The sequence below is a fragment of the Malaclemys terrapin genome, chromosome 7 (assembly GCF_027887155.1).
Source record: "Malaclemys terrapin pileata isolate rMalTer1 chromosome 7, rMalTer1.hap1, whole genome shotgun sequence".
NCBI classification, from domain to species: domain Eukaryota; kingdom Metazoa; phylum Chordata; order Testudines; family Emydidae; genus Malaclemys; species Malaclemys terrapin.
In genome coordinates this window covers 37,942,598-38,991,267 of record NC_071511.1, presented here as the reverse complement: position 1 = coordinate 38,991,267, position 1,048,670 = coordinate 37,942,598, and the positions used below count along the sequence as shown (strand labels likewise).

General features: G+C 41.5%; 5 protein-coding genes and 2 long non-coding RNA genes across 17 annotated transcripts; 3 read left to right on the top strand and 4 right to left on the bottom strand.

The window, feature by feature from the left end:
• The first annotated feature begins 22,303 nt into the window (after positions 1-22,303).
• On the top strand, positions 22,304-24,674 carry LOC128841118 (uncharacterized). Its single transcript, XR_008445775.1, has 2 exons — positions 22,304-22,948; positions 23,915-24,674. It is a non-coding gene; the product is annotated as an uncharacterized LOC128841118 (long non-coding RNA).
• Positions 24,099-178,478, bottom strand: VGLL4 (vestigial like family member 4). Of its 4 annotated transcripts, XM_054035840.1 has the most exons (6): positions 178,236-178,478; positions 168,425-168,501; positions 69,132-69,321; positions 35,765-35,987; positions 31,682-31,805; positions 24,099-26,849 (listed from the first exon to the last, which is right to left on the bottom strand). In XM_054035840.1, exons 2-6 carry the CDS (start codon positions 168,486-168,488, stop codon positions 26,581-26,583), a joined length of 870 nt encoding a protein of 289 aa, XP_053891815.1. In that variant the 5' UTR covers positions 168,489-168,501; positions 178,236-178,478; the 3' UTR covers positions 24,099-26,580. The 4 variants fall into 4 exon arrangements, with proteins under 4 accessions (XP_053891815.1, XP_053891814.1, XP_053891817.1 ...); XM_054035839.1 differs by lacking the exons at positions 168,425-168,501; positions 178,236-178,478 and adding an exon at positions 97,972-98,555; XM_054035841.1 differs by lacking the exons at positions 24,099-26,849; positions 168,425-168,501; positions 178,236-178,478 and adding exons at positions 27,971-28,650; positions 97,972-98,561.
• A 6,041-nt stretch (positions 178,479-184,519) lies between these two features.
• Positions 184,520-232,376, bottom strand: TAMM41 (TAM41 mitochondrial translocator assembly and maintenance homolog). 6 transcript variants are annotated; one of them, XM_054035835.1, is made up of 9 exons: positions 232,138-232,376; positions 230,453-230,632; positions 223,168-223,260; positions 214,901-215,051; positions 208,727-208,872; positions 206,954-207,119; positions 205,740-205,802; positions 194,476-194,581; positions 184,520-184,992 (listed from the first exon to the last, which is right to left on the bottom strand). In XM_054035835.1, the coding sequence occupies exons 1-8, from the start codon at positions 232,273-232,275 to the stop codon at positions 194,505-194,507; spliced, it is 1,014 nt and encodes a 337-aa protein (XP_053891810.1). In that variant the 5' UTR covers positions 232,276-232,376; the 3' UTR covers positions 184,520-184,992; positions 194,476-194,504. The 6 variants fall into 6 exon arrangements, with proteins under 6 accessions (XP_053891810.1, XP_053891811.1, XP_053891809.1 ...); XM_054035836.1 differs by lacking the exon at positions 184,520-184,992 and adding an exon at positions 190,266-190,337; XM_054035834.1 differs by lacking the exon at positions 184,520-184,992 and adding an exon at positions 192,898-193,959.
• Positions 232,377-408,609: 176,233 nt separating this feature from the next.
• LOC128840653 (uncharacterized) lies at positions 408,610-414,338 on the bottom strand. The gene is made up of 2 exons (XR_008445682.1): positions 413,581-414,338; positions 408,610-411,815 (listed from the first exon to the last, which is right to left on the bottom strand). It is a non-coding gene; the product is annotated as an uncharacterized LOC128840653 (long non-coding RNA).
• A 3,776-nt stretch (positions 414,339-418,114) lies between these two features.
• Positions 418,115-884,702, top strand: SYN2 (synapsin II). 2 transcript variants are annotated; one of them, XM_054033948.1, is made up of 15 exons: positions 418,115-418,193; positions 426,543-426,715; positions 427,867-427,925; positions 688,369-688,426; positions 692,283-692,374; positions 701,807-701,963; positions 728,520-728,609; positions 813,085-813,147; positions 816,199-816,341; positions 820,754-820,828; positions 826,353-826,455; positions 856,513-856,662; positions 876,205-876,265; positions 880,080-880,323; positions 883,784-884,702. In XM_054033948.1, the coding sequence occupies exons 1-15, from the start codon at positions 418,130-418,132 to the stop codon at positions 883,917-883,919; spliced, it is 1,668 nt and encodes a 555-aa protein (XP_053889923.1). In that variant the 5' UTR covers positions 418,115-418,129; the 3' UTR covers positions 883,920-884,702. The 2 variants fall into 2 exon arrangements, with proteins under 2 accessions (XP_053889923.1, XP_053889924.1); XM_054033949.1 differs by lacking the exons at positions 418,115-418,193; positions 426,543-426,715; positions 427,867-427,925 and adding an exon at positions 452,724-453,387.
• TIMP4 (TIMP metallopeptidase inhibitor 4) lies at positions 737,842-785,562 on the bottom strand. The gene is made up of 5 exons (XM_054033950.1): positions 785,290-785,562; positions 758,493-758,590; positions 742,597-742,711; positions 741,597-741,721; positions 737,842-741,315 (listed from the first exon to the last, which is right to left on the bottom strand). The coding sequence occupies exons 1-5, from the start codon at positions 785,414-785,416 to the stop codon at positions 741,118-741,120; spliced, it is 663 nt and encodes a 220-aa protein (XP_053889925.1). The 5' UTR covers positions 785,417-785,562; the 3' UTR covers positions 737,842-741,117.
• Positions 884,703-936,233: 51,531 nt separating the features above from the next.
• On the top strand, positions 936,234-1,041,857 carry PPARG (peroxisome proliferator activated receptor gamma). 2 transcript variants are annotated; one of them, XM_054035961.1, is made up of 8 exons: positions 936,239-936,275; positions 958,193-958,231; positions 996,929-997,156; positions 999,827-999,996; positions 1,004,615-1,004,753; positions 1,016,296-1,016,495; positions 1,025,332-1,025,782; positions 1,040,865-1,041,857. In XM_054035961.1, the coding sequence occupies exons 3-8, from the start codon at positions 996,937-996,939 to the stop codon at positions 1,041,110-1,041,112; spliced, it is 1,428 nt and encodes a 475-aa protein (XP_053891936.1). In that variant the 5' UTR covers positions 936,239-936,275; positions 958,193-958,231; positions 996,929-996,936; the 3' UTR covers positions 1,041,113-1,041,857. The 2 variants fall into 2 exon arrangements, with proteins under 2 accessions (XP_053891937.1, XP_053891936.1); XM_054035962.1 differs by lacking the exon at positions 958,193-958,231 and having other exon boundaries at positions 936,234-936,275.
• Positions 1,041,858-1,048,670: the final 6,813 nt, after the last annotated feature.

The window sequence follows — 1,048,670 nt, the reverse complement described above, 5'->3', positions numbered from 1 at the left end:
GTTAACTTTTAATATTGATTCCTGGTTTGTATTGCCGTTTCTATTGTTTAAGGTGTTCTATTCTCTGGATGATGCTCTTTCTGGAGTGGTCAGGGAGCTACCAGTAATTATTCAAATGAAAAACTGAGGAGCTGCAATAGAATTTTTGCTAGCCCTGAGTGTGTAAAAGTGCTAGACTGTCATGTTGTTCATCCAGGTTATATTTCCTACCATCGTCATCTTTAAAATCATTGAGTGAGTTGAATCTCTTAAATGATTGGGCCAAACTCATCTTTAGGGTAAGTTGCTTCAACTCCCATTAAAGTCTTTGGGACAAATTAATTGAGGGTGTAAATGTGAATGTAACTTGCTCCAATTTGACATTCATGTGAAGAAATAATGTATTTTCCATGGCAAGGGGGCAGAAAGGGGGCAGCGGGAAAGATAACTAACAGGAACTTCCATTCCCACACCACACATTATTCCTACTCTGACTTCTGTTCCTGTTGCCACCTCTGCATACACCTTACACTCATTTTCCATAGCCAGTGAATGCCAAATTGGTGCAAGTTACACCACTTCAACACTTGTATATATTTTTGACCCACTGATATCTCATATGTAACTTGCTCTGAATTTAAAGTCACCAATGAATTTGGACCACTGGCCAGATCGATCCATCTCCACTGACTTCAGTGGACTTAAGCCAAGGATGAATTTGGCCTATGTTGTTTGAACATGGTGGGGCGGGATGTCAGGAGGTTTCCTGGAAAACTGTGCGTTTCAAAGCAAAGAAATGCCCTTTCTAGCTATTTTGGTCTGTGTTAGAGTTTTGAAACACTATGCCCAGGAAAAATGAACAGCCAAGAAACCCTGTCTACATAGATCAGGGAAAGTGTTAGAATCTTTGAAGCAGCAACCTTGTGAGCCTGACTGCTGTTAGTACAGTTTGCACAAATATAGTTAGATGTTGTCTGCTCTCAGAGATTATCTGGTCTCACTGTAAATCTGACAGAGAAGAAAACTGAACCCAAGTCAAAGGTTTGATTCTCACGGTGAAATCCTGGCCCCATTAGCCAGGGTTTCAACTTCAGTATCTATAACCAAGCTATGAATTTTCACCAGCAAGTAATTCAAAACGGACTTGGAGAAAATCTTGGCATGGAGCTTCTCTTTGGGGTTCTCGTCCCTTCAGGTGGAAGAGCTGGATCCCTCAGCAGGAGAAAGCCGGCATGTTGACTTTGACAGTGACAAAGCAGAAGGAATAAGTAGTAAGAACAGATCCTGAAGATGGGGGCGGGGAGGGCTAGGCTGGTGTTTTCAATATATTTCGGTGTTCCCCTTCCTTGTGGTTGATTCAGAGGCCAGTACTTCCTCTCACCAAACATAAACATGCTTCCAAAACACCTGCATCAAATATGTCTGTCCTCTGTTGCAAATCAAAACATCAATTATTTTTATATACTTAAAATCTAAATGAGCAACTTCATAAATTCCTGAAAGATACATTTGGCTTGTGGTAACTATAAACAGTCTATCACCTAACACAGCATACAAGAATCTAGTGCTTACATTCAGCAATTCACATTCATCATTCTCACTTAACAACCTTTTCTCAGTCAGTCGGAGTTTTTTTTATATAAATACATCATTCTATATCACATCTATATGAGAGAGAGAGAATAATAGTCCTTGAGTAATGATATGTTGAATGATTGCTAGATAATTAACTACAGAGATGTAAATAAGGTGTGATCAGTTGTAATATGTTGAAATTCTTCAGATTTTATCAGCATTTTATAGCATAGCTGATGGCTAAATGTCCCCCAGTTAACCTTGTGTGGAAAAAAAGAGGTATGGAAGAAATTGATCTTCATAAAAATATGGCTGAAAACAAAATGGCCACTTATTTGCCAAAGCAACAAGGGAACAACTTCTTCGAGTGATGGTCCCTGTTGTATTCCACTGAGGGTTATCTGCATGTGCCATGTGCATAACCGTCAGTGGAATACAGATAGGGACTACACATCTTGAAGAACTTCCAGTTACAGGCAAGTAACCTCCTCCTCTCTCAATGTGCGCACAAGAGCTATCCAGATTGAAATCCTTCACTCCTTCAGCAGGAGGCTTGGGTCTTCAGTGTGCTCACTGAGATTATTTCATTGGTGGAAGAGGCATATCACCAAAGTGCCAAGCACTTCTGGAAATAAGGCCGTTTTTACTTAGATGTTAAATATTGCCTTGGGTTCAGTGTATATGATTTAACCTAATTAGCTACTTCTTTCCCAGAGTTATACACCCTAAAAGACAAAACTCCTAATAAAGCCTTCCTGGCCAACAGTATAATCTGTCTCACAGCCTCCACCAAAATTGGATCCCCGCTAATCCTTCCTCTTTCTTCCCTCTTCTAGCAGGAAGACAGGAGCTATATCGAAGAGGCAGAGTGGAAAAGAAAAAGAAAAAAACATGACACAGAGAAGAAAGAGCCAGGAGAAAGAACATTTGGAGAGGTCAAGAAGGACATCAGTCATGAGAATCATTATCTTCAGTCTTTGCCCCAGACACCAGGGACAGTGGACCAGGTAAGCCCCAATTTGGGGGATTCCCCACCAAATGTGTTACCAGAGGTTTTGGGCAGTTTGGGACCTATTTATTTTCTTCTCATACTTTTGCTCTAGAGCCTTTTTCCACTGACATGATTCCGCCCCCTCCCCCCCCCCCCACTCCATACCCCTGCATGGTTGCTGGCAGTTCTCAGCACATTCACACCCTCGCTATGCCAAGCTATTCTGGGGCCTAGTCCTGACTTCCTCATCGGAGTTCCCCCTGCAAGTTGCTCAAGCCCTGGGGCTGAGGCCCAGCTGAAGCAGTCTCTGTGCTCTGCCCAGCCAACCAGTCCTGAATCTCCCAGGTCAGCCAGCTCTCTGCTTTCTGCCCCTCCCTTGCAGCAGCAGAGCATCACTGCCCACTGCCCACCCCTCACATCAAACACTTTAGACCAGGAGGGAAACACTGATTATTTGTATTTAGAGAGGAATTAGACCTTCTGCACCTGGGTCCTGATGGATCCTCACACAGAGGATATTCCTGCAGTACCAGAACCCCTTATTCCCAGGACCTGGTTGCCTTGGAGCTTGAGGTTGTGAGATTGCAGCCTAGTGAGAAGATTTTAAAGCGGGCACCTCCTCAATTCAAAGGCCAGGCCGCTTTGTCTTGCATTGTGCATTTCCTAACTTTGGTGTGGGACCTGATGGACCAGCATTTAATTCCCACTCTGGCCATATATCTTTAGTAATTCACAACCTGGAAGAAGATCTCAATGTATATGAAGTAGGTGATAGACCTCTGACTTAATTTTCAGCTGTTGTTCAAATACTGTTATGTTTTTCCTCCTAATTGATGCATAAACTATTATTTGATACATGCTATATTTTCCTCGGAAGCCGAGGAGATTAAGACAGATGAAATACAGTTGTGAACCCCTTTAGCCTTATCTAAAATTACCTTGTCCCCCTACTTTGAATTCCTGACCCAACCTCCTCCCTGTACCTGAGTGTTTTTGATGTCCCTGAATTGTTTTAGATTTCACTTGTATCTTAATCAAATTCCATATTTACATTTTCAAATCCCAGAATGCAAAGGCAGGTTATTGGTTTTCCCAGGACTGTACTGCTACCCATTAATCATTCTGTGTGCTTGACTAGTAGGATAGATCACAGTTTTGCCAACTTTCACAGTTTTACCATCAATCTTGTGCTATTTGGTCTTGTTCTAAAAGCCCCAGCTCCTGGAGTCATGTTGTTATGTGAGAATCTCAGCTTTTGTCTTTTAAAAAGTACATATTTGGCCCTGTGGTTGTGGAGAAAAGTTTGAAAACATGAACCCTAATAGCTCAAAAACCTGAAGTCAAAACAAAAACAACCTTAGATTTAATTTTTTTTTTTTTTTAAATCTCAGAATTTTAAAGCTGGTCTCATGATTTTTGGGCCATGACTTTAGAATGTTCTGGGTTGACAGTACTGTAAGATATACTTCCAAATGTATGCAAATGCATTTGCAAACTGATCATTGACATACCACAAATTACAAGTACAATGATGGCACCGGTTAATTATATAGTCACTATGAGACAGTACGTTTATGTAGATGATAATATTTGTTAATATTCACAGAAACTACTACATTACCTTCTGGCATTTATGCAAAAAATTTGTCACCAAGATATATAGGTAGGAGGTTAGACTGCTCAGCTGTTTGAATGTTTTGCCTGGATATTGATCCATTCTCCACCCCTTCCTACTATGCAAAAAAAAAGAATAGACTAAGGGGAGTGCAAATAATACAGAAACAGTGCTATTGCTTTTTCCTAAATAATATAAAGACAGGAAATCAGTTTGTGAGCGGCGGTGTAACAGTGCAAAGAAGTCCTGAAGCAGGGCTAATGTGGTGGGATTTTCTAGTAGCAGGATCACATATTTAGCAGAAATTATGCATTATTTCCTTTCTATACCAGACAGCTAATCATATTGGATTAGTTGATCATTTTATTTCTGTTGAGCTCTGGAAATTGGCATTCTGACTATAGACTGCTGAGCTATTAATAGTTCAAAGGTGAAACTTATTTTATTATTCAAAAATTCAGTTCAAAGAACTAGTAAAATACTGTACATGAAAACTATGGCGAGTTTTTATAGGAACTGGTTTAAAGGCAGTTTGTTTGTAAAGTAGGTCAGGAAAATCTTTTAAAGTTGTATTTTTTGGACGTAGTTTGTAATATAAGAACTCCTGAATTGGTGTTGGTTAATGATCAGTGTAGTGGTTAGTACAGCTCTTTATAAGCTACTTATTAATGATGGGTCAGATTCTGCTCTCGTTATCATTGGCCAGGGCAATAACCACATGTACTAGACCTGAGGGGGATAAAGGGACTGTTGTATTTGCTTTGCAAGATGAAGATCCTGCCAGTGCTGTCTACTACTGTTGAGGGCTGTGTGAGAATGCTCTCCCATCTCCATGGCTAGCCCACCACCAAGTCTGTAGGGGATGAAGAGGAGGAAAGCTCTGTTGCAGATTCCTTTTGACTGCTCCTCTGTCTGCTAAGGGGATACTGAGTGTGAAAGAGGGTTGAATTGATTTGGTGTGAGGCAGGTTCAATTGTATTGATGATATGGGGATGAAACTGATTTTTCTGATGAGGGAAGAGCTGACTGATTTGATTTGCTTGGAGGGTGGGGGGTATTTTAATGAGAGGATGGGAGTTAACTGCAGGAAGGAGAAGCTTTTCCAAATGTAAATAAGTGTGTGAATATCCCTCCTGCCTTAATTGACTTCTCTTTCCTTAATGATGTGTTTAGTGGCTGTGGGAGGGCCCATTATTGGGTCAGACCTTAAGCATTCCCTCAGGCATTTCTCATGCTTCCTCTGAAAATTGGTAGGGTTCAGACATCAGCTAACAGGGTAGGGCTATAGGAGAATTTTACCACCCTCTTATACTTCCCTGTATTTCCCAGGGGAAAGTGTTTGTGTGTTGGCAGGGGTGGCAGGTTTGTAGAAATTTTGGTGGTGCCCAGAACCTGCCCAAACTCCGCCTCCCACCTGCCCAAGGCTCTGGGAGGTAGTTTGGGTGGAGGAGGAGGTCTGGGGTGCAGGCCCTAGGCTGGGGCAGGGGATTGGGGTGCAGGGTGCAGGCTCTGGGAAGGAGTTTGGGGATGGGAGGGGGTGCAGGTTCTGGGAGGGAGTTTGGGGATGGGGAGGTGCAGGGGTGAGGGCTGTGGTGTGTGGCAGCAGATGAGGGGTTTGGGGTGTGGGAGGGGATCAGGGCAAGAGTAGGAGTGTGGGAGGTGAGGGCTCTGTCTGGGGGTGGGAATGAGGGGTTTGGGTGTGGGAGGGGATCAGGGCGAGAGTAGGAGTGTGGGAGGTGAGGGCTCTGTCTGGCGGTGGGGGGTTTGGGGTGTTAGAGAGGCTCAAAGCTGGGGCAGAGGGTTGGATGCAGGGGGATGAGGGCTCTGGCTGGGACTGGAGATAAGGTGTTTGGGGGGTTGGAGGGGCTCAGGGCAGAGGGTGCGGTAATGGGGTGAAAGCTCTGGCTGGGGGTGTGGGCTCTGGGGTGGGGCAGGGCTGGGGATGAATTTAGGGTGCAGGCAGGCTGCTCCGGGACAGGGGTCAGAGAGAACGACTCCCCCCAGCCCTTCTCCGGCCGGCAGCAGCAAGCTCTGGGGGAGGAGCCCCCCTTTCCCGCCCCCCCCCAGCAGCATACTCACCCCCACCACTGTCACTGCATGTGCTCCTAGGGCCCCTCTCAGGTCCAGGATTCTCCCTTGCCTCCCCTGTGCGCCTCCTCCCCTGCTGTTGCCCCTGACTGTTGCCTCACTGCGGGTGAGGGATGGGGCTGCCTCCTTGCCCAGCATGGAGCAGGAGCGGTGACTAAAGAGCGGGGGCTGTGCTGCTGGAGGGTCCCACCGGAAAAGGGAAGGGTCCGAGGTGGAAGGGCAGGCTCAGTCAGTCTGCCCTGGCAGTTGAGATGGGGGGACACTAGGACCTGCGGCAGCAGTTGCTGCAGAGAGGCAGCATGGAGCTGTAGGGAAGAGACAGTGACTCTCTGCTCTGGGGCCCCGGAAAGGCAAGCGGGGGCAGCAACAGGGGGCCGGAGGACACTCAGGGGAGGTGCGAGGGGGGGACACCGGCCCCAAAGGTTGATGGAGCTGGGCTCCTGGGCTCTGAATATTGCTGGTGTCCAGGCACCACGTGGGAATATAACTCGTCGCTTATGTATGTTAGATTAAACAATACGGTTGCACAAGAGTAAATGAAGGCACTATTTGACCAAGGAAATCTTTTTACTACAGGAGATTTTGCATCATCCTGAAAGGACACAGTTTGACTCTCAAGTTCCAGATGAATTTATAAACTGGCAGGACGCCTGGCAGGAACAAAAGCATGATTTTTTTTTTAATTATAAACTCCACCAGTTTTGCCACGGAAGTCTCTCAGATGCAATAACCTCATGTTTTTCAAAGAACTTCAGAATTTCTTGACACCTGAGCACTTGACCTCAAAACCTTAATGCTGCGTTCAATGTGTCATTTTTGCATGTAATTTTAAACCATATTTCTGACTAACCACCTTGTGACCAGAAAGGAAGTTATGGAGAGAACTGGCATAGAACACTCCTCTGAGGGTGGACTAACACTACTTTGGAGACTATAATGAGGCAGAGTGGCCTCCCTCTGAACCAGAGCATGAGGGACCACTACGCTCCCCCTGGTGGGCGGAGCCATCCCAGCCCCGCCCTCCTGCCAGAAGCAGAGGGGCATGACTGAAAATATAAAAGGCAGGCTCTGCAGGTCAGTTGGGCTGGAGCTGCCGAAGGAGGCAGATGTCTCCCAGCCGCTGTTTGAGCAGGAACCTGAAGAGGATCCCTGCACTGCTGAGGAGCTGGAGGAACTGCTAAAACTGTCTACCGATAGGCACCCCAAGGAGCTTCCTGGACTGCCACTTACCGAATACCCCGAGGAGATGGAGGTAGTGTTGGCAACTTTGTAATATTTAAAAACCAGACACTCCAGCAGGAGTGCCAGAACCTCCCCTTTCCCCTGAGGACCTGTCCCGCCTCTCCCCTCCCCCCCAGAACTCATCCCTGCCCCGCCCCTTCCCCTGAGGCCTTGCTCCTGCCCTATCCCTTTCCCCTGATGCCCCACCCCCCATTCTCTCTTCTTGCCCTCTCCCTCTATCGTACACTGTTTTTCCCCTCTGCCCCCTCCCTGCATGAGTCAGGAGGGACTTGCCTGCAGAGCCAGGGCTGGGAGCTGCAGCCCCCCCAGTGAAGGTAGGAGGTGGCCCTGGCTGAGAAGTGGCTGCGTGGGTGATGACTTGGCGTCTTCCCTGCCCGCAGTAACCAGACTGGGACCCAGTGGAGTAGGGTGGGCCATTTCCCCTACTCCCTGCTGTCAACTTCCCCTGGGGTGCCAGCCTCCCCACCTCAGGCCAGGAGGTCTGTATTTGTCTGCCTGATCTAGGACAACAGGCGAGAGTCTATTTGGTGCTCCACCCTACCTGAGGGCCTGAGCCTTTGGACTGTTGGGTGTTCTGTCCTACCTAAGGGCCAGAGCCATAAACTGCTTGTTTGCCAGACGCAGCAGCACAGAGTGGCCTCCCTCCACACCCGAGTCTGAGGGACCACTACAGACACACATTAGTACACTTAGTCTGTAACTTGAGGACTTTGACTTTTAGAGTTCTCAATCTTGAACCTTTAAAAAAAAAAACAAAACAAAAAAAAAAAAAACAGTTACTCACCTCTTGTAACTGTTGTTCTTCGAGATGTGTTGCTCATATCCATTCCAATTAGGTGTGCTCGCAACGCGTGCTCAGTCATTGGAAAGTTTTTCCTCTAGTAGCCCCCGTTGGGTCAGCTGTGGAGCCCCCTGGAGTGGCGCCTTCGTGGCGCTCAATATCTGACCCTGCCAACCTGGCGCCTCCTCAGTTCCTTCTTGCCAGCTACTCCAACAGAAGGGAAAGCGGGCGGGTTTGAAATGGATATGAGCAACACATCTCGAAGAACAACAGTTACGAGAGGTGAGTAACCATTTTTTCTTCTTTGAGTGATTGCTCAGATTGATTCCAATTAGGTGACTCCCAAGCCTTACCTAGGTGGTGGGGTCAGAGTTCAGAAAACACTGATTGCAGCACTGCTCTGCCAAAAACCACATCATCTCTGGCATGCCAGACAATGGCATAGTGAGATGTGAAGGTATGCACCGCGGACCAAGTTGCTGCCCTGCAGATTTCTTGGATTGGGACCTGGGCCTTCGTGGAGTGTGCCATAAGAGCTGGGGTCGGATCCTGGAGGATATTCTTTGAGATGAGACCAGGAGCCCTTTCATCCGGTCTGCCACCACTATGAACAACTGGTTCGACTTTCTGAACGGCTAAGTGCGCTCGATGTAGAACGCTATTGCTCGTCGAACATCAAGGAAGTGCAGCCTCTGCTCACGGCTACTGGCATGAGGCTTAGGGTAAAAGACGGGCAGGAAAATGTCCTGACTGGTGTGGAAGCGTGACCCCACCTTGGGGAGAAAGGCTGGGTGCTGCCTGAGTTGCACCTTCTCCCTATGGAAAACCATGTAAGGTGGGTCAGAGGTGAGGGCCTTTAGCTCTGACACCCTCCTCGCAGACGGAATAATGGCCAGGAAAGCTACCTTTCAAGATAGATACAGGAGAGAGCAAGTTGCCAGTGGTTCGAAGGGGACTCCATGAGCTTGGAGAGGACCAGGTTAAGATCCCACGCAGGAACAGGCTGTCGGATCTGGGAATGTAGGTGGTCCAAACCTTTGGGTTGGCAAAGACGGATTGACCAGACACTCCTGGGTGGAAGGCCAAGATAGCAGCTAGGAGTACCCTTATGGAGGACGCCACCAAGCCTTACTGTTTCAGCTCCTTGATGTTGATATGTAGGGAGAGCTCGTCCTGTGACCACAGGCACTGTGTCTGGAGGTCCCCAAGATGCGCACCCCATTCCAGAGCCGACACGTCCGTAACCAGAGACAAGGAAGGTTGAGGCTTGTGAAAGGGGACTCCTTCGCACACCACTTGGGGGTTGAGCCACCAGTGGAGGGACGTGAGGACCTGCCCTGGCACCGTGACCATTGAGTTCAAGCTGTTGCGCCATGGGCAGTAGGCCAAGGTGAGCCCTGTCTGCAACGGCCTGAGCTGCAGCCTGGCGTGCCGGGTCACATAAGTCCAAGCAGTCATGTGGCCGAGGAGACTCAGGCACCCCCTTCCGGTCATGGTTGGGAATTGCTGGAGGCTTTGAATTATGTCCATGATGGCTCGGAATCGGGACTTCGGCAGAAGGGCTCACGCCTGAACCAAATCTAACACTGCCCCAATGAATTCTGTTCTTTGGGTCGGTTTCAAGGTTGACTTCCCCAAATTGAGGAGGAGACCCAGTTGCTCAAAGGTGCACCTGACCAAACCGATTTGGGACTGCACCCGTGCCCTGGTGCGGGCCCTGAGCAACCAGTCGTCGAGGTGGGGTATACTTGCACCTGCTGACGATGGAGGAAAGCAGCCACGACCGACATGTACTTGGTGAACACTCGGGGGGCTGTTGAGAGGCCGAATGGTAGGACAGTGAATTGGTAATGCTTGTGGTTGACGATGAAGCGTAGGAGGCTTGCAACCATGAGGTGTGCCTCATGGCGATACCAGGGGACAAGGTGCCCGCCACTGAGTCCACAGCGTCCAGTGAGGCCTATAAAGAGGTCCGTGCCACTGCCTTGCCCTCCTCCACTATAACTCAAAACTCCTCCCTGGACTCAGTTGGCACAACTCCTTGACTTGAGCCTCTAGTTCCAGGAGTTGAAGTTATACCGGCTCAGAATTGCCTGCTGCTTGGCAATCCTGAGCTGGAGCCCCCTCGTGGAGTACACCTTACATCCAAACAAGTCCAGGCGTTTGGCCTCCTTTGACTTAGGCACTGGGGCTTGTTGCCCCGGCCTCTCCTTTTCATTTACTGCCACAACCACCAATGAACAAGGCTGCGGGTGCATAAAGAGGTATTCATACCCCTTTGAGGGTACGAAGTACTTCCTCTCAACGCCCTTGGCAGTGGGAGGGATGGAGGCCGAGGTCTGCCAGATGGTCTTGGCATCAGCCTGTATAGTTTTGATGAGGGGCAGAGCCACCCTCGAAGGACCTTTGGGGCCAAAATGTCGAACACCGGGTCCTCTGATTCCACCACCTCCTCGGTCTGCCGACCCATGTTGCGTGCCACCCTGCGAAGGAGGTCCTGGTGGGCGTGGCTGTCTATGGGAGGCAGTCCGGAGACGGAAATGCCTGCAATGGCCTCATCTGGGGAGGAGGACAAGTTGGCTAATGGGGGAACAGGGTCCTCCTGTCCCTCCTGCTCATCGGGAACCTCGTGATTTGTCTTGCTGGCTGGACCTGGCTCAGGAACCAGAGTTGGAATTGGTTCCGAGGGTGGGTGGGGGCACGACGCCTCCTCAGCACCTCTAGGGTTGGGGCGACTGGCAGAGGCCTCCGGCACTCTCGGTTCAGAGATGGCCAATCAGGAGCCTTTAGACTGGGTGCTCTGGGCGTGGTGGTACACCCCCGGGGTCCAGAATGGCCACTGCGCTGGTCCCGGCCACTGCGCAGGCCACAGCCCTGCCCCCACTTCAGAACATCCACGGTCTGACCGGTATCGGCCCCGCTCTGAGTACCTAGATCCCACCTCTGAGTCCGAAGACCGGGATTGGGACTGCAAGGGCCAGGGCGGTGCCAAGCGGAGCTGATCCGGCAAGCGGTGCTGCAAGGCTGGGGAGCAGTGCTGCGATCTGGAGCTGCGTCGCTAAGCGGCGTCAGTGCCGGGTCCGGGACCTGTTGCATGATGGGGACTGACGTGTGGATCGAGGTCACAATCAGGAGCGGTGGCGCGACCTGGAGCAGTGCCACGAGTCCGACTGGTGCCGCAATTGCAAGCAGTGCTGGGACTCTGAGCAGTGCCACGATTCTATCAGCGGTGCTGAGGGCCGGAGCATCACTGGTTTGCCTCAAGACAGTGCCATTCGATGTGGTACCGGAGGCTTGGCGTGAATCATGGGTGACCTCGGCACTGTCATGGCAATGAGGTTCCTTGCAGCTGCAAAGGTGTCCGGGGTGGATGGCGGCTGGTTCCAGAAGGGTGGGCGTCTGGGAGGGAGAGCTGCTCCTCCCTTGTTTCCGGTGCTGCTTCTGCACTAGGGAGTGGGAGTGGTGCCAGGTCGATCCCGGCAGTTTCAGCGCTGGGGAGCAGCAGTGCCTCAGGTCTCTGCCAGAGACTGTCGCCAGGGCGCTATGCACCGAAGAACTCAGCGCCAGGTCCTGCCGCGCCAGTGGATGCTGGGGTCTATGTGCTGCCTCCATAAGGAGCTGCTTGAGGCAAAAGTCTTGCTCTATTTTGGTTCTGGGGCGAAACCCTTTACAAATCTTGCACCGATCAGCTAGGTGAGCCTCCCTCAGACACCTCAGACAAGTGTTGTGGGGGTCACCCATTGGCATGGGCTTGGAGCAAGACTTGCAGGGTTTGAACCTGTGAGACTCAGGCCTGAAAGCCCTCCCAAGAAAAAGCTGTTGGGACGGAGGGTAAACCCCCCAGCCCAACTGCTAAATACAACACTAACTAAAAATTAAACTAACGTATAACGAACAAAGAACAACTAGGCTAGGGAAATGTGGTAAATCTTGCTGAGCAAGACACCACAGTTCCAATGACCATCACTGGTGGTAAGAAGGAACTGAGGAGGCGCCGGGTTGGCAGGGTCATATATTGAGCGCCATGAAGGCACTACTCTAGGGGGTTCCACAGCCAACCCAACGGGTGCTGCCAGGGGAAAAAATTTCTGACGACTGTGCACATGATGCACACACACCTAATTGGAATCGATATGAGCAATCACTCGAAGAACTAAAATGATTTCACGTTTGCTCAGGTCACTTCTCATTCAGGACATCTCTTTTAACATATGGTCCAAAAGCCACATCTTTATCATTGTTAGGAAAGCATTGTGCTCTTCCTGTTAACCAATGCTCTGGTTAGACTAGCTATTTCTTTATACTTTCACAAGATCCAATCCATTCTTTCTCCAGAGTCAAAGGTGCATACGCTACAGAACAACTACTTTGTTCAAGTTCACCTGAAGACATCATTGTTTTGCTTTAAAGTAAATAGGATTACTGGTTTCAGTTACCCATTTGCTAAAACAGTCCCAGTGGTTAAGAAGTGGCTTCCCTTATCTTACTTTTCAAATTCCTAAGGGAGATATGGAAGCTGCTGGGGAGCTGAGACTTTTGCAAATACTTGATGAAAAGTTAGCAGTTGTTAGAGGAAGCAACAAGCAAAGGCATTCACAGCACAGGGGAGTGACTTGGCTTTGACATTCTTTGCATGTCCCTGTATAATTGGTGATAGTGGCCCCTGCCAACTGACTAAGATTGTTAATTCCTCAATCACATTTCTCATTTTAATGAAGCTCATTTTCAAATGTAAACGATGCAAAGAAAAGAAAAATAGCAACATTGCAATAACTTAGACGAGAATGGGTCGCTCAGGTAATCAATGATGGAAAAAATGGAGATTTTTCACCTCTGGGTGGCGAATTTGAATGAGGCCCTGGATCAGCAGAGATTGAAAGTTTTTAGTTAGAGTATGTCTACCCTGCAGCAATCAGGAGATGTGATTACAGCACATGTAGACATACCCATGCTAGCTTTGATCTAGTTAGCCTGAGTAACAATAGCAGTGAAGCCACGTCAGCATGGATGGCAGCTGCTCAAGTATGTACCCAGGGTCCTGGGCGGGCAGGGCTAGCTAGATTCAAGCTAGCTTGGGTATGTCTGCATGTGTTCTAATCATACCTCCTGATTGCAATGTAAGGTATGTCTACCCAGTAGCTGGAAGATGTGATTCCCACTCAGGTAGATGCTACTTGAGCCAGTGTGCTAAAAATGGCTGTGTGGTTGTGTTGAGCTAGCCACCCAAGTACAATCCTGTCTGAGATCCTAGTTACGAACTTGGGTGGCTAACCCAAGTCACCACCCAGGCTTCTGCAGCCACACTGCTATTTTTAGTGTGCTAGCTCAAGCAGAACTAGTGTGTGTACATCTACCGAGCTGGAAATTACACCTCCCCGATTCTGTGTACTTACAGCTGCAGACATAACTTAAGTGGCTAGCTGGCCCATTTCTCAGTCCAAATCATAAAATCATCACAATTGAATCTAGTTGGCATCTTCTGGGCATCTCAGCGGAGCGGGAAAGAATTAAGTGGGCATGGAAACAAAACTAACCTTTTACTCCTAGATGGGATCCCTAGATGAGAGGGTTTAGGGCAAGTTGGCAGATCAGGGAATTGTTCTGTTGAGGGAAGATGACTGGCTGTCATTCTGACATCTTTCAAGTTAGTGGGCACAGCTGAGGTGAGAAGGCCTCAAATTTAAGCTTTTCTTAGATCTCTTTTTTAATTCTTTTTGTGTGTTTTATTTTCAAAACAAATGCTTCAATACTCATATCTGTATTTAAAAAAATAAAATGAAATACATGGCAGTATCCATAAGCAATCCTACAGTAACACACCTGTGAATATGCATGATGCATAAAACTGTCAGGCTAAATTAATGGAGTTCAGATTCCAAGGGGCTCTTATAAATAAAACAAATTTTTTGCAATAGTGTCACATCTGTAACAGTGTTCCCTTCCATTTGGTGCCATAGGTTAATGAATGCAGTATTTCTGAAGAAATGAATGATCTGGAACTTCCAGCCGTCCAATCTCAATCAGAGCCCTGAGGGAAATGTCACCTGGAAGGTAAATTTTGATCATTATGATCTGGGAGCTGGGAATTGAGGCCGTGGATGTAGTGGCTGATATTGGCCAGCCGACCTTGTAGCAAACAGCCCACGCAGTGACCCTTGGAGCAGAGCCAGGCTTAGGGTCCTGGGGCAGAGGACAGCTGGGGCTACTGCCTTTATTGTCACACCAGTTCAGAAGTATTGAACTCCCTCCAGATCTGCAGAGGTGAAGCCTCCAGCATCTGTATGCAGGGGCAGCTGCCATCACTCTGTCCCTTGCTGTTCTAGTTTGGGGTTTTCCAATGTTCTGAGAGTCCTGGCCCACCCTCATCCAGCTTTGCTGCTGCACCCCAACCCTGGCCTTCGCAGCCCTCCCTGCTAACCTCAGCCTTGGGCCTCTCCTGAGATGGTGGAAAACATGTGGTGCTTCCCTAGTGGCCAGGATGAGAGGCCACTAAATTATTCCTTTTCCCTTGTGACTAAAGCCACTAGAGCCCAGATCTTTAGATGGAAGGGGCTTGTTCATTAGCCCCTTGCCCCACCTGAACACCCCTCCTGTCCCCACTCCCCACCAGCCCTCCCACAGACTGAGATTTGACTAGAGGTGCTTGGACCCTCGGCACTGAGCAGCCCTGGGTCACACAAGGTGCTGACCCACTGGCATTCTACGCTCCCTGGCAATGAACTGAGATGGTCACAAGTCCTGTGAGAACAGGTGGGTCTTGCCTGGTCCTTTGAAGGTAGCTGGATTTGGCCAGTTCTAGTGGTAACCAAGGGGAGCAGTGAGGGCAGAAAACCTAACTTGTTTCAAGACTGAGCCTGATACATTTTATGGAGGAGGTGGTACGATGAGACTGCCTAAAGTGGCATGTAGCCGATCTACATTTGCTAGTGGCAAATATCTCAAATGGCTGGTGATGGGACACCAGATTGTGGGGTGGGGGGTCTCTAAGTTACTGCAGCAAATTCTTTCCCAGGTGTCTGGCTGGTGGGTCTTGCCCACATGCTCAGGGTCTAACTGATTGCCATATTTGGGGTCAGGAAGAAATTTTCCCCTGGGTTAGATTGACAGAGACCCTGGGAGTTTTTCTCCTTCCTTTGCAGCATGGGGCATGGGTCATTTGCTGATTTAAACTAGTGTAAATGGTGGATTCTCTGTAACCAGAAGTCTTTAAACCATTATTTGAGGACTTCAGTAACTCAGCTAGAGGTGAGGGGTCTGTTACAGGAGTGGGTGGATGAGGTTCTGTGGCCTGCGTTGTGCAGGACGTCAGACTAGATGATCACAATGGTCCCTTCTGGCCTTAAAGTCTATGAGTCTAATTTCAGGATGTACTTGATTAATTAAATTATAGACAAGCATATAGGAGCGTATACTGGTTCAGCACAGAACAGATTTTTTTTTTTTCCAGCTATGGAAAATTCTTATTAACTGTAACATTTAGTTCTCAAGAAACTGCAATTGCACCACTTAGTTTCCAAGAAACTGGATTCAGGGCAGTTGAATTGTATATTGTTTATACAATTTAGATTAAATGTCATAGCTATACATATGGATAACAAATAAATTACTTCAGTAGTTCAAGATGTTGAAGGTTTGACCCCTCATTGTTGAACATGAAAAGGCAGTGTTGGCTCTATCGTGAGTTGCAACACACACAATCAGAAGTATGCTGCTTGCATCATATTTGCAAAAAGTGAGTAACAGTTTTCAAGATAAGCAGATTTTCAACTATTGAATACAGCAGATGTGTGGCTTACTCCACTTTATGTTGACAGATGCCTTTGTATCTGTCTTTGTGTTAGAGAGAAGACAGATGTCCTGCTTGGCATTTATGAAAGCTGCTTCATAACAAAATAAAATGTAAAACCAGAGTGAATAATCCAACAGTGAACAGCCTAACTAGTCATCCTATAAGCAAGAAAGGCTGAAATGGTTTTATGTCAATCTTATGAAGTGTGTTCTTATTGGAACTGAGTAACTGCTTTGTCATAACTTAGAATTTCTCTTTCAATAGACTACTTTTGTTTCTCCACCTCTGTTGAGCTATAAATTCATGAAAATCAGCATGTTCATTTATGATTAATCCCACGCCAGCTGTGGCTAACAGAGACACTTGTTAGTTGGATATAAATACTCCTCTGAAGTGATACAGTAAGTAGCAAACTATGAAAGACCATACATTAAAGTAATGTTGTATGATAAATTGGTCTTCTAATTCTACCACAAAGAGGAATGTGAGAATTTCATATTTAATGACTCTTGGGGATACTTCTGTTGGCTATCTTCAATATAATGTTTTTCACTCTGAGTGAAAAACTGGGAGTGGGACATATGGGGAATAAGCTTAAAACCAAATGCAACAATCCCTATACTCTCTTCTACAGGGCAAAGGGTTTAGGATGAAAAAGTCTGTGTATGTTGCGGCTCCGTGTAGTTTTTGGGAAAAGGGGATTGTTCATAGGGCATGCTTCCCTCCAAGCCCGGCCCATTTTAAGGGTGAAATCTATAAAAGCCTGTTAATGGTAGTCTGACTGCAGCATTCATTCCCCTTCATGGATGGAGCCATAGGGAAGAATTTGCGAGGCAGCAGCACTATAGAAAAGGATCTAGTGGTTATAGTGCATTACAAATTGAATAGGGATCAATAGTTTGGTGCTGTTGAGGAAAAAACAAGTGTCATTCTGGGATGTATTAACCGAAGTGTCATATGTAATTGTCCGGCACTGCTTGATGCTGGTGAGGTGGCAGTTGAAGGAAGCACTGTGTCCAAATCTGAGCACCACACCTCAAGAAAGATATGGATAAGTTGGATCCAGAGGAGAGCAACAAAAATGAAAAAAGGTTTAGAAAACCTGACCTGTGAGGAAAGTTTGAAAGAATTGATCATATTTAGTCTAGAGAAGAGAAGGCTGAGGGAAGACATAACAGCCTTCAAATATGTGAAAGGCTGTTGTAAAGAGGAAGATGATCAACTGTTTTCCATGTCCACCCAGGGTAGGGAAAGAAGTAATCAGCTTAGTTTGCAGGAAGGGAGATTTAGGTTGGATATTAGAAAAAATTTTTTAACTGTAAGGATAGTTAGGCACTGGAATAGGTTACCTAGAGAGGTTGTGGAATCCCCATCAAGTTAGACAGATACCTGTCAGAGATGGTCTAGGTTTACTTAATCCTGCCTTATTGTGAAGGATGGACTAGATGACCTCTTGAAGTCCCTCCCAGCCCTACATTTCTGTGCCTGCCCAGTAAGAACCATGTTTGCTTTTTTGAAAAAAAGGGTTACATGAATATTTAGTATTCTGGAAGTTATGCTGCGAGTCTGTAGGTAAAACTAAGTAATAGTGAGCAAGTCTGGGAAAGGGGGCCATTGCCATGCACATGGTAACTAGTGAGCAGGACTAGGAAAGGGGGCCATTGCCATGCACATGGTAACAGGAGAGCTTCCTTCACGCAACTGGGAAGAGAGGGAACCCTGCTTCTCATTTACACTAAGGTCCCTTTACAACACGTAGACAGTGTGACTTGCAACCATATCTAGATCCCTTTTCTCTGGCAGGGCAGTGTAAAGAGGCCTTTGTGTTAATAAGCACTGGACTCAAAGTATATTAATTTTGCAAACATGTAATGGTCAAATGTAGTCAGTGGAATGGGGCAAGAAAACTTATTAAATGCAAATCAATATACTTGTAAAACTTGTAACCAGAAAAATCAAACCTAATCTAGGAAAAGACACTGAGAACACCTCTGTTAAAGTCATTTAACCTGTCCTGAAACAGGAAAAAATGGGCATTGACTCAAAAACAAAGATGACATTCAATGGTGTATACTAAATGGGTTAATAACAAGGAAAGGAAGAGGCCTAGGGTACATCTACATTGCAGCCTTGGATGTTAATGGCAGTGTAATACCTGAATTGTGCTGGTAGCAAAAGAGGTTCACAGAGTAGTTGTGTGTGCACCAAATAGCCCTGAGATTTGGAACAGTGGTTCCATAGGTACCCATGGATTCCATTGACTCTTTGAGGCCTGAAGGCAGTGTGATGGGTTGGATCACAGAAACCCCCTTGGAAGCTGCCACTCGATGTGCAAAGACTACCCCTGCTTCTGTTTTCCCTGCCAGTTCAGGACTCCAGCACCTTGTCTTGCTGAGCCAGACACTCCCATCTGCTCCAACACAGACCCAGGGTCTGAAATAACTTGCCTCAAAGCTGCAAGTTTACCTGAAAACAGCTCACAGAAGTGTGCTTGTCTTTAGCACTCAGATACCCAACTCCCAATGGGGTCTAAACCCAAATAAATCCATTTTACCCTGCATAAAGCTTATGCAGAGTAAACTCATAAATTGTTCACCCTCTATAACACTGATAGAGAGATATGCACAGTTGTTTGCTCCCCCAGGTATTAATACATACTCTGAGTAAATTACTAAATAAAAAGTGATTTTATTAAATACAGAAAATAGGATTTAAGTGGTTCCAAGTAGTAACAGACAGAACAAAGTAAGTCACCAAGCAAAATAAAATAAAATGCGCAAATCTAGGTCTGATCAAGCTAAATACAGATAATCTCACCCTCAGAGATGCTTCAGTAAATTTTTCTCAGACTGGACACCTTCCAGGCCTGGGCACAATTCTTTTCCTTGATACAGCTCTTGTTCCAGCTCAGGTGATAGCTAGGGGATTCTTCATGATGGCTCCTCTCCCCTCTCTGTTCTCTTCCACCCCTTTATATGTCTTTTGCATAAGGCGGGAACCCTTTGTCCCTCTGGGTTTCCACCCTCCCCCCTGCCCCCCCACTGGAAAAGCACCAGGTTAAAGATGGATTCCAGTTCAGGTGACATGATCACATGTCACTGCAAGACTTCATTGCCCACTTGCCAGCACACACACATACAGGAAGACTAACAGGTAAACACAGCCATCTGCAGACAATGGTCCTTGTTAATGGGAGTCATCAAGATTCCAAACCATGATTAATGGCCCACACTTTACATAATTACAATAGGCCCTCAGAGTTATGTTTTATATTTCTAGTTTTAGATACAAGAGTCGTACATTTATACAAATGAGATGATCACACTCAGTAGATTATAAGCTTTGTAATCATACCTTACAAGAGACCTTTTGCATGAAGCATATTCCAGTTACTTATCATATTTTTATAAAACTATTCCAGTTACATTATATTCACTTCTTATGTTTTTATAAAACCATATAGACTGCACAACGTCACAGGCAGCACTTGCTATGCCCCGCACATGGCTATAAGCATCTCCCCCCTTCCCGCACAAAGAGAACACATATCCCTGAAACATGGTGACTAGTACTCGCTCTCCTCCCCCTGGACACACGGGCCTCCTTGTGCATGTCATGGGAAAGAGCCCAATGGAACCAGAAGGGAGCGTTCTAGGACTGAAGGACAAGAGAGCTATTATTTAGCGATCCATAAATGACAAATAAACCAAATCCACAACCAAAGACCGTTGCTCCTTTTAGATGCAGGAAAACACATTTAAGAGGAGAGAACCCATTTGAACTTCCAGTAAGGGATAGTTAAAACTCCTATTACTTTGACCTTGTGGATGTGTGAGAGAGAGACACACACACAGATTGCCCCTTTAAGTACGCTGACTCCACTCTAACTACACTGCCTATTTAAGTAGATCATCAAGTTGAGACAGCAGCTGCTGCCAGCAAGCTCCCTATATCCTGAGCCCTGTCTCGTGTTTCTCCCCCCCGCTGCCGCTCTGTGGAAATGGGATAAAGGAGCTGGGAGAGGGGGACACCCTGACATCAGCATCCCTCTTCCCCCCCATCCCCTGCACAGCAAGGAGGCACCCAGGAGCAGCACATTGCAGTGCGGGGAGGGACAGCTGAACGGCCCGACAACTGATAGCCTGCTGGGTGGCTGCCGCACAGGGAACTTAGGAGAGCTGATGTGGGGCTGCCTGCCCACCCTGGTTCTAAACCCCCACCAGCTAGCTCCAAGGGGCTGCTCTTCCTGCAAGTAGTGAACAGAACAGGTGGCTGCCAAACAACATTATAAGGGAGCATTGCACAACTTTAAACGAGCATGTTCGCTAATAGATCAGCGACATAACAAAACAACACTAACCAGGACAACATTAAGTGAGAAGTTACTGTACGTGCATTCTCTGATGTGGGACTTGTAGTGTGGAGTGTGCATGAACAGTATAGATGACTAGTTATATCTAGCATGGCTTTGTCCTCTGGGGAGGCCTTGCTTAAGTGATTACTTTAGAAAACCCCTTAAGTACATATGACATGCTGTTAGTTAAATATAAATCTTGATCTGTGGACAGTCAGTTTTCTCTCTCCCTCTTTACGGAGATGGCCTAGCTGAAACCAGGGGCCTCAGTTTTAGAATGAGAGTTTCCTGTAGTGCTGGAAGATGCAGATTAGATCCTTGTTGAGGAATGGTGAGATTTTAAACCAAAAATAATGACAAAAAGCAGATTTGTCTCGGCTGAGAATGACTGGGCCAGCCCTGGTAAGTAGAACTCTTACACAGACCCATTTAAAGTCCCTTTTACATGTCTTGTCATGAAAGTGCTAGACAGGCAGATTTCTGCATTGGCGTGGTATTTGGATATTGCGGGAAGTCACCATTCACACAGCCATTGTGGATTTTAATTCAAAATGTGGTTACCTTTTTATCATCTATAAATGAGAGTTATTACTCTGCTATCACAGGGATGACTCAGGCTCAGGGTTAAAAGAAATCTACAGGGAATTCTAATGAAATCTGATCCCCTCATCTAAGAACATAAACAGTTGCTAATGGAAAAGTTGCTGGCATCCAAACTAGAACAGAACTTGGTCTGTGTCTAAATTCCCCCACTGTTCAGACTACAGGGTGTGAATAGCAAGGCACACCAAAGTGTTATGCTATAACTCTGCCATGTTGATGCTACAGGTGCAAACTAAAAGGATCCTAGTTCCCGTTTATGTAGTCTTGTTTGAAGAGGATTAAAGTGACGTGAACTAGGAACCTTTTTGTTTGTGCTCGCAGTATCTGCACCAGGGTGTCACAGCACACCACTTCGAATTACGCTGCTATTCACACCTCCATAGTCCAAACTGCGGGGCAGTATCGACAAGCACTGGGTTTTTACTTCAGTTACCATTGCTGCTGCTGTTGCATGTATTTGGCTACAGCTTTATATGGAACATTGAGACTGGCCAAATACATGCTGCCCCACTGGATAAGCATAATTTGATGGATAGGTCTGATAACTATTCAGCAGGGATACTATTAACAAGTTTGGCAACTAAGGAGGTGTAAGTAAGCTTAAAAGTTTCATCCAACAAGATGGGGGAAGTTCACACCTGTCCTGGTGCTATTGTTTCAATCTGTTGCTATCCTGTTGTCAGCTTTTTAAAGGTTGCTTTTGCAGCCTGAAGAGGTAGAAATATTTAAAGCTTAGATTCCAGTGAAACATTCAGAATGACCTGAATTTGATGGGTAGCCTGTATGTTTATCATCTGTGATTTTTTTTTTTTTTTGAACTAAAATTCTGGTATGAAACTAATTTAGCACAAGGAGATGCAGATTCATATTGGGTTTCCTTTGTGTCTACAGAATAACAACTTGAAGATGCAATTCAAAAAAAGCAGGAGAAAAATGCTCTTCAGAACCATGCTGTCGTCACTAAAAGGAGATACAAGCAATAGACAAGAAGGCATGTCATGGTTTCATTAGTTTTTGTTGTTGTTTTAGTAACATACAGTTACTAGATATATTGTTGCGTACAGGGTCAGTTTGTTCATTCTTGAATAGGCAATGACCACCCCATCAAATAATATGACTTTAGGTATGTCTATATTGAAATCATAGGCTGTGACTGAAGCTCAAGTAGACATATCCAAGCTAGCTTTAACCTAGTTATCTTGGGTCCTGGAGCAGTGAAGCTGTTGAAGCTCCCCCCCCCCCACCCCCCCAAAATCTCAGGAAGGTAGTCAGGTGGCCTGGTCAGAAGCATGCACTACTTAAAGCTAGTTCTGCAATCACACCCTGTGATTGAAGTCTAGACACATCCTTTGTTGACTGCTGCCGTGGTTCCCTGATGTACATTAATATAATCCTGTATGATACAGTACTACACTAACACACACTAGAGAACATGTGTGCACTAACAAGGTCCATATGGACCACTTAGTGCACATCATACTAGTGGGCACTGGAATTTTTACACCCCTTTGGTGGTATCTAAAGCACTGTTCAGACAACAGACCATTGTAGCTAACTCCCCTTCCAAAGGCCACTTACTTTGTGTATTTAGGCTTCTATGGGTAGTTACAGACAGGGATGTTTTTCAAATATGTTAAAGCTAATTCATTTTGGTGTGTTCTCAGTCTCCCACACCAAGAAATATTTAACACCAATGTATGCACACTTAATTCCTGGCATATTTTTTCAGAAGCGTAGATGCTTTGAACACAATTTACAACACTCTATAACATCATTCCTATTGAACATCTATGGCAACAAGTTCTCAGTGAAATAACTGTACTATTTTGTTCTTCCAGGGCAGTATTTTTTGTAAACACACCTCCACTACAGACTGAGCTGAAATTTGTCTCATTCTCTGAAGAACGTTATCGAATGTTCCTGAACATCAGGTACCAGCACATTTATTTTTAGGGACATCAGCTTCCAGTCAAATTATTTTCCACTAAAATCCCCTCCTTAGATCAGAGCAGATTTTAACCACATTTTTTAAAACTGTACTGAACACAAGTATCCTTCTCTCTATACTTCTGGTCCGCAGAGGGTGAGTTTTACAGTGTAGATAAGCTCCAAGAATGTGAGGGACGGGACAAAGTGGAAAAAGAAGAAATGAGTTTCTCTTCACTGCCTATATAGGAGAGATTTGTGAATAGACCATTCTCTCTTGCTAAAACAGTAACTGTTTAGTGGCTGCTACTTGTTAAGCTGCATTAAATATGAACGGCTGCCTTCTGGTCCTCTATGGAAATGATACGCTGAGATCTCTGTGACTTGATCAATGGGAATTGTGCCAAAAATATTTCAATAGCTTCCCTGGTTGTACTGCAGGCCTAGCCTACATTCAGAATTTAGCTATCTTGTTCAGGGCTGTGAAAAATTCACATCTCCTGAGCACTGTAGCTATGGTGACCTACCATCTGGTGTAGACAGATGGAAGAATGCTTCTGTTGACCTAACTACCACCACCTTTCAGGGAGGCAGAGTTCCTACAGCAACAGAGAAACCCCTTTCATTGCTGTAGGATGTGTCTATGGGTTATAGTGGCAGAGCTGCACTTCTGACCCCTAATGCACACATGTCCCTAGTGATATGCTCACAAAACTGTTGGCATTCTTAAATACTGCTGTAAGGAACAAGCCTTTTTTGGAGTCAGCCACTATAACTGTGAAAAGTGTTACCAAACAGTTGCCCTTGCCAGAGGGGAAAAACAGCAGCTACTCAATGCTATCTGTGCTGGCATGTCTCAAAATGTGGTGAACAATTCTTGGTGCTGGTCAGAGCCATGGCAGCTTTTGTATGATCTATATCATCCCACATACGTGTCCCTATCTGCTTTTCATCACTGGCTATATTCTCAGCAGGATATATATGCTGCATGGAGAAATGGGGTGCAAGGACAGTGGTCTAGGCCTCTCTCCATCTAGCAAGGAAAGATCCCAGTTTGATGCATTGTTCCCTTACTCCAACCCTAGCAAAGGTAAGATGGTCATTTTCAATACTTCCTTTTTAACCAAATTACAAAGAAGAGTATGCACACACCTGTGATTTAAGAGCACTTTATTGTTCTTTAAGGCTACTTTTTAAGTACAAAAAAAAAAAGATGGCCTGCCAAACCTTTTTTTCTTTTCCCCAGGTGAAACAAGGCCACAAAAGAATGGTATATTACAGATTTACAAACACGGAGAGAATCTTTCAGACTGAACTGTAGCAGATAACATGGCTCTGTGAAGAAACTTCACTATGCGTTATTATGGTGAGTTTACTTTCCCCCCAACCCTTTGGCTTTCATGACATAATTGTGTTGAATATATTTGTTTTTACTGGACATATCACATTAAATCTTTATTGCCCCACATCCATTTACCTATCTCAGATAAGTAAATGTGACCTTGTAAAACAGCTATTACTGAAAATATTAGCTTTAAAAACATTTGTGTTTACAAAGAAATGTAGAAGGAGTCACATTTTCCACAGAGTCCATCTACAGTATTAGTATTTTACTGTTATAATGCTCAGTAGCCTGTAGCAATAACAAACTAGTGGCTATTAATGCTAATGCAGTGTTCTCATAGAATAACTGTGTTCCTGCACTTTTTTAATGTATTACAGACAAATCTACAACAAAAAAAGATCAACTTTTTTCTCCAAACAAAAAAATGAATGATTACAATAAAGGAAAGGGAAAAATTAAATAGCTACATATCATTAACAAATTAATTGTTCCTCAAAAAATACCTACAAATTTCTCTGTACATTCTTTACGCACAGCGTAACGATGGTCTTAAAGTTACCTATATAAAAAAGTGTTCTTTTAACAATTTTCCTACAGAGAGTAGGGTACTGAATGCCAAAGCAGGTAAGCGTTGACTACCCAGTAAGATGGTAATGAAATGTGTGAAACTGGGGGCTTGTTTTTGTGGTTTTTGTTTTTAAAAAAATTGAGCAGCCACCCTCTCAACATGAGTAAGAGCCAATCTTCTGATATTTTCTCAAATTAAAACAGCTTAACATAAAAACAAATTAAAATAAAAGCCACAATGGACCCAATACTGTAACAGTCCATAATACATCACATGTAGTTCATCTTCCAACTAATCATAACTTTCTATATAGAACCAGTCTCTTCAGGTAACCCAGTATTTTAAACAAACAAAAAAAAGCCCTACTTGTAACTGTACTGGGATGCTGGAATGTATTGGGGGGGAGAATAGTTACATTTAACAAAAAGATGAGAAGCACTTTATTACTAACACAGCTGTGTTTTTATGCCTGCCTCTATTACCTAATGTCTAGTTAGTAGCTATTAATATAGCAAATTATAATAAATGCAGTAATACCTGTATAAAGTTTTCTACTGGAGGAATGTATGCTGCCTTGGCCTAGGTTTATGAGTAAGCTTAAAAATTAAAGCTCATATTTCACAAACTGTAACAATCTGTTGTCCAAGATATTTAAAGGTAGCAGTTTCTGTAGCTAGTTAAAGTTGGATTACACAGACTTCTAGTTTTAGGAAGCAAATTCATGTTAAGCAGACAGTAATGCAAACATAAATGGTTATTCACTCATGCACAAAGCTATAGCATCCTGTACCACGCATCATATATTTCTAAACTGCTTCATTTATGAGGCCTGTCCTGAGGCTGTCCTCTCTGGCTGGCTGCTAATAAAGTGAATCAGAGTACAACTGTACCAGCAGTAAGTATATCTAGGACTGTTACTGACAAAAATAAACTAATTCTGAAGAAAAGCTAATAAGTATTACAGTCTATACATTAATAGATACCAGCTATTTTTCATAACATGCATCTTTAAGCACTATTGAACTCTCCATCCTCAGCTCTATTCTAACAAACTGCAGTGTTTAGAAAAAATTAAATGCCCGTGTGGTCTGTAAGTTATGCAGTCCAGTTACAAGCACTAAGCACCTGAAATCTAAAGAAAGACCTATCACCTGTATGAGACTTCCCCTTCCAAAGCAGTTTAAAAAAAAAAAAAACAGATAGAAATGTCACTTAAACCCTTTTTTTCAGCAGTTTGCCTTCAGGATATTAGCATCATGCATAAAGTTGCCATGCAACTTTAGTCCTCCTCCAATAGTGCAAATCATACATGACAGTTCTTTTCAAGTATATACATACAAAATTACTTCACAGAGTGGGGCGAGGGGGGTGGGAGGGGGGAGCAAACCAGGCAAATCGTAGTGTCAAGAAGCTAATAGAAGCAAAAAGCATTTGGGTCAACCAACTGTGTGTGTAATGGCTTTTTTGTGGATTAGCATGCATTTTTTTTAAAGGTGTAGCAGATGCTTGCATCAGAGGTTTCTTTGGTAACTGAGGCAGGAAAAAAAGGATGCTACATCATATAGATCTTTATCAAATAGTTCCTGCTATCATCTTTAAGGGCACCCTTGTACAAATACCAAACAATACACAAAAATGTGTTGAAAACTAATCTCTCCTCACCCCAACACTATTCAAAGCTCAGTCAAACCATGCAAATTCGGAAGTGTGATGATCCGCTCTCTTCATGAGACTACAGAGGGCGAATGATTATGATTGACCATGTGGGAAGAAGGGGAAGATTGGCCCCGCCTTGAGGCAGACTCAGGACTGCTGGACACTCCATCCTTTGCAGCTTTAATTTGAAGCCATGTATCTCCAAGTGCTTTGGCAAAGTGGTCATCAACTGATCCTGTGATGGACACAGAGTTTGCCACTGGCTCAGGCTCCTTGTAATTCTTGCCAAGGCTTCTGCGGAAGTGCTCTTCCACCACTGGATCACAGGCAGTGGTAGCTAGATGGGAGAAACAGGCAAGACAAAACCAATATTTGAATATAGACTCTAGCTACCAGATGCTACTTCCAGATTCTTCCTTCCTCCCATTTTGGTACCAGCTGGTCTTTTTGCATCATTTTATTGGAGGAAGACTTAAAAATGCAGAAGCAGATCAAGTTAAACGAGAGAATGTTTTTCTCGTTACCTGCACTGGCCAAAATTTGGCCTTGCACTTTTTATACAGAGACCCCTAGCTTTCTGATAGCATCCCTTAGGCTGGTAATATAAATTTTGAATAGTTAAATGTCCAATTTTATAGAAAAAAAAATCAATGGAAAATGAACACATTTTCTATGGGATTAATCCACTTGAGCCCATCCTTTAAGGACTTGGTGCACAGTCAGTTGAAGTCAATATACTTTGGCTCAATCCCTAAATTACTTATAGATGAGCTGTAATGCTTTCTACAGTAGTTGCCAAGAGCTGGGTTCAAAGTTCCACTTTTCAAGTAAGTCAATGAACTGCAGGCACTCTCTGCATTGCATTAGGCATCACTAAGATCAAAAACCACTGTAGGAGAAAACAAGAATCTGAGCACAGATCTTTGGAGGTAAATAAAGGAGAAATCATTTTAAACTCTCTTGTGTTAAGAAATACATAGTTTTAAAGTTTATGCACAAAGCCTGGTAATAAGCTTTTAAAAATAGGTTAAAAATCTCACTCTGTGTTGTCTTAGCCTGCCCAATTCCTTTCAAAACAATGGGATGTCAAGCATAAATAATAAGCATTTAAATGAGGAAAACATTCTGAAAATGATTAGAATCATTCCAAAACTTTTCAGATTGGAACAGCTGCAACATTTGCAAAAGAATTTCTCAGCTGATCCTATATGTTGTTGGGACTCAGAATGGGGAGCATACTGCAAATCTGTCTAGAAAGTGTGGACCAGCAGGGAGGAGGAAATCAGTATTATTTCTAGGGCTGTAAAGCGATTAAAAAAATTAATCATGATTAATTGCGCTGTTAAACAATAGAATACTATTTATTTTAATTATTTTTGGATGTTTACTACATTTTAAAATATATTAATTTAAATTACAACACGGAATACAAAGTGTACAGTGCTCAATTTATTTTCAATTACAAATATTTGCAATGTAAAAAAAATTTTCAATTCACCTCAAAGTACTGTAATGCAATCTTTTTATCATGAAAGTTGAACTTACAAATGTAGAATTATGTTAAAAAAATGCAGTCAAAAATAAAACAATGTAAAACTTTAGAGCCTACAAGTCCACTCAGTCCTACTTCTTGGTCAGCCAATCACTCCGACAAACAAGGTTGGTTACAATTTGCAGAAGATAATACTGCCTGCTTCTTGTTTACAATGTCACCTGAAAGTGAGAACAGGCGTTCACATGGCACTGTTGTAGCTGGCTTTGCAAGATATTTGTGTGCCAGATGCGCTAAAGATTCAGATGTCCCTTCATGCTTCAATCACCATTCCAGAGGACATGCTTCCATGCTGATGATGGGTTCTGCTTGGTAACGATCCAGAGCAGTGCAGTCTGACGCATATTCATCTGAGTCAGATGCCACCAACAGAAGGTTGATTTTCTTTTTTGGTGGTTTGGTTACTGTAGTTTCCGCATCAGTGTTGCTCTTTTAAGACATCTGAAAGCATGCTCCACAACTCAACCCTCTCAGATTTTGGAAGGCACTTCAGATTCTTAAACCTTGGGTTGAGTGCTGTAGCTATTTTTAGAAATCTCACATCGGTACCTTCTTTGCATTTTGTCAAATCTGCTGTGAAAGTGTTCTTAAAACAAACATGTGCTGGGTCATCATCTGAGACTGCTATAACATGAAATATTTGCAGAATGCGGTTAAAACAGAGCAGGAGACATACAATTCTCCCCCCAAGGAATACAGTCACAAATTTAATTAACACTTTTTTTTTTTTTTTTTTTTAAATGAGGGTCATCAGCATGGAAGCATGTCCTCTGGAATGGTGGCCAAAGCATGAAGGGGCATACAAATGTTTAGCAAATCTGGCATGTAAATACTTTGCAACCCCACTACAAAAGTGCTATGCGAATGCCTGTTCTCACTTTCAGGTGATATTGTAAATAAGCAGGCAGCAGTATCTCCCATCAATGTAAACAAACTTGTTTGTCTTAGCAATTGGCAGAATAAGAAGTAGGACTGAGTGGACTGTAGCCTCTAAAGTTTTACACTGTTTTGTTTTTGAGTGCAGTTATGTAACCAAAAATAAATAAATAAATAATCTGCATTTGTAAGTTACACTTTCACGATAAAGAGATTGCACTACAGTACTTGTATGAGGTGAATTGAAAAATACTATATTTTGTTTATAATTTTTACAGTACATATTTGTAATAAAAATGGGCACTGTGCACTTTGTATTCTGTGTTGTAATTGAAATCAATATTGAAAATGTAGAAAAACATCCAAAAATATTTAATAAATTTCAATGGGTATTCTATTGTTATAAGTGCAGTTAACTGTGATTAATTGACAGCCCTAATTATTTCTTATCTTTCTTCTTAAACCTGTCCTGAAATGAAACTAATATTTCAGAGGGCCATGCATATTCAGGTGTTTGATATTTACAGTATTTATATTGGGTAAAATTTTCAAAAGCCCCTTCAGTAACTTAGGCTCTTCTGAGTCCTGTTTTCAACAGTAATTAAGGCCTGGTCTACATCCGTACATTTTGTACCACTATAACTATTTCAATTAAGACCCCATGCCCCTATAAAGGTGCTTCTACTGGTATAGTTATGCCAATGCTTATCTGGGAATATCTATATAGGTAGATGTACTTTCATGCTGGTATAACTGCATTCACAGTTGTACCACTTTAACTATACCTAAGAAATCACTTTTGAAATTGGAACTTGGCTGCTTTTAAAAATATTACCTATTATGTTTAATAAACACACTGTTAAAGATGAGAACAGGGGGATAAAGAGAGCCATCTAGAGAGCACGGAATTTATATTTCCTTTTTAACCTCAAAGGAGGATGGGTGAAGTGGAGCAAGCTCACACCGCTAACAGAACATTTGAAGGATTTAAACAAAAGTTTTAATTCGGGGTGAGGAAACTTTTTGCCCGAGGGCCACTTCTGGGTATGTAAATTGTATGGTGGGCCATGAATGCTCAATGAAATTGGGGTTGGGATACAAGAGGGAATGAGGGCTCTGGCTGGGGTTAGGGCCAGAAATGAGGAGTTCACAGCATTCAGTTGTGGGGGGAGGAGGGGAGGGCTCTGGCTGGAGGTGTGGACCTCGAGATGAGGTCTTTGGGGTATAGGATGGTGCTCCAGGCTGGGACCGAGGGGTTCAGAGGGCGGGAGCCTCAGGAGTGCAGGCTCTGGGCTGCGCTTACCTCAAGCAGCTCCCAGAAGCAGCGGCATATCCACCCTCTGGGTCTTACGCGGCGGAGCGGCCTGGCAGCTCGGCACGCTGCCCCATCCGCAGGCACTGCCCCTGTAGCTCCCATTGGCCACAGTTCCCGACCAATGGGAGCTGGGGGGAGGCACTTGGGGCAGGGGCAGCACACAGAGGCCCCTGGCTGCCCCCAAACATAAGAGCCGGAGAAGGGACATGCCGCCGCTTCCTGGAGCCATGGCAGGTGCACACAGCGTAGCCGCTGACCCAAATTCCCAGCTGGAGCGCGGCAAGCCCCACTCCCCAGCGGGAGCTCGAGGGCCGGATTAAATTGGCTGGCAGGCCGTAGTTTGCCCGTCCCTGTTCTAATTGAACTGAAAGTAGAAACCTATGCTGGGGGAATGTTTAGAGTGCCAAGTAAAGAATGTAGCTTCCTTTCTGCATTTATACACAAAAAGGAAGCTTGAGAGTACATCCAGCATCATCAATGCAGAGTGAAACCTGCCTTCTGTAGTTGCAAAGGCCTGTGACCACAGCAGAAACATAACCATTCCACGGTGCAGTAAGGGGAGGGCTTGGGAAGCCTGTACTGCGCGAAGTGAGTGGAGGGCAAGGAAGGCTCCCTAAGCATGCATGCTGCTTTACAAACAGATCACTGCCCTAGACAGCTTACAGGGCATGAAAAGAAGGGTTAGAAGGAGATTTAGGATTTAATGCCCACCTCCATTTGCTGCTTGTTATTGATTATTCTTGTTTTTAAAACCTTTGCCAAAGAGCGCCCCTGCTCCGTTGCCACTATTTGATAAATAACTATTTAGAAATGGCACCTTCTTACTCAAGCACTGACTTCAGGCACAAAATAACTCCTTTAATGGTGTTCTACACTTGCACAAGGGACTGCCCGTACAAATCTGATTGCAACACAAGGCCCCATATTTTTACTGCTTTTTATTCCTGCTAGCTCTGCAGCTCCAACACAACTAAGAGGGAGCGAGCTGGATTTTGTTCCATCTTGCACATCAACGGAACTGTCTACCAATTTCCAGTCAGTTACATTTCTGCAACACCACTGTGGAATGGCGAGAAATCAGCGTGGCTATCTGAGCCCAGGCAGAGTTTGTAGAAACAATAGAAAAAACTTGTTTTCATTTTGATACAGAAATTAGCGATAAACACAGAACCCCATAATTCTATATTAGAAGGATGGAAAGCGATCACAATAAAAAGCCCTTCCAAATAGTTGACTGTAGCAGAAGGGCCACCTCATTCATAACTATTGAGTCACTAGCAAGATACAATAAGCCATAGCTCCCAAACCCTGACTTTTATTCAGTACAAATGGTGAAGTTTTAAAACAGGGTTGGATAATTTGGCCATCTAGGAATGCTGAAGCTCAAAGCCCCAAGAGAGGAGAGAAAAGGTGAAGCATAACTTACTGCTAGATGGTCTTCTGTAACTGGCTTGCATGGCTGAACCACAGCTACTGTGGGCGATGGGGCAATGGGAGAGGTTACAGTTACGGGTGTTTGCAGAGGCACATGTGATTACAGATGGACGGTTCTGAGAGGAAAAAGAACAGAATTGTTATTCAACAAGGTCACAGGAACAAACAATGCTCTCTCAAAGCATACATTAACTGAAATAATCTTAGGGGGGATCCGTCAGCTGTGAGCAAATACATTTTATTATATAAGAGAAGAGGAGAGTGTTATCTGGCTACAAGTAATCCCTAAAATATCTAATTCAATATAGTAAACTAAAACCAAAATAATAGGCCACACACCAAATCCCATTCTGTACATGATACTGCAATATTAGAAAAAAACCTGAAATGTTTTCCAAAAGAAAACATTTGTAAAGTCAAGGTCTAAACATCCCAACAAACAATAAAATTACTTCATAAAAGTGCATGCAGTAGAATTTGACCTACCTCCCTTCACAGCAGATGTACTAATTTTAACTATCTCGTTAAGTAAAATACAAAGGCTGCTCATATCAGAGGGGCGAGATAGCTCAGTGGTTTAAACACTGGCCTGCTAAACCCAGGGTTATGAGTTCAATTCTTGAGGGGGCGATTTAGGGATCGGGGCAAAAATCTGTCTGGGGATTTGTCCTGCTTTGAGCAGGGGGTTGGACTAGATGACCTCCTGAAGTCCCTTCCAACCCTGATATTCTATGATCTCTCTCATTTTAAAAGAGTCAAGCTCTCCTCTTTCAGGACTGCATGTCAACACTTAAAAGTAATCAAAACACAAATTCTTGATCTCACTTTGGTGTGACAGTGCAGAACTGAATGTCAACACCACACTAAAGAGAATTTTATTAGCTGCCCTAAAGCTTCCACAGTATCTTCCTTCTAAAGAACTTGAAGTACTTTGCAAACATTATTAATAGGTTAACCCTATTAGTTAGGTAACCTAACTTTTATAGTGGAAGAAACTGAGGCAATAAGAGCAGCTAAATTACTCGCCCAGAGTCATGAATTCTCAATCCTGTGCTTTACTCCCCATATTGATGTAAAGCATGAAGAGTAGGAAAAAAACACCAAGCAATATCGGAGTCCTGAAAACAGTGGAACAAAAATAGATCAAAATGGCTCAGAAAATTTACTCTGGCTCAAGAAGCTATACCTCTTCTGCTGCCGTGGCTTTCCAGCACTGCCTCATAAGCAACACCCTTTTTCCACTTCCCAAAACTGTTCAGTCACTTGGCAACCCTAGTAACACTTATTAAAAACTTGAAACTGGTACATTTCTGAGATACTGAGTCATTTCAGTTTAACATTCAGGTGGGGGGGAGGAGGGGGACTTATGCAAAGGAATGGTCTTGGTTTCTCTAGGTGGCTGCCTGAAGAGAGGAGTGATGGAAAACACACACGCTAAAATATTTTTGCTTAAAAGGTTTGGTATATTTTATTATGTGAGTTCATTTTGCATCTCTGTAGCACATGACCTGGCTTGCCTGAATCAGCGCAGTTGGCAAATAATTTTAATTTTATGCCTCACTCTCAATTCACTGCAGTCAATCTGCAAAATGTACTAAACCTATCCTCAACACAAAGTCAGTGGAGAAGAGAAATACCAGGGGAAGGAATGGCTTTCATTGTTTAACATATGTTCAGCTTAGGCACATTGAACAGAGATTTCATTTCACTGCAAGATCAAAGTAAGTTTCTCTGAGTCAAATGCCAGCTACATAAAGCAAAGTAATATGATTTTTGTCACTATTTTTCCAGACATAATGAGCTAAAATGTCCATTCACATCCTACTGCATTGATAGCAAAGTCAAATATACTTAAAGTAAGCAAAGGGGGGAAATGCTTCAATTACTTGATTCCTTTGTACGCAAGGCACAGTGGACACAGATTTCATTTTACATGCTGCATAGTTGGCAGTACTGTGTTTCTTCACCTTGCCTAAGATGATATTTCTCCAAAAAAACCCTATTTTATACATATGCACACAAATCTGTATAGGGCTACTTGAGTTTATGAATGAATTTATGGGTGAATGAGTTTTCTTTCTGCATCTTTCTCCAGACTTCACAAGAATGCCTGTACTAGCACTGCCTATTACCACTGTGAATATATTAAAATGAGAGGTACAGAGGAATTAGTAACATAGTGACTACAATTGCTGAACTACACTGACCAAAACCAGTTTTTCTATAGCCACATTAGACCCAGAAGTGGATACAGAAACATGAGCATGTATTACTGTTGTATGAACTCAGTTAAGGCATAATCAAGCCACAGCCTCCTATTGCTATTTTCCATACACATTTTCTTTCCTGCACAATTTCTACACTATAATCTTAGCAAGGACTCGCCTCACCATCCCATTTCCCCAAGACACTAGATTGCAACTAAGCTCAAAATGTCAAAGATAACAAAACAAAACAAAAATCTGGCCAAGGTGTTAGGGTATAGTCCAGTACAAACACCTCCTAAGAAACAGCAGAGTAGGTCAGTGCTGGCTGCCAGGTTGAGAAACCAAGAGTGATATTATCAAAGAGCACCAGTGTCGTCAATGGAAGCCTGTCCCTTCCTTCTCTGTCATCACTGAACAAACTGTTAAGAGGCAGAGAAGAACTGTTGTACATAGAACAATAGCTGTAGAATCTGCACACTGAGTTACGCAAGATAGCAGCAATCCTAGGGCCAGTCAGGCCATTTCCACACAGCAAGACTTTAAAAGGCTGGATGCATGCACAAGAGCTGTAGAGAAAGAACTGTAGTGCTCGGTCTACAAAAGGGAGAAGGGAAAATGAACTGGTGGGGAAAAACCACTGCACCGACCATAAAATATGAGCTGCTCATCTAGCCAAAAGATTATTTGCAAGTTGTAGTGGAAATTTTCCCCACTGAAAGATTCATCCACATATATGGATTTACTCTTTGCAATAAATCATGATAGGGGAGCAAGGAATGGCTGGATACATGTGCCAGCTTATGTTCCCATGCTGCAGCTAGCCACAACTCACTAAGGTACAACTTTTAATAAGTCATTGGCTGAACAAGACAGAGGCTGTTGATTCCCACATGTGAGAAGGACTATGGTGTTGGGGTGAAAGTGGCTTTGACACATAAAAGAGGGATTATTATGTAGCATGCATGAAAAACCACCTCTCTTCACAATGCAGAGATTCTTTAAAAGAAGATGTTGCTCCTAAGATGGCATGCCTGTACGAGTGTGTGCCACTGCATGACCTACCTGCTTCATGCCTTCTCCTTTATGTGGCGTGGGTTGAAAAGTGAAGCCATTATGGAGAAGAAAGAGACATCTTCAATACAGTTAAGAAACACTAACAGATAGTGGCACAACATACTACGTACAGAGAAGATGGCGTCATTAGTTCCACACACAAACCTTTTCACACTGACTAAATTTGTTCAATGACTTTCTGCATTTAGGGTAGGACTTTAATTCAGTGATGAGAAGAGCCTTTCAGCGATCTGTATCTCATTGGGTTACAGAGTTGTAGGTTATTACAGCCTCTTCCTCTCATGTTTCTTTCCTTTCCTTCCCCTCTTCAATATAGTCACAGCAGAGAGAGATTTTCAAAGGCACATAGGCATCCTCAAAGAGAGCTGAGTGCTCTTAGTGCTTTTGAGTTGATCAGTTTTATCTGAGGCTATTAGGAGCCCCCCAAACTATTATTTGAACAGAGTGAATCAGATCTCACAATAAGTTTGCATCTCTAATTCAAACACATGCACTTACAAGCTTATCAAAACATAAAATATGTGGGTGAGTGGAAGAGAGTTTAGGAAAGCTATTTGCATTCAAACAGCCAGCCATTTCTGTCATGAAACACATTGAATCTTAATAAAATTAAACTGTGAAACTTAACCCCCCCCCCCCCCCCAAAAAAAACACACAACCAGCCATGTTTTGCCTGAACAGTATTATCGCCTAATTCATAACATACTCTGCTAATGTCTGGGAAGTCATCAATGTGTGTACAGCAAGGTTTCCTACAACAACCCAGAGATCTTATCAATCTAGAAGACAAGTACCTGCTGCCGTTCCACAGACGTCAGCGCAGGCGTGATGCTGACTGTTCGCGTTGCATCCATGCTGGTTTTGGTCAGTGCTAGAGGTTGATCCATGGTCAAGCTTGGGATTGAGGCATACATGTGATTGGCATGAAGGCTCATTGTTGGGGCAGCAGCCCGTTCTATTGGACTGCGACTCCTGTCTCTGTGCTCCTTTCGATAATCCCCATTGGCAGTCTTGTTTCTAGCAGTTTAAAAAGGAAACGGCAGTCAATTATTTTGTTACCACCATTTCATAAAACCACAACACATAACTCTGGGGAAGTGCCCTGCACTCCTATGCAGCTAAAATGACATTTGCAAGACAGAGGCCTTTTCAAAAACACGCAGAGACGTGTGCTGCTCAGTTCTTCACGATAAGGTATAAAATAGATCAACCCATCCCCTGTCCATCCCTCCATCTCCTGTAAAACACACACTTTTATTAAAGAGTGATTTATGTTTTCAAGCTCTGTCAGGAGATAGTGTCGCATTTTCCCCTAGATTTCCTGATACTTATTTAATGCTTTAAGAATTGAGCCATATTCTGGCTACAGATCATACTTTAAGGCCAGAAACCTCCCAATTTAGAATCCTATAAAGTCTACTCTATATTCCTCTCCCCTTCCTCCCCCCCATAGCAATAGCTTTCCTTAAGCAATGCTGAAGTGTATAGGAAGTATATGTATTAATCTAAGACAGTGGTTCCCAAACTTGTTCCGCCGCTTGTGCAGGGAAAGCCCCTGGCGGACCGGGCTGGTTTGTGTTCGCTGTTCCAGGCCAATGAGAGCTGCTGGAAGTGGTGGCCAGTACGTCCCTCGGCCCGCGCCACTTCCAGCAGCTCCCATTGGCCTGGAGCAGCGAACCGCCGCGGCAGGTACACAAACCGGCCCAGCCCGGCCCGCCAGGGGCTTTCCCTGCACAAGCCGCGGTACAAGTTTGGAAAAAACTGATCTAAGGTTATGTCTACATTTATGGTGGTGTGTAGAGCACAAGCATTATGTTTGTAGCTACATGCAGCAGTGAAAGGCTCCAGCAACTCCCCTGAAGCAGCTTCTCTGCAGCAAGGAAAGGCTCTGGCAGGATGGAACTGCCGGAGCCTTTCCCCTCTGCCTTTCTCTGCAGTGGGGAAATGCTCCTGCAGTGGGACACTATCCTGCTAAAAACAATAGCAGACACTGGTTGAGTGTGTAGAGAGCCATGTACGCTATATATATCCTGGGGATTCAGGCATGTAGGGCACTTTACTCGCCTAAGCAGTGCCTCACCATCCACACTGCAATCTATACCTGTGCTAGCTGGGGTATGCAGTGTCAGTACTCTACATGCTGCCATTAGGGCGACCTAATGAACATCAGAAGTAACTCCACTGAAGGCAGTGGGATTGTTGAAACATGGAACATTTAAAGAGCAGAATCCATTGTTTACTTCTGTCTCAAATGGTTGTATTTTCTTTCACCAGGTTTCTTTAATTAGCAAGAGCGATTCCCATAGAAGATTAATTACAACCAACTGGTGAATCGTCTCCTCAGATTCACTCACATAAATTAAGACTTCAACATTTATTGCACTTTAAAAATAAATTATTTTGTATATTCTTTTGCTTAATAGATGTATATTTGCTATTCATCGGGGGAAGTTGCTAAACAGACAAACCATTCAAAAAGAAACTAATATGAGAGAGAGAATTGCGCTTTCAACTTGATGAATTACGACATGCATTAGGACATAATCACACATCCACATAAGCATTTGTTTGATTGGCATTCTGGAAAAATCAGTATTTTAAAGGTTAAAAACTTTATCAAAAGCCCCATACTTTGGTTCTGGCACATCAAGTTCATACCAGGGATGAAAGACAGAGTTAGAAGAGAAAAGTGGCTTTATGAAAAGGCAGGAGAAAAACTTAGAGCAAGAGCAGACTTTATGGAACAAGGCTGCCAAATTTTCAACATGGATACTTATTAAATAAATCCATTTAAAAGCTTTGTCTTACCCCATCATAACAAAATAATACACAAGAGAGACTTTGCAGAAATGCTGGTATGACTGGAGGGTTGGGGCTGCGAGGGGTGGGGAAGGAGAGAAAACAGCTTTTTCCATAATGGTGAGATTATGCCAAAATCAAGATGTCAGCAATACTATTCAATACTGAAACAACTGACCAGTACAAGAAGCTACTTCACCTTCTAGAGGTCTGGTACTGTTAGAGCTAGCAGGAAAAGGGAAGCTAACAACTGAGAAATTGAAAGTTAAAATCCCACATAACTGTAAACAGATGCAAATAAGGAATACTGAGACCCGCTAACAGCAATTTAGCCATCCTTCTTACATAAAATCTAATAGAAATAAAAATGCAAAGTTTATGTGAGTGTAACATAATTTAGTTATCTTTACTTAATTTACCCCTCTACCTGTTTTATATAGGTTTTTTATATTTTAGTTTGTATAGCGGTATTTAATAACTCTGCTTTGATGCCTACTTCTCCATATCATTCAGAATCAAAACTACACTTAGATTTACATTATTGTTCTAAACCATGGCTACCTTTTGTTCACATGTGTGCCAGTAAAAGATGGCTGATTACTCCACTGGATGAATATTTAACATATAACATTTAAAATATAGGAGGGACCAGGAGGTGGGGAAGAGAGTGAGAAGAGTAATCAGCCACCTCTTAATGGACTGTAGCATCCGTTCTGTGTTAAGAGATGAAAGATTTTTTTTTCCTTCTAAACTTTCTATATTTATACTGACCTAGGGTGACCAGATGTCCCATTTTTATAGGGATAGTCCTGTTTATTGGGACTTTTCTTATATAGGCGCCTATTACCCCTCCTCCACCCCATCCTGTTTTTTACAGTTGCTATCTGGTCACCCTAATACTGACTTAACTGTGATTGATGATGACGCTAGATATTGGCTCTAGGGCCTAGTTTTGTTGAAAAAGGCTGTTGTACTTTTTCCATGAAAGAATGGGATTCCTGGTGAGAATATGATTAGCGACTTCACCACCAATTCTCTTCATTGCATTCAGACACAGTGGAAAGGAGCAACCGGTTATTGCTGCCCTTATAACCAAACGTTTAAGAGATCTCACTATAGAAAGCAGTACACAACACACTGGGAAATGTATTCTTACAGGTTTGTGCTTGCGTGCTTTGCTCTATGGCTTTGCCAGCCTAGTAACATTTCAGTACACAAGACACAGTCTGCAATATCAGCATTCTAAAGAAAGAAGTTTCGGATTGCATTATACTGAGCTAATGACTGGTGTGAGTAGAGACTGGATGGGAAGCACAATAGTTTCTATATTTAAAGTACAGTAAACTGCTCTTAAAATACAGCACTGAAAATGACCACTGAGTGCACAACACGAACAAGCTACAATCTTTCCTTCCATCTGAAAAGTGTAAACACTGAACCTTATAGAAAGTCTCCATTTAGTGAGGGTTTTTGTTTAAAAAAAAAAAAAAAAATCAGCATAATGAATTAAACCTGGACAACAGCAATGAAACGGCCTGGTCAATAAATCATTAAATTAAATGACATTACATTCTTAAGAACAAATTAAGTCTATATACAAATTATTAACTAAACTCTAATTGCCTTGCTCACATAAAATAGTCCCTTTGAACCAGTGAACTTAAGCCAGTGGAATTACTTATGTGATCAATGTAAATAGAATTTGGCCCTACATTATTTTCAAATTTAAGGACAATAGCTAGTGATAGATGCCAACAGAGAGGGATAATTTTTCCTGCTGCAGCATAATACCATCCACAGCTGCAAACCAGAAAGGCTACACTTGGGTGTATGGTCACAACTAAAGCCTATATGGTTTAGTACAGTTTAAAGTGTTAGCATTGCTTGGTACAAAACCAAATTCTTCCTGCTGATAAATTCAGATTTTCAATGGCTGAAGAGAATACAATATTATATCCCTCAGATTTTATTGGTCTGTGTAATGAAGACACATCAATTCTCAAAGGCAAAAGTCTCTTCACCACAAAGAGCTGTTTCTGCTGTGAAAATGGAACTGTAGGTTCACAATTTTGCCCAATGTTTGGGATTTTGATGCCAGAATATTGCATTTGCTGATCAAAATGGCAAAGCTTGACCAGTTATAGGAAACTCAAAAATGTCAGGTTTTTCCATACATTTACATGTGACTCAAATAGCATACATATTTCTATTCATTTTATATAAAGCTTAAATGCAAACAAACACATGCAACATATATAATTTCCTGTCTGTATGTTTCTATAGAACTTTATATCCATTTATATAGGATTCCAACAGAAAAACTGAGCAAGAGGTGGTGGGCCATAGGCTGCAGACTTGGAGGGTAAGTATGTAGTGGAAAATACCACTCCAAGTGAGGAAAGGTAGCAAAACCAAGGTGGCATTATCCCTCCCTATGATGAGGCTTGGGGGAGAAATAGGAAAGGTGGGGATGGAATTGGGAGCATCCATTATATGTGGATAACATCCCTACACAATTTCCATAGGAAATTCCTGTGGGAGTTAAATTCTGCTCCTTTAAGCGTCTGCACCTGCTCCACTCCTTCTACCCCTCTTGGGCAGAGAGGTAATGCACAGCCATAAATGGTGAGAAATTGGTAGATAGCATGGCTCCAGAATGAGCCTTGCTGTCAAGCAGGATGGGGAACTACGAGGAGCAAGAAACAGCAGCACAGAGACTGGGCCTGAAAATATTGGGCTATCCAGACAGAGAGGAAAGCCATGCCTCATGCCCCTCTGTGTACCCACAACCCCTTCTCAAACTGTGAGGATGATCCCCTCTGGGCAGGGGATGTTTTGGCCCATTGTATTTAAAAATCCTGTTCTTAAGTAATTCACATGAAAATCTATCCAGCACTGACAACAATGAGAAATGTTTGGTACTTCTAGTTTTACAGAGGAAATTCACTATTTTTGTTCGAGCCGAGCACAGATCTTTACAGTACCACCCAGACTAGTAACACAAGAGGCTAGGGTATACTTCCATTTCAGTACTCCCAGGATTAAAATTAATACTAAATTCTTCACTTCACTTCTCTTCTCAACTCCTTTTCCCAAGGGTTCAGAGGTGACCATGATTCTTTGCTGCTCCTTCTAGTCCATGGTATGTGTTCATAGTTCTTGGAGTTCCAGTCTATTCTCCTCAGACTTCTCTTGATAAAATCTTTCCATCATATCCTTGGTCCTTCATGTCCATTCTTGCTGTCTTCTTCCGCCCGCTTTGTTGGTCACTCTTCTCCTATCCTTATCGCACGTCCAGCTCACCTCAAACGTGTGCTCACCAGCCTATCACTGAGTCCCAATTTCATCTCTCCCACCGCCCAATTTCTTTTATGTGCACTATTTACTCTCTGCTTGTCTGCTATTCTCCTTGATATGTTATTTTCTACTACCTGAATCTTCTTTTCTTCCATCTCCTTAAGACCAACTGTTTCCAAACCATAGAGTAAGCAGGGGCAAACACACACAGCATACACTTTTCTTTTCAGTTTGTTACTTAATTGCCAGTCCAACAGTACTTTTGCCACCTTTTTCATTGCCACCCATGCTCAATTTCAGTTCTCCAGATCGCTCTACAATGGCACTAAGAATACTTCCCAAGCGAACAAATTCATTCTTCTGATTCAGCTTCTTTCCTGAAACTTCAATCAACAGGTCTTCTACCACCTTCCCTACTTGCATAACTTCAGTTTTTGTGTATGTCTGCCTTTAAACCATGATCTTTAAAAACACAGATGCCCATTTTGATATCATATTTAGCAATTCCTCTTTTCAGCCATCAAGGCCAGATTGTCAGCATACATTTGTTTTCTTTGCATCTCCACAGGCTCAGTTTTCCTACAAATGAACGCCATAACTAAAATGAAGAGAAGCTGACTGAGCACACTGCCTTGTCACAATGCCGTTGTACCTCAAAACCCTCGGAAATTCCATGTATTGGTACCTACCCCCGTAGCTCTCGAACCTTGATATAGTTCCTCAGTCATCTCTACTTGTAGTCCCCTCCCATCCATCTCAATACTCTAAACACCAGCTCCCATGGAACCAAGTCAAATGCTTTTGCAAGATCAATTCATGTTACATAGCAGTTATGCCCTCCATTTATCATTCTATCAAACGTATGTCTCATGGCAAATATTAGTACTCCTTCACTTCCTAAAGCCATGTTGTTCCTCTCCTATATTCTCCTCCTCCTTGAACCTCAACCTTAGCCTCTGAAAATCCTTGAGAGAGTTTTGAAGGCCGACTTATCAAGGTGATGCCCCGATAGGCGTTTGAATCATTTGCACCACCCTTTCCCTTCTAAAGAAGCACAATCAATCCCATTCTCCAGTCAACTGGTATCCTAGCTTGATCCCAGCAAACACACAGTAATCTGTGAAACTGCTTTATTTCAATATCTCCAACTGCTTGATCTTATTAACAGTTATCTTGTCTTTGGCAGCTGCCTTACCATTCTTCATCTTATTCAGTGCTCCTATCTCCTCTACAGAGATCAATACCCTCAAAATTATCACTAGTGCTTGCACTCACAACTCTCTTGTTTAACAGTCTTTGGAAATATTTTTTTCTTTTTAGGTTTAGTCACTACACAATTCCCATTCTTCACACAAAGATTTCTTCAGATCTTGATTAACACTAAGTTTTAGCAACTTTAAATTAAACCTATGGCCAAAAAAAAAAAAAAAAAAAACCTATCTAACCATATAGATCTCTTAGATTCCACTGGTATGATGACTGTTCATATACTTGATCTGAATACAAGATTAGCTTTAGTACAGGGAATGCATCAAACTCCTTCACATTACTATTATCTAATTTTAAATATACATATTTTGAAAAAATTGCATTGACAATATATTTGTGCAACACTTCCAGTTATGAGACAAAGAAAACGGGCTTGATAGTCTCATTACTGGTAACTCCAAGTTGTTTCAAAATTTGGAAACTTAAATTTCACTTTATTTGTAAAGTTTAGTAGTACAGGCAGAAGCATCTTATACAGGAAGTAGCTTTTTTGTTGTTGCTTACAAGCAATGTTTACATGCATAGTATGAAAATTATTCTAGTAACTTGCATGAAAACAGTATTCAATGAATATTGTATTTATTTCTTGTATTTTTTTTACTCCCATTTAAATTATGTTTTGGAAAACTGCTCTATTCTTGTTTAGATATTTTATGCTCTGGCCAAAGGAGCCATCAGAATTGCTTCCATATCTGAAGATAATTGTATTTCACCAAAATGAAGTAGTTCTGTATATGCAAGCTTCTTAAACTAGTAAGGAGATGCATCTTCAGAGGTCAAACATTAAGCCAGAAAAATATTAGAGGTAATTGCTGGCTACCTTTGAAAGCTAAAGATTTGTAATACAGAGTCTCTATGAATGACACTATTTAATTGACCAACCACAGAATCCCTCATTGTCTCCAAGCCTCTCCACCCCTTCCAAAATCATTATGGGCCAAATCCTCAGCTGGTATCAGTGTAGCCATCACTGACTACAATGGAGCAACTCTGATTTACCCAAGCTGAGGATCTTGTCCTGCTATGTGTAAATTTCAGTGACAGAATGGGTTGTTACATCATTAAGAGAGAGCACCCTCACCCTGAAACCTATCTGCTTTCCGGTATAATTTTACTAAAATTATACATTGCTCAAATCTTCAGTCCTTTTTCCCAGTGCTTAAAAACAGACATTGTTTTCCATGTTTCTCCCCAGTGAATCATAACCAAGGCTCCAGTGCTTACCAAGCATCATGTGCTTAGATGGATGTCATACCAAAACCACACACATCCTGACTGTTAGATGAAAGTCTGCTTCAATTTGGTTCTAAATAATGTTTGCTAATTGAAAGCAATGTTTCAGTCCTGTGCGTTAAGCAGTTCAAAGGTAGTTACCCCACATTGTTCTCAATGATTTTTGAGTTGTATAACCTTTAAACGCTGCTGCTGTGTGTACTGGCACAGAACTGTGGTAATTCACACCCATCCTAGAGGAAAAGACTAACTCTGCCAACTGTTTAAGGAAAAGGGAAAAGAGAGGCCCAGTGAAGGGGACAGCTTTGCTTACACTGACTTCCAGCATGCAGTTTCTTAAGGAATGGATGCCAAAATGTTACTGTATCTCCAACTGGAGAAATCACAAATGTCCCAGAATCCCTTTGGCAGAAAACGTTTTTACTTGAAATGGTTGTACTATAAAAGTATATGGCACATGTAGAAAGAACAAGTTTCCACTTACACACAGCTTTTTAATTTACTTTCCAAGATGTTTTTCCATTTACACGCACTATGCATTCTATGGCTAAAAGTAAGCCAATGTCTATACCTTGACACAAGACTCAAACATTATATTAATGTTTTGACAGGAAGTTTCAACATCTTTCTTTGATAGTCAAATTGCTAACATACAGGGATTGCCATTAAAGAGTCAGTATTTACTACCAATTACAACAGTCACATGACATTACCACTGTTAGAAAAGAGAAACTATTGTAACTCTGTAGTAATGCTGCACAAATGTTAACATTTCAATGGTTACTGCTGCACACAAAATCTTTTGAGGGTTGAAAGAACCCAATTGCTTTTGTTAAACATTATTTAAGGAATTCTGAGCAACTGGTAGAAAATATCTTTCCACAGTATTATTAATACAGCTTGTATTCCCCCCACCCTCTGCAAAATATACCTATTTACATACTTCACCTAAAACATAGCAGGTGAGGAAAGGTTTCAGAGTAACAGCCGTGTTAGTCTGTATCCGCAAAAAGAAGAACAGGAGTACTTGTGGCACCTTAGAGACTAACAAATTTATTAGAGCATAAGCTTTCGTGGACTACAGCCCACTTCTTCGGATGCATATAGAATGGAACATATATTGAGGAGATATATATACACACATACAGAGAGCATAAACAGGTGGGAGTTGTCTTACCAACTCTGAGAGGCCAATTAATTAAGAGAAAAAAAACTTTTGAAGTGATAATCAAGCTAGCCGAGTACAGACAGTTTGATAAGAAGTGTGAGAGTACTTACAAGGGGAGATAGAGTCAATGTTTGTAATGGCTCAGCCATTCCCAGTCCTTATTCAAACCGGAGTTGATTGTGTCTAGTTTGCATATCAATTCTAGCTCTGCAGTCTCTCTTTGGAGTCTGTTTTTGAAGTTTTTCTGTTGTAATATAGCCACCCGCAGGTCTGTCACTGAATGACCAGACAGGTTAAAGTGTTTTCCCACTGGTTTTTGAGTATTTTGATTCCTGATGTCAGATTTGTGTCCATTAATTCTTTTGCGTAGAGACTGTCCGGTTTGGCCAATGTACATGGCAGAGGGGCATTGCTGGCACATGATGGCATATATCACATTGGTAGATGTGCAGGTGAACGAGCCCCTGATGGTATGGCTGATGTGATTAGGTCCTATGATGATGTCACTTGAATAGATATGTGGACAGAGTTGGCATCGGGGTTTGTTACAAGGATAGGTTCCTGGGTTAGTGGTTTTGTTCAGTGATGTGTGGTTGCTGGTGAGTATTTGCTTTAGGTTGGGGGGTTGTCTGTAAGCGAGGACAGGTCTGTCTCCCAAGATCTGTGAGAGTAAAGGATCATCTTTCAGGATAGGTTGTAGATCTCTGATGATGCGCTGGAGAGGTTTTAGTTGGGGGCTGAAGGTGACAGCTAGTGGTGTTCTGTTATTTTCTTTGTTGGGCCTGTCTTGTAGGAGGTGACTTCTGGGTACTCGTCTGGCTCTGTCAATCTGTTTTTTCACTTCAGCAGGTGGGTATTGTAGTTTTAAGAATGCTTGATAGAGATCTTGTGGGTGCTTGTCTCTATCCGAGGGATTGGAGCAAATGCGGTTATATCTTAGAGCTTGGCTGTAGACAATGGATCGTGTGGTGTGTCCTGGATGGAAGCTGGAGGCATGTAGGTAAGTGTAGCGGTCAGTAGGTTTCCGGTATAGGGTGGTATTGATGTGACCATCGCTTATTAGCACAGTAGTGTCCAGGAAATGGACCGCTTGTGTGGATTGATCTAGGCTGAGGTTGATGGTGGGATGGAAATTATTGAAATCATGGTGAAATTCCTCAAGGGCTTCTTTTCCATGGGTCCAGATGATGAAGATGTCATCAATGTAGCGCAAGTAGAGTAGGGGCGTTAGGGGACGAGAGCTAAGGAAGCGTTGTTCTAAGTCAGCCATAAAAATGTTGGCATATTGTGGGGCCATGCGGGTACCCATAGCAGTGCCGCTGACTTGAAGGTATATATTGTCCCCAAATGTGAAATAGTTGTGGGTGAGGACAAAATCACAAAGTTCAGCCACCAGGTTAGCTGTGACATTATCAGGGATACTGTTCCTGATAGCTTGTAGTCCATCTTTGTGTGGAATATTGGTGTAGAGGGCTTCTACGTCCATAGTGGCCAGGATGGTGTTTTCTGGAAGATCACCGATGGATTGTAGTTTCCTCAGGAAGTCAGTGGTGTCTCGAAGATAGCTGGGAGTGCTGGTAGCGTAGGGTCTTAGGACAGAGTCTACATAACCAGACAAGCCTGATGTTAGGGTGCCAATGCCTGAGATGATGGGGCGTCCAGGATATCCAGGTTTATGGATCTTGGGTAGCAAATAGAATACCCCTGGTCGGGGTTCTAGGCATGTGTCTGTACGGATTTGTTCCTGTGCTTTGTCAGGGAGTTTTTTTAGCAGATGGTGTAGTTTCTTTAGGTAATCCTCAGTGGGATCAGAGGATAATGGCCTGTAGAATGTGGTGTTAGAGAGCTGTCTAGCAGCCTCCTGGTCATATTCCAATTTATTCATGATGACGACAGCACCTCCTTTGTCAGCCTTTTTGATTATGATGTCAGGGTTGTTTCTGAGGCTGTAGATGGCGTTGTGTTCAGCATGGCTGAGGTTATGTGGCAAGTGATGTTGCTTTTCCACAATTTCAGCCTTTGCACGTCGACGGAAGCAATCTATGTAGAAATCCAGTCTGTTGTTTCGACCGTCCGGAGGAGTCCATGCAGAATCCTTTTTTTTGTAGTGTAGATGATGTCAAGTGACATCATCATAGGACCTAATCACATCAGCCATACCATCAGGGGCTCGTTCACCTGCACATCTACCAATGTGATATATGCCATCATGTGCCAGCAATGCCCCTCTGCCATGTACATTGGCCAAACCGGACAGTCTCTACGCAAAAGAATTAATGGACACAAATCTGACATCAGGAATCAAAATACTCAAAAACCAGTGGGAGAACACTTTAACCTGTCTGGTCATTCAGTGACAGACCTGCGGGTGGCTATATTACAACAGAAAAACTTCAAAAACAGACTCCAAAGAGAGACTGCAGAGCTAGAATTGATATGCAAACTAGACACAATCAACTCCGGTTTGAATAAGGACTGGGAATGGCTGAGCCATTACAAACATTGACTCTATCTCCCCTTGTAAGTACTCTCACACTTCTTATCAAACTGTCTGTACTCGGCTAGCTTGATTATCACTTCAAAAGTTTTTTTTCTCTTAATTAATTGGCCTCTCAGAGTTGGTAAGACAACTCCCACCTGTTTATGCTCTCTGTATGTGTGTATATATATCTCCTCAATATATGTTCCATTCTATATGCATCCGAAGAAGTGGGCTGTAGTCCACGAAAGCTTATGCTCTAATAAATTTGTTAGTCTCTAAGGTGCCACAAGTACTCCTGTTCTTCTTTTTGCAGGTGAGGAAAGGAGCACCTCAATGCCATTTCACTAATGAATAAAACTAGGGGACAGGGGGGAAGTGTAACATAGCTCCTCGCTAATTAAGAGCCTTTAATTAAAAGAAAAATGAGATAGGTTGGCATTTAAAGTGCAACTTAATTATCAGAAATACCACTACAATCAGCTAATATAAACAAACAAACATTCTTTGTGCCTGAATATAAAAATACAGCCAGGTCTACTTTGAATGGCTAGTGCCCATACACATTCCTGTTTTCCCTATCACGCTGCAAAGATTTTTTTCCCCTTAATTCTAAATATCTTTATTCTTCCCTGTTATTTCATTTCACAGCTTAGTAGTCAACCCTAAAATGCAGGCAATTTACAGCAGTCTACGAATTTGTGGTTTTTTTGAAAGGATCACTACCCCACAGAATCTGAACATCAGATTGGTTTTTGGAGAAGGGGATAGATTGTCTCATTTTATTTTGTTAGCGAACCATGTAATTTTTGTTGTACATTCTTCCCTTGGGGAAAATCTGCAAATCCTGTTCTATACTGCCCAATGCAGCCAACCCAAAACTTAACTACTGATCTTCCACAACCATTTTCTTGTAGCACCACTGTGGCAGTTGTGCCTCTTGCCACATTTTCGGAGAGTGAGTTTATGCTGGTGTACTCTTCCAGAAGTGCAGTTTGTGGCTCAAATGGATACTAAGATGGACTTTAACTGTAGCCAGCAAATTTTCCATTTCTTCTCCAATTCAAAACCGTTTATAAGGAAAGAGACAGGTGTCTCATTTTCATTTGTAGCTGGAAACACCACTCAATAAAAGGCACCTAGGATTTTTAGGGGCTGGCTAGAAGTTTGTCCAGCAGTCAATAATTAAATGTTACTTTTCCAGACTAGAACTTTGATTATCTTAGACTGCCAATCAGATTTTTCCTATCTTGAATCTCAAATTCACTTTGGAGATTTGACCATTACATTAGTGAACTGAGCCAAAAACAAAATATGGAATACAAAAAAGATGAGGTAAGGATTAATGAAAGTTTGTTGAAGATGGATGTGTCCTTTTTACTGTATCAGAATTTTATGGTTTCTACCCTCTATTACTTGTACTTAACACTTTTTCCTGTGTTGTTGCCATTGGATGTCATTTTAGTGAACAGTGCATCTCTATGTAAATATGGAGTGTGAAAATACTGAGACGTGAATGTGTTTTCTGTCATGCATTTTCATATTACTTAGACATCCTGTAATGCAGTGGCTATTTCAGGTTATTCTTATCTATTCATTGAAACAAACAGCTCATTAGCTGTTTGAAATTATGATGTCCGATTGGATACTTAGATGCAAACCTAATCTCCTTTGGGAATAATTTCACAGGAAAAACAGGAGAGATTACCATGAGTTGTAAAAAAACAGTAGAGAGATTTTCAAATGATGGCAATCTGTGCCATAAGAAAACACTTTCAGGAGGAATGAGGAGCTACCTATTTGTGATGAGTTACTATTAATAAAGAAAGTATGTAAGAAATGCAGAATGCACAGAAGCTGAAATACAAATCTAAGGTACAATAAATCAAGAGAGACAATCCTGGATCCCAACTCCAAACAAGAAATATTGTTTCTTTTGGGCCTGATCCCCTTCAGTAAATGCTGATAGATTGACAAAGGTTTTAAATGGATGCTTTGCTACATGTACTAACATTCCCATATACAGTAAGTAAAGCACTATGTCTCACTAGTTGATTACATTATTTTGCTTTCTGTTGATTCTTGTAGAGCGTGGCTAGAGATTCTCTAGGACATACACATATCCACACACCATAACATTACAGTATTACGCCAAAATTAATTTGGAAAGAGCTTCAGAAATGATGAGCGCTACCAGGTTTGCTGAAGTAACTGCAATTAAAAAGTCTATCTTGACAGAGAGTCTATCTTGAAAGGAAGCTCCCAGTCTACTCATTCTAAAGGTAACAGAAGAGTTTGCAAGAGGATTTAGTTTTAGGCCTTGGATAGAATTTGATGTTGTAGGGGTGTCCTGCCCTCTTTCCACCAATTAAGGGGACCAAAAAGCAGCTATGGTTTGAATCTTGATCACTTCCTTAACCATGAATGGTACCATCGCATGGCATTTCAGTATCATCACATCAATGAGGAAAAGTGTCTGAATAGAATAGGTCATTGTGACAGTTGCAGATGGCTTCCTGAAATGTAGCACCTCTCCAGTAGAGTACCCATACCCATAAACCTGTTACTTAGACTGCATCCAGATGGAAGTCAACAATTGGCCATGACTTTCATCTCTCTGAGCCAGGAGAATTAATCTTAAGCCTTGAAGAATCTTCTGCTAATTTCTGGCCAACCACAATGAAGAGAAACACTTCCTGGTCATTTATCCTGAGACATTACACAAGTAGTTTCCTTATCCTAATTTGCTGTGAAATGGTCTGTAATTGAGGGCCTATTTCTGGAAAAAAAGCTAAAATTTGGTCTGGTTCTGCGTCCTCTCCACTGCTTTAAGCTATTGTTCGAAGGATGGCAGCACCTGCAGTTTGCCCCGAGTGTGTGCAGTAAACTAGAAAAATGTACAAAGCAAGATTTTCTGCAGTGTGGAAAGTGCAAAAAACAGAGGGCAGAAGGGCTGAACATTTCAAAAGCATCAGAGGTAAATAAAACAAACATCTGAAGAGAAAGGAAGCTAAATACTCTGTCTTTACAAAAGACACATCAGCTGCATTCATGTTTGAATACTACAGAAGCGCTATTTTTAAAAGGTAGTTAATATTACATATATTGAAACAGAATTCTTCTGGTCAAAATCAAAGTAAGTACTGGAGGCAGTAGCATAGACATGAAGTTACTGGAGCAGACCGAGCGGACCGAGAGCCAAGAGAACATGGTTCCATTTTGAGCTCAGAGACAAACGATACAACAATCACCATTAATATCCAGTTGCCATAGACTTCTGAACAGATGCTGTTGGAGGCACTCAACAATTAGTGCCCTGCCTGAGACAACACAAGTTTAGAGGCAGGGCACCAGCTGCCAGGATGGTTGTGCTCAAGTGATGGCTTCCTGAGCCCATGCCAGACTAGTGCATGTATGAAGGTGCTCAACAGAATGTCCTCCCAATGGGCAAGTCACTTACTCGCTCTGTGCCTCAGTTTCTTCATATATAAAATTATACCAGCCTCTTAGGTATGTAGTGAGGTTTAATTCATTAATATCTATAAAGTGCTCTGGATGGCTTGGCAAGAATGACCAAAGAAGGGCAAAGTATTATAAAGAAGGATGGGGATGAAGTTTTGCCTGAAATTTCTAGTTATCACATGAATCGTAGGGCTGGAAGGGACCTCGAGAGTTCATCTACTCCAGTCCCCTCCACTCATGGCAGGACTAAGTATTATCTAGACCATCCCTGACAGGTGTTTGTCTAACTCTACAAGGGAAGAAAATCTGAATGTGCAAGTGGCACGCAGGAAGAGTAACGAGAGGCAGAACAGCAGTTAGAAGCTCTGAGGGGTACTGGATTGTTCCCCAGTAACAGCTGTAAAATGATTCATCTGTACACAAATGCAATGCTTCACAAATACCTTGAGCAGGTATTTTCTCTTGCATACTACCAGTCATGAACTGGACTATGGGCAGTCTTTCATAATTCAGCCATGTTAAAATCCTTTTGAAGTCTTACTCTTGGCTCATGCAACAAATATTTTACCCCGAGTCACTGGAAATTACTGTAAAACACCTTATGATCACACAGAGAAAACTGTTGGCCAATCCAAGGAAGCAAGTTTACATATAAAATACACACGGCAGTGCTGTATCTGACTGCAGTAAAATTAGCTGCATGAGTTTGAGCTCCACATTGCCAAGACAGGAGGTATGTTAATCCGTTCTAGAGGTGCTGGGAACCCTGGTGTGGTAAGCTGCTATTGATGAAGCTGGAGAGTGGAATTCTGTACAATGCTGTTAATGGACACCAAAAAAAGACGGTTACTCACCGTTGTAACTGTTGTTCTTCGAGATGTGTTGCTCATATCCATTCCATTAGGTGTGTGCGCGCCGCGTGCATGATCGTCGGAAGATTTTCTACCCTAGCAACACCGGCGGGTCGGCTGTGGAGCCCCCTAGAGTGGCGCCTTCATGGCGCTGAATATATACCCCAGCCGACCCGGCGCCCCCTCAGTTCCTTCTTGCCGGCTACTCCGACAGTGGGGACGGGGGGCGGGTTTGGAATGGATATGAGCAACACATCTCGAAGAACAACAGTTACAACGGTGAGTAACCGTCTTTTCTTCTTCGAGTGCTTGCTCATATCCATTCCATTAGGTGACTCCCAAGCCCAACTTAGGTGGTGGGGTCGGAGTGAGACATTGCTGTGTGCAAAACCGCTGATCCGAAAGCAGCATCGTCTCTGGACTGCTGCACTAGTGCATAGTGAGCTGTAAATGTGTGGACTGATGACCAAACCGCTGCTCTGCAAATGTCCTGGATCGGAACTTGTGCCAGGAAAGCCGTCGAGGAAGCCTGGGCCCTCGTGGAGTGAGCGGTGAGGTGCGGTGCTGAGACACCTGCCAGGTCATAGCAAGTCCGGATGCAAGACGTAATCCAGGAGGATAGGCGTTGTGAGGAGACCGGTGAGCCTTTCATTCGGTCGGCCACTGCAACGAAGAGTTGCGTCGTCTTTCTAAAGTGCTTTGTGCGGTCAATATAGAAGGCCAGGGCCCTTCGTACGTCCAGGGAATGCAAACGTTGATCCTGGCGAGTGGCATGTGGTTTGGGATGAAAGACCGGGAGAAAGATGTCCTGGTTGATATGAAAAGGAGAAACCACCTTAGGGAGAAAGGCAGGATGTGGACGAAGCTGCACTTTATCCTTGTGAAAAACTGTGTAAGGGGGCTCAGATGTAAGCGCCCTGAGTTCAGAAACACGCCTTGCTGAGGTGATGGCTACGAGGAAGGCTGTCTTCCAGGATAGGTACAGAAGTGAACAGGTGGCCAGTGGCTCGAATGGAGGACCTGTGAGCTTGGAGAGAACCAGGTTGAGGTCCCACGTCTGAACGGGCTGACGTTGTTGTGGGTACATCCGGTCTAAGCCCTTGAGGAATCTAACGACCATCGGGTTAGAGAATACCGAGGACGCGAGTTCCCCTGGGTGAAAGGCCGATATAGCGGCCAGGTGAACTCTAATTGAAGATATCGCCAACCCCTGCTGTTTTAGGGAGAGGAGATATTCCAAAATGAGAGGAATGGGTGCCTGCAACGGGGACATGGCTCGTTGTTCGCACCAACAGGAGAACCGCTTCCACTTGGCCATGTACGTGGTGCGTGTTGAGGGCTTCCTACTGCTCAGCAGAATCTGTTGGACAGAGTGCGAGCATTGCTGCTCTGCCTGGGTGAACCATGGAGCAGCCACGCCGTGAGGTGGAGTGATTGCAGGTCGGGGTGACGCAGCCGGCCGTGGTCCTGAGAGATGAGATCCGGACACAACGGAAGCGGGATCGGTGTCTGAACCGAGAGTTCCAACAGTGTGGTGTACCAATGTTGTCTCGGCCACGCTGGAGCGACCAGAATTACCTGTGCCTGGTCTCTGTGCAATTTGAGCAGTACCTTGTGGACCAGAGGAAACGGAGGGAAGGCATAAAACAGGTGGTCTTTCCAGGGAAGGAGAAACGCATCCGAGAGGGAGCCCGGAGCTCGACCTTGTAGGGAGCAGAACACGTGGCACTTCCTGTTGTCTCGAGATGCAAACAGGTCTATCTGGGGAAACCCCCACTTCTGGAAGATGGAATGTATGACGTCCGGACGGATAGACCACTCGTGTGTCTGGAAGGACCTGCTGAGTCGGTCCGCTAGAGTGTTCTGGACTCCAGGGAGGAACGATGCCGTGAGATGGATTGAGTGGGCGATGCAGAAGTCCCACAGGCGAATGGCCTCTTGGCATAGAATTGACGAACGTGCTCCTCCTTGCTTGTTGATGTAAAACATGGCCGTGGTGTTGTCGATGAGAACTAACACACATCGGCCACGTAGGAGGTTGAGAAATGCCTGGCACGCCAGGCGCACCGCCATCAGTTCCCGAACATTGATGTGCAGGGCTAGCTGGGGTGCAGTCCACAGGCCCTGGGTATGGTGTTCGTTGAGATGGGCGCCCCAACCCAGAGATGAAGCGTCTGTGACCAGGTGCAGAGAGGGTTGTGGGGCGTGAAATGGCATCCCCTCGCAGACCACATTGTGATCTAGCCACCAGGTGAGGGAGGTCAGGACCGAGATCGGGACCGTGACCACCATGTTCAGGCTGTCCCGATGTGGTCGATATATTGACGACACCCAGGTCTGGAGTGGGCGAAGCCGAAGTCTGGCATGCCTGGTTACGTACGTGCAGGAAGCCATGTGACCCAGCAGGGTAAGGCACGACCTCACCGTGGTAGTTGGGAACGCCTGGAGCCCTTGAATGAGGCTCGTGATGGTGCCAAATCGGTTGTCTGGCAGGATGGCTTGTGCACGTCTGGAGTCTAGAACTGCGCCTATGAATTCTATTCTCTGGGTAGGTTCTAGAGTGGATTTGTCCTTGTTGAGTAGGATGCCCAACTCGTTGAATGTGTGCACTATTATGTGGACGTGAGCTTGAACTTGCTCCTTGGTGCGACCGCGTACCAGCCAGTCGTCTAGGTACGGGAACACCTGTATCCCTTGCCGACGAAGGTACGCTGCCACGACAGCCATACATTTCGTGAACACTCTTGGGGCCGAGGATAGGCCGAAGGGAAGGACTGCAAATTGGTAGTGCACCGCGTTTACCACGAATCGCAGGAAGCGTCTGTGAGGTGGGTAAATTGAGATGTGAAAGTATGCGTCTTTCATGTCGAGGGCGGCGAACCAGTCTCCAGGATCGAGGGAAGGGATAATGGCCCCCAGAGAGACCATGCGGAACTTCAACTTTACTACGAATTTGTTGAGTCCGCGCAAGTCCAAGATGGGCCGCAGACCTCCTTTGGACTTGGGGATCAGGAAGTAACGGGAATAAAATCCCCTGCCCCTTAACTCTATCGGAACCTCCTCTATGGCCCCCATGGCCAGGAGCGTAGAAACCTCCTGTATAAGAAGTTGCTCGTGAGAAGGGTCCCTGAAGAGGGACGGGGAAGGGGGGTGGGAGGGGGGGATAGAAGAAAACTGGATAGCGTATCCCCTCTCCACCGTGCGGAGGACCCAACAGTCCGAAGTTATAAGGGACCAAGCGCGGTGGAAGTGGGAGAGACGATCCCGAAAGGAGGGGGCTGGATCCTGGGGGATGACTGGGGCGCCGTCCTCGACCGCACCTTCAAAAGTTCTGTCTAGGACCTGAAGGTGGTCTTGGTGGCCCCTGGTTCTGACCGGGTTGAGGGCCAGCCCATCTTCTCCTACCACCTCGCCCTCGCCTCCGGGCCGAGTCTTGTCTCTGACGAGGCGGGGGGGGGGGTAGAAGCGCTGAGGCTGCGGCCTAAATGGTCTGCGCTGAGGGCCCACAACATGCATCCCCAGGGAGCGCATGATTGTTCTCGAGTCCTTGAGGCTCTGCAGACGAGAGTCCGTCTTGTCCGAGAACAATCCATGTCCCTCAAAGGGCAGATCCTGTAGGGTTTGCTGCAGCTCCGGAGGCAAACCCGAAACCTGAAGCCAGGAGATCCTGCGCATAGCGATACCCGAAGCCAGGGTCCTCGCAGCTGAGTCTGCTATGTCCAAGGAGGCCTGCAAGGAGGTCCGAGCCACCTTCTTGCCCTCCTCTACCATGGCCCCAAACTCTTCCCTGGACTCTTGGGGAATCAACTCCTTAAACTTTCCCATAGAGTTCCAGGAGTTGAAATTGTAGCGGCTCAGTAGCGCCTGTTGGTTTGCCGCTCTAAGTTGTAGCCCTCCGGCTGAGTATACCTTACGGCCAAACAAATCGAGCCGCTTAGCCTCTTTTGATTTAGGCGCTGCAGCCTGCTGGCCGTGGCGCTCTCGTGCGTTCACTGATTCCACCACCAGTGAACATGGTTGGGGGTGGGTATACAAGTACCCATAGTCCTTAGATGGGACAAAGTACTTCCTTTCCACCCCTCTCGCTGTGGGTGGGATAGAGGCAGGAGTTTGCCATATCGTATCCGCATTGATTTGTATCGTGCGGATCAGGGGTAACGCTACCCTCGATGGGGCATCCGCTCCAAGGATATTCACGATCGGGTCGTGCACCTCCACTATCTCCTCCGCCTGCAGGTCCATATTACGGGCCATCCTGCGCAGAAGATCCTGGTGAGCCCGAAGATCTATTGGAGGTGGGCCTGTGCACGATGTGCCCGCCACTGCCTCATCCGGAGAAGAAGAGGAAGATGCCTCCGGTGGAACAAGATCCAAGGGCTGGTCCTGGTCTCTCTGTTCCTGGGCTGGAGCATCACCTGCGCCTGGGTCCAGGGCGTCAGGTGGTGCGGACACAGAAGCCTCCATGCCCCCTGGCGGAGGTAGAAAATGGTAGACTCCGGGGCCCCTCTGATGGAGTGACCGGAGCGAGAGGTCGAAGCAATTGGAGCCCCTTGCGCCTGATGGTACGCCCACGGGGTCCAAAACGACCAGTGAGATGGGCCATGAGAATGGTCCTCTGCCATCTCCTGCCAATGGCCCAAGTCCTGTTCCTCGGCTTGCCCCTGAGGGGGGTATGCCGATCTCGAGAGGTCCTCCGAGGAGTGGGACTCCGATCTCGATGGCCACGGCGGTGCCGAGAGCGTCGAGACGATTCCGATTGGCTGCGGTGCCGCACGGTGCCGGTCCGGAGATAATCTATCTCTACGCGGTGCCAGCGATCGGTGCCGGGACCGCGACCGGTGCCGATGACCTCGTCGGTGCCGGGAGTCGGATCTGGACCTCGACGAGGACCTGGAGTATGCCCGGTGCCAGGAGCGGCCTCTCGACGTCGAGCGTCGACCGTAGCGGTGCCGAGAACTACGTCTCGACGTTGATCGGTGCCGACGATCATAGCGGTGCCGAGACGTAGAGCGGTGCCGCGAAGAAGATCTTGGCCGCGAGTACGACCGGTGCCGAGGCGATATTCGGTGCCGGGACTGCGAGCGGCGTGGGGACCTGCTTCGGGACCTGGATCGGTGCCGAGGTTCCAGCCCTTGCGATGGAGGGCGCATCAAGGCAGGTTTCCCCCTCGACTGGACCGGGCGAGTCAACGGTGCAGTCGGTGCCGGTGGTTGAGGCGGTGCCGGCTCCGTGAGAGCTATTAAGTCTCTCGCCGCCGCGAAGGTCTCTGGAGTCGACGGGAGGCACTGTATCACCGCCGGTCTCGGTGGAGACGCTATCTGCACCGGACTCAACGGCCTCGGCGCCGGAGTCGACGGTGCTGGAGGCACCTGTTTCCGGTGCTCCACCGGCGGACGCGGCTCTACCCCCGGCACTGGGGGAGCCGGCGTCTTCGGCACGGATGTCCCCGTCTTATGGGCTTTTTTATGCCCCGGGGATAATGACCGGCGCCGAGGCACTGTTTGCGGTGCCGACGAGGTCCGGTGCCGGGGAGGCTTGTCTGACACCACTCGCGTGGTCGTCATAGCCGGTGCCGCCGGGGCACTGCGCACCGAGGTGCTAGGTGCCGGGGCCTGACTTGTAGATGGAGCGTCCGGACTAAGTGCCGCCTCCATCAGGAGTTGCCGGAGCCGAAAGTCCCGCTCCTTCTTGGTCCTTGGTCTGAAGGCCTTACAGATCTTGCACTTGTCTGTTTGATGGGACTCTCCCAGGCACTTCAGACAGGAGTCGTGCGGGTCGCTCGTGGGCATAGGCTTAGCGCAGGAGGCGCACTGCTTGAAGCCGGGAGCGTTGGGCATGAGCCCGGCCCCGCGGCCGGGGGAGAAAGGGGGAGACGACCCCCTTAATCCCCTGAACTACTTAGAACAACTAGAACAACTTTTAAACTATTTAACTATTTAACTATAAACACTATAACTATAACTATAACTATAACTGTGATACAACAAACTAAGCTAGGGAGAGTGGAGAACAGCTAAGCAGCGCTCCACAGTTCCAACGACCGTCAGGGGCGGTAAGAAGGAACTGAGGGGGCGCCGGGTCGGCTGGGGTATATATTCAGCGCCATGAAGGCGCCACTCTAGGGGGCTCCACAGCCGACCCGCCGGTGTTGCTAGGGTAGAAAATCTTCCAACGATCGTGCACGCGGCGCGCACACACCTAATGGAATGGATATGAGCAAGCACTCGAAGAAGAACTGATTATTTCTCTCATTAATATTTTCTTAGGCTATGTCTACAGTAGCACTTTTGTCAGTATAACTTATGTCACTCAGGGGTGTGAAAAAAATCAGCCCATACCAATATAAAAGTTACACTGACAGAAGCGCCGGTGTGGACAGCGCTATTTCGGTGGGAGACACTCTCCCGCTGACATAGCTACCTCCGCTCATTGGAGGACGTTTAATTATATTTATGGGAGAGCTCTCTCCCATCAACATAGAGCAGCTACATAAGCAATCTTGCATTGGTACAGCTGCGCCACTGTAAGCTCGCTAGTGTAGACATAGCCTTAGTTATGCTAGTTTGATCTAAAATTTCTCAAATACATCCATTGTTAACCCTTACACAACCACTTATAAAAATGTAATGCACGGAGATAGTGAGCTTGCTCTAATCAGTTTATGGGCCCACCGCCTTAGCTGACAGAATGCCTTTTAAAGTCTATGGGAGTTTATTCAGTCGTTAAGCAGGTAAAACACTGCGGGACTAAGCCCTTTTTTGTCCCAATCTTTGTGGAAACATATATTATGGAAGGTCAAAAGGTAACAACAAACAGGATTTGGCAAATTTATTAAACAAGAACTTGATCATGAATAGAAAAGCAGGTGTAGGAAAACCATGGCCACTAACTGCCTTTGAAGTACTAAATCTGGTAAAACTGTGCACAATTTATTGGCGGTAGATTATAGCGATTCTTATCTCCACCTAAAACTGACAGTTCTTACAACACAGAAAAATAGCTCTGAACTATCCACTTCTTAGCAGGTACAATCTCTATTCACCAGATGTGCGAGTAGCAGTAGTTGGTGTGAACAAGAGATAGCTCAGAAAGTATGCATGCCTTATGGACAGAGATTTAAAAGATAGTCCTAAAAGAACAAGCTATATACTAAAATGTATTTTTAAAAGCAACTGTTTCTGTAGCCTATGAGCTCTCTCTGGCCATCTCATAAAATAAAGAATAAGCTTTTCCTAAAATGTGATAAAATCTGTTCAATATTAAGACCACACATTTATTCCAAAACTAGAAACTGAAAGACTATATGGATCACACTGATACAGAACCAAACATGAGAGTAAAAGATTCTTATTTACCTCATATACTAGGCTAAGTGTTAAATGTGACTGCAAGTGAAAACTGAATTACTGAAGGGCTATGGAAACATTCAGTAACACAAAAAGGCTTTGTCTGGATTTTGTAAGACTCTCCACAGCAACGATGTAAGTAAATATTAAAAAAGAAAGCAAATTGGTCACCATACTCATACCTGCAGTAGCCACACTGGCAGAGTATTCTGTGTTTAGTGCTCACATGGCATAGTAGCAAAAGATGTCTCAACCCCACAACAAATGTCTTAATAGAGAAACCTCTGAGTTTCATAAGCTTCTTGGTCAGAATAGCAGAACTCCAGCAAAAACAAAAAGTGTTTATTAAGTGATCAATTTCTTTTCATTGCTTGGATTTTAGTTTTGAGTAAAATATGATAATCCATATGAATGCTGAAAATGTTTTTGACTGGCAGCCTGTGACAATATGATTCAGGAAATTTCATGCCTTATCACTACTAATAGTAAAACAAACAAGTAATAAGTTGTGCACATACAGCTTACACATTCAGGCTATGGACACAGTTTCATAGACAATGACTCCAAGGGCAGGATTGTGGCAGGAACACATGAATTAACTTTAACTTCACTTTAATATTTGATTCCTCCATTACTAACAGTAACCATACATCTGTGCCACATTAAAGAATACCTGAAGCAATCATTAATGTGTGCTCTGTTTTCTCATTCTGAGACTGTCCCCAGACAGTTTAGGAAAAGTTTTTATCAAGGTACACAGAGTTAATCACACATATCCCATTATTTATCACAGGTATTCTGTACTCAACTCCCAAACCAATGCAAGCAAACACAGCTACTCAATAGCTGTTGAAACGGGCAAGTGTAATCCAATTCCTGAACATTATTCCTGAATAATAAGCAAATTTGGTATGCAGGAATGCAAGTTTCCGATGCATATAATAATGTCTACTGCATTTTAGAAACTATAATTTACATGAGGGAATGAGAGGACCCTAAATTGCAGAATTCACTTACAGCACAGTAGGAAATATAAAGTACGGTTCAATTTCGATCAAGTAGTATGGGAGCTGGTATCTCTCTAAACTATTATGCACTGAGGCAACTACAAAGAACAGAATTCAAGCAAAATTTCCACTGAGAAAAGTGATCAAATAATTGAGGTCAGACCCTTTAGACTTCAATTGTTGCAAAGTCCTTTTATTTCCCTTGTAATTTTCTTTAAGGATAAAAACTGAAAACGTACCCACACCCTTTGGAGGAAATGTTGGCAAACTAATGGCTCAAAAGAAAAGCACAGTGTACTACTAAATCAGCAACCTCTTTAAGATTACAGTCTGTAGACTGTCACATGATAATTGTGAATAGCACTAACATGTCAGGCTTAACCTGAAACTGTTACTTCCAATTAATTAACGAAACAATGGTCTCTGTATACATTAACCCTTATAACACCAGCTGGACTGGTTATCAACAACTGAACGCTGCAATTACTGCCCTGGCCTCTCTGTAAAGCAAACTACGGTGTTAGCAATATGGGTCTGATGTGCAGTTGGGAAGGAAGTCACTTCTGGCCCTCCTGAGCAACTAATTGACTCTCTACCTCTGCAGAGCACTTGCTGCCTCACGGCTTAAATTAACTACAGCTGAAAATATGGGGTTGCCATCTGGTTTGAAAAAGCAAGGATCAGGGAATAAAATGAAAGGGTTTTTTGGTACTAACCTCACTTTAATCATTGCCAAAGAGCATGAAGACAGCCCAGCGTCCTCCCACAAGAAAGCCTTGGGCCTCACAAACTTGGCAGCAGTCTCCTGCACAAAAAAGCTGGGCAGGCAGAAGCCTTGTCAGAATAAGAGTCCTCCCAGGAAAGCTGTGGTGCAAGGTACATAGGTCTGCCCACATGTTGAAAATAAAACATTCCCTACACAGTTCTTGGGAAAGTTTAACACATTACTGGAGGATTTATTTACAATTAAGTTCTTGCATAATTATTAAATGCATCAACACAAATGTGCTTCATAGACAAAAGACACACATGTTTTTGTTATTACGAGGCATTAGGTTTGTTTAAACTTGTTTCTACATTTTTTTTTTAAAAGGAATACAAAGGATAGGAAGTTCGTTAGTGAAGTTCACTGCAGGAACCCTCCTGGCTTCTGAAGAAACAAAACAGCAGACTTCAAGGCATTATTATTCAGGAAGCTGACTCTCGGGTTTCTAAAGGGTGGCCAGATAAGACATGTAAAAAAATCTCAGCTTTCCTCCCAAAGTTAATGTTCTTTGGAAACGTCAAAAAATAAGACTAGTGGTGCTAGAAGTAATAGATTAAATTGCCCTCTGTGTATGTTGATTTTCTCTCTTAATTTCTGAGTATCCAGTTTCAGATTAGGTACTAAAGGGGGCGGGGGGACATTCATTGCTGGAAATGCTTGAAAGTGGTTATCGGAATTGTAAAGATGGATCATAGACTCTTAGAAACAGCCAAAGCAACACTTTTCTTTCACCTTTCAGCACTAAGAAATAGTACCATTTGTTGGAAGTCAGCACTTAGTAATTTGGAAGGAATGAGTTAAAGCCGGGTTGGCATGTTTTTGTAGCAGATTACAGTATGAGAGGAAAATGAAAGGAGATTGTCCAGTCTAGCATTTTTAGTCTGGGGAGAAAAATTTACTTATTCAACCAGAAGTTAATGTAAGTTTTTATTCCAAATCTTGCCCTTAAAGAGTCATTGTCTATAGCAACCGTGTCCATAACATTCTAATTCTCAAGAGTGCAACCTTCTAGTAAATGGTACATCTGTCAAACAGCAGGAAACATCTGGGAAAATGGTTAAATGAAAATAAGAGAAACAAATACGCAAACCTTTGTGTTTTCATATGCTTATAATATACATCTAGAGTATGTTTTTGAATGTGTACTGGTTCTTTCCTTGCCTCTTGGTTAGCTATCAGGCTCTGGTATATGGGTGGCTCTAAAATTCACCACAATGTAGATATGGGAGAACTTCTCCAATGCTAGAAGCCAGAAGACCCTGAGTTCTATTCCCAACCTTACCACAGACTTCCCTGTGACCATAAGCAAGTCAATTATTTTTTGTATTTGTGTTTGCTCATCTGTACCATGGGAATACTACTTCCCTACTTCACCAGGCGGTTGTGGGACAAAGCACTAATGTCTGGACAATGTTTTGTGCTCTTCCCACAGGAGGCACTCCAGGGGTGGAAAGTACCACCAAATAAAAAGCAACCTATGGAGTTGGATAACAAACCCATTCTGTTTATAAGTGAACAGACTCAAACTGACTAATCATTGCCTATAGTATCAGGGAGTAAAGATTTGTGGTACACAGACAAGGTTTGAAAGGATCAAGTCTCTGGCTCAATCAGGATTTTGAATCATGACAGAAGGTGGACCAAATTCTGGTCCCGATTTAGGAAAGCATCCTGCTCAGGAAGCACTTAAGCCTATGCTTGACTGATTTCCTAAATACAGGTGGACTTAAGCATGTTCTTAAATGCTTTCCTGGGCTTCTGTGAGGTTCCAGTAGTGATTTGATTACTGATCAAACACGTTAGACCACATGCTGGGCCTTTTGCTATTAAGAGTCACAATACCACAGTTAAGGTGGACTTGTTATTTATTCATTAAATGTTAATCTGCATTTCTTGGCAGCAGTTTGGGATGAAGAGTTTTGGGGAGAGATTGAAAGGCCATTAGCAGTCATGAAAAATAAAGCTGGTTAATGGGTTTTCCATGCATTCAGCAGAAGTGAGGTGAGAGGAAGCATGTTAGGTTTCAAATTGCCCTGTTCCTCCCATGTAGTCTTTTGAACAAATTGGTGCCTCTTTAAAAGGTTGAACCATTTCTAATCAATAAGACCTATGCTGTAACAGTTCCATTGAGAGCCTGGAGAATTTTAGATCTGAGAGGATCCCTTTGAAAATGCTGCGTTGGGTTCTAAGACACTTCAAAAAGCAGCCCCACACTAGGAAGGAAATTCTGGTGACGCTGGATTGCTTTTTTACGTTCTGGTTAATCACCCTAAAATAACAATCTAAAAATATTTTTAAACACCAAACAAAACCCCAGAGTTTAAAGTTAGGGCTCCCCATGCCTCCCTCATCCCATTTTAATGCTTTTTAACTCTTTCCCAACGGCCCCTTGGAGCTACAATGCCATCTGCATCAAACAGACAATGGACATGATTCTCTGTGGATCCCCTCAATGCTTCTCTTCTGCAGGGAATAGGAATAGCTAGAGAGCAACATGAGGTACTTCCTTCTTTCAGGTGATCCAGCACTGCCCTAGCCCTGTAAAATTCAGAATCTCACTTGAATTCCGTGCTTTGAGCTACTGCCAGGTAACCTGACTGGGCAAATCAGGACATCTTCAATCTAGTTTGCTTTGAGAACAGTTGAAAAGGGAGGCAAATATGCAAACCACTGTAATTTCCCACTGAGGGCTCTACAAAGAAGAGAAAATGCACAGGATTACCAATGGGATCTTGCAAACTGCAGTGCAGGAATCCAAGATAGCTGTATGAACCATGTATGACAATTCTTCAATTCTTCTCCTGCACTCTGAAGTTTCTTGCTTTGATTTCAAACTTAACATTTTAGAAGGTATTTTTATATGCAGAATATAAGTGTGAAGACCTGAGCTTGGTCTTATTATGATAAGCCAATTCTTATGTAAGAGATTAATCTTCAAAATTGTGCTGAACAGCTGCAATAGAACTATGACATTTTCATATGCAAGTTCATTTTCACAACAATCCTAATGCTGCACATCTGAATGAATTGTGACTAAGAGGGGGAAACTGTTTAATTTTTATACGTATTTATCATGGTCAAGTCCCAAAATAAAAATATTAAATTTTAAACTGGAGTAATCTACAGGCAAAGAGAAAATAACAGTCTCGTCTCTCCAATATATTTTAAGATGGTAAGACTCATGTACAACTTTACCAGTAAAATGAAATCTAGATGACCCTTCCAAAGAAACCAATATCAATTAACACCTTCATTTTACAACAAAATATCCTGATTTGTCCCTACTGTTTGCTAAGATGCAAAACACTTTTACAGTCACTACACTGCAATGATTTTACCCACTGTATGCCAGCCACAACAATCCTCATGCTGCAAATACAAAGAACTATGCACATGAGAGTTTCTAGTAAAAGGCAGAGAAGTAAAAAACTGACCAGTGTCACTTTTTTCAACCTCTTTGGCTCTTGGTGCCCTGGGCATTTGCTCATTTGATTTGTTAGCTGGCAAAAAAAAAAAAAAAATTGCCATGAAAAGAAATTGCTATCAGACTTCCCAGCTCTCTGCAAGGACTCTTAAGGCAGAAATGATGCCTGCTGGGAAAAGGCTGATGTCAGCTCTTAAGAGCTCCCTGCAAGGATAAGGAGGCCTTTGTTTTCAGCTGAACTGTGAAAATGAGAAAATGCCTCCAGCCTGACAAACAAGAAATCCACACAACACAGGTCAGGCCTGAGACCTTTACTTAAAGGTACAACACCTCATTAGTGTTATACTTGCATCACAACAGCCAGATACATTTAAAATTAAGCAAAAGGAATCATAACAATAAACCAATTTTCCCTTAAAATCTAATATAAAGAAGGTTATACTTCCCCTGCCACTCCATGGTAAGGTACATAAATCAATTTCCTAATTACTCTCTATCAAATCACAGGGATTTAGTATAAGAAAACAGTGGCACTTTCCACTTTTAGGTTTAAAATGATGTGGCTCTTTAAATTTTATTAGAAAACGAAGCACCTTTCAATCCAGCAAAGATTTTAATACCCATAATATGTTAGAAAATGCTTTTAGGAGTAACATGATAGAGAGAGATTTAAAGAGTAGAAAGTGTGAAAAATAAACAAAAAAGATTCCAAGCTTGTCATATTTCATAGAAAAAGGTGCAAGATACTGGTGGAAGGGAATCTTTTTTTCCCTTTCACCCCTACTAGTTAATTTTAGCCAAACAAGCATAACAAAAAGTTTGGAGCTGTCGCATATGGAGAAGTTAATAGGTATGATTTATTCCAGATCATAAAGCAAGTGGCAGATAATGGTCCTAATACATCCAATACATTGCAAAGCTGAAAAGAAGGACAGACATTTCATTCTGGAATATCACGTACTGAATTTTAAATACTCAACTGGAAGGTTGTGATGCTGTTGCAAAAAAAGCAAACATGATTCTGGGATGTATTAACCGGTGTGTTGTGAGCAAGACACGAGAAGTCATTCTTCTGCTCTACTCTGCTCTGGTTAGGCCTCAGCTGGAGTATTGTGTCCAGTTCTGGGCACCGCATTTCAAGAAAGATGTGGAGAAATTGGAGAGGGTCCAGCGAAGAGCAACAAGAATGATTAAAGGTCTTGAGAACATGACCTATGAAGGAAGGCTGAAAGAATTGGGTTTGTTTAGTTTGGAAAAGAGACGACAGAGGGGACGTGATAGCAGTTTTCAGGTATCTAAAAGGGTGTCATAAGGAGGAGGGAGAAAACTTGTTCACCTTAGCCTCTAAGGATAGAACAAGAAGCAACGGGCTTAAACTGTAGCAAGGGAGGACTAGGTTGGACATTAGGAAAAAGTTCCTAACTGTCAGGGTGGTTAAACACTGGAATAAATTGCCTAGGGAGGTTGTGGAATCTCCATCTCTGGAGATATTTAAGAGTAGGTTAGATAAATGTCTATCAGGGATGGTCTAGACAGTATTTGGTCCTGCCATGCGGGCAGGGGACTGGACTCGATGACCTCTCGAGATCCCTTCCAGTCCTAGAATCTATGAATCTATAAGGTCCCAGCCGTGTTTCACTTCCCATGCAGCAGAAAATCAGTTCCTCTGAAAACTACAACCTTTGTTAAATTAAATCTTTGTTGGGGGAAAGGGATTCCATTACAAATTTTATAGAACACAGTAGAGTTGCCAGGCCGTTTTGACTCATTCCCTCTATCCCAGATGTTGAAATAAATATACCTGTACATACCATTCAATAATCAAAAACCTACCAACGGGTATTATTTAGTGCAAATGGGGAGTTACACGTGAGTAGGGAGAACATATCTCCAGAGTCCAGATCCATTCCAAAACAAATTGCTGCCATCCTCGAGTTTTTGTCAAACTACTTCTACAGTCCCCAAGTGTTCAGATGGATACGTTCCATCTGATGTCGAGTGATGGGGGATGCACCAGCACTCCTACTTAGGGCTAAAGTCAAATTACTAACAAAAGTTCTACCCTTCATAACATATATGGTACTGCTGCAGGTCTAATCTGGTTCAGTCACATTCACTGCCACGGTATGCTCCCATGGCAAGGATGAATATATGCCTACTTCATGATTTCAGCAAGCAAACGACACAGACACACACACAAGATTGGACGAGGGTTACAAAAACGGACTGCCCATCTAAAGTACTTTAGAAATACACTGTGGTTGAAATGTCTGCAGTTGATGCAGGGGAGTGTAATCTGCACCCCCCCTTGAACCATCTCTGGCAGCTGTGCCCAATGGGAGTCTTCCTTGTGGTGGGTGGCAGTGTGTGTATCAGCCATCCTCATGGGGTTCTGCCATAGGAGGGTAGCTTTATATTTACAGCATGGGCTCTACACACAGGATACCTTGGGGATGTGCTGAATTAATGCATCAGGTGCCCTAGCCAGGCCTTCTCCCAGGACAGAGCTGCACACACTTAGACTAGCCATTTCAAGGAACCTGCAGCCCAGGTTCCACTGGCAGAAGCCTGGGAGTACATCAGACCAATTGTCTGTGGTTTAAATATGGGTTTGACACCAACTAGGTGCAGTGGAACAGTCTTCTATTTTGTGGCACAGAAAATATATATCACTTTCCCTAATTCCAAAACCTACATCTTTTTCTTTTAGATTAGTTCCAATAGGCCTGAGCAAAACTGAAATTTTATAATCCTCTTCTCTATCTTCTTGTCTATGTTTAAGACAATTAATCTTGCCATCTAGTCTTCAAAAGGACAGAGTTTCCATATAACATGATATTGGCAGCAACAGCAGCTAAACATGAATTATTTGTTTTTCTAAATGAAATGCTGCCAAATTATCTTTTCCAGACCCTCCAAGCCAGTAAACTGTTACTGCCAATAATGCTCAGTACAACACTTCTTTCCCCTAATATACTATGATGTCTTTAGTGATAAAGTAACAAAAACAAGCTTTTACTGCAGATGCTTAATTTTTTTAAAGTCAAAACTTTGTCTAAGCCTTTTACAAAGTATTATATAATGCATTTATATTGCTAACTCAAGATCAAACATAACCAGAGACAAAGAAAGAGTGGAAATCTGGAAATCATTAGAGAAATGTAACTTTTTTGTTTATAGTGCAAAATTCAGGGAGTGTTTGTTAATTTTTTTTTTATTAGAGACATCTGAAATGTCTAAGTTTTGTGACATTTGGTTCAAAGAATTAAATATTATCTGCTAGAAATATTTTAGATTGAAAGAGGGTACGGTGTTTGCGGTGATGGATTTTTTTCCTCTCTGAACTAGAGGATCTTGTTAAAATATATTATTTGATTCAAGCCATGGGACTACAGGGCAGACCTTATTATTATAATACCTTACTATTGTAGGGTGAGACATCTTTCCTACACTAAGCCACTGAAAGAATCAGGCTGCTGGACAAAAGTGCTATGCAGAAAAATAAGACTAAGTACAGTCGCCTTTACGATCCATCTAAACCATGGGACTGCATGAAGGAACTAACTTTACATTCTGGTTTCCAGAGCTTTAGCTTTGAAGCCAATTTAGGCTGCACGTGAATGTGTCAGTTCAAACTCCACCTTTTTTATGGCCTGCACTGTATAAAGTGGCACAATATACATAACTGCTAGTTTTTTATTATATTTCCACCATGTCAGTTTGAAAATTTTCCACTAAATAACATCATAATTCAGGTTTCAGAGTGGTAGCCGTGTTAGTCTGTATCAGCAAAAAGAACGAGTACTTGTGGCACCTTAGAGACTAACGAATTTGAGCATAAGTGGGTTTTAGCCCACAAAAGCTTATGCTCAAATAAATTTGTTAGTCTCTAAGGTGCCACAAGTACTCCTTGTTCTTTTATCATAATTCAAAAATGTCAAACATTCTCCATATATGTTTTGTATTGCCACAGAAACAAAGTACATGTTTTTTTCCAAGGCTAGCATTCTCATTTGTAAGGAAGGGCTGTAAATAGTTAAGTTTAAAAAAAAAAAAAAAAGGGGGAGAAAAAAAGCCATGCTGCAAATGAGAAGTCTTTCTCCACTTGTGTGCATTCACTGTTTTGCATTACGTCGGTGCTGGATTCCTGATTTGTAACAAATTCCAAGACTGCAGACTGCAGGCCCAGCCTCTGACTAACACTATGGTGATTTATTTGAGGATAAATACCTCTGTCCCGGTCTTGTGACTGAACACAACAGTCCAAAGCCGAGTGGAATGTGAGGAATGCAGAGGGCCATTTCAGCTGAGGCAGCAGGGAACAGTATGCAGTTATCAAGCTACCTCTGACTGTTGAAGTACTCTGATCACTTCCTCCAGGCAAGAATGAAAGGAATTCTCATGCCAACCAGAACATCGTTCCCAACAACAAGAACACAGCATGAATGGCACCTGGATGATACTCACTCACTCACTCACTCACTCACTCACACACACACACACACACACCTTCTCCATATATTACCTGTATGGAAAGGTTCACCTCCTAATGAAATGCACTCTCAGGGTCTGAATATGATCATATAAATAACTTCTAACAACAACTGCAGCCTGTCCAGTTGTCACGGTGGAATCTACTGAGCAGCTGGGCTCAGAGTCTCCTGGCCTTAGAAAAATGTGAAGCACTTTTACCTTTTTTTCTCCCCAGGGTAGAAAGCTTAAGGGTATGGGATGTGAAGGGAACAGGTTAAAAAGAACAGGGTATTATTTTAAAAAAGCTATACCTTGATATAAATATTATGAGGTACACAGTCAACATAATTCCTACTACCTGAGGCTATAAAAACAGTTTTTAAAGTGCCACATAATCCTCTTGATTGTCATACAGACCTTCTTCCCTTGATGTAAAGAACAAAGAAAGAGTTTGGCCCTAAATTCAAGGTATACTATAATTTTCAACATGCAAATTTAAAAAAAAAAAAAAAACGTAATTAAAGGAACAGCAGTGGTATTAGATTCTATTTGGCTAGGAAATAAAGGCTGAAAGAGGAAAAACTTACAGGTGCGGGTTGAACATTCGACTCATTTTAGAGACATGTTCATTTTCACAGTCTAGCTCATCATCCCCTTGGTCCATGCTGAACTTTCTCTTGTTGGGGCTGATGGGAGGAGGGCCTGTTCGATGGTTGGTTAGAGCAGAGGATACTGGAAGAGACTGCATTCTGGGCTCACCTCTTAGAGCTGCTTCACCTACAGGAAGAACAAAAGGTAAAATGAACACAGGGAAAAAAGCATCCCCTTTTAAAACAACTCTTAAGGGTAAGTTTTTAACTCAGTAATGGGGCACATGCCACACAGCATGTTCAGGACAAACTGAAAGAGTGGTTAGAAGCCAAGTATCACTCAGAAGACATGTCTTTCAACCAAGAAACTGTTTAGGATCCAGTTTAAAAATAAAAATGCTGGAATAAAGTAACAGTTGAAAAAATGCACTACAGAAAGGATAATTTACTCACCTTGGGTAAGCCTAAAGGCTGAGCCACTTCAGTCTTAAAAAGAACTTTTATTCAGAAGCATTTCTTTTAATAGGATAGGCCAACTCAACACTGAACTTACATTACCTTACAATGCAAAGCATGACTGACTTTTTGTGTGTGTGCTATGTAGGCTTTGTTCCTTCCCTATGCCAGCGTCTTTAAATTCTGGGACTACAGTTCACATTTTTGCCAAATACTCATGATATAAATTATTTATTGAATACACTTCAAAATTTATATTATATAAAATGTTGCCTGAATCAAGCCTGTCAAATATATTAATCTAATTACTCTTGGTGAACATTAAGAGAAAAATTCTGCTCTTGCTGACACTGGTGTAAATTTGGCCCTTTAAAGTCATTTTGGTGCAATGAACAAAAGAGCATGCCTGCATGGCACATGGATCATAACACTTCAATCCTAAACAAGTTAATTTTCAACTAGATAAGCTAGCAGTAAACCCAGGGGATACACCTCATCACAGCATCTGAGATTTAGCAGGAAATCTCATTTGCAGTATACAGGAGTTGTATATACAAATTCAAGAAATGATACATTTATATAGCATATCCATTTGCTGTAATAAAGCATGCCTTACAAATTGGGCTGCAAACTTCTTCCCTTTACAATTAAATACCAGTGTTCACCAATGTTTACAGTCTCCATTGATACATCCATCTCTACTGCAATAGGTCAGATCTAAACCTCATATGGACTTTTAGATTAAGAAAATCACTTTTGGGGGCTTTCGGGGGAATCTGAAGGTAATCTGGACTATCAACTTTACCTTCCCTGGTAATGCTTCTGAAACAAACACTTTAACAAAAGTTTAAAATTGGTGTTTTTCCTTCAGTGTCTGATGCATTTTAGTTTCCACATGGTCACAATTTTGGGAAATAAAATTAGGATAAACTCAAATCCATCTATAGCAATGCAGTACCTAAGAAAGATATCTTTGTCTGCCACTACACATTTTGATATCACCACTATTGAACAGATGATTTATAGAAAGTAGCCCTAATTCACACGGGTGACAAGTACTATTTTGTTGGAAAAAGAACGAGTGAGAAGAAAACCTCCTGAAAGTTTACCAATAAAAATAAACATTTTGCCAATTGAGTCAGTAAGATATAAACTAGCAAATATACTGTGACCTATATTACACCACAAGTCATGATTTCTATTAAAGACTCTGGCATTGAAGCTAGATGGGAATTTTCCATCTTGAAACTAAATAGTAGAAAGTATGTTCTACAGCAGACATTCTGAAACTGGACATGCAGACCATGTGCTGTATTAAAACAGCCAATTGTTAGCTGCAAATCCCCTACCCCAGCAAAAAAAGCCTTTACAAAAAGGAGGTTTTGCCATTAAGAACTTAACCTTCTGATCAATAAATTCTATACTACATTTTTCAACCTTTAAAGTTACCAGTAAGGAGCTCCACATATATCATGGTCACATTCTGACACAAGCCTGTGGCTATATCAACAGCACTAAATCATATCATAATCAGCTACTCCCTACCTAGCTTATCTCCCTCATTTCTATCTTTGAAGTGTAAGTTGACACCCACTTCAAAAGATGAAATCTTGATATTCTGAAGAGTCTGATACTTCCCTTCCCCCCCAATCCTTCCTCCCTCCACCATGTCCAAGGTCACTTTTGAAGTCTCAGAGTGGATGTGAAAGGCAAAAATCTACCAGTACGGTCCATTCGCCAAACTAGAAACTGTTTCGGTTTTCAGGGAGTTTGACACAGTATCACATCAAACATCCGAAGAAGTGGGCTGTAGTCCACGAAAGCTTATGCTCTAATAAATTTGTTAGTCTCTAAGGTGCCACAAGTACTCCTGTTCTTCTTATCACATCAAAGAGACACAAAGTAACATTTCCTAAATTGGCTGTATCTTTTGTTATTTTGCCAAATATCAGGATTCCCCCCCCGCCAAAATAGTGTCTGTAGTGGCAACAGCACTTGTTTGAATTACTAACTCAATTAATAAAACACATTCAGTTAGAAAGTTCATAATAGCGAAATGTTATCTTCTGCACTTGGTGTAATAAAAGCCTTTTTAAAGGAACTCAGTAAAGCGTAAAGGGTCTTCACTAGCTCTTAATAAAATCCATCAAGCTCTACAAAGATTCCAGTGATCAATTTCTCTCAGCCTTTTAGATGTACTTAGCAAAAAATATTGGGATCATTATTCTAAGAGCAACTAAAGTCACAGCTAGTTCTGAGTGTTCTAGTGATTTCATCCATGGCATGGCAATGCCACTTAGCAAAACTAAATCAGATGAATGTCATGACCACTACAACTTTATGAAAACATTGTTACTGAGGCCCTGGGTATCAGAAAGGTGCTGAGGACTTTCTTACTGAATTGGATGGCCATCAGCATCTTGCTGGAGGTGCTCAGTACTTCACAGGACTGAAACCCTATAGGGAGATAGGGCTGGCAGAAAGAACCCAAAAGAAAAGGCAGTGTGTGTGTGGGGGGGGGGGGGAGGGGAAGAGGGGTGAGATCCATGATGAACACTAATGGCCTCACCATCAATTGCAGGGATAAACTGTTTTATAAACATAACCCCCTGCTGCATGCATTATGCTGTATTTATCCCACACTGCAAACTCAGCCTCTCATGTGGCCTTCAAGACTGATTAGGCCTATAACTGGTTTATATTAAAAAAATTGAAATAAAAAAAGATTTGTTTTCAACTTTTTCCTCTTTACAGCACTTTAATTTAAATCAGGGAGAGAGAAACCACAACTCAGTCTACCAAACAAAATGCTGTTTTACTGACTGGATTTGTCTGTCTCTGTCTGACCACACTCTATGGTAACCAGACTGACATCATCCTACTGGCAAGACAACACTCTGATAAAACTGTATTCCATAAAATTCCACAAGCCTATACCCAATCTTCAAAATCCATTACTGCACAGGCCTGCGTCTGGGCTGCAACTGAAGCACCGATAGCCAACGCATGTTCATTATGCTTCTCATAATACTTCTCTTTGTTTCAACCAGCAGCTGGGTAAGGCACTGCATATCTGCCTCTTTCAAATAGTTCTGCTTATGACTATTCATCCCAGTCAACTTTTTTTGTATTCTTTTCTTTTTAATTAGAACTGTTAGGCAACATGATAGAGTACAGACAAGCTAAACAGAGATAATGACGTGACGTACCATCCGCTTGTAATACAAGTATTGCAGTAACATACAGCTCCGTTAACAAGACTCCATGCACTCAGCAAGAATGCTCCCTCCTTTAGCAACTTACAAGTTTAAATCTGAGGTTTCTTTAGTATAATGGACCTAACCTAAGCTATATGTTTAGAAAAGCAGCATTCCAGATCCAGTCCCGCTGGTCAGCCCTAAAATACCTTGCTACTGTCCCGTAAGTTCTGGATCATTTATAGTATTTGTGTTTTCTCGAGTTCAGTCAGCACTGTGTCTCCCTGCTGAAATGTTACATACAATACAAGCTTCATAAAGGCATAAATCATGTTTTTACAAATGCTGATTTGACAGCAAGATACCAGAGAAATCCCAAAATGCATCAGATAAAATCTTCTGAGAAGTCCATGACTCACCAAGACTAGAAATAAAACAATTAATACACACACATTTGTCAGCCTGCTTCCTTCCTCCCCACCCCAGCATCTCAGTGTGGGCTGCAGCATGCCTATTCAAACATGGCTACCATATCCTATTCCCCCTCCCAATTTCCTCCTTCCAGCTGGCTGCTATTAAGTCCATAAAATCTGAGCATTAATTACACTCCAGAAATGAAAGTCTTCATCTTTCCAACCAAAGATTTACAAGATACACTTCTCGACACAAAACAGACAAAATAAAATTCTGAAGCTGAGGAACATGCAGATGAGAGAGCAGTGAAATTTAACCACCACTTTCTGTGTTCTCTACTCCATTCTCCAACATAGGGAGAAATAAAGTGCAGGGAGGATGATCATAAATGGGAATAAAATTACAATCCATGAGTTTATAGAAGAAGAACTGGGTCATTCATAACTACTCAGTATAGAGTAAGGACCTATATCAAGGTGCTGAAATTTAAAAATTACAACTAAGTGAACAAACAATGCCAAACAAGGATATCGAATCACAAAATGTACCTTGTTCATCAATCTTGTCAACTGATTATAGATAATTAAAAATACTTCATAACATGCTAAATATTGTAAAAAAGTTAAATCTTAGTAATATGAAATCTAGCAGATATTAAATCTTCACTAAGATCTGAGATTTTGTGTGAGATTTCTAAGATACACAGTTTAGCACAGTTCTACTTTAACGATTATTTGACCAAAGGGAGCACATGCATCCATTTAGATTGTTCAATGGTAAATCTTGATTTAATGATAAAAAGTCTATAAATAAATATTCAAGCTATCAGATGTCATGTTATTTATACAAGCGCTGTATACTATTAACAAAAATGTACGGATTGAAAAGAAGTTGATGGACTGGAGAATACTTTTTTTTAAGACAATTTGAATACAAGTACATTCCTAATGAAACTGTGAGAAAAAAAATACCAGTGAATAGATAAAGTCTAATTCTAACCTGGAAATGGTTTAAATTATTTTATTGTATAGTTAAGAGTGCCTTCGCCTCCTCTCTTGTAATAGTGCACTCTCCTCAAACAGGAATCAATTCAGGGAAGTTCTATCACCTGTATTATACAGTAGGTTGATTGATTAACTAGCCCGATCACAGTGGTCCCTTCTGGCTTTATAGTCCATAAATCATTCACTTTTTTGGCATTGGACCCGATCAGCATCCTCACAAGATGACACCAGTCTAGCAAGAACCCAAGTTTCAACATATAAATTACAGCAGAAAAATATTGCTGGGAAACATTTGCCGACATCCAAACTATCCCTGAGAACTTTTGGCGGCATTTCGGCGGCAACACCTCTGGATGACCCTGCTTGTCGGCGGCATTTCGGTGGATGCTCGTCCGCCGCCACGATCCTCCATGGCTTGTCATCTGGCGCCTGCCAGACGAAAAAGGTTGGGGACCACTGGCTTAAAGGGTGCATGGTTAAGCACTCAAAGGCCAGGAAATGTTAACGTTAAGGTTGCCGGCATAAGCCAAGCTTGTACATGCACCCTGGGCATATGCATTACTTTGAAGTGAATACGTGATCTCCTACTATTTCTCTATATATTACACTACTATAGAAACAGGTATGTAGTAATTTTAGTAGTCTGAACTACTCTGTAATATGCAGGAGCAGGGAAAGATACATGGTTAGCTGAGCACTTAAACTCCAGTTAAGAACTTATTAGAGAGACATGGTAGGTGAGGTAATATCTTGTATTGGGCCAACTTCTGTTGATGAGAGAGACAAGCTTTCAACTGTTAAGAGAGAGAGAGGCGTTCTGCAGGCCAGGCACGTTCCTGTGTTGTGGCACTCCTACGGTGTGCAGGAGCAGGACTCCATCCTGTGTACCTTTGGTGATCAGCCAGAGTGGTGCTGGGGCAGGTGGGCGGGGGGAAATGAAGCTACAGAGCAGGCGGTCTGGAGCTGACCTGCATGCTTCCCCTCCGTGGAGCTCCTAAACGCCATATGCTAATCTTTAAGGATGCCTATTTCTGTCAAATTTCACTTTTCATACCTCAGCAGTTTTGGCTGTAGGGCAGTTGTGGGCCCCTGTTCAGCAAGGCACTTCAGCGCATGTCTAATTTTAAGCATGTGACTAGTCCCAGTGAAGTCAAAGCTAGCCATTTAAAATGGGATCCTTTCTGCATTCTCTCACACTTAGTAACTCCTGCTTCCAAGATGCTGAGCTACAGTACATGAATCCAGACAGCCTGCAGCTAAACACAAGTGTCCACATTAGCTTGCCTGCAAGACCTAATTACAACCAACGCTAATTAATATATTTCCCAAGTCGCAGAAGGCAAGCAGGTTCCAAAAGAAGCAGAAAATCTCCCAAGCAACTGATGCTGTTTCCTGTGATGAAGAGCAGGCTCCTTCTAATGTAATGTAAATGGACTGAGATGCTTCTTTTTCACCTGGCTCAACACAGAAGGATATTCTTAACTGACACTGTTTCTGACCCACAAGCCAGCTCTCCTAGCAAAAACATACATTAAACATTTAAAACGGTAGAGAAGGACCACAAATGAATGCAAAATATTTTTACTTGCGCTCTAACTGAATTATACTCTCACTTTATTCTTCTCCCAGAAGTATAGTAGTTAAACTCATGAGTAGAGTCACAAGCCACTCCTGCTCCAGTAAAAGCAATGTTGATCAATATATTACTATGCACCAGAGTCATAGTCAGGATGCACAGGGTCTAACAGCTCCAAGTATGTGATCTTGAGTATGCTTCAAACCCTATGGCATTGTAAAATGGGCTGCTGATGGTTCAACTGCCCAACTCTCTGATTAGCAGCAGTATTTCCTTGATGACTGCAGATTATTTTTATTGGGTGCAGCACAAGTAGAACAAATTATAGCCTCCAAAAGAAAAGAAAAAGGCATTTACCTGCTCCAAGAAACAATAAATCCCATTTACTTGTACTTGCTTAATAAGACTATATTACTATTGACTGTACTACAGAAAGATGCATGTTCCATTTAACTCACTGGCAAAATACCCTTTATTCTAAATGTAATTAGAAGCGCTTGTTTACCACTAACCGCACTTTGTGTAGTAATACTGCTCATGGATGAATCACTGAACTCTGAAAAAGGCCTATTTCAGATCTAGACAATGATTTTTCTTCCTTGTGAAGTTTTAAATCTCAAACACATCTCCATGGGTTGGCTTAAAAGCTCACTGAAGTCAATGGGAGATCTTCTGTTGACTTAAGTGGGGTTTGATCAGGCCCCAAATTGTTTTCATGTGACACATTAGCTGTATATTTCCATTTCCAATATAGAAAATGAATACAGGTTTACTCAAAATCATGGTCATGAAAAACCTGAGTAACAAATATCCCTTAAATTCAGCTTAATTTTGTTAATATTTAGAGTCTTTACATGGAATACCATTACACTTGTGACTGGCAAACTTCAGGACTGACGTTGGTTAAACGTTTCTACCTCTGGTTTCCCAAATCTGAGCTCAACATCTACATTTAAAAAAAAAAAAGGAAAGATAAATATGTAATACCTAGTGAAAAATTCTATCTATGAAAAGACAGGAATGGCTCACCAGTATCTCAGTTCTGGAGTTCAAATTACCACTCCTTTTCAAAGTTGTGGTAGTTTCTGGGTCTCTCTCTTCTTTTTTCTGTCACCAAGGTAAGTGACTTATTGTGAAACATAAGAGACAGGAAAGCAGAGCTGATCAAAGGCCAGTCTGTCATTAGGTGAAAATGATCAAAGCTTAAAGACTTGCCATCCACTTCAAAAGTAAATCTGAGTGAGAGTAAGGTTACAATAGGAAAGATTTGTAAGATCACGTGCTTAAGCAGTATTTTAATGTGCTGAGTGGTATCGAGAGACATCATAAAAAGTTAAATTAAATGTAATGAGAAAAAGAGGCAAATAGGAGATTCAATTTGTGAAAGTCCAAAACTGAATAACTCCTTCTGAAGAACATATAGTTAAATATTTGCAAAACTGACCAACATTTTAACAACGGACTGCTCAAATCTGAATGCATGTCAGCTAATATGGTTGGCATTCTGTCCTCTTAGAAATAAGAGCTTGCTGTTTGGTTGCTGGTTTATTTTCTTTTCTTTAAACCTTAGCACCATGTGGTGCTCTTAACTCTTATTTGCTCTGCTAGCTCATGCATTTTCTGGGATTTATAATATTTTTAGATCAATGTATTTGTATAAGCTCTACCTAGTTGTTCGATTTCCCTGGTGTGCAATACATATGAAATCCCCCAATTTCAAAATTCCACACTGGTCAAATCTTACAGGAGGACAATACTGGGATGAGATGGGGTTCTGTAATAGAACATGCCTGGGGTATTTTAAACTGGTTACTTCCATGTAAGATTAAGTACTGTAACATAACTGTAGCTCTTGGCTATTGCATCTGGTAGCTCTTGGATACTCCATCTCCTTCCCAGATATGGCATGGTCAGTATCTTCTAAATGCAAACTTTTTGGTCTAGCCTGAGCCCGAACAGCTAAACTGCAATTAAACAGCCCTGAGTCAGTAGAAACAGGACAGCCACAGGTGTATAACTGCAGCATAGACATACCCTCAGACTGCACGCAAGGAATACATGCCTGACTGATAGTGGATCCCTTCAGCCTGTTGATTCTGTAGTGTTCTTTACTAGGAGATGTGAGCCAGTATTCTTCCCTAGATGCTGCTAACGTGCAGAGTTTGGACTGCAACAAGGCTTTTATCATGGTCCTCTTGACAGAAATACTGTACAGTCCAAGACTAAAGAAACAGACCTTAGTGGCTTTGTCCAAACACTAAAAGAACAAACAAAAACACTTGTAACTTCTGCCACAGGCAACAGATATTGTGGAGCTGAGGAAAGAGTCAGCTACTCAAGAAGTACAGACCTGTTATGCTGGAGAGCTAATTTCTAATACATCAGCCCATGGACAACGGTGTCTTCAGATCAGGGTGTAGCATCATGGGAGAGGAGAAGGGGTAAAGGAGGCAGAAGATAATGCCTATCTACAGATAGTTGATCCAGGCTGGTCTGCATAATCGCTATAGTGTTGGTTGTGTCCCCATTCAGCTTGAGGACCATTTTGTGAAGCTTGCAAGCTCTTTCCCTTACTGAAGCAAAATGACATGGATTTTATTTGCTAAGAGATAGGGAACAAATGCCTGGAAGTCTTGCCTCACAGCTATGGCTTTATTTCCTGGAGAGGTGTCTGAGATGCGTCTGCACCTTTGGGGATAGAAAATGTGGACACAGAAACTATGAAATAGTCGTAGGTAACACGGAAAGGGGGACTAGTGGATGATGCTGATGGGTCTCTACCGATGAGGAAATGCAACAAGTTTCTACACTATCTTCAAAATTCAAACAGCCTTGATGAAGGGCAGCCTGGGTAGCACCACAATTCCTCTGGGAAACTGAGATAGAACAGCTAGCTTTATAACAATGATACCTACCCGGACTGCAACAAAAGGAATACAGACAGAATTCTGTCTGTATAACATTAGAAGGAAGACGACTATTTTGACCCAGCAGGCAATATGCCCTTCTTTTCGAGCAAGGGTTTGACAAAGGTTGCCCATGCAGTTCCCTCAAATTACAAAAGAACGAGCTTGAGTTTAGCAAAAACAACAAGGAGTCTGGTGGCACCTTAAAGACTAACAGATTTATTTGGGCATAAGCTTTCGTGGGTAAAAACCTCACTTCTTGCATCTGAAGAAGTGAGGTTTTTACCCACGAAAGCTTATGCCCAAATAAATCTGTTAGTCTTTAAGGTGCCACCAGACTCCTTGTTGTTTTTGTAGATACAGACTAACACGGCTACCCCCCGATACTTGAGTTTAGCAGCGTCTTCTCCTCCTACCATATAAATCAAGAACATAGCAAAGGGAATGGTAAGGATACAGATACAGGACTGAGATGCAAAGATGCTCTCATGGAGACAATGGAAGATTTAATAAGAAAAGAATGACACCCTGTGGGTATATTGAGATGTGGCTTTCTTGGAAGTATCAGAAGTTCTCCCAGCCATTTCACTGTGGATTGAGCTGCATAAAGGGAATGAAGAGAGAAATTCTGGTGACCGAGAACTTGTAAAATCGTTCCTTTCCAGGGAACCTCGGGGCACGCTGTTCCCCATCAGAGCTCAGGGAAGGATTTGTTTGAAGAACAGATCGGCATAGAGTTTACTTCAGAGGCCGAGGAGCTGGGATTCACAGTTTCAACTTAGCTAAACTTTATATGGTTGCAGCAGCACTATGAGAGGGAAGGACTAACAATATCAGGAGCAGTTCAGGTGTTATTAATGTCAACCTACGCTAGCAGATAAAGGGGAACTGTAATATTGGACTTTTCTTCTTCAACAGTAAAGAAAATGGCCAACATATAAGTAATTTGGTTCCTCTAACATAGTGGTTTTCAACCTTTTTTCATTTGTGGACCCCTAAAAGATTCTGAATGGTGGTGCAGACCTCTTTGCAAATCCCCAGGGACATGCAGACCATGGGATTGAAAACCACTGCTCTAGCAGAAGTCATTCCTCAGTCTCAGAAAACCCACTATGCCCCTATTGGGGGATCAGAGAAGATTATTATTGCACCTCCTTAGAAGGTATGAAGAAAAAGAAGCTGGCTATTCCCTCTCATTCAAATGCACCTCTTCATAATGACTGCAATAGATGTTATCAGAGACTAAGTGAGTTGCAGGAAGCAGTCTGTCCTTGGGTATTAAAGGATTGATGGGACCCTACTTCAGAGCAAGAGCTGACCAATTTATTTTAAGTAGAGGATGGTGGTTTGAGGGCCCATGTTACAAGCTCACTTCCAATAAACCTTTCAGAGAGAGGAAGCAAAGTCAGACAGGAAAGATGGAGGAAGGGTTGTGTCTACTACTGAGAAATTACACGCTGACTGGACAGGATTTCCTACCACCGACCATAGATTTCTGGTCAGCCAGGATAAGTTTGTCAGAGCTCCTGGAAACTGAGGGAATGAGCATAAATCAGAGCCTCTGAGGCACTCTGGGTGGATGGTCTTGAGATCAGTGAGGGCACATTCTACATCTCAAAGGACTTCAGCCAGGACACCATTGTCTTGCTCTCTCACCCAACCCCTAATTCTTATTAGTCCTTTGCTGGTCCACTCTTTTCTTGGCTCACCTGCCCTCAGGCTCACAAATTCAACCTTTCCCTATTTCTTCCAACAGAAACATGCCTCCATCAATCACTCGTACATTCAGCACAGCAAACAGTGGGATCTCTGGACAGACTGCTAGAAACAAGATCCATATTTCATTGATGTTTCTGCCCATCACTCAAGTGATGACAGCAACTGATCCAAGAACTCTAGCAATCAAATCTCCAACTATCATATCATACTCCAGCTAATTACCTGCTTCAATAGTTCTGGACTACTAGAAAGTGTACCAGTTCCAACTCACTTCGGGTAACACTTCCCTGCATTACCTTAAAGGTGCATATTTAAAAACTTTGGTGTACCTCCACTGTCCACCAGCTGTTAAATATGGCATATGCTCCAATCTACAATAGAGCTTGTGCTGCTCCAAACTCCAGTTACGCATTAGTGAATGGGAAAGCCGTGGTCATGGACAGCATGGGTGATGTCTTCAGCTGGCAGACAGGTGCCATTGGCCACAGAGGTAAACGTGATCTTACCCTGGCTTTTGTGGAACTCTGCCTTGTTGCAACAGGCCCAGGGTCCCACAGCTAGATAGCAACTTAGCTGGCGTCTCCCCGCCCCACACCAGCTCCAGTATTTCAGATGTACTGACAGATTTTTGGAAGCAAACATAAAACAAACTAGCAGGGTGTCCGGCCAGATTTTTTTCGTGAATCTCACAAGTCTCTAGAACATGGAACACAAAAGTCTAAACAAACCAGCTGATGTCTGCAGAGCACCTGTCCTGGTTCATATTGTTGGGGAGAGGGATGGAATTCTGGCTCCTTTCAAGGCCACTCGGAATAATCCCTTTTTAGGACACTAGCTCCCAGTAACTCCAGGTGCAAGTAGGAATCCTAACACTTTCCTCAGTTATGTTCAATTCAGGTTTCAGAGTAACAGCCGTGTTAGTCTGTATCCGCAAAAAGAAGAACAGGAGTACTTGTGGCACCTTAGAGACTAACAAATTTATTAGAGCATAAGCTTTCGTGGACTACAGCCCACTTCTTCGGATGCATCCGAAGAAGTGGGCTGTAGTCCACGAAAGCTTATGCTCTAATAAATTTGTTAGTCTCTAAGGTGCCACAAGTACTCCTGTTCTTCTTTTTGTTCAATTCAGGGAGACACCAGGGTTCATTATAGCTGGGAGGCAGGGCCCCTTTGGGGGGCACTAAAGGCTCTGTTCGTCCCATCCCATGCTAACAAGGAAGAAAGGATTTAGTTCAGACACTGAGCTTTAAAACACATGCTAAATTTTCCTGACATAGGTGACTCACTGGAATTTTTATTTGCATATCTCAAAAGCAGTTAGTTGAAAGCCTATCTAGGTCACTAACAGATTGAGATCATGACATGGTTTACTGGTTGAGACAAAGGACTGTAAAGTCAGGAGTTGTGAGTCCCATTCCCAGCTTTGCCACTGATTCACAGTGTGAACTTGACTAAGTCACTTAACCTCTCTTTGCTTCAGTCTCCCCATCTGTAACTAAGGATAATATTTGCCAATTTCACAGGTGTGTCGGAAGGCTGAATTAGAGCCCATCATAGAATCACAGAATATCAGGGCTGGAAAGTACCTCAGGAGGTCATCTAGTCCAACCCCCTGCTCAAAGCAGGACCAATCCCCAACTAAATCCACAAATTGCCCTCTCAAGGACTGAACTCACAACCCTGGGTTTAGCAGGCCAATGCTCAAACCACTGAGCTGAGCTAACCCTCCCCCCCCCCCAAACTAAGATCCTTTAGATTAAAGGTACTGGAAGTGCAAAATACATTACAAAGCATATTCAAACATTTGTTTCACTTATCACATTCATTTCTATATGGACTCAGTGAGAGCCACTTGTAATCTATTAGGGTGGTGGTGAATTTAATCCACTGCAAATATAAATTCTGCACGTCCTAAGGCAAGTGCTGTAGTACTGCCAGGCAGTTACCTACACTGCTAGGAAGTAGGACTTTCAAGATTCTCCAAGAAGAGGATTTCTGATTGTTGGCCAATAAACTAAGCTGTGTTACAGAAATTCGGGAAGGAAGGGGGACACTGGAGAGAAAGAACCAGTCATGCTGCTATAAGGGTCAGTGCTAGTGCTGGACATCTTCATAGCTCCAGCTTTGGAGTTCTTTGGTGAATTATGTAGTCTGTTGTCTAGAATAGGGCAGCAGTGAAAAGTTCACCTCTTAACTGTAGCCACTGGTTTCAGAGTGTTCAGCAGGAAAACTGTGCATGTCAGCATTCTCTCAGATGGCTCCATGTGATTTAATTTAAACTGACCACAGAGTGACTGTGATAGCTTTCCCAAGATGCCACAGCATGAAAGCTGAAGGGTGGGGGTGAAACAGCAGCAATGCGCACCAGATGTCAGAAGAGGACATCTAAAGGTCTTTAGCAAGAACCACCATATTAAAAAAAAAATCCCCTTCCACGCTATAAATATTTATACCAAATCCAAGAAACTGGCTGGGATTTAACTAGTTTGGTATGAATCATGTGGCACTTCCCCTTCCCTCTCCCCATTTAAAATGCATATAAAACCACCACAAAGGAGGTGCTGTACTCTCATGTCTATTACTTTTTAATGCTAGGAATATGTTTTTCTAAAGCTTCCGCTTTTTATCAGAATACTTTCCAAACAATAAATGTTCAGCACAATTGGATATTCCTGTTTTAGATGGCTAACTGTTGTATGGTATTTACTCTTCTTCCTAGGTTATTTTAGGGTCACAGAAACAAGATATTTTTGCTTTTTCTTATGACCTGCTGAATTAAAATGAGGAATATAAAACATTGATCATGAGGTGTGGAACAAGTCTGGGGACTATCTTAAGACAGCAACACAGATCAACAAGGTGACATATCTTAGGGCTGGTCCACACTAAGCCCCCAGTTCGAACTAAGATACGCAACTTCAGCTACGTGAATAACGTAGCTGAAGTCGAAGTATCTTAGTTTGAACTTAAAGGTACTTACCGCGGGTCCACACGCGGCAGGCAGGCTCTCCCGTCGACTCCGCCTACTCCTCTCGCATAGCAGGATTACCGGCGTCGACGGCGAGCACTTCCGGGATCGATTTATCGTGTCTAGACAAGACGTGATAAATCAATCCCAGAAGATAGATTGTCTGATTTTGAAACCCTCAGAGCTGCAGAGTTTAGAAATTCCCCTATCTGCTTGTTTTACAAGTAGGAGAATGGGGAAAACGAAGTGGTGGATTAGCAAAGTTGCTTTTCAATGTGCCACGGGAACAGTGTCTGTCTAGCCATTTCCCATCACCATAGTATCCAGGTGCCACTCTCAAAAAAAAAACAATGGGAATTTCTGCCAGTGAAAAAACACATTCTTCACCCCACCTTCACTTAACAGATTTTCACGATGAGCTTTGGTTTTGTTTGTTCCTATATGAAGTATTGCTGTGCCACATTCCCACCCTTGTTAACAAGGGATGGTTCATGTCCAATCAGCCCTTCTACGTTTTTTGGCTGAGAAAGTACAATAATCATTTGAATATTGGATATTTCTCCTTGTCTCTTACGTCTCTTCCGCCTCTAACTACTACCTACATTGAAGAGCCTGGTGTTAACACACAAGGGAAAAGTTCTATTTTTCTGTGTTGATGTTAAGCCCTACAAACTGGGAAGGCATCATGAAAAGCAGGCTGCATGGCTGCCCTGCCAATCCTGTATCCAGGAACAACTACTGCTTTTCAAACACAGTCAGCTCCAAACCTTTTCCTGGGAGAACAAGATATTTCTTGGAGCCTGCTAACAAAGTTTGGAAGGGTGAGGGGAAAATTACACTGCTAGGTGCTAAGTGAGCCATCGAGCAAAGATCCCTCAGGAAAGATGAGCAGTGAAAAGTAAAGGGATGATGATGCACTAAAAAAAAACCACACCAAAGGTAGGGTTCTTGCAAACACCTGTGCTGCAGAAAGAAAGGAGGCAGAATGGTGATGAAGTAACTGGACTGGTAATTATCTGCTGCAACAGCGGATTTGCTATGCAATGTACAGCTTCCTTCTCTTTTCCTGCTATGATACAAGAACTATAGACTCTCAGCGTTATTCATAAACATTACTACTACTGGCCACATAAATCATCTAGTAGGAAGTATTACCCTGTGTATGTTATTTTTCCTCCCACTGATGCAGCAAGGAAGACACACAAAACAGCAATATGCAAAATGTGTGTAGGGAAAGGTTAGAGGGGTGCACAATAGCCCTGTACTTCCTTGTACAACAGGTTCCTGTCCTGTGGGACATGGACATTTAGTTAAATCAGTGGCCAGGAAAAACAATGATCTAATTTCAAAACTCAAACCAAATAGTGACAAAACTTAGGATGAACAAACCTTCTAAACCCAAATTCTACTACACAATTTTCTTCTGTATTTTTCACAAACATTCTTTATTTCAACATGGCTGCTAAGTAGCTTTGGAATATCTCAGCTCTAAGGGATTTAGGCACCCAATTTCCACTAAGATTATGCATCCATATCTCTTTGATGGCTTTGAAAATCTCAGCCTCAGTGTGGTTCCTGCTGGCCTAGACGACTGGCTAGAGTGATGCTTTTGGGGACTATAGAAGCATCACTTATTTTCCCCTCACCAAAATTACACAAGAAAATCTTTATTCAGACTTTCCCTAATAAAATGCTACAAGACTATCTTATTTTGGGACTAATTTGAAAAAAAGATACTGGTGACCCAAACTATTACTAACATTAGGATTATAACCTCTCACAACCTCACCCATCTACATGAGGCTGACAAGCCGACATTGATAACCTTAATTAAGAGTTCAGCCATCTATTTGAAATTTCTATCTATGCTAGATGGTCCACTGCCACCCTTCCCTCCCCACACCACCTCCTCCAAACAGTACACTCCTAATAGAGAGTGCAGAGCACACCTAGGTGCCATTATACATACATCATGATGGTTGTCACAGATGCAGCCCTTCCTGGCCACCCACCCACTAGGACTGCTGTATGGGGAAATCAAACCCTCTGTGCTCTGGATTCCCGGGGGGTATTTCAAGCTCCTGGCGCCTGAATGGAGTCCAGCCATTGCCCCAAACTCGGGATCCGTGAGCACATGCTCAGGGCACAGATCTTCTATCTGATACCCACCTCCAAGTGTTGAGACATGCTCTCCAGCTACGCACTGACCCTTCCAACTCCCCAGCACTTAAACACCCCCGTCCCAAAACTCCCACCAAAAGAGGTATGAATCTTCTAGTTTACCATTTAACTCTCTCAGGTGCATGCAGCAGTTGTGTTTAAGTCAACAGGCACACGTACTTTGTTCAGTCTCTCAGCTTTATGGCTCTTCCTATTTAATCATGGAAAGTACAGATCGCCCAAAACAATAAAACATACTAAACACAGTGTCCCTCCTCGCTAGCTCTCTCTTCCCTTGGCAGACCATCTGTGTTCCAGCTTGCAAGGTTCTCCACCCCCTAGCCCTATTCTGCTCCTGCAGAAGCCTCTCTCATCTTAATCTTGTGCAAAATGGCTCCCCCTGTCACCCCCCTCACCCAAATTTCCTCTCTACCCCCGCCGCCCCAGCCCCTTTACAGACTTCTGCTGGAAGGTCACCTGTTCCTTTTGTTCTGCCTTTTTGGTAATTTTCCATTACTCCAAATTCCCCCCTCCCTTTCAGACATGAGGAGAAAGCTCTTCTCCCATGAGAGCAAACCTGTTGTCCCAAGGTGTTTTACTTTGAATTGACAGTTGAGCGCTGATCATTCACCATTGTTTCTGGCCTGTCAGAGACATGACAGGCCTGCAAACTCACAGGGGATCCACCTACATATAGGCTTTCCAAGACACAGTTAATTTCATGACACAATTTCATGAAATCATCCAAAATTCAGAAGTGGTGCAGACACAAGCCCCTGTGCATCACAATGGTCACTTATACAACCAGGGCAGTCAGAAGGAGCATTAGCAATGCCCTAAAAATATCTGATGAAGCACCAGCAAGAAAGCTGCCCCATAGAAATTAAAACTGCACTGTGGAAACACATGGCATATACGTGACTGCACCCATGGATGGTCCTAGCGTGCCAATACAACAGCCAGCAGTGCCATATCATGCAGTCAATTACCTTCCAAAGCATATGGCTTTTATTGAAAGGGAAAGGAAACAATGGCTCTCTGTGCATCAAGCAACAATTCCATGCTGATTTGTAAAGCAATATTTGAGGGAGATGATACAGACTGTGTGTAAAAGAAAAAGTTGGCTGGCATTAAAATAAAATTAAAAACAAAACTGAGAAAGCACAATACAATTTTTGTAAACACTCCTCCAGAAATTTGTATTCATCACTACCTCGTGCTATTATCAGTGAAGAATTATGGCCTCTGTCCTGCTGGATTATTGTTACTGTAAACAACTCTGCTAAATTGCTTGGCACACTATCTGCCTGCAGCATGTTAAACTCTAGAGTCTACTCAGCCAGAACCAAAACATAAAGGTCTATCTGTATTAATCCTCAAAAAGGAATTAAGAGGCAACTATTTTCATGCAAATTAGATGTTTAAAAAAAAGCAAGACCAATACATATGGATGAACTTTTTCCATTCATAATTTTAGATGCCACACAATGCCGACTGTTGTTTAAGCTTCTAGTTGCTCTCTAACAGCCCTCTGTACAATACAGTGCATTGTTTGAACTTCGGAGCAATTTAAGCTTTTTCAGTGTATTCTAAAGTCCCTGGATTTACATCCAAAGAAACCTGGCACTGAAACAAATTTCACTTGTGAGTAACAAGTCACAGCCTTTAAACAAATTCCTCATTAATGCAATGCAGTGGAACATTTGCTTCTATAGACCTTACCAAACTTTATCTCTGGAAATGGGCTGCTTATCTTAACCCCTTGAAAGTTATAGAATACCCCCAGTACCATATTTGTTTGTTCATTCTTGATTTAAGGTCCTTCAATAAATGTTAGAGGGCCTTAGAGGAACATCAAAAGTCCAGGGAAATACTGTTCAAACCCAAACTGCTCCTATTTTGCAGGACCAACAAGGAAAAGAATCTTAAAGTTCACACTGAAGAGGACACTCCCCGTCAGTGACAGGAGATAGTGAAACAAACACTGAAAAAAAGTCTATAATTCTTTGTTTTCAGATTATGAAAAAAGGTATTTAAAAAATAAAAAACTTACTGAGTATAAATGTAGGGAGGGGACTCTCTAGGTTTGTCCCAGTGTATTACCGTACTTTGATTAAAATAATGAAGTTAATCCAGAGGGAAGCAATCCAGTACAGTGTAAATAAAAGGGAAATTAAGTAAGATAGTTCAGTTCACTATGTAAGGGGTTTTCATAGGGTTCAACATTTCCACTCACTCTTATTTGAAGGACAGTGTTATAAAGCTATTTTTATATATTTAGAAACTGAAACAGGCTTTGGAGTTAATAGGAGAAGCTGATTATACAAATCCAGAGTGAAAAGCAAGATCAGCAAAAAAAAACCTGGTGGAAACTATTCTTTAGAACTTGAAAGAACATGTGATATTTCATTAAAAAAAAAAAGTGAACAAATGAAGTTAGAAGAATTACTTTCAGGCTCTGTGTCTGATATATATCTATACTGGGCTTTTTGGAAAACATACACATTTAATAATAGCTTGCTTCGCACTAAAACACTACACATCTTTACTATTTGGAAATTGTAGCCAAGTAATTACAGGAAGTCAGTGAAGTAATTATGTAATATGCAACTAACTAGTATAAGCTGTCTACATTAAGCTAGGAAACAAAACAAAAAGTGGTATTTTTCTGTAAATCTGGATCCAATTTTCTTGATAACAAAATCCAGTTTTCTTGACTGTCCATAAGACATTGCAGAACAAAAACTATTTTGAGTGCTCGGAGTCTCACAACATGCCTGGAGGGATTTCTCTACATCTTATTGCATTTTTTATACCTTTCCCAGTGCAACAGTCCAAGCCCTGGGAACACAGTAATAATGCAAAGCATTAGACAATGGAAGAGAGAGGCAGGAAGACAGAAATCTGCCTTCCAACACAGAGCCATCTGTGCACTCCCTGAGATAAACAACAAAGTGAAACAATCTTCCACTGGAGGACTGCACCTTCTCATAAATATTTAAGTTGCAATTATCAGGAGCCAAAGTTTACCAATCCACTGCTGGCGTACCAAAGGACAGGCTCACCTGTGATTTGTTTTGTTAACTTGAAGCTCTGCCTCCATTACCTCACACAAGACACCCAGAGAAAGAACATGAAACTAAAGTAAATTGAGTTTCCACAGCAAAACAAGATGCAGATGTTATACCTCAGAGTACATCCCCAGATTAAGTGTTTGTCATTTGATATGCAGCACTAGGAACTTGAGACTGGTACAGAATGGGTCTGCTTTATGGCCTTTTCACCCCAGTGAGGACACCATCTCCCATGAGTTTCCTGATGTCTCTAAGCTCATTAGAGAGAGAACAATGAAACTAAAGGACTACTCTATTAAACTGGCAGTTGTTGATAAATGTCATAAGGAAGATAAATATATGTGATTCAGTTTAAGCATCAATATCAAGCGCTTGAATCTAGAAGCCTCCATTTTTTTAAAATCTCTAATTGCACCAACCTGACTGAAAAATAACCTGCTTGGAACAGCTGATCATCAACATGTCCGCCATCATTCTCCTGATAGAAGTATGAATAGCTCTAGATTGAAGAAGTTGAGGCATTTGTCTCTCCATCTAATGAGAAAAACTATATAATTATCAATCATGTTGTAAAATTAAAATAATTTTGCTGCCAAGCTATATGTTGATTGAGGCATCACTAACCATTTAAAGCCAAGAGAGACTAATGAGAACATTCAAAAGGATGAAGGTTACCCACACAAAATAACAGAAGGTCTTGTGGCACCTTTAAGACTAACAGAAGTATTGGGAGCATAAGCTTTCGTGGGTAAGAACCTCACTTCTTGCATCTGAAGTCTTGCATCTGAAGAAGTGAGGTTCTTACCCATGAAAGCTTATGCTCCCTATACTTCTGTTAGTCTTAAAGGTGCCACAGGACCCTCTGTTGCTTTTTACAGATTCAGACTAACACGGCTATCCCTCCGATACTTGACACCACACAAAATAGTTACCCCGACAGACATTTCAGCCATCTTGCAGGAAGTGAATGGCCCATCCAAGGGTAAATTCATTTCTGTGTATACCATAGGTGCCAACTCCATGAGTGCTCCAGGGCTGGAGCACCCCAGGAAAAAAAAAATGGTGGGTGCTCAGCACCCACCGGCAGCCCGCCCCAATCAGCGCCTCCCCCTGCCTCCAGTGCCTCCCGCCTGCCAGTAGCCCCTCCAATCAGCACTTCCCCTCCCTCCCAGCACCTCCTGCCCACCACAGATCAGCTGTTTAGCAGCAAGCAGGAGGCGCTGGGGGGAAGGGCAAGGAGAGGAGCAAGGACATGGCATGCTCAGGGAAGGGGGCGGAAAGGGGTGGGAAGAGGTGAGATGGGGTGGGGGTGGGAATGGGGGTTAGGGGAAGTGGTGGAGTGGAGTGGCCTGGGGCAGAGTGGGGGGGGTCGAGCGCTCCCCCGAGAAAGGACAAAGTTGCCACCTGTGATAGATGCCATCATCTTAAAATATCTAGAAGCCCTCATACTTGAAGCATGATGATTCACCTGGTATCTATTCCTGCTTCTGCCACTGATATGCTGCATGACCTTGGACAAAGTCACTTCACATCCCCCATACAACTGTTTCCTCTCCCACTTTGTCGTTGGTTATAAAGCTCTCTGGGGCAGGGATTGTCTTTTACCATATTTTGTAAAGCGTCTAACAGTAATGTACCAATCTCAATTCAGGTTTCTAAGCCCTACTACAATACAAATTAATAACAATAGTAATAATAATAATTCTCAGTTGTGCCATCCATTTGGCTAACCCTGTAATGCACCCACCTACCCCAGAAGAGGAGGGCCACTTTATGCTGGAAGAGCTCAGCAAACTTTCATTTAGGGCACGTTTACACTGGCAAAGTTACAGCGCCGCTCAGAGAGTGCTGAAGGGAAACCAGTGTTGTGTGTTCACACTGTCAGCTGCCTGCGCAAAAGCATATTCACACTTGCGGCGGTATTCGGAGCGGTGCACTCTGGGCAGTTATACCACAGAGCACCTCTTTCTCTTCTGCCTCTAAGACTTGTGAGAAGGCGGAGGAGGTCACGCGACATCCTGGGTCCTGTCCCAATGACCCGTGATGCATTGCTTCACATCCCAGAAATCCCTGTGCTTCCATCTGCATTTGGCACCATCTTTCAACAGTTTGTGTACTGCGTGCCCTGCCTTTTTGGGCTGCAGGAATAGATCCCGAACTGCTGAGCAGTATGCTGCTCACTCTGACCAACACATCCCGAGTGGCAGTGGAGTTATTCCTTAAACTACAAAGGCAAGAGGAGTGTGATATTGATCTCGCCATGCGTAGTAGCTATGACACGAGATTGCTTGTGGCATTCACGGAGGTGCTGACCACAGTGGAACGCCACTTTTGGGCTCGGGAAACAAGCATTGAGTGGTGGGAACACATCGTCATGCACCTCTGGGACGACAAGCAGTGGCTGCAGAATTTTCAGATGAGGAAAGCCACATTCATGGGACTGTGTGATGAGCTCGCCCCAGCCCTGCGGTGCAAGGACACGAGAATGAGAGCTGCCCTGTTGTTGGAGAAGCACGTGGCGATTGCACTGTGGAAGCTGGCTACTCCAAACTGCTACCGATCAGTCACTAACCAGTTTGGAGTGGGAAAGTCGACCGTTGGACTCGTATTGATGGAAGTGTGCAGGGCCATTAATCACATCCTGCTCCAAAAAACTCTGACTCTGGGTAATGTACGTGACATTGTGGATGGCTTTGCACAAATGGGCTTCCCTAACTGTTGAGAGGTGATAGATGGCACGCACATTCCAATTCTGGCACCAAACCACCTAGCCACCGAGTACATTAATCGCAAGAGGTATTTTTCAATGGTTCTCCAGGTGCTTGTGGATCACCATGGGCGTTTCATGGACATTAACACAGGCTGGTCCGGAAAGGTGCAAGACGCACGCATCTTTCGGAACACTGGCCTGTTCAAGAAGCTGCAAGCAGGGACTTTCTTCCCAGACCAGAAGATCACTGTAGGGGAAGTCAAAATGCCCATTGTGATCCTGGGAGACCCCGCCTACTCCTTAATGCCGTGGCTTATGTAGCCATACACGGGGCACCTTGACAGCAGCAAGGAGTGGTTCAACAACAGGCTGAGCAAGTGCAGAATGACTAGGGAGTGTGCTTTTGGCCCTTTAAAAGCCTGCGGGCAATGCCTGTATGGGAGGCAGGACCTGGCTGATTACAATGTTCCTATGCTTATAGCCATGTGCTGTACGCTCCATAATATTTGTGAAGGGAAGGGTGAAAGCTTCACTCAGGGCTGGACGGCAGATGCTCAGTGCCTGGAGGCTGAGTTTGAACAGCCAGAGATCAGGGCTATTGGAGGGGCACAGCGCCGGGCCATAAGGATCAGGGATGCCTTGAGGCAACAATTTGAAGCTGAAAGCCACTAATATTTTTAGCTATGCTCGGGATTGCAGTGCTTGTAATGCTAGGAGGTGATTGTTACACACGATACAAGAGGGTTTAACATAATTGTATGCTGCTTTGCAGTGCTCTTTTTGCTTTAAACTAATAGAACAAAGACTGCTTTCAAACCAACACAATTCTTTTATTAAAAGACAACCACCAGAGGAGAGAGTCAAATGAAAAAAAATACATCAGCAGGAAGGGGGATGGAGGAAGGGAAGGTCCCAGGAGAAGGAGGGATCCCGAGACAGCTAAAGATTTGTGTATGTCCAGGGATCATATCCAACCTTCTCCTTTGAGTACAATGCAGAGGTTACTGTACTTCAGCAGGACCAAACTGCAGAGGGATGGGTGTTGAGTGCAGTGGGTAGTGGGAGTCCACACTGCTGGACTGTGAGATGGGAGGAGTGGAATGCTGCGGATATAGACTGGAGCCAGGAGGTTGATAACAATGTGTTGGCGATGTCCGGGGGGAGCATGAGAAAGTTTTGCTACAGCGGCTTCAAGGGAGGACGGGCGCCAAGCTGCTCAGTTTGAAGAGCTAGTATTGCCTGAAGCGTGTCTGTTTGGTGCTCTATATTTAAGAGCCGCTCCGTGGCTTCTTTCTGACATGCCACGTTTTCCTTTCGGTCCCTCTTCTCGCTGTCCCGCCACTCCTTCAATTCCTGTTTCTCGGCGGCGGAGTGCATCATAACCTCATGCAGAAAGTCTTCCTTAGTTCTTCTTGGCCGCTTCCTAATTCTGCGCAGCCGCTCTGCTGCCGATAACAAAGAGGGAGGCTGGGCTCCCATGGTTATCTCTGTGAAGTTTAAATGCAACACTTTCCAGAATCAGTAATTTAGTGCTTTAAAACACAGTCAGTACTCATACATCTGTCACTAACTGGCTGACCCCAGGCAAGCACACATGAGCCATAAGACCCTCAAAATGGTGAGTAGCCACAGGGGCAGGGTAAATCACTCTTCCCAGACCCTGCTGTACACGAGGTACATGGCTCTTGGGGAGAGCCAGCACTGTAGGGGGGGCCTGATAATCATTCCTGCCTGCATACTTTCCACAGGAGGTGATCATTATGGAAGATACCTTGCTGCTGAGGGTGATCAGGGAATCAAGGGAGGGTCTCCTCCAAGGCTGCAGCTTCCGCCCTGGCCCCTATGCGGCTCGCCTGTGTGCAGCAATGGTCCCCGCTCCCATGACAGCACAGTGGCACGGGAAAGTTACCGTTAATGGAGCAAGAAACAAAGCAGCTCTGCTGAAGAACCTGCGGCAGCAGATTGCCCAGTATCTCCAGGAGAGTTTCCTGGAGATCTCTGAGGGAGATTCCCGTGAAGTGAGGGAGTCAATCAACAGCCTGTTCCACCGTTCAGACTAGGCATGTGGTGGGAGACAAGCCTGCTTTCTTCAACCCTCCTGCCCCCAACAAATTGCTTCAGCAATTCCCAAAAATCAGATCCACTTACCAGGGGCCACCTCTCCTGTTTGTGCTTCGCCAAGATCTCACTGCTGTGGCTGGCTAGGCTCCTCTGGGGTAGAAAAGAGCTCCTGGCTGCATGCATCTCTGGCCTCCAAGTCATCCTCTATCTCTGGGTCCCCCTCCCCATCCTCGTCCAAGATTTCCTCCTCCTGGCTCGGTCCACTCTCGACTGACATGCGAGCCAACTAAGTATCTACAGGGGCCTTCACAGTGGAGGTGGGGGTCGCTGCCGAGTATCGCATCCAGCTCTTTGTAGAACCGGCAGCTCGTGGGCGCTGCACCGGAGCAGTGGTTTGCCTCCCACGCCTTGTGATAGGTGTTCCGCAGCACCTTCACTTTTATCCTACATTGCAGTGTGTCCCGGTCATGGTCCCTTTCTATCATGCGTTGTGAAATCTGTCCATAGGTATCACAATTCCTACGGCTGGAGCACAGCTGGGACTGGATAGTCTCCTCTCTCTAAATGCTGATGAGGTCCAGCAGCTCAGCATTGTTCCAAGTGGGGGATCACCTGGTGTGTGGAGCAGGCATGGCCACCTGGAAAGATGCGCGGAAACCACTGCACTCCATCACTGAGCAAACAGGAAGGGGACTTTCAAATTTCCAAAGGAATTTATGGGGTGGGGCTAACAGTTGGTCACCTGAGGGCAGGGCAGTAGAGTTCAAACCAATGACCAGAGAGGTAAGAACAGGCATTGTGGGACACCTCCTGGAGGCCAATTGCAGCTCTGTAATTGACCAGCATGTCTACACTGGCACCGCAGCCCTGGCGCAGAAAGCTGTATGCCTCTCGTTGGGGTAGTTTTTTTAAAGCGCTATAACTGCATAGTTGCTATGCACTAAGTGGCTTGGTAGTGTGTACACCTCGGGAATTACAGCGCAGAAAGCTGCTTTACTATGCCAGCGTAGACAGGGCCTTAGCTTCCTTCTTTGGCTTTCATCATTCTCGCCTCCCTCACATAGCAGACTGGCTCACAGTTAGGAATAGCATCCGTGACATAAGCAACTCAGATACCAAAGATTTACCTATTTTGCTTTGGTTTATGGCAGGCAACCCAACTTCTCTCTGGCGTCTCCCTAACCAATAGATTAGCTAGAACACACTGCCAGCCAAAATATTCCCCTAATCATGGCTGTATCATGACAATGCCGTGGAGGGCAACAGAAGCGCTTCAAAGACATACCAAAAGTACACCTTAAAAAGAAAGGCATCAACCCAGCAAACTGGGAGGACTCAGCGCAGAACAGAACTGTATGGCGCCACGCCATACACCAAGACACAGCTCACTTTGAGGAGGACAGAGAAGTAACAAAGGAGGAAAGAAAGGGCACAACAGTCCAGCCAACAACTATGTCTCCTCCAAGATTACACCTGTCACTTCTGTGGGAAAATCTGCAGGGCACAAATTGGGCTCTTCAGCCACTTAAAAACCCAACAATGAACCCTCTTGGCAGACATCATTCACACATTGAGGGATAGCCAAAGAAGAAAGAAAAAAGAATGACAGAGTGCTAGGTAAGGACCAAATTTAGACCCACTCCGAAGGACTGCTCTCATCCACTAGTCATTAAGCACCACTTAGCCATCTGAAAGTTATGGGTGCCAATTTTCTGGGCAAGGAAAACAGAGACTAAACTTGGGATCCAAATTATATCCCTCTACATCAGCACAATACACTGTGATGGACCAGAGGGCTGGTAAGACATCCTTGTTGGGGAAAGAAGCTGCTTTTCCTTCTGAAGGGCCTGATCCTATCACCAATACATCCATGGAACACCCACTAAAGTCCGGGGTGCTGCGCCTGCAGATCCATGGCCAGTCACTACATTGTATTGGCTTGTTTATGCTAGAGGCGACATTATCAACTAAGAGGAAAATGAGCAAATCCTCTCCAATGATAATGGTGCCCATATTTCACCAGTACATGAATTGCCTCAATAAGTGAGGTCAAACAACATTGTTCTTTTAATAATGACTGAGATAGAAAATGAAATGGATAAAGTCAGCATTATACCACTTTATCTGAAAGAGGCAGTTGAGGCAGCTATTCAGGAAAAGCAGCAACATGCTTGCTATTTTCAAAAGAGCTTCAGGGAGTAAAGGCACCCACTTCCCATTGAATTCTAGTAGGATTTAGGCACCTAATTTTCTCCAGCCCTTTTGAAAATCCCAACCTATTATATAGATCTAATCATTACATAGTTCATTTGTATCTCATCTTACATCTGCAAAAGTACTTTTCAGGAGACTGCGTACGTGTAAGTAGTTCAAGTACTTATTAAATACTAATAATAATACTATTATTAGTATTAAATCCTAAATAAATACTAATTAATTGAATCTAAAAACCACTTTGTTCTCAAGTATACATATTACTGCAGCATTGATTTTTAAAAAGACAAGATCCATCATTGCTGACACAACTCCCCTGTAAAATAAATACTTTGGCATTGGCATGGCAGATCTGCAAGCATCTCTAAAAACAACCTTCAGAGCTCAGTGCAGATGTGGTCAGTGTTTATACTTTTTAAACCATTGGGATATAAACACCTCACTATAAACACTGCTCAGGTTTTGCTTTTTTAAATTTCTTACATGTTTATTTTAGTGTTAAAAATAATGTTAACTTCCATAATAAGGAAAATTGCAACAGATGTTTAAACTAAACAAAAGCTGCTATATTATATTAGTGTGAGCTGAGCATTTGCTTTCAAACTATTAACAGTATGATCTGTCCAAAGGAAGGTGGGAAAACATCTGGTAAGCAACTTTTATAAATATTAGGTAACAAATACAATTGACTGAAACTAGTAAGACCCAAAGCAACAAAACTTTTTCCCTCTAGTCAGCAAAACCCTCAGAAAAATCCATCAAGTAAGCAGAAATTCTATTTATAATGTTTGCCATTTTTCATCAGGAGCCAACAGTCACATCATAATAAAGCACTTGATTGTTAATGCAGGACAATGATGAGATTAACAAAAACCCTGCAACATTCCTTTATCCAATCACTCTTGCATCCACAAAGTTTCAAAAAAGAAACAGCAGCACAGGGAAGAGCATGAAAGTCTGATTGGCCATGCACAAGCTGCCCCATATTGTTCAATATTGACTAGCAAGCCTGATAAATCTGCTGTGCAAATAACTAAGTAAATTTCTACATAAGATCTTTGACTCTGTTCAAATGGAACCCCTCCTCCCCCGAAGCATTAATAGTTCTACATGCAACCTCTCTGCTCCCCCTGGCACTTTGAAATGTGGTCTTTCTGACTTAAAACAGAGGGGGAAAGGGGGAAGATCTATTTCTAGAGTGAGCATCCTGATTTTTGGGTTAGCCTCTTATAAAAGCATGCGAGTGGTTCCCTCTTAATCAAATCTATACATTCTTTACTGCTTCTTCCCTGACAACTATAGCAAGTTTACTTTCCAAATGAACGTGGAAAATGTTCCTGCTGAATTAGGAGAGAGACTTCTGCAATGTTTGTATGTGGCTACAGGAAAACCTGCCCTTCTGCCAAGCTGAATTAGCTCAGTGGTGCCTTTCTTTCCACTCAAAGCCAGGCCATAGCCACTTCTTCAAACTGCACGTAGATAAAAAGCTCAAGTAGATGATGAAGCTGATTTCCGACCAACCCATCCCCCACACCTTACCTAAGGCACCTTCAAAACAGGGCTACTATTACCTACACTATCAGAAGTAGTTGCCGACCTATGTCAGCTGGACACAAATAAGAAAACTGAGAGCACAATGAAGACAAAAAGTTTAAGTTTTCCAGGGTGTTGTGTAATTCTTTCCACAGGGACTATGTGGAGGGCTCTTTCGGGAGGAGGTATGTTTGTGTGTGGGTGAGGGGGGAGATATCCTTCACTGTCAGGGCTTTCTCAGAGCTGTGCAGGAAATGAGAAGTCAAACAAAGAGCCACTCTGTGCTCTGTAATATGGGTTCCCTTCAATTGCAAAAGCTGAATAGTAAAATTCGTTATTGTTCAGGATGTAAGCATTGAACTAAAACCAAAAACTTGTTGTAAGTCTCATTGTCCAAATACATCTACACTATGTGTTTAAGTGTATACATCTATTTACATTTAATGGTGTAGATTACACATACACAATGTACATTACAAATTAATACATACACCATATTGTAAAGTGACTTTAAAATGTTTCCTTTACAACTACATTAACACTTGCAAAAAGTTATCTGGGTATTGCTGCTTTAAAGTACTTCAACCAGTACCATCTTTGCTAGGGACCGGGGGAGGAGGGGAAGATGAGGAGGAGGAGACAACCAACACTTCATATTAATATTGAACAGTAAAATTTCCTTTAAAAAGAATAATTCAACTTCCATTTCACAAATCCCATTAAACCTGTAGACAGTACAAAACGCACTGTACCTTGTAACAACTATAAATAGAAGGGAGAGAGAATTCATACTTAAAACAACAAAAACACCCCATAAAAAGCAAATTGCAAAATAAAACAATTACCTTCATAGCACAGCATGCCAATATTGTTGTTCATTTTGTCCAAGTATTGGTAGTTCAACAGGTCCATCTTCATAAATAGCATTTATCGGGCTAACAAAAAAGACCAGCTTGTTTGCTTTTGCCCAGAACAGGGAGAAAGACGCGGGACAAACGCTGCCCGATTAGCTCCTGGCTCTTTCTAAACTTCACAAGCTCAAGGCCCAGCCTTTAACTAATCAAAATAAAGTATATTAGGGAAAGTTGGATAGGGAGGGAGGAACCTTTCCAGGATTTTGGAGACTGAGTTTAGAGTGTGTTGCGTCCCCCAGCTACAAAGAAAACGGTTTAAAAAAAAACAAAACAAAACAAAAAAAAACTTTGCAAATCTTTTTGGGAATTTAAGAGGGGAAAAAAAAATAGGGAAATGTCCTAGAACAAAGATAAGCTAGTTCTCCTCACAGCCCGCTGCAAGTTAACTGCACTGACATGCAGGCTATGCTTGGTATGAGTCGTATGTAAACTAGCTTCCTCTTTCTATCAGGCAGAGAGCACTGAGCATGCTCACTGAATCCCTGGAGCTCTTCAAATGTCAGGGATATTTTCTGCACAAGATCAGTCTCTAAATGTATTGAGTGTTTGAAAGAAAGGAGGAGGAGGAGGAGGTGGAGAGTCTTTACAGAAGGGCCATGTCAGAGTTGCTCTTGACAGGAAGCAGTGTTACCACTGCAAAACTGAAAGGGGGGGGGGGGAGAGAGGGATATCACAGAAACAGAGAGAGAGGGAGAGAGAGAGAGTGGTCTCTTTTCAAGTACTGGGAAGAAGTCGACCAAGCTAAGCCTGCAGGCAGGCTTCACTTTCTGAGAGAGGATTTCCAAGTGACAGAACTTAGGTTAAACTTTTATTTTAAATTATTCCCTCCCTTCCCCCAACTTTAATTCAAATTACAAAGCTGACACTTATTTTTACTTGATTATAAAAATGTTTGCAATTCCTATTTGACCTGGTTTCAATATATTGTAATAGGTGTTGTTAATTCACTGAAAAATAATAACAAAATGGAGTTTTAATGGCTTCAGGATGGAAGAATGAGAATTACAACTAAACCACCATATCAATTCTTTGAATAATGGTAGTGGATATGCACACACACAGCTTTATACTACAGTTTAATCAGTCTACTGCTACATTTTAAATCCCTAAGGGATGTCAGTAGTTAAACATTTCATGTTATGGCTTTTTAGTGCCTGAAGAATTCATTGTTTAAGCTCTGGTATAAATGACAGAAATTAAGGGGATTTTTACAACAGTTGTTCTCATCTCAGGATGTGGCTTGTTTTGCTGCAGTTTGAACCTTGATCTTAAAAATTTCTAATTTATACAGATGTATGTATATCACCACAAGAGGCAGACCATGTGCATCAGTGCTGCTATGAAGAAGCATCTGATGCAGTGCTTGCATCTGAAGAAGTGAGGTTCTTACCCACGAAAGCTTATGCTCCCAATACTTCTGTTAGTCTTAAAGTTGCCACAGGACCCTCTAGTGCTGCTATGGTATGTCAACCTAATGGGCATCAATTGGTGTCCCCTAAAGTAGATCAACACCTGAAATCTGATTTGAATGACAAAGCAACGCCACTACAGGAGCATGGTCTAAAGTAAACACATAACTAATGGAGTTCTAATCCTACCTTTGGTACACATTCCCTCTGTGGTCCTATTGAAATCCAGGAAGTGGGCGGACGCCCACTATTAAAGGACCTCCCCCCAGCCTAAGGGGAGAATCCACAGGACCTGGAAGCCAAATGATTCTGGTGGACAACTAATGAGATAACAGGGACAGGAGTGAGATCAAAGGGTCAAACGAAGGGAACCTGACAGGAAAACCGAGCAGAGAACCTCGGACAGTGCCCACTGCTCCTTGAAGGCATCAAGGGAGCCAGCGGATGCTGCCCAGAGGAACTCTGCCCGGATGCGTGAGCAGACGGAGGATCGGAAATAGGCCCCACTGTCACAGGAGACCCCATCGGCCAACCTCCTCTCCCTGGTTTTATAGATGGCCATTTTAGCCAAGGCTAGAAGGAGGTTGACCAGGAGGTCCCGTGACTTTGTGGGGCCACAGATAGGGTCTTGGGCAATTTCACTTCACTTCTCTGCCTTAGCTTCCCTGGAGGGAGCCCAACTCTCACTGCCTTTCAAAACAAGTCAGGTGCAAAACTTCAGTTGGTGCCTTAGAAAATCTTCCCCCTTGTGTCAAAGGGGCAGACTAGGGTTGCCACCCAACTGAGTTTTACCTGGACAGTCCAGTTTTTGGCTTCTGTGTCCGGGTGCCATTGAGGGTTGCCAGGTGTCCGGTTTTAAATGGGAAAGTCCAGTCAAAAAGGTGGCAACTCTAGGGCAGACACTTGTCTTAAAGGAGTGTTCTATGGAGTGACATTCTGCCAAAGCACTTGGAAGAGAGTGCAATATAAATGCCAAGGTATTATTGTTCCACTGAGGTTAAACAATTTAATTTAGGATACTGTTTCCATACAAGTGAACTCAATTTACCTTCCAAAAATTACTTTACTTGGAATAGGAAAAGCAGTGCTGTAAATACCTGCTTGTATGCCATCTCAACTGAAGGGGCACACCACTAGAGTGATCCTAAGAACAATGCAACAGAAAACAAATCTTGTTTCATTGGGTAGATGAAATGTAAAAGCTCTTCATTTTATTTGGATCACTATTAAGGAAAACAGATGGACTCTCTATATTAAAAGAATTATGATCTCAGAGACCATGGTGATGAGCACGGCACAAAAACATACACATATACTTAATGTTCGAGTAACCACTTTCTTGTATAATAAACAAAATAATTTTCTAATTAAAATTTACCATCATGTTTTTTGGCTCCACGAATTTGAGACAGATAAAGCTGCAGCCACCTACCTATAGGCTAAAAATAGTATAAGGTACTTTCTAAAAAAGGGAATTTTTTAAATGAAGAAAATGACATTTTTAAGTTTAAAGGGGAATAGGCTGGAATCACTCCTCAAGCACTACAGGGGCTACTCTCTCTGATGCAGAAGCCAGAACTTTGAAGTAAACCTTGAGTCCCACTACAATTAGGTGCTACACTGCTGCGTTACTGTCTTTCAGAGCATGTTCATTTACTAAAAGCAAAACAGTGTTTTAATAAATATTGCAAGAATAGGATAACAAGAAAAAAAGGCTAGTCCTTACATATGTAAATGTGCAGGTAAAGAGTTCAAAGTTACAACACTGACAAAGGAGAGGCAAGTACCTCCAGTCTGAAGTGTAAATTCCATAGAGCAGACACACCACCACTTTGAGAATTAAGGAAAGTATTTACACTATGTGCAACTATAGTAGCTGAAGCATTCCTGAATTTCCATTACTACAAGCTAGTTCTATGGGAGAAAAGACAAGTATTGGCATATTCCAACTTATAATATTTGAATTGCTGTTTGGAGTGTTCGGAATCGGGGAAGCTAGTGTTCTATTTTATTCTATAAAGGTTCTCATACTGCACTCATCACTGAAGTACCTGAGCACCTTCTAGTACTACATTAAGCAAAGTGACTAACATCTGTCACATGCTTCCAGTTAAATAATAACTTGGTACCAAAAGTTCTGAACTCTGAATTTCCAAATTAATTAAAACATATATTATAAAAAGAAATTAATTCCTAGTGAAGGGATAGGAAGAAAAAAAATCTTGATGCAAATATGAGATAATGAATCATTCCGTACATCATCCCTAAAATCCCTACATGCTCAGGCATTGTGGGTACTAATAGTAAGCATTCCTAGACTTTACTTCTCTGTGATGTACTCAATGCACTCTTTCGAGGAAAGAATTCCCAACAGTCTTATAAATGATTCACTGAGCATGTCACCAGTTTGGAATAACTCAGGTTGAAATGTAATCAATGGCAAACGTATGTCACCAGGTTATATGACAACTATATGGAAAAGCAAACATAAATAGCATATTCCATGAGTTTTGTTATTTATGGATTAATATTACTGCTTAAAAGTTATAACACTTGCAAGTACCACTAAGTACTATACTTCCTGCATTACATGCGAGCTATACTTCTTACTATGACACCACAAATACTTTTCTTTTGTAAAACAGGCCATTATATATTTATTTTCCACACACTCAAACTTTTAGTACAACAGCAACCCCTGGAGGTAACAGTGAAAAACTGCACACACATTTTCACCAGTAATGCCATAACTCTGCAACAAAGTGCATAGACTTTGAATCTGGCTAATCCCTTAGTAGACATTCTAGTTCAGCTTCCTTGCAGTACTCAATTAATCAGTTTATCAGGGATATGCTCCTGCAAATCCAATAGCAAAGGGTCACCTCACACTATAAGCTTGTATTTTTGGATGAAGAAGTCAAAGAACAATCAAATGGTGGCTTTAATTAATGGTTAAATCAAAATTGCCAAAACGAGAAAATGCTGATTACAACGTTTGGACAAGGTAATGCCTCAGGAATAGTTTTGACTTGCCCTAGAGGCAGAATTACGCAGAATTAGGGAATTATGAATTTAATCACTGCAAGATCTCTAGGACTCACTCTTCTAGCAACTTTTAACAAGCGAACATAACGCATCAGAAACTGTTTTACTGCAGGTCTTCTTTAAAGCACGTTGTGTGTCAAACAGCCAATATGAAGAACAAATCACTTTTTGTATTCAAAGAGTTTATCTAATTTAGCAGTTTAAAGAGTTACCGTAAGTGTTGAAGGCTATGTTGTAAAAGTCAAAATGATCTCAATCACTTAATGGTTCTAAATATCTATGGAATTTTTCCACCATTTGAGATTTTTATATGTCAAAGAAAGTTATAAAAATACCCTGCTCTGGCAAAAATAAGTCTAGATCAATATTAGTGCCCAATTTTATCAAATGGCCACATGCAAATCTGTATCTAATTTGCACAGTTACCCTGATTGCAAGCAACAAAATGGCCAGTTAGTTATTCCTCTAAATGGCCATTTATAGGCGGTAATTACACACACAAATTAGCTGCACAATTGTAAGATCGGCTACATTCACCTTTTTCTAAAAAGCAGCTCCAATATGACTAATAGTTAAATATAGCTGCTTTCTGTTCTCACCCATCACCAATATTTGTTTCTACTGGAAAAAATATTTAAATGTGCTCATGAAAGATTATCAGCTGAAACATATTTTGGTTTCATTGTCTTTCTAAGATGTGTAGAGAAAAAACAAGCTGTATACTCTCAGAAATCAGATACCAGAAACTTTCCATCCATTTGCTATTTTTTTCATGCTTACATATAGCTGAAAATATTAGACTCCTGCTAATCATATGCAGATGTACTGAGTCCAGCTTGCCATCTACTGATATTAAGGATTTAGTGTGAAATTTTCAGTAGTATTAAAGCGCCTACTCAGGTGATTTGGAAAATGGTATTTGAGGTCCTTATTCCTGAGGTATGTTCTTGTACAAAACCTGTGTAAGGTAGTCCCTAATGGATTCCCATTTTTATATATTTCATATTCACTCATTACCATTTCTAATATCAGACAGGTTATTATGCCACTTGGAATGTATATTCATATCCGCTGATGACCTTGTCCTTGTTCTACTCCTGGGGGAAATCTATGTCAAAAAATTAAAAATTCTGCACTCAATATTTTAAAATTCTGTAAAATTCTGCATATTTGTCAAAATAACACAATATAATCACACCATTTTCAATTACTTTGGTAATTTATTCCAAAATACCTGTCAGCAAGTATATCTGACAACAAAAAAGATTCAGGAAATGTTTTTTGACAAATAGATTATAATATAATAATAATAATATAATTAATGGAGATATCCCATCTCCTAGAACTGGAAGGGACCATCAAGTCCAGCCCCCTGCCTTCACTAGCAGAACCAAGTACTGATTTTGCCCCAGATCCCCAAGTGGCCCCCTCAAGGATTGAACTCACAACCCTGGGTTTAGCAGGCCAATGCTCAAACCACTGAGCTATCCCTCCCCCCCTTACTAGGCATTTTAATACAGAACTCGAGTAATAAATCATTTAAACTACAATACAGAACTGTATTTCCCACACCCCTCAGAAGCAGTGCAAAGGCTTGGGGGAGTCAGGGGTAACAGAGGAACTGAGGAAGAGGGAAGTAATTGCTGGGAAGGAGCCTGGGTATGAATTTGAAGGGTTGCTGGGTATGGGTGGGAAAAGTATGTGGTCCTGCACTTCCATTCCCATTCAGCCCCTGCCCCAGTCTGTCCTCCCCCATTAACCCTTATGAGCCCATCTGACCCCCCAGCAGCCCCACACTGTCTGTCTCCTGACCTGGACCAACAGGCACTGTAAAGAAGGCAGGCTCTTTCTCTTCCCTATTGTACCTGCACTGGCCAGGAGTGGCTACTGTGGTCTAGCACCACAGCACCCTCTGGTGGGCACAAGGTGGAACTTCAGAAGTTATTTTCTGCTGGGAACTGCTGCTCTGTTCTAGCACCACGCTGCCCTCTGGTGGGCAAAAGGCAGAACTGCAGCAACTTTATCTATCTATCTTGCGTCTGATGAAGTGGGCATTCATCCACGAAAGCTTATGCTCAAATACTTCTGTTAGTCTTAAAGGTGTCACAGGACCCTCTGTTGCTATATATACACACACACATATATATCTGCGCGGCACACAATATATGCACACACGCAGTGGCACAGAATTCCCCGAGTACCTTGTTCACTCTCAAGGTGAGACGGGAGGACACAAAGCATGACTACTGCTCAGGAACAGATTTCACTGTTTTCTCCTCATGCAATTAAAATTAATAACTGAATAAATACTCGTTGGTAGCTGCTAGGTGATAATGTACCTGAAACTAATAGACTTTGTTTCCTTCTCCGCATCCCTGACTGTATTAAACAATCTAAACTAAAACATAACCCAATTAAAATAAAAATATATACTTCAAGGCAAAAAGCAGACAGGAACTCTCATTTAAGTATTTAAAAAAAATGGAACAAAATCTAATTATATTGAAGGATGTAATTATTCCAACAACAAGCATTACAAATCCAGGAAATTCAGAGGTTAAGGTTAAACTTTAAAAAAATCAAAACATGCTAAGTTATGGAACTGTACAATTAGATAGTGACATAATGAGAAGAAAAATAAATTAGTGTTTTTAAACATCAGTTCCATCTAAAGTAGGATCACACACACTAAAATGCTTTCTCATAAACCAGAGGTAGTCAATAGGCGGACCGTGGGCCAAATCTGGACCACCAGACACTTTTGAACGGACCCCAAAATCTGATCATCATTATTGTTGTTTTGTTATTATGTTCTCTGGAGTCTATCCTTGATTATACTTTGACCAAGAAATTTGGACTGAGACAAAAAATAATTGTCTATCCCTGTTATAAACCTATAATTATTGCATGGTGAACCCAGGCTCAGCTCGAGCGGTTTTAAGGTCTGATACGAACATTATTGGTAGTGATATAGTAATAATGAGGGTATATGTAAGCAGGAAAAAAAACAGAAAGGGAAAGAAAAAGTTAAAATAATGAAGACACTACCTTTTAAATTTACATAGGAACTGGAAGGGGCCTCAGACAAATGGTGTATATTTTTCTATTGTGTGGCATCTGACTTCCTTTTGAGCATTCCTCTTGTGCCTCTTAGCAGAATGTGCTACTATCCAATTGCTCTCACCATCATCATAAAGAAAAAGATACTAACTCAGGGTGGCATAACCCTTACAGCTCATATAAATTCTAATGTGGATAATTATATTCTGTCTAATTACTATTGGATAGGACAGTGTTCTTCACTTCCTGTCCTAAAATGCTGTATAGTGTTCCTGTGTGCTGTTTATCACCTGCTGCATTCCACTCTAGAGACGGCTGCATGACAGAAGTGATTGTATGTAAAACTGATATCAACGTCAGTTAGTGAAGTAATTATCCAAGTTGGAATTTGGCCAAGAGATCAGTACTTATGCTTATGAAAAGCACTTTGGGAACTTGAATGACTACAAGTGATCAGGACAGTGAGGGGATGGGAGGTTATTTTATTTTAACCTAAAGATGACCCGCTTCTCGCAACTTGCACCGGGCCAAGGCATTGGTACCATACTAATTCAGAAGGAGTAGCAACAATTATCATCATCAACACCACTTCCTGCAAAACCCTAACTTTTCCTTGGATATTGCTCATTCATGTATTTTCTTGGTCTGTTTAGTTTGTGAAACAGGACATGATCACAGCTGGGAGTGGCACACTATGCACAGATTCTTTGGGCGGTATGTTAGATAGTGCAACTTTCAACCACCAGGACTTTAAAGAAAACGAGAAGCAACCCATTACAAATCTCAGGGAGTCAAACTGACTTGTTTGCAACTCTTTATTTTTTGATCATAGGAAATTAAAGGTAACTAGATAAGAAATCCTCGCTGTCAAGAATCACTTATAATTTTACCACCTTTCTTCATACTATACACAGAGGAGAATACTGCACTGATATTTAGAATAAAAGATGATGCAGGAAAAACAAACATTAACAGCTACTTCTGTTTGTAGTCAGAGTATTAGACATACTTTGTTTTACAGCTAAAATTAACTTGCTTTTGACTCACACTTAGATTTTATCAAAAAGGAGAGCATATATATATATATATATATATATATATATATATATATATATATATATATATATACACACACACACACACACACACCATAGTTTCAGAGTGAATATGCAAAATGAAGACATAAGACATGACTCATCAGGTTCCATTCCCATGAGACTACACAAGTTCCTTGCTCATAGCTGTTTCAACAGCCATGCCTCTGAAACTTGCATAAATAAAATATGACTGTAACTGAATTATTACTATGGGAGCAGGACACCACAATGTCTACCGACTTAATATATTTTGCATAAAGTAGGGCACAAAGAAAAGTTTACTGCAGCAACGGATCTGAGACTTCAATACACCCATTCACCGAACTCATTTAATTAACTTGCTGATATATGCAGAAAATGCATTTTCTGAAAACAAACTCTTATTTCTGACTTTCATAAAATCTAGATTAAATACAAAAATCATATTGACATAACATCTAAAAAGGTCGGACAAACCCAGCAGGGGAACGAACAGTGCAGCATATCTAATTTATCTGTCCTTTAAACCTAAAAGGATTCAACATTGGCCAATATTACATCATATGGGAAAAATGACATTTGATTAGTATGACTTGATTTGTTATTAAATATTTCATTCACTTGAGTTATGTACTGTGACAGACTCAGACCAGTGGGGTACAGGAGTATGGTAGAGGGCAAACATACTGGTCACTGGATGAGTAGTTTTCTGTTCCCTGAGTGACCAGAGCAGGGGCTGCACTAGAGTAATCAGGAACCTGCTAGAACCAGTTAAGGCAGGCAGGCTAATTAGGACACCTGGAGCCAATTAAGAAGAAGCTGCTAGAATCAATTAAGGCAGGCTAATCAGGGCACCTGGGTTTTAAAAAGGAGCTCACTTCAGTTTGTGATGTGAGTATGAGGAGCTGGGAGCAAGAAGCACAAGGAGCTGAGAGTGTGCGCTGCTGGAGGCCTGAGGAGCACAAGTGTTATCAGACACCAGGAGGAAGGTTCTGTGGTGAGAATAAGGAAGGTGTTTGGAGGAGGCCATGGGGAAGTAGCCCAGGGAGTTGTAGCTGTCATGCAGCTGTTACAGGAGACACTATAGACAGCTGCAATCCACAGGGCTGGGCTGGAACCCGGAGTAGAGGGTGGGCCCGGGTTTCCCCCCAAACCTCCCAATTGACCTGGATTGTGGGTTCTTCCAGAGGGGAAGGTCTCTGGGCTGTTCCCCAACCCACATGGTGAATCTCTGAGGCAAGAAAATCCGCCAATAAGCGCAGGACCCACCAAGATAGAGGAGGAATTTTGTCACAGTACAGAATTACCCACAGCTGTAAAATCACAATATTATGTGTCTCTGTTCACCTAAGCAATCATGATGTTTTAACACAAGAGATCCTTTGGAATATAAGGTCAAGGCTGACAAGTCCTGAATGTGATAACTCCCAACATAATAAATACTTTTTTCCCCCTTCTTCCATCATTGGTGCAAATCATGGCTTGTCCCAATGTTAATATCAACATTAATGCTGGGTAACCTGTTGTGTTTGCAGATCTGGATGTCTGTACTACGCAGTCTTTCAGCCTGGCACACTAATTTCATTCTTGTTAGCTGGGAATTGAAGTTAACAAGTTTCCTATTCTCTGAAGCTCCAGACCAGCAGGAAGCTTGTCAGTTTCGATCCCCTGCTGGCCTACAAGAATTGAGCCAGCCCAGAGAGACTGAGGGAACAGGGTTACATGTCTATGCATATTTAAAGCTGCAAAAAAAATCTAGTGCTCAGGAATTATGGTTAATGGATTGTTCAGCCTAGCAGCTGGGTTTTAAAGTCTATTGCAATCCATGACTTTTTAAACCACACATCAGTGAGATGTGGCAAGAAAGTGTACACATGCACGCATGCTGAGGAAAGAAAGTAGAGTAATAACTTTGACATTATGTGCATTTAAGTAAACCCTAATAAATGCTTTCAAAAATTCCAATAAACCCATAATTTAAGCAGCAGATGAAGATTTTCTGCTAATGTAGCAGTAAAGTTAGAGCAAATTATTATCCATAGTATTATGGTAGTATCTAGATTGGGGCCTCTCTAAGCTAGGCGGTGTTTCACAAACACACAGTTACAGTCCACCCTCTGAAAAGCTTATACTCTAAAGAGGGGGGGGGGGGGAGACAAAAGGTGAGGAAAATAAAGTATTATTCCCAAAAGGTGGGAAACTGAAGTAGAGAGGAGATGTTCAAAGGTACAGATCGGAGATTGACTTTCAACAGCAGTTAAATGCCTAAATACCTAACTGCCATTTGTGCATCTGAAAATTTCCCCCAGAAAGATTAAGTGATTTGCTCAAGATCACGTAGTCTGTGACTGAGTTGAGAACTGAACACAAATACCCTGGGGCCCAGTCCAGATCCTTGGCCAAAAAAAATCATCTTCCCTCTTTATGCATTTGTTTAATATGCATATTTTCCTTTTTTCTTTTTTATTTCATTGCACAGCACAGCACACAACAGATATATAAAGATACTTCACTAAGGGATAGCCTCTGATTTTTGACAAGACACACTCATGTACACGTATAAGTGGGTCATTGAAAACTAAATAAAAAGGTTTCAGATCACTAGGCTTCTTCTTTCTAATTATTATTAGTTTATAATAAATCAATTCATATCAAATAAACTCAAAGAAGATTTACAGCCTGAACTTTTAACTAGTAGATATGAAACACCCATTTAAAGCTTTAGAAATTAAACACACTTTAAAAATGTCTGACACTACCAGATTTATTCTGCCTTCATCATACACATACTTACATACACATATGCAAAGTAGAAGAATGACGGCCAGGAATAGCAAGATAGCCACATTTATCAACTACCTATTGATAGGCAAATAGATAAAAGCTAATTTTTGGAGGTGGGGGAATGTAAAAAAATAATTTTCTAGCTAAGATTCTGCACAATCATCCCTGATACTTTAAAAGATACATTAAACTCCTAAATGACAGGTTTCAGAGTAGCAGCCGTGTTAGTCTGTATCCGCAAAAAGAACAGGAGTACTTGTGGCACCTTAGAGACTAACAAATTTATTTGAGCATAAGCTTTTGTGGGCTACAGCCCACTTCTTCGGATGCATCTTTAAACTCCTAAATACACCTCTACCCCGATATAATGTGACCTGATATAAACACGAATTTGGATAGAACGCGGTAAAGCAGTGCTCCAGGGGGGCAGGGCTGCGCACTCCAGCAGATTAAAGCAAGTTCGATGTAACGCGGTTTCACCTGTAACGCGGTAAGATTTTTTGGCTCCCGAGGACAGCGTTATATCGGGGTAGAGGTGTAGGTAGGGCCCTACCAAATTCACGGCCATGAAAAACACTTCACTAACCATGAAATCTGGTCTCCCCCTGTGAAATCTGGTTTTGTGTGTGCTTGTACCCTATACTATGCAGATTTCACAGGGGAGAGCAGAGTTTCTCAAATTGGGGGTCCTTATCCAAAAGGGAGTTGCAGGGGTGTTGAGGCTTTGCCACCTTACTTCTGTGCTGCTTTCAGAACTGGGTGGCCAGACACCGGTGGCTGTTGGCCGGGCGCCCAGCTCTGAAGGCAGCACCCCACTAGTAGCAGTGCAGAAGTAACAGTGGCAATATCATACCATGCCACCTTTATTTCTGCGCTGCTGCCTTCAAAGCTAGGCAGTCAGAGAGTGCTCTCCAGCTGCCCAGCTCTGAAGGCAGAGCCGCCGCCAGCAGCAGCACAGATTTAAGGGTGGCAGTGCCGCAGTTCTCCCCCCCCCAACACACACAATAACGTTGTGACCCCCCCCCCCACAACTCCTTTTCAAATCAGGACGGCTACAATTACAACACGGTGAAATTTCTGATTTAAATAGCTGAAATCATGAAATATAGGAATTTTAAAATCCCGTGGGCATGAAATTGACCAAAATAGACTGTGAATTTGGTAGGGCCTTATAAATAAAGGATAATAATGATAAGCCTAACTCATCATTACTGCAGTAGGTTTGTCATGACAGGATAGCATGATTACCTAGTTTCTCTGTGAATTTTTGGTGTGTCCCCAGGACTCACCTGCAGTGGCAGTTCCTGTCCTGTGAGGATGGGCTGGCTTCTCTTTCTGGGTGTTGCAACCAGATGTGCAGGGTCACAGCCCCTCTAAAGTTTGGTCCACCTGCCCTTCTTTTAATCTTGTTGATGAATACTTCCAGTTCTTCCTGTTTATTCCCCTTGCTTTTGTGTATAAACATCTAAGAGGCTGAGCAGATTCCACCACTGTTCTCTCTCTTGAAATGCAATACCATCACAAACAAATTACATGAGGGGGCAATGTGTGCCTGCATTCTGCAAAGGCAGGGCCTTTAGGAGTTGGCAACACTTCCAATCCTTCAGTAGCATGGACCTTGGGAAAAATAGGGAGGCATGGTGGTCACTAGCAGACTCTTCCCTCCAGAAGCTTTGGATCCCTTCCCATTTCCACTATGCCTAACAAAGGCTCTCTGTATTATGGATGGAGTACTCCACTTGCTTGAAACAGATATTGTCTCCGTCTTGAAGATGGCATTTTTTTCAGTTAAATTAGTGAAGAACAGCTGCATTTGATGTGATTAACATGAAGATTTTTGTATTGTTCTGTTACAGAATACTAATAAATGGGTACTTGTTGAAGTACTGATATGGTAAAAGAAAAGTCATTTGCCCAAATTCAGAAAAATCTATAAGAATTCACTAGATCAACCTCCAAGCTGAAGAACATTTGCTATACGAGTTCTTGACCTTGATAGCAAGATATTTATAATAAAAATAAGAAACCAAAACATCAAAATAAATCTGAAAGAGTTCATCAGTTAAAATAAAACATACACAAAAATGACAATTATCAATGCAAAACATTTCTGTGCTTGAATCCAATTGTAATTGAATATATTCGTCAAAGTCTTTCACAGCCGCTTCAACTTGGTCAAGTAGGATTTTCAGCTGAATTCTGATTCTCCCCAAGTTAAAATAAAACGTACTGAGAGACAAGTAGTGTGAACCTAGCTCTCTGGTCATTTCAGAACACTTCTTCTCCTATACCATCCCCATGCTCTACTGGGAAACAGAGCTCAGTGCTGCCCGCACTGCTAATAAAAATCTTTCAGCCCTGCATGAGGTTCAGGAAGACAAGCAAATCTCTCCCTCCTGATGCTCTCTGGCACCACGCAGGGGCCTATAAAGTGTAGGAGAATCCCTGGACTCCTCTCCTCCCTCTCCCAAATGTATCAAGTTCAGAGACTGAAGGGGCACCATACCTGGCTCCCCATGCTTTCTGACCCCATGCAGTTTGGGAAGTGAAGACATGGTTCCCCCAGCCAGCTCCTCCCTCCCCCGTTCCTAGTGCTCCTCAGCCCCATAGAGGGTGCAAGGAAGGAGGGTACACCCTCCTGGGTACAAATGTTGAACAGCAGCAATTCTGCTTTTGTATTACAACAAGCAAGCATGGCAACAACCTGTTACATGGCTTTCAGCAGAATTTCCACATGAGCTTCCCCCAGAGTAGCAGAGAGAGTGAACTTGTCATGCTGGTGCATGAGACATGGAGTGCAATCAGCCACCAACAGAACCCTGAAACGGGCTATTGCACAACTGACCTGTCAAGCGCACAGAGAAACTGATTCTTTAAAAAACAAAAATTGGATCTTGTAAGGATATGAGCCTCCAGGCAAGGACCATGTCTTTGTATATGGTAGTCTAGTGCCCAACACAAAGAAGCCTGATTCCAAGGGGGGCCATCTAGTTCCTAGATTATTTTCAGGCAGTAATGTGATTTTTAAGATGGTGTCCCTTTAATCAATTTTCTCTTTCCTTTCCACTATATAGTTGAATGAGTGGCACTCCAACTGCATAGGCTTTTTAAAACTTAAGAAGTGTGTTTTTAAATGGCAGATATTCACTGCTGAAATACAGAATGGGTTATCCACAGTAACTTGATACAAACCCAAACCACAAAATTCAAATCCAGGTTTTCAAGCCACCCAAACTTTGAGAGAGATGTGGATCTAGGTTTGGTTCAGGTCTATGTTTAGCTTCATCTCCATTTAGAACTAGCAATAAAGGACAAAACAGTTGGTTCTTAATCTTCAATACAGCAGATATGGAATCACAGATGTGCCCTTCAGAGAGAAAGACCCATGCATCTAAAGAAAACCCAACCTCATAAGGAGTTAAAGCATCTAAATTTCATAGCCGTAATTTCAATAACCACACAGTTATTATTGTTTTGTAACAAAAATTATAACTTTATTTTTAAAATGTGGAAGACTATGAATGCATTGTACTGAAGAACTAGCACTTACCTTGCAGACAAAATGTTATGTACCACATATTGAAAAGCCTAATTCTATAACTTTCAATTGACCTTTCTCCACATTAAAATAAATAAATTATGCTGTACTCTTTTCTAAATAGATTTATAGTGGCCTATTCCAACTGAGGGCCTAGTTCTCAGTTTTCTTCCAAGTTTAAAAAAACAGAAAAAAAAATGTTTTGCCAATTTAAGGAAACCTAGTCCCAAATTTCTCTCAGTCTGAAAAACCCTCAATCCAAGAGGGAACAGTACTCTCCTTTCAAGGCACTGGTGAATCTATTCTCCTCTATACCAGGCAGAAGAAAGCAGGCAGGCAGAGCCAATGAATGCACTTAAATACTCCTCTGTCCATGTGTAGCACTTACACTATTATGAAAGTAGTAGTACCAGTGTTGCACTGGGCAGAGTTAGAGTTAATCTGATTTTACTATGTGTATGTACATGAAATACACTATGGTGTGGACGGAAGAAAGCTTTTATTGATATGAGTTTGGAGGGCGCATTGGCTACTCAGGAGTAAAACTGTCCAGGGCTCAGAGGGAGAGAAAACTAAACTAAAAAGTGTGAAATCCTCCAAAAATTACTCAAAACCAACTGGTCTAACCACAGAAATATCACAAAATTCAAAGTTCATTATCTCAAGCCCTTCTAAGACTAGAGATGAAGCATGTGGTCTCACCGGGAAGCTAGGAACTTTTATTTTCTAATGAGATAAAGTCCCCATTCCTAGTCCTGCATGAACACAAGATGAGACTTTTTCATATTTAAAAAAGCTATTACCAATGTAGAACTGAATCTAGGGCTAACTGAAAATTTTGCATTGAAACTATTTTTCGATGGGAAATTGGGCTTTAGTCTAAACTGAGGGTTTTTGTTTCCCTTTCAAAAAAATGGGCTTTTCATGGAAAATTTTTTGTTGAAAAAAACCAAACATCCCAAAAAATTAAAATTTTTTGTTTTCAGTCAAAAACCAAAATATTTCAATTTGGATATTCCACTGCAGTGCCTCGTTGGAGATGTAGTTTGGCTCCTCAACATCCTTATTCTCCTGTATGCATTGGGCCCCAGACTTCATCTCTCATGGCTAGGGCCCTACCAAATTCGCAGTCCATTTTGGTCAATTTCACCGTCATAGGATTTTAAAAATCATAAATGTCACGATTTCAGCTATTTAAATCTGAAGTTTCACAGTATTGTAATTGTAGGGGTCCTGATCAAAAAGGAACTGGGCTGGAGGGTCGCAAGGTCATTGTGTGTGTGTGTGGGGGGGGGGTTGCAGTACTGCTACCCATACTTCTGTGCTGCTGCCTGCAGAGCTTGGCCCTCAGTCAGCAGCGCCACTCTTCGGCCACCCAGCTCCGAAGGCAGCAGTGCAGAAGTAAGGGTGGCATGGTATGATATTGCCACCCTTACTTCTGTGCTGCTGCTGGCAGGGCACTGCCTTCAGAGCTGGGCGCCTAGCCAACAGCCGCTGCTCTCCAGCTGCCCAGTTCTGAAGGCAGCGCAGAAGGGTGGCAATACTCTAACCCCCTGATTTCGTGGTCCGCGATGTGTTTTTCATGGCCATGAATTTGGTAGGGCCCTACTCATGGTGCATCACCTCCCACCACCAAGAGGTGGGCCTATGGGACATCATGGGAAATGTATACCAACCAGATAGGCTGGCCTACAGTGGAGAATAGGGGCATGAGGCACCTGAAATACAACTCATGAGGCACACTAGCATCATTTCTAAATTGAAATATTTTCATTTTTGATTACCTACCAAAAAGCCAAAAAGTTTCCATGGAGAAAACACAAAAACAATTTTTCAACCAGTTCTAACAGAATTCTGAGCCTAATGCTGGAATAATATGGGACTGAAATTCCACATTTGGGGAATGAAGAAAGTATTTACCTGGCAGATTGAATGTTATTTATTTTTATTTTTTTAATTTAATTTAATTTAATTTAATTTTTGAAGCTGCACAGGGAGATTGGAGTGTTAGGATAAATCTCATAGTAGATGGATTTGTGGGCAGATGATGCAATCAAATTTATTTAACACGCCTGTGTAGTCTAGCATGCATACGCACATACACACACAGTTAAAAAACAATTACAACTTAAAGAGTGTTAACATTTACTTCAAATAGCCAACCAAATATTTGAAAGACTTCCTGTAATAACCATGTTAAAAAAAAAATTGTTTGACCAATCTCCTTCTGCCATGTAATAGCGCACCCCAACCAATTTCTTCTGCCTAGTCAACCATAGCTCTGCCATTTTGTTTAGTTGCTTATTGTTTGTATGGGTGTGAACTAGGGTTGCCAGGCATCCGGTTTTCATTAAAAGTCTGGTCAGCGGCGCAGCAGGAGCCCAGGTGCAATGGCAGGCTTCCTACCTGCCTGGTTCTGCACAGTTCCCGGAAGCGGCCACCAAGTCCTTGAGGCCCTTAGGCACATGGGCGGCCAGGGAGGCTCCATGCGCTGCCTCTGCCTGAGTGCCGGCTCTGCAGTTCCCGTTTGCCAGGAACTGCGGCCAATGGGAGCCGTGGGGGCAGTGCCTGCGGGCGTGAGGAGCTTCCTGGCTGCCCATGTGCCTAAGGGCCCGCAGGGACCTGGCGGCCACTTCATGGGAGCCACAGTAATCGCTACCAGGACCCCACACCTCCTATTGCACTCCAACCCCCTTCCCCAGCCTGGAGCCTCCTCCTGAATCCCTCATCCCTGGCCCCTCCCCAGAGCCCACATCCCCACCCAGAGCCCGCACCCCCTCCCACACTCTGAGCCCCTCGGGCCCAGCCCAGAGCCCCCTCCTGCACCCCAAACCCACCACAGAGCCTGCATCCCCAGCCGGAGCCCTCACCCCTCCCCGCCCCTCAACCCCTTACCCTAGCCCGGAGCCCTCTCCTGCACCCTGAACCCCCCATTTCTGGCCCCATCCAGTGCACGCACCCCCAGCCCGAAGCCCTCTCCTGCACCTCAAACCCCTCATCCCCAGCCCCACCCCAGAGTCCGCACCCCCAGCCAGAGCCCTCACCCTCCTCTCACACACTAACTCCCTGCCTCAGCCCGGTGAAAGTTAGTGATGGTGGGGGAGAACAAGCAAGCAATGGAGGGAGGAGGAAATGGAGTGAGAGAGGGGTGGGGCCTCAGAGAAGGGGTATGGCAGGGGCAGGGCCACTGGGGAAGGGGGGGGGCAGTGGGTGTTCAGTTTTGTGCCATTCGAAAGTTGGCAACCCAGTAATAAGCAGAATCTACTACGGTGAATTTTTCAGTTTAGCCTAGCACCTGTCTCCAAAAATATGGCTCTCACTTACTGAGAGAAATTCCATTTGGGGACATGGGTAGTGATAAAAACCAATCAGATTCCATCGTCAAATAAGGCATTAAAGCAACACTAAATGTTACATTAAGCTCAAAACTAATCTCTCTGAAAAAATGCCCTGCTGATGGGACATATTCAAATAGAGCAAACACATATTATATACACATGAAAATATTGTGTACAAGTTAATCAAAGGTAATACAAAATGTATTTATTATAGATATCAGCCAAGTACAGCTTCTAGCAGAGCTAAAGCTAAGCTATTTCAGTTCTTATCAAAACCAGACATGTTTGCAGATTGCCCAGCAGTGTACTGGTCAATTAATATTACCAAAGTGTTTACCTTATCCATTACCTTGCATAAACTAAAAAGTAAAAAATTTGCTCATTCACTAACAAACACTCAACTATGAGTAAAACTGGACCACTTTACTTTTTTGAGAAATGGGACAGTGAATCCAATTAGAAGAGACTAATCCTGAATCATCATAGCCAGGTTGGCAGTTTATCATTCTCATATGGTTGCAAATACTTTTGTTTTCTTTGATGGGAAAGGTGGAGCAAACAGTGGCTACTACATAAGCAGCATTGTTACTTAAGTCATCTGGGCCTGCTGCTTCCAGAAGTAATCATTTATTAAACAAAGTTAAATCATCATTATTTGGGTTTGGTTAAAATGACAATTGTGGCAGCCAAGGGGTGAACTGAAAGCTCCGGACATAACTCATTGGTCATAGCTATTGATTGGATAAAATGATGGCCCATGGCTATGCACATATAGACATCACAATCATACTTTATATCACATATGAAAGGAAATACAATTCGTAATCTTCTACCCCTAAATCAAAGGGCTCTAAATGTAGGATCTAAAGGGGAAATCCATTAATTGTCAGTAGTAAAACTGTTTGTGTCCTCTTAGTAAGCCAACCGAGATGCAAGTCTCACGAATTCGTAAGCAGCTCTGACACTCTGCCAAGCAGATGGCACTAGAACAAAATGCACGTACCCTGGAACAGAACATGTTCTTGCTAGCATTTCTGGCAATGCTGATTTTTTTGTTAGGAGGAAGCCACTGCAAGATCAAAAATCTAGACAGATCTAGAAGCTAAGCAGTCCTCAGTTGCAGACGTTTTATGGCTTACATCCCATTTTCTTGAAGGGACACTGATAGGCTAAACCTCTCTCTCTCACACACACACACACACACACACACACACACACCTAACATTGTTGAGGGCCTGACTTTGTACCTTAAAAGTTAGGAAGTGCCAGAATTAAGGTTTTCCGAGCAACCAAAATTCAGTCCCCTTGTGCACACTCATTATAATATGGTCTTTAGTTACATGATCACATACCGGTTTTTTTCTCCCCCCTCCCCCACCCCACAGGACCCCTGCCTCATTCAGTGCACAGAAAGGACAATGCTCAGTTAACATGCAGCTTTTCAATATTTTTTCTCCCCACTGTTCAATGTGTGGCCCCATGCCTTAATTTCTGAACACTATTCAAATCTTTAATTTCCTCACAGTTTTTTCTATAGTGCTCATCCCTGTAGTATCTGTGTGCTTCACAAACATTTATGAATTTATCTTCACAACATCCCTGTAAGATAGGTGGTCATTAGTGTCCCAATTTTACAGATGGGGAATTGATGCACAGAGAAATTAAGATCAAAAGTATCCACTAATTTTGGATACCCCATTTCAGATACCTAGGACCTGATTTTTCCAAGTTCTTAGCACTATATAGTACTTTATATGTTCAGAGCACAGCTCCCATTGACTTCATGTGCAGCTGTGAGCGCTGAGGACTTCTGCAAGTCAGACACCCAAAAAAACTGGGATTGGCTAGGAACACACCTGTGAAAAGTCTGGTCTAAGTGACTTGACTCATATTACACAGGCAGGGACAGAATGTAATTCTCCAGGGCAGCATTCAACTGCCTTAACCATGAGACCATTCTTTCTCTTCCTGCAGTCTCCTGCCACATTCACCACACACTTTCCAACTTCTACCACAAAATGTCCTACAGACAACAGTCTCTCTGCTATACAACCATGATTCATTCCCACAATACCGTCCATCCCACGCACTGAATGAGGCAGGAGTCCTGCGGAAAAAATAGCATAATCATAATGTAATTGATGTCTGTATTGTAAGGCATATGGGCCAGGCGGCTTCATCAGCAACCTTAATTCTGGCATTTCCAAACTTTTGAGGGCTTGATGTTTCCACTTACACCATTGGAGGTGAATGCCTGGCTGCGAAGATGGTGTTGCCAGGAGGGCTTTGGCTTCCTAGACCACGGGATGCTATTCGAGGAAGGACTGCTAGGCAGAGATGGCGTTCACCTTTCGAGGAGAGGAAAGACCCTATTCGGGCACAGACTGGCTAACCTAGTGAGGAGGGCTTTAAACTAGGTTCGACGGGGACAGGTGAGCAAAGCCCACAGGTAAGTGGGGAACATGGAGACTGGGGAGATGGGTCGGAAACGAGAGGGAGTGTGGGCTATATTGGCAGAGAGAAAGGAGAGTCAGGACAAAACTGGGAGGAAAGATCAAACCAGTATCTTAGATGCCTATATACAAACGCGAGAAGTATGGGGAATAAGCAGGAAGAACTGGAAGTGCTAATAAATAAATACAACTATGACATTGTTGGCATCACTGAAACTTGGTGGGATAATACACATGATTGGAATGTTGGTGTGGAAGGGTACAGCTTGCTCAGGAAGGATAGACAGGGGGAAAAGGGAGGAGGTGTTGCCTTATATATTAAAAATGTACACACTTGGACTGAGGTAGAGATGGACATAGGAGATGGAAGTGTTGAGAGTCTCTGGGTTAGGCTAAAAGGGGCAAAAAACAAGGGAGATGTCATGCTAGGAGTCTACTACAGGCCACCTAACCAGGTAGAAGAGGTGGATGAGGCTTTTTTCAAGCAACTAACAAAATCATCCAAAGCCCAAGATTTGGTGGTGATGGGGGACTTCAACTATCCAGATATATGTTGGGAAAATAACACAGTGGGGCACAGACTATCCAACAAATTCTTGGACTGCATTGGAGACAACTTTTTATTTCAGAAGGTTGAAAAAGCTACTAGGGGGGAAGCTGTTCTAGATTTGATTTTAACAAATAGGGAGGAACTCGTTGAGAATGTGAAAGTAGAAGGCAGCCTGGGTGAAAGTGATCATGAAATCATAGAGTTTGTAATTCTAAGGAAGGGTAGAAGGGAGAACAGCAAAATAGAGACAATGGATTTCAGGAAGGCAGATTTTGGGAAGCTCAGAGAGCTGATAGGTAAGGTCCCATGGGAATCAAGACTGAGGGGAAAAACAACTGAGGAGAGTTGGCAGTTTTTCAAAGGGACACTATTAAGGGCCCAAAAGCAAGCTATTCCGCTGGTTAAGAAAGATAGAAAATGTGGCAAAAGACCACCTTGGCTTAACCACGAGATCTTGCATGATCTAAAAAATAAAAAGGAGTCATATAAAAAATGGAAACTAGGACAGATTAAAAAGGATGAATATAGGCAAAAAACACAGGAATGCAGGGGCAAGATTAGAAAGGCAAAGGCACAAAATGAGCTCAAACTAGCTACGGGAATAAAAGGAAACAAGAAGACTTTTTATCAATACATTAGAAGCAAGAGGAAGACCAAAGACAGGGTAGGTCCACTGCTTAGTGAAGAGGGAGAAACAGTAACAGGAAACTTGGAAATGGCAGAGATGCTTAATGACTTCTTTGTTTCGGTCTTCACCGAGAAGTCTGAAGGAATGCCTAACATAGTGAATACTAATGGGAAGGGGGTAGGTTTAGCGGATAAAATAAAAAAAGAACAAGTTAAAAATCACTTAGAAAAGTTAGATGCTTGCAAGTCACCCGGGCCTGATGAAATGCATCCTAGAATACTCAAGGAGCTAATAGAGGAGGTATCTGAGCCTCTAGCTATTATCTTTGGAAAGTCATGGGAGACGGGAGAGATTCCAGAGGACTGGAAAAGGGCAAATATAGTGCCCATCTATAAAAAGGGAAATAAAAACAACCCAGGAAACTACAGACCAGTTAGTTTAACTTCTGTGCCAGGGAAGATAATGGAGCAAGTAATTAAGGAAATCATCTGCAAACACTTGGAAGGTGGTAAGGTGATAGGGAACAGCCAGCATGGATTTGTGAAGAACAAATCATGTCAAACCAATCTGATAGCTTTCTTTGACAGGATAACGAGCCTTGTGGATAAGGGTGAAGCGGTGGATGTGGTATACCTAGACTTTAGTAAGGCATTTGATACGGTCTCGCATGATATTCTTATCGATAAACTAGGCAAATACAATTTAGATGGGGCTACTATAAGGTGGGTGCATAACTGGCTGGATAACCGTACTCAGAGAGTTGTTATTAATGGTTCCCAATCCTGCTGGAAAGGCGTAACGAGTGGGGTACCGCAGGGGTCTGTTTTGGGACCGGCTCTGTTCAATATCTTCATCAACGACTTAGATATTGGCATAGAAAGTATGCTTATTAAGTTTGCGGATGATACCAAACTGGGAGGGATTGCAACTACTTTGGAGGACAGGGTCATAATTCAAATGATCTGGACAAATTGGAGAAATGGTCTGAGTTAAACAGGATGAAGTTTAACAAAGACAAATGCAAAGTGCTCCACTTAGGAAGGAAAAATCAATTTCACACATACAGAATGGGAAAAGACTGTCTAGGAAGGAGTACGGCAGAAAGGGATCTAGGGGTTATAGTGGACCACAAGCTAAATATGAGTCAACAGTGTGATGCTGTTGCAAAAAAAGCAAACATGATTCTGGGATGTATTAACAGGTGTGTTGTGAGCAAGACACGAGAAGTCATTCTTCCGCTCTACTCTGCTCTGGTTAGGCCTCAGCTGGAGTATTGTGTCCAGTTCTGGGCGCCGCATTTTAAAAAAGATGTGGAGAAATTGGAAAGGGTCCAAAGAAGAGCAACAAGAATGATTAAAGGTCTTGAGAACATGACCTATGAAGGAAGGCTGAAAGAATTGGGTTTGTTTAGTTTGGAAAAGAGAAGACTGAGAGGGGACATGATAGCAGTTTTCAGGTATCTAAAAGGGTGTCATAAGGAGGAGGGAGAGAACTTGTTCACCTTAGCCTCTAAGGATAGAACCAGAAACAATGGGTTTAAACTGCAGCAAGGGAGGTCTAGGTTGGACATTAGGAAAAAGTTCCTAACTGTCAGGGTGGTTAAACACTGGAACAAATTGCCTAGGGAGGTTGTGGAATCTCCGTCTCTGGAGATATTTAAGAGTAGGTTAGATAAATGTCTATCAGGGATGGTCTAGACAGTATTTGGTCCTGCCATGCGGGCAGGGGACTGGACTCGATGACCTCTCTAGGTCCCTTCCAGTCCTATAATCTATGAATCTATTATTATTTTCATGTGATTTGTAGGTGTGTAATTTCTTAAGTTTTAAAAAATGCAAACTGACAAAACAAATTCCTTCCTGTGCCATCATATTGACAACCTCATGGTTCATCAGCAGGGTTGGAGCCTTTAGATGCACCGCACAGACCACTGCCACTTCAGCTAATAGAGTAACTGACAGCAGTAGCAGGTTGTCATCCACTATTGGACAAGCACTAGAGGAGGTTGAGATGCACCCTTGCCAGTGGGTTTCATGGATATTTGCTGACAGCACAGGAATAGAGACTCAGAAATTGAGGGTTCTGTTCCAGGCTCTGGAGGGGAACGTGCGCTTCTGCCCATTCCTCCCAAGCTTGACCCCTTCTGTGCCATCCCCTCCAATTTGTTCCTGGCCCACTCATGTCTCTTCCCCACCTCTGGCTCCTCATCCCAGTGCCCTTTCTCCCCATTTAGCAAGCCCAAGTTTCCACTTTTCAGCCTTCTCGTCCCATTCCTGTCTCTTTGCCCAGCCAGTTCTAGTCTCCCCATCTAGGCTTGCTGTCCAACTCCCAATTTCTCTCCTGCACTCTCAGTCATCCTGCCCAATCATTACCAGTTCCCATCTCCATCCCCTAGCTCCTTGTCCATGGTCTCCTGGTGCAACCAGTCCCACATCTCCCCTCCCATCTCCTCATCTTCTCACCCCCTAACCCTGGCACCAGTCACCTCCCTCCCCCGAATCACACTTCCATCCTCACTAGCTCCAGTTCCAGCCTAGCTCCCCGACTCCTTGTACCATCTCAGTGTCCCGTTCCACCCCTCAACATCAGCTCCTTGTACTGGTCTCTTTGCCTAGCATTAGAGGTGACAGGTGAATAGGGGCATGCCGGGTCATGTGTCCCCCCCACCCCACCACCCGCAAGATTTGCTGCTTGGCTTGTACCGGCTGCCCTCTTTTGCCTCTCCCCCCCCCCCCCCAACTATCGGCAGGCACAGGTCATCCCTGCCTAGCCAGTCCCAGTTCTTCTATGGCATCCTGGCTCCTCATCAAATCTTTCTACACTCCATCATCACTTTCTTCCGCACTGGTTCTCTGTTCCAGTCTCCTTGCCCAGCCAGTCCCAGTTCTTCTTGCAACTCCCAGTCCCTACCTCCCCAGCTCCTTATCCCAATTTACTCCCCCATGCAGGCCTGGCTGTTTTCCCCTCTCCATTCAAATTGGGCAGCTTCCTCCTCCATGTTGTCTAGGACCAGTGAAGTGGCGGCAGGGAGGTCACAGAGCACAGGAGAGACAGGCAGGCTGGGCCAGGCCAAAACTTGGAATTGCAGGGAAAGTCTAACTGAGCTCCAGGCTGGAGTATACTCAGTGCAAACAGAGTCTTTGGGAATATAGCTGCTAAAAAGTCTCTACTGAGAATGTGTGGACTACAATTTTTCAAATTGCTCATAACTTGGCCAGATGACAGTGGATTTTCAAGGGGTCAGCAAAGACACATTCCTGACACAAATACCACCCCTTGGCAAAATTTCAAGTCCCTGCTCCAAAAATGGGGCTGCTAGAGTTTATCAAATAAGGGTTTGTCAGAACTTTTTAAACATGGGCATAACAATGTATTTTTCCCTAGTCTCATTCTCAGACGCTACTGATTTGATTTGGCTGAAAACTTACCAAAACAATTCAGCCTGAGGCAGACATTTCACATGGAAAATCTCTGCCAAAACACTTACAATTTGGCAAAGTTAGAAGGAACAGAAAGCCAGATCTTATCATGGGAAATATCTAGCAACTTTAATATACATTTCAAAATTTTCTTTTTCATTATATTACCAAGACCACAGGTTATTAAAACTGAATTAAAGTAAAAACCTAATATACATTTCACCATTCAGCTATTCACTTACCTTTTAAAAAGAACATACACAACTGAGCCTATGAAAATCAACTAGCCATTTTCATTTGTGTTTATAGTCTACTTCAGTTTCTGCTTTTCTTGCATTAGCTAAATTATCACAATGAAGTAATTGTGTGAACTGCAAACACTTCTATTCATTTCAATAGAATAATTTTCACACAAACTATTTTGGGCCTAAACTAATTATACACTTTACATTGCAGTAGTGCAAAAATGGAGAATGGTGTTAAAAATTCTTGCTCTTTTTCCATCGACTTGATCTAAACTTCTATAAATAAATCCCTCCCACAGGCAGCTTTAGGATTGTGCTTCATAGAAGTCAATGCAAGTTTTTCCACCAACCAGCAGTAATGGAGAAAGATTAACTAAATAATTCACTGTATTTCCTGGAAGTCATAGTAAATGTGTCATATCAAAGAACAAAGCTCATTGTCATGTTTTAACTTGAAAAAGCTAACTGCAACAAAAGGCAAACGCTCTCTCCTTCCAAATGTTATCTGCCTCCTTCCTCTCAATTTTGCATGTGGATTACAAAAATGTAAATCCTGAAAACAAACCTACAGAAGAAGGGCAATGCAGTAGAAGAGATATCTCTATGCAAAGACAAACTCTGTCTGTGCATTGCTCTGCTAAACTGCACAACCAGCACCAATTTCAATTCCTAACATGTTTTTATTGGCTTGTATGTTGTTATGCCAAAACCAATTGACAGCATGCAATTAGCAAATAACCTGTAGGGCAAGGTGGGAGAGATCTTCTACAGCTGAAGAAAAGGAGGAAAAAACCACCCGCCTTCACAATGATATCACACACACTCCTGTCTGCACTTGCAGTCACACAAAATACGTTAGTGGATCATTAACAATTTAATGCCATGACTATTGAATTCACTAAAAAAGCCAAAACCAGAAATGTTTTAATGGGATTTTCAAGTATTATGTACAAGTTTCCTTAGGAAACAAAGCAAAGTGGAGGTGGAATTCTGTTGGAGCCCAGAAAGCAAACTTCTGATGTACCCAGAGTAATACTCAAACCTTGTCTCTCCAGTGACAATTACTGATTGTATCTACAGTACTCGAGCCGATTTTTAATGGCACGCTGGAGCCTGCCGGGACTCCAGCGTTACATTAAAAATCCTGCCCAGCCCGGCCCGCTCTCCTCTGCCCTCCGCTTCCCCTGTGGGGGCAGGGAGCAGAAGTATAGGTGTGCGCATGGGGTGGGCAAATGCCCCCACTCTCCTGGCACGGCAAGCCGCGGGGTCCGCACTCCTGGCCGGAGCGCAGCAAGCTACCGGCCCCTCCCGCGCCTTCTCCCCTCCCCTGGAGCTCTGCCGCAGCACGCGCAGCGCTCTGGGGGTTGGGGCTGCGCGCTCCCGCGGGGCAGTGTTTGGCTCCGTGGGGAGGGAAAGACACTCCCCGCTCACCCGGAGCCCTGCCGCTGTGCGCGCAGAGCTCTGGGGGCCCACGCTGTGCGCTCCCGCGGGGCAGCTTATCAGGCTCTGCGTGGAGCCTCATGGTAAGGGGTCCGGGTCCGGGGGGTGGGGAGGGGGTTGGATAAGGGGTAGGCGTGGGGGCAGTCAAGGGACAGGGTGAGTTGGATGGGGGGGTCTCTGGAGGGGGCAGTCAGGGAGCAGGGGGGGTTGGATGGGGCATGGGAGTCCTGGGGTTTCTCGGGGGCGGGGGGTGGATAGGGGTCAGGACAGTCAGGGGACAGGGAGCAAGGAGGCTCCGGGGGGGGGAGGGGCAGTTAGGGTGGGGGTCTCTGGAAGGGGTGGTCGGGGGACAAGGAGCTGGGCAGTTGGGAGTTCTTAGGGGGGCAGTCACCCAGCCCTCTCCCCTGAGCCCTGACCCCCCCCACACACACCCTGCCCTCTGCCCTGAGGGCCACACACACCCCTGCCCTGAGCCCTGTACCTCCCTCATATACCCCAGCCCTCTACTTGACTCCTTCATCCCACCCCCACAACCCTAGCCCTGACTCTGGCACCCCCACACATCCCCAGCCCCACCCCGCCCCACCCGGAGCACCAAACGGGTGCTCCTGCACCTCCCCCCCCCCCACATTTCCATCTGCACCCCTTGCATCAAATGGGAACTGCCCAGGTAAGTGCCCCACACCCGAACCTCCTGCCCCAACCCTGAGCCCCTTCCCTCATTTTAGCTCCTGGCCTGACCCTTCACCCCCAGCCCTGTGCTCAGTGCACTGCCACCCTCAGCAGAGAGAGGAAGAGAATGGCCAGAACCAGGGAGAAGGTAGGTACCCACTGTATGTGGGGTGGGTCAGGACCCCAGACTGGCAGTGGGCTGAGTGGATCTGGCAGCCAGGATCCTGGCTGGCAGGGGCCGGCTGATGGAACCCCTGAGCGGCAGTGAGCTGAGCCGCTCAGTCCTGGCTGCCGGCCCCACACAGCCCGCTGCTGGTCTGGGGTTCTGGCTGCCGGAGCCTTGCCAGCCGCGGTCCTGCCCTCAGGCCTCGCTCAGCCCACTGCCGGCCTAGGTGAACAGAACCCCAGACCAGCAGCGGGCTGAGCGGGCTGGTGGCGTAAGATCAACATTTTAATTTCATTTTAAATGAAGCTTCTTAAACATTTTGAAAACTTTATTTAGTTTACAATACAACACTAGTTTAGTTATATAATATGTAGACTTAGAGAGAGACCTTCTAAAAAACATTAAAATGTATTACCGGCACGCAAAACCTTAAATTAGAGTGAATAAATGAAGACTCGGCACACCGCTTCTGAAAGGTTGCTGACCCCTGAACTAGAACCTAGTAGCGACATTGTCCATTATGTTGCAATCATGTATGTGTAGTCAACTCTCATGATACTGGTGTTTTTCTTAAAGCTCCATCTCCTGATGGCATGTAAAATAGAGAAAATCTCAACTTTCATTTAAAAAAAGTTTTTAATCCTCAGGATTGAAGAGTAAAGCCTGAAATATGTGACCCATGTCTTCTAAACACTCAAAACCCAGAAGGCAAATATAAAGAACCTCAAATTACTTTTTTCATCTCATGATTTTTTGGAATCGCTTGGGGTTGGCAGTACTGGACTCTCAGAATACTATATAGTGACACTATCCCTTAAATTTTAGGATTTCTTAGTGTGTTGACTCTGTCAGTTACACTCAGTGTACATTCAAGATACTATGCCATGACAAAATTCTCTCTTCCAGTGCAGATTTACTGTCCAGAGTTAGCTCTGAAGCCAAATAATCAGACAGGCACCTTAGATGACAAAACAAAATCATTGTGTGGAAACATTTATCTCACAGGTGTCCCAAACGGAGAATCTACAGTAGCAGTGGGAAGATGGCATGAGACTAAACCAACCTAAACTGGGGCCATGTGATCCACATTTTTGCAAGTTAGATGGCTCTCTATTAAAAAAATATGTTGTCATTTCTTATTTGCGGTCAATACTGGAAAATGCACAATACTTTGCTGTGTGCATGAATTTTAATTTCCACAGAGTTTTACATATATTAATTGTCATCAACTTCGTGGCGAAACAAGTATCAGACCCATTACACAGAGGGTAAAATTAAGGCAGCGAGATTATGAGACTTGCCTACAGCCACAGAAGAGAGTCAGTTCCTGACTCTATGATTTGTGCCCAAGACCACACTGCCCTCACCTCTTTCATCCACTTTAGTAATTAAAAATAAAAATCTTGGTCCATGTATCCTTTTCAGACAGAACCTGTCTGGCCTGCTAATTTACTGACTGTATTTAAAAGCCACAAGACAGCCAACAAAGCACCTCTTTACAAGAGTGCCAGCACAATGTATCTCTTGCAGTATCCAAACTCCCTTGCTGTTTATCACTGTGCTCATTCTGAGCACTGACCTCTATAAAAGTTCAGATCTGGAAGACATAGGACACATGGTGTAGTGGATGGAGTATGCCTTTTATAAAACGTGGCTTACAGGAAGTGAGACACAAACTAGTGCCATCAAATGCAGCCGTAAAGACTTTGGGCTGGCTTCCTCTTTTAACAGACAGAGGCAGACTGGCGGGGGTTAGGGAGAGGCTGTACTGCAGCAGGAGTCCTCACCTGGCTGAGTTAAAATTCCTCTTGTGGCTAGGGGCTTGTCTACACTGCAACACTGTCGCCAAAACTTTTGTCTTTCGCAGGTACTTAACTCCTCTCCCCCTCCCCGCCCACCGTGAAAGATAAAAGTTTTGCTGACACAAGCGGCAGTGTGAACATGGCTTTGTCAGCAGGAGCGCTCTGCTGCGACAAAGCTTATGCCGCTCACAGGGCTGGAAGTATTTTGTCAGCAAAAGTGCCGACAAAATACTGATAGAAGTTACACACGCTGACTTTCAGCGACAAGGCTGTGTCGACACAGCCTTGTCGCTAAAAGCTGCATAGTGTAGACAAGCCCTAGCACGGCATAGACAGATCTGACTTGCTTGAAATGAGAACAGTATGCATTTACTCCCTTTGCAACCAACAAGCTCCACTGGCTAGTGTGGAAAGACACACGTCTCCCACGCACCAATTTTGTGGGTCAAGCTCCAATGAGTGCAGACAGTGCCTATGCTTCTCAATGGGATTTTTGCACAGCCCCTGTGAAGTTGGTTTGGAGGTAGGGTTGTCAACTCTGTTTAAATATATTCTGGGAGGTTTCACCACATGACGTAATGGCATTTAATGACTGGCCTATTGTACTCCAATACTCATTTAGTATGGAACCATCATTTTGCCTTTGGTGGAAATCAGGAGCGTCATATGAATCATAATTTCACATTTTCAGCATATTGCAGAAATAAACAGTCTTGCAAAATCTCCAGTTGTAATGTGAATCATATTTTTAAATAGTGAGATCAGGTTTAGGTTACTTTGCTTGATAATGCATGTTTAAATGTTTGTGTATATGCATGCATGTGTGCATTAGTTAATTCCATTATTTAAAAATACATAAAATAAAAATACCATTAGAAAATGACAGATACAGCAAAAGCTCATTGATAAGACTTAATAAATTTCTGCTGCCGTCACTAGATTTTCTTGAGGTGTGCCCCCTAAAAAAGGCTGTAACCTGAGGTGTTCGTTTCTGATTTTTCACCGATTCCTTGTGTTTTGAATATTCCACATGGACGTTAACAGCTCATCTCCCTTCATATTTAACTAAAATTAATGACAACACAAAATGCTTTCTGCTGTAAATTCATCAACTTTGCAAAGCCAGGTTTTATAGTCCGTGTCTTTACATCAGTTGTCACTGTAACAACAATAGTACTTTTTATTTTTTACGGTATCTTTGGAGCTGCTATGTTTTGCAGAGCCCTCATCGTCGTCCATTTCTGTTGGGTTTTTTTTTAAGTTCAAGGCATTTGCAGTGTAGTGTAGACTAAAGAGACAATGCAAACATGCTCGCGTGCGTATATCAGTTATGGTGCACAGACTTTACGTCATAACGAAGTCACAGCTGCACAAGGTAAAGAAATGCCTGCACAGTGCAACCGTTGGGCAGACATATGCACATTACCATGGCATTTTAAAACACTGGCTGGACTACTGCATAAATTGGATTCAACATTCAATATTCATTTTCAGAATGCCCTATGATTTATCTCCTCAGTTGCTCTCAGCAGTCTCCTGCAGATTTATTCTTAGAGACTCAAGGGCAATCCTGGACGGTTGGTAAACCTAGTTGGAGGCAAGAGCCTTGTGGTCTTTCCCCCTCCATCTTGTGAACCTGTGCAGGTCTGGGGACACAACCTGGCCCTTAACTTTGCCTAGAATGGTCACAGACTGAATTTAGGCTGAGAGAAACTTCCTTCATATTGTGTGAATTAAAATTGGGATATGCCCGGCTCCCACATTTACGGTGTCTCCTAATTGGAATGGATTTGAATTTTGGTCCATAAGCGTTTCCCCAACTGCTTGCATTTGTAAAGGTTTCTGAAATTCATCCACTATTTTAGCAAAAGCATTAGCTTGTTGGGGTTAATGAAATAGCAATAGTTTAGTTAAATACGATATGAGCCTAAAAATTCTCTCCAAAAAGCTCACTAGGTGTTGGAGCATGGGGCAGGCATAAGGGGTGAACTGAATGGAGTTCACCGCACACTCTCTCAAGAGGAATTTACAGGCCCTTTGAGGACTAATATATATTCATTCCCAACTGTATTGATAAAGGATACAGTTAGTTGGTGCTTTCTTCGCAGCTGAACCACCACTTTATAACCTGGTTTCAGCCTGACTGTCCTGCTATAGCTCTGCTAACAAACCATGTGTTGGGCCATGCTGCGTGTGGATATGAGCTGTATGTTTGGAGACAGCCATGTTACAAAACTGGACACGAATCTTGAACAACCGTATCCATGTGAGAACTCCATATTCATACGAGTGATCCTACTTACTTCAACGTGACCATTCGTGAGAGCAAACACTTGGCAGGATTAAGCCCTTGGTAAGAATCTGGAGGGCAGTGGATTCCTAAAATCAGAGCTCACAGCAGAGTCTTGAAATAATCAGGCTTATCAACAGTGGAAAAATTTACCAGAACAGTTATACTGCTATAACTCCTCATGTAGACACTCTTACTCCAGAATACAAATGTCCACATGGGAATTTACAGCAGTATACCTGGACACTGGTACACCTCTACCCTCATATAACATGAATTCGGATATAACGCGGTAAAGCACCGCTCTAGGGGGGCGGGGCGGGGCTGTGCGCGCCGGCAGATCAAAGCAAGTTGGATACAACGTGGTAAGATTTTTTGGCTCCCGAGGACAGCATTATATCAGGGTAGAGGTGTATAACTATGCCAGTAAAATTTTCCCCTATAGACAAGAACTAAAATCACAAGACTAAAGCACTTTACATTTTCCACTCTTCAGCAAACATATCTTGTGTACAATAGTAAATATTTACATGTCATTAACAACACTGTATAAAATATACAAAAACATCTTTCCCAATTTTTTCCTTCCATTAAAGCTATAGAAAAAATCTCACTCAGACTTTAAGAGACCAAGAACAACTGCCTCATGTAACTCCATACTAGTAATATCAGACTACATTCTTTACAACTCCCGGTTTTTCCTTTACCATGAAGGCACGCTTCTCGGCCAAGTCACAGCATGTCCAAACACCTCGGGTGAGTTTCAGCACAGCTTTTACATAATAATTACTCTCTACGTGCACTATGAGCAGTTCCATCACTCCCAAACTGTGATGAGTATAGAATATGTAGCGTATTTGAGATCTACAAGTGGAAGGTGCTTTAGAAAATAAAGTGCTTTACAAATAATAATTCAGATCTTGTAATATTTGAGAGCATATCTTCACTGTCGAGTTAATTCAGGTTATCGAAATTTCAGTTAACAACTCTCAAGTTATCGTTACTTATTTGTATTACCATAGTGCCTAAGTGTCCTTGTCAAGGACCAGAACCCCATTGTGCTGTGCCTTATACAAACACAGAACAAAAAGATGGTCCGACTCCAAAGAGCTTTCAAGCTCCGTAAAAGACAAGAGGCAATAAATACAGGCAGACCGGGAGTACAAGAAAACAAAGAGAATATTATCTACATAGACAAGACAAACACAAGGCTGGGAAGGGGTAAAAAAAAAAAAAAAACACACACAGAGAACAACGGGAAGGCAGCAAACACTAAGTGAGAGCAGTCACACCGCAAAACACTCAAGCTACACAAAGCCATCATGTTTGCAGCTGATTAATTGTGGTAACTCATGCTGTAGCTTAGGGGTAGGCAACCTATGGCACACATGCCAAACGAGGCACGCGAGCTGATTTTCAGTGGCACTCCCACGGCTTGGGCCCTGGCCACCGGTCCGGGGGGCTCTGCATTTTAATTAAATTTTAAATGAAGCTGCTTAAACATTTTAAAAACCTTACTTACTTTACATACAACACTAGTGTAGTTATATATCATAGACTTATGGAAAGAGACCTTATAAAAACGTTAAAATGCATTATAGGCACGCAAAACCTTAAATTAGAGTGAATAAATGAAGACTCGGCACACCACTTCTGAAAGGTTGCCGACCCCTGCTGTAGCTTGTACCCCTGACGGGCCAGCGAATTAGAGTTAAAAGTACCTCAACACTCAAGGGTCGCCATCAAATTAACTCTGCAGTGAAGACAAGCCCTGAGAAACCAATTCTGCCCATTAGCCAGCACAGCAGTTACATCCAGATTAAAAGAAGACACTACTTTAATAGCAAAGGATGCTGCCTAGATAGCTTCTGGGCACACTACGTATAGGATAGGTGAGAGGTCAGCAAGCATTTTTAGTAAAAACCAACTCTGCCATTTTTATTTGAAAAAGATAAAAATATTTTGATGCTTTCAGATGCAAATTTGTTCCCTTTTTGGCAAAAATAAAGATTTTTAAAAGATCAATTTGTCAAGCATTGATTTATGAGGTTTTTAAAAAAGGCTTTAGATAAAAATCAGAAGCAAGCACAGTAGAATGAAGCACATTGTAGAATACCTATCAAAATAGGTTCTAATATCACTGGATCTCAGTGCAGGAACTTGCATTATGTGGCTTACCATAAACCTGGCACGACAGTTCCTCCAAAAGAACGAACTACATTTTCAGAGCAACAGCTATAGAAAAATGAGGTTTCCTCATTAAAATACTCACATATATCGACTCCAACAAAAGGTATAAGGTAGCTCAAATTCTTCTCTATCCACACACACAAATTTAATTAAAAGTGACTGATGTAGTTAAACTGGTAAAATCCCTGTGTGGACAAACCAATGTATATTGAGCCCATATTGGTTTAGGCCTGTCCACCAAGAGGTTTGCACTGATTTTTAAACAGGTTTTATAGTTATGCTGGTGCAACTTTGACATGTAGCCTAAATCTGATAAACTAATAAAACACGAGGAGTTCACAGTTGAAAGTCAAAGGTTACTTATTTTATTGTACGACGTTCCGAGTTTAGAGGCATACATGTTCAAAATAAATAAGCCTATGAAAGTGAGACACAACAAAGCACAATATTCTACTTGTGTCTTCAGACTGATACTTAACTATAACTTCTATCATTTTACTCATTTAAATCTCAACTTTAATACTCTTAAGGACAATCTGTATGCAGATAATTCATCATTGGTTTGATGGCAACAAATGTTTCACTCCTGGTTAAAGTCAGGTCAGCCAGAGTTTACGCAAAATGAAAGAAACACCTTATTTTGGCATCACTAAATATTTGAATATTAGAGATGCAAACATCCACCCATCATAGCAACAAATTTCAGGCAGGTTTTTTGAAGGATGGTGCATTTTGCCTTAATTCTGCTAAGAAATTCTGCATGATTCACTCATTCAACATTGCCTGAATCAGGAGTAGAACCAGCTCAGTTAATGGAGTGATTGTTCATCATCATCAGTTGAAGATTATCTATCTGCTTTAATTCCATAATCTCCTTAGCAAAGGCTGCTGAATTATCTTTTAATGCTGCCCCTCATGCCTGTGAGGCACTCTCTGTAAACGTTCACAAAGCTCTCTCATTATCCTCTTCAATCCCCCCCTAAAAACTCTTTTGTAATAATGCGTACAAAAAAAATTGACAACTATTAGGTAATGGAGTGCTGAGACTACTGTCTACCAAGCTAACCAATAATGTCTCACTGTTTCCTTGCACTTCCCTGTATCTGTCTGTATCCGTCTATTGTCTCATGTCTTATACTTCAATTGTAAGATTGTGGGGTGTGGCCTGTTTTTTTGCTCTGTTTGTGCACAATTGGGTCCTGGTCCTTGACCAGGGCTCCTAGGCACTATGGTGACAGAAATAATTAATAATAACTTGAGAGGAGTTAACCTAAATGTAGATAACATGAGTTAATTCTGCAGTGAAGACATAGCCTCAGATATTGCAGGGTCTGAACTATTAGTATTTGTAAAGCACTTCATTTTTCTATAGCATCAAAAACAATAATAGTTGTACAAAATACTCATGTCTCCTCTGGATTTGTAATATACATGAATGTTTGTTCTCTGGCTGAGAGATTTTGCCAAATAGGTTTGATTTATGAGTAGATGACTCAGTGGAATGTAGGTAATCATCGCAGCTTACCCTAAAGCCAATATATACTATATATATTGTACAAGGTTCATAGCCTTTGTGCAGAAGTACTTAGTAGCCAACTTGTTAGGACGTGTCCAGGGGGGTCCTGCAGGAGTCTGTCCTGAGTCTGATATTATTTAATATTTTCATTAGTGAGTTGAATAGTGGAGTGGAGAGTATGCTTATAAAATGTGCAGATGACACCAAGCTGTGAGGGCTTGCAAGCACTTTGGAGGACAGGATTAGAATTCAAAAGGACCTTGACAAATTGGAGAATTGGTCTGAAATCAACAAGATGAAATTCAATAAAGGTAAGTGCAAAGAACTATGCTTACAAAGAAAAAAAAAAATCAAATGCACAACTACAAAATGGGGAATATCTGACTAGGGGATAGTACTGCTGAAAAGGATCTGAGTGTTATAGTGGATCACAAACTGAGTATGAGTCAACAATGTGATGCACTTGCAAAAAAGGCTAATATTCAGGGGTGAATTAACAAATATGTAAGACACAGAAGGCAATTAGTCCACTTTACTGTGTGATGGTGAGGCCCCAGCTGGAGTACTGTGTCCAGTTTTGGGCTCCACACTTTAAAAAAGATGTGGACTAAATGGAGAGTCCAGAAGGAGAGCAAGAAAAATGATAAAAGGTTTAGAAAACCTGAGCCCTCAGGAAATGTTAAAAAAACTGGGCGTGTTTGGTCTTGAGAAAAAAAGACTGAAGAGGGGCCCAATAAAAGTCTTCAAATATGTTAAGAGCGGTTATAAAGAGGACGGGGATCAACTCTTCTCCATGTCCACTGAAGGTAGAACAAAAAGTAACCTGTTTAATCTGTAGCAAGGGGGATTTAGGTTAGATGTTAAGAACATCTTTCTAACTCGAAGGGTAGTTAAGCACTGAAGTAGGTTACCAAGGTAGGCCATGGAAACCCCATCACTGGAGGCTTTTAAGAACAAGTTGGACAAATACCCGTCAGGTACGGTCTAGGTTTACTTGGTTCTGCCTCATCTTGGGGGGATAGACTAGATCTCTCGACGTCCCTTCCAGCCCTACATTTCTATGATTCTATTATAACATAATTGCCACAAGAACTAGGAATTAATTCTTCCCCCACTCTACACTACCTCCATATACACCTTATGTGCAAAATTACACATGTGATCAAACATTATGGTTTTGTTTCATGTCTGTGCCTTTTTCTGCAGCTGCCAGGATTTCGGATTGAGAAGTCAGTGATTCAGCTCACATCCAGTATGGACACTCATATTTTCCTAATTTTTCTTTCTGGAGCCAAATTTGAGATAATACTACAAATGCGTCCACTTTTCACTCTTCAATGATTGCTATTGCATTTTTCTCTAATTACACCAACTCTATCTTTTGTAAACAGGCACCAATGACCTGTAAACAAAAGAAACAGATATACAGCAATTCTTGTCTTTACAACTGACAAAGTCTTGATGTGTGAACATATTTGACCGAACATAGTTCAATTTGTCTATTGTTAAAGTATCTAAAGACTGTCATTAGGTCATTATAAATAATAAATCATTTTGTCCTGTATTGACATTTTTTAAAATAAACACAAGTATGTAACTATTTTCCTTTCAATTTGCTGATTTCAAACACTGACTCATTGAGAATGGAAACACCCAGGCCCAAAATTCTGCTCTCAATTACACTAGCATAAATTCAGAGTTGCTCTAGATGTATCAAGGAAATTCTGAATTGACACTAGTGAGAACAGAATTTATCCATAACTGTGGTCTACAAAGAACTGAAGGAAACAATGAAAAAACTAAGATTAATCACATACACCTCTACCCCAATATAACGCCGTCCTCGGGAGCCAAAAAATCTTACTGTGTTATAAGTGAAACTGTGTTATATCGAACTTGCTTTGATCTGCCGGAGTCCCCCCGCCACCGCCCCCCCCACCCCGGGAGCTCTGCTTTACCACGTTATAGCCAAATTAGTGTTATATTGGATCGCGTTATATCAGGGTAGAGGTGTACTCTGAAACTTCCATAAGATCATGAATCTTCCAGCAGCCTTTAACTTCAGCGATCATATATGATCACCATAAAACAATGGTTGGGATGATTACAGGAAAGCAGTCTAAGAAGAAACATGCAAACCAGTAGTCACCATTTTTGTATCTAAACAAGAGCAACATAAGACCTTTGAAAAGCATATCACCTCATATTAATGGAGACTGCACTAGCTCTACCAAAGCAAAAGGTACTGATATTGCAGGTAGCAATTTACTAAGGTACAGATTTAACAGACGCCAGGGACTGTGTCCATGCCTACACAATTTCTGCTCCAAAAAAGTGTCAGTTCATGTACATTCCAAGTGCTATATTATTTTTAATTTTATAAACTGTGTTAAATTAAGTTTAAATATAAACTCTGATGGAATAATATTTAAGGGTTTTTCTTACTAGAGCATCTGCCTCACTTTACCCAAGAGAACTAGTCTATTACAGATTAAGCTATTCTGACTACATTAGGAGGGCACACAGGACAGTACATGAATCACAGAGCACAGTTCTGTCAGTGGGGCACACAGAACACTGTGTGACAAAGTTCCTCCTCTATCTTGGTGGGTCCTGCGCTTATTGGCGGATTTTCTTGCCTCAGAGATTCACCATGTGGGTTGGGGAACAGCCCAGAGACTTTCCCCTCTGGAAGAACCCACAGTCCAGGTCAATTGGGAGGTTTGGGGGAAACCCAGGCCCGCCCTCTACTCCGGGTTCCAGCCCAGGGCTGTCTATAGTGCCTCCTGTAAAAGCTGCATGACAACTGCAACTCCCTGGGCTACTTCCCCATGGCCTCCTCCAAACACCTTCCTTATTCTCACCACAGGACCTTCCTCCTAGTGTCTGATAACGCTTGTGCTCCTCAGTCCTCCAGCAGCACACACTCTCACTCTCAGCTCCTTGCACCTCTTGCTCCCAGCTCCTCACACTCCCACCACAAACTGAAGTGAGCTCCTTTTTAAAACCCAGGTGCCCTGATTAGCCTGCCTTAATTGATTTAGAAGCTTCTTCTTAATTGGCTCCAGGTATCCTAATTAGCCTGCCTGCCTTAACTGGTTCTAGCAGGTTCCTGATTACTCGAGTGCAGCCCCTGCTCTGGTCACTCAGGGAACAGAAAACTACTCATCCAGTGACCAGTATATTTGCCCTCTACCAGACTCCTGTACCCCACTGGTCTGGGTCTGTCACAACTGTCACCAATTACAACTTTGGGTTCCCCCCACGGAGGGAGATCTCATTACAGTAGAGAGCACTAAAAGGGTTTGAGGGTATTAAAAGTGATGGAGGTTTAAAACAAAAAGACAGCCAGCAACAAGTAGCTGAGAAATGAGCAATGGAGACAATCACTGCTGGGCCCAAATTCTCATAATAGTGTGTGTATATGCATGCATGCTGTTGCTATGATTGTGCGATTAGCTATCTGGCTATTCGGTCGTCTGCATGTGCAATGGAAAATAATCAGTTAATTTTAGGTTGGAGCTGGGAAAACATGCACAGATTTAAATCAAAATCAAGTATGAACATGGATTATACTTCAAACAACTCAGCACAATGTCCATTTTCTACTCGACAAAGCAACATTGCAAATCAAAATTCCATTTGATGGACACCATTCAATTTATTGCAGGTTAACACAAAATGTTATCATTGCCATAACACAGCATGTATTTAGATAATCATAATAAAACTTGCTGCTATCTTATCCAAGTCACAACAAAGGATTGGCAAAACAGTATCAAAAGTAAGCTCATGCACATTAAACCAAAATATCTACATATCAATATTGCCAAGCCAAAATGTTGAAAAATCAGAAGTCAGGCACCCAAAAATCACAGCATTGACTTAAGACTCAAGATTAAAAAAAAAAAAAAAAAAAAAAAAATCTTTGACTACACTCTTAAGTCATCTAACATCATTTTGTACAACCTCCCTTAAAATGGATTCAAAACCATTCTCCCCATCCTTCATAACACAGCTGCTAAATTTCACTGTTTAATATTCACCAGCTTTGAAACAAAATACTACAATGCAGATTCATTCGTTTTTACGGGGTGGGCCACGCCAACAAAACAGTGCATTTGGGCAGGATTACCCACTGTGACTATCATGCAAATACCAAACTTGTCTTCCAACAGCGACATTCAGGAAAGGCGGGGTACATGGGGAGTGCATGCTTGGGTGGGGGAGAGGAGAGTATGAAGGAGAGAAATGTCTCTCCCACAACTGCACTCCAAAACCAAATAAAATGAGTTTGTTTTAAAAAAGATTGAAGTAAAATTGTTTCTCTTCAATACAGAGAGGCTGTGTTAAACAGAGGTACAACATAAAGAAGCCAGCATGCCAAAGATTTTGTTTCTGACAGGGAGAGACTGGGGTGATCCAAAGTTATTGTTATTTTAAAAATAATAATAATAATCACTGCTCTACTGGAATTCGGGAAGAAACATGAAATAATTGTGGCAACAAAAAGTACCAAGAAAGGACACTGACCCCTATTGCCACAAATCTGGCCATCTCTCAGGACATTCAAGAATGAACAGCCAAGTGAGCAGCAGTTGATAATACAAGTAAAATTATGTATGTATGTTTAGGTAAGGGGGTGGGATTTACTCATTGGTGTGGAAAGGTAGTAAGGCAAGTATTGCCATTTGTACAGTAGCAGCATTTAGAGACCCCACTCCAGGATCACAGCATCATGCTAAGAACTATACACGCATGTAATTAAAAACATAATCCCTGCCCCCAAAATTTATAATCTTAACATTTGACAAGGAACATGTGGACACAAGCAAACAGGGAGGGCAATATAACAGTGAAATCATCATGTTTAGCACTATAAGGAGCATTAACACTAATAGCAATATTAGGTTTACACTATAAAAAGGCACAGCATTTTTGGGGGGGGAGGGGGGGTTCCACTTATATTACAGAATCTATTTCTTATGCTGGACATCCCATTAGAAAGCTTTTAGACAGGGGATAATGGGTATTGTGGTAAATTTGGAGAAATTAATTTCATTCCACTCATTTTTCTTTGGAGAGAGGATGTGAGGGGAAGAAAGTCACAAACTATTGTCAGTTTCTGGAAGATTTTTCTCTTTAGGACTCTTCAAATTCTTCTTTGAATTGTTTCCCACAATATTTTTTATTCTAATATGTAAACATTCATTATATGATCTTTCCATTCTTTACTGAAACAAGTCACAGAATTATGGTGAAAATTACACGGAGTAGCATAAGCCCAGCTAGAGAAAAGATGACAATTTTTCTTTCTAATACAAGTTCAACTGTGTATCCTTCTGTTAATTTTTGCATATAGTTCATAAACCAGCGCCACTGAAGTAAATGGTAGTCCATTGGACGTCAGTGAGCATTGAATCTGAGATATCAGACCAAAACCTATTCAAAATTAATTTACAACAAATTTCTGGCTGACTTCAATAAGAACAATACTAATTTGACACAATAATCCTGGAGGCAACAATAGTAATGCACATTTTTCATTTTATATTATGTTTGATTTCATATTCAGTGATTGTCCTTTGTTACTTGGAAAACAACAATATAAAAGATTTATTCACCAAATCTGCAGATATATTTTTGAAGCATCTGTGTTTAAACATAGGCTCAGGTATAATGAGTAATAGCTGTTGTCAAAGAAAAAAACCACAAAGGTATTTCCAGAAATAGCACACAATGAAAGCCAATTGGAGAAGAATACAGTAACTCCTCGCTTAACGTTGTAGTTACGTTCCTGAAAAATGCGACTTTAAGCAAAACGATGTTAAGCAAATCCAATTTCCCCATAAGAATGAATGTAAATTGGGGACGGTGGGGGGTTAGGTTCCAGGGAAATTTTTTTCACCAGACAAAACACACACACACACACACACAAAGTTTTAAACAAACAACTTAATACTGGTACACAGTGATGGCGATTTTGGAGCTTGGTTGAGGTGGTGAAGTCAGAGGGTGGGTATTTGCCTTACTGCTAAATGATGAACTAGCAATTGGCTGAGACCTCAAGGGTTAATTCATTGTTGTTAATGTAGCCTCACACTCTACAAGGCAGCACGAATGGATGGAGGGGAGACAGCATGGGAGACAGAGACACACACCGTGTGCGTGTGCGTGTGCGTGTGCGTGTGCGTGAGAGAGAGAGAGAGAGAGAGAGAGAGAGATGCGCATTGCTCCTTTAAGTATGCTGACACCACTCCAAGTACACTGCCTTTTTAAGTAGATCAACTTAAGATAGCAGCTGCTGCCAGGAAGTTCCCTCGGTCCTGAGCCCTGTCCTGTTTCCCCCCCGCTCTATGGAAGATGGGGTAAACGGGGTGCAGGGGGAGGGGGACACCCTGACATTAGCCCCTCTCTTCCCCCCGTTCCCCCGCACAGCAAGCAGGAGGCTCCAGGGAGCAGCTCCAAGGCAGAGGGCAGGAACAGCACATGGCAGTAGGGGGAGGGACTGCTGAACTGCCCGGCAATTGATAGCCTGCGGGTCGCTGCCGCACAGGGAACTTAGGGGAATGGGAAGCTGATAGGAGGGCTGCCCATCCACCCTGGTTCCAAGCCCCCACCAGTTAGCTGCCACGGGCTGCTCTTCCTGCAAACAGTGGACAAAGCAGGCGGGCTGCCAAATGCCGTTATAAGGGAGAATTGCACAACTTTAAACAAGCATGTTCCCTAATAGATCAGCAACTTAACAACGAAACAAAGTTAACCAGGATAACTTTAAGTGAGGAGTTACGACATAACATACACCTACATTTTTGGAAATCCAAGAATACGTAAATATTCTCCTGAAACTCCCTGACAATACAAAAACAGAACAAGTTCACTCATTTGACTATACAGAATAGAAGCTCACTTTTCTTGGCAGTTTTTTCTTGTGACTTAAAAGTTGTCACACCTCTCTCTGAATCTATACACTAGCTCCCATTTTGCTATTGCACCAACTACAAGTTTTTCATCATCACCTCAAAGTCTTGCATATTCCTGCCCCTCCTACACATCTATCTCTGCCTTGTTTCACATTGCCCTTCAACACCTCTGCTCTGACAAATGATTCCAGCCTTGTCTTCCTTTTAGTTAGGTTTCACATAATCATCTCTGTGCAGCCCCAATACATGCATCACCCTTCCTGTGCTCATCCACAAGGCCCCTATTCCCTCCTTCTTGAAGACCCACTTCTGCCAAGCTGCCTAAGAGGGAATCTAGCTAGATAGAACCAATGCCCAGCCACCCCCTTTGACTACTTTTATATGATGTACTCTTTTGCCCTTTACTTTCTAAAGTTAGACAGAAGGTAACACCTCAGGGCAGTGATTATGTCTTATTTATATTTGAAAAATGCCTGAAACATATTGGGCACTACGAGAAACACACCCACGCACCCACAACCACCACCACCATATTACTACTACTAATACAAATATACTAACAACAACATTAACCATACACTATCCATAACTGAAATACAGATTCCTCTGGATAGAACACAGTAACTGTTTAACAGTGCACAGCAACATCACACAGCTGTTCAGGAACAAAAGGAAGCATGTTTCAATTGAAACTTCAGGAGGAATTTAGGTAAGTAAAAGGTAACTGCTCAATTTGGAACTGACCAGAATAATGCAGGAAGGAGAGGGGGAATATACCCCTACTTTAATGGCCACAGGTGATTAAAAGGACCTACATTTTTCTATCCTCACAATCTTCCCTCTTAACATTTGGTATATGATTGAATTCAGAAAGACACCAAACACAATCTGTTTGCATTTAGGTCCGCAGAACAGCTCATAATAATACCATGTCATATTGCTGAGGAGTAAAAAGAAAATCCATTTTAGATGTATCCAGCCAGATTAGCAAAAAGATTAAACAGACATATGCATACAAATATGAACTAATCTTCATTACCCTACATAACTGAGTACTAAAGATTTCTTTAGTCTTGTGGAGAAAGGCATAAAAACAAGAACCCATGACCGAAAGCTGAAGCCAGAAAAATTCAAATTGGAAATAAGAATTATTTAAAAAAAAAAAGTGAGTGTGAGATTAACCATTGGAACAAACTACCAAGGGAAGCGGTGGATTCTCAATCTCTTGATATCTTCAAAATCCATTCTGAAAACCTTGCTGGAAGATATGCTTTAGCCAAAAATAAGTTATTGGACTCAATACAAGAGTAACTGGGTGAAATGTAATGTCCTGTGCTCTACAGGGGGCCAGACTAGATCTAATGCTACCTTCTGGTCTTAAATTCTATGAATCTATAACTGACATTTCACCAGTGTTTATTTTGCTGAAGGTGGCATCCCAGCAAATTCACAAAAAATAAAGATTTAAATCATAGATCTAGTCATATCGCTCAAGCATACCTCATTTCATTGAGCTTATGCTCAAATAAATTTGTTAGTCTCTAAGGTGCCACTAGTACTCCTGTTCCTTTTGCTCATTTCAAGTGACTCACTCATTAGTTCCAAAATTGTAAGTTTCAAATAAACTACGAGTCCCCTCATTTTTACTGTTGAAAATTAGCATCAGAAATAAAAAAAAAAAAATGAAACTGAGGTTATAGAAAGTGATTTGCACCAAAGCAATTTACCCCACGGCATTTTAAGTTTCCAGCAAAAACAACTACACCTCTACCTCGATATACCGCGACCTGATATAACACAAATTCAAATATAATACCGTAAAGCAGTGCTCCGGGGAGGGGGGGGGGGCGGGGCTGTGGACTCCAGTGGATCAAAGCAAGTTCATTATACTGCGGTTTCACCTATAACGCAGTAAGATTTTTTGGCTCCCGAGGACAGCGTTATATCGGGGTAGAGGTGTATTGTATGTCCTTCATGTACTGTGACAGATGTGGCAATTTCCTGCAGTATCCTTAAGAGACCTTATTAAAGTAACTTTAATTATCATTGGGGACCATTGCATTAAATGAAAGCTTTCCGTATTATTGTGGGCTGAGATTATACATAACCTCTTGAAGGGGCAGATGTGACAAGCATGAGACCTGGGGTTTCAAAGGACTATACAGAACAATGTGACAGCCAAGACTGGACTTTTGGAACAAATAGTGTGAAATGGTTTTCCTGAGGAATATCGAGGGAGGAGGTCAATGCAAACCCCCCCACCTCTGGTTATGTAAAAACCCAACCTTTTGAAGCTACACCCTTTGTCTGCTGATCGCCTGTTACACAAGGCCAAGATCAAAGGTGCAAGCTGTATAAAGGCAAGACTGAACTATGCATGGTTCTGGTTACAAATCTGAGAGACAGTTATGAACTTGACTGACACCTACCAGAGCTTGAGGTTGAGGTTGGAGAGAACTCAAGCTTTTTATCATGAGTGTTCGTTCTTTTATTGTTTTTAATTTTTTTTCTGTAACACTTTCACTTTAAGAATAAATGTGCTTGCTTATAAAGAGCTGTGTGGTAACCGGTGAGTCCTGTCAGTTACAACTGTTCATAGTCTCTGTAGTGAACACAAAGAGCAGATGCTGGCCTGTTTAGACAATCTGGCTTGCTGGGAATATCACAATGTAGGGAGGGAACCATGCAGCTTAGAATAACCCCAAATCAGGAGAGAGAGAGACATGGGTCTTTGCCGAAGAGAGTTGACGGCTAAGGAGCCGGGAGCCTACAGTGGGTGCCCTCAAGGGATCACGGAGGGGCAATACAGGTGTAGCTGCCCCGAACCATGACAGTTACATTCCACATTTGGACCAATCATCATGAGACACTGAACAGTCAAGGAATTGTAATTTGAGAGTGACATACAATGAATGGTACACAAACAATAATAAAAATGAGATAAGAATACTTGTGGCACCTTAGAGAGTAACAAATTTATTTGAGCATAAGCTTTCGTGGGCTAAAACCCACTTCATCGGATGCATAGAATGGAACACACAGAAAGAAGATATTTATACATACATGAAAAGGTGGGAGTAGCCCTACCAACTGTAAGAGGCCAATCAATTAAGATGTGCTATCATCAGCAGGAAAGAGAAAAAAACCTTTGAAGTGATAATCGAGATGACCCATAGAAGGTGTGAGGATATTTTAACATGAGGAAATAGATTCAATTAGTGTAATGATCCAACCATTCCCAGTCTCTGTTCAAACCTAAGTTAACTATCTAATTTGCATATTAATTCAAGTTTGCAGTCTCTCTTTGGAGTCTGTTTTTGAAGTTTTTTTGTTGCAAAATTGCCACCTTCAAGTCTGTCACTGAGTGGTTTGAGAAGTTGAAGTTTTCTCCCACTGGTTTTTTAATGTAATGATGTCTGATGTCAGATTTGTGTCCATTTATTCTTTTGCGTAGACTGTCTGGTTTGGCCAACGTATATGGCAGAGGAGCATTGCTGGCACATGATGGCATATATCACTTTGGTAGATGTGCAGGTGAACGAGCCCCTGACAGCGTCACGCTTCCTGTGCTCATCCACCTGTGCTCCTTTCCATTGGCTTCACTTCAGCCAGGTTACTATTTTCTGAAAGATGCCATTTCACCATTCTGACTTTTTTCTTGCTTGTTCACTTTTTTTTGCTTTGTTGTGAAGATGCTTAAATAATCCCCAGACGGACTACAGATTTTAAATTTTTCACTTTTTACTTGAGGGCCGTTGTCTTGCTTCCATGCTTTGTTTTGTTTATAACCTCCCCATTCTGAAGTCCAGTGTCTCAGTTCCAATTTGTGAAATGATTCCTTTCCAGAAGATGTTAAACTGAATTATATTGTGGTCACTATTCAGAATGGTTAAAAAACAACTGATGAAAAAAATTAAAAATCAATTTTTTAAATTAAAATCAGATTTTTTAAAAATTTAAATTAAATCTTACTTGTAATATCTGTGTTCCATATTGTAATGTAATATTTGACAGGTTGTATTCTGATCCTCCATGATTGTATGAATCGCCATACAGGAGAGGGACATTAATTAGGGTGAAGAGCTGCTCTTCTACAGAAATTGTTATGCCCCTCCCGAAAGAGGAGATACATCAATACTAGAGGCTCTTGGATCTTACAACAGGAAACTCCCTACATCTGGATTAAGAAACAGTCAACAAAAGGACTAAAGATTCGTATTGTTCTGCTGTCTTTCCCATGAAGAAGAATTATACAAGTGGACTCCTTCCATCAGCTGAGTTTGCAGCTCAGCACATATGGCAGGAACTAAACCAAACCAAAGGAACTAAACATTTCTATGCTGCTTGGACTTGGGGAGGGGAGGAGGAGGAGAAAATGTTCCTAGGAATAAGCAAAATAAAGGACAAATACAGCTTGCTGATTGTCGAAGCCTCTATTACTTTTTGAAACCTAAAGACTAACTTATTCATGTATCTACATTTGCTTGCTTTAACCCTATTTAATAAATCTTCATACAGTTTACTATAGAATTGGCTACAAGCATGGTCTTTGGTGTGAGACCTAAAGCACAATTAACCTGGATTAAGTGATTGGTCCTTTGGGATCAGTCACAGAGATACAATCACCTGGATGGCAAGACACACCGGAATGACTGACTGTCACTCCATGTTGAGCAGGGGTTCTCAAACTGGGGGTCGGTACATTTATAAAGTACCCCTGAAATACACCATTACATAGATGTTCTGAACAGTAATCACATTTTAGAAATTGAAGACTCCCTACCAAGAGTTTATCTCTGAAATGTGCTTCATATTCATTCCCTTGTGTATGCCCTCTTGAAACACACATTTTTGATGCTGTCCTCCTAAAAGGCAGATTTGCCTTACTACCTCCACTTTCAAGATGGGTAACCTAGATCCCACTAACTAATCAATCTGCTGTGCCCACCTCCTCCTCCTTGTATCAAAGTCGTCTGTGTAGACTTTAAACTTTTTGAAGCAGGTTGTCCCGTACTGTGGGTTAGTACAGTGCCTACACCATGGGGACAAAGTCTTATTTGGGGCTTTTAAGTGCAGCTGTAATACAAATAAATATTAATTGTACGTATAGAAGTGTAAGAGCCTCTTACTCACCCTGTCTTTAAATGTATTCATATTTTGACTAGTTTTATTTTCCCCATTATCTTTTCCTTTTATCATTTTTAAAACATCTTAATGCCGTTTATTATATTATTAATATGGGTACCTAGAGAATTTCTTAAAAATAAAAATAATATAAATAAAATAATAATGGGAAAAGACATTTCCTTGTGTCAAACAAGCACATTCCAGTTCTGAACTATGCTGGCATGCTTTGGGAAGCAAGGAGCAAGTCAGTTCAGTTTAATTGACCTTTAAAGGCAAAACATCTGTTGAAAGTCATGAGAAGTTCAGTGGAATGGATTAAGGCAGCTGACCAACTCTCTTTTGGCACCAAAAGATATTGATGTCGCCAGTGATTATTACTAGCTCAGACAAAACGTATCTAGTATTTCAGTCAAGAAAAGTGTGTGTGTGTGGGGGGGGTGGTAAATGAAACACAGAACCCTAAGGTTTCTCTTCAAATTATTTCCCTATAGGAAAAATACTCTTGATTTCCATAAAAGGATTGTTCGAAAATTTCCTTCCCCTTTCACACATCTAAAAAGAGGCAGTAACGCACAGACTAAAATACTTCCCCCTCCCCGCCCATATTAGAGCTTTGGAAGTGACATTCCACCTGGGAAGTGAACATTAAATCCAAGTTTCTTTCTTAATTTAATCAAGAGAATTGAAATCACAAGTTTCCAACAAAATATCATACAAACTGACATTTAGATAATATTTTAAAAGTAAATAAATCTGTTTTACAACAAATGAATTATTCAGCTGTAATACTTTTATGTGATATTTATCATTTAGAAAAATATAATTTGCTTAGGTATGACAAAACTGAAAACAATGTTATTTATTATGACAATGCTTACATTCTGAATAATCATCATATTTTAAAGTCCCAATAAAAATCAGGGTACAATTGTGTTAAGTTTATAGTCCTGAATTAAAACCCCAGAACCAAACACGCCTGGATTTTGGCATGTTTGAAATCCAAAACTAGATTTAAGTTGTCTACTGAAAAGAGAACTTTGTTAGCTTGAGAGTTAAAAAAACTATTTAATGGAACAGTTCCTCCATAATTTATAAACTGGGGTGTTAGTTTACAGTGCAGATTAAAATATATATTGTTTTAAAACTGAACACAGAGAATGACTCGGGTAAAAGTGCCATCCATTTCAACTTGTACGGGATTCCTGCATTTTAGTGTATAAATACTAGAACAGAAGAGACAGAGCCACAGCTGAACTGTAGCCCTTTTGCCATTGTCAAACACCTAAATCTGGGCTCTAAAGAAAGCAAATAAAGGATCAAGATTAATAGTGGCACAGTTACTATTGTGGCGCACAGCTGTTCTCAGGCGAAGATATTATGGACGTAACCTAGAAAATGAAAGCCAGTTACTATTACTGCCTCACAGTTTCAGGACATCTAGAACAAGTTTATATAAAATAAAATAATCTGGTTAAATATAAATAAAAGACAAAACCCTAAAACTATTCCTGACTGACTAGCATTCACAATTTCTATTACAGCAAAAGAACATAGGTGTCCAAAACAGAATTGATTCCAGTATGATTTGCTAAAACAGCTCCATCTTTGTAGCAGATGAAATTTTAAATCAACTTTTACTGGATATATAGTAGTTTCAAGCTCTCAGCAAAAAAACATAAACCAGATCAGGAAATAGAAAAATCACCTTTCCCTTTTAATATAGTACAGTTCTTAGAGACCAACTCACACGTGATATTCAAAAAGCTTTTTTAAAAAAGTAAAAATAAGGGTGAAAAATATAGACATGCAATTGTAATGATTTACTGACCCAGAAGTAAAAGTCCTTTGTGTCTTCAGAATATCAAATATAATCAAGCTCAGGTTACCCTCTGTAGTGGAAATTCATAGTCCTACTTGGAAGAGTTGGATCAGGATTGAATGTGGGAGGGAAGCACACAGAAGAAATAATGGCCCCTATTCATCCCTGATTTTTTTCCCTTTAGCTACCAGCCCTGAAAACCTAGCCTGGAATCTGACCATTCTAATTATGTTCTCTCTCTCTCGGGCTTTTTCAAGGTTTAAACCTGGTTTATAAAAGTCCACACCAATTTAACTAAATCAGTAGAAGATCACCCCTTTAGTTAACCCACCATAACTGTGTATGTTCTCCACTCTTGGTAGTGGTACTCTAGCTACTGAACTCGTTGCCAGAAATGGATCTAGCTAGGCCCATGCTCCAACACACACCTTTTTGATAAAGGGCCTCTCAAGGATCAATGCTCTTTAAAATAAATCGTACACTTGCAATATTCTGCTCCTTAGCCTCAAGAAATTCAGAAGGGAAAAAACTGTTTGTTTTTTGGGCTCCTTAACTGTGCAGTGCTTTAGTATCCTGGTGAAAGGAGCAATATAAAAATCTAGAACACATCTATCAATAAGTGAGAAGAGAATATAGCTCATGTCCATAAAGTGAGTGCCATTAAAAAAACATCCATTGGCCACCTGCATCAAGGGAATTTACAGCAGTATTTCCCATTTCTAAACATAGGAACTACTGCAGTAACAGTAAACAGCCTATTGTGCTAAATGCCTTATTTTAATTATGCTCACTGCACAGGTTCTGTATAGCAGTAGTAAAAGCTTCTGTGCCAGTAATTAACAAGTTTTAACTCAAATATGCATGGGGAGCAGGGAGGTTGAGTATGAACTTGCCACTTAATGAAGTACTGAACAAGCTCAAACAGAATTACCAGAACTAAACATGTAACGGTGAGTAAGACACACAAAATGCAGGAGGAAGTTTAAAACAGAACCCATCACTAATGTTTAAAATGAAGGGGGGGGGGAAAAGAGGGGAGAGAAAAAGGATAGCAGCTGGGTGAATTAAAGTACCCACAGTGATCTTAGTAAAAATAAAGGCTATGTGTCATCTGATTTTTACTACTTGTTGACTTTTCATTAACTAGATTCAGGGACAAAGTGAAAACAAAATAAAGCTGAACTGCATCCTAAATTTAACAATGCCTTATTGAAAAATATCTGGAAAAGGAAATCCTAGGACAATTGAACAGGGGGGAAAACACATACCAAATACTACAGTTTAATAAAATAAAAATGCAAGAAATAAATATGAGGAACAGCAGAGCATCTATAATACAGCTACATCTAGGCCAAAACTATTATGTAGCCAGAAATAAAAATGATAAAATCCAGATTATAGGCTACAACCTCAAAGGGCAAGGTCCCCTAACAGAAAGCAAACTCTTACCTTTACACTGAGGTGGACTGGGACTCAGTGGGGATGGGGAACACGGACAATGGAGACCAGGAGAGGGGGGAGAGACAGATCAGATGAGTAACTGTAGGGGGGAGGGAGGAAGGATTAGAGAACTTGTTGGACAAGACGACAATTATAAGAAGTCTGAGGAGAGTGGGACTGGAACACGGAACCAGTAGTGGGCATGAGAGAGGTTGGATAAGGACAGGTTGGGATGACTGGGCAGAAGAGTCTGTTCTCATTAAAGTACACTCCCCTCTTGAGCCTGGAATAGAACTCAAGATCCGTGAGTGTCAGCACCCCTCTTCTGTCAGCAAACATCCATGAAACCCATTAGCAAAGTGTCCCATCCCCCCTCTAGTGCTGGTCCAAACAGAGGATGAAAACCAACTATTGATATCAGTTACTCCTTTAGCTCAAGTAACAGAGATCTATGTAGTGGAGCTAAAGATTCCAGCCCTACTCATGTATGATGATTTTTTGTTTGTTTTTTCAGTTTGCTTTTTTTAAAAAAACTAGGAAATCACACACACAAAACTATGTTTAGAGAACAGTATTAAGGTTTCACATTCAAGCACTCTAAAATTAGCAAGTCAGATTATTTTCATGGGACGTTTGCCTCATACATTGCAAAGCCTGGACAGTGTTCAATTAAGGAGAAGGTATTTATTATTTTATTGTCTCTGTGTTATTCAGTGTGCGGCCCCAAGCTTATTTACTGCACAAGATTCAGCCTTTACTCTGAAGACAGAATTATTAGTTTCCTCATAGTCTTTTCTATAGTGCTCATCATTATAGTATCTGAGTGCTTCACAAATAATTAATTGATGTTCGCAACACCCATGCGAGATGAGTGGGCATTACACATTTTACAGATTGGGAACTGATGAACAGAAATTAAGGTCAGAAGCATCCACTAATTTCAGTTGCCCCAATTGAGATGCCAAGTACAGTACCTGACTTTTGAGAGTACTTAGAATTATACAGCACTTTATATGTTCAAAACACAGCTCCCATTGACTTCAGGTAAAGCTGTGAGCGCTCAGTACTTCTGAAAATCTGACCCCACGTTCTCATACTGGTTACCCAGAAACAGAGTAGCCACCCCGTGAAAAGTGTGGTCTAAGTGACTTGACTAACTTCACACAGGAATTCTGCCACAGACAAGGATAGATCCCAATTCTCTAGAGCAGCATTCAACTCCTTAACCATAAGACCATCTTTTCTCTTCCTGAAGTCCCCGAACTCACTCGCTTCCAACTTCTGCAACAAATGAAATAGGGGTCCTAGAGACAACAACCCCCTTCACCACAAGCCTAATGTGTGTTTTTTCTCTCTCTCTCTCTCTCTCTGTATATATATATATATATATATATATATATATATACATACACATATACATATATATATACATACACATATATATATATATATATACATACACACATATATATATATATATACATACACACATATATATATATATATACATACACACACACACACACCCCCCTGATGAAAGCTTTAAAAATTATCTAACAGTTTAAGGGCCCCAACCTAAAGAGAGAAAATGTAAGATTTAACTTGTTTGTCTCTTAGTTTGTCTGTGGAAAACGGTATATCCAGATTTGCCTTTCTGAACAAAACAAAACATCCAGTCATATTACACCAAAGACATGCCAAGTCACAGATCATGTAGAAAACCATCTGGAAAATGAATCAGAGAGACACCTCAGAATCTGTGGCACATGGGCGATATAATCTGAGTAAATACAACAGCAGCCTTTCAAGAGGAATCAACAGGGAGGTTGTACAGCACCCTTCTGCAATAGTAAGATTTTTTCCACAGACACACTAATAAAAATGTTGCAAATAGTAACTAAAAACAATAAAATAAGAAAAAAGGTACAGTAGAAAACTGAAAATACCCCAAAACCTGAGGTATTATAGATGTTTAAAATATTTTCACCTCCCATTGCTCCCCCACCCCCAAAATAAGGCAGAATAACTTTTCATATATGCAAAAAAAGGCTTCCAAATTTGTCCTAAATATCTATGTTCCTAAAGCTGTGGAAAGAACACAGTTCTGGAAAGCTCACTGCATTTCACAAGCACAGTGTAAGCTTAAAGTATTCTCAGTTGGGTAAGCAAAGTTACTACTTGGCCCATTTCACTAAAAAGTAGGAGTCCGATTAAATTTAAATACCTTATAACTTCTGTATACTTGTTTAATACTGTAATGTACATGAGGTGTATTCCTATGAAACAAACTACACTGATGCAAAAATTTAAAGCACTTCCAGAAATACACCAATTTAAGAGAACTGTGCATTTGCAATTTCCAAGCAATTGTTCATATGTGAATCTGTTTACTAACACAGTATTCAGTCAGCTGCACCTTTCACAGCTATGACTGGTATCGGACAACAAATTCCAGCAAGCAGCAATGCTCCCTCCCGCTAAGTGATGTGGATTTAGATGGCATTTAAGAGAGAGTATTTCAATATTGAAATTTCCCCCCCCTTAATACGAACAAAATTTTAGCATCAATCAGGAGAAAAACTAATTTGGAAAGATAAAATAAAGTTGCAAGGCAGGCATTCTTCTTTGTGAATTACAGCAACTTTAAATAGCCTGACTGCAGAGCTGGCACAGCTTGGGTAGAAATATCTGCTATCTTGAAAGATGCAAATGTTCACAGACTTTAGACAATTGAAAAAGTGTTCAAAAGAGGTTCAAAATTAAGTTGAAAAATGTTTAAGCTTCTTAATTTCTGGGGGCTTTACCATCAATCCATTGATTATACTAGTGGTGTTGTGTCATTAAAATACATCTAGGCACCAGTTGGACAATTGCCCCATTTTTCAACCTATTTAACAAATTGAAAATGTAACTCCAATCTTTAGTTCTCTGCTACAAAAAAAGTTTAAGGAATGGAAGGTGAAGGTTTTCAGGCCAAAATCAATCAATCAAAGTATACCATGGTATTAACACTCCTCTTACAGGGTTTCCCAACAAAATTGTGAAAGCGTACCACACTTTCATTTTCTACCCTTAGAATTTGCTTTCCAGGAAAGCCTCTCCATTTTGTGCAAGCTACCCTGCAAATAAGTAGTATGGTCACCACCACCACTGATGACTCACAAAACACAAATCCATTTTCTGAACAAGAAATGGGGTGTTATTTATGGTCTTTTCCCAAAATATCACAAGCTAAACTGGGCTTTCTTTTCAGCTTCTCCCACTCCCATGGCAAACACAGACCAGTTATGGATTGCTACCCACTCTCACCCAAAACTTGTGGGAAACCCTTATGTGCTGGAACTTTAGGCTAATACTGTCATATAATGAACGGTGTAAAACTTCCTCTCACCAGCTCCCATTACATCTTCTGTGGCTGTTTTACAAATGCAAATCCTTGCCAATGCCATTCATCAATTAGCCTTTGCCAAATTAGTACTTCAGAAAATATCTTCGTTTTTATTTTGCCTTGCACAGATCAGTATACAGATTACTTGCTGAGATCAGTGCATAACTGACAACAGTTCATTTATTCAATGACCTGACTATTTTTTCTGCTCATGAATTTCTGCAAAAAGAGTGAGTTATTTAGTATCTGAAATTACGTTTAATGTTTTGCAACTTTTTTTTAATTCTGTGGACTGACCATAAAACAGAGCTCTATGAATATTTGCTATTTGGGCTTTGGTGGTTAGTTGTTACTGTTGAGATTAATCACATAATATTGTTTCTGCTCCCTAAGGCATCCTGCAAATACTTTAACTGCAAACATTTTTATGTGTAAATCTAAAATTTTGTTTCCAGAATTACTATCACACATGACTTTCAAATTAATTTCCCACAAATTCAATCACACACATTCACAGAAAAGAAACTCAAAAGGAGCGTAAGCATAGCTTTAGAAAAAAGAATATTGTGTGTCAGACTATATACTGACATTTTTTGCAGTATTTGCCAGACCCTATATTGTATACACATGATCGCCTTGCATAGAGTTGGCATTGCTTTGAACTACACAAGATAGAAATGAGGCCGCCAAGGTTACGGAAAGTTTAAAACCAGTTTACAGTGGATTGAGGAATAGATCTATGGTCCATCTAGTTCAAGATCCTGCTTCTGGCTTTAGCCATTGTCATTTGCTTCAAAGGAAGACACAAACCTGCCCTAATATAATTTTATATCAGGGTAAAGACATTTTTTTCTTAAATCTAATTTATAATCAGTTTATTAGTCTGGAAATCGTATTTAAATATGGTTCCACCTGCACCAGATTCTAACAGAGTTTGGATGATCAATATGGACAGACAGAATCATGCTTTAGAAATGTGCCTAACAGGCATAAAAAGTATTTAGAAAACTGAAGACCCATGTATACTGGTCTTAACTTTCTAGACTAGAACAAGCTCTACCACAGTTTGTCACTGGTCAATAAAATAGTATAAGGGAAGCAGATGTTCCAAAAGGAACACAGGACAGATTTGTTTTCAATAAATAACAAAACAAATTATCAAATCCCAGTCCTACACCACATCTATTTTTCCAGCATATATCTCAACTATACCATAAGCCCCAATTTCTCGGTTCTCTGTGCCTCTGCCAGTTACTTGACTCTCCCTGAATCCCTAGATTTGTTCTACAAATCACCAACCTGATAGGAAGAAAGTAGAAAGACTTTCCTGCTAACACATTAATTCACCAACTTGAAAGAACAAAATTGTCAGACACGTAGATGAACATAATTTGTTGGGGAAAAATCAACATGTTTTTTGTAAAGGGAAATCATGCACCACCAATCTACTAGAATTCTTTGAGGGGGTCAACAAGCATGTGAATATAGTGTACTTAGATTTTCAGAAAGCCTTTGACAAGTTCCCTCACTAAAGGCTCTTAAGCTAAGCAAGCTGTCATGGGATAAAACGGAAGGTCCTCTCATGGATTGGTAACTGGTTAAAAGATAGGAAACAAAGGGTAGGAATAATTGGTCAGTTTTCAGAATGGAGAGAGGTAAATAGTGATGTCCCCCAGGGTCTGTACTGGGACCAGTCCTATTTAACATATTCATAAATGATCTGGGAAAGGGGGTAAACAGTGAGATGACAAAATTTGCAGATGATACAAAAGTACTCAAGACAGTAAAGTCCCAAGCAGACTGCGAAGAGCTACAAAAGGAGCTCTCAAAACTGGGTGACTGGGCAACAAAATGGCAAATGAAATTCAATGTTGATAAATGCAAAGTACACATTGGAAAACACAATCCCAACTATTCATATAAAATGATGGGGTCTAAAATAGCTGTTACCACTCAAGCAAGAGCTCTTGGAGTCATTGTGGATAGTTCTCTGAAAACATCCACTCAATGTGCAGCGGCAGTCAAAAAAAATGAACAGAATATTGTGAATAATTAAGAAAGGGATAGATAATAAGACAGAAAATATCATATTGCCTCTATATAAATCCATGGTACGCCTACGTCTTGAATAGTGTGTGCAGATGTGGTCGCCTCATCTCAAAAGAGATATTGGAATTGGAAAAGATTCAGAAAAGGGCAACAAAAATTATTAGGGGTATGGAACAGCTTCCATATTAGGAGAGATTAATAAAACTGGGACTTTTCAGCTTGGAAAAGAGACAACTACACGGGGATTTGCTACAGTTCTACAAAATCATGACTAGTGTGGAGAAAGTAGATAAGGAAGTGTAATTTACTCCTTCTCATAACACAAGAACTAGAGGTCACCAAATGAAATTAATAGGCAGCAGGTTTAAAACAAACAAAAAGGAAGTATTTTTCACACAACACACAGTCAGCCTGTGGAACTCCTTGCCAGAGAATGTTGTGAAGGCCGAGACTATAACAGTGTTAAAAAAAGAACTAGATAAATTCATGGAGCATAGGTCCATCAATGGCTATTAGTCAGGATGGGCAGGGATGGCGTCCCTACCCTCTGTTTGCCAGAAGCTGGGAATGGGCGACAGGGGATGGATCACTTGATGATAACCTGTTCTGTTCATTCCCTCTGGGGCACGTGGCATTGGCCACTGTCGGAAGACAGGATACTGGGCTAGATGGACCTTTGGTCTGACCCACTATGGCCAGTCGTATGTTCTGGTTTTTCTTATGAAAAATATATATCATGCCACACGGCGAGTCTACTACTTTTCAGGAGATGGAATGATCTCCAACACTGCACATTTTTTGTCTAGATAAGTGACAACCTTCTAAACTGAGAAAATGAATTCAAAACTCTAGATTATACTGAACTGTCTAACAGACACCAAGATTTAGAACACATACAGCCTATCTATGCATCATCTATATTATTATGGTTCTGGTAACAAAAAAAATCCTTAGTTAATCTGCTGAAGGACCCTGGAAATGGGAATCATAGTGAAAACATTTATAGAATGCAGGGTGAATATCTTTGTTAATCTGATTTCTCTGTCCACTTCTATCAACCTAGGCAAGAGTTCATCAGCAGTATTCCACAAAACAAATACAGACTGAGATACTGCTACAGAACCACAGGCCAATAGGACCAGGCTTTCAACAGCAATATTTGCAGAAGCTGCCACACAAACTGTACAGTGGTAAGTGAAAGTAGGTAATGAAGCCTGGGTGACTGCTGAGTGCATCCACTGTTCATGATGCAGACTGCTCCAGTAGAATGGGCTCTCATGGAGACAGGAATGTGAAATTGTCATACCAAATGGGACACAGACCCCTGAGAGATGATAAAAACTTTTTAGCACCAGCAAACAAGACAAACAGATTGTCAGACTTCTTATTCTTCGGGGTCAAAGGTAATTTTTTTTAGCAGTTGTTTCTAGGGTGGATAAAAATCAATAATTTTTAAAAAAAATAAAAATCGGATTTTTTTGATACAATGCTTTTTGAGGGAAAAAACCTCTCCAGATAGTTTTAAAAGATACATTATAGCTCAAAGATCTCTCATCATGGAATAGGAATTATAAATTCTAATTCTATAGTATGAGACAAGATATTCATGTAATGTTTAAGAAAAGTTGTATAAATGAGTTCCAATAGTCCATGGATTAGGGACCCAATCCTTATGGGGTTCCAGGAGCTTCTCTATAGATTATTTAGGTTAATCTTTCTATCTACCCAAAAGGACTCAATGCTCAGTCTAGAACAGGGATCTCAAACTCAAATGACCACGAGGGCCACATGAGAACTAGTACATTGGCCCGAGGGACGCATCACTGACCAAAACCGAATGCCCCTGGTCCTGGCACCACTCCACCCCTTCCATGAGGCCCTGCCCCTACCCCGCCTCTTCCCAGCCCCCATTCCAACCCCTTCCCCAAAGTCCCCACCCCAACTCCGCCCCCTCCCTGCCCCTACTCCAACCCCTTTCCCAAATCCCCGCCCCTGCCCCACGACTTCTCCACCTCCTTTCCTGAGCACGTGGCTCCCTGCTCCTCCCACCTCCCTCCTGGAAAGCGCTAAGCTCCACCAAACAGCTGTTTGGTGGTGGGAAGCACCTAGAGGTAGGCAGAGAAGCAGGGATGCGGCGCGCTGGGGGGGAGGGATGGGGGGCGGCAGGTGAGGGGAGCTTGGCAATCGCAGGAAACAAATCCACGGGTCACGTGTTTGAGACCCCTGGTCTGGAATATACCATCAGAGACGCTTAGTTTTGCAGTTCTCAAACTGTGGATCTGTCTCTCCAGAGAGAACATGCTTGTTAACAGCAAAAATGTTTTAAAATAAACAAATAAATAATATATAGAGGTGAGAAATAACAGACCTCAATCCTGTTGTCCCTCTGCAAATTTGTGTACAGAGTCAATCCCTTCCCTCTCTTTAAAAATGCAAAGTTTCAAAAAGTTCAATGAACAGAAGTTTGTTGGAGGCGGAATAGATCTGGACAAGGAGAAGAAGTCTGGAGATAAGTGAGAGAAGGAAGGGACAGGCAGTAGAAACAAAAGTGAAACTGTTTGAGCGGCATATTCCAGATGTCTTGAGGTCTTTCTGAGTGTAGCCTTCATTGATTTCAGATCTACCATACCATTCTCTCACTAGAAGGGAAAACCTATAATGGCAGCAGGCCGTAAAAGAGACCCAGTTTGGGAATAAGAACCACTCAAGAAACATATGTTTGCTGATGATGTTTTAAAGAAAGTCACACCAGTGAACTGGTGGAAGTCACTTAAACTCTTGGATTCAGAGGCTGTTGAAGTGATACTCTCATTTTTAACAGCAGTAGCTTCTTCTGCTGGTGTAAAAAGAATATTTTCTTCCTTTGGACTAATTCATTCCAAATTGAGAAATCGTTTGGGACCTGAAAAAGCAGGGAGCTTGTTTTTCTTTTCCAGATTATGAACAAACAGGAAAATGAAGGTGAAGACAACTGAGTTAGCTGCAGAAACCAATATTTTAAGTTTCTCATGTTGACCTGGCTGACACAGTTGATTTAATTTTTTTTTTTTTTAATATTTCTTTTAACTATTTTAGTTAAAAACAATTTTAACAAAAACAAACCTGATTTTAAAAAACTTGAATGCTTAAGTAAATTCAAAAATTCATGCTTGTTTTGTTAAAATATTATACGTTTGCCGTTGAAGAAAAATATCCAGAATACATAACGTTGTTGTTTTAGTTAAATAAAACAATTTAAATGTCTGTCTCGTGATGTTCTCCTCCTAACACAGCATGGCAAGAAAATCCTCCAAATATTAATGATTAACCTTTTGAATTGGAGAGAAGTTCACCTCCCAATGATTTCATAAATATCTGCTTCAATTACCTTTGGTAAATGAAATAACCAAACAATCATTCATTTTCTGATATAGCTGTAAAACTCATCTGAAAAGTTTTCAAAATAAATCTCTTAAAAATGTATAAGTCAAAGGAGGCCAAACGCCTGGACTTGTTTGGATGTAAGGTGTACTACCTTCTAAAAATGAAACCTACATCTATCTCTGAATTGTGAAAAATATGTATTAAGATTCTACCAACCAACAAGAATACACTTTTATATGATGCATCCGAAGAAGTGGGCTGTAGTCCACGAAAGCTTATGCTCTAATAAATTTGTTAGTCTCTAAGGTGCCACAAGTACTCCTGTTCTTTTCACTTTTATGTAGAAATCCATGATTAATTCTAGTCTTCCTGACTAGTGATTTAATTATTTAAATCACTAACCCCATATCAAATCCACCCTGGTTGTTTCACAGGCAGGAGTGTGTACAAGTTTATCCTTCTCATTCTTTCAAGAAAGCAAAATGGAAAGAGAGAGACTACTTGGTTCATAAAGACTGGAAGAAAATGTGACTCTGGTTTAATCAGCACCTTATAATGATGGAATGTGAAGGTCCCCTGCGTGACTGAGCTTGTAGCTCTCTGGATGAAAAGATGGCAACTAAACAATATAGTTTTAAGTAAGGCATTTCTTGGATGGTTCTCTCACAGGCTCAGGAGGAACATCCTAATGATGTTTACTACTTGACTCAGCTCACAGAGGCCCAAAGAAAAGGCAGAATCTCTAGTTTTGAATGTCCTGAAGGAACTGGGGCTACCCTACCACCATGACAGAGGTGAACACTGTCCAACTTTATCCCTCACAATCACTATGGCTGTGGCATCCCAGCACCGCAGGCTGCCCTGAAAACAGACATAAGTCAGAGGTTTAAAACTGGCTGTGGAAGTAGACTGCTCACATGATATTACCACTTTGTGAAGTAGAGTGATCTATTGGATAGGGCCCTGGACTGGGAGGTAGAAGACTGTAGGTACTACTTCCAGCTCTGCCACTAACTTGCTGTGTGACATTGGCCAAGTCACTTCACCTCCCCTCCTATTCTATCTCCATCTTGTCTATTTAGACTGCAATCTCTTTCGAGCAGAGACTATCTCTCCTTGCTGTACAGCACTAAACACAATGGGTCCTGATATCAGCTGAGGCCTCTAGCCTCAAATAAATCTTAATCATATTCATACTGGAGGGACAATGCCCAAACAAAATGCACAAAGACTGTGGTGCGTTGAAAGTTACTGCTTTTTAAAAGAGCATTATTAGCTGCAGGAGATGAGGAATTTAGCATGAGGCAAATATTCAAGTGTAAATGCTATCAACAAGAAAAAACCCTGCACATTTAATAAAGAAACGTATACTAGAGCACCTATTTGCATAAACAACTCCAAGTTTTCTCTTTAATTGAAGAACTATATAGAACAATAAAACCAGATAAGCACATTTTAGGAGACAGAAAACTGAAGTAACCTTTTTCAGCTATAAAGTATGTCTGCAATTCTTTCCATTTATTTCCTTATTGCAAGTTTTGCTACTTTGTTCATGTATTTGCAAAATAAAAATTACAGATAGCAAGTTACAAATTCTTATTCTGTGGGAAATTTTACTAATCCCATATCAAATAATACAGTGAGGTGGAGCACTTGTCCTCCTTAATTCACACATGTATAACTCCCACTGATTCTACTGGGAGTTGCGTAAGCGTGTCAAGGAGAGAATAAACACCAACTCTGTAACAAAATTCTATTTTATTCCTTCACTGTAATATTGTACTAATTTTCCTTAAGCATATGTGCGCTTTTTTTAATTTTTTTTTTTTATATAAAGGAAAAGATCATCTTAAAAGTAACCTTGAGGGATCTTTTTTGAACTAGTTTAACTTATTTAGTTAAATCTAACCCCTATTGTGGACACTTTTAAAATCAGCTTCACTCAAGTCACTTGCAAACCAAGAGCTTGCCCGCACGGCACTGGTAAAGAGCCCTAGAGGGGCGTGTTTTTTAAAGTATTCTAACATGTTGCGCTATAACTGCAATGGGTACATTCCAAAAAAGTACCCAACGCAGTTCACATACAATTAGGTTAATGCGAACTAGGTACCTTTTAGGGAGCATCTGCTCAGACATTAGTGCACACCTCTCTGGAGTGCTTTTCCATGCTGTATAGACAAGCCCCAAAACACTGAGCATATTTAAAACACTCTTAAACCGATTTAAGAGTGTGTCCACACTATGGCATTGCACCAATTTAACTAAAGTGTTTTCCAAGCCATTTTATTTAAATCAGTCCAGCACTGTACATGGACCAGCTCTTAGACTCACTAATATTTCAGTTTTAGCAAAATAGATGAAATGAAAAAAGCAAATGACTAAAAATTTTCTATGAATAATTAAAAGATAATTGCTTTCCAACACAATTTAGTCACGTTAATGTGTGGTTCTACCACTAAAAAGAAGTGATCTGAGAAAAAAAAATGTGATGGAAAAAGTACAGGATGCTGTCTAAATGTTTCATTGTTATACTGAAAATCAAACAGGTGACTTGGAATGTCCAGCTAGTGAAATCGTTTTGTGAAGCTGCCTGCCTGCAAGTTCTTTCTTATTATAAACTACAGCAATTTCACACCGATAATTCCATAAACATTACACTTCAAAATGAAAAGTTAGCAAAGGAGCAATAACTACCAGGTTCAAGGTTTTTTTTTTGGTTTGGTTAGGTTTTTTTTTTTTTTTTTTTTTTTTAAAAACAGGTTCATTTGCATAACCAGTACTACTGAGTCATTTTATTGCACGGAACCTAATTTGCAAAATCAGTTACAACATAGTAATAAAACACAATTATATTTGATAATGTTTCTACTACAATAACGACAAAAAGATTGCAAGCGAACATGCATACACAGCTATTTCAATAAGCCTCATCTCTGAAACACTCAAAAATAGAAAAGCTCACTCTGTTGCAATTATTGTTGAAATTCTTACACAGCCTACTTCCAGCACTGAACAGCTGCTCAAAAGCAACACCGACTTTCAGCGTCCTTTTTCCCTCGCCTTTGGCAACCACAGTGATTAGCGACAAGACTGCAAGGTGATTGGTTGGTAATGACATCATCTTATTGTTTTCTTTCAAGTGGAATAAAGGACTTGGAGTACAGATAAGTCAACAATGAATTCAGTAGGAGATGCATCTCTGTGCCCTCTGCCTTAATTATTATGGCTTCTAGAAGAGAATTTCTGTTTATAGTATAAACGCCTATTTTATTTAGCTACTGTCATCCCCCTCCCCCAATCCACTGTAAAAGAGATCTATATACCACTGTGCTTACGCCACAGTGGTAATATTTGCAAATACAATTACCGTGGTCATTTATCCCTCCACAATTCATCATTTTCATGACTCAGGTATATTTGTTTAATAAATATGCTTTGATAGCAAGAAGCATTTTGCATGTCAGAATGATTTAAACTAGTAGCTGTTAAAGTAACTGGCACCATATGATGTCAAAAAGGGTTGACACTTAAAAGTACTGCAAACAAAGTACAGTGCAAACACATCACTATAAAGTTCAACTTTATTGACATAGGTGCAACTGCAAAAGAGTCAGTCAGATTTGTTTAAGGACACTAACAACAATCCTGGGAAATCTAAACAACTACATGCAATAGTTCTTTTAAACTATTTTACTAGTTCAATATAGGCCCCAATTCTCATTACACTAAATCCCCTTTACATCACTCTAGCGGTCTAAAGAGGTTTTAAAATGGGTGTACAGTGGTATTAAAGGGCCTCACTATAAATAAGGATCAGGTCTATAGTGCACTGATAACTTTCCTGCTCATCCTTCCTTGTGTTGCATCTTAGATTGTAACTGATGGACCAAATGCTAACGAAAGGTTAGGAAATAAAAACCATTTTTAACATGGTTAAACTTCCCATGGAGCTGAATTTCCGTACTAAGCAAAAACATGTTCTTGGTTTATTGTAAATCACCCAAAATGTCATTAAATAAAATCTTTTCCCTGTGGCGGGGGGAGGACTTAAATGCATTAACCTTCCTGCAGAATGGTTATTACACAGCAGTCAGAGCCAAACAGAGCTCATTTTGTACTGACACCAGAACTGACACTCTCTACCACACCAGGTCCCCAAAAAGAATTGAACAGCTGTAGCAATTGCTTTCCCTTGCAGATATGAAGATCAGTATCCTCACAAAACTCATTTCTTGTAAAGTATTTTTCCACTACAGCAAACAAGTAAAGTGAGTTGCACACATCTGGAAAAACAGTATTTTAATATTTGTTTCATCTGGCCATTAAGGAGAGCTGTGGGAAGCTGTATGAAGATCTATTTCTGCTTGATAAAAGCATCAAGCTAGTTGAAATGTTGATTTGTAATTTTAAATGTGCCAGAGGCCTCAGAACCTGTATATGGTTCTTAAATGAAAAAGAAATAAAAATGATGATAGACAGATATAGATGGGATGGGAAAGCTCCAATAATTTGACCTTGATTATGCCTGAAGTAGAGGCATAAAAAGTCAAAGATATTTTTGCTTTAAAAAAAATTACACTGCATTACACACAGGCATGTATATATTTCTCTCTGCAAAAACAAATAGAGGAGAAAGTAAGAAAAAGGTCAGAGGAATTTTAATTGCCTATAGTGGAAAACTGCTCTGAAGGCAAGCAATTTTGCATGAGTCTAGTTAAGAGGAATAGTGTCTTTAATTCCTCAGACAATTTTATTTGCCCCATTTGGCATACCAGGTGTGTGGTCAGTCAGCTGTTTTCCAGGATTATACAACAAACTGATTAGATAAGAGTACCTGATTGATATGCAGTAAAATTACTTTTATGAACAGGTTTATTTCTTCACTGGCATGTAATGAACAGCTATTCGATAATTGTTATTGCCACTTCTATATAGTATTATAGGGCTATATTTCATTTATTCTCCATTTGTAAGCAAAATTAAATCTTGAGGATAAAAGCCAGTATTTGTCAGTTACACACAATTCTATTCCAGCACTAAAGCAAAATTAAATAATCAATTTCTGGCAAGAATATGTTTCAGGAGAGATAACACATTTGGAATCCCTGTTCAAAATTGGGAAATGGGAAACTAAATGTGATGTAGTTCATTTGTCAACGACACAAAACAAAAATGAAAAAAGGAACCTATTAGACTCTACACCAATGAACCAGCAGTAAAGTAGCCGTGAGCTAGTAGATACATTGTAAAAAATAATTTTAACAAACAAAAATGCAGTGATTTAGTCAGCCTATGAATAACTAGAAACCTTGATTTAAGACTGTCAAGGCTGCTTCCCCACTTTGAACTTTAGGGTACAAATGTGGGGGCCTGCATGAAGACTTCTAAGCTTAACTACCAGCTTAGATCTGGTCCGCTGCCACCATTCCCAAAGCTAATTCCCTTCCCTGGGAAGCCTTGAGAAACCTTTCACCAATTCCCTGGTGAATACAGATCCAACTCCCTTGGATCTTAAAACAAGGAGAAATTAACCATCCCCCCTTCTTTCTCCCACCAACTCCTGGTGAATACAGATCCAACCCCCTTGGATCTAAAAATAAGGAAAAATCAATCAGGTTCTTAAAAAGAAGGCTTTTAATTAAAGAAAAAAGGTAAAAATCATCTCTGTAAAATCAGTATGGAAAATAACTTTACAAGGTAATCAAACTTAAAGCGCTCAGAGGACCCCCCTCTAGTCTCAGGTTCAAAGTACAGCAAACAGAGATAAACACTCTAGTAAAAGGTACATTTACAAGTTGAGAAAACAAAGTAAAACTAAGATGCCTTGCCTGGCTTTTTACTTACAAGTTTGAAATATGAGAGACTTGTTTAGAAAGATCGGGAGAACCTGGATTGATGTCTGGTCCCTCTCAGTCCCAAGAGCGAACGAACTCCCAAACAAAGAGCACAAACAAAAGCCCCCCTCCCCAAGATTTGAAAGTATCTTGCCCCCTTATTGGTCCTTTGGGTCAGATGCCAGCCAGGTTACCTGAGCTTCTTAACCCTTTACAGGGAAAAGGATTTTGGAGTTTCTGGCCAGGAGGGATTTTATAGTACTGTACACAGGAGGGCTGTTACACCCTTCCCTTTATAGTTACGACAAAGACAAAATAAAAAGATTCCATTCAGAGCCAATCTTCACTGTAACAAACACACTACAGATTTTTCATTATGTATACATATTCACTACAGAGCACTGGTGCAGTGTACATGTGTTAACCAACCGCAATATCGTTTATTTTTTGTGGAGCACCAGGAATAAGTTAGGCACTTTACTGACAAGCATGAAGATAAGGGGCCAAATTCAGAGTATGTTCAGTGGTGTAATTCCTCACACTCAGATTAACTTAGACCTAACACCACCCTTTTAGCAATATTTAAGGAAGCCTGAGTAAATTACGGACAGAAAAACGAGGTGAACACGTAAGTTAAAGTGGATCGTTAGAACTACTTACGCCATCCTACTAAAAGTTTTTTCTTGGTACACTCTCCTCCTTTGGTCCCTTGACATGCAAGTTACACCCACTAAGACTTCCTTTCACACAGTGGGTCAAATTCAGACGTGAAGCAAATGATATGTTGTAAAAGGGGTGTAAAACTCAATACTTCTAATTGATACCCTAAGAGAACGTAAATTAGTGCAAGGAACACTGAAGAAGCCAAAGTGTAAGTAACGTCACTTTAGACTTCTTACCTAAATCCAGCCCAAGATTCCGGCACCACAGAGTTTAAAATCCAAACCACAGCATCTGCTTAAGTAGGTGTTGAACCAACATAGATATAACTAAAACATCAAGGAATTCACATTATTAAAAGAGTTCATACAACAGCATCCAATGAAAACTGCGTTAAAGCTTCTGCACTTTCTACAAGTGTGCAAGTTACTTCAGAAGATCAACCAACTAACTCAAAAACATTGTTGAGATAATTTTCTCAAGATTCTTGCTCCTGTTTAATACTCCACTAGTAGGCAAGAACTACCGCCTAATTTCTTTGATGTACCTGATGTTTTTGAAAGTTACACTGTTTAAGTATTTTTTGGCAAGGACAAATGGTATTGGCCCAAGAAGGCATCCCAATAAGATGGGGTAGATTAAAAAAAGTTTTATCTTTGTAATGTAAGGAAATGAAGAATCAAGATAAATTAATATTATATACTAAGACCCAACAATTTGTTAAACTATATAGTTTCACATCCTAAGACAAAGACATTAGACCAAACTTCTGTGATACTGAGTTTGCGTGATCTTGACCATTTGTGAACACCCCAAATCCCCAAGCCTTCTGAGCTGCATATTGGCAGTGATTTTATTTTCAATTGTAATTAATGACCTGATTAGAATTGGTAAAGCTTTGTTTCAGTTAACAGAGAGAACCAGCCTTCACTTTTCAAAAGAAAAATATGCGGATTAATGCAATAAAAATACAATTAAAAGACAGAAAAAGAAAAGTTTTATTCATCTCACAACTTGATGTCATAATGAGGGCTCTGAGCATTCTGTGATTTGGCAGCAGGACTTGTTATAGACCGCCAGCTACACACAAAAGCAATTTAAAATCTAGAACATCAGATTCTCTTGTCAGCATCTGCTTAGGCTGGTGTCTGTGGTCAGCATTAGGAGCAATGGTCAGATGCTGACCAGTCTCACATTGTACAGTAAAACCTCAGAGTTACGAACACCAGAGTTACGAATTGACCACACACCTCATTTTAAACTGGAAGTATGCAATCAGGCAGCAGCAGAGACCGAAGGGAAAAAAAATAAAAAGCAAATTCAGTACAGTATTGTTAAACAAACTACTAAAAAAATAAATAAAGGGAAAGCAGCATTTTTCTTCTACCTAGTAAAATTTCAAAGCTGTATTATGTCAATGTTCAGTTGTAAATTCTTGAAAGAACCACCATAATGATTTGTTCAGACTCATGAACATTTCAGAATTACGAACAACCTCCATTCCCTTAGTGTTTGTAACTCTGAGGTTCTACTGTAATACCACCACATGCTCTACTAAAAACAAAGTTACTAAACCAGTGGGGAGAACAATCTGTTCTACACAGTGCGGCTACTACTTGGCATATTCAACATTCCCTTCTAAACCCAGTCATGCTACCCTTTATGATTCTATTTTTAATCTTCCCTGTGTGAATGGCAACACAGCCACCTACGATTAGCAACTGACATCCTTTATGGTGTTAACATCAGGTACCCATGTTAAAGAAGCCGTCAAAAGAAAATCAAGTGCTTATGGCTAAATAATGCAGCCTATATTTGTGTGTGTGATGTCAATATACTTTATGACAACCCCTTTAGTGAATCCACATCACAAAACAAACCCAAGTCATCAACTACAGAGGCTCATGTGTGTGGATTCTTCATTTCTGGAAACATTCTAATGGGTCACAGTATGATCCTTCGACATTAGATACATAGGCACAAAGGTCAAAATTAGGTCTTGGAATTCTGCAACTGACTTCACATTTTGAAGACACAGAATTATGAGAGTTAACATGTTATCAGCAAAGCAGAGTTCACTGAAAATTATTTTACCTTTTGTGAAGAAACTAGCTTTAAAGGATTGCAGAGTTTCAGGAGCCATGATCAGAATTTATCATTAACAGACACAAAAAGTACATTGCTTCAGTAACAACGTAGCTTTTATAGTAAAAATCCATATTTCAAATTTGAGAGTCTTTGAATTAGCTATTTCTGTACATGTGTTCCATTGCTTATTTCATAAATAATATAATTAATTAAATGAGGATGAGGTCAGGATTATAAAAACACCTATACTGCTAAGAAGAGGTTTCATACGTCCAAACTAAGTTTCTGGACCAGATCCTTAACTTCAAGGGAGTTACACTGCTAATTTAAGACAGCTGAAGGTATTGTCCAATGTGTACAGAATAGGGTTAAATATTCCTCTATAGAACATTGAAGTCCATTTCTGTAGAAACACGGCTGAATTTATGGAATGTCAAAATATGACTGTCAAGGGACAAGATGAAGGCTACGAAATATTAGTGAGGCACAATTTACATGTGTATATTTTAAAACATGTTATATTCTATGAAAACAAACGAGAAAGTTAGGGGAGACATTTATGTGCTATTTCTTCTTTCATGTATTTCCATCTTCCTCTCATCCCCTCATTAGGGAGCCAAATCATTTTTGATGCAAGTTGCCAGTTTTGTGTTCTTCACACATATGAAAAATTGCTTTAGACTGTTAATTATTTTGCTTTTGTTTACTTGCATCCTAACGCATATTAACACATACCTTTTTAATAGTTATATCAAGCTCACTTTGCTTGAAAGTGGAATACTTTCTGGAAGCATATTAAAAAAAAAAAAAAAAAAAAAACCACCCACAAAAATCATCATTTAATGGTTCCCTAAGTCTAAATACACATACTGCACCTCCTTTGCGTTCTTTGTCTACCTTTCTGTTTTCATTGCTAGGCAAAAGATTTTTTTACATTTATTTTACAAACAGTAAGTATGAAGTTTTCTAGACCACGAGTTCTTAACCTGAGGGTCACGTACACCATCCCTTTCTATGGTAGGGTGTACTGAATTTTTTTTCCCCACCAGTTGTAACACAGGATGAGGATATGGAAAAGATGCAAAGCACTGAGCTTGACAAATGATCAATCACACTAAACAATGTCAGTTGTGCTGTCATCTTTTCTAACAAACAAGTTTTACGAAAAACCCATATGTACCTAGCAGAATCTCAAATGCACCCCTATGTCAAGCATCCAATTGATAATGGGTCCCTACTTCAGGTAGCATGATCTTCAGAGAAGAAACCACTTATTTATACTTAACCTACAACACAAAATTCCAAATTAAATGCAGTCAAATCAATGTATTGTGGAATAGGTCACTGTACACTTTTTATAGCTCTCCCAAGCTTAACAGAGATAATCTCTCTGCTTTTTGTCAACCACTATCATTTGCTTGAATTTTGAAGTGCTTTTAAGAAGAGTCAATTTGATATAAAAGGTAAATTGCAGAGGGGATAAAACATGTTATTTCACTACATTACAAAAAAGGCTTTTGACTTTTATCTTAAAGCAATAAGCAGTGAATATTGGCAGATATCAAGTATAATAGTGATAAGTGGTTTTTAAACACTGAAAAGGAAGTTTTGTGGCCCATCTTCATTGGCTGAGTACCTGTGCGCTTCTTAGGGGATGGACCTAATATACATCAGAGATAAAAGAGTCCTTAGTTTGTCAAGGACTCCATGTCAATTTCCTACCCAAGAGCAGAAAGAGGTACATGCTCTCTGAATCCTGGAGCACATACCAAAAATCAGGAATGTTTGGTTTCTTGGACACCAGATGTTAAAAATGCATTGTTCGGTTTTTCCTTGTAGGATACTATGAAGGCGCTCATGAAGAGTGCCTAAGGGATTTCGGAGCACAAGTCCCATTTGTACACTTAAATTCCAGTGGCACTTTTGAAATTTTCCCTCTATAAACCTTAGATACAGCAAACTAAGAAAGACTAATTAATCCAACACCTAAACTGAGATCCAGTATGTAAAAGTAAATTGACTGCACCAAAATAATGGCAGAGATGAAGCACAGAATTAAATTTTAGACTTACGTTTCTCATCATCAGCATGTACTAGAGATGCTGCTCTTGACAAAACATCCAATGGAGTCTCCATTCCTGGCAGGATCCTGTAATATAAAAGAGCCAGGTTTTCTAACAGTTTCATAAAATTATGTTTATAAAAGGTGAGAAGTTGCTTTGTCATTAGATAACAAATCTGTAACTCCCTATCATATAAACAACAAACACCACCATATAAACTACTGTAAGACAGGGAAAAGGAAACATCGCTTTCAGAAACATTATAGCATCACATATAGAATAAATAAGGCTGGCTTCAATTATATATTAACAACAGGGAACAGCCACCATTTTATTAAGCTGAACACAATCATGAGGACACATGCCTTTTACTTCAAGATGCCTCTGCTCAGGGAATCTTAGTTCCATCCCTGTGAGGTAGGCAACTATAATTATCTTCATTTTACAGATGGAGAATTTGAGGTACAGAAAAGTTAAGTGACTTACTTGCCCAATAGCAAACCAAGTCTGTGGCAGAACTGAAATAGACCCAAGGTCTCCTGAATCCCATTCCTGTACTTTACCCACAAGATCATCCTTCCACGCATCAAGTCCAGATGTGACTGCATTTCAGTACTAGGGGAAGTGATATGCACATCTATGCTTTGGGTGAAACTTGACAATGATCCTGTCTGTCTCTCCCTCCCCCTTTCTCTCACCACTCTTTCCCAAACCCTCTCTTCTTTTATCCTTTTTCCTGTGATCTTTTAAAAGTCATACAACCAAACAAGCAACCTAGTATCTAAACAGTCCGTCATCTTGCCAGTTGGGCATTTATGCAAGTGTCAGGTTCTGCAAAAGAGCGAAATACTTTATGACTGAAAAAAAAAAAAATCAAAAAGGAACTGGAGAACAGAACCAAGGAAGTCAAATGTTTGCTGCCCTCTGAACTCTTCAAAATTAAGTTCACACTGGATTGCTTTTTGTGGCCCTTGTGATTTTACTTCCTCCCATCCCAGTCAACCACAACATAAAAACATTAAAAGATGCAATTTGTTTGAAGAGGGGGAAAAAGGTAATAGGTCCAATCGTTTACAGAAGTTTCACATCAGTGTAACTCCATTGACATCAACAGAATTAGACCCCTAATTCACACTTGTTCAAGTGAAAGAGGAACACATCCAAAGATGGGAAGCCACCAAGACATTTTTATTCTATCAAAGATATATTTTTTAAAAATGTCATCTACCAATTAATACTGAGAATATGCACAGTTGTATAATCAGATCTGAATTTTTGTATTTCCCTCTTTGGCGGTTACTTTCATAAATATACACTGATATAAATCTTCAGAGCACAAGCCAACATTTAGTGTATGGGGATTAGGAAAGAAACTTTCCTTAACTGCCTTCGGCAGAGTTTCTTGCACCTGGATAGATGGCCCTCTGGTCTGACCCGGTATGGCAATTCTTATATTCCTTTAAAAGGTAAGATTGAAAATTCCCAGATTTTATCTGCAAATTCCTTGTGGAAGGGACCTGTGTACTTTATAGGTACTGTGATGTACCTGCCTAGCACAACTGTGAGCACTGTAAAATAATATTTCTAGATACACACAAATTAATACAGTCCATCCAACAGAACTACTATGAAAAAAAAACTGTTAACGTTTCACTTTTAACTCAATATTAGAAATGTCTTCAAAACTAAAAAACATATAAATAAAACACAGAGGTATGAAAGAGAAGACTAACATGATTAAGACGGTTATCAATTAGAAGAGTTCATTTACAAGCCAGCTGTAGATAACAGCTCCGTTTTTAATAAGAGGGCAGGCAGCAGTGCTAAGTAAACAAAAGGAGAGTAAAAAGTCCAGGCTGTTAACAATTCCTATTGATTTTTCAGAAAGCAGAATGATCCCATTACAAGAATCCTTTTATTTTAAAATATCATTTACAATCCTGATCAAAGCAGGGTGGTGGCAGCAAGCGAAATCTCAGACACATGTATACAGGCTTAACAACAAACATATGTTTGGGGAGTAGTTTCCCCTGACTTCACTAATAAATCTCTCTGCTCTCCCACTCCCTGCCTAAATAATGTCAAAGACTATAAAAACTAACCTAAAGTTTTTAAAGCATTAAGGGAAGGAGTGGGAAGGAAAACGCTTTCTGTTGTAAATATTTACTTTTTAAAGCCTCTAGTATGTATTTTCAATGGAAGAGTCAGAGTCCAGTCCTGCCCCCGTTGATTTCACAGGAAGAAGGAAAATATCTGAAAACAACTAAGTACACTGGTTTAAAATGAAGAAACGGATTCTCATCCTCTAGAACAGAGGTTCTCAAACTGTGATCTGTGGACCACCAGTGGTCCATGAGTTCCATTCAGGTGGTCCACGGATAATTCCCTCCAAGGTGTGCGCCTGGGTGGCCGCACACGAGAGAATGAAGGGCCACCTAATTTGTGGAGTCGCACAGGCGTGGCTCCACTAATTAGGTGCCTGGATCCTGGAGAAGACACACATATAAGGTGAGGTGGTGGCCTTGGGGGAAATAGGAGATAGATGGGAAGGGGCAGCGGGGTGAGAAGAGAGGGTGGGGGGAATTTGGGACGTGCAGGACTGCAGCAGCCAGAGAATGAGGCGACTTTCTCCAGCTCCAGAGCTGTGGCTGCCAGGGAGAGGCAGCCCTCCTTCCCAGCCCCAGCTCCGGGGCTGCTGCAGTCAAGGAGAGAGGGAGAGACCTTGCTCCTTCCCAGCCCCAGCATGGGGGCTGCCATGGCAGGGGATAGAGGGCACATCCATCGCATTAGAAAGGCAAGACTACTGGTATTAAAATATGAGTTGTGTGCTTTTATTTGTAGAACAAAAGAACGTTAATTATAATTAGGGTGTTTTTTATATAGACTTTTATCCAAAGCACATTACAATAGTTAGCTAATGGTACAAACAACATTTGGAAAGATCATTAAGTGGTCCGCCAAGACCCTCAGCAATTTTCAAGTGGTCCACAAAAAAAAAGTCTGAGAACCACTGCAGTCTAGAATCATGTGCAAACAAAACATGAAAAGAATAAAATTTTGCCTAAGTCCATTAAAAAAAAAAACAGCTGACTTCTTAAATTTGAATAAGAAAACCTAGCAGGGAACAATTACTTATCAATTTTTAGTTCTGGAAAATTTATCTTCAGTAGAACTTTCCCTGTATCATAGCATAGACCTTCCCACCTCCACCACACTTCTCTAGTGTCACAACTTTCATCTCTCCTCTCTATCCATATGACTCCATGGGGCCCATCTTTTTCTTACCTCTTTATTCTCATTAGATTACTAAAAGTGCCACTTCATCTGCCTCCTGGCATGTTGTTTATGGGCCTGAGCACCCAATACCGCCCTCACCTCCCCCCTCCCCCCGCAACACAGTCAAAAATCATATTGACAAAATTATAGAATTATAATTGCCAATGAATATACTATGTGGCTGTATAAAAGTGATGGTTAAAAGCCTCTAAATACAAATCTCTGTGCTAAATTTGAAGGAAAAAAAACCTGAATCCTCTATTAAGCCTTTAGCAAAAAAAAAGTGTTCATTTTTCTCTCTCTTTTTGATAGTGCAGAGGATATTATGAATAATTTGATATTGAAAGTACAGTTTGCTTTTAATTTTTCAGTAACTTTCAAGACATTGGCATTGCAGATGCTCATCCCTTTCGGGAACACACTTTTAGTAAGGTTATTAACTGGAGAAACAAGTCCAAATTGAGGGAAGGTAACAGAAACCTGGTATTGATTCGGTTCAGAATATTAGATATTTTAAAAACATACAGCTATCAGCAAAAATGGGCTAGCCACAACGTTTAGTCCGTTACTATCTTGCATATCCCTCAAAGTTTATTTCATATGTGAGACCTACAGAAGTGATAAAAATAAATAAAATCAGAGATGCATTTTGCAAAAGTTAATATTATACTATGCAGAATGTTATGTCCACTAGAAAAGGAGAATTTCTTTAATGGGATACTGTTAGTATTGAGATCTGCAGACTTTCAACATTATAGTGGTTAAATGTGTCTGGATTGTCCACATAAATTTTAGAAACTTACTTGAAAATTACCTATGTAAAGCCATACATTTACAGAGTATTTTATAAAAAGAGCAAGCCATGCTTCTTGTCCCAAACAGCTCACAGTCTAAAGACAGACAAGACAAGAAGACATGGTCCAATTGTTCAGGGAAGGAAAACAGTAGAGATTACTGATAAGAACAAGAAAGGTATTGAAAGGAATCCTTCCAACTAGTACCTTTCATTCCACATGTAGTCAAAGATTAGAAGTTTGAAAGCTCAGGGTGCAGCAGCACCCCCTGGCTTGAAGTGGTTTCCTTCATATATAATGTTTGGTTCTATAGCTCTCAGCACCCCCACTATAAAAACTGTTCCACCACCACTGCCTTATTATGAAATTTACAGCTAAAATGGGTTCTTACTATTTTTGCAGTTTTGGTGAAAGATCCAAAACGCAGTAAGGTTTAAAGGGACACAATCACCTTAATAATAACATTTCTGTCTGAATTTTATCCTTTGTGTCTACTACTGTTCTAAGTAACACCTAAGATTATTGTAACAAATAGATTAGAACATAAATAGATATTTTAACCCCCCCCAACCCCCAACTAGTTTACTCATTACATTTTGGCAGTGCTTTGTACATAGTTAATTTCTCTCTTTCTCCTCTGTCAGTCTGTGTCTCTCAATCACACAACAAAAGGGGAAAAAAAACTTTGATAGATTAAAAAAAGTGTGATTGTAAAACTATAAAAATTAGCAGGGCGACTAAGGACCATATGTAAAGCTATTTTCAATTTTTTATATAAATCAGCTAGACTTCATGACGATGACCCACAGACACATCACAATTAAACCTCGCAGTTTAAACTTCACATTCCTCAGATTTATAATTTGTACTCATCCGTATGGCACTCACTGGTAAATAATCTGATGACTAAACTACCATGGCTGTTAAATGTAAGAGATAAAGTGTCTGAGGTGTCACAGGATTCCAAATTCTTCATAATGAAGGAGCTGTGGAATTCAGTAGACAGATTCTGAGACTTTTTCAAGGCTACATATCATCAGTTAGGGCCTGGTTCTCATTCAGTTCCCACCGTAACCTGAATTACTACCATCTTTTTGGATGAATGCATGCTTAAAAGAATTTTAGTAGCCTATGTGAAATGAGCTGGTAATCTCTCCAGAGCCTAATGTAGTAGATGACAATGAGATGTCACTTTTACTGAGAGTTTGTTCTGAGAAACCAAAGAGCAAATGGGCATGGAAATGTGAATACTATCCTCTTTCCTCCCAGGGCTGGTCCCCCCAAGTCAAGGTTGAGACACATTGCCACCTTCCTACATTCAGTGGGAAACATTTTTTTAAATGTTGTTTTCTCTCAATGTCAGCTGGATCAATCCATTTTCAGCACTCAATCACACTTTTCTGGAAGTGGAAGATACAACTAAGTATGCTTTTCCTATGATTTTTTTCATAAAGGCAGTACATTTGGTTTTAGAAATGTTCAGCAATAAATTAGGCATCCACGTGAATCATACATGAATGCTTCGGATTCCGTAGCAAATCACTCTCAATTTAAATATTTAATAAAACTGAATGGCTGATTTTAGGCCAATAATTTCCCATTTTCCTTGCATTGTTTTTTTCCACTACAACATTTATCATCTCTCACCCTCTTCCAACACTAATCAATTCCATGATAGATTAAACGATTACTACAGCACATAAACAATTAAAAGACAAAGTTAAACAAGACAGAATTGTTGATACTTTGATCAATCTAATGAATCCACCAGAGAGATCAATTTCTGGGAGTAAACAGTGGCCCCTTGTAAGTCATCTTGGTGGGTAAATATCATGTAAAATATTAGGATCAAGTATGGTTTTTTTTACAATGTACATTACCATTTCTGGTGTTTGAACAAAATAAATATGCAGATAACATTTTGATAAGGGGTGTTCTAGATTACAGACTAGACCTTCTAACCTGGTATTCATGTGGTCACTGGATAGATACCCAAGACCCTCTTGGTTCTTTGCAAGTTAAATAATATAAAATCAGAAGATGAGACATGTAAATTTTAATAACTAACATTTGTAATGCTTGTGTTAGACTAGAAATGCCCTAATGGTGCAATTCATCAGTTACACAATCCCTTGTCTTTAAGCTTCTCAATTTGTCTTGCATTATTTTCTTCTTCTGATGTGCATATTCCCCCTTTAATAAGGTAACCTTTTTAAAAGGAAACTATTAAGAACTATGTTTGAAGTATAAGCCAAGAAAAACAATGTAATTCAAAGTAAAGCTGAATTCTTATAGTGTCCTACTTTTGCAAGATATTGCAGCTCACTTTCTGTAACATAATGCACTGATCTGACCCTTGCAATACATAGTGACAATAAGGTGAATTTAAAAACCGTTTCTTAGTAGGGAACTTTCAACTTTATCAGAAAGCAATCTACTTAGCCTTCCCATTTTTTTCCAAATGTATTTTATTTGCTATTTATCAAAGGTATGCATGTTTAAAGAAGAACATCCTCCCACCTCAGGGCCCTGCTTTTCTTATTTGATCCTACAACACAGTCTGAAAGGTCTGATTACACTACGAAATTCACCAAGCCCTACCAGCTCTCTATTAGCCATGCTTGAAACTATTTGGGCCCATCTACACTACTAGTTAAACTGCTTTCAGGACCACTTCAGGGGGACTCAGTGAACATAGTGTAGGCATGCCTAGTACACTTGTTTTTAGTTTAGTGCCATAGTGTAGGTGTTTCCACCATAGACTGAAGGGATTTTTCCACTGACATAAGTAATCCACTGCTCCAAGCCCTGACCTAGCCATATCTACACTGGGGGTTAGGTTGGCTTAATCTGTGCCCCCGGGGTGTGAATTTTTCACACCCTCTGATTGATGTAGCTAGACTGATCTACATTTTAAGTATAGATCAGGGCTCAGTGCTGAGAACCACTGACATCATCTGGTCAATTTCCTTAGGTAGATGGATGTATAGTTTACTGAGTGCCTAATAGAATCAGATCCAGAAGGCTGCATTTATGACCTCCAACATTTTCCATGTCAACAGACTGATCCCAAATGCAATCTGTTATAGATTTTAAGAGTAGGAGGACCATTATGGCCAGATTTTATAGATTCTAGGGCCAAAGAGGCCACTAATCTAACCTCCTGCATAATAAAGGCAGGCGATAGAATTTCATCCAGAGTTTCCCATGTCTGCAGTTTGCTCTACTGTGAGTGTGACTCTTTAATCTCACACTGTGTCTCACTTTAAAGATAGAGGCAGACAGTTAAAGTGTGGGTGAACTCAGAAAAGTTACTTGATAAAACCAAACAAAACAAGCTCCTTCTTACTCAGTGATACCTGTTTACTTTAGTAGGATTAAAAATTATATCACTTTTTCACTGCTTCTTACTCCTGTCCACTTTCCAAAGCCAACACCGCTAAAGTAAGCTGGATTCTGTATCAATAGAAAAAAGTTACTAAATTCCAATCAGTTATACATGTGAAAGCTCACTTAAGGCAACAGGGTTGCCCAGGTATCACTGAAATCATAGTTTGGCCAGCAGAACCTTATTACTTCCAATTATGCTTGAGGAGAACAAATTCAGTATGACACCAATCGCAGGGTGAGTTCACACAACTGAGAGATAGAGAAAAATCTCTTTAAATGGAATATATTTTATATGGAGTCACTTAGATTTAAACAATTAATCTAAAAAGCAGTCTGACAGACTTACTTTTCAATATAGAACCACATTTTGCTGAAGAAATTTCAGGGCTTGTCTGCAAGAGAAAGTTATACCTCTAAGTTTCATAGCAAAGTTTAAGTCAAGGTGTGAATTAAGCTGACCAAATATAGCTATATCAATGCAACTCCCATGTGAACACTCTTATTCCAGAATAAAAGCATTGAAAATGATAGTTAGACAGGTAAAGGTATATTGGTATAATTATATCAGTATAACTAGTGAAACTTTTGCATGTATATGAGCCTTCAGCCTGTGTCAACTCAAATATTAATTTTAAATGATGGGGCCCAACAGTTTTGCAAGTCAGAATTTGGATCTCCAACCACCTCTACATAGACTGGCAGAGTATGAGAGCATTGTAGAAATAGTACAATCATTCCAAGAGATGGATGTTGGAAGGGATATGGAAAAAAAAATCACTTTGCATCCCTTGAGTAACACTCCTGACTGACTCAGGGGTGGCACTCATGGGCTGCAGAGGAAGTTCCATCCATCCCCTCTTCTGCAAGGAGGTGTCAGTCCTATGTGGAACTGAGGACTAGTCTACACTGGCAACGTTCTTGTGTAGTCACAGCAGAGCACTGGGAGAAAGGTCTCCCAGCGCTCTAAAAAAAACCCACTTCCATGAGGGCACAGCTCCCAGCACTGAAATTTGCTGTGCTCAGGGGGGTGTTTTTTCACCCCCCTGAGCGAAAAAGTTGCAGTGCTGTAAAGTGCCAGTGTAGACAAGCCCTGAGAGGATAAGGGACATCAGAGGAAAGCTGAGGGAATCAGAGAAAATCCACCTTCTGAAACAGGGTGGGGAGTTTTCCTTCCCACCCTCACTAGGATTTAGTAACTAGGATTACTAATAGTATGACTGGTCCTAATAAAATCTGCAAAATGATCTGCTTAGAAGCAAGGCAGGTTTTCTTGGCATTCCCCCCTTAGAATCCAGCATTCCACCACACTGCCAATTTCCCTGATGATGGAATCATCTGAAATCACTTTGTGTGAGAAACTAAACTTAGGTTTTCAATGCCAGATGGAATCAATGCATTCTCTTCCCATTACACCACAAGCATTACACAGTAGCACAAGAACGCCAACACAAGAACAGAGAAAGGACAAGCATTCCCTTCCACACACGCTACATGGAGCTTGCCATGCTACAATCCTCAAGTTAGGTCCTTGGTACCAAGGGAGGAGAGACGTGGCCAAGCTTCTCAGTACAAAGTACAGTACAAAGCATGACTGCCAGCGAGCCCAGGAGATATTCTGTGCTGGGAAATCCCCCACACCACAGCACATGTAGGAAGCTGAAAGCTTCCCCAGCTCACATTTCCTCAGGACTACACAGAGGAGGAGTCTGTGGGATGCAGAAGAGAGGTGGCTGTAGTCAGTGCCCACAGTAATACAGCCAAGCTAGGAGATGCTCCCTTGGCCCCCATGGCAAGGCAAAGACATGGGCACTACCCAAACATTTGCATTACACTCATGGCTGGAGTAGCTGAGGGCTCGTGGGACAGGGCCAGGGAAGAGGTCACAAAAGGCAACTAAAGGCCCAGGACAAAAGGGGGCACGTGGCAGAGTCTGGCGTGGGGAGCCAGAGACGCAGGGCAGGTGTAGCCCGGGGTGCGGGGAGCCATGGGGGTCTCAGGGCAGGCACAGCCCGAGCGGGCAGAAGTCAGGAGTTGGGGGGCCTGAAACAAAGGGCGGCAGGAAGGACAACCGGGGGCACAGCCTAAGCCAGCCCCGAGCACCCCCACTCCAGGTCCGAGGGCCCACGGCTGCTCTAGTGTAGCCAGGGAGTAACCAGGGCACCAGCTGAACCGGCCTCCTCGAACACCTGCACCCTCTGCACTTGCCCCACTCGCCCCGGGACGCAGCCGGGCTCTAACCCTGCGGCGACGGACCTGGGGCCACGGGCCCTGGCCAACCCGCTCCCGGGACCAGGGCGCACCGCCCGCCGCCGCTGCTGCTGCAGCCTCCCTCTCTCTGCCTGGCCAAGCGGCTCACTCACCAGTGTGCAGTGCGCACCCCACGCGGCTGGGCGGGCGGCTGCTCCCCCCCACAGCGCCGCGGCGGGACACGCAGGGTGGCCGGGGCTCCAACAAGTGCCAGGCTCCGCGCGCAGCAGGGCTCCGGCTGCAGGAGGAGCAAGGGGGGGGGGTGTTTACTCCAGCGCCGAGACCCAAACAAGGCGAGTCCGGCAAGGGAGCACGGCCCAGCCTCCCCCAACAACACTGGCTGCACTGAGTAGCCAAGGGAAGAATCCCAGGAACGGCGGAATTCTCTTCCTAGCAGGTGGGGAGAGCCAGACAACCCCATTGGCTGGGCCAGCCCATGAGATCAGCATAGATTAGGATAATGAGACCCTGACATCACATCCTCAGCAGGTAGAGAAAACACAGAGAGAGAGAAAGAGAGGAAAGGGAAGGGAAAACCCCCCACGGAAATCCCCCCTCCTCGAGGGAGGAGACAGGCAGGGAAATCCAAGCAGGGCTGAAGGTGGGAGGAGCCCTGGGCTGCTGCTTTACACACAAAAGCAGCCTTGCTATGTTTGGCGAGCTCCAACCGTTCACAGCACTGTTTTCAATGCAGCGTGCTGTTGTGGGAGGGGTTGGAGCAGGCTTTGAGTGGTGCCACTGCTGGAATGAAATCTAGGATTCCTGGGGGGGAGGAAATCTCTGCTCTTTAAATTAAGCTTGTACTCGGGTGCTTAACAGGCAGAAGGAAGGAGGGATTTTACAAAGGATGTTAAAGACTGTATTAACGTAGAATCTGAGGGGTAGCCCTGTTAGTCTGTATCCACAAACACAACGAGGAGTCCGGTGGCACCTTAAAGACTAACAGATTTCTTTGAGCATAAGCTTTCTTGGTTAAAAACCCCACTTCTTCAGATCCATGGATTGAAAATTACAGAGCCTGTAATTTGTACATAATAAATAAATACATATATTCTGTAATTTTCACTCCATGCATCTGAAGAAGTGGGTTTTTTACCCACGAAAGCTTATGCTCAGAGAAAACAGGAGTACTTGTGGCACCTTAGAGACTAACAAATTTATTAGAGCATAAGCTTTCGTGGACTACAGCCCACTTCTCAGAAACCTATGCTCAGAGAATGTATTTTCATCTGCCCTTTTGTTAGGCAACAGATCCTATGCACTAGGAAAGAAAGCTGAGATTTCATTGTCTTGTACTTTATGACAAACATTAGAAATATATTTTTCATCTAGCAAATGATCAACCAGAGAAAAAACAGTTAGAGCAGAGATTCCCTATTGATTAAAAGCAACATACCTTCATTCCAACTACTGTTGATAGCACCAACTGAATGCACACACTAAAATATATAAACAGGAAGTTTTCTAAAAGAAGAAAATTAAGACCCTTTAAATGTAGTAAAACCAAGCTTCTGTAAAAATGAATGCCAGTAGAATTTATATACATAAAAGAGACATAATAGTTTTAAACCCAAACGTTGCAGCGTTAAAAGGGCTGAAGTCAAACTGGCCTATTCATTATCCAAGCAGATAGAAAAGCAAAAAATACACAAATAACTATATTCTTCACTGGAAAAAAAAAAACTTACATTCTTGCAAAGTTAAGGTTGCTTGGTAGTATGCCATCCCTCGCGGAATGTTGAATTGAGCAAAACTCACTTTTGGAAACCAGGAGATGCAGAGTTAAGGCTATGCAACTCTTAACTCTGCCCTTTCAGCAATGCCCTAATACTCTCTGTTAACACACACACACTTTTACGCTGCCTACTCCACAGTTGCTAAAATGTACAAGCTCTTCACCTCCTTTTACAACCCATTCACTCTCAGCCATAGGATTCCATCTAATACTATTAAAGGGCTAAAAGGAGGAGAGAATACAAATGTGGCACTGATAGGTGCCACTGCCCCGGTTCTCCAGTGTCCCTTCTACTCACCCCCAAGTTACACTTACCTCTGTCCCACTCCTCCTTGCCCCAGCCTCCCTTTCCTTAGCCCCCAGCCTTTTCCCCCTACCACCCATCCCCATGTATCCCCCTCCCCTCACTGCAGCTCCAAAACCTGCTCCCTCTCTAAACCCACCCCTCCTCTCCCAGGAAGCATTGACATGTCTAAATAATCCCATGCCCAAAGATTTTAGGAGTATGGTGTGGGGGGGGAGGGCTGGGTTGGCTTGCACTGGCAGAGCTATGGGGTGCATTGGCAGAGACTTGAGGTGCAGGAGTTTGGGGTGCACTGACAGACCTGTCGAGTGCAGGGTGGCTGGCATGCAAGAGTTGGGGTGCACAGGCATAGCTAGAGATACCAGGCGTCCCTCACTGAACCCCCAGGGTCCCTCCCTTCCCTACCACCCGTCCCATTTATCCACCTTCCCATAACTTCCTACCGCTTGCTGCAGCCCCAAATCCTTCTACCATTCCCCCCACTCCTCCACCCCTTAATACGCCATCCCTTCCAGGAAGTATTTACATGTCTAATTTTTTTCCCCTCTCAAACACTTTCATTACGTTCCCTAAACTAAAATCGCTAATGATTACTCACAAATTGTAGCAATCTCCAGCCATTCAGTTCAAACTCCTTTTGTCTTAGGTTGGGGTGTTGTGATTAATCCTTAGATTAGGTTAAGTATAGGGCTTGAAACATCAGGTGCTTGTTGGATCCACAGCTATTGTGGGATATTTAATAGCAATTTCAAAAGCATTTACCATCTGATCTTGGCAAGGTGATTGTAACCTGTAACCTTTTTTTCCTCAGCTGTGGAACTTGCCACAGTTCTTCCTCCATTTGCATCATGATACAGGGATTTCTACAATATGCAGAAAACTGTGGCCCATTTCATAACTACCGTTTCATACAATGGACAAGTTACACTTGTGTTCCAGGATCTGCACTCGCTTCCAATGGAGTTCTAGGTGAAATATAGGGGATTGGTTTGACCAGCTACCACTATTTATTATTAAACCCCAGTGTGAAACATGTTTTTTATCTGCAGTGTTGTCACAGGCTACAGGTAGAGCTGAGGGCCCAATTCTGTAGTGCCTATTGTGGGAAAGCTCCCACTAATTTCAATAGGGTTATGGGATCAAGCCTGACACCTGCTCCATGGCCATATAAGGAAATTAAATATCCCCCCCCCCATCACATTTGAATAAAGAATGCCCTAAGCTAACCTCTCCTCATACACAGACACAAGCAATACCACATTTTACTACTCTGGAGGCGTTATGCTAATACACACACTCCCTGCAGCAGTGGAATACTTTGGCACAGGCTACGCTACAAGCCAGGCTTTGTTAAAGAAATTTGTTTTAAAAATTGATTTCAGTTCATATGGTTGTGCAGCTGGCAGGTCTGGGGCACAACGCTGTTATAAGCCTTTTCAGTCAGATATACTTGTGCACAACAACAAAGAGCTAAATTTTTTCTTAAGTGTTCATGTGGGAGGTAAGTTGCCAGCTGGCATTCATAGCCCTTACAAGAGAAATTTAGCAGAGTTCAGTGAGTTTCAGCTTCTCCTCTTATTGTGATTTTACAGTTTTGTTAATAATGACATTACAGGCCTTTTCCTTGGCAACAGACTGGAGCTTGTGAAATCAGCTCTCTCTGAACAGAAGTTCCTAATTTACTACTTGAAATTCGGCACAATCAGGCACAACACAAAGATGATTAGTTTTTGCCACTGTAAGCAAGCCCTTTTCAAAGCTATCACAAAATATTGTCAGCGTTAATAAGGTTTACTATTACATTGGAACATTTAATTTGTCAGTATAGTTTATACTCTGGATCTGGCTCTATCTACATCTTGCCTTAATATCATCATGGGTCAGAGTTTACAATTGACACCAGCTATGTAAAATTTACTTCAAGAAATTTCTTATCTATCCCAAATCACATAGCTCCATATGCAAATAATTTTTTTAAAAGATACACCTCTACTTCGATATAACGCTGTCCTCGGGAGCCCAAAAATCTTACCGCGTTATAGGTGAAACTGCGTTATATCAAACTTGCTTTGATCCGCCGGAGTGCGCAGCCCCACCCTCCCGGAGCACTGCTTTACCACGTTATATTTGAATTCATGTTATATCGGGTCGCGTTATATCAGGGTAGAGGTGTACTTTAGTGTCACTAAGCTTTACATCTAAAGTTCTCATTTTGAAATCTAGATCCATTCGCATTGCTATGCTATATCAAAAGCGTGCCTAAACTCATGCCACTGTAGCATATATGGGAAGATTTAAGAAAACATTTCCAAAATTTTAAAATATTGGTATTTTTGTTGTTTCATGATGTGTCAAATTGTAGTAATTCCACACAGACAAGTTGATCAAACTGTAAATTGTTATTGTGATAAATGAAGGTGTGTGTGTGGGGGGGAAATGGGCTCCCTTTTATGGACACCCAGCCAGCCAGTTAGCTATAAAGACCCTCTTGGTAGCTGCTTGCTTTACCTGTAAAGGGTTAAAAAGTCCCTCGGTAAAGAAAAGGGAGTGGGCACCTGACCAAAAGAGCCAATGGAAAGGCTTGCTTTACCTTTGTGTCTCTGTTGTTCTCTCTGGGCTGAAGAGATGGGGGCAGCTGAAACACTGTGTAAAGTTTGGACCAGGTATGAAAATTCATCCTCCATACCTAGAAGAATTCACTGGGAAATTTAAATTATGCGGGGGTTTTACTCATAGGCTTGCTGTGTGAAAGGGGTCACCAATACAAAAGTCTGAGACCCACTGGTCTTCTCCATCCCCTTAAGGAAGATTAAAAGAGACAGTGTATTTTCAATTGGAGCAGGAACAAAACAGCAGCACTATGTTCAAGAGAACTACCAAGTAACTTCAGAGTCCAATAGAAACAGGAATGACTCTAGTTTTGCTGCATCAGAATGTTGGACCACAATTGACTTACTTGTTTTGTTCTAGATTAGAGGCAAGTCCAGTCCTAAGTACTATGGGTATCCAAGGCTGTTGAAATACAAGACACTCACTGGTTTTCCCTTTTGGTTGAAGTACTGTAACATTGTTTGGCATTGTAATATTAAACTGAAAACATTTTCTGGAGTTAAAACTTTGTTTATTTGTAAAGTTTTATTTAAAATATGTTTATTAGAATTAACAGTGACCACTGTTATTTTAGAAGCTATTCTTCAAATAGAGACTTCAGTGTAAAAGACAGGACAGTATAATGATATGTTATAAACGATATACAGACATAATTTTAAAACAAAAGCCCTTTAGAAAAATTAGCCTTTGATGTAGTTAAATGTTCAGGACAGTCAGTCTTTGGATTAAAAGAGTCATATTTAACATGCACTTACCAACAAACAGTTGTGAAAATTTCTTCAAGCTCCATCCCTTTTCTATTTCCATTATGCAATGCACAGCTTTCATAACAAAAATTAAGCTCAAACTACAAATGCAATGAGTTCATTGTTTTTACTTTAATGTTCATACAGGAGAAAAGACAAGCCATTGTACAGTCACAGTTCATTAAGATCCAGGATCAAGCAAATCTGAACAGGTTGCCTTTTCTGGCCAGATACAAAATTACTGTAGCAATATTATAAAGTTAAGGATGTATAGGTTGCCTCATTGCAGGATGTGATGACTATTCTGTACCACCAAAAAGCTATACTTGCTCATAAAATTTACTTTAAAAATTTTGAACTACAATGCCTGTAAACCACTGAGCAAGTGTGCAACAAATACAGGTGGGATTTTCAAAGACAACAAATGGAGCTAAGCATCCAAGTATCATTCATCTTCAACAGGAGTTGGGCACCTAATTCCTTGACGCTCTTTTGAACCTCGCCACCTTTATGGACAACTATCAATTCAGAGAAGGTCTTATTGTACATGAAGACAGAAGTGCCAATTAGGGGCCCCCTCCAAGGTTTTTGCACTTGCTCAAAGTTCCATAGGCCACAGAGCCAGGAGTAATGGGGTGAGAAAGGGCATGTCCCAACCACTTTCAAGCATTGGTCCCATACTAAATCAGTACAGCTGCTGCTGGTCTGGAGCACTGCTAAGCTCAGGCATTTTATCCAATCAAAACAAGGGGGTACTCTAATCTATTCAAGTTCTCATACTGCCCTCATCACCATATTATCAGTGTCTTCCAGAAGTGCTATAAGTGACATGACTTGCATCTGTCACCTGTGTCCCCTTCTTCCTCCTTTCCCCCAATTGCTAAAGCCAGCACATTTTGTAAGTGGATGTAAGAGCTATGTTATAGTACTAGATGGAAGTTTCCACTTTTCCAAATGGTCCAATACAGGTAAAATATGAAGCAGGATTAAAAAAAAAAAAAAAAAAAAAAAAAAGGACTCCTTTTTACTTGAAGAGGCATTCCCAATGAAGTTATAAATAAAGCAGAAAAAAGGAAGTGACTATTTTGTATACATTTAAAGGTAACAAAAAGCTAAGCATAAGAAAACTAAAATAAGGGCTGTTAGGAATAAATGATAGATTGTGTGATATCACAGTGGCCAGAACACATACCTAAGCTCCAGAGCGCTGAGGCAGTGGAGAGCAAGAGACTAGCAAGATTTCAGCAAAAAATAAATAAATAAATAAATAAAAATATGTTTGAGGTTCCAAACATCGGACTTTACCAAATATCCCAAAAAACAGACTGTCCATATAGTGTAGGACTGAAGACATATAGGAAGGGTTCTGTAAGGCAAGGGGTGAGACATATAGCTGGTTCATTAGCTCTTCTTTCTTTGTATCATAAAGCAGGATGTCCATGCATTCAGTAGCAGATCCAGGATTTTAAAGAGTCCTATGGCATAATGGAAAAGCAAGTGAAGCAAAATGAACAGAACTGATGATGTTATTGCCTACAACTGCTATTGAAAGGAAGACCACCTCTAGGAGCCAATTCCTACCCTGACTTAAAACTTATGGGAGTCCTCTAAAGTCAACAGGGATGCATGGGGAGTAAATATCAGGTCAGACTTTAGCCCTTCGTATATCAGGATTTGCCACTGCATTTACTACTTTTTTTTTTTTTTTTTTTTTTTTTTTTAAGTGCCAGAAAATGATGTAAAAGTCTGATTATTTACAGACAAAGATTTGATCAGATGACTGGATTCTGAAGACACTACTGAGACATAAGATTCTGGACTAGGTTTCAAGGGTTACCTGCAATGTTCTTTTTCTGTGACTACACTTATATCTGATCTCAAACTTTGTTTTTATTTATTACAGCTTAATCTATTCTTAAATTTACTCAACGTAACGCACCTGAGTAAAAATCCACAAAAACATAGGCTGTAAGCATCTTGCTCTTGTTTCTCCTGTTACCAGTAATCATGTCTAGTTAAAGTTTTTGTTACGGCAGATTTATAATTTCAAAATATGGTAAAATGAAATTTTATCAACTGCAAATCTTTGTGGCACAGTTGAAATAGTGAGTGTGGCAGAAGTTTTGTGTCATTAGCTATACAAACCAAGCCATACTTTATTTCTTCCAGCAAGATAACATATACAAAAGAATAAACCTTTCCACACTTGCAGAAAATAGGTCCAACTAAAAGGTGATTCACATTGCCTTAAAAGGAAAGGTAATAATGCTTCGCACTTTTTGAACATCTTACAATAGATCTCATAACTTCACAAACATTAACCTCACATTGATCACCAGAGCATGTTCGCAAATTTAAAAATATCTAATAGGAAAAGGCATCCTATTCTTTGGTGCCTCTAGTTATGGGAGGGGGGGGGGGAGCGGGGAGGGAAAGGGATATTCTGATTTATTCACCCTCTACTCAAGTTGCAAGTAATGGAAAGATTCATTTTCTATTGAAACTATGTAAAAGTACCAAGATAGATCCTCTATGATTTTCTTTAACAAGGCTATTTGCTCAAAGCATCAATGCGCATGCCGAAACTACAGGATATTATGGAGGGGCCATGGAAAGTTAGTCACCTAAGAACTATACAGTCTATCTGCTTTTTAACTAATCCTGCAGCTACATTACTCAGTAGTCTTTAAGGTTCCACTGGACTCTTTGTTGTTTTTGAGGATACAGACTAACATGGCTACCCTCTGATACCTTACTCAGTCTGTTAGTCAAATGCACTGACTGGCATACTTTACCTGTTGATTCTTGCATAAGGAGAGAACTCCCCAGGCATAGGTGAGGACATTGAAGTGCAGACTCTTTTTAATTTCAACTTCAGATACTCTAAATATGGCATTAGATCATTGAAGCTTCATATGGCTAAACACCTGGAAGAACTGGCAAATCTTAATTATGTCCTACTTATTGCAACAAAAAGAGGCCTTAAGCAGGGGGAGAACGACCCATCTTTGATGGACTGGACATATTAGTTGAAGTGAGCATCCTCTCCGGAGCAGCTGCCCAATTTCATACATAATATGCTATATTACATAAAATGTAACCTCTGTAGTATGGGTGTAACTGCACAGCTAGGATCAGGGTACAGAAGTATTGTTTAGGTGGTTATTCATGAGACCAAATTTTTGCTGACATTTCTGAGATGGGTGGGTGCAGAGAGAAGTGAGGCTCTAACAGACATAGGGCATGTCTTCACTACCCGCCGGATCGGCGGGTAGCGATCGATCGATTTATCGCGTCTAGTGTAGACACGATAAAATTGATCCCCGATCGCTCTGCCGTCGACTCCGGAACTCCACCGCAGCGAGAGGCGGAAGCGGAATCGACGGGGAGCGGCAGCGATTGACTCGCCGCTGTCCTCACAGCCAGGTAAGTCGACCTAAAATACGCAACTTCAGCTACACAAATAGCGTAGCTGAAGTTGCGTATTTTAGGTCGACCCCCACCCTGTAGTGTAGACCTAGTCATAGGCGCTGCATCTGGACAGGGACTTTTCCACTCAACCTATCTTTGCTACTTTGCCAGCTCTGGTCTGAGAAATCTTGATTTAAAGTACCCTTTATCTGTCCAGATAGAATAGAGTTTACTATAGTGTTTCTCAAATTGTGGTCTGCAGAGCTCTTGCCTGGTGTGAGGAGAGCTAGCTGGTCCCATTGTGCTGATTCATAGATTCTAGGACTGGAAGGGACCTCGAGAGGTCATCGAGTCCAGTCCCCTGCCCGCATGGCAGGACCAAATACTGTCTAGACCATCCCTGATAGACATTTATCTAACCTACTCTTAAATAACTCCAGAGATGGAGATTTCACAACCTCCCTAGGCAATTTATTCCAGTGTTTAACCACCATGACAGTTAGGAACTTTTTCCTAATGTCCAACCTAGACCTCCCTTGCCGCAGTTTAAGCCCATTGCTTCTTGTTCTATCCTTAGAGGCTAAGGTGAACAAGTTTTCTCCCTCCTCCTTATGACACCCTTTTAGATACCTGAAAACTGGTATCATGTCCCCTCTCAGTCTTCTCTTTTCCAAACTAAACAAACCCAATTCTTTCAGCCTTCCTTCATAGGTCATGTTCTCAAGACCTTTAATCATTCTTGTTGCTCTTCTCTGGACCCTCTCCAATTTCTCCACATCTTTCTTGAAATGCGGCGCCCAGAACTGGACACAATACTCCAGCTGAGGCCTAACCAGAGCAGAGTAGAGCGGAAGAATGACTTCTCGTGTCTTGCTCACAACACACCTGTTAATACATCCCAGAATCATGTTAGCTTTTTTTGCAACAGCATCACACTGTTGACTCATATTTAGTTTGTGGTCCACTATAACCCCTAGATCCCTTTCTGCCGTACTCCTTCCTAGACAGTCTCTTCCCATTCTGTATGTGTGAAACTGATTTTTTCTTCCTAAGTGGAGCAGTTTGCATTTGTCTTTGTTAAACTTCATCCTGTTTAACTCAGACTATTTCTCCAATTTGTCCAGATCATTTTGAATTATGACCCTGTCCTCCAAAGCAGTTGCAATCCCTCCCAGTTTGGTATCATCCGCAAACTTAATAAGCGTACTTTCTATGCCAATATGTAAGTCGTTAATGAAGATATTGAGAAGAGCCGGTCCCAAAACAGACCCCTGCAGAACCCCATTCATTATGCCTTTCCAGCAGGATTGGGAACCATTAATAACTCTCTGAGTACGGTTATCCAGCCAGTTATGCACCCACCTTATAGTAGCCCCATCTAAATTGTATTTGCCTAGTTTATCGATAAGAATATCATGCGAGACCGTATCAAATGCCTTACTAAAGTTTAGATATACCACATCCACAGCTTCTCCTTTATCCACAAGACTCATTATCCTATCGAAGAAAGCTATCAGATTGGTTTGACATGATTTGTTCTTTACAAATCCATGCTGGCTGTTCCCTATCACCTTCCAAGTGTTTGCAGACAATTTCCTTAATTACTTGCTCCATTATCTTCCCTGGCACAGAAGTTAAACTAACTGGTCTGTAGTTTCCTGAGTTGTTTTTATTTCCCTTTTTATAGATGGGCACTATATTTGCCCTTTTCCAGTTTTCTGGAATCTCTCTCGTCTCCCATGATTTTCCAAAGATAATAGCTAGAGGCTCAGATACCTCCTCTATTAGCTCCTTGAGTATTCTAGGATGCATTTCATCAGGCCCTGGTGACTTGCAGGCATCTAACTTTTCTAAGTGATTTTTAACTTGTTCTTTTTTTATTTTATCTGCTAAACCTACCCCCTTCCCATTAGCATTCACCTATGGTAGTGTCTAGTAGCTTCTACCAGTGTCTTTCACTGAGAAGAAAGCTTGGATGCCTGTTAAAGCACCTGGAAATAAGGAGCTACCCACCTAACTGCCTCTACTAGGCACACTGCTCATACAGGATGATGAGGTGGGGGAAACAAGTTCTGGAGCTGCCAGAGACCAGGGAAATGAATGTTTTGGGGAGAAGAGAATGAAATAGCTGGAAATTAAATCCAGGTGAGATGCAACCAAGCAGCAGGGAAACGTGCAGGAGAATGGGAGGATGGCACGGTTTAGGCAGGAGAGAGAGCAATAAAACAAAGTTAAAGATGAAATGAAAATTTGAAGTAGACGAAGACACTAACATTGTAGAAGGGCAAATACACCTTATCACACTGAAGACAGTTACCAGTACATGTGCTCCTAAAACTAGCTTTCCACGCCATGATTGCTAGTTATTTTAGTGAATTACAGCTGTAAACTGCAAGGTGTCATTTCTAACCATTGCTGGGAACTTCAAAAGCAACAAAAATATCTGAAACACATAGAAAAATGTAAGAAAAATTAAATGTAAAACATTAACTGTACAAAAGAGAGGAGCTCAGAATGTGTGCTGCACTTGCCTATGATTCATTCATGGCTTTCTGCCAAAAAGCTAAATACATGCAAGACCAATGGCCTCAAGGGGAAAGGTAGGACACTTTTAAAAGCACAAAGATAAATGATTTACAGAGCAGAACCCATTGAAAGAAAAGCTTTCTGCCTACACCAACCAAAAGAGAAGTTTTTCAAGTCTCTCTTACAAGATTTACTACACAGACTGGAATATTTGTAACGTATCAACAGATGGAGTAAACTAGGCATGCTCAAACTGGGATTTTTAATCCTCTCCTTGGAGGATAAGGAATGGCCCATTCTGTTGTTATGAACAAAGAAAGTTCACCACAAAGCCAAGCAAAGATATGTACTGCATACTTCAGTTATTTAAGACAAATAAAACCAACTCAAGTTACAGGCAATCTTTACAATAAAGTAACACCTGTAATGTGAAAGAGATTGAGCCACTGGCAGGGGCATGCATTTTAAAGCTTTGTAGGGTTTGGCTCAATACAAAACATCTGTTGCACATAAAAATGTTTACTTAGCTGTTGAGCAGAGAGCAATACATCCCCCCACCCCAGAGAACATTACTTATTAAACATATGCCCTTGCTCAGCTAAGTAGGCTCACAATGAAGACAACTCTGCTCTATAGCAGAAACTGGGGTCAAACCTCACTCTCACAGATCAGATCAAGTTATTTCTAAAGTTTTGAACCATTTTTCATGGGTGGGCACCTCTCAAAACAGCAATCCCACATTAAAACATTATTAGATTTCTGGTTTGTTTAGAAACTAACTCTCACCCCCTCCTCTACAGCTCAAACTCACCTTTAATGCATTTCCTCACTCACTTTAAACATAACCAATTGCTTATCCCAAGATCTTGTGTCAATGAGGACTCTGATGAAAAGAGTGAAATATGAGTATGTTACAATATAAAACATCCTAATGGGATTTTTTAGTGAAGGGTCTATTCATACTTCCCTATTTGCCTTATTTAAAAAAATAAAAACAAAGAAACAACTGAAAGTAACCGAAGGATGGAAATGTAGTTAGAATCAAATCTTTGAGGTCCAGTCATATTGAAACATAAAGCCCTAATGTGAATAAGGATTGAGTTAAGCATGTACTTAAGAGCTTTGCTAATAGTGCTCTTAGCCAGATATTAGCTCAGGCATCTCATAATATTTTAACAGGCTCAGCAGCAGATAGGAAATCTCTGAGACAGCCACTGAAGCAATGGGAGACAAAGCATTTACGACTTTACAGATCAAAATCTGATATCGTTGACAAGACACTGGACTGGGGATCTGGGTTCAGTTCTCAGCTCTTCAACAGATTTTTTTTTTTTTTTAAACCGTGGACATGTCATTTAATCCTTCTTCACCTCACTGTGAATTAGGGGATACTGATATTCCTTTTGCCCACCCTTTGTTTTGCCTGTTTAGAATGTACGCTCTTCACATTTGTAAAACTATTGTGTGTTTGTACAATGCATAGCACAGTGGAACCCTGGTCTTTGTTGAAGCCTCTAGGTGTAATAGAATTATAACCACCCTCAGGTAAGAAGAACTGGTACATCCTATGTGAAATATGTAGAGGATACAACAAATAGGTTAATTTGTTGGAGCAATTTTTTAGTTCTCTACTTGAATTATCTGGTAATATACATTCGGTTTGTAGATTCTTGTTACTGAGATTCTTTCAATCTTCACTCCCATGTTCAGTGAAAGACACCTTATGAACCTAAATTATTTTTTCCACACAAAACCACTGTGGATATTTTCCTGATATAAAATATTTTTATTTTTTCAAAGTTTGATTACAAAAACAGAATACACATACACAGAAAAATACAATTCTACAGAGAAATACATTCCTTTTAATGATTTTTATCATGGACTAAATCCTGCAGCCTGGCGCACTTCCTCCACTTTAATGGAATGCAGGATGGCTCATCAGCACACTGTCAAATTGGGACTTAACTTTCCAGTGGGGTGATTACACTCATCTAGCCCTCCAACATCATACTTCGAGATATTTGAACAGCATAGGAAATAGGCTTGCATTTGTCTTGCCATTATCTCCTATTCCTACCTTTGCCATTCTGAATGGTGTCCAACATTCTTAAAAGAATTTGCTGCTGAATAAGCCTCATTCTTAAATCAGGAATTGATTTCAGAAAATTTGTACTCATTTTACTCCAAAATACATCATTTGTGGGATTATTCAAGTATTTGTTCCATATCTATTTTTGGTTAAGATAAGTGGTATTTTGTACACAAGACTAGCAGGTTATCGAGCAGAACCTTTATTTTTAAACACCCCCCCCCCCCAAAAAAAATCCAACAAAAACCTGAGGAACTAACTAGTTATGTGCCCCAGCTCTGTCTTTTGTTCTGTCTTTTGTTACATCTCAACCCCATCCTCCTTGTGTATGCCACTTAGTTAGATTCCCCTCTCTGAAGAGTTCACACTTTGTCCTCTTACGACTCCTAAAGCACAATGCTAGAGCTAGATATACAACTGTTTCCTAATCTGAATAATTTTTGTTGCAGAATATGCCACAGTTAAAAGCAGTGCCACTTATTTTCTATTTAAAGGTGATGCAAGGATGACACTACCTTTCACCTATTATGTGAGGATGATATTCTTTTTCTTTGTGCTTGGAGACTAACCTGTTTTCCCAGTTTCACTTTCTCTTGCATTTCTGAATATCCTAGGCTTACTGATTCATAGTCTTTCTCCACAGGTACAGATGCAGCTGCAAACCAACTTTCTGAGCCTTTCTAACATACCTAATAGTATGAAGCAGAGACTTACTATTATAATATTGGCAACTCATGGAAGGAATGGGTTTTCAGCCATTCTCCTTGCGGTCTCTACTTTCCCCTCCTCGAAACAATCAATATGGAAATTTTAGCCTAACATGTATTCCTGGAAGTTTGGAAACCTAAAGCCTACCACTATCAAAAAGTATACACACTACAGAAATGTTCATCCGGTTTCCTTGCCCCTATTCCAAGATTTGTAACCAACTACTGATGGGTGACTAAATGCTAGGAATATACATATAGGAAAGGGAGTTAATAGGAACAATGGCTTTGGGAGGATATTCATTGTTCTGTATTACCAGTCTTATTCAAATAAAGCTTTCAATGGAACAATCTATTTTTATTTACTGACTCTAGATTTAAAATTTAACCACTTTAAGCTCTTCAGGATTTTAAAATCATAGATTGTAACATCTGTTCAATGGTGATGAAAGCAGAACTGAATTAATGAGCCATCTTACAGTATCAAGTATCGGGGGGTAGCTGTGTTAGTCTGTATCTACAAAAACAACAAGGAATCTGGTGGCACCTTAAAGACTAACAGATTATTTGGGCATAAGCTTTCATGGGTAAAAACCTCACTTCTTCAGATGTATAGGTTTTTACCCACGAAAGCTTATGCCCAAATAAATCTGTTAGTCTTTAAGGTGCCACCAGACTCCTTGTTGATCTTACAGTATGTTATTTCCTCAGCTTCCCACTCAAATTGCCAAGCTGCATGATACACTTAAATTACTCCTTGGAAATAGGTAACAGCTAGTTTTACACCCTAAAATTCCTTTTGTAATTTAAGATTTTCCTAAAACTTCTAATTAAATGAAATCAAATGATAGATTTCAGAAATTAAGGTTATGCAACAAAAGATATAGTCTGTGGGAAAGTTACTTTTAAATTCCTAACCTCTTTATATTAATGTTTTTCCCTTATTGCAACTGCCACTGGCTTTAAAACCAGATCAAATAGTGAGAAAAAGGATGCCTGTCAAGACCCTTCATATGGAGAACACCTGTTAAGAAAAGTCATTTTTGGATAAGCAAGTAAGTAAAGCCACTTGATCCGAAGAGAAAAATGAATTCTCAAACATTCCCATTATCTACAGCAGATACATCTAGAACACCATATCAAAGATTCTCTTTACATTAAAAGGTCAATGCCTCCACTGACCGCATCTTTAATAACTTATTGACAAGTAATAGGAATATGGTAGTTGAATCTCTTTTGTAAAGCTGATCTGATTAATTGGAGGAAAATAGGTTCTATCCTTATGGTCAATATTTTCACACACATTTTACAATTTACATTAATCAAGTAGTTTATACTGTAACTAACAACAATTTCCATGATTTTAACCAGACTGATTTTAAAGTACTTTGTGAGTTGGTAGTGCAGAACACTTAAAATATATTGTGTAACTTACACATTACTGGACCCAGAAGCTTAATGAAAATTGACCTTGTTTTGAAATATAACCTCCCAGCCACTACTTGATTGTGAGTTATGTTGCTGTCAACTAAAAGGATTGCCAAGAATGGCTGACCTTTAAGATACCTTACCGGCTCGTAACTCTTCAGTTACCTACGCTCCCAGACATGGCACACACAGTGAAATATATCCTCCAAAATGCCTCTCTCTCATTAAGTATTTTCTGGGTTGTGAGAGAGAAAAATGTATTCTTGATGGATCCCACTCTGCAGAAGGGTTATAGAGTAAATATTGCACTCTTAAAATACATGTGTGCTCAAATGGACTTAATGTAAAAAAGAAAGCATTGTATGGGGAAAGTTTTAATATCTAGTTAAAATTCAACTGGACCCCACAATTCTATAAACTCCTCAGAAGAGACTGGAGAAGAGAACAAGACAAAGCTTGAGAAGAAAGTTTTCTTTTCCAAAATAGTCCAGATTCTATCAAACATACAGGAATTTTATTTGTTTGCTTTCAGATGTGCAAACAAGCATTTCTGGCAAATGTATTTCAGAGTCAAATCTCTAATACACACAGGAAAACCTTAAGTATACTTGCAAATGAATTCCCTCAGCCTTTAGCAAATTATCTGTACCCAATGAGGTCCGCACCCCATGTGAGAAAGTATTTGTGTATACATAGTATAATTATTGCTACCTATCCACAGTTTACATAGGTAGGTAAAGCAACAGGTACCAACTGCACAATAGTTGCAGAGAAAAAGAGGTCTGTTTATTTACCTATACATAGTATGTACACAACTTGGACATCAGGAAGTCTTCCTTAGCCATCCTTTTGTCATTTTATACATTTTCTTCATACTGTAAGTCACTGATTTCTTGAACCCTAAGGAAAAAAACGAGACAGGTAGAACTTAGGAAGAGAAACAACTATTTAGTTCTTGAGAAAGCCTTAAGCAAATCTCCAAATAAAGTACTTCCCTGGAAAGGTGACCAAAGGCTATTTGTATTGCAACAACAGATACCTAACTTTTCCTGCAGTGATAACTCAGGAGGCTTTTGCATTGCATATCCCTGCTGAACAGCTTATCAAGCATTGCGGTCTCCCTTCTCCGTCACCCACTACATGTGTTCTGCTGATTGGGAGAGCATGACGACATGGGAGTGGATGCAAAAAAGTTGATGGAGACCATAAGTAATGCAGCAGAACATGCTGGCCCAGCAAAGGCAGAGCCGAACACTAGAAGGACTGTCTGGGGAAGTCAGAGCAGGGAGCCGAGGGGCCAGGGCCATCACTAGATGACATCTGAGAGGGGATCCTGAGTCCAACCAGCAAGGACTATCAGCTATTGGGGCAGAGGTCGAGAAGATGATTAGGACCTGAAATAAAAAATTACGCTTCTCCCATTATAAAAAAAAAAAAACCTTGAACTTTTCTCTTAAAACAGTCCTGCAATTGAAAGAGCCATGAACTGAAAGATGAAATTTGGCAAGGTAATAGCTCTCTGAGAAAAAGTGCCTCTGAGTACTGCAGTGAAAATCTGTTCTGATTTGAGCTTTTTGGAGTAGAATGCTGCATATCACTTCTTCATTAAGTGTGTAAGGAAGGACATTGCACCTGCACACATGGCTAGTTTTCATGAAGGTGTGCAAGGGCTGAGCCAGAGATCTAAAGTAGCCATTTCCTCAGTACTTGTGCACATTCTAGGTGTGAAGGGCTGCGGGGCTATTTCTGTGTACTTTGCAAGATGCACATTTAGTTGCTCAGTTCCTAAAGTTTGCAGAAGAGGAGTCCTCTCTTGTGGGCCTAATGTGAAAGGGACATGATGTTCTGCTGTGTTTAACCATACTGTACCAAATTATGAAATTTAAAACAAAGTATTGCTCATTTTTGGCAAGCCAGCAAAGCTTTGAGGTCCTGGAGAGTGACGTTTTTTATGTTTGTCTGACCTCCTCCCCCCAGTTTTTTTTATTTAAAAAAATACTATAAATTCCCTACATTATGATCAGTGAAGTAAAGTTACAGGGTTAAGCACTCAGAAGTCTGAAAATCAAGATTTTAAGGCTGCACAACTATAGTTCTGCTCCCTTGTACGTATGCATCAAAATGTACTCTAAACTACATATTACCTTTTCTACAAACTTATGTATGGATATCATGCAGAACTGTGCACTACCCTGTATGCACAACTAACAAAGTACATTAAAGTCATTTAACCATATTTGCTAAACATACTTCAGTATAACAGAAGCGTGACAGCTTGCTGACACAGATAGGCAACTTAGATTCAGAGTTAAGTGTATCATCCACTGAATAGCATCTTTGGAAAGGTGAAAAGAAGATGTTGTACATCTCACTCAATTATTAAAATATATCTTAAGCAGTAATCCATTTCATATAAAAGTATTTTAAATAATATTTTAAGTCAAAGAAATACTGGACAATTAATATAATGAAAGAAGTGCAAGTGTAGATACAAATAGTTACAAGATATTACTTGAGTACTGAACACTGTAGAAAAAGTATGATAAATTGCAGAAATAATGGAATTATGTCATTAAAAACTATAATAATGGACATGCAGGAAAAGGCTGAGTTAAGGAAGTGCATGCAATCTTAATTTTTGTATTTATTTACTTGAGTACCTAACTGTTCAACCCAAACATTAACAGAGAACTTTGTTTGGAATATGTATCATACGTACCATACACAATACTTTTCAAATTAAAATGTACATAGTTGCATGCATATGGACTCTAGCGTACTGCAGTCAAGAAAAATAAATGAAAAATAATCTGTTATTTGCATTATGGTACCATCTAGGAGCTTTGGTGATGGATTAGGACCCCATTGCGCTAGGCACAGTAAAACAGGAAAAAAAGGTAGTTCCCGTCCCAAATAATATTAAAATTGCCTAAAAAAATATGACCCTGTTGACTACTGCCCAAGCTACTAGTGTACCATACACCAAGAAAACACAAACCTCTAATACTGAAGTTACTGTATGTAAAAATGATGTTCTGCCATTCCAATGAAATCAATGTACGCTCACTATAACAACAGTATGGCAGGTGGAGTATCAGCAGTAAAGCAGTTATATCCCTGCAGGGCTCCTTTGCTGTATTGGCACTGCAGTCAGAAAAGCCAGCCAGGTCTATCTGCTTGCCAACAAGTACAGCCTCTTGCAGCTGTTGAACATTAAGATATTTTCTTAATATCCTCCCTCCAGTGAGCACTCTACTGAACCCCACCCACTTGAGCCTTAGACTGGAATCTTATGTAATAAGATGCTTTATATATTCCTATCCCAACCCAACATGTTACAAACAAAATGCAGGTTCTTGCATATAGCCAACTTCTTATAACAGCCCTCTGGGTGATGAGTCACATCTGTAGTAAAAGTTAATGGTCACAATTCTACCCCCCGTTTCAGAATCTGTTTGAAGACATACTCGTGAGCACTTGGACAACAAGCGTCTTTCAGCTTTTACTATGAATCCAGGATTACTTGGTGCGTAGGTCTCCCTTCTTCCCCCTTAAATTTTTCCATCAGACGATGCAGAACAAAGACTTAAAATAATGCACATGGACATACACAACTGCAAACGTTTTTGGGGATTGAGCCATAAGAGGTTGTAAGAGGATCCCATATCAATTTTTTTGTAAGAGTAAGGGGTTAGCCCAAATATCCTGGAATGCTGAAATTAAGCCACTTTCCCAAACTTCCCCTGTAGCTACAGTAGAGGGGGTATTCTTCACTTCCTGTCATGTACTCATGTTCAGGATTAACGTATGCACTATCACAGTGGCTCTCAACCTTTCCGGACTACTGTACCCCTTGCAGGAGTCTGATTTGTCTTGCATATGCCCAAGTTTCATCTCACTTAAAAACTACTTGCTTACAAAATCAGACATACAAGTACAAAAAAGTGTAACAGCACACTATTACTCAAAAAATGCTTACTTTCTATTTTTACTATATAATTATAAAATAAATCAATTGGAATATTGTACTTACATTTCAGTGTATAGTGCATAGAGCAGTATAAGCAAGTCATTGTCTGTATGAAATTTTAGTTTGTACTGACTTTGCTAGTGCTTTTTATATGGCCTGTTGTAAAACTAGGCAAATATCTAGATGAGTTGATGTACCCCCGGTAGACTTTTGTGTACCCCCAGGGGTACACATACCCCTGGTTGAGAACCACGGCACTATTAAACAGCTGCATTTACAGTGAAGTGGAGCAGTGGTTAATATTTGCTGTTGTCTGGTTAACAGCCACTGCACCAAACAATGGATTTCAACATATAAAGGCTGCTTGCACGTAATTACAGCAAAGCCTCCAAAAACATGAGGCAAATTTAGTTTCCAATTCTCAGAAAGCATCTCTTATTTAGGACAACACTCAAGCATGCGTGTGGACTTCAATGGAACTTCAGCAACAAAGATTATTTAGTTTGAAATATTTTACCCATTAACCCTCACCCAGTCCCTTAGAGTGAAATAAAATGAAGAGTAGAAGCAGAAAAGTCCCTTGGTACATCTAACTGACATGTATGTGTCAACATTCAATAGAATGTATGTTTGTCTCACAGAAACCTCTCTCTCAATGATTCATTGCGATCAATATAATAAAGTGTGATTTTATTTCAGATGAAGTTTCCAAACTCAAAAATATCAACATACAATTGCTCCTTAAGAGCAACTAAACATAAAACTTTCAAAGTTTTTAGTTCCACAAGACTATACAGACTCCAGCTAGGAAGAAAAATAAATCAAATGATGGTGCCATCTCTAATAGAAAGCAGACCAGAAATCTCCCCACAGACTTCAGAAATTATATAGGCACATTTTCAAAAGCTAAATAGGGCATTTAACAACAAACAAAAATACAGAGCTCAAGCTCAATTTGAAAACCACACTGGCCGAGAAAGATGAAGGACAGTCCTGTTAGGTGGGTTGAAATTCTTTGTTATGACTGTGTACTCTGCCAAATAATGTTAGCAAACAAACAGTGTGCCAGCTAAGTAATGACCACCACCCTGGATATAAATTACTCTCACTTTAACAGTATGGTATAGATTAGCTTGTTAAAGGCTGGATTGTAGATGTTTTAGGATCCACAGTTTCTTTTTGAAAGCAGCAAGACTATTACAAAAAGCAACAAATATCCTTTACTAATTCTACTAATTAAACATTTAGTGATTACCTGGGAGCTTCTGGAGTATTGATACATTATCTCCTTTTCTAAAGTCTGAACTACCAATCACTGACTTTCAGCTAGCATGATGGTAGGAAAAATTAACATCAACGTTACACAAATGTACTAGGGATGAGATTCCAGACATCAGGCCTTGCCAACATGGTTGCCAGGAATAGAAGGAAAATGAATGAAGAGCTTCAAACCATTGATTCAATGGCTGGCATTGCCACTCATCTATATGCTTCCCAGTATCACTTTAACAGCACTGTGTGAGAAAGAAGGGTGTAAGGGACAGTTGGATATATAAGCGAAGATCCATAACACTTTTTCACGTCTGTACTAGTTCAAAGTCTTCTTAGGAGAATTAGAGTTAAAAGAGAGATACCTTTGGTAAGGAAAAGAGTAACAAAATCAGTATCTTTAGGTGTAACGGAATTAAAATTAACTCAACTCTCTAAGGCCTGTCCCTAGAACAGATCTGTTGTATTGTACTATTAAAACAACTGCACCGCTATGGATTGGCCACAAATTTGTGTACTGTACCTCAATAAATAAGAAAAAACTGGTCAGAGCTAAAAAAAGAGAAGTCACTACTCTTTAAATATTAAGCAGTACAGATTAGACATTTGAAGTGCATGTATTAGTGACAGTCCTCTAGCAGCAAATATCTAAAGTATTTATGAAACTTCAACCGAAATTGATTCAAGATCTCCTTTAGAACATACTGCTTCAGATTGATGGAACAATCACAAAGATTTCATGAGCCTCACACTTGGAGGAAAATATAAAGCGGTAGTAATAAGCAAAATAATTCTATTAATATTTAATTTCTAAGCAAATGAAAAAACATTCTTTCCTGAACTCCAGGAGAAATCTAGCATGATACAAATGTAAACTAAATATTTATTACATCTACAAACTTACGTTAAAAGAAAGTTAACGTTGCGAAGTCAAGCACTCTGAAGTTCTGAAATATCCAGTGGCAACCTTAATCTGGTCCCCTTGTAAAGCTTTAATTCCACACTCATGTATGACTTTTTCTCCTACAGAACCCCTGCCTCAGTTCAGTGCACAAGATGGATGGTTGTCTGGGGATGAATCCGGGCTGTGTAGTGAAAGAAACTCTTGTCGGTAGGACCCCTGCCCTTTGCTGCAGAATTTGGAAGGGGTGCAATGAGTTAGATAGAGTATTGCCGGAAGATACAGGAGTCTCAAGGTTTAGGCAGTTGAATACCACCCTGGAGAATTGAATTCTACTTCTGCACTGCCACAGAGTTCCTGTGTGATGGCACTTAACCCAAAATTTTTGTAAGTGGCCTCGAATTGGACATTCCAGACAGTGAGGAGGAACACAATGTGAGACACCTGGTGTCAGATTTGCAGAAGTGCTTAGCGCTCACAACTGCAACTGAAGTTGACTGAAGCTTTGCTCAAACATATAAAGTGCTATAAAGATGCTAAGTATTCTGGAAATTCAGGCTCTTGAGTTGGGTACCCAAAATTAGGAAACACCTATCAGTTTTGGCCTTCCTCTCTTCCTGCCTCCATTCTGAAGCTGTAAAAGGGGAATACCATGACCTCATCTCCAAGGGATGTTATAAAGATAAAGTAATTGTGAAGCAGAATGCAGGGGGGTGCTGGAGCCAGAGGTTGGGAGGTAGCAGAGAGGGAGAAGGGTGGACAAGTATATAGAAGCAGAGAGGGAGGGAGAAACAAACGCCCAGGAGAAATTAATAACTTTGTATGCAGTACAGGTTTTGGCCTGGAACTACACATTGCATGAATATACAAAGAAAAACTGAGTAACTACGCACTTATTAAATGATGCAGGGGTCTTGTGGGGGAGAGGGGGGCGGAACCAGCAGCAACCTTAATTGGAATTTCCTGACTTTTGATGCTTATCTTTGCAACCTTAGCATTCTTTTAACTTTTTTTTAAATTTAATTTCCTAAATGCCTTTAATAAACAAACAAAAACCCAGCTTGGGTCAGCAGCAGGGTTCAGACCTTTACATCCATACCACTTGAGCTCATGGAGTAACTGAGAGGATAACAGCCTACTTCTGCTACGTTGACCATCTCTAGAAGGGGATGAGACACCTTGCCAGTGGGTTTGACAACTATTTGCAGACAGGAGAGGCATGCAGAGACTCATGATTCCTGGGTTTATTTTCAGGTTCTGGAAGGGAGTAGCTGTAATGGTCACTTATCCTTTTGCCCCTATGTCCCTCAGCTTCTGCCCTCCTCCCCCAGTGCTTCTATCCAACCCTACCTCCTTCACACACCCCAGGCTCCTGCCTCCCTCCCTCCCTGCTTCTATATACTTGTCCACCCTTCTCCCTCTCTGCTACCTCCCAACCTCTGGCTCCAGCACCCCCCTGCATTTAAATCAAGTAGCTTTCTCACTGCCTGGGCAAAGGTAGGAGGAGTTCTGAAAGCACAAGAGAGTCTCCCTACTCAGCCTCTGCAGCCCCAAGATAGAGCAGGCTCAGTGCAGACAATCTTCCAAGCATTTAGAAGTCTCCACTAAGCATGTGCAAATGGACATTTTACAGAGGTTCATAGCTTGGCAAATTTGGTAGAATCTTCCTGGGAAGGGCAAAAGGCAAATCCCTGACCCCATCGCAAGCCCCTCTGATAAATTTCAAGTCTCTGGATCAATGCATGACAGCGCTAGAGCCCCGCAACTCAGTGGTTGAAAGAATTTTTGTTAAAGGGTCAAAAACAACCAATTTTTCCTCAGAAATGGCTGAACCACTGAAGCTGAAATCTTTCCAATACTGTCACCAGAGATAGACACCCAGCCTGGTAGATTGCAGCCCCAACACTTAAACTTTGGCAGTCATAAGCCAGTGAAAACAGGGTCTTCCATTGGGAAGTGTCACACAACAGTAGCTATACAGGCAGTTCTTCCAGAAAAGGATTCTGCGCTTCTTCCATATTGCAACATGGTTTAGAAAAGCTGCTCAGAAGCAGACTTTGCAGAGATACATGCTTTTTATAGAAGGGCAGGTTTGAGACCTCAAATTGTTCTATTCACTCCGATGTTAAAATTAGCAATGACCACACCTCAAGAGGTACGGTTTTGGTAGGCATCCAGAAGTTCAGATCCTTATCCAAACTTCCCTAGGTCTGGAGGGCTCATCTCTGCACACTTTAAGGCAGGCCAGTAATCCTAATAGATCAATCCTGTCTATTTTGGTGCTTCTGCTTTTGGCAAGAACTAGGTAAGAGGTGTCTGAAAAAGGGGAGGGAGGAAAGAAAAGAGAAGCAAACCTTTCAAGACTCACTGGGGTTTGGGTTTGGTTCAAGTTTGAGGCAAAGTTTCGTGCCCATTTTTATTTGGCCTGAACCAGCACATCCAACCCTTCGTTTCCAAAAGTAACATGGAAATGTGGAGAGGGTTACCAACTTTTTCAGGGATAAATGTAATCCCACATGACTGGCTAGTTAAAAGGCAAAAATGTTGTTTATGGTAAGGTAGGAAGTTAATGATACTGTGTATCTAGGCACAAAACCAACATTAGAGAAGAAGGTGAGAAAACAGATCTCAAGATGGCTCCTGATGGCTGTAAGTCTGCGAGCTATCGATAAAACATATTCAGACTCACAAAGCAGAAAACATTATAGAGCTAACAAGTCTTCATAATGTGTTTTTTAGGGTCCCAAAACACAGGTAGCTACATCACAGAAATCCCTGTAAGTAGCCTGCTGAATAGGCATGGAGAAGGAACCACCAATGGACTGTCCGAAGTGGGTCCTTCCAGGTGAGAGTTTAGATCAGGGGTGGCCAACCTGTGGCTCCGGAGCCACATGCGGATCTTCAGAAGTTAATATGTAGCTCCTTGTATAGGCACCGACACCAGGGCTGGAGCTACAGGCACCAACTTTCCAGTGTGCCAGGGAATGCTCACTACTCAACCCCTGGCTATGCCACAGGCCCTGCCCCCACTCCATCACTTCCCGCGCCCTCCCCTGAGCCTGCTGTGCCCTCGCACCTCCCGCTCCTCCTCCCCCTCTCCCCCCCCGAGCCTCCTGCATGCCACGAAACAGCTGATCCGGAGGTGTTGATCAGCGGGGCTGCCGGTGGGCGGGAGGTGCTGGGAGGGGGGGGGACCTCATGGGGAGCTGCTGACGTATTACTGTGGCTCCTTGGCAATATACATTGGTAAATTCTGGCTCCTTCTCAGGCTCAGGTTTGCTGCCCCTGGTTTAGATACTCAGGCGGTGCAATGTGGGGAAGCCTGCACTGCCGTCCATGACTCATACTGTAGCAGTTTGTTTATGAACAGTCTCATTCTCCCAGGCAGTCACCTAACTTTCACAAGCACTGAACTCAGAGACATTTTTGAAGGTTTAAAAACCAATATTTTGTTTTAACCAATATTTTGCACTTCTATAGCACCTGCTATCTGTGGATCTCAATGTACTTTATGAAGATGAATGGATCAAATGCTACATGAAGTAGCTAAATGTTATCCTTACTTTTACAGAAAGGCAAATTGAAGCACAGAAGTGTTAGGTGACTTGCTCTAAAATCACACCAGAAGCCTATATCAGAGGCAGGAATTAAACTTCAGATCTTTCAACTCCTATTCCTGCGCTTCAACATCAAGCCCATCTTTCCTCAGCTTCAGATGCATTTCCTTCTTTTGACATATTTGAACTTCACAAGCCAGTTCTGTACATCTAAAGATACTACTGTATTAATCAGTAGTGTGTGCGTGTGTGAAAGAGTGAGACGCACTCTTTAAGTGCGCTGACCCAACTCTAAGCACACTGCCTTTTAAAGTAGATCAGCAACTTGAGACAGCAGCTGCTGCCAGCAGCTCCCTCTGTCCTGAGCCCTGCCGTGTCCTCCCCGCCCCCCGTGGAGATGGGGTACCAGAGCGGGAGAAGGGGGACACCCTGACATTAGCACCTCCCCCCCAGCAAGCAAGAGGCTCCCAGGAGCAGCTCCAAGGCAGAGGACAGGAGCAGCACACAGCAGTGGGAGGAGGAACAGCTGAACTGCCTGGCAATTGATAGCCTGCTGGGCCGCTGCCACAGAGGGAGCTTATGGGAACTGATAGGGGGGCTGCCGGTCCACCCTGCTTCCAAGCCCCCTTCAGCTAGCTCCAACAGGCTGCTCTTTCTGCAGGCAGTGGACAAAGAAGGCAGCTGCCAAACAACATTATAAGGGAGCATTGCGCAACTTTAAACGAGCAACATAACGATTGATCAGCAACATAACGAAACAACCTTAACCGGTACGACGTTAAGTGAGGAGTTATTGTATAACTGGACTCAAACATCATGATTTAAAAAAAACAAAACACATCAACCTACAAAGTACAATCATCCCTATTATAGAATTATTTTAGCCAAAATAAGATAGTAATGGTCCTGAACACTGCAAAGCACATTGCTTTTAGACAGGCAACAGGCATAACATTTGGAATAGCCAAAAGATTGACGCTCCCTAAAAGTGGGGGGCCACCGGTGCCCAAACCATGCCCCCACCCCATCCCTTCTCCCTGAGGTCCCACTCCACCTCTTCCCCTTTTACGACTGGTAAAAAGTGATTGAGCTATGGTCTCCTGGCTCCCCCTGTTCCAGCACCCCTGAGTCAAGATGGATAACAGCTCTGGAAAGTCAATCCTTTAGTGTGTGGTATGGAGAATAACTTCTTAAACCATAAACACCATAATTTTTATATGATCTACATTTGGAAGGTAGGGGACATGTACATAAGCTACAACCTGCATCTAGTCACCGTTTTGCGCAATGTAAGGATTTTTCTTGAAGTGAAACTTAGAGAAAGCTCTAATGTGCTGACCAGTGATCCTGGCTTAATGAGGGCCCAACTCACCCTACTACTGTCTACTCAGTAACAGCTTAGGCTCTAATATATTTCACTCTAAATTAGCTGTGAGGTAAATAGTTTTTTAAACTGGAAGACTCAGAACATCTTCATATTAGATCCACTGTAGGAGGCAGACAGGTAGCACATCAGGATGGGGTATCCAACTATCGAGAACGTGATGGGGTTTTTTTTGATGAAGGAGAAAAAGTCACCCGATCTTCATGTGTTCCCCCACAGCCAATCAATTATTTTCCCTCAATCAGCTGGCCTTTCCCAGCCCAATGTATATCTTTTTAATTTGAATATTAAACAGAGTTAAGCCTTTTCTCATGTGGCTTTTATCTGTGAACTCTTTTTCTAAGACAGTTCGCTTTTTTTTTTTCCTTTAAGAACATGAAAGTATTGGTCTCTTAACTGAGGCTCACCAGCTATAGAGCAGTTTTGACTACTGGGTGGATCTAATGCTTGTTTCTGTCAGAGGGACTGGTCAGAAACGTGATATGGCAAAATATTTATTTTACATGTAGTCTGAAACTTCTGTCAGTAAATGCTTAGCTTAGTATCATTTTTAGGGCAAAAATTCTAGTCTCTGGTCTACACTGCGAATCTCTACACTCATTCTGCTCTCCCCGCACGTGTAGAAATCCTGAGGGAATTCTAAAGGAATTTTACTCCTTATGGGAGTTCACAAGAAGAGCAGAGTATCGGTACAAATTAGCCAAGTGCCCTACAGAGGAGAACTCTAAAGTAATATATTTTTTAATATCACATCTCCACCACACCCTATTTCAGATTCCCTTTGTCTTTTTATGATTTCCCAATAATCATAGAAAATAGAGAGGCGATTACTAGTGAAAGTTTCCGGTGGCATCTCTCTGTTTCCCAAGACCAAAAAGTCTATAATTTTAACTTCTGTAACAGAGAGCTTGAGGTCTTAAAATTTGTACTTTCTGAAACCAAAAAACCCATTTGTATATAATGGCAGATGTCCTTACCAGCTGTTAGTATGGTTTTAGAACTCTGTATTAGACTGGAAGATCTCACAATTCCTGAAATGCCTGTGTATAGAGAAAGGATATCAACACACAGATGTTATCCATCTTAGTCTTAAAAACAAAGTTAAAAAAAAAAATCACAATTTAACTATTTTCCAGTTATACAATAAAGCATCCTGGAAGTAAAACTTACAATTATCTTAACAAAAACTTTCTATTTTGCTTTGTCATGCTGATTCGAGAATTTGTTCCAAATGCTCTTAAATTTTTTTTATACAACATGACATTGTTTATATGGAAAAACAATATTGAAGACTTGGTAGTAATTAATAGAGTTTGATTCCATTAATTCAATCTTCCCCATTATATTTCTGTACCCAGTTGCCCAGTCATGGGTGGTTCAATCAATCATGTTTCCTCAGCATGCACAGTTTCAGCAGGGCTTTGTCATTTCATATTTCACTGCCTGGGCTTGTTAAAGAATTGAACAAACTATTTCAATATGAAATTGTGTTTTCACATTCTGTTTTACACCCTTTTCTCCTGTCCTGTGTCAATCTTATCTATTTAGATTATAAACTCTTTGGGGAAAGGCCTGTCTACTCCTCTCTGTTGACACAGTGCCAAGCACAATGGATCTTCATTCTTGGTTAGTCCTTAGACACCGCTGTAAAAAAAAAAAAAAAAAAAAAAAAAAAAAAGACATCCCACATATGTGCTAATTATAATGTGAGGATTTTGCAGTTTGTTGGAGTTATTCTTCCAAATTCAAATGAACTGAGTAACACAATACACATTTGCATACCACTGAAGCTCAATATTTGATTGAAACTATGCATTTGTTCTCACAGGGAAGATAGTCCTCTCAGGCAACCAGAAAATTAAATGTTCTAATTCAACCAAGTTTCTGTTTAAAATGATTTCTTTTAGGATTTGAAATGGGAACTTTATATTTTTCCATGTTAATTTGGACAAGTGGAAGTTGATATACAAACATGAAGATTTTTGAGAACGTGTTTGCATCTACTGTATCCTAAAATTAAGCATTTGGGTACAATGTAACATCTCCGAATTGTAATTTCTCTCTTCTGCCTCTACCACTCTAAATTGATGGGCTGGATTCTCTTAAGCTGTTTCCATGTAGTATAATAAAACTAATTCTTAAATATATCACTTCCAATCAGAGACTGCCTCTCATGCATCCACAGACCTACCCTGATGTACCACTAATCCACAGTCAGGGTCATGGGCCACTTTCAGTAAAACCTCTTCCACATCTCTGTTCTTCCCAGGAGGGTCCACAAAAGAAGTTATCTTTTGTTGAAGAGTCCTCGGCAAAGCCATTAGCTGCATGAATTGACCTTCTGGACTTTTATCGATCTGAACATTACAAACACAAAAAACAAGGAAAATTGTGAACTCAGTTACATGTAATAAAGATGGTTAACACAAAATCCACACGTTTCCAAAGTGAGCACCGATGGTTTTGGCTATCTTTGGTCCCTGCTAAAGCTTTGTTGATCATAAAGCTACAAATTTTCATATATATGCAGAAAGATAATGCACATACGGAGTCATGGGCAACAGAAGTGAGAGCTCCCACTGCTTTTCCAGAGCATAATCTCAACCATTACCTTGAAAGACAACCTAAGCGCAAGAGTCAATTTTTAATTTTTAGGTAGCCATCCAATTTGCACATGCTATCTTGCTGATAGTGCAAGCAAGTTAACACAATTGCATATATGTATTCTTAATTTACTCAAATTACTTTTAAATAAAATAAATGCAGAAAACAAATATAGTCTCAAAGACCATGGAACTGTGCTGAATATTCCATGTGCTGAATATGTTCAAGCATTGAGCAAAATTATTAATGTCATATATAGGAATTCTCACTATTTTACAATTAGTTTTCATTAAAACTGTTTGAAAAATCTCTCTCTCTCATCTGCATTAAACTTTGCATCATGTCTGGCTTATGTAACTTGAAGGAAATGTTTTGGTGAACACCCTTTGCTCAACATTTTTCAGTTTTTTAATTTCTGAACTTACTAGTAATTTAAAAAAAAAAAAAACACCTCTCATCCCAAATAAGAGATTCCATTCTTCAAAGCAACAGTTAACTTAAAATACTTATTCCATTGCAAAGTTCCTCCATGCACTGAACTGAGAGGAGGTAACCGTTACTGGTCTGCAACGTATGGTTTTGATTGCTATATTTCAACAATCTTTAGAATGTACACAAGAACGTGCACACTAGGGCTGAGTGAACAGATTGGACAGGAACACATACCCTAGTGTTGTTATGCAAGTCCACAATCGCCTGCAACATGGGATGAGGGGTAATTCAAAAGGGCCAGCATTTTCATCTGGTACTTTCTGCTCTGATGATACACTTTCAAGCCAAAGCGTTATTCTTGGTCATCCACTTCCTCCAGGACCTTCTCAGGCTACCTGAATTCCGGAGATGGACATCTGGAGTATGGGATGATGCCAGGACTCAGTTTGGGTTTGGTTCACTGAACTGTGTGGCTAGAACTCAAACTTCTCTGGATTCACTGAAACCTAGGCTAATTTGGTTGCAGATAGTAATACCTATAAGTTACTTATTGTCCAATTCTTTGTTGCAAACCACCTGTTTTTGGCCATCACACTCCATAATCTGTTGCTTCTGAATGGCAGTCATTAAGCCACTTGTTTTAAACCGGCCTCCTCCCCCTTGCCAAGACTCCCTCATTCAGCAGCAATACCCAATGAGAGGTTGAACGGCAGCTTACTGTGCATGAGAGCTAAACCTTGTTCTTATAGACTGGTATTTGTGCCAAGTCTGCTAATTGCTGGAAGTAGTTGAGTAACAGAAATATAATAAATGTAAACGAGAAAAAACAGAGAAATTCACACTGGCACATTGTGCAATTCCTGTTCTCTGTTTAAGTAATAAAGCAATTCCACTTGTGGGTTTAAAACGTACAATGTAAACCATTTACCTCTAGCCTTCCCAGCTGGTGCTTATACACCACTTGAGGGCACTCCTGTAATATGTTACTGTAGAGCTTCTGAAAATGGGGCACATTCGGTTTCACTATGTTTAGCACCTTTGACCTGTCTTCTCCAATTATCATTCTGAAATCACCTAAACCAAAGAAAGAAAAATAGTTAACTGACAAAAATCAGAAACAGAGAACACAAAGCCATGGAACCCACAGGGGATTAACATGGCATAGAATTAGATGCCAATCATCTGAAGCTGTTTATGCTCTGATTATTCCAAAGCCACATGCACTCCTCAATGAGGATTGTCTTCTAATAATGAAGTACTTTCCAGACACCTGCCAGCTCAAGGAGAATAGCCTAGAGATGGCATCTGGTTCACACCATACTGTGCTTCCACTAGCCCACTGTGCTGACATTTTTACTTAATTAAAAAAAACACCACACCACTAAGTCAATCCCATCTCTTTAAGATGGTTGAAAAGCCCAAATCCTTAACAAATGAAGTTCTTAGCTCTCACACGACAATCTTAACAGACAGCCAAGCGTAAAGTTATACTGAGTAGTGCTGGTGCTTTAGATCCTGAGATAAGCACTTTAAAAATACCAGAGGAAGAGAGCAAATGGTTTGCACAGAAGTCAATGGCAAGTGCATGCATGTATCTGAGGGCTGAATTTAGACCATAGTCAGCATCACATAACTAGTGTCACATTTCTCTAGGAATGAAATGCTTTGTAACGTACTTTAACACAACACAGGACTGAATATCTGTATTTTAGTATCTGTAATTTACACTTTTACTCATTTCCATCACCCCGCAATTTCCTTTTTCAATACATACTGGATAGTCAATCCATGTAGTTCCTAATCCAATCAATGGGTTTCAATGCATAGCAGACCCACTTGGCCAGCTCTGCAGCTCCTTCCCCCCCTCTTCCTGCTGCTTCTAATCATCACATCCTTCCTGTCACTTGTCCTCTCCCTCCTCCATTTACAGCAGGATACAATTTTCTCCTACTACATCCATGAGGTGCAAAGTTCTGGGCTTCTTTCTTAGCAGGCCCTGCTGCTCCACATGCCCGCTGGCCATGTGTGCCCTCTGACCCTCACACCCCACCCCCAGCTCTGCACACTGATTCATCTTTCAGCTACCATTTTTCTCTTCTATCCTCCTCTCAGAAATGAAGACACTAGTAAGTATATCATAGACATGGTAATTTTTCTACCTGTTGCATCATTTCATGCCTTTGTGATCATAACCACTAATATATATATGCTCATCCGCTCTGATCAAACATTTGCCCTGCCCCCTAGTCCCACTGCTCTTTTTCACAGGTAAGACTCTTCTGTTAAGCACGACACATCATTTCTTAGTTCTTTCTACTGCAAGACTGACATTACTTGTAATCTGGAAGTGCCTAGAGCAGTGGCTCTCAACCTTTCCAGACTACTATACCCCTTTCAGGAATCTGATTGGCCTTGTACACCTCCAAGTTTCGCCTAACGTAAAAACTACTTGCTAACAAAATCAGACATAAAAATACAGCACACTTACTGAAAAATTGCTTACTTTCTATTTTTACTATACAATTATAAAATACATAAACTGGAATATAAATATTATACTTAAATTTCAGTGTATAGTATATTGAGCAGTATAAACAAGTCATTGTCTATATGAAATTTTAGTTTGTACTGATTTCACTAGTGTTTTTTATGTAGCTTGTTGTAAAACTAGGTAGACAGCTAGATGAGTTCATGTACCCCGTGGAAGACCTCTGTGTACCCTCAGGGGTACACCTACCCTGGTTAAGAACCTCTGGCCTAAAGGGTCCAAACAGGAATAGCCTCATCATACTGCACTCAGTCTCCAAAACAACCATCCAGGAGACAGAACTCACTCTGATTTGAATTAAGGCACAGCTAATAGTATTATGTGAACAGCAACAAAATCTTGAATCAATTTTTGTTTCCCCACACTTAAGAGCTGAATACTGCAAGGCAGCAATTTAGTTTTATTATTTAGTTTAATGGATACTGTGCTCTCCTTAGCCTGTTCGCCCACAGCCTCCAAAGAAATAGTCCAAGTAAACGGCTCTAGCTGAGAGCAAAACAAAGCCCTGTCATGCCAAGCACAGCAGAACTTACAATCACTGTCTGCCCAAGATGCAGTGTGTTTCAGGGGTTTAAAAAGTACCTCCATAAAGCTCATAAACAACTTTATTAGGTAAAGAAATACAAAACATCAGTGTCAAATATACCATGTAAGATACTGGTTGTCTCAAAGGGATTGAGCAGGCGATATATAAAACTAGTTTGATCTACTGGGATTGTGAAAACAGTCAAGTTTGAGTACAATAGCAACAAAGCAAATGCTGTCCATAAACACCTCATCAACACTCACCTATTTTCTCAAACATCCCAAAATTGGAATATTACCACTTCAAATTTTGTTCAGGCAGTAAAGCCAGTTCCAAATTTTTTTAATCAAATAACTGATCTCCCACTTTTGTATTAACTGTGTCGTTACTTACGATAGACAAGATTTATCCTGACCACTTATGGTCAGTGCAAATCCCACAGCACTTTTCAGAGGAGACTCGGTCAGATGCCAACTGGGGTGATTATGTAACCCACCAGTAAGTGTGCCTAGCTAAAACACCCTTTACCATTTCACTTAGATACGGTATCCTTTTTTTACTTTGTGATGGTTCAATGCATAACACTTTTCACCCCAGAGGGCGCTGCATTTCAGTCGTGAGTGAAGTGATTCATATATAACTTGTGGAGTGCTTTGAAGTCTTTTAAATTAAAACGTCTGTTATGAATAAACTCTTCTCTATTCCATTCTTCCAAAATATTAGAAGATTGCAAAAGGGAATATAAAATTACATGAGGATTGATTGTTTTAAAAACTGATAACTGCGAACTTGAACAGGATTTCCATAATTAAAATTGCAACTACATTTTTAGAAAAAGCTTTTGATAAAAAATAAGTTGCAGAAGAATTTGATCACAAAACATAATATTTGATGAACACTACATCTCTTTAGCATCTGTCAGAATACTGACTAGATAGACCTTACACAGTGGAGAAGAGCACCAAGTGTATTTCCAGGTCTTTGAAATATTAAGAACAAAAGTACGTTGAGATAGCCCACAGTAACATAAGAACAAGCTCATGCCTTTATTACACTGCTCTACAGCCAAAATGCTTCTGAAATAAATGTAATCAAACTTTACTAATTCTGGGTCACTGAGAACGAAAATGATGCTTAAAATTGTTGATTGGCTCTAGTTTTCAAGATATGCTATTGGGTCAGCATATACGACCCTTGACTTGGGAATGGCGGAGGATAAGTGAGTTATAAAGGGAAGGGATCTCAATTTAAACCAGAAATGACTAAAATACATCTTTGACTGGATCTAGGAATAAATCTATGACTGGGTTTGGACAGTACTTGCTTTTTAGGCAAAACAATGAATGATGCAATCTGAAGCTGGTATTGCATCATACATGATATGAATTTGCATCATGTTATTCCTAGAAGTCATGGATGATGCAATCATAACGAAGCTTACATCACTCTGCTGAACAAATTGCCCTATATCAGCTCTAGAAATCATACAGTGTCATGCTCTCTTATTTGTCAGTGTTTGATTTTGCAAAGGGACACATTTCTGTTTAGCCAAAGTGAGCAGAGATGCCTCGTACTTGTGTGAACAGTGCAGATAACTTCTGCTATGTTTGTGGTGAAGTGACTTTTGCATCACAAAAGCGCAGTATAACCACTCTGAATAAGAAAGCCTATCACTTTTATTTTGGCTGCAAAATTGGAGATCAGGACAAGAGGTGGGCCCCACACATATGTTGCAATACTTGTGCAACAAATCTTCGCCAGTGGTTGAACAGGAAAAGAAAATCTATGCCTTTTGCAGTGCCAATGATTTGGAGAGAGCCAACAGATCATACCAGCAATTGTAACTTCTTCATGGTGCCTCCAGTTGGGAAAGGTGTGTCAAAGAAGAAAAAGTGGACTGTGCATTATCCAAACATGCCATCAGCTATACGCCCAGTTTCCCACGGAGAAGAACTGCCAGTTCCTGATGCACCAGAATCATTCTCACTTGAGTCAGACGAGGAAGAGGATGAAACTTCTGGTCCTGAACCATCAATGTCACAGGACCCACATTTGCTCCCATCCTCCTCCTCTGAACCACATCTCATAACACAAGGTCAACTGAATGACCTTGTCAGGGATTTGGAACTACCCAAGAGTAAGGCAGAGCTGTTGGGCTCCAGACTACAGCACTGGAATCTCCTGGCAGGTGATGTTAGGGTTTCCATGTTCCGTGACCGTCAAAAGGATCTTGTCCCATTCTTCTTCATGGAAGGTGATCTTGTAGCCTGCAACAACATCGATGGTGTGATGGCAGCCCTCAACATCGTTCACGATCCAGATGAGTGGAGACTGTTCATTGATTCATTGAAGACGAGTCTTAAAGCAGTTTTACTGCATAATGGCAATGTTTTGCCATCAATTCCAGTTGGTCATGCAGTCCATATGAAGGAAACCTATGACAACATGAAACAACTTTTGAGGTGCATAAACTATGACCAACATCAGTGGCAGCTTTGTGGCGATTTGAAGGTTGTTGCTCTTTTGCTGGGTCTGCAGACTGGATACACAAAGTACTGCTGTTTTCTCTGCGAATGGGATAGTCGTGCAAGAGATTCATTCCCACTACATCAAGAAAGATTGGCCACTCCGACAGTCATTGGAGCCTGAGAGGAAAAGTGTTCAGCATCCACCACTTGTTGAATCAAGGAAGATTTTGTTACCACCCTTACACATCAAGCTGGGTCTGATGAAGAACTTTGTCAAGGCCATTGACAAAACACAAGCAACTTTCAAGTACCTCCGTGGAAAATTTCCAAGGTTAAGTGAAGCTAAGATAAAGGAAGGTGTCTTTGTTGGTCCTCAGATTCGTGAACTTCTTCGAGATGATGCATTTGACCATGCACTGCGAGGCAAGGAAAAGACGGCATGGAAAGCCTTCCAGTTAGTGGCAATAAATTTTCTCGGAAACAACAAGACAGACAACTACAGGTTGTTGGTGGAAAAGCTCCTCAAGGCATACAAAAGCCTTGGTTGCAAGATGTCACTAAAGATACATTTTTTGCACTCTCATCTAGATTTTTTTCCACCGAACTGCGGAGCAGTGAGCGACGAGCATGGCGAGCGATTTCACCAGGACATTGCAACGATGGAGAAACGCTATCAGGGCAAATGGAGCTCATCAATGCCTGCAGACTATTGCTAGACAGTGACAAGAGATGCTCCATTTAATGAATACAAGAGACAAGCCAAGAAGCACCGAGTAGACACTGAATAGGACTAAACTATGTACAGAATAGTTTTTTGCCTTTTGTTTCATAATAAATTTTATTGATATAACCCTTTTGCTGATTTTTAAAGTGTTACATAAACAGGACAGGTGAAATATTATCATGTAAAGCAACCATAAACACATGAAAAGACCTAGGTTTACAATTTATGATTAAAACTCTACTATCTACACAATATACATAGACATAAAATGTAAAAACTTAAATATCTTCGAAACAGTAGCCAATCAGTTGTTTTAATTGTCATATTTGAATTCAGCACATCAAAATACATAATAAGTAGCACATTTTATCTCTGAAGAAGATGACTTCTCAAAAATTGTAGACCAGTGTTATCTACAGGCACAAACTAAATTCTCAAGTGTGTTTTCTAGGTCTCCTGAAACACAGCAACTGTCACTCAGCCTTACCTAAAGGGCATCCCAATATCTCCTTTGGAACTAAACGCTCATGAAGTTACTGGAGCATGAAATATTGTAGGCACAATGCAGTATGGCAGAACCTTGTTCCAATTGAAATTGATAGCAAAACTCACACTGCATTCAAATGCAGGATCAGACCTTACACAGCCTTCCTTAGCTCAACAAATGTATGATTAGTCACAGCCTCACTGAGTCACTTCTATCCTGGAGTTTACCATATATTAGACTTCCTATTATTTGTGGTATTATTATTATTATTATTTCTCAAACTATAAAATATGAAGTCCCATCAAAGACTTTTTTTCTCTCAAGAGAAGCTTTAAATACATATACTAACCACAGTAGGAGAGTCCTGCAATCTGCATATAGAGGTCTTCTTCAGAGAAACTTTCTGGCAACATGAGAAAGGCTGCTGTGACTGCACTCTTCAGATTGCTAAGTAGGGCAGCCTGCAGCTTGGCATTTTCATTCTGTGTCAGTATTTTCACCTGAAAAAAATCAAAGTATTTGGGAGCAAGATTTCATCAGGAAAATACCACTGAAGAAAGATCAAGAATTATTACTCAATCCAGTGTGTAAAAATAAACTACATTTATTTAAAATCATTCACATCATTATGATGTAATTAATTAAGCCTAGAGAGTGTTCATTTTCTATGTAGATATTCCCTTTTCAGTATTAATAGCCTATAGTTACAAGACAGTAATGAGTGAAAGCTATTAGCTCTCCTCTTGCTTCTACAGAGCTCTTTGCCTTCCCCTCTTTTAGAAACAAATCCTGGGGTTAATCAAAATAGCAATTCTGAGTGAGTGTTAAAAAGACACATCTGATGAGGAAACAAGAAGTGACAGAACACCCACTAGACTAACGTGAGAGAAAAGGAAGGAGTGAATGACATGATAAGAGTGGGGCTCTCTCCCTGGTAACCGGGAAACTCATTCTCCCTTAATCCTTAACAGGCACCCTTGCAGTTTCTTTGGTCATCTACCATATGATGGGCTAGGAAATCCATGAAGTAGAACTTTACACAAATTAGTTTCCTCTTAGGGCTTGTCTTCACTACTGGGGTAAGTCGACCTAAGTTACGCTACTCCAGCTATGTGAACAACGACAGGAGACACTCTCCAGTCAATTTCCCTTAGTCTTCTTGAAGAGCTGGAGTACCAGGGTCGACCAGAGAGAGCTCTGCCATCGATTTAGTGGATCTTCATTAGATGGAGTGATCATCAGATAGAGATTAATGGGAGAGTCACACATTCAAGCAGTATGGAACTCGGAAGTCGGGTACATCTATACACCTCTGAGAGAAGTTTGCTCTTCCAAAGCAAAGCAGCGGTCTTTCAGTTGATTTGACTTAACTATAGACCCTAACACCCTGAACAGAAAATGCATGTATTGGGACATAGGAGGCTGGTTGTTAGCAAGATAAAACAGATCTTAATACAGAACCTTATGTCAACAAAGCTACTTTGGACTATCTGAGAATAAACTGCTCCTTCAGAAGATTATTCCCTAATGAATACTTTCTTACTGTGGGTTCTTGTCCTTTGTAAACACTCCTGTTGTTTCTGTTAGGGAACGCTGAATTGCTTTGCTTATAAGAAACAGATTTTCTAACAAATGTGGGTGCTCCTGCAAAGTTACATGCATATTTGCAATGGGTGACTATGGGTACAAGTCCCACTGAAGTTAATGGGACTGTATGCTCAAGTTACTTAGGTGCTTTTGAAAATTCACCTTGTGTCCACAAAAGCTTGTCATTGGAGTGTACAATTTAGCAGCTAAGCATCTATGTGTTTATTTGCCATAACTCTGGTTTGTTTAAAGAAAAGTGGAGTTAGTAGGTGCGATTGGCACACTGTGCATTTTTGAAAACACAGGCATTATGCTATCCTTGGAACATCTTGCCCCAAATGTGGTACAAAGAAATCCAAGGCCTCCTCCACCTTAATCACCTGTTTCTAATGGAACTTCCATATGATTTAAGAGTAAAAAAGTAAGAATGAAAAAGACCAGCCAAAATCAGATTCTGTAAATGAAACTAAGAAAGGAATTGTCCAGTTACAATATTTAATGCCTTATGTAGTTAGGACGTGGACAAAGAAAGGCCTGACAAACAGATTACTATGGCTGAAACTTCACCTTAAAACAGAGCTGAAATCGATATACTATGGCAAATGTGACAGCATATGATTTTCTTATTTTCCTCTGCATTTGAAGTGTGAAGAAAAATGTAAACAATTGTTTTGAGGGTAAACTGGTTCACAGAAGTTTAAGACAAATGTTTTTTATTTACCATGCTTAATACTTTAGAGATATTGGCTTTACAAGCAAGTATTTTAGGGGATTCTTCCTCTCCCACAAACTACTGTATTTTTTCCTAGCATTAAAATTGACCTGAAAAGACAATGATGAAGTGTTAGACTACAATGGAAGAGTTGCTGGTGAGCCTAAAATGAAGCTGAAAACATTTAAAACCACAGAAGAAATTTTCTGAACACCTGCAAACTTATTGAAATGTGATCCACCAAACAACAACATGGGCTTGTCAAGGTGATAAATTAACTTACTGGCAATGCCCTGTTATCAATTTTGATCAAGCACTATGAAAACTCATACTTACCAACTCAGAAATGTATACTTTGCTCATCAACACATGAAACTTCAAAATCTTTAAAAATGAATTGGAATATTGGCCTGGGCTGTGCAGAGACTTCTCTCTCTCTCTCTCTCTCTCTCACACTCACACACACACACACACACACACACACACACACACACACACACACAAAACTTTCTTAAGTAATGGGCAGAAAATGAGATTGATTCACAGGAGCATCTCATATATAAGTTTCAAGACAAAGTTAAAGAATTTCAGGTGACCTAGTCTGAATATTTCATGTGAAGAAAAGCAGATACACTGAGAGATTAATTCAGGGTAATCCGCTGGCAGGCAGCGAGACAGTTTGTTTACATTGACCATCCACAGGCGTGGCCGCAGTTTCCAGCCAATGGGAGCTGCGGGAAGTGGCACAGGCTGCAGGTTGCCCACCTCTGGTCTAGGGCTCCTAGGTTCCACAGTACACAAATACATGTTAGGTTATCGTTTCACCTTCCAGGATCTTAGAGGGCTGAAGATTAGGTCTATTACACACAAAAGACCATGTTAACAAACCATCAAGGTTGCAAAGTCAAGTGCTCAAAAGTGAGAAAATGCAAAATGAAGGTTGAGTGTGCACCTGAAATTTGGCTCCCTTCCATGTATGCCATGATGTGCATATTATTTTTTCCACAAGACCTCTGCCTCATTCATTGCACAGAATGGGCAGTGCTCACTTAATAAGTAGCTATTCAATGTTTTGTTTTCTCCTCATTCAGTGGATGGCCCTATGCATTATTTATTCTTCTTATGTAATGTCTCCATCACTGGAGTTGTGCAACCATGGCAGCTCGTTCTGTATGATCCTCTGCCAATCTCTGTGGATGAATAGTCCTTTTGATACATACCACCCAGGATATCACATTGTCCATCCAAGGTCTTTTTCTGCCTCGGGTTCTGCCATCAACCTGCCTTTCCAGTGCCTGTAGACATATATCGCCCACTAAACTCCTTAAAATGTGCCCTACAAATTATATTTTTTTCATAAGATCCAGTGTTTGTTGAGTTCCAGTCATCCCAATGCTTTTTCGTTTTTTTCAGTCTATCCATAATATTTTTAGAACTCTTCTACACCACCATAATTTGAAGAATTGTAGTTCCTGTATTATCTATTGTTTCAGTGTCTGTGTTTCACAGTCGTGATTTACCATACACCAAATATAAGTTTTTTAGGATCAGAATTTAGTCTTCAGATTTATGTTCCTTTTGCTCTTGCTATTCTGGTGCTGACTTCGGTATCTGAACTTCCATCTTCTGTAACGATGCGGCCTAAGCAGCAATAATTTCTCACCTGCTGTACGGTTGTGCACCGTTCACTGGAATCTTACATTTTCCCAGGATCGTTGCACATTACCACAGCTTTTGTCTTGTCCACATTTAACTCTACAGCATATTCTTTGCCTTGTCAGACCTTCTTCAGAATCAGCCAACAGCACTGTCTCATCTGAATAGTGAATGTTATTCACTAACTTTCCATACACCTTAATACCTTCTTCTGTTTCTTCAATTAATTGAACACTCAGTATAAATGTTGAATAAAGCTGGTGACATTACACAATCTTGTCTCATTCCTCTTTTGAGACCTAATAAAGATCCTCAACCACAGATTAATCAAGTAAACCTGCTAATAATGGATGAAGAAGTCATGGCAGCAATAAAGAGTCCTCCATATAGAAAAGGACAAGGTTGTAATGGAATAGCAGCTGAATTGTTAAAAAGCATAGAGGATGAAGGCTTGAAAACCCTGTCAGAGGTAATGAAGACTATATGTTTGAGACAAGTGAATTGCCAGAAGACTTTACAACCTCACTGTGTAGCCTAATCCTCAAAAAGAACAATGCTAAGGATTGTAAAGAATACAGAATTATCAGCCTAATATGACATGCCTCTAAGTTACTTTTGCAAGCTGTTCAAGACCTAATGCAAGGAAAGACTAATAAGGAAATAAGCAAAAAGAAAAAAAAAACAGCTTCAAACAGAAAAGGCATGATAAACACCATTATGAACATGAAGCTAATATTAGATAGATCAACTGTTTCTGTAGAAATGCATGCTGCTTTGCTTGTTAAATCTATGAGTTGTGTTTGCTTGTTACTGTAGGTTCTCTATATATACACACACAATGACATTGCAATATATATACACACACGTAACATGAAAATGCCCAATGTCAGAATGATACTTAATGAAGCTTTTCTCTCCCCATCCATCTCTCAGAAAATTCACTGAAATGCCACTTGTTCTAAGTAACGTTATCTAGTTAGGTAGTACTGGAACTTTTTTAAAAAAAATCTAGTATAATTACTTAAAGAAAACAAGCCAGTTATGAAGAAGCTAGTATTGTGTTTATCTGTTTCTTCAACATACGGCTAAATGGGAACTTGGCTAAACAACACTATATGTTGTGTTCAGAGTGAAAAGCCAATAAAGTCTTGAGCTACAGCCAAAGAGGCCTGGGAAAGAGAGTCAGCATTTCTAAATAGCCATTTGTACCTTATTGGAGATGTCCTTATTTGAACTTAATGGATATCATTAACACTACAGTAAGAACATTCAGTTGAGGCCAACTTCTTATTTGTAAGAAAAAATACTTGTAGCAAGAGTCAAGCCAAAAAAGATTCAAGCCACAGCAAATGCTTCTGAACACAGATATGAAAAGGTTGGGTAGTTCTGAATCAGTACAGGCAACATCCTTACAGCACAACACTAGAAACATGTTATTCTTTTGTAAAATTTCTCCCATCTACGAGAGAGGGGATGGGGAATTCCATAAAAATAGTTTAAGTCAAGATTAATATGCCACAAGCCATGTGTCCAGAGAACTTGCTTTTGACATGCTACTTTGCATCCAATGCTGATCTTGTAATGTAAACACTCCAGGTTACTGTATCACCAACAAATTTAGAAGTCAAAAGAGCATCCTTATTATACAGGTTTACAGATAAAACAAAATTTCCCTACAGTTGTTTTTAAAAGTTTGTATCAAAAGATCAACAGCAGAAGTGAAACTGTGACCAATAAGAACAACCTAAAATGTGAAGCCTACAAAGAGTCTGAACAAAGGTTTTTGCTTGGAACTTCTCTAAGTAACATTGCATAAAAATTCCTCGTTCCTATTAAGTAGCATATAACCTTGCAGATTTTAGTTCTGGACGGGTATGAAAAGCAAAGATGGTTTGAGGCTTCAATGAGTATAGCTCAAACTTGAGCAAAAGAGCAAATCCTGCAGTCCTTACTCAGCCAGAACTTCCAATAGCTTAATGGGAAGGACTCACACCAATAATTTCTTCCACCTATCAAGCATATATGCTTGAAAGGCTATTTCTCATGGAAGGGCCTAAACATCAAGTGTCTAACATCATTGTGATGATTGGTGGGGGAGGTACAAATTTATCCTAATTGCAAGTTCAGCTGTAAAAAAGTGAAAGTTCCAAAATGTCACAATAGCCTATACACAAAAAATGGTGATGGGAGAAGGTACGAAAGGGAGACAAAAAGACTGAATTAGTTCAAAAAGGCCTACTGATATAACTCAAGGACGGTGTTAACATCATGCCTGGTAAACAAGAGAAGCGAGAGACTGGAAATCAGTGAATCAAAATTAATGTGTCAGAAATTAGGCCTAATTGGTGTATAAAATAATGAGGGGATGGCCTATTCCACCCATCACTCCCATTTGGGGTCCTCAAAGAGAGACGGGGGAGAGGGGGGAAAGCTGGCTACCACAATGATGGCTGACTGAAAGAAGGGGAAGGAATGACCTTCATTATCACGACTGCCACCCCCACCATCTCCTAGGACCCTAGGATCCAGTGTGACAATATTGTGCCTTCGTCATCCTGATCCTAAGACATGTTCTGAGCAGACCGGGCCAAGAGAGGACCCAGTTGACCATATCTACTGGCTCCATCTAAATCCCAACCACCACCCAGGATGTGAGGCTGTCACAATCCCTACACCACATATGTTTTTTCCTTCCCCACTTTAATTTTCTCTTTTTCCTTATTTCTCTCTTCTGCCTTCTGTTTAAAAAGAGTCTGGCTAAGCCAGTCAAGACTGTATATTTTGCTGTACACCTGTGACAAAAAAGAGGCAGCTAAAAGCAATGCCCTAAACAGCACAATGCTAGTGCAAGTTTGCCAGGTCACAGAGTGGCTGATAAGACCATGTACTGTGCCAGTGTTTTTCCAGCAGTGATGCCACAAATGAGAGTCAACACCAGAGACAGAGGCTGCATTTTTAATATTTGCTGTTCTTTTCTCCCCCCTCGTGTGCATGTCTTTTGTCTTCCAGAAAATACTATAATGGCAGCAGCAACAACAGCTCTAGCCCATCTCAACTACGTTCTTCTCTTTTCCCCCAAAACAACAGTTAATACTATTTTTAATATTACCTAAAAGACTGTCAAAAAACGGGGGTTTCTTTCCAAAAACTCTCTTCTGCTAAAGGAAAAGGGAACAAGAGAGGTTGTTAAAATGAAAGGCTTACTTAATATTTTATATTTCAAATATTTGAACAGTTTTTCTTTCTTTATCTTCAATAAAAAAATGTAAAAGGATATTTAATGTTGTGTTTGCCATGGTACTAAGCAGGCTGAGGTGACTGTATACCAAACCCCGAACCTTCTTTTAAACTGCTTAATGTTGGACAGTGACAGGGTCATGCTAACACCTTTGACTCTTCGGTATCTACATTCCATCTAAATTAATACAACTGCGCCTTCCACTATGAGTGTACAACTCCCACTGAAGTTAAGAGGGGATGCAGAAAGTGAGGCTTGCACATGATAGAAAGGCAGCATATCTCAAAAGCCGTAGCAAAAATAAATCAAAATGAAAAAAAAAAAAAAAATTTTTTTTTTTTTTTTTGATACTTGAGGTCATTTGGAAATTGAGAGTTCTCCTTTCAGATGTTTTTTTCAATGTACTACGTGTCTGGAGATTCAAACTATGCTTAAGTATATATTCCAGCATATTACATGGAAGACTCCTTACCTCACTCAGTAATTTAAGCAAAAAGGAGAGGAGGAATTCAGCAACTGAGCTGAAATATTCCCCTTTAATTGCTACCTTAAAACTGATTTTTTGTATTAATATTATAATCAGCTCCCTATATTAGAAGTTTTCTCCCATTTAACTTATATCTGCTGCCATCTAGAGGTCTGAAAGAACATTTGAAGCATACAGTCATTTAAAAGTTTCAGAGTGGTAGCCATGTTAGTCTGTATCAGCAAAAACAACGAGGAGTCCTTGTGGCACCTTAGAGACAAACCAATTTATTTGGGCATAAGCTTTCGTGGGCCCACGAAAGCTTATGCCCAAATAAATTAGTTAGTCTCTAAGGTGCCACAAGGACTCCTCGTTTAAAAGTGTGTATCAAACTTTTCATGACACGGACCTGAAGACAGACTATCCAAGCATCTCCGATGCATCAGTTTTTATCACTGAACGAAGGTATTATAAGACGACAATGAACTAGATAACACCTGTACAACAAAGCAGCTTTCATACTGAAAGATATCAAAGTGCTTAACGTTTTTTAAACTAAACTAATAATTTCAGCTACTCCTGAAATGGATCAGTCCCTGGGTAGAAACGTGGCAGCTTTTTAACAGTACACAATCCTACATAACAGTTCAGATTAGGAATACCGTATCTATATAAATAGAATTCAGTTACTCAAAATGTAATGTGCTCAAGAGACTCGGGTTAATATCCCTAGTTTTAGATTAAATGATATGGGACACTGAATACTCTCTTTTACTCCCTATCTAAAGACTGGACTTCTAGTGGAACTGGTTCCTTGCAGGAACATTTGCTCAGTAGTGGCTCAAAGAGCCTGACCAACTGAAATCATCTACTTTCTGCCTCATTTGATCATCTTCCATCTCTGTAGTTTCCTGTGTTTCAAAGACACAAGCCACCTGAACAGAATAAGATACTTACCGGCTTTTGCAGACGTCCGGCAACATAGAGAGTTTTCCAGTGAAACAGGTCTTCAATCAGGGCATCGGTGCCAATTATGCCATATTTTATCATCTGAAAAAACAAAACAGAGGGTCTCACACAATTATTTGTTACACACTGGCTGCATTAGGTAAAAATGTCTGGTAAAAAAGTCTTAGTCATAGAAATGTAAATCTCTTAAGAAAAATGTAAACACAAATATTAACGGTTTACTGGTTAGAGAACTAAACGAAAATATCACACTAACAATTGCCAACCCTACAGGACTGTCCTGGAGTTTCCAGGAATTAAAGATTAATCTTTAATTAATGATTGTCATGTGATGAAACCTTCAGGAACACATTCAACCAGAGTTGGCAACCTTTGTAGAACTCTACCTTCCAAGGCATCTAAAATGTATGAAGTTTTCTTTCCAGTGGATCCTAACAACAACACAAAAAGACCCTTTACTGACACTCCAGACAATGCACTGAATGGGCATGGACATCACACTACTTTCTCTCACTCAGATGGTCTCTTCAAATCATGGTTGAGATACATTGCTCAGTCATATTTAAACATGCTATTTATTCTGTGATTCTGCAAATAACTCATTTGACTCTTTCATTACATTTATGTACAGTACCTAGCACAACAAGACCCTAATCCCTGAAGGAGATGTCTAGTTGCTACTGCAATGCAAATAAATGGATTATTACAAAAGTGCCTTTTATTTCAGCAGCAATTCCTCTGATAAGAATCAAAATCCTCTAATAAGAATTCAATCCAACTGATTTATTTTAAGTCTTGCATTTATGCTTTCATTTTTACCCAACTGCTTTTTCCTTAGGACAGTACTTAGGGAAGGAAAGACAGCCATGTGGTTACAATATAAGACTGGGAGTCAGGAAACGTGAGCTCCGCGCCCACCTTTGTAATACGAGAATGATGTTCACTTCAGAGGAGGACTCATAATTTACTAGTGTTTTTAAAGAACTCTGAGATTCTTCAATGGAAGCTGCTATTCAAGTATTAGCAACAAGAAATTAAACCAATCAAGTTCCATTTATTGCTGTATGCATCTGCAATTTAGGGTTCCCATACACTGGTCCTGTGATTTATTTCGTTTTGAAGGATTCTACCAAATGCAAGGTATTTCCTATTGTTAAAATTGTTGTTTCCCAGCTGAAACTGGCACTCTCTCAAATCTACCAAATATTAAGTGAGGCTGTTACATATAAATACAGATATTTGCATATTCCAGAAACAAACACTTCATTAAAAAAAACAATCATTAAGATTGCCAAGTGACCACACTGACATTTCAATACCTGCCACATTTATACAACCCAAGCAAGGAAATAAATGTGATATATAGGCACTGTAAGCTTTATTATGACCAAGGCAATGGCATAACTAGGGACAGAGTTCCACTACCCCACAAGGAGCACCTGGAAGGATGGTGATACACCAAGCCCAGGGGGATGATGCAAGCTGCACTATTCATGCTAAGCCTGCTGGATGGGAGGTATAATGCAGGGAGGAAAACCTGCTTCCTTGCCACAACACTGAAGATGTGATTTTACCAGGCAGATAAAAGGACTCAAAGAAAGATCAAACACCTGCAAACATGTGACGAGAACTAATTTTGATAATGATCTCTAAAGGCCTTTACTCATTTTAAACAAAGTTTTCAGTAAACATTTCAGTTGCAAGGACACCTAGAACTGTGAAAGCCTGGTAATTTATCCTTTTTCACAGTTAAAAGAGGAAATCAAAATGAGACTTCAATTGGGATTTGATGCTATCTTAACACAGCACAAACCAGCAGAACCAAGACTGGATATGCTGGTTCTTCAGCTGAAGACTACAGGCCTCTGCTGCTTAAACTCATAGGGGTATTTCTAGCTGGCAGCAAACCAATGTTCTTAATTACAAATAGTCAATAAAAAGCAACCCTCTCACACAGACATAAAATTTAGACTGGAAACAAAGTGCAAATTTTTAACAATGAGGGTAATTGACCATTGGAACAATTTACCAAGGGTTGTGGTGGATTCTCCATCACTGGCAATTTCTGAATCAATAATGCACGTTTTTCTAAAAGACATGCTCTAACACAAACAGGAATTAATTCAGGAAAGTCCTGTGGCCTGCGTTATACAGGAGGTCAGACAAGATTATGACAGTGGCCCCTTCTGTCTTTATAATCTAAGAATAAAACCTCTTGTTTACCCCCAACACATTTTATGAAGATTCCCATCAGTGCTAACCCCAGTTCGACTGCTCTGATGGATGTCTCATAGTGAGACTTTGGGGGCTTCAGAGGTTTATGCCAACTTTTCAGTTAAAGCTTCTTCTCCCATCGTAATATAAATAATGTTGGAATAAAAGAACAGAATGTAAAGGTTGCCATCTTCTAATATGCTGAATTACTTTGTTCAAGTTTTCAAAAGGTTTTAATCTATTTTATTTCTCAGTGCTTTGCATGTTTTCACACAGAAGCTAGATGATGCCTATCTAGCATAACCGAGTACTACACATCCAAAAGTTGCTATCATTCTTATTCTTCACTTCCTATACAACAAGGTACTATAAAACTTCCTAGAATCTTGCTAATGCAGGCAATAGACTGGCTTTTCTAGAATGAGCTAGGGAAGGGCCTCTGTTGAACTCATTAATTCTGAAAGTGCAAGAAGTGGATTCCAAGCCTCACAGGAATTTACCATCATTCCAAGGTACCAGATACAGAAGTTCAGGGGAAGGGAAATGGATAAAAATAAGCAACATATCACTACTCAATTTTTATTAAGTTGGGCTCTGAACGCTGAGGCTGGTACAATAATGCCAAAAGAAGGCTTAGGCTAAACATCCCACAACTCATGGGGTGCAGTTTGATTTCTACCATCATCCATCAACATTAAACCTCTTCAGCAAATTGGCGATGACATATACACCGGGAAGGGAGGGAGCGGAAGGCACCTTAATGAGAGCAGACAACCCCACTGAAAAAGAAAACACTAGCAGATAGCAGAGAGAGTGAGCAATATATAGGAAGACAGAAGAGATCATATGGAGCCCCTTACTTTTTCAAAGCACTGTCAAACATTAACCAATTAATTTGCACAACATCCTTGTGACTGTCCCCATTTTACAGATAAGGAAACTGAGGTACCAGAATAAGTATCTTACTGAAGGTTACTATCTCTAATAGGTTGGGCGAGCAGTGGAAGCAAGCAAGAACGTTAGATAAAATAAGTTATGACAGGACTGGACTGTCTACCAGAGAAGCTTTATATTCAAACTTCTCAATTCACACTCTCCCCATGGAACCTACTGGTAGCAGCATTACCTAGAATGGGAAAATCCATTAGAACTCTAAAAGCAAAACAGAAATTGGCTGAAGGCCTTTTCTTCAAAAATCACCCATCATTTCTAGACCAAGTGGACTGAGAAGATAGACAATATGCTGTTAACATGTCCTTTCTAGAATCAAAATTAAAACAAATTAACTCTATGATCAATAACACTGAAGCAAAACTAAATTATATATTATATATTCAAAATAAACCTAGCGCAGATACACTTGACCCTTAAGAAAACTGAGTGATAAATTACAGAATAGTAAATTACAAAAATTAGTGCCAATAAAATGGTGACTCAAATTGCTGCAAAACAATTGTCAATACTTAATTCTCTTGTAGCTATATTGTTTTGTTGATGACGGCTATATTCTTGTGACATGGCAATATTCTGATCCCAATATGTTTTCAAGTTTTTTAAGTAACTAGAACAGTTTCAAATGTCAATGTACTCTCAGTTCAAAAGCATGTTCATAAAAGTTCTATCAACAGATAGAACAGTACAGCAACTCCTCCCTCTTAACATTGTTTCGAAGTTACATCGCTGCTCCATTAGGGAAAATACTCGTTTAAAGTTGTGCAATGCTCCTTTATAACATTGTTTGGCTGACTTTACAAGGGAGCATTGCACAAGTTCCTCTTCTCCGCCTCCTCCCCCTCCCAGTGCTTCCCCCATCGCCAAAGAGCTGTTTGGCAGTGCTTAGGACTTTCTGGGCGGGAGAGAGGGAGGGAGGGAGCGAGCGGGGAAGCTGCCCCCCCCCGCCCCGGCAGGCAGGGCCACCCGGAACACAGGGGCTTTAGGGGCGGCAGGGCCCTGGGCTAAGGGGGCCCCGGGGCAAGGCCTGCAGCTCTAAAGCCCCTTTCAGAATCCACCCCTGCGAGCACGGGCCAGAGGACTCAGGAGGAGCAGGGGTAGCCGCACAGCCAGCGGCCGGAGACAAGCGGCGCTTTCCCCTTCAAAGCGGGCCAGAGAGAAGTGGCGCTTTGAAGGGGAATGTGCCGCTTCTCTCCGGCCGCTGGCTGCACGGCTGTCCCTGCTCCTCCTGAGTCCTCTGGCCCATGCTCTAAAGGGGCTTTAGAGATGCAAGCCAGGGCCCCGGGGCCCCCTTAGCCCAGGGGCCCCTAAAACCCCTGCATTCTGGGTGGCCCTGCCTGCCGGAGGGGGAGGGATGACACGGCTCCAAGAATCGCGGCTCCCAGAATTGCGGCCATGGGGGCAGCGTCGCGCTGCGCAGAGCCACCTGCACCAAACAGGAGTGCTCCAGGTAAGTGCTCTGCACCTCCTGCCTGCCCCAGCCCTGAGCCTCCTCCCGCACCCCCACCCTGAGTGCCCTCCCACACCCTAACTCCCTCCCAGACCCCGCACCCCACCCTGAGTGCCCTCCCACACCCTAACTCCCTTCCAGACCCTGTACCCCCAGCCCTGAGCCCCAGGGGTAAGCCAGGGGGACCTCCCTACCACAGTACAGTACAGTATATAATGCCTTTTGTCTGCCCCCCAAAAATTTCCTTGGAACCTAACCCCCCGCATTTACATTAAATCTTATGGGAAAACTGGATTTGTTTAACATTATTTCACTTAAAGTTGCCTTTTTCAGGAACATAACTACAACGTTAAGAGAGGAGTTACTGTACTGATCTTAGTACTAAGTGATTAGAAGAGTTATACACTTAATTGGCAACATTTTGTACAAAGTGGCAAAGCAGTATGAAAACCTCTTGGTATTCGACAGTGACATTAATGATGATGAACTCTTTCAGTACTCATGTAAACGTAATGGACAGTTCCAATGGAATTTCATAGTATTAAAGAATTTCATAGTAGTCAGTATTAATCAATGCCTACTTAGCATGAAGTAACATCACAAAATGAAGCCTTCACAGTAAATTATACACCAAGATTTAAAGTATTTCATTAAAAACTCTACCGCCCAATTCTGCATGAATTGAGTTCATGCAATCCTAATCTACCAGAGAAGGCAATTTCAGCTGCTTCTCATAACAGTTTTTTCAAATTCAATTATCGCTTGAATATTTTAATTCAGCTATACATGATCTGACTGTGTTTTATGTAAGGGTATCCTGCATGTATGTTTTAAAGAGCTAACTCAATACAGAACAGATTAATTTTACAATTCTCCTCCATTACCCCATTAAGCCTAGAAAACCACGATGAAGAATGAAGCTCACATTTTGGTCAGTGTCTTTTTTTAATTATATGACATTATTTAATGGAAAAGCTCTAAAGAGGTTAATAGAGAAACGGTGAATTCCATAGGGTTCCAAAGAAACTACACCAAAAACCTAAAGTTTAACAGGAAATTGTGATGGGATCCCTACCTCTGCATGATAGATTTGTATAAGGATTTTATAGAATGGTTATTATTTTCTACTAAGTGCCATAAGTTTTGAAAAAACTTGACTAGTGCACACACTGGATGGCATGATATTTGAGATAGATCAGAGTGCATGGCAGAATGTCACAGCAGAACACGAACTATGTTCTGCAACTTTGGGAGGCTTAAAACAGAACAACAACAATGATAATTTTTGGACCAAGTTATGTGCAGAATACTCCCCACCAATTTTTGCTATTTGGGGTACTCAATATAAAATCCTATAAGAGTTGGGGGGTCAATTTCAATAGTTAGAAGGATTCACTCTGAAGAGTTTGTTTCCTGTCAATCATAAGTTAAAGTAAAGCTGCCTAAATAATGTAACAGACAGCAGATTTCTGTACATCCCAGGATTCCAATGATTACTAACAGGGTTAACTCCAGAACCATTCTTAACAGACCATGCATGAACAGAATGGAGACCGTCCAAAAGCTGTCATCATCACACAAATTGAAGGGAAAAGCAAGAGTGATGGGTAGAAGTCATAACAGAAGTCTTTATAGCAAAGATGCTGCTCCTGCTCCCCTCAAAGTCAAGTTAAAAAAAAACTTTACTTCAAGAGGACCAAGATCGGGCCCATAATTCATACCTCCAAGTGACTTACACACATGAAATACATTAAAGAGGGCCTCTCTTTCCACCTCCAAATCAGTGAGGTGGTTTTTTTGGTGAATGACTAGTCACTTATACCATGCTCACCCTGGTACCCCAAGCCTGAAATTCCTTAGCAAGGTAGTTTTTCCTGTGTTCTTCATTTCATTTCCTGCTTTTGGTGAAGAGATGGAATGTGATTTTCTTGTCATTACCACAAGCTGAGAACAACTTGAAACAGCACTGAGGAGGTGGAAAGGCACAAACACACACACATCAACACTACCTGTTTAGACACAGATGTTGGAGTATGACTAGGCAGAATAAATACTACACTACAGGCACATGATTTATTAATTACACCCAGTGTTAATATGAGAGGGAATCAGAGGTTAAATAAGACAGATGTCAATTACGTCATGTCCCATATTTGAATGGACATCAAAATAAAAACAATCCACTCTGCTCTGTGAACTGGACAATCTCTGAATCTAGATCTCAGTTTTCCCATTTGTAAAACGGTGACAATACTTGCCTCCTTCCCACATTGAAGGCTGTAATGTGTTTAGAATTATTGCTGAGAAAAAGAATACAAGTTCAGCTATTATTGTGAAAGTGCTTTACTTTAACTGCTGAGTGTAATTGTTGCTTTTATTGAGCACAATGTCGTCTCCTGTATTGCTTTCTAGGATTTAACACATTACTTTGTAAAACAGCTTGAGACACTGAATATTAAAGATGCTATGAAGCAATTAAATAAAAGCTTCAGTTCTAAAGTATCAGTCAAGGATCAGCTACTATCATAGTAGTACTGTAACATAAATGCAAACTGCAATTTGTATTTCCTGAACAGATTCTACCCTAGGCTAGTAATTCCAATATTCTAGATGTAAACATTTGATCTATACAAATTAGTCACAACCTATTGTACTTACCCTACCATTACATTGCACTAAAGTATTGTAGTAAATCCCTGCTCCACAGCTCTGTATATTACTGATTTGCTTTGGCCCAAAAAGTTTTAGGAAGGAATAATGACTCCTATTCTTTAACAGGTTCATCATATGCCAAGTCACAGAATCATCTACAGCAAACACGAAGTCCAGCATATTGTGCTACAAGGTAAACAGAAAAAAAGACACTGTTACATATAGTTTAGGAAACAAGCAATATTCACTCTAAGATTCTACTGATCTTCACATAATGCCCAGCGATGATAATAGGAGACATCACCACACAGCCAGGACATAACCAACCCATAACTGATTTTTTTAAAAAGCAAATAAATTCATGTCCAACACATTTCTATATAAGACACATCTTTGCATGAGAATCTAATATAATTTTTTCATTTGGAGTTCTCAATGCTTGGAAAATTACGCACAAACCCCAACTCTCAGTAGACTTTTTTTTTTTTTAAAAGACCTGATATAGTGAGAAATTCAAACTTTACCTGTAATCAGTTGGTTCTGACAACAAAAGATTTGTGATGAAATAACAGTTTGAACTGAACTCCAAACCTAAGAGACTTGTTATCTAAACACAACATAGACTAGCTAGTTCAGAACAGTTTTAGTTATTATATAACTAGTTATTATATGTAACATTTTGAGATATGCTGAAAGTTCTTGAGGAATGACTCTCTGCATGCCTTGCCATTTCTGGACTGGTCTGAGGTGCTCAGCTTATCAGTGACTGAACAGAGTTGGTACAGAGTTGAACAGACTGTTGTTAAATCTTCCAAGTTATTCTCCCTTCCTCATGTTTGTGGAGAACAATCTTAAAAATGTAAAATTCTTATTTTTCTTTCTTTGCATCTTGTGGTGAGGAACAAGAAGAGGGAGACATTTGGATTGATCTAGTTTGCTTGAAAAATAAAACACAGTGAAAAGGCAAGCTATGCCCGTGCATGAAATCATGCAGTTTCGCCAATTTAAAAGAAAATAAAAGCTTCTGGCACTCAGATATTTAAGGTCGCCCCGAGCATAAGACTGTGTCCCTGACGACGTTTGCTAACCCACTGAAGGGCCTAACCTCTATGAATTTATCCAGTTTTTTTAAACACAGTTTTACTTTTGGCCATCACAACATCCCCAAGGCAATGAGTTCCACAAGTTAGTTGTTCACGGTGTAAAAAAAGTGCTTCCTTTTGTTTGTATTAAACCTGCTGCCTATTAATTTGTGTGACCCATGATTTTTGTATTGTAGGGAAATAACCCTTCTCGATTCATTTTTTCCACACTTTTCAGCTCAGAAAAAGAGACAACTGAGGGAACTACCTCTCTGGGTGCATTCCAGGGGATACAAATCTGTTAAGGGCAATGCACCTGCCTGGCCCCCAGGTGTGCACGGGGGGGGGGAGGGGTTAACAACCCACAGCCAGGCAATACCCCCCGCCCCCGGTGCACTCTGGAGATGATAACCCATGGCCGGGCAATGCCCCCCTCACGGTGACAACCCATCGCCAGGCAATGCCCCCCTCTCCTCCCCGGTGCACTGTGGGTGTGATAACCCGTAGCCGGGCAATGCTCCCCCCCCCCCCGACGGTGCACTGGGGGGGGTGAAAACCCGTAGCCAGGGCAGTGCCCTGTCCGGCCCCCGGCTGCACATTCCCGCTTACCACGCTCTGGCTGGGGGCGGCCCCCGCCTGTCGGAAGACCCCGGACCCATAGGCGAAGGCCAGGCTGAGCTCCTGAGGGAAGTGAGCCAGGATCCTCCGGAACTGCACCCCCGAGCCGGGCAGCGCCGGCAGCGCCATGAGCGCGGGGCCCGGCAGCAACTGGCGCCTACGCGCTGCATGCGGGGGCTGCCGGGCGGAGCGCGGCGCGGCCCCGGCCCAGCCGACAGCGGCTGACAGGAGACGACGGCGCAAAGCAGCTAGAGAGGCCGGCGCCGCTCGGGGAGGCCAGCCAGGTCCACAGCGCCCCCAGCGACGGCCTGGGTCGCAGGAGCCGCTGGTGCTTGGACCGCTGTGGTGCCTTTTTCCCTTCACCCCATAACCCCAGTGTCCCTGCTCTGCTCTCCCCAACCGAGGGGCCCTGCGCCCGACAAGTCCCCACTCACAGTCCCTACACTCCCCACCCCCTACCCCACCACACCCAGTATCCCAGTCCCTGTAAGCCCCCACCCAGTGTTCCTTAGGGTCACCATACGTCCAGATTTTCCCAGACATGTCCGGCTTTTTGGGCCTCAAATCCCCGTCCGGTGGGAAATCCCCAAAAGCCGGACATGTCCAGGAAAATAGGGAGGGAGGGACCGGCGGTGCTCGGCCGGAGGCTGGAGCCGCTGGGGCCGGCAGTGCGGAGCCGGGGGCCGGGGCCGGCGGTGCTCGGCCGGGGGCGGCGGTACTCGGCCTGGGGGCCAGGGCCGGCGGTGCGGGGGCCGGCCGTGCCGGGCGGTGCTCGGCCGGGGCCGGCGGTTCAGTGCCGGGCCGGGCAGTGCTTGGCCGGTGCCGGCGGTGCGGAGCCGGGGCCAGGCGGTGCTCGGCCGGGGGCTGGAGCCGGCGGTGCGGGGCCGGCAGTGCTCGGCCGGGGGCTGGTGGTGCGGAGCCCGGGGCCAGCGGTGCCGGACCGGGCGGTGCTTGGCCGGGGACCGGGCGGTGCTCGGCCGGGGACCAGGGGTGCGGAGCCGGGGCCGGGCGGTACTCGGCCGGGGGCCGGCGGTGCAGAGCCGGGGGCCAGCAGTGCCGGGCCGGGCCGTCACACACTTTCTTAGTTGATGTAATCTTTTATTGAACCTTTCTTAGTTTTAATTATTAAGGCCCTGATCCTGCAAACACCAATTTGAATTCAATACAACTATTCCCATGTGTAAAATTAAGCACATGCTTAAGTGCTTGCAGGATTGGGACCTAATTTGTTTTTTGTCAATTTTATGCTTTCCCATTTCTGACTTTAACTTTTAATTTGCTCTTTTCTGTCTATCAGAATATTCCGTTTACATGTTGTAATCAGGAATTTTGAGAAAACTATGACATATGACATCTGATCACAGAAGCCTCATCTTGCAAATATTTCCATATACTTAACTGGAAAAGAGATTAAGTCTCATTGGTTTCAAAGGGACTATTTGCATGTTTAAAAGGTTAACATATGCATAAGTATTGGCAGGATCAAGGCCTTTATACTTTATTGCAGTAAATAAGTTTCTGATATACACAGTGAAGTCAGGGCCTATGCAATTACATTAATCTGCAATATTAGATGTACAAAATGCTATGTGATTATTTAGCCAACATTTCATGTGAAACTCTATCCATACAGACCATATCAACTAACAGCCTGATCCAATGCCTATTAAAGTCTTTCCATTTATTTAATGGGCTGTGAATCAAGCCCTGTGGACCTAATCTTTTTACTCACTAAAAATTTCCCATGTATTATTCATAATTATTATTTGTTAGGCAATCACAATGTACTCAGTGCTGTACATGACATAAATAAAAATAGCCGCTGCTTGAATTTATAACCAATGAGTTTTAATCCTGCTTCCATTTAAGGTAGTGAGAGATGTGCCATTAATTACAGAGCAGAATCAGGTCCTAAAACACATGAGTAAGGTCTTAACAAATTCACGGCCATGAAAAACGAGTCACGGACTGTGAAATCTGGTCTTCCTCCGTGAAATCTGGTCTTTTGTGTGCTTTTACCCTATACTATCCAGATTTCATGGGGGAGACATTTCTCAAACTGGGGGTCCTGATCCAAAAGGAAGTTGCAGGGGGTCACAAGGTTATTTTAGGGCGGGTTGCAGTATTGCAATCCTTCTGTGCTGACTTAAGAGCTGGGCAGCTGGAAAGTGGCATCTGTTGGCCGGGCACCCAGCTCTGCAGGCAGCAGCCCATAAATCAGTGGGTCTCAAACTTTTTTACTGGTGACCCCTTTCACATCGCAAGCCTCTGAGTGCAACCCCCCTAATAAATTAAACACACTTTTGAATATATTTAACACCATTATAAATGCTGGAGGCAAGCGGGGCTTGGGGTGGAGATTGACAGCTCACCACCCCCCATGTAATGACCTCACAACCCCCTGAGGGGTCCTGACCCCCAGTTTGAGAACCCCTGCCATAAGTAATGGTGGCAATGCCATACCATGCCACCTTTACTTCTGCGCTGTTGCCTTCAGAGCTGGGCAGCCGGAGAGTGGCAGCTGCTGACTGAGGGCCCAGCTTTGCAGACAGCAGTGCAGAAGTAAGGGTCGCAATACTATACCATGCCATCCTTACTTCTGCGCTGCTGCTGGCAGCAGCTCTGTCTTCCAAGCTGGACTCCCAGTCAGCAGCTGCCACTCTCCAGCTGCCCAGCTCTCCAGGTAGCACCGCCGCCAGCAACAGCACAGTTGTAAAGGCAGCAGTATCACAACACCCCCTACAGTAACCTTGCAACCCCACCCCCACAACTCCTTTTTTGGTCAGGACTCCTACAATTACAACACTATGCAATTTCAGATTTTATTAGATGAAATCATGAAATTTATGATTTTAAAACTCCTATGACCGTGAAATTGACCAAAATGGACCGTGAATTTGGTAGGGCCCTGCACATGAGGTAATGAGATGGAGAGGAAGGTGTTTACATTTTTAGTTCCTTCATTCCCTGATACAGGGTTGGGGTGAAGATGACATTTGATTGATCAGGGTTAGTGTTTCTTCTGGACCCTCTTTCTCCACCTTTCCCTTTAGAACTGCATGGAAACTCACACACAAAGAAAAGCCTAACTGCTCTCAGTGGATTATGATATTAAAATATGACCAAAAATGTGTAGGTGGAGAAGGCTCAAGTTAAGATTATTTGAAGGAAAATTTAAAGTACAAAGGAGGAAAGAAAGTATTTAATTGGAACATGATTTAATGTGATGACGGCTTGACAATAAAAGACCCTTTAACCATACGCTGCTTTTTTCCTTTACATTTGTTTGTGGTTGAGAACAAAGTCTCCCACTTCCTGGAATACTAGTTTGTTTAGTAACTTTAGCAGAACAAAACACACCATGAACATAAAGTTCCAGATCAGTTGTTTCTTTCAAACAAACAGCTTGTTTCAGTTGTCGAGCTGCAGAAAAGCAAAAGCAAAATAAACTGTTCCAAAATAGACGAAGGAAAGACCAGGCAAGGGATTTCATGAGAGGCCCAGAGCCCTGATCTACACTACAAACTTGTGTTGGTATAACTATGAAACTCAGGGGGGCCCTGAAGGGGATCCAGAGTCAACCTCAGGTTAGGAAGGACTGGAGAAGTGCTTTCCTTACCAGCCAGGGAGAAGGCCTGGCTGGAGTTACCTGAAGCGAGCGACATAAACAAAACTCTTAAGAAGGGGTGTCATGGGACTGCTGAGATAATGAGGGTGCAGTGAATTGGTGATCCTGTAGAAGAACAGAATTTCTAGCTTTGAAATAGATAAGGTGTGTGACATAATATATTTTATTGGTAATGTCTTTTATTCTGTTGTTGAAGAGACAAGCCTTTGAGTCTCACAGAGCTCTGTTTCAGGTCTGGGAAAAGTAACCCCATAGTGTCATAGCTAAATACAAGGTGGAATGGATTGTTAAGCATAAGGGGTTAACACATTTTGCAAGAGACTACATAAAGTGAAGTAGGCTATTAACACCTCTGCTGTCATAGCACAAAGGAGGGTTAGTAAGTTATACATTGTTGTAATGAGCCATAAAACCACTGTCTCTGTTGATTTTTGGTGTCTAATAGAGTTATGAATTTAAGCTCCCAATCTCATTTTTTGAAGGTATTGTGCAGGTTTCCTTTGAGGATAAGAACTGATAGGTGAAGTGTTTGTCCATGGGTGATAGGGTATTTTTTGTCTTTTATCATTTTTCTGTGAGAGTTTATTCAAGAACACAGTGATTGTCTAGTTTCACCCACATAGTTCTTGTTGGGGTATTTGATTCACTGGATGAGATACACCACAGGTTGTGATAGGCATGTGTAGGACCCATGGATCTTGAAAGGCATGTTGTGGGGGGTGTTTGTTCATCATAGTAGCAATGGAAATATGTCTAGATTTTGCATTTGTTGTTCTGGCCAGGTCGGGTGCTGCTTTGAGCTGGTGTGGCGTGGACTGTGGGTAGTTTGCTTCTGATGATGAGCTTGGTGAGACTGGGGGGTTGTTTGAAGGTCAGAAGAGAGGATTCCGGAAATATTTCTTTCAGGACGGGGTTCCTATCAAGTATTGGTTGTAATTGTTTGATGATCCTCCATGTGGATTCCAGTGGAATGGTAGGTGACAACTAGGGATTTTCTCAGTGGGGGTCTTTTTCTGTGTTGAAGTAGGTTCTCTTTGGGTAGCTTGTTCTTTGATGCAATCTAGTTTTCTGATGGAGTGTCCTTTGGTGAAGGCGGTTTTAATTGTGGTAAGATGTGTATCCCAGACTCTCTCCTCAGAGCATATTCTGTGGTATCTGAGTGCCTGGCTGAGAATTTCTTGGTGTATCTGGAGTGGTTACTGGATCTATAGAGATAAGTGTGGTGATCCATGAGTTTCTTGTATATAGTTGTCAGTGAGGTTCCATTGTTGAAGTGGACTGTGGTGTCCAGGAAGTTGATACAGTTGATACAGGTGTGGGAGTGTTCTAGACAGACTTTGATGGATGGGTGATGGTTGTTGAAGTTGTGGTGGAAATCTGAGAGTGAGTTCAGGTCATCAGTCCAGAGGATGAAAATACCTTTGATGTATATCAGGTATATCATTGGTTTTGTGGTGCATTTTTCCAGAAATTATTCCTCAAGGGAGCCCACAAAGAGGTTGGCCTATTGGGGAACCATCCTGGTACCCCTGGTTGTTCCTATGATTTGGACAATGTTTCTTGCTTTGAAATAAACTATTATAGTCTACTAAACAGAAAGAGAGTGTGATTCAAAAGCACCAGTTGTGGTGATTTGTTTGGCTGTAGAAGTGAGGCAATGGCAGAGGCTGATAGTGGATGAGAAAGTGCTGCCCCCCTTTCCTTCCCAGATGCATAAACCAATATGCTGGGGATTTATGTAAGGCTCCTAAATGGGTTGGAGAAGTTCACGTAACTTGATGGGTGAGTCTTCAGCTCTCTCACTACTGTGGCGTAGAATTCTGTTTCCATGATGGGATCATATGCATTGCTGATTTCAGTGTGAGAAGTCTGTCTTGCACCTGGTAGTGACTTTCATGTTTCTAATGGCATGCTTAATTTTGTAAGTGACGATGTCTCATGTGTTGATGTGGGTGCAGAATTATTCAGCGTTTGAATCTAAAGCTGACTATCTCCTTCTTTCTGTGAAGATCAGCTACACTTTGCAGCCTCAAGCCTGCCTAGTTTAAGTCTCACTTGGTCACTTTTTGCTTTGCTGACTGCTCTATTATGAGCTAAGAAATTGTGCAATTGCCCAAAAGCACTTGCTTTGAAAGTCTGTTTGTACCTGAAGCCTGACTATGCCCGATTCCCTGTGTTAACAGCAAGTTTAGAGACAGATACAGGGTATGTTTGTTTTTTGATTGCATAATCTTTTATAAAAATTATTCAGAAAATTTTATTTTTCTTTTCAATCAAATGGATTCTAAATATCTACTACAGCCAGGGCCGGCTCCAGGTACCAGCTTCTCAAGCAGATGCTTGGGGCGGCCGCTCCGGAGAGGGGTGGCACGTCCAGGTATTCGGCGGCAATTCGGCGGACGGTCCCTCACTCCGCCTGGGAGCGAAGGACCTCCCGCCAAATTGCCGCCGCAGATCGCGATCGCGGCTTTTTTGTTTTTGTTTTTTTGTTTTGTTTTGGCTGCTTGGGGCGGCCAAAACCCTGGAGCCGGCCCTGATTACAGTATGTCAAGCCCTGCCACATGGAATAAAAATCAGCCTAGATACCGCTGAATTTTTCAATTGTGCCACTGGGAACTAAATATATGTACTTCAAATAACTGCTTGAATAGCTCCCACCTCCCTGGAAAAAAAAATTCTCAGGCAAGTTTAGGTTATGTATTTTCTCTCTCCATTGCCAGTCTCTGTCTTTAATTCATTCTAGGTCTGACTTTTGGCACCATGCTAAACAATCTTTAATGTAATTGGCACATCTTTTAACTACAGTTTGTGCAAAATCAGTACAAATATGTTTGAGTGTAAAATTGCTCATTTATAAATGACATTTATTTACTTATATTTAAATACTATATAATAGCATAATAATCCTCAGTCAGTAGTTTGTTTCATAGCTACAAGCTTGCCTTGAAGGGGTTTGAGTAATCTAAACTGGTCAACCACCACCTTTTCTTTTATTTTATGAGTTTCCTATACTAATCATGTTTATAAGGTGTAGGCTTGCATGGACACCCCTCACTATCAATGTGTGAAGGTGGTCATGCCTCTTCACTGTCACACACCTAGAATAGCAGTCTGTACAGGGGAAAATTAGCTGTCTCTAGGGGCTCAAACCCTCGGGCAGGGTAGAACAGTGAACAGTTCAGGGGCCCAGACCCTGGGGTAGGGTGGGACACCAAACACAGTGTAGGGGGCCCCAACAAAGGGGGAGCACCCAACACAGTGTAGGGGGCCCCAGCAAAGGAGGGGGGAGTACTGCCACTCCACTGTGTCCCAGCCCAGGGCCCTAACAGCGGCAGAGTGGTCTCCTACCAGGTCAGTGGGGAATCCACCCGTAACACGCTGATCGTATCTCCAGTAGCACCGCAGCCAGACGGTAGTCTGGTTCCTCTCTAGGCTACTTCCTATACTCCCCCTCAAGTACACTGCGAGCAGAAGTCCCAATAACTTCTCAGCATCTGGTGGGTTGGGCCGTACTGGTAGCTCAGGACCCTCCTCAGAACAGCAGAAGACTTCTGCGGGCTTCTGCATCCGCAGTGGGGTGGATACATCCATCTCCTTTGGCAGCTAGCTCCCAACTAGGCTACAGGGCTCACCTTTTATACTTCCTGTTCCTGTCCCTCCCCTCTGCTTCCAGTGTGGAGAGTGTGGCCTTCCTGGTTCTGCCCACCAGGGAGCAGCTGGCCACCCATCACTGACAATCTCCAAGGGTGGCCACGCCTTTTCGCTACATAAGCTTATAATAATTAACTTTACTATTGGCTTCCTAAACAGATAGAAACATTCCATTGACGTCAATGGAACTGCAATGGTTGATGTTAGCAGTGAATTTGGCCCAGTAACTGCAATGCAATCAAAATATCCCTACTATTCAGGACTTAACATGTGTCTTGGTGGGGGTAGAAATCAAACTTCATTTTTTCAACAATTTTTACTTTTATTAGTATGGATCATAACTACAGACCATCCAGTAATCCTTTGGAAGTCACTTAGGAAGAAAGTTTGTAGAGTAACACAATGAGCCAAATTAATACTTGTAACTTCATTGAAGTCTGTGGAGACACATTAAATGGTGAATTTGGCTTACTTTCTATGTAAACATATATATTTACAACCAAACACCACTAGGTGTCCTCAATTATTAGTTATACTACTCTCTGCCATGTTAGTAGCAATACCAGAACAACTGCTGTTCATTAGCACATGTTAAATCTTTTCATGTGGGTGAAAAAAGCATTTTATTCTTTGTCATAGTTAATTAAGTGTTGGTCACAAGAACACAAGACCATCCAGTTAAAAATAAACACTTTAAAAGAACAGACATCTGTGTCCACTATTTGGTTATGTCCCCAAATAGTGGGGTTGGTCACAGTAGAAGATTCATGAGCAGTTTTGAACTTTAGAATGCAACTGCTGTATTACATGACTTCCATCAATATAAAATTAAAAAATTGGTTGGCCATTGACTTTTCTTGCACTAATAGATAAGAGAACGTTAGTGTTCCAATAATAATATGTTGGTCTGAGGAGACTGCTGCCTCTGAATGTGCAAGAGCCAAATTTAGCACTAGTGTATGTAGGTGCAGCTTCCTTCATCCAGTTGCACCTTTGCTGAATTTGGCTGTTCGTAAAAATAATGGATCTATGGATGATTAAACTTGTTATAGGTACTTTGTTATAATAAAATAACTGCAGATATATATGCAAGAGGTATTCTGAAATCTTGGTGGTTCAAGCAGGGGTAGGAGTGGGAGACTAGGCCCTGTTGATGTTACTTCGCCTTGGTTCTATTTATGGCTGTTGTATATTGAGTAAATGTATTTTAAATGGTTGGGTTATGAATCAACCAGTAGTAAAAGTATTCCTACTCTTTTTTTTTTTTTTTTTTTTTCAGGAATAAATTACAACTCTTTTCCCTGATTACCACAGACCTGCATCTTCACCCTTTCATAGGAGTTCTTCCCTCCTTTGACAGCTGGCCTTTTAAATCGGCAGCTCTAGCTCTAAAATGCACAATTTATATTTGACTGTTACAGGCTGCACCTTTCTCCTTTTTCTCTACTCTACTTTTCTCTAAGTACCTATTATGTTTCCTGCTGGTTTGCCGTTTCTCTTATTCTTTTTGTAAAATCTCAACAGGATAAGTCATGGAGAGTGACCAGGCATGTGCCACCAATATTTTAATATGGGACTTGGATAAGAAAACATCCCCCACCTCCTCTCAGCTTCTGTTAAAGCTTCTATAGCTAGGGTTCCTATGGCTTGAAGAGATAAGGAACTGGGGAATCTCTTTCTGTTTAAACAAATCTCCTTTTTATAACCAAAGTAGGAGGTAACATCACTTGGTAAACAATTCTATTAATACCTCTTGCTGTAAGCATTTATATTTTGTTCTTGAGAACTATGCTGTGGACTTTGGTAACTGAAGATACGGATAATTAAACATATCATTTGAAGAGGGAGGAGGTGTGAAAATCCTGTTGAGTGGTTTGGGGGTAACTTCCTCAGAGAAATATCTGCTTTTAATGCAATTTGGTCCATTCCATGGCCAACAATACTGAATCATACTTATAAACATAATCTTTAATGGGAGGTTTAGCAGTACACAGAGAGGGGGTGACTCTCCATCTGGGGTAAGGAAACTACTTATGTGAAATTCTCACAGGAAGTTCCTAGAAGCTTCCAAGAGGCTCCTCCAGCCCCAACACAGAGGATGGCACAGACTTCACCACCACAGTCAACACAATTACTTCCTCTCTCTTGCTGATATTAAGGGTTACCAGGCAAGATTAGTTTCCAGGAGCCAAGATAATTTTTTTTTTAAAGTTGTAGAAAGATATGGCTCTCCCTCTACCCCAAATTCTATCTGCCTGATTGTGCTAGTCAGGAAGGGATTCTGTATTGTGTGTGTGCGTGTGTGCACCTGCAATGATATCCTCTAGTGACTCCCACACAGAGGTTATGGTACTTAATATTACCTGATAATGGAGATCTCTACCTACAGTTAAGGAGGATAAAGGACCTGGGTTCTAGCATCTGTGACTTGAACAGAAATTTTCTAAATCACATGCCTTTTGCGCTATCCCTTCCTTGCTTATTTTAGATCACTGCACGTCTGGCCACATGTATTACTGGTATGTGTGATGGGGGTGGGAACGTTGTCACTTTTCTCTGAATTTTATAGGTACTGTATCTTGAATTGGCTTGGCTAGAAATGTTTTCGTGGACTGAAGTCTGTAAACAGCACAATATAAAATTTTGGGGCATGAAGATGTTGTTGGGTCTGGTATTATCCATTTAGCTGAGGGAGCAAGCAGCACTTAAAATTCTACTAAAGTGGGATGGCTAAACCTGAAGAAGAGCTCTGTGTGGCTCAAAAGCTTGTTTTTCTCACCAACAGAGAGGTGTCGGCTTCCTTACCCTGGGGGTGCTCAACCTCCGCTCAGCCCCAGGCTCCGCCCCACTCCATCCCTTCCCACCCCACCCTGCCTTTTCCCATCCCTGCTCCACCCTGCCCTGCCTCTTCCTGCCCAGTTCCATTACCCTCTGCTGAGTGCGCCCCTCTGCATTTCTCCCACTCACCCCAGCACTTCCTGCATGCTGCAGAACAGCTGATCACAACAGGTGGGAAGCGCTGGGAGGGAGAGGGAGGAGTTGATCAGCATGGCCACCTGCAGGCAGGAAGCGCTGGGGGTAGCAAGGGGAGCTGGCTGTCAGTGAGTACTCAAGCCCTGGAGCACCCACAGAGTTGATGCCTATGCCAACAGAAGTTGGTCCAATAAAATGTATTACCTCACCCACCTTGTCTCATAAATTGGGAAGCATTTTGAACACCAGCCAAGTCAAATAATTACTAGAGAATAAAAAATATTGATGGAAAAGAACAAAGATTCAAGTTGAATAATATGAGGAGAGGTAGGGGGCAAAGAATCTGAAACAATAGAAACCTGAAAAACAATAGTACTGAAATACCTGTGGGTAATAGTGAGTAGTAAAGTAGATGAGTTTCCAACATAGTACTGCAGCAGATGAGGCTCATGCAGCTATATGCTGCATAGGTGTCCGAGTCATGGAGCAGGGAAGTGTTAATTCCTACACAGTTCTACTGAGACTTGTGGAGTATTGTGTCAAGTTCTGGGCCCTCAGTACAAGAAAAATGTGACAAACATGAGAAATCGTAAGAGCAGCTGAAATATTAAGGGGTCCTGCAGGGATTGATTTGAGTAGAGATTAAATGGCCTGATATGTAATTTCTCTCTCTACACCCAAGGAGGTAGACAAATATCCTTGTTTTACAGATGAGGAAACTGAGGAACAGGGTAGTTAGGTGACTTGCCCAAGGGGACACAGGAAGTCTATGGCAGAAGCAGGAAGGGATCTTGGTGCTCTGGCTTCCAGCCCTGTGCCTTTATCTAGAAGATGATCCTTGCTTTTTTTCAGACAATGCATCTATATTTTACTGATTATTATCCTCCTGAACAAGTGATTTACAACCTTGCATTTGATTTAGATTTGGGGGATTTATTTGCCTCTACCATCTTTCCCTGTTAAATTAAACTCCAAATTTCTTGGTTTCTGTGGAAGACAGTTATTTGACTTGATGGCCTACTGGTCTAATCTGATACAGCATTTCCTATATAATTCCAAATGCAAATAGTCTAGTGAAAATTCTGTGTTGCAGTACAAGGTGGTAGTCCTAACCTCATTAATTAATGCCAATTTCTGTTGTAAAGTAGCTGCCTACTCCCCAGTACAAAACTTGTTGCTCTAAGGTAACCTGTGAAGGGGCTGCTACTTGAGGTTGCTGTACTCTCAGAGTAGAGTCTTATGCCTTGTGCAACATGTCCGAAGTGTTTTGTTATTTAGTAGCAAAAATAATGTCTTTTCTATATTAAAAATGTTCTTTAGTCTCTCTGGTCTTCACATCCTCTCTTCCTTAGAAATATCCCCTTTTTTGCCTCTGCTTGGAATAACAATACCATTTAATAAAAACATCTACTGGAAACACTTCCCTTAGAAATATGACTGTTCAGGAAGTAAAAACTAAAAATGATCTCACTTGTGGTGGTTTAAGAAAAAATGGCCCATTCCAGAGCATTTTAGATGAGCCAGCTTATGTCAAACTGGGAAGGAGTGGAGGGGAACCTAGTCATTGGCTTGATCTATTGAAGGTCAAGACTGCATTCATGTAGGTTAAAATAACAGACATAGTTCAAAATGGATTCTATGTGGATGAAGAAAATTTAGATCCCTCCTTAGCAAATCGTTTTTAGTAGTAAATGTAGTTAGGTCTCTGTTGGGCAGAAACATTGCTGCTATATTAACTATCAGTACTAAATTACTTTTTTACACTTATAATCCTCTGCTTATACGCATTAACTTTACTAAGTGTTACATTAAGAAATTCATGATTGCCTAGGACATCATGGTTTTCAGTATTGCACACGAAAGCCATTTGGCACGGTAGTGACAAAACACAGATCCTCATGCCCTGAAAGCACAAACTAAAGGAGGATTTGTAAGCAATATAGGACCTATGACATAAAGCTGAGCTGTTCTGATTTCACAGGTTTACAAATACACACTATTATACACACAACACATTATAATACTTAAAAGGGTGAGAGTCCAAAGAAGTAGGCAACTGACTAAAAGTCAAGAGCAGTACAGTATTATATTATGCATACAAGTATCAAGCTTGACGCAGAACAACACAATATCCCTTAGATGGACTTTCAGGTATATCCAGAGGGAATAAATTAAGTCTACATAAAGAGTAAAATGTTTAGTTCTGACAATTTGGGTGTGTCGGAGAAAAACAGAGTTCTCACTATTTGTTTAGGTATAGCAAGTCAGATGCTTTATTAACTCTCACAATTGCGCAGAGGGAGAGAGCTAAGCAGGTCTCTCAACAGGTAAACAATTACAGCAAGCATTTATACCTTTTGTTACAGACAATAATGAGCAACAGTTGCATTTTGTTTATACATAGGCCATCTTGATATCTCATTTCCTCACTTGTTTTGACTCTTGCCAACATACAATATTTTCTATACCTTATCTACACAAGGTCTTCTACACCTTATCTATACCAGGTCATAATGACTTCTTACACAGTTCTTTCTCACCCGCCTCACACAATCCTCGCTTCTACAAATCTCGTGTTATCAGGGTTACAGTTAGCCTGACTCTTGCTAACGAACTGTCATGTATTGCAATCCCCTTCCTGTCAGTTCTTTCTCTGCTTCCACAACCCACCCTTTTGTACTAGTAGTACAACAAACATTTTCAAATCTCTATTTGCATTAAATCTCGTAATTCAGATTCTACATCAGATGCTTCAACTTTAGGGGTTTTGATTGGATGTAATGACAATGCATGATGAGCATGGACAAGAAAGGTATTACTATTATTACGTCCTTTACAACAACAATAACATACTCCTGCACAACACAAGCAATAACATTCCCATAGCGATAATATGATGGGGTTGTTGTACAATCTTAGTCATATAACACAATACATCATACTTAGTACATAAGGTGGATACTCTATAAGCTGTCTGAAAGGCATACTTTTTAACTTGATACATATTTTGAAGCATGTGAATTTGCCCTTGTACTTCAGAGATTTTCTGAACCTCTGGTAACAGTGAAAGCAAATTTTGAAATCGATCAGGTACTAAACTAGTCCAATTAAAGGGTATCTGGAACCTAAGGACTACTTGCAAAATTCTATCTGCAGGCCAGTAAATAATATGATTGCCTGCAGTGGTAATGAGATTAAAATGTATGTCTTGCAATGTGGTGGCTTTAACACACACACAGCTATCATTAGCTTAAAAAATAAGTGTCCTGTCAGGGTAGTTCCTTGTCCCCTACCCTCCCAGCAAACGTAGTCATGAAGAGTAACAACTTCTCCTGGCTTCAGTTTACGGATACACTGAAGCTGTGGGGGTTGTAACGGCCAAAATGTCCATTGACTCCCTAACCCCATCTAAATGTCAGATGTAATCCCAGGAGCACTGACTAAAAATCGATTGGGCATACCAGGAGGTCTAATTTCTCAGATGTCTCGGTGAATTACCCAATCCCACATGCATCCTCCCCATGGACCCGGCAGGATTCGGTATGTGGGAGCCCACACCCCCTGAACCGGTCCATATGCTTGGAAGGAGCACTGAGAACGTCCACACTTCCACCCAGAAAGTTTCCAAGTATGTCTCCATGGCCACAGATCAGATGGTACTCCTGATGTGTCTGTAAGGGCAGTGGGCCAAGCCTGGTGCTCTAGATCATTCCGAATGGCCATTAGCTGGTCATTCAAGAAATCCTGAATCTCTGAGCATGCTAGATCCCACTGCAATTCCTTCCCAGCCTCAGTTAACTCGTTCTGTTCTTTTTCCTTCTCCCCTTCTTGGCTTCTTTTAACTTACAAAGGAAACTTCCACTTTTCACTCATACACCTTTTCCCAACAATGAACACATACACATTGCCATTATACAGTACATTAGTCTTATTATTCAATGTATGCCATGTACACCCTTCCAGTAAAATAACTTTATTACAGAGCTTTGGAGCAACAAACCAGGACAAGCACACCCACTTTTGAGGAGTCCACTCGGTACAACCTCAGGTGTCCAATAGCTTTCCTCCCTCCCCAGCCCTCTGGCTAGAAATCTGAAGTAGCCAGAAGGATCCCATGGGCAATATGGGGAGTGGGTTAACCTTCCATGTCCTTGCTTCCAAAGACTGTTGGTATGCAAATTTTAACAACAATTTTTTCAATTAAAAAAAATCTGGCCAATGAAGTTTCTTTTTCTTACTTAAGCAACTGTATTAGACTTTAGTATATCACATTTTCCTGATTTATCCAAACACTTTTTGTATTCCAAGATGAATAAAAACAAGTATCTGCTTTTTGATTTAACCCTTCTATTTAATTTTGAACTTTACTGTCTTATGAAAATATTAAACCCAACAATTCTGGCCACAAGACAAGACAAAGAACACAAAAATAATTCCTATTGTACCAGTAAATGCATGGTACATTGAATGCTGTTCAGCTGGCATCCGTTCTCTCTGATGATCTGAAAGACAAAAGAACAGAGGTCTGCCCCTTCTGGGTAGTCAGTCATTGCTTAAAATATTTCCTTTATATACACACATACTCTTGTTGATTTTAGACAAAACAGAGGAATTACCCCATATTTCCTTGTATTTGTTTCATAGGCAGCCCAGGTTTCAGTGGCTTCTACCTTATTAGTTAGAAAATTGCATTAATACAGATGCTTTCTGGCTTGCTTCCACATCCAAAGCTATCCACAGCTTAAAGATTCTTACTTAAGAAGTCACAATTAACTTTCCCAGACTTTTGATTGCCTTTTACTTCTAACTCCTGCTTTCAAACACCCAGTGATCTGAAAGAGACAACACAACCTATATTGGTAGGTTTGCATTTCTTTTACCTCTGCTACAATATACACTGCACATGTTCTGGGGAAAATGCACATCCTATCCACAATTCAATTTCCACAACACTAGCCACATCAATTTCTACACAAGGTGTAACTGTTTCTTTTGTGCTTACAAAATCTCCATGCACCCCTAGTAAAGTGACAGCTCGACCACACAGAGCCAGGGGCACTGTCCTTCTCTCTCTTTTTACCAGATCTTTTATCTGCTATTTTGTTACCCAAAAACAAATTCAAATCTTTATTCTTTCCTGAACACTGGGTAAAAGCCATTTACTTAACATATAATTCAAAGGGCTATCCTTAGAGGGTTTTACCAGAGACCCACCCATCTGCCTGCTGACACTCTAACAGAGAATTACACAGAGAACAGAGGGAATTATAGCCTAATAGGATCCTATTACAGGAATTTCTACTAATACTGACCGCTACAGGGGACGGGACAGAAGGATCCCAATTCAACCTCAGAGCTTCATTGCACGCGATGGCTTCCACTCTGAGGAATTACAAATGAGAGGCTCAGTGCTGTCCACACACCTAACACCTAAATGTATAAGACAGAAATTCATTAACCGGAGTCGCCAGTAACTGTCACCAAAATATCGGGTCCACCTAGCTGAGAGCCAATAACAGCCAGACAGGGATAAGGAAGAGTTGCTTTATTCAGCAGAAGAAAGGAGAGCCTTGCACCTTGGTACAAAGACTCTGTCTTACACACATTTTACCATTTCAATTATTATCCTGGGGATTTGAAATCCCCATGCTTATAATTACTTACTCCTTTCCTTCCACTATGCCCTCAAAGTTTCCAACCTGTTCTCCAATCTCTCTATCTATTGCCTGCCCGCTTGGGCCCGATCCTGCTTTTCTCGCTGAACCGTCCCTTCCATGGGCACCAGCTTTTTCACTACCAATTTAGATAGGAGGGTGGGCTTCTCAACTAGCCCCCACCCTTCCTGGTCTCTTCTCTTAAACATTCTTACTCACAAGGCTACCCGAGTCCTCCCTCATGAGGCTTGCCACTTGGGCAAAACGCATGACCCATTGGCATTTAACTATTCAATTTTCTCTTGTGGCAAACACACTGCTCTTATAGCATATGCAAACACAAATGGTTAAATTCTGACAAGTCCCTGAAGGACCGGTACTTGCTTAGCCAGTGCTTCCTTTTCTGCCTGGAAGTACTGTCTCAAGGCTTGCAACTTGCCCTGGGCGTAGGTTTGAGTTGCTGCCTGGTTCATGATCTATGCTCTTAATTGCTCAATTCTAGTTATCAAGTACACAACTCTTCCCTTTTCTCCAACTTCTCTATTGCCCAGTCCTGCTACGACTGGGGTAGATCCACCTGACACCCTTCCCGGTCAGCCGGGGTGGAAAGAGGAATGCTAAATCCCTCTCCGGTTCTCAGACTTACTGCGGCTGAGAGTAGGCACGCTTTCATACTCACACACGTACGTCCAGACTGGCCACGTCTGTGTATAACGTTCAGAGAAGGTGCTGTGCAATCTCCAACTTGCTTCCTCTCTTGGGAGGGCAGTTCTTTTACACCCTGAGGTCTCCTGGGGCGTCTTTTCAGTGATTCCAGTCCAGGCCGGCTGCCTGTGGCTTCTTCAGCTTCCCCAAACCACGCCAGCTCCAGGGTCGCAAAGGCAGACTGTTGGATCTCACTGGACAGTTAAGCTTTGCAAATGTAATCTCAGCACTGTAACTTGTATTGCCTTTGGTTTGACTATGTCTATATTTTTTCACAGTCAGCTGGGGCCGAAAGCAGTTTTTCTTTGTACTTAGCCTGGTCTGCATTGATTCTTGACCTTGAACGCAGATTAACTTTCTCTTTATCTCTGGACCAAGCTGAATTTCAAATTAACCCGTTCCTTTCCTCAATAGACAAATTGCTCCCATTGTGTGTCAGAGGCTTTTTTTGGTGATTAAAAGCTCCTCTGAGATGTATGATCTTATCTAGATTGAAGGTACCTTCTAGTGGGCATTGTTTAGATGAATTTTCACGCGTGTAATGATTTCAATTCTCTAAATACCTGCAGGTTTTAGTACCCTAATGTACGTACATGAAATAAGCTGGGGTACCCTTAGTGGGTGAGAGGGAATCCTTAGACTGTCCCCCACACATTTTCCAATCACAAACACAGGGAGGAGGATGCCCTGTCCGCGCTAGCGGCACATAAACTAAGGATCTCTCCCTACAGGGTATTCACACAGGAGAGACTAACGAGGATGGCCACGACCCTCCTACACCTCCCTTCAGCAAAGAGCGTCAGCTAGTCTCAGAGAGATGGCGCCGCTTACTCTGTTGCATCCAGTGAGATGATCAGACTGTCAGTGGCTCACATGGAGAGGAAAAGGGGAGGGAAGATGGGTTCACACACTCCTAGACCCAGGTAGCCTCCTCGCCGGACGATGCCAGGCCGAGTTAGCCCACCGTGGGTCGGATCTCCTAAAAGATCCTCTAGTTACCGGGCTTGCATTAGAGTAGTTCTGGTCACGAGCCAAAAGACTTCACAGAGTACTCTGGGCGTCTTCCGGTAACACTCAATTCACACTGGTGTACACACACACACGCACACACACACCAAGGCCTTATTCCAGGTACTATTCCCAAGTACCTCGATGCATCACTCGAGGCGGTAAAAACCCCTCCTGAGGCGGTAACAACCCCTCAACACAGGTGCAAACCCTATGCACCTAGCATATGCATACAGGGGGCGGCAACAATTCCCCTAAGCCGCTCAGCATCTGACCTTGCTGTACAGTCAATAAGTTCGGATGGCGTGAGCCCAACAGGGACAGACGGCCCCACGGACAGTCCTCCTCCGACACCCCAATAGAGATTTCAAAAGGTCTCCTACCTCTATTGTGGCGCCATGGGGTTTAAAGGGGAACGATCCGTAGCAGCTGCCGGTGCCTCTGCGGGCGTTGCCATCCCGGACGAGCCCCCAAATTGTCGGAGAAAAACAGAGTTCTCACTATTTGTTTAGGTATAGCAAGTCAGATGCTTTATTAACTCTCACAATTGCGCAGAGGGAGAGAGCTAAGCAGGTCTCTCAACAGGTAAACAATTACAGCAAGCATTTATACCTTTTGTTACAGACAATAATGAGCAACAGTTGCATTTTGTTTATACATAGGCCATCTTGATATCTCATTTCCTCACTTGTTTTGACTCTTGCCAACATACAATATTTTCTATACCTTATCTACACAAGGTCTTCTACACCTTATCTATACCAGGTCATAATGACTTCTTACACAGTTCTTTCTCACCCGCCTCACACAATCCTCGCTTCTACAAATCTTGTGTTATCAGGGTTACAGTTAGCCTGACTCTTGCTAACGAACTGTCATGTATTGCAATCCCCTTCCTGTCAGTTCTTTCTCTGCTTCCACAGGTGTTTTCCTTGTTAAACCAGTAGGTCTCATCTATCTCTTATTCAGACAAAGGGAAAGGAAGAATGGTCTGCTTAAGACACTGTCCTGAGATTCAAGAGATCAGGGTTATATTTCTGTCTCTGTCACAGATTTTTTGTTACCTTGGGTAAGTCACTGAACTCTGCCTCAGCTCCATCAAACAGAGAATACCTGTCATGGAAGTTGTGAGGATAACTTCATTAGTGTTAGTGAGGATCTCATACCAATGTCACAGCCCCATATAACAGGCATAGTCAGAAGATTATGTATGTTTATATGACTCATCTGCATGTGTGGGCTGAGCTAGTGTCAATGCCTTTAAAACCGCTCTAAAAAAATAGGGTGTTTTTTTTTTCCACCCCTTATGAGGCATGCAGATTATCCCTGGAGCTGTTTGGCTTATAAAGCAGCAAGAGTTTGAAAATAACAGTGAAGAAGAGTTATGTAACCAGAATTGCATCAACATTCCCTTGACTAGCAAGAATGATACCAGCTGTGGTCTCGGGTGAAGGTGTACAGTTTGCATAGTACTGAGCTGCCACAAAATGATCATATAGTAATGTCAAACTTGTTGGATAGTGTGGTCCTTCATAGGGGCTTTTAGAGAAAGGATGCAATACCATGCCTCCCTCTGAGCTTTGCTCACACATACAAGACCTTCAGTTACAACCAGCTGTTTCCTAAAGCTGTGCATTAACTGCAGACTTTGCTTGGCTTTCAATCTTGGGAGCCAGTATCATCCGTTTTTTGCACAGAAAACATGTGCCCTTTAAGAAAGCATCATTCTATCAAAATAAAACTTCTGTGCTGAAAAATAGCACTGAAAAAAGGCCATTTTTCAAACCTAAAATGTTCAGTGGAATGTTGCTGTCTTAGAGGAATTGTGGGGATGCAGTTGAGTCACTGACAGTTCAGTTACCACCTCTTTAAAAGGAATTTTAAGAACTTCCCAGGCAGCTGTTTAATCCTGGTACAACTTTTACATATGATGAAGTGTTATAGAAGAGGCCAAAAGATTTTTTTTTTTAACCTGCATGTCACCATTTTTCCCCCCATGGAAACTTGAAGCAGCAAGTCATGGTATCCCCTCATATGTTATTAAATGACATGAGTGGTCATCTAAAATATCTCCTGCCAACAAAATAGGAAGGAAGGAATTGAAGGATAAGCTATGGTATGTGGCTCCTACTTGTTGCTTGGGAATGTGAGAAGATAACAGAACTATGGGGTACTGGTTGAATTTATAGTCACTCCAGCCCTGAGTGGTACTGTACTTTGAATGACTGGCTAGTGTCAGTGTTCAAACTCCATGTAGATATTTCAGAGAATGAATGGAGAAAAATCTCCTGGAGAAGATTTTGGAAGCAACGAGGAATTGCAAAAGGAATAAGGCTTTCAGAGACATTATTTATAAGGGTATTTATTGGCTTCCCTTACATTGTTGATCCATTTAGTGATAACTACTACCCTGTTTCCCCGAAAATAAGACATCCTCCGAAAATAAGGCCTACTTACAGTTTTGCCTCTCGTTGTAATATAAGGCATCCCCCCGATAATAAGACCTCCCCGATAATAAGGCATCCACCGATAATAAGGCATTTTTCATTTCTGAAAAATAAGACATCCCCTGAAAATAAGACCTAGCGCATCTTTGGGAGCAAAAATTAATATAAGACACTGTCTTATTTTCGGGGAAACAGGGTAGAAGAAAATGCTGCATAATTTTTATAAAAGGCTTATTAAAAATGAGGGATAAAAAGAACCCTAGTCTAATAGCAATAAGTAATGCTAAAGTGTTAGACTAAGAGTGCATTCTGTGGGTGGCGAATGACATTCACCCTTTAATCCCCTTGCCTCACAAAGTATATAAGATGCACATCAGTAACCAACTAATGCACACCTTGGCAGAGTTTGTTGCTATATTTGAAAACATTTTTAAGTGGTCAAATGTTGAATATAGTTTAGTTTCAAATTCAGAGCTTATTACAGAAATTCAATCTAGCGATTCCCACTGCTTTGATTTTACTAACTTTACAACTCCACGGTGGTTCATGAATATAATGGTCTTTTTTTATACATTCATAGATTACAAGGTCACAAGGGACCACTCTGATCATTCTAGTAAGACCTCCTGCATAACACAGGCCATAGAACTTCCCTGAATTAGTTTAAACTGGAGCATATCTTTTAGAAAAACATCCAATCTTGCTTTAAAAATTACCAGTGATGGAGAGTCCATCACAATTGGTAAATTGTTCCAATGGTTAATTACCCTCACTGTTTAAAAATATGTACCTTATTTCCAGTCTGAATTTTTCTAGCTTCAACTTCCAGTCACTGGATCTTGTTAGACCTTTGGCTGCTAGACTGAAGAGCCCTTTAATGAAAATTTCTGTTTTCCACATAGGTACTTAGAGACTGATCAAGTCACCCTTAAACTTCTCTTAAGCTAAATAGATTGAGCCACTCGAGTGTCAGTGTAAGGCATGTTTGCCAATCCTTTAATCATTCTTTGAACCTTCTCCAGTTTTTCAACATCCTTCTTGAATTATTGACACCAGAACTGTATACAGTATTGTGGGAGCAGTCATGCCAGTGCCAAATACAGAGGTAGTATAACTTGTCTACTTTACCAGATATTCTTTTGTTAATACATCCAAGGAGTGCATTAGCCCTTTGGCCACAGCATCGCACTGGAAGCTCATGTTCAGCTGATTATCCACTATAACCCCCCCCAATCTTTTTAGAGTCACTGCTTTCCAGGACAGAGTCCCTCGTTCCATAAGTATGGCCTGCATTCTTTGTTCCTAGATGCATGACTTTACATTTGGACATACTGAAACACACATTTTGTAAGCTGAACACAAGCAATCAGTGAGCCAGCTTGCTCCGCATCAGTGACTGTCTTGTGGTGCTTATTTGGACAATTTAGGAAAACTCACTCAGTCATAGAACACTTAAAAGCCAAACTGCTGTGTGGTCCCTTTTAGCCATTTATTGAACAGATTTTTAGATCTGTTCATAAACAAGGCAGCTCCAGTACCTCACATTAATTATTTATGACCCCAGTTACCTTAACTCCTTCAAGCTGAATCTTTGTGTATATCTAAATCAGGACTGAAATTCACCGCACAGAAAAACAAATGAGAATGAAAAGGATGATTATGCAGAATAAATAGCAGGTGACAGTTTGAAAAATCCATTGCAATTTGGCATTTCAAACTAACTTCCCTTCATTGGATGCATAAGGGCACATACAAGAGTTTAGTTGTTACAATCCTGTTGCAATGAATGGTATCACTGAACAGTAATTTGTATTATCTCCCCCTTTAACCTTACTATAACAACTACAGCCTTTGGGGAGCGTTCACACATCCTAATGTAACAGATGGAATATTTAAAATATTCACTATTCTAAACCACACTATCATTCCCATGCCTGGTAAAAGCCACTACAAACAGTGGCCAGCTGCTATCAAAGACATTTCCTACCTTAAGTATAAGGGGAAGCTGTAAGGTAGTCTCATATACCATTGTGTTCTCAGCAAGGGAACTTTGTTAGAAAGTGTGTGCTTAAATGGCTGTTTCCTGATGTGGTATCAGTGAATTTGTGGCCTGGAATTGGAGGACACATAGCAAATCAGTTTTTAATGTTGACCACTGTAATGAATGGTAACAACATGTAAACTCTAAAGGATTCTTTATAACTGTCATGAACAATCAGCTCAGGGCCGGCTCCAGGCACCAGCCCACCAAGCTTGTGCTTGGGGCAGCACCTGGAGGGGGGCGGCGCGGTGCGGTGCTCCGGCTCCGGCTGCCGGGGAGAGCGGGGCCACGGCCGGGCTCACCGCCCTCCCCCCGGCGCTCTGGCTGCCGGGGAGAGCGGAGCCCTGGCCAGGCACTCCGCCCTCCTCCCAGGGCTCCGGCGCCCTCCCCCCCAGCTGCCAGGGAGAGCGGAGCCCCGGCCGGGGCTCACCGCCGGGGAGAGCGGAGCCCCGGCCGGGCACTCTGCCCTCCTCCCAGGGCTCTGGCCACTGGGGAGAGCGGAGCCCCGGCCGGGCACTCCGCCCTCCTCCCAGGACTCCGGCAGCCCTCCCCCCCCGGCGCCCTCCCCCCGGGGAGAGCGGAGCCCCGGCCGGGGCTCACCGCCATTCCCCTGGGGCCCCAGCTGCCCTCCGCTGCTGCGCTGGTGGGCGGGGGGGTGGCCGGAGGCTTTTTTGCCTGGGGCGGCAAAAAAGCCAGAGGCGGCCCTGATACAGCTAAAGGTAACATAAAAATCCCTCCTTTACCTGTAAAGGGTTAAGAAGCTCAAATAACCCTGTTGGCACCTGACCAAAAGGACCAATGAGGGGAGAAGATACTTTCAAATCTGGGGGGAAGGTTTTTGCTTTGGGCTCTGTGTGTTCTCTCTGAGACAAAGAGAGCGAGAGACCAAGTAAGTAATCCAGCTCCTACTGAAATGATATTTACTATTTCTGTAATATTAGATGTAATAGCAAGCAAATGCATTAGATTATCTTTTGTTTTAGCTTGTGAATTTTCCCTGTGCTAAGAGAGAGGTTTATCCCTGTTTTTATAACTTTATAAAGTTTTGCCTAGAGGGGAATCCTCTGTGTTTTGAATCTGACTGCCCTGTAAAATTACCTTCCATCTTGATTTTACAGAGGTGCTTCTTTTACTTTTTCATTACAATAAAGTTCTGTTTTTAAGAACCTGATTGGTTTTTAATGTCCTAAAAACCCAAGGGGCTGGTTGGTGCTCACCTTGGTTACTCTCAAGCCTCCCCAGGAAAGGGGGTGAAGGGACATGGGAGGATATTTTGGGGAAACAGGAACTCCAAGTGGTCCTTTTCCTGAATCTTTGTTTAACTCACTTAATGGTGGCAGCATACCGTCCAAGGGCAAGGAAGAATTTGTGCCTGGGAAAGTTTTAGCCTACGCTGGTAGAAATAATCTTAGGGGGGTCTTTCATGCAGGTCCCCACATCTTTATCCTAGAGTTTAGAGTGGGGAGGGAACCCTGACAATAACATTAAAAAAACATGTTAAAAAGAACATTATTTAGGTTGCAAAATTAAGAATGTGAAGTTAGGAAATGCCAGATTATGGTTACCCATGCAGCCTTAATTCAGCCCCCTTTGTACATACAAATTATGATACACCCTATGATTGCATTAGTACACACTTGTTTTTTTCTACAGGAGTCCTGCCTCTGCCAGGGCCCAGGATGGATGGTGCTTGGGGCATGGGGCAGCTTTTCATTTTGTTCTTATCATCTAATTAGTGGCCCAACCTTACTTACTGCACACCATCCAAGCCCTGTGCTGTACTGAATTATTCATCTCCTCATGGCCTTTTCTAGAAGGCGCATCACCATAGTATCTGAGTTCCGCACAAATAATAATGAATTTATCTCCACATCTCCCCTCTAACAAGCTTTATCCCCACTTGAAAGATGTGGGAGTGGGGAGTAACCACACAGTGAGCCAGTGCGAGGGCTAGAATTAGAGTGCAATACCTCCTGACTCCCAGCTACATGCTTGAACCTCTAGACAACACTACCTTATTGTCAGAAGTGCTGAGCGTCCACAGCCCCTGTTGACTTCAGTTGCAGTTGTAGTACTCCGCAATCTGGCAAATCAGAATGTAGGTGTCTCAACCGGGATACTCAGAAAATGAGGGACATGCAGTAGTGACCAAACCACCTGCAAAAATTTTGGTGTAAGTGACTTGTTTAGCTTCACAAAGGAAGACTGACAGAGAGAAATGAAATCTCTTGTGGCACTCACCTCTCTTAACTATGAGAATGTTCTTTCTCTTCCTGCAATCCTATGCTTTGTTCACTACACTTTCCAATTTCTAGCACAAATGAGACAAAGATCCAACAAATAGCCTCATTCACTACAGCTGGTTGTCTTAGCTATCTCTTTGGGAAAGGTGGATGTGTGTGTGTGTGTGTGTCATATGGCTGTGTCAGTGGGACTGACAGCGTCTACTGATTTAGATAAAACACCAGCTAGTTAATTTTCTGATCTTATAAGTAAAATGTAAATTAAAAGAATCTTGATCTTATAATGTGAGGTATAGTTGATGGAATTCTCTCTGTCCAGAGCAGAACCTCTGCAATTGAAGGCAATTTACATCAGATGCTTCTGCCCCATAGCATCCACAGCCATGATGTCATAAATCCCCAAAATACATGTCACATCACAACCTTTGAAAAGTCATATTTTATAAGTATCCAAAATATTTTAGAAATGAATATGTCTGTCTTTAATGCTCCACATGACTTTGGATGTTTTCAGAGGATATTTAGAGTATGTAGCAAAGCATGTTTCATGCATACATTAGGCCTATTGCATCTGGATCAGATGAGAACTGTATAGGGTTAATGTTCTATTTCTTACCTTGGCTGCAAATACTTTGTTGTATTAATTTGACCAAATCTGTATACCTTAATGCCTACAACTCCTATTTGCTGCTCATCTGATCAGTGTATACATTTTCTCTCTAATTCAAAATTTGATTCCTCAAAGGCTTTAAATTCTTTGCACAGCAGCAAATTATAATCTAGAATTTCTGCAGTGGACCCCTTCTTTTGGTCTATATCTCAGTTATTTAATCAGGTGAATGGAAAATACATCAGACAATTGAGCTGGTGTCTGTTATACTATAAAGGACAAGAGTGGCAGGTATTTACTGCTAGCGACCAGTTAATGAGCACATTTTGTCAAATCACTGCAAGCCTTCTTGTTGACTTGCTCAAAATTCATCTTAAATGATATGTAATTAACATAAGTCAGTAGTCTTCTTCTTAGCATATGTGCAATGTGGCTCATGTGGCATGTGACCAGAATTCATAACAGATTTTGGTCCGCTGGTTGGATCATTAGCTTCCCTGGCCCAGGCCAAGTACTGACAGGGAGTGCAACAGGAACACTTATCCATAACCCCCCATGGGTCAGTAGGAAAACAATAGCTGAGACTGCACTGTGTGGTGGGGAAACTGCTTGATATAAATATTAGAAAAACCTACAAGTTTCAGATTTGTAGTTATTGATTGGTGTGAAAGAATTAAATAGACTTAATTGGAACCTTAAACTGGAATATACTTGATGAGCTAGGCAGCTTTGAATACTCAATACATTTTGTGAATGTCATGAATGAAAAGTGTTACCTTGAGCTAAAAAAAGCCATTCTGGTCTCTTGCAGTAAGCTATAATTGCCTCCGAGTCTGTGACCATAGCATCACCAAAATACTCATAGAAAATTGTGTTCACTTCACTGCAGATTTATCCTGGGGTTGCTCAGTCTGGTGCAATTGGCTGATGATTCTCTGCTTCATATAGATCACACAAACAGCTGCAGTCATCTATGCAGAAGAGAGGCATAGATGTTTTAACTGGGGTATTGGTTTTTTTGAAGGCTTGATCATATGTAAGGCTTAAACTTTTTCAGCTAATATAAGAGATGGCAGGGGACTCTGTTAGATGAGGGAGAACACTGGTTCAAGTTTTCTTAGTTTAAAGATAAAAGCTGATTTTATTTGATCTTGTGTTGCTTTAGTATTGCTATCGGGACTATTTTTCTCTAGTATGCTGTTTATCAGTTAGCCATGTTAATTGTCATCTAATATGATATAGAACCATGTCTAGACTTTGGAATCTCCCAGTAATGTACAAGGGAAGTTTAATTTTATAAATGCAGGCCTCAGCTTTGAGATGTTCTAGACTTCAATTATCTGGTGCAACCTTTTAAAATTAAAACATTTTGCAAAAAATCCATCCATGTTTTATGAAGCATAATGGCATTTCATTGTATGAAAATAGTAAGGATGGATAGGAATTAGTTAGAACAGGAGATGGTTTGTCTAGGACAGTGGCTCTCAACCTTTCCAGACTACTGTATCCCTTTCAGGAGTCTGATTTTTGTCTTGAATACCCACAAGTTTCACCTCATTTAAAAACTACTTGCTGACAAAATCAGACATACAAATACGAAAGTGTCACAGCACACTAGTACTGAAAAATTGCTGACTTTCTCATTTTTACCATATAATTATCAAATAAATCAATTGGAATATAAATATTGTACTTCCATTTCAGTGAATAGTGTATAGGGCAGTACACATAAGTAATTGTTTGTATGAAATGGTAGTTTGTACTGACATCGCTAGTGCTTTTTATGTAGCCTGGTGTAAAACTAGAGAAATACATAGATGAGTTGATAGTATCCACTGGAAGACCTCAGAATACCCCAAGGGGTACATGGACCCCTGGTTGAGAACCACTGGTCTAGGAGTTAAGGACTGAAATTAAAAATGGAGAATTTAAGCTGAATATCAGGGAAAAAACTTCATGGCCCGTTGTGGAATAGTTTCCCAAGGGAAATGGTAGAAGCACTATAGCTTAGCAAGTTTTAGAGATATATTGGACAAAACACTAGAAGGTGTACAATAGGGAAGCATTCGGTAGGGAAATAGGCTAGAATCTGGAAAGCTCTTTTCAATCTAACATCTTTGAAATTGTCTTCTGTAGTCAGATCTGCAATTTGTCTTGAAAAATCTGGCATTTGTGCTAGACCAAGTTTGGGTACGTAAAGTCTACAAAGCCATCCACTCCAGTAACAATGATTTTCTTTTGGATGCTATGTGGCTAGCTTTCGAGAGGGCAACGTTAACCGGTGAATCCATGTAAGATGCTGAAATTTGGAAAAGCATTCCTTAATGCACTGTCAAAAGTATCCTTGCGATGAAGGGACATTTTTCCTCTTTTATCAAAATATGGCCAAGATTCAGCTTGCAAATGCCATGATGAATATTCGAGTTGAAGACACGCATTCAAAGCCATAGCATCTCTTATCAAGGAAATTTGGCTTCTTTTAACTTTAAAGCGTCCCTCTGTTCTACATTGAAATAAGCTTGGTATCTGAAAGGCTGGAAACTCAGCAGTTAGACAGATTTGAAGAAAACTATATGTGGTCAAATGACTCATTTCAATGCTCTTTAAAAACCTATCCCACATACAGTTAATATGGGTCTGAGATTATCTCTTACATTTATCTGAGATCTAAAGTCAAAACTTTTGAACCTGAATGCGTGGAGTTAGGCACCTAAATATGTTGCCTGATTGCTAGAAGTGGCGAGATCCCACAGTGTCCCTCTTGTCTTCAGAGAAGTAGCATGTGCATGTCTCCATCAAAGTGACACGAAGGAACAGAGGGGAATAGAGTGCCTTCTCACCTTGATGTGTGCAGATGTTTGCCATGTGCTACTCCCACTACTGTTAATAGGACTTGTACATACAAATGTTCATCTCCCTACATGTGAATTTCTATGCAGTGTAACCCACTGATGAGTGTGTGTTACAGGTCCCCCTCTGTGCTCCCAGGGGGTAAAAGTTGTTAGAAAGCCAAGGCTCTGTAGGTGGGGGCTCTATCTCTAGTAGCTCATGATTTTAGTTCTGGAGATCCCCAGTTCAATCTCTGGTGTGCCAGCTGAGATGGTGGTCATCATATAAGTACAGTACTTTTCTGCAAAGACAGGAGTATTGTCTTTTAAAGGAACAGGTTGGATTCCTTATTTATTACATATTTCTTTTATATCAGTTTTTCCTATTTATTTGGTCCTTTACTCTTTTCAATCTAGTCAGATGACTCTTGGCAACTAAATGAATGTTAAAAATTCACTCTGATTTGCTTTGCACATTAACTAAAAATTAATATTTCATACATAGTCTCTGCTTGTTCTGGCTGAGCATTTGAATGTCTGAGAATTGCATAACTATTTATTGACCTTATAATTTTGTGCCCCTGGTTTCTTCTTCTTCTCTTATGTGTTAATATAATACAAAAAGTATTAACCTGATACCCCCCACACCAAATTATTATCCTCAGAACTGAGATTAGATATAAATCCATTGGCCACTTGTAATGTGTTGAATTGGATTCCTCCAGAGTTTTATCTGAATGCAGATTGCAGTCATGTCCTTAATCTTCACCAATTCTAGATCTACAGAAATTGGCCGTAAGAATAATGTAAGATTAATTAAAATATATGGGAGGGATGAGCCCTCTTGTCCAGGAAAAGCAGCTCATTACAGGAAAATGTAATGTGATATCACCACTAATTTCTGAATAAACTGTAAATATTGTGGCTCCCAAAACAAAAGGCTCCGCCTTTGCAGACATGAAAATGCATGTTAAGTTTTTAAAGAAACTCACTTTTTCTTAGATTAGTTTTCAAATTATTGCAGCTCCTTCCTCACTTGCTCATGTCAGGCACAATAAGTGGAGTGATGTTGCTAGTAGTCTAGAGGAGTGGTAAAGGGGAACTCTGTAACAGCTGGTCTTGCTGCAGTTCTCTTCCCAATCTCTTCTATCCCACACCTGCCCAAATGTGTCCTCCTTCATAACTCCTTCAGCTGCACAATGAGAGTGGAGAAGTGGCCCTACCACTACTTCCAAGGCAAAGAGGAGGCCTTTACATGGACAGGTTCTGTTATTATAATGGAACCTCATTTAGAGTAAAGCATTTTGTGAAAAGGGACACTTTCCAATAATGGGATTCCCCTGCATATAATATACCTGTAAGATATGCACAGGGCCGGCTCCAGGCACCAGCTGAGCAAGCTGGTACTTGAGGCGGCAGATTGAACGAGGTGGCATTCCGCCCAATCCTAGGGCGGCACGGACGCTTTTTTTTTTGTTCCGCTCCAGCCGCCCTGTAGCGGGCGGCAGCGCGGAGGACGGGAGCGCCCTGCAGCAAACTCGGCAGGGCAGTCCTTGTCCTTCCCTCCCGGCCGACCAGAGCAGAGCCCTCCCGGCAGGCGGCGCGGCGGGAGGGGCTGCATGGCAGCACCCTGCTGTAGGCCTGGCTGCCCCCCTTCTCTCTCTCTCCCACCCGCTTCCTCCTCCTCCCCCCGCACTAGCCGGTCCCCCTGCAGCCGCGCTCCAGCGCACAGATCACTGGTTTGTTTGGTTTTTCTTTTTGTGCTTTGCTGTTCTGGCCACCTATTCTTTGCACCTTCACTTGTGAGTTATGATAGGTCATGCTTAAGTCATGTGTAACAGGGTGGGACTCACCACTGCAGCACCTCCTGCTAGCCATCCTGGGAATTAGCTTTCATTTCTCTGGAGTGCCCTCATCTAGTGGTGTCTTGTCCACCATCACACCTCTAGGACCCACATTGCTCCCTGGACCATGGTGTCCTCTTCTGGACACAGCCCTCCGGCTCTGTCCCACTCGGTTCTCTCCCCGCTTCCAGGGGACCCGACAGTCCTCAGTCCAGCCACATGTCTCGGTGGCAAACTGCAGACTCTGATTTAGCTACTCACCTCAGTGTGAAACTGCAATCCATGCACTGGCCACTCCCCTCAGTGACAAGTGGGGGGGGCAAAAGAGGGGGGAACCCAGTCCCACCCACTACTCCAGGTCCTGACCCAGGGACCCTATAGCCAGCAGCCACATACTGCCCCTCCTCCTACTCCACCATCTGTTTCAATGGGCCCCTTCCCCGCAGTCCTTGTACCTTCTCTGCCCTTGTATCAGGGTCTCTGTCTGGCAGCCCTCACAATGGAGCTCCTTCTTGCTCCCCTGACAATGCCCAGCACTGCTCTATGCATGGTGCTGTCTCTCTCAACCCTCCTACAAGGCAGGCAGGCGGGCCTCCTCCCTTGGCCTCCAGGGAGAGGCTGCCTGTGTTCTGCTCAGCAGCCCTTCTTATATGGGCCAGTCTGGCCCTGATTGGGTGCTCCACTAAGCCTTCTCCCTATTGGCTGGCTCAATAAGCCCTCTTCTAATTGTCTGGGTTTTCTGCAGCCTCCCCAAGGCTGCTTTAGTCCTTCTTCTGCCTGTGTGAGTCAGCCGCCCCACCACACATGAAATTGTTTTTCTTAATACCATGGCCACTAGGATATGTTTCCTATGAACAACATTCTTGGGGCTGCAGTGTGGATCCTGGAAGACCTCTTGTGACATGCCTGGATCCTGCAATAACAGAGGCAAATGGTATCCAAAGAGGATGATAATACAATATACAGGTTACCTGACTTCCCAACTTCTTCCCCTTCTAGGAGTGTTTTTTCTGTCTCAGTCGGTTTCTTTCTCCCTACTTTGAAAGTGCTGTTGATAGGCTGAAAGGATGGTTTAAGTTAAAGCTGTGCAAAGAATAAGCAATAAATAATTGATATGAATTTTACCTTTTTTTTTCCTTGCAAGTTGTTATGAAGCTTATAAAATTTCAGGAATTTATTTTTAGTTACTTGAATATTTTATGTGAAAAACTCTTGGTCTGCAGCTTTTGTGAGCAGCTAATGATGAACAGTTGCAAATTTGAGCTGTCTGGATTGGTTTTGTTTAGTCACTGTTTGTTTGGGGTTTTTTTGTTGTTGTTGTTTTTTTTCCCCTGTTCCCAAACTAGATAAGTGAACTTCTAGAATCAGGGGTGTACTGAAAATATTCAAGTGTTTTACTAAATCAAAACTTCCTGAAAATATTTGTTTAAAATTATCTATTTCCATGAACAAGCTAACCAGCAAAGCCGCTCCGTATAATATTCACAAAGAGCAAGCTTTGTACAATGATGGAGTCTAAAAGCAAAAGCAACAGTGAAGTTTACAACTCACACTTGCAGAAGTTTTCAGCCATCCCTTGACTTCCCTTACTAAACTACAGACAACTCCCATTAGTCTCAACTCCTCGCTGAGCATATCAAAATACTTTGAAGAGCATGTGCCTAGGCAGTCACTCAGGGCAAGTTTACACTTAAAAGGCTGCATAGGTGCAGCGGGACCACTGTAGCGTTTTAATGAAGACACTCTAAGACGATGGGAGAGCTCTTTCATTGGTGTAGTTAATCCACCTTCCTAAGAGAAGGTAGTTATGTTAGCGGGACAAGCTCTCTCACTGACATAGTGCTGTCTAAATGGGGCGAGGATAGGTCAGTATAACCACATCGCTCAGTGGCTTAAAGTGATCCTGATGGAGGCAGCTCTATGCCCCCATTTGGCCCCAGGCTCAAGGAACCCAGCTCCTAACATGTCCTTGTTGACGCAGAGCACTCCGCCGCCATCATCAAGTTCGGTGCTGAGAAAGGACTTGTCCCAGGATGCTCGGCACCGGCGCGGCACCTCCTGAGGCCCAGCAGAGAGCAGGCACCAATCTCACTCGCCAGTGCCTCAGAAGAAAAAAGAAGCTGGACAGTCTGTCACCTCCGGCTAAATCTAGGGAAGCAAGACCCCTGGTGGGCCACAGCTCAGGATCCCCCATTAGGGCCGTGTTGACTCCTGCCCAGGCGAGGCAGTTGAGTCTGGGTCCCCCCACCCCGCCCCAAGGTGCAGTCAAGAGGGAAGTTGGCAATGATGTCCAGGCATTCCCCCTCTCCATGTCCTTCGGCACCGGCCCACTCGGACAGAGAACCTACTCGCTCCCAAGCTGTCAATGCTTGAGGCACCAAAGCTTGGCTCCTCCATTGTCTTCAGTCTCTGAGACCTCGGAGTCAGAGTCTGACTCCTACCGCTCTCGGAGGAGTAGGAGCTGACAATAGAGGTCAGGGAGAGACAGGCGAGAGCCCCAGGCGTGGCAGAATCCACCACAGTGGTCATTCTGGACCCCCTGGGTCTTCCACCAAAGCCAGGGAGGGATCTAAGGGCACTGTTCCGCAATGTCTTCTATGGCCTCAGCCATCTTTGTCCCGCCATCAACCACGCAGCTCGCCTTGTCACCTACCCACATGCCAGCACCATCGCCAGCATCGACCTCGGCACAGACCTCTGCATCGATGACTCGACCTTGGCGCCAGCACCGATCTCGGCACCGACTGCTGTGCCGGCACCGACAGCAGTTTTAGCACCAATGATGACCCTGATACTGATAGCTGCACAGACAATGGTTCCGCCACCTTCGTCGGCTCGGGCAGCTGGTTTGGCACCGGCTCCATTGGTGGTACCACCAGTGTTTCTGATGCCTGTACCAACGCTGGGTTCGGCATCGACAGCCCCAGCACCGAGTCCCCCGAGACTCATGAGAGTCCTGGGACTCCTTGGGAGCTGATGGCAGGGAGTATCCGCTGCTTATAGGGGCTTCCTCCTCCTCGTCACCAGACGAGGGATTGGCAGGCACAGCCATAGCTCTGGCGCTTGAGGACAACAGGGTGCTACAACAGTTGCTTGGAAGGGCTACTCAGGGTTTGGACATTAAAGCCGAGGAGGTAGTTGAGGAGGCTGATCCCATGGTGGACATCCTCGCCCCCTCAGGACCTTCTTGTATCGCCCTACCACTGATTAAGACTATTATGGATACCACCAAGACCCTGTGGGAGACCCCAGCTTCCTTGCTGCCCACTGCCAAGCACAAGGCGTTATTTCATGCCATCTCTTGTTGTGGATGCTGCTAACCAGCATGAGCAGCAGGGTTTCCAGGGGCCCTCCCATAAAAACAGGGAGGCTAAGCAACTAGACCTTGTCGGGAGAAAGGTCTACTCTACAGGAGGTCTTCAGTTCCATATTTCGAACTAGCAGGCCATCGTCAGCAGGTACTCATAACACCTGCGCGACGATGGCCAAATTTACGGAGCTCCTCCCTTCAGACTCCTGAGCCGAGTTCTCGGCCTTGGTGGAGGAGGGGAAGCTAGTCTCCAGGGCTTCCCTTCAGGCCGTGTTGGATGATGCTGATGCCACTACTAGGGTCATGGCTACTTGCGTGGCCATGAGAAGGGGTTCTTGGCTCCAAGTCTCAGGGCTCCCTTATGAGGTCCAACAGACCATTCAGGACCTCCCATTTGAGGGTGTGACTCTTTTCTCTGAAAAGACATACAAGAGGCTGCACACTCCCGCCACACAGCGGAAACACTTCAGGCTGCAACCTCCTCCGAGATTCCATCAGCAGAACCACCAGGATGGTTCTCGGAGGAGGAACAAGAGTGGCAGGAAAAGACAAAACCCATCTTCAAGCCATGGCTCTGGCCAACCCAAACCACCTTCTGGCCCCAAACCAGCCTTTTGGAAGTGCAGTCAAGGACAGCGCACTAGATCGAAGACTGGCTCTACCCCACCTTTCCTTTTCCTCCCGACTGTCCCCTTTCTACTGTGCATGGTCCCATATCACTTTGGACCGCTGGGTGTGCCGCACGGTAGAGAGGGGATACTATATCAAATTCTGTGCCCTCCTGCCCTTCCACTCCCCTTCCCCATCCCTCTTCAGGGACCCTTCTCATGAGTAGCTCCTTATCCAGGAGGTGCAGTTGCTCCTATTGCTAGGGGCAGTAGAGGAAGTTCCTCAGGAGCACAGGGACGAAGGCTTTTATTCCTGATATTTCCTAATACCGAAAGCCAAAGGTGGCCTCAAGCCTATCTTGGACCTGAGAGAACTCAACAAGAAACTCAGGTTCCTAATGGTCACCTTAGCCTCCATCATCCCCTCACTGGATCCAGCAGACTGGTATGCCACCCTCGACTTGAAGCACTCATATTTTCATATCGCAATCACTCAGCCCCATAGGGCCCTGAACAATATAATTTGAGGCCTCAGACAGTTTCCCATCATCACAGCGAGGAACTGCCTGAAGCTTCTCAGACACATGGCTGCCTGTACCTAGGTGGTGCAGCATGCCAGACTCAGGCTTCGACCTCTTCAGTCGTGGTTCGCGTCAGTGTATCGCCCAGCCTGGGACAGCTTGGACAGGAGCGTGACCCTGCCTCGCCTGGTTCTTGACTCCCTCCTGTGGTGGATCGTCCCTCAGGAGGTATGCTCAGGGGTTCCCTTTGCCGCCCCACAGCCATTTCTGTTGCTAGTGACAGACCCATAAGACTTGGGCTGGGGAGCTTATCTGGGAGACTGTAGGACTCAAGGCCTCTGGTCCCAAGCAGACCTGGGTCTCCACATCAATGTTCGAGAGCTCAGAGCGGTGCACCTAGCATGCCAGACTTTCCATGCTTACTTAACTGAAAATGTGTATCCGTCATGACGGACATGTTGTTCTATATCAACAAACAGCGGTGTACTCTCCTCTCCCCTGTGCCAAGAAGCCCTCATGTTCTGGGACTTCTGTGTAGAACCAGGGCCAGCTCCAGGGTTTTTGCCGCCCCAAGCGGCGCAAAAATAGATAAATAAATAAAAAGGCGCGATCTGCGACGGCTATCGGCGGGAGGTCCTTCGCTCCGAGCAGGAGTGAGGAACCGTCTGCCGAATTGCCGCCGAATAGCTGGATGTGCTGCCCCTCTCCGGAGTGGCCGCCCCAAGCACCTGCTTGGCAAGCTGGTGCCTGGAGCCGGCCCTGTGTAGAACATTCAATACACCTTCAAAAGTCGTACCTCCCCAGGGTACAGAACGAGCTGGCAGACCACCTCAGCAAGTCGTTTCACAGCCACGAGAGGTCCCTTTGCCCGGATGTCGCGATTTCAATCTTCCAGATAGACCTATTTGCCATGTGACACAACAGGAAGTGCCAGCAGTTCTGCTCCTTCCAAAATCACAGCCCAGGCTCCAGCACGGATGCGTTTCTCCTCCATTGGGGAGGTTCTCTCCTAGACGCCTTTCCGCCCACACCACACCTTTTCACAAGGTACTCCTCACTATCCGGAGAGAACGAGTTCGGGTCATATTGATAGCTCCAGCCTGGGCCGGTCAGAATCGGTACACATCTCTCCTAGACATGTCAGTGGGAGCCCCGATTACCCTGCCACTCTTCCCGGACCTTCTGACACAAGATCACAGCCATCTTCAACATCTGAACCTCGAGTCACTTCATCTCACGGTGTGGAAGCTCCATGGTTAAACCCGATGGACCTTTCCTGTTCAGACCAGATTAGACAGGTCCTCCTTGGCAGCAGAAAACCTCTACGAGAGCCACAGACCTTGCCAAGTGGAAAAGATTTTCAACCTGGTCAGCGCAGCACCATTCGTCCCTGATGCTAGCCTCAGTGCTGCTCATTCTGGACTACCTCCTCCATCTGAAGCAGCATGGACTTTTGTTGTCATCAATAGGAGTGCACTTAGCTGCCATCTCGGCCTTCCACCCGGGCGTGGAGGGCTGCTCTGTGTTTGCTAACCCTCTGGTCAGCCGGTTTTTAAAAGGGCTCGACAGGCTATACCCTAATGTCCATCAGCCCAATAGCCTGGGACAACAACCTGGTCCTTTCTAGGCTCATGGGACCCCCCCACCCCACTTTGAACCGTTAGCAACAAGCTCCCTGCTCTACCTGTCTTACAAGGTCACATTCCTGGTAGCGATAACCTTGGCCAGGAGGGTGTCTGAGCTCAGGGCCCTAACATCAGAGCCTCCCTACACCGTATTCTTTAAGTTCAAGGTTCAGCTAAGGCTTAATCCTGCTTTCCTTCTGAAGGTTGTGTCGCAGTTTCATATCAACCAGGATATTTTTCTCCCAGTATTCTACTCTAAGCCTCATTCCAGCGACAGGGAGCGGAGGCTCCACTCTCTGAATGTCCACAGGGTGCTGGCCTTTTACTTTGAGAGAACGAAGCCGTTTAGAAAATAGGTCCAGCAGTGGCAGACAGAATGAATTGTCAGTCTGTGTCATCACAGTGCATCTTGTCATTCGTGAGTGCTACAACCTGGCAGGTGTTCCTGCACCTCCAATCATTCCACCAAGGCACAGGCTTAATCAACAGCGTTTCTGGCTCAGGGTCCCACTCAGGAAATCTGCAGAGCGGCAGTGTGGTACTCCATATACACTTTCACCACACACTGTGTGATTACCCAGCAGGCCAGAGATGATGCGGCCTTTGGACGAGCAGTGCTTCAATCAGTGGACAATTCTGACCCCGCCTCCTGAACTTGGGCTTGAGAGTCACCTGACTGGAATTGACATGAACAATCTCTTGAAGAAGAAAAAACGGTTACTCACATTCTCCTAACTGTTGTTCAAGATGTTGTACATGTCCATTCCAATACCCACCCTCCTTCCCCTCTGTCGGAGTAGCTGGCAAGAAGGAAATGAGGGGGTGGCGGTTGAGAGGGCTGTTTACTGAGCGCCATGAAGATGCAACTCCAGGGGGCACCCAGACCAACCTGACAGACGCCACTATGGGAAAAATCTTCCGACTACCGTGCATGTGCGCACGCACACACCTGATTGGAATGGACATAAACAACACATCTTGAAGAACAACAGTTACAAGAAGGTGAGTAACCGTTTTTAGGCAGAGATGCCTCTGCTGTGCTTCTCCTTGGTCAAGTAGCATGTCTGAACCCCAAACATTCAAAGGCTGTAGACAGCCCCAAAATCATACTATGACCTCTGTCAAGCTGTCTGGAGTGGCTCACAACCATGAGTGCCAACCTCAGGACAGACTAAAAAAGAAGGCACAAACTCCAAATTGGTTGTGTTTTATAATTAAATTTCACCAGCCAAGTATCGAGTGTGAACTTCTCAAGCACTATAGCAGCCTTAACATAGAGGCACAGAGAGTACCTGGGGTATCTTTCCGTGAGACAAACTTTCCTTTGTGATAGATGGTCCCTTACACGAAAAAGCACATCAGTATTCAGGTCACTCTCTGTCCGAAACGACCAATCACTTATCTCCAGTCAATAGTGCCTCAGATCTCACACCAAAGATAATGTTTGTAGTCAAAATCCTATAATAAACTAAGAAAAGAAATTATAGAGTTATTGACAGGTTAAAGCAGGTAAACATACACACACACAAATGAGTAAATCTTTAGGTTTCAAAAGATGATAGCTGCTGTTATATGTCTTTTAGGGCTAACCCAAGTGAAGCAAATTGGGGAGTCCTTGCTCATACTTTGAAATGTGGAGAGGGCAATATTTCTAGCATCATAGTGGTAAGTTTTTCTCAACAGGGATTTTTATCTCCTTCCCCCCAGAGCTCAAGTTGATGGGACAAAGGTTTGTGCATGTCTCCAGTTCATGGGTGCGGAGGGAAACAATCACCAAAGTCTTTTGTCCATTGATGTTCCATAATGGCTTGTCTGATGTCTATAGGCCTTCTTTATTTGGTCAGGAGGTGACATCTCTTGTAGTAAACTCGTATTTCACCCTTTGTAATACTTCTCTCCTACAGTGGAGGTTTACAGTTTTAGCACAAACACTTAAATATTACCTTTATAATGTAAGATACAGATATAAGTGAGATCAATGCATGCAGCAACTTAAAAGAATTTCATGAAGTCTAAACACATTCTTATAAACATCTATTTTAACAGTGCTAACACAAAGGTAAGTCAGACTGGTTTCCAGCTATGCATTTGACAGTGTTCAGTGAGGCCTAGGGGCCATGGCATGAGCTGGCACCTGGTCTGCCAGCATCACAACCTAGTTATCCTGTGCATATGTACTATGCATGAACCTTGGCAGTTTATTTGTGGATGATATCCAGGAAGTTATTGTAACTCTATTTCTTCCCTAATCAGTTAATAATGTCATGCATTAGGATATGGTTAGCCAAACAATTCTCTTTTAGAGTTCTGGTATGTGAGTAGTTCTGAAGAACCAGAAAGGACTAGATTTCTCTCTCCAGTTTTATTTACTTTTTGCATTTATCATAAGGCATCTGTCAGGACTACATGTATAATTTTAAATAAACTGAGCTTTAAGTCTTCTCTTAACAAAGTCAAGTGTTTTCTAGCTCTCCCACCAGACAGTTAACAATGATTGCTCCAAACACAGCATTCATCACAACTGGATTTATTAACTCATTCCCCCAATAAAGCTTAAACCTAAGACCTTACTTTCCCACTTTCCTTTTTCCAACCATCATTCAGTACCTTTTTTCTGATTCCCCCATTAATGTTCTTTTTAAACGGCTCATTGGAGCATCACAGATTCTTTATACCCTTTTCTGAAGCATGGCACCAAATCTACTCTTGAGACAAAGATCAAACGATGCTATTGTTACAGTATTGCTTTTCAAGTCTTTCTGATTCTAGGGTCTGAGAACAGCTCAAAAGTTATTTTTTCTGCCAAGGTGACTAGGGCAAATTCACAATTACACTTGATAGATTGTTACTGCTTGTTAGTAAAGCTAAGTTAATGGCAGCACAAGGTTTATATTGTCATCATTTCAATTAGAGTATAACATCTGACAATAAAATTCCATTATGTGGAGCTAAGGACATATGCTTTTCTGATCAGATTCTTGGCAAAGTGGACATTAACTTCAGTTGTAATTTCCTGCTAAAATTGATGGTACGTAGGACCCAGGCTGTGATAGGAAGGTAGAATGGAATACACTAAACTGGTGCTGCAGTCCCTGGCTGGAGTGTGGTACTTAACACATTACTGACTGGTCTGTTGTGTTGTGCATTACCAGCAGATGTATTGTATTATGTATAACGGAGGAGAAAAGCAAGGCTGTTTATTAAGTAAAGCAGATTAAGATACAGTATGACTTCCTTCACTTCAAACCTGGGTTCAAGAAATAGAAGGACCCAGAAAAAATGGAAATTCCTGCACCATGTGGCTGGTGATTTCTGAGCTGGATGATTCAAGGGGACTAGTAATGGTATTAGGAGCTTTTCATTGCTTCATCGCTAGTTTGAATATAACCCGATTCAGTAGTGACCAAGGACTGCCATGTGAAAGCTGTTTGATGTTTCATGTCCAGTTCCTGGTGGATAGATGTCCCGGTAAAGACCCCGCCCTCCACCACCAAATATTAATCAGCACCATTGCTGGCAGTCTGAGTGGTTAATGACTAACTGAGAACAGACATAATCTACTGTGACAAAGTTCCTCCTCTATCTTGGTGGGTCCTGCGCTTATTGGCGGATTTTCTTGCTTCAGAGATTCACCATGTGGGTTGGGGAACAGCCCAGAGACCTTCCCCTCTGGAAGAACCCACAGTCCAGGTCAATTGGGAGGTTTGGGGGGAATCCGGGCCCGCACTCTACTCCGGGTTCCAGCTCAGGGCCCTGTGGACTGCAGCTGTCTATAGTGCCTCCTGTAACAGCTGGATGACAGCTACAACTCCCTGGGCTACTTCCCCATGGCCTCCTCCAAACACTTTCCTTATTCTCACCACAGGACCTTCCTCCTGGTGTCTGATAATGCTTGTGCTCCTCAATCTTCCAGCAGCTCACGCTCAGCTCTGTGTGTCTCTTGCTCCCAGCTCCTCACACTCGCACCACAAACTGAAGTGAGCTCCTTTTAAAATCTAGGTGCCCTGATTAGCCTGCCTTAATTGATTCTAGCAGCTTCTTCTTAATTGGCTCCAGGTGTCCTAATTAGCCTGCCTGCCTTAACTGGTTCTAGCAGGTTCCTGATTACTCTAGTGCAGCCCCTTCTCTGGTCACTCAGGGAACAGAAAACTACTCATTCAGTGACCAGTATATTTGCCCTTTACCAGAATCCTGTACCCCACTGGTCTGGGTCTGTCACATATCCCTCCCCCCCCCGCTCAACACCAAGGGGTTGGGCAGCTTGGGACGCCAGACAGTGCACATGTGACAAGCCATCGGCATTGCCATGATGGCTCCCTGCTCTGTGTTGCACACGGAACTGGAAAGGTTGGAGGGATAAGAACCATCTGGTCACCCTTGTGTTCTTCTCCTTGTTCCGCTGCATCCATTGAAGAGGGGCATGGTCGGTCACGAGGACAAATCTGCGCCCGAGCAGGTAGTAGCGCAATGTTTCCATGGCCCATTTTACAGCGAGGCATTCCCATCATCGTCCAAGTAGGCAGCAGCATAACTGTTATGTGGGCGTACTAGCTTATCTGAGGCGTTGGAATGTAGCTGGGGCTCCATGTAGTCCAAAAGGGAGGACAGTATATTGAAAGAGACCCTCTGGTGTAGAGAACGCAGTCTTTTCCTTTGCGTCTTCCGCAAGGGGAATCTGCCAGTACCCCTTTGTCAAGTCTAGGGTAGTCAAGTACCAGGCATTACCCAGACGGTCCACTAGCTCATCTATGTGAGGTATGGGGTACGGGTCGAACTGGGATACTTCGTTTAGTCGCCGGAAGCCATTGCAAAATCTTGTGGTGCTATCAGGTTTGGGCCCCAGCACGATTGGGCTGGACCACTGACTGTGGGATTCTTCGATAATCCCCAACTCCAGCATTTTTTTTACTTCTGCTTTTATTTCTTCCCTTTTTGCTGCTGGCACCCGATAGGGCCTCATTGTTACTCTGGCCCCACATTGTGACGATGTGGTGATATGTCTCGATTGTTCGACCCGGTTTTGTCGAGAACACATCTTGGTCCCGGAAGATCATCTCAGACACCTCATTCTTCTGGTCTGGTGTTAAATCGGGAGACACACTCACCTGTTTGGAAGACTTGTTTTCCTGGGTTAGGTCTTTTTGGTCCGTTGTGCATGCCTCTTGTGCATACCAGGGTTTCAGAAGGTTAATGTGATAAATCTGTTCTTGTTTTCTGCGTCCGGCTGCCGCACCTTGTAGGTTACTTCCCCCACAGGTTCAACCACCTCATAGGGCCCCTGCCATTGGGCCAGAAGCTTGCTTTCTGCCGTGGGTACCAACACCATAACCCGATCCCCTGGTTGGAACTGTCGCACTTTTGCCTGGCGATTGTAATGGGTTCGCTGGGCCTCCTGTGCCTTCTCCAAATGTTCCCGTACAATAGGGGTAACCCGGGCTATCCAGTCTCACATCTGCATTACATGCTCTATTATATTTCTCCCCTCATTGGATTCCTCTTCCCAGATCTCTTTGGCGATATCTAGTATGCCACGGGGGTGATGCCCGTATAATAACTCGAAGGGGGAAAACCCAGTTGAGGCCTGTGGTACCTTCCAGATAGCGAACATAAGGTAGGGTAGTAGGGTGTCCCAATCCTTCCCGTCCCAACTTACCACCTTCCTTATCATAGCCTTGAGGGTTCGGTTAAACCTTTCTACCAACCCATCAGTCTGCGGATGGTACCCTGAGAACTTCGGTCTATGTATATGGAGCAGCGTACAGAGGTCCTTCATTAGCTTAGACATAAATGGGGTTCCTTGGTCGGTTAATATCTCCCTCGGTAGCCCCATTCGGGCAAAGATCCCCACCAGCTCTTTGGCTATAGTTTTGGAGGCCGTGTTCCGCAGGGGGACGGCTTCTGGGTAGCGAGTATCATAGTCCAAAACAACAAGTATATATTGGTGGCCCCGGGCTGTCTTCTCCAGAGGTCCCACTAGGTCCATGTCTATTCGCTCAAAGGGGACCTCTATGATGGGAAGGGGTACTAAAGGTGCCCTCAAGTGGGGACGGGGACTGTGCAGCTGACACTCCGGGCAGGAGACACAGTACCTCCGCACTTCTTCATGTACTCCGGGCCAGAAGAACCGTCGTAGGACTCGTGCCAGGGTCTTCTCTACCCCCAAATGCCCCCCCAAAAGATGACTATGAGCAAGACTTAATACAGCGTTCTGGTGTTTTTGAGGTACTAGGATCTGCTGTACCTTCTGCCCTTGTACTGGTGCAACCCGGTATAAGAGATCCTTCTTCATTATGAAGTGGGGTCCTGGTCCCTGGGTTTTCCCTTCCACGGGGACCCCATCTATTTCAGTCACCTCCTTCCTAATGTTGTCATACCTTGGGTCTTCTGCCTGGTCCCGTCCAAAATTTCCTCTCCCGGGGCTAATCTGCCCAAGATCTAGGGGCCCAGTCTCTGTTGCCTCTACTGGTTCAGAAGCATTAGGGTGGGGGTCAGACTCAGCTGCTTCTCCCTCCTGTGTGACCTCCTTTTCAGCTGTGCGGGTCCGCCTACCTACAAGAGTGACCCTCTGGCTTTGGGTCAGTATTCGGGTTCCCAAGGCCTTAGCTGCCCTTCTTTCCCTTTTTGTCTTTCTATCCTGTCTGGGAGTGGAGAACAAATCTGGGGATATTTCAGAGAAGATTGGGGGTTGACAGTCTGCTGTGGATGCCTCACCAATTTTAGGGTCCCCATCTTTCTCCAATCCCCCTACTGGGAGTAAGTTTCCAAACCCTGGGAAGTCCCTCCCTATGAGCACCGGGTATGGGAGTTTAGGGATTACACCTGCTGCTACCTCAGTAGTGTTCCCTTGGATCTCGATTTTTACTGGGATGGTGGGGTAGTAACTAACTGTCTCCTGGACACATGTTATCCCCATATGTTTAGCCTGCAGCAGCTGACTACGCTTCACAAGCTTCCCTGAGATAAACGTGATAGCACTCCCCGAATCAACCAGTGCCGTGGTCCCTACCCCATTTAGTTTCACTGGTCTGATATACATATGTGGGGTTAGTGAGACCCCCACAAGGTGGATTAGGGAGCATGGATCTGCCCAATTCCCCAGGTTACACTGCATAGACTCCTCAGCATTGGGACACTGTGCAGCTATGTGTCCCCACTCCCTGCAGGCATAACATCTGTATGGAGCCCTAGGCGTTCCCCGGTCTCTTAGTTTGAGCAGTCTAACACAATGATCCTCTTCTCCCTCAGTGCTCCGACTCTTTGTGGTCTCTGATGGGCCTTCAGCCTCTCTCTTTTTCCACCTGGGCCCTCCTGGTGGCCCAATCACCTGAACTTTAGGGCTTGGTGCTGCTAGTTTAACCCGGGGTGCCTCTTCCTTAACTGGTCGGATCAGCTCCCTCACTGTCCTTCGCCTCTCTACCAAGGCGACAACCTCATCATAGGTGGAGGGTTCGTTCTGGCTTACCCAGGCACGAAGGTCTGGTGGTAGTCCCCTCATGTATAGGTCGATGACCAGAACCGCTAGTATATCTTCCGGACTCCGGGACTCTGTTTGCAACCACTTTTGTGCGAGATGGATGAGGTCATACAATTGGGACCGCGGGGTTTTGTCTTCCTGGTATCTCCAACCGTGATACTGCTGGGCCCGCACTGCTGTCGTTACCCCAGATCTGGCCAGGATCTCTGCTTTCAGCTGCGGGTAGTCTGCCACAGCCTCTTCAGGCAGATCATGGTAGGCCTTCTGGGCCTCCCCACACAGGAATGGGGTAAGGATGCCAGACCACTGATCTCGAGGCCAGGCCTCCTGTAGGGCTGTCCTCTCAAAGGCCAGAAGGTATGCCTCTACATCATCCTCCTGTGTCATTTTCTGCAGCCAATGGCTGGCCCGTATGAGTCACGTCCCATCATGGCCGCGATTCAGCTCTGTAAGGGACTTTACCTGGTTTACCAGTTCCCGCAACATAGCTCAGTCTTGAGCAGCCTGGTCCATCAGCAGGCTATTAGTCTCTTGCTGCAGCCACACTGCCTCCTGTTGGGCGGCTGCCTGGACATGAGTAGCCTCGTGCAGGACTGACGTAGCTTGTATCAGTGCCTGCACTACGTCATCCATTGTGGTGAAAAAAATAAACCCTCTTTTTTTTTTTTAAATCACCCTCCTTCTTCCGCCACGCTGTGCACCCCAAGATCCCACTCCTGACGCCAGCGTGACAAAGTTTCTCCTCTATCTTGGTGGGTCCTGCGCTTATTGGCAGATTTTCTTGCCAAAGAGATTCACCATGTGGGTTGGGGAACTGCCCAGAGACCTTCTCCTCTGGAAGAACCCACAGACCAGGTCAATTGGGAGGTTTGGGGGGAACCCGGGCCCGCCCTCTACTCCGGGTTCCAGCCCAGGGCCCTGTGGACTGCAGCTGTCTATAGTGCCTCCTGTAACAGCTGGATGACAGCTACAACTCCCTGGGCTACTTCTCCATGGCCTCCTCCAAACACCTTCCTTAGTCTCACCACAGGACCTTCCTCCTGGTGTCTGATAACGCTTGTGCTCCTCAGTCCTCCAGTAGCACACCCTCTCACGATCAGCTCCTTGCACCTCTTGCTCCCAGCTCCTCACACTCGCACCACAAACTGAAGTGAGCTCCTTTTAAAACCCAGGTGCCCTGATTAGCCTGCCTTAATTGATTCTAGAAGCTTCTTCTTAATTGGTTCCAGGTGTCCTAATTAGCCTGCCTGCCTTAACTGGTTCTAGCAGGTTCCTGATTATTCTAGTGCAGCCCCTGCTCTGGTCACTCAGGGAACAAAAAACTACTCATCCAGTGACCAGTATATTTGCCCTTTACCATACTCCTGTACCTCACTGGTCTGGGTCTGTCACACTACTTATAGGTGGTCCCTCCAGGTCAACACTGCAATATATTGGTAGAGTTAGAGCAATGCTTTTCAACATGTTGTCCACGGACCCCTGGGGGGGCTTCAGATTATGTCTAAGATTTTCAAAGGAGTCTGCACCTCCATTTGAAAATTTTTAGGAGTCCACAAATGAAAAAAAGGTTTAAAACCATTGCATTAGAGCAATATGGAGAAACTTGTAATGCTACTGGGCACTTGCTGGTCCTGGACTTAATTTCCAGTTCTGTTATTCTGATACCTTTCATGAGAATTACATTGTAATTTTTAAAAACGAATGTATTAAGGCCAAAATATGTGGTTTCTCTTCAAATACTGTACTGATTAGGTCATCCTAAACCAAGCGTGTAAAGGATTTCAAGCTAATTAAGTTGGCTCACGTCTCTCTCTTCTGTCCTTGAGAAACATTCATTGTGATACTAGAAACACTGATTAATCTTCTGTTGGCTTTCTGGTATTTCTGGGATCTATACAAAAAACTTGTTTCCCTTCCTAATAGGAAAATCCAAATTGATGAAATGTACCAGTCGTGTGGGTGCATCTTGTCTGAGTCAAATGGGGATTTTCACATCCTTTGTAAGAGAGACTTGCAAATGCTTTGTCTTCAAATTAAAAAAAAAAATCTATAATTTAACTAAACAACAAAAACACATTAGTGATGTCAGTGACTCCCTCACTGTGATTGCACTAAGGTGCTTCTCTCCTTGCGCAGTGATGTGTGCATAGATTCTCAGATTAAACTGTCCTGGAGGAATTACAGAGTACTGGAATGGCATAAAACAGATAGTAAAGCTGCAGAAATATCAGAAAACATTTCCTGTAGGTCAGATCAAGGAGAGAAAAATAAATCAGTGTCTGGCCAGCAGAACACTCATAGCATAATATGGGTCATCTCTGCTGGCCTACAAAAGAGCTCTGATTCATACAGTAGTCAAGCTTAGCTTCTCTGTGGTACAATAATTTATTAAAATAACAGATGGAGCTCTGACATTCTTCTGTAGTCACGAAGAATAACACGAAGCAGGATTAATTTCTGAGGCTTTACAAGATCAGACTAGCTTATCTTTTTAAAATGCTCTGAAAATGGAAACTCCTAAGGGGCTTTTGTTTCATATTAGCAAAAAAAAAAAAAAAAAAGGCAGCAGTAGCTCCAGGAGAGAATTTCATTCCTGTGCATCTTCTAAGCTCTTCAGAACAGAAACCCTGATTTTATGTTGAAATGAATATTTGCAGGAGTAGGACGCCTTTTATGTACAGATGTTAGCAGATCTACAGCATTGTGATTCGTCTGTATTGGGTGGGGATTGTAGTTTGCAGAAAACTCTTTGGCCATCTGATCAAGAAGGCAAACTCTGCCCTCTCCCTAGCAGTCCTCCTAGGATTTGCTGGACTGGGCCTCTGCTATCATGCACTTCCTAGAATTTTCAGCAACAAGGCTTTTTTCCCTAGAATAATTTAGGACTTCATCTTAAAAAAAAAAAAAACAAATTTCCAACCCAAACACTTAATTAAGGTTTCAAGCGTGACAATACTTTGGATGTAAATGACCTTTCAAGAAGGATGGAGTTGATTAAACAAAATCCAAAGTGGTAGAAACACAGCACATTCAAAGTTAAAGTCACACTACCACCACAAGAAACAGTTGACTTTCAGATATTGCTAACACATTTCTAACTCTGCCCCAATGGAGACAACAAAAAATAAAACTCATACTTGTGTTTGTGAGGTGCAACATTCAATCATACTGAATGGCCCTCAAGAAATGCAAATGAAGTGACTGTACTGCTGCAGAAAAAATTTGACTCTCTGCAAAGTAGCTGTAATAGAACTAATTCAAAATGTGAACACTTCCAGATTCACTTTTTGTACACACACCCAAAATAGTAGGCTTGTACATTCTGTGGTCTTGTACACAGGGAAGACCCTTCCAATTTCACAACTGACATGAGCACTGCTCCTTTTTGAAATTCAAATGTGGAGAAATTGTGTATCCTTTTGTCAGTCAAATTATGCGGTTACATTCATTTTACCTATCTTAAGGTTTCTTACATTAGTAATTTCAAAAAATGTTTGTGTACATATATATGTGATTATGTCCCACATCAAGATAAAAATGGATAATGGAGACAGTCCTCTGCCTCATTACATATTAGGAAATAGATGCCTATGATGGTAAACTGTGAACTTCATTATGTTGGTATTTATCAACAGGAGCCAATTTGAAGTAATCTTTCAGGCCAGCTGGTCATGAATATTTGGACAGCTGGTCCATAGCACAATTCAACAGTCTTACCATTGCTCTCTTAGCTGACTTACATCATTAAAAGATGTCCAACAAAACACAGGCTTCTTTTAAACCAAATTGCAAAAATAACATTGCAATATTTTCTAAACCAATCCGAGAATGTAAACACACTGTAACTTTGTTAGGCCTGTTAAAGTTGTAGTGTGGTGTGGTTTGCATGTGAGACTGTGGCTTGTTGTAGAAGTATGACCTTTGAATTTTGCAGGTTTTCAATTTTTGTTTTCAATATTAACCTTTTAAAAAAGTATTATAGTCTTAATTTCATAACCACAAAGATTTTTGCATGTTCAGATTCATCTAATGCTTCCTACTGTATATGCACAAGGGATCTAATAGAATCTTAGAAATGTAGGACTGGGAAGGATCTTGATAGGTCACCTAGTCTAGACCCCTGCACTGAGGCAGGACTAATTATTATGTAGACCATCCCTGACAGGTGTTTGTCTAACCGGCTCTTAAAAACCTCCAATGACTGAGATTCCACAGCCTCCTTAGGTAATTTGTTCCAGTGCTTAACTACCCTGACAGGAAGTTTTTCCTGAAGTCTAACCTAAATCTCCCTTGCTGCAATTTAAGTCTATTACTTCTTGTCTCCAATTTATTACTCTCCTATTTATTATAATTTATAATAAGTGAGCAGCACAAAACTTCTGGAGAAGGATTCACTTATTGATGTTGAACATGTTTCTAAGGACTCCAAATTACATTTAATAAATATGGCATGCATCTTCACACAATGCACAATTAACCTATGAAACTAATTGCCAGGGGATGTTGTGATGGCCAAAAGTATAACTGGATTAAAAAAAGATCTAGATAAGTTCATAAAGGGTAGGTCCATGTGTGGTTATTAGCCAAGATGGTCAGGGATGCAACACCTCTGACTACCAGAAGACAGGGTGGATCACTCCAACTGCCCTGTTCAATACACTCCCCCTGAAGCTCTGGTACTGTGCATTGTTGGAGATAGGATACTGGGCTCGATGGACCATTGATCTGACTCAGTATGGCAGTTCTTATGAAATACAGAGTCTTTTGATATAGTGTAGGACTTAAAGCCACATCATGTAAACATATACTATGGGGTTCAAAACGTGGTTCATTACTGGATACCTTTTTTCAAAAAGGTGATGTAGGACTACTTTAGAATCAGTGCTGCTCAAGCACAGACTCTTGATTATGATGTATGCACATAACCCATGTTTATTTTCATGTTGATGAATTTCCTTTCAACAAAGCCATTGGATGCAAACTTTAATAATACATGGGGTTTGATTTGACCAGGGGTCCCTAGTTGAAAGTCATTTTAAATGCAAAAAGACAGCTGCAAACTAAGATAGTGAATTATTCTCTCTTATGCCTCTCTATTCTATGTAGAGCTGGCGCTAGGCATAAACAGACTAAGTAATTGCTTAGGGCCGGAAGCAACTCAAGGGGGCCCCCTATTTGTTTTTTTTATTATGAGTTTGGGGGTGGAAATATTCCTGCTTAGGGCCCCCAATGGGCTAGCACTGCCTCTGATTCCATGCAGAACATAGGGCCTTCACCACTGCCTTCCATCTTTGCTGGTCTCTTGGTGCTGTCTTAGCTTTCAATCCTGTTTCTATTGTGCATTTCCGCGGTATCCTTGGTCTACCTTATTGCCCTGTGCCCTGGGGATTCCAGTCAGACACCTATCTTGATATGTTTTTCTATGTCCTAACCATCTCCATTTTCGTTCCATAGTTATGATTTTAGTTTTTTCAGTACTGATTTTCACCACTATTAATTGTTCCTAGGCCTAAGGATCATTTATTTTGGCTTGCATGCGTCTTTGATATGGGATGTGTTCTGCAAAATCAAAGTTTTCTAACCTCTCTGTGAAAGGCCATTGTATGCCAGTTGGGTGTTCTGTTTAAAAAACAAAAAAACAGACACCCCACCAAGATAGAGATTATTAATAATGATCAAATGTCAATGTCATTTGTATTTGGAATGGACACCAGAAATATAAACATTCTTTTTTAACCGAAAATGATAGTACATTCTAAAGACAGATGAAATAATCCAAACTCCAGGTGAAGTAGCCTAAACAAATATGGTGACTGACAGTACTTCAGAGCCTTGCAGGAGGGGAGCTAATAAAATGAGTTAACTGGCTAGACAATGCACTCTCTAAACCAGGGGTCGGCAATGTTTGGCACGTGGCTCGCCAGGGTAAGCACCCTAGCGGGCCGGGCCAGTTTATTTACCTACTGACGCGGCAGGTTCAGACGATCGCGGCCCCCACTGGCCGCGGTTTGCCGTCCTGGGCCAATGGGAGCGGCGGGAAGCGGCGCGGGCGAGGGATGTGCTGGCCGCGGCTTCCTGCCAAACATTGCCAACCCCTGCAACTGTCTTTGCTAGAAACTGCAACACTGACAGGGTTTGACTTTGGCTGTTGGAACACCAGAAAACTTTTGTGATGTGGAACACATTGAACAACCCACTTGTTCCAGGATGTATTTTAAGGCCAGTCTGTAGTTGTTTTCTCATAGTGTCTGCAATGCATTTTATTTAACAATCTGCTCTTTCTCTATTTTGTTAACTAAAAATTACAACTGTTTTGGTTTACGTAACCTGAACTAGGATTTGAGTGTTCAGTTTGACAAATGTAATGCCTCATGCTCTTCCAGGGAACAAAACTGTGTCTCATCACAAGGAAGATGGCTCAACATGATTGCCTGTATATGTTTTTAACTTGTCACTATTTCTGGGGCAAAAATAACTCATGATCCTGATAATTTTTTCAAGTACCAAGAATCATATTATGTTATAATCGTTCTATTCATGCGTATCGCCCTGGAGATAGTGTTATAATGGAACTACTGAAATCTTCAATTATAGTGGGATGAAAAACAATGCTGATATGGCTTTCTGCTGTAGAAAATACAAGTGTGTGCCTTGAGCTGTTAATGATTTAGGTAAACTACACACTAAAGATGGCTTGGCTGATTTTATTTTATTTTATTTTATTTACACATAGCTAAAATCTTGGGGGAACAGGTCATTAAATTTCAGGACTGTGTCATTCAAATACTAGTCCTGATTCAGTTTCAAACTTGAATTTTTAGAGCAAACCTTTTGGATCCAAACATTTACCTCTTTGGTCTACCCTAATATGTCTGAACAAATACATGCAGGAGAGGTAAAAAATATGAATTTGACTTGTTATTGGTTTCTTAAATTTTGAGGCAAACTTACATCCTGGAATGGTACAAAATTAACTCTTTTCTCTTCACCAAACTCTTACCAACTACAATCAGCTTATTAACTTGGCCTGCTGAGTTTAATTCTCCTTTTGAAAGGAAAGATCCTGCCTTCCCCTTCCCCATATTATGATATTGGTAGGCTTGGCAGAATTCCATTTTTATTTTTGATAATGTTGATGGATAATATCAATGTTTGTTTTTAAAAAGTTTTTTTAGATTTTTATCTTTAATTTTTTTTCACAGTTGTAGGGAATTATGTAGTGCTCAGACAAAAACTATTTAATGGCAGTAGATGCTGAGATTCAAAAAATTAAAACTTTACAACCATTAAAACAAAAACTGCCAAGATCGGTGTCAAAATGTACAAAGTAAATATCCATAAATCAAACTCTAATAAGTTCTCAAGGGGCATTTTTCTTACTTTGCCCATCTGTAAATTTTGATTGTTATCGATGGAAATGTTTTTCCATTGGTTAGGGTGTATATGGTGAAATCAACATTTACTAATAAAAATCTAATTCCGCCAACCCTATATATCGTATAGAAACTTTTTCACACATGCTTAATGTATTGATATAAATAAATTAAATATGAAGTGATGTAACTGAAAAATGATCAGTGACTCTCTGGTTGTCAGATTTTGGAAGTAATGGGCAACTTCATGGGAAGGTTAAGAAAATAATATTTCTGAAGCCATTTAGAATTTGATTAATTAGCAGCTTCCTTATTTTTCATGTGGTTGTGGGTGGAAGACATCTGCAGATTTGCCTAAAGATTCTGTAGTAGGAATATGGATAATATAACAATACTGTATCTGGAGAATATGGAATTACTCGATTCATTCATGTTGTCACAAAATACGCCCGAAAAAAGCAGGCAGCCATTACCACCCATGTTGTTAACTACTTCTATTAAAACTCAGCTGAAGGTTAATGATTACAGTCAGATTGTCAGGGATTCTGATGAAAAAGTGTTCGGTTTTGTTAAGCATAGCTATCCAAAACTTCCATATTAGGTGTTGTATTCCACTGGAAACCGATCTGCCTTTTGTGCACTGCAACTTTAAATGTCTAAGAGACAGTAGCCAATTTGTTATCAACATTGCTACAACTTATTACAGTACAGTGTCTTGGAGACTTTGGCCTGGTCTACACTACGGGTTTAGGTCGACTTTAGCAGCGTTAAATCGAATTAAGCCTGGACACGTTCACACGACGAAGCCCTTTCTTTCGACTTAAAGAGCCCTTTAAACCGGTTTCTTTGCACCACCTTCGACGAGGGGATTAGCGATAAAATCGACCTTTGCAGGTCGGAATTGGGGTAGTGTGGATGGAATTCGACGTTATTGGCCTCCGGGAGCTATCCCACAGTGCTTCATTGTGACCGCTCTGGACAGCACTCTCAACTCAGATGCACTGACCAGGTAGACAGGAAAAGACCCGCGAACGTTTGAATTTCATTTCCTGTTTGCTCAGCGTGGAGAGCACAGGTGACCACGCAGAGCTCATCAGCATAGGTAACCGTGATGGAGTCCCAGGATCGCAAAAGAGCTCCAGCATGGACCGAACGGGAGGTACGGGATCTGCTCGCCATATGGGGAGATGAATCAGTGCTAGCTGAACTCCGTAGCAGTAAAAGAAATGGCAAAGTATTAGAAAAGGTCTCCAAGGCCATGAAGGACCGAGGCCTTAACAGGGATACACAGCAGTGCCGCGTGAAAATTAAGGAGTTACGGCAAGCCTACCACAAAGCCAGAGAAGCAAACGGAAGGTCCGTGGCAGAGCCGCAAACTTGCCGCTTCTACGTGGAGCTGCATGCCATTCTAGGGAGTGCAGCCACCACTACGCCAACCGTGTGCTATGACTCCGTCAATGGAGAAACACACAGGGAAGAGGGTTCGGGGAACGAGGAAGATGAGGATGGAGGTAATGTAGGTAGCTCACAGCAGCAAGGAAGCGGAGAAACCAGTTTCCCCAACAGCCAGGATATGTTTGTGACCCTGGACCTGGAACCAGTAACCCCCGAACTCACCCAAGACCCTGAGGGCACACAGGAGACCTCTGGTGAGCGTACCTTTGTAAATATTGCACATGGTTTAAAAGCAAGCGTGTTTAATGATTAATGATTAATTTGCCCTGGCAATCGCGGCCAGTACAGCTACTGGAAACGTCTGTTAACGTGTATGGGGATGGAGCGGAAATCCTCCAGGGACATCTCCAGAAAGCTCTCCTTCATGTACTCCCAAAGCCTTTGCAAAAGGTTTCTGGGGAGGGCTGCCTTAGCCCGTCCGCCATGGTAGGACACTTTATCACGCCAGGCCAGTAGCACGTAGTTTGGAATCATTGCATAACAAAGCATGGCAGCATATGGTCCCGGTGTTTGCTGGCATGCAGACAACATCCATTCCTTATCTCTCTTTGTTATCCTCAGGAGAGTGATATCATTCACCTGGTTGAAATGGGGTGATATCATTCACCTGGTTGAAATGGGTGATTTTATTAAGGGGACATTCAGAGGTGCCCGTTCCTGCTCTTCTGAACAGAAATGTTCCCTGCTGTTAACCACGCAGTGGGGGGAGGAGTGAAGTGATCATCCCAGAGAATCGTGTGTGTGTGTGTGGGGGGGGGGGGGGTGGTTTACTTGGGTTTGTGCTGCATGTTAACCCGGAAACCGCAGCCCCTCCTTTTACATTGAAAACCCATTTTAAATGGCCAACCCAATTCATCCTTGATATGGGAAATGCGCTGCTGTTTGAAACCATTCTCACATGTTAAGAAGGTTAAAAAAGCCAAAACACTGTGGCTTACCATGGCTGCCTGCAAGCCGAAATCTGTTGCCTGGCACTGCGTGAGTGATCTCTCATACCAAACCGGCAAGCAGAGGAAAAATGCGACCTTGTAACGAAAGAGTGTACCCATTGTTCTCTAAAATGTGTCTTTTTTTAACCACCTCTCCCTTCTCCTCCACCAGCTGCAAATGTTTCTCCTTCGCAGAGGCTAGTGAACATTAGAAAGAGAAAACGGAGGATGAGGGACGATATGTTCACGGAGCTCCAGATGTCCTCCCACGCTGATAGAGCACAGCAGAATGCGTGGAGGCAGTCAATGTCAGACATGAGAAAAGCACAATATGAACGAGAGGAGAGGTGGCGGGCTGAATGGCGGGATGAAAAGAGCAAGTGGCGGGCTGAAGATGATAGGTGGCATCAGCTTGCAGACAGAAGGCAAGAGTCAATGCTCCATCTGCTGGAGCATCAAACTGATATGCTCCAGCGTATGGTTGAGCTGCAGGAAAGGCAGCAGGAGCAGAGACCGCCGCTACAGCCCCTGTGTAACCAACAGCCCTCCTCCCCAAGTTCCATAGCCTCCTCACCCAGATGTCCAAGAACACAGTGGGGGGGCCTCCAGCCACCCAGTCACTCCACCCCAGACGATTGCCTAAGCATCAGAAGGCTGGCCTTCAATAAGAGTTAAAGTTTTAAAATGCAGTGTATCCTTTTCCATCCCTCTTCCCCCACCCATCCCAGGCTACCTTGGCAATTATCCCCCTACTTGTGTGAGGAATTAATAAAGAATGCATGAATGTGAAATAACAATGACTTTATTGCCTCTGCAAGCGGTGCTTGAAGTGGGGAGGGGAGGGTGGGGGTGGTTGGTTTACAGGGAAGTAGAGTGAACCGGGTGGGGGGGGGGGGGGGCGGAGGGTTCATCAAGGAGAAACAAACAAGTTTCACACCGTAGCCTGGCCAGTCACAAAACTCGTTTTCAAAGCTTCTCTGATGCGCACCGCACCCTGCTGTGCTCCTCTAACCGTCCTGGTGTCTGGCTGCGCGGAATCAGCGGCCAGGCGAGTTGCCTCAACCTCCCACCCCGCCATAAATGTCTCCCCCTTACTCTCACAGATATTGTGGAGCGCACAGCAAGCAGCAATAACAACGGGGATATTCTTTTCGCTCAGGTCTGAGCAAGTCAGTAAGCTGCACCAGCGCGCTTTTAAACGTTCAAATGCACATTCCACCACCATTCGGCACTTGCTCAGCCTATAGTTGAACAGGTCCTGACTCCTGTCCAGGCTGCCTGTGTACGGCTTCATGAGCCATGGCATTAAGGGGTAGGCTGGGTCCCCAAGGATCACGATAGGCATTTCAAAATCCCCAGTGGTTACTTTCTGGTCCGGGAAGAAAGTCCCTTCCTCCAGCTTTCGAAACAGACCATAGTGCCTGAAGACGCGAGCATCATGTACCTTTCCTGGCCATCCCACGTTGATGTTGGTGAAACGTCCCTTGTGATCCACCAGGGCTTGCAGCAGCATTGAAAAGTACCCCTTGCGGTTTATGTACTCGGTGGCTTGGTGCTCCAGTGCCAAGATAGGGATATGGGTTCCGTCTATGGCCCCACCACAGTTTGGGAATCCCATTTCAGCAAAACCATCCACTATTGCATGCACGTTGCCCAGAGTCACTACCCTTGATATCACCAGGTCTTTCATTGCCCTGGCAACTTGGATCATAGCAGCCCCCACAGTAGATTTGCCCACTCCAAATTGATTCCCGACTGACCGGTAGCTGTCTGGCGTTGCAAGCTTCCACAGGGCTATCGCCACTCGCTTCTCAACTGTGAGGGCTGCTCTCATCCTGGTATTCTGGCGCTTCAGGGCAGGGGAAAGCAAGTCACAAAGTTCCATGAAAGTGCCCTTACGCATGCGAAAGTTTCGCAGCCACTGGGAATCGTCCCACACCTGCAGCACGATGCGGTCCCACCAGTCTGTGCTTTTTTCCCGGGCCCAGAATCGGCGTTCCACGCCATGAACCTGCCCCAGTGACACCATGATTTCCACATTGCTGGGGCCTGTGCCTTGTGAGAGGTCTATGTCCATGTCAATTTCCTCATCACTCTCTTCGCCGTGCTGCAATCGCCTCCTCGGCTGGTCCGGGTTTCGCCTTGGCATGTCCTGGCTCTGCATATACTCCAGGACAATGTGCGTGGTGTTCATAGTGCTCATAATTGCCGTGGTGATCTGAGCGGGCTCCATGATCCCAGTGCTAGCTATGGCGCCTGGTCTGAGAAAAGGTGCGAAACTAGTATCTGACGGGCCAGGAGAAGGAGGAAGGGCGGGAGGGAGGGAGGGCCGAGTGACGACATGGCGTACAGGTACAGGTACAGGGAATTAAAATCAAGAAAGGTGGCTGTGCATCAGGGAGAAACACAAACAACTGTCACACAGAATGGTCCCCCCAAAGATTAAACTGAAAACCCTGGGTTTAGCAGGCCGTTGATTTCACAGAGGGAGGGGAAGCAAGTGAATACAGAACAAATCTATTTTTTACATCTTAAGCTGGCAGCCGACGGTGCAGCATGACTGATAGCCTCTGCAGTACGATGACGACGGATACCAGTCGTAATATACCATCTTCTAACAAAAGGCAAGGGGCTGGTGCAATGCAGCCCTACGGCTGCCAGCCCCACGGCTATTAGTCATTCTACACCGTCTACCGCCAAAAGGCAGTTAGCAGCTGCTGCTGTGTAGCAATGCAGTCCCACGTCTGCCGGTACCCAGAGGACATATGGTGACAGTGAGCTCAGCTGAGCTGAGCGGGCTCCATGCTTGCCGTGGTATGTTGTCTGCACAGGTAACCCAGGTAAAAAGGCGCAAATCTATTGTCTGCCGTTGCTGTGATGGAGGGGGAGGGGCCTGACGACATGTACCCAGAACCTCCCGCTACACTGTTTTGCATCATCCGGGCATTGGGATCTCAACCCAGAATTCCAATGGGCGGCGGAGACTGCGGGAACTGTGGGATAGCTGTGGGATAGCTACCCATAGTGCAATGCTCCGGAAGTCGACGCTAGCCTCGGTACTGTGGATGCAGTCCGCCGACTAGAGCACTTAGAGCATTTTATGTGGGGACACACACAATCGGCTGTATACAACCGATTTCTATAAAACCGGCTTCTATAAATTTGACCTAATTTCATAGTGTAGACATACCCTTTGTTAATTTTTTTTCTTCACGTATATAAAAATTGTTCTTAGGCAAAATATAAATAGAATGTATGTAGAATCATAACTAATGTTACAAACTGAAAAGTTGGTCCAAGTTTTCAAGCCTGAATTACCTAATGGTTTAATGTGGAAACTACGTTAACTTAGTCAATATCCCATACTCAGATGCTAGCACCACTCCCCCTAATTAACCTCAGTCCTGTTTCTTCTCATGCCTGTAGATTAGATGCCATTTCAATAACCATATCTGTTTTTTCAAGAAGTGTTAAAATATTTTAACTCTGATCCTTGAGATTTCTTGCACGAATGCAGATGATATCTTTTGCAGGGACATCTCTATTGGATACCAAAGCATGCTTGTCATCCAACCACATCTCTCCCTTTTTCAAGTCTATTTTATATTTCTAGACACTGTTTAGATTCCTGTGAAAGCTGTCTTCCCTTTTTTCCAGTAGCAGAGAGCTACATAAGTAAACTTGGTGCTGTCTTCGGCTGTCAAACATCATGCAGATTCATCTTAAACTTACTATCCTAAGAGTGAACCTGGAATGCAGTCATCTGTTCAGTAATGTTAATGATGTAGATTTTACAATTATTCAACAACTTGCCTGTTTAAATGAGCTGTGAAAGTGGATAATTCTGTTCCTATAGCAACATGTACAATATAGCAAATCTTCCAGGGTAAGCAGATTTATATTGAAACTATAAATTAAAGAAAAGCCAATTAAAAGCAATTATGAGGTTGCTTAGAGCAAAGACCTGTAACTATATTAAGACACATTCTATGAGCGTCACTAACATCTACCCCAGTAGTTACAGTTAAGGTTAAGTTTTTTGTCACAGATGTTTTTATTAAAAGTCATGGACAGGTCACAAGCAATAAACAAAAAGTCATGGAAGCCCATGACTTGTCCCAAACTTTCACTAAAAATATCCTTGATAAAATGGGGAGGTGCGTTCAGCACCCCCACTGGTGTGGTTAGTGGAAGTTCCGGAGTCCCCGACGCTGTGAGGAGTGGGAGCTGTGGGGTCTTCCTGCCTGAAGGGCTGGGCTGCTGTGGGGTCCCCTTGCCCCTGGGGTGGCTGGGCACTCATGGGGGTCCCCTGTCACTTGCTGGGGCTGGGAGCTGTAGGGTTCTCCAGCCCTCACCATGGCTGGACAGCTGCAGGGGGTCCCCTCCCCGGCTGCCACAGCCGGGCAGCTTGCAGGATCTACCTGCCTCCTGCCCCATGCTGGACAGATGCAGCATGCCCCCACAAGTGTGGGGGCTGGGAGCTGCGGGGGGAGAGGGGGCTGGCTGGGAGCTCCAGCCCCGGGGGCAGAAAATGTCACAGAGGTCAGTGGAAGTCATGGATTCCATGACCTCTGTTACATAATTGTAGCCTTAGTTACAGTATATATGATATTCACAAGTGTATGGCTCCTTGATACCTTATTGTGAAGTATATAGACATTGTCCAGCTTTTGGCAGAGAGACGTCTAATATACTTCTTGAACAGGAGAATCGCCAGATCTTGTTTGCCCTCACTGCAGGGAGTGCTGAGAAGTAATGACAGAGGAACAGACATACCTGGGTCAACTAGGGTACAGTGAGAACTGCATAAATAAGGAGACCTTGTAAGTGGGACAGTGAGCAATTACTGGGAATTAGAGAAGAGCTTTGAGGATGAAAAAAACATTATTTTTAATCAGCTGGACTTGTTGTTCCTGTTTGTTTGTCAGGGACCAAATGCTGGAGGTCTGAGACAAGAGTGAATTGCAGCTCTTCTTTTCTTATAGTGTTACCAGACTATGGCAGTATGGTTTTGCGGAGAGAGGAGAACCACCAACAAAATGGAGATCCTGGGAGATTAGTCCTTACCTAGAGGATGGACTCAAGGTGTTGATATCAAGTAAGCTTGCTTCACTGAAGTGAGGAAGGGAGACTTGCCTGTCATAAGAAAACATACAGGGAAGGGGTGCAGTCCAGATCCTTTATGGGCTCTTCTGTCTCTCAGTCAGTGCTTGGGAGAACAGCACCAATGGGGAGAGAATCTCAGGGGGCATAAAGGTATGGTCTGAAAGAGCTGTCATGCTGAAAAAGCCTATTGATAGTAAATTGGTGAAAGCTTTAGGGGGCCAATACCACAAAACTATACAGTAGAACCTCAGAGTTAAGAACTCCAGAGTTACGAACTGACCAGTTAACCACACATCTCATTTGGAACCAGAAGTACGCAATCAGGCAGCAACAGAGACAAAAAAACAAACAAAAAAACAAACCCCAAATACAGTACAATACTGCATTAAACATAAACTACTAAAAAATAAGTAAAGCAGCATTTTTCTTCTGTAAAGTAAAGTTTCAAAGCTGTATTAAGTCAATGTTCACTTGTAAACTTTTGAAAGAACAACTATAACGTTTTGTTCAGAGTTACAAACATTTAAGAGTTAGGAACAACCTCCATTCCCGAGGTATTCATAACTCTGAGGTTCTACTGTAACTTCAAGTGCAAATGGGACAGGGGAAAATTAGGGGCACCTGAGGTAAATGAGCAATTGTGACTTTCCAAGTTAATGCTATCAGAACAGGTCCGTGTTTTTAGCTATTTATTTTTGCCCTATTTTGCCAGCTTAATTGTGCTGTTTAGGCCCATCTCTGCGCTGGGACATGCAGAACTGCACTGATCCACATGGCGCTGCATAGTGAAGCGAGAGATCATGCCTCTTCATGTGGTATAAGAGCCTTGCTTGGCCAGCCAGCTCCCAGATTGGTGCAATGGAGAGCAGAATGAGGGAGTAGTCATTGCACTATCCTCAGTGCAGGGACTGCTGTTTTGCCTGGGGAAAGCATACTTATTCCCTCAGTCTTCTAATGAGTACCCAAACAGCCTATGGTTCAGCTGCTATCTCGTTGTGTAGGTATCAGTCCAGAAGTATGTGATGTATCTGACAAGCAATTTTGTCCAGTTTCATATAGTTTGTGCACAGATTCAGACACTGACTCTCCGACCTGTCCTTTGAGATTTATGACTGCCTGCATATTATCTGCCTTGTTCACACAGAAAATCCCTTCTTGATTTTCTCATTCACTGTAGTGTGATTCTATGCTTAGCTACTAGAATTGCAATGGATACAGAGGCTTTAGTTCTTAGATTCAGATTGATAATATTTTGAATATATATCTCAGGTGTTACTTTTAAGTCCATGTTTGTAACCTTTGTAGCGTGTTTATTACTTTAGACAAGAAACTTACCAAGTGTGTTCATTTCCATATAAAATGATAAGGAAAAGGAACCTTTAGGAAACAACTAGGGCAATATTTTAACTTGGCTGTTCTAATTCTGAGTTTCAAATAATAAACTTAATGAATAATGAGTAATAAACTTGATGAAGAAACCTGTTGCATAGTATTGTAAATCTAGCATTGAGATGGTTTTTTTCTTTGTATGTATCACCTGGTTATCTTCCATTTGATTACCTAATATTTCTAAGAGAAGATTTTAACCAGAAATACATAGAGACTGGAAAGGTTAGCTTTTCCATGTATTTTTTAAAATCCTCATATTTTGAACAAGTCTAAAAATATCATGGCTTATTTGATAGCCTCCACATTGATCTGCCATGCATCCAGAACATTTGCCTATGGCAATAAAATACACTAAAATATCTAGGGTCCACGCTTCACAGCCTGCAGATACTTCCTAGGCCATCAAAAAACCTTCCGCGGAGTATCCAAGTAGCATTCTAGCTTTGACCTCATTGTCACCAGAACCCTGAGATGTGTTATACCAGCTTCACAATTAGGACTTTGGTTTTCAGTATGTAGTTGTACTAGTACTAATAGGCTCTTTCATAGATTCATAGATTCTAGGACTGGAAGGGACCTCGAGAGGTCATCGAGTCCAGTCTCCTGCCCACATGGCAGGACCAAATACTGTCTTTGCTCAACCCTTAGCTCTCATGCACTTTGCATTATACACAGAGACCAGCAGCTATGCAAAAATGGCTTAGGCTCTTTCGCCGTTCTTTTCTTCTTGCTTTTTGTCAGTAAAGATTTGTCATTTCTCATGTATGGAAGAGAGCCCTGAGAATGGATCAGTGGTAGATGAGAATGGGGGCATGTCTGTGGATCTGGGACAGGTAGGGAGAAAATTTGAAGATGATTCTTGCATCAACTTTGACAATTTTTGGGTGTCGGAGAGTGTTGAACAATGATGCCTTGAGTCTGGGAATATTACATCTGGGGAAAGGGGTAAGGGATTGTGAGGGGTTGGAGCCCTTCAGTCTCTGTTGTGTTGGGCAGGGAGACACTAGATAAAGGACGGAGCTTGAAAAGGCACAGGACGGAATTGAAACATTTAATATTGGTCCCACTGGGTAGAATTTTCACAAAGCAGAATCTCATCTGACACTGCCCCTGCTCTTGGCTTCATGGCCGTTGAAAGCATAATGGCTAAAAAAAAATCTTGTTACATTTGATTAAGGATAAGGCCCCAGCTCTGAATGCATAAATCCAGTTTGCTTGACTGATTCTGTGAGTCTAGTCTTGACACAGTTTTGTTCAGCTAGGTAATCTGCATTAGCCAACAGAAGGGTCAGGGAGATGGTGCCATAGTATTTGCACCAACTTCAAGTATAGGAGGACTTCCATTCCCTGTATTGCCTCTTATGGCCACAAAGACATCTCTGGTGGTTTTTGCCTTAAAATATCTAGCCAAGCTCTGGCTCTAGTGATTAGTTTGGGTTCAAGGTAAGGGCAGGGAAAAATAGGTAGATGTTAAACCCACATCAAAAAGCCACCATTATCTCCTTTTTTGAGATCTGAGTGCATCTCTCCTCTAGGGATGAGAAGTCTGTTTTGCTGCTTCCATTACAGGGGTCTGAGAAAGATTACTAGTTCTGTGGGAGATAATTCCCTAGACTAGTTTAGTAGGACATTAGTTTACTTTGTCCTAGGTTTTTGATACAGTGGCTCTTAAATGTCCTCTCCTCCAGCTGTGTAATCATGAACTCCCCGGCTTGAATGAGAAGGGGCTGCAGTATATTCTCTGGCTCTAGAGTTTACTCCCCTCTACTCTCCTTCTCCTGTTTCCACCCAGCTTTGATGGCTGTCAGGACAAAATATCAGACCTCTGTTACCTCTGGAATGGATGTTGGGTGAGCTTTTGGAGTGGCTGGCTGAGGACATAGAGAAAAGTCTCTTGTTGAGATAAGCAACTTATGCAACATTTGAATAGCTAAGCAAGAGCCACCGTTTCTAAGATCAATTAGTGGAATTTATAAATCAAGCCATTATTCATATCACAACTCATTGTTCCACTAAACTTCTACATAACTATGAGCATGCAAATTTACCACTTGATAAAGGAGAGTTCTTTTTTTGTCAATGAAAAAGGATAGCTTGTCTGAAAGTGCTAGTTTCTTTTACACATATATTATACAGAATTTGTGTAACCTAACTTAAATGTTTAATTGGTTCAGTCGCACTCATGGGAGGAAGGCTAGTGCTGTTTGGGTAGGGAATTGAGAATCAGAATTACTGGGTTCTGTTCCTGACTCTTGCCATTGACTTGCTGCGATCATGGTAATGTCACTTTAATTCTCTCCTGCTGTATGCCTATCTATAAGGCCCCTATTCAGCATTGCCTGCACAGTCAAAACTCCCCTTAAAGTAAATGAGAAGTTTGTTGGCTCAAGGAGTAATTGTTGAACAGAGCTCTAAAATGATTTGCCTTGCTTTTCATGGGTGTTGTGAGGTTTCATGTTTAAGTGCTTTGAGATCCTCTAATGCAGTTGTACTTGTTATAGCCTTCTATTTTCTTTCTTCTGCTCTTCACAACTGAAGCAAATATCACTATTATAATCTGCTCTGACTGTGCTGAGTTAATTCAATGCTTTGGTGAGACTGCTGCATTTGCTATCTTCTGAAATTAGTGGTTGCCTACCTTGAAACACTCAAAATAACTTCGTAGCTGCATCTTTGAGTTTGTGAGAAGGGAAAATAATCTATTCCCTGTTGTGTAAACCAAAAGTCTTAATTTTCGATGTGCTCCTAACCTTATTAGAACAAGAAAATTGTGAGACTTTTCAGTGAAATTGAAGTTTGCAGGGCGCATGTCTATTCCATCTATACTCTAGCTTACTTTTTATTATAGAACTTTAGTTTTTTTAAAAGGTGTGTTCTGTCATTAAAGGCTTCACTGCTCCAAAATCTTTCCATTTTAAACCTACAGTTCAATAAAATCTTTATCACTGTGGTGGGGCGGTGCCCCATGCCCTGGGAAAAAGGGCTGAACCATGCCAAAGAGGCTGCGCGGACCAGCAGCCAATCAGGGAAGGAGAAGAGGCAGCCAATCAGGACCGGGCTAGGCCCTATATAAAGGCTGCCTAGCTGGGGAGAGGGCAGTCACTCCCTGGCCAGCAAGGGAGAAGGACGGACTCCTGATGAAAGGAGCAGCACCTTGGACCGAGCAGTGCTGGACAGGCTTGGGGGAGCAGGTAGGAGCTCCAGCCCATTACCTGCCAGGCTGCAGCCCTGCTGAAAAGGGTTGAGAAGATGCATAGGGCCAAAGGGGAAGTGGCCCAGGGAAACAAGGCAGGCAAGAGGGGAAGGAAGAAAGGAAGAGCGAGGCTGCTGCTAGAGGGTCCCTTGGTCTGAACCCAGAGTAGCGGGCAAGCCTGGGTCTCCCCCTTTCTCCCTTTGCACTGCAGCTGGCCATTGAGGAGAGGGACCGAGAGACTGCAACTTGCCCCTGAGATAAGGGGCTAGACTACAGGGTTGTGGCTGGCCAGCGAGGCAGGGACAGACAGAAAGACTGCTGTTAACAATGCAACACCCCCCTGAAAGGGGGTGAGACTAGACTAGTGGGCACTGCCGGAGGGCAGTGTCCTGAAGTGGACGAAGACTGTCCTGAAGAGGGCTCTGCTGAGCAGGGATCAACGTAGGTCCCAGGGCAGCAGCAGAGATGATGGGCCAGACACCACGCGTCGAGGGCGCTCCACAGCAGTCGAGAGCTAATTCCTGGAGTGACCAGCAGGAGGCTCCAGCAGTGGTGAGTCGAACCCCCCCCAATCACATTTAAGGATCAGATTTAAGTTACTAGATCCTTCGTCAGAGCAGACTTTCAGGATATTGCTTGATTGTGTTTTTATCACTAGGTCATTCCAACATGTGTAGATATACAGCCTGAGGCATTATGCCCCCATATTCTTCATAGAGATGTTGTTATGATTATCGCATAACTATGATGTATTTTATAAAAGATAAGGCATGTGAGATATCATTGAAAAAGTTATGATTTACTGAATATGATTATCCTATTTGTATGAATGCATCATTTTTGTATCTGAAGTTAGGAATATTGTCTATGCATCTATTACAAATGTGTGTACACCCGGGGAACACCCACTAGACAGAATGCAATCAGTCTGGATGGCTGGTTGCGAAGGGCCATTAGGGAAAACAATAGGTCTTTGAAGATGCTAATCTCTCACCTTCCTGGGAAGCCTTCTTTGAGGATGCTGCAAACAGCCTCTGGGTTATGGCTGCAGGGACATGTGACCAAGTCACCTGATACTGGACTCCATGATGATACTAGTGTTTTTCCACTGACCAAGGGTGGGAATCACACTCGGGGACAAAGGATTCCCGCCATAGGCAAAAACTATTTAAGGCTGGGGAGTGACATCATTGTGGTCCGTTCTTCATTGGCTCCCTGCCCAAGAAAGAAGACTGCTGGAAACACCTGAGAACAAAAAGACTGGACTAGGGGAGAAGGGCTGAGCCAGGCTAGAGGGCGTCTGGCCTTTGAAAGGAATATCTGGAGTTTTAAGCTGCAAGCAAGTGCATCTTGCCTTCAAGAATCACTGCAATCTGCCTAAAACAACATTTAGAGTGAGAATTTGCTACTTATAACCAGTTTCTTTAGTATATTAAGCTTAGATTGTGTGTTTGTTTTATTAGCTAGGTAATCTGCTTTGATCTGTTTGCGAGCCCTTAAAATCACTTAAAATCTATCTTTTGTAGTTAATAAACTTGTTTTAGTTTTGTCTAAAACCAGCATATGTGTGGAAATCATAACTTGTGGCAGAAAGCTCTGTATATTCCCCTCCACATTGAGGTAGGGGGGTGAATTTAATGAGTGTACGCTGTACAGTTCTCTGTGCAGCGTAAGACGGTATACTTTTGGGTTTACCCTGCAGTGGGGGGTGTGCACTTGAGCACTGGACAATTCCTTAGCTGAGCCTTCTCATGCAGAGCTGATACACACAAATGCTGAGATCACTGCAGCTGGGTGTGGTCCCTACCTGTATGTGTGCTGGTTAAGTGCAGTCTGAAGCCTGAGGGAAGGCTTGGCTGGCTTGCCTCGGCAATACAGTGTAAAGGGAGCCCAGGCTGGTGGGTCAGGCAGGCTCAGTGGTACCCCAGTCCCAGGTGGCACCCTGAAAGGGGGGAACCCATCACAAAGCCTACACTGTGTACATCAGTTGTTTTTTTGCTGACAAGTGCTGAAGGCCTATGTTAATGATCTTTCTAATGCACCTGTCACAGAAATCATACTAGGATTAAGTATTGTAAACCATTTAAAAGACTAAATCTGAAATAGGTTATTGGGTAAGTTTTTTTTTAATTACATTAGCAATCTACAAAACTGAGTCAAGTCAAGCTATTCTGCCATGCACTAACAAGTTAAGTTACCCCATAACTTATCAAACTTCCTAAATTCGAGGCAAATGTTCCCCTCAGATCTGCACAGTATATCTGCCACCAATATTCTACTTTCCCATATGTACGTGAAAGAACTATATGTGCATACAGAATCTTGGAGTAAATGTTCACACTACTGATTTAAGGGGAAAAACTTGCACTAAAATTGCTCATGTTTCCATGCAACCAACCAAAGACTAAACTTCTTTCTTAATCTGATCTGTAATCTGCTTTAATATTTGGGCAGAGAAACGTGACTAGGTTAATTAAAAATTAGCAAAACAAATTCATTTTTAACTTTCTCTAACTAGTCCAGGCCTAACAGACTGTCACAGCTGTGTAATATGGACTGACCCTACCAGAAATTAAATATTGGTCAAACCAGGTCTCTCTGGAAAGGGTCACTATTCAGAAGTGTGGTAGCTGTGCAATTCTGTAAGTAGATCATTTCTAGTCTCACTTTGGAATTATCGTATCACTATTTAGGTTCACAAAGTACTGTGAATGGATTGTTTACATCCATTTACAAGGGGGTCCATTGTCCAGAGTACACTGTGTTTAGTTGATACTGTTCTTTTTATTCTAACTAGAAATGTGTACAAGTAGTGAAATTTCTCATAAATTTACCCCCTCTTGAGTGACATCATGTCCCTCACTACTTTTATATAACATTTCACGAAGTGGCTAGTTTTTGGTTTTGCATCAAAAGAATTTTGAAAGACACTTTTTCATTTAGAAAGCTGCTTACTTTCACTGGAAAAGGAACACACTTTTCAAGGAAAAGAATCCATGGAACACTTAAGTGGAGACATTTGTAGAGTTTGTACAATATTTAACAAGTGTAGAGTTTGTACAATATTTAAAAAAAAACGCACAAATTTCTGCTTTCATTGCAAATAGTGATCATACATCTGATTCAGAGGGAGAATATTTACTGCATAGTAGAACATGTAGTTTCAAAACATGCAACTTTTCATAACATTACAATTCCAGTGTACAACACACTCTTTACTTCTAACCAGTTAATCAGAAAGCTTTAATCTTTTTTGCTCAAATCCTTAACTGTGCAACACTGATGCTTGCTTGATATAAGTTTTTGTATGAAATATTTTTAGTTTTGAGAAATTTAACAAAGAAAACAAATGTATCTTTTTAAAAAGCAATACACTTACCCATGAAGTCTAGAGCATTCATTACTAGAAGTGCCTCCCAGTTGAACTTAAAACTAGTGTTGTGGAGTAACTTTATATTAGGGCTGTCAATTAATCGCCGTTAACTCAAAAAAATAATCATGATTAAAAATTAATAGTAATTAATCGCACTGTTAAATAGAATACCAATTGAAACGTATTAAATATTTTGGATATTTTTCTACATTCTCATATATATTCTGTGTTGTAATTGAAATCAAAGTGTATATTGTTTCTGATTACAAATATTTGCACTGTAAAAATGATAAAGTATTTTTCAATTCACCTCATATCTCTTTATTGTGAAAGTGTAACTTACAAATAAATAACAAAACAATATAAAACTTCAGCGCCTACAAGTCCACTCAGTCCTACTTCTTGTTCAGCCAATCGCTAAGACAAACAAATTTGTTTACATTTACTGGAGATAATGCTGCCTGCTTCTTGTTTACAGTGTCACCAGAAAGTGAGAACAGGCATTTGCATGGCCCTTTTGTAGCTAGCATTGCAAAGTATTTGTGCCAGATATGCTAAACATATGTATGCCCCTTTATGCTTTGGCCACCATGCCAGAGGACATGCTTCCAGGCTGATGATGCTAGTTTTAAAAATAACGTGTTAATTAAAATTTGTGACTGAACTCCTTGGGGGAGAATTGTGTCTCCTGTTCTGTTTTACCCACATTCTGCCATATATGTCATGTTATAGCAGTCTCGGATGATGACCCGGCACATGTTCATTTTAAGAACACTTTCACTGCAGATTTCACAAAATGCAAAGAAGGTACCAATGTGACATTTCTAAAGATATCTACAGCACTTGACCCAAGGTTTAAGAATCTGAAATGCCTTCCAAAATCTGATTGGGACGAAGAATGGAGCACACTTTCAGAAGTCTTAAAAGAGCAACACTCTAATGCGGAAACTACTGAACCCAAACCACCAAAAAAGAAAATCAACCTTCTGTTGGTGGCATCTGACTCAGATGATGAAAATGAACATGTGTTGATCTGAACTGCTTTGGACTGTTATCAAGCAGAACCTGTCATCAGCATGGACGCATGTCCTCTGGAATGGTGGTTGAAGAATGAAGGGACATATGATTTTTTAGCACATCTGGCACGTAAATATCTTGTGATGCTGGCTACAACAGTGTCATGAGAATGTCTGTTCTCACTTTCAGGTGACATTGTAAACAAGAAGTGGGCAGCATTATCTCCTGCAAAGGTAAACAAACTTGTTTGTCCGAGCAATTGGCTGAAAAAGAGAAGTAGGACTGAGTGGACTTGCAGGCTCTAAAATTTTACATTGTTTTATTTTTTAATGCAGTTTTTTTGTACATTAGTCTACATTTGTAAGTTCAACTTTCATGATAAAGAGATTGCACTACAGTACTTGTATTAGGTGAATTGAAAAATACTATTTCTTTTGATTTTTTTTTTTACAGTGCAAGTACTGTACTTGTAATGAAAAATAAAGTGAGCACTGTACGCTTTATATTCTGTATTGTAATTGAAATCAATATATTTGAAAATATTAAAAAATCCAACATTTTAAAAATAAATGGTATTCTAGCATTGTTTCACAGTGCAATTAATTGCGATTAATTTTTTTAATCACTTGACAGCCCTACTTTATATCTTAGTTACAGTGTAGTCCACTTTTGTTGTTTTTGAGCTTCAGATGATGCAAGATTCTGGACCAAAAATCTATAAACACAACTCACTCACTCACTCATGCCCGTCACCCCAGTTGGGGTATGGGCCGCCAACCACAGATCTCCAGAGTCCTTTATCCTGGGCCATTTGCTCTAGCTGGTTCCAGGTATAGCCCATTTTTTTGCTATCAGCCTGAAGGTCGCGTCGCCAGGTGTTTCTTGGACGGCCTCTTTTCCGCTTGCCTTGGGGGTTCCACCGCAATGCCTGTCTAGTGATGTTGGTTGGCTGCTTGCGTAGTGTGTGTCCTATCCAACCCCACCTTCTCCTTCTAATTTCTTCCTCTGCTGGAAGTTGATGGGTCCTCTCCAAGAGGTAGATGTTGCTGATGGTGTCTGGCCAGCGGATCTGGAGAATCCTTCTAAGGCAACTATTTATGAAGGTCTGGATCCTCCTGGTGGTTGTTTTAATTATCCTCCAGGTTTCAGCTCCATACAATAAGACTGATTTCACGTTGGAATTGAACAGTCTAATCTTTGTTGCCAAAGACAGCTCTCTAGAGCTCCAGATGTTCTTGAGCTGTAAGAAAGCTGCTCTTGCCTTACCAATCCTTGCTTTGATGTCTGCGTCCGTGCCACCCTGTTGGTCGATGATACTGCCTAGGTAGGTGAAGGACTGCACTTCTTCCAGAGGGATTCCATTCAGTGTGACTGGGTCATTACTGATGGAGTTAATCTTGAGGATCTTGGTCTTGTCCTTGTGGATGTTGAGGCCAACCTGTGATGACATGGCTGCCACTACGTTGGTCTTCTCTTGCATCTGCTGTTTGCGATGCGAAAGGAGTGCAAGGTCATCGGCAAAATCCAGGTCATCAAGCTGGGTCCACAACGTCCACTGGATTCCGTTCCTACGCTCATAAGTGGATGTCTTCATAATCCAATCAATGACAAGGAGAAAGAGAAATGGTGACAACAAGCATCCTTGTCTGACTCCGGTTCGCACCTGGAAGCTGTTTGTAAGCTGCCCTCCATGGGTCACTCTACAGTGTATGCCATCATATAAGTTCTTAATCAGGTTGACCACCTTTGCTGGGATGCCATAGTGCCGAAGGAGCTTCCAGAGAGTCTCTCGATCCACGCTATCGAATGCTTTTTCATAGTCAACAAAGTTGATGTACAATGAGGAGTTCCACTCCATAGACTGCTCGACTATGATGCGAAGCGTTGCTATCTGATCCGTGCATGATCTATTTTGCCGGAAACCTGCTTGCTCATCTCGTAGCTGTGGGTCAACGGCATCCTTCATTCTCTCTAAGAGAACTCGGTTGAAGACCTTCCCTGGCACCGACAGAAGTGTGATTCCTCTGTAGTTGGCACAATTGCTGAGGTCTCCTTTCTTGGGGATTTTAATAAGATATCCCTCTTTCCAGTCTGCTGGAATCACTTCTTCTTCCCATATCTTCTCAAAGAGGGGGTACAGCATTTCCACTGAAACATCCAGATCTACTTTCAGGGCCTCTGCTGGAATATCGTCAGGTCCAGCCGCCTTCCTATTCTTCATCATAGTGATGGCTTTTCTGATCTCATCTCTGGTTGGTCTATCACAATTGATTGGAAGGTCTTCGTTGGCTGGGTCAATGTCTGGTGGATTTAATGGTGCTGGTCTATTCAGGAGTTCCTCAAAGTGCTCCGCCCATCTATTCATCTGTTGTTCTATTTCTGTTATAGACTTTCCCTGCTTGTCTTTGATGGGACGCTCTGGTTTGCTGAACTTTCCAGACAGTCGCTTGGTGATGTCATACAGCTGTTTCATATTACCGTTGTATGCTGCCTGCTCCGCTTCTGCTGCCAGTCCATCCACATAATCTCTCTTATCCTTCCTAATATTCCTCTTCACTGCTCTATGGGCTTCAGCATACTCTTTTTGCGCTTTAGCCTTTGCTTCTCTAGTCCTGCTGTTATTAACTACTGCCTTCTTCTTCTTTCTATCTTCTATCTTAGTCAAGGTCTCTGCTGTGATCCACTCTTTCTGCTGATATTTCTTAATTCCAAGCACTTCCTGGCATGCTGACCTAAGTGTCTCTCTCACTTTCTGACATCTGTTGGATACACTGTCTTCCTCTTCCTCAGACCGATCCTGTAGTACTGAAAACTTATTCTTCAGCATCAGTCCAAAATCTTCCTTGATCTTATGATCCTTCAAAAGGCTAACGTTGAACTTCACTCTTCTATCTGACGCGTCTATCCAGTTCTTCTTCAGCTTCAGCTTCAATCTGGCCACCACTAAGTGATGGTCGGACGCTACGTCTGCTCCTCTTCTAACTCTAACGTCCTGCAAAGATCTTCTGAACTTCTTGCTAATACAGACATGATCGATCTGGTTTTCTATCATGCCTGCTGGCGATACCCAGGTACTCTTGTGGATCTGCTTGTGAGGAAAGATGCTACCTCCTATGACCAAGTTGTTAAGTGCACACAGATCCACAAATCTCTCTCCATTCTCACTCATCTCTCCCAGAGCGTGGGTCCCCATGACTTGTTCATATCCTGTGTTGTCAGGTCCAATTTTGGCATTAAAATCTCCCATAAGGATGGTAATGTCTTTGTCTGGGAGAATCTCTAATATTTTCTGAAGTCTATTGTAAAAATAGTCTTTGTCCCCCTCTTCACTGTCATTGGTTGGAGCATAGCACTGTACAACATTCATCTTAATCCTCTTCATTTTAGTTCTGAAGGATGCTGTGATGATCCTGGAACCATGTGCCTCCCAACCAATCAGTGCCCTCTGTGCCTGCTTGGACAACATGAAGCCTACTCCCTGTGTGTGGGGTGCGTCACTCTCTTCATGTCTGGCATACAACAACAGCAGCTCTCCTGTCAACAGTCGTCTTTGTCCAGCTTGCGTCCATCTTGTCTCGCTAATGCCTAGTAGGGTCAAGTTGTTGCTCCTCATCTCTGCTGCGACCTGTGCCATCTTTCTTGACTCGTACATGGTCCTCACGTTCCATGTACCAATGGTAATCCTCCTGGTTGCAAGAAGGGTAATCAGCTTAGTGGCTTCCTCACGACTTTCACCACCCAGCGTCATGCGTCTTCGAGTCGAAGACCCTTCTTTTTCCAGGCTAAAAGTCTCTGTTATCTCTATTGTTGGCGTTTCTATAGCAGGTTGATTTTTTTATGGGGTGGAGTTGCTAGCCCCACGCCCAACCCTCCTCCTTTATCCTGACTTGGGACAGGCAGATGGCCCCAAAGGACCTCTCTGGTGGAGTCCACTTTTGTGGTTTTTGAGCTTCAGATGATGCAAGATTCTGGACCAAAAATCTATAAACACAAGCCATCTATATATAGCCTATTGGAATAAGTGCTTGCATAATCTTTGAAAGGGTTTACTTTTTCAACAAGATCCCTCAAGTGGGTTATCATCAAACTATGTTGAATGATGCCTAACCCACAGTTAAGGAAGAAATTCAAGGCAGGCTCAGGCTTTTAGATCCAGAGAAGTCCCAAATTCACAGGCAATCTTATATTTGTCATTGTTACACTTGGATGGTTGATTTGGCTCCTCCTAAATGGCTATCAAATGTGTTTATAAACTTGGCCCTAAATAGTGGTTTACTCTTCTGTCTCCAGCCATGAATCTCACACTCTGTTTTCCTACTTTTGGCTTCTGTTTGCTATAGTTAATAACAGAACCTAGTAAAAAAAATCTTTTACTAGTCGTCATCCATGTCATCACCCCAAATAGGATTCCTGCAGTAAAATTTCCTTTCTTTAAAGAGTGCATTGAAACACTTGATTTGAACAGAGCTCAGTCATAAAAGGAGCCTTGCATTGTTGTATAATGTTGTATTAGAGAGTTTAGTTGGCAAAAAAACAGATTTTCTTGTAGATCTGAACAAAAGTGTGTTTTTTTTTTTTTTATACGCCACTTGTGCAAAGTGTTTGGCATTCAGGAATTGACTAGTACAGTGCAGAGTGCCTGGTTTTGGTTTATCACTGTGGTGATGTGCTTAGCACATTCCTGCAACTGATTTTTCTATCGCCTTTCTTGTACATTTGTCATTTGTTTTGTTTCACTGTTACTCAGCAGGTATTTAAGTTATCCTATTTGATATCTGTCAGACAGCAAAACCATTTTTAAAATATTTTGCACGGTAAAGAGGATGGATTTTTCATTGTATAACACTTTAATTATTCTCATGAGTGTACTGTGGCAGGAGAATACCCTAGAGAAAAATAAAAAAAGAAAAGGGAAAGTTTAAATTATTTGAAAAATGTTTGACAGTCCATAGCATAAGAGAAAAGTTAGAATAATTATCTTCAGACTCCTTTTACAGAAATAACTCTTTGGCTATTTCTGTGTCTTTTATATGTGAGCTTTACTCCAACCCTATTGTTCAAGACTGACTACACAAAGCATATAGGTAGCAGAAAACAAACTTTAGAGTGAAGAAGATAGTCTGCAGGATACTGCAAAACCAAATGCCTCACTGCAGGAATTCAGATGCGACTGTGGACAAAAAACAAACAAACCCACACAGACTAAGCGAAAGATGCCAACCATTGGGGATCTTGGATCATGAATCCTTTAAAACAATGGTTCTCAAACTTATTTGATCACCCCCCCTCTTTCTGTCTGTAGTAGTTTACACCCCCCCCCATCACATAAGTACATATACCGATAAGAAAACCCCATCCAACTCTCAGTAAATATTAAAACAGTCAGGTGTTGATTCAAACAGAGCCAACCATCCATTGCAATAAAAGCAAAATCAAAACTGTGATGGGGGTCTGCTTACAATTAAATGTGCACATCACATCATAGCAAACAGATTAACGTACAGATGGCAATGACTTTGTATAATGCTCTGTCAGCTTAGCAGAAATCCATCAAAATGCACAGCGCCATTTGAGGACCTGATATATTTGGAGGAATCTGCTTTGCTAGTTATTCATTGCTGTGGGTAAAATGTGTACAATAAGGTTTTTTTTCCCCCTAAAGCTTCTCACACCCCCTGAATACACCCCCTGCTGCAGGATAGCAAAGATTTGGAGGGGCTGAAGATCCCAGGCATCACCACTGCAACATCAAACAGCCAAGCTGATATATCTAATAGACTGGCTACTGGATATCAACCATGGTGTATATGTACCTATAAAATACAGCTTGGGTGGAAGACCCTTTGACTTCCTTGTAGATACAAAAACTTCATGTGACAAAATTTAAATAATTCTAGTTTATATAACTTCACTTGCTCAAGGGTTTTTAGATATGTTCAGAAAAATCTTCCACACAAGCGTGCCTGGGAAGAGGGGAGTAGATTGCTGCTCCTGTAGCTGCAAATTCATAGGCCTTTGTTACTTGAGTAGAAGAGGGCTCCTTCAGGTACTAGCAGCTCTTATCTTCTGTGAGACAGCCACCAGAATGGAACACTGTGCATGTACCCCCACACCCACAACTAGCATTTTAAAACCAGTCACTAAATAATCCCAAATGAGAGACCCCACCATTTCTCTTGCAATACCCAAATCAGAGAGAAATAAATATTTCAGAGGATCCCATCAGCTGGAATTTCCAAGTCACCAGTTGCTCCCTTGGTGTCCATTCCAGGTCACAAATGCAATCCTGTTAACTTGTTGGACTTGAAAAAGGCCTTCTAGTACCTTAGCATCCTCTATACAGTGAAGTCCTTCCTTCTCAAACAGGTTGTCTAGGATTTGGTCAGAGCAGATTGCTGAATAGATGAGGAAGGAATTGGTAGGCTGCAGTCAGGCAATATCCAAGATACATGTTTACACACACACTCAGTTCAGGTTTTGAGCTATAATGAACATAGCCTAGGTAAATATTAGTGCTGTCATTCAATTAAAAAATGAATCACAATCATGCTGTTAATAATAGAATACAATTTATTTAAATATTTTTGGATGTTTTCCACTTTGTCAAATATATTGATTTCAATTACAACACAGGATACAAAGTGTACAGTGCTCACTTTATATTTTTGATTACAAATAATTGCACTGTAAAAAAGAAACAAAAGAAATAGATTTCAATTCACCTAATACAAGTACTGTAGTGCAATCTCTTTATCATGAAAGTTGAACTTACAAATGTAGAATTATGTAGAACTTACAAATATGAATATGAAAAACAAAACAATGTAAAACTTTAAAGCCTACAAGTCCACTCAATCCTACTTCTTGTTCAGCCAGTCGCTCAGACAAATACATTTGTTTACATTTATGGGAGATAATGCTGCCTGCTTCTTGTTTACAATGTCAGCTGAAAGTGAGAGCAAGCATTTGCATAGCACTGTTGTAGCCAGCGTTGCAAGGTATTTACGTGCCAGATGTGTTAAAGATTCATATGTCCTTTCATGCTTCAACCACCATTCCAGAGGACATGCGTCCATGTTGATGACAGGTTCTGCTAGATATCAATCCAAAGCAAAGCAGACCCATGCATGTTCATTTTCATCATCTGAGTCAGATGCCACCAACAGAAGGTTAAAAAGAACAGGAGAACTTGTGGCACCTTAGAGACTAACAAATTTAAGGTTGTCAACAGAAGGTTGATTTTCTTCTTTTATGGTGGTTCGGGTTCTGTAGTTTCCGCATTGGAGTATTGCTCTTTTAAGACTTCTGAAAGCACTTTCCACACCTCGTCCCTCTGATTTTGGAAGGCACTTCAGATTCTTAAATCTTGGGTCGAGTGCTTTAGAAATCTCTCAAATGGTACCTTCTTTGTGTTTTGTCAGATCTGCAGTAAAAGTGTTTTTAAAATGAATAATGTGCTGGGTCATCATCCGAGACTGCTATAACATGAAATATATGGCAGAATGTGGGTAAAACACAGAGCAGGAGACATACAATTCTCCCCCAAGGAGTTCAGTCACAAATTTAATTTTTGCATTAATTTTTTTTAATGAGCATCATCCGCATGGAAACGTCCTCTGGAATGGTGGCCGAAGCATGAAGCGGCATATGAATGTTTAGCATATCTGGCACGTAAATACCTTGCAATGCTGGCTACAACAGTGCCATGTGAATGCCTGTTCTCACTTTCAGGTGATATTGTAAACAAGAAGTGGGCAGCATTATCTCCTGTAAATGTAAAAATCTACATTTGTAAGTTGCATGTTAACGATAAAGAGATTGCATTACAGTACTTGTATGAGGTGAATTGAAAAATACTATTTCTTTTTATTACAAATATTTGCACTGTAAACATGATAAAAATAATAATATAAAGTCAGCACTGTACACTTTGTATTCTGTGTTGTAATTGAAATCAATATACACCGCTACCTCGATATAACGTGACCCGATATAACATGAATTCGGATATAATGCGGTAAAGCAGTGCTTCGGGGGGTGGGGTTCCGCACTCCGGTGGATCAAAGCAAGTTCAATATAACGCGGTTTCACCTATAACACGGTAAGAGTTTTTTGGCTCCCAAGGACAGCATTATATTGAAGTAGAAGTGTATTTGAAAATGTAGAAAAACATCCAAAATATTTAATAAATTTCTATTGGTATTCTATTATTGTTTAACAGTGTGATTAAAACTGCAATTAATCACGATTAATTTTTTTAGTTAATCACACGAGTTAGCTGCGATTGACAGCCCTAGTAGGTACTTACTATGCCATGACCACTTATCTCTAGAGGGATAGCTAAATATCTAAAATGTATCCCTAGGGAACTGAGATAATTCAGTCTACTTGATGATTCAGTCTATTTGGTTTGCCAAAAAATCTTCAACACTACATTTGATTGCTGGAAAATTAAAGAACAGCGCAGGGCTCCTAAGAAAATGCTGTAATTACATGCTTGATGTAGGCTGAGGTATGTCGGAATCCAGCTATGCTGGGTATATTAATAGTCATTTATCATTTCCCTGTGAAACCAAATGCAAGACATTATTAGGTGTAGTAAACACTTGTCTTAATACTGAACCACCTCTTTTTAGAGCTATAGAGAAATATTATTTGCCATCTGTACAATGTTAATCCAGGCAAGAGGTTCTTCTGCAATTATTACAGTCCTGCAGCCACTTCTCTCATAGAAACAAGTGTCACTAAGCAGAGTAGCTGAGTCTAAGCTTTCTAGGGGGTACTCCCCCATCACACCAGAATCCAGAGAAATCAATTTACCGTATCCCAAGTAAAGGGAAAGTTCTGGAAAAAATTAAGTCATGAAGCAGTGGAAGCTGCAAGCAATAATAGCTGCATCTCACATTAACTATAAATGGGGTTTTTGATTGTGCTTCATGAAGTTAATTGGGTAAGATACATGATGCTGAAATGTTTGACTGACTCACAGAAATACAGTGCTGTGAAACGTAAAAAAAGAATAAACTTTTGGCTAGATACTTTAGATCTGGACAAAAATTTTCATCTGAACCTTTTTTTGGGGGGAGGGGCAAAAATGCATATTTGGGTCGACTGGAACGTTTCAATAATTTGTGTCAATTTTGGCAAAACAAAAAAGAAAATTTAAGAAATGTCAAAATAGTTGTTTGCAACATTTCTGAAAACAACATTTTATTGTTTTTAGGCTTGATTCATAAGGGGATTTAGGCACCCTTCACAGTAACTGAGGAGGTTGGCACTGGGTGAATGAGTGACTCTATAGCCTAGTGGTTAGATCACTCCTGGGGGGTAGGAGGACAGCAGGATACCAGTCTGTCCCAAGCTGACTGGCCTCTTTAACATGAGATGGGGGCAATGTGCTAATTAATTAATTGCTTCCCAGCCTAAGGAGGTGGGACAAAAGAGGGTCAGGTTATAGATTAATGGGCCTAATAAAAGTATTGAGAGTGAGATCAGGCTGGCGTTAGAAACACAGAGAGCAGACAGGTTCCTGTGGAAGGCCCTGAGCCAGGGTTTTCAATTAAAGAGGTGCTCCAGGGGAATAAGCCTGTGGACCCAGAGTTCTAGAACAGACCCAGAAAGGACACAAGGCAGCCAAAAAGGACCTGGGAACATGGTCTATAAGGAAGGCTAAAGAGAAGCCCTAGAAGGCAGAGGAATCCTTTTGTTTGTTTGGTACCTTTTATTTTGGACTTTGGCTACCCTGGAAGGGATTATATTTGTGGCGTCTTAGCTGAAAGGCTAAGCCACATCTCCATCACAGGCTGGGGTGTAATTAATGCTGTAATTAAGATATGGTAAAGTCAGAAGGGGCTGAGTGACTACCCGATTCAGTGCAGCGTACACAATGGGAGAGTACCCAGAACTCAGTCCTCTACGTAGTGTTCTGTTTAGTCTTAATCTGATGAACAACAAAATACAAATCTTAGGGTGATCTGCCTATTTTTAGATCTCTTTCGATGCAGGTCCTCTCTCACCTCCTGGATTCTCCACTTATTGTCCTGAGGGGACCACTGTTGGAGTCAGAAAGGAATTATAAGTGAAGTGGTCTTTTTAATCTCATTAGTAGTCTTTTTTTTTGTGCAACACTTAAAAATTGGTTTTTCATCCTGACATTAGATGTTTAATCAATGTGCAGTATCGTAGCAAAAGATTGGCTGGCAACTTATTTGTGCCTACCTTTTACTTCTAAAATATCAGTAATTGCAGCATTTTCTTCAGAGCCCTACATATACTTGATTTTTCCTAATGTGAAATGTACTCTTTTAGGGCTGGAGGTTGAGTGTTAGAGGAAAAAAGGATCAAGATTTTGTTGCAGCTTATAATGGAAATATTCATAACAGAATAATTATTGCATAACTTGGATTATGCTACTTTTGAAATTTCATTTCAGTAGGTGTCAATACAGTAATCAAAGAAACGTCTTTTTCCTGAATTCATTGTCTATTTTTCTTAGTACTCATATCACATTACTGAGTATAATACAAATGCTTAGAAAGAAAATATGCAGTGTTGTTGTAGCTGTGTTTGGTCCCAGGAGTTAGAGAGACAAGGTGGATGAGGTAATATCTTTTAATGGGCCACATGTTGGTGAGAGAGACAAGCTGGTCTAGACAGTTGGTCCAATAAAAGATATTACCTCACCCACCTTGTCTCTCTAGAAAGAAAATAATAGGTTGTGGGGAAATATGCCCTGTTATAATTCCATTTAGATTAGTACAGCTACAGCAGGGATGTTTTTGGCAAGGGTGTAAAGACCCAATACTAAAATCAGCATTCAGATAATTATTTCACTGCAAATTCATGTACACCTGAATTAGCCAGGGATCCTGACTGAGGGAAAATGTCTCACTGCTGGAGCTTAGTTAGGAGCTAATACATAGCCTTTTAGCCTAGAGGAGAGAGGCAAGGTAAACAAGAACAGGAAAGCTAACTAAGGAACATATATCTGCTGCAAAGATTATTTTCCTAGCCCCTCGCTTTTACCATGTCACCCCTCTCTTTGCATTCCTTTACTGGCTCCCACTTCTCTATTGCATCAAATGTAAATTTATCTTCCTTTCCAAGGTCCTTCACACCCCCACTCGACCTGTCATTTCAGCTGCTATCAAGATGTTGACTTCATTTGGCCAATAATGCCAATTTCCATTGCCCACTTGTTAAATTTCTCCCATGCTGCCCCTCGTACATGGGAAGAGTTCCCCATTAAACATCTGCAAAGCTACCTCATGTCCACCTTCAAAACCCTCCTCAACATTCTCCGGTGCCATGATGCCTATAAAAAACTTGACAACGGTTTGGTTGCTGGTGTGCTGTGACCATTGCCAGTCATGCTGACCAATACTGTTTCCTTGTACTCCCCCTCTTTTGTCTCTTGTTTTATACTTAGCCTGTAAGCTTTTTGGGGGCAGGGACTGTCTTTTTGTTCCGTTTATACAGCATCATGAGTAAGGCTCCTAGACACTACAGTAAGATAGATAATAAGAGAAAGTAATGCTGGAAAATAAGATTGAAATTGGATTTGTTAGGCTTGATTCAGATTTTTTTCTGACTAGTCCTTTAAACCCTCTTCTCAGTTTTCCAGCAATAACTGTATGGGACACTTAATCTTGTAAGATACAGATATCGAGCTGTGATTTGTAATGACCAATTTACAATAACTATGGATAGATGGATGTTTGTGAGATGATGTATCATCCCTAAAATAGAGCCTGATTAAGTCACATGCAGGAATGATTCATTCCTGTGTTAGGTTCTAGCCAACTCACAAGCCAGGAGCTGGTCTGGTGCCTCTCAGAGCAGGTATATAAGACTCACCGGAGACTCAGCTGAGTCTGCTCAATGTCACTTCATAGATCGTAACTGCTCTAGTCCTGCTGTGTTTCCAGCCCAATTGCCAGCCTGGCAGTCACCACTCGGACCACTAGGCCTGACCATCCTCACCTTTGTTTCTGACAATGTTTTTCTAGTATTTTACATATTCAAAGTACATCAACCAAAATGTTTCAAAGAATGAGATTAGGGGAAAATATGTTGTCTTGCCCATGTTTGTGGTGAATGTGTTTGTTTCATGTGGTGGTTTTGGGGGGGGGGGGTGTATGCGCATGTTTGTGTGTGTGTGTGTTTGTGTGCTTGTGTATGAGAAAATCCCCTGTTCTCTGGAGTCAGGACTTGAAATTTGGTTGGGGTGGCTTTTGTCTCAAGAATGTGCCTTCTGCCAACTCTGTGAATATCTGCCCAAATTTGGCTAGGTTGTAAGCCTTTGAAAATTTTAGTTCAATCAGTTTGTTGCCACTGATAGAATTTCTGTTTTTTCAATTTTCTTTTTTAAAAACCTAGGAAACCACACACACACAACCGTTAAAAGAACATCTTTAAGGTTTGGATTCTATCCTTGCCTGTGCCACAGAATTCCTGTGTGAGTCTCGTCATTTAAACCAAACTTTTCACTGGTGGTCATTGATTGTGTGTTTCTTATTTTCTGGCTTCCCAACTTGAAACCGTGGGGTCTGATTTTCAGGAGTGCTCAGCACTCACAGCTTCACCTAAAGTCAATGGGAGCTGTGAACATATAAAGTGCTGTATAATGCTAAGGTCTTGGATGGTGGGGGGAAAAGGGGGAAATCAGGTCGTAGGTATCTGAAATTAGGCACCCAAAATTACGATAAGACCACTTCATTTTACTAAGGTATTGTGAAAATGAATTCATTAATATTTAGGAAGCACTCAGATACTGTAGTGATGAACACCATAAAAAAGACCACAAAGACATAATTAATTCTGTCTTCAGAACAAGGTTTGAATAGTGTGCAATAAATAATGCCTACAGCCATCCATTGAACAACAAGGAGAAAACAAAATACTGAATAGCTGCTCATTAAGTGATCACTGTCCATTCTGTGCACCAGGTGAGGCAAGGGTCCTGGAAAAAAATAGTATGTGGTTATATAATTAAAGACTGTATCATCATGCATATGCACAAGGGGGCTGAACTGTGGTTGCACAGGTAACCTTAATTCTGACATTTCCTATCTTTTGAGTATTTGACTTTGTAACCTTAATGTTCTTTTAATGTATTTTTTTTGTACAGTGCTCAGAAATCTGCTGTAGTAGATGTCACTGTTTTGCATGAACCTGAGTTTGCTTAAGTATTCCAATAATTCAAAGCAGGGGACAGAAATAATCTGTCAAACTGTTTCTAAAAATCATGATGTTTTTGTTCACTGTCCTCTTTTTTGACCTTTTGGAAATGGTATTTAAGATGTTTAGGTCAGAATATCAAAACTCATGACTTGGAAAATGAAATCCTTACTTCTGCCCCTACAGTTCTGCTACTAGGAGTCTCTGGAACTTGGAATGAAAATGGAAAGGTCTTGTAGGATTTAACAGATTTTAAATGAATCTCTAGAAACCTATAGAATTTTAAAAAGTATGATGAACAATCCTAAAAACTATGGCAAGGTTATAATTATTTATTACTTATTAAATTTTGTAGGATGGTTAGACTCTACAGAAAGGTTGATTTGTTGTTGAATTCTATAGGCCTTTTCTGTAAGGGCCATTTTTGCTTCGTTCTCTTACAAAGTTATAAAAAAAGTAAGCCAATAGAACTAACTTCAATAAAAAGCAACAGAGAGTCCTGTGGCACCTTTAAGACTAACAGATGTATTGGAGCATAAGCTTTTGTGGGTGAATGCCCACTTCGTCAGATGCATGTAGTAGTAGTTTAAAAAGGTCATGAATTTGACGAAGTGGGAATTCACCCACAAAAGCTTATGCTCCAATACATCTGTTAGTCTTAAAGGTGCCACAGGACTCTCTGTTGCTTTTTACAGATCCAGACTAACACGGCTACCCCTCTGATACTTAACTTCAATAAGTTAACAATTCATTTCAAATAAGTTACGGGAAGATGTTGCTCATAAAGTTTGTTCACCACCTTATGATTTGAGATGTAAGTAATTTGCCATATGTCAGTCATCTATAGCAGATGTCTAGTTTCACCTGTTGTGCATTTATTTAGTACGTGCATAGTCATCTAGCCAAGTGATGGCATCTTCAGTGGCATGATGCAGTTCTTCTATTTCACCGCTGAACCTAGTCAGCAGGCATTCATCAACAATGTGCGTCATCATCTGTGTTGCACCACAGCTGCACAAGGGGCTGTCACAGAGGCCCCAGCAATTTTGGTTGGCTGCACAGAAACCTTGCCCAGTCTGGAACCTGTTCAACAGGGACCATTGGCGACCGGGGAGGTCAAAACCAGGTGGGCAAACTGTGGGGTCAGTGATGAGGGACTGGTTGGGGATTATAACAGATATCCATTCCTCTCACCAGAGTGTTTCTGCCCTAACATCATGGCATAGCAGATGAGACCATAATGGGCGACATGACAGCTAACGTGCAGTTAGTAGTTTAAAAAGGTCATTGTGCAGCGGCAGGCTTGAGTTGGCGCCTACTTTCTCCAGTAGCTTGCCAGTGGCAACCTCTCGTCTGATATGAGGAGCAATATTGCTCAGAACTGGGAGCCATGGGAGTGGAGTCGGACACAGAGTGCCGGAGATGATATGCATGGTGGCATGTAACTGCGTATCCACCAGTTTGGTGTGTGACAATTGGCTCCACACTGGTGCTCCGTACTCTGCCATCGAATACAAGTTGGCAAGAGCTGACGTCTGCAGAGTTGGAGCACGAGCACCCTATGACGAACCTGCCAGTTTGCTAAGAAGATTGTTGCGCATCTTAACTTTAGCTGCTGTCTTGTTCAGGTGGACATGGTAACTCAGTGTGCGGTCTAAGGTCACACCTAGATAGACCGGTTCTACTTCATGCTTCACTTTCTGACCATTCAGATAAACATTCAGTTCTCGGGTTGCACTGGCATGATGAAGATGGAACAAACTGGAGACGGTCTTTAGGATGCTTGGCTGGAGGCGCCAAGTCTTACAGTAGTCAGCTAATTTTGTCATGTCCCGGTTTAAGGTGGCATCAAGCTTGTGGAATGTCCAGGCCTGGTTACCACTGTGATGGGTTCGGTCACAGAGAACCCCTTGGGACTGTCCCCTGACGTGCTGGAATTACCTCTGAGCCTGTTTTCCCTGCCACCTTGGGACTCTAGAACCCTGACTGTTGAGTCAGACATACTAGCCTGCTGCAACACAGACCCAGGTCTGATCCCACGCCCCCAAAGCTGCAGACTTTAACCAAAAACTGCTCCACCCAGCTCCCAATGAGATCCAAACCCCAAATCCGTTTTACTCTGTATACTCATAAATTGTCCACTCTCTAGAACACTGATAGAGAGATATGCACAGCTGTTTGCTCCCCCAGATATTAATCATTTACTCTGGGTTACTTAATAAACAAAAGTGATTTTTATTAAGTATAAAAAGTAGGATTTAAGTGGTTTAAAGTAATAGAACAAAGTAGTTACCGAGCAAAATAAAACAAAACACGCAAGTCTAAGCCTAATACATTAAGAAACTGTTTACAGGTAAATCTCACCCTCAGATGTTCCAATAAGCTTCTTTCAGAGACTAGGTTCCTTCCTAGTTTGGGCCCAATCCTTTCCCCTGGTATAGTCTCTTTAGTTCCAGTAGGCATCTTAGGTGAAAAGCAGGGGCTTTCTTATGACTAGGACCCCCTTAGTTCTCTTCCACCCCCTTTATAGCTTTGGCACAAGGCAGGAATCTTTTGTCTCTCTGGATACCCAACCCTCCTCCTACATGGAAAAGCATCAGGTTTAAGCTCATCATTTTTCCTGGGCTGGCTTACACGAACACAGGAAGGCTTGCAAGTAAAAAGAGCCATTTACAACCAATTGTCCTAGTCAATGGGAGCCATCAAGATTCTAAACCATTGTTGTACTTAAAGTACTGCACAGGATCTTTTCAGGGGGAATAAGACAAAACGCCACATCTATTAGTAATACATGTATTCATTAACACTGTATTATATGCATATAATATATTACACTTACACTCACACACACACACAAACACACTCCGTCTTGTTGTTACCAATTAGTTGCTCCCCTTAACTTCACTGGCCAGGTGAGTTAGATGGGGGAGGGGGTGGAGCCGGGCTTCTGCCGATCCAAATCGATGCTCCCATGTTGACAAGACGAGACCCGGGGTCCTCTGCAAGACACCTCACTTTTATAGCAACTTTCCTCTTATGCAAATCTATACGAGATTCAAACTCTGTGTCTGTGTCCATTGGTCCTTTGTGCTGCTTTCTTTTGAGTGTTGTCCCAATGCTGCAAAAAGGGTGTTTCCAAAAGAAGGTGCTTGCTTCTAACCCCCGAGGCCGTCGGTATGTCTGCTTGTCTTTAATGAGCCCACTTGACACGTTTTATTGTCCTTGGGTCTGGCTCCCAGCCCCTTTCCAACAGTTGAGGCTGTCTGGAGGTGCTGCCTTCCATGCCTTGCTCATCCACACCTCATTCATTCAACAGGGCAATTGATTAAGAGTGGGGGGAGAGAGCTCTTGTTCTACTGCTAGCAAAAAGAAATTTTTCTTCTATCTTATTCTGTCCTTAGGGGCTATAATATTATACCAAGGGCAATGCAAAGTTTCTAAATGAGGCTTTGATACAAAGTCCCATGAAAACAGAGGTCACACGTGGGTAGACCCACCACAAGGTTATATGAAGAGGCACAATGTAAAGTCATATGAAAATTATCAGAGATTTATCTACACCATCATCAATGGCCCACACTTTGCATAATTACAATAGTACCTCAGAGTTATACTTTATATTTCTAGCTTCAGATACAAGAATGATACTTACATACAAATAGGATGAATACACTCAGTAGATTATAAGCTTTGTAATGATACCTTACAACAGACCTTTTGCATAAAGCATATTCCAGTTACATCATATTTACACTCATAAGCATATTTCCATAAAACATTATGGAGTGCAACATCACAACCGCAACAGATATCGTCTGCGTAAATTAACTTTGCGTGATTCGGTTGTTGGCAGGTCATTGATGTAAAGGTTGAACAGGTTTGGCGAAAGCACAGAGCCCTGGGGAAACCCATTGCTCTGTCATCTCCAAGCCCTCATCTTCTCCCCCATCTTGACTCTGAACTGCCTATCATGGAGCAACAGTTCAACAACGCCTGTGACCCGTTGCAGGACCCGTGATTCCTTCACGAGCAGGCCAGTGTGCCATACCATATCGTACACACTGTTAGGTTGATGAAAACAGCGCCTGTTTTCAAGTTTCTCTGGAAGCCATTTTCAACAAATGTGGTCAGCATGAGTACTTGGTCGCATGTGCTATGGCCTCGGTGAAAGCTGGCTTGGTCAGGGCTCAAAATTCTCTCGATGTCAGGCAATATGCACTGTAGGACCAAGCATTCCAGTGCCTTGAAGCACACCGACAATAATGATATGGAACGATAGCTTGATGCTTGACTTTGGTCCTTTCCAGGTTTTAGGAGGCCAATGACTTCTGTGGTGCGCCATATCTTCGGTAGCCTCCCTTCACTGATGACCTTGGTGAAGAATTTCACAAGCCAAAGCCAAGCATGGGGGCAAAGGTTTTTCAGGAATTCTGGAGATATGTTGTCATAGCCCACAGCTGTTCCACACTTGATGCTACCCAGTATCTGTTCCCGTTCTGTTACAGTTAATGGTTCTGGGCAGCTTCTGATCTGGTGTACACGTTTAAACATACACCATTTGTTCCTCACTTGTCTTTGCACCTGTTTCTCCAAAGGTGCTCTGGCCACTTTAAGTAGGTGTCTGGCTACCTGGTTGGGTCTCACTGATGGTCGGTAGAATGCAGGTGGCTGCTGTGCTGCTCCAAGGCATCGGAGCAGACTCCAACACTTGCAGCTGGAGTGGGTAAAGCTCATCCTCTCAGTCGTCTTCTCCCATCTGGCTTGGCGAGAGTGTCCAATTATTCGATCAGATGGTCAGTGACATCTGGGTCACAAGATGCCTCATACTGCTCGAACAAGGCAGCGCTCTCTGTGTCGAGACAGGGGATGTAGACTGGGCGGCAACCGTGTGGGATGGTGTAGCGGGGTGAACCCGCTCCAGCCCTGAAGGGGTTGGAAAAGCCCTGCAGAAGGCTGGGGCTGTGTAAAGGGTCAAACCCCGGCTGATTGGGGAAGTGGCTGCAGCTGGGGCCATGCCCCAAACTGAGCAACTAGGCCTTATAAGAAGCCAGGGCAGCCAGAAGCTGAGGAGTCTCACTTTGACAGGAGAGAGAAACAGGCCTGGCTGCTGGGGAACTCACCGGGGACCTAGAGTGAGGCAGGGCTGGGGAAAGGCCTTAGGGGCTGGGAAGCCCTAGGCCAGTAACTCCCCAGGCTGCAGGGCCTGGTCCTAGGCCCACATAGGTATTGGGGTTGCAGAGGGGCAGCCTGAGGGTGGGTAAAGGCGGCCAGTCCAAACCCCTTGTTGCCTGTGATGGTGACTGGCAGTAGCCACAACTGAGGCGATGTGGGGATAGGGGGTGGGGAGACCCAGAGAGAGAGTGGGGTACTGCCAGGGGGGGCAGCACCCAAGCCAAGGGCACCGGGATCCAGGAGGGAGACGGGAGCCAATGACAGGTGGGACACCTGGCCTGCAGAGGGTGTTCCGACGACTGATGAGCTAATTCCCGAGATGACCAGTAGGAGGCGCCGCAGGGGTGAGTCTGTGCCTCATTACAGATAGCACCACAGAAGCGATGGTAGGTCTCATTTACCAAGGTATGCCGGGCTGGTATTGTCACCACACTCTTCTCCAGCGCTTCCCGATATTTTTCCCAGTCGGCCTTTCGGAAGTTCCACTGCTTCTTTTTGGAACTCTTGACAACTGGGAGCTGTAGCCCAATATGGATCAGCGATGGTCTGTGTTGGCTGCGTGGGAAGTTATCCAAGATTTGGCATGTTGCTGGCTGAGGATGGCCATGAACTGAACTGACCCACCACAAGTCAGGAGAGTAGTCATGATCCCATCTAGAAGAATGGAATGTTTTTCGCTGCTTAGCATCATGGATAAGGGCGAGGTCATTTCAAGATGCTCAGTCTGCAAGTTGTTCACCGTCGGTATACCCCAAGCTGTTGAAGTCTCTGATGTAAACAGCTGGGTGTGGCAGGCTTGGTAGAACCTGTTGGTTCCAGCTGACACTTGGAGGCTTGTATACATTTGCCAGCCAGAAACTGCCAACCTAGATGGTGTCACAGAATTCAGTAGACATCAACTGAATGGCATCTGCAATATCGGACCGAATGTATGTGGCTCGGCCATGCTTCGGGTGTGCCACATGGTACAGCAGGTCAAAGCCGTCGATACTGTGACGCCCGGCTTCAGCAATTGCCACGTGTATCTTTTGCAAGCAAATGATGTTGATAGTCTGTCGATGAGCAAGAATGCTGAGTAAATCATGCTTGGCAGCTGACAAACCCTCCACGCTGAGTTGTAACATGCACAGAGCTGGACCAACGACACAGGGCCGGCTCTGGATTTTTTGCCGCCCCAGGCAAAAAAGCCTCCGGCCGCCCTGCCCCCCCACCAGCGCGGCAGGGGAGGGCGGCCGTGGCCCTGGGGGGAGGGCGGCGAGCCCCGGCCGGGGCTCCGCTCTCCCTGGCTGCCGGAGCACCGCACCGCGCCGCCCCCCTCCAGGTGCCGCCCCAAGCACAAGCTTGGTGGGCTGGTGCCTGGAGCCGGCCCTGCAACGACATACAAATCACCGGGCTGCACACTGGGGTTATTGGTGACGACAGTATACAGCTCGCTGGTTGGATCATTAGCTTCCTTGACTGCTGTCAGATACTGGCGGGTAGCGCAACGAGGATGCTGATCCATTGACCCCATTGTTGTGCATGTAAATTGGGGACTATCTAGAACCTGCTTTTAAATTATTCTGGTGAAGAATATGAAACATGACTAAGTACCTCAGGAGTCAGCAGTGAAATGAAGGAGATGGGTTACAGACAATGTTCTCACTTTCATCTGACAAGACACATGACTGACAGAATGAATGTGAATGAAGACTGAGCAAATACCATATACATGGATATGAAGTGTCTCTGGGACTGAGATGTTTGCAAAGATTTAAAAAAAAACTATCCACAAAAGTCAACCTTTAAAGGATAGATGAGTGTGGTTTTGGATTTAGAGACCCTGAGACACCTCCAGAAGAAAATGTAAAGTAATACAGTTTTTTTAGATATGTGCCTATCTAGATTTATCCAGATTAAATAAGGAAGGAGCTATATTTTAGTATATAAAACTGTAAACTTGGATTTAGGGATGCTTCTAGTTGTGGATTCACTTTTGAATTTGTACCTGTTGGCAGATATAATCCAACAAAGTCTCATTAATTAAAATAAAATAACCCCCCCCCACAAAGCAAACTTGTGTGGCTTATGTAGCAATGATAGTTTTTTTTCCTGCATCTTTAAATGTAAGAAGTCTGCCAGCTGGGAAGCAGGGCTGTGAGTGGATTCAGAACAGAATATTTTGCGCAGTGAGTATCTTGCTACCTTTCCAATGGTACTTTTATTCTTTGATTTTCTTTTTTAAGTACCCATCTTAATTGACAGTTTATGGCTTTGCAGTGTGTGCATGGAAAAACATGACAATTCACAATGGCGATTGCAGATCTGACTAAAGTGGAGCATGCAAGATGCTTGCAATCTGATATAAGTACTGTTGCTCTTAACAGGAAAGACATGGAGTGAGGAAGATAGTCACCCTGTAGTTAAAATTACAATAATAGCTGTGGCTTGCACAATGTTTTGTAGTTCCAATCTATAGAATTCGATTTGGGTACAGAATATTGCATACAAAATCTGTGTTGAACGAATGGTAATCTTGCAAAGTCAATGATTCAAAAGTAAGGTTGCAAATGCTACCTTAATTCAGCCCCTTTATGTATATTCATTACAATAATCTTTAATGACATCACATATACAAAACATGAACCTCATCCAGTGCACAGACAGGATGAACAGTTATCTGGGGATGAATCAGGCTTGCTTAGTGAACAATTAAAGCATATTAAATTGCAACTTCTTGTAGAAAGAGAAAGTTAGCATCATCCAGATGTGAGCAGGTTCTTGCCAGAATTTGCAGATCGGCTGTTAACGAGGACCTAAAACTTGGCATAATAGACAGCGCTTGACAGAATACATTCTAATAGCTGAAAAATGTCTGCCCTAGAGGAGAGGATTATAAAATATGTACTTTGGGAGACAGATAAGTACAGTAGGAGACTGGTGAGTCATGTGGAGTGTTTAAAAAAAAATATCCCCAGAAGATACAGTTAAGACAGAATTGCTCTGTGTGGGTAGGAATAAAGGCAGGCTAAATTTATTATAAAAGGTAGTGACTGGAGTTAAATATCAGTGGCAAGGGGATATTTCAGCAAGATGAATGACAGGAGAAAAAACCACCATCTCAGTTGATAGGCGTTTTGATTAAAAAATTTTTTGTTCTGCCTGATATGATTTCATTAAAACCGTGTATGTATGTGTGTGTGTGTGTACTTAAATTACACATTTATCACTTAAGAATATTTGATGTTTTTGGCATCCTTTTGCAGTGGCATATGGGATGATAAATATGCCACATATTCTGGATTCTGCCCTTTTATATTCCAATTAAAGGAATAACTACCCACTTCAGATGACTGTTTTCCACAGGGATAGAAAATGTAATGATAATAGATGTGAATTGAAAAAAACTCCCCAAAGAGACACAAACTAGTACTAGGTGCTAGTCTCTAAATAGTTGGGGGAGGAGAAAATCTTTTTAGTATGAGAAGCTTGACAGTGCACAATTTATTTCTCATCCTATGGCAGGATGAATTCTAAGAGATTCATTCTACTTCCTAGTAATGGATGTATTTAGAGCTGGAAAAAAATTGGAATTTGTCCCCTGGGAAATTCCAACATTTTATTTCATCGCAAATTGTAATGAAGTTTAAATTTTGAAAATTTTCACAGAATGGAAAATAAAAAAAAAAATTGGAAATATTAAAATTTAATGTTTCAACACTTTTGATCAAAACAAAACATTGTGACGTCAATACAAAATGTTAAGTTTCAGTTTGTTGAAATGACCTGAAATACTATGTTTAGAGTCAGTTCAACATTATATTGCATTTTCCTATTGTGACACTCATGGGAATTGTAGTTCAGGAGCTGGATGACCTCATTTTCCACTATGGCCATGCTCCCTAGCCAGATTAAAGCACCCAGTTATGTGAGTCCCATGATGAAACATGCAGCTTGGTTAAAACAGTTCCTGCATTATGGCAGATGTAGCCCTTCAAAAAGCTCAACCCATAGGAGACAACAATGTGGTATTTCAGGCTCTGGCTGAGCCTCTTGGGTAGGGTTATCTGCTGCTTCTGCCAGTTCAGGCTCGCTGGTGCCCTCTGGCGTTGGAGTTGTAGACGGGTTTGCAAGCGCTGGACTCAGGGCTCGCAGTGGTTCTGGTGCTGGTTGCATTGCCAGTTCCGGTTCTGGGACTGGCTTTGGCTGGGTATCTGGGATTGGATCCACTACGGCTGTTGCAGTCGTTGGCAGGGGATCCAGTTCCACCACCTTTGTCTGGGTCTCCGGTAACACAGACGGGGCCCTGGTGGACGGCTCAGGAACAGGGATGGGGGTGAAAGCTTGCTTATCCTGGCTGCGGGTGACTATTCCCACCCTCTTGGCTAGCTTCACATGGTTGGCCAAATCTTCCCCCAGCAGCATGGGAATGGGATAATTGTCATAGACTGCAAAAGTCCACATTCCTGACCAGCCCTTGTACTGGACATGCAACGTGGCTGTAGGCAAGGTTACAGACTGTGACACGAAGGGTTGAATTGTCACTGTAGCCTCTGGGTTGATGAGTTTGGGGTCCACTAGGGATTGGTGGATAGTTGACACTTGAGCCCCAGTGTCCCTCCAAGCGGTAACCTTCTTTCCGCCCACTCTCAAGGTTTCCCTTCGCTCCGAGGGTATGAGAGAGGCATCTGGGTTTGGGGATCTTTGGTGTGATTGGGGTGTAATGAACTGTAATTGGTTGGGGTTCTTGGGGCAGTGAGCCTTTATATGTCCCAGTTCATTACATTTAAAACATCGCCCTGCTAAGGTATCACCGCGACGATGTTGGTTGGTGGAGACTGGTGTGGTGGGGTGAGAAGGCGTCTGGGGTTTCCCTTGGGATGTGGGTGGGGCCTTGGGTTGTCCCCGGTGGTAAGGTTTTGTTTCGGCTTGCCCCTTCTGATATTCGCTCCAACTGCTACTAGTTTTTTTCTTTTCTGCCACCTCCACCCATTGGGCTCCAATCTCCCCCACCTCAGTTACAGTTTTGGGCTTCCTATCTAGGATGTACCTTTCTATTTCCTCAGGAACACCCTCTAAAAACTGCTCCATTTTTACTAGGGAAAGCAGATCTTCCAGAGATTGAACATTTGCTCCTGATACCCAGGCATCACAATTTTTGTCAATGTGGTAGGCATGACGGGTAAATGACACATCGGGTTTCCACTTTAGGGCTCTGAACCGCCGACGGGCATGCTCGGGTGTTAGCCCCATTCTGAGTCTGGCCTTGTTTTTAAAAAGTTCATAACTGTTCATGTGTTCCTTAGGCATTTCAGCCGCCACCTCTGCTAAGGGTCCACTGAGCTGCGGCCTCAGCTCTACCATGTACTGGTCTGCAGCGATGCTGTATCCAAGGAGGCCCTTTCAAAATTTTCTAAGAAGGCCTCAATATCATCGCCTGCCTTGTAGGTGGGGAATTTTCTGGGATGGGAAGTGGTACCTGGAGGGGGGTTGTTAGCATTGGCTGGTGCATCCTGCTTAGCCTTTGCTACTTCCAGTTCATGCTTCCTTTCTTTTTCTCTCTCCTCCATCTCTTTTTCTTTCAGCTCCATAGTTCTCTTGTGAGCCTCCTCTTTGGCTTTTTCCAGCTCCATCTCTCTTTCATGGGCCTCCTTTTTGGCCTTTTCCTCTCTTTCTCTCTGCTCTGTCTCGAGTTTTGTTAATTGAAGCAGTCTCTGATGTTTTCTTTCATTTTCTTCTGCTTCTAGTTTGGCCAGTTCTATTTTTTTAGCTACTTCTTTGGTAGTCATTTTCCTGTTTTCTTGTGCTGGGTCACCAAGTTGACTGAAACTGGGAAGCTCTCAGCTCTGGCTGCTGCTGAATTAACAGAGACTTTCTAACTAGCTACTCCCGAGGATGTAAAAAGAAAAAAAAAAAAAAACAATTCAGCTTGTAAAGTCCTTTTACCAGTCAAGTTTGCTAATTGAACCCTTCTCTTAACAAAGGGCCTGTTAAAAAAACTTAACACCTCTGCCTTCAGAAAGGAGAGATAAGATATGCATCTATCTACTTCCAGCTCGGCTTTCCAAGCAGCTAGAAGGAAAAAAAAAATCTCACTGGCTTTTGGGTTTAAAATGATCCCACCTCTGCCACCATGTCAAGGCTGGATCCCCACTTTGAACTTTAGGGTACAAATGTAGGGGCCTGCATGAAAAACTTCTAAGATTAACTACCAGCTTAGCTCTGGTTCGGCTGCCACCATTTCAATGGATTCCCTTCCTGGGAAACCTTGAAAAACCTTCACCAAATCCCTGATGAAAATAAATCCAAACCCCTTGGATCTTAAAACAAGGAGAAATTAACCATTCCCCCTCCTTCCTCCCACCAACTCCTGGTGAATCAGTTCCAACCCCCCTGGGATCTACAACAGGGAGAAATTAACCATCCCCCCTCCTTCCTCCCACCAACTCCTGGTAAATCAAGATCCAAAACCCTTGGATCTTAAAACAAGGAAAAATCAATCAGGTTCTTAAAAAGAAGGCTTTTAATTAAAGAAAAAGGTAAAAATCATCTCTGTAAAATCAGTATGGAAATTAACCTTACAGGGTAATCAAACTTAAAGAGCTCAGAGGACTCCCCTCTAGTCTCAGGTTCAAAGTACAGCAAACAAAGATAAACACTCTAGTAAAAGGTACATTTACAAGTTGAAAAAAACAAAGGAAAACTAACACGCCTTGCCTGGCTATTTACTTACAAGTTTGAAATAGGAGAGACTTGCTTAGAAAGATGTGGAGAACCTGGATTGATGTCTGGTCCCTCTCAGTCCCGAGAACGAACACACTCCCAAACAAAGAACACAAACAACAGCCTTCCCCCCCCCAAGATTTGAAAGTATCTTGTCCCCTTATTGGTCCTTTAGGTCAGATGCCAGCCAGGTTACCTGAGCTTCTTAACCCTTTACAGGGAAAAGGATTTTGGAGTCTCTGGCCAGGAGGGATTTTTATAGTACTGTACACAGGACAGCTATTACCCTTCCCTTTATAGTTATGACAGGCCTCAAATTGCATTTTCCACGAGGCGAGGCATTGGTAGAGAAGTGCAGTTTAATATTTTGTTGAATTTATTAGAAACCAAACATTTTGATTCAGTTCAACAAAACAAAATATTTCATTTTGATTTTTCCCAATGGAAAATAAAACATTTTTAGCAAGATCAAAATTCTGCAAAATCAAAATTTTCTCCAGGGGAAAAATTTCATTTTCAGTCAGAAAAACTTTTCATATGAAAAATTCCCAAACAGTTCTAGATGTATTTACTCAGATAAGAACATAAGAACGGCCATACTGGGTCAGACCAAACATCCATCTAGCCCAGTATCCTGTCTTCTGATAGTGGCCAATGCCAGGTGCCCCAGAGGGAATGAACAGGTAATCAAGTGATCCATTCCCTGTCGCTCATCCCCAGCTTGTGGCAAAAAATGATGAGTCCTAATAAAACTCTGATATAGCTCTCTAAAACATTCTTAAATATGGGTGGAAATTTCATATCTAAATGAGGTGCACGCCCTTTCTTTTTTAATGTATGATTTAAAAAATCTCCTACTTGAATATTACTTCTATTTTTACTTACTCATTTTACTTTCTATTTAAGCGTCTTGCTTTCAACTTTCAGTTTTCACTTGAACTTGTTAGGTTGACCACCAAAAATACTTGTCCAAGACTCCAGGGAGACTGAAGTTTTGGACAGAAGGGGGGGTACATTTTGAAGATGTTGCCTTGAAATGCCTTCAAATGTAGGGGAAGTTGTTAACTCCCATCTGTTAAATCTTTATTTTTGTATTAATTCTCTTATGTGGAGAGAGTGGTTATTTGGTGAATTAATGTTGACAATAATAGAAATGAGAAGAATGAACAATTTTCAGTCTGAGATCTTCGTGAATTCTTGTCTCTTGCTATTTGCTATTCCTTATTTGTTATATGTAATTGAGTCAGTTTTCCTGATTGCATAGCAGTCATTTGAAAACAAACATTTTTTAAGTTGCATCAATGCAAAAGGCATTATTGATTAAATGACAGGCTTTTGAAAAAGCAAAACATTTATTGAACTAAATTCTCAAAATAGGCATCCCAGATTAGCGGAGATGTTTCATTAAGTAGCTAGAGTTCAGATAGCTGTAAAAGTTTGAAATCTCTTATGTTAGCATAGAATGTTTTCTCTTGACATCGCTTAATAGAAGCCAAGGTTAGAAATTATATATTCACACCCTAGAACTAAATTAATTCAGTTTTTCAATTCAATTATTCAATAATTAGTTCAGAGCCATTCAAATGATTATTTGTCAAGTCCTCCATTTTATGTCTTGGTCTGAAAGCAACATATTTGACAAAGTGTTTAGGAAAAATATTCTCTACATCCCACAAGAAACTCTATCTTTACATTACTCTTTCTAAATGCATGACTGTTGTTCGGCAATGCTGGAATACAAGTGTTACCTCTCCACCCCGTCCCCCTGGTAGATTAAGATTTACTTACATTGCCAAATTGCCTGCATACATTTTTGTCTAAAATGAATTAAAAGTAATAGTTGTACAACTTAACTTGCCTTGCTTGTCTCTTCATTAAGTAGTAGGTATAAAGAATTTAAAGACCAAGAGTGGAGGTTTGAAATTTGCTTGTAGCATACGTGTCTACAAAGAAGAAATTCTGTCACAAGAATCAGTTTCAGAATTTTCAAGCAAATCTAGAACATGAATATTGCAAGTCTTAAAATTGCTCTCCACAAAGCTTTTTCTGTTGGAACAAAATGTCTCTTATAATGACATCAGTAAGTGACTAATTGCTTGGGGCTAAATTCTTGGGCATCTGCTAAAGTCCCTTTGAGCTACTGGAGTGTGGGGTCATCTAGTCCAGTCCCCTGCAAGGAGGCAGGATTGAGTATTGTCTATAGACCATCCCTGACAGGTGATTTCTAATCTGTTCTTAAAAACCTCCAGTGACAGAGATTCCACAGTAATTTGTTCCAGTGCTTAACTACACTTACAGTTAGAAAGTTTTTCCTAATGTCTAACCTCAATCTCCCTTGCCGCAATTTAAGCAATATGGTGTCATCAACCCTTTCCTTACTACCCAGATGTAGAGATTAGAAAGGCATGTGCCAGGGGCGGGTGGGGTGAGGCTGTAGTCTACATGCTCAGTCCGGTCACTGGCGAGTTAATGAGACACCTGAAGCTATTATGGCCTCTGCAGGCCCCAGGAACAGCAGTGCCAAAAGGTGGCTCAAAGCCATCTCTTTCCACCTTCTCAGAACAGCAATTTGAAGCATAGATACCTTGTCCTAGATTATGGTGGGGGTATTCATCTGCAAAATATTTCTAGTTTCCAAATAATTGTTTGAATTGGATAAATCCTAACTTGGTTTCTTCAATTTCAAGCAGATTCAAGGCCTTGTATGTCCAAAATTACATAATACTGTTTTAGAAGTTATTTTGTTAGAGATCTGATTTGCTGGATGATCATTTTTCAGCAACTTGTTATAGCATCCAAAGCTGCTGCTACTGAGGGTAACGATGAACATTTATCTGAACAGCCATTCCCTAATAATTCATGTGTATAAAATTCCATTCACATGAAAGTTCACAAATGGAGGTAGATCCAGCCCTGACTCCACAGATCTGATTTGGGCAGAAGGATTCATACCCCCACATGATGGACCAAGGCAGCAACTCGGGCTCAAAGCTAGATAATAGGTTTGCCCCTATTAATAGAAAGGAATCTGGACATGCTGAAAGTGAACAGCTGTTTGAACACTACAGAAAGGGTCAGACATATTCCTTTGAATTCCAAACAGGTCTACGACTCAGGAACTCCATATTTAAACTTATTAATAAGTTCCACAGTTCTTGGATGCTAGGTATTTTATGCACTCTGTCAAGTATCTACATCTGTTCTTCACTTGCTTTGGGTCTCACATTGTCACACAATGTGACATACATATTATTTGAAGAAAATGTGTAAGGCATGGAGTGAATAATATTTTTCAAGCAGAAGGACTGTAATAAGAGAATCTTTGAAGAGAAGCCAAATAATGGATTAGCTCCCTAAACAGAATCGTAAAATATTACATAAACCAACCAGAACATTGCATAAAGGAACAAAATGCCTATTTCAGATATGACTGACAGGGTAGACATGAGCCAGTTGTCTTGGATGTATCTGTGGATTTTAAATACATAATTTTAGTTGAGCTGTCTGCATTTTCTTGTAATGCAGCACTAAAAGTCAGATTTAGATCACAAATGGCTTAGCCATAAAAGCAGGACAGAATAGATGCACCCATGAAAATAAAGCATGAATGATTGGCACTATAATGTCACTGAGCTAAGGGGTGGGGTTTCAGCACCAGAGTAATGAAAGGGCCAGTAGCTCCAGAGACAATGTTTTCTGGTCCTACTATGAGACTGGGATTCATTAGATCACATCCCTCCTCCCCCAAATATGGTGATGTAGAGTTTGGGAGGGACATTGAGCATGCAGCTTGGGTAGCAACCGGAAACATGAAAACAGAAGAGTCTTCTATGGGAGAGTAGGGCCAAAGAGAGAGTTCCAGGGACAAGTGGTGGCATAAGTCTTCCCAGGCTGGCACAGGTTGTCACCCTGGCCTTCCTCAAGGTAGATGGGAGTGTGAGGAGGTATGTACATGAATCTACCTCCTCTTTAAGAGAGAGGAATGGCCAAGCCGGGGGGGCAGAAATTACTCCCCTGACACCCTTCTTTCAGAAAGTTTGGAGTTGAGAAGCGACCAGGTTTGCCAAGGGAAGTCGAACACTGGCCTGATCACTACTTGCCACTTCAGAATCAAAGGGATGGAGGCACAATAAAGCCTACAGTGCATCTGTCTACTGTCTATGGACAATAACCATTGTTTAAACACATTTAAGTCTCTCTACCTCTTTCAAAGTATGGTACTGCAGCAGAAGTATTGATAAAACTGGAAGGTTGTGTTTGAGGGTTCAAGATTCTTCTAGAGGGTAACAAATTACTTAGAACAGGTGCTTTTCACAGAGAAGGGACACTAAGCAGTGTCTGAGAATTGGATTTATAAGTACAATGTAATAAGGAAAGGTGGAGAGAGTAGGGAAACCTTGTGCTGAAAGAGATGGGCAGGCTTGCTGGCAATGCAGTCTTAACAGTGATTTAAAGGGAGATCTTTTTGAGTTTTCTGAATAGAAGATGAATGCTGGTCCATAAATATGAATGGTAAGAAGGAATTTGTAGTGACACACCATAAAACATGTACAGGGAGACTGTTATTCTATGTGATAGATGATACCCTCCAATAACCATTGAACCAAAAGCTGCATCTTTAAGTGAATATTTTCATTGAACTAATGGAATTCAAGTTTAAAAAAAAGTCAACATAGCACATGTCCCAACCAAAAATAAAACCAAATCAGGTTTCAAAGTATTTATTGCAGCAGCAATACTTGTGGCAACAGTGTTTTTTCACACGGTGCTAATCTCTCAGAATATACCATGCGTTTAAATTAGCTAGTTTCTCTATCTTTTTAGAGAAGGGATGATACAAAAGTTAAGAATAAACTAGTTTACAAAAGACCTACCGGTATTTAAAAATAATTGTATAGGAATATTTACAAGTTTATAGGTGACCATGTATAATACATAGACAAGATCACCACAGGTATACAGGAAGCTGGTGCAGTGTTTGCTACATCTAAATAAAAATATTGCTTGTTTTGGGGGCAGAATTGGAGGTAATAGATTATAGTTATACTTTTGTCATGGACAGATTATTCTCTTTTCCACTTTGAGGTTCACTAGCATGTTTCCTGTCAGGATAAAACACATTTTTGGATCATCTGCCCTTAAAAGTTAGACTGCAACTGGATTTCCTGGGCTTCTGAGGAAGACAATTGCTTGCCAATAGGTCACTCTGTTGATGGCCTGGTCTTCAGCTAAAGATATAATGGGTCCTAAAAATGCTTTCCCAGGCTTTGTCCTTACCAGCCACCACACACTCAGATGACGTGTGACTGACGTGGGAGGGAAGACAGATGGAGCAGTGTGGTTTAGAATCTGACTGATTGATTGCAACAGTTTTGAAAGCATATGCTCTCACCATGTCCCCATGTATTCTAGTATTCCACTGTGGGATTTGTCATGGAATCTGCCACTTGCTGCAGAACTCTGCTCTAACCTCTAAGCTATTTTTTTTTAAGTTTCTAGTGCTCATGGCTGTGAAGAAGAGTTTAAAAATGTGAACAGTGTTAGCAGAGACACTGCTGTCTTCTTGAATGTACTGCTACTCTGAAAAATAACCAAGAGGTATGAAGTGCCCCATTCATCTCACTGGATTAAATTTTAAATTTAAAAATTACAACTTTAAATGTTAACGTTAACATTTAAAGATCAGCAAAACAGTTAACACAGACCTCTTAGCTAATTTGGTTTTTCAACAATTTCAAAGTATCGCACATCCTTCCCACGTGCCAAAAGCCCCATCTATTCCCTAGCCAGCTTCCCAATACAGGTTGCTTCTACGATGCCACTATATATACACTTTATATTAAATTAATTAAAAGAAAATACTTTAAATTCTGCAGAAGTTTCTCCTGTTTGAGCACCAGCAATTTTGTTGTAGACTTCAGGTCTAGCCTGCTGTAAAATACACCTCTACCCCAGTATAACACGACCCAATATAACACGAATTTGGATATAACGTGGTAAAGCAGCACTCCGGGGGGGTGGGGGACGTGCTCTGGAGGATCAAAGCAAGTTCAATATAATGCAGTTTCACCTATAATGTGATAAGATTTTTTGGCTCCTGAGGATAGCGTTATATTGGGGTAGAGGTGTATACAGAACTTACCATTGTCTGTGCTGGAGCGACTTCTTTGCTTCCCCCGTATCTGCAAAGTCCCAATAAGAGGAACTGTTTTAGGTGAACAATGTTAGTATGTCCGGTCTGCCTGCTTCTCATAGTGATCAAGTGTTTCTCATAGAATTATTCTGAATAAAATTATCAGATAAAATCATCTCAATTTGGACCAAATTCTCTCTCCATAAATCACATCTTTGCAAATGCAAAGTCCTTTTTGAGCTGGTTGCTTATGGAAGTTCTAGGGGTGCTGGGTGGGCTGCAGTCTGTGAAGTAGGTCTAGTCAACGTCCCTTTTATCTGATAAAGGCTAGCCAACAGATACTGGGCCATTATTGGAGGGGATTATCCTGCTGGAGGAAAAGATAAGAGCTTCTCTAAAGAAAAGTGTGCTCTATTCATTCTGGTTAAATCATCTCTTGATGCCATCACACTTACGGTGTTACTCTGTCTCTCATATCTTCCTTTTTTTGGGAGATGATGGTAGCAAGGCAATTCCAGCAATCTCCAGAGCCCTTCAATCTCACCTTTGTTGAAACTCTCTGGGTTTAAACTCAAATGAGCATCTGGAAGAATTTATATAATGAAGGCCTAAGACAAGTGAAATTGCCAATTGAACAAAAGAAAGATCCCTGCAAACGAAATACTTGTATGAACTGAGCACTGATATTAAAACAAAGTAGGTATGCCAGAATACCTCAACTCCAACAATCCAACATAACCACTGACATTTAAAACTAGAAAGATGGTAAGAGATTAGGCCATATTTACAGAGACTTAAATCCTCCCCATAGCTTGAAGCTCAGTGTGCACTTGCATATACAAGCTTCTGGTAATATTTGCAAATGAATCATTAGATTTGCACCATTCATAACTATATCCATTTGACAGTGTATGTGTCAAATTTATGCTATGCTCACCCCATCAAGTTTCTCAGATGCGGTATTAAATGAAGAATGACTTATCTTCCAAAAGGGTATGTGCGAAGCATGCTAAGGAAGAATGGGAGACTACTTGTGCACTAATATACAAAATGTAACAAGCACGAATGCCATACTTTATATTTTGCATTAATCTGTTAAATGATCTAGGCTAAATTCCAAATATTCAGGGATGTTATAAATATTCACTTAAGTGTATTATTTAAATATAGAAAATTATATGTAAAAGATCCTTTAACTTGCTCTTCTAGCAATACCCCTGAAAGAAATGACATTTGCCTCCCAAATGAGCAAGCTTCCTCTCTTCTGTGCCAAAACTTTAAATACTTTAAAAATGGAAACTGCTTGGAATATCAGAATGCAAGAATGGGTAGATGAAGAATTATGATGGAAAACAACAATGCAGCATGCAGAGAGAGGCTTAAGTATTTTACATTTTGAAATCAAAAAGAGCTCTTGATGTTGAAATGCTCAAATTAATTAAATGAGACGCTGTCATTTTCTGTCTTTGTGCAGAGTATATTTAATTCTGGTTGTGCTTGGGTTTTTTTCAGAATCAGTACTTCCACCTTCTGTTCATAGAGGCTGTGGCTAAGGACTCTTGTACAAATTTATAGTAACAAACCAATCTGTGGTAGGGTCAAAATTTCAAATAGTGATGATACATGTTTAAAAGCTATGAAATACCACTTTTCACTTGCCATAGTCGTCCTCACACACAGCTCCTATTGAGAGTCAGTGGCAGTTGCAGTATGAACATGGCCTGTAACATCTGTCTCACATGATGCTTAACATCAGAAGAAAATATTGCAAACACTGGTTATTTTCTTTGTAGCAAGTAAAAGTTCAATTATTGTATTGCAGAAACCTTGAAAAACCTAAAATAATGGAGATCATTTTAAGAAACAGTGAAGAGAAATGTACCTGCCTCTGACTAGCTATTGTCCTCTGCAAGTATGTTCTTTAATACAGGCATGGTGTGATGCATACAGCAATAGATTATATTTTGCAGAGCAAGTTGAAGACTACAATGCAGGCACTTACCTATCACAGGGTATAGCCATACTAAAATAACGAGAGCAGACTTGTGTGGTAAAAATGTAATATTTGTTAATGATGCATCTTTTTTGTTTTTTTGTGACTAAAGGTGCTTGTCTCCTAAGATAAGACACACATCTAATGGGAAGGGTGTTGTGACATTTGGAAGAAGTACACAGTGTGCTGAAATACATACACAACAATGGCTAATCTGATCTCTCTGTAAATCTTGCCAGGTCTTTTGTACAGACAAAAGATGGCCACTGTAAATAGAGCCATTGCTGCTTTTGTTTATACCCTGGTTCACTAAAATCCATTTTACAGTTCTAAGTGCATGCTCCCATTTTTGATCCAGTGGGACTCAAAAGAAAATAAATGGAGTTTAAAAGACTCCATTTAACACATTTAGTTCATGTATGACTTACACTTTTAGTGATATTCCAATAGCAGAATTGATGCTTCCCACCTTACAGTGTTTCTTGCTTTCTAGTGGGAGACAGTATCTTAAAATGGGAATGGAGAGACAAGGTAGGTGAGAATATTTTTTATTGGACCAATTTCTGTTGGGGAGAGAGACAGCTTTCGAGTCACTCAGGATCAAAAGCTTGTCTCACCAACAGAAGTTGGTCCAATAGAAGATATTACCTCACTCACCTTGTCTCTCTAATATCCTAGAACCGACACAGCTACAACTACACTGCATACATTAAATGGGAATGAGCAGTTTCATCCCTTTGTAATGGCTCTACAGGGACCACATAGTATAAGGCTCTGAGACGAGCCAAGAATCACATGCCAGAGGTTCTGGACAAGCGATTCTGGGGGTCACGGGGGCATACAGTCTGATCTTTATACTACACTTTTTAGCGGAACAATGAACATGCCGCAATCCTGAAAATATGCTGTATGGAGCAATGAAAAAGTTCTATTAAACATATGAAAAATATTGAAATTCAGTCTGGAATTTGCTAAACCTTAGCTCTATAACTTAAAATAGTCAGACTGAAAATGTAATGTGGTCTAAACATTTCACCCTTACTGTGTGTATTTTTTTGTTGTGCAGCATTTCTATGGGAAAAAACTTCAGATTATTTAGGGATCAAATACTGGATCTGTACACCCGCCACAACCAGTTCAAATTGGCACCAGTTCCAGGGTTCACTCTCTTTTTTTAGTGGAAAATATGATGCACTTCATTCCTGAAGGGTAGGAGGATGTAGGAGATGCATGACAGGTATAGAAACAGTTGCTTCCCAAGTCTTGCAATCCTGGCTTAATCGCTAAACTAATAGAAGGAACTAATAATTTTTGTTCCATTTCTAAATGTCAAGTTTAAGGAAAGTGGGTAACAATTTATAGACAAAGAAATCTCTCTGCAGCAGTGGCCTCACATGTGGCAAAGGGCAACTATCTTTTGTGGGGCAATAAGCAAAGCAGTACAAAAATGACGTGCTAACTATAAATCACCATCTCAAAAACAATAACAAACAAAACCACTGTTAGCACAAGAAGAGCAGCTGGGGGAAAGGGTTCATAGATTATTCTCATGTGGTAGGATTGCCCTAAATTGCATAGATACTTAAACTTTTATATTCAGAATGACTCCAAGTGACTTCTAAGCATGGTTGCTGTGCTGTTAGGCATCTCAGTTAAAGCAGAGCTATCCTGTATAAATGTGCAGCTGATTACCTATCTCTTAATCTCCTCTGTCTCTAGGATTATATTGGAAAAAGGAAGAAACTCCAGGTGTTATTGCTCAGTTAAGAGGAGTGTGGGGCACCTTGATGGTAAAGTTAACATCTAAGGCCTGGGAATAAGTCAATTCTGTATAGTTTAGTTCTCAGAATATATATATATATATATATATATATATATATATATATATATATATATATATATATATAAACTACAAAGATTGCTACAAATCCAGACATTTATAAAATAAAGCTTTTTTGGCCTAATTATGAATAGACTCATAGACTCATAGACTTTAAGGTCAGAAGGGACCATTATGATCATCTGGTCTGACCTCCTGCATGCTGCAGGCCACAAAACCATCCCTACCCTTTCCTTGACTCAGCTAATGAAGTCCCCAAATCCTGTGTTTTAGTGACTTCAATTGGCAGAGAACCCTCCTGCTAGAGATCCCTGCCCCATGCTGCAGAGGAAGGCGAAAAACCTCCAGGGCCTCAGCCAATCTACCCTGGAGGAAAATATGCTCGCTTGTAGACTTATTTTTCCACTGCCTTAGAAGGATGTATGTATCTTGTGTTTCCAGAATGGTGTTATACATTTTTGCAAATTGTTTTAGTTTTTGTAATAAAAGCTTTTAAGGGAATTTGCCTGAATATCTGATTGGCTTTCAGGTTTGGCTTAGTTTCATATCTATAGTTACAAAAGTCAATAGTGGGAGTAGAATACATTCATTCTAAAATTCAGTTTATCTCCTTTTGAATGCTAAAATATTACCATGCAGCTTTTATGGTAAAAATCTGTCAGCAGAGGCTCTGAGCAAGCAGCAATGCGAAATCTAGAATCATTACTACTTACTTTATCATAACAGTCAAGGTCTCCTCCCTCTCCATGTGTGGCAATTACTATTTTTTTCAATATGCTTGTGGAGATGTAATGATGGAGAATATAGTGTAGATTTAATATCTTCAGTTGTCTTTTATGGTAGTTCTTTTGCAGCAAATGTCACTTAACCTGGAATATACCAATTCTTTCTTCTTTAGCTAGCTAAATGAAGACAAGAAAATTCATTTGAATGCACTGGCTAGTCAAATGCCCTACCCCTCTGACTCTTCTGACCAGACATTCGCTCATTCTGCCCCCATGTTTTTGGAGACACTATGTTCTTTTAGATGGCAGCATTTTGTAACCCCATATCCTTTGTATTTCAGCTGACCCAGCTTCAGCCCACTATATGGTTCATTACTCCAATCCTCGTAACATCACAGACACGCTCTGCTATGACAACAAGATTTGGTTTTATTGCCAAGAATATAGAAGTTTATTCCTGTATTGATAAAATTTAATCCTTTAGTATCCGGGCTTCTTATATGACACCTTACTCATTTTGTCTTATTCCTAATGGTGTTCATGTTCATTTCTTTGTATACTGAATGAACTGAAAGCATTGCTTGTTGAAAAGCAAAAACTACAACAAATGGGGGGGGAGGAGGCATTTGAAAAAAAAATGAAATTTTGACCCAAAAATCTTTTGTTTTGGTCCAAGTTCTAACATCTACCCAATTATTCAGCCAGTAACTTGAAATACATTGCTACCTTTAAATAGAATAGTATAATCACATGAAAATCTAATGTGCTTCCTGCTATGCACTATAGAATCTCAAGGGAAGAATCTATTTTAACCAAGATATTGTTCTAAGTTTCTACTTTGCAATAAACCCCATTTCAGTACTGGTATTTACTACATTTCCTTTCAAATCTGAAAAATTAGAGTGGGAGAGAGAGAAAGGAGTGCTGGATCCTTGGGGCAGCTGCCTCACTGTTGTTCTTGTTTTCTTTGGGCAGAAACAAGGGAAAATGTAGTTGGAGCTGTTGGTCCTATGAACAGTGCATGTAAAGGGAAAAAGAAGCACAGTACCTGCCCATGCCCATTTAGCATTTCTTGGAAAATAATCCATAAACACCTTGAGTATATCAGTTCTGTTAGTCATATATTTTGGAGCTATAATATATGAGGATTTTACTAGTTCACAATAGGTTCCTTTTATTTAGGGAACAACTTGCTTGGAATTTGAGTCCAATAACCTATTTAAGGGGTGAATCTTACTTCAGTTATGTAATCAAGACACAAAACAAATGCTAAAAAAATTCTGCCAACTGTCTCACATCAGAAGTTGTGCAGGGAAAGCTCCAGCTTGCCTACCAGCTCCTCTCATCTGCATTTCAAAGCATAAGATGGATTGGTAGGGCAACAAAACACAGCAGTTTGCTAGATGTGCAAGCAGATGCACTTGCATACCAGGGCCGCCCAGAGGATTCAGGTGGTCTGGGGGTCCCGCTGCCGAAGATCCGGCACTTCAGCGGCGGGTCCCGGAGTGGAAGGACCCCCCGCCGCCGAATTGCTGCTGAAGACCGGGAGCAGAAGAAGCTCGGGGGCCCGGGCCCCTGGAGCGAGTGAAGGACCCCACTCCAGGGCCCCCGAAAAACTCTCGTGGGGGCCCCTGCGGGGCCCGGGGCCTGAGGCAAATTGCCCCACTTGCCCCCCCCCTTCGGGCTGCCCTGTTGCATACTAACACAGGTGGCAGTAACAAAATAGAGCTGCTAAAATACCTGCTGATCTAGTCAGTGTTTACCATCTGTTAAATAAGCTTAATTGAAGAAAGAATAAATGCAAGTGTGTTTGCATATTATTTAGCTGAATGCTGGGTTCTCTTTTGGCTGTCCTTAAATTTTTATATATATGGTAGTACAAAAATAATGAGAACTGTATGAAATTCATAGTGCAGTTTTCATGAAACTTAAGCAGAAGAGTTATGCCCTCTCATAATTTTGCCCGAATTCTCCATGTTTCCAATTTAAATGAAATGGCTATTGCATCAAGAGCTTACTACTGCTACTACTACTAAATAATAAAATGATAAAACAGATTAATTCAATTTCTTCATGCTATTTGATGTGAAAGCAGTATTCATTCTATAAAGGGACTCACTTTTATTTGAAAACTGGCCATTTTCACGTGAAATGTACCTTAGCAAAATTTTCTTTTCTGAAAAAAATTGGCCCTATTGAGTTTTGTAACAAACCCCCTGAATTAAATGTGCATTTTGCATTTTTTTTAATGAAATTTCATTCCTTGTTCTGACCGACTGCCCCAGTCTATCTTAAGAAATAATTATTTCAAAAGAAACCTATAACTAACAGGTTTTTGTTGTTTTAAACATACACAAACCCTTCTGTGGTAGCCACTGGCTAAATTTCAAGTGTGTGTCTGGGGGTGGGGGGGAAGGGAGACAGGAAATCACACATCAGCTCTCATGACTGTGGGTGCAGTAGATATGGGGATATCACAGATTGGAAGAAAAATGGATGAGACCCTTGCCCTGCTGGTTTCAATGGGAGTTTTGCTATTGACTTCAGTAGGCCCAGGATTTCACCCAATATTTCTGTCATGGCACTTATGGCTAAATCCTGTATGGCTTTCTGGTACAAATAGCCTCAGCGAAGTCAATTAATGACATATGAATATTTGAGTGAGAAAGGTGATCAGGGCTTTGCCATTGGTGCTCTTCTGTGCTCATGTTTTCTCCTTCATGCCAACGCAGTGTTGTTGAACATCAGCTAGGGAAACCGTTCTCACTCCAATAAATTGTATTTGAGTTTTGAATCCTCCTCAACCATCAGTTCTTTGGGTTCCAGGCATGTAAGGGGATCTTTTCCCCAGTGGATATTTTGATGTTTAACAACCGTTTTCACACTGTCTCATGTATAGTCAGTAGAATTAAATGGAAATAAAAACCTGAGTTGATCTCTCCTTTAATCAGCTTGACTTCTATTCCGCAGTCAGTTCTTTCTCATCGTGAAAACAAATGAATTTTTCTACTTCTTGCATGTTTTCCTTCCTAGCACTGTAAAAGTCAATTTATGCTCAGTCACAGTAGGTAAAAAAAGAATACTGATAGTTTTAGCGTATACTAGCTTTCCCCAAAACAAGCTGCATATTCCTACTAGAATATCATTGGGGATTCAGGTACTTGTTTTTTTTTTTCCCCCAATGTGTCCCACAGACTAGACCCTACATTGAAGATAGAGGTGGTGGTCTCTGGAGCAGGGACTATGACAATATGCAACTGATAGATAAGCAAACAGATGGGGAACAGCTAACAGCAAAGGTATGTGCATAAACAAGTGCTCTCAATACTCCAGGTAGTCACAGGTGACCACTAACTAAACCAGTGACAGACAAAGATTTGTAGGCATTGCATAGGCAGGTTTTGAGGGAGGGATTTAAATGGACATAGGATGATGGGTTTTGAGAAGAATACTTTGTCTGAAGAACAGAATAGCAGAGACAGATGGTCTTGAAATGAGAAATTTAGGTGGAGATGTAAGAGTAGACAGTACCATGCAATAGCAAATGGTTTATTGATCTAAGGCAGGGTGAGCAGGTAGCTTAAAAACATTTGTGATAAAGATGGCCCACAAAAACACTAAAATATTGATTTGTGGCAAACTTCAGTATGCTCTATTGATTTAATAAGAATAAAGAACGACATGAAAGGAGGCATGATTGTGAAGGTAGTGCATGACTGAGCTATTGGCAAGATCATTTCACACTGGACTTAATCACAGGCAATAAATCAAGTACTGAATCATAAATAAGATACACAGGGAGTGATCTGAACAGGTTTCCTTGCTGTCTGTCATAGGACTTCCTGGAAAATTTGTCAAGCAGAGGAATTAAATCATAGGGGAAAGATGCTGAAGAATGCTTATTACAAAGAAAACTTTGAAGTGAAAGTGTTGAACTTCTTTTGGATTTTACTTCTGGCAGTTTCATCCACGCAACAGACTTGGCAATTCAAAGCCTGTTACATTGACTCTGTGCTCAAAAATCAGACTGATAAAGATTTAAGCACCATATCTAATTTCAATCTAGAGAGAAATATGAGCTGTAGTGAAGCTGGCATGACTGAGTTATGTCAGTTTCTCCAAGGCCTGCAGCTGTGTGCTTTTGCAAGATATAAAATTCCTAAATTTTAGAGACTAAAGCAACAAAATGTCTCCTTTTAGAAACTGGCAATGGTGCCTATGTGAAAATCTTTAAATATTTCATAGAGGTGAGAGTAATATTTGTGTTGCAGCAGCACTGAAAGATCCTACACAATTACATTCCCTGATGCTAGGCACTGCAGAAATGAATAATCCCTCCCACCAGAGAGCTCACAATCTAGAATTCAGATCATATACAGCAGGTGAATAGACAGAATATGATATTGTAGGAGAACATGGTAATGGTAAAGACAGGTGTTTTAATAAATTAGCCACAGTAACTAGTCATATTGAGAATATAATTTTTTTCAATAATGAAATATATGTAATTGATGATTTTTTCTAAATCCTTATACACATTATTTTTATGGATTTACAAAGAAATATTAATTTCCACTCTCTGATATAGTACAATGTAAGATAAGTTTTGTCAAGACCTCAATACTTGCTCTACTGGTTTGTCACTGGCTATTGCAATGCTTTACATGCCTAGAAGAGAAGAATTCACCTCAGTTAGGCTCTAATTCAGAAAAGCATGTACTCAAGTGCTGTCCCAAATACGCATGCTTTTTGGAATTTGGATCATAAAGGAAAATTATTATGTTTTAAGATGCTTCCATCTTGGCTTTTTCTCACGTAACCTCACTAAAGGCCAAGGTGATGCTGCTGTGAATAAACCATAAACAGCCATCTAAAACAAAAAATGGAAAGTTCCTATTACTTATGGTCATTTCAATAATATTAGGCATCAAACCCATAGTGAAAGAATCTTTTGAAGTAGGAACAAAAAAAGAGAATCTCATCAGTACTATAGCTAAATCCAAACAGGGAGATGTGCCGGAGACTCCATGAAGTCCACTAGGGACTTCACTGTTGCTACTGGTTTTATATAGAAGGAGCTCAGATACTGTGGTGATGGTCAAAATTATAAATCATTAATATAGATACCTGCAGAAATAAAGGGACGTACTACATAGTTTGGCAATGTGTTCAAGCTGTTTATGAGAAAATTGGGAAGTTTTTAAAGGGTGACCATATTATGATCTTGCACAAGTGAGACCAAAGTTGAGATTGTAGCTAAAAGTTCTGTTTTACAGGGTCTGTATCTTTTCACCTTTTTTCCAAACCCTTTTTTTGCTAACACACCCTGGGGAGTCTGAACTAAATTTCAGCCACAAATTCATACATCTGTGGAATGATTGCCAAAGTGTATTTTGTTTGTATGATTTGTTTTGGAAATGTGGGTAAACAGGAACACAGGGAAAGCCTGATTTCTTTCCACATAGTGCACATTTAATGTTTGTTGCTGCTGCCTGCGTGACAACATTGTGACCGAGATAACCCGCCACTCATCATTCACTACCTCCAATCTAGTTGCATACTTAGGAAGAGTCACTGTTGCTGTGGTTGTTATGGCAATGGCTGCCGTTGATAACCAATTTACCTCAGATGACTAGAATGTTATTACAAAGAAGAGTCAGAGTAGAAGCTGTAATGAAACAAGACAGGATTTGGCTAAGCAGCTGCTGTGTTCCTTTGGGTTTGTACTGGGGTAAGTTACACTGTGAGTACAAAGAGTAGTTGTTACTTTCTTCAAAAAGGGTTACCATGAAAATTAGATAAAAAATTCCAGCTCATTTGCATGCATGTTGTTTATCTGCTTCTTGCAAATTGGTGGCTGAGGCTATCTAAATATTTAGCTTTAAAAAAAGGTGGGAAATTAATCAACTGGAAAACAGCATGAGAAAATCCTTAAGTTAATATGGCAAAGCCAAGAGTAAGTCAGAGTCCATATTGGTAGAGGGGATTGCCCCAATGTGCCAGATGCTCTTGGGATCCATATTGCTCAGTCTTTTTGTCTGTGTTCTTCATTCCTGTGTCTCTACAATAGCCCACTTAAAACACAGCCAGCTGACACCTCTAGTCTTTATTCTATAGTGAGAGGCCATTTGCTCTGTTTAGCTACAGACAGGCGGTGGTAAGCAATTAATTATAGAAGTTAATGTTGGGTCACTGAGGATTCCATTGTCTCTGTAAGGTTTTTCATTGAGATGTGTTAATTCCAGACAGAGCCACTGGCTATATGTCTCAAACACCTAACCTTTCTCCCTTGTCCCACGGTAAAAAATTAACACTCCCCCAATGGGGTGAGATAAAGTGAATAGCTATAGTCGTACATCAAGTTCATAATACTATTCCCGCATTTTCAGAGGATGCATTATGATACAGTCTTCAGTTACACACACACACAAGTGACTACTTGTGAAAAGTCTGGTGTAAGTGACTTGCCCAGCATCAAATAGGAACATGGTGGCAGAGGCAGGGGTAAAATCCAAGTCTCCAGGGCAGCATTCAAGTGCCCTAACACAAGACAATCCTCTCTCTATAAGTCTTCCAACCTCTGCAACAAATGAAGTAGAGGCTACAGATAACAGACTTCTTCACCACACAACCTTGATTCCTTCCTAGAGCAGATGCATCCTGCACTGAATTAACCAGGGATCCTGTGTTAAAATAAATAAAAGAAATAATATGGGATTATGTATCAGAATACATACGCAAAATGGACTAAATTAAGGTTGCATGGGCAACGTTCATTCTGTATTTCCTGACTTGAAACTTCTTGACTTTACAGCCTTTTAATCATTAACTTTGTATTTCCTATATTTATTGTTAAGGCTACCAGTCTGTCACGGAGGTAATGGAAGTCACGGGTTCCATTACTTTCCATGACCTCCGTGACTTCTGCAGTGGCTAGTGCTGGCTCAGAGCAGCAGCAGTTTGGGTGTGTGGGAGGGGGCTCAGGGCTAGGGGCAGGGGCTTGGGGAGTGTGGGGGAGCTCCCTGGCTCCCACTGGCATGTCCCCCCTGCAGCTCCTAGGCAGTGGAGGATTGGGGGGGGTCTCCGTATGCTGCCTGCGCCCGCAGGCCCCACCCCTGCAGCTCCCATTGGCTGTGGTTCCTGGCCAGTGGGAGCTGCGCAACGGGCGCTTGTGGCAGGAGCAGTGGAGCCTCTGCCCTGACCCCTGCCTTCGCCGCCTAGGAGCTTTAGGGACACGGAGCCGGGTAGGAAGCCCCTGGCAGCTCTGCCAACACCCCAGCCCCCAGTACCAGTGGGAGCCCCAGGCTGTGTGCCACCGCCCAGCCCCTCTCTCCTCCATTACCAGCGGGGTCCCAGGCCACCTCCCCCAGCACCCGCAGCGCTCCCAGACCCCCCCCCCCGAGTACCCATGGCCCCCCCGCCCAAGTTTTAGTCAGGGTGGGTATTTTTAGTAAAAGTCATGGACAGGTCATGGGCCCATGAATTTTTGTTTACAGACCGTGATCTGTCCATGACTTTTACTAAAAATACCCATGACTAAAACGTAACCTTATTTATTGTTTAGTTTATTGACAAATTAAATTTTTGTTTTTTATTTGTGAATTTATATTATTTCAAAAAATATTATTTTCAATATGTAAAACTGGCTCAATCAGATCTCACTCCCTAAAATTACTGTGGGGATGGGAAGCAATGTTTTTTTTTATAATGCCTCAGGGACATTAAAAAGAAAAAAAATCTGCATTTATAAAAGCCAGAGTTAGTTTTCCAAACATGAAAATTTCATTCTCTGGTTTTGTAATGAGGTGCATGCTTGCCTATTGCAAGTACCCTCTGCTGGCCAGGTGCATGTGCCTGCACTCTTTCTGTTATGCTGCTTGTGGTGACCCCTGTTAGCGGTGACCTCCTTCCGGGGGTTATCAGAGTCAACAAATGCTGACCACCTTCAGGGTCTTCAGCCTGCTCCCTGGGCCTGTTTAAATCCCCCTTCTTCAGGGTTTTGGCCACTCCACCTGTGGCCAGTGGGGGGGGACCCAGGCCCACCCACTACTCCAGATCCTGATCCAGGGACCCTATATATAGCTCCCACGTGCTGCTTCCCTTTAACTCTGTGACTATTGTTCCTTGGGCCACTTCCCCACAGCCCCCGCAGCTTTACCCTAAAGTCAGGATTGAAGTCTTGCTTGAGTCCCTGCAGTCAGCCAGGAGCACCTTGCTTGCTTCCCCCAGTCCCTGACATCAACTGCTCTGTCCAGGTACTGGAACAGCTGCAACCAGCCAGGAGCACCTCCTTGCTCCTCTGGTTCTAGGGAGTAACTGACTCTGCTCTGTCCAGCAGCTCCTTTTAGATGAGCAGCTGCTCTCTCTAATTGGTTGCTTTCCCCTCACCCATTCTTGAAAGCACTGCTCCTTTTCTGGGGCAGGGTGAGGTAGAAGCGTGAGGCCCTGAGGAGGATGCCTCAGGGCCTAGTAAACCCCATCATGGATTTTAGTACATTCCAATTCCTGATAGGCTGCCCATCCTGGCTTTTTAGCGTGTGAATGTTATAGTGTCATTGTTTTGTTTCCAATGCTAAGAAAAAAAACAAGATTCTTCCTTGTAAAAATATTAAGTGGACTGAAGACTTTTGAAAAATTACTATTGCAGATGTGTAGGCAGATTTAAAACTAAATTGTACAAACAGCATAATATCTTTCCTTTATAGTGAGGAATACTAATCTTTATCTTGTATATTGATCAAAGGTATAAGTTTGTGGGGTTATAAGAATTTTTAAATCTCCATATTTTGAAAATAAATGAAGGACCTGAAGTATAGCTGTGTAAATGGCATAGTGAATATTATGACAAAAAAAATTATTAGGCAAAAATAGACCCTTTGAACTTTAGTGAACAGTTTTTGGTTAAAGTCTACAGCTTTGTGGGTGTGGACCAGACCTGGGTCTGTGTTGCAGCAGACCAGCATATCTGGCTCAACAAGGCAGGGTTCTGGAATTCCAAGCTGGCAGTGAAAAATGGTCTCAGAGGTAATTCCAGCATGTCACGTGACAACCTCAAGGTAGTCTCTGTGATCGAACTCGTCACAGTTAGTATCTTCAATATCTTCCTCCTGTTTCAGGGCTTCAACCAAGGTCTAGGTCAGCACTATTACATACCACAATAGAGGTTTCAAAAGTAACAGTATTATGCTCAACTCTAAATTTCAGTCTTACCAATCCTTTTGCCCTTCACGAACTATTATATGAAATTCTAGCCTTCTGTTATTAATCCCATCCTACACATCTCTTGTTAATCAGGTAGCATTTATATTATTTTAAATATCTTTTGCTGAATTGCAAGGAAAAAATATTTAACTTTGATAGATTTCCCTTTTGAAATTAGAGGGGGAATAAAAGGACTAACTTTAGCTGATTTGATCCAATACCATTCTTTCTGAAGACCCTTTTTTCTGCCTCTAACTCTATGGGAATTATGTATATAAAAATCACACGAAGAGAGGTTTTCTTTGTAGCACAGAAAATGTTAACCATAGGAAGGAATGCACTAAGCTGATTGCTCTGAAATGTATAGTTAAGGTTTTCATGGATGGGCTCCATGGTACTTTGTAAATCTGAGATGACTGACCAGTGGTATACATATCTATATTTAAAAATTTCAGGACAATTCTTTAGAGTTTAGGTATTCACATTTTTCTAGTGACACAATGGTGCTTAAAACAGGAAAGTCAGATTTTTAAAAATCTGAATTTAACTTTAAAGACTATCTCTGTATTTAACAGATCTATTCCCCATCTGCATTTAGAATCCTATCCACTGACTTTAGCGACTAAATACATTTTTACTCTTTTTTTAATTCCAGTCAGCCACACAGCTCTGTACTAGATTTTATTCTGGTTCTCAAAGCAGCACAATAGTTACCAGATTACCAACTGAACAGCCAAAATGCAGCTCCATTGAAGACATTGGAATTTTACACTTGTCACAGAAGGCAGAATCTGAAAGGAATGGAATTTTCTACCATCAGAATAAACCTTGTCTGTGCAAGAGACAGATCTTTCTTGGGGGGCTGGTCTGAGACTGTGGAATTAACTGTGATAGGCACTAAGGACCATCACAGACCTCATCCCCTTCCACTCCAAGTGCAAGGTACACTTCTTCCACCTTACTTTCTCTAACATAAACACATAGCAGTGTATACATTTTAAAAACAGAGCCCTACAAAAAGACAACACTATACCAGACACACAGTTCTTCCCCAGGTCAAGGGTGAGAGAGAAAATTAACAACCTGCGATAGAAGTCGGTCATGCCACTTAATACATGACTGGAAAGCACTCAGATACTATGGTGATGAGGGCAGTACAAGAACATACAGAACAGAACAAAGGGATTGTGTAGGTTCATCGAGGGCAGATTGGGCTGATGGAACCTTTATTACTCATGATGCACAAACACAGTTTGACTCCCAGATCCCAGAATAAGTCTGCAGGGCTGGTAGAAGGGGTTAAAGATCACACTGTATCGGACTAAAAAAAAAAGCCTACCTTGCTCTCCCTGAGGTGTCTCCACTAATAATATGATACCTCACCTTATCAGAAGCCATACATTTTATTTGTTCACCTTTTTAGGAGGCTCATCACTGCAATACAACCATGTCCAATTGAAAACGTAATGGAATCAACATAAAGATTTGGTATGTGTAGCTGTTTCCTAATTGAGAAATTATTATTACAGTCACAAACCAGCAGAAGCAGCACTTGAGTATGGCTTGCTTCAGTATGGGTTGTGTCTCTATCGGAGCAGTACACCGGCTCTCAAGGTTTCCACAGTATTAGTCTGTATCTGTGGATGCTGATATTTAATGCTTATTTCTGTGTAAATAAAGCAAGCTGTGGTTACACAACCTGTTCCCTATTTTAACATTAGCTGTGTCCACAGAGATGCACTTGCTTGAAAAGCCTTTCACAACGCTGTCTTTCTAATGCTATCCAAAATAATATCCTGCTAGATCATCTTTGCTAATGAATATGAGAAATGTCTGGCTTTATAATAACCACAGACTGATCAGATCCCATTCATTATTTCAAACACTACACTGCTTGATACATATTCTGAATGATAATGAAAAAGATTATAAGCACAGACAATGGCTGAAAGAAAAGATCAGACCACCGCTTTCTATTTCTGTATTCCATTTACTATAAATCAAACTGCTTCTTGCTTGGAGAAGGGTTGCTTCCCCTCATGAGCCCCCAAAGGAAGCCTTAGGAAGTGTGTATATTGTTCCTCTTGAGAATATTCACCCCCATTCTAATATATGGAAATTAAAGAAACTATTTAAATACCTTAACCTTCTTTGCCTTTTTAATTAAGCTGAACCAACCCTCTGTGCTGGTTTCACATGTTGAGGAACTGTACAGAGTTTTGCAGCACCAAGCATAGAGAGGATGGTGGTAAACAACGTATTGCAGATATTTATTCTTCCTGGAAACTAAAGAACAATCCCCTGTAAGAATACAGAGTAATCAGTCTCTACTTCTTATGCAGTAAGCCCTTAACTGTACTTACACCATAAAGAAATCAGCTTCAGTGTAGTATTTACTACTTTCTTGTAGATAATGTGCTTCTTTAAGGAGCCAATCCATTTAATAATAAATTAGAATTAGAAAACAGAGGTCTAGAATTGATAATTTACTTTCAAATTGTTTTTAAAAGCAAACACTACAGCTGGGTTTGTTATACTTTCCCCATTATCCCTCTAAATTAAGCCCATAAACTCATTTTCCCTCCTGCTTGAAAAATAATTCAGTGTTAGCAGTCCCCTATCTAACTTAGTTAAGTAACTAATATAATGAAAGCCCACTGAGCAAATGTCAAAGCAGGTGGTAAAAGTTTAAAAAGAAATAAGTAAAAATTTATGTGAAAATAAAATGGAACTATGAACTAAACAGATAAAAATAAATTCAAGCACAAGCAACCTTTATCTTGTGATAATACACAAGTTCTCAGATGTGAGGATCTTCCCCTGCTCTGCAGACCACAGTCAAAATTGTCGAGTCAGATCCGTGTGACAGATTTTGATCTGGAGCAAGAGAGAATATTAGAGTAGAACTCTGACATGTGTATGTGGGCCCTCACTTTCCTCAGGGACTTCTGGACAGTCTCTCTCACTCTCCAAGTAGCTAAGCCATCTAAACCTCTGCCCTAAGAAAGCCTGGCTCTCCCTTTATTCATCCCCAGTCCTCTTGAACCCAAACACTTCTAAGCCCCAGGAGATGTATTCTCCCTGTCATGGCAGCCCCTTGAAGTCTACCTTCTTCTCTTTATTCCCTGTAGCCCTCAGAGCTGGGAAGGGCCTTCCCCTGAGACATGACATTTCAGGCAAGAGTAGAGGGGTAAATCCAATTCAAATACCTGTCTCCAGGATAAACCAGGAAATCCTGGTCCCTGTGTGGGGTTTAGATACCTTATCTTGCATGCAGACTGTACTTTTGTTTATATTATGGTTCATTCCAAGTATTGAACAGCTTTGAGCATAAAGAAAATCTGGAACTCTCAGCTAATGCAGTAGTATAAAACAATTGTGCCATTTAGAATTCATAACAATGTATACTCCTGCCATTAACCCTGTCTGTCATTCTTTTCCTGACTCATTTATTTAATCTTAGTGAGTTCCAATGACACTGACAGTGTGAGAGTACCCTAAGGCTCACTCATTACTTTGCAAGCATCCCCACATGGCCTGAATTGAAGAGAAAATTGTTTAAAGACTGGATAACTAAACCAGTGGTTCTCAACCAGGGGTCCGTGGCCACAGGTTTCAGGGGGTCTGCCAAGCAGGGTCAGTGTTAGAGTTGCTGGGGTCCAGGGCAGAAAGCCAAAACTCCACCTCATGGGTCTGAAGCCTGGGGCCCCGAGCCATGCCACCCTGGGCTGAAGCTGAAGTCTGAGTACTGTAGCTTTGCAGGGGACAGTTAAGAAAGAGAAAGGAGGGAAGGGGGATGCTGGAAGGAAGGGCAAGAGAAGCCCAGGTTCTCAGAGAAATGAGATCCCTGCCCCTCTCTGACCCTGTGTCTGGGGAAAAAGTAAAAGCCTTACGTTGCAGGGACAAGCACTTGTTTAGCACATGGTAAATAAAGTGCCCAGTGTTGAACCTACGGAGGAGTATGTGAGGCCTGTCTGCAGTGAAGAATCCAAGATGAGGGAACCCTGCCTGTGACAGTCACATACAGATTATTTTCTTGGCTTGAAAATAACATGATTGATCAAGGATTTTTTTTTTGCCCAATCCACAGTAAACTGATATTTAATCAGCATTTTAAAATTATACAGATGCTCCCTGACTTATGCAAGTGTTCCGTTTTGGAACGCCTTGCATAAGTCGAATTTTGTCGTATCTCTGACAATTACGCGCAAAAAAAAAAAAAAAGCGTACGGAACTTTTTCCGTAAGTGCGGATTTCTGTAAGTCGGGTTTGAGTAACCTGGGGAGTGTCTCTAGTGGCATTGCCACAGAATGTAAATGCTACAGATGTGCTAGCCTTTCATTCTTTACATCCATAGAATTTTGTCCGGGGGATATTCCAACCCCCCAAGTTTTATACTGAGGGGCAGCAGATTCTAAATCAATGTCATAGATGAGTGGGGGGAAGAAATGTCCTTGTGAGCTCCTGCCACTTATGCTTATATTTTCTATTTGCTTCTGCTGTACTTCTTAAAGAAGACAGAAGTCAGATCTTGTTCATCATTTTGGTGCAGCCTTATTAGGGAAGTTTTCCTCTCAAGTTTCTGAGGAGAGTTTTGAACACAGAATGTTCTGAAGCTTAGCACCCACAGTGTATGTAAAGGTCCTAAATCAGCGTTTCTCAAATGCGGCCTCCAGGAAGCTTACAAAAAGTGGAAACTTGGACAGATGACTAGGGAGGAGTATAAACATATTACTCGAGCATGCAGGGGTGTAATCAGGAAGGCCAAAACACAACTGGAGTTGCAGCTAGCAAGGGATGTGAAGGGTAACAAGAAGGGTTTCTACAGTTATGTTAGTAACAAGAAGAAGGTCAGGGAAAGTGTGGGACCCTTAATGAATGGGGGAGGCAACCTAGTGACAGATAATGTGGAAAAAGCTGAAGTACTCAATGCTTTTTTTGCCTCGGTCTTCACAAACAAGGTAAGCTCCCACACTGCGGTCCTGGGCAACACAGTATGGGGAGGAGGTGAGCTGCCATCAGTGGTGAAAGGTTAAGGACTATTTAGAAAAGCTGGACATACACAAGTCCATGGGTTCAGATCTAATGCACCCGAGGGTGCTGAGGGAATGGGCTGATGTGATTGCAGCGCCATTGGCCATTATCTTTGAAAACTCGTGGTGATCGGGGGAGGTCTCAAATGATTGGAAAAATAAATATAGTGCCCATCTCTAAAAAAGGGAAGAAGGAGAACCTGGTGAACTACAAACCGGTCAGCCTCACCTCAGTCACTAGAAAAATCATGGTCCAGGTCTTCAAGGAAACCATTTTGAAGCACTTGGAAGAGAGGAAGGTGATCAGGAACAGTCAACATGGATTCACTAAGGGCAAGTCATGCCTGACCAACCTGATTGCCTTCTATGATGAGATAACTGGCTCTGTGGATATGGGGAAAGCAGTGATGTGATATATCTTGACTTTAGCAAAGCTTGTGATAGAGTCTCCCACAGTATTCTTGCCAGCAAGTTAAAAAAGTATGGATAGGATGAATGGACTATAAGGTGGATAGAAAGCTGGCTCGATTGTTGGGCTCAATGGGTAGTGATCAATGGCTCGATGTCTAGTTGGCAGCTGGTATCAAGCGGAGTGCCCCAGAGCTCAGTCCTGGGGCTGGTTTTGTTCAACATCTTTATTAATGATCTGGATGATGGGATGGATTGCACCCCCAGCAAGTTTGCAGATGACACTAAGATGGGGGGAGAGGTAGATATGGTGGAGGGGAGGGATAGGGCCCAGAGTGAACTAGACAAATTAGAGGATTGGGCCAAAAGAAATCTGATAAGGTTCAACAAGGACAAGTGCAGAGTCCTGCACTTAAAACAAAAAAATCCCATGCACCACTACAGGTTGGGGACCGACTGGCTAAGGAGCAGTTCTGCAGAAAAGGACCTGGGGATTACAGTGGATGAGAAGCTGGATATGAGTCAGCAGTGTGCCCTTGTTGCCAAGAAGGCAAACAGCATTTTGAGCAGTAGAAGTAGGGACACTGCCAGCAGATCGAGGGAAGTGATTATTCCCCTCTTTATTCGTCACTGGTGAGGCCACATCTGGAGTATTGCACCCAGTTTTGGGCGCCCACTACAGAAAGGATGTGGACAAATTGGAGAGAGTCCAGTGGAGGACAATGAAAATGATCAGGGGGCTGGGGCACATGACTTATGAGAAGAGGTTGAGGAAACTGGGCTTGTTTAGTCTGCAGAAGAGAAGAGTGAAGGGGGTTTCCAAAGAGGATGGAGCTTGGCTGTTCTCAGTGGTGGCAGATGACAGAACAAGGAGCAATGGTCTCAAGTTGCAGTGGGGGAGGTCTAGATTGGATATTAGGAAACACTATTTCACTAGGAGGGTGGTGAAGCACTGTAACGGGTTACCTAGGGAGGTGGTGGAATCTCCTTAGAGGTTTTTAAGGCCCGGCTTGACAAAGCCCTGGCTGGGATGATTTAGTTGGTGTTGGTCCTGCTTTGAGCAGGGGTTTGGACTAGAGGACCTCCTGAGGTCTCTTCCAATCCTAATCTTCTATGATTCTTCAGGCCACAACCTCCTGGGGTGATGGGGGTAGCAGCCCCTCCCCCTCCCTATTGCTCCTGGATGCACTGTCTTGGTGTTGTTCTCTGGGGCTGCAAGCAGGGCTTGAGCCCTGCCTGCCTCTGGAGACAGCTGGGGCATAACACTGGAGGAGCAGGAAGCTGGTGAGTTACCCGATCTTTCCAGGGGTGGTGGGGCTCAGGCTTTGGGCTTCATCCCTGGGGTGGTGGAGCGGCAGGCTCCAGCCACAGGGCTTCGGGCTCCAGCCCCGGGCTCTGGGGATTTGGGCTCTGGCTATGGGGCTTCAGGCTCTGGCCCCCCACTGTGTCCCCTGGCCCCCCAAATCATCATCCCTGGCACCTACTGCCTACCCCGATGCGCCATCTGGGCTTAATTTGTCACCAGGCTTGCCAGGGGTGAATGAGGTTTCTGTGAAAAGTGATACTTTTATGTTTGTTATTATCACTTTTTACAACAGACTTACCGACTAGCAATAAATAAATTTAAATGATTTGGATGTATATATGTGGATATTTATTTGTTTTTCCTAAAGCTAATTAAGTATTTTATGAAAAAGTGTGAGAGCGGCTCTGCAGCCACCAAAACATTTGTCTTGAGAACCCCTGTCCTAAATCATATATCTCTATCCAAAGTGATGAGCAAGCCTCAATGGTATGGAGTTTAGGTTATGCTTTGGTAAGCATATCAAAGCTCAGATAATACTTTGAACCTCTTAAATCTGCAAATTTTACTTGATGTCATATGAGTAGATCTTCTTGTCATATATCTGGTGCTTTCTGCTCAAGGTCAAAGGGAAAATACCATGTGAACAACCATTCTTACATTATTTTAGCCCCTTGGTGGTCCAAAAATCAGGAAGTGCGGACAGAACATAAAAGTTAAATTTTAATAATGCAGGGAGGTTATTAACTTAACATCTCAGGGCCTATTAAAAAGTTTGATTTGGGTCTAGAAACATAGAGAAGGCTAACTACCATATTTCCAAGCCAATTCACTGATCCTTAATCTGTTCTCCCCTCAAGGCCCATGAGACTTCCCATGTGTCGTGATGGAGCTATTAAATTGTGATGCTTTCCTATTTTGTATACAGAACTCTTACATCTGTTAAAATTTCAGCAGCCTATTTGTTTTCAAGGTTTGTATAGATTATCAGAGAAGACTCATGGTATGAAACATTGAAACATTACTTTTGTTGGTCTTATTTTGTTTTCTTAATCTAAAATCTGTGACAAAATATGTTTACTCCTTGTGAATGGAAAAGTGTGACAATAGATAACTTTAAATTGTTATGTTCATGGAAGAGGCAAAAGACGGTTTAGGAGTTGTACAATCGTTGTTGCCCCATCTTTAGTGTTTGTTTATAGAACATCTTAAGGCTTGTCACAGCATGGCATCCACCTCTCACAAGTGCCTCTTTCTGGTCAAGTATGTCTGCGAACAGTCCCAGCCCTGGTATCAGGCCATACCCCCCTGGTGTCCTCCCTAAAGGCAATGGTTTTGCCCCCTTTCGACCCTTCTGACCCAGCTCTCTGGCTGGGCCACTTAGTAGTTCAGATCCCCTTCTGGGGGTTTATCACTGTCCAATTATCTATGGGGGACACCCAGGCCCTCCCACTATTCCAGATCCCAGCCCAGGGACACTACGTATAGCAGCCACACAACACCATGTCCCTCTAATGATACTGCTTTCAGTTCCCTGGGCATTTCCCTGCATCTTCAGCTACCACAAATGCTTCACCCTTACCCCAGGGCTCTTCTATGTTCAGGCCCAGCAGCCAACCAGGAGCTTTTCCTCACTCCTCTGTTGCCTGCCAGCATTGAGGTGTTCATGGTGCTGCAGTTCACTTTGGCCAGCCAGGAGCATCACTGCACTCCTCTGGCTCCAGCAAGGAACTTCCTGTCCTTGGCTCTGCAGGTCCTTTTTATATAGCCCTGCTGGGCTCTGATTGGCTGCTCTCTTCGACTCCTCTGATTGGCTGCTTCCTGCACACTCTCTCTAGGCTGCTTGGAGGACTTAGCTCCATTGCCTCTTTCCTGGGATAAGTGGAGGCTTCAGCCTCCAACAGGGGGCCTCTGGGCCTTGTCCATCGCATCTCAAGGCCATTCGAAGACATGCAAGGAGAGTTCTATGTGCAAAAATACCCAAACCCCTTTAAATACTTAAATAAATAATATACAATGTTGAAAAGGCAATGTCTCGTGTTTCTTAGGGTACTTTAGTTAGTTAGGTGCAATAATTGTACTAGTACTGTAGAGTATATTCTTCAGAGGAGGTTGTTAGCCCTGATGTTCTTGATTATCTTTGCCAAAAAGTAAATGTGACATTGGTGCTTATGTAATATGATTGGATGTAGTGATTTTTTCCCTTAGAATGAAGAGTAAAGTATCTAAGCAACAAGACTCATTACTGTCATGAACAATGCCAGTGTCTTGTGGCTAAGGTGCAAGTGTTAATAGTTTTAACTATTACAAAAATCCAAAATACCGTCAGTTTTAAGTATACAAAATTTATCAGTTGAACCTTGTCATTCTTCCATCACTAGCTTGGCAGGGCCTGGACATATCCGGAATTTAATCTTTCTAGTTAATAGATACAGACCAGTTTTGTGATCTGATTCATGTGGGCAGGCGCATGTGCTTTTGCAGAGCCCTACTGAATTCAGTGGGATTCTGTCTGGGTGTGAGTATCTGCCCACATGGATCACATTGCAGAATGAGGCCTATTAACTTTTCATCCATTTGAACGGTTGGTAGTAATTAAAACATGTCTCTAGCATATGTTTAACTTTCTTTGACAGTATTCACTGATACCTCCACTAGATTGTAAACATGGTGGGACAGGAACTGGCTTCCTTGTTATTTTTTTGTACAGTGCCCAGACAAGGCCCTGATCCTGGACTAGGGTTCTTAGGTGTCACTGTAATAGAAATAATGAACACTTGCATCTCTCTCAAGAGTATTGGTGTTATGATTTGCGAAATACTACATAAACAGTTTTTGAACAGAAATTTGGAAGGCTGTCTTTGTCAGAAAAGGTGACACCACAGTATATGATGGTAAAGTTGGGTATAATGATGCTTATTTTTGTACTGACTTATTTTCATTGCAAAAGTTCCTTTCTTCAGTCAAGATAATTCAGAACTAAAAATATTTTTGCTGAAGGTCACTTTTTAAAATCCTGGTAATTTCATAATCATATCTGGAGCTGGACATTATTAGATTTGGAAACAGTTATTGTTTATCTGTGTATCAAACTTAGCAAAAGCTCTTGAGCATCAGGCTTTTTTCAAGGATCCCTGATTTAAGTGGGAGGCCGTTAAACAGATTAGGACTCTGAAGCATACTTTGCTGCCATGACTTTTAGTAAATCAGGGAGTTCTGGTAGAGATTAATATGATTATCCACACACAACAAGGTTATGAAATGACAAGTCTTGGTAGGAAAAGAGCATAGTGGGAGACGCAAATATAATTAAACTCTGTACTGTAAAGAAAATCTGTTTTAAGATACCACAGAAAACAGAGGGGGGAAAAGTTGATCTTTTTGTTAAGACTTTGAACCATAAGTTAAGTGTCTGTGGGGACAGAGGAAACTTGGCCTCTGTTCTTGAGTCTGATACAGATTTTCCATGTGACTTTGGGCAAGTCACTTAATTTCTATTTGTGTTCCCCATCCAAAAAATAGCCATAATAGTTGTCAACTTTACATAAATGTTATGAGGAAAAACTTAGTGTGATGAGTGGAACTGAAGAAGGGACCAGTTTTCAGGTGTGGACATAGTTGGTTGATACCAGGGGCTCAGAAATGCAAGGTGGGTCCAGGCTGCTATCAGAAAACATGGGCCTCTCAGCATGTAACAATGGCCCTATGCATGCTTAATAAAAATGTCTCTCTGACAATCCTCCCTGCTTGCTGCATCACTTACTGCTAATGAAAGAATGGGGGTCATGTAAGTACAAGAAAAAGTGGGACCATAAATCAGTAAACCAAAATTGGTTTGTTGGAAATTAGGCCTAACGGAGAAACAAAATAATGAGGGGATGGCTATTCCGCCCGTCATTCCCTTTTGGGGTCCATAAACAAAAGACTTTGGGAGGGGAGAATTAGGAGAGGAAGAAAAGGAGGGCAATTGCTAATTAAAAAAGTGGAAGGCTTGAACTTTACCATCATGGCTGCCACCTCCATCATCTCTTGGGACCCCAGGATCCAGCATGTCACCATTGTACCTTCATCATCCTGATCCTGAGAGATGTCCTGACCAGACCAGGTTGGGAAGAGGGCCCCAGATAACCAGGGCCAGCTCCAGGCACCAGCCCAGCAAGCAGGTGCTTGGGGCAGCCAAGGGGAAGGGGCAGCACGTCGGGCTCTTCGGAGGCGGGTCCTTCGCTCCTTCTCAGAGGGAAGGACCTGCCACCAAGAAGAAAGCGGCGCGGTGGAGCAGCTGCCGCCAATCGCGATTGTGGCTTTTTTTTTTTCTTTCCCTGCCGCTTGGGCGGCAAAAACCCTGGAGCTGGCCCTGCAGATAACATCCCCTCCTCCAATGGCTTTAGCTAAATCCTGAACAACACCTGAGCGGTGAGACTTTCTCACACCCTCCCAACCCTCCAGTGTGTCCTTTTCCTTCCCTGCCTTATTTCTTCTCTTTTTTTATCCTTCTCCTTTTGCCTTCTGTCTAGTAAGAGTCTGGCACAGCTGGCCACGACTGTAAATTTTGTAACACTGCTGTGAGCCTGTGACCAAAAGGAGGCAGCTAAAAGCAATGGCCTAAACAGCCTGATGATGGTACAAGTTTGCCAGGTCTTGAAATGACTGATAAGAAAGTGTGCTATGCCTATGTTTTTTCCAGCAGTGAGATTGCAAGTGAAAATCAACAGCAGAGACAGAAGGTGCATTTTTTACCTTTACTGTTCTTTTCTCTCCCCTCTTGTGTGTGTTTTTCTTGTTTTATCTTTTAAGAATTGGACTTTAACAACAACAGCTCCAGCCCATCTCAGCTAACTTCTTCTCTTTTCTCCAAAAGTACAGTTATTACCATCTTTAATACTAAAATCTAAAAACTGTCAAACAAGGGACTTTCCTCATAAAGCTCCCCCCAACTAGAGGGAAAGGGAACAAGGGAGGCTGTTAAAATAAGAGCTTTACTTAATACCTTACATTTCAAATGCTTTAGCTGTTTTTCCTTCCGTATCTTTTAAATTAAAGGTTAAAAAATATTAACGTGTTTGCCATGGTACTAAACAGGATGAGGTCACAGTATACCAAACCCAGGACCTTGTTTACAACAGTTTAATGTTGGACAGTGACGGGGTTATTTTAATACCTTTTAACTCTTTGGGATTGTTTATTTCATCTAAATTAATACAATGTTTTTGACATCCCTGGGTGAGCCTAAAGGATTAATACATACTCAGAAGCTGCTACCTTAGCAAGCAAGTAATTGACTTCAAAGCTGGTTTAAAAACTAAGAGTTATCAGTAGTTGATGTATTAAAAACATAGGGTGTGTCTACATTGAATGCTTCTTTTGGCAGCATGTAATGTACTTCCCATATATCCCCCCCTGGGTATAAATAGCAGTGCAGATGGTGAGGTATGGCTTAGGTGAGTAGAGTAAAGACATGCCTGAAGGGTGTGGGTATATATCCAAGTACATACCATACATGACTTTCTACTCACCCAAGCCATGCTTCCCTGTCTACATTGCTATTTTTAGCAGTGTTGTATCCTGCTGCCTCCCTGCTGCTGGAGTCTCTCCCCCAAATAAGACTTCAGCAGTGCAGAAAGACTCTGGCAGGGGGAAGGCAGTGGGGAAAAGCTCTGCCAGGGGGAGGCAGCAGGGAAAGTCCTGCACTTAGGACGGAAGAATCCCATGCACTACTACAGACTAGGGACCGAATGGCTAGGTAGCAGTTCTGCAGAAAAGGACCTAGGGGTTACAGTGGACGAGAAGGCTAACGGCATTTTGGGCTGTATAAGTAGGGGCATTGCCAGCAGATCGAGAGAGGTGATCATTCCCCTCTATTTGGCATTGGTGAAGGCCTCATCTGGAGTACTGTGTCCAGTTTTGGGCCCCACACTACAAGAAGGATGTGGAAAAATTGGAAAGAGTCCAGCGGAGGGCAACAAAAATGATTAGGAGGCTGGAGTACATGACTTACGAGGAGAGGCTGAGGGAACTGGGATTGTTTAGTCTGCAGAAGAGTAGAATGAGGGGGGATTTGATAGTTGCTTTCAACTACCTGAAAGGAGTTTCCAAAGAGGATGGATCTAGACCAGGGGTCAGCAACCTTTCAGAAGTGGTGTGCCGAGTCTTCATTTATTCACTCTAATTTAAGGTTTCGCGTACCAGTAATACATTTTAACATTTTTAGAAGGTCTCTTTCTAGAAGTCTATAATATATAACTAAATTATTGTTGTATGTAAAGTAAATAAGGTTTTTAAAATGTTTAAGAAGCTTCATTTAAAATTAAATTTAAATGCAGAGCCCCCCAGACCGGTGGCCAGGACCCGGGCACTGTGAATGCCATTGAAAATCAGCTCGCGTGCCACCTTCGGCACATGTACCATAGGTTGCCTACCCCTGACCTAGACTGTGCTCAGTGGTAACAGATGACAGAACAAGGAGTAATGGTCTCAAGTTGCAGTGGGGGAGGTTTAGGTTGGATATTAGGAAAAACTTTTTCACTATGAGGGTGGTGAAGCACTGTAATGGGTTACCTAGGGAGGTGGTGGAATTTCCTTCCTTAGAGGTTTTTAAGGTCAGTCTTGACAAAGCCGTGGCTGGGATGATTTAGTTGGGGATTGGTCCTGCTTTGAGCAGGGGGTTGGACTAGATGACCTCCTGAGGTCCCTTCCAACCCTGATATTCTATGAAAGACTCTGGCAGGAGGGAGCTGCTGACACTTTTCCCCACTACCTCACCTCTGCCAGAGCCTTTCACTGACGTGGAGCTACACACCACAGTGTGGACGCAGCTTGCTTTTCATTGCAATGTGTAGCTACATGTATGCTGCTTGCTGCCGAAAGTGGCGTGTAATATAGATGTAGATTTAAAGTGTAAGAAACTGTTAATTTTTTGGTACAATGCAAAAGTTAGAGTACATTAAAAAAAATAAGAAAAAGTGTAAGGAGGTTGCAAATAAAAATGTTTTTTATAAAAAATATTTAAAGGAGGCACAGAAGGAATTAGCCATAAAATAAAATAATAATCTTAAGTCTAATCACTTTAAAACAATTAAACCTTATATTTGAAACACAAATAGTAACAGTTTGCTTTGAGTGATTATGAATTACATTTTTATACCTTTATTTTATGGCTGTCGATTAATTGCAGTTAACTCACGCAATTAACTCAAAAAAATAATTGTGATTAAAAAAATTAATTGTGATTAATTGCTGTTTTAATCACACTGTTCAACAATAGAATACCAGTTGAAATGTACTAAATATTTTGGATGTTTTTCTACTTTTTCATATATATTGTATTCTGTGTTGTAATTGAAAGTGTATATTATTTTTATTATAAATATTTGCATTGTAAAAATGATAAAATAAATAGTATTTTTCAATTCACCTCATACAAGTACTGTAGTGCAATCTCTTTGTTGTGAAAGTGCAACTTACAAATGTAGATTTTTTTTTTTTGCTCACATTACTGCACTCAAAAACAAAACAATGCAAAATTTCAGAGCCTACAAGTCCATTCAGTCCTACTTCTGGTTCAGCCAATCGCTAAGACAAATAAGTTTGTTTACATTTATAGGAGATAATGCTGCCCTCTTCTTATTTACAATGTTCATTTTAAGAGCAGTTTCAGCGCAGATTTGACAAAATGCAAAGAAGGTACCAATGTGAGATTTCTAAAGATAGCTACAGCACTTGACCCAAAGTTGAAGAATCTGAAATGCCTTCCAAAATCTGAGAGGGACGAGGTGTGGAGCATGCTTTCAGAAGTCTTAAAAGAACAACATTCCGATGAGGAAACTATAGAACACGAACCACCAAAAAATGAAAATCAGCCTTCTGCTGGTGGCATTTGACTCAGATAATGAAAATGAACATGCGTCGGTTCACACTGCTTTGGATTGTTATCGAGCAGAAACCATCATCAGCGTGGATGCATGTCTCCTGGAATGGTGGTTGAAGCATGAAGGGACATATGAATCTTTAGCACAGCTGACTTGTAAATGTCTTGCAACGTTGGCTACGACAGTGCCATGAGAACACCTGTTCTCACTTTCAGGAGACATTGTTAACAAGAAGTGGGCAGAATTATCTGCTGCAATTGTAAACAAACTTGTTTGAGCGATTGACTGAACAAGAAGGACTGAGTGAACTTGTAGGCTCTAAAATTTTACGTTGTTTTATTTTTGAATTCATTTTTGTATATAATTCTACATTTGTAAGTTCACCTTTCATGATAAAGAGATTCTACTACAGTACTTGTATTAGGTGAATTGAACAATTCTATTTCTTTTGTTTCTTTAGAGTGCAAATACTTATAATTAAAAATAATTATAAAATGAGCACTGTACACTTTGTATTCTGTGTTGTACTTGAAATCAATATATTTGAGAATGTAGAAAACATTCAAAATTATTTAAATAAATGGTATTCTATTATTGCTTAACTGTGTGATTAATCAAGATTAATTATTTTATCCTGTGATTAATTGTGGTTAATTTTTTAATCGCTTGACAGCCCTACTTTATTTCTTTTTCCCCCAAGTTTTAAAGCTATGCTTTTTTTTGTTAATACACATATTTGATCATTTAAGTTATTAATTTTTTTAACCTTTAACAAATGCATTTTGTTTTTCAAGGGAGTTGGGAGGTTGTTTGTTTGTTTGTTTTGAGGTTTGTGGTTTCTGTACTTGGTAATGACTTTGGTTTAATAAAAACATTATTTTTAAAAAAGGTGGCAAAATAAAATGTTTTAACTGTTATGGTAAGTTGCTAAAGCAGACTTGTATTAAAATAACATATCATGGCTAAATCCCCTTATTAGTAAAATGACAGCTTAATTCAAGGCTGATACTGCATTGCCTGTGAATTGAATTTTAAACTACCTGAATTAAAGGCTATTGTATCACCTTTTTGTGATATTTTTAGATTGATTTGTTTTTGCAATCTGTTTTTGTTGTTTTTTGTTTGTTTTTTGTGCCTGTAAAACAGCACAGAGCTAGTGAAGTGGATAAAATTCCCATAACACGCTAAATAGCCACAGTGGCCATGTTGTTCTCACAAATCTTGGTGGTGAAATAGGTGGGCAAGATCTGTCATAGTAAAAATGTACAGGCATATTTAATCTATCTCTGAGTATTGCAAATGGCTCATGAATGCAAAAGTGGTTCCAAAGAAAATCATCTTGCTGCTTCTTTGTAAATGGAAGGCAATATAATTGGGTAAAAATCCCATCAGGACCTGAATCTGAACACACCTCAGCTATAGGTGATTTGAAATCAAAACATAAGCTGGCAGTGTTTCTGCAACCAGATGGAGAGATTCTGGTCTCCCATGTAAAATCTACTTTATGAAAGGAGACTCAGAGCTTGGCTTGTTTAACCTAACCAAAGAAGGCTGAGGAGAGATATGATAGCTCTCTATAAATAAATCAGAGGGATAATTATCAGGGAGGAAGAGAAGTAATTTAAGTTAAGCGCCAATGTGGACACAAGAACAAATGGCTATAAAATGGCCATCAACAAGTTTAGGCTTGAAATTAGACAAAGGTTTCTAACCATCAGAGGAGTGAAGTTCTGAAATAGCCTTCCAAGGGGAGCAGTTGGGGCATAAAACCTAACTGGCTTGATAAGTTTATGAAGGGATTGGAATGATGAGACTGCCTACAATGGCATGTAGCCGATCTGTGACTGCTAAAAGCAAATATCTCCAACGGCTAGTGATGAGACACTAGCTGGGGAGGGTTCAGAGGAACTACAGAGAATTATTTCCCAGGTATCTGCTCAGAGTCTAACTGATCTCCATATTTGGGGTCAGGAAGGAATCTTCCCTCAGGTCAGACTTTTCACCTTCCTCTGCAGCATGGACCATGACTCACAGTTTTAACTAGTGTAAATGTTATATTCTCTGTGACTTGAAGTCTTTAAATCATGATTTGAGGACATCATTAACTCAGCCAGAGGTTATAAGTCTATTACAGGACTTGGTGGGTGAGGTTCTGTGCCAGCAATGTGCAGGAGGTCACAATAGATGATCATGATGGTCCCTTCTGGCCTTAAAATCTGAGTCTATGAGAGTCAATTTATGGGGGAAATAGGTAATTATACTGACTTGTTTAATATTTGTATCTAGGGAAAGCTCATATCTGATGATATTTCTGACTTTCAGTGACAGTCTTACCTTGATTTTATACCTAGAGTGACAGTGGATGTTATAATGAATGTGAGGCAATGTTTCCCAAGTTTCACTAAGTCAGTGGCTTAACTAAACCTTATAATCAGTTAAAATTCAGTCCACCTAGAATTTACTATTTACAATTTCAGCTGTGGTTCATAGAAGCAGCATGGTATGCAACTCTAGGGCCTGATGCTGCCCTGGAACCATTTCAGTGTGAGTTCTCCTGGCTAAGGAATGCAGAGTCTGCGATATGAGAATGTTAAAACTTGGAGAATACTGCGAAGTAATCCCTGTAAACATTATGGATTCAATGTAACAAAAACAAACAATTAATTAAAACATAGCCACCCTACTACATCAGCAGTCCTGTGTATGTGTAGTGCACTGTAGCTTAAAATTAGTGTCTATCAATTTTCTGTGAGCCTAAGCAAAGCAATTAGGGTATTTTAATGTGCAATTTCCCAGACAACAAGGAATGCAGCATAATAGAAAATCCAGTGCTGTGAGCTACAGTACTTGCCATGAGATAATCAAGTCCTTTCTCCACCAAACTTGTTTCTTGCTTGTTTCATTTTTTTAGCCAAGTCTAACAAGTGTGTGTTTACTCCTGCCACTAACACAGATTTTTAAGCTTTTAAAAACAAAAGCTGAAGTAATATTTTGAAGGGGGAACATGGAAGAATAGCATCTCCCTTGTCTTTAACGTTTTTTTTTCTGGGTGCTGTAGTAGTGCCCATGGAGGCTGATGTACTTACAGCAAGTGCTAAGTGTTCCAGTTCACATGACACCTGTATATTTAGATTCAAAGCTGGGTCCAGTCCTGCAGTCTTTATTCGGACAAAACTCCCTCTGCCTCTTTTAAATGGAGGCTTGCCTGAGTAAAATGTGCCAGATTGGTTCAGCGTGTACATGTGCGCATTTTTATATTTCTCAAACATATAGCCATTATATTAGCATCCACATTAATCACTTTATTCTCGATACCTGCCCCAAACAAATAGATTGTCATTATGGAATCTTCAGTAATGAATCTTATTGAAACCAATCTATCCTAAATCAGTTGTTTTTGTCTGAATGGCTTTAGGTGGCCTCTGCATTAGTGTTTGGCTCACTTGATGATCAAAGCCTGGCCTCACACATAATAGCTTGCAAATTAAAGCCCCAATTCAGGAAGCACTTAAGCTTGTGCATAACTTTAAGCACGTGAGTAATCAGACTGATTTACTTGGGACTCCTCCCATGCTTACATTCCTGCCTGATCAGTGCTTGAAATTTTACATATCTGTTAGGGGGAAATTAATGTAGATAGATGGTCAATTTTTTTCCTTTTCTCGCTGTTATATTTTGTAGCAATGTTCTTAGAAACATACAGTATAGGACTGCCAGAATCTTTAAGTTGTATATTCCCTGTGCAACTGTCAGCAGTTTTTGAAAAAGAGAGAGAGAGAGAAATATAGAAAACTTGATAGAATGTTTCCATGGTGCACCAGTGGCTCTAAAATATGTAATGTGCAATGGATGAAGTAAATACAGAGGCATGTGCTCACCCCAGGGTTCATGTGCATAACAGCTATTAACTTTAAAGGGAATAACTATCACACAGATAATGGAATAGACATTCATGTGGGGAAGTTCAGCAGGTTGACCGGGTATTCCCCATTTGTTGTTTCAGAGCCTTCAGACTTGGTGTCAAGACCTAAAGAGAGAATTTTTAGTTTACAGAGCACTCTCTTTTACAGTTTATAATATAAAATTTGGGATTAGGAAACTTCCTTCCCTTCATAATGTACCGAACCAAAAATATAGTTGTAGATCTCCAATTGTCATAGCCAACAACACTGGTCCTAGCAAGTGCTGCCAGTAGAAGATTTTGTAGAGGCATATGGAGGAGCCATCCCTGGAAAAAATGTGTCTCACTCCTTTTTTTAAACTGTCTCTTCAAGCTCACCTCTTCTGTATCTTGTTGCTTTAACTTTCCCTTCACTTTCCCATTCCTTCAGGCATTGTTCACATGACCAGCCCATCCAGCTCTGTTGCTGCTACTGTGTTAGGTTGTCAGCTAAATTGTACTAATGTACATAGAATGTTTGGGGGCATATGCAAAGAATACTTGCAATGCCTGCTGTTAGCCCAATGTGCTCAGAGAGGTACAACTTTCTGTGATGATTTAGAGGGCAATGGTTAAAGCTGCTATCAGTTTGAGAGCACTCAGCAAAAGGGTATATGTAGGGAATAAGATTGCATCTGAATGAGTTGGTGGGCAAAGATGTCTATCTCTGACACAGATTTTGTTCTTGCAAATCAGCAGGTTTTAAAAAATGAAAATGAGACTCACTTAGTAATTTGCTTTCTCTATCAGGAACCATTTTCCACTAGTTATAAATAAGTGTAAATTAGATTGCTTGTATAATCAGAAATATACTCTGTTACTTTCTGAGATATACCACATTACCATCACCTGCATTATATATATTTTTAAATTATATATATTGTATTTTTATCCTGTGCCCCCCATAATTTTGCCCAAAAATTACACAGTACATTGTCTAGTTCCCCAGACCTAAAGAAGAGCTCTGTGTAAGCTTAAAAGCTTGTCTCTCTCACCAGCAGAAGTTGGTCCAATAAAACTTATTACCTCACCTACCTTGTCTCTCTACTATCCTAGGGCTGACACAGCTACAACAGCTCTGCATAACTTCTACCCAGACAGAAATACTTTCTTACTCTGCATTTTACACCTGTGGATGCCAGAATAGTCTTGGTGAATAAGCCCCATACACTGAAAACATTTATATCTGCTGGTTTCAGTATAATTTTTATTGAAGATCACATTGTATCAATTCTAGCAGATCTCTTGGGACAGAAAGAAAAAACATTGTACTGTTCCTAAAAATACTTTGATCTCTCTCTAAATAGCTTCCAGGCAGGATGACTCACAGATGTGTCTGCATCATCTCTGACTAAATAATATAAGTTATTTTCCACCTTCCATCCAATATGAAAAAATATTATTCCTGGGATTTGGGATATGAAGTATAAAATTAATAACACATGTAATTATCTACTTTAATCTATATAGTGGTGTAGTCATTGGTTCCATCATTTGATATCAGTTATGAGATACTTCTGTTCTCTATTTACGAAACTGAGAACCACATAATGAATGAAGGAACCAATGACCACATTAATAACTTAACACTTTCTCAACTGACACGTCTTTCACTAAGATCATTAACGACTTCATTCTGGTCAAATCAAGTCTGTCTTCTTATCCCAGTAACACTTTTTTGCTGATGCCTCCTAACTCTGTCTCTATCACTGCCCTCTTCCCCCTCTAACACTTCCTTGTGTGTGGCCTGCTTACAATGCAAATTCAACATTACTAAAACCAGTTTCCTAAACTTTCTTTCCAAGACCTTGTGTCTTTTTCCACAAACTCCTCCTCTACAGCATTTTCAAGATCTTCTTTTTCCTTTGCATAAGAACTTCGTCTATTTGTTGTTCATCTCTAACTTCAACTACTAAAATCGTACGTATTCCAGCCTCCCGGATTTTCATTGTACCATCTCCAGCATATCTAGAATTCAGCTGTCAGAGTCATGTTTGCTTACTCCCTATATTGCTCATAAAACGCAAGCTCTTTATCCTTGAATTCAAGGACAGGCCTTCCTGCATCTCATTTCTTGCTAATTTCCCTATTAGTCACCTCTCTCTACCCAAACCTCCTGCCTAACTGCTGTCTGTGTTTTCTTCTCCCATGTTGGTACTTGCACCTTCTTCCACACTACCTTATTTAACTGGAATAGCCCCGTCTCGCCCTATTTTCAAAGTACTCCTTAATTCACTTCTTTTGCTTAGCCCTGTCAGCTTTAAGTCTCCCTTGCAATGCAAAAATTGCCTTAATAAATTCAATTTAATAAGAAAGTGACTCACTAGAAATTAGGAGGTTTGAGTTGTCTTCTCACCTTTGCTATAGATATCCTATGTGACATTGAGAAGTCATATATACCCAGAGTTTCAAACCTGCATGCACACCTTTGTGTATACATGTGCACACTGCTCACTGTGTGTGCACAAGTCAGGATTTGTGCATATGTATGTAGGTATTTGCATGTACAAATTCCTACTTGTATACATGGGTTGTGCATGTGCAAAAAAGAGCTCATGCTTTTGTGCAAATGGGAATGCAGATCTGGACCATAATGTGAACTAGATTTTCTTGACTCATGCTGCAATATTAACAGAATTGCTAACTAAATTCAAAGTGCAGAAGCTTTAATTATTGATAAACATGCCAGAAAGAATCCAAGCCTGACTTCTAGATCCAATCTCTTGTAAAATATTTGTTATAGAGATCATTGAGTAACTAGCAAACATGTTGAAACCCAGATGCACTTTTCAAAGTATAATCACACTTTAACCTCTTGGTGTCTCAGTACAATACAGATAATTCACTATGTTTCAGGGACGTTATGATGCTTAATTAATACTTGAAATATTGAGAGATTTAGATGGAAATCTTGCTATACAAATGTAAATTATTATTAAATTTGATTCCACCATGTTTTTAGTGTCTTCTCTGAACTTTAATTAGTACTTTAATTAGGATGCTAATATATTTTTACAGTGTGTTCTCATTGTGAATCTCCATCTTTTATGTGTTACACTTCAAGGAACCTACTCAAGTTTTTAAATCTGCACATACAGAAATGGATTGTTGGATTGAGACCAAGATGCAAAACTCTATGTTCTACTTCAAAACCAGTTATATTCTTTCCAGTAGTTTAGCAGCAATTTTACAGTTCATGACTAGACTTTGAGAGGGTACATTAGAAAGAACAGATAATGGTATTTATACCGTTTCCTGTGACAATATCTCCATTTCTCTCTGACATTCAATAATACCATCACAAGGGGAATTAGGGACCAAAATAATGGCCAAAATTTCAGAAGTTTTAAATAACCTGCTTGTTTGAGTTCACTTAAACCAGTTGTAAGGTCTCTTTTCCTCTTCTCCAAGAAAACTTGTAATTAAAAAGAGTTTTCTCTCAGTCTTTGAGGTGATGTTCATCTTCAAACTCTGTATTTTATAAAGGCATTGATTTTAAGTTTAGCATACTGTAAAATATTCTGAAGCCTTTGTAACTGTATATTTTACCAGTGTAGCCTGATTTAGGGTGTACCGATAGTATTATTTTGGATAATATGGGAATTTAATGTATTAATTTAATTTTATTTGATTTAATAATATTATAATAATTAATCATTAATATTAATTAGTATGGGTTTTAGGCTCGCCAATCTGTTTGATCAGAAGATAAAGGTTCTTGTCCCGAAGCAGGCTCCACAGAATTTACAAAGGACTCTCGAGGGTATGACAGGAAGCACACACTGAGACAGATATAGTCTTAGAGACTTTTTATTAAAATCAATAATAGTAAGTAAATGTTAAAATAACCAGAGTTACAAAGTTACAATTGCATTACTGCTATTCAAAAGATACATATGATAATATAATATTATATGCAACAAAGCTTTGTTTAATATACTCATACCCTTCCTTGATAACCTGGTGGTAAGAGACACAGGAACAGCCTTGCGGTTCAGGTTCCTCAGTTCTTGAGTGAGGGATGCAGTGCTTAGAAGAATTTAATGCTAAGAGCTATCAAAACTAAATTAGGGTTTAGTTGACTAACTTAAACTTAAAATCAAAACCTAATAAACAAAGAATAAAACTTAGGGAAACCAAGCTTAACCTAGTTCCTTTGAAACTTCAAGTTTAAGAAGAACAAGTATAGCCTACTAATAGCAGCAGTCATCGTAGATAGAGAGAGTGGAGAAAGTAAGTAATAAGTAAGAAGTAGAGTAAAGTGAGAACGGAGTACTCTATCAAGGTGGAAAGCAACAGAGGGTCCTGTGCCACCTTTGAGACTAACAGAAGTATTGGGAGCAAGTACTTGCATCTGAAGAAGTGAGGTTCTTACCCACGAAAGCTTATGCTCCCAATACTTCTGTTAGTCTCAAAGGTGCCACAGGACCCTCTGTTGCTTTTTACAGATTCAGACTAACACGGCTACCCCTCTGATATCTATCAAGGTGGATCACCTCTTTTATAGGGCAAATGCCGAAAATCCTTCCTCTTATGCCCAAATTTCATTCATCACCCGCAGAAATGTTAGGGTACACTTACCCCATAGGCTAATATGTATGTGCGTATTGATGACAGGTATATACACACATCAGTCTCTTGTGGTGTACTTGTTAAGTCTGTGGGTACAACATTGAAAACTCCCCTATGCCATTCTCCATTGTCTATTCGTCTAAATAAAAGGTCATAGGCATAGATACTTTATCTATTTGGGTATAGGATAAACAAGATAAAGGTCAACTTTGCTTTCTGAATAAAAGATCTTAATATAGATATGCTAACTTTGCTTTAGCTTAACGTACAGGATATGGCCTGTAGGTCTCTTGCATTACAGCCAAACTTACTTTTAATATAAATTTATAAACCTATTACAGTAAACCAAATACTTTAACTATAAGAAAATATATATATACGCAAGCAAGCAGGTTAGCCCTATAGGCTACACCAGCCACCAAAAATAAACCTTCCATTTTTAATTTCCTTCATTTATATAAAACCTTTAACTCTTAAACAATCTCAGCAATACTTTAGTAACTTGCCTCAAGGCAACTTCAACCCAACTACTAAACTATTTGCAAGATCCACCTCCCTTCCCCACCACCCCACCCCAGTGCAAGCATTTTCTCTTGTCTTAGAGAAGCTTGGGTACAAACCTTAGAACAGGGTATTTTTAGGTAAGGTCAGAATGCTCTCTTATGTATGCAAAAGTAGATGGAAATTCACACTGTCTGTTTTTTTCTGCATTGACATAATCTATGTGCTGCTGTTGAAGTAGTATTGTATCTTGGAAAAGCAATGGCAGCATCTTCTGAATTGGCAGAAAGGACCTGGCAAAAAGACTGGCTTTTTTTCTAATTACTTAAAGCATGGCAGTTAGTTTAATTCTTACTAACTGATGCACCTAGTTGAAGATTCCATCTGCCTCTGCATTCAGCAGCATGAGATTATTATTATTACTGCTGTTTGCTGGATACATCCCCTTCTCTTCCAACCCTTCAGATGTTTCAGAATTTAGAGTCCTCCTATTTTGCGGATGATTATTTAAACCATTGAGTTAGATATCTCTCTCCAGTTTGTATTGCTGTGGTGTAGATATTCAAATAGTATTTTATTTAAACAAAAATATCACTTTTAGCATATCCCAGGGGTTGGCAACGTTTGGCATGCGGCTCGTCAGGGTAAACACCCTAGTGGGCCGGGCTAGTTTATTTACCTGCTGACGCGGCAGGTTCGGCCGATCGCGGCCCCCACTGGCCTCGGTTCGCCATCCCGGGCCAATGGGGGCGGTGGGAAGCGGTGCGGGTGAGGGATGTGCTGGTGAGGGATGCTTTCTGTACTCAGACTTCTTGCGTAGGCTGGTATCTATCCGTCTTACTTGTCTTTACTGAGATCGGTATAATTTTTTCTACAAATAATCATAGGTTTTCTGGGTCATATGCTTCCTATCTCTTTTGATGTGACTGCTTGCCTAGTCCACTGCTGCTTCCAATTTTTCCTCTCTGCCTCTGAACTCTGATGGAAATAACAGTAAGTGGTAATATTTCTAATTCATCCAAAAACAAACCAATCTTTCAGTAATTTTTCTTCTTCCCATCACTTACAAAATTAGATAACCATGAGCTTGGATAGAGTGATATTGATTTGACAACACCTCTGTATTCTATATCTGTTTCTGGTTTTCCTCAGACCATGTTTTTAGATGCACAGCATTCCCTTGAGCAGCTTCCAGTGTGTACCTGTCATCAGTAGCTGCTGCCTTGCAACTGTCTGGTCCAAACCTGTGAAACCATAGAATTAGTGATATAAATACCTTTATTAAGTCACACTAGCATAATATTTATTTTTAGAACATTTTAATTCCCTTGATGTTGACTTGTTAATAAATCCTTGAAGTTCAACACTTCATTAGGGGAAAACTACTACAAAATGTAATAGAAATTAGGGCTCTTTGGAAGTTGCTCTAAAAATCTACAGAACAGTTAGATGAAGTCCTTACTGTAGCTTTTGTTTTGTTTTTGTTTCCTATAGAGTGGATATCATTCTCTATTAGGTCTTGTTCCAGCAAAGCACTTAACGTGTAAAAGTAATCCCACTGACTTCATTTGGGACTATGCACATGTTTAAGTGCTTTGCTGGACTGTAGCCTTGAATGTAAGTGAAAGATTAGAATTTTCTTTTTATTTCTATTAGATTTTTCTATAAGGATACATATTTTAACAAATTAATCTCATTTTGCAATCTACCTGTTGCTAGCTGCTATTTCCCCATGTTTATTTTCCCCCACTACTGCTCCTCACACCTTCTTGTCAACTGCTGGAAATGGGCCATTTTGATTACCACTACAAAAAGTTTTTTTTCTCTCCTGCTGGTAATAGCTCACCTTAACAGATCACTCTCGTTATAGTGTGTATGGTAATACCCATTGTTTCATGTTCTCTCTCTCTCTGTGTGTGTGTGTGTGTGTGTGTGTATATATATATATATATATATATATATATATATATATATATATATATATATATAAAATCTTCCTACTGTATTTTCCACTGCATGCATCCGATGAAGTGGGTTTTAGCCCACGAAAGCTTATGCTCAAATAAATTTGTTAGTCTCTAAGGTGCCACAAGTACTCCTGTCAAATGCCTGTCATTCTCAACGTGCATATACAAATTGTAATGCAGGATAATTTCACACTTTTATTCAGTAACAGTGTGAATGAGACAATGAATCTACCATCACTGACAGTTCATGTCACTTTCTTAAATCACAAGTTACAAATGTAAGTTTACTTTTCGAGTAGTGTGTATTGCCTTTATTTTTTCATTAAATGTCTCTGTGATTATCAATTTTATGGTATGCTAATTAGAGGGGCTTTAAAACTGTAAGTCAGTCCCTTTTTAACCACTCCAGTTCATAGTTCCGTTTCAAAGAGAAATGTTTCTTCAGATTTGACGTTTTATTTGCATTTCAGTACACAGAAAAGAAAAGGTAATGACTATGAATAAAGCAGATATGTATTAGCCACGTATCTGCAGGGCCGGTGCAACATATTAGGCGGCCTAGGGCGCTAGCATTTGGGGGGTGGCATTTTCTTTGGTGGTGACCGTGGCGGCCGGATCTTCGGCCACCCCGGTCGAAGACGGCATTTAGGCGGAGGGAGCTGGGACAGGCGGGCGCGGGGAGGACTGCCTGCAGCAAGTAAGTGGGGGCAGCATGCAGGGGAACTCCCCGTCCCAGCTCACTTCTGCTCCGCCTCCTCCCCGGGCATGCTGTCGCCGCTCCACTTCTCCCGTCTCCCAGGCTTGCAGCGCCAATCAGCTGCCACACGGCTCCCCGGGCGGGGGTGGGGGGTGGGGAGCTGCCACAGGGGAGGCGCCTCAGGGCGGGGGTGCCTCTGGACAGAGGGGGGGTGGAGAGCTGCTGCAGGTCTCGGGGAGGGGGCGGAGCAGAGGTGAGCTGGGGTGGGGAGCTGCCGCATGGCTCCCCGGGCTGGGGTGGGGTGGGGAGCTGCCACGGGGGGGGCGCCTCAGGGCGGAGGGGGGGTGGGGAGCTGCCGCAGAGGGGGGCGCCTCGAGGCGGGGGGGGGATGGGAGGCGGCCGCAGGGCTCGGGGAGGGGGAGGGCGCAAGGTGGAAGTTTCGCCTACAGCGCGAAACATCCTCGCACCGGCCCTGAGTATCTGACTGTACCTCCTGTGAACATGTATATCTTTGTTTAACTCTTTTGTTAAGAATAAGGATTTAATATATCCAGACACTGCTTAGTACATACTTGTCAGATTGCATTTCAGGGCAATATGTAATTGGCTCGTAGTAGTTACTCTTATTGCAAACCTTTTTATCAAATTATGTTTTATGCCAAGTGAGTTATTACAAAATGTACCATGATCCACTGAATGCTGAAAAATATTCATTTGCTTTTCAGTAAAAAAGAATGGAGATATGAGAATACAGGTGTTACAAAAGATTCAAATAGCCTGGCATAAGGTCATGCATTACACGTATAAAAATACACCATTTATAATCATCAAAACTTGAGAGTAAAGCTTAATAACAAATGACCACAAAATTCTTGTAGTGAGACTTGTATTGCATATCAACTTGCAGCTGTTTCTGGTTTTCTGAGATAAGCTTGAACAAAAGGTTCAATTGACTTGAAAAAGAAAACAATTTTTCCTTAATATCATGGGAATCAATCCAGTACAATTTGCCTTAAAGATGGCATGCCCCTGACAGTTAGTGGATCGTGTGTGGCAACCCTCTAAAACAGGGGTGGGCAAACGTTTTGGCCCGAGGGCCACATCTGGGTATGGAAATTGTATGGCAGGCCATGAATGCTATCAACATCTGTGTCTGAAACATTTATTTGCTTGAAACAATTTTCTTAGCTAAAAATCTGATTAAGAGAGCCAGTGAAGACTGGCCTTTTGGCGCCCTAAAATGTAAAAAGTAAAATTTGGGATATTTTTTGTATATTCAGAACCCCATAAATGAATGTATCAAATTTCAAGGTTCCAAGTGAATGGGGACATGGCAATAGTCAGTCACTCACTCTGTTACAAACATCTATATTAGATTAAATTAGTAGTTTGTTTTTTTTAATTAGCCCACTGTTTCCCAAAACACTCTGGGGTGTGTGAAGAATTAGCCAGAGAGGGCATAGTAGACCTTTAAATAGTTCTCCAGAGTCTCAGATTTCATGTAAAAAAAAATCTGTTGCTGTTATGGCTGCAAAGAAAACAGTCAAGACATAGCATACTTTCATAGTTTGCAGAGAGCCTGAAATAATTCTGTAGTGTGAACTGCCTCATTTATTTCAATGGATGCTAATTTAGTTGCTAATATGATATTTTAAATGTCAACAGTGTTGATTATTTCAGTGTTCAAATTATGTAGGAAAAGAGAATAAAGGAAAGGTCGGAGACCAAGGGCTAGCCAGGATGTGTGTGGAAATCAGGGTGGAAGATATACAGATTAAGATGGGTAAGCCTTTATCACATAGTGGAATTGTGGGCGGTGCAATTAGTTTCATTTTCCTGAAAGGAGGACTCAGCTTTCAAAAGTTTGGAAAACACTGCATTACCCCAATAGTGTTTATATTGTATAGATTTTAAAATGCGTTAAATAGCTCTCTTCACAAGAATATCCCAGGGTGCAAGTAATTGGTGATTAAAGGCCTGATACTGCATTTCTTACTCAGGAAAACATCCTATGACGTCAGTGAGGGTTCTCTTTGAGTATGGAGTGCAAGACTGGGACATGAACATGCAATACAAGCAGTCAATATTTCAATCTATATTTTAATGCAAAGTGCACCAGAGTTCTGGATTTCATCCAGAAGCAGATAACTGCTAAGGAATCTCCATCTAATGGTGCAGTCATAACATGTGGCTGCCAAAGGCTGCTGCAAGTGAACAACTGGGAACTAGAGATGTGATAAAGTGTTTCATTCTGCAAGCAAAGCTGTTTGTTCCCAAAGAGGTTGGGAAGAGGAAAAGTGTAGAAGGGTTGTCTTTTTTTAATGTACTTTTGAAATAAATAAGGCTGGCTTTAGTTGAGGAAGCCTTGTAAAAACAAATGACTCCAGATTTCAAGAACAATTATGAAATTTACAAAAGTACAAAAGTTAAATTCAAAATTTACAAAAGTTTTGAAGTTTAACACTGAGTACAATTTAGTCTTGTAAATATGTTAATGAACTTTCTCCAGCTATTTCAAAGGTCTATTAAATTCAGGAATCTTGTGCTGCTCTCCTAGAAAAATACCATAACAAGGTCAAACGGATAAACTGAATGTTCTGTACTGCATATTGTTTAGGGACTTATGAGTAAGCAACACAATCATAAAAGTAATTCCAAACAGGAGCCAGTGGGGGATGTTTATAATGGCTAGTCCTTCACAGACATGATGAGAAACTAAACCTACTGAGAATCTGAGGAACTAATGTCTGTAATAATAGGGAGCTGATAGAACTCCCCAAGGATGTGTTCCACCAGTAACTAATTACAATGATGGACAAAAGAAAAAAGGTGGGAGTAGGTATTTGCCAGCTCAGTATCAACAAAACAGAAGTCTCAGGGCTTGGTAACATCTTGTCAGAAGATGGTGATGATATAATATTGTATATTGACAATACATTTATTTGCAGAATGCTGTATCACCAATGTTTGAGGAAAGTATTTAGGTAATTTTCAAAAAATTTTACATATCCTAATATTTGTCTGTGTGTTTTTAGATCCTATTTCTGTTCTGCTTTAAAATTTATAAGTATTCCTTTGATAGCTCGGTTCCTGATTCTTTTTTCCCCTTAGTTCAAATGCTAACATCTCGCTAGGGCTGATAAATCCCAGCAGGAAAGTTTGTCAGTACAACAAGGCAGTGTCTTATGTGCAAAGAATTTCCATACTAGTTACAGTGTATATTTAACATTATAAATCTTCAAAGGAGATAATCTTCCCTTGATCAATTAAGTCCTGGGTAAGTCTTCTATTTCTGCTTTAGGCCACCTATACTAAAAGCAGTTTTTCTAACCAATCAGTCATACTGGAGTTCTGACAACAGAGGCATAAAAAGAAGGCCGAATAATTATGCATCTGGAGTAAAGTTTCCCTCAAGAGTCTTTAAACCAGTTGAGAAGGGACAGATTTATTCTCTTTGCTGTGGTAAATCAATTGATAAGTCAACCAGCTGCAGTGGTCAAGAAACTTTCCCCCCACCATTGTACAGCATTATGTAGTTGGCCAAATAATACTACCACCTTCTGAGACACTGAGTATCAAGTCATAGTAGGTGGTAGGATACTGGACTTGAACAATAGATAGTCTGACTGGATACAGCAAATCCCTATGATGTTCACAGTGTAACTGCATTGCTCACTCTACACTATAGACTTATATTGGTATAACTACATCTCTCAGGGGTGTGAAAAATCCACAGTAGATATACCAACCTAACCCCCAGTGTAACCAGCTTTATGTCAGCCGGAGAGCTTCGCTTGTCACATAGCTACTGCCTCCTGGGGAAGTGGATTAACTACGCTGACAGGAGAAGCTCTCCTGCTAAAAGCATAAAAGTGTCTTCACTAATGTGCTGCAACTGCACCAATGTAGCGCTGCATGTGAAGACAAGCCCTTAGTATTTGGGAGGCTTAGGGCTATAGCTGTGCAAAAACATACAAACACAGAGTTGCAAGTTTCTTTGTTGAATGCACAAAGGCATTTGTGAAGATGGGTCAGCAGAACACAACTGCACACCTTTGAGGAAGTAGCTGCTTTTAGAGCCTGAGCCATAGCCCGTTAGAATCAATGGGGCACTGCAGTCCAGCAGCTGCTTTGGAGGAAGAAAACTTAGACCTCTCTTAAAACAAAACTTGAAGATAAAACTAATCTATTAGACGTCAGTAGCAGAGATTACCAGGGAAAACCAGCATCCAAAATGGATGTGAGATTATTGAAAACATTCCCCACTACAGCTCACAGAGGATCATCAGGTTCATCTGACACTTCTTGTATGTTTAGAGGCAGCATTTTTCCTTCTTTGGGTGAAAATTCAGTAGGTTGTTTATTGCAGCCTGCATTGGTTGTTGTATGGCTGTCTACATATGTTTTAGTATTACATTAACATTGTTTGCTACTGAGGTAAATAATAGGTTTGGCAAAAGAGAGTATAATAATCTATAATTCTCATACTCTGAGTTCTGCCTGAGAACCCTCCTTCTGCCAATTTTGAAACCAGGAATTTAAGTTAGTCATTGATTGTTGACTATATGGGATAGTTGTCCATATTGGTAATTTTCTGATCGGGTCCTGTGTAGTAGATGTATGGGGACATGGAAGAGTTCTGAGTCAGGAATGATAAAGTATGTAGTGCCACATCTTGGTTCTGGAATGAGTTGCACACCTCATGTTGCCCTTAAATTAGTCTTGTTTTTGTCATCAGAGTGTAGAGATTAAATCTTGCATTTGTCTTTCACTATACCAAACATTGTCCAGCTTTCTCGTCATTCAGTTTTACTGTCATCCAAGCACCAGCACAACATGGAATCACTTAAATTTTGTGTGAGTTTCAAGAGCATGGGACAGGAACTACTAATTGTTTGTAAAAGAAATAAATTCACTCAGGTAATTAGTATGGACCAATATATGTAGGCCATCCCCTTTTCATGGGACATAGTGCTATGTAGAGTTCAGGATGATTTCTAGCAATCTACTTGATTTTTTTTTTATTTATTTATTTTGGTCAATGAATCAAGCATTGGCATTAAGATTCGCGGAGCTCTCCAATGCACCTCCACTTCCTTGCCCATTTATAATATTCCTCAATCAATCACATTCAAAGTGTCTGGACAGGATAGTTGCAAATCCCAGACATATGCTATGCTTTCAGATTGTAATTCATCATGCATAGGAGTAGTTTGTCATGTTGCTGGCTGTGATGGAGTGTACTTGGCCTTTCGTAATCACCTCCCCCAGTGCAGGCCCTGTGGTCCTACTACAACCCTGGCCCCAAGTTGGTCCTGCAGGCCTGTCTAGAGAGACCTTGTGGAAGCAGCCAATCAGAGCCCAGCAGGCTCAAATAAAAGGAGCTGCAGGGCCTTAGCCAGGGCTGGCCTTACCATGAGGCGAACTGAGGCGGCTGCCTCAGGTGCCAGATGGGGAGGGGGACACCACTAGGACCCAGAGTGTAGAAAATTGTGTCTGCTGCTGGTGCATATGTATTCTCTCTGCTCTAGGTGCACAGAGATGGTGGTGTGCTGTGCTGAAGGAAGGAGGGCACAAGAGACATAACAGGCAGGCAGGAGAAAAGGTGAGAGGGAATAACAGAAAGCAGCAGGAGCTGCAGGGAGAGAGAGGAGGAGGAGCCTCTTATGTACCTCTCTAGCACCCCCAGGAGCCTGGACTGATTAACACCAGCTTCTCAGGGAGCTTCCTGTTGCCTGCTGCTTCCCTGAACTCACTTGAGGAGAACAGGCAGTCAACTGAAGTAGTAGGAGCCAGTTAGGCCCTTATGACACTGATATCTTCCCTCACTCAGGCCCTGCTACCAGCCTGATTATTTGTCCCCTTCAATTGAGTGTTGAGAGCCACTGTAGCTGGCACAAAACAGCAGTCATGAGTGAAAGAAGAAAATGCCCCTCTGGGGCAGCATTCAGAAAAAGAAAGAAAGCAAAGGAAGCTTTTCTATCTAAGCAGGAAGGAGCTCTCCTGAGACACATAGACACAAATGTTCACGGTGAGCCTTTTGGTGAGGATGTGAGTGGTGAGGAGATGCTTGATCTTCCAGTTAGTCAGAGTGCAGGTGACCTGGCAGCTACTGCAGCATCCATATCTCCATCTCAAATGGATGTAACCATGCACATTCCTGAAGAAAAGTGTAGATCAGAGACGAGTGTGGTGGAGGTGCAAGAAACAGCTGCTGCTGAGTTTAGTTCCTTAAGTCTAGATGATCCAGGACTGTGGACCCATTTAAGCAGTAGCCTAAGGGACTTCCTTGTACTGCATGGGCCACAGCAAGTGAAAAACTTCATGTTCCCCAAAGACAATGGAAATAGAAGTTTCCATCCAACATGTTACTGCCATGAAATCCCCAATGGTGATAAAGTGGAGAGGCCATGGCTTATGTACTCAAAAACCCAGAATGCTGCATACTGTTTTTGTTGCAAACTCTTCCAGTTTAATGTTCCAGCCACATTGGGTTCTACAGGAACAAAGGACTGGAAAAATCTGGCTAGAAATCTGGCATGCCATGAGAAGGCAACAAATCACCAGAGAGCATTCCATAGGTGGAAAGAGTTTGAGATGAGACTAAGGTTAAAGGCCACCAAAGATGATCAGCATCAAGAGGAGATTGCATCAGAGACTCTTTACTGGCAAAATGTTCTGAAAAGGCTCATTGCCATTGTGAGAATGCTTACTACCCAAAACCTAGCACTGCGTGGCACTTCAGATCAGCTGTATGTGCCAAACAATGGAAACTTCTTTAAAATTGTGGAGCTGATGGCTGAGTTTGATGCTGTATTCCAGGAGCATCTAAGAAGAGTCACCACCCAAGAAATGTACACACACCACTACCTTGGAAAAAAACATTCAAAATGAGATCATACAGTTACTGGCAACAAAAGTCAAACAGAAGATTGTGGCAGATCTTAAATCAGAAGATATTACTCTGTTATTCTGGACTGAACACCTGACATCAGCCATATGGAACAAATGATTTTAATGGTGCATTTTGTAACAACAACAGAACCTAGTGAAAATGTCCCTGCAATAGTGACTGTCAGAGAGCATTTTCTAGACTTTATTGACATTGATGATACTACAGGAGCTGGTATGACAAATGTGCTTCTTAAAAAACTGGAAGATACAGGAATTGCGATAACTGACATGAGAGGTCAGGGCTACGATAATAGTGCCAACATGAGAGGAAAGAACAGAGGAGTGCAGACACGGATCCTCAAGCTTCTTTTTGCCCCATGCAGTTCTCATTCGTTGAACTTGTGGTCGGTCAGTGATGCAGCATCAGCTTCTAGTGAGGCTGCTTAATTTTTTAACGTAATTCAAAGCATCTATGTATTTTTCTCTGCATCAACTCATCAATCGCAAATTTTGAAGCAACATCTGGGAACATCCTCTCTGGCCCTGAAACCATTGAGTGCCACACGATGGGAAAGTCGAGTGGAGCCTATCAAACACCAAATTGGGAAGATAGATGATACCATAGTTGCCATTATGGAGGATAATGCTATGACAGGAACTGTTTGTGGGAGAACAGTGGCAGAGGGAAATGGAATCACCAGAAACATACATAACTTCAAATTTTTGTGTGGCTTAGTGTTGTGGCATGACATACTGTTTGAAATAAATGTTGTAAGCAAGAGACTCCAAGGTGTTGACCTTAATATATCTGGAGTAATGGAACAACTGGACAAAGCAAAGTCATCCCTACAGTTTTACCGGTCAGATGAGGGATTTCAAAACGTTCTGAAGAGTGCACAGAAGTTGACAGAGGAACTTCATACTGAAGCTATTTCCCAACCCAATCAAGAATACAAGAGTCACCGGAGAAGAAGACATTTTGATTACCAGGCACGGGATAATCCCATAAGAGACCCCAAAGTTGAATTCTTTAACCAGGTGCTAGATTGTGCAATCCAGTCAGTTGAAGAATATTTCATGCAGCTCAAGAAACACAGCAGTATATTTGGGATGTTGTATGATATTCCAAAACTCCTCATTATACCTGAAGAAGACCTACACCAGCAATGCAGGGCACTAGAGACAGTATTGACACATGATGACATGCGCGATATTGATGCAAGTGATTTAGGTGATGAACTGAAAGCCTTTTCAAGATACATTTCAGCAGGATCAACTCCAAAGGCTGTTCTGTTCTGTTCTGTTCTCCAAGCTGAAGTTAATAAAAACACATCTACACTCCACAATGATACAGGAGAGGCTGGTCAGCCTTGCAACCATCTCAATAGAGCATGAGCTGGCCCAGACTGTGGACCTTCAGAAGGAAGCAGTTCAAATCTTTGCAACCAAGAAAGCACGGAAAGCACCACTTTGATTATTCAAACAGAGAAAAATGCCAGTGTTTACTATGCAGACAAGAAAAGTTACATTTGCTGTTCAGGCGTTTTACTTAACATTTTTGAACAAGGCATTTTAAGTTGTTAGTTCTCCTTTATTGGGGTAGGTAGCAGAGCAATGCCATGAGAGGAGTAGAACAGGAAGAAGATAGAATTGAGACCTTTCAAAGTTTTGGCCCAAGTGAGGGGGCATGGGGGCCGGCCCTGGCCTTAGGAGGTCAGTTCCTGGCTGGGATCAGAGGGATGAAAAAGGGTGTTTTTCTCTGGCCAGAAGACCTTCACTGGCAACATTTACTGGGCCTGAGAACTTTAATCCTAAGGTAATGGGTGGAGGTAAAGGGAGCAGGTGGGAAGAGGCCTAAGGAACGCAGAAGCAACTAAATAAAGGAAGCAGCACGTGGCTGCTGTTTATAGGCACCCTGGCCTGGGACCCAGATTAGTGGGTGGATCTGAGTTCCCCTTCCAGCCTCTGGCAAAGTGGCCTAAGCCCCAAGAATAGTCTAAAGCTCCTTTAGAAGCCCAAGTGAATAGCTGGATTTAAAGGGCCCAGAGATGGGGCTGAAGATACCAGTGAGGGCAGTCAGACAGGTTGAACTCTTTCCTACTCTGGAAGTGGTTCATTTTTGCCTGTGTGACTTGGCTGGAGGAATGAACCACTGAAGGACCCACCTAACAAGATCAGTGACCTACAGGGGACATCAGGGCAGGAAAGAGCCTGCAGTACCAGACACAGCAGCTGGAGACACTCAAGAGGTGAGTGTCTCTCCTTACATTGGCACCCACAGGTCAACTCTTTATTTATCAAGGGTGCACAGATACTTAGGATTAGTCAAAAATGTAGAACATAATCTAAGTGTGTGCAAACTTCTTGTATACCCAAGCTGTGTTCCTTCTCAACCTAAGCATAACTGGTCTCAGGATTAGACAGGCCTTCAAGTAGTTAGCAGCTGACCATCATGAGCTTAAAACAATACTCTTCCCCCCCCCAAACCCCCACCATAGCTAGTAGCATGTCCACATATGACAACTGTCTTATCAGCATTATAGAGGTTTGGCAGCTCTGGTAATTCAACTTGAATCTATCCTGTGTTGTGCTGAAAGTACCTAACACGAAGTAGTTCAAAACTTCAGAAGGGAATATCTGCCTAGTTAAAAAATTACACCGTGTATCCATTCCATTCTATTGTGATTTCAGGAGGCTTTGTTTCTGTAATTTCTTTTGTTACTGCCTTGCTCACTTACAGGGTGTTCCAAGAAATACAGATTCCAGTGCAGGAAAGCAATTCTTTGAACTCTAGGCCTGCAGGTTTGATTGTATCAGGGTTATACAGTTTAATACTCCTCATATTGCAGTACCTCCACAAAATTCCACGTGGGTATAGGGCCCAGTTGTAGTAGATGATGTGCAAATACATAGTAAGATATGTAAGCTACACTTATCAGATACTACTCTAGCACCATACCTCTTGAACATACTGGATGCAACAGCAAAAATAAACCTCTCGATTTCTGAATAGATACTATTTTTATACATTTCTTTCTTTTAATATGAAAAGAACTTCTCACCCCTTTAACACACACAAACTCTGAGTGCCCTAAAAAGAATTAAACTTACAAAAACAATCATGAAGCAGCATCAATACTAATATAGGGTATGTCTACACTATGTGATTACTCCGATTTTACAGAATTCGATTTTTGGCAACAGATTGTATAAAGTCGAGTGCATGCGGCCACACTAAGCACATTAATTCGTCAGTCTGCGTCCATGTACCCAGGCTAGTGTCGACTTCCAGAGTGTTGCACTGTGGGTAGCTATCCCATAGCTATCCCATAGTACCCACAGTCTCCCCCGCCCATTGGAATTCTGGGTTGAGATCCCAATGCCTGATGGGGCAAAAAACATTGTCGCGGGTGGTTCTGGATACATGTCATCACTCCCACCTCCCCCCCGTGAAAGCAACAGCAGACAACCGTTTCGCGCCTTTTTTCCTGAGTGAACTGTGCAGACGCCATACCACGGCAAGCATGGAGCCTGCTCAGCTCAAGGCAGCAGTCATGAACATTGTAAACACCTCGCGCATTATCGTGCAGTTTATGCTGAACCAGAACCTGAAAAACCAAGCGAGGAGGAGGCGGCAACGGCAGCGCGGCGACAAGAGTGATGAGGACATGGACACAGAATTCTCTCAAACCGCGGGCCCCAGCGCTTTGGAGATCATGTTGTTAATGGGGCAGGTTCTAGCCATGGAACACCGATTCTGGGCCCGGGAAACAAGCACAGACTGGTGGGACTGCATAGTGTTGCACGTGTGGGACGATTCCCAGTGCCTGCGAAACTTTCGCATGCGTAAAGGCACTTTCATGGAACTTTGTGACTTGCTTTCCCCCTGCCATGAAGTGCCAGAATACCATGAGAGCAGCCCTCTCAGTTGAGAAGCGAGTGGCGATAGCCCTGTGGAAGCTTGCAATGCCAGACAGCTACCAGTCAGTTGGGAATCAATTTGGAGTGGGCAAATCTACTGTGGGGGCTGCTGTGATGCAAGTAGCCAAAGCAATCACTGAGCTGCTGCTACCAAAGGTAGTGACTCTGGGAAATGTGCAGGTAATAGTAGATGGCTTTGCTGCAATGGGATTCCTTAACTGTGGTGGGGCAATAGATGGAACCCATATCCCTATCTTGGCACCGGACCACCAGGGCAGCCAATACATAAACTGCAAGGGGTACTTTTCAATGGTGCTGCAAGCACTGGTGGATCACAAGGGACATTTCACCAACATCAATGTGGGATGGCCGGGAAGGGTTCATGACACTTGCGTCTTCAGGAACACTAGTCTGTTTAAACGGCTGCAGCAAGGGATTTACTTCCCAGACCAGAAAATAACCGTTGGGTATGTTGACATGCCTATAGTTATCCTTGGGGATCCAGTCTACCCCTTAATGCCATGGCTCATGAAGCCATACACAGGCTGCCTGGACAGTAGTCAGGAGCTATTCAACTACAGGTTGAGCAAGTGCAGAATTGTGATAGAATGTGCATTTGCACGTTTAAAGGGTCGCTGGCGCACTTTACTGACTCGCTCAGACCTCTGCCAAACCAATATTCCCATTATTATTGCTGCTTGCTGTGTGCTCCACAATCTCTGTGAGAGTAAGGGCGAGACCTTTATGGCGGGGTGGGAGGGAGCAAATCGCCTGGCTGCTGATTACACGCAGCCAGACACCAGGGCGATTAGAAGAGCACACCAGGAAGCGCTGCACATTAGAGAAGCTTTGAAAACCAGTTTCATGACTGGCCAGGCTATGGTGTGAAAGTTCTGTTTGTTTCTTCTTGATGAAAACCCGCCCCCTTGATTGACTCATTCCCTGTAAGCAACCCACCTTCCTCCCTTCGATCACAGCTTGCTTTCAAAGGAAATAAAGTCACTATCATTTAAAAATAATGTATTCTTTATTAATTGATTATAAACATAGGGAGAGAACTGACAAGGTAGCCCGGGTGTGGTTTGGGAGGAGGGGAGGAGGGAAGGAAAAGGCCACTTCAAAAGTTTTTGAATGACAGCCTTTTGCTTGGGCTGTCCACTGGGGTGGAGTGGCAGGGTCCATGGAGCATCCCCTCCCACGTTCTTGGGCATCTGGGTGAGGAGGCTATGAAACTTGGGGAGGGAGGAGGGCAGTTATACAGGGGCTGCAGCGGCACTCTGTGATCCTGCTGCCATTCCTGAAGCTCCACCAGACGCCGGAGCATGTCCGTTTGATCACGCAGCAGTCCCAGCGTTGCATCCGGCCTCCTCTCATCTTCCTGCCACCACCTCTCCTCATGTTCATCCCTCCTCTCCTCACGTTTGTCCCTCCTCTCCTCACGTTCATTGGCAGCTTTCCTGTACTTTGATACCATGTCCTTCCACTCATTCAGATGAACTCTTTCATTGCGGGTCGACTGCATGATCTCAGAGAACATTTTGTCTCACATGCGTTTTTTTCGCAGCCTTATCTGAGATAGCCTTTGGGACGGAGGAGGGAGGCTTGGAAAATTTGCAGCTGCGTGAGGGAAAAAAGGGATAGAAGTATTTAAAAAGATACATTTTACAGAACAATGCTTATACTCTTTCACGATGAACAACACTATTCACATTACATAGCACATGTGATTTCGGTACAAGGTCGCATTTTGCATCTTAATATTGAGTGCCTGTGGCTTTGGTGTTAGAGATCACAGACGCAGGGCCGGGCAACAGAATTCGGCTTGTATGCGGCCATGGTAAGCCATTGTCTTTTGGCTTCTGCAATCTTCATAAAAGCAGCGACCTCCTTTCCCATACCAAGCAAAGCCCATTGAGTGCTGCAGTTTTCGTGTTAATGTGCAGCAGCAGCAGAAGCCAAACTAACACCCCTCTCCATCCAATTCTCTGGGATGATCACTTTATCCCTCCCCCCATCGCATGGCTGGTATCAGGGAAGATCCCTGCTAACCAAATGCAAACAGCTCAGCGCCAATGCCCCCCCCCCCATCCCCACCGCTTGGCTAACTGCAGGGAAGGATTTCTTTTCCGCCACAGGCAAACAGCCCAGTAGGAACAGCCACCTCTGACCCCTTAATTAAATTCCCGTATTTCAACCAGGTTACCATGAACGATATCACTCTCCTGAGGATAACACAGCGAGATAAAGAACGGATGTTGCTTGAATGCCAGCAAACACCGGGACCGTACACTGCCAGGCTTTGTCATGCAATGATACCAGATTACTTGCTACTAGCATGGCGTGGTCAAGTGTCCTACCATGGAGACGGAATAAGGCTGCCCTCCCCAGAAACCTTCTGCAAAGGCTTTTGGAGTACCTCCAGGAGAACTTCATGGAGATGTCCCTGGAGGATTTCTGCTCCATCCCCAGGCACGTTAACATACTTTTCCAGTAGCTGTACTGGCCGCGAATGCATCCCAAGTCCTCAGGGCAAATTAATCATTAAAAAACGCTTGCTTTTAAACCATGTTTTATATTTACAAAGGTACACTCACCAGAGGTCCCTTCTATGGCTTCATGGTCTGGGATACCGCCTTGGGAGGGTTGGGAGGCTACTTCAGTCAGGCTGAGAAAAAGATCCTGGCTGTTGGGGAGAACGGTGTACTGTGTGCTCTCCGCAAGCTCGTCCTCCTCCTCCTCCTCATCTTCCCCGTCCGCAAAATCCTCAGGCATGGCTGAGAGTAACCCCTCATCGGAATCCATGGTCAGGGGTGGGGTAGTGGTGGCAGCCCCCCCTAGAATTGCTTGCAGCTCAGCATAGAAGCAACATGTCTGCGGCTCTGCCCCAGACCTTCCGTTTGCTTCTTTCGTTTTCTGGTACGCTTGTCTGAGCTCCTTAACTTTCACATGGCACTGATATGAGTCCCTATTGTGGCCTCTCTCCATCATGCCCTTGGAGATTTTTTCAAATGTTTTGGCATTTCTTCTTTTGGAACGTAGTTCTACTAGCACAGAATCATCTCCCCATACAGCGATCAGATCCAGTACCTCCCGTATGGTCGATGCTGGAGCTCTTTTTCGATTCTCGGACTGCATGGTTACCTGTGCTGATGAGCTCTGCATGGTCACCTGTGCTTTCTGTGTTGGGCAAACAGGAAATGAAATTCAAAAGTTAGCGGGGCTTTTCCTGTCTACCTGGCCAGTGCATCCGAGTTCAGATTGCTGTCCAGAGCGGTCACAATGGTGCACTGTGGGATAGCTCCCGGAGGCCAATACCGTCAAATTGCGTCCACACTAACCCTAATTTGATCTGGCAATGTCGATTTCAGCGCTACTCCCCTCGTTGGGGAGGAGTACAGAAATCGATTTTAAGAGCCCTTTATGTCAAAGTAAATGGCTTCGGTGTGTGGACGGGTGCAGGGTTAATTTGATTTAACGCTGCTAAATTTGACCTAAACTCGTAGTGTAGACCAGGCCACAGAAATGTATTTATACATAATGCTTTCCCACTGTACACTTTCTAAATATTACAAATGAAGCTATGTAAATAACTGATGTTCGATTTGCTGGCAGTTCTGAAAAATAAAAAATCATTTCACATCAACCTGAAACTGAACTCTTTCAGCAATTTTGGCTAATTGAAAAGCCAAAATATTCTTCATTTTGGGTCAAACAAATGTTTGCCCTCTTTAAAAATTGGAACAACATTAGTCTTCTGGAATGTTCCCCATGCTCCAAGACTTATTGATTATCAATATTAACAGTCCTCAGCCTGCTCTTTTAAAACTCTTGGATGCAAATTATCTGGACTGGCTGATTTAAAAATGTCTAACTTGAGTAGCTTCTGTTCAACATCCTAAGATATGCACCACATAAAATTGTATCATCTTTTCCTCACCTTGATATAGAACAGAAATATTTTTAATGCAAATTAAGAGTGCTGCTAAGAGAAGCACCAATATGAGTCTTGGGGGTCTTGCAGCAGGGAGGGAGAGCTGCAGCAGAACTCTTCCTGTCTATGGTAACTTCTCCTGGCCAGCAGACCTTGTCTAACTGTATTAGATTTCACTGTCTGTCAGCTTCTCTCTGGATTCTCTCAGTGGCTGCCAGCTAAAAAATGTTAAACATGTGAACTTTCTGTCTGTCAGCTGCACTCAGCTATTAAGAAAATTGAACTCTGACTCTAAATCTCTTTCCTTGTACCCTAAAGCACATTCTAGCATCAGACAGTGAGAAATTACAAATGACTCTCTTCTCTAGTCCTCAAATTCCTCTTTCTTATCTTTTAATGACAGATTTTACCCTTAATCTTTTTCTGTGATGTCATATGCTGGAGCAGTAAGTACATAGCTTTATCCCCACGGTTATCCCAAAGTCTCCATGCCAAATTTATCCATTTTGTGTGAGCTTTGTACTTCCTTAAAAAACAAAAATCTTGATAGCATGGAGTACCCATCAAACAAAATGACAAGATACGGTTCTGGTCTGCATGTACATTACTATACACAGGGGGTGCTGCAGGACTACACTGCATTCCTTATTTAGTTAAAAGCTTCAGTTCCTTAAAAGGGACTCAGGAAACCGGGATGCTATTCCCAGCCCTATCAGTGACTTGTGTAAGCTTGGGCAAGTCAATTCAGCTTCTGGGGTCCGCCTCAGTTTCCCCATTTGTTAAATGGGGATGTGACATTTATTTTTGTAGAGCGTTTTGTGATCTATGGATGACAGCACTTTGGTAGGTTCAGTTTAGTAAAAGAAAAAAAAAATCCAAACATTAAAATTACACCACAGCCTCATGGAAAATGTTTGAGAGGGCTAAGGTGGCGCTTTTGCAATCAGGGGCTGCTAACAGGGAGTTTCGCAAGGGAGTTCTCCAGGTGAAGGAGGAGCAATACAGCACCCTTGGGGTAAGTGACTGTCTGTAGTGTGTGTTTGTTTGTGTTTGAGGGTTACTTGCTGTATGCTAAGCTTGTGTTTGTCAGTCTGTTTGTTTGTTTGGTTGTTTGAAGGACCGTGTGCTGTGGCTGGCAGTTGGAAGGTTTGAAAGCTAGAAGCCTCTGGTAAGTGGCTGAGCCTTAATCAGTGGGCGGGGCATTCACATAGGCCAGGTCTTTATAAAGCAGCGCACAAGCAACCAGGGAGCTTTTGCAAACAGGGGCTGCTAACAGGGATTTTTGCAAGGGAGTTTGGAAGGGGAGTGAGAAGGGAGCGGGGGTCCCTTTATTCCCCTTAAAACCTATAAACCAAACTACATTCAAAACCTTTGCTAAACAACCCTTTCATTAAGTAGGAGACAATGCAGGCAGAAGCCCAGCTGCAGAGTGGGGGCTATCCAGTTTATTGCGCTGAGTGCAGCATGTATGATTACCTGCCCTGTGGGCAGGTGGCGTATGTGTGCATTCGGTGCAAGGAGTTCCTGGCCCTCAGAGACCACATACGGACTTTGGAGGCCAGGGTAGCGGAACTGGAGGAGCTAAGGGAGGCAGAGAGGTATGTTGGTGAGGCTTTCCGGGACACTGTAGAATTGTCCCACCTCCGGTCAGACAGCCCCTGTGCTGTTGAGGAGGATGAAAGGCCCAGGGAAGCAGAGCAGTCAACGGGAGCAGAGGGAAACCTTCCCATAGTTGGGACCCTCCTTCCAGATGGTGCTGGGGTTACCTCTCGCACTGAGGTTGCCTCTCCGGGGGAGGGAACGCCAGTTGCTAGGAAAAGGCAGGTGTTAGTAATGGGAGATTCAATCATTAGAAATGTAGATAGCTGGGTTTGTGATGACCGGGAGAACCGCATGGTGGCTTGCCTGCCTGGTGAGAAGGTTGTGGATCTCTCGAGGCATCTAGACAGACTTATGTGTAGTGCTGGGGAGGAGCTGGTGGTCGTGGTACACGTAGGTACCAATGACATAGGGAAGGGTAGGAGAGATGTTCTGGAGGCCAAATTTAGGCTGCTAGGGAAGAGACTGAAATCCAGGACTTCTATGGTGGCATTTTCAGAAATGCTCCCTGTTCCATGCGCAGGGCCAGGTAGCCAGGCAGAGCTTCAGAGTCTCAATGCGTGGATGAGACGATGGTGTAGAGAGGAGGGGTTTACATTCATTAGGAACTGGGGAAACTTTTGGGATGCGGGGAGCCTATACAGGAGAGATGGGCTCCACCTAAACCAAAGTGGAACCAGACTGCTGACACTAAACATTAAAAAGGTTGTAGAGCAGTTTTTAAACTAGGAGATGGGGGAAAGCCGACTGCTGCAGAGGAGCATGTGGATCGGACAGAGACTTCTCTTAGGGGAGAGTCTAATGATAGAGAATCTCCAGGTTATAGTCAGGAGCAGAGGATGGAGGAGGATAATGTAAGGGACAGATCAGATGATAAACATTCACATAAAAAAGAATCTAACACATCAGAAAAGGGCAGACAAATAAACAGTGACAAGTTTTTAAAGTGCTTGTACGCAAATGCTAGAAGTCTAAATAATAAGATGGGTGAACTAGAGTCCCTCGTGATAAAGGAGGATGTTGATATAATAGGCATCACAGAAACCTGGTGAACTGAGAGCAATCAATGGGACACAATCATTCCGGGGTACAAAATATATCAGAAGGAAAGAACAGGTCGTGCGGGGGGAGGGGAGGAGTGGCACTATATGTGAAAGAAAATGTAGAATCAAATGAAGTAAAAATCTTAAGTGAATCCACATGTTCCATAGAATCTCTATGGATAGAAATTTCATGCTCTAATAAGAATATAACATTAGGGATCTATTATAGACCACCTGACCAGGACAGTGATAGTGATGATGAAATGCTAAGGGAAATTAGAGAGGCTATCAAAATTAAGAACCCAATAATAGTCGGGGATTTCAATTATCCCCATATTGACTGGGAACATTTCACTTCAGGATGAAATGCAGAGATAAAATTTCTCGATACTTTAAATGACTGCTTCATGGAGCAGCTGGTACAGGAACCCACAAGGGGAGAGGCAACGCTAGATTTAGCCCTGAGTGGAGTGCAGGAGCTGGTCCAAGAGGTAACTATAACAGGACCACTTGGAAATAGTGACCATAATACAATAGCATTCAACATCCCTGTGGTGGGAAGAACATCTCAACAGCCCAACACTGTGGCATTTAATTTCAAAAGGGGGAACTATGCAAAAATGAGGGGGTTAGTTAAACAGAAGTTAAAAAGTACAGTGACTAAAGTGAAATCCCTGCAAGCTGCATGGGTGCTTTTTAAAGACACCATAATAGAGGCCCAACTTCAATGTATACCCCAAATTAAGAAACACAGTAAAAGAACTAAAAAAGAGCCACCGAGGCTTAACAACCACATAAAAGAAGCAGTGAGAGATAAAAAGACTTCCTTTAAAAAGTGGAAGTCAAATCCTAGTGAGGCAAATAGAAAGGAGCATAAATGCTGCCAAATTAAGTGCAAGAATGTAATAAGAAAAGCCAAAGAGGAGTTTGAAGAATGGCTAGCCAAAAACTCCAAAGGTAATAACAAAATGTTTTTTAAGTATATCAGAAGCAGGAAGCCTGCTAAACATCCAGTGGGGCCCCTTTATGATCGAGATACAAAAGGAGTGCTTAAAGACGATAAAGTCATTGCAGAGAAACTAAATGGATTCTTTGCTTCAGTCTTCACGGCTGAGGATGTTAGGGAGACTCCCAAACCTGAGCCGGCTTTTGTAGGTGACAAATCTGAGGAACTGTCACAGATTGAAGTGTCACTAGAGGAGGTTTTGGAATTAATTGATAAACTTAACATTAACAAGTCACTGGGACCAGTTGGCATTCACCCAAGAGTTCTGAAAGAACTCAAATGTGGAGTTGCGGAACTATTAACTAAGGTTTGTAACCTGTCCTTTAAATCGGCTTCTGTACCCAATGACTGGAAGTTAGCTAATGTAACGCCAATATTTAAAAAGGGCTCTAGAGGTGATCCCGGCAATTACAGACCGGTAAGTCTAACGTCGGTACCGGGCAAATTAGTCAAAACAATAGTAAAGAATAAAATTGTCCGACACATAGAAAAACATAAACTGTTGAGCAACAATCAACATGGTTTCTGTAAAGGGAAATCGTGTCTTACTAATCTATTAGAGTTCTTTGAAGGGGTCAACAAACATGTGGACAAGGGGGATCCAGTGGACATAGTGTACTTAGATTTCCAGAAAGCCTTTGACAAGGTCCCTCGCCAAAGGCTCTTAAGTAAAGTAAGTTGTCATGGAATAAAAGGGAGGGTCCTTTCATGGATTGAGAACTGGTTAAAAGACTGGGAACAAAGGGTAGGAATTAATGGTAAATTCTCAGAATGGAGAGGGGTAACTAGTGGTGTTCCCCAAGGGTCAGTCCTCAGACCAATCCTATTCAACATATTCATAAATGATCTGGAGAAAGGGGTAAACAGTGAGGTGGCAAAGTTTGCAGATAATACTAAACTGCTCAAGATAGTTAAGAGCAAAGCAGACTGTGATGAACTTCAAAAAGATCTCACAAAACTAAGTGACTGGGCAACAAAATGGCAAATGAAATTTAATGTGGATAAAGGTAAAGTAATGCACATTGGAAAAAATAACCCTAACTATACATACAATATGATGGGGGGCTAATTTAGCTACAACAAGTCAAGAAAAAGATCTTGGAGTCATTGTGGATAGTTCTTTGAAGATGTCCACTCAGTGTGCAGAGGCAGTCAAAAAAGCAAACAGGATGTTAGGGATCATTAAAAAGGGAATAGAGAATAAGACTGAGACTATATTATTGCCCTTATATAAATCGATGGTAGGCCCACATCTCGAATACTGCGTACAGATGTGGTCTCCTCATCTAAAAAAAGATATACTGGCACTAGAAAAGGTTCAGAAAAGGGCAACTAAAATGAGATTAAAGAGGCTAGGATTCTTCAGCTTGGAAAAGAGGAGACTAAGGGGGGATATGATAGAAGTATATAAAATCATGAGTGATGTGGAGAAAGTGGATAAGGAAAAGTTATTTACTTATTCCCATAATACAAGAACTAGGGGTCACCAAATGAAATTAATTGGCAGCAGGTTTAAAACAAATACAAGGAAGTTCTTCCTCACGCAGCGCACAGTCAACTTGTGGAACTCCTTACCTGAGGAGGTTGTGAAGTCTAGGACTATAACAGCGTTTAAAAGAGAACTGGATAAATTCATGTTGGTTAAGTCCATTAATGGCTATTAGCCAGGATGGATAAGGAATGGTGTCCCTAGCTTCTGTTTGTCAGAGGGTGGAGATGGATGGCAGGAGAGAGATCACTTGATCATTGCCTGTTGGTCCACTCCCTCTGGGGCACCGGGCATTGGCCACTGTCAATAGACAGGATACTGGGCTAGATGGACCTTTGCTCTGACCCGGTATGGCCGTTCTTATGTTCTTATGGTATATCCTGTACACCTAGACAATATAATATTTAACAATAACTGTAATGATACTTCTCAACTGGCTTCCACCTGAGGATCTGAGTGCTTTACAGTCCCTAATAATAAACTCAGCCTGAAAATATCCTTCTGAGGTAGAGAAGTATTCTTAATTTTACTGAGGGGAAGTGGGCTGGCTTTTTTCTGAAGCATTGAACATCCACAAGTTCAGCTGAAGTTCGGAGGCACTGTAGGTACTTGTGTAACCCCTTTGGGGTTTAGAGAGCATGGCCCCTTTAAATCTTTTTCCTAAGGGGAAGGGGGAGAGTAAGAAAAAAGGAGGGAAACTCCAGGGGGCAGCGCTGGAGCTCCAAGGAGAGGGAGAGGCAGCCTGCAGGCCCTGGAAAAGTGAAGCAGCAGAGAGAACCTGCCTGAAGCCGGAGAAGGACAGGGCCGATTGGGGACACCCCAGGACAGGAGCCAGGAGGAGCACTGTGCCAGGGAGGAATCGCCCAAGAAGGACAGGCTGGAGCTGGACCCAGTATCATGGCTGCCCAGAGCTGCATGGGGCTGTGAGTACTGGGGCTTGTGACTCTGCATTGGGAACAAGGAGGGAGATTGCTAGATAGTTAAGTGGGGAGGTGGTCATTCTGTGTGGCTTTGCAGAGAGCGGCAGAAGAGGGCACCGGAGTGGTTTGTTGGGGAAAGTTGACTGGCCCCGAAGACGACCAGGAGCACCCAAGACTCACCACTGGACTGGAACTTTGCTCAGGACTCCTGAACTCTGTGCAGACACATTGCTCAGTGTCTGCCCTTCCAGACTGTGCTACCACTGGGCCTATGGGGCTTTGGCTTGGATGCAGCCCTGTTTTACCCTCCCTTATATTTCTCCTTGTTGTTTTTCTCCTCTCATCCCTCTGTAAATAAATATTTCCCTTGTTATATCCATTGTACTTTTCCTGTGGGTGTGTGTGTTCACTCTGGAGGGTTTGGAACAGGTGCCCCTGGGGTGGAAGGGATTTCTCCTGCTGCATTCCTGCGCACGCTTTCTCTTGGCCAGAGCAGACTCCATCTTGGCCACGAGGGCGCTAAAGTTACACTTGGAACCTCTAAAAATGAGACCTTTGAAGTAAGCTTGGGCATGCCAGACAATAAGCCTGTGGCAAGCTGCAAATAGCATCTAGATCCTGGGTAGGCAACCTATGGCACGAGTGCCAAAGGCGGCACATGAGCTGATTTTCAGTAGCACTCGCACTGCCCGGGTCCGGGCCAACAGTCCGGAGGGCTCTGCATTTTAATTTAATTTTAAATAAAGCTTCTTAAACATTTTAAAAACCTTATTTACTTTACATACAACAATATTTTCGTTATATATTATAGACTTATAGAAAAAGACCTTCTAAAAACGTTAAAATGTATTACTGGCATGCAAAACCTTAAATTAGAGTGAATAAATGAAGACTCGGCACACCACTTCTGAAAGGTTGCCGACCCCTGATCTAGATCTTCAGACTCATTTTCTGGGTTTAACTACAGCATTGTTGTTCCTTCCCACTTTATTTTGTTAGTGTCCCAAGCATTTCCTTGGTCACTAAATGCCTTTCAGGGTAAGACACTAACCTGTAATGGTGTCACATTTCCTGTTACTAGCAGTGACAATTTTACAAAGGAGAACGCTTTCCCCAAACATTCTTCAGCAGGAATCTTATCTAGGTCTACCATATTCAGTCAAGCCTGAAAACTTACAAGAGATCCCTTTATCTTACTTCAGTGTGATCACTAAAGTCAATCTAAAAAGCACCTGCATGCTCTTGTGCCTTTTAGACCTTTATCATGTAAATACATTTTTGGGATGATATTTGCCTCAATCCTTCCCTAATCAATTTTGCTTCTCGGTCCTATTATATACCCTGCTATTCATATTGTTTGAGCTCAGGGTCCTGTTAATTTATTAATAAATCAAACAGTTAACCTAACCAACTGCCCAATGGCAGAACAAAACCAATTATTTTTACAAGCAAGAACCTCCTAATACATGTCTTTTGCTATCACCCTTGCAGGAAGATTCTACATTAGAGCATTAAAGATAAGCTATATAACTTAGTTGGGGATTTTTTTTAAATATAAGATTCAATCTTCAGAGTATCCCCACTGTCACAGGGTGCCTCTGTCGCTACCCAGTGTACTTCACTACCAGGCCACTTCATGTGGTGTCAGTCACAAATACACACCAGGCTTTTACCCTTTCACAACCTATGTATTTATTCATTCTTTGCAGAGTATAACAGTTTACTGCAGGCCTACAAGAGGAGGCTTCCATGAAGCCTTCACTTCTCAACCCAGGGTCACCTTCTGAGCTTCCCTTACTTCCAATTCCTTCCACTTACATCCTCCCAATTACATTGTTGGCCTAGTGACTACCATCCAGGTGCTCAGAAAGTGAGGGTTTCTCAGAGATGAGCATGCAGTCTTCTTTACCGCAGGAACATCATGTGACCAGGGTCCTACTGATAATGCCTTGTCACACCCACAAAAACCTAATTGCCATTGCTTCTGATTTCTGCTGGTGTCAGAGTAGAATCAGGCTCAGACTTTCATTGCATTATTTATTTGTGTAAGGATTACTTACCTGAATAAGCCTACCCTCTTAGATTGTAAATTTCAGATATAAAAACAATAAAAATTAAACACAACCCTTACAAAATTGATTAATATAAATTTGTGCAAGTCTAAAGGGAATAAAAATATACTAAAATTATTGCTAATAAATTGGACATAATATGGCCAAACCTACAATGACTAGTTCAGACTAGTTTAATAATGCAGTGTCATCCTTAACCTTTTAAACCAGTATTGCCCTGTAACACAACTGAAATGAGTTTCTGTAGATCAGTTAATTTCCGTACCTTATCTTTGAGCCTCTAGCTACACATTTCACATTTATTTTTTTCCTTTAAAGTGCCTGCTCTGAATAAAGCTAACATCTGACATTTCCTTTCCCAATTCCCAGCCTAAAGGCTGACAAGTATCTATGTATACAGCACCTTTTTGGTACAGTTTTCTTTTGTGGCAGGGAGACTCAAAGCACCCAAATATTAGTAAAATATACCACTATCTTTCAGGGTGATGTATTTAATGGGAATAAGAACATCACAAAAGGGTTGGGGGAATGCTTTCCCTACAGTACTGCAAAAAAATAAAGAGAGAATTTAATACCTATGCAGATATAACATGGTGATGTATGTGATGGAAATAATCATTTTTCCTTCTGTAATTTCTTCATTATTGTGAAGCTGACCAATTGGTAATAAAATGTATTACCATTTAGGTAAAAATCTTAATGAAATTGTTGCCATGCTTCATGGGTTTGGGGAAATCTGTGTGCAATTACAGCATCAACTATGCTCTTCTCACTTCCCCTCCCACCCAAGTATGTTTTAGTTTTTTTCCCCATACAAACCAATAGATAATTGTATACACAAAATAGCACAGGAAGAAACACACAACCTTCATCTGCCTTAACAATTATGCTGAGCTAATTCAATTGAGAGGACCATCCTCAGAGATTGATGTTTTAAAGGATTATTGTAATTCAATTAAAAAGGCATTAGCAAATCCCCTTAACCCCCTTTTTGGAGGAAAGGACAAAGAATTGGACAGATAATGGTCAATAATTCTTATATTACTAAAGCTTGTATACATAGGACTCGGACTCTCAGAGCATGGCAACAACTGAATTCAAGATGGCTGCTTGGTCTGTACTGCATTGTGCTCTAAGAGAAGTCTTAGACAGGGAGAAGTAGTATGGTCTGGAAGATGTGCTTTTGGGGTTAGAAGTGAGAGTTTCTTGAGTTCTAAGATAGGCTCTGCTACTGACTTTCTCTGTGGTTCAGGGCAATTTGGTAGCCTCAATTCTCCTATTTCTAAAATTGACATGATACTTGACTCTTGACAGAGGTGTTAAAGAGATTAATAAAGTGCTTTAGAAACATTACAAAGGTCAAATATAATAAAAAAATCAAATTAATTGTGTTTATGCTAATATCTTATTTCTATAAGTATTATAGCTGCAGCATGAATTTCTCATGATGAATACCTTTTTTAAAGGCTGTTCTTTCACAGGGATTTGGCTAAGTGATTAAAATTGAGATCAGACTGCTTACTTGTGCTGAAGTGTATGTAAAAGAATTAACCTTCAAGGTCTTGGAGCTCAGTGTCCCTACTGAAATACAGAATAACTGGCTGCTTAAGAGCTCAACATAGGAATTGAGCATTCAGGCTGGATGTGATGATGGCTCTGTGACTGCCACAAAAGAAGTTACCTGATTAATTTAATTCAATTCTGCACCATCTACAATAACCCCTTGTAACTGCACAGTTTGGAATTTATACAGAACTCTTCTCTTATCAACTTCACCCCCCTTATATTAATTTACAAGGGAAATATGGACCAGATTAATAGCCCTAGGGGAGCAGCATGTGGATTTATTCTATTACTTTCAGAAGACACTCGGAGCAGAGAAAAAGCAAGTCACCATATAAGGAGCAATTTAAGTCACTCACTTAAAATGAATGAATTTAACCCACTTTCTCTTCAGCTATTAGTGACTCAGCTGAACTCTGTGCATTACAGGAAGGTAGGGATGCCAACCCTCCAGGATTGTCCTGGAGTCTCCAGGAATTAAAGATTTAATTTTTAATTAAAGATTATGTCATGTGATGAAACTTCCAGAAATACGTCCAACCAAAATTGGCAACCCTACAGGAAGGAGTTGCTGCTTTCACCAGGATTCTTTTTTAATTATATTTAAAATTAGAGTTTTTAATGTTAAAATCTGCAAACATTAACTCCAGCAACCATAATAGATTTAAAATAGATATATATATTACAGATACAGTTGGTAACATGTTTTAGAGTACTATTATTCCTGGGCTACAGTTACAAAAAACTCATAAGGGTAAAACACACAAAGGGCTTGAATTAATATTTTATTTATCATAGACAAATACAGGAAGTTGTGATTAATTGGATTTGTCTTTCTGAAATTTCAGTTGAAAAATGATTAGCTACAAAGTATTTATACCAGTTTCATGGGACAAGGGATTAGAAATGGACATTTGTTTTGTCAGCAAATAATCTCCATGACCTTACAGTTCTTGATGCAAAATTTAGGGCTCATGGCATTACATTACATGGCATTACATGGCATTACTGCATGGCAAGCCAGGGTGTGACTGTACCATGCACCACACTGGTTGGTGCACACTAACTTGCCACGTAGATAAGTCCTTAGTGTGTATGTTTACAGGACATTTCTGGTTTATTATGTAAAATTTCCTGCAGTGATCTAGCATTGTTTAACATAAGTTATTAATATGACCTGACTTTTCAATATGTTATTTAAGGCTCAATTCTACAAGGCGCTGAACAGTATGGACTTGATCCAGCAAAATGCTTAAGTGCATACTTTAAGCATATGAGGAGTCTAGGTGATTCTCCCAAGGGTCATAGTGAAAATGTCCGCAAGTATCAGCAGTTACCACACACAGTATCTGAGATCCCACAATCAACTTTCTATGCTAAGTGCAGGGAAACCCTGTGGTTATTCATAGCCCTATCTAAGGGGCCTATTATATGTTCAAGCAGAGTTACCCCACATGTGGTTGTACTCTAAAAAGTGACAGGGTTTGAGGAGCTCCATGTCTGTTGTCTCCCACTGATTTTAACTCAGTAGGAATTAGGCACCTGAATGCTTTTGAAAATTCTAAACACCTTTTAAGATCCATCTCTAAAGCTGTTATATAGGACCAGTTGAGTAAGGAAGTGCCATTCTTATATAGTGACATTTTAGAGTAGAAATGCATTGTGTATTAGACAAGAATGAGATTTTATTCGGTATAGCTCGGTTTCTGCTCTTACATTTATGCTAATAATGATTCATGCCATAGTGTGACTGTTTGCCAGTCATATTCACACCACCTACCAATTTATTCTCATAGCCAAAATGGTTTTTCTTTTCTCGAACAACATCTATTGGACCTAAGTCACTTGGATATTAATCTATGAAATATCACTACTATTTTCTTAGAATTTCCTAAAACAGTTTGACCCAGTGTATTATGGCAACTAGTTTGTAATCCTGAATCTAGTCTAAGACCCCACTTGTGCAAATGCTTAAGCAGATTGGCCAAAGGAAAGGGATAGCCTCAGGAGTGGAGGTCCTAATTTACATTTGTGTCCAAGATAGTCGTTGCAAGGCCCCATTATTGCATTGCTTTCGTTAATCCTTAGTTTTAGTCTCTGCTTTAAATTAAACTGGTCTTATGAGTCATTTTTGGCAAGGCTGCCCGAGACACTCAGCCCAATGACAAGGACTCAAAGAGTGAAGGATTACAAACATATACATCAGTTACATGAATAATAAATGAATACCACATCCACTTCTATTAAACTAAAGAGCCATCTTAAATTTCTTTAACTTGCTCTTGGGAAGCAGTCATTCCTTCATGACTTAAAGTGCAATTCTTTCTATTCTCAACACAGGAACTATATATAATACTACACAAGAATTGGCTTTCTTTGACCTCCTGTTATGCTATACTCAGTTCCTGGGTGTTCTACTTAAACTGGTACAGGTATTCATCGGTTTCGCTACCACTCCTCAACAGGTATTCCAAATGAAGGGAAAGTTTAACTAGTTGTTCACTTGAAGTGTCCTAAGGTGTGCTGTCACTTATCCCCACTGACTGCCAAGTCAAGAATGAGTACCTGTGCCATGCAATAATGAGAAGTATTTTCATGGCATGAACTTGTACAGTTCTGATTCAATTTAAAAAAATCCAGATTCCTCATAATGCACATTCTAGGCAGTGCTGGTGATAATGCCAGTAGTTACGGTTGCTAGACACTTTCTATTATAAGTTCTTGTTTTCAGTTGTTTATAACTTTTCAAATTTCATTCTTTTGGACTGAAGTTTTCCTTGCTTGCTCCTTTCCTCCAGGTTTTTTGTGTTTCAACAGAAATTATTCCATTTCTGGTAATGACGTTAGAGTTAAACAAGTAGCTTTAAAATGTTAATTTTTGTAACTAGCTGTTTCTTACGAGCTTTCTGATGCATGTGTATTTTGGAGCAGGGATTGGCCCAGCTTGGTAACAGCCAAGAGTATGAGAAGAGAGAAATTTCCTTTCATTGTGTAGGCAATACATTCCCAGATCCACAAAGATATTTGGGCCTCATTTTTAAAAATGAGTAACTTTCCCTGTCTTTTGTGGTTCTGTAAACCCTCAGTCAGTCCTGAAGTTTCACTTAAATGTCTTTCAAAATAGCCTATACAAACTGAACAAAATTTTAGATCCTGCATAGTGAATCTGTCACAATATATTCTGTCTACACAAAATATTTCTTTTGTAGGGTTTGATCCTACTCCCATAAACTTCAGTGGGAACAGAAGCAGGCCCTAAAACCTCAATCTTTAAGTCATTGGGACCATTCCTGTGTGCACACAGCTATGCACATACATGTTTTAATGATTTGCACATTGGGGGTTAAATCTATAACAACTTCAATAACTTCAGGTCACTAAGGCATCAGAGAAATCAGTGGACTTGAAGTCTTTTTTTTTTTTTTTTTTGGTCAAAAAAATTAAGACTTCACTGACCTTCAGAGATGTAATGGGTCTGTAAGAGATTATGGACATTTGTAACATACACTCCTGTGTATCAACATATCATTTAATTCTCCATTACCTTGGACAGTATTAACAGCTCTAAGTAGTCAAAAATCATGAGTCAGTCTTCAACTCTAGAAATTGATGCATAATTGGGGAGGGAAGATAAGAGGGAGAGTTTTATTCTGAGATCCCTTCTTGTTCTGCTATACGCTGAGAGAGTGAATTCTGGATTAGCTAATTAAAATGGAAATCTAGCTCACTGCAGGATGAGTTAAGCAACCTGGGGAGCCACAGTTTTCCTTAGACTTAAAGTCTAAACTGAAATTTGTCTAACCTGCATTTTCCCACTTACATGATTTTCTGTTGGTCAGAGAATTCCTTAGCACATTTTATCTGATACTGTACATTTGGGAACATCAGCATCCACAGAATAGTCAAAGAATTGATTGGATGTGTTGTGGTAAACATTTATCCACTGCTAGAAAGATTATTCTAACTAATTAACCCTTTACTTAAACGTAATGGTTTATATTAGTTCACATTTGTATTATGGTAGAACATAAAGACCACAACCAGATTGAAAGCCATCATGCAAGGCATTATCATAGAATCATAGAATCATAGAATATCAGAGTTGGAAGGGACCTCAAGAGGTCATCTAGTCCAACCCCCTGCTCAAAGCAGGACCAATTCCCAGCTAAATCATCCCAGCCAGGGCTTTGTCAAGCCGGGCCTTAAAAACCTCCAAGGAAGGAGACTCCACCACCTCCCTAGGTAACGCATTCCAGTGTTTCACCACCCTCCTAGTGAAATAGTTTTTCCTAATATCCAACCTGGACCTCCCCCACCGCAACTTGAGACCATTGCTCCTTGTTCTGTCATCTGCCACCACTGAGAACAGCCGAGCTCCATCCTCTTTGGAACCCCCCTTCAGGTAGTTGAAGGCTGCTATCAAATCTCCCCTCATTCTTCTCTTCTGGAGACTAAACAATCCCAATTCTCTCAGCCTCTCCTCATAAGTCATGTGCTCCAGACCCCTAATCATTTTTGTTGCCCTCCGCTGGACTCTTTCCAATTTTTCCACATCCTTCTTGTAGTGTGGGGCCCAAAACTGGACACAGTATTCCAGATGAGGCCTCACCAATGTCGAATAAAGGGGAACGATCACGTTCCTCGATCTGCTGGCAATGCCCCTACTTATACAGCCCAAAATGCCGTTAGCCTTCTTGGCAACAAGAGCACACTGTTGACTCATATCCAGCTTCTCGTCCACTGTGACCCCTAGGTCCTTTTCAGCAGAACTGCTACCTAGCCATTCGGTCCCTAGTCTGTAGCAGTGCATGGGATTCTTCCGTCCTAAGTGCAGGACTCTGCACTTGTCCTTGTTGAACCTCATCAGGTTTTTTTCTGCCCAATCCTCTAATTTGTCTAGGTCCCTCTGTATCCGATCCCTACCCTCTAGTGTATCTACCACGCCTCCTAGTTTAGTGTCATCTGCAAACTTGCTGAGAGTGCAGTCCACACCATCCTCCAGATCATTAATAAAGATATTAAACAAAACCGGCCCCAGGACCGACCCTTGGGGCACTCCACTTGAAACCGGCTGCCAACTAGACATGGAGCCATTGATCACTACCCGTTGAGCCCGACGATCTAGCCAGCTTTCTATCCACCTTACAGTCCATTCATCCAGCCCATACTTCTTTAACTTGGTGGCAAGAATACTGTGGGAGACAGTATCAAAAGCTTTGCTAAAGTCAAGAAATAACACATCCACTGCTTTCCCCTCATCCACAGAGCCAGTTATCTCATCATAGAAGGCAATTAGGTTAGTCAGGCACGACTTCCCCTTCGTGAATCCATGCTGACTGTTCCTGATCACTTTCCTCTCCTCTAAATGTTTCATAATTGATTCCTTGAGGACCTGCTCCATAATTTTTCCAGGGACTGAGGTGAGGCTGACTGGCCTGTAGTTCCCCGGATCCTCCTTCTTCCCTTTTTTAAAGATGGGCACTACATTAGCCTTTTTCCAGTCATCTGGGACCTCCCCCGATCGCCATGAGTTTTCAAAAATAATGGCTAATGGCTCTGCAATCTCACCCGCCAACTCCTTTAGCACCCTCGGATGCAGCGCATCCGGCCCCATGGACTTGTGCACGTCCAGTTTTTCTAAATAGTCCTGAACCACTTCTTTCTCCACAGAGGGCTGGTCACCTTCTCCCCATGCTGTACTGCCCAGTGCAGCAATCTGGGAGCTGACCTTGTGCGTGAAGACAGAGGCAAAAAAGTCATTGAGTACATTAGCTTTTTCCACATCCTCGGTCACTAGGTTGCCTCCCTCATTCAGTAAGGGGCCCACACTTTCCTTGATTTTCTTCTTGTTGCTAACATACCTGAAGAAACCCTTCTTGTTACTCTTAACATCTCTTGCTAACTGCAACTCCAAGTGTGATTTGGCCTTCCTGATTTCACTCCTGCACGCCTGAGCAATATTTTTATACTCCTCCCTGGTCATTTGTCCAATCTTCCACTTCTTATAAGCCTCTTTTTTGCGTTTAAGATCAGCAAGGATTTCACTGTTTAGCCAAGCTGGTCGCCTGCCATATTTACTATTCTTTCTACACATCGGGATGGTTTTTTCCTGCAACCTCAATAAGGATTCTTTAAAATACAGCCAGCTCTCCTGGACCCCTTTGCCCTTCATGTTATTCTCCCAGGGGATCCTGCCCATCTGTTCCCTGAGGGAGTCAAAGTCTGCTTTTCTGAAGTCCAGGGTCCATATTCTGCTGCTCTCCTTTCTTCCTTGTGTCAGGATCCTGAACTTGACCATCTCATGGTCACTGCCTCCCAGGTTCCCATCCACTTTTGCTTCCCCTACTAGTTCTTCCCTGTTTGTGAGCAGCAGGTCAAGAAAAGCTTTGCCCCTAGTTGGTTCCTCCAGCACTTGCACCAGGAAATTGTCCCCTACGCTTTCCAAAAATTTCCTGGATTGCCTGTGCACCGCTGTATTGCTCTCCCAGCAGATATCAGGGTGATTAAAGTCTCCCATGAGAACCAGGGCCTGCGATCTAGCAACTTCTGCTAGTTGCCAGAAGAAAGCCTTGTCCACCTCATCCCCCTGGTCTGGTGGTCTATAGCAGACTCCAACCACGACATCACCCTTGTTGCTCCCACTTCTCAACTTTATCCAGAGACTCTCAGGTTTTTCTGCAGTATCATACCGGAGCTCTGAGCAGTCATACTCCTCTCTTACATACAACGCAACTCCCCCACCTTTTCTGCCCTGCCTGTCCTTCCTGAACAGTTTATATCCATCCATGACAGTACTCCAGTCATGTGAGTTATCCCACCAAGTCTCTGTTATTCCAATCACATCATAGTTCCCTGACTGTGCCAGGACTTCCAGTTCTCCCTGCTTGTTTCCCAGGCTTCTTGCATTTGTGTATAGGCACTTAAGATAACTCAATGATCGTCCCTCTTTCTCAGCATGAGACAGGAGTCCTCCCCTCTTGCGCTCTCCTGCTTGTGCTTCCTCCCAGGATCCCATTTCCCCACTTACCTCAGGGCTTTGGTCTCCTTCCCCCGGTGAACCTAGTTTAAAGCCCTCCTCACTAGGTTAGCCAGCCTGCTGGCGAAGATGCTCTTCCCTCTCTTCGTTAGGTGGAGCCCGTCTCTGCCTAGCACTCCTTCTTCTTGGAACACCATCCCATGGTCGAAGAATCCAAAGCCTTCTCTCCGACACCACCTGCGTAGCCATTCGTTGACTTCCACGATTCGACGGTCTCTACCCCGGCCTTTTCCTTGCACAGGGAGGATGGACGAGAACACCACTTGCGCCTCAAACTCCTTTATCCTTCTTCCCAGAGCCACGTAGTCTGCAATGATCCGCTCAAGGTCATTCTTGGCCGTATCATTGGTGCCCACGTGGAGAAGCAGGAAGGGGTAGCGATCCGAGGGCTTGATGAGTCTCGGCAGTCTCTCCATCACATCGTGTATCCTAACTCCTGGCAAGCAGCAGACCTCTCGGTTTTCCCGGTCAGGGCGGCAGATAGATGACTCAGTCCCCCTGAGGAGGGAGTCCCCGACCACCACCACCCTCCTCCTCCTCTTGGGAGTGGTGGTCGTGGAACCCCCATCCCTAGGACAGTGCATCTTTTGCCTTCCAATCGGTGGAGTCTCCTTCTGCTCCCTTCCCTCAGATGGGCCATCTAGTCCACTCTCCGCATTAGCACCTGTAGAGAGAACATGGAAATGATTGCTCACCTGTATCTCCATTGCTGGTGCATGGATGCTCCTCTTTCTTCTTCTGGAGGTCACATGCTGCCAAACCTCCTCACAATCCTTCTGTCCCTGCTGCGCCTGCTCTGAATCTTCAGAACATTGTGGCCGTAGAAGCATCTCCTGACGTCTGTCCAGGAAATCTTCATTTTCCCTTATGCAACGCAGAGTCGATACTTGTTTCTCCAGCCCTCGAACCTTCTCCTCCAATATGGAGACCAGCTTGCACTTTGTACAGACAAAGTCACTTCTGTCCTGCGGAAGAAAGACAAACATGGCACAACCTGTGCAGGTTACAACAGCTGATCGCTCACCTTCCATATCACCGTCTTCTTAGGAGCTTCCTCAACTGTTGCAGGAACTACTCGGAGAAACCTGCAGATGAAAGCCTCAGTGCACTCTCCCCACGCGAACTCCCAGGCAAACTCCCGCTGTTAGCCTCTGCTGTTCGCCGCTCAGCTGGTTCGCTGCTGACTGCCCTTATATACCAGTCAGGCCCACTCAAGGCCCACCAACACAGCCCCCCTAATGCAGCACTTAGCGTACCTCCTCTCGGACAGCTCCCAGGCAAACTCCCGCTGTTAGCCTCTGCTGTTCGCCGCTCAGCTGGTTCGCTGCTGACTGCCCTTATATACCAGTCAGGCCCACTCAAGGCCCACCAACACAGCCCCCCTAATGCAGCACTTAGCGTACCTCCTCTCGGACAGCTCCCAGGCAAACTCCCGCTGTTAGCCTCTGCTGTTCGCCGCTCAGCTGGTTCGCTGCTGACTGCCCTTATATACCAGTCAGGCCCACTCAAGGCCCACCTGGAACAAAGCACTCCCAATTCACACTTTTCAAACAAACAAGCAAGCAATCAAGCACACGGTCAAACTGACCAACTGTCCCAGCAGCAGACACTCAGATACTCACCAACACAGCCCCCCTAATGCAGCACTTAGCGTACCTCCTCTCGGACAGCTCCCAGGCAAACTCCCGCTGTTAGCCTCTGCTGTTCGCCGCTCAGCTGGTTCGCTGCTGACTGCCCTTATATACCAGTCAGGCCCACTCAAGGCCCACCTGGAACAAAGCACTCCCAATTCACACTTTTCAAACAAACAAGCAAGCAATCAAGCACACGGTCAAACTGACCAACTGTCCCAGCAGCAGACACTCAGATACTCACCAACACAGCCCCCCTAATGCAGCACTTAGCGTACCTCCTCTCGGACAGCTCCCAGGCAAACTCCCGCTGTTAGCCTCTGCTGTTCGCCGCTCAGCTGGTTCGCTGCTGACTGCCCTTATATACCAGTCAGGCCCACTCAAGGCCCACCAACACAGCCCCCCTAATGCAGCACTTAGCGTACCTCCTCTCGGACAGCTCCCAGGCAAACTCCCGCTGTTAGCCTCTGCTGTTCGCCGCTCCATTATGCAAACACGTGACAAATGGCAGTCCCTGCTCCTGCCTCAAAGAGCTTGCAGTCTAAAAGACAAGACCTAATAGATGGGTGAGACAGACTAGCAGTGTGGCATGAAATGCAGGGGAAAGGGTAAGAAGTCTAATAGGATGTGTGTAGTAATAATTGCCAGCACATACACATTACATTTCATGAATATCTTGTCTCCAAATATGTTCATTCATCAGGGGCTAACTAACCAGATCCATCTCTCAGGGAACTTTGTCTCAATTTGCAGCCTTTGGCTTCCACTACATGCAATAAAATTATATGACAGTGTTACTGGAGCTTTTACAAAATTGAAATGTCTTCACCTGATACTTTTTTTATTCATAACAATCTTGGCATGATTACATGGATCATCATTGTTTCTGTATCTCTTACAATGAGTTTTTGTTGTGTTTTACTTCAGAAAGATCAGTCATCTGGGAAGGACCAGCTCTGGCTTTCTAGCCACCCCAAGCAAAAAAAAAAAAAAAGCCCGCGGCGGCCAGAACAACAAAGCAAAAAAACAAACAAACCTGCGGCGCGGCCGGAGCCAGGGTGAAGGGGGACTCTCTGCCTTGCAGATGTGCCCCGGCTAGCGGGTGGAGAGGGAGGAAGCGGGGGGAGAGAGACAGAAGGGGGGCGGCCAGGGCTTCAGTGGGGTGCTGCCACACGGCCCCTCCCATCGTGCCCCTTGTCGGGAGGGCTCCGCACCACTCCTGTCAGCTGGGAGGGAAGGATGCGGGCTGCCCTGCTGGGCTTGCTGCAGGGCGCTCCCGTCCTCCACACCGCTGCCCCCTACAGGACGGCCGGAGCGGAACAACAACAACAACAAAAAAGCGGCCGTGCCACCCTAGGATTGGGCGGAATGCCGCCTCCTACAAGCTGCCGCCCCAAGCACCAGCTTGCTCGGCTGGTGCCTGGAGCCGGCCCTGCATCTAGGAAGTCCTTGGAGGACTTGCTTGTATTTTATATTAATGAGGCAAATTGACAGCAGGTTTGATTTTTTTCCTCATGAGAGCAAACATAGTTTTAGGGGCTTTGTTTTAAAGCATTTTTAGAAGAGGAAGACAGTCTGATAAAATAGCCTATATAAAATGGCAGTAAAAGATAAAAAGTTAAAACTTTGTAAGAAGGACAAGTAAGCCCAGGAAAAATTCCACACTGTCATGGGAAGTAGCATCTTCATGCTCTGCAGACCCATTCATGTTTACATCTACTAATGAAGTATGTGTCTGACACAAATTCTACTTCAGAGACAAGGTTGACTTAAAGTGGAGGAAGGGAATTAGTCAGAAAGCCAGGAAAGAAAATCCAGCCAACCCAATGGTTTAATGTGGAAAGAGATGTGGACGTGGTTTGGAAGAGGTGGAACTAAAAGCTTCCATTTAACAGTGATGTTGCTTCTTTCTGAGCTACCAATGAAAAAGCAGTTAACGTTGATTGATTGAAACAGGAGGGGGAGCTGAAGGGTTGAGTGCAAGCCCTCCTCTCTCTGCACTCCTTGCCTTTAGCAAACGTTAGATAAGAACTGTGTTTTCTCTCCCTTCTTCGTTCCCCTTAACTTTAACATTTGAGTTTGTTGGATGAAAAACAAGATCCACTTCAATTTAGATTTAAACCATTTCTTTTTGCCTTTATTATGTACATTTTAAGAGAATGCTGTTATCATCTATGAGTTACATATACATGCAAAACAGATAAGGCAAGAAAAGTAAAACCTCATACAGGGACAGGATATCTCTCTTCAAATCTCCAGTCTCTGCTATGTTTGCCCCTGTGTCTTCTCCAATCTCTTATTGCCAGTCATCTATCTTTAATTTTATCCCATGTTCTGTGACTTTGCACTGGCTCAGTTTATCAAGTTACCTCATCTGTGTACTTATCTATTTTAAATCCCTAATTAAAAACCACGAATCTCATGCATAAATCACAATAACTAACCTAAACTAATACATTTTTGCTTATCCTGCTAAAACTTTTATCAGTCTACTTCTGGCACCCCATTGGCTCCATCCAGTTCTTATCTTACAATAGTTCTTCTTACTGGTCATTTTTTGTGGCCACAGGTTTTGATAGCTTGTCTTGTTGGAGTGGCGGGAGTATACTGTGACAGATCCAGACCAGTGGGGTACAGGAGTCTGGTAGAGGGCAAATATACTGGTCATTGGATGAGTAGTTTTCTGTTTCCTGAGTGACCAGAGAAGGGGCTGCATTAGAGTAATCAGGACCCTGCTAGAACCAGTTAAGGCAGGCAGGCTAATTAGGACACCTGGAGCCAATTAAGAAGAAGCTGCTAGAATCAATTAAGGCAGACTAATCAGGGCAGCTAGGTTTTAAAAGGAGCTCACTTCAGTTTGTGGTGTGAGTGTGAGGAGCTGGGAACAAGAGGTGCAAGGAGCTGAGTGTGAGAGGGTGTGCTGCTGGTGGACTGAGGAGTACAAGCGTTATCAGACACCAGGAGGAAGGTCCTCTGGTGAGAATAAGGAAGGTGTTTGGAGGAGGCCACGGGGAAGTAGCCCAGGGAGTTGTAGTTGTCATGCAGCTGTTACAGGAGGCATTATAGACAGCTGCAGTCCACAGGGCCCTGGGCTGGAACCCAGAGTAGAGGGTGGGCCCGGGTTCCCCCCAAACCTCCCAATTGACCTGGACTGTGGGTTCTTCCAGAGGGGAAGGTCTCTGGGCTGTTCCCCAACCCACTTGGTGAATCTCTTTGGCAAGAAAATCTGCCAATAAGCGCAGGACCCACCAAGATAGAGGAGGAACTTTGTCACAATACCTAGAGCTAACAACTCCCCCTTGACACTGTGCTTCACCCTGCTATTTGCACAAACCAAGACATTTTACACATAAGACACACAAACCAGTTTTATGGTTTATACAACCCTGAAGCTGTTTCAGCAAAATTGTGAAATGCTGCATCAGTAGAGACGTACAAAAAGTAAAATTCCTTTTTATATATTACTATATATAATATTCATTTCTAACATTTAATTTATATAATTTGACTGACACAATTAATTACACAGTTCTGTAAAACATGATGCAAGCTTGACTAATTTCTTTATTGTTTATCTTTTATTTTAGCTGAAAAAGAGAAGCCATTTTATTGTCAATAGCTTAAAAACAATATCCCACATCTGATTTACAGTGACAATGTAGAGACTCTGCCTGGAATGGTTTTACTATCACCCATTATTGGTAATCATTAACTGCTGCAATTATAAAGACCCTAGGTAGCCCTGTATTTGCAATTGTTGGGCTGTCATATTTTTTTCAAAGTGAACTGGAAATTGGCTGTCTTTATTCTGTGGAGAGCATCCCGTCTTTGAACACATGTGCCACACGCACAATCAACCAGTATTCAAGCTTTGCTTCCAGATCACTTATTTATAAGGGGAGGAACTGTGTTGTTTGGATGGGATGAAAAACAAACCCACACATCACACAGACAAGCATAACATTTGTAAGCCAGATATTAAATAACGTAGCATTTCCCTGTATTTAACTATTGGAGCTTACAAAAGAAAGCTTTAGAGGAACACAATTATATCCTTTCTGCTTTCACTGACTAATATAATCCTGGACTATTCTGTTTGAATCACTGCCTTTCTAGCCATTTCTTAAGCTACTGTATCATTTACTATAGATCTCAGCAGAAATATTAAAATAACCTATTTTAAGCTATGTAGTAGTATTTTTAACAAAAATATTTCTTTCCCCCACAAACTCCAGGTGCTAAAGCATTTAGGGGGTCTCAGGATATCTTAATTTTCAACTTGGATAACTGGAAAACTTTTATTATTGAGTTAACTATTTATCCTATAGTTCAGGTATTTTGTACTGGAATCAATTAAACAAGCATTAATATTTGAACAGGAGAATTACAGTGTTAAGATGATCTTTGGACACAATCATTCATAGTTTATAGTAAGAGTGCTAGTCCTATTTCATTCACTTGCAAAGGAAATAATTGCTTGCACGCTGTGATTTCACATCAACTCTAGTTAAATTTGAAAAAGGAAATAGTGCCACACAGTTTAAAATATGTTTTTAAGCCTAAACGCGTAATTAGAAATGAAACCTCTTGTTGCCAACATATGCCACTAGTTCTTCAACTTTGAAGGAATTAGGGTTACCATACATCTGTTTTTTCCTGGACATGTCCGGCTTTTCGGCAATCAAACTCCCGTCTGGGGGGAATTGCCAAAAAGCCGAACGTGTCCGGGAAAAATACCGGCCGGGCACTTCCTCTCCCGTGGCTGCTCTGCTCCTCCCCAGACTCAGACTTCGGCTCCGTTTAAGAGCCAAGCTGCCCGAGCCAGCACTACCGGCTTCACGCAGCCCCTGTGCCTCTGGACCCTGCGCCGCCGGAGCACAGCAGCTGGAGCCGGGGAGGAGAAGTGCCCAGCCGGCGGCTGGGGTCCGGAGGCACGGGGCCTACCCGAAGCCGGTAGCACTGGCTCGGGTAGCTTGGCTCTTAAACAGAGCCGAAGTCTGAGTCCGGGGAGGAGCAGAGCAGCTGGAGCCGGGGAGAAGTGCCCGGCCGAGGGCGCAGGGTCCAGAGGCATAGGGGCTGCCCAAATGTGGTGACGACGCAGGAAAGGAAACAGAACACCAGGTCTGTGGTAGCCGAAAAGCCCCTCTACCTCCAGGAACTTTTCCTGGGGCTTTTATTCTTTACTTACTTTGTTTACAACACTTCTTAGTGGTTACATTCCTGCGCATAAAAAGGCCAGGCAGTATACATGCACATAAGATAACAAACCCATCTCTTGAGCGCGTGAATGCCAGCTGCGAGGAAACAATCAAATCAGCCAAATAAGTTTCCCAAACATAGGCGCTAGAACTAGGTCACTCCTGCCTCATTGCCAAGGGAACAGTTTGCCGTTCTTCAAGGCTTGTGATTAGGGAGCAACACATTCCTACATCCCCCCCTATTTTATTTTATAGATGCGGTGTTTAAACAAAGCGCTCTCGCAGGGTAGCATACACAATGCCACTAGATTGGGTATACACTAAACAAAACAGCAAAGCAAAACGCCAATCCCATAAGGCTTGACTAGTTGCCAAACACCCCCCATGGGGTTTGTGGAAGCAGAGAAAAGAACTGACAGAAGGGAACTGCAATGCATGATGGTTGTTAGCAAGAGTCAGGCTGTAAGTAAAACAATTAACTACTTTGGCACAAGTATTATTAGTATAATTTGCTACAAAGGGGGTATAAAGCTGTACCTAATCAATACTCTATTATTGCAAATTGAATGGTTTGCAAACAGGAACAAGGCAGGTACTTAACAAACTTTGCATTTATACCTTTCATTACAAAAAAAAATAATGAGGGACAGCTGCATTTCGTTATACATAGGCCATCTTGATATCTTAATTCCTTACTTGTTTTGACTCTTGCCAACATACAATATTTTCTAGACCTTATCTACAAAAGGTTTTCTACACCTTATCTATACAAGGTCACAATAACTTCTCACACAGTACTTTCTCACCCGCCTCACACAATCCTCGCTTCTACAAATCTCGCGTTATCAGGGTTACAGTTAGCCTGACTCTGGCTAACAAACTGTCATGCATAGCAGTTCTTTTCTGACAGTTCTTTCTCTGCTTCCACGACCCCCCCTTTTGTACTTCTAGTACAACAAACATTCTTAAATCTCTATTTGCATTAAGCCCTGGACTTCAAATTCTACATCAGATGCTTCAATCTTAGGGGTTCTGATTGAATGTAATGACAATGCATGATTAGCATAAACATGAAAAGTATTACTATTATTACGTCTTTTACAACAATAATAACATAATCCTAAGCTAACTAATAGCAATACAAGCAATAACATTCCCATAGCAATAATATAATGGGGCTGTTGTACAATCTTAATCATAAAGCACAATACATCCTATTTAGTACATAAAATGGATACTCTATAAGCTGTCTGGAAAGCATACTTTTCAACTTAATATATATTTTAAAGCATGTGAATTTGCCCTTGTACTTCAGAGATTTTCTGAATCTCTGGTAACAGTGAAAACAAATTCTGAAATCTATCAGGTACTAAACTAGTCCAATTAAAGGGTACCTGGAACCTAAGGGCTACTTAAAAAAACTCTATCTGCAGGCCAGTAAATAATATGATTGCCTGCAGTGGTAATGAGATTAAAATGTATGTCTTGCAATGTGGAGGCTTTAACATACACACAGCTATCATTAGCTTAAAACAGTAAGTATCCTGTCAGGGTAGTTCCTTGTCCCCTACCCTCCCAGCAAACGCAATCATGAACAGTGACAACTTCTCCTGGCTTCAGTTTACGGATACACTGAAGCTGTGGGGGTCCTAACGGCCAAAATGTCCATTGACTCCCTAACCCCATCCAAATGTCAGATGTAATCTCCGGAGCACTTACTAAAATCAATTGGGCATACCAGGTAGTCTAATTTCCCAGATGTCTTGGTAAATTACCCAATCCCACATGCATCCTCCCTATGGACCCGGCAGGATTTGGTATGTGGGAGCCCACACCCCCTCAACCGGTCCATATGCTTGGAAGGAGCATTGAGAACGTCCGCACTTCCATCCAGAAAGTCTCCAAGTATGTCTTCATGCCACAGATCAGATGGTACTCCTGATGTGTCTGTAAGGGCAGTGGGCCAAGCCTGATGCTCTAGATCATTTCGAATGGCCATTAGCTAGTCATTCCGGAAATCCTGAATGTCTGAACATGCTAGATCCCACTGCAATGCCTTCCCAGCCTCAGTGATATTCAATACCATCTCTGTTAGCAACTTCTGGGTTATTGAACTAAGGGCGGAGATAACATGTAACTCACCAACTCCAGCCTGTATCGGGGTTTTCGTTTAATGGTTCACTAATTGGGTGACTAAATAACAATAAAGGCCTCTCTCATTTAACACAGTGCAAATTCCAGGAACATTCGCTATAGAGCCCATCAATTGCAATTATTAATTCTTGGGGTTCGCTGGTCACTAAAGTGTGAAGGTCTTGGCCATTGGTTTTATCAAATATATAGCATTGTCTGTATTTGGATGTGTTACAGGGGTAATAGTGTGATGGAGGAGATGGCAGGGGCAATAGCAACAAGGTGCTTTTGGTACTTATCATTTAAAATCTAATTAAGGGGGGCAATACATACTGAAGGACTTATCCAAAACACAGGGCGCAGCCTGTAGAATAAACCTTAAAATCTAATCAATACCACATTCCCAAGAATGGGTTCCACAAATTTCTTCCTGCTAGTGTATAATTCTTTGTTTCTTCACCAGGGTCAGTTCTTAATGTCTCTTGTAGTCAGGAATTCCTGGACTTTGTGGTTTCAATTAAGCAAGTGTTCCTTCTTCTCTTTTCCTGAAACAGTGTGGTTTAGCATCATGTAGGGGAGAGGTTACTAGCACATCACCCTGTAATGGTTTTGCTTCTTCTAGAAAAATCCAGAGGCACAGTAGGTCTGTCAGTGGACAAGGGAGAGGTTACTAGCACTTCACCTTGTCTTTTTTTTTTTTTTCTTTCTTTCTTTTTCTTGCTGTCCAGAAGACACAGCAGAGCTAGAAGGAGAAATAGGCTTATCATTAGTCGGAGAGTCCTCCCGAGGTGGAGGGGTCTTTTTACAGTGAAAAGCATGGGTCCAGGCAGTCAGTCCTTGGCACTTCACAGTGGTGTTGGTGGTTAACAGGACTTAGAAAGGGCCTTTCCAGTGTGGAGCCAAAGCAGTCTTTCGTTGATGGACTTTACATAGACTCAGTTTCCTTGTTTCAATAAATGGCAGGGCTGCTAGGGTCTTTGGGTAGCACTTCTTTTATCTGTGAAAAAAAAAAACTAACACATTTCATTAGTGCCTGGCAGTGTTTTGCAGATCTCAGTTGCTTGGGCACATTCAGGCCCCCCCTTTTCGTGGCTGTCAGCCAGGTCTTATCTTTGGACTGAGCTTGCTAGCTATTTTTTCCTCAGTTAACTCATTCCGTGCTTTTTCCTCTTCTCCCTTTCTCGGCTTCTTTTAACCTACAAAGGAAACTTTCACTCTTCACTTATACACTTTTTTCCAACAATGAACGCATACACATTGCCATTATACAGTACATTAGTCTTATTATTCAATGTATGCCCTGTACACTCTTCCAGTAAAATAACTTTATTACAGAGCTTTGGAGCAACAAACCGGGACAAGCACACCCACTTTTGAGGAGTCCACTTGGTACAACCTCTGGTGTCCAACCGCTTTCCTCCCTCCCCAGCCCTCTGGCTAGAAATCTGAGGTAGCCAGAAGGATCCCATGGGCAATATGGGGAGTGGGTTAACCTTCCATGTCCTTGTTTCCAAAGACTGTTGGTATGCAAATTTTAACAACAATTTTTCAATTAAAAAATCTGGCCAATGAAGTTTCTTTTTCTTACTTAAGCAAATATATCAGACTTTAGTATATCACATTTTCCTGATTTATCCAAACACTTTGTATTCCAAGTTGAATAAAACAAGTATCTGCTTTTTGATTTAATCCTTCTATTTAAATTTGAGCTAGACTGTCCTATGAAAATGTTAAATCCAACAATTCTGGCCACAAGACAAACATCACAAGACAGGACAAAGAACACAAAAATAATTCCTATTGTACCAGTAAATGCATGGTACATCGAATGCTATTCAGCTGGCATCCGTTTTCTCTGATGATCTGAAAGACAAAAGAACCGAGGTCTACCCCTTCTGGGCAGTCAGTCATTACTTAAAATATTTACTTTATTACACATACTCTTGTTGATTTTAGGCAAAACAGAGGAATTACCACATATTTCCTTGTATTTGTTTCATATGCAGGCCAGGTTTCAGTGGCTACTACCTTATTAGTTAGAAAATTGCATTAATACAGATGCTTTCTGGCTTGCTTCCAGATCCAAAGCTATCCACGGCTTAAAGATTCTTACTTAAAAAGGGACACAATTAACTTTCCCGGACTTTTGATTGCCTTTTACTTCTAAATCCTGCTTTCAAACACACAGTGATCTGAACAAGACAACACAACCTATATTGGTAGGTTTGCATTTCTTATACCTCTACTACAATATATACTGCACATGTTCTCCACAATTCAATTTCCACAACACTAGCCACATCAATTTCTACACAAGGTGTAACTATTTCTTTTTGAACACCGGGTAAAGGCTATTTACTTAACATATAATTCAAAGAGCTATCCTTAGAGGGTTTTACCAGAGAGTGTCTCCTTATCCTATTAGGACTCACCTTATCGGAGCACGAACCCCAGGGGCTGCGGTGAAGCAGAGAAAAGGGGCGAAACACCCCGTTGGCGCCGTTCCCAGTTCACCGCAGCCGTCCGGAGTCCAATGTCCGAGCCAGGAGAGTCCCGGCGTAGTCACCAGAAACTGTTACCGAAATATCGGGTCCACCTGGCTGAGAGCCAATAACAGCCAGACAGGGATAAGGAGGAGTTGCTTTATTCTGCAGAATAAAGGAGAGCTTTGCACCTTGGTACAAAAACTCTGTCTCATTCACATTTTACCATTCCAATTATCATCCTGGGGATTTGAAATCCCCAGGCCTATAATTACTTACTCCTTTCCTTCCTCTATGCCCTCAAAGTTTCCAACCTGTTTTCCAGTCAAGAAGCCATACCGACCTGCAGTCCGGATACCAGGGGCACTGGCGATCTATTTCCCTTAGGGGGTCCTCAATATGAGCGACCGGGACAACGATGCATGATCGCTGCCGTGTAATCTTGAACTCTCTTGTGTGCTCCTTCTGGGCACTGGAAAGTTCGCCCCCCATACTCACGAATAAGGGGCGGCAAACAGCCGCGGGCGCGCTCGGCATATCCAGCCGGTGAGTAGGGGGTTATCACATCGGGGTCACCAGCTGTGGTGACGACGCAGGAAAGGAAACAGAACACCAGGTCTGTGGTAGTCGAAAAGCCCCTCTACCTCCAGGAACTTTTCCTGGGGCTTTTATTCTTTACTTACTTTGTTTACAACACTTCTTAGTGGTTACATTCCTGCGCATAAAAAGGCCAGGCAGTGTACATGCACATAAGATAACGAACCCATCTCTTGAGCGCGTGAACACCAGCTGCGAGGAAACAATCAAATCAGCCAAATAAGTTTCCCAAACATAGGCGCTAGAACAAGGTCACTCCTGCCTCATTGCCAAGGGAACAGTTTGCCGTTCTTCAAGGCTTGTGATTAGGGAGCAACACATTCCTACACCCAAAGCCTGAGTGCTACCGGCTTCATGGTTTGCTGGGCAGTCTCCAGACCCTGCGCTCCCGGCTGGGCGCTTCCCCTCCCAGGCTCCAGCTGTGCTGGGGAAGCACCGGCCGGGGGCACAGGGTCTGGAGGCTGCCCGGTAAACCGTAAAGCCGGTAGCGCTCGGGCAGCCCTTTTCACGTGGCTGGGAGGGAGGTGGGGGAGTTAGGGCGGGGACTTTGGGGAAGGGGTGGGGAAAGGGTGGAGTTGGGGCCGGGGGTGGGAAAGGGGTGGGGCTGGGCGTGGGAAAGGGGCGGGGCTAGGACCGTGGAGTGTCCTCTTTTTTTATTTTTTAAATATGGTAACCCTAAAGGAATTCCCTCCCCCCACTTAAACTGTTCATGCATTTTTAGGTGCAAAAACACCTTTGACAAATTCAGATAGTTTCATTTAGCAATTCCATTGACATCAATGATAGTTTTGTATAAATCAGCCATTAGCTGGTCCCAGCTGAATGAAGCTCATAATAAAATCCAGGGGTTTTTAATTTTTTCAGTTGGTTAAAATCAAAACCGATCCCTTGCTTACAAGTCACTTTTTAATTTGAAGCCAAATGTATTGGAGAAACCAATGATTGAAAATCAGTTAAAATTCCTTCATGTTGCATAATCTGGTGCATATATTCTTGAGTTACCTTCATTCATTTGCATTTCTTAAAATTAAATCAAAAGAACCTTTGTATCCTTCTAACTTCCTCTCCCTATTGTAACTGGTATTCCTGTTTATCAATTTGGGAATTACTTGCTTTTGAATACAGTGTCAACATGTTGCTAGGCAACCCAGATAGTTCTTGGTTGAAAGTTTGCTTTTGAGTGCTGCTTTATTTTTTTTAAAGATAAATTAGATATGGATCTGACAAATAAAGATGCAGATAGTTTGGCTGGCCCCAAGAGAATAAGGCCATGTTAAAGGATCAGAATTAAAGCTAGTTCCACTATTCACTGCTAAGTTAGCCCCTTTTTTCCTACTCCTGAATTGTTTGTGATCATATTTTGATATGTTTTCATCTATTTGTTGTACATACTTCTTTGAACAGTTCATGCAAAGAAATGTCACCTTCTGGGTTGTTTATAAAATATTTCTTTCAGCTAGTTGAGATTTGTGGTGTATGATCTGTTACTTAAGTCACATGTTTTCTGTTTTTCATCTTGATTAAAACTTTTTTTAAAACACAAGAATGGTAAATAGTGAATACTTACAAATATTTGGAAAATTTATGGGGTTTTTTTATATCAACTAAAAGTCTTTAATGCAAATCTCTGAATAGGAAACAAACAAGGACCTGAACAAAGCTGAACTAATTGGCCATTTAGAATTTGAATGGGTATTCCTCAACATTGAGTAGTATTAATTGATTTGCTAGGACAACTGGTTTGTTATGAATAAAATTCAATGTTATTTTGTTAAGTACTGTAGACACTGTCTACCTTAACTATAACACAACCATTGCTGAGTGACGCATCACTGCAGACCTAAAAGTATGCAAGAGACGTAACTGAAAATTTAGAGTTAATGCAATATAATACTTCCCAAACTCTGGAAACTTCCAACCCTGCTGTGTGTAACAACATGGATAAAGACCAACCGATATGTGACAAACATGGGAATCATCTGTCATATTTTTATGAACTATCTGTATGATTCTGTCCCTATCCCTTTGGCATTCCTACTTACTTGGGGAAAGAATTGATTGTCTCCCTAGGTCATGGGAGATCAGGCAAGGTATTTGAGACATATACCCCATTAAAACTGCCTGAGCAGGAATCAACCCACTGAAATGGAAGACCCTGTAGAGACAATGGAAACCACGATGACCAATGGTTAACACATAGCTATAGAGCAGTGGCTCTCAAACTTTTTTACTGCTGACCCCTTTCACATAGCAAGCCTCTGAGTGTGACCCCCCCTCCTTATCAATTAAAAACACTTTTTTATATATTTAACACCATTATAAATGCTGGAGGCAAAGCAGGATTTGGGGTGGAGGTTGACACCTCATGACCCCTCCATGTAATAACCTTGTGACCCACTGAGGGGTCCCAACCCCAGGTTTGAGAACCCCTGCTATAGAGGCAGCTGGACATGTGAACACAGCTTGTGGCTGTCTCCAGAGAACAAAGACAAGAAGTGTCGGGTGTCTGTGTTAAGAAGAGCAGACGCAGAAACACTCTCCTGGGACACACAGACAAAGACAGAGAGATCCTACACTAGCTTGCTGGGAGGGAGGGGGAGAGGGCTGACTATGGCCCATCTGAACTCTGTCTTAAGTTAGCATAGAAAAGCAGATTAAGGACTTTCCAAAGCTATATTCCAATTGATTAATAAACCCTACTCTTCTGAAATGGCTGTCTGGTGCTGCTAGGGTGACCAGATGTCCTGAGTTTATAGGAACATTCCTGATATTTGGGGCTTTTTTTTATATTGGCTCCTATTACCCCCCACCCCGTCCCAATTTTTCACACTTTCTCTCTGGTCACCCTAGGTGTCGCTGCAAATACGTGCTGAGAGTGCTGATCCCCAAAGGAGGTAAAAGTCTCTGAAGAGGTGTCCACCTCAGGCCTTGCTGGGCAGAGCTCACTGTGGGATACAAGAGTGCTAGAGCCCAGAGGCTCAGTCATGGAAGTGTTGAGGGCTCATGGCCTATCACTGGAGAAGAGTGTGACCCTGTGTGGGTGTGGAACACTAAAGGAGTACTGCCAGGAGACTATCTAAAGACAGGGGTATAGCACAGATACTGTAAAATTTAATCCATGACACTGTATGTATATCTTCACAATAGGATACTACTTTTCTTTCTTGCATGCTTTGAACAATTAAATAGTTAACAATGTTGTCAATAAAAGTGTCACCACTGGAATCTGAGTAAGCACCCATTAAAATGAATGGGGAAGTTCACATTTGAGAATCATTGCTTCAGGCTCTCTGCAAACTCAGGCAGACATTCTTCATCTTCCACAGTCTGTGTTTTGCAGGTTTTTTCATGCCTATAAATTAGAGATTAACGCTGTCTTTTTAAATGAAATATAAGACTCTGTAGACCAACTCAGTGGTGTGTCAATGCTTCACACTTCCAGATAGTCTTGCACAAGCCCACTGCGGGAGACATGCTACACTTTGGGAAATGCTGCCTTAAGATAATACAAAACAGTGTTATGTGTTTGCCTGGTCTACTCGGTAGCACGTGAAATATAGTATAAAAACAGCACTACTGTTGGATCATATATTACCATAAATCTCAAAGTGACTCATCTAACAGTGACAACCCAAACGTGTTTTGGTATCTTTAATCCCCTCATGAAAAAGATTGTACATATTAAAAACTGACCATTAGATTAAGCATAGATTAACTGCCCAAGTCTCAACTTCATGATTTGTTTGCCCACGTACCACACTACATTTCTAGTTGCAGTGGCTATATGGCTGATACCCTCAGTAATATCTTAGTTTTCCATATAAGCTTTCAGCACCAATGCCATTTCAGTGCGCCATTGACTTTCTAACACACATCAAATTGAAACAGTCACAAGAAGATTGTTTTGCACTGTCACCAAAGTTTTTTGCATTTGATGCAGTGTATAAACATGGATCAAGTCCTTGTGTGACTGGAGAAGTGCTTTCAGTTCCAGTGTTAGACTTTCAATGACGATACTTTGCAGTTTTACCTACACAGTGCTTTTTTGTCAGAACTGTCAAGGTGAATTTTAAAGCTTAATTATTAATATCCCTACTTGGTGGATGCAGAACTGAGGTCCAAAGTCACAAAGTGCAGCAGTGGCGGAGTCTGGAATAGAGCCCAGGTCTCTTGACTCTTTCCCATGCTCTTACCCCGGACGATGCTGGATTTCTTTCTATAGTAATACATAATGAAAGTTAGGTTGCCTATTCCCTCTTCTAAATTGCTCATAAGTTTCTCCAAAAAAATCCTTGGTAAGTAAAATTTCTTATATATATATTGTTTAATTTTAAAAAAATATTTTTTTCCAGAGACATTCTGTTCAGCTAATATAATATCTGGAAATATCTTTGAGATCTGCACTAGCACAGTAACCAAGTGGCATTCCAAACTGATGTAGACACATTTATATTTGTGTCTGTCTGAAAGTATAGTCCCTAAAGAGAAATGGCAAGATAGACCTCTCACAACTGTCTTTTGCGGGACCTTTTCTCCCCACAAGCCTTACATAGAGCACTATCATTTTTTGATTCCCCTTATAATTATTTTAGAATTTGTATTCTCTGCATTGGTGTTTGTAGTGCATACCTGGAACAGCACTGGGCACTTAGGGAAATCCTGGCTTTGTAAGCATGTGGTTTTGTGAAGGAAGTAATATTTTTTGACTCTGTATAAGTCAGAACAAAGTGCTACTCCTTTCCAGCCATTTACTAGTTACCAAATAAACTGCCTGAAGTTATAAAACAGGGAACGTTCTGTCAAAGAGCCATTTGTGTGAATTTATCATGTCTAATGTAACAGAGAGCTACTTGCCTAGCAAATACCACAGATGAAATATACTGCATTTCACTTTACTCCCTGTGTATTACAGCTGACACTTAAAACTAATGTTAGCCTTAAAAATGATGTATCATTTCAGTAATACCAAAGGGGAACTTCATATTTCATTCTAAATTCACTTGGAAATACAATGTATTGTCCGAGAGATGCTGCTGTATTACAAAAACACCGAGAAATCCATAGAGCAAAGCAGTTGCTAAGACCGTACATAGGGGCTAGTATTAACATGGATCAGCACACAGCAAACTCTTGTAAATAAGTCTAGGAAATTTGCATTGTATGTTGTAAGATGCTTCTATTCAAAGTAGGGAACTTCTTTTCAAGGATGGTAGGTGATGGGGAACTCAGCCAGGATCCACCATATACTCTCCAGTTTTCCTCTCATTCACTCAGAGAAGTGCTGAGAGCAGTTCAATCTATAGCCTGTCAGCTGCAATGCTGGACAAAAAAGTAACTGAAGAGCAACAAGAAAGCTGCTTCCAAAGTACCCCTGAACTTGTCAATAGCAAGGAATCAATTGATATGCTAGAGCTTTCCACAAACATCAGAAGACAATTGTTGTTTCAAAGAGACTATGATTTGAAAGACAAATGGATGAAGTGTAGGGTAGGTTGGTTCTCATGCTGTTGCTTGGACAGTGTAGAAGTCACCAGATGTGTTATGCACCTCAACTATGCTTGTCTTGCACCAAATCTGATGTGTTATGGAATAGGATGCCAGTAAGGGACATGTGTCTGACATCATGCTTTAGGTCTTCCAGGGGATCTTTTCCGTCCTGCTTTCCTTGGGTTACAGTTAGAGTTAATTCCTGCAGGGAAATTGGCAAGCATTTGGAGCAGATGACTATAGTACGTTAGAGTGCTGGGCACCTGTTTCAGAGAGTGGGACCTCTTTAGTTTGGAAACATTAGAATTGAATCTCTTCATTAGAATTGAATTTCTACCCTTTGATGTTTTTGATCATTCAGAGAGACTTTGCTATGATCTTATGAAAGCCCTTTCTCCTCAAACTATCAGGGCCCATTCTATGAGAGTCCAAGCAGCATCAGTAGCCTTCTTACAGGGACTCCCCATCTTGGAGATATGCAGAGCATCTAATTTGGGTCTCCATACACATTTTCACCAGGTATTATGCTCTGGTCCAAGCTTAAGCTGCAGAGGTCTCCTTCAGTTCAGTGACCCTCTATTCTGTGGTACAGCATTCTTCCTCACACCCTCCTCCTTAATGAGCACTGCTTGGAAGTCACCCGCAGTGAATACCCATAGAGACCAACACTCAAAAAAGAAATAAAGGTTACTTACGTTATAATAACTGGAATTCTTCAAGATGTGTGATCCGTAGGGGTATTCAGGGGACTGGACTAGAAGACCTCTCGAGGTCCCTTCCAGTCCTGTGATTCTATGATTCATGACCCACCCTCCTCCTCTGCTTGGGTCATTGTGTGATTTGCAGTAGAATCAGAACTAGAGAGGCAATTGGTCTGTGCTGCCCTTTTCCCCCTTGATTAAAAGCATGAGGAGGCACAAGGACAGGCATAGACGTACAGACACTGCTATTGAAGAGTTTCCAGTCCTGGGCACGCAGAGCACCGTATGCTCCACAGTGAATACCTATAGGAACCACACATTTCAAAATACTCTAGTACTATAAGGTAAGCAATCTTTCTTTTTTCCCCACTGTAAAATGTTAGGACTTATTTCTGGTCTTACTAAAATTAGTGTAAATAAGAGAAAATTGACTTCACTGGAATTGCTTGATTGTGCAGTTGGTGTAAGTGGGATCAAAATCAGCTTCTGCCTGTCCAACTTTATTATCAGATTCATTAATAATGTTACAGATCCCAGAAGTATGCTAGGAACCTCACCAAAAACATGGTGTCTGCTGAAGAGCTATAATAGGTCTACCTTATTTAGGCAGTGGTATTTCATAATCAGCAATTATTAGTGGCTTTCATACAACTTGATCCCATGAAATTCTCATTTTATGGATTTTTTTTACTGATAAATTACTGTATTAAGAAGAATTAAAAATGGTACCATCACAGAAGTGTGTTAATCCTTAATTAAAATCTTCCTTATTGCTTATTTTTCTCTGATCTTGCTTTAAAAGATTATTGGTTTTGGTTAAGTCAAAAAACTGTTTGTTTAATGGATTAAAAGTGGTTAATTTCCTTTAGTCTTGTAGCAGTTACAAAAGCGTAATGGCTTTGTCAAACAGAGCAAATGTGTGAAGAGTGCAATATAAGATGATTTACAGAACACGCTACATTTATGAGACTAGAAATATGCATCGAATGGCTTTGCCAGAAACTAATACTTACAGTCTTTAAATTAAGAAAAGCAAAGGAAGGACAGTGGCTTTGCCAATTGAAACCATGAGTATGAAATTTACCACAATTTTGGGAAGAATTAAACTTGCAAGACTTTGTCATCTGTCTGGCAATATCACCTAAGTGCAATATTTTAAAATTATGCTTTTCCAATATTCTAGGGCCTAATTCTGCAGTACTGCACAATATGGGTAAAGGTTGCAGAACTGGCTGTCAAATAGGAGTTGTAGCATAGTTACAAAATATTATTTGTGGACAATGATTCTGAGAATGTGGTACATGTGGCTGTAGGGTGCCTGCCCTGCAAAATGTTCACCTCTAGGAACCTATTGACACTTAGTGGACACTTTTCTCCTCCATTGCCGTATCAAGGGAAATAAAGAGCTTCCTTTTTAAAGATTTCTCCCTAGGGATGGATAGAAGCATGAAACATAAGGACTAATATAATGTGTAAATACAAAATTCATTGAAACAACTGCACCATGAGTAATGATTTAGATCTATTTTTATGACTTCAGCTACACTTATGTGCATCTGTTAATCAGGCCTTCATTATGCAGTTTATAATTTCACTTTTCCTTATGGTGATATAATTGAGTGTCCTTGACACTGATGATACAAGAGCCTAAGATTTTGTTTGTACAATATCTGTTGATGTCTTGCATGTTTTCATCTCTTTAGTCAGTTGTGTCAGGCTAATTAAATCCTCGGTTTTCTCCTAGGAGCAGGTTATTGCTAGAATTACAATGACTCAGCTAATCCAAAATTTGAGAGAGAACTGTGAATGATCAGAATTTTTTTCCCTATCCAGGGAACTATTATCGAGATGCTTACATTAAACAAAATCTGCAATTCCAAAGTATTCAAGTATTCAGATTAGTAAAAGGGGGAAAATATAATTTTATTTTTAGTTTCATACATATATAGGCTTCTTTTATTTTATATGCTATGTGAAGCGCCACATGCCCTTGACATACAATTAAAAAATACTATTAAACTAGGATAGAAATAGCAGGCAGCCTCTCTTTGCAAACAAGAAGCTAGGCCCCCAGACCAAAACATTCATATTTCAGCTACAGGAAAACACTAATACCACTGAAGTTTAAAAAATATCAGCACCTCACCTAAATCCACCAAATGCCTGGCCAAATTAGATTTACTTTGAGCTGTAGGGCATGCTGCAATAACAGGTGTTTAGAAGGGAATTCAAAGCTGAGAGCTCCTCCTAAAGAATGTCCTACCAGCAGCCACCACTGTTGCATGTCTAGGGACTTCTTGCTCATGAACCCCTGCTGTTAAAGTATGACACATGAAGAGAGGTAGGCAAACCATTCAGAACTCTGCAAGACAGAACCAACGTCTTAAACTTCATTTAGAAACCAACAGACAGCTGGATTCTGGAGCAATGGTGTTATGTGATCACAGCAAGATACCCTCTGCATTGGGTTCTCTTACTGTGCTGATTTTAAGTGAGGCCTCATTTAGGTTTCATTAGTCATTACAGCAGTTAAATTGTGGAGAGATAAAGGCTTGGATGATGTTAATGAACCCTGTATCCAAGAGAAAGGGTTTCAGCCATATCAGATCAGATGGGAAAAGGTAGTCATGGCTATTGCAACTATAGAGATGGCCATCTTACAGCAGCTGGGAGTCAAACGAGTCCCAAATTGCGACCTGTCCCAACATATGTTCTGGCCTCTTTTATGTCTTAGTGAAAAGATGGCATCTCTGGTAGCACAATGCCTCCAAACCCCATACTGAGGTTTTGGTTCAGTACTGACTCAATGGAAAGAGTCCCACCCACTGAATCACCAGCACCACCTTTAATGGACACTAGATGTGGAAGCAGCTCTTTGAATAGATATACAGGAACATAGAAAAATATTCAAAACCAGCAAAAGGGTTGTGGTTTGACAATTTGCTGGTAAGTTTGCATACCTACATATCCAGACAAATTCTGTAGTTCTTCCCATAATTTTCCTGAGTGTCCTCCAGCTCTTGAATTGCTCTTTGTGGTTGTCATGAATATAGGGGAAATGTCAAATAACCTAGTTGGCACCTGACCAGAAGGACCAATGAGGAAAGAAGATACTTTCAAATCTACGGGGGAAGGATTTGTTTGTTCTCTTTTGTTGCTCCCTCTCCGGGTGGAGGGAGAAGCCAAGCAGGCACAATGTCTCCTGAAAATACATCTGGAATAATTCATCTATAATCACAGAAATTGTAAGTAGGACAAGGAAATGCGTTAGGTTATCTTTTGTTTGGGCTTGTGAATTTTCCTATGCTACAAAGGAAGTTTTATTCCTGTTTTTGTAACTGTGAAGCTGAGCCCAGAGGGGAATCCTCTGTGTTATACATCTTTTTATTCCCTGTAAAGTTACCTTCCATCCTGATTTTTGCAGGTGTGAGCCTTTTATTTTTTTTTCTTTATAAATAATGTTCTTTTTTAAGAACCTGGATAATTTCAGTGTCCTAAAGACAAAGGGTCTGGTCTGTGCTCAAATTGCTAAGGCAATTGCTTGGTAGTTTATTCTTAAGCCTCCCCGGGAAAGGGGATGAAGGGGCTTGGGGGGATATTTTGGGGAGATAGGGATTCTAAGTGACCCTTGCCTGAATTTTTGTGTAAATCACTTGGTGGTGGCAGCAATACTGTCCAAGGGCAAGGAAAAGAATTTGTGCCTTGGGGAAGTTTTAATCTAAGCTGGTAGAATATAAGCTTAGAGGGTCTTTCATTTGGGTTCCCACATCTGCACCCCAGAGTTCAGAGTGTGTGGGGGGAACCCTGACAGTGATACTACCCACTTTCACTTTGCTTATACTTTTACTGTAAAGCTGTAGAACCCTGAAGCTGTGGTAGTTACCCTACTAGCATCTGGTGCCTGTGGGTCTTAAATAGCAGCAGCACCCAAAGAATGTTACATACAAGAGTGAATGGCGGGTGCTATGGCCAAGCAGAGTGCATGTAATTGGTTCTGCAACTTCATCAAAAGTAGAGAGGATACTTAATTATTCAGAAGTATTATGAACATTGAAGGTTCAACCTTATTTGAGTTCCAAGCCTTTTCTTATTCTGAAACTCTTTTGTCCAATCTTTTCTGTGATAGGCACAGAAATCATGTACAATATAATTAAGTTTATGAGCTTGATGTCAGACTAATCAAAAATAAAAAGGTTATTTTAATGCAGTATGTTGTGGAGGTTTGTTTTTAACAAAATACTTTTTAGCCCTGCAGCATCCCTAGAATGTCAAAGGTTCTCTGCCTTTGTTGCAGCTATGTAACATAAACAAAATGTAATCCTTTCAATAGCCCTAGAGTAGTTTTAAGCCTCAAATGCTTAAAACATAATTATGCCTAGAGTGACTGAAAACATATGCTTAGGGAGGGGTAGAGTTGGAATTCTGCATCATGGAACAATGATAAAATATTCAGTATTAGAGAACTACTCCAGCTTACCCAGCTTATTAAGGGATTCACAACCTGGTAGAGACCACAACCTGTCCTGCTAGTGGAGGGGCTCCACTCTCCTCCTGTAGTCATCTTGATCTCAATTAACACATTGAAAATTATTATTGTCATTTTTCATCCATTTGTAGACTTCAAATAAAACTGACATTTAAATTTAAGATTTGATATGACAGCTTAAAAGTAGTTAAGACATTAAAAACCATTATTTCATGAGTTCACTTCACAGCATCATATAAATATTGTCAGTGGGATACAGTCTTCCTCTTGTCAGAAAAAGGATTTACCAGGCATGTTGTATCCACATTCTGTATGACATTTTGCAGGAATACTAATTGCTGAGCACCACAGAGAGCTGCTTTTTAGACCCCAATTCAGGAAAGCACTTAAGCATGTGCTTAAATCAAATTGTCCTCAATGATTAGTCCAGCTGCTTTGGATTATGCAGAGGGTATTTATAATCGTCTATTGAAATGGGAAATACTTTGACACTGACTTAGCACCTACTTCAAAGGGGCTGAGTCAAGGAAAGAGTGAATAGATCCACATCCAATACCAAAAAATGGTTGTTGCTATGGTTTTGAAGGGCCATAAGAGGACATTAAGAAATTACTTGATCATCTTAAATATGAAAGTTACCTAAGACAAAGTTGCTGTCTCCAACAAGGAGTACGTTGATAAGCTGAACTTAAGATAATCATCTGTGCAAATCCTGGTGTCAAAAAATAAAGGGATAATTGCATACAAAGGAAACTTTGAGTGCTTGGATGAGACAAGCAGACTGCTAACAAAAGGTGCATCTAATGCAGTTTGGCCACACTAAAGATGACAGAATACTTTAGATTAGAGCTGGTTGGAATTTTTTTTCATGAATGCGGAAGTGTTTTGCGGAAATGTATCTGGTTCAAAGAAAATTTTGTTGGGAAGATTTCTCAGGTCTGGTTCAGAATTTCCAGAGAGTGGGGAGAGTGACTAGAATAGCCTTTTGGCTAAGGCACTCACCTGTGATGTGGGAGATGCTGGTTCACATCCCTGTTCTGCCTGATTTGGAGTAGGGCCGTGAATTTCAGATGCTCTCGTCCTAGGCAAGTGCCATAACCACTGGACTCTAGAGTCAGTCTGTCGCTCTGCCCCAATAAATATTTATACAAAGTGAATCAGCTCTAGCAGGAGAGATTGAGGTTTTGTAACTCTGAATCAGGCAGAGCAGGGACTTGAGGCTTGGTCTCCCGTATCCCAGTTGCGCACCCTAACCAATGGATTAGTGGCGTGTGTGTGTAGGGGTGTTTCTCTGTCTTCCCTTTCTCCTTCTTCCTCCCAAAAGTTTAGGGTTGTTTTCTTTTTACATTGGAGTGTAAACTCAAAATTTTTCATGGAACAGAATAGTTGTTCTCCAACCAGCCCTACCTTAGACTCTGGAGCTGATGACCAACCAGATTTATATTGCTTGATCCCAAATAATGTAACAAGAAAACTGTTACCATTCTTAAAAGAAGTGAGTAGTCAGGAGTTGTGTTGGCCATCCAGTGTTAGAGCAGAATGATTCCCTAAAGTGTGTACTCTTGCGAGTGCTTAACTACTTCAACCAGAGCATAAATCACTACAAATATTAAGAAAATACTTCAGTGCATAAACTGGCTATTAAATGGATCAGGAAGGAATATTTTCCTCCACAAAGGGTATTGTTCTAGGTGCTATATGATTTGCCTTATTGCTTTCCATAGCATCAGGTATTGACTACTGTTTCAAACACAAATTGAACTTGATTGACCAAGGGTCAGGTCTCATCTGCAAATCCTATTATAACCTACTATCAAAGCATCCTGTCCATTTGTTCTGTTTGTACAGCAGCTAGCACAATGGGGGCCTGATCTGTAATTATGGCTCCTAGGCTTTATGATAATAAATAATAATGATCACACCAGTATAAATACATTAGGATGTCATTTATTCTGCTCTCTGATTGACAGACGTATTTAGTGGACTGACAGATGTATCAGTGGATACTACAATGAATTCCAGTGCAAGAGAGGAAGAGTCCATCCACACCTGTCACTACTTCAGTGTTAAAAAGCAGAGTGTCCTCACATGTAAATCCACAACAGTAGAGAAAGTTTTGTTGGCCCATATAGTCCATCCTTATGTAAGTACAAAACAGGATTGTTCCCTGTTGTGCATAGATCAGTGCCTTGTCCAGTCCTGAATATTTTTTTTTTAAAAAAGGCATAAGGTAGATTGGAGGCCTAGTACATCATACTACAGTCTTAAACTGGACTCTTTAGATTTTATTTTAAAATGCAGTATCCTAATTTTTCGGATCGTCTCCCCAAGTGTCCTTATTTTTTCTTTGCTAGGTTAAAAATTCTTGCACAAAAGACCTATATATTTCATAGCAGATAAAATTCTCCACCTTCAGCAAAACTGAAATACCTGTCTGAAGGAACCCACAAATAAAACAAGTAAAAAAAGAGGCTAGCATTAAGGAAAATTATATAAAGAATTAAGTATTGGACAGAGATGAAATATATTTGGGGAATATGTCATGAGAGAAAAAAGTCATCTGAGATTTACTGAGAGAAAAACCTGACGTTTGAATAAAATGAATATGCTTCACTTTTACACTGACTGTAAGAAGGGGGGAGTAACAGAAAAACACTTGATACCTAAATCCATACTGCATTCAGAATTATATGTTTTACCACTCAATTTTTTTGTGTTTAAAGATTTATACGCTCAAAGTCAGCGTTAAGTAAAGCAATACTTGGTGTCACTAGTCTCTGTTTGCCAGAAGCTGGGAATGGGCAACAGAGGATGGATTACTTGTTGACTACCTGTTCTGTTCATTCCCTTTGGGAAACCTGACATTGGCCACTGTCAGTAGACACGATACTGGGCTAGATGGACCTTTGGTCTGACCCGGTATGGTTGTTCTTATGTTGTTTAATATATGGTCCTATGTTTACATTATTTAGGATCACCTCCATTCAAAGCTATTATCATTGGGAAAAGAATACATATACAAACTTTTAACACGAACAGTTTTACCAAATGTTGATATACAAAACAGAGTGTACGTCTCATAATGAAACCTTGCCCAATTAATAAGAAACAAAACAAACTTCCACAGATCAGTTACTGCTGCCCCTCTGCCTCCCCAAGCAAATTTTCTTACTAGTTCTGGACAAGTGTTAAACTCTGGTTTAATAGTTAATAGTGCTGATAGTTCAGTGTCTGAGAATGACAATGTTTAGCCATAATGTAACTCTGCCTGATTCTTCTCTCTCACTGATTCAGGAGTCCATGAAGACGGCTGACATGAGTCAGAAGGAGCTGGGCTGTTTCTCTTGTTGCAGGTGAACAATGGGGATGAAGTGCATCATTTTTGTCAATTGGTTGATCACGGTGAGGACTGTGGTGTGCTAGTTAGTTAGGGGGAGCTTGACTATAAAGTCCAGGGTCATGGCTGCCCAGGGTCTGGACGGGGTCTCAGAAGGCATTAGGGTACTGGGGGGTTTTGAGCACAGTATGGGTGCGGGTGCATGTGTTATAGGATTCAACATATGAGTGGATCATTGTGCGCCTTCGGGGTCACTAGAAGGACTGGGTGGCCATATGGAGAGTCTTGAGGCAACCCAGATGGCCTGCTAACGGCAAGTTGTGACAGAACTGTAGCACCTGTAACTGAATGGGTCCTGGCAGAACATATAAATGACCCTTGAGATAGCAACGCATCCTGAATCTGGTATTGCCCTTGACATCCTCCTCATGTGTATTGGGGGGGGGGAGGGGACTCCTCTGCAGCTGAGTGGATCAGAGACATGAGAGCTGCACTAATTGCACAAATTGTTATGACTTATGGCTTCAGAAGAGATTGTAATATTTACAGTCAAGGTGAGAGAGTATCAATACATGGACAAGGGTTTTAGTAGATAGAATGGCAAGGCTAGAATGGATTCTGGAGATGTTCTTTTAAAAGAAGAATGACAAGATATGGAAGGAGAAAGAATGGAATAAAAAATTATGCCAAGGTTGTAAAAGAGGACAGTGAAATTCCCCACAGTAATGCTGAGTACAAAGGAAGCAGCACTAATACAGAGAGATTTGTAGCTTTGGGGTGGTTATCATATATGTTTACTGTGGACACTGTAACTGATAGGAACTGCTCTGATGGAAAGCTTGGAACAATGGGTGATTGTACATCAAATATGAACTACAGTGCTTAGAAACAATGGCTTGACAGCCTGCATTCTGCATTTCCTTGCTTCTGTGGGCTTCAGATACTAATTATTTTAATTCGGTCTTTGTATTTAATCATGCACACTTGTTGCTGAGTTGGTTTTTCAATTTGCTTAGTCTCTAATGCAAAGAAATTAAACAAGATGATAGAATTCACACACAGGGTTGTTGTTATTCCAGCTTAAGAGAAACTGATACTTCAATGTTTTTTTATTCCAGAGAATCTCCATTATACTGAAAAGAGGAATTTTTGCTACTGAAATAATCTATTTTTGCTATTTAAATAGTTCTAGCCTTGCATCTAGGACTTGTGGGGCAAGGAGAGGGTTAAAATAAACTGCAAACCCCAGCCATATTGTAGTAAAAATAAAGCATTCAGTAAATGAAACTCTACATAGCAAAACTATATAATTTCTAGTGATGAGGGAGTAGTGAGTACAAAAGATCCAAAATAGAATAAGTATCCAAATATTTGGATGCTTATTCCAGCTATGGAGGGTCACCCACTTTTCAGCCCCATCTCCATAAAAAAGGCTCCAGATGAGAAACCAGTTTGAATAATTTTCTCAGATGAAGTGTCTACAATGTGTGCTCTCTGTCTAAAGTAGTCAAGAAAAAAACTGTTTCTTTTCAAGGAACTTGAGGTCTGCAGTATTTTTAGAAATCACTAAGAGTCTCCTGGTTCCACAATTTACCCCATCTTATACTTTCCACCATATTTGTCCTATACCTACTAATCCATCTCTGCAGGGACTGCTTAATATTCCAGTAGCTTTAACAAGCTTTTATCTTTTTTTAAATTAACCTGTCAGGAAAATTTTCTATTTCCCCTAATATATGGCATTTTCCATCCCTGATTGGACCAGACCAAAGTCCAGGACTAACAATATTTAGTCCTGCACAACTGATAGCTTTAAGGTGTGACACCTTAATAGAATGTTAGAAATGGAAGCTTTATACCATTGGAAAGGGGAGATTTCCTGCTTGACAATGGGAGCCTGCAGTTGTTGATGTTGTACCTTAGAATCATTTCTTTTTAGTTATAGAAAAGTTGTTTTTCAGTAGTCCCATATGACCCTATACAGTTGAGCACATGATAACTAGTTGACTTGGTGAAGAGAAACAAACTAACATCAACAAAAATGTTTAACTCTAAAACATGTTATAGTGCTCCTTGACATTTGGAATGACTCATGTAACTCATTCATGGCTTCCCCCTTTGTCAGTGGTATGCTCATCCCAAACTCATGCTAATGAACATTAAGATCACTGTATCATTCTCCCATTTGTGCATAAACAGTAAACACATAATAGTTTTCAAAACACACTGTAAAGCCATGGCACTCTGTCAATTGACTGGTATGATGCAGCTTTACCATATGATGAATATGTTGCTGGAAAGGTGTCAGTCTCAATATCCATTCTACTTCATTTTGTCTGCCACACTAGTTAAAGGAGATAAACAACTGCCTATATTACTGATTACCAATAAACAAGTTTCAGGCGACAAATGAGGCCATAAAGTATGACACTCAAGAAAGACAGGATTTCCCCTATATAATTAATGGGTAGGCATGTTTGCTTTTTAAACCAAAGCAAGTACTGAGTATTTATAGCCAAGCACTATGTAGTTGTGATGCTTCCCAGGGGTACTCAGGATTGTGAGGCTCCTCATTACCACCTGCCCTTAGCATGAGGAAGCTTTCTCTAGGCCTGCTGAGGGTCAGTTCCCCAACACCACTGGCCAGGGGCAATATAAGCACTCCTGTCTAGGCCTACACAGGCCCCGATCTCTTTGTATAGGTTAGTGATAGGCACACTCCAATCCCTGAGCCTTCTGAGCATCTCCTTGAGTGTCAAGCCCCTGTTCCACTGCAGTATTCCCTGATTCACTGCTTCCAAAAAAGCAGTTCACCCCAGCTTACCGGTTTCACGTCAGATCACTGCTGTGCTTAACACACAGCGCTTGGATATGTTTATAGTAGGGCTGTCAAGCGATTAAAAAAATTACTGCAATTAATCGTGCGATTAATCACACTGTAGAACAATAATAGAATACCATTTATTTAAATATTTTTAGATGTTTTCTACATTTTCAAATATATTGATTTCAATTACAACACAGAATACAAAGTGTATAGTGCTCACTTTATATTTTTTTTATTACAAGTATTTGCACTGTAAAATACAAAAGAAATAGTATATTTCAATTCACCTAATACAAGTACTGTAGTGCAATCTCTTTATCATGAAAGTTGAACTTACAAATGTAGAATTAGATACAAAAAATAACGGTTTTATTTTTGAATGCAACGTAAAACTTTAGAACCTACAAGTCCACTCTATCCTACTTCATCCAATTACTCAGACAAACAAGTTTGGTTACAATTTGCAGGAGATAATGCTGCTCACATCTTGTTTACACTGTCACCTGAAAGTGAGAACAGGTGTTTGTATGGCATTATTGTAGCCAGCATCACAAGATATTTACATGCCAGATGCACTAAAGATTCATATGTCCCTTCATGCTTCAACCACCATTCTAGAAGACATGCGTCCATGCTGATGATGGGTTCTGCTAGATAACGATCCCGACACATGTTCATTTTCATCATCTGAGTCAGATACCACCAGCAGAAGGTTGATTTTCTTTTTTGGTGGTTCAGGTTCTGTAGTTTCCGCATCGGAGTGTTGCTCCTTAAAGACATCTGAAAGCATTCTCCACACCTCGTCCCTCTCAGATTTTGGAAGGCACTTCAGCTTCTTAAACTTTGGGTCAAGTGCTGTAGCTATCCTTATAAATCTCACATTGGTACCTTCTTTGCGTTTTGTCAAATCTGCTGTGAAAGTGTTCTTAAAACGAACGTGTGCTGGGTCATCATCCAAGACTGCTATAACATGAAATATGTGGCAGAATGTGGGTAAAACAGAATAGGAGACTTACAATTCTCCCCCCAGGAGTTCAGTCACAAATTTAATTAATGCATTATTTTTTTTAATAAGCATCATCAGCAGGGAAGCAGGTCCTCTGGAATGGTGGCCGAAACATGAAGAGGCATATGAATGTTTAGCAGATCTGGCACATAAATACTTGCAACGCTGGCAATAAAAGTGCCATGCGAACGCCTGTTCTCACTTTCAGGTGACTTTGTAAATAAGAAGCAGTCAGCAGTATCTCCCATAAATGTAAACAAACTTGTTTGTCTTAGCAAGTGGCTGAACAAGAAGTAGGATAGAGTGGACTTGTAGGTTCTAAAGTTTTGCATTGTTTTGTTTTTGAGTGCAGTTATATAACAAAAAAAATCTACATTTGTAAGTTACGCTTTCACGATAAAGAGATTGCACTACAGTACTTGTATGAGGTGAATTTAAAAATACTATTTCTTTTGTTTATCACTTTTGCAGTGCAAATATTTGTAATAAAAAATAATACTATAAATGAGCACTGTACACTTTGTATTCTGTGTTGTAATAGTAATCAATATATTTGGAAATGTAGAAAAAATCCAAGATATTTAATACATTTCAATTGGGGGGGGGTTCTGTTGTTTAACAGTGTGATTAATCACAATTAATTTTTTTTAATCACGGTTAATTTTTTTTGAGTTAATCGCATGAGTTAACTGCGATTAATCGACAGCCCTAATTTATAGTGAAAACAAGTAAACATTTATTTAACAAAGTACAAAGATTCAAGTAGAAGTATTGGAAATAAATGATTACATATAAAATCATTGCATGTTTTCTAGAGCTTAGACTTATTTAACTAGATATTTTCATGGCTTCTAGAGCAATGCTCACTCAAAGCCCTTCCAGTGTGTTACAGGCAGGCTTGGCTCCAATGAAACATTCATGAGACAAGTCAGGCTGTGAGCTTGCCTCCTTGGTGAAAGATCCCTGGTGTCTGTTTGGACCCCCAGATATATCAAAAAACCCATTGTCCTTATTCATAAACAGGATGCCTCTCCTGCAGTTTTTTCCCCAGTCTTTTCCTTTCTTGAAGATTTCACAATCTCTAAATCAGCATCTGGCTCAATATGAAAATAGGTATACAGTGTAAGAAACACAGCACACAATGACCAGACAGGGAAATAAGCATCTGTTACTCTCTGCCTGAAAGAAACCTGTCAGAAACATGTCACCTCCTGGCTACCTGCCTTAAGAACATAATTTTCAGTATAGACTCAGTACATACATTTTGCAGTGATTATGATGACAAGTGGCTCTCATTAGAGATCTTACATGCCACACCCTTTAGTGAATTATTATGCATATATCCAACCCAAAGGATCCCTGTAAAACTTTGTGCATGCACCCCCCGACCTCTGCCAGTTGGCACGAGGGTCCATGGGTCACAGTACTGCTTTGAGTTCCTTGGATAAGAGGGCATTACGGAAATGCAAAATCTTTACAACATCAGCACACTCTGAGGACCTGGGGGACTTTATAATTTTTTGTTCCCAGTTATCCCCTTAACACTCTCTTTGGTTAAGGGGATAGTTAGAGCACTGGTGGCTGAAATCCTGTGCTTAGTCTCTGACTGACTGCTTATGAACTGGTGCTCTGCACAGAGAGCACATCACTCCAGTTCTCCATATTCTGGCCTACCCTCCAATTATTGTCTCTATAGGCCTTTGACCAGTAAAACCTAACATTGTTTGCACCTAGCCATCTCTGTCCCTGTGTGATATTGCTGTGCCTGTGATCAGCAGGGTCTTCTTGTCCTAATAGCCCATAGTGTAAGAGAGGGGACAAGTGTCAGGATGTTTTCTATGAGGAGTTCTTGACCCTGGAAGTTACCCTATTAGACCAAAGGGGAAGAGTATGTCTACACTGCAATTAAAAACCTGCAGCTGGCCCGTGCCAGCTGACTCCGGCTGCAGTGTAGACTTTTGGGATCAGGCTGGAGCTTGGGCTGTATGACCCTGCAACATGGGAGGGTCCCAGAGCTTGGCCTGCAGCCCAACCCTGGAAGTCTACACTACAATGAAACAGCCCCACAGCCTCAGCCCCATGAGCCCAAGAGACACTGTGATATCAGAGACACAAAGAGCATGCAAAGTTATCTAGCAATTTCTTCCATCAAAGGTGGGTTCTTCCAAGGTGACTCTATGGAAGGCTTGCAAAGACTACAGAGCTAAATATCACAAACAAGGACCTTGGGGGGAAATTCTGGGAAAGTATTTCACTTAAATCATTTAAATTCTGAAAGCTGAATTGGGATGTCCCAAGACATTGGCATTGGAAGATTTATGGATTTTAGTTTCTGGGAACAAGCCCTACAATAATGATGTGCATTTACAAATGTAAAACCACAAATCATGCCATGTTTCCTCAACGGCTTATGAAAAATTGAAACACAAAGGACAACTCTTATGTGGAACAGATCCATCCCAGCAGAACCGGTCCACAGACCACAAATTAAAATGTAATAAACATCCTAACATCCGCAACAAATCACTTCCCACAAACAGAGAACTCCTGAACTGGATAAGCAATTGAGAAGTAGAGTCTTTGGCAGGCCAGGAAAAGTTTATCTGAATGTCCTCAAAATTTGGAGTGGAAGGAAACATGTTTCTGATCTAGGGTTCCAGTCTTGGCCTTTCTATGTTTATGATATAAACATATCAGTAAAGAAAAGCAGATAACTTGTGTACCTTGCATGTATGAAGTATTTCTTTCTTTATACTGGAATTGATATTTAATCATTTACGTTTTATGTAAAATATGGTGCTTTAATTAACAGCGTATGATGAGATAGATGGGGCAGTTACTCATTTTTTTTTATACAGCCCATAAAATGTAGTGTCCTCACTGGCTTTTCAAATCACTCAAAAAATAATGTTATGTAGCAAAACACAGTTCCATTCTTCAGCTCAGCTATTGCCATCCTTTCACATTCTTTTTTGATCTCTCACACCACTCACTACATTAATGGCTTATCAGGACTTTACATACCTGGAATTCAAAATTAAGTTGTGGTAACTAAAGCAGCCATTAATTAGAACAACTTGCATTCAGTTTACTAATTTGGTTTATAAGTGAATAGGGCAGTCATTTACTTTAGTGTGAAGTAAATCACATATTCTCCCTCATTTGCTACATTTTATATAGTGTTGTAGTTTTTGCATTGTTGCCTAACCAATGAGTTACCTTTTGCATTAGTCATTTTTCATGAGTTTATTACTGGGGCGTGAGGACCTATTGCAATTAGTCTGAAACTTGACTAGATCACTCTCAGAATTGCAGCATGTTTTCCTCCAAAACTTCATGAAAATTGGGTGAGTTGTGTTTGGCAGCAGAAAAAAAGTCATTTTAAAAATGCTTTAAAACTTCTCATCTTTGATCATATTGACTTTTCAATAAGAAAATTGGCATGTATTTAGATCTTCAGATAAATATATAAACAAAGCAGAAAATCCAAGAAAACCTATAGTTTTCATGGGGCTGAGATAAAGTTTGTATTGTATATGGGGAGCAACTATTCTTTGTGTGTGTGTGTGTGTGTGTGTTTGACATGTTAGCTTAAGTATTCAGCTCTACTGATCTTAGTAGAAATACATGATTTGTGGCTTCTTTATTACTTCCATTGTGTTTGGATAATATCCCTTACAGTGGATACCATATCTGACCTTTCCCACCTTGTTTAAAAGCTCCATTGCCATACAAAGTCAGATGTTAAACACCCACAAAACATATTTAAAAATCTGACTTAAAAAGGGGGATTGGAAATTTGAGAAGCATTTCTTACATTCAGCAGATAGTTGGCTAAAATCTGTAGTTATTCTATTGTGTTAACAAATTGGTCCTTGTATCTTGGCCACATTTTAGCATAGGCAGTAATTACTTTATCTGCTTATTACCTGGGGAGAAGGTATTCTTTGTCACTTTCTGTTTCTAAATTGTTTAGCATCTTATGTGCTATCATAATGGTAGCTCTATTCCACCCTGGCAGAGGTGCCTGTGTTTTGCTGATAAAATTGCCCCTATATTGTATGTTTAGTTTTGCAAGCTGTTTAATTGTTTGCAGAAAGGGCTACTGAATTTGAATCAGTAAATATGTCCTGGAACAACTGTAATATTATGGAAAAATCAATAGATGAGCTGACATAGCTTTTAATTGCAAAAGGAAATACTCCTCACATTATTAGTGTAGCCAGAAAATGTATGCTTTTTTTCGAATTACAGGATGTTAGCAAGATCATAAAGGTTATGTAGCTTCAAGACCAAAAAAGTGGAGAGCAGGAGGGGAAACTGATTATGCATAGTTCTGTAAGTGTTGGAAAAAGCACATCATGCTTATTGCTGAATCTACCTGGAAGTGTGATGCCACCAAATTAGCCTCAAGTCATAAATTTAAGTTACTTTCTGTCTAGTTCTTTTAAAAATATATAACTGTCAGTTCAGCAATACCATTTATGTTAAATTGATCTGATCAGCTTTCTTATAAAATAAAGTATTTAGGTTTCTTTGGACCATATCTTGCATTCCTTAGGCAAAATTCCGATTGAACTTTGAGTAAGGACAGCAGAATTTGGCCCTTAAAGAGCAAAGTCTTTTCAGCTGTTCCTGTGATACTCAACAATTTAAAGTAAGACCAACAAAATAAAAATAAGAAAAATAAAAAAATCAGAAAACAAACTGTACTCATTCAGCATGGGAAATGGCGTAATAAGACTGCTCTTACCATAGGTTTATGTATTGGAATAAATCTTGAGACCGTTATTTTAATTTATTGTACATTTTTATCTAATAGCATCATCTATTTGTCCTATAACTCATACCAAATTGTACCCTTCTTGATCCAAATTACTCTCATGTGTCACATTTTACAGAATTTTTATTGTGCACACCTCTTTAATCTCAATAAACATAATTATTGGGAGCACAGAGCTCTTTTCTGTGATCTGAATTCAGCTTTGTTCAAAACTTGCAAGTCTAGAAGTATTAGCTGTCAGAATTCATGGTTCATTAAACCAATTAGGTTATAGTATTTCAGTTGTATTTTTAATAGACTATAGCCCACATTGCAACATCTGATTCAATGCACTTTTGTCATCATTAAAAATATAACTGGATTTGAGTTTGAAGTAATACAATGCATGCACAAAGTACTATATTGATATGCTAATTAAGAGACAAATTGTGCCTTTTGGCACTGGCCCCCACTGGGACAGTGAAGAACTTCACCCCTTCAGAGGGTGCAACATACTCCCCAGTGCTTCCCTTCTCCCCACCCATTCATACTCCATTTGGGGTGTCTTGCACATGAGGGAGCAGTCTCTGTTCTCCATGGAGCACAGGTACTGCAGTTGTTCCTAGGGTATGGCTACACTTGCAGCTGTACAGTGCTATGAGTTAAACCTGTCTTCGTACAGCTGAGTAGGGAAAGTGCTGTAGTCTGTCCACACTGACAGCTGCCAGCACACTGTCGTGGCCACATGTGCGGCACTTGCAGCAGCATTGGGAGCAGTGCATTATGGGCAGCTATCCCACAGCTATCCCACAGAGCACCTCTTCCCATTCTGGTGCCATGGGTTGTGGGAAGGGGGCAGGGCAGGGCAGGGCATTCTGGGTCCTGTCCCAACGCCCCGAGATGCATCGCTTCGCATCCCAGCAATCCCTGTGTTTCCGTCCACATTTGGCGCCATCTTTCAACAGTTTCTGTGCAGCGTGATCTGTGTTCCGTTTCGGTCTGCGGGAATGGAGCCCGAACTGCTGAGGAGTATGCTGACGAGTCTCGCCAGCACATAACGTTTGGCAGTCGAGCTATTCCTTAAGATCCAAAGTGACAGTGAGGAGTCCGACGATGATAGCGAGTCGCGTAATGCGTACCACACAAAATTGCTTGTGGCATTCACGGACATGCTCAGCACCGTGGAATGCCGCTTTTGGGCTCTGGAAACAAGCACTGAGTGGTGGGATCACATCGTCATGCAAGTCTGGGATGATGAGCAGTGGCTGCAGAACTTTTGGATGAGAAAAGCCACTTTCATGGGACTGTGCGAGGAGCTTGCCCCCACCCTGCGGTGCAAGGACACGAGATTGAGAGCTGCCCTGCTGGTGGAGAAGCGGGTAGCTATTGCAATCTGGAAGCTGGCAACTCCAGACAGCTACCGGTCGGTCGCAAACCAGTTTGGAGTGGGAAAGTCAACCGTTGGAATCGTGTTGATGCAAGTTTGCAGGGCCATTAATCGCATCCTACTCAGAAGAACCGTGACTCTGGGTAACGTGCAGGATATAGTGGATGGCTTTGCACAAATGAGTTTCCCTAACTGTGGAGGGGCAATAGATGGGACGCACATTCCTATTCTGTCACCACCCTACCTAGCATCCGAGTATGTTAATCGGAAGGGGTATTTCTCTATGGTTCTCCAGGCGCTTGTGGATCACCGTAGGCGTTTCATTGACATTAACGCAGGCTGGCCCGGAAAGGTGCATGATTCACGCATCTTTCGGAACACTGGCCTGTTCAGGAAGCTGCAGGCCAGGACTTTTTTCCCCAGAGTGGAAGATCACAGTAGGGGAAGTCGAAATGCCCATTGTGATCTTTGGAAACCCCGCTTACCTGTTAATGCCGTGGCTCATGAAACCCTACACAGGGAGCCTTGACAGCAGCAAAGAACGGTTCAACTACAGGCAGGGCCGGCTTTAGGCCAATTCGGCCGATTCCCCTGAATGGGGCCCCGCGCTTAGAGGGCCCCGCGCAGCTGTCCATCCGGCCCACGGCCCACTTACCCCTCCTCCCCTGAACACTCCACCCACCTTCTCCTCCCCGCGAATCAGATGTTCGCGGTAAGCTTGAAACAAGCAGCAGGCAGGAAGTAAGCAGGGGGGTGGAGGAGAGTTCCAGGGGGGCTCAGTGCGGCCCAGGTCGAGCGCGCGGCTTCTTCCGGTCTGGCCCCGGCCGAACACCCCCAGCCCGGTCCCGGGCAAGTGGCTCTGGCCTGGCCTGGCTCGGGCCCTGTGGCGCCGGGTCTCGGTCCCGGCTGAGCGGCTCCGGCCCGGACCCAGAACCGGCCGAGCGGCTCTGGCCTGGCTCGGGCCCCGCGGTGCCGGCCCTGGCCAAGTGGTGCCGGCCCGGCCCGAGAGGCTCCGGCCCGGCTCAGTTCGGGCCCTGTGGCGCCGGCCCGGCCCGGCCCGAGAGGCTCCGGCCCGGCCCCGCGGCCCCGGGCCCAGCCCCGGCCCGGACGTGGACCTGGCCGAGTGGCTCTGGCCCGGCTCAGCTCAGGCCCTGCGGCGCCGGCCCCAACCAAGTGGAGCCGGCCCAGCCCGAGAGGCTCCGGCCCGGCGGCCCCGGGCCCGGCCCGGACGTGGACCTGACCGAGCGGCTCTGGCCTGGCTCAGCTCGGGCCCTGCGGCGCCAGCACCAGCGCGGACCGAGAGGCTCCGGCCTGGCCCTGGCCCAGCGGCTCCGGCCCAGGCCCAGACCGAGCGGACCCGGCCCAGGCCCAGACCCAGACCCAGGCCCGGGCCGAGCGGACCCGGCCCGGACCCGGACCCGGCCCTGGACCCAGCCCGGACCGAGCGGACCCGGCCCGGACCCAGACCCGGCCGAGCAGCTCCAGGCAGCGCGGTTAGGGGGCAGGGAGCAGGTGTTGGAAGAGGACAGGGGAGTTCGGAGGGTTGTGTGGGGGTGGATAGGGGTTGGGGCGGTCAGAGGGCAGGGAACAGGGGGATTGAATGGGGGCAAGGGTCCTGGGGGGGCAGTCAGGAAGGAGCAGGGGTTGGGTTGGGCGGTGGGGGGCAGTCAGGGGCAGGGGTTCCAGGGGCAGTCAGGGGACAGGGAGAAGGGGTAGTTGGATGGGGCAGGGGTCCCAGTGGGCCATCAGGAATGAGAGGAAGGGTTGGATGGGGTGGCAGGGGACAGTAGGGGACAGGGAAGGGGGTGGATGGGGCAGGGGTCCCGGGGTGTGTGTCAATAACTTTAGGTAGGCTTAGCATGCATCCACATACATTATGCAATGTATGTAATATATAATTTTATTATTTATATAGTTATGGAAAGTAAATAATACGTGGAAGAAATGAAAGGTGTTTTTTACGTGTTTTTTTTTTTTTAAGTAATCCCTGTTGGGGCCCCGCCGAAAATGTTCGAATTGGGCCCCGCACTTCCTAAAGCCGGCCCTGACTACAGGCTGAGCCAGTGCCGAATGACTGTGGAGTGTGCTTTTGGCCGTTTAAAGGGCCACTGGCAATCTCTGTATGGGAAGCTAGACTTGGCCGAAAACACATCCCCGCGGTTATATCCGTGTGCTGTACCCTTCATAATATTTGGGAATGGAAGGGTGAAAGATTCAGTCAGGCATGGACCTCCGATGTTCAACACCTGGAGGCTGAATTTGCACAGCCAGAGAGCAGGGCTATTACAGGGGCCCAGCACGGGGCTGCAAGGATTAGGGATGCTTTGAGGGAGCAATTTGAAGCTGAAAACCAGCAGTAATGTCGGGTGCCCTGCAGGGGAGTGAAGTGCAGTGGTTACAATGTCAGTAGGAATCTGTGTTTGCTAAGATGATTTGCAGTGCCTGTTTCTTTCCTGGGCTAAGGTATCTTTTAAGATATCTTTTACTTTATGCGATAATAAAGAATGTTTTCAAAGCCAAAAAGCCATTTATTGAAAAGAAAATTCATTTATTGAAAGAAACACAACTGTTTGTGAATCAGAAAGGGCAAGGGGTTGGGGTGGGGAATGATACAATCATAGATTTGCGTATGTCCTGTCTGGAGTGCTGTGCAATGAGTGCTGCACTTCAGGATGGCTATACTGCATGGTGATGGGGTTTGAGTGCAGAGGGTAAGGGTCATAGTTCTCAGGGCTGGTTGGTGAAGATACAGGTGTTGGAGGCAGCTGGTGGCGGTAAGAACCCGGATGTTGGGGAAAGTGGGTTGGAGGTGACATGGGGGCACAAGGGAAAGAGTTTTGGGACAAGGGTTCCGGAGGGCGGCAGGCGCGGTAGTGCTCTGCCTGCATGGCTATGAGTGCCTGGATAGAGTCCGCTTGGCCCTCCATGATGCTTATCAGCCGATCCGTGCTTTGCTTCCAGTGCACTGCGTTTTCCTTGCGGATCCTGCTTTCGCTCTCCTTCCACTCCTGCACTTTTTGATTCTCTGTAAGAGATTGATGCATCACTTCGTGCAGCATGTCTTCTTTGCTTTTTTGCGATCTTTTCCGGAGTTTTTGCAGTCTCTCAGCCGGTGATAACATGGATGGCTGAGATCTCAAGGTTGCGTCTGTAAAGGCAAAATGCAACACTTAACAGAGGCAGCATTGTTTATACCAGACAGAGTAATGATTCCCCCACACTTAAGGAGGGCACACACAGTCTACACAATAGCATAATTTTCCCATCCCAAAGAGAGCGCACATAACCCACGGGCGCCCCAAAATGGTGAGTAAGGGGGACTGATTGTTTCAGAGCTGTATTGTCCTCTGGGTTTCTGTGCCTTGGGGAGAGCCAACAGCTGCAGGGGACACCTACACTGAACACTATCCCAATATTTTCCATAGGAGTTTATCCTGGACGATATCTCGCTGCTGAGGGTGACCTGGGAAGCAAGGGAGGGTCTTCTACTGCAATCCGGCTTCGACCCTGGCCCATATGCAGCTTGTGTGCAGCAATGGTCCCCCCGCCCCTCGTGGCACAGTGACGCGGACACGTTAGCCTGACTGGGACAAGGACCACAGTGGCTCTCCCAATAAACCTGAGCAAGGGCATTGCCCACGTTCTGGATGAGACTTTCGAAGAGATTACTGAGGCCGATTACCATGATGTGATAGACCACATCAATGCACTATTCTGCATCTAGGCATGCATGCAGCCCTAACCCTCCTCTCCCAAAGAACCCACGCCGAAAAAATTCCTTCCCGAAAAAAAAACTTCCTGGAAAAAAAAAAAGCCGCTTACCGGGAACCTGCTCTTCTGTTTGTTCTCCACCAAATACCGGCTGCTGCGACTGGCTACCTTCCTCCTGGCTTGAGAAGAGCTCCTGGCTGCATGCCTCCAGAGATTCCGGGGTGTCTCCCGCTACCCCAGCACCCTCACTCCCGCTTTCCTCCTCCTCCTCCTCCCGTTCTGAAGTGTCCATGGTGGTGCTCGGAGTGGAGGTGGGGTCACCCCCAAGTATCGCGTCCAGCTCTTTGTAGAAATGGCAGGTCGTGGGGGCAGCACTAGAGCGGCGGTTTGCCTCCCGGGCTTTGTGGTAGGTATTCCGCAGCTCCTTCACTTTAATCCTGCACTGCAGTGCGTCCTGGTTATGGCCCCTTTCCATCATGGCCCTTGATATCTGCCCAAAGGTATCGTAATTCCTACGGCTGGAGCGCAGCTTGGACTGGACAGCTTCCTTCCCCCAAACACTGATGAGGTCCAGCAACTCACCATTGCTCCATGCTGGGGCTCGTTTGGCGCGTGGAGGCATGGTCACCTGGAAAGATTCACTGATAGCACTCCACACCTGGCTGAGCAAACAGGAAGGGGATTTTTAAAATTCCTGGGGAATATAAAGGGCAGGTCTGACAGTTGGTCACCTGAGGCCAGGGCAGTAGAGTTCGAACTGATGAGCAGAGTGGCTAGAACAGGCATTGTGGGATTCTGCCAAATACTTCTGGAGGCCAATCAGAGCGCATTGGGTGGCCACACTGGTGCCGCAGTGCAGCAGCAGCAGCAGCGCAATACTCTTTATTCCTCTCGGGGAGATGGAGTACAAGCAGCGCTGTAGCCGCGGAGATACAGCGCTGTACGTGCCTTGCTAGTGTGGAAGGGGAGTGAGTTACAGTGCCGTGGGTGGCTTTATTGCGCTGTAACTCTCAAGTGTAGCCAAGACCCCAGTTGCAGTTCAGGGACACAAGGAGAGAGAGAGAAGACCGCTTCTTGTGCCTTCTCCTTACACACTCATAGAGTTCCTAAGTACCATCTGGCTCTGTGAATACCAGAAAAGTTAGTACAGTGTATGTCTTGTAGATACTGTTGCTCTGTTCGAATGTTTGTTTATGCATATCACAGAATTTTCACTTGCACAGCCAAGGGATTGGTCCATCCAACTCTCTACTAATATGATCCAAAGCATGCGTAGTCAGACAAGTTAGAAAAATAATCATTCATTCTCATAAAGATGTAATATTCAGGATGATAGTAGCTTTAGGCAAGAATTAGAAATATAAATGGTCATGTACAACAAGCAGCAATTATAGTTGACTTGACCTCTCTGTTTAGGGTTCGTAAACCAACACTTGGAAGATCTGAGTTGAGATGGGGGAGCTCAAGTTGGGGTTGTGTCTTTTCTATTGCTACAAATGAAATAGCTCTTTCCCAATGTGCCTATATCATGTCTTCATATGGCTGCACAGTACTTCTGCCACTTTGGACAACTAAATACAAGAAAAATCAGAAACAGAAAGTTGACATGTTCTTGCTTGAGGCAGCATCATAACAGCAGGAATCCTGAGGTAATTCAGTGAAGCTATCTGATAAGACAAAGTGTAGGTGTGGGACAGTTAGATATAGGAGGTCAGACACCACTGTGAGAAGTTTCAATGACATATATTTAAATCTATACATGATTGGGTAATTGTTGTTATAAATAATAGAGCCATTGAGGTACAATGTAGAAAAGTACCTTATATAAAAGAAGTATATTAAAATCCAAATTTGAATTTCTTTTTTAAACTAAAAGAAAATATTGATGTTTTTGCTGATTTGGAGTTGGTCATGCAAATCCATATTCATAAAGAGTAGTCCTCACTCATACAAATATTTCCATTGACATCAGTGGAACTACTTGCATATGTGAAGCCTAGTCAACTATTGGGTCTATCATCCTATTGCTAGGTATATTGCCTATAATCTTTTAATAAAAAGAGGGAAAACAATTTAGCTACAAATAGTATATAGAAAGCGTTGCCAGCCTTAGGTCTGGTCACTGATATAGATAAGTAATATGTCAAAAGGAGATATGTGATAATTGCTTTGCTTTCCTGCAGTGATGTTTATTTTCCAGAGGAATAATGGTTTTTGGTATACAACTAGTCTAAGTAAAACTCCTTACTCTATTCCAAAATGCCCCCCTCCCAAATAGATTGTCAATACTTTTCTCTTGTATATAAGTAGATACTTTCTAGATATGTGAAAAAATGCATTTAAATATACAAAAGACATAACACCTGCACTTGATAAATATGCACATGTAGGGCCCAAATCGACTCCCACAGAAATCAATAACAAATCTCCTATTGACTTCACTAGGTTCACCAGCAGGCTCTTAACACGTATTTGACAAGTGTAGATTAGTTTGTAATTCCTGGTGGTACTTCATAGCATACTGGTAAGGTTTCCATAGTAGGTCTTGTAAAAATAATTTGTTCCCCATATCATGAGTCTTCACTTAGGCACTCAGGTATTAATTCTTTACTGAGAATTTTGGCAGGGAGAACTGTCTTAGTAGGGTGATTTGTAGGATTCTCCTATATATCAGTAAAGCATGGAGTTTTTTTTTTCTTAATTTCCTGGATAAGGATTAAACTCTAGCATTAGTGCAATAGTACAATACTCCTGATAGTTCAGTGTCTGAGAATGACAATGTTTTGCCCTAATGTCACTGTGCCTGATTCTTCTCTCACACTGGTGTAATTTGGGGGAACTCAGAAGTCAGTGGAATTATATAAATTTAAGTGAGAGTAGCATCCCTGGCTATGGGTCTATCCATGTAAAGATTTTTTTCATCACAACCATCACTTTCATGACAAACTGATCCTTACATTTTTTCATAACCGCTCATGATGTTTGCCCCGTCCAGACTGTTAGTGTATAAGACTCCATGCATTTTTACACATTTGACTGTGGCCTTTTTAGTGGAATAAAGAGATGGAGAGAAATTTATTGCACAATAAAGGACATTTAAACCAGTGTAAGAGGAGTTTCAGGCCCATCATGTCTAAGCGCCCAATTAAAAAAAAAAAAGCTGTTCTACTGGAAGGGCATTCTCAGTGGAATACCTTCATCTCTGAAATCTGCTTCCTCCTTCTGGTCTGTCAGACCAGATCTATTGATCTTTGGACACAGTCCAAGGCCTACTTCTTTATGTTGGCTTTTACTTGAATGAGGGCTGTTGAGATGCTATCAACTTTATTTTATGTAAGAGTCTGTCTCTTTTAAGTTATAGAAACTGTTTAGGTTTTTTGCCTTCAACTTTTGTATGTGTACCCTAATTTTATAACTATAGAGCTAGAAAAACTGATCAAGGGTATGACCCCATTTCCAGTTACATGAATGGCAAAAATCCCATTGACAGCAACGAAAACAGAATCAGGCCCCACACTGTTATCAAACAATTGATTAAGTTACATTTAAAAAGATGAGAAAATAAGTTACTTGAGACATACATTCCAGTCATTAGCCTGTTGACACTACAGACTTTTATTGCATTAAAATTGCCATTCAGAGACTATAGTGAAACCTCTCACTTCTTGCTTGCTTAAGTAAGAAATGACCACTCTCCTAATATGTTAAGGTGGAATCTCCTGGGATGCTTATATTAGCTGTTATTTGCATTCATGTGGTTATTACAGAAAACAGTACAATTAGCATGGTACCCAAATATATTAATGTTCCAGGTTTCATTTTACAATGACAAAATTTGCTCTGTCTCCCTTATGCAATTTTAATTGAGTCAAATAACTGGGGAGTTTTGGTTTTGGGGTGTGTGTGTGTGTGTGTGTAAGTAATCTTGTTTTTTTTAATGTCTAATGATTTTGTTTAAATATTAGAGCATGCAGGATAACATTTAAAATGAAGTCAGAAAATTCTACACTCATTCTTATGCCAAAGTGTGGTGGACAAACTTATTTTCTCATGTGTGTACAGCAGAGTAGATTATTTAAATAAAAGTGATTCAAATCCTTGAAGTTTAATCATGTTTTGCATTTGTACTTTAGTTATTCTCATAAAGAAAGATTGATTCTCATTTAATGGTTACCAAGTAACATATTGATTTGCAACTAAATATAGCCTTTACACTAAATTGGTGCTTCTTCTTGATAACCAGGAGGATATGTTATATTTAGGCAATTATGTAGCTTAGCTTTTTACTACATTAATTGTTTACTTGCAATTTGTCAGGCTCTATTTGGATGGAAATTCAAATTCAATTAAAGGCATAAAAACAACATTTTAATTTTATTATGAAATGGCCATTAATATGCTAGATACATAGAAAAGAATTATCAAAATATGTTTTGCATTTAAAACCAATTTATTAAAGGAAATCTCTGGTGTTAATGAATTGATTTTATTATTTCTGGTCAACCTGTCCATCAAGATTTTAGAACTAGAAGATCTCATGCTCTCACCTCATTTTTATTCATATATTGGAAGAGGGAAACAAGTTTTCCTACTTTGTCAACTCCCAGTTGGTTTCTTAACTTTAAATGAACTAGTCATGAACTGAAATAGCTGAATAAACTGAAATCAAGAAACTATTCTCTCTGCACCCATAGAGGAGGCTACTGCTATCAAAACCTGGTTTTAGCACTTCAGCAAACTTTGGTTTCAGGTGTTTAGTCAGTGACTTCCCCCACTTCAGCGGTCTGACTTTCTTTAAAACTTGGCAGCAAACAGGTACTGCTTAATATTAATTGTTGTATTTAATGTAAACAATTTTAATAGATTATATGTAGTTTAGGTCTTAACATAGGTTGTTAATTTCAAAATTAATTTTAAATAGAATTAATTATTACAAATAAATCTGCAGTTAACTTAAATTAAAAGAAATTTTGAAATAAAAAACAGTTTTTTATACACCCTGATGTATAGGGTACAGTACTAGATACTGCATTCAATGGCAGAATGTGGCGTGTTAACTATTTTAGACTGCCTAGCATTTTAGAATAAATTGCTACAGATCTTTACTGTAGAACCCACCCTGTAGAGACAATATTTTCTGCTGTAGGTTCTCTGATATTTTATTTTATTCCAGTAGGTCCTGCTGTTGCTTTAAGATGTTACTTTAACATTTGGAGTACATTTTTTCCTTTCATTCCAAACTGTAGAAACCAACCTCCCTAAATACTGGAATTCTTACAACTAGGGATCATCTTGAATCCCAACAGTCTCAAACTTAGGAAATCTATAAAGGGATTTTCTGATGAGGCTAATCTACTGGTATGGCTGTAAGCAAATTTTGACACATTTTAGAATCTTCTACAAACCTGTCAATCTACCCTAGATTTCCACGTAGTCGCCTGGGTTCTGGAGTATTATCTCACTTGTGTGGAAGACATTATTTTCAATACACAGATCTTGTTTGCCTCTAATGGCTGATGTATTATGCAGACCTTAGTACACATTTGACCCTGTGGAGTGCATCTCGTTTATTTTTACAATTTTTCACTAATTTGGCTGTTTTAAACTGCATTCTAGATGCACTGTTATACAACTTAAAACAATCAATAAAAGAGAGAAACTATTACCCTATTTCATGCTTTTTCATCACATTTGAATCTATACAGACAACCTTTGCCTATCCTTCAGGATGTGAACCAAGGGGGGAAAAACCACACACACACTTTAAGTAGGGGAACTTATGGATGATATCTTTCCTTGATGTTTAGAAGACTTCTTCAACAAATGTTAAAGGGTGTGCACCAAGGCTTTAATATACCAGATACATTATAAAACTTGTTTCTCTTTTGCTTGTAGCAATGTCAAGCTGCATGATCCTGGTGCTGTGCTGAAATTTTACCTTGAACATCCATGGCTAAGGTCACTGAAACATCTTTGGCCAGTTGGTTGTAAATAAGTTATGTATAATCTTTTGTCATCTGTCAAAATACTACTACAGTAGGGAAGTTATACAGCAGAAGTAACTAATCCCCTCTGTACATAAAGTTATGAACAATATTAAAAAGGTAGGGAAAACTGCATTAATAGAAAAATAAGGATCACAGTCAAAATGACAAGTAGGGCAGCCATTTTGGATGATGAGAAGGAACATTCTTGGATTTGGAGTTAGGGGACAACTGTTTTGTCGTTTGACCCATTCCTTTAGAAAGCTCACTTTGTAGTTCAAGGCAAGCAGCAGAGGTTTCAGCATGTCAGGCCTTCTCCTGCCAGCCACAAGCAAGACCAGGCTAAAAGACACCCATGGAGAGCCCGGGGTCTTCATGTGTGCAGGTAAAAGGAAAGTGGATCCTGTCCATAACCTGCCAGGGTGAGAGGATAATATAAGGCCTATTGCTCCTGGCTTCCCTTTCCTGAGACTGTGGAGATTGCTCCCTGAGGACAATGCTCTGCACAGGGAGCAGGGAGCATGGTGGTTGTGGGGAGCATAGTGACTCGGAGAGCATTTGTGGGTGTGTGGCTGGGAGAGGAGTAGTGTGTGTATTGTGGTGTCAGGAGAGTTGGGAAGAAGGATATGACAGTGAGCAGGTGAGAGAGAAGTAATGGAATTGTACTCTTCACCATTTTCTTCAGCAACTGGAAGGAAAACCTCCACTCCTAGTGTTGCTGACTAGCATCTGCCCCAGTTACCCAATCATCTGCCGGCAATGCTCTCCCTTCTTTCAATTCCAATTTGTTACAATTAAAATACAATCAGTCCTGGGGAATGCAGTTTTTCATCTAGTAACATGGGACATCTGGTTTACTAATGCAGCCTTTACCACCATGGACAGCGCCCCTGTTCTCTTACATTAAGGCTTCTCCTATGCTGTTTGTTTTTACTTATGCATGTAGCTGTGTGTGTCTACATGAGCATATTTTAATGCAGCAATAATATGAAATAATAAATATGAAGAGAGAACATTCAATCAAATTGCAGTCTCCCCAGGGAAGCAGTGGAAACCCACACGGCTTGCAACATTTAAAACTAGACCAGACAAAGTACTAGCAAATGTGCTCCAAAGCAAAATTCTGCCCTGAGTGGAATAGACTTTGCCTCTCTCAATCCTGAGACTTTTCCGTTCTCCTCTGTTGGAGAAGAGGTAGAAGAATCCAGCCCAGGGAGCCTGTTTTGGTAGTTCATGACTACTCCTAATCCCTTACAGCATCCCTGGGCTGCTTGTAACTTTCCTTGTTCATCAGCATCTCTCCCTGGACTGTAGGTTCTATTGTTCCTGCTCTGTGGTTCAGGCACCTTGTGCAGCTCCTTCTCAGCCAGACACTGAGGAGCCTCTTTAAATCCTCCACTCCAAGTTTTTCTGTGAAGCATAATCCAGTGGCCAGAGTTATCTGCTCTCTCCTTAGGGCAGGAGTCCATAACCCCTTTTCTTGGAGCCATGCTGTATCTCTGACTGTTATTCCACCTCTCCATAAGACAGGAGTTCCCCCAACTCCGGCCTTGGAGCTGGGTTCTGATTCAAGCCAGCTAGAAGCCCTAAGTCCATTTCTCCTCCAGTTAGCCCTTTCCCCCCAATCAGCCCTTCTACTTTTAGTCTTGGAGAATTCAGTAGGCAGGCCTGCTCCTGTTTATCCTCACTATCAGGGAGAAGGCACAAACATGCTAGTCCCTTTCCCTAGCTCATCCCCAATGGTTGGGTTAGAGGGAAGCCTTACCCCACCCGCTCTGCAATGCTCCTGCTCCTGGCCCTTAAAGGAATAGTAATGGGTTTCCTCTCCCTCAAGTACTACTTACTCACATGACTGTTTCCTCCCATATCCTTGCCTACATCAGACCTCTCCAACTTTTAATGGGCTCTGACTAAAGATGGAAGTGAACTGACCTCTAGGACTTACTACCCTTAAGGGGCAGCCTAACTCCGTCACAGGCAGTTTACATTCATAACGGGACACTTTTAAAATTGTGCAAGCCATTCTAATGATGACTGTGACAAACACCCAGATTAACTTGGATACCTGATGGAATAGCACAATAGTGCTTCCTCATGCGAATTAAATGTTCTTAAATAACTAAATTAAAGAAGATGCTACTAGAGAAAAGCAGCGAAGAAGACAGTGACTAATACATTTTAATTAAGCACCATGTTTGATAACCTAGCATTCTGAGTATTATTCAGAGGAGCTGTTTTAACTATAATGGAAGCCAAAATAATCAAGCTTAAAGGTAGAAGATTCCTTTCTGAGAAGGGGAGTCTTAAGGAGGGAAAAGTGCAGTTAAACTAAAAGAATTAATGGTGTAAATTCTGGATATAGCTTTTACCCTAGCATTTAAGAACATCTGTTTGGTGTGTGACTAAACTAGACTGACTGGTTCTAGTACCTTGGTGGCTGGGTCACAGAAGACGGTGAGTTTGAACATGACATACAGTGAAGATTGGAGAGTGCTGTAAGAGTGTGGAAAAACATCTCGGGGTAGTGTATGACAAGCATATTCCACTGAGACTAAAAGCCCAACTGTATAGAACAATGGTGCATCGCACAATGCTGTATAGTGCAGAAGCATGCATTACACAGAGACAGCAGGTTCAACACCTATAGGTGTTTCAGATGTCTTTACGCCATATGAGGAGTTACAGTAGAACCTCAAAGATACAAACACCAGAGTTACAAACTTACCAGTCAACTGAACACCCTGTGGAACCAGAAGTCCTCAATCAGGCAGCAGTGGAGACAAAAAAATAAAATAAAAGGCAAATACTGTACTGCCTTGGGGCTTTAGCCATATGGGGCTGGGCCTGCAGCTGCAGGGTGGGGAGTGTTCAGGGCTCCTGGCTGGAGGGGGCAGGGCTTGGGGCTTCTGACCCTTGGGAGCACCGAAGCTCAGGGCTTTAGACCAAGGTGGAGGAGTGCTAGGGCTCTGCTCCCAGTTTCAGCCTTGTGGGGGGTGCTAAGGCTGGCTTCAGCTGCACTGGGGCTTTAGATACAAGGGGAGCACCAGCTTTAACCCCAGCACTCCCCCTGTAGCTAGAGCCCCGGTGTGGCCCCCCCTGCTGAAGGTGGGAGTGGAGCCCTGGGGAGCCCCAAGCCCCAGCACCCCCTGCGGGGCTGAAGTCCAGAGCCCTGGCACCCCCCCCCCCCCAAGGCTGAAACTGGGAGTGGAACTGTGAGGCTAAAGTCACGAGCCCCAGCACTCCACCATTGCTAACGCACTGAGCCCCGGTGCTCCCTGAGCCCCGTGCCTGGGGGCCCTGGCGCCCCGAGGGTCAGAAGACCTGACTCCCCCACACCCGGAACCATAACTCCCTCCCAAACCTGCAGCTGAAGTCCCAACCCCACATCTGGCTGAAGTCCGTAACCTCTTCTTCAGAGTTACAGAACATGTCAGGGTTATGGATAACCCATTCCAAAAGTGTCCAGAACTCTGAGGGTCTATTGTACATGAAGAGACAGATTTTGAAATGAAAGTATTAGGATGGACGTCAAACTCAGTAATGTGGCTGACAAAATAAAAAAAGTGCAAATTTGCTGGTTTGGAAACATGCAGAAGATGAATGAAAGGGACCTGGTGAAGATAGCATAGCAGGGAGAGTGTGGTAGGAAAGAGATCCGAAAGGAAGCTGAGGAAGCGATGGATGGATTGTATCAAAGAAGATGGTAAGCAGGTGGACCTTAATGCTGCCATAGCCAGACGAAGATGGCGGATGCTTGCACAATGACAGACTCCAGTTGCTGGGATAATAGGGGCAGGGGGTGCGGCAGGGGCTGGCTGTGGGCAAGGGGTGCAAAAGGGGTTGGCTGCAGGCAGGGGGTGCAGGGCTGGCTGGAGACAGGGGCTGGCTGCGGGCTGGGGGTGCAGCAGAGGTAGCTGGAGCCCTGGCTGTTTAAATAGCCCCCAAGCCCCCCCCCATCCCAGGGCTCTGGAGGCTATTTAAAAGGCCCGGGGCTTCCCTGCTTCTACCACCCCAGCCCTTTAAATAGCCGCGGGAGCCCTGGGGAAGCAGCGGGGCTCCCACACCTATTTAAAGGGCCGGGGCGGTAGAGGCAGTGGGAGTCCCAGACTTTTTAAATAGCCCCCAGAACCCTACTCCAGGGCTCCAGCAGTGGGCTCTGGTGGCAATTTAAAGGGCCTGGGGCTCCAGCCCCTGCTGGGAGCCCCAGGCCCTTTAAATTGCCTCCTAGGGAAGCCGGGCCACCCCAGTACACCATACTGGGGCTTGGGCGCGGGGCCCTCTTAGGCGCGGGGCCCGATTCAGGAGACTCGGTTGAATCGGCCTAAAGCCGGCCCTGTGCAAGGTAATGGCAGCCCTTGTGTCATAATCGAGGGGCCACTGGGCCAAACCTGAATTGCACTGCCACTCCCACACAAGGTTACAATGTCCAGAGTGGGGAGCCAGGCTCAGCCCTATAGGAGAGAACAGGGCCGGCTCCAGGCACCAGCCTGGCAAGCAGGTGCTTGGGGCGGCCGCTCCGGAGAGGGGCAGCACGTCCAGCTATTCGGAGGCAATTCGGCAGAAGGTCCCTCACTCCCGCTTGGAGCGAAGGACCTCCTGCCGAATTGCCGCTGCAGATCGCGATCGCGGGTTTTTTTTTTTTTTTTGGCTGCTTGAGGTGTCCAAAACCCTGGAGCCGGCCCTGGGAGAGAAGCCACTGCCAGGGGGAGACGGGGACTGATTGTGGTGCTGGTATATGGCTCTCTCCAATCTTGTCCCCCCTTGCAGGGCCTTCCCTCCTGATAATCTTTCTGCAAGGGCGGAGGGGCCTCAGTTTCAGATTTGCTCTGGCCCCCCCAAGCCGCCTGTGCAGCCTTGGGCCCACAAGGGAGGTGTTGGCTCTGTGCAGCTGAGCCCTCCTGGCAGAGTAGTGGACCTCCTGTGCAGCGCTGTGTTTCCTATTGGGGCAGGAGGGAAGGCTGTCTCCCCTCCCCCGGGCAGTGTGTGTTGGCGGGGAAGGGCCGCGAGGAACGGTTCGCGGCGGGGGCTGTGCATTGCGGCTGTGGAGCCCACCGAAGCAGCGCAGGGGGCTGTGCGGGATGCGGGGCAGAGCCTGGCCCATAGAAGCCCGCCCTGAGCCAGGCCCCGCTGGGAGCGCTCCTAGGGCCCCTCCGGCGCTGTGAGGCGGGGGCTCTGCAAGGCATTAGCCCAGCCCGCCTCTGGCCCGCTGCGCGCTCACCGCAGACTAGCCTTGGGCGGCTGCCACCTAGAGACTGGAGGGAGCAGAGGGAGGGAAGCAGCCGCCGGCCCCGCTGCTCTAGCGAAGGCAGAGCCTCCCCTCATTGGGGCTGGAGCCTGCGAGCGAGCGAGCCCGCCTGCACAGCGCAGCGCCCGGGCAGGAGCGCAGCGCGCCGCCCCTCTCCTCCTCGCCGCACTCTCGCCAGCAGCTCCCCGGATCCCAGCCAGATGATGAACTTTCTGCGGCGCAGGCTCTCGGACAGCAGCTTCATCGCCAACCTGCCCAATGGCTACATGACCGACCTGCAGCGGCCGGAGCCCCAGCAGCCGCCGCCTCCCTCTGCCTCCTCTGCGGCTCCTGCCGCCGCCTCCCCGGCCTCCGAGCGCAGGCAGCAGCCGCAGTCGGCGCCACCCCAGCAGCAGCCGCAGCAGTCGGCGGGCAGCAGCTTCTTCAGCTCCCTCTCTAATGCCGTGAAGCAGACGGCAGCCTCGGCCGGCTTGGTGGACGCGGCATCCGCCGCTTCCTCAGCTGCAGCCAAAAAGTTCAAGCTGCTGCTGGTCATTGATGAGCCGCATACGGACTGGTAGGTGCCCCCCTTTCAGCCTCCACACACGTCCCTCCATCCTGCCTCCCTCCCACTGTAATGAGCTCCCCTCTCTCACGGTGTTAATGTCTATAAACAGCCCTTCTCCCTTTTCTTTCCCTGCTTTTAATGGCCAGGTGTTGGGTGGCTCTGGTGCCTGGGAATGCCTGTTTACTTCAGTGGCGAGGGCTCACCTTTGGGTGGGGTGGGAAGCATCCTGCTTTCCAGGGCTGGCTCATGCAGTATTACAGAAGTGCCTGAAACTCACCCGCTTTAGGGTGAGAAGATAGTGTCAGAACCAGTTGTTCTTACAGTTGCAGATGGTCAGTTTGCATTGTCATTGAGCTTGAGACGATGGTTAGCTTTGGAGCTAGCATGTGAGGGACACAACTATTTCATTTCTGTTCTGAACCCTGCCCCCCTCCCCCTTTTTAAAGCATCGTCAAATTGGTTGGTGTCTGTAGAAAAATCAATTGTAGTTTTGGAAGATGAATCAAAAGCCATCAAATGCCAAGGTACATAAAAGGGAATTAAAGCAATTTTTTAGAAATGTACTCCATGGAATATATTTACCCTACTAGGGAAGAATATACTTTATACTCTAATGAGATCAACAGTTATTTTCATCTTGTGTAAACGTGGGAATACTCTAGACAGGTAGGAGATATGTCTGATTTGTATGTGACTGTAGTATGAGTGCACTTGTTTTCATGCAGGTCTTCACAATTATGTCGCAGTGTCTAAAATTTGTAGGGCTTGTTTATTGATTAATAACAATACTGATAGCCAACCTAAACATTTTGCCCATCACTGTAGAATTACATAATTAGGGTTTAAGAATTAACTTTTTAGCTCTTGTTGTGTCTGGCTATTTTGCTTCTAGTTTAATCGTAATAAAAAAGTAAGATTGAGAAATTGATATGCTGACCTATTATTTTTTCATGTGCCTAATTATGACCAGTAGTGGTGTTTATAAATCTATGAAAACTCTTTATACTAATTCATGTCAGAACACCATACATGAGGATGATACGTGCCATGATGTATCATGCAGACAGGCCATGTGTTTATTCATTCTGTTTATTAACTTACCTCATGTAATGTGTACAGACATGATGTGTTGTATCGCAGTCAGCATCATAATGACAATATACAGTTTCTGAACACTGCTTATTAATAATGCAGGCTAAAATCAATAAGGTAAGTTTTTTATAATGTGTAGAAATTGTTTTATTAATGGAGTCTAAGTATATGTTTATTTTTAATCAAACAACATTTTTATTTACAGTCAGGATCATATTTCAAAACCAATTTTACAAGATGTTTTATGTTTAAATGGAGGAAAAACCACAAATAGCTTAATGGTTAAATAGTAAATAAAAATCCTATCTTGATACAATATTTGAAATCAATTTTAAAAAACAAATGCATTAAGATTAGAGAGAGAAAAACAATATCCTAAATTTGTGACAAAGAAAATTGAATTATATGCTTTAAATGTTAGGCAAAAAATGGTTTTATCTGTTGGGTTGAAGCAAACCAGTATGCCCAATCAGAGCAGTTACTTAACCTTCCATGGACACAACTCATTGTCTTGTCCTCCGAAGTTATAAATAGGGGATCTTTTTTCTTTGTATTAGGTTTCAAGAAAAATAAAGTATTTCCACAGTGTACAAATCCCAATTTCAAAAATCAAATATCCCTAAATTGCTTGTCCAGTAAAGTCAGTCCCTGGTGAGGCCTTTCCATACATATCAGAATCAGCCTGTGCATTTGTAATGATGAGGTTGTCCAGGTTAATGTACAGGCATTGTAATTTCAGCAGGTTTATAGTGCAATAACAGTTAACTGAATCTGTCTTTACCAAGACTTGCTAGTGCTGATAAACTCTGTTTTGTGAATGTATGTTGGGTATGACTGCTTGTGCATCACTGTTAGGAGAGCAGATGTGTTCACAAGTGTACATATTTCTGTTCGTGCCTGTTTATTTCACTCTGCCTTTCTGTGGAAACAATACATGGGACTTCTGGGAAGAACAGTTTAGAGTCAGTTTGGTGGTGGTTTTTTTAAATTCTATTTGGCCTAGCTTTTCCTCCTGCCCCCCCACCCCAAGAAATAGCCATTTTGTAATTACAGCCTTTTAAATAACTGCCTAAATGTAAATACATTTCCAAAGTAAATAAGTATTAGTGGCTTTGTACCTTTTAAAATTATGGAAATCCATGTAGATATTTGTTGAACTGCCATATAATTTGACTAGCAGGAAGAAAAACAGGATATACATGATGAATGCTAACCTGAATAAATATTTCAACTTGCTCTCGAAATAGATGAATTAATGCATGCTATTCTGTTCCATAATCATGATCTGTTAGCTAGACCCTGTGTTGTATGATGCAAAGACATGCAGTTTGACAAAATAGAGATATATAGAACTACTGTCAAATGACACAGGAAAAAGATCATGTTCTGAGACAGACAAGTAGCTATTTGAGAAATAAGTTGAGTTGTTTGGGGTTTATCCTGAATTTTAGGCTGGTATATAAATACAGGTTAGTTTAATATGAGAGAACAGCTTGGAAAGCTGCTTTTAACATGTTGAGTTACACTGTCCTTATTATATAGCTTGAACATGCATAACTGTATTTGGGTTATAGCCTTTATAGAAACGTAGGAAATGCCAGAGTGGATTAGATCTGGCATAATGGCCAGAACCAGATGCTGCAGAGGAAGGTATAAGAACCTCATAAAAGGTAAATAGAATTCCTCTTTCCCCTTCCCTACCACATAGATCTTATCCTGGTCTCTCTTTCTGCAAAAGCTCTGAGATGGGGTGACATGTACTGTACACAGCACCCAAATGAGGCCACACGATGGATTTATATAAAGGCATTATAATATTCTCTGTATTATTCTCCATTCCATTCCTTTTATTTGCCTTTTTTGTACCACATCTACATGTTGAGGGGAGAGATCTACAGTGATGCCCAGGTCCCTTTCCTGAGTTCATACTGCTAATTTAGAACCCTATAAGATGTATGCGTGTAACACAGTAATAAGTAATTTGTTGTAAAAAGATTCTGATTTATAGTTATACAGATGCTTTGAGATCTGAGGAGGAAATAAAAGCTTATTATTATAATTAATGGTATTAAATCCAGTGTTTTACAAAGGAAGCTACCAATATCACTTTTTTAGAGATGGAGGAGACTGAGAGGTGAAATGACTTGCCCAAGGTCACACGGTTAGTGGCAGAGCTGCTAATAAAACCTAGATCTCTTGACGTCTAGTCCAGGTTCCTAAATACTGGACTACCGTATCCTAAATCATCTGTCATGTATCTATTTCTTTACAAATTTATATCACTTGGGATACTCGGGGAAATAACTTTTTTAGTTTTCTGTGTAGAATATACTCCATGTGTATCAGAGGTGTTGGTGGAGGGAGGTGCATAAAACATTTTATAAAGTCTAATCCTGTAGTTCTTTCTTGGACAAAATTCCCATTGAATTCAGTGATAATTTTGCATGAGTAAAGCATGGAGGAAAAGGTGCATGGTACTTACAAGAGCACAGCTCGAGTGGTTTATGTCATCAGTATCCTGAGATGTTTAGCTGTATTCATAGCTTGTCTGCTGGCTTTTCTGCAACGGAAGGATATTGTAGGACCTTCAGTGAAAGAAATACTTCCATTATAGTCATCTATATCCTCTTCATCTGTCTTTCAACATTAAGTATAAATGTAAAGAGTTTCTTAGAGCAACACAAAAGGAAAATAAGGGGGCCGTGTTCTACTTATAACTATTTCAATTCAGTTATGAGCAGCTAATTTTTGGCTGAAGAGATTGTGCAGCTCAGTTTGTTACCTTGAGTTAATTTATATACGCTGTCTTATTGGTTAAAATGCTGTTCAATTTGTTTTGGAGTTTTCTTCATTACTGAGACCTTTCATCCATGAAAGATGGTCCCCCAGACTGCTTCATTATTGTGAAATATGACTTCTCTTTTTTTTTTTAGTAAGTGGCCATAGGAATTTTTTTTTTTTGTCTTTTAAATATGTCCATGGTATGAATTTTCCAAAAGTGTATACGGATGGTCCCTCCAGTTTTCCATCTTTTACTCACTCATTCTCTCTTCTGAAATCCTTTCCTCTGTACATTAATCTAAGAAAAAACAAGACAAATAACTAATCTGTAACATATAAGTTTACTAACTGGTACCCCCCTGGGAGAACTCTAATTGAGGCTATTTCAAAGCTTCTTCCCATGTTGCATACCTTTTGTACACACTTAAGAATGGGAAGTTATGGACAGGGCCTTTTATATTTTGCATGTGTGGAAATTCAAAATCAGAAGCTTCTCATTCTGATTATTATGAAGAAAATATTGGAACAATGTGAATTTATGCATAGGAAATTGTCAGTTGGAGAAGTACCATTGGAGATAAAGAAGAAGAAAGTGGAAGGAAATCTACAATTTATGAGAAAAAACGATGAAAGAAGCACTGTTTTTAGGATTTAATATAGCTTAGTATCATTGCAGCTCTAGTATTTTTCCCCCCAAAGTGCTTAGCACAAAACACACAGCAAAAGAATGGGATGGATTATTTACGTATAACAGAAGATATTTTTTCCCTTTTAAATTTAAAATAAAACCAGAAAGGAAAGGCACTTACATTACAACTGTCTTCTGATGCACTCTAGGTGCATGCTATAAGTGACCCATCTGATGCCCTAGCTCAGTGTTTCCCAAACTCGGGACGCTGCTTGTGTAGGGAAAGCCCCTGGCAGGCCGGGCTGGTTTGTTTACCTGCCGCGTCCACAGGTCCGGCCGATCGCAGCTCCCACTGGCTGAGGTTCGCTGCTCCAGGCCAATGGGAGCTGCTGGAAGTGGCACGGGCCAAGTGATGTGCTGGCTGATATCATGGCAAAGGGAAGGTCTAAGGAGGGATTTGAAGGAGAACAATGATGTGGCTTTGTGAATGTTTACAGGAAGCTTCTCCCAAGCATGAGGGTCAGCATGAGAGAAAGCACAAAGGTGCTTGTTTGAAAAGTTAAGTGGGCAATGGAGGCTGCCCTGATGGTCTGATGGGAGTTGGGAGTAGACATTTCAGTAATGAATGATAGATTTTAGGTGGTGGGAGGTAAGTTGTGAAGGCCTTGAAAGTGAAGACAAGCAGCTTATGTTTGGTGTGATAGAGAATGGGGACCCAATGGAAGGCTGGAAAGTGACAGGCTAGGAACCTTTTCTTTGCAGCAATGTTCTTAATGGATATGAGTGGGGCAAGATTGCATATGTCAAGGCTAGAGAAAAGGCTGTTGCAATAATAATAGAGATGTGAGATGAGAGTTCTAGCTATGTGGATGGGTAGGAAAGGCCATATCTCAGAGATGTCTTGTAGTAAGAATCTGCGAGACATAGACATAGCTTGGTTGTGAAGACCTAGAGAGAGGCCAGAGTAAAAAAAGACTCCTAAGTTATGGGCCTGATTGTCAATCAGGGTGGTGATACTCCCCAATGACCAAGAAAGGAGATAGTGTGCAGGGCTTGTGGAGGAAGATTAAGAAATCTGTTTCAGCCATGTTAAGCTTGAGCTGATGGCTAGGTATCCAGAAGGAGATGTCAGAGAGACAGGCCAAGACTTTAGTTTGGACAGGAGACAGGTCTGGAGTAGAGAGTTAGATCTGTGTGTCATCTGTGTAGAGATGACAAATGAATTTGTGTTTGTGGATCAGATTACTCAGATGAGGTGTAGCGGGAGAAGGGAAAGGGCCAAGGAACTCTGTGAAACTCCCACAGAAAGTTGGTGGGAGGATGATAAGGATCATCCAAAAGACACATCGAAGGAGTGATTCCACAGGTAAGGGGAAAACCAGCAGAGAACAGAATAATTGAAGCCACAGTCCAGCCAGAGCAGGTGCTCCCAGTTGAGCCAGTTAAGGAGGTGGGGCTGCACATGGGCTGTAAAGTGTCACAGAAAGTTTCAGTGAGGGCAGAGCTAGCAGGGGACTGCAAAGTGAAGCTGTAAGGAGAGAGCGCCCTCTGCAGTGATCCCTGAGGAAGGTACAGTATGGCAGGGAGGAGTGGCTGTGCCCAGCTTCAGGCTGGGTGCAAGATTTCTTATTTTGTTTCTGGGAACTTTTGTGAATTTGACAAAAAAAAACATAGACCTCCCAAAAGGGCAGTCATTGAAAGTGTGATTGTGTAGAGTTCAAGGAGCCCTTAAGAAGGGAAAAACAGAGGCAGAGGCACACCTGGTCACAAGGGGGCACTTGGGTGGTGGCCACTGTGTTACTCAACAAATGACAATGTTTCAAGAAGAGGAGCATTTTTGACTGATTTGAAGGTGAGAATCAAGTTCTAGTTCTGAGATTTGGCTAGAAAGAAGAATGTCAGTGGTCCTGTTGGCTTTAGTGGAACTATTCACATGAGTAAATGTGACAGGGCCTTCTTGTTTCCTGCCTCTGCTCCAGCTCATGAACTTCTCAGAGACCCCTGTGCTAGTCAAACACCTTGTGTAGTTTGTTTACAATGTGGGTTCCCACTACCTTCAGACTATATAGAGCTCTGCTTCAACAGTCCTAGGGAGCCCTAAGCTCCTGTAACAAACAGGGAAGGGTAATCTCTCTCATCTCATCCCCCTCTTTCTCCCTTTCTATTTCCTCCTTGTGCCTTTTTGTAGCCTCTGCCTAATGGCTTAATTAGCCTTTCAGCTCTCCTCCACCCATAAATTAGGCACAGCTCTGTTTAACTAGCTCCGTTCTGCATTGTGTGATTGGACCTGCTGTGACCAGAGTGCTGGCTCAGTCACAGTAAGTTTTAGGGAAACAAGATGGGAGAAGTAATATCTTTTATTGGATGGCCCAGCAATAGATATTACCTCACCCGCCTTGTCTCTCTAATATCCTGCGACTGACACAGCTACAACTACACTGCCTACATGAGTAAGTCTTGGCACAGTTAGGCCCCTAATCTTTTCAGTGTCTGCAGTACATTTAGAATTTTAAAATATTGTATATGAAGTTACAAATTAGTGTCAAGAACTGCAATATTCATTGCACCGACTATGAACTTCATTTACATGTTAACTGAGCCCTCTTTCAGAAGGCGTTATTTGGACTTCCTTAGCAATACATAGGTTGGGAAGGGGATGTAGAGTTCTCTGTATCTTGTTGGAAAGGAAATCTGAGAGAAAGGAGAGTACTTATTGCAAGGATATTTTGTAGGAAGGTCTGTAGCTCTAAGGTTCAGCATGTAGATACAATTAGCTGTATTGACTTTGGAAATGAATATAAGAAGAAGCCATCTAACCATTAACGTATATTTTTTGAGACCAGAGCAGAAGGAAATAATTGCATATTCCCCTATCTTCAAACAGGAGACTGTTTGTTAATATAAAACTGCTGTGCCCTTTGTGACAGAGTCTCCCATCTCAAAGATCACAAGTGAGGTGGCTTAGATTTAGCTAACCAGTCTGTAGATGGACAACACATTCCCTGCCTCCCACTGATATCTGATTAAGAGAAATATCATAGCATGTACCCTCTCACGCTAAAGTTTTATTTCAGATGATAGTCTACTCCTGCTGCAGATGAGCTTGATAAGAAGCTTCATTTGTATACTGAACAACATCGGTTATAGGATCAATCCTGGAGGGATGTCCTAATTCAAATGCTTTGGCACAACTATCCGTCACCACTGATTGCTGGTGTAACTGCCCTCCATTAGTTTGAGTAAAGTCCCCGGGAACCATGTTCCTAATATACTGCAGTGGAGTAATGTGGTTTATAAAACCTTATGCTAGGCCAACACGGGGGTTCAGAGAATTAATCAGCCCTGCTCACAGCACTTGCTCTCAAACCTGCACAGGGGCCCTCCAGCTGCAATCAAAACACAAGGAAATGAAAGGGAAGGAGGCATGCATAGCAGAGGCTGCCACAAATGGAGAGGGAACACATCTCTTCACAGGCTGAAAATAACTTACAGCCAGGCACCCAGACATAGCAATGTGGGATCACTGGAAGAAGGAAGAGCCTATTCCAAATTATGTGTACACTCATGAGGGAGAGACCACTCTGAGGGGGATAGAAGGCCTAGATTATCGACTAAATGTTTTGTGTTCTCTTTCTGAATTGCCTCCACACTGGTCACTACTTGTGTGCAAGAGCACACTTTTTCTTTGACTGTGTAATAGTTGATGCCTGTGTGAAGAAACCTGCAAGCCTTTTACTCTCATTACCTAGTTAGTGTTTCAATTTTGGACACTGGGGTGACCACCTGATGTGGTGCCCAATCTGACACATTATCTGGCAATTAAAAATAACCAAAATATAATCTTGCAAGAGATCTTATGTTTGTCTAGACTTCTGTCATGGTACAATTATTTGACGTTTTTAAAATAAATCGCAAAATAGAATATTTTACACAGATTTTAATTTCTACTGGATACACACTTCTAAAAACAGTAGACTGCTTTTAATGGGGGGAGGAGGGGCATCTATGTCCCAAATACTGACCATGTGAGGAATTAAAAATGCTACAGAATGTTGTAGCACTTTTCAGATAGTCTAGTGTGTATGATGCTAATTGGAAACTTGGAAATTTTGTAGCTATTTTGTCATGCTTAGAATCCCATGATATGAACCTCCCTGATTAATGTATTTGTCTCCCAGAAAGGCCTAGGACAGTGATTCTCAACCATGGTTACATGTATCTCTGGGGGTGCACAGAGGTCTTCCGGGGGCACATCAACTCATCTAAGCATTTGCCTAGTTTTACAACAGGCTACAGAAAAAGCCCCATTGAAGTCAATACAAACTAAAATTTCATACAATGATTTGTTTATATTGTACTATATACTATACACTGAAATGTAGGTACAATATTTATATTACAATTGATTTATTTCATAATTATATGGTAATAAGAACATAAGCAATTTTTCAGTAATAGTGTGTTGAATATTGACTTAATACAGCTTTGAAACTTTACTATGCAGAAGAAAAATGCTGCTTTCCCTTTATTTTTTTAGTAGTTTATGATTAGAACAGTACTGTACTGTATTTGCTTTTTAGGTTTTTTTTTTTTTTTTTTTCCGTCTGCTGCTGCCAGATTGTGTACTTCTAGTTCCAAATGAGGGTGTGTGTTTGACTGGTCAGTTCATAACTCTGAGGTTCTGCTGTATTCTGAGTTTTTTTTTTTTAATTGCATGCTTCCTCTCTATACATACCGCAGGTACACTGGACTTCTGTGCACACCTCCCTACTGAAATCAGATATCCAAAAGATCCCTTCCTCTATGCACATTTAATTTTTATTATATACTTTTCCAGCAAACATTGACAAAGAATAGAAACAAAATTTTAGAACTCATTGTATCCCTTTGATTTCGGTTCTTCCTCCATCTTTACTCTGCTTCTCACCTCTTCCCCCCCCGCCAAGATCTGTTTTAGTCACACAGCATTTTTCCTGCTTCCCATGCTTCCCCTTAAATCCTTCCCTGCCATTTCCTCCTTCCATTTCACTCATTGCATTACCTACCCTTGCCTCTCTGCAGCTCTCTTTCCTCACCCCTCCCATATTACCTTATCTCTTGGCTTGCCTTCTGTTCTCTGTTCATTGTCCCCTGTTCTGCTCTTCTTGCTCTATCCCCCTGTTTATCTCCCACGTTTTGTTGGACCAACTTTTTCTTCATATTTTGTCCATTGTCCTCCATAGTCTTTTCTCACTTGGCTTCTCAATTTTTTCATGTGCTTCCTGTCTTAGCCCTGTCAAATCTCTCTCAGCAACCAAGTCTCTAACTGTCCTCAATACCATCAACCCATTCTCTTCCCCCAACAATTTACCCTTATGCTTCTCCTTCCTCCATCCATCTTTTGGTCCAGCAACATTCCCAGTACATCTTTAGACCTCTAGTTTTATCCATTTGCCCTCAATTTGATATCTTCTCTGCTCTCCCTAGGCTCAGGAGTGCTGGAACTAGGGATGCTAGGGGTGTGGCAGCACCCCTTGGCTTGAAGTGGTTTCCATCATATACAGGGTTTACAGTTTTGTTCAATGGCTTTTGGCACCACCATTATAGAAATTGTCCCAATGCCACTGCCCAGGCTCCCTAATTAGCTATTTTCTCTTCTCTTCACAGATTCTCAATCAAATCTCCACCCTTACCTTTCAGTTTCCCCATAGTTTTCCCCAGTCGAATCTTGGAAGCCTTATTTATACTTGGAGAAAGTATTTTTGGGGAGGGATAGGAGGAGATTCAACTGGACTGAAAGATTTACTGGGAAATGAGGAAAAAGTGTCCCTTAAGAAGGATGTGAACTATTTAATGTGTCCTTAAGGTATAGTTCAGAGCTCGATCTTTCAAAAGAATTGTCTCATTCTGAGTTAAGTGCTTTGCTGTGTGTCATCTACAGAGAGAGTGAACCTTTAGAAAAGGGGTTTTCAGTCCTCAGGTAAAGTGAGATTTATTATGTTTAAAACCTTTGTGGATTTTTTCCTCTTAACATTTTTTTTTCAAATTCTAATTATGGTCTCAGAATTCTATAGATGATTTTGTTAGTCCGTTAATTCTTATAAAAGAAAAACATTGTGCTTAATACCAAATAGACACTCTTACAATATCAACAATGTATTTTAAAAAACATCTGATTTCATTGTTTCCTGCAATTTTCATATAGCCTTCCCTCTACTGCACCTCCCACCGCCCAAATAATTAAACATATGTAGTAAAAACATACCATCTACAGCTGTTCAGCCAATTCACACAACCCAAATGTTATAAAACCGCAAAAAAGAGCTTTTATCATAGTTAATATGAGCTGATGCTCTGAGTTCTCATGACTAGGAATTGATTGCACACAGTATTATTCACTCTAGGTTTAGAATCCATAGTCACCTCAAAGTGAAAAAAATATTAGAGCACAGTTTAAAAAGTCAGCATGAGAAAGAAATTATGGAAAGTTCAGTTTCATTGTTTTTGTCAAAATCAGCCTAGCCAGTATCAAACGAGTTGTATGTTGCTGTTTGTATAAAAAGATGAAGACTCTCATCATGAAACATAAATGTTAAATTAAATAAAACTAAGCCTAAAATGGGTCCTTGAGCAGCTGTGCGGCTTTTGGGGCCTGAAAAATAGCCATCAAATGTAGCCAGATTGAGTTTATGAAAAATAAGTCCTAAATGATGCTTGGTCTGTTGTCCAAGAATAAGGCTGAAGACCTGGCCCCATTGGAATCACCGTCAAATCTCCTATTAACTACAATGAGGCCAGGAGTTCACCTGTTAATATAAATGTTAGGTGTGTGTGTGTGTATATATAGTCTGGAATATCAGACCTTTGAGTGGATTTTTGTAGTTGTGTGTATAGAATGCAAGATCAGAAGCTTAAGTAATTCCCCCCCCCCCCCCGAGGGTGGATTGTGATACCATACTGAAGTGATGGAGGGGAAAAAAAGGGATTGATTAATGGTGTGAAATGAAAGGGAAAATGGCTAAAGTGCAGGAAAGCCACAACTGGGTATAAAATCAAATGCTGTAATTATATGGAAATAATACGTTGTAATATACTGAAACAGTAAATAACCAATATTTTCATTTTCTGTGATGCAGACACTTTCTAAAGACCTAAAAAGTAGATGTTACCAGAACCATGGTATTACACCTAAAGTTGGCTTCTTATCTTGTAGAAGAAAAAGGCATAATGAGGTGATAAGACTTTACTAAGGGCACAGAAGGAGTCAGCATCACAGTCTGTACTAGAATGTGTGAACCCTTTTCTTTCAGTCCCATATTTGATTGATTTGGCTGCATTGTGTCTTTCGCTGTTAGACTGCCAGCCCTGTGGCCAAAAGTCAAAATGGCTTCTCAGAAGCAAACTACAGTAGAACCTCAGAGTTACAAACTGACCAGTCAACTGCATACCTCATTTGGAACCAGAAGTATGCAATCAGACAGCAGCAGACGCGCACACACAGTCACACACACACCAAAAACAAAACCACCCTGCAAATACAGTACAGTATTGTATTATACGTGAATTTCTAAAAAGATAAAGGGAATTTTTTTTTAAATTGACAAGGTAAGGAAACTGTTTCTGTGCTTGTTTCATTTAAATTAAGAGGGTTAAAAGCAGCATTTTCTTCTGCATAGTAAAGTTTCAAATCCATGTTCATCTGTAAACTTTTGAAAGAACAACCATAACGGTTTGTTCAGAGTTACGAACAACCTCCATTCCTGAGGTGCTCATAACTCTGAGGTTCTACTGCAGTTCATTTTCAGGCTTCCAGCTGGAGGAGAGTCTGAGGCAACCCTAGCGGTAAAAGAGGCAGCCTGAGAATTGCTGCCTCCAAAAGGGTGCAAAGTGATTTGGAGTCCTTCAGAATGGAAAGACTTCCGACCCAGATATTCAGTTTATGTTTTCAGAAGAAAAAGACTAGAATGCTTGATTCAAAAGACATGAAAGCTCAGATCTAAACAGGCTATTTCTATATTTCATGTAAATCTGGCATTTAACATCTTGGACTCTGAAGACCATCTGTCACCCCATACTGAATAAGGGTGACTACCGTTATGTGAGTGCACTGTCTGTATATATGCAAATAGTTAATAGATAAGGTGCTGTGCTAAACAATGTAAATAGTTAATTGATAAGGTTTCAGTAGATGATGCTCAAGAATGTTGAGTTTAGTTCTTGAGTTTTGAAGAACCAATAGAAATTGTTGTGTGCTGCAGCTGGTGTCTTCTGACTGCTCCCTTATGTCAGCTCTAAAAGACAAATGTTGATCTTTGTGCTTTCTTCTTTTTATCTGCTTGTATCTGAAACTGCCTCCTTCCTTGGGCATTTAAAATATGTTTCTGCACTGCTTCAAGATTGAGGCTACATCTTCACTACGGGGGGGGGGTCGATTTAAGATACGCAAATTCAGCTACGCGAATAGCGTAGCTGAATTCGATGTATCGCAGCCGACTTACCCCGCTGTAGGGATGGCGGCAAAATCGACCTCTGCGGCTTCCCATCGACGGCGCTTACTCCCACCTCCGTTGGTGAGTAAGAGCGTCGATTCGGGGATCGATTGTCGCGTCCCGATGGGACGCGATTAATCGATCCCTGAGAGGTTGATTTCTACCCGCCGATTCAGGCGGGTAGTGTAGACCCAGCCTGAGTCTTTCACCTGTATTTTCTCCATGTGTGCCCATGCCTGATTTATGGCCCGATTCTGTGAGCCTACCATCTATGGATCACCCATTGACCACAATGTAATTTTGTGCATACAGGCTTGTAGGATCTGAATGTAAGCTCATTAGGCAGTGGCATTGTCTCCTTCAGTGTTTGCATTGTGTAACTTACACTAAAGTGTTAAATAATTGTATTAAATAATGTTAGAAAAATACACATTTCATGGTTTATATTTTAGCTAATAGCAATCATTTGACAAAGATTTCTTAAAAAGCAACTTCTATGCTTCTGACTGGGATTTTTTAAGCGTCTCAGTTCTCTTCTATGATGCCAACACAAATCTTAGATTTAGCATTTTGGTAGCTATTTAAAAATAATGACACTTGAATCAGAACGTCAGTGTTGTTTACAGATTGTGCTTTGTTAGAATGCTCTACAGACATCTTTATTTAAAAACCAGACACTGAAAAAGGTAGATCTAACAAGAAAAGTCATAAAAATAAGGTGGAAAATTGCCATATATCTTTAACTGGAAAAATAGATAATTTCTTAACTCAAGAGGGATACATTGAGAGTGAGTTGGCATCAGTGCAAACTTGTAAGTGAACAGAATGAAGAAGTGCAAAAAATCCTTAAAAAGGTGTCAATGCAACACCATCATGAATATTTAAATCTCAAAGAGGCATTTGTTTTCACTTCTCAAAGTGAAGAAAGAAAATCAGACAGCACTAAAGAAATGTAGTCAAGATGTGGCAGAAGGTAAATTAGACACAGTTTGAACAGTAATAGAACAAGAAATGGACACAAAAGAATGGACGTACCGTGATTACTGCATGCAGTCCTGGTCGCCCCATCTCAAAAACGATATATTAGAATTGGAGAAAGTTACAGAGAAGGGCAATAAAAATGATTAGGAGTACGGAACAACTTCCATATAAGGAGAAATTAAAAAGATTAGGACTGCTTAGCTTAGAAGAGATGACTGAGGGGGGATATGATAGAGGTATATAAAATTATGACTGGTATAGAGAAAAAGATTAAGGACATGTTTTTTGTCTCTTTACATAATAGAAGAACAAAGAGTCACCGAATGAAATTAATAGACAGCAGGTTTAAAACAAACATAAGGAAGTGCTACTTTGCACAACATGCAGTCAACCTGTGGAATTTATTGCCAGGGGATGTTGTGAAGGCCAAAAAAGTTTAAAAGTATAAAAGTTCAAAAAAGAATTAGATCAGTTCATGGAGGGGAGGACCATCAATGGCTACTAGGCAGTATGGTCAGGGATGCAACCCCATTCTCCAGGTGTCCCTAGATTTCTGTCAGAAATTCGGATTGGATGACAGGAGATGGATCACTTGAAATTGCCCTGTTGTGTCCATTCCTTCTAGCACTGACCAGTGTTAGAAGACAGGGTGCTGGGCTAGATGGACCATTGGTCTGACACGGTATGGCCATTCTTATGTTCTTATATACTGTGTATGTTTCCTCTCCTACTCCTCAAAGATGCAGTGTGATTGCATAAACTGCAAGTATTTGAGATCTTGTTTTATTTTGAAACTCCTTCACTAACCCAGCTGAGATTTCAGACGAGTAAAATCACAGGAGTATTTTTAATTAGAAAGGTATTTTCAAATCTTTTTCTGTCCATTTAGTAAATTTATGTTCATTGCTATTTTTTGACATGACCTAGCTGTTTCAGTTCAACAACTGCAATGTATTCAATATTCACTAATCCTAGAGCTTCCTAGCATTTATAACCAAACCAATTTATTTATAATCTAATTATTTTCAAACTCAGCAACAAGCAAGATTTTTATGTTTGTTGTTGTTGTAAGGATAATGTTTTGTTTAAATGACCTTTAACATCCCTATTAATTACATTCTATTCTGGATTTCTTAACAGCTGATTATTAGGAATGCCAGTAGGTATATATTAAATTGACTGATGACTTGCCACAGCTGGTGGCCTGATGAAGAAGCTCTGATTTGTCTTTTTCTTGCTTACCATACCTCATAAAGAACCACATTGTCCTATTGCTATAATATGACAGAAGAAACAATGTTTAACACATTTTTCCTCAAGTGGGTGCCCTGGTGCAGAAAACTTTGTTTCAGTGAAGCTGTAATTTCTTTGAAGGTGATATTTAAAATACCAGCAAACTCGTTCAATTTTCATTAGGGCTGTCAAGCGATTAAAAAAATTAATCGTGCGATTAAACAATAATAGAATACCATTTATTTAAATATTTTTGGATGTTTTCTACATTTTCAAATATATTGATTTCAATTGCAACACAATACAAAGTACACAGAGCTCACTTTATATTTATTTTTGATTACAAGTATTTGCACTGTAAAAAACAAAAGAAATTGTATCTTTCAATTCACCTAATACAAGTAGTGTAGTGCAATCTCTTTATCATGAAAGTTGAACTTACAAATGTAGAATTATGTACAAAAAAACTGCATTCAAAAACAAAATAATGTAAAACTTCAGAGCCTACAAGTCCACTCAGTCCTACTTCTTGGTCCACCAGTTGCTCATGCAAACAATTTGTTTTTATTTGCAGGAGATAATGCTGCCCACTTTTTGTTTACAATGTCATCTGAAAGTGAGAACAGGCATTTGCATGGCACTGTTGTGGTGCCGCAAAATATTTACGTGTCAGATGCGCAAGATTCAGATGTCCCTTCATGCTTCAGCCACCATTCCAGAGGACATGTGTCCATGCTGATGATGAGTTCTACTTGATAATGATCCAAAGCAGTGTGGACTGATGCATGTTCATATTCATCATCTGAGTCAGATGCTACCAGCAGAAGGTTGATTTTCTTTTTTGATGGTTCGGGTTCTGTAGTTTCCACATCAGAGTGTTGCTCTTTTAAGTTTTCTGGAAGTACGCTCCACACCTTGTCCCCCTCAGATTTTGGAAGGAACTTCAGCTTCTTAAACCTTGGGTCGAGTGCTGTAGCTATCTTTAGAAATCTCACATTGGTACCTTCTTTGAGTTTTATCAAATCTGCAGTGAAAGTGTTCCTAAAATGAACAACATGTGCTGAGTCGTCATCCGAGACTGCTATAACATGAAATATATGGCAGAATGTGGGTAAAACAGAGCAGGAGACTTACAGTTCTCCCCCAAGGAGTTCAGTCACATTTAATTACCTCATTATTTTTTTAACGAGCATTATCAGCATGGAAGCATGTCCTCTGGAATGGTGGCTGAAGCATGAAGGGGCATACAAATGTTTAGCATATCTGGCATGTAAATACCTTGCAATGCCGGCTACAAAAGTGCCATGTGAATGCCTGCTTTCACTTTTTGGTGATGTAAATAAGAAGAGGGCAGCATTATCTCTTTGTTTGTCTTAGTGATTGGCTAAACGAGATGTAGGACTGAGTGGACTTGTAAAAGTTTAGAGCCTATATATTGTTTTGTTTTGAGTTCTGTAACAAAAATCTACATTTTGTAAGTTGCACTTTCGTGATAGAGATTGCACTACAGTAGTTGTATGAGGAGGATTGAAAAATACTACTACTTTTATAATTTTTACAGTGCAAATATTTGTAATAAAAATAATATAAAGTGAGCACTGTACACTTTGTATTCTATGTTGTAATTAAAATCAATATATTTGAAAATGTAGAAAAACATCCAAAATATTTAATAGATTTCAATTTGGTATTCTATTGTTTAACAGTGCAATTAAAACTGCCATTAATCGCAATTTTTAAAATTGCGATTATTTTATTGAGTTAATCGCGTGAGTTAACTGCGATTAATTGACAGCTCTAATTTTCATTTTGTCATAGTTACTTTGTTTGCATCAATTCACCTTGTGTCACATATTTCACTGAAATGCATGGTTTGCTGCCTACACTGGAATATGTTTTGATTTTTTTTTCGTAAATCCTGTTCAGATATGGTAGGAACAGTTTGATATCTGTGTTGTACACTTCTATGGAAAATGAAGATTAAAAAAAACAAGTGCATTAACAAAACCTATTTTATATTTTTGTTTAGAGATTGCTTTGCAAACTTCATGAATAATGTGGGCAGATTAGAAGAAAAATTGATAAACAGTGAATTACCAGGCTATAGTGAACACATCAAGCAGTTTTCATGGTGCAATAACACAGTACTAAAACTTAAGTTGGTTAAAATTTCATTTTATGGCTGAGATGTGCATTTATCAAGAGTGGTGGTGCTTGTATAAATAGAATAACTGACGTACCCATATGTCCCAGGTTTTCATGTAACATCTTGGTGTCCCAGGAATTTCTTCCAGGACACCTGAAATGTCCAACCTTTTCATTTCATTCCATCAGTCAAAACTTTGAGTTTTAAATTAAGTCCTGGTTTCAAGTTTTTCTTCGCAAGCATGAGGACTAGAATTTTTTAAATCAATGCTGGTATCTCAGGTATTAAGCTGATTGAGCACCTGAGACAATGAAAAATACTAATATCTCAAGTGGTGATAAAATGGCAAGAATTGGCAAAACTGACACTAGTACTTGTTTTTGTTTTTAGTGCTTTATTCATAGGTATCACATTCTGTACAGAGTCTTCAAAGGGATAACAAGCAGGTATTTTTTCAGTTTTTAAGCTTAAATGATGAAAACCAGAAACTAATAATTGATTCATATGTAATAAGCCATTAGTGATAATGGAATAAATATTAAATGATGCAATTATCTCCATAAAGTTCTGGCTTTCTATAAGTTCTATATAAGATGAGTTATATAAACATTTTCCTCAAAAATATCTGAAGGTGCTTTAGATATGTAGGAACACCCAAAGTGTTCTGATTTGGTTTCTAATCCCTTTTTGCACTTACGTAAGTTTCATCTATATTTCCTTGAAATAGAAATTTTCATTCAAGTTTCAGCCCAAAGCAATACTTTAGAACCATAATGCTTATTGTAAGGATTTTACAGTAGAAACATTGACCTTTTCTTAATGGTTCTTTCCTAGTGTCTTTTGTAATTAAGGAATGAGCTAGGTGCATTTTAAAATAAGTGTATTTAGCCCTTTTGCTGCCAGGAGCCATTCATTTTTAACACTTTATCTTAAGTTACATACATCACTGCAACATAAACATGATAAGTTTATCATACTTGTCTTAGGAACATGATCCTCATGGCCCTAGACACATGGGAAGAAAGACAAGACACAAGGGATGTGGTTTAATTAGGCCACAACTTTATTAACTTAACTCATCTAAGAGCTCTCCAGCAATAATTTGTACAGTGCAGGTCATGATTCCTTCCTTAGTCATTTCCACCTTGTGGAGGGCTGCTATCAGCCCACTATCACTACACTGGGTGTTCCTAGCCTGTTGCTTGGACCTCACCACCTTCTCATATGAGGGTTAAGAGTCTGGGGAAAGGAGGTTGTCTCCTTGCTTTACCAGACATTAGGCGTGCCAGCCCAATTCCCCAGCCTTTCCCTAAGTCCACTCCAATTCCAATTTATCAGGGAACCAGGACCCCTGTGGAATGAATACCTGTGCTGGACAGATGTCATCTGCTAAATTGCAATAACTTGAACCCTACCTCCTGACTTAGCCAACCAGATCCCTGAGCTGCTGTGGGAAAGGTGAAAAAACCCACCCCAAACAGGCCAATCTGGTGAGGAGGGGAAAATTTCTTCCCACTCCTTTATTATAAAAAAAAAAAAAAAGGCAACTAGCGCAATGCCCACAGGAGACCCAGAAAACCAGTCCTACGCTAATCCTCTGGCGTAGGAGCTGGTAAACAAGGCATGAGAAAGGGCTCAGGGTGGAAGGTCAGTGTTTATAAACCCTCCCGGTGCACCGGGGCCAGAGACTTATCTGAGCACCACCAGCCTGCCCAGCAGCTCAGATGATGCCTTCTTCCCTTCCCAAAAAAGAGCCTGAGCCACTACTTCCCCTTCCCCCAATAGTTTAGACAAAAGCTCCCTTGCTACCTCTCCAAATTCCACAGTCTCAAATGCATTGTCTTTTGCAGTATAACAGTCAAATGATGGAAGGATGTTTTTCGTGAGGAAAAGCTTTCAGTTTTGTTCTTGGCAAAATATTTTGGAACTGTAAATTAAGTGCTTGAGAGTATTGACAACACTGCACTGGTAGGGAAATGAACCAAATGACCTAATGTCTTTAATTTTTTATGGTATCCTATGGTATGAAGCTAAAGCCAAAGTCTTTCACTCATATATAGTCCTGCCTCAGCACAGGGGTCTGGACTTAATGACTTTTTGAGGTCTCTTCCAGCCCTACATTTCTATGATTTTGAGGTTCTATAACAGCATAGTTTTGCATCAGGAAAAGACCTTTTTGCTTATGAGCCTGATTTTCAGTTTCGAATCAGTGGGGTTCCTACTTTTTCTGTTGTTGTTATTCACAGTTACACATTTGTGTTACATGATTTGTGCACTAGGAGCTGCATGCATAGTTGAAAGATTATAATATAGGTGTGGCAATTTATACTCCCCAAACTCATCAGTTTTAATGTTTCTGCATATGCAGATTTAATTACCTGAGCCTGTATGTCATGGTGGATAAACACTGTCTCTCTGCCTGGTCACACAAACCAAAGCATGTACTTTGTAGATATGCAGTATGGGGGTGGAGTTATGTGAATAACTGATTTTTTCGGTTTGCTGGCTGAACCAAATTTATTTATTTTTAATTATTTTTTGGAGAACTGAAAAAGTACAAAAGTCATTGGGTCAAACAAAATGTTTTTGTTTAACCTGAAATAAAATGCTTCATTTCATTTTTGACTTTTACATTTTTATTAAGTAAATTTAAAAATGAGAAGTCATTTTGAATCAAAATAATTTGTTTTAAAAATGTCAAAATGAAACATTGATTTAAAAAAAAAATTTTCACCACAACAATCCAGAAATTAAACATGAATTCACAAAATGTTTTTCAATTCACATCTGAATTTTTAAGTGAAAGTTTAATCCAAAAAATTCTGCACAGCTCTAGGTGGGTGAGGTGGTAGAATACAGCTCATAGGATTTCCACTTTTATGCATCTATTTGTATGGTATTGCTGTGTTTTTGTTTTGTTAATGTTCAGCTGTGTACTTGCCTCATTTATGTGCAGCTTTGTTCATGATTGACACTGGCTCTTACTTACTATACTTTCACTACAGTGATACCATAATTCTTCAGTATAAATATTCACATGGAATGGTAAGTGTCAAGAGTTGGTGACTCTGGACGGTGCAACAACAATTTAGTAGAACTACCAAATGTGAAATTCTTTTTGGGTCCATGTAGAAACAATAGCAGCAGATCATGGAAACTTATGGTCAAAAATCTTGGTGTTGCTCAGTCTTCTAAAAACAATTATATTAAAGTGTGCTCACTGTGAATTATAAAGTGACATTGCAAGCTTGAGGGATTGATTGGCTATGACTGTACTGGTCTGACATCATAGTGCAAACAATCAGTTTTTGCCTCTCTTTGTGTAACGTATATCTAAATTAAGGTTGTCTTCTGCCATTCCTGGCTGAGAACTGTGGAACAAAGGTCCAAGTTTGTTGAGTAAAATGTGTGAAACTGGAGACCTGTTGTCTTGCAATGCAGCAATTTCAATATATATATTTTTGGGAATAAAAAGTAAATGGAAATGTTCCAAATCTCCTAATATGGCTTTCTCACGATCAGAACGTTTTCTACTTTAATATTTCCCACAAAGGAAGCAGACCAAACGCCTTGTTTCTAATTCTTGTGTTTTTTAAAATAAAAATATGCATATTCTGGAGCCAATTTCACTTAGCTTTCATCTAGCTGTCATCTTTTCAAGCTGGTGGAAACAAACTGACCATTTGGCATTATGTAGTTTTCAGGAGACTATAATCGCCAAGATGTGCTTACATATGTTATCTTTGTACTCCAAGTTTTGATATATTTCTATTGGTTCAGCACATTTTTGGTACACTTACAGTTTTAATAGTGTAACTAAGAATTTTTTCCAAAGAGTTGTTTTAAAACTAGATTTGTATTTAGACAGTGCAGATTTAAAAACAGTAAGGTTGAGATGTACAAAACAAGGTTTTAAATTATGCATTATGATGGAGCTTTTTGGTTACATAACACCCACACAGCCATCGCGAACACAAGTGTCTGTATATAATCTACACTATGGCTAATGTGGCACTTACATGATATTTAATGTGTTAATTTCATTTATATTTTCAGTATGGTGTCCTTTTGAAACTGTTACATCCAGTGACTGTAACTGTTTCAGAAATTATATTAGTTTGATAATCGTATCATTTCTATATAGATGTTTGGCATGGATTAAGGAAGTGACCTCACCACATAAAAAAATTCTTTCAGACTTGTTATGGGTGGAACTTTTATTGGTAAATTGCCAAATGAGGCTAATAAAGAATGAATGATGTGCGTTATCAGTTTTTCCAGGGCAGAATCATAATTGCAGTATATATTTTTCAAATTTAATTCACTGTTAATTACATAGAATTTGTTTTCTTTGAGAATACTTGTCTTAGATATTTTTCCTTTAATGAATCATATAATATCAGGGTTGGAAGGGACCTCAGGAGGTCATCTAATCCAACCCCCTGCTCAAAGCAGAACCTGATCCCCAACTAAATCATCCCAGCCAGGGCTTTGTCAAGCCTGACCTTAAAAACCTCTAAGGAAGGAGATTCTACCACCTCCCTAGGTAACCGATTCCAGTGCTTCACCACCCTCCTAGGGAAAAAGTTTTTATTCCTAATATCCAACCTAAACCTCCCCCACTGCAACTTGAGACCATTATTCCTTGTTCTACCATCTGGTACCACTGAGAACAGTCTAGATCCATCCTCTTTGAAACCCCTATTCAGGTAGTTGAAAGCAGCTATCAAATCCCCCCTCATTCTTCTCGTCTGCAGACTAAATAATCCCAGTTCCCTCAGCCTCTCCTCATAAATAATGTGCTTCAGCCCCCAAATCATTTTTGTTGCCCTCCGCTGGACTCTTTCCACTTTTTCCAAATGCTTCTTGTAGTGTGGGGCCCAAAACAGTACTCCAGATGAGGCCTCACCAGTCCCAAATAGAGGGGAATGATCACGTCCCTCGATCTGCTGGCTATGCTCCTACTTATACAGCCCAAAATGCTGTTAGCCTTCTTGGCAACAAGGGCATACTGTTGACTCATATCCAGCTTCTCGTCCACCATAACCCCAGGTCCTTTTCTGCAGAACTGCGGCCTAGCCACTCGGTGCCTAGTCTGTAGCAATGCATGGGATTCTTCCTTCCTAAGTGCAGGACTCTGCACTTGTCCTTGTTGAACCTCATCAGATTTCTTTTGGACCAATCCTCTAATTTGTCTAAGTCCTTCTGTATCCTATCCCTATCCTCCAGCATATCTACCACTCCTCCCAGTTTAATGTCATCTACAAACTTGCTGAGGGTGCAATCCACGCCATCCTCCAGATCATTAATGATCATCATTGAACAAAACCGGCCCCAGGACCGACCGTTAGGGGACTCTGCTTGATACCGGCTGCCAACTAGACATGGAACCATTGATCACTACCCGTTGAGCCAGACGATCTAGCCAGCTTTCTATCCACCTTATAGTCCATTCATCCAGCCTATACTTCTTTAATTTGCTGGCAAGAATACTGTGGGAGACTGTATCAAAAGCTTTGCTAAAGTCAAGGAATAACACATCCACTGCTTTCCCCTTATTCACAGAGCCAGTTATCTCAGCATAGAAGGGAATTAGGTTAGTCAGACATGACTTGCCCTTGGTGAATCCATGCTGACTGTTCCCAATCACTTTCCTCTCCTCTAAGTGCTTCAGAATTGATTCCTTGAGGACCTGCTCCATAATTTTTCCAGGGACTGAGGTGAGGCTAACTGGCCTGTAGTTCCCTGGATCCTCCTTCTTCCCTTTTTTAAAGATGGGCACTACATTAGCCTTTTTCCAGTCATCTGGTACTTCACACGATCGCCATGAGTTTTCAAAGATAACGGCCAATGGCTCGGCAATCACATCCGCCAACATTAGCACCCTCGGATGCAGTGCATCCAGCCCCATGGACTTGTGCTTGTCCAGCTTTTCTAAATAGTCCTGAACCACTTCTTTCTCCACAGAAGACTGGTCACCTCCTCCCCATACTGTGCTGCCTAGTGCAGTAGACAGGGAGCTGATCTTGTTCATGAAGACAAAGGCAAAAAAAGCATTGAGTACATTAGCTTTTTCCACATCCTCTGTCACTAGGTTTCCTCCCCCATTCAGTAAGGGGCCCACACTTTCCTTGACCACCTTCTTGTTGCTAACATACCTGTATAAACCCTTCTTGTTACTCTTAACATCCCTTGCTAGCTGCAACTCCAAGTGTGATTTGACCTTCCTGATTTCACTCCTGCATGCCTGAGCAATATTTTTATCATTTCATATTAATATAATTTATACGAAGTAAAATAAGCAAAGTTTAGATAATTATGGAATAAATATAATGGAAAAAAGATAAATTCAGACCATAAGTGCTTTTAGCATAGCCAGAAGCACATAATAGGGCTGTAACATTAGCAGTTAAAACAGCTGCAGCACAGTTCACTGCCCCAGTGCAGACTATTCCTGCCAAGCAGAGTATATTAAATCAGGGCCGGCTCCAGGCACCAGCCTGGCAAGCAGGTGCTTGGGGCGGCCGCTCCAGAGAGGGGAGGCATGTCCAGGTACTCGGTGGCAATTCGGCGGATGGTCCCTCACTCCCGCTGGGAGCAAAGGACCTCCCGCCGAATAGCCGCCGCAGATCGCGATCGCGGCTTTTTTTTTTTTTTTTTTTTTTTTTTTTTGGCTGCTTGAGGCTGCCAAAACCCTGGAGCCAGCCCTGTATTAAATAGCCAGGTCAAGTAGCCTCTGTGCTGAAATGTGTGTGGCTCATACCTGAGGGTCTGAGCCAGAATGACCTCTCTGTTGCTTTCATCTCAGAAAAACAATGTAGTGTGAATAATAGTATTGTGGATATCCAGCAGCAAAGCATAATGGAGTAAGCTACAACCTTTATGTTTTTGACTTATTAAAGCCTAAGACTGAATTTGGTCCATTGGTTTTCCTACACTAGCAATATGACAAAAAGATGAGCCAAATGAATTGTTGCGATAGTTTTCATATACTTAGCTATAAATAAATCAGATGTGCTAAAATGCAAGCAGGACTAGCATTCAGAAAGAGATGGGGTTTCCTATGGTAATTAAGTTTAGCACTTGCGGTAGTACATTAGGCTGCATTGCTTTTGTTAAGCTTAAAGATGACTCTCATCAAATCTACTTGTGTTGCAATATTTTGACATTCCTTTTACAGATTGGTAGTTCCCAGGTAAGATAGTTGTAAGTCATCAAAGTAACTCTGTATTACAACTGTCAACATTTTAAAGGGCCTTTTTCATACCAGTTTTACAGCTATAAGAATTTTCAGTGGTGGACAATTACCCTTGTCCACATGTAGATTCTAGTGCAGTATTAGAAGTGTTTGGTATCATTGACCATGAGGTATTGTTGACTTGCTTGAGGGATTTTATGGGAGTAAATGGAGTGGACTTTTATTGGGCTTGCTACTTTCTTTCCGAAATCTCCCACAGCATGCCACTGGGAAGCCACTCATCCTTCCTGAAGGCCTTCACATTTAGAATTCCATTTGATCACACATCCTGTTCAACGTGCATGTTATGTCACAAGGGAGAGTAATAGAAGTTTGGAGATATTGTGTTAGATAATCTGATGATACCAGGCCATAATTCTCCTTTTAGTCAAAGTCAGGTTCTGGAAACCTACTTTCTGACTGTGAGGGATCAGTATAAAAGTAGATTGGTTGTGATTCAACATGTATAAGTGTAAGTAGAATCTTGCTTGCAGGAAAGTTCTTTTAGCGCACTGGGAGAAACTATCTACACCATCTGTTAAGTTTTATGTAAGTTTTCTCAAAATGCTTTGCAACTCCATTATTCCATCGTTGTGATTGAATTTGTAGGTAGCAGTGGTAGCCCAGACCATCATCTATGAAGGCTGGTCAAGAGTTTGTGACCATTCCTTTCCAACATAGATGGCGCAATGGTTATCCTTGCCTTTCTCATCTCTGGTGCTCTGAGCAGGGCTATTCTTGAAGTCATCCAGGAGCTCCAGCTGATGCTGAATACAACTACTATTTTCTTGAGTGGATGATCCACTGTATATGGCACCTTGCTCAAGTTCAGCATATTCCTAATCACTTTTGGTACTGTTTGAGGGTGATAAGTTCTGAATGATCTCCAAGAGACCATGTCTCCACATTATACCATCCAGCAGCAGCTAAATTCATCTGGGAAGCTCTTACTATTAGTTCCTGGAGGTCCAACTCTCTAGGATAGATTGCAAGGCTCTCATTTGAAGTCTCCCAATTGCTTAGATCATGGGCTGTCTAAATGGCTTGTTATATTCCAAGTTTTGTGACCTTCAGAGTGAAATGCAAAGTTCTTTTTTTTTTTGGTTGGGCATTTAAATAACTTTCAGAAGGGTAGTGATATTTTGATGTGTGACATATAAGGTGAATTTATTTTGTAACTGAAATGTCCATAGGGTGATAGGGCCTATTGATTTCAGTTACAGCCTGGATTTAGAATAAATGGATCTAATGCATTGATTCTGTATTAAAAGGCTACAAGTTCTGTATGCGGCAGCATGCAGTAATTAATTCTAAATCAGATGTGATTCTAGTTTGCCTTACTTGAAGAGAAAGTTCAGGCCAGAGTCTAACTAATAATTAGTCAGAAAAAGCTTTCTTGTTTTGGATGGTTTAGCACAATGGAATCATGATGCTTTGTAGTGGACAGAATGCTAATACCAGCTTCAACCTTTAGAAAAAAATATGGTAAATTGTTCTCTGTCAGTCAAGATAGCACAACCATTTTGTGTCAATAGCTTTTTAATATGCACTTTAAGGCTTATATTACTTCTTGTTATTTCTTTTGGATACTCAGTTCCAGTTCATGAATTTTCACTTAAGAATTGGAAGGAAAGCAAATTCAATATATATTGGATAAATATTTATTGTAAGGAGAAAAGCAATAATCCTGATAAACTGTACCAAAACTTTCAAATTGGGTGCCTTCCATTACCTAGGCTTTAGTGGTTAACTTCAGGTACCTGAGTTTGTCAACTTTAGGCAAGTTTAACCTATTGCCTCTATCTGTCAACCATTTGATCATTTTAAACTTTTTATGGCTTTGGTTGGTGTATTATACTCTGTCAGGTTTTATTCCTAGAAAAATGTTTTGATAATTTTGAACAGCATAATTGATTAGCACAAGAATAGTAATTGTATATTACTGAAGTAAGGATGGCATGGTATAGTATTGCAACCCTTACTTCTTCTTCGAGTGCTTGCTCATATCCATTCCATTAGGTGTGTGCGCGCCGCGTGCACGATCGTCGGAAGATTTTCTACCCTAGCAACACCGGCGGGTCGGCTGTGGAGCCCCCTAGAGTGGCGCCTTCATGGCGCTGAATATATACCCCAGCCGACCCGGCGCCCCCTCAGTTCCTTCTTACCGCCCCTGACGGTCGTTGGAACTGTGGAGCGCTGCTTAGCTGTTCTCCACTCTCCCTAGCTTAGTTTGTTGTATCACAGTGATAGTTATAGTTATAGTTCTAGAGTTTATAGTTAAATAGTTAAATAGTTTAAAAGTTGTTTTAGTTGTTCTAAGTAATTCAGGGGATTAAGGGGGTCGTCTCCCCCTTTCTCCCCCGGCCGCGGGGCCGGGCTCATGCCCAACGCTCCCGGCTTCAAGCAGTGCGCCTCCTGCGCTAAGCCTATGCCCACGAGCGACCCGCACGACTCCTGTCTGAAGTGCCTGGGAGAGTCCCATCAAACAGATAAGTGCAAGATCTGTAAGGCCTTCAGACCAAGGACCAAGAAGGAGCGGGACTTTCGGCTCCGGCAACTCCTGATGGAGGCGGCACTTAGTCCGGACGCTCCATCTACAAGTCAGGCCCCGGCACCTAGCACCTCGGTGCGCAGTGCCCCGGCGGCACCGGCTATGACGACCACGCGAGTGGCGTCAGACAAGCCTCCCCGGCACCGGACCTCGTCGGCACCGCAAGCAGTGCCTCGGCGCCGGTCATTATCCCCGGGGCATAAAAAAGCCCATAAGACGGGGACATCCGTGCCGAAGACGCCGGCTCCCCCAGTGCCGGGGGTAGAGCCGCGTCCGCCGGTGGAGCACCAGAAACAGGTGCCTCCAGCACCGTCGACTCCGGCGCCGAGGCCGTTGAGTCCGGTGCAGATAGCGTCTCCACCGAGACCGGCGGTGATACAGTGCCTCCCGTCGACTCCAGAGACCTTCGCGGCGGCGAGAGACTTAATAGCTCTCACGGAGCCGGCACCGCCTCAACCACCGGCACCGACTGCACCGTTGACTCGCCCGGTCCAGTCGAGGGGGAAACCTGCCTTGATGCGCCCTCCATCGCAAGGGCTGGAACCTCGGCACCGATCCAGGTCCCGAAGCAGGTCCCCACGCCGCTCGCAGTCCCGGCACCGAATATCGCCTCGGCACCGGTCGTACTCGCGGCCAAGATCTTCTTCGCGGCACCGCTCTACGTCTCGGCACCGATATGATCGTCGGCACCGATCAACGTCGAGACGTAGTTCTCGGCACCGCTACGGTCGACGCTCGACGTCGAGAGGCCGCTCCCGGCACCGGGCATACTCCAGGTCCTCGTCGAGGTCCAGATCCGGCTCCCGGCACCGACGAGGTCATCGGCACCGATCGCGGTCCCGGCACCGTTCGCCGGCACCGCGCAGAGATAGATCATCTCCGGACCGGTACCGTGCGGCACCACAGCACACGGGGATCGTTTCATCTCTCTCGGCACCGCCATGGCCGTCAAGATCGGTGTCTCGCTCCTCGGAGGACCTGTCGAGATCGGCATACCCCCCTCAAGGGCAAGCCGAGGAACGGAACTTGGGCCATTGGCAGGAGTTGGCAGAGGACCACTCCCATGGACCATCTCACTGGTCATTTTGGACCCCGTGGGCGTACCACCAGGAGCAAGGGGCTCCAATACCATCGACCTCTCGCTCGGGTCACTCGGTTAGAAGGGCCCCAGAATCCACCATCTCTCGACCTCCGCCAGGGGGCATGGAGGCTTCCGTGTCCACGCCACCTGACACCATAGACCCGAGTACAGGTGATGCTCCGGCCCAAGAGCAGGGGGATCAGGACCCCCCCTTGGATCCAGTACCACCGGAGGCGTCTTCCTCCTCCTCTCCGGATGAGGCAGTGGCGGGCACTTCATGTACGGGTCCCCCTCCGATAGATCTTCGGGCTCACCAGGATCTCCTGCGTAGGATGGCCCGTAATATGGACCTGCAGGCGGAGGAGATAGTGGAAGTACAGGACCCTATCGTGAACATCCTCGGAGCGGATGCCCCATCGAGGGTGGCGCTACCCCTGATCCGCACGATACAAACCAATGCGGATACGATATGGCAAACTCCTGCCTCTATCCCACCCACAGCGAGAGGGGTGGAAAGGAAGTACTTTGTCCCGTCTAAGGACTACGGGTACTTGTATACCCACCCCCAACCGTGTTCACTGGTGGTGGCATCAGTGAACGCACGAGAGCGCCACGGCCAGCAGGCTGCAGCGCCTAAATCAAAAGAGGCTAAGCGGCTCGATTTGTTTGGCCGTAAGGTTTACTCAGCCGGAGGGCTGCAACTTAGAGCGGCGAACCAACAGGCGCTATTGAGCCGTTACAATTTTAACTCCTGGAACTCTATGGGGAAGTTTAAGGAGTTGATTCCCCAAGAGTCCAGGGAAGAGTTTGGAGCCATGGTAGAGGAGGGTAAGAAGGTGGCTCGGACCTCCGTGCAGGCCTCCTTGGACATAGCAGACTCAGCTGCGAGGACCCTGGCTTCGGGTATCGCTATGCGGAGGATCTCCTGGCTTCAGGTTTCGGGTTTGCCTCCGGAGCTGCAGCAAACCCTACAGGATCTGCCCTTTGAGGGACATGGATTGTTCTCGGACAAGACGGACTCTTGTCTGCAGAGCCTCAAGGACTCGAGAACAATCATGCGCTCCCTGGGGATGCATGTTGTGGGCCCTCAGCGCAGACCATTTAGGCCGCAGCCTCAGCGCTTCTACCCCCCCCCCCGCCTCGTCAGAGACAGGACTCGACCCGGAGGCGAGGGCGAGGTGGTAGAAGAAGGTGGGCCGGCCCTCAACCCAGCCAGAACCAGGGGCCACCTAGACCACCTTCAGGCCCCAGGCAGAACTTTTGAAGGTGCGGTCGAGGACGGCGCCCCAGTCATCCCCCAGGATCCAGCCCCCTCCTTTCGGGATCGTCTCTCCCACTTCCACCGTGCTTGGTCCCTTATAACTTCGGACCGTTGGGTCCTCCGCACAGTGGAGAGGGGATACACTATCCAGTTTTCTTCTATTCCCCCCTCCCACCCCCCTTCCCCGTCCCTCTTCAGGGACCCTTCTCACGAGCAACTTCTTATACAGGAGCTTTCCACGCTCCTTGCTATGGGGGCCATAGAGGAGGTTCCAGTAGAGTTAAGGGGCAGGGGATTTTATTCCTGTTACTTCCTGATCCCCAAGTCCAAAGGAGGCCTGCGGCCCATCTTGGACTTGCGCGGACTCAACAAATTCGTAGTAAAGTTGAAGTTCCGCATGGTCTCTTTGGGGGCCATTATCCCCTCCCTCGATCCTGGAGACTGGTTCGCCGCCCTCGACATGAAAGACGCATACTTTCACATCTCAATTTACCCACCTCACAGACGCTTCCTGCGATTCGTGGTAAACATGGTGCACTACCAATTTGCAGTCCTTCCCTTCGGCCTATCCTCGGCCCCAAGAGTGTTCACGAAATGTATGGCTGTCGTGGCAGTGTACCTTCGTCGGCAAGGGATACAGGTGTTCCCATACCTAGATGACTGGCTGGTACGCGGTCGCACCAAAGAGCAAGTTCAAGCTCACGTCCACAGAATAGTGCACACATTCAACGAGTTGGGCATCCTACTCAACAAGGACAAATCCACTCTAGAACCTACCCAGAGAATAGATTTCATCGGCGCAGTTCTAGACTCCAGACGTGCACAAGCCATCCTGCCAGACAACCGCTTTGGCACCATCACGAGCCTCATTCAAGGGCTCCAGGCCTTCCCAACTACCACGGTGAGGTCGTGCCTTACCCTGCTGGGTCACATGGCTTCCTGCACGTACGTAACCAGGCATGCCAGACTTCGGCTTCGCCCACTCCAGACCTGGGTGTCATCAATATACCGTCCACATCGGGACAGCCTGAACATGGTGGTCACGGTCCCGAACTCGGTCCTGACCTCCCTCACCTGGTGGCTAGATCACAATGTGGTCTGCGAAGGGATGCCATTTCACGCCCCACAACCCTCTCTGCATCTGGTCACAGACGCTTCATCTCTGGGTTGGGGCGCCCATCTCAACGAACACCATACCCAGGGCCTGTGGACTGCACCCCAGTTAGCCCTGCACATCAATGTTCGGGAGCTGATGGCGGTGCGCCTGGCGTGCCAGGCATTTCTCAATCAACTACGTGGCCGTTGTGTGTTAGTTCTCATCGACAACACCACGGCCATGTTTTACATCAACAAGCAAGGAGGAGCACGTTCGTCAGTTCTATGCCAAGAGGCCATTCGCCTGTGGGACTTCTGCATCGCCCACTCAATCCATCTCACGGCATCGTTCCTCCCTGGAGTCCAGAACACTCTAGCGGACCGACTCAGCAGGTCCTTCCAGACACACGAGTGGTCTATCCGTCCGGACATCATACATTCCATCTTCCGGAGGTGGGGGTTTCCCCAGATAGACCTGTTTGCATCTCGAGACAACAGGAAGTGCCACGTGTTCTGCTCCCTACAAGGTCGAGCTCCGGGCTCCCTCTCGGATGCATTTCTCCTTCCCTGGAAAGACCACCTGTTTTATGCCTTCCCTCCGTTTCCTCTGGTCCACAAGGTACTGCTCAAATTGCGCAGAGACCAGGCACAGGTAATTCTGATCGCTCCAGCGTGGCCTAGACAACATTGGTACACCACACTGTTGGAACTCTCGGTTCAGACTCCGATCCCGCTTCCGTTATGTCCGGATCTCATCTCTCAGGACCACGGCCGGTTGCGTCACCCCGACCTGCAATCACTCCACCTCACGGCGTGGCTGCTCCATGGTTCACCCAGGCAGAGCAGCAATGCTCGCTCTCTGTCCAACAGATTCTGCTGAGCAGTAGGAAGCCCTCAACACGCACCACGTACCTGGCCAAGTGGAAGCGGTTCTCCTGTTGGTGCGAACAACGAGCCACGTCCCCGTTGCAGGCACCCATTCCCCTCATTTTGGAATATCTCCTCTCCCTAAAACAGCAGGGGTTGGCGATATCTTCAATTAGAGTTCACCTGGCCGCTATATCGGCCTTTCACCCAGGGGAACTCGCGTCCTCGGTATTCTCTAACCCGATGGTCGTTAGATTCCTCAAGGGCTTAGACCGGATGTACCCACAACAACGTAAGCCCGTCCCGACGTGGGACCTCAACCTGGTTCTCTCCAAGCTCACAGGTCCTCCATTCGAGCCACTGGCCACCTGTTCACTTCTGTACCTATCCTGGAAGACAGCCTTCCTCGTAGCCATCACCTCAGCAAGGCGTGTTTCTGAACTCAGGGCGCTTACATCTGAGCCCCCTTACACAGTTTTTCACAAGGATAAAGTGCAGCTTCGTCCACATCCTGCCTTTCTCCCTAAGGTGGTTTCTCCTTTTCATATCAACCAGGATATATTTCTCCCGGTCTTTCATCCTAAACCACATGCCACTCGCCAGGATCAACGTTTGCATTCCCTGGACGTTTGCATTCCCTGGACGTACGGGAATGTTGCTTTGACATGTCACATTGTAATAGTATCTAACTATCAGCATTACAGCATATGATGGTGCAGAGACCAGATCAAAGAATGGAATTGCTACTGCATCAAAAATTTAGGTCGGAAAAAAATTAAACTTAATAATCTTTTCAAAATTTTGTTCATTCAATGGTAAGAGTCCTCACAGCTTTATATTTGCTGACTAATAGTCTTTGAAAATAAACTTTCATACATTTTCATATTTCTTAAATTAGTCTATTTTTAAAATACCAGGGTGACAGGTGCATTAGAAATACCTTACCTTAAATCTAGTCTTTCTTTCAAAGGTAAAACACAGCCTCTGGAAGGAGGGTATATTCACAGTTCAGGAACTTTAGCAATTAGATTACAATGGTGGAAGATAAAGGTAGGTGCACTATGTATCATAGAAATGTAGGGCTGAAAGGGACCTCGAGAAGTCATCAAGTCCACCCCCTGTTTTTGAGGCAGGATCAAATAAACCTAGTCCCTCCCTGACAGGTGTTTGTACACCCTCTTCTTAAAAACCTCCAATGATGGGGATTCCAGTACCTCTCATGGTAGCCTTTTCCAGAGCTTAACTACCCTGATAGAAAGTTTTCCCTAATATCTAACCTAAATCTTCCTTGCTGTAGATTAAGCCCATTATTTCTTGTATTCCTTTCAGTGGACATGGAGAACAATAAAGCACAGTCCTTTTTATAACAACACTTCACATAGTTGAAGGCTATTAAGTCCCCCCTCAATCTTCTTTTTTCGAGACTAAACATGCCCATTTTTTAAAATCTTCATTAGTTAAGTTTTCTAAACATTTTATCATTTTTGTTGCTCTCCTCTTGACTCTCCAATTTATCCACATCTTTCCGCAAATGTGGCAGCCAGAATTGGACACAGTACTCTAGCTGAGGCCTCCCCAGTGTCAAGTAAACTGGGACAATTACCTGTTGTATCTTAAATACATCACTCCTGTTAATATACCCCAGAATGATATTAGCTGTTTCTGCAGTTGCATCACATTGTTGACTCATATTCAATTTGTGATTCACTATAATCCCCAGATCCTTTTAAGCAGTACTACTACCTAGCCAAATATTCCCAATTTTGTAGTTGTATGTTTGATTTTTTTCCCCATCCTTAAGTGAAGTACTTTGCACTTGTCTTTACTGAATTTCATCTTGTTGATTTCATACCAATTCTCTAGTTTGTCAAAGTTGCTTGAACTCTAATTCTGTCCTCCAAAGTGCTTGCAACACCCTCCCAATTTGGTGTCATTTGCAGATTTTAAATGCATACTCTCCACTCTGTTGTCCAAGTCATTCATGAAAATATTGAATAGTACTGACCCAATTAGATACGCCCTCCTGGTTTGGCAGTAAACTACTGATAATTATTCTTTATGATGTTTGGTGTTTCAACCAGTTGTGTATCCACTTTATAGTAATTTAATCTAGACCACATTTCCTTAATTTGCTTATGAGAATATCATGTGGGACTGTGTCAAAAGCCTTACTAAAATCAAAATATGTTATGTCTACTGCTTCTGCCCATCCACTAGGCCAAGAACCCTCTCAAAGAAGGAAATTGGGTGTGTTTTGGCATGATATGTTCTTTACAAATCCATGCTGGCTATTCCTTAAAACGCTGTTATGCTCCAGCTGCTTACAAACTGATGGTTTAATAATTTGTTTCAGTATCTTCCAAGTATTAAAGTTAGGCTGACTAATCTAAAATTCCCTGGGTCCTCTTTGTTCCCCATAAGAACATAAGAACGGCCACACTGGGTCCCCCCAGTTACTTCCTATAACAAAAAGTTGTCCCCCTTACATTCTGAGAACTTACTGAAAGTTTTGTGTTTTGACATTGTGACGCATGGCTAGAAAGGGTTAAACATCCTGCAAAATAAATAACCCACAGAAGACTGGGGGGGGGGGGGGAGATAATGTTTGTGTTTTTGTGTATTTACGTATGTATGAGTAGGGTTGGCAATCCAATCAACAGTATCCTGCCTTCTGACAGTGGCCAATGCCAGGTGCTTCAGAGGGAATGAACAGAATAGGTAATCATCAAGTGATCCATCTCCTGTTGCCCATTCCCATCTGGAAAACAGAGGCTAGGGACACCATCCCACTCCATCCTGGCTAATAGTCATCGAAGGACCTATTCTCCATGAACTTATCTAGTTTTTTTTTTAACCCTGTTATAGTCTTGGCCTTCAAAACATCCTCTGGCAAAGAGTTCCACAGATTAATTGTGTGTTGTGTGAAGAAATGCTTCCTTTTGTTTGCTTTAAACCTGCTGTCTGTGAATTTCATTTGGTGACCCCTAGTTCTTGTGTAATGAGAAGGAGTAAATAACACTTCCTTATTTATTTTCTCTACATCAGTCATGATTTTATAGACCTCTATCAGATCCCTCCCATAGTTCTCTCTTTTCTAAGCTGAAGAATCCCAATCTTATTTATTTCTCCTCATATGGAAGATGTTCCATACCCCAATCATTTTTGTTGCCTTTTCTGTACCTTTTCCCTTTGTAAGTATAGGTACTGTGTTTGTCCTTCTCTAGTCCTCTGGGAGCTCACTTGTCCTCCAGGAGTTCTGTAAGATAATTGCTAATGATTCAGAGACTGCTTCAGCTAGTTCCTTAAGTACCCTAGAATGAATTTCATCAGGCCCTGCTGACTTGAATATATCTGATTTATCTAAATATTCTGTAACCGATTCTTTCCCTCTTTTGACTTGCGTTCTTCCCCCTTCTTGTTAGTATTAATTGCATTGAGTATTTAGTCACCATTAACCTTTCTGGTGAAGACTGAAGCAAAATAGGTATTAAATGACTTAGGCTTTATGTCTCCAGTTACTAGCTCTCCTTCCCCACCAATTAGAGGGCCTCGACTTTTCTTTCTTTGTCTTGCTCCTAACGTATTTTAAGAACCATTTCTTATTGCCTTTTTTTTTATCCCTTGCATGGTGTAACTCGTGCCTTAGCTTTTATGGTTTTTGTCCTTGTGTGCTTGCTCTATTCTTTTGTACTCCTCCTTAGCAATATGTCCATGTTTCCATTTTTTGAAGGATTCCTTTTTGATTTTCAGGTCATTAAAGAGCTCCTGATTCTTCATCGACGTAGTTTGCAGCTGTGCCTTTAATATTGCATCCTTCAGAAACTGCCAGCTCTTTTTTCCTTGGATTTTCTTCCCATGGGACCTTACCTACCAATTCCCTGAATTTGTTAAAGTTTTTGAAGTCCACTATCCTTATTCTGCTGCTTTCACTCCTTCTTTTCCTTAGAATCATGAAGGTTATCATTTCATGATCGCTTTCACCCAAATTGTATTCCACCTTCAGGTTCACTGTCAATTCTTCCCTGTTGGTCAGAATTAAATCTAAAATAGCTGCCCCCCCCCCCCAGTTACTTTCTATAACAAAAAGTTGTCCCCCTTACATTCCGCGAACTTACTGGAAGTTTTGGGTTTTGACATTGTGACGCATGGCTAGAAAGGGTTAAACATCCTGCAAAATAAATAACCCACAGAAGACTGTGGGGGGATAATGTTTGTGTTTTTGTGTATTTACGTATGTATGAGTAGGGTCAGCAATGCAATCAACAGTCCCTGTCTATGCTGTATTCTGATAATTCAGAGGTCAAAAGAAGATCCTATCATTTAAATGAATTGTAAACACGGGATATCTTGGTATTCATCTCTTTTTTTGAAATGTACTGTGAATGGTGGAGGAACAAGCAAATGGCCTTATGGTTAATTCATACAGCTAAGTACTGATGATGGACCTCCTTCAAAGTCATCCTAATTACCTTTTGTTCCCCAAGGAACTCCAAACTTGTCAAAGAGGACATGAAATTGTATAAAAGATCCTTGGGTCCTGATTCTGGCATCTCAGAGCTGCTTAAACTGCTTGAAGTTTGAGTAGCAAAACTGAGGTCCCAGTTATGCTGGTACACCCTGAATATGATATTTGGACATTGGACTATGACCTATGAACTGAAATCTAAAGGAACTCTTTGCAACCGCAAAGCTCACCATCTCTGCTATGAATCTGCACCTAAATGAATTGAACTCATGTCTTTATGTATATTGATCTTTTAACCATACTCTTTTTTGTTTTTTAATAAATTTTAGTTTAGTTAATAAGAATTGGCTGTAGCGTGTATTTGGGTAAGATCTGAAATATTCAATAACCTGGGAGGTAATGTGTCCGATCCTTTGGGATTGGTAGAACCTTTTATTTTATATGATCAAATAAGATTTTCAGAAATCATCATATTTGACTTAGGTACCTGGATGGAGGCCTGAGGCTGGAGCACTTTAAGGGAACTGTGTTGTTTGGACTTCTGAGTAACCAGTGATGTAATAAAGAAGCAGTTTTATGCTGGCTTGGTAAACCTAAATATTGGAATATCCACCAGCTTTTTGGGGTTTGGCTGCCCCATTTTTTTGCAGTTCATCCTAATTGAGAGACCATAGATGGCCCCCACTAGGACCCCGGTCACAGACATATTACTTTTTCAACAGATGTCTGGATCATTAATGTAATACAATTGAAAGTAAATGAAATCAATCAACAAAAGAAACATCAAATGAATTCACAACTGATCAAAGGATCCAGCTTAATTGTATTTGAGGCTGGGCAGTGTATTTTAATCAGATTATTTATAGTATAAGGCTGATTTGAGTCTTAGGGTTTGTCTGGTGCCCAAAGGACAGAATGCTTAAAGAGTGTATTTTGGAATTGTGAATGCTGTTAAAGATTTTGGTATTGAGTCTAGAGTGTTACTGTAAGGAGCACCACTCTGCTTCCAGAAAATAGTTTGGTATTCAGTTCCGTGGTCAATTATACTAGCTATTTTTGTAAGACTATCAATCAGGTGAGAATATAATCTCATGGTTCTCTGGGAAATTTAGATATACTGTTTTCTTGTATATGTATTGTAAAATACTGGTGGAGTGTTTCTACAAGTAACATCTCTTTTGAAAAGCAAAATAATGTAATCTTTGTATGTGCTGAGATTTGTCTTAGTTAATATTTTCTTGCCATGTTTATTGATGACTCTAACACTTGGGAAATACTTATTATTTTTTTTAAAAGCTCTACAGTTAAACTTTGTGGCAAGTTATTTGTATTATGTATACATCTATTTTGAAGGTTTGGTAATATACTAAAATATTTAGTAACTATGTAATGCAAAAATAAAAAAGCTAAATATATGAATATCTGGCCTTTCTTGAGTATTTTCTTTTAAGTGACCTATTACAGGACAATAGTATGATGGGGAGTTGCAGGCTGCCCATTCATATCTGACAAGGTCTGCAATAAACCAAGGACAGTTTCTTTCAAGATCAACCCCAGACATAAATGTGTACCAAGAAAGGCAAAATCCACAAAATGATCAGGAACATACACTGCAAACTCAGGAGAACACAAAGTCTGGAAAACAAGTTGCATATCTGCTACAAATACTTGAGTGAACTGTTTACAGAAAGATTTGGATAAATTATTTCAGATATTATAAATGCAACAAATGCACACAAACTTATTAATTCTTTTCTAAGTTCTTTCACATAAACTATGTCTAGGCTTCAGCTGTTGCTTGTGTTGTAACTTTAATTTAACTGAATCCTAGGGTAAACCACAAACGTTTGTGGGTTTTATACCATTTTTGTACCGTGTTTGTTATCTTATTTGTTAATAAGATCTTATTGGACTTTTTTGTTATAACCAGGAGGGAACACTTAGCAGGGGTCTGTATGAGAAACTTACAAATTACAATGAAAGTTATAAAACATTAAACAGACATGGAAAAACACAACATGCAGTCTTGTTCATTATTACAAGTTTTGTGCCATGGTGCAATTTAAATATCTGCTGCCTATGCTGGCAAGGATCATAGTGTCAAGAAGGAGTTAAAATTCAGACAACAGAAAAGACAGAAACTGCTGAGAAGCAAGGACAGTTTCTGTCAATACCTGATAACTTAGCTCAGCTTATATGGTCAATGCCCGCCCAGTAACTCAGTTCTTAGAACAATGCTATCCCTCCCTTTACAACCCATTGGATGTCTGTAAGCACTCATCCCTACCCCCACCCCGCCGCCTTCTCCCGCAAGGTAGCCTTAAATGTTTGATGCAAGTAGGATGACCTGTATATGTATGTACTGTTCTTATTTTTAATCTTTGTTCAGGGTTCTTTTTCGACTTGTAACAATGTCTGTCTCTCTATGTACAGATAAATGCAAATGAATTGGTAAGAGAATGTATATAACTGGCAACGGTGGCACCATATTTTTCAAGCTGCTTGTCAGTCTTCCCGGTACCGTAAATAAACCCCCTTCAGTATTGTCTGTGGGGAAAAGAATCTTTTGCCTAACAATAGGTTAGGTCTAGGTCACTGGAGAAAGGAAAAAATAACCTGTTAGGCTTAGTTATGCATCTCTTAGCAGTTGCTGCTATTCAAATAAGTTATTTCAAAATGCTTTTTAAGGCTCAATTCTGTGCTATGAAGTTCATCAGTTTTTATTTTAAAACACAAATCTTTGTTTTAATCTCTATTTAAGTTTAATAGCATGGGCTAGAAACAAAAGCAGATGTCGGAAATTTTTAGTGTGATAGTGGACAAACTGAAGAATGTAATGCTGTTTCAAGCTAATGCAGTAATCCTGTTGGACTAAACTTCACTGTACTTAGATTTTGTTGCAGCAGTCTGTCAGTTGTATGGTTGGAGGGAGGACCTTTATTCAGATTATTATTCTGACTTTCTTAAATTTGTTTCATGGACTAATAGCCATTAGTATTTTTAAAATATGTAGACATTTTTCTAAATTAGTACAGTGTAACACTTGTATTGGAAGAGTGTATGTGCAACAGGGGACCGGGAGCCTACGCATGACTCTGCCATTGACTTGCTGTGTGCCCTGGGGCAGTTTTTTTTCTACAAAAGCAGATAAATATTAACTCTATATTAAAATGTCTCCTGAAATCCTTGGATTAATGGTATGACCAAAACAAAATGTAGGCCAACTACTGTCCTCAGACATTTGAGCGGCTCCCTCGATTCACTTCAATAAGAGCTACATATATGTATCCAAGGATAGAATTTGCCCTATTGCTCATATCTGAACATATTTTTGAGACAGATAGGAAGGAAGAATTGAAAATACTGAAAACCTTGACTCTTACTCATTTGAGTCTGAGAACCTCTTTATAATGCAAATGTGAGGCTGTCGTCTTTTTTTAAAAGAATCTCCTAGAGCAAGTACACTATAGAACAAAACTAGTGCATTTTTTGTTCGTAATTCCTCTCCTACCAAGCAGAAGTGCATCTTCCTCTAACCGTTCAGCTCTTACAGGGCAGAAACTGGTTGATTGATCAAGAATCATTCATTCTAGCCAAACAGTGATCAGAAAATTCTCACAGTTAGGTTATGATGCAGCTGCAAATAAGCTACATTAGACGTCTGAATATGGGCATTGTGTGATTAGTAACATAATAAAGAAAATATTGACGATAAACACACCAGCAGTAAGCGTTAGTGTAAGTTTAGGCCATCACCAGTTCAGTTTTCCCTGCTCATGCTGCATTCTGTTCTTTTCTTGTCTAGAAGTGCATGTCTCCCAAACAGAGAGAGAGAAGTTGATGTTGTATCTCACGAGGATATATGGGATATAGTAGTTGCATACACATTTATTGCTGACTCACACTTGAATATGTTCCCCTGGGCCTTCCAGTTCCATTTCGTGCCTTCTGAATCTAGTTTAACCTCACAGCAAAGAATCTAGTTTAACTGTTTGCAGTAGACATGCATTTTGAAAAATATCAAGGAAGTTTGTGGCTAGCACCTACTTTTAGATATCATTTTACTTACAGTGCTAAGGGATGTTTTGTACTTACTCTAATAAAGTGGATCCACATCCTTCACTTCTAGCAATGTGTTTACAATTTGCCACTGTCATAGAATTTAAAAAGTGATGTAATGGAATTAGGTGTTTGTGATGTCAGAACTTGAAAATGACCATTCAAAGCTCTTGTCAAATGGCATTGAAAGCTGTTGTCTATAAGTAGAGTTGGGAGAGCACTGAAATAATATTTTGATTAGTATGTAAAGTTTTAAATCAGCTTGCTCCAGTTGTGTTCAGACCCCTTTATTTTTATTTTCCATTAATATTTTATCAAGTGAGTATGCTGTATGTCCAAACAGCAAATTATAAAAGAATATTACAGAATAGTCATGCAATTTTTAAACTTCAGTATTTGAACCTGATCTCTGATCTAAGAGTTCCAGTAAAGGAGCGAAACCTACCAAGTGATGAATGGGAAGAGCTCAAATATGAAATATAATGAACTGCTTATAAATGAGCTACTGACCAAGAATTATTAAATGAGCAATTTTGTGCAACAGATTTGAGAAGATAATGATCTTCTTATGGACAGTTTGCAAACAGAAGCAAAATTTGCTGAATCAGTTATTTGTAATGAGGGTGTGCTTGGGTCTCATTTTTTGCTTTTATTATCATCATTTAGATTCTCTTCGGTCCAAAATGACACACAATTCTTAGTGTAATTGTAGGGCTCTCTATTAGAAATAAATGAATTCCATTATGTCTAGCTGTTTTTTAAATAGTTGCCATTAGGTGCCATATCCACTTAATGCCAATATCTAAGGCCTTATCTAAACACAAAAGTTGTAATAATTTGACTATACCTACCTCTGTATAACCCCCTAGTGCAGTGCTTCTCAACCTATTTACCATTGTGGGCTGCATATGCAGCTCTTTATGTGTTATGTGGGGAGGGATAGCTCAGTGGTTTGAGCATTGGCCTGCTAAACCCAGGGTTATGAGTTCAATCCTTGAGGGGGCCATTTAGGGATCTGAAGCAAAAGGCTGTCTGGGGATTGGTCCTGCTTTGAGCAGGGGATTGGACTAGATGACCTCCTGAGGTCCCTTCCAACCCTGATACTCTATATGATTCATCCACACAATATATATTACTACCTGTATGGCCCTGAGGATGTCACATGAGCTGTAGCTGAGTGCTGATTGGACTGTGGGTTGAAAACCACTGCTGTAGTGTGTAGGGAGTTATCCTGGCACTTTTATATCAGTATAACTTATACCTGGGATGCTAGAGGGATTGTACCAGTGTAATATTACAGTAAAAAAAATCTCTCTCCACAAACCCACTGCCCCTCCAACCAAAATAGTTTTATATCCGTACAGAATCTATGTGTAGACTGGTCTAAAAAGCACACTAATGCCAGGTAATTGGAGCAATCACTGTAATTATATTCAAAGTTCAGCAAAAGTCTCATGCCCATATAATAATCCATAAAGAACATTTACAAGTTACAAAATGAATCATTAAGCATTTTTATACTTCTGTGACTTTATTCAAAATTTGTAGAAGATCTGTGATTCTATGAATTGGTTTTCCATTTTGCCCTTTTATGGAGAATATTGTGAGATTGTATAATCCTGTGAATTTACACTCTGGGCTCAACAAAGAGTGTAAGAAACCCAGCAATGGTCACAACTTGCTTTTCTTCTCATTGGAATTCCAAAAATTAAAAGGGGGGAAACAAACCAACCCTACACTGCTCTGATCCAGTACTGTCCTTTAGGTAATGGCAGTGAGGTCCCAATCTTGTTGTTAACTGCGTGTAGGGATTCAATTGTAGGGATTGGAAGTCTTGACTTTTAGAGTAAAACACAGGGTATGTTTTGTTTGTCTCCAATTTTGTGATCTGTGTTGCTGTGAGGTTTCATACAAGGTCTAATTTGTTTCTCCAATGAATACTTAAATATAAGGAGAAAGAAACTGCTTCATCTTACCCTTGTTGTCATTCTTCAAAATGAAACTGCAGGACATTTGATCACACAGCTGGACTGCATGGACAATGATGCTCTATCCATGTGATTCAGAGTGTGTTGGTCTTCAGGGCGTTCTCACTTATTTTCCTAGGCTTTTAAAAGGGAACAGGAAGCATGGAATTGGATTCTGAGGGTTTGTCTACACTGTGAATAAAAAACCTGTGGCACCGGGTCTTAGAGACCAAGTCAGTCTGCGAGGAGGGAGGTTCTCAGAGTGCAGGCTTTTCTATTTTTATCCCCATGAGCCCAAGTCAGCTGACCTGAGCCAGATGTGTCCATGCCGCAGGTCTTTTATTGCAGTGTAAACATACCCTTCCCTAGGCAGTGGCTGCATAGTGAAGAATAAAAGCTATTAGTCCTTTGAGGTTCACTGGTTGGGGAAGATTTTGTGATTGATGTGATATTAATCTGTATTTTTTGTCTGAACAAGCACAGGATAAGCACACTTTTATACATATAAATAGATGTACAGGTATATATGAAGTTAATAAGGCAGAAATTGGTGTTCTACACACATTTTTTGTGAAAAGCACATTCTCATGCGAAATGTGAACAGATTGTTCACAACATTATTATAGCGAACGTTTTCTTGGCATTAGCAATCCAAAGAAAGCCGTATTTATTAATTAATAAATTAGATGTCCAAATGCTGGAGATTTAGTGCTATGAAAAATTAAATGTCATTTAAACACAACTTACAGAAAATCCCTTTTCTGGGTTGTACCCAGCGTGATAATACAGATGCTGCTCATTTCTGATAAAATATGTGTGGGTGGTTACACTATAGTAGTCTCCAGAGCCGCCCCTTCTGTTAATGCCTCCAGTCATTATTCTTACACCCACACATGTTCTATAGCTCCATACACAGTAAATTAATGGCTCTGATACTAGGAAGATCCGTGAAATAGATTTGTGTGTTGTGTTGTGTTAAGGGAAAGCATTTTGAATTAAAGCAGATACACATTTATACCATTTTTCTCATGTTTCTAATTGTGACACACAGGCTCCTTGGCAAAGGATCCCCTTTTCTTTGCAAACAACTCACCTCAGATCTGATAGACATATTACAGCAAACACAGGTCTTGCAGAATATTTATCCATAAAGAGTTAGGTATTTCTAGAAAACTTGTAACTTGTCAAGGTTCATAATCATGGTGAGATGTATGTATGGGTAACATGTAAGGAATAATGTATAGTGAAAATATGCTTTATGGACTTGGAGTAGAAGTTAGTCACTAGGGGATTATGTGTCTGAGTGGCGCATCATTCAAGCAGGAGGGAGTTGTCACCCCGCCCTAGTTAACCAGTGATGTAATGCAAGGCTTACTAGTCTATCTGTGCCCCATCCCAAGACTTTCAATGGAAAACCATCAGAGACAACTGCAATAATCAAAACTAGTTGGAGGTGTAAAAGGAACATTACAACAGACAATCACTCTGCCTATGGATAAAGACAAAAGACACAGAGTAGGGAAAGGTACTCTGTATCCTTTCACTGAGACATCTCGGGGGGCAGGGATGTTGTCATGAAAAATTATGTCCTGGTTCCTATGAAACCAGCCAGCTCTGCAACAGATGGAACTTTGGGGGGAAATCTACTTGATTAAATAGGAAAGGGTAACTATTAATAACCATAGACCTAGGTTTGCATGCTATGATTTTGTTTGATATTGTAACCATTTGTTTCCACCACACTCTCTTGTTTCTAATTAACTCTCCGGTATTTCTTAAATAAACCTATCTTTGTTTTATTATAAGTACTGACAAGTGTTGTGTTGTGTTGTGCTTTTTTTTTTTTTAAACAGGAGCAGTGATTTAAGGTAAAACTAGTAAACTGGGGTACACTGCTCCTTTGGGGGCAAAGGATCTGGGATTTCTGTGAGTAGCCAGTGTCAGGGACTGGATATCACAGGGGAATGATTCAAAGGGACTCGGGGACTACAGTGCACCTGTAGTTAACCTGCAAAGTGAAGACAGGGCTGGCATAGCCCAGAGGACAGTGCTTGAGTGGCTAACAGGCTGGTGGCATTAGAGAGCTAATACCCAGTCACAGTGGCATGGCTACATCTCTCTGGAGGCAGGGGTAACAAGGTGACTGATTGTCCTGGGTACCCTGAGAACAGTCACAAAATGAAATTGTTTATTTGTATTACTGTAATGCATAGGAATTCTAGTCCTGGACCAAGATCCCATTGCACTAGGCTTAAATGCAAACATCAGACTTTAGAGAGACAAGGTTGGTGGGGTAATATCTTTCATTGGACCAACGATATTATCTCACCCACCATGTGTCTCGAATACCTTGGGACCAACACGGGTACAATAATACTGCATAATACCAAGACTTGTCTATTTTCTGTACAGTTCATGGATTTATAATCTGTTCAGACTAAATTAACTTGTATTGCCTTTAAGGAATTTTTTTTTAAAGATGGGACGGAACAAAGATGATACATAATTTTTCACACTAAAATGCTCAATATTCTTCAAAAATTACTACACGTCCTGTTGTGAAAATATCGTTTACTTCTCCGGGCATTCCGATACCAAGCTGATAGGCAACCTTACAGAAACTTAGATCAAAATATGGTTGTTCAGAGAGGTGGGTTTTTTGTCTGGGGTTTAAGGAGATCAAGATGCATTGTATGTTCCATTCTGTCCATTGCAGTGTAGCACAGTGATACTGAATTACATTTAAGAGGAGAAACTCTGATAAGTTAAAAGTATAACATGAAAGGAATCCTGCTCATACCTGCTGTGAGTACTGCAATGATTCATTGCATTATCTAAGCTGGAAACCCACTTTTGACACTAACAGTTTTTTTTTGGTTGTACACTTTTCCTATTAAATTTGCTTACCAGCTCTACTTTAGCATATTAAAACTGGTAACAATTAGTGCTTTTTTTTTTGTTACATTGATTCTTGGTTATCATTGATTCAAAGTTGTTTACAATTTAAAACTACACTGTATGATTTTTCCATTCATGTAATTATATGATGGTAAAAGTAAGGAAGTGCCTAGCTGCTTATATAATGCTGTTTGAAAGACATTAAGGGCTTCTGTTCATTTATTTAGGTTCCCGGGGACCTATTGCAGGAGGACATGTTTTGCAGTTGTATAAGAGACTATCCTTACATGATTCTGTCTCACAGCCTGTATGGAATATACATTTTAGAAATATTGTTTACATTATCATTCTTGTATCACAAATCTTGTGTTTTTATCAGCACAACTGTTTTGTCACATAAAACTGACTACTGTGGAATAAACAGTCCTGAAAAGTCAGATATTGAGAAGATTTGTTACATGCTTGTCTGAAGTTGTGAACCAACTTTGTGAACCAACCTGAAAAGGTTGCCATTCTGAATTACAAATGACTGAATAGCTGATTAGTCATTGCTTTTTATAAACTTCCTACCTCCTCCCTCTCCCCCCCACTATCTTCGCAGACATTTGATTTAGAGATCATGTTCTAAATCTATTTCATATGTATAAACCTGGCTCTTGAGTTTGTGTTTGTTGGGATGTTCCTTATTTAGGCCATTATTTTGCCTTTCCTGCTTGGGAAGTTACATGTGATAAACAAATATGCAAAGGCATGTATCATTTTTCATTAAAAATAATACAGAGATTTCCCAGTTCATCACGCTATGCAAAGAGCTTTCGGTGTTTGTGTTTTAATTTATTTAATCCTGCATGAGACAGTAGATAATGTGAACAATAGAGCTATTTGAATATGTTTTGAGAGAGAGAGATATCCCATCTGCCAGTGGGACGTCAAAGAGAAAATGTCAGCTTGCAGACAGACTGCGAGAGATGAGAGCCAGTTTTATCCAATGTTTGCAGACTTTGATTTTATTAAATTACCTACCTTTCAAATTTAGTATTTGAAAAGTAACATTTTGGTGAATTTTTATGGCCTATTGTTACACCATTTAAGATCTTAGTTTACATATAGAGAACCAGATTTTAAAAGAATAAAGGTACTATACAAACAGTATCTCTACCTTTTCTATCAAAACCAAAACTATACAAATATTACAAGCCCCCTTGAATGACACTTTTAAAATTAATAATATAATTTGTTTTGCTAGCAAAACCTTGATTTAACACAGTAAGATAAATCAGAAAGCCAAGTTATTCCAAATACATCCATTCTCAGTGCTGTTATTTAGGTGCTGAGGATGACTGCTTAAGTCGATAGGGCTCGATGAAAGTGCAACAGGTCCACCCATATGCTATGCAGTGTGTGACACAATGTGGGACTGGGGCCTTAGTCAATCTCTGAGAACAAACTTGCTTTTCCAAGAGCTACTTACTTCAGTAAAATGTGTGTACCAATTATGTATTTTAGTCTGTATACAATCTGTATTACATATAGCTTTTGATTTTTGTGTGTGGATATAATACCATTATAGATTTTTAATTCTAAAAGTGAACTGGTACTGTTCAACTGAAAAACTGTAGCTGATAATAGTTTGCTGAGAAAATAAACCATCTCGCCAGTAAAGATTTTCATAGCACTCAAGATCTCAGTGCCCTGGGTATTGGTCCAGCATATTTCCTAACTTGCATACTAGTAGGAGTTTTGCAAGGCTTAATATTAGGCGAGGGCTGGTAGAATGTGAAGTACCATAACTGATAAAGGTATTGAAAATCATCCTTTGATATTTTCAGACAATAGACATATGAAAACCAGGGACCTTACACTGGGTTATATCACTAATACGTTATAATTTAAAAGAAAATGGTCCTCTGTTCAAAAATACTTTATTTTTACATATGTAAAGAAATCAAGGCTGAAAGTGTTGGCTAAAAAACAGTTTTGTCCCAAGCAAAATGACTTGCGTAAAATGACTCAGCAGATCTAAGTGCTTCCATCAGAAGAAAGAGACTTGAACAAATAACAAGAATTTTGAAGAATCAGCCTGTTTTCTTTTAAACACATTTCCTTGGTTATATATAAGATTTATACCCCAAGAAAAGCTTTTTCATTCTCAGCCCAGTTCCTTTTATTTTTATTGCGTGTGTGTGTGTGTGTATAGATATACACACACACACATAATAAGTTAGTATGCTAAATGTGGCTTATTGAACCATCATTTTTCATAATTATTTTCATGATGGGATACAAATTTTAAAGGATTGTTAGGGGAAAATTTCTTGTACTAACACCCATATATGTTATGGAAGTAACACTACAAATATTTCTGATTACATTTTAGTTTTAGAATAGTGTTCTTCCCTCTTCTCTCTTTTTATTTTTTAGATTGCCACTAAATTCAGAATATTTCATCTACTCCATTTTTGTTGCCCATGCTATAAGAGACAACTAATGCTGTTTTTGTTTCAATAGGATAACAAAAGATTCAATACAAATCATAACAGGAAATGATATTCAGGCTGAAAAGCTTTACTTGAACTTAAATTTGTCAATAAATCGTATATAGTAATCTGAAAATTTTGTAGCTTGAACATGGCTGTGAAATTACCTTTCTGGTACTCTTGTTAGCATAGTATAGTTGACATATATTACAAATTAACTCCTTTGGTTTTAAAGTTATATCATACCTGATAATGGCAAATATTGATAAATACTCATAGTGACAATCCTTATATCTCCATGTAGAAACATTGCTTTAAAGTATATGAATTCTGGCAAAATAATGTAAACTGCTGAAGAAGGCTCTATTTTCCAGTAACAGGTATTATATAACCAAATGGAATGATCAGATTGCTTGAACATTCTAGATTATATAATTTAACATATTGCTTCAGTTTCTACCTGCAGTTAAAGTTAGCAGACCTTTTGATGCCTCAACATCTGACTTCTCCATCTATAAAAAGATAACCATTACCCATCTTTATAAAGTGCTTTATCTTTAAATGAGACATCAAAGGGGTACAAATGAGCATTTTTAATATTCTTTATTATTTGTATGGGCCTGGTCCTGACAGCCTGTATCTATGGATGCACACATGGGCATGGACTACTCATATGAATATTTTCAAGAGCCAGCCTATTATTGTAAACTGAAATAATTCAGAGGACAGACTTTTAGCTTTAACATGTGGTTTCATGCATTTTCTACAAGTCACAAAGACCCAGGAGGGTCTGTAAATGGACTGATACCCTATTTTAAAAATAAGAGATCACAAGCACAATTTTTAGAGTGCATTTTCGTTTATTAGTATTATAATTATTATTTTCCTAAAATAGCTATTTACATTTTTGAAGGGGGAATAAGTGCCAGAGAAAAAATCATATGTGGTTTATATTTGGCTTATCAAATACTACAATACAGTAACCTCTTAAATTCCAGTGTCTTCCTTGAGCACTTTCACATTGTTTTAATATTGGGCTTAGAGTATTTTAATACATAAATAAAGGGTTGTTGGGGAAAGAAAGGAAGTAATTTCTTACCTAAAAAGACATTTGCAATAAAACATAACCTTTTGTTGGATTTGCTTTCTAATAATCTTCTTCACATTGTAAATGTATACATTAGAATTGAAAGAAAATTGCCAAACTATAGAAAATGTATGCATGTGCGTGTGTGGGAAATTGCTGAAATGTTTCCCCAATTTTTTTGCTTAGCCTTAATCCCTACCAACTCCCCGCATTCAGCACCTATAAAGATAGTGTCAGAAGAGACCTACCCAGTTACTAGCCTGTCTGCTGATGATTAGGTGCAATCAATGTTTTTCTTTTTTCATACATTCATAGATTCCATGGCCAGAAGGGGGACCATTGTGTTAATCTAATTTGACCTCCTGGACAACAGAGGACCTAGATCTTCAAAATAATTTCTAGAGAATATCTTTGGACATTTTTCTAAAAAAAAAAAAATAAAATAAAAATCTTCATTTAAATATTGTCACCGGTGGAGACTCTACCATGATCCTTAGATGGCCACAGCACACTTAGGTGCTCCCAGTCCTCCATCATAGAATCCTAGATTAGGGTTTGAAGAGACCTCAGGAGGTCATCTAGTCCAACCCCCTGCTCAAAGCAGGACCAACCCCAACTAAATCATCCCAGTCAGGGCTTTGTCAAGCCATGTCTTAGAAACCTCTAAGAGTTGAGATTCCACCCTCCTCCCCATCATGTGAGCTTTTAATTAAATATGGTGCATTCAGTTACACACATGCAATGTTTGACAGTGCAATTGAGAAAGTACATAGTCCAGTTACACAATCTGATGCACAGGTGTTCTTTTCTTTACTTCCTTTTTTTTTTATTTTTAATAGCATGTTAATACAAGAGAGTGGTTGAGAAATTAGAGACTAGATTTCATTTTTTTCTGATGCCTTTGTGCCACTCTGGCAATGCAGAAACTGTCCAGATCTCCAAAGCTGAGAATTCCCTATCTGTGCATGGTTGGGAGAGGAAGGAGACATGTATCTTCCCCAGTATAGTGTATGTGTCCCACAGCCCAGCATAGGCGGCTGTCAGATGCCAGAGCATGTAATTAAGCTACAGCACCATCACAGAAATGCAGAAAAGAATTGAACTGATACAGTCTCATGACATATATAGAGTCATATTCAATGTAGTCATTTGATACAGTTGTGACCATTTTAAAAAAGTCAATATTTACCAACTTACTACACTGTGGTATCTAAGATACAACACTATATTATTTTTAGCAATAACTGCGATAACTGTAGTATCTATTGGGAAATGTTGACTTTTTTTAAAATGGTCACAACTGTATCAAATGACTACATTGAATATGATTCTATATATGTCATGAGACTGTATCAGTTCAATTCTTTTCTGCATTTCCGTATCCGAGTTCCTTTTCACAAATGTAATCTTGAACCCATATTCCCATAGTTAGTCCTTTTATATCCATTATTGATGTACACACTAAGAATATAGGTATATTAGTAGTGGTTGGTTTGGAGGGCATTGGATCAGGCATAAAATACCAGAAGATACCAGAAAAGCAGCCAATAAAAGAACAAAATGAGCACCTAAAATAGGAAACAGTTATTGGACATTAAAGGATCAAGAGATTAAATCTAATTTGGATTGAGGCTAATCTGCAGACCTTTTACCTCTGTCCATTAAAAGCTAAACACAGTGGCATACCTCTCAACATTTCACATGGCTAAACTGGGACACAGTTTATCATTGCCAATCCCTGTGGAGCCTTCCCTGCTGCAGCTGCTGGCCCCAGTGCTTTGCCTGAGGAATCTGTGCCAGGCTCAGACTTTACTGCCAGCCCATCCTGTCCAGGTGCAGTGTCACTCCCCATCCCTGAGTTCCCCTGCAGCCACTGACCATGCCCAGAAGCAGCTGAAACCACTGCCCTCCCTAGCTCTGCCCCTGCCAATGGCAAGCACTGGTCATAACGTGCATACAGCTGCTGGCACCACTGAAAGTGGGAAATGCCCTACTTCAGCTAGGACAAGGAGTTTTAGGAGTCAACATGGAAAAATGTTTAAGTGGCAAAAAAGTAATGTGTATTTTACAGTGTCTTTTTTGTTGGTTTCAGCATTCACATAGCTCATAGCTGGATTGATAAGTTAATGTAAAGTAGACTATTATAGTTGATGTTTTTCTTCTTTTCCAGTTTTAGACATTTTGAGTCTGACAAGACCCAGTGTAGCACCGCTGAGATTTTTAAAGGTGTTATGTGCACACCTCCTATAAACACCTTTGAAAATTCCTGTCTGCATCTTTGGTGACTCATCCTGTATTTTCCCAGGAGGGACCTATAGTGGGCTCCACTTGTATTTTGATGGTCTCTCCTTGAAACCTAATGCAATACTGCTTTTCTCTGTGTCCATATTTTGGATTTGAATTAAGCTTTCCTACATAAATCATTAAAAGTAGTAGTTTTGTAATATGTTCTGTCAGAAACTAGCTGCCAACTTGTGCATATTTTAAAATAATTATCAATTCAAGTCACCTATCTGGTGCACATTTTCCCCCTCCCCCTCCTATTTCACAGGAAACCTCCATCTACTATTCCTTAAATTCTCCACATGTGTATCCAGTCTAGTGTTTATTCTCTTCTCATGTCACCCCCCAGTAGTTTGTGCGTCAGAGGAGTTGGAGGAGGTAACATGCTGAATCTTTGGCCTTGCAGACAGGATGCCAGTCAGAAAACTGTATGGAGCCAAAATTAGACCAGGACAGCATATAGGCCCTTTAATTTTAGTGGTTAGTTAAGGTTGCACATTGTACTAAAAGTGTGTGTATTTTAAAAACATTGTAATGGTAATTCTTGATGATGCTTCTTTTCTTATCCAGCACTGTGTCCACGTTTGTTCAATTGTAACAGGCCTGTCATTTAGCTGTAAGTAAATGTCGCATCTTATTGTAAGTAATTGCAAGTTTATTTGAATAGAATTTTTCCTCCCCTTTTGGTCTTTCACACCTGGTTTAGTGTAGAGTGAGAAAACTAGGTGTTGGTGCAGAGGTGACACGATTTCACCGTGGTTATCAAAAATGTCAGCTGAACTCATTCTGAATGTAGCCATTTTTTTCCTAGCAACACTGTAATTTCATGAATTGCAACAAGTGTTTTGAATACAAATGTGTCATGCACTGGGTAGGAGTACTTCATATGGTCAAAAAGAGCTGTGGGAGCACCAAGGCATGACTCATCCTCACTGCAGTGTCACAGTCCTTTACTCCAACTATTTTAAAGATCTTCAGCTGCTCTAAAGTATTAAAGCAATTGACTGATTTTTAGGAAGCCCTTGCCTAAAATTCTGTATTTTCAGCTCATTCTTTTAACTATCATATTTAGTTTGAACATTTGCTCACTCATTTCCTGCCTGTTTCTCCCTCAAAATGGCCTGTTAACATTAAAGGGCAAACTGTTAATTTAAACATAATTTTAAAATACAGTATAGCCTTGATCTCTCATGTTCTTGTGGGATGTTAAGGATACCAAGCCTTGTGATGGGCTTAGACCCAAAGATAAAGTAAATAAAAATGTAATCATTCCAAGTCTTTCTGCTATAGCTGGTTCAAATTCAATTAGATTATTTCCTGATGTGGTATCAGACCCAAGATAAATATTTTTATTTAAACCAACAAGTCCTCTGCATCTGTGACTGGTAGAATGTAGAACCCCTGTAGATGTCAGTGATTTGTGTGTAGTTAGTTTTGAGGAATGGACCCTTTATATTACTCCCAGAGGTGAAAGTAAGCCAATACTGTCCGGTATGGCATACCGGCAAGAGCCAGTATGCCGTGCTGGACTGGACCGGCTTCCCCAGGCTGGCGATTTAAAGGACCCCGGGCTCCCTGCAGTGGCCGGAGCCCCGGGCCCTTTAAATTGCCTCCCGAGCCCCGCTGCTGGAGCCCTGGGGTAGTGACAACAGAGCTCCGGCGGTGATTTAAGGGCCCAGAACTCTGCTGTGGTAGTGGCGGCCAGAGCACCGGGCCCTTTAAATCACCCCTGGAGCAACAAGCTGCAGAGCCCCTGGGCCTTTAAATCTTGATTTAAAGGGCCCAGGTATTTAAAGGCCACGCCTCTTCTGGTTGAGGCCATGCCCCCTGCTCAGGACTCTGGCGTACTGATAAGTCCTTTAAATTACTTTCATCCCTGGTTATTCCCAAACAATTTTGGTGCTCTTATGCCTACTTAGCCTTCAGTGGAATAATGCCATTACAACACCAACTCACATTTTAATGCTTCTGCCTACACCTTAAGTCCTTAAAACTTGAATATTAAAAGTAACAAAGCTATTTAAGATTTTAAAAAATGATATTGTCCATCACTGTCATGATATTACAGGGCATACTGTGCTTTCAACCTTAATACAGTTTTTTCTGGGAGTGTACACTTCTTAGTGATAGGCCTACACTTTTCCCAGGGAGGAGCCCTCAGACTCCACTACTTTGAGACTGGGTCCCTGGCTTCAACATATGTTTCTCATAATAGTTCCATTAGTAGGTTCAAATGAGCTTGGACCTCCATTGGAAACTACTCCCCTTGCGAGCTATGCAGCCAGCAGAGTTTGCAGTGACCAAACAAGTCATCAGTCAGGCTGAATACAGTGTTCAGGGACATTTAGTTAAAATGGAAAAGAAAACCCTAAACACACAGCTTTCCCCATACCTGCCAGCTTCCCTTTCTGGGTTAGGAAGGTCCATCTTTGCACTGGCATGCAAGGCAGACTCCTGTCTGCAGCTAGCCTCCCTGATCCTGCCCAACTGTTCCAGAGTGGATTCCTCCCTTCTCTTTGGTGAGGAATTTTCTTATGCCAGTATCTTAAGATATTAGTCCTTTGTGTCTAGTTGCAGTCACACTGTTTTTACATGCACATTCCTCACCTTATTGGGGAGGGGGAGGGTGACCAGATAGAAAGTGTGAAAAATCGGGATGGGGGTGGAGGGTAATAGGCACCTACATAATTAAAAGCCCCGAATATCAAGACGGTCCCTATGAAATCAGGACATCTGGTCACCCTAGGTAGGGGGAGGGGTTGAACTTAGACAACTAATGGTCAATCTGTGTCTTAAAAAGTCCCCTTGACCAGCAGCAGTTAGAAATGTATGGTCTGGTCATTGTTCTCCATTGTATTTCCAAGGTAGTGCTCTTAATTTTTTGGTAGTTCTCAATAGTTCATTTATACCAACCTAGACATATCTGTGCATCCCATGTCCAGTGAATGTTTTGGGAAAGATGTCTCAGGAAAGAAGTTAATCCCTTGAAACCAGATAGGTCACAATACTAAAGTGATTGGGCAAACTCACTCACATAGTTTTCATAAAAATAAAACATGTTCTCCACAGTCACATCGGTTGATTATTTAATATATCATATAGTCTGGTTAGTCTTTCAGTGAGAAAGTATTCTGTGTGTATTGTGCAGGGGAGGGTTCAGTGCGGTGAGGGAATCATTATGTTCCTGTAGTTTTGAAAAGAATATCAATATTTTAGGAGTGCGAGTGCAGATTGATCTAGGGATTTCTAAAATTAATCCTATAAAAATCCATGACCATAACCCAAGTTCTCCTACCAGAATACCCAAAGCACAGTCTTTATTAATCCTGCAAATTACTTTTATAGTCTCTCTAGGACCTTGATATGATTCAGACATAAATTCACAACTCTTTCAGCAACTATTGAAATCCTCCCAAAATTAACCTTCAGTTACCTCAATTTTCTGGAATAACTTAAGCAATTATCAATAGAAAAAGATCACCCTCTCTGGAGCACTAAACCTGGAATTCCAACCAAAATAGTGACTGTATCATTTGAAGAGCAGAAAAATGTTAGAGGGCTGGGGACAGTACAGTTTTGTACATTTTTTTTTTTAAAGGAAGTAGAAGGAAAAAAGTCAAATGATTTCCCCCCCTTGGAACAGGACAACTCACCATGTAACCAAGGTGATTAACTCAATGCTTTCACGCAGCTATTCAAAGCTACAGTATTGCCAACGCCAGTTGTACAAAAATCATGAGTCAGGCTTATCAAAAACCACAAGATTGGCTTTAAAATCATGAGATTATGTAAAACTAATATGTTTGTTCTTTTTATTTGCCTTCTGCTTTTTGAGCCTTTAGGGTGCACTGGGGTTGCCATTTGAAGCTTTCTCCACAGCCAGGAGGCCTAGAAAGTTACTTTTTCTTTAAGAATGAAGGCTGAAATCATCACATATCCACTTGACTCCAGGAGCTGGGGCTTTAAGGAAAATAATACTTATCATGAATCTCATGACAATATCATGAGAGTTGGCAACATAGCTAAGTTAGTTATGGAAGTCTAGGGTTTCATGACTGAAACTTATTTCAGATAATGAATTTCCCTGGAACCTTTTCAGTGTGGCGATAGTAACATTGCAGGTGCTTGGAGAAATATAACAAGCCAACTGGATATACTGCTAAGTCAAAAGGCAAAATATACATCATTGAAACCCTCATGGGTTGCATCCACTGCCTGAAACTCCTAACCTCTGGGATATTTCAAAACCCCATCTAAAAAATGGATTTTCTAATTTTAGTTTGAGAAATTATAGATTCATTAGTAGTCTCTAAAGTGAAAATACTTTAAATCCAGTAATTTTAATCTTCAAAGCACTTTACAAATGTTAATTGTGATTGAGTCTCACAATTCCCTGTTCCTGAAGAAATAAGTAGGTGATACTTCTATTTTGCTGACAGGAAACTGAAGGAGAGTGACTTTGCCTTGCCCAAGGCTACTATGAGAAGTAATCACAAGTAGTTCTTAGAAGGTGTTAGTATAGCTGGGACAAGGATCCTAAGGATACCAGAACCTCCTGGGGACAATGTTGGGTTAAAGGTTCATTGTTTTGTAAACTGGAGCAGAGAAAATTCACAAGTTGTAGGGGAAGTGTGCAAACCTAGGTTGAACATCCTCACATTGCCAAAATATCTGTCCCTCAATCCCAAGTCTCAGCACCCCCGGTGTTTAGGATTAAATTCTGACTATATGGTCATATCTAGGGATGTTCTGCTGGGTAGTGCACCTGCACATCACCCAACTATAAGCCCATGCATTTATAGAAAAGCTGACCCTTTGCAGCTGTTTTCAGGAGTCTCAATGGCATTTTTTCCTTTTTTGTTGCCTCTTGAGACTTTGGAGTTTGCCAGGTACACCTCTACCCTGATATTACGTGACCCGATATAACACGAATTTGGATATAACACGGTAAAGCTGCGCTCCGGGGGGGGCGGGGCTGCGCACTCTGGTGGATCAAAGCAAGTTCGATATAACACGGTTTCACCTATAACGCTGTAAGATTTTTTGGCTCCCAAGGACAGCGTTATATCAAGGTAGAGGTGTAGCTGGTCCCCTACTTTCAAAGGGAACCATCAGGTAGGACCCCAGTGCTCTTTTGTAGCAGAATTACTGTGGTTTAGTAGTCTGTAAAGAGTTTTCAAGTTTTTCCTAAAGTAAATCATACCACCATGTAGATCTTCCCTGAAGGGAAGGTGTTGCCATGCAAAGCTGAGTTGAATTCTATAGCAGAGGTTCTCAACCTTTTTATTTTTCAGGCCCTCCCAATATGCTATGAAAACTCCATGGTCCACCTGTGCCACCACAACTGGTTTTCTGCATATAAAAGCCAGGCCCAGCATTAGGAGGTAGCAAGTAGGGCAATTGCTTGGGGCTCCACGCCACAGCGGACCCCACAAAATTAAGTTGCTCAGGCTTCAACTTCAGCCCCAGGTGGCAGAGCTCAGAGCCCCAAGCTTCAGGTCTGCACAGCGGGGCTTTGGCTTTCTGCCCTGGGCTCTAGTGAGTCTAACACTGGCCCTGCTTGGTGGACCTCCTGAAACCTGCTTGAGAACTGCTGTTCTATAGGACCCAGGAAGCCTGGTTGCGCCCTGTTTTAACAGGATGCACAGGAGGAGGGTCATCCATCCAATAGGAGTAGGGCTATAAAAGAAGCCAAATGTCCTTACTAGGGAAGTTCTTTGTTGAGATGCTGCTGGTATGAGGGTAGGATTTTCTTTTTCATTTTTCTTTTTGTGTCTGTTTATTGTTGTTAAATAAGGCAGGGAAAATGTGTACTAATTAAAACTACTACTTTATGAATACAGGCTGAGAACTGAATTCTCCTCTCTCCTTTGTCCTTAAATGCTGCCTACACCATAATTTCCCAATCCTGAAAGTCTACTGGAGTGGCAGGAGATGAGTTGATTGTCTTCTTACTCTTTCCTCAACATGCCCTCCTTAGTCCGCTACCGTACCTGCACTAGAGTTGAGGGCAGGATTACCAACCCTCCAGGATTGTCCTGGAGTCTAAAGATTGTCATGTGATGAAACCTCCAGGAATACATCCAACCAAAACTGGCACCTCTACTAGGGGCAGGTCAGGCCCTGCAAGGCCTAGGAGCGTAGCTACGGATCCTTTGTAGAGCTGAATGTAGAAACAAAGAGAGCATTTTCCTTATCTCTTTGCCCTCTACTATGCTACTTCCTGGCCCTTCAGAAAACTACTAGAATTTGAGAAAAGTATTGGCTGTGCCTGGGAACCCCTAAAATCAAAGGGTAGAGTAACATGCAGTTGGTTCTCCCTAACAACCGTAGGGTTCAGTTAAAGCTGGAGGTGACTATTGAGGCTTCATAGCAACAATAGTAAGTGAGGAATGCTGGAACTTTATGGGGAAGGAGCAACTCTCTAGGACAGTGGTCTCCAAACTTTTGAGGGTCGCACCTCCCCAGGGCCGGAAGCAGAGCCACAGCTCTTGGGGCAAAGGGACACAAACAGGGATATGGAGGTTGGGACTGCAGCTTGGTCTGGGCTGGGAATGGAGCTGCCATGACTGGGGGCTGGTGCATGGCAGGGAGGGGAGCCGCTCTAAGGCTGGGGACGGGTCTAGGTGCAGGGCCGGGAGCCAGGAGATGGCTGGGGGCGGGACCGGAGTACAGCTGGGGCTGGGGAGGAGCTGGGTGATGCTACCTCCCCACCCCTGTGGGGGCTGGCCCAGGCACCCCGCTGCCCCCACGGACGTTCCTCCATGCCCCCTATGGGGCGTGCCCCACACTTTGAGGACCTCTGCTCTAGGAAAAGTGGGTTATTTATAGGAAGTTGTAGTTTGTAACCTTGTGCTTGAAATTGAATTATAAGAGGGTGGTTTGTGGTCAGCCCTTTGCAAACTAAACCTGCAGTATTTTCATTCCATGTGATTGTGATTCCTGATCACATGCTTTGACTAGATTATAAGTTGCTCCATAAGAGACAACACTGATAAGCTATTGTTGTCTTAGTTGAATGAGTGAAAATAAAATTTTCTTTCTAGATATTGATTGTGTGTGTGAGAAAATGAGGTGACATTACCTAAGTTATCTTTGCTATTATATTTTAGTGTTGATCAAATTTTATATAATAAAAAAATTAGAATGATTACATTTATATATATATAAGAGCTATTACATTTTAAAGTAGTAAATATTCATGGATCTTAATATGACAAACACACAGAGCTCTTAAATTGTGTTCTGTGACTCCTCCCCTTACTAAAAAGTGAGGTGTTTAGAAAGTATTCTAACTTGTTTTGTACTTTTTAGGAAAAAAGAAAGGCCTAGTTTAAAGGCTTGTCATTTCAGTGAAGTTAGTATGGCATATCAAATGGTTGCTGGAGATCTAAGTTTCATTCTTTCTTTTTGAAAAAATTCAAGGTTGATAAATTGTAATGGGAGTTTTGTTCTAAATCCTCTAGTCAGCCTTGAAACCTCAACCTCTAACCCTTTTCTTTGCAGAGAACTCACAGGACTGGGTCCTGTAATTCCGCGTGTCAGCCAGTTGTCACTGGACACAGAACAAGCATGTCCCCATATACAAACTTTATAAGCCCGTGTCATGATATTGGAGTATTTGCATAAAAGGTGCATAAGTTAATGTAATCAATTATCACACTTAGTATTGGAGATATGCATGTATGAATTAAACTATCAAACCAGTGTTCTGTGGTGCACATTTTTGATTGTATGCAAATAGAGAAGATGGAAGGCTGGTATGCTTGTGGGGGCAAAGGAACTTTGCATGCATTGTTCAAGAACTAAAACATTAACTGCACTTCCTGGGTTTCTAACACTTTGGTTTGTTACCTATAATGTTTTTAAAAGTCACCATTCATTAGAACTATTGATATCTGTGCAGCCTTAATTTCACCTTTGCAAAATTTGTTTGTATGATATTAATGGCAAATCATGGCCTTTGTTTTATCTCTAATATAAGAAGATCTAGGCATGTTGAGCACAATGAACATTCTGTGGATTCATGTCCAATATATGTGAAGTTTTTCTTAACCATCTACAAAAGGATCTATAATAAGAGAGAGTTAGCTTTCATGTCTGAATGGGTTAGCTTTTTGACCATATACCAGCAAATGCATTCATGATGGACAGCAGGAAGGCTGATGCATTTACTTGTTGACCCTTATCTGTCTGGTTTGTTTTCAGGATATGTTGTATGGCATACCATTGTTTTAGACTTTGAGGATAATGTCTTCACTTTGGATATATTTTCTTCTATCTGTTGCTCACTTCATTTATTTAAGTACTGTAACTCTGATTCCCAACAGATTCCTGTAAAAGACAATGTAAAGGTTACCTAGAATAAACAAGATTTACAAATTGACCATAACAAATACAAGACCTTTACCAGTTCCCTAAGTGGTTCAGGAGTTACTAACCAGAAGACATCTGATGTATGCCCCCCCGACTGTTCACAATTTCCTTAATTCAAAAATATGTATGCCAAAATGCTATATACGGAAATGTATACTAAATGTTTCAATGTTGTGAAATTGTTAGCACTTACCCTAGGTCACACCTAAGATTATGTTATAACAAGTAAGCCTGTGAGAGGGGCAATCCAGTACTCAGGCAATACCTGAACCCAGAAAATGATTTTTAGTAACTTTTGTTGCTAATAAAAGTGACCCCTGTGTTTGATGGTGCTGATAGCTCTGTTTTGCATGTCTAAGTTCTGAATTCTGTCAATAATGATGTTTCTGAATGGAATGATTGATGGAATGATTTATTTGGAAATCATCTTGATGCTGTTTTTTGGAAGAAGCTCAATATTCAGTGTTTTCTTCAGAAATGTGTGTTAGATCTGGAACTAGTCTTGTCAATGATGGTTTGGCAATTTAGTGCAGGTAATCATTCAGGAATTCAGATGTTTATCAAGAGTGAACGCAAATTACATCGGCATGCGGTCCAGGACTTAAAATTTTCAATCCTGGATCTGTGGCAGTAAAGTATGGTTGGACCAGAATGTAATGCTTGAGAACTCTCAGGACTTTAAGCGCATGCTATATAGCATTAGATAGCTGAGGTTCCAATAGGTAATATTTCATTTTGGACCAGGCAATTAGCGAGATGCTAGATCATAAAGCATTATTCTGATTCCTAGCTTGTTTTAATTCTATTATTTTCATATATGACATGGTTTAGTGATTAGTACCTAGAGAACTCCTGGGGTAGAAATCAGTTATGTAGATGTTTATCATCTGAGAGCTTGAAACCCAGCTTTTAAATGACAGAACATTAATCCTAATCATAGTGATATTTGATATAGTGGCAGCTAAAGTTATGTCAAAGTGTGTGTGTGGTGGTGGGGAAAGTAAGATAAGAATAGTGTGGTTTTAAAGTCTGCTTTCTCCTTATCTACCAGTGCTGGAAAAATTTTTATTAGACCAATATAAATGCTTTCAGATCCAGTAAACATTTTTGTAAGCATTGTTTTTAGATTAGTGATTAGAAAGAAAAGATTAAATTTACTTATCTTAATCTTTAAAGCCTCATATTGAGTCATGATAAATCCCTTCTCTCATGACTGTCCCTTCACAGTCACTGTACAACCTCCACATCTGCCCAGTGACAAGCTCAGTCATCTTATACAAGCCCTCAGTACTACATAAGAACGGCCATACTGGGTCAGACCAAAGGTCCATCTAGCCCAGTATCCTGTCTACCGACAGTGGTCAATGCCAGGTGCCCCAGAGGGAGTGGACCTAACAGGTAATGATCAATTGATCTCTCTCTTGCCATCCATCTCCATCCTCTGACAAACAGAGGCTAGGGACACCATTCCTTAACCATCCTGGCTAATAACCATTAATGGACTTAACCTCCATGAATTTATCCAGTTCTCTTTTAAACGCTGTTATAGTCCTAGCCTTCACAACCTCCTCAGGTAAGGAGTTCCACAAGTTGACTATGCGCTGTGTGAAGAAGAACTTCCTTGTACTTGTTTTAAACCTGCTGCCTATTAATTTCATTTGGTGACCCCTAGTTCTTGTATTATGGGAATAAGTAAATAACTTTTCCTTATCCACTTTCTCCACATCACTCATGATTTTATATACCTCTATCATATCCCCTCTTAGTCTCCTCTTTTCCAAGCTGAAGAGTCCTAGCCTCTTTAATCTCTCCTCATATGGGACCTGTTCCAAACCCCTAATCGTTTTAGTTGCCCTTTTATGAACCTTTTCTAGTGCCAGTATATCTTTTTTGAGATGAGACCACCACATCTGTACCCAGTATTCGAGATGTAGGCATACCATCGATTTATATAAGGGCAATAATATATTCGCCATCTTATTCTCTATCCCCTTTTTAATGATTCCTAAGCTCCTGTTTGCTTTTTTGACCGCCTCTGCACACTGCGTGGACATCTTCAGAGAACTATCCACGATGACTACAAGATCTTTTTCCTGACTTGTAGCTAAATTAGCCCCCATCATATTGTATGTATAGTTGAGGTTATTTTTTCCAATGTGCATTACTTTACATTTATCCACATTGCATTTGCCATTTTGTTGCCCAATCACTTAGTTTTGTGAGATCTTTTTGAAGTTCGTCACAGTCTGCTTTGGTCTTAACTATCTTGAGCAGTTTAGTATCATCTGCAAACTTTGCCACCTCACTGTTTACCCCTTTCTCCAGATTATTTCTGAATAAGTTGAATAGGATTGGTCTGAGGACTGACCCTTGGAGAACACCACTAGTTACCCCTCTCCGTTCTGAGAATTTACCATTAATTCCTACCCTTTGTTCCCTGTCTTTTAACCAGTTCTCAATCCATGAAAGGACCTTCCCTTTTATCCCATGACAGCTTAATTTACGTAAGAGCCTTTGGTGAGGGACCTTGTCAAAGGCTTTCTGGAAATTTAAGTACACTATGTCCACTGGATCCCCCTTGTCCACATGTTTGTTGACCCCTTCAAAGAACTCTAATAGATTAGTAAAACACAATTTCCCTTTACAGAAACCATGTTGACTATTGCTCAACAGTTTATGTTTTTCTATGTGTCGGACAATTTTATTCTTAACTATTGTTTCAACTAATTTGCCCGGTACCGACGTTAGACTTACCGGTCTGTAATTGCTGTGATCACCTCTAGAGCCCTTTTTAAATATTGGCGTTACATTAGCTAACTTCCAGTCATTGGATACAGAAGCCGATTTAAAGGACGGGTTACAAACCTTAGTTAATAGTTCTGCAACTTCACATTTGAGCTCTTTCAGAACTTTTGGGTGAATGCCATCTGGTCCTGGTGACTTTTTAATCTTAAATTTATCAATTAATTCCAAAACCTCCTCTAGTGACACTTCAATCTGTGACATTTCCTCAGATTTGTCACCTACAAAAGCTGTCTCAGGTTTGGGAATCTCCCTAACATCCTCAGCCGTGAAAACTGAAGCAAAGAATTAATTTAGTTTCTCCGCAATGACTTTATCGTCTTTAAGCGCTACAATAGATCTTGTCTTTTTCTATCTGCTGTTTTGCCTTGTGTGGGGCTGGGGTGTTGACTTATGGACGTCTACATTATTGACAGGTCTTGTTTGTCTTGTTTTGAATTTATTCAGGAACCAGTGGGAAGCACACTTTCAATACTGACTTGTCTCTATTGATAAGATAGATCAGACAGGAACTTTGCAAACATTCTTAGAGTGCAAAAACATGCCTTAGAAGTTTCAACTTTTTTGATTTTTTTCAAATAAGGTCTGTTTCAATGTAAAATGAAATTGTTCCATAAGGAACAGAGTTAGTTAATTTTCCCTCTTGCCTATTGTTCAGGCTAATTGATCCATTGCGCACACAATGATCATTAGCATTCACAAGTGACCAATTTGCATATGCAAACATTAGATTTTTTCCCCTCCAGAACAGAAGCGTAGGCATTTTGAAAATTTGACCCATGAAATTTCAACCTCTTCTTTTCTTTAACTTTGAAAATCATTCTTCAACTCATGTACAAAATGTTTTGACTAGTGCCTAAGCAATTTAACAGATATTGCTGAAATGAGAGGAGGTTGATATTAATTAATTCATTTTCACTGCTGCTTGTAGCAAAGGAGTTTATATTTAAGTTGCAAATCTTAAGGGTCTATCGTTAGTGTTTTGTGTTCAACCCATTAATTATGCTTCAGTTTACTCCCCTCTGTTTTTCTAAATTTAGTTTTGTAATCTGTATATACTTTTTTGACATATGGAGGCTTCAGTCTGATTTTATTCTTTGTTTTATTCTGTATCAAAATATATAGTATTTAAAGTTAGTCACATTCCATTTCATGAGTTTACATGCAGGATTACTTAATTACAAAATTAACTGCCTTTTTCTTCTAGAATTTGTGTATATCTTTTTAACTTCTTCACTTCCTCCTCCTGTCCATATTTTTAGTGGGACAGAGGACAGAATGGAAATTTACAGTGTAGCTCCTTGAAGATGAGCACCAGTCACAATCACTTTAACAGTTTCCTCTTCCAGGCATTGCTCCAAAGTAGCTGAAAGCCAAGGTCAACTTAGTTTTGTTATGATTCCAATTTCAAGTAGCAACATCTATTACTTGCAGCAGTATTGTTCTAGGAAATCCATTTAACTAATATGACAGGTTAACTATATAAATTAATCACAATCCTTAGTAGAAAAGGGAAAGCTTAAAAGCACTGAGCTTAAAAGCAACATATCTGATTTTAGTTTAATTTGTTTCTTCACTAAACTAATTCTGACTCTAGAGAGATGCTCTACAGTAAATACAAAAATCATCCTAGGGGTTTGATTGTACGTTGAATGACCTCTCCATATTAGGGGTATGTTATGTTAAAACTGGCATACTTGCTGAGGGCACCTTCACAAGCTATTTGTGTGTAGTTGTTCTAGTGACAACCTGTTAAATATAAATATATCCCAAAATAGTAACAATGGTCACAAAACCATAATCAATCATTACTCCAGGAAATAAATAAGCACAAGAAAGTAAAAAATGGAAATTTCAACTCTTCTTTGCCACTCTTTTTCCTTCTATACTGTTAGATAACCCCTTGCTGTGGTGGCTAGGATCCAGTTATGTTAATCAGTCTCTTCAGAAAACAGTTTATGACAACTAACCTTGCTACAAGTGCCAGAAGGCTGTTCTGGCCTTTTTTTTTTTTTTTTTTTTTTTAATAGATTCTCCTAATGAGGTTGGAATTTGATTGAAGGCATATCCAATAATGGCCAATGAAGTTCAGAGTGATGTTTTATTCAGTGGTACTGGATGTACTTGTTTCCAAAACTGCCAGACTGATTATTACTAACACATATTTAATTGCATATAATTGTGAATGTTCCGTTTTGCCTTTAAGCAAATACAAAACAAAAAAAGATACATCTGCGCTAAAAAGAAAATGTATAGCGCAATTAGATGAAAATGCTACTACTTTATGAAAAATTGTAGAGAAATTTGGGAAAAGGTTTGTATTGTCTATGCTAAAATTCATGAACATCTGTGATCACTCAACAAATTTACTTGAAATAGTGACATTCTGTAAAACATTTAGGGGCCTCCAACTCTGAGGCTCACTTCCTAATCTCCACCTTAAATGAAATATCACAAATCTGACTTTCAGGGCAGCCTAGAAAACTAATGTATTTTCTCAGCCTTTGGGGCAGAAAGGGAAAACTGAGGGTTGATATTTTGAAGGCAATCTTGGGACATTATTATAGCTTTCTACTATTATTGTTTTGACTAGCTGTTGTCTATGTGAGTGAAATTATGATCTGGAGTTTATGGGTTTACTGTGTTCTCAAGGTTTTTGTCTAAAGTGACTAGAGCATCAGAGAGGTATTTTTTTTTTTCCTAAAAGTCAAGAGAAACAAATAATAACTGCATTTAGGAACGATACTTTTTTCTGTTTTGAACAGAATAGGGTGTGTTGGGTAATTCCAGAGAGCTTTTATTATTGCTCACTGGGCCAGGAGACAGATAGGAGGAATTTAAAAAAGCAATGGCAGTAATTGCATCTAAATTGGCAATAAAGGTTAAGACTAATGCATAATAGCATCAAGAAAGGCTGGAATTATGCACCAACACCACCATTCCATTCCATTAAAAGGATGGCATGAGGAAACAATCTTTAGTAAAAAAGTGAGATAACAGGAAACCAGTGAATAGGTTATGGGTCTGGTAATTGTGTGAGTTGGGTTCAATTCCCGGCTCTGCCACTGACCTGGGCAAGTTGACCTCCCCTTACATCAGTTACCCTACCTGTAAAATGGGGATAATATGCTTATCTTCGTAAAGAACTTTGAAATACGTGGATCAAAAGTGGTATGTAACTGCCAAGTAGTAACATAAAAAAAGTTATTATAGAGGAAAGTTAAAAAGAGCAAAATAAAGTTAAAAAGAGCAAAATAAAATACCTTAACCGTGCAGTACTAATGATGGCAGGAGTGTTTGTGTATATCCTGTCACCACAACATTCATTCTCAAGCAGCTGGGAAAGAAAACCAGCTTTGTTGGCATGGGAGCTTCTTATTTCTAGATAAGTGGAGTGCAAAGCAATTTATTATTTCTGTGAAGGAATATTGATACTACAGGTAAACATACAATAGAGTTTGAGTGATAAACATTTCACAAGAATGCCCTCCGTTTCTTTGTTCCCTTCTTCCTGTAAATTGTAAAGTAATTCAGTTATTTTACCAAAGGGAAAACGTCTCTTGCCCATGTAGAAGCACAAGAGCACAAGACCATAAAGAAAGGGTACGATGGGCAACAGCTGTTGCTTACATACACATGCACCCCTAAAGCAATAGCTAAATTCAGCCTAGCTGGCTGGTTGCCTCAGTCCCTGCTTCCAGTGTTGGGCTCAGAATTCCATTTCCTCACATCCATTATAAATTCATCATGTTTCAATTTCTGCCCATTTACTCTGATTTAACTCATAGGTTGAACTTCAACCATGGAAGAATGGGCCCTGGATCAAATTGTGCTGTGTTTTAAATAACTTAAGTGGTTCTAGCAACATTTTCTCCATGTTTGCATAACTATTCAATTTATATACATAGGGTGACCAGATGTCCTGTTTTTAAAGGAACAGTCCCATTTTTGGGGACTTTTTCTTATATAGGCACCAATTACCCCCCACCCCCGTCCCATTTTTTCATAGTTTTTTCACAGTTGCTATCTGGTAACCCTACATATACAGCAATATATTTCATTTCTGCTTTAGCACTGGTTTATCTGTTTTCACTTAATATATTCAAAATTATTATCTTTCAATTTGGGGCATCAGACCTCCAACCTTTTGGTTAAATACATTGTAGTTTTCTTTTTGCTATGAGATTCTTTATAGTAAAAGAGTGTATGATGCATGTGAACTTGCTCCAAAAACAATGGACTAAATTTTCAAATCTTTCTCGTGATTTTTTGGGAGCTTCAATTTTTGCCCCAACTTGATATCTTAAATGGGGTCTGATTTTCATTAAGTAGTGACACTCTGATCTTTAAACTCAAGCTCCCTTAAGTTTATTTTTTCAGGTTAGAGACATAAAAATGGAAGTACCTAAAACATTAGTCATAAAAAAAATCTAGGCTAATGTATCTAGCTTTCTCTTTACTGAAATTAAATTGGTATTATTTCATATTGTTTCAAACATATATTCTTATTCCTGTTTTGAAAGGAATGTTGAAGCAGGTCAACCTTTGTGAAATACAAATGCACTTTTTTTCCCCACAGTGCACGTTACCATAAGACTAGATCAGTCTTTGTAGTTTTAGAGGTTTAATTTATCCCCAAATAAGTAAAACACAGGTAAAATTCTGAAATCAAATTACAATGAACTAACTAGAAATGTACTCCAAATGTTTATTCTTATCACATTTAATTTAATTTGTATAGTATCAGTTGCTTTAGCAGTGCAATTGCATTAGATAATCTGATTTCAATAGTTTGAATAGCTATTTTAATTGTAAAGGTCAAAGAGGTATTAGAATAATTTGCTTTCACTTTTCAAATGAAATATTTGGTAAAGAATCAGAATTCAGATACTACAAAATGAATATTGAGGGGAAAATGTATGCTAATGGCTTAAATTGATTTAATGATTTACTATTTATACTCTAAGGCAAATGAAATCACTTGATCATTATTTAATTTAATTATCAGAAAGCTTTTATTTTAAATTTCATCAGCCCTCCCCCTGCCCAAACAGACCTGATTGTTGAAGAGTATTATAATTTCCGTACTCCACAGCAATCCTTTAATTTAATTGAACTGATAATTCAGACATATAACAAGAATTTTTTTATGCTTAGCTCTGGCATGTTTATTGGTAAATCTAATCATTTCTGAATTGTCCTCTTAACAAGGATGTCTTTTTTAGATCTGAAGAGAGAACCAAAAAGATCTTAATTGTCTTTTTAAATGAAATTTAGCAAAACCATTGTACCAAAACGCATTTAGTCAGATTTTTCATTTGTAACATTAAAATAACGAAATTCAAATTCAAAATTTGATATTACAGAGTAATTTTAAAGAAAGTCTTGCAGTCTCTGGCCAGGCAAACTACAGTCAGTGAAATAATTTGACCGTGAATAATTCTTTCCTCATATACAAGATCCTAAAAAATCAGTGTCATCCCCATCTTTTGATTTTGGTAAACCTAGATGTCTAATATTGCAGGATCAAATCTGATTTTTTTAATACAGCATTTCAGTTCTGTACTTCATTGATTATTTGAATTACATTAGGCTTCTGGTTGTTCTTTTTTTCTACCTCATTGTCTCTGATCTGATCTCCACAATCTTATCAATAGCAGCTAAATGTGTTTGTCTGGCTATGCCGAAAGAATGACAGGAGACATTAGATATGAGTTTAATCAGGCTGCAACTTTATTATTAGATAGAAGTCTGTGACTAACCCGGTGGATAAAATGTGCAGTACAGGTGAAAAATGTATGTCCCTCCAGCAGATCCACTGCTGGGACCCTCCAATTCCAGCCAATTTTTTTTTTGTGAGGGGGGGGCTTCCACCAGTTCCCCCCCTTTTCATCCAGGTCCCTCCAGCAATTCCCTTGCCGGGACCTTACCGACCACCCCACCTCATAGGAGGGGTTAAGATGGACTATAATGATGGGGGGGTTGGCTTCCTGCTGTACCAATCAGAGGAGTCCCTAACTGCCCCTGGCTTGCTCATTTACCAAGCACCTCTCCTTAATTCCTTTTCCAAGCCATTTATCCGTTCTTTTGTGCCTTAATTTATGTATCCGTTCTTTTGTGCCGCACTGAACATCCGCCACAAGGAGGTGCCAGCCATTAGCTTGGCTGCCTCCTCCCCACACCCAGCCGGGTTCCCAGACATGTCCCAATGCCCTATTTTATATCAGCCAAAAATATGGCAGCACCTGAGTCTGACAGGTGCACCCCATCCTCCTGAAGTAACTCAGGTGCCCCATAGAATATGCCATGATGTGAAATTACTGTCCCTCCCAAGGGCAACAAGATTTTGGCCACATCCCTGTTCACATACTTACCGGTTTTGTCCACCCTGGTGGCGTTCATGGCTCCCCACCAGACCCTGCGCTGAAGCATATCTGACCAGACAATGTTAACACCCAGAAAAATTGCCAGGATCTGCATCAGGTCCCTCGTAGTTCGAAGCATTAACTCCACCCCTTTAAGTGTTCCCAGATCATTTTCTCCCAGTTGTATCACCAGTATATTCAGTGGCCGCTGACTTGCCCGCACAGCATACAACAGCAGTATCAGTTGATCCCATAACATGCCCCTCCGTGCATGCCAAATGAGTAATGCTTCGCCACTGAATCCAAGCTGGGAGCCCTCAGGCAACCTGGATGCGTGCATATGCACCCAAAACACAATACTGTGCCCCCAGATCCACACCTCCTGTGTATAGCCGGCTGTCCCGTATCTGAAATGAGAACACAACTGAATAATGTTGATTTTCCACATGCGGCCTTACATACATTCAGTATGCACTAGATTGCCAGTGCCCGATTGCCTGAATAGCCTCTGCTTCCATACCTATCTGCGCTGCTGCCATAGCCGCTATTCACTATTCTGAATGAGTGGGAACCAAATTCATGGGCTGGCAACCCTAACCTCGTTAGCTCCTGTCTCAACATGGTAATCAATTGATATGCCGTGAGGGAACTCCCATCTCCATGTACATAAAGGGGGCCTTCTCTCTTCACCTTACTGCCATGTAGGCCCTCAGTGCCGGAATGGCGCAGACCTGTTCCGAGTGAATGAGGGGAGGGCTAGGCCCAGGCTGACCTTTTTAAACCCCTCATTCTAGTGGTGAGTCATCCACCATGCTGACTGCTCTTCCAGCAGTTTTATGTCTCCCCTCCTCCCCTAAGCCAGAAAGCATTGCCCTCTTTTCCCGGCCAGCCAGACAACCTCCTTTCCCCCCGAACTTAAAGTGCAGGACGGTGATAAAAAGTGATTATATGTTGTCGCTGCACTTCCTTGAATATATATTTTGTTATATGACAGTGTTTGTTATTTGTGTAATAATAGTGCCTAGGAGCCCCAGTTGTGGATCAAGAGCATCATTGTGCTATGGTACTGTACAAACATATAGCTTGTACCTCTCCAGCCCTCGCTGTGTCTGCTTGTCATTTTAGTCAGTCTTCAGACTTTTGACTAATGACTTCTACTAACTGTCACTTTTTTTCTTTCCAATGTAATTTTAAATAAATGTGTATCATTTTAAATAAAACTGGACTTCAAGCCAAGAACCTCTGAGTATGGTACATTATTATTTTGGACTCATTAGGGATATTTCCCAAGTTTAAATTACTAATGAAGATCATTCTATATCCCAGTTGCCTTTGTCTCAGACTTACATGTTTAGCTACGTATTTTACCTCTGTATCTTTTGAGATGTATTTTTTCTTTCTTGCTTTCTCCATCTTAATGCTAATATTCTGTTTTTTTTTTAAACATGTTGCCCCTCTACTATGATTTCATCCCACACCAACTCATACTTACTTTGCCAGGGAGAATCTTAAATTCCTATTCTGCTTTTCTATGAAATGGCATTCTCACTAGCACGATGGGATATTGAAGTGCTTTTAGGAAACACTTCTGTTTGACAAAATTTGTTCTGATATTTGGTTTTTCTGGTTAATTTGGGGTGGGGGGGGGGGAATTGCATGAATATTGAGCAGAAATTTTGGCAGTGGGGCTGACCAGAGTGCTGCTAACAACAGTTAGCTAGGCTGCTCTCAATAGCTGCACATTTATTTAAGAAACTTCGAACGTGGATCTCAGTCCCACCACATTTAAAGTTCTTCTTTTGCATAGATTGTATTAAAATAAGTTTCAGAGTAACAGCCGTGTTAGTCTGTATCCGCAAAAAGAAGAACAGGAGTACTTGTGGCACCTTAGAGACTAACAAATTTATTAGAGCATAAGCTTTCGTGGACTACAGCCCACTTCTTCGGATGCATATGCATCCGAAGAAGTGGGCTGTAGTCCACGAAAGCTTATGCTCTAATAAATTTGTTAGTCTCTAAGGTGCCACAAGTACTCCTGTTCTTCTTTTTGTATTAAAATAGGAGCTCAAAATAGGAACAAAGTTGGGTCTTCTAGAGATCTTACTCATGTTAATTATGGAACATTTATTCCAACTACACTAAGACAGCATCTAAACATCTGTCTCACATATTCAGCATGTCAAGTCTACATCATTTACATGTTCACCCTAGCTAGTGTTCAGTATTATCCTCCAACTGGAACTTGGTTGACTGCAGAGGTGAAACAACAAAGAGTCTGGTGGCACCTTAAAGACTAACAGATTTATTTGGGCATAAGCTTTCGTGAGTAAAAACCTCACTTCTTCGGATGCATAGAGTGAAAGCTACAGATGCAGGCATTATATACAGACACATGGAGAGCAGGGAGTTACTTCACAAGTGGCGAACCAGTGTTGACAAGGCCAATTCAATCAGGGTGGATGTAGTCCACTCCCAATAATAGATGAGGAGGTGTCAATTCCAGGAGAGGAAAAGCTGCTTCTGTAGTGAGCCAGCCACTCCCAATCCCTATTCAAGCCCAGATTAATGGTGTTGAATTTGCAAATGAATTTTAGTTTTGCTGTTTCTCTTTGAAGTCTGTTTCTGAAGTTTTTTTGTTCAATGACAGTGACTTTTAAATCTGTGATAGAATGACCAGGGAGATTGAAGTGTTCACTTACTGGCTTGTGTATGTTACCATTCCTGATGTCCGAATTGTGTCCATTTATTCTTTTGCGGAGGGACTGTCCGGTTTGGCCAATGTACATGGCAGAGGGGCATTGCTGGCACATGATGGCATATATGACATTAGTGGATGTGCAGGTGAATGAGCCCCTGATGGTGTGGCTGATGTGGTTGGGTCCTCTGATGCTGTTGCCAGAGTAGATATGGGGACAGAGTAGGCAACGAGGTTTGCTACAGGGATAGGTTCCTGGGTTGGTGTTTCTGTGGTGTGGTGTGTAGTTGCTGGTGAGTATTTGCTTCAGGTTGGGGGGTTGTCTGTAAGCAAGGACTGGCCTGCCTCCCAAGGTCTGTGAGAGTGAGGGATCATTTTCCAGGATAGGTTGTAGGTCGTGGATAATGCGCTGGAGAGGTTTTAGCTGGGGGCTGTATGTGATGGCCAGTGGTGTTCTGTTATTGTCCTTGTTGGGCCTGTCCTGTAGTAGGTGATTTCTGGGTACCCGTCTATCCTGGAAAATGATCCCTCACTCTCACAGACCTTGGGAGGCAGGCCAGTCCTTGCTTACAGACAACCCCCCAACCTGAAGCAAATACTCACCAGCAACTACACACCACACCACAGAAACACCAACCCAGGAACCTATCCCTGTAGCAAACCTCGTTGCCTACTCTGTCCCCATATCTACTCTGGCAACAGCATCAGAGGACCCAACCACATCAGCCACACCATCAGGGGCTCATTCACCTGCACATCCACTAATGTCATATATGCCATCATGTGCCAGCAATGCCCCTCTGCCATGTACATTGGCCAAACCGGACAGTCCCTCCGCAAAAGAATAAATGGACACAAATCGGACATCAGGAATGGTAACATACACAAGCCAGTAAGTGAACACTTCAATCTCCCTGGTCATTCTATCACAGATTTAAAAGTCACTGTCATTGAACAAAAAAACTTCAGAAACAGACTTCAAAGAGAAACAGCAGAACTAAAATTCATTTGCAAATTCAACACCATTAATCTGGGCTTGAATAGGGATTGGGAGTGGCTGGCTCACTACAGAAGCAGCTTTTCCTCTCCTGGAATTGACACCTCCTCATCTATTATTGGGAGTGGACTACATCCACCCTGATTGAATTGGCCTTGTCAACACTGGTTCGCCACTTGTGAAGTAACTCCCTGCTCTCCATGTGTCTGTATATAATGCCTGCATCTGTAGCTTTCACTCTATGCATCCGAAGAAGTGAGGTTTTTACTCACGAAAGCTTATGCCCAAATAAATCTGTTAGTCTTTAAGGTGCCACCAGACTCTTTGTTGTTTTTGTAGATACAGACTAACACGGCTACCCCCTGATACTTGACAACATGCAAGGCACTAAATTTAGCCGTATGGAGTGGAAATCCATCAACCTCAACAAAAAACTTGCACAGATACAGACAGACATCATCTTCCTCTCCAAATGCAAACAGATGGACATCATACCAAAAGGACTGAAGGTAAAAAATCCATTGCAATCAACATACTACACTGAGTATGGTGAGAGACTGTGCCACACACTCTCAAAGAAACTGAGGAACCACCTGATCAGCATCCTGTACAGCAGACAGGAGAAGATCAAGAATGAGCTCTCAGAACTGGAGACTCTCATACAATACCAGCCTTCTACACAAACTTCAACGTGGCTGGACTTTACAAAAATGAGACAAGCCATTTACAATGCACATTTCACTTCTCTACAGTGGAAAAAGGACTGTAAGCTATCTAAACTAATACCTGCTACTGGGGGCTATAACAATGGTACCCTCAACTCATCTAACAACATTGTCAATCTTTCCAACCACACACTTAGCCCAGCAGAAGAGTCTGTCCTATCTCGGGGACTCTCTTTCTGTCCCACCATCCCCACGAACATGATACAGTTCTGCGGTGATTTGGAAGCCTACTTTCGTCGTCTCCGACTCAAGGAATATTTTCAACGCACCACTGAACAGTGCACTGACCCACAGGAACCTTCCTACCAACACTACAAGAAGAGGAACTCTGCGTGGACTCCTCCTGATGGTCGAAATGACAGACTGGACCTCTACATAGAGTGTTTCCGCAGACGTGCACAGGCTGAAATTGTGGACAAACAACATCACTTGTCCCATAACCTCAGCCGTACAGAACGCAATGCCATCCACAGCCTCAGAAACAACTCTGACATTATCATCAAAGGGGCTGACAAAGGAGGTGCTGTAGTCATAATGAACAGGTCAGATTATGAACAGGAGGCTGCCAGGCAACTCTCCAAGACCACATTCTACAGGCCACTATCCTCTGATCCTACTGAGGAATACCAAAAGAAACTACACCATCTGCTCAAGAAACTCCCAGCTACAGTACGGGAACAAATCTACATGGACACACCCCCAGAACCCCGACCAGGGGTATTCTATCTGCTACCCAAGATCCATAAACCCGGAAACCCTGGACGCCCCATCATCTCAGGCATTGGTACTCTGACAGCAGGATTATCTGGCTATTTGGACACTCTCCTCAGACCCTATGCTACCAGCACTCCCAGCTATCTTCGAGACACCACCGACTTCCTGAGGAAACTACAGTGCATTGACGTTCTTCCTGAAAACACCATCCTGGCCACCATGGATGTAGAAGCATTTTATACCAATATTCCACATGAGGATGGACTACAAGCTGTCAGGAACAGTATCCCTGATGAGGCCACAGCAAGCCTGGTGGCTGAGCTTTGTGACTTTGTCCTCACCCACAACCACTTCAGATTTGGGGACAACTTATACCTTCAAGTCAGTGGCACTGCTATGGGTACCCGCATGGCCCCACAGTATGCCAACATTTTTATGGCTGACTTAGAACAACGCTTCCTCAGCTCTCGTCCCCTAGTGCCCCTCCTCTACTTGCGCTACATTGATGACATCTTCATCATATGGACCCACGGAAAGGAGGCCCTTGAAGAATTCCACCTGGACTTCAACAATTTCCACCCCACCATCAACCTCAGCCTGGACCAGTCCACACAAGAGATCCACTTCCTGGACACTACAGTACAAATAAGTGATGGTCACATAAACACCACCCTATACCGGAAACCTACTGACCGCTATACGTACCTACATGCCTCCAGCTTCCATCCAAGACACATCATACGATCCATTGTCTACAGCCAAGCCCTAAGATACAACCGAATTTGCTCCAACCCCTCAGACAGAGACAAACACCTACAAGATCTTTATCAAGCATTCGTAAAACTACAATACCCACCTGGGGAAGTGAGGAAACAGATTGACAGAGCAAGACGGGTACCCAGAAATCACCTACTACAGGACAGGCCCAACAAGGACAATAACAGAACACCACTGGCCATCACATACAGCCCCCAGCTAAAACCTCTCCAGCGCATTATCCACGACCTACAACCTATCCTGGAAAATGATCCCTCACTCTCACAGACCTTGGGAGGCAGGCCAGTCCTTGCTTACAGACAACCCCCCAACCTGAAGCAAATACTCACCAGCAACTACACACCACACCACAGAAACACCAACCCAGGAACCTATCCCTGTAGCAAACCTCGTTGCCTACTCTGTCCCCATATCTACTCTGGCAACAGCATCAGAGGACCCAACCACATCAGCCACACCATCAGGGGCTCATTCACCTGCACATCCACTAATGTCATATATGCCATCATGTGCCAGCAATGCCCCTCTGCCATGTACATTGGCCAAACCGGACAGTCCCTCCGCAAAAGAATAAATGGACACAAATCGGACATCAGGAATGGTAACATACACAAGCCAGTAAGTGAACACTTCAATCTCCCTGGTCATTCTATCACAGATTTAAAAGTCACTGTCATTGAACAAAAAAACTTCAGAAACAGACTTCAAAGAGAAACAGCAGAACTAAAATTCATTTGCAAATTCAACACCATTAATCTGGGCTTGAATAGGGATTGGGAGTGGCTGGCTCACTACAGAAGCAGCTTTTCCTCTCCTGGAATTGACACCTCCTCATCTATTATTGGGAGTGGACTACATCCACCCTGATTGAATTGGCCTTGTCAACACTGGTTCGCCACTTGTGAAGTAACTCCCTGCTCTCCATGTGTCTGTATATAATGCCTGCATCTGTAGCTTTCACTCTATGCATCCGAAGAAGTGAGGTTTTTACTCACGAAAGCTTATGCCCAAATAAATCTGTTAGTCTTTAAGGTGCCACCAGACTCTTTGTTGTTTTTGTAGATACAGACTAACACGGCTACCCCCTGATACTTGCAGAGGTGAAAGTAAGCTGGTATGGTTGGGAACGGCATACCGGCAAGAGCCGGTACGCTGTGTCGGACTGGACCGGCTTCTCTGGCGGTGATTTAAAGGGCCCAGGGCTCCAGCTGCTGCGGGAAGTCCCAGGCCCTCTAAAGTGCCACACGAGCCCTGCTGCCGGAGCTCCAGCAGCGCTTTAAAGGGCCTGGGGCTCCCTGAAGCAGCAGGAGCCTCTGGTCCTTTAAATCGCTGCCAGAACCTGCCACTGCTACCCCAGCCTGAGCCCTGCCGCCCCAGGGTAGCGGCGTCAGGGTTCCCGCGGTGATTTAAAGGGCCCGGAGCTCCGTGGTGGCCGGAGCCCCGGGCCCTTTAATTCGCCCCTGAGCTCCAGGGCTCCCAGCCACCTCTGCAGCTGGTAGCTCCGGGGTGATTTAAAGGCCCTAGGGCTCCCAGCAGCAGCCGGAGCACCAGGGCCTTTAAATCTTGAAAGGCCCCACCTCTTCCCATTGAGGCCACGCCTCTTCTGGTTGAGGCCATGCCTGCTCAGGACTCGGCATACCGGTAAGTCCTTTAAGTTACTTTCACCCTGGTGACTGTAAATATTTTAGCTCATGTTCGTCCCAGGTGTGACCCCATTTAAGTAAATGATTTTGCATTCGGGATGGTTTTGACCAGGCACGCTTAAGCAGCTAGCTGTATGGAAGAGGAAGAGTTACTATAATTCAAATTCAGGCTTCAGCTACTGCTGCATATAACTGCTTTATAATGGAGAAAGATAAACCATGATGCCATAAATAATGTTTTAATAAGACCTCATAGGTGTTGGGATTCCGTCCGCTAGAAATCACTGATTTAGTCTGACCTATCATTATGAATACTACTTGAAGTACTAGGGCATAATTACTGAACAATCTTTACTCAGTTATTATTGTTCCATTTTGCAGAATTAGGGCACAAGGCAGAACTTACTGGTTATCACATTTAAAGGAAGTTAGCTCTGTCATTGCAATAGAAATGTTTGAAATCTACAGATATTTCAAGATGTGCAGATGGGCTGTACACATGAATGTTTAAACTCAGACTTTTCTTTATGATATGTGGCCTGCTAATTATCTGTATTTTATACAAGGCATCTGCTTCTAACATATTTAGCCAAACCTAATTGAAACTCTGTTTAGTTCTCATTTTTCATAATTTGCTTTCTGTGCTGGAAGTAACTTGGGAAAAGATTAAGACATATGTTATCAATATCTATTTGAAATAGAAATGTTCTAACTACTGGGCTTGAAATAAATCTTTTCATACCCCAAATATGTCAGCAAAATTGGCACACTGGTAAGCATATTGCTGCCTTGCTTATCTAAATTATGCATCTACTTTACATCATAATGGAATTATACTTTAGAACCAATTCCAAAACAACCAAGAACATTACAGAGAGTTTTAGTGGAAGTTCATCACTTATGGGATTTAAAATACAGTAATCTTGCATAACAAAGTATTCTAATAAATCAGGAGGGAGCTAGGGTAAGGGCTGCCAGAGAAGGAAGACATCAGTATAGGAAAGATAGTGAGCCAGGGATGCATCTTCAGAGAATGGAAATCCTTTGCAAAGATCCAATTGTCACAGATCTGGCTGGGCTGCCCCTGTTGGCACATCTCCTGGGTGTTGACTAAGACTCTGTTATCTCTTCATGGAAATGGAGCCCTGCAGCCCAGATGCCATAGGCTGCCAACTCTTGCACTGACCTTCAAATATCCTAGTAGCTTTTCGAGAATTCCACTGAAGGTGTGAGCCTTCTGAGTTTCTTCTCAGGTAGGGTGACCAGACAGCAAATGTGAAAAATCAGGAAAGCGGGTGCGGGGGTAATAGGAGCCTATATAAGAAAAAGACCCAAATATCGGGACTGTCCCTATAAAATCGGATCATCTGGTCACCCTACTCTCAGGAAGTACCTGATAGATATAGAGTATAACATACACAGACACTTCACCCAGCATTCTACAGTGCTATTGCTGTTTACCTAATCACATGAGAAATACACAGATCTTTATAAAGATGATAAAGCTACATGCATTTCCCCTCGCTCTCGTTCACTCGTTCCTTGGAAGTCCCTCTCCCCCCGCCCCCCCCCCCTTGCTTCATCCAGCTCCTGCAGTGGCTTCCCTCATCTTGAGCTGATAAAAATGGTTGAGAGGAAAAATGCAAAAAGAGGAGTTTCTGCTCTTCATAACTTTCCAGACCCATTGTCAGGTGATTCCCTGGTCATTCTCAACAGGTTACCAGAGTACTACCCGGTGTCTTCATTGGTAGGCAACATCTCTGAAAAAAACATTTTTCCTAGTTGGGAGCGAGTCTTTTGTTCTCGAGTGGTTACATTTCAGTGGTCGACCGACCATCCAGATTTAATGACCTTCTAGTGTCAGCCGTGTGCCACTATTCTGTTGGAATTTCAGCCCAACATGGAGGTCGAGAGACAACAGAAAGTAAATAACCCCACATTCAAAATGGAATCTGCAGTATGACACAGGTGTCACAGGTGTGCTCCCCTCCCTCCCCCCAATATCAAACAGAATTAATGTCTTACAAGCAGATCTTCTGAGGGGTAGTTGTCCTACACTTGTGACATATGGTTGTTCAGCACACACAAGTCTTGTTGAGAAAGAAGTAACAGCTAGCACTTTCCCAAAGGATATTGTGGCAGTTCAAAAATTTATTCTCAACCACCAGCAGTCTTATAGTTGGTTGGTTGAAAAGGAAGGATTGACACGTTAGTCTCATAGTTAACTTGGAAAAACTGTTTGTTTGCCTTTGCGTACAACTATCATAGGGAAGATGAAGTGCCTGAGAATGACTTCTTGAAAATGTCTGTTTAAAATGACTGCGTAAAATATAGCAAGCATTTCACACAACTAGGACTCTGCAGAGAAGTCTTTCACAATTACTTTTGTAAATGTAATAGGTTTCAAACACGCAGTCTCAATGATCTAGTGAACAACAACAAAAATTGAACCACAAAAGGACAAAATTGAAAGATGATTTAGAGACACTAAGGAACCTTTCTGTTATTTTAGCCAGTGTGACTGATTCTGAGAGCTAACTGGAAACTGGAATTTCCATTCTGCAGGAAAACATTTTAAAATTTGTTTTTGTTCAAAATTAGATTGAAAAAACAAAACTTTGAAATTTCCTGCAGAGAGAAAATTCCCCCAAAAATTCAATTTGGAACCACAAAAATGTTTTGTTTTGATAACCTTGAAACATTATTATATAATAATTGAAATGATAAAAATGTTTTGTTTCAGCTTTATCATATTAAAATTAAACATTTTGTTGTTATCTAAACAAAATGATGAAGTTGAAATGGTTTGTTTAGACTTTTTCCCTGTCAAAAGCTTAGTTGACAATAGATAATGTTCCAGCAAAACTTTGATTTCAACAAAACTGCATTTTTCTGACAGAAAGCTTCTTGTATCAAAACAATTGTAATCATCCCTACTCGTTCCAAATACAAAGGTCATAGGTTGAGCCCAGAACAGGAAAAGGAGACTGATAATTTGCTCATAGGAACTCGGAACTGTGTTCTTTTTTCCCTTTAATACTTTAAAGGGAAGAGTCATATTTCTACCTCAAGTCTATGTTTGCAAGGAAGGTTTTATTGCATCAAATTTATTCAATTTAATTATTCAAATAAATTCAAATTTATTCAAAATTGTGGATGTAATAATCAATGAAAGACAGAATGGTTGAATTCAGATTTTTTTTGTTTTTAACCAGCCCTCCGCTCCAGCCTGCTTTATGTAAATTTACCATGTTTCTAGCACATTTTGGATTAGTTTGGTCAAAGCTTTATAAAAGAATGTGATGAAAAATAAAATTGATAAAAGTACCAGTATCTAAAAGGAAATAAGAGAAAATGCTAGACCTTGCTCTTTAGTAGATGAGGGTTTCTGTTCCTTTGTTTTTTATTTACAGATTTGCAAGCTTCTCATTTTGGAAAATGTGTGTCTGTTTATGTTTTGGGAATAAATATGTTTTCAAAGTAAATCACATTGTATATAGTTTCTTTTATAAAACATACTGTTTTTTTTCAGAGAGTTTTATCAGGAAAAAAATCAGATTGGAGTTGGGGAAAATAACAAGAAATCTGTTAATAGAATGCAAAGTCCCAACAGGGAAAATGGAAACTAGCAGCAAGCACTTTCAATAGTGTAGTTTTTACCTCCAAAAAACAAGCATGCAAAAATTCTGTTGAAGTTCTTTATTATCACTCAGTACCAGGCACTGGTTGTATGTTCTGGTGTTGTAAACATTTTTATAGTAAATTAAAGTGCATAGTTTAATGATTTTTTAAAACATGTATGACCAAATGCACCCTGTATTCAGACCCTACATACTTTTGTAATAATCTTTATACCAAATTTGCCTTGTGAGGTATCATTTGGAAGCTAATAATATGATGAAACTGCAAACTGTTAGATACAGATTGTCTTGGAGGGGCAATGGACCTAATATATGTGGGCTGTCCAGGAGAGGTCTGGACAGAGAAGAACACATGTTTTGGGGGGAAATCCGGGACTGGGAGTGTGTTGGAATCACCCTCCAAGTGGTAACCAAGGCTGGTGGAAGCCAGAGTGTGGCTGATTTGGAGGTCAGGCTGCAGCTATACAAAGACACTCAGGATGTTACCTGCATGCTAGAAGGCTGTTTGTGAGTGCCCCAGGTGGGAGCTACAGCAGCAAAGCATTGTGAGGCACCTGAGTTTGCAGGGCAGGAATGACACCGTCCCTACCTGGTCTGGATTGCATCGCGGAATGTTATACTGTGTCTGCTTGTGACTAATGAGCTTCACCTGCAGTGTCAAGATTAGTTAATACAATTTTGATTTACAAAAAATATTTTAACTTGATATTTGTTTTGAATTAATTTTTGTGAAGTACTAATTTCTTATTTTGCTCTCATAATTTAATAGCATCCAAACAAACTTTTTGTAAAATTTTGATTCCTGGAGGGGCGGGGGATGTTGCATACCAAGATATTTTCCCCAGACTTTATAGTTTTTTTTAAATTAAAGTTAAGTTTAGAGTTATATTAAAAAATGTATAATTAACTAGCAACAAGAATATGCCACTATGATTGACATAATGCCATTAAAAATGAATGTTATGCTCCTGGTGACACACATACTTCAAGACCTGAGTAAAAAATAAATGGTAAGGCAAAGTAGAAATTTTTACAGCAGGTGATGTTGCTCCTCTGACAGTGTTATGTTAAATGACTTTCATACAGTTAGATCAAAGGACTGATGGAACATATGTAATCATTTTAAGATGGATGCTGGTGTCATATACTAGCACTTCCTTACTGAATCATTATTGAGTTGCTTCATTCTCTCTTAGAGATATTTTTGTTTGCTGTAGTGAATTAGACATCTGTTATCCATGGAAATACAACTTAAGTAATGTATGAAGCTATACTTGTATGAATACAATGATTTCTTTAAGTTTTATTTATAATATTTTTGTCAGCAAGTAAAAAATAACTACCGGTATCTTGAAATATGGAACAGACTCTACCAGTATTAATTATATTCTGCTGATATGTCCTTATCTCCTCCATGAAACATTTAAATTTTGAAATGTTAACCTTTCAATATACTTTAAAAACCCCAACCTTGATTATCTTATTCAAGATGAGAGTATAGATTCACTATATTTTAAAACAAAATATATTTATTTTATCAGCTAAAGCATGCTATGACTTTAATCATTGCTACTTTGTTTTATTTGGTATTTTCTCTTTTTATCCAAAGTGAAACGAGATATTAAATACTGAAGAAAAAATGTGGATGTATTTAGTGCTTGCAAAATGCAAGACTAATGTTTATATGACTTGAGCTTTTTTCACAATGCAGCAAGACAGTCTGTAGGTTGTACCAGTCCTGATTTGAAACACGTGACTGTCTAATCTTCATCTTCTGTGGAGTAGATGCTAGTATGTTTTCAGATTGTTTGGTAGTTTGGATACCTGAAGAATAGGATTAAACAACTTTAAACTCATTTTCAGTTACTAAAGACAGCATTCATACCTCTCTCTCTAGAGCAGAAGAGTCAGTAGCTGAAACCAAAGCACTCTAATTTTTAACACTTTCGATATTTCATCACTCTGAAGAATAAATGCACATTTGCACTAGAATGTGTCTAGAATTTCTGTTTAAGGAAATGGAGAACATAATCTTAGTTGTAAATCTGCTCTAATTTCAGTTTTAGGGCAGCTAGCTGGTTAGTCTGAAATTGCAATGAAGGGAAATAATGTAGAAATCTTTTCAAGTTTGTTCATATTTGGATTTATGAGAGGTTAGGGTATTTCTTGCCCGTTAGTGTATTGATATACAGATGAATTCAGCCTTGTTTCCCATTATACACTAAGCAAAAAATTATAGGACTCTTTGGGTAGTAGAAAACATGATAGACTATCTCTATGCTACAAAAATAGATGTTCCTATTTTTGTGTTGAAGAGTGTGTTAGCATTACAGCTGGTTGGAAAATGGAAAAATGATTTCATGATAAGTTTCAGAATGGTTTTCAGTTCCCAGGGCTCAAAATGGATCCATTGTTCTTTTTTCCATTCCCCACCCCAAATTATCTTTGATTTCTTTACATTTCTATATTTTTCATTTTTTAAGTATTTTCCTTTCATCCATCTTTACCATTTCTCTCTTCCTTCTTTTTTCCCAGTCATTTTGAAAACTGACAGCTTGTGTTTATTTTTTTTTTATTTCTAGTAATAGAAAGAATATGTCCATCTTTTAAACAATTTTTCAGGTCTTCCAAGGCATGATTTATAGTGTGGCATTTGTGGGAAATATGAGGCTATTTCATGGAACTGTTATAAAATCAGATTAGTTATTATTAGTAGTAGCATCTAGAGGCTCTGATCAGAGCCTCATTGTCCTTGGCAAGATGGCTCCTCCTCCAAGAAGTTTACAGTCTAAGTAATTTTGGTGACTAGATTCAGTATCATAAAGGGAAGCTCAAATTAGTTTGAGTCTTGTGCAGTTAGGGAGCTGGATGGATATTTTATTGAATAGGGGTCTCCCGAAGGCCAAATCCTATAGTCCTTACTGAGTCCTCACCCAGTGAAAACTGGTGGAAATTTTGACTGATTAAGGTCTGCAGTACTAAGCCCTCACACTTTTCAGTATGAGCTAAATGATTAATTCTCCCATTTTATAGGTGACTAAACTGAAGCACAGAGAGTAAAGTCACATGTCAGTGGAAAAATTAAGTATAGAACAGAATAATTTTTTATTGCTTTGGTACTGTGTTGGAACAGATATGTTGGGTAATAGATGCAGAAATAGTAGAAATTGTCAGTTTTGAAAAACCAAAACTACCCGTCTCTCTTTTTGTCATTTATTTTTTCTTACTGATACTTAATGTATTTTTAATGTTTAACTAAGTGCAATATGTCACAGAAGCAAGCTATTTTTCTAGTGATATTGCTATTCCCTCTGAACAAACTGGAGAAACGACAGAAAAAATTTCTTATGCTAATGTTTAGAGCCACTTCACTGAAAGTCCATTATGTTTATGAAAAAAGAATTGCTTTGGTTGTTTTTCTGCATTTGGTATTACATTATTTCTTGCTGTTTATCATCCATATTCTAGGAAAAACTGATAATGGAAGAACACGTAATGAATATGTATAAGTAGGAAAGGAATAAAACAGTATTCATATTTATGATGCTTTGCGCTGACCTATTGTTTTGCTTTGTTTTTTAAATATGAACAGCTAATTGATATATTATCTAGGTTTTTTATTCCTCAGTATCTGTATTCCCAATTCTTTCTTCCAATGGTCTTTTTACTGCACTTTTTTGGTTATTTTCGTTACCTATTATTTCCTGGCAAAACGTTAATATTTGCCCAACAGTTCTGAAAGCATGTTTTTTAAATAACTAAGGAAAAGAAAGCAGGAGCTACTGAACACCGAATTGTAGCCCAGTAACCAAAAGCTACCTGCTACTGTTCCAGGAGAGTGCAGCACCTTGATCCCACACTCAGTATCTCCATGGGCACCCTTCCCAAGTCACAGGTCTGAACCCGCACTTCTCTCAGAGTAGAACTCTGCAGTTCACCCCACTGGTAGACTGGATCACCAGGCTACCGCACTCCCTATTTACCAGAACTGTATTGCCTTCAGCAGGTCTAGCTGGGTTTGGCTCCTGCTATATGTTTCGCTTCAGGGGCTGTAACCAGCTGATAAATGCCATGAGAGAGTACAGCTTGTTCAAAAAACAAGTATGATTTTTTTGTCCATAAGAACTTAAAAAGCAGAGAGACCAGTGTTAAAAATAACAGAAGCCTATATGCATATTGTTTTACTTGATGCTTGGTTGCTGGAAGTTTAGGTAGGACCCCACTTAGCCCTGGTCCCCCAGGATGGAGAGACCAGGACAGTCTGTTTCTTTGCAAACCCTTTGCCTCCCTCTCCCTAGAGCAATGGTTCCCAAACTTTGTATTGGCATGACCCAAGTGTGATGAAGTATATTTGAAGAGCGAAACATGTGAAGTCACACTGTGTAGAGCAAAATGGCATTCTCCACACAGTAGGGATTGCTGCAACCCCAAATGGGGTTGTGACCAACAGTTTTGGAACCGCTGCCCTAGAGGGTCAGCTTTTTAGCTCTTTGCAAGCTCTTTGTTTGAAAGATCTGGCCCAAAAACCCTGCCTGCTGTTGAGAACACATTGGAGGTGAATCTTCTGAAGGATTGACACTTGCATTGTGTGTCAAGTGTCCGAGACAGGTGCTAACTATACCCATGGTGTGCCTTTCCGTGGTACTACAGAGACCCATAGACCTGAGTTCACTCTTCAATGACCTACAGTCCAATAACCACCAAGCCCATAGAGATATCGGTATTCATTTTTTAGTAATGTTGTACATAACTCCCACTTTTTTCACACCTCCTTTCTAGCAAATCTGTTTAATACCATCAGTAACTTCAAGTATTTGAGTAAACATTCAATTCACAGTGTATCTCAAAACATTATCTTAATCGAGATCCTCCTGCACTTATATATAGTCCAAGATGTCCAGTAGAGAATCTCCAGTCCCGCAAAGTGATTTCCACTGAATAATATTCTCACTGGTTTTTTAAAAAGTCTGTGCTCCTGCTGTACATTTTAGGAATGTATCCTAGACTGTCTAGAGTAAAATTACTCTACTTTTATCAAAGAATTAAACAAATAACGATACTATCTGCAGGAATGAGTTTATATTTACTAATATTAATGGCTGTAGGAACCTAACCTGGGGAAGGATTATTTACGCTCATGGTAAAACTTGTAGAGGGGTAAAGAGATGGAGACACTTTGTGAGGCTGTTCTTGCAGAGTTCCTCCTGAATTATTCCATTATTTGGACACCTTTACTGTCCTCATGGTTCCACTCCCCAAATCCAGCAGGTGGTTGAATGCTCTGCATTGAGATACTGTGCTTCCTTACTGTTTTGGGTTCCCCTGAGACCATCTGGCCCCGGTGCTGTTTCTGCTAGCTGATGGCACCATGAGTTACACCTTCAAGGGCAACAAGGGATCTGGTGGCACCTTAAAGACTAACAGATTTATTTGGGCATAAGCTTTCGTGGGTAAAAACCTCACTTCTTCAGATGCATCTGCTTTCGTGGGTAAAAACCTCACTTCTTCAGATGCATAAGTTTTTGTGGGTAAAAACCTCACTTCTTCAGATGCATCTGAAGAAGTGAGGTTTTTACCCACGAAAGCTTATGCACAAATAAATCTGTTAGTCTTTAAGGTGCCACCAGTTTCCTTATTGTTTTTGTAGATACAGACTAACACGGCTACCCCCTGATACTTGACACCTTCAAGGGGTGTTCCCTGCACAGATGGGACCAATGGGAAATGTAATAAAGCCTGAGGAAGTATTATTTTCACTGAAGAATTCCCATGGAGCAGGTGGGGAGAACACAACAGCCTTATGTTCCCCTTCATTAGGTCTCTGGAGGGTCTTGAATTCTTTTTGTCAAAGCAGAGAAAACACTGTTCTCTTGTTCAGATAAGACTGACTGATGCAGGTGAATGTGACCATGTCTCCCTCCATCGGGAAGGTGAAGTATCCCTGGAGAGGAGTGTGAGAGGGGGATGATCTCATTCCCTCCAGTCTGTAGGATGACCTATATACATAACTGCCTATAGAGCTTGTCTACACATGGAGCTGTTCAGGAATGTTCCAGAATAAGTGTTCACATGTGGCTCTATTCAGGAATAGCTATTGTACTTTAAATTCCCACCCTAACTTAATCCAAATTAAATTTCAAGTGTAGACAAACCATGACTCTGTTGTTCTCAAAGTCATACATGTAATCATATTTTTGTTCTGTTGCTGTTCACTCAGCAGGTGTGTGTGTATTGGAAAACTGGGCCCACCAACTGCAAATTTTAAGTCCCTATTTGGGAGGGCTCTTGACAATTTACTGGGTTAAACAGATGGAATGTATATGTAAAATTCAGCCACTCTTACTTTCCATGATGCTCTACCCGTTTGTTCATTCATATTTTCATCCATCCTATATGAGAGTGAGGTTAATAACTAGCTCAGTCCTCGAACAAATATTACAGAGAAAATTATAATTCTCTCTCTCTGTGTGTGTGTGTATATATATATATATATATATATATATATATATATGCTGAGGATGTGGGGGGAAAGAGAGAGGAACTGCAACAGACCAAACTGTTCTTTAATCAGCAGTTTATTCCCTGCGGTTTGCCTAATTCATGGCTATGCCATTCACTGAGTCAGTGTAAGAGGTGGAAGCAAGGTGTTTAAAAATACTTACATCTAATTGCTGGGTAAACTTAAAGAGCAGTGCTTCTCCAGCTCTGACACTTGTCCACTGTATGTTTACCCCCCTTTCTTCACACAAAATGATATGCTTTTGTTTTAGTATATTGTAATATTTCTTCTGTGGTTGCTGTTGTTTTATTTGATTTCCTATGGCACTTATAAATTTGCTTGACACAGTCTGCATGATCTGCATTATTTCCACAACTTTCACTTTATGGTCTTACAAAAAATAATATATTGACAAAAAGTGAGATGGGGACAGCAGAGAGGGTGGTTTAGTTAAATTAAGAAGCCTTCCATTTCATGCAAAGTAAAGAAGGGTAGTTACAGTTTAGGTACATGTAAACTGTGTGTAGAAACATCTGCTCCCATGAATTATTTGCAGGTAATAGAAATGATCCCATCTTTTAGGGATATGTGACCTGCCACATAACAATATCATCTGATCAAACAGGTAGTATTTTGAATGTATTGTATTGTGTTCTGCAGTCTTTCAACACCCTGACACAATGTGAACTTAGTACCCAATTTTATGTTATGACACTTCCAAGGTGTCTGGTCTGAGCATAGTGCATTGAAATGTGATGCATGGTAAAGAATTTCCATGTTGTAAATCAGCAAATTCAAATTTATTTCAGTAAATATATGAGAGCAACAACTGTAGTGATTATTGCAGACATTTTAGTTTGTATTTTTATGTTCTTTGTGAAAATCGCCATCACCCCCATTCTAAGACAAGAACATAAGAATGGTCGTACTGGGTTAGACCAAAGGTCCATCTAGTCCAGTATCTTTTCTACCGACAGTGGCCAATGCCATGTGCCCCAGAGGGAGTGAACCTAACAGGTAATGATCAAGTGATCTCTCTCCTGCCATCCATCTCCACCCTCTGACAAACAGAGGCTAGGGACACCATTCCTTACCCATCCTGGCAAATAGCCATTAACGGACTTAACCTCCATGAATTTATCCAGTTCTCTTTTAAACGCTGTTATAGTCCTAGGCTTCACAACCTCCTCAGGCAAGGAGTTCCACAAGTTGACTGTGCGCTGTGTGAAGAACTTCCTTTTATTTGTTTTAAACCTGCTGCCCATTAATTTCATTTGGTGGCCCCCAGTTCTTGTATTATGGGAACAAGTAAATAACTTTTCCTTATTTACTTTCTCCGCATCACTCATGGATTTATATACCTCTATCATATCCCCTCTTAGTCTCCTCTTTTCCAAACTGAAAAGTCCTAGCCTCTTTAATCTCTCCTCATATGGGACCTGTTCCAAACCCCTAATCATTTTAGTTGCCCTTCTCTGAATCTTTTCTAATGCCAGTATATCTTTTTTGAGATGGAGACCACATCTGTACGCAGTATTCAAGATGTGGGCGTACCATGGATTTATATAAGGGCAATAAGATATTCTCTGTCTTATTCTCTATGGCCATTTTTAAGAGAATAGAGCTCCATGACATTCCTAGTCTGTATCTCCAAGCTGATATCTCTCCTGGTATCCTGGTCTCTTTTTGTGCTTCCTGTGCCATTCCCAGGCACCTGCCTTTTTGGATATTCACTGGGTCTCGTAAACATCACATCTATGCCTCTGCACCCCTGGCTCAGGGCTGAAGTTACTGCAGTATAATCTGAAATCAACAACAGATTAGTTTTATATTTTACATGTTAATATCTTTAAAAGATATTGCAGGGTTAGGAGAGTTTAGAGAAGGGCAACAAGAATGATCAAAGGCCTGGAAAAAAACACACATGAAGTAAGATTGAAATAGTAGGATTTGTTTCCCTTAGAAAGAAGATAAGAGAGGACATAAATGTATATAAAATAATGAATGGTATTGAAAAGGTGGATTTGGAACATCTTTTCTCCCTTCTCATAACATAAGAGCAAGGGAACATTCAGTTAAGTTAAAAGGTGGCTAATCCACAAACTGGTAAAAGGAAATATTTTACCCACAGCAAGAAGACTGTGCAATTCACTGCCACAGGAATTGAGTTATTGATGCCAAGAACCAACCACATTCAAAAAGAGAGCAGACAGTTATATGGATAGCAAGACTATCCAGAGTTTTAACAGTTAATTCTAATGAAAACATTGGAAATGATACTGAATCTTATGTTTTAGGGGTTAAGCCAATTACTTTTAGAAATCAAGATGAGACCTAATGTGGGATGGGGGCAAATTATCTCCCTGCTGAGGGGCTTTTACACCTTCCCCTGAAGCATCCAGTGCTGGCCATTATCCGTGACAGGATACTGGACTAGATGGGCCATAGGTATGATCCCATATGGTAATTCCTATATTCTTATTTATAATTTAAATATTGCTTTGTATGCGCTTTAAAAACAATTCTTTGTATTTTAGTTATCCTGCCCCCCCACCATCCTGCTAAATACTAAAAGGCAATTTTACCAAGTTCAAAACAAAATTGGAAGTCCATTTTCAAACAAGTTGTTTGGAAATCAGATGAGCCAAGAAAAAGTCTTAAAAATATAAATAAGGACTTTTTTTTTTTTTGGTACTACTTCAAAACCTTTTTTCCTAAACAAAAACAAAAGCCACCCACTGTCCAGGGAAGAGATACCATATACAAAGTTTCAGTGAGGTAGGTTTCTTTTAGGGAACATGGGAGCAGGAGGGGAGTGTGACAGGTTCAATCACAGAAACCCCCTTGGGACTGTCACCTGATCTGCTGAGGCTACCTCTGAGCCTGGTTTCTCTGCCAGTTTGGGCCTCCAGAACCCTGCCTTGTTGAGTCAGACACGCCAGTCTGCTCTAGCACAGACCCAGGGTCTGAACCACGCACCCCCAAACTACAGACAGAAAACAGCTTAAGAAGTGCTCCTGTCTCTAGCACCCCCAGATACCCAGCTCCCAATGGGATCCAAGCCCCAAATAAATCTGTTTTACTCTGTATACAGGGTAAACTCATAAATTGTCTGCCTTCTATAATACTGATAGAGAGATATGCACAGCTGTTTGCTCCCCCAAGTATTACTTACTTACTAAGTAATGGGTTAATTAATAAGCAAAAAGTGAGTTTTATTAAGTATGAAAAGTAGGATTTAAGTGGTTCCAAGTAATAATAGACAGGACAAAGTAAGTTACCAAGCAAAATGAAACAAAACACGCAAGTCTAAGCCGAATACATTAAGAAAGTGATTACAGATGAAATCTCACCATCAGAGATGTTCCAGGAAGCTTCTTTCACAGACTGGACTCCTTCCTCGTCTGGGCCCACTCCTTTCCCCGGTACAGTCCTTGTTCCAGCTCAGGTGGTAGCTAGGGGATTTCTCATGACTGGAACTCCCTTTGTTCTGTTCCGCCCCCTTAGATAGCTTTGGTACAAGGCAGAAATCTTTTGTCTCTCTGGCTCCCCACCCCTCCTTCTAAATGGAAAAGCACCAGGTTTAAGATGGATTCCAGTACCAGGTGACATGGTCACATGTCCTGTGATATCCCAAGCCTTCATTCTTCCTGGCCTGACTCACAGGAAGGCTTGCAAGTAAACAAATCCATTTACAACCAGTTGTCCTAGTTGATGGGATCCATCAAGATTCCAAACCACCATTAATGGCCCACACTTTGCATAATTACAATAGGACCTCAGAGTTATATTTCATATTTCTAGTTTCAGATACACAAATGATACATTTATACAAATAGGATGACCACACTCAGTAGATTATAAGCTTTGTAATGATACCTTACAAGAGATCTTTTGCACGAAGCATATCCCAGTTACATTATATTCACGCTCATTAGCATATTTTCATAAAATCATATAGAGTGCAACGTCATAGGGAAGTTTAAATATTGGATTTGTGATGGGTTTCCTAGTTTCCTAGATGCCGACTCAAGACTGAAGCACCCACGGAAAAAAATAGTGGGTGCTCAGCAGCCACCAGGGCCCCGCCAGTCAGCTTCTCCTCCTTTCTTCTCCAATGCCTGCCGGTGATCAGCTGTTCAGTGGCGGGCAGGAGGTGCTGGGGCAGAGGGGGAGGAGTGGGGGAGGAAGAGGCAGAGTGAGGGTGGGGCATGCTTGAGGGAGAGGGTGGAATGGGGCAGGGGTGGGAAGAGATGGGACAGGACTGGGACCTTGGGGGAAGGGGTGGAGTGGGGGTGCAGCCTGGGGCAGAGGGGGGGTTGAGCACCCCTGGGAAAATGAGAAAATTGGCTCCTTTGGCTATTTTATAATAGAGAAGCCAATAGTGCCAAGGGTGTGGTCTTGTGGTGATGGGGAGAGGTGTATGTGTAAATATAGAATACAGATTGTGGCTTTCTAGCTACCAGTGCATTAGGGGAGGTGATGAGAAGGAGCTGCGCTGCAGCAATAATCCTAGACTGAGAGATCCATATCTCTATTTTGCACCTATTCAGGGCTGGGCATAAGATGGTCCTAATTTTTTTAATTTAGACCACATGGTCAGTGTTGTGAACCATTCAGTCAGGAAGTGAAGATGGAGTCTTGATACCATAAATCTTTCTACCTTAAACAACTGTTCCTTTGACAAAATATCAAGTATGGTTCCCAAAGTTAACTCTTAAAATATAAACTCTCAACATCACATGTCAAAATATACCAAGTAAATATCCTTAAATCTAACTCTAATAAGTTCTCAAGCAGCATTTTTCTTACTTTACCTATCTGTAAATTTCAGTTATTGATGGAAATAGTTTTTTCACTGGTTTGTATGTGTATGGTGAAATTGATGTTTATCTACATTTACCAATAAAAATTTAATCATTCCAAGCCTAATAACTATGGACATATTAAAATCTCCTTTAATCGTCTTTCAAGAACACAGTGAACCATATCTAATCTGCAAAGTCTGGAAGCCAAATGGAATAACAAATCTGCAGCTTAATATTGATAGCTCATGTATATGTTGCTATCATAATGTTTAATCAGTGCTTGTACATTCCTTCTAATGGCTTCGTTGATTATCTTCTTCTGCATCTAACAATTTAGAGAGTCTTTTAAGGTAAACAAATTCCAAGAAACTCCAACTTTGTTCAAAGGCTGTTGAAGTTGTTTTTAGGCCTATCCTGCTCCCCAAGCCCTTAAAATCAGGAAGTGCCATGTTAAGATGCAAATCTCCAGCATGCTATTTCAACCGTGTCATACTGAGAGGATTCTGTGACACACTACGCTCCCTCATAGGGACATCACTACACCTACAAAACATACCCTAACGTAGGTAAAGGACTTGTCAAAGTGAAATCGAGACACAACCGTAACTGTAATAACTACAGGTGGACTTTGATAATATCAGCGTACACAAGCTCTGCAACCGTGACTGCTTCTTTTATTCTGAGATCTTACATAGCTTGTAATCCCACTGTTTTAAGTTTTAAATATCCTAATATAAGAGGTACTGGGAGAGCAAATGTGTGATAACGATTTTTTCTTTTTTGACTCCCACTCCCTTCACTTTTTATTATTCTGTTGGGAGAAAGGGGGCCTGGAGTTAGAAATGAGTCTTGGGGGAAGCTGAATGTGAATAGTGTAGAGGTCTTGTGCTGGGACTAAGAGGCTAGAGGTCTATGCATGAGGCCACATTGATAGAGAGTAGAAAGATGGGAGTGGATGGGAGAAATGAAGGGGCTCCTAAAGCATCAATGGTTGATCAAAGGAAATAGGGTTTCTCTGGAAACCCAATCAGAGGTGTAGGAAGGGGAGAGTTATGCAGGGCCTTGATGGTGAGGAATACTAGTTTTAGCTTGCACTGGAAAGCTTTATAATCATTCTAAAGCTGGCAATTAAAAATTTCAGTGTGACTTGTGGGTGCTTGACACCTCTGAAAATCAGGGAACTAGTTTGTTCATTGTAAGCCTGATTATTTTAACAGTATTGAGAATGAAAAGAGAAAATGCCCTTTTCTGAGTCACACCGCATCTTGCAGAAGTATGAAATCTAAATCGTCTCACAGAATGTCAGTTTTATTATTTCATTACGGTCCTATGCTATGTAGAGTGTAATAAATATAAAGCCACAGGTACTGTCTGGATTGCTTATATATTGTATTTGGCCTCTCCATATTTGTGCCATTTACAGAATTGAAATGTCTCTGTTGTACACTATGAGCAATCTTTGGTGTTTACCTAGGGTTACCATATTTTAATAAAAAAAAAAAACGAGGACACTCCATGGGGCCCTGGCCCTGCCCCAACTCCGCCCCTTCCCCAAAGTCTCTGCCCCCTCCCCTGAACACTCCGTCCCCCTGCTCCTTCCCCTCCCCTGCTTCCCGCGAATCAAATGTTCACGGGAAGCCTGAAACAGGGAGGCAGCAGGTAAGCTGGGGCGGTGGCGGGGAGGGGCACGAGGAGGCGCAGCCCAGTCCGAGCGGCTCCCTCCGGCGGCTGGCTGGCCTGCCAAGAGGCTCTGGCCCCGGCGTCTCCGGCCCGGCCCAGCTTGGGCCTTGGGGTGCCAGCCCTGGTTCCGGCCAAGCATGCTGGCCCTGGCCGAGCACCCGGCCCTAGCGACTCCAGCTCAGCTCGGGCCCCGGGGCACCGGCCCCGGCCAAGCAGCTCTGGCCCTAGCGACTCCAGCTTGGCTCGGACCTGGGGCACCGGCCCCGGCCGAGCGGCTCCGGCCGGCGGCCGAGCACCCCCAGCCCCGGTCCCAGCGGCTCTGGCCCAGCTCGGCTCAGGCTCCGGTTCCGGCCGAGCGGCTCTGGCCCGGCCCCGGTCCGGCGCCGGCCCTGTCCCCGAGCGGCACCGGCCAGCGGCTGAGCACCACTGGCCCCAGTGGCTCCGGCTCTGGCCCCAGCGGCTCCAGTCCAGACCCAAGCCCCACGACCCCTCCCTATTTTCCCGGATATGTCCGGCTTTTTGGCAATTTCCCCCGGACTGGGATTTGAGGACCAAAAAGCTGGACATGTGCGGGAAAATCCGGACATATGGTAACTCTATGTTTGCCACTATATCCATTCTCTTAGGGCACTTCTTCAGTGTGCAGGCAATGCCTGCCTATCCTATAAGGCAGGAGATATGTTGTAATTATTAAGTTTTTCTGTCCATGAACCCTTCTTTAACATTTTCTGACTGTTTGAACTCATTCTTCTTAATATTTAGTGTTTTTGAAGAATGCAGAAGGGATTTTAGGATAATTTAATACACTAATTTTTCTGTAAAACGGAATTTGATTCTGACAGTTAATGCTTAATGCCACACTTAGAGCTTGTCTACACGAACAGTTAGTTTGCAGCAAGCTGGGGTGTGATTTTTAGCGTGCAATAGCGTGCTGTGGACTAACTGTCTGTGTGGACCCTGCTGACGTGCATTAACAAACTTTGATATAGCCCTCTTTGATCAAAGTGCACTAGCTAAATCTTGATGCATGTTAGCAGGGTCTGTGTGGACACTTAGTTTGCATCAGGCCAGTGTGGTGCAGATTCACACCCCCAGCTTGCCACAAACTCTTAGGATGTTCAAAACAGTTATATTATACTGTACCTTGGAAAAATTTTAATATTGATTTGATCTTCACTTATAGAGAGGCTGATCCTGCAAGATGTGTGTGCTAAGTGTGTTCGGCTCCTGTGATCTATGGTTCATTATAGTCTGTAAAAAGCAATATGCACTATTAGCAGATATGTGTCTGGCAAACAAAAGAGAAGGGCAAACATCTGCCCTAGGCTGGAGGTTGTTAGCAATTTATAAGATCTTTAGAAAGACTAATCTAAGTCCATAAAGACATCAAAGTTGCAGGAGATAAGTGGTAACACATTTGCTTTTTAAGTGCTGGACTCAGGAAAGAATTACAGCAATTGTTAAGCAATATACTGCATAGCTGTTCATATGACTTGCTGATGCCTGTATACAATATATTTAAATGTCAGCAAATTGTGAGCATGCTTAAAAAAAAATTAAGAAAATTATATTCAGATGACCAATTCAGAGGTTGACATCCTTATCTGGCCCTAGGCATAAACACAATACCCAAAGTCTGAATGGTTAGAAAGGGCACGTCTTAAAATATAGGACAGGAATATGTGAGGGAAATTGAAAAGATGGCCTTATTCTTATAAAAGTCTAGGCTTATAGCTTCTGAAAGACCAATGAGGTTACTCCCAAGTGAAAGAATGTTGTGTGTTTGTGGCACAATAGATACAGTGCTTACCTCAGGGAGGGGAACAAATCTTCTATCTCAGTAACCATCCATCTAGAACAATGAATTTTTCTCAAGCCTGTGCAACATGCTTATTTCAGTGTTGGTGATTCAGTAGACTGAGGACAGAGTTTTCTTTGGTAGATGAAAAGATTACATTTGGAATTTGTGGAGTGGGTGTTCAGTACATTTCCATTTCACTTAGTGGAACAATGGGATTCACAACAAGAGATAAAAGAGGCTGTGCTCTCAAAGTCTGACCTCCTGAAATCATTGAGAGTTTTCAGTTTGTGTCAGAGAGAAGATATTTCCAAAAATATTTAGCAAAAGTTCAATTTAAAAAAAATAATAATGCTCTGATATATTTCATTAACAGGAATTTCTAATGAAGTTATAACTCTTAGCACAATTCCTATATTGAAATACATGTATAGTTTCAGTTCTAATACTTTGGCATGGTTTATTTTTCACCAATTTTATTATTCTCATGCAATAAAATAGTATTAAAATAATATTAAGGTGTGTGCCAGAATGATGCATGGTTGGTAGGAAATTCAAGACTAAGTCTGAAACATTATCCTTAACATGTCCTATTTAGTTTAATGTTGTTGTTCAGTATGTCAGACTACTCAGACTTCTGAGGCTTCTTGATAAATAACCATAGTTCTAATAATACTATGTACTTTTATCCTCTCTTCATTTGTATGGATTATTTGTATTGTGTTAGTGCCTAGGAGCCCAAATCATGTGCCAGGACCACCTTGTGCTAGGTGCTGTACAAGTACAGAATTAAAAGATTATCCTTTACTCCAAAGTGTTTAGAATCTTAAGTGTCCAATTTGAGAACTCAATGCCCATGACAATCATCAATTAATCTAGTGTCACATCACCTCTGTGAGGTAGGTAAATCTTGTTAGCCCCATTTTACAGAATTGGAAACTGTCAGAAAAATTTAGCCCCAATTTTTAAAATAAAGCCTCTTAAGTTTGGGTACTGAAATTTCTGGGTGCTCATTTTCAGACACCTACGGTGGTCGTTCACAAACTTTTCCAGTCATGTCTCCCGTACCATTAACAGAATCTGCCCATGCCCCCCTCCATTACTGCATAGTGAAGGCTTTCTTAGCAGTGGTGCTTGGGCTGAAGAAAGGAGCTGGGGCTAGAGGCAGAGCTGGTCTGTGGGTGGAGAAGGAATGAGGGCAGAGCTGAGCTAGGGATGGAGTAGGGAGTAGAACTTGGCAGGGTGGATTTGATTTAAATCACATTGATTTAAATCACTAGTCAGGAAGACTCAATTCAATCATGGATTTCTACATAAAAGTACATTCTTGTTGGTTGTTGTAACCTTAATACATATTTTTCACAACTCAGAGATAGATGTAGGTTTCATTTTTAGAAGGTACACACTATGCATTTTTAAAGTGATTTATTTTGAAAACTTTTCAGATGAGTTTTACAGCTATATTGGAAAATGAATGATTGTTTGGTTATTTCATTTACCAAAGTAATTGAAGCAGATATTTATGAAGTCATTGGGAGGTGAACTATCTCCAATTCAAAAGGTTAATCATTAATATTTGGAAGATTTTCTTGCCATGCTGCATTAGGAGCAGAACATCGTGAGACAGACATTTAAATTGTTTTATTTAACTAAAACAACAACGTTCTGTATTCTGGATTTTTTTCTTCAACAGCAAACATATACTATTTTAACAAAACAAGCATATGAATTTTTGAATTTAGTTAATCTTCAAGTTTTTTTAAAATCAGGCTTGTTTTTTGTTAAAAATTGTTTTTAACTAAAATAGTTAAATGAAATATTTAAAAAAAAACAAAAGTGACCTGTGTCAGCCAGGTCAACAAGAGAAACTTAAAATATTGACTTCTGCAGCTAACTCAGTCATCTTCACCTTCATTTTCCTGTTTGTTCATAATCTGGAAAAGAAAAACAAGCTTTCCTGCTTTTTCATGTCCCAAACAATTTCTCAATTTGGAATGAATTAGTCCAAAGGAAGAAAATATTCTTTCTACACCAGCAGAAGAAGCTACTGCTGTTAAAAGATAGATCATGACTTCAACAGTCTCTGAATCCAAGTGCTTAAGTGACTTCCACCAGTTCACTGGTGTGACTTTCTTTAAAATATCATTAGCAAACATACATTTCTTGAATGGTTCATCCTTGAAGTTTATTATAGTTGGCATTATGGAGGGATGTTTGCTGGGTGTCCATGTCATAGCCAACTCCTCTTCTTCAGCAGTTAAGGTTTGACCCTGGCACCAAGTATTGAGAATATTTGCAAGAACATGAGCTGGAGATAGTGCTTGTCCCATTCGTTTTTTTAATGCTTGTAATTTAACTCTGTCATTGCATATTTCTCTTTTTAAGATCTCACCCAGTTCCATCCAAATTTCAACAGCATCAGCAATAAAACAGCTATTTCCCTGCATTTTGTTCAAGGCTTCAGGGTACTCAGCATGTGTTCAACATTTCTCTTAAGCCCAATGTTGAGAACTTTGGCTGTGACAGTGCCATCTATTTTTTCACGATTTTGTTCAAAAACTGTCATCAAATTAGGCCAGTTCTTGATATAGTGCTCAAAACAGACCACTACTGAGTTCCATTGCACGTCTTGTGGGAGTGTTAGCTTGGTTCCTCCCAGTTTTTTCAGAGAAGCTGCTGCAGAGTGGTTGATACGGAAGTATTTTGCAATTTCAACAACATTAGCTTTTATTTCTGGAACACTGAAGTCTTTGGCTAGGAGGTGCATCAAATGAGCACTGCAACCATATGTTATTAGCTTGAGACTCTCTTCTAAATAATTTCTTCTCATTTTGGATACATTTCAACATTGTATGTGACCAAACTGCATACTAGACATTTGATTTTTTTTCACAGTTTGTTATAGCTTTCACTGTTACTTCTTGTAAGTATTCTGCTGTGTGTGCATTTCCTGATGTATCAATTGTTTCTGTAAGGAAGACATTCCCTTCTGTTGTCACACAAGCACATACAACAGGATCATTGTGGACATTGCTCCATCCATCAAGACTCAGGTTAAGTATTTTACCCTCTAGACCTTTTGCACACTGCTCAATTTCTTTATCCAGCACACTTTATCCAGCAATTTGCCTGCAACATCTGCTCTGTTGGATGGACTGTATCCTGGTCTTAATGACTGAACCATGTTAATGAAGTGTGGGTTCTCAATCATATGGAAAGGAGAGTTTGTTTGTTGCATAAACAAATGGGGCAGTTTTTTCATCGATTACCTCTTTTTGTAATCTGCTGGTTGTTATCACAATCTTATCTATCGTTGTTTCTGGATGATGGAGGTTTTTTTTTCTTTTTGCTACAGGCGATGTACTGTGGCTATGTGACATACATGATGTGACTGAAACACTATCATTGGCAGATAACTGAAACTATAGAAAATGATGGTGCTCTTGAAGGTGGATAGTCTTCAGAATCCTATATGTTGAGGATGGATTCTCCTAAACAAAATAAGTCAATGCAGTTATTTAATTATTATTACCATACTGCTCAATTAGTATTACTCATTGCATTCACTGACACTCAGTACTACTTTAAAGGTGAAATTGTAAAAGGAAGATCTGCCTATTTCAGCTATTTATTTTTTATCACAACTGCATCTAAAATGATAGTACCATAGAGTAACAACTATATTTTTTGGTCAAACATGAGAATTCAAGAATACTCCAGAAGGAAGACAGGCAGTCCTTAAGCAAGAAGTATGAAATAAAAAAGTTTACAATCCTGAAGATCCTGCATGTTCAGACATGTTCCTTTCATTATCTTCAACACAGCTTCCTCCTGAGACGGAACACTTCTCATGATGTTGTTTCATTGGTGCAACCAGACGTTGCATTTCTTTGTTGCACTGTTTGCATTTTGCATGCATGCCTTTCTTACCCATAGGTAGAGGAACTTCATTAAAATATTCCCAAACTGGGTCTCTTTTACAGCCTGCTGCTATTATAGGTTTTCCCTTCTAGTGAGAGAATGGTATGGTAGATCTCAAATCAATGAAGGCTACACTTAGAAAGACCTCAAGAATATGCTGCTCAAACAATTTCACTTTTGTTTCTACTGCCTGTCCCTCCCTTCTCACATTTATCTCCAGACTTCTTCTCCTTGTCCAATCTTTTCCACCCTCAACAATCTTCTATTCATTGAACTTTTTGAAACTTTTCACTTTTAGAGAGAGGTAAGGGATTGACTCTGTGTACACAAATTTGCAGAGGGACTTGAGGTCTGTTATTTCTCACCTCTATATATTATTCATTTATTTTTTTATTTAAAACATTTTTGCTGTTAACAAGCATGTTATCTCTGGAGACACAAATCCACAGTTTGAAAGCTGCAAAACTAAGCATCTCTGATGGTATCTTCTAGAGTCCCATTGGGTGGATAGAAAAATTAACATAAATAATCTATACAGAAGCCCCTGGAACCCCATAAGATTGGACTATTGGATATGATATGAACTATTGGAACTCATTTACAAAACTTTTTTTAAACATTACATGAATATATGGTCTCATACTATAGAATTAGAATTTATAATCCCTATTCCATGATGAGATATCTTTGAGCTATAATGTATCTGTGACGTTGCACTCTATATGATTTTATGAAAATATGCTAATGAGTGTGAATCTAATGTAACTGGAATATGCTTCATGCAAATGGTCTCTTGTAAGGTATCATTACAAAGCTTATAATCTACTGAGTATGGTCATCCTGTTTGTATAAATGTATCACTCTTGTGCCTGAAACTAGAAATATGAAATATAACTCTGAGGTCCTATTGTAGTTATGCAAAGTATGGACCATTAATGGTGGTTTGGAATCGTGATGGCTCCCATCAACCAGGACAATTGACTGTGGATGGCTGTGTTTGCTTGCAGGCCTTCCTGTGAGTCAGGCTGGGAGGAATGAAGGCTTGGAGTCTTACAGTGACATGTGATCTTGTCACCTGAACTGGAATCCTTCTTTAACCTGGTGCTTTTCCTTTTAGAAGGAGGGATGGGAACCCAGAGAGAGACAAAGGATTTCCACCTTGTGCAAAAGATATATAAAGGGGTGGAACAGAACAAAGGGGGCTGCAATCATGAAAAATCCTCTAGCTACCACCTGAGCTGGAACAAGGGCTGTGTCGGGGGAAGGATTGTGCCCAGATTAGGAAGGCGTCCAGTCTGTGATAGAAGCTTATTGAAACATCTGAGGGTAAGATTTCATCTATAATCACTTTCTTACTGTATTAGGTTTTATTTTATTTTGCTTGGTAATTCACTTCTTTCTGTCTGTTATTACTTTGAACCACTTAAATCCTACATTTTGTATTTAATAAAATCACTTTTTACTTATTAATGAACCCAGAGTATGTATTAATACCGGGGGAGGAGGGGAACAGCTGTGCATATCTCTCTAACAGTGTTCTAGAAGGCAAAGAATTTATGAGTTTACCCTGTATAAACTTTATACAGGGTAAAACAGATTTATTTGGGGTTGGACCCCATTGGGAGCTGGGCATCTGAGTGCAGGAGACAGGAACACTTCTTAAGCTGTTTTCAGTTTAGCCTGCAGCTTTTGAGGGATGTGTTTCAGTCCTGGGTCTGTGTTTGTAGCAGGCAAGCATGTCTGGCACAACCAGGCAGAGTTCTGAAGTCCCAAGCTGCCAGGGAAAACAGGCTCAGAGGTAGTCTCTGCATATCAGTTGTCAGTTCCCAAGGGGTTTTCTGTGGTCAAACCCATCACAGTATCTTAATTAAAACTATCTTTAGATAGATTTTTTTCCTCAAAAAGCATTTTGATAAAAAAAAATCCAAATTACATTTAAAAAAATCCAATTTTTTGATTAAAAAAAAAGTTGATTTTTATTCACCCTGGAACTGGGGTTGGGAGCGGAGTTGGCCTGGAGGTGGAGCAGAACTGGGGTTGAACAAGGTTGGGGGTGGGGCAGAGCGGAGCTGGAAGGGTCTTGCTCCCTTGCTGCCCCCATGGAGGCTGGCCCGATCTTGGAGGCAGAGCAGGACTGGGGGCAGCATTGGGTTAGGAGAGAAGTGAGGTTGGGGGCACAGCTGGTGTGTGCGCAGAGTGGGACTGGAAGCCTGGTGTTTCCTTCCTGATCCTGATTCTTAGCCAAATGGCCATTGTACTTTATGAAAATACAGCTTTATATTTAGATATTATTACTTTTAATTTTGGGTATCATAAACAGGGGCTGCTCTATGTATTTTGCTGCCCCAAGCATGGCAGGCAGGCGGCTTTCGTAGGTCTGGCTGGTCACGCGGATTCGGTGGCATGCCACCGAATTGCCGCCGAAGCCACGGAACCAGCAGACCTCCCGCAGGCACGCCGCTGAAGGCTCCCTGACTGCTACCCCCACAGCTACCGGCAGGCCGCCCCCCCCCCCGGCTTGCTGCCCCAGGCACGCGCGTGGTGCACTGGTGCCACCCCGATCATAAATATCGAATGAAAGAACTAGAAACATCAGCTCTCCCTGAAACCAGGGAGTTAAGGGAATGAGAGAAAAACCCAGTAGGTATGTGTCAGAACTGAAAGAATAGAGAATTAAAACAGGATGTGCCACGTAAATGTTACAACCTGTTGTATCCCTTTTGATATACCAGGCTGACAGGGGGGAGGGATAGCTCAGTGGTTTGAGCATTGGCCTGCTAAACCCAGGGTTGTGAGTTCAATCCTTGAGGGGGCCACTTAGGGATCTGGGGTAAAAATCAGTACTTGGTCCTGCTAGTGAAGGCAGGGGGCTGGACTCAATGACTTTTCGGGGTCCCTTCCAGTTCTAGGAGATGGGATATACTCCAAATGGAGTATTTGGATATACTCCAAATGTTCAGTTGGCAGATGTTGGTCCTGCTGGGGAGTGTTAAGTGTTCTGCTGAGTCACTAAGGGTACATCTACACTACAGCAGGGAATCAATTTAAGATACGCAAATTCAGCTACGTGAATAGCGTAGCTGAATTCGACGTATTGCAGCCGACTTACCCCGTTGTGAGGACGGCGGCAAAATCGACTTCTGCCACTTTTTGTCGGCGGCGCTTACTACCACCTCTGCTGGTGGAGTTAGAGCACCGATTCGGGGATCGATTGTCGCGTCCCGACGGGACGCGATAAATCGATCCCCGAGAGGTCGATTTCTACCCGCCGATTCAGGCGGGTAGTATAGACCAGACCTAAGGCAGTGGCTTATCACCACCTTGCCTGAATACAAGGAAGGTGGGGGAGGTTCTGTTACAGTTCCAGGGCGAGCTGAACCTTTGACTCCCTCACTTAGTGTCTGTGGGCACTCTTTCCAAGCCAGAGGTCTTCCCGCTCCTGTACTTCTCTCAGTGTGGAATCACATGTTTCCCGCTCCCTCCCCCCCCCCCCCACATACACACTTTGACTGGGTCATCAGGTTACAGTATCTGTGATTATTAACTGTGTCCTCAGCAGGTCCAGCTGAGTCTTGGCCTTTGCTTACTCTTCGCTCCAGGAGCCTGTGGCCAGTATGAAAATGAAGTGACAAAAAACAGTTGCTTTAAAACAAACCATCAGACAGCAAATGTGAAAAATCAGGATGGGGGTGGGGGGGTAATAGGAGCCTATATAAGAAAAAGACCCAAAAATCGGGACTGTCCCTATAAAATTGGGACATCTGGTCACTCGACTCAGTATGGCTAAATCCCAGCTGTTTAAAAATCATGAGACAGGCTCCCCCGAAATCATGAGATTTCTTTAAATAAAAAAAATGTTTCTATTTACTTTTGGTTTTTGAGCATTTGGGGTACCATAGGATCATGTTTTTAAACTTTTCTGTGCAATCCAAGAGCTAGAAGCTTTTCTTTTAAAAAACAAAAATGGAGGTTCTCACATAATCACAGGATTCCAGGGAGTTGGGTCTGTAATAAAATACCAAATATTGTAAGATGTATGATTAACTCAAGAATTGGCAATACTATAGGTTACATAACTTAGCACTAGCATTTCTCTTTTTCTCTCTCTCTCTCTCTCTGTCTCATTTGCAATAGTTATTCGTCTTTTTTTCTTATCAGTCACTCTATTGCATATCTTGATGGGTTATCTCTCTTCATTTTCTACTGTTTTCCCCTCTAACTTGTGTTTTATACTGTAAAAGTTTTCCATATTCCCATTCCACTTCTCTCCTTTTCTTCTTTTTTCTGAGTTTTCTTCCCTGTCTCTCATTTCCTCTGTCAGTTTATCCAATTGTTCTTTTCTCAGACCCCTATCATCTGCTCCCTCGCTCTCAAATAGTCCTCATTGTCACTTCTCTAGCCCCAAACATACACTGCTGCTTACAAGACACCACCCAGCCTTTAAGGATATTCACTGCTTGCAAAAATTAGCATAGTCATCATTTCTCTGGGCACTGATTTCCTGGCAACCCCATGGATGAAAAATTGGTGGCATGTACAAGCTGTATAAGCAGAGCATTATGGGGAAAATGCAGTGTCTCTGCAAAACTGGGGAAATAATGAAATAGTTTTAGAGCATAAAAAAAAAGAAAAAGAAAATGTTAGAAGTGCAGCTGAAGATTTATGGTGAGACCTCTTGTTAGTGCATGTGAAATCCTTGTGTATCTGTGTAGGTACTGGCTTTCCTCATACTGTACAGTACTTGTTATTCATTACAAAAATAATTTTGTTAGCTGTTTCTTTCCACTGAAGTTGTTCATTAATTTAAGTGCTAATCATCTCTGGTGAAAAAAGCTGGGAACTGACCATCTGTTTGATGAAATCTGCCAAGTAGCTCAAGTTTCTTGGTTGCAAAGCATATTTAGATTAGTAAATATGTTTAATAGCTGTTCAACTTCCTCCCTGTAGCCTAAAGAACATCTTCAATCTGGATGGCATTCTTTAATGTGTATTATTTGTTCTTGAGACAGGATTAGATATGGAATCAAATACAGTGGGTCATCAGATCCCTGATTGATTTAAAAAATGACTGTATCTGGTAAGTAGGATAGAATTCTGCTAAGCAAAACTGAAACAAGAGCCTAATGCAAAGTAGGGTGGTGGGCTGTAAGGATTAAGAAATCTTTTTTTATTTTTATTTTTTTAAATAGTCAACTTGAAACGTGAAAACTAAACACATAACTTATCCATGAAACCCTGTGCTCCCTTTGAAATTACACCACATTCCTCCCCCCATTTTCTCCATTGTCTCCTACACCTACTTGAAGCATTCTGTCTTAATCTTTGGGCAGGGACTCTGTACAGTACTCAGCACACGGGCTGTCTTGATTAGGGTATCTGTGGGCTAAAATTATACAAATAACCGTAATCTGCTTTTCTCGGCAGTGGGGGATTGGAACCGCCATCAGCAGAGCGGTTAATAAATATTCAAATATGAAAATGCCATCTATTTTAATGATTGTATGAACCTTCTTACCCTCACCATTTCCAATGACAATTAATAAAAATAATTTGTATTTGTAACTTCTGCCTAACGTTCTGAAAGAACTTTGCAAACATGAATTATTTAGACCCATTTTACTTAGGAATAAACTGTGACACAGGGTGATTATGCAAAAGTTACATACTAAATCAGTGACAGTGTTATAAGTGAAAACCGGGAGTCCTCATTCTCTTCCCATTCTATCAATTAAAGTGCACTAACTCTTATGCAGTGGCTGATATAACCAAACGTTTATATTTTTTTTTGGTTACTGAATCAGTATTGCCAAACCTAAGCTTTCAAAAATAATGAGTGAATCCCCCTCAAAATCATAAGATTTAAAAAAATAAAATACATTTTGTTTTCCTTCTGAGTTTGGAGGCTTTGCAGTGTACTGGGGTGAAGTTTTCAAGCTTTTCTCCATAACTGCAAGGACTAGAAACCTTTTTGTTTGTTTTAATGAAAGCTGAGATTCTCCCTTTAACATGATTCCAGGATTTGGGGCTTTAAAAAGAACCCCAGATTTTGCAAAACGTATTGCCAAACTCACAATATTGTCATGCTGCTGAAGATTTTTTTCATTATGGTTTTAGTAATTTTGGGACTGATTTTCAAAGGTGCTGAACACCTGCAGATCCCACTGACTTCAACTGGAGTTCAGCACTTCCAAAAATTACATCAAGCATTGCTAATGCACGGATTATATCAGTATCTTACAGAGACCCAAAGTACCCACATTTGTATGCATTAGCAATTTGGCTGAGGAGATGGTGATGCCAATTTAAATGATCGTTTTTCAAACTTCCATTGAAATATAAAGGAAAGCAGAGTCATTGTGTATGTTTATAATAAAGTGTTAAAATGTGAAAATAAATTAATGCATACATTTTTTGTCTCAGACAAGAGTAGAGAATAGTTTAACAAACTGCCCAAGAGCAAGATGTACCCTTCATTCAAAATTCTAGGCGTTTACTTGTTCAGGCAATTTAATTGCCAGATTAGCTGCATATGTCTGTGTGGTGTCATATAAATATTATGCAAATTATTTTGGTAACAGGTCAAGAAAACATTCCGTTAGCATTAAATTAAAAATTGATGTAGGATAAAACTCTAATTATCACTTCTGATCATAATATATATGCTCTCTTTCCAGTATTAACCAGTTTACATTCTTCATGAGAACGCTGATAGCATTTTGGCAGTTAGTCAGAGGGACTTATGGTTGTTGCACAGTCATTTGCATATTATTTCATATTCATTATAATTAATATTAATAGTTGATTTCACTTTTCATATATGGGACAATCTTTAGCCATATGGGGTTTTAAAGGCTGTTTTGTTAATCGCTCATGTAACTATGCTGACAGTATAGACCACAGGGATTAAAGCCATATGTTCACACAGGGTTTTTTTAATACTTTAATACTTTTTAATTCTTTAATACCTAGTACAATGTGTAAAGAATATCACAAAAAGAAAAGTATTGGCAAGTAGAGAATCAATTGCAGAGAACCACCAACAGAAGAACCAGTTGCATATACAGGAAACAAACAATTTCACAGCATGAGCAATAATTTGTAGTGTTTGAATTTAAACTTTTATGATTTTTTTTAAAGAAATGTTGAATCTGGTGCTTAGTGGAAAAACCAGGCATACATGGTATTCCTGTGTCAAATACAGTACAGGAGAAATCCCAAATACTCCAACTAAAATAATATAATGACTGGCCTGGATTAACACCTCACCAGATTTTGAAAAAAAAAACAAAAAAACCCCCACATAATTTATTCTGATTCAGTCCAGCCTCTGGAGCAGTTAGTAGTTAATGTGTTAAAAGTGAGTCTCCTGGGTTTACATATGAATTTTTGTTGGTTCATGCTTGTGATAAGGCAGACTCATTTCATTTCATTTCATGGAGTAAAATCTGAGAACCAAAGGGAACATGTGATTTAATCCCAACAAGAGAAATATTACTGTATAATAATATAGGTGATAGACTGTCTGCAGAGCTACTGTGATAAATTGTATTTTGAGAGACTGGAAAAAAATAACCCTATACAATCTGAGCAGAAGGGATGTTAATACTATAGTATTTAACCACTGATCTGGTATTAAAGTTGTGATCATGGATTAGATTTCATATCAGGACAGCAAAGTGTGCCTTTTATATATTGGAAATGAGCCAATAGTATTTTGGCAAAATAAATGTTATATATATTAGGGGAGTTGTGAAAAAATCATGCGGCTAAATAATGTATGTCTGATCTGGGATGTTTCTGTTGGCCTCAATGGGCATTGGGTCAGGCACTTTATATATTTTGAAATATTTAACAGAGACAACAATGAGATATTGATGTTACACATGATTCTGTTATTGACAGCAGAAATTGCATCCAAGAACACTTCATGGAGTTACCTAATAGAGCTGCATGAAATATTCAAAATAAACAGTCTTATTTGAGTTGGAATTGCAGGATTAGGGAACATTTAGGATATTTAAAGCCTCTTCCAGTTTTTCCTTTTCAGGTCACTTTAGTCAGGTTTGACCTGTCATTGCTACTAGAAAAATTAAGCTATTCTAATATTATTGGCTGGAATTATATTTAAAAAATATCTTTTTTGTCTTGTTTGTGATAAAAACAAACACTTGTGATCTGTGCTTGTGGGTAGCTCGCCGAGGGGGTATAGCCAGATTCTTGCATGATTTATTTAATTGTGGTTGTACTAGTGGCCGGGCCAGGTACTTTGCACAATTCTAGTCACAAAGGATGCAGTCAGTTACTCTTGTTCATAAAGTTTAATTTTTACCACAAGTATTGCGACCTCAGGAACTTTCCCCTCTTGTTTTATTAATGAAACATTTTTCTATTTTGTAACTTTTGCTAGTCATTAGCATGTGAGGAGTAAGAGAGGTAGAAGTGGAAAAAGGAAGGATGTACCAAAAAAATGTTTAGGTCCTATGTATACATTGCCACAAAGTCCTAAAATCAACATAACATAGCAACCTGGCAGATGTGCTCATGACAGACAAATGGGAATCTTCTGCAAAGGAATGGCTGATTAATAGATTCCAAGGTTAGAAGGAACCATTGTGATCATCTAGTCTGACCTCCTGTCGGTACCGAACATAGCACTGGCCCAAGCTCAGAAGTGGAGCCGCTGAGAGTGAGCCTCAGTGCAGCAGGGATCCAGCATGGGAGCTGAGAACCCACGGGGCCCTGGGAACTGTAGTTCCTTGGCCAGCTCCCTGCCTATAGAGCCAGCCCTGGAGCAGGGAAGGAACTACATTTTCCAGCATTCCCTTGGCAGCTATCAACAGGAAAGGGAGAGGGAGGGAGTGGGGAAGCTGTGAGACCCCATGCACCGCAGCTTGCTGTGAATGGGGAGCTGACTGCTAGAAGGGGGTGGCACTGTGAATGGGGAACAAGTATGCCCAAGGAGTAGAAGGTTTTGGCCCAGATATCACCCTCAGAAGACTTCCCCAGACTGGATTAGGGATGCTGGTGTGACCTCGCCTGGCAGCCCCCAAAGAAGGAATTGGGTGGACTAAATGGACAGTGCACCTCTCTATCTGAAGCCTAGCAAGGGAGGAGGTATGTGGATCCCACCAGAAGTTAAAATGATAACTAAGGGAGGGAAGGCTCTACTAGAGGACCCTGGGCAGCTTTAGATACAGTACAGGAGAATTTCCACTTCTGAGCCATGGAAGCAGAAATTGGCTTTTCCTTTCCAGATTTATCTAATATTCAAAAAGGGAATCTAGCACCTGCCTTCAGGAGTGCTCAAGCTCAATTTAGGCTGCTGTTACTTCATTTCTCGCAAATCAAATATACTGATCCACTGTAATTTGCTGTAGAAAAAGTGGGATAAAATTGAGCAACAAATGCTGGCATCTTCCCAGTGCCAACTAGGGCTGGGATTGCTATTTTCAATAGCCATTACCATTGTTTTTAGTTTTGTTTTAAAAGAAGACAGTAATATTGCATTGGCAAATTCCCCACCGAAACGAAGAGTGGAACAAAAGAATAACAAAGACGCCTCAACTTTTCCTCATTTATGTAGGACAGTCTTATAATATGGATCCAGATATCCTCCAATCACACAAGCTGAAAATGGTTCCACTTTACTGCAGTTTTGTAATCATGCGGGCACCAATCCTGTCTGAGTTCTGTGCACATCCAAAATTCTTACTGAATTCAGAAGTGCCTTGCTTTTGTAACTATGCTACCTGATATTTTCAGCCCTTGTAAGCGAAACAGGTTTAGTAATTGGGTGGAAGCCTCTCGGAAAAAGTTAGGTGCTGTAGGAGGTGTTGCTTATTCACTAGGTAATGTGAGACCTTCCTGTTACAATACTAAACCAGTGCAGCATAGAATGTACTTTGCTCCTAGAGTCTAGAATGGGGTCCTTTGCTTCTATACACAGCCCATTAAAGACAATGAAAAGACTCCTGCTCACTTCAACAGGCTTTGGATAGAACTGGTTATACACGGGGTAACTCCACTGTCTTCATAGGGCCCTGGTCCCACAGCGAAGGGAGGCCATGTGAGCTTGTTGCAGAGCTGCTACTCAGGGATGGGAACCCCCTGGAACTCCAGCCTCCAAAATCATTCAGGCTACACTTTCTGCATAACTATGTGCTAGCTGAGGGGTGCGTGGGAATTGGTGGCCTCTGCTGCACATGAGAGGCATTTCAGGTACTTAAAGCCATGGCCTAGAGGAGGAAAGTGCCTAACTGCAGAGTTTGCAGCTGCCTGGGGCCAGCACTGAGGATTTAGAGTCCATTGTGCCACCGTGGCAAGGTTCAAGCATGCTCAGCCTTGGAATTGCCACCCCTCCTTCGATTAGTAGCTACAGCTATCTAAGGCTGGCCTCTGGCAATTGGCCCCATGGCTATAGCCAGAGAAGCTGCAGGTGGCTCTGTGACTACTGGGGCCATTAAGCTAGGAGCAGATAAACTGGAGTTAACCTCAACGAACAGAGGTCACCCATAGGAAAGGAATGTCAAGGGAAGCAGGGAAAGAGGAAGTAGGTCAAGCTTGAGAGGGAGAATACAGTCCAAGGTAGAAGGGAAACAGGCATGGGGAGAGGTGGTGGTGACCAGGTAGTAGACTAGCATGTAGATGGGAGCAGAGGGAGAAAAGCTGGTGACTTCAGGTTCTCAGGGGCTAAGTCCTTACCTTAGGGAAATGGTGTGTGCAAGTGGCTTGCTCAAATGGCAGGATGGGTGCTGAGGGAGGCATTAGACAGAATTGATCAGGTATCTGCTGGCTGTGGAACTTTATTGAGCTGAGACCAGAACCACATACAGTGACTGGTGACATAGGGTTGTACTGGAAACATGGCTATAGAAGGTCTGAATGAGGAAGGAGATAAATCTGTGGGGAGTTTCCCCTGATCAATATGAAAGTTCTGCTCACCGTGGACACTGGTAAACACACATGGGTTTACAGCTCAATGGAGAAAAACTGGGGCCTGAGGGAGCTGTGTATGGCAATGCATATAGTCATGCAAGAGGTGTGTGATCAAAATGAAAAATGTCTCTGAGATCCAGTACCAGGTATACTATGGCACCAATGGCACTGCCACACCAGGCCCACACTCGGAGCCCACAGTGACTACATGGGGCCCACAAATATGTTTGGCACTGGGGTCCACAAAAGGTTAATCCGGCCCTGCCTCCTGTATAACACAGGCCACAAAACTTCCCCAAAATAATTCCTAGAGCAGATCTTTTAGAAAAACATCCAATCTTGATTTAAAAATTGCCAGTGATCCTTTGTAAATTGTTTCAATGGGTAATTACTTTCCCTGTTAAAAATGTACACCTTATTTGTAGTCTGAATTTGTTGAGCTTCAATTTCCAGACATTGGATCATGTTATACTTTTCTCTGTCAGATTGAAGAGCCCATTACTTAATATTTGTTCTCTGTATAGATACTTGCACTCTGTAAACAAATTGTCCTTAGCCTTCTCTTTGTTAAGATAACTAGATTGAGTTCTTTAAGTCTATCACTATGAGGCATGTTTTCTTAATCCTTTAATTATGTCTCTTCTCTGAATCCTCTCCAATTTATCAACATCTTTCTTGAATTGTGGGGATCAGAATTGCAGGCAATATTGCAGCAGTGGTTGCACAGGTGTCAAATATTGAAGTAAAATAGAAGATATGGGAGCAATGAATGCTACATAAAACAGATATTTAACAACCATAAATAAGGCTGCGAGTTTGTCACGGAGGTAACGGATTCCATGACTTTCTGGGACTTCTGCAGCCTGGAGGCTACCTGAGCAGCTTGGGTAGCCCCTGGGCCGGCTGCACCGGCCACTGCTGGGGCAGTCTCGGACCACTGTGCCGCCCTCCCCAGGCAGCAGCAGGAGTTTGGGTGTGGGAGGGGGCTGGGGGTTGGGAAATGGGAGTGGATGAGGGCTCTGGGTGGTGCTTACCTTAGGGGTTCCCCAGAAGCAGCAACATGTGCAGTGGTTCCTGGCCAATGGGAGCTGCAGAGCTGGTGCTTGGGACAGAGGCAGTGCTCAGAGCCATCTGGCTGCACCTCCACCTGGGGGTGAGCCGGTAGGAGCCAGGTAGGGAGCCTGCCAGCCCTGCCAATCCCTTCCCCCAGCACCAGCAGGGGTCTTGGGCCGCTGCACACCCCCCGAGCACGCGCGTCGCCCTGGGGCTGCTCCCCCCCAAGTACCCGTGGCGCCCCATGGGCCTCCCCTCCCACGAGCACCCGCGGCACCCCACGGGCCACTCCTCACCCCCTCCAGATTTAATCAGGGTTATATAGTCCAAGTCATGGACTGGTCACGGGCATGAATTTTTGTTTACAGCCTGTGGCCTGTCCGTGATGTTTACTAAAAATACCTGTGACTAGAGTTACCAAGTTTCTAATTGCACAAAACCGAACACCCCGTCCCATTCCCGAGGCCCTGCCCCTTCCATTCTCCTTTTCTGAGACCCTGCCCCCACTCACTCCAGCCCCGCTCCCTCCATTGCTCGATCTCCCCCACCCTCCCTCACTTTCACTGGGCTGGGGCAGGGTGTTGAGGAGTGGGAGGGAGTGAGGGCTGGGGCTGCGGACTCTGAGGTGGGGCTGGGGATGAGAGTTTTCAGGTGCAGGAGGGGGCTCCGGACTGGGTCCAAGAGGTTTGGAGTGTGGGAGCGGGCTCATGGCTGAGGTAGAGGGTCAGGGTGTGGGAGGAGGTGTGGGCTCCAGAAGGGAGTTTGCGTGCAGGAGGGGGTTCTGACCTGGGCCAAGGGATTGGGGTGCAGGAGGGTGGTGCGGGGTCTGGGAGGGAGTTAGGGTATGGGTAGAGGTTCAAACTTGGGGCAGGAGGTTCGGGTGTACGAGGCTGGGTTCAGGCTCTGGCCAGGTGGTGCTTACTTCAGGCACCTCCTGGTTGGCGGCGCAGCAGGGCTAAGGCAGGCTCCCTGCCTGTCCTGACTCTGTGCTGCTCCCGGAAGTGGTCGGCATGTCGGGCCCCTAGGCGGAGGCATGCCCAGGCAGCTCTGTGCGGTGCATGCTGCCCGTGCCTTCAGGCCCGTGGTTCCCGGCCAGTGTGAGCTGTGGGGGAGATGCCTGCAGGCGCGGGCAGCATGCAGAGCTTCCCTGATTGCCCCTGTGCATAGGGGCCGCAAGGATATTCTGGCTGCTTCCGGGGAGCTGCTCAGAGCCAGGGCAGGCAGGGAGCCTCCCTGCCTTAGGCCTGTTGCACCACCAACTAGACGTTTAATTGCCCGGTCAGCTGTGCTGACCATAGCCTCCAGTGTTCCTTTTCGACCTAGCAGTCCGGTCAAAAACCAGACACTTGGCAACCCTGCCCGTGACTAAAATGTAGCCTTAGCCATAAATATCAGATAAAGCAGTATCAGAGCAAATTGACAGAGCAAATTGCTCATGTCTTTCATATCTTTCCTATGTTCATATGGGTCCAGTCCTGCACTTTCTGGTGAAGGGTACTCTGGCTTCAGAACCAATGCAATGTAACTTTTCTCAAGAGTAGAATTTGTGGAGGCTTTGCAGTAGCTGTGCACTCAGTGTGCCCCAGGGCTCAGCTCTCTGGCATGCTTTGTACAGGAGGAGTTAAGGGTAGGAAACGGAAGTACTGTAGGGTTCACAATGATATGGAGCATTTGGTCCCTCTGTTGCCACTGAGGCAATATTATAAGGCAGAGGTGGCCAACCTGTGGCTCCGAAGCCACATGCAGCTCTTCAGAAGTTAATATGCGGCTCTGGGGCTGGAGCTACAGGTGCCAACTTTCCAACGTGCCGGGGGGGGGGGGGGGGGCTCATTGCTCAACCCTTGGCTCTATCCCCACTCCACCCCTTCCCACCCCCTCCCCGAGCCTGCCGTGCCCTCTCTCCTTTCCCCCCTCCCACCCCAGAGCCTCCTGCACGCCATGAAAGAGCTAATTGGGAGGTGCGGGGAGGGAGGGAGGGGGAAGCGCTGATTGGCAGGGCTACCGGTGGGTGGGAGGCCCAGGAGGTTGGTGGGGGGGGGCTGCTGGGGGAAGCTGACGTATTACTGTGGCTCTTTGGAAATGTACATTGGTAAATTCTGGCCCCTTCTCAGGCTCAGGTTGGTCACCCCTGTTATAAGGCTTCCATAAAGAAGCTCCACCACTACTTGGTGTGCTTAGGAGAGGTGCTCTTTCTTCCCATCCCATGGAGAACTCCAGCTTTCATCTGAGTTTCTCAGGATGGGTGCTAGGTAGAAGACTGGCCCCATACAAAAGTAGAGATATAGTCCGCAAGAAGCAATAAATTGGAACAACAAATACATGCTGTACTGGGTCTAATAATAAAAAGCAAGTTTTGTTTTGCAAAAAATATGCTTCTATAAGAAATCACGACACAATAAGTAACCTTATGTAGGTATTTTTCTTTCTCTTTTCTTGTGAAAATGTGCTTCTATTCTCGTGCTTGCTGATATGTTATTTCAAAAGATAAACTGACAGAAACTTCTTAAAAATCACCTTTTTCAAAAATCAGTTGTATCCCCAGAGAATAAGTATATGACTTGAACTTCTGATGACTTCAAACTGTGAACTGATTAATTTTCTTTTATGAACTAATGATTAATGTTTTCTGTCTGATCTTTGAGTCAGAATGGTTAACTTGACAGGGCTTATAAGCAGCCTCAATATATCCACATTTTTATTTATTAGCTTTGTTTTACTAAATCTCTCTAAAGAAATGAATGGCAAACATTACCCTTGTATGTGATTATCCATAGCCCTGTTTGCAGAGATTTCATTATGCGAGTTTAAAAACTTTACTCAAAAATCTATCTTCATTTCATTAGAAGACACTTAGGTTTCAACAAAAGCTTTTTCATTGTGTAAAATAATATAAGCATTTAAATGTTAATATAAGGTACAAAGTACAAAATTATAAAAAGTACAAACATGTGCTGGTCTCTTCCATTTCTTCATCTATTATCAGAACACATTGTGTGTTACATCATAATTATGGTTATTTTAGTGTTGTCTTTGCCTTGTGAAGTCAGACCAAGTGCTGAGGAATCCATCCATTTTTTGTTATCAGTGAAAAATGGTGTGGGATTTAACATTATTAAGGAAGAATGCGGTGAAGTGGGTGAATATTCATTGCCTCCTACTTTGAAATAACTGGTAATGTTGCCTATTGTTTCTTGAAGTCATTTGAATATTAGGGCATTTTTCTAAACATTTGATGAACAAAGATTTCACCAGTCTCAATAAATTTTGTTTCTTTTGCCCTTAACTGTTCCTGGGGGGAGTGAAACTCTTCCTCATTTGTGAATATGATAAAATGAATAAGTATTATAGAAATGAGCAGGAATTGAGCACAATAGAAAATTTTCCTATATGGGTTTTGTTCAAATAGATTTGCAGACCTAGTCTCTGATAAGGATGATTCCTAGCTCTTGCACTGCATCTGCATCTGAAGAAGTGAGGTTCTTACCCACGAAAGCTTATGCTCCCAATACTTCTGTTAGTCTTAAAGGGGCCACAGGACCCTCTGTTGCTTTTTACTGAAAAAGGAGTATTTCTCTAACATACCAAGAATGCTATAAAGTGGTAATTTAGAAGTTCTGACAGGCTACATACCGAAGAGAAAGGAATGCAACATTCTGCCTCATAATTGATCATTACCAATGCATCTAAAGGCTAAGCAGGCTAAGCTACAATGTAGCTTAATGAAAACAATCATGTTTCTCATTTTAATGCTCTTCACTATGTTGTCATGCACATTTTTTCTGTTTTAAATTTTGACACAGTGAGTCAAATTTTGTTTTTTTGACACTGTGACTATGTTATGAGATTGTACTGATGTAACAGACGGCAGAATTTGGCCCATTGGTCTGAAGCAAATAGTCTCTGGTTTAATCAGGAGATTACTGGGACCAGGCTGTTCTTTGCTCTAGAACTCTACATAGTCTGCCATATCCTGTCTGGATTTGTTGACTTAGTTCTGGTTGTGGAGGTAGATGATTGGGACAGTAGAAGGTAAGGGAGGGAAGCTGAGGAAAAGGCCGTTCTTTAGGTTTCAGGTAGATATTTTGGGATTTTGAAGATCTACAAGGCCAGTCTTATTAATCAGGTATACTGGACAATAATTTCAGCAACGACCAGTTTAATGCTGGAAATGCATGCTGGTATAGCAAAGATATCTTGCTTTTTTGATTCTATACCTTTTATGGTTTTGCTTAAAGCAACATTTATTTTGCTAATACTAACTAATGCATTAAAACACTATTTACATCAAATAAGAGAATGTAATTAGGTCAAACCTAATTTCAATGTGTTTATGCTCAATGGAACTTTTAAGAGTGTTATCACCTGCAATGCAAATGCTAGGATTCTGGTTTACAAGACTGCTTCTGGCTCTCATGCATCAGTGCCCACTCAGGGGATTCCAGTGTGCAATCATTTGTAAGGCATTACTATGGTGCTCCTCAAGGACACAAAACCATCTAAGAAACATAGAATAATTACATGGACTTGCTACACCAGCCATGTGCCAGAGTCACACTGAATGATTTCCCTGTAATTCATTCACCATTGAATATTAGCCTCATGGTCTCTTCTCTCAACAATTTTTCAAACACAAGCTTATGCCCAGGATTTTTTTTTACACTGTACTTAACATTTTTCTACTTACAGCATATGGAAATGTTTGAAATTGTATCATTCAAGTGTCAGAAGCTTATATATCTTGGTAAGCATATCCTGAGTTATGGAATGTGCTATGCAATTTTACCCAAGTTGAACTCCAAATCAGTTCACACTAGAAACAAGCCTGAACCAAAGCTTTGGTTCCAGTACATTTTACCCACCCAAATTTAGGAGAATTTGGTTTTGTATTCAGATATTAGCTTTTGCAGCTGATCTCTATTTCAAACATTCTAGTATAAACAGAAAGAAATGCCTGTTAGTTCATCTATGGTTAAGATTCAGATGCGACCTTAAATTGAAACATGATGGTCAAGTGTTTTAAATATCAAACAGTGCAGTAACTTTGCTTGCAAGTTTCTGTCTCTGATGCATTATTCTTATTTCTGTTCCCATATTAATAAAAATAAATATTAAAGATTTTCTTGTGCATAGAGACCTGGTTTAAAAACTAAAAATCAATCAAACAAAAATCCCCATTGCTTTGACTTTTTCACATGCTTAAAGTATCTTGTCTTTTAAAGATTAAATTTTGCAGGTACATGTATAAGATAATTTATTAATTTTATAAAGCCTTGGTCACTGGCAACCTGGCATTTTTAAAATGTCAGAATGAACAAATATTAAATTAGAAGCTTCGGAAAAGGAATATTCAATTTTAGATTTAAATATAGTATGTGAGTCAGCCTGCCAAATTTCTCTGGGAAGATGCTTTTATGAAAGGGGAACTACATAGAAGAGCATGGTGCTTTAGAATATACAGATGGTGAGGATGAGGTAACTACTTAGCAAGTCATGACATGAACACAGAGTGCACTGGGGAAATAAACAGATTTTCAGATCCCAAAGGTAAGATATTGTTGAGATGTTTGAAAATTACTGCTCAACAACAGAATGTCTAATCCAGTTCTCATGCCATGAGCAGCCAACATGCTATGTAAGTAAATAGGGCAGTGTGGGACTACTCGGGACACTGGAAAGGCAAATCGGCAGCAGTTTTAAATAACTTGTAAGTGAAGGATGAAGGAAACTGAGAATCCAATATATCTAGAGCAATAATCAGCATGTGAATCTAATTTGTGGTAATACATTTTAAATATATAATTATTAGTAATAATGTAGAAATGATAGGTATGGTTCAGGCCAGTCAAGTTAGCATAAGGGATAAAAGTGAGCAGACTAGAGGGGAGAAGACCAGGGTACATCACAAATTATACCCCTACCGCTTGAGGAGATTAGCAAAGAAGGGCAGTACATCCTGCTACTGTCTGTCTGTTTTTGCTGAAGAGACCTCTGTGCAATAGGATCCCCTTTTAAGGAGGAGTCTCAGGCAGCTGTGGTTAGGTTTGGGGGAGCTTGGTTACAAGGCTCTGCTGGAGCTCTGCTGCCAGGTGTCAGGGTCACAGCCAGAGCAACCCAACGGCACAAGCCCTGGCGAGGACCAGGATCTCTAAGCGGACTGCTCTAGTCTTCCTCTGATCAGGGATCCTCTGGGTTTGGGATGGGTCTCACAGCCTAAGTGGGTAAACACTGCACCCGAATTAAACTCTGCAAGGGGCATCTTCAAGTAGTTTTCCTCCTTCCTGTCCAAAGGTGTAATCAGAGTGTATGGTAACTGCTGGCAACTATCATCTTTTTAATGGTAACCACTGTGATTCTTGGAGAACAAAGTCTTATTACAAGCCCTGAGACTAAGCGGTATTCACTTTGCCTCTTTAGAATTTAGTTACTGATCTATTTCAAATTTTTTAAATCCCTCCCCTTTTCTTTATTTTCTATTAGTTTTCCAAACCAGGCAATGTCTTTTTTTTTTTGTCTCATGGAGAGGGTTGTTTTCTTGGTGAATAAGAGGTTATTTCAGCATTTTGGAGCCATTGAAAGGAAGATCAGAGAGGGCTGGAAGCAGAGAGGGAGCATTAACGCTATAGAGGAGCTGACATAATGGATTGGCAAAGCTAAGAGGATCTAAGAGAGAACTGGAGCTGCACATATAACACTGGAAAGGGTGAAATGAACAACAAATAGAGCAGTAAAAAATGCTCAGAGCAGCTAGGGGTTCATGCATTATTACTGTACTAGAGTTCTACATACCAGTTTCAATTTCAAAAATCCTGTTGATTTGAGTAGTTGATACATACTAAGAACGGTGACTATCTTTGAGTAGAGAAACAATGGAGCAGACAGAAAGAGCTAGGTCAAGATATGTCACTGAGTTTGTTAGTCAATATTTTAAAAATTCTCAGTTTATATGTAGCTATAAAGAAGTGTGAATCTAAAATCTTTTCTTACCAAATTATTCCCCTTTTACTGTTTGGGTATGGGTGCATGCTTTCTTGGCTGTTATGGACTTGCTTATGGTCTCTGCTCAAAAGAGGCATGGAAACATTATTTTGGGGAAAGTGGGGGCGGGGGAATCATCAACCAATAATGTTAAAATTTAGAACATAAATTTGAAGAAGAAAAACAGTAACATTCTTGTTCTCTCAGTCTTGACAATGTCCCTTTAAATATCTAAAGCTGCTAAAATAATTTTGGTGATGAGGCTTAAACCCACAAGCCCAAAGAATTTAAATGCCAATAATTAGAGTAAACATATGGAGTAAAATTATCCACCCACAGAAGCTAAAATGATAAATGACCACTTAGTCCTTTGTTCTGAATTTGGTGTAAGGATGTTTGTTTGCCAAGACTTTTTGTTATAAAGTTATCAGGCAGAAGAGACAGGGTACTTTAAAGTCACACCAGAGAAAGAACTAGGCATAGTTTTACACATGCAGAAAAGATTAGGCAGGTTAGAAACTGAAGAGGTTATCGTAACTAGATTTTTATAGAAAAAAATATCATAGTGTGAGTTGTGTATGTTCACGTCATAACTTGAGTTCTGAATGCTTATTTCTCTAACAGAAGCTCAGGTCTGTGCCCTCATAGAAGATGGAATACTTAAAACTTATTCTCTCTCACTCTTACACTGAGACCTATATGTTCATCTCTAAGTCATCATCATGGTAACTTTCTTAATTCACTTCTTTTATGTGGTCAGTATATACCAGAGGTTATGGTTTACACCATGGCCTTTTTGTAGGTAGGTAGAGTAGGTAAAAATAGAGTGACACAATTTTGATTTGCCCTTCATTTAGTCTTCATCGCAGAATATCTTTTATATGAACATTATGAGAAATGTAATATCTTGCCATTTTTATATGCATGGGAGTCTTCCGTCCTAAGTGCAGGAGTCTGTACTTGTCCTTGTTGAACCTCATCAGATTTCTTTTGGCCCAACCCTCCAATTTGTCTAGGTTACTCTGGACCCTATCCCTACCCTCCAACCTATCTACCTCTCCCCCCATCTTAGTGCCATCTGTGAACTTGCTGAGGGTGCAATCCATCCCATCATCCAGATCATTAATGAAGATGTTGAACAAAACCAGCTCCAGATCTGACCCGTGGGGCACTCTGCTTGATACCGGCTGCCAACTAGACATCAAGTCATCAAGGAAAACATACCTATCTAGATAGATAGCTGGATGGATGCAGTTTGTAGTAAGGATAATATTTTGATGGGAGGAAATTGCTGGGGACAGGTCACTGAAAAATTGAGGAAAAGAGAAACATATTAAAATGATGCATCCGAAGAAGTGAGGTTTTTACTCACGAAAGCTTATGCCCAAATAAATCTGTTAGTCTTTAAGGTGCCACCAGACTCTTTGTTGTTTTTGTAGATACAGACTAACACGGCTACCCCCTGATACTTGATATTAAAATGGGTTTTCTTCTATTCTAGCCTTTTCCCTGGATGATCCGCCAATTGAAGGGCTGGTATCTGGGAAAGGTGGGGGAATTGAAAAACTGTGTAATTAAGTAGAATTGGGAGAGAGCAGAAAAAAATTGAGTGAGGGAATAAAACAGTTCTGTTATGATTGAATGATGATTCATGCATGAAAGTGCATTCTGGAAGTAAGCTTCTGTGGACTAGTTAAGTTGTATGTTTTCTCATTTAAGAAATATTGTGAATATAAATATTCAGATTAATATTAAATTATTTCTATGGCTGTTAGTGCTGAGGCCATGGAGCAAGAGCAGGAGTCATTTCCTAAGTGCTCTTACCATTTCTGAGATCGGACAGTTTTTCAACTTGAATTTTTAGAATGCTTTAATGTTCAGAGTTAGTTATCAGATTTTGTCCGCGAGGAAGTGTGTGACCAAATGAGGAGTTTACCCTACGCATAATGTTTGTACATTAGCAGCTTGCGGACTTAACAAGGACCGAAGTGTAATACTGTGTCAACACCTTTGCACTTCAGCAGGATATATATATGGTAGATTTGGAATGAGGATGAGTCGAGTATAACTATCACATGAGGGTAGGTAGTAAATTCAGCACATATGAGGAGAGGGCTCCATTTCTTGCTCCTCTTCCATGAGGAAGAGATGGTATTATAGGTCAGAGACTATTGTTACTTCTGTTACATGTGGGTGGGACATTTGGATATCACTTATTTGGAGTGTGATATTTCATCTTGGATGAAGCAGGATCTCTGTTTTGACAAGATCAGAAGCATAATTTTGCATATGTTGATCTGGCGGAGTACATGTTAATGTCCTTTTAAATAATTGGTATAATTTTACACTGTATTAGTAAATAGACCTGTTTATACATTCCTATAGTGTTCTGGAATTAAATGAATCTAGAGTGTAGCAAAAGACCATAGAAGGAGACATATCTATAATTTAGCTTTTCTATGCGTATGTTTCTGTCTGATATGCTACAGTGGAAATACTGTCTGGTAAATCCGTGTTTAACTGCAGTGCACACATCACCTGATTTTCCACTGTTTTATGCGTTTGGCTTTCATTTATGCCTGTGCAAACTGGATGTAAAATTCTACCACTGGCGTAAGTGCAGAATTCTGACATGGGGATATTTTATGCCTACTTTGCACTTGTCTTGTGCAGATGTCTTGGATTTAAAGGCAGTGGAGAATCCATTCTAGAACCTTAAAATACAAAATGAATGTGTTTCGAAGTGTATAAAGTAGGGCTGTCAATTAACTGCCGTTAACGCCTGCGATTAATGCACAGCACAACTAGCGTGTTAATTTTTTTAATGTGCGTTAATCGCAGAGCCTTTGGGTGGGTGGGCAGCATGAGCTGCTCTGAAAAACCTGATTGGTTGGGCTCAGTAACACAAGCTGCCACCAGAGGGTGGGCAGAGAAGAGTCTACAGAAACTAAGGTAGTTCTCATCCTATTTTATAAGTAAAAACAGGATGGCCAGGGGCTTGCCGGAGTGACCCTCGCACTTGTAAGGCTCTCCCAAACCATCCTCCCATGCCTCCTGGGGCTGGGGCTGACCGACCCTGTGCCACCCGCATCTGAGACTGAGCCCCGTGCTGCTTGCAGCTGGGACTGCCCCACCCCACCAAGCTCTGCACTGCCCACTGTGGGGTCTCCCCCTCCCAGCCCTGTGCTGCCTGTAGCTGGGGCTGACCCCTCCCCTCATGCCGCCCAAGGCTGGGACTGACCCACATCCTGAGTTCAGGGGCAGACCCCCCACTCCTGAGCCCCATGCCACTCGCAGCTGGGGCTGATTTCCCCACCTCCCCTGGCTGAGGCTGATTTCATCCCCAGCCCCCAAGCTCTGCGCCACCCAGGGTCAGCTCTGAAGCCAGCACTGCCCCCTAGTAGCAAATTTCTCCACTTTCCTGCTGGTGGGCATTGCTGTCTTCAGCTGATCCCAGGCAGCAGCTGCATCTCTCTGCTCTGCCTTGCAGCTGGGACAAATGCCCAGTTTTGATGAAGAAGTAGGGACGGTCGGGACAAAGCTGAAAAAGGGGACTGTCCTGGTCAAAACGGGATGTATTGTCACTCTAGCCAGCCTGGGTCCTATTGTTCCTGGCCGGCCCCTCACTCCCGGGACTAACCCCCCTGTGTCGTGCCCCAAGCCAGCCACTCACTGCGGGGTTACCCCATAGAGAACATGGCCTGGCAAGCTCAGCTTCCCTGCACCAGTTTAGATTTGTAATACCTCAACTTTGCATTTAAGGAATGCTTAGTATCCTGATCTATTTTACTGTTCAGCATAGTCATGTGAAAATATTTTATAATTTTTGTCACCCATTATATGAATAATTTCAACATTTTGGGATTTGTTTTTTGTTTCAAACTGGAACAGAAAAAATGTATATTAGAAAAATTTCCCATTAAATTGAAATTCTTTTAAAAAAAAAATTCATGTTGAGTATTTTCTTTTGCCATTTTTTAAAATTTTGTTAAAAATCAAAATTTTAGTTTTTTTATTTTTATATTATTTGACAAATCAGTAGTAGAAGTATATAATATGTCATACTGTGTCATCTTATGACATGACATATTGTACACTACTACTGTGTCATAAAATGTAAAAAGAATAAATAAAAAATAATTTACAAACTGAATATTAATTTTGAAATGAGTGTAATTTTTTGAAAATGAATTTTTTGGAAACAAAGAAATATTTCACTTTGAAATTTATTTTACGGGAAATTTTATCAAAATTGGTACAATTTCACAAAAATATTTGATTTAGTCAAAATGGCATTTTCCAACAGAAAAATGTTTTGATGGTAATTTTCTAGCCAGCTCTACTATGCTTGCGTTTATAAGCTAGAGAACATATGTGGCATATATAGCTATTTATATATAGGCAGTGTATAAAAACCCCAGGCAGAGAGAAATAGATGTCTTTGCACTTATGGACCTGTCAATTCTGCATTTAAATGCATTGTTTGATGTTTCCAGAATGCTCTTTCAACTCAAGTATAGTTAATATAAATGCTGGAATTATCACTTTTTCTATTGCACCAAAACTACTCTCGTAAAGATCTCTAGTGGCCACTTTCTGGCAAAATCTCAGGGCCTTTTCTCCATCCTCATCCTCCTTGACGTCTCTGTTGAATTTGACACTGTTCATCACTCTTTTCTGATAGGTATCTTGTCCACCTTTGGTTTCCAGAGACCGTCATCTCTTGGTGGTCCTCCTACCTCTCTGGCTATTTTATAGCACCTCTTGCTGTTGGATCTCCTCCTGTTTCCCACTTTCCATGAAAGTCCCACAGATCTCTGTCCTAGGGACACCCTCCCCTTGTCACGTACCCTTTACCATATCCATATCTAATCCTGTGGCTTTGATTACAATTACTGTGCCAGTGGTTGGCTAGCCCTTTCTTTAACCAAAAGACCCTGGAGCAGTGGTTGTGGCTCTCTCAAAAATTGGCATGAACCTGTGTATGTGTTTTAACTACTTGTTTACATGTGAAATAATAAGGGCATAACACTAATCGCTGCGGGTAGGAAAGGGCTAAGTTAGGAGATCGAAGGACATGCCCGTAATTCTTGTGGTACTGGAGATGCTCTGCTACTTCTGACCATGTATAATGTAGCTTACTAAGTGTCTATTTAAGCAGTGTTGTTTTATTTATTTAATTTATGTGTCTTGAAGTGAGATTATTTTGAAGAAACTGATATATTTGTTCTAATTGCAACCAAAATAGAGTGGAAAGAACATTGGAGTGCATGGATTTTCTGAAATGCAGTCTGTGAGATGCCCAAATTTCATGCACTCAAGTATTTTTTGTGTGTGGCATGTGCTCCAAAGTGCTGCTAAATAATTCATATTGAACAATGTTATCATCTTGGAGGCATAGATGTCTGTACTCAAGCATGAATGCAAAAGTTGAAAGCTAGTGTTGTTTAGGATGGTTTTTAAATACTGCTCAAATGCTGAAACACAGACTTGTGGGTTATTACGTTGGTTCCCTGACAATGGTATGTTTTTCTTCCAAATAAAGGGCAGTGTAAATAGTGATGTAAACACTTAAGAGTCCCAAGTTTCAAACTAAATGTTAAGTATGTTTGTGACATTACCAACAGTACAATCTGAACTGTTGAACAGCTGTGTCCCTTCAGTTCTCCAACCTGGGGTGTCTTTTACACTGCTTCACTCTGAGAGCAACCACTCCTGGTCTACCCATACACAGCCTCCAGCATGTAAATCACACCCCAGCTATACTGTATGAGTGCTATAGCTACCATGCTATAGCCCAGCCAACCACCCATGAATTATATTAGAGAGCAACACCAGCAAATTCCCAGTCCCAGAATTATCCCCAGAAATGTGTGTCTTGTGTGCCCAGTCCCATCCTGGACAATACAAGTTCATAGAAAGTCCATCATTTCAGTAATAGAAAATGATATGCACAAATCTTGTTATCCCAAGTGAAGTTTCCAAACACTTCAATCCAAACATATTGGTTTAGATAAAACAATAAAACAACTTTATTAGATACAAAAAGAAAGATTTTAAGTGATTACAGGTAATGAGGCATAAAAGTCAGAACTGGTTACAAAGAAATAAAAGGTAAAATGCAAACTAATACCTAACTTAACAAGCTAAGTGAATTCAAAGTGAAAGTCCCTCTGACCACAAGTTCTAGCAGTCTTACTGGCTGAATCTTCCAGCCAGGATCTCCTCACAGTCCAATGATGCTTCCTTTCTCTTTCACGTGTTGTCAATGCCATGAGTAGAGATGAAGGGAGAGATGATGTGTGTCCTCTGTTCTCATTTCTTATAGTTATTTTCCTCTTTGAAAATCATCTCCAGCTGAGGTTCAGGAGGCCAAAAATCCATTTGCATGAGAACCTCCAGCTGTTCCATTGCCAAGATGTAAATTTCTTGCTCAAGCCCTTTTTCCTGCCAAAGAATGGTTGCTTAACCAGATGATAGTCTAATTGATTATGTTGACACCTATCTGAGGTGTTGGCTAGACTTTTGTCTCTGGAGAACTGTTTCCCCAGACTTGGAACATGTCTTATACAGTAGAATTTTATAACTTTGCATACAATGCTGCCACACACATTTTACTGGGACAATAATGTTCAGCAGATTATAAGTTTTCAAATGATACCTCACAAGGCATACTTTGTACAAAATTTTATCGTAGTCTTGTAAAAGTGGTATATGAAAGGGTACAGACTGTCACAATGGTACTTTATAGCAGTATAATGTGTTACTGGCAGGATAACAGTATGGCACAGGCAGAAGTCAAGTCATTAAACAATGAATTAATTTGCACCCATACCACTTTGAGATTTGAACACAGCTCACAAGCTAAGTAGGCTTAGGCTAAGTCACTGCTTTAGAGAGTCTGCCTCCGTGAAACACCTAGTTACTGCAGGAAGTGATGGTGCTAATTCAGTAGGGGGCACTTCCCTTCTACATCAGTGTTGAACCAATGCCGCAGGCAGGTGTTAGAAGTACTGTGTTCCTGGGGAGTGCTATATTTTGTAAGAGACACAAACCTGGATCTGATCATTTCTGGTCATTATATTCTAAGAAAAGGGACATAAACCCAGTGTCCTTGCTAAATTCTGATGTGGAGGATAATATTCTGCCTACATAAATTCCCCCCTTTAGGTCCAAGTGGGCACAGTTTTCTTCACTTCAGTTCCTTAACTGTTAGCTAATATTGTTGTGCAGTGTTCAATAATCACACGTTAACCTCACAGGTGGCTGCATTTCATAGGATGAAGTTATTTCTGATTCTTGTATATTTTGCAAATGTGAAAACCTTCTTGATTCTTGTGAGCAGTGTTATTTAAGTCCCAACTATTAATCTGTTAGTGTTTTAGAAAAACACTTTTTTGCTTTGAAAATCTGATCGCATATGGGTATGAATTTTCAAGATGGAAATGAGAAATTAAGTTATGTACAATAAAGCCACAAGATGGAATGAGCAGCCCTATCAAAATAGCTGTTTCTAAGTAGTGTTTTTTTTAATTTATGAATTAGAGGATAGGATAAAAGACTTGCTCTCCTTGGAGATGTTCCATAAATATTTCAAAACATGAAGAAAAATATGCTTAAAAAGGAAAAAAATCTCAGTCACAGGAAACAGCTAAAGAAAGAATTAGCTTTAGCAAATTTACACAGGAAGTTCTAGAATCCTTGACAAATCATTCTGTTAACAAGTATTAAATGCCTTTAGTTCATTACTGTTGGTGGTCACGTTGCATCAACTCAAAGTGAGTCATGAAGAGGAAATCATCATTAGACCTGTTTTAATTAAAAGGAAACCCATCCAGTGTTAAACATGCATGAATAAATTAGGTGATGACATCTGAGAATAATCTACAAGATTTTATACATCAAAATATTCTCATTAAAGCATGTTTTCTATACATTTATTGTATACCAGTATTAAAAATGTAGCTGAGAGCATGCAAATGTGGATATTGGAACCATCAGTAAGGCACATAAAACGAGTTTTTTCTAGAATGCTATACTTTCTCCTGGGAGGAAAGGAAAACTTTGTCAAATTGCAGTACAAAAAATAGTAAAAAAGTAAGGTAAAGCTCTTGTTTGTGTTGATTCAGTTACCTTGATAAAAGCAAATACAAGATTCAGGCAAGCATCAGATATTGGAAATTCTGTTTTCCACCATATATCCAATTATTCTTTTCAGACATTAATATTTTAGGTTTTAAACTGTCCACTATAGGAGAGTGAATGACTCAGGATAGATAATCTGATCTGAAACTTTTCTTCTCTAGGTTGCCAATTCAAATCCAGATCAGAAAGGATGAAAAATTGTTACTGACATTTCTTCAGTTTTCTTTGAGAAATGAGGTCGTGTCCCAATCCAGATTGTAATGCATTACATTCACATCCCAACTGACATCAACAGGCAACTTGTCCAGCATTCATAGCAAAACTGTACCTGTCCTGAAGATAGAAAATTTCAGGATTCAGGTTGGTGAGTCAGGACCCCTTTGCAAACACTAAATAAAATAGATTTTAATACACCCACTACTTGTACCTACCAACTGATACCCAGTAGAATCGTTTTGGGAAAAATCTGCTGCTGCAGCCCTTCATCTTCAAAACTGTAAAAATAAGTTATGAGTCCATGTTTATTTGCACATGAAAATTAGCATGTAAATGGAGATACTTGTACAATTTCAGAGACTGGTTTCAGTCTAACTGAAAATGGTCTTTGTGTGCGTTATTTTTTTCTTTTTCTGGGCTTAGAGCAGGGGTGGGCAAACTTTTTGGCCCGAGGGCCACATCTGGGTATAGAAATTGTATGGTGGGCCGTGAATGCTCAAGAAATTGGGGGTTGGGGTTCGGGAGGTGATGAGGACTCTGACCTGGGGTGCGGGCTCTGGGGTGGGGCCAGAAATGAGGAGTTCAGGGTGTGGGAGGGGGCTCAGGGCTGGGGCAGGGGGTTGGGGTGCCAGTGTGGGGGTGAGGGCTCTGGCTGGGAGTGTGGACTCTGAGATGCAGGAGAGTGGGACTGAGAGGTTCGGAGGGCAGGAGGGGCTCAGGGCTGGAGCAGTGGGTTGGGGTGCTGGATGGGATCAGGGGTGCAGGCTCCGGGCGGTGCTTACCTCAAGCAGCTCCTGGAAGCAGCAGCATGTCCCCTCTCTGGCTCCTACGCAGAGGCGTGGCCAGGCATCTCTGCACGCTACCCTGTCCGCAGCACTTATTGGCCATGGTTGCCAGCAAGTGGGAGCTGCGGGGCAGCGTGCGGAGCCCCCTTGCTGCCCCTACACGTAAGAGCTGGAGGGGGGACATGCTGCTGCTTCCGGGAGCCACACAGAGCCATGGGACATGTGGAGCGAGGCAAGCCCCGGACCCCACTCCCCGGCAGGAGCTCGAGGGCCAGATTAAAATGTCTGAAGGGCTGGATGCGGCCCCTGGGCTGTAATTTGCCCACCCATGGCTTAGAGTGATCCTGGAGAATCTCTGGATAGCTCGCAAATTCTACATAATCATCCACTTTTTTATAAAAATAATGTTTATGTATTTTTCTCTGGAAAGTGAATGCGTCTTAGAGCAGTATAAAGAACAGGAGTACTTGTGGCACCTTAGAGACTAACAAATTTATTTGGGCATAAGCTTTCGTGGGCTAAAACCCACTTCATCGGATACATGCAGTGGAAAATACAGTAGGAAAATATATATATACACAGAGAACATGAAAAAATGGGTGTTGCCATACCAACTTGGATTTTTTCATGTTCTCTGTGTGTGTATATATATCTTCCTACTGTATTTTCCACTGCATGCATCCGATGAAGTGGGTTTTAGCCCACAAAAGCTTATGCCCAAATAAATTTGTTAGTCTCTAAGGTGCCACAAGTACTTCTCATTCTTTTTGCTGATATAGACTAACATGGCTGCCACTCTGAAACCTTAGAGCAGTATAAATGCCACCAACCAATCCAGGAGTTTTTAATAATTCAGAAAAAGTATAAACCATATTTTAATAAATTTACAGAATTGGATTGAACTTTAAAAAAATAAAGCACCACCATCAACACTATATGCTTGTCTACACAGTGAGTTACTGCACAGCAAGCCAGGGTGTGTATCTATACCACACCAGCTTGTCATGCAGTAATAAAGACAAACCCTATGTTAAATGAAAATTTACATTTCTTGCAAAGGCTTTCTGTTAATCGCGGTCAATTCATGCACACGATTAACTTAAAAAAGTTAATTGTGATTAATCGCAGTTTTAATCACACTGTTAAAAAATAGAATACCAATTGAAATTAATTAAATAATTTTGAATGTTTTTCTACATTTTTAAATATATTGATTTCAATTACAACACAGAATACAAAGTGTACAGTGCTCACTTTATCTTATTAATTTTTATTACAAATATTTGCACTGTAAAAATGATAAACAAAAGAAATAGTATTTTTTCAATTCACCTCATACAAGTACTGTAGTGTGATCTCTTTATTGTGAAACTGCAACTTACAAATGTAGATTTTGTTTTTACATAACTGAACTCAAAAACAAAACAATGTAAAACTTTAGAGCCTACAAGTCCACTCAGTCCTACTTCTTGTTCAGCTAATCGCTAAGACAAACTAGTTTGTTTACATTTACGGGAGATACTGCTGTCTGATTCTTATTTACAATGTCACCTGAAAGTGCGAACAGGCTTTGCATGGCACTTTTGTAGCTGGCATTGCAAGATATTTACATGCCAGATATGCTAAACATTCGTATGCCCCTTCATGCTTCGGCCACCGTTCCAGAGGACATGCTTCCATGCTCATTAATAAAATAAAGCATAAATTACCTAGTGACTGAACTCCCTGGGGGAGAATTGTATGTCTCCTGCTCGGTTTTACCTGCATTCTGCCATATAATTAATGTTATAGCAGTCTCGGATGATGACCCAGCATATGTTGTTCGTTTTAAGAACACTTTCACAGTAGATTTGACAAAACGCAAAGAAGGTACCAATGTGAGATTTCTAAAGATAGCTACAGCACTCGACCCAAGGTTTAAGAATCTGAAGTGCCTTCCAAAATCTGAGAGGGATTAGGTGTCGAGCATGCTTTCAAAAGTCTTAAAAGAGCAACACTCTGATGCAGAAACTACAGAACCTGAACCATCAAAAAAGAAAATCAACCATATGCCGGTGGCATCTGACTCAGATGATGAAAATGAACATGTGTCAGTCTGAACCCATCATCAGCACAGATGCATGTCCCCTGGAATGATGGTTGAAGAATGAAGGGTGATATGAATCTTTAACGCATCTGGCATGTAAATATCTTGTGACGCCGGCTACAACAGTGCCATGCAAATGCCTGTTCTCACTTTCAGGTGACATTGTAAATAAGAAGCGGGCAGCATTATTGCCCGTAAATGTAAACAAACTTGTTTGTCTTAGCGATTAGCTGAACTAGAAGTAGGACTTAGTGGACTTGTAGGCTCTAAAGTTTTACATTGTTTTGTTTTTGAATGCAGTTTTTTTATATAATTCTGTTTGTAAATTCAACTTACACGAGAAAGAGATTGCATTACAGTACTTGTATTAGGTGAATTGAAAAATACTATTTCTTTTGTTTTTTACAGTGCAAATATTTGTAATCTGAAATAAATATAAGGTGAGCACTTTGCACTTTGTATTCTGTGTTGTAATTGAAATCAATATATTTGAAAACGCAGAAAAAATCCAAAAATAGTTAAGTAAATGGTATTCTATTATTGTTTAACAGTGCACTTAATTGTGATTAATGTTTTTAATCGCTTGACAGCCCTAGTTCTTACATATCCAGCTTTGTGAATTTAAAGAACTGAACACACCACACTCTGACTTAGAGTGCAGGACATCTTTGGTGATTAATGAAAAGTAGAAATAACATAATACCTTAACCAAAAGTACCAGGTCACATTAGATGAAATCAGTAGCATGTTGTGGCAGGATTAGCAAATATTGCGAGATATAAAGGATGAGTTTTATATGTGAAGATGGGGAAAAGTCTTTTTTTAAAAAAGCTAAAATCCCTCTGAAAAGCCATTTAGAAACCAGATAGATTGTCATTGTGTTGCCAAGTAACTCTAGACTTTGTAGAAGGATCTGCATGGCCACTGAGATCATATAGTCAAGCAGAAGGCTACATCTGCAGTACACCACCAGGCCAGGCATCATGTAAGATATGTGTAGCTACATGGCACAGTGAAAAGCAGGCTGCATCCACACTGTGGTGTGTAGCTACATGTCTCAGGCTCTGGCAGGGGAGAGGCAGGGGGGAAAGGCTGCAGCAGGGTAGGGGAGGCCTTGGGGCAGGGCTCTGGCAGTTCTCTGCTGCTTCCCCCCTGCCAGAGCCTTTTCCTGCTGCTCCATTTTTTTCCGGCAGTGGGGGAAGGCTCCACAGCAGGGAGGTGGCAGAGCCCCTCCCCCCCCCCCCCCCGGAGCGCTGCTTTACTGCGTTATATCCAAATTCATGTTATATCGGGTCGCGTTATATCAGGGTAGAGGTGTATATTTACATTCCCTTTTAAAAGTATACATTTCATTAATACTGACTCATCTCAATCTTTTTTGTATGCAGTGTTTTTGTAGCTGTGTTGGCCCCAGGATATTAGAGAGACAAGGTGGGTGAGGTAATTTACTTGCCAAGGCATGACCATAACTCTCAGAAATGTCTTAATCATAAAGGTCTCTGAGGCCAACTTAATACTGTACTTGCATCACAAATAATGGTGAAAATTAAAGCATGTTTCAGAGTCATAACATGTCGTACTCACTATATTTTTATTGGAAAATTAGATGGTTACATCTGTTTGCATACTAAGTACTACAAACAAACCCTTCAAATCCTTAATGCAGTTCAGTAATTGCATTCAGTTCTTCATTGGCTGATGTCATGTGGCAGCTTTACTAAATTAAAAAATATTTTTAATTTTTTTAAAACTCTGTAGAGTCAGTAAAATTAAAACTCTTTGCTAATTAAAGATATGAAGAATATTATATTTTGTGGATCACTTTTTTGGCATGAATGAGACTATTTGGGTTGGTTTTCAGAAGCGTACATGCAAATCCAGTATGTGCACATGCAAATTGCTCATCAGATGCGGAACTGGCTATTTGTATGTGCAACTCTCTTGTTTATATATGCAATTCCAGTAATTGCAGGTGCAGATCAGGCACATAGTTGCATGTAGTTATTCATGCATGAATTTCTGAAAATCAGGCTCTTTGTCTCATGGTGTAGACTGATTATATTAAAAATGAGGCTCACAAGGTGCAGTCTTTCCTCTCTCTTGCATGTCACATAAATAAATGTTAATATCCCCATTTGATAGACAAAGAAAATAATACAAAGAGAGGTTGAGTTGTCCAAACTCTTACAGGAAATCTCCAGCAGGGGCGGCTCCAGGCACCAGTGCAGTAAGCGCGTGCCTGGGGCGGCAAGCCGAGGAGGGGCGGCCTGCCGATTGCTGTGAGGGCGGCAGTCAGGCGGCCTTTGGCGGCGTGCCTGCAGGAGGTCCGCCGGTCCCGCGATTTTGGCGGCCGTTTGGCGGTGGGCACGCAGGACCAGCAGATCACCTGCAGAAACGCCGCTGAATCCACGCGGGACCGTGGGACCGCCCACAGGCATGCTGCCGAAGGCCGCCTGACTGCCGTGCTTGGGGCGGCAAAAAACATAGAGCCGCCCCTGGTCTCCAGTGTAGCCAGGAATAGAAGTTTGACTCCAAATCTTGTGCTTTAGCTACAAGGTCATCCTTCCTCCCCAGTTATGTTAGAATAATTGTGGGATAGTGAAGAAAAGCAGGGGAATCCTCTTTTAAAAAAGGGTATTGGACATAGCCTCTTAGCCCCTATTCAGACAGAGAGGAGCCCACAGGAAATCTATGCCCATTGAATATACAGAGCCAAGCTATGAAGAGTGGCAGGAACATCGCTATTTGGAATAACAATCCCTGGGGAATAGGGACAATGGGATGGTTGGAAACTCTTCCCTTCTCCCAGTAGCTGTTAATATTAATTTGAAAATAATTCAGTGTAGCACATTTCCAGATAAAATGAAGACTTGTAGGCTCTAGGGCTTCAGCCAACAGAAGGTGGTGTGTGCTTTCTGGTTAACACCCTTCCAAGTTCTCCATTTTCATCTTCTTTCTTCCTTTAAGTTCTCCCCCTGGGGTCTCTGAATTCTTTTCCTTCCTCTTTGCCCCCTCCTGTGACTACCCCCTGCTGGTCTGTGAGGAGCTTTAACTGCTTCCCATGTATCGGATCCCTTCTGTGCTGATGGATGGAGGCACAGAGCAGGGAGAACAGGTAAGAGAAGCAGCCTCTGACGGGCAATTACAAGAGCTAATCCTGCTAATGTTAGGCCAGGGGTCCTTCTCAGTTCTGTCTCCCAGGAAAGAGGCAGCTCAGTGGAATATGGGACAGAAAAAAAAGTACAGTCTTAGTCAAATCAAGACAGTTAGTGAGTATCCTCCTTTTTGCTGCAAGTTCCCTTCCTCATGACTGAAAATAAACAGATTTCTAATATAGATTAAGTAAAAAAGACAAAACAAACAAACAAACAAAACCCCTTCAATCAGGATTTAATAGTCTGCCATTCTTCTGAGGAAGACCATGCAGCCTGTTCTGCAATCTGATCCCCTTTTTGTTTCATGAGAAGGCAGAATAACCTCACAGCAGTTCAGAGGAATTTCTGTAGGGAGTGAAGTATTATATATGTATAGTAACAGCCCTGCACAGAAAGTCCAGAAGAGAGCTGAGAGAATTCATTTATTTGGCCATGACTGACAAATCAAACTACCTCTGTCATGTTGCAGTCCTCCATACCAATAATTAGATGGCAAAAATAAATCCTGTGCTCCTAGGATAGCAGACTGCATAAATTTACTGCAATTCAACAAGAGTTAGAGAGAGATGCAATTCCTAATATGTTTAATCTCTGCTGTGCATTAAATAGAATATGAGAAAAAATATTTGAGATCAGAATACCAGACTTGCTCAGCACTGCTATTTTCCTAGGGTTTCAGAATGCATTATATAAATGTGTACTGTGTGCATGTATGTCCATAGAGATATCCACATACATTAGTAGTATTTATAAATACTTCTACTGGATCCGGATTAATTCTTCCTTTTAGAATATGATATCAAATTACTGATATATTTTAGTCATCATGAATATATGTTCTTACTGAGAAAAAAGTACTGAATGTCTTTATTTTGATCAACCTTTTCTACGCTGTATTTACACAGCTTAAAACTTGAAATACAGAGCATGAATAAATGTTTAATAAAATAGAAGTCTGAAAAAATATGGCACTCTATGGCTCTTGACCTGTGTTAAGTGGCTGGGGCATTATTAGTAGAAAAGTGTTTTTCTGCAGTGGAAGGTTCCTTACAGTCTGTTTCTAAAACTAATACTGCTTAGTGCTTGATCAATAAAATAGAGACTTAGTCATTGATTACTCACAGTTCTGGCAGCTCTATATTAAAAATTATAGAATTGATAAAATTAGATATTTACTCTGACACTTTCAAAATCTTGTGTAGGGGTTTTGCTGTGACATTTGCAGAAATCATGTGGTTTGTAAAACTCTGTGCCACAGAAACTTATGAGGATTGAGATGTGTTTTAATATGCAATAATATGAATTCAGAAACCATCTCTTATTAATTTCATCAGAGCCTTACTGAGATCTTTTTTGTTCGGGTGGGACTGCATATTTTTTACTATTTTATATATATATATATAGAGAGAGAGAGAGAGAGAGAGAGTGTCAATGATTGATCTGGTCAACCTTTTATGAACTTTGTAACAAAGACGTCAAACTGAGGAGCTCTCACACTCACACCTGTAATGCTGGCTTGGATTGCCCTCAAAACACAAAGAAGGAAGAGGGCAGAATACATGGTAGAAATAGCAAAATTGATGAAATAGTTTTAATTGGAGACATCATGAACCATCAAAGTTGGAATATCATAATATGCCGTTTTGCAGTGGCTTTAAAGGCATTAACAGACTAATTTTATTTTTATGTTTTAAATCCCTGTGAAGCGGTGGTGGCACAGGGAGGTTGCCATGTAGACCTAGAGTTCCAAGTATCCCTCATGGCTATATTGAGTGGAACTAAAAGGTGCATGTGACTGTTAGGATAAAAACCAGCCTATTATAAAGCTTTGCATAAATTATGCTAAGAGGAAAAAATGGAAAATCATTAGCAGATAAAATTTCATATTGCTTGTGAAGCAAAAGATATATCTAGGGTATGACCTGTTTTTGCAGATGTGTAGGATGTTCCAACTGCAAAGGGCAAAATGAAATGATTGATTAAAACATATTACTGAACTCATGTTAAGCTTTGTTGGTAAATAGACTGAGCCACAATGAACTTTTGTAGGTATAGCTGGAAACATAAAATATATTAAAAGTATAATGGAACCTATGATTCAATATGCAGCTGTCTAGACCACTAACTACAAGGTTGACATATGGTGGTGATTGGATAATGCTAGGCATGTAATTAATCCAATCCTTCTTAAAATTGGGTCCAGTAGGTAGTCTACCCTCTCCCAGGTGAGTGCCCTAACCACCAAGCTATTGGTTTGTTCTGGGGTGATCTGCGTCTTTCTCATTTTGTTCAGAAATTCCATCCTGGATCTGTGAACCAGTTCAGTATGCTAGCTGGAAATCAAACAAATTCTGATTGTTGTTAAATTGTATAGTGGGATAAGAAAACCAAGTTGAAAACCAATTCTGCGTGGTTTTTAGGCCATAGAGTAAACTTCTGCTACATTATTTAACTTATTAATTATGCTCGTATTACAGAGTACGTCTCATGAAGATCTATAAACACAACCTTTATTATTCAAATTTGTAATAGATGCAAGGGAGATCAAAATTATTAACTGTGTTTCTTAAGGAGTACAACTTTTACAGCAAAACAGTAGATAAAACATTACAACTACTGTAAAATGCATTAACAGTTACCGTAAACTAAGGGTCAGGAAAATGTATCTTCCTAAGTAGCTACCTGGATCCATGAATGTTGCAATTAATATTTTAGACGCTATATACAATAATTAAATCAGTATATTAAACAAACTATGAACATTTAAGCAAATGCCAAATGTAGTGTTAGAAAAGAATGTCTTATGAGGCAGCAAATAGTTAAAGAATAACAAGAATCATGTTCCAATGTGAAATAATAAATTATATGAGTTTTACAGACTGAGTGTTTTCACTGACAATTATTTTAATGCCTCCCCCCTCCCCCCCAAAATGCAACATTTATCATATTTGACCTATAGCTTGATGGGGAAATGCAAATATATTGCTTGTATACCCTTGTCTACAGACTTATTTTGGGTGGATAAAGAAACAACTCCCTTTGCTTAGGTAGCAGGGCTAAAAGCATGGAAATAAAAATTGCATAGCTTTTATATGCAAGTTTTAAAATTCTTTTCACTGTGGACATGGTAAAAAAAAGTATTATGTTCTTTCTTCCACCAGGCTGCCTCATTATTATTTGAACGTAGAGATTTTGTTATAAGAAATGAGAGATGAGAGAGACATTCTGTGTTGTAGAGTTACAGAGCTTACTGTTAAAATGTCCAGAATTTACTAGCAGATTCTGAGATTTGTCAGAATCACCTTGCATTAAGAAATACAGTGGCATCTCAGGTAAAGGCTTGCATTTTAGCGATGTCCACCATATGTAGTAAAAGTCAGAAACTGAATTAATATATACAATGGCTGCAAATCAAACAGATTGTGAAAGCACATGCCACCAGTAGATAAGGTTAAAGCCAGGTCTTTAGCTGCAAGACTTTCTTCAGGCAGTGGAATAAATATGGGGCTGCATTACCTAACACATTTAATTGTTTCATTATTAGCATTTTTCACAGGGCCAGTATAGAAACACTGCATTTGCAAATTCTTAAGTATCCTGTTTGGGGACCTCAATAGGAGAGAGGAATTGCTGTGATATTTCAGAGCCCATGTTTAACAGGAAATGTTAATTTGCCTTTTATGCGATATGGCCCTGATTCAGGAAAGCACGTAAGCCATTGCTTAAGTGCTCTCTTGTGTCTGGACCTGCATATGCTAAATTGTAGCTAGTAAATTAAACTGCTTTAACAACCATTTTTCCAAAGTAGGGTCAATAGAATGGGGCACAAAGAGGTGCCTCTTTCCAATAGTCTATGGCTAGATGTTGGCTGCTGTTAGATTGGGGAAGGCTTGGTGTCCATGAAAAGAGATAGGAAGAAGACCGTAGGTCAGTTATGCATGCGCGCGCGCACACACACACACACACACACACACACACACACACATTCATTGCAAAGAACACATATATAACAAATCCAGTTAACCTAATTAGAGATGAAAGCTAAAGAAGAAAATAAAGTAAATGTAGCACTGAGCCTCATGCAGAGTTATAGAATGGCTCACAATAGGTTGCCTGTTCTTGTGCCCATGTCCCTAATGAGGGTCTGCCATTTGTTCTTCGGTTCAAATATTGTATTCATTGTGCAGAGAGAGAACACTTTCTCCAAAGGGGAAAAACCTGAGGTAGAGCTCCTAATACTATTGTCATTAAAACAGTTCTCCATTATTCATCGGTCTATCACTTCCATTTTGCATAGAGCCACAGCCAGTTCCTTCCACCAGAAATTATTCCAGTGTGAGTTCATTAGAAGGGGCTTTATGTTGTTAAACTGCCATTAATTATTTTTCTCTCCCTGATCCCATTTAATAAGGCCATGTCTACACTACAGTCCTTACAGCGGCGCAGCTGTACTGATAGCTCAGTGGTTTGCGCATTGGCCTGTTAAACCCAGGGTTGTGAGTTCAATCCTTGAGGGGGGCCACTTAGGGATCTGGGGCAAAAATCTGTCTGGGGATTGGTCCTGCTTTGAGCAGGGGGTTGGACTAGATGATCTCCTGAGGTTCCTTCCAACCCAGATATTCTATGATACAGCTGTGCCACGTAAGGTCCCCCCTATAGCTGCTCTATCCTGGCAGAGCTCTCCTGCTGGCATAATTAAACCACCCCAACAAGCGGCGATAGCTATGTCAGCAGGAGAGCATCTCCCACCGATATAGCACTGTCCATGCTAGCACTTTTGTCAGTGAAACTTGTTGGTCAGGGAGGTGTTTTTTTCACACCCCTAATTGACATAAGTTTTACTGACAAAAGTGTTAGTGTATACATAGCCTTAGTTTGAAGTATTATTGAGGGTGGATCATTGGTAGAATAGCATCTCCCCAGATCACTGTGAATATTCAGTTGCAGGAGAGGGAAAACAAAACAATATACATTTATTATTGCATGCTAACATTCATCTCTATAGGCTAATTTATATATAAGCAGGAGACCAAGGAAATACAAGTTATCATGGCAGTGCAGCTCTCCTGCAGAAAGGATGTGCCTTATTTGCAAGTATTCTTTCTCCCCTCACCCTCTGAATTTTATTCCCTCTGGTAATTCTCTCCACACCTCCCACCCCAGACACAACTTTGACTGCCCTATGACTGGAGGCTAAAAATGAAATGACTTTTCCTGTTCCCCTAAAACACACCATTCTCTCGATAATCTTCTTTGTTTAATGCCTCCTGGTCCAAACCATTTTCTCTTTCCTTCCATATCTAACTCCTGTTAGTGCTGGCTGATTCCCATCGTGCTGCACCTGGCAGAGCCTGTAAGAGGAAGAAAAGATACTGCAGCAAAGTGATGGAATAAAAATAACCAAGTGTTATAAATTCTTTATTTTAATGGGTAGGATTAAATGTGCTTTGATGGTGAGATTAGACATTTTCATAGCACCAGCCCTTTCTGATAATCGTACATCTCTCACGATTTTGTCATTTTTTTCTGTTGAATAAAATGGTCCCACTTGTTCCCTTCACTATTTTTTCAGTGATTGCAGCTATGTGTGATACTGCCAGGTTCTAAGTGTGAACCTGCTGCATGATGCAGCAGCTTTAAAGCAACTCTCTTATCCCCAGTGCCACATTATGTGAAGCTGATTTAAGCTGCAATATGGAGTAACATCAGTATGTGATGTGACTTAATATGGGGTGACAGATCAGCAGTTGTGCTAATTTTAAATCAGAAATCTAGGGCTATTATTTGGATGGCATGTTGCCAATTGGAGATTAAGGTGATTTTCTACCTGTGACTCTGAAGATAGATAGGGAGGAGTGTGTAGCAAACATTCTGCTTCAGAGCTTTTGCCGACAGTAAATCAGGTCAGGTGATACATTAGCTTCATGAGTAGAGCTGTCCCATCTGTCATGCCAGCCTATTGAAAAAACATTTATTTCTCAAAAACAGTTTCATATATATATATATATATATATATATATATAACAAAGAATTCATAAAATATGTGGTATACACAAAATTTTATATATATAAAAAACTTTGTGTATACCACATATTTTATGAATTCTTTGTTAATCATTAAGGGCTATAGGCTGACAGTTTCAGATCAAAAATCTTACAACAAAATAACAAGTGAGAAGAGCCAAAATACTGCAAATGTAAATATGCTAATCTGTTTCCCTCATCTGTTTCAACACATTTGAGTTTGTATTGTAGGCATAATGTCTCCCCTCTGGCTCTTTGATCATGCTCTTTACTTTACATGAAAATGATGTAGGATCCGTGTCGTCTATGTAAATCAATATGTAGTATTTCTGACCTATATGACATCTCCATCAGAGTCATTCAGGAGTCAGCAATGTTTTATTAAATATTTCAGTTTTTCCTCTGGGCTTGAACTACCTCCTATAATAGTCAAATGGGAGTTTTGCCATCAAGTTCACTGGGATCTGGAACAAGCCACATATGTGCAAAATAGCTAGAGGAAAAGGAATTTGAAATGGATCATGGGATATTGAGGGTAGCAAAAACCTTAACTAATAAAATGAAAAAAACATGAAAATGAGGCCAACACAGGAAGTGTGTGTGTGTGTGTGAGAGAGAGAGAGAGAGAGAGAGAGAGAGAGAGAGCGACAGAGACACACACACACCCCTACAGTGTAGGACAGGGGTCGGGAACCTTTCAGAAGTCTTCATTTATACACTCTAATTTAAGGCTTTGTGTGCCAGTAATACATTTTAACGTTTTTAGAAGGTATCTCTATAAGTCTATATTTTATATAATCAAACTACTGTTATATGTAAAGTTAACAAGGTTTTCAAAATGTTTCAGAAGCTTTATTTAAAATTAAATTAAAATGCAGATCTTATCAGTTTAGTGTGATCCTTGCCCTTGCTTTTCCTTGCTGAGTTTTCCAATGTCTGGCACATATTTGCATACTGTAAGCTGCACACAGGCTTCTGAGTGATCAGTTGTTAACCAGCTCCGAGAGGGACAGAGGACAGATTTCATGTGTGAAAATACTTGTTCACACAGGTATGTGGATCCAAATGCTGAAAGCATTGCAAACACAATTTTCTTCAAACAGTTAAATTTCACTGGCAGGGACGTCCAGCAGGTCAGAATAGAGGCTCCATGATCTCTCTCGGTAGCTTCAAGTGCGCTCCGCAGATCCACAAACTTTGATGTCTACAATTCTGAGCTTTTTAACTGAATAAGTTGCATTTCGAAATCTTCAACACCCATCCACTGAAATACAGACAAATCCAAGTCGCTTTCATTGAACTTTTCAGGTTTAATTAGAAAAGAAAGCATTGGGCCAAATCGCTGGAAATTTTGAAATCTGTCAGAAAATTCTGATTCCAGTTCTTGCATGTACTTTCCAATCTCATCGACATTGACAGTGCAACATGTCAATAGCTCTTTTATGAGTTGGAAGTAACAGAAAGTAGAAGTTTGAATATCCCTGGAAAAAACTGCTAGTTTAACAACAAATGCTTTCCAGGCTTCATAAAGATCCAGAATGTTTGCCATGCACCTTGGAGACAGAGGTTGAATTCTTTTAAGTGAGCGGTGATATCAGTTAGAAACATGAGCTTACACAGCCATTTGTCATCAACCAGTTCGGGGTAGTTTTGTTCTTTTTCCAACAAAAAGGCCTCGATTCCATCAAAACAGTTTACAAAGCGCACCAAAACCTTGCCAAGACTTAGCCACCAAATGTTGCTGTGAAGTGGGATGTCGTTATAAGCACTGTCCATCTCTTCGAGCTGTGCTTGAAATTGTCTGTGAGTCAAAGCAGATCGAGCAACAGGGAAATTCACAATTCGCACCACTGTATTCATCGCATTATTAAGCTCTGAATTAGAAATTTTAGCACACAGGTTTTCTTGATGGATGATGCAGTGAAATTTGACTGTCAGACAGCCAATTTGATCTTCAAGTAACTTTACAAATCCCTTCTGTTTTCCGACCATGGCAGGAGCACCATCTGTTGTCACACAAAATATTTTTCTGATGTCAACTCCTTGTTCTTCAAAATGGTTTACAAAACTTTCCAGTACATCTTCCCCCTTTGTTGTGCCAATCAGGGGTTTTAGGCAACAAAGTTCCTCTTGGATTTCATCTGAAGCACAATATCTTGGAACAGCTGCCAAACGTAGAACGTCGTTTATATCCACGCTCTCATCAACTGCAACACTAAACACTGCTGTGTCTTTCAATGCAGTCATCTGCTTTTCCTTAATGTTTTCTGCCATTTCACTTATGCGTCTCTCAACTGTTATGGCAGAGATGGGCAGTTCTTTTATTCTAGATATGATCTTTATTTGGCAAATCATAGATATATCTTTATTTGGCAAATCATTGAACAAAATCTCCGAACTGCTGAGAAAAACTTCTTTTATATATTCCTCGTCTGTAAATGGCTTTCCGTTTTTTGTAATGCTCTGTGCAATCTTATAACTTCCTTCTGTGGCTTGATTTTTACTTACATTTAAGCTTTTAAAAACACTGCTTTGCTTCTCATAGACTGCTACTGCCTTTTTGATCAATTCAGTCTTGTCTGCTTCGTCAAGAAAGGTTTTCTCGTGCTTCGTTTCAAAACGTTGTCGAACACTTGATGTGCAACAAACAACACTTTCATAACAGAAAGCACAAATAGCATTGTCCTTCTTTTCAATAAATCCAAATGCGTCTGTCCAAGCAGGCTGAAAAGATCAGACATCTAGCTTCGCTTTCTTAGGAGCTACCATTTTGTCAAATGTTCCCTTCAACTCTCAGTGGGAAAAAAAATGGCGATAGAAGCAGGCACAAGGTCAAACGCAGCATGGTCTGATATAAGCAATTTTAAAATGGGGGTGCTGAGCTGCAGAGCACTGATCCAAGGCCAGGAACAGAGCCCAGGGTGGCCTGCTGGGATTCCAGGCCAGAAAGGAGGCTGAGCAAGGCTGGAGATCAAGACCCTGGCTGGCAGGAGGTCAGCGGCTGGAACCCCAGATCAGCAGCTGAGGTGAGTGGAGCTGGCGGCTGGTAGGGCTGAGCAGGACCGGAGGCGGGACCCCCGCTGGCAGAAGCCAGCTCAGCCCACCGCCGCTCTGGGGTTTTGGCCGCTGGCTCCTGCCAGCCGGGGGCTCAGTCCGCTGCCAGCCTGGGGTTCCTTCACCCAGGCCAGCAGTGGGCGCTGAGTGGGACCGGCGATGGGAACCTGGCTGGCAGCCCGCCCGCCAGCTCAGCCCGCCGCCACGTGGGGTTTTGGCTGCTGGCTCCTGCCAGCTAGGGTCTCAGCCTTAGCTGCCAGCCTGGGGTTCCTTCACCCAGGCCAGCAGTGGGCACTGAGTGGGGCCGGTGGCGGGACCCTGGCTGGCAAGGGGCTAGCAGTGGGAACCCCAGAGTGGCAGTGGGCTGAGCGGCTCAGCCTGCCGCCACGTGCCATCAGAAATCAGCTCGCGTGCTACCTTTGGCACGCATGCCGTAGGTTGCCGACCCCTGGTATAGGAGATGGGGATTCACAGACTTGCTAGACAAAGTTGTGGTACAGACCATACATTGGAATCTTCCCTGCTGGTTAAGTCTTAAAATGGAATTGCTTTGTTGAAAGTAAAATGTCTGACCCTGCAAGGTATTGATAACTTTGGGGAGCGAAGGCTCTAAGCGCCTTGAAGGATCAACCCTAAAGTTGCTTTTCCTAGGGTATTATTTTTTGTGATGGTTAATCACAGCTGCATATTCTTTTTAAAAGGATATATTTAGTTATACCTGACATTTCCCATGCACCTATCTGTTAAAGTTAAGCAAGTTTAGTTTAGGACACGTTCCAGAGTGCACATGCAGCCACCTACTCATCTCAGTGGTGAGGGTGGGGAGAGGAAGTTGATTGGACCTGCACTGTGGCGGACAGCCCAGAAAGAGAGATGTGGGAGAATGCAGGGATGGGCTCCTCCTCCTCCAAGGGTTCTCTGCCTCTCATTAACTAGACAGTGAGAAAGTGGAGCTATTTGGTCTCTTGCTCTTCCCCTCTCATTAAATTAAACCTTTACCTGGGTCTTCTGGAGCCTATCTCTTTCTTTAGCTGGTAGAACATGTGGCTCTTGGAGAAGGGGAGACTTGAGGTCTTTGCAGATTGAGGTCCCCCTATTGGTACCCTCTGCCCGCCTCACGAAGGGTGGAGAGGAGAAATTTCAGAAGAGTGAACTGAATCCTATGGGGTAGGCTGAGGAGAGTCCACCCCAAGTTATGGATTGTATGGTGGGAGCCCTCTAACTTCCACAGTAGACCCGTTTAAAGTCTGGTAGATGAGAGTTGCGTGAGACAGTGCAGATAGCTCTGGATAATACTCTCAATTTTTAAGTGTATAAAGTTGTGGCCTGCCACTTAAATCCATCCCTCTGGCTGTTTTCATTCACCTGCATGTCCTGATCAATGGATTTATTTACATTTTTTCCCAAATACATTTTTATAGAATATTTCTTTGACTTTCTTGTATGAAATGTAAATATGTTATGTGTAATATATTTTCAGTGATGCAAAAATAATATTTGAATTGGGAAGTAATATCAAGATAATTAGTGCTTTCTTGCTGGCTAGGCCACTAGTTTCCTTCTTCTAATTCCAAGGCAGAGATAAGAGGTTTATTAAAAATAAACATCAAGGCAAAGCCAGTAACTTATTTTCATAGAAAAATATATTCAGAGCATTTTATTCCAAATTTCTAAAATATTTCACTATATAACTGCATATGATAAGAGTGTTGGTGCAAAAGAATGGCAGTTGCTAAGTGCAGTTATTGATTAACTGAATAATAATTGGCTTAGAGTTTTAATGCCTCCTTGATCTGTAAAAGTACTTTAGAGTGTATTGTGGTGAATTTACAAAAGGCATATCTTTTTGTTACTTATATCAGTGGAAAAATGTCATCCTTCTATTAACTGAATTACTTGTTTTTGATTTTTAAGTACCGTTGGGGTAAACCACATAAAAATAAGTGGTGCCATTTGTTCATATTTGTTGTAGAAATTCATTTATGAAGCCACGATGGAATTTTGCCTGAGCAGCAAAAACAAAGCTTTTATCTGATTTTGCTGTCTCTTTTCTAAGAGACAGATTCACTTAAGATGATTACTTGTTTGTTTAGTCCGTAAATGGTTCAGTTCTGGGTCGAGGTAGGCCTGTTTGACATCTGAATATCAGTGATATTAGATTTCAAAAGGAATGTAAGAAAGTGATCTACAGTAAAAAGCTACTGGTTGATTAAAAGGCTAAATCTACAGTACTTTATGCTTCATGAAGCCTTCTGCAGTTTACAAATTCTAAACATAAAGGGAAAGAAAAAAAAGCACTGCATGTTTTTTCCATACTGTACTATTTGTATATCATAAAGTATGCCCCATCTCCCAAAAATATTGTTGGAGTCTGGTTCAAGTCAGTAAAACAAGAAACATAGGCAAATGCCTTATACCTAGCTCAGGCCATTTCCCCTAACTACTTCAACAGTAGTATATGCTAGGATAGGTAATGTCATTTATTTTTATAAGACCCCTCTGTATTATGTCTGTAATATGGGAGAACCACAAGCAAGCTGTTGGGCTGGAGACTCAATCTTATCTCTGTGTTCCTTAGTATATTTGAATGGTATAAGATTGAATTTGCATTATTGATTTTATAAGGTATTGGAGAATCACATGTTTATGGTGCCAATTTAAGGGGGAAAATGTGCCTATTATATGTGCACACATTAAATGTGTGATAAGTACACTAATGAAAGTATTGGCATGTGCAAAAGAATTAAATGACAGATAATGAACATGTATTTTTAGGAGGCCTTTGAAAAGCTGGGCTTTACTGTGGGTACAATAACTGAAATTATGAGGCAACCATAACTGAAACGAAAAGGCAACATTTTATAAAACAGGATTAATATATAGATAAATGTAATCCTTGTCAGTGATTTTACTCAGGTTGCTTTTTATTGCATATCTTTCTTTGTTTGTTCAACTAAGTATATGTATTTTACAGCTAATCTACACTCCTATTTATAGGAACATACAACATCAATGTAGAGGGGAAAAAGTAGAAATTAATATATTTTTCTATTTTTATAAAAAAAAATTGAAGACGTTTCATAGCTGCATGGCAGACTTTCTGACCATTTCACTACTTTATGTTCAGCTGATTTTGCTAGAAAGTTTCCTCTTATTTGTATTTTTAACACATCCACTCACCATTTCTCATGTATAATAAATGGCAGCTGCATAATCCATTACCTCATATTTTCAATAATCAGGACAAAGACAAGCTATTAAAAACATACAACTGATCAAACTACTCTATCCATTTCTCTAGAACACACACTAATGATCACAGTCCTACCAAGTCATCTTTTAGATTTTTTTTTAAATACAAAAAAGGAAGAGAAGTGATGAATTTAATGTAGGAAATCCAGACAAGTTCTACAGACATCAGGAAACTGGATTTGTTAATTATAATTAATTGAGAAGCATTTCGTTTAATTCTAGATTTTGAAGTTAAACTACCCTTCAATGAGAGGGATTCCCCACTGGGCAAACTCAACACATTACATAACCGTACAGTTAATGTAATGTAAATCATGCATTTTTCATCAGACCCTCTCCTGTTGGTTCTAAATGTCCAGGAGGTTTGCATGGAAAAGAGAAGCTTTTCTCTTGCCAGTCAGCTGTTTCATTCACAAGTGAAATCATAATGATTAGGGCCCTACCAAGTTCATGGCCATGAAAAACGCGTCACGGACCGTAAAATCTGGTCTCCCCGTGAAATCTGGTCTTTTGTGTATTGTTACCCTGTACTATATGGATTTCATGGCGGAGACCAGTGTTTCTCAAACTGGGGGCCCCAACCCAGAAGAGGGTTGTGGGGGGAGTCACAAGATTACTGTAGTGGTGTTGCGATATTGCCACCCTTACTTCTATGCTGCCTTCAGAACTGGGTGGCCGGAGAGCAGTGGCTGTTGACCAGGTGCCCAGCTCTGAAGGCAGTGCCCCACCAACAACAGTGCAGAAGTAAGGGTTGCAATACTATATCATGCCATCCTTACTTCTGTGCTGCTGCCTTCAGAGTTTGGTGAGGACCCCTAGGTGGGAGGGGACAGTGGGGTGAGAAGAGGAGGTGGGTGGGAATTAGGGATGTGCAAGGCTGCGGCAGCCAGAGAAAGAGGTGACTTTCCCCAGCTCCAGGGCTGTGGCTGCTGGGGAGACATGGCAGTCCTTCCCAGCTCCAGCTCTGGGGCTGCCGCGGCAGGGGAGAGAGGGCACATCCATTGCATTAGAAAGGTAAGACTAGTGATATTAAAATATGAGTTGTATGCTTTTATTTGTAGAACAAAAAAAATTAATTATTACTTTTTTTTGTATATAACACTTTTATCCAAAGTGCTTTACAATAGTTAGCTAATGGTACAAACAACATTTGGAAAGATCATTAAGTGGTTCACCGAGACCCTCAGCAATTTCAAGTGGTCCATGAAAAAAAAGTTTGAGAACCGCTGTCCTAGAGGATCCAATTGCAAATCAAGCACTTTTTCTATAGGCTTCTACAAAGATCTAAAGAATATGCGGGGAGGCTTATAAAAAAATAAAAAGAACCAGAGAAGCTAATGTTGAAGAAAGTAATTACAGCAGGGGATACTGTAATTAATCCTACACAGAATTGTTTACCTCTTTTTATTGCTTATTCTCTGTATGTTTTGGTTACTTGTCTATATTTGAAAAAGACACTGGAAAACAGTGCAATGTACCTGGACCTATGTGGGAAGGTCTAGACCAGCCTTTCCCCCCCCCGCAAATTACTCACCATTGCTACCACCAATGCAGCTTCACTGGTGCTTGTAATGCGGAAGTACTAAAACAGGCCATTTTAAAGTGCCCTGACTCCGTTCAGAGCAGGTCTAGATAATGGTGATTAAACTGTCATTGGTCACTGGGCTTTTGTCTCCATCTCTCTCCAACCCTTAATACCACCAGTGCAGGAGTAGGAAATGTTAAGAAAATAATTTAGTGTAGCCAAAGCCTGATTTAATATTTCCTACTGCAGAGCTACCATGTGTGTAACAAAACGAGTTCAAAGAATGGCCTCATTTCAAATTCACATACTGAATATTTACACGTTGTTTTAAAATAACCTCAAATCTTTAAAGTTCATTTGTTATTATAAGACAGTTTAAGAATACTCAAGTTCCCACTTTATGTGATTAGACCCTAATAAAGAGAAGAGCTGTGCATGACTCTTATGTAACTTCAGCAAATTTGTACCAGCTTGAAGCATAATTGAAAGTTAAGTCTTAGAATCATGGAAATATAGGGCTGGTAGTGACTTTGAGAAGTCATTAAGTCCAGCCCCCTGTGCTGTGGTGGGACCATCCCTGACAGATGTTTGCCCAAGCTGTTTTTAAAAACTTCCAATGATGGGGATTCCACAACTTCCCTTGGAAGCCTATTCCAGAGCTCTCTTTAGGAGGCATCTTCAGTTTGTTAGTTTATTTATAGGTTTCTCTGGTAGTCAGTTAGACACCTTACAAAATGTAAAACAGAGAGCACATGTGTAAGATTGGAACAGGAATTGCTAAAATCCCCATGTGACCCTGTGAGTATTTTTATTGTTCTAATGTTTACTGAGACAGTTTAACAGTAGCTATCAGTCAAAAGAGGCTCTAGTAGGAAGTTATTTTCCGTACTGTAGAATTTTCTTTGCATGGAAGCTAGAAAATCTGGCTACAGAGATGTGAGAGATGCTTTTCAGCAGCAGCATTTAGTTTCTCAGGAAAATTCATAGCTCCTGGCTTGGAGCTCCCACAGCTGCCAGAAGCATCAGGACCCACTGTAGATCTCCTAAAGACTACAGGGTTTGGGGTGAAAACTGACGCATATTCCACTGGGGGTGGGGTGGGGTGGGGCGGGGTGAACTCCAACTCAAGGCAATGAGGTGATATGAGCTATCAACTAAAGTGTGAGCTATGATGAGAAGGAGAGTTCAGCACCTGCATAGATTTGGTAGGATGGCCACAGTTTGTATTGGAGGTTTGTAGCACAGTAATACCCTAGGGGAACTCACTGAGTTTCACCATAGCAGCCAGTGCTAGGCAGTAGCCTCCTATTCCCCAGCTGTCACTGTCTGAGAGCATTCCACATCCACCAGTTAAAAATATTTAATATTACTTCCCCCAGTGAAGGAGTGTGATGCTCAACAGCATTATACATCGGCAGCAACAGCAGTGATCGTGCAGGGCAGCAGGTGCGCTCAGCTGCGCACTTGGATAAAAAATGAGCAGGGCACAGCATGGTGTTGGCAGCAGGATTTGAGTCTATACCATATGCATGTGCACTTCCCAGACAGAGCTGAGGTGCTTACAGAGGAGAAGCAGAGAAAACTAAACTGGGCTAAGTTAAATGATTTGGTTTGTGTCTGTATGCCTGCCTGCCTGTCCCTTATGTGATATTTTAGAAAGAGACCTTTTAGTAGTTTTTATAGGGACAGTGAGATGTTTTTCCTTCTCCAGGAAACACTAATAAGGGAATAGCAAGGGACTGCAAGATGTGCCTGAAATGTGATAGCAAATTGGCTGTCTCATAAGTCACATGACTGTTGTTATTACTAATAATTATGTTTATTAGGACCCTATTGTGCTAGGCACTGAACAAACAGAGACTAGTAGATGGTCCCTACCCTGAAGTGCTTATAGTCTAAATAGACAAGACAGATGCAGTGCGGGGAAGGGGTAGAACACACGAGCAGAGCGAACTATGTGATGGTGGCAAAAACAATTTGTTGTGGGGAGAATGGCTGGGTTTTACCTAGGAGGGGATTTGCTGAAGGGAAAGTAGGAAGGGGGGAAAGGGCAGGGAAGAGCGAGAGGGCAGTGAAAATCTAGTCAAAACTGTAGAAAGTTCTCTAAACATCCTACTTGAGCGGTTTCTACTTTTTCTGTGGAGTTTCTGGCTGGTCCCTCTCTACAGTTTTTTTTCCAAAGGCCCCATGGAGGCTAGGTATGGAGGCATCACTAGGTATGGGGGATCCTAGTGCCCCCTATGTGTGGGTGGGTTTCCTTTGCACAATGGTGGGCTGATTGAGTCCCATTTTACCCTCTCTTTCTCTCCCCCCACCCAAGTTCCTGCTTTGGCTGCTTCTGCTCCTACTGGCAGGAGTCTCTAGCTCAGTGGCTCTCAAACTTTTTTACTGGTGACCCCTTTCACATAGCAAGTCTCTGAGTGTGACACCCCCCTTATAAATTAAAAACACTTTTTTATATATTTAATACCATTATAAATGCTGGAGGCAAAGCAGGGTTTGGGGTGGAGGTTGACAGCTCGTGACCCCCCCTGTAATAACCTCACAACCCCCTGAGGGGTCACGACCTCCAGTTTGAGAACCCCTGCTCTAGCTGGTTCTTCTCTGCAGTTATTCTCCAAGGCCACATGTACTTAATGAACCTTGCTGACTACTTAATCCCTCTGATTGGTTGGAATGCTCTCTTGAGGTTGAGTAGGGTTACCATAATCCAGCAAGCAAAAAAGAGGATGGGAGGAGCCCCGCCCCTGTCCTGCCCTAGCCCCGCCCCTGCCCCTCCCACTTCCCCCCCCTCAGAACCCCCAACCCTCCCCCCCATTCCTTGTCCCCTGACTGCCCCCTCCTGGGACCCCTGCCCCTAACTGCCCCCCAGGACTCCACCCCCTACCTAAGCCTCCCTGCCTCTTGTCCCCTGACTGCCCCCTCCTGAGACCCTCCCCCTAGGACTCTACCCCCTACCTGTACCCTGACTGCCCCAACCCTTATCCATACCCCCAGCCCCAGACAGACCCCTGGGACTCCCATGCCCCATCCAACCACTCTCCACCCCCTGACAGCCCCCCCAAAACTCCCGACCCATCTAAACCCCTCTGCTCCCTGTCCCCTGACTGCTCCAATCCCTCGCCCCACTCCTGCCCCCTGACAGCCCCACCCGCTCCTTGTCCCCTGACTGACCCCTCCTGGGACCCCTGCTCCTAACTGCCCTCCAGAACCCCACCCCCTACCTAAGCCTCCCTGTTCCTTGTCCCCTAACTGCCCCCTCCTAAGACCCCCCCCAAATGCCCCCCAGGACCCTACCCCCTACCTGTACCCTGACTGCCCAAAACCTTATCCACACCCCCAGAAAGCCCCCCCCCGAACTCCCGACCATCCCCCCCCCGTCTCTTGACTGCCCCCTCCAGAACCTCCCTGCCCCTTTTCCGACCCCCTGGCTCCCTTGTTGTTGGCCTTTCTTCGCCTAATGTCTTGGTGAACTTGCTCAGGAACTGCCTGACTCGTCGGCATGCTGGGCAGCAGTGGGGGAGGAGCTCCAGACTGCCGGAGCCGATCTGCGAATGGAGGGAGGAAGGGAGGGAGGGAGTGATTTCTGCTGCAGTGGGGGGGAGGAGGAGCCCTCTCTGGCTGTCGGAGCCCCATGTAAGTGGCACCATCCGGCCGGCTGCCCTGTTAGCCGCGCGTGCTCTGCATGGGGGGGGGGGGGGAAGTCCGGACATTTACAAATTCCCCCCGGACGCTATTTTTAGCTTAAAAAGCCGGACATGTCCGGGGGAATCCGGACGAATGGTAACCCTAAGGTTGAGCTGCTTTTCAGAAAAATTCTGCTGCATGTGTCCTGTATTTCTGTTGCAGATTATGGCAAATGCTATATTTATTTCACCAACTCTGTTGCCATTCCCTCATTGCAAAAGCAATGGAAGTTTAAAACATGTTTACTTTAATAAATTAGGTAGCTATATTTCATGATTTTTTCACATTAGTGTTGCTAAAATATTCCCTGTATTTAACAGCTAGTACCACAAAATTGTGTAATTATGCAATTATCAAGAGAGTACTTAAAGCAGTGAAAATGTGCTGTCTTAGAACAAGTAAAAATGTATTAAGGAAGAGTACAATTGAGTCAATATGGAGAAAGGGACCTATTTTATAAACTGGTTTACTGCATTAAATTTATTTTCATGTTTATATAACATACAACAGTGCATTCAAGGTGTTTTTATAACACTTGCTATTTGATATCTGGCAACCTGATTTTCAGACTGTGCCTCCATTTTTGTAGGTGCAGTTTTGTCTGGCAATGAATTGCTAGGATTAGCATGAATAAACTGTGGGTCATTTAAAAATGTATTTGTAAGTACTTATTTGAACATGGGCTTTCTAGTTTAGTTTTAAAAGATCTCTATTTTTCAATTTTTTTATGGATGATGATTGGAATTAGCACTCCTGCTTTTAGGGTGAGAGTCCCAGATGGAGGAGACACATTCATGCTAGCTCTGATAGCAAAGGTAACACAAGCAGCAGAAGGGGCTAGCTTCACTGAGTATGTGCCTATGGTCTTGGACATAGGCGCCAACTTCCATTGTTCCCAGTGGGTGCTTGACCCCACCCCCACCCCTGCTCTGCCCCGCCCTTGCCCCATCCCCATTCCACACCTTCCCCAAAGTTTCCACCCCCTTCTCCCAAGTCTCTGCCCCACCTCTTCTCCACCTCCTCCCCTGAGCGTGCCCTGTCCCTGTTCTTCCCCCCTCCCTCCTGGAAAGTCCTAAGCACCCCCAAACAGCTGTTTGGCGGCGGGAAGCACTGGGAAGTAGGCAGGAGGAGCAGGGAAACGGCACGCTTGGGGGGGAAGTGGAGTGAGGGGTGAGGGGAGCTTGGTTGCCGGTGAGTGCAGGGCACCCACTAATTTTTCCCCGTGGGTGCTCAGTTTTTCCCCGGAGCACCCATGGAGTTGGTGCCCATGGTCTTGGATGCATCCGTACTTGGAGTGGCTCGTCCCTCCTGCTGATCACACTGCCTGTAGCTACATTCTATTTTTAGCATGCGAGTTTGATCTGAGCTAGTGTGGGCCTGGCTCCTTTAGCTGGAAATCACACCCCCAGCTCCAAGTGTAGACATACTCTTAGAAAGCATTTCTTCTGCAAGTACCTGCCCTTACTTTAAATCCTCTGGTGGTGGGGAAAAGCCCAGTTATGTTGACAAAGGCATATGGGTACATATGATACAATGTCCGACTCAAGGAACTTGTGGGGAGATGCTGACTCACGCAGACATTAAATCGAGTGCGTCTCTGACTAACTCTGGGACAGACAAAAACTGAGTAGCTCTCAAAAGAAGAATCATAAGTTTAAATTTCTTAGATTAATAACACTTAAGTTTGGGATAATTACAAAATCTTTGCAATATATTTTATTCTCAATTACTGGTATGTACTCTGTTACTTCTCTCTTAAAATAGACTTTGCCTGGGGAATGGCCTTGGGTTTTTAATTAAAAATTTAATACATGAACACTAAATAGGAAACTAAAAGAGACTGTTAGCATGTGATATTTGAATGATTTGAAGATATGAAGTGTTAATGAATGATTTTTTAAAAGTACCTAGGAGCACAAGTTCCATTAGCCTTCTATGTCACTTACGCACTTTTTTGAAAATTCTACCCTCTACCTTAAATACATTTTCAGCTTTTATGGCCAGATTCACTATTACATTCTGGCTGATTTATGCTACTCTGGAGTAGCACCCGGCAGCTAGATCATTCTGACTAATTAAATTAGATTTGCAGAAGGGTTGATTGTAAAATTTCCATTGAAACTGTTTTCAATGTAAAATTGACTGTTCAATTAAATGTAATTTTTCACTAAAAGTGTTTGCTTTTCACAGAAAAAATTGATTTTTCACTAAAAAATGAAAGCCTGAAAACTGAAATATAAAAAGCAAAACATTTCAATTTGGATATGCTCCTTCTATGCCTCCTGGGAGCTGTAGTTCAGTTGCCTCATTTCCCCATTCTGCTCTGTGGGCTAGACTCCATTGTTGGAGTGCATCTCCCTTTATACACCACAAACTGGCTCCCATAATGCACTGGTCTCTCCTCTTGGTGATGGGAGGCAGTTGCATCATAGGAGATGTCATTCAACCAGGAAGCCCAGCCTGTAGTGGAGAATGGGAGCATGAGGTATCTAAACAACAACTCCCATAAGGCACCATACATTATGGGGTTTGGCCAGAATATTTCAGTATTTGAATTTTTGCTGAAAAACCATTTTTTCAACAGTTTCCATCACGGGGATGGGATATTTTCCAACTAGCTCAGTTTCCCCTTCCTCCTGCTTGCCAAATAACTCCTGCCTCTTGCACTGCATATTACCTTCCATGCTAATCTTGTTTCCCCATCCCTTTTGCACCTTCTGTGTTTCCCTTTATGTAAATGTGCGCGCACGCACATACACGCATCAGTTTCCCCATCTCCTGTTTTCCTGATTGTATTGGGCTAAAGCAATGAGTAGGATTCATGGACATTTTGCAGTTATGAAAAATAATGGCAAAGTTTATTTTTCAGCAGAGATCGATGCATAAAATATTCACCTTCAGAGCAGCTCATTAATAATTGCAGTTTTTTTCAAAATGGCCACCGTTTCCCATTGTTCTCAAGGGAGGGAAGTCAAGCTGTCCATAGAGAAGTTGGTAGGCCCCATTCTTGTCAGGAGGCAGAGAGGAAAACACTTAAGGCTTGTCTACACAGTGCATTACTCCACACCAATAGTGTGTAAATTCTAGACTGCAATGGCATGTAATAAACTAACTGGCCTATGTGGACCCTGCTGACGTGCGCTACAAGTTCCCTAGTGTGTGCTGATGTAGTACTGTTACAAACAGTTAGTGCACAACATGCTAGCATGAACTAGAATTGACACCCCTCTAGTGTGGACTAATGAAACATGTACACAAGTCCCTGGAACCTTTGAGAACAATGGGAGATGACAGCTGTTTTGCAAAATGGAAGTTCTCCATAAAATCTTCTATATAAAATTATTCTTCAACCACTGCAGACAGAGAAACTTTTTATTGTGAAGGATAATGGGATAAAATGGTAATTAATCCTTAAAAAAAAACACCCTTATGTACAAGACTTCAGTAAATTTTAACAACTTAAGAGTTTGAAGAGTCTGTGTTACTTCATTATTGAGATAATAGGGAAGAAAAGGTTTTGAGACTAGATGATAAATTTCTTAAAGGAACCATTTTTTCAATTAATTTTAACTTCTAAACCCATTAATGGATTTACTGTATACTCTCAGAAAAAACATTCTATATTCAGAGAGTATGTGTTCTACTTTAGCAGAAGATGTGCTACATTTTCATATATAACAAAGATTGAATCCTTGTTTTAATTGCAAAATTCAACTTAACTTTAATGACACTGGCGAAACTGGAGCTTAAATAAAAACGCATTTCTCCAAAAACTAACTTTGACTAAAATTATTTTTAATTTCAATAACTCATGCATCTAAAAATGTACTTTGACTACATTTATTTATGAAAACAAAAAAGCTATTTACATATTTTATACTTGATTCAGCAGTGTGTGTCTGATTTCCCATATACTTCTACCCTATTTGTCAGACATAAAGGAAATGAACCCATTGGCACTGTCAGTCTGTACTTCACCAACATACTATTGTTAAATCAAGTTTGGATGTTTTTCTAAAAGATGTGCTCTAGGAATTATTTTGGGAAGGTTCTATGGCCTATGGTATACAAGAGGTCAGATTAGATGCTCACAATGAGCTCTTCTGGCCTTGGAATCTATGACTCTATATGCAGCTCCTGAATGGAGTTATTGTGAGTAAGACTTGCCAGCTAGAACTCTATTGAATGAATGGGGTTTAGCTGATGAGGGCCAATGTCTTTGGTACCATGCAGCTCACATGTAAGATAGTGCAGAAAAATAAAAGAGTGTACCTTTTGGGAAGCCTTTTTGTGTCATTGATGTCATTTTTAACCAGGTCAGAGGCAGTTCTGCTAAAAATTCAGACTTGCATGAACATAGCAGCATTACATAACCTGAGGCACACAGTCATGGCTGAGAATGTTTTTAAAAATTATAATTATAATGCTTCTGGAAACTGGGGATAATGGAAGGGTACTGCCTTTAAAGGGAGAAAACAGTATCATAACTTGCTGCCTTTAAGGAAATAGGAGAGAATAAAATGCAAAACCTCATTTAGAAAATGTATAAAAGAGATGCAGTAGAAAGAGTATATACTATTAGTTTGAAAGAAATTAATAAGAATACACTACTACACCAAAAAGGAGGTAAATGAAATGAAGAGTTAAACAGCTGTAGATAATTATTTAAACAAATAAAGGATTCAGGCAAAGGGAAAAGATGTGGACCTAGCAGCTGCTATTCTAAAATGGCATATTAAATTGTATGCACAATATATTTAAGACTCTCTGATGCTAATAGGCAGAAAGGGAGAATAATATTCTGATTGCTAATAGTTATCTGTATAATGATACTCAAGGTATCACTAGGGAAACGTTCCCTCTGTCCTCTCTCTCTCTTGTAATGACTGAGGGCTAGTAGGAAGCTATACATTTCTTGCATTCATACATTCTCTGTAACATGCGGATACATTATTTTTCTCATGGGCTGTGGCAACTATAAAGCTAACACCAATACTCTGTGAGCATTTTAGGTTATGTCTACGCTGCAATTAAAAACATGCAGCTTGTGCAGGTCAGCTGATTTGGTACTGTTTAATTGTGGTGTAGATGTTTGGGTTGGAGCCTGGGCTCTAGGACCCTGTGAGATGGAAGGGTCCCAAAGCTTGGGCTGCAGCCCAAGAGTCTAAACCGCACTTAGGCTCCTGGGGTCAGGCTAAGGGGCTTTTAAGTCAACTGGCACGGGCCAGCCATAGATGTCTAATTGCTGTGTAGACCTACATTCTAGACTTTACATTCTTATGATTGGGCTGTTGGCATATTTCACATTCAGTTGCTGTCCATTGTGGCTTTAAGAAGATGATGTCGGCTGAGGTTGTTGTCTGATAGCTGGAGAGGCATGTAATCCCAACCTCATTCAGAGCTACAGCAGCAAATCTAATAGTTTCAAATTTCTCCAGCTGAATTCTGTTGAAAGTGAAGTACTGTGCAACATTTTTCAACTGAGAAGTTCAGTTGACTGTCTCAATCCCCATCCCTCCAAAACAGAATTATTCCATGAATCAGAACTCCTTAAACTTTTTCATGTTGTGGTCCACATCTTAATAGATGGTGGGCTAACTTCCTTACCATTTGCTGTCTTGAGGGCCTCCCCCTTTCCTATTCATGACAACAACTGTATGGCAACTATGTCAATTGCTTACACGGGAAACTGATTATACAATTCTGGTTCAATAAGATGTTTCATCCTTGTAAAAATGAAGACACTATCTAATTTTGCTCTTCATTTCAATCTCCCGTTGTATCTCTACTGCTGCTTCTCAGCTGGAAAGAAAGAGTGAGCACCACATAATTAGTCAGCTTTCTGTGTACCACAAGATAGGAACCTCTGCCCTCAATAGAAGTGAATTGGGTACAAGGCAAATATATCATCATAAGCATCTCCTGACGAATATACTAGTGGTTCCTGTCTCCTCTTCTCAGTTCCAGCTCCACTGGAAGCTTCAGGTCCTCTAGCACTTATTTTCCTTTTTAATACAAAGAAAAGAAAACAATTATGTGACCCATCGGCTTCTTTTTGAAATTTGTTAGGATATCAAATATTACCTTAGTTATTGGCATCTGTCAGATACTAAATCCAAAGAATGAAACAAGAAAACCATTTTGTTAAAATTAAGAATTTGTTTTAATATAAGTAACTCTATTATATAAAGTAATATGAAATAGACATTTGATCTAACACTTTATCTGTGTTATTTCATAGTTTGCAGCTTAAACATTTTACGTCACTGTGCCACATTAGCTGTCTATACTAGCTGTAATCACAATTTGATAGTATGAGAGACTATTATTTTCATAAAAACAACGAGGAGTCCTTGTGGCACCTTGGAGACTAACAAATTTATTTGGACATAAGCTTTTGTGGGCTAAAACCCACTTCATCAGATGCATGGAGTGAAAAAAACAGTAAGCAATATATATTATAGCACATGAAAAGATGGGAGTTGCCTTACCAAGTGGGGAGTCAGTGCTAACGAGCCAATTCAATTAAAGTGGAAGTGGCCTATTCTCAACAGTTGACAAGAAGGGGTGAATACCAAGGGAGGGAAAATTACTTTTGTAGTGCTAACAAAGCCAATGCAATTAAGGTGGCCCTTATTTGTATTTCCAATACAGTAACTCCTCACTTAACGTTGTAGTTACGTTCCTGAAAAATGCGACTTTAAGTGAAACGATGTTAAGTGAATCCAGTTTCCCCATAAGAATTAATGTAAATTGGGGGAGGGAGGTTAGGTTCCTGGGAAGCTTCCCCTACTCTGCAAACACCAGAGGCAGGAGTTCAACCTTCAGCCCACCCATTCCATTCCTTCCCCCAAGCTCCCACCCTTGACCCGCCTCTTCTCCCCACCTCCTCCACCTTTACTTCGCTCGCTGCGTCCTGGTTCCTCCCCCCTCCCTCCCTTCCCTTCTAAACGCCACAAGCTGATTGCTGCGTAGGGGAGGGAGGGGGAGGCACGCCGAGTCCTCGCTCCTCCCCCTCCCTCCTGCTTCCAAAACGCCGCAAGCCAGCTGATTGCCGCCGGCAGGAGGGAGGGGGGAGGTGTGCCGAGTCCTCGCTCCTCCCTCCTGCCCAGGGCAATCAGCTGGTTTGCCTCATTTTGGAAGCAGGAGGGAGGGGGAAGGAGCGAGGACTCGGCGCGCAGGCTTCCCCTGCCTCCCGAACGCGGCAAGCCAGCTGATTGCCCCGGGCAGAAGGAAGGGGGAGGAGCGAGGACTCGGCGTGCTTCCCCCCTACCTCCCAAATGCCGCAAGCCAGCTGATTGCCACCAGCAGGAGGGAGGGGGAGCCTGCGCGCTGAGTCCTCACTGCCCCAGGAGGGTGGGAGGGAGGAGAAATCAGCTGGCTTGCCGCGTTCGGGAGGCAGAGGAGGGGAGGGGGAGCCTGCGCGCCGAGTCCTCGCTCCTCCCCCCTCCCTCCTGCCTCCAAAACGCCGCAAGCCAGCTGATTGCTGCGGGCAGGGGGCGGGGAGGGAAGGTGCTGAGCCGCGGAGTCTGCCGGCGGGCGGGAGGCACTGTGGGGAAGGGGGGCGTAGGGAGGCTACCAGCTGTGGAGAAAGCAGGCAGCCAAACAACGTAAGAGTGGAGCATTGCACAACTTTAAATGAGTATGTTCCCTAATTGATCAGCAACATAACAACGTAACAGCGTTAAGCGGGACAATTTTAAGTGAGGAGTTTACTGTAGTTGACAAGAAGGTAGGCCACTTCCACCTTAATTGAATTGGCTCGTTAGCACTGACCTCCATCTTGGTAAGGCAACTCCCATCTTTTCATGTGCTATAATATATAGCCTGCTTACTGTTTTTTTTCACTCCATACATCTGATAAAGTGGGTTTTAGCCCACGAAAGCTTATGCCCAAATAGATGTGTTAGTCTCTAAGGTGCCACAAGGACTCCTCGTTGTTTTTGCTGATACAGACTAACACGGCTACCCCACTGAAGCCCATTATTTTCATATGCTTAGAACAGAAAAGGTTTGAATCTGGAATTAATAGTTTATAAATGGATATCATTCAGTGACACTAATTAAATACCATTGATAACTTTCCTAATTATCCTTACAGTTAGTTACTGGAGTTGTCAATAGCCGAGTTGCACTTTACAAACACTAGGTTTTAAGCACTCACTGGGAGAAGCCAGCAGCACTTATCCAGGTAGGTATTCTCAGTACAGCTCCAGCTGCTTCTCAGACAGAACACTGCTGTGTGGAGCATTAAGACAGACACTACAGTACTAGCCAGATTAGGAAGTGTTTGGGGGCTCTGTCAAACAAAAGTGACAGATCAGTTTCTGCAGGTATTGTAGCTATTAGGAATGAGATTCCATCAATAGCTGAAGCCTGTGTATCTGCAGTCTTGTATTCTCCAAGTGATATTCTTTTATCAGTTGCCTGATGTCATGTTTTTTGCATTTAGGTTTTATTTTTCATCTGTTTTTCTTGAGCTTTTGGTTTTGTCAGCAAGGCTTACTCTAGCATCTTTTGCATTTACAATCATTTAAATCATGAGTAAGGTCCAGTTCTGCCACCCTTCCTTACTCTGAGTAGTACCTAAATCACATTAAGTAGTCTCATTGATTTCACGGAGATTTCAATGAGAAGGTAGTACTCAGCCAGAGTAAGGGCTTCATCCTACCACTCTAAAGTCAGTTGAATTTTTGCTATTGACTTCAATAGCCACAGGTTCTAAGTGAGAATCTGACCCAGGAAAAGTAAAACTACAGTAAGTATGGAGACCGTTGAACATAATTTGTGGGCATCAATGTATAGGAACACTTTTAGTAAAAACTTAAATATACAGCTGGGCAAATAACTGATTTTTTGGTTAGTTAGCAATTTCAAAAATTAAAAAAAAAACATTTGGGATAGAACTAAAAATGAAAATTTTCATCAGCAAATCAAAAACTCGAAAAAGTTCACTGCAGATCAAACACAACGTTTTGTTTAGATCTCTAATTATTTAAACTTAAAAAATTTAAAGGAAATTTTGAAACTAAAAGTTGTTTTCATCCAAAAAGTAAAAATGTTTCATTTCAATAATGTCAAAACAAAATAGTTCAATGTTTTGGATGTTCTCCACCCCACCCCCCAAAAAACCCCAATTCAGTGAAATTGACACAAATTCACAAAACACTTCAGTGTCACTGAATCTGTATTTATCCTAAAATAAGTTTCAGATGAAAAATTTTGACCAGCTCTACTCAAATATTGTACCTTTAATTGGATCAGTGTCTTTGTCAGATACTTCTGCCTTTGGGTGCATTTGCTGAACACAGGTAGCCAAGAGAACTGCAGAAATGCTGGCTTGGTCTGCATTTAGGTACACTGACTGAAAGCAGGTAGCCAGAGACCTGCAGATATGTTGGCTTGGTCTGTACTTTCTCTTATTACATTCACATATACTAGTTATTTAGAAGTTATCAGCTGTATCCAGTGACTCCAGTCAGTAGGGTGATATTTTAAATGTTGACATACAGGACATTTACAGCCTTTTTGTTTTCTGTTTGACATGGGGCATAGACAGTTGTTTTCTGTCAGGTGCCAACAACTTAAAACAGCTGGGCAACAGAGTAGTTTAATTCTCTTTTGTAAGGGTCCTCAGTGAGGACTCACTACTAGAGAGAGCTCCCATGGTCAGAGCTAGTTATTTCACCAGAAAACAAGTCATCCTGAATGAGATAATAAAGTCAACAAGCATTTCTTATTGAGTTCAGCACTAAGGGCCTCATGCTGATTATTAGGCCTTCAAGATATTTCTGTGAGGTTGCCTTGTATCCTCCTGCTGAGTGTTGTTTATTGTTTACTCAGTGTCCTATCTTTTCACTTGTTAAATGCAAGATATGGCTCTTCCTCTTTGGAGGGATTTAATTTCCTAGGCATTTTACAAGTAATTCTAAGCACAATCATGTGGAAGTATGTCTCCATTCTCTGCATAAACTTTTGACACAGGCAGGTGGAATAATATTTCTCACCTCCTTATAAATGCATATGTGGGTGCATGCGTGCGCGTGTGCATACACACACAAACACCTTATGTATGTATTTATATATCAGATCAACTGCAGAAAAAAGATATTTTGCTTACTGCAATATAATACTAAAATACAAGAAGGTAACATGGTACTATTGCTTTTACCATGTAATCAACAAATCGCATAAGTGACTGATGATGTAAAATGTCCTCATGGGACAGCCATCTGCCTCAAGAGCCAAGTTTTCCATTCAGACTTCTAAGCAGCATGATTTCAATCTGTGGAGACATAATTTTGAAAAGAAAAGGATTAGATAAGTCTTTGTAAAATAGACAGTCATAGAGGATGACAAGTAGAGTTAGTTGCATTAAGTTGGCTATCCACTGAGATCTCTCTTTGACAATGTTTGTAAATATTATACAGTATCAGAAGCAATTGAAATCTGTTGTTGGATAAGATAACACCCTTCCCTATTTTAAAATTCAACCTTTGAACAAGCTTATTCTAAACAAGGTACACTGAGAAATGACAGGTGAAGAGGTAGGGGTTTGAGGAGGGTGCAAGTAGATATGTTTTCCTCTGTCTTCCTCTTTCCTTTACAGTTATTTATACTGTGTACAGGTAAGACTGCCTCATGATGAAAAGAAAAAAATTCAGGTATGATCACAAATGGCTGAATGTGCTATAAGGCTTTGACATCAGTGGAGCTAGGAATCTAGCTGAGGGATTCCAATATAAGTGCTGATGTACAAAAGAAATGATGAGGCTGAGAGAACAACATGCACCATGCTGTTTTCCTCTGCCTCTTTACATCTCTATTGCAGATCCTTCACAACCACTCAACCCACCCATTTCAGGACAGTGCAGAATCTCACACTGATGTCACTGGAAATCTTCCAGCTAAGTAAAATATAAGATGTTTGTTTTCTTTTTAATAACATTGCAATCTGAACAATATGATTCTAACTGGGCATTTCACAAAGGGAAAGCAGCTCTGCAAAGTTCACATTGAATGCTGTATTTTTGAAAACAGTAGGATTTTTCTCTATATGGTTTGTGGTGCCTGAACATTAGTGTCTGGTTATATTTTCACAATAGCACATGCACTTGAAGTAGGGAGTGCTTTTTTTGCCTCCCAGGATGTTTCCCAATGGCAGATGGTGTGTTTGTGCTCAGAATGAAACTCCATGTCCCTGTGATGTGTATAAACCGCACACCAGTGGCAGAGGGGTTAAAGATCTGCTCTAGGCAGGGCTGTCCCTGCCCCTCCACCCCGTCAGTCAAGTCAGGGGAAGAGTAAAGGTTTAAAAGCAGGATGTTCCAGACAGTTGGGGGGCAGCTCTAGGAAAGAGCAGACGACAACTCTACAGCTCCCAAGAGGGACTTCCGGAAAACTTCAGGGAAACTGCCCTCGAGGTGGTCACACACTGATCCTGCAGGGAGACAGCAGACTCTGGTATACTGACTGGGCAAGATAGATTCGGCAAGCCATTCAGATGTCAGTACCACTATCCTCAATCCCTCCTGGGATTAGGAATTTGAGATTATATTGAAAGGATCTGAGGAGTGCAAGTTCACAAATATAGGGAGAACTATTCTACAAGGATAATTCAAGGTCTGCAATATCATTTCCATGCTCAAAGAATTCAAAATTTTACCTGTTAAGGGCTAAATTATCTGCTGTTATGAATGTTTACAGCTCCATTGCCTTCAGTGGAGTTACACTAACTTACACCAGCAGCAGATTTGACCCTAGATGTACAATAAGAATTTAATTAAGTGCCTGGTTTGCTTACCAGTTTACTTGTTAATCACTTTTAACAACAGAATTAGCTGGAGAAACTTGCAAATCGATGTACTGGGAAATGACTGATTCTAAAGGATTATCCCCTTAATAAAATGGCATAAAATGAGGCATCTAAGTGGCTAATGAAGAGCCTCTCTTGCATTGCACCCCAATCCTGAAAATACTTATGCACATACTTAACCTTACAGTAGTAAAATTAAGCATGTGCAAAATGTTTGCAGAATGTATGGCCTTGGTGTCTAGTGTAAGTAGGTCAGTCAGTTTGCCCCCTCTCAACTGTGTTCAACTAAGAGAAGGGAATATTTTTCTTTGAAGATGTAATAAAGGCATTTTTGAAAGCAATACCTAGAGCTTTGTGAAATGTTTTCAGCAAAACTGGAAACCACATAAAAATACTAGTCTCAGCCCAGGTTAATTGAAAGTTCAGTAGTATCCATTATTCCTGCATACCGTAGCCCCAATCCTGCATTCAGACCCACACAGGTGGGCAATGTCACACACTTGGAACTATGTTGAAGTAAGTGGGGCTCTGTGCGGGCCTAAGGATCTGTCCTCCCGTACCCAATTGCAGAATTGGAGCTAAGGTTCTTTTCCTTAAACAAAGCCATGTCTGATTCTTTCTGAGGATGTTGCAAGAATGTATACTTCAGCTGTAAATACAGTTATTAAGCAGTCACAATTAAAGGCAGTAGTGAATGAAACAAAGCAGATGTACTGTGATTTATACATGACCAGTTATTTCTTGGCAACTGACACACCATTTACCATGAGCCAGAATACTGACTCCCAGTTCATATATATAACACGTAATAAGAGTGATAAACTAAACAAGCAAGATTATGATTGCAGATTAGTGAAAATTTTATGTCTCTGTTCAGTTCTCTGCCAACCATTTGTCATGGTTGGAATTACAATAGGCCAATTTAGTAACTAATTTTATATTGCATTGATAAGAGCAGTGCGCCAACTTCTGCTTTCAATGACATTGGTGTAAATCTGAAGTAACTAATGACTTTGGCTTTTACACCAGTGTCACTGAGCAGAATTTAGTCCACTGTCAAAATTAACTTTTGCATCTAGTGATTCTTTTGCATTCCTTTTTCTGTTGGATTGAGCTAGTACCCAGTGGAAATAGGACATTTATTGTCTTTCTTTTTTATGGTGACTCTGAAATTGATAGTTATAAATCATTGTGACAGCCATTTTTTTCCTAGCATCTCCTTCTGTTGTAAAGTTAGTTCAATTAAATTTCAGCAACTTTGTTGGCATGACAAGGTGCTATATGCAAATATTTTCAAAACTAATACATTGGTTATGTGTGTATAGAAACTGGTGGATGCCATAGGCATCTGAGGGTGCAGAGGCTAAAGAGAATAATGTAGTTACCTTAGGCCTTGTCTTTACACTCAAGTTGTACTGCTTTAACTATACTTGTATAGTTAAACTATAAGTTTAAGTGCATAGTTTAACTATACTGGTATAGTTAAAGCAGGGTAGTGCCCACCCTAAGTATAATGGTGTCTCATACCGGTATAGCTCATTATCCTTTCCATACAGAAATGAGCTAGGCCTGTATAAAGCACCTTTGTACTAACATAAGTGTGTCCATGCTAGGAGTTGTATAACCATTTCAATAAAAAAAAAAAATCACACTCCTAGCCGACCTAGTTATACTGTTAGAGTATGTGTGGACAAGGCTGTTTTTCTGGGGCCAGCAGGAAGGGCCCACCAGTGTCAGCTACCCTTTGACACACACAGACATCAAGAGTTAAGAGAAACTCACAGGTTAATATTTTGCAGTTGCTCACATCTCAGTGGGAAATTATGATGTTGCATTCCTGCCACTGAGTGAGACTATAAATCAGTGTTCTCAAGCTCGCCCTACTTGATCAAATATGGTGCTCACGAGCAAATGCTGGTAGATTCTGGATGCAGAAAAAACCCAATAGGATAAAAAATACTTCACTAAGGTAATCAGATTTGGAACAAGAGAGAAAGAAAACCAGCCCTGTGGTGAATATTCTGAAGTTGGTTCCTCTGGGTGGGATTTTCAAAGGAGCCTATGGGAGTTGAGGCAGCCAACTCCCATTGCATGTAGTTGGGATTTGGTTACCCAACTCCTGTAGGCTTCGTTAAAGATCTTAGGCCATGTCTATGCCCCTGGGGCTTCATATAAAATGTCTGTATTTCCCTTTTAATGGCTGTCGTTGGGTCTGCTCATCCTCAGACTCATCACAACAGGGAAGTGGCAACAATAAATGGAAGAGAAGTTTGAAACAAAATGCAAATATAGAATTTGACTAAGGTTGGGTGTGCAAACCCAATTCAGTGCTGTACGATTCCTAGCTCCCTAGAGCAATTTGGCATGCTTGGTACTGCCATCAAATGCCTGATGATTATTACTAGTAGTGCTTCTGGTGGAAATACTAGCAGTATCTAATTCCAAGAGCATATTTTAAGAGTGGCATGTGGTGGAGGAAAGGCAGCTGTGTGGGAAGGGAAAAAAGGGGAGGGGTAAGCAGAGAGAGGTAAGGAGGAGAGGAGAATAGAAATGGCTTGGGGAAAGAAAATTAGATAGAGAGGTAGGGGTGAGAGCAGGAGATGAGCTATGAGATAGGAAAATGAGAGACAGTGAGATGAACAGAAGTAGAGAGCAAATGAGGAAAAATAGGTAAAAGGTGGTCGTGGTAAAAAAAAAGAATACAGAAGCCAGGGGAAACAAAAGGCCAGGATCTTACATGGTGCATCACAAGTAGTTTTTCCTTGGAACATAACCCTGTTGGCTCTTGCTGTTGTTCAGACTCATAAAAGGACGCAAGGTATCATTACTGTGAGATTTCCCAAGGATTTTAGCATTTTTTTTTTTATCAAAATAGGCAATAATTTAGCATTGTCTCAAAAACTTGTGAAGAAAGTGGAATATTTTTTACAAATGGAGGACTTTCAAATGCTAATGCATCCTCCATAAGTGCACTAGCCTGTCCAGCAAGAATTCATTCTGTGCTGTTTTAGATTGATAAAACTGAACTGCAGTTTGCATAAATGGATGCCTTGGAAGTACTACAAAATATGTAGCAATCAGCAGTGATCCAAATGCAGCCAAAAATAGTATTTTGAAAATACTGTCCAAGGAGCTTAAACATAATAAAGACATTAATAATATGTATATATATGTGTGTGTATATATCTGTGTGTGTGTGTACATCAGTAGCTTACAAAAATCTGTCTTCCTCAGTAAATCCCAACAACTTAAATAAATACTGTACTGTGTTTTAATGTCAGTCACTTATTTCCCCAGATGTATTGCTTTCATTTTCAAAAAACTGCAGTGTTGACTATGCTTTTTACAATGTGCTCAGAAATAATAATAATGGTGTGTCGTGACTGCAGCTGATCAGGTCTTTAAGTGCTATATTTCTTCTAAACATAGTACCTGCAGAAGTGCAGAGTTCTCTGACAGTAGCTTGGAGAGTGGTTTTATATATGGTCTGATATGAGAAACTGACAATTTCCATTTGCAGATTGGGGAGTGGTTTGATTTTGTTTACTTCATTGTGAGGTTTGAATAAAAAACACATGATTTCCACCCAAAACCTTAAGTCCCACGCAGGTATATGAAGCTTAGCCCTGATTTATCTGAAGGTCAACATACTTAGGGTCATGGTAGATTCTCCATCACTTGCAATCTTTAAATCAGGATTGGATATTGTCCTAAAAGATATGCTGTAGCTCAAACAGAATGTATGGGCTTGATGCCAAAAGTATTGGGTAAGGTTCTTTGGCCTGTATTATGCAGGAGCTCAGAGTGGAGGATCATAATGGTCCCTGCTGGCCTTAATCTCTGAACATTTTAGAAAATCTGGCCTGAGTTTTGTGTTATAACACAATCAGGCAACTTTTCCCTGGTTTGGGGAAAGTGTCACATTTTAACTGGTTTCACACTAAGAGCTAGTAGAGCCCTTACCAAATTTCCATCACCTGAGGTCTTCTCTCCAAGTATTCACCAGGGCTAATACTGCTAAACATCTAAAATATTATGGGATTGCAGCCCAAACTGGTATATTTTCAGGCTATTTTATTCCTGGAGAGGACTTCATATAGAAACTTTGTATCTATTTCTCTTTTCTGTTTTGTGTGTGTATGGAAAGGAGTTCCATTTTTGTTGTTGTTGCTGCTTGGCAAAATATTACTAATGAAAATACCGTGGCCTTTATGCCAAGGATGATCATTGTTTAGGGTTTATTAAAGATAGCTTTGTCTTTGAAGTTACTTAATTTTAGTGAATTTTTTACTTCAGTGCAGAAGGCATGTATGATACATTTACAGAGATAAAATAGGCAATTTTAGTGTTAAAAAGGATCTGGGGGTTGTAGTGGATCACAAATTGAATATGAGCCAACAATATAATTCATTTACAAAAAAAGGCTGATATCATTCTGGGATGCATTAACAGGAGACTTGTTCTAAAACGTGGGAGGTAATTGTCCTGATTTACTTGGGACTGGAAAGGCCTCAACTGGAGTACTGTGTCCAGTTCTGGGTGTCACACTTTAGGAAATATGTGGATTAATTGGAGAGGGTCCAGAGGAGAGGGGGGGAAATGATAAAAAGTGTAAAGAACCAGACCCATGAAGAAAAGTTAAAAACAGAACTGGGCATATTTAGTCTTGAGAAAAGAAGACTGAGTTGGGGACCTGATAAGAGTCTTCAAGTATGCTAAGGGCTGCTATAAAGAGGATGGGATCAGTTGTTCTCTATGTCCACTGAAGGTAGGACAAGAAGCAATGGACTTAATCTGCAGCAAGGGAGATTTAAGTTACATACAGTAGAACCTCAGAGTTACGGACACCAGAGTTATGAACTGACCCTGACCACACACCTTGTTTGGAACTGGAAGTATGCAATCAGGCAGGGGGAAAAAAGAAAGAAAAAGAAAATATAGTATAGTACTGTGTTAAATGTAAACAACTAAAAAAAATAAAAATAAAGGGAAAGCAGAATTACCATAATGTTTTGTTCAGAATTACGAACATTTCAGAGTTACGAACAACCTCCATTCCTGAGGTGTTTGCAACTCTGAGGTTCTATTGTATTAGGAAAAGCTTTCCAACTATAGGAATAGTTAAGCTCTGGAATAGACTTCCAAGGGAGGTTGTGATATTCCCATCATTGGAGGTTTTTAAGAACATATTAGATGAACTGTTAGGGATGGTCTAGGTTCACTTGGTCCTGCCTCAATGCAGGGGCTGGACTAAATGACCTCTCAAGGTCTCTCTTAGCCCTATATTTGTATAATTCTTTGAAGAAATAGGGAAAATATGGTAGAGACTTGTTCCTTTTGTAACACTGTCATTTGTTTGAATGCCTGACTTTCAGTTTTTAACTTGTATGGGTTGTGAACCAACTTTCAATAACTAGCATGATATGTTGTTGTTTTAAAAGGATTTTGGAAAAATGATTGTTCAGGATTGTGATGGAAACACACTGTACAATTAACTGGCTAGCTTGGAATCAGGTTTGTAGCTTTAGACTAAAGGAAAGTGCTTCCAGAGATGATGTTCTGTAGCATCAACAGTTTGTTTAAACTAAGGAGGCAGGTTGTTTCCATCTCTAAGTGAACCTGTATTCGTAACAGATTGCAGCCACACCATCTCGGACTGTGAGATTTCATCATATGGCATAAACTATGCAGTGTTACTCCTGCTCAATACTTGCATGAGAACCCTCTAAGGAAAAACAGGATATTGCAGGAAGTGCTGCCAGTGCAGAGGTGGGCAAACTACGGTCCGCGGGCCACATCCGGCTTGCGGGACCGTCCTGCCCGGTCCCCAAGCTCCTGGCCCAGGAGGCCATCCCCCGGCCCCTCCCCTGCTGTTCCCCCTCCCCCGTAGCCTCAGCTCGCTCGATCCGCTGCTGGTGCAATGCTCTGGGCAGCAGGGCTGTGAGCACCTGCGGCAGCGCAGCTGCAGAGCCTGGCCTGACCCGGTGCTCTGTGCTGCATGGTGGCGGCGGCGGCGGCATGGCCTGGCTCCAATCTCCGGTGCTCCAGGCAGCGCGGTAAGGGGGCAGGGAGCAGGGGGGGTTGGATAGAGGGCAGGGGAGTTTGGGGTGGTGGTCGGGGTGGGGGTGTGGATAGGGGTTGGGGGGGAACAAGGGGTTGAATGGGGGCAGTCAGGAAGGAGGGAGGGTTGGATGGGGTGGCAGGGAGCAGTCAGGGGCAGGAGTTCCGGGGGCAGTCAGGGGACAGGGAGAAGGGGTGGTTGGATGGGGCAAGGGTCCCGGCCGTAAGGAATGAGAGGAGGGGTTGGGTGGGGTGGCGGGGGCCCGGGAGGTGGGGGCTGGGCCACGACCCCCTCCCCTAACTGGCCCTCTATACAATTTACGAAACCCGATGCAGCCCTCAGGCCAAAAAGTTTGCCCCGCCCCTGCGCTAGTGGTTCAAGGGATATTACTGTTCCCTCTGAGGTCCTGGTCCTGCAACCAGCTCCACACAGGGGGACTCCTGTGTCTACATGGAATTCTGTTTCAGCCAACAGCACTCCATGCAGAGGCATGGGTTCACCCATGCAGTCAGTGAGAAGATTGGAGGCTATTTCAGTACTGGAGTCTCTTCAGGATCCCCGCAATCTGGTTTCACTTCCTCCACTGAACCAAAACTGTTCTTAGCAAATCAACAATGACCTCCTCCAGTCTAGTTCCTGCAACAGTGATCTTTAGGACTACTCCTGGCACTGTTCACCAACCATGATCTGCTTCCTGCACTAAAAAAAGAGTGTAGTATTTTTAGGATCTAGCCATGCTTCTAAGGAGGAGAAAAGAGCCTCTGGACCCCCTGTTAGCTGGATAGTTGTGATTTTTACTAGTGAATTGTAGGACAAAAGGTTTTCTGTTGGTCACTATATCTCATTCACCCAAGAGCAAAGGCAGCTTGTTAGGTAAAATGGAGGTTTGCTCTTGCTGAGGAATTTTGTCACTCCATCTCCACTTAGAAATCTCACTGCTTCTTTTCCAAGCACTTATGGATCAAATGCTGAAATGTTCACAGATGCAGTCATGTGGGTGTGTAGAAGAAGCTTTCCACACACTTATTCCTGAATATTGTTGGATAAATATTCTTTAATTCTTCCCAAGTCTTTGGGTACTGCTTCTTACAGCAAAGTGTCTGGACTAGTATTCTAATTAGCCCTGTCTAATATATCATTCTCATATTAGCTGGACCCACAGCCTATGCTTTTTATTCCAGTTAGCCATGAATTGTGTGTTGTAGCAACATGTTGCTGTTACATAAAGGACATAGTAATTTGATATGAAAGGGCTAGTGATGGTACCAAACCTTAATGTCTGAGAGTGGACCATGTGCCAGTCAAAAGTATCCAGATGGAAAGCTTACCAGAACAGATTGGGGTATTTAAACAGCAGAAACCCAACTCTCTCCATTTCTTTATTGTGACCATTAAAAACCTTCCTACTGAAATATTTTGAGGTTATGGTGCAGCTTTGTTTACTTTCGTTTTATTAGTAACATTCCTCCCCATCTTCCCACGTATTGATTTGACTGTATCAAATCTTTAAGATAATTTCATCTGTAAATATATGCTTGTGTAAAGCAGTTTCATTAATAAAACACTAGCTTTGCAAAAAGTTTCATTAAGAAAACACTGGCTTTATAAATGTTATAAATATTATAAGTGTACATTATAAATGTATAAATAATATTCCAAATTGCAAAGCAACAAGGTGTATTAATTAATTGCCATTAGAAGTCTAGACCTGGGACATAATTTGGACATCAGGGTATAATGAAATATATACAGCAGTATAGAAAATCTTTAAAATTAGCCAAATCAGAATTAGGCACTAATTTGGGAATTTGACATTCGGTAATAATATCTGGTATGGAAAATATAATCAATTTAATTTTACTTCAATTATTTCTGTTTAAAAAGGGAAAGTCATTGGAAGAGTGATGTCCATATTATCGTATTTTGGAGTGACCTAAAACAGACATCACTTGTGGATCAGTTTCCATAATGAGCAGATTCTTCACCTTGGAAGAGAATTTCAAGCTTGGTTTTGAAATCAAGGCATCTCTTTGTTCCCTCTGCTGGTGTGAGGGTATTGGGCTCAGAGCTGCAACTGACTGCATGTAGCATCGAGTTCAAAATGACTGAATGGACAGAACCAGAATGCAGTCAGTTGCAGGGTCAGGACTTTATTTATGTATCCAGCCTAGGACATTGATAGGGTTACCAACTTTGGTTGGACAAATTCCTGGAGGCTTCATCACATATTATCCTTAATTAATGATTAATTTTTAACTCCTGGAGACTCCAGGACAATCCTGAAGGGTTGACACCCATAGACATTGATATAAATTAAAATGAACTTTTTTAACTGCTCAAGAGCCAAAAATAATTAGCAAAACACATTTTTTGGTGTAGATGAAGATTGCACCTCTTCTTGGTATTTAAAAGAATAGTAACAGCAATTTTAAATTCATAAGGCATTTACTGTTGTTAATCTCTCTTCCAGCACAAATTCCTCATAAAGGACAATATTTTCCTAACTGTAATTACCCATCACAAATCTTTGGATTAGATAATCTTCAAACAAGTTTTAGGTCCAGCGAATAATCCAGCATGAAGGATGGACATCATTATATAATTGCACTGTGACAGAAAGAGAGGCATAGTTTTACTATTTCAGCTTTAGATTTCCTTTATTCTAATACACCTCTACCCCGATATAACACGACCCAATGTAACATGAATTCGGCTATAACGTGGTAAAGCAGTGCTCCGGGGGGGCGGGGCTGTGCACTCCGGTGGATCAAAGCAAGTTCGATATAATGCGGTTTCACCTATAACGCGGTAAGATTTTTTGGCTCCCGAGGATAGCGTTATATCAAGGTAGAGGTGTACTTAGTTTTTATCCTGTAGAGTTTTATTTGCTTGGAATCTGACTGTAAGCTACACTACATGGTGGTTATAGAAAATATTAAGCATGCTGAAAGAAACACTATCAGAATAAAAGCTCTGAAATGCCAATTACATTTTTAATAAGAATGTTGTATTTTTTCAGTTGTCATGCACGAAAAACTGCAAGAAATGCAATATTGCTCAAGGCCTTGCCCTTCACAAGAGAAGTCTAGCTATTGCACAACATAAGACAGCTAAGTTTTCATGGCTTCAGCTGAGTTTTAATGGAAAAGGTGGGCAAGTTTTGATGTATTGATCTTTGTCACGGAATCACTCACCTCACTGGCGCCTCTTGCTGGCCATTTCGGGAATTAGTTCTGGTCAGCGGGTGTGCCCTCTGGTGGTAGTGGCTCTACTGACCTCATCTCTGCCTGCAGACCCACTGCAGTTCCAGTCTCACTGGCTCTGCTGTGGCACAGCCCTCTGGCCGTGTCACAATCTGGGTTCCCCCTTCCGGGGGACTCCTTCCACAACAGTATAGCTGCTCCTCACAATGGTTTGGCAGTCTATAACCTGGCCGCTTCTTCAGCAGCAAGTGGAGGTTGGGGGCCAGGCCTGCTCACTACTCTGGACCCCAGCCCAGGGACCCTGCAAACAGCAGTGTCCTGCTGCCTCTTCCTTCCAGCTCACTGTCTCTGTTCCCTGGGCCACTTCCCTGCAGCCTCAGTTCCTTCTGCTCCTGTCTCTGGCTCCAGCTCCTTTGCCCTCTTCCCAGGGCCTCAAGCCTGTAGTCCTGGCAGCCCACCAGGAGCTCTCTCTAGTTCCCACAGTCCCTGCTAGCACCTGCCCTTCCCCAGGTGCTGGTCTCTCTGTAGCCCTCTAGGAAGCCAGTCTTCTCTCTAGGGCTCCCTGCAGCAGACTACCTTGCTCTGGCCTGTAGCTTCCTTTTATATGGGTCAGTTGGGCCCTGATTGGCTTGTCCAGCTGCTGCCCTAATTGTCTATTTCCCCTGTACACTCCTTTGACTGCCTGCCGCTCAGCCTCCCTAGGCTGGTTTTAACCCTCTCAGGGCCAGTGCAGGGCAGGTGCCCCATCACAATCCCATAAGGGGTCTTCGCTAATATTTGGTTAGTACATATTCCTATCCCGTTGTTTGCCACAGCGCTTCTCTGACCATTAGATATATACTCAAAACAGTTTGTCGTTTCTGCTTTTTTTAAGTAAAAATGCCATCCTCTAGACATCATTTTAAACAGCCAGTATTTGATTTTGGAATTCAAACATTGCCATGGGGTTGGGAAGCTTTTTTGAAATGTGGACCATTTATTGAGGATCTCCAGGACCATCCCCTTCTCTCTGCCTCTCAGGATCGTGGTCCCACACCATGACTATTGCAGTAGTGACACTTGATGAATTTGTTTTGTAATATTACTTGTTGAATAACAAGGAATGTGGGATCAGACTCTATATAGAGTAAATCCCACCTGTTTCACTGCCTTTTGTGACCAATATCTAACCCCTTTTCTTAAACTATCAGTGACCTGATACTCACGATGTTATTCCGATGGCAAAAATACACCTCTTTGTGACCTGTGACTCTGAGCTCCAGCACACAAATTATGCATCTTCTCAGCTCACATTGGCAATGACCTTGACTGAGGATGGAGGAGGGAGATTGCCTTCCTCTATAGTGTGGGGTGCAGATCGCTTGCCGGGATCATCTGAGTATATCTCAGGTAATCAGTTCTGGGCCAGCACAGGGGAACTTCGCCACTGGTGCACCTTGGTCCCTCCTATCCTTTGCCTCTGGCACAGATAGTTTAGTCTCCTGAAGGCTATAATAGTTTGGTCTAATTTCATTATTGGGTTTAGTGTGTGGATGGCTGGGATGGTGTTGGTGGCCTGTGATATACAGGAAGTCAAAGTAGATGGTCTGATGGTCTCTTCTGGCCTGAAACTCATACTCTATACCTAATTTGGAACATAAATAAGAGGATCCTTTCAGAGACAATTTCTAATTTGTTTGTTTGTAAGGCTCTTTAAATAAAATTATCTATAAAAACATTAGCATTCAAATAATACAAAAGGATTCAGATCTTCTGAATATGTATATTGTAACTTTATAGAGGTATATTATCTAACCTCAGAAACAACCATTTAAATAAATCAGTAAGGACTGCAAAAGTGGAACTCTAGCAGTTCACCTGGATAATTTGTGTCCTTTATATTTCATATAATTAAATGGGAGGGAAAGGAGTTCCTATGGCAACCTTGCCTCTAAGGTACCAAAAATCATTTTTTTCTGTCAGGTAGTTATACTTTATGAAATGTCAGAATGTTGCTCACAGATTGTTCAGTGGCAAATGTCTTGGATCACAGAATATAATGTCCAATTTTTTTCTCCCAGTATGATTTTATATTTTGATTTTATATTTTTGTTTTGGGAATTCGTCAGGCAAACATGCACACAAAAACGGTTGTTTCTCATCAGTTCTGCTCTGTAAATGATGCCCGCTATCTTTTTGCCTCAAACAAAAGCAAACCTGGTTGCATGATTGCTAAACTTGATCATTTTAAAATGCAGGATCAGTTCCTGTATGATTCATCCAAGCTACAGTTCTGACCATTGACACAGAAAAACTACCAGAGATCTTTGCTTATAAGTTATAGGGGACCCCCCAGAAAAGAAACCTCAATGTATTAGTGAAGTTTGGGTCATTCATTAGTTACAACAAGTACTGGATTAGAAAATGCTTGATAAAGGCAGATTTCATCAGCACTCCATAGACTGCACTGTCTCCTGCTATAATTCAAAATGTTTATTTTAATTTAGACAGCTCTATATGATTTGGGTCTTGGCTACTGATAACCTAGAGATTGACTTTTTCTTCATGTCTCATTGTGGTAAATGAATTCACCTGAGTTTGTACTGCTCAATTGATGGCAAGGCATTTGCAGTAAATGGGGAGGAGAGAAAGAGCTAGCTGTGGATTGGTATGAATGGTATTACATCCAGACATTTAATTTAAATCTGTAAGGATTAAAACCAAAACCTTGAATTTTGTTAGGCGTGATTAATGAGAATAATTAATCTGATCATTAATCATCCAACTGTCCGCAGGCAACTGAGACTTCATATTTGGTTGTCCCAGTCACATAGATTCCAAGGCCAGAAGGGACCATAGTAATTATCTAGTCCAGGGATAGGCAACCTATGGCACGCGTGCCGAAGGCGGCACGCAAGCTGATTTTCAGTGGCACTCTCACTGCCTGGGTCCTGGCCACTGGTCCGGGGTGCTGTGCATTTTAATTTAATTTTAAATGAAGCTTCTTAAACATTTTAAAAACCTTATTTACTTTACATACAACAATAGTTTAGTTATATATTATAGACTTATAGAAAGAGACCTTATAAAAACATTAAAATGTATTACTGGCACGCCAAACCTTAAATTAGAGTGAATAAATGAAGACTCGGCACACCACTTCTGAAAGATTGCCAACCCCTGATCTAGTCTGACCTCCCGTGTATCATAAGCCATAAGGGCATAAACCACAGGCCAGTTGCTAGGCTGTGTCTCATTCTCTCATCAAAACGTGCTACTGTGATTATCAAAACTTAAAGTCCTTGCTTTACATTGTGCCTGTTCTGTTTGGGATTTTTATTCTCTTGTTACTGAGTCTGACTCTCACTTTTAGTTAGATGTTTAGCTTTCTCCTTACTTTAATATAAAATACAATCCTGCTAATGCCACTAGTCTGAAACGGAAATTCATAATTGAGACTAGGTATTGAAAAATAAAATTTAAAATTGTAAATACACAACATTATTATGGATACGGTCCACCTGGTGTGAAATCTAGATCTCTGATTTTTAGGGTAAGCCAATGATGTAGGGCACTCTCTCTACTACCAGTACAGGCAGAGAATCAGTCGTGAAGGGCTTGTAACTACTTACAGGAGGACTGATCGTATCAGAAGTTTCTTGTGCATTCTGCAAATCACACAACATTTAATCTTTCTGAAATTAAACTGATGGATATTTAGCTTTTCATGAACTCTGGAAAATGCATTTATGTTTAAGTTCCTCATATTCTTTAATACTGTGCCATGTGCTTTATATTTAGTTGGGCCAGGGCCTTCAGTATTTACCCTCTGTTGACTCAGGCTGATGGGTTGTCTTTTAACACCATCACAATCCTCCCTTGCGAAGGTTGCGGATCTCTCAAGGCATCTAGATAGACTTGTGTAGTGCTGGGGAGGAGCTGGTGGTTGTGGTACATGTAGGTACCAATGACATAGGGAAGGGTAGGAGAGACGTCCTGGAGGCCAAATTTAAGCTGTTAGGAAAGAGACTGAAATCCAGGACTTCTATGGTAGCATTCTCAAAAATGCTTCCAGATCCATGTGCAGGGCCAGGTAGGCAGGAAGAGCTTCAGAGTCTCAATGCGTGGATTAGACGATTGTGTAGAGAGGAGGGGGTTAGATTTATTAGGAACTAGGGAAACTTTTGGAATCGGGGAGCTTATACAGGAAGGATGGGCTCCACCTAAAGCAAAGTGGATCTAGACTGCTGGCACTTAACATTAAAAAGGTTGCAGAGTAGTTTTTAGGCTAAGAAATGGGGGAAAGTGGATTGCTGCAGAGGAGCACGTGAATCGGACAGAGACTTCTCTTAGAGGAGAGCCTATTGATAGAGATTCTCTAGGTTTTAATCAGGAGGAGAAGATGGAAGAAGATAAAGTATGGGCCAGATCAGACGAGAAACATTCACATGAAAAAGAATCTGACACATCAGAAAAGGGCAGACAAATAAACAGTGACAAGTTTTTAAAGTGCTTGTACACAAATGCTAGAAGTCTAAATAATAAGGGGTGGACTAGAGTGCCTCGTGTTAAGGGAGGATATTGATAATAGGTATCACAGAAACCTGGTGGAGTGGGGACAATCAATGGGACACGATCATTCCGGGGTACAAAATATATCAGAAGGACAGGTCATGCTGGGGTGGGGGGGGAGGGAGTGGCACTATATATGAAAGAAAATGTAGAATCAAATGAAGTAAAAATCTTAAATGAATCCACATGTTCCACAGAATCTCTATGGATAGTAATTCCATGCTCTAATAAGAATATAACAGTAGGGATCTATTATCGACCATCTGACCAGGACAGTGATAGTGGCGATGAAATGCTAAGGGCGATAAGAGAGGCTATCAAAAGAAAGAACTCAATAATAGTGGGGGATTTCAATTATCCCCATATTGACTGGATACATGTCACCTCAGGACGAAATGCAGAGACAAAAATTCTCAATACTTTAAATGACTGCTTCTTGGAGCACCTGGTACAGGAACCCACAAGCGGAGAGGCAATGCTCGATTTAGTCCTGAGTGGAGCGCAGGGTCTGGTCCAAGAGGTAACTATATCAGGACCGCTTGGAAATAGTGACCATAATATAATAACATTTAACGTTCCTGTGCTGGGAAGAACACCTCAACAGCCCAACACAGTGGCATTTAATTTCAGAAAGGGGAACTATTCAGAAATGAGGAGGTTAGTTAAACAGAAATTAAAAGGTACAGTGACTAGAGTCAAATCCCTGCAAACTGCATGGACACTTTTCAAAGACACCATAATAGAGGCCCAACTTCAATGTATACCCCAAATTAAAAAACACAGTAAAAGAACTAAAAAGAGCCACCGTGGCTTAACAACCATGTAAAAGAAGCAGTGAGAGATAAAAAGGCATCTTTTAAAAAGTGAAAGTCAAATCCTAGTGAGGTAAATAAAGGAGCATAAACACTGCCAAATTAAGTGTAAAAATGTAATAAGAAAAGCCAGAAAGGAGTTTGAAGAACAGCTAGCCGAAAACTCAAAAGGTAATAACAAAATGTTTCTTAAGTACATCAGAAGCAGGAAGCCTGCTAAACATCCAGTGGGGCCCCTGGACAATCGAGATACAAAAGGAGCACTTAAAGACAATAAAGTCATTGCGGAGAAACTAAATGAATTCTTTGCTTCAGTCTTCACGGCTGAGGATGTTAGGGAGATTCCCAAACCTGAGCCGTCCTTTGTAGGTGACAAATCTGAGGAATTGTCAGAGATTGAAGTGTCACTAGAGGAGGTTTTGGAATTAATTGATAAACTTAACAGTAACAGATGGCATTCACCCAAGAGTTCTGAAAGAATTCAAATGTGAAATTGCGGAACTATTAACTATGGTTTGTAACCTGTCCTTTAAATCAGCTTCTGTACCCAATGACTGGAAGATAGCTAATGTAACGCCAATATTTAAAAAGGGCTCTAGAGGTGATCCCAGCAATTACAGACCAGTAAGTCTAACGTAGGTACCGGGCAAATTAGTTGAAACAATAGTAAAGAATAAAATTGTCAGACAGATAGAAGAACATAAATTGTTGAGCAAAAGTCAACATGGTTTCTGTAAAGGGAATTCATGTCTTACTGATCTATTAGAGTTCTTTGAGGGGGTCAACAAACATGTGGACAAGGGGGATCCAGTGGACATAGTGTACTTAGATTTCCAGAAAGCCTTTGACAAGGTCCCTCACCAAAGGCTTGTACGTAAATTAAGTTGTCATGGGATAAGAGGGAAGATCCTTTCAGGGATTGAGAACTGGTTAACAGACAAAGGGTAGGAATAAATGGTAAAATTTCAGAATGGAGAGGGGTAACTAGTGGTTTTCCCAAGGGTCAGTCCAAGGCCAATCCTATTCAACTTATTCATAAATGATCTGGAGAAAGGGGTAAATAGTGAGTTGGCAAAGTTTGCAGATGATACTAAACTGCTCAAAATAGTTAAGACCAAAGCAGACTGTGAGGAACTTCAAAAAGAGCTCACAAAACTACGTGATTGGGCAACAAAATGGCAAATGCAATTTAATGTGGATAAATGTAAAGTAATGCACATTGGAAAAAATAACCCCAACTATACATACAATATGATGGGGGCTAATTTAGCTACAACTAATCAGGAAAGAGATTTTGGAGTCGTGGATAATTCTCTGAAGACGTCCACGCAGTGTGCAGCTGCAGTCAAAAAAGCAAACAGGATGTTAGGAATCATTAAAAAAGGGATAGAAAATAAGACGGAGAATATCTTATTGCCCTTATATAAATCCATGGTACGCCTACATCTTGAATACTGCATACAGATGTGGTCTCCTCATCTCAAAAAAGATATACTGGCATTAGAAAAGGTTCAGAGAAGGGCAATGATTAGGGGTTTGGAATGGGTCCTATATGAGGAGAGATTAAAGAGGCTAGGACTTTTCAGCTTGGAAAAGAGGAGACTAAGGGGGGATATGATAGAGGTACATAAAACCATGAGTGATGTGGAGAAAGTAAATAAGGAAAAGTTATTTACTGGTTCCGGGGGGGAGGGATAGCTCAGTGGTTTGAGCATTGGCCTACTAAACCCAGGGTTGTGAGTTCAATCCTTGAGGAGGCCACTTCGGGATCTGGGGCAAAATCAGTACTTGGTCCTGCTAATGAAGGCAGGGGGCTGGACTCAATGACCTTTCAAGGTCCCTTCCAGTTCTAGGAGATAGGATATCTCCATTAATTAATTTATTTATTTATAAGAACTAGGGGCCACCAAATGAAATTAATTGGCAGCAGGTTTAAAACAAATAGAAGAAAGTTCTTCTTCACACAGCGCACAGTCAACCTGTGGAACTCCTTGCCTGAGGAGGTTGTGAAGGCTAGGACTATAACAGGGTTTAAAAGAGAACTAGATAAATCCATGGAGGTTAAGTCCATTAATGGCTATTGGCCAGGATGGGTAAGGAATGGTGTCCCTAGCCTCTGTTTGTCAGAGGGTAGAGATGGATTGCAGGAGAGAGATCACTTGATCATTACTTGTTAGGTTCACTCCCTCTGGGACACCTGGCATTGGTCACTGCGGTAGACAGGATATTGGGCTGGATGGACCTTTGGTCTGACCCAGTATAGTCGTTCTTATGTTCTTAGGGCCTTAGAAGTTGCAGCACTGCCTACTTTGGCTTGCCTGGAAAATCAAACTGTTGCTTGCTGCTCTGGCAAAGATAACATTAGTCACTTTTGAAAATCTTGGTGACTGTGTGTGTGTGTGTGTGTGTGTTTGTTTTATAATTTATATGTATCAAAGTTTGTGATACTTAGTCACAGGGCCGGCCCACAACATTTTGGCACCTGAGGCAGGGAAATCAAATGACGCCCCCATATCCCCTCGCTTGGGCCAAAACGTTGAAAGGTCTCAATTCCACCTTCTTCCTGTTCTACTCCTTTCATGGTACTGCTCTGCTATCTACCCCAATAAAGGAGAATTAATAACTTAAAATGCCATGTTCAAAAATTTTAAGTAACACTTTCAAACGCCTGAACAGCAAATGTAACTTTTCTTGTCTGCATAGTAAACATTGGCATTTTTATCTGTTTGAGTAATCAAAGTGGTGCTTTCCGTGCCTTCTTGGCTGCAAAGATTTGAACTGCTTCCTGCCTGCTGAAGGTCCACAGTCTGGGCCAGCTCATGCTCTGTTGAGATGGTTGCAAGGCCGACCAGCCTTTCCTGTGTCATTGTGGAGCGTAGATGTGTTTTTATTAACTTCAGCTTGGAGAAGCTGTGTTCTCCACTGGCAACTGTTATAGAAAGTGTTAGAAGTATGCGCAGAGCAACAAAAGCATTTTGAAAGAGGGTGGTCATCTTATTTGTGCACATATATTCCAGAACAGCCTTCCGAGTTGATCCTGCTGAAATGCATCTTGAAAGTGCTTTCAGTTCATCGCCTAAATCACCAGCATCAATATCGCGCATGTCATCATGTCATCATGTGTCAACACTGTCTTTAGTGCCCTGCATTGCTGGTGTAGGTCTTCTTCAGGAATAGTGAGGCGTTTTGGAATATCATACAACATCCCAAATATACTGCTGTGTTCCTTGAGCTGCATGAAATGTTCTTCAACTGACTGTATTGCACAATCTAGCACCTGGTTAAAGAATTCAACTTTGAATTGTTGTTTGGGGTCTCTTAGGGATTATCCCGTGCCTCGTAATCAAAATGTTGTCTTCTTCGGTGACTCTTGTATTCTTGAGTGAGTGGGAAAATAGCTTCAGTGTGAAGTTCCTCTGCCAACTTCTGTGCATTCTTCAGAACGTTTTGAAATCCCTCATCTGACCGGTAAGACTGTAGATATGACTTTGCTTTGTCCAGGTGTTCCATTGCTCCAGACATATCGAGGTCAACACCTTGGAGTCTCTTGCTTACAACATTTATTTCAAACAGTATGTCATGCCACAACACTAAGCCACACAGAATTTGAAGTTATGTATGTTTCTGGTGATTCCATTTCCTCTGCCACTGTTCTCCCACTAACAGTTTCTGTCATAGCATTATCCTCCATAATGGCAACTATAGCATCATCTATCTTCCCAATTTGGTGTTTGATAGGCATTATCGCCTCCACTTGACTTTCCCATTGTGTGGCACTCAGTGGTTTCATTGTCAGAGAGGATGTTCCCAGATGTTGCTTTAAAATTTGCCATTGATGAGTTTATGCAGAGAAAAATACATAGATGCTTTGAATTGCATTAAAAAATTCAGCAGCCTCACTAGAAGCTGATGCTGCATCACTGACCACCAAGTTCAATTAATGAGAACTGCATGGGACAAAAAAAGCTCAAGGGTTTAACTCTGGGATACGTGTCTGCACTCCTCTGTTCATTCCTCTCACGTGGGCACCATTATCATAGCCCTGACCTCTCGTGTCAGCTATCACAATTCCCGTTTCTTCCAGCTTTTTAAGAAGCACATTTGTCATACCATCTCCTGTAGTATCATCAATGTCAATAAATTCTAGAAAATGCTCTCTGACAGTCACCATTGCAGGGACATTTTCACTGGGTTCTGTTGTTGTTACAAAACGCACCATTAAAGTCATTTGTTCCGTATGGCTGATGTCAGGTGTGCAGTCCGGAATAACAGAATAATATCTTGCTGACTTCAGATCTGCCACAATCTGCTGTTTGACTTTTGTTGCTAGTAACTGTATGATCTCACTTTGAATTGTTTTTCCAAGGTAGTGGTGTGTGTACATTTCTTGGGTGGTGACTCTTCTTAGATGCTCCTGGAGTACAGCATCAAACTCCGCCATCAGCTCCACAATTTTAAGGAAGTTTCCATCGTTTGGTACATACAGCTGATCTGAAGTGCCACGCAGTGCTAGGTTTTGGGTAGCAAGCATTCTCACAATGGCAAGGAGCCTTTTCAGAACATTTTGCCAGTAAAGAGTCTCTGATGCAATCTTCTCTTGATGCTGATCATCTATGGTGGCCTTTAACCTTAGTCTCCTCTCAAGCTCTTTCCATCTATGGAATGCTCTCTGGTGATTTGCTGCCTTCTCATGGCATGCCAGATTTCTAGCCAGATTTTTCCAGTCCTTTGTTCCTGTAGAACCCAATGTGGCTATTTGCAACAAAAACAGTATGCAGCATTCTGGGTTTCTGAGTACATAAGCCATTGCCTCTCCAATTTGTCACCATTGGGATTTCACGCCAGTAATGTGTTGGATGGAAATTCTATTTTCATTGTCTTTGGAGAACATAAAGTTTTTCACTTGCTGTGGCCCGTGCAGTACAAGGAAGTCCCTCAGGCTACTTTTCAAGTGGGTCCACAGTCCTGGATCATCTAGACTTGAGGAACTAAACTCAGCAGCAGCTGTTTCTTGCGCCTCCACCACACTCTTCTCTGATCTACACTTTTCTTCAGGAATGTACATGCTTACATCCATTTGAAATGGAGATATGGATGCTGCAGTAGCTGCCAGGTCACCTGCACTCTGACTAACTGGAAGATCAGGCATCTCCTCACCACTCACATCCTCACTTGGGCCAGAAGGCTCACTGTGAACATTTGTGTCTCTGTATCTCAGGAGAGCTCCTTCCTGCTTAGATAGAAAAGCTTCCTTTGCTTGCTTGCTTTTTCTGAATGCTGCCCCAGAGGGGTGTTTTCTTCTTTCACTCATGACTGCTGTTCTGTGCCAGCTATAGTGGCTCTCAACACTCAATTGAAGGGGACACACAAGCAAGCTGGTAGCAGGGCCTGAGTGAGGGAAGATATCAGCGTCTTAAGGGCCTAACTGGCTCCAACTACTTCAGTTGACTGCCTGTTCTCCTCAAGTGGGTTCAGGGAAGCAGCAGGAAACAGGAAGCTCCCTGAGAAGCTGGTGTTAATCAGTCCAGGCTCCTGGGGGTGCTAGAGACGTACATAAGAGGCTCGTCCTCCTCTCTCTCTCTCTCTCCCTGCAGATGCTGCTGCTTTCTCTTATTCCCTCTCACCTTTTCTCCTGCATGCCTGTTATGTCTCTTGTGCCCTCCTTCCTCCAACACAGCACTCCACCATCTCTGTGCATCTAGAGCAGAGAGAATACATATGCACCAGCTGCAGACACAATTTTCTACACTCTGGGTCCTAGTGGCGCCCCCTTCCCTCCCCCCAGTCTGACACCTGAGGTGGCCGCCTCAGTTCACCACATGGTAAGGCCAGCCCTGCTTAGCCAGGATTTTGTGACAATTCCACTGCAAGTTAAGGAAATTATACTATTAGAAAATAATAGAATTAGCTCCTGTTTGGAAGTAGGAAAAGACTATAATTTGGCTAGCTGTGCAAATGCTACTCAAAAACACACAGTTGAGATCTTTGTATGACAATGTATGAAATAATTTTGTATTTTAAAGAAACCTCAGTGTGCTCATAGAAACAATTATTTTACTATATTTATACCTATTGTTTTTTGTACAGGCCTAAATTGTTCTTTCCAGCACAGTATATGCACCAGGGAACAAATTCTGCTTTTAATTATAATGGTGAAATGACAATTGACTTTGCTAGGATTGCACAGGTGTAAATGAGAGAGAAATTTGCCCGAGTATCTAAGTGCATTCATGTATGTGGACTGTAACATAGAATTATCTTTTTTTAAGAAGTAAATCTAAAAATAATACCGAAGGCCTAACTAAACAAAACAGCAAGATTCTGGGTAAAGGTTGTCCTCTTAGTCCTTAAGTAATACTGTTATGCCTAGGTATTATATTACCTTATTATTTCCATGGAAAATGTACTGTGTGACATACTACTCAAAATGTCTTTGCTTCTTTAATTTAAATCAGGTCCTTTCTTAACTGATTTGTACTGTAATGGCTATGAAAGTAAAGGACATTTAAAAAGTAGACATAAAAGAATAAAGATTGAGGACAGAGACCATATTGGACAGAACACTGCGTGTGTGTGATTCAACATAGTTTTCACAATAAGTGAAAATTCTTGACGTTGGATATTCTAAATTAATTGGCTCAGCCCTTTATCTGTCTTTCTTTTTAATTCTTACATTATCCTTTCAGCACAGAGTACCTTGACACGCAGCCTGCATTGTTCTCTAAAATATGTAACCCTTTGGGTTTTTTAACTGCAGACCTCACTGCAGGCTCTTGCACAGTGCCTCCTATACTGAGTTGTTTCTAATTAAGAACAATGTTGCAGCAAAATGATGACTGTAAGCATTAAATCACATACAGAAGAACTTCTGTGAGGGCAGGGAGACTGTTCATGAATCACTGGATTTCACAAGCAATTAAGTGACTTGAAATGGGTTCTGTGAGGCAGTTTTCCATCTAAACCATGCTGTTTCCCAGCTTGAGAAGGTTAAGCTGACAGTTATTTTGTACGTCAGATATATTTGAAAGAATTCATCTACCCAAAGACATTGCAGCCTTTTATGATTGTGCAACTAAAGTGCGAATTAATAAAGTTTTATATTTAATCTTCAAAATTAAATCAAGGGCTGAAGATACTTGGCTAATATTCTAGGTTAGGGATTACAGAGACAATACATTACACTGTATACAGGTTGTTACAGGGAGAGTGGAAAATTGTGTCTCCTTAAGCAGTCTTTTAACATCCCGGTTTTAAAATAATTTGATCTTTTAAAAAATGTTTGCAATTTATAAGAAATATGTCACAATCAGATTTTTCGTTGTAGCCAATATGTCTCACAAGAAAGAACTGTTCACACTTTCATGTGAAATGAATCATTTTAACTTACCCAGGCAAATTGTTTAGTAAGACTTTAAAAAAAAAAAAAAAACAGACGCATGAATGAGAATAACATTTTCAGCTACAAGGGATTTCAACCCTCTTCATCCACCCTTCTTTATCCCCACTCTTCTCCATTCTCTTCATGGCACAGTATTGTATGACTGTCTGCATGCATTTTGGAATGGGATGCCACTTTTCTCTGGAGCAGGGCTGGAAGAAGCAATATATAGGCACATAAGAAATCTTCTAGGGCACCAAACTTTTAATAACTGTGTGGGGGAAGGGGCACACATCTCCTGATTTTCCTTTGACAACGGAATCCCTAGAACTAGCCCTTCTTCGAAGTGATAAGTATAGATTTCTGTGGGGGAGAGGATATCAAGCTGCAGGGATCAAAGTGTTTTGGTATGTAAGACCTACATTTCTGTTCCTATGAAGATATGTACAGCTTCCTAATAGTTGAACAATGAGTAGAGAGTAACAAGAAGACATTTTTTGTCTCAGTGTGTTCATGTACCCAGAGATATCATCAACCCCAGGCATTCAGGTCCCCGCATAATAATGAAGTTGGCTTAAAAATCATGAGATTTTAACAAAATACATTCTGGTTTCTTTTTATTTGGCTTTTGTATTTTGAGTCTTTAGTGTCCATCTTTTCAAACTTTTCTCCACCTGTGAGGACTAGAAACTTTTTAAAATATGAAAGTGGAAATTCTCACATAATCATTTGTCTCTAGGAGCTGGGCTTTAAGAAAAGCACTGAAATATTGTGAGACTTACGTGTGTTGGCAATGATATACCTGTCTCTTTAATATTAAAATCATTTGGTGTCAAGTAAAAGGTGAAAGCTACAGAAATTAAAATGGTATATATCAGAACTTTGTGCATTTTTCCAAAATATTTGTTTTTCAAAATGATAAAATATACAAAAATGAAAATAACAAAATAATTTTGCAATGCTCAAATCTGTATGGGATATTTTCCATCACAAACACTACAAAGTTATTCTTAGGCAACTGACACTTCCTTTTTGCTTATCTGGTATTATTTTGGTTATAGACCTTGTAACACAGTCTTAAATTGGGGGGCAGTCAGGGGCATCTTTCTTTTGCAGGGAAGGGTTGTCTAAGTCTGTATTTTTTTATTTTTAATGGTCCTTCTCTGGAGGTTTTTGCAATCAGCATCTTGTGTAAAACTAAAAAAAAATGTACTGGTTTTACTGTTACAACTGGTGAATATACCTTATCTGAGATCTTAGTAACAAGAAGTCAAAAATCTAGATATGTTAGCTTTTCATCTCCCTTGCTGAGTTTTAGTTTGAAACATTAATTTCTCCCCTTTCATCTGTATCCCAAACTCTCTTGTGCCAAGTACAGTGTGTTTCTTTTTTCCATTCCCAGCTAGTAAGGGCTGTGCTGCTACTAATAAATGTGCTATTAAAGATTAATGTTCTCAAAAGGCCATGTTATTAATCGGGAGACCTAAAAGAATCACAGATGGGTCCTTGAGAATGGGTCCTATTGTATATCCAGTTTTTCACTTGGTTTGAATTCAGAATCCTGCCCCCATAATCTTGTTCCTCTGGGCACTGCAGATCTTTGTTAAAGAAACATGTACCTTTTAGTTGTACTAATTATTCACAGACTCTTTTGAAGTTATAATGAGATTCTAGATGCAGAATTCAGTGCACTCTCTTTGCTAGGCAGCAATTGAAGCCATTTCTGGATACCTGTGGAAAATCTACTGAATATTAAATGAATCTCTGTATCTGACCCAAATTCATAAAGGCCCAAGGAATACAGTTGCTCTTGACATCCAGTTTCCAACCAGTATCCCATAATATATAGATAAATGATACAGCAACAGGTGGTAGTAAGTAATGTTCAAGTTCCCAAATGTATCTTTTGTACAAGAAACAATCAGACATTTTCAGAGTGTCATATAGCAATGAATAGTTTGAGAAATTAAATGGCTGTCACTTTAATATAGAGCTCACATGTATCCAAGATACCAGAATTAAAACCAGTCTTACTGGTGATCTGCAAGACCCAACTGCCTCCCTGTAGGATAGTGCCATATCCACAATATGAGACCCTGGAATGTAATGTCTTCCTCCATGAACTCTGAGACCAAGGCACACAAGTGATTTAACCAATGTCCAACAGCAATTTATTTTGACAGAGCCAGAAATAGAATAATACTGTTTTAGTATTTTACATGTTAAAAGCTTTGCCTGAAATTTATTAGTTCTGACAATCACCTGTAAGGTATTGTTATCATGATTTTTATAGTTGGAGAAACTTACGCACAATGAAATCAATCACCTTGCTCTGGGTCACACAGCCAGTTAGTGGTTGGGATTTAATCTCAAGGGTTCCTCACTTGCATCACATTGCTTATTCCACTAGCCCACAGTGCCTGTAAACCCCAGATCTGCCGATCTCCTGCCTTTTGCCCTATTCACTGACCCACCTCTCCTGCATAGGTTTCTTATTGCCTCTGTAGTGTAATCCATGAAGTCACAGAGCAGAAAATTGCAGTATTGGCTATATGGATTCTTACAATTAAGTGAGAGGTTCAGACAGCATTTTTTTCAGCAATCTATTTTTTCTGAATAAAAAGACATGAACATCAAGTTAAAATAGTCTGAGTAACCATTTTCTTTTATCTGCCCTGAAGATTGATTCACTATGAGAAAATGGGTTGAAAGAGATGGAGATCAGAGTTTATCCCATAAGCTTTTTAAAGCTATTTTCTTCTTTTCCTCATTTTTCCTTGTCTTGTTTTAGATTTATTACCAAATGTCACTCTGCAAGCTGACAGGACTTATCCTCGCCACAAATGAAGGAAATTGCCACCATTGTCACCATCTAAATTGAACGGATGTCTGAAATTTAATTTTAAGGGCTCCTTTTAAATGTATTCATCTGATGTCAACTTTTTATGCAGCTAGCTCTGCTACATTGAAAAAAAAATATTGTCCTTCTCAACCTCTTTGCCCGCATGCCAAAAAAAAAAAAAAATCTAGTTAACGTTTTAAACTATTGAACTTTTGTTCTCTGCAGTTTTATTTTTATTAGAGAAACTTGATGCCTGATATGTAAGGATATGATATGGTCACAGAAATCACAGATTGTGTGACTTTACCAGCCCTCGCTGACTTCTTCTACTTCAGCTGTTAGCGGCGGGGTCCAGAGCCAGGGCTGTGTGCTGCCTCCCAGCCACTGCTGCGACTGGGGCTGGAACCAGTGCTGTGCACCCCCCACCCTGTGCCCTAATCCCCATGGCTGCAGCTGGGGCTGTGCCAGTGGGTTTGGGCTGTCAGTCCCCCCTGATGGGGCTCCAGCTGTCATTTCTTCCCTCCCTGGTTATTTTTAGTAAAAGTCACAGACAGGTCATGGCTCCTGTGAATTTTTGTTTATTGCCCACGACCTGTCCATGACTTTTACTAAAAATAACCGTGACAAAATCTTATCCTTACTAAGTCAGGATTAGCGTATTAAAAAAACTGACCATGCATTGACACCCTGTATTATTTTAGAGATGATGAAGATCTTAAATGAGTTAGAGAGTCAGACTTTAGGGAAGACATTGAACTAATTTACCTTTGCGTGTATTCCAACTACAAGGATGTTTTCTGAAGATATGATATGATAATTAAAACCTTGGTAATAGCAGGCAGTTGTTGAAAGCCATGAAACATATTTGCTAGAGGCACCTTTGCTCCAAACTAATGAAATGCTTTGTCCTTGGGTTTATGAAAAATTATTAGAAATTGCTAGTGACTTGTATTCTGACAGAGCATATAAGTGGTTGAAACTTGCAAGCTGCACAAAATCGAACTTTGCTGCTCCCCAGACTGCTTCCCTCTGTGGCTTCTATCTTTCTACATCCAAAATCACCTTTCCACCATTGTAACTCCCTGCCTCCATCCTCCCTGCTATGGGGAGAAGCTACATTAATATGGATTTATTGCTTGGACTGTTTTTAGGAGTGGCTTGTACTGCTAGATGGTTACCTTTCTTTCCAGACTTGGACTTTCCAACCGTCGTCTAGTTCCCTACTTACCTCTCACCTCCACCACCTCTACCATCAGTTGTTTGTCTGCCACTGTTACCCCTTGGGCATCCATATCAGGTCTGTCTGCACATTGCAAAAAGTATGCAGTGGGTCCATGCAGAGTTCAGATCGATTGCAGTTTGAACCTACCTGTGCCAGGTAGGAGGAATCTAATCCTCCCAGTGTAAATGTTAGAGATCTGAAGTCCAGGAAAATACAATGAAACCTGTACCTGAAGCCATCTTTCCTAAACATCCTCCTGTCTTAAGAGACCACACAAATATATTGAATATAATTCTGCTGCACCTTTATTAGAAGAATAAGGACCAGATGTTATTGGTCCTTTGAGGGATAGCTCAAGGCAGATTTCACTGTAATAGCTTTTGACCTCAGATCAATGTTATCATGGAGTATATTATATAACAAATGGTTCTTCACTTTGCTGCGTCAGTGTACTCACCTTTTAAGAGAATGATAGGGTTTTATAGAGTGAGTGAATTAATATAGAAGCATCAGTGTTAGGGGTCACTTGATGATGTGTTATGCAATCCAGTGTACATATGATACAATTTTTCAGTTTATGAGTTAGAAATCTGTTGCTTGAGCACACAATGTAACATGAAACAGTGAAGTACCATAAGTGATGGGGAAAGACAACATGCAAATCATAAGTAATTGCACAAAATCGTTAGCAGCATTTTTCATTTAATCTATAAGATTGCACTGTCAATTCAACAGGAATGAAAGGAAGAAAAATCAAAAGAGATAGCTAAAAGAGAGCACATGCAAGAAAAAAGAGAACAGAGAGAAAAGAACATGAATGGGGAAAGGGAAGAGATGTAAAAGGTGAGAGGGCTAGAATTGCAAGAGAGAAGACCACCTGGAGCCATTTTCAAAGAAGAAAAATCCAGAAAGAATATTGTGTACTGTATTATATGGTAGTTTTGGGCATTCTCTAAGCACTTAGCCTCAGCCAGGATGGAGCTGCTTCACAGACACTGTTGCAGGAGTAGCCAGTACAGCAGGGGCGGGCAAACTACGGCCCCGGGGGCTGCATCCAGCCCTTCAGATGTTTAAATCTGGCCCTTGAGCTCAATTGAAATGAAATGTGCAGGTCTCAAAAGGATGGTGTAAAATAAGTCTTAGAACTGACGCTCAGGATCAGATTACAATAAGAGACTGATTTTGGAGACATTTCTATCTGACATCTTTGTTACTTCCAGAAATCTCTTCAGTGACAGCTGCTGTAACAAACTTTTTCAGACACACATTGTTGAGAGAGAGAGAGAGAGCGCGCTCTACAGGCTATCTTTGCAAATGAAACCCTAATGATAAACTGCTTTCAAAAGTAGATTTCTTTCATTTGTAGGCACCTTTTATTATCCACCAATATAAAACAGACCTATATGACCACGTAAAGGCTAAAATGTCCCTTCTTACAGCAAAAATCACCAGAGGGAGAAAAGATAGGTCAGATGGGGTTTGGAGAGCCAAAATAGGATCCATGGATCCTGAACTTCTGGAAGTAAGGGCATATCCAGAGCAGGTTTGTTGATACTTACACACATCGCCCCTAGTAGCCTGATTTTATATTATTTTTGTATCTGACGCCTTTTTAAATCTGAAAGTTTCTAATGGATTTTACTACACTGCTCTACAGCCAAAATGCTTCTGAAATAAATGTAGTCAAACTTTACTAATTTTGGGTCACTGAGTATGAAAATGATGCTTAAAATTGTTGATTGGCTCTCATTTTCAAGATATGCTATTGGGTCAGTATATCCGACCCTTGACTTGGGAATGGCAGAGGATAAGTGAGTTATAAAGGGAAGGGATCTCAATTTAAACCAGAAATGACTAAAATACATCTTTGACTGGATCTATGAATAAATCTATGACTGGGTTTGGACAGTACTTGCTTTTTAGGCAAAACAATTAATGATGCAATCTGAAGCTGGTATTGCGTCATACATGATATGAATTGCATCATGTTATTCCTAGAAGTCATGAATGATGCAATCATAACGAAGCTTACATCACTCTGCTGAACAAATTGCCCTATATCAGCTCTAGAAATCATACAGTGTCGTGCTCTTTTATTTGTCAGTGTTTGATTTTGCAAAGGGACACATTTCTGTTTAGCCAAAGTGAGCAGAGATGCCTTGTACTTGTGTGAACAGTGCAGATAACTTCTGCTATGTTTGTGGTGAAGTGACTTTTGCATCACAAAAGCTCAGTATAACCACTATGGTTAAGAAAGCCTATCACCTTTATTTTGGCTGCAAAATTGGAGATCAGGACAAGAGGTGGGCCCCACACATATGCTGCAACACTTGTGCAACAAATCTTCGCCAGTGGTTGAACAGGAAAAGGAAATCTATGCCTTTTGCAGTGCCAATGATTTGGAGAGAGCCAACAGATTATACCAGCAATTGTTACTTCTGCATGGTGCCTCCAGTTGGGAAAGGTGTGTCAAAGAAGAAAAAGTGGACTGTGCAGTATCCAAACATTCCATCAGCTATACGCCCAGTACCCCATGGAGAAGGACTGCCAGTTCCTGATGCACCAGAATCATTCTCACTTGAGTCAGACGAGGAAGAGGATGAAACTTCTGGTCCTGAACCATCAATGTCACAGGACCCACATTTTCTCCCATCCTCCTCCTCTGAATCACACCTCATAACACAAGGTGAACTGAATGTCCTTGTCAGGGATTTGGAACTACCCAAGAGTAAGGCAGAGCTGTTGGGCTCCAGACTACAGCAGTGGAATCTCCTGGCAGGTGATGTTAGGGTTTCCATGTTCCGTGACCGTCAAAAGGATCTTGTTCCATTCTTCTTCATGGAAGGTGATCTTGTAGCCTGCAACAACATCGATGGTGTGATGGCAGCCCTCAACATCGTTCACGATCCAGATGAGTGGAGACTGTTCATTGATTCATCGAAGATGAGTCTTAAAGCTGTTTTACTGCATAATGGCAATATTTTGCCATCAATTCCAGTTGGTCATGCAGTCCATATGAAGGAAACCTATGACAACATGAAACAACTTTTGAGATGCATAAACTATGACCAACATCAGTGGCAGCTTTGTGGCGATTTGAAGGTTGTTGCTCTCTTGCTTGGTCTGCAGACTGGATACACAAAGTACTGCTGTTTTCTCTGCGAATGGGATAGTCGTGCAAGAGATTCCCACTACATCAAGAAAGATTGGCCACTCCGACAGTCATTGGAGCCTGGGAGGAAAAGTGTTCAGCATCCACCACTTGTTGAATCAAGGAAGATTTTGTTACCACCCTTACACACATCAAGCTGGGTCTGATGAAGAACTTTGTCAAGGCCATTGACAAAACACAAGCAGCTTTCAAGTACCTCCGTGGAAAATTTCCAAGGTTAAGTGAAGCTAAGATAAAGGAAGGTGTCTTTTTTGGCCCTCAGATTCGTGAACTTCTTCGAGATGATGCATTTGACCATGCACTGCGTGGCAAGGAAAAGACGGCATGGAAAGCCTTCCAGTTAGTGGCAATAAATTTTCTCGGAAACAACAAGGCAGACAACTACAGGTTGTTGGTGGAAAAGCTCCTCAAGGCATACAAAAGCCTTGGTTGCAACATGTCACTAAAGATACATTTTTTGCACTCTCATCTAGATTTTTTTCCACCAAACTGCGGAGCAGTGAGTGACGAGCACGGCGAGCGATTTCACCAGGACATTGCAACAATGGAGAAATGCTATCAGGGCAAATGGAGCCCATCAATGCTTGCAGACTATTGCTGGACAGTGACAAGAGATGCTCCATTTAATGAATACAAGAGACAAGCCAAGAAGCGCCGAGTAGACACTGAATAGGACTAAACTATGTACATAATAGTTTTTTGCCTTTTGTTTCATAATAAATTTTATTTATATAACCCTTTTGCTGATTTTTAAAGTGTTACATAAACAGGACAGGTGAAATATTATCATGTAAAGCAACCATAAACACATGAAAAGACCTAGGTTTACAATTTATGATTAAAACTCTACTATCTACACAATATATATAGACATAAAATGTAAAAACTTAAATATCTTAGAAACAGTAGCCAATCAGTTGTTTTAATTGTCATATTTGAATTCAGCACATCAAAATACATAATAAATAGCACATTTTATCTCTGAAGCAGACGACTTCTCAAAAATTGTAGACCAGTGTTATCAATGTATATTATTTCACTGAAATAATAATTTATTCATTATCAAGCTTTACAATACCAGCCTCTCTTCTGCAGTTCAAATTCCCTCAAGGTGAGCTGCCTTTACCAGCAATGTGCTATGATGTTCTTGGCCACTGGGGTCATGTTCTTCCCTGCAGGGCTCCATCAATAAGATGTTTGGGGGAAGATTTGGAAGGAATATTGATTGCTCCAGAGCCAGAGGATATGTCTTGATGATATATATATATATATATATATATATATATATATATATATATATATATATCACATATTTTTATTTGGGAAATCCATCTTCTAGTAAATTGGCTCACATAATAACTAAATGAGAACAATGTGCATTGCCATATCAGATTGGAATAGTGGTCTAAATAATCCAGTATCCTTTCTCTTACAGTGGTCATTACCAGTTCCAGCATTGCCATCTCTTGCAATTTTGTTTGTGATTTGGGCTATATTTGGTATATTTCCATAAAGCCCTAACTTCTGGAAGGATGTGGTTACATGAGAATCTCAGCTTTTTTTTCTTTTTTGTTCGTTTGTTTCTGGGATTCATATCTGCAGAACAAAACTTGAAAATATGAATCATAAAGGCTCAAAACCAAGAAAGTAAATAAAAAGAATCCAAAATATATTACTTTTAAAATATCATGGGTTTTGGGGCCTGACTCATGATTAAGGCTAAGATGTAGTCACAGGTATTTTTAGTAAAAGTCATGGACAGATAACGGGCAATAAACAAAAATTCACAGCCCCGTGACCTGTCCATGACTTGAACTATAAATACCCATTACTAAATCTTGGGTGTTGTGGAGGACTCGGGGGCCGCAGCTGCTGTTCTGGAGGGGGGCTCTGGGGCACCGGCTAGTGCTGGAGGGGGCTCTGGGGCACCTGCTGGTGCTCGGGATGGGGGGTGGCCCAGGACTGCCGCTGCTGCTGGTGGGGGCAGAGGGGCAGCTGGTGTGGCTGGCGCTGGGTTCTGTTGCACCTGCCGGCTGCAGAAGTCCCGGAGGTCCTGGAAAGTCACGGAATCCGTGAGTTTCATGACCTCCATGACAGAATCGCAGCCTTGCTCATGATATTTGAGCCTTTGGGGAAGCATTTGCAGATGCTTTAGTGGAAGGTGCAAAAAACCCTCTAATGGACAATTCTGGAATAACTAGGTCATAGGGAAAGTTTCTTCCTAGCCTCCATCACTTAGAGGTTGGTTTATACCCAAAAGCATCTGGGATCATATCCTGTCAAAAAAGCCAATGTTTTCAATCCTATTTAATGTAACTGTGGGTGTTCTCGTTATGCGTGTAAATGAGGAATCCTTTTTTGAATTCTACTAAGCTCTTGGCCTTCCCATTTTATTGATATGCTCAGAGAAAATCAGAGACACATAACTGTCCATTATTATCCATATCACATCATATTGATCTAGGTGTTTATTTTGAATGATCATTGCAACCATGTTACATGCTACTGAAGTGAGGCTCACTGTTCTGTAAAACCATGCTCAACCCTAAAGCCATATTTAAAGATAGGTACATTTGCTATCCTACCCACCAATCCTTCTTTGGAATAGTTGGTTTTAAGGAAATACTGCTAAATGGGGGTCTCTGACTAAATAAGGGTGGCTTCTAAACCAAGATATATAGTCTGATGATAGTGTTTGTGCATGATGGAATTACTCTTGGCATGCTAGAAAATTCCCTATTCATTTCTACGAACAGGCTGGGAATATTGTAAAGTTCATATTGCACAGTTTGTACAGTCAAGTTACTCACTCGCTTGCACTCGTTTTACACTGATTGCTATGGAATTAATGCTGATTTATATTTCTGTCAGTGAGAGATGAACTGGGTCCTTGAAGTTTACTATGAGTGCAGTTTAGTGAGGTTCTGCTATATCATTCTTTTTTTTTTCTTTCATATTCTCTGGACAGTGAAGAAGAGGAGCTGCCTGCTCTCTAGGTTGGTAATCTAGGGGAGTGTGTGAATTGCATTCTGAGATGGGGTGATGAGCACTTGGTATCAACTTGAAATATTGATTCTGTGGTATTAGTTGCTGAATGTGCTCTTGGATTGCTGGTAGTACTTGAAAGTCTCATTAGGGAATAAATGGAATATACTCAGGAGACCCACTGCCATTAACACCTAACAGCCATTTTCTTCCTTTTGCTGCATGGTACAGAGTGCAGTTGAGTTGTGGTAAATCTGTAGAAATATTTCCAGAATGGGAGGATCTGCATTGGTATAGAAACATTCATCCTTTTCCATCCATGCTTAGAGGGCTCTGTGCCCACTAAAAGTGCTATGCTGATACTCAGCTTATCCATGGGCGGAGTTGGGAACAGCTGCTCAGCATGGCAAACTCCCCCTTATATTTCTTGTAATTTATGCATTGTTTAATATAATAAATTTCTGTTGCTGGGATTTGCTGTAACTCCTCCCCCACAGCTCTTCTACACGATAGAGAGGGGATAAGCATGTGGGAAAGAAGGTGTCACAGCCTCGTCAAACTCCCCCTGCTGGATGCTCATCAGGCTGCTGTGTTTGGACCCACATGCTGGGCGGTACTTATAAGCTTCTCTTAATCACTGGGTAGGCTGCAACCTCTCTGGCACACTTCCTGGGCACAGACTGTATTTGTGTACCCAATCAGGAAGTGATACCCTGCAGCCCAGCTGCCTTGAGTTCCCAGGACCAATGCTAACCCTCTCCCCCACCCTTAAGGCCCCCCACTAATTTAGGCATACCTCTTCCCAGAGCAATACACTTGTGGATACTCCAGTTTATAGTTTAACATTTGAGGGACACATGATAGTTGAAGTAAATAGGCCCAAACTTTGTAAAAGGGTTTCTAAAACAATCACTCTTTACTTTAGACAGCACTAGAGAGATTCAGATCAAGGCAAAAGAATAAACCCTCTGTGCCATTCACTGCCTCAGTTTCCTCACCACTTCTGGGCATTCACTGGGATTGGGTTACTGTCCTGGACCAGGGTTTCAGGTCCTCTCTCTGTGACATCACTACTCCAAGTCAGGAATCTCTTATTATGGAGGTCTCTCTCATTATAATTATGTAGTCTCCTTTCTGACCCCTGCACCTAGCTTTATATAGCTTTGGCTGGTCACACAGTCAACAGGTGTCTCCTTGTTCAGAAAACTTGCCCCTTTGAGACCCTTTGTGCATTCTTTTATGAGTCTCTCCTCAACTTCTCATACTTTGTCTTTCTAAATCCCTGTTCTAAAACTTCTGTCTCTTTGTTCCCTTCTGGAGATTTTCCACTACTTAAAACCCTAGTCTTCTCCAGACAACCTAGAGAAAACTGTTTTCACTAGGATGCAGCCATCCCATTGTTCTGTTCAGGCAATATCTATTCAGGAGTTCATGGGCTTTAATGACTGTCCTATTTAGAAAGATCATAAGCTTGACTCTCTCACCAACTGAAGTTGGTCCAGTAAATATTACCTCACTTACCTTTCAGAGTAACAGCCGTGTTAGTCTGTATCCACAAAAAGAACAGGAGTACTTGTGGCACCTTAGAGACTAAGGTGCCACAAGTACTCCTGTTCTTCTCACTTACCTTGACTCTCTCTGAGTCAGACTCTCAGGTGTCCCTCCCTATCTCCTTAACACATGAATATGAGGCAAGAACAATAAAGATGATCATAAGAATTTAGACATATAGAGACTTCATAATCTCAAACAGGATTAATAAATTGAACATAAACAGATTCCCCAAATCATCATAGAAGAGTTAGTGGAGCAGAAGTTAGTGTGATAAGGTAGGAATGGGAGCCAGGGTTCAGCAATGAAGAATGCCAGCAATTCATAGGATGTCTCCTGTGGAAGCGCTCTCTCTCTCTCTCTCTCTCTCTCTCTCTCTGGGAGGAGGGACAGATGTGAGGGATGTTGTTAAGATGCAGCCACAGATTTGTCCCCCCTTTCCTTTTCACCTGTAATGAGGAGGATTTAGCTCTTTAAGACTTGGAAATTAAGTGGTTTTGCTTAAGCTCTGAGTTGGTTCCTGGGCTGCATGGGAATTGTCTGAACTAAATAGCAATGTTCCGGTGCACCCCCAGTCCTGTGTGGTTAGGATTTTTTTAACAAATCCATGGACCTCAAATTTTGCCCACCCAATATCACAAATGTAGCTAAGTTGCAAATTTAGAGTGAGGGAGGGGTGCTTTGGGCATATATCAGCTTGCACCCATATTTTAATTTATGAAAGGCTGTGTTACTGGTTGCACTGTCAGGCCTTTCTTGTATAAACTTGGTTTTAATATAAAATATGAGGAAACCTCTCAGAAATAAAATATTAACATATTTTAGCCCTTCCTCTTCTCTTAGACATCTTGACAAACAAAGTAGGGAACAACTCTTGTAATATCTAATATCCTCCTGTTAGTAGTTTATAAATGTGCATGATTTAATGCAAAGGTTACTTTGTAGCCACTTTAAAACTTATTTGAAATAATTGGAAAATACTTTTTTTAATAATGAGTGGTTGAATTGGTTACATATATCTGCAGGTATGAAAAAGTGGATACAGTAGGTAATTATTAACTAAGTGATCTCATGCTTGGCTACTATTCAAGGAATCTAAAGGTGATTAAATTGGCATATGTTGTAATGGGTGCCTCTGTTATTTGGTGTGTGTTATGTAACTGATCATTTACTACTTTTTATCCTATAATAAATTATATTTTGCATTTATTTGTTGTGGGTACAGTATTATGAATTTTGACTCCATGCAAATATAATGAAATATTACTTTTCAATGGACTAAATTTAAAACAAAAAACTATTGCAAATGTAGGTTTTTTACACCTGAATTAAATATTTTGTATATGTAACAATGTATTTAGATATTCTTTAATTTCAAGTCCATAGTAGCAGAATTCTAAAATTTATAAATACAGGAGCTAGTATTATTAAATAGAAGAACAATTAGGATTCAAATTCAGAATATGCCTCTTTTGTTTGTTCCAATTTTGAATATGTATGATGATCAGTGTTGCAGTTTAAAGTAACACAAATCACCAGTATTAAATCTTTCGGTTATTTTGAGTTATTCTGTTGTTTCTTTGACATTTCAGTAATTGTTGTAAACTAATATTTTTTCATAAATAAAATCCATTGAACTTTGCAAACTGTTAGTTTGTCTGCAATAAAAGCTTAACCAGCAGGTGGCAGTCATTGATCAAAATATGCTAGGCCTGAACTTTAACTGGGCTTGTTCTGATTAGTCAGTAAAGCCTAAAAATCTCCATAATTATTTATATGGATCCATCATTACATTCAAATAACGAAAATTGTTGCTTTTCTTTTTTCTTTTTCTTTTTCTTTTTGAACAAAGTAGTCAAAATGGACAGTCTAGTGAAGTATAACAAAACAGGCAAAACCTGAAAATGTTTTCAGTTGTATCTGTATAAGTATTTCTGGGAAAGTGGACAGCATTTCAAATATGTCTGTAAAAATAAGAAAGGATAGACATAAATTTATGAAATTATTAAAATCCACATCCACCAGATTTGGGGTTGCCTAAATCCAGCTCTGCTTACTCCCTAAATATTAAGAAAAGTGTTCCCATTCTCTGCTGGTTAGCACGTATCACAATACATCATTACAAAATACTTAAAGCTGACAGCTAGAAATGTGTGGAAGAGAAATTCACGAATTATCTAAAAATAATAGTGTGCATTCTGACAACAAAAGCTGTGCTTCGAAGGAAACCAAAATTGTGAGACTAATGAAGTAAAATGACTAAACAAGAACGACTGGGGGCCTGATCCTGTGAAATACCAAGTACCTTCCACTCCTGCTGATTTCAGAGCATGTTGAGGGCACTCAACACTTCACAGGAATGAGGGGAGAATTGAGGGTGGGTTCTACACCAAGACTGTGGATGGTCTGGTGTGCATGGCACTTTACAGGGAAATATAGGCACAGTCCACTCTCTTGAAATGTTTACAATCTGAGGACCAGAGTGTGACCATCTTATTTTATATTGGCAAACAGGGAGTCATACTACTTAGATTGTAAGCATCTTGGTGCAAGGACCATGTTTTTGTTCTGTGTCTGTACAATGCCTAGCACAATGGGATTCCGGTCCTGGACTAGGGCTCCTTGGTGCTATGGTAATATTACTAATAATCATATGTAGTCCCATTGACTTCAGTGGATCTGTTCATGTCAGTAACTTTTCATCATTTTAAGTAAGAGGCTCCCAGCCTAGCCCTAAAAGGTATCCGGTTTGGGCCACCTCTGCTTAAAGCTGAATGTTAGGGGTTAAATATTCGTCACCAACAAACGGCAATATTTTGTTAATGTTAGGTAAATGATTTGGGCCCTATTGCCTCACTGTGCAGGCCACTCCCATTTAGGGAACAGGAAACTACTCCATCCATGGCTGGAGTTAGATGCTTTGCTGGCCAGGGCAGAAAAGTTCGTCCTACCTCCCGCCCCAATTCCCTATGAAAAACTAAGCCAAAAAAGGCCAGCCAGTCGGCATAGCTGTCCCTTCCCCCACTGAGTGTTAGCTCCCAGGATGACTGCTCTGCTCTGCTCACCCGTCCCTAAAACTAGCCCTAGACATATAAAACTAGACATATAATAAATGACAATCCCTGCCCCATTGATCTTACTGTCTAAACGAATGCAGTTTCCACCTCACAACAGTGTCGGGAAACTTGGCGTGCAAAACCTCTGGATCCCATGAGAGCCGATGAAGTGGGCTGTAGCCCATGAAAGCTTATGCTCAAATAAATTTGTTAGTCTCTAAGGTGCCACAAGTACTCCTGTTCTTTTTGCGGATACAGACTAACACAGCTGCTACTCTGAAACCTGTCATAAAACCACAGTAATTTATATGGAGACACTGGACCTCTGCACTGATTCCCGATTCCCTTGGTCCCCTCAGCTGTGCTGGAAGTGCTTTTCATCAGTCATTTCCTCCAGAGTCCCTCTGTAGAAGGCTGCACTTCATGTAAAGTACAATAATGCCAGTAAGATGAGCATACACTTACCTGCTAAAATTAACAGAGGGTCCTGTGGCACCTTGAGACTAACAGTATTGGGAGCATAAGCTTTCGTGGGTAAGAACCTCACTTCTTCAGATGCAAGTAATGGAAATTTCCATTAGTCTCAAATGTGCCACAGGACCCTCTGTTGCTTTTTACAGATTCAGACTAACACGGCTACCCCTCTGATACCTGCTAAAATTATGCAGGCTTAAGGGTAGTGATGCCATACAAAGTGGATGTCTCTCAACTTCAGCTCCTGGTGCCCTCCTACCAGAGTGTGGAACCTCTTGGAAAGGTCCCTGTCCCAAACAGCTTACCATCTAGGTATAAGACAAGAGTCAATAGCTGGATACAGACAGGCAGACAAACAGGAGTACAAGGAAACAATGAGACAGTATTGGTCAGCATGATCGGCTGTGGTTTCGATATACCAGCAGTCAAACCATTGTCAAGTGTTTTATAGGCATCATGGCAAAGGAAAGTTTTAAGGAGGGATTTGAAGATGAATAATGAGGTAGCATGATTAATGTTTATGGGGAACTCCTCCCAAGGATGTGGGGCAGCAAGGAGAAAGCACAAAGGTATTTGTTTGAAAATGTAACAAGTGGGCAGTGGAAGCTGGCCTCGGGCTGATTGAAGGCAGGAGTTGACTTTGATAGTGAATGAGAGATGATAAGTCAGGTGAAGGGCCTTGAATGTGAAGGCAAATACCTTATATTTGATGTGAAGGGGTTGCGGGGGAATGTGCAGGGATGCAAGGAGAGTAGAGCAGGAAACTCACATAATATTTTTGTCAATTTTCTCTTGTAAGAAATCAGAAGATCCTGTGCGGAGAGTAATGGAGGGAGGAAAAGGGGAGGGTTTGAGGAGTGAGCCAAAGGCTTAAAAAAATAAATGCTGGGATTGTGGCCATGAGATTCGATTATAGTTGGAGAAGTAGAGTTGTTTAGTATGGAATATAGCAGAACTGAAAGAGGAGAGAACAGATTTGTGGTGGAGGAAGTCAGCTCATGGGACTTCCACCAGAGACATTGCAATGCAAGAGCAGGAGTGGAGGAAGCAGATTTAGGGGTTGGCAGGGCAGACTTTGCAATGGGGAGAGAGGGACAAAGAGTCAAGGGTGGAGAAGAGTGAAGCATAGAGAGAATTAACAACCATACCAATGGAAGAGAGGGCAGGGAGGAAAGGTTTGAGAGCAGACAAGAAGTCATCAATGCTGAGGGACTGGAAGTCATGGAGAGGCCAAGTGACAGGGTGTGAGGGGGAGCTGATGGGAGATTCTGAAAGAGATCAGGTAATGGTCGGAGAAAGGGGACTCAGCAATGCAGAGATCAAAGAGAACATGGTGCTTGGTAAAGATCAAGTTAAGTGAATGGCCCTTTTGGTTTGTGGGAGAGTTGAATTGGGCTGCAGGTCGAATGACGGGGTGAGGGTGAGGAAACGGGTTATTTAGTCTGGAGACAAGAAGAGTGAGGGGGGGATTTGATAGCAGCCTTCAGCTACCTGAAGGGGGGGGTGTGACGGGTTGGACCCCTTGGGAAGTCACCTGATGTGCTGAGATACCACTGAGTCAACCTGTTCTGCCAGCATGGGCCCCCTTTAACTGATCTTGCTAGCCAGGCTCTTAAAACCTCCTCTAACACACACACAGGCAGGGGCACAACCAGCTGCAAATCAGCTCTGGGAAGACTCAATTTAAGGGACTTGCTCCAGCACTCAGCTGTCCACCTCCCTTGGAATACAGACCAAAGATATATTATGAAATTCGCCTCTTCCCAAAATGTGGAAGAGAGATGTGCACACTTCTTGCCACCCCAGTTAGAAATTGCATAAACTAGGTTACATTGTAAACCAGAAATAAATGTATTAACTGTAACAGGTTTATTTTAAGTAGTTATGGAGGTAGCAGACAGAACAAGGTGGATTACTAATAAAATAAAACAGAGCATGGAAACTAAGCTTAATACACGAAAGAAACTGGTTACATGTGAGTTCTCACCCTAAGGCCTGGTCTACACTAGGGCTGGGTGTTGATGTAAGAAGTCAACATATCTTATTCCGACTTACCTCCCGTCCCCATGGCACGAGATCGACGGTCGTGGCTCCCCTGTCGACTCAGCTACCGCCGCTCACTCCGGTGGAGTTCCGGAATTGATGGGGAGCACATTCGGGAATCGATATATTGCATCTTAACAATTCCAGATAAATCGATCGCTATCCGCCGATACGGCTGGTAGTCTGGACATACCCTAAATGTGGTTCTAATAATCTTCACAGGCCAGACGTCCTGCCAGCCTGGGCCCAGTTCTTTCCCCCTGTTCAGTCTTTGTTGTTTCCAGCAGTCATCTTGGGTGGGGTAGAAGAGGAGAACTCACAACCTGGATTACCTCACATGGTTTTATAAAGGGTGAATTGTGCCAGACCAGCCTGATCTCGTCCTTTGAGAAGATAACTGATTTTGTAGACAAAGGAAATGCAGTAGAGATCTGATCTACCTGGATTTCAGTAAAGCATTTGACAGTTCCATATGGAAAATTATTAGTTAAACTGGAGATGATGGGGATTAATATGAGAATAAAATGTGGGTAAGACAACAGCGGGTCACGCTGAAAGGTGAACTATCAAGCTGGTGGGAGCTTATTAGTGGAGTTCCTCAAAGATCAATCTTGGGACCAATCTTATTTAACATTTTCGTTAATGTCCTTGGCACAAAAAGTGGGAGTGTGCTAATAAAATTTGTGAATGACAAGAATTTGGGAGGTATTACCAGTACAAAGGAGGACCAGAATATCATAAAGGAAGATTTGGATGACCTTTAAAACTGGAGTAATAGAAATGGATGAAATTTAAAAATGCAAAGTGCAAGGTCGTGCACTTAAGGACTAACAACAAGATTTTTTTTTTTGCTATAGGCTGGAGACATATCAATTGAAAATGGCAGACGAAGAGAAAGACCTCGGTGTGTTGGTTGATCACAGGATGACTATGACCTACCAATGCAGTTCTATGATGCATTAAGTATTGTATTTCCAGTAGAGATAGGGAAATATTACCATTGTACAAGGCACTGGTGAGAGCTCATATTGAATACTCTGTACAGTTCTGGTCTCCATTTTTCAGAAAGATGAATTCAAACTGAAACAGGTACAGAGAAGGGCTACTAGGATGATCAGAGAAATGGAGAACCTACCTTATAAGAGGAGACTTAAGGATCTTGGCTCGTTTGGGCTAAAAAAAATAAGCTGAGGGGAAATGTGATTGCTCTCTATAAATGCATCCCGAGTAATGGGTAAACACCAGGGAGGGAGAGGAGTTATTTAAGTCAAAACCCGATGTTTGCACAAGAACAAATGGATATAAACTGGCCATCAGCAAGTTTAGGCTTGAAATTAGATTAAGATTTCTAAGCATCCGGAGGAGTGAAGTTCTGGAACAGCCTTCCAAGGGGAGTAGTGGGGGCACTGAGCTTGATAAGTTTATAGAGGGGATGGTATCATGAGGTTGCCTACAGTAGCATATGGCCCATCCGTGAGTGCTATTAGCAAATATCTCCAACTTGCAGAGATGGGATATTAGATGGGGAGGGCTCTGAGTTATTACAGAGAATTCTTTCCCAGGTGTCTGGCTGGTGGCTCTCACTCACATGCTCAGGGTCTGACTGACAGCAATATTTGGGGTCAGGAAGGAATTTCCCCTCAGGTCAGATTGGCAGACACCCTGGGGTGGGGTGGGGGAGGAGTTGCCTTCGTCTGCAGCATGGGCCTGGGTCACTTGCTGGTCTGAACTAGAGTAAATATAATTTGAAGTATTTAAATCAAGATTTGAGGACTTCAGTAACTCAGCCAGAGGTTATGTGCCTATTGTAGGAGATGGTGGGTGAGATTCTGTGGCCTGTAATGTGCAGGAGGTCAGACTGTATGACTATGATTGTCGCAACTGCAAAGCCTGCACAAGCTGGAGGTGGAGCTTAAAAAGGGAATCAGAGCAGTTCAGAGGCAGGTGGACAGTGGAAGGGAGCAGAACTGTGCTCTGAGTTCTTGGGAAGGAGCACCCAAGGAGCTCTTGTTTCCTGAGGCCTGGAAATACTGACCTGACCAAGCCTTCAAAGGAGGGACTGGTGATTGCTCTTGAAGGTCAGAAACTTTATTTTGTGTTCAGGTGTTCAGTTCTTTAATTTACCCTGTGGAAAAAGGGGGCTGTGGTAGGAAGTGTTCTAGGGAGGCAGCTGCATAGAACCCCAAGGTGCAGGACTTAGCTAGCCATCATTGGATCTGGATCAGAGCCTGGTGGAGAGAGTGGACCCGGACTCCCCTACTGTTGTCCCTAAAGATGGAATAACAATAGAAGCCTGTCCCTTGCCGGGGACCTAGTTGGGGAAGGCCCTGAACTCACAAGGGTCCAGACTCCAAGCCCCCAATCTAAGGAGAAAACCCTGAAGCCCTTGCAGGCATCTGAAAATGTCCCCATTATTGGACTTTTATTTGTATACCCTGAAAGGGGTGGACTGGAATGTGTGACCCAGCCCAAGGGCTGAATTGCAAAAAAAAAAAAAAAAAAAAAAAAAGGGATATACCACCTCAGGGCGGAGCAATAGTGAAAAAGGGAGATGTCCCGGAGGAAGACAACCTGCTGCACCCCTGCCTGATAGTTAGGTGGCACTTGGGGTGAGTGTTGTCCTTCACAGCTGGGCATGAAATCTCTATTACAATGCATTGGCTCTGCTGCAGATTCAATGACAAGGGAAATTCATTTAACCAGCCATCGTTGGACAGAAAACTGTCTCATTATCTAAGCCAGAGCAGGAGACTGAAAATCCTCCAGAACACAGGCCCTCAGCTGTTGTGCTTTTGAGTGAATATTAAAATATTGAGAAATAAATAATATAAACATTGGGGGTATTTTTTAGTCCAGATGAAAATAAACCCATGCAGATGTTTAAGTATAATATTAGAGTGCACTGGCTTTTGTTTGGTCTTGTGAATTGCCCTGGGAAGCTTGAATCTGGGCACAGGAGGAGGACTGACTATTTAGCAAAGCTGCCTTGTGGTATAGTATAGTAATAGTTCCTTAAGGTTAACACTGTGGTACACTGCATCCTATTCATTCCTACTGAAAAAGATGCACTATGTTTCAAATCCTTGACTAAAATTATCGATTACTCTTAGAAAAATTTTTTGCTACCCTTTGTCAGAATTAAATCACTAGTATTTCTGAAAATTGGGCTTAATGGAGGAGCAGGCCAGGGGCAGGAATGAATATTGATGCTACACTCCTCATGTCTGCAAAGATGCTCTGGGATGAAAAAAAAGAGAAGAATTTCTGAAAATATTAGTATGCAGATATTCATAGAATTGCAGAGCTCTATGCTTTACATGGCACAGAGGGAAGCATGTGGATGCCAGTAAAAAGCAAACAAGTCTGAAAAAAACATGTAGTAGAACTGAGTGAATAACTGATTTTTCAGTTCGATGTTTTGTTCAGTTGGAAAAATATTTTTTCTGTTTTGTTTAGATTTGGGGTATTTTTTTTTTTTTACCCTTTAAAAAAAAATAAAACTTGTTAAATATTGCAATGAAACATTGATGCAAAATGAAAAGTTGAATGTTTCATTTAGAAAATGTTGAAACTAGGGGTGTCAAATGATTTAAAAAAATCGCAGTTAATGCAAGATTAAAGAATTAATCGTGAGTAATTGCAGTTTTAATCACACTGTTAAACAATAACAGAATACCAATTGAAATTATTATAAATATTCTTGGCTGTTTTTCTACATTTTCAAATATACTGATTTCAATTACAACACAGAATCCAGAGTGTACAGTGCTCACTTTATATTATTTTTATTACAAATATTTGCACTGTGAAAAAAGATAAACAAAAGTAAATAGTATTTTTCAATTAATCTCTTACAAGTACTGTAGTGCAATCTCTTTATCGTGAAAGTGCAACTTATTATTGTAGAATTTTTTTTTACATAACTGCACTCAAAAGCAAAACAATGTAAAACTGTAGAGCCTACAAGGCGAGGCATGAGGGGGCATATGAATGTTTTGCATGTCTGGCGTGTAAGTATCTTGCAACGCAGACTACAACAGTGCCATGCAAACACCTGTTCTCACTTTCAGGAGACATTGTAAATAAGAAGCAGACAGCATTATTTCCCATAAATGTAAACAAACTTGTTTGTCTTTAGTGATTGGCTGAACAAGAAGTAGGACTGAGTGGACTTGTAGGGGGTGAACTGAAAAATACTATTTCTTTTGTTTATCTTTTTACAGTGCAAATATTTGTAATAAAAATAATGATGTAAAGGGATCACTGTACACTTTTTATTCTGTGTTGTAATTGAAATCAATACATTTGAAAATGAAGAAAAATATCCAAAATATTTATAATAAATTTAAATTGGTATTCTGATATTGTTTAACAGAACGATTAAAACTGTGATTAATCATGACTATTTTTTAAAATCTAGTTAATTTGTTCAATCACATGCATTAACTGTGATTAATTGACAGCCCTAGTTGGAACAAAATGTTGTGACTTTTTTTAACTTTTTTTTCTGGCTGAAACTATTTGCAAATTCACAAATAGTTTCGGTCATTCCAAAACTACATTTTTGGGTCAATAAACTTATTTGTCTGAAAAATTTCTCCCAGTTCTACCAGATAGCACTATCCCCACATTGCCTCAACCAGGGACCTTCACACCATATGTGTCAAAGCTGCTGTGCACAAAAGGAGGAATATAGAAAAGGGACCCCACTCCATGCAGCATGCTTCCCTGGAGAGAATGGCAAAAGAAATGCAGAAAAATGAGGTGGGATCACAATGAGATGTGCAGAAATTAATACTATCAAGGCCATTTTCTAACGTGGAGCTCCTGTGTGCCCAGAATTACTGATATACTGTATTTCTAGTGGTGGTTGTATTTTGAGTATCCTGATGAAGTAGGACTGCAAGGGGTTTGTAGACTTCATCATCATAGAGACATGCCTCCTCCCCTGAAGCAGGTTTGTGAATAGATGCATGTCTGTGAAGCTTGCCTTTCCATAACAATGAGTAATAGTTTTAAATTGGGTTTTTGATTTGCTGTGCCCTGCCTTTCAGCAGTGTGGATTGTGCCTTTCTCTGAGGGAATGGTACATCTCAATTCACTATCCAACTTTCTAATGCATCTCAGAGTCTTCTTTACATTAGGTGTAGAAGCCCATAGAAACTGCACATCTGAAAATGATTTAAGGGTATTCTTTCTCAGTGATGTCAGTTAAAACAATAAAGAAATAAAAATGGAAAACATTGATTATTGCAGGTAATTTAGACGATCCTAATACCAGTGCAGAATTATTCCCTTATGTATATTTGCTAGTGTTGTGCATTAAAGTAAGTTTTTTTAAAAAGCTTTAAAGTAGCATTATTATGTAAAATATTTTCAAGATGTGATTTAAATAAAAAAGTGGGTGACACTGAAGTATATTTAATGTATATGTCAAGTGAAATTAAATATTTTGCTACTGAGACAATTTTTTCACATTCTAAACACAGGTGGCGATGATGATTATTGCATTTATCCCAAGGGATCCAAAACCACTATATATACGCTATGCCCCACCCCTAAGACCGAGTCCTGCAAACACTTAGGCACATTCTTAATGTTATGATTGTAATAATAATATTGTCTAATAACACTGTCAGTAGCAGTCCTGTTGGCTTCAACTAGCTCTGAGGTGTGCAGTGGCACACACTACTCTTCAAAATAGTGGAGGGAGTGGATACTAATAAAGTATTTGTACAACTTGTTTAAAGACATTGGAAGTAAGAAAAATGAAATTACAGGTCTTTATTTAGTAACAGTTAACTAGGTTTGGAAATGACTTTCTTCAGCTGATATACATTTATTTCTACAGAAGAGGGCAGCAAAAACTTAGGACAGCATCTACTATACTCCATTGCATTGTACTTTCACAAAGACATTGCCAGCTATACTAAACCTACTAAGGTCCCTAAACAGGTGAGTTAGTACAGACCAAGTTTTCTGAGAAAAGAGATATGAGTAGAAAAGGATCAGCACAAGATAGTGTTCAGTTTAAGATTATTAAATATATAGTTCTTCGGTTACAGCAGCACAATAGAAAAATGAAGTAAATTTTGATAGGCAAGGATTGTTTCGTACCATATGTTTGTACATTGCCTAACACAATGGAGCATTGATCTCACTGTGGTCTCTAGGGCCTATTGTAATACAAATAATTAATAATAGAGCAGTGAGAGGTTCAAAACATTATCGGGGGAACTTGATGATGTTAGTAATGGGATATATATAGATATCCTTCCACCTCTGAGTCACTCTTGCAAATCTTGCACCTTTGCATTGCCCAAAGAGAGAATTTCAGTCTCCAGTATATTTATGAATCTCAAATCTGCAGAAAAATATACAAAAAGGAAAACATTCCTTGTGTATGTGTAAATTTTGCAGTATTTCATCAGTTGTATCAGACTTTATGGATAGTGCACATTAGAACAAAATCATTTTGGAAGGGAATTTTACTTAGGCCTTGGCTACACTGGCGCTGTACAGCACTGCAACTTGCTGTGCTCAGGAGTGTGAAAAAACACCCCCCCGAGCGCAGCGAGTACAGCGCTGTAAAGCGCCAGTGTAATCAGAGCCTGCAGCGCTGCGAGCTATTCCCCTCAGAGAGGTGGAGTACTGTAGTGAGGCCGTATTGGCAAACCGGGAAGTGGGCGGGCTTAGCCGCCCACTACTAAAAGCCCCTCCCCCAGCCTAGCGGGAGGGACCACTGAACCCAGTACCAAATGATTACGTGGGACAACCAATAAAAAAACAGGGAGCAAGGTGACGGTCAAAGGTTCAAAATCAGGGAACCAAATGGGGACACCGAGCAGAGAACCCCGGACAGCGCCCACTGCTCCCCGAAGGTGGCAAGGGAGCCAGCGGACGCTGCCCAGTGAAACTCCGCACGGAGACGTGAAACCAAAGAGGTGTGAAAGTAGGCCCCACAGTCGCAAAGCACCCCCTCGTCCAACATCTTCTCCCTGGTATTATAGATGGTAAGTTTGGCCAGGGCCAGGAAGAGGTTGACGAGGAGGTCTCGCGACTTAGTGGGGCCACGGACAGGGTGTGCATAAATAAACAAGTGCGGGGAAAAATGTAGCCAGAACCTCAACCAGAGGTTCTGGAGAAGCCAGAAAAGGGGCTGCAGCCTGGCGCACTCAAGGTAAGCGTGCGCCAGGGTCTCCCTAATGCCACAAAATGGGCAGGCCTCAGGAATAGGGGTGAACCGCGCCAAGTACACGCCCGTGCTCACGGCCCCATGAAGGAGCCGCCAACCAATGTCCCCGGCGGGCCTTGGAACTAAGGTGGAATAAAGGCTGGCCCACCGGGGCTCCTCACCCTCCACAGGTAACAGATAGTCCCTCCACTTGGTGTCGGGGCGGGACACGAGGGTGAGGTGATGCAACGTGTGAAGCGCGAGCGCGTACAGATAGTCCCTAGGCGCGGTTCGAAACTGGACCGGCTGCAAAGCGCGCAGCCGGCTCGGGTTATGGGAGCGGGAGAGCCGGGGGGGCTCATGGAACAGGGGCCCGAGAAAAAGGTCCGGAGGGCCCGGGGTGAGGGGTGGGCGGGGAACACCCTCCCGCAGGGCCCGCCACAGGAAGCTGAGAGCAGGAGGTGACAATGCAGCGCCCACCTCCTGGAGTACACGCAGAGGGGTCACGAGGGTGGAGAGCCCCATGCGCCGACCAAGCGCGCGGGGATCCACCCAGTCCCCTCTGGTGTAGTCCAGGAGGTCTCCGACCCTGGTGGTTTCCGCCAGGACCAACCTCCGGCTCACCGAGGGCGACTCCGCCACCTGCACACGAAGATCGGGATTGTGCAGCAGGGGCTCCGCGAGGAGATCCGCGCCCTCGGTGGCCACAATGGACCTGGTCGCCGAGAAAAGCTTCCAGGTCCGGAGAAGGTCCTGGTAGAAGACCGGCAGCTCCGAGAGGTCTCGCGGAAGACCTCTCGGATGAAGAAAAAGGAGCTGCCGGTCGTATCGGAGCCCTCGGAGGCGGCGGAGGAAGGCGTGCGCTAACGTGCTCCATGCCGGACTACCTTCACCATAAAGGAGCCTCTGCAGGGCCTGGAGGCGGAAGACATGGACCTTGCTACGAAGGCAGACCAGGCCCTGTCCCCCCTCCTCCAGGGGAAGACTCAGAACCCCCGCAGAGACCCAGTGCAGTCCAGGCCAGAAGAACTCCAGGGCTATCCTCTGGAGCCTGGCCAGGAGTCCCGGGGTCGGGCTCAGGGTGTTGAGCCGGTGCCAGAGCATGGACAGGACAAGCTGGTTCAGCACCAGCGCCCTCCCCCGCAGGGAGAGACACCGGAGCAGTCCCGTCCATCTCCGCAACCGCTCACGCACCCTGGCCTCCAAATCTAGCCAGTTCTCCGGCGGAGAGGGATGCGTGGCGGAAAGATAAACGCCCAGATAGAGCAGCGGGCCCGCGCTCCACCGAATGGCTTGAAGCGCGGGTGGGAGGGAGCCCGCCTGCCAACCGTCCCCGACCACCAGGCCAGAGCTCTTGGCCCAGTTGACCCGGGCGGAGGAGGCGGTCGAATAAACGGCCTGGCAGGCCTCCACCCGCACCAGATCCTCAGGGTCCTGGACCACGAGGAGCACGTCGTCGGCGTACGCCGACAGGACCAGCCGCAGCTCCGGCTCCCGGAGCACCAACCCTGCTAACCTCCGGCGGAGGAGGCAGAGGAAGGGCTCGATCGCCAGAGCGTACAGCTGGCCCGAGAGGGGGCACCCCTGCCGTACTCCCCGCCCAAAGCTGACCGGCTCGGTCAGGGTCCAGTTGAGCCTGACCAGACACTCCGCCTCAGCGTACAGCACCTGGAGAAAGCCCACAAACTGGGGCCCGAAGCCGAATGCCCGCAGAGTGCCCAGGAGGTACCCGTGGTCCATCCTGTCGAACGCCTTCTCCTGGTCCAGAGACAGGAGGGCGAACGACAGACCATCCCTACGCCCCAGCTCTAATAGGTCCCGGACCAAGTACAGGTTGTTAAAGATGCTCCGGCCCGGGACGGCGCAGGTCTGGTCGGGGTGGACCACGTCCGCCAGCACGGACCCCAGCCGCAGCGAGATGGCCTTCGCTACGACCTTATAGTCCGTGCTGAGGAGCGAGATGGGACGCCAGTTTCGTAAATCGCGGAGGTCCCCCTTCTTCGGCAACAGGGCGAGCACTGCTCGCCTGCACGAGAGAGGGAGGACCCCGCTCTGCAAGGACTCGGCCCAGACGGTGACGAGGTCTGGGCCGAGGACGTCCCAGAACACGCGGTAAAACTCCACGGTCAGCCCGTCCATGCCTGGAGATTTGTTAGTGGGCATGAGCCGGAGGGCCGCCGAGAACTCAGCCAGAGAAAGAGGCAGCTCCAGCCGGTCTCGGCCGCCCGCGCTGACCGTCGGGAGCTCGGTCCAGAGCACCCTGCAGGCCTCGGCGTCGGTCGGATCTGGGGAGAAAAGAGCGGCGTAGAAGGCCCTGGCCCTGCCACGCATCTCCTCCGGATCCGTGAGGGGGGCGCCGTCCTCCGCCAGGAGGCAGGTGACATGCTGTTTGGCCCCCCTCCGTTTCTCCAGAGCGTAGAAGAAGCGGGAGCCGCGATCCATCTCCCGAAGGAGACGGATGCGGGATCGAACAAACGCGCCCCGGGCCCGGTGGTCTTCCAGGGCCCGGAGCTCCTCCCGCTTCTCCCGGTACGCCGCGCGGAGGGGTGGATCCTCGGGGCCGGAGGCCAGACGCCTCTCCAGCTCCAAAACCTCCCGCTCCAACTGCCCTAACAACGCATCCCGCCGCCGGCTGGCGCCCCGGGTGTAGTTCCGGCAGAAGAGCCGCGCGCGGACCTTCCCCACATCCCACCACCGCCGCGCCGAGGGAAAGGCGCGTCGCTGCCCCCGCCAGGCCAGCCAGAACTCCCGGAAGGATGCCACGAAGCCCACGTCCTCCAGCAAACTATTATTAAAATGCCAATAGGCCGGCCCCGGCCGCTCGGAACTGAGAGAGGCCGTCACGGTCACCAGGTGGTGATCTGAGAACGGGGCCGGCCGGACGCTGGAGGCATGGGCCCGCGCCAGATGAAAACGGGACAAATAAATGCGGTCCAACCGGGAGTGGCGCGACCGGTCGTCCTCCACCCGGACATAGGTGAAGGTGGTGTCGTCGTCCGGGTGGTGGTCGCGCCAGACGTCCACCAGGGAGTGATGGTCTACGATCTCCCTGAGGACGCCCGCGGCTGCCTGGGAAGACTCAGGCCCGGAGCGGTCCCGGTCCTCGAGGGTGGTGTTAAAGTCCCCGCCCAGGACCAGGCACTCGCGAGAATCCAGAGTGCCGAGGAAGGCCGCCGCCCGCTGATAGAAAGGCACGCGTTCCGAGCCCGTGGTCGGGGCATAGACGTTGACCAAGTTCAGAACCAGCCCCTCCACACGGGCCCGGACGTGCAGCAGGCGGCCTGGCACGACCTCGGCGACCCCCAGCACCTCAGGCCGCAGCCCCGGGGAGAACAGGGTGGCCACTCCAGCCGAATGGGCGCTGAGGTGGCTAAAATAAACCCCGTCTCCCCACTCCAGCCGCCAGCTAGCCTCGACGGCCGGAGCCGTGTGGGTCTCCTGCAGGAAAATCACAGAGTACCCCCCCTCCCGAAGGAAGGAGAGCACCTGGCTCCTGCGGAAACCCACCCTACAGCCCCGGGTGTTCAACGACGCAAAGGTGGTAGCTGTCATACGGAGGGCTGGGGCAGATCCTCACGGGCGGAGGGATCATCGGCCCCCAGCGGGCCCCGCAAGATCCCGGTTTCGACTCCGAAGGTCAAAAGGGAGTCGCGGAATCTGCGGGCCCGCCGATAGGCCGCGATGTCCCGCCGACCGGACCCCCGCCCCTCCCCCAAAAGCGCCTTCACGGCCCGGAGGACGAGATGGAAGTCCCCCCAGCGCTGAAGGGCGAGCTGCACCTTACCCTGGGAACCACGGGAATCCGATAGAAAGAGGCTCAGCTCATCCCGCAGCGCGGAGGGGGAGGCAGCGGCCAAGCCGCCGCCATCCTCCGGCGGGGCCCCTGAAGGGTCCTCGCGGCCCACGGTGACGGACAAACAAGGGGCCGAGCTCCGGCGCTGCTGCGCTGGGCAGCCCGTCCCCATCCCCGGCAAAGGAGAGAGCGGCTGAGGGAACAACGCAGCCCCAACAGTGGCAGGAAGGGGAGACACGAAAACCGCCCCCTGAGGGTTGTCTGCAGGCAACGGAGATGCGACAACCCCGGGGGCGGCAGTAACACCAGAGGTGGCAAAAGGAGACACCTCGGGGACAGGATCTGGGGCAAGGGCGGGAGTAGGGGCGGGGCTCGAGACGGGAACAGGGACTTGGGCAGGAGAGGGGACAGGATCAGGGACGGGAACGGGAACGGGCTCCCCATCTCCCGCTGCCAAGCCGCTAGACTGCGGCTCCCCTCGGCCAAGGTCAGCATCCGAGGGGACGGAGGCAGCAGGGGCAGGGGAAGCCTCAGGGGCAGGAACGATGGAAGGGGCAGGATCGGGGATAGGAACCGGCCGCTCAGCAACGGCCGTCGCCCCGAGGGGCTCGGCGGCCGTGCACGAGATGGTAGTCGCGGCCAGGCTGGCGGGTAGGGCTAAGGGTTCTCCCAGGACTAAGTCGGGAGCGGCAGAGTGGGGCGAGGAACCGGGAGCAGGAGAAGGGGGCGGGACTAAGCCAGCACCCGGATTGGGGCCCGCTGGCAGAGGGTCGTCCTCCCCTTGGGTAACCGGGGTCAGACCCAGGGCCTCGATCTCATCGAAAATGGAGGCGAAAGCGGTCCCCTCGGCCCCGGCGACCTCCCCGCCAGTCACGGAGACAAAGGCCGCCCCGGCATCGGCGGCGGCGGCGGGGGGCACGGATGGAGCAAGGGCCGGGAGAACCGCTACGGAAGCCTCCTCAGGTGTGGGCTCAACAAAGGGGACAGAAGTTTCCCCAGCCACTGCCACGGCATCCACGGTCTCCATGGCCGGCACCTCCTGCTGGGCACCGTCCGGGGGCGCGGAAACAGAACTAACAACGTCGGCCTCCCGCGGCATCTTTCGGGGGGCCTGCTCTCCCTCCTCATCAGAGGGGAGGGAGAGAGCCCGCGACCTGCGGGCACCGCGCTTCCCCCGGACGGTCACCCAGCCCCCCGAGGTGGAAGAGGAGGTGGAGGGCCGGTCAGCAGGGGCAGGGCCAGAGGGCAAGGGCGATGGCTCCGGGGCTCGGGGCGGCAGGGTCGGAGGGACAGCAGGGGCGAGGGAAACCTCCCCCTGGGGCGGGCCCTTCCCCGCGGCCGGCGGAAGCCGCCCCGCCCTCTCCTCCACATGCCCCGCCGATCCAGGGTCGGCGACGGCAAGGCCCGCCCGCCCGGCCGTCTCCGCGGCCAGAGCGGGAACCGCGGCAGAAGGAGGAGGGGCGGCGGCAGCAGCAGTGTCCGAACCGCCAGGGTTGCCGGCGATGACAGGGCCGGCACCCTCCTGGGCCCCGGGGGTCTCGGACGCCCCTCCAGGCCGGGCCAGGGGACAGTCCCTCCGGACATGCCCCGGCGCCCGGCAGAGGAAGCACCGGGCCTCCCCCGTCGAATAGTGGACCCGATAATGGACCCCCCGGTAGGGCACCAGGAAGGACCCCTCGAGCGCCACTCCGGCACCCGCCGCCGGTGGCAGCTGAAGCTGGACCTGCCGGCGGAAAGACAGGATGTGCCGGAGGGCAGGGTCCTTACAGCCCAATGAGAGAGAGCTCAGAATGGAAATGGGCTTCCCCAGGGTGGAGAGGGCCGGCAACAGGGCGGCGTTGGGGAGGTAGGGCGGGACGGAGGTCAAGAGCACCCGTACGCCCAGGTCCTCCAGGGGTTCCAAGGGCACAAACACGCCTCCCACCGCCAGGCCTCGTTCCACCGCCTCCTGCGCAGCGGCCACCGACGCCAGGAAGAACACGGCCTTCCCGTACATCTTGGAGGCCGCCACGATGGCCGTAGGCCCCACCACCCTCGCCAAGGCCCGCACATAGGTCTCAATGTGGGGCGAGGCAGGCACCAAATGGCAACGGACGCCATGCCTCCTAGTCAGCGAGGGGAAGGGGCCGTGGTCACCAGGGACAGGCCCAAAGGCGGCGGTCGGGGCGGACGACGGGGCGGCACGCAAAGAGGCGGCGGCCACCTGGGCGTATGCTCTGGGGGCCGGAGGTGGAGCGCCACCAGAGCTGGTGGAAGGGACGGCAGGAGAGGGAGGGGCCGCGGCCGGTGTTGGGGCCGCAGCGGGGACCGTAGCCCTGCCCGCAGGAGGTCTGGCTCCACGGGCGGGGCCCTTGCCCTTCTTCCTCCCTTGGCCCTTCCTGCCGGTGGAGGGGGCAGCCGTGGCAGCGGCGGTATCCGGGACAGGGCCAGCCGAGGGGCCGGCCACTGGGGTGGGCGGGGACGACGGGGCAGGGGCAGGGGCAGGGGCAGGGGCAGAGTCCCCCGCCATCACAACCTGCAGCCGCTCCTCCCCTCTAGGCAAAAGACAACACAAAGGGGGGGGGGTGAACAGTGCAAAAGGGGAGGGGGCAACAAAACGGGGGCACAAGCGCGCGCGGGGGGGGCGAAGGGGGGGGTGCACCGGAGCAGCGGCTCGGAAACAGAATGGAATGTCCAGCCAGCTGCAGCCCAAGGACAAGGAGGGGTAGGAGGAAAAACTCCAGCCAGCCGCAGCCCAAGGACAGGGCCGGGAACACAGCCAGCAGGCTAGGAACCGAGGGGGGGGGGAATGGGCACCAAACAAAATAAACCGAAGGGGCTCAAAAGGAGGGGGGTAGGGTAGGGCCAACTAATACAAAGGGGGCTACAGGGAGGGGACCCCACCAGCGAAACGTAGTTGGGGGGCAGGAGAAGTCCAGGGCGAAGGAAAAGGTGCATCCACAGCGTTCGCGAAGCGCAGGCTCCGCCGTTCACTGCTGCAAGTAAACAGTCCCGGACGATGGAAATGGCGGGGGGAGCAAACAGCCCTGCCGAGGGGCGAAAAGCAGGTCCAGGTGGCACGCGGGGCGGTGGAGGGGTTGTCGGCAGCTGTCGGCGGTGGGGGTGGTGGTAGAGGGGGAGTAGATGAACGAAGGGGGGGGCACCGCACCCCCCCCCGCACCCCCTTCAACAGTCCGCTACGGGGGACGGGACAGCAGGATCCCAAGTCGACCTCGGAGCTTCCTGGCAAGCGACGGCTTCCAGTCCGAGGAATTACAAACGAGAGGCTCAGTACCGTCCACACTCCTAACGCGACTGGGGGCACCACCACCCCAGGAGCAAAGATGGCAAAGTCACTCAAAACACAGTCCTCAAACAACCCCCTCCACAATCTCCCGAACCAGGGACGCAGTCTCTTCGCACTCCGCGACGGAGGCAGCGGCTCCCACACAGGAACAGCAGCAGCAGCGAGCGGCAGTCAGCCGGCCGGGCAACCGGCCAGGCAGGCAAGCAAGCAGGCGGGTGGGCCCCCAGATGGTATCGGTGTTGGCGTTGGGGGGCCGATGCTTCTCCCTCCGGAGGCGAGGGCGAGGGGGGGGGCAGGCCGGCAAGGCCCCCCCCTCCGCACTCCTCACTCACGCACGCAGCAGCAGCAGCGGCAGCAAAAGCAGCAACAGCAGCAGCAGAAAGGGGCCAGGGAGGACGGAGGGAGAAGGGAGCACAGAAAACTCCAGCCGGCTCCCGACGGCCCCTGAGGGAGAGGAGCCTGAATTGGCACCCAAGTGGGCGGAGCCACCGCCACCTGTTCCCGCCCCCCGGAAGTCAAGGGGCGGGACAGGAAGTATAAGAGCCAGGCCCCAGCCCTCAGTTAGAGCCCAGCAGCCGGAGAGGCCAGATGTGCCGGTGCGAGCTCCGGCGAGACCAAGGCTTCCCAGAGCCAGGTACCCGGACACGGACGGACCGAGCTGCCCCAGAGCCAGATACCCGGACACCGACCGACCGGACCTCCCCAGAGCCAGGTACCCCGACGCGGATTGGCCAAGCTTTCCCCAAGCAAGGTACCCCGAGGTAGACTGGCCACCCTTGCCCCGAGCACGGTACCCCGAGGAGGGGCCCGAGCGCCCCCCTGACCGGAGACCGGAGAAGCAACCCGACCCGGACGACCCTCTGCGAAGTGAGGAACCCATGGTGTGGGACCCCGTTGCCGAGCCCAGCGGGGAGCAGGTACAAATGGAGGAGGAAATGGAAATCAGCCCGGGGGTAGCTGACCCCAGTCTAGCTACAACAGAGAGCGAACCCATGTTGGTGTGTTGCGGTCAGGACCCCACCAACACAGCGGCAGACTGACTGCCGCTCTTAGGGCCCCGGGCTGGGACACAGTGGAGTGGGTGGGCCTGTGTCCCCCCTGCCACCCCACTTAACGGGTGGCAGTCTCCCCCTCCAGCCAGCGCTCTGGCACCGCCACTGAGCTATTGCTTGCTGCCCTGAACGAGTGCTTGTTGCCCCACCCTGACTGAGGGTCTGGGGCGTCCCGAGTTTGTCCGTGCTCAGCTCCTGATACCCAGACCTGAACCCGAACCCCTGAACTATTGTTTGTTGCCCCGCCCTGACTGAGGGCCTGGGCCTACTAACTTTGTCTGGGCTCAGCCTGAAGGAAGGTCCTGAGCCCCTGAACTATTGTTTGTTGCCCCGCCCTGACTGAGGGCCTGGGGCTACTAACCCTGCCTGGGCTCAGCCTGAAGGAAGGTCCTGAGCCCCTGGACTATTGTGTGCTGCCCCGCCCTGATTGAGGGCCGGGCCTGAACCCCTGACTTTACTGCTCAGCCTGAAGGAAGGTCCTGAGCCCCCTGGACTATTGTTTGTTGCCCCGCCCTGATTGAGGGCCGGGCCTGAACTCCTGACTTTACTGCTCAGCCTGAAGGAAGGTTCTGAGCGCCCTGGACTATTGGGGGTTGCCCTCCCCTGAATAAGGGCCTGGGACGTCCTGAGTTTGTCAGGGCTCAGCTCCGGATCCACGGAGCTGAGCGCCCGAACTATTGTTTATTGCCCCGCCCTGAGCTAGCGCGGGGGCTTGACTGACTTTGTAATCCCCAGCTCCGGCAGTGAGGACCGGAGCCCGGGCCTGAGTTACTGCCGGACCCTGACGGAGAGCAGGAGCTCATTGCAGAGGCCGTGTACCTTTGGCCTAGTCCCTGCCAGAGGGGCGGAACCCTGAGACCGATCCAGGCCGTGTAGTGAGGCGGCCTGGCCCCCGACGGCCCCTGAGAGGGCCCGACCCCCGCACCGGACGTTTACAAGTACATACAGCGCTGCGAGCTATTCCCCTCGGAGAGGTGGAGTACATACAGCGCTGCGAGCTATTCCCCTCGGAGAGGTGGAGTACATACAGCGCTGCGAGCTATTCCCCTCGGAGAGGTGGAGTACATACAGCGCTGCGAGCTATTCCCCTCGGAGAGGTGGAGTACGTACAGCGCTGCGAGCTATTCCCCTCGGAGAGGTGGAGTACGTACAGCGCTGCGAGCTATTCCCCTCGGAGAGGTGGAGTACGTACAGCGCTGCGAGCTATTCCCCTCGGAGAGGTGGAGTACGTACAGCGCTGCGAGAGAGCTTGCTGCGGCAGCACTGGCAAGTCCCGAGTGTAGCCAAGGCCTTAGATTGTTGTAAGATCTTTGTGGCATGGACTGTCCTTTTGTTCTGTGTTTGTATAGAGCAGTGGTCTCCAAAGTGGAGGATCCTTAGGGGTCCGCAGCAGGCGGAGCGCTTTTTTTTTTCTTCATCAAGCAGGAGTCCGAGCGGCTTTTTTTTTTTTTGTTGTTGCTTCGGCGCGGCAGGGGGTGCATGCTCAAAATTTTTTTAGTGATGGGGTGCGCGATCAAAAAAGTTTGGAGACCACTGGTATAGAGCATAGCACCATAGGGGCCTGGTTCATGACTGGGGCTCCTAGTCACTACTGCAATAATAATAATTATTATTTAACATGAGGCCAAATCCTAAAGTCCTTAGTGAGGCAGAACTCTCATTGACTCAAGTAGGGAACTCAGAATTTGGCCCATAATTAGGATTATGCAAATATCAAATACTTTGGGGGTAATGTTATGAATAAAATGAAAGGAATCTTTAAAATAGTGTGTAAAAGCTATCCCTGCCCTTCATGTGTTCGATGATGTGCCCGCTACATTAAACTATTGAGATCACAAAACATGGTTACAATTAGCGTTAACAATTGTGAGCAAGTTCTATGTTTAAGAGGCTGAAGGGTTCCCTTCACTGCAGCAGGGTACAAAGTAGGAGAGGATGGCATGGTCTCAGAGTACTAAATAAAGGTGATAAGCTTGATGACAGATGGAATCATTTTACTGGTTTCATGGATACAAAGTCATAGAATTATAAAATAGAGATGAAAGAGCTGTTCAGTCATCTAGCACTTAGTACTCCTCCTGTTATTGTTCAGTAGGAGCTTTGCCTTTGACTTCAGTGGAGCATGACCATCCATCTAGCAACGAAGGAATATTTCCTACTCTTTGTATTGTTTTTGTGGAGTTTAGTCTCCTGAGATGGGGCTTCTACCACATCTCTTGTGAGACTATACCACAGTCCAACTCGCTGAACTCGCTGGATAACTCGCTGGACAAGTGCAAGTCCTCCTTCAACATAATGCTTATGAGAAATTAATTACATACATGTGCTAATTCATTGTTGTAAGCATCAAGATAGAAATCCATCCTGTTTATCCCTTTCCTCTACCTTTTATATCTGGCTTGTTGTCTTGGATCCTATCTGGTACCTGGTTCTCTGTGGGCATGTACCTGAAGATGATCTGGGTCTGTGTGGGCACAAGGGTCATCCCACACTGAGCCATTTGCAGGGCTGGGCCCTCAGATTGTAAACACCTCGCAGCAGGGACTGTATCATTCCTTCTATGTGAACAGTGCCTAATACATTGTTGGTGTTCCTGGAAATCAAATAATAAATATAGATCAAATGTGTACTTTTGGGAGATAGAGACTTATGCTATTCAACAATATGCTTTCAAATAAATATTGTTCTTATAAACTAGTGTGGATTTGAGATATTTAGAGAAAGGGGGACCCTAACAAGTAAGAGGAATAGTGGATGATGATAAAACAAATGCCTTGCTTATGACTACTTAATTTCCTCCCTGTCCCCAAAGTATATATAAATTGCCAGATTTTGTTCCAGTATGTGTGCACCACATTTGTTGATTTCCATGGGCATTGCACAGGTATGTCTGAGGACAGAACTTAAACCTGTGTGGTGATTGATGCTTTTTTTAGTAGAAGGGGAGTTCTGAAAGCAGTTTCTTAAATTATCTATACAGGTACAATAAAAGCACCAAACCAAGTCAAGAAGTAAAATGGTGTGTATTGCATTATTTTTGTGTAAAGAACCCTACTGCTATCAGCTGAGACCTTCCATCTTTAAAGAAAAATCCTGCAAATTGCATTTTCCAACACACCCCATTCGTCATTCATTATCTAGGGCCCTTGTATAGTACATTATTGAATAATACAGCATGTTAATGATGCAACGCTCATAGGAGCTCTAAATTCGTGGATGAAACAGGAGATGTCAGTACACAAAAGTACATCCTTCTTGATAAACGTAAAACATAAAAACTATTGTTAAATCAGCTGCATGTACCTCACCATTTTTCACTGGTGGAATTTTTTTCTTTTTTTCTTCTTTTGTGTACTTTCTATTTTGGCTGCTGGGCCCTGGATTTATTAGACCTTTGGGCAACATTTACAATTGTAGTGTTTCATAATTTTGTCTTGTATATTTGGCGTGATATTTTTCTGCATTAAAGTTGTGATTTTTTAAAATATTATTATAATAGAGAGTGAAAATGCTTTTATGAGCCTGTCCACTGAAAAGTGTAAAAGCTGTTTGCTTTAATGAGTCTAACGGACTTGGAAAAGATTGTAATATGTTGCATCAAGTATGAGGTCTTCTAGTGATGAGGGAATGGACGCTTAAAGAAATACTTTCATTTATCATTTGTGCAGAAAAACAGAAATTACAGAATAACTATAAATCTTGTACAGGAGTAATGGGATAATCATAAATATTACATAATCTGAGGCGTGGGATTTTGAGACATTAACAGGAAGGCAGGCTGTTTGGTCATGAAAGAGCACTTGTTTCACCTTACAAAACATCCCTTGAAAAAATATTGTGACACTTGCAGCATCCTGTGCACTCCTGTGCCCAGTTCTTCATACATATTAAGAAAGTAGGTGGGCAAGATTAGCAACCCAGAGCACAGGAGAAAGCAACAATAGTACTTTTGCAAATTGTATATTTCAATCCCAAAGTAGATTTGGAGTGGTTGAGCCACAAATATGGAACACTGAAGACAGTCAAGTGGGTGAAAAGGAGGCTTTCCAGGTTGCTGCAGGGGCTAAAATCACCCTCAGTGTGAGCAGTCCAGAATCTAGGTGCTATGGCTAGTCCAGTTCCCACTTCAACTCACATCTGCCTATCCCTTCCCCTAGCATGCTCCCTATACTAGGACTTGCAAGAGGGCTCTGTATGAAGCTGGCCCCAGGGCTCTCCTCCTCAGCAGCTCCCCCGACTCCAGATTTAGTCAGGGATATTTATAGTATAAGTCATGAACAGGTCGTGGGCTATGAATTTTTGTTTATTGCCCATGTCCTTTCCATGACTTTTACTAAAAACACCTGTGACTAAATCATAGCCTTAATTATAGATACTGTAAAAATATACAGTACAGCTTTTCTAAAACTTTATATTTAGATGATAGAATGTAGGTCTCAGTATGTCTTGTTGGTGATTCTGCCTGTCTGCCTTTTCCTCTCAAGTCAGTGGCTGTATACTCCCTGTGTTTGAAATTCAAGTGCTGGTTGTGAGCAGATTCTGCAGTTCCCACAGGACTGGAAAGTCCTCGGGTGAAAACTGTGACAAAGTGGTACTGTAGAAAAAATGTCAAACTACTACAGACTGTCAATTTATTCTATCTGGTATAGAAGGCACAGTATAACCAGCTAAAATAAAGATATAGTCAAATAAAATGCTGACAAAACATTCACTATCTTTACTAATCACCCTATAATATGGAATAAATAACACATTAATGAAGTTTGCAGATGATACTGAGCTGGAATTGTAAATACCAGTCAGGATAGAAAAGTTATAATAAAAGGGGGCTGAGGGAGTGATTAGAAACATGGGCAGAACATTTTTTAAGAGAGACTTAATTAGAAAAAATGCAAGATAATAGGAGAATAATCCAAAACATACACATTTAATGGGAAGAAGAAACCTATGGTGTAGTGATGGTGAAAGAGAGGGTGTGAGAATGGTCGGCAAATTAGACATGAGTTTGCAATAGAGCATGGCGTCAAACAAGGCCAGAAAATGCAAATATGGGTTACACACAGAAGACAATGGTCTCCTTGGCTACAGATCTAGTGAAACCACATTTGGAATATTCTATTCAGGCAGGCATCTTATTATAAGAAAAATGTTGACAATTTGGAAGGCATTCAGAGTAGAGCAACAAAACTGGGTAGCAGGCAGGAGGGGCAGATTTATGAGAAAAGATTAAGATGGCTGAACACATATTGGTTAGCCGAGTGCAATAAGGACATAATACTCTGTAGCTACACTAAGAAAACAGTTCACCAGCAGACCAAAGAGAAGGAATACAACAAGGCCTAATGGGATAAATTAGGAAAGCGAGAAAATGGGAGTTGAATTAATTAAGAAAAATAAATTCCTGACACTGCTCTCTCTTACCCTGCTGAATATTATTTCCCAAGGGAAGTTGTGGAAGCCTCATCACTTGGAATATTTAAAACTATACTGAACAAAAAACTAGTGCTAAAGAAAGAAATCCTGCATGGACAGGGAAATGTACTAGAAGCTATTTAATACAATTAAATCTACCACAGCAGTTATACAGCTGCCTAGGCAGGAGAATCTTCTCTGGACAAGTGTCTGCTTTGTCCCTATTCAGTTCTCCTGGATCTCATGATCAGCCATCACCTGGCATGCTGAGGGATATGAACAGTGCCAAACCCCAACCTTTCCTGGAGATCAGTACAAGCATTCTAATCACTCTGGGGAGGAGTGGAGTGTGGTTATAGAAACAGGTCTGGAAGGAAACTCAAGATGACTTTGCTGAGGCAGCTTAAGTATATGATGAGTGGGAGCCTCAAATCTGTTAGTCTTTAAGGTGCCACCAGACTCTTTGTTGTTTTTGTAGATACAGACTAACACGGCTACCCCCTGATACTTGACTTTTTTCATAGTTTTTCACAGAGCACCTCTTTTCTGCTCCTACTCATAGAAATGGAAAAGACCTTATTTTTTCCATCCCGCTGCCAGTGGAGGATTGTTTCCTACAGCAATTTACTAGTGCTCCATTGAGTCTAGTTTTAAGTGTCCCAAGTGATGGGGCTTTCACAACCTAATCAGATAAATCAGAGATGGAAAAAATCAGAATGATAGATTTATCATTGTGATACATTATGGTTTTGAATGTTATCTGGAATGAGCCATCATGAAATAATACCCAATGGGACTATGGTCTTTCCATGGAACTTAGTTTTCTTTCCAATAATGCTATTTCCATGTGTTCAGACGGACAAGGTTGGTGTAAGGACAGCTGAGACAGTGATTACAGGTTGGACACGTGAAGGGAAGAACAAGGCATATTTTACTGGGGGAGCCATCCAGATGCAAAGGAATGTTGACCATGGTTGGATAACAGTAAGCAGTGAAGAAACTGTCCTAAAAGCCACCTCCCTGACAACTGAAGCACATGCCAAAAAAAAAAAAAAGAGTCTAGGATGTGCTTCTCTGTACTTTGTGGAAAGAAGATAGTGTTTTTTACATGCAACTTTTTCTCCTCAAGAGGCTAGGACATGACCCAGAATGAGGAGGTGTAGTTAGTCATGTCCTGTCACACTCAGAAGTTAAGAAAATAATATGTTACGTGTGTTATTAACAAGAAATTTCACTGAGGGTTTCCATGAGGTGTCAAACCACATGGTGAATCACTGGAAAGAATAACCTGTGTCTCTTTGGCATTACATGCCTTCGATTGAATAGGCGCTTTGTTGTTGTTGTTGTTGTTGAATCAGTGATTAACAACTGCCCTGACTGAAATGTGAGCTATGGGATCTGTCAAAATAATCAATGTTACTCAGTACAGAGCCAGTAGTGGAGTATTGTTATTCAAATTTACAAGATCCTGGTAATAGACATCATCAGTCTAATTTGTTCTGTCTCAATAGGTTAAAACTCTCGCGTAAGCCAGTATAAATGTCATTTCTGGAAAAGGTATCCTAGCACTTACATTATAGCAGTTAACTGTCTTTTTAAAAGCCATTCTTGTATTAAGTTGTTTTTGATAGTGTTGGAAATTCATAAAGGGTTTGAGAGTAATGCAAAATGCTGAATGGATTAGGTGCTCAAACGGTAATCACATAATGTGACCAGAAGAAGTGAAAATAGCATCTTTTAAATTCAAGTAGATCTTAGCAGCTTCTGTGATGTATTTGGTGTCCAAATGTCTTTAAAGACTTGGCATTAATTAATATAGGTATAAGTAAGTCATATCGAAAACTTTTTGTCTGTTGCAGTAGTGCTGAAGTTCTGATCAAAAGTAAACTATAGCCATAACATATTGACAATACGATTATTATCCTGTTGTATTTGTGTTATATGTTGAAAATATAACCATACGAGCATTATAGTTATTCCATATGATCAGCTTCATTAACCAAACTATCATATCATGAACCTGATCCAAAGGCCATTGAGGTCAATGGAAAGACTCCCATTGATTTCAATGGGCTTTGTAACAGACCCGTATAACTACATGACTGTGCACATCTTCTTGGACATTTTCCTTTGATACCAGTTCCTTTCAGCTTCAGCACATTTTCATAGCACTACACAACATCACACTATAAAACACAATTATAGTGTGAGCATTTGTAAAAGATGTGATTTCCTTTAAACTGTTCTCTATTGCAAGTCCATGGTATTTGTGATCATGCACTGAGAATAACACTGTTTTCTTTGATAGATGTTTTAATTTTCCTGGAAAGCAAATATGCTTCCAAAATATTTGTTTTCAGATTTAATATATGTAAAATATTTCTAAATTATAGAATTCAAATTTTAGCTAACACACCATCTTGTAGTCAAATATCAGAATATATATTTGACTGAGCGTTACTTTTTTCATCTCTTTATTCTAGTCTTTGCTAACTTTCTGTCTTAGAATATTTTCAAGAGATCATGGTACAGAAGTAATCTGGAAATGAACTGGTTGAGTTCTAGGCAAAAATAAAAGATAGAGTAATGCTTAGGAGCTAATGCTTCGTTTTACTACAATCAGTGTGAAAATAACAGAAATTTCCACCTGTTTAATTCTTGATGCCCTAACACAGTGGTGTGTAAACTTTTCCAGTCACGCCGCCCTTACCGTTAACAGAATCTGTACATGCCCATGCTCCATTACTGTACAGTCAAGGCTTCCCCAGCAGTGGAGCTTGGGTTAAAACTGGGGTTAGGGGAGGAGCTGGGGTTAGCAGTAGAGCTGGTCTGGGGGCAAAGACGGAATGAGGGCAAAGCTGAACTGGGGGTGGAGTGGGGTTGGTGGTGGAATGGGACTGGGGACATATCTGGCTTAGTGGCAGAGCTGAGCCTGGAGGCGGAGCTGGTCTGGGAGTGAAGCAGGGCTGGAAGTGTGGCGCTCCTTCCCCCTCTCCCCTTCCCTGTGGGAGCTAGCTCAGGCCCTGCTGCGCACCTCACCCCATCCCCCCCGAACATTCCTCTGGTTTGGGGAGCACTGCCCTAACATCTTCTTTGTATTGTGCTTTATGTGCTTACATTGAGTGTGAAAACTTCAGCGCATTTCATATTACAAAACTGGAGATGTTAGGTTGCACAACATAAGTGAAAGATTATATCTTTAAAGACTTAGGTTTAAATATATTAGACTGTGTATAAAAACCTTGGTTCATTGTATAGTTCAGTACTTTTCCACCTACAGATTAAGAAGCATATTCTACTTAGAGCTATAGCAGTATAGAGGCTGCTGAAAGCTCTTAAATGCATATAGTACTTCAGTAAACCAAATTTTTGAGATCTGCAATGTAAATCTGATTGCAGTATCTTACTTAACGTACACTTATGTTCTATATGGTGCTAATGTTACCTAGGGAGGTGGTGGAATCTCCTTTCTTAGAGGTTTTTAAGGTCAGGCTCGACAAAGCCCTGGCTGGGATGATTTAGTTGGGGATTGGTCCTGCTTTGAGCAGGGGGTTGGACTAGATGACCTCCTGAGGTCCCTTCCAACCCTGATATTTTATGATTCTATGATTCCATGAATGTTCTAACTAATGCACTAACTTTTGTCTAATTAAATTGACACTGCACTCCATTGTATACACTGTTCTTCCCATTGAACATGGTCATCATGTTATCCAAATGGCAAAAGTGACACTCAGAACATTAATGATCCATTCTGAAGACAGTCCACATATGTATGTTGATACTGTAGTGATCTGAAATGTGAATTACACATCTTGGATGAAATGGGAGAGGAGCATTGTGAAAGTAGTTCTTATTCATACAGGCTCACATTGAAGTGAGTAAGACTCCTCACATGAGCAAGGGCTTGCTGGACTGGGTCCCATATTTGCACGGAATGCAGGGTTTTGGCTTAGTGAGCCTATTGTGTGGTAGCTGTGCATTGCGCTGCCATTCAAATAGTCAAGATTGAGGCATTGAAACATTACTGTGTGTCATCAGATGGTTCTGTTGTTGACATTGTTTTAAAAGAATGCATGAGCAGGTAGATCTTGAAGAAATGCTTATTGTTAGCTGTGGTGTAATTCTTCTTCAATACTGAACATATTATTGTTACCAGTGGTATAATTATTGTTAGCTGTGGTGTTATTCTTCTTTGATGCTGAAATATATCATAGCTTCTTCCTGCCTGAATCTCTCTCAAAATCATTCTAAAGGGTAGCTACTGCCTAGCGGTTATACCCTAACTACACAAAATATGGTGCCAAAAACAATAGAGAAGTGATTTCTGATTATTTTTACTTCCAAGGGGTGAGTTTAAGTGTGTTGAGTGTTTTAAATTCAGCTTGGTAGATGAAAGGGTAGTGTCCATAACTTTCACAAAAATATGTATTAATGTTGGCTTTGGAGAAATTTTCCTCTGCCAGTAAATATTAAGCAAATTTAGCTTAAGACATAAGAAGGCATTGAAATGAAAGAGAGAACTGGGGCGGGGGGAGGAGTGAGAGGGGGAGGAGAATGTGTGCATGCCTGCTAGAAAATACTTATTTCCAGGTCTTCAGCACACCTTTCAGAACATATCATTTCAAGGGAGCAGGGTGTTCCAGTGGACAGGGACTTAGGATACATAGATTTTATTCCTGATTGCCATGGATCTTGGGCAAATCACTTAAGGTGCTAAGACTCATAGACTTTAAGGCCAGAAGTGACTATCATGATCATCTAGTCTGCCCTCCTGCACACTGCAAGCCACAGAACCTCACCAATCCACTCCTGTAATAGACCCATAACTTGGGCTGAGTTACTGAAGTCCTGAAATCATGGTTTAAAGGCTTCAAGTTACAGGGAATCCGCCATTTACACTAGTTTAAACCTGCAAGTGACCCAAGCACCATGCTGCAGAGAAAGGTCCAAAAAAACTCCAGGGTCTCTGACAATCTGACCTCAGGAAAATTCCTCCCCAATCCCAAACATGGCAGTCTGTTGGAACCCTGAGCATTTCGGCAAGACCCAACAGCCAGACACCAGGAAATAATTGTCTTTAGTATCTTAGAGCCCTCCCCATCTAGTGGTCCATCACTGGCCACTGGGGATATTTGCTCCTAGCAGTCGCAAATTGACCATTCTAGACTTCATCATACCATCCCCTCAATAAACTTATGAAGCTCAATCTTGAAGCCAGTTAGGGTTTTTGCCGCCACTGCTCCCCTTGGAAGGCTGTTCCAGATCTTTACTCTTCTGACTGTTAGAAACCTTCAAGCATAAACTTGCTGATCGCCATTGATATCCATTTGTACTTGTGTCAGCATTGAGGCTTAACTTAACTCCTCTCCCTTCCTGGTATTTATCCTTCTGATGTATTTATAGAGAGTAATCATATTTCCCCTCAGCCTTTGGTTAGGCTAAACAAGCCAAGCTCTTTGAGTCTCCTCTCATAAAGTAGGTTTTCCATTCCTCTGATCATTCTAGTAGCCCTTTTATTCACCTGTTCCAGTTTGAATTCATCTTTCTTTAAAATTGAAGACCAGAATTGCATACAGTATTCCATATGAAGTCTCATCAGTTCCTTGTATAATGATACTCACACTTCCTACTAAAAATACCTCGGATCCTAGGATCACATTAGCCTTTTTCATGGCCACATCACATCGGTGGCTCATAGTCATCCTGCTATCAACCAATACATCCAGGTCTTTCTCATCGTCTGTCACTTCCAGTTGCTATGTCTCTAGCTTACAGCAAAAATTCTTATGGTTAGTCTCTATGTGTATGACCTTGCACTTTGCACTATTAAATTTCATCCCATTTATATTACTCCAATTTTCAAAGTCATTCAGATCTTCTTGTATGATATTCTGGTTCTCCTCCATATTGGCAATACCTTCCAATTTTGTGGCTTTCGTAATTTTGTTAGCACACTTCCACTTTTTGTGCCAAGGTCATTAAGAAAAATGTTAAATAAGATTGGTCCCAAGACTGACCCTTGAGGAACACCACTAGTAACCTCCTTCCACCCTGACAGTTCATCTTTCAGTATGACCATTGTAGTCTCACCTTTAGCCAGTTCTTTATCCACCTTTCAATTCTCATATTAATCCGCATCTTCTCCAGTTTAACTAATAATTTCCCATGTAGAACTGTATCAAATGCCTTACTGAAATCCAAGTAGATTAGATCTACTGCATTTCCTTTGTCTAAAAAAATAGTTATCTTCTCAAAGAAAGAGATCAGCTTGGTCTGGCACTATCTACCTTTTGTAAAACCATGTTGTATTTGATCCCAGTTACTGTTTACCTCAATGTTTTTTACTGTTTTCTCTTTCAAAATTTGTTCTAAGACTTTGCATACAATTGAGGTTAAACTAACAGACATGTAGTTTACAAGATCCGTTTTTTCCCCCTTTCTTAAAAACAGATACTATATAAACAATCCTCCTGTCATAGGGTATGACCCTGAGTTTACAGATTCATAAAAAATCTGTGGTATTGGGGTTACAATTTCATGTTCCAGTTCTTTGAGTATTTTTGGATGGAGATTATTCAGGCCCTGCAATTTAGTCCCCTTAAGATGTTTGAGTTTGACTTCTACCTCGGATGAGGTAATTTCTACTTCCATATGCTCATTTCCATTAGCCGCCCTGCCACTTCCTGGCTGCCCCCTGCGAACCCCTGCCCCCATTCAACCCCCCTGTTCCCTGCCCTCTGACCGCCCCGACCCCATCCACCCCTGCCCCCGACCACCCCCCCGAACTCCCTCTATCCAACCCCCACGCTCCCTTACCGCGCTACCTGGAGCACCGGTGGCTGGCGGCGCTACAGATGCGCCACCCAGAGCACCAGGAGAGGCAGCCGTGCTGCCCGGCTGGAGCCAGCCAGGCCACCGCGCAGCACAGAGCACCGCGTCAGGCCGCGGCTCTGCGCTGCCCTAGGAGCTTGCAGCCCCACATTGCACCGGCGGTGGAACGAGCTGATGCCGCAGAGAGGGGGAACAGATGGGGAAGGGCCGGGGGCTAGCCTCCCAGGCCAGGAGCTCAGGGGCCGGGCAGGAGGGTCCTGCGGGCCGGACGTGGCCCGCGGGCCATAGTTTGCCCACCTCTGCTATAGAACATTTTACTATTGGTTTTAATTTCCCTTGCAGGTCCAACTCGGGTTGGCTTTTGGCAGTTCTCTCTTTTTCCCTACACTTTCTGACCTCTAAGAGGTAGCTTTCCTTGCTGATCCATTCCATCTTCCATTCCTTGAAGCCTTTCTGCTTTCTCTTAATCACCTGTTTGAGATGATTGCTCATCTAGCTTGGTCTGCAATCCTCACCTTTCAATTTTTTTCCCTTGCTTAGGATGCAGGCTTAAGATAGTTTCTGCAGCTTTGACTAAAGATAATTCCAAGTCTCCTCCATATTCAGATCCTTGAGTTCTTCAGTGCAGTCCATTTCCCTACTAATTCTCTTAATTATTTTAAGTTTGTCCTTTTGAAATCGAGGACCCTAGTTGCAGATCTGTTTTTGTTTATCTGTCCATTTACAGGATTAAGCCCTTATACTGTAAACTGTTCAGGACAGGGACCATGTCTTCCTCTGTGATCTGTGCAGTGCTGTGTAGTTGTTGGTGCTAAACAAATACAAACATATACCAGACAAAAACGAGAAAAGCTAACCACGGTTCTGTGTTTTGGAAACTACCTCACTTCTGTTTTTTCTCATACATATTTTTTCTAAGTGATCTGTACTGTAGGTTTATAGGTGTTGAAATGTAATGTAAAAAATGAGATTAGTCAGCAAAACTGTTACTAAAAAGAATGCATGTAGAGTTAGAACAAGTTAATAAAGAAGCACAGAAAGGGTGCACTGGAGTCCCTAACAGCATTAGGTGGTATTATTATTTATTACTATTAATATTATTTCATTTGTATTATTGTAGCACCTAGATGCCCCAGACGTGGACAAGACCCCATTGCACTAGGCACTGTACTGTGACAGAATAAAAAGAGCTCCTGTCCCAAAAAGCTTACAGTCTAAGACCAGAAACAACATATGGATACAGATAGACCAGTGCAGGAGAGTATGAGGAAGCAATGAGATGTTAGTGATCAGCAAGATAGAAGAGGGTCAGATTTTCTGAAGCACTCAACTTTTCCCCCACTGAAATCAATGTCTTCATTTGGGGTCAGAAGTAGTCCAACAATGAGGACTTCTGAAAACATCACCCCAATTACCGTTTATATCGTTTTAAGCCTCGTTTCTGCTTTGCACACATACGTAACTTTATGCTTTCTTGCTCTATAGGGGATGCTATGTGATATGATAAGGTGCTCTAGAAATGTATATTCTTGTTTTCATAATTTGGGGGTCCAATGTAATGTCCCTGTGTTAAAAGGAAAACATTCCAGGGCTTTGTTATTTATTCAGGTGTTGTTAGCAGTGTTGTTGTTGTAGTCATGTTGGTCCCAGCATATATGACAGATGAGGTAGGTGAGGTAATATCTTTTATTGGACCAACTTCTATTGGTGAGAGAGACAAGTTTTGGGGAGCTTACATAGAGTTCTGAAGAAGAGCTCTGTGTGAACTTGAAAGCTTGTCTCTTTCATGAACAGAAGTTGGTCTGAAAAAAGATGTTACCTTACCCACCTTTTCTCTCTTATTTATTCAGTATATTTTTAAATTTTCACTACTTCATTTATTGCTGTTGCCAAAGCTGCTTAGCTAGCACTGAGTTCACATTCAGCTGCATCTCTGACAACTATATTGCACAGTTGTGTGATTTTAAATAAGTGAGATTTTACCCAGAATATGAAACGTGTAAATATTTTTGTTCATTTTCAGAAGATCCTGTGTGTAAGTGCTGATGCTGACAACTTCAGTAGAGGACATTAATATTAATACCTGTCCATTTCCTGTACATTACATTCTGGCAAGCAACTGTTTATACAGTGAATTTAATAGAGAAAGAAAAAAGTATCTATCATTCTTCTCCCCTACACACTAGCGCATTACACTATCAACACTGAGCTGCTGTTTTTTACTTTCTTCTGATGCAGTATGTTTTGTTAATCTGACAACTAACAATACTCTTTAAAAAAATACCCTGTCTAGAAATCCTAGCCTTGGTCTCACCTTACCTATCTTCCACGGAAATGTGTCAGTAGCTGTAATGGAGAGATTCACACTCATTGCCAAAAGTGATAAGACTCTATGGGAATTTCCAACTGTACTTAAGCGAAACTTTGTAAATAAACCATCACACCATAGTATGAGCTAATTCTTTCCATCTCCTTTTTTTACTACAAGAACATAAATTTAATAAATGTCTTAAATGACATGACTGCATATTTCTTACATTAGCATGCTGGGAATAATTAAGGTAGGGTGGTACTGCATTTTCTGAGAATTGAGGGGTACATTTAAATTTGAATTAGATCCTAGTGCACTGCCAATAAACACATTAAAAATCGCCCAGTGTTTAATCATCTGATACTAGGGAACCACAACCATAATGTATGTTTTAGTGAAATTCAAAGCAGACTCTTTCAGTGTACAGTAAAATGTTGAGAGTGCGTATGTATGGCACGTTGCAGTTTTTAATGCTACTATGGAATTAAGTCACTTTAAGTATTTCCAGTTCCATCGTGTTTAACATTTGTTGTCATGCTCCAGATGGCATCACTTAGGACTTACTATTACTGTTTATTTTCAAAGCTGAAGTCATTTGTTGAAATGTGAATCATGCCAGAGATCAGTTGTTTAATGATTGCCTCATCCAAAGGATGTTTAAAAAGAAAAAGTGAATCTAATGGACAGTATTTAACCTAAATTGAGATGTAGTACATGTGCCAATATATAAAATAGATCCCAGTCATCTTGAGAAATAAATGACTCCTGCTGTTTCTTTGAAGGATGAACTTTTTAAAAAAGGATTTTACAAACTTTTAGTTCCGTTTCCTCAGCCATGGAATTAATCAGTTCTTGGCATTTGTTAGAGAAAACAATGTGAGACTGGAGATGTCTTTAAATGGTCTTTTGAAACTTATTCAGAAAGCTGAATCATGTTATAAACTTATTTTTCAGAATGCCAAAAGGCAGCCTTGTTGTAACATTAATTTCTGGAACCAATGTAGTTCTGTTTAAATTAAAATCATTTTACACTGTATCACATGTCGTATTTAACTCATCCATTACTGTAGTGAAAATAAAACAGAACCCCTTCCTGCTCCTAATGGAATCAACAGGAGTTTTGCAATTGGAGTCTGTGGAGCAGGAATAGGCTGTTAGCATTTTGTAAAAGTTAAGTCCCTAATTTTCTAATGGGAATCTGTCTGGACAATTAAGCTACACACTGTTGTACACATAAGGCCTTTTACTGAGGAGCTGTGCACCTGTGGCTATGCTCTGCATCTTTGAAAATCAGGCCTTCTGTTCCAATATGTACCTGTTATAGTTTTTTTTTCCAGGCCTTATGGGTTCCTTGGATTTGCGGTCATCTTCTGGATGATACAGTACATGAAGACAACTTGAGTTTGCTTTGTTACTGTATTAAACTGGTCTGAATTAGCTTTGGTGCATTGTCTTGGGAGGTCATTAACTAACATTGCAAAAGACAATGAGGCATATACAAACTTGGGATTCATGGACCCAGAATGCAACCAGGAGCACACAAGTAAATGTTTCACAACATCATATCAATCATTTGGCTAAAATTTTTCAAACATGACATCCATGTCATAAATTGTCTTTGTTGTGCATCTGTGATCGCCTTACCTGCTCTCTGATCACTATGGCCCCTATTCAGTTAGTTTTTAAGGATGTGCCTAACTTTAAGCATGTGAGTAGTTTCATTGAGTTCAGTGGGGCTACTCTTGTTTAAAGTTAGGCACATCTGTATGTATCTTGATGAATCTCCATTGGCATTTACTGTATTCTACCATTAAAAACCTCTAAACATCTTCAAACAACTGCCATTAATGAACATATTTGCCATGTGTGTATATATAAAATAGTTTATCTTTTAAAGCTTGCTCATATATGCTATATGCCCATTTGGGAATGCTGTATTCTGGCTCTGCATTCTGATTGGCATAGAGTTCCCACTTATTGACTACTTATATTAAAGTGAGACTGTCAAAATAAGTCACATTTTGGCCTGAATGTTTTGTACCTTCCATAGTTATAAGTACATCTAACATTGCTATAAATTAAATAAGCTAGCAAAAATATATCTTTCTATTTTTCAGAATTTTTACTTTGTGCATTTGACAGCACAAACTCATAGTGTGAACTCATAGTCATCCTTTCCCCTATATGGTTGTTCAATCTGTTTCTCTCTTGATGAGAAAACTTTTATAAAAGCCCATTATACAGTATTTTAAAGGAAAATTTTAAAAATAATTTTAGGACACACTGTTTAAAGAATGGTAGATTGTGGAAACTAAATTATTTAAGTTATGGTAATTAAAAATAATTAAGTTGACAGTTCTCCTTTAATATGCAAAAAATTTAGTGCTGTGTGCCCTGTATTTAGCCAATTCAGAGATCAATTACACAATAACGATATGGTATTTCAGAATGTAATTGGAAAGGAATACTTGTGGTTAATAGTAATTTTTTTAGTTAAAAAATTATAGTACTGTATATTTAATTTCTGTGTAAATCACTAGCAAAAATGAATCACATAATATCATGTGTACAGAAGATGTACCTACTATAGGGAACGCAATGAAACTGAAACCTATTACAGCATCTGTCTGTATTACAAGAAGACAACATAAACAGTTATCACCAATAGATTTCCATTGCAAATCTGGTGTTCTTTGTTCTCTCCTCACCAGTTATACTTACTGCATGAATTGAAGCATATTTTTTTTCTGCATACCATAGCACAGTGAAAATTCACTTGGTCTGTTCCTTACTGTCTCAGCTATCATCTTTCACTGCTAATAGATACTTGGGAAATATGTTAGCCAGCGACTATATTGTCAGTTAATTATTAGGGGCCTGATTTGGCTACCACTGAAGTCAGTGGTGAAATTTCAGTTACTTCAATGGGAGAATAATTGGGGCAAAGTTAATTAATAAGCTGGTTGCTATTGTGACAGACCCAGACCAGTGGGGTACAGGAGTCTGGTAGAGGGCAAATATACTGGTCACTGGATGAGTAGTTTTCTGTTCCCTGAGTGACCAGAGCAGGGGCTGCACTAGAGTAATCAGGAACCTGCTAGAACCAGTTAAGGCAGGCAGCTAATCAGGACACCTGGAGCCAATTAAGAAGAAGCTTCTAGAATCAATTAAGGCAGGCTAATCAGGGCACCTGGGTTTTAAAAAAGAGCTCACCCCAGTTTGTGGTTGGAGTGTGAGGAGCTGGGAGCAAGAGGCACAAGGAGCTGAGAGTGCGTGCTGCTGGAGGACTGAGGAGCACAAACGTTATCAGACACCAGGAGGAAGGTCCTGTGGCGAGAATAAGGAAGGTGTTTGGAGGAGGCCATGGGGAAGTAGCCCAGGGAGTTGTAGCTGTCATGCAGCAGTTACAGGAGGCACTATAGACAGCTGCAGTCCACAGGGCCGTAGTAGAGGGCGGGCCCGGGTTCCCCCCAAACTTCCCAATTGACCTGGACTGTGGGTTCTCCCAGAGGGGAAGGTCTCTGGGCTGTTCCCCAACCCACATGGTGAATCTTTGAGGCAAGAAAATCCGCCAATAAGCGCAGGACCCACCAAGATAGAGGAGGAACTTTGTCACACTAGACAAAATCCATGTCATAATTGTTTTTTCTCAGTAAGAAAGATTTTAGTGTAATAACTATTGTGGCAGATGTCAGTTATACATTGTGTCCCAAGTTCTTTTTCTTATTGTGAAAGCAAGTTTTGACTCTTGGGAAGACATTCTGTGGTGGTGTGGCGGATTATGTAGTAGTTTTGTGCAGGGATAGCTTGAAGAGAGAGGGGACTGCTTGAGCAGCAGAAGAGTTTGATCTCTGTTTAGAGTCAATTCTTGAGGCAGAGTTGTTCCTTGAGAATCAGGAGATTGGTGTTGAACTGCGATGCCTATAAGAAGTCATTGCTATTTGACCATCTCATTTCAGGACTTGTATAAATAAAGCAAATTACATTTGGAATATACCCAGACTCAGCCTTTCTGATTTCTCCTACACTAGAAACTAACCTGCAAAGCTCTAGACAACTGCTCCCACTCAGCAGAGGAGCAACACTGGTGTCAAACAAGAGACTTATGTAGGAAGAAGGAGGAACAGTACTATAGTGTTGGTATATGCCTTTGGTTTTCTTACTTTAAGAGCTATGAAATGCTACTTGGAATCCAAGGCTTAAAATTTTTGAAATAAAATGAATGCGTCGTAATAAAATGACTGTTTAGGATGCCAATTTGAAGTAAAATCCTCCTCCAAAAATATCTGCTAAAAAAACCCCAAAGCTAAGTAATACAACAAATACAGAGGAACACATTGTCAGATGTGTTGGTCCTGTTTTGTCTCTTGTGGAATATAAATATATTTGAGTTGGTTGACATGATAGTGTTGTAAATTGGTCACCCAGATATTCATTGAGTGCCGCATCTAGGGTCATCACTGAAAGTTCATTTAAAAGGCAGATGACAACTCTTTGACCTTTTGAGCAAGATTTTGCAGAGTTTGTCCTAGAATAGGTTTCTGAGTAAACTGAGAACATATAGATTGACATGATTCATTGTAGGGCCCTTGTTTGCATAAAAGTAAATGGGATTTTGCCACTGTTTTTAATGGAAGCAGGATCACATCTTGTCATAAGTAACCATTTTATTATAATATATATAGATTAAAGTGTGTTATAACAACAACATTTGTGATACCTCTTGTGGTGGAAGCATACTGATTTTTTCTGAGTACCATAATTGGACCAAAGAGAAGAGATGGCTAGTTAGAGGATATGGGTATGTAAAATAGACCAACATGTAATAATCAATTATGTATATATATTTATAATATACAGAAAATCATATGAAAACTAAACCTGGCTACTGATTATTGTTACATGTCCTTTCTCAAGTACACTAATGTGCATGTATTACTGTACATAACTTAGTGACATTTTTCTTTTTTCAGGGTCAAGTGCTTTCGTGGGAAAAAGGTCCATGGGGAGTATGATATCAAAGTTGAACAGGTAACTAAACTATTTACTCTAGATGTTATAAATATTTATTTATCATTTTCTATATAGTCCCTTGAAAATTCAGAGAGTGTAAGTGATGTTAAATAGCATGTGAATTTGCTAGCTCTTCTTTTATGGAATTTCTTAAGCAATGCCAAAAGCTTCGTGAAAATTTTGCTACTGTGAAATTTTGTTGTGAGTTATGAATGTGGCAAAATCAAACATATTTAATTGGGAGGGGTACTTTTGAGGGGGGATCTTAAGTGCCCACCCCCATTAACTGTTTTTTCTAATGTGGTGGTGCCATGGCACATTATAGTCCAATGTCATGATTCTGGTCCCTTCACTGCTGTGCCTGATTATCCCAACCCTTGCTATGGCCCTGGGATGCAGCCTCAGGAGACTGCAATAAAAGTTTCAAGTATTCATTTTCATTTTATTGCAGCTCTTACTAGAGTATCCTCATAGCTTTGCATAGTGGTAAAAATATGAAATGATCAAAGGGGTTAGCTACGGACAATTGATTTCCCAAAGGATGAGTAGGACTGAATGTTGGCTTTTTCTGGTTCACTCTATTGCCTTCTTAATTTTAAAATGTATAGGTACCCCAATTGCAGTTTTAGCACTTCTAAAACATGGGATAAAGCCATATATATCTGGAGTGCCTTAGAAGATTTATACAGATTTCACTTGAATTGGATTTCTGAAAAGGGCAATAAACACGTTCTTTGGGTGCTTTCAGTGACTGTTTATAAAAGGGAATGTAGCCAGGAATATTTTCCGTATTTTTTTTTTTCACTTAAAAGGGATTGTTTTGTCTCTGGAATCTTTGAATAAGGCCCTGAGAGAACAAAACATCATGAGCCAGGTTCTCAGCTAATGTAAAGCCAACGTAGCTCCACTGAATTGAATGTAACCATGTTGCTTTATGCCAGCTGAGAATCTGATCCACATTTTTAACTCAGAAGCATGGAAAGTCTTGTGGAGATCAGCAGGAGTGTTGTTGGGGTTAGGGGAAAGGGAGGCGTATTATCTGGACCTAAAATATAGTTCAGACATAGATCCAATCATGTAGTTCATGTCACACAAGCAGTACCCGTGTGGAGTAGGGTTGCCAACTTTCTGATTGCAGAAAACCAAACATCCTTGCTCCCCTCCACCCCCCACTCCCTCCATTCCCCACTCCCTCCTTCACTTGCTCTCCCCCACCCTTGCTCACTTGCTCATTTTCACCGGACTGGGACAGGGGGTTGGGGTGTGGGAGAGGGTGAGGGCTCTGAATGGGGGTGCAGGCTCTGGGGTAGAGCTGGGGATGAGGTTTTGGGGTACATGAGGGGGCTCTGGGCTTGAGGGGTGAGGCTGCAGGATTCAAAGTGTGGGGGTGCTCCAGGCTGGGGCAGAGTGTTGGGGTGCAGAGGGTGCAGGCTCTGGGTGGGGCCAGGATGAGGGGTTTGGAGTGCAGGAGGGGGCTCAGGGCTGGGGCAGAGATTGGGGTGCGGGAGGTTGACAGGGGGTTGGCGGTGCCTGGCCAGTGGGAGCTGCGGAGCCAGCACTCTGGTTGGGGGGTAGTGTGCGGAGCCCCCTGGCTGCCCCTGCACTTAGGAGCCGTAGGGAGGACATGCTGCCGCTTCTGGGAGCTGTGCGGAGCCAGGGCAGGCAGGGAGCCTGTCTTAGTCCTGCTGCACTGCCAACCATACTTTTAACGGCCCAGTCAGCAGTGCTGATGGGAGCCGACAGGGTCCCTTTTCAACTGGGCGTTCCGGTCGAAAACTGGATTCCTGGCAACCCTAGTGTGGAGACACATAGAAGTCATTTGGAGCACCACACGGGCTCAAGGATTCTCTTGGCACAGAGTCTGTTGCAGAATCGAGATCTGCTTTTTGTGGATGGGACAGTGAAAGTTTGAGCAGTTTTTTTTATTTTTGTGGACCCTACTAATCCTATGGTAACAGAAGTTTCCGACTGTGCAATTAACCTGAGTCACTGACGCTATTTTAATATTTTATAGTTAGTAACTGCCAGCAGTGCATTATCAGCATGTTGGACTTCCTGAACATCATAATGCAGGTAGAGGGTTCAGACACTGAGCAAACAGCATATGTCCAGCAGAAATGCAGGACTTGGAAAGTGCAAGAAAACTGCAGACTTCTCCCTACCTTGGCACTGGAGTACACAAGTTCATGGAGCGCCCAGAGAAAATGTAGTCTAACAAAAAGGTAGATGGGGTACAGTCATCCATCCCCACCCTCACCGAGTCCTGAGCGGGGGGAATTCTCAGTGTCACATTTGCCTTACTACTTGCTGCATTTGTTACACACAGTTATACCCAGAAATTGGAGGGCATGTTGCACCTTACGGACAAGCTCCCATGAGATGAGAATCCCGCTCACCGTTGCTCTGAATATCAGAGCACTTTCCTGTACTGTTAAATCTTTTTCCTTCTTTCCAACATAGATGTCAAGAATTTGGCCCACTGTCCTTTGGAGCACTTAGGCCCATTCATTATATACAAAAATAAACCTGCAGCCTTTCTAGCACTTGTCAAATTTTTAATTCAGTGGCAAAACACAGATTAGGATACTGTGAGGAGGCAGGCCACTGGAATTGGTCTTTTTAACCTGATTAATGAATGGGAAAGATTAGAAGCCAATATCAAATTAAACATATTATTAATTAATGTTGCTATAACAGCCTCAGTTCTTAGATGTATATTCATAACTTCTGACATTTCCATTGTACAGTGTGTATGTTATCAATTTCATTTAAAAACTATGTGCCAAGGGCTTCATCCAGCAAGGTCCAGAGCATTCTGGCCCCTCTCCATCAGAGCACTTAAGCGTGTGTTTAGATTCAGTGGGCTAGTCACATGCTTAAAGTTAAGCACATGCTCAAGTGCTTTGCTGGATTGGGTCAGATTAGTCAGCACTTTGCATGGCCAAGCTCTGAGGCTCATACAGGATTTACTCAGGCAAACTTCCATTGACTTCAATTTTCAGTGAGCCTTCTGGTGCTTTCTATATTGGTATCTGGGACAGCAAAGATGCCTTCATTTATCCAACCAAAAGACTATAACTGGGTGCATTTCAATTATTCTGCTGTGTGGTGTTATAGTAAAGAGCTTTGGGAGTCTATGTAGATGAAAGACTATACATAAATGAAAAACATCCTGTCCTTTTATTTCAAATAACTGAGGGATCAAAGTGTCACTTTACTCACAAACAGCATGGAATTGAATTATTGTCCTTGTAAATGTCACATTTCTAGTGTGAGAAAATATCTCTCTAGCAGAAATTCTGCATTTGTGAATTTTGACTGTATAGTGCTGTGCGTAGGATACTTGATGTGGAACCTCTTTAGAAGAAAAATGAAATGAACATAATACAGAAAAAGTGTGTAAATGTAGGGACATTGATACTCATGCTGTAAGCAGGTGCTCTGTTTACGGATGGTATTTGCCTCTAATTCACAGTTTGGTAATATGGTTTCTGGAAAACATAGGCTATAACTTTAAGTAGTCTCTCTATTCATTTTCCACTGAAATGCCACACAGAGCAAAAATAAATATCAAACCTTTGATACAGAGATGAAGAAGGAATATGCTTATCCTATGTATGAGCCCCAAATAGGCCCTTACTATGGATATATTCATGCTTTAGCCCATTTTTTCTTTTAGTATGTTAGAATTATGTCAAACTTCTGGTGATGTGTATGTGCCAGACTTTTTTAGGTGAAAAGTATTTGTTTTCAATACTAGTTATGTTTCAGGCACAACATTGGCAATTAAACGCTAATGTTTAAAATAAAGAGAAGTTAGTTAAAATGTGGGTAAAATAAAAGCAGGTTGACTTATCTGAGTCTTTTTTCATAGGCACAATTTTCAGAGATCAACTTGATAGCCCATGCTGATGGCAGTTATGCTGTAGACATCCAAGCATTCCGTAATGGCACCAAAGTTGTCAGGTAAGTTTAAAAAAACAAAACAAAGAAACAAAAGAACACCTGAATAAAGCATAAGAAGGTGTAATCCTTGAAGGAAAGAATTAACTGTAATTCCTTAGTAAAATGCTCGAGTAAGAGGAGATTCCTTTCTCCGTAGCTGTACTTGCCCACACATGGTACCCCTGCTACAAGGAATCCTGATTCATGAGAAATGTCTCAAATTCACTGAGGTCAACATCAAGAAAGAAAGCAACCTGGCAGTGTGACGAAATCTAGTTGTGACATCTGTGTGTGAGCAAGTATAACAGTGAGCTGACAAAGGATCTCTTCAGTAAATTATTACCATTTTAATGGGTGTGGCAACCTAATGGAATTGCCAGGATAGTGTAGAACTAGAACTACATAGCATTGAAAGCTTTAATTTGTTTTCAGTTTTCTTTAAACATTCCTTCTTGTCCCCATAGATCACTTATTAGATTTGTTGACACTATACTGCAGTGAATTCCACATGGGGCCCAGTGCTGGATCAGGACCTAAATGAAAACAGATCATCTATTGTAATATGTGCATGTCAGTGTACCTGTATAAATATTTTCTTTCTGTTTTGAAGATGATTGAAACATCACTGATCAGTCACAAGTACATTATACACAAGTATATTATTGTGAATTTTTCCCTGTGGAGTTTAAATAGTGTCATAAAGGAAAAAAGGTTTTCCATACTGAAATCTAGTATAAACTCCCAACTTACCCCTGGAGCAAGCTTTTTCAATTGGAAGCCTTTTGGGGCTGGGACTGTGTCATCTTGTGTGTCTGAAAAGCTCTTATCCTGCCGCAGGAACTACTGCATTGAAAATATTAATGATTGTTTTACTATGTTTATCCTTTTTAATTTTATTACAACATATAACTATGTTTCTACCTACATCCTTTGTCATAAATAAGTGAAAAATAATGCAACTCCTGTGGCAGTCTTTTGGTTAACTATATCTCACCCTTTTTTGAAACTCCACTGTCTGAAGCCTATTAAATATTTGGACCAGTGTAGATCATTTAGAATCATAGAACCATAGGGTTAGAAGGGCCAGGGCCATCTAATCTAACCCTCTGCCAAAATGCAGGATTTGTTGTGTTTAAACCATCCAAGACAGATGGCTATCCAGTCTCTTTTTGAAAACCTCCAGTGAAGGAGCTTCCAAGACTTCCCTAGGCAGTCTGTTCTATTGTCCTACTGTGCTTACAGTTAGGAAGTTTTTTCTGAGATTGAATCTAAAACTGCTATCCTGTAGTTTGAACCCACTGCTTCTTCTCCTGTCATCTGTGTGTGGCAAGAGAGAACAATTTTTCTCCATCTTTTTTATAGCAGCCTATAGGAATGCAAAGGTACACTGAAGAGTGTTCTTTAAATGTTCAGCTGACAAGAAACCTCGTTTAAGCCACTTTTTAGTGTAGGGGTCAGATAACAGGATGTGCACCATATACCTTTTTTTGCCTAAGTCAACCTCTTAGAAGATAGACACAGGAAGATCTCCACTTTCAGGGTGAAACAGTGGCCCATTGAAGTCAATGGCAAAAATTCCCATTGACTTCAATGGGGCGAGGATTTAACTTGTAATATATGCAATGAGATTTAATAGCAGTTTTTGATTTCTGAATATTCAGATGAGAAAACTTGTTTCAGTAGTGCTTGCTAGTGTGGTTCAAAGGGAACTTTTAGCACAGCTTTGCAGAGCAAAATGTCACTTTCTGGACAAAATCATATATTTTTATGTATTTTCCCAAGAGAGAAACTTTCCATTTTGTAAGGTTTACCAGGAAGATTTTTTTAAACGTGTAAAAGCTGCCTTTTGTTTTCACAAAAAAAGGGGGAAAATTCTGGAAAAAATGGAAAAACATTTGTCACAAAACATTGAGATTTTGGGGTTTGGGAGGGTTTGTGCCATTGGTGAGCATTGTGCACACACTTCTATATGTGTATACAGTCATGTGTAGACTTTCTGTCCAGTATCAATTACAGAACTATAACTCACTCTCTTCGTTCTTATCAGAATGTACAAACATCTTGCATTCCTTCCTCTAAATCTCATGCACCAAAGTCTTCAACTGAGAGGATGTGGGGTGGAGGGGAAACTTAGGTCAGTTCCATCTTGGATCAATTCAGAGAGCTTACATTTTAAAGGGGGCACTTCCTAGTCTTTTCCTTTGTCTAAGTGCACAGTACACTCTGAGATGATGTGTAATCCCTCAATGATTTTCCCCTTTTTGTAAGATAAAGGTGTAGTCTCTCCCTTGCCCTGGCTGCTCTGCAAAAATAAAGGAGGAGGATCATTAATCCTTCAAGTGTTTTTACGCATACTGTGCCAGTAAATTGAATTTCCTTACACGACACACACTTCAGTGCACTTGACATTCCCCACTGAAACCTATATCACACGTTCTCAGAACTACCCTGTAAATACCCTAAGGATAACTTGATAAAAAGCAAGCATTAATTTACCAGTTTGTAGTCCAGTCTACAATGCCATTTCATCTAACTACTAATCTTTGTAATATTGCTCAAGACAAATTATGCCGTATACTTGGAAAACAGTGCAAATGTCCAGCTGCGTTCAGGCTGGGAATATCAAATCTTCTTAAGAGATTTGAATGTGCAGTTGCCATTGATTTTTAGCAGGAATCAGGGGTTCAAATCCTTTAAATAGTTTTTAAAAATGAAGCCCTAGGATATTGCCTGCATTTATTATGGGCATGCTTTTGTAGCATAAAAAATGTAATTATAGCTGAGTACTTGATTTACTGTCAGCTTCATATAACTTTTTTTCCTTTTTCTGATTGTAAAGCTAATAAACACCATCCAATTCACAGTATACTTTGATGCCCCACAACTCTCTGCACCCTGTTCCCTGGTATTATTATACTGCTCACCATAGATTAATTGCTTCAAGCTAGTCACTGGTTTTTCTAGACATAAAATTTAGTTTGGTTGGGAATCTGTCGCTAGCCTGTCACAGGAACTTAGTCTAAGGAATATTATGATTCTAAACTGAATATTATGATTCTAAGTCTTCTGCTTCCCTTCACCTCCAGCATTGCCAGTATCTAAATTTCAAGGTTTCAGTTGCTTAATTTACTAAAGCATAGTGATGAGTGGAAGATTTTTGTTGGGTTTAGTTTTGGATAAACATCCAGAAACTCAGATGCTTACCTGAACCATCAGAACTAGGAGCAGGCTAGGGATGTAAATACTGTTTAAAAAGTTAACTGCTTAAACAATTAAAAAATATTTCATTTAAATGGTTAACCAATTAAAAGGCTGGCCGGCGTGGCTGGGGCTGGGGCCAGTCCAGCCTGTGCACCAGGGGCTGGGGCCAATCCGGCAAGGGCCGGTGAGGCTGGGGCTGGGGCTGATCCAGCAGGGGCCGGCGCAGCTAGGGCTTATCCGGCTGGGACCAATCCGGCAGGGGCCGGTGCAGCTGGGGCTGATCCAGCAGGGGCCGGTGCTGGTGTGGCTGGGGCCACTGGGGTCGGCAGGCTGGCTGGCGGTTAACAGTTAAGGTGGGTTAACTGGTAAGAGTAATGCTTATTGGTTAACGTTTTACATCCCTAGAGCAGACCCAAACCAAAGCCAATGGACCTGAATACTTTGGGGTGTATAAAATCAGAATCCCCATCAATATCTGAATTATGCTAATAGACCTTATGCTGATAATGGACCAGGCCAAAACCCAGATTGAGATATCACCAATCCAGGGCCAGCCCACAACATTTTGGCACCTGAGGCGGGGAGCTCAAATGATGCCCTCATACCCCCTCGCTTGGGCCAAAACTTTGAAAGGTCTCAATTCTGCCTTCTTCCTGTTCTATTCCTCTCATGGTACTGCTCCGCTACCTACCCCAATAAAGGAGAACTAACAACTTAAAATGGCTTGTTCAAAAATTTTAAGTAACACTTAACTTTCAACCGCAAATGTAACTTTTCTTGTCTGCATAGTAAACACTGGCATTTTTATCTGTTTGAATAATCAAAGTGGTGCTTTCCATGCCTTCTTGGTTGCAAAGATTTGAACTGCTTCCTGCTGAAGGTCCACAGTCTGGGCCAGCTCATGCTCTATTGAGATGGTTGCAAGGCTGACCAGCCTTTCCTGTGTCATTGTGGAGCGTAGATGTTTTTTTATTAACTTCAGCTTGGAGAAGCTGCGTTCTCCACTGGCAACTGTACAGGAAGTGTTAGAAGTATGCACAGAGCAACAAAAGCGTTTGGAAAGAGGGTGATCATCTTATTTGTGCACATATGTTCCAGAACAGCCTTTGGAGTTGATCCTGCTGAAATGTATCTTGAAAGGCTTTCAGTTTATCACCTAAATCACTCGCATCAATATTGCGCATGTCATCATGTGTCAACACTGTCTCTAGTGCCCTGCATTGCTGGTGTAGGTCTTCTTCAGGTATAGCGAGGAGTTTTGGAATATTATACAACATCCCAAATATACTGCTGTGTTCCTTGAGCTGCATGAAACATTCTTCAACTGATTGTATTGCACAATCTAGCACCTGGTTAAAGAATTCAACTTGTTGTTTGGGGTTTCTTATGGGATTATCCCGTGCCTCGTAATCAAAATGTCGTCTTCTTCGGTGACTCTTGTATTCTTGAGTGGGTGGGAAAATAGCTTCAGTGTGAAGTTCCTCTGCCAACTTCTGTGCACTCTTCAGAACGTTTTGAAATCCCTCATGTGACCGGTAAGACCGTAGGTATGACTTTGCTTTGTCCAGTTGTTCCATTGCTCCAGATATATCAAGGTCAACACCTTGGAGTCTCTTGCGTACAACATTTATTTCAAACAGTATGTCATGCCACAACACTAAGCCACACAGAAATTTGAAGTTATGGATGTTTCTGGTGATTCCATTTCCCTCTGCCACTGTTCTCCCACAAATAGTTCCTGTCATAGCATTATCCTCCATAATGGCAAGTATAGCATCATCTACCTTCCCAATTTGGTGTTTGATAGGCTTTATCGCCTCCACTCGACTTTCTCATCGTGTGACACTCAATGGTTTCAGTGTCAGAGAGGATGTTCCCAGATGTTGCTTCAAAATTTGCCATCAATGAGTTGATGCAGAGAAAAATACATAGATGCTTTGAATTACATTAAAAAATTCAGCAGCCTCACTAGAAGCTGATGCTGCATCACTGACTACCTAGTTCAATGAATGAGAACTGCATGGGAGAAAAAAAACTCAAGTGTTTAACTCTTGGATCCGTGTCTGCACTCCTCTGTTCTTTCCTCTCATGTGGGTACCATTATCGTAGCCCTGACCTCTCATGTCAGCTATCGCAATTCCCATATCTTCCAGCTTTTTAAGAAGAACATTTGTCATACCATCTCCTGTAGTATCATCAATGTCAATAAATTCTAGAAAATGCTCTCTGACAGTCACCATTGCAGGGACATTTTCACTAGGTTCTGTAGTTGTTACAAAACGCACCATTAAAGTCATTTGTTCCATATGGCTGTCAGGTGTGCAGACCAGAATAATAGAGTAATATCTTGCTGACTTCAGATCTGCCACAATCTTCTGTTTGACTTTTGTTGCTAGTAACGGTATGATCTCATTTTGAATTGTTTTTCCAAGGTAGTGGTGTGTGTACATTTCTTGGGTGGTGACTCTTCTTAGATGCTCCTGGAGTACAGCATCGAACTCAGCCATCAGCTCCACAATTTTAAGGAAGTTTCCATTGTTTGGCACATATAGCTGATCTGAAGTGCCACGCAGTGCTAGGTTTTGGGTAGCAAGCATTCTCACAATGGCAAGGAGCGTTTTCAGAACATTTTGCCAGTAAAGAGACTGTGATGCAATCTTCTCTTGATGCTGATCATCTATGGTGGCCTTTAACCTTAGTCTCCTCTCAAGCTCTTTCCACCTATGGAATGCTCTCTGGTGATTTGCTTCTCATGGCATGCCAGATTTCTAGCCAGATTTTTCCAGCCCTTTGTTCCTGTAGAACCCAATGTGGCTGGAACATTAGACTGGAAGAGTTTGCAACAAAAACAGTATGCAGCATTCTGGGTTTTTGAATACATAAGCCATAGCCTCTCCACTTTGTCACCATTGGGGATTTCACGCCAGTAATGCGTTGGATGGAAACTTCTATTTTCATTGCCCTTTGGGGAACATGAAGTTTTTCACTCGCTGTGGCCTGTGCAGTACAAGGAAGTCCCTCAGGCTACTTTTCAAGTGGGTCCACAGTCCTGGATCATCTAGACTTAAGGAACTAAACTCAGCAGCAGCTGTTTCTTGCGCCTCCACCACACTCTTCTCTGATCTACACTTTTCTTCAGGAATGTGCATGGTTACATCCATTTGAAATGGAGATATGGATGCTGCAGTAGCTGCCAGGTCACCTGCACTCTGACTAACTGGAAGATCAGGCATCTCCTCACCACTCACATCCTCACTTGGGCCAGAAGGCTCACTGTGAACATTTGTGTCTCTGTATCTCAGGAGAGCTCCTTCCTGCTTAGATAGAAAAGCTTCCTTTGCTTGCTTGCTTTTTCTGAATGCTGCCCCAGAGGGGCGTTTTCTTCTTTCACTCATGACTGCTGTTCTGTGCCAGCTATAGTGGCTCTCAACACTCAATTGAAGGGGACGAATAATCAGGCTGGTAGCAGGGCCTGAGTGAGGGAAGATATCAGCGTGTTAAGGGCCAAACTGGCTCCAACTACTTCAGTTGACTGCCTGTTCTCCTCAAGTGGGTTCAGGGAAGCAGCAGGAAACAGGAAGCTCCTTGAGAAGCTGGTGTTAATCAGTCCAGGCTCCTGGGGGTGCTAGAGACGTACATAAGAGGCTCGTCCTCCTCTCTCTCTCTCTCTCTCTCCCTGCAGATCCTGCTGCTTTCTCTTATTCCCTCTCACCTTTTCTCCTGCATGCCTGTTATGTCTCTTGTGCTCTCCTTCTTCCAGCACAGCACTCCACCATCTCTGTGCATCTAGAGCAGAGAGAATACATATGCACCAGCAGCAGACATAATTTTCTACACTCTGGGTCCTAGTGGCGCCTCCCCACCGTCTGGCACCTGAGGCAGCCACCTCAATTCGCCTCATGGTCAGGCCAGCCCTGCACCAATCTCTAAAAGACCTGGTTCCAGATTCCACCATTGCAGCTTCCAGCCATCTCTAATACAAACCTTTTGAATTCTTCCTCAAAATCAGACTGAGAATTTGCTGAGAATAGACAAGTTTAGTTCTGTTTCCATCGCCAGCTGGAAATCACATATGAGCAGGCAGCCTCACGGTGTTTCGTTACTTCTTGTCCTAGCTGGGAAATGGAAGTGGAGAGACCTCACTGGGATATTTCCAAATCTGACAGGTTTGGTTCTAGTCTGGTTCTTAACATCTAGTTTTTGTTTTTATTTTTGCCCACTTCTCCTAAAGGCTTAGTTTTCAGTAAATTATGCTCCAACAGTGTCTGACTGCACATGCTGTGCTTCCCTGAATTGTATATTCTTCTCAGTCTTTTATTTTTTTTCATGGAAACTATTAAAAGGGGAGGGCGGCACTTGATTATTTTCATGACATGGCAAAGCTGTCTATAGTCTCCTGTTCACCGGAGTCAATGTAAGGGATAATGCAAAGGGACTTTTGGGAGCAAAGGGATGGCTGCATTGTATGAAGTGTCATCTGGGAACATTGTTCCTCACTGCTCCACTCTCTGGTGTTGTGAGGAGCCCATAACACCTGACTGGAGAGCCAGGTCTATTCCTGACCTTGGAGCTCTGTCTCCTGCTCTGCATGTATCACAGGAGCAGAATTCTTGCTCAGGTGTTCCTCGGGCTGTACAAGGAGCACCTAAGGCAAGCACTTGGCTCCCGCTCACATGCTGAGTGGGAGTGCTAATCTGATCTGTGCAGCATGGCTTCAGACGCATGGAGAGAAGATCTTTCAGCACTCCACTGAAGCCCTTCCCAGAGGGACAGAACCAACTCTGATCTCATTTACACTGCTTAGTGTTGAAGTCAGCGGAGTTACTTTGGGGTTACATCTGTCTAAATGAGAACAGAATCTGACACACTGTATTTAATCTGCTTTGGAATTTGATGACTCTTTCTCAGCCTAAAGGATGCAGGAGTAAGAAAGAAACCTTTAGTTATGATAAAACTAAGTTTGTGTGGTCAGACTTGTTTTCCAAATTATAAAAATATTTTCTGGCATCATTTACCAGTTTTTCGTGGTGTTAAGTTCTTCCTGCTAGGATATTTGACAAACATTAGTTGTTTTATTTAAAGCTATTTCAATATTTGTACAGGCTTACATTTAATGTTGCGCAAACTTCCTGCTTTTTAAAGACAGCTGATTCATGATAAATTAGGCCCCCATTGTACTAAAATGGACTTATCATTAGCAATTAAGTTCAGTTAAAAGGAATAAAGCAAACACATTAAAGTATCTAATTCTGCTCGACTGAAGTGGCAGTGATTTATATAAAATACACCTTGAAATTATTTAGCAATACAGCCCACATGTTTTCAAAGTTAAACATTAGGACATTGGTTAGGAATTTTATGAGGGGAAAAAAGCTGTAAATTACTTTAACTTTTAAAGTTTTTATAAAACAATGCATCTCTGAGATACAAAGGGTAAAAAACTGGAGCTAGAATACTGCAAATACAACATGTGTATATATAATGCATGTGGTATATAGTATATCATATATCGGAGTGAAGTGTTGATGTACTGCTTTGCATCTGAAAGGAGTATCTAGCATAAGTTTCTGAATCTGTAAGCACACCAGCTGGACTCCTGTCTGAGGCTGTCTACGCTATGAGTTAGGGGTGTGATTCCTCTGCTCACGTATACACACTTTCGCCTGCTCTCATCAGTCTGGCATAAGTATAAATAGCAGTGCGGCTACAGTAGCACAGGTAGTAGCAGTGGAGGCATGGCTTAAGTGTGCTAAGTATATACCCACTGGTTTCAGGTGGGTTTGTGCTCAGCCCGGCTAAACCATGCCTCTGCTTCTCCTGCCAGTGCTACCATGGCTATACTACTATTTATATGGGCGCTAGCATGATGAGAGCTAGTAAAAGTGTATAGACATGACCATGGGAATCACACCCTAGCTCGTGGTGTAGATGTAGCCTGAAATTCCTCTATAGCTCTTATTCTTCATACAAGGATATGATACCATTGGTAGTCATGACTTCTCTAATAGCAAGAAAGTGAAGAGAAATGCAACAAAGCTGTAGCTCAAAAATAACAATATTCACCTGGTTTTATACTTCAGCCAATAACAATCTTTTTTTTCTGACCTTCAATTCATTACCTCTCTTGTAAAAGCTATTTTAATTCATCTACTACTCTCCAACAGCTCCTACAATTTTCCCTTTTAAGATTCTCTTTTATCAGAGAAAGTACTTTGATCATTGTCTAATAGTTATATATCCTTTTCTCTTTAGGTCATTCAGACCTGATTTTGTCCTTGTTCGACAACATTCGTTCAGTATGGCTGAGAACGAAGACTTCCGTAACTTAATCATTGGAATGCATTATGCTGGTATTCCCAGTGTCAACTCCCTAGAGTCAATCTATAATTTTTGCGACAAACCTTGGGTGGTAAGTGATACGTTCATTATAAAGCTTTGAATGTAGCTTCCTGGTGCAAAAAATTAAGTGGTTATTTTCTTTTGAGTTCCTATTTGTAGTAATTTAAATTCCAAGCCATCGAGTCACTCCTCAGAGTGGCTGACCTGCAATGAAAAGGGTAGAAAGCAAACAAGCTGCATTTCTATGTCACATTATGAATGAGCCAGCATAGGAGGAGTAAAGACTGAGAATATATTCAAAATAATGAAATAAAGGTGAGGAAACTGGCTGAAAGCCCACATGCTGCTAACATCCTCCCTCAATTGAGGAGGATGTGTTTATTCACAGCTTCTTCTGGGAAAAGTGAGTTAAGAATTTTTTTCATACTTGTGGCATTTAACATAATCTAAGCTAACTTCATAACCATTGTTTTCTTTCTACTTGTGAATGATTTTTAGGCAGTGCTCTAGCAAGGAAATATGAAGCTATTAGCTTCCTTGTTTTGAAAGCTCTTTACATAATCTTGTACTAACGAAGAGTCAGATTTTGCCCTCAGTTACACCTAGGGCAATTGCTGGGGCCACTTATGTTTTGGTAGTTCTCGTGTACAACCAGATCTGTCCAGACTTACACTTAGGCAGGCCTGTCAGATCCTCAAAGGTTCTGTTTAAGTTTGCTTTATAAACACAGAGGGGATAGAACAGAACATGGTTCTCTTTTTGGTGCACCATAGTCAGAGGAGAGCCTACAGAGCTATGTGTTAGGCAGTAATATTGACTTAAAATATATTGTTGTAAAAGGCTCATTTGAGATTGAAGCATAAAAAGATTATGGATGGTGCAATTACTTTCCTTTTCATAGTAGAGTCAATGGCCCAATAGCTAATAAAACTTCCAAGACTACTGTGGGTTATAAATAAGAAGTGATTCACAGGTTTTTCCTCTGAAATATGAGGAGGAAACATACACCTGACAACATATTTTTTCCATTGAGGGAAAGTTTTACTCTAGTCCTCTTAACTGCCCTCAATATTTTTATTTTTAACATTTTCTAAGAAAGGCCCTCCAAAGAAAAACGACCAGCCATTACTGTACACGGCACATAGCTAATTTTATAACCTTTTATGTTGTGATAAACTAAAGCAGATGCCCCATAATTGAGAGGTTATTTACATTGCTGCACATGTTATTTTAATGCATCTGTTGTTTTCTGCTCTGTGTGGCATTTCTTAATACTTTGATTCATCTTATGCAATAAAGCTGGACAATGAGGCAAAAATCAGTGGCATTTATGTGCAATAATGGTGTAATAAAATGTTAATGAATAAAAGCTCATTGTAATCTCCTCCTAGTGCTGTTAAAGCTACGAGTGATTTGAAATATTTAGATATGCACTGAGCTTGGCAAGCCAGGAGAACGCTTTTGTAAGCACAGTGTGCTGGACTTTCAGATGACTGTGTTCTTCCTCCCAGCAAAAGGGAAAGATTTCTGTTGCTCATAGCTGATCTTGTCACATGTAAAGAATCAGCAGGGAGCTTTTGCTCATATGAGTCTGATCATGTCCATAACAGTCAGGAATTATTTGCACCTTTATTCAAGTAAATTCCAAATACTATGTTAAAACAAATGTAAGGTTGCACATTTGAAACTAAAAGATCTCAGTCATGTTGCATATGCAGCTTGTTTAATAGTGTGCCTATTACAAGACAAATAATAAAGCTACAGAAACTATGACATATTTAGTCTGAGTCACTTCATGCATTTGATATACAGAGTTTCCAAACATTGTTATAAAATTGAGGTAGTGACACAATAGGTAATAATGAGATGGCACTTCTCTTCTAAATCCCATTTTTTGATGCTCAAAAAATTACCCTTTTGGCTGAAGTTTCCTATACTAGTCTCAGCCCAGAAATAAATGCTTTTAGAAAAATGACATTAAAATATTTTTCAGCTGATTTTTTACTTTATGTGAACGTGGAGGAGAATTTTTTTTCCTTTCTAAATGCTGATAACCAAAAGATGTCTATGTTTTAAATTTTGAAACCTGGTCTGTACATAGCCCACAGTAATGCCTTTTGACATTTCTCAGAGATTACCATTTAGAAATAAGTAAGTTAATGATATTTGAAAATGTCAGACAGGTCACGTATATTCATCTAATTTCCTTATCTTCTTAATCATCAACTATAGGCTACTGCTGAAAAGCTGTTTTCACTAAAATGCATGACTGAGGGAATGATTTGAACCTATAGACATTTCTATATATGTAGTTTATATGCTATCTAAAAAGTGTAGACGGTTTATATGAACATAGCTCAGTGCCCTTGTCCTGCATCTGTTACCCTCCTTAACGTCCTCTCAGTTCCTTATGTAGATGATATTCTATATCTATGCCCATATGCGTTACAGTGCACCTGCAGAATCACTTCTATGAGCAAAAGACTAATATGAGCTGTTAAAAATTTTAGAAATGCTTTTACTTTAGAGAAGGCTTTTCAATAACTAGGCTCATGCACCTGCCAATGCTCCCTTTTGTTTGGACCATAGACATGCACTTTAGTTAAACTTTCATACTGACTCAGTTAAATCATCCATGAGATGCATGAGTAATATTCTGTTCTGTTAGCCTTCTGCCTTAATATCCAGCTTGTAGATTTACAGCATAGAATAAGGAAATTATTCATAGAAAAATTATATAAAAGTTCAAAAGTTTAATATAAAATTATAAACCAGATGTCCAGGTCTAGCCATCAGTCACAGTCTTCATTAACAATTGATGGGAAATAGACTCAGCCTGCACGAGCAAAGCCAGAGGTAATTTATTTAGCCAAAAGTGGTTTATAACGGGGTCTGGAAACATCCAGTGATTGATAACAGGATACAGACAGTGTATTTTAAATCTGGCACAGGTTGATATTGTCTGGTGGCTGGTTAGTCCATGGGAAATCACTCGATTGTCAGAGTGCAGTTTCTAATGAACCACACAAAACCTCCATCACAGTTGGCTTTAATTGCTACCCTTGTTGGCAGTGCTAATAGACAAGCAAAAAAATGAATATAATTGGGGGGCAAAAATACCCTCTGAGCCATAAAGGTTGTCATTCAAAAACCTGAGTTTATGCACCTTGATGGAGCAGTATAGGGGAAGCTAGTACTGCTGATAACCTTAATTTCCCTGTTCTGGACACTGAAAGAAATTCAGTTAAGAGACTTCTTTGGTCACTGGTGCTGTCAATCTGGCACTGTTCTTTAACCTTAAATTGATTTCAAAATAGTGAAAATAAAGAAACTAAGCTGGCTGAAAACTGCACTGTTGACAGTCTGACTTGGATTCAGCCTATTAGATCAAAAAACTGAGACACTTTCCCTTTGGTGCATCTTGAATGGGATAACACCAAACTGGCTGGAAAGAGCAATACTTGTAATCCCAAGGAGGCATACACTTCCCTGAGAATCTGAGTATTTTGCCATCCTGACAGAAGTTATAGTTTTCCAGGATTTCTGACTGGAATGTGTGAAGTTCAATTTGGAACCATTTCTTTCCGTTGCTCTTACCTGGCTTAATCTAAAAGGGGAAAAGAGCCTCTACTTCTGTCAAAACCCTCCTGTTTACTTATGAAGGATTTAAATTCCTAATATAGTCTAATTGCATCAGATGACTGTCCAGGAATTAATTGTTGGTGAAATCTCTGAGATATAAATTCCTTTGCAGTGGCCAGAATTTTATAGCAAAAATCTTGGTAGACGGCACTGATGTTGTTCTGAATATTTGATTTCGAGTCATAAGAGATGCTGTCAAGGCTGATACCCCACTCTGGCACTTCAAGTGCGGAAGGTGAGGGCCCACAAGGATTCTAAAAATTAATACTGACCACTCCAGGCTTGTATTAAACTCCCAAGGTTACAGCTTCTCTCTGACCTTGGATGGGTAGATGCTGCCACCACCCAAATGCAAAAAACCCCTTTGAACCCAGGAAGGCGCACTTGGGAATTCCTCCCTGTGGGGTACCCTCAAGCCCTTGCGTGCGCGCGCGCACACACACATGGGGGAAGAAAAGAAAACAAAGGAAATCAGCTGTTGCCACCAGCTAATTAAACAACATATGCACAAATCTCTTAGGACATAAAAAACCCAATCCTGTTATTAAAAGGGGTAAATTTTATTAAAAACAAGAAGAAAGAAAATACATCTGGAACTTCGGCTATTGCTACATTTAAAAAGAGCAAATATAATAATTAAGCATCAAGAATGGTTTTTTTGAGGTCCAGCTTAATGGTTACAAACGAAACAAAAGCATTTGGGGGTTAGCACAGAGGAGTCCACAACCATTACAGAAATAAAAGAGATAAACCTAATTGCATCTTCCTAAACATTTCCTGATCTACTTACATATCTGGGGTTTCCAATAAGTAGTTTCTAGGATTGATTTTTCATACCTGGTGCAAGCTTCTTACAGCATTGCTGCTCTGTCTCTCCTCTCTGGAGAGAACAACAACACATAGACAAAGGGAAAGTTTTTTCCCAATTTTTAAACGTTCTAGCCTTCCTATTGGCTCTTATGGTCAGGTGCCCACTCCCTTCCTTTTATCAACAGGTTTTTTTAACCCTTGACAGGTAAAGCAAGTAGAGAAGAGCTACTAACAGGGATTTTGTAGCTAACTGGCTGGGTGGGTGTCCATAAAAGAGATCTACCGCCCCCCCTTCATTTATCACAGATACCAACACAGATTGGAACAGATCTCACCTTACCTTCCAGAAATCCCACCAAGGTTTCTAGAGTCCATTTGTAGTTGGAATTTGCATGCCAATTGTGACTGGGAATGGCTGATCCTGGGATTGAAGAAATTTATCAAGCACTTTATACTCTTTGATTGCTGGAGGGTGTTCTCCAGTTGTAGAAAAGGTGAGGTCAGAAGAAGAACCCCAAGGTCCATCTCTTACTATGAAAAGTGGGCAGCTGCTTTGGATCATGTAGAAGCTACAGGTTACCTATTTACTCCTGGGGGAATTCTGCACCACTGAGCATGCGTAGAATTTATGTCCCCCACATATTTCTTTGCTTCCACACAGAAAAATGACTTTCTGACAGGGAAGCAAAGGGAAGCCACAAGAACAGTCATATGACCCTCTGCAGCAGTATGTTCTTGGTACCCAGGGCAGCCGGCAGAGAGATAAATCACTGTGGGGCAGGAGGTGGGACTGGGGGGCGACCTGGCTGGTAGCTCCTACCCTGCGCTGGGCTCATCTGCTAGTCTTGGCTGGGGAGGACAGGACTTCCTCTTCCCCTGCACACCATCTGGGGCTGTGTCAAACCCACTCCCAGATTTCTCCCCTGGCTCTAGGAAGCTCTGCAAACTGCCCTCCCCACGCTTCCTGCACCCATCGCTCCTCAGCTGCAGGGGGAGTGATCCCTGTACTGGGAGTGCTCCCCCATCTGCCGAACCCGCATGCATCCAGACCCTCTTGGTTAGCCTCACTCCCCACACATCCAGAACTCCCCCCTGACAAGCACCATTATCCCTGCACTCCCCAATGAGCCACCCACACCGAGATCCCCATCCTACCAAGCCCCAGCCAGTTGCACCTGGATCCCCGCCCCACTCTCCCAGCATCTGGATCCTCCCCTACTGAACTCTGCACAACCCCTGCCGAGCTCTATCCTCCCTATGCCCAGACCCCCCTGCTGAGCCCCAACCAACTTCATCTGGACCCCCCAGCAGAGTCCCATTACTGTTGCACCCAGAACCCCCCAAAAAGCCCATGTGCATCCAGATCCCCCCTGCACACCCAGATCCCCCACTGAGCTGCCTGCACCCAGATTGCCCCACACAGAACCCTCTCAACCCACCCCTGGATCCCCCCACACTAAACCCCTCCACACTTGGATCCTGCCCACACCTGGTGCACCTGGCATGGAGGGGCAGGTCCCTGGGGTGTTTCTGGGGCTGGCCCAGTCCTTGTGCTGTGTCAGGGTTGGGTGCAGCCTCACGGCTGAGTCTGTGTCCCAGGGGGAGCTGCACAATGATCTCCCACCTCTGTGCAGCCAGTGGCCCGTGCTCCCAAGTGCCATGCTGGAGCTTCCTTATTTATTTGACAAATAAAATATACAGAATTTTCAAATACTGTGCACATAATTTTTAATTATGCCATCAGGAGTAACTGTTGATGCTTACTCCTGTAGCCTTACTCCAGTTACATTATCATCAGGGTTCCTCCAGTGGGCTTGGTGTGAATTAAAATTGTCTGAGTAGGCTGGAGGTCCTGAGAAGAGTTGGCCGATCGAGGTTTGTAGACATCGATAAGAGTCAGATCCTTGACCTTTAGCCTTTTGATAACAATATTTGGACCTGATGATGAGACTGAAGTTGCTAGAATTCCTTCTCAGACCTAGGATGTCATCCCATACTCGTACTGCCTATGATTGAGGTAAGACACTTCAGCAAAGCCAGGAATTGATAGTTGAGTGTCAGTAGTAGATTGTGCTTCCTGAAGTAAGTGACATATGCTTCGTGTTCTGTGGCTAACTGGTGGATGATATCAATTCAGCAGAGGTTCTAATCTGGGCAAGAGAGAGAAGACTATTCACAGCAAAATCCATCACATCATAGCTGGTGGCTAATGGCAGAGCTCCTAATCAAGGTAGTTTTCAGTCATGCAGTTACAATGATGGTTGCTGAGATATGGCATGCTCGGAATGTGGATGCGAACTTGATGGCTCCTTTTATTGATCAAGAGCTTGACCTAGCTATACATCAATTGCAGCCTAACAAGGCTCCTGGTCTAGATAACGTCCAGAATGTGTCAGTCTCTCACTTTGGGCCAATCACCAAAAGCTGGCTGCTTCAATTTCTGAATCATTGTACACAGGATTGCTGCATCTCAGAAATCTGTTGCAGAGCAAAGGTCATAGCTGTTTCCAAGCCAGGGAAATGATTGACAGACCCAAAGGGCTACTGGTTGGTTTCTCTGCTGTATGTTACCTACAAGCTGATGGAGAGACTAATCCTGCTGTGATTAATGTGGTAGTCAATCATCCTCTGCCTTGCATTCAGACTGGATTCAGAAGGGGATGATGCACCCAAAATCAGGTACTATGTCTGACACAACACATAGAAAATGCATTTGAGTCAGGAAAGAAAGTTGGTGCAGTCCTTATTGATCTGATGGCAGCCTACTATACTGTGTGGCACATCAGGCTGATGGCCAAGTTGCTGCAAGTTATTCCTTGTAAGCCTAAAGTGTAATTCATCCAAGAAAACATTAGAAACCGAAGCTTCATCTTGCAAGTCGGGGATAAAATCAGTTGTCTTAAATGTCTCCACAATGGCCTTACTTAGAGTTCAGTTTTGGTTCCTGTTTTGTTCAATGTATACACTTACAACCTTCCTGAAATGGAGGCCAAGAAGTATGTGTATGCTGATGCCATCTGTATTGCTGACACTAGAAACAATTTCCATAGGATTGAAGGGAATCTCAGTCAAGACATGGGCATTTTGACCACATTTTTTCCAGCAGTGGAGATTAATTCTTAATTAAACCAAAACAGTGGCAACTACTTTCCATCTAAACAGCCGTCTTACCAATGGATCCATCTCGATCAGTGTACAAGGATGGTTACTGCCATTCCAACCAGTTGTCACATACACCTCTACCCCGATATAACACAACCCGATATAACATGAATTCGGATATAACGCGATAAAGCATTGCTCCTGGGGGGGCGTGGCTGTGCACTCCGGCGGATCAAAGCAAGTTCGATATAACGCAGTTTCACCTATAATGCGGTAAGATTTTTTGGCTCCCGAGGACAGCATTATATCGAGGTAGAGGTGTACTTGGGAGTAAAACTTGACATTATCAGCCTCAACTGGAACACCTGAAAATGAAGATCTCTTCCTCTACTGCCTTGATATGAAAACTATCAGGAACTTCCTGGGGAGCAGACCCTTCAGTGCACCACACATCTGATTTGGCCCTGATGTTTGCTCTGACCAAATATTGCTGCCATGCTCAGTTTGTCAACACAGAGCTGAATTTGGCCACTTGTATTATTAGCAGCTGCTTGTCTTGTACACCAGCCTCCGGTTTGTATGTGCTAGTGCACATGGCTCCACCAGACCTTCAACGAGATGCTATTACTATTAAGTCTGTGATGGATGAAACCAACCTAATACATCTTTGATTGACTGAAGAGCCATTTTCATACAGGAAACAACATGTAGCACCAACTTGAAGGTCTGTTCGTATTCAGGGAAGGAACCTCATTCCTGTCAACTGGGGTATGTGCGACACCATGGCTGATCTCTCAACACCCATTTGGTATGGCAGCTCGCATACTCCGGGGGAAGAGTACTTCTGGCCCTTTACCTGCCTCCTTATCCATTTGATTGTAGATCCTGGACAGGCACAACTCTCTGGTTCATCCAGAGTTGCTGCAACTATGTTCTGGTTTGGCCTGGTTTCCTCTCCACGCTGTGACTGTAGGGCAGCATTACGGAACCTGATCCATCCCTTACTTAAATTCCCATAATCCCACAGTATCTCTTCTTTCCTCAAATTCCCGATTTCAGTGTCTTTGTCTATCAGCGATGTGCTGGCCGCCGCTTCCCGCAACTCCCATTGGCCAGGAACGGCGAACCACGACCACTGGGAGCTGTGGGCGGCCATGCAAATGTAAACAAACTGTCTGGTGGCTTGCCAGCAGATTACCCTAACTACACTGATCTAGCTGAACCAATCTACAATCCTATCTATGACATTATAACTAACTTGTTCAATTTTGGACTGAGCGAGCTGGTATTTCTCTGATTTAATGCACAGTAATTAATTTTCTGAGATGTTCATTATTATTGATACTGATCTGGCCATGAGAAAACAGGAATTAACGGAAATTGTGACAAATCTCTGAAGTGACTCTATGCCTCACAATATAATCAAGATGAATTACAACTCCAGGGAGCCATGCCAGATCAGATGTCTCATTATCTGGAAGCTGAAGACAGCTCAAAGGACAACCTCTTGAACTTGAACAGACCTTCATAAGTGATAACGGCTGTTAGCCCTACTCTTGGGTTCTAATATCATTTGCAAATGTTGCTGGCATAGATCCAACTTTGTAAAGCCATGGAGTCATCAGACTGATCTCTTATCTGGTCAGCCATACTGCGTGCAATAAAATTATACAAAATTCACAACTGTTGGAGTTAATAGAATGCAAACCTCTGAGCTAGTTAGATGGGAATGCTAGTTTTAATATCCATAGCCCCTGTGCCACTGCAAATCAGGATAATTATGTATGTCCCTACAAGTATTTAATTGGTTAAACCTTGGCTATCTAACACTAATTACGTACATTGCAGCAGCTGGATTGCCACTTCTGTGTTCAGACAAAAGGGATGAAAATTTTAACAATGAAAAAATTAAGAAACTGTTGCGGTTGTGAGGTCCATACTTATATAAACTTTCCAGAGAAAAGGAACATCTGTACCTGAATTATAGTAGGTATAATCCTACAGCGGCTGTTCTGTTTCTTTACAGTGAAGGTAAAATATGGCAGTTCCTGTGATTGCTAGTGGAGCTTTTGTCAATTACATTCTGCCTTCTGATGGTGTGTCTTGCAAAAGCTATGTAAAAATGGCTGGTGCTGGAAAAATGTCTCAGGTCTGTTGATAAATTAATTATACATTCACCCCTCTGGAAGGGATGACATAGACTACAACATAATAGCAAGCTCTGCAATAAATGCATGAGAGTATGATCTTAATTAGCAGCTGCTAGGCAGGCAGGTTCTGGCAATAATTATTGGATTTAGCTTGAAATGCTGAATTGAAGTGCCTAGGCAAATGGAAGCCCATATAGTATGTCATCCCACTGCATAATTATAGTGTTATAGAAGATGACCTCTCCTTTTACGGGTGCCCCCTGAAAAGTCTGGAAACCCTGGTTACTGGAGGTGGTTACTGGAGGTAGTTACTATGTACCAGAAATTGTATCTGCTTTTACAGTTTCTTCTTGGTCATGTAAGAGCTGCCAAAAGTGGAAGAAATATCCCAGTTACCACTTTCAAGGTATTTTAATGAAAACAGAACTGATACTATGTGAATCTGCAGAACTGATGCAGTGTGACATCCTCTCAAATCTCTACTTAGTGGCCAAATATAGACATAATTTAATGTGTATGTTTGCGCCCACAAGTAAGAAGCATTCTCTGATGTCATATCTCAAGACAATCAAATGAGCACAATAAATTTCACAGGCTAAAGTCCTTGTAAATGGCCACTTGTTACATTGTTCAGTTAGAGAATGGAATAGAGTATGAGACTGACATAAGTTGAGTTATGAGCATAGCTCTAGATCAGATTTAATATAAATTCATTTGGCACAGTCAAAAACATGATGAGAGTTGTGATATTGTTGTCTGCCATCTATTTTACCAAAATATTAAATTAGAAAAAAAGATACCACTAGTGGTCAACAGTTGGAAAAGGATAGAATTAAAACCCAGAATGCAACTACATCAACATTATTTTTTTAAGGCAAGAGGAAACTGAAAGCTCTTGGCATTATATGTATAGAGATCCAGATGGGAATCATGCATGTACAAAAATACCTGTAAAGATCAGTACGGCTTCATTTGCTTCCTTGCAGGAAGTTATTGTTCTAACCTTCTTAAATGTCAGGAAAGCTCCTAGGAACACTTTGTTAGGGCAAAACTTATTTCCTTTCAGCCTTGTAATTAATCTGAAATTAGAAATCCTAACTGATGAAACGTGCTTTTGTTTCCAAGGAAGTGCTGGTTGTGGCTTTTACTTTTGCCATAATTGTATCCCCCGCCCTTAAGAGATGTTTACTACTCAGATAAATTTTGCAAACCTCATGTGTTTCTATCCTCATCTTTGCAAGTAGGTGGCCATGCACCCTATTAACAAGTTTGTTGACATGTTTTTTTTTCTTCATTACTCTTATTGCCAAGCTTGCTTAACTCAGTGTCTCGTGTTGCATTTTGCCCTGCATCTCTTCTGGAGAGCCTTTTCTCTTCTCTGCTTTCAAGTCTCTTCCCACTGGGCACTCTCTAATCCCACATTTTTCTCTCTTTTCACGGACTATTTTAAGTGCTTTTTATTTCCAGTGGTGTGTAATGTTATTGTATTTTTCCTCTCCCTGTCTCCCCTTTCTGGATGTATCACTATTAAAAGTTTGCTCTCTCATGCCTTTTTCTATTGAAAGGTCTGTACTCTGATAATCTGAGCAGCAGGTTGGCACGGAACTTGAAGGCACTCTGCAGGGAGAGAATTGAGTTGTGTTCATTCCAGCTTCCTGCTGACCTCCATTGTTGAAGCTATGCTAAATAGGCAGAACTCAACCATACAGATAAGTTTTAATCTTGTGTCAAAGTATCTATTGGAAGATATAAAACAAAGCTAAAAAATGAATGTGCATGGAGGAAAAAAAGCATTTTTAAAACCCTCTGTTGCAAATTTGCTTTTATCATGGACTTTTCATTGCTATTTCAGGCCTATGACTAAAACTATAAAACACAAACCCTTTACCAGATATCCATCGCTGTTTATGGAGAATTCTGTGCTCAGTTCCATTAACAAAAACAGGAATTGTGCATCAACTCAAAACAATGAGCCAGAATCTGGCTGGCAGTTGCACCTATATATATATGCCAGCAAATCTTCATGAGTGAAGGGCAAGGGTAGAAAATGTCTACCCTAATTCTGGCTTCCATTCAAACCTGAGAAAGAAGAGCCTCTCTTGAAGCTCTCCACAACTAAAATCTGAGAGCGATTTCAGGGCAGGGCAGTCAGGTGTTTTTTTGCCTAAGATCTTGACCCAGCACTGAGCTCTGTACATCCACTGCCCCTTCCATGCTGGTAGGAATAATCTGCTTGGTGAAGGAGCTGGGTGTCAGACTGGAGGGAGCCAGAATGGGAAAGCACATTAATCCTGCCAAAGCAGGGGGAGGGGAGTTGGTGGCCATTTGGTTATGTTTTGGGGAGCAGCTATAGCAAGGCCAGCTCCCCTTGACTCACCATCAGCAACACTGGGAACCAGAGGCTCCACCTTACTCCTGGTCACGCAGTAAAGCACTTATGTCTCTGCATTCCAAGGTTGTCAACGCAGTGGCACAGCTGCCAAGGTTTGCGCCATCATAATGTGTTAATTTGCATAGAACAATACATTTGTTCTTTAAAAAGAGCTGCGCGGATTTAGTGCTGGTGAAAGGTGTTACGTTTACAGCCCTATGGAATGCAGTCCTCTCTTTATCTACAGGGCAGCAGCAAGACAAATTTCCCAAACATGATATCCTGTCAGTATGTCTGAACCCTAATCTCAGGGGAACTTTCTCTAGGGGATAAAAGATATATTTCAGGTTCTAGGGCCAGTGCAGTTTTTGGCCTCTCTGTACCGTCTACCAGTTAGGGAAAAGCATGGTGGTTGGTTTGTGTTGTAGGAGCCTCAAAATAAAACCTACCAAACTCATCTTGTATAGAAGGTTACGAAACATCATTTAGATGGGAACAGTTTTGAATCCATGCTAGGCTGGGCTTAAGCATATACCAGTGACCTACGGATGAAAGGATCTGTAGTTCACTAGTAATGCACCTGCATGCTATATTACAATCACATACGAAAAAGATGTTAAAAACAAGTTAAGATTATAAAATCAAGCAACAAAAATTAGGAAATACCAGAATTAAAGTTACCTTTCATCTTTAAATCTTCCCTCTTATGTGTTTGTAATATGATACAGTCTTTATGTACAGCATCATCACATGCTAATTTTAATTCTAGGACCTTTCAGATCCATAATCCAGGTCTGAATCCAGGACTCCTTCTGCTTGATCTAAAGAGTAACTGGTAGACTTCTTGTGCAATAGAGCAGAATGTTGGGTATCAGGATTTCTGGGTTCTGTGTTTGACCCTGGGAGAAGTATTGTCTAGTGGTTAGAGCAGTGGTTACAGAAGACATGGCCAAGCAAATAGATTTGGCACATTCTGTCCATTCTCACAGGCAGTGTGGAAAAATGGGTGAGACTGCTTAGGTCTGGAATATTAGAAAGCTAGATTCTATTTCCAGTATAGCCTGAAGTGACCTTGTGCAACTTCTGAAGTTATTTTATTTGTAAAATGGGTGAAAGATATTTGCCTGCCTCCTAAGGTAGGGATATGAGGCATTGGTGTCAGTAATGAGCTTGTGAACTGTACATGGTCTCTTGGCTGCCCGTTGTGCACACCTTCCTCTAGGCTAAATTGTTATTTTTTCTTTGTGGCATGTGTCTCTCTTTTTCTCTCAGGTTTTGGCTAGGCAAGGACTTAAGGAATTGACGCTATAAGAGGAATGAAAAGTGCTGAAGAAATTTGAGACTTTCCTGCAGTTTTGCTTATCTATAAACAGGTTCCACTGTATTTGCTCCCAGATTTTGGTGTATGTTTTGCCAGTTCACTTCTGGGGCCATTGTATGCTATTTTTCCTTTTGCATTATAGATTCTTGACTGTCAGCTTCAGTGTTTCCTAGTGTAAAGTTGTCCAGAGAGACAGTTCAACAATATGAAGGTGAAAAATCATTAGGTTTCGTTGCTTAAAACAATATTAACTAGTGAGTCCAGACCTTGATTTTGGTAGGATTTCACTCCTAAATATTAGTTTAAATAGATAACCAGGAGCATTGTTATATTCAATATAACAGTATTTTTCTCTTTGCTTTTGGTTACTTTGATAGTTCTAGTTGAACCTACTGTTGCAACAAAAGTGGAAATAACACTGGTTTGGATATTGTGATCCTCCTTTACAACCAATTTCATATCCCTGAAATATTTAGTATCATTTGAGGCTCACTGAAAACATTTGGGATCTTAAAACTGTGAAAATGCAGCTGCTGTCAGCAATTAATTTTACTTTAGTGCTGAAGTGGATCGCTCTTTTGTTTCCTTTGTTTGACAGAGGATTTAGGTTCTTTGGCTCGATAGACTTGAAACATAATATTATTGTCATAAAGTATTATTTATGTCATGATTACTGTCTCTTGAAGCTGGAGGCAGCACACTATGTCCCTAGTTTTCTTGGTCACTTGTTGGAGTCTATGAAACCATTGAATATCATAAGAATCATTCAATGCAGATTAGAGCCTCAGTCTTTTCCTGTCATGTGTTGATTTTTGTAGCAAGTAGTTGTGAGTCTCTGCCTCACTCTTCTCTGCACTGTGGAACAACAGTGGGAACTCTGACATCCATCTGCAGCTTCCGTTGTATTCAACAATTCCAATGGCAGAAAACTTATGCAAACTTTTATTAAAATTATAATAAATTATTTTATAAACTAAAATTATTAGTTCCTGCAAAATAACAAAACAAAAAAATCACTGAATTCAAATAATGCTAAGGCTGAGACATACAACTATAAAAGCCTGGAACTGTAAAGCTATGATTGGCATTCACTTGTTGCTTTTATCTATTATACCCTAGGATAGTGTTGCAGTTTACAATGTGCTGTAGGTACTAAACCGACATTGCCTGTTGGTTTCAGACGCCTGCAAGTTAAGGACAGACTTTGACTTCGCTTGCATTTGCAAATTCAATATTAAAAAATAATCTGTGCAGTAAGTCCCTCATTGAAGTGTTTTTATATATATAGATATAGTTGAGACAATAGATTTTATTGGCTCAATTTTATTCCTTGTACATGTACCTAGACATGGGCATCATGTGCATTTTAAGTAAGTGGCAATAAATAAACATTGTATAATTATATCTTTAGATGGGTGTAAATGAGCAATTCCCTCTTATATTTGAACATCTCAGTCTTAAGTGTATAAGTACAAAGTTAGGCCCTGAGCCTAGAAATAGCTTCATACAGGCAAACTCCTGCTTCCACTGACTAAAAAGGGGCTCCACAGTAGTGCAGGAATATGGCTGCATGGAGCAGTTTGCAGAATCAGGATGTGAATTTCCTCTCAAACCATGTGCACTGGATTATAACTCGTCTTATTTTCTTTCATTCCTAGTCTTCCTTTAATCCCACTTTCCTTATTTACATGTTTGCTCACTGACTTTCACCTGTCCAAGTGTTTCCCTTTGTCAGATGCCTCCTTACCTTGGCATTCCAAGCCAAGAGGAAGAATTTTTTTTTCTTTGACTCTGATTCTCTACCTGCTCTTGTCATCTTCAACTGATGGTTTCTAACTGCTCTGGAAATATCTGGTTCCCATGGAAGCAACCCTGGTAAAATGTAAGCTAGAGAGAGCTCCACAGTTACTCATTAAAAGTGTTTCTTTGTTTCCTAGAGAAATTCAAGTGTTCTCTGTGATTATTCATTTGTGTCACTCTGATGTGACAGATACCATGTCAGCTATCTAAGGTATAGAATACTCTCACTCTAACCATGCTTCAGGATCCATAAAAGGTTTGTCTTCCCATTGATAATCACATTGTGTTGTCTTTGGCCTGGCACTGTAACAGTGGGAAATATTGGATGGACATCAAGTTCTTCTGTCAGCTTCAAATCTTTTTTATAGGTCCTTAATGCAGCCAAACTGATTTGGGAAGCACTGTTTAATTCTTAAGATGTTATGTCAAAGTTTGCATTAACTTTGAAAATTTGTTTCCTTTTATCAAGCTGTCTATCATGCCAGAAATAATGATTAAAATAAATATGTAAGATACAGCCAACACTGTGTAAACTGTAGCATGGAAAGAAATTGCCTTCTCCCTCTGTCCTTGCATTCTGTATCAGATAACAAATCAACAGTGTGCAGACTTGGCCTTTGGAAAAGTATGTTGACTAAAACATAACAGGAGTAACGTAGGCTGATCACAATCGAGAGCCAGTATCATGCAGAGCATAACAAGAATAACACATGCTAAACACAACAGAAATTGAAAGAATAAACAATACAAATAACAGAATCCACACTTAGGCCTGGTCTACACTACGACTTTAATTCGGATTTATCAGCTTTAATTCGAATTTACCCTGCAACCGTCCACACAACGACGCTATTTATTTCGATGTAAAGGGCCCTTTAAATCGATTTCTGTACTCCACCCCGACGAGCGGAGTAGCGCCAAAATCGATTTTAACATTTCGAATTAGGGATAGTGTGGCCGCAATTCGATGGTATTGGCCTCCGGGAGCTATCCCACAGTGCATCATTGTGACCGCTCTGGACAGCAATGTAAACTCGGATGCACTGGCCAGGTAGACAGGAAAAGCCCCGCGAACATTTGAATTTCATTTCCTGTTTGCCCAGCGTGGAGAGCACAGATGACCACAGATAGCTCATCAGCACAGGTAACCATGCAGGCTGATAATCGAAAAAGAGCACCAGCATGGACCGTGAGGGAGGTACTGGATCTGATCGCTGTATGGGGAGAGGATTCAGTGCTTGCAGAACTTCGTTCTAAAAGACGAAATGCAAAAACTTTTGAAAAAATCTCCAAGGGCATGATGGAGAGAGGCCACAATAGGGACTCTGAGCAGTGCCGCGTGAAAGTCAAGGAGCTCAGACAAGCCTATCAAAAAACAAAGGAGGCAAACGGTCGCTCTGGGTCAGAGCCGCGGACATGCCGCTTCTACGCCGAGCTGCATGCAATTCTAGGGGGGGCTGCCACCACTACCCCACCTGTGATCGTGGATTCTGGGTCGGGGATAGTCTCATCAGCGACGCCTGAGGATTCTGCCGATGGGGGAGAGGAGGAGGAGGAGGATGAGGATGAGCTTGCAGAGAGCACACAGCACTCCGTTCTCCCCAACAGCCAGGATCTTTTTCTCACCCTGACTGAAGTACCCTCCCAAGCCTCCCAAGCCAGTACCCAAGACTCTGACCCCATGGAAGGGACCTCAGGTGAGTTTACCTTTTAAAATATAAAACTTGTTTTAAAAGCAAACGGTTTTTAATGATTACTTTGTCTGACTTTGCATTCGCGGTCAGTTCAGCTACTGGAAAAGTCTGTTAATGTGTCTGGGGATGGAGCGGAAATCCTCCAGGGACATCTCCATGAAGCTCTCCTGGAGGTACTCCGAAAGCCTTGCCAGAAGGTTTCTGGGCAGTGCATCCTTATTCCCTCCTCCATGGTAGGACACTTGACCACGCCATGCTTGCAGCAAGTAATCTGGTATCATTGCCTGGCAGCGTATGGTCCCGGTGTTTGCTGGCATTCAAGCAACATCCGTTCTTTATCTTGTTGTGTAATCCTCAGGAGAGTGATATCACTCCTGGTAACCTGGTTGAAATACGGGAACTTAATTAAGGGGACAGAGGTGGCCGTTCCTACTGGGCTGTTTGCCTGTGGCGGAAAATAAATCCTTCCCTGCAGTTAGCCAAGCGCAGATGGGAAATTGGCCCTGAGTTTTTCGCGTTTGGCTAGCAGGGATCTTCCCTGTTACCAGCCACGCGGTGGGGGGAGGGGTACCGTGATCATCCCAGAGAATTCATGGCGGGAGGGGGGGGTGGTTAGTTTGTTTTCTGGTGCTGCTGAATGTTAACAGAAAAACCGCAGCACTCTACAGGCTATGCTTGGTATGTGGGAAAGGAGGGCGCAGAAGCTGTAAGACAATGGCTTACCATGGCCGCATGCAAGCCGAATTCTGTTGCCCAGACCTGTGATCTCTAGCAGCAAAGCCACAGGCACTCAGCATTAAGAGGCAAAATGCGACCTTGCACAGAAATCACATGTGCTATGTAATGTGAATAGTGTTGGTCACCGTGAAAGAGTATAAGCATTGTTCTGCAAAATGTAGCTTTTTAAACAATTCTCTCTTTTTTCCCCTCCCTACAGCAGCTGCAAATTCCTCAAGCCTCCCTCCTCCATCCCGAAGGTTATCACAGATAAGGCGTCGTAAGAAGAGAACGCGAGACGAGATGTTTTCTGAAATTATGGAATCCAGCCGCAGTGACAGAGCTCATCTGAATGAGTAGAAGGAAACAGTTTCAAAGTATAGGAAAGAAGCCAGTGAACGTGAGGACAGGAGGGACCAACGTGAGGACAGGAGGGACCAACGTGAGGACAGGAGAGACGCTCGAGATGAGAGGTGGCGGCAGGAAGACCAGAGGAGGCAGGATGCAACGCTGGGGCTGCTGCGTGAGCAAACAGACGTGCTCCGGCGTCTGGTGGAGCTTCAGGAACGGCTGCTGGAAAACAGACTGCCGCTTCAGCCCCTGTTCCACCCTCCCCCCTCCCCGTGTTCTGTATCCTCCTCACCCAGACGTGTAAGAATGCGGGGGGGGAGGCTCCGTACACCTTCCCATTCCACCCCAGTAGACAGCCCAAGCAAAAGGCTGTCATTTTTTTAACCTTTTCTTTGTGGCTTTTTCCTTCCCAGCAATCCTCCTCCCAAATACCACCCGGGTTCCCTCCCTCTTTTTCTAATCTATTAATAAAGAATAAATGATTTTTAAATGATAGTGACTTTATTTGGTTTGAAAGAAAGCTGGGGGAAGGGGGAGGGTGGGTTCCTTACAGAAAATCAGTCAATAAAGGGGGCGGGTTTTCATGAAGGAGAAACAAACAGATATTTCACACTGTAGCCTGGCCAGTCATGAAACTGGTTTTTAAAGCTTCTCTGATGCACAGCGCTTCCTGGTGTGCTCTTCTAATCGCCCTGGTGTCTGGCTGCGCGTAATCAGCAGCCAGGCGATTTGCCTCAGCCTCCCACCCCGCCATAAAGGTCTCCCCCTTACTTTCACAGAGATTGTGAAGCACACAGCAAGCAGAAATAACAATGGGGAGATTTCTTTGGCTGAGGTCAGAGCGAGTCAATAATGATCGCCAGCGACCTTTTAAACGGCCAAATGCACATTCTACCACCATTCTGCTCTTGCTTAGCCTGTAGTTAAACAGCTCCTGACTCCTGTCCAGGCTGCCTGTGTACGGCTTCATAAGCCATGGCATTAAGGGGTAGGCTGGGTCCCCAAGAATAACTATTGGCATTTCAACATCCCCAACGGTTATTTTCTGGTCCGGAAAGTAAGTCCCTTGCTGCAGCCGTTTAAACAGAGTAGTGTTCCTGAAGACGTGAGCGTCATGAACCCTTCCCGCCCAGCCCGCGTTGATGTTGGTGAAACGTCCCTTGTGATCCACAAGTGCTTGCAGCACCATTGAAAAGTACCCCTTGCGGTTTATGTACTCGGTGGCTTGGTGCTCCGGTGCCAAGATAGGGATATGGGTTCCGTCTATCGCCCCACCACAGTTAGGGAATCCCATTGCAGCAAAACCATCCACTATAGCCTGCACATTTCCCAGAGTCACTAACTTTCGTAGCAGCACCTGAGTGATTGCTTTGGCTACTTGCATCACAGCAGCCCCCACAGTAGATTTGCCCACTCCAAATTGATTCCCGACTGACCGGTAGCTGTCTGGCGTTGCAAGCTTCCACAGGGCTATCGCCACGCGCTTCTCAACTGTGAGGGCTGCTCTCATCTTGGTATTCTGTCGTTTCAGGGCAGGGGACAGCAAGTCACAAAGTTCCATGAAAGTGCCCTTACGCATGCGAAAGTTCCGCAGCCACTGGGAATCGTCCCAGACCTGCAACACTATGCGGTCCCACCAGTCTGTGCTTGTTTCCCTTGCCCAGAATCGGCGTTCCATGGATAGAATCTGCCCCATTAACAACATGCTCTCCAAAGCACCGGGGCCCGTGGTTTCACAGAATTCTGTATCCGTGTCCGTGTCCATGTCCATGTCAATGTCCTCATCATGCTTGTCGCTGCGCTGCCGCCGCCGCTGCCTCCTCGCCTCGTTTTTCTGGTCCTGGCTGAGCATAAACTCCACGAGAACGCGCGAGGTGTTTACAATGTTCATGACTGCTGTCTTGAGCTCAGCGGGCTCCATGCTTGCCGTGGTATGGAGTCTGCAGTGTTCACCCACCCAGGAAAAAAGGCACGAAAATGGTTGTCTGCCGTCCGTTGCTTTCATGCAGGGAGGGAGGGAGGGAGGAGGTGAGGCTGTACCCAGAACCACCTGCAACGATGTTTTTTGTCCCATCAGGCACTGGGATCTTAACCCACAATCCCAATGGGCGCGGGAGACTGCGGGAACTATGGGATAGCTATGGGATAGCTACCCACAGTGCAACGGTGCAGAAATCGACGCTAGCCCCGGTATTTGGACGCACACCACCGAATTAATGTGCTTAGTGTGGCCGCATTCATTTCGACTTTATACAACCTGTTTTTCAAATCCGAATTATATAAATTCGGATTAATCCCGTAGTGTAGACATACCCTTACTGAAAAGGTCTCAGCCTAAGTAAAGCCACCTCCCATGATAAATCACATCACAGAGATCCCCCTACATAATGTGTGGATTGTACCTTCCTTCCCTTTGAAAAGGCCATAGGGCCTGTCCCTAAATCTGCTCAACATCTTACATGTCTACATAAATGCAAGGAATATAGAGAATAAACAGGAAGAACTGGAAGTATTAGTACATTAAATTAGTAAATTGTTACTTAATTGTTGTCACAGAGATTTGGAGGGATAAATATTGGTACAGAGGGGTATAGCTTGTTCAGGAAGGACAGGCAGGATAAAAAGGGAAAAGGAGGTGTATTATATATCGGGAATATATATACTTGTTCTGAAGTCAGAAGAGGGTGGGAGGCAGACCAGTTGAAAGTCTCTTGGTGAAGATACATGGGGTAGAAAATAGGGGTGACATCATGGTAAAGGTCTACTATAGACCACCAAATCATAAAGAGGAGGTGCATGAAGTATTTGGCATATCCAAAACTCAAGATCTGGTAGTAAGGGGGGACTTGAACTACCCACGCATCTGTTGAGAAAGTAATATGGCAAAACACAAAATTTCCAATAAGTTTTTGGAATGTATTAGGAGCAACTTTTTGTTTCTGAAAGTGGAGGACATTTCCGGGGCACAGCCATTTTAGACTTGATTCTGACCAAAAGGGAGGAATTGGTAGTGAATCTGAAGGTGGAAGGCAATTTGGGTGAAAGTGATCATGAAATTATACATTTCATGATTCTAAGGAAAAGCAGAAGTGAGAGCAGCAAATAAGGACAATGGACTTCAAAAAAGCAGACTTCAACAAACTCAGAGAATTGGTAGGTAAGGTCCCGTGGGAGGAAAATCTAAGGGAAAGAGGAGTTCAGGAGAGCTGGCACTTTCTCATGGAGTTAATATTTAAAGGCCCACCTGAAAACTATCCCAATGAGAAGGAAAGAGAGGAAGAATGTTAAGATTCCAGTATGGCTCCATCAGGAGATCGTTGATGACTTAGAAAAAGTAGAAACATGGACGAATTACTAAGGAGGAGTACAAAAGAAGAGCACAAGCATGTAGGGACAAAATCAGAAAGGCTAAGGTACAAAATGAGGTACACCTAGCAAGAGACATCAAGGGTAATAAGAAGAGGTTCTTTAAATATGTTATGAGCAAGAGAAAGACAAAGGTAAGTGCAGGTCTTCTATTTAATGGGGAAAGAGGGTTAATAGCTGATTACATCAAGAAGGCTGGGGATGTTTAATGACTACTTTTGGCTTAGTCTCTGCTAAAAGGGTTAACACTGACCAGGTACTCAACACAATATTAACAAGGGTGAGGAAAGCAAGTCAAAATAGAGTAAGAACAGGTTAAAGAATATTTAGATAAGTTATATGAATGCAGGGCCTCATGAAGTTCATCTTAGGGTACTTCAGGAACTAGCTGAAGCAATCTTGGAACTGTTAACAATTATCTTCAAGAACTCACTCAGAGGAGTGGAGAAGAGCAAACAAAGAGTACCTATCTTTATATCTGTTGCCACCTAGGAGTTCATGGTTGTCACTATGCTGTATTCTGTGAGCAGCTGGAATCTCAAAGCAGCAGTAGGGGCAAAACTTAGGTCCTCCTGCTCAAAAAGTACAGGCCTCTATCAACTGAGATAAAGGAAAATCTCTGCTAGTTGTTAGAATTATAGGATTGATGGTGCACAGTTCAGGAGTTCTGATTCTTTCCTGCAGAGAACTATGGTACATATACACACTAGAAGAACGCAGAAAGAAATTTAACTTTGAAGTACACAATAATATACACCTCTACCCCAATATAACGCGACCCGATATAACACAAATTCTGATATAACGCGGTAAAGCAGTGCTCCGGGGGGGGGGGAGGGGGACTGCGCACTCCGGCAGATCAAAGCAAGTTCGATATAATGCGGTTTCACCTATAACACGGTAAGATTTTTTTGGCTCCCGAGGACAGCGTTATATCGAGGTAGAGGTGTATAGTTCCATCAAGATGCTAGGATTATACACTTCTAATCATAAGAGATAGCCAGTCTGGAGTAACTCACTTCATAGTTAAATTACCTCCTCCCCCCCCCTCCAAAAAAACCCACCCCACACTGCAGCTTTAGCATTACTTTTAGCCTTTCACTGGTACATACCTATAATTAAGTACACTCTAATAGAATGCAAATAGTAAGCAAGGTCATTATCCAACCCTTTAATTGTGATGGTAACAGAAATTCTATAACTGTTAGCCGTCTGCCTATAGTACAGTATTTGCAGTCAAATTTACAGTGTCCCATTCGCTTTGTAACAAAAACCCATGAGCCTTTTATATTAAATCAAAGAGCTCTCTGGCTAAGTGCTTCCTATTATCTGTGTGATGCATTGTTGTAGAAATAGTGCAGCTGGACATCCACTGCTCTCTCTCTCAGAGAGAAAAATCTATAGGCAAAGATGAAAGAGACATTACAAAAAATGTTATAAAGCCACAAGAATTTTTTTAAGAAAAACCTTGAAAGCCATAAATATATTTAATTGTGAATCTTTCTCATCCCTGTCACAGCTGAAAAGGACAAAGACACAGTCTTTAAAAATGAAGAGGAAACTCAACTAACTAAAATTAGAACCAAAAGAACTTGAACTTCTTTCTTTTCTAAGAAGTTGAAAATTCTCCTGGTGAAGTGTGAAGCCCTATGGATTTATTTTTTAAAAAGATAATGGTTAAAATACCCCAGTGTTTTTGGCATCCATATATAATACTTAACTTAATTTTCTATTTAAATAACTTCTGTCTACTTATGTCTTGCATGTCATGTAAGTCCTGTCACTGAAGACATTTAACAGTAGACTAGACAATTAAGAATGCGCTAAACAACCATGTTGCCCTTGCACAGGGATGGACGTTAGCCTAATACAGTAGGGTAGCCTTCCTTATCTTGCCTATGATTTAGAAGTGTGAGTAGGCCTCGTTAGACTACATTTTTAGAAGGTGTTAGTGAAATCAAACTAGCTACCATGATTTGACAGCACACTTTTAAATCCTAGTCTACTCATAACAGACAGGGAGAGATAGAGCCAATGTGGGAACATGTGCTGCACCATTTTAAACTGTGGCTCAAGAGCCACACTGCCTATGCGCAGCAGGATTCTCCAGGGGGCACTGTTCTTCCTTGAGTCACAATGCCTTCTGGAGTTGCCAACTGTATTGTGCACATCTGCCCTGTCGCCAATATGAGTCTGTGTCTTTGAAACCACAGGGACTACGCCAATGCTTGCAGTTAAGCATATTCCTTGTGTTTTTGCAGGTTTGGAGCCAAAAAAAACCCCCATACAACCCAAAGATAGGGTCTGTTTATAAACTTTGAATGCACCTCTGGATTTGGATTGTGAACATCCTCAGATCTTATTTTGTTTGAGTTTGAATAGGTCCTTGAATGGTACAATTTTTTTTTAATTACATATATCTAAAAATTGTTACATTGCCATTGTACAATGCAGTTGTTACATTGCCAATTTAAAAAAAGTTTTATGACTATAATTTATGCACAATATCTAGCTCCTCTTCCCCAGGTTTTCTTACCTTTAAAATACTTAACAAAATGTAATCACATAACATCAGGGGTATTCTGAAACAAAAGTATGATATAATTTGAGATGGAAGGTTTTGCAAAGAGAAATGGAAGTAAGACAATACTTAGAGATAGATCTGAGAGTTTGGTTTAGGCATCTCTCTCTCCTGTATCCTGTTTTTAGTCCTTATTTGGTTTGATGTAGAGACTTAGACCAACATTGCTCTTGCTGAGAAGAAATGTTTTCTGTACTGCACTTTGTTTCAATGTTGAGTATGGAGCATTATAACATCAGACTTATTAGTCTCTAAATTCACTCCTCGCTTTCATCTTGAATTCTAATTATATTTAATTACTTAAAACATGGTGCAGATTCTCCATTTTCTTTAGATATTTGATCTTTTGACTGTTTGCTAATCACCATAGTGAAATACAACAAACAGATCATGTCTTATTGAGAAGGTTTTATTTAAACAAATTTGTTTAAATAAATGGTTGTTAATATGGGGCACCATGTTTTCTGTATATTCTGAAGTAGCAGGTAGCATGGCAAGAGTTATGTGCTTAATAGGTAGAATTTGTTTGTGATTTCAAATTCAGGCGCTTCCAGAGTTTTGTGATTGGAATAGGAATAAATCAGGTCCAGATTAACCAATTAGCCCTCAGTGCACTTGTACAGTGCACTTGTACAGGGCCCCCCGAACCACTGGGGGAAAAAACAAAACCAAAATTGAATGGTGCTGCGACCCCTCCTTGCTCCAGGTTGCAATGCCATACACTCCTATTTGGCCTGGCCACCCCTCTTGTCCTGGGGGCGACTTGTTGGTGGGCTATGGAGTGAGTGGGGAGTGATTTGGAGTCTGCGGGGTTGGAAGCCAGTGGGGAATGTTGGGAGAGTGAGGTTGGGGGGCTGTGGTCAGTGGATCTAAGATGTTGGGGGCTGTCAGCGTAAATGGAGGGTGGTGGCAGATTGTTGGGATATATGTGGAGTGGGAGGGGTATTCAGGGGTATGTCTGTGGAATGGGGTGGGAGGGGCACTTGAGGGTGTGGATGTTGGGGGGGAGAGAAGGACATTCTGGGATCTATGTAGGGTGGGCTATGTATGGGGCAGGGGTGCTTTCAGGAAGGTGGGAAGTCCCCAATATTCTTAGTGTTTGAGGCTCCAACGTTCTTTAATCTGAGACGGGGGTAAATAATAAACTGTCAGGAATCCTACCCGTAAGCCTCTCTATTTTGGTATTCTGCATAACATTTCCTTTCCCTTGGTTATAACTGTATATTATATGCTATTCAACTAGTTTGACAAGGTGCATGAGATATCTTTTACTGAACCAACTTCTGTTGGTGAGAGAGACAAGCTTTCGAGCTCACACACAGCTCTTCTTCACATCTGTGTAGCTCGAAAGCTTGTCTCTCTCACCAACAGAAGACGGTCCAATAAAAGATATTACCTCAAACACCTTATCTTTCTAATATCCTGGGACTGACACAGCTACAGCAACGCTGCATACATCCCACTAGTTAGCTTTTATTCATCTTTTGATGAAAACTACTCAATGTTAAGGCATTTTCCATGGGTCTTACAAAGTTAAACGTGTTTATGAAAAACAAGAGCTAAATAAACACCATTAAATTAATCAAATCCTCTGTGCCAGCTGTAAATCCAACACAAAGCTTTCATCAGCCTTATTTCCCTTCTACAGTTTTCAGTATGCCCCGAGCGCTAAACTGCTTTAACAGAGAAGGTATTTGATCCAACTACACTATGGTACAGAGTTTTGTTGTTGTTCACTTTTTTTTTTTTTTTACCAGCGAAGTGTGCTATTCATTCTGTTGTGCTAATTTGTTTGTCTGAGGCTGGCATATTAACAATTAAATACATCACAGGCATCTACATGCTAAAAGCTTTGGAGGCTTGAAACAATAGTGGGTCTTCTGACTGCCAAACTCTTCTTGCTCCCTAGAAACCTTAATTGTTTAGCTGTAATGTCAAGTGATTTTGATTTTTAAACTGTTATAATACAGCCCACAGATATTTCTGAGTTGTGTATATTTAATATGGAATTCCTCTTCATTATCTGTCCTAAACTACTGAATAGTGTTGCTTTGCACTGTCAGTTACTGCAATCCACACAAGAGGTGACTGCATTTCTGTGTTGGGTAAACTGCTGCATACATCGCACATAACACATATTCTGTTAAATAATTGGGATCTTTCTTGACTAAAGATATTGAAAGGATGGTCTTGTGATCAAGACACAGGACACGGAGCTAGGAAATTAAAATGTTATTCTTTGCTCTCCTATTGACTTGCTGTGTAATCTTGGGAAATCACTTAGCGCCTCTCTCTGTTTCCCCTTCTTTCAAAATGACCTGTTAACTTCACAAAGGTTCTGAGAGGCTTAATTGATAATTGTGAACTACTTCAAGATTTTGAGATGGAAGGTGCTACAGAAATGTAACATTTCTTATATAATTATGTTATCACAAAATACACTTAAGATACATCAAGTATAAGATATCTAAAGCCATTAGCCTAATGTATGTTATCTGTATATATGCTATGGAATGATTAGCTGTTATATATGCACTTCATTAGAATATAGAAAGAACCACAATCTGGCTGAATTTAAAGGAACATAACATACATATATGTGTTTGATCTTGAGTTTTTGAAAAGTAAAAATTAAGATGCAGAATGACAATTTGGAGGTCATATCAGCAGAATTTGGTTTTTGTCCTTCAGCATTGTTATTTTCTTTGTTTTCTTTTATAGTTTGCCCAGCTGGTATCCATCTCCAAAACTCTGGGTGTGGAGAAGTTCCCCCTAATTGAACAAACATTCTACCCAAATCACAAGGAAATGGTAGGTGCAAATAGTAACATTAAAAGCCAATTACTGTATGGATAGAACTGGAGCTATAATCACCCATGATTCATTCATTCACTGTCTATTTTTTTCAAATGTCCTTTTGGAAATGTCCAGTGGCATAATACTGGGTAACCTCTTGAAAGCATCTTTGTGATAATTGAAAGATTATTGCCTTCAGCTTTGAGATAAGCAAACTGGTTCTAACAAACGAAAGAATATAAATTGCTAAAGTGCAGGGAATATTTCATGGAAGTGTTGCCAGTCTAGTCCTGTGTGATGCATCCCAGAATACTTATTATCTTATCGGTGGTGAGTAAGGCCGTGTGAAACATTTGCATGGAACCGCAAACCCATCTAAAATCAGGGTTGTTTCAGTAACTCTTATCTTCCTGCACCTGAGCTGATGCTGTTCACAATTCCCGGATTTTCTGCTCACTCAACAAATGCTCACACCTCACCCAGGGCCCCCACATACTTCATACCTCTTGATGCAATTCTCCAATGGATCTGGGGTCTTTCAGAGGCCCAATGTGGCTGCTTCCTCGAGCATCGTCTTTGAGGAATTGCCAAGTAAGGGCTACTACTTCTCTTAATCCGTGAATTTCTGGGGGTTGAAGGTTTCTAGTCAGCCACACATGGCACCAGCTGATCCTAAAGCCAGCTTCCTATCGGTTAAACAAGCTGCTGAGGCCCCCTAATCCCAACTCAGTAGTCTCAATAGCTAAGCAACCACATTAAGGAGGACAAATGTCATAATCCCTAGTGCATGGTTGCTAGGTAACATTGGGAGTTCTCTTGATAACTCACCAGGAATTTTGGGGTAGCTCTGCAGGCAGCTCAGTTCACAGTCAGCTGGCAGCAGGAGCAGGTGAGTTTCACTCCCTCCCTTTTATGAGGGAGGGGAGCAGATGCTTTCTGCCTCCATATGAAGACCCACATATACGTTGGGATTCCCTCTGAGACCTCTTTCCATTCAGCTTCCTAAGAACTCAGTTCCACTCCCGCCTTTGTCACTCAGGTGTCTTTGTTTGGCATACAGCACTGCTATGCTGAGTTTAATAGATTCATAGATTCATAGATTTTAGGACTGGAAGGGACCTCGAGAGGTCATCGAGTCCAGTCCCCTGCCCGCATGGCAGGACCAAATACTGTCTAGACCATCCCTGATAGACATTTATCTAACCTACTCTTAAATATCTCCAGAGATGGAGATTCCACAACCTCCCTAGGCAATTTATTCCAGTGTTTAACCACCCTGACAGTTAGGAACTTTTTCCTAATGTCCAACCTAGACCTCCCTTGCTGCAGTTTAAACCCATTGCTTCTGGTTCTATCCTTAGAGGCTAAGGTGAACAAGTTTTCTCCCTCCTCCTTATGACACCCTTTTAAATACCTGAAAACTGCTATCATGTCCCCTCTCAGTCTTCTCTTTTCCAAACTAAACAAACCCAATTCTTTCAGCCTTCCTTCATAGGTCATGTTCTCAAGACCTTTAATCATTCTTGTTGCTCTTCTCTGGACCCTCTCCAATTTCTCCACATCTTTCTTGAAATGCGGTGCCCAGAACTGGACACAATACTCCAGCTGAGGCCTAACCAGAGCAGAGTAGAGCGGAAGAATGACTTCTCGTGTCTTGCTCACAACACACCTGTTAATACATCCCAGAATCATGTTTGCTTTTTTCGCAACAGCATCACACTGTTGACTCATATTTAGCTTGTGGTCCACTATAACCCCTAGATCCCTTTCTGCCGTACTCCTTCCTAGACAATCTCTTCCCATTCTGTATGTGTGAAACTGATTTTTCCTTCCTAGGTGGAGCACTTTGCATTTGTCTTTGTTAAACTTCATCCTGTTTACCTCAGCCCATTTCTCCAATTTGTCCAGATCATTTTGAATTATGACCCTGTCCTCCAAAGCAGTTGCAATCCCTCCCAGTTTGGTATCATCCGCAAACTTAATAAGCGTACTTTCTATGCCAATATCTAAGTCGTTGATGAAGATATTGAACAGCGCCGGTCCCAAAACAGACCCCTGCGGTACCCCACTCGTTATGCCTTTCCAGCAGGATTGGGAACCATTAATAACAACTCTCTGAGTACGGTTATCCAGCCAGTTATGCACCCACCTTATAGTAGCCCCATCTAAATTGTATTTGCCTAGTTTATCGATAAGAATATCATGCAAGACTGTATCAAATGCCTTACTAAAGTCTAGGTATACCACATCCACAGCTTCACCCTTATCCACAAGGCTCGTTATCCTATCAAAGAAAGCTATCAGATTGGTTTGACATGATTTGTTCTTCACAAATCCATGCTGGCTGTTCCCTATCACCTTACCACCTTCCAAGTGTTTGCAGATGATTTCCTTAATTACTTGCTCCATTATCTTCCCTGGCACAGAAGTTAAACTAACTGGTCTGTAGTTTCCTGGGTTGTTTTTATTTCCCTTTTTATAGATGGGCACTATATTTGCCCTTTTCCCGTCTCCCATGATTTTCCAAAGATAATAGCTAGAGGCTCAGATACCTCCTCTATTAGCTCCTTGAGTATTCTAGGATGCATTGCATCAGGCCCTGGTGACTTGCAGGCATCTAACTTTTCTAAGTGATTTTTAACTTGTTCTTTTTTAATTTTATCTGCTAAACCTACCCCCTTCCCATTAGCATTCACTATGTTAGGCATTCCTTCAGACTTCTCGGTGAAGACCGAAACAAAGAAGTCATTAAGCATCTCTGCCATTTCCAAGTTTCCTGTTACTGTTTCTCCTTCTTCACTAAGCAGTAGGCCTACCCTGTCTTTGGTCTTCCTCTTGCTTCTAATGTATTGATAAAAAGTCTTCTTGTTTCCCTTTATTCCCGTAGCTAGTTTGAGCTCATTTTGTGCCTTTGCCTTTCTAATCTTGCCCCTGCATTCCTGTGTTGTTTGCCTATATTCATCCTTTTTAATCTGTCCTAGTTTCCATTTTTTATATGACTCCTTTTTATTTTTTAGATCATGCAAGATCTCGTGGTTAAGCCAAGGTGGTCTTTTGCCACATTTTCTATCTTTCCTAACCAGCGGAATAGCTTGCTGTTGGGCCCTTAATAGTGTCCCTTTGAAAAACTGCCAACTCTCCTCAGTTGTTTTTCCCCTCAGTCTTGATTCCCATGGGACCTTACCTATCAGCTCTCTGAGCTTACCAAAATCTGCCTTCCTGAAATCCATTGTCTCTATTTTGCTGTTCTCCCTTCTACCCTTCCTTAGAATTGCAAACTCTATGATTTCATGATCACTTTCACCCAGGCTGCCTTCTACTTTCAAATTCTCAACGAGTTCCTCCCTATTTGTTAAAATCAAGTCTAGAACAGCTTCCCCCCAGTAGCTTTTTCAACCTTCTGAAATAAAAAGTTGTCTCCAATGCAGTCCAAGAATTTGTTGGATAGTCTGTGCCCCGCTGTGTTATTTTCCCAACATATATCCGGATAGCTGAAGTCCCCCATCACCACCAAATCTTGGGCTTTGGATGATTTTGTTAGTTGCTTGAAAAAAGCCTCATCCACCTCTTCCACCTGGTTAGGTGGCCTGTAGTAGACTCCTAGCATGACATCTCCCTTGTTTTTTACCCCTTTTAGCCTAACCCAGAAACTCTCAACACTTCCGTCTCCTATGTCCATCTCTACCTCAGTCCAAGTGTGTAAATTTTTAATATATAAGGCAACACCTCCTCCCTTTTTCCCCTGTCTATCCTTCCTAAGCAAGCTGTACCCATCCACACCAACATTCCAATCATGTGTATTATCCCACCAAGTTTCAGTGATGCCAACAATGTCATAGTTGTATTTATTTATTAGCACTTCCAGTTCTTCCTGCTTATTCCCCATACTTCTCGCATTTGTATATAGGCATCTAAGATACTGGTTTGATCTTTCCTCCCAGTTTTGTCCTGACCCTCCTTTCTCTCTGACAATATAGCCCACACTCCCTCTCGTTTCCGACCCATCTCCCCGGTCTCCATGTTCCCCACTTACCTGTGGTCTTTGCTCACCTGTCCCCGTCGAACTTAGTTTAAAGCCCTCCTCACTAGGTTAGCCAGTCTGTGTCCAAATAGGGTCTTTCCTCTCCTCGAAAGGTGAACGCCATCTCTGCCTAGCAGTCCTTCCTCGAATAGCATCCCGTGGTCTAGGAAGCCAAAGCCCTCCTGGCAACACCATCTTCGCAGCCAGGCATTCACCTCTATGATGCATCTGTCTCTGCCCGGGCCCCTACCTTTGACAGGAAGAATCGAAGAGAATACCACCTGCGCTCCAAACTCTTTCACCCGTACTCCCAGAGCCCTGTAGTCACTCTTGATCCGCTCAGTGTCACACCGCGCAGTATCATTTGTGCCCACATGGATGAGTAGCATGGGGTAGTAGTCAGAGGGCTGGATAATCCTCGACAATGCCTCCGTAACGTCTCGGATACGGGCTCCCGGCAGGCAGCATACCTCCCGAGATGAAATGTCAGGGCGACAGATGGGCGCCTCCGTCCCCCTCAGCAGATAGTCTCCAACCACCACTACCCTATGTTTCCTATTCGCAGTGGTGGCAGCAGACCTCCCAGCCTTAGGGGTACGAGGCTTCTCCTCCTTTACTGTAGGGAGTGATTCCTTCTTTCCTGTATCAAGAAGAGCATAACGGTTACCTATTACCACGGCAGGAGGGTTCGGAGCAGGGGTGGAGCACTGCCTGCTGCCAGAAGTAACCAGCTGCCAGTGTCTACCCTGAGCTATCTCCTCCTCCACCAGTGGTGTATCAGCAGTCCTGTGTACTGGGACAGCTACCTCAGCTGTCTCCACATGGACACTGTCGAGGAATTGCTCGTGGATTCGGATGCTCCTCAACCTAGCCACCTCCTCCTGTAGCTCTCCCACCTGCTGCCTGAGAGATTCCACCAGCAGGCACCTCTCACATTGGATGGTCCCCCCAGCCTGGATATCAGTAAGTGGAAATTGCAAGTTACAGTCTCTGCAAAACCACACCAGGATCTGGGTAGAAGCATCCATGCTCAGGCACTCTGTCTGGCTACAGGCACAGGTGGAGGAGACAGAAGCAGTGCTGGCACAGGTGTTGCGGGTCTTCCTAACCATCGTAAGCCTCCCTCTGTCAAACTCCCGTCTGCAGCCCCCTGTCCACTGAAAGGGTTGTTTAAGCAAGAAGTTTTGAATGTAGTTGGTTATAGGTTCAAAGGGGAATAAAGAGAAAACAGATAGAACCGGCAAGGGAACCTCACCCCCTTCCTAACTCCCTTGCGAAACTCCCTGTTAGCAGCCCCTGGTCGCAAAAGCTCCCTGGTCGCTTGTGCGCTGCTTTATAAAGCCCTGGCCTGTATGAATGCCCCGCCCACTGATTGGACTCAGACGCAGGGGGGATTGATGCAGGGTACATCACAGATTCAAAGTTACACACAAACCTTCTCCCTTTATGTACATTACACATCTCATTGCATTTACTATACATTGCATCACACATTTTTAGATTGGCTTGGATACTTTTCAGGAACCAATCCCTGTGCAACATCCACTGCGCCCACACTGTCCTTGCTTTGACTTCTTCTTTATCTCATCTCTACAGTCCTAATTTCTTTTGTCCCTTGTTATCTAGTTCATAGTAAATAGTTCCCCCCCTATTCTCCTTCTTATCTTAGTTGGCTCAGACATTCTGTCTTCTTAGCCTGCTGATCTGTTTACTTGTCTTATTTAGCACAGACATTCTGTTTTCAACCTGATGATTTATTCCCTTCCCTAATTCTCTCTTCCACAAAATCAGACCTTCCTCCATGTGTTAATTACCCATATCAGGCCAGGCCTCAGCTACAATATGGAGCGGGTGAGGTGGAGGCTTTACACGGCAGCTCATTTAATAAGACACTGAAGGAGTCAGGACTATCCATCCAACGTCCTCCGAAGACCAGTGGAGGTTCAAAGGTGACACCTGTTCCCTGGAGTTCTCTGGGTGGGCTATGGGATAACCTTGGTCCTTTCTGAAGATATCAAAAGGTAAACACAGAGGGAGGACCGAAGTGCTGAGAGTAAATAAAGGGGATTGTTTTTCTGGAGATTCAGGTTTATGTAGAATATTCAACCTGCTAGCAAACCTGCAAGAGATGGTCCTCCACCCATATTTAGACCCTGCAGGAACCGCGTGACTGGCACACGCTTAGTGTCTTATCTTGCAGCCTTCTTTTAATTTTTCTTTTATTATTGTTTCTAAATGTAGATTCTTCCATAGCTATATTTGTCTAGAGGAGAGGCATTCAACCCTGCAGAGCTGGAGAGCCATTTGCCATGGATCGAAGTAGCAATGAGGCGCAAAGCAGTTTCAGCACAAAGCCCCAACTTTACCTTTCAATATCTGTTGTGTAATGTTGCATCATCATGACTCAAACGTACCATGTACTGCTGTAATGCCGTGATTTGAACATTAGCAATCAGCAGTCAATGATAGGTCATTGAACCATGATTGCTGTGTAGCTCCACTTGACACTACATTACTCTGGATAAAATCCTGCCTGACTCTATTAAAATCAATGGCAAAACTCCCACTGACTTCAGTTGATTACAGTTTCATCCACAGTCCCCCATCTCCTTCTCTGATCACTTCCTATTATTCTACTCTGTCTTCTCAGCTTTTGTGAGGGAGGCAAAATCCCTGTTCCTTTTTATGGCTGCCTCATGGAGAATCCTGGCTGTTATGGACTATTAGGTTAGCACTCCCATCCTTTCTCCTACCTCATTGCAACTTTAAGTGAGAGGAGCTTCAATAATAGCCACATATTTGATGTGAAAGGTGAACAGGAACTCTCCAGGAAGAAAGTTACAGATCGAGAGCAGTGAATCTCAAGCAGTCCAAACCCCCAAGGATCTTTTGAGAATAGGGAGGACTTTCCCTGACACGAGTGTAGCAAGGTCCAAAACTTTCTAATTTCTCCAATTTTTAAAAAGTGAAACATGAGAAATGAACAAGCGTCCTTTGTTTTGGGTATTAATTCATTATAGACAGAGAATAAGAATCACACCTTTTCAAATAATTGTATACCTTTTCACATGCTAGATACTGTACATTTTGTTAAGAGTACTGAAGATGGCCAAGAACAAAGCTTGTCAGTATTGACCTTCATGTGACTCATTTGTGCTCTTTTAATTATTTTGCTAGCCTATAAAAAGCCTAATTTTGCTTGTACATCTGCTAATTAGAAATTACAAAAATTGAGAATAAAATATCCCATTGCTCAGTCACAAGAATTGGTTGAGATTCCAGTTAATCGCTTGTACCTCGCATATAATGCCCTGCAGAAAGACCACCATCTCCCCAAGTTCCACTGCTGGCTGCTATCTTAAAGCATAGACTGAATTCAGATCCTGAAGTTGAAATGAAAATTTGGAAAGCTATTAATGTGTATTTATTTGTGAGTGCATAAAATATTGTTTGACAGATGATGGGATTGTTAACATATTGCAAGATGCATTTGAGAGTTGTTTCTTGTCCTCTTACCTATTTGGATCCTATACAGTAATAGTTAGTGATTGAGCAAGAAGGTTATTTTTTTGCCTTTTGTTGAACTTCTGATTGCAAAAGGCTTGACTGAGTTTGTGGAGTGTTGACAATTTCCTGTATAATGAATATTATTTTGAAGACAACTCTTCTTTGTCTCTGTATTGGATTGTCATGTATATTTCAAATGTGCTACAGTGACTGAGGAAAGTTAGATGTAGATTTGTTTGTTTGTTTTTCCCTCTGGAGGAAATTTTGGAAACTCTGTGGCTCAGAAAAAATATGCTAGATAGCTTTTATTGGAATTTCTGTGGAGAGATATAAGATGATCCAGTGGGGGTTGTTTTCTCAGTAGATGAGCTGAAGCTGTATCAGGGTAATGAATGTTTATTTAAATGTTATTAATATCCAGCTTGGTTTGAGATTGCTTTTACCTATACAGATAATTTCTGATTTTTAAAGAAGGTATTTTTCTTCTCTTCCTGTACATCCTGGACCCGTTTCTCCCCCAGGCATAAACTATAACTTGTTTTCTCCAATTTAAAACTGTGTATCTTGGGATAAGACAGTATTCCAAAGCTCTGAGAATAGGAGATTTTGAACTCAGCAGGCTTGATGTACTGTTATGCTTCTATTTCTTTTGCTTATTTCATACTCTAGTGATCATTTGTGCCTGGCCCTCTTGTACTGTTTTTCCAAAGGCAATAAAAGGTAAGTAAACAAAGATAGAATTCTCTGATGCAAGCTTGGGAGCTGCTTTAATGGAAAGCTTTTTGGAACAGGGACATTTCACTAAAAAAAAGTGATTGAAACCTTACAAAATGGTGCTTTCTGAACTCATCATAGCTTGGGTCACATGTTTGCAGCTTTCCTTTCAGGAATTAGTTTTCTTTTTTCACTACATTTCTGCCTCCTTACATTTTCCCATGAAAAAAGTGCCCTGTTCAGGCTTATTTGTAGGACACATTGCTAACATTTAATTAGAATGATTTTAAGAACAGGAAGACAGTATTTAGCTATTCATAACTAAATGATTTCAGTAATAACCTTTGCTTTTTTTTCATTTTGTTACTTGCACAGCCTCCCTTCTCTTACGTTTTTCCAACTGTGAATATGAGTCAGATGGGTTACATTCAAATCAAGACCAAATGATATAGCAAGATGTATTTCATCCTTGACCTTCAATGTAACACAAACACACACACACACACACACACACACACACACACTGAAGTTTTAGGAACTGGAAAGCGGACATTCTCTTTTAAAAATAGATTGTTGGTTGTAATACATGAATGCTAATACAGTGAAAATCTTAATATGAAAATACACGTTGAAAGCTTTACTGTAGATGATTTTTTTCCCCTACAGTCCTTGTCAATACTGTAAAATAAGTACTCATTTGGAAGTATCCTTTCAAAGCTCAACCTCCCCTTGTTATTAGAAAGACAGATTCTCTGTTCTCCACAATGGAAAATCTAGTTAGATTTAAGTTCAAACAGAAATCAGACTCAACAGACACTAGTTTTGAAACACCTTATGTTGGATAGTTTATGGCAAATCAATTGTAAAATGTTTGATAGACTGAATATAGAAAACTTATATTTATATATACTAAAATTCATACTTAAGAGTTTTGCTTGAAATATAAATCATATATAAATATTGAAGAAAAAACTTACAATTTAGGATGAAAGAAGGCAATGTGTGTTATGTTCATTGAGTTTAAGGCCTGCTTACTTTATAATTTTAAAATATAAACAGAAGTACAATAATCAAGTTACAAAGCAGAAAATATCCATTTACTACATAGTGCTGTTCAAAATACACCATTACAATAAAATTAATTTGAAAACAAATATCCCACTGTACATGTACTGTAGACTAAATTAGCCAGGGGTTGGATAGAAAATGTGTATGATCATAAAGCTATTGCAGCTTCATCTAGGAGTTGTTTTGGTATGACAGAAGGCAGTGAGTTCTAGTTAACTACATATACCTATAGAGTATATTCAGATATATGCATTGCACTAGCAGTAAATCACACTAACAAAAATTTTATCTGCAGTTCATTTTTGTTTTTGGAAAAAGCGTAGCTTTCACAGCATATAATTTTTATAAATAATCATAATAAAAAAATCTATGGATAAAATTAGTTTTTGCAAACTGCATTTTTAGAGCAGAATACTGGCTGGGTTTTATGTTTATCAGAAGAAATTAATGGTATTTTAATACATTACCATAAATTAAAACAGCATAGTTGGTCTAAAATCAAATACAGGGTGAAATGTTGATTATTAAGTAGTACTGGTGACCTACTCTTCCAAGAAATAAAGCTTTCTGTCCCCAGAGGCTTTATTAACTACTGTGTCCTGGTCTATTGACTACTAATTCTTTTCTTGAATTATTACAGCCCATTAATATTTAATACATTTTATATAGATTAAGGACAAAATGTTCTCTGTACTGCAATAACTACACAACACTACTTTCTATTTTATTGTAAAGCGACAAGTATAAGCAAATTCAGATGCAAGGCAGAAGCTCTGATCTTATCCCACCTTTTGCACCTAAGAAAGTGCAGTGTCAATGGTACTGGCATGTAGGATTATTCATTTTTTGGATGTAAATCTCAGGTGCCATGTGTGGTGCTAAATTAAATTTTTCAGCCTTATTGCTAAATAGTCTTCCTTTTATGTGACTACATATGATGTTAGAGGTTTCTAACCTAGGTATTTTTGCTTGTTGGGGTTGGATTGTTTTAGTTATTTTATGGTTTCATTTTTTTCACAGTCATCCCGAAAAGAGATGATGATTTTCATGCAAGTACCAATATATGAGAACCAACAAGACAGATACCCCCCAACTTGATGTGTTGCATAAATATGTAAATCCTTAGCCAGAAAATATTTAAATATATTATTTGTCATGCTATTACAGAAGCATCTTCAAACTTGTTATTGTCTATTGTGTAAACACAGATTTACACAATTGTAAAAATATATATTGATGCCATAGGGGCATCAACAGAGACAATAAACTACAGAGTGTCATGACAACACATAGTTATACAAGTATGCATTGTTTGCCCAATGTAATAGACATGTGTGCACCTTCCATTGAGTTGAATGGAACTACTGATGAGCATAAATTTAAGCATGTGCGTAAGTTTTTGTAGGATTGTGGTCTTAGCACTGCATGGCAAACTAAGTATAGACAAAAACAACGAGGCGTCCTTGTAGTACCTTAGAGTCTAGCACATTTATTTGGGCATAAGCTTATTTCCAAATAAATTAGCTAGTCTCTAAGATGCCACAAGGACTCCTCGTTGTTTTTGCTGATACAGACTAACATGCCTACCGCTCTGAAATAAGTATAGACACTATTCAGAAAGTAGTATTCTTAACCCCATAAACTATAACAATTCCAAAGACCATTTACTCCATTACTGTATCATGATGTATCATTCAGTAATTTCCAAAGCTACTGAATCCATTCATATCAAATAATAGATGGGTGTATTCAAACCTGAACTATTTTTGAGATTCAAAGTCATTAAATCTAACTATTGTTCTCAGTTCTCATATGGCAGCCCCCTTTGCATTAATTCTAGCCACATCTGGACTCTACATGGTGAAATTCAGAAACACAACAAGGAGCAGAGTATTTTTGAGGTGATTCTGACCTGGCAATATTGAGGATATATTGGAAATGTCAGAACAGAGTCTTTATCTCATGAGGATTCCTACTCAGTTTCTCAAACCCAGAGGTTCAGATAGATGTGGATAATTATTCTCAACTTTGGTGCCAAACATTTGAAGTTTGCCATCCCTTATTAATTTGCCTCTTTAAACTTAGAAACATATGGAAATGTATGCATGCTCAGTATTGTGTTTTCAATTGTTAAAATCTTGCCCCCCCCCCCCACACACACACACACACCTCCAAAAAGATAACACTTTTCTGGTACTTTTTCCAAGCTGTGAAATTCATTGTCACAAAGTGCAAATGACTACCCAAAAAATGGTAATTTTGTATTGAAATCTGAAGAATTAAAAATCATTAAGAAATCCCCCAAAATTTATTTGCAGTCAATCTCAGGCTAGAAATGGGGCAGTAGTGAAATGCGATAGTAATATGGTCACACGTGTACAGAGGCTTTACCGGGTGCCATTGCTACACTGACAATGTTCATGCTTTACTTTTCCTGTAAATCTAACTAGTCTACGGGTGCATATTGTCATAATTTTTCTGTTGGTGTAATACCTAAGCATTAGAACTTTTCTCTTTACAGTATGTGCCAATCCATTGGATCAATGAATTGGATAGGCATTTGTGATTATCAAAGATATATATTTAACCTAATTACTAAAAAATGTTACAATACACATGTAAGAAATAGGACATTTAAGTAACATACAAAAAAACCCAAGTTTTTAATCACAAAAATGTTTAACTTGTTTCAACAAATATGAAGAAAACATGAATCTTTGAATCTTTTTTACAGCACATTGTTATAATACTTTACATATACACTTTACAATAATTATTATTTTTATCAGAAGGCTTCCATACAGAAAAAAAAATAGTTGTATAAAACATTCTTCACGTATCAGAAAGACTGTTTTGGACTGAAACACAGGGTTTTCTTAATCTGCTAGGTAACTGGAGTAGGGGGCAAAAATCTGATCATTCTTTTGTTCTTCTACATTCATATTGGTAAAAAGGAAAGTTGTTATGCCTCTGAGAACACAGAGGACCATTCTCAACTAAAGCCCCTGTATACAAAGCAGAACTTTATAAGCTACCTCCAAGAGATTTGTTCTTCTTGCCTGGGTGCCAATTCCACAAACTCTGTACTTTACTTGTAAGCACAATTTGTTTTTGTTTCTAAGCAACAGATACATAAGATGTTGGCAGTTCAAAGCTGTGAGCGTGCAACGTTTGATGGAATTAGCCTCCCAGGCTTTTTAGGAAGTGATCATTTTAAGGTTCGCTGATGTCAGTAAACACTTTCTCTGGCGGGGGGCCACCTCGGTACCAGCTGCAAGTGCCATCACTTCGCTTGATACAGGCATAATGCTTGGCCTGGTGCCCATACAGCTTCCTTTCTATCAGCCAGTCTGTCCAGAGACACTCGTTTGGTGTAGTGATTGAGCAGGGCACCATGTAGCAGGTAGTAATCTAAATGTGAAATGTGAAGTTAGTTCAGTGTACTCGTCAAAATTTCCATTAGAATGACATTTTTCATTTGCTTCACATTTTTTCAGCGTATGAAAGTTTACCTACAATGTCTGTACTGATCTTGAAATAAGTAGTTATGTGGAAATCAAATAATTTATCAAATGTATTGTACATAAGACAGTGTTTTTGCAGTTCCAACCAAGAAAAAAATTTTGTTTCCTCTAAGGATTGAGCCTTGAACATATTAGACAGTCACTGTTATTGCTGATTTCTATACTTACTTTGCAGCCACAGCCCATTTGGTACCTCTGGTTAAGACTCTTCTTTTGAGACAAGGATAGATCATCCCACGGTTCAATGTAATTGCATAAATGGATGAGAACTTTACCATCATTTAATATTTGGCCTATATGGGGGGAAATAACAAAAATAAAGTGTGTGAAGCAGAGTGCACTGTAAACCCTAGTCTACATTGTGAGAAAACTCTAAAGTTTGAAACTAGTAGCTCCAAATAAGTCAGATTTTACATGTTTTCAGTAACTGTTGTTGTACTTGCAATTTAAACAGCTCAGCTTAATTATTGTGCTGTTACATGCAGATTGAAAAATGTTAATATAATTTCTCAAAAGATGCTGATGGTCTGCCAACAAGGGACATGAAAACAGTACTATGTGAAACTAGAATTCAAAATCATTTTACAAACATCTGGCAGTAATTAAGGACCCTATCCTGCAAACACATTTGGCATGTGAGTAATCGAATTAACTCATTGGGACCACTCATGTGTGGAATTGTTTGCAGGATTAGGGTTTAATTTAGTAATAGGACAAAATAATGGACTGAGTCCTGCTAGAGAAAGGCCATGCTTTGTAACAGAAATTGCTATTTACATAATGATATTGACCTCCTTTGTTAAAGCACTATGAGATCTACTGCTGAAAGATGAAAGGTACTATATATAGAGAGCCTTGCACGGATACAAAATTTGTATCCGCATCCAATCCATAATCCGCAAAAATGGTCCATGGATATCCACATCTGCGGATATAGGTATCTGCAAATATAAAGTGGATATCAGATTTGCAGAGCTCTAAATATATAAAACCAAGGCGGTATTATCAGTATGTGACTCTGTAGATTTTCATGTTAGTATCACTTTGTTGTCCATAAATTACTAATTACAGTATTAATTCTATAGTTGGTACAAAGTCAACTAGATAAATCATTAAACAGTGTTGGGGTTGTAAGGATTTTATATGTTAAGATTTGTTTGCCTTTTACCTGTGAGGAGATATTGTTTCTTGTTGTTAGCTTCTAGTTTCACTCCACAGAGAGATGAATCAAAAGGAGTATAGACATACTGAACATCGTTCAGTTTTTCAAACCCCTTAAACATCTGAAATTTTTCCAAAAAAAATAAAAAGAATGTGTTATTGCACCAAGAATTGTATTTGGAAACAAAAATGTAACTTGAATAAGCCAAAACTTTAGAGTAGATGAACGATAGTTGAACAAAATTTTGAACCTCTGCAGCTCCCATGGGCAGTGACAGAAACAATGGCTTGATGTCTCCATTTGAAATAGGGATGAGCTTAAGCTGTGAAGTCTGAATCTATATCGGAACTTCAAAACCTTCCCTACCATTAAGGGTGTTCAGCTCGGAGGTTTGGCCCAATCTATAATTTAAAATGAAATTTATTCCATTGTTCTGAGATAAAAGGCAAGGGAATTATGTCTGCATTTTATAGAATTACAGATTTTAAAAGGTGCACTCCTCAGGAGGGGTTTCACAGACCCTCAAACCATTCCAATTTTTAAAATGTAAAAGACTCTTTATTGGCATCTTACATTTAAGGAGCAATGGAAGAATTCAGCCACACTGCAGATACCAAGCCATTTAAAAAGCACATTACAGTTTTGACTTTCCTGAGACGCAAGTTGATCTAATTGTACACCTCTACCCCGATATAACGCGACCCGATATAACACGAATTTGGATATAACGTGGTAAAGCAGTGCTCCGGGAGTGGGGGGGGGGGGGTAGGGATGCGCACTCCAGTGGATCAAAGCAAGTTCGATATAACGCGGTTTCACCTATAACACGATATGATTTTTTGGCTCCTGAGGACAGCGTTATATCGGGGTAGAGGTGTATTCATTTGGACAAATGTTGTCTTTGTTACAATAATGGGATGTCCTGTAAGGAACATCATGCAGTTAGCTTGAGAATCCCAGATTCTAATTTCTGTCCTTAGTGCAAGCTGTTGAAAACTGAAAAGGAGACTGTTGATACTCTTCTAGTAAAACATTAGTTAGCATGCTCCTCTGTGTATGTTTTCACACAAGATAGATCCACTGGTGGTGCAGTGAAAGAACCTTTGCGGAATAAAGTATACTTTTGCACAACTCCGTTATCTTCAGTGGATGCTGCCTGGACATATTCAAGGCCAGAACTTGGCCTGCTGTGATTTTGGTCTAAGAATAATTGGAGTTTTGCCTTCATAAGGCGTATGGGAACAGGCCCTTAGAGTTTACAGCCTGCAGTACTCAACTGAAATTGGAAGTTTTAGTAACAAAGCCCATGCAATACTAGATATGCAGGATGCTGTCCAAATAGCACTTTCATACTCAATTCTGAAATACATTTTTAACATAACACTTGCAAAACAAGTCTAATTGTACCCAAACAGGAGAGGTGCTAATCAATTTCAGAATGCCTGTCATCACCTACAATATGATATAACTGAAACTCCATCACAAAGAAGGCCCCTTTTGTTTACATCATACTGTGTGTTGACAGTTGCAAGGTTCACAGCTTCCAAGTACAGTTGGCATTACTTGAAATTTTTTTTGTCATACTCAAATTCTTCTTGGGGGATTTAAATACTGTGTATGGGACTTGCAAATATATTGCAAATGTGTTGGTTTCTAAAGCCTCTTGATTAAAGAATGAGAAAAAAGTCAAGAATTGACTGTTGCTATTGGATCTCTGATGTAAAACATCAGATGCCAATCTGAAATACTTTGTACAAGAAATAAACACCCAGGATAAAAAAGTGTTCTATCCCTAATGCAAAGAGCCACCCATGCAAACAAAATAAGGATGCGCAAAATTATTAAATCACAACTTTGGTGTTTATTTATATTTATGTTAAACAAAATTAAGTCATCTTAGCTAAGCCTGCAAATCTTGTGCTGATATACACGATCCTCTCTATAAGGTGGCCATAGGAAGCAGCAGAACCATGTGCATGTTGCAGAGACACAGGCTCAATGGTATCATTAGAAACAGAATTTCAGAATTTCAAGTTCTTACAGCTGATGTTGAAATCAATGGCAGCTATAAGGGCTCAGCACCTCTGAAAATTAGGCCACTGATTCTAAAAGTAATACAACCATTGCATTGCTTGGGGTGTATTCTCTTAGGGTACATCTACACAGCAAAAACAAAAAGATCCCTGAGGCAATGAGTCGCAGAGCCCGGGTTACCTGACTCGGGCTCAAGCTGAAGGGCTAGAAATATCACTGTAGACATTTTGGGCTCTGGATGAGCCTGGGCTCCAAGACCCTCCCACCTCGCCGAGTTTCAGAGCCATGGCTACAGTCCAAGCTTGAACTTTTGACTCTGCAGCGTGAGCCTGAGTCAGTTGACCTAGGCTCTGAGACTCACTGCCATGGGATTTTTTTTTTTAATTTGCTGTGTTGACATACCCTTATGACAAGATATAGTGCTTCCCTTCAGTGCTGAGCTAGCTTGTTTCCTGCCCATGCAAAAAAAACCCTAACTCTAGTGCGGTGGTGCTTTTAATTCAAGATGGTGAGTCCATTGTGGGGTATAGCCTACAGCCTGAGTTACCACAACTCATCAGATACTAACTGTGACAGGTTGGATCACAGAAACCCCCTTGAGGCTGCCAACTGATGTGCCAAGACTACTTCTGCCCCTGCCTTCCCTGCCAGCTTGGGACTCCAGCACCCTGCCTGGTTGTGCCAGACACGCGTGCCGGCTACAAACACAGACCCAGGTCTGAATGATGTCCCACAAACTGCAGGCTTAACTGAAAGCAGCTTAAGTGTTCCTGTCTCTAACACTCAGATGCCCAATTCCCAATGGGGTCCAAACCCCAAATAAATCTGTTTTACTCTGTCTAAAGCGTATACAGGGTAAACTCATAAATTGTTCGTCCTCTATAGCACTGATAGAGAGATATGCACAGCTGTTTGTCCCCCCGCCCCTGGTATTAATACATATTCTGGGTTAAGTGATAAGTAAAAAGTGATTTTATTAAATACAGAAAGTAGGATTTAAGTGGTTCCAAGTAGTAACAGACAGAACAAAGTGAATTACCAAGCAAAATAAAATAAAACACGCAAGTCTAAACCTAATACAGTAAGAAAGCTGAATACAGATAAAATCTCACACTCAGAGATGTTTCAATAAGCTTTTATCACAGACTGGATGCCTTCCTAGTCTGGGCACAATCCTTTCCCCTGGTACAGCCCTTGTTCCAGCTCAGGTGGTAGCTAGAGGATTTCTCATGATTGCAGCCCCCTTTGTTCTGTTTCACCCCCTTATATAGCTTGGCACAAGGTGGGAATCCTTTGTCCCTCTCTGGGTTCCCACCCCTCCTCCTAAATGGAAAAGCACCAGGTTTAAGATGGATTTCAGTACCAGGTGACATGTTCACATGTCCTGTGAGACCCCAAGCCTTCATTCCTCCCTGCCTGACTTACAGGAAGGCCTGCAAGCAAACAGAACCATCCACAGTCAATTGTTTTGGGTGATGGGAGCCATCAAGATTCCAAACCGCCATTAATGGCCCACACTTTGCATAATTACAATAGGCTCTCAGAGTTATATTTCATATTTCTAGTTTCAGATACAAGAATGGTACATACATACAAATAGGATGACCACATTCAGTAGATTATAAGCTTTGCAAAGATACCTTACAAGAGACCTTTTGCCTGAAGCATATTCCGGTTACATTATACTCACACTCATTAGCATATTTTCATAAAATCATATAGAGTGCAAATCACACTAACATAATCAAGCTATGCTGCTAATCCAATAATATTTGCAACTCCAGTGTTATTTCATTGTGTGGCACCTCTCATTCGAGTTAATCTAACTTAAGCACAGATAATTTAACTTAACTCGGCAGTGAAAACATTGCCATAGAGACTTATATGGAGGTCTAGCCAATGATTTTTTTTAAATGATTTGGATTATGTTAAAGAAGTGGTTCAGATCTATGCTAATAAATAACTTCCACTATAAGTGGTGCACTGGGGATTTTTAAAACATGTGAAAATGGCCTGGTGCCATGCCACACTATGCTGTGAACCACTTAGATCTCTGGTTCCAGTTGGATCACTTTTCTAGATAGGAGACATCCAAGGAAGTCCTAAGAACTACAGACAGTGGTACTGGAGATTCAGTGGGTGGAACTCTTCTCTCTGTAGGCATGGACCAGCCTGATATTAGAGAACACTGTGTTCCGGCAGATGTTGTCTCACTGAGATATATAACTGAAGCCATGGCCACTTGTAGTCATTTAAAGATCTCATGGTACTTTTCTTAAGGGTATGAGTGCTAACCTCCATGCTAACCTGATTAAATTCTGTTGTGGTAATTACGTTCTGTCAGCTATATTCTCCAGGCATTTTCAATTGTAAGAGGCATTGTTCTTCCTTTCCTGAACTGTTGTGTAGGGTTGCTGTTCTTTGTTTAAACCCTTGCTGTATTTTTTACTAAACGTGGCTGCATTTCTCTAGCAGTATATCTCCCAGTTTTTCATTTGTGCCCTAAATTCAGCCCTGGAATGGAACTGCATTCGTGTGTACTAACAATGATTTTTTTCTGTATATCAGTTTAGGTTTGTAAAGTGCTGTGGTTTCTTGTGGGATGGTATTGTTTATATGGGCCTCATTCTACCACTCTTATACTTAGCAGTGTCCAGATACACGAGCAGTCCCTATAAAGGTAGTGGAGTCATAGACTTTAAGGTCAGAAGGGACCAATATGATCATCTAGTCTGACCTCCTGCACAACGCAGGCCGCAGAATCTCACCCACCCACTCCTGCAACAAACCCCTAGCCTATGTCTGAGTCAAATCATGGTTTAAAGACTTCAAGGTGCAGAGAATCTGCAAGTGACCCATGCCCCACGCTGCAGAGGAAGAAGAAAAACCTCCAAGGCCTCTGCCAATCTGCCCTGGAGGAAATTTCCTTCCCGACCCCAATATGGCGATCAGTTAAACCCTAAGCACGTGGTTTACCATGAGCATTATGTACCTTGCTATGCAAGAATAGGTGGCAAAATCAAGACTGTTATTATTTATATTATAAAAGCAAATATTATCTACTAATACATCACTTTCTGTGCTTTAGTATTAGTGCAGTGCTCTAAATATTTTTTCCAGTTAAATAAAAGAATAGCAACTGGAAAAATTACTATCTTACTTAAATTTAAACACCTACCACTAAATATAAAATAAGAGAACAAAGCCTCAGTACTTCTTTGTACTGTGTAATGTAAACTGCTTATGAGACTAGTAGTAAAACTGTGTTGCTGCTGGTTACAAAATTTTTTTAATTGTGTTAGTATTTAATGCCCTACATTGTGAACATTTTGACACTGTTTCTTTAAATCTTGTAGATTTAGTCTTCTCTGCAATGCGAGGGAGCAATGCTTTTAACATAAAATTTAACACAACAAAAAACGGTTACTCGCCTTCTTGTAACTGTTGTTCTTTGAGATGTGTTGCTCATATCCATTCCAATTATGTGCGTACGCGCCGCATGCACAGCCCTTAGCAGCTCCCATCCGGTCGGCTGTGGAGCCCACTGGAGTAACGCCTTAATGGCGCTGAATATATGCCCCTGCAAACCTGGCCCCTCCTCAGTTTCTTCTTGCTGGCTACTCTGACAGAGTGGTAGAAGGATGCGTATTGGTCCAATGGCACAAAAATGTTCAGCAGAAAATTTAAAGATTGTGGTTGAGGAGTATTTCATAGATTTATAGGTTTTAAGGCAAGAAAGGGACCATTAAATCATCTAGTCTGTCCTCCTGTGTAACATAGGTTTGGTATTGTAAAGTGAAGTCTCGTCTATTAGGCCTCGATCCTGCAAACACTTGCGCACATGTTGAACTTTAAGTATGTGAGATGTTCTAACAACTATGGAAAACTCTGTCCAAAATAGTCACAAGATCCTTAATTACCTGAGTGACCAAGATCTTTCTACAGCATAGTGCCTTCTAATATTGTGCTGTGGCATTAATTCACTACAAAGCTGGTGGAAAGAGTGCCACATACTGAATCAATAACCCTACTTCATCTGTAGCATCTTCCATCCAAATAGTAACCAGTTCTGGGTTTACAAAGATGGTTGAAAACTGATGAGATCATAGTGCAAGGAAGTATAGCTGCAAGGCATCAAATGTATAGCAGATCCCAGAGAGATGCATTGTCAGTGTGGAAGAAGGAGAATTTTAGGAAAAATTAGAATATTTTAATTTTTTGACGTAACTTGTTTGAACACTTGGATTGTCTTTTAAATATGTCATATGTTGGGAAAAGACAGGAAGTGAGGTCATCAAAAACTACTGCTTTGATAACCGAATTCTTCTAATTAGGTCTCAGTTACTCAAGGGACTGAGATTTACAACTGAGGCCACTGTTCCACATGAATTACAGTTTAAATAGATCTGACTGACTAATTCTGGTTCAGTTAAGTAGTGCTTATTGATGTAGCCAGTACTGGACCTGAGTCTTACCTTTACTAGACCTTTACGCAAATGAAGTACTACATTAATCTACAACTAGTCGTATTGATTTTCTCCCAAGTAAAGGTGGCAGCATCTGTCCCCCCTGCGTTGTAATGACGTATAACAACAATCTATAACCCAGTATTCCCCGTCTCCCCCAGCTGCCCTTCCCCCCCCCTTTTTTTTCTTTCCACCCTATGACTGGAGACAAGTTTCAGAGTAGTAACCCTGTTAGTCTGTATCAGCAAAAACAATGAGGAGTCCTTGTGGCACCTTAGAGACTAACAAATTTATTTGGAAATAAGCTTTTGTGGGCTAAAACCCACTTCATCAGATGCATGGAATGGAAAATACAGTAGCAAGTATATATATATATATATATATATATATATATATATACACACACACACACACAGTATATGAAAAGAGCGGAGTTGCCTTACCAAGTGGGGGGGTCAGTCTAACAAGAAAATTGAATTAACAGTAGAATACCAAGGGAGGAAAAATCACTTTTGTAGTTATAATGAGGGTGGCGCATTTCAAACAGTTGACAAGAAGGTGTGAGTAACAGTAGGGGGAAATTAGTATGGTAAAATTAGTTTTTGTAATGACCCATCCACTCCCAGTCTTTATTCAGGCCTAATTTGATGGTGTCCAGTTTGCAAATTAATTCCAGTTCTGCAGTTTCACGTTTTGGAGATTTTTTGTTGAAGAATTGCCACTTTTAAGTCTATTATTGAGTGACCAGGGAGGTTGAAGTGTTCTCCTACTGGTTTTTGAATGTTATAATTCGTGATGTCAGATTTGTGTCCATTTATTTTTTTGCGTAGAGACTATCCGGTTTGGCCAATGTACATGGCAGAGGGGCATTGCTGGCAAATGATGGCATATATCATATATATCACTGGAGAGGCATTAATGGGCCACCTCACCTTGAATGATCCCTTGAAATATCTGTTAAATACTTATGTTAAACAATCTGTTCCATCTTGTATTTAGCTGTGACACTCTGGGTACATTTCCCAGACCTGAAGAACAGCTCTGTGTAAACTCAAAAGCTTGTGTCTCTCACCAACAGAAGTTGGTCCAATAAAAGATACTACCTCACCCACCTTGTCGCTCTAATACTTTGAACACAACAGATTAGGTAACTTCTTATCAGGCTTAGAGAGGAAGCAAGTGCAAAGATGGTTTTATAACTATTTGTTAAAAATTGCATATTGAATTTAATATCTGTTCCATAAAATGTGCAGTTCTGCTAAATCTCATGTTGGCTATTGCACTTGGGAGTATAGGACTTCATCACTTAAAACAAAAACTCTATTCACTCTCACTAATAAATATTGTAATAAACAGCTTGGCTCTAACCCAGCTGAACAACAGATGTTCCAGGGTGGTGTCCTGAGATTCAGATCTTAGTTCAAGTTTAGTCAGAAGGTAGAAATTGTGAACTCTTTCCCTGCTGCATCAGCTTGTAGCACCATTAAAACATTTCTTAAAAAATAAACAGCAGTAGTGTGCTTATTCCTAACTGACTGTTTCCCCACTCAGGGCCTAGTTCAGAACTCACTGAAGTTAAATGAAAAATTCTTATTGACTTCAGTGTTTTTGATTGTGTCCTCTAATTATTAAACATTTTGGGGAAATTGGAAAAGGCTCCAACAGTGCAAGAAAGGATTTCAGAAATTTCACAGTGTGCCATCAAAGAGGAACTGGATTGTAGATTGAGAAATAATGACAAAAGGTATAAAATGGAATTGAGCCCAAGTCAAAGAGGTTACTTGTATGTGTATGACTACTCACTTGCTTAAGTGTTTGCAGGGGAATGTGCTTTGTAAAATCAGTCCTGCTAGATGTAATAGGAATCTCTATAACGTATGTATATGAATAAAGAAATATTTAAAAATCAGCTAATATCCTTTTGAGAAGATGGCAAACGTGGTGATGGTTGTTGTTTTAAAATGTATTCAGAGAGAATTTGGCCTTAGAAATCAATACACAAGCTACTATATAAAATCTTAACAAGAAGATTTCTTCAGTAACCACAGTGTGTTTATTCTCTGTTGATGATTTTGAGATACACTTGTCTACCATAGATGCTTGTACTCAAAACCTGTAACTTCTTAAGTGAACCCAGAAATATAGAGAAAAACATATCTTGACTGTGTAACTAGTGGGACACAGAGAATTGGCTGGTTCCATTATTTTAGCTTCTCCTCCTTGTTTCCAGCTAATGCTGAGCAGAGGTTAGAATTTCCAGTGCATAGGAAATTCTGACATTTCAACATTTGTCCTAAAAAGGGACAAAAAATTGAAACTTTGAAATTTTTCACAGAATGGAAATTTAAAAAAAAAAATCAGTTCATAGATGTGAAACATTTTGTTTTAGCATTTTTATAAAAATAAAGCATTTCAGCATTCCTGATATTGAAATGTTTCTTTTTGGTTTGTTGAAATGCTTCATTTTGAATCATTTCAATGTTAAACTGCATGTTCCTATAGTGCATTACCTTATCGGAGCTGTAGTTCCAGCCCCTATATTCTCCTGTGTGCCAGTCTATTATCTCCCATAATGCATGCGGGGTCTGCACCATCCAGCTCAATCAGAAGAAATCACAATATTGCCTTAGGGGAGATGTAGTTCTCCAGGGGAACCTGTTCCCTAGGAAAGAATGGGGGTTGGAACTACAACCTTGTGCAGTATTGTTGTAGCTGTGCTGGTCCCAGGATATTAGAGAGACAGGGTGGGTGAAGTAATATTTTTTATAGGACCAACTTCTGGTGGGTAAGATGAGCCTAGAAGCTTAAATTCAAAATTTTGCTAGACACTAAAAATCATAGACTGAACAGAAACACTGGATTTAAGGTTTATTACAACAATCTATAACCCGTTAACAATCCCCCCTTTTTTCTTTTTTTCCCTCCGTCCCTTCCTTTTCCATCTGTGAGTGGAGGGTCGTTACCAGGCCACTTCACCTTGAACTGTGCCTTGAAATATGTTCACTACTTACGCTAAATAATCTGTTCCACCTTGTATTTAGCTGTGATACTGTGGATACAGCTACACAAGACTAAAACCCCGAGGCACAACCACGGCTGGCAGGGGTCAGCTAACTCAGTCTTGTAGGGCTCAGGCTGCGGGGCTAAAAATTGCTGTGTACACTTTCAGGCTCGGTCTGGAGCCTGAGGAATGGGACCTTTCTCCCCTTGTAGGGTCCCTGAGCTTGGGCTCCAGCCTGAGCCCAAACATCTGCACAGCAATTTTTCAGCCCCGGAGCCCAAGTCCTGTGAGCTTGAATCAACTGACCTGGGCCAGCCGTGGGTTTTTCATTCCTGTATAGACATATTCTCTGAGTATGTTTCCCAGCTCTGAAGAAGAGCATTATGTAAGCTCGAAAGCTTGTGTCTCTCACCAACTGAAGTTGATGCAATAAAAGATATTACCTCACACACCTTGTATCCCTCATAGGAAAATTTAGTTTAATGTTTTATTGAACTGATTCAAAGCAACGTATTTTGGGTCAGTTCAAAAAACAAAATATTCCAATTCAGGTCAAAAAGATCCAAATTGCAATATTTCATTTTGATTTTAAATTAATACTTTTTTTAAATTTCTGGAAACTATCAGAAACTGTCAGAAAATCATTCCAGTAGAAAATTTCCGACCAGATTTATTTCCAGCTGTAAATTGCATTAAAGGAAGCTAAAAACACTTTCATAGTGCTGCTTTTCCTTGAGGCAATTGCCACTGGGATGTCATTTGATCACCAATTAAGTGTCCATGAGACAATCTGTGCATTAGGATGTATACAAAAGTTTGAGACCTGTACACTAGAAAATTCATAGGTGTGAATAAAAAAGTTCAAATGCAGTAGACGCAAATTTGTTCACAAAACTAGATAAATGTCCATTAATAATTTTTTGCAGTAGTCGTGCAGTAGTTATGGTAATACTTCTAATTTTTTAAATTTTTAGATTGTTTGTGAAGTAAGCACAAATAGCACAAAGTTTTCCTTTAAAGGCAAAATGTTATGGAACAGATCTATTTCACTTTCAACATAAAAATCAGTTTTACAAGGCAAATTCATAGAAAGGTTTTAATCAGTCTTAGTATTGAGAAAGGTATGGTACAATATATGGGGACAGAAATGTTTTAACGCTCCATTCTGCAACTTGAACACGATGCCAAATAAATGTGACAATACATAAGACTATATGAAAGAGAAATACATCCATTAAATCTCATTTTCAAGTAGCACTTATCCATTGTAATGTCTTTAAAGCAGAAAAATGGGAATTTAAAAATAAATAGTACTGTAGGACTCTTATGTGATGATCAGTAAAGTGGCCTTCTTTAAGTCCAACCCCTCCACCATGTATTGGGACTGTGCAAACAGGACAAACAGGGGATTGTCTTACAGGGTGATTTATGGTAGTTAGCTCTGCTCTCCAGGTCACTACAGTAGACATGAAGGCCTGCAGGGATTTACTCTGAAATGCCCTGGCTAACGGGATTCTGGCCAGGTGGACCAGGATCAATAGCCTGGGCAATTGGGCAACTGGTCTAAGAGAGGGTCATTCCAAAAATAAACTTGCAGCCAGTAAGTCTTTCAGTTGTCTCAGTTTATCTTATGTCACTTGGCATCTCTGCCGCTGCCCAGTGTACTTCACTGCCTGGCTGGTTTGGGTGATCTTATGATCACAAACACACACCAGGTTATCTTTCACCAAGGTGTGTATTTATTCTTTTCTTACATAATAACACAGCGTACTTCAGGTTTACAGCAAAGAGATGCCCCTCCCAACCTTCCCTGCTCAGCCCAGGCTCATCCTTTGAGCTTTCCTTCTGAGGCCCCCTGAGTTCCCCCTTGCTTCCTGTTCCATCCATTCATATCTTCCCAATTACATCATTAACCCAGTGATTAGCACCCATGTGCTCATAATCCCCCAACAGAAAGTGTATAATTGGCTTCAACTAAGCCTGCCCTCTTCCCAGTGCTGCAGCAAACTCAGTGACCTGAGTGCTACTAATAGTACCCTGTCACACCTTGCCACTGGAAAGGGTCTTGTTGGCCGAGAGAGTGTGTGAATTGGTGTACAACTGCTTGTTCACTTTAAACAAATTCTCGCACAGCCTTCAACAATCCAACAAATCCTGCAGCAATGGGGGAATGGCAAAAGCAGGGCCGGCTCTGGCTTTTTTGCCGCCCCAGGCAAAAAAGCCTCCCGCCGCCCCCCGCGCGGCAGGGGAGGTCGCCAAGCCAGGCCGCGGGCCGATCTCTCCCCGCTGGCGGCCGGAGCCCCGGGAGGAGGGCAGAGAGCCCGGCCAGGGCTCCGTTCTCCCCGGCATCCAGAGCGCCGGGAGGAGGGCGGAGAGCCCAGCCGGGGCTCCGCTCTCCCCGGTAGCCAGAGTGCCGGGGGGAGGGCGGCGAACCCGGCTGGGGCTCCGCTCTCCCTGGCGTCCAGAGACAGAGCACCGCGCCGCCCCCCTCCAGGTGCCGCCCCAAGCACAAGCTTGGTGGGCTGGTGCCTGGAGCCGGCCCTGGGCAAAAGTGACAGTTGATGAACGTTGCTGAGAGTCATAGTCTTGAAATCTGCATGTGGGCTGGTCAAGAATATGGTCACTCTGCATTGACCTGGGGTAACACCAGAGTGTGGCAGCATCTTGATTGACATGACTGCTCTATTTAGGGACAGCACAGCTGACCTCAATCTGAGGAAGGGGCTAGAAAAGATTTCCCCAAAATTGCTCATCCTGAACTGCCCTCAGCAGCTTACCCTGGCTCGAGGGTGTCCCATCATGCAGTCGAAATTCAAACAAACCTTGAAAAGTTTCCTTTTGTGTTACTGTTGCAATGTGGAATGTTCATACATTATTGATCATCCAAACCAAATTGATCCTCTGCCAGGTGAACTGCTCTGGTTGTTCGAGAGCTTGAAAGATATTGTATCGACATTGAGGCACTGAGCAAGATTCAACATGTTGAAGAGAGACAACTGAGAGAGCAGAGTTCTGGGTACAGTTTCTTCTGGAAGGGACGCCCACAAAACAAGCCACAAAAGGCAGGAATCATCTTTGCAATCAGAAAGAATATTGTCTCTTGTTTGGAGAGCCTACCCATTGGTATAAATGACAGACTGATGATGCCCCGACTGCCCTTGAAAGGTAGATGTTATGCTTCATTGATCTGTGCTTACTCACTGACGATGACTAAGGGTATGTCCAGACTACCCGCTATTTCGGCGGGTAGCGATCGATTTATCTGGAATTAATATATCGTGTCTCATTAAGACGCGATATATTGATCCCCGAACGCGCTCCCCGTCGATTCCAGAACTCCACTGGAGCGAGCGGCGGTAGCGGAGTCGACGGGGGAGCCACGGCCGTCGATCCTGTGCCGTGGGGACGGGAGGTAAGTTGGAATAAGATATGTCGACTTCAGCTACGGTACTGTAGCTGAAGTTGCGTATCTTACATCGACATCCCCCGCCCAGTGTAGACCAGGCCTAACTCTCATGAGGGTAAAGAGCAATTTTACTCTGAACTAAAAGACCTGATTCTATTGATTCCCTGTAGAGACTAGTTGATTATTTCAAGTGACTTGACCGCTTGTGTTGGTCATGATGATTTCTACATGGCATGGCATATTTGGTAAACATGGGGTTGGCAAGATGAACTGCACCGGCCTACTTCTGCTGAAGACATGGGTCAAGTAACATCTAGTTTTTACAAACATTGTCTTCCAACTCCCCAACAAATAAAAATGACCTGGATGCGCATTTGCTCATGTCAGTGGCATCTGATCGACAATGGGTTGGTCTGACATCATGATCTAGGAGGACATGTGTGCATAATTCTGGTATTATGTGGAGCTGATTGTTGGACTGACCACCCTCTTGTTTAGCCAAAGCACTCTATTTAGCCAAAACACCGGTCAGTTAAGTGTGTAACATTTTCCAGATGAAAGATCTGTCAATTGCCGATTGACAATTTCAACACAGCTAACTACTGTTTTACAAACTCTTCCAATGATCAGTAATGACACTTTTACCATATGGGTATCCTTGTGACACACAATCTGTAACACCATTGTGGATTGTGTTGAGTGTACAAAACAGTCATCCACACTGGTTCAACAATAGTGATCCTGAAATATCGAATCTCTTTGATGTCAAGCGATAAGGGCATGCTGCACTCTTAGCTGACCTGCTCTCTGAGACAAAAAAGGCCAGATGTAGGGCAGCCTGCAGCATGCACCAATGCAAACTTGGCCAAATGCAAAGTATGTGGCTTGACGGTAAAGTAGATAAACTACAGGCGGTCACTGATAATCATGACTCCAAAGATTTCTATGAGGCGGTTAAAGCTGTGTATAGCTCTGCTCTATCTTCCTTGACATTACTAACAGCTGCTAATGATGAATATCTCATCACAGATCACAGTGCCATCCACCAACAGCGGTGTGAACAAAACATTTTAGTGAACTACTGTTTCTGATGAGTCATGGGATAATGTCCACAAATTGCCCACATCTAATGCACTTGTCAATCCACCCACTTGAGCTGAGGTGTTGTAGGCTGTTCAAGCAATGAAAAATAACAAATCTCCTGGTCCCGATACCAATCCAGCTGAAGTTTTAAAACATGGAGGAAATCTCATTGACAGGCTTTTTGAAGTTTTCTTACATATGTGACTTCAAGAAACCAGGCCACAACAACTGAAAGACGCCAACATCATCACTATCCATAAGCATAAAGGATCAAAGAGCAACTGTGGTAACTACCATGGTATCTCTTTGATCTCTGTGGCTGGAAAGATTCTTGCATGGATCTTCCTAAACCAATCCTTGATGGAAATCATTAACACAGAATCTGTCTATAGACAGAAATCAAAGTCTGTAATGCTCACATCTTTGCTGTACAGGTGTGAATCATGGACCTGTTATCAACAGCACATTAAAAAGTTTGACAGTTTCAATTTGTGATACCTATGACAATTGCTGGGCATCAAATGGCAGGGCTGGGTTTCCAACAGAAGTACTGGCGAAAGCTGGTTTGTTCAGCATCAAGGCTCATTTAATCTGGGCCCTGGACTGGACATGTAATTCGTATGCCTGAGACTTGTTTATCAAAAAAAGTCTTATATTTCCAATTATGTTCCAGCAATTGTAAGCATTGAGGGCAGATGAAACACTTCAAAGACACCCTAAAACAAAATCTGCACAAAAAGAACATTTCTGACTCAACCTTTGAGCAACTGGCAAAAGATCATACTGCATGGTGCCACACCATAAGGGTGGGTGTCCACGACTTTAAGAATTGCATTGAGCAGCAGGAAGCACATTGCCAGGCAGCTCAATCAGTGCAGCTAGGTAAATGGCTCTGTGGCCAGTGTGATAAACATTGTTCTTCCTGAACTGGTCCATGGAGTTGTGCACAGACCCATTAGTACGAACTGTGATTGTCAATGTTGTCCTGGAAATCAAAGTGATTAGCATCATCATTAAGGTTGTTGCCTGCTGGTACCTCCACCACCAGTTTGAGCAGGTCAGTTCCTGTGCTTCCTCTATATGTATTTGTCATGTTTGCTCTTCCAAAACTAGATTCTGGAAGAGACTAGCAGTAACCAATTTTAAAAAGTGTGGTCACCCATCTTTCTACTGGCACTCACCAAAAAGAAAAACAGTGTATTTTTCTTCAAAATGAAGAGTTCACCGTACAACTTTTTTGTTCAGGCTATAGCCGGTCATGGTGTTATTGACATCAATGAGTTTGTCAAGGACTCCGTTGGGACCAGGATTTGTCCATGTAAGAGTGCGTTAATGAATGTATCCTGTAAGTAGAGCTGGACAAATAGTAGGAAAAACTTTTTTGTGAACATTTTCCCCAGGTTTGAATCACCTTTTGATTTTGTGCACTCCTACTTTCTGTTTGCTTTCCTTAGAACATTCATACAGGTAGGTTTTTGTAGAAATATCCAGTAAGGGACTGATTTTTCTGCAAATACCACAGTTCATATGTGATCAAGGGTTTTTGCTATTCCTGCTGTAAGTGCCTGCCTGTTTGTAAGTTGTGTGTCTTCCAATCAGAAAGTAGAAATAATGCCCTGACACTTAGGTGACCAAACATACACCTCAGGCAGAAAATAATCAAAGATGCATAATGAATACTTTTCAAATAATACATAGGTTGAAATATGTTTGCATACAGTATTCATCAAACAGTTATAAATAACAAATACATTTATCAAAATCAGCCAGTTGGCAAATAATTCATGAATAGAAAAAAAGAGCTGCGGGCCAACCCAGATCCTACTCCCAATTCAAGGGAAATTTATCATTTATGCCCTGGTACATTAGTCATCAGTATTGAATGTCAAAATAACCAAGAGATTCCATGTACCTTTATTTGTTTGATTTCATACCGGATCATTTTGTGAGTGTCAAGAGGGTCATCACTGGCAGGAACCACCTTTTCACTGGATATTTTTGCACGAATCACTGCAAGGGAGGAAAAAGCTTTTATTTGCAAAGAAGCGTATGCATGACTTTTCCATCAGTACTATATGTTACATTTTTCCCATTTATTAAAATAATTGTAACTGATTGCCATGTTTTTCTCTTGGACATTAGATGTAATGTTCAGTAGCATTTAAAGCTTGTTAGTACAAGATTGTTCAAGACTAAGTTAACACCTGAAAAAATAAAAAAGGTACAGGGCATAGCCTGTCATGTAAATACTACATCATTTTCAGCAAACCAAAATATATCACATTGTTTTGAAATTTTCAGGCCAGATTTTCAAAAGGGTTCGGTACCCAGCAGCTCCCAATCAGCCACTTCTTTTTGGTGCCTAAGTAGGAATTGGTAGCTGCTCAACTCTTTTGTAAATCTCTGTTGAGACAAACATTAGCTTAAATGAGAATTGGTTGTCTAAATCCACTAGTGAGCTTTGAAAAATCTGCAGGCCTGATTCAACTCCCATTGACTTCAAAGGGTTGTGCATTGGGCCCCTGAAATACAGAGTAGGAATGAAACGGACCACAGTAAGTATTCAGCAAGACCATGGCAGGCAAGATAGAAATATGAATATCTTGTAGAAAATTAGAAAGAGAGAAGACGATAAGGTCAGGCATCCAAGTTACATCTCTTGTGATGGCAAATAGCTGCACCTCAATAGCTATTTCTCAAATTCCATGTGTAACTTTTGTTAAACAGAGTAAATGAGTTACTTCTAGTATTGCCTTTAGTGATGTCTTCCGTGTTTTAGCTGCTTTGTGCAGAGGGGAAATTATTTATCATCAAGAAAGAAACCTTTAGCTAATGTGTACTATAAATAATCATTAGGAAAGGGATAGATAAGACAGAAAATATCATAATGTCACTATAGCAGGGGTGGCCAACCTGTGACTCCGGAGCCACATGCGGCTCTTCAGAAGTTAATATGCAGCTCCATGTATAGCAGGAGTTCTCAAACTGGGGGTCAGGACCCCTCAGGGGGTCGCAAGTTTATTACATGCGGGGCCGCGAGCTGTCAGCCTCCACCCCAAACCCCACTTTGCCTCCAGCATTTATAATGGGGTTAAATATATAAAAGTGTTTTAAATGTATAAGGGGGGTCGCACTCAGAGGCTTGCTGTGTGAAAGGGGTCACCAGTACAAAAGTCTGAGAACCCTGTTGTATAGGCACCGACTCTAGGGCTGGAGCTACAGGTGCCAACTTTCCAATGTGCTGGTGGGCGCTCACTGCTCAACCCCTGGCTCTGCCATGGGCCCTGCCCCCAAATCCACCCTTTCCCGCCCCCCTTCCTGAGCCTGCTGTGCCCTTGTTCCTCCCCCACCCCCACCAGCCTCCTGCATGCCACGAAACAGCTGATCCGGAGGTGCGGGAGGGAGGGGGTTGCGCTGATCAAGGCGCTGGGAGCAGGGGGGGAGCTAATGTGGGGTTACTGACGTATAACTGTGGCTCTTTGGCAATATACATTGGTAAATTCTGACTCCTTCTCAGGCTCAGGTTGGCCACCCCTGAACTATAGAAATCCATAGAATGCCCACACCTTGAATACTGCATGCAGTTCTGGTCACCCATCTCAAAAAAGATATATTAGAGTTGCAGAAGGTGCAGAGAAGGGCAACAAGAATGGTTAGGGTTATGGAACAGTGTCCATATGAGAGATTAAGAAGATTGGGACTGTTCATCTTAGAAAAGAGACAACTATGGGGGAGGGGGAGATATGACAGAGGACTGTCAAATCAGGAATAGTATGGAGAATGTGAATAGGGAAGTGTTATTTACTCCTTCACATACCACGAGGACTAGGGGTCACCCAATGATATTAATAAGTAGCAGGTTTAAACAAACAAAAGGAAGAACTTCTTCACACAACCCACTGTCAACCTGTGAAACTCACTGCCAGGGGATGTTGTGAAGGCCAAAAGTATAATTGAGTTAAAAAAAGAATTAGATAAGTTCATGGAGGATAGGTCCATAAATGGCTATAAGCCAGTATGGTCAGCGACACAATGCCATGCTCCAGGTATCCCTAAACCTCCAGCTGCCAGAAGCTGAGACTGTATGACAGGGGATGGATCACTCGAAATTGCTCTGTTCTGTTCATTCTCTCTAAAGCATCTGGCACTGGCCATTGTCAGAGACAGGATACAGGCTAGCTGGACTGTTAGTCTGACCCAGTATGGCCATTCTTATGTCTTCTTTTTTTTTTTTTTTTTTTTGAATAAGGAAGCAGTGTTGACATGACACTTAAAAATATTTTCAAGTTAGAGTAGGGGAAGGTCTCTCAGAAATTAGATCTGAGAAAAATGAAATTAATTTGTGTATCACTTTTAAAGTAGAAATGCTTTTCATCGTAATTAATTAAACAAGACTCATGCCTTCCTCTAGAAAGTAAAGGGTGAACACATACTATGTATACGATGGCTTAAGCCCATTTCTAAAGGAAGGAAAGACATGAAAGCCTATAATAAGAACCAGGTTGTTTTCTTTAGAGGAATATAGAGGTCAACCTCAGCTAATGACAGGCAATTTTCATTTCCTGCTTATTTGCACAGAAAAATAGATGCATTAATCAACATAATACAGATAGCTGCAGCATCTGAGCATGAATCCTTGCATGGTACTGTGCTCCTAGGTCCTAGAAGGGAGCATAGTAGGCTTAGAAAATAAGCTGGATGGAAAGGAAGGGGTTCTTCACATGTGACTAGCAAATTCCATGGTTCAGCTTCTTCTAAATTGTAGACCAGAAATCAGCTACAAATGAGTTATGCACCCACTTATTAACACAGATTTTAAGTGCTTTAATATACTTCCACATAAAAGGTACTGTAGATGGTGTGCATTAATTCTTACTGTATTATGGAAAAGGTCTAAATCAGAATCAGGTTTAGGCGTCCTCACTAACACTGCTTATTAAAAGAAAAGATATCACATAAAAGAGCTCACTAGATATAAAAGAGGACACTAGGGGGCTGCAATTGAGAATAGCTCCATAATTCTGAAATAACACACAGTATTTGTAGGTAATAAAACTTTTGCTAAAGATACATTCTCCTTTGCATCTCCTGTGGAAATAGAAATTTTTTTAAATTATTTATTAAGCTATACTTGTTACTCTCAGTGAGGAACACACACATACACACAAAATCTATAATTGTCTCAAAAGGGGCCCCTTGGATTTATATGTGGCAGGAAGTGCAACTTTTTTCTATCATTTACCCATTACTCTGGGTGTTAAAGTTAAGGGAAAAACTGAGTCCATGTTTAGTGGTGTGTTGGTTTTTTTAGTTTTTAGAGAGAGAATATTGCCTTTTAACTTATGTTGCGGAAGGGAGTCTAACTTGAGGTTTTAAGGGAAATAAATGATACTTGTTAAAGAAAATCTGGGACTTGAGTAGTTTTTCTTTACTTTTCTGTACTACTGCTCTCTTCAAGTCTGATTCAAACACACACACAAAAATGTGTCTGGCCCTTCCAGTTCTTCCTGTTTTTCTTTTTTTCTTCCCTTTAAATTAATTTTTTCAATGAGTGTCGTCTAGCTGTCTGGTAAAACCTCTTATTCATGCAGTTACTTCTGTTTTTAACCACAAGCACTTCCTGGTTTAGCATTCTTTGGCTTATGCAATCCTACTTCTCCACTCATGGTGTAGAAGGAGATTATAACATGTGATTCCCCCATGTCTAGTTCTTTTTAAAAAGTGGTCTCAATTGCAGCAATACTGACTTGGCTTCTTCTCTCCTCCATATACCTTGAAACGGTCACTATTTGGAGTTGCTACTGTGTTGTTTTATCATAGTAGTGCCACTTTCCCTGCCATATAGTGATTGGTCCCTTATGAAGAATCTAGGTATGTGAATGTGTTTGAAGTTAGTACACAAGGGCTATACACAATCTACCTAAAGCTCCTTCTCCCTTTTGCACTGAATATGTTATTTTATATATAAATTCTTTCCCACCTTACCACTGTAGAAATAGTACTTAGCACTTTTCATGGTAAAAGTGCTAAGTACAGCAGGCTTCATAACAGCTCTATAAGATAAAATATTCTTATCCTCACTTTATAGATGGGGAAATTGAGATGAAAAATGGCTAAAATACTCCAGCCCCATACATGGAGTCAGCTGAGGCATCAAAATTGGAACTCAGAAGTTCCTGGGTCCCAGACTTGTGCTTGGTTCACTAGGATCATACTCTGAGATAGTGTTGATGTGTGGTATTAAATAGCACCACATTCCACCTTGGAGAAGAATGAATTTCACTTGTGGGTGAAATGTTTTCCATATAGTTTGTAATATTTTAGGTTGAATGTTGCTATGTACATTTATTTGCATTTTTAAGTAAATGTTAAGAATATTTGTATTCCTTCTTTCCCAAATATTAATGAAAATCTCTTACCATGCTGTGTCTGCTCCATGCTTCCCTTATTGCCTCACAAGATAAGAAAAAAATAATACTTCTGTAAAAGCCTTTCTAATTTGCTATTTATAAAATACTAAATATCTTTTTACTAACTTTAATTAAATAGTTAACTTTTGACTCTCTTATGGATGTTCTGTGAAGACTGACATCTGGCAACACAAGTTTAGATAATGTTTCTCTTCGATATAAACCTCTGAACCTGTGTATTGTACTCCACAAAACTATCTTACCTTGTGAACTGGGGTGTCGGTTGCAATGGCACCCGTTCTGGCCAGGTGGAGCATTGCACCTGAGTCCACTCAGTTTGGGGCAAGGCTGTTAGTCAATTCCTGGTGCCCAGAAGGTCTGAAAATCCCGTCTGTTCTTAAGTCCCTCGAGAAGTTAGTAGGGGAGCCCAGGCCCACCCACTCCATTGGGTTCCAGCTCAGGGCTCTTAAGCTAGACAAGCTGAATCAGGGTTTGACAACTCCAGCCATGCTCTGAGCTCCTTCCTACCTCCCTCTGGTTTCTGTAGGCTCTTCAGCCCACTGGTCCAGTCATGCTCTTCTAGGGTGCTGTCTCTGAGCAGCTTTTCAGCAGCTTGCTGGCAGGTGTTCTATTCTCCAGCGTGCTCGCTCCACTCTGCCCCTCTTCCTCCCAGTCCTTTTGTTCTCCGAGCTGCTGTGAGATTGCCGATCAGCATTACATAAGAATGGCTATAGTGCAGGGGTGGGCAAACTATGGCATGGGGGCCACATCCGGTCCTTGAGCTCCAGTCGGGGAGCGGGGTCAGGGGCTTGCCCTGCTTCCATGGCTCACGGAAGCAGCAGCATGTCCCCCCTTCTGCTCCTACTCATAGGGGCAGCCAAGGAGCTCCACACGCTGCCCCCGCCCCTGCAGATGGGGCAGCGTGCAGAACTGCCTGGATGCGTGTCCGCATAGGAGCCGGAGGGGGGAAATGCCGCTGCTTCTGGCAGCTGCTTGAGGTAAGCACCGCCCGGAGACTGCACCCCTGAGTCCTCCCATGCCCCAACCCCCTGCCCCAGGTCTGATCCCCCTCCTGCCCTCCGAACCTCTTGGTCCCAGCCCAGAGCACCCTCCTGCACACCAAACCCTCATCCCCAGCCCCACCACAGAGCCCGCACCCCCAGCCGGAGCCATCACCCCCTCCGGCACCCCAACCCCCAATTTCCTGAATATTCATGGCCCACCATACAATTTCCATACCCAGATGTGGAAAATTTTGCCCACCCCTGCTATAGTGGGTCAGACCAATGATCCAGCTAGCCCAGTATTCTGCTGTCTCACAGTGGCCAATGCCAGGTGCTTTCCCCCCTTAGTCAACTCTTTTCAAAGCTGAAAAGTCCCACTCTTTTTAATCTCTCCTTACATGGAAGCTGTTCCATACCCTTAATCATTTTTGTTGCCCTTCTCTGTACTTTTTTCTATTCTAATGTATCTTGTTTGAGATAAGGTGATAAGAACTGCACACAGAATTTAAGTTGTGGGTGTACTCTGGATTTATATAGTGGTGGATTACTATAGTGGCATTATTATATTTTCTGTCTTATTATATATCCATTTCCTAATGGTTCCTAATATTCTGTTAGCTTTTTAACTGCTGCTGCACATTGAGTAGATGTTTTCAGAGAACTATCCATAATGACTCAAAGATCTTTCTTGAGTGGTAGGATCTAAATTAGCTGTTATCATTTTTTATGTATAGTTGGGATTATGTTTTTCAGTGTGCATTACTTCGCATTTCTCAACATTGAATTTCATCTGCCATTTTGATGCCCAGTCATCCATTGGCATTGGCTGACAGTGCCTGCATTAATCCCTTGGTTGCTGGGCCAGCAAGTGGTACATACATGACAAAACTATATTAGTCCTTCAAAGAGGAAACTGAGTTGGACTTTGTGCAGATTAACTTGGTTATTGATGAGAAATTGCAGGAAGGGATAAAAATGGCCCTCTGTTGTTCATCCTAGTTAATTGGTAATTTCAATAAGTGACATGTTTGAACTTAGTGGAGTTTCTTTTCCAAAACTGGCTCATTTACAACGACAGTGTAATCAAGAACACATATATCCAGACCGGTCTGAATAAATATATAGTAAGTAAAGTACTTTCCCCATATATGAGAGAGAGTACATTTCAAAGCTATGTTATTTTCAGTACATGATAGTAAAATGTTCTAGAGCTTCTGACTCAAAATTTTACTCAGCGCCATTACAATGGGTTTTGCATTTGGCCATACTGTCTTTTCTTTAGCTTTCAGCAAAAATTGTAAATGGACAGAGGATAAAGCTATTGTGGTCAGTATGTCTATATATTTCCAGTTGGTGTTCCTTTTAGATGTTGATCCCCCAAATACATCTTGCAGTGACAACAGTTTCTAATTAATATTTTGTGGCTGTCACACTTACTTCCATTTAAACCTCTTCCTACTCTCTGTTGGTCAGATAGCAATTAATTTCTGGCAAGGGCCCATCTGGGTAGGCAAGTTTGGAAAAAAAAATTGATACAACTTTGTACAGTCTTGATATTTATAGACCAGAGGTGAATAAAATAATTGCCTTGTACAAGGTAAACTTCAAGGGTATTAAGTGCTCTTATCTCTCTCGCTCTCCTGTTTTCAGTGTGCTCTCCCATAATGTATAGTTATCTATTAATTGAAAAGGCAGTTAACTAAAGGGGTGATCCAGTAATATAACACTTACAAACTTATGAGCTATTTTCCTAAATCAGGTGATTAAAAAAAGGATTGCCAACAGCTCCATGAGCTAGTGTAGTGAGGGATCTAGCATTTGAATTACAAATGTTCAGTTTATTTAAATGCCATAACTGGCTAAAAACATTCCATCCACATTGTACAAATATAACCACAAGCTTCTGTAGGGCAGTGACATACAGCCATGTGGAGCACTAAGTTTAACATTGCTTTATTAAGTATTTATATTGGTTTATTCTGTACTTTGCCAGTGCTGACATAAAATAACTAATAAAAGAGGAAGCTTTTCAAAGGCACAAAAGGTAGGTAGGTACCTAACTCCCATTTGTGCCTTGGAAAATCTCTCCCAAGATCTCTTAGGGCGCAATAGCTTGCAAAGTGCTGAGCACACTCAAACTGCTTACTGAGGTCAAGAAAGTTGCCATGTATGCCAACATCACATTATATTACTCTACAGGAGAAATTAAAGTGAAATACAAGCTGGTTTTAGTTCAGAATTCCCCTAACTCATGTTGAATGGTTTCCAGGACACACAAGAATATTCCATTGTCTCTTCTTCCCAGTTTGTAGAAAGGCATTTTGAAGAGCAGTAGAAGTCCTGTGATAATAGAAAGATCTATTGATCTAAGCATTGGTTAATTGAAACTGTAGGGCTTTCCTCCATGAGGTGGTACAGATTGTCTATTCCAATTTCTGCTTAGCTATTTGTATTAATTTCTTTGAATTACAGAGTCAAGCGTCGTTACAGTGATGAATGGAATCCCATTCAAAACATTGGCTGTGCAAATTATGCAAATTGTATAATTAATTCTTTCAGTGATAAAATACTGTATCATCCAAGATTCGTAGATAAATATATCAGAGTTTAGAGAGACAGAGCTCCAGAGCACAAAGCCTGATTTTAATAAGTTCCAGTGCTTCAGAAACAATAACAGAGTTGCTGAACAGGACAGTAAGATCTTCTAAGTGGAGGTTTCTGAACCATTTTTTGTGCACATAGGGAGCAAGTCCTACCTGTAAGCCCTTCTAGAGGCACAGAGGACCATAGATGATGCAGAACCACCGCAATTCTGCTGTGTGGGGAAGAAGCAGTGTTGCTGGAGTCTGTCCTGGGAATCAGTATCCCCTGTGTAGCATGGAGTGGAGCTTTTCACAGGTTCCCTATGTGTCTTAGCATGATGAAATACAGTCTCCATATTATGGAAACACATTCTGTTTATCTTCTGTCTTAGTTTACAATCTGGGATTTTAAATAATTTAAACTGCCCCAGAAAATGGTAAATGCCTAATCTCCGAACTAGAGACTTAGTTTTCCATTCCTTCTGATGAATGCGCTTTCAGGTAGGGATGGATGAACCAGCTAGGATAAAATGAGTGGTTTGTTCAGAAATGTCCAGATTATAAGATTCATTTTTAGAAAACACTTTCTTGGAATTTTTGGGCTCTGTCTGGGACCAGAACTAGAAATACCAACATATCAGGAAAAAGTCTCTTGTCATGAAAAATTTCAACACTTGATTTGTAGGCTCCAGAGGGGCAGTTCTCGTAAGTTTTAGCTAACTAGCCAGACTTTGGGATATTTAACAGAACTCAAAATCTGAATATTTTGAGGTTCACTCATCACTACTTTTAATCAGCCTTTTTCCAATAGCCTTGCAAAAACTTATTCCACTAAACCATTTTTCTCCAATATGATGCTAGTTGTTACTACTATTTTTACTGCAAGAGTATTTGAGCACTAACCAAGATTGGGGTCCCATTGTACAAGGTGCAGGTCCCATTGTACATACCCATATAAGAGGCAATCCTGCCACAAAGAACTTGCAATCTAAGATCAAAGATCTAGGGAGGAAAAGTGGGATGCAAATTACAAAGTGATTAGGGTGATGGATCCATCTATAGTTCGGTTTTTACTTTTTTGCCTTACAACAGGTAGCATAGAGAGAGTTGTATATGTATATTAATATGTATATTGTATACACTTTATATACGCATTAAGGGCTAGATTTTTCAAAAAAAGCACAGTGCCTATTGAGAGACTATTTAGCCATTCCATTTAGGTTCCTAAATAAGAACTGAATACTATTGAAAATTTGGCCCTACATATTTCTTTCTCTCCTCATAGCTATCACCTCAACCAAGCCATTGTTAGTTGGCCAGTTTATTGTAGATGTCATGGAAGAAGTGGTTCTTGGGGAGGGTTTTGAAGGAGGACAGGTAAGTGTCTTATGGACAGGTTGAAGAGAGAATTCTGGGGTAAGAGACAGCATGGAAGGAAGCAGCTGAATACATTTGTAGGAGAAGCACACGTGGAGGTCATCACTGTAAGAGTGGAAGGGGTGCTATGGTATGAGACAAAAGCCTATGAAGGGCTTTGAATTCTAATGAATTTATAAACTATTATTCAGCACTGGAGAAATAAATTAAAATGAAATGTAATGCCATGTGTACAAAGATGTAGTTAAGAGTCTGTCAGCACTTCCATTATAAATCCCTCACCTCTTGTATTGATTTACCCTTACCTTCATGAAAAATGTGTTTCACTGTGTCCAAATGAGAAACATGACATTTGAATTTGGAGGCAGAAGTGACATTTTTCCTGTAATTCTTAGATTAGTTTGGCAATTCTTATATGAAGAGAATTAAAATACAAGATAAAATTATATACTACTGTATTTGAAAATAAATGGCTATGAATGTTAAAATGATAGCTATTCAGCTCTAATAATAGACACTAAAACTAAGTCTATACTAGTGGTAATGTAACAAATTGGATTGTATCACGATTACATACCTGTTCACCCTTTGTTTTCATTTTCAATTCAGTGGGAACAATGTAATTTTCACCCAATCCAAAAGATAATCTTTTTCACTTATTTAATACTATTCAGTACTTTGGAAAGGAATAAATTATGGGTCTTCTGACCACACAATCAAGACCCTTAATCAACATTTATACATCAGCGCCATCTTACTTGCACAGCTGCAGAATAAATTTTTCAAATCTTAATGGCCTCTAGTATTCGCAGAGACTGATCATCCATCTTTATTTGTTTTAGGTCCTTAGTATTTGTCTCAGTCTACTGAAGCTTATTGCAGAAATTTAACTGCCTTTCATGGAAGCCACAGTAGCTTAGACGGCATCCAACTTCTATGTATATTTCTGTATACCCTTCAGAATAAATCTTGGAAGACTGTAATCACAATACTGATCATTGAAAAGTCAAAGGGAGGCAGCCTTCATGAATGGCTGCCAACAGCAGGGGCCCTGTTCATGTGGCTTTGATATTCCAGAAACTTCGAATTACTTCAGCCTTTAGAAAAAGTCCCTTTGTAGGTTACCAAAAATCTGTATTCCAAAGAAATGTAAAAAATGAAAAGGAAGAAAGAAAAATGAGAGAGAGGCTTGCTCTGATGGAACCTCCCTGTCTTAAACTTCCCTTGAGATACCACTTCTGCAACTTTTAAGGAATAGGTTTTGGTCTTCTAAACTTTGAAATTTTTATTCATTTTCTTTTTTTCTTCTTCAACTTGTTGCTTTATAGTTAAACTGATATATAGTTCTCATGAGAATTATGTCTCCCCTACTGAAATTGATTAATTTTAAGGATATTTTTATTTATGCTATATTTTCTGAATGGAAGTAGACTTGGGAGCAGAGCACAGTGTTAAATTGCTTAGAATGATTGAGTGAAATAATGTAGCTCATCTGAAGGCAAGCAATCACTTGGCATACAAAAATATGTTGGGTTAGAGAAGTTTAAACAATCTCATCTGAATTAATTACAGTTTAATTGTAATTAAGTTGAAGAACGACATAGATTTTCTCATTTTAAATAAATATTCTAATTCCCCCTCGTTTCATGAAAATCAACAACAAATTACTCTTCTGATCCTGAAATTGCATAAGTGGCTTAACATTAAAGACAAAGCAGTTTAAGTTTCTGTAAAATAAGCACAGATTGATGCTGCAAAGATAATATTAATTTGACCTGTAATCTGTATTCTGACTAGTTTTAGCTCTATGTTGGTAGGTATAATCTATGAGAGGACAAGTGCCCTTGTCAGGATCTGGAAGTACATGCACAAACACGTAAACCATGCATTCATTGAAATTGCGTTCAGCAGAAGGAATGAAAATCCAGATCTCTAGTTTGGAGTTTAAGCAGTTCCAGGTTCTGGGGCAATTTCAAGTATATATCAAACTGTAAACTGGAATGTGTTTCCAGAATATGCAGACTGTAGTTAATGGGGGTGGCTATATAAAAACTGCTCCTCTGTTGGTGTATGATGGCATAATAGAACAGTTTGCTGTTTTTCCTCCTTTATCAGAAGATTAGAGTTTGCGGATTTTCCCTCTTCTCTTAAGAATGTATTTTTCATCTCAAGAGGAGGTAATAAAATTCTTTCTACCTTTCCTTAGGAATTATGTATGTTTTCAAGGGGTTACTTTACCTAATTAGTTTTTGTACACAGGAATAAAAGTTCCTGGGAAAGATCATCAGCTGGTATAAATTATCATAGCTCTATTGACAATGGAACTATGACAGTTTACTTCACCTGAAAATCTGTCCCCCTGTTGTTATGGGCATAACATCCTGTGAGTTAACTGTATATAATTCACCTATAAAAGAGAGATTTTCTTTTCTTTTTGCATTATTTTTTTTCAATGTCACAATGAAAGCTTCTGTGATACATTGACAGATTAATGACAATCCTGTTGATTTATTTGAAGTCTGTTGAATTACTTTTAATAGATACACCTCTACCCTGATATAACGCTGTCCTCGGGAGCCAAAAAATCTTACTGCATTATAGGTGAAACCACGTTATATCAAACTTGCTTTGATTCGCCGGAGTGTGCAGCCCTGCCCTGCCCGGAGCACTGCTTTACCGCGTTATATCAGAATTTGTATTATATCGGGTTGCGTTATATCTGGGTAGAGGTGTATATTGGAAGGAATTACTTATAGACCCCCACTACACAGCCTACTAAGGACAATACTGCTAATGCCACTGGTTGCATTAAAGCCAGAACAATACTAAGCCAAGAATTAACAATACTAAGCCAGAACAACAATGTAGTTGTAGCCATGTCAGTAACAGAATATTAGAGAGACAGAAGTTGGTCCAATAAAAGATATGACCTCACCCGCCTTGTTCCCGCCCCAAGAATTAATGTCAAAGCAAGCCAAAGCAAAGTGGGATTCTCTTTAGTCTTCACTCCTACTATTAAAATAACAAAGGGAGGGAATTTTTAACATCCTGGTACTGTCTACTTCCTTATTAGTAGCTAGTATAGCCAGATCTTTTCCTCACGTGATATTAGTAACTCCCATTACTAGTATCCAGTGATGGGAGAACGGAGTCCCTCAGGATTCTAGTAATGAAGTTTTTGACAGTGTCCCAGTTCTACTCTCAAGGGGAATCAGTGCAAAGGATCAAATGTATAAGAAGGAAGAGAAGAGATCGAGCCAAGACAAGAAAATAACTTCGTATTTTGTCCTTTTTTATGTCCCAGGTACATAAAATGCTTCATATTGAATTCCTAACTTTCAAAGTAGTTTGTTCAGCATAAGCAAGTACAGGTCAGAGTTCCTCCCAGTCAATGCCAATTTAAATCAAACATTTATCTCTAACTGGCCAAGAATTCAAATGCAGACAACTAGAATGCAAAATAACTAAAGCTGACAAGCAGAACTGGCTTCATCTGCTTTATTCACACACACAAGCTATGTTAAAGTAATGCCAGGAGTCTGACATAAATGCCTTGAAATCCAGACTGAGGGATCAAACTCCATCTTTACTTCACCATTTGCACCTAGATACCATAAGGTGGGGTCCAGCAGTGAGTGATTCTACATACTATGATCCTAATCCTGCTAATTCTTACTCTTCTGAATAGCACTCCTCCCTCTTATAAGTAATTCTATGGAAGCCATTAGGACAACTCAGGAAGTAAAGGTTTGGACATTAGGGCTCCAAACTTGCGGCCTTATGAAAGGACAAAAGTGCACACACTGAACTGCATTGCTTTTGCTAATTGAAACCAGATCTTTAATAGTATTTTACCTCTTTTTAGGATTTGTGAATAGGTTCCCTTAATGTAAGTCAGAAAAGGAGGATCGTTCTATTAAATTACCCATAAATTGCCACACGAGAGGTCAATGGCTTGTTTCAAGCAACTGTAATAACCTCTGTAGAAGATGTGCTTAGATCATTTTAGTCACTTTAGTACTGTATGAGTACAAAAGCTTAATAAAAATGTGTAAAATATTAGTAGTAAAAATTTTATTCCAAACTCTCAGAAGCAGATTCAGTGCATGCAGACTAGCCACTTTTAAAAGTTAATTTTTCACTTTGCCTAATATGGTTGTTTTAAGCTTTGTGCTTACCACTGAAGAAGTCCTAAGAAACCAATAAATTACTTTTTCACACATTCATATAATTACTAAATAGCCACACTAAAGTGTATAAAGAGTAAAAATTGTCAGGAATTTTCAAATGAAGAAGAGGAGAAAAGCAACAGCATTCAGAAGCACAGAGCAGCACAGCAGCATCATAACCTTGGTTCAGGCCCAAAGACATCTGTAATTCTGCCAACACAGAAGACACTAGAATTATCCAAGGATCCAAATGCAAGCATTAGAAGGAAATCTTTCAAAGCTTGGTGTCTCATCCAAAGAGGCAAAAAAGGGGAGATATACCAGCACTTGTTTAGGGAGATTAAATTGGAAATCTTTCAAAGCTTGGTGTCTCTCCAAAGAGGCAAAAAGGGGGAGATATACCAGGACTTGTTTAGGGAGATTAAATTAGAAACATTTTCTCTATTAAAATAAAACAAATCAGAGATTTAAAATACTTAACCTCTGCTTTTCCAGATACAAAAATATTGTTCTGCGTGGATGGTGGGTTAGATAAGATTTCATTTTTGATTAGACTGAAGATTTTGTTTTGTTTTTGCATCATTTAATTTTTATATGTTCCACTTTCCTTGTGGTAACTACCCAATTAATTCACATTTAATTATTTGAAAGCGCTGCCTTAAGTCAACAGAAGGCAGGAAAGTTAAACAGAAAATTTAAAGGCTTCTAATTCATGCACATACATGCACATTTGTGTGTGCAAGATGAGCAGTTGTTCACCTAACAGCAGATAGAATCTCTGTGTATGCATGCAAATATTGTAGATAATTGTGGACATTTTTCATGTTGCAGACATTTTCACACACTAATCCTGCAAGTGCATGCTATTCAAGGAAGGGACCATTTCTTTACTTCTTTTTAATGGAACAAAGTCATGAAGCCTAAAATCTTGGAGCCAGTAGTCTAAGGCTTACTTTGGTTCAATATTTTATCCTCATCCTGAAATGCATCTCATGTTTCCCAAAGCAAGAACTGTAACACTGTTTAAATTCCAATTTCTCTGTTCATGCCAAGGGATTTGCATCCCCCAAACCCAGGGAAATGGGATTATTTGTGATTGCAAATTCCCATTTACACAGTTCTCCATCCTCCTTCTTTGCTTACCTGCCTGCCTGCAGAAAGGATTCTTAAAATTCTAGTCCTACATCACATACGTCCCTTTAAGATGGTCTAGACTCAACCTTACATTTTCAAAAAATGGCTTATTTTAGGGTTGCCTCAATTATCAGCCCAACTTGAGACACCTAGGAGTTAATTTTCATTTGTGCTGAATTCCTCCATTTCCTATTGACTTCACTAGACGTTATGGGCACACAGGAAAGTTAGGCTGTAGGTATCCCAACATGGGATCTTAAAATTAATTAATTTTGACTTTTGAGAATTTCAACATAAATTTTGTGAGTCTACTGTAATTTTGTGAGAGAATATCACTTTCTGGTTTACTTTACTGATCTTTAGCTGCTAGGAAAAGAAAAATGCTATAAACAGATCAGTGTATCCACGGCAATGTGCAGTTCACCTTCTCACATTTCAACACAACTGGTAACTACTCTCTTCTTTTACATCGTTCCATATTTTCAAAAATTTAAAATAGCAATAGTGACCTCTAAGTTGGCATCTCCTGTCAGTTAGTGACCAGCTGAGTTAAAGGCCCCTCAGCTTCACCATGGACCTTCAAATCTTCCAGCTAGTCATTAACAGCAAGGAAATACCCTCCCAATTAGTAATTATTGCTCAAAGGCTGATGGTCATCACCACCATAAATTCTGAAAAACAGTTACCCAGCATTCTGCTTTGGAAAACTACAGAAAGGAATTTAAATCTCTTTGAATGCTAACTACATGCAATATTTTAGTATTCTAAAATTTCTAGGGCTATCATCCATTTTAACTCATGAGTTTGTGTAAACTATATTTATATCCATCATATTATTTCTATTTATCTTTCATAGATATAAATATGTAGACATTGCAGTTCAAATAAAATAAGGTGCCGCATCTTTAATTCAGTGGAGTTGCTCTCAATTTATACTGATATAATAGGTCACAATTTAGGTATAGTCTGTAATGGATTCATGGCTATAGGCATTTGTAGGAAAAGGTGGAGACTGTGTCTGCATCATGTACTGAGTGCATATACCCAACTTTTGTCAAAATATTTCATAACTTCACGGTCACAGTAGATCCAAGATTATTTCTGTATTCCCAGTTAGTGACCCAAAGTGTTTTCTGCAGCCAGTGAGGACACTACAGCCATTTTTCTCTATTGTGGACCTCTCAATAATCATGCAGATCTTTCTTAATTCGAAGCTTCAGTACAGCAATTGACTCTACATTGGGCTCATCTTGAAGTATGTGCAGAAGTTCTAGATCATCCTTTGTGATTCTTGTGGGAATGAAAACATAGAATTTGTACTCAAGTCTCTGAACATACATCCTGTTCTCTTTGGGGTACATAGCAAGATACTATTGAATGATCTTTAAACACCTGCATGTGATGTGGTTTATAGAGAGCACACTTATCAACTTATATATCATTAAATCAATCAAGATCAGCAGAGAAGCCGTTTCATCCCAAAATGAAGTATGAAGACTTCTGCTGGGATTTTCAAAACTGCTCAGTGTTGGCCTAATTCTGTTCCTGTTGAAACCAAATGGAATTAAATGGGAGCAGAATTAGGCTACTGCTGAGACTTCAGAACTCTCACTCTTTGTGTTCAGTAGGATGGCTTTCTGAATTGAGGGTCTCCATCATTAGAATGCATCTTGCTTGGGAGCCTAATAGAGCCAGAATCAAGCAACATTCGGTGCAAGGTGCAAGAGGTATTTTATTTTTTAGGATGTAATTGTTTATTTTCTTCTTGTTTTGTGTTTGAATATTCTTTAAAGTTAGTGGCTACCCCAGTGACACAAGCTTATAGCAATCAGCAAAATAACTAGCCTAGCTGAATCACATATACAGAACACCACAAATAAAACCCAGTGACCTCATAACCTTTGAGTCCATAAACACAGGTCTCTATTAGTTGGGTGAAAGGAGAATTTCACATTCGCTGTAGTAATAGTAGACTTTTATCCTTTGGAAGGCAGCTTCTTGAGGATAATATAGGCACATATAGTTGCTTGATACTGCATCTCCAGAGGGTGGGAGTAGAGCAGTTAGCATTCAATGACTATTATATTGTATTTACAAGTGTAATCCTTAGAAGTGAAAATGTATCATCTGGATTCAGAGAATTCCAAATGGAATTTAAAAAGAGAGGGACTTCAAAACACTAGCAGGGCTCAAACCAAGTGAAAATTCTACTGTGAGACTAAACTCTAAACCTAAGATGGACTCCAAATACAACATTACCAAGAAAATATGGACAGATGGATGAGAAAGGAATAAAATAAAAAGGGGGGAATGTACACCTCAAACATTAGAAGGAGCCCAGAAGAGCTTTTATTTGGGTCTAGCAAATAGGAACCAATATGTAAGGAATTTGGGGTCACAAACTAATGGACACCACAGTCACCAATTTGAATCACAAATTTGTGGCATTAGAGAGTGAACCCTAGGACCGTTAGCTCCCACAGGCAGGCCTGTACCCCTTGAGGTCAGGGAAGGATTTGTAGTAGAAGTCTCTGTATACTATAGCCCCACGAGAAGCAAAATAGCGAACATATGTGAACAGATTTGGCATGCCGACCAGTAGAAGGCACCACTGCGATGCCAGCTATTATAAATTTACACTGGTGAGTCAGTAGTACAAAGACCTTTCTGTTACAGTTTATAATTAGAATAGAGCAACAGCTCCATTCTTTTTTTATTCGCTTTTGACCAGTAATAAGTAATAAGAATCGTATTCCAAAAGTCGCCTTATTATAGACACTCATTGATATGTTCTAGTTCAATATAGCTAATGCCAAAGATAATTTGCATCACCATTCAGCATGGTTGTTCTAATTGCATTATATAACACTTTCATTTTTTTTAATGTGCACACATGTAGTTAGAAAATGTTTTGAAATAATTTTGTAAAGTTATGTTTAACGGGAATTTGAGTTTAAAGCACTTCTCTCTGGAGTTTACCAAGACGTAGTCTTGCCTGTACAACTTTCAGGCATATGTTTAACTTATAGATTTTGTGAGTACTTGTGTTTTTAGAGTGGGAAGGAGAAACTACCAGTGTTATGGGGGGAGTTTATCCAGTCTGACCCCAGATTAAACTATTTTTTATCAAGTCTGACCCCAGGTTAAATTATTTTTTGTAGATAACAGAATAAATTAAATTTCTGTGGATAAGGGCTTTACATGTATATTTTTATAAACTTTCAAGTGGAAACGGGGAAAGATTTTGATTTTTAAAAAAGCAGATGTGTACAGTACTCTTACTTTAACTTAAATAAATATTATAGAAAAATAACTTCCTAATGTTGTTCAAGGTCAGTTTTATTCTTCTGCAATGTTTTTACAGCTGCTACTGATGTTAAAGAAATATTTCTCTCTGCTTCACAAGCCACAAATACCACATCATTTGATCAGTGATGAACATCTGTTCCAATTTCAGCTGAAGAATAACATTGCCTTGATACTCTTTACTCTATACAACAGCATATATCCTTTTATTATAGATTTCCATTCATAACTACACATCCCTTTCTTTGGAATCCAGGAGGGACTGTGGTTATGGAGAAACACCACCTTTTATGGGACAAACAAGATGAGAATTTAAGTCAGGGTCTAGTAGGTTCAAGAATTTGCTAGTACCGCATATTTCTTATGTTTTATATAAGTTTAGTCCTTACATTTTTAAGCTTGCATTCTGCTTTCCACGCCATTTATGTGTAGAATGTTTAGATAAATCGTGATTTATAATTCCAAAATGCTGCAATACATGCTTTGTTTACAAATATAACTGATTTCCTGAATTTTTCCTATCCCCCTTCATTTAAAACATACCTAATAATAAGAGTCTCTGCTCTGGAGTTAATTTTAAATCTGTAAACCAGCTAGGTTTTTCTCATAATTGATTTTACTACTTGATGCAACTAGCTCTGATACTGACTAAAACCAGATATTTTACAGTTGGTATCATCTTTTCCAAGTAAAGTAAGTGCAACCTGAACTCAGTGCTTGAACATAGAATATAAGAACAGCCATACTGGATCAGACTAATGGTCCATCTAGACTAGTATCCTGTCTTCCGATAGTGGCCAATGTCAGGTGCTTCAGAGAGAATGAACAGATCAGGTAATCATCAAGTGATCTATTCTCTGTCGCCTATTCCCAGGTTCTGGCAAACAGAGGCTAAGGACACTTCAGAGCATGGTTTTGCATCCCTGCCCATCCTGGCTAATAGCCATTGATGGACCTATCCTCCATGAATTCATCTAGTTCTTTTTTGAACCCTGTTATAGTCTTGGCCTTCACAATATCCTCTGGCAAAGAATTCCACAGATTGACTGTGCATTGTATGAATGTCTGGTTTCCAAAGGACACTGTTTCTAGTAGATAGGAAATTATTTCTTGTTCTTTCTTTGCATACTGCATGCTAGTGTTGGTGCTATTAAATGTTTACAACTTTGCTTTTCTGAGCTGAAAAGCAAGTTAAAAATTTGGCCACCAAAACTAAAGTTGGAGGAATTTTTAGGCAGTACCATTCTCAAAATGTTTGTTTGTATCTAAGAACCTGAAACAGCTGTGGCTTCATCCTGCAGATTTTATTCACACGAACAGTCCTTATTCACAAGAATAACTTCAATTACTTCACTCCTTACTCGCACAAATAGTTCCACAGACCTTTTGAGTCAGTGGCACTACCTGTGAGAGGAAAGAGGAGGTGGCAGGATTAGGCCCCATATTTGTGGGCATAAAGAATGAGGAGTTGTGAGAGCAGTAGCCACTCTGAACATAGGGATTGAGAGCTAATCAAAGTGGAGAGATTTGTATAATAACCATGAACCACATATGGACCTCCCTAGATCTACATGTGCAGGAAACCTACCATCTTGCACTTGGAACACGCATTTAGGCACCTGCCCACCCCATCCACTCCCACCCAAGGGTAAGTGCAAAGAGAAGGAGTTTAGACCAGATGGTCCATGAAGAGAAGTGCGTATCCAGTTGTAAGGCTGGATGTGGATACTTATTGCTATCCACACAAAACTTATCTTGAAAAGAAATACAGCCCCAGTCTATATTATCTTTGTTGCAGAGGCCCGCGCCCCTCAATTCCCTCTTCCCCCAATTTAACTGATCCCAAGGAGATAAGGGGAATCCTGGCAGACTGACTCAATTCGAGCCCTACACTCCTCCCCTCCCCTCCTACAAATTAGGGTAAATTCACCACGTTTGGGGCAGGGCCTCCAGGCTTTACCATGGGAAAACAAATCCTACATAGCTCCAACAAGATGTTATAGGGGAATCTCCATGAGGAGAGCCTCAAAAAGGGAGACTCCCCTTCTGTGGCTTTCAGCACAATAATTTTGCAAATTTCTTTGCTCTGACTCTCTCAGAATAACTTTCAGCTAATCAGACTACAAAGATTTGCATACTTTACAGTTGCTGAGGCAATTGTTGTGCAAATTGGACCACCTCACACTTGCAGTTGTGAGGAGGAACTGGATAAATGAGTGTAAAATGTGGGCGTGTCAGTAAAGGCACAGCATCTCAGCACTCCGTTTGGCTGAGCCAATTCACCACAATATAATTTATGTTCTTAGCATTTTGAGAGATATAGGCTTTGGGGGTATTGTTGCCTAAGAAAATAATATTTACTACTATGACTGTTTAATTGCAATACATAAGACATTTGCACCATTGATGGGGTTTCCAATGAATACGATTTTATGGGATTAAAAAGAATTGTAGAAAAGATGTTTAATAATGCCCCCTTTTCTGATAGGAGCTTTATTCAGGGAGTAGCTTCGGCAGTAGTTTCCAAAACACTAAACACTGGGTGAGAGCATGATGGTTGTTTTGGCCCAATGCTGTACTTGGATTTTGTAAAAGTTACTTGGAAATAAGTAGGGCACTTGCATAATTGACTTTTTTAGTTTGAAAATATTATTCACGTGTATAAAAGCATGCTTAAAAGAAAGAATAACAAGGGATCTATGAAGTCATTATAGATGTTTTGTATATATGCACATAGGAAAATACATCCTTTGTGTATATGATTTTGGTATTACATTGTACAGCGAGAATAAGATTCACTAATATTGTGCATCATGATGGTTCTGGAATTACTTCATAGTTAAGGTTGGGTTGAGATCTTCACCAAGAGCATAATTTAAATCCCTCAGGCAGACAATGAATTTAGTCTCCAGAGCTGAATAAATTTAATTACATAATAATAATACCACTAACTTGCATATAGCATTTTTCATCAATATAGACAACTCTAGGTGCATGGAAGAATTCTTCCATCGACCTAGCTACCGCCTCTTGGGAGGGTGGATTACCTATGCCAAAAAGAGACCCCTCCCATCAGCATAGGTAGTGTCTGCACTGAAGTGCTACAGCTGTGCTGCTATAGTGTTTCAAGCCCTAAGCTAGAACAGCCTTAGGATATTCTAATTTATGCCTCTCTGGCTCTGGCCCCTCTGGAGATTTGGGGGGTGGGACGGAGCATCAGGGGACTGTAAGGTCTGGAGTATGAACCACTGCAGTGACTCGATGTGACTCAGGGATTCCCCTACAGAGGGGAACCCTCCACTAGCTGGCCAAACTGGCATTACAGCTGCTCCACACTGCCAAAACAGTAGTGGGGCTGGAAGACCTGGCCCATCAATTTTTAATTCCACTTGCTATTAGTGTAGCTATTACAGCTCATGTGGAAACCGTGGCCCTGAACCTGCAAACACTTATGTATATGCTTAACTTTGTCCACATCAGTAATCCTATTGAAGAGAATGGGACTACTCACCTGGCTTAAATGTTTGCAGGATCAGCGCTTTAGTAAGTTCATCCACACTGTTCTCAGGAAGACTACATGAGCTGTAGTATCTAGAAACTATGAGGTAAATTAAGAGTAGAGTGGAGGTGCACAGTATATTAACAACGTATAAAACCTACTTTAAATTAATTTCCCCATTTTTTCCTCCAAACATGAAGTGTTGGCCAATATTTCAGACAGGGGTCTTGTAGGTAAGACATGGGAGGTAATTATTCTGCTCTACTCAGCACTAGTGAGGCCGCAACTGGAGTTCTGTGTGCAGCCTTGAGTTCCACACTTTAAGAAAAATGTGGACAAATTGGAGAATCCAGAGGAGAGCAACAAAAATGATAAAGGTTTAGAAAATGTGAGCTATGAGGAATGGTTGAAAGAATTGGGCATGTTTAGTCTGGTGAAGAGAAAACTGATGGGGGGACATAACATATGTAAAAGGTTGTTACAAAGAAGATGGTGATCAGTTGCCCTCTATGTCCACTGAGGGTAGCACAAGAAGTAATTGGCTAATGTGCAGCAAAGGAGATGTAGGTTAGATATTAGGAAAATCTTTCTAACTATAATGATAACTAAGCACTGGAACAGGTTATTGAGGGAGGAGGTTGTGGAATCCTGCAGGTTTTTAAGAACGGGTTAGACAGATATCTGTCAGGAATGGTCAAGGTTTACTTGGTTCTGCCTCAGCTCAGGGGGCTAGACTTGATGACCTCATGAGGTCCCTTCCAGTTCTACATTTCTGCAATTTTGTAAGTTACATCCAGTCAAAATAGATCTGTTTTTTTCTCAAGAGCTGTTTTCCACATTGAAAGTGTACAAATGAACGTATTTAAATACAAAACTGAACATTTTTGTAGTCACTTCACAAAAAGCAGAGTTTATGGGGATGATAAAATCAAAAGAAACAGAATGGTGAAAATGTTCACATCAACTTAGTGAAAGCTACCTGGCCATGTCTATTCAACACATCTCTAGGCAGAGATGACTTTCAAAACTTAGTTTTTGTGGGTTTAAGTCAAATGTTTACCATTATATTTATATGTGATAAAATTTAATATAGTCTGACACTTTTTTGCATTGCCAGATCTCAATGGACTTATAAGGATTTTAACAGGCTCGAAGTGCTGCTGAGCTTCAGCCATGAGGCTTCCTTTATAGTTTGAGACATGCCACTCTTCATTAAATCAATGAAACTGGTGTCTGAGATTACAAATCTGTGCCCAATATCTGTCATCTCTGTTATAGTGTGGTGCCAGTTGCTCAAATACAAAATATTGTTTCCATTATAGAAAGAAAAGTGTTTAACCCAGAAAGAATCCAGCTAACTTCAAAGATGGAGAACCCTACACTCAATAGGTAGCAGCGCAGGGTACTTATCTATTTACCTTGCTGTTTACCAAAACACTAACTCTGCTTATGCTGCCTGCCTCACTGAGTTAAATTCATCACAAGAATGGCATAAAGAACAGTTTAAAGAATGTTGGTATTTATAAAAAGTTATTTTAACTCTTGACACACAATTAGCATTTCAAAAATACACTTTTTGTATACAGGTCGTTGAGTATGGTTGTTTTTTATATGAAAATCAATTAAAAATGGGTACCAGGGATGAAATTCTGGCCCCCCTCAACAGCAAAACTCCCACTTATTTCAATGGGTCCAGGATTTCACCCCAAGAATTTATCAGAGAAATTTTCTTAGTATAAGCTTGAAACCGGTGCTTCTCATATCCCATTCATTTGAAGAAATCAGTACAGCACAATGGGAGTATTTTGCACATTACTGTTTAGCTAAAGTGAAGCTATTCTGAATCTTTCCAGGCATTTCTGAATCCATGAAGCTAACCTTCAATATAGACTGTTTTTGAGATTTCTTTAATAGAGTAATAATAACTTTAGCACTATTAGATGTTTAGCATTACTGATTAATTATTCCTCACAACACCCTATGAGGTAAAAGCTCTCCTGAGAGGTGCTGCTCACCTTCAAAGAGATGAAGGCACCCTGCCTTCCTGCTGAAGTGAACTGTGGGGTAAAACCACTCACCTGCTCACAGTTAGTGCCCAGTACTTTATGCCTTGAGAGGCTGATAGGCTAAGCAATTAGTCCAAGGCCACACACAAAGTCAGTGGCAGAGCTGGCATTATAACTCATGAGTTCCTGGCTGATAGCCTTGTGCTGAATCCATTAACCCATCGCACTGCCCTTCCTGGTACATACAACACTGGTGCATTTAAAATTATCTCTCTCTCTCTTTGCCATCCTCTCACAGAAGTGACAGGATCAGAGGGTGCCTCTCGCTCTATATTTGTTAGAAAGTCCATGATTTTCACTAGGTTACTCAGGGTATTTGGTAGCTATGGGTGTTTAGAAAAAGACAACCTAAAGCCACAATAACACCCTGTCAGGAAAAGACAAAGTGTTGCCCCACTAATCACATGGACAAAAGTCACAGTGAAAAGTGCTTGGCCCAGACTTAATTAATTTCTCTATTTGTTTCTTTTTGGGGATCCAACATGAATGTTCAGGTTTCTGAGTGGCCTCATACATTCAGCTAGTAGCTGGAGTAAGATCTATTGATTTAACCCTCCCCCCAAATCACAAATGACCTCAGAGGAAAAGGAACTGAAGTTGAAATATAGTTTAATCACTTCAATACATGTCCTAGATTGTGCTGTATAAAACAGGACAGCTTAAGGCATTGCCTCAGTTTTCAGACTCATTGTAAAATTTACAGGTATTGTTTTGTTTGTTTACTTTGTGTAACTGAGATATACCATTTTGCATGAGGGAAAATGCTTCTCAATTCTGCAAGAGTTTTAAAGTCTTAACAACCATCACATCAAAGGGATCAATCCAGTTCCCATTGAAGTTAAGAGTTAAACTCCCATTAACTTCAATGGGTGAAGGAGCCAAGGCCCAAGTTCTTTTATTAAAATATTTGGAGTTCTGTAAATGTTAAAATCAAACAAAAATCTAGCTTTAATGTATCATCTTATTGACTATAAAAGTGGTGCTAGGGAAAGCAGAGGTTTAGGGTATGCTGGTTTTTGGCAAAAAGTATAACTGTGCGAGGGAGTGAGAGCGGAATAGGTTTTCTGATCCTCCAGGACTCTCCTGCAGTCTCCAAGAATTAAAAATTAATCTTTAATTAAAGATTGACATGTAATGAAACCTCCAGGAATATAGCCAACCACAATTACATCCCTAGAGTGGAGGTGAAATATACTGTGGCCCTGATTCTAAATTCCACCCAAGAGTGGAGAGGCATGGCTACGAGAAGCCACTTGTTGCTCCCTAATTCAGACCTGCCTGGCCTGGTGGGAAAATTAATGCTGCAGGAGGACAGCCCTAATTTATGCTAGGGGAGGATCTGGTGTAGCAGAGGACTGTTCCCTCTCCCCTCCTTGTCCCCACGCCCCTAGAAAACCCCCAATACACTTCCTCCTTCCCCTTTTACTCTGGGGTTGCAGGGAAGACTGCTGGGGCAGAAGAGCTACCTCAGCCAGATTTCTGTCAGTAGAGAGTTCCCCCATATGAGGGATTTCTCTCCACTGGTCTTTTCCGGTCACTTTAAGACCACTTTGCATTGCCTATAGGGTGCAATGTAACCATAGCAGACTAAAGAATACAGCTCTATATGTTTATAGAAAATATGATATATATATATGTGAACATTTATTGTATATAACTCTATGCCTTCCTACAGCATGAATAAATACCACGTAATGTAATTAATATTAAACACAGGGCCCCATCATATAGCCCTTCCTCATGTGAATGGTCCAATTGACTTCAGCAGAACTGTTTGTGTGAGTTAGGGCTTGAGGAAGAAGTCCAAATATATTTGTAAATTTTATTTTTGTAATTTTATTTTCTGCCTCCATTACTTATAGATGAAGAGTGAGTTAGAGAGTAGCAGAAATCTACCTTTTATAAAATGTATTTGGAGAAACCCTCCAACTCTTGAACCTTGTAATTTGCCTTATCCTAAAGGAATACTGTATGTAATGAGTATCTCAGGTTTCTTCTCTACTGTCAAATCCAGCAAAACCTCAAGTTATGAATACATCAGACAAATAGTTTTGTGTAATAATTTTAAGCTACAATAAAAGTAACTGATATTTCTGTCTACACCTCATATTACCCCCATCTGTAATCTTTGGTGTAGGTACCTTTATAAAAAGATTGCTTAACACAATCAGATTAGATAACAGTTTAACTGATGGCCACAAATAGAGCTTAGAGTTTGTCATGGCTACAAAGATTTTCTGTCAGTGTATAAAAGCAATTAATCAGTATGCAGAAGGTATTGCCTATCCCATAGATATGCTAATTTTGTGACACTTTGGAAACTCATGTTCTACATTTACTGTTCACACTGGATTGAAGTTAACCATCCACAGCTTGAGCAAAATGCAAGACTGCAAAATGTCACATTTTCTTATCCTGTGTTGTCTAATTTTGAGATCTTTAGGGGTTTTTTTCTATATGTTGATTACTATGTGAAACTCAGTAATCTTATGAGTGTACAGTGAAGTTTAGCACAGAATTCTGTGACCAATTTTTCTATTGAAAACTTTAAAAAACCATCAGATGCCTGCTAAATGATTTGTTCCAAAATTACCAAAAATACATTTAAGACCAATTATATTGTAGTACATCATAGATCAACTAAGTTCAACACATCCCTTTAAAAAAAAAAAACAGAGCACTGTGGCAGCCAGTTGTATCTACAGTATTTATATAAATAATGCACATATATATTATTCATATGATATATATTATATAATTTTATACTACATATTAAATTGAACAGTAGTAATCTTTCAGTGAACATATTCCTCCCTACTTGCTTTAATTTGAGAACTAATATAGAAGCTGGTTCTTGTAAAGAAAATGCACTAAATAATTTACTTCAGTAGTTTCAACAATTTGTAGTCCAGAACATTTATTGAAAAAGCAAGGAAAAAGGAACAGCAACTACCAAATACAAGACCAAATGCATTTTCTTCTATACCTGTCTCTTTAAATGAGATCTTCCAATCATTTTGTTTTGAAACCCTTTTAGAGAATAAACTACTTTGTTAAATGTATTCCCCTAGAGAGTTGTACAGAAAAATAGCACAGCAGTTAATTTAGCTACAATTGCTTTTTTACCCGCAATGTTAAAATTGTATAGCTGTTATGACTCACCTAAAGCAGAATCACAGATTAGCTGCTGTGGATGTGCAGGGGCACAGCTGCATGCCTCTACCAGCTCCTGAATTCTGAGGGTGAAAAGAAGCACTGAAGACAACAAGGTACTGTGCACAGGATTCATGCTGCCTTCAACACGGCTAACTGGCCAACTAAAAGAAAATAGTCTCTTACTGTTGATCTTATATCTAAACTTTCTAATCTCTGTGCAGTTCAATTTCAACAGACTTAAATGGTTTAGAAAAGCCCTCTAATGCTCAGTCTGACTATTCGCTTATGTTAACAGACTTCTAATTTCCCTGACATAGGACCCTCTTATTTATGGCCCTGATACTTACAAGTAACCCCGCCTTCCTTTAAGGAAAAAGCACATCATTGGTGAAAATGATGTGACAGGTTTATTGTTCCAAAAGCAAGTTTACTTTACTGGATTGCATCATAAGGTTGTTATTATGAGTCAGTGTGACTATTAATAATCAAAAGCTTTTTAAAAACATCAGTTTCTGCACTGATTTTATGATCTTTTACAGATTAGAGATTAATCTTGTGAATTTCGTGCCAGTTTTAATTTAAAAAATAAATGGTTCCTTCAACTTCCCTATCATGACCAAAGTAAACAATGTATCTAAAAGCAATGCTAACATCCTTTTTTAAAGCCAGATTTCATTTGCATTCCCTGATCTTTCCCCTGTCCCTCTCTACATTTTCTTGAAATGACTTGACTGTTTGCAGGCTGCACAGAACTTCATTCATGAAGAGGAAATGTTTCAATGCCTTGTTTGTGAACCCTGAACAATTGGTAACTACAAGTAATACTGGATAAAAATCCAGGCTGCAATAAAAGCCATTTTGCTACTTCATCATATATTTAATTTGAAATAATGATTTACAAAAATTCCAGTGATATATGTTCAAAGTGAAGCTTTTATTTATTAGTATTTTGCAGTCCCCATGTTATGGGATCTATTCAAATGAAATGCCATTTCCACATGCGCTGGCTAGGAAGTCTGTGAGCTTCTGTGACTCAACATGCACAGAGCATAGCTAGTCCTGATTCAAGAATCCAAAAGCTAATACTCTTCCCCATCTGCAGATCTCTTCCTCCTATAACCACCTTCACATAGCTTGTACACATGAATCTGCCCAAATATGAAAGGTGTCTCATAGATAGCAAGATAAGGTCTGAGCAGGGAGGACTGTGGTGTATGCCCATTTGAGAAAGGCTTACATATAGGCTGACATTAGGTATGTCTACCCTGTAATGTAAGCCCAGGGTTAGTAGAACTCGAGTTAGCAGACACATTTGTAAGTCCAGATTGTTGAACACTGGGTTCCAGCCTAGGACTCTAGCATCTATATTGCATTAGATGTTATACTAACACAGAACAAAAATACTGTCCCTGCCCCAAAGAGCTTACAATCTAGGGGCTTGTCCGTATGACAAGTTACTGCGGGGCAAGCCAGAATGCGCACTCTGGGACTTTCACTGTGCTATAGCAATGTCCACATGGAACATTACGCCACGGCTAGCTGGTGCACTGTAGACTCGCACCTTAGCTTGTTCCATAGACAAGCCTTAAGTATAAGACAAGAGACAACACATGGATACGGATACAAAGATGGGAGAGTACAAGGAAACAGTATTGGTCAGTATGATGGGCAGTGGCATCAGCAAACCACGAGCCCAATCATTGTCATTTTTTTGGTAGGCATCAGAGAAAAGGAGCGTTTTGAAGGATGACAATGCATTAGTTTTGCAGATGTTACTCTGAACTCTCTTTCTGTTTGGCGGTTCTTTATTGCACCCAAGTTTGAGATCAAATTTTCATATCAAGCTGTCCCATGCATACACAAACTACAATCTTTATTCACAGCCCCATGTGTGCCAGTAGTCTTCTGGATACTATGCATGGGGAAATCAACTGCAGTTCCTCAAATCGCCATGCCCCCTACTCACTTCTATCATACCTTTCCTGCTTCACATTATGTTGCTTTGCTTCTCATGCACTTACAGCTCTGACGGCCACCTCTTTCTCAGGATTAGCTGGACTGTCTCAGTGTCCCTCCACCTCTTCTGCAATCTGAGACCAAAAAAAAATTTAGTAGTGCACATCCCAGGCAAGAATTTTTTTAAAAAGCCTTCGATTTAACTTCTGTCAGAAACAAAGGCTATGGATTAAGCTATGGCAAGGTATTTTAATGGCCTTTATGCTCAATAGTTTAGATCTATTGATTATGAAATCTAACTCAGGATAATAGGGACTGAAAGTGGCAATGTGATGGCTGTTTGGTGGCCTGGAAGAAATGATTGGATGATGATTGACCAGTTTCTACAGGACAAGTACCCTATATCACATAACTCCTGTCGCAAATAGCACTAATAGGCCATATTGGTGACCATCTTAGCAAAGCCCAAAGACTGAATGGGTCTGGGGGATGAAATAGCTTATTTAGAGATAGACTGTCCATATGATGGCTACTTAAGGCACATTGGTGTGATATTTTGGAGAAGCTGACCCTCCCACTTGCCCATGCTCTACCTGTCTTGTAAACTTTGGTGTCCAGTGCTGTCAGCACAATTACTTTTTACACGCACTATATTAATTCAAAAATGAAAATAATTTATAAAAATGGTTAATAATAAACTATTTACTATTTTCCAGTCATTGGTTATGGGTTGGGAGTTAGATGCACACATTAGATTATGGGCTGGTCTACAGTGGGAGCTTATATTGGCTACATCTTTCAGGGGTGTGAAAAATCCACATCCTTGAGTGAGACATCTATGCCAACCTAACCCCCAGTATAGACAGTGCTAGCTCAATAGGAGAATTCTTCTGTCAACCTAGATACTGCCCCTCGGGGAGGTGGATTAACTAAAGCAACAGGAGAGCCCTTCTCATTGCTGTAGTGAGTGTCTACACTGAAGCGCAACAGTGGGGCAGCTGCAGCAGTGTTTTAAGTGTAGACATACCAAGAGTAGAGCCAACTACAGAAATGTAAACATGACAAAAGTAAATTTTATGTTTTATCAAATCTTGAGCTATATTCTACAGAAGTATGGTAGTTGTGTAAGCACAGTAAAATAAATTTCTTTTTGTTATAATCTGCATTAATACTCCGTGAAGCCACTCCAGGCTCCAATCCAATTAGACTTTTAAGAGAGTCTTTCAAAGCCATCTGCACACAGGTGGAACATTTAAAGTGTGGTTATGGTTAGAAAAGTTTATTGACTATAAATGACGGATATTACTTAGCAAATGTGCTTCTTCTGCACTCTGAGTTATATCTATCTACTTTACTGACAAAAATAAGTGTCTATTTTTTACTCCTGGTAGGAGAGGGAATAGGGCTATGTGAAGGTGAGCTGGATTCTTTTCTGTCTCACACATCACCAAGTTAATTAACAACTAAGTTCCAATTGCAGAATCTTTCTTAGTAGTAATAATGTGCAGCTTCAGTCCCAGATCCTAGGGTGAGTTTGCAGTGTGGGCAGTTAGAAGTGGACTACAGAGTTCACATCCAGATCTGAACTTCCCCAAAGTTGTAGGATGTTGGGATCCAGGGGTTTGGTTTATCTCCATTGCTGCTTTGAATTTATAAACGAAACAAATCTGATGGAGAGTCACTGAGATAAAAAAGCCTTTCAAAGCCAATAAATATTTTTATATCTTTACCTTTCAGAGTATGGACCTGATCCTGCAAATAGATATGCATACATTTTCAAGATTGGGTCTTATATCTGCATGTTTAGTTGATCATGTATGTGGATCCACTGATACTTGATCAACTGTCAGTAGAACCTTTATACCTTTGTTGTGATTCCTAAACTTTCTGAACAAGTTGTTTTAGTCACAAAATAAGCTGCAACCTTTATAATTTTTTCTGCTAATAATAGGATAACATCTGTGAGAGGCCTGTATGTGCCTGGCACACAGCTAGTCTGGCACATCCCCATTTTGAGAAATATTGTCATTGCGCGATCACTATTAGAATATTTGAAAGTCAACATAAGACGACATGGTAGTCCATTTTAATGCACTGTACATGGGGTAATTAAAGTTAGTGAAAGGTGTGGCTGCCCACTGGTTGGTTAAGCAGTGTTTCATACCGAGAGTCTACCATACTCATGCCCTGAGATCTTCACTGGCAGCCTGTGAGCATACAGGTGGAGTTCAAGGTTTTCTTTTTAACCAGCCCCACTGCTTTTGGTGTTGTGGTACACTAGTCCCTTCTAGAGACATCTGACAACATGCTGGACGTCCCAAGATCTTGGACGCAAGTACTATATGCATGCCATATACTAGGCTCTGCCGGCTCTTGCTCTCCGTAGATCACCACAAACATTGATATTGCAAATAAATAACTGAGGATTATTTGACTAGGTCTGCCAGAAGTTGGTCTCAAGTTGCAGTGGGGGAGGTTTAGGTTGGATATTAGGAAAAACTTTTTCACTAGGAGGGTGGTGAAGCACTGGAATGGGTTACCTAGGGAGGTGGTAGAATCTCCTTCCTTAGAGGTTTTTAAGGTCAGGCTTGACAAAGCCCTGGCTGGGATGATTTAGTTGGGGATTGGTCCTGCTTTGAGCAGGGGGTTGGACTAGATGACCTCCTGAGGCAGGGCCAGCTCCAGGGTTTTGGCTGCCCCAAGCAGCCAAAAAAAAAAAAAAAAGCCGCGATCGTGATCTGTGGCGGCAATTCGGCAGGAGGTCCTTCGCTCCAAGTGGGAGTGAGGGACCGTCCGCCGAATTGCCACCAGATAGCTGGACGTGCCGTCCCCCCTCCGGAGTTGCCACCCCAAGCACCTGCTTGCCAGGCTAGTGCCTGGAGCCAGCCCTGTCCTGAGGTCCCTTCCAACCCTGATATTCTATGTTTCTAAGTTAAGCAGTGCAAATATTCTAGACACAATAACTTTGAACAGTTACAGCAAACAATTACATTATTTTCCAATATAAATCCCTAAATGGTTTGGGGCCTAGTTACTTGAGACTAGATCTACATGAATAATTGATTGGGTTACAAGCAGTTCAAAAAATTTTTTTAGTTGTTTTGGGTTGACCCTAAATGAAATTTTCTTGAAATTTTGGTGAACCAAAAAAAAATCACTTTGGGTCAAATAAAATGTTTTGTTAATCCCAAAGTAAACTTTTTTTTCTGATTACAAGCTTTTTTACATTTTTGAATTTGAAAAATTGCAAAACCCAAAATCATTTCAAATCAAAAAATCAAAATGTTTCAAATTGAAAATGTCAAAACAGAAGCTTTTAGGTTTTTTTGTATCAGAGGGGTAGCCATGTTAGTCTGGATCTGTAAAAAGCAACAAAGAGTCCTGTGGCACCTTATAGACTAACAGACGTATTGGAGCATAAGCTTTCGTGGGTGAATTCCCACTTCGTCAGACGCATGCGAAAGCTTATGCTTATTCACCCACGAAAGCTTATGCTCCAATACATCTGTTAGTCTATAAGGTGCCACAGGACTCTTTGTTAGGTTTTTTTGGAATTTTATGACGTTTTTCCCTGCCAACCGAAACAATTTGATGAATTCTCCCCCTCCTCCCCACCCCACACACACAAAAGTAGTTTTGGTCAAAAATTTTCACCCAGCTCTACTTGAGAGAGAGCCTGTCTCCCTGGGCCATACTGCTGCAGTGGAAGCCTACAACTGTGCACAAGCTATAGTTTCCTCACTTTAAAAGAGAAGGGGAAGCACTAATGGCATTCTCTGTGAGGAGTCCTTAGTTTACAAGTCTCTCTTCTCTTGGTCATCCAGAGGGTGGATTATATTAAGTAATGGCACTACAAAGCCTGCCATTTTTTGCACACAGTTGAGTAAGAATAGTCTTCTCTCCTGTTTTTTCTTCAGCCCACAGAGATAGGCTTGACTAAAATGTAACAGCCTCGGACAGTGAGAATGGTAATAATTGCAAATAGCTGCCATATTATTATTCTTTCTTTTATTTGTATTATACTAGCACCACGGAGCCCTAATCTGGGATCAGGTTCCCATTTTAGGAAAAAAATATCTTAAGAGTTCAATAGGAGTTGCATTTGAGGCAAGGAGAAAGTGATCTGTTCCAGGAAATACTTTGTAAATAAAATATATTAAGCTTTGACTTTTTTCAATAATAATAATAATAATAATTAATAATATTGCCATGTCCTCCTATAGCATATTTTATAGCATTAGCAAAGGTTTGTGAATGACAGTTTCAGGTGTTCTTAAGGGGTCATCAAAGAAACAAAGATAATATAGTTATGGCCTGATTATCAAAAGGGTTGAGCATCTTTAGTTCTTGTTGAAGTCAATAGGCGTTTTGGGTGCTCAACACCTCAGATAATCAGGACATATCAACATATGTGCAGAAATGGTGACAAGGAAACTTATGCTGCTCATGGTTATAATGTGTGCTGTTTAATGTATTTTCATCACATAATGAGCAGTAAGTTTATATGGGGAGAGCTTCAGAAGCACCAAAGTTCAGAGTCCATCATATGTTACAATCCAAAATCTGATTGTAGAAAATCAAAATATTTATTGTCCAAATCTTCATAGTTCCTTGCCCAATTCTTAAACAAAAAAAAAATCTTACATCCTAAGTAAGTGTACAAAAGTGTGCCAGCATTTTATAAATGAATGAAGACTTAAGCAAAGCAAACATTACTGCTTTTCACAATTCATATGAATCAATTAAAAAGCACAGCCTTTCTCTCTGCTCTATATATTATCATGTTGACTTTTCTTTGGTTTGATGGGTGAGCTATGATATCACTTCAAATGAGGTCATAATGCTAATGTAGCATGAAAACTAGCCGCATTAGATATTATCCACTCCTAGGACATATTCTACTGCAGCTAACACATTATAAAAGAAAGGCAGCAATCCCTTCGTATTTCATAGAACATAGTCATTGCCGCCTTTAACTCAGTCATTGACATGATCAGATTAAATCTGACTTGGTACATATTAATTCCTATCTGATTAGTTCGGACCAGTGGCAAGCAACTCATTTCTGTAATCCAATAGAATGTAAAATTACAGTGGAATGATGGGGGAAACTCACTGCTCTTAATATGTACAGTAAAAGGAGAGGTCAGAAGGAAGGAGAATTGGATAAGGTCAAGTTTAGTACCTATTTCACATCTGGTATATCCTTAATAGGGACGATATTCTTGTCCTTTCAGAGTGTGGGGCTCTGTTTAATCTGGGTTTTGCAGTTCTGTCATGAGCCTTATTTACACCATTCAAATTCTAGCATCTATTGGCAGGTAGAAAATAGTAACATAAGCTGTCAGAAAAAATGAGTCCAATTTATAGTGGCATTCAGAGACCCTAATCAGGATCAGGACCCCATTGTACTAAGTGTTGTGCATGCACAAAGGGACATGGGGTGAAATCCTAGCTCCACTGAATTCAATGCCAAAACTCCCATTGACTTCCTTGAGTCAGGTTTGCATGCACAGCCTCTAACCTGAAGATATTACAGCAGACTAGTTTACAGAATATCTAGACATAAAAAATTCCAATGTTTTTACCCTCCCCAGCCACAGTCCACTCTATACTTCCTGTTGGTCCCTCCTTATGGAGCCCCAACCAGCATTTAAATTGTGCAGTGGGCCTTGCGCTTGCCCCATACACCATAAATTTCACCCATTATCTATTTGCTAAATCTAGCCTTATACAATGGTAGGTAACACGTGCGTGTCAGTTACCAGGCTAACTGCACCAGAGGTAGATTTACCATGAAACAGTGACAGGGGGGCCACCAAAATTCAGGACAAATCTCATCTGACAACCTGCTCCTGAGTCCCAGTCAGCGGTGCAGTTGGGCTCAGGGAGGCAGGCTGCCTGCATTCCATGGCCCCACGCCATTCCCAGAAGCGGCTGGCTGCTGGCATATCTCTGTGTGCCCCTGGAATGAGGGATGCACCTCAATGCACTGCCCCCACCCCAGGCAGCTCAGGGAGACCCGTTGCCTCCCTTCCCCCAAGGAGTGCCTCCATGCATTGCTCCTGCCCCAAGCGCCGACTCCGCAGCTCCCATTGGCCAGGAACTGTGGCCAATGGGAGCTGTGGGGGCGGCGCTTCTGGGCAGTGGCACACAGAGACCCCCTACCCCCCCCGCCTAAGTGCCACTGCCTGAGGGGTGTGTCGCTCGCTTTAAGAGCTGCGCTGCCCCCTGGCCCCTCCTGCACCCCGATCCCCTGCCCCAGCTCCCACCCTGCACCCAAACTTCCTCCCAGAGCCCAACCCCCGCACCGCCTCCACACCCCAACCCCCTGCCCCAGCTCAGAGCTGCACCAGCATCCAAACTCCCTCCCAGAGCCCAACCCCCACATCCCCTCCTGCACCCCAACTCCCTGCCCCAATCAAGGTACTTCACTTTATTTTCATTTATTTCCTATTACTTATAATATAGGAGGAGGATGAAGAAAAAAAGAATGAAAAACAGGGGGAGATAAGAGAGAATGTTCTTTTTCTTGGCTGGGTCCAAGGGGAGCCCTAAAAAGTAAGCTGCGCACAGGGCCCCACTAACTCTAAATCTACCACTGAACTGCACTGTGGTCCCCAGTCTGGGTACATCTGCAATTATAAACCCACAGGATTAGGTACTGAATCCAGTCCAGTGTATACAATTTATTTGCTTTGCAGCCATTTTAAGAATTTTAATTTACTCCTCCTGGTCATCAGGCGTAATGGCGACTTAAACATGCTTAAAAATAGCTTCAAAGTTGAGACCATGGGTTTGACAGATATGGCAACTTCCTGCAATATCTTTGGGAGTTCTTACTGTATTAAATTTATGTATCATTTTAATTTCATGGGGTGACCAAAGCTTCTTCATGAACTAAGAGGTGATTAGGCAAATTCGCTCAGGTGGTAACATTGTCAGAGAAATATCACAACGTGGAGAGGCTCACATATACTAGTTCAAAATGGATTCTCCAGAGACCAGCACACAAAGAAAAGGCTTTTAGATAACTAGCCTGAGTTTAAGCTGATTCAGGGCCTTTTTCTGATCCAGCAAAGCAACAGGATCTTCTGTCCAATGAGAGGGGTTGGAAGGACTTAGGCCTACTGAGGCCCCATAAGACTGATGAGTGACCTCTGTTAAGCTTTGAACATGTGTATAGGAACTTTTTAAAAAATGTTTTCTCTGTAATGCTTTCACATTACGAATAAATGTGCTTGCTTATAAAGAGATGTGTGGTAACGTGTGACTGCTGACAATTACAGCTGTTCACAGTCTTTGGAGAGAAAGGAAAGCTCAGATGCTGGCCTGACTAGGCAATCTGGCTTGTGTAGGTAAGGAGGAACTATGCAGCCTGGAAAACCCCTGGTCAGGAGGGAAAGAGATGCAGGTCTCCACCCAAGAGAGGTGATGGCTGAAGAGCTGGGAGCCTAGAGTGGGGGCCCTCAAGAGAGCCGAGGGGAGGAATACAGGTGCAGTTGGCCTGAACAGTGAATTATTCCATCATGGACACAGAAATGTTTGAGGAGTCCTAAAAAAAAAAAAAAAAAATGTGGTATTCCCCACAGGAGGTTGTTCAGTGCCTTGTGAGTTATACTGGCATAGGACTCTTGCCAGCTCCTTTAATTTTGCTGTTTTAGTGGGTCATAACAGAGCAATATGCTGAGTTGCCCTTACTGGTAGCTGAATATTGTTCTCATATATCCCTCATCTACACTTTTACAGGACTGAGCCCTATGTTTTTATCTTGCAGTGGTGTGTTTACTAAACCCAAATAAGCTAGGGAAAGTACATCTTCTGTCTAGTTGTTTGTTGATTTAGAACTCTGCTTGCCTTTTTCTGGGAAAGAGGAAAATGAACAAAAAGCCACCTTGATTATTTAATTTTTTTAATTTCCTTTTTCCAAGGTAAGCAGGGCAAAATTAGATTTAGGCTGGTGCATGCTCCACAAACAATTTGTATGGAACCAGACTGGCTGAATGAACTTTCAGTGGGCATTATTGGAAAGACAAATATTTAACGTTGAACGTAGTGAGTCATGTTTATAAAACATCTTTACTTTTTGTGTTGCTATTTTTTTCTCCCTCTGATTTCCTATTGTGGCCTCTGATTCAGTTCTGAGGACCTTAAAGCTGCAGACAATTCCTTAAGCCCTTGCTAGTTCCACTTTCAAAACTGCCTGATCTGTGGCCTTCTTGCAGGAGAGTGTCAAAGCAGAGGGTCTTTATCTAACCTGACATCTGGCTGTAATTGTCTTAAATTATATTTTACCTTTAGAGATTCATTAAAATTAAAATTTGCTGAAAAGAAAATCCTTTTTTTATGTAACTCCTAAGCATTCTTTCTAAATTACAGAAAGAACATAAGAATGTTTAGAGCACTTCCATTTGTGGATCTTAAAGTGCTGTACAAATGAGCTTGACTGAAATCAATAGAATTCCACTGGTGAAAACCTGGCATTATACAGTAGTGAATCAGATCCATAAATTTCAAGACTTCACTGAGAGAGAGGGATAAATATTGTTCCCTATTTTACAGATGGGAAAAGAGAGACAGTTGCTCAGCTACAACAGTAACAGACTCAGTATGGAAACCTGGAAAGAGAGGTTAAGGCCAACATTGTCAGATCCCCTAAAGAATGCTTAGGAGTTACATAATAAAGAATTTCCTTTTTAGCTAATTTAATTTTAAGTGGCCTGATATTTCAAAGGTCCTGAGCACCTACTGCTGCAGTTAAAGTTTGGACGTTTTTCCCTTAGAGAGTGGTCACAAAGCAAGTCAAAGACAGAGCTAGGAATGGTACCCAGATTTGCTATCATTCTTGAAATTTAACCACAAAATTGTCCTGCCAAGAACCATAAGCTGGGCCTCCTGGTTAATGTTGTAGGACAGCAGAAGGCTAAGTGATATGATAATGAATAGTTGGATTCCCATTATCTCTTTTACCAGAAAAGTAGAAATCATAACATATTACCGGTTTTCATATCTCAATGGATACTGTGTTTTTAGCGAGGAGAGGCATCATGCTTGCTGACTTCAAACAGTTTTGCTAGGTCAGATTACTTGAGAATAAGTCTCAGGACATGACCCTTAGACCCATGCAGGCACATCAGTAATTATTACAAAACTACTTGTGTTGAATGCACCAATTACTCATTGCAAAGTTTTGTAGTTACCATGGATTGCCTGATTGCAAAATGGGGAGCGCTGAAGGAAAATGGGAGCTAGAATAGAAATCTCCCACGAGTCCCTCCTGGGTCTCTTTTGCCCTACATGACAGGGTCGAGCCAAATGGCTACAGGAGTTCTGGGAAGTGGGCGGGCTTGCTGCTAAAGGACCCACCTCCAGCCTTTTGGGAGGATCTGCAAGGCCCAGGAACTCAAGTAGTTACGGGGAACAATGGAAAAATTAATAAGGGCAGGTGTGAGGGTCAAAGGGCCAAAAATAAGGAACCGGAATGGGACACCGAGCAGAGAACCCCGGACAGCGCCCACTGCTCCTCAAAGGTGTCAAGGGAGCCAGCGGATGCCACCCAGATGCGTGAACAGAAGGAGGATCAGAAATAGGCCCCACAGTCGCTGGAAACCCCCTCAGCCAACCTCCTCTCCCTGAGCTTATAGATGGCCACTTTGGCCAGCACTAGGAGGAGTTTAACAAGGAGGTCCCGCGACTTTGTGGGGCCACTGGAAGGCAGGTATATTAGCCCCAGGATAAGCAGGTCTCTTTTTCCTTGGTAACTGAACAGAGGTTACTCTAGGTTAATTAGGACACCTGGGGCCAATCAAGGGCCTGCCAGAACCTGTTAAAAGCCTCCCCTCCAGCCAGAGAGGGGTGCGCAATAGGAGGTGTGGGAGGAAAGTTTGCTACTGGAGATCTGGGCAGTGCAGACGCTGACAAGCACCAGGAGGGAAAACCCCCACAAGTACAGAGGCGAAGGGCAGGGGAAACCCTACCCTACAGGGTGAACAGCCCTTCCGGATAGGGTGACCAGATGTCCTGTTTTTATAGGGACAGTCCCTTTTTTTGGGTCTTTTTCTTATATAGGGCCCTAATACCCGCCAACCTCTGTCCCGATTTTTCACACTTGCTGTCTGGTCACCCTACTTCCAGGCCCCAGAGGTCTGAGGGAAGAGATCTCGCCCGAGAGGAGAAACTGAAGTGGGTGCCTGGTTTGTTGCCACCATGCCAGGAGGGACTACCAGAGACTAAGAGGCTCCCCTTCCTCTCCCCTGTCAGGGGGCCGGGAGGAACCCTGCTCAGGCAAGGTATGGGGTGTGGAGAAATTCTGAGGTAGAGAGGAATACCCTGGCCCACCGCTAAGTGGAAGCGCGGAACCCACCGAGGCAGAGAAGGAACTCTGTCACACCTTGTAAAACTAATATAATGATTTAAACAACAAGGAGTCCGGTGGCACCTTAAAGACTAGCAGATTTATTTGGGCATAAGCTTTCGTGGGTAAAAAACCACTTCCTCAGATGCATGGAATTTACAGATGCAGGCATTATATACTGACACATGAAGAGAAGGGAGTTACCTCACAAGTGGAGAACCAGTGTTGACAGGACCAATTCGATCAGGGTGGATGTAGTCCACTCCCAATAACTGATGAGGAGGTGTCAATTCCAGGAGAGGCAAAGCTGCTTTTGTAATGAGCCAGCCACTCCCAGCCTCTATTCAAGCCAAATTAATGGTGTTAAATTTGCAAATGAATTTTAGTTCTGCAGTTTCTCTTTGAAGTCTGTTTCTGAAGGTTTTTTTGTTCAATTAGGGCTACTTTTAAATCTGTTATAGAATGTCCGGGGAGATTGAAGTGTTCGCCTATTGGCTTTTGTATATTACCATTCCTGATGTCCTATTTGTGTCCATTTATTCTTTTACATAGAGACTGTCTGGTTTGGCCAATGTTCATGGCAGAGGGGCATTGCTGGCACATGATGGCATATATAATATTAGTAGATGTGCAGGTGAATGAGCCCCTGATGGTGTGGCTGATGTGGTTGGGTCCTCTGATGGTGTCACTAGAGTAGATATGAGGACAGAGTAGGCAACAAGGTTTGCTACAGGGATTGGTTCCTGGGTTAGTGTTTCTGTGGTGTGGTGTGTAGTTGCTGGTGAGTATTTGCTTCAGGTTGGGGGGCTGTCTGTAAGCAAGGACTGGTCTGCCTCCCAAGGTCTGTGAGAGTGAAAGATTGTTTTCCAGGATAGGTTGTAGATTGCTGATGATGTGCTGGAGAGGTTTTAGCTGGGGGCTATACGTGATGGCCAGTGGCATTCTGTTATTTTCCTTGTTTGACCTGTCCTGTCGTAGGTGACTTCTGGGTATCCATCTCGTTCTGTCAATCTGTTTCCTCACTTCCCCAGGTGGGTGTTGTAGTTTTAAGAATGCTTGATAAAGATCTTGTAGGTGTTTGTCTCTGTCTGAGGGATTGGAGCAAATTCGGTTGTATCTTAGGGCTTGGCTGTAGACAATGGATCATGTGATGTGTCCTGGATGGAAGCTGGAGGCATGTAGGTAAGTATAGTGGTCAGTACGTTTCCGGTATAGGGTGGTGTTTATGTGACCATCACTTATTTGTACTGTAGTGTCCAGGAAGTGGATCTCTTGTGTGGACTGGTCCAGGCTGAGGTTGATGATAGGGTGGAAATTGTTGAAACACAGGTGGAATTCTTCAAGGGCCTCCTTCCCATGGGTCCATATGATGAAGATGTCATCACTGTAGTGCAAGTAGAGGAGAGGTACTAGGGGACGAGAGATGAGGAAGTGTTGTTCTAAGTCAGCCATAAAAATGTTGGCATACTGTGGGGCCATGCGGGTACCCATAGCAGTGCCACTGATTTGAAGGTATAAGTTGTCCCCAAATCTGAAATGGTTGTGGGTGAGGACAAAGTCACAAAGCTCAGCCACCAGGTGTGCCGTGGTCTCATCAGGGAGACTGTTCCTGACAGCTTGTAGTCCATCCTCATGTGGAATATTGGTGTAAAGAACTTCTACATCCATCGTGGCCAGGGTGGTGTTTTCAGGAAGATCACCAATGCATTGTAGTTTCCTCAGGAAGTTGGTGGTGTCTCGAAGATATCTAGGAGTGCTGGTAGTGTAGGGTCTGAGGAGGGAGTCCAAATAGCCAGATAATCCTGCTGTAAGAGTTGCTTGGCAGCCTCCTGTTCATAATCCAACCTGTTCATTATGACTATAGCACCTCCTTTGATTATAATGTCAGAGTTGTTTTTGAGGCTGTGGATGGCATTGTGTTCTGTACGGCTGAGGTTATGGGGCAAGTGATGCTGTTTGTTCACAATTTCAGCCTGTGCACGTCTGCGGAAGCACTCTGTGTAGAAGTCCAGTCTGTCATTTGGACCATCAGGAGGAATCCACGCAGAATTCTTCTTCTTGTACTGTTGGTAGGAGGGTTCCTTTGGGTCAGTGCACTGTTCAGTGGTGTGTTGAAAATATTTCTTGAGTCAGAGACGACGAAAGTAGGCTTCCAGATCACCGCAGAATTGTATCATGTTCGTGGGGGTGGTGGGGCAGAAAGAGAGTCCCCGAGATAGGACAGACTCTTCTGCCGGGCTAAGTGTGTGGTTGGATAGATTAACAATATTGTTAGGTGAGTTGAGGGTACCACTGTTGTAGCCCCTGTGGCATGTAGGAGTTTAGATAATTTACTGTCCTTTTTCCTCTGTAGAGAAGTGAAGTGTGCGTTGTAAACAGCTTGTCTTGTTTTTGTAAAGTCCAGCCACGAGGAAGTTTGTGTGGAAGGTTGGTTTTGTATGAGAGTCTCCAGTTTTGAGAGACTCATTCTTGATCTTCTCCTGTCTGCTGTACAGGATACTGATCAGGTGGTTCCTCAGTTTCTTTGAGTGTGTGTGGCACAGTCTCTCACCATAGTCAGTGTAGTATGTCGATTGCAATGAATTTTTTACCTTCAGTCCATTTGGTATGATGTCTATTTGTTTGCACTTGGAGAGGAAGAAGATGTCTGTCTGTATCTATGCAAGTTTTTTGTTGAGATTGATGGATTTCCACGCCATACTTAGTGCCTTGCATGGTGTCAAGTATCAGGGGGTAGCCGTGTTAGTCTGTATCCACAAAAACAACAAGGAGTCCGATGGCACTTTAAAGACTAACAGATTTATTTGGGCATAAGGTTTCATGGGCAAAAAAACCACTTCTTCTGTAAGGTAAATAATGATTTAACTCCCCTGAGAGGTGCATCAACTGATAAGGCATAGGAGGGGGCTGTCTTCCTGCAAGCTGTGGTATTATCAGTGATAATTTAGAAGAATCCAGAAATCCTAGGGCTGTTTCAATTTCGATAACTGCAGATACAGCATGAATATTATGTATTAGACTCCCCAGTTCCCCTTTTCATATCCCAGTCAGGAACACACAGTTGGTTAAAGCAACGCCTTTGAAACATTTATTTTGCTGTATGTTTTAAGAAGGTGGCACTCAAAGTGGAAACTTCTCTCTCACCCATTTGCCTCCATCAGTTGCTGTCTGTCCAGCACTTTGAGGATGTTGGGCCTGATTCTCCCCACATTTACACCAATGTAACTCTGGTTTGGGCCATATCTTCAGCTGGTGTAAAACAAAGTAGCTCCATTGTAATTACACCAGCTGAGGATCAGGCCCGTTGAGGCTAGATGAGTTAGTAACTTCAAGCAAGTTACTCACTGTATATAAGAGGAGGACTAGGCTCATTAAGTGCTAAATTTTATTTTTATTGTCTGAATACCAGTGAGAGACATACTTTCAATCTGGTTTCCTAATGCTTTGCCTCTGTGATGTTTCCCTAATATTTGAAGACAAACATGCCAAGTAGGTACCTAGAAAAATAAAGTGGATTGCAAACAGTTAAGCAGCACATAAATCAACTCTGGAAAGAAAAATACCACTATATGGGGTGGGGGAGAGACAGACATTATTAAAAGCATCAAAGCTTCTTCAGACAGGATATTACAGTCACATTTTAAGCCTACATATGTTGCAGTATTTCCATTACAGATGTAATCACTTCTAATATTTAATTCCTCCTTCTCTCTTGTCCTTAAACCTTTCAGTGGTGCAGTTAACCAAGAATGGTTAGACTTCGAACACTTGGACAGGTGGCCAGTCTGGCAAGAGATTTTAAAGTATTATTGCTATACTCATTAAGTTTCATGTCGAACATGAATGAACTTCCAGTCTGAAGGTGCCCTTTGATAACAACCATTCCATTTGTCTGGTCATTAAATATATTAATGTATTTCCTGATATTAACATATGACAGAAATCGTTAAAATGTGTCATATCAGTGAAAGCAACTTTCATACTAAATGCTCTTCTAGCTGAAATTTAGGAATCTTGACTTCTGTTATCTAGATTTAAAAGGATTCCTCCTCATAGATTTTTTTACTCTTTCATTTGCAGAACAGAATATGGTTTTTACTCCCTCAGGGAACATGTCTACAAGTTCACAGATCAAAGCAGAACCAGACATGAACTATAAGACTCACTTTGACTTCAGAGGCTTTTGAAATGAAACTCCAAATTTATTATAAAATAATGTTGAGAGAAGTTTAAATCACTGAAAAGAAAGAATATATATTCTTTAGTGTGTGTGCACTTTTTGCATTCTTTAGATAAAAACAATCAGAAGAGTTTATCATTTTGCATTATTTGACATTATTTTGCATTAGCAAAGTTAGTATACTGGCAAATATCTCTACAGTAAATAATCTACACTGATATTATACAAGCTTCTACAAATTCAGTAACAGCCACAGCCATATTGGTGATTGCAATAATATTTGTTATTGACCCCATTCCGCATATTCAGACGTGCTGTTTTATGTAGAAAATCATATTAGTTATTTGAGGCAAAATAAAAATATTTATGCAGCTACCCTGTTTTCTACCAAAAATGCTATTTTATCAGTGCCTGTAGTATTTGATCTATAAATATAATTAATAATAAATCCCAAATTATCCTTTTACTGATTTAACCATTTAAAATTTAGTGGATTAGTATTCCGCACCCCACAGATGTGAGGGTTCATGCAAACAGATTCCATTGCAAGATCGGGGAATCAGGGTGAGCTTGTTATTTATGTTTATGGTGATTGAAAGTTTCTGTGTACGTTGCAGCTTTTGTGTGTAACTTGCAGCTTTTTATATTTTGTTGACAGTTTGAAGCAGACAATTGCTATTTGAAAGTCCACAAAGTGTAGTCAATCTCATCATTGTGGTTTAATTCATTGTTGGATTGCATATCCCCTTTATATATTTATTTTGTCTCATTTCTTTACCAAGATTATTTCTAGAGCTGGTCAAAAATTGTAAGGATTGGCTAAAAATAATTGTCTTTGTATTCCAAAATTTTCATGAAAATTTTCTGCTTTGTCAATGCAATTTCTTTTCCAATGTCTCTTTTTGTAATTAAAAAACTAGAACATTGCTAAAGAAACACTTTTTTCCATAAAAATCATTTTGGAAAGAAGGCTATTATTGCAAGCAACCAAAAAATTTAATTAAAACTTTCCACCAGCTCTGCTAATGACACTGCCTTCCAAAGAGAAGCTCCCCTCACATTTCGTAGAGCTGTTTTTTAAATATTTTCCTTCAAAATAAACGAAAGGTAACTAAAATCACAGAATGCTCATAAAGCTAACTGGTTTCTGTGCTAGCATGGTCTTACCATGCCTACTGTTTACCCATCTGTGTGAGCAGTCCAGAGAGCTCCTGTAGTGTCAAGGATAGAAGTCAAAACGGAAGGGAGCAGGTGGGGAAGTTAAATCCCATATGTATCATAATTGTAAGAGAAAATAGTCAGTTTTTCTTTCTTGGAACGATGATTTCTCCCCATGATTGGAGTCAATCAGTGGTGGTGAAAGCCACTTTGTAGATTTGGGCACGTAGTCCCCATGCAGGGAGTGAGATCTGTGGGGATTAGGGAATGTAGTGGCAACAATAAGGGGAAATAGCTCTCAGGACTGCCCATATGGCATAGTAGACAGCAGGCACATCAGCATCACATAGCTAACACTCCTGCTACTATAGTGATGAGAACAACCAAAAATGTCTTGTGGTAACTTAATTTTGAAGTCTTCCTTGATCCCTCTTTTGCTTCAGCTGTAGCCTTTGTGTTTTGATTACCTCTGCTACCCGCCTTCCACTCCCCTCTATTTCTATTGAGATATGGCATGTAATTTGAAATCCTGGTATCAGACTCCAGTGTTAAAGGAATTCTGCTCCTTTTAAAGATGCTGGTTCATTTTTGTAAGGCAAAGTCTTTTTTTTTTTAATTGTTGTTTTTGTTCCTGTGGTCCACAAAGGATTCCACAGCTGTGGAATCATGGGAAAATTTGTGGTCCTGTTAATTGCGGGGTGCCATTTGTATTGCTGTAGTCAAAGGTCTGCCAGCATTTCCATTATAACCCCATTGCAGTGGTTTATGGCTCAACCATAAAAATCAGTTGCTTCCTTATAATGTCCCAACAAGGCAGTGATTTGTTTTTTATTTTAAATTTGGGTGGTGGGGAGAAATGTAACTTTTTTTTTTAAATATGAAGGTAATGAATAAATAACTAAAATTTAGGATATGTGCTGCTTTGAATTCCCATAATTCACAGCATAATTTTTAAACTAAAACATAGCCAGCCATTAATTCATAATGTCTATGTGCATGCATGCTTTTGGCTAGTTGGAAACAAGGCTAATTAAAAAACTGATAAGGTATTGGAGATGCATTTAACTGCAGATTACTAGGCTGAAGTTCTCTAGAGAAACAATTTTATGTTTGTTGGATCAAAGATCAACTCTTGAAGTGGTTCCTAAAAATGGATTCAAGTGAAAGAATTCCAAAGAAATTATTATTTATTGATGTCTGCAGTATGATTCTGAAGCGTGAAGGTGCTTTGCAGAAATACAAACAATATTTACACAGAAATCAGATGTCCTGGCCATCACTGAAGTGTGGCCATGACAAAACAGTTTCTTGCTGGAAGTGATAGAAAAATTATTTTTCCATGTGTAGTCACTAGGGAATTAAGTAGGCAGAATGTTGTCATCCATTCAGGTATTTTAGTTAGAATACAGAAAACAACACCTCTTAATCTTGTGAGATGTGCTATAGGAACTTTAAAGGCCACAACCACTTAGGTGCTCTTAGCTTTACATCTCTGCTGATGAACAGTATGGTTCTCCCTGGCATCATGCTGGGGAGTTTACTCAATCGGGACCCCATTCAGCAAAACACTTAACACACATGCAGAAGTCCCATTGAAGTTAGTGAAACTTCAGCATGTGCTTAAAACTATGCACATGCTTACGTTTTTATTGAATAGGGATCTATTTGAGCATGCAATTAAGGGTTTCAATACTAGAAGGGGGATCTATCACCTGTTAATTAAAACCCACTTCCTGATGCACCAGAATTTATTCCCCCAGAGTGTTCCCATGTGGTACAGAGGAGAAAGTGCCTGTGACCATTCCAATACCCATCACAAGCTAAATATGAGTCCACAATATAACATGGTTGCAAGAAAAGCAAACATCTTTCTGGGATGTATTAGCAGGAGTGTTGTAAGCAAGACACAAGAAGTAATTCTTCCACTCTACTCCACGCTGATTAGGCCTCAAGTGGGTATTGTGACCAATTTTGGGTGCCACATTTCAGGAAAAATGTGGACAAATTGGAGAAAGTCCAGAGAAGAGCAACAAAAATGATTAAACGTCTAGAAAACATGACCTGTGAGGGAAGATTGAAAAAACTGTGTTTCTTTAGTCTAGAGAAGACTGAGAGGGGACATAACAACTTTCAAGTACATAAAAGGATGTTTACATCCTGTACAAAGAGGAGGGAGAAAAAATGTTCTCCTTAACCTCTGAGGATAGGACAAGAAGTAATGGGCTTAAATTGTAGCAAGGACAGTTTATGTTGGACGTTAGGAAAAACTTCCTAACTTTCAGGGTAGTTAAGCACTGGAATAAATAAACCTCTATGGAGGTTGTGGAATCTGCATCATTGGAGATTTTTAAGAGCAGGTTAGACAAAAACCTGTCAGGAATGGTCTAGAGATAATACTTAGTCTTGCCATGAGTGCAGAGGACTGGACTAGATGACCTCTCGAGGTCCCTTCGAGTCCTATGATTCTATGTTCCATGTCTCATCATGCCCACTGTCCTGCCTTCCCTCTGTTTTATTTAATGCTTTGTTTGTAATGCCTTTCATCTTTACTGGATGTACTTTTATTTAGAGCCAGACTAAATATATTTGTTAAAAATAAAAGGGACCAGTGAAATCTAGCAGTATATTGAATTGGAAAGAGGTCTCTTGAGGCATTGCAAAGGCTGGTATTAATTCCAGTCTAATGTAACATTCTTGATGATAATGATCTGGAATTAGTTGAGTTTGGTGTTTGAGAGTTCTGTAGGTTTCAGTACTGAAGGAACTTGCAGGGAAAGGGATAAATTACTTTTGCTCCATAGGAAGCAATGATTCATGCATTCATATAATGGCTGATCCAGCATCAGCCCCAACTTACTCACTCGAGTGATGGATGTTAATAGAACTATTTACATACCTAAAGCCATGCAAGACTGGGGCTTCTGTCATTTGACTGGACAATAGAAATAGTTTCCATGCTATGTTATGATTTGCATTGCAGTGGCATCTGGAGGACCTAATCAGGGCCCTGTTGTACTAGGTACTGCACACACAACAAAAAGCCTGCCTTATAGTCTACGCAAAGTAATTTGTTAGACATTTTTAACAGAAAAACATTTGAGGTGGGATCTGCTGCTTAGAAGATAAAAGTAGTGCAAAAAAAAATACAATTTATTATAGACATTTCATTTCATAAGCAAATTCACTCCCGAAATACTTAGTATTTTACAGCTTTGCTAAATAATGGGAACAAAGTGGGGAAAGTAAAAAAGCAATTTACATTAATTTGACATACTTTAATGATGATAACCTTAGAGTGTGAATTATGGGTCAGAAAACATATCAAGAGAGGCCTAAAATAAGAGTTGGTGGCAATGTAAATGATGAAAGTGCAGTTGAGTCAAAATAAGGGACCCATAAAGTGTTGTATCAGAGTTGAGAACACAGATAAGGGTTGAGGATGATAGGTAATTTAGAAAATATATACAGTAATTCAAAAAAGACTACATGTTCTTACATCAGTAAATAATATCTCTGCAGGTTATGTGTTCCAGAGAATAGGACACAGGAAGGGGAATCAGACAAGGGTTCTGTTCCTAGCTCTCCCACTGATTCATTGTGTAACCTTGGCCAATTCACTTTACCCTTCTGTGTCTCATTTTCCCTTTTATAAAATGAAGATAATATTAGCCCCTTCCATGCCCCTTGATAAGTTAAACAGGGGGGCAGGATCTGGCCAACAGTCTTGGTTTTTTAGAAAAAAGTTTACAGTATCACTTTTTTTTTTTCCAGAGGACACGTCTCATTCTCATTGTGACCTGTTTTTTCTTAACTCTACACACACAAAAGCATGCCTCATTTGCATACAAAGTTTCATTGTGCACCTACATGGTCATTTGCAAATACTTAAATTAGAAGCCAAACTATCTATCTGTTTATGAACTAATCATATTTGGGTGTGTAAACATGCACATTTAGATTTGAAAAGTAGGCTCTTGATGACCAAATTTGTTCCCAATAGTACGTAAAGTCTATTGTTCCTTGGGACATAATAAGGGAAAGTAGCAAGTGTGTGTTTTTGTGCTGCTAAATTTTCACTCACAATTATGTAACAATGGCCAAAATCTGCCTAAATGTTGCATATTTACAATGTTTTAACATCTTTCTGCAAGTCAAATGAACTACTCTGTTGAAAACCAACTTTGTTAATGCATAGTTCTTTCATAAAAGATATTACATTACTATTTTAATTCAATGGAATGACCAATTGCATTATTGGGAATAAAAATGTGTGATTAACGTTAAATTGGCTGTTTCTGCTAAAAGGCTGCTGATGTGAAATACTATTCAGATGTATCAGGCTTAAATGTATTGCCATTGTCATCAGGAGTATACCGATAGCATAAAACAACTTGGCTATGCATAGGATGTTTTGAAATTCTTAAGGTGGCTGTTGTTTTTTCCAGGATACTGCCACTTCTATTTTAGCTCTGTGTATGAATTCCTACCTTTCCACATTGACTGCATCTTTTATTCTTTACTCCCAGATAGCAGAGGACAGTAGGTTGTCACTATCTAAAACATGAGATGCACAAAATGCCTTCTTTGGTTAAAAATAATCCTAATTGTACATATTTTCTTTTAATCCATTGTAGTTGTTATTTGATATGATATACCCATTCTCTTGCTTCCTGCCCTGTCCAGGAGTTTAAATTCAGAGAGGATGCATAGTCTAGGTTTTAGAGCAGTGAATTTGGAGGAACCAGCAGACTAGGATTCTGTGTTCCCAGCTCTGCGACTGACTTACTGCATGAAGAGTATGAAGTCACAATTGCTGTATTCAAAGATAATTACCCCATTCAGGCTCACAAGAATCTCATAATGAAATTGAAATCCCAGCTGCAACTGGAGCTTGCAGCAGCAGAGGCCAGATTTCAAGGAAGAAACATTAGCTAGCTACCTTGTTGGCTTGTGGCAAAATGCCTCTCTGCAGAATACTATTTTTTTTAAACTTGGCCATTCTCAACAGAAGACACACAGCATTACATAAGAAATTCCAAACTTCTATTGTAAGCCTTAAGACCTTCAGTTCATGTTTTCTTTCTATTATCATGGTCAACATTTGCTTTGGGGGGAAAAGATAAATAAAAAATAAACTCTATTATGCAACTTCCTACAAAAACAACTGTAGGGGTTTTTGTTGTTCGTTTTTTAGGAATATAGAAAAATCAGTTGAAGCAACATTGACTCAAATGTGTTATTGAGGAGCAGTACTGATTGCAAAGTTGTGCAATTCTAACAGATCTACTAAGCCGCTCAACAAAGCTCCTACGGATTTTATAAAGAAGAAAATTAATGAATGGGTTACAACTGTAGTTATTAAAGGTTCAAACTATACTGTAGAAAATGATGCCTAAAATTCCCCATTAAATTCTACAAGGTGTCAGTGTGGATTTGATTTAAATCACTAGTCAGGAAGACTCGATTTAATCATGGATTTCTACATAAAAGTGCATTCTTGTTGGTTGTTGTAACCTTAATACATATTCTTCACAACTCAGAGGTAGATGTAGGTTTCATTTTTAGAAGGTACAAACTATACATTTTTAAGTGATTTATTTTGAAAACTTTTCAGATGAGTTTTACAGCTATATCAGAAAATGAATGATTGGTTATTTCATTTACCATAGTAATTGAAGCAGATATTTATGAAGTCATTGGGAGGTGAATTATCTCCAATTCAACAGATTAATCATTAATATTGGGGGGATTTTCTTGCCATGCTGTATTAGGAGGAGAACATCACCAGACAGGCATTTAAATTGTTTTATTTAACTAAAACAACAACGTTATGTATTCTGGATTTTTTTCTTCAACAGCAAACATATAATATTTTAACAAAAGAATTATATGATTTTTTGAATTTAGTTAAAAACTAAACAATTTTAGTTAAATATTCAAGTTTTTTAAAATCAGGTAAATTAAATATTTAAAAAAAAAAAACAAAAATTTAATCGACTAAGTCAGCCAGGTCAACATGAGAAAACTTAAAATATTGGCTTCTGCAGCTAACTCAGTCGTCTTCACCTTAATTTTCCTGTTTGTTCATAATCTGGAAAAGAAAAACAAGCTTTCCTGCTTTTTCAGGTCCCAAACAATTTCTCAATTTGGAATGAATTAGTCCAAAGGAAGACTACACTGTCAGAAGAAGCTACTACTGTTAAAAGTGAGATCATCACTTCAACAGTCTCTGAATCCAAGTGCTTAAGTGACTTCCACCAGTTCACTGATGTGACTTTCTTTAAAACATCATCAGCAAACATATATTTCTTGGATGGTTCACTCTTAGCTCTGAAGTTTATTATAGTTGGCATTATGGAGGGATGATTGCTGGATGTCCATGTCGTAGCCAACTCTTCTTCAGCAGTTAAGGTTTGACCCTGGTACCGAGTATTGAGAATATTTGCAAGAAAATGAGCTGGAGATAGTGCTTCTTCCATTCGTTTTTTTAATGCTTGTAATTTAATTCTGTCATTGCATATTTCTCTTTTTAAGATCTCACTCAGTTCCTTCCAAATTTCAACAGCGTCAGCAATAAAACAGCTATTTCCCTGCATTTTGTTCAAGGCTACAAAAATAGACTTCAGGGTACTCAGCATGTGTTCAATATTTCTCTTAAGCCCAATGTTGAGAACTTTGGCTTTGACCGTGCCTTCTATTTTTTCACAATTTTGTTCACAAACTGTCATCAGATTAGGTCAGTTCTTGATATAGTGCTCAAAACAGTCCGCTACTGAGTTCCATCGTACATCTTGTGGGAGAGTTAGCTTGGTTCCTCCCACGTTTTTCAGAGCAGCTGCTGCAAAGTGGTTGTTACAGAAGTATTTTGCAATTTACACAACATTAGCCTTTATTTCTGGAACACTGAAATCTTTGGCTAGGAGGTGCATCAAATGAGCACTGCAACCGTTTGTTATTAGCTTGGGACTCTCTTCACTCTCTTCTAAATATTTTCTTCTCATCTTGGATACATTTGCAGCATTGTCTGTGACCAAGCTGCATACTAGACATTTGAATTTTTTTCACAGTTTGTTATAGCTTTTACTGCTACTTCTTGTTGGTATTCTGCTGTGTGTGCATTTCCTGATGTATCGATTGTTTCTGTAAGGAAGACATTCCCTTCTTCTGTTGTCATGGAAGCACATACAACAGGATCATTGTGGACATTGCTCCACCCATCAAGACTCAGGTTAACAATTTCACCCTCTAGACCTTTTGCACACTGCTCAATTTCTCTTTCATATACTTTATCCAGCAATTTGCCTGCAACATCTGCTCTGTTGGGTGCACTGTATACTGGTCTTAATGACTGAACTGTGTTAATGAAGGAGATCATAGGGGCAGTTTTTTCATCAATTACCTCCTTTTGTAATCCGCTGGTTCTTATTACAAACTTATCTATGGTTGTTTCTGGATGATGGAGATTTTTTTTTTTCCTTTTTGCTACAGGTGATATACTGTGGCGATGTGACTGAAACACTATCAAACACTATCATTGGCAGATAACTTTGAAACTATAGAAAATGATGGTGATCTTGAAGGTGGATAACCTTCAGAATCCTGTATGTTGAGAATGGATTCTCCTAAACAAAATAAGTCAATGCAGTTATTTAATTATTATTACCAAACTGCTCATTTAGTATTACTCATTGCATTCACTGACACTCAGTACTACTTTAAAGGTGAAATTGTAAAAGGAAGAACTGCCTATTTCAGCTATTTATTTTTTTATCACAACTGCATCTAAAATGATAGTACCATAGAGTAACAACTATGTTTTTTGCTCAAACATGAGAATTCAAGAATAATCCAGAAGAAAGACAGGCAGTCTTTAAGAAAGAACCTGGAGATCTTGCATATTCAGACATGTTCCTTTCATCATCTTCAACTCAGCTTCCTCCTGAGAAGGAACATGTCTCATGATGATATTTCATTTGGGCAACCAGGCCTTGCATTTCTTTGTTGCATTGTTTACATTTTGTACGCATGCCTGTCTTACCCACAGGTAGAGAAACTTAAAATATTCCCAAACTGTGTCTCTCTTACAGCCTGCTGCCATTATAGGTTTTCCCTTCTAGTGTGAGAATGGTATGGTAGATCTCAAATCAATGAAGGCTACACTCAGAAAGACCTCAAGGGTTCTGGAATATACTGCTCAAACAGTTTCACTTTTGTTTCTACTGCCTGTCCCTCCCTTCTCACATTTATCTCCAGACTACTTCTCCTTGTCCAGATCTATTCCACCCCCAATAATCTTCTATTCATTCAACTTTTTGAAACTTTGCACTTTTAGAGAGAGGTAAGGGATTGACTCTGTGTACACAAATTTACAGAGGGACAATAGGGTTGAGGTCTGTTATTTCTCACCTCTACATATTATTTATTTATTTTAAAACATTTTGCTGTCGGGGGAGGGGGAGCTCAGTGGTTTGAGCATTGGCCTGCTAAACCTAGGGTTGTGAGTTCAATCCTTGAGGAGGCCACTTAGGGATCTGGGGTAAAATCGGTACTCGGTCCTGCTAGTGAAGGCAGGGGACTGGACTCGATGACCTTTCGGGGTCCTTTCCAACTCTATGAGATAGGTATATCTCCATAACAAGTATGTTCTCTCTAGAGCCACAAATCCACAGTTTGAGAACTGCAAAACTAAGAATCTCTGATGGTATCTTCTAGACTGAGCACTGAGTTCTATTGAATAGATAGAAAGATTAACTTAAATAATCTATACAGAAGCCTTTGGAACCCCATAAGATTGGGTCCCTAATCCATGAACTATTGGAACTTTTCTTAAACATTACATGAATATATTGTCTCATACTATAGAATTAGAATTTATAATTCCTATTCCATGATGAGATATTTTTTGAGCTATAATGTTTCTTAATTAAAACTATCTTTAGATAGGTTTTTTCCTCAAAAAGCATTTTTATCAAAAAATCCGATTTTTTTTTTATATCATTGATTTTTATCCACCCTGCAAGGTGTGGTGTAGAAGTGTACTATTTGTTTATGGCACTTTGCTTTATTCTCCCTAGTAATATCCTTGGTTTGATGGGCTCTGAGGAGATATAAGTCTTCTGTCTTCCTCCCCTCAAACACACACACATACATGCAGAGCATGGTAAGAACCAGCTTTGGTGATGGAGCACTGAAATCCATGAGAGATGAAGTGCCCTCTTTAACAAAGAGGATTTGGCTCTTATACTCTTCTCATGCTTTGAGATCACTGTCCTTATGAACACCAAAAATTACCTGGCTTGCAAATCAAATATATAATGGGAAGTCCAGGTGCTAACCCTGGGGTATCAAGTTAGAAATTCAAATTACAGGTACAGAGAATGCCATTAAAAAGCCAATATCCACTCTCCCAGCTATCTGTAGTCACCTGCAGGAGATCTTCTGCGGCTGAATCTGAGCAGGCTGAGAGACATGAGAATGGCTGTTATAAATGGAAGCTACACGTTTTTCAGCATCGCTCCAAATCAAGTTCTAACTGGAAAGTGGCAAATGTTGTTTTTAATGCTACATGCTGTGAGGATAAAGATCTTCTCTGTGTTGGAATCCTAAACTGAATTAGAATATTGTGGGTGTCTCTTTATTATGAAGAAGATTTTTCTCAGCAGAGCTTTGCAATAAATGAAGTTTCAAACTTCTTCGGATAAATTTGTTTTTATCTTCTGAGATTGAATCAAAAGAAAGGAATGTAGCTTTTGATTATGCAATCATCTAAGATGTTGTATGGGCGTGTAATTCATAATGTAGCCCAGCTCTATTTAAACAAACCCTTGGGTTCAAATTAAATATCTGAGCAATCCATGGATACTTCTAAAATATCCACATGGGAAGAGCTGTTTGACTACATTGTTTGTTGTGTTGTATAAACTAAAGGCAGAGATACATGGGACAGAGAGGAATGTAACATAGTAATAATGATGTTCTTGCATACACCAGTTTGACAGGTGAAGATATGCAGGCAAGTTTAAACCAGGATGAAAAAAATTCTAATGAATCCTGAACAGCTACTTCAGAAGAAGTTATTTTCATTAATATTAAAATGTTCCTGACTTCAATGGTCAGTTAAATTAATATTGTTTTTCTTTTCTTCTCCTCTTAGTTAACACTGCCAATGTTTCCAGTTGTCGTGAAGATTGGACATGCTCATTCAGGCATGGGAAAGGTGCAGGTCTTATTTATATATATGCTAGGGGTTTTCTGGTGCTAGTCTACATTTTAATTGTCTAAATATTAAAATATATAAATTTCTCCACAGTAGGTGTTAAAACTTGTGAGCTGGCCAAATTCCAACTCAGGGTCCTGATTTGGCAAAGCCTTACTTGGGTCCCTATTCAGGACAGTATTTAAGCATATGCTTACATCCCCAGTCAGCTTAAATTCTGGCCTTGAAAAATGGACTTAAGCACATGCTCAAATGCTTTCCTGAATCAGGGCCTTATATGATAATTCTGTGGCCTGCAGCAGAATTACTTGAAAAGTCAGGTTTATAAGCACAAGTAAAGATTTGCAGGTCTGAGAATCTGGTGAATAAATTCTCCTACATCTTCCTAAATTCCCATAGTAGTTTCAATTGGATACAGTATTTTTCATTTCCTGTCCTGTAGAGTTGCAGCACACTTGCTGCATTCAATCCAGAGGCAACTGCATTTCACTGGTGGGTGAAGCAATTTCCATATCACTTACATCTCACAATGGTGGTTTGAGTGTATGGCTCAATTATGCTTCCACTGATGTTAATGGGTGCAGGTACTCAATTGGTAGATATTTCCAAAGTGCTAAGAGATCTTCAGATGAAAAAGGATTGAACAAGGATAACGTGTCCTTATCCCCTTGGATTTCCAAAAATTCTATGAATTAAATATCAGCCGCTGAATAGTAGAAAATTGATTTTTGTCATTTTTCATATTTATTCATTAAAATATTTATCTTTGCATTTCAGATTTGTTAAGGAAATTTAATTTCCTTGATATTTAACATTTTGCATAGCTCTGAGCCTCCTGTATACAAGAAACCTTACCTACTACAAAATTTATGGACACAAACAGAAATATCCCATGATGGAACAACATAATTGCTTAAACATCCTTACTAGGAGTTGATTGGCTTAAGCAACCAATCTCTTTTTTTAATTTAAATTTTTGAATTTAAAAAACAAAACCAAGAACCTTTTTATCTTATCCACATTGTGACTTTACCACGCTGGATGTTCTTACTCTGTTGATTTGGGGAAAGTTTATGAACTCCTCTTTGTGTGAGGGATTTTTAATGTTAGTCACTCCATTATTCCTTCTCTCCCACCTGCATTGGTTCTTTAATGGGATTTTTTCTATATCATCTAACTTTTTCCATATATTCATAATTTTTCCACTATAGTGGCCAAATAATGTTCTCAAATATATGCATGCGACTCCCACTTAAATGTTTATACCATTAAAGACTTTGGCATTAGTACATTGTATCTATCTATAGACTTGCTAGAAAAGGATTGAGGAAAAATCTGCCTTTCAATTCTTTTTCAAAATTTTCTCATGATCTGAAATAGGGGAAAGTGAATGGTTTTATTGTGAACTCACAATTTAAACTGTAGACAGGAGGAGCAATTGGGAATGAGATTTTACAGATTTAGTTAAATTATAATCTCTTTACTCTCATCCATTTTGCAGATCAGAATCTTAATAAAAAGGCATTTTATTAATACTTGTAAATTCAGCCTGGTGTATAAGAAGTGTAATGCCTGTGGAAATCTCTGGCCAAATACGTTTCGGAATTTAGTGTAATAGAAGTGCCAGGTACATGTTATCTGCATTCCATAACAGTTGCTCTGAGGGAATGTTACCCGTATTTGTACATTACCTACTGAATGCCAAATCAGTGCAGTATCATTTTTCTACTTGTATATATTTTCTGACCAGCTTACACAGATTCCTAACCATCACCATTGAATTTGGCCTTTAAAATGTTCTAGTTTGTTGGATAAAATTTTCATTTCAAGCCAAAAGTTGGTGGAAATGGCTAAAGTTGTGATAATATAATTGGGCTGCTTTGACATCAAAGCTGCTACAGGCTTTGAATCCAGGCACTTATAGTTAACATTGAGCTTAGTCCAATTCCAATTGAGTCAGTGATGAAACTCCCATACACTTCAGTTGGAGCAGGATATGGCCCACTGTGCAAGTTACTGCACTCAACGTTCTTCTGATATACATGGTTACACCTTGAAAAACTATGAACTCATCCTTCAAGATACTGAGCTATTTTTTTTCAGAGGATGAGTGCCCTCCGCTTCTATTGAGCCTGAGTTCAGTTCAGAACACTTAGGACCTTGGAGGATTGGTTCCTGACTAGCAAAACATTTTTAAAACGTTGATATAAACTTTGTGTACACCCAACACAAGCTTTTGCACACATTCAGTTTTCACATTATTCCTCAAAATCTTCATTAGTATGCCTGTCACCTTATTTAAAAGTACAACACAGATACTAAATACCCAATAGGTGTATTTACTTATCTCAAAATTAAATATGAAGTCCTATAAGCAACCATTTGTGTTTTGGGCTCTAATGAAGATGCCTGAAGGCCGGAACAGCTGAACCATATTGGATTAAGACTATAGAATTCAATCCTTTAACAAACATCTCCCAGTCAGGAGAGGTGTCTTACAACATAATGGTATAAACAGACTCCAAAATTCATGGTTAGATAAAGCAATTAGGTTTTTCTTGTTTGGTTGGGTTGGGTTTTTGTATTCCTTTCCTTCCTTCCTCTTATTATAACTGATCCATCCCACACAGAAGTACTGTTCACTACATCCTTAAAACTGAAACGCCAAAGTGCTACAATAAAATACCTATAAAGAACTATTCCTAGAGATTGTTTATGTGACACAAAAATAAACATCAGTATTTTAAAAGGGTTTCCTCAAAGAAAATGTAATGTCGATACTTGATAATTGCCTTCTACAACAGTGAATGTTAAATTTCTGGCTAGAAATTATACATCTTATTGCAGGAATATTTTTGCTATATTCTAGTTTTGACAACTACAGCTTTTTTTTACAGATCAGATAAATTGTCCATTCTTTGTTTTGTAATCTGACACTATAAAAAGTAATATTTCTCACAGGAGTCATTTGCAATTGCATTTTACAGTACATACTTAACTATTGTTCTTGTTGTTTTTCTCTTCCTCATGCTGTTTGTGTTATGACAACAGGTTAAGGTAGACAACCACTACGATTTTCAGGACATAGCCAGTGTGGTAGCACTTACCCAAACCTACGCCACCACTGAACCCTTCATAGACTCCAAATACGACATCAGGATCCAAAAGATAGGCACTAACTACAAAGCATACATGTGAGCCAAAAATTATCTCCTTTCATTTTCTGATTTCGATATTTACAAAGCAACACCAAAGTTCACTTGATTGAAGTCTAATACCTCTTTTTAAATATTCCTCTATTATAAGCACTTTGTGGAGGAAGGTATTTTAGCCTTTTTTTAATTCATTGATGGTCATTTAAAAAGCTTTTAAAAAGTGTTAAAAGTATCTCAGCTGTTTCATGTTTATATTAATAATGCATTTTGTTGAACTCTATTTGTTACAGAAATAACAATGGAAATGCTCTGAGAGAATAAAATAAATAAATGTGATATTTCAAATGGAAAGCATACAGAGGTTATAAAAATGGAAATGAAAAGGGGTCTTGTGGAGAGTGCAAAAATGGACTTTACTTCAAATGGTTTAAACTTTGAAGGATGGCAAAGTACTTTCTAGTTATTTTTTTGGAGGGGGGCTGGGAGGGAGAAATTAAACACATGCTTAGGACATTCCAGAATGGTTACCTACAACTCCCATGTGGGCAGTGGTGAAAGTAAGTTAAAGGACTTACCGGTACACTGGAGTCCTGGGCAGGGGCGGGGCCTCAACTGGAAGAGGTAGGGCCTTTAAATCAAGATTTAAGGGCAGTGGCAGCTGGGAGACTCAGGGGAGATTTAAAGGGCCCAGGGCTCTGGCCGCCACTATGGCAGCGGAGCTCCGGGCCCTTTAAATCTCCGAGGGAGCCCTGCCGCCCTACCCCGGGGCTCCGGCAGCCGGTCTCGGGCGGCGATTTAAAGGGCCGGGGCTCCCCGCAGCGGCAGGAGCACCAGCCCTTTAAAGTGCTGCCCGAGCCCGGCTGCCATAGCCCCAGGGTAGCAGCAGCAGGGCTCTGTCAGTGATTTAAAGGGCTCGGGGCTCCCCGCAGTGGCAGGAGCCCTGGCCCTTTAAATCGCCAGCCTGGGGAAGCCCGTTGGGTCCGGCATGGTGTACTGGCTTACTTTCACCTCTGCATGTGGGTCAATTCTTTCATAGCAATTTCTCAAAATAGTTTCAGGGAAACAACAACAGGAAGTGTGGTCTGATTGTTTTATAGGTGACTTTTTAAATCCCTTCAGCAGCAAGACCCAATTTTATTATTAAAAAGCTTTGAGACTACTTTAGGTCATTTTCATTCACAGGGAGACCTGAATGTATAACTCTTAACTAATGGCACAGAATATTTCATTCTAACCACACCTGATATAACTGAGGCCCCAATCTTGTAATGACCTTTAGACAGATGTAGATAGAGCTTGGAGTGGGTGCTCACAGCTCTGTCTTTTCAGGGGTCACTGCAGGATCAAGACATAAATTAGTTACTCATAATTCAGTTATTGATGCAATGGACACAATATATATTGTATGCACCTAGGAATTCCCATGATTTTGGAAAGGTGAAGAAATTCTTGTACATTAAATTTTTTTATGTATTGCTATATTTGAGCTAAAGTACAGTCTAACTCCTAATTTTTATTGGGCTCCAAGCAAACCAGAAATACTGAGATTAACACATCTCTACCATTTGTTTCAGAAAATGCTGCATTAATACACATAGTATGGAATTAAGCAAGAATACAAAAACACAGGAAAAAGAAACAAATAGCAAATGAACTTCTGTAACAGAAAATACTCACTGGGACCAAGGCTGGGTCTCTTGGAAATCCTTTCTGAAGATAATTCTTACAATAAAATTTCAGCAAAATGTCAGTAAAATGCTTTAAGCATTTTTGCAAATTTTCAGGCACGGTTACCAGTTTTAAGGTAGATGCTTAAGAATTTGAAAACAGCTGCGGCCCTATATGACCTCCTTGTCAGCATCTTTCATCTGATGGCTCCGAAGGAGCACAGTTTTAGCAGTAAGGTACAACTGCTGAATGGTTATGACACACACCCCTGCAGGAGCAGCAGATGCACAGTCCAGATGAGCAATTCTTTGAGGTGTTGTACCTCATCGACAGTGAAGTTGATGGGAGTTTAGAGCACTCTGTGCTTCACAGGGCTGGGCCCTAGATTTGTTGCATAGACTGCAGACCAAACTTATCTTAGGAGACTTCAAAAACTGAATTAAAATAGTGGTTTTTTTTTTTAGACTTTTTTTTAAATCTCCATTTTCTCCAAGATCGGGGATTGTGTCTGACCCCTGTGAGCCTAGCTGTTATTCCCCTAGATTCTTATGAAGAAATATTGATCTATTGTTATATACTCTAAAGCAACATGAAAAACAGGCGATTTACCAAATCACTGTACAACACCTCATATGCATTCATATAAGTTTTGTCAGTAGTATCTTGTTCTACAGCTGGTTCTCATTTTCTGCTATGACACAGAAACAGAGTACTTAAAGAGCCACCACAGAAAATACCAGCAGAACGTTTGTTTTTGTAGTTTAAAAAGTGTTATTAAGAGCTTCTGTGTTGTAATTCTGTGGGAAATTGTGGTATAAACTGGATCCATGACTCACAAAAAAAGGGATGTTTAACATTTGTCAGTGGAGATTATAGCCAAAATGCAATGTTGGATCGCTCCAAATACCACAGCTCCTCAAAAGATTTCATGACACACACACAACTACCCAGTACAGGATTCATTGTATCTGACTTCAAGGAAATATAATTAAAAAGGGTGAAGCACAATGAAAACATACACATATGTACAAAAGTACCAACTGATCTTAAATCCCCACCCTCTTTTTCCAAAAGCAACACACATTGAATCCATAATTCTCTGACCAAAAGAACAACAAAACTAATGTCTAGTGTTCACATCAATCTAAAGTAATGACCTGTACTGTAGTATCAACACCCCACGTTAGCATTGCAAGTACACTGTATGGTAATTTATGCACCTCTTCATGGAGAAAAGTCACAGAATAGAATAGAATAGAATAGAAATGCCAGAATAGAAATGCAAGTACTTTTTCATCAAACTGGAGGGGGGTAAAAGCCTTTTAAACTTGAGCTAGTAGAAAGTGTTATATTAATCTCAAATTCTTTGTTTCTTTTAAGACATTGCTTCTTTTCAAACTTCACAAAGATGGATATGAGCTGAAAATACATAATAGGCACAAGTGTAATGCACTCTAATGTGCTAGGACTTGATTCCCTAATTAATACATAATTACTGCATCTGTTTATTCAATTAATATATTTTAAAATCTTTTACTCTGTGGATTGATACCTCTTCCCAAGCTCATAATTAGGTTTATAGAAAGATGGAGACAAGCCTATTGCCACTGTAATTCACTTCTCATAAATTACAGGTGTTGCTGTTCTTTTGCCAGCAGGAAACAAGAGGTCATAATTTAGACAGTTTGTATCCTTTGCTCATTTCTAGTACAGTCTTTACAATTACAGAATGCATTCCTCTTCTCTGTACTATTCATCATCATTGGTTTAAAAAGCCAAAATGTTTTAAAAGGTACTCATTTATAAAATGTAGTGATGATGATGATTTATTATAGACATAAAAAGAGAGTAGCTTTTGTTTAGTGGGCTTTAAAATGACATAATTAGAAATAGAAGATTAATTTAATGTAATTTAATTTGAGAAGGGTCCAGAATCAGGGCCTGAAGCTAGATCCAAATTTCACAGGTAGAGACTATCTTGATTAGGGTCAAACTGGAACAATGACTCTGAACAGTCCTGAACCTTGGAGTGGTTCAAAATATGCATCTGAATATCACTGTTAGGGCCTAACTCTATAATTGGCTAAAATGAAAGTTTGGGATGGATTTGATATCTGGACCTGAAGCTTTCTTTGACTCCTGTTATTTGATGAAAAGCAACAGAGGGTCCTGTGGCACCTTTGAGACTAACAGAAGTATTGGGAGCATAAGCTTTCGTGGGTAAGAACCTCACTTCTTCAGATGCAAGTGAGGTTCTTACCCACGAAAGCTTATGCTCCCAATAATTCTGTTAGTCTCAAAGGTGCCACAGGACCCTCTGTTGCTTTTTACAGATTCAGACTAACACGGCTACCCCTCTGATACCTGTTATTTGATATGCATTTAGAATTAGTTCACAATGTTGGTGCATCCATACTCACCACTCATAGCTGCAATTTCATAATAGTCTATTACTAATATCACCACTAAACAACAGTTGTCACAACAGTTATGAAAGTGAACAGGCAAAAGGGTATGGTGAACTGCCATTATCACACTTTATAAAATTGTATGCATGATGTTTTACTGAGACTTATGCTATCAGTTGAATTCTTGACAGTGTGAATGTTATATTGTAAGCAGCAGGAGGAGAGAAACAGAAGTAACCATTGGTATCATATTTGTGTGAAAATAAGAGCAACTTAAGAAAGATGGTGAAGATGTCTGCTCAGTTTACTGACAATAAATGTAAGTGTGCAATAGGTACTCAGTTAATATTGTGTCTGTAATATTTTTTCTCTCAGGAGGACTTCCATATCTGGAAACTGGAAGACAAACACTGGCTCTGCAATGTTGGAACAAATCGCTATGTCAGATAGGTAAGTGCAGCCTCATGTATGGACTAATTAGAAATTTAAATAATTCTCATTTTAAATTAATCAAAAATTCCCATAGCTGATGCTAGTGCAATTAGTGTTAACTGAAGGTCCGAGAGTTCCTTTTGAAAAATTCATTAAGATAATATGGCCAAGGTTTTCCAAATAGTGGGTGCCTTAAAGGTAAGCTCCCACATCCTTATTTAGATTCCTAAATCTAAATCTATGCACTCGCCTTCAAGCCAGTCAGGATTCTATTCAGGCATTTCACCACCACAGCATTAGTCCACTAGTCATTTCTCCTCTTCTCCCCAGAAGACTTCTCCTTCTGGTATATTGTACTTTTCCTCTTCTGCATCCGCCCATATATTTTCTTTACCTTGGGCTAAGCTTCTTTTCCTGTGCAACCAAACAGGCTGGTCTTAATTTCAGCCACACAAAGCATTTTCTTCTTTGTAGCCCTGCTGAATGGCATATTCTTTCCCTCTATGCTACATTGGGCTACACTGAGTTTCTTCTCAGCTGCTGGGATGTACTGAGGCCTCTCCCATGACACCAGTCCAGGTGTTTTGTTAGGCTCATCACTGCTTCCTTCTTCTACCCAATAAATGGATATTTCCTGCAGCCCTATCAAGCTCTTTCTTCCCTGCCATATCACTTTGAGCTTAGCCCCAGAACTCTGATATTGCTCATTTTTGTATGTTCCTCCGCTATGCCCAGGCCTCTGTCCCCTGAAAACAAAGCTCTGGAGCCTTACTGCAGCTGTGAGATTTTTCTTCTTTCTACTTCTGTAACTGTTGCCATTGTTTGAAGGTAAACAAATTATGCGCAGTAAAAATGTCCTATCCTTGTTTTCATGATGCTAAAGAATCTTCACTTTTTGTAGAGTGGTTAGGTAGTGAAAAGGTAAAATAAAGTTTCTTCACCAATGATCACCTTTTTCCCTTCAGTTTCTCTGAATCTGGAAGCTACACTCACTCATTTCCACTTGTGAATTGACAGACACAGGAAAGCCAGCCTTTTCTATAAGGGTGAAAACAAGTAAGAAGGGGAATGACAGCTCCCAGCTGTCCAGCCCCTGCCCCCTTTCATCTAGACCAGGAATGGGCAAACTACAGCCCAGGGTCCGCATCCGGCCATTCACATGTTTTAATCTGGCCCTCAAGCTCCTGCCATGGAATGGGGTCCAGGGCTTGCCCCGCTCCACGCGTGCCATGGCTCCGCGTGGCTCTCAGAAGCAGCAGCATGTCCCCCCTCCAGCTCCTACGTGGACGGGCAGCCAGGGGGCTCTGCACGCTGCCTCCACCCCAAGCACCACCCCCGCAGCTCCCATTGGCTGGCAACCGCGGCCAATGGGAGCTGCAGGGGCAGCGCCTGCAGATGGGGCAGTGCGCAGAGCCGCCTGGTCATGCCTCTGCATAGGAACTGGAAGGGGGACATGCCCCTGCTTCCAGGAGCTGCTTGAGGTAAGCACCACCTGGATCCTGCACCCCTGACCCTCTCCTGCACCCCAACCCCTTGCCCTAGCCCTGATCCCAGTCCCAGCCCGGAGCACCCTCCTGTACCCCAGAGCCCTCACCTCACCCACACCCCAACCCGGAGCTCCCTCTCACACCTGAACTCCTCATTTCTGGCCCACCCCAGAGCCCACACCCCCAGCTGGAACCCTCACCCCCTCCCGTACCCCAACCCCCACTTTTGTGAGGATTCATGGCCTGTGATACAATTTCCATACCCAGATGTGGCCCTTGGGCCAAAACGTTTGCCCACCCCTGATCTAGACAGATCCCTCAGTGGGAGAGCATGGCAGTGATAGCTCTGTACTCTGAGGGGGAAGCGTAAGTGAGCTGAAATGCTCCCCTGTTCTTTCAGAGAGTGAGACTACATCTTCCCCGACAACAAAAAAGTGTGTTTACGCATATTAGCTATCCCACTATAAAAACATAGTGGAGACTAGACACTTTTATATTACTATGCAGTAAACTAGTCATCCCCAGATGGGAGGGAGGGGACGGAAGTATAGTGCTGATCTCACCTAGCTACCTTACGGTAAACACTAGAAGTGGTTTGTCTCCACTTTGGATTTGATAGAGAAATAACTATCACACATTAGTTATTGCACTATAAAAATATACCTTTGTGCCAGCAAAGACAAAGCTTGAGAGTAAAACAGAAATCCCTTCCCAAAAGCCAGTAACAGGAGAATGAACATCTACACCACACATATATACATGTGTATATACATTTTTTGTACATTCACACTGAAATGCCTGCACCAGTGCAGGAAGGAGTGAACTCTACCTGCCAAGAATTAAGGGAATTTGAAAACAGACTCAGAATAATTAAGGGTTTGAGCTAATAACCTGAGATTTACATATAATACTTGTCATGATTTGGAGTTGTCTGAATTTTTGTAGCTCCTTGGGTTGGCAACAGAAATCTCAGTCCACGTCCTGGAGACAGAGTTAAAAAAAATCAGAGTCTGTTGAAATAATGAAAAGAGAATGTGCAGAGCACATGTGCTCTTTGCAGCTGTAGCATGTTCTCATTGACCCTTCCATTTCAGACAGGTCCCTCTCACCAAACTAGAGGGCTCATCTCCCTTTCCACACCAAATGCTCCCTAAACATGTCCCACAGAACATTATCTTTTAGTTTTGAGTGTCCTCTCTCGGACACTGCAAATTATATTAGCTCTGGGAAAACTAGGACTGTGGCCTTTGGTCAAGCCTACCAGGCAACAAGCTCTTCCACCCAAGATCACTCCTAATATCTGTAGTTGTCTTTGCAGCTCAGTGTTTTATTGGCAAAGGATGGAATGTCAAAAACTACCTTCAGTAATATCCAGTTGATGTTTTATGGATTTCAAATGATAGCCTCTTTAAAAGAGAAATAACATCGCCTTGCAAATACAAGCTTTGTGTTTCCCATTTTTTGCTAAACACACCTTGGCATTTTACAGAAAAAAAAAAAGGTTATGAACAAGTGGACACTATCAGTATAGTCAGTGAATCCACAGCTGTTGAAATTGAGAAGCATCCAGACATCAGTAGTTTCAGACAAAAAGATTTTGCTCAAAGGAGAAACAGCAAAATTATTTTCATTGCCAAATGTTCCCAAAAGGATTTTTTTAAACAGTTGTACAAATTTCAAAGTACAGCATTCTGCCTAAAGTGAAACTTTTCTGCTGGAAAAGACTTGTAATAAGAAAATATTCAAAATGTGCACTAAGAAGTTTGCTTGTAGAGGATACGATTACTTAAGATGTGTGAATAAAAGCTTTATCCCTCACAGCCCAGCCTCTCCCTTCCCTTTGATCTTACAGTAAAATCTGAATCCTGTGTTTATTACATCAGTTTTTTTGCAATGGAAATTACTATGATGTGGCAAATTGATCTTTATGGCTCAAAGGCTGGATCAAAAAAGAGGAGGAGATGAGCTGTAAAGGAAACAGCTCTCATTTAAATTCAAATATTTGACCATTAGCTTACGTGGGAAGAAGAAGAAAAAAACATGTGAATGGTAAATGTCTTTTCTTTATTTTTTTTTTTTTAAAAAGGGCTCATCAGCCTCTGAATTAGGAGAGCTGTAATATCAAACTCTATAAATTATTTCATGATTGTATCATCAGGTACTATGGCCCATGTTCAGATAGGCTTTTCGTTAACAAAAGTTCTCGATACCACAGCTGCCATCTTTCATCCTAGAGGCCAACCTCTGCCCTTGAGCATGTGCACATAACTCCCATTGTCTTCATCTAACTCTGCATGCTCATAACTGAAGGCACAGTACAGCTATGTGTGCCCTGGGATTTTATGACTCCTGCCAAACACTATCCATTCTGTCTATGCCCCGCCCTAGCAATTGCTTCATTTTTTTTCTGGCAAGAAAGTCCCACTTTGACTCAGTCACTGGTCAGTTATCTGGCCTTTCTACAGAGATGAGCACAGGATGGACAGACCATTCTTGCATTGAGAACTTTGAGTTACTCCTTACTGTAAAGATGAACTATCCAGCCCAATCAACATGTATTGTAAACATCCATCTTGTTTCTTTCTCTGAGGTTATAAATCAAATGTAATACAAGAGGTAATGTGCTTAAGAGTCTAAAAAGGGCCTAACTTACCATATTACACTATCTAAAATATTTGAGGTAAGGAACACAAAATCAATATAACACTCAATATAGAAAAGTCTTATAAAATGTAATAGTTTAATTGGCATTAAACCAAAACAGTTCCAGAAATGTTATTCCAAAAACCTACAGAAATTAGCAGATAATTATATCCTTTCTATAGCTTTTTTGAAACATCCTTTAAAATTCTATAGCATGATCCAAAAATGTATATAACTGCTATGATATATGGTTGAATTCTACATAGGGGACCATACCACTACACTTCACTTGATGCCTCTACATTGTCCATTCTCATTGTGTTGGTTTAGTGCTAAATGATTTGTTCATAACCTACCACTGACCATGTTGAATACATTTATGGACAATAAAATATTGAAGATAAAGACACTCCCATGTTTCAAAACAGATATTAATTTTCCTGATAGAATAGTAAGAATAGCCAAAATTAAGAAGCAGCCTAGCCAGTGTCAGGCAACAGTTACGTAACAACATATTTGGAGCTCTGCTCATGTACAAAGATTTAGAGTGGCCCCAGTTGCCTACCTCACTTTAGCTCCTTGGCACCACTCCAGCAGCAGAAAAGGTTCAGAATTTGGCTAGATCTCAGCAGCTGATAATTTGGCCTTTTGGGGAGTCCTTGGCTGGTGTAGAGCCAGCATAAGTAGCTACACCACCCTCTCCTGGCCTGAACATAAAGGGCATGTGAAAGACAGAAGTACCATGGCTGGAATGCTACTGAGCTCGAGCTATTCTCAGATGACGGATGACACTTTAGGGGCAGGTACCAGCATTCATGGTTTCGATCAGTCTTAAGGGTATTCTAAACTATGCTGGAGCTAGGGCCAGTATATCACCAGTTCAAGAAATAGGGAGCTAGCTCCTCTGTGACACCACAACACTGTGCCTAGTGGACACTGGGCTAGTATTTCTAAGAGTATGTCTACACTACCTGCCGGATCGGTGGGCAGCAATCGATCCAGCGAGGGTTGATTTATCGTGTCTAGTCTAGACACAATAAATTGATCCCCAAGCGCTCTCCCGTCGACTCCTGTACTCCACCACCGTGAGAGGCGCAGGCGGAGTTGACAAGGGAGTGGCAGCAATTGACTCACCACGATGAAGACACCATGGTAAGTCGATCTAAGTAAGTCCACTTCAGCTACGTTATTCATGTAGCTGAAGTTGCGTAACTTAGATCGATACCCCCACCCACCCAGTGTAGACAAGGCCTAAGACACTATTATAGTAAATGAAAATTCAGTAAAGCTGACAGACTCAGGAGGAGACTGAATTTAAAGCAACTGTCCAGCTAACAAACTATCCAATTAGGTCTATATAATAATGAGGACTTGATTTTATACTGATGGGAACTATTTTTTCCACACAACAGGTACAAGCTCTGGGTTGACACCTGTTCTGAAATGTTTGGGGGTTTGGATATCTGTGCTGTCAAAGCTGTACATGGCAAGGATGGAAAGGATTATATTTTTGAGGTAAGATATGCCATACTTGTCAATATAAGCATTTCCTTGTTAAGAGACCTGAGTAAAACCACTTTACATATGATTTAGGCTTCCAACTCAGGTTGTTTGCATGTCAGAGGATGTAGTGTATTTAACAATGTTTAAGTCATAATGCAAGACCACATATCCAAGTTAGGGGCACAGCTTCCTGGAAAATGTAACCATATCATAATGTTTTCTAGTGTCTGAGGAAACGTTCACAAATTATAAACAAAACCAAATGGAGATGTCCTATTTTCCAAACTCAAACTTTCCTTCCTAAATGGGCTCACCAAGATTACTTTGGAGTAAGATTTGTGGACAGCACTATCCCAAGGGAACCCCCAACAGAAGGATATCTTTACATGGAAAGGGAAATTAAGAACCTTGTTTTCACTTTGTGTCTTTTTTTTCAGCCTAAAATACAATTTTCAGGTCTGATACCCCATGAACCATCAATGCTGGAAGACACTGCTGGGCTTTTCAAAATGATATAGGAGTTTCTAGACCTGATGGTTCTTGATCATTTGGCTTACCCCTACCCTGCCCCCCAAAAAGCCATCACAGGTTATTTATCTATGTAGTCCGTTGGGGGGAGTAGCTCCTCCCCTCCTGGTCTGTGGGCGGCCAGTCAGCCCCACTACGTCTCCGGGTGTCGCCTGACATGGGGAATCAGCGGGGCGACGGGAGACGTGAGCTCGGGCCTGTGATCAGGGCCAAACAACACACACAGTTACGGAGCCCCAGCCGCTGGTTGAGGCGGGGTAGTAAAGAGTCTCGGGCTCAGGCCTGTACTCAGGCTGGGCAGCAAACAGCCAGTTAGCACAGGTCCTTGATCAGAGTGGGGCAGTAGAGTCTAAAGGGCTCAGGCCTGCACTCAGGCTGAGCAGCAAACAGTCGGGCCTCCTAGTTCTGGCAGAGGGCCGACAAGCGCAGGCTTCTTGCCTAAGGGGGGTGGGGAGACTGCCACCCCATGGATTGGGGTGGCAGGTGGGACGCAGGCCCACCCACTCCACTGCATCCTGGCACAGGGCCCTAGCAGTGGTAGCAGTGTACTTCCGGTCCCGTCCACTGACTTCCAGCAGGAGGGTTGAGCGTGGTGTAGCTCCATCCAACAGAGTTCAATGAGGGGCTCCTCCCCCTCTGGGTCTGTGGGTGGCCAATCCACCCCTCTACAATCTAACAACGCAGGATGCTTTCAGCATCTCAGGACAGTCTGTCCCTAGGATCCCAGTTCCATTTTACTCAAATCCCCCCAAGTCAGGTTCTGATTTTGCAAAAACAAAAGCAAGAGTGGTTTTATCCAAGCCACCAAAGTACACTGGTATCCCAGAGACAGGTTCTGGTTTTGTCCTCTCATGGATCATGGTATCCATTTCTAAATAAAACCAAAAGGTTTGGTTCTTTTGTGTTCTGCTTGTGAGATTCCAAAAGAAGAAAATACATATAGCTGCTTACAAATGCAATTAAAATTCATTTGTCATCACTGTCAAGTGCTAAGCACCCACGACTCCCACTGACATCAGTAGTAGTTGAGGGAACTCAGAAGCTCGCAGGATCAAACTCAGTGCTGTACTCCTCAAAAATTAGAGTTCGTCAGTAGTAGCTCCCTCACATCTTGAAGAATGTGAACTGTAGAGATCCTGTTTCCTCGGACAACATGCCTGGCTACATCAAAACAACTCTATACACATCCAGCAGGATGAAAGCCATTCCATTCTAACCCCTTATTTTTACTCCCTCGTATACTGCCACTCTCTCTGAAATATTCCCTGTTTAGTTGAAGTCTTCCATGCTTGTTTTCAGCAATAATTTCAATTTCTATAAAGCTGGTTAAGCTGGTTGATTGTAAGTATGTGAAAGTTTTCCATTTTTTTAAAAAATTTCCTTTTTGGTCCTTTTTCTGCTAATTCAAAATAGAGGATAATGCTTGAACTTACAATTTACCATGGACTTAGAGCACAATCTTGCAAGGTTCTGAGCAACACCTGCAAAATACTTCCAACTCCCACTGAAGTTAGCATGCGCTCAGTAACTTTCTAGACGAGGACCAGTGCCTGTCACAGGCCTGAAAAATGTTTTCACTGATTAAAAAAAAGTTGTGAATGAAAATGTCATAACAGACACACACTATATACTTCATTTTTCTTCCTCCTTTTGAGCACATGACCTGGCCATCTGCACCAGATATACTCCTGTTTTTAGAAAAAAATCTAATCAATTGTAGTGGGCCTACTTAAGGACCATTTAAAAATATAATACATAATAGACACTGCACTGAAATTACAGAACTGATAGAAGTATGGTAATTCTTTGCTACTGTACAGAGTCAGCTGAATTGTTTTGGAAACAATGACACATTCATCAGCATGGATTGTTAAAAGTTTTATTATCCATTGAGATGTAGAACTGCTCTAGAAATTCAGATTCATGACATGTGTAAAAATCTGTGATTTCCTATAAACATGTAGTGATTGGTATTAAAAAGTCAACATTTACTGCACAGTTGTTCTGAGATATCACAAAGATAGCCTACTTTAAGATGGGGGAAACTTGTGGTGTCTCAGATATGGTTTGGTACAGAGGGTAAATGCTGACTTTTTAAACGTCAAGCTGTATAAACACACTTGTCCCCAATACAGATGATACAAATGCTGACTTTTAAAAATAGTAGACCACAGCACAATGCGCACACAATGTAGGAACACTTAAGTCAAATACAGATGCAATGTTAGGACCCCTTCAACAAACACATCCTCTCAGACAGGAGGACTGGGTCCTTTGTAAATACACACTTTCTGTCTAGGCCAAGGGTTCTCAAACTGGGGATCAGGACCCCTCAGGAGGTCGTGAGCTGTCAGCCTTAACCCCAAACCCTGCTTCTCCTCCAGCATTTATAATGGTGTTAAATATATAAAAATGTGGTTTTAATTTATAAGGGAGGGTCGCACTCAGAGGCTTGCTATGTGAAAGGGGTCACAGTACAGAAGTTTGAGAACCACTGTTCTAGGCAGATACCCTCTATATAATACAAGGTTCATGATTTGGAACATACATAAGCAGAGACTCACAATATCAGGATACTCATGGTACTTAGGTACTATGTGCATTACCTCTAGACTTATGCTGAAAGAAAAGTAACTCTAAATTATTATTATAATTGTATGTCTTATGAAAATAACACTAGCTCTGGCCTGTGAAAGCTGATTACCCAATTTCATATTGCCCATCGCTTTTCATTTTATATGCTGTTATCATTAATCATATTCCCCTGGTAATTTAGCTGGTCTATTTGGGCTGTGGATGGTCATTTCAGATTTCCATGATTTAAAGCTCTGCTTCTTTTCAGTCCTCAAAGTCTTTAAACCATAGACAGTACCAGAATCAGATACAAAGTGCTGACACCATATTATGTCTCATGAACTTAATGTTCTAGCTGTACTTTTAAAGCACCTTTTCTAAAGAGATCCATTACTTATGATTTAGTCCAGTGCATGCTCACTGTATGCAAGTGTTATTTGTTTGATATTTTATCCAAGTCTACAAAAGGCTAAGCTATTCTTCATTGTTCTGAAATAGTTTTCTCTTATACATGTAGGTGGATTGAATGTGGTTCTCCTGTTGTTTGGCACATTTTCCATAACAACCAGCTAATTATTTGCATTTTAAAGCCTCCTAACTGGGCATGTAATATTACTAGCATACTTGTTCTGTACCAATGATGTAAGTGATCATAAATAATATGGAAGTATTTTTGAAATACACTGAATTCATAAAGACAGAAATATGTCATAAGTGCTAAGCAACACTGAAGCAAATTTACAGACACTTAGCATCTTGGAGTAAGAAATAAGTCTTATTCTGAAAAAGAAAAATCTACAGACCCTCATCTTCAAATACTAGCCTCTTTTAGAGTTTTTCCTCGTGGGGTTTCATGTTTTGCTTTGACATGTTAATAAATGGTTTTCAATGTCTTTAGCTATCAACAATTACAGTTTAAAATACAGATTTCTAGATATATTAGGTTTCTGGGTTAGGTCAAATGTCTCACCAGCAGCACCTCCTCCTCTCCATGCAGACAGAGAGTCACTCCTTTTTAACCAACCCTCCAGGAGGATTTTTCCCCTGGCTTGGAAGGTGCTGCTTGCTGAGAACAATACAATTATTATTCCTTAGCACTTACTGAGTAGAAAAGATTAACATTGGAGCAGCTCCTATTCCTTCCTCATATCACTGATCAAGAATGGCATCAATTAATGTTTTGGGACTAGCTGGTTAATAATAGTGGTGTCTCTAGTTGTTCTCTGGCAGTGGTGACCTTGACTGCCACTGGTTTTGCAGGACTACACTGCATCTATCATGCCATACCCCCACCCCCTTCTTCAGGGCTCCTCGCAGAGAATATGGATTGTTTGTTTTGCGGCCCTTTGTAAGTGAAACACCCGCTCTTCCATCAACTCAAAAATGCTATTCTCTGGGTTTGGCAGTCACTTCTGCCTCTCCCTCAGCATCTGTACAAACAACATTCCATTAGAAGCATTATTCCCTGTGGTTACAGAGATCTGTCCCCAGAATAAAAAATGCTGAATTTGTGTCCTGTCTCAGGAGCAGGCGCTCTCTTTGGAAGAGGCTGATGTAACCACTAATTAAGAGTGGACAGCAAACTATTCCAGCTGTCTCTGGGTGCCTAAATCAGTTAATCTCTGCAGCTGCACTGCTCTTGAAACTAAGGGGCGGCACTCATCTACTTTGCCATATCCTGACACACTACTGGAGTGGTACTCTTCAAAACCTGGCATGTACTCCCATGTCTGTGACTCAGCATTACAGTTAGTTACATTTTGGGAAAATTTGATTTTTTTTCTAGTGAAAAATATCAAAATTTGGTGATGAAAATGTGGGGAGAAGTTTGGCAAAACTTCCTCAAATCCTCTTTACCCACAATTTTCTCAAATTTAAAAAAAAATAACATTTTGATGAAAAACATACCTTTTTTGCTTTTGAGCAAGCTCTATTGCAGCATCCATTTTTTAAGGATGTATGTGTGCCTGTCATAACTATAAAGGGAAGGGTAACAGTCCTCCTGTGTACAATACTATAAAATCCCTCCTGGCCAGACACTCCAAAATCCTTTTACCTGTAAAGGGTTAAGAAGCTCAGGTAACCTGGCTGACATCTGACCCAAAGGACCAATAAGGGGACAAGATACTTTCAAATCTTGGTGGGGGGAAGGTTTTTGTTTGTGCTCTTTGTTTTGGGGGTTGTTCGCTCTTGGGACTGAGAGGGACCAGACATCAATGCAGGCTCTCCAAATCTTTCTGAACAAGTCTCTCATATTTCCAACTTGTAAGTAAACAGCCAGGCAAGGCGTGTTAGTTTTTATCTTTGTTTTCTCAACTTGTAAATGTATCTTTTGCTAGAGTGTTTATCTCTGTTTGCTGTAATTTTGAACCTAAGGCTAGAGGGGATTCCTCTGGGCTCTTTAGGTTTGATTACCCTGTAAAGTTATTTTCCATCCTGATTTTACAGAGATGATTTTTACCTTTTTCTTTAATTAAAAGCCTTCTTTTTAAGAACCTGATTGATTTTTCCTTGTTTTTAAGATCCAAGGGGGTTGGATCTTGATCCACCAGAAGTTGGTGGGAGAAAGGAGGGGGATGGTTAATTTCTCCTTGTTTTAAGATCCAAGGGGTTTGGATCTGTATTCACCAGGGAATTGGTGAAGAGTCTCTCAAGGCTACCCAGGGAAGGGAATTAGCATTTGGGAGTGGTGGCAGCGGACCAGATCTAAGCTGGTAGTTAAGCTTAGAAGTTTTCATGCAGGCCCCCACATTTGTACCCTAAAGTTCAAAATGGGGAAGCAGCTTTGACATGCCCATTGTGTTTTGCATGCATTCTCTGGAGAAAAAATTTAGACCTAAAAGTCTGAGGGCAGAAATGACAGTAAGTTGAAATAATGTTCTATCCTTGGCATGTGCAATAAATGCAGATCTGACCCCTTAAAATCAGAGCTGGTTGAAATGTGGGGTTTCCAGGTTGATATTTCAAAATTTCTCATAAACTAGAAGTCCAAAAAAAATGTTAGTTGCGGAAACATTGACACATGGTGTTTCCGAAACTAGCTATGCTCCCCAAGACCAACAGCTATAGACTGTAATTGACATTCTTCTAAGGTTCACCACCACTATTAGCAGTATCAATTTCAGTCAGCAGCTCTGGGGCAGCCCCACAATGTGGACTGCTCTTATACCAGAGGCCCAGGGCTTCCAGACTCTCAGACTAGCTGGCTACCTGCATGACGGGGCTGTCCTGGAGCCACAGACCCTTCTGACTTCTTTGACAGGGTAACTGGTTTGGTGAATGGGGGAATGTGGTGGACTTCAGCAGGGCTTTTGACACAGTCCCACACAGGGCTGGATTACCCAATAGGCAGACTAAGCACATGCTTAGGGCACCAGCAAAGCAGGGGGCACCAAAAAAAATTGATATTTGATATTTCAAAAAAAGCATCGAAGTAGTCATCATGGGAAAAATCAGAACTTTGTTATTACTTATCCCCACCTAAACTAGGGGGGCGTCCTACTAATGTAGATCGAAATAATGCGAGGAAATCAGAGACTGTAACTGACATCCTACTCCTGGTGGTAAAACAGACATTGTTCTAGAAGATGTGGATGTGTCAGACACTGAACCTGCTCATGCTGTAAATAATAGGAGAAAAGATCCTGATATGTGGGTTGATTTCAGTACCAATGATATAGCTTACTGGATAGATCGCAGACCAAATGACTGTCAACACCACACTGGGCCATTTGAGAAATCACGTCGGACTTTTACCAATGGCAAACAAACAAGATATTGTCCACAAAAAATATTTTTAGGCATGAAAGTGAATGGTGAGAAGAATACTCGAGAATGGCTACTGTATTCACCATCAACAGGGTCTGTGTACCGTTTTGTTTGCAAACTTTTTGCATATAAACCTTCAACATCCTGGTTTGCTGCAGATGGATTTAGTGACTGGCGGAATACTGTTTTAATTGAACAACATGAAAATAGCACTACTCACAGAGATTCAATGTTGACATATTTAAATCGAAGACAGGGCTTTGGATTGACACAAAAATTGGAAGAACAAATTAAAGGGGAGCGTGAATACTGGTAACATGTCTTGCAGCGTGTTATAGCTGTTATTCAAACATTAGCTGAACGTGGTCTGCCTTTCCAGGGATCAAATGACACATTTGGATCATTGTAGAATGGAAATTTCTTGGGATTGTTGGAGCTTGTGGCTCAGTTTGACTCATTGTTAGCAGGCCATATCTCAAAATAGGGGAATGCTGGCAAAGGTAACCCAACATACTTATCCAAGACAATATGTGATGAACTCATTGGTCTAATGAGCGACAAAGTTCATTCAGCTATTGTGGATGAAATAAGTACTGCTGGGTACTTCCGTTTATCTGTCAATTCTACACCTGATCTTTCACATATTGATCAATTGAGTATTGTACTAAGATATGTGTCTCCCACAGATGGAAAACCAGTTGAACGATTTATAACATTCCTCAATTTGAAAAGCCACACTGGTGAAGAAATGGCAAATCAAGTACTGCATTATCTGTGCCAAGTTTACAAAATAGATTTCTCAAAGTGCAGAGGTCAGTCTTATGACAATGCTGCCAACATGTCAGGGCATTTTCAAGGAATGCAGAAGAAGCTTTTAGAACAGAACAAATATGCCATATTCATACCACGTGCTGCACACTCTCTCAGTCTTGTTGGCTGCAGTGCTGTTGATTGTTGTCCGGTGGCAGTAAGGTTTTTCTCAACAGTCCAGTTACTTTATACATTTTTCTCTGCCTCAACACACCGATGGGCAGTTTTTAAAACATATTTGGGCAATGATCGTGTGTTGAAATCTCTTTCTAATACTCGCTGGGAGGCACATGCATTGGCAACAAGTGCAATTCTGGAGTCCGACTGAAAGATTGTGGATGCTTTGGAAAGTATAGCTGAAGAGCAATCACAAAAGGGAGAAACTATATGAGAGGTAGAAAACATTGCAAACAAAATGCAAGAACTAGAGTTTGTATTCATGTTGAACATGTGGAATGAAATTTTACAACACTTTTACCACACAAGTCAAGCTCTCCAAGAAAAAGAATTGGATTTGAAAACATGTGCAGACCTCTGTCAATCATTAGCAGACCACTTACACACTTTGAGGAATGATTTCAAAAGATTTGAAGACATATCAAAAGATATCTTGCCTGATACTAACTACAAAGAAGCCCAGTCCCACAAGCGAATCAGGAAAAAACAAGCAAACAAGAGCAGTACAACAGAAACAGCATTGAATCCTAGAGACAAATTTCGCATATCTACTTACTACACTATAATTGATACACTTGAAGCTCACATGATGAGGAGAGGTGAAGTATACAAAGAAGTATCAAGTAGATTTTCTTTTCTAAATGATATGGACTTATCTGACAAACAATATTCACAGGGTTCCCAAAAGCTAGTTGACTCATACCCTGTTGACTTGAACATGAATCTCTGTGGAGAAGTACGGCAGTTCCACTGTTATATGCACGCAAAGTTTAATGAAACAGGAAAAATGAAATTCAGTCACATTGATCTTCATGACACAATATTGAAAGATGGAATACAATGTGTATTTCCAAATGTAGAGATCGCACTACGTATTTTTCTAATATTGATGATTACTAACTGCTCCGCAGAACTCTCTTTTTCTCAGCTGAAAAGAATAAAAAACCCTCAGAGAGCAACAGTGTGTCAGGACAGACTTGATTCACTTTCCTTATTGTGTATGGAAGCGGACATGCTTCGTTGAGTCAGCTTCGATGAACTTATCCAGAATTTTGCAAATCAGAAAATCTAGAAAGAAGCTATTTTAATTTCAGCATACATGTAAGTTTTGTGTCATTTCGAAAAATAAAATGTTATTTTATGGTATAGTATTGTTTTTATTTTGAATTATGTATGTGGGGGCACCATAATCTTTTCAGTGCTTAGGGCCTCTAAAGGTCTTAATCCAGCCCTGGTCCCACATGACATTCTGATAAATAAGCTGGAGAAATGTGGGCTTGGCAGAACTACCATTAATTGGATACATAATTGGTTAAACAACTGCAAACAAAGAATAACAATTAATAGAATGATGTCAGATTGGAGGGAGGTCTCAGTGGGTTTCCACAGGGATATATTCTGGGTCTGGTGTTTAACATCTTTATTAATGACCTAGATGTAGGAATAGATGTAGCATCCTGATCAAATTTCCAGATGACACAAAACTGGGCAGGGGTTGCCAACACTTTGGAGGATAGAGCTAAAATTCAGAGGGATCTTGATAAATTGGAGAACTGAGCTATAAACAACAAAATGAAATTCAACAAAAGACAAATATAAGGTGCTACGCTTAAGGAAGATAAACCAAATGCACAAATACAGAATGGGGGATAACTGGCTTAGCAGCGGCACTGCTGAGAAGATATGGGAGTAGTGGTGGATCACAACCTCAACATGAGTCAGCAATGCAATGCTGTTGCAAAAAAAAATGCAATTTTAGGTTGCATGCAAGTCACAGGAGGTGATAGTACTGCTCTACTCAGCGCTGGTTAGGCTTCAGCTGGAGTACTGTGTCCCATTTTGCTCAGCAATGTATAGAAAGGATGTAGAGAGACTGGAAAGGATCCAGAGGCGATTGACAAAAATGATCAAAGAGATGAAATGCAAGCCATATGAGCAAAGACTGAAGGAAATGGGTGTGTTTAGTTCAGAAAAGAGGAGATTAAGGGGGGGACATGATAGCCGTTTTCAAATACTTGAAAAGCTGCCATTAAAAAGAGGGAGAAAAGTTGTTCTCTCTTGCCACAGAGAGTAGTACAAGAGTCAAGGGATACAAACTATAGCATAGCAGATTTAGATTAAATATCAGGAAAAACTTCCTAACTGTAAGAACAGTAGGACAATGGAACAGACTGCCTCGGGAGGTTGTGAAAGCTCCTTCACTGGAGGTTTTCAAAAGGAGGCTGGATAGCCATCTGTGTTAGATGGTTTAGACACAACAAATCCTGTATATTGGCAGGGGGTTAGACTAGAGGACACTTGTGGTCCCTTTTAACCCTATGATTCTAAGTCCATCAGAGGACTTTCTTGATCCATGGCAGGGAGGCTAGAAGTCCTGAGAGTGCCAGTTCAAGTCACACAGCTGCGGACATAGGGCTTGCAAGGCTTTCAGCTTCTAGCTCCATGGCAGGGAACCTGGAAGCCCTAGCATGGTGGGGCTGTAACTGGAGCCAGGGACCCAGGCAGCCCACATGATGGGGCTACCCTGGAGCCCTGGGCCCTGGAAGCCCAGACTTCCCCAGCAGTTTGCCACGCAGGCGTCAGGGAACCAGATAAGTCCAATAGAAACTTGCCTGTCATTTGATGAAAGTTCATCGCACCCAACTCCCTTTCACAAGATATTTCAGGTTCAAAAAGTGGCATTTTCCTACCAGCTCTACTTGAAACTCTGATTATGATCTCTACTACTCTTTTAGATAGGCAAAGAATGCTCACAAAGACCCCCTAACTGTAAAAAGTTCTCTAGAACATTCCTACATTTTTTGAAAGAAAAGAGTAGCTACATCTTTACTATGTTGTAGTCATTCCTTTTTGCTACCACTGCTATTTCTGATTAATTCTAGCTGGCTTTTCCAGCAGAAAGGTATCATTCTGAATACCTGTGGCAACCCATGTCCTAGGGCAGGGGCAGGCAAACATTTTGGCGTGAGGGCCACATCGGGTTTCTGAAATTGTATGGAGGGCTGCTTATGGGAGGCTGTGCCCCTGACCCCTATCCGACCCCCCCTTCTTGCCCCCTGATGGCTCCCCCGGGACTCCTGCCCCATCCACCACTCCCTGTCCCCTGACTGCCCCCTGGGAACCGCTGCCCCCATTCAATTCCCCTGTTCCCTGCCCTCTGACCACTCTGACCCCTATCCACCCCCCACCCCCTGACCACCACCCCAAACTCCCCTGCCCCCTTACCGCGCTGCCTGGAGCACTGGTGGCTGGTGGCACTACAGCTGCGCTGCCCACAGCGCCAGCACAGGTAGCTGCGCCGCCCGGCTGGAGCCAGCCATGCCACCGTGCAGCACAGAGCACCGGGTCAGGCCGAGGCTCTTCAGCTGCGCTGCCCGGCAAGAGCTTGGAGCCCCGCTGCCCAGAGCATTGCGCTGGTGGCACAGTGAGCTGAGGCTGCGGGGGAGGGGAGACAACAGGGGAGGGAAGGAGGGAGCCTCCCGGGCTGGGAGCTGAGGGGCTGGGCAGGAGTGTCCCAGGGCCGGATGTGGCCCGCGGGCTATAGTTTGCCCACCTCTGTCATAGGGACAGAATAGTATTCTACAGTCCGTTGTATTTAAAAAGTAGCTGGCTATGTGCTAGGGCAAAAGGAAGCCTTTGCAGATTTACTTTCATACTGCAAAGGACTGTGTCTGTAAAGTCAAAGTCCTATTAGAGAGTAATGAAGCTAATTAAAGAATCACTTAGCTAGAAGAATTGGTTGTCAGGTTTATCAGCAGGAAAGCCAAGTAATTATTCTGTGCAGCTATCAGAGCTGTTCATTTAGTTTCTGTTCTTTTCACCTCAATTTGAATATTCATCTGCCATCACCATTACACCAAAGACATGCTATAGAAATATGAATGAATTTTATGAATTCAACATTTAGCTTTAACTGTCTCACAAGTTCATGCTAATAAAACATCTAATCAATGTCCATTTTCAGGGTTCAACTTCTTTTCATACTTATAATAGATAGAATGACAAATGTAAAAAAAAAAAAAAGCTTCTCTAGTTTTAACACACTGTTGCACAGCAGCAAGAGTTGATACTTTGAACACTGCTTTGCATTGCAGAGTACTAGTGAGTGCTTGGAAAACCAAAACTGGAAGAAGCTACACAACATGCTCTTATAATAGTGGTACAAGAACCCGAATTAGGTAGAATCCTTTACATTGGCCCCACAGCCAGGGCCGGCTCCAGTCACCAGCAAACCAAGCACGTGCTTAGGGCAGCACATTTTCAGGGGCGGCATTCCAGCCTTTTTTTTTTTGCTTCCGGCAGCAAAAGCCTAGAGCCGGCCCTGGCAGCAGCAGCACCTCATGCACGGGGGCGCCCTGGGGCCGCTGCAGTTTGTGCCGTGGGGAAGCAACGCCCCACCTTGTGGCTGGGCCGGGCAGGCACCGAGCGGGGGACACTCCGGCTGGGGGCCGCCCCCCAGGGCACACGGAGCCGCCTGCAGGTGCCGCAGGGCAGCCGCCCCCCAGCGCTGCAGCTGGGGCTGGGCGAAGCGGCCCAAGCCGCCCAGGGACTGCGGCAGGGTGGCCCGAAGCAGCAGCAGCAACGGCGCCATAGAGGGCGGGGCGCTGCCGTGCGGGGCCCACGTCCCACTCTTCGGGGCTGCACTTCCTCTGGGGCTACCCTGCCCTGGCTCCTCAGCTCCCTGCCAGGTGGTCCCCTGGCTCTGCCCTCCTGGGTCCTGGCCGGTCCTGGAGGTGGGAGCTCTGGCTGGAGGGACCCTGGGCTGAGGCGCGTCCCGGGAGTCAGCACTGGTGGGGGGGGAGCCCAGGGCTGGGGTGGCAGGGGGTCCGGGGGATGGGGGGCAGCCAAAATTTTTTTTGCTTGGGGCGGCAAAAAACCTAGAGCCGGCCCTGCCCACAGGTCAGAGGCATCCTCCTGATTTGTATTTAATACTGAATTGGTTTGTGGAATTTTACTGATACCTACCCTAAAATCGGTCTACAGGATCTTCTTCCCTCCAGAAACCAGCTTCCTACCTGTAGATCTATAAACCACAGGCTTTGATAACCTTTCAGATTTCATTCAGAATATTTTTGGCAGCTTTAAGCAGGTAGGAGTCTTATGGCTTTTCTACATAGGGAGTTAGTGCGGAATAGTTTGTGCACTTTAAATTCATGCTCTAGCTTACACCACACTAATTTCCCAGTGTAGACATGCCCTTAAAAATAGATAAATTCGTTATCAGTTTCACCATCTGTAAAATGGAGATGATAGTGACCTCTTTCGTAAAGAGCTTTGAGACCTATTGATGAAAAGCAGTATATAAGATCTAGCTGTTATTATATATAACTCACATTAGATAGAGGTTTATATTTTACAAGTGTTATAACTTTTTAATTTGAAACAGATTTCTAAAGATGTGCTCCCAGGTGCCAATAAATTTACCTACAGGTTTAGTGAGTTTGCTCTTTGGAGCACAGACATAGAAAAAATACAGTATACTAATGCAGTGATGGATCATCGACCCTAAGTGCCTTATTTTTTATAGATTTCCTACAAACGTGCTAGAGATTCCTTGCTCAGGGTGGCCCCTGGAGTGCAAGCCAATGTGAAGGGGAGAAACTAAGGTCATGGTCCTATTGGCGCATGGAGGAAAGCAGGCTGCATAATTTTAAGGAACAATGAATCTTATATACTCAGGACCTGAGGGAGGAATTGTGCCCATAGGGAAATACAGCTCTGCACCATCCCAAGAACGCTCCAGATTAAGGACACAATCTGGCCCTAAAAAGATGGTCCCTAAATATAATACCAAATCCACTATTCCCTCATTCCTGTCAACGCTATCATGGGATTGCATCTATCTAAATAGTTTCAAATATGGATAATCAGGCAGCAAGATATTCTTAGGTTCACTTAAAATATTTTTAAACAAATTTCAGATTATCTACTTTTAGAAAAGACCAGCACCGATAAAGTTTAGGATTCTTTACATTTTATCTAAAAGATAAACAATATTTAAGGTATTGTTTTTACAATGTAGTTTGCCCCAGTTCACCATTTGTATCCCAAGATACAACAGAATATGGCCAATGTGAATCAATGTAATTGTGTGAAAATTAAAGAAATCTCTTTTAATCTAGTGTCTGCTATGCAGTTGTGGTCAAAGAAATGGAGTAAGCAGGACTGATACAACAGATTCTTTGGTTAGTTGGCTGGACTAATGGTTTACTGGTAGCTCACCACTTTTCTAATTTCAAACACATCAACCAACCGCAGTGCAATAGTTGGATTATTCTCCTTCTGTTTCCCATGTGGTTTCTTGCCACACTAATTATACATTCCAAAAGGCTGTATTCACCAGTGATGGGCTTCTTTTTTCATTAACTTTTTATTATATTTTTAGATATAGATACAACAAACATATGTTATGTAGTAAAATAAATACAGTCACTGCAAACCATCATTAATTAGTGAACTAGAAATTCACAGTGTCCAGTAACTACTTCACATGATTTATTGATATGGGTTTAATTACATCATATCATAAGTACTTATCTTATACCCCCAACTGGCTATACATCAGCTGTTGGGAAAGTTGTGGCTAAGGTGACCAGATAGCAAGTGTGAAAAATCAGGACAGGAGATGGGGGGTAATAATTGCCTATATAAGACAAAGCCCCGAATATCGGGACTGCCCCTATATAATCGGGACATCTGGTCGCCCTAGTTGTGGCAAATGCTCCCTATATTCAATGCCCTCAGCAATTTTGGCTATAGTAAGGCAATATATCAATTAATGCATCAGGAGACAAACAGCCAAAACACAGTGCTGTACGCAGTACCTGTGTAAAATGTAACTTGGAAAAAACAGCTAAGCAGCAGCTGCTGGAAACCCCATTCAGTTTAGAATATGTTCAGTCAATTTAGGCTTTTAAAAAAAAATGCAGTGCTTTTAATTGGCATTTCATTGGTAGAGTGCTAAGTCACTTGCTGTTGTACTGAAAAGCTTTAGGGGTACAGCCTAGCTATATTTTTCTCCCAAGGACACTGAGATTAAGCTCAGTTATTTTTCTAACTTAGTTGATATTGCTCCAAACTCAGTATATAGTATTGGACAAAATAAGGCATACAAATCTTAATATCAAAATATAATGTAAGGAATACCAAATGGTACTCCTGTACATGGTACATCAGTTCTTCTTTCCTTAACCCCATCTGATTTAGAAAATCTCATTGGGTAAGTCATTAAATAGAGAGAGTCACAAGTATCGGTGCTGACTCTGTGGGTTCTCCAGTCCTTGAGCACCCACAGGAAAAAAATTAGCGGGTGCTTATCACCCACTTCCAGCCAGCTCCCCCACTTCTTTCCCTTCCCCCCCCCCCACACGTCCCACCCACTGGCGGCCCCACTGCTTAACTGTTCCTTCTCCCTCCCAGCACCTTCTGCCTGCCGCGATCAGCTGTTCCAGGGCATGCAGGAGGAGCAGCGGCAGGGTGTGCTCAGAGGAGGGGGCAGAACTAGGCAGGAAGAGGCAGGGTGGGGGGTTGGAAGAAGGGGTGGAGTAAGGGTTGAGCACAACTGGGGCAAGGAGGAAGCCGGTGCCTGTAGTCACAAGTTTAACATGGCCTGCAATTAACAGATCAAAAATGATCCAGGAGTAATTTGCAGCCCTAAATTAGGTAGTTAGGCATCTTTAAATGTATGCATCTGTGGTATATACTGCACCCACAATTTTCTGTCAGAATTGCATTGCAGCAGCAAAATTCCAATTGCTGTATTGTTTGAGACCTGGCCAAAAATCAGGAGCATATTTTACACTTTATCACCTACCATGAAAAGATATCAGTTGATACCATATTTTAGCTCAGTAAAAGAAACCAGATCCAGCTGTAAAACTTGTTTGCCCAGTTGATCAAGACTTTCCCTTATTCAAAAGTCTCTGACACCATATTGCACACTAGTCTGTGCTATAGGAAATTTTGAATTTTCAGGAGGCCAAGATTAATCTTTTAAAGGTAAATATGTCCCCTAGATGTACCTGAGAAACCACATCTGTCTGTGAGGATTCACATTTCCCAGCCAAGTGTCAGCTAAACGTTCACTATAGGACTGGAAGGTAAACAGAGTGAATCCTGTTGTCTACAAATGGTCTTTCAAATTACAACTTTTCCAACAAGCTTCTGGTGAAATAAAGTTCAATTCCTTAAGCATCAGAGTTGTACCACAATCAGTAAAGTATATTGAACAGTACATAGAGCAATTTAATTTTGGTTTTAAAAGTCCATTGAAGTTTGCCAGAGATTGTTCAAGAAACAATTAGATCATCAGTTATTTTAAGCAGAAAAGTATTAGGATTGCATCTATTGGTGAGGGAATCAGTAATGTATGAAATTGAGAGCTTTTTACTCTCTGTCTCTAGTTCTAATTCAGCACAGGTCAAAAATAACTGAAAACCATTACCAGCAGAAGGGTAATTGGTGGCCTGTGTAAAATAGGTTAGTGATCTTGGTTCAGGTCCTAGTGAGCAAGTTCCTATACCATCACAGATTATAGAGCCAGAAGGGACCATAACATAGGCCACAGGACTTTCCTGAATTGATTCCTATTTGAACTAGAGCATAGAAACAAAAAGCATCTGATCTTGATTTAAAAGTTTCCAGTGATAGAGAATCCATCCTAAGTATATCATGGTTAACTGTTTCTATCACCTCAGTCCATGTATCCTTTTATAGCTGTAGGTTATTAACATTATCACTCAAATATTATACTTCCACTGGCTGACTTCCCTTTACATACTAGTTCATACTTTTGATATGCGACAGCTTTGATAATAATAAACTAAGTGATTAATAGAACTGGACACATAATTCATTGTATATAATTTATTGAGGCATTTCCCGTCTTGATTCACCAATTCTCTGCAAACTGCTTACAGTTTTCTTAAATGCACTTATTGTTTGTATTTATATCCTGTATATATATATTCTACACAGATTTTTGATTTATAGAACATGCATGACTTTTTAAAATTTAAAATGTAGCTGTGGCCATTTGTTTTGATAGGATACAGAAATCAGATGCTTGGTTTCTGTTCCTGATTCTATAAACGTAACTCCTAGAATCAGGATTCCAGTGCAGATAGTTAAGTTTGTGCACTCAAAATTCATTTAAATTCACTTTCTCTGGCTATTCTTTAGCATTTACTGTTTCGGTGAGCATTTCTGCCAGTAAACTCACTACACCAGGGAATGACTAAACTTTTTCCTAGCAGTAACTAACTCTTAGTAGTGAGGCAATCTCTCTCCAGAATCATTACCCCTACTGATCTCCCAGTCATGCTTAGATTTCCAATCCTTCCTGAGGCTACTACTGTAATAGCCTGTAGAAACAGCCACACACATACAAACAACCTAAAATTCCGTCAATGCCCCCATGCTTCTCAAAATCAGGTCACCTCCACCCCATTACACAAGCAATTCCCCTTACCTCCTACTCAACCTAAATTACTGTCCTCAAACTATTAGTTTACCATAAAAATCAATGATTCTTCTCAAAATCTCACCTTCACAGTCAAAATAAGCTCCACATTCATAATCAGTACCTCCCACAATCAAATAGTCCCCTTCCATACAAACCCAGTTCTGCTTACTTCCCAAGAACATTTGCACCAATTTCTCTCACCAATAGGCAACTCAAAACAACTTCCTTTCTCCACAGTCAGTCAATGTTCAGATCTCACTTTATCACTGCTCCCCAGTCCAATTAAATTCCCCTTATCCCCACTGAACCTCATTTCTCCTCCCCCCTTCTCTTTTAGTCAATTCCACCCCCTTCTCCCACAATACACAAACTCCATCATTCTTTTCTCCTTCCCTATTCCATAAATAATTACTCCTTCATGCGCCCTATGCCATCTCTTGCATACAGCCCCTTCCAAAGCCTAGCTCCATCTCTGCTTTCTTTCCGCCCATATCCACCTCAGGATTCCCACAACCTCCTTCTCTCCCACCCCTCTGAATGCAGGGTCCACACTCCTGCCTCCCACTTCTTCTTTATCTCCACTGCTCCTCTTTCCCATGGCCCAACTTGACCTGGCTCTTCATATGATTCTCTTGTTGGCAGCTCTTGCTGCTCCCTCACTGAAAGCAGCTTCTTTAATGGAGGAACATCCCTCAGCAACAGCAGCCCCAAGGTGACTTCCCTTCAGCAGCTGTGGATCCCTTTGCAGCTCCTGATTCTCACCGTGGCAGAGGCCCCCATTCCCGCTTCATAAGGTGTTCTCTAGACAAGGAGAGCAAATACAACATTTCTGACTGTGAGAGGGATAATGCTATGGAGGCCCTTGCTCATGCCTTCTCCACATATGGAACTCCAACCCACAATGCACTTGCAGAGGTTCTTCTGCAGAGTGGGAAGAAGAAGTAGCAAAAACATCATGGAAGTGACATTTATTCCCCCTTGCTAACCAGCTCCAGCCTCATAGCCAAGCTCTGAGTATTTAAGTCACCTCCACACACACAGGCAGAAGGGATTCTGTAGACAGAAGGGCCTAGTGATTCTACATACCACTTTCATTACACAACGCAAGAGCTCTACACACCATATGGACTTAGTGGTTCTAACAATTTATGAATTAATTGGTGCTGCTGCTGTTTCTGTGACTACTGCTATGCATTTATTCTCCTTCATATCTTAAAAAGTAGGTCACAGAGCTAACTGTTCTTAAGAAGATTGTTATCATGTGCTAAGAGAAATACACCTTATGGAATCAATTACTATAGTACATATGAGCAAAAGTTAAAATTGACAAGAGTTTTACGACCATTGTTCATGATGACTCCGCAGAACATGATTCTATTGACATCTGTAAAAGTAAACACATTACACTTTATAAGTTACAGATGTCTTTTTCTGTGAAACATTTTTTATGAAAACTCCAAGGCTTTAAATAGTAGCTATATGAGGTAGTGAAGAAATACTTGGATCTGTGTTTAAATGTTATTTTAAAAACCACTACATATTGCAAGCAGACTAGTTATAAACAGGATGCTTTGTGTGTGTTTAAACTTTGTCAAGCCCTCTAATGTGGAGGAATTGTCTGGATATTTCTGTTAGTTATTAAGTTTTAGTAGAATGTTACATAGAGCATCTTAATTCTTAAAGTACATTTGTATAGAACATCACTTGGCCCAGATAAGTCGTATTAACTATTTTATTAGGAAGAAAAATATACTCTGTGTTCTCTACAGATACCTTCTGTGAAGGATTACTCGTTTCTTAGCTTGAGTGTGCCAGAATTACTCTCACACTTAAGGGTTTTTTTAAGCCTTGAAGGCAGCAGTAGTAAGGCAGAGCAGAAGCCAGTCCCTCCACTAGATTTCATATGCCACCCAATGCAGGATATAAATGCTGCTCTCTGAACATTCCCTTCCAGTCAATTCCCTGCAGGAGACAGCGCTTCTTCAATTTCCTGCCTTCCAGATTCTAGGAAAGCTCACTGAGTGTCATTTGCCATCTCTTACTTTCTAGTCAGGTCCGTACAAATATTAAATTATTGGAGCTGTTGGCTCACATGTGTGGGGTTTACGCACCTGTTTGCCTCATCTCTTCAGTACTCAAGCATCCCTGATCTTGGTGGCTGTGTCCTTTTTCTGATGCTTTGATCCCTTGTTCTCTCTTTTTGCCAGTTTGTTCTCAGCACACTAGTGTCAAGTCTGTTGGGACCCTCAGTGCATTACAGCTGTGCACTTCTCTTGACTCAGCACTTGTTTGGCTGTTCATTCAGTGCTTCCTTTGACACACCAGATCTATTTATTTTCCACTATTACTTTAAGTATGGAGTCTAATGAGAAATGCCTTTCAACAGCTTCAATCCCACCTATGTGGCAGAACAATGTCCAAAACACATGGCCATGTTTGTTATGTTGTCTGCTCTGAAGTCAGCCTCAATGTGCAATGGTGCCAACTATGCTTACAGAGGTCACCTGAAACACAGAAGAAATGTGGAGAATTTGTCCAAACCTCCTTTGAGGGCACAACATGGAAGCTCCTGTAACTCTGGCCAGAGGCCAGGAGTGCTTCAAAGGGCAAACTCTTGAAGCTACAGTTGGCCAAGGGTCCTGAATGCCAGAACTCAGAGCTATTACTGTCTGGGTGGATGCAGATCTACCTCTTCCCCGTCAAGCCCAGCAGGGCATCTTCACTAATGACGCATTCTGGACAGTTAACAGTGAAGCTGAGGGCTCCATAGATTTTCAGTGCCTCAATTTGTTCAGGGCTTTGGCTCTTTAAGTCGGTGATACTGATGTCCAGCTCACTGCCTGAAGCTAAACCACTGCACAAGAGATTGGGGCATTAGGGAAATGTCTAGCAGTTCCACAGCGATACCTTTGTTGAATTTCCAACTTCTGACAGCTCTGTATACAGACCTCCCAATTTTGCATTCATGCTCTTGGTGTGAAATATGGGATGGCAATTGCAGACCTCTACTAAATGGTGTGTTGCTCCCTCTATGAGACTGTCACAAAATCAACCATACCAGCTTTGCAGCAATCCTCTCATCCTGTATTGGTGGAGTTAGGGTGTTTCAGAACGGTCAGCACTTTCTGTGTTGAGGTCATTGCTCACACCAGGCCCTCAACATCAGCACTCCCAGCATCTCCTGAGGAGAACAACAATGTCTGCAGTGAGTATGATGATGTGTCATTCAGGACTTTCTTGCAGTCACATGTTCTCAAATTCGGCATCAGTAATACCTCTTGACTCATGTGACTTTTGTAGGAGTTAGAATCCCTTTCTGAAGTACACAGAGACTCGATGGAAGTGACCACATAGTCATTTACATCCATCCAGTAGACTAATACCCACTCAGATACAGACAGTGATAACTTTGCACCGGTAAAAAAAAATAGGGTTCATTTATTTAAATCATTAGAAAAATGTTTGTACAATATTGTACATGATGAAATACAAGTTTAAAGCTATAAAGCAAAGGAATGTTGACTAAGATTAAACTTAATTTTGAATTTAAAAAACTTAAATGTTCAGTGGAGGATTTGAGGGGGGTTCATCAATGAAAATGTTAATGATGATGTGAAGAGTTGACTTAGGACTTAATAGTGGTTCAGAAAGAGCCACTATGCTCCATCATGTATGGTTTTCTCCTTCGGTTGGGAGGGTGGGAGGGATGTTCAGTCAGATGATTCATTTTTCTTATGACTGTCTGTGGGGACTTGGTAGTTGTGGATGGTGTCATCCTTGTTGTGAAAGAATTCTTTGAGGCAGAGTCAGCAAAATAATTCTTCTAATAAGTTAGTACGGTGCTGTGGTGGGGAAATTCAGTCCCTTGGAGAGTACAGCTAATTCAGCTCCAGTTAGGGGTAGTCTTGATAAGTTGATGATGTGGTGGAGACGTGTAGTGTCTACAACACACTTTTCAAGATCCAGGGGGCCTGCACAAACTATCGCAACATGTAGGGCACTTCATCCATTTATCAAATGCCCCAACGACAAATTATGTTGGCGAAACCAGACAGACAATTACTACACTCTCAAATGTATTCACACAGAAAGGCGATAAAAGACAAAAACACCCTCTTAACCTGGGAGTGCACACTTTTCACAAAATGATCACTCCATATTTGACCTGTCTATTTTCATCCTCAAAGGAAACCTGCACAACACCTTCAAAAGAGTAGCCTGGATGCCTAAATTCATAACTTTGCTAGACACTAAAAATCACAGACTAAGGGCTCGTCTTCACTTAGAACACTGCACCGGTGCACACTACCTACACCAACAGGAGAGCGTCTCACATCAGTGTAGGTAATCCACCTCCCTGAGAGGTGGTAGCTATGTCAACAGGAGAATTTTCTATCAGCCTAGCGCTGTCTAAACCAGGGTTTAAATTGGTTTAATTGGTTAATTCCAGGGTGTGGATTTTCCACAGCCTTGAGGGACGTAGTTATACTGACCTAATTTCCTTGTGTAGACCAGGCCTCAACAGGGACACTGGTTTCACTTCTCTTTACAACAATCTCCAACCTGGTATCCCTCCTTTCTCCTGTGACTGCAGAGGTGTTAACTGCCATGATTCTGGGATGTATTAACAGGTGTGTTGTGAGCAAGACATGAGAAGTCATTCTTCCGCTCTACTCTGCTCTGGTTAGGCCTCAGCTGGAGTATTGTGTCCAGTACTGGGCACCGCATTTCAAAAAAGATGTGGAGAAATTTGAAAGGGTCCAGAGAAGAGCAACAAGAATGATTAAAGGTCTTGAGAACATGACCTATGAAGGAAGGCTGAAAGAATTGGGTTTGTTTAGTTTGGAAAAGAGAAGACCGAGAGGGGACATGATAGCAGTTTTCAGGTATCTAAAAGGTGTCATAAGGAGGAGGGAGAAAACTTGTTCACCTTAGCCTCTAAGGATAGAACAAGAAGCAATGGGCTTAAACTGCAGCAAGGGAGGTCTAGGTTGGACATTAGGAAAAAGTTCCTAACTGTCAGGGTGGTTAAACACTGGATTAAATTGCCTAGGGAGGTTGTGGAATCTCCATCTCTGGAGATATTTAAAAGTAGGTTAGATAAATGTCTATCAGGGATGGTCTAGACAGTATTTGGTCCTGCCATGCGGCAGGGGACTGGACTCTATGACCTCTCGAGGTCCCTTCCAGTCCTAGAATCTATGAATCTATGAATCTTGAATGGTCTCTTGCAACATGGTGTGAACTTATGCTTAATATTCTGTTCAATCTTGTATTTAGCTGTGACACTCTCATTACCTTTCCCAGACTTGAAGAAGAGCTCTGTGTGGTTCAAAATTTTGTCTTTTTCACCAATAGAAGGTGGTCCAATAAAAGATATTACCTCACCCATCATGTGTCTCTCATGTTTTGGGACCAACATGACTACAACAAAACTGCAGACACAGATTTATATGACAGGGTAATAGCGCCTGAGCTTCAAAGTCTCTTAGGTTAAAAAAATAAGCACTTTTAGAATTGTCCAGGCTCTCCAACATTGTGGTGAACAAAATTTTATTTTTCTTTTTACTGACAAAAAGTATAGGAATACTTTAAGGGATTTTTTTCCTTGGGTAATTCAACCATCTGGCTGAAAACCACAAAAGCCAAATAAATTTTAAGATAGGCTGGCAGAACTGAGTGAATTAAAGATAGTTTCCAAGTTATTGCCTATGGTTTTTTGGTTCTTAAGCATTTCCACACCAGGTTTTGTGCCTCCTCTCCTGGGAGTGCTTCCCTTTAAAGCTCATTCTGTTTAACTTGGGACACCTGCTGAGTTTCTGTCCCAACTTTGAAAGTTAGTTGGGTTTGGTTTGTTTTTTAAAAAAGTAGAAGTTCTACAGGGCCCCTATCTAAGGCCTGGTCTACACTATGAGGTTAGGTCGAATTTAGCCACGTTGGGTCAATTTAAAAATGAATGCGTCCACACAACCAACCCCGTTCCGTCGACCTAAAGGGCTCTTAAAATCAACTTCTGTACTCCTTCCCGGCGAGGGGAGTAGCACTAAAATGGACTTTGCTGGGTTGAATTTGGGGTAGTACAGACGCAAATCAACGGTATTGGCCTCCGGGAGCTATCCCAGAGCTATCCCAGAGTGCTCCATTGTGACCGCTCTGGACAGCACTTTGAACTCCGATGCACTAGCCAGGTACACAGGAAAAGCCCCGGGAACTTTTGAATTTCATTTCCTATTTGGTCAGCGTGGCGAACTCAGCAGCACAGGTGACCATGCAGTCCCCCCAGAATCATAGAGCGTAGAATGTTTCTACACTCCCCCATCATCTCCGTCCCTGAGGTTATCGCAGATTAGAAGGCAAAAAAAATGCACTCGCGATGACATGTTTTCCAAGCTCATGCAGTCCTCCTGCACTGATAGGGCACAGCATGGAGGCATTCAGTGGCAGAGGCCAGGAAAGAATTAAGTGAGCACGAAGAATGGAGGCAGGACGCGATGCTGAGGCTAATGGGGGAGCAAACAGACATGATGAAGTGTCTATTGGGGGAGCAAATGGACATGATTAAGCATCTGTTGGAGCTGCAGGAAAGGCAACAAGAGCACAGACCCCCGCTGCATCTACTGTATAACCTCCTACCCTCCTACCCATGTTCCACAGCCACCTCACCCAGACGCCCAAGAATGTGGGGGGCAGGGGAGAGGGAGGCTCCGAGCACCCAGCCACTCTATTCCAGAGAATGGCCCAAGCAACAGAAGGCTGTTATTCAACCAGCTTGATTTTTAGTGTGGATACAATAAGCAATGTGGTCTTGTCCTTCCCTCCTCCCCCACCCCACCCGGGCTACCTTGTCTGTTATCTCTCTTTTTTTTAATTAATAAAGAAAGAATGCATGGTTTCAAAACAATAGTTACCCTATTTCGAAGGGGGGAGGGTGGTTGGCTTGCAGGGAATTAAAATCAACAAAGGGGGCGGGTTTGCATCAAGGAGAATCACACACAACTGTCACACCAAAGCCTGGCCAGTCATGAAACTGGTTTTCAAAGCCTTTCTGATGCGCAGCACGCCTTGCTGTGTTCTTCTTATCACCCTGGTGTCTGGCGCGAAACAATTGTCCGCCGTTGCTTTCACGGAGGGCGGGGCGACTGATGACATGTACCCAAAACCACCCACGACAATGTTTTTGCCCCATAAAGCATTGGGAGCTCAACCCAGAATTCCAATGGGCAGCAGAGACTACGGGAGCTGTGAGATAGCTACCCACAGTGCACCGCTCCATAAGTCGATGCTAGCCATGGTAGTGAGGACGCACTCCGCCGACTTAATACGCTTAGTGTGGACATATGCAATCGATTGTATAAAATCGATTTCTAAAAATCGACTTCTATAAAATCGACCTAATTTCGTAGTGTAGACATACCCTAAGATCCACTGAAGCCAGTGGAAAGAATCCCATTGACTTCAAAAGACATTGGATCAGGCCATAGATAGGAATTGATTTAACCACTGTCATTTCAATGTCATCTTAACAGTAGCATAACCATCGTAACCCAAACCTAAAATCCCTCTATAAAGTTATAAATCTATTATAGGCAGAAGTTTGCTAATAACCTGTCTTTTTCTTAATATTAGGATGTGTATAAGACTCTTCTTTTAAAAAAAGGAAAAAACTTTTTTAACCACTTTGAAGAAGAAAAATATTTTTCTGTAAAAAGAACAAGGAGTACTTGTGGCACCTTAGAGACTAACAAATTTATTTGAGCATAAGCTTTCGATGCATCCAATGAAGTGGCCTATAGCCCACAAGAGCTTATGCTCAAATTTGTTAGTCTCTAAGGTGCTACAAGTACTCCTGTTCTTTTTGCTGATACAGACTAACACGGCTGCTACTCTGAAACATATTTTCCTGTGTTTTTACAAGGAAGAGCTATATAAGCTAAATACAAGATTAAGAGACAGAGTTGTCTAGTGACATACTCTTTGTAGGAAGGACTTGAATTGAAATGTATCTTCCATCTGAACACCTCAAAGTAATTTAGAAATATTAATTGAAATTACTCCCCCAACATCCCAATGAGGTGTTATGTCCATTATACATATGGGTAAACTGAGGCACAGCTCGGTTAACTGATTTACTCAACAAGACCAAGGTCTCCAGAGTCCCATTTCTCCCCTTTAAACACAAGACCCATACTTTTCCCTTGTGTTCTGATGAGCAAAATAGAAACGTCTATATAGAAAGTGTCCTGTAAATCCCCATGCATACCAGCTGTGTAAAAGTTCACTAATTAAGAACCAGGAACCTCCCTGGGTTCCAATCCCAGTCTCCAACTTTGTGGCTTTAAGCATATTACTACTCCTTTCTGGGCCAAACTCCTTTGATGTTGATGGACATACACCAAGCGTGAATTTGTTCCTTTTTCTCTTTCCCTATCCATGAAATGGGGAGATTACTTTACTTTCCTGTGTGTTGGGGAATGCTGAGGATTAATATAGTTGATATCTAAGGCAGTTTTTAAAATTATTATAATTAATTGTTGATAAAACCATTAGGAAACTTAGGGTACGTCTATACTTACCTCCGGGTCCGGCGGTAAGCAATCGATCTTCTGGGATCGATTTATCGTGTCTTGTTTAGACGCGATAAATTGATCCCGGATCGATCCTGGAAGTGCTCGCCATCAACGCCGGTACTCCTGCTCCGTGAGAGGAGTACGCAGAATCGACGGGGAAGCCTGCCTGCCACGTCTGGACCCGCAGTAAGTTCGAACTAAGATACTTCGAAGTTGTGTATCTTAGTTCGAAGTGGGGGGTTAGTGTGGACCAGCCCTTTAGTACATCACTCAAAAAAAGGGGCCATCATTTTCAAGTGACTACTGATTTTGGGTGCCCAACTTGAGGGGCACCTTAAAGAGGACTGATTGCCAGAAAGTGCTGCACATCCACCCTCTGAAAATCAAGCTCCTTTTAAAGGTGCCTCGCATTTGGCATCCAGAAGTTCAGGAATTCAGTCACTAGTCATTTCTGACCAAGATTTTCAAATGTTTTGTGAATGCCTAGTCAACCTTTTCCCCTCCCACCTCAAAGATGATGACTGCTAACGCAGAGGAAATTTTAAATGGACATTTAGGTAATACTCCAATGCAACTATAAATAATGATAGTGTTCAAGTGATAACCTGCTGAGAATGAAGGTTGATGCCTGTAGTTGTTAATACAATACTGAACTAAAGCCCAGATTTCAACAAACATTCTGGTGTATATTAAGGGCCCTTATTCTCCACTATATTACACCCAGTTTTATACAGGAGGAGAGAGTCGGGTGCTAAGTTTAAAACCAGTGTATATACTAGTATCATGAGGCTTGTCTCTGGTCTCACAGAATTGAAACTCTGACTTTAGTGGACAACCGAATTTGCTCCAACCCCTCAGACAGAGACAAACACCTACAAGATCTTTATCAAGCATTTGTAAAACTACAGTACCCACCTAGGGAAGTGAGGAAACAGATTGACAGAGCAAGACGGGTACCCAGAAATCACCTACTACAGGACAGGCCCAACAAGGACAATAACAGAACACCACTGGCCATCACATACAGCCCCCACATAAAACCTCTCTAGCGCATTATCCACGATCTACAACCTATCCTGGAAAATGATCCCTCACTCTCACAGACCTTGGGAGGCAGGCCAGTCCTCGCTTACAGACAACCCCCCAACCTGAAGCAAATACTCACCAGCAACTACACACCACACCACAGAAACACCAACCCAGGAACCAATCCCTGTAGCAAACCTCGTTGCCTACTCTTTCCCCATATCTACACTGGCGACACCATCAGAGGACCCAACCACATCAGCCACACCATTAAGGGCTCATTCACCTGCACATCCACTAATGTTATATATGCCATCATGTGCCAGCAATGCCCCTCTGCCATGTACATTGGCCAAACCGGACAGTCCCTCTGCAAAAGAATAAATGGACACAAATCGGACATCAGGAATGGTAACATACATAAGCCAGTAAGTGAACACTTCAATCTCCCTGGTCATTCTATTACAGATTTAAAAGTCACTATCATTGAACAAAAAAACTTCAGAAACAGACTTCAAAGAGAAACAGCAGAACTAAAATTCATTTGCAAATTTAACACCATTAATCTGGGCTTGAATAGGGACTGGGAGTGGCTGGCTCATTACAGAAGCAGCTTTTCCTCTCCTGGAATTGACACCTCCTCATCTATTATTAGGAGTGGACTACATCCACCCTGATTGAATTGGCCCTGTCAACACTGGTTCTCCACTTGCGAAGTAACTCCCTGCTCTCCATGTGTCAGTATATAATGCCTGCATCTGTAACTTTCACTCTATGCATCTGAAGAAGTGAGGTTTTTACCCACGAAAGCTTATGCCCAAATAAATCTGTTAGTCTTTAAGGTGCCACCAGACTCCTTGTTGACTTTAGTGGAGTTATTCCTGATCTATTCCTGGGTAAGTGAGAGCAGAATCAAGCACTTGATTTGGTTTACTGTTTGTTACTTTCTCTGGCAAAAATCAGAACATGCTGATTTCCCTCAAAGACACTGTGAGCTAGAAACAACCTCAAGAATAAACTATGTAAAAACAAATATAGTATTCTGTTTTCCTCATTTCTCCAGTTATAATTTATCCACCTATGCATCACAGGAATGTGACAAGGAAGTCTGACAAATAGACAGTATGTACCACTTCAAAAATATTAATGTGAAAAATATATAAAACTTATAGGAGCCTTGAGTGCAAATATCATCTATTTCTGCGATACCATTGAGGTGGCCCAAGAGGAGAACACCATTCCTGCTTTTCTTAGAAAACATCTGCTTGAAACACAAATTGTATTTCTTTGTTTAATTTGAGTTTGTTTTAGCAAGCCTCTGAGTGCTGAGGAAGATTTTTGATGGTTGGGGCATCCTTGAGATTTTGTAGCCCTGAAGACTCCAAATCAATAATTTGCAGCATATTAATTATAAACAAACAATGCTACTTTCTACCTAATTTTGGGGGTGGAGTGGGTAGGGGGAGAGAATAAAAGTATTTGTAAGCTTCAGGTTGTTACATACAGTCTCTTGTTTCATATTAATCATTAATAATTAATGTGATTAGATTTACTATTTTGGACAGTTTCATTCACAAGTTTTTTTTTTTAAAGCATCTAATCAATTTGAAAATTCCCAAGCCACCAAACATTCTTTAAAAGGTAATCTGTTATTAGCATCTGTATTGTATGAAATAGCAGCTGGATAGCATAGTTACAAAACATTGTTATGCTGAACACAGTAATTTCATTTAGGTCCAAATCTTTCCTTGAGCGTCCACCATCAGTGTCTGAGCTAGGCACTAGCAGAGGTATGGGGGAGGAATCTTCTCCACCTTAGATGCAGAGCTGCTTCACTTATGCGAATACTGGCTGCTGGGTTGGCAGTGTCTCTGCAGACACTCTAGTCCACTCCTTCCAAAAATGGCAAAGGACCAGAAGCTCATACAGTGTAGATCCTCTGGCTTTCCCCCTCTCCCATCTGGTCCATGTGCCACCCTTAATCACCCAGTGTGCTGCCACATGGTGAGTACTCGCAGGAGTTGGGCTCCACACCATACAGGAAAAAGAAGAACAGGAGTACTTGTGGCACCTTAGAGACTAACAAATTTATTAGAGCATAAGCTTTCATGGACTACAGCCCACTTCTTCGGATGCGTGGGCTGTAGTCCACGAAAGCTTATGCTCTAATAAATTTGTTAGTCTCTAAGGTGCCACAAGTACTCCTGTTCTTCTTCTTGCGGATACAGACTAACACGGCTGTTACTCTGAAACTTGACACCATACAGGATTCATAATCTCTATCTCCGCCCTTATGCAATTGAATTGCACTGATTCTGCAGTGGGGAAGCCTTTCAGACATGCAAAGTGGGGGGCAAGATTCACCCCTTAGGAAGAACACATCAGGTACAAACAAATAGGATAAAAAGTGCATTTGTGGAATTACTTTAGTCTGCAAACCCCTACAACATACACAGCACTTTTCAGAAACAACCCTATCAATAATAATGGCATTATATAGCCATGTTTCAGATTTTACATTAACCAATAAGGACTATGGAATCAAAGTCTAACAGAAAAACCAGGAAATTCAAGTTTCAACTCAGCATTTCCCTAGACATATTCCATTACTGGGATAGGGTTTGAGCCACAGAAACCATGCAGGGGAAAGAGCCCTTTAAAACATTTAATAACCCAGAATTCACAGGGAAATATCTCAGATTTCAAGCCCTCCTTAGGGAAGCCTCATGCCTCTTTATAATTGTTAGTAGGTGCAGTGGTATAGTTCCCTCAGGAACTATGTTCCCATGGAGTGCCCTCTCATGGCATCCCCAAGAAATGTCAACATGCAGTCACATGGGTATATTGCCTTGGGATTAGAAAGGGATGAAGCCATGGAGAGTGGCATTCCCAGCTATGAATGGGCTCAGAAACAGCCCACATACAGCACAGAAAGTCAAACTCAGATCATATGGAGTGGCTTCCAGTCTCCAGGAAGGGGATGATGATACTTAAGCTTAATTCCCTTTCCTCTCACAAAAATTAGACCATTTCTACACATTTTTCTCCTTTTTGCAGCACAAACTCAATGGATGACCTGACATTTACAGACACACACATGGAGTGGGTTTGCTGCAATGCTACATTCCCTAGCTAATCAGATGTTGTCTATTATAGGTTATGGACTGTGCAATGCCTTTGATTGGTGAACATCAGGTTGAAGACAGGCAATTTATAACTGATCTTGTTGTAAGCAAAATGAACCAAATGTTGTCCAAAACACCCATACCATCTCCTCAAAGACCAACTGCCACTCAACAGCCTCAGGTAAGAAACTTCTACTTTCTAAATACACAATAGGATAATATATATAATAGGGCTGTCAAGCAATTAAAAAAATTAATTGTGATTAATCGCGTAATTAAAAAAATTAATTGCAATTAATGGCGCTGTTAAACAATAGAATACCATTTATTTAAATTTATTTGGATGTTTTCTACATTTTCAAATATATTGATTTCAATTACAACACAGAATACAAAGTGTACAGTGCTCACTTTATATTTATTTTTATTACAAATATTTGCGCTGTAAAAAACAAAAGAAACAGTATTTTTCAATTCCCCAATTACAACTATTGTAGTGCAATCTCTTTATCATGAAAGTTGAACTTACGGGAGATAATGCTGCCTGCTTCTTGTTTACGATGTCACCTGAAAGTCAGAAAAGGCATTCACATGGCACTGTCGTAGCCGGCATCACAAGATATTTACTTGCCAGATGTGCTAAAGATTCATATGTCCCTTCATGCTTCAACCACCATTCCAGAGGACGTGTCCATGCTATGATGTGTTCTGCTTGATAATGATCCAAGACAGAACAGACTGATACATGTTCATTTTCATCATCTGAGTCAGATGCCACCAGCATACGGTTGATTTTCTTTTTTGGTGATTCGAGTTCTGTAGTTTCCGCATCAGAGTTTTGCTCTTTTAAGACTTCTGAAAGCATGCTCGACACCTCATCCCTCTCAGATTTTGGAAGGCACTTCAGATTCTTAAACCTTGGGTTGAGTGCTGTTTCTATCTTTAGAAATTTTACATTGGTAACTTCTTTGCGTTTTGTCAAATCTGCATTGAAAGTGTTCTTAAAACGAACAACATGTGCTGGGTCATCATCCGAGACTGCTATAACATGCAATATATGGCAGTATGCAGGTAAACCTGAGAAAGAGACATACAATTTTCCCCCAAGGAGTTAGTCACAAATTTAATTAATGCATTATTATTTTTAACAAGTGTCATCAGCATGGAAGTATGTCCTCTGGAATAGTGGCCAAAGCATGAAGGGGCATACAAATGTTTAGCATATCTGGCATGTACATACCTTGCAATGCCAGCTACAAAAGTGCCATGCGAACGCCTGTTCTCACTTTTAAGTGACATTGTAAATAAGAAGAGAGCAGCATTATCTCCCATAAATGTAAACAAACTTGTTTGTCTTAGGGCTGGTCCACACTAACCCCCCAGTTCGAACTAAGATACGCAACTTCAGCTACGTGAATAATGTAGCTGAAGTTGAAGTATCTTAGTTTGAACTACAAGGTACTTACCGCGGGTCCACACGCGGCAGGCAGGCTCCCCCGTCGACTCCGCGTACTCCTCTCGCAGAGCAGGAGTACCGGTGTCGACGGCGAGCACTTCCGGGATTGATTTATCGCGTCTAGACAAGACGTGATAAATCGATCCCAGAAGATCGATTGCTTACCGCTGAACCCGGAGGTAAGTATAGACGTACCCTTAGTGATTGGCTGAACAAGAACTAGGACTGAGTGGACTTGTAGGCTCTAAAGTTTTACATTGTTTTGTTTTTGAGTACAATTATGTAAAAAAAAATTTACATTTGTAAGTTGCGCTTTCACGATAACAAGAATGCACTACAGTACTTTGAAAATAAATTTTTTATCATTTTTACAGTGAAAACATTTGTAATGAAAAATAATAAGATAAAGTGAGCACCGTACATTTTGTATTCTATGTTGTAACTGAAATCAATATATTGAAAATGTAGAAAAACATCAAAAAATATTTAATATGTTTAAATTGGTATTCTATTAACAGTGCAAATAAAGCTGCGATTAATCGTGATTAATTTTTTAATCGTGTGAGTTAACTGCGATTAATCAACAGCCCTAATATGTAAGTTTAAGTCAAGATTTCACTTGCAGTAAAGGATTTGGCTAGAGAAGTTACATACAGATACAGCCACAAGGATTCAAAAACGTCTCATCGAAAGCATCCAGCAAGAAATTCTGTAAGGTGTTCTGGAAACAACAATTAACCAGTGTGGATCAAAAGTTATTCTTGTGATGTAGTTCTACGTGCAGGGTGCAGGGTTGTAGCTATTTAAGTATCTTGATAGCTCTGGATTTGGTATTATTCAGCTGAGTTGTCATTAGAGAAAATGGGATCCTTATTATGTGGTTATAGGTCACATTCATGTAAAAATATAATGGAGATAATAAACCTATGAGGCACTGCCCTTAGACAGCATTTGACTTTATTTGAAGATGGAAGCAAGAGTGCTTGATAAAAACGTGTGTTATTGCAGAAGATTTTACTGAGATCTATTGACTACAATGTGTGCAAAGTAAATGACATGATCATGTGATCAATGTAATATGATGCAAACCAGGAGAATAACCAGTGATTTCAAAACTGGAATGCATCTGAAGTGTATTTACTGTTTCAGTGAGCAGTTGTCTGGACTGAATTGTTAATTTACAGTATTATAAGAAGAATGGAAATGCATTCAATTTGTCATACATTGTCTAATGCTTTGAGGACAGGAGTTTCCGAGTTCTGATCCTGGCTCTGCTACAGATCTGTTTTGTGACCTTGGTTAAGTCTCCTATCTTTTGTGGGCTACATCCACAAAAGGGACTTAGACTCAGCATCACATCACCTCACTTTAGGCATCCAGCCACCTAATGGAATCCACAGCCCTGAGTCAGGTGCCTAGGTTCCCCATACAATGAATGCATGGAGAGAGTTAGGTGCCTAAAAATAGGATTCACAAAAGCCAGCACACTGAGCAGGGAGCTGTGTAAACTAGCCAATACCAAGGAGAGGGGTGTAGCCTAAGACCCACCCCACAGAAGAAATTAGGCACCTCACGGAAGGTGCCTCCTTCTACCACATCCTGGGTCAGTGCTTTAACCACTGGGCTAAAGATTTTAAGGAGGAACCAGCATTTTGTGTGAGGCCCAAGCCAGGTGTATACCGAGCATGCCTACTGGATTGGACCCTGCCGGCAAGAAAGGCAGCCAGGACAATTCTCAGTTTGACTGGGGGTTTAGTGTGAGCTTGGTGCTCAGGTGTGAGAACTTAGGCAGCTGTGCACATGCCCAGAAACAGAAATTTAGGCACCTGCAGGATTAGGTGGCAGTTGAGCAGGGGATTTAAGAATCCAAATTTTGGACTTAGGCACCTGAAGTAGCAGGTAGGCACCTAAATCCCTTTGTTGATCTAGTCCTCTGCATCCCCATGTCACTGTCTATTAAAAGGAGGATGTTACTTCTTAACTCTTGGAAGTGTGGCGAGGATTAATTCATTTTTGTGCTATGCTTTGAAGATGCAAAGTGCTACGTAAATGCCAAATATTATTCCTTATGAGCTCATAGCTGATAGTCAATGGGATTGATCCTGGCAGGGGTTAAGCAGCCGCAAATTCTGTTGACGTCTGTGTGTGGTTTAGGTACTCAGCACTTCTCAGTATCAGGCCTAAGTGAACAGTTGAGAACGAGATTGTCTAACTATACTGATAGGACCAATGGTGATTAAGCAATAAAATGGACCCAAACTGTAGGTTGGGAATTACCAACCCTAACTGAAAAGTCTATTTTTAATTCTGAATAGGCTCCCCATCAGGTAAACAGCTTTGTGGTACATCTCAAGTAGACCAATTCTTGAGGGAGAGTGACTAATTTGCTCTTCAAATATATCATCATATTTTGTTTAAAAAAAAAAACACCCCACCACCATCCCACATAAAGAAGTGGTGTAGCATCTATTTATATTTAGCCACTAGAAACTGAGCACAAAATTGTTTCAACCACATACAATGAATGAATTTCCATCCACCATGACTCAAGCCCAGTTGTAAAGGGCACCTAAAAAAAAAAGTCACGGAGGAAAAAAAAGCACTTTAGTACCAAACATGGTTTCTTTCAGGACCAGCAAACTAACCATATATTAAAACACAACAGGCTAATTGAGAAGCATTGCCGAAAGCACCATAGAGAGATGTCAAATTGACAGAATAAATAAAAAAAGTGTTGTCCGATTAACAGATAGCTTTCCTCCCCTCCCTCCCCCCTGTGAAAATGGAGCATTAAATGCTCTCACTGACTGACAATCTGGTACAGGTCTGTTGCATCTTACGCGCATTTAACATGCGCGATTTCAGCTTTATACGGTCAACAAAAGCAAAAAAAAAGAGAAAAATAACAATTTTAATACTGTAGCTATAGTGCGGGCGATTCCGCCTGCCATTACACTCAATGTAATTTTGACTATATGCGATTTTCGCTTTATGCGCTGACTGCAGAACGGAACCCCAGCGTAAGATGCGACAGACCTGTATACCAGTTAGGCACTTGTGCCTAGATTTCAGAGAAACACAAGGTGTGGGAACGTTTGTTTAAGTGATTACTACTGCCATGTAAGCAAATTGGCTGCTTTTGTACTCAAATTGGGTCTGTTCCTGTATGTACACACAATTTCACACTCAAAAGTAGGTCCAAAATTAGCATACCCCACCGGCCTCCTTTTATAGAAATCTGGTTCTTAAAGCTCTTCCTACAATAATTAATGTAATTAATTAGATACATACACTAGGATCTTTGTTGCAGGATGTAGAATTTGCCATTTTTATTCCTGTCAGCTATGTTGGTAACAACCCCTCTCCCCGCAGGAAAGCGAGATACCTAAGACTTATAAAAGGCCTCACTATAATAGTTTGTGCTCAGAATTATCCTGAAACCTATGGCTGGTGCAAAAGTTTCTATCCAGACTTTCTTCCAACAGAACATTGTCAACTAACAATTTTTTATTTTATTTTATTTTGAAAGGGACTGTTTTCCTTGAAATTTTCAAAAAAATAAATTGGGGGAGGCGGCCCAAACACTTTTTTAAAAAAATCTGTTTATGGTTTTTTAATGAAAAATCAAATTTTCCACTGCAAACTTCAATGAAGACAAAGAAAAATTTCATTTTCACTTAGTTTCTGGAAGAAAAAAAATTCTGACCCACTCTACTGATAATAGCGGTCTTCTAATTTCCTCCTGCTCTTTGAATAGTCTCAGCTGAACACTTGAGAAATCTTAGGGGTTTTCTAGAATTGTATGAGCTAGCCAGCCAGGAAATTGTTCCATCTGCTGGAGACAGCAGCAGCTAAGAATTTTGAGTCAGCAGATGAATAGAGATGTCATGATTGAAAAGTTCATTCTTGTCTGTCCCCATCTGCTGGCAGAAAGGATCTGTACTCAAACACCTGGATTGGCAGAACTAGGTTTTGCACATGATTATTTGAACAGTTCTCCAAGATAACTGCTAATGGTTCTGAGATTGCTTCAGCTAGCTCCTTAAGTACCCTAGGATGAATTTCATCAGACTCTGACAAATTGACTATATCTGAGTTATCTAAATATTCTTTAACCTGTTCTTACCCTATTTTGGTGTGCACTTGTTCCCTCTTGTTAATATTAATTGTCTTGCATATGTGGTCACAATTTACCTTTTTAGTGAAGACTGAAGCAAAACGTTAATAAAAGCATTAAATCACCTCAGTTTTCTTGATGTCACCAATTACTAACTCTTCTTCCCCGCTAAAAGAGGGCCTACACTTTCTTTCCTCTTTCTCTTACTCCTAATGTGAACCTCTTCTTATTGCCTTTTATGTCCCTTGCTAGGTGTAACTCATTCTGTGCCTTAGCCTTTCTGATTTTGTACCTACATGCTTGTGATATTCTTTTGTATTCATCCTTAGCAATTTGCCCATGTTTCCACTTTTTTAGGATTCCTTTTTTATGACAATTTATCAGTTTAAATCTGTGTAGATCAGGTTCTGAATCCAAGATAAATGGTACAAAAAGTAGTGTTAATGCAAACCCTCTAACTTTTGTATGATAATGAGTTATGATAAAATTATTTCAGTGCAGATGCACAAGTGCCACATTACAATGGCAAATTCTGAGAGTACATTTCTATGAAGATTCTATTAGGAAAAAGTCAAGACAATCTCAATACAACTCTATTGAGGCCATGTTGCAATATCAACAAAAGGGCAAAACTGTTGATGTAGGATACGCAGCCATTAAAGAAATGTGAAAAAAGCATACACACTATGTTAAACTGGTTCAAAACATAATATTTTAGAAAAGCTGACAAAGTCCAACACACTATAAGTGAAGCTGGCCACAGCATCTTTAATACTGACCTGACTGGGCCTTCTTTAAAAGTAAGGGTCATGAAACAACAGTAATTAAGTGTATGATCAACAGCCCACTAATGAAACAGCCATTTATCTAACTGCTTTGAAATAGGGATAGTAGGACCCAGAAAAGTTTTAATCTTTAACAAACCATTCAGACTTCTTTTAAAAATATTTTCCCCAAAATAAGCCCTTCTGTATTGAAACCAAGTACAGCACATTGATATAGAAATTGGATCAAGACCTCCCCCTCAGATTTACGGAACTCCTGCCTGTTTTAATTTCTTTTCATTTTCACTATCACTCTCATGACCTCCTCACTATCCATCCCTCATTCTTCACATGACATACAACTGGCTCAAGAGTACCAGGGAGCTGGGCTCTGTATTTCCTCTAGCTTCTTCATTCCAATAACTATTAGAGAGAGAGAACTGAACTGAACTTGACCACCCCTAGTGGGACAAGTTTGGGAAAAGGCAATGCTCAAAGCAGTTAGCATTGGCTCTATGAAGAAATGACAAAAGTACATTAGTCAAGTCCACACAATTATCTCCTCTACTGTTCTGTTTCCAGTAGAAACACAGAACCATGATTTCCTCTATCAGTCATGATTTTTTTTTAATTGTAATTCGCTTATGTTTAGTAGGTTGTTGGTAATTTGCTTTAATCTATTTGAGTGTGAATGTCAGCCTGACACTACAGAGTTTGATTTGGCTTTATAAAGAATATCTCATTTTATAGGGGGGAAATCCTGCACCCATCTGTGGAGGCACAAGGAAACTTAGAATTAAATACAATTGTGCTGAACAGGGAGACAAGATATGGGGAGCCCACACAAAGGTCCGTGCCAGATGGACCCACCTCCACACCATTTTCCGCTTAGTCCATCTCCACACACAATTTGAGTAATGGCAATGGCTGCCTGGGGGAGGAACAAGGCCAATGTTGGCAGATCATCTTCTACACAAAACCTTCAACCCTTAGACCTACTCCAGTATCCAGACTGTAGTCACAACTACTGAGTATCTCCAAAGCCAAGGTAGACCATTCCGTTTTTCTCCACCCTCTGGTACCTGAGTTTAGCCTTTAGGCATTAAGAACTTATATTTCTGCCTCTTCTGCCTCTGGGAAGGAAACCCACCAAATAAGTATACAAACTAAAGACAAGTTAAATTGTTCTACAGGAGTAACAGATGATACTGGTACTCAAACTGTAGAAGTCTTCCTAAACTGGAGCAAAACTGTCTAGGGTAATTATATCCATAGTAGTAAACAGCAATAACAATAATCATAGAAATGTAGAGCTGGAAGAGACCTCAAGAGGTCATCAAGTCCAGCCCCCTATGCTGAGGCAGGACAAAGGAAACCTAGATCATCCCTGGCAGGTGTTTGTCCAACCTGTTTTTAACAACCTACTGTGATGGGGAGTCTAGCATTAAGAAGTTTGATTAAAATCATTGTTTACTTCTCTAAAATAATTATGTACCATCTATAAAGAAACCCTGTGCTGTATTTCTGTCTCTCAATATAAATATAACATTTAAAATTATGGGCAGAATTCTGGGGTATAGTGCAGCTGCTTTGCATTGAACAGCTGGCAGCCTAAAGCTGGTGCAAGCAGAAGTGGGAAGATCACTCTAGATTTAGGTACATCTTCTGGTGAGACAGAGCCACCATAACAAGGCTTCTCAATATCCCTCTGATCCCTAGCTGATGGGTTGTTGGCCACTACCACAACTCAGTTCAGCCTTCACCTGTTCTAAATTATGCCAGAGTACTAGCCTGGCATAGTTCGCCCATGATCAAGGGAGTAAAGGCCACCTTAGCTGCATTATGGGCTCCTCAGGTATAGCTCAGGATTTGGTCCATGCTTTTGCAGTGTACTTCAGTGGAAAGAATTTGCTGGTTCTTGGTTCTGCTGTTTGCCTCTTTAACTGAGTATTTACATTTTTGAAGTCTTTCATCAGGTTACATCATAATATAACTCAATGGAACTTATCAAAAAAACTTAGGTTGTAGTTTTGATATGCTCAATATATTTTCTGTGGGCTACATTAGTAAACGTTATAGGTCTCTTTTCTGTTGAATTCCTTAAACATGAAAGTTTGTGTGCACTTTGTGAGCTATCACTCAGTATATACAAGTGGGAGTAAATACCTACACAAAGTGCATGTCGGTGGACAATTAGTATCCGGGCCTGCGTTCTTTTGAAGATGTAGCCTACAGTGAGTAAAGTTCTCTTTCCATTAAAATTTGCTTGACGTACTCCTGCCCGAAAAGCAAGTTAGTCAGAAGCAGGGGGCATATGCTTTCCAGGTTTGTAGGTCAGCATACAATCTAGACTTTTTGCTAGAAGCTCAGTAAGAAACATGGGGGCGGGGGGGGGAATGGATGTTGCACCAATCATTTAAAGCTATGCCCCCAAAAACCGTTTATAAATAATGGAAGCCTTTCTTTTAATTTTTAAAGACTAGAACTCTGCTACAGAGAAATAGTCACCCCTCTGCTGTACTACAGCACCTTTTAGTTATTTAAATTATAGTGACATCTTGTGGTAGTTTTTCGTTTTCATGATGGTCAGATGTTATTTACTGTTTAATGAAAAAGGGTAATGTGCAGGTACAAATTGGTAAATTACAAAAGTGATATTACAGTAAACATGAAATTGAGTGTCTGATATGCATACTCTATTACTAAATAACTAAAATGCTACTTATACAAAGGTTTCTAGACATACTCACTTTTCCAAAGTCTTTAATTTCCTTTTGATTTGAATATAGGCTAGTTATTCTACATGCACTCAGATGAACGGAGAAAACTTTATTTAAATCAGCCTTTCAGTAACACTATTTTAACTGTGTTCACTTTGTGGGACTACATGAAAAAAAGAAGCCTCCTTTCCAGATCCCAGGCCAAGTCTGCACTATTAAGGATGGCAACAACTTTGTGCTTGCCAACTAAGCAAACTTGATATGGAAAAAAACACATTTTGCTCTGCATGGGTGGACTCACTACACCTGCACAGAGTTGCAGTGAAGTCAAGTCTCTCTCTACATGAAGCTCAGTGTAGGATCAGGGCCTAAATGCGAAACCCCAGACTGTACTTTTTTACTGTCATTGGTCAGTAGAACTACACATTAATATAAAATATATTTAGCTAGTGGCAGCCTGTTATTTTCAGTTTTACACTTCAGAATACCTATTTGGCTGTGATTGCAGAGATCCGTCCACTTCTACAAGAGGAGGGCAATAAAGCTTAATAGCATTCTTAAGTTCTTTACTGGATCAAGACCTTATGAAAAAAAGTTTCCACGTGTTTTTGCTGTGAGGGCCACCTTCTTCACTAGGAAATGGCCATTTTTGCTAAATTGAAAAAATTGCCTACCTTCGGGAAAAAGAGTCAAAGAAATTGTCCCATTTTAAGTTCAGAGAAAAATGTGATAACCATTCAGATAAGAGTAGTTTTGCACTTCATTGCAAATATTTCACATCCCTCTGTTCTGAACTATAGGCTAAGAAACAGTACTGATTTTGTAGCTGCATATCTGAGACATTGAGGCTGCTGGACATTAAACATAGAAGTCCGACAGATGCGCTACCTCTGGCAAGGCACTTATGACAAAAAGCCAATCAGTCCCACTTGATAATCAGCCATTCTTCATCTTTTTTGTTTGTTTGTTTTTTGGGGGGGATAAAGAGGTGTTTAGACCTCTGAACAGTATAATAATTCATAATCTTTTCTAACAGGAAATATATTGAAGTCACATCCTAGATAAGTCTGAACATTTCTGGACACAAAGCTACTGTGGGTATATTTTCAACTATGAAAGATTGCTTATTTTAGCTAGCTATTTCTTCCTCTGGCTAGACTCAAACGGGGGGAGTAGGAGCAGTCTACTTCCATTCACTGCTTAAATCTTTCCTTTGGCACTGCTGTAAGAAACAACAGTGGAATCACCAGCAGAATGGCTTCATTTTCTGATAGCTGAGGGTCTGTGTTTGTCTAACCCTTGCTGTGTAGGAATATGATTCTCAGTCAGGTCTATGAAATCAGTCTTCTGTATCCTCAGAAACACTTGAGGTGTTAATATTGCAAATTAAAACTAAGTTTTCCAGAACATTCAATCTGTTTCGTTCATCATTGCTGTCTGTGAGGCAACCTTGCACCTGAACTTTCACTTAGATCACCAAGGATGGCTACAGAATGACACACTATTTCCCCATGCTAATTTTTCCCCTACTTTTACTCACACCTTCTTGTCAACTGTTTGAAATGGGCCATCCTGATTATCACTACAAAAGCTTTTTTTCTCCTGCTGATAATAGCCCACCTTAATTGATTAGTCTTGTTAGAATTGGTATGGCAACACCCATTTTTTCAGGTTCTCTGTGTATATATATATCTTCCTACTGTATTTTCCACTGCATGTATCCGATGAAGTGGGTTTTAGATCACGAAAGCTTATGCCCAAATAAATGTGTTAGTCTCTAAGGTGCCACAAGTACTCTTCGTTCTTTTTACAAATATCCCAGTGGAGCGTATTTTAAAAAAGAGAAAAAAAGGTACTTGATGTGGCTCAGTCCAAATGTTAAAAACTAGTCCATTGATAAAATGCAGTGTATGATTTATCCCAAGCATTTTAACTTGGCTTGACATTTAGCTACTCTATTTAAAATAATAAGTTTATATGCAAAAATAAAAATTCAATATCTTGGGCTTTGGCACCATTTAAAAACAGTGGATATGGTCACATAGAAGTGAGTTAGCATACAGGCATATTGATTGTAGTTCAAATATTACTCTATTTTTATGGATACAATTTTGTCATGGTAAAATTATGCATAATTTATAGCACAGTCATGGTAAAAAATAGACAATTTCATGCTACAGTTACAGCAACTACATGGACCCTGCTGCTGTGCATTAACAGTTTGTTAGCTCACTTTGAACTAGACAGAAGTGAACTAACAAACTGCTAATCCGCAGCAACAAATCAAAACAAACTAATGAACTGGTAATGCACGGCCAAAGACTCCATATGGCAAACTCCACTGTTCTGAGACAGGGGTGATCTTTCACTATCTAATTTAAATAAACAGGTTCCGTGACAGCTGTGACCACCATGACAGAATTATATCATTATCTGTTTTGAAATGTCCATTGGGATGCTACACCAGCAGACAGAGTAATTGTTAAGGGACACAGTGGAAAGTATTGCCCAACTCTTCTGCTTATTTATTTATGGTCACTGATAAAAAGGACCTAATGAAGATGCAGCTTGCTGAATATTTATTAACAATGATATCTGGTCCTTGCCAGTATTTGGTCCTGCCATGAGGGCAGGGGACTGGACTCGATGGCCTCTCGAGGTCCCTTCCAGTCCTACAAAATCTATGAATCTATATAAACACTTCTTGTGGCTAGCTGAGTGTGTGTCAGTTACTTTAGAGTAAGCAACTAAGCACTGACAAATGCTTCATTTCCACAGCTCGCTAAGACATAGTGTATAACAACCTATCAGTGTTGCATTAAAACTGCATTGTACTAAAAGATTTTAAATGCCTTTTTTTTAAATATGGTGATACTTAGGTGTATGGGCTGCATTGGGCAAATCTTGAGTATTTTATTCAGGCAAACTTCCATTGACATCAATGAAAGTTTGTCCAAATAAACACAGAGTAACATCTGAGCAAGGACCTAGGTACATGGCCCGATATGATTTATTATTGGATAATTTATTGTATGTTAATCACCACAATGGTACTTGGAACTATAAATAAAATAATTAGTAAATTTCATAATCATAAACAAGGCCCAGTGGTCCCTGCAAACAAAAGCTAAATGGTTAGGGGGGAAAAGACTCTTTCTCAAAACATTCCTTGCAGGACACCCTCAAAGACAGTCCCACAGGCAAGGTCATACTCCTGAGAAGGCTCTGCCCTCAATCTGGCAGACAAGCCTCAGTACAGAAGTAGGGCAACTAGAATAATTTCAATTGCTTTGGCATGACATAAAGCGATAATCTTGCAGGTTAGTATTATTTCAGTAACTAAGCAGAAACAAAATGGTCAATGAAAGTGATGGGCAAATATAAAATGTTATAATTAACAATAGATGCTTTCCCCAGATTCCTTTAAGTGTAATAAGAATAATTTTCACTTTCTGTTCTCACTCACTCAGCATAAATTGGTGGATTATCCCTTTGAGTTCAGTTTTGCAGGATGGCTTTCTCTCTCCTTTTAGCTCTGTCTGTTCAAGCAGACACTGCCTTTTAAAAGTCCTGAAACTGTTTAAACTGTTGCTCTCATGAACACAGCAAATGGGTTTGTTCATTAAAGGACAATGAACCTAAAATAGATGTTTGTACTCAATAGTCTTTGGGCTATCCATTCGTTAGTACAGTCTCATATTCAGATGCCTTGTACTTCTGTCACTTGTCTCTTTCTCTCACACACATCCTCACACATATATATGTAATTAAACTCAGGTTTGGTTGTGTGTGTCTGTGTATTATTAGAGAGGAAGGGTGGGTGAGGTAATATATTTTATTGGACCAACTTCTGTTGGTAAAAGAAACAAGATTTCGAGCTTACACAGAGCTCTTCTTCAGCTCTGTGTATTATTCTCAGCTTCTGTATTACCTTAACGCACAAGGGGGAGCTCCTTCCCATTACATAGCCTGCATTCCTTCACTATTTATGGGGAATAATTCTTTGACTTGGAGAGACTTGCTTACAGGCCTACTGTGCAACTATACTTTTAATGCCTTTTCATAAATTGTACTACGAATATGTCCATCTGAAGCAAGAGTCACAATAAACTATAAAATAGCATTACTTTCCTTCAGAACTCCTCACTAAAAATGGAGAGGAACCATCTAGCTCTAGTGGGATGATAGATCTTCATAATTAATTAATTCTTCCTAAACATTTAATATGCTTCTCAGCTGAGGCTTGCTCCTGCTTTTTATAGTTTATTTGTATTGTTTTTAGGGGAGCTATATTTAACAGAAGCAAGTCCACATGAGCATGTTTGTCTTTAGCACTATTCTATAATCTAATCAGATTTGGATATTTGGAAATAAAACCCTTTCCAACTTGTGCTCCTAGATAACAGCCCTGCAAAAAACTGAACAGTAATTTTTATTTACATCAGAAGCAGGAAGTCTACCAAACAATCAGTCAGGCCACTGGATGATCAAGGTACCTAAGGAGTACTCAGGAAAGGCAAGCCAATTCTGGTTACCACATCTCAAAAAAGATACATTAGCACTGGAAAAAGTACAGAGAAGGACAACAAAAACTATTTGGGTATGGAGCAGCTTCCACATGAGGAGAGATCAAAAAGACGTGGACTGTTCAGTTTAGAAAATAAATGATATGATAGAAGTGTATAAAATCATGAATGGTTTAGAGAAAGTGAAAAGGGAAGAGTTATTTACCCCTTCTCATGACTAATAATACATGACCCAGGGATCACCTAATTAAATTAATAGGCAGCATGTTTAAAAACGAACAAAAGGAATTATTTCTTCACACAATGCCCAGTCAACCTGTGGAACTTGTTGCCAGGGGATGTTGTGAAGGCCAAAAATGTAACTCAGTTCAAAAAAGAATTTGATTGTGGATAGGACCATCCATGGCTATTAGCCAAGATGCTCAGGCATGCAGTCCCTAAACCTGAAAGCCAGAAGCTAGGAGTGGACAACAGGAAATGGATCACTGAATGAATTGCCCTATTATGTTCATTCCCTCTGAAGCATCTGGCACGAGTGGAAGACAGGATACTGGGCTAGATGGACCATTGGTCTGATGCAATATGGCCATTCTTATGTTCAAAGCTTTTACGTTTCATAAGAACCAAATTATTTCATTCATTTCTTATACGAATTTTTTCCACACACGTTGGCTAGAAAATACCGAGGAATTGTGGACAGGTAACTGAAAGAGATTGTTTAGTAACAACAACAATAGCTGATCTACATTTTTCCAACTCATGAATTCATCTTTACGATCTCAACCTGGAGATACTGCTCCACTGGGAGGGAGGAAGGAATTAATGAAAATACGACATGTATAAAATCATTGTGTGTCAGTCTCACTGTCATCAGATAACAATGCTTTCTTACAATAAGAATCTGATTCTGTAGCAAGGCCTGTGCCAACATGTCACCCTGCTTATCTGTTTCCTAGAACTAGTTCTCTTCTGTGGAGACCTCTATAATCAAACCTCAGCACAAGGGTGCAATCCTGCCTGGCTGTTCTAAAGAGTCTCTTCCATCCACATTTTCCCTGCAGAGCAGCAGGCAGGATTGCACACTGACATTCAGAACTGCTAGATTGTATGAGCCAGCTACCTTCCCCAAGGACATGCAGTCAATAGGCTCTGGAACATACTCAGCTACCCACTCCCCCTGTTTATATAATGCTTTGTGCAGCTTCAGGAGGCAAGATGAAAGTGGCTTCTTTGAGTAGTAAGGTGTGCCCCACCACCTGTCTCTGCAATGTAACTGTAAAGTGCAGTATGCAGTCACACTGCCTTGCTTAATCTGCAATGAATATACAGCATGGCACCAATGAGTAGCAACCAGTAGCAGCCCTGCCACATTCCTTATACAGTAAAGTAAAAGCAATCAGTGAGCAACAATTAGCCATGACTCATTCACAGAGCAGTTGCTGGAAGGGGCAGTAACTAGTAAATAGCCCTGCCATATTCATTATACAGTAAAGTAAACCGATCAGTGAGCAACCATTAGCCATGACTCATTCACAGAGCAGTAGCTGGAAGGGGCAGTAACCAGTAGCCCTGCAACATTCACCATACTTAACTATAGTGAAGTCAGGTGCTAAGGAGTCACTCCCCTTAGGCATCTCTGCAGGAGAAGGGATACATTATTCTGCTCTCCTACAAAGTTCCTAAGCTCCTTTAGCAGCTAGATGCTCTTGCGCTGAATAAGGCCGGTCTCTTTATATTTAATTTACTCTTAAACTACCAAGGTGTGGTGCAGCCCTATTTCCTTAAAAACTTCGGTCATTGCATCAAATAAACCTACTATACATGTTCCAATGCTGGTTTTCAAATCCTTCTAACTCAGCCAAATCAAAACCAATTTTCACTGGGATACAGCAAACACCTCTATTGCCCAAGGGCTATTTCCCTGCCAAATTACAGCCTTTTGCACCCTCCCACTTTGACACTAGCCAGACAATCCCAAAGTCACAAATACATATAAATATGATATTTTTATATATAGAATGTGATAGATCAAGCATTAGCATAATTTTATCCTAATCCATGGAGTCACGGGGAGACAGTGCTTTGGAGGACAGCCAGTCCTATCTTCCACCTCTGCCCCCTAAAATTCTAGGGAACCCATTTCAAGCAAAAAGCATCTATACATTTCTGTGGAGTAGGAGAAGTGGTACAGAGGCAGCATTCCACCCATTCCAGACCAATGGGATTATCTGACCACTGAAGGGATGCTCTGGCCAAAATTGTTAGCTCAGGTTTTTTTAATATATATCATTATGCAGCTAATGCACCTCTCATTACATACACAACTGGGAAGTCATTAACTTAGAGAGGGCTTTCTTGGGTAAAGCTTGGTGATTTTTATAAATATATAAAACAAACCAATCTTATTTGAAAAGGGGAGATTCTACAAATAGGCAATTCAAGACTTGATGTTTTTAGTAATATTACAATCCCCCTGTCCTTTCGGTATTCAGTTTCAAATTTAAGTGCAGAAAAAATAATCAGACATGATATGAGAGTTTTATTCCATGGGAATTGGCATATGCCCCCAAAGGGCATTCATTACCACCTCAATTACTTCACCTCTGAGGTATTCGTAGCCATATCAAGCACTGTACACACACACACAAATTAGATATTAGACCAGCCATTTTCTCTCTTTGGCCCTAGGCATCCAAGCAATGGGCTGTTTTGAGCCATTTTACATAAGTTATCTGGAATTCCATAACCCTGGTTCCAGACAGGTCTGGACTAACTATTGGATGGGTTTGAGATCCAAAAGTTTGATGTACAAAATCTTGTTTGTGCTAAGAGAAATAAACTGGCAACAGATTTAGCTTCTAGTCTGGCGGGCAAGTATAAGAATATTAGGATGGAAGAATAGATCTTCAAGATAGGTTTAGTCCCTATGGGTTTCTGCTCACAGGAATTAGATTTTCCACAAGGAGTTAGAATGCTTGCAGTTGCATTAGCAGCATACTACCTTAGAAAGGTGAGAAATAACAGGCTGTAGTTGATTTGCCAGCAACTTCAATTTTAAGAGAAGCCTAGGTTTTATTAGAAGCATTGGCTCAAGAAAGCAACCAAGTATGGAGTTAGAAGACTCTGGATTCCCAGCCTGTTTTTAATATGAAAGGCTCTGTGTGAGAGAGAAGCAGGCTCCTGAAAGGGAATAGATTACTGCAGTTAACTGAAAACCCAAGAGTCAAATTTCTCAGTTTAGGAATATAGAGTGAATTAGGCCTTTTGGGGTCAGCCTGGTGGTTGGCAAACATAATTTAGCCATGTGATTGGCCTGGAGAGAGGGTGAGGTTCCCAAGCACTAGGTGATATTTGGTGAAGAAAGGATGTGTGGGTGGAAGAACCAGGACAGCTGCAGTCAGTGAATAGAGTGAAGCAATTATAACATCAGTAGGAATGTATGCAGGGGCTCTGAAACTTCAGAACTGCCAAGGTAGGGCATGCATTAGAGAAACTTGAGTAACGGGAAAATGCTAGCAAGTTTTCTGGAAAGCTTCATTTAAGATAATAGCATTTCCTTGTAGATGGGGAGATATATAGGGAGGTGGACTGCAGAAATACTGGTGGTGTTGTGACAAGGGAGTTGGATGTGATCTGTGATTAAACCAAAGCCCTGACAACATAAAAACAAATTGCAGTCCTACTTTAGCCTGCAGGTATGGAGGTGACTAAGGACTTACAGATATTCTGTTTAGAATTCATAGCTAGAATTCATAGAATTCATATTGAATCACCAGCTTCCATTTTCTTTTCCTGTAAGTAAAGGACTGGATTGTTCTCATACATACAACCCCTTACTTTAGGTTAAAAAATAAATAAATCCATCTCCCTCCCAGCTTTCTTCTGCCAGTGTGTGAGCAGACAGTGCTTCTCTCCCCACCCCCACCCTCCCTCCATGCCCTCTCACTCGCTCTCCTTAAAAGAAGGATAATACCAGCAGGCATGTCTAACATAGAGCAATTTGTTTGGGTTTCAGTTCTCTAACAGGAATTACATGATTGGTTTCATTCAGTCCTCCAGAAACAACCATTGGAGGCCTGTGCCCACCCATCACAGAACTCCATAGATAGAGAGGATGTAAACCCCAGAGGTCCCTGCCTCGAGTGCAGAGAATGGGGAATATTCTTCTCCATTGCAGCATTCTATCCAGCTTCCACAGGAACTGCACCATCCATTTGGGGTTTTGCATATGGGGAGGAGCAGGTAACATTCCCCTACCAATGCCACAGGAAACACGCACCGTCTCCACACAGTGTGGAGCACCACATGTCCTGATGGCACACAGAGGAAGGTCTGAGCTGCATCAGCATAGCACTGGAACAATATGGAGGAAACTCCTCAAGGTGAACCTTCCAGTGTTTCCAGTCCCCTGTGCAGGCTTCCCAGCTATCACAGGAAAGACTGACATTGCCCCCGTGAGATACAATGCTCTGTACAATGCAAATATCAATACACTTTCCATATGATCACAGTTGTCATAGGGCAGATTGGACTTTCATGTGTAGTTCAGGAGGTGAGAACTCTGACCGACTCACAATCCAGGAGTTTTAAACTGATCTTCCTAAGTGTGGAGGTCCCTGTTTCTCCTTGTGAAATTCTCCTCTCCTTCCCAATCCTTGTATTAATCTTTATAGAAAACTGTATTATTGTATCAACTCCTCTTGTGACAAGCAGATTTTGGCCCATTCATACTATGCATTAATTTTTAACCCCCCTTCTTCTCATCTTGAAGTTTGTAATACTGAACAATTAGAGTGTCAGATCCTTCATGTCCCCTTTTATTTATGCAGCTAAAGCAGACATAAAGCAACTTTGCACAGCTGCTTAGAATAGAATACTGTTGCTTGAAACACATAAAAATTACAATTTCTAGGTTCCCATGAAATTCCAATCATTAGTGGTAACATGTATTTTCAGTTTTAAAATCAAACACAAATCTTTCTGAAGAAAAGTAAGTTTTGCAAGGATTGTATTTTACACTCACCCTTTAATAGATTCTAGGTTTTTTTTCTCTCTAGGCAGAAGGCAATAATTTCTTGATCATTCTTTAAAAAATTAAATAAAGCACAGCTATTTTGTCCAGAGATTTAACATATTACCGTACATTTTGAAAAATATTAGCAATGGGCCCAAGACAAAGCTTGGATCCAGAGCCTGATGTTCCCAGAGGGTGTTCTGCTCCAAAGTTTTTGTTCAGGCCCATCTCTTCCTCTGGACAAGAATATGTTGAAAGCAATACTGCCAAATACATATCCTATTTTGAAAAGTTAACTATTACATGCTAGATGGGATAGAGTGAAGTAATTTTTTTCCCATTATGTTTTTGCTAACCCTCTTTCATTTCACTTAATGAAACAGCTAAAACTATAGTCAGTGTCTCACTTCGATACTCAAACACAGTGGAATTTTGCTGATGCTGGTTTCTAAACTGCAAGGGAATGTCATTGAGTTGCAACTGAAAAAGACTAAGTTCTTTCCTAACTTACATTCAGGTAACTATTGAAGTCTCCTTAGTATCTCATTGAATATACAGGTGTAACAGAGGGCAAAATTTAGCCCACTGGGCACAATCCTGCATGCATTAATTTCTGTGGGAGGAGGAGTAAACCCACTTTATGCAGAGATTAAGTCAAAGCATTCATTCATGAGCTCAAAAATACGGGGAAAGGAATGAGGAAGGAAGAAGAGTTTTAAAATCTAAATTGAAAAAGTGATACAGTCAGTGTGATAGAGAAAAGGTTGTTCAAGGTAGCAGGAATTGAAGGGGAAAGGCCTCACATGAGCTATGGTGAGGTTTTGGGAAGGCAATCTTTGGAAGAAAAGACACTCTCCTGTTCATGTTATATAGTGGTAACCTCATGCTGAAAAGGGAGAGGTGTTTGGTTTTTTTTAATTACCCCAAAACTGAGTTCTTGTTTAACAGGAGTCATGTGTCATGACCAGCAATAACTAAACTAGACTTGATTTTACCTGGAGAAAATTGAAGAGCATGTTTTAAACCCCAAACTAAATGGAGAGCTTTCAGTGGAAACATAGGTAGACTCAGTGTAACTGTGCTGCTCTATTTTTACGTCTCTTCTTTTTTTGTATTTATCTTCCAGAGTGGATCACTTAAGGAACCAGAGCCAAACAAAATCCCACCTCAGCGACCACCACCTCAAGGTTGTTTACAGTATATTCTCGACTGTAATGGCGTTGCAGTAGGACCAAAACAAGTCCAGGCTACTTAAATAATTGACAGTAAAAGCAGGGTTAAAGCCAAAAACCAACCTTAAAAGCAAACATACCAGTTTATGTGCAGTTTTTGCATTGTTTCAGTGCTGACCTGGACTATGTTTTTTCTATGCAGTGTCAACTATACTGTCTGGTTGTTTACCTGTTCATGTCTGTGCTTGTAATGCTTACCTATGTTTCTCTGTATAACTTGTGATTTCAGGGCTGTTGTCAACAGTGTACAAAGAATTGTGCCTCTACAGAGTCCAGTGCGACTGTATATTATGGATGGTTTGACAGTATTTTTTAAGTATTATATATTGTGGGGTAAACAACAACCCAGGTTCAGATTTAAATACTTTTGCTTAACTCTGTGAGTGTGTGCGTGTGATAGTTGTAATTTTATTTTTGCATGACTAACATTGATAGGTGATTCAGATAGATATTCTACAAGATATAATTTAATATATTTGTTGATTGAGGCTTTTTTTAAATAATTTTATAAAGTTTGTTAATATTTGAATTTTATTTATAGGTAAGATGTAGAACTCTAGTGTTTTAGTGATTCCATAAAACAAGAGACTTCTTCCCAGGAACATTTAAATATCCTGTATTTTACATACTGGTGTTCATATTTTTAATTAATTCTGCATTAAATTATTAGCTACAAAGCTATGTAAATGGGCCACCTACGTGCAATATCTCAGTGAAAATGTGAGTATTTAATGTATCTCAGTTCAATTAAGTAGTTTCTTTTGTTGTGGTTCTGAATTAGTCATTTGTGGTTTCTACAAAAACCCAAGACAAATGTTACCCCAAAATTCTTTACCTAGCTAAAAAGGTTAAGCTAATCTCATGGTGTTTGGTGGGAAGTGTCTGCAGGATTATTGAGCCCCCTGAAATGTCTTGTTTGCTAAATATCGGGACTTCAACTGGTATCATTCTGCATAGTTCCACTGACTTCAATACAGCTGGGTTGATTTACACCAGCTAAGGCTCTGTCCCATTAACTGTAACATCAAACAAATAGATAAGTAATTTACTTCATCATCTCAGTGCCACTATTTTCACTGAAATATCAGGATATACATTAAATAATTCTATCCCAGGATTAACCACAAAACAGGGCCTTATCTTTATTCATAACTCAAAATGCAAAAAGACCTGAGAGGTTTGACTTTTGCCAGACTTTCTATAGCCATAATTGCTTATGACTTTCACATAACCAATTTACTCTTCAATATCACAAGCAATATCCAGGCAGGCCATTGAACTGTTATGAGATATCTAGCCTAGGAACACAACCTGCACTATTCTAGCATACTGTAAAACTTAGTTGGAAGCAAGGCACAGCAATGTATTTTGTCATTTAGACAAAGACAAATAGTGGTCACTAGCTTAATACAAACAAGATTGTTCTCCTTAAAAAAAAATTATGTTCTACTTTTAATTTTCCCTATAAACACTGCAAAAAAAAAACAACAACAACAAAAAAAACTCAGCATTGTGAGCTTTCTTAATTGTAAAAGCAGGCTGGCAAGATAAGAATTTATATATGCATTATTAGCTATTTAAATGTTAATGGTGAATGCTATTGTTTACTGACGATCAGTAAATTACATGAAATTTTGCTTTAGTGATCTATGTTTTTCTGGATCAATGATCTTTCTGATGAAAACATTGGCTATTTTTGTTGTGTATGGAGAATACACGCTTAAGATCAGGTTCACAAATTCTTACCTTCAGATATCATAGATGAGAATAAAGCATACTACCCTGGGGTGAAGAAATGAATCTGTTAACCAAGTGATTTTTATTTAAAGCAGTAGGTGTTGTTTTGCATGTAGTAGTGTGAGTAATCACAAGTGCTTTTCATGTGACATTTGTGAGTTGTATGTGCAGAGTGCAAAGAAAAGATTTGCATTTCAGGTAGGACTTCAGCTTGTTGATTGTAAAAGTTAGAGGGGCACATACCTATTACTTCATACCACAGAGAAGCAGCAAGTCAAATTGTCTCTGCATGCAAGCATGCTTAGGTGCAAGTTTGGGAGTAACAGGGAACAGATGTTTTACAGTGTAGGATTAATGTTCAGATTTTATTTATTTCTTTATTTGGTAAAAGTTTCTTTCATGATTGTTGCCTTTTTGTACAACCCAGCTACAAGAAAGTGAGCAAATGCTGGAAGTGTGACTGCAGTATATCTTTTATGTGAAATATCTTGTACAGCTTAATGTGCAATAAAAGAAAGTTACATCTGTCTTCAGTGTAAAGTTTCTGGCATTCAAGCCACTATCTGTAAGTGGGAGGAGGAGGGGAATATTTGATTTCCAGTACTGAGTGAAGGGAGGCTAATAAGTAAATGAGTATCGGTAAGATGTTGCAAGACTGTTACCACTTTTGAGGTTTCCTAAAAAAGTCATAAAAATTTACAAAACCAAGTCCCATTCCCTAGTATTAAGGAGATGCTCCTTACCTTTCTACAACACAAAATATTGAATAATCCTAGTTGTGGCAAACTTTTCGAAGCACTAGTATGTTCTGTTCTTCCACACACACAATCTTATACAGTAAGTGGAAAACTAGCCATGGCTATTTGTCTATTTAAAAAGAAAGCCAATGGCATATTGTGCTGATACCATTTCTTCCAGATATAGAAGTGTTTTCTTTTCTGAGGACTAAAAAGAGGATGAGAGATCTTACACGGACATTAAATCTCTTTGTAAGAGGACTTAAATTCTGACATTTTCAAAACAGCTAAATTAATAGGCTTGTCTAATGTTCATGGTCCATTCTGCACAGATCCTGACTGAAAGATTCTTTAATCAAATCTATCAAAAAGTTTTGTCTCTGTCCCTGCCTCCCTTTCATTCAGATGTGCTATATGAGCTATGTGACATGTGAGGGTAACGATTCTGCTGTAACTGCTAATTCATCAAAAGCCTCCGAGTTAAAACCACATGTAGACACCTGACACTACATAAAGTGCACTGCCTGCTGACTGAGATCTGACTGAGTACATTTTCAGTCAGGAAGCCTCAAAACCAACAGTCTGATGATACAGCATCTTTTCAAAAGCCTGCTGATCAGTTCTGTCATGGATTTCACAATTTAGGTTTCTGCCTCATATGCTATTCCCATACTTTTTATAATGCTGTTCTATTTGCCAGCTCATAGTCTAGTCGGTAAAAGCAAAAACTCAGACTCCTTGGTCACTAAGAATAAATTAGTGATGACTTTTTCAGGTCTCTCTGTATTCTGTTCTTAGATATTTCACTACAAAATCTAATAAATTACCAGAAGTCTCCAGTCAGTGTCATTTTAAAGTTATTTTACTGCTGTAAAAGTAACCTGTAAATGGAATAATATAAGCAACTGTGGAGATAATGTTAAAGCTTTGGCTCTTCAACAGTACTGTAGTAACATCACATAAAAACAATAGATGAATCAGCTGCACTGGTGAACTATCAGAATATAGCTAAACCACTCACTGAACCAGGCCAAATTTATCCCAGGGATGTTTGGCTATTTGGATCTCATAGTAATTTTAGGGCTGGAGTGTAAAGGTGGTATAAGGAATGTATTAATGTATCAGTTGTGGTAAATAATACTGACTATACTAAGTTGGTGGTCCATATTAGCAGAATATTGTCTCAACACAGAATCTGACAGATTCCAGGATTATTTTTTAAGTGTTGGATATAAAATATAATATAGATTCTTTGATACTGTAACATTATGAAGTTTTTCTTGTACTGAACTTAGGGGGCCCAGTACAACCCCAAGGAACGCAATCACAAAGCCAGGAGCCATTGCAACCACAGCGCATGTTCCCCCCGGGGCAGTCAGCAAAGCCCTCAACTTCCCAGCCACAGCGTCCACCTGGCCCTACAACTCAACAACCACATGCCCAGGGTCAAGGTATTTCCAGCGCCGGGTTATCAGTGGAAGTGGAGCCAGAGCCACAACCTGCTCCACAGCAGAAACCTCAGTCTCATCCACAGCTTAAGTAAGATATTTGTTTCTCTCCCTCCCCCGCCATATAATTGTATTTTGTTTCCATCACAGTAGCTTGGGTGCCTGTCTAATATATAGCAGCAAAGCAGAACATGTGCTTTTGACTGTAAAAAAAAGGTCAATTCAGGGAATCATACCCACATCCTAAATGCTGTAAATGCAGAATTTCATATAATACCTGCACATTTTCAGCTCAAACCAAGGTTGGTTTGAGGAGGCATCATCCTCTCATTTCTTTTTTTCTCCTTTTTTATATCATTGACTCATGATTTGCATGCACTGAGAGTAAAGCTGCACAGAAAAAAGGAAGTCTTATCTGTTTAAACTTTTAACCTTGCAATCACTCAGACAGCAAAAGATTTCAGTTTCAAAAGGCCTATATGAAAAATAATCCAAATTAACATTCTACACAGATGCAATAGTTAGTAAGATGGGTTTCTTTGCAATACTGTTTCTTTCAAGGTTATACACTGCTGCTTGAACATACAGTACAGATAACTCAAACAAACCATCTCCCTTGTATACTGCAGTTAAAATATAAGTACCAGTACAATAAACGGTGTGCAGTGAACACAGAGAAGGATCCTTGGGTTCCACACCTCACTGTAGGAGGACACTCCAGACTAGGGTGACCAGATAGCAAGTGTGAAAAATCGGGACATGGAGTTGGGGGGTAATAGGCGCCTATATAAGAAAAAGTTTCAAATATCGGGACTGTCCCTATAAAATCAGGACATCTGGTCACCTACTCCAGACCAACAGTGAGCAGCAAGTGGCATAGTAAGCAATTGCTGCTATCTCCAGCCAACCTCCCCCCTCCCCCCCCCGTTGCCACTGACGGATCCTCTGTCCCACAGATCTCCCTCCTCACAGCTTGACCCAAGAGAAGGGGAGAAGAAAAGAGAAGCAGCAAAGAGTCTTGTTCTTCGAATGCTTGCAGTGTGCATGACACACACATGCTGCTAGCAGGAATGGGAGGGATGTACTAACATTCCAATGGATCTTCTGATATTATATATATTCTGATAGTATAGTCTTAATTGGCTAAAGAAAGAGACTAGGTCAGTTTTTGGATTACACAGTAAATCTGTATGAGAAACCCATTCCCTTTTTCTAGACACTAATATGCTAAAACTAATGTGAACAAATCTCCCCTCCTCACCTATAATCAGACTTTGTTGAGAGTCTCCCCCACAATGAGTGCTCAATGACTTGGACTTTTTAAGCACATGAAGCTCAGTGGGGGCAATAATGACCCCCAAAATGGGACAAGTGTGGCCGTTTCTGGAAGAAACCCATTTCTCTGTCCCATACGATGTTGTATGTCACTATTCCTGTTCTATGATTTTATGTCCTGGGATAAATTAATCTATTCTTTAAGTGTACACAAGAGAATGTGAATGACAATTTTCCTTATCCCAAATGGATGAATACAGAAACAGTCTGAAACCTAACCAAGATTTTCCTGACATTCTTTTTAAATAGTTATTATATACACATGATTTTCTAACTCTCCCCATTAATTTGTACCTCTGCTCCCAATTTACATCTAAATAGATTTATAGTTTTCCTTTCCAAGATATATCCAGTTTTCTCTCATCAAATATAACTTTTAAAAGGCAATTAGTTTTTAGTTGGCAAGATTTAAGAACTAGAGATATAGTATGGCATTAACCCTGTCAGGGGTAAAATTAGTTTATGCAACTTTCCAAGAAGCAACTTTACTCCAAACAGATTTCAGTACATAATAAAATGCCTTGCCTTTGGGATTAACTGTACTGTAGATATTTGCATGTGCGTGCTTTGTAGTCACCCACAAACTGTTGCCTAACATGTGCATGCAGGTTATTAATCTGTGAATAAATATTTAATTAGGCCATTTACTTTGTGTTACTAATCAAGTCAATTGCTGCTTCACCTCCCTCACTCCACCTTTCATTAGTGCAAACACAAATGTTTATCAGTCATTAATCCATCTATAATGTATTAAAAGCCTGAAATGTATGCAGCACTGCTTGTTGTAGAGGTGGATAAGTTGCAAGCCACAGAGTATGAGCCAATATGAACTAGAGAAGTGTGTTGCTGCTGTATCACAGCCAAATATCAATCTCCTACTGAATTCTATTTGAGATCTGATAAGATAAACACTTGACAGAGTTCATTTCATTCCCAAAAAGTTAATTATCTTTACTAATTAAGCAATGGATACTTTTTTGAAAGGCTTACACATTTAGGGTGTTTTAGATAGATAGATAGATAGATAGATATGATGTTTTGCTTTAAATTTAAGCTACCCTTTTAAAAAGTTATTCCACTTGAAGTTCTATGAATTGGACACAGTTTTAAACTTCAAACTTTATCATTCATGTATGCTAAAGTATATTTTATTCACTATTTCACAGAGACTTATGCTATAGTTAGTGTTAACACCACAAAAAAGAAAAAGACAGCATACAATAGAACCTCAGAGTTACAAAGACCTCAAGAATGGAGGTTGTTCATAACTCTAAACAGTTTGTAACTCTGAACAAAATGTTATGGTTGCTCTTTCAAACATTTACAACTGAACATTGACTTAATACTGCTTTGAAACTTTATTATGCAGAAGAAAAATGCCTCTTTTAACCATTTTAATTTAAATAAAATAAACACAGTACTTCTGGTTCCAAATGATGTGTGTGGTTGACTAGTCAGTTCGTACCTCTGGTGTTCGTATCTCTGAGGTTCTACTGTAGTTAGGCTAATTGCTGGCAGTAAATACACAAGCACTGACAGATTGTGGGGTTTTTTTAAATCAAGTGCATTCACAAAACAAAAGTTTCATCAAGTCACAATTAAGAATTAAACATCCAATAAATCATCAGACGAGTTACAATTTTAGGGCTCAATTCTTCAAATGTACTGACATGCCTCTTTCTCCTTGTGTCAATAAATGTTTGCAGCCTTACGGAACATAATTGTGCCTTATTGATACTCATCTTGAATTCAGGTTTCCCTGGCTTTGAATAGGCCCAATTCTTCTTTACTCCAGTTTTATGCACTAGGAGCTACTGAAATGAATGGGGTTACTGTTGGGGGAATAAAATGTGAAACAGGGGAATCATGCTCAATATTCCTCTCATTTCTATTTTGTTGGTGATTTAGTATCCTTTCGATTCATACAATAATATAAGCTGTTTTATTATTAAGCAACCTGTTCTATTAAATATAGTTGATATAGCCTACTTCTCAGACTAAAGTATAGAGAGAAAGTGCTGTATTCAGCGCTTCTATATGCTGTACTTGACTCTGTTTGTCTCTGCTTGTCCATCTTTGTTTGAACATGTAAGTTGTTTTCCATCCCATAAATGCTTCTCCTTTTTACACAGCATATAGTTTGTATGGATATAGTATATGTACATATGGAAACTGACTACAATGTGAATACCAACCATGTTGCTTTTGTCTTGCAGCAAATCACAGTCTTTGACAAATGCCTTCAGTTTCACAGAATCATCCTTCTTTCGATCATCTGTGAACGAGGATGAAGCAAAAGCTGAAACCATCCGAAACTTGAGGAAGTCCTTTGCTAGCCTTTTTTCTGATTAGCTATTTGAAGATCAGTTTCATGCAGTTGCATATGGCATATAGACTAGAACCTACAGTGAATATTATTTAGTATTTATATCCCTGTGACCCATCCTCCATTACTGTTCCAAGCAATATGTTAATCTTTAAAAAGGTCTATGAGGAGATACAATTCAGGTACACTGTATAAAATCTATATAATATGAGAGGAAAAGCTATATTAGTAGTAGTACAAAATGCTTAATTTTATGGTCTTTGTCACTTGTAACATTGTGGCCTTACTATGACTGCACTATATCATCCTATTGGATACTCCTTTGTGGAATTGTTGTAATAAAGCATTGTGTTATGGGTTTCCCCTTGTTTTACCCATCTCCAGTACTTTGCAATGCATGTTTATGTTATGAGTGAATGTTTTGTACTGCAAGGATATAGTCTTAACCTGACTTGTTCTTGCCTGACTTGTTATGAGGCAAATCATATTCATGTTTCCTGTTGTCAAGCCACTTTACTGTTGTGAGAAATTAAAGCAGTTTTCTTCCTCCTTTGACAACCTTTCTATCAACCAACTATACAGTTCTGATATATTTGCTGAGAGTTATCACTAGGCTAAAACAGTGATGTCGTAAATAGAGTATGTGTATGTACTATTGTATCCTCATAGGTCTATTGAACATTTATTTCCTATTGTTAATTTAATAGTGATCTCTGAGTTGTAAAGTAACATGCATGACCTAATAATGTTACCAATATTTTTCTGTACCCCTTCTAATAAATGCAAAGCCCTGTGCTTGGTAAAGAGAAGCTTTGAAGAAGACTGATTTTAGCAATTAGGTGTACCATGTTTTGACTTAGGATGACCAGACAGCAAGTATGAAAAATCGGGACAGGGGGTGTGGGGGTAATAGGAGCCTATATAAGTAAAAGACCCAAAAATCGGGACTGTCCCTATAAAATTGGGACATCTGGTCACCCTATTGTCCATCTGTGTTTGTAAAATATTTGGACAACGAGGTCATTGCCATCAGAAACTAACATGTCAAATTATCAGTTTATCATGAACCAAGAGAAACAATGTGGTAAAATTACAACTCACAGGAATGGAGCTTAGTTTTTCTAAGAGATTATGCATATTGAAAATATTGCTCTGACTTGCTGTAACAGAAGTGGTCCTACATATTGGGATAACAGCAGCATTTTTAAATGTTCAAGTCAATCTGAAACAGATTAAATCATGTCTAGATGAGCACTAGTCCAAGTTAACACTGTGCTCCTCTCTAAAACAAGTTACATACAACAGAGTGTTCCGTGGCAGGGAACATGTGTGTTTTCTTTCCCTTGTTTGTCCTGATGTCACGTTAACACTTAAGAAGGGAAATAAGTGGCAGATGGTTTCCTTTTTTCCCAGAAAAAACAAGGTACTTGCTTCCAGATCCTCAAGCTCCTATTTTTTCATGTTTATATAAAATTAGGCTTAATACCACAAGGGTTAGAATCAGCAAAAAGATTCAGACAGATTTAGATATACCTGGCCAAAGGTACATCCCATCCCAAACATAACCCCACTTACTCCAGTTACATTAGGGAAGGATTTGGCTCACCATGCACATATTTAGGGAACTGAAGTTATAATTCTAGAGTTACAATGTTATCACAAAGTATAGGGCCTTGTATAAAAGTATCCTATCTAGCTCCTTGCTTACTTGTGACCTGGGAGAGTAGAAGAAGAAGGGATCACTGCAATGGTAGTTTGATTAGTCTGGGTAAACTGTGTTTTATACTCTGAGGTCTCTGCAGCTGCATAGGTCAAAAACTGACTGGTAAGATGCTCTGTACTCTTTAGCAAAGATTATTAGTTACCACACTGACTCTTATTGTATACCAGCATCTTCCTAAATGATTTACATTTGGCCTCTTAGTGTCACTGGCTATTAAATTATTAATGAAAAGAAGGGTTCCTTAAAAACTACAGATCTGAGGAGTGTTCTAACATCTACTGTTGTACAAGGAAATGTACAAGGAAAGCAATAAATACAGGATTTTTAGGGGGTTGTTTTGTTTTTTTTAAAACCCCCTTTTTTTTTTTAGTTAACTCTCCACATCACCCTCAAATGAAGGTGGCAGATAGACTCTACTTAAATAGATTTGTTCTAGACTTCAATTAGTATTACCCACTGATGTGGGTTCACATCAGATCTGCTCTCACTTCTGTTATAGACTTAAAAAAAACTCTGGAAAGCTTACAAGTAATATTAACCCAATTTTTACAAATAACGAACCATTTGTCACTATTTTTAAAAATTAAATTAGGAGGTGCTCGTATACTATAGCAAAGATGACCAACAAAGTACCTAGATATATTTACAGGCAGTTAAGGGGTTTAAGTAAGTAAAGTATCAGAGGGGTAGCCGTGTTAGTCTGGATCTGTAAAAAGCAACAGAGAGTCCCATTTCACCCACGAAAGCTTATGCTCCAATACATCTGTTAGTCTTAAAGGTGCCACGGGACTCTCTGTTGCTTTTTAAGTACGTAAGTAAGTTTCTCAATTATCAAAGTATCCATTGTAAAGCTAGGATACAAATGTATAAAGGTTCTCATTTGCCCCAAAGCAGTGATTATTTTGTTCTTACTTTGTGTAGTTGTTAAAAAGGAAAATTTACAAGCTATTAGCATTTTGCTATTGCTTTGCCATAGTCTTGTGTAAAACGAAGTTTATTTACTTGAAAGTGTTTATGGATTCTGTAACAGATTTTAGAGGCTTGAGTTTTATTAGCTCTCTGAGTTTATATCTCCTACCAACCTAAAACAACAATTTATGAAGTGTACATAAAGCACAGATTTGGCCTCCCATGTTATTGAGATTGTCAGCAGATCTAAGCCTCTTCAACAATACTGGACTTCTTTTTAGTGAGTGATCCTGTTTGGAGCTTGGTAATGAGATTAGAGATGGAGACTTGTATCTAATTCACTAAGTTTTTACCTATAAAAAGTGTTATTGGACAGCTGTTTATTCAGCAATGTAAAATGATTTGGTACGCACAGCAGCTGTCTGCATCACAGTTGGCACCCTATTTGGATTCTCAGCTAAGGACTGACTGGCTATGGAAAGCTGAACTACCATGCTCCCTTCAGATCAATGTTGAAACATGTTAGTGGGGAAGTTTGCACTACTTCTGCTAGTATACTAGCTAGCGTGAATGTATAGCACTGCATTTTGCTGGACTGAATGGCAGACCTGATCAAGTGTCTTGTGTAGTGGCAACAGAACTCAAAGAATAGAAGCTCTAATGCTAAAAGAGTGGTGATTTCCTTTTACTTCAAGGGGCATGCACTTAGGAAGCAGAAAGCTTCTAGTTCTTTCCCTTTTTCTGTGGGTCATGAATTCTGTGTACTAGTTCTGTGGCTAAGTAGAGGGCTTCAGTTTCCTTGCTACTGGTCAAGCACCTTTCTCCACCACATAGCTGCTCTTTTTAATTAGCCCAATCAAATATAACACCTACAACTTTGCATTTGTTTTGTATTTATTGAACTAAACACCCTTCATTATGCTGCAGTAGTACCAGTTATATGGTACTTCATGAAACACTTTAAAACCTTTGTAATCAATCTAAAAATAAAATTACTAAAGCAAATTAATTACTGCTACAGAGAAAAGTATAGTCATTAATTTGGTATTATGCATAATTAGCATCTGTCTAGTTTCAAAAGTGTGTATGTAATACAATATACATTACAGAGCTCATTAGGTCAGGTCTCACCTTTCTGCTTGAGGCAAAGTTTCACACGCTCATAAAATTCCCTGCCATACTGTACTTGGTTAAAACCAGTTTCGCCACAGGCTGTGTTTTACTTTCTGGAAAAAATGGTGAAACAATCAACTCTGCACAGTGTATCCTCCCACACAGAGTACATACCAGATCACCACTCCACAGTGCAAAAGTTTCTTTATATCTCAGACTGTACCGATGCATTTCACATGCAAGTTGATACATGCCTATGCTCTAGATGTAGAGTTTCAGGTTTAAAGAGATTTTGTTTTATAGAGCGATCAGTAAAACCCTCTAAACAAGACAAAACCAAAAAACTAATGGTGTAAGTTGTTTATAAAATCAGTTCAGTCACTTACCATAGTGTCCTATAAGTCATTAGTATTACCTCACTAAACAGCTTGAGCTTTGAATTCAGATACAAGTTGCCAGCTCCAAATTTAAAGACCCAGTTGCAGAATACATTGCTATCTAGGTCTGTACAGTGGCACCCACCACAGTAGTATGGGAGCGACAGTAGGCCAGCAGTTGCACAACATTGAGCCACCTGGGCAAACTACCCAAGAACCCAAGGGCTGCAACTAATTTGCATAAAAGTTAGTAATGGAGCCAATTGCAGATATGGTCATTTTTACCATGGAGTTTATGAAGACAGTTGGTCCCAATATACACTGCTCCATCTTACTCCAAGTGGCAGTCTTTTTCACCTTTCAAACAAACAAACACAATACAAAATCTTAGAGTAGGATTTATAAAATTTATTCTGAAGACTGGAATGGACCTACTTCCTCACCGTTAAGTTCTGAGCCACTGCCGTGTATTTAAGCAGTTTTATAATAATAGATTATAATTATGTACCAAGAAAACAGATTAACTTTGAAGAAGTAATTTCTCTCTCCAGTGAACATAGTGTTAAAGTGTTTTTCAAAAGGCACATATTACTCCCCACACACACACACCAAAAGAAAAAAGGAAATACCTCCTGTGCAGTCCTGCTGGCCAATTCTGTCTCAATGAATGGTCACACACAGTAGAAAAATCCTTATAAAGCCCAGTTAGAAAAAGTTGCAGGAGCAGGAGCAGGTTTTGATTCTGGGTATCGTTTAACTTTTCTGCACCAAAAAACAACTCCAGAAGTGATTACTAATTAGACCATATTATAAACTGGACGTTTGCTATGTTATTCTAAAAAAGGCAATGAGTTTTGAGTTATGTTTCCAACAGGGAAACTTTATAATACTTATATTAGTTAATTTTTTTAACTAGCCAAAAGTTTTTCTAAAGAAGCTAACTTATGAAATCTTGGGTCAATATTTTCAAAGATAAGTGCCTAAAATTAGGCTTCTAAATCCATATTTAATGAGCTAATAAGTGGCCAGATTTTCAAAACTGCTGCACGCTTTCTTCTGTTCTATGCTTCCCCCTAAGATTGTTCAAACTCATGATGTTAAACTATATTTGAAGTCAGGGAAAGATAAATTAGCCTCTCGCTAATTAAAATACTAAGAGTTTTTATTTACTAATTCTTATTTTAGTAAGGGGGCTTCTCAACATTGTCTTGCTAAAAAAGAAAACAAAAAAGATGCCCAAAGTATTTTAACTAAAATAAGCAGTGAGGAAGTTGAGCTGGATTAACTTTCCATCCTGCCTTGAGATAGCCTATTGACAAGAGGGAAATGCCCTCTTCCAGGGATAATGCTACATATGTTGTAACAGACTATCTAGATTTAGAAAGTGGAGCAAAAACATCTCTGTGAGAAATGTAAAACATCAGCAAGTAAGTTAAAAATAGTGCAGCAAATTAAAACCTGTTACAAGACTTTGAAGTATAATGTATAAAAGACCAAGCATTCAGAGACTTTTTTTTAACATACAGTGGAACCTCAGAGTTATGAACACCTCAGGAATGGAGGTTGTTCATAACTCTGAAATGTTTGTAACTGAACAAAACGTTATGGTTCTTTCAAAAGTTTACAACTGAAAATTGACTTAATACAGCTTTGATACTTTACTATACAGAAGAAAAATGCTGCTTTCCCTTTTATTTAGTAGTAGATGTTTTACACAGCACTGTACTGTATTTGCTTTTGGGGGGGGGGGGGAAGGGGTCTGCTGTTGCCTGACTGTACTTCTGGTTCGAGGGGTTCCAAATTAGCTGTGTAGTTGACTGGTCAGTTCGTAACTTTGAGGTTCTACTGCATAGGTTTTGTTTGATTTGGACATTTCAAATTCTCCTCCAGAAGCACCATATTTGATAACTAAGAACCTGCAGTTCTGTATTTTATTTGGTATTATTACTGGTGTATACTTTGACAATGATCACATTGACACTCCAACCATTTGCAAAAAATCCTGATTTTTTAAAAACTATTTCATTTGTGTCTTAAAATTTATTTAAAGCTCTATTAAGACAGATTTCATTCTTCCTTGACAAACAGTGAAAATATACCTGGGTTTAAAAGTCTAGAGTAAAGAACTGAATTTTAGATCAGAAGAATAATTTATTTACTGTCGATACCTAGGTAGATACACATAGACATCAATCTGAAATGTAAAAAGTGCCCACTAATTATGGGTGCCTAACTTGAAACTTCCAAGGCCTGATTTTCAGGGCTGCTGGGCACTGGCAGCATCATTCACTTCTGCTGGCATTGTGAGTGATCAGTATCATAGGGTACGTCTACACTTACCGAGGATTGATGCTGCAGAAATTTAGTGGGGTCAATTTAGTGGGTCTAGTGAAGATCCGCTTAATCAACCGCAGATCACTTACCCATCAACTCCGGTACTCCACCAGAACGAAAAGCATAAGGTAAGTCAATGGGAGAGTTTCTCCCGTCGACCCAGCGCGGTGTAAACACTGAAATAAGTCGACCTAAGCTACGTCGACTCCAGCTACGTTATTCATGTAGCTGGAGTTGCGTAATTTAGGTTGACGTAACCCCGTAGTGTAGACCTGCCCTCATAGAAATGTAGGGCTGGAAGTCCTTGAGAAATCATCAAGTCCCAGCCCCCTGTGCTGTGGAAGGACCAAGTAAACCTAGAGCGTTCCTGACAGGTGTTTGTTCGACTTGTTTCTAAAAGTTTCCCATCATGCGAACTCCACAACCTCCCTTGGAAGCCTATTCCAGAACTTAGCTCTCCTTACAGTTACAAAGTTTTTTCCTAATATCTAACCTAAATCTTCCTTGCTGCAGATTAAGCCCATTACTTCTTGTCCTACCTTCAGTGAACCTGGAGTACAATTGATCACTGTCCTCTTTATAACAGCCCTTAACATATTGGGAGACTTATCAGGTTGCCCCTTGGTCGTCTTTACTCAAGACTCAGTTTTTTCAACCTTTCCTCATAGATCAGGTTTTCTAAATCTTGTACTGCATCATTTTTGTTGTCCTCGTCTGTTCTCCTCCAATTTGTCCACATGCTTCCTCAATTTTGGTGCCCAGAAATAGACAATGTCCTCCAGGTAGGGCCTCGCCAGTGCCAAGGACAGAGGGACAATTACCTCCTTTGTCTGACATACAACACTCCTGTTAATAAACTCCATAATCATATTACCCTTTTTTGCAGCTGCACATTGACAACTCATATTCAATTGTGGTCCACTATAATTCCCAGATCCTTTTCAGCAGTGCTACCACCTAGTTATTCCCCATTGTGTAGTTGTGCATTTGATTTTTCCTTCCTAAGTGAAGTACTTTGCATTTGTCTTTATTGAATTTCATCTTGTTGAATTCAGACCAATTCTCCAATTTGTCAAGGTCATTTAGAATTTTAAACCTGTGCTCCAAAGTGCTTGCAGCCCCTCCCCGCTTGGTGTCATCTGAAAATTTTATAAGTATACTCTCTACTCCATTATTCAAGTAATTAATGAAAATACTTAATAGTACCTGACCCCTGCAGGATCCCACTAGATACATACCTCCAATTTGTCATCAAACCACTGATATGTTTGGAAAAAATACCTTAGGAGGTCATCTAGTCCCACCCCCCTGCTCAAAGCAGGACAGATCCCCAGACAGATTTTTACCCCAGTTCTCTAAATGGCCCCCTCAAGGATTGAACTCACAACCCTGGATTTAGCAGGCCAATGCTCAAACCACTGCACTATCCCTTCCCTACAGGTTTTATGTTGGACACCTGAAAATTGAGACAAGCAAAATCGGTGAACTTGAAAATTTTCACCTGTACATTCACAGATACACACAGGGTACACACTGCAAAGGAGCACTAAGTGGTCCTACAGATAAGATTTCATTCTACACCTCACATCAATTAGAAGAGTGGAGGTTTCCAAAATGTAATCAGAAATTAATTACAGTAAACTGTGCCTAACTGAAGAGACTGAATGGTAAGAAAGCGTCCTATTTGAGTGACTTGAAATATATAGTAAAAGTTTAAAGACCTGGCTGTGTCATGTTCTTTTCTCAGTTTGTTTCTTAAATGAGAATGAAGGTGTGAGTGGTAGGAGTGACTTATAAAAATTAAAGAATCTGATTTTGCACAGGGGTGTACTAGCTTGAGCAAGAGTCATCTTGCAGGTTTAAAAATGTAAGTGAGACAAGTACACGGGGAAATATCTGTAGCTGTTCATGTGGATAAAGACAGCTGCTGAAACTACTGCCAGCAGCACAAACATTGACTGCTCTAAGAGACCTTTTAAAGTTGACTATAACTATACTGTATATTCCATTCACCAACAGCAGAGGAAAAAAATAAAGAATGGGTAAATACTGAGCTATTTTTTTAATGTGAGCATTGCTTTTTGGAGGTCTGTAATGCAGAATTGGTGATTTGAAGCCTTTTAAAAAAAAATGATGTGTCTGTTTCATTCTCGGTGTAAATCCAGTGACTTGAAGAGAGTTACAGCAGATAGATCTGGCCCAAGATTTACATGACTATATTAGTTCAGTTCTTGCTTTTCAAATGTTGTACACTACTATAATTGATACAATATTATGTTTAGAATTAAAGCTGTGGTTCATTCTAACAAGAGCTAGGAGATTCACAAGACTCACATGGTTCATGTATGCTGACATATGACCTATTATCAAGTCTTTGCAAAATGCTGCAACAAAACTCTAAGCCTGTATGACCATGTATAAACCCCTCACTGAACAGGAGGGGGCTAAGGAGCAACTCTGGGCTAAGCATGCTCAGGTTGGTGGCAGGGTTTAAAAGGCAGCCAGACAGCTCCGTTAGGGGCTGGCAGGCCAGGGAGAAGGACACGCCCTGGAAAAGGATGTGAGCCAAGCCCAAACCAAGCCAGGGAAAAGGGGAGCCACAGCACCCAGAGACTGGGACCAGGACCAGAAGCCAGCACTTCCCAGGGACAAAAGGCCAGGTGGGATGCACAATGAGGCAGAAAAAGATCCAGGGAAGCTGACTTGAGGCTGATGCAAGACACTGCCAGGTGTGTGAAGCCGAACTAGCCTCCAAGGGCCCGGAGTCAGAACCCAGTGGAGTGGGAGAGCCCAGGTTCCCTTACCCCACCCCAGAACTGCACCCAATAGGTAAGAGAACCTGCTCCTGCTCACAACCTGGTTTCAGTTTTATTTGAAACTCGGAACTTTAAGGACATTCATCAAAAGGGTCACCAAGGGTTGTGAATCTCTGTAATAGCTTTGCACGAAAATAAATCAGGGCTTTTCAGGGTTTTGACATGAAAGCAGGTGAACTCAGTGGTTTTGATCTTTGATATTTTGTGTTTATGTGAACTGGAAACTTCAAGCAAATCTCATTGGAGCTATGTGGTATGCAGGAAGAGGAGTGAGGTGGTGAAACTGAGGGAGAGAGCGAGCAAGTGTTCATATAATCTCCACCCACCACAGTAAGATTGGCAAGCATCCCACAACCCTACCTGTGATTCCCAATCCTGCTCCATTAAGATCAATGGGAGTTTTACCGTTAACATCAACTGTAGCAGGAACACGTCAGCTATTTTTGCAGGCAATAATCACACAAAAAGAAAGAAAAGTGAAAAAAGTCCTTTAAATGTTGACAAGAATTGCCCCAAGCTGACATCTCACTTGCTAAGTTATGGTCTGTTCTTTTTAGAGATTTACTGTATAGATTTCTCAAAGTGATGATTATTTAAATACTTACAGAGGGACTTTTCAAACTGCAGATTACTGACCTAATTATTTCAACCCTCACTCAGCATTTCCTGGCTTTTGTCAGTTCAAGCCAAACTTTTATAGTCTTTGCTTTGTGCACAAGATTTTTTCATTAGCTAAACTGCTTTAACAATAATGGCATGAAAACAGTATCTCTATAATGTATTATATGGCAAAGTATGTAAAACTTACTATGCATATTCTCTCCATTATGTGAGTTTTTTGGGGAGGGGATTTGCAAAAAATTTAAAGGATCATATGCCCCCATGGCTCCTGTGCCCAGTATATCAATCTCCCGTAACATTGTCTCCACTTCTTACACAGAAACTCCACCAGCTCACTATGTTGCCATATCAGTGCATGACACAAGAATGGTCCTACACAGAAAAGCCACAGAAGATCTATCAACTCCAAAAAACAAGGGATGTGGAAGAACTCCAAGCAAAGCTGAAGTACCAGATACACTAGGCTAGGCAAACAGCATAAGCACCTCATCCTTCCATGAAGGCAATGACAGTGGGTCCAGGATCAGGTCCTGTGTTACACAGAAAACTGGTAATTAATCGGTATTGCTTTGATTATGATCAGCATTAACTTGCTCTCAGCTTCAGATGCAAGTGGGGAGAGTTATGCACTGCATCTGAGACTCCAACTTGTGGGAGTTTGCAAATATTTACACACACCAGATTCTATCATACATTGTGCATTATTCCCCCTCAAACCCAAAACATTTTAAACATCTTTTCAAGGGTTGTTCCTAGCCATACCCACCTCTGCTGACTAAAAACATTTTTCCTCCATGGCTTAATGGCATTGTAATGAAAACCTGAGACTGTAACTTTAAGGCCTCTGCCTCACCTGCTCAGGGAATGTCTCTGGACCCTCTGAGCCACGATCAAGAAAGCATTCTTCTGAGGCCTTGTCTACACTAAAGGGAAAAGTCGATCTAAGCTATGCAATTTGAGTTATGTGAATAGCGTAACTCAAATCGACGTAGCTTAGACCTACTTAATGCAGGGTCCACACTACACGACGATGACAGGAGAGGCTCTGCTGTCGACTCCCCTTGCTCTTCTTGATCAGGTGGAGTACAGGAGTCGACAGGAGAGCGATCGGCGGTCGATTTAGCAGGTCTTCACTAGACCCACTAAATCTACCGCCGATGCATCGATCGCCAGAGTGTCCGGTAAGTGTAGACAAGCCCTGAGACAAGGCGAGTGAGGCAGTATCTTTTATTGGACCAGCTTCTGTTAGTAAGAGACAAGCTTTTGGCTTATGCCTTTCCCCTCTTCCCCCCCCCCCCCCCCCAGCACTTCAGGGGTGTTAATGGACTACTTCACCTTGAATGGTCCCTTGAAATGTGTTAGCTACTTATGCTAAACAATCTGTTCCACCTTGTATTTAGCTGTGACACTCTGGGTATGTCTGTACTGCAATTAAAAACCCACAGCTGGACTGTGCCAGCTGACTTGGGCTCATAGGTCATGGGGCTGTGGGACTATTAACTGCTGTGTAGACATCCAAGCTCAGGCTAAAGCGTGTAATGAGGTTAAACAGCCCAGCAGGCGGAGCCCAAGTCAGCTGGCACAGGCCAGTCACAGGTGTCTAATTGCAGTGTAAACATATCCTCTCAGTACATTTCCCAAACCTGAAGCTCTGTGTAAGCTCAAAAGCTTGTCTCTCTCATCAGCAGAAGTTGGTCCAATAAAAGATATTACCTCACCAATCTTGTCTGTAATATTCTGGGACCGACAGGGCTACAACAACACTGCATAAAGCATACTTCTCTTTTTTATGCAGAGCCTAGGCTGTTTGCAAGTCATGACTGCATCTATCAACGTACAATGTCTCAATCTCTCCTCTTTAAGCTGAAGTTCACTTACAGGTGAATGTCACAGCATGATACTTATTAGTTTATGTAACTCTGTTCAGCAGTACATTTCTGAAGACCTTAGCATTTTCCACACCTTTTTACTACAAAGGAAAAACATGTGTTGATTCTGGGCCATATGGAGCTTATGTAACCTCATGGCAAGAACATTGCTGCTGCCCTTCAGGATGTTAGTACAAGTTCTGAACTGACCTACCCACTTTTGGAATAATTATACATTTCACGCTGACATATATTTTATCATGGAAATCTTTTGCTGTGTAACATTACATGTCTTCAGAGTACACAAAACAGAAGAGTAGAGAAGTGTTTTTCTTTTGTGCAGGGAAATATCAAAAAGACACCTCAAGCAGCAAATTCCTCACATTGCTATAACTTTACATTTATATCATGCCTTCCATCCACCAGGATCCTAACGTATTTTACCCAACTTCACTTAATGTATACACAATGCACAGGGATTATTTCATATACCAATGAAATGCAAGCACCTCTTGGGAGGAAGGCAGCAGCAAGATGAGTATATTGTTTAGAATATAACCGAACAAGCTAGAATTTGTCAGGACACCAGCATTAAATACTTTACTCTCAAATTCAAACTCGACGAGGCCAAATTATGCCCTCAGTGACCTTCTGCAAAACCCTTGTCTTCAGTGGATTTTAAGAAGCTTAAATGTCTGCAACTTAAAGAACAATTCTGTTGATTATGACCAAGAAGGAATAGAATCCAGCTCCCTTTTCACCTGTGTTGGCTCTGCACAGAAAACAGGAGTAAAAAGCATTAAATATTTATTGTTACTAAAATCAGCAGATATGACTCAAATACACACAAGAGAGCAGAACTGTTGGGCAAGACGATGTAAATTGGTACTGTTTACTTTTCAGGGCAGAACCACACCATTAAAATGGGATTTTATTACCCTTACCGTAACTCCTTCAGAGCCATTGCAATCCATTTTATTGATTAGAATTAGAATTTTTAAAAAATTAAGTTCCTTTCTTCTTGGTCATCAATCCATGTATGAAATGAGTTAGAACTGAGTGTACTTTAAAGGAAGGAAAGTTTCTACTACACAGATCTGCCAAGAATTCTCCTCTGCCCTGACCCATAATAGACCTGCTGCTCCATTCTCAACACTCCTAACGCTTTCACAAAAGTTGTTACAATGCATCTCAGTCCTGTCCTGCAAAACAAATCCTATTCCATCCAGGAGCCTTCCTTGGACAAACTGGGCAGTCACACCAACGCCCTATGAGTTCATCAGATGAGGTGACATAACATTACTGATTAAAACAGTACAAAGGAAACCAACCAACCCTTTCAGTTTTCACCTAAATATGAATTTGAACAAAACTGACAGGCCAGAATACTAATGCAATGCAGCCTGATTCTTCCTACATGTCTGTGTATATGCTGTGGCTACCATTCTCAGGGTACAATACTGCATACCCTCTGAATGTGACACTACCACTGCAGTTATTGGGAGGGCTTTCTGGGTCAAGCACCAAGTCAATTTACCAGAAAAATTTAACATATTTAAGTTGTGGTGGAAGGGTTTGGGCTGTATGCAATGCAGCATACTCACCCTATAAAATGAAATTAAGAACACGTATAACTTTTTCAGATGCCTTCCCGCAAAATGCCAAGGCACAAGTCCACACTAGGACAAACAGCTCTTCACACTTCTTGGGTTTTGATTTTTTGTTTTTAAACAAACACTAGGACCTTCTTAAAATGGAAATATGTGCAAAGGTTGCTAGAAACTACTGATGCTTTTTGTACTTAACTTATACACACACACACAAACCAACAGGTTAGCTGAAACTGCATGGCAAGTTCAAGCTTGGAGTCTATTTTTATAACCAGCATATAACTCCAGAAACACAAATTAATAATGGAAAGACTGGCACAGCCTTAAAGGAATATAAGCAAGTGGGAAAGGTATGCACGTGACTTACTATAAAACTGTTAAAATCGGGCGGGAAGTGTAATCCAGGTTCTTAAATAAATTACAGTAAAAAAAGACTACCCAACCCTTTCCAACCAAAGATCCCCCATCAGCAAAGCAAGCCATGACCTGCACTCAAGTTTGTCTAAACTCCCTTACAAATAATCACAGTAACTCATTTCTATTTTAAAGACACTATCTTAAAAGCCACCTTAACATATTGTATTATGCCCCTGTGAAACAGGAAACTAGCACTGGGCCCAGTCCTGTGTCACTAAAGTCAATGGGAGTTTTGTCATTGACTACAATTAGAGCAGAATCAGACTTCACATTCCTAGAACTGTGCACATTACATTAATTACACTGATCACAAACAAGTAAATAAAATGCACCTACATTGTTTTTGGTTACACTGATTTAAAAAACAAAAATTTATTATTTGCTAAAATGAAAAGGAAGCAATTTTATGGCAAGATAATTTTCACGTTTTTCAGGTTATCCACAATGGAGCATAAAAAGCAATAGCTTTTTAGGCCAGCCCCTCTATTACAGCATTCATAACATCTTGTTATAAACAACTGAATATAAAGGATGGACATTTCCCCCCCCCCCTCGGAGTTTTGTTGATTATAGACATTTAGTAACTACCAGTAACAGTTCAGTGTACAATCAGCAGTGTTTTGTCTAAACTATTTTGAAGTATAAATGCGGTGGTCATGCTTTTCCCATACTTACATCAGTATTTTTTCCTGCAGTAAGTTTGTCTACAGCAAAACTGATATATTTATTATTTTACAGGCGTCACACTTAAAAAAAACTACTACAGTACAAAAAATATTTGAAATAACTAAAAACTGGATCACTTATGGCTAGATTTGCCAACTAGAATGAAGGTCTTTAGCTTTGTTCAGTCATTGCATACTCACTATTAGAACATCAGAACTTTGGGCTACAATTCCTTCAACATGTCTTCCTCTGCTTAAAGCAACAAATTTACTTCAAAGAGGGTAAGACGGTCTCTTTCCCCCTTGATACCTGCACATAACATCCCCACTACATAATGCAATGGCAACAAGGTGAAAGGCATAAGAAAGTTGAGAACAGCCCCAGAAGTTAGGGATTGGCTACACTTGCAAGATAGAGCGCATTAAGTCAGCCCTGGGTGCCCTAACTCCGGAGGCGTCCACACTGGCAAGGCATGTAGAGCGCCTGGACGCCGCAGCTGGAGCCACCTAGCCACTCTGGTCATCACTTTGAACTCTACTGCCCTGCCCTCAGGTGACCAACCGTAAGATCCGCCCTTTAAATTCTCTGGGAACTTTGAAATTCCCCTTCCTGTTTGCTCAGCAAGGCGTGGAGTGCTCTCAGCGCATCTTTCCAAGTGACCATGCCTCCACGCACCAGGCGATCCCCAGTATGGAGCAATAGCGAGGTGCTGGACCTCATCAGTGTTTGAGGGAAGGAAGCTGTCCAGTCCCAGCTGTGCTCCAGCCGTAGGATTTACGATAACTATAGGCAGATATCAAGGGCCACGGTGGAAAGGGGCCATGACCGGGACGCAGTGCAGTGCCGGGTTAAAGTGAAGGAGCTGCAGAATGCCTACCACAAAGCGCAGGAGGCAAACCGCCGCTCCAGTGCTGCCCCCATGACCTGCCATTTCTACGAAGAGCTAGACATGATCCTTGGGGGCGACCCCACCTCCACTCTGAAGAGCACCATGGACACTTCAGAGGCCATAGCAGTGCAGAGTTCAACAAGGCAGGAGGAGGAAAGCAGGAGCGGGTGCCGAGCCAGAGGACGGCATCCCTAGATGCATGCAGTCAGGAGCTGTTTTCAAGCCAGGAGGAAGGTAGCCAGTCGCAGCGGACGGTGCTTGGGGAAGAACAAACAGCAGAGAAGGTGCCCGGTAAGTGGCTTTTATTTTGGGAAGGTAGTTGTTCGGTGCAGGCTCTTGGGGCGAGGAGGGTTGCAGAAAGAAGGGTTAGGGCTGCATGCATGCTTAGATGCGGAATAGGGCGTTGATGTGCTCTCTCATATCGCAGTAATTGGCCTCAGTGATCTCTTCAAAGATCTCATGCAGCAGCTGGGCAATCCACTTGTGCAGGTTCCTTGGCAGAGCTACTGTGCTCCTTGTCCCAGTAAAGCTAACATGTCCATGCCACTGTGCCGAGGGGGGACGGAGGGGGAACCATTGCTGCACACAGGCAAGTGGCATAAGGGCCAGGGCCAGCTGCATTGTAGTAGAAGACCCTCCCTTGCTTCCTAGGTCACTCTCAGCAGCGAGATATCTTCCAGGACAAACTCATCCTGTGGAAAATTTGGGGACAGTGTTCAGTATAGGGTCCCCCTACAGCTGTTGGCTCTCCCCAAGGCACAGAACCCCAGAGGACAGTACGGCCGTGAAACAATTAGTCCCCCTTGCCCTTGTGCTTACTCACCATTCTGGGGCTCCTGTGTGTTATGTGCACTCGCTTTGGGATGGGCAATTTCTGCTATTGTGTACACTGTGTTTGTCTTTAAGTACGTACGAATCATTGCTCTGTCTGGTGTGAACAATGCTGCCTCTGGTAAGTATTGCATTTTGGCTTTACAGATGCAACCTTGAGATCCCAGTCATCCTTGTTATCAATGGCCAAAAGACTCCAAAGAATCAGGAAGCGTCTGTGAAGAACCAAAGAGGACCTGCTGCATGAAGTCATCAAAATCAAAAAGTACAGAAGTGGCGGGAGACTGAAAGGAGGCTCCGCCAGCAGAATGTGGATCACTGGCACCAAAGCACGGAGCGGCTCCTAAGCATTATGGAGCGCCAAGCGGACTCGATACAGGTGCTCGTAGCACTGCTGATGGAGCACATCCGCGCCCACCCTCCCACCCCCGCAGCCATTGTCCCAAAACTCTTTCCCTTGTGCCCCCATGTCACCGCCAACCCACTTCCCCCAACATCCAGTTTCTTATCGCCACCAGCAGCCTCCAACACCTCTAGCTTCACCTCCAGCCCTGCAAACTACAACACTTACCCACTGCATTCAACCTCCATCACCATGCATTTTAGCCAGCCAGAAGTGCAGCACTCACTGCATGGCACTCCAGACAGAAAGGCCGAGTATGATAACAGGACATACGCAAATCTGTGATTGTCCTGTTCCCCACCCCACCCCCTTCCCTCCTCCCACACAGCACAGATGTGTCATGCCCTTTCTGTTTCCAAAGCAGTTGTGTTTCTTTTCAATAAATGAATTTTTTGGCTTTGAAAACATTCTTTATTATTGCATTAAGTAAAAGATACCGTAGACCAGGAAAGCAACAGGCACTGCAAGTCAGTGCATCATATGTAGCAAACACAGATGCCTACTAGCATTGGAACCACTGCACCTTATTCCCGTGCAGGGCACCAGATATCACTGCTGGTTTTCAGCCTCAAATTGCTCCCTCAAGGCATCCCTAATCCTTACAGCCCCACACTGGGTCCCTCTAGTAGCCCTGGTCTCTGGCTGTTCAAATTCAGCCTCCAGGTGTTGAACCTCCATGGTCCATGCCTGAGTGAAGCTTTCACCCTTCCCTTCACAAATGTTATAGCAGGTACAGCATGCGGCTATAACTGTGGGGATGTTGTCAGCACCAGCAGCCCTTTAAATGGCCAAAAGCACACTCAAACAGTCATTCTGCACCAACTCAACCTGTTGTTGAACCATGCCTTGCTGCTGTCAAGGCTCCCTGTGTAGGGTTTCATGAGCTATGGCATTAAAGGGTAAGCAGGGTCTCCAAGGATCGCAATGGGCATTTCGACTTCCCCTACAGTGATCTTCTGGTCTGGGAAAAAAGTCCCGGCCTGCAGCTTCCTGAATAGGCCTGTATTCCGGAAAGGTGCTTGACGCACGCATCTTTCAGATCAGCCTGCATTAACGTCCATGAAGCGCCCACCGTGATCCACACGCACCTGGAGAACCATAGAGAAATCCCCCTTCCGATTTATGTACTCGGAGGGTAGGTAGGCTGGTGCCAGAATTGGAATATGCGTCCCATCTATCGCCCCTCCGTAGTTAGGGAAACCCATTTGTTCAAAGCCAGCCACAATGTCACACACGTTGCCCAGAGTCACGGTTCTTCTGAGCAGGATGCAATTAATGGCCCTGCAAACTTGCATCAACACGATTCCAATGGTCAACTTTCCCACTCCAAACTGGTTAGCGACCAATCGGTAGCTGTCTGGAGTTGCCAGATCCCAGATTGCAATAGTCACTCGCTTCTCCACAAGCAGGGCAACTTTTAATCTCGTGTCCTTGTGCCGCAGGATGGGGACGAACTCAGCACACAGTCCCATGAAAGTGGCTTTCCTCATCCGAAAGTTCTGCAGCAACTGTTCGTCATCCCAGTTTGCTTGACGATGTGATCCCACCACTCAGTGCTTGTTTCCCGAGCCCAAAAGCGGCATTCCACTGTGGTGAGCATGTCCATGAATGCCCCAAGCAATCTCATGTCATATGCGTTACCTGAGTCGACATCATCGTCAGACTTGTCACTGTCACTTTGTAGCTTAAGGAGTAACTCGACTGCAATTCGTGACGTGCTGGCAAGACCCATCAGCATATTCCTCACAAGTACAGGATCCATTCCTGCAGACCGAAAGGGAAGACAGAGCACGCAGTACAAAAAACATTGAAAGATGACGCCAAATGCGGATGGAAGCACAGAGATTGCTGGGATGCAAAGCGATGCATCATGGGGCATTGAGACAGGACCCAGAATGTCCCACACACACACCCCCGACCCTTCCCTCAAGCCACAGTGCCAGAATGGGAAGAGATGTTCTCTGGGATAGCTGCCCATAATGCACCACTCCCAATGCCACTGCAAGTGCCGCAAATGTGGCCACACCACTGAGCTTACAGCTGACAGTGTGAACACATGGCAGCGCTTTCCCTGCTAGGGTCTCCGAGAACTGGTTTAACTCACAGCACTCTACATGTGCAAGCGTTGCCATGCCCCTAGTCCCTTAGTTGCTTTCAAGTTTTAAACCTATATTAATTCCTAATGTTAAGGTCTAAGGCAGTGATACTCAGACTGAGGATCGTGATCCACAAGTGGCTCTTTAATGTGTCTTCTGCAGCTCTTTGCAGCACATGATTAAAAAACACTGATTTAATAATTAACCAATCAGGATGCTTTTACTATGTTATTAACCAATTAAGTTAATAACTTATTTGCTGTGAGAATAATGTACTATAATACTAATGTACTATATAGTAATGAAACAATGTGGCTTTTTGGGGTAATGTTGATTGCTAATTTAGTTCCTGAACCACTGAGGCCTGAGTATCACTGGTCTAAGTTATCAACAGTCCTTACCAAGCCCATTCAAAGAAGAGGCGTGCCTGTAATTACCAAAGATCTTCCGGTGATAAAAGAGGAATTGCATCAACTCCTGGCTGAAAGCATCAGAATGATTCAGCATTTCAGAACTAATGATTACATTTACTTTCCGGTTAGCTAATGATGAACTTTCATTAATGAACTTTCTTTTCAGATGCTATAAAACAGGCAAATAGTTATCAATGCAACTCCTAAACATCTGACTACTATCTATTTGGTGGGGGGGGAGACACCACAAAATTCACTGATGACAATATCCCTTCTCCTACTTTGTAATACAATACGTAGGAAAAGAGGGTGTTTTATTTCAATATCTAAAACTCTTCCACATTTAAACCAGTCTGGTAACCTAGTGGTTAGCACAATATATGGCACCAAGGATCCAAGTTTGGGATTGAGATGTGATTATACAGGCAAGACTCCATGGAAATTCCTTGTTTCTTAATTAGTGCTCCTCTCTATGATCTTGGCTCTCTCTCAATCCAGCATTTCATTCATTTTACATAAATTCAGACTATATATTTAAAATAAACCAGAACATTTCAGGAAGTTCTATTTAATCAGTTGTTTAAATTGGAGCTTTGCTGTAGTAGTGCATCAAATACTAAACCTTATTTTTAAATACCTACCTTCTCCCCTGCTCCCAGGTCCAGTTCTCAGAACTGCATATATGCTTTCGCTAAAAAGAAGCGTTGTTCTTAAGTCACCATGATACACTTGTAAAGAGTTATGGGTAATTTTTACTCCAATTTTGTTTCCCCAAGACTTTGCACCTCTTACATTTTTTTATTCAAAGTTAATCTCAGCCAAACATCCCAAGTTTCACCTGATTTGGGGTTGAAACTATGCAAACCAACAGAGTCCAGGCTTGCTAGAAAGGCTTGTGAATCAGAGAAAGTCTGGCTTGACTGTTGGTTTTGCTATATAGCCATGTGCTGAATGAAAATGGTGGCACTCTATTCACAAAATCTACCCATGCTCCAGGAATTACCAAAGGCTTCTGCTAAACTGATCAGCAGTGAAACATTTAAAGTTGATATGTGTTGTCATTAGGATTCACAGTTAACATCCAACTGAGGGAAGTTTACACTTGAGTTCTTTCCGGCTTTTCACCTGCAGATTCAAAGCAACACTCAATTAGATTCACATTTGGAAAGTTTTGTTTGTTTTTTTACAAAAGCTTACAGTCAGCATAAACTCTGTAGAAAATGAGGGGGCCATGAAACATGTGCTGTTCTGACATATTGTCATGTACCAGCTCAATCCATCTCCCACAGAATTTGTCCATTTCTAGTATAAACCCAATTGAATACTGTAACTTACCATTGTGCAAAACATCACAAGGCTCCTAAAAAGCCAACATGGCATGAATTATAATACTCTATGTAGCCAAGCTCTGAAGTCACTGAGTCATAGACCCAACCAAAAGCCCCCCAGAAAAATCAAATGAGCTTGACTGTAGCAGACTGACTGGGAGCACCATATTGACAACTCTATCCTTTAACTACTTTCCCTGTATTTCTTGCATTTTTCCAGGACATTTAACTTGTAGCAAGTGTGCCATGTCCTCATGTGTGCATTTCAGTTTGAACATAAATACTGGGGATTTAGCTGTGTTTGTCCTTTGCCAAACAGGAAGTGGTATGTGACACTGAGTCACCACACTGCACCCAGCTCTGCCTAGCATCTAATCAAGGCTGATGCAACTATGGCAGCACTCCCTGATTGGCAAACCCAACCCATTGCACCTATTCATTTTTTTCCTACTCTCTTGAATTTAAAAATTACCTCCCTGCACCATCAAAAGAAGCAATCATATAAATGTATTTAAACAAGATATTGAAATGTGATATCACAGACCTAAACTGTGGTATAAACTGCCTGATGATGCAAGCAATGACAGATCCAGAACTTCCTTTGAACTACACACAGGGCGTAAACTGGCTTCTAAAAACTAGAAAAACCTACAGGCTATATTTCCAGTAAGTCCTGTTCTTGGAAAAATAAGCTAAAAAAACCCCTAACAATTACAAATGTACAGAAAAGAATTCAAAAAGAGTGCAGATATTTCCAGTCCAATGCTTAATTTAAGCACTGTTTCATCTCAGTTGCTAGCAACAGCATCTCTACTCGCATCTCCAAGAATAGAGGAATGCCTACTTTTCAGGTCACATTTACCATTGCACTTCCAATTTTTAAAAAGGATTAAAAAGTATTACTTTCTTAAATTCCTACAAGCTGTAACTTCCCTCTCATCAGGTTCAATAAATAGGGCCTTACCAAATTTACGGTCCATTTTGGTACATCTCATCGTCATAGGATTTTAAAAATTGTAAATTACATGATTTCAGCTATTTACGTCTGAAATTTCATGGTGTTATAATTGTAGGGGTCCTGACACAAAAAGGAGTGTGTGGGGGAAGCTGCAAGGTTATTGTTGGGGGGTTGTGGAGGCTGCTGCTGGCGGCGGCGCTACCTTCAGAGCTGGGCAGCTGAAGAGCGGTGGTTACTGGCCGGGGGCCCAGCTCCGAAGGCAGAGCCTCTGCCAGCAGCAGCAGAGAAGTAAGGATGGCACATTTTTCATGGTTATGAATTTGGTAAGGCCCTATCAATAAATTTGAATTATGTAATGAAATAATAGTGAAGTAAGGAAAGAGTGATTTGGGTATCCAATTTATACAATACACTTCTTGGTGCATTCTCCCATGTCCATCATATAATCTAGGAAATGTACCTTTTGGTAACTGTTTTCAGTTAAAGGTCCCCTTGAGCTAGTGTTGAAAATGGTTTAACAGTACAGATGGTCAAAAAAGTGACTTTATTTCTGAAAAAAATGGCTATAAACTTTTTTGTGGGTTTTTTTGGGTCAAAAAATTTGAATCTTTTGGTTTTCAGAAACTGAAAGAGGGTTTGGTTTGGGTTTTTGTTTTTTGACAAAACCAAGACAATTCCATCAAAAAATGAAAAATTAACAGAAGATAAATAGAACTGGGTGAAAAGTGTATAACACATTCAGATAGTGTCATTTAGATGAGCTTCCTGCAATAGCACTACAAACTGTTTTCTAGCAGTTAAATCCATTTCCATCACTGTTAGCAACAACTGGTCAGTTTCACAGAACTGACTGGGCTTTGTGGGATCAGCTTTGTTTGTGAAATATTGGTACTGACCATAAGGGAGGTTGGGTAAGTAAAGCATGTTTATAACTACCTAAACCACTAGGAATCCAATACATTCATTAGCTACTTATATTCACTTTCAAACAAGAATGAGACTCAGGTGTGTAATGTCAGAAATCAGAATCAGAAAAGGCAACAAACCTCCCATACTAGCTGCTACCCTGCAGAAATTTTACATGCCTTATTATACAGGGTCATATTTCCAGTTGTTTATTGTGTTTCTTCCTTTCACAAAATATACTCACGGGACAAGACACTGAAGTTTGCACACACAAAAATTGTATTCTATTATAACGGTGAAAGTTTCTAAGCTAAAGATGGTAAATAGTTTATAGGCCTCTTCTTTCTTGTCTGAAGCATTTGTCAGTCTTAGCTAGAAAAAGTTATTTTACTGCAAAATCCTGAAAGGCAGGTACTGCTAGCTATACAATAATGCTGCTTTACAAGAAAAGTATAGATGAATTGAGTACATACCAGAATGCTAATGTACCTGTTCCACTGCAAAGGTTAGTCACAAAGGACCAAATGTTGGTCCCCATGTACAGTAATGTGTGGGACGTTCCACATGTATCAGGAGCATGGGATCCCCCCGGACCCACAGACTGCAGAACAGCATTGTAGCTGCTCTATAACCATTACTGAAATTTCAGTAGTCTCTATGGGCACTGCCACCTGTAATGAGGGGGCCTGGTTTGTGGATCCATGTAATCCCACACTGGTTCCCTCATTGCTGGCTTTCACCTACCGGAGCAGCGCTTGTTCCAAAGCCAAGCGGATTTTAAATGCCCTGTGTGTCAAGATTTGCCCAAAGACAGTGTCAAAAAGCTATACCATTAAGAGGGGTTCTCTAGACAATGAGACATTGTTACAAATACTGGACATGTATATTAATCTTCCCAGTAGCCCAGGCAATGTTTGTTCGTTTTGTGTATTTTGCTCCAGAGAGATGCTTTCCAGACAACCAAAGTGAATTCACAATTCACATCAGCCTCCTGCCTCACAATGCACATGAAAAAAGCAACAGAGGGTCCTGTGGCACCCTTAAGACTAACAGAAGTATTGGAGCATAAGCTCCCGTGGGCGAATGCCCACTTCATCATGAAATGGGCATTCGCCCACGGGAGCTTATGCTCCAATACTTCTGTTAGTCTTAAGGGTGTCACAGGACCCTCTGCTGCTTTTTGCAGATTCAGACTAGCACGGCTACCCCTCTGATACAATGCACATGAAGTTCATGATTCATGTATGACTGCACTCTGATATATTCCTATGAATGAAGGAATCATTTCATTATTATGCACAAAAAATGCACACTGAAAGCCCATTTAAAGAAATCAGGTCTTCCATTCCACTCAGAACACCAGGTTAGAAGTCACTTCAAAATCCGTAGTCACCTTTTCCTCACAGACATGCTATAGCTCTGCATTGGCCTTGCCTTCCTATAGCCAATATCATACGCAGGAGAGAGACTGAGAATAAGGAGTACAGCACCAGTAGAACTTGTCTGCTATAGATATCTTAAGATGCTGGAGCAGATGTCCCCAGAACACAAATAACCAAAGAGCTGCTCCAAGCAGGGAGGTGGTTGTCAGACTTAAGACTTTTCCATCATTTAGAAGGTCTCTGTCTGTTCAGTGACACACAAATTAAGTTAGCATTTGAAGGGTATGTTGATACTGCAGCTTGGGAGCGTACTTCCCAGTTCAGGTAGACAAGCACTAGCTCTGTTTGAGATGTCATGCTAAACATAGTAGTGTAGCTGGAGGGGTAGCACGCAATTCAGGCTAGCTGCCTGAGTACAAACCTGCCTGGACCTCCTGGGTACATGCTTGGGTGGCTTGCCTGACCTGCCACCCATGCTACTCCCAGCTACACTGCTATTTTTAGTGCACTAGCTCAAGCATGTCTGTCTACTTATGCTGGGAAGCATACTCCCAGTTGCAGTGTAGACATACCCTTAGGAATGCCCACTGAGGGGAAAAAACTGGATCTGCACATATCCTAGACCCTGAATGGAGTGCTCTCTTGAGTTGGATTGACTGTCTATCTCAGTCATTACATACATCTCCCAAGCACTGTTTTGAAATTTTATCCCATATGGCCAGCATCGGAGGAGACACTGCTATTTTATCTTTATAAATATGGGAATCAAATATTGTGAACCCAAAGGGCTTTCAGAAACTGTGTGTATACACAGGGATTTTTCTGTACTGTTATTTCTGAAAGTGGGGTGGGAGGAAGATTAAATACCAACCCCCTTTTTCACCTTTTGCATAGGCAAATCTGAGCATCATTCTCTCCTTTATGCTGTCAGTACATCTCTCAGGTACACAAATTCACCAATACTACTGGTGAGACAGCTAAAATAGAAAAGGGACATGGTACTAGCTATCCAATATTATACAATATACATATGGAAACCATTTTTAGAATTTCTAAATTAGTATTTCTAAAGGAGGATGTGGCAGCCTGGTATGGTAATTTGTCAGCCACATTCTTTCCCAGGTTCCCTACTTTTACACTGATCATTAAAAGAAGTGATGGTGTTACACTACCTGTTTAAATCATGTAGCCCAGCAACTGTGATCAGAGTGCCTCTGCGCATTACACTGGGCAAATATGTGACTGAATTTAACCCAGTAGCGGTTTGTATGAAGTTTGTTCCTCTACATCAGTGGCTCTCAACCTTTCCAGACTACTGTACCCCTTTCAGAAGTCTGGATTGTCTTGCGTACCCCCAAGTCTCACCTCGCTTAAAAAAGACTTGCTTACAAAATCAGACATACAAACACAAAAGAGTCACAACACACTATTACTAAAAAATTGCTTACTTTCTCATTTTACCACATAATTATAAAATCAATTGTAATATAAATATTGTACTTATATTTCAGTGCATAATATATAGAGCAGTATAAAATTGTCTGTATGAAATTTTAGTTTGTACTGACTTCGCTAGTGATTTTTATGTAGCCAGTTTTAAAACTAGGCAAATATCTAGATGAGTTGTTATACCCTCTGGAAGACCTCTGCGAACCCCCAGGGTACATGTACCCCTGGTTGAGAATCACTGCCCTACATAGATTTTTGTCAGAGATGGATCCTAAACAGTTTTTTGTTCTGTGAACCTATGAATGTTCTTAGGTCACTTTTTAATGCATTTTGAATTCAACCTGTATTCTCTGTAAAAGGGCATACTATGGCGTGGTTGCAGTTTACAACAAGCTCTCTTTACTGAGCTACACAATGTTGAATAAAAATCATTTAGTTTTGAAATACAAGCTCTCTGTGCTTTAAGAACACCACACATATGAGGTAAGTTAAATGGTGTTATCTACTATAGCTACTACTTCCCTTTCAAAGCTGGAGATTGAAATCCTACTTCTAAATGGACAAAATGTATTTGGCATGATGTACTTTTTGAATAATTTTAAAGGGATGCTCAAGAAAATTGTAATGAAATGGCAAGGGTGTATATATCCATTGTTCTCTAATGAAAAGGATCAGAACTGCTTAGTTATGCAGCATAGGCCCTTTACTTTAAAAACTCATGGAGATTCTCCTTTATTCAAATAGTAGAGGCCTGTGCTTTCAGATCAGGTGAACCGGAGAGCGCTTTCCCCACAGCCAAATGATCACAGTATGTGTTATAATCATGATCATCAAGTCTTAGGTAGCCATAAATTTGTTATAGGTTTCTTTTTGAAGACCTTACTTTGGGTAATTAAGAATCCCAATATTGTTAAAACTGTAAAATCAAATGTTCATCTGATCATCTGCACCACTTACTTCTTTGCATTTCACTTGGCTTGGACCTTGAAATTAGACTTTGGCCTTGGCTACACTTGCAAGTTACAGAGCTGTAAAGCCACCCCCAGCGCTGTAACTCACTCCCTGTCCACACTGGCAAGGCGTTTGCAGTGCTGTATCTCCGTGGTTGCAGCACTGCATGTACTCCACCGCCCCAAGAGGAATAGTGTGTATTGCACCGCCGCTGCAGCGCAGTGGCGCTAGTGTGGCCGCCCAATGCGCTATGACTCGCCTCCAGAAGTATTCGGCAGTATCCCACAATGCCTGTTCTAACCACTCTGGTCATCAGTTCAAACTCTACTGCCCTGGCCTCAGGTAACCAACCATGTGACCCTCCCTTAAAATTCCCTGGGAATTTTAAAAATCCCCTTCCTGTTTGCTCAGCCAGGCATGGCGTGGAGTGCTATCAGCAAATCTTTCCAGGTGACCATGCCTCCATGGACCAAGTGAGCCCCAATGGCGAGTTGCTGGAACTCATCAGTGTTTCGGGGGAGGAAGCTGTCCAATCCCAGCTGCGCTCCAGCCATAGGAATTACGATACCTTCGGGAAGGTATCAAAGGACATGATGGAAAGGGGCCATGACCGGGACGCCCTGCAGTGCAGGATTAAAGTGAAGGAGCCGCAGAGTGCCTACCGCAAAGCCCGCGATGCAAACGGCCGCTCGGGTGCTCCCCCCGCAGCCTGCTGATTCTACAAAGAGCTGGATGCAATACTTGGGGTTATCCCCACCTCCACTCCGAGCACCACCATGGACACTTCAGAGCCGGGGTGGGAGAGGAGGAGGAGGAGGAGGTGGAAAACGGGAGTGAGGGTGGTGGGGCGGATGGAGACACCCTGGAATCCCTGGAGGCATGCAGCCAGGAGCTCTTCTCGAGCCAGGAGGAAGGTAGCCAGTCGCAGCGGCCGGTACTTGGTGGAGGACAAACAGAAGAGCAGGTTCCCGGTAAGCGGGGTTTTTTTCGGGAAGGAATTTTTTCGGTGCAGGCTCTTTGGGAGAGGAAGGTTAGGCATGCATGCCTAGATGTGGAATAGTGCATTGATGTGGTTTATCACATCGCGGTAATTGGCCTTGGTAATCTCTTCGAATGTCTCATCCAGAATGTGTGCAATGCGCTTGCGCAGGTTTATCAGGAGAGCCACCATGGTCCTTGTCCCAGCCAGGCTAACGTGTCCGCGCCACTGTACCGCAAGGGGCGGGGGGATTATTGCTGCACACAGGCAAACTGCATATGGGTCAGGGCGGAAGCCGCATTGCAGTAGAAGACCCTCCCTTGCTTCCCAGATCACCCTCAGCAGCGAGATATCGTCCTGTGGAAAATGTTGGGACAGTGTTCAGTGTAGGTGCCCCCTGCAGCTGTTGGCTCTCCCCAAGGCACAGAAACCCAGAGGACAGTACAGCCCTGAAACAATCAGTCCCCCTTACTCACCATTTTGAGGCTCCCGTGGGTTATGTGTGCTCTGTTTGGGACGGGAACATTATGCTATTGTGTAGACCCTGTGTGTGCCCTCCTTAAGTGCGGGGAAAATCATGACTCTGTCTGCTATAAACAATGCTGCCTCTGTTAAATGTTGCATTTTGCTTATATAGCTGCAACAACCTTGAGACCTCAGCCGTCCCTCTTATCGCCTGCTCAGAGACTGCAAAGACTCAGGAAGAGACCGCGAAAAACCAAAGAAGACATGCTGCAAGAAGTGATGCAGCAATCTATTAAAGAGAATGAAAAAGCACAGAACTGGAGGGAGAGAGAAAGCAGGATTCACCAGGAAAACGCAGTGCACCGGCGGCAAAGCACGAAGCACCGGCAGCAAAGCATGGATCGGCTCCTAAGCATCCTGGAGCGCCAAGCAGACACTATCCAGCAGCTCGTAGCCATGCAGAAGGAGCAGTACCGCAAACGCTCCCCCCTACAGCCCTTGTCCCAAAACCTCTTTCCCTTGTACTCCACTGTTACCTCCAACCCACTTTCCCCAACTTCCAGGTTCTTCATGCCACCAGCTGCCTCCAACACCTGTATCTTCACCACCCAGCCCTGAAAACCACGACCCTTACCCTCTGCACTCAACCCCCATCACCATGCAGTATAGCTATCCTGAAGTGCAGCACTCACTGCACAGCACACCAGACAGGACATATGTTGAATCTGTGATTGTACCGTTCCCCACTCCACCTCCTTGCCCTTTCTGATTCCCAAGCAGTTGTGTTTCTTTTCAATAAATACATTTTCTTTTCAATAAATGGATTTTTTTGGCTTTGAAAACATTCTTTATTATTGCATAAAGTAAAAGATTCCTTAGCCCAGGAAATAAACAGGCATTGCAAGTCTGCTTAGCAAACACTGATTCCTAAAGATTGGAACTACTGCACTTCACTCCCGTGCAGGGCACCAGATATCACTGCTGGTTTTCAGCCTCAAATTGCTCCCTCAAGGCATCCCTAATCCTTGCAGCCCCGTGCTGGGCCCCTGTAATAGCCCTGCTCTCTGGCTGTGCAAATTCAGCCTCCAGGTGTTCAACCTCGGAGGTCCATGCCTGAGTGAAGCTTTCACCCTTCCCTTCACAAATATTATGGAGGGTACAGCACGCGGATATAACCGCGGGGATGCTGTGTTCGGCCAAGTCCAGCTTCCCACACAGAGATCACCAGCGGCCCTTTAAACGGCCAAAGGCACACTCCACAGTCATTCGGCACCGGCTCAGCCTGTAGTTGAACCGTTCCTTGCTGCTGTCAAGGCTCCCTGTGTAGGGTTTCATGAGCCATGGCAATAATGGGTAAGCGGGATCTCCAAGGATCACAATGGGCATTTCAACTTCCCCTACTGTGATCTTCCGCTCTGGGAAAAAAGTCCCGGCCTGCAGCTTCCTGAACAGCCAAGTATTCCGAAGATGCGTGCTTCATGCACTTTTCCTGGCCAGCCTGTGTTAATGTCAATGAAACGCCCACGGTGATCCACAAGCGCCTGGAGAACCACAGAGAAATACCCCTTCCGATTAACGTACTTGGATGCTAGGTGGGGTGGTGCCAGAATAGGAATGTGCGTCCCATCTATCGCCCCTCCATAGTTAGGGAAACTCATTTGTGCAAAGCCATCCACTATGTCCTGCACGTTACCCAGAGTCACGGTTCTTCTGAGTAGGATGCGATTAATGGCCCTGCAAACTTGCATCAACACGATTCCAACGGTTGACTTTCCCACTCCAAACTGGTTTGCGACCGATCGTTAGCTGTCTGGAATTGCCAGATTCCAGATTGCAATAGCCACCTGCTTCTCCACTGGCAGGGCAGCTCTCAATCTCGTGTGCTTGCGCCACAGGGTGGGGGCGAGCTCCCCACACAGTCCCATGAAAGTGGCTTTTCTCATCCGAAAGTTCTGCAGCCACTGCTCGTCATCCCAGACTTCCATGACGATGTGATCCCACCACTCAGTGCTTGTTTCCCGAGCCCAAAAGCGATGTTCCACGATACTGAGCATGTCTGTGAATGCCACAAGCAATTTCGTGTCGTACGCATTATGCGGCTCGATAGCATCGTCGGACTCCTCACTCTCACTGTCACTTTGGATCTTAAGGAATAGTTCGACAGCCAAACGTGACGTGCTGGCAAGGCTCGTCAGCATACGCCTCAGCAGTTTGGACTCCATTTCCCGCAGACAGATCGCACTGCACAGAAACCATTGAAAGATGGCGCCAAAGGTGGATGAAAACAAAGGGATTTCTGGGATGCGAAGCGATGCATCATGGGGCGTTGGGACAGGACCCAGAATCCCCCGCACCTATGCCCCCTTCCCACAACCCACGGTGCCAGAATGGGAAGAGGTGCTCTGTGGGATAGCTGCCCATAATGCACTGATCCCAATGGCGCTCCAATTGCCGCAAATGTGGCCACGACAGTGCGCTGGCAGCTGTCAATGTGGACAGACTGCAGCGCTTTCCCTATTCAGCTGTACGAAGACAGGTTTAACTCACAGCGTTGTACAGCTGCAAGTGTAGCCAAGGCCTTAGTTCCACCTCTGTTTATAGTCCATGGGATAGCATGCAGAGGCCAGGATCTGGCACATAGGGAGTTAACTTTCTGCTCAGTACTCTTTTGGCTCACACAAATGGAAAGGATTGAAAATAACCCAGGATAATAATAAACTTATGACAATCATGAGTCCTGTAGAAAAAGCTCACAAAAAGAGGGAAGATTTGCAACTATTAGGGAGACAATGCTCTGCAAGGAGCAGTAAACTGTAGCCCAAGCATAGCCTATTTGGTATCTGTCTCCTCAAAGTCCATTATGAGGTGGATGAGCATTGTTGTTGAAATCTATTGAATGGAAAAATCCTACAACACACTTTGGAGAAATACTCTAGCAAGGAAACTTTTGCTGTTGGGTCTGTTTGGCTGACTTCACAAGTTTACATTGAATTTCACTTTCTTGTTTACATGCAATGGTTAGCGCAATACTATTGCAATTGGTTTCATAACATTGCAGCAACTTATTTAAATTTTTTTAAACATTTCCATTGGTTGTTTTTATTTCTTAAATGTTTCTGTAAGACATACTTTAAAAGGATAAACAGCTCCATGTTGAGCCCAAGATACAGGAATAACTCACTCTTGGGATGAGAGACAGTTCAATCAGCACGTGCCAGAGCAGCATGGGGATTAGCCTCAGCAAGAATTCCTGCCAATGATGTCATGTCATGCTGATTTATTTTCTGTGCATTTTAAAATGACAATACTGCACTGTTCACTGGGGACTAGGTTTAGGATCAGATCAGTTCAGCACTATACTTTTCTTATTCTAACTGCAGCCCCAGAGATGGGTTTCGTGGGCACCAAAGGCTTGTTAAGTGTCAAAATAGTTTTGAAAAAGCGTAAGTCAAACATGCTACATAGTCACATAAAGTAATACATTAATCTCCCACATGTATAATGAAGACTGATGTAATTAGGAAAATCCTATCACTAATGTTAAAGAGTGAAACACTTAATGCTTGATTCTTTCATCCTCAGTAACCCAGGCTCTTTTCCTGTTTCAATAAACAAGTTTAAAATACAAAATAGCAACTATGTTAAAATCATAAGTGCTCACTGCCATCAACTAATATAGGACAGTACAGTACCAGATTCCATTTCTTATACATTTTCCCACACATTCATGTACAGAGATTAAATTTAGACACTATTTCAAACTCCTGCATTGTCAGAAGTAAAACTGAAACACTCAAACCAGAAAGTTGAAAGGCATTTTGATCTTTGTTACATTAGGATTATGGAACCTGAGCAGCTCTTTTACAAAGCATTGTAATTGTTTGTACTTGCAAAACTGGATTAAGAAATCATTGGTATTCTTAAAACACATTTATCTCACACACACAAAAAAGTCAGCATATTTCTACTTCGAGCTGAGCCTTCAGCCAACCAGAGTGAATTCCTGAGCACCACCCACGCTCATTCTCTCATCCTCCCCTTCTCCAGAGAATCACTGCTTCTGGCCAATAGAGCATGAAAAAATTCCCAATGTGCTTTACCTGTGGTACATCTGCCCTGCAGATGAACCATATAGTCACCTGTACCTTGTTATGAGGTCATCACTCATTTCAGAACCAGATTTACTTCCATCTCCTATCTCATTGTTAGTACTGTAACACTGGTACTAGAAATGCTTAATGTTACAGAAAGCTTTAGATTTGCAAAAGAAATGAATGCCACATCATTTCAAGTAGCCTTAAGAGCAACTGGGAGTTAAAGCGATGGTATCACAATCTCAGCTTTAGCTGTATACAGATGAGGAATGTGAGAACCTAGTAGTGCTGGGGATTTTGCCAAACCTCTAGAATTTTTTTTTTAAGTTTTGGGCTTCACTAAACTTTTCTGCATTTTATGAAACATTTTTTCCTGTAATTTAAATCCATTTGTTCTTCAGTAGAAGTTGTTTAATTTAAAAAACATGTCTTTCTAGCTAAACGGAAGCCTGAGTAAATTTTCATCGTGAAAGTGCAACTAAACATGAACAAAACTAACACCAATTTTTCAAAAACAAAAGTTTATATATAATAGACTTCACAAAAGTAGTGCCAACAGTAAAATTACTGTTCTATCTATAGTTAGCCCACTCCAAACCAGCATCAACATTGGAAAAAGATACATAATAGTGCATACAAAACAAGCATCAGCTTTTATTTTGAGAGACTTTCGTGTTACCTTTTGTTCTGTGGAAGCTAGAAGCCTCACTGATTGGTTGGCTTATGGACACTAGAAGGCCCCATCCTCAAGAATCAGGGGGTACCGTGTTAGTCTGTATCTACAAAAACAACAAGGAGTCTGGTGGCACCTTAAAGACAAACAGATTTATTTGGGCATAAGCTTTCGTGGGTAAAAACCTCACTTCTTCCATCCTCAAGAGTCTCTCCTTCCCCACCTCTCCCATATTTATCCTCAACAGTAAATTTCTCCCACCTCTACCCTACTTCCTTCATCTCCTCACCAACTATCTGCCCTATATGGCATGGGTGGAAGAGAACGATGGCCAGCTAGCACTAGTGTGGATCTCCTCATCATCTCCTCTAGAGCAGTGATTCTCAACCTTTCCAGACTACTGTACCCTTTTCAGGAGTCTGATTTGTCTTGAGTACCCGCAGTTTCACCTCACTTAAAAACTACTTGCTTACAACATACAAAAATGTCACAACACACTATTACTGAAAAATTGTTTACTTTCTCATTTTTACCATATAATTATAAAACAAATAGATTGGAATATAAATATTGTACTTAGATTGCAGTGTGATATTTGAGCCTATTTTTCACTTGTGAGCCTGGTCTGGAGCCCAAGCCCTGCTGCCCAGGGCTGATGCATGTAACTTGGTTTCGTGGAGGGGGGAGTGGCCCTATGGCATGTGACCCCAGGCAATTGCCCTGCTTGCCACCTCCTAATGCTGGCCCTGCATTTGCAACCCTCCTAAGCCTGTCTCATGACCACCCTCAGGGCTGCAAGCCCCAGATCAATAAACACTGATCTAGATAAGTTGAGTACCCCCTGGAACACCTCTGAGTACCCCCCGGGGTACACATACCCCTGGTTGAGAACCACTGCTCTAGAGCAGTGCTTCTCAAAGTCGGGCGCCGCTTGTTCAGGGAAAGTCCCTGGCGGTCCAGGCCAGTTTGTTTACCTGCCACGCCCACAGGTTCAGCCAATCGCGGCTCCCACTGGCTGCGGTTTGCTGCTCCAGGCCAATGGGGGCTGTGGGAAGGGTGACCAGCACATCCCTTGGCCCGCTTCGCTTCCCGCAGCCCCCATTGGCCTAGGACGGTGAACCACGGCCAGTGGGAGCCGCGATCAGCCGAACCTGCGGACGCAGCAGGTAAACAAACTGGCCCAGACCACCAGGGGCTTTCCCTGAACAAGCGGCGGACCAGCTTTGAGAAGCACTGCTCTAGAGGATACAGCTGCCTCAATGAATTGCTCTCTGTTCTCCAGGCTCAAAGATTCTTCTTCACCTCTCCTCAAAGGCCAGGGATGCCATTCTTCCTCCCTCTCAATGTCCAAGGTGAGAAGAGAAAGAAGAGTCCAGTAAGGTGCCACCGGACTCCTCGTTGTTTTTGTGGATACAGACTAACACGGCTATCCTTCTGATAACAGCGAAAAAGAGGCAGTCCGGGCCGGTTTGTTTACCTGTCGCGTCCGCAGGTTCGGTTGATCGCGGCTCCCACTGGCCGTGGTTCACCACTCCAGGCCAATGGGGGCTGGTCATGAGTCTGACGAAGTGGGTATTCATCCACGAAAGCTTATGCTCCAATATGTATGTTAGTCTATAAGGTGCCACAGGACTCTTTGTCACTTTTTACATATCCAGACTAATACGGCTACCCCTCTGATACATCTGATAATAGGAGTAAGAAGATGTCCATGCTGGTTTCTCTCTCTCACACCCTGGGGACAATCAGGGGAAAAGGGGGGGCGGGGGTCAGGTTTGATTGGGATTAGGTCAGGCAGCATTTTAGCTAGGAAGGATAATGAACCCCGACTTCTGCTCACAACCCTCCATCTGCCTCCACACTTCGAAAATCTTCTCCCTAAGTATCTATGACATCACTACCTGTTTCTTTCAGTCTAAAGATATTACAGTAAACATTTATGACACATTGCCAATTTACATGTAGTGCAACTATTCATAGTGGGAGCTCATTACAACCTTCTGCTCTTTTGGGTGGGATCCCTTGTTATGTATTTACGCAATGGGAGATTGAGAATTATAACACGAATATTGTTTCCTTCGTTAGTGCTGAAAAAAACCTATACTATCAAAAATCCAAATAGACTTATTTCCCTGAACCCAACAAGAAAAACAGTTTATGCTCCCTTCCCCCGGAAGCTATTTGAGCCAAAATATGCTGTTATAACCTTCTTGTGGGCTAAGAACCTTTGCTCAGCCTTACCTATACCCTACCACCGCTAAAGGAGGAAGCCAAGATTTTTTCTCTTGGCAACTTTTCTGGAGGTATACTATTGTATTCCCAGAGTGCTCATTCCCAAGTCCTATTGTGAAAACAGTAGTAAACAGAACTCTCAGCTTCAGGATGCAAGGAACCAGGTCCAAGACTAAAGCCAGCTGCCAAGAGTGGATGTGACCACTGCCCCCATTCAATCCTGGATGGTACAATTGAGTTCACCTTAGTTGCAAGATATAGCACACTCTAATGAGGAGTGAAGAGGTGGTGATTCTCAAGAATTACAGAGAAAGTGCATTACTGGGAAAAAAAGCATTGGAAGGAAACCAAGTTTTTCTCTACATCAGAGTTATTTAGTTGTTATAGCAGGGTGACTGTTAAAGCTACTGGGTGAGATGCTCAGCTTGTCTAAATCAGCATGATTCCATGGACTCTAATGGAGCTCCATCAACTCATAGGCTCCGTGAGACCAAATCAATTAATCTGAGCTCTGAGACTCACTGCCACAGAGTTTTTTGTTCTTTTTGGTTGTTTTTGCAATGTAGACGTACCCTGAGACATCAAGAGGGAGCCCAATTAGGAGCCAAGGTGTGTGGCCAAACGAAGCAGGAATCCCTTTCCCATGACTAGTAAGGTATCTTTAACATTTAAAAAATGTCAAAGGCCAAAAAGCCACCTCCTCACAAGACTAGTAATAGATGTAGGGAAGGCTGCGGTTGGGAGTGGAATTTGGAAGATCATTTCAGGTGAAAACAGAGACAGCTGTGCAAAGTACCCTTACAAAACTGGGCAAATACTCAATTTGTCTCTTTATAAGGCTCAGTTATGCAACTGCTTCTCCTCATCTCATCAACTTGAGTCACTTTCTGGCTACCCATTTTGCCTTACAACTAAGAGGCATGTTTTTTGCCTTAGAATCCCAAGGTGGTAGTTGGGATCACCAGCTGCTTTTTTGTTTATTTGTGCAGCAAGCAAGCAAAGGATATGTTGTAGTCTTTAAGAGTAAGATGTTTTGCACCCCTTTCCATGACTCTATTTTGACTGAGGAACCAGAAGAACCTGTACAGCCTCTGAGTGTAGGAAGCAAAAGCACTGACAACAGTCAACTTTCTCCTGTGGACCTGAATAGTTCACAATGACTAATGTTTTTCCATAGTCAATATCAGTCTGTGTAGCCTATGGCAATGAATAGGGCCCTACCAAATTCATGATCCATTTTGGTCAATTTCACAGTGATAGGATTTTTAAAATTGTAAATTTCATGATTTCAGCTATTTAAATCTGAAATTTCTCGGTATTGTAATTGTAGAGTCCCGACCCAAAAAGGAATTGTTAGGGGGAGGTTGCAAGGTTATTGTAGTGGGGGTTGTGGTACTACTACCCTTATTTCTGTGCTGGGCAGCTGGAGAGCTGGCCAGCTCTGAAGGGAGCACAGAAGTAAGGGTGACAATACCACAACCCTCCCTAAAATAACCTTGTGGCCCCCCCTGCAACTCCCTTTTGGGTCATGACCCCTAGTTTGAGAAACGCTGGTCTCCCCCATGAAATCTGCATAGTATAGCGTAAAAACACACAAAAGACCAGATTTCATGGAAGGAAACCAGATTTCAGTCTGTGATGCATTTTTCATGGCCTTGAATTTGGTAGCAATGAACTAGGGAAAAAAAGGAATAAGAATTCATATAGTGCAAATCTATCTTGTGACATAATACAGATAAATTAAGGTCTTAATGCAAACACTCACTCCCTCTTTACTACTATGAGTGGGTCCATTGTTGTACAATTCACAGTAGTAAAGTTAAGCACATGCATAACTGTTTACAGAATCAGGGCCTATGTCAACATTAGTGTTCTTGTACAGATACCTCAGGACTTTAAAAAACAAGAGTATTTTTAATGTCACAGAAAGAACTAGCTTGCGGCCCAGCCAAGCAAAGGCTTTAGTGTCATCTGTGCACATGCCAAGTTCCAAACTTCAGTTACTTTTCCTGCATTGTGTCTAAAAAACTAAAATGTTTTTAAAATGGGATTATTGTAACTTTCTCAACTCTATCATAACCTAGGAGTGGCTAAAATAATTTTCCTCAAACTCAAAAAATTCCATCCTGAGCAGATGGCTATTTCAACTAAGGCAGTGACTTTCTGGAGAGCTATCAGCATGCAGATTCAGGGGTTACTATGGAAGGTGTTTTAAAACTTAATTCTAGGAAGGTTAATTAGCATATTCTTTAATAAAATAAGCCATGTAAATAAATCATTTATCCATTCATTGCATATAGCACTGAATACATTGTTAGTATTTAACCATTACTTCATAATAATCCATCAGAGAAAATAGTGAAATATGCCCACTTGAAGGAACGTGCAGCACAGATCCTTCTATATCTTCCCATAACATGTCTCCATCCCATCCCAATTTTCCAGTAACAGGCTAACCTAATTGATCTGAGACCCAGAGTTCTTTCAACAAAACTACAGAAAACACATTTTTGTTTAAAAGCCAATGCTAAAAAAAAGCCTCTTCCTTAAAGCCCTCAGGTAGTTGGTCTTAGGCCACTTATGCTAAAACATTCATAAAATAAACCAATAAAGGCACATACCTTGGAAAGTTCCCTTTCAAGGAGCAAAAAGCAGTTCTTCCCATCTTTCAGGCAGCCCTCTCCAACATATTGGTTGGTTAGAAGGTGATTAACCTTAACTGCAACTACCCTGTTGCCACCATTGTTGCTTTGAACTCTTGCAGGGATTATTCCTTTAAGTGCCAGCTTTCCACCTTTCAGACACAGCCACTTTTTGTTATTGGGACAAATGGGATGTTGAAGAACTACATCTGTTATTCTGAAAGGGTTCTTGTCATAGGATGCCTCATCTAACTAAACAATTATACAAGAGAGTTTCAGAAGGCACTAGAACCCAAGGAAGTTCATCTCCCTCACTGCAGAGAATCTGAGAAAGAACAGCTAAATTCTACTGCAGCCTGAATCATTTTCAGCAAATGCAGCTTATTTCTTTTTCAAGGGACTTAGAAACAAAAGGTTCTAATGCTCTCCAAAAAGTGGGATGTTAACAGGAGATTTATGCTTAAACTTCTTGTGGGTTTTGCACCTCATTCAAGCCTCTATAAACAGCATGTTATTTCTATTTAATTTTTCTGTGGTAAACCCACAGGCTCTGGAAGGTCTCATGGTCAAGATTCTGACAGCAGGGCTTTCTTCTTTTTGTTGATCCCTAAGCAATACCTGTGGAAGACCCTAAAAGAAGGAAGGCTTTCTTTTTTTCATTAGCTAAGATTTGTGGTAAACTGTGACCCCTGCTTTGATAGCATATAGCAATAATCTAGGCCAGAAAGTGAAGAAGAAATCTGTGCCTAATTGAAATTATAGGGAGAATTTAGAGAGGTAAAATAAAACTACTTCTGGCTAATGCCCCCAGTGTCTGTTAAAGGTATTTTCTGACTTTCTGCAATCACTGTAATTCCCTGCCAGTCCAGTGCATAGAGAAAGAATGAAGGCAATGCCTCATCTCTGCTGCTTATCTTTTCCATGCTAGTTAACGCAACAATGGGGTCAGGAAAAAAAAACCTAGAAAAGCTGCTCACCAATATGGGAAACTCTAACTAATCCCCTCATGCACACAGCCATACTATTCATCTACTACATTTTAATATATTTCCCTTTTCTTGTTTCTTCATCAGAAAGCCAGCTCACTGAGGGTTCCTAACAGACCTCGTAGAAGTCCAGCTGTGCACTTGCAGAAACCTATGCACTCTCTTCTTTTTTGGACCTTGTGTGATCCTGTGCTGGTAGAAGGGAGTGCTAATTCAGGCACTGCATGCTTTGATCAAAATTGAGCCCTTAAACACCCACGCAACTCCTAATGCAATCACATGTGTGCACATGACTGAGAGCAGGATTTGACCTGTTCTGCTTTGCTGTGAGTGCACCAAGGAGGGATGTGGCTGTCTTTTTAATAAAAGCAAGTGTGTAAAGCAGTGTTTTTTAAAAGCCTAGATATTTAAGACCCAGAGGCCATTCTCCCCACCCCCAAACACACACACACCTATTTTAGAGTAGGTTTAGTATTGGGGCATAGATAAGTTGATAGTTTCTCTTTAGCTCAGCGGTTCTCAGACTGTTGGTCAGGACCCCATAGTGGGTCAGGACCCCATTTTAATGGAGTAACCAGAGCTGGCTTAGGCTTAGACTTGCTGGGGCCCAGGGCCAAAGCCCGAGTCCTACCCCCTGGACCAAAGCCGAAGCCCGAGCCCCACAACCTGGGGCCGAAGTCAAAACCAGAGGGTTTCAGCTCTGGGCGGCAGGGCTCAGGTTACAGGCCCCCTGCATGGGGCTAAAGTCCATGGGCATAGGCGCTGACTCCGTGGGTGCTTGGGGACTGGAGCACCCATAGGGAAAAATTAGTGGGTGCTCTGCACCCACTGGAAGCAAACCTCCCCTCACCCCCCACCCCACCTCCTTCTCCCACCCTGAGCGCGCCGCATCCCCGCTCCTCCACCTACCTCCCAGCATTTCCCGCCCGGCCACCGCCAAACAGCAGTTTGGCAGCATTAGCACACTCCAGAAGGGACTGGGAGGAGCAGGAATCAGGTGCGCTCAGGGGAGGAGGCAGGGAAGAGGCAGGGCCGGGGCGGAGATTTGGGGAAGGAGTTGGAATATTGGCAGGGAGGGGGCGGAGTTGGGGCAAAGACTTTGAGGAAGGGGTGGGAAGAGGCGGGACAGGGGCGGGGCCTCATGGAAGGGGTGGAGTGGGGGTGGGGCCGGAGGCAGAGTGGGGGATCAAACACCCACGGGAAAGAGGGGAAGTCAGTGCCTATATCCATGGGCTTCGGCTTTGCCCCCCACCACCCAGGGTGGCGGGGCTCGGGTTTTCCCCCAGCTCCCCAGGGCATCAGGGCTTGGGCAGGCTCAGGCTTCAGTCCCCCCCTCCTCATATAGTAATTTTTGTTCTCAGAAGGGAGTCACAGCGCAATGAAGTTTGAGAACCCCTGCTTAGCTGAACCCTAGTTGTTAAAAAGACCCAAAGCCAATCAAGCAAAACACAGATGCCAAAACAATATTGGGACTTGTCTCACTTAGGAGAGATTCCTGGAAACTCGAAGCTGTCTAGCCAAACTCTCTGCTTTAAATAAGTGTCTAGGGCCATATTTCAAATTAAATATGGGGGGAAATTATAATGTATTTAAAAGGAGACCTTCCACACTAGTTCAGTAGATATTGTCTGAGATTAAGGAATTGCATGATAGGAAGAAAACTGTCATATGGAAAAACAGTAAAATGCCAAGAAAGAAAGGGTAACCATAAATCAATAATATTCAAGCTAGAGAAGAGTTATGTGTGGGGCTAACACCGAGATCAGTGTGAAAAAACAGACTTTTTATATATTTGCATATTTCTTGTGGAAACAAGATTAATTGTTTAGATGATCCTTATGAACCATACACAGTGAACGACTATACAATCAGAGTTGGATTTAAGATTTGTTTCCACTTTCAGTAGACAGGAATACTGTCGTACTCACAGATCTCAGGGTCGGTAGTTCAGTTTATATTGTTCTAATTTGAGCCATACCAAACTTACTCCTAGCCACCTGGAGACTAAATATCATTGTCCATTCCCCTAGGTTAAGTGAGCTTGAGGTTCATGCAGAGCATACGAGAGAAGCAAACTGGCACAGCTGGAAAATACAGTAGGGTGGACTCTACTTTGGAAAAACTAGCAGCTTAAAAAAAATGTTTTTAAAAGGACAGTTTCTCATAAGTGATGAATGAAGATTTAAAATAAAGTTTGTGAGCCTTAGAATTTGAGTTGATGAATGAATCAGAACAAAAGAAAACACACAGACATGATGATATATGTGGAAATATTAAATAACAGAAAAAGCTGATGTACAAATGTTCTACACTAATAGAACCAAGTCGGTTACTAACCAAGAAGGACTAGGGAAATTAGGTGTCTTTATTTGTGAAAAGGACTCTAGAAAAAGTGAACCTGGAGCTGTTTCATGAGTAAACAGGAAACTAAAGACAGGGAAAACAGAATGGAAGGAATTTGGGGCCATATGTGAGAATAGAAGTATCCTAATTCTCTTTGTGAACCAATGAAAGAGCAAATGCTGAGGTAAAATTAATCGTTTTAATAATTTGATCCAGAGGAACAAAGTTTAGAGTATTAACTCTTTTTTGTATTTTTGCTAGCCTGCCTGACATATGCTTTACCTAGCGAAGTTGCCTTAGTAAACTGTTTTTGCGACAATGATCACAGTGAAAGCTAAAATCATGGAATAACCTCCTTCCCTCTAGATTACCAAAATGGAAAATGCAACAGAGGGTCCTGTGGCACCTTTGAGACTAACAGAAGTACTGGGAGCATAAGCTTTCGTGGGTAAGAACCTCACTTCTTCAGATGCAAGACTACCAAAATGGAAAATGAAATTTGTGGTTTTAATTTTCAAGCCTCAGGGGATGGCTCTTTTGTTAAGGCTTTAACCTATTGAACAATACCTCAACTTGGATGAGCCAGTTTATTCTATCCTGTTTGCAACAATCAGATGTCTCTGAAGAACAAAGTTCTCTGAGCTATAAAGTCTACATTATGATTCAAATGACATTTCTTTTGCACACAGCTTAATGTTACCAAATCAGAACTCTTCACTCATAGCTGTGGTGGTGTTTCACACTCAATTGGTACTAATTTTCAACCAGTGTAAATGACCACCCAAGGTGCAAAATCAGGCCAGAACTGAAGTCAAGAGGCCTATCTTCTACAACTACTGTTACACTTCTTCTGAAAAAAGATGTTGTAGTTTTAAATACGCTTAGTTAGCTAAATTGCCTAAATAAAAAATTGCCACACTGATTTGTAATGAAGGCTGAATTTTCTATAATTTTTTTTTAGAGAAAATACATTGGTAAAGGAGCTACTGTAGCCAATATATACTCTATAAATGAATTTGTGAATGTGGATACTTATTAATTAAACAAATTTGATCTGAAGCAATTGACACCCAATAAATATGTGGGTCCCATGTGCCATTTTTACGGAGTAAACTTTTCAGAGAAAAGTTCAATGCTTTAAAATGTTTTGCATAACATTTTATTCATAATTTCCCATTTGAATCAGATTGTGTTTCCCAATGTTTTCCTCCTGGTTTCCTTATTTTAGCAGCCTGTGTTCTTCACCTGTGAACCCATAGGTTAAGAAGCACTGTATTGTGCTCTATGTAAAGTCCACTCAGAGGAAAAGATATGCATACAAAATGGATGATCTAGCCCAAATTTCATATATTCAAAAACACACACCAGGGGAGCACATGTTAAAATTACTTCAACTCTCTCATAACAACTGAAGGTTGGGAGGTTATTGTTCCACTGCTTATTCTTTAAAAACTACATTTATCTATAAAATACATGGCATATCTCAATCCTGAGACAACACTGATAGTGATTTCACATCTGTACTCCCAAACTTGCTTCATTATTGATTACAGAATAATCCACATTGTGTGAAGAAAACCCTACCACTTAACAAATTCACAGCATCTGCCTATGTAGAAAGGAGACCTGTTTCCTATGCATTGATAGCATCTCGTAATACATGTTATGTATCCAGACTTCGATATTAAACGGGGACATTTACATATTAGTTCATATATGATCTTGCACAAATCCAAAATATGCTACTGATAAAGCATTTTAATGTTACAAAGACTTGTAAGTTCTTTGGGATTTCTTCACACAACACACAGTCAAACTGTGGAACTCCTTGCCAGAGGATGCTGTGAAGGCCAAGACTATAACAGGGTTCAAAAAAGAACTAGATAATTTCATGGAGGATAGGTCCATCAATAGCTATGAGCTAGGATGGGCAGGGATGGTGTCCCTAGCCTCTGGTTGCCAGAAGCTAAGAATGGGTGACAGTGCATGGATCACATGATGATTACCTGTTCTGTTCATTCCCTCTGAAGCATCTGGCATTGGCCACTTTGTTGGAAGACAGGATACTAGGCTAGATGGCCTTTGGTCTGACCTAGTATGGCTGTTCTTATGCCTGTGAGCTGGCTTTTTCCCTTAAAACGCCAGCCAGCAACTGGCAAATACCATCTTTTTCTTTGTATTCATACAGCACCTAGCACAATAGGATTCTAGTCTATGAATCTATGAGTGGGCCTCATAGGCACTACCGCACTACCAATGATATATAATGATATCACATGTGGGAAATTAGGATAGTTCTGGCTTTTTGAAGAATATTACTATTTATGTGACAGCAACTGTGTGCTAGATGCATTACAGACAAGTATGAAGTGCAGATCCCTGTGCTGATGAACATACAATTAGTATTTGATGAGGATTAAAGTTATAGAGTCCAGCAGCAACAATCCGCCAAACAATCTCTTTTTTGCATAAGTTCAACTTTATAAGTAACAAATAATTCCTTAGCAGTGAGTATTTGCCTCCTAAATGAGAGAGACAAGTTTTTGGCTGCTTTATGTTTTATTCCCGTTCCAATGTTATTTTTCCTCCATTTCTGATCCAGCCAGCTATTTAAATCCATCAGGATGTCTGTGAATGTCTTCTAATGCACTTTAAATGTTGGTTAATACTTTCAACTACTTTTTTTGTTGTTTACCACTCCACATTAAAAAGTAAAGCCTCAGCTATTAAAATTTTTTGTTATTACCTTGTAAACTTTCTGATACAGTTATAATAAAATTCTTGGACCTTGCATTTTGTCTTCATGTAAGATATCGCATAGGCCCTTCCAGAAAAGAAACTGTCATGTCACAAAAATGAGAAGTGCCTTCTGTATTGACAATGAGGGGTTGCAAGCACACAGTGGGCAGAGGTCCTAACAGACTTGAAAAATATTTAACTGAACAATAATGGCGCAATGCCAAATACTAAAAGTTACCAAAGATAATTTTAATTGTTGTAGATATAATGGTGTTCAATGACATCTGTTTTGGAACAAAAAGGTTATTTCCTGCAAATTATTGTAATATTTTTCTCCTAAAATAGCTCCTGAGTCACTGTTAAAGGTACTTAGTATCCCTGGTGGCTAGTGGAGACTGAAAACTGGCTAATAACTTTATTTTTAAGAAAGGTGGTTAAGATATAATATAAAAGGATTATTTATTATAAAATCCCCCGAGAGCCAACCCCATATGGGCAGCCGAGAAGCCAATGGGACTCTTGTGTGAGTAAAACAAGAAGAATTTTATCTAATATCTATTTCAGACTGGATACCCTGACCAAATTTTAATTTCTTATACTGCAGTAAAACAAATGTCAATGATCTTTACAGAATAAAAATGGTGATTCTTTACTTAGCTAAACAATACAGTAACTCCTTACTTAACGTTCCGGTTAACGTTGTTACATTGCTGATCAATTAGGGAACATGCTCGTCTAAAGTTGTGTAATGCTCCCTTCTAATGTCATTTGGCAGCTGCCTGCTTTGTCTACCGCTTGCAGGAAGAGCAGCCCGTTGCAGCTAGCTGGTGGGGGCTTGGAACCAGGGTGGACCGGCAGCCCCCCTATCAGCTCCCTGCTCCCCTAAGTTCCCTGTGCAGCAGCTGCCTGCAGTTCAGCTGTGTCCCTCCCCCCCTGCCATGTGCTGCTCCTGCCCTCTGCCTTGGAGCTGCTCCCCGCCCCCCTGCTCCTGCACCCCACTCACCCCATCTTCCATAGAGCAGGGGACACACACCAGGGCTGCGGTCTCAGCAAGCTGACCTAATTAACAAGGCAATGTACTTAAGGGAAATGTGCATATCTCCCTCCATTCCTGCTGCCTTGCAGAGTGAGAGTTAACCTTTGAGGGCTCAGCCAATTGCTAGTTCATCATTTAGCAGTAAGGGAAATATCCCACCCTCTGACTCCTCCACCTCAACCAAGCTTCATAATCATCATCACTGTGTACCAGTATTAAATTGTTTGTTTAAAACTTATACTCTGTGTGTGTGTGTGTGTGTGTGTGTGTGTGTGTGTATATATATATATATATATATATAATATAGTCTTTTGTCTGGTGAAAAAAATTTCCCTGGAACCTAACCCCCTCATTTACATTAATTCTTATGGGGAAATTGGATTTGCTTAACATCGTTTCGCTTAAAGTTGCATTTTTCAGGAACATAACTACAACGTTAAGTGAGGAGTTACTCTATATAAGATAAGAATATGTCTTTGTTGAAGATTCAACCACAAAAATTAATACAGAATGAGTGAACAATGGAAATTGACTTAGAAATTTGAGGCCTTACTGAATCTAAGGGCTTAGCATTTGTGTACATTTACATTGAAGTCAAACAAACCTTGTTCTTTGTGGCCCGAGCCTGTAAACTACCCAGTAGCATAGCTGGGGGGGGAGCAGGTGGAGCGGCCGCTCCCCCACTGAGCACAAGTGACGCCTTTTTAATTTTTACTCTGAACGGCGGGGCGGACATAAAAAAAGGCACCACCTGCTACAGCGCTTGTACTCACTGGGCGGCGCTCCAGGTCTTCGGCGGCACTTCGGCGGTGGGTCCTTCACTCGCTCCGGGTCTTCAGTGGCATTTCGGCGGCGGGACCTTCAGTGCCGCCGAAGACCAAGAGCGAGTGAAGGACCCACCGCCGAAGACCTGGAGCGCCGCCCAGTGAGTACAAGCGCCACAGCGGGTGGCACCTTTTTTTATGTCCGCCCCTCCTGTTCGCTCCACCTGGCTACGCCACTGCAACTACCATGAATAGTCCCATGTTGGACTATTATGTGCATCATGTGCATAAGTGTTTACAGTATCGGGGCTTGTGCAAGTTGGGATTTACGTAGATGAGAAAACGAGAACAGCTTGTGTGACGACTGCTATCTTGGCTGACACACCAGGGAGTCAACAAGAGACTTCCAGAGGTAAAAGCATGAGCTGCTGCTCCAACTTAGTCTAAAGAGCCAAAGGTTTTTAGGTGGAGTTGTCACAGACTCATAACCTCTGTGGACTGGGCACAAAAGAGATCTGAAACACACACACCACTTTCTTACACTTGCAGCACGGTGTGCTCAAATTTTAGTTTGATGCTGCTCTTCCTGTGATTTTAGTTTTTTTATTGTGGTACAATCCTGTAGAGATAATAGTACTAAATGATATAAGTGTAGGAGTTTTAGAACTATGATCATTCTTTTGCAGCTAATAGTACAGAGCATTCTGATTTATCTTTGGCTCATCTGTGTTCTCCAAAATTTGGCAGCAGGTTAGAGTTTGAAAAATTAGGGACACAACTGCAGTACAAACTTTACAGACTCTAATTAAGTTATTTTTGTTGGGATAATTTTTAAACATGTATGATCTGCTCAATGTTGCCTGCTCTCTGATTGCATAATAATTAAATTTTAGTGTGTATAATTATGTAGAAGATAATTATAAACTAAAATATTAAAAAGTAAAGTTTTTTAAAAAGTTTACCTTGGTGTGTAAACCTATGGAGAGATTAAAGAACTATTTTTGTTTTAAAAAATTTGATCTAAAACCTAAAAAAAAAAATTAGCTAAAAACCTAACTGCAGGTGGGGATTTCAGCCATAACCCTCCCCTCACTTTTTTTTTATACAGAATAACAAAGGCAAATATTTAATTGTCAGTATTTTTAGTGTTTTAAAAACTCTCAGTAGTTTCTACCAGTAGTAGAAAGTGCAGTTGTAATATATCAGCCTGGGAGGCATGGCACAATAATTGAAATGCAGGTAAACATAATCCTTCACGGCACAGTGTGCGCCATCCCAATTTCAACACTTTCACTGGGATTTATAGGTTACAAGTACATTTATAGAACTGCCATTTAGCTGGACTACAGTATTTTTTACATACAGGGCACATGGGAGATTACAGTAAAATATGCAAAAGTAGGGATTTTAAAAATAGTATTTTTCATTAATTCTATCATAACAATGTATAAAAACTATAAAACAAGACAAAGGTTACAGGAAATGGGAGCACCAAGAGACTTCAGAGCAGTTCTCCAAAACAAACAGTGAGTGAAAAAAATTAAATCCTTTGCAACAATTATCAGGGATTAAATGTCATAAAACCACCTTCTTCACACTCTTACAAAGAGAACTCGATTTTTCTTTAAAAAAAAAAGAAGTTATTTTGAATCTTTAAACAAATCCCTTACAAATCTTTGGGTCAAACTCTGTGAGTCTTAGTTGCTTGGAATGAATAGCAAACTACATTAAGACTGAATAAGGAGAATCATTGTTTTGCTCCTTTCATTATAACCTCTTGTAATGATATATGAACTTCTATCAGAGGATATATGAGTATTTGTAGAATGCTTTAGACCTTACCCATTATAGAACTATTAGCTGCATTTTACAGATGAGGAAAACGAGACAGAGTTAAGTGACTTACCTAATTACCCACAGGAAGTCTGTGGCACAACCAGAAATAGAACCCAGATCTCTCAGTCCCATGCTTTAAACCAGTAATACTCAGACCTCAGTGGTTCAGGAGCCAAATTAGCGATCAACATTACCCTAAAGAACCACAGTAGTGTGAATTCATTGTTTCATTTACTGTAGTTCTATCTATCTATCTATCTATCTAATTCCCACAGCAAATAAGTTAATAACTTAATGCAAGCTGATAATTTAACTGGTTAATAACATAGTAAATGCAACTTGATTGCTTAATAACTTAGGTTAATGATTAAATCACACGGTATTTTAATATCATGTGCTGCAAAAAGCCACAGGAGACACATTAAAGAGCTACTTGTGGCTCGTGAGCCTCAGTCTGAGTATCACTGCTTTAACCATAATACCATCTGTCTTCTTGATGCTGGCACAGCACTATGTCTGGGTTCCTGCAGTTATTTATTTAAGAATTCTAAACTTTTACAATGTCAATGTGATCTGAATTTTCAAAAATACAACACACTATAGTAACAAACCCATCTCAATTTGACCACACAAAGGACCAAGAAACACTGATAGTTTTAAATGAAGGTCACCATAATAGTAGTGGAATCTTTAAGGATACATTAAAGTGATTGCTTGAGAGAGAGAGTTGCCTGGTAGACAGTAGTGCAGTTTTCACCACATTCCCTTACTACAGTGGATTTTCTAAGTCTCCAAATATGGAGTGTGCGAGATGGGCATGGGGTGGTCAGACTGGATATATTTTACATGGAGGTAAGCAAAAAAACAAAAGCAAAGTTTTAGAGAGACGAAGATGACATCCCTGACAGGAGAACTAAACTACAATTCTAAAGGGACCGCTGGTGGCTCCAAAAATAAAAGAAAAAGAGAAAAGTCTAGAGGGAGTGGGAACAGAGGTGACACACAGTTTATCATACTGTTATTAGAGATAGACAAAATTGTGTAGTTTCATAAAAATAGCCAGGGATGGTTTGAATTTTGATCTCATTTTATTCAAACCCAAAAGTTCAGGGCAGGAGGATCACTTTTAGGTAAAACATTCTTGTTAGTCAGCTCTAAAGATATGTATGCTAAACATATATTATACCTATTTTGTTGCTTCTGCTGGTTCCATGGTTCCAGATTTCATAGTACAGGAATGTTGACAATATTGGTAGTGTGGTCACTAAGGAGAAAATCTGAAGTCATAATAAGGACCAGAATCCCTTATTAGTATTTTAAGGAAATTCGCTCTAGTCCATGAGATTCACTCCCTATCTCTATAACGCTCTAATGCACATCAGATTTCCTTTTAATGGAAACAAATATGAAGAGTACATAAAAGTAAAAGAAGGAAAGATGGAGTAAATAAACTAGATGAGAACCCTTTTTACGAACATGTTATTTTCTCTACAGACAAAAAGTTAGCAATAAAAACAGATTATTTTAAAATATTCCGTTATCCATTGTTAACACCAAATAAGCAGATGGAAATTTCAAGTAGAAGGAAGGCTATCTCAGAAAGGCTTCATTATTTTATTTTCTGTGGTCAATATGTGCTTCCAACAACAGCAAGAAGCAATACGGATACTAAATTGTTATTGTAACAAACACAGCCATACAGTAGCTGCTGGACATATTTAAAGTAACCCCCTTTACTTTAAGACCAGCATATTTTTCATAGTCAAAACCGTTCTTTTGACCACTAGATATATAGTTGGACTGCCAGATTGTCCTCTAGATGCTGAAAGATTGGTTAGATAAATTTTCCATCCTTTCCAGAATATAGAGGTTGATAAACTGTGATTTGTGCTTTTAAACTTTTGTAATGCACCTAGAGACTTCATGCATAAACACAACAGAAAAAATCTATATAACTAAATAACTATATTTGTAAAAAGAAGAACAGGAGTACTTGTGGCACCTTAGAGACTAACAAATTTATTAGAGCATAAGCTTTCGTGGACTACAGCCCACTTCTTCAGATGCATATAGACTATATGCATCCGAAGAAGTGGGCTGTAGTCCACGAAAGCTTATGCTCTAATAAATTTGTTAGTCTCTAAGGTGCCACAAGTACTCCTGTTCTTCTTTTTGCGGATACAGACTAACACGGCTGCTACTCTGAAACCTATATTTGTAAATATTCTATCTCCAATTCATAAATTGGAGATAAAATATTTACAAATAAAGGAAGAAGAAAGAAAAAAATCTTTCACCTTTATAAGATTTCTAATCTTTTTCAAACCAATTCTAGGAATTACTAGATCACAAGACACAGAGGCTCATTATTACATATATAATTCTAAAACTAAGAAATAATATTCAAAGTGATTTCTGACCTAAAATCAAACTATAAAGGCCTGGTTAGTGAAGTCTAGTCCAAAAGTAGTCTAGTTTATTTCAGTGGGACTACTTATTGCATGTGCTACTATTCAGTGTAAGGATATCAAAATCTCCTTTTTAATTATTAAAATCAACAATAGATTTCGACGCAATAAAGAAAGAAATCACTCCCTCTTTCAACCATCACATGGAATTACTGAAGCTGAATATGGACTGTAGTTCTCTTACATGAAAAATGGAAACCCTTCTATAAGGAATATCTTGCAGATACCTACAGCTTTTACATCCTACAATTTTGTCAATAGCAAACAAAGTAAAATAGATCTATGAATGCTAGTTACCACCTAATTTCAAAATTAGTGTTGATGACAAAGGGTCTTTTCCTACTGCCTTTGAAATTAATGGCATAACTGCAGTGGGAATTGGGCCCAAAATTTCATCCTTATTTATATTATACTAGTGTCTAGAAGCCCCAATCTTTACATACACCCAGTATGAGACAGTCTCTGCCACCAAAAATTGTATAATCTAGACAAAACTGGCAAAAGATGGAGGGGAACAGGGGCACTGAGAGATTAATGACTTGTCCATGATCATTACATTCTTAATATAAAGAATACAAGAATTATACAAACTATGCATATAAAGTTAGCCTCCCAGTAGGAAGTGGCTGACCATACAGTTACCAGCTGCCACAAGTAAAAAACCAAGCTTTTGATGGCAAACCAAGCCAGACAAATTAAAATTGGAAATAAAGTTGTATTTTTACAATAAGGGTGATTAACTATTGCAACAAACTACCCAAGGAACTGGTGGATTCTTCATCCCTTGATGTCTTGAAATCAAGACTGGATATCTTTCTGGAATCTATGCTTTAGTCAAACACAAGTTATTGAGCTCAATATAGCAGTAAGTAGGTGAAATTCTGTGGCTTCTGTTGTAGAGGAGGTCAGACTAGATTATCTGTTGGTCCCTTTTCACCTTAAAATCTATGAATCCATGAAACTACATGTTTATAGAAAAAACTAACTGCTCCCTGTAGTTACTAGGTGACAATGTCCTGACTTCAGAACATAAGCCAATGATAATAAGCACTTCTGTGTTTTAAAATGCTTGTACAAAGGATGAGTTTGTTCTAATGAAGTAATACTTGTAACTGAATATCCTGAGAGCTCTGGTGGGTTGATTTTTTGGGAACCAGTCTGAACAGGAGTTGAATATGTCTGCAGTTTGCTCATGCAGTTGAACTAAACCCTGAAAGTTTGTTGTTTTTCTAAGTTGGTTGTATATTTCTTAGGGCCCTATACACATAGTTGAAGGTACATTTTCCTAATTATATGTGCATAAATGCCAACCCAATTTGAGCTGGGCTACTACTTGTGTGCACAATTTAAAATATGTGTATGCAGCTGCTAATGGCCAGGTTTTCAAAAGAGTTCAACTACTATTTGGGCTAAATGAAATGTCCAGATTTTCAAAAGTGCTCAGCCCACCAGCTCCCGCTGAGAACATAGTTAATTCTGCTGGTGACACACCAGGCAAAGAAGCATAGGAACTGCTGGGTGCAGAGCCCTTTAAAAAATCTGGCCATTACATTTAGGTGCCCAAAGAGTAGCCAAATTATTCTGAAAATGTGCCCTTGTATGATTTACATAAGGTCACTCAGCAAGGTAATGTCAGAGGTAGGAATGGAACTTGTGTGTCCTACCTTCTGCAATAATCTATCCACTTCACACACTGCCTCCTTTGGGAGTATAAATCTGAAAAAAAAAATGAGCATAAACCATTACTTCGTATATGATTTGACTATAGAACCAGAGACTACTGATTCACGCAAATGCACCCATTTGTACTGTTACATCCATTCCTGCCCTTTCCACATTTGTCTGCTTATTTACTTGTAGCAGCTTGTCATAATCCTAGATTGTGAGCTCTCTAGTGCAGGAACTATTTTTATGTGTTGTTTCTATAGTGCCTAGCACAAAGGCCTTTGACCCTTCATTGAGGCCATTTGGCATTAATGCAGCATACAAAATTAAATAATAATATACACAGGGAAAACAAAAGGAAAATGAGGTAAAAACAAAATATTGCTATATCACAGATTTCCAAACTAATCCCACTGTCAGAGAAAAGAACAGGAGTACTTGTGGAACCTTAGAGACTAACAAATTTATTTGGGCATAAGCTTTCATGGGCTAAAACCCACTTCATCGCATGCATGCAGTGGAAAATACAGTAGGAAGATATATATACAGCGAGAACATGTATTTTCCACTGCATGCATCCGATGAAGTGGGTTTTAGACCACGAAAGCTTATGCCCAAATAAATTTGTTAGTCTCTAAGGGTGACACAAGTACTCCTTGTTCTTTTTGCTGATACAGACTAACACGGCTACCACTCTGAAAACTGTCAGAGAAGAATACAGAATGACCTGGGGTGACAAAAACAAAAACTCCATGCAGCACTGGAAACTGGAAAGGGAATGTGGGTATTGATTGGGCAGCCAGAAAACCTGCATTGTTAGATACATTTCAGAAAAGACCAGCAGAGTTCAGGTTTCAAACTCCAGGTCCACTTCAGAAACCAAAAACCAAAAATATCAATTACACATTTGTAATTTCACTAAGACTAACAGGGTTGCATGGGTTGGACTCCCCTCAGAGTGTGGAGGTGGGGTGAGAGGAAAGAGAAGCAACACGTCTACATACTCCCTGCATGCCACATTCCCCTCTATGCCATTTCCTTCCCGAGCCCTCTTTATGTCATATTCTCTTTTGTGTCCCGCACCCCATGCCCTACCCGTCCCATGCTTTTGTCCGCCCATCCCCCTCCGTGCCCCGTTTCCCGCCAAGGCTCCAGAGCCCGGCATCAACGGCCCTGACCCTCGCCGCGGGTCGCGCGGGAGGCCCAGCGCCCAGGGCAGCGGACAGCGGGCAGCGGGCAGCACCGCCCGGCGCCCCAGGCTCTGGGAGGGCCAGCAGCAGGGCGGGGAGGCGGTGCCTGCCGAGCAGGGAGGCGGTGCTCGTCGGGAGGACGGGCCGGGCGGGGGGAGTTTATCCCACTAGAAGGGAACAGTTTCTCCTGCTGAGTCTTGACAGCGTCAGGTCAGTCTGTGAGCTGCTGCGGGGACCATCCCCCGGCGCGGCAGGGGGGCTCTCTGGGGGCAGGAAGGAGGTGTGGGGGGCAGGTACAGACAGGGGGCTGCGTCCGTGGGGATCTAAGGGGGAGAGGGGGGTCTCTTTTGGAGTAGAAGTAGGCAGGGGGGCTGTACCCCGGGGGAGAGAGAAGGGTCTGCCGGGGGCGCGGGCTGTGCCCGTGGGGGGCAGACGGGGTAGAAAGGAGGGCTCTGCTCCTGGGGGATCTTTGGGGTGGCAGGCAGGAGGCTGTGGGAGGGTGGTGGAGGACTGTTGATGAAGGGGAGGCTTCATGGAGTGCGGGCGTTGTGGGCATGGTGGCGAGGGCTGAGAGCGAGGATGGGGCTAATGCCCCATGGGGGCTCTGTGGGCAGCGCGCAGTTCCCATAGGGGTTTGGGGAGGAATGAAGAACTCTGTTCATGGGAGCTCCGGGGTGAGCTGCGTCCATGGGGGCATCTAGGGGTAGTGAGATACACAGAAGGCTTTACATATGGGTGGTCTATGGCGTTAGTAGCATAGGTAGTGGATTATACTGGAGGAAGCTGTATCTCATGTGGGCTATGTAAAGTGGTTTGGGGGTAAGCAGATGGACAGTGTTCATGGGTACTGTCTGGGGATGGTGGAATACACATGGGGATGTATGTCCAATGGTGCTACGTGTGTGATATTGATGGAGATAGACAGTAAACTGTGCCCATTGGTATTCTGTGATAGTTACAGGTGGCTATGTCCATTGGTACAACATGTGGAGAGGGGAGATGGCGAGGGAGTGTTACTCACTTTGCTTACCTGATAATGAATGAAAAGCAACATTTTCTCTTTGACTTCTCAACCAAGAAAAGTCAGCGAGCCCTGAGTTCAGTCATGCCACAGCAGAGATACTATGTTGAAATATATTATATATGGGTGGCATGCCCCAGATTTTCAGGAGCATTTTGTAATTTTCCTGGGGTCGTTTCTCTCCAGGGTACTTGGCAGCTGGGGACTGCAAGTTCCTGTAGTGTTGTAACTGTGAGGGAGTATATTCACATGATACAATGCTGTGATAGTATTATTATAACTTTATATTATGACATTAGACTGATATCTATGTGTAGCCTTTTGGAGATAAGCACAGGAAGTTATCAAGAAATTATTATTTTTTAATGTACCTTGGACTTCCAATTTAATAGTATTGTTATATTTAAGTTAACTTAAATGAAAAGGATCAACTATAATTGCCCAGACATTTAAAAGTAAGGATGTGGACTGATAAATTTTGTTTGTGACCCACTTCCTCCATCTCCAAAAGAGTTGTTTGTCTGGAATATGACACTAACGTTCTGTCTAGTAACCAATGTTCAAAAATATATATTTTCCCTAGCAATCAGTCTGTAATAATATGCATAAAGTAACTTTTTAAAGATGATAATAATGCATTACTTGTTAGCTAAAAAGGACCCAGTGTGGCCCATGAGGTACACTGGAACTTGTATGACCTGCAGTGTCCAGTCTGTCTTTTGCAAATTAGTCTTGTCTGTTGTACCCTGGTTGATATTAGAATTCCCTGTGCGTAGTTATGTTGAACATTTTTAATCCCTCTAGATCTCACTGAAGATTAATGTGAAAAATTACTTAGAGATTTAATTATGAGACTATGAAGAATCATTTTTAAACAATTCTGCACAATGTAAATATAGACCAGGGGTAGGCAACCTATGGCACGCGTGCTGAAGGCGGCACGCGAGCTGATTTTCAGTGACACTCACACTGCCCGGGTCCTGGTCACCATGTCCAGGGGGCTCTGTATTTTAATTTAATTTTAAATGAAGTTTCTTAAACATTTTAAAAACCTTATTTACTTTACATACAACAATAGTTTAGTTATATATTGTAGACTTATAGAAAGAGATCATCAAAAAACGTTAAAATGTATTACTGGCACGCAGAACCTTAAATTAGAGTGAATAAACGAAGACTCGGCACACCACTTCTGAAAGGTTGCCGACCCCTGATATAGACTATTGTCAGTGGGGGAGATATTTGATCAAATCATTAGACATGGATGTTGAAATTGGAAGCTAAACATCAGAGTAATATTTGGTAGGTATTCTTATAGGAGCTGCTGTCAGATTTGAATCTACTTAGACATCAGTTTATTAAAATATTGCATTACTGGTTTACATATTTTTATACATTTCTGTGAGTAGCCCTAGTAGACAGCATCCATTCCTTGATAATACCTGATCTGAAAAGTATATTGCCCTGTACCAGATATCAGTGTATCATGAAAAGTTTGTCATAGTATGTTCTTTCCATAAAAAATGATTCTCCTTCTCCAATTTAAGTATGTATTTTACATACTAAGACACGACAACAAACGCCTGTAAGATGGTAAAGTTGATCAATATTATAGCTTCAGTTTTTAACTTTTGCTTTATGATACTGACATTGACATTACTGCTGAATCTAAGTTTTTTCTACTTGACTTTTCTTTCAGTTCCTATAGATCAGTTCCTAAATTCAGGCCCAGTTCAGTCAATATAAATGTATTTCTATGGCAGTCAGTACTAGAATGATTTTAACCAACAGTTTAATCAGTAAAGCAAAAAATAGTTTATAAGTAGAAGCAAAACTGTGTTTTGTACAAAGCTAAGCAAATAATTCACAGGAAATAATTTACTTAATGATTTTTGCCTCTTTATGATTTGGAATTGACTGAAAGCACCTTTTGATTTTTTTGGAAGTATTCACTATTCAAAAAAATTCAGAATAATTTCACTAGCTATTTCTTGTTCTGTAACTCAGGTGTCAGTAATTAGTTTTGAATATTTGGTATTTGAAATTTGAGTGACTTTAATTACTTTTGATTGATACATAGGTCACAAGGTTTTCTTTCTGTTCCCAGTTGTGGTGAGCATAAACCAATACTTGCTTAAATTTACTATTTCCATATATGTTTCTGCGCTAAAACACTTTTCTAGAGTATTCATGGAAAGCAAGCACAAAAAGCATATGTGCACTGTCTACATTAACTAGCTTACATTTTTTTTTAAATGCCCACAGGATTCTCCAAGCTAGTTCGTTGAGGTGTCATGGGCACAACGCTTTCCATGTTATTTTCAAGCAATTTATTTTGCTGTGTTGTTATGATATAGCCACTAATTTAATTTTTAAAGTCAATAATAGACTTATTGAAAGCAGATTGTTCCCCAATGTAATATTATAAGTGATGGTGAATTCTGATAAATCTTTATTTATTATGCTGATTTTTTTTCTTATTCTTAAGTCATTTTATTGCAACTGTTTTGAATGTTTCAGTTAATTTTCTGTGTGTTTTTTAAAAAGCAACAAATCACTAAGTAGTAGAAGATCAGTGTTGTGATTGGTTCTATATAACTATACACCCAGAAATATCATTAAGGGAATTCATGCATGTGCTTCCTATTAACAAGACAGTTCCTGAGGGCCTTACTCAATTTTCACTATGTTCTTACTCAAGAAAAATCCCTTTGGCTTCAATGGGGGTTTTGAAGACTGAATGAAAATTGATTTGGATCAACATTAGTAAGAATCACAGTAACAGGGTACTGATATTGATTCCTGTACTGACTGATAGGCCTTTATTTTTCTTTTAACTGATTGGGTTTTTTAATTGCTGTTTCTAAATATGAAGCATAGCTCGCCCTTAGACAGTTGTGCCCCTAGTCAGGTGCCAATAATAATACGGGCATCTATGAGGCTTGTGCTACTGACAGCACAAGTGTCTTCAAAGGGACTGGAAGGGGATGGGCATGTGGTCCACTCTCAGCTGATTGCGGGGGAGGGGAATGCACATAGTACCAATTTAAAGGATTGCTGAGTTTCCATTGCAGTAAATGGTCCTCCAGAGCCCCGGAATTCCTCCAGGGCATCTGCTGCAATGGAGTCCCACTGCATACAACCCAAAGGCAATCTAGCCCTATGTCTAGTATTTTAACAACAGAGTATTTAGCAAAGAATTAGCTACATTTAAGGATTGATTTACAGTCTTTGCATATGCAAAGCTTCCATGGGAGTCAGGATTGCAGGATTGGGCTCATAATCTTTATCTCCCCTCTTCTTCCAGTTATATTCCACAGCCCAGTTATTAAGCGATTCCTAAATCCATTAAAGGAACCAAACAAAACAATGATATCCTTCCCCAAATTAAAGTTCTTGATAGTGAACTACATAGTTATGATTATTAATTGTTTGTTACTTGAATTGCAGTACTGCCTAGTGGCCTAATCAAGGATCAGGGCCCGTTGGGTGAGGCATTGTACAAACATAGAGGAAAAAACAGTGCCTATTCCAATGATCTTATGTCCTAAAACTGTGAGGAGAGAGCACTGATAGCTACAAACAAACAGGGGGAACACAATGAAATGGTGGGATCATTAAGCAGAAACTTTGACTTACAGATGCTTTCCGTATGTAGCATATTTACTTTCGTTTGTTTCACTGGCATTGGCTATAATAGCAAAATAACTGCTGTTTAAAAAGGGAAGATAAGCAGCTACCTCAAAATCCAGTTCATGAATTTCTGGAATCAACTAACAGGTGATGCTTTGTAGACATGCATAAGCCACCCTCTTCCCTCATGACTAAGCACATCACCTGCATGTCATGCAGTTTGCACATTCAGGACAAAGTCTATGAATTCAAGTCTATGAATCCCAAAGTCCCATCTAGCTGAACAACAAGCTACTAACTTGCTACTCTGCTGGTTGATAATTAGCAATTTTTAAAAACAAAGCTTAGGTACCCATGTGTATGTATGTTCAGGAACAAGTGTATGCTTTGTATATATTAGTACATACACATTCATGTACACTACGTATATATAGCTAGACGGCAGGATGTACATATTATTTCAGTGTTACGAAATAACATCCTCCTGACTTCACCGTATGTAGAAATGCTGCATATATAAACCTCTAGTTATCATTTGTATTAGTACTACTAACTAATAATTAATTGATTTAATGTAATTGAAATAATAATACCCTGAGAGTTTTAAATAAGAACATTGGGACAGTTTCTTTTCAAACCTCTAACACAACAATATGAGACCTCAGTGTAAAAACTATTAAACTGGCTGGAAATTTTTTTAAGGTATAAATAGCATTGGAATTATGGTATTTCAGATTTTTTGTATTTAATACTGTTTTACAGTTTAATTTTTTTTTTAATTTTATTTAACTTTAATAAAACAGAAATATGGGTCAGAATTCATCGGAATAGATTATAGTTTAAATCCCACAGTACAGCCCATGCTGTAAATAAATATAGTCCATGCTTCAAGAGAATGTGGAGGGGGTGGGCTGGAGCAGGAGCTCCCAGGAGGGATTTGAGGTAATTCACCAAAACGGCCCTTGCGAAAAGTGCATGGTGCCATGTGCATTCCGCTATATATATGGTCAGCTCTGCTTGCTAGAGCAGAGGGTAGGCAGAAGGTGAAACCTTCTCTCATCCTCACGCTGCCCTCTTCTTTTGGAGATGCTATTGTTGTCGCTGTTGTGGAGCAGTGGCATTGCTTCCCAGTTATGTTTTGACTGGCCTTAGCCCAGAAGAACAAGGTGAGAGAGGAAGCTCCTTGCACCCTCTTACCTTCCTTCCCCTTCTGTGTCTTGCCACTGATAGAAATCAGCTACACATTAGTTCACACAGATGCGTTTTGCAGTTTCCATGAGCAGCTCATCTGACACCTGCCTGCCACTCTGTAAGAAGTGTTTTATCCTATACATGTTGGAAGGGACAAATGGTGGGATTTTCAAAAGCACTCAGAGGTCACCTAACTCTGCTTCCACTGAATTAAATGGTAAATTAACTTCCATGGAAGTAGAATTAGACCAATACTGGGAGATGTCGGAAATCCCACCCAAAATCATATTTAAGATGATCATATGCTGGCATTCCAAGCAGAGAGGCATACACATAACCTAATGCATGCCACCAAAATAAAATACAGGCAAGAGAGGCACTATAAGACACACACACACACACATACAAAATCTAAGGATGACATCCTAGCTTCGGTAGGGTTACCATATTTCAACAATCAAAAAGGAGGACACGGGGTGCCGCCCTAGCCCTGCCCCAGCCCACTTCCCGCCCCCCTCAGAATCCCCCTACCCCCTACCTGTCCCCCCCACCCTAACTGCCCCCAGGACCCCACCCCCTATCTAAGTCTCCCTGCTCCCTGTCCCCTGACTGCCCCAACCGCTCTCTACACCCCCTTCTCCCAACAGCCCCCCCCAGAACCCCCGAGCAATCTAACCCCCCCGTTCCCTGTTCCCTGCCTGCCCCAACCGCTCTCTACACCCCCTTCTCCTGACAGCCCCCCCAGAACCCACGACCAATCTAACCCCCCCGTTCCCTGTCCCTTGCCTGCCCCAACCGCTCTCTACACCCTCTTCTCCTGAAAGCCCCCCCCCGAACACCCGACCAATCTAACCCCCCCTGTTCCCTGTCCCTTGCCTGCCCCAACCGCTCTCTACACCCCCTTCTCCTGACAGCCCCCCCAGAACCTCCAACCAATCTAACCCCCCGGTTCCCTGTCCCTTGCCTCCCCCCCCCCACCAGGCCGAGGGAGAGCTGTGGGCTCCACGTGCAGCCAAACAAATAAGGCGCTGCTCTGCAGGGGAGGAGGGAGCGGGGGAGGGGGAGGGACTCTGGCTGCTAGAGGCCCCAGTGTCTGCGAGCGGCTTTCAATCAGGCCTAGTCGTCCAATCAGCCACACCGCACTCTGCATGAGGGGAAGTGGGAAATCCCGGACATTTCTACCTTATTAGAAATCCCCCCCCCCCCCCCCCCGGACGGCCATTTAAAGCTAAAAAAGCCGGACATGTCCGGGGAAAGCCGGACATGTCCGGGGAAACCCGGACGGATGGTAACCCTAAGCTTCGGGGGCTTGGCCATTGACATCAGTAGGGCCAGGATTTCACCCTAAGACTAGCTAGGCACTAGAAACTTCTAGAGAGTCTGTCCAGCATTTCACATGCATCCAAAACTCCCTTTGAATCCAATGGGGATTTTGAGTGTGCAGAGAATACCAGATCAAGCCCTCAGTGAGTTCTTATTTGCTCAGCAAGACTACATGGCTAAAGCTAGATAAACATAAATACATGATATATCAAGGACGTTGTAGAAATGCCTTTGAAACAAACAGTGGTATATTTTTCTGTATTATGTTCTGTAGCTAATGTGGTTAGTTCACTGTAGTTGTAGATGAGCTTTAGTTTTAAGCAAAATGTAAACAATTTTATACAGGTTTTGCAGGTGAGATTAGTTTATGCTGCTCATTCAAATCAAACTAAAGTCATACAGATCAGCCGCTAGTGTAATGTCTGCTTATGCTACAGTGCTGCATGGGGAAGAGAATTATTTTTTTCATATAGTTCTACAGCTCTTTTGTGATAACAGCATGTGTCCCGTGTGGAATTAGGATGTCTTTCCTCTTTATCATGCATCTGGCTGTGACACGTTACAGAGTCCCTCCACTCTAGCCCCCCATTCTTGTTTGACAGGAAACCTCTACTTAATATTCCCCTATTCCCTCCACAAACATCACAATTCTGGACACATTATTTATTTCCCTTTAGGAGAATGAACTCTCATAACTGTCATGTAATAGGCATCTGGAGCAGGTGGGGATAGAGAGGAAGGTTGCATACTGAGTCTTGGGCCTTTCAGCTGAAGAGTCCAATTTAATGATTTTGAAGGGAGACTCATATTGGTTTAAAATAGCCTTGACCAGAATTATAATCTGCTCTTAAACTACTTTATATGACATGTAATTACACTGTATTCCATAAAATAGTATTTTATTTTATAGCGTAGTCTTTTATTTCAGACGCACAGTACACTACTTGTGTGTTTATACATACCTTCTGAACATATTGGTCATCACTTGTGTAAATACTATAGCAGCTAACCATGGAATGAAATGTAATTCTGCTAACGTCTAACAGTTTTCTCTATTGAGAGTTGCATTCTCAACATTCGTGTTTGAGAAGTGCACACTATTTGACCTTCAGTTTGAAAATATATCTTATATTAAAAACTAATATGGTTAATCCTCAATGCAATATTGCAGTATTTTTCCCAACTCCTTCCCTCCCTCCCCCCGAAAATGTTAACATTGAAACGCAAGATATATAACATTCTTCAGTGGAAGTAAAAATAAAAAGGGATTCTAACATAGTACTGAACAAAATGAAATGTGTGTATGAAGAGAGGGAAATAATTATTTTTTATATTGCAGGTTTGGCAGCAATTCAGAATTATGCATTTTTAATCATTTTCAGTATTTGTTAGCTGGGATATTTTTATGTCCCTGAGAAAGAAATTCTCAACCATGGTAGTTTAAAACTGATATCGGAATATCCAAAGAGTTACTTTTGTTACTCCAAAAGAAGAGATATGAAAAGAAAAATGTTAATTACAGGCTTTAACACTCAGAGTAGGATCTTTTAGTAGGGATGGTCAGAAAAACAGGTTTTACTACTTAAGAGCTGGAGCTTTTTGGTACTAACTAGTTGGAGAGCTTGGAGAAAATGCAACCACTTCTATACTCATAAGGTGCATAATTCCCTATGATAGAATTAACTTTTAGGAGCTGTCATTTTTGGTGTCCACAGTAAATAAAAGTGAAGTGCTTATCCTTTAATCTTGAATATATTTTACTTAGTGCTTGCTATCACCTGCAGTGGTTTTCCAGCTGCTGGATTTTATGCTGAGATCTCAGTTCTTATTCTGTAGAAGCATAGTATAATATGTGCTACTAAGTTGACTTCTAACCATAGTAAATAATTTCTAAGATAGAGGGCCAAATTCTGCCCTCCTTTACTTGTGTGCAATCCCATGGAATTCAAAGGACCTGCATGGGTGTACCTGTGAGCAAAATTTTAGGATACGTCTATGCTTCAGCAGCACAGCTATGACACTGCAGCTGTGCTGCTGTAGCACTGTAGTATAGATACTTCCTACATCAACAGGAGGGGGTTTTCTGTCAATATAGGTAACCCATCCCCCTCAAGAGGCAATAGCTAGGTCTACAGAAGAATTCTTCTGTCCATCTAGCTGCATCTACAGAGGTGGTTTGGTCCACCTAACTGTGTCACGCAGGGCACAACATTTTTCACAGCCATGAGCGATATACCTAGGTTGATCTAAGTTGTAGGTGTAGAGCAGGCATCAGAGACATATAAAGTGTTCTCTGTGTTTTATAATCTTATTTAGAAGCATGTGTGGCAGAACCTCAGTTATCTGCATTTCTATAAACTGGAAATCTGTGCTGAAAATGGATTTGGGGATTTGCATCTTATTGAAGCCCAAATATGGGAAATTCCAAGGAAGGCTGGAGTATCGGCTCTCTGTAGGACAATGGGGGATCACCACTTCCTTACTTGGCCCCACTCCCAGGGCTCATCTGTGCCCTGAAACAAGGCCTTTACAATTGGCTAATGGTGCTGGTGTTCCTCCATTGCTTCAAAAGTCACTAATTTGTAGTGGGTAGGTTTCCCTCACTCAATTAGGGCTTGAATTAGGAAGAATTCCCCTGTCGACCTAGCGTTGTCTACACCAGAGCTTCGGTTGGTTTAACTGTGTCAATCAGGGGTGTGGATTTTTCACATTCCTGAGTGACGTCGTTATACTGACCTAATTTCCTAGTGTAGACCAGGCCTTAGTGTAGTTTACTGAGGATTTTCTGTAGTTCATGTTTTAGGTCTTTTCATGGAAGGCACTCATTTGCATCTACATTTAAGCATCCTCTACTTTCTAATTCAGTGATATATATTTGTGATGATGGTTTAAGGAATATATATTTAGTAAAACATGTTTCAGTGCTTTATATGCTTTAAATTTCTCTTATTATCCCAACATAAAAAGAGACAATATGTTTTGTAATATGTCGCTCCTGCCCATTTTTGCATTGTTTTTAGATTTTTGTCTTTAAAACTTGCTAATACCAGTATTGAAAAGTATGGAAACATAAGTTCTCACTTTCATTTCAAGTAATATTCTTTCCTTTTCATCCATGAGCACTGATCTTGGCTTTTGAGATGACAAATGAAATAAACTCTCAGGCCTTGTCTACAGTGGATGCAGTTTATACCAGAGCTATTTTGCTGGTATCGTTTATAATAGTTCCCTGAACAAAATAAGATAAAGGATTATTTTCCCAGTATAACTGCATATATAGTAGGGCTTTTGCCAGAATAGATATGTTAAGGGTTTGATTTTTTTCCTGACTCCTAACTGATAAAGATATGCTGGCAAAATTTTAAGTGTAGACCAGGCCTAAGAAACCAGAAGTTGTTATAATTAACTATAGAGTATGTTTGAAGATTAATATTATAAAAGGTCAGTGACTTGTGACTTCAAAATAGTAAGTGGCAATAAAACATGGGGGAGTTACTTTAGTGTGGTGTCCTTTTGCAGTTTTCAGGATATTTCATTTAGTTTTCTGTAACAATGACTAAAAGTATATGTCTTTATTATTAGTGCTGTCAATGCTATTACCAGTGCAAAAGTGTAACTTGCAAAACACTTATGGAAGCTTAATTAGTTGTTCTCAGTTGTCTTACAATATTTGGATGTTGGTACTCATGAAAGAGAGAGAGTGGTGTTACTGATACAAACAAATTCCATGTGTGCTTCCTTTGCTTAATTCTTCTAATCCACCTCAGTCTGCTGCAACACCCATACTTTTACCATCTTGAGCCTTTTACAATATAAGATTGCCAATTGCACTGAGCTGATTAGTGATTATTGTTATGAGAACAAAAATTCAGTGGCATCATGAATGAGAGACCCTAAAATGTTTCTTACATAGTTTCCTGAGTATATGCCTATAGAAGTCAAAGATTTGTTCTTTGGGCCTGCCTTGTGATCACATATGCTAATTTTACCAGTTTGTTAGGGAGTGGCAAGTATGATTTACATTCAGACATTCTGGAGTATTTTGTTGCTTATGGTAGTCTAACACATATAAAAAGTAGATGACTACTAGCAAGGGAATCACTGCAAAGTGTGGATTATATTCAGATTAGAATAGAGCTATCATGTTATGACATCTCTTATGGCATCCATAGCCCATTGTGGTGCACCAACAATTTAAAAAAAAAAATGTAACAAGTTTATTACTTTTCTAAGAAACAAGTAATTACACACATCTCCATCAGGGTTGGTTTTACAACTAATTAGAAAAAAATCTATACTATAGGAAGCTTGAATAGAACTATAGTGCCAAGTCTCTTAATTCCTATAAGAAGCATACATTTTTGTAGATATAGCCTTTAGAAAACTTTTTGTGGTAAACCAATACATTTAAAAAATCTAAATATTATCATCACAGGGAAAACATTCACAGGTGTTTCATAATTTACTTATTTATAAAACACACAAGTAAATTTCTATAATACTACATCATCAGTGTTCCCTGTATGAAGCCATTACTACCATGCTGCGTCTTTCACTATTTAAATTGTTTTGTGTACCACCATTCTCCTTTCACTTCTTGAAGTATATATATCCTGTCTGACCATAATAGCTGTCATTTTTTCGAATGGTTCCTGGTTTTGTTTAGGAATGCTGTATTCAGTAGAATAAAGGAGTTACATAAGTCACATCATACCGCTGACTTATACATCATTCACTGTTTCCTCCTTAATGATGTAATACTGTGGTTGTGAAAGTCATGTGCACTTCTTTCCATTCACTTTTAGGTCACCAGGGTGCCAATTCTAAGTAGGTGAGAGATCAAATGAAGACTCAGAAAATTGCTCTGGGTCATTTATCAGTCTTGTTTTAAAAAATAATAAAACTGTTGTCATAAACAGTGTGTTCTACTGATTTTTACAAACATAAACATCCCCAGAAGAAAAATTGCACAGGATAGTTTGGAGAATTTTGCAAGGCTGTGACATGTTCTGTGACTAATGTATTCTGGAATATTTACAGTATCTTTAATCTAAAATAAAGGGCTATTTGAGTTCAGAATATTTTGCATAAATGCTTTTTGCAGTGGTGAATTAAGACAGGATCCTTGGGATCCAAGCCCAGGGTCCTGTTGAGGCCCAGTAAAAGAGAGAGTTGGGGGAAACCAAGAAAGAATTAGAGAAGGAAATCAATGAGTCACAGTAGGACTGTGAGGAAGAATTTGTGGGTGCATGATTATTTTAAAGGGCCTGAATTTTAAGTCTTAATTATCCTCTGTGGTGCTAGTTAAAGGAAATGATTAATAAAGGGGGAAATCTTAAAAAGTATAGACATTTGGTTAGGATCTGTTTCTTCAAGTATAAAATTCTTAGTTGAACGTGTTGGTCTTGAAGCCCTTCTATATCTGGCTTCCTTTGAGATTTTGGCACTCCCTTGTTTAGGACGTATTGCAAGTGCCATAAGAACAGTCTTTGTGTAGTATTTTGGAATTCCTGCCAGTTCTGTTTTGTCCTAAAAAGCCCTTGTTTTAAATCCAGTCCTATTTCTCATTACTCCTGCTGGAACTTGAATTGTCTGATGCACAAAGATGAATGCCAGGTCTTCTGTCACTAGGGACAGCAAAGAAGAAAGTGTATTTCAGTGAAGTCTAATTTAACTAATAAGAAATAGCTTTTACACACAGCACTGATGCTGCTGTAATCTAGCCTGACTGTATTCACTGATTTAGGCTCTGCAATTGGTTCCCCTCTTTCTCTGCCACTTCCCAGAATCAACAGAAAATGTGGCACAGCAAAGAGTCATGCAGCTTGTGTGGCAACCTTAAACTTCCTGCTGAAGCTTGACCCTTTAGCAGGAGGATGGCTGCTGACTGACTGCCCTTTCTGTTAGTCACGACTTTCTGCTGATGTGTTTGAGTCCAGAACAGAATGGAAAACCAGCTGAGATAGTGGGGAGGCGGGAGTCAGCAGTCAGCCTCCTGGCCAGACCAGTTGTCAACATCCTCCAAATGTTGTGGAAGTAGGTAAAAATAACCAAGTAGGGAGAGCAGAACATGGATGAGGTGGACAATGTCTACCTCCCTCTTTCCAGTCTACATTTGAGGGGAGATAGTTGAGGGGGAGGAAGAGGAGGAGAGAAACACGTGTGATGTGTCACCAACACAGGTCATCACCCTCTAGCCTGAGAGGAAGAGACTAAGGGGAAAAACCCTTAGTCACCCCAGCACCAAGTGAGAGGCAAAGATTAAAGAAGAACCAATGACTCCCTAGAAAGAGAGAGAAGCAGATGCTCCCTGAAGATGCAGGAGTGGAAATGGACCTGTCACTCTCTTTTGACAGTGTGAGATGGAGGAATAGTGAACATGCTAATTATCTCTAGCATATGCTGAGTGGAGCTAACAGTCCACTACTGTGTCTTTCCAGAGGAGCTTGGGGAAGGGGATTGTTTGGGGTCAGAGGATTGAAGGGCCTCAGTAATGTTGAGAGAAACTCCAGTGGTGATCGAGGACAGCAAATTAGATGTGAGTTTGCAAAGTGATACGACACAACACCTGTAATATTAATTTCTGAGCACCATGTTACCAGAAAGAGATTGACAAACTGGAGGAAGACCAGAGAAGAGCAACAGATAAGATAAAAATATCTTGGACACCGGGTACAACAGTGCCATGCGAATGCCTGTTCTCACTTTCAGGTGACATTGTAAACAAGAAGCATTATTGCCTGCAAATTGTAACCAAACTTGTTTGTCTGGGTGATTGGTTGAACAAAAAGTAAGACTGAGTGGACTTGTAGGCTCAGAATGCCCAGAATACCCAAAATGGTCTGCAGATATCCACATCCGCTGATACAAACAGATACTTGCGGATTTGCAGGGCTCTACTAAACTGTACTGTAGGGAAAAATGTTACATTGGCAGGATCAACTGACCCAATAGGACTTTTGCATCACTGTCTTCTATGATTCATTTTATGTATACCAATTTCACCTATGCCATTTGAAGCTGCATAATCCCCGAAAAAGGAGTCAGTCTACTATTTAGTCTACCTCACAGTTGGGATATAAGTACTATATCCACATGGTTTATTGTAGCTCATGGAGAATTGAATACAAAGTCAGAGGGAAGAGTACCCACAGGTTCCATGGTAACTGCCACATCACATCATGTGCCTACAGGAACTTGGCATCAGAGCCAGAGTTGTCCAGCTGCAGCTGGAGTGCATAGTAGATGGACCACAAGTCTGCTTGAGTGTGACGATTTGTATGTTCTTGTGCAGAGGGACATGGAAGAAACACCCCCCACCACCACCACCTCATTTTCATTTTCATGTGATACGTTAAGTATGCAAATACTCCTTTTAGATTAGCTTTTGGAACATTGACCACATATTTGTGAAATTACTGGAATTTGATACTTTGTGAATCCTTTTGTTTAATGACTACCAGCAATATACTCTGTGCTTTCCAAGTGTACATACACATGGTCCTGGCTGCACTCTGGTTCCAACAGACAAAATGGTTCAGAGGTGTCTGATGAGGGTTCAGACTAGCGGTGATGAAAAAATGTTAGACAGATGCTCATTAAGAACTGTGGTGGGAAACATATTTTTTGGTGAGATCTGAAGAGGTGGTCTAGAAGGCTGTTCACTTTTAGATTCTTTACAAACTTTCAGAACTGTAAGCCTCCACTCCTGTGGACAAGTGAGATCCAGCCCATGTATCATGGTGCTGCAGCCAGGAAGTGAGGCTACCTTTGAGGGAAAAATATTGTAAAAATTAAATTCTTTGGGTAAATTTTCAAAACCACCTAGGTGATTTTAGGGACTTTTGAAAATTTTTATTTCATACTAAAAAAACAAATTCACAATTATTGCTCTGCTGCCCAAGAGCCTCCTGAATTTGAAACGTGTGGAATTTCCTCTTAAATTTCTCCCTGCCTGAGGCCAGGATGAGCAAGATCCACTGCAGTTCCAATGATAGCTTTTGTAGACCTAAAAATTGTATGATTTAAAGTCTGATATCTTGCAAGCTTTGAGGGTCAGAGATGGAAATTTTATATCTAACCCTTGGAAGGGCCTGAGATAGCTTTTCTTTATACAAAAAGCCAGTTATTTTAGGTCATTTTTAAACAGTTTTGTGCCATTTGAAAAATCTCTTGACTATCACTCAATAATTGCCTTGTTCTGTTCATAGAATCATAGACTCATAGACTTTAAGGTCAGAAGGGACCATTATGATCGTTTATTCCCTCTAAAGCATCTGGCACTGACCACTGTCGAAAGACAGGATATTGGGGTAGATGAACTATTGGTATGGCTCAGTTTGGCTTTTCTTATATTCTTGCAGATTCCTGTAAAGTTGGACTCATAGCACACCTCTACCCCGATATAACGTGACCCAATATAACACGAATTCGGATATAAAGTGGTAAAGCAGTGCTCCGGGGGGGGGGGGGGAGAGGGGGTTGCGCACTCCAGCGGATCAAAGCAAGTTCGATATAACACGGTTTCACCTATAACGAGGACAGCGTTATATCGGGGTAGAGGTGTAACTAAGGCATTTGCTTTTCGGGTGGAGGAACATGAAATACATTTTTTTAAAACCACTATAAAAAGATATATAAAATACATTTTCTGTGACATACATGCATTCTTTATAGGCTATGAGGGATGGTAAGAAATAATTATTTTTATCAGAGCCCTTTTGGGATGACCTACACAGCTTACCCCTTATTTATAAGCCTGTTTCAAACTCGGGTTGAAACCCTTATACCACATCACATCATCATGTTTCCCCCATATATGTTATAGACATTATAGTCGGCAAAGTCATTTAGGATTCTCTCTCTTTCTCTCTCTGTATATGTCAACCATTATATCATATTTATATATAACTAAATTTCCTGGTCTCCTTTAAAGAATAAATAAGATTTTGTTTGCTCTGTAAAGAAAATTCCTTCTGACTTGAGTTGAAAGTCCCCTATGCAATTAAAGTTATGAGCTGGGTACACAAGGCCTGATAATAGATGGCACATATACTCAGTTTAAGGCTCTGATTCTCCAGAGGGATCTGTGCAGGCTGACGTTTACGCGCACCGCTCTAGACTCCCACTCAACTGGATTCCATTGCACGACTGGGGCCTACGTTTGGGATTTACAGTAAGAACACAGATCTCTTTTTTAACTACACAGAATTAACAAGAGCAATTTTAAAACCAAACAGATTTGTACAACCAGGAAAAAATTACTAAATGAAGATTAAATTGTAAAAAGCATGAAAAATTAAGCCATATGGTATTCGATAGTATGTATTTAAACAGCAAAGCCACTCCATTAGCAAAGAAAAGTTACTTCTGTTGTAAAGTTGATAAAGATATTTTATTTTGACTGTTAAAGCTCTTTCCACTGTGTTGCTATCGATTCTGTTAAAAGAGCAGAAAATACAAAATTTTGCAAAGACAAAACAAAGATAGGACAATGACCTACTGTAAATAATGAAATAGATGAAATGTTTGAGAACAAATCTTTTGTCACAAAATTTTCAAAGAATGCCTGTCACAGATTTATGTAATGGGGATTATTGCTAAATATAGAGTATTACAAACTAGAGACACAAACACAGTTCAATGTGGAAATGTTAAAATACTAACTTCAATCGGCTGTCAAGCAACTTCAGGAGTAGAATTATACTGGAGAGGGAGCAACATTCAGCTCTCCTTGTCTGGAAGGACAGATCAGCCTTTGAGATAGATTAGGAGACGAAAATAGAGGAGGGAACCTACTGTATGAAAAATAAACAATTTAAACGTAAAAAATGCAATTTACAGGTTCCTAAATCCTTTGTCGTATGCTTTATATTAGAATAAATATGTATGAAATCAGAAAGTCCAAATAAATAACTTTTAAAATAAATTAGTGCCATTTGTGACTGTATTTTGATGATGTGGACACATCCCCAGGAACTGTTTTAAGTCACCACCTAATTATATGCAATATACACATCAGTCATGGTCACAGCAAGTCTAAGCTGGATCTGAAAGAATGACTTAGAGATGCAAGGTTCTTTAAATCACATTGCCAATCCCTGAATCATCATCAAGTTAATTTTTTTTCAGAGTGCTCTACATTCTCCTATGAAAAACCTTAGTAAGAACAAGAATGAAACTTTAGAAAAAGATATGTTTATTGTGCAAGGTCTTGTCAAGACAAGTTCCAGAATTTGAATGGTTTCGGGTGGGGAAAAAGAGAGACTATAAGGCAAATAGTCTGTGTATTATCACAGCTGCTGAAATTAATGTTTTGTCTGAACATACAAAAAAAAGTTAATGAAAATGTATTGTATTTTTAATTGTTTTTAATTAGTCTGTTTAATACATGTTTATGTTTGGGTAAAATGAATGGGTAAAATGAAGTTATGGCTCAGTCTTGAAAAGCACTGAGTGCATTTTGGGAAGTGCTGGACCCCTTCAGATGCCATTGAAGCGTATGGGATTTCTGTCTTGAGTAAGAAGTTTGCAGGACTGGGCCTCGCATTAGTCAACATCGTTACATGAAACTGGAAGTACCAGAAATCTCACAAGAGAACCTTTTCTCTTTTTGATATGCCTAGTCTGATTTCTAGACCAGAAAGGCATAGAGCACTATCTCGACTTTTGGACATTTATCCATAATGGATCTATGAATCTTTTGAGATTTACTTTTTACTATACTTTAACCACCAACTATTATTCAGAATGACTCCAAACCATAAAACTTATAAAGCTTGAAATGTTTGCATGAAGCATAAAAAAAGCTGGAGTATATGGCCTGTGGGAGAGTAAGTACTAGGGTTAATTTATAACTTAAGCAAATGAATCTATAAAAAGAAGAAAAGCTCTATAAGAAATAGGTTAACAGATGACAACAACAACAAAAAAAGAAAAAAAGGCTGATAAAAGATACCTGAACTTGTTTGGTCCCAGTGATTTTATGACTAAGGAATTCAATTATAGGTGTGTTGGGAGTAGCAAATCACAATTCTGTAAATTACTAATGAGACAGAAAGATCTTTATCATGTTCTGTATGTGTTCACATGCAAAGTTCAGTCCTGCCCTCTGTAAATAAACTCTTAGCACCTAGACTGTGCTCCTTTGCAGAAACTCAATGTCACAACAGTAGGAACAGAGATATAACTTGGGCTGAATCATTTTTCAAACATGCCGGCAGATATACAATACTCTACTCTTAGAGATGAGGTTAGCCAACAGATGGCTTTTCCTTTCTGTGGGCTAGTGATTTTCAACTTTGGATTTAATTAATTTAATATTATTAGCATTTTCTAGACACTGCAAAGAGGAGACAGAACCTTCTTTGGTGATTCCTTCTTTGGGGGTGGTCCAAGTCTGTGGAATGAACTCCCCCAGGAACTAAGGACCATCATAAATCTCATCACCTTCCACTCCAAGTGCAAGATGCATTTCTTTGACCTTGCCTTCTATAAGCACATAGCAACAGTTATATTTATTTAATAAATTAAAAAAAAATCCTACTAAAACAAAACACTCGATTGAACACATTTCTCCCTCTCTGGAGAGGATGAAAGAACAAACATGTGACAGATGTGTAGGTACGATGTTTAATGGACTATTGGGAGGCGCTCAGATAAGTGTGGTATAAAAACCTATATAGAATAGAACTAACAAGTTGAATTCAGGATACATATGACATCAGTGTACCATGGAGATGCATTAAGTGAATCACACAAGGCTGGATTTATTTAGCCTGTGTTGCATATTCTATTAGAGAGTTTTAACCCACTAATTTACATAATGAGTCTTTATTTACCCAAGGAAGGCAGATTGGCCTCAGGTCGATTGCAAATTAACTCCTAGGGCCTGCAATCCAAATTGTTTTAAGAGCTGCCTGCTACTTGATTCTTACAGCAGTAAATTATTATCTCTTGTCAGTCATTTAAAGGGGAAGGGCAATTTCTGGAAAAGCAAATATAATTAGCTGAGACCCACAGTCCAACTGCACAGTAGTTGCAGGAAAGCTTTAAGGGACCAAGCCCTGCTTGCCCTAATCACGCAAGAAATCAGTGGGACAACTCACATGACTAAAGAGAGAAGGATTTCACTCAAATATGCAGTTTTGTGTAAATTCACATGTTCTTCTAATTATAACTTTCCCAATGATTCATAGGCTGCAGAGTGGAGGGACCACGCAGGCCATGGCCTGACCACTTTTTGGCTATAATGGTGGGCAGCTGGGCCAAATATGAGTGAGCGATGTTGTGACCTGCTGCAGCAACACTGAGGCACCACAACCCTGTATGCCCGTTACAGCACTACTCACTCAAATTTGGACGGGGTGGGTGCAGGGGCTCATGGGTCAGCAATGTCAGGCTGCTGGTAGTGGAGTGGGGGGATCTGAGGGGAAGAGAGTCAGGTGGGGTGGAAGGCACAAATCTACACACGCACACACACACACACACACATACTTTAAAAGGCCCTCTGCAGCCCCATCAATTAGAGAGTCTCAGACCTTTGAGACAAACTGGGTTTCTCTAAACTTCTTTGAGGTGGGACTAGAGTTCTTCCATTCTTCTGTTAATTACAGTGTTGCCACAATTTTCAGATATCATAGAGATGAGTATATATAATAAATACCTAGCGAGATAGGTGGTGATTCATAGCCAGTGTATTAATTTAACAATCTTATTCCAGGATATTAAATGCTTAAGTTAACCATTTACTATATTTCACCATTTGGTACATTATGCTATTTACTTAGCAGTGTATTTATGGTTGGGGAGAACAGTTATGTGCCCTGAATACCCAAAAGGCAAAATATTTAATATTTTTTTTATCTATTCTTTTATTGACCTGCTGATTTTATTTTCAGCAAGCAAGTTACTCTATCCTGAAAAACAATTTGAATGATCAAGAGCTGCTAGATTTTACAATCTTGATTTGCAAAAACCATAGGTTACAAGTACAGACATTTCTGATATAAGCAGCACCGTTTAAACTTAAATTTATTTCATATTTATTTCTCCACCTACATGGGTTCTACCGAAAAGTTTAAAATCAACAGTGATTAAAATAAAGTTGGGCCCAGTGGTTCAGGGAGAGCAAATACACTATCATAAAATAAGCAAAGAAAAATAATCCTGTTTGTACAGTACCTAACACGAAGACTCAAGACACAGTGAAAATTAGAATAATACAAACTGGCCAAAGATGAACTGCTTCAAATAAAAATGCCCTACACAAAACATTGGAGACAGCTAGGAAGTGCAGACATAGTGTCTGATCCAATTTCCAATGAAGTCTTTGCAAAGAGCCACTCCATTGGCTTTAAATTGGAGGTAGGTTGTACCTACAGTTAGGGAGGGTTTTTATATGAATCATCGAACTGAAAGTCCCTAGCATGATTTACATAAAACCACAGTATGCAAAGTAAGGACACCCTAGCAGACTTCATAAACCTTTGAGAGAGATAAAATGAGAGATGGTCACCTCAGTACAATTGGCCTAGATTATTAAAAAATTCATCCCCCATTCACTGGCCACTGTTGGAAGACAGGATACTGGGCTAGATGGACCTTTGGTCTGACCCCAAATGGCCGTTCTTATGTTCACAAGATCTTGAATTGAATTCATTTGCTGATCAGCAATCAGTGCAGATCAGTGGAACTGGATGTTCCTTGTTCGCAAAACAAAAGAGGCGTTGGGAAGCTGAATTTTCTAATTCCTGAAGCTTTCAGATTAGTTTCACAGTTAGGACTGAATTACAGTAATCCGTTAGCATGGAAGTACTGAGAGCATAAATATGGTCTGAGTGGCAAAGTCCATGTTACAGAGAAAAAGAGAGTGGTATTGGAGAACATGGAGATGATAATAGCCACTCCAGACTAGCGTCATAAAATGGGTTTTCAGACAGAACAATGAATACCAAAAGTGTCTGACAACCAACAGCCTCAGCCCTCTGAATAGTAGGAGCCCAGAAACCTAGAAAGTTCCTCAAAACTTAATGTCAGGCAATTTAGGTACTGCAGTACAAAAAAAAAAAAAAAAGTGTATGTGGGAGTGGGAGGGGCATTTAAAAGATTCAAGGAAATACCCTTGTCATGTTTTTGGGAAAGGGGGGTTAGTTAACATACCGCATGACTTTCCTCTTGACCTCCAAGAATGCTTTGGATATCTCTCAAGACCACAATGTTGTCTGTTCTGTACAAATATATGAAAGTCCTCTTTCTGTAAGTTGCCATTGCTGTTTTCCTTATCTGTGAAGGAAGCACAGCAACTCCCACTGGGGACATTTCACAGTAACTTGATCTTAAAATAAGAAATATAAGGGAAAGGTCATATCCTAATAAATTGTGCATACCTAAATTCCCATGGAGTGTCAAAATTATGCTGAATGACTAGGGCACTAACCATTTTCCAACAATGTGTTATTGAACAGTTTCCAGTGAGTGTCTTTATCATGCCAGAACAATAAGTGAAATGAAGATACGATTGATTAGCAGGACACAGCATCCAAGTCTGCCCTTAGATTTATCTGGGCATCTCCCATTGATGATTCTGGGTTTTTATCTTTAGAGTTTCTGTCTTCCTCTTCCCTCATCTCCAATGAAGATAACTGCCAGAAACCCCTTTAGCTTTCTTCGAGTCTTGGTGTAAGGCTGTTGAAGTCAATGGGAGATGTGTCTCTTTATCTGACAGAAGAAAATGAGAAAAGCATTCTACAAGGCATTCTAGCATAAGTAATGGAATCAGCAGCAACTTTTCTTACTTTAATTGAGAGGATGACTCTTGTAAGGAAGATATTTATCATGTAACCCAAACTGGAAATACCAGCCTAATCCTTCCAGTCAAATAGTTTCAATCATACTGTAAGAGGATCCTGCTTATATCAAGGTGCTCTTCTTTTGAGATGCATTTTCTTTTTCTCTACAGGCAGAGGTCCACAGTGAGGGCAGGGCTGATCACCTCCTCGTATGTATCAAACTCTCTGCATGTGCTTCTGATTTAAGCATCTACCATGTATATTTCTGCTTTGCTTTATGAGGTGTATTAGTGTACTGGTTCCTCAAGTTTTGGCACTCATACATAACTAGTTGAAGTTGTTATGGAGAGGGTTGTTTATTTGTTTTGTTTTTAGGTGTACACCACCAATGTGAATTTTAAGACTTGCATGATTCCTAGAGAGACTTTGTTTGCAATCGTGTATAAAACCTCCCTTTGTGGTGCATTGTTTCTGTGTTATCACAGATCTGAGAATAAGTACCAAACTAACACGGCTACCCCCTGATACTTGATACCAAACTAACTGTATCTTTCGTAATCACCTTCTTTAGTGACTTCAGCTGATTTAAATGGCAATATTTTCTTTTCAATTCTGTCATTGTTTATGATATATTTTCTCTTCCTTTAATTCCAGCACAAGGAGTTTAATGTTCCATTCCCCTCACTCAATTCAGGTTAATTGGAAAAATTCAAGATATGTGAGATGAACTATGTCTCTTAGGTGTAAGTTATTCCCTGAAAGATATCTGAAGATGTGGAACTCAGTTCTCTAAATGCCATGCACCACAGTTGGTGTAGTTGGTATCAATACACGTGTAGCCTTTTCGCACATCTGGTACCGCACAGGAATGTTTTTGTCAAAGTGGTTAACCATTGATTGGCTCACAACAGAGATTCAGTGGAGGAGGCCCATGATATGCCTGGCTGTGCTGGCCATCAGGGTTTAAATATGGTATGTCCTGGTATTGACCAAAAGGTACAAAAGTCTCCTAAGCAATAAAAAACACTGGGTGAAATCTCAGCCCCATTGAAGTCAATAGGGATTTTGCCATTGACTTAAGTTGAGCCAGGCTATCACAGCAAGTGTATTATTGTCTTGTCTGAATAAGTGAACATATGATATATAGCTATGTAATGTAGTATATACTTCTGAACTATGAGCCAGACCCTATGCCAGTTTACACCAGCGGAAGACAATCCCATAGTTCAGATGTTCTCCGAATATGGGGAAAAGTATCATCTGTACTGAACAATTTTACATGTTATTGCATGCACACACTCTGCAAGCTCATCTAGTACAATGGAGGGGTGCCTGGATGAAGAGGGCAAGTGGATACATGAGAAGTGTCTTTTTGTGAACCTGGGGAAGGTAGGAGTCTCTGTTTGGTGGATAGGGATTGTAAAATTAGGATTAGGCCCCTTTCCATGTTCCCATTTTTAGGGGAAATATTCAGAAGTAGCAAGTGAAGTTAAGCATGAGAGATGGACCAAAACCAGGCCCTAAATTACAAACCTATTCCAGTTTGGATGGTGTGACAATATATGCAGGATACTCAGAACTGTGAGCCTGACTGTGCACTCTGCACCTGGCACTTCCCTGACCCACTGATCATTTCATACAATTTAAAGCAAATACAAGCTGTTTAATTAACAATTAATTTAAAAAAAGAATAAGGAAAAATGGGAAAGATTAAAGAAAAACACATCACCCTGCTCTGTGGCAGGGAACATTACAAACAGTGTCTCTGGATGTTAGGGCACTTCACAGTCTGTTCCTTGTAGGTCCCAGGTCTCCTTCGTAGGCCCTGGCTGTGCTGCAGGGATGCTGCAGGTTGAACACTTGCAATGGTGGTGGCCACACACCTCCGGGCTTTAGGTGGTGGGACCCTTCTTCCCAGTGTCAGCCCCCCGTCGGGTTAAGATCCCCCTCCCAGTCCAGCCAACAAGGACCCTTGGCTGGGGGTGTCTTTCTGCGCTGGGCCCTTTGCCCAAGGTCCCCCCTTGGCTGGCCCCAGTTGCTCACCACACTTGCCTCTGTGGCTGCAGCTCTGCTCCCAGCACAGGATCTGCTCTCCCTGGGCCATGTCTCTGGTTCTGTGGCTGCAGCTCTGCTCCCAGCACTGACCTGCTTCCTGGGCTGCTTTTCTGGCCCCTCTGGATCTGGCACAGCTCTGTTCCCTAGCTCAGCTTGGGCCCCTGCTTGCTCCTTAGCTCGGCCCCACTCTGTCTGACCCAGGCAATTCCAGCTCACATGGAGGACGGGACCCACCCCCTAGCCTCCTGACTCCCTGGTTAGCCTGCTCGCCCTGTCAATCAGGTTGACTTGGAGCATTGGCCTCTCCCCATTGTTCCTGGCGTCTGTCAGTCTCAGGGTCCTGATTTCCCATCGACCCTTCCCCTTTTAGTGCTGGGAGCTAGCCAACCAAAACACCCCCGCTGAATATTAGTCCCCTTACACAAATAAAACAAAACAATTACATTCTACTGACTGAAATTTAATTTCAGCAAGTTACAATCTTTGTCTAAACAGATTTCTCACTTACATCAAGTTTCCAGCAGCTCTTGCCTTTCAGGCCACGAAGATTCAGCCTTCATAGGCTCAGAGCATGATGTACCCTGTCGTCCCCTCAGTGATGGATAATTAAAAGGTCTTTTTGCTTCCCTTATATTGCTCAACGTCCATTATCTCTGCCTCAAGAGCCAGGAAGGCTTCCTGGTGTGCAGATTCTGTCCCCTGGCATTATTGTTAAACAGGCTTCTCCCCGCTTAGTTTAGTTTGATGGCTTTGTTTACTTTATATGTAAATATGCTTCTATACTCCTGTGCCTATAACTAAATCAGTAAGACACGTAAACACACATTCCTTTGTGTAGGGCACACTAGATTCATGCACTGCGTCCCAAACACATTTTAAGAACATATTTTCAGCGCCCATCTAGAACTTTTTGTATAGAATACATACATACATTACACAATTATTTTTGCGACCAGCATGTCACTAGTTTATATATGGAACCTTACATGATACCTTTGTGATATATATTGTGATAACAGTACGTTGGGGCACAGCCCTGATGAGAGTCATGGTATGGTGTGCCCTCTACCAGCTGGTATTGAGGGGCTGTCAGGGTCACAGATGGTGGGGTAAAGTTTGACCAGTTCTGTCCTTGTTCTTACTGTGCTCCTGGTCTTGTTCTTACCCTAGACCCAATCCGTCTGATGTGGGGTCAGTTAAACTACTGCAAAAAAGTCTGTTCTTGTGGAATTTTTGAGTGTGAATTGAGGTAATACAATTAGATCAGACGTACTGGCTAGGGTTGCCATATTTCCAAAAGCAAAAAAGAGGACACTGGGGGGGGGGAGGGAAGGAGCCCTGCTCTAGCCCCATCCCTGCCCCGCCCCCATCCACTCCCTCCCACTTCCCACCCCCTGATTGCCCCCCTCAGAATCCCCAATCCCCCCCCCATTCGTTGTCCCCTGACTGCCCCCTCCTGGGACCCCTGCCACTAACTGCCCCCTAGGACTCCACCCCCTATCTAAGCCGCCCTGCTTCTTGTCCCCTGACTGCCCCCTCCTGAGAACCCCCTACGACCCTACCTGTCCCCTGACAGCCCCGACCCTTATCCACACCCCAACCCCATATTCACACCCCCACCCCCAGACAGACCCCCGGGGACTCCCATGTCCTATCCAACTGCTCCCCGCCCCCTGATAGCCCCCCCAGAACCCGAGACCCATCTAACCCCCCCTGCTCCCTGTCCCTGACTGTCCCAACCTCTCTCCACACTCCTGCCCCCCTTACAGCCCCCCCCAGAACCCCAGACCCATCTAACCCCCCCCCGCTCCCTATCCCTGACTGTCCCAACCCCTCTCCACACCCCTGCCCCCCTGACAGCCCCCCCCCAACTCCCGACCCATCCAACCCCCCTCTCCCTGTCCCCTGACCAGGGCCAGCTTTAAAGAGCCCAGGAATCGGGCTGCACTCCGGCCAGGGTTGCGGGGCTTGGGGCTGGGCCGGAGGTGCTCGGCCGGGGCTGGACCGGCGCGCTCGGCCGGAACCAGGGCTCGTGCTGCTGGAGCCTGAGCTGGGCTGGGCCAGGAGTGCTCGGCCGGGGCTGGGCCGGTGCGCTCGGCCGGAACCAGGGCTGGCACTGCTGGGGCCCGAGCCGGGACGGGCCGAGGGTGCTCTGCTGGAACCGGGGCCGGAGCCGCTGGGGCTGGAACCGGGGCCGGAGCCGCTGGGGCCCGAGCTGGGCCGGAGCCGCTGGGGCCTCTGGGAGCCACTTGGCCCGGGCCGGAGGGAGCTGCTCGGCCAGGGCCACGCCACCCCAGAGCTCTCCTCCTCGCCCCCCCCCCCCCCCCGCCCCAGCTTACCTGCTGCTGCCTCCTGCTTGCCCCTGCTCTTTTCAGACTTCCCGCGAAGATCTGATTTGCGGGAAGCAGGGGAGGGGGAGGAGCAGGTGGGTGGAGCGTTCAGGGGAGTGGAGGAGGGGGAAGACAGCTGCGGGGCCGGACAGCGTGGTAAGGCTGCAGGGGATGGGGGGAGCCGGGAAGGGGCTTTGAGTGCCCAGCAGCGCTTGGCCGCCGCTTTTCTGTCTATAAATAGCCTACCGGGGGGAAATCCCGGACATTTTTAGATTTTTAAAAATCCCTCCCGGACGGCTATTTATAGACCGAAAAGCTGGACATGTCCGGGGAAATCAGGACATATGGTAGCCCTAGTACTGGCCTTACTACTACAATTTTGGATTTGAGATAGTTCAGAGAAGTTTAATTGGGAGTTTTGCATGTGAAACGAATGCAGTAAATGTCCTATTCCTGACATTTAGCTCTACATTACAGTATATTGCATTTGTTGTCATTCAGAGGTCTGTTATGAATTTATTTTTTGCTATAATCTCAATTGTAAATATATTGTAATCTGATAACAGTTCTTTGAGTAAAATTCAGTCTTGTTAGAGTTCAGTCATTTGCATTGTAATTTTGGTTCAAATTAATTTGAAATTTGCAAACTATTGATTTTTGTTTAGGTTGGGAATAACTACAGGAGCAAAGAGGGGGAAAAATCTGTTTTTGAACTATTTCTGAACAGTAAAAAGCTACAGTAACACATCCCGAGTGCAGTAATACATCCCACCAACCACATGATATTTAGCTGTTCATAGGCAGGCTTGAAGGGTTACAAAAAGTCACAATAAAAACTTTTAGTTCCTCATATGATACTTGCTTACCTAGAAAATAAATCCAGTTGTAAAATTAGTGAAGCATAACAACATAATTTCTTGCATACTTAGCTATAAGAATTCTGCCAAAATGAACTGAGGAAAATTATTTAAAACTACAACATTTTAGCACCTAAGGATTCCAGACTGTATGGACCACATTCCAATTTATAGTTCAGAATTTAAAACAATATAAAAGTTACAAACTTACCAAGATTGTGCTAATGCATTTATATTTAATTGTTCAAAAAAATAATGTATATTGATATTAATTGTGATTAAATCTAGAAAATGTTAATGTGATTTTTTTTCTATATGCAGACTTACCCTCTTTTAGTAAACTTTCTGGAAAAACATGAAAATGTGATTAAGCTTTTTATTTATATAAATATGTATAGCCAGGCATACATATTTATCTCAAAATTTGCTTTATATAATTCCATTTATCATGGCATATTAAGCTAAAAGATCTGCTGTTATATATCTTGTTGGATGACTTAGAAAAGGAATTTTTAATGCAATTTTAAATATAGAAGAGGCAAGGAGATGACAAGAGCACATGATATAGGGAAGGGAACTGAAATTTACCCAATCTGTTTCTTTCTCTCCTTTTATTGCTGCTAAAATGCAGTGTAACAACTCTGTTTACACCACTATAGTTAATGTTTTATCACCACTTAATCATTAATTCCTAATCTCATGGAGTTAGAATTTGACTATAACACTTTTCACTGGGTTGAAATGTGGCAAATAAAGTCAAAGCCAGTAAGCAAATACTTGGTTGTTTGTATCTTTAAAGAAACTTAATGTGGACTAGTACCTTTTGGATATTTTCTAAGAAATCCAGGTAAGGAAGATGGATGGTTCAAGGACCTGGTAATAGAATATGTAGCTTTTTACCTCAAGGCCACTGATACAAATCCTGATAGGCTGCTAGTGAGAGTTATTACCCTTTATAGCTGTTTGATTCACTATGTGAAAACTCAGTGGTTGTGGTTGTGGTCCTATACCTATAGGCAGGTATCCACCTCTCATTTGTGGCTTTGGAGAGTCCACTGATGAAAATGGACATGGTGACTGAACTGTCCTGCAGAGTTTTTCTATCCAAGGTTAGGGTTGAGGGACATTTCAGAGTCCCTACAATATTTATATACACAATACAAAGAGTCATTGAAATGTATTTTAGGCAGACTTGCCAACTTTCCTGAATTAATTGTGAAAGATGCGATTTTGAAGTAAAATTAAGCCTGACTCAAGATCTCGTGATAGAACAAAATGTCAGATTTTTTTTTCCCAGCTGTGGCTGAAAACAAAAATCCTGACTTTTGAGAGTTATAAACCAAGATCATGAGTCAGACTTAATAATTTTACTTAGAAATCGCTGTCAGCCCCAGACAGCCAGGGCCGCTGCTGTCAGCCCACCCTGGGCGGACAATGGGAGCCCTGGCCGTCAGGGGAGGACAGCGGGAGCCACTCCTCGTGGGGCCCCTGTGAGGAGAGTCTCCTATTGTCAGCTAGCTTTGGCCTGCCAGGGCTCCCGCTCTCAGCCAGACCTGGGTAGCGGGGGCTGATAGCGGGAGCCACAGCCACTTGGAGATGACAGTGGGAGCCCTTCTTCACAGGGCCCCTGAGGAGAAGCTCCCGCTGTTAGCCCTGGGTGGCTGGGGCTCCTGTTGTCAGCCAGATATGTGAATTGAGAGCACTTTAAAGGCTCAGAAACTGGAAGGAAAATAAAGAGAACTCACATTTCATTTTTAAAAAATCCTCATGATTTTTAAGCCAATCTCGTGATTTTCGGGGGGTCTGACTCAAGACTTTCCAATGGCGAGGGTTAGTCACAGTTTATGTCTAATTCAGACTCATGCAGGTTCTTTAATTATAGCTGAAAACAAAGGAATTTACAAAATATGTTAAATACATGACATAAATTGTCCAAAGTAAGGACATTCTAGGCTTGCAACAGTTAGTAATGTTCTTGTGTATTAAAATTCCAAATTTTCCGTTGTGCTGAAAATTTACATCACTGTGACTCCAGAAGGGCAGAAGCTGATTGTCAGAGAATATTAATCAGTTTCCATCATTGTTTAATAGAGCTGATTATGCAGTCCCTATGCAGGGTAAAACTTCCATTATCTTCAGTGGGAGATTTGCCCTGGATAGGGACTGCATAGGGACTCAGGATCCCCTGTAGTTAATACCTGAAGAAGATTATATGCAATCTTTCAAATGCTGGACTCCATTTTTGTGTCTACAAATTATAGGTGCAACCAAATGAAGCAACAGCACTGAAGGTACAAAAATAGGAGCTGGTTACAGCAAGGCTGACAATATTATTTAAAATTCTTCTGATCTACTTCCTGGCTGAATGGTGTTCCTGGGAAATGCTAGAGTGACACACTGCTGAGGTGGAAGGACAAGGGGAAAGTCAGCTGCGTCAATTAGGGTGACTGGGTGTCCAGTTTTCGACCAGAACACCTGATTGAAAAGGGATCCAGGTGGCTCGGGTCAGCACCACTGACCGGGCTGTTGACTGTTTGGTTGGTGGCACTGCGCAGTGGGGCTAACAGTATTCCTGCTAGCCTCCATGTCGCGCAGCTCCCAGCGGGCTCCACACGCTGCCACTGTCCCAGCAAGCAGCTGGCATGTCCCCCCTTTGGCTCCTACGCGTAGGGGCAGCCAGGGAGCTCCGTCCCAAGTGCCACCCCCGCAGCTCCCATTGGCCAGGAACCGCAGCCAATGGGAGCTGTGGGGGCGGCGCCAGGGTGCGGATGGGGCAGCGCACAGAGCCGCTTGGCCACGCCTCCATGTAGGCGGTAGGAGCTGGAGGAGGGACATACTGGTGCTTCTGGGACCTGCTTGAGGTAAGCACCGCCCAGAGCCTGCACTCCTGATATCCTCCCGGGCCCCAACCCCCTGCCTCAGCCCTGATCCCCCTCCCTCCCAATGAACCCCTCGATCCCAGCCCAGAGCACCCTCCTGCATCCGAAAACCCTCATCCCCAGCCCCACCCCAGAGCTCGCACCCCCAGCCGGAGCCCTCACTCCCCTCCCCGTGTCCCACCCTCCTGCCCCAGCCCTGATCCCTCTCCTGCCCTCCAAACCCCTCAGTCCCAGCCTGGAACACATTCCTGCACCCCAAATGCCTCATCCCCAGCCCCACCCCAGAGCCTGCACCCCCAGCTGGAGCCCTCAGCCCCCCGCACTCCAATCCCGTGCCCCAGCCATGATCCCCTTCCTGCCCTCCAAACCCCTCAGTCCCAACCCGGAGCACCCTTCTTTATCCCATACCCCTCATCCCCATCCCCACCCCAGAGTCTATACCCCCTGCCAGAGCCCTCACCCCCTCCTGCACCCCAGCCCCCTGAGCCAGCTCGGTGAAAATGAATGAGTGCGTGAAGGTGCGGAGAGTGAGCAACGGGGGGGTGGAATGGAGTGAGCAGCGGGCGGGGCATCGGAAAAGGCGCAGAGCAGGGACAGGGCAAAGATTTTGTGCGAGTAGAAAGTTGGCAACCCTAGTGACAATAAGCACCTCACTCCCTGCCAGCCGGTCATAATGTTCCTGTTCTCATAGGCAAAGGCAAGGTGCTATACATGCAATCTTGTGCTGATGAAAAAACTAGAAATATTGGCTCCAGAATGAAGGAATTGGGAAATCAAGGCAAGACCCAGGGAGAAATAGTTCAGGGTGGGGAAGTGGGGAGCAGAGGGAGGGGCGGGTGGCTTACTGCCATAGAAAAAGGAAAAATCCAAGAAAGAACATGATAAACATTCTACACATTAAAATGAAAAGCACTCTGTTCTGTTTTAATTTGCATGGATGTTGAGCAAGCTTGGAACATTGCAAGATTTATTGCTATAGAATACTGTACATTTGTAACAAGGTAAGGACTTAGCAGTATTTTGTATTGAAATGTTAACCCTGTGTCTCCTGTTTGAAGTTTTCCATGTTGTATGTGCACTCAGCACACAAAAATATCAGCCCTTAGGAGAGAAGAGAGATAAAATGACACACACACAAGCAGCATTCTTATTAAATCAGTTTAGTAAAGATAACTGAAAGAACGCCTTCTTCTGAATAGGAAATTTGAACAGATTTGCATCTAACTAAATTCTATACTGCTGTCAAAGAAGCCTCTAAGAAAAGACTATGAAAAGGTGATTTGCTTGTGGAAACTGCAAGGAGGTTTGGGTGACACCAGGCTTAAAATAACTGCTGGGTGTGTCAGTGACATTTCTTTGGTTTGTTACAGAATATTAGGGTTGGGGCAGCATATGTAAATTTGTTTATAATGGCATTGTTCTCTTTGAGGGGAAAGGGAAGTTATTTTTTAATACTAGAATGCAGGAGCAGAGTGGATGCCAAGGAGGAATGATCTGCGTTTACTAGATGGAGAGTGCTGTATGACTGTGCAGGTCTATTTAGATGCTGACAGGAGTGAACACAAAGTGACAATACATCAAGTACATAAAAGGTTGTTACAAGAAGGAGGGAGAAAACTTGATCTTCTTAACCTCTGAGGATAGGACAAGAAGCGAATGGGCTTAAATTGCAGCAAGGGTGGTTTAGGTTGGACATTAGGAAAAACTTCCTAACTGTCAGAGTGGTTAAGCACTGGAATAAATTGCCTAGGGAGGTGGTGGAATCTCCATCATTGGAGATTTTTAAGAGCAGGTTGGACAAACACCTGTCAGGAATGGTCTAGAGCAGTGCTTGTCAAAGTCGGGCTGCCGCTTGTTCAGGGAAAGCCCCTGGTGGTCTGGGCTGGTTTGTTTACCTACCGCATCTGCAGGTTCGGCCAATCGCGGTTCCCACTGGCCACGGTTCGCTACTCCAGGCCAATGGGGACTGTGGGAAGGACGGCCAGCACATCCCTCGGCCCGCGCTGCTTCCCGCAGCCCCCATTGGCCTGGGACGGCAAACAGCAGCCAGTGGGAGCTGCGATCAGCTGAACCTGTGGCCGCAGCAGGTAGACAAACCAGCTCGGACCACCAGGGGCTTTCCCTGAACAAGCGGCGGCGGCCTGACTTTGAAAAGCACTGGTCTAAATAATACTTAGTCCTGCCTTGAATGCAGCTGACTGGACTAGATGATCTCTCGAGGTCCCTTCCAGTTCTATGATTCTATGATCTCCCTGCAATTTCAGTCCATTCTGTATTGTTGTACAGATAAGGTCTGTTCTGGGCCTTCTGGGTAATCTGTTTCATAGTTACTATAATTATGTTCTGTGTTTTCTGTTCTATAGTTACTATAGTTTCTTGGTCTTGTCTGAAATGCACTGCAGGAAGCCCTTTGAAAAAATGAAGTAGAAAATTCCTAACCATAACCATACTATTTCTATAAAGGCCAAGGGATACAGTAAGTGAAAAAAGTGAAAAATTGGCCCAAAGAAATTTTTTATGAGCAAAAAGTTGTGAATTCAACATAAGAAAATGTTTACCATAAAAGTGAATTTTCAAGATGGTTTTTATATGTTAATTAATTCTAAAATAAAGTAGCAGATTGTTTTTATAGCTAGTACAACTGTGTTAAGTGATTCATGGTATATTTCTTCTCAAATTGTTAGTATTCAGTCATAATCAGGTTTTGAAAAATGCTAAGTTACTATTACTCTGAGACTCTCCTTTATGGTAGTTAATCTTCACAATTTTCCTAAGAAAAACTTCAGCATATTTTTCTTTTGTGATGAAATATAGAGTACAATGCATGTTATTGTGCAATTATATTGCAGCCCAAAAGAAGCAGGAATGGGGGAAGATATTCTTGCTCTGGAACCCAACAAAATATTCAGAAGTGGCACTGTATGAGCTAACTTCATGTTAGTGCACAATTCATAACTGAGTCACTGACTCCCTTTAGGTATTTCTCTCTATGTTGCAGAATACTAAAATTTCAGTCTCAATAGCAAGCTCCCATGCATATGTCCTGATGTGGCATTGTCTGCACAGGCATTCTGAAGTCACTTCAAAGTCAATATGACTTTTTTGGTAAGATGTATGGGAGGACATACATGACTATACAGATATACATGACTATCCAGACATCTGTTGGGAAAATAACACAGCAGGGCACAGATTATCCAACAAGTTCTTGGAATGTATTGGAGACAATTTTTTTTATTTCAGAAGGTAGAGAAAGCTATTGGGGGGAGGGTGTTCTAGATTTGATTTTGACACATAGGGAAGAGAATTTGAAAGTGGAAGGCAACTTGGGAGAAAGTGATCATGAAATGGTAGAGTTCACGATTCTAAGGAATGGTAGGAAGGAGAACAGCACAATGAAGACAATGGATTTCAAGAAGGCAGACTTTAGCAAACTCAGGGAGTTGGTAGGTAAAATCCCATGGGAAGCATGGGGAAAAACAATTGAAGACAGTTGGCAGTTTTTCAAAAAGACATTATTAAGGGCACAAGAGCAAGCTATCCCACTGCATAGGAGAGATAGGAAGTATGGCAAGAGACCACGCTGGCTTAACAAGGAGATCTTCAATGATCTAAAATTCAAAGAAGAGTCCTACAAAAAGTGGAAACTCGATCAAGCTACGAAGGATGAATATAAACAAATAACACAAGTATGTAGGGACAAAATTAGAAAAGCCAAGGCACAAAATGAGATCAACCTATCTAGGGACATAAAAGGAAACAAGAAAACATTCTACAAATACATTGGAAGCAAGAGGAAGACCAAGGACAGAGTAGGCCTGTTACTCGATGCGGGGGGGAAGACAATAACAGAAAATGTGGAAATGGCATAGGTACTTAATGACTTCTTTGTTTCAGTTTTCACTAAGAAGGTTGGTGGCGATTGGACGTCTAAAATAGTGAATGCCAGTGAAACCGAGGTAGGATCAGAGCCTAAAATAGGGAAAAAACAAGTCAAATATTACTTAGACAAGTTAGATGTCTTCAAATCACCAGGGCCTGATGAAATGCATCCTAGAATACTCAAGGAGCTGACTGACGAGATATCTGAGCCATTAGCAATTATCTTTGAAAAGTCCTGGAAGACGGGAGAAATTCCAGAAGACTGGAAAAGGGAAAATATAGTGCCCATCTATAAAAAGGGAAATAAGGACAACCTGGGGAATTGCAGACCAGTCAGCTTAACTTCTGTACCTGGAAAGATAATGGAGCAAATAATTAAGCAATTTGCAAACACCTACAAGATAATAAGGTGATAAATAACATTTCTCGAGAACAAATCGTGTCAAACCAGCCTGATAGCTTTTTTTGACAGGGTAACAAGCTTTGTGGATGGGGGGAAGCTGTAAATGTGGTATATCTTGACTATAGTAAGGCTTTTGATACTGTCTCGCATGACCTTCTCATAAACAAACTAGGGAAATACAACCTAGATGGAGCTACTATAAGGTGGGTGCATAATTGGTTGGAAAATCATTCCCAGAGAGTAGTTATCAGTGGTTAACAGTCATACTGGAAGGGCATAACAAGTGGAGTCCCTCAGGAATCGGTTTGGGGTCTGGTTCTTTTCAATATCTTCATCAATGATTTAGATAGTGACATAGATAGTACACTTATAAAGTTTGCAGATGATACCAAGCTGGGAGGGGTTGCAAGTTCTTTGAAAGATAGGATTAAAATTCAAAATGATCTGGACAAACTGGAGAAATGGTCTGAAGTAAATAGGATGAAATTCAATAAGGACAAATGCAAAGTACTCCACTTAGCCCTGGTCTACACTACAGGGTTAGGTCAAATTTAGCCGCGTTAAGTTGATTTTATAAGAATGCGTCTACACAAGCAACCCCATTCCGTCAACCTAAAGGGCTCTTAAAATCGACTTCTGTACTCCTCCCCGGTGAGGGGAGTAGCGCTAAAATTGACCTTGCTGGGTCAAATTTGGGGTAGTGCAGACACAAATCAACGTTATTGGCCTCCGGGAGCTATCCCAGAGTACTCCAACGTGACCACTCTGGATAGCACTTTCAACTCCAATGCATTAGCCAGGTACACAGGAAAAGCCCCGGAAACTTTTGAATTTCATTTCCTGTTTGGTCAGCATGGTGAGCTCAGCAGCACAGGTGACCATGCAGTCCCCCCAGAATCACAAATGAGCTCCAGCATGGAGCGAACGGGAGACACTGTATCTGATTGCTGTATGGGGAGAAGAATCTGTGCATGCAGAACTCCGATCAAAAAGAAGAAATGCTAATATATATACCAAAATCGCACAGGGCATGATGGACAGAGGCTACAACAGGGACACACAGCAGTGCCACGTGAAAGTAAAGGAGTTCAGGCAAGCCTACCAAAAGACAAAGGAGGCAAACGGTAGCTCTGGGTCAGAGCCCATACATACCGCTTCTATGATCAGCTGCATGGCATTCTAGGGGGGGACCCTACCACTACCCCAGCACTGTCCGTGGACACCTGCAAGGGGGGAGTCTCATGCAACATGGAGGAGGAGTTTGTGGATGAGGATGAGGAGGAGAAGAATGCGCAGCAGGCAAGCGGTGAATCCGTTGTCCCCGGCAGCCAGGGCCTTTTCATCACCCTGGAGCCAATACCCTCCCAAGGCGGGATCCCCGACCCTGAAGGCGGAGAAGGCACCTCTGGTGAGTGCACATTTGTAACTACAGTACAGGGTTTAAAAGCAATAGTGTTTAATGTTTGATTCGTCCTGAAGACTTGGGATACATTCACGGCCAGTACAGCTACTGGAAAAGTCTGTTAATGTGTCTGGGGAAGGAGCGGGAATCCTCCAGAGACATCTCCATGAAGCTCTCCTGGAGGTACTCTGAAAGCCTTTGCAGAAGGTTTCTGGGGAGGGCTGCCTTATTTCATCCTCCACGGTAGGACACTTTACCACACCAAGACAGTAGCAAGTAGTCTGGAATCATTGCAGCACAAAGCATGGCAGCGAATGGTCCTGGGTTTTGGTCACATTCAAGCAAAATTCAGTCTATATCTTTCTGTGTTAGCCTCAGGAGAGTGATATCATTCATGGTCACCTGATTGAAATAGGGGAATTTTTGTAAAGGAACAGTAAAAGGACCCCATTCATGCTGGGCTGTTTGCGCTTGGCTAAAAGGGATCATCCCTGAGAATAGCCACGTGGTGGGGGAAGGGGTGAAGGGATCATCCCAATAGCCACGCGGAGGGGTGAGGGGAGGGGTGTGCTGCATATCCACCCAAAAACTGCAGCCCCTCCTTTTAAATGGCAAACCCAACTGGCATTGCTTGCTATGGGAAAGGAGGGCACTGCAGTTTGAAAATATTCCCACATGTTATGAAGGCGTTAGAAGCCAAACCCATGTACCCTTTGGCTTACCATGGCTGCCTGGAAACCAAATTCTGTTGCCCAGCCGCGTGTGTGTCACCATACCGGCAGGTGCTCAATATAAAAGGCAAAATGCGACCTTGTACCTAAAGCACATGTACTGTCTGTTGTGAATTGCTTGATTCACTGTGAAAGAGTTTCCCTTTTGTTCTCAGAAATGTATCATCTTAAATTTTACTCTCCCTTTTTATTCCCCCACAGGTGCAAATGTTTCTAGGCTCCCCCTATCATCTCCACCCTGAGGTTATCGCAGATTAGAAGGTGAAAAAAACGCACTCGCGATGACATGTTTTCCAAGGTCATGCAGTCCTCCCGCACTGATAGGCACAGCTGAATGCATGGAGACATTCAGTGGCAGAGTCCAGGAAAGCATTAAGTGAGCACAATGAGAAGAGGCAGGATGCAACGCTGAGGCTAATGGGGGAGCAAACGGACATGCTCAGGCGTCTGGTGGAGCTGCAGGAAAGCCAACAAAAGCACAGACTGCCGCTGCATCCACTGTACAACTGCCTGCCCTCCTCCCCAAGTTCCATATCCTCCTCACCCAAACGCCCAAGAATGCGCGGGGGGAGGCTCCAGGCACCCAGCCACTCCACTCCAGAGTCTGGCCAAGCAATAGAAGGCTGTCATTCAAACAGTTTTGATTTGTAATGTGGCTACAATAAGCAGTGTGACCTTGTCCTTCCCTCCTTCCCTACCCCGCCCAGGCTACCTTATCAGTTATCTCCCTTTTTAAAAAAATTAATAAAGAAAGAATGCATGGTTTCAAAACAATAGTGACTTTATTTCCTTTGCCAGCTGTGATCGAAGTGGGGAGAGTAGTTGGCTTACAGGGAATTAAAATCAACAAAGGGGGCGGGTTTGCATCAAGGAGAAACACATACAACTGTCACACCGTAGCCTAGCCAGTCATGAAACTTGTTTTCAAAGCCTCTCTGATGCGCAGCGCGCCTACCTGTGCTCTTCTAATCGCCCTGGTGTCTGGCTGTTCAAAATTGGCAGCCAGGTGATTTGTCTCAACCTCCCATCCCGCCATAAACGGCTCCCCCTTACTCTCACGGATATTATGGAGCACACAGCAAGCAGTAATAACAATGGGAATATTGGTTGCGCTGAGGTCTAATCTAGTCAGCAAACAGCACCAGCAAGCTTTTAAATGTCCAAAGGCACATTCTACCACCATTCTGCACTTGCTCAGCCTATAGTTGAACTGCTCCTTACTACTGTCCAGGCTGCCTGTGTATGGCTTCATGAGCCATGGGAGCAAGGGATAGGCTGGGTCTCCAAGGATAACTATTGGCATTTCAACATCTCCAACAGTAATTTTCTGGTCTGGGAAGTAAGTCCCTTCTTGCAGCTGCTCAAACAGCCCAGAGTTCCTAAAGATGCGAGCGTCATGTACCTTTCCCAGCCATCCCACGTTGATGTCGGTGAAACGTCCCTTGTCATCCACCAGTGTTTGCAGCACCATAGAGAAGTACTCCTTGTGGTTTATGTACTGGTTGGCAAGGTGGTCCGGTGCCAATATAGGGATATGTGTTCCATCTATTGCCCCACCACAGTTAGGGAAACCCATTGCAGCAAAGCCATCCACTATGACCTGCACATTTCCCAGAGTCACTACCCTTAATAGCAGAACATCAGTGATTGCACTGACTACTTGAATCACAGCAGCCCCCACAGTAGATTTGCCCACTCCAAATTGATTGGACCGGTAGCAGTCAGGCGTTGCAAGCTTCCACAGGGCTACCGCCACTCGCTTCTCAACAGTCAGGGCAGCTCTCATCTTGGTATTCCTGCACTTCAGGGTGGGGGAAAGCAACTCACAGAGTTCCAGGAAAGTGGTCTTACACAAGTGAAAGTTTCGCAGCCCCTGGGAATCATCCCATACCTGCAACACTATGCGGTCCCACCAGTCTGTGCTTGTTTGCTGGGCCCAGAATCGGCGTTCCACTGTATCAACCAGTCCCACTGCCGTCATGATGTCCCAATTGCCACATTCCGTGTTTTCAGGAATGTCTGTGTCCATGTCCTCCTCACAATCGTCCCCGTACTGCCGTCTCCTAGCCAGGTTCTGCACATACTGCAGTATAATGCGCGAGGTGTTTACAATGCTCGCAACAGTAGCGGTGAGCTGAGTGGGCTCCATGCTTGCCGTGCTATGGCATCTGCACCAGTAACCCAGGAAAAAGGCGCGAAATGATTGTCTGCAGTTGCTTTTTCGGAGGGAGGGAGGAAGGGAGGAGAGACTGACGACATGTACCCAAAATCACCCGCGACTATGTTTTTGCCCCATCAGGCATTGGGAGCTTAACCCAGAATTCCAATGGGCAGCGGAGACTGCGGGAACTGTGAGATAGCTTCCCACAGTGCACCGCTCCGTGAGTTGATGCTAGTCATGGTAGTGAGGCCCACTCCGCCGATTTAATGCGCTTAGTGGGGACATACACAATTGACTGTATAAAATTGATTTCTAAAAATCGACTTCTATAAAATCAACCTAATTTTGTCGTGTAGACATACCCTTAGGAAGGAACAATCAGTTGCACACATACAAAATGGGAAATGACTGCCTAGAAAGGAGTATTGCGGAAAGGGATCTGGGGGTCTTAGTGGATCACAAGCTAAGTATGAGTCAACAGTGCAATGCTGTTGCAAAAAAAAGCAAACATCATTCTGGGATGTATTAGCAGGAGTACTGTAACAAGACACAAGAAGTAATTCTTCCACTCTACTCCACGCTGATTAGGCCTCAACTGGAGTATTGTGTCCAGTTCTGGGTGCCACATTTCAGGAAAGATATGGACAAACTGGAGAAAGTCCAGAGAAGAGCAACAAAAATGATCAACAGTCTAAAAAACATGAGCTATGAGGGAAGATTGAAAAAATTGGGTTTGTTTAGTCTGGAGAAGAGAAGACTGAGACGGGACATGATAACAGTTTACAAGTACATAAAAGGTTGTTACAAGGAGGAGGGAGAAAATTTGTTCTTCTTAACCTATGAGGATAGGACAAGAAGCAATGGGCTTAAATTGCTGCAAGGGCAGTTTAGGTTGGACATTAGGAAAAACTTCCTAACTGCCAGAGTGGTTAAGCAATGGAATAAATTGCCTAGGGAGGTGGTGGAATCTCCATCATTGGGGATTTTTAAGAGCAGGTTGGACAAACACCTGTCAGGGATGGTCTATAATACTTAGTCTTGCCTTAAGTGCAGGGGACTGGACTAGATGACCTCTCGAGGTCCTTTCCACTTCTATGATTCTATGGTGTTTAGAAGGTTAGAATGAATTTAATATATTCCGACTGAATACATAAGAGTGAAAGAATAATGATGCTGGGAACAATAATCATCAAAGCACTTCATTTAGACATTATTTGTTTTTACATGTAGATTTTTTTTCAAAAGTGCAGTAATATGAAAAGAGATTTGTTTATCACTGAAAAGTGATTAGACAGGTTATACATTTCTTAGGTTTGTTCACATGAAAAAGTAACTTAGTTATTGAAAGAAAAATACAAAGGTAAATTTTGCTTTTAAAGTACATCAGATTATAGCTGCACAAAGACTCTAAACTTTATTAATATGTTACTTTAGAATGATGAATACCTGAATTGCACATTTAGGTACTATGGGGAAAATGCTGTAAACTCTTACAGTTGCTGACATTCCAAAAGGTTGCACATATGTAAGTGAGTACAGAATTTGGCTGTACATGAACATTTAATTTATGAAGCATTAACAGTATAAATGAATACAGAATATAAATTAAAGAAGGATGCATTGATTTTGTCCAAAATAGAAGAACTAAAATATATTCACATTTGGGTGTCTGGGATTTGCCCATTTCTTCCCATCATAGAATAGACACTAGTTTTGCCTTAATGTCATCCAGACATAGGTTTTGTGCCTCCACTCTGTCCCTGGGTGCACCATCAACCCCAGTTCTTCAGAAGTTGAGCTCTGTTGGAAGCGCTGTGGAGAATCCTGACAATGGCTGCCAATAGGGCCTGCCTTAAATGGGATGTGATACCCTAGATGAGGTGAGGACTGTGCAAAATTTAATGCATGCAGTGTATTGTCTTTTGCTTTTGGAAGAGGGGAATGATACATGTTTACTCCCTTCATCACTATTTATGTCCCTCCCACATCCTAGTTTTATTGTGCTTATCAAAATAGGTAGGCACTTCAGCTCTTCTTATACATATTCAAGTAAATATTTCATTTTTGAGAATTTTAGAAGATGGCTACTTTGTGATGAAACCAATTCATTTTGAGATGTCAAAAGCACTTTTGTGAATAATTTAAAACATATTCTAACTGCCAGGAAAGACTTTAAAAGTGGGCTTTAATTCAAGGAATGAGCTTCAACTCATGTTGCAGTTGTTCCTTCTCCTCCTGTGGGAGTATTCAGTGTTCGATCATGGCAGAGAACTGCATGTATGATATTAGTGATTTACCCTCTTAAAGTCATATTCCTCGTTAGCTCATTTCTTGGAAACATTATTTAAGATGCCTGTCCTATGAGTATTAAGAACCTATTATTTGATATAGTATCTGTTGGAGAATAATAAGTTCTGTTGATTCTTACAAAAGGCCTTTTGGCTTTTTAAAAGGTGGAGAGTTTTGATAATACAGTAACTCCTCACTTAAAGTCGTCCCAGTTAACGTTGTTACGTTGCTGATCAGTTAGAGAACATGCAAATTTAAACTTGTGCAATGCTCCCTTTTAACATTGTTTGGCAGCTGCCTGCTTTGTCCACTGCTTGCAGAAGAGCAGCCCGTTGGAGCTAGCTGGTGGCGGCTTGGAACCAGGGTGGACTGGCAGCCCCCCATCAGCTCCCCGCTCCCCTAAGTTCCCTGTGCAGCAGCCGCCCAGCAGGCTATCAGTTGCCGGCAGTTCAGCTGTCCCAAGGGCCGCCCAGAGGATTCAGGGGGCCTGGGGCAAAGCAAGTTCGGGGGCCCCTTCCATTAAAAAAAAGTTGCAATACTATAGAATACTATATTCTCGTGGGGGCCCTGCGGGGCCCAGGGGCCCCTTCCATAAAAAAAAAGTTGCAATACTATAGAATACTATATTCTCGGGGGGGCCCTGCGGGGCCTGGGGCAAATTGCCCCACTTGCTCCCCCCCACCCCCCCGGGCGGCCCTGGCTGTCCCTCCCGCCACTGCCGTGCTGCTCCTGCCCTCTGCCTTGGAGCTGCTCCCCGGAGCCTCCTGCTTGCTGTGCGGGAGTGGCGGGGGGAAGAGGGAGGGCTAATGTCAGGGTGTCCCCCTCCCCCCTGCTCCTGCCCCCCACTTATCCCATCTCCATGGAGCAGGGCGGGGAGGGTGGGGATACAACAGGGCTCAGGACAGAGGGAGCTTGCTGGCAGTAGCTGCTGTCTCAATTTGCTGATCTCCATAAAAAGGCAATGTACTTAGAGTGGGGTCAGCGTACTTAAAGCAGCAATGCGCATCGCTCTCTCTCTCTCTCTCTCTCTCTCTCTCTCTCACACACACAGGGTGTATGTCTCTGTCTGCCATGCTGTCTCCCCATCTTTCATTTGTGCTATGTTGTAGAGTGTGAGGCTACATTAACAACAATGTGTTAACCCTTGAGGGCTCAGCAAGTGCTAGCTTTAGCAGTAAGGGAAATATCCCTGGGAAATATCCCACCCTCTTCCACCCTCTGACTTCACCACCTCAACCAAGCTTCACAATCATCATTGCTGTGTACAGTATTTAATTGTTTGTTTAAAACTTATACTATATATGTACTATATATAATATAGTCTTTTGTCTGGTGAAAAAAAATTCCCTGGAACCTAACCCCCCCGAGTTACATTAATTCTTATGGGGAAATTGGATTCACTTAACATCGTTTCGCTTAAAGTCACTTTTTTTAGGAACATAACTACAACGTTAAGCAAGGAGTTACTGTATATTCGGGACAATCTATGGAAAAAGTAACCAGAGGTGGAAAACTGACTCCATTGAAGTGACTTGCCATTGACTTCAGTGGAGCCAAGTTTTCATCTCAGAAGTTTATTTACTGCATTAGAGAAAACCTTTATACTATGAAAGATCACTTATAATGTAGTTATTTACATAACATGCCTTATAATCAGGGCCAGCTCTGGCTTTTTTGCCGCCCCCGAGCAAAAAAAAAAACAGGGTGCAAACTTTCGGTGCCACTTACTTGGCGGCTCGTGGCTGCCTCCCCCGGCTGCGCTGGCGAGCCTCTGGGTGGGCGGCAGCTGCACTCTGGCTAGCGGGACTCCCTGCGCTGCAGACATGCCCCGGGCAGCGGAGTGCATGTCCTGGCTAGCGGGGGGGAGGGTGCGGGAGGGGAGAGAGAGAAGGGGGTGGCCAGCGCACTCGCCACTTGGCTCCTCCCGCTGCGCCGCCTGCCGGGAGGGCTCCGCACCGCTCCCGCCTGCAGGTGAATTGAAAGTTGTCGGTCGGCGGGGAGGGAAGGATGCGGGCTGCCGGGCTTGCTGCACACCTGGCACCGGCTGGAGCAGACGGAGCGTGCAGCCTGCTCCCAGCAGAGCGCTCCCCTCCGCCGCACTGCAGCCCCCTACAGTGGCACACTGAAAGTCGTAGGCGAAACAAAAGAAAAACAAACAAACAAAAAACACCAGGGCGCAGGGTGGCCAGAGCGGCGAACCAAAAAAAAAAAAAAAAAAGGCGGCCATGCCACCCTAGGATTGGATGGAATGCCGCCCCTAAGAATCTGCCGCCCCAAACACGACCTTGCTCAGCTGGTGCCTGGAGTCGGCCCTGCTTATAATATAAAACATTCTTGCCTGTTAATATAAAACATTCAGATTTAGAAGAATCAAATTTAAAAAAACTTAGAAACTTTTATACTGTAAACATTATAATAAAAAATTAACATTTAAAAATGTTAATTCCAAGTTTAAGATCAGGTTTGTGTCCCATATCTTCTTGGAGTTCAACCACACAGAGATCATTGCCAGATTGGGGGCTTAGTTGATAATTAATGAGTAAGCATAATTTTTACAGAACAAAGGCCCATGAAATTATTTATTAAAAGACACTGAGATTATGTTTTTTAACTTAAAAAAACAAGGTAGTGTAGATTTTTCTTGAAAATAATCTAATTTTTCACATTACTGTTCTCACATCACCACTGCAGTGATGCATTCTTAAATCTTTGGTAGGATTACAAACAAGCATGTGGCAACAGAGGGTTTGGCCAGTGTTCATATTATAATAAGCTATGTGTTAGCTCGTGTACAAACTTACTGGATATGTCACATACAATTTTTTCTTAGACTGTAACAGTTCTGTATCTCGGGTGAATGTAGTGTAGGTAACTGGCTAAATAGATTAACTTCAGAGTTGGGAATCTGTTTTATCAAAGACTTCTTTTTCAAAAATGTAGATTGTGGTTTCAGTTCAATGCTATTATCTTATTGGGTACTAGAAGTGGGCAGAAATTTTGCATAGAAAAGAGTGAATTTCTTATATATATTCCAAAATACCAGTGGGGAACCTAATTTCTTATATATATTCCAAAATACCTGTAGTTTAGCAATAAGGCCCTGATACAGGAATGCATCCCTATCCAGGAAGGGCACTTAACCATGTGCTTAATTTTAAGCGTGTGTTTAAATTCCATCGAAGTAAGTGAGATTTAAGCATATACTTCAAAGTTAAGCATGTGCTTAAGTGCTTTCTTTAATTGGGGGCCTAAATGCTCAATCCAATTCCCATTGAAGTCAAAAGTCTTCCTATTGACTTGACCAGGAGTTTGATTAGTTCCTAAACCACTGCTACTAATTAGTAATGTTTAGATATGCATATGAAATTTCTGTTTACAAATACACCTCTACCCCGATATAACGCGACCCAATATAACATGAATTTGGATATAACGCGGTAAAGCAGTGCTCTGGGGGGGTGGGGCAGATCAAAGCAAGTTCAATATAACATGGTTTCATCTATAATGCGATAAGATTTTTGGCTCCCGAGGACAGCGTTATATCGGGGTAGAGGTGTATTAAATACATGGCATATACTAGATATTATAAACCTGATTTATAATGTACATCATATGTTTTGCATTCTATGATGATGTCTACATTTCACCATAAATTTATTAATCCCAGTAATGTTCTCATTTGGTAATCATGTACTTTCTATAGAGAAATGCAAAACAAAAATTTGTTATATCATAGTACAAAGATGTATCAAAGGGACACTGGTCAAATTCTGCCCAAAATATAGGCGTTGTTAAAGATAACTTACAAAACTTAAGAGCAACAGGGGAAAAAAATCAGCAGAATCACTCTAGAGAAAAAATGTTCCTTTTCAGTGTTTCTAGGGCCCTACCAAATTCACAGTCCATTTTGGTCAGTTTCACAGTCATAGGATTTTAAATATCATAAATGTCATGATTTCAGCTTTTTAAATCTGAAATTTCACAGTGTTGTAAAGGTAGGGGTCCTGACCCAAAAAGGAGTTGTGAGGGGATTGCAAGGTTATTGTAGGGTGGGGGTTGCAGTACTGCTAATGTGCTGCTGCTGGCGGTGGTGCTGCCTTCAGGACTGGGCAGCTGGAGAACGGTGGCTGCTTGCCGAGAGCCCAACTCTGAAGGCAGAGCCACCGCCAACAGCTGCGCAGAAGTAAGGATGGCACGATATGGTATTGCCACCCTTAATTCTGCGCTGCTGCCTGCAGAGCTGGGCCCTCAGTCAGCAGCCACCACTCTTTGGACGCCCAGCCCTGAACGCAGCAGCACAGTAGTAAGAGTGGCATGGAATGGTATTTCCACCCTTACTTTTGCACTGCTGCTGGCAGGATGCTGCCTTCAGAGCTGGGCACCTGGCCTACAGTCGCCGCTCTCTGGCCACCCAGCTCTGAAGGCAGTGCAGAAGTAAGGGTGGCAATATTGCAACCCTCCTAAAATAACCTTGCAACCTCCCACAAACCCCTTTTGGGTCAGGACACCCAATTTGAGAAACGCTGATCTCCTCCATGAAATCTGCATAGTGTAAGGTTAAAGCACACAAAAGACCAGATTTCACGGGGGGGAGATCAGATTTCATGGTCCGTGATGCGTTTTGCATTGCCGTGAATTTGGTAGGACCCTAAGTATTTGCAATACATTTCAGCTCTTTTAGAGGTCAGAAACTGATGGTGAAATCATCAGTTAAAAACTGACCACAATAAAAGTGAAATGGACCCTCTGTTTTCTTGTTCAAGCCAATAGAAAACCAAAAAAGTCAACATGCAGTATAATTAGTGAAAAGTAAATTAGTTTTTTTATGCCTCACTTGTAATAATCTAAAGTGTTGGGCCCAATCCTGCTCCTGCTGATGTAAATTTCGCAGTGACTGCTATGGAACCAAGAGATGGTCTGTGTTTTGTAACATGGTAAGGAAATTTGATTTTTAAAATCACTTGATTTTTAAAATTATATTGTCCTTTTTGTAAAACAAGTTAATGGGCTTCTTCTGATTTATTCCAGTACTTAGGGCTATAGGGAAGGATATTTTTTAGAGTATTCCCTTTAGTCACCTCATTTAATATAATAGAAATCCAAAAACAAAGGATTTGAAAGTTGTTCCTGTTCTTAAATATTAGGTCATTCAATAGCTAAGAAACTGAAGAAAGAAACAACCATTTATTGTAGATTTAAGACTTCACATATATGAAGTTTTCACATTATATGGATATCCTGTAGTTAGCAAAACTTTTACTAGACCTCTGAGAAATATAAATACTGCCAGTTACAAAATTTGTATTGAGTCTTTGGGCCAACTACAATTCTGAAAATTAAAATAATTTGTATGTTCTACATCATACTGATGTAATACACAGTACAGAATGTTCGTATATTTTAAAATCAGCAACTCATTGCAATCTTATTAGACCACTTATGTGACTAGAGGAGGCCTACTCAAAAATTAGTAGCTTGGCACAGTTAGCTATTGCTCCTCGCCAAAGAGAGGGCAAAAGTCTCCAATAAGAAGCCAGCTTTTCAGATTACAAACTGTCTATGACTCATTGCTAGCCTATCAGTATCTTTCTGTAAATAATAATGATTCATAGAGAGTAACGCCTAAATTGTATATCATGAGATATAATTTCAGTATCGCTGAATGCAACATAGATGGTTTTATAGAGAAGGACTGATTTTTTTTTGAGGTGTTTTAATTTTTGTTGGATAAACTGGATTAAATCAATCAAAAGCAAAATAATTCAGTTTTGTGCTCTGATCACACTGTGTTAGGAATGGTAGAAATACCTACACACATTCTTTGCCCCTCGTGATTCTCTTCTTTAGATACAGAAGTTCCATATTGTTTATGATCAGACAGTAGTGGAATGCATCTTATTGTATTGATTCTGCTTTTTAATTTTCTTTACAGCATAGTGAATTAACAATGGTTTTCATTTTTAGAGTGTGGGTTTTTTTAGGATTTTAGAATTAAGAGCACTGGAAGAAAACTTAATAGAATTAGTTTTGGTTTCAGTTCATAACACTCTTCACACAGAATTAAATTACAGTTGCCCACAACAGAAAACAATTTGTCACAATGTTCAGTCTTTCTGCCCAGGTAGCTACAATGGAAATTTGTGTTGGGATGGAAGGCTCCTCCCCACAGCCTAACATCTGGGTCATTGGTGAGACAGCGTGGTAATACATTATTTGTACCTCTCAGTGTCCTGCCAAATTTATGAATAATAGTAGAACAGTGTCATTTCTATTGCAGTCAGCCTTCTACTATTAGGAGCAGGATATCACATCTTTTTCAGCCTTGCAGTAATACCCTCTAAAACTTTTGTTAAAGTGCTGTTCTTCCACTTACAATAAAACTAATTTTAAAACTATATAATAATCCTTCCAAGTACATCAAACTGTTTCTAGGTACTGCCAGCTAGCTTTCAAAAACCACTGTCTTTCCAGACTACTGCACTCCAAGTTTATGATTAAATGATTTGATGGATTGGAGGCATACTGCTCAGCACCTTGTAGGATCAAGCCTTATAAGAGGATAGAATATGGTCTTTTCTCAGGATTTTGTGTTTGGTGTTGGAGTTAAAAGCAGCTATGCTGAAGTCATTATTTACACTAGGATTGAATTTGACCCAGGATTTGCTAGGGGACGTTGTGTGCGTTTTGTTGAGTTGGCTGTGCAAGTAAATTAAAAATGAAACCAATCCTTTATTTCTCCTTTTCTCGTCACATCTAGCTTTAGTTCTAACTTCCCTAATACTTGAAAAGCCTCCTAAAGTCTGACTTCTGTGATCTTCGGTGACCCTCACTTTTTAGTCTCTTAGATATTTTATTATTTAAGAACACACACTTGATGATAAAAATGGCAAGCCCACTGTAGACAACAAAACAGTGCACCTTACATGTTCTAAGGTGCATGCCAAGGTGATTTCATCACTACTCAGTACACAGTTCGAGAGGAGGGATGTTAAAAGGCAATACTGAATTCTCAGGGAAGAGCATTTGAGTTTGTAGTGCAGAAAGGTTGGTGACCCTTGGTTCATTACTTAACTAAAGCAAACCTAATTTTCACCACAATCATAGCAGTTCCTAACTTGTAATTTGTTGTCTGAAAGACTTCTTTAAATTACCATTTTGAATGCCAAAAAATATAATATAATTCAATACATACTTCATCAATGTAAATTACACTCCCAGTCTCTCCCATCTACTTTACCAAAACTATGAACAGGGTACTTTACCAAAACTATGAACCAAAACTATGAACTATGAAACCAAAAAAAGATTCCCTTCTCTCTCACACACTTGCTTACACATCCAGGAGTCACTCTAAAAACCTGTTATGAGATTTTGAAAGTATTCTTTACAACTTTTCACTTTTAATTTGACTAGTGCAGCTTGAACCTAACTGAACTTTACAAATAAAATTTCTTTCTTCAGTGATTTTGTAAAACATTGATATTCATGGAGCAGTAGCCAAGAGGGCTTTTTTTGATGTACTTTCTTGTTTGTGTAACAGTATTGTTGATGGTGTCAGCAGAGTTCTAGATTGGTTTATTAGTTATATTGTGCTCCCTCTACTGACACTGCAGCAAGAGAGCACAAAATAGTAATGGTCCTTTATTGTGGAGTCTTTTAGTCTCAGCTTCAGAATGGCAGATTATTAGAATTAAGAGGAATCAAGATTGCATGAAGTAGTTGCTTTAAAATTATAGCTTAAAATACTTCACCATGTTCCATTTATTGTTCAAGATATAGAAAAAATATGTGTAATTTGCTATTTCCCAAACTAAAGGCCTTTATTTTCTTGTACAAATATTACCTTATAGGTAAAGCCTGCTATGCTGATAAGAGGCAGCAATGAACAACTTTATACATCACTATTATTATGGTAGTTTCTAGAGGCCCCGAACAAGTTCAGGGCCCAGTTGTACTAGGCACTGTACAAATGCATGGTATGAGACAGTCCCTGGCCAAAGAGTGTGCAGTCTAAATAGACAAGACAAATAATACGAAAACAGCAATATTATTATCCCTGTTTTACAAATGGGTAAATGAGACCCATACTAAATAGTGGTATCCCCATTTTGTAGATGCAGAAATGGAGGCAGAAAGGCAAAGTAACTTTCTCAAGGCCATACAGTGACTCAGTAGAAAAACCTTGATTAGAACACAAGAACACCTGTTTTCCAAATGTGTACGCATTTCTCCAGACTACACTGCCTTGTTTCCAGAATAGTTCAGTATCTGTAGCTCCCATTAACTTTGGTTGTAGCTGTGCATACATTGCACATCTGAAAATCGGGCCCCAGCTGTCTTAGTTGGGGACTCAGAAAACAAGAAACAGAATTAGTGAACACTTGCAAAAATTTTGGCTTAAGTGACTTGCCCAGCACCACATAGTAACTCTATGGCAGAAGCAAGGATAGAACTGAATTCTTCTATGTGCCATTCAACTGCTTTAACCATCCTTTCTTTTCCTGCAATCTTCTGCCTCATTCTCTCTCCCCTTATGAAAATAATGAGGCCCTTTACTTCATAGGAGGTGGTGCCTGTTGTGTAGATAGAGTGGACGAGTGTTGGCAGGGTGATGTGTGAAAGCTTGTATTGCTCCTGTTGTGTGGCTAAAGGAATTAAATCTGAAGAGACAGGGCCGGCTCCAGGCACCAGCTTGGCAAGCAGGTGCTTGGGGCAGCCACTCTGGAGAGGGGCGGCAGGTCCAGCTATTCGGCAGCAATTCGGCGGACGGTCCCTCACTCCCGCTCAGAGCAAAAGACCTCCTGCCGAAGTGCCACCGCGATCGCGGCTTTTTTTTTTTTTTTTTTTTGGCAGCTTGGAGCCGGCCCCGTGAAGAGATGCAAAACTGACATTTTTCACAAGCTCTAAATACTCGTTAAAGGCTAAGAATGACTCTGGCTCTCTCATAAAGAAAGAGGGACCATTTTAACTGTAACTCCCTACATATGTCAAATGATTTCATTGAGCATCTGATCCTGCTCCTATTGAAGTCATTGGCAGAACTCCCATTAATTTCTGAGGGGTGCTGCTTGTCCGTTTACTTTATAAAATATATATTAGTCAGATGAAGTGAAATGCAAGCTGCTACATGAAATATATTTAGGTTAAAAATTACAACTACACCTCTACCCGATATAACGCGACCTGATATAACACGAATTCGGATATAACACGGTAAAGCAGTGCTCCGGGGGGGGGGCGGGGCTGCGCACTCTGGCGGATCAAAGCAAGTTCGATATAACGCGGTTTCACCTATAACCCGGTAAGATTTTTTTGGCTCCCGAAGACAGCATTATATAGGGGTAGAGGTGTATATTAATTTAATCAATATATGTATATGTGTGTGTCTGCGTATTTATATATAATTATCTATATATACAACCAGCTAGTTTTTAATATACTCTTTGCAAGTCCCAGAGGTTTTTTGTATTTTTCCTCTTCTGTTTTTGTGTAACCTGTATTAGGGTAGGATGTTCTGGCTACTTCAGTAAACAGCTCTAGGGTCACATTTTGATAGCTTTGTCTGTTTGGAAAGAGTATGTGTAGAATGCGGTGCAACAAGCCTTTCAGGTTAACTGAGAGCAAGCATTGTTTATAGTAAGGGGTAGTTTGTGATCCAAGATGTTTTTCATACCATGGTAATCTCTTATTTTATATCTTCTATTTACTGTTGGCTTAATATAGAAAAATTGTATTGAATTGCCCTCATAAGACATTTTAAACTGATTTTATTTGTAGTTCTTGTTCAATGGAATTTCTTAGAGTGAGTGAATGACTGCTTTCCTCAGTCACACCAAATCAACTGTAGAGTGTCATCCAGGCTGTTCCTAATGTTATAGAGACTGACAGCTCAATCAAGCAAATGTCAGATGAGTTCATGTGCCTCATTTTACTTCTTGGTGTATAACACTCTCCCTTTCACTTCTAGTCTTTATTATGATTGAATGTGTGAACATTTCCATTTGTCTTTGTGCAAGTGGTATTGCCTCTGCTACCACAACCCTGTACTGGCTGAGAACAAATTTCTACAGATCAAAATTTGCACCACTTAATGACAAATATTCCTGTTGCCTGGAGGGCCACACAAGATTCTGTGAGCTTTATGACAGTGCCCCAGAATGCCAGAGGATCTGACTGATAAAGTTGTCCTCAAGTCATTATTAGTTGATGGAAAATGACTCAGAGCCATTAAAAAGGCTGCAGTAAAACCCTTTAAAATTGATTTTTATTGGAAAAAAATTAAGACAAAAAAGTAAGAACAATTAAATACAGTTATGTGTCTTCATAAATTAATTGTCAAACATAAATATCAGATAGTACTAACAAACATTTTGGAGTTCAGTGGTCATATAAATATGAGGTTGACATTATCACTTATAAACAACAAGAAGTCTGGTGGCACCTTGAAGACTAACAGATTTATTTGGGCATAAGCTTTCGTGGGTAAAAACCTCACTTCTTCAGATGCATAGAGTGAAAGTGCATCTGAAGAAGTGAGGTTTTTACCCACAAAAGCTTATGCCCAAATAAATCTGTTAGTCTTTAAGGTGCCACCAGACTCCTTGTTGTTTTTATAGATACAGACTAACACGGCTACCCCCTGATACTTGATTATCACTCATGTAATTTTTTTGTTCAGTTTACCATTGATAGTAAAACTTAGAGATGGGACAAAAGTCCGTTAATAGAATTCACCTTGTTTCTAATGTTCATATGCGTAACGATAATTTTACTGAAATAAACTGAGTATCCTTGTACTAAGTCATCAGGCAATTAAAATAATGACCGAACCGTGTTCAGCTCCCGGGTGTGAACAGGATTCTTAATTTTCAAACATGATGAACAACTCATTGCTGCTTGGATTTTGAGATAAAATAATGAACAAATCTGAAACAGTGAATAATTCTGAAACGTTTGTAATCATTCTGCCTCTGGGGTCACCAGAGCTTAGCTATTTTTGGTGTTCATAATTCTTTAATAGATGTGGCTCTAATACAAAAACAGCCATACAGGGCACAAAACAAAATGCCTCCTGTGATAGATTTGAAGCCTGAGATATTTATGCTGTACAGCATACTTTATACCAGTGCACTGAAGACTCATTTAGCTGCATTGAACTTTCTGAGATAGATAACATTGCATTTTTTCATCAAGAAGTCAGAAATCAGCATATGTGCATAATGGTAAGGGGGTCAATTGTGCCTAATTACACAACCATGCAGTAGGAGGAGAATGTAAAGAGAAGCTCCCAAATCCTTGCTCAGCCTGCAAAAGAGCCAGCTAGAATGGTAGCCTGTGCACTTGGGGAAGTGCAGAGATTGCTACCAAGATGGTCTTCAGAAAACAACTCTTTGGAAAGGGTACTGAGTGGAGACAGGCAAAAATAGGCAGAAGCCACCACTCCATCCCCTCCCCAGTATGCTGGCCAATGGAACTGGCCGGCCATATTGTTGGAGACTATGCTGCATACGTTAAAGGTTTGTAGTAGTTTGTACTCTCCCCTGAGCATAGAGAAGGTCAGAGAGACATACTGCCTTCCTGAGATAAATTCTTCCAGGCTGTGGGTAGGTGCAACAGTTAATCTCATGAACCCTTGCACACTTGATCTGACAGAAATAGAAACACTGCATTCTGCAGGTACTGTGCAAGCAAATTAGGCTAAGTCAGTGGCTTGTTCACTTGAACTAATGGCATGGGCAAAATTAGCTGTGTTCAATGGAAGGAGAAGAATAAGAAATTTGGAGCCTGATCTTGCAAACCCTTTTTAATATGATTTGCTTATGTGAGGAGTTCCACCAATTTCAGTTAAGTATCAGACCCTTAGATCTAAACAGCAGTCTCTGGACATACTGTATATGATACAATTACTGTACACCAGAGTAACCAATATGGCCCTTTGAGGCAACTGTAGTGTAGAAAATACATATATAGATGCATATTGGCATGATTTAGTGAAACCTCCTAGTTGTATGAAGAAATCTTGAGTACAGAACATGTGTTATTGACCTACAAAGGGTGTGGCGTTTACAGGCCCTTGTGCGTGTAAATGGCCAATAATCCATGGTTTTACTGCCCTCATGTAGCAAAAATAAGAGTGGTAAAAAAGGAATTGCTATCTATAGGAGCCAATCCTTGCACCCACTATTCATTGCCTTCCCTGGTTCTTGATGTACAAATAATTCCTTCCTTCGATATAATCTTGAAGATTTTATTTCTCCTCCTCCCAACACACAGAGAAAATTTTGTGTTACAAACAAAAACAAAATTAAAGAAACAAATAGTCAGAAAAGACTATCTTGTATGGAGCTCACCCCTTTACATTAAATGATCATTATACTCAGGGAAAATTGATGCCTACTTCTTTTAACTTGCATTGCTTACCTTGAACGTTAATAAAATGAGCAGAAGTTAATAGAACAGGGCTGGAAACAATGTTTTGTTATGAAGGCGCTCTGATAGTATTGGCAGACTATGCTAGGAATATGCTGACTATACCATCCCTGTTTCTACCTGCAGATAATAGGAAAATACCAAAGGTTTTTCCCCCCTCTCTTATTAGCTATGAAGATTGAGGATAATGCTAAACACTTTTGTTTCTCAAGTAACAGATGTTCTAGATAAGAAAGATTAGAGTTTTTTAAGCTTTATGTCAGAAATGTTTCTCACTTATTTGTCTACAAGTTTCCATTCCAGAATTTATAGGGGCCTGATCCTACAGCCTCTACATGCATGTAATTCCTTTTGAAATTAAAGGGAGTTTCCTATGCATAAGTTCTCATAAAGAGAAAGAAAGCATATTCCTGGGCTTGTTTTGACTAGGGTGACCAGATATCCTGTTTTTAAAGGGACAGTCCTGTGTTTAAGCCCTTGTGAAGGTGTCCCGACTTTTTCTTAAAAACAGGCAAATTGTCCCATATTTTGTGTCTCCCCCCTCATCAGTACTGGCGGGTGCTGCTGCTGGTCGGATCCCTGCTCGCCAGCTGCCTGCCCACCAGTGGTGAGTGGGGCGGGTCCAGTGGCCGACAATGGGGGTAGGTGTGCAAGGCTGGAGGCGGGGCAAAGCTGCAGCATGTGGGGCAAGCTGCTCCCCCTGCTGGTCCATCAGTGCAGCCCCTGTCCTCCGTCCCATTTCTGGCCGGCTCTGGCTGTGAGCTGCGGTAGCTGGTGATTGCAGGCAGGCGCCAGGCAGTGGCCGGATACGTGTTGCCTCTGCTGCCCACCCGTCGGCTCTTTACGTGCTCCCGCTCTCGCTGTCCTCTCCCTGTTTTGCCCCATCATACCCCGCAGCCCTGCTGCTCCTCCATATCCCCCGCAGCAAGGCACGTCCCACTCGCAGCGCTGTGCGGAGAACCAGCCATTAGTCGAAGCATTCAGCTCATCAACAGCCTGGCCGTCAGGCTCCTTCCTTCCTCCCACTGCTTCTGGCTGGGCTGGCAACCCAGGAAAGCCCAAGACCCTCCGGCCCAGCGCACTGGCCAGGAGGAGCTAAGCAGTGCATGTGCCAAAGCCCCACACAGCGCTGGAATTGGGAAGCCTCTCCACCCCTCAGCTAAGCTCTGAAGTGGTGGGGCGGAAGCGATTTCCAGCCTGTTCGCACCCCAACTCTGCAGCCACCATAGCACCCTCTTCACACATACCCTGACTGGGTCCTGGCCACAAGGAGGGCGGGGCTGCTCCTTCCCCTAGGCACCCTCCCCTGCTGAGCCACCTTTCTGGTCTGGTTCGCTGAAGCCCCTGCAAGCAGGTTTCCTGGGCCTTGGTGCACAATGCATCCGTAGGGTTAAACCCCTTCCTACCTGTGCTGTAGCCAGGGGACAGGAGGTGGCTGAGTTAGGTCAGTGGCCAGCAGCAGCCTGGAGGTGTTAGGTGCCTTTCAACACTGTGCGGGCAGGAAGGGATAGGAGCTGCTTCCAGCCACAGATGTGGGGGAAGGGAAGAGATGAACTCTGCAAAGACACAGGCCAGGTCATCCCTTCCCCACCTCCTCCTCCCCTGCAGCTGGAAGCAGCTCCCATCCTTTCCCCCCTGCACAGTGCTGAAAGGTTGCTGCTGGCCATGTTCTGATGTGAAACCTGACAGACATCTGGGCACAGGGGGCATGTGACCTTGCGTGGGCCCCCCACACACACTTGTTGCCTCGGGAAGACATGGTGCCAGGTAACAGGAGAGGCGGGTCTATCCCGTCAGGGCCGGTTCTAACTTTTTTGCCGCCCCAAGCAAAAAAAAAAAGAGCACTGCCCCGCCGTAACAACCCCCCGCCAGCGCCACCCTGCCAAAACAAAACCAACCCCCCTGAGCGCCGCCCTGCCCGACCAAAAACAACCCCCGTGAGCGCCGCCCCGCCGAACCAAAAACAACCCCCTCCTGCGCCGCCCTGCTGAACCAAAAACAACCCCCCCAGCGCCGCCCTGCTGAACCAAAAACAACCCCCCCGAGTGCCGCCCTGCCGAACCAAAACCAACCTCCATGAGCACTGCCCTGCCGAACCAAAAACAACCCCCCGCGAGCACCACCCCTCCAAAACAAAAACACCCCCCCCAAGTAACCCCCCCACCGGAAAAAAACAACCCCCCCAAGCGCTGCCTTCCAAAACAAAAACAACCCCCCCAGTGCTGCCCCGCCGAACCAAAAACAACCCCCCAAGCACCGAGCCACCGAACCAAAAACAACCCACCCCGAGGAACCAAAAACACCTCCCTGAGCGCTGCCCCGCTGAACCAAAAACAACCCCCTGCGAGCGCTGCCCCGCCAAACCAGAAACAACCCCTCCAGCACTGCCCCGCTGCCTTCCAAAACAAAAACAACCCCCCCAGAGCTGCCCACCAAAACAAAAACAACCCCCCGAGCGCTGCCCCGCAGAACCAAAAACAACCCCCCCCGAGCGCTGCCCCGCCGAACCAAAAACAACCCCCTCCTGAGTGCTGCCCTGCTGAACGAAAACCAACCCCCCCTGTGCGCCGCCCCACCGAAACAAAAACTCCCCCCCGAGCGCCGCCCCGCCGAAACAAAAACAACCCCCCGAGCGCTGCCTTCTGAAATAAAACAACCCCCCCCAGCGCCGCGCCATTGAAACAAAAACACCCCCGAGTGCTGCCCCACCGAAACAAAAAGACCCCCCCGAGCGCTGCCCCGCCAAAACAAAAACAACCCCCCCAGCGCTGCCCTGCCGAAACAAAAACAACCCTCCCTGAGCACCACCCCGCCGAACCAAAAACAACCACCCCGAGCGCCGCCCTGCCGAACCAAAAACAACCCCCCCGAGCGCCGCCCCGCCGAACCAAAAACACCCTCCCAAGCACCGAGCCAACGAACCAAAACCAACCCCCCCCCGAGCGCTACCCTGCCGAATCAAAAACAACCCCCCCGAGCGCTGCCCCACCAAAACAAAAACACCCACCCCGAGTGCTGCCCCGCCGAACCAAAAACAACCCCCCCCCGAGTGCCGCCCTGCCGAACCAAAAACAACCCCCCCAAGTGCTGCCTTCCGAAAAAAAAACAACCCCCCCAGCGCCACCCCAACAATACAAAAACAACACCCCCCCCAGCGTCGCCCTGCTGAAACAAAAACACCCTCCCGAGTGCCGCCCTGCCGAACCAAAAACAACCCCCCAAAGTGCTGCCTTCCGAAACAAAAACAACCCCCCCAGCGCCGCCCCGACAATACAAAAACAACACACACACCCCAGCGCCGCCCTGCTGAAACAAAAACACCCTCCCGAGTGCTGCCCCGCCGAAACAAAAACAACCCTCCCAGGGGCCGCCCCACCAAACCAAAAAAAAACAAAACCCCTGAGCACCGCCCCACCAAAACAAAACAAACAAGCAAAAAAAAACCCCTGAGCGCCGTCCCTTACAAGGTGCCACCCTAAGCACGTGCTTGGTTGGCTGGCGCCTGGAGCCGGCCCTGCATCCCGTACCAGGAGAGGGTCCATCCCAGGGGCCCAGCCAGACATGGAAGGTGGAGAGCGCTGGGCAGGAAAGGGAGGGTCGGTCAGTTACCCGGCTGTGTGAGAGAGGTGTACGGGAGTGTGTGTGTCATCCCTCCCCGTGTAAATCCTAAAGCCTTAAAGATAAGAAGATATATAAAAAGAATCCAACTACACAGTATTTCTTTTTTAACAGGGGCTCAGTCAACTTGATGTTAATTTGAACATTTGTACTGCATAGTTCTGATTTGATTGCCGTTGAACTCGCTTGAATATGAGTAATTTTACCAGGTGTCCCATATTCAGCAAAAGGAAATATGGTCACCCTAGTTTTGACCTTCCTTGAAGAGGTGGGAGAACCATCCTCACCAACTGAGAAACACTGCACTACAGCCAGTCAGTGGATAATCATGTGCATTTTTCAACATAGTAGTAAGTTTGCATTGGTAGTAGTGTATCATGAATGCATGTGACTCATATTCTTCATATTCATGCAAGGGTCTTGCGGCCTGCATCATGCAGGGGGTCAGACCAGATGATCATAATGGTCCCTTCTGACCTTAAAGTCTATGAGTCTATGAGGATGAGAAATTTTACGCACACAAAGAAAACTAAAGAAGCAATTCAGGGGGGATGAATGCAGTATCTTCAGTCCTGAAATATTTGTACACATTGCATATTTATTAGATTTTTTGAAAGAGCAGCCTCTTTCTTGAACCATATATGCTTTTTGGTCTATGAACCCTAGAGCTGTTTATAAGAGTAAGGAGTATTCTCCTATTGAGATTTCAAAATGTGACAAAAAGGAAATGGCACACAGGCCAGGATTGTCATCAAACATAGAAGCTGGTCTGTTTTGGTAGCACATGTGGTCTTATTTTGAGAATGGTCACATTCATAAAACTAAATCCTTGTCTTGCTTTCCTAAATTCAGGAGATGCCTATGTACTGTGTTACAGCATAAAAATATAGTTACTGTTAAATTTGATTAGCTTGTAGCAATTTGCAAACTGAAGCTCTTTAGCTTGAAAGTACTATATAGTGCCCCCTTAAAATTGTGTGAATATTTTTGCATTGCTTATGAATGGTACATGGAGACTTTGGAGTTTATTTTAATCCTTTCTATTGAACACTAACCTCAATCATGCATGCAACAGTTCGATGGCAGTTCTATGTACATATGCCCTGATTCAAGTGATGCACTTAAGCATATCCTTAGCTTTAAGCACATGCATACGCTTATGTCTGTTCAGCAAATCTCTTACATTTGTGCTTAATTTTAAGCATGTGCTTAAATCCCATTAATTTTAGGCATGTGCTTAAATCTCATTATCTTCAGTGCTTAAGTACTTTGCTGAATAGAGATAGAGTTAGCATGCAGCTGAAGTTAAGCATATGTAGGACCCTATCAAATTTACATCCATGAAAAACGGATCGTGAAATCTGGTCTCCCTTGTGAAATCTGTATCGTATAGGGCAGGGATCGGCAACCTTTGGCATGCAGCCCGCCAGGGTAAGCCCCCTGGTGGGGCGGGCCGGGCCGGTTTGTTTACCTACCGCGTCTGCAGGTTCGGCCGATCGTAGATCCCACTGGCCGCGGTTTGCTGCTCCAGGTCAATGGGGGCTGCGGGAAGCGGCGGCCAGCACATCCCTTGGCCCACGCCACTTCCCGCAGCCCCCCTTGGCCTGGAGCGGTGAACTGTGGCTACATGCGGCGGATGCAGCAGGTAAACAAACCGGCCTGGCCTGCCAGGGGGCTTACCCTGGCGGGCCGCGGGCCAAAGGTTGCCGATCCCTGCTAAAGGTTAAAAGAACAGATTTCACGGGGAGACCAGTGTTTCTCAAATTGGGGCTCCTGACCCAAAAAAAAGTCACGGCGGGGTGTCACAAGGTTATTTTAGGGGGGTCGTGGTATTGCCACCCTTACTTCTGTGCTGCTTTCAGAGCTGGGTGGCGGCTGCCACCAAGCGCCCAGCTCTGAAGGCAGCACCCCATCAGCAGCGGCGCAGAAGTAAGGATGGCAATGCCATACTATGCCACTGTTACTTCTATGATGCTGCCTTCAGAGTTATGTCAGGACCCCTACAGTTACAACACAGTGAAATTTTTAAAATCCCATGACCGTGAAATTGACCAAAATGGACTGTGAATTTGGTAGGGCCCTAAGCATGTGTTAAGGGTTTTTTGAGGTGGGCAGGAATGATTAAAGGAATGGATTTATAACTAAGAAAAAATGTCAGGTAGCCAAACAAACAAGTGGTCATTCTTTTCATTGGACTATTTTTACGCTTTTATCTGGAAATCTGTGTAACTAAAATGAAGATAGAATTCCCCTATTGATCTGAAGACTGATTTCCCTGTATAGATCCCATACACACTGAAAGAAGAATACATTTTTGTGGGAACCATTTAAAACCAATTAAACATTTGGACAACCAGGATTATATATTCAGAAGGTTTTTCTGGCTTGGAGAAATTAGTCAGAAATTCTTTGTTTACCATTGGCACAATCCTGCTTTCATTGAGACTAGAATAAGGGTCCATATATCTATCCCATGCAATTTGTAAGACTTTGGGAGAAGGAACTGGGGAAACTGCTAAGGAGTTGCCTAAGTTCTTCATCCTTGAACCCCTGCTATTAGAAGGGCACTTCTTTCTGTATCAGTTACTGTTACACCTTCTGCCCTCTCATCTAATGTTTAGGAGTAAGAAGCATAAACATACTGTCAGTGCTTGCTATACAGAAAGGCAAGCAGGTGGGTCTGTGAGACCTGCACATCTAGCAGCCATCACCAGCAAAGAATCACAATCTGTGAAACACATATTGTTTCCTCTAAATTGAAGAGCGGCATCTATGATATCCATTTTGTAACAACAGACTTTTTGGCAGCATGACAGAGTAGTATTAGTTGGTTCAAAGTAAACCAAGTCAAACAAGTTCATATTACATAAAAGTTTAAAGTCTATATACTTTAATGAGTCTCAAGTCCAAATGAAATACCATGCTGACTACTTTATTGTAATTTCATGATGTTCATTCTAATTTTAATCTAAATATCTTTTTATAACTCACTAAAAAGTAGAGCTAGGGCCCCGTGTGCAAAATTCAGATTGGAATTCTAACTTCTTTGGAATTCAAAGGTGTTCAAATCAAGGAATTTAGTTCAGCACATGATAGGAAGAGGACAAACTGCAGGTTTTGGACTGAGAACTAAATATCAATTTGATTAGGACTTATACACATTTAGACTTTTGATTTGGGCCTTTCTTATTAAAACTTAAGAGAAAATGTGGCGACCCAGAAACATAGTGGGGTATGGAAACTCATAATAAGAAGTTTCTTCGAGCCATGGTTGTGAGGATGTAGGATAAAATTTTCGAAGTGTCTTCAGTGGGACTTAATCACTTAGATGTTTTTGAAAACTTCCTATCTGCTATTTGTACTATAATATTGATATCAAATATATTTTTCATAGCATAAAATTATATTTTTTTAAATTGTTAGGATTTTTGGATGCTCAAACCTGGCAGAATACTTAGTAAATCAATTTAGAGCCTGATAATGTTAGAAATTAACCCATGCAGACCAAAACCAACATAACTCTGCTCTCATGTAGATTGGTATAAATCAACAGTAACTCCACCAAAGTGTAAAAAATGGTGAAACATGAGAATCATGTCCCATGTTCCTTTAAATTAGCAATATCCATTTTTGTAAGAACTTGAAGGCCTCCACATGGTATAAATATTTTTTAAAATATAAAAGCAGGATGTGTGTCATTTAGCTATTCTTAATAATTTAAAGTAAGTAATTATTTTATGCATCTTGTATGTATCTGTGTGTAGATTATTCACCTAACAGTAACATGAATTATGTGAGCCTACTGAGTCCTCATTGGATGGAGAAGAAGCAGTTTTTTAAATGTCTGTTTCTTTCTTTTTTTTCTTTCAGGGATTACAATGGTCGACACAGAAATGCCATTTTGGCCCATTAATTTTGGAATTAGCCCAGTGGATCTGTCTGCCATGGAAGATCACTCTCATTCCTTCGACATAAAGCCCTTTACCACTGTTGATTTTTCTAGTATTTCTTCACCACACTATGAAGATATTCCTCTTGCAAGAACTGACCAGACAGCCATTGATTACAAATATGATATCAAGCTCCAGGAATGCCAAAGTATGCAGTTTCTTTTTACTTTTCAGGTTGTCCGAATTTGAATTGTTTAATTCTTTGGGAAGTGTACCCTCCACAAAAGATTTTTTAGAATTTGTTTCAGAATCTCCCTCTCTCCCAGATACCCTTGGAGTAAAATGTCCTTGAAGCTTTATTAAAAACCAAGCAAATTAGATGTTCTACATTTTATAAATTGGCTAGCATTTCCTAGCATATTACATAATATGCTAAGAACACCCATTGCATCCCAAGCTGGCTAACAGGCTCATGGGTTTCGAGCTTGTCTACATTAGAGACATTTGCCCCAGTATGACTACATAGATATTCCTAATGTAGACAGGCCCTTGGAGTTTTGTGAGCATTCCCTTTGTATTGTTGCATGTAAACAAAGCAGCCCCTAGCTTCACAATTATGAATAAAATCCCAAATGGAACTTTTCCCATCTGGAAGGGAGGTGACTTGTCCCTAAGGACATGGTTATGCCACTCCTGCTGACAATTATACTACTGATCTTTTAGGCCAATGGGCCAGGCAAATGTTCACTGACTTCCCTGAGAGAACTTTAGGATTCGGCCCCATGTAATACTTTAAAATGATGTCAGAATGATTTACTTCTTTATCAACAACATCCAGAGTTTCTGATTTATATATGTTTGTCTCTTTTGTTTATAAGGTGAGTTAGAAATCTGTCATAAAAGCTGTATTAAAAAATTGCTTAAGGCCATGTGCCTCCTGTTAATGTTCAATGATCATAAGCAGTTCTTATTCTTTTTATAATTAATTATTCATCAAGTGGCAAATCCTGCCCTAAGTGTACAAGTCTGAAAGCCCTTGGCAGCAGAACTGGTATGGTCCTACTGTGCGCTGGGGAGCAAGATTTGGAGGACTCTTCAAAAGCGGGGTGCCCATCTGTGCAGCACAGGGACTTGCACCCCAAAGGGTCTTTGCACAGCAACACACAGGACTGTTTTGAAGGAGGGTCTGGAAGATTTGTCAATGTTCAAGTTCTCTAGTTCATCCATCCACACATATACCCTTCAGCCCCTCTCCACTTCCTCTAAAGGACCTGCTAGGGAAGCAGAAACTACTCCAGCCAATAGGCTGTCTCTCTGTATCCTGGGGATGGACTCCTGCCCTCTTACCCCTCTCTCCCCCTTCCCATTGATCATCCCAGCACCCATCAAAGTTACTGTGGCATAGCACTAGAGACTGGATTCATCCCTAGAGATTTTACATAATGCGAACAGTAAACACACAAAGTAAAGTGCAAAAGTAACAGTAGGCATGAGTCTGCTCCATGCAGGGAGAGCAAAAAGGTACTTGTTTGACTTTTGTGGGGAAAAATTGGCATCTTTTATTGTACAATACCAGCAAGTAACGGCTTACCCCACAGTGAGCAGAAGCTGACAGATAAAAGATGTCTATGCACAACCTAGACATTCATTGTCACTAAAGCACATAAGACAAACAAGACACAGGCAAAATGGAATCACACAGACAAGGCTTCATGCAGAGATACAGCACCACAAAGATGATGGGATTAGGAGAATAGGAAATATACCATTATGAGAAGGTTATCCCAGCCTTGTAGGGTGACCTGATGTCCCGATTTTATAGGGACAGTCCCGATTTTTATGTCTTTTTCTTCTATAGGCTCCTATTACCCCTCCACCCCCATCCCGATTTTTCACGCTTGTTGTCTGGTAACCCTACAGCCTTGGTAACTCTTAGGAAAGAAAGTAGTAATAGTATAACACACTTAGCTTGATGAATGTGAGCCTAATCCATACAGCATATACTGGGTTTGCCACTGAAAAGGAAGCTTTTGCTTTACTGTTATATTATCTTTATTGCTTTGTTGTTCTGTTTCCCTATTTCTGGAATGTAATATTGCTATGATCTTATAATCTATTAAAATCAATGCTTCATTTTTATGTCCAACTCTATAGGTTGATGAAGAGTTGCCATATTTGTTTGTATTCGCTAAACTGTTTTAAAATTATAAAGGGCACTCTAATTAGTAATTTTCAGAGGGGTCAGAAGTAACAGTAACCTGCCTCTGGGGTTGAACTATATTTCCCAATACAGAGTGAAGTTTCTTAAGAGTTGAAGTGGCTCTAAAACACCAGCACAATCTGTATTTGACCAAATTATCCAACTGAGTAGCTCAAGTGAGTAGTTGTTTTTTAGACCTTGTTAGGGATTCCAATCCCTGCCTCCCAGGGCTACTGCTGCCTTACACTTGTAGTAAGTACCACACACTCTTTGCAGAGTGAGGGAGGGAGGAAGATTCATGGAAGGCTACTATGTCAGGGAATAAATATGAAGTCCCCACTAAGGAGGACAGTAATGTCCCCAACCTCAACCAATTCTGCACTACCAATATAAAGACTGGATCAATAGCCCCCTTTCTGCACCAGACCCTGCCATCTTCAAAATTGTTCAGCCTCATTCACAATCTACTAGATGGCTGCTTATGGCTTGTAGCCTTTTAAGGAGTTAATATTTACAGCTGTTTATCATTATTTTACTATTAATCAGGACAGAGAATTTTTGGCCCTATTTACTGTGGTTGTTAGTTATAATGAAAGTATTGGTCACTATTTCTTGACATCTTATTGACCTTTTAAAACAGATGATAAATTAATCTTTTAAAATCTCTTACATATGCAGGTGCAATCAAAATGGAGCCTCCTTCCCCACCTTATTTTTCAGAAAAAGTTCAGTTGTACAATAAACCTCCTGAAGAGACCTCCAATTCTCTCATGGCTATAGAATGCAGAGTATGTGGGGACAAGGCTTCTGGATTTCATTATGGCGTGCATGCATGCGAAGGTTGTAAGGTGGGTTGTCCCAATAATGTCTGCCTGAAATAAGAACATTCTATCATTTCCACGTTCTCATTTCTTGACTGCTGCCAAGAAATGCAGGTTGGTCACCTTAGCTGTGCTGCTGAATGTCCCTAGAAAAAGAATTCCATTCTACTGATTTTAGTAGAATATTAAAGACAGCAACACTATTCGGATATGCTGAAGGTCCAGTGGCAATGGAATTAACATATCAGCTGTGTCAAGTAGAACTGTTCTAACACTGAATGTGTGTAGAGTAGTAGATTCACCATTTTCTGTCCTAATTAATGTAAGTTTGGCTAACTTAGTAATGTCCCCTTTAGTTTTAACCCAGCTATTTCTCTGACCCTGACAGATGGTGCATCATTTTATTCCTCCAGGATTTCTCCTGTGCTTATCAATAATGTCCGTTAGCATGTGAATTAGCTGTGAACTCTGTGTGAATTCTCAGAAATAGGGAGTCTTTCCCAAATGTGCTCTGAATCCAAAGTTTCTCAGTTAGCTCTCCCATGCATTTGGTCTTTGCTCTAGGAGCGGAGGTTCTGTTTGTTTTGGTTTTTGTTTAGCAAGCCTGGATAGGGGTTTTTTAAATTATTTTATTACAGTTTTTCATACAGTACAAGGAGAAGCCACACTATGAAACCAGCACTGAGTTGTGGAGGAGGTGAGGGGGAGGGAAAGGAGAAACATTTAAATAATAGCTAAAATGTGATATACAAACCCCAATGCTCACCTCCTTTCACATGTGGTATCAAGTGTCCTTTGCAATCATACCTTCTTTATGTGTCCACTCAAATATGCATAAGAACATAAGAACGGCCATACTGGGTCAGACCAAAGGTCCATCTAGCCCAGTATCCTGTCTTCCAACAGTGGCCAATGCCAGGTGCCCCAGAGGGAATGAACAGAACAGGTAATCATCAAGTGATCCATCCCCTGTCACCCAGAGGCTAAGGACACCATCCCTGTCCATCCTGGCTAGTAGCCCTTGATATACCTATCCTCCATGAATTTATCTAGTTCTTTTTTGAACCCTGTTATAGTCTTGGCCTTCACAACATCCTCTGGCAAGGAGTTCCACAGGTTGACTGTGCGTTGTGTGAAAAAATACTGCCTATTAATACTGCTGCTGTTAATTGCATATGGTGGCCCCTAGTTCATGTGTTATGAGAAGGAGTAAATAACACTTCTTATTTACTTTCTCTACACCAGTCATGATTTTATAGACCTTTATCATATCCCCCCTTAGTTGTCTCTTTTCCAAGCTGAAAAGTCCCAGTCTTATTAATCTCTCCTCAGACAGCAGCCATTCCATACCCCTAATCGTTTTTGTTGCCCTTTTATGAACCTTTTCCAATTCCAATATATATTTTTTGAGATGGGGCGACCACATCTGCAGGCAGTATTCAAGATGTGGGCATACCATGGATTTAAATAGAGGCAATGTGATATTTTATATCTTATTATCTATCCCTTTCTTAATGATGCACAACATTCTGTTTGGTTTTTTGACTGCTGCTGCACATTGAATGGATGTTTTGAGAGAACTATCCATGGTGACTCCAAGATCTCTTTCTTGAGTGGTAACAGCTAATTTAGACCCCATCATTTTATATGTATAGTTCGGATTATGTTTTCCAAGGTGCATTACTTTGCATTTATCAACATTGAATTTCATTTGCCATTTTGTTGCCTAGTCACCCAGTTTTGACAGATCCTTTTGTAGCTCTTCGCAGTCTGCCTGGGACTTAACTATCTTGAGTACAGGGAAACCCCGCTATAACGCGATAATTGGGGTCCAAAAAATTCAATCGCGATAAATGCGGGGTCGCGGTATAGCGGGGTTACGAAAATTTAGGAGCCACCTTTTGATCGCGTTATAGCCAAATTCGTGTTATCGCGGGGCGTGTTATAGCGGAGTTTCCCTGTAGTTTTGTATCATCTGCAATTTTGCCACCTCACTGTTCACCCCTTTTTCCAGATCATTTATGAATATGTTAAATAGGACTGGGCCCAGTACAGACCCCTGGGGGACACCACTATTTACCTCTCTCTATTCTGAAAACTGACTATTTATTCCTACCCTTTGTTTCATCTTTTAACCAGTTACTAATCCATGAGAACCTTCCCTATTATCCCTTGACTGCTTACTTTGCTTAAGAGCCTTTGGTGAGGGACCTTGTCAAAGGCTTTCTGAAAATCTAAATACACTATATCCACTGGATTCCCCTTGTCCACATGCTTATTGACCCTCTCAAAGAATTCTAGGAGATTGGTGAGACATGATTTCCCTTTACAAAAAACATGTTGACTATTCCCCAACAAATTATGTTCATCTATGTGTCTGACCATTTTGTTCTTTACTATAGTTTCAACCTCTTTCCCTGGTACTGAAGTCAGGCTTACCGGCCTGTAATTGATGGGGTCACCTCTGGAACCCTTTTTAAAAATTGACGTCACATTAGCTATCCTCCAGTCATTTGGTACAGAAGCTGATTTACAGTTAATAGTCCTGCAATTTCACATTTGAGTTCCTTAAGAACTCTTGGGTGAATACCACCTGGTCCTGGTGACATATTACTATTTAGTTTATCAATTTGTTCCAAAACCTCCTCTATGACACCTCAATCTGGGACAGTTCCTCAGATTTGTCACCTAAAAAGAATGTCTCAGGTTTGGGAATATCTCTCATATCCTCAACTGTGAAGACCGATGCAAAGAATTCATTTAGTTTCTCCACAGTGCCCTCCTTTAGCATCTTGATCGTCTAGTGGCCCCACTGGTTGTTAGCAGGTTTCCTGCTTCTGATGTACTTAAAAAAATTTGTGCTATTACTTTTTGAGTCTTTGGCTAGCTACACTTCAAATTCTTTTTTGGCCTTCCTAATTATATTTTTACACTTCATTTGCCAGAGTTTATGCTCCTTTCTATTTTCCTCACTAGGATTTAACTTCCACTTTTTAAAGGATGCCTTTTTGCTTCTCACTGCTTCTTTTACTTTCTTGTTTAGCCACGGTGGCTCTTTTTTGGTTCTTTTACTATGTTTTTTACTTTGGGGTATACATTTAAATTGAGCCTCTATTATGGTGCCTTTAAAAAGTTTCCATGCAGCTTGCAGGGATTTTACTTTTGACGCTGTACCTTTTAATTTCTGTTTAACTAACCTCATTTTTGTGTAGTTCCTCTTTCTGAAATTAAATGCTACAGTATTGGGCCACTGTGGTGTTTTCCCCTCCACAGGGATGTTAAATTTAATTATATTATGGTCACTATTACCAAGTGGTCCAGCTATATTTACCTCTTGGACCTGATCCTGTGCTCCACTTAGGACTAAATCAACAATTGTCTCTCCTCTTGTGGGTTCCAGGACTAGCTGCTCCAAGAAGCAGTGATTTAAGGTATCAAGAAACTTTTTCTCTGCATCCCGTACTGAGGTGATATGTACCCAGTCGATATACAATAATCTATTAAGAAATACACTGCCTTTGGACTGTCCTATTGCTGCAATGTAATGGAATTTAAAAAAAATCATACATGTGCATTCATTGGATATTATTTACATTGTTCCTAACCAGCAAAAAACTTTCATCTATATGTAGAATTTAGAATGGATGCTAAAATCTAAACAACCATGTAAACCAAAATATTTTTTCTGCTTGTGTTTCAACCCCATAAGGCTTCAAGTAATAAAAAAGTGTTCTGAAAAGACAAGATTATGAATTTCCATAATGACCAGCAAAAATTTGTCTCTTTACAGGGCTACATTGCACTTTGCAGTAGTTATCCTGGCTATCATACCAATTTTAGAAGTTTCAGGTGCTTGTATATTTTGAAGACCTGTAAATTCAAAATAATAAGAGCAAACTGAACATTTCAAACATAAACAGATCCTGGAAATAAATATTACAAAAATAGTTTAGCAATAAAAACAGCCAAAGAAATAGAATAAATGAAGGAAAATAAATATTCTGTAAGTACATGGGCCACCAACAGTAAAAAGATTTGAAAATAATGAAGCAGAGTTATTTAGAGAAAATAACTAAACCAACAACTAGCCCACAATCTTATGATTTGCTTGGGGGGGAATGATTTGCTTGAATTAAAAGAATGGGAAGATGGAAATTAAATTCTAATGTAATTAATAGAGAGGTATGAATTCAGGTCAGGCATAAGCAGCAGGGGTTTATGAGGTCCTGTTTTTTCATGCAATAAAAAGAACTGTGGAAATAAAGACAGAAAATATATGATGCAGAAGTAGAATGTCTTTCTTCATGGAATATTTTATGTTTTTCATGAGGCACCAGCAGCAGTTCTTTAAACTAGAGAGTGTGCAACCCATCCAGATGTATTTGCATATCATTCTTTTTTAAACTCCTGGATTCAGAGAGTGGATTGGGTTTGCTATGATCCATAGAATTTTTCTTACATCTGGTAATGAGTTCTGATATTTTGAAAATGTGCAGAATCTTAAAATGGGAACGTTCTAACACACATTCTAAAACAAAGGTAGCTACAATATATTCAGTGTAGTGGAATCTGCCTTTCAAATGAGGCAGAGGCACTGGAAGATGTTTTAGACTGATCTTTTCCCACGCCTTTATTTTTATTACAGGGTTTCTTTCGAAGAACAATCAGGTTAAAGCTAATCTATGACAGATGTGATCTGAATTGTCGCATTCATAAGAAAAGCAGGAATAAATGTCAGTATTGCAGATTTCAGAAATGCCTTGCAGTTGGCATGTCACATAATGGTAAGTACATGAATTGTCAGCACATATTGAAAAATATAATATTTTATCTGAAAAAAATCACAAATTAGATTATTATTTATTATTTATACTGCTAGAGGCCCACATTGTGATAGGTACTACGAAAGCATACAGTAGAACCTCAGAGTTACGAACACAAGAGTTACGAACTGACTGGTCAACCACACACATCATTTGGAACCGGAGGTATGCAATCAGACAACAACAGAGACGAAAAAAACCAGCAAATACAATACAGTATTGTGTTAAACATAAACTACTAAAAAGATAAAGGGAAAGCATTTTTTGCATTCTTCATGTACTCATCACTAGTGCACCTGTTTATCTTTCTTTGCTTCACTGTATTACTTCTTGTCTAAATTGTGCTGTATTCCTTAGCGCACCAGCCTTTTGCATTTAGGGCCAAAACCAGTGAGGATTCACCTTAATTCTGGAAAATGTATTCTGTGGAGTGTGGAACTTACCAAAAGTGTGTAAATAATAATAATTTCAATTTGCTGCACAGAACACCTATCCAGGTTTGGTAGCATTAATGATAATAAAGTCTCCTCATACTAGGACATTAGATATGCATAATTGTAAACCAAGTGGTCACACTACTGGCCCACCCTATTCTTCCTCTTTCTTTCTGGTATGTGTAGTGCTGGCACTGTTGTCTGGAAGGAGTGTGGAATTCCTTTGCACACCCATTCTAGAGTTGCCCTCCCACCACCTAGCTTGACTGCTGCGGTTCCTGATCTTTGAGAGCTTTCTTTAGCCTCTCCACCACCATTTCCTTTTTGTATACCCTCTGGATTTAGACTATAAAGAAGTGTACAATTTTACAGTTGAACCCCTTACACTATGTAAGCAGATAGCACTAAAATCCTAGCATAGTATGATACTATTCTGTGGCACAGGAAAATCTAGAAGGTTCCTGTGAACTTTAAAGTCAGTTTCTGAATTCCTATGAAAATACTTATTTCAGAATCTTTGAAGGGAGAGAGCCATATCCCATATGAAGATTCTTCACTCTTTTTTCTTGGCAAAGCCAAGTAAAAACAGGAATTAAATGTCATAACATAGAGACTTATGTAATTCTAAGAGTAAAGAATTGCAAACATGACTGGGAAAATAATTTCTCTGTGGTTTTTTTAGGACTTTCATTATTATCAGTATACAAAAATTAGTGTACTGTTCCCAAGAGGAAAGCTTAACTGTGGTTTTTGAAGTTAATACACTGAATTCAGTGAATACATTGGTATGGGAAATGTTTTCCTAATGGAAAATATGGTTTTCAAGTTTCTGGGATGCAACAGTAACTCTTAAAAATAAATCTCATTTTGAAAATACTTCTGTGGGTATTTTTATAGTAATTTTACCATGTTCTCTGGGGTTGGGGGGAACCTGTTATTATTATTTTCAAGATGTGTGCCAGATACTCTTGTAAATGAGGGATATGGCTTCCACTAATGTCAGTGTGAGCCACGTGCACAACCAAGGGAGAATTTTGCCAATAGTGTATATTTTCAAAAAGAAGAACAGGAGTACTTGTGGCACCTTAGAGACTAACAAATTTATTAGAGCATAAGCTTTCGTGGACTACAGCCCACTTGTGCATCCGAAGAAGTGGGCTGTAGTCCACGAAAGCTTATGCTCTAATAAATTTGTTAGTCTCTAAGGTGCCACAAGTACTCCTGTTCTTCTTTTTGCGGATACAGACTAACACGGCTGTTACTCTGAAACTTGTATATTTTCAGGCACTCCAATCTTCTTAAGTGATATCTTTCTCTGTTTTGCTATGCACAGTATCTTTATATTGCTCCGTGGCAGAAGGTCCCCTTGCCATGTATAAATTAAAAAATAGATTTGACAATAAAACATTAAATTTGTGCCTTTAAAGACAAAGCCTCATGCTGTGAGGACATATAGAAATGCAGAACTGGACTGGAAGCCACCACACACACTGGGCCTCTTTCTGATCTCTTTTGCAACAGTGTATACGGGAGTAACGCCATTGAATTTCTCTGGATTTTATACCCATGTAGAATGCAACTCATTGGGTCTGAAGATTCCAAGCCATGAAGATATTTAGCATTGATATGTTGTTGCAAAATATATAAATAGCTCACATTCAGGAGGGGGGGTCACAACCACATTTTGTCACATTTTGTACCATTTGAGTGGAGGTTAAAAAAGTATTCTCATGCTTTGGATGTTGTTTTCCTTTCCTTCTCCATCCATAAACACTAGACACTGTTTAACCCACAGTTGCTCATCTTATATTGCTATGTATCTCTCATGAGGAGTTCCCATAATTTCAGTCAGAAGCTTGCTTAAATTTTCTTTCTCATTGAAATTACAGTTTACACAAAGTCAGCTCCTGTAGAGAGAAAAGGAGTACATATGGCAACTTCTTTTGTAAAGCACTACTTGGTGGCAAGGGGAGAATGAGTATTGTAGCTTTGTCCAGAGAAAAAAAAATAATTTATCTTGATGTGGCATCTTACTGTCATTAGAAAATAGGAATTACAATTAATCGTATCTTAAAAAAAAGACATTTAATATTTGCAGTCAAGCTGACAATATGAAACCAAAGCCTTTCCTATTTCAAAATATTCTTTGAAAATAAATATAAAATTATATACAGCTTCCCTCATTTGTCATTTGATATGTTTTCCCCCTATGTCACTGGAATTTAACTCTAAATTAAATTATACATAAATACATTCACATTCATAAAATCATAGGCACACTGAAAAATGGATAGAAGCCTTCAACCTTATTGATCAGCAGAGAAACAGAGTATCTCTTATGGCACTTTTTCTTGTGATTTTTATGCAAACAGCCTTTATAAAACTTTGATAAAGCATTTCTCCTTGACCAGTTCACAACCAATCAAGCTCACCCAAAATTTCCAATTTATAAAAAAAGAAAAAAGTGACCATTTCTGATGCAACTTCATTTTCCACGAGGCTTTTTGACATCTCTTTGTAAATTATACATTTTTGAAAGAAGCAGAAACCAAACAAATTAAATTTGGAAGTTGCAAAGAAAAAAATATTTTAAATACAAATAGCAATTTAAAAACTAAAAATAATACTATAGTACTTTTTATTCACAGATCTCAAAGGAGATCTCAAACTATCATTATCCCAAGCAAAAGAAAATAAATGAAATGTAAAAGAATTCATCTATTCAAAACAATTAACTGTAAATAAAATCAAAGTGAACTCCTGTGCTACCTATGGACATATCCCTATGATAATTCAAACACTTGTCCATTTCTGTTAGTATAGTACCAGGATTTAAAGTAAGGTATACCCATTTCCCAGAGCCAAATTGGTGTCCATTTGTTGGAGATACATAGCCATAAATATATTTAAATACCCTCATTCCATCAACAGTATTCTTGCCAGCAAGTTAAAGAAGTATGGGCTGGATGAATGGACTATGAGGTGGATAGAAAGCTGGCTAGGTCATCGGGCTCAATGGGTAATTATCAATGGCTCCATGTCTAGTTGGCAGCTGGTATCAAGCGGAGTGCCCCAAGGGTCGGTACTGGGGCCGGTTTTATTCAATATCTTCATTAATGATCTGGAGGATGGCGTGGATTGCAGCCTCAGCAACTTTTCACATGACACTAAACTGGGAGGAGTGGTAGATACGCTGGAGGGTAGGGATAGGATACAGGGGGACCTAGACGAATTAGAGGATTGGGGCAAAAGAAATCTGATGAGGTTCAACAAGGACAAGTGCAGGATCCTGCACTTAGGACAGAAGAATCCCATGCACTGCTACAGACTAGGGACCGAGTGGCTACGCAGCAATTCTGCAGAAAAGGACTAGGGGTTACAGTGGAAGAGAAGCTGGATATGAGTCAACAGTATGCCCTTGTTGCCAAGAAGGCTAACGGCATTTTGGGCTGTATAAGTAGGAGCATGCCAGCAAATCGAGGGATGTGATCATTCCCTTCTATTTGGCATTGGTGAGGCCTCATCTGGAGTACTGTGTCCAGTTTTGGGTCCCACACTACAAGAAGATCTGGACAAATTGGAGAAATGGTCTGAGGTAAACAGGATGAAGTTTAACAAAGACAAATGCAAAGTGCTCCACTTAGGAAGGAAAAATCAGTTTCACACATACAGAATAGGAAGAGACTGTCTAGGAAGGAGTACGGCAGAAAGGGATCTAGGGGTTATAGTGGACCACAAGCTAAATATGAGTCAACAGTGCGATGCTGTTGCAAAAAAAGCAAACGTGATTCTGGGATGTATTAACAGGTGTGTTGTGAGCAAGACATGAGAAGTCATTCTTCTGCTCTACTCTGCGCTGGTTAGGCCTCAGCTGGAGTATTGTGTCCAGTTCTGGGCACCGCATTTCAAGAAAGATGTGGAGAAATTGGAGAGGGTCCAGAGAAGAGCAACAAGAATGATTAAAGGTCTTGAGAACATGACCTATGAAGGAAGGCTGAAAGAATTGGGTTTGTTTAGTTTGGAAAAGAGAAGACTGAGAGGGGACATGATAGCAGTTTTCAGGTATCTAAAAGGGTGTCATAAGGAGGAGGGAGAAAACTTGTTCACCTTAGCCTCTAAGGATAGAACGAGAAGCAATGGTCTTAAACTGCAGCAAGGGAGGTCTAGGTTGGACATTAGGAAAAAGTTCCTAACTGTCAGGGTGGTTAAACACTGGAATAAATTGCCTAGGGAGGTTGTGGAATCTCCATCTCTGGAGTTATTTAAGAGTAGGTTAGATAAATGTCTATCAGGGATGGTCTAGACAGTATTTGGTCCTGCCATGCGGGCAGGGGACTGGACTCGATGACCTCTCGAGGTCCCCTTCCAGTCCTAGAATCTATGAATCTATAAGGATGTTGAAAAAGTTGGAAAGAGTGCAGAGGAGGGCAACAAAAATGATTAGGGGACTGGAGCACATAACTTCTGAAGAGAGGCTGAGGGAACTGGGATTATTTAGTCTGCGGAAGAGAAGAATGGGGGGGATTTGATAGCTGCTTTCAACTACATGAAAGGGGGTTCCAAAGAGGATGGATCTAGACTGTCCTCAGTGGTAGCAGATGACAGAACAAGGAGAATGGTCTCAAGTTGCAGTGGGGGAGGGTTAGGTTGGATATTAGGAAAACTTTTTCACTAGGAGGGTGGTGAAGAACCAGAATGGGTTACCTAGGGAGGTGGTGTAATCTCCTTTCTTAAAGGTTTTTAAGGTCAGGCTTGACAAAGCCCTGACTGGGATGATTTAGTTGGGGATTGGTCCTGCCTTGACCAGGGGGTTGGACTAGATGACCTCCTGAGGTCCCTTCCAACCCTGATATTCTATGATTCTAACAGTTTTACCTCAGAATTTTTTAATCCCGTGGTGCTGCTAATTTATTATATATTTTTGCTGGGAAAAATAAACACAATATAAATTGTTCATGACTTTAAAAGACTGAAATAACAATGGGCATGTGTTATTTTAAATTTTCAACAGAGAGCTGGCAGCATTACACAATGATGTTATTTTGCAATGAAAATAACTAATATAAGGCCCCGTCCTACAAACACATACATGAGTAATATCATTGGCTTTTATGGGACTACCTGCAAGACTAACTACTACTCACAGGAGTCAAGGTTTGCAGGACTGGATCCATATTTAAAAACACCGTGGTATTACTGTGCTTTAATTTTCTACCGCAAAACCAACAACAGGCTCCTTTCCTGAAACATGTGTACCGACAGGATCTGTGTAGTGACTGATTGTTATATGGGAAAGCTGCCATACATTTTCAAATTAAAAATTGTGTCATACTGATTTGTATTAATGTTCTTGAACCAATGAGCATTAACCAATTCACCAGTATTGGAAGTTCTAGCAAGGTCCTTATTACCAGTATGGTTTCTTTTTCAGTCTTAAAATAGTATTATTAGTCTTAACAGTATTATTTGTACAGCTTAATGGCAACTATCCTCTCATGGAAAATCAGTCTCCATTTTGAAATGATCCTATTATTTCAATTAAGTTTTTGTTTGCTTGTTAGTTTGTTTTCTTGTTTAAAGAACTATATTAATTTCTTTCTAGCATTCTCATAAACTGACTATAGTTCTGAGACACTGCTCAGTCAGCTTGGATATGGAGCATGAGAGAGTTTATTACTTGCATAAAATAAAAAAAACATGTCCTTAGGAACTAGAATTTATGTTGTTTTTTAATCTCAAAATACATGTACACATCCTTAAGTGAGTACAAACAAAGGCCTATCTACATACAACAGAGTGCAAATTTTAGACACTATAAAGGGACCAACTAACCAAAGTATAAGCAAGGTAAATATTGCTTGGTCTGATCAAAATACCTGTGTTAAGCAATTCTATTTTAATAAAGTAGATTTCCCTAGTCTGGATAGACCCTAAAATGTAAGATCAATTAAGTGACTTTCAGTTGAGATTTGGTGTAAAAACTTTGAAACTGAGGGATTATCTAGTGACAAAAATAAAATTAAATCCCATTGTTTAAAATCTTGGAGAAGGGTATGAAAATTTTAGAGCTAAGTGAATATTTAATGTAGCAAGGGGAAGTATTATAGTGTTCATTTTTCTTCTCCCTTTGTATAAAAATAGTCTGTATAAAAGGACAACTTTTGCTAGTGAGATTTCAAAATCACGAGTGTGAGCCTGCAAACCCTGACTCCTGAGAATAGTCTCATTGAAACCAGTGGGACTATTTGTGTAAGTGAGGGATGGGGCCTCAATATTTGTATCCAGTAGAGCTGTATTTCTTAGCCACACTTTATTGCCATTATTTTATAAAGGCAATAGCATGCTTCAGGAAGTGAGTTCATAGCATTTGTATCTGATATTCTCAGCTTGTTAAAGTTATGTGCCTTGTTATGAATGTATTGTTTACATAGACAGCAATATAGTTTAGGAACAAGGGAATTACCATAATAGAACAGACAGTTTGTCCATCTACTCTGGTATTCTGTTTTCAGTGGTGATCAGCACCTACTCTGGATAGGAAGGTGAAATACCTTCTAAGGTTCTGTTCTTGTGAGTTGCTGAGTATCTCCTGTGAAGATACTCTCACTGAATTCCACTCCTATTCGTGTCTCAAGAGGCAGTCCCCACTTTTCAGAATTGGGCTCTTAAGTACATCCAGCGAGTGGCACCACATGCACTCAGTTACTACATTGATGAAAAACATTATGAATATCAATATCAATATCCTGATGCATGAGTTTCTAACAGTAGATATTTTGTATATGTGATTAATGCTACAGCTATTACAGACACGACTACTGATTTAAACAAATGTGCTATTCTGATTTTCCTTTGCATCCAAGATCCTTAATTTTAACACCAGTATTGCCTCTTATTTTGCTTTTGGGAGTTAGAAAATGGCCTTTAGTAACCTGCCAGGCCTCATTTAAGATGTATCATTAGTTTATAAATCCTTCTTTAAAAGAGAGGTGAGGGGCAGGGAAAGTCTAACTTGTTGGCAAAAGCCCTGAAAAGGCACCAGAGCATTGCAAGACTCTTCTTTGACATGGTGAGGCTCTTGCAAAATGAACATATATGTTTAAAAAGTGGACAAATTAATCATAAAACATAATCCTACTAATTGTCAGAAATCTGACACTATTTAAAGCCTGTAATCTGGCTTATTAAAGGACAAAGGAGACTTTAATGAAAATGTGAATTTCACAGCCACTAATCACTCTGGTTCCCTGTTCAAAATGTACAGTAGAATCTCAGAGTTACAAACACCAGAGTTACAAACTGATTGGTCAGTCACACACCTCATTTGGAACTGGAAGTACACAATCAAGCAGCAGCAGAGACACATAAAAAAAAGCAAATACAGTACAGTACTGTGTTAAACGTAACCTACTAAAAAGATAAAAGAAAAGTTTAAAAAAAGATTTGACAAGATAAAGAAACTGTTTCCGTGTTCATTTAATTTAAATTAAGATGGTTAAAAGCAGCATTTTTCTTCTGCTTAGTTAAGTTTCAAAGCGCTATGAAGTCAATGTTCAGTTGTAAACTTTTGAAAGAACAACCATAACATTTTGTTCAGAGTTAGGAACATTTCAGAGTTACAAACAACCTCCATTCCCATGGTGTTCGTAACTCTGAGGTTCTACTGTATTTTATTCACTTTTCGTAAGCCTTTCATGCCCCTAGCAAGAATCTTAAATGTCATGTTGGGTTTGGTTTTCCTTATGACAATTTTTGTGAAGTCATTAGGTCTAATGTACCTTGTGTATAAAGGCTATCTGTATTATGTACACAGTATTACACTTTACCTGTAATATAATTATACTAATTGGACCCTTTTTATTAAATGCGGCCTTGATTACGCAATACTGGAACACATCTTCAGTCATGGAGCCTACACAAGTGAGACCTAAAGCATTATATAACAATCTAATATGAGGTATCATTGTATAGATACACCTCTACCTCGATATAACGCTGTCCTCGGGAGCCAAAAAATCTTACCGCGTTATAAGTGAAACCGCGTTATATCTAAGTTGCTTTGATCCACCGGAGTGTGCAGCCCCGCCCCCCCGGAGCACTGCTTTACCGCATTATATCCGAATTTGTGTTATATCGGGTCGCATTATATCGGGGTAGAGATATAACGTATTAAATACATTGACATCTTTGTTATATATATAAACAAATCATTAGTACTGGTCAGTGATTAACAGTAAAGCCAAAAAAACAACATTTCTTATAAAACCTCAGAACATAGAACCAAAACATGTCAAGTCTTGACTGTGTTACAAAGCTCAAAAATGATGAATACAAGGAAAATCATAATGTGGGAAACTTTAGATGATTCAGGATAAACTACTCTAGCATATTGTCCATAACCTCAGTTTTATGATTCCTGATATAAATAACTTACAATGACAAATAAGAGTTTCAAGTTTTCTTGATACACAAATAGTATCGGCAGAATCTTGTTCAATTATAAAACCAAAGTCCCTGCTTTTAATTACAAGTATTTATTTAAGCACTTTGGACTGAATTCGTCTCTGGTATTGTCTCAATGTTGATTTCAATTGATTTCAATATTCCAGTGACTTTAATGGATTTTTACTAGGTATGAATCTAAATTCTTTTGTTAGTTTGATGAGTAATTTTTTCTATCACTTGTCTTTACTGTCAATCCACAATTCTAGTCTCTTCTGATGAAATCACTTGTCAGTAGAAGGCCCATGCAAACCCCTCCTGCTATAGAGACCTCAATTTTCCCCTTCTCATGTGAGTATGGGATGGAACAGTCACACAGAAGGGGCTCTGTTCTTCCTGGGCCTGATCCAAAGCCCACTGAAGTCAACAGACTCCCATTGACTTCAGTGGGCTGGGATCAAGCCCTCTGCACTGGGAAGATGGGCTACAGGCCAACTCTCAATGTGCCAGCAAACAAGATGTCTGTTTGGGGCCAGGTGAGGCAAGAAGGCATTGGATACATTCTTATTCACTTTACAGTATCTGGTAGGTGCTGATCAGGGATGTAGGGGGGCAGCAGCCCAAAGACTACAATAAAGTCTGTCCTTAGGTTTATACAAGATTGATTTTGTTCCCACAACCATTACACAGGATAAGAACCCCAAACCTGAGTACATATTCTTTATGCAGGATTCGGGTGTTTCTCCCTGACAGAACTGTGTTAATCTCTTTGAGCCATCATTCATGCTGTGTCATTCAGATGGTACTTTTTTTTTTCTTTAAATCTTTTAAAATCTGGGATTTTGGAGAAAGCTTTTCCTAAGCTATAAGAAATCAAGAGGATTGGCAATGAAGTGTCACTGGAAACTGTTGCTGGTAGCTGACTAAGTCCATTTACTATCCCTGTGGAGAAAAAAAAGACGGTAACGCGGACTCCAGTCCAAAACAAATATAAATTGGCAATTATTCAGATGTTTCCATATGAAGAAATTGTAGGCAGGGGACATATTCAGGAAAAAGTCTAAATATAGAATGCATTAAGTGGTCCCTAATGACCTGTTAGGTTCCCTTCCATTCTGATTTTATTCTGAAATGTGAACTCAGGGGACACCCGCAGAGATATGAGATATGCAGCATGTTTCTCTTGGTGATGGATTTTACTGCAAGGGAACTGTGATGGAAATGTGAGAGCAAACAAGCCACCTCTAGCATGAAGTGAGAGTCAGTCAGTGATACAGGTGCTAAATGGCTTTCATATGCTTTTGTGTCATCAAAGATTATTTTGAGTTTATGAAAGTGCTATTTCTGGCCCAACAACACCAGTGTAAAAAGGAGTATTCCATGTTTCTCATAACAGGAAAGAGGCAAGCATAATCCAAAGGAAGTGTCCCCAGTTTAGCCATTTGGAAGTACTAAACTAACAATGTTTTTTACCTTTAAAGGGAGAAGACATTGACAATTGGAAAATCTTTATTTATAGGGTTTTTTTTTTACCTGTTCCTAAACCAAGACCACAAACTTTTTTCCTTTTTGGGGTGGGGTGGTGGGGAGAGAGTGACTTTTTCGCTTTGATGCTCTTTCTATCTTATTTTCTTAAGGGTCATGTAGATTTAATTCCATTTACTGAAATCTATATATTGTAAAAAAATAGTCTGTTAGGAAACATATCTTACTGGCATATTTGAAAGATTTTTCAGAATCATTGCCCATGTGTGTAAACAGTCCTTTGGATGGTACACATTTATAAGTTGTAAAGATGTGTGCCTTGTATCCTGCCTTACATTTGAGTTGGGTAATTGTGAGGTATTGTGAGTAGGTGAGTCCTTCGCCACTCTGTCAACACAGCACACATACAGACAGAGTTAGCATTCAAATCTCACCCCTCTGGGGTTTTCCTTTATTATTAACTTTTAATTATAAGCAATTAGCAACCTTTTGTCAAGCTGCCTTCTAAAATTGCTGTTTCTAGGGATTTTACCTGAAAGACCTCCTGTTTGACCCCTTAATTCCTCTCAGAATAACATTTTATAGTACTTTATATATTAATCACTATATAGATATTAACTAATTGAGTCTCACAACACGTCTGTGAAGTAAGTAAGCATTCCCTTTTTGCCTAAAATCATACAGTGACTGAACCAGGATTAGAACTCAGAACTTCCTGACTTTTAATCCTGCACTCAGTCTAACAGACTACACTGGCTTTACTTAAAGGCTCTCCATTTTTTATCCTCCTGAGTTGGGATTAATTAGACTCACCTGGTCTATCAGATGAGTCAGAAGAATAGCTCTGCATTTCCATGCAGGCTCCTAGAACCTGACACCTTTTCACAAGGACATCCTAGCTGACTGTATGGGTATCCAGATTGTTTCCTCCTTTAGTTTTGTTCTTGTGACAATTCTCTGAACCCTTTCAACTGCTTGTCTACTCTATTGGGTGAAGTCATTTTTCTGCCACTTGTCTAAGCACTCTGAATGAAAATGAAACTCTGGAATGCTCATTATGAAAGGTGACAGAAAATATTATTTTAAAAATATATTTGTGTTTAGATGCAGCTGTGACTAATGTAACGATTTGTCTTCTTCAGCTATCAGGTTTGGGCGAATGCCACAAGCTGAGAAGGAGAAGCTCCTGGCAGAGATTTCCAGCGACATCGACCAGTTAAACCCAGAGTCTGCTGATCTTCGAGCCCTTGCCAAGAACTTGTATGACTCATACATAAAGTCCTTCCCTCTGACCAAAGCCAAGGCGAGAGCGATCTTGACAGGAAAAACGACAGACAAATCAGTTAGTTTTCTCTGTTTTTTTTTTTAAGTAAATGATTTACCACATTGACAACACACTAAAAAAAACCCAACCCTTTGCTGTTGGCAGTTACATATTTCAAGCTGTGTCTGAAACACAGGAAATGTTTTTAGATAGGATAAGTAAACATAATTTGAAAAATCTCCAAGTTCACCTAGTAAAATACTTGAAATCAGTACAAGAATTTGAAGGTCATCTTAACCTTTTTGTACTCCTCGATCCATTCTTCCTATTTCCCCTGTCCTCCACCATAGTTTATCTTACACATTATCTCTGTAATAGGTCTATCTGTTAGAGGATAGGCAGCAATACTATTGCAAGCATCCATACAGTAGTGTATTACCAGTACCAGCTGTGAACCCAAGATATGTTCTAAACCCATGTAGTTAAATGATGATAGTCATATCCTCCTTGGTTTCCTGCTTTGTAAGTGTTGAATGATTCACGGAACCAGCAGTGTCACCCACTCCCCGCAAATATACTGCGTGTTCCTAAGATATAATGATGAGTTCCTGCATTTAAGTTAGTTATCTTGGTTTGTTCAGTATCCTGTGGTGTTAGAACTTAAATTTTAAGGAAACACATTATAGGAAAATCTGTGTAAGTTAGCAATAAATGTATATGTATTTGTGGGTTCCCTTGAAAAATGCAACATGTAAAGATTTTTTTTACTATACAGTAATATCCCTGTAAATCAGTATAAAAGTATGCATCTATGACATCCTATTAAACATAGTGGAGTTTTGTTTTATTATCATTCAACTACATGGGATAAAAAACTTTTCCAAAATTAACAGCTATTGGTGTTGATGTGTTTCCTTAGGCTGAGTATCAGGCAGTTTGTTAGTTAGGACCGCACTGAGGCCAATTGATTTGATTTTCTTTGATATTTTCTAAGGCAGGAAAGAATTTCACACTATTTGATTGCTACTAAAGGCTTGTCTTCACTACAAAGTTAACTCAAGTTATAATTCAAGTGATGCCCCAAACTCAAGTACCATCCACACACAAAAATCCTTCCCTCAAGTGTGGCAGTGTTTTAACTCAATTTGGCTGGCCCCTCAAGAGGTATAGGCTAAAGCATAATTTGTCACTTGCTAACATGACTGTTCTGTAGTGTGGACCCAGGCTAGCTCCACTGTAATGCCGCTAGTCCTCCAACATCTTCCTACATGTGCCCAGGATAGACAACTTTTCACAAAGTTCACTGGGAAAGAATACATAGAGCGGTTCAGCTTCCTGCAGAGCAAAGAACCATGAGATACGTCCCTAAGAATTTTTAGTGCCACATATGAATAAGTGTAACACCCGTGCAGACATAGCAGCCCAACTGTTATTTTGCAACATGCCCACTCTCTCTCAAGCTAATCTAACTCAAAAGCTGTAACTTGAGTGTAGATAACTTAACTCTGCAGTTAAGACATACCCTAAACTTGCAAAAGAGCCAGTGAGAACAGTTATAATCTGACCTGGCTTGGTATTAATATGCTTAGTAGAAATTTTGCTTCTATGCATGTATCTGATTTGGGAAGTGAACTGTTTTATGGATTTGTGTTTAGGCTTTGGATCAACCCATAGAAATCAGTCAGGTATAGAATAATCATCAAAATGGGCATTGCCAAGTTGATCCTTACACCTTAAGAAGATTTGCATGCATATTTTATGAATAATTATAAGCAATAGAGGTGTGTGAATCATTGACAACAAAATTAAGAGTCTCAAAGTTTGCCAAATTTTTGCACTGTAATGTGAATAAAAAATTAGTGCACTAAAGTGGACCTATTATGAAACCAAAATATTTTCATTAAGAAAACACATGAAATAGTCACTTCATGTGGGTTTGCTTCAAAACTTTAACAGCAGCCATTGATCTCTGCCATGTGACATAGGTATTACTTTTTCTCTCCCTGACCTACGTCACACAACTGAGATTAAAAAAAAAAGAAAGGTAAGTCTTTTACCAAGACATTTGTGTATCTCAACTTTCTTGCACAGATTACAGCATGTACAAAATATCAGGTGCATATGACTAAGTGAAATGATGTTAGCAAGAATTTCACTAACAATATTTTGCTGTTTTTTACAGCCCTAATAATATCACATTCCATGTACTGTATTTACTTGCCTTTGAGGTCTAATTAGCCAACTGCAGTGCCTCTAGAAGATAGGCTTACACATTGGAATATGGTAGAAAAGACGGAGGTGCTGCAGAATCTGTGTACAGCTGGCCTTTCCAACAGGAGATCAGCATCTGGCAAGAAGAAAACAGTTGCTATGCTAGGGATATTCTGGTTCTGAATGGGGTACCATTGTACAGTGATCCCAGGCAGAGGTTGGAGGGGAGAATAGAAGTTGTGCATATAGTACATTTTTCCATGTGTATATGCGGTATTTAAGTCCTTTCATCCTAGAGAATCCCAGCCCTGCTGCTTCACTCTGCCGCTGCTCACTCTGCCTTTCTTTCAGCTCCCTCTTAAGCTTCTCACTATGTTACAATAAGCAGGAAAGCAGTTGGCAGAAGGAGCAGCGAGAAAGGGAAAGAAAAGGACACCAGCAGTTCTAGACTGCTGCTCTTCAGGCATGAGAGTAGCTCATGTAGGTAGAGGACAATGCTGAAAGGAAAGCAGTTTTTTCCCCAACCTCTCTGTATCCTGAACAGAGGGCAGAGAAGCACAGTGGTAGTTTCTTTGTGTCTCATGTCCCATGAATTTAAATGGAAGGCAGGCCAGCCAATTTCTTTTTCTTGGAGAGAAAGTTCTGACCTAAGAAACTCCACCACTTGTAGCAGTTCCATTTTTTTTAAATTAGGAAGTAGAGCAGCTTTCCTGATTGCATTTTCTCTCATCCCATGTGTGCCACTGTATTAATCAACAATGGATATGGATGTTGTCCAGATCTTTCTGCTAAAATAACCAGTAGTGAAACATTTAATAGTATCAGCATTTAAACTGTTAGGTTTCAGAGTCAACACCTCATTGAGAAAAAGGGGCAGTTCAGATCTTTCTTAAACCCTGATTCTTATCTCTGTTTTAAACTCAGTGCAGTTATTCCTAATTCACACACCAGAGTATCTGAGATCAGAAATAAGTTCTTGGCGCTATTATTTATATCTCTCTGCAGACTCTGTCAAAGACTACTGCGTTGGTCCTCAATAGGGTTATCAACCCTCCAGGATTGTCCTGGAGTCTCCAGGAATTAAAGATTAATCTTTAATTAAAGATTATGTCATATGATGAAACCTCCAGGAATACATCCAACCAAAATTGGCAACCCTAGTCCACAACTAGAAGGTTTTCTTCCTGAGAAGTAGGGCTAGGAACTATTTTTCAGGGACTGCTTAAATCCTACATAATTGAAGAGTGTAAAATTTTGGGGACCAAAGTCTCTTCCTAGTTGCAAATTAGCATTGCCCCCTATTTATAAAGGATGTTGAGAGCCTTATTTAATAGATAATTGTTTGTTTGTTTATTATGAATAAGAGAGAGAGAGATGATTGTTTTGTATAACAGTTCAGATCTCACTGCTCATATGTTTGTGGTAGAATTAATTAGCTGACTCAAGGGCAAGAGCGGTCTGCCAGGTTATAGTAGCTAACATCCAAGCCATCAGAGCAGGATCAAACTTAATTATATTGTTTTTTGTCTTTTTTTAATGTATACTGCTGATTTTCCAATTTCTTGCCTCATAAAAGGAATCTTTATACATTTTTTAAAAAACTGGTCTCAGTCTTTCATGTTAAACTCTGTAAACCAGATTCTGATCTTATTTATGCTATTGTATGTAACAGAGTTTGACTCTAAATTGTGTGTTTATGTACTAAGAATGCCACCAGCTATTCTCACATACTTAAACTGATGCAATTAGAGTTAATATTAAACCAAGCAATTGTCTGCTTTATCTAATGTGTTCATGCTGATTGGACATCTAAACAGAATTGACTGAGGCTCTGACCCTGCAAACACTTATGCACACAAATAATTTTATGTATATGAGTAGTCACACTCAAGTCAATAGTAATTGACTCACTGGCGTAATGTTATTCACATAAAACTGTTGGTAGGATCGAGACCTAAACACCCAGCATGCCCTGGGCCCAGTGTAAAGTTTGGGCAGGAGTTTTTAGGGGTGAACTCTTCTTCATTTGTTCCAAATTTGTGGTAGGATAGCACATTCACAATTTTCATTCTGAGAAAGCTGCGTGAGATCTGAATGAACTGTACTGCTATGCTTTGTTGGGTGGTTAATTAATAACTGTCTGGACTTTGGAAGTGACTTGGTAATACCTGAATGTTATGCTGATGCAATGCTCATGCAATGTATATAGTGTACCATCACATGATGTTCTATTTAAACCAATCACCAGGCTAGAGTCTGCCATAAAACAATACATAAATAGACAAACCCCTATATAATTGCTACCACTTTTCAGGCCATGTTTACGTACCACTGGAAGAGTGGATGCACTCAGTCAGTAAATAATGATTAAAACTTTTATATTATTTGTACTGTAATGGACTTTGCGCTATGGAACATCAAACTGTTTACTATTGGCACAGTTTAAATTTATACCTTTTTTAATTGCAGTAGCATCTGCGTCACCTGAAAATGATTGGATATGCTAAGGTAGAATGTGGAATCTAAAATTACTAAGTAACAAGTCCTCATCTGGAATGTACAGCGCTCACCAGCCATGGCAAAATGAGCTTCAGGTTACAGAGTTCATTTGAGCCTTTAAATTGCATTTTTTTCTTGGCTATTGTCAACTCTTTTTGTTTTTCATTCTGTAAATATGAGTGGGCTGAGCTGCACTGAAGTATTGTTAGCAGCATAGCAGAACAGTAAGCAGGGAACAGATGTTATCCATGATAGGGCTAGCTCAGTGGTTTGAGCATTAGCCTGCCAAACCCAGGATTGTGTGCTCAATGCTTGAGGGGGCCATTTAGGGATTGGAGCAAAAATCTATCAGGAACCGTACTTGGTCCTGCTGTGAAGGCAGGGGACTGGACTCAATAACCTGTCAAAGTCCCTTCCAGCTCTGTGAGATAGGTATATCTCCTTATAACAAATGATGCTTTTCGCAAGTTTTGGTGCTGGAGGAGCAACTAGGAATCATAATATCAGGGTTGAAAGGGACCTCAGGAGGTCATCTAGTCCAACCCCCCTGCTCAAAGCAGGACCAATCCCCAGACAGATTTTTGCCCCAGATCCCTAAATGGCCCCCTCAGGGATTGAACTCATAACCCTAAGTTTAGCAGGCTAATGCTCAAAGAATTGAGCTATCCCTCACCCAGAGACTGACCCAGCAGTAATGAAAGTAGATGTTTAGTAGGCTACACTCATGGCGTCATTATTCCATTCAGTTATTTATATGAAAAATATTCTGCTGTTGTCAGGACTGGAAGAACATGTGCAATAAGCCTTGAGACATATCTATCCTTTTCCTACTATGTGCTTTCACACATCTTGAAGTTTAAAAGATAGTGTCATAGTACTGTAGGCAAACAATTAGTGATGTATCCTACATTGTCTTGTATTTTGACTGAAACGAATGGCCTGTTGCTAGGTTTGCCAGCTGGTCACTTTTATAATGGCACAGCCAGTTTCATTTTAGGCCTTGTCTGCATAAGAAAATTGTGCTAATTTAACTAAATTGCTTTAGAAACTGATTTAATTAAATTGGTGCAACCCTCTTATGTGGATACTTTTGTTTCAGTTTTAAGAGTGCCTCATATCAGTTTAGCTTAACTAGGCTTCTAAACTGATTTAATTAAATTGAAACAATGTTCTTATGCAGACAAACCCTTACAAGTGGATTGTATGAGCAGGGACCCCATCTACTACTACTATCTTTGAAATTGCTTTTAAGTCTCTGCAGCCAGACTACAAGAAGTTAAGTCTTTAAGAATCAGTGCCCATAGAAAATAACTTGTTGCATTTGGAAGATAAAGATATTTGTTGTAGTGATGATAGGAATTATGTAACCAGATGGGATGCTTTGTATGCTTATTTACATGCCAGTACCCAGAATTTTCAGGCATCTTACTTCTATTTCATAGCAGGAACCTGAGATCCAGGAACAAAGCAAACAGGTATGATGGGCTTGTAGGTAGGTGCATTGAGTCCTTGTCAGAGAGCAATGTGAATTATTTTGCAGGAGTGGCATTGCAAAGAGGTTAAAATCTTCATTTTGTAAGCATTGTCAAAGAATAGCAGGATTTTCTTGTGCTGACTTTAAATATCAAAAAAGACCAGTCAAAGATAATAACAAATACATTCCTCAGAGAGACTGCACAGTTCCCAAGACTGATTTCTAAAGGTCTGGTTCCAAATAAAATACTTACAAAGGTATTAAAAGGTTTTACCGCCAGATTTTTGTATATTCTTTGTATATTTTAGAGTGATCTGGATTGCTTGCTAACCAGGGCACAACCAGACAATATGCATTTTAATATAGTTAAATGTAAATAAATACATGTAGAAACAAAGAATGTAGGCCATACTTAAAGGATGGAGGGCATAGTGAATAATCAGTTCAACATGAGCTCCCAGTGTAACACTGTGATCAAAATAGCTAATGCAGTCCTTGGATGCATAAATAGGGGAATCTCACATAGGAGTAGAGAGGTTATTTTACCTCTGTATTTGGTACTGATGCAACCCCTGTCCAGTTCTAGTGTCCTCAATTCAAGAAGGATGTTAAATTGGAGAGGGTTCAAAAAAGAGCCATTAAAGGATTAGAAAATATGCCTTTTAGTGACAGACTCAAGGAGCTCAATCTATTTAGCTTAACAAAGAAAAGGTTATGGGGTGACTTGATTACAGTCTATAAGTATCTATATGAGGAATAAATATTTTAATAATGAGCTCTTCAATCTAGCAGAGAAAAGTATAACATAATCCAATGGCTGGAAGTTGAACCTCGACAAATTCAGACTGGAAATAAACTGTAAATTTTTAACAGTGAGGGTATTTAACCATTGGATTCTCAATCAATGGCAATTTTCTAATCAGGATTGGATGTTTTTTCTAAAATATATGCTCTTTTGGGGAATTATTTCAGGGAAATTCTATGGCCTGTGTTATACAGAAGGTCAGGCTGGTTCCTTCTGGCCTTGGAATCTCTGACCTATGAATTTTGTATGTCTGGTTTCAAAGGGCAAATTGAAGACTTAAACAGAAATTTTGGTATATGTAGAATTGAGGCAGAAAAGTAAATGCCAAATAGAAATATATAGCATCTTGTGGTTATTTATTATTTTATTTTGCTTGAATAAGAAGGGGATCAAACATTCACAGCTATATACGTAGGTCTCAGTTTGAAGAAATATTTCTGCAGCTGCAACACTATAGAGTGGTACTAAAGATAGTTGATATCTTACAAATTGTAGCTCTCCCTTATCCACATCTCTTTCTCCCCTCTCAAATGTAACATTGTGGTTTTCCACCCAATTTCACAATTAAAATTGTATGTTTCTTAGAAGCAGAACATGATCCAATTGTTGGCCCATGTTTAAATTACCTTTTTGGGAGTCAGTAACTCCCAGCCTGATCCAGTGCTCATTGAAGTCAATGGGTTGAATACATGAAGGCTAAAAGGCATGTTAGAAATTATACCTCCTGTGTTTCTTACTTCAGTTGAGGTGAATAACAGATAATTACTTATGTGTGGGAAAATGGAGGGAAGAGAGAGTGAATTGTCGGGGGAAAAAACAAATATTACCAAATGATTTGGGAGGGTGCATTCTTTGTTTTTCCCAAATAAACTAATACAATCCTGGGTAAATGATGCATGTACTTTATTTAAATAATTTGGCCCCAAGGACAGAGATTCCTAAGATAAATTCGTAGTATTCACTTGTCCACTTCTTTTAACAGTTCTTGTCATTGGGCTTCACGTCTGTTTATTCCGAAAAAGATTGTTTCCAGATCATAGAAAAATAATTTTGCTGCCATTAATTTTGCTAATTTGTTTTCAAATTGACTTATTCTAGTTGGGTATTTTTAACAGGCAGACTCGTTGTGACCTGAATTTGCCTTATTCTAGTTTACTTTTTTGCATCAAAGACTTTTTTTTTCTCATTAACAAGTTACTTGAGTTTAAAAAACTCTTAAGTCCTTTAATATATCAGTGTAACAGAAGATGTCATTTACAAGATAGTCACGGTAAAACAGTTTTGATTATTTGTAACACTTACTAGGACTTGTATTTAAAAATAAGCATAACAGCATATGAAGTAATATAAATGTGAACATATTGTGTCTATCTATAGAAAAAGTATTGCATCAACATAACTACAAATTAAACATTTAAGGGTAATATATTATTGGATGTAAACTATTAAAATACATGTTAAAGAGATAATATTCTTTTATTAACAAACTTTCTGAACTCTGAATTCTTATAGTAAAACATTTGTGAAACTAAGAGAGGACAAAAACATTAATAGACACTTTTTAGGAGTGAAAATCAGTTCTGTATTTTAAAAGAAATTGCTTTCCTTGAATTATTTAAAAAATTACCCTCTCCAAAACCCAAAACTCCAGGAAGTGGGTTCCCAAGCAACTGTAGGAAATCTGTAGGAATTACTTGGCCTTTCTGCAAACCATTTTTAATGCTGGAAGAAAGTTTGCTTCAGTGGATTTATCTGAATTGTAACCCAAAAGCAAAACTATTAGATATATTGATGTGTATTTACACATCCCATGTCAACTTTCATGGTTTTTTTAACAATGGTTTATGCCTTTATAGTATTTCAGTAGGATAATGTATGTAGGAAGGACACATGAAACTCAATCCCATTTTTACTTTTATTTTTAGCCATTCGTTATTTACGACATGAACTCCTTAATGATGGGTGAAGATCAGATCAATTGCAAACATGTGACACCCCTGCAGGAGCAGAACAAAGAGGTGGCAATTCGCATCTTCCAGCGGTGTCAATTTCGCTCAGTGGAGGCAGTGCAGGAGATCACAGAATTTGCCAAAAGCATTCCAGGTTTTGTGAACCTTGACCTGAATGACCAAGTAACTCTCCTGAAATACGGTGTCCACGAGATCATATATACATTGCTGGCCTCACTGATGAATAAAGATGGAGTTCTCATATCCAATGGACAAGGATTCATGACGCGGGAGTTTCTGAAGAGCCTGAGAAAACCTTTTTGTGACTTTATGGAGCCCAAATTTGAGTTTGCTGTGAAGTTCAATGCACTGGAACTAGATGATAGTGACCTGGCAATATTTATAGCTGTCATTATACTCAGTGGAGGTAAGCACTGCCTTATTTAATACACAATTTTATATAATAGACTTGCTACTTTTAACTCCTGTGAAAACAGGACAAGGGATCACTACTAAGAGATCGAGACCAGATTGCTTAAATGTACCTTTGATCAGCTGTCTACTGACTTGACATTCCTTGCCTTCCTTCAGTCATTCCTTCAAACTGCCAGTACAAATGTGCTGTTGTTACTGATTGAGCGGGACATGCCTGCTGAGTCAGCATTATTTTTCATCTTAAAAAAATTAAATCAGAACTGTCTTACTTAAGAGAGGAAGGGTGGGGAATCTTACCAGCAAAAACATTTAAAAGTCATCCTACTGTAGTAAGAATTCTTTTACACCTACAATTAGCTTGTGCAGCCTCTTAATTTTATATTAATAGCTTGATTCAATAAGAATGTCAAATGAATAAGTACTCAGCATTTAACTCTCAGGAATGTAAGGTTATTTGAATTCAGTCAATGATATTGACCCACATAGGGTTTTGTTTACTTTAAAAAGAAAAAAAAAAGCATGAGTTACTCAAGAAAGTGAGAGCCTATTAACAGTAGGAAAAAAACATGCCCTCATGGTTTGCTCAACCTTTTCCATGCTTCTAGGCTAATAGCAATGTCTATGCTTTGTGGACAGAATGGGTACAGAAGTTAAGGCATCTCTATGTGTGCAATGTCTTCAACTTTCTGCCAAAGAGGACAGTGAATTTTCACTCTTCTTTAGAAGAAGCAATTGGTATTGCCTGCCTTTTTCTAATTCTGCCACATCTCTGGTATTCTGTGGATCAGTTTTCAGGCAGCTGTCCAAAGCAGCACTCTTTCCATAGAAAACCAGATACATCAAGCCTACACTGTAGGCCAGAGTCATCTCTTCAATGCTGGTGCAGCCCCATTGACTTCAGTGGTGTTGTACAACTGTAACCCAAATGAGAATTTGGCCCAGCTGGCCTGTATGCTTATTCTCAGTTCTGCACCACAGATGTCATGGCAGACCTGTTCTGAATTCAGGTCTGCAACACAGCAAAGCAGAGTGCTTTTTTATTGAATTATCTTTAAACATAAACACCATATGCTAACCTACAAAAATCAAACATTTTGTTTGGAGTGTGTTGTTATGTATGATATACCATACATCATGTTTAAATTAATGTAAAATTACTTTCTGGCATTCTGTTTCATTCAGGGAAAATATCACAACATGTTCTATTAGACTAGCTAAATCCACTTCAAACAAGTACAATTCTTCTCAGAAGACCTTTGCTTGAGCAAGACTTTCAATCAAATGGATCCCTGAGGACTTTGTATTAATTCAATAAAGGAGAATATGATATGAGTACATTTTTGGTTGGCTGGGGGGGATGGAATTATACAAGCTTAAAAAGACACTCCAGAAAGTGAGCCAATAAAGTCTGAGTTTTCTGATATTACAGAAAAGTTAACAGATGAGAAACAGGCCTTTAAAAGCTCTCCCATTTCTAATTGAAAAAAGGGAACTCATAATCTGTAGCTGCAAAACTGGGTCTGTTAAATTTCAGTAGTGTTTGTTTTGCATTAGAGGAAACAAGTATGAGGTAAGTCATCTTACATTTTGGATCCCAGGAGGAGAATAACCCACTAAGAAATATTAACTTCTGTGAACCAGATTAATCAACCAATAATAATTTTTCTTATATGAATAATCTGAAAAACGAGATTCATGAACCACTTTCAGAATTTAATTAATTAGTTTTAATTAGTTCAGAATCTCATCCAGTCACTGTACATACAAATCCTATAGTTTTCTGATATGAAAACAGATGTCTGAAGGTGATATCTTTCTACCTGCTTTCAAGACTGTTTTAAAATAAGAAAGACGATGTTTTGAAAAAGCTTATCCCTTGTCTAAGACAATGACATCTCGCTTCCTACTTGGGGATGTCCTCTAGTCTATAGAGTCAAATTGTACATATAATAAACTATTTTTTATAATCTGTATTCCAGCTGTAGTTTATATTAATATGGGATGTAGGAGTACATGAAGAACAGTGTTCCTTCTTTGCAGTAGGTAATTTAATACAGACAGGTCCAACAAAGTATGGAAGTGAAACCCTGCTCTTTTGACTGCTCTTGCTGATGTTTCAGTGGGAAGTTAGCCTACCAAAATATTGAAGAATCAGGCCAGTGTCACCTAAAATTATGAGTTCTAAAACCACTATGTCTTTATTCAGAGGCCACTGACTCAAAGAATACTGTAATGTTAAAGCCACCTCAAAAAGTCTTTGGGGTATATGTTGTAATCCCATAGAAAGGGGCGAGGGAGAGAAACCTAGTGACTGCTCTCAGAAACTTACAAAAACACTCCAGCCAAATGCTTTGTTTCTGTATAAGTGATTCTGTCATTGCCTAGGGAAGTAATGTTGGATACACTTTTTCCTTAAGTGGTACCTCTTACACTGTTTAAAGAGAAGAAGAAAGAAAAGAAGAGCTGGAGATATTTCCAGCTGAAACATTACACAGGAAAAATTTCTGTTTGTGAAATGAAATTATTTGGAATTTATCACAGTTTCTCTAAAACTTATAAATTGCTTGAGACTGAAACAGTAGCATTTATGGCCTATTTTACAAGACAAAATGCCCACATCAAAATGATGGAGAGAAGCGACAAATTAACCATAATGGCAACAAATTAAAAATAATTGCACCTCCACAGTTACCCACTTGAGTTTTAGCTGAGCCATTCAAAGCACAGTGGGCCAGCTCATTCAGTTTCAATCACTTCAAATGTTGCACTGTGCTCATTATTATAATGCTAAACAGCTGTTCTTAATGTGCCTTTGTACATTTTGCTTAAAAAGAATACTGAAAATGTTTAATTCAGGCAAAAAAAATTAATTACATAAAAAAAATGCTGATGAGACAGAGTTGCCGTTCATGGGCAACAGAATAATTCCCATTTCTTAAAAGAGACATTTTTTATCCCATTGTTAGCAATGTAAAATTTTCATCAGAGCATTTTTTTTAGTTACTGTAATTTTGAGAAATGCATTCTGGTAAAATGAGATTTAGAAAAATGTTTTCAGAAAGATTTTTTTCATTTCCTGTCATCACCTGCCATCTAGCCCCACATACACCTAGGGGTAGATCCTCAGCTGCTGTGAATGGTCACAGATCCAGTGAAATCAATGCTAAGGTTGCCTCAACCTCTTGCAGGCCATTAAAAACAAGAACTCTAGGATGATCGATGTATTTGCTGTTCTGTGACACCCATGCAACCCTGGCCTCAATAGGTAAATGGTTGTGCTATTTAACAGTAAAAATTGTATTAAAGTTAATGTTTAAAATCAAATTTACACAAGTTAAGAGGGACGGTACTGTACATGTGGGGTCAGGCTTGGGAAGGGATTACAAGCATCGGTTACAAGGTTCACAAGATACATATATAGTACATAACCAGCATAGACCCAGATTGGGGTGCAGGAGTTTTTAAAACGTCAGTGGATAAGTGGTCTTGGGTACGCCACCCATAGAATGTATTTAGAGTCCAAGTCAGTATTGGTGTAGTGAATAAGTACATGGGTGAGGTGTATCCCTTGGTTCATCAAGGAAGGAAGTGGGTTTTTTCCCTGACCGGCGTTCTCGATTACTTAACCTGGTACTAACGGTGTCCCATGATGTGCTCCATGTAGATGTCTCTGGACAACTACTAAATTAGAAACATTCCAAGAAGCTGAGTAGTGTGTTCAAAGGAAGCCCTTGAAACAGGAGATCTGTTTCAAGGAGATCTGAGAGGGAGCAGCATGTAGACTATATAAGATTTTCAGCAGTTCCATAGAGAAAAGGACTGTTTCTTCATGCAGTATTTTCTTTCTTTAAAAAAAAAATCCTGTAAATAAGCTTGTGAATAGTGCCATATTGATACCCCTGGAGATCTTGATCTGCAGAACATCTATGGCATGGATATGCAGGCTTCCCTCTACAGTCCTGCCAATGTGCTGCAACACTGACCTAGAAGGGCTACCTTTAAGGGGTGAGAATAGTTCAGGCTTTATACCTATTCAGTCCTTAAACTGGCTGTCAACAAGGGCGGATTTAAGACACCTTTTCTCTGGTAAAAGGATTGCAACTACATGCTCATTATTAGGGTCCTACCAAATTAATGGTCCATTTTGGTACATTTCATGGTCTTAGGATTTTAAAAATCGTAAATGTTATGACTTCAGCTATTTAAATCTGAAATTTCACGGTGTTGTAATTGTAGAGGGTCCTGACCCAAAAAGGAGTTGTGGGGGGGCCACCAGGTAATTGTGGGGGGGGGGGTTGCGGTACTGCTACCCTTACTTCTGTGCTGCTGCTGGCGGGGGCACTACCTTCAGACCTGGGCAACTGGAGAGCGGCGGCTGCTGGCCAGGAGCCTGGCTCCTAAGGCAAAGCCACTTCCAGCAGCAACACAGAAGTAAGGATGGCATGATATAGTATTGCTACCCTTGCTTCTGTGCTGCTGCCTGCAGAGCTGGGCCCTTAGTCAGCAGCTGCCACTCTCCAGCTGCCCAGCTCTGAAGGCAGCAGCACAGAAGTAAGGGTGGAATGGTATGGTATTGCTGCTGCTGGCGAGGTGCCACGTTCAGAGCTAACTGCCGCTCTCCGGCCACCAGCCGCCACTCTCCGGCCACCCAGCTCTGAAGGCAACACAGAAGTAAGGATGGAAATACCACGCCCCCCTAAAATAACCTTGCCACCCCCCCAAAAAAACCCTTTTGGGTCAGGACCCCCAATTTGAGAAACGCTGGTCTTCCCTGTGAAATCTATATAGGCTAGGGTAAAAGCACACAAAAGACCAGATTTCACGGTGGGAGACCAGATTTCACAGTCTGTAATGCACAGATTTCACTTTTGGTAGGGCCCTACTCATTTCATAGGCAGTCATTATCCTTCAAGTTGGCAGGCTACTTGCTCCATACCAAAAGAGAAAAGTCCTACATATAAACATTTATGATGGGGAAATGATGCTTGAAAAACTAATATTTTTGCATCAAAATGGAAAGATATCTCATTGTTTAATAGGAGGTATCAAAGTAATGCAAGCAGACTGAAAGGGAAATATTAGGCTTCAAAAGTGGTCTGTTTTGTGCCCATTTCTGAATTAATTTGAAAGCATGCTTTTTCTCCGCACTAGCATACCCTCCTTCCTATCAAGTTTGTAATTGACAAGATTACTGGAAAAGAGACAAAAGTTTGTTGATGGAGGCTGCAAGGGAACCTCTGTGAGAGGAAGGCCAAAGGGGAAGAAGGAAAGGGCTTTTTCTATTGTTCCTGGTCCTCTTTTTAAGGAGAGTAAGACTTCTAGCTGTGCACATTAATTTGGATTGGATTGGTAGAAAGGAGTATCTCATTTTACAAACTAGCACAGTGGTGAAGGCAATTCTAAGCCTATCCCCTCCAAATATGTGTAAATCGTTGTTTAATTAAGCTAAAGTTAACTGTGTAGAACTTATTCTCCTCTGTGTCTCATTTACTTCTCTGCTGTGGTTTCCTGGTGTTTTTTAGTGTTGCCAAAATACCTGGTAAAGAGTTTGAGGTATCTTTAAAATTCTATAAAGCTGAGTGTGGCAGTGGTATGATATTTCTGTGAACCTTTATTTCACTGGTCAAGATCTCATGCTGGTTGCATATAGAGAGAATGAAAATTTGTTTGATTGGCTGTTTATTCCCATTATGTCTCTGTCTTTTTTTGATCAGGTGTGTTTGAGTTTATAAAATACTTCTCCAAATAGAACTAAAGAACTCTTTTACGTGTGTATGTATATGTATTTATGGGGGGTTATGTGTATATCCTACAGATAGAAATACTTTTACGTATGAAGGACTAGAGTATACTAAATTTCTGATTCTATTACGTTGCATCCCAACTGTGAAATTGTATTAAGAGAAAGTGAATTAAAACATTGATACACTGAGGCTCTGATTCAGAAAAGCACTAAAGTACATACTTGAGTCCATCCATAATATTAAGTAGATGGGGGTCATGGATCAGTGTTCACATTGCACTCCCCGTTAATACGCAGGCTAGGGAAGCTCATGATCCAACTGGCAGACCAAATTCAGTGATGAATCTTGGTCACGTGCCACCTGAGGCATATTGTGCATATGCTAAGAAGATTAAGTACATGGTTAAGTGTTTTGCTGAACCAGGGTCTGGTTGACCCGACACCCTACCTTACCCCAACAATATAGCACACTGAGCACTAAAATGCATGCTTAACTCAGGGCATGCCTACACTTGCAGATGTAGAGCACTGTGAGTTAAACCTGTCTTCGGAGAGTGCAGTAGGGAAAGCACTGCAGTCTGTCCACACTGACAGCTGCTTGCGCACTGGCAAGGCCACATTTGCGGCACTTGCAGCGGCATTTGCAGCAGTGCATTATGGGCAGCTATCCCAGCATGCAAGTGACTGTAACGTGCTTTTCAAATGGGGTGGGGTGGAGTGTGTTGTGTATATGTGGGGGGAGAGAGAGTGGGGTTTTGGGGGGCTGAGAACATGTCAGCATGCTGTCTTGTAAGTTCAGACAGCAGCAGATCTCCCCTCCCCCCCGCCTCTCTCTCATTCCACACTAATGGCTTGCATGCTGGCTGTCAGAAACGGAGCTTTGAAAGGGCATTTCCGCATTCCTACAGGAGTTCAAAACAATGACAAGAGTGGCCACTTGACTTAAGGGGATTATGGGACGTTTCCGGAGGCCAATCAGAGCACAGTAACCCAACACCTCGTTCACACTGACACCCGTGCATTGTAGCCAAGGTGCAGAAAACGTTATTCCTCTCGCCGAGGTGGAGTACCAGCAGCGCTGTAGCCGCGGAGACAGAGCGCTGTACGTGCTTTGCCAGTGTGGACAGGGAATGAGCTAGGGCGCCCGGGGCTCCTTTATTGCACTGTAACTTGCAAGTGTAGCCAAACTCTCAGTTTTCACATTTACTTTGCTTTAGAAATTGTAGAGAAAAAGAATCTTTTAGAGCTTTTCCTGTGGTTTTAGAATTAATGTTGGGGAGTTTACCATGCTTACAAACTACTATATTAAATACAAATAAAGTTAAAACAATGGCTTTTTTTAAAAGCACATTCTTAGCATATCTGTACCATATGTGTCTTCAATTTGATTTTTCTTACTTTACTGATCAAACCAAGTTTTTACTTATTAGCAGTTTAGAGCACGTACATCTGAGTCTATACAGACTCATGCATTATCAGTAAAATGACAGCTTCTGCATCATTGGTGATAATGCACAGCCAAAAAAAAAAGCTAGCTTCACTCTCAGATCCTATGCTGAGTTTGTAGAGCTGAATATTAGAGAAAAATTATCCTTTTGTCTTGTAAACAGAGGTGTATTAAAAGCAGGATCCTTGTGATCCAGATTCCTTGGTTCAGAGTGGATCCCTACACTGTAGTGAGTCTGAGCAGAAGCCCTGACTGACTCTGGGGAGAGAACATACACCAAGAACCTGTCTCTGTGTGGTAAACTGGGATGAAGTATTCTGCTTAGGTAGGAAAAAACAAGGAGTCTGTCAGAGGGTTGGGGGAAAGAAATGTCTCAGGAGAAAGGGATGCTAGAAGTTTTGGAGAATGGAAGCCTTCTTTAGTCTTAATTCACTCCTGCTTATAAATTTAGCAAATTTGTTCAGGAAGTCTCTGAGACAGAATAAATAGGGAATTTACTGGGTCATTTTTGCATAGTCATTCCTCTGACTATAGATGGTCCCAAGCTAGGATTGCCAAACCTCCAGAATTGTCCTGCAGTTTCCAGGAATTAAAGATTAATCTTTAATTAAAAATTATATCATGTGATGAAACCTATAGGAATATGTCCAACCAAAATTGACAACCCTAGTCCAAGCAGTAAGTCTGGTTCCAGATCCCAACTCCACCACTTAATAGCCCACAAATTTGGGAGAATGTTTGGATCTGGGAATTTGGTCTGACCTGTTGTAAAAAGGTCTGGCTACAAAGTTTGGATCCAGATCCAGACTCTGTCAGTCTAAGTGCACTCGGACCGAGGATTTTGGTTCAGGCCTATCTCTGCTTCTGACTTGTCGGGTCTCCCACTCTATGTTTTGGAGCAGTTCGTGAGCCCAGAGTAGCTGTTCTTTGTTAACTGCTATATTAAATCATTTAACCACAATATGAAAAATTTGAGGTTTCATCACTGAATATTACCAAGGATTTTAGCATTGACCGTTACAAAATTACCCTTGTAGTAATCATGTTCAAACAATGAAATACTTCCTAATCAGACCAACAACTGCAGATAACTACTGTGGGCTTTGAACCAAAAACCTAACGAGTGCACTGCATGTTACAGAGTGGTAAGTAAAACCCAAACTGCTGAGTCATATCTGCCTCTTCTACAGAAATAGCACTAGAACAAAAGTGTTCAATCAGCCATTATGTCTATGTATTTTATAATATTATGATTTCGGAATGTGTATTTAAACTCTAAATGACCTTGAATAATGATGATTGTTATAGACATAAAATGTAAACCTAGAGACATGCAGATGGACATTTTGTAAGTCAGGAATAACAAAAAATATAGTTAATTTTAAGGACATTCAAGCCTGAAAAAGGCTTTCAAATATGTAAAACCTATTTTTTGTCTAAGAAAAAGTGAAGTATCACTTTAAACAGATACAGTCAGGTAATTTAGACCCAAAATTTGGGGGTTGTTCTGAAAAAAATGTTCTACAAATCTCAGAACAATTTTAATTAATTTTTCCCCAATAATTTAAGACAGTTTATTTGGATTTAAACATTTTCCTGCAGTGTTTCCAAACCAAATGAAATAACCTTGTGCTAATGAATGGGAACCAGAAAACAAAACTAATCAATAATGAACAAAAAGTGAAATGGTCTAGTTTGCTTCCATTGTCCAAGCCAGGCAAAAGACAAGCAGTTAGCAATGAGTACAACTGGTAAAAAGTAAATTAGACTTTTAAAATACTTTCAGTTTTAATAATCTGAAATGACCTTTGTAACATAGATGAAGAAATAGGTCTTAAAAATTATGATGGTTACCTAAGTTCCCTCTAAGCTGCACAGCTACCTATTAAGTATTGCGGAGGTGCTCAGGGCTGCGTTGGGGAGCGATGCCTCTCCCCAAACCCCGGACCTGCTGCGGCTCCCGTCCCAGGCCCCGACCCAGGCCAGTGCCGAATTTACCATGGCTGGGGGACAGGTGCCCTTCCCCAGGACCTGACCAAGCCCAGCCCCAGACCTGCTGCTGCCGGGGGACAGGCGCCCTGAAACCAGCCCAGCCCCAGACCTGCCGCAGCCAGGGGACAGGTGCCCCTCCCCCAGCGCGAACCTAGACCTGCCGCGGCCAGGGAACAGGTGCCTCTCCCCCCCAGCCCAGGTGCTGCTGCGGGGAGAGAGAGCTGGAGGGGAGTCCTCTCTCCCCACTGTAGCCCCAGGGAGCCATACTGCACCCCAAACCCCTCATCCCTAGCCCCAGAGCCCATACCCCCAGCCAGAGGCTTCACAAACACCCCCACACCCCAACATGGGTGGGAAAAATTAGAGGGAACACCAGGATGATAGCCCTTTAACAGCTCTTCCATAGCACTGCGCTCTGTGCTTGCAGGGAATGGAATCAATGCGCCCTGTTCTCCAGTAACATTGACAGTTACGCCATCCTCCCACTCACATAAGCTTAAAGTCTATATCCTGTTTCACCCCTCTCTCATCTTGGTCTTCTCTCACCTTAACAATTGCCACCTATTCATCCTTGGCCCCCCCTTCACCTCCTTTCTCTCTACTGTGCTCTATGAAAATGCTGTTGCTAGGACTGATCCACCTCTCCCACTGCTTAGTCTATCCTCTCTTCAAATCTATATGCTAGCTTTGTCTCACTTTCCATGTCAATGTTGTCCCTGCCCATATCGTTGCTTCTCATTTCTAGCTACCCTCCTCTAACTATCTATGCCTGAGTGGCATAAGCGCCAGTGTGCACAGCACTGTGTCGGTGGGAGACACTCTCCTATAGACATAACGCAGCTACACAAGTACTCTTACAGCGGCACCACTGTATTGATTCAACGGTGCCGCTGTAAGCATGTATGTGTAGGCATGTACTGACATTAGTTTGTACTGACATTCCTAGTGTTTTTATGTAGCCTGTTGTAAAACTAGGCAAATATCTGGATGAGTTTATGTACCCCCTGGAACACCTCTGCGTACCCCATGGGGTACCCATACCCCTGGTTGAGAATCACAGATCTATACTCTTCCCAAGGCTCCCAACTAAAGACCCCATATGTATTTCCCACTCTTGTACCTTCTTCGTAGTGCCACCTCTGCCTGGAGCTCCCTCTCTTTGTGCCCTGAATGACCTCCCTTCCCCTACTAATCCCTTCACAAAAAACACATCTTCTTCGACCCCAGTGAGTGTGGTTAACTTCAAGCTGTGCAGGTAATGCTTGCAGCTTCAACCCGAGTGTCTCATAGGTTTGAACAATATTGTCTTGTGTCTGGTCTAAATAAGCTTCTTGAGACAGAAATGGTGTCATCTTCTCTTTGTAGAAGAGCATAGCATACAAAATAATGGCTCATATCCTGAAGTCATTACTCAGGCAAAATCTGTTTTACCTTCAATAGGACTTTTCCTTCCTCAGGATCTGGCTTATTGAAAACTAATATTTTAAAGGGGGAGGGATAACTCAATGGTTTGAGCATCAGCATGCTAAACCCAAGATTGTGAGTTCAACTCTTGAGGGGGCCATTTAGGGATCTTGGGGCAAAAATCTGTCTGGGGATTGGTCCTGCTTTGAGCAGGGGGGTTGGACTAAATGACCTCCTGAGGTCCCTTTCAACCCTGATATTCTGTGATCCAATCGGCCTTTGCCATCTCCAGCTTCACTGATCCTAATTCCAGTGCTTCATTATAAAGCCATTAGGCTGGGTTTTATAAAGAAGCCTAAGGAAGTCAGCCACTGAACTTCATTGGAATTTGAATGCCTAATTCACATAGGCTCCTTTGTAAATCCCAGCCTAGATGCTGACATTCTGGTTTGCTTCAGAGGCCCTGCAAGTCAGATTTGGGGATGATTTGCCTTGATTTGGGTTTTACATCTGAAAAACTCACACCTTGATAATTCCCAGCATTAAGAGGACAGAGGGGAAATGGAGGCTAATCCCAAGGGAAATAGAAACTATGGTCTTCATACTTGTTTGACCTGTATTTTGCTGTGCACTGAGTCATATCCAGCTGGTTCAATTTTCCTCGTCAGCAAGGCAGTGAAATTTAAAGCTATAGCATCCAAAAGACAAAATTATTAACAGCTTAGAAATATCCAGTTGGGAGGTTTATGAAGGATTGATATGAGCAAATGTATATTGTACCAACTTTAATGTACCCAGGTAGTCTGAAAATAAGTCTTGATAATTTATCCAAAGTCCGGTAGGTAGTTTTAAAAATGTCTTGATTATATTTCCAAAATCCTCTAGGAAATCAATAAGAAAGTATTGTTCATTTGCAGATGGTTTTTCTGTTTGCAGATATTTACACTACAAGATATTTTTGGTTATAAAGGTCTAATATTGCCAGTAAACTGGTATATGTTTATATACATGACCTCTGCCAGCCAAGCACAGGTTAATAATAAAATCAGGATTTATAGTTTTGCAACAAAGGAAGACATTCTTTGAAAATGTACTAAAACATTTGGGATAATGATTTCTGGGAAAAGATTATTATGGTGTGTAGTACACCGAGTGAAAAGGAATCGCTAGTTTCTAGAAAATCCATGCTGATAAATCCTGACTTTCCTCTACATAAATAAATATTTTTGCATCAGTTTATGTAATGATTTCCTCTCTTTATGATTTTGTGATTGCTCTGTTCAATATATACTTGTAAATGCTAGAAATGAGCTTGAGACAAAACCCCAAATCCAAGTGCCCTGAACTTCAAAGCTCAGATTTTGATCTGCAGCTGCATCATACTAACATTTTATTTGAGAAGAACTGGAATGACACATCAAACACTGCTCTTATATAGGAGAGATCGTTGCATTGTGATGAAAATTGCTTTCTCCTCTCCAGATCCATATCCACCAAAATAACAAGCCATTAGTTTTAGTAACTGAATCCAAGGTTGTTCTGCAGAGCAGTAACCATAGGACTACTAAGCTAGCCCTTTATAATGTCCAGGCTTGATTCTCCAGTGGACTAAGGTCCTTTTAAGTCACCCTGGTAGAATAAAGGGAGCAAAGATGACCCCTTGACTATATGCACTGTAAAGGGAATCTCCCCATCTGGCATAGAGTTGGTTTAAGGCCTATACACTGACCCTGCTCTCAGTCCTCCTCCAAAGCAACAGGCCAGAGGCAAAGAGGAAATACAGCCAGAGTACAGTGCACTCCAACTATTTTCTGCTTCCCAGGGCCTATGGGGGACCATGGTCAGCCCTAACATAAATTAGCTTAGTTCTGAGGATACTGTAGTTTACACTAGGGGCTGGACAAGCCCCAGGCTTGCTTAGCGCATGGGGATTATAAATGTGGCATAAAGCCATTTTTATTGCCCCCCACATACCCCTTTATTCATGCCCCAAGCACAGGGATAAAATGATTGAGAATCAGGTCCTCTCTCTTCATAAAAGTGCTTAGCTGTAGTTATTTTATTCATGATGGTGTTGAGTTTCTTGTTAAAGTTGTGATTAGTTTCTTGGCTTGTCTGCACTTGGCGTTTCTAACGATTAGTGTAGCTATAGCTGCACTGGGGCAAACCCCTAGTGTAGACACATTACATCTGTGTAAACCACAGTTTATGCTATGCTTCTTACCCTGGGTTCAGATTGTACCAGTACAAGTGGAGTTTCATAGCAGTGAGATGCATCTCCTGTAAGGGTTTGAACTGGGGGAAGCTATATCAGTTGTAGTTTCACTGGTGACTAAAAACCTAAGTCTATACAAGGCCTAAAACATGGTAACATTGTAAAAGCAAAATGAAAATGAAGTGAGATTCCTGTAAACCTAGTGCTGAGTTAATCTGATGACTGGAGAACAGGTACTTCATGGGGGGAGGGATAGCTCAGTGGTTTGCACATTGGCCTGCTAAACCCAGGGTTGTGAGTTCAATCCTTGAGGGGGCCATTTAGGGATTGCAGGCAAAAATCTGTCTGGGGATTAGTCCTGCTTTGAGCAGGGGGTTGGACTAGATGACCTCCTGAGGTCCCTTCCAACCCTGATATTCTATGAATACCTATCTATCAACCCCAACTTCAGCCAGGAAATAATACCACCTAGTGCTTTTCATCAGTAGTGCTTTATAAAGGAGGTAAGCATCATTTTCCCCATTTTACAGATGGGGAAATTGACACAGAGCAGTGACATGACTTGCCCAGGATTACCATATAGGCCAGTGGCCAAGCTGGGAATAGAATCAAGGTCTCCTGGGTCCCAGTCTAGTGCTTTATCCATTATGACACACATCCTAAGAGTACCTAATCAGCAATGAATTTAGAACACCACCTCTCCTTTCCACACTGGATAGCTCTCCATATAGAAGAAAATACCTCCATTGTGCCCAGATGTATGCACTGCTTGTTATTGATTGACTTGTGAGACTAATCTGTTGGCTAAGCAGTAAAATTATTAACTTCTGCTTTGTCATGGGCACATGTAGGCCATACCCAATGTAAAGTTGGTTTACTTGGTTACATATTAGCAACCTAAGCAGTAACATGTCATTGACAATCATTATCAAATGTGACAATTTAGTGCAATTACAACAGCGTTCGGCCATGTCCTTAACTTCTGTGGCCATAGATTCAAATTTTTTATTACATGAAGTTAGATAAATTGCCCTTAGTCCTGTTAAGTAATAATGGCCACCACCCAATAAAAGGAGTTGGAGGAGGGAGGAGTTAACAGAACAAATGTTGCTAGTAAAGATTTAATCTTTCTGTCAAATGGTTTCACATGAAATAAGAGACCTAAGCAAAGCTATTTTTAAAGAACAAGACATATCAAGATCACGGTAAGTCTGAAAGCAGCATTGCCCTGCAATGGAATGCTATTACTAAATACAAAATCATGTATTCAAGTATTCAAGCCCAGATAGACATGGCATATTGGAAGAGAAAAGGGAATACTGATATCAATATTAAAAGCCCGAAACAAAAAGAAGGGCCAGATTCTCCAGTTCCATGTGGTTCCTTTACATAGCTCATGTGCTGAAAGGGTTCGAATTCTGGTTGTTAGTGTCTAAAGCAGAATTCCCCTCACGGAGGAGAACTCTCTGCTATCATGAATCCAGTAGAGGCAGCTCCTGCACCAGCGCCCCCCCCCCCCACACACACACACACCTCATCCCTCAGGAAGCAGTGTCACTGATGCAACAATCCTCCATTGGCATAAGATTCCTGAGATCCCCTCTAACTGATGCCGGGGCGGAACCAGGGAACCATAACCAGCTCTCTGAAAGCCCAGTGGAGTATGGACTTGGGGGAGAATTAAGCACAAAATCTTTAAGTCCAGCAAGTTAGAATTATGAAGACACTGTGGCCCAAAATCTGTGGCCCTCAGTCATGTCTCCCATTGAAGTCACATTTGTGGCTTGACTAGTTTGCTTTTTCAGCAATCATCCAAGTTTTTATATTACCCTCATCATCATAGGAAGAATCACTTGCAGATTTTAAAGAGGTATCAAACACTAGTAGATCCAGTTGTCTGTACGTTGATGTCCATTGATGAATTACCCAGTGAAGACTTTGATGTCCTTCAAGTGTATCTTATTTACTTACTCTTCCTTCAACAAGAGAATCTGGTGTAGAATATGCATTGCAATGTACTACATACATACCTCTATAACTGTAACTAACCAATGCTTGTACCCTTTCTAAGACTATTTTTCCTTGTGAATGCTTTAATAAGAGGCTGTCTGTTAAAAAAAACATAGGAAATCATCAAATAGCATTCAAAAAGTGCAACTTTTAGATAGTGTGTTGGAGAAACCTTTGAGAAAGTGAATGACTGAGGTATTCTTCTCCAAACCAAAGTTACTATTTTATTCACTAGTTCCTTCCCCCACAATTATTTTTCCTAGATCGCCCCGGTTTGTTGAATGTGAAGCCCATTGAAGATATACAAGACAATTTGCTGCAAGCTTTGGAGCTCCAACTAAAGCTGAATCACCCAGAATCATCACAGCTGTTTGCAAAGTTGCTTCAGAAAATGACGGACCTCAGACAGATTGTAACAGAACATGTGCAGCTGTTGCAAATAATAAAGAAAACGGAGACAGATATGAGTCTTCATCCACTCCTACAAGAAATCTACAAAGACTTGTATTAATGACCACAAAAATTCTAATCCGCTGACATAATGTACGTTCTTCAAATTGCACTATTTCTTTGAGGGAAAACATTACATACCTAAGAAATTACTGTGAAATACCATTTAAAAAAGAGAGAAAGCTTTAGTATAGTAGATGTATTTTATGCATATTGTTTATAAAGACACATTTACAATTTACTTTTAATATTAAAAATGTCTATATCATGAAATTGTTGGCAGTATTTTCAGAATTAATTTTTTAACTATCTTATTTCTTAAACAAAATTGCTTGTCCAATATGTTTAAAACGTCATTGAAGTTGGTTAACCGTGCAGTTAAATTTTCAACTTAAAAATAAAAGTCTTCTTCCTCAAACATGTCTAGAGGAAATCCAAGATACTACATCTGGTTCTATAAGTGAAACTCAAAAGTTAGCAACAAAAACAATGATTGAATCTCAGGTTATTGCAATTCTTCATGAGAACTCAAAAGACTATAGTTATACATACTGGGCCTGATTACATCTGGACCCACTTTAAGACTCTTACACTGCCATCTCCAAATGTAAGTGACATCAGGAAACCACCAGCAGTTTACGCCATTTTTAGGAACAAGAAGCCTTTTTAGTTAACTTAGTCCAAGAGCAGTCTATGCTATGCAACTGGGGCTGAGACTTATTTCACATTATGCACCATCATCAAGCAGCATATTCAGCTCAACGTGCTATGTAAAATAGAAATAAAGTAACTTTTATGAACATCAAGCAGGGTTTGGATTTGTTCTTCAAGTCATAAACCCACAATATAATCTCCCATTGTGTTAGTTTGTCTTTCAGATGTCAGTGTTTCTTGTTGGGAACATGGAAGTTTTGAGCTGCTCATTACTCATTCATTTTGTTGTGTGTTGTCCCCAACATGTTAGGTAAGAATACACTGAGGACCAAATTCAGAGGCTAGTTTGATCGAATCTAAGGGAAGCTGCAGTAACTTGCACCTTCTTTTAGTACTTTTGCATTGAATTCACACTCCCTTAGAGTCAGGCCCAGGAATCAACATACACCCTTAAATGCCATCTGTGACATTGGTCCACAGAGGGAGTCTAGTTGATGTAAGTCTCACTGAGGGGCCAAAAGACTAGAGAGGGATGTTGCAAAAAGAGCAACTAACCAGAAGGCATATGGTAAAATAGGGAGTCGACACCAAGTGAGAATCCCTTGTTGTTTTTATTTATATATCACAAAGTATGCCTTAAACTTAGTGAGCCAAGTTCAGAGGTGATGTGTAAGTGGACCAGGAGGGGGGTATAAGTTTGTGTGTGAGTCTTCAGAGTCTAGGCCAGATCTTTACTCATGGGTGAGTTTATTAATGTCATGACTGTTCATGTTATGGGAATGAATAATCCAACAAAAAGGAAAAGAGTATTCTGCTTGCTGACAAAGAATTTTCTGAGTATAATCTATTTATAGGAAACACACTTGAAGAAAAATTATGATAAACACCTGAATACATCTTGGACTCAGCTACCATATCTCTCTCCAGGCCAATCTAATAAAAGAGCAGGGTGGCAATACTTTTTGCTTTTATTGTTTCAGTACAATTTATAAATACAGCAGGCAGATATATTTTAATTCAGAGGTTCTTGAAAAGTAAACTTCTCATCTTGGCCAATGCATATGCTCCAAATCACAGGCAAGCTTTTTTTTAAATCAGTTTTTTAGTGACTTGGGAAGTTTTATGGAAGGGGATATAATTCTAGGGGGGGATTTTAATAAGGTGCTTAATTCCATTTTGGATCAATTGTATGTACACAGAGGTGTTGGGGAAGAGCAAGTGCAAATTTGTTGCATCACTTAGAAAATGAGGATCTGGGGGATGTCTGTTGGGAAATGAATCTGGATGTCAGGAACTATACATATTATTCTGCTACTCGTGGATCTTATTCCAGGATTGATATGATTTTCATTTCTAGGGTTTTGGCTAATTTGGTCAAAAAAGCTAATCTGGGAGTTATAACTTGGTCTGATCATTCTGCTGCAAGATTGGAACTCAGTAGAAAAACAAAGGGTATGGTGGTTGAATGGAGCCTTGTTGTATCACCCCCTTATAACCATAAACTGGAAAAAAAATCAGTACTATATAAAATAAAATGATATGAGGGTTCTCTGAGATGCTGGAAAAGCAGTAATGAAGGGAATACCTATAAATAAAATATACCTCAAAAAGATGAGAGCTCTTGAAGAAGATACTTTAGTTAAATAACTTTCTTTTCTGGAAGGTTTCAGAGTAGCAGCCGTGTTAGTCTGTATCCGCAAAAAGAACAGGAGTACTTGTGGCACGTTAGAGACTAACAAATTTATTAGAGCATAAGCTTTCGTGGACTACAGCCCACTTCTCCACGAAAGCTTATGCTCTAATAAATTTGTTAGTCTCTAAGGTGCCACAAGTACTCCTTTTCTTTTCTGGAAGGAGACATAAATCTATAGGATCTAAAAAAAATGTATAAGAAAATAATTGAAATTAGAGGGAAGATTAAACTGTTACAAACAGGTAAGGCTGAGCAAACATTTAGCTATATTAAACAAAAATATTATGAAAAGGGCAATAAAGCTGATAGACTTTTAGACAGAAAGTTAAAACAGAAACAGGATACATCAGCCATCCTTCTGATTAGAAATTAAAAGGGATATTTAGTAACTGGCATCAGACAGTTTTCTGAAATGTTTGCTAACTTTTTTCTATACTTTGTATACTTCAGAACATCCAAATCCTGAATTTATAAATAGAGATTTGAGAAATATAAAAATCCTCAGGTCTCAGAGGATGATGTGGCAGCTCTTCATAGGCAAATTACTGCAGAGGAAGCTGAAGATGTAGTTAAGAATTTAAAATCCAAGAAAGCTCCAGGTCCCATTCTGGGGAGTATTATAGAGCTCTGAACAAGTGTTGGTCCCTATTTTAACTGAATTGTTTCATGGCATATTACAGAGGAGTGAGATTCCAGATTCATGAAAAGAGGCAAAAATTGTAATCATTCTAAAAGAAAGAAAAGATCTTACCAATTGTGCATCATACAGACCTATTTCTTTAATTAATGTGAATTCTAAAATTTAAGCCAAGGTGCTAGCAAACAGATTAAGTGTCATCTTGTCCAAATGTGTTCACTCAGACCAGTCTGGATTCACTGTTGGCAGGCATCTATCTGATACTATCAAAAGAACTCTGAATTAGATCTATAATGTTAATTCTAGCAATTCTTCCTGTGTGCTGCTTTCTTTGGATACTGAGAAAGCCTTTGACTAGCTGTAGTGGGAGTACCTCAGAAAGATTTTGGAAAGATTTGGTTTTGAAAATCAGTTTTTATAGGGGCATATTGATCCTATATACTCATCCTTGAGCGTCTGTTTTGGTTAATAGTCATCAATCCCCTCCTTTTAATTTGTCTAGGAGTATGAGATAGGGTTGCCTGTTATTCCCCCTGCTGTTTGCTTTGGCAATGAAACTATTTACAATAAACGTGAGAAATAGCCTCTTGGAAAAGGGCATCAAAATGTCTTGCGGATTAGAACACAAATAACTTTGTGTGCTGACAATGTCTTATTATATTTGCAGGATCCAGAAAACTTATTAAAAATTATAAAACAGTTGATTTTAGAACTTGGACAGGTATTAGGTTTCCAAATAAACTATGATAAATCTGAAATTTTAGGAATGAATATTCCTGAAAGGGTCAAAACAACCTGTTGTCAGCTACATAAATTTAAATGGATAAAGGAATCTTTAAAATATTTAGGAATAAGTATTGTGGAGAAACATAAATCTTTTTAAGGCAAATTACCCTCCAGTGTGGAGTAAAATAATAAAAGACTTATATGAATGGAACAAATATTAAATTTCTTGGTGAGGTAGGGTAGCCTTGATAAAGATGAAGGTCCTTCTAAAGTTGTTGTTTTTGTTTCAGTGCAACCCTATAGCTATAGCTGGTATGGCATTAAAAACGTGGTAGAATGAGCTATTAAAATTCATATGGAAAACATAAAAAACAAAGGGTGAGTTCTAAAGTTCTGCATAAGCCTATAAAAGCAGAGTGGATTAGCTTTCCCTAACTAGGTTTATTACTATTATTATTATAATTTTATTTTATCATGCATCACAATTAAAATATGTGATCAACTGGGTTAAAAATAGACCATACAAACACTCAGTAAAACTCAAACAAGACTGGAGCCCAAATTTAGCTATTCATAGTAATTGTTGGGTTAAAAAGAAATTTACATCACCAAAATCATTCATCCAGATCACCTTAGCAGCTTTGGACAAATTTTCCCATTGATGAGTCCCTCTCCCTTAGCTACTTTCATTAATCATCAGAATTTTATCCCTAGGAATTATCAAAGTGACTATTCATTCTGGGTAAGAGCTGACATTACTCAATTCGGATAGCTGTTCCTGGTTTCGTATTTGAATCATACCAAGATATATGTAGTAATATAAATAATTTCAAGATCCCATATTTTCAATATTTACAAGTCAAACATTTTATTGTGAAATCTGAATATACTTCTAACCACATTTGAGGAGTTGACCCAGGAGCAAGCTGGAACAACTTCTAAGGGCTTGTCTTCACTACAAGGGTAAATTGACTTAAATTATGCTACTCCAGCTATGTGAATAATGTAGCTGGAGTTGACGTAGCTTAGGTCAACTTACCGCAGTGTCTTCACTGCACAGCGTCGATGGGAGACACTCGCTGGTTGACTCTTCTCGGAGAGCTGGATTAACAGGGTCGACCGGAGAGCGCTCTGCCGTCGATTTAGCAGGTCTTCACTAGACCTGCTAGATCAATCCCTGCTGCATCAATTGCAGCAGCGTCAGTCTCACCATAGTGAAGACCAGCCCTGACATATATACAATTTTGATTGAAAAAGATGTTGATAAGAAAACAACCCAGATGAAAAGATGGGAGAGGGATCTGGACAAATAAATTAATCTAGATGAGTGAGTCTCTATAAGGGGAAGGGAATATACATCTTCAATTTTTGTAGTTCATAAATAATTTTTTTATAAATTATAAATTACTTTATAAATGCCATTTTACTCCAGTTAAGATCCATCATATTTTTGCTACTACAGAGGGGCTCTGTTGGAGGGGTTGCAGGGAAAAGGGGCATACTTGCATATGAGGTGTTTGAGTCCAGGAATTAGACCGTTTTGAGAGAAAATTATTGGAGAGTCATCTTATGAAAAATGCTAGCTTCCTAAAGATCACCAGACCTGCTTATTTAATGCTCCAGTAAAGGATCTGCATTTTAAATAGAACAACAAATACATTTCTTTTTTATTGTTAGCTAGACTGTGTATTGCACAGTACTGGGAAAATGTGACCCCTCCTCCTATGGAATTGTGGTATAGTAAAATACAGACTGTTCATGTAAGGGAAAAGCTTTCACACCAAATACATGAGTGGTTTTCAAACTTTTATATTGGTGACCCCTGAATTGGTGGCCTCTGAATGCGACCCTCCCCCTTATAAATTCAAAACACCTTTCTATATATTTAACACCATTATAAATCCTGGAGACAAAGCAATGTTTGGTGTGGAGACTGACAGCTCACAACTCCCCATGTAAGAACATAAGAATGGCCCTACTGTGTCAGACCAAAGGTCCATCTAGCTCAGTATCCTGTCTTCCAACAGTGGCCAGTCCCAAGTACCCCAGAGGGAATGAACAGAACAGGTAATCATCAAGTGATCCATCCCCTGTCGCTCATTCCCAGCTTCTGGAAAACAGAGGCTAGAGCTTCTGGCAAACAGAGACTAGTCCCATCCCCCAGTTTGAGAACCCCTGAAATACATACACAAAAGAAGTCCCAAAAAGAGGATAGATATTTAGAAATTTGGTCACTCTTTCTCACATACTCAGAAGAGGAGGTCTCCTCAGCCAGCAAGACAGAATCTTTAACTGTGTTCTTGAAATATTAACCTGATCCTGAACAAGTAATGTACGATGTAGTATGTTAATGTTTTATTGCAACTTGGCCTTGCTTAAAAGTGTTTTTTTTTTTTTTTAATCTAAGCCAGATCTTCAGCTGGTGTGAATTAGCAGTACTCCAGATATTTCTCTAAGACTCTAAACTGGTATAATTTACATGATGAAGGGGCTGCAAGAATATGTAAATTAGAGCAGTTCAGAGTTCCTTAAAGTCATGGCCCAATCTTGAAAATACTTCCTACCAGCCCCAGTGCTTACTAATGTGGCAGCTATTGGACTATAGCTGGTAGTAAGAATTATGTCCAGCAGGAAGTGCTTGCAGATTTGGATCCTTAGGCTTGTAAATTTGGCCTGAGTGTTAAAATTCACTGATGAGATTGCAAACTCAGTACGAGGTATTGATCAGCTTTGATCTCCACAACTGGAAACAAAATCATCCCTGGTGATTTAAATGTGACTGCCATAAATCAAATGGAATAGCACAAGGGGATTTATGATGACAGTGCTAGCTGTTCCCTGCACTGTTCACACCAGGAACATGGTGTTTACTGAGCAGCAGGTTCTAACAGGAATTATATGTTCACCAATTTGTGGCTGTTAAAATTCAAAAGGGAGTTGTGATGGGATGTCCATCCCATACAAGGCCTGAATGGGTTAAGATGGCTAGGAGGGCCAATTAACTGCCCAGGCTGCACTTGGAGGAGGAGCCAGGGAGCAGAGATTAAGTAGACAAGGCTCAGCTGGACAGGAATAGGTGGGGTCTGTATAAAGCCCAGGAGCTGAAAGCAGCTAGGGGCAGCAGTTTGCAGGTAGCCTATGGTTACTCCCTGGGAGAAGGGAGTTTGGGCCAACAAACCCAGAGAAAGGGGGAGAGTGAGAGAGGTAGGAAAGGTTCAGGAGAAAAGCAGCAAGGTATGGAGTAGAGCAGATCTTGGCTGCCTATGGGAGGGCCTCTGAGCTAGAACTTGGATTAGAGGGTGAGCACTGGAGGAGTGGCATGGTCAAAGCAGTGAAGGGAAGACTGCCATTTTGTATAGTGGGCCTTTGATACTTCTGGAAGGGGAGACATGCATCGTGACCTGGCCAGAGCGCCAAGTCATGAAGAAGGAACATCTGGAGTTGCAGAGGATGCAAGAGGATGATAGGAGAAACACATCCAAAGGGGGGCGCAAAGCCCTGCCAGAGTTAATCCCCAGAGGCACCAGGATGAGATGCCAGTAGTGGTGAATTAACCCTTTCACTGGAATATTCCATTTTTTAAATTGTTTTTCATTGGATGTTTGCTATTTGAAATTTACCTTGTATCACTATAGTGGGAAAACCTCTTTGATCCAAGAATTCATCCCTTCCTGTAGGAGGACATCACATATTAACTGATACAATAGTGGATCTCAGCTAAAAGGCCTCAGACTATATACTTCCCATAAATAATGACACACAGCACAAATTATGAATCTGAAACTGCATTTCTTGTGCAATCCAACCTGATTTCAAAAGGAGTTAGAGGTGTTTGAGTAATGCAAGATCAGTTCTGTCATAAAGAACAACTCTAGGGAAAGTACATAAATAGGCAAAACTGAAACACTA

Bases quoted from the DNA above. Each gene is read 5' to 3' on its own strand.
- VGLL4 (XM_054035839.1), bottom strand. From the start codon at position 98,053: ATGCTATTTATGAAGATGGACCTGTTGAACTACCAATACTTGGACAAA. The intron at 35,988-69,131 runs GTAAGTTTTTCC...TTAAACTGCTAG, and splicing joins CGAATGTTCAACCCGCACCT to AAACAAGACTGCCAATGGGG. The intron at 26,850-31,681 runs GTAAGTTATGCT...TCTCCCATCTAG, and splicing joins TTACAGAAGACCATCTAGCA to CTACCACTGCCTGTGATCCA.
- TAMM41 (XM_054035835.1), bottom strand. From the start codon at position 232,275: ATGGCGCTGCCGGCGCTGCCCGGCTCGGGGGTGCAGTTCCGGAGGATC. The intron at 230,633-232,137 runs GTAAGCGGGAAT...TTTACCTTGTAG, and splicing joins CCGCCCCCAGCCAGAGCGTG to CACAATATGCTGGACTTCGT. The intron at 215,052-223,167 runs GTAAGTATCTTA...GATTTTTTTCAG, and splicing joins CCGGACGTCTGCAAAAGCCG to GTGAAAATACTGACACAGAA.
- SYN2 (XM_054033949.1), top strand. From the start codon at position 453,032: ATGATGAACTTTCTGCGGCGCAGGCTCTCGGACAGCAGCTTCATCGCC. The intron at 820,829-826,352 runs GTAAGTGCAGCC...TCCACACAACAG, and splicing joins CAAATCGCTATGTCAGATAG to GTACAAGCTCTGGGTTGACA. The intron at 856,663-876,204 runs GTAAGAAACTTC...TTTATCTTCCAG, and splicing joins CTGCCACTCAACAGCCTCAG to AGTGGATCACTTAAGGAACC.
- TIMP4 (XM_054033950.1), bottom strand. From the start codon at position 785,416: ATGAATCCTGTGCACAGTACCTTGTTGTCTTCAGTGCTTCTTTTCACC. The intron at 758,591-785,289 runs GTGAGTCATAAC...CCTCCCTTGCAG, and splicing joins AATCTGTGATTCTGCTTTAG to TGATTCGTGCAAAAATATCC. The intron at 741,316-741,596 runs GTAAGTATAGAA...TTTCACATTTAG, and splicing joins AAATGGGCTGTGGCTGCAAA to ATTACTACCTGCTACATGGT.
- PPARG (XM_054035962.1), top strand. From the start codon at position 996,937: ATGGTCGACACAGAAATGCCATTTTGGCCCATTAATTTTGGAATTAGC. The intron at 999,997-1,004,614 runs GTGGGTTGTCCC...TTTTTATTACAG, and splicing joins ATGCATGCGAAGGTTGTAAG to GGTTTCTTTCGAAGAACAAT. The intron at 1,025,783-1,040,864 runs GTAAGCACTGCC...TATTTTTCCTAG, and splicing joins TGTCATTATACTCAGTGGAG to ATCGCCCCGGTTTGTTGAAT.